The 1,126,437-nt window shown below is 45.2% G+C and overlaps 2 protein-coding genes, 1 long non-coding RNA gene, 1 other non-coding gene and 1 pseudogene across 4 annotated transcripts; 3 read left to right on the top strand and 2 right to left on the bottom strand.

The window, feature by feature from the left end:
* The first annotated feature begins 239,617 nt into the window (after positions 1–239,617).
* LOC107525420 (large ribosomal subunit protein eL34 pseudogene) lies at positions 239,618–240,025 on the top strand (annotated as a pseudogene).
* A 180,727-nt stretch (positions 240,026–420,752) lies between these two features.
* Positions 420,753–457,611, top strand: LOC148093216 (uncharacterized). Its single transcript, XR_015714390.1, has 3 exons — positions 420,753–420,825; positions 457,119–457,191; positions 457,326–457,611. It is a non-coding gene; the product is annotated as an uncharacterized LOC148093216 (long non-coding RNA).
* SPOCK1 (SPARC (osteonectin), cwcv and kazal like domains proteoglycan 1) lies at positions 451,737–913,473 on the bottom strand. Its single transcript, XM_087816357.1, has 11 exons — positions 913,396–913,473; positions 912,596–912,778; positions 701,621–701,666; positions 593,499–593,613; positions 571,469–571,595; positions 531,012–531,126; positions 467,452–467,565; positions 463,487–463,708; positions 459,132–459,194; positions 452,277–452,414; positions 451,737–451,942 (listed from the first exon to the last, which is right to left on the bottom strand). Exons 2-11 carry the CDS (start codon positions 912,776–912,778, stop codon positions 451,758–451,760), a joined length of 1,308 nt encoding a protein of 435 aa, XP_087672483.1. The 5' UTR covers positions 913,396–913,473; the 3' UTR covers positions 451,737–451,757.
* Positions 913,474–1,021,142: 107,669 nt separating this feature from the next.
* On the top strand, positions 1,021,143–1,021,276 carry LOC148093215 (small nucleolar RNA SNORA5). Its single transcript, XR_015714454.1, has one exon. It is a non-coding gene; the product is annotated as a small nucleolar RNA SNORA5 (small nucleolar RNA).
* A 166-nt stretch (positions 1,021,277–1,021,442) lies between these two features.
* KLHL3 (kelch like family member 3) lies at positions 1,021,443–1,121,059 on the bottom strand. Its single transcript, XM_087815892.1, has 14 exons — positions 1,120,857–1,121,059; positions 1,106,029–1,106,148; positions 1,095,081–1,095,187; positions 1,084,935–1,085,056; positions 1,075,981–1,076,143; positions 1,064,302–1,064,411; positions 1,051,011–1,051,127; positions 1,047,736–1,047,885; positions 1,032,797–1,032,914; positions 1,032,212–1,032,409; positions 1,030,635–1,030,736; positions 1,027,365–1,027,493; positions 1,023,728–1,023,868; positions 1,021,443–1,021,639 (listed from the first exon to the last, which is right to left on the bottom strand). Exons 1-14 carry the CDS (start codon positions 1,120,910–1,120,912, stop codon positions 1,021,443–1,021,445), a joined length of 1,830 nt encoding a protein of 609 aa, XP_087672018.1. The 5' UTR covers positions 1,120,913–1,121,059.
* Between the last annotated feature and the right edge of the window lie 5,378 nt (positions 1,121,060–1,126,437).

The following is a 1,126,437-nucleotide window of genomic DNA, read 5'->3' as shown; positions in this document are numbered from 1 at the left end:
TGAGCTTTGGTGTGGTGCTTGTCCGCGCGTTTGCCTGCACATTGTGAGTAACGTGTGTGCGGTAGGATCCAGAGGAGGATTAAATGAGATGACATGTAGAAGTACTTAGTCGTGTGGGTTTTATTCTTTCCGTCCTGCCCACTGGTACGGCCAGTTCTCTAAGGCTGTGTCGTAGAGATGGCTGTCATGGATATTGCTGCCTTTGTGTTGCTCCCAGTGACAAAACTGCAACAACATGCAAGCTGGCCACACACCTCTGTTTCCACATTCAGTGCTAACCTGTATGGGGACTGGGCTTGCTTTCTGTCCTCATGGAACCTAAGCACTTACAGAAGGGTAGGATGTGGCAGGGAGCATCATTCCACTTACTGATGGCCACATAGCAGCCCCCTGAAAGTTTAGCCAATAACTTCTTAGATCGAACCTAAGGGTTTTTTTAATGGATGAGAGGGCAGGTCATTTTATATGCTGGGCTCATATCTACCTTGTTCTTTCCCATAGTAGCTTAATGTAGAGGTTAATACTAATACTACTGATAAAAGCAGTTAACATTTATTAAGCACCTGTTACATGTCAGAAGCTGTACTAAGAAGTTAATATACTTTACATGTATTACTTGTGTAATTCTTGCATCCACCCTATGAGGTAGATAGTATTAGTGTCTTTATTTCAGATGAAGATCCTAAGACAAGCTGGGCTGAGAGACAGGCTTTGAGATCAGATCTAGAGTCAGAATCCTGGCTCCCCCTTTGCCAGCCTTGTGACTTTGTACAAGTTACCTAATGTTTAGTTTGCTAGAGTTTTAAAGTGGCAGACTAGAGAGAATAGCAGCTGTAGTATAATTTGAGCTTGAACCAGATACCTCATCTCTAGCTAGCCTTCACACCTTGAGCAGGTCCTCAGCTCAAGATGCTATATAAAATAAAGAGTCTGAACCAGACATTTCCTAACTCTCTACGAACTTCAACATTTTAAACTTTCCTAATTCTCCAGTTGGCCCTACTTATATTTTCTATTCTCCTTTTCTAGTCTACCCCCACTCATATTACTCAAGTACTCTTAGAATGGCATACATTTCATTAAGAGAGTATCTGTTATAAAGAGTATGTACTTGGGGATTTGTTTTGAACTATTTTCCATGTTCCAAACTGTTTGTTATTGGTCATGTCTCCATGCATTAAGAATATTCAATATTTCACTAAAGCCATTTATAAAAAACAAATCACAGAGGAAGTCTTTTAAATTAAATCTAGTGTTTTGAGATAAAAAAATAGTAGTGTCACTCAGTCTTGTGATTTAAAAAAAAATTTTGGGCTTTATTTAGTTTTCTGCTCATTTAACTATTTGACTGGCTCAGAACCTTTTGGTTTTAGCTCCTTTAGGGGGCCCTGTCTGGTATAAAGAAAGACTTGGAGGTCAGAGTTTGTGCTCTCGTCCTGCCTGGGCCTGAGTTACACTTCTTAGGAGAAACTGCTAAACTAGTCAGTGGAGCAGCTTCTTTAGCTGCGAAAAGTAAAAGGCATAATTATGGGCAACTCTCTCAAAAGACAACTGTGGGTGATAAATCCTAATAGAGTGCTCTATGCTCCTTTAGGAAGAGCATCTGAACTGCCATCCACTTTTCTAAAGTGCACTTTGATAGAAGATTGCTGGAGAAAAAATTATTCTTAGGATTCAAGTTCATGAGCTCCTTCTGAGCCCACTACTCTCAACAATTCCATCATTCCAGGGAAGGAGGCTGCTCGTTGATGCCAAAGCAGAGCATAGATTGGGAGTCCAGCAGAGGAGGGATTCACAAACAGGGTGCAGGTATTTATTAATATAGGTTTTTCAAAAGGACAGGAGGTGACTTAGTTGAAAGCTAATAAGCATTCACCTCATTTTTATTCCCAAGGGGCCTTGTTTCAGAGGATGTTGTGAATTCAGTTTCAAGATCTGTCATCTGTATACACAGACTCAGGTGGGAATTGAGCCCACAAAAGACTAATAATACTCATAGAATTACTCAGCCTGTCCTATGATGATGCTTTTACCCCACTCAGGAGCACCTTTTTCAACTTGGACATCACAGCTCTACCCCCCAAAAGGCAGTTTCCACTGAAGAGCACCTGAACAGTGTGTCAGAGATGAAATGGTAGCTATCCTAGAAGGAGCTTGAGCTTGATTCCACATCACTTTTCCATTAGAGGTCTGCTCAAGAGGAAGAATAGATCAGACTCTAAGGTCAAGGGTATACAACTATTACACAGCAACAAGCCATTGGGAGATTAATTCAAAGGAGATATAATAACTACTGAACCAAGTCAGAGTAGAGAAACATTTTGCAAGGAACATATAAGTACCCGATCTAAATTCAGAGTCCACATGAATATTATAGACACTACAGCCTACAAATTTAAAGGATGTTAAATCATTACTTGTTAATTCCCCTCATTAAACAAACAAACATAAAAAGCAAGGTATTAGCATTCTTATTTTGTAGGTGGAGAATCTGAGGTAGGTGAAGCAAAAAGACTAAATCTTAGGGCAAGTAATTTCTGCATAAGAGTAGAACATCATATATATTTTGATGTTTCTATAATAATTATGTCTTGTCAAAGAAAAAATATGTATGTATTGCTAGTATTTGTCAGAGGCTAAAATGTCCTTACCAGTTGACACGCACTTTTTCAAATGACCTTGAGAGAAAGATACCCAGAGTAGTAAGTAAAAAATCCTCTTTTTCCCAGCCTTTAAAACCTCAGCTTTGAGATACTTTTGGATGCTCACAAAATTGTCAGTCCTGCTCCTGTCCTGGCAGACTTTGGTACTAATGAAACCTTCAAGTCATGTATGCACACAGCATATAATGAGACATACTACTCAGTGAGATTGTGTCCAACATAAAGTGTTTCACAGCACACCCTGAAGCCACATGAGTTAATCTAGATATTGATGGAGACCTTTTATCCTGATGCCCCTCTAGTGATGTTTTTTAAACATTTTTTCCCCTAGCTTTATTAAGGTATAACTGACAAATCAAATAGTAAAGCATTTTAAAATATACATTGTGGTAATTTAACATACGTATATATCATGAAAGGAATCCCACCATCTAGTTAACACATTCATCACCATGTATGTATGTATGATTATATATACATACAGATAGGTAGATACAGATATAGATATTTTATGAGAACATGTAAGTTCTCTCTTAGCAAATTTCAGTTCTATAATACAGTGTTATCAACTATAGCCACTATGTTTTACATTAGATCTTTATATCTTACTCATCTTATAACCTCTCCCTATTTCCCCCAGTTAAACATTTATACACATATGAATATATTAGGCCACCATATCCTTGCCATTTAGTCTTGACTTTAGTCAGGCTATAGCCATACGTTTCACATGGGTTGGAAAGAATCCACAAAAGATATGTCAAAAAGAGGAATTCATTTGTCCACCATAGCTGGTGGCCAAAACTCACATTCATGAATCAGGTGTGTTTATCTGCTAGACCCTGGGGATCTTGTCTCATTTTTAGGACCAGTAAGGAGCAAAATGATTCTCCCTAAAGTGCAATTAGCATTTGATTGCCCATACTTTAATATTTTTCTTAAAAATGAACTTTGAATGCAAATGCTTTTTATTTGCATTCATTATTGAGATGAGTGATCAAACTCATAAAATACATCAATTAAGATACAGTGTTTTTCACTTTTCATAAATGCATACATTGACATTTGATGTCATTGAGAAGAGTTCCAGTGGAAACAAAACTATGTTTGAGAGGACTGATTATTAAACTTCCTCTTAATCCCTTGGTTGCTATTTTTATCAAGCTGCTCTTACAGATGCATCAGCTAGTCTGAAGGAAGCCAGATGTCAGTGATCCATGAAAAGTATGAATTCTGCACCCTAAGTTGAGCTGCAAATGAGCGTGATCATAAAGCCTTTTAGAGACAGGGATTGTTGTTAATTACTGGTGAGAAAACTCCACTTAATCAAAATGTCTTTTTAGAGATATTTGTCGTCTTTTTTCAAAATTGGTACATGCACCGTATGTCTCTGTGGAAATTATTCAAGCCTGAAACCAATTCAGTCTGTAACATTCCACGACTGAACATAGAAGCAAACAAAATCCAAGAGTCAGGTAAGTCACCCAGGAAAACGTAGCTCTGGCCCGTGGAAGTCTGTGTATTGAAATTTAGTCCAGAGCAACAGTGATGAAATAGTCAAGTGATTTGGAATTTTCTCCTAAACTTCAACTCTCTTACCAATGGAAAGAGAATCATAAAATCTATTCTGCATATGCTTCAGAACCACAGTGAGAATGAACTAATGTGTATCAAATGCCCTGAATACTATAAAGCCTTATACAAGTGCCCATGACAATAATGATCAAAATCTTACGTATCAGTACACTTAGGTAAATTATTATAAATTGGCTAACATTTTACTCTACACTGGTCTTTTTCAGCTTGGCTATTTTTCTAAATGACTATGTAATGGTGATAGTTAACATATATTACACATTTGCCGTCTGCCAGACACTGCTAAGTCCTTTATATGAATTATTATTTTAAATTTATACAAATATGATAAGCTTAGCTATTTTCCTCACTGACCAGCCATAATGAGTAGCACTTATGTGACACTCACCACATTGTAGGCACCATGCTGAGTGCTTTACAGGCATTATCATTGTAAATTCTCATAAACTGTATGGCGTAGTTTCTGTTGTTATTTCCATCTAATAGATAATGAAGTGAGGCTCAGCTAAACAAACCGCTTTGCCAAGTCTATGGAACTTGTGGGTAATAGATCCACTGTTAGGAGCCTGAGCTATCTGATCTCAAAGTCCCTGCTTTTGGCTGATATACTGCTGCCATCCATCTTCCTCCTGCTTTTTTTCTAAGTTTCTTTAGATTGTAAAATTTTCCATTAGAGTGCAGGATCCTTGAGGGCAGGGAGAATATAACTTGTTTATATGGTATATGTACCTGGCATCTAGTACCCCTGATGCCTGGCCTATGGTGCATGGTCAAATAGCGTAATAGATTTTTAAATACTTGACTTTGGGTTGGTCTTTAAAGAAGTCCAGTAAAATAGAGATGCTAATGTTTATCAGTGGCTTTCTTCTTACAAATACAGGAGCCATATAATCCTTTAATTACTATTTCCCATTTGTAACAGAGTTTCAGTGCAAAATTAGTTTCTAGTTAGCTCCACCATAAAGAGTGGCCCATAAGTTGCTAGGTGAGACAGCTAATATCGAAGAGTGTATTAAGTCCCTTGGGTGACTGGGGCAGAAGACTGAAGCATTCCCACTTCAGCATAATACTCCTAATTTTTTTTTATGTGTTTCCAGAGGTATCCAACTTAATTCTAAGTATCATCTTCCTTATCCTGTTGAAGTTGAGGCAAGATAGTGCATGTAAGTTACAGTGCCTAGTAAGTGCTCTAGTAACATTGGATAATATTAAGTGTTTTAGTTTACTACAATTGTAGTAATTGTGGCTCTAAAGCATTCAAGTTGCCACCTAAGCTAGAGACAATAATTGGTTTGTACAACACATGTATTTTGAATAAAAGAAAAAAGATATCCACCTATTTATACCATGAATATATATGAGTTCATATTCCTTGCCAGTCAGGTACTACAGGAAACAAGCAAAGTATCCCTTCTGCTTCTCATTACAATGCATTATATTGAGATATACTTTACAGACAATTCTGCTAATGTGTTTTTTTTTCCTTTGTACCTTGGATTGAAGATATTATCTAGTGCTCCTGAATGTTAATAAATGATTTTATCAGCAATTTATTTTTCACCAAATCATTATTTCTTTAAACATTTACAGAAGAGGTTATTCTCAGTATTTTCTAAGTACCTTATGTATTAGTTATCCAGGTATAACTAGTGAGTTGTGTGTGTGCTGCTTTTACTTCTTTCTTTTTAAATCCTTATTTGTCTATTTGAAACTGGGGAATTATGAAACTGGATGTTTATATCTCATTGTATATAGCCCCAGATAGAGCTGAAATAGGTTCTAATAGTTATGTTTTGTTCCCCAAAGAGTTGTCTTGTAATAAAATAGATATGTGTGACCTTTTGATTATTTCATTGACCTCTGTGACAGCAGAGTCTGAAATGAACATCCACTACCAGAAACGTAAGAGAAGCTCTTAAATTGTGAAATGACAATACTGAAAAAAGTAGCATGCTGAATATTTATCTGGAAGAAATGTTGATTGCCTTTCCTAAGCAAGAGATCCTGGCAGCTCTCATGCAGGATACCACATGCATCTGCAATTAGTCTCAATGATGCTCCACATAGTTCTGATTTTTTTCTGGGTTAATTACTGCCTAAAGGAGTTAACTAGTTGTCTACATGCCCTAAGCTCAGAAGCAAGTGTTTTTGGAAGAAAATTTTTATGAAATTGTAATTGTGACATAGACCTTTGTAAGTTGTTAAATAATTGAACCAATATCATTGTTTTAAAGATCTTAGAGAGTGAGTTTGAATCATATCCATAATGAATATTCTGGATTTAATGTCAATTCATTCATAAATCCGTGTGCCCAGTGCTTCAAAAATAGGACCCACCAGCAGGTGGCATTCTGAGGCAAAAATTCATGCAGTGCCACCAGACAGGGTCAATCATTATTGCCTCTTTCAATATACCCTGAATCCATACATCCACTCAGTTGTTTTTAAGTGAATTTAAAAATTCAAACTTAAAGTGGGAGATTCTGTGTTCATAATTTTAAAGCTTGTGTCAGAACCGTGCCCAGATTAGATCTTTTATTAAGAGCATATTTCTTATGTTGAAATGGATGTCTAAAGGACATATTTTCAACAAAGAAAAGGAAAGAAAAATAGTCTCTTTTTTTCTCACCTGTTCTTTAGTGGTGCCTGCTTATTAGAATATAGCCTTCTTCCTCATTGTACCCTCATATGTATATTAAGATAAATGCAACCATAATAAAACACTAAATTAAGAAGCTGCCAGAAGTGAAGTAGAAGAGAACGCAATATTCTTTTCTAGGCTTAAACTACACTCCAGCACAAAGGACTGGGCTACCAGGATGAGTTGTCTATTTCTAAATGGCTTTGTAAACTTAGACTTTCAATGAGAAGTAAAATTTTCTCTATAAACCTGACAAATAGAGATTTCAGATCCAGATTTACCTTAAAAATCAAAGCAATGCACGAGAGGGAGAGGGCTAAAAATAAAAGTTTAATTCCATATTTCAGCAAGATAACATCTACTGGGAAAACCAATATGAAAGAATCATCATAGCTGCTTACATTGAGGGTGAAATACGCAGGCTTGTCCCTCCTCTAGATGACCGGAATCCGGTGTTGAGTCCGGGGAATCTGACTCCCCATGGGTGGTAGCCGAAGAGGCGCCGCTCTCCGTGGTGCTGAAGTATAGCGCTGGTCCAGCGAGTGGAGTTATGAGGCTGTGAAAGCGCGCTCTTCTGTCCTTTGTGCTGTCATGGTTAAAAACTCGCCTTCTGAAGCCGACCCGCCTTACTGTTGTTCTGTTTTTCCTAATCTGGGGGAAATTTCCCAGGGAACGTGATGAAGAAGGATTCCTGTGTGAGACTGGCGTGCAGTGTGGTAATGGGTTGGTATAGTCCCACCCTCTCTCCCAGACAGTAGCTTTGTAAGGGAGGTGGCAACTCTGGCGAGCTCCTCAGGATTTCTACCTGCCCCTCCCTCCCCAGCTTCCCCCGCCCCATCCCTACCTCTATTATATAAGGCAGCAGATTCTGGCTTCTGAGGCAGAATATTCATCTGTTTAAATAAATGAAAAATGAGGAATGAACTGGTTTCCTACCTGTTGTGGGGAGAGAGTAAAAAAAACTAAAACCAGATGAACCTGAAGAATGGCAACGGTAGTTTCCTTCAATAAGCTTTAAGGTCACACCCCACTTTGTCTTCTATGAGTGATGCATCTTCTAATGTTACCTTTTTGTTTCGTATCTTTTTGCATTGTCTAGGATTGGGAAGAGGTCAGTGGTGTAGCTTAAGTCTGATGTTGAGCTTGAATAGGATTAGTTTTCATTTGTAACTTTTCATTTTTTGAAAGGAAACTCCTAATGCAAAACCCCTGTTCCTTCACAGTCCCCACTCTCACCAATTGCTCTGTTAACAAGTGGTCTACTGTTCTTAAACACTAAGGTATTATGATGGCCTCATTGGAGAGAAACCTTAATTGAAATACAGGGTGGGACAAAAGTAGGTTTACAGTTGTGAGTACATGAAACACAGAGTTTATTCTTGTATTATTATTTATTAATTATTGTATTATTTTCCACAAACAACTGTAAACCTACTTTTGCTCCACCCTGTATTGCCTGTGTGAGAGAAACCGGGATTACTCCCAGGACCAACTTGGGTCACTGAACAATGAATCAGAGTGCTTAGTCTTTGAAGTGGACTCATGGATTAACAACTGAGTCTGAAAAGGCTGTCCTTGTAGGCAAATGCAATATTTAGGATTTAAAGTTGGCTTATAATGTATTTTGTACAGTGCCATTCTAGGTTTATATGTAAATCACATGGAATGGTTCATTAGTATGCTACTAGCATTTTCTCTGGAAACATCTTGGTGTGTGGGGAAAGACCTAGGAATTTTGATTCACTTACTAACTCTGTGACCTTTGACATAATACTTAACCTCCTTGAATCTCAGTCTTCTCCTGTGTAAACGGTGGGTAATAATGCCTTTTTCCAAATTCGTGGTAATTAGTTGAAATAATGTATACAAAGAACCCAGAGGAGTTAGCATTTAAGAGATGCATAATAAGTTTGAGTGCTCTTCCTCCCCTTCTTGCTCAAGAGAGGTTAAAGTAATTCTCTAGTTAAAAGTTTCCAAGCAGCTTGACAGCAAACTGATTTTATATTTATAAGCTTCTACACAAGCTTTTCAGTGTTAAAAACTGTGCTTTATTGGATAAAATACCTTTTCAAAAAGAATTTTTTTAAAAAAATTAACACTTCAAAAAAATTTTAGTCTTGAAGAACAAGAGAATTTTAAAAAATTAGAATCAGCAAGAAATACATTTAACTTAGTCAAAGAAAATGTTAATTAAGAGCTATTTAGTATTACACTGCAGTGTAGAACAAAATATGTAATTCAACAAAAGTGTCTTCACACAACCACAAAGTTAGAAGATTAGCTGTAACACTAATGATATCCTTTTGATTGGGATTCTCATCATCATGATTAGTGAAGCTGTATAGAAAAAGTACTCTTAATATACTTTCTTAAAAATACTGTGCTGTAGCTTTTAGTTGATAACAATGGAATTGAAGTCTTATTATACTCTGTTTTTATTAAGTAACCAAGAGAATATTTTCATGAAATTCTGACTTGAGCTATGTTCTTGTTTTTACTCACGATGAGCTCATTAAAAAAAACATTTTTAAGAAGTGTGTCAGTGCTGCTACAGTTACATACATGGGGGAAGTGAGCAGATTATTTTATATGTATATTAACTGAAGAGAGGTCAGAATCAGGCTAGACAGCTCTTCGGAAGTGGTAGGATAAGATGATGTTTAGTGAAGGTTCCAACCTTCAGTGCCTACATTATTAGAGAGCTTAAAACTTTTAGAAGATACCATATACGACATTTAGGTAAATATTTGTAACCTGAAAAATGTTACATATATATATATAAATATTTTCAGTATGTAAGACAGAAGTAATTAGGTCCTTAACTATCAACAGTTAAAGTTCTGAAGACTATTAGCGCTTGGACTAGAAGGTGTCTAAGGTTCATGTGTAAGGTCTTGAGCTTTGTTTTCTTCTAGGCTCACAGTAGAGCGCATACCACTTCTAGTCAAACTTCTTGTGTTTTAATTCCAAATTTTCCATTCCCCAACTGTGTTTCTCACCTGTAAAATGAAAGTAATAATAGTATCTTGCTTGTGGAGTTAAAGTGAGGATAAAACGATACAGTTCACATGAAGTGCTTGCCATAATGCCTGGCATGCAGTCAGAGCTCAGCATGTGCCAGTTTTCATTATTGCTTAACAGCTTACTCTGTGACTGAACAGTGAACATACTATTGATCTATGGTTCTTAGACTTTGCGTCTTCCAGCCTGTTAAAAATATAAAAATACAAAATTCTGGTGCCCTTCTCCAAAGAATTTGCACTCCCACCTCCCCCCAACCCCTGGTGATTTTGATGATTCTGGTGCAGGTGATTCATAAGTCATACTTTGAAGAAACACTGCTCGTTTATTGGAAAACCAAGTTGTTTTAGAAACTGCATCAGTGAGTACAAAAGTCTGTTTCAAATGACTGAATCCTTTCAGATGCTCTTCCTCTTTTTTCCACTCTAAGAATGATCTTTAATAGCCATGCTACTCTGTTTGGTTACTGGATAGTCCTGGCTATTTCTCCTAGATAGAAACAGCAATATACTGAGCAGACTACTTCTTTTTAGTTTTGATTTAAGAAAGTGATGCAAATAAGTTTCATAGGAAAAAAATGCTACTTGAAATGTCCAGAATCCACTCTGTTAAGCTCATATTCGAAAAAAGTAGGGATCTCTCTCTTCTTGGTTGATTGCAGTATCATTGTAAAACTTCCCCAGAGTGAGCACAATATCTGGTAAAAATCTGGTGCTCTAGACTGTTCTCAAGTCATGAAAAATTGTGTCTTTATTCACAAACAGGTGGGGAATGACTTTCAGAAATGGCACTATGTTTCAATGGGATGATAAAAATGATGCTAATTCTATTCATGTATGTGTTTTATGGAAAAGTATTGATCTTCCAGTTTGGGCTGTAACTTTGTGGATTTCAGTGGTTATGGCTTTCCAAGATTTTTATCAGCTATAATTGGCCAGTAACCTATTAATGTTTTCTTTTAAAAGCAAATAGCAATTAACATGAAATAATGATTTATTCATGGAGATTCCCTTTCAAGGAAGGGCTTGCATAAGGACAGTAGTCAGCTGATAGACTCTGCTATCAGATTCTTGAGGGTCTGCTTCGCTACAAAGAACCACCTTACCTGAGGTCACACCTTTTCTTGGGTAGCCTGTATCCAGTGACCGAGCAAGGTGGGGGTATATAGGCTATTTTAAGGACACTCTTATGGACAATACTTATTCTAGAGCTCACTGCCATATTGGTCAAATGATCATAGTTTGATTTCTGCCTCTGCCCAGTCCTACTTCATTTCTTTTTTCATAAATGTTGATCCCTAATAAGTATCTTTCACATCAAACCACCTCTCGGTGCCTGCTTCCAGAAAAGCTGGAACATCACCATCCAGCTGGCAATACGGACCTCATCACTGGTGATATTTGGAATACGTGCAGCCCCTGAACCAAGGTGATGGTCCAGCTCCTAAACTTTTACTTGTGCTGAATTGGGAGGTTATACTGGAGGAAGAGAATCCTTAATCAGGTGTGATATATCATGCATTTAAAACTTAAGGAGAAATAATAATGATAAGCACAATGGTATTGAATGGCTATTGTTAAATGCCACTGGTGCCCTACGGAAAGATAATGAGTAGCTGAGGGAATTAATATTCATAGTACTGAATTCCAGAGATGACTAGATGCCCAACCAAAATGGGTTTGTCATGCCAAGTTCAGCACCTTGGTTGGGAAAATTTAAGGCTATGATGGGGTGAGGATATCTGCGTGGATGCCTGTGATGATTTTGACTTCCCATATACCCCTGAACCCTCTGAACCTACAGAAATGGCGTACTCATCCTACTGTCTTGCACTGGAAGGCATTATATAGGCCTCTCACCCATGAGGTATCATGTGCCTGCCCCAGGACACACCTCCTTCCCTACTGTCCACAGGGGTTAAGTTGTTCACAGGCTGTAACTGGGGTTCAGTTGCTCAGAGGATCTGAGTTGACATTTATATCTAGAGATCCATAGTATTATGAGTGTGATAGATGAAGGGAATAAAAAACTTACAGATGTGGGGATGTTGGACTTGATCTATTATGTTTGGCTAGAAGGCCATGAGATGATGAAGTTCATGGGACCTAGAGGACACATCTTTTACCAAGGGCATAAGAAATGCACTGGTTAGAGGGGCACCAGTATCACTAAAATTTTCGGGGGTGGTTCTTCTCTGTAGGCTAGGGGTGTCAGTAGGATAGTCTTACTTTAGAACGTGGCTCACTGTAAAAATGTACACGATAGAACCCTGAAATAATGGAGGTTAAATGTCATAAACTAGGCCGTTGCAATATTGTAGATCAGCAAGACTGGAGAGGCAGTCAAGAGGGTACAACCCATAGAGCTATGGAAATGAGTAGCAGAAAATAGATCTGTAAAAATAACTAGATGGGTAGCTGAGCTACTATTCAGTTTGTTTCTGTAGGAAAATCAAGAAAGGGTGATCGGTTACTCTGATAAAAAGTCATGATCCTAAATGTATCTTAGTGAAAGATGCCAGTCTGAAAAGGCTACATATTCTATTATTCTAACTATATGACATTCTGGTAAAGCTAAAACTGTGGAGATAGTAAAAGGATCAGTGGTTGCCAGGGGTTAGCAAGGAGAAGAGGGATGAATAGGTGGAGCACAAGATTTTTAGGGCAGTGAAACTCTTCTGTATGGTACTGTAATGGTGGATACATATTATTGTACATTTGTCAAACCCATAGAATGTACAACACCAAGAGTGAACACTAATGTAAAGTTTTCACTTCGGGTGATAATGATTTATTAATGTAGGTTTATCAGTTGTAGCAAATATACTGTTCTGGTGGGAGATGTTGATAGTAGAGGAATCTGTGCATGTAGGGGGAGAAGAGAGTATATGAAACCTCTCTGTTCCTTCTGTTCAGTTTTTTTGTGAAGCCAAAACTGCTTTAAAATATATAGTCTTTTGGGAAAAAAGTCATGCTTTTTTGCCTATCTTCTGGGTCTGACCCAGTTTTGAGACCTGGGACCCACTGATTAAAGTGTTGGGTTGATTCCTAGGAGAAAGAACACCTAGGTTCTTTACATAGTAATGATTCTTCTAGCCTTTCTCCAAAGGATCCTATTGTTGTTTACTTGATTAACCTTGCACTAGGGGAAATGAAAAAGGGGAATGCCCAGGCATTTTGAGATCTGTTGGACATAGGGTCTAAGTTGACATTAATATCCATAGACTCAAGGCCTCATCATGGCCCCCTTGTTAGAGTGGTGATATGTAGTGACAAGGTAATAAATGGAGTTCTGGCCAAGGCTAAGCTTACAGAAGGTCCACTGAGTCCATGAACTCAGCTAATGGCCATTTTCCTGGTCCCAGGATGTTGAATGAGTTTGGCATACTTGGCAGTTAATGCAGCCTCTGCATTGGGTCTCAGTCATGTTGGGACAAGTACTATCACAGCAAGGAAAACCGAGTGGAAGTGTCTTGAAACTATCTCCCACACCCCACCAGACAAAATGGCAAAGTAAAAAACAGTGTGGCATCCTGGAGAAGGAAAATAATGGAGATTAATGGCACCCTTCAGGACTTAAAGGATACAGAAGTAATAGTCCCCAAGGTGCCTCTGTTTAATTGGTCAGTCTAGCACCAGTAGAAATCAATGGCCCCAGGGTGATAACTATAGACTGCTGCAAACTCAAGCAAATAGTAGCCCCAATCACAGCCACTGTGCTAGATGTATCTTTGTTGGGGTAGATTAATAGGCCTAAGTTGTGTTGCCATTGTTTTGGAAAATATTTTGTTTTCTATCCTAAATCATTAAAAATGGATCATATATCATTCATATCGAATAGATGACAGAATATATTTCAAGTTTTGCTCAAAGACTTATGTAAACAATCCTGCTCTCGATCATAATATAGTACAAAGAGATCTGGATTGTTTGATCATACTGCAGAAAATCACAATGATTTATTACATTGTTGATATTATGTTGACTAGGCCAGATGAGCAAGAGGTGGTCAGTATGTTGGAGGTCCTGGTAAAACATATACCTGTACTACACAAGGCAGAAGATAAAACTTACAAAGATTTATGGGTTTTCTGTATCTATAAAATTTTTAGGGGTCCAGGAAACAGGAGCATGCTGGTGCATCCCCTTAAAAGTATAAGATAAATTATAGTGTCTTGTGATCTCCTTCCGAAACAAAGAAGCACAATGACTGGTAGGCTCCTCTGGGTTCTGGAGGCAGCAAATTCTACATATAGGGAATTTCAGGAAGCAGGAAGGATTGCCATTTTATTTTATTATTATTATTATTTTAAAAATATATCTTTATTGATTTCAGAGAGAGGAAAGGAGAGGGAGAGAGATAGAAACATCAATGATAAGAGAGTCATTGATCAAGCCCACAACTGGGCATGTACCCTGACCAGGAATCGAACCCCGATCGCCTGGATCCTAGGTTGATGCTCAACCGCTGAGCCATGTCCAGCTGGGCAGGATTGCCATTTTAAAGGGGAGCCCAGAGCAGGAAAAGACTCTCCTACAGGACCAGATTGTATTATAAGCAGTCCTGCTCTTGGCCCATACAATCTGGCAGATACAAGAGTACTAGGGGTTATCCTTGGTGGGAAAAGATACCATGGATAGTTTCTGTTAAATCCCAGTGAGCAAATCATAATGTGGGCCTTTGGGGTTCTGGAGCATGGCCTTGCCATTTGCACTGGAGAATTACATACTTTTTAAAAAATATCTTCTGGCATGCTGCTGGGTCCTGGAAAAGATGGATCATTCAACCATGAGAAACTAAGTAACTATATGTTCAGAACTGTTCATCATGAGCTGGGTTCTACCAAGCCTATAATTCATAGGTCAGATGAGTCCAGGAACAATTCACTCTAAAATAGGAGTAGTATATCTAGGATTGAGTAATAGTAGAACCAGAGAACACAAGGAAACTTCATGAGCGTGAGGAGGTACCTCAGATCTCCCCATGGCACCCACGACTGTGGCACCAGTGTTCCTTCCTCAGTTCATAATTATGGATATATGGAGAATTTACTATAGCAGGTGAAGGAGGAGAGAAAAGCCCGAGTTTGGTACATAGATGAGATAGCCTTGAAAGATAAGGGAAATCTCAGTGCAAAGAGGATTGGTGGACTTGGTTATCGTTTTTTCAAAGCAAGAGAACTAACCTGAGGTTAAATATATGCAAATTCTTGAGTAGTGATGAATGGCTTGGCCAGCTGGTCAGGGACCTGGGAGGATAAATAATGGAAGATGGGTGACAAGAAAGTCTGGATTAGAGACATTTGGATGGACATATGGGAGTGAATATGAATTGTGAAGATCTTTGTACCACATCTTAATGTTCACCAGATAGCATCTATCGTGAAAGTGCTATTAAACAACCAAGTAGATAAGGGACCTATCCAGCTGACAGAAGCTAGCCTTTGTCATAGCCACCTCAGTGCTGGCACACTGGGCATATAAATGATGGTAGCAAGGAGAAAGGATTTGCATGACCCCAGTAGTCTCAAATCCCAGTTACTAAGGTTTGTGTGCTGTGGTCCTCACTAAATATCCAGTATACTAGCAACAGAGACCAATATTAATATGACAATATTACTCAAGAAGACCAACCAGCCTCTAGGTGGCAGGTTAACTACATTGGGGTCATTTCATGCTGGGAGGGTTAGTTGTTTATTCTCACATGTCTCACAGAAATGGACATGTATTCTGGGCATTGGTTTGCTTTTTTTTGTCCACATGGTTTGGGCCAGCACAGCTGTGGAAGAGCTTGTGGAATGTTTGATTTATTGGCGTGGGATCCTGTGTAACATTACTGAGGGACTCGCTTTATAGCAAAGTAGGTTCATGAGTGGGTCTATGACCATAAGATTCTCTGGTCATATAACATTCTATTGCACTCAGAAACTGCTAGTCTGATAGATCATTGGGGGCTCAGGGCAATACTCTATCTAGATGGGGTATTATCTTTTCAAATGTGGTATATACATAGAATCAGTGGCCTTTGTGTGGAAGAATACATGAACACAGGAATCAAGGGGTGGAAACAGTAGTGACCCCACTCACCATCCCTCTCAATGATTGACTGAGGGTCATTGTGTTTCCTTTGCCCATAATATTCTGTGTTCTGCTTGGTTAGAGGGCCTAACTTTCTTAAGGGGACACAGAGGAGTTCCCATTAAATTATAAGCTTCAGTTGTCACTTGGGCACTTCGACCTCCTTATGTTCAAGGACCAAAAGCAAAAGAAGTCACCATCTTGGCAGGATGGTTGCCTCTGTCATTTGGAGGATATAGGGCTGCTATTGTACAGTGGAGGCTGGGAGGAATATGGGTGGAACTCAGTTGATCCGGACCTATCTTATTACTCCCTTGCACATTTGTGACTCTAAATGGGCTGGTACAGTGACCCCAGCCAAAGGGCATGGGTGACCACAGGCTCAAGTTCTCAAGGTTGAAGGTCGGGGTCACACTAACAAATAAGTGGCTGGGCCAGCAGAAGTGGTAGCTGATGGTTAATGGAATTTGCAAAGGATAGTAGAAGAAGAAGGTAATAAATACTAGTTGGGACTCTGACACCCACTTCTACCTTAGGCATGGTAGCTCCCTTCTGAGCTTCTTTTAAGAAGGGAGGCATATCAGACACTTGGAAGATCTTTTTTTCCACTCTTATGCAGAAAGGGATCAATGTAGAAAAAAGAAGTGGATGTACCACTCAGTTTTCCTTTCAAGAAAGAATTTGCTGTCCAAATTAGAGTATTATAATCAGCAGATAACATCCATATTTCAGCTCCTTCAGAATCTACCTCAGTTCTAGAGACCCACCTTGTCTGAGCTTACATTCTTTCTGGGGAAGCCTGTGTCTGGTGACTAATCAAGAGAGGGAATATACCAGCCATTATGGCTTGGCACAGGACTGTACTCACTTCAGAGTGCCCTGCCAGTTTGGCAAAGGTTTGATCAGGCCTGTATTGTCTCTCTGCCCAATCCTACTTCCTTCTTCCTCTCCAACAATGTGGGTTACAAATAAACATCTCGCACCCCAAACCCTATCTCGGATCTGTTTCTAGAGAACTCAACCTGCAACAGATGGCCTACGGAGATATATAAAATATAAAACTGTTTTACCTCTTCCTTTCCAAATGGCATGCCTTTTATTTCTTTTTCTTGCCTAATTCCTCTGGCTAGGACCTCCAGTATTATGTTGAATAAAAATAGTGAGAGCGGGCATCCTTGTCTTGTTCCTGATCTTAGAGGAAAAGCTTTCAATTTTTCACTGTTGAGTGTGATGTTAGCTGAGGCTTTGTCATATGTGGCTTTTGTTGAGGTAATTTACTTCTATACCTACTTTATTGAGAATTTTTTTTATCATAAATAGATGTTGTATCTTGTCAAATGCTTTCTCTACATCTATTGAGATGATCGTATGATTTTTATCTTTTATTTCTCTAGTGTGCTGTATCACATTAATCGATTTGCTGATCTTGAACCATCCTTGTCGCACCCCTGGAACGAATCCCACTTGTTTGTGGTGTGTGGTCCTTTACTGTACTGTTGTATTAAATTTGCTAGTATTTTGTTTAAGATTTTTGCATTTACGTTCATCAGAGATATTAGCCTGTAATTTTCTTTTTTGTATGATGTCGTTCCCTGGTTTTAGCATCAGAGTAATGTGCATACAGATGGCCAGCAGGCATATGAAAAGATGTTCAACATCATTAATTATGAGGGATTGCAAATAAAAACAATGAGATATCATCTCACACCTGTTAGATGGATATTATATAAAAAAAAAAAAAAGACAAATAACCAGTGTTGGAAAGGATGTGAAGAAAAGGGAACCTTTCTTACACTGTTGGTGGGATTGTACATTGATGCAGCACTATGGAAAATAGTATGGAGGTTCCTCATCTGCAGTATTTTGAACAAAAAAATTAAAAAAAAATTAAGAATAAAACTGCTTTATGATCCATCAATCACTCTTCTGGGTATTTATTCAAAGAATATGAAAGCACTAATTTGAAAAGATATATATATTCCTGTGTTCATTGTGGCATTATTTACAATAGCCAAGATATGGAAACAACCTGTGTCCACTGATGGGTGAATGAATAAAGATGTTGGATATATATGTATCTTAATGTTATATATATATAAGAATGTTTTATATATATATATATATAACAATGAAATACTACTTAGCTATGAAAAGATGAAATATTGTCATTAAGGGTATTATGCTAAGTGAAATAAGTCAGATGGAAAAGGACAAAACTGTATGATTTCACTTATGTGGAATATAAAACAAAAAGCAACAAGTGAACAATAACAAATGAAATAAGTAATAAAACAAATCATAAATACAGACAAAAGAATGGAGGTTACCAGAGGGGAAGGGATTGTGGGGAGGGTGAATTGGGTAAAGGGGGTCAAATATATGGTAAAGGAAATAAACACAGAGTATGCAGATATTGAATTTTGTTATACACCTGAAATTTATATAATGTTATAACCAGTGTTATATCAATAAATAAAAAAAGTATAAAACAAGTTAGAGATAGGTGAAAAAAAGAATAGGGCAATAATGAGGATGGGGACATAAACTTTTTGAGTCCTATCTACAGGCTATAGACAGACTGTAGGTTTTCTGGAAGTCAGAGCGAGATAAAAACAAGCCAAGTAACTGGGGGGTAACCATGTAATCAGATGAAAGACAACAATTCCTCATTCTAAGAGCAGAAGTTTTTTTTTTCCCTAAGAAAGGAACTGTGTAATGAAACGAACAACCTCAGCAATTAGGATTGTGCTGCATGGTTAAATAGCTTATCACAATTTGTTACATTTAATACCAGTGGAATTTCAGTCAGTCACATTATCCTAAACAGGCTTATTGTTTGTCACTCACACTCCTCATGCTCTGATTCGGTGGGTATGCAGTAGTCACTGGAACCATTTATCCAAGTGTGTTTGGTTAAGATGGTCTCACCGGAGATGGAGTATGAAGAACCAAGACGACTAATGGTGCCCACACACTATTATTATTCATTTGACCCTCCTGTGCACCAGGATGTTCTGCGTGAACTGATTTCTTTTCCCTTTTGATTCTCTTCTCCAAAATGGCAGTGCTACCCAGTGCAGAAGAGGGCTCTGAAAGTAGGAGAAGGGAGGAATGAAGAGGAGAGGAAATAAGTGTAACACTGAAGGGCCTAGAGAATCTCCCAGGGGAGAATTATTTCTTGAGTACCTGAATTGCGAGTCAGCTAGGGCCTGATTTTGAACCCTTGATTTTCTAGGAAATTGAACAGAGATATATTACTGGTGTCCTTACAAGAAAGTAATCTTGTTTCATTGGACTAATTCTGAGAATAATACATTCCTTCAAAAATCAAAGTATTTCTGTTATGGCAACTAACAAACCTTCATAACTGGGGTTATGTTTGGATTCTGCTAGAGTAGGGTGTATAAATAATTAGTGTAATGGATTTCTTAAGGTACAAAATAGAAAGTTAACTTTATTAAAGTTTATATTTTTAAAAACATTACTTTAAAATGCAGCACCTAGAGGAATTATAAAGGATAAAAAATAAAATTTTGCTTTCTTTGAGTATCTAAACTATTGCATTCATTGTATATGGCTCACATTTTTTTAAAATTCCATGTACTTGCTTAACATTTAAATCTTTTTTATTCAGTTGTTTTCAGTTATTACTTTTTTAAATCTCAATTTAAGTCTCTTAGATGCTCCTGATTCCTGCAGGGATAATTTTATTTTTAAAATCTTTCTAGTGTTATCCCTACACTCTTGATTCCATCAATACTCCTTTATCTAAAACACATACATAATAAAAATCTCACTGATTCAGATTATTTTCAGGTTTAAACTAATAAGAAAATTGTATTATAATCTGTTTCCATATGTACCTTTTAAATTTATTAACAGGAATTTGGCTGCTGGAGTGTTAGTAAGTTACATAATATATTCTAAGAATTTATTTTAATGAAAAGATAAGGAATTCTTCTTACAGGTTTTCCTATGTGCTGTGCTGGCCCAACAGTTCTTCCCCCTCTCCCATATTCGTCCTATTTTGCAGTGGGGCTAAACTTGGCTGGCTGTGTTTCTCAGGCTCCCTATTAGCTGCCTGTCATCTGCATTTGGCCAGTTGGAACCGTTGGCGGAGGATTGACAGGCAGGGGATGAGGAGGTATTCTACACCTCTCTCCATATTTGGGCAGCAAACGCTAACTGCTGGAAGGTTCTGATCTCATTGTACTCACTGCCATGCTTCCTGCATTTATTTGCTTGGTGGCCCTAAACCCTGGGCTTCAAAAACATTTTCTCTTCTCACTTTAGCCTAGGGCTGATGGTGGTTTCCTGTGGTTGCCAATCTCTGAGCTGCCCTATTGCCCCCTGTTTTGCTTCTTAGTTCATCTATCAGTAATAAAACTAATTCTGTGCCTCAAATTCCCTCTGTTTTGGAAAATAGGGACTTTTAAAATAAATGGTTGTGGGGCAACTGGATTGTCATTTGGATAAGAAATTGGTTTTCACGCTGCATACCAATTGCCAGGACAAACTCCAAATGGATCAGAAATCTAAATGTAAAAAATGAACCCATGTAATAATATAAAAAGACATAGGTAACTTATCTCTTGACGTGGGCATGAAGAAACTTGCAAACTATAATCTAAAATCTAGAAATAACCAAAGAAAAGATAGAGAATATCAACTACATAAAAATAAAAAATATGTGTTTTTACATGACAAAACACGCCATGCAAAGTCAAAAGACCAATGAAAAGTCAGGGGACTTATAGTTAAAGGGCTAATTTCTCCATTAAATAAAGAATTCTTGCCCGGCTGAGTGTGGCTCAGTGGTTGAGCTTCGACCTAGGATGCAGGCGATCAGGGTTTGATTCCCCGGTCAGGGCACATGCCCGGGTTGCGGGCTAGGCAGCCAATCAATGAGTCTCTCATCATTGGTGTTTCTATCTCTCTCTCCCTCTCCCTTCCTCTCTCTGAAATCAATAAAGCTATATTTAAAAAAAAAAAAGGAATTCTTAATAATCAAGAACCATTCCCCCCTAATATGATATAAATGGACATAAACCTAAAACAGTTCATAAAAATAAAAATTTAAAATGGTCCTTAAATACATGAAAAGGTTTTTTTCAGCTTATAGTAAAATATAAATTAAAACTTTATTGACACAGCATTACTCATCTCTCAGATTGGTAGAAAGTTCAAAATCTAGACAACACATTTGTCAAGGCTGCAGAAATTCAGATACTTGCATGCATTTCTGGTGGGAATGCAAAATGATAACAACCCCTCTGGAGGAATTTGATGATATCGAACAAAATTACATATGCATTTACCTGTTGACCCAGAAATGCCACTTCTAGAAGTTTGCTTCACAGACATGCCTCCACAAGTATGCAAAAGCATATGTGCAAGGTTTTCATTCATGAATAAGTTGTAATAACAATGTATTGCAGTCACTCTAAATGATCACTTGAGGGAGAGGGATTGAATTAATACAGCACTCCATACAGTGGAGCCCAGTGGAGCCCTAGAGGAAGAATAAGGGAGCTATCTGTGAGTCCTGGGTATGATGGAGTGCACACAATAGGCTACCTGTTGTGTAAGAAAGAAAGGGACATTGCTTATTCTTACAGAATGAAACAGAATATATCAGCCAGAAATGAAAGAAAATGTTTCTTTACAGGGTATATAGGGATGATGTGGAGGCTATAGGGATGGATATGAGAATTCTCTTAGTAAACCATTTTATGTAGTTTTCATTTTTAACCATGTACATATTTTACATGTTCAAAAATATGAAAAAAAAATACAAAAAGGCAGATATTTAACTTGAATACAAGCAGGTAATAAAAATAACCCAACTGCATGTCAAATTGATAGTAATCACACAGAGGAAAGAATTGTCAAGTAACTTTTGAATACAGGGCTTTGACTGTACACCCTAAATAAAATATAAAGTAAAAAGGAACTATGCTTTCTGATAACTTTGTTCTTGATAGTTGTGGTATAGTTCTGAAACTTGTGTGTGTATAATAGGATAAAGCAAATGAAAAAGTAGACATTTTGGGGAAGCAGGGTTTTTTCTTTCATAAGTGAGGTAAAAAAATATAGGGTTGATTTCAATGAGAAATATAAATATGAGTTCAAACAGACACATGTATATATATATATATGTACACACAGATGATAGATAGATAGACAGACAGACAGACAGACAGACAATATGAACACACATGCACACTTCCTAGCTCTGTTTGCTGAAAGGGCTTTAAGGAAATCCACTTCAGTAGCACTGAGTACAATTGGCACCTAGATCTGGATTTCTACCTACCATTTACCATTAAAGTACTTTTTAGAAAAATGGCTATTTCCAGACGCAGAGCAGGGAATCTGCAAGGTAAGCCTAAAAAATCTCACGTCAAAAAGCAAGTAAAGCACACAAAGACTAATGGGTTCATTAAGAAGAAAAATACAAAGACTGGCTTGGGACAAGTTACACATCATAAAGAATGATAATAATTGGTAAGTGAAAACTGAATTCATGAGTTCATAGTGATGAGAAGAGAGAATTGGGAGAGATATCAAGAGAGAGAAGTAAAGTTCTTTTTGTAAAAGCATGTTATGTAATAAATGTAGATGGAATAACACAATTAGAAAATCATCATTTTTACCCAGGGGGGGTGGGGGGGTGACTACCGAAACCATTGGGTGAAAGGTTGTTGGGGAACAGGATATTTATGTGGTCTCAAAGTATCTCTCCAAAGATTATTTGGAATAGGAGGAAAAATGCACTTTTATGGACAGATCTGATGTTCAACACCTTAACTAGGTAATCAAACATGGCATCTCTGAAAGTGGAATAATCTAACATTATCTGCCTCCTGAAGTAATGTTTCCGCACAGGCAGATCAAAGTTAAATGCCTGTTCCTTCCATATTGGGCTTATGACTGTCTAAGCAAAAATTGTACTGGACAAAGTTAAACAGGTAAGAAAGAATTTGTTCAAGGCTACTGTAATACCGGGGGGGGGGGGGGGGGGGGAAGCAGAACCCAATCTGAGATCTACTCCTGTACACTCATGCCCATGGTTTCTTTAATGGAGTCAATCTATCTCGTGTTTGGTCTCCCTCTTTCCTAGCTTTAAAGGCCTGGATGTTTTAAAGAGCTAGGATGGAAGTAGGGAGGATCATAGTGTTTGCTAATTGGCCTTACGCAAAGGAAAAGTAAATCTTCTGTATCTTCCTGATAGGTAGTTTTACAACTTTAAGCAAGGTGTGCATGGGAAGTCAGGCTCCTTTCCTGATGGCTCTCATATCCTTGAGAAAGATATTTCAGGGTTGTAGACTGGTAAGAAGCTTTTTTTTTTCTTCTTTTTTTTTAGGTATAATTGTCCTATAACTTTAGTAAGAAACTTTTTAGAGATTTATATCTCAAAGAAGCAGAGAAAGGATTTGCAAGAACAAGTTGTTGTTTTTTTTAAAGTAAATGCTCTAAGAAAAGTAAGACCTGTCTAAAGTTTAGTCAGGCTGGGGGAATGTTAAGGCCATTTTGGTCATGATAGTGGGGGTTTCCAGAGGTCTGACTGAGAGATATGTACCTTGTCTCTCTCACCCAAGCTCACACTGAAATCCTGACTTGACCTTGAGCTACTCATGACTAGACAAATCCTTCTCCTTTTGAAAGTACCCGAGGACTTCCCTTCCTGTGCTCACACACCTTTTTCCTACCTCAGTTCTGCTATTTCCTTTGCAGACCTGTGGTTCTCTCTCACTTTCTTCCTGAACTTTTAATCATCTTCTTCCCCCGTCTCCTTCCTTGTTCTTTGGGGTAAATCATCTCTCGACTTCCTTCCAGTTGTCATTCTCTATGGGCCTCTGCCTCTCAGTGTGTACCTAGGAAAAAGTAGGTTTATGTCAGTGCAATATAGAAGGGTCTGACTCTTCTCAGGTTTTCATCAAAGCTGATGATTGAAAAACATTTTTCTAACTAGTGCCACAGGAGTAGCAGAATGAATTGGTGATGGGCAGGAGGTAGGAATCAGAGGGACCTTGGTTCCAGATTTGCAACTTACCGTGTAGCTTTGAGTAAACCTGTTAACTTCTCTAAGCTTCAATGCATTTGTTTACAAATAAGAGTAATATAGAACTAACCATGAGAATTAAGGTAATGGATGTAAATTTACAGTGTCAAGTATTGAGATCACTGTTTCTTTGGGGAGAAAAAACAAAGTCTTTGCCTACGTAATGCCAAGAGTTGCTTTGAGATCTAAGGTGACATTTTTCTCAGGATGAATATCTGATCACTTCCCTCTTGTGCTAGATGTGCCCTCAATAATAGGTGTGGTAGATTTGTATTGTGTCAACTTAGCTAAAAAGCTACACTTCCCAGTATTCCTTTCTCTGCATAATTCTAAGTCCCTTGGGCTACAGGAGGCATTTTGCAGGGGATGTGACAGGTGGAAGTGAAGCAGCAGCCACATTATTTGCACCCACGTCAGTGTAGGGCAAGAGGTGCTGCTGGAGCCCACTACATGTTGCCACATGCTGTACCTGATCTGCTGGCTCACCTCCAGCTCCTCCTGCATTTCTTCCTTCAGCTTCTCTGGCTCCTGGGCCAGACATGTGCTTAGCTCTCTGTGAGGAAGGGCCCCAACCTTCCCTCCAGGATACCTCCATTGTCATAGTAGGATCTTGGAGGCAGTGACAGTGTGCAGTGGGTACCAGTGTTTTCTACTCATCCTTACAGGTTTCAGTTTTTCGTCGCTTCCTCCATTTTACATCTTTTCTCTTCCTGACAGTCTATCTGCAGGTTCAGGCTCCAGTGCCAGAGCAGGTGGAATAGCTTCATATAGAAGACTTAATCTGCTCCACTAGTTGTGAAAAGTCAACTTCCTATGATTCATCTTTTAATATATCAAATCCGTCATAGTGATTTTGCTTATTTGACTGAACCTTGTCAAATACCATAGGTAGGATAATTCAGTAAATTGGCCAGAGAATATGAAATGAGGCTCTGGGCCTAGGCCTTCGACTTCTCCTTCCTTGTGGAGCATGTACATATTTTTCCTGTTTCTAGTTAGACTAATTCTGAGATGATGTTTTCACTCCATCGGTGATTAGAAGCTATAATGATAGCTTTTCCTAATGTGGTGACAAAATATCACATACCTTTGTAAATGTTACTCTGGTAATTTCAAATACAGGTATTGAATGATTTATACAACCAGTGTATGTCAAACTGCCAATTTTCACATTTCAAACATAGCATGCAAAGATAGTAACTTTAAAAAGATAAGTTATGCAATATAAACTATAATAAAAGAGTGTGAATGGAAACAGAAGCTCAGAGAGGCAGCAGGTTATAGGAGTTAGAAATGTAGAATAGGACCAGACTGCCTAGAGTTTTGATGGTTAGCTCAGAACTCACTAATCACGTGATGCTGGATGATGACTTGGCCTCGCTGCCTCACTTGCCTCATCTGCTGCACCAGGCATAATGGGTCTGCTGTAATCATGAGGTAATAAATGGACAGTGCTTAGAGGAGTGCAGGGTACAATGTCGGCAGAAGCTTTCCTTTTTGGATGGGATTCTCCCTTATAAAGCAGAAACTTAATTTCCCCAGTCCATGAGGGCAGGGACCAGGTCTGTCTGCTATGCCATCCCTTTACTTGACGCACTGAAGGTGTATGTTGTGGTGTCCCACCCAGATCCCCCTTCAGGATCCAGGTACTTATTCCCACAACTGCTGGGAGTGTTGCTGAGGGTCACAGTGGAATTCCTCTCTAGCAATTGCCTTGGTCCAAACGAACTGCCATTGGTCAGCTTATCCAGTGACTGGTAGACAGGATATAAAAGGCAGGCTCCCTTGTTTCAGTTTGAGGTAAGTCTGAGGAGCTCCAAGTGGGGTCAGCTGGGCTGGGGCCTCTGTCTTCTCTGCATCACAGTTCAACTCAAACTCTTCACTCTCTCCAGTCCTGCTGCCCTCACTCCCACACAGGTGCTCCTGAGTACATTCCCAGATAAACTTGCCCACAGACTTGCATCTCAAGACCTGTTAAAAGGGTTATAAGGAAGAAACTTTTGGGACTGATCGAAATATTATCTTGGTTTTGTCGATTTTCAAGACCCTTTCTCTTTTCCATGACTCCTACTAATTTGATATTATGTAACACTCCCCACATCTTGAACTTTGCTCCAATTAAGCAAGCACCTCTTTCCCTCTGTCCCTTTGTATTGTTATGACATCATATGAAGAGAGCACAAATGCACACCATTGGGAGTGTGTAGCTGTGAGAAACAGAGGAGGAAAGGAGGAGCTGGTGACCTTTCCCAGTGTAAAAAATGTCCTTTTAAAGTTCCAGTCATTCTCCAGTAGTGCTTACCATTTCACTGGCAAAAGGAACTTTCCCTGTTGGACAGACTTGTTTATAGTCACAAGGAGACGAAATGAGACATGGCAGGATTTCTAATCTAAGTCACTTTGCCACTACTTCATCAGCATTTCAGCTCCACACTTATCCACAAAGGATTTCAAAGAAGAAATAACAATGGCAATGAGAAAAAATAATCTTTAGTTTATATGTATGTTAAAAGGCAGTCAAATCTGAATGACCTCTTTGTATGTTTTATTTATTATTTATTTATTTTAAATACATTTTTATTGATTTCAGAGAGAGGAAGGGAGAGGGGGAGAGAGAGAGAAACATCAATGATGAGAGAGTTGTCATTGATCAGCTGCCTCTTGCACGCCCCCGATGGGATTGAGCCTGTGATCCGGCTGTGTGCCCTGACCAGGAATCAAACTGTGATCTCCTGGATCCTAGGTCGATGCTCAACTGCTGAGCCACACCCGGTTGGGCTCTTCGTATGTTTTAAATACGGAAATTGGAACAGGAGTTTCCTTGGGAGCCGTGAACACCCAGAGAAACCATGTGTAAGAAACTAGAAGCTACTCGGTAGCTCGGCCTCTTCTGCACTACTATGTTTGAACCTGAGTCAGTGGTTTGGATTTGAAAAAGGGTGCCTTGTGCCAGGATAGAAAAACCTAAGAGAAATACACTTTGTGATGTTGAGAACCAAATGTTAATATACTAATAACAATGACTAAACAAAATTAAGGAATGAAATAAAAACTAAAACCTAAAAACCCCAAACATTAGCTATTTCTGTGTGGTCTTACTTTATGCCAAGTTCTGTGTATTATCTCATTGAATCCTTACACAGCCGTTTCTGTTCTAAGTGGAGGAAATAGTGGGCAGAAAGGCTGTGTCATTTGCCTAAGATCACAAGGCTAGTAAGTAATGGAGCTGAAATACCAATCTGGGTTTGCTTGACTCCAGAGCCTACATTGTTAAGTTTTGTGGGTTTTGTTTTTTTTTACACTCACGGGAGAGGCTCTTTACTGGGTTTCTTTCCAAGAGCTTGGCAAGCTGTGAAAAACTCCTCATGAGCTGTATGTATAGACTTTGAAAGGTGCTATTTTGCTGTTGCTTTCTATTGTTATTGCCTTGTAGTTAGAGAATTCAGTGTGTGGTATCGATTGATTGATTCAGACTTCTTTTATGATCCAGTGCGTAGTCAATTTTTGTGAATTATTCATGTGTGCTTGAAAAGAATGTTTATTATTTTATTTATAGGATATGTCTGCTGGATCAATATTGTTTATTTTTTTGTTCAAATCTTTTATTGCTTTCTTCTTTTTGCCTGCTTGATCTACCCATTTCCGAGAGAGATGTATTAAAACATCCCGTGATGACTGATCAGTTTCTCCTCTTAGTACTGTTTATTTATCTTATGCATTTTAAGATTGTGTGGTTACATTTATGCAGGATCAGGATGGTTATATCTTCCTGGTGAATTTTTTCTTTCCGTCATTAAGTAAAACCCTATTTTATCCTTACAGATGCATTTTGCCTTAGTATAATTTGATATTAATATTATATCATATTTCTGTTAATATTTTCTTGCTTTATCTTTCTTTACCAATTAAAAAAATAGTATAAAAACAGGTTTGTATGTGTCCTTGCATGTATGTGGTGTTGGGAGATGTTTGATTTCAGTTTTGGGAATTAAGTTAATTCTAAAATTTATGTAGGGCAATGATAGCCAAAACTCCTCGGAGTAAAAAATGTGGTGGAGAGGATTGGACTAGCAGATACCAAGATTTATTTTAAAGTTCTAAAAGTAATTAAGTGAAATATTAGTATATGGATAGAAAAATAAGCCAATGGAGGTGAATTGAAAACCCAGAAATAGACTTCACATACTTGGAAGCTTGACTTCAGACAAACTTGGAATTGCAAATCAGTGGAGGAAAGGAAGGGGTTATTAATAAATTATACTAGGACCATTTACACATTAAAAACATATAATTGGAATCATTCCTAAAGTATGGCAAAAAATTAAGATGAAAACTCAAATCACATAAGTTTATGAGACAGTATTGAAGAATGCAGGGATGAGCAATATAGGTTAAATTACCAGCCATCATTACCTAAAAGATAAATCATAAAATAAATCATATGAAATAATACTAATAATTATAAGACAAATAATACAAATAAATAATGCAATAATTAATTAATAAGTAATAATACAAGAATAAACTCTGTATTTTGTGTACTCACAACTGTAAACCTACTGTTGTCCACCCCTGTATGTTATAGTTTTGGGGTAGAAAATGATTTCTTAAAATGGTGGCAAAAATTCTAACTACAATGGAAAGATTGCTACATTTGGCAGCGAAGTTAAAAATTTTTGTTCATAAAAAACTGCCATAAAGTAAAAAATACCCAGAAAATGAAAGAATGTATTTGTAACACCTGTTCTTGACAAAGCATTAGTATTTAGAATATATAAATAATTCTTCTCAAAACTGAATAGAAAAATGGATAGAAGATAAGCTGATACATCACAGAAGAACCTGAAATGCCCTAATGGTATGAAAATGAGGATTATTAGTAATCAAACAGTTACAAATAAAAACCTGCCACAACAAAATACCATTTTATACCCATCAGTTAGTAAAAATGAAAACATCTAAGAATATCACATTTTGTAAGCAACTTATAAATGTAAAGACCCAGCAATTCTACTCCTAGACATATACCCTGAAGAATGCTTATTTTTGTGCACCAAGCCCTGTGTAAAACTTTTGATGGCAACAATACCTGTATTCATGAAGACCAGAAATAGTAACCCATATATCTGTGAATCGGAGAATTGACAAATTTTGGTGTAATTATACAGTGGAATACTAGAGCACAGAGATGCTGTGTTCCGTAATGGGTATGTCCATGGGTTACTATATCCCTGTAGTATGGGGCTGTGTCCCATGTGACCCTGCATTCCTGAGTGTGTCTTAAAACCCCAACTCCCAGTCCCCTGGAGCCTACATCTGGCCCCATACTCCCTTGATCCACAGGACAGTAGTGTCCCTTTATTGCTTTGCCTATTCATTCTTGACATGTAGGAATTTCCTTTTCTTTCACATCAAGTTTTGAATTTTACATTTTGTGAAGACTGTTTTCTCACGTATTTCTATAATATAGTTTATAGCAAGAGGAGACTTTTCTGCATCAGAAAGTCACAAGAAGCCACTGCCTCTCATCTGTATTGATTCTGCCTGTTGCAGGATTCAGTGCTTTATACCAATATCATGTTGCTTTGCCCAAGTTTAGCTGTTGTATCTGCGGGAGATAGAAATGTGTTCTTCAGGAAATCTTTTTAGAGTTCTCTTTTATTTATGTTTGTTCATTTTACTCAGAAAAGACATTACTTTCCCTCTCTTTTAGATCTGGCTCTGTTATTGCCACATCAGTCTGTATGATGACTTACCACTTTAAAAAGTAAAAGTCTTTTCTTTTATCAGCTATCCTGATACATCTGCAGAATCATTTTCAGCTCTTCTAAAGGGCTAAATGTATACTTCTGAAAGGAGACCAGGAATGACAGCAGAGGTATACTTAAGTTAGATGTGCAAAACCAAGATTTCAGAATGCAGTCATAAGCCTGAGCGTTTGCCCTGCCCTTCCTCCCCACCCCTTCCCTTCCTCCCCACCCCTTCCCTTCCTCCTGACCCTGCTTACTCTCCCCCCCTCCTCCTCCCCCCTTCTCTCTCCCTCCCCCTTCTTTCTTCTTCCTTTTCTTTTCCTTTGGGCCTTAACGTTTTTGGTGTATTCTAAAACTCTTAGAGAAGGCCAGATCATAGAATACATCTACCTGAGAATTATAGAAATTTAGTCAGTCAGGGGAAGCATTTTTTTGCAATGTCTTTGATAGGATAAATTGCATTTGGTATGCCAGACTGCCCAAACTCCCTCATTTCCCTACACCCATGAGGTCTTTATTTTTTTCTCCAACCTGTCTTTTTTTGTGGACTGCAGGAATCTGCCGGAAGTATCTCCCATTAATAGAAATCCTTATTGTACTTGGATGACCCAAAAAACAAAGGTTGTTGAAACACCCTCTCCACAGGGTCTGTTTGCTTGGTACTGTCCTTGATTCTAGCCTTTGATCCAGGAGGGATAAAAAGGAAAAATTTCCAGGTTGGCTGTTAGCAAGTTATAAGTTGCCTTATCTTTAAAACCTCTGGTTGTGAAAACTGTTACTTCATTTTAAACTCCAGATTAGATACTCCTCATCTGATACACACAAATTCAAGAAGCTAAGTGAGCTACAAGCAAAAGAAATATAAATAAAATTACAATAAGGCACAGCATAAATTTTCTCAAAATCAGTAATGAAAAGAAAAACTTAAGAGCAGAGGTAGATGAGACATTATGTACAGAAAAGTAGAGAGAGAAATGCCAGAAAATCTTTCATCAGGAAAAACACTAGCGAGAAGAGAGTGGAACAGCATCTTTAAAGTACTGAAAGAAAAATAGTGTCAACCTAGAGTTTCTATATCTGAGGGGAATGAAATCATATGTCCATACAGAGACCTGTGAACAAATGTTCAGTGCAGCTTTATTTGGAATAGTTTCAAACTGGAAACAACCCAATGTTTCTCAACAGGCAAAAGATAAATATACTGTGTTGTAGTCATTTAATGGACTATTACTCAGTGATAAAAATAATAAACTGTGGATACACATTATGATGACTCTCAAAATAATTATGCTGAGTGAAGAAAGTCATACAACATAGAGTACATACTGTATGATTCCATTTATCTAAATTTCTGGGAAATTCAACCTAATGTAGAATGATTGAAATCAAATCAGGGTCGGTTGCCTGAATTCATAGGTGGGGGTGGAATTGGGAGGGGCAGTAGAGAAGGATTACAAAGATGTATGAGGCACCATTTGACTCTGATGGATATATGTTCATTATCTTGATTGTGATTGTGGTTTAGTGGATGTATACATATGTCAAAACTTACAAAATTGCACACTTGATTTATATGTAGTTTATCCTGTCATTTATGATTCAGTAAAAGTGTAAAAAAACCCTGAGAGATTCCGTTCATCGCATTATCTTCATTAGGAAATTGACGTTAAGATGTTATCATGCTTAATGTCATATAGGAAAAAAAATCCAGCTTGTTTGCTTTACATATTTTGACTTAATCCTTATAACAATTCACAAAGATATATTTTGTCCCATTTTTCAAAAAAGAAAAATGAGATTGATAGAATTTAAGTTACCTGCCTATGGTCACATAATTTGTGGATAAGCTAGGCTCTAAACCCATATCTCTCTGCTTCCAAAGTGTGTGTCTTCTTACTGCTGAGCATCTTGACATCTTTGGGCTCTAGAAATGATCTCCAAGTCCTTGCACTCTAAAAAGAAAGAAAAATCACCACTGAGCCTTGAGCATTCCACTCCCAAAGAAATGCTCTGGCTCTACCCAGAGGGGAGTGTCTGAACACCACTCAGCACACTGTGAAGCTTGCTATGTGTGTAAGCTCTCTGTTTGGTATTCCTGAGATTGGGAGAAATTTCCCACAGCCTAAAAACACTTCCAACCTTTCCTTGTCATTCGATAAAGCATTTTAGAATATGGGTCAGTGAGAGTGAGGCCTTAATTTAATTCTGTAAAAGCAAATAATTTATAAACTTTACTAATTAAAAATAATAGCTAACATTTATTGAGTGCCAGACACTCTCTGAGCACTTTACATATATTGTCCTATTTAATCCTCAAAATACTTGAGGCAGATATTAATATTATCTTTTTTTTTTAAATGAGGAAACTGAAGGTCAAAGAGATTGTCACTTTTCAAGGTCATGCAGCAGATCAGTGGAAAAGCCAGGAATAAAAATTAGTCAAATTCCAGAATTTACTTAACATCTGTACTAAACTGTCTTCTAGTATTTTAACTCTCACTTAAATTAGTTTTGGTGTTAAATTATTTGAAACATATCTGGCAGTAGATTAGTGCAACCCATGATGCTTGATCCCTATCATTGGAAAAACTTTGGAGGGCTCACGGCCCCCAGTAATCCTCAAGTGGGACCCCGCAAATCCAGCAACGTACTGCTGGGTTCTTAGGAGGATGACTTCTGGAACATAGGTTCTATTAAGAAGAGCTAGCTCAGCAGGAGATGAAACATCAGTGTTAGGGTGGAGTAGGGGAGCAGAGAAGATGGGCATCCTCCCTGTAAGAGCTTAGAAAACAATGTGGACACCATTCCTATCTTCTGTGTGCACCCCTCTAAAGTGAACAATTCTTCAAATTGGAGAAAGGCTAGGAGGCGCCTGGACTCCTCTCTCAGAATGACAACAACCAAGCTTTAGCTCCCTGCTATTTCTAGAATTGAACTCAATTTCCAGAACATTAACACCGCCCCCCCCCGAATTAATACTTTATAGTCATCACATATTGAAAATACAAGACAGCAAGCAGAGAGTCTTCAGGACTTTAAGGGTTAATTACCAGATGAATGATAGGAAGCAGTCTTTTTTTTTTTTTTAATCCTCACCCCAGGAGTTGATTTTAGAGAGAGAGGAAGGAGGAAGAAAGAGGAACATCGATCTGAGAGAGAAACATCAATCAGGCACCTCCCATATGCACCCCGACTGGGGATCGAACCCATAACCTGGGTATGAGCCATGACCTGGAATTGAACCCAGGACCCTTTGGTGCATGGGACAATGCTCCAACCAACCAAGCCACACCAGCCAGGACAGCAATCTTTTTGGAACCTGTGTTTTGTTTTGTTTTTGGCAGTGGGACCCATTTCCAAGATCGCACACATTTAAAATAGATTAAAACGCTTTTTAATTAATACATATCGACTTTATGTCTATAGAGTTAATTTATACATTTATACAGTTGATCTATGTGGCTGCTTTATGAACATAAACATTTGAAACAGGGCACTATGGTGGTGCTCCTAGGCTCATATTCACTGCAGCACCTTATGAAACTAGAGCAAACCTGGTGGGATTTTGGCAGCATCACTGCAGACTATTTTATGAGACAGTTTGGAAGCTACAGGTATTGACCAAAAGGGCTGAATGATCTTAACAGGGGAAAGATTACTCGCTGGAGAATCCAGAAAAAGCACCAGAAGAAGTTGGGATTGTAATGAATCTTGGAGGTGAACAGGAATTATTGGTGAAAGGGATTGGGGGTCCCCGTGAAGCACCTGCCTCCTCTGTGTCCTCCCGGACATTTGGCATCAGTGTGGGTGGGTTCTGGGACTTGGTCCTGGTTGAGCAAGAATCTACTGTTCTTGTGCAAACTTCCTTCCCACAAACCCTTAGGTCAGGGTCTGCAACTCATCCATCTTGGTCCTGTGTCCTCTTCTGTACTTTGCCAGATGCTCAGTACAAGCTTATTCAATAAATAGGCTCCCAGGTGAGGGAGAGGCTCACAAAGTATGAAGCAAGAGTTCATCTCTCCCCAGCTTCAGAGGACCCTTAGGCCCAAGGCTCCCGTGTTCCCTTGGCTAACAAACGGTTCCTCAGAACTGCACTATGAATTCACAGGGGCTCATCTGTGTTTCACTTGGGAGCACCCTGGAAAATGAGCAACACATAGACACGAGCCATCTGCTTGGACTGTCTGCATAGGCACCCTGAGGTGGACAATTGTTTTGTTCAATTGATGTGCTGATTCTCTTTTTTGAAGGTTTCCTCATAATCATTCCAGAACCTTCCATAGATGCTTTGCTCTTTACTCTTTACATCATTACCAGAATGATGAACACACCTAGCTCCTCCTAGGTGTCAGATACTGGGCTAGGTGCTGTAAGGCCATCCAAAAGTTGGGGGTGAAGTGGGGACACAGGCAATGAGGAAAGGGAGGTAGTGCAAAGACAATTCAGCAGGTTGATTGATGAGGCACAGAATGATTAATTGCCAAGTGAATTATGCTCACAATCGATGCTCTAGGCTGGGGGTTTAAAAGAAGAAGACAGGAGTTGTCAGGGAGGGATTTAGAGGATGCAGAACTGAAGAGGGTTTGGGCATGGGAGGCTTTAACCCTCAAAGGCTGCACTGGGCAGCCGAGGGAAATGTGGAAGGGCAGCGCACACTCCATGTGCAGCAGGCAGTGGTTGGACAGGGAGAGACATTTTTTTTTTTTTTAGTTTTTTGCCTCTGGCTTCTTTCTTTTTTTTTTTCTTCTAATTTTTTATTTTATTTTATTTTATTTTATTTTAATTTTATTTTTTATTTTATTTTAATTTAATTTAATTTAATTTAATTTATTTAATTTAATTTAATTTGATTTATTTTATTTTATTTTATTTTTTTAAGGTTTATTATTGCTTAAAATATTACAGATGTCCCTTTTTCTCCCCAATGACGCGTTCCACCCCATTCCTTCCCCCTCCCCAGTCCCTCTCCCCACCATTGTCCATGTCCTTGGGTTGTGTATATATGCACATAAATCTTTGGTTACTCTCTCCCCCTCCCCCCACCCGCCCTCCTCCATCCCGCTGACATTCATCAGTCTCATCTATGCTTCCATGTCATTGAATCTATTCTGTTCATCAGTTTATTAAGTTCTTTAGATTCCACGTATAAGCGAAATCATGTGATATTTGTCTTTCGCTGCCTGGCTTATTTCACTTAGCATAATATTCTCCAGGTCCCTCCATGCTGTCCCAAAGGGTATGAGATTCTTCTTCTTTACAGCTGCATAGTATTCCATGGTGTAAATGTCCCACAGCTTTTTATCCACTCATCTACTGATGGGCACTTGGGCTGTTTCCAGATCTTAGCTATTGTAAACTGTGCTGCTATGAACATCAGGGTACATATATCCTTTCTGATGAATGATTCAGGATTCTTAGGATACATTCCTAGGAGTGGAATCACTGGGTCGAACGGCAGCTCCATTTTTAATTTTTTGAGGAACCTCCATACTGTTTTCCATAGTGGTTGCACCAGTCTGCATTCCCACCAGCAGTGTACTCTAGGGTTCCTCTTTCTCCACACCCTCACCAGCACATGTCGTTTGTTGATTTGTTGATGGCAGCCATTCTGACAGGTGTGAAGTGATACCTCATTGTGGTTTTAATTTGCATCTCTCTGATGATTAGCGACGTGGAGCATTTTCTCATGTGTCTCTTGGCCATCTGTACGTCCTCTTTGGAGAAGTGTCTATTTAAGTCCTTTGCCCATTTCTTAACTGGGTTGTCTTCCTCTTGCTGAGTGCTATGAGTTTCTGTACACTTTGGAAATTAGCCCCTTATCAGATGCATCCTTGGCAAATATGTTTTCCCAGACCGTGGGGTTCCTTTGTATTTTGAGGCTGTTTTCTTTTGCTGTGCAGAAGCTTTTTAGTTTGATGTAGTCCCATATGTTTATTTTTTCCTTTGTTTCTCTTGCCCTAGGAGATGTATCAGTGAAAAGTCCACTACGTGGGATGTCTGTGACTTAACTGCCTATGTTTTCTTCCAGGATTTTTATGGTTTCGTGACTTACATTTAAGTCTTTTATCCATTTTGAGTTTATTTTTGTGTATGGTGAAAGTTGGTGGTTAGTTTCATTCTTTTGCATGTATCTGTCCAGTTTTCCCAGCACCACTTATTGAAGAGACTGTCCTTACTTCATTGGATACTCTTGCCTCCTTTGTCAAATATTAACTGACCATAATGGCGTGGGTCTATTTCTGGGGTCTCTGTTCTGTTCCATTGATCTATAAGCCTATTGTTGTACCAATACCAGGCCGTTTTGATTACAGTGACTTTGTAATATAGTTTGAAGTCTGGTAATGTGATCCCTTCCACTCTGTCCTTTTTTCTCAAGATGGCTGCAGCTATTCGGGGTCTTTTTTGGTTCCATATAAATTTTCGAAATGTTTGTTCTAGGTCTGTGAGATATGCTGTTGGTATTTTCATAGGAATTGCATTAAATTTATAAATTGCTTTGGGTAGTATGGACATTTTAATGATATTAATTCTCCCAATCCATGAGCATGGTATATTCTTCCACCTGTTTAAATTTTACTCTATTTCTTTTTTTCAGTGTCATGTAGTTTTCTGAGTACAGGTCTTTTACATCCTTGGTTAAGTTTATTCCTAGGTATCTTATTTTTTTAGTTGCAATGGTAAATGGTATTGCTTTTTTAGTTTCTCTCTCTGAAAGTTCATTGTTGGTGTATAAGAATGCCATTGGTTTCCGGATGTTGATTTTGTATCCAGCTACCTTGCCAAATTCGTTTATCAAATCTAGTAGTACTTTGATGGAGTCTCTGGGGTTTTCTATGTACAGTATCATGTCATCTGCAAATAATTACAGTTTTACTTCCTCCTTTCCAATTTGGATACCTTTTATGTTTTCTTCCTGTCTGATGGCTATGGCGAGGACTTCCAGTACTATGTTGAAGAAGAGTGGTGAAAGTGGACATCCCTGCCTTGTTCCGGATTTTAATGGAAGTGGTTTTAGTTTTTGCCCATTGAGTATGATGTTGGCTGTAGGTCTGTTGTATATGGCCTTTATTATGTTGAGGCATGATCCCTCTATTCCCACTTTGCTGAGAGTTTTTATCAGAAATGGGTGCTGGATTTTGTCGAATGCTTTTTCTGCATCTATTGATATGATCATATGATTTTTGTCCTTCATTTTGTTTATGTGATGTATCACATTTATTGATTTGTGGATGTTGTACCAGCCTTGCATCCCCGGAGTAAATCCCACTTGGTCATGATGTATGATCTTTTTAATGTATTGCTGGATCCTGTTTGCTAGTATTTTAGTGAGGATTTTGGCATCTATGTTCATCAGGGATATTGGCCTGTAATTTTCTTTCTTCGTAGTATCTTTATCTGGTTTTGGGATTAGGGTGATGCTGGCCTCATAAAAAGAGTTTGGGAGTTTTTCCTCCTCTTGAATTTTCTGGAATAGTTTGAATAGAATAGGTGTTAATTCTTCTTTGAATGCTTGGTAAAACTGGCCTGTAAATCCATCTGGTCCAGGACTTTTGTTTGCTGGGAGTTTTTTGATTACTGCTTCAATTTCATTAGTTGTTATCGGCCTATTCTGGTTTTCTGCCTCTTCTTGATTCAGCTTTGGAAGGTTGTATGCTTCTAGGAATTTGTCCATTTCCCCTATGTTGTCCAATTTGTTGGCATACAGTTGCTCATAATATTTTCTTACAATCCTTTGTATTTCTGTTGGATCAGTTGTTATATCGCCTCTTTCATTTCTGATTTTATTTATTTGGGTCCTCTCTCTTTGTTTCTTAGTGAGTCTGGCTAAAGGTGCATCAATCTTATTTACCTTTTCAAAGAAACAGCTCTTGGTTTCATTGATTTTTTGTATTGTTTCTTTAGTTTCTATGTCATTAATCTCTGCTCTGATTTTTATTATTTCCTTCCTTCTACTTCTTCGGGGCTTTTCTTGCTGTTCTCGTTCTAGTTCTTTTAGTTGTTGTGTTAGATGGTTCATTAGATCTTTTTCTTGTTTCTTGAGATAGGCCTGTAACGATATGAATTTTCCTCTCAAGACTGCTTTGGCCGTGTCCCATAAGTTTTGAGTTGTTGGCCGTTCATTTTCGCTACTTTCCATGAAGTGTTTGATTTCTTCCTTGATCTCCTTGGTAACCCATTCATTGTTTAATAACATGCTATTTAGCCTCCATGTGTTTGAATATTTTTGAGTTTTTTTTTATAGTGGTTGATTTCTAGTTTCATGGCATTGTGATCCGAGAAGATGCTTGATATGATTTCAATCTTCTTATATTTGTAGAGACTTGCCTTGTGCCCTAACATATGGTCTTTTTTTGAGAATGTTCCATGTGCACTTGAGAAGAATGTGTATTCTGCTGCTTTGGGGTGAAATGTTCTATAAATGTCAATTAAATCCATTAGGTATAGTGATTCATTTAAGGTCTGCATTTCCCTGTTGATTTTTTGTCTTGATGATCTGTCCAGTGCTGACAGTGGGGTGTTAAAGTCCCCCACTATGATTGTGTTGCTGTCAATCTCCCCTTTGAAGTCCCCCAAGAGATTTTTTACATATTTAGGTGCTCCTGTATTGGGTGCATAAATGTTCATAAGGGTTATTTCCTCCTGTTGGATTGATCCCTTTAGTAATATGTAGTGACCATCTTTGTCTCTCATTATGGTCTTTATTTTGAAGTCTGTTTTGTCAGAAATAAGAATTGCTACTCCAGCTTTCTTTTCCTTTCCATTTGCATGGAATATTTTAATCCACCCCTTCACTTTTAGCCTGTGTGAGTCTTTTGCTCTCAGGTGGGTCTCTTGTAGACAGCATATATTTGGGTCCTGTTTTCTTATCCATTCAGCGACCCTTTGTCTTTTGATTGGCCCATTTATTCCATTTACATTTAAAGTTACTATTGATATCAACTTATTTAATGCCATTTTCCCCCTTTATGCTGATGTACCTTTCTCTCACTATTCCTTTTTTTTCTTAAAGCAGTCCTTTTGGCATTTCTTTCAATGCTGGTTTGGTGGTACTGAACTCTGTTAGTCTTTTTTTGTCTGGGAAGCTCTTTATTCCACCTTCAAATTTAAATGATAGCCTTGCTGGATAAAGCAATCTTGGTTGCATGTTCTTGCTCTTCATTACTTGCAGAACTTCATGGCACTCCCTTCTGGCCTGAAGAGTCTCTGGTGAGAAATCCACTGTCAGCCTTATGGGGGTTCCCTTGTAGGTCACTGCTTGTCTCTCTCTTGCAGCCCTTAATATTTTCTCTTTGTCCTTGACATTTGCCATTTTAATTATGATGTGTCTTGGAGTGGGTCTCTTTGGGTCCCTCCTGTTTGGAACCCTCTGTGCTTCCTGAACTTGTGTGGCTTTCTCCTTCGCCAGCCTAGGGAAGTTTTCTATAATTATTTCTTCCACCAAGTTCTCTATCCCTTGCTCTCTTTCCTCCCCCTCTGGCACTCCTATAATGCGAATGTTGTTTCCCTTTATGTTGTCCCAAAGTTCCCTTAGACTGTCCTCATGCTTTTTAAGTGTTTTTTCTTTTTGCTGCTCTGATTGTGTGATTTTCTCTACTTTGTCTTCTAAGTCACTTATTCTATCCTCTGCTTCATTGAGCCTGCTTTTAATTCCTTCCAGTGCATTCTTAATATCAGATACAGCTTTCTTTATCTCTGTCTGAGTTGTATTTATGGTATGTATCTCTTTTTTCATGTTTTCACTAAGGTTCTCAATCTTATCATCTAGAGTCTTCTTAAGTTCCTTGAACATCTTCATCATCCATACTCTGAACTCCGTTTCTGATAACTTGCTCAACTCCATCTCATCAACGTCTTTTTCTGGCAATGTTTCCTTTTCTTTAATTTGGGGGTTGTTTCTTTGTCTCCCCATTTTGGTAGGTCTTAGTGCTTATATCTATATATTAGATATATTTGCTGTGTCCCAGTCTTGTGGCGTGGGATTTTGTTTTGTGAGTCCAGTGGAGCCCAGAGGTGTGTGTTGTTGTTAATACTGGTGAAAATTTAGAAAATAATAATAACCTAAAATATAAAAAATAGAGAAGCTACTGTGAGGTAACAGACGCAGAGAAAAGATTCTGAAAGAAGCGCCAGCACAAAATTAAGGGAGAGAATAGGAATAGGATAATAGTTGAAAATGAGAAAACAAAAATACAATAAAGAGAATAAGAGAAACTAACAACCGGACAGGAAAACTGAAGGGGGCAAAATGAAAGAATGATAGAAAAGTAGAAAAAGAAAGAAGAAAAAGAAGAAAAAAGTTATGCCAATGGATTGAGAGGAGAGAGAGATAAAGCCCAGGCAGGCAGGGAGTCTGGTAGGAGATTTGGGGGAAACTATAGAGGAAAGCAGTAAACTTGGTTATAATGATAAAGTCCCAGTCGTTAAGCAGGGATATCAAGAAAGTCTTGATGGTAGAAGCAGGGATAAAACAAAACAAAGCAAATAATGAAAACAATACCAAAAACAAGCTAAGCAAGACAAAATTATTTTATTAAAAAAAAAAATTAGTTAAAAAAATGTTTAAAAAAAAATTAAAAAAGAAAAAAAGATTTTTATAACATTTAAAAAAGAAGAAAAAACAAATTTTCTCCCCTTTCTCTTCTTCCTAAGGAAAAAAGAGAAAAAATAAACCCACAAACAAAAAACAAACAAAACCAAAAAAACCCCAAAACCAAACAAAACAAAAATACAGCAGAGAAAATGGTAGTCAATCAGGTACGTTTCTTCTGGGCAACTTATGTTGTCTGAGGGTCACTGTTTTTTGTGGTTTCAGTTCTCCTGGGAGGTACTTGTGTATCACCCAATGTGAGGAGCCGTCTAGGTTTGGCTCTGGTGTCCTTAGGTAGATGGTTGATCTGAGGCTCTCCGTGGGCCACCTCCTCTTGTCAGCTATTTTGCAACCTTGAAGTTGTCTGGTCTTGCTCCAGAGTCTTCTGTAGAGTCTTTAGGGTGCAGGGTGGCTAGTGTAGTCCAGGGTATCACTCCCGTTAGAGGTGTCGCTGTCAGGTGCTCACTCTGCGGGAGTTAGTCTCTGCTTTGCCGCCAGCTCCTCAGTCCCTCCCCTGTCCTGTGATTCTAGTTCCCCAGGCTCTGGCCTGCTGCAGCTTCAGATTGATTTCAGCCTGTTGCCTCTTCTGTCTGGGCCGTTTCAGCAGCCTGGGCCCAGTGGGTTAGATTTAGAACACATTCTGGTGGGCCCTTTGCCTGTCCAGCCCCCAGCAGGGGTTTTCAGCTTTTCCTCCAGTTCCCAAACAACAGTCCCCAAGAGTCTTATTCTTGCAAAGTCCTCCTGTGAGCTGCTCTCCCTTCCCCCTCAGGACTGTGCCCTGCGGGTGTGTCTGGGGCCTCAGTGAGCAGGACCCGCCCCTTTCCTGTTGGGGGCGGTGCTCCCGGCTGCAGGAGAGGCCGGCAGGCTCCGCCCCTCCCTGCTCAGCTCTGGTTGGCTGGTCGCACCAGGCCCGCCCCTCAGACCGTCTACTGCGCAGACCCCAGTGGCAGCCTCTGCTGGTCTGTCTGTGCAGTGCACGCCGGGAAGGGGGGAACCAGTTCCACAATCAAACTCGCAAAAGCACAAAGCAACACACAGGCAGAGAGTCCGCCCTGCAAGGTCCCACCGCCTTTGCTCCAAGGCACCCAGCGGGGCGGGACCCAAAGTCAACTCCACGCAGCTCTCCACATCGCTGGTCTGAGCAAAGCTGGAGCGGCTTCATGTGCCACCACGGGGCCCCTCAGGGCCGGTCACAGATCCCAGCCTCTTGGCACCCGGGAGCTCAGGGTGGGAGGGCTCCTCCCCTCCCCCGTGCCACACAGATTCAGCGCTTTCTGGGGCTCAACACAGTGCCCCACAGGGAGGCAGAGGGTCCCCGTGTGCGGGTGCTCAGCGCAGTCCTCTGGTCCCTTACTACTTGGGTGCCACAGGCCTTGGGAAAGCCTTCCCTATGGTCAGCACCCCAAGCACCAGACGCCGGGTCACAGCCGCCCCTAGAGGCTTTGTTTCCTGGGAAGGCACCGTCTCTTCCCACACTCACCGCTCCCCTGGGTCCCTCTCTGCCCTGTGTGCGGGGCGCTCCTTCCCCTCTCTGCTCTGGGTGTGGGATCCCTGCTTTTGGATGCAGTCCGCGGGGTTTTGCAGCCTCCAAGCCTTTAGGCTCGGAGCCCAGCACAGGCTTCAGGGGAACTCCCCCTTCCAAGGGCCCCCTCTCTTACCGGACTCTGTGATGGTTCCTCAGTGCTCCCCACTCACACTTCGTCCACTCAGGTATGTTTCTCTGTTTTTTTTTTCAAGCTGGTTACATAGGATTTTGGGAGGAAATCAAATCCGTGGCTGGAGTGGGGGCGCTGCTGCTTCTCACAGGGCTGCCATCTTCCCTCTCTATCTTTTTTTTTTGATTGGAAAACAAACATTGTTAATAATAAAACAAAACAATGACAGTAAACATTTATTGAATGTACAGTTTTTGTCACACTGAACTAAGTACATAATAATCATAATCTCAAAGAGTTCTCACAAAACCTTATGAGGAAGTGAGGTCACTGCTAGTATTTGCAGTAGTTTGGGGGAACAAGCAGGTGGTGCCTCCTCAGGCAGACACAGTTCATGGAAACATGGCTTGGAGCATCCGAACAACTACGCACCACATTACAGAACTGCATGTGGTGGTAGAAACAGTCAGAACATGTACACAGTGAAGACTGTGGACCAGGCTCTGTGTTCAGTGCTTCTCACACATGTTAACTTTCTTACTCCTCATAACTACCCCATAGAAAGAGCTATTTATTTCCCCATTCTGTGCTATTCCGCTTTGAGGGGGATGATTCTGATAAAGAACAAAATTGTGGAGGGTCTTGAGTAGGCTTGGGAAATAGGACCATATTTAGTAGAATTTGGAGGCTTTTATCCCAGACACTCAGTGAATCCCTGGGAAAGCTGTCCCAGTTGCCCAGGCCTCTAAGACCTAGCCAGGGCAGGCTTTCTTCCACACTTCCATGTTCTTGTTCTTGCTGAGAGCACATTCCTATCCTCCGTCCTGTCCCTTCTCTCTAGAGTCCACACTCCGGCCTCCTGCTTGTCTTCATCACAGTTACTGGTCTCACTTTAGACAGGGAACTCTGATCACTGAGCACACGAGCCACTCAATGGCAGGGACAGTCTCATTGTTCTGCCCCCACAGCATTAAGCGTAGACCTTTGGACTTAGCAGCAGTTGTGTGGACATTCCCCAAGGAATCCCTCTTTTCATTCCATTTACTCAGTTGGAAGAGCTCGACCTCTTTGGCTGACCTGGCTTCTGGTACTCATAGCTGCACACTGATTTCCTGCTTTACTAGTGTCTATTCCATGTCGGAGCCTTTGGACACTCCTCATCTGCTCTCTTTGTGTTCATCTTCACTTGCTTCTTGGCTGCTGTTTATCTTTCATTGCTGGCTGCCAGGCCATGGGATGCAGTGGGACTCTGACAAAACTGCAGAATTGTACTTTTGTTCCCTGGTTTGAATCGTTGCTGGGTATCGATTGCTTTTCACACCACACTCCTTCAGACAGGAGGGATGAGATTTTGGCTCATCTCTTCCAGGCTAGCTGTACTAATCAAATCACCTATATATTAGAGGGGCCTGGGCACTTCTTGTCCTGCACAAGGCTGTCGTTTAGCAGGTCCACACCTGACTGGCCATACTTGGGGTTACAACATTGAAATATTTGTCTTTATTGGTAAATAGCCACCGCTCCAAGGCCTTCACGGGCTCCCCTGCCTCTCTGCTTGCACTGGCCTGTCCCCTGGATCTCCTAGACCTCCCCCAATCCAGCAACTGAAGAGGTAATGCTCAGCACAGGAGATCTTTAAGACTAGCTGTAGTTCTGACTGGTTAGTCCAGGGTCACACAGATTGTTCAGTGTTTTGAATCTCACTGTTGCTTCCTCGCCAAAGAAGGCCCAGACTGCCTTTTAATACCAGGCCCATGGAGATAGGAGGACTATTTTCATTAGAGGAAACAGCTTCCATTCTGGGTAAAATGGGAGCTATTATTTATTAAGCACTCACTTTACCAGGTGCTGAGTACTTTACCTGAAACACTGTATTTAATTCTCACAAAAGTCTTTGATGAGGCCCCTAATGGTATTAAACCCATTTCGTGTTTGAGGGGAAAAAAGGCTCCAAAAGTTGAGAACTTGCCCAGGACTGGCAAGTGGCAAAGCTGGGATTTGAACCCAGCTTTGTCAAGCTGCCAAGCCCATGGACTTTGAACAGTATTCCTCGTTTCAGCCAATCCCTGTCCACTGGACTCAAAGTGTGCTTCAAGGAGGACCTTTCTCAGTCATCAGGGCTGCTTTGATTCTGGTGGGCATACTTGGGCTTGGCAAAATATCCATGTCCTCTCACCAGGATTTGGTAGAGAGGTTCCCTCTTACTCTCATCTGAGTTGACATCATTCCGTCTTTGAAGTAGCACCTGGTGAGTTATGCCTTCTTGTGTCCATACAGTCCTTTGAGATATGAGTTTGCCATTTCACCCATCAAGAGGTGGGGTCTAGTTTCTTGAATCTGGACTATCTGACTTGTTTTGACCAAGAGAGTGTAATAGAAATCATATTCTGGAATTTTTCAGCCCAGGCCTTAAGAGGCCATGTAGTTTCTGCTTTTGCTCTCAAAACTCAGCCACCATGTAAAGAAATCCAGGCCATTTTGCTCCAGAGAGGCCACTTGGAGATGGAGGTGCCCTGGAGGAGAACTGAGGCACCCCCACCAACTGCCAGTACCAAGCTCCCAGGTCTGTGGGTGAGGCTTTTTGGATCTCTCTTGCTAGCTGAGTCATGCCATGTGGAGCAAATGCAAGCCATCCAGACTGAGCCCAGGCAACTCACCCTGTGAGCAATATAATAGCTATTGTTTTAAGCCACTGAGTCTTGGAGTGGTGTGTGATGAAGCAGTAGATAAGGGACACAGTATATAAAAAGAGAGGGAAATTCTATTAACAGCAAGGCCTAAAATGATTTATAATTGTTAATAACTCTTTATAAGTATAGATTGACTTAATTTCACTTTGTTCTTGGCTAAGAGTTAAATAACCTGTTAACACAGAGAAATTTCATAAAGAGAAGGGAAATAAAAGAAAACCCTTCTTCTAAGGAAATTATTATTAAAACAAAACATTTGAAAACCCAAATCTCCCAAAAATCAACAGGTAAGCCAGAATAAAGGATGCCTTTGAGAAAATTTACAAATGACTTTATTTACATGTTTTCTTGAAAATTACCTGATTTATAACTCTTAATGGAGTTTCAAGATGAAAACATAAATGTTAGAACCCATGAAGTAAGGTGGATATACCTCTCCATTGCCCTCCTTGCAATAGGCATTTGGACATGTCAATGCATTATATATACATAACTTTAATTCAGCAAGCACTTATTGAGCACCTACTGTAAATAAAAGTAGAATTATATCTGTATAAGCAGAGAGTCTGAATAAATCAGATCTATGCAAATTCTCAAAAGACTTATAAAAAAAGTATTGAATCTCTATCTTCTTCAAAACTACTAAACAGTTTTAATATTTTCTGATGCAACTCTGGAGTACCAGTTATTAGTGGAGCCTCCATAAATACTTGTTGGATGAGTGAAGTTATAAACAATTAGAAAAGCTGAAAAAAGTGGGCCTAAAGGAAGGGGCATGAGACAGAGAATCCAGGCGGTTATAGGAGGTGGGGAGTAGAATCATCTAAAAACATAATAACCAGTGTCTGCTCAATGGGAGCTGCCTCAGCCTTTCAGCCCCCAGAGCTGTTCTCCACAGGAAGAGCTTTCCCTGGCCAGGGCGCCTGCAAATGCCAGGCTGGAGGGCAGCCGAGCTCCGATGAATATAGTAGAGTGTGAAAATTAAGCACAATTTTTAGCTGTGCTTGAGTCTGTGGTGCACAGTACTGGCTGTAGGCAATGGCAGTTGGCTTCTTTCCTGGACAGACTGCCATTGTGGCTATATGTTCAGTCATAACCCACTTCTAGGGGGACAAAATCAGAGGAACACAGAAGTGGGTGGTGAACTTCTGGAAAAGTCCTAGGAATGTCTCATGGGATAAAGAGTTGAAAAATCTGGGATGTTTAGTTTTTTAAAAAAATTCCAATGGTGAATTTGAGGAATATCTTTAGTATTTGAGTTTCCGTGTGGAAGGGAGTCATCTTGCTCTGCATGACTTCAGAGGACAGAGGGAAGACCAGCAAGCAGGTGCTTTATCTTTGTAGGTACGTAAATATAACACTAACTGAGGAAGGCACATCAGATCCCCAGGCAGATTCTGTTTTGGAGAGATGTACTTCTTTTTAGCTATTTTATGGCCCGAAGAAGTATGGCTTTACAGTAGGATCAAAGGATAAAGATGTCTGCAGGGAGGCTGGGAGGCATCCTTACCGAAGGCATTAAGAGCGGAGATTCTGGAGCCAGATGGCCTGGGTAAGAATCCCAGCTTTACAGCTTACTACTGTCTTCAGCAAGTGGCTTAGCCTCTCCTTGACTCCATTTCCTTATCTATAAATGGGAATAGTGATAGAGCCTACCACAGTGGGTAGTTTGAGGATGAAATAAGCTAGTATTTGTAATCACATAGAACAGTGTTGTATGATGAGCACCATAGGAGTGCTGACTATTATTCTCATGGTTTCTACAAGACGGATAGGAAGCACATGCCTCTTATCCAAGTTACCGTCTCTCCTTCGAGCATGATGCTTTACAGTTCACAAAGCTCTTTCATAGGTATCAGCTGATTTGGTACTCACAGCAACCATGTGTGGTAGGTAGAGTCGATATTATTATCCCCACGGGAGAGATGAGAAAACAGGGTCAGGGTCATAAGTGGCTTGGCAAGTGAGGAAGGAGAGAGTTCTGTCTTGAGCTCAAGTCTTTTGTCTAAGTCTAGCGGTCATTCCCCTGCACCAAATTGTACCCTCCCTAGTTTCCAATTTGGCAATACAACTGGACAGCAGTAGTTTTAGGATGAATCTGAATAAATGACTCCATTTGATGTTAGAGAGTATAGTCATCTTTATACTCTAGTCAGAATCTTATGAACAATGCACCTGTGATTTACGTTGCAAATATTTTCCCTTGCAAAGTAAATAATTAACTCATAAAGGAGGCTACCTCCTGGCACACATTTTTCTTTTGCTATAAAATTTTATGCCTCGTATTTTAGCTGTGTTGATAGTCAAATTATGAGCCCCAGGGAAAATGCAATATGAGGTTTCCAAGACCCTTCCTGAAATTATTACCAGCCTCCCCACATTAACTTCCATGAATTTATCTCAGCCCAAGAGTTGATAATACAAAACATGAAATGATAAATGTTTCCCAGTTTTTCACTTGCAGATCTAATGAGGTGAGAGCAACAGATGCCAGGAAAGATGCTCATTTTCTCTAACCTCCTATGTTGTCTGTAACTGGGCTGATAAGCTTTGAGGTTGGTGGATATTCTATAGAGAAAGAAAGCCCCCCATTTTCTAGTGAAAACACTGAGCCTCCAGCTTTAAGAGTCTTGTTGCCTTGAAGATTCCATGTTCTCATTTCTAAGTGAAACTAAGCAAGATAATGTATGTAAAATATCTAACGGTGTCTGACTCATGGCAACTGCTTAGTAAGTGCTGGGAAAAAAAGGCATGCAGAAGAGTCAAGGTTCTCTGTTCTGCTGGTTTTGCCATTCTAATACAGGGAGCTTTGCTCTTTTTGTGATGCTTGTTTACACCCTAATAGTGCAGTGTATTGTTTATTTCTTGACATTCCAAATACTATGAACTGAAATAAATTATTTATTTATTTGTCTATTCAACTAAGGTATATTGAGCACATGCTAAGTACTAGTAAAAGAAATGAGCCTGGCCAGTGTGTCTCAGTGGTTGAGCATCCACCCATGCACCAGGAGGTCCATGGTTCAATTCCCAGTGGGGCACATGCCTTGGTTTCAGGCTTGATCCCCGGCAGGGGGTGTGCAGGAGGCAGCCAATCAATGCTGATGTTTGTCTCTCATCAATGTCTCTATATCTCTCCCCTTCTCCCTTCCTCTCTCTCTAAATTCAATAAAAACATATTTTTTAAAAAAATGAAATAATTGCTTTCATAGAGCTCATTCAAGGGGAAATCAGATAAGTTAAGATGTAGTGAGATGCTGTTTTGATGTATTTAGTACTGTGTTTATTTTCTTTTGTTCTGTGGCACATTCCCTATTTAAACTAGACCTTGAGGCATTCTTTGCCTCAGGGAAGGGTTTTTACCATCAAACACAGAAAGATGGGAATCAAGTCTTGTCCTTTGAATTTCAAAATATGCTTGAAAATTCAGGACACTGGCAGTAGTTTGAAAGAAAAGACTTTGGTTTTCAAAGCTTACGAATTTGGGGTTCCAAAAATCTTTGCCTTGAAGAGAGTCAGGGTCTAGAGAATGTTAGACCAGTCAAAGTTTGGGATTCTTTGTTTTCCCTGCTCCATAAAAAACAAAGATCTCTGGGCTAAAGGAGAGGTGGAGGGCATGCAGTAGATATGAATACGGGTGCTGTTACCTGAGAAGAGGTCCCATGGCTTGCAGGGATGAGTTCCAGGGAAGATAGATGAGGAAATTGACAGTGTATCTGATAGTTTTGGGGAGAACTTGGAGAGAGGATATATGTACTAACTTTCTTGATGGAGTGTGGGAAGATAAGACTGCTTGTGTTGTCATTTCTTTATCGTGACTTACAGGGTCAGTGGCCATGGGTATGTGGAGTATGTAGGGTAGGTGGCCTTAAGACAGCTTCCTTGAGCTCAGCATTGCATGGAGAACAGAAAAATGACTCCTCTGTATCCAAAGAGATATAGAAACAACCAGATCGTGCAAGGCTTAGAGAGGCAGATCATGGGAGAGAGTTAAGACCACTATTGATTGATAACAGAGGATCAGAGCAGGGTGGGCTGTAGCTCAGTGGACACCAGGAAGAGTTAATGATGATGACTGAGGAGCAGATGCCTCATCCATTCATGCCTCAACACTGTATGAAACCAGCAGAACTTAGAATCAGGTTGGGAAGGTGTGATGGGAGGGGTGCTAATGTTACCTGAAGTAACTGAGATTGTGATTTGGGAGCTCATATAGAAATCAAGTTCAATTATTGAGCGATGAAAAAAAAGGTATTTTTGTGTGCACAGTTTAGATTGTTGACTGAGATACTTGTCTGCTACACAGGCATGATTCAGTGTTCTACTGGTAGTGATGGGAGAAGGAAGCTTGTAAGGGCCTATGGGATCTCATAAGAGGTCACATGATCCAGCTTGGAGTGGAGTGGGGGTGTCAGGGAAAGCTGCCAGAGAACATGGTACTTGAATGGAAAGCAGTAGGAGTGCATTAACCCAAGAAACAAGGCTAGGGTATTCTAAGTCAAGAGGAAAAGCCATGCAGAGGCAGAGAGGCATAAAACATATCATTTCCTTTTTGGAAAAGTGTCACTAGTTTTGTGAAATGAGAGTTAAAGCTTTATATATGGAGGACTGGAGTAGGCTAGGTTGTGAAGGTCTTGTAGTGTTATGCTATTTTGGGGAGGAGAGGAGGGTTCTTTTGTGGGTATGTGGAGAGTGAAGTATCTGTACACCCCACCTATACAGGCCCAGATGCAGTGAGTAGTGGGCATATAGTAGGGCACCCAGCCTTTAGGAAAAGGTGGGTACCTTGAACAGTTACTAACCATTGTGGAATGGACAGTTACCAGATTTTGAATGATAACTCTGTTCTAGTCTTGTGCTAATTTATTTGTGTGTATTAAATCACTTAACCATTATGGCAACTCTATGAGACAGGAGTTATTATTACCATTTCTGTTTTAGAGGTGAAGAAACAAGGTTCAGAGAGGCTAAGCAACTTGTAGGAGGTCACACAGACAGTAAATGGCCTCGCTGGATCAAAACTTGACTTTGGTTTCAAAGCCTCCAAACTTGGGGTATCCCAGAAGACTGGGCAAGGGGTTAGGGTGTCAGCTCTGGGGGAGAGGAAGAAGCTAAGCCTCAGCCCAACTATGGTTCTATCTGCTGAGAATGTGTTTGTGAGTACTTGCTCCCATGCACTAGTGGACTCCTCCTTGTTTTGAAGGAATGGTCTGGCCTGTCATAAGTGCACATGGCTACCACCAAGGAGATGGATTGTGGGACTGAGCTGGAGCATTCAGTCTCAAACATATGAAGCAGAGGGGTCTGGTTGTCATGAATACTCAGGCAAAGCCCAGGGCAGAAACCTCTCAGTGTGGAGCAGCTTCCAGAAGAGGAGAGAAGGGCACAGCCTAGGCCAAGACTGTGCATGAGAAAGCAGAGGGTGCAAGCTGTGCTAGGGACACACTTCTTAGCCAAAGTCCACAGCAAAGTTCCCATGCCCTGAAGAGGCCATTCAGGTGACAGGCAAAATCACTTAGGAAGAGAGTCAGGCTTGGTACAGAGCAGCAGGATCCTGGCTGATTGCTGAGCTTGCAAAGCTGGCCTAATGTTCTCTAGGAGAAGCTTTGATATAGTTTCTCACCTTGGAACAGACTCATTTATTTATGTAAATTATCTCTGAAACATTATTTGCATTGGACACGCCAAGCTTTGGTCAGATGTGCTCCAAAGAATTCTTGGGCAGTTTCAGCTTGGTCAAGAAGACATGGGGCAGGGGTGGAGGTAGGGCAGAGGAAAACCCCCCAAAAGCTTTGCTTAGAAGTTGGATCAGCAGAGCTAAGGGAGAAAAGGCCTCGTGGCTACCTCAGTTCAGATCTCATGGAGTGGGGAAAGAGACTCTGGAATCAGGTGACTGGGGCCCTCCCCTGCTCTGCCACTCACTAGCTGAGGGGCCTTGGGCAAGTAACTTACCATTTCTGGGCCTGAATTTCACATTTGTACCATGGGTTACTTAATAATGTTTTAGGGTTGCTGTGAGGAGCATATGAGATGATGTATGTAAATTGCTCGGAGTAGCTCCCTGTTTACTTTTTTTTTTTTTTAATATATCTTTATTGATTTCAGAGAGAGGAAAGGAGAGGGAGAGAGAGAGAGACAGAAACATCAATGATTAGAGAGTCATTGATCGAGGCCACAACCTGGGCATGTGCCCTGACTGGAAATCAAACCCCAATTGCCTGGATCCCAGGTCGACACTCAACCGCTGAGCAGTGCCTGGCTGGGCTCCCTGTACACTTTTGACTCCTTCAATTCCTGTTAGTTTCCACTTGCATGTGTAATAACCACCACATTCATTGTTATATGTACTTTTCGTATTGTTGACCTGCAGACACTGCTGTGTTGTTCAGTTGGGGAATCACCTTGTTCTCTGTCCTGCCTGAGCCTCTCTTCTGAGTTGTTCCCAGAGTCACAGGTAGTGCTCCTCCCCTTGGGAAGGTGGATTGGCCAAAGGGCACTAGGCTCTGGGACCTAAGGTTTACTTTGGGTCACTTGGCAGTGAAGATGGAACTGCTTTCCCAGGGAGGCACTCTCCTGAGTAACTAGTATGGAGGCTGGAAGGGAGCGGAATATTTCAGTGACTGACTCCCACATGGGTACTGGCGGCTTATGCTGATTATTAGGCAATGGAGTATGGCCTGAGACCCCACCCGTCAGGGACCAGGTTGAGTCTGGCCAGCGCATGGCTCTGCCTCTCCCTGGACAAACTGCAGCTCCCATGGGGTGTTCCAAGATTGGCCCCAGATTTCTTTTCTTTCTTTTTTTTTTTTTTTTTTTTAAATGCATCTTTATTGATTTCAGAGAGAGGAAAGGAGAGGGAGAGACAGATAGAAACATCAATGATGAGAGAGTCATTGATTGAGCCCGCAACACGGGCATGTGCCCTGACTGGGAATCGAACCCCGATCGCCTGGATCCCAGGTCGATGCTCAACCGCTGAGCCACACCAGGCCGGACTGGCCCCAGATTTCTGAGGGCCTTTGGTAGGAAGGTAGGTCTTAGACAAATTCTTGGAGGGATAGTTATCCAAAACTTGGTTTGCAGAGTCAGAATGGCAAAAGAGATTGGCTTTGAAGCCAGACAGATGTAGATTTAACTTGAATTTGCCATTTATCAACCATGTGATCCAGGCGAGTTACTTTTCTTTTCAGAGCCTCAATTTCCCTGGCTGTAAACCAGAGATAATTTTAAATTGCCTTCCTTTTAGAACTGTTGTGAGACTAGTGCTTGGCACAAGGGAAGTACAAATTAAATTGTAGTGAAAATGATAAAGCCATTTAACAAATATTTATGTGATGTGTACTGTGTACCAGGCACTATTCTAAGTACTTTGCAGATATTATCTTGTTTAATATTCTTAGCAATCTTATGAGGTAGGTAATACTACCGTCTTCATTTTCCAGCATAAGAAACTGAGACACAGAGAGGTGAAAGAACTTGTTCAGGATCCCATAGCTCGTCAATGGATTCAATTCCAGGCAGTCTGGGTACTTTTCAGTCTGTGCAGCCTCATGATTATAATGATGTCTCATAAAGGACAGTGCAAAGGGCCATGAAGATATAAATATGAACTACAATGAAGATGGTCCCCACCCCAACCAATATTTTGCTAGTACTTAATGTAGTGAGGTTCTGTGTTCCTTTAGGGACAGAATTAATCTACATTTCTAGTAACCAAATAGATAATCCCTTGCAGACCTAGCTACTCCTACCCCTGCGTCCCCTTTAAGAAACTAATTTTTCAGTTAGAGGTGCTGAGGCAGTGATGGGCCGTGCTGTGAAGCTGTGTGGTTGCAGTGACTGTCGGGCTGCCTGGCTGCAGACACAGGGCCAAGGTGGATCTTGTTTAAGATGGACTGTCTTCACTAGCCACCTCTGGAACCACTGAATCTAAGGCGAAGAGACTACTTGACTAGCAGTCTCCCTGAAGAGTGGAAGGCTGGAACATTGCCCGGGAAAATCTTACCATGCTTACCAAGAAGCAGATGATGCTAATACAGAAAACTAAATCAAGGTGTGTAGAATTGGAGAAAGAAATTGGAGAACTCAAATCAAAATCTGTTGCTGGAGTTGCTGATGATAGTACTAGGATTTCAGTAACACAGCTCAGCAGGGAAGGTGCAAGACTGCTTTTCTGCAGTGGTACGTCTTCCATATCTCCGCCATCATTCAGAGCACGTGCATTAGACATACTGGAGGAACAGAACCAAGATCCATTAAAACTGAGACCTGACTACCTGAGGTGTTTTTCACTGCTGGGAAAAACCCTCCCAGATACTGTATCAACTTCCGTAAAACTAGGAAGCTTATCGTGACTCTATGATCATCTGAAAGGTTTTACCTCTTGATTCAGGTGTATGGGAGAAAGGAATTTTTCTGAAAAATGTTAACACGAAAATGGGGAGGTTGTAAATTGGGTGAAAGAAGTCAAACTGAAAAGGCAGATATTCCATTTATCTGACATTTTAGAAAAGACAAACTGTAGGGATGGATAACAGTAGTTGAAAGAGGTGAGGGAATGGGTATAATTATAAAGGGAGATTTTTTTGAGCAATGGAATAGTTATGTATCCTGATTGTGGTGGTGGCTACATGAGAAATGAGTTAAAGTTTATAGAACTGTACCCCCCATCCAAGAATTCAGTTTTACTGTATGATAATTTTAAAAATAAATACTTTTTAAAATGAAGAAAAAAAGTTAATTTTTCTTAAGTGGTTCAGGAAGTAGAATAACATGGGCTTAGTTTGTGCATTTCACTTTCCTTTAAAGCTCCTTTGCTTGTAGGTTGGAATGATGCAGCCTTAAAGGCCCCCTCCTGGACAATTAAGAGTTCCTCTGGATCTGAAATAAGAGAGAAATCCCTCATCTGCAGGACACAACTTGATTTGGTTCCAGTGACCAAGTGTCCTTTGTGTGCTTGAGCTAAGTGCCCACCTCTATGGCTACACAACTCCCTGTACACACATTATCCTCATCTCATCATGGCCCTTACCAGAGCAGTTTGGAATTACCTGTTTATGTGAGTGAAATGAGGTGGAGAATTCCTTGTAAGAAAGCAATTGCATGAGAAAACAACCGCTCTGCTCCTCTGTGGGCAGAGGAAGACGGGGCTATGGAGTCACTGGGTCCCCAGCCTTCCTGGAAGGGCCCCCGAGGAGGCTTCCTTCCAGCAGCCCCTTCTGGTAGAGAAATAGTGTTGCGTGTTCAGGGACGAGAGAAAGAAGAAGATGCTTTGTAAGTAGGGTTCCAGGGAGGCACTGGGGAGAGAGCTGAGTGGGAGGCCCCAAAGGCTCAGGCACAGTGAGGATCAGAGATTTGGAAATGAGATGAGATGAGAAAAAGGGAGATGAAAGAGAAGAAGAATGTGGGTGATGAACTAGATCTAGTTTGATATTCTTTGAGAGAGATAAATAGAAATTAGAACTGCATTTCAATTACTTTTAGTTGTTGGACTTCTTTCAATTAACCGCTTAATCAGTAAAGGGAAACATGAGGGTCTCTGAACTTTATTTTCATTACATGCTTGTCTTTTCCATTACACTGTGAACTTCTTGAGGGCAGGAATTGTGTCTTAACCATCTCTGTATCCTCAGCGCTTAGCCTGGGGCCCAGCACAGAGAAGGTACACTTGTCGCGGACTGAATGAGGGTTACCAACTTGTCCTGTTTCATCTGGCATGTTCCTGAATTAGCACAGAAGGCCCTATGTTTCCAGAAGCCCTGAATCCCAGGCATACTGGAGCAATTGACACCCTAGACGGAATCAACAAAAACTGAACTCTAATACTGACTTGCTGTCTTGCTCTTGGCCATCAAGAACTTGACAGACATATGGGAATTTCCAGTGGAAACCCAGTCCCACCTCTAGTCGGACCCTGCAGCCAGGCATCTCTTGATGGTTGCATCAGGGAAAGTGCTTTTTCCTGCACAACTCATTTTCATTGGGTGGTAAAGGTAAAGCCCAGCTGCCAGGCCCAGCCTGATGGGTCTCTTTTTAAGGCCTTTGCTCTGCTTCACACAAACCCCAGCAGCTGCTGGGCGCTCATCAATGCTTTCTCTAACTGTAGAGCTAGTGGCCTACAAGGATAATCTTTCTATTCTGAAATCAGACCAACAAACAAACAGAACTGGCTCCATCTCGGAGTAGCATGAACAACTTTTTGGTATCAGGGTATTAAGGAAAAGGAAACTTTCTTAATTTAACATGAAAGATTTTATTGAATGTGCACCAATCCCAGAACCTCACAGAATTTTTTTTTTTCAAGTTTCTCAAACCCACTCTGCTTCTCTCACTTCTGGGCCTTGAAATATGCTCTTTCCTTTGTGGCATTTTTTTATCCTTTTCTTGATCTGCTGAACTGCTCCTTAGTTTAAGTGACTCCCTCCATGCAGCTCTCCCTAACTACCTCTTTCATTAAGGTCAGACCTTCTGCCATGTGCTCCCTCCCCCAGAATCCTGGGTTTATAGGGTTGTGGCCTGTTTGCATGTGCTCTCCCCTGTGCTGTGAGTCCCTGAGTGCCTGGCTATATTGGAGGTGCTTTCCTGAGTCTGTTCAGCCAAGTGGGCAGTAAAAGAGCCCCATGTGAGTGACAGGACAACATGTCATCTCTCAGAAGTCTGTTCAATCATCTGGAAATGAGTTTACCAAAGATGATTATGATTTGAACAGAAGCCTTGGCTGAGCATGTGCTATAAGCGGATCACAGAGATGTGAAAAGAGAACAGCCAATATATTAGAGGGAGCTTAGAGTCCAGACATCTGATTACTAGCAGGTACATGATTAAAAGCTCCCTTGGTGTCTCTCTTTGGGTGGTCCACTATTATTCTTTCATTTTATGGTGATGGAAGAAGCAAGTCTTGCTTTTGGGGTCCCTGTTTGCCATATGAACATGCTGTTTTTATACCTGTCCTTACTTTAGGTACTGTCTAGAAAGGGGTCAGGCAGTCCACCAGCTGTCCAGCCAAGTGCTAGAGGGGAAAAAACCCCTGTAACGTAGAAGGTCTTCATGCAGAAAAGAACACTGCAGAAAAAGCCAGAAGCCTAGGTCTTAGACTTGGCCCTGTACCATCCTATCTTATGACCTTGAGTAGTTTTATCTCTGTTTGTGCTAATAGTATTCATTGTGTGTGCCAGTCATCTCACATGTTTATTTCATTAATTATAAAAAATACCTTGAGAAGTAATTCTCCCCACTTTATAGATTATGAACTTGTGCTTAAGTGACTCCCCAACCAGGGTTTGTACCTACTTGTCACACAAGTAGTATGAGAAGTTGGGATTCAAACCCAAGTCCACTTCACTCTACCACTGAGCCCTTAACCATGGTACTGTATTTCTCTTGGTCTCTTTATCAGTTAAATGAGGTCTCTCCTGGTTCTGTCATTCTCATATGCGTGAGGACAAAAAGGTCATTCATATTTTTAGCCATATTCACAGATGGAAACCTGTCAAAAAGAAAGTACACACACATACATTTTGAGTTGGATGTTTCATGGGAAATGTCTTAGGGTAACGCCTTTATTTCTCCCTTTAAGCACATCCAACATTTAATCTTTGCACGTGTCATTACTCTACTTGATGAAAATAGGAGTCAGCTATGTAGTTCTGATATGTCCTAATGAAGTCACTGGAAGAGGCACCTTGCAAATAAAAAGGCAATGTATGGGGAAATGGAGTGAAATTCTTCAGAGAGGATGGAAGATTGCATTTGTTGTCATTCCCTCCCACCCTGTCCACTGATCTTTTGGATGAAGAAACTCTTCCAGTGTTTATTGGGGATTCCCAAGACTTCATCAATGCCAAACAAGCTGGGGACACTCAGGTTTTTTATGGTATTCAAAATATTTAAAAGAATTGCTCTCACTCTCAAAACCCAGTCAGATGTGATGATTAAAAATGGTGGAGTCCAATAGGATGGGGTTCAGATTTTGGATTCTGTGTGTAATTAATGTTTCTGTGCCCTAGACCCTTTAGTATCTAGTGAAACCCATGGACTCCTTTACAAATAATGATTTTAAAAGACTGAAATAAAAAACAAGATTTCATAGGAAAACAATTATATTGGTTGTGGAAGTTTATAAAGTATAATAAACTTGAAGCTTTAAATAATGGGATCTAGTGATGGATCTAATAACCACTAATTTTGAGGTAAGGATACATTCTTGAAATATATCAACTATAATGAATATGAAGATATCTGTGCCTTCTATTGGTAAAAATGTCACAGTACTATTAATTCTCCTGTGGATAGTTGCCTATGCTCATATGTAGAAAGATATGCTAAATTTCAGTAAGAGATTATTGAAAATCACGATGTAATTATTTTTTCTCATTCAAGTCCATGAGCTTTCCAATCCCATACATAGGTACCCTTGGTCCTCTATACTGTTGGGGCTGAATGTCTGTAAACTACATTTTCATCTTCCCTTTCAGAGGGACCTCCTTTTGGTTCTTCCAGTGAGAGAATTCTTGGGCACTTAGGTACAGGAAGGAAGAAATGAACTTTTTTATTTAGCACTGGTGGCAGTTAGATTAGCCAGTGGCTGCACTAGAAGCTCGGGGCTTGAGGGCCATGGATTAGAAAAGTGCAGGCCCTGGGGTGGGGCATTGACCCCCCACAGTTTATCTTTGGATCACACCATGACCCCTCTTTCCTATTGTGACCCTTCCAACAATTATGAAACTTAATTCTTGTATTAAGTCCCCTTCTACTTGAAATATCTAGAGTGACTTCTGCTTTCAAGCAGAATTGTAACTAAAAAAAAATCCCAATTCTGTCTCTCACCATTCTGTTCCTTCGGTAACTTAATGCATCTTTCTATGCCTCATCAGCATAATACCTAGCTGAAAAGTTTGCTGTGAAAACCTAATGGTGCAGTATATATAACGCATCTTGCACATGGAAAGATCTCTTCCAGTATTAGCCAGGAACCTAATCAACCATGTTTATGTTAGGGGACATCTCGGAGAAAGTGGATTCATTGCCTATAATTGATATGAAAATCTGATCTTGCTTAAAGTATCCCTTGGACATAATTAAGTAGGATCATCTATTTGTTTATAAGGACAGTTTAGAAATTTAATGAAAATATCATTAGGAAAAATAGTGAAAACTACTGTCAATGGTGTTATTCAATTACGTTTGCTACTCTCAAGCATGGTTGCTTGTGCAGTTACGTTGTAGTGCCCCATGATCAGCCCAGGCAAACCTAAACTCTAGCAAGATTATATATAATAATGACTATAATTTCCAGTTATCTTAGAGTTGTTGATCTCCTTGTTTCATTTTAAGTAGAAATTAACAACACTGTTACGCATCAGGGCAAATTTCCTTCAGTAAACTCAGAAAAGAGAATATTTTATCAGGCTATTAGGAACCTATGAAATCTCTAAACTGAATTCTACATGTTTCCAAAAATATTATGGGCAAAGATTTGTCAGAAAGATAGTAAATTCTTGGGGGCTATATGCACGGCAGGAAGTAGGAAGTGAAGCAAGTAAGAGAGCCCGTGGAGAGGTTAACAGTTACAATTAATGCAAACTGGTCATAGCAGAGGTAGATTGAGACGTGAGGGAGAAATAGTGCCTCTACATTCAGAAAGACTGTCTAGAATGCTTGATTTACTAAAAATGAAAGAGAAAGGCAGTAGGGAGCTATAAAATGTGCATAAGCAGTGCTCATCAGACCAGAATAGAGAAAGCTCTAAGCAATGGACTGGGAATATTCTGACCCCATTGATAAAACCTTGTCTATATAATAGGGTTGGGGACACCAGGCATCTTGGCTGCTGCCAGTAAACATTGGATTCATCTAATGTGCAGACCCCACGCTCACCAAGCCACACTATGCTTCGATGTGGCTTCCTATGTGATGTGCTTACAGGAGAATGGATGGTGATAAAAGTAACATCAACAACAATAGCTAGTATTTATTGAGTGCTTCCTCTGTGCCAGGAGTTATTTTGTGGATTTTATTTAATCCTTACAATAATCCAGTGAGGAAGGTTCTACTAATATTTCCATTTTACAGGTGATGAAACCAAGCTACAGAGAGGTTATGTCTCACAGCTAGATCTCAGAGTTTGTTCACAGTTGGAACAATAAAAGATGTCCCAGATATGAGCCCAGATGCTTTCTCTTTTCCCCATTGGTGTGTTTTCAGGTTTTGATCTCTAATTATTCTACTTTTTTTCAAGTTTTAGCATGTGTGGAAATGTGAAATCACCAAATTTGAGTGATGAAAGCTGATTTTGCTTTCTTGAAATACAGATTACATTTCCAGTTGGCTACTTCAGAAACCCATTTAGTCAGTGGAATTGGTGAGAGGAAGAAGCCCATACAGGCTGTATTTTGAAGTTCCCTTATCTGTAATTTCAAAAGCAAATCCAATAGGCTTATTTTTATCTCTAATTAAGGTTTCCTTTTATCCATTTCACATGACCTCCTATAGCCATGTCTTACTTTAGATGATGTCACCTCTTTATATGTCACAACCTTCCATCTAGGTAGCCAAGGACCTGGTCTCTATCAAATGGAGAGGCTTAACTTTGGAGCTGGCAACATTCTCAGAATGTCTCTGTTATGAGAGAGGTTTAAGCCTTGAGGTTTTGAGGATAGGCAGAGCTGTACTGTCAGCTCCTACCCCGTGTCTGGGATGCCTGAAGGCGCGCATAGCAATTAGCTGTTCACTCAAGGCAGGCAGAGCTGGGGAACGACACAGAGCAAGAACGAAGAGCGATGACACCCACGCCAAAGCCAGCTGCTGCGGGCTATTTGTGAGACAGGTAGAAAGCTCAACTGGGTATTTTGTCTGTTTTCCATAGTTTAGAAATCATATTGTTTCAAGTTAAAGACCTAGTAAGCATGCCCTAAACAAGGGAAGGGTAATGCCTTGGTTCCATGGTGATAGACTTGTTCACAAGTAATAAACCTGTTGTTCCCAGTTCTTCTGAGAAGACTGACGTGGCTTAACACCCAGATGAGGGAGTATGAGCCAGGATGGGTGAGAGGAGCAAAGGGAATGAGAGAAAATACCACGCACCTAAGTGGCCTAAAGAAAGCACACGCCGTCTTATCAGACCAGCGTTCTTGCGGGAAAAGCCTCTGAATTCCCAGTAGGGTTTCTAAATCCACTTACTATAAATCAACTTATTTTTAGTAGAATTCCATGGGCACCAAATGACCCAGAGGGACCTTTCATGTTCACAGTTGTAGGATTTTATCCCTCTATAATGGGGCAAGGTGCACACTTCTGAGAATTGAACTCAATCTTCAGACATTCGAGTCTTTTGTCTGTCACCACTCTGACATGTTCTTAATGTCAGCATGTTTTTCAGTGGACTGGAAAATTCTCCTCCCGTAGTTCAAAGTCAGAGACCATGAGCAAAGCAATGGGATGTTTTATTTGGTGATGCTATAACCCTGTAAGTCATTTTGCCGCAGCATATACTCATGTCAGACAAGTACATTATATCTTTGGAGACTTTATTGCTGTTTTACTTTTTATTAGTTTATTTTTTTTGGATTTTTTTCTAAATGGAATTAAAACAAAGGTTAGTCTGGAAATGCCCATTAGCTTAGGTCTTCGAAGCAGTGAGCACCTGGCAAGGACGGATGATGGGAAGGGAGCAAGCGTTGGCCAGTTTGCAGTTAAGAAGTCAATGTGGAGAACAATTTCGGAAATAAATGAGGAAGCCCATCTGCAATATGTGATCCTCCGTATGGGGGCAGCCTCTTTCTGTCAATTAAGGCCAACGTTACCTGTATTAGATACTCGATTATCCTAAATTTAGTATCTTAAAGCAACAAATGTTGGTTATCTTACAGCTTTTGTGGGTCAGGAACCCAGGAGCAACTTAGCTGGGTAGTTCTGGCTCAGGATCTATCAAATCAAGGTGTTGGCTAGGGCTGCAGTCTCTAAGGCTTGACAGGCTGGAGGTTCCTCTGCTAAACTCATTCATGTGGCTATTGGCAAGAATTTACCATTTGGACTGGCTGTACATGACATTTTTTTTCTTCCCCAGAGCAAGTGATGAGAAGGGGTAGTCAGGGGGAGGAGGAAAAGGAGGGAAGGGGGGGATAAATGAGAATGAGAATATACAATTGAAAGCTGCAATCTTTTTATAAACTAATACTGGCAGTGGCACACCATCACTTCTGCTGTATTCTCTTTGTTAGATTCTGGTCACTCAGTCCAGTCTATACTCAGGAGTGGGGAAGTAAGCTTCACCTCTTGAAAGTAGGAATATCAAAACATTTGTGGACATATTTTTAAGTTTTGCATGCTTAAACTGCAAAAATGTGAGTAAATGCTTAGAAAGCTCCAAATGATGAAAAAGACAGACCAAGAGAAGAAAGAAGCTGTCCTGACAAGTGTGGGCCTGGAGGCTTAGTGTGGGCACAGGGTCCTCATGGATAAAGAACAGTTAAAAGGATGGTTAATGTGATCAGAGAGGAAAAGTTCCAAAGCAAATAGAGCTGAGATCAGAAAAGACAGAGGACATTTGTGATAGAAATTTAGTGCCTAGAGTGGAGGACAGCAGGTCCAGGGTTAGTGTAAGCATGAAAGAAGGCAATCAGAATCAGCCATGTGAGGTGGTAGAAAGAGAAGGCCCTGCCCACAGGCAGGTGTGAGGGGCAGAGGAGCTGGGGCTGTATATATGCAGGGAGGCTACAACAGAGGGGAAAGGGCTCTGGAGCACAGGTTGGCTTGGCCACTTAAGTGCTCTGAGGCCGGGGGAAATAATTGATTTGCCATTTTTATCAGACAAAAATTATCAAATATGTCAATTTCATGTGGTTCAATCGAATACTTTGCTTCCTCAAACTTTAATTTTTTCAGTTCTAAGAAGCAGTATTATTTCTGAGATTAGACGTAATGTGTATTAAAGGCCTATTTCCATGCCTGGCAAGTGAGGGACACTCAATAAATGGCAGCCCCTTTAATTATTAGGTTCACAGTAGTGGAGGTGATGGCTGAAAAGTCATCACCAAAAGAAACTAAGGACCAGATTCATTCCTGACCATTGCTAATTCACTTAAGCAGTTCCTCTCCTCACTTGAGCCTTAGTTTTCCCACCTTTAAAATGAGGAGATTGGCCTAGAAAAACTGACTCTTCCAGTGTGACAGAGAAAATGAAACAAAACAGGACCCCACCAAGGTATAAATTGGTCTGTTTTCACTAGCAAAGTGGAGTGTCAAACAGATGAAAAAAGTAATGGTAATTCTAGCCCCAAACTTTGTTAAGGTAAAGGTGTGTGTGTGTGACTATACAAATGTGCATGCACCTTCATCTATTTGTGTGTGTGTTGAGTGTCTGACTGAGCCTTTCTGTGTAGCATGCTTCTGTGGGTATAGAAGGGGAGGGACCACAAGTATTTACTGTGCTTCTGCTCAGTGCTAGGGGCTGAGCAGAGGGCTAGGGGTTCAGCAGTGACAGATGGGGTTCTCTGACCTTGTGGAACTGTTGGCTTAGTGGTCCTGGCCACTGATTCATTCTGCACTCAGTTTCTTAGTCTGGGGAACGGAGTTTCCAGAGCCTTAGCAGTAAATTCAGGCCCATATTATAAATGTTAAGTATGCAGTCAGGAGCTGCAGGCCCAGGGGAAGTTACATTGATTATTTCTCTTTTGGGAGTCTACTAGGGAAGCCTCCCCACTCGGTTGAACAGGAGGATGTGATGATTGATGTGACATAAGAGCATGGGGCAGGTGGCCCTGAGCTTGCATGTGGAGCAATTAACATTTTATGGCTCCTCCATCCCCTGCCCCTCATTCAGAAGGCAGCACTTGGCTCAAAGCCAAACTTTCCAGTGTGCAGTACACCATTAATAAGTTTAGTGACATTGGAAGAGAGGCAAAGGAGGAGAGTGTTTGCTTTGCTTCAGGTCTTATTTCCACCCTCATAGTGTGTCACTCCTGTGGGTAGCTTCCTCTTAGAGCATTTGAGGAAAAATCGGAAATAATTCTTCAATGGTCATGCTGGAGATTGTTGATTTATAGAGCCAACATCTGTTCCCATATGTACTTTCTTTATTGGAAGATTATACCTCATCAACTCATTTCCTTTTTAACCCAGGCAGAAACTGAAGGACACCTAGATCCATAAATGAAAGGGGCAAGTTAAATTCATCAAAGAAGTGGATGAAGCTGGGCCCGGAACCACATACCCAGGACAGAGGCTACTTCTAGTGTGAAGGAGAACATTCTGGCTGCACTGGAGGCTGTTTCTCTTGAAGTTGTTTTCCTGATGTTTATATATATTTGGGAAGTTTTGTCTGGGGTGTTTCTTATATTCTCATTTTCTTGAGTCTGGAATTACATATGATGTGGTAAAGTGGGGCTTAAGAAATGCAAGAGATCTCTGAATGAATGGACATGGTAGAACATGGGTATGTTAGGGTTAGGGCTTTTTAAACTTACTGTGCTGAGTTCACTATATGTAGGGTCTCACTTATCTATTCCTGACACAGCCACGAATGTAAGTGGTAGTCCACAGAGAATCCGTATAAAAGAGGAAGGGAGAATCATCCTAACCACCCCCCCCCCCCCCCCCCACACACACACTACTACTTCTGAAGAAAGCAATTCCAACTGCTGGTAGAGGGACATCCTAGCAGCCAACCAGCCCTCTCCGACTGTCCTGGGTGTCTGGTTCTGAACTTCTCCATTAAAGAACAGTTCATGCAGCCAGCATATGTCATGTTCTGAGATAGAAGTGGGAGGTCAGTGAGCATGGACACATTTTGGATGACTACAAAGGGCAAACACAGCAGCTGCACCCTCCACACTGGTGTATCTCATATAAGATGTGTCTGGGGGGCATGGGAAGTTAATGTCCACTGGGCATTAGGCCCATGTCGGCATGCGTGCTAGATTGGTCAGTGAGTCAGCCATGATTCTTGCTTCATACGGGGCGGAGGAGCCTCCTGGAGAGAACTCACTCTAAAGGCAAAAGGAACCAGACAGGACAGACTAAAGAAATGTGGAAAGGAATACAGTGAAGGGCTTTCTCCCCGGTTTATCTCTTTTCCCCTTTTTGATGTCTAAGTTCTGTGGGGAGCAGAGAGCTGGGGTGGGTCCAGTGGAGGTGACCAAGGGGCACTGTTTTTGGACCTTGCTGTGAGCATATGAGGCCATGATGACCTCATAACTCCTGTGCCATTTTTGAGCACCTGGGGAACTCTCAGAGGGCAGCATATACTTAGAGATGGCAGCAGGATCTTGGTGAGTCAGTGAGGCCCGCAGAGGTCACAGCTGTGTCTAACTATGTGGCACTTCCCAGGGGACATAGTGGTACCCAGGATAAGCAGAAGTGGAGCTCACAGGGTGGTTCTTAGCCCAAATCACAGGGTTATGTAGTCCTGATGATGAGGTTCAACTCTCTTATCTATGCCTTTAAACTAAGTGAGTGTCTTCCTAACATTTGTAGCTTCGTTGAATCCTGGTCTTTCTCTCTTTTGACTGTCCCTGGAAGTGTAAAATAATAGGTCCTTATCTGCTACTAATTTAGACTGGAAGTTTACTTCATTTGGGGGAAAAAAATGAAGCATTTTCAAGGAACTGATGTGCCAAATTAGGCCATCATGTTTATTAATACTATTTTTCCTTAAAGGCTTCAATGTACCAAAAACTGCACTTTTAAACTGGTCCTCCCATCTTGTAGCCTTTTTTTTTTTTTTTTTTTACATATAGCTGCATTTCCAGCAACCCTTTGTGGATTAAGGAACCTAGAAACCTCCATATTGGGATCTATGTGACAGCATCGAGAGTGTCATCTGAATGCAGCCAGAAGTCTGACAGGCATGGAACATTTTTTAGAAACTAGAAATTCCACCATTTGCAGAGTTGAAGGCAGTTTCAACATTTCTGGACGGACGTTGCAGTTTGTCTTTGGAATAGAACCTTCTGAATTTCTTGGAGGACTGTCTCTTTGCTATCACGCGGATATAGAGAAATTAATAACTCCCTCATTTTTCTTGGGGAAGCCCTACATGTACCAAAAAATAAAATGGAAGTGCTGCAGGCTGAGATTTTGTTCTGAGAAGGCAGCTGAAACAATGCTGGCACCTTGTCGTGTGTGCCCATAGCGGTAGAAGCTGTGTTCTTTCATTTGTTTTGCTCTCACCTCTGGATTTTGCCTGCCTGTGCCTATTCTTAGAAAACACATGAGTCTTCTGCAGCTTCTGCTCAAAGGACAGCCCAAACCAGATAGGGCAACTCTTCTCTTTCTGGTGAGGAAAGCATCAGGCTTGGACAGGGCAGAGGGACCATTGGTACATCTCATGCTGTTAGTTAATCTAGTAAAAGGCCAGATATTGCTAAATTTTACTGTTGACTGTTATGACTTTCTTTCCGATGATGTGGTTGTGGGTTTCCTTCTGAGGAAATTGAGATTTCCATTGTCCCCAGAGAAGTTAATTCTAGAGCAGGAAGGATATGGTGTTGGTGGGAGAGTTGGAAGGACTTCTTCCTTAATTTGGAGCCAAGAATGAAGAGGGTGTTGGGAAGGCCATTGATGTGAATATGCTTGGAGCATCCATCTGAAGGCAATGAGTTTGCCCGCCACCTGAGGCAGGCTAGGAGATAGGCAAGGACCGGCTGCCAGAGGCATTCTAAGTGAGACAGAACCCATGACCTTTAGAATAGCCAACTCTAGGAAATGTGGTTACTTTTGGGAAGAAGTTATGCTTCTCTGAGCCTGTGCTAGCTTGTCAATATCACAGCTGTGGTCTGGGGAGTTAGGAATTATAATGCGCTCTCTGAAGTTGGGATGATGTGGTGACCACCAGCAGAGACCATGAGGAAGAGGCAGCTGTGTCTGGCCAGACCAGCAGCTTTGAGAGGAAGAGCCTGGAGAAATTGCTGGCAATTTGCTAGAGGGATTCATATAAGTGGGGCTTGTGCTGTAATAATTTGAATATAAAAAAAAAAAAAGGGGAAATTTGTTTCGCAGTCACAGGCTGGTGAGAATATCGACTTTGTGGTATTTACAGGGATCCTCACAAATAACAATACATTCTTTTTCTTTTAAAAATCAAAATTAAAATTAGTGTGTGAGAGTCATGCAGGACTCTGGAATGGAAGGCACAGGCAGTGCTCTGGACCAGAAGGACAAAGGCTGAGAGGGGTAGGGACTAATGTGCTCAGGGTAAAACCTGTGCAAGTGCAGATGAGGGGAAACAAACTTGTTCTATAAACTTCTACATTCTGGAGGGTGATAGTAGGGCTGGCTCTGTTTCTCTGCTTTATTGCAAACTGTTGTTCATGGGGTGGGATAGCTGCAGTACTGACCACCAGGTTTTTAAAACAGAAACAAAACCCAGCAGTGTGGCATTCTTCAAATGGGATTTTTGTGGAAATGTAAGAACTGGGAGGTGTGATTGTAGAAACAAGGCTATAAACATTTTATCTTTTCAGAGACTTTGATGTGAGGAACCAGTAAGAACACAGGCACTGTGGGTTTCTAAACTTAATCACTGAACTTAAACCATTGAGGTCTGATTCTAGTCAGAGGTGAGACTCCAATTCTCTGTGACCTGGAGGAGGGCCCAGGCCCCCTCTGGACCTCAGTTTCCCCCTAGTGGAAGGAGAGGTCAGGCTTAGCTAACCCCACTTCCTTTCCAGCTGTGATGCTCTAGACCTCCACAATGGGACTCCTGCTTGCTGGACACCTGGTCTCTGAAATCGAGATGCTTAAAGTACTGCCCTTGGCTATACACACATCGATGGTTTAAGTAGAGGAAGGCTGTTTTTCAGGTGGTTGAGTGTGACGAAGTGAAAAGGCCTTACTTTGGCAGCCTGGATACATGATGGTCCTTTGTCTCCCCGCAGTGCCCCCTGGTGTTTGTGTGCATCACATTTCGGCATCCTCCCCAGGTCACTTGCAGGAAACTGGGAACCTGTTTTATAATATGAGAAATTCATCTTGAGAGTGTCAGGATTCCTGGGTCATTTCCCTCTGCCCGACTTTGCATATCAGATAGCAATATTCAAATGCTGGCTATTTTCAATAGAAAACGGGAAAGGAGCATAAAGAGTCAGTGCTGTCATTTCTGCATGATTTTAAGTCCAAAGCAGGAACAAGACCAACTGGAAAGCTCATAAAACATGGGAGGAACAGAACTTCTTTCTCTAGAAACAGAGCCATTTTATCATCAGCTTTAAATTAAAAGCATTTTCTAGGCAACTCTTGGCTCTTGACAGCCAGTGTTCATATCACGTTCTGGTTTACAAGCAGCAATGTGTGATTCCGGGTATAACAGTTATCTGTAATTGAAATCATCATAAAACAAATCCACCCCCCCACCTCCACCCCCCCACTGGCTGAGACAGTAATCAACATCAGAATGCTGTGTGTACAGCATTCAGGACCCATAAAATATGCAAGGTTAATTTGCCAAACTTCATTCAGGCTTCCAGCAGCGCTGTCACCTGGGACCAGAGATGCAGCAAATTAATTCTGAACCTCCACTCATTTCAAAACATCAAGAGCAGCCTTCTTTGTGTGGCTGCCTTCTGCAGTGCTTCTCTGCTTTTACAGATACTTTCTGGAAAAATCAAATGTCTGGGATGTAAAATTTTGTTTGGCCACAGAGGTACCCCGGTAACCCTCTTGGTTTCCAAGACTTCTTCCTTCCTTCTCATATCAGTGACCCTCATTTCCTTCTTCAGGTCCCTAAAGCCACAAACTCAGAAAAATAGAAAATCCTGGCTTTGGTCAGCACATTAGAAACTCTCACTTAGGTATCAAGTGAAGGAAAAAGTAATGCCTGATGGCAAAGCGTTAGTATTTGAGTCAGGAAGGGGATCTAGTCTTGGCCTTGACACTAATTGTCGTGTCTCCTTGGACAAGTTGTGGTCCTTTTTTAGAGGTCTTAGTTCCACATTTTAAAAAGAGAACTTTGAGGTTGTTAAAATTCCTTCTAGTTCTTTTATACTTTCCAAAAATTTTTAATTTAATTTATTTTTAAAACCTCACCTGAGGAATATTTTTTCCATTGGTTTTCGGAAAGTGGGAGAGAGAAACATCGATGTGAGAGAGACACATTGACTGGTTCCCTCCCGTATGCACCCCAACCAGGCCCAGGATTGAGCATGCAGCCGAGGTACATGTCCTTGGCCAGAATCGAACCTGGGACTTTTCAGTCCTTGGGCTGATGCTCTAACCACTGAGCAAAACTGGCTAGTTCTTTTGTACTTTGATTTTACAAGGAAGGCTCACTACTGTAGATGCTTTTAGGTTTCAACTTCATTCAATCTGATTTGTTACTTTCCTTCCACAATATTCTATATACTAACTATGTTTGATGTCACTGTCTCCCCTTTGTTTACTCTCTATGCTCTTTGGCATTGTACATCATACTTCTTTTATTCCTTAATTATTATTTTAGTAAAGTTTTGGGTGGAGGTAGCCATCAATGTCCTTATTTAGTCTACTATGTTTATCTTGAAGTCTCCATGACATTTCATATTCTGAATAAGGTGGTACTGTTACAATCTAATTGTTACAGATGAGGAAACAGAGGCCCAGAGAGGTTAAGAAAATTCCCCAGAGCCACATGGTTAGTGAGTGACAGCAGAGAAATTTAAACCCAAGGCTGCCTTTTAACAAACTCATGTTCTTAGCTACTAGGCTGTCGTGATCATGGATTCTTTTGCAAATATTGTGAACTTGGCTTCTCAGTGTGCACCTCTGAGTGCTGGGTTAGTTCTTTGAGACCTGACAACACCAGGATTCTGAACTACAAAACTGAGGAAAGACTATGGACCATAGCAAAGAAACCAAAGCAAAGGATACTCTGACAGGCCCTTGAGAAACTGCCCTCCACCCCTTCCCCTGCATCACCATGTGGACAGAGAGAAATGTGCCATTTTCATCATTTTAATTTCTCTATAGAAAATATGTACTCATGTGCCCCTTTCTGCAGTGGTGGCTGGAAGCAGAGTGAAAAAGACAATGGAAGGTTTTTCTTTCAAGTACACTCTTATTATTTTTTTAAATTGAAATTTCTGTTGATATATGTATGTACTCACATGCAGTTGTAAGAAATAATACAGGGAGCCCAGCCGGCGTGGCTCAGCAGTTGAGCATCAACCTAGGATCCAGGAGATCATAGTTCGATTCCTGGTCGGGGTACATGTCTGGGCTGTGGCTCGATCCCCAGCGGGGGGTATGGAGGAGGCAGCCGATCAATGACTCTCTCTCATCACTGATGTTTCTATTTCTCTTTCCCTCTCCCTTCCTCTCTCTGAAATCAACAAAGACATATATATGTGTGTGTATATATATATATGTGTGTGTGTGTGTGTGTATAAAAGAAATAATACAGGGAGATCTCCTGTACCTTTACTCAGTTTCTCCTGATGGTAGCATTTCACACTTATTTTCTTAGTACCTATATATACATTAATACATTTTCATTCTCATAGGTTCATATAACTCTGAAGTATATAGAACAAAGCGTGATCGTCTGTTTTGAACCCTGTTCTCTGGGATTCTCGCCTCATCTGGGCCCTACTCTAGTTTGTTAAAGGAGCCCTACTCCTTCCTCCCTTATAGTTCCTCCTAATCTTGTAATGGTTGAGGTCATTCTGGGCCAAATGGAATTTTGGGATTTCTGGCTGACTCATATCTTCAGTACTGTGTGGAACCCCTTTTTGATGATGATTGTAGGTGACATCAGCAGCTTTTGATCTCAGCTCTTCCTCTAATTGTCTGACATCTTCTCAGCTTTTTGTTTACATGCTTCTCCCCACACCCTGTCAGAAAGAAACAGTATCTGTTAGCAAAGTAGATAAATAATACCTAGTCTATAATGTAGATGTGTAATATCTATTCTGTACTTAGTAGTGTTAAGTATTATACTTAGAAGTACCACATTGCCAGTTACTGTTCTAAGCATCTTATAAATATTAATTGTTTAATCCTTATAGCAACTCTATGAAGAAGGCATCATTATTGCTTTCCTTTTATCAGTGTGGATATAAACTGCAGAGAGCTTAGGTGACTTGCACAATGTCACATAGCTAGTAAGTGATGGAGACAGGATTCAGACCCATCAGTCTGACTCCAGTGTCTAAACTCATTACCACTTGTGTAACTCATTGATTGCTGGATAGTTCACCTGTTTTCCTTTCCTTTTCTAATATTTACACATTCCCCCATATGTTAGCTCCTTTCTTGTAGGCTATAAATATGTCTGATATCAGACACCTTAAAAGACACACACCATACACATTTCTTTGTCCCTGTGCCCTTGTATCAAGGCACCACCTCATCTTTCTCTTTCCTGTGCTCATTTATATGAGGCCTTGAAAGAGTCCTCTATAGCTGCTGGCTCCACTTCCTTGTCTAATTTATGCCTGGATCTACTACAGTCAGAGCTGCTGTCTCAGCCATTCCATGGAAACTACTCCCATACCATCAAAACAGTCATTTCCTCTTATCTTTTCATGATTGATGTGTTTAAGCATATTAATACGTTTTCTAATATGAGACCATTCTGGCACTGACATCAGTGTTCATTCTTTACACTTAGTGCTGGATTCAATTTGCTAATATTTTATTTATGTCTTTGATTAGTACACAGGTAGACGGACTATTTCCTTAAAACTCAGGGGGACATAGGAAGTCCTTTCCAGTCCATTTAATTTTCTTGTTAATTTAAAGGGGTTGGTTTCTCTGAATAAATAGTTTTACTCTCTATGTCATTTCTCTTCCCATGGGACATCTTTAATATACCAATTAAAGGGAAATAAGTGTACTTTCTAATGGTTACTGAATAGTCACATAAGGCAACACCTTCACACTGGGCCATGAATTAAGAAAGCTAGAATATTTAAGTTCCCCTAAAATGCAGATTGGTAATAAGAACATTCTCTCTTTTAAAAAAAATTTTTTTTTTCTTTTAAAAAATTGCTTTTAGAGGAAGGGAGGGGGGAGAGAGAGAGAGAGAAAGAAACATTGATGCGAGAGAGAAACATGGATCCGCTGCATGCTGCACGGGGCCTATTGGGGATTGTGCCCCAAACCCAGGCATGCGCCCTGACTGGGAATCGAACTAGTGACCTTTCGGTTCATGGGACGACGCTCAACCAGCTGAGTGAGCCACACTGGCCAGGGCTTTCTCTCTTGAGAAAAGCCAAAGAATAATAATGATGATGGTGATAAAAAGTTTTTTTTAAAAGAGAGACAGCAGTTTTAGTATTTTAAGGACTTACACTAGTCATTGGGCCAAGCATATTGAATGTGTTATTTACTAGGATGTAAAGTCTATGAGGGCAGGATTGTAGGTGTTGTGATGATTACTGTTGCATTCACAACTCTAGGAGGTAGGTGCTGCTATTATCCCCATTTTATAGATGAGGAAATTGAGGCACAAATAGCTAAAGCAATTTGCCCAGGCTCATGCAGAAAGACTCTAGAGTAGATTGTTATTTTTTACTTATAAAGGTTAAACATAGTGTTTGCCAGGTACTGTCAGGCCCCTTTTCCCTTGCACTCCTCAAGCCCCCACTCTTCCAGCCAAGCAGAGTGACTGTGGTTTGCAGTATGAACCATTCACATCCCACATTTTTGCATATGCTGCTTCCTTTCTCTCTGGAGTGTTTTGAACCCTGTTTACCTGACTCACTTCTGCTTGCCCTCTGAGGTTTATTCAAGTATCGTCTTCCCTCTTCCATTTAGTACACCCCTCCCATCCTCCCAGAGTTCCTTTCTCTTGTGGCCATGGTACATTAGAGATCCTCCAGGTTCTTGTCTGTCTCCTGCTTGAGGCAGGGTACTTGACCATTCCCCATTGTGGCCAGTGACCTCCAAGACCTCTCAAAATGGGTATGTTGGACGAGTAAAGGATGAGAGTCTCCTAGTGGTTCTCTCTCCAACCTGAGCCTGGCCTGGTGACAGGCAGAGGTTGGTGAGCTTTAACACCCCCCTCCCCCCCGACTTGCTCCTACCTTCCACAGACCCACAGCTTCAGACCCTCTGACTATTCTCTGTCTCTCCAGGGAACCACCCATTATTCCAAAAAGTAATACACATTCCTTTAAAAGAAAAATATATTTTTTGTTGACTTATTGGAGGTTAATAAGCCATATAACTCATTGAACAGGAGGTTGAAAACAGCTATAACAAAATCAAGCTAAGGTCAGAACCACTCAAATTTGGGGGTCCACAGCACTAGGAAATTACATGAATATCTTAAAATTCCTTCTTTGAATTTTCTGACTAGTTCTTAAATAGAAGCAACATACAAATAATCTTTTTCTCTGTGATAAATACTGTGGCATTCACCTTGATCAGAATAATCCAGCTCATTAGTATTTCCAGGTGATATATAACTAACTGTCCAGGATACTTTCTTTTCTGTGGAGAAATGGGAAAAAATCCATAAAATTACATTCTGCTGTTAGCTCCAGAGATATAAAATTTCTAAGAAGATTCTTATCTAGCCTATAGCAAGAACAGAAAAAAACCTTATTTTTATATAAAAATAGGATAGAGATGTAGTAAGTGTTCAATAATATATTTTGAATGAATGCATGAATGAGTGACTGCATCTGTTCCTCCAAAACTTCCCACTATAATTGGCCTCTATATATTTTGCATACATAATTCTTCAGAGTCCTACTCATTTTTTAAGCCGAGCTACAGTGCCACCATCTCCATGACATACAGGAATTGTGTGAGTAGAGAGGATGGAGTATCTAACTCTGCCTTGGGTTATCCAGAAAGGCTTTATGGAGGAGGTGCCCCTTGAGTTGGGTCAGAGTGGATTAAGAGGCAGAGAAGAGAGGGAAGGCTCTCAAGGGAGAAGGAATGGCACCCCTGCAGGTGAAGAAGCTCAGGTGAGGGGAAAGATGTGCTTGACACTCTTGTTGGCCTCTTCCCAGAGTCCAGGAGGTCAGAGCATGGGGGGGGGGGGGGCGGGCAATGATTCATTTCTCCCTGCTGGTCGCCAGGAGCAGAGGGTCTCTTTGCTCCTACGTGTCAGCATTACTAGGGCATCACAGTCTTTCAGCTGAAAATCTCCTCCACCCTAAGTGCCAGGAGCATCCATCAGGTCTCTGCCTTGGTCTGCCCACCGGTCCCAGCCAGACTCAAGTTCCACAGAACTAGGGAAGCACCTGGTGCACCTTCATAGAGCAGCAATGGGAGTCTGTGAACTGTGTTCGGTCCCTTCATGACCCCCCAGGACCCTTCCTCTTGTGGCCTCTACAGACATGTACAGGTCTGGCACATCGCAGGGCTGAGTAATTAGTTCTTGGATGGATGAATATTGGAATCTTGGAGGTAGAGTCATTACCACACTCCCCATCTAACTAATCCTGGACTGATTCTCCCTTCTCAGGACTATCAGTTGGAGAGGCAGTTTGGACCATTTCCATCCCCACTAAATATTCAGACAGTGTGTGCCCAGTTTGTTGTAACTGTTTTCCTGAGTAGTTAAACATGGCCTGACATGAGGGGATAGCTGCTTTTCCAAGTTGCCACCAGGCACTAAACAGAGTGGCTTGCTCTGCCGTCAGATCTCATTAGGATACAGAGAGTGGTCTGGTCCCGGGAATGTGGGAGGTAGATGAATGGCAGGGGTAAGTGCACAGGAATTGCAGTTAATTGTGAAGAAAGACCAAGTGGCATAGTAAAAAACAGAGTTTCCTATTCAACATGTTGTAGAACATGGGGACTGTTGCTATTTTGAGACTCCTGCCAGATGTGTTGGTGGGAAAGGGGAATTTGAATGAGCTGATGCTCGGAGGCATCGCTAGTGCTCCCTTTCCAGTCACAAGGAAGCTCTGGTGCTACTTATGGCTCTCTGTAACTGATATACTTACCAGTTTTTAATACCTGAAAGAGGATAGATGGTAGGGCAAATTTCATTTTGGGAGAGATAGTAGACTTGAATTTGTGGCCTGCTTTTCAGGCATTTTAGGAGGTGCTGATCTCTGCCTTTCCCCCACTCACCACCTCTTGTGAGCCCAAGCTCCAGTTATTTATTATCCCTTGCCTCGGTTACTGTTCCAGTCTTCTGTGACCCTTAGTTTCTCTCCTTATTCCTTCTCTAACCTGTGCTAGAGTCAGCCTTCCACGGTCAAAACTTTACCTGGTTCCTCTCAGGTGACTGTCTCCCAATCATCTGCAGGGTAAAATCAGAATTCCGTGCTGTGTGGGGCCAGTACATGTATGCTCTTCCCTTCTGTCGCCACCTCTACCTTCATCTGTCTTGAACATCCTTCTGTGACCCAACCAAGCTATATCATTTCTGCTTCTTTACTTCTGCCAATAATTTTCTTTTCACTTTCCACTTACCATCCGTTCCTTGAGCATATCTGATTTTTTCCCCTTCAAAACTCTGATTGTCACCTTCCCTGTGAAGCCCTCCTACTGGCACAGTCACCCCTCCAGTGTTTCCATAACACCCGAACAAGTCCTGTCAGAGGATTTTTCTCATTGTGTTTAATTATTTGCTCACTTCACTACCCAGTAGTGTAAGTGAGGGCAGAGACTGTGCTTGATTTCCTGTCATAGGATTCTCAGACATTAGCAGAGTACATGGGACATAGAAGGAGATTGAGTCCTGCTGTCTCCACACATTTTCCTCCACCTGACAGTCTGCCACCACCGTCCCTCTCCTAACACCATATGGAGTGGTAAACATGTATTTATCAAAGCTTTAGGTTGATTTACATACAATCTATATTTCTAGTGTACAAGTTTTGATAAATATATACATCAATGTAACCACCACCCCAATTAAGATATAGAACATTTGAATCATTATGAAAGTTTCCTCAGTTCCCTTTGCAAATAACTTGCCACACCCCTTATCAGTCAAACACTGATCTTTTATCTATAGTATAGGGTTTTGATGGTTCTGGAACTTCATATTAATGAAACCACACAGTATATATTCTTTCGTGTCTGTCTTTTTCCATTCAGCATAATGTTTGTGTGATTCATCTATGGTGTGTGAGTCAGTACTTTATTTCTTTTTATTGCCTAGTAGTATTCTATTGCATAAATAGACTGAAGTTTGTCCATTCATCTGTTGATAGACATTTGGGTTGTTTCCAGTTTGGACCTATTAAGAATAAAGCTGCTACAAATATTGTTGCATAAGTTTTTTTTGTGGATATATGTTTTCATATGTCTTAGGTAAAATACCTAGGAATAGAATTACTGGGTCGTAGGGTAAGTGTATATTTAACTTTCTAAGAAGTATCCAAATACTTCCTTCAAGTGATTGTTTTATTTTCCATTTCCACCAGTAATATACAAGAGTTCTAGTTGCTCCACACTTTGTCAACACTTGGTATTACCAGTCTTCTTAATTGTATTCATTCAAGTGGGTGTGCATCCTCATATCCCTCTGATTGTAGTTTGCTTTACCCTATGTTTTAAAAAATCTTTTCATGTGCCTATTGCCCATTTATATATCTTCCTTTTTGATGTGTCCTCTTCAACTCATTTATTCACATTGTATTGGATTGTTGTCTTTTTAATGTTTTGTGTCCTGTATAAAGTATTTGACTATTTTAGGGTTGTGAATCTTCTTCCCTTTGTTTTCTTCTAGAACTTTTCTAGAAACTGGCTCCTTTCCTTTAGCAATATCCATTTAAAATTCATCCTCATTTAGTGGGAGGGCCCAATGAATTCCAGGGCCAATGTCTCCGTCATTGCTAATAAAATAAAACCCCACCCACCACAAAATTTTTTTATTCTTCTCATCTTTCAAAGACATATTTTTTTGTTAATCCTGACCCAAGGACATTTTTCTATTGCTTTTAGATAGAGTGGAAGGACGAGAGAGAGAGAGAGACAGCTATGTGAGAGAGACACATCTATTGGTTGCCTCCTGCACGTGCCCCCACCGGGTGGGAAATGAACCTGCAGCCCAGGTATGTGCTCTTGACCAGGAATCAAACCCGTGACCCTTCCATTCGAGGGCCCGTGTTCCAGCCACTGATCCACAACAGCCAGGGATCAGAGACCTTCTTAAATGCCTCCTCTTCCTTGAAGTATCTCCTGATAATCAGAATTAATCTCATTTTCCCTTACATGCCCATTGTTTTCTGCACTTCCATTATCACCACGAAACATAAAAGGTGTATCAATTCTAGGTCTGGTTATTTGAAGTGTGTCATCATTGCATTACAGGTAACAACTGCTCTCTTCTGGGATGATAGGTCTGGGAGGGGCTATCAGAGTCTCTAGTTCTATTCTCAAACTCTGTGACCAGTGAGGTGCATTCCCACAGGCTGCATGTTTTTCTCCCCTGCTGAAGGGAAGCTCTTTAAGAGGAAGGCAGGCATGTTTTTAATCCTTGTTTCCCCTGATTTTGCCTGGCATAGTGCCTGTCACAGTGATGAAGAATGACAATGATATTAACAATAACATCAAGCATTTATTGAGTGCTTTCTATCTGCTAGGCACTAGACTAAGCATTTATTTAATAAATAGTCATTTATATGGCATTTACCATGTGCCCAGTATTATTCTAAGCACTTACAAAGATTAATTCATTACATGGATTGTCTCATTTAAGCCACACAAGAACTGTGTGAGGAGCTCTATTATTATTATCTCCGTTTAATAGATGAGAAAACTTTCTAATGTTGGGTAGCTTTCTCAGGTACTCATATATCTAATAGTTAGCAGAGTGGAGCTAGTTGGTGATCATCGGATATTTATTAAATTACATAAAATTTACAGCTTCTACTTGGTAATGTTTCACCCCTTTATGGGGAGTGGTATTTTCCAGTGAACATAATGGGCACCCACCCTGCAGAAATTTGTCTGGTTCCAGCTGGCAGCATACCTTGCCATATCCTGAACCAAGCCATTAGTGCCAGGACTGAAAATTTATGGAAAAGGAAGCCCTGTGGGGGTTTAATGGCCACCCTTCCACAATCCATTGGATGGATGCTGAGCTGCCAGAGTGAGCGATGGCTGTGTGGCTGGACCCAGAACTACAAAGGCCCAATTTCTCCTGATGTTTGTAATAACTGCTTCGAAATTAGATTGCAGACAAAACAGCAGACGTTTGAAATGACCAGGAAAAATGTTGTGCCTCTCCAGGAAGACGGATTAGGTAGTGAGCAGTTAGTACTCACACTTTAATTCAGGTTTTATGGAGTTGTAAGATTCAATAAGACATTTCAGCCTAAAGTATCAAGAATATCTCAGCACAATATTTCTCCAAAGAACTTCATCTCCTTCCTGCCAGTGGTGATAAAGGGAGGGGAAAAACTGCTGGGCTCCAAACTGAAGCAAGCTAAGAACACGGGAACATATTTTATGTAGTGTAAGCCCTTCCCATTCCCCACCAATGATACATAATAACATTTGTCCACAATAGAATGAAGATCTTGCCTTTTCATTACCCTAAAACTTGTTATTTCTCCTAAATGCTGAGGAATTTTTAGAGGAAGCTTAACTGATTTCCGGAGCTCCAGTAAGTGATTTCATTCGCTTCCTGCAAGTACCATTTTTGATGAATTCAGCCAGTCCCCAGTTCTTGTACTGCGTGCATGTGTGTGTGTGTGTGTGTGTGTGTGTAGGGGAGGGTGCATCCTGATGCTATACTGATTTTGAAAGCAGTTCCAGAGACTTTGACAGCTTCTCCCCAGCATGTCTAGAATAGGCTTGTTGTTAGATATAATACAATGGTGCACTTCACATGCCCAGACCAAGGGAGTGACACATTCTTTATACTTTGTATCATGACAAAGGCTCAGCGTGAGAAAGTTCTAATGCACACATTCCACTGGTTCAAAGATTGATATTGGTATCAGGATGAAGAAATTTAATAGAGGACAAAATTTAGAGAGTCAGTCAAATGCTAGTTTATCTATTGTTTTGACACTGAATTGAACTGTGACCTGTATTAGTACAGGGGACAGGGGAGCAGTGTGAGGAGCCTAGTAATGCACACTGGCCTTTGGAGTGGAACAGAATGGGTTTAGTTTCTAGTTCTGGTGCCTGTTAGCTATGTGACCTTGGACATGGGAATTAACCTTTCTGAGCTTCCATTTCCTCTTCTGAAAAATACACATGCTGTACAGTGGTTGAAAACATTAAGAAATAATGCAGGTGTGTCTCATCACAATGCTAACAAAAGTTAGCAATAGGGCTTGACAAGTTAATCATACTATCACTGTTCTGGGTTCTATACATATATTTCGATCAATCTTCTTAACATCTCTCAGGTACTTTCCTCATTTTGCAGATGAGGAAACCCAAAATTCAGATTGTTTATATGATTTGCCCCAGGCCAAGAGCTAATAACAGCAAAAAATGAATTGAACCTACTTGGTGCCACAGTGCTTTTCAGATGCTGGCACTCCGTAAGCCTGTGACCATGGAAAGGACTCTGCAGCAGGAAGTTCATCTTGTCTAATCACCTGGATGAGATGCTTGGAGGCTATCCATCAGTGTTCATGAATGGGCCAGCTGGGTGTGTAAATAAACATACGACATTTCTTGAGTGCCTGCCATATGCTAAGCAGTTTCCTAAATTTTATTTTACATTATCTCATCTAGTCCTCTTAGTAAACACTGTAAGACTACCATTATCATCCCATTACAAATGTGGAAATTGACATTTAAATGTTTACTTGCTCAAGGTTACAAGGCTAGTAAGTGGCATGGCCTGTCTAACTCTAGAGAATTATCTAATTGCTGAATATGAACTATCTACTTGAATTCAGGCCTAACTCCAGAGAACTGTCTACTTGCTGTGTATGTTAGCAGACTACCCTTTAGATATGAGGGTTCTGGTCTCCTACACTGGCTGTGAAATCCAGGGCAGTGTTGAGAGCTCCATAGATGTTCACCCTCAGCATGTTTATCGTGTTCCTGTGTTCCTTAAATTTTCCTGATGATTTCAAATGCCAAGTAACTTGACACTCCATTTGGGAATTTATCAGCACAACTGAACAGCCCACAGTGGATTTTATATATTATTAATTGTTAGGCATTTCCTGTGAGCCTATTAGAACACTATTTTGATTGAACCTGAATATTTACGAAAATATCTGGCAATACAGATTTACCCTAATGCAGGAACATGTTTGGAAAATCACTTACTTGAATTTTTTAAAAAAACAAACAGCTTCTTTGTTTTCTGTAGGAGAATAAAAAATGTTCTACACACCTACTTTTTAAATTAAGGACAAGTTACTATTCCATGAGTAACACAAGTAGTAATTATACCCCAGGCTCCTATTGTGACTAACAAAATGATGCAAGTGGGAAATGAGGCATCTCAACATCCTAGAGTAAAGAACTAAATTATTTTAAGTGAAATCTGTATATTCTTTCTATTAAAGAACACTAGATTGGCTTTTTAGACTGAAAGTTGCCAGGATATGGGAGGTGTGACTAGGTGACAAATGGACACAAAGTTGGGAGACTTGGGTACTAATTCAGAGGTGCCACCTGCTAGCTGTGTGATTAGAGGAAGTATGTGTTCTCTCAGGATCTTTATGACCTTTTTTGTAACAAGAAGACTTCAGGCTTCACATTATTTCATTTAATACAAGAATTCTCTAAGGTTATGTTGGTTTCAGTTTTCAGAATAGGGAATTAAAACTTATAGAGTTCAAATGCTTTGTTCAAAGTTGTGTTGTATTTTGGCACCCATAGGCATAAAGAAAATGTATTCTTGATGTTGATTCTAGGTACCAAAAGCAAATATATACAGGTTGAGAAGTTTAGCCTTGTCCTCGACACACATATAAAAACTAATCTATTAGAATTCAGTCAATCCTGTTTTTTCTACAGTTCTTGGGTTGGGTTTTAACTTAAGTCGCTAATATAAATTGCATGGGGGAAGATTTCCAAAGAAATTGCTCAGGGGAAATGCCTATGCGAGAGGACTATAAATGCTGTTTGGCATCGTTTAAATTGAACTGGGAATGTGCTGAATTGGGGACTGACTAAAATGTTAAACTGCTTTGCCTGAACCATATTCAAGGACAGGGCTGAAATAACAAGTATAAAGCCAGCTGCAAAGAAGGAAGACATCAGGTTGGCTGTATCAGCTGATGGCAGCTTGCCCTGGCCTCATCTCTGCTTGGCAGCTCTTCTATCCCAGTGGGCAGCTGCAGTAAAGGCAGGTGAAAGTCTCAATGGGCAGCCTCAGGAGAAAAAGAGCCTACAGTGTGGCACGTTGTTACTTTCAGATGGGAGTCATCCCTTAACCAGAATGAGTATTTCTCTAGCCCATTCATCTTTTAGCAATTAATTATATTTGTGAACCATATTGAGACGTGTGTGCTTTGTCACTTGGAACACTTTGCAAAACAAGACACAGCCATCTAGTTTTAATGGGTTCAATCTGCAATGTCTATGAAGACTCAGCTCGAGAAGAAAGATGTTAGACTTTTGATGTTTCCATGCAGTTATGGTTTTGTCTTGATTAATTCATTTACTCATTTATTTAACGACCAATTTCTGAACACTCACTATATGGATAGTTCTATATGCTTGGGATACATCAGTGAACAAGATAAAGATCCCTGCTCTCCTAGAAATTGAATTCCAGTAATTTACATGATTAGGTGAGAAGACCACTCACTAGCTTTGGAGCCAGCCAGTTCCCGGTTCTAAGGTCAATTCCATCACTTTGACTTAACCTGCCTGAGCCTTGTTTTTCTCATGGGTAAAATGTAAACCATAATTCCAGCTCATAGAAATCATGTGAAGCTTGAAACAAATAATAGAGAAAGCCATGCTTGGCACCTGGAAGGTCCTCAGTAAATGCTACCTCCTACTTTTTCTTGGCAGTGGTTTCCTTCTCAATACATGGTACTGTTCTTCACTAGGTATAACTGGCCAGCTTTGCATCATGGATTTTGTTTTGTGCAAAACGTATTCATCATTCCTCAGAGTTGTATTTTCAGCTACAACTGGCTAGAAACTAGCAATAATGAGAGGCCATGTAATTTGAACACATAGTGAGAAGGTGGCTGTCTGCAGGCTAGGAAGAGGTACCTCACCAGGAACCTACTGGCACCTTGACCTTGGACTTCTCAGTCTCTCAACTGTGAGAAAGTGTTTGTTGTTTGAGCCACCCAGTCTATGATATTTTGTTAAAGCAGCCTGAGCTGCCTAAGATAGGGGGCTTGATGCTAACTGATGAAAAAGGATAGCTGTTGGTGCCGATCCATCCATTTCATTGATTTGAGCACAGTGATCCTCACTGATAGCCACTTGGCATCTTAACAGGGGTCTTTATAGCCATGTCTCCCCTCAAAGGCATCAACCCATTGATGGGGACTCCAGATCTTGGCTGATCACAACTGGTGCTCTTAGAACATACACAAAGTGGAGCCCTCCCTTCCCCAGAACTCTGTATAATATGCAAATCTCCTTTTGTTTGATTAGATTGTGGTTTATTATTGTTTTGCAATGGCACTAAAAATTCTTATTGATTTCAGAAATGCCATTATCTTAATATAAATGAAAATATATGCCCCTTTGTACCTTTTAACACTGAGTATTTTTTTAAATTTTTGTCTAAACTAAATAGAAACTAAAAAAGAAATTTAGTGATTACCTCTGATATAACTTAATTGACCGAGGTATCAATTTCAGGTATCTTCCTGTAGTTTTCAGGTGAGAAGTAGAGAGAGGAGGAAGCTCTTTTAAATTTGTTTTATTTTTAATAATATCTAATTGTTACAAATATATATATGAAATATATGTTTATGAAAGAAAGTAAATAATAAAAAATAAGGAAACAATTATTTTCAATTCCAACACCCTATGATAAATGCTATAGCCGTTTTGATAAATACTATTGTTAATAAATGTTGGTAATCTACTTTTATATTTATTAACCAATTTCCTCTTTCCCTGTCATTAGATACCTTTATATAACACCAATTTAATAAATTCATAGTACTCCACTTTGTGGATGTGCCATAATTTAAACCCCCTCCAATTTTTTACATTTCTCCCCCTACGTTTTTGGACATCACTAACATCATCATCATGAGATTCTACATAGCTAAATTCTTGATCTCCTCTCTTCTTATTTCTTTAGAGTAACTTTCTAAAGGCAAAATGGTGGGTCTAAACTTACAGCCAAATTCCAATTAAATCATGTATTTATTTAACAATATTTTACAGCATCTCCTATTTTCAGACAGTGATAGGCGCTGAAGAAAAATGATGTGAACAGGGACTATGGTCCCTACCCTCACAAAGCTTAGTCTTGTGGAGTTGTTCAGTTCATCCTCCTGCAGGCAGATTATGAGTATGTCTCCCACCTAATATCAATCTGCTCCTTTCAAAATGTCTTTAACAGCACCCTATGCGAAGATGCCTGTGTGGCTCAGTTGGTTGAGCGGGTCTCCTGTGCACCAAGAGGTCCCCTGTTTGGTTCCAGGATAGGGCGCATGCCTTGGCTGTGGGCTCAGTCCCCAGTAGGGGGCATGTGGGAGGCAGCTGATCTATTTCTCTTTTGTCTATGTTTCTCTCTCCTTCTTCCTTCCCCTCTGTCTCTAAAATCAACAAAAACATTAAAAAAAAAAAAAAAAAAGTTCTTTAAAAGAAAAGATGCAGTACCAAATTGTACAAGTGCATTGGGATGACTGGTACAAAATGATGCCCTTTTACCACAGTGCTTGGAAGTGAGCCATGAACTCTTTAAAATCAATAAACTAGTATTTTTATGCCTTGCCTTGACATGTGTTATATTCTCAAAACCTCATGTGTTTCTCATTTTAGCACCTCTGGTGTCTGGAGCAAGCCCAGACTTGGAAGTTTTGTTTGAATGTCATGGCATTTGTGTCCAAACAAATTAGTGTCCAGAATGGCTCAGATGGAAATACATTCCCATATGCGGCAGGAGACTGGACAGGATGGTTTTGAAATGCTTTCTACCCCTACTTTTTCTCTTCTTTTATAATTTTAAAAGGAGAAAAAGGGTCTCCAAAAATACCAAAATCTGTTAGAACTGAGATAAAAATTATTCTAAATCATTAACAAAGAAAGACATCTATCTTCCTTCAACACAAAGAGATCCCAAAATGTCATACCCAAATCTGCAACATGGAAAATCTGAAGCATTGAAAATCATGCATTAACTGTGGCTATAAGATAGTCATCTCATCTCAACAGCTAAAAATATACAGGGACAGTCAGAAATATTGCCATTTTTTTTATATCCAGTGAAATAGCTTCATTTTTACTCCACAAAGAAAAAAGCTCCTTTGAACACTGAACAATATTAAATTTGCTGTTAATGTCCATTGTGCCACATTCTGTCTTAAGATCAATACTCCCAATCCAGTCCTGGTGAAGGTGCCTTTGCACTGGCTCCCAGGGCCCTCCCATGTTCCTCATTCTTGGTGACCTCCAATTCATTCCCCCAAATCCGGGTCCTTCATTCTCTCTTCCAGTCTCTTACAGCTCCTGAACACTCCTTACTGCCCACCCGTACTTATTTAATGGCTACCTAAGCCCAAAAGTACATGCTTGAGTTAACTATAGCTTCCTGAATAGGTGATTTTTGCAGTGGGAGAATAGAGACTAACACATTTTCTAAATGCTTTCAAGTGAAGCTTCAGGCAAGCTTTCTGACGTTGGAAAAAAGAGGTGTGAAGTCAGTAACCTTGGCATCAGAAGTGAGATGCCAAAGGATCATTTAATTTAGGAAAACAACACAAGCCTTTATAGCAGTTACTATAATGTTTCTAGCTTAGGAACTTTATATTTAGGGGGAACTATAAACATCTATTCCCCTGAAATTCCTAAATTACTTTTACTTAATTTCTAGCCAATCACATTCAAAGTATTCACAAGGCTGTATTTTCCCATAGGTTGCCTAAATCTGGCCCAGGGACCTTGGTGTAATGCAGAGTCCCAGTTCCTACTCCCCATTCCTCTTCATCCAGAGTTCTGGGCTGGGGCCAGGTAATTTTGATGCAGGTGTGTTGGGATAGAATGTCTGGTACATGGCTTTGGATATATATTATGGAGAAAACTGGACTTCTGTTTGGTGAAATGGGAGGGTTTTGAAATCATGCCAAGATTTTAGCATAGTAGTCCTTAAGCTGTGTGATTGGGTGAGTTTTCAGGCAAAAGAAGGGAGATAAATCTTGCCCATAATCTATGACCTAATAGGGGAACATACCATCAATGCTGGAAGGGACAGGTTTGGTTCTGAGTGAATCAAATATCTCAGACAATGAAAAAACATACAGATCTCTAGTAGATTATGTAGGACAGGAGCAAGTGAATGGAAATGAGTTGCAGGTATTGAAAGCCTTTGGTGCTTAGCACATATGGTTGCTTCCCTCAAATTCTTGTAAAAGAGAGTCTCAGGACCAATGGATAACATGTGTGAATTAAAGAGTAAAGAAATGGCTTCATTTCTGGGCCTTCTCACCCTTTCTGATCTTTTTTAAGGGGTTCCCATTATCTATAACGGGTGGGGAATGTCTGGCCCACGGGCCATATGAGGCCCATAAAATAATCTGGTCTGGCTCTGCTAAGGCAACCACAGGCAGGACTCAAAGTTCAATAACTCTAGGAGCTTTCTTCGTAGCCAATTTTTAAGTTGATAACTTTGTATGGCCCACGAATGATGTTATAAATATCCAAATGGCCCTTGGCAGAAATAAGGTTTCCCACCCCTGCTCTATAGGCTAGAGTCCAGACTCCCCAGGCTGGTACATTAAAGCGTTAATAATCAGGCCCCTCTACCCACCCAGCCTCCTACCTGCCCCAACTCCTCAGTGCTCTCCCAACATGCTCAGTGCTCTAGACCCATCAACTGTTGGAAGTCCCCAAACATACTTTCCTGGAGAGCAAACCTTGCTCTGTGGCTCCCTCATTTGCACTGTATTCTCACCTGAGCCCTGCTGCATAGCAACCACCATAATTTCTTTTTATTTATTTACTTTTAATTTATCTTTATTGTTGAAAGTATTACAACGTCACCCCTTTTTCCCCCTTGACCTCTTCTAACCTTCACCCAACCCCTGCCCCAGGCATTCACCGCCCTGTTGTCTGTGTCCATGAGTTATGCATGTAAGTATATAAGTTTTTTTGGTTAATTTCTTCCCACCCACCCCCGCCTTCCCTCTGAGATTCATCAGACTGTTTCATGCTTCTGTGTGTCTGGATCTATTTTGTTCATCAGTTTATTTTGTATTTTTAGATTCTACATTCATCATCATTTCTTAAACCTCTGTTCTGGAGCTGCCTCCTCTTTGAACCCTTCCTAATCCTCTGAGCCACCCTGGGGGAAGTTTTGAATTTTTCTTTTTCTAAAATTAAATTTATTGTGATATTGGTTAATAAGATTATATAGGTTTCATGTGTAGAATTTTATGATACAACACCGGGGTATTGCATTGTGAGCCCACCACTCGAAGTCATATCTTCTTCCATCACAATATATTTGACCCCCTTTACCCTTTACTACCCCACCTACCCTCCTACCCTCTGGACCATCATACTGTTGTCTGTGTCTATGAGTTTCTGTTTGTCTGTCTTGTTTGTTCATTTGTTGCTTTCAGTTTCATATCCCACATATGAGTGAAATCACATGGTTCTTGACTTTTTCTGTCTGACTTCTTTCCCTTAGCATGATATTCTCAAGATCCATCCATGTTGTTGCAAATGGCAGTATTGCACCTTTTCTTATGGCTGAGTAGTATTCCATGGCATATATGTACCACATGTTCTTTATCCAGTCATCTATTGAAGGATGCTTAGGTTGTTTCCATGTCTTGACCACTGTTAATAATGCTGCAGTGAGCAAAGGGGTGCATATATCTTTGCAAAAAAAAAAAAAATGTTTTCAAATTTTGGGAGGTAGATACCCAGAAGAGGGGTTGCTGGGTCATATGGTAACTCTATTCTTAATTTTTTGAGGAGCCTCCATACTATTTTCCATAGTGGCTGTACCAGTTTCGCCCTACAGCAGCCTAAATCCACTCTATAATGGTTTCCAGAGCAAATTACTACATTAATTTATTTACTCATCTCTTACATTTGCTATACTGACAACCCCTCTTGATCAGAGAGCAACCACATGGGTGGTGGCATCATAGAGCTTGGACTTGGGTAGATATTGAACACATATTTTTAATGTGGATTACCAATACCATCAAGTTTCTTGGGTAGATTCAAGAGCAGGGTGGTCATAGAGCTAACATTTTACACCTTGTCCCCCTTTCTAGTACTTTTCTCTGAAATGAGGAGGGATTGTGTGAAATCGTCCCTCTGCTTCACCAGGGCAGTTGTGGCTTTCCTAGTTTTAGGGCGTGCTGGAGTATGTTGGAGCTGGCCTCTGATCTCTGTGCCCTGCATTTGTTCACTAGCCGCCATGCATCCTCAGAGACCTGGGCTTGCGATCTGCAGATGAATCAGGTAGGACCTCGACCTTTATCCTCCATTTTCCAAGATTTTTATTCTTTACCTAATATTTTGCATTTTATCAGTCCTAAATCTGAAGTCCTGTTAGTTTATATATTTGATAATTTATATCAATCTATTGAAGACTTGGGTACTCTTGTTTTTTCTCAGTGAGCCAAAAGGGCTTTATGTGGTTACCCTAGATTGAATTCTGTTTTACAAATTAGCTTTTTTTTCTTTTCCTTTTTATTAGCTTTTTCAATCCTATCCAGAAACGAGAGAGCTGGCTTTGTTCCCTCTTTCACAGAGCTTTCCCTTACCACAGTTTCTAACCTGGTCTGGCTGTTCCTAGGAGAATGGTAGAAGGCAGTGGATATGTAAATCCTTGCCTGTCCAAACCAAACAGCTGACAAACATACTGACCTCCAGGAAGTTCTAGGGCAAATGCCATTTCAGGAAGGCTGAAGATAAACCAAAAGCATCCTTTTATTTTAGGGAGAGAGATTTTATTCGTTAGTTTATATTCATTGATTTATTCATTCACTTAAGTATTGATTAAGGTTGTCTCTGTGTCAAGGGTTATGCTGGATACTTGGCATGTGAAGGTGACTGTCTCCATCTCATGGGAAGACATAACAGTAAATAGTGTGCAGGGTTCTGAACCCTGAAGAAAGTGTGGCACTGAGCACCACGGCCACAACATAGGGAACAAGGCACTCTGTGTGGGGAAGTGAGGGGGGCCTCCTGAGAGTAAAAGTACACTGGGCAAGAAGCATGCTTGAGTGGGAGGAGGCAGGCCCAGAGAGGAAACGGCTGCTAAAATGATCAGAGGGTATGTCTCACTTGGAGACCCCAAACTTGTGGGTCTGGCCAGAACGTAGGGCACAGGTGTGAAGGTAGAGGAGACAGGAGACTCTAAAATAGAACAGTCCTGGGTCTGAGGAGCCTTGCAGGCATGTTTTAGACTTTAACTTCTATTATGGCTTATCCCCACATAAGCATAAAAGTATATATCTATATAGTAGATAAAAATAAAACATTAGAACAGCTGTATACTAAAAATCATTAAACTACAATTATGCTATAATTCATTAAAAAATAGTCTCATACCAAAGACTGATCTGATCATTATTTTCTCCCCCCACGAATGTGTACCTGCTACCTGCCTTGGAGGAAGGACACCCCAACCAGCACCCCAAATGCTGTGGTTTCCCCAGACTTCCTTTTGAACACAGCTTAAACAAACAGATGTGCTTGTAATTGCCAGAGACACCTTTGTTCTCTCTACAAAGACAAGCGTCTTTCAGTGCTTTATACTGTCATCTCACTCTATTAGACACTTTCTTTTGGGTGTAGATTTTGCCGTGATGGGTTTCTTTAGCGGGCCTTGCTGTTGCTTTTTATCTGAAAGAAAGGACTGCAAGAATTCAATGGATTATTTATTAAACAGCCGGTCCTGCTTTGAGAGACTTTTTTTCTTTTGAGTGTTTAATAATGATTCTCCTCTTGGATGCTCTCTGCATAAAAGAAGTTAAACTACTGAAGAAATGATTTAACCATTTTAAAACTAATACACTTTAGAATTCTGATTGAAGATAAAGTAGAATTTTATTAACAAAGGGCAAATCTTATTTTCACAAAGTGGAAATGTGTTCCCAGTGGGAGGCAGAACCAAGAGAAGTCTGGGAAAGTGTGACTCAGGTGATCAACACCCCAAGGTGGAATTAATACAGCACTGTGTCCTCCTGTTCATGAAACCTAGAAGGCTTTCCTTGCCCTCTGGACCCCTTCCACCCCCAATAAGGAGGACCCAGAGGAAGATATATGTGAAAATAATATTCCTCGTGTATGGCTTTTGGTCAGATCCTTGTGTAAATGAGCAAATATCTACAAGTTATTTATTTATAATATTAGCTAACATGCTTTGAGCCCAGGGACTGCACAAAGTACCTCACAGGTGATACTACTTTTTCCTCTAAAGAGCTCTATGGGGCAGATAGAATCATTTCCCTTGTTTTACAGAGGGTCAGAGGGGCTGAGTAACTGCCAAGGCTAAACAGCTTCTAAATATCAGTTTTAGCATCCAAATTCTGGTCCATTTTCAAAGCACAGGTTTTTGTGTTTTCTTTTAAATATTTTAACTGGTTTTTTTTTAGAGAGAGAGGAAGGGAGAGGAAGAGAGAGAGAGAAACATCGATGTGAGAGAGAAACATCTGTTGGCTGCCTCCTGCACACCCCCTTCTGGGAATCAAGCCTGCAAACCAAGCATGTACCCTGACCAGGAATCAAATCCACAACCTTTCAGTGCACAGGGACAACACCGAGCCAACTGAGCCACACTGGCCAGGGTCAAAGCACAGGTTTTTGCCAATGCTATGTGGTGTGATATTTTTATTAGTTACTTTGGGAATTCTGCCTCTAATCAGCAGTCCTAAAAGGCCTGCTAGTGATGGGTTTTTTAAAAAGAAAGTAGGAAGGAGCTTATTTAATAGATGACCCGAGTTCCTATCACTACCACCAACAATATTAATGGCACTATGAAAACAATACATTTATCATAAACTAACACAAAGCACTGACAGAATTACAGCACTGTAATAATCATGTGCAGTGATTGTTAGGGCCAGAAATCATACTTACAGTCATATATTTATGATATTTTAGTATTTGCTATAAAGATCAGCTTTGCTTTAGGACTTTGGTGTAGAGAACTGTTTCTGTCACCTTACAATGAATGGAGAAAGCAGGACAACATTTAGCAATAAGCCACCTAGAAAATTGCAGAGCTTCTTGAGAATTATAGCTTTTGTCAAAAGGAAAAAAAAATGGAGTCACGTCATTGTACTTAGCGCTGGACACATAAGCTGACTGTCTCCAGAAAGAGAGTGCTGGTGTTTCCTTAGCTGAATACTTTCAACATCTGTATTAAAATTGATAAGGGTTTTAATTTTTAATTTTCTGTAGTCAACATCTGGATGTGATATTTTTAAAAAAGGATACAATTCAGGCAAAGACAGGTTGTAAAGACCTTTTTTGCTGTCATTTTTTAAATTTCTTTCTCATCATGGCACATCTATTTGAGGTGTTAACAGTAATTGTAAGACCCTTTTAGCTACAGTCTGCCCACTTCTGCATTACCCCAGCTGATGAGTCAGTGTTCATTATTCTATAAATAGAAGTGGCTTACACGTGTCATTGTTATATATCTATGTTCTTACCTTCAGTAAGACTTTCTTGCTGCCCCTGGAAAATGCCAGGCACTCTCCTCCTCAGGGCTTTTGCACCTGCTGTTCCCTCTCCCTAGAATGCTCTGAGCCCAGATGTCTGCATCACTCTCTTCTTCATCAACATCAGGCATCCTATTTCAGTTGCAGCCCCAAGAACTCTCTATTTCTCCTTCCCTGATTTACTTTTGTCCACAGCACTTACATACCTCTGACATACTTTGTGTTTTATCCATTTACTTGGTCATTATCAGTTGCCCCTCTCTGAATGCAAGCTCCGTGAGTGCAGGAAATTTTGTTGGCTTTATTACCTCTCTATCTCCAGCACTTGGAACTATGCCTGGCACATAGTAGGTGTTCAGTAAAAGTCTGTTAACTATGTTATAAATATATATATGTATTATGAACATAAAAACCAAGATGACATATGTACTCATTAGAGTGGAAAGTGTGTGAGGGCAGGGACTGAGTTTTTTTGGTCCCGTTGTCCCCAGTGGCCTGAAGAGAGCTTGATACAGAACAGACATTCAGAGCACCTTTATAGATTGGGTCAGTCAGAGCTCCTTAATAACAGGACTGTGAATAACAAGACAGAAGAAGAGAGAGGGAAGGAAGATAGAGCAGGAGAGAGAATGACAAGTATTGGTGTTTGAGAGTTCGCTCCCATTTCCCATTGGCTTTTCAGAGATTATATGTAGTTTATTAGGTTAAAGCTACAATTTCAAATAAAATTTGCAGTTCCCCAAGAACAGAAAATCAGATTGTGAATAAATACTGCTTTTCATGAAAACTCGTATTGACTCCCTGTCAGCTGCTTCCCCCTTTTTTTGTGTTGGTCACTCTGCAGTGAGGAAATGCATTTGCTATGCCTTGCAAGTCTTCGCTGTACTAATCATATTCTCCTGTCTGTAGACACATTGGATTTATATATAATCCAACAACCACTTACTCAGCAGAGAAAATAAGAGATTACTCTGGCTAACTTCATTCTTTGTGGACCCAGGGACAAAACAGACACTTCAGCTTTACCATGAACCAACCATTATCTACCTGGGAGGGTGCAGGGAAGGGACAAAATATAAGAGGAATTTTAATGATGAACAGGACATAGGCATTTGAAGTGCCTGTTCATTCAAAGTTATTTTCTCTGCTAGTTGGGAACCAGAGCTGAACAGGGAGAAGAAAATTGCCTTTGATTGAAGCATGTGGCCAGCAGCCCCTGGCATGCTCCAAATGCAGAAATAGATATTAAAATACAGAGGAACACTGACCCAGAGTTACTTTTAAAAATATTAAAACACATTTCTTAACATGGAGAAATATTAACAACACGGTAAAATTTATAGAATTTGGAACTTAGATGTTTAGATGTTTAGATAATCGAAAGTATTCAGAGATAAGACAATACGACGTAGAAAACACAGTACCTGAAAAGGATTGTTAAAGAATGGGGGCATGTTTTAGAGGCATAAAATGAAGCTTAGCCAGCAAATAATTAGTTGGAAGATGGAATCTTGGTTAGTCCAGGAAAAATGGACAATTAGATCCATTCAAGACTGCAGGTAAAACCCCTATGGTTCATTATGTCATTGTGAAAATCATCAGTAGAACTAGCTTCCAGCCCATTTCTAAGGGAGAAATCTACTTCCTAAGTCCTTGACAGCAGACTTGGCCTTATGATTTTCTTTGGCCAATGAAATACAAGTAGAAGTGAAATATCAAGAGATTCTGCCATCTCCCTTTCTGTGTACCAGGACATCAGAATGTTCATGATTGGGACTGTTCTTCAGCCCTGGTCTCCAAATGAAAAGGACATTTAGTATATTCATGGCCAGGTCATAGGGATGTGAATGTGAGTCTGTGAATCAATCTTTGCTTTTGCAAGCCACTAATGGGAATTTTTGTTACTGTCGCACAACTTAGCCTAAGCTTTCTGATACTGATACTGCCTCTATATCTGTGAAAGGTATTGAGAAAACAGCCTGGTGTTCTGAGATGACATTTTCAGAGGAGTGGTCCCATAACAGTGAATAACAGAGTCCTAAGAATTCTAGGTTTATCCATGTGTGATGTCATATCACCATCACCTAGAGCTGGCGAAACCTGCAAATCCCCAGGCCTCACCTGGAATTAGTGAATCTGACTCTCCTCAGGTGATCCTTGTACAAACCCAAATCTGAGAAATGCTGGATCAAGATATTTACCTGTGCCTAAAATGCCAGAACAGAGAAGCAGTGAATAACAAATTAGGAAAGTGATTTTTGGAGCTCTTGAGATTGGGTTCTGGCTCTGACCCTTATTAGCTTTGGCATCCTGAGCTCCAGAACTCAGATTTCTCATAGCTTCCATGGTTTTGATGACAGCTATCTCCTCCCAAGGCTGTTGTGATAAAATAAATTGAAAATGCTTTGTAAACTGAAAATCACTTTGCGTGTCAAGATATTGTGGTCTTGTCAAGATGTGGGTTAGGGGTGCATGGGGAGGCCTTTTTTTCTAGTGACATGGGGAACCTGTGAGACCATATATTGAATGGAGATGGAAATCAGCTCAGCACTGGAAAGCAGGCACAGCCAGGTCAATGCTAATTTTATTTTGCACGTTTAATAACCAGTAGGAAAATGAAGTAGGGATTATCCATGTCTACAAGATAGCTTAATGTCTAGAGCCCATCAGCTTTAAGCTGTAGAACTGAGAAGACATACATATCTCTGCTGTTTCAATTGAGAATCTCAGATACTTGAAGAAGCCACAAAGGGAAAACCTGCCAATTTGTTCTTAGCTCAAAAAAAAGATGGATAAAAGCTCCTCCAAGCTTCTCCCCGTCCCTGCTAAGGTAGGGCTCATCGGGTACTAGGCATTGTGCATGTTAACCAAGGCTTCATAGTAATCTCGAGATACTTTCAGCCCATTTCTATAGATGAACAAACTGAAGCTTAATGAGGTATAGTTGTTAGTCTAAAGCAGGGTTGGGGAACCTTTTCTCTGCCAAGGGCCATTTGAATATTTATAACATTACTCTCAGACCACACAAAATTATCAGCTTAAAAATTAGCCTGTTATATTTGGTCAAATATTTAAGTAACTCACCCCTAATATGATGGCTGGAACTACAGTTTCCTTGACAGGGCCAGACCAAATGATTTCGGCCCGTGGGCTGGACGTTCCCCATCTTTGGAAAGTGACCCCTCTAGTAAATGACAGATGCCAGATCTGTCCCAGGTTTTTGCCTCACTCTAGAATTTTTGCTCTCAATCATCATGATTTTCTCTAGACGAAACAGATATAGTTATCTTGGGTGAAAAGATGAAAACACAACAAGCATGTATTGCTTTTACAACCAGAAAAAAGTGATATTTGGTACCACTGAAATTCCCCACTCTCAAACAGTAAGGCATTCTACCTAGCAGAGTAAACTAGAAACTGCAGTATAATAAGTTGTAACAATTCAGTAACTCTTACATATGCCATATTACTACCCTACATTAAAAATAAGTATAGAAATGCACAGCTATCTTTAAATTTGAGTTGAAGAAGTGAAAAGAAATAAATCACTGTAGTCTTCAAGGTTTTTTATGTCATAGGAATCTAGACACAGCGCTAATGATGAAGGAAAATGAAAATCCAGTGAAGCCAACTCTTTTTACCTGCAATTATAATTCATTTAAAATGGGCATCCTGTGTCTTCTTAAAATGCTTTCCTTGATTTTCTCATCACTATAACTCAAATAATTCCCAAGGAAGATATGCCAAAGAAAAAAATGCCTTTACAATCAGGAGAATAAGAATGCTCACATTTATATTTTAAAATTGCAGTGTACTGAGTTATGGTTGAGTACTTAAATGTCTAATTATCTGTTATACTCTATACTTAAAACCAGGGGAAGGAGCTGCTCCACAATAAAAAGAATAATCCTTATGTGCTAATATATTAAAACATAACTAATTAAGTATGAATTTCCTTTACATGATCAAATGCACCTTAGTTTTTGGACCAGCTTCTGTCCACCAAAGTTCCTATGGCTTTAAATCTTTAGATGCTATATAAAACAAAGTCAATATACAATACAGGCTACCATGTGGAAAAAGCTCTGTTATGAGACCAAATGGATGGAGTACATAAAGAGAAGTAATAAGGCCAAGTGAAAGATTTATGGACTTTAAAATGAATCCAAAAGCATAATGAATGGTGACAGTTTGAGTTTTTGGAATTACTTTAGAATGCATTAGACCATTTTCTTAGTCATTTTCTTAGGCATATTTTGAAACATATAGAAAATTACCTTTCTTTTATTTTCTCCTCTCTCTCCCTTCCCCTTGTCACCTATTCCTCCCCACCCCCTTCCTCCCTTCCTCTTCCTTTCTTCCTTTCTTCCTTTGGTTCTTCCTTATATTTTTCCTTCCTTTTATTTTTATTAGCAAAGGAGAAAGAGAGTAATTTCTTTGGGAAGCATTACAGCAAACGTCACTTGCAACTATATAAATAAGCGGTCCTTTGCTTTGACTAAGTAATAAATAAAAAATTCTAAGCTTCCACTGTTGCTTTTAAGAAAGAACATCACAGACTTGTAATTCAGTCATCATTTTTTGAGAACCTATTGTGTGTTAAGCTACAGGTGTTTTCCCCACATATCCAGACTAGGGGGGAGGTAGAGCTGCAGAGAACAGGGAGGAAGTCTTTGGGGTTTTGCATCCATGAACTCTGGCTTCCAGCACTCTGTCCTAGATCCTCCCTTGCTGGGTGGGGTCAGAGACAGCCCCCCAAGGTCAAGACAGGTAAGGATTCCCCTTCTTTCCATTTCATTTAGGTTTAGTTTTAACACCTCTGTAAGTTTACCTCCCTTGTCTGACCATTCCTGATCTTGAATACTGCTACAAATCAGTAACCCAGCCACTTGTCTTCTCTTAGTGGTACCTGGTCAGCTACTACGGGATAAAATTATATCATCTGGCTAGTTGGCTTTGTTATAAATTTAGTCTCAGCTTAAACTGGGCCTTCATTGGGGACCTATCTTGGCTCATCCAGTTCTGGTATCTGCAGAACATGTTTCCTTTATGTCCTTCATCCTCTTAAATGGTCTTCTCTTAAAGAGAAAGTAGAGAAAGTAAGGGAGAAGAGCTCCCATCCCAGTATCTGCAACCCTCTGCCTTCCTCCTCTCAACTCCCCTTGTGCTCTGGATTCTTTCTCTTCTATCTTCTTGGGAACCATATGCTGTTAAGTATTCATGCTCTTCCCTGTATCACCAGCTTGATCTGTCTATTTGATCTTCTTGGCAACACTTAAACATATTCTGGTTTCTTCCTTATTACAACTGACTCTCCCTGAGCAGTCCTTCAGCCTCATTACACCTCTGCTAACTTATCATAATACCAAATAAGGGACAAGGATTTTATTGAGATAAGTAATGCAAGCTGGACTTGTGTGTCTTTCAGCCTTAATAACTCCTGTGAAGAACTATACAACATCATAGACTGAGATTTATATAAGATGTTTGCTAATATTTCCTGAAACAACCTTTCCATTCTTATAATCAAAATGAACAAGCTCAACAAATTAAATAATTAAAGGCTCCTAGAAACTGACCTTCATGAAAGACACATCTTTCTTCATTTCTCCTCAGTGGCTCATGTGTGAATGGTAAGTATTTGTTTGCTCCTGAGGAATTCCAGCTAAAGAATGCATATGAAAACCCAACATTATAGAGTGCATGGTCTGTGGCTGTCTTGACTCAAAAGATCTGAAAGTATAAATTTTTAAATCTAATTTCCAGTGAGCCAGTGAAATCACTCTTTGTTTCTTCCTCTACCCTGGACTGCATTAAAAGCCATAGCTAACTTCACTGAAATCATTCTGGTGAAGACAAGTAAATAAATACGGAAAGAAAAATAAAACAATCTGAGCACCAAAAGAAAACTGGCCTTACAGTTTGGAATGAGCATTGGATGCTTTCTGATACTCTGTTTCTGCATAGATATCCCATGGGTCTGCCCACTTAGGAAGGCGTAGCTTTCAACTGCAGAAAGCCCAGGCCCTAGAGCTCAGTTGCCAATACTATCACCTAGCCCCTCTCAACATACCTGCAGCAAACACCTGGCGCACATGGTGAAGATGGGTGTTTATAATTCAAGACTGAGCTCATAATTGCACATAGGAGAATCAGCTTGTTTGTTTTTTCAGCTATCACTATCAAAGGCAGAATAAATGGCTTCATAACACTTTTACTATTGCTAATAATAGTAATAAATCTAGGTTTTATACTGACCTCTGTCCCAAAGCACTTCGCAAGCATAAAGAGAAATGCAAACTTCCCACAAAAATTGCTTTATACAGTCAAAAGGCATTTCCTGTGAAATAAAAGGCATTTGCTGTTTAACAACCCACCGATACATTAGACCACAGTTTCAGGCAGGATTATCCGCTTGTAACCAAAGGTAGAATTGATTTAGGCTGAGTGTAATTACTTCAAAGGCTCCCAATCTCCATTTTACATCCCATGTGAAAGGATATTAGAGGAGCCCAGTTATTGCAGAACTCTATATTTGGGTTCCATCTTGAGTCTTTTGGGGAAAGCAGAACAGGTGGTGCAAGCCCCTATGTGGGAAAGCTATTCACTTGACCCCAGGGTGCAGGCTGCCTCAATGATCCAAGTAGCAGGGGCCTCATTACTAAGAAATGCTATTGCCAAAATGGATGGATTTCTTTTTTGGCCTCGAGACTCTCCTTGTGAATTTTTCTCTTTGTTTTTGTCTTGTTTTGCTGGTAAGTCTGTTCAAAGGCTCAGTTAATTTTGACTGTCTTTCCCTTTTACAATATTTAGTTTTCCCTGAAAAAAGTTCTTTAAACGTGGGCTGAAGGAGCATTTCCTGCCCAACACATTTCAGCAATCATGGCTCTGAGAAATAGTCATGAAAGTGGTTCTGATTGTGAAATTGTTTGCTATACTCTGTCTTTCATCATCTAACAAACCAAAGGCTCTGAGAATTCCTATAGTAGGCACTGTTGGACTCTGCTTAAGTCAACATTTACCAAACAGATTTGATCACATTCCTTTTCCCCCTTTTGTGAAACAGATATTAACATTTCATAAAACTTAGGCTCATGGAACACTCTTTGAAAAATGCTGGTTTATCCTGGAAGAAAACATAGGCAGTAAAGTCACAGGCATCTCCTGTAGTGGACTTTTCACTGATACATCTCCTAGGGCAAGAGAAGCAAAAGAAAAAATAAACATATGGGACTACATCAAACTAAAAAGCTTCTGCATAGCAAAAGAAATCAGCCTCAAAATACAAAGGAACCCCATGGTATGGGAGAACATATTTGCCAAGGATGCATCTGATAAGGGGCTAATTTCCAAAGTGTACAAAGAACTCATACTACTCAACAAGAGGAAGACAATCCAATTAAAAAATGGGTAAAGGACCTGAATAGACACTTCTCCAAAGAGGACATACAGATGGCTAAGAGACATATGAAAAAATGCTCAACGTTGCTAAACATCAGAGAGATGCAAATTAAAACCACTACAAGGTATCACTTCACACCTGTGAGAATGGCTCCATCAACAAATCAACAAATGACATGTGCTGGCGAGGGTGTGGAGAAAGGGGAACTCTGGTGCACTGCTGGTGGGAATGCAGACTGGTGCAGCCACTGTGGAAAATAGTATGGAGGTTCCTCAAAAAATTAAAAATGGAGCTGCCTTTTGACCCAGTGATCCTATTTCTAAGAGTATATCCTAAGAATCCCAAAACACTCATCAGAAAGAATATATGCACCCCTATGTTCATAGCAGAGTTATTTACAATAGCTAAGATCTGGAAACAGCCCAAGTGCCCATCAGTAGATGAGTGGATAAAACAGCGGTGGTACATTTACACGATGGAATACTATGCAGCTGTAAAGAAGAAGGATCCCGTACCCTTTGGGACAGCATGGAGGGACCTGGAGAATATTATGCTAAGCGAAATAAGCCAGGCAGAGAAAGACAGACATCACATGATCTCACTTATATGTGGAATCTAAAGAACATAATAAACTAATGAACACAATAGATTTAGTGACATGGAAGCATGGATCAGACTGACAAATGTCAGAGGGAAGGTGGGGGTGGGTGGGTGGGTATGGAGAGATTGACCAAAAAATCTATATGCATATATGCGTAACCCATGGACACAGACAGTAGTGTGGTGAAGGCCTGGGGAGGGGAGGAGGTGCGGGAGCAGAGGAAGGGGTCAGTGAGGAAAAAGGGGACATCTGTAATACTCTGAACAATAAAAAACACACAAAAAAAAACATACACACATACAATCTAAAATGAAATTCCATCAACTCACCTTGTAATAATTAATCTTACATTGGCTAAATGTTACCGAAGGGGTTAAACTGAAATGCTTGTTACATAATTGTGGAAGTACGGAAATAAAAAATCTAAGCATGAGTTACAAAAAAAGAAAAAGAAAAATGCTGGTTTACGGAGTGCCTCACAGATTGAATTATAACTACTTTCTGAATTTTTCATCTATAGAATGAAAACATTAGACTGGAACCTTTTTGAGGACCCTGTCAGTCCCCAAGACAACATGCACATAATGTAAAATGTAATGTTGGAGGACATAATTCTCAAGGTTACCTTGAGTCTATAAAGTAGCCAAATTCTTCTAAACCTACCCTTTCCAATAGTCTTCCTCAGTATTCCAGGTGTGTTTTTCCCCTGGTAACAACTGGAACTCTACTGTCATTAAAATCGAAGGTTTATTAGTGTAGGGGTTTTATTAGTTGGCATACTCTGGAACCAGAATTCCCCTGAGGAGAGTGTGTTTTTGTCTCCTCTCACCTAGATTTTAATCTGTTTGTGCTCTGGGTATTAGTAATAAACTCCATATATTATTCACCATTGTCTCAGTGTGAATCCTGAATTAATAATGGATACAGAACCAGAATTCTCATTTTGATCTTCACTATAACACAAAAGCTCTGACTTTGGCACATAACAAATTAGCACATCAAAAAGTCCAATAGGGAAAGGGAGAGACAGCCCATTTTCCCTTTAGATCTCTGGATTATTTCGACACATGCATTCCAGTTATGATCTGGGGAATCTATACAGATCTTTCAGTCGAGGATAATGGAAGTGTTTGGGCCAAGGAGGGTCAGAGTAAGCAGTTGCTACTCACTGAAATTTAAGAACCACCCAGAGGCCATGGGAATATTAAATAAGTTATCCACCTATCTTTTTTCCTTCCTTTCTCACTTGAAGTTTGGCTTCATTTTGAATTGGTTGGTAAAAAATTTACTAAAGGATACGTGAGGAAGGAAATATTGGGACTATCCATACATTTAACAAGGATGCATTATTGGGCACCCATGGCAGGCAGCGTGCTTAGTGCTGGAGATATGGAGGTGGGTGGAGACGGCACAGATGGCTCCAGTTCCCTCTCTTGTGAGCTGGGAGTGTGATGAAGGACTCAATTAAGCAACCACATTGCTGACTTAGTGACTTCAAACTAAGATAAAGTCTCTGAAGGAAAGAGCACATTTCTGTGACAGCATATGTCCAAGGGGCCTGGCCTGGTGCAACAGGGGCATGGACTTCTCAAATAGGATACACACAGATTTTATGAATGAGTAAAAGTTCCTTGAATTGGAGAGAATATTCCAGACAAAAGAACTACCATGAACCAATGTGCTGTGGACTGAAGGGTGCTCACAGTATGTGCAAGGCCTAACAAACACATTGTTGGTATTTTTGATGTATGTGGCTCTTGGATACATTGTACACCTTTTTGGGTACATTTCTAATTTGGAAAGAGGACAGAGGATAGTTGGGAAGGAGATTGAAAATGGGAAAGAGGTAGATCAAGAAAGTACTTACGTTCTGCACTGAGGAAAGGCACACCTGCTGCATGTTACACTCAGTGCCTATGGCAGACATCACCAATCAATCATAGGAGTATTCACAACAGCCCAGAAACCTCAACCAGAAATCGACTACAAATGGCTGGTTGGTTCTCGAGCTGAAGCCTACTTTTCATTCCTGCTATAGGCTATGAAGGATGAGTATTTTTTAGTAAATGTAGGTATATGCTTAAGAAGGATCTTAATGACCAGAGGATTGATTGTAGAGGAGAGCAGGAATAGGAAGACCACTTAGGAATACCCTCTAATAATTCCGCTGTTTAATTATTGAGCCAGTGTGGTTGAGTATATATGTATAACAACATCTCATTAAGCCTTCCTTACACATCAGCGAGATAGTAGTATCATCATGCCTATTTTTAGATAAGGAAAGTGAGCTTCATGGTGATTAAGTAGTTTGGCCCTCGTCTCGACCGTAGAAAGTGGCAGAGCTAGACTTGAATTTTGCAAGGCTGGGGATTGTCTGGCCTTTGCTCACTTAGTTGACCTTATATCACACCGCCTTCTCCCTATCTTTCTGTATTGTATTCGTAGTGCGCATCTTTCAGTATTCTCTCCCTGACCTTAGGGCTCTTGTAAAAATGTGTATTTCTCTTCCTCCAAAACAACTGTTCTTCCTCTTCACTTTATTTATTCCTTCTTAACACTCTTCTCAGCTAAGATACCACCTTTTTCAGGGAAGCCTTCCCTGAAGACTTCTGTAGCACTCTGCTTGCTTCCTTCAAACTCTTGTTCCCTTGGTAAAAACACATACTTGGATTAGTGTCTGTTCCCTAGTGGTCTAAGTCCCAGGAACCATGTCTGCTTTCACCGACCACTGCGTCCTGAGAGCTCAAGACATGATTCAGGGGCATGATACGTATTTATTAAATCAATCACTTCAAACATCCCTCATTTTACAGTTAACCTGTATGCAGTGGTACCTTGGTTTTCGAATGTTATCCATTCTGGAAGACTGTTCGAGTTCTGAAACGTTCGAAAATCAACAGCCTACAGCTAGGTCTCAGGATCTAGCCCTCAGTGGAAGCCGTGTGGCATGTTCGATTTCCAAGGCGTGTTCGAAAACTGAAGCATTTCCTTCCGGATTTACGGCGTTCATAAACCGAAATGTCATCAATGTAAACATTAGAGAACCGAGGCACCACTGGTTCTGGTGCACCTCCTGCTCTGGTAAGGTAAAGGAGGGACTGGCAAATTGTTACAAAGTTATGGGCCTAGAAAGGAAGAGCAACAGCATTGGGTAAACCATATTGATTTTCTTCTATTCCACAAAAACCATAATTGGATGCTCCTGGCAGCTCATAAATACAAGAAAGGCACTATTACAGTTGGGTGCTGAAAGATAAGTTTTCTGGGCTAATATTAAAAGAATTTGATTATGCCAGGATTCCTTAGGCAACTATCAGACAAATTAAATCACCTTAAAGTCATTAAATAAAATGAGAGGGGAGAGAGACACTGGGAATTTTCGAATAAAAAGCACCAACCCAAATTTTCTAATTCAGGAATTAAAACAGGCAATGCAAATTCAAAAGACTAGAGGGGTCTCCTAAAGAGAACTGCAGTAGGTACTTCACATAATACTTAACTTCCTCTTTTATCTAGTCTGTCAGAATGTCAATGTACCACATCTCCAGCATCTTCAATTGCAATTCTTAGACCTTAAGAGTGAAAATATAAGTATTATTGTATGGCTGTACAAATATTTCCAGATCTGAATATACAAAACCAATCTTAAAATATCTTTAAAGCATCTTAGAAAATTCTTTTTAGAAAATATATCTCTCTCAGGTACAATAAATATTTGGACAATAGGTTTTACTCATCAGAAAATATTAATTAAATATGGTGTTTTTAAAAATGAAAATTTAAAATTATAAGATCATTGTAAACATTTAAATGATATAACTAAAATTTTAGAAAAATGTTCTGTACATGTCCCTGTGCCTCTGTTTGAACTAAGTAGCTGTGAGTTGGGGAGCAGTAACAATGGACAGGAGTTTGTCAGTCAGGAATTTAGAAAAAAACATTACTGATATGACTATTTGATTGCTTCCTGATAGTATGTACAAAATATTTTATCTTTCTAACTTTTCAAATTTGGTTCTCTTACTTCTAAAATGAAGGTCATTAAGTTGCAGCCAAGATATTTCTTGAGCATCTATGACATACAGGGCATTTTGCTAGGTTTTCCCAGCTGTGAGGTCATTGATAACATTCTACACTCAGTAATGCAGCAGCTACTAGGAAGGGATGCCTTTCCAGGGGCTACTTTTGCTCCCGTAGTTTGATTATTTATTTATTTATTTATTTTTGTTTAAAATTTACAGATGTCCCTTTATCTTCCCAATGACCCATTCCACCCCCCCCACCCCGGTCCCTCTCCACACCATTGTCCCTGTCCTTGAGTTGTGCATATGAGTTCTTTGGTTAATCTCTCGCCTCTCCACCCACTACCCTCCTCTGTCCCTCTGAGATTCGTCAGTCTGATCTATGCTTCCATGTCATTGAATATATTCTGTTTGTCAGTTTATTAACTTCTTTAGATTCCACATATAAGTGAGATCATGTCTTTCTCTGCCTGGCTTATTTCTCTTAGCATAATATTCTCCAGGTCCATCTATGCTGTCCCAATGGGTACGAGATCCTTCTTCTTTACAGCTGCGTAGTATTCCATGGTGTAAATGACCCACAGCTTTTTACCCACTCATCTACTGATGGGCACTTGGGCTGTTTCCAGATCTTAGCTATCGTAAATAACTCTGCTATGAACATAGGGGTGCATATATTCTTTCTGATGAGTGTTTTGGGATTCTTAAGATATATTCCTAGAAGTGGGATCACTGGGTCAAAAGGCAGCTGCACTTTTCATTTTTTGAGGAACCTCCATACTGTTTTCCATAGTGATTGCACCAGTGTGCATTCTCACCAACAGTGTACCAGGGTTCCCCTTTCTCCACACCCTCGCAAGCACATGTCGTTTGTTGTTTTGTTGATGGTAGCCATTCTCACAGGTGTGAAGTGATACCTTGTAGTGGTTTTAATTTGCATCTCTCTGATGTTTAGCAACGTTGAGCATTTTTTCATGTCTTTTGGCCATTTGTATGTCCTCTTTGGAGAAGTGTCTATTCAGGTCCTTTGCCCATTTTTTAATTGGATTATTTGTCTTCCTCTTGTTGAGTAGTATGAGTTCTTTGTACACTTTGGAAATTAGCCCCTTATCAGATACACCCTTGGCAAATGTTTTCCCGACTGTGGGGTTCCTTTGTATTTTGAGGCTGATTTCTTTTGCTATGCAGAAGCTTTTTAGTTTGATGTAGTCCCTTATGTTTATTTTTTCTTTTGCTTCTCTTGCCCTAGGAGATGTATCAGTGAAAAGTCCACTACTTGGTATGTCTGTGACTTTACTGCCTTTGTTTTTTCCAGGATTTTTATGGTTTCGAGACTTACATTGAAGTCTTTTGCCAATTTTGAGTTTATTTTTGTGTACAGTGAAAGTTGGTGGTCTAGTTTCATTTTTTTGCATGTATCTGTCCAATTTTCCCAGCACCACTTATTGAAGAGACTGTCTTTACTCCATTGGATGCTCTTGCCTCCTTTGTCAAATATTAACTGACCATAATGGCGTGGGCCTTTTTCTGGGGTCTCTGTTCTGTTCCACTGATCTATATGTCTGTTGTTCTACCAATACCAGGCTGCTTTGATTACAATGGCTTTGTAGTACAGTTTGATGTCTGGTAAAGTGATCCCTTCCACTCTGTTCTTTTTTCTCAAGATGGCTGCAGCTATTCGGGGTCTTTTTTGATTCCATATAAATTTTTGAAATGTTTCTTCTAGATCTGTTAAATATGCTGTTGGTATTTTAATAAGAGTTGCACTGAATTTATAAATTGCTTTGGGTAGTATGGACATTTTAATGATATTACTTCTTCCAGTCCATGAGCATGGTATATTCTTCCACTTGTTTATATCTTCCTCTATTACTTTTTTCAGTGTCCTGTAGTTTTCCAAGTAAAGGTCTTTCACGTCCTTGGTTAAGTTTATTCCTAGGTATCTTATTTTTTTAGTTGCAATGGTAAATGCTACTGTTTTTTTAGTTTCTCTCTCTGAAAGTTCATTGTTGGTATATAAGAATGCCATTGATTTCTGGATGTTGATTTTGTATCCCACTACCTCATCAAATCTAGTAGTACTTTGATGGGGCCTTTTGGGTTTTCTATGGACAATATGTCATCTGCAAATAATGACAGTTTTCCTTCTTCCTTTCCAAGTTGATTACCTTTTATGTTTTCTTCCTGTCTAATGGCTGTTGCAAGGACTTCCAGTACTATGTTGAATAAGAGTGGTGAAAGTGGACATCCCTGTCTTATTCCTGTTTTTAAGGGAAATGGTTTTAGTTTTTGCCCATTGAGTATGATGTTGGCTGTAGGTTTTTCATATATGGTCTTTATTTTGTTGAGGTATGATCCCTCTATTCCCCTTTGGCTGAGAATTTTTGTCAGAAATAGATGCAAGATTTTGTTGAATGCTTTTTCTGCATCTATTGATATGATCATATGATTTTTGTCCTTCATTTTGTTTATGTGATGTATCACATTTATTGACTTGCGGATGTTGTACCAGCCTTGCATCCCCGGAATAAATCCCACTTGGTCATGATGTATGATCTTTTTAATGTATTGCTGGATCCTGTTTGCTAGTATTTTAGTGAGGATTTTGGCATCTATGTTCATCAGGGATATTGGCCTGTAATTTTCTTTCTTTGTAGTGTCTTTATCTGGTTTTGGGATTAGGATGATGCTGGCCGCCTCATAAAAAGAGTTTGGGAGTTTCCCCTCCTCTTGAATTTTCTGGAATAGTTTGAGGAGAATAGGTGTTCATTCTTCTTTGAATGCTTGGTAAAACTGGCCTGTAAATCCATCTGGTCCAGGACTTTTGTTTGCTGTGAATTTTTTGATTACTGCTTCAGTTTCATTAGTTGTTATCAGCCTATTCTGGTTTTCTGCCTCTTCTTGATTCAGCTTTGGAAGGTTGTATGCTTCTAAGAATTTGTCCATTTCACCCATGATGTCCAGTTTGTTGGCATACAGTTGCTCATAGTATTTTCTTCCAATTTTTTGTGTTTCTGTTGTGTCGGTTGTTACAGCGCCTCTTTCATTTCTGATTTTATTTATTTGAGTTCTCTCTCTTTGTTTCTTAGTGAGTCTGGCTAAAGGTTTTTCAATCTTATTTATCTTTTCAAAGAACTTGCTCTTGGTTTCATTGATTTTTTTGTATTTTTTTCGTCTCTGTCAATTTCTGCTCTGATCTTTATTATTTCCTTCCTTCTACTTCCTCAGGGCTTTTCTTGCTGTTCTCGTTCTAGTTCTTTTAGTTGTTGTGTTAGATGGTTCATTAGAGCTTTATATTGTTTCTTGAGATAGGCCTGTAATGATATGAATTTTCCTCTCAGGACTGCTTTCACTGTGTCCCGTAGATTTTGGGTTTTGTCTGTTCATTTTCGTTTTTTTCCATGAAGTGTTTAATTTCTTCCTTGATCTCATTGGTAACCCATTCATTATTTAATAGCATGCTATTTAGCCTCCATGTGTTTGAATATTTTTGAGTTTTTTTTATAGTGGTTGATTTCTAGTTTCATGGCATTGTGATCTAAATAGATGCTTGATATGATTTCAATCTTCTTGTATTTGTAGGGACTTGCCTTGTGCCCTATCATGTGGTCTTTTTTTGAGAATGTTCTATGTGCACTTGAGAAGAATGTGTATTCTGCTGCTTTGGGATAAAATGTTCTGTAAATGTCAATTAAATTTATTAGGTCTAGTGACTCATTTAAGGTCTGTGTTTCCCTGTTGATTTTTTGTCTTGATGATCTGTCCAGTGCTGACAGTGGGGTGTTAAAGTCCCCCACTATGATTGTGTTGCTATCAATCTCCCCCTTAAAGTCCACCAAGAAACTTTTTACATATTTAGGTGTTCCTATATTGGGTGCATAAATGTTTATTAGGGTTATTTCCTCCTGTTGGATTGATCCCTTTAGTATTATGTAGTGACCATCTTTGTCTCTTGTTATGGTCTTTATTTTGAAGTCTATTTTGTCAGAAATAAGTATTGCTACTCCAGCTTTCTTTTCCTTTCTATTTGCATGGAATATTTTATTTCATCCCTTCACTTTTAGCCTGCGTGAATCTTTTGCTCTGAGGTGGGTCTCTTGTAGACAGCATATATTTGGGTCCTGTTTTCTTATCCATTCAGCTACTCTATGTCTCTTGATTGGACTATTTATTCTGTTTACATTTAAGGTTACTACTGCTATAAACTTATTTAATGCCATTTTTCCTCTTTATGCTGATGTACCTTTTTCTCACTATTCTTTATTTTTCTTAGATCAGTCCTTTTAGCATTTCTTGCAGTGCTGGTTTGTTGGTACTGAACTGCTTTAGCCTTTTTATTTGGTCTGGGAAGCTGTTTATTTCACCTTCAATTTTAAATGATAGCCTTGCTGGATAAAGCAATCTTGGTGATGTTCTTGCTTTTCATTAGCTTGAGAACTTCATGCCACTCCCTTCTGGCCTGAGGAGTTTCTGTTGAGAGATCTGATGTCAGCCTTATGGGGGTCCCGTTGTAGGTCACTGCTTGTCTCTCTCTTGCAGCTCTTAATATTCTCTCTTCATCCTTGACATTTGCCATTTTAATTATGATGTGTCTTGGAGTGGGTCTCTTTGGGTCCCTCTTGTTTGGAACCCTCTGTGCTTTCTGAACTTGTGTGGCTTTCTCCCTCACCAGCCTAGGGAAGTTTTCTGTCATTATTTCCTCCAGCAAGTCCTCTATTTCTTGCTCTCTTTTCTCCCCCTCTGGCACTCCTATAATGCGAATGTTGTTTCCCTTTATGTTGTCCCAAAGTTCCCTTAGACTGTCCTCATGCTTTTTAAGTGTTTTTTCTTTTTGCTGCTCTGATTGAGTGATTATTTCTACCTTGTCTTCTAAGTCACTTATTCTTGTCCTCTGCTTTATTGAGCCTGCTTCTAATTCCTTCCAGTATATTCTTGATATCAGATACAGTATTCTTTATTTCTGTCTGATTTTCGTTTATGATGTATCTCTTTTTTCATGTTTTCAGTAACGTCCTTGATCTTATCCTCTAGTGCCTTGTTTCTCTCATTAATTTCCTTGAGCATCTTTATAATCATTACTCTGAACTCTGCTTCTGATAACTTGCTTAACTCCATCTCATCAAATTCTATTTCTGGCAATTTTTCCTTTTGTTTAATTTGGGGGTTGTTTCTTTGTCTCCCCATTTTGGTGGCTCTTACTGTTTGTATCTATATATTAGATATATTTGTTGTCTCCCAGTCTTATGGGGAGGGATTTTGTTTTGTGAGTCCAGTGGAGCCCAGAGGTGTGTTTTCCTTATACTTCTGAGCTCTTTGATCTAGACGTGTCCCTTTTGTGGGTGTCCCTTTATGGGTTCTTTGGGCTCTCCTTTTGTGATTGGGTCTAGATTGTTGTTGACCAGTCCTTGGGAGGATTCTCCTCTCAGGTTGGCTAACTGTGTGTCTCATCCCCTACCTCGTTGTGTAAGCTATTGTACGGGTGCTGGCAAAGCAGGACAATACACAACTAAACTTCCAGGAAACAAGGGTTATCTCACAAAATATCTTGACAGTCACAATGAAAGCAACCCAATTGAAAATAGCACTTGGAGAGTGAAGGGAGAACACAAATTCTAGAGCAAAAAGAAAAAAAAAAGTAAAAAAAATAAAGAGAGAAAGAAAAGTAAAGCTTAGAGAGACATAAGTATATTGTTGTTAATAGTGTTGAAAATTTAGAAAATAATAAACTAAACTAAAATGTAAAAAATAGAGAAGCTACTGGGAGGTAATAGAGGCAGAGAAAAGATTCTGAAACAAGGGCCTCAATAAATTAAGGGAGAGAAGAGGAATAGAATAATAGTTGAAATTAAAAAAATAAAAATTCAAGAAAGAGAATAACAGAAACTAACAAACAAAAAGACAGAAACACAGAAGGTAGGAAAACAAAAGAAGGAAAGAAAAGAAGAAGCAAAAATAAAGTTATGCCAATGGATTGAGAGGGGAGAGAGAGAGCCCAGGCAGGGAGAGAGTCCAGTAGAGATATGGGGCAAACTATAGAGAAAAGCAGTAAACTTGTTGGCTATAATGATAAAGTCCCAGCAATTAAGCAGGGATATCAAGAAAATCTTGATAGTAGAAGCAAAGATAAAATGAAACAAAGAAACAAAACCAAAAACAAGCTAAGCAAAACAAAAATTTAAAAAAAAATGAATTAAAAATTTTAAAAAATTAAAAATAATTTTTTTTTTCTTTCTCTGTTTCCTAAGGGGAGGGGGGGAGTCAGTCAATCAGGTGAGTTTCTTCTGGGAAGCTTATGTTGCCTGAGGCTCTCTGTGTTGTGTGCTGATTTCTGTTCTCCTGGGAGGTGTTTGTGTATCAGCCAGTGTGGGGAGCCGTCTAGGTTTGGCTCTGGTGTCCTTAGGTAGATGATTGACCTGAGGCTCTCCGTGGACCACCTCCTCTTGTCAGCTGTTTTGCAACCTTGTAGTTGCCTGGTCTTACTCCAGAGTGTTCTGTAGAGTCTTTAGGGTGCAGGGTGCTAGTGTAGCTCGGGGCATCACTCCTCTTATTTAGAGGTTTCGAAGTCAGGCACCCACTTTGTGGGAGTTAGTCTCTGCTCCACAGCCAGCTCCTCAGACCCTACCCTATCCTCTGATTCTAGTTCCCCATGTTCTGGCCTGCTGCAGTTTCTGATTGGCTTCAGCCTGTTGTCTTTTCTGTGTGGGCCTTTTCAGCAGCCTGGGCTCAGGGGGTTTGATTAACAAACATTCCAGTGAGCTGTTTGCCGGCCTAGCCCCCAGAAGCAGTTTTCAGGTTTTCATCTATTTCCCAAACAATAGTCCCTTAGAGTCTTGTTCTTGTAATGTCCTCCTGTGAGTGGTTCTCCCTTCCCCCTCAGGACTGTGCCCTGCGGGGGTGTCTGGGGCCTCAGTGAGCTGGACCCACCCTTTTCCTGTTGGGGGCGGTGCTCCGGGCTACAGGCTGTGCCCCTCCCTTCCCAGCTCTGGTTGGTGAGACTCACCAGGCCCACCCCTCAGTCTACTGTGCAGACGCCAATCCCAGCCTCTGGTGGTCTGGCCCCCAGTGCACCCCGGGAAGGTGTGAGCCATTTTAGCGATCAGACTCAAAAACACACAAAGCAACACGTAGGCAGAGTCCGCCCTGCAAGGTCCCGCTGCCCGTGCGCCAAGGCACCCAGTGGGAGGGGACCCAAAGTCAGCTCCACACGGCTCCCCGCCCCACTGATCTCAGGAAAGTTGGCGGCGGGCTCCATGCACCACCAGGACACCCTCAGGGCTGGTCACCAATTCCAGACTCACCCCACCGGGAGCTCAGAGTGGGAGGGCATCCCTCCCCCGCACCACGCAGATTCAGTGCTTCCTGGGGCTCAACACCATGCCTTAGAGGGAGGCAGAGGGTCCCCGTGTGCGGCTCTTCATTGCAGACCTCTGGTCTCTTACTATTCGAGTGCCACAGACTTTGGGACAGCCTTTCCTATGGTCAGCACCCTGAGCATTAGATGGGGACGCGGCTGGCTTTGGAAGCTTTGTTTTCTAGGAAGGCACCATCCCCTCATCACGGGCCCAGGGCTCCCCAGGTCCCTCTGCCTCTGTGCGGGGTACTCCTTCCCCTCTTATCGCTCTGGGTGTGAGATCCCTGCCTTTGGCTGCCAGTCCACACTCCCGAGGGGAGGGAGCTTTGCAGCCCCCAAGCCTCATGGCTCAGCATCCAGCACAGGCTTCAGGCGGGACTCCCCCTTTCTATGGGCCCCCTCTCTTACCGGACTCTATGATGCTTCTTCAGTGTTCCCTACTTGCAATATGTCCATTTCTGTGGTATATTTCTCTGGTTTTTCCCAGCTGGCTGCGTAGTATTTTTGGAGTAAATCGAATCTTTGGCTGGGAGCTGGGGTGCTCTGCTCCTTCTCACAGTGCCACCATCTTCCCTCTCCTCCCATAGATTCTTAATGTGACTGAAGACTTTTTCTTAAACATGAAGTCTGATGGATTTAGCCCCAAGGCCATGGTTTGCTGGCCGAGGTCAAACTGGGGATGGATGCTTTCCATTGCCTTGTTTGTTGTGAAGCTTTTGGCTCTACTCCAACCAACGGAAATGATGGCAGACTGTTCATTACATATGCTTAATGGAACAGGAAATTAACACAATGGAAAAATATGTATTGCTGCCCAGTCTCTGAGAGTACTTCATTTTTAACTAGGCTCAGAGAGGAAATATCTGTTATTTTATAACATATTTAATTACTCAAGTAATACATGTTTACTGTAGAAAAATTAGAAAAATACAGATAAGCAGAAAGAAATTAAACATCATTAAAGATAACTGTTATTAACTTTTTGATCCATAACCTTTCACATTTGTTTCTATGTCTAGATTGTATCACACTGTTCACATTTTACAGTATGATTTTTCTTTGATTTAATAATACATGATTAAAGAGTTTCTCTGTTGATAAATATATTTTTACAACATTTAAAAATGGCTATATAGTTAGTTATGGTACTTTGTATACCCCTGTTCATTTAACTGAACCCTCTATTGGAAACATTTCTATTATTTCCAAATTTTACATGTAAGTTACATTGCAGTAAATATTAAAATTAGTCTTTTATACAAATTTATTATTTTCTCCTAAGTAAAAACCGCTTAAAGTTTAATTGCTTTGTCAGAGGGTCTACATTTTATATATCTTGTCAAATTTTTCTTAGGAAAGTTATACAGTCCTACACTTGTAATAACATTGTATAAGAGTGCTCAGTTTTCCTACATTCTTGGCAGTTTTAAGTATTATTGCTTAAAAAATCTTTACCCATTTGAAAAGGTGAAAACAAGTATCTCATAGTTTAAATTACATTTCTTTGGTTACTGACAAGTTTCAGCAGTGATTTTATGTTTATTGTCTGCTTTTACTTTTTCTTTAATAAATTGCCTATTTGTGTTCTTTGTCCTTCATTTTATTAATATGTTTACCTTTCTCTTATTGAAGTCATCATAATATTTTGGGATATCAATAACAAGATGGTTTTCTATGTACTCTTTGTTAGTAGTTGAGTTAGAGTAAAAGGAGAAACCATGTGAGCCAACAAATTTTAATAATAGCCATTTATTAAGCAGAGTTTGCAGTAGTTCTCCACAGTTTACCATCCCAGTAAATATCTGTTTCCTCATTTTTTTTTCAGTAATCATACCATAGTAAAATGAATGAGAACCGTAGATCTTTCTGCATACTTAGAGCCTTTTCTGTAAGCTGAATGAGTGTGCGATAGTCTAAGCTCTTCTCCCATATCTCTGTAGATCCCTTACCTTTTCTCTGCACGCTAGTTCCCAGTGTGTTTTTCCTCCAAACAGCCAGCACCTGACTCTGTTAGTTGAAGGGCTGCCCTCTTGCCGTCTAACTCACTTTCCCTGCGGGTGCCCATGGACACATGCTTGCAGGCATTCTTAAGCAGTAACTGACCTTGTAGCCTCCTCGTACCCCGAGGGGGACAAGTCTGAGGTATGACCTATCCCATCTTTGGAGCTTTGCTGTGGGACTGAATCCAAAGTAGTCCCCCCCCCCATGTGACTTTGTTTGATTTTACATCCTAGCCTGACCTCTTTCCTTCCCATTCTCCACTTCCCACTATTACATCACTTTCCACACAAATGCTCCTTGTTAGATCTGCTTCTAGGGAATGCTGCCCCTAAGGCACATATATCAACATTTAGAACTTAATATGTCAGGGAAGGTCCTCATATTGTGAACTCTAATGTCTAATAATAGCTACAGTAATTAACATGTTTCGAGATTTTACTATGAATCTAGCACTATGCTAAATGCTCTCTCATGCAATGTGTCATCTAATCCACATAGTATAGGGTGTCTATTTTCCCAAAGGAGAAAGCTGAGCTTAATTTATGTTCACAAAGATTGTCAATGCCCCCAAATTTTTATAGCCAAGTTTGACAGACTCTAGAGCCCAAACTCTGTAACCATGATGCTACTGTGCCTCAGAAGAGGCTTAGTGAGGATCCCTGGACATGCTTGGGTACAACCTAAGATTCATGCACACTGGTTAGCCAAGGCAGTGTGTGACTCACATTTGTTACATGTAAATAATTGTAAATCATCTCTAACTTTAGTGACATGATGCTTTCATTTTGACTACAAATGCTTTCATTTTTGACTACAGACCCCCCCCCACAAAAAAATACTGAGATTTAAGAGATTTCTACACATTCTAACTATCTTTTCATCTTTTTAAAACTAACTACAGTTGGTATATGATATTATATTAGTTACATTAGTTTCAGGTGTACAGTAGTGGTTTGACATTTTTAAACCCTACAGTGTGATCACCTCACTAATTCTAGTAACCATGTGTGACTGTGCAAACTTATCACAATATTATTGACTATATTTCCCTTCACTTCCCCCCCATCCCTCTACCCCCTCCCTGCTGATAATAATCCCTTCAGTCTTTGTTTCTGTCTGTTTTTGTTCTGTTTTGTTTTTAGATTCTACATATAAGTGAAACCATTTGATATTTGTCTTTCTCTGTCTGGCTTATTCACTTAGCATAATACGTTCTAGGTTTGTCCATGTTGTCACAGATGGCAAGATTTCATTCTTGTTTATTGCTGTGTAAATAATGCGGCAATGAGCATATATATCTTTTTGAATTATTGTTTTTCTTTCCTTTGGGTAAATAGCCAAAAGTGGAATTGCTGAGTCATATGGTAGCTCTAGTTTTACTTTTATGGGGTATCTCCATATTATTTTCCATAATGGCTGCACGAGCCAGAAGGGCTATTATAAAAAAGTCAACAAGTAACATGCATTGGTAAGCATGTGGAGAAAAGGGAACCCTTGTGCACTGTTGGTGGGACTGCAAATTGGCACAGCCACTGTGGAAAACACTATGGAGAGTGTACCTGTTTTCTTTATAGCTATCAGCCTCTTTGTTTAGAAACCCTTACTTGTTGGGTGCTAGACATGGGAAGAAACAAAAACAACAAGGTGCTCAGGTAAATTTGAATTTCAGATAAGCAACCTTTAGTATAAGAATTTTCCATCCCATTTCTCTTCAAGCAATATTTAGGACATACTTATACCAAAAACACCCTATTTGTTATTCATCTGAAATTCAAATTTAATTGGGCATCCTGTATTTTACCTGGTAACCCAACTTTCTTGGACCCCCATCCCTACCCCATAGCAGTACTCCTGTGTTACAGCCTATTTGTAGGGTCTCACTGCTATGCTCATGTGCTAGATAGTGTCCCTCCCTGTTCAGGACAGGTGGTTTAGTCACCACCTCTAATTGGCTCCCATGCCTCTGTGTTGCTATCTACAAACTAGTCTCCATCCAGCTCTGAATGATTGTTCCAAAACATAAATCTCACCACTCCCCTCCTTAGTGGCTTTTTGTCACATTTAGAATATAATCTAAAGGACTGGCCATATGGTCTATAAATCCTTACTCAGCCAGGCCCTCCTTACCTTATTGACCTTTCATCCCGTTCCTCTCCCCAAGCAAGGGGCAGTTCCAGGTTAAGTCTTCACCTTGTCTGATCCCCCAGGATACCTGGAGGAGAGGCTTTCCCCCTTCATGTGTTATGCTTTCATCCTCTTGCAGTAGCCACTCATTGGCATAGGTTTACTCTAGGAACATGTTAGCTCCCTGGATTTTAGGCTTTCAGTATCTAATTGAAGCAGCTTCAGCAACCAACAAGCAGTTCTCTGATGAAGGTTTTCAGAAAGTATGAGCCACGAGGAGCAAACAGTACAGAAACTGAGAAATGGGTCCACAGAAACAGTAAGGGAATTTGAGGAAATTTGGGTGGTTCTGACAGCATTCAGTAGAATCCCAGAGGCACATCGGTGGGTTTGGTTGCCTTTGCTGTAAAAATGTCCCTGATGGTCAGCAGCAGCCTGTAGGATAGTTAGGGCTCCTGAGCAGGTCAGAGAGTAAGAACCGGGCGCACTCATCATATTGGGAGGAGGGGGGAGGTGGCAGATAACCAGTGAGCATCTGGTTGGTTTGGTTGTGAGACAGGATGAGCTGCTTTCTGGCTGGCCCTCTTTGTGGGAACAACAGCATTTATTATTTTATAATAGAGTAGCCACATGTAAGAGTCCAATAGAAATATCTACAGGCTCTAAGGATGTTGTGCTATAGCCTGAATGTGGATCTAATCTTAAAAACTGCAGGGGTGTGTATATATATATCACCTATCAGAATGCAGCAGCCAGACAGGATGAAGCCACGCTGAAGAATTTTTCAAGTATTTATTTGAAAACACACTGCTATGTTTTGTGAACACTGCTTTATAATTGTTATAATCCATCCATTTAATGCTGTCATGAAAATTTCAAAATAATCATGACTCAGTCACAATTGATAAGACATGAATAGGATCCTGGGCTATGCACTGAGTCCCACTAATTTATTACCCCATTTATTTGAAATTGATTGAAATTAAAGGTCCTTTCTGAGTGCTAGCTAAGTGGCTTTGGCAGAATTCTGACCGGTGTTCAAATGAGGGAATGTTTTTGAGGCCAAACTAAAATTTGAGAGATTTTATTTGAAAACTCTTTTTTCCATCCCTTTTCAGAGACACGAGGACTGGGGACACCCAGTAATGCTTCCATCATCTAGACTGCGTGCTATACATCCCTGACTGTACCTAAGTAACTCTTACCAAGCTACCCAACTTTAAACAAGTCAACCATTTTCAAGATAGAACATCCTTTGGAATGACATTTTCAGAATTGAGTAGTCTGATTTCTTCAATTTAAAAAAAAAATCCTCTTTTTATTGTTGTCTTTATTACAGATGTTTCGTATTTTCCCCTCTTTTGCTAACACGCCCCTCCCCTTGGCCTTCACTATATTGTTGTCTGTGTCCATGGGCTATGCATGTATGTTCTTTGGCTAATCTCTTCACCTTCATTCATCCAGTCCTCCCAAACCCCTACCTTCTGGCCCCCGCCAGTGTGTTCCATGTATCCATGCCTTTGGTTCTATCTTGTTCATCTGTTTATTTAGATTGCACGTATGAGTGAGATCATGTGGTACTTGTCTTTCTCTGACTGGCTTATTTCACTTAGCGTAATACTCTCCAGGTCCATCCATGCTGTCCCAAAGGGTAAGAGAGCCTTCTTTTTTATAGCTGCATAGTATTCCATGGTGTAAATGTCCCACAGCTTTTTTATCCACTCATCTACTGATGGGACTTGGGCTGTTTCCAGATCTTAGCTATTATAAATAACTCTGCTATGAACATAGGGATGCATATATTCTTTCTGATTGGTGTTTTGGAATTCTTAGGATATATTCCCAGAGAAAACATCCTCTCAATCAAAAGAGTAGGCCACCTTCTTTAGAAATCAATTTTCTAAGTTGCCTTTTAATTAGAAACTTTAGTTCTTTGTTTTTATCAGATATCACTATTTCAAAAGACCAGATATAAAAAAATCACTTTTGGTTTATGACAATCAGATGACTTGATAGACCTATTACAAAATACTTTTTTATAGTTTAATCCATTTACCTGGCTCATTTAGAATGGTGTCAAATCATAAAGGCCTATGTTTAAAAATGGGAGTTATGTTTTAAAATCAGGAAAATACACTGGTAAACATATGAAGAGAACCTCAGTCTTACTGGTAATGAGAAGAAATGAACTAAAACAATCAGGTGATGTTTAAAATGTCTGAAATGCCAGGAGTGGTCAAAGTTGCAAAGAGCCAGGACTCAGCAATCTCCCATCCTCCTCTGGACACCAACAGAATAGAATGCACATTCTTAAGGTCAGGGGTCTTGTTGTCCAAATGGAGATGTGAATTTGTACAAGCAATTTGGCAATAGCGACTAAAATTGAAGATAAATAAAGCTTGTAAGCCAGCCACTTCAACTCCTGAGAATATATTGAAGAGAATATCTTGCACATGTGCACCAGGAGACCCAAATGAAGATCTGTTCATTTTAGAATCATTTCTTTAGCAAAAAACTGATAATAACTCAGATGTCCTTCAGTAGAACAAAGGAGAAATTAGCTGTGGTTTATGAATAAAATTACATACCATTATGCAGTAAAAAAAAAGATCTATTTGATCAATATAGGTAGATCTCGAAAATATAAATACTTTTATATTGTAAAAAATACAGTATTGAGTTAAAAAAGGAAAATTGCGAAATGCTATGTACAGAATAATATGTTTTATGTAGAAATATTCTATATTGTTAATTAAGGCATATAGTTAAGGTATAAATGGCTTGGATACATACCATATTCATGATAGGAGTTACCTCCAGGGCGTGAGAATGGGAATGTAGTGGAGTGGAGAACAGGAGAAATCAGCTTTATTTTTAGAGTTTTCTTTATAAAACATGAATAAAATATGATAAAAATGTAGCATTTATGTCTGAGTGGTGGATACATAGATGTTTATTATCCTACGCATTATTCTATTTTTTAAAAGTTGTAATGAAGTAACCTAAAAACAGCAATCACCCCAGAAGAAAAATAGGCAAAGAACATGACGAGGGAATTCCTAACCTTGCCTAAAGAAATGCAGATTAGAATATTTAAGTATTTCACTTATTAGACTGCCAAAGATTAAAATGAATGATGATATTTAGGACTATAGAAGGTACAAAGAAATGTAAACTCTCAAATATGCAGAAAATTAAAGCAAGTGCTACACTATTTCTGTAAAGTAATATGGCTATTTATTAATGATAAATAGGTACATAATTAAAAATATACAATAATATCGATCCAACAGTTCTTTTAAAAAATTGTCTTATAAAATAACAAAAAAATTTGTTTATAAATGTATCTGTGCCATTTTTTATATGCTTGGAAATGCACAGAATGTGTATTGAATGACACACACAAAGGTGGTAAATGTTCCTCTGGGAAGGGAGATGGAGCAATACAAGTTTGGGATGATACAGGGAATTTTCATTGTATATATTTTTATACAATCTGATTTTTAAAATCAAGTTCATACATTACTTTTTTTAAACAGCTTTTTGAAATATAATTCACGTACCATAAAACTCATACTTTTAAAGTGTATAAAGTGTATAATTCAGTGGGTTTTAGCTTTCACAGAGTTTGGAACCATTACTATTATCTAATTTTAGAATATTTTCAGCATTCCCAAAAGAAACTGTATCTATTTCCTCTTTCCCCTGGCACCTGGCAAAAAATAACATATTTTCTATCTCTATGGACATTTCTTATAAGTGGAATCATACAGTATGTGGTCTGGATTCTTTCACTTAGCATGTTTTCAGGGTTCATCCATGTGTACCATGTATCAATATTTCATGTGCCTGCACAATATTCCATTGTATGGATATGCCACATTATATTTATTTGTTCATCAGGATGATGGATATTTTGTTTCTACTTTTTGGCTATAATGAATAATGCTGCTATGAACATCTCTACCTGTTTTTTTGTGTACATATGTTTTCATTTATCTTGGTTATGTACTAAGAAATGAAAATGCTGGGTAATAAGGTAACTGCATATTAATCTTTCAGGAACTTCCAGTCTGTTTGTCAAAATGGTTGCACCATTTTACATTCCCATCAGAAGTGTGTGAGAATTCTGATTTCTTAAATGCTTCTAAATTCTAAACATTTGACATTATCTGGCTTATTGATACAACCATATTAATGAATATAAAGTGGTACTTCGTTGTGGTTTTGATTTGCATTTCCCTGCCGACTAATAGTGTGGAGCACCTTTCAAGTACTTATTGAACTTTTCGATATTTTCTTTGGTAAAATGTCTATTTAGATCCTTTTCCCATTTTAAAATTGGATTATTATTGAGCTATAGGAGTTCTCTATATATCGCAAAAGGAAGTCTCTTATCATATATATGATTTGAAAATATTTTCCCCCATTCTATGGGTTGTATTTTCATTTTCTGATGGTGTCTTTTTAAAATGTTTGTTTTTTATTTTGGTGAAGTCTGTTTTTTCTTTTATTCTTTATGATGTTAATGTCCTATCTAAAAGGCTTTGCCTAATCCAAGGTTATAAAGATTTTGTGATATACCTTTTTCTAGTATTTTTAGTTTTACCCTTAGGTCTTTCATCCGTTTTAAAATTAATTTTTGTGTGTGGTGTGCGGAAGTAGTTTAGCATCATTCTTTGCATATCCATTTGTTCCAGCACTATTTGTTGAAAGACTGTTCTTTCCCCCATTGAATTATCTTGGTAACTTTGTCAAAATCAACCATAAATGTAAGGGTTTATTTCTGGACTCTTAATTTTATTCTGTTGACCAACATGTTTATCCTTATATCATTATCTCATTGATTATTGTAAGCTAGTTTAAAACTAGAGAAGTGTGTGGTTCTCCTGCTTTATTTTTTTCAAAATTGTTGGCTATTTGGTGCCACTTGTGTTTCCCTGTGAATTTTCGGATAAGTTTGTCAGTGTCAGCAAAAATGCCAGCTGAGATTTTGATAGGGATTACAATGAAATTGAAAATCAGTGTTGAGAGTATTGCCATTTTAACAATAAAGTTTTCCAATACATGATCATGAGGTGTATTTCCTTTTATTTAGGTCTTCTTAATTTATTTTACCAATGTTCTGTGGTTTTCAGTTTATACTTCTTTTGTTAAATTTATTTCTAAATACTTTATTTTTTTTTTGATGGTATTATTAATTGAATTGTTTCTGTAATTCTCCTTTTGCCTTGTTCATTGCTTGTGTGGGGAAAACTGCTGGTTTTTGTATATTGGTCTCGTATCCTGCATCCTTGCCAAAGTTGTTTATTAGCTGTAATAGTTTTGGGGGTTTTGGTATTTATTTCTTAGGATTTTCCATTCACCAGATTATGCCTTCATGAATAGAGAGAGTTTTACTTCTTCCTTTCCAGTCTGGAGGCATTTTGTTTCTTTTTCGTACCTAACCACCCTGGGTAGAAGTTCCAGTATAATGTTAAATAGAATGATGAGAGCTGACATAGACATCTTTGGCTTATTTCTGATCAAAGTATTCCATCCTCACATGAAGTATGATGTTAGCTGTGGTTATTTGTAGATGTCCACTAGCAGGTTGAGGAACCCTCCTTAAATTTTTAGTTTTCTGAGAGTTTATAATTAAAGGGTATTTGATTTTGTCAAATGTATTTTCTGCCTCTGTTGATATGACCATGTAGTTTTTGTCTTTATTCTAATACGATGTAGTACACTGAAAGATATTTAGATGTTAAGCTGACTGTGATGGTTACTTTTATGTGGCAACTTGATTGGACTAAGTAATGTCCAGATAAGTGGTAAAACATTATTTCTGGATATATCCATGAGGGTGTTTCTGGATAAGATTGGTATTCGAATAGGCAGACTGAGTAAAGAAGGTCATCGTCATCAAAGCAAGTGAACATCATCCAGTCTGTTGACAGACTGAGTAAAACAAAAAGGTAGAGAAATGATGCGATTGCTCTCTCTGCTGAGCTGTGACATCCATCTTCTCCTGCCCCTAGACACGGGTGCTTCCAGGTCTGGAGCCATTCAGACTCAGGCTGGGACTTAACCATTGACCCCACCTGCCCCTGATTCTTGAGCCTTTGGACTAAATCTCACCTTTGGCTCTCCTGGTTCTCAAACCTTCAAAAATGACTAAATTACACTACCAGATTTCCTGGTTCTCTTGCTTCTAGGTAGCAGATCATAGGACTGCTCAGCCTCCATAATCACATGAACTAATTCCTGCAATAAATCTCCTTATATATATCTACATATATCCTGTTGCTCTGTTTCTCTGATGGAGAATTCTGGAAATGAACCAAAGACTTGGAACAATACAGTGAGTTTATTTAAGAAAAATGGCCAAATCTCATTGAGAACAGCAAGCTTTATGGAGTTTAACTTGTACTTTCCCATCCCTCTCTCCTGATAGTGACAGTAACCAGCAGTCACACAACCACAGATACTGAAAAACCAGGAGCCTAGCAGCCACTGGAGGGAGCAAATGGTTTTAGAGCTTTCCAAACTGCCCATCTCCAGAGATTATCACTATTTGACCTGTCTGGTAGCTCCTTGGAAGATCCCCCATCACAGCATTTGTCTTTATTTGACCTGACTCAGAGCTTGCTCAATAGGAAAAGCCTGTCCCCAAGGTGTTATTGCCATTCCAGAGGAGCTTCTCTAAAAGTACTTACTTTTAAAAATATTTGTATAGGACAGTTAAGAGTTATTTATAATAGTGAACAGCTAGGAACAGCCTAAATAATTATTTAAAAAATAATGCTATATTCATAATGTTTAAAATGAGTGTATATGTGTATGTATTATGTGTAGTATGTTAAATAATAATAGATAACTTTACATATGCCTACAAAAGTGACAGATAAACATGTCCCAAAATATTAACATTGGCTATTTGAGAAGGGTTGGATTATGGACGATTTATTTATATCTAAAAATTTTAACTTTGTGGGATTTTTTAATGTTTCTGTTTGTTATTTAAGTTTTCTGCATTAAGCAGGTATTTTTGCAATTAAAATATGATTAATATAACTAAGACAAATTTACTACCTAATTAAAAGAATACATTCTCTTATGCCACAGTTCTTTTAAAAATAAAGCTGATTCAAACTCTCCAGCTATCTTCCATAAATAGACACAGTTCACTGTTTGATAGGAAATTTTCTATCTATGTTGTTACTTTGGAAACCTGGGTCAGAAAGAAGGAAAAATAAAAAAATACTGCCTCTTGACTGTTAGGTAGAGTGTGTCATTTTCTTAGTTTTCTATTCGGTTTGGCTCTGGAGACACTAATATAAATTCCCAGAACTACGTTTGCTTTTAGAATCTGCACAGATCCCTGGGAATGTATAATTTCTCCATTGCTTAGCAACCGTTCCATTATTTTCAGGAACTTGTTAAATGAATGAATGCATTTTGATGACAAGACAGCTTTATTCATGCCACTCTCTGGGCCACCATGTAATAATAAAAGATAACAAAATGAAATATTGCAAAGATCATGTCCCTAGTCACTTCTGCCCACAAAATCCCACAGAAGAGCAGGGTTGGAAAAGAAACATTTTATGCAAACATTTTGAAAGCTAATAGAAAAAACATATTGATTCTGAAATAATTATATTGTGTACACACACATTTACATTTTCTCTTTATATAGTTGTTGAATGACCCTCCATGGATAAAATACAAACAGTTGTACTATGTGGTCCTTCACAGTTTCAAAAGCCCTAAAACAGCTCTCGTTTTCCTTACACTGATGCATGCTGTAAACTCAGACCTGCCTTGAAAGGTAACTGATGGGTGATCAAGGTTCCCAATTTAACATGCTCGAGCATTTGCCTAGGAAAGATTGCAAATTGGAATACACATCTTACAGAACCAGTTCCTGTGTAAGAAACATATACTGTGTGTTAATACCCTTTAAATGGACATAACAATTCTAAACAATTATGGCTTAATATATTTACATTTTGGTTTTAACTCAGAAAGCTCAGAGCAAAATTTTGGTGCCTAAATTTCAGTAACAAATTTACCATTGGTTCTTGACAAATCTTATTTCTCCCTATGCATGTCTAAGGAAACACATACACATAAAACACGCACATGCACACAGTGAATGATGTTGACAACAAATATGAAAAGTCTAAAACGTACTAAGTTATAGTATTATGTCACCTAAGACATATATAATTGAGTAATGAACATTCTGGAGAACTAAATATATTCTTAGGCTTAAAATCAAGGAAAAGGAACCGGACTTTATAGTCTCTTTGCTTAGTCCCTTTCTTTAGCCCTGGGAAGCTTTTAAGACTTGTCCAAGGTAGAGCCAACACTGGGAATCACCGTTTCTTCAACTCACTGCACCCCTCTTCCTGCGAGAAACTTTAAGTTCAGGATTAAAATTAATTTTGAGTTCTGTAGGTAAACCTCTTGTTGTAAAAATGTATATACAGTTGACCCTTGAACAATGTGGGGATCAGGGGCTCTGATCCCCTCTGCAGTCGAAAATTCACATATAACTTTTCACTCTCCTAAAATTCAACTTCGGTTCTCTCTATGTTCAGGTGGGATTGGTTCTAGGACTCCTTTCGGATACCAAATTCTATGATGCTCAGGTCCCTTATATAAAATGGCATAAAGCAATGCATACAGTTGGCCCTCCAGTTCATGGTGTTTTCAATCCATGGGGTATTGTTTTTGATCCACAGTTGGTTGAATCGTGTTGTGAAACCTGGGGATATGAAGAGCCAATTGTATATTTATTAAAAAAAAACCTGCACATAGGTGACCACTGTGGTTCAAACCATGTTGTTCAAGGGTCAACTATAGTTCAAAAGCACATGGAGTAAAATGAACATCTCTCTTTGATTCCTCACATATGAGATTTTTCTGTATGTGTACAGTCGTGTTCTTAATACTTAAGAAAATAACAAAAACACACTCTGATTAGGTGACTCAATTCAGTTCAACAGTTCAAGTGCATACGCTGTGTCTACAAGCACCACCATTGGGAAGTTCGGCAAGGTGAGGGGTGGGGGTTGTACAGAGCATGTGCCACCGCTCTTGTATTCATTGAGGTTATGGGCCGTTTGGGAGATAAAGCACAGATAATGTCACTGTGTGCAGATACTGAGAAGATACTGTATAATTTAGACAAGAATAGGTCTACTGTTGACTACTTAATGAAGCAGAATTTTAGATGGGTCTTGAAAAGATGGGCAAGATTTGGAGAAGAAAACGGAAGAGAGGAAAACTCAGATTAACTTTAGTTTGCATGCTGCACGCTTCGCAAGAGGACCCCAGTGTGGCTGATAGTAAGACAGACTGTTTAGCCTGCCTGTGCCTTACTTAGTTTTCTCCTTGAGATAAAAGGGGAGGGAGAGTGTCAGTAGGGGGAAAAGGGGACATCTGCAATACTTTCAACAATAAAGATGCGTTTAAAAAATAAGATAACAAAAATAGAACTAACTTTATAGACAATGTAAAGATTAAATGAAATTCTGTATGTAAATAGCTTAGAATAAGTGCCTGGAAGACAGTAAGTCTTTTTATTACCTGCACTTCTGTTATACAGACTAAAGTGTACAGGGCCACATATATCATTGCAAAAGTCTCCTTCATTCCTGTTCCTCACAGAGGAGAACAGTGAAATGAGGTTTTGTTTGATTAGTCATGTGACTGCGGAGGTGAATGCTTACACGGGGAGACAGCGCAATCACAGTCAGATAGCCGGCTCCTTTGCAGAACACCAGAAAAGGCTTCTTACCACCATTTACTTTTCTTTATTGCTGAACTTGGAACTCAGAAAAGTCCTCAACATGTCCTGAATTCTCTTCGTTTACAAACCACGTCTTTTGGAATTTAGAATTTAGATCATCCCAACTGATTATCGTGATATGCTGCCCACTTAGGCCTTTAAACCCCACAGAAGCTGCACTCCAACCCGCTGCATGCTCAGGCCTGAGCTACCTGAACTCATCATCTTGTTTAGGCTGGACCCCATGTCTCCTCCCATCCCATTCCCATGCCCAGCTCTGTCCAGGCATCTTTCCTAGTATCATAGTTGCCCATGTTTCTAGTTCTGACAAATATTTGTTCAGCTGTATTAATTAAAACAATAAGCAAAGAAGGTGGAAGTGACTCCAGAGGTGGCAGAGTCTTTCAATTAAAGTGTATCTTAAAATGAGCTACTTGCCAAGACATTTTAACCTGAATTTGAAAGCAAAAGTTGCATTTTGCCTTTTCCTCCCTTAAACTTGTTTTTAAGCCATTTCTGTTATAGAACGTTACATGCATACAGAAAATGCATAAAATATATATTTGGTTTAACAAATTATTATAAAACAAGCCACATGTAACTACCTTCTAAAGCCAACACCCCAGAACATTGCCAGTAGCTCAGAAGCCTCCTAGCCTCCACCTTTTACCACTTCCTTCCCCCTCGCCACTTTTCTTACTTATGGTAGTCACTTCTGTGCTTTACTTTACAATTTTATCCCCTAACTATGACCCTCTAAACACTATGGTTCTGCTGAGTCTGAAGTTTAAATCAAATCATACAGCATGTATTTTTTGTGGCTAACTTCCTGAGCACAGTATTCACCCATGTTATTGTGTGTAGCTTGGTTCCTTACTTTTTATTGCTGTTATGGCACTCCATTTTTTGTGTGAATATACCCAAAATATGTATCCATACTTCTATTGAGAGACTTTGGGTTATTTGCAGTTTAGGGCTGTTATAGAGAATGCCATTGTGAACATTCTTGCACATTTCTTCTGATGCACGTGTGCACATGTCCTTCTTGGGAATTTACCCCAGACTAGAATTTCTGAGTCATTGAACATGAAAAGTAATGATATTAGTAAGTAATGATATGCCAGTCGTTTTCTGGAGTGGTTGTCCCAGTTTGTACTTTCACGAACAGTATATGACAGTTTTCCTCTTAACTTTTAGGAGAGGAGAGAAGGCTTTTTAGTATGTTAAAATATATTTAACTACATGAAATCCATACTCTTGGCTATTGCAAAATCAGGGTGAGTTTCATGAGTTAAGTTCCTACAGTCTGAATGGTGTGCTCAGTAAATGCTCTTGCTCTGGACTCTGATAAACCCAAGTTCAAAACTTGGCTGTGCCATTTATTTGCTGTGCTACATTATGCAAGGCATTTAACATTTAAAATTCTATTTTCTTATCTGTAAAACAGGAGTGAAAATAGTATGTAATTCATAGGGCTATTGTGTTGATTGAATGAGATAGCATATTTAAGGTGCCTAGTGTATTGTCTGACACACAGAAAAACCTGAATATAATAGTATTGCATTATTTTACTACCGCTGCTGCTGCTGCCACTTCTGTTCGCACTCAGGATTTCCTTTCTAAGCAGAACAGAAGGAGTAAGAAGCAGCAAGTTGGACTTTACCATCTGTATTTGTGTATTTCCCAGTAATGTTTAACCTTAGGAAATAGTATTTTAAAAAAGAGACTCACTAAGATGTTTATAAGCCAGGGCTCAGTTTTGCCTAAGTGGATCAGCCAGATGAGCAGACATTTGTGAAGAGGTGACCTCCCCAGTCACCCTGACAGTTCTAAATTTCTCAGTGCCTCAGAGACAAAATAGCTGGAACCCTGAGTTCACCACCGCCTGGACAGGGAGCTCGAGTGCGCTGCCGCCCTCATTCCAGGCACAGCCACCTGGCCTGCTCCTGACTTCTGAGCCACAGCTGCTGGGCCTCTGTTCACCATTGCTCTGGGATGCAACTGCCAGGCGCTGTCTCCAGAGGACCGTGGTGGTGGCTGGCAGCCAGCAACGCTGAGAGACGGGAGTCCCAGAATCCAGGATACAGGTTAGAAATTATTGTAAAATATCCTATGGCGAATGAGCGGGAAAGCTGCTAGTGGTTTTCTGCACAGAGATTGACTGCTCCCACAGCAGCTTCTCTCCAACTCCTTTTGTCCACTCTTCTAAGAGGATTGCCAAGCAGGCATCAGGAAGATTTTATGCTCTAGAAATCAGACTCTGATAGTCCTCTACATGAAGGACCCTTTGCAGTTTCATGGCCCAGGGTCCGGGCTGGAACTTCTAAAGGGAGTAGGGATGTGACAGCACTAGGGGCAGGGGCAGAAGTGGGGCAGGTATTTTGGTCAGAAGGGAGGTGTCCAGCCCTGATCTTGATGGGGGAAGAAGGAGGTGCAGCGTGGATTATGGGGTCTGACTTTCAGGACTGATTTTGTGAAACCACTTATTCAGTGGTGTTATTGCCTTGTTAGGGTCAAGCTTTCCCACTCCTGATGCAGGGATGTATTAGGAAAGACTCAGGAGTCTGCTGGACAGGGAGCTTTAGTCTGGGCCAGCCAAAAATTTGCATCAGAGCATCCCCCTCGCCCCCAACACACACACTCAATGACTCCAGGCTGAATGGTTCTTGTATTGGAGAACCGGAGCTGACAGTCTTGGAACCACTCCAGACTACTCATTCTCTTCATGCTGCGTGCCCGATTTCTTCACTCTAGTCAGTTCTTCCTTTGAAATGTTTCCTTCCTATTTTTCCCTTCTTCTTAGTTGAAATCTTGCTACCTTTATTTCTTTGTTATTGCCAAGATCTTTCACACCAATAAATTCTCCATAGATCTATCAGTTTAATATTATTTAAAACTTCTTTCATCATTTTATGATGAAATGCTAAAAAAGGCTCCCATTGACCTCTGCAGTAATGCCCAGATTCCTCAGCCCAGGGCGCAAGGTCATTCACAACTGCCCATTTGTCATTCCCATTTCCCACCACTTCTCAGTGGATTCTCTTTTACAGTCCAGTTAGAGGATTTATTGCCCCTGTAACAAGCTACACCCTCTGTTCATCCATGGCTCACCCTCTAGCACCATTCACTTCCTTCCCCTCTTCTTCTGTCAAGGCCAGTGTTGCTAAAGTGTCGTGTGTGTGTGTATCTGGTGTCACACAATATAATTAGGTGTTAGACCAAACTTAAAAAAACTTTAATATATAAAATTTAAATAAATGGGTATTAGGCAATAAGCAAATGATCACATCATACCCATGGATATCATTGTCCAAGATTTGCAAGAGGGTAATGCCATAGTTAGCCCACTTTTACAGACTGCGTAATTATGGGGATGTAAACGGGGTAGTCACACACCCTTGGCCAAACTGATTGGTTCAGGAAGGGGCTTGCGGTTCAATTCCAGTGAAATTAGAAGTCTACCAGGGACTTTGAGAAAGTAATTTCCTTACTCTCAAGTAACAGTCAGCAGAAGTGATGGCTTCCCCTCTCTCCTTGTGTAGGTGAGGAGACTATAGAAATAAAGAGGGGAAACTTCTGTAGTTACTTTGGTACCATAGGGAAGAGGTAGCCTGAGGACAAAGTCAGCCCTCATGGTGAGGACAAAGTTGAGAGAAGTTTAAAGAAGTCTGTTACATGAGCCAATATATTTTTTTAGCATTCATCCAAAGCATCATGATTGATTCAGTGTGGGTGATATAAGTTGCTAATACAGATCCTTGCTGCCTCAATTTTTTGACCTTATGGCTACAGTAGAAAAATGTCATTAACTGTAACATTCTGGTGTCAGTGGATAATAATACTCATAATCTGAGGCCTGGGGCCTTTGGCAGCATCAGCTCCACAGAGAGCTGAAGGGACAATATCTTGGGAACTTGTAATTCATTTATGGGAGTGTGACAGTTCAGTGATTGGGAGGCTCTGCTATAGATGATCCATGTCTGGGGTTCTTTCTTTTCAGAAATGTGTAGAAGTTTCACTTCTGGAACCTATCATTCATTTAGCAAGTGAAATATAAATATTATAGTTAGGAATTTGCTATTTTTTCCCCTTGTTTTGGGCCCATTAGAATGATGGTTAACAAGATTTTTACAGTGAAAAGGTGAGCCCTGTGCTGGAAATACAAGTACTAGTGGTATTTGATATTTGAATGGTTGCACTGAAAGTTAAGTCTAGTGACCATTGTGCTCTGGCAAGCTTTATGGAAAAGTGGGGACACAATTAAATGACTTATTTTTTTTGTTTGTTTTTGACATTCTTGGGCTTTCAGACAGAAAGGTCCTAAACATTTATTGTAAATCAAGTCTCCTTACCCCACAGCCCAGTACTCTTTCCTAATCAGTCCACCTCCACAAAGTAATGAAAATATGTCTGTTTTGGGCAAGTCATAGCTTTATTTATTTAAAAGGTCCTGATCAGCCCTAGCCAGTGTGGCTCAGTTGGTTGCATGTTGTCCCTTGCACCGAAAGGTTGCTGGTTCGATTCCCAGTCGGGTCACATGCCCAGGTTGTAGCTTGATCCCTGATTGATATTTCACTCTCACATCTGTGTTTCTCTCTTTCTTTTCCTCTATCTCTAAAAACCAATAAAAAATATTTAAAATAAAATAAATAAAAGGTGCTGGTCAGAAAGAAGATGAAGAATTGGTAATAACACACATGAGAGATTTATTGCCTTTTTTCAGTTACAGAAGTAATTTACTTCAGAAAATAGATATGGTCCCGAATAGCTGTGAGTTCCACATTCCTGGGAAGATAGTATTTAAACAACCTTATTTATCAAATTATATAAAATAGGAAGATATTGAAGTAACCTAATTGTTCATCAACAGATGAATGGATAAAGAAAATGTGGTATATGTATACAGTGGGATATTATTCAGCCTTTAAAATGAAGGAAATCCCGCCACGTGACAGCTTGGATGAACCTGGAGGACATTATAATGGCTAAGGAAATAAGCCAGCCACAGAAGGACAAAGACTGCATATTCCATTTATATGTTACTTATAATAGTCAAATTCATAGGAACCCAGAGTGAAGTGGTAGTTTCCAGGGGCTGGTGGGGAGGGAAAGTGGAGTGGTGGTGTTGAACAGGTATAAACTTTCAGTTTTGCCAGATGAAGTTCTAGAGATCTGCTGTACAACATTGTGCCTGCAGTTAGCTATACTGTATTGTGCACTTAAAAATCTGCAGATTAGGCAGATATCAGGTGAAGAGTTCTTACCACAAAACAAAAACAGAAACAAAGGGCAGGAGGAAACTTTTGGAGGGGGTGGATATGTTTATTACCTTGATTGTGGTGACAGTTTCATGAGTGAATGCTTATCTCTAAATTTAGCAAATTATGTACATTAAGTATGTCCAATTTTTTTGGTATATTAATTATACCTCAATAAAGTGTTTTTGAAAAAAGCAATTCCATGACATTTAGCTTGTTTTGTATGCAGTCAACATGTAGAAAAGTCTGACTAGAACGGTCATGGCTTGTAAGAAAAAAATGCTGTGCTATTAATAGTGAAAATATTTAGCTGTTATGACTGATAACTCTAAATTCCCAGCAACTTTACACACAGCACAGTTGATTTCTCTCATGTCATGGTCTGATGCAGGGGGAAAGGGTTGGTCATTTAGGGACCCAGGTATCATGCTCTTTTGCATCCTAGGAGTTCTTTTCAGCCCACAAGTCAATGGAGAAGAAGAGAGAGGAACACATGTTGGAAGTAGGGGCTGGATTGAAAGTGGCTCACTTCACTTCCAAAGTTTCTGTTGGCCAGAACTAATCATAGGACCAGATTAGTTTCATGCCAAGCTTTATGCCAAGGAATTGAGAACCTCATGGATTTTGTTGAGGAACCAGCTTTCTCTACACAGTTCTAACTAAAAGGCATCTATATAGTTAACCAAATTCACAGACCTTTATCTGCTCTAACAAGGTGCTGTACTAGAGGAGTCAGAGCCCATAATGCCTATCTACTATGAGAATGCTCTGGAGACTGCAGCATCCTGTTTGTGGCTCCCATCACAACAGGATCACAAGCAACTTCCTCTTTGGAGAATCAAGGCCTCAGATATGATACAACCCTTGTGTACCAGGCCTGCTTCACACCTTCCCAACAACAATAAAAGTTGTCAGGTGACAAGCACAGACATGAGGAATATGAGAATCCAGTTTGTTTTCAGACTATGAAACATTAGAAGAGAGTATAATGTCTTTGGAGTTTTCCTAAGACTTCCCAAGATAATTGGACAGTGCATGTGCTCAACTTGAAGCCTTCTTGAATAAACTGTGGCTCTTCTATTTTTCTTTCAAAGCGTGTCTTGTTGGCGAGCTCATGAGCTTTGGAGGCACCGTTAAGTTGTATTTTGCTAGGGGAACCGAATTCTGTCTCTAGAGGTCCTCAAGAGAAGAACATACACAGGAAACAACAGCAAGTGGGTAGTAATTAAACACTTTAATATTTATTATATTTATTATTGGCTGGCTCAAACTCAATGAAGAGCTCTTTAGTAGGTTGGGCTGCATTGAGCTTGAGCACCCAACCTAACCTACTCTAAAGGTCTTATGGACTCTTCAAAGTCTTTAGCCCAAACCTAAATTTCAGAATCTGTCTACCCTATAGCCAGACAAATGGGATAGGAGACAGGGAGCAAGAGTACTCAAGCTCATGTCTTTGGAAAAAAAGAGAGAGCAAGATGGCTGAGCTGCCTCTCATGGGGATAGACTCTGCCTTACTTCACCATGTAAGCCACAAGGAGAAAAGAAGAAATAAAAGAGAGCATCCTGGAAGTTCACACTGACCCCACTCACTACTAGTCTTGGAAACCAGTCCAATCAGATTATTGTTTCCTCTTCCCAGGGGAGGATAAAAAGAGGGGTGGATGATCCCCCTCTGGGAGCATGCCTAGATCCTTACTAAAATGTACACTAATCAACTAAGAGCTCAGTGTGTATGTTTTGTGTAAGGGGTCTTATGGGTGGCAGTCTGTTTCCTTGAGGAGTTAAAATATCAGTTGGGAGATGAAACAGGTACATACAGAGCAATCAGATAACAATTCAGTGCTCAGCTCTCTAGTTCTGACCAATAGGATGGGTGCAAACAACATGGACCTGGCTGACAATCCCGAGCTTCCAAAAAGAGTTAGGCCTCAGTGGGACCACAGAAGTTGCACCAGAGAGATGAGAGAAGAGGCAGGGATTAAGTGCTCAGATTCTGGCATGCAACAGACCTGGGTTCAAATCCTGGTTCCACATCTCGTGAGGTTTGTCAAGTTCCTGAATCTTTTTGAGCCTTAATTTCCTTATCTATACAGTAGGAATAATAATTTTATAGGACAGGTGATTGCATATATTGAGATACAACGTAGAAAGTGCCCAGCCTTTGTGGTAGATGGCCACTTACCATGATAGATGGTGGGGAGGAACCGTTCCAGCTGAGAGGATCAGCAGTAGCAGAGATGCATATGGAGGACTGGGAGAAGACCAGCTGGCTAGAGTAAAGAATGCAGTTTGCAAGGTCATGGGAAATTAGGCTGGCTGATGTGATGGGCCTAGATAAAACAGTCATGCAAAGCTGGATGAAATTCAAACTTGATGCAGAAAGACATGAGGAGACAGAGAAGGTTTTCCAGTAAAGAGTAGCATTTGGGGATGGGTGTTTAAAAACTTAAAATTTTGGTTACAATAGGGTATAAGGGTTCAAGGGGGCATTTTTGGTCAGAAATGAGACTGCATTCTTCCTTCTCTAGGTCCCATACACAGGATCCCACACACAGGATCTATAGGATGGAAGGAAAGATTGTATTTTCTCATCTCAAACAATCAAGGATGCTATTAGAGAAACTTGCAACAGGCTAAGCGGAGTTCGCCTGTTACAATACCAATTGCTTGCAGAATTGTTAGCATCCCATAGCTGCCTACACTTGCAACTAAGGTATATACGGAAATTAAATGTAAAGTGACAGTGTAAAGTCTTATTGAAAAAGTTATTTCTCAAAAATTTACAATTTACATTTTTTTAATCAATCACAACAAACCCAGATATAAGGCACTTGGCCTCTAATTTGTATTCCAATCTAATTACAAAATGACTAATCTGTTTACTAAACTCTTCAGTCTTTACCCAGCTTTCCATTTCCTCTTCCCTATTGATTCCAATACACACCCAAGCCTGTTTGGTTCTTGGACTTGCACAGATGTATTTTTTTTGGTCATTTCACATTAAGTTAAATACCTCTGGTTGCTATGGCCTTTTTCCTCCATTGGTTTAATCTTGACCTCATCTCAGACTCAACATGCATGGTTGTTTTTATTAAGATATTTTGGTCTGCCCTGGAAAATAAAAATTGCATGTAATGTAGCTCATTTGGATTTTAATCTCAGCAAAAATGACAGCAGGATTAAAGACTCACAGCTTGATTTAAACAGCCTCGTGAATAAGCATCCTTCCATCCCCCAAATTCATTCTAGCCGAGGAACACAGGCAGTAACATTGGCCAGCTCCACATTGTCTTACTAAGCATTAGTCTCCTGTTGCCCTGGTTCTGTTCTAGCAGAGAGAGTAAGAGCTTGAGGCTCCATGACTCCCCCGCTTTCCAGTATATTCTGCTTCAGTCCAATTGTGAGTCAACCTTATGGCTGTTTTTGTGGCTAAACTTGAGGGTCAGATTTGTTTGCTGCCCATCCCAGGCTAAAGTCCCAACACTCCTCCCTAGTTTGTGCTAGGGAGGGTCCTGGGCCAAGGGAATAACATAGACAGCTTATGTTTATGGTCAGCTTAACAGAGACATCAGGACTAATGCAGAATACTATCTGAAGAGTGTTGTTCGGGTCCATCCACAGCATGCGTTAGGAAGGTTTAGGGATAGCCATGCACTAGGATTACTCAGTGATTTGCTTTCCAGGTGCTGATGAGGAGGAAGGAGGGAGCTGTGCATGAGGGAGCTCTGCGGTTGCCACCAGGAGAGAGTATGAAATTTGATCTGGTTGTTAGCTCTGCCCAAGGCTTATTGTGGTTTATGAAGGGCTTCCCACAACCGCAGAAGCTGCTATGTGCTAGGAGGGGAAAATAAATGCAAAAGGGCATGGAAATAAGAATAGTAAGAAAGAAAGAGAAGGGAAGAAAAAAGATTCATGCCATAGGGATGGATAAAGAAGGGACATTCAGTGTTCACAGCTGCAGTCTTAACTTATCTGGCCTCCTAAACTGAAGGGCCCTGAGGACCTATGCCCTGGATTTTTGAGGGAAATTTTTATTTCAAGTCATTTTTCTTATTGCCAGGCTGTGGATTTAAATTTAGATTCAGAAAAATGGCCATAAGAAAAAAAGTACATGAAAGTAAATGCCCTCCAAGTTACATGGACCCTGCAGACATATGCAAAAATTAACTTCTGGTCCTGGTAAGCAGATTGAGTGTAACCTGTTATTGTGAGTGGGTTATGTATCTTATGATAGACAGCATTAGCTCTGGTGATGGCTTCTCTGATAATTAATTATGGCCTGTGGGAATTTCTTAGAACTAACTTTTGCTGTATTTACCTTTTGTTTCTCTTAGGAACTTTCTAAGCTGGCATTTCTTAAGGACTTATTAGCTGGCATTTCTAAAATGCTTTTATTTTATTATATTTTATTGTTGACAGTATTATAGATGTCCCCCAAGTTCCCCCCCTTTGCCCCCTTTTACCCAACCCTTGCACCACTCCAGGCCTTCATCACACTATTGTCTGTGTCCATGAGCTATACATATATGCTCTTTGGCTAGGGCTACCACAGCATTTTTATCCACTCATCTACTGATGGGCAGTTGGGCTATTTCCAGATCTTAGCTATTATAAATAATGCTGCTATGAACATAGGGGTATATATACTCTTTCTGATTTGTGTTTTGGGATTCTTAGGATATATTCCCAGAAGTGGGATCAATGGGTTAAATGGCAGCTCCATTTCTAATTTTTTGAGGAACCTCCATACTGTTTTCCATAGTGGCTGCACCAGTCTGCATTCCCACCAGCAGTGCACCAAGCTTCCCCTTTCTCCACATCCTCACCAGCACTTGTCCTTTGTTGATCTGTTGATGGAGCCATTCTGACAGGTGTGAGGTGATATCTCATTGTGGTTTTAATTTGCATCTCTCTGATGATTAGTGACTTTGAGCATTTTCTCATATGTCTCTTGGCCATCTGTAATGTTCTCTTTGGAGAAGTGTCTATTCAGGTCCTTTTGTCCATTTTTAGATGGGATTGTTTGTATTCCTGGTGTTGAATTGTATAAGTTCTTTATATACAGGGTGTCCCAAAAAATGTATACATACTTTGAATAACTATTTCATTGGCTTAATTCTGAAAAGAAAGAAACATCAATTGAACAATCAGCTGTCCAATGTGTATACATTTTGGAGGACATTCTATATTTTGGATATTAACCCCTTAGCAGATGTATCATTGGTGAATATGTTCTGTCATACATTGGGTTCCCTTTTCATTTTGTTGATGGTTTCTTAGGCTGTGCAGAAGCTTTTTAGTTTGACGTAGTACCATTTATTATTTTTCCTTTGTTTCTCTTGCCTTAGGAGATTTATCAGTGAAAATACTGCTAAGTGAGATGTCTGAGATATTAATGCCTGTTTTTTCTTATAGTATTTTTATGGTTTCTTGACTTACATTTAAGTCTTTTATCCATTTTGAGTTTATTTTTGTGCATGGTGAAAGTTGGTGGTCTAGTTTCATTTTCTTGCATGTACCTGTCCAATTTTCCCAACACTATTTATTGAAGGGACTGTTTTTACTCCATTGTATGCTCTTGCCTCCTTTGTCAAATATTAATTGACTATAATGGTGTGGATTGATTTCTGGGGTCTCTTCTGTTGATCTATATGCCTGTTCTTGTGCCAGTACTGGGCTGTTTTGATTACAATGGCTTTGTTGCATAGTTTGATATCCTCTAAAATGGTTTTAAAGTTTTAGAAGGTAAGACCCTAGTATGACTGGGCAATTAACAGCATTTAGCCATTGGTACTTTTGGTTTTCATTCTAATTTAATGCCATATAAGGAGTAAAAAAAAGTTTTAAATTTACGAAAAGGATAAATATTCATTGTACAAAATTTTCAATTTGCAGAAAACCACAAAGGAGAGAATCAATATTACCAATAGTTCATTCAAGAATAATGACTGCTAACATTTTGAATTTTTATATGTGACCATCTAACGTTTTCTCCAGATTGTTGTGACTGCATGAGAGAGAGAGAGAGAAAGGGAGGGAGGGAGGGAGAGAAAGAGGGAGAGAACATACTTTTTCCATAGTTATAAAAGTTGGGCTCACATCCTCTATATTATGAACTGTTTTTTCACTTACGGTTGTCTTGAATTTATTTTCTCATCATTAACTTTGTTTCTACAGTGTATTTTTAAAAAAATTAAAAAAAAAATCTTTATTAATTTCAGAGAGAGGAAAGGAGAGGGAGAGAGAGAGAGATAGAAACATCAGTGATGAGAGAGCCACTGATTGGCTGCAGCCCGCAACCTGGGCATGTGCCCTGACCGGGAATCAAACCCTATCGCCTAGGATCCTAGGTCGACGCTCAACCACTGAGCCACGCCTGGCCAGGCTACAGTGTATTTTTAATAGCTGCATTTTATTTTATCATAAGGCTATTCTGTAATTGATTGAAAAAGTTCTGTTATTTGACATTAGGAAACTCCTAAACTTTTGTTTAAAAAATGGTATAAATATCCCAGTACATCAATTTGAGGTCACAACTATGATGATTTCCTTAGAGAAAATGCTTATAGACTTTCTGGGTTAAAGGGTACAAGCATTTTAGGGGCTTCTCATGGGCATTATCTGTTTACTCTCCAGAAAGATAACTGAACTTCAGTTTCAGACTTACAATTAGTGTGCACCATTGACTGGTCACTGAACCTTTGCCAACACTAGGTATTGCCCACTGGTACATGTTCATGCCTGTATTGAAGTCATATTGATTTAGCCATACTGGAGGGCGAGGAGATAACAACTAAACACTGGGTCCTTCTTATGCTGAGCACTTTACACATATTTCCCTTAAATCTCCCATCCAACGTGGGAGAGGGTGTTATTAATATCCTCATTTTTCAGGTGAGGCTATGAAGATAAGAATGGTTAAGTAACTTGACTAAACTCACAGCTGGTAAGTAGCAGATTTAAAATTGGGATTGTCTAATTTCAAAGCTTGAATTTTTACCGACAAAGCCATCCTGGTTCAGTGGATAAATCCTAGGACTTTAAGTTTTTAGGTGCTACATAAACTGGCTTAGTTTGGCTCCCAGAAAGGGATTCTTGGATTTTGAGATTTGCATGCAGGAGGATTATTGTGGGTGCAAGGCAGGGGCAGAGATGCAGGATGGGCAGAGGAAGAAGTTAAACAGCAAAACAGTTGTGACAGAGGCCTCAGTTGGTCCAACAGTGAGTTCTGGAGCCAGGGCTGGGAGGAGGGTGTTGCTTCCAAGTGTCCTGAACTGGGGTGAGATAGCCAGACCTTTGTAACCCTGTTATGGAATGTGAGCCTGCCCAGATGGTGGCTTAACATTGGGTGAGGCAGCTCTATTTGCCCAAAGGCAATTCCCAGAGAGACTCAGCTGTGAGTTGTCTGTCAGGCAGTACCCCTTACAGCTGGGGGAATGAGTGCCTTGGTACTGAATGGAGTTCTGGGCAGCACACCGTACATCCACTAAAAACTCAGAAACCACGGTTCAGGAGACAGACCTGAGGAATCAAGCACAGGCCCCAATTCTTGCCTGTTTTTAGTCCTCTGGGAAAAGTATACCTTCCAGTTTTGCCTCCCATTCTAGGAGTAGCTGGAGAAGGTCATTGTCTCAACTATATTCAACTTCAGAACATTGGCATTGGGGGTGGGTGAAAGAACTGAGGCTGTGGCCATGGGGAGTCCAAAAGTCAGTATTCATTAGCTGATGTGACAGAGGGTCTTGCAAAAGACAACTCCTGGTGTCCTGTGCCAGTGGCCCTCTTTCACTTCAGGAATCACCCCATCCCCATTTTCAGTCCATGTTGTTCTATGGAGCTAACCCTCTCCTCCGCCCTAGGGATGGACACAGGACCAAATGCTTCCAGCTGCAGTGATTGGTTAAAGCATAAACAGGTGCCCTCTCCAGGCCAGTGAGAGACAGTTCTACGGGACTTTGGATGAAACTCTTGGGAAAGAGATTCTTTTTCCACCAGTTGCTCTGCCTTGGAGTAGCCCGTGGCCATGTAGGTCTTTCCTTGGAGAGAACTCACTTGGAGAAAACTGGAGGAAAAAAGACACGCAGAGACAGCACGTAGGAGTAACAGAGACACACAGACAGAGGGAGACTAATTTCAGTGACATGGTTTTAGCACTTGAATTCAGACAAGCCCGAGGTTATACTTTTCGTATAACTATTCTTCAGGCTTTTCAATAACCTGGGCAAATAATTTCCTTTTTATCCCTCTTAAGAATGTTCAACTTGGGTTTTAGTCTTTGCTTTTCGATATAGTTTTGATGACACCAGAGAAAACGAATTTCTTGGCCACCAGCAGCAGTTGGGAGGGGTAGGGGTCTAATATCCTTGAATACCACAAAAGGCTCCATTGAGGACCAGGGAAGGGACAGCACTTGCCCAGGGTCACACAGGTACTGGACAATCCAGTTAGAGGACATACTTCTCTAAATGCCGAGAAGTAGCTAAATGTACATTGACATGTCCAAAAATATGTATTTACTAAATAACATAGGTATTTTGATGGCTGGCTAGGTGAGATGGACTTGGTTATGTGCCATGAGGGATACAAGGCTGAATCATACATGAACTCTGGCCTCGAGGGTCTGATGTCCAAGTTTTTATCTTAAACTTGGTATATTTGAGGTGACTTAACAAGGTTTGAGTATCAGTGGAATAGTGGAGAGGAAAGGATGATGGGATTAAGAATGACTTTAGCCAAAGTTATTAAGATGGGGAGGAGAGGAGAATCTGATTAACGGAATTCTAGTTAACTGAGGCTTACTCATTGTAGGAAGGGCTGTGAGATGTGGAGTTTGCTTTTCTTTTCTTCCCTCCCTCCCTCCTGCCAGAATTAGATACTCATGAACTCTGAGAGGCCGTGATTGGGAGGGCAGCGTGTGACAATGCAATGGCAGTGTCATAACACTGTAATTTTTCTAGATTCCAGGGATAAAATAGTGTGTATTTGTACTGATTCCAAATTACTTATATTTATTTGCTTTTTCTCCACTTGCCATTTTAAATGAAATAAATATTTAATGTTTCAAAGATTATTTTCCTCAATACTTACTAGACTCTCCTCCATCTCCTCTCTTTCTTCCCTGTCCCCTCTTACTACAAGCCAAAAGTTGATAAGAAAGTAAAATAAAATACAGAAGTTGTGTCTAAGCAAACTTAAATGTTATGTTCATTTTTCCCCATTTTCTAAATTGTCCAATTTTATTCAGCAATGACCTCAATCTAGCACAGAATAATAAAGGCAATTATCAGATGCTCTGCTGCATAAATTAGCCCTAGTTTTACTTTGCCAAGTATCCCCTTAAGCATTGCTGGATTCTTCTGTTTTCTTCGTGTCCAAATTCAGGCAGGCATCGTAAGCCAAGCAGCCGTGCTGCTGACTGGAAGATAAGCGAAGAGCCAAACAAGGAAAACCTCCTCAGAGACAGTTAATTTTCCCTGAACTAGAACAACCTGTTTTGATCAGAGAAGACAAGCATCACTTAACATTTGACAAACCACCATTCACTGAATGTATTACCACGGTAACCCAGGGCTGCAGAGCACAAAACTTGTGGATCTGTCGCTTTCATGGCTGTTGGTCACATCCAGTGCCATCAGGCAGTCATTCGTTGGCTATTGTGTGTAAAGCATGTGCTGAACCTCATTATTACAGATCAGAACTGGGACAAAGCCCAACCACCTTTTCCAATTCAAAATGTACCTTAGGAATAAGATTGAGAGAAATGTAATTTTATCCCCGTGTCCAGAGACTATATAGGTATCCATTTCGAATGCAACAGAACACATCAGGCTTAGTCCTGAGGCTTTAGGTGGGCCTGCATCGGCTCACTCTGAGCGATGAAGTGTGGATACAGACATGTATGTGTCCAGCTGACTGCACAGCCAGAGGAAACGCTGTGGAGAAAAACTAAGCCAAAAGCTACCTTCCAAGTCAGGGCTATCCTCTTTGCAGATAGACCAATCTGTCTTTTGACTATGGAATTGGAAAGGATCCTTAAATTTGACTGATATCCGTGAACCTCAGAAAAGCTGGAAGAGAGTAGGATGACACTTGGCAAATAACAATCCTACCTTCGGAGAAATGCACAAAAATGACTGGTCATCAGAAATTCCCACCAGGATTTCTAGCACTATGGGAGCTTTGCCAAATACAAATATTCAAAACATATTGAGGGTTCACTATTAGCCTGACACTCTGCCAAAAACTTTATAAGAATTATCTCAAAGTCTCAAACTATTCCGTGACTCTATGATAATATAGTTTGCAATTAATCCCATTCTACAGAAGGGAAAATTGAGTCACAGAGAGGCTAATTAACTTGATTAGAGTCACAAGCTAGTAAATGGTAGAACCAAAGAAGTCTGACCCCAGAGCCCGTGCTCTTACCAGCTTTGCTTTGCTGCCTCAATCCTAGCTTAGTTATGGGGCACTGAAAACTATTAAAAACTCCGCAGGGACCGTGTAGGTCCCACGCAGAAGCCTTTTCCTTGGTATAGCCTCTGATATTGCTCCCTGTGCTTTGCTGGAATGTAAACAGAGTAACCTGGGTGAGCCTTGGCCTGTATCATTTGTGGAAATGTGGTAAACGGTGTTTGTTTCCTGCTATTCGCTGGTCAAATACAAGGAGAGATGTGATTTATTTCTAAATAGTTTTGCAAATGAAGTTGGAGGCAGTGCCTCTGGAGTGAGCCTGCTGGGGACAAATACCAGCCTTGCCTCTTGCAGCTAACCTGCCTGACCCTCAGACTCTTTACCTGTAGTATACAGGGAATCGTAGTTCCCACTTCAGGTAACTGCTGTGGAAATTAAAATACTTAAAGTATACTGGGCATGGAGAAGTCCTCAGTTAGCTATTAGGATTATTGCTCCCTTGCTTTCTTTAGAAATTGTTTTTTTCATAATCTTTTATCTAAAATTTTTGTGGCCAGATATGCTTTAGAATTCGAATTTGGGGGATTTTAGAAAGGTAGCAGGGCATCTAGACCGTATATGTGCTATGATGTAACTTCCTCAGTGGGATTTGGGACAGCACACTGTAATCAGATGCAGGAATATTTCCACAGCAAAATGTATGACTTCTTAATCTTAATGGGATATCTAGAGATGATAAGAAACCTCATATCAGGTTTTGTGGGCAAGTGGGTTTGCCTGACTCTACAAATAAGTAAATAAATACATGAGCTCATTTTCAGAACTCTATGCATTTCTGAATTGTGGACAAGAGACTGTAGATCTTAATTAAAGGACAGAAGTTTTACTGGGCATCCACTCCCAGCTTTAGCCATCTCCTCACTGAAGTGGATCCCTCATCAGCATTTCCAGGACTTGCTCACCCTGCATGTTTCCCTGCAGAAAGGACACTGCAGGCCTGACTTGTTTTCTTCCCCACAAGATCTCTTCCTTCTCCCACATTTCTTCTCTTCATTAATGGCTTCCCAGCTTCCAGTCACCTTGGAATCCCACCTCTCCAACCTGTTGCTGGTGCTTTCTCACTGTCCCTAAGTCCCTCCCCCATTGTCTGGCCGGGACCCCATCACTGGTGTCCTGATTGGTCATCTCCACATTGTGAAATCGTACTCATCCTCCAAGGATGAGGCAGTTGCTGCTGCTTTGATTGCTCCAGAAAGAAGGGTCCTCTCCTCCCCTGACATCCTTTTGTTTGTTGCTTCCCTCATACTTCAGTTCCCCTGTTCATCATGGATATTGGCCGGGAGGCCGTGTGGCATCATGGCCAGGAGTCCAGGCACACTGCCTCCATCTAGTCCTGCCTCTCCCATTTGTTTATGTGGCCTCTTTATAAGCCTAGGCTTCCTCATCTGTAAAGTGGAGGAACTAAAATTAGCTCCCTTCTCTTGGTTTCCCTCATTGTGGCACATTCACTGGTTTGCTGTACATAAAGGAAACCACTTAGCCAGGTGCCTGGAGTACGGTGAGTGCTCTACAAACATTTGATATTATTGTCATTGTTTTTATTGTTCTGTAAATTAGATCTGATCTGAAAGAAACATGTCTAGTTCATGGTCAAATCCTCTGCAGTGCTTTCCATAATCTCTCACACACCATAGGTGCAATGAACCTTGGTCAAATGGCATTCTATGTTCATACTCTTCCTTAATATTTAAGTTGCTTCCAGCCCTTTTTGGAGTGAATGTCTCAGACACTCAAAAGAATGAAAAGGTGTAGATAAAATGAGAAGATTGGGTTCACAGATATGCACAGGATTTTATTTAAATATGCAAGAGTCACAATAGCTCAACCTAAATAAAACCTGGAAAAGTCTATTGCTACTGAGGAATAGCAGAATGAGGAATGAAAGAAAGAAATCATTCCGGGGTTTGAGAAAACAATCACCTGGCTGAGACAGTGGGAAGCTTCATTAAAGTCTGTTAAGCCCCACATACTAGGTCAGTAACAGAGAGTTTTGTTTTGAGCTCTGTAAAATCACCCTGTGTAATTCAGCCAAACCTTTGACCATCTGCGGTATTCTGCTATCCATGCAGCTGCTGTTCCAGCTGTTTCCTTTTATCCCAAAGCTGCTCCCCCAGGTTCAAGTGAACCAAGGCAGTCAAGGAGATAGAAACCTTTCCTTTCACTGGCATTGGATCCCTATGTGACTGACCTTCTGCCACAGCCCTGCAGTGTCTGATCAGGTCACCCTCTACAGGGGCTGTAGGAGAGACAGCTGAGGAGACGAGGAGAGAGACATAACAGAGACCAAAACAGAAAAACTGAAAAAACAAAAAAAAACAGAAAAACTGCACCTAATCCAAGTTATCAGATTCAGAGAGGAATGCACCCTTTACAAATGCCTGGCTTTTAGGCATACAGTTGAGCTGCTGTGAGAAATTCACAGAGTGGTAGAGCAGAGAGAGTCTGCCTTCACCCACCATCTCCAGCCCTGGAGGTAGGTGGGCACTGCTAGGACCCCTCAGGATTCCAAGCTGGACACTGTGAGGGCCCAAATATACCATTGTGAGTGTGGGGGGCTTTTTGCTGGGGTTTTCTACCACGTGTAATTTATTCCTAAGAGCACCCAATTTATTTTAGAGGGAATTGTTCCATTTCATAGTGTGCAATCAAGATGTGGGGATAAATCCAGGGCATGTGTCCTCCCATCTTGCAATGGAATATTTCAGACCAAGCCCTTGAGCCTTCAGTTTGACTCCCATAGCCTCCCCATAGCCTTTCAGAAAATTTCCTTTCTGCTGGCTTTCCAGACTAAGTTGCTGTGGCTTTTAATCAAAAAACCCAAACTCGGACTCCATCTGAAACAAGACTTTTGACCTTGACCTTTCTACAAGCACCACTTACATTCCTTCTAGACCTTCCCTCCAAAGCTTCCAGGCATAAGGAAGCATTCCCCAGAGAAGGAGAAAGAAACAAAAGACTCTCGTAATCAAGTAAGCTAGGGAGCCGCTACAGGCAGTTTGAGAAGTGAGTCTGGAGTCTGCACTCGCTGCGGGTCTGTGCAGCAGTGCAGGGGGCTGGACCCTGTGGAAATGTGTGGGCTGAGCTGACCAGCTCACTGAAGGCTGGCCAGGCTAAGCATCCAAACTGCGTTTATGTTTTTGGTTGAAAATATTTTCTGAAATGTATTGATGTGATTTAATTTTCTGCATCAAGCTATAATGCAGTGGTGCCCTCAGTGCTTATTTCTTGGGATTCATGGAGATGTTTGATTCTGTACTAACTCCTGTGCTACTTGAGTTCCTATGTAATTTTTGGCATTCTCCCCCTCCCTGTTTCCTTGATTTTAAATAGTTATCTCTTAATTCTCACTCCTAAATGCATGTCTGCACAATGTATTCCTCTTTTAATTTTCTGTTGGCTTAGAAACCAGAAAATGAAGCTGGTTAAAACTAACTGTAGAGCGCGAATCAAGAGGGGTTTGGTTGGGAGTACAGTACATGCATCTCAGTGCAAGGCATCAGTTTCCTCCTATAAAACGAGGTTTCTGTTGTATTTTGAAATAACAAGGCTATCCCCCAGAATGGGACTCCAGACAGGAGATGTTACTATGCTCAGAACCACATTTTATTTCTTCCAAATTTTACTCAACTTCCACAGCTACTTCCCCCCCTCGCATGAACTGTTAATCATCTTGGCAGAAATCAGTGGAAATCTGCACATCAGAGTCCTCTCTTGTCAGAGAGGAGGCATGAAAGATGTATCAGGTAGCTTTTGTTACTTAACAAGCCACTCTGAAACATAGGAGTTTAAAATCACGATCTTTGTTTGTTTATTTGTTCATTTATGATTCTGTGGGTCAGAAGTTAGGGTTAGGCTCCACTGGGGTGGCTTATTCCTGCTCCACTTGTGCCACTTGAGGACTTAAGCTAGGGCACTTGGGATGGCTGGGAAGGCTGGCCCTGTCTCACCTGAAGGTCTGTCATCCTCCAGGATGCCAGGAAGCCAACTCAGACTTCATTCTGTGGATGCTGGCTTCTAAGAGAGTGGGAAGGGAAGCTGTGAGGCCACTTGAGACCTAGGCTCAGAAGTCTCACATTGTCCCCTCAGCCATAGTCTGTGGGTCAAAGCAGGTCACAAGACCAGTCCCGACTCAAGGTGTGGAGAAATACACTCCTTCTCTTGATGAGAGAAGCTGCGAAGAATTTGTGATTATTTTCAATCAACCACAGCAGGAACCCCAAAATTCATTATTTTATGAAGGACCGATTAGGCATAAAGTATTCTGATTCTAAAATAATCATCTTTCCCTTGCCCTGTCCAGCCTCTCATTATTTGATTAGTGCTTGTGAATTAACAAAATGCTTTCTGTGTTTCATTTATCCCCATGACAAACTTTTGAAGTGTGTCATCTCCTGTTTTCAGATAAAAGATTAGAAGCCCAGAGAAGTTAATGACTCACTCAGGGACCCACAGCTATGAAATGGGGGCACCTTTAGTCCTATGCTTGTACTGTGCCCTCTTTTTTTATAAAACATGTTTTTATTGATTTTTAGAGAGAGGAAAGGAGAGGGATAGAGAGATAGAAACATCACTGAGAGAGAAACATCATCGATTGACTGCCTCCTGTACGCCCCCTATTGGGGATCGAGCTTACAACCCAGGCATGTGCCCTGGCTGGGAATCTAACCGTGACCACCTGGTTCATAGGTCAACGCTCAACCACTAGGCCACACCTGCCAGGCGCACACCCTTTTCTTATGTGCAACTCCATTTATTTCAAAAGAGTGTGATCTGCTTAATTATTGTCATGTTTGAGATCAGAACTGAAGCCGGCTCTTTCCCTCAGTGTAAAGATTGCCAGTTCAGGGTTACCTATTGAAGATGGACACAATTTTGTCTGGGATGCATTTCTCCCTAACCTTACAGCTGTGCTTACAAATTTCAGAATAGCTTCCCAGGGCCTTTTTTATACCAGTAACTAAATTGGCTGAATTTCAACTAGAAGCATATACAGCTGCTACTCCTCAGAAAAGCAGGGCTAACAGCCATCTCACAAAGAAGAGGAAGCAGCAGATAGGGAACTTGCATGGCTGCTAAGCATATACAGTGAAATTCTCCAATATCTATTACCTTCAGAAATCTACAATATCTAGCTACCCATTAAATGAGGTTTGCCTGCCATGGTTCTCTCACACAACTATTTTTATATTCAGCTGGAAACATGTTTGACCTGTTAAATACTCATCTTTTAAAAAATGGTGAAAGGAAAGCTCTACCCAATTTCTTGAAAATCTTGAGAATTTATTAAAGGGTTGTTGTTATTTTGTTTTGTGGCTCATCTTTAATTTTTTTTTTTTTTTAAATTTATCTTTATTGTTGAAAGTACTACAGTTCTCCCCCTTTCCCCCCCACCATTGACCTCATCCACCCTGTTCCTGCTCCCTCCCCAGGCCTTCACCACACTATTGTCTGTGTCCATGGGTTATGCATGTATGCATGTAAGTTCTTTGGTTAATCCCCCCACCCCCCAAGAATCATCAGTCTGTTCTTTGCTTTCATGTCTCTGGGTCTGTTTTGTTTGTCAGTTAATTTTGTTCATTAGATTCCACATATAAGTGAGATCATGTGATATTTGTCTTTCGCTGATTGGCTATTAAAGGGATGTTTTAAAATGAAATATGCATCATTGAATAGAACCTCTACACTGGACAGAAAGTTGAAGGATATATAGAGGGATCAGAGATCATTATTACCAACTGATAAGGAATGTCAGCCTTCAAATGACTACTTTGATACATTGCTTATTTACCCGGCACATTTCTGTGCTTCCTGTAGTTTTTCATCTTAGATTCCAAGGAATCAGAGGTCATGGTTCTTGGAAAGCACTGTTATTGCACCGTATGGCACAAAGCACTGTGTTGTCATTGATGCTGCTTTTGAGGCTTTACATTTTTATTGCGTGAAGCATTCTTATTTGTAATTTCTCTCTCTGCTCCCAACTCCGTGAGAGAGCGCAATTTCCCAATGTATGAGTGAGGAAACAGACTCTGAGAAGTTAAGTGGCTATTCTAAAATCCCAAATCTAGTCAAGTCAAGGGTGAAGCTAAACCCATATTCTGACTCCTTCCACCTGTCTTATTGCTGTCTTTTAAAAATATGTATAGTTTATTTTTTCTGAATGTAAAAGAAACAAATACACATATAAACAAGAAAACAAAAATTACCCAAGATTTCCATCCAGAGATGCCCACTGTTCTTTTGCCATCACTTGGCTTTATTTTCATGTGTTTAATATTACTGGAATTATATGTGTATACAAATTTTACACCTGGTTTTTGTTGTTTGGTTTGTTTTGCTTAAACTTAGGTCAAGAGTATTTTTTCCATGCTATTATAAAAGTCTTTGAAAATAGAACTATAAAATGCTGCAGTGACATTATGTCATATGTGTCATCCATAAACCATTCAATCCATGCCCTATTGCTTGACACATAGAAAATATCTTATTTTTATTATAGTAAATAACAATAGGGTAAAAAGTTTATATATAAATCTTCTTTTATATTTCTGGGTTTTTTTTTCCTTTGGTCATATAACTATTAAATCTCCTGCACTAAAGTCAAGTGAAATTCATACTGTGCAAGAAAACATCTCCGTAGTAAACAACAGGGTTCTTACTACTGGGAATTCTCCTCTAAGAGAGCTAGGAACATATTCAATGGATAGTGGCTTCATCTCACAGAGTAGACCCCTCCTCAGAGGTTGGTAATAATTTCTTTAACAGCCTTGGATGTTTTCTGCTCTCTGTATCCCTGTTCTAAGATTCTACTGTTAATTCTACAGAATTCACCATTAGAGAGTAAAAAGGGGGAGTGAAAGGTGGAAAACTGCTGAGAAGGCTGCTGTACTTATTCAGGGTCTCCCTTCCTTTACATCTATTCTCTCTGCCTGAAATACTCAGTAAAATCTTTGTTTAATTACTTCTGCTTGCCTTTCAATTATCAGCTGAATCTTTGCTTCCTCTAGGAATTTTACTCTGTCCCCTTCCCCATTAAATTTCACTATTATTATGTCTTCATATTGCTTCATAGTACTCAGTGCTTAGTACATAGTACCTTACTGCTTAATGGTGATATTTATCACATCTGAAACTTCACATTTATTTGAATGCTTATTTGGTTATTATCTGTCTCATCTTCTAGATTGTGAATCTTAGTCACACCTGATTTTTGTACATTATTGTCTTTTCAGTGCTTGGCATATAGAGGTTCAGTAAATATTCACTGAGTAAGCGAATGAGGGAATAGGTGAAGGAATGCAGCACTAGAAGCCAGCCTGGCCGGCGGCTCAGGATGCTGCATATCTGTAACCATGGTCTGGCTTTGCTAGCACACCATTCAGACCTTTGAATATCTTGAAGAAAAATATCTTTTCCTCCTGCTTTTTTCAGCAGAAATTTCTTAATATATGAAGGAAGTGATTGTTACTAGGCCCTGGTCAGGATGTTGCATGGGATCTATAAAAGTCAGGATACTTGCCATTGGTTTACAGAGCTAAGAGAAGACAACTTTCAAAGTGTCAGTGATAGCTAGGCTCTGCTTCCCAAGGAAGGAAAAAATTATTGCAAAACTCCCCTTCTTAGTGAGAAAGCTATTTGGGTACAGGTAAAACAGGAGAGGGACTTTGTCAATAATAGGGTCATATTCAGAGATCATCTTTTGATCTTCCTTTAAACACACGCACACACATACACGTACACACATACATACATACATGTATCTTTAAAAGCATATTAGGCTTTTCTTTCTCTTTACATTTGTTGTAGTTGTGGGAGGATTCCTTTTAGACTTGGTCAGTGTCTGCTTAGTATAAATGTGTTTGTTTCTTTTCTAAAGGACAAAGAAAATATTGTTTTCACTTTTTATAAACTACATTTGCAAGGAAAAAAATCAATTTGTGTGTTTCTTCTTTGAGTACTTCTTTTAATTTTTCTCTCAATCCACAACCTGCCTCTTCTTTCTTTCATTTTCTCTGATTACTGTCTTCCTGTAGAATTTTCAGGACAAAATAACTGCAATTATGTATTGTAACTGCTGAATAATTGCAAGCACAGTGCTTGAGTGCTTCACACAGTGGGTTGGTACAGAAACGACCCCTCCAGGTCATCTCTGCTGGAGGTGTGTATTATTAGAGAGATGTAAATACAGTTTTCTGGAAAATTTGTTTAAATTAAATGGTACACAAACCCACTAACAAATGAGAATGCTAGAATCCAGAACACACAGATGCAGCGTCTGATTGATGCTGAAATGAAAGAAGGTTTTTTGGAAGGAGGCTGAAGTGCACAGGGAAGGTCAAGTTTTGTTTGAAAATCTGATTACTAAGAAACAAGAAAGAGTAAACATTCTATTGGATTGAAGGGCTGGTGAGAACCAATCAGCTGCTCTCTCAGTAGTTTCCAAGGTAGTAGTAAACCACTGAGATGCGCATATAGATGGTCATGGATTTTCTAGTGGGAGAAACAACAACAAAATGGAGATAAGAGTTGACAAATATTTTCCTGCAAACTTACAGAAGCTCTGTGCTTTGCAACTAATGGGTATTATGTTAGCTATTATAAAGCTGAGCTCTAGGTACATTTTATTTTCCTTAATTAATGAGGTGCCTTAAAAGATGTGACTGGAAAACAAAACATCACTAAGAAAAGGACTTGAAAAACTTGAAGTGGGGAAGACTTCAGAGATAAGTTATCTACACTTTTGTTGAACATCTCTAGAATTAAGCAATAATTATGATGAGGCCACAGGATCACTTATTTATGATGACTATAGGACAGTTGAGTTATCCAGTCTGAGAGAAAGAAAAAGGAGTGAAGAAAAAAGAAGGAAGTCTAAGAGACCTGTGGAAGAATCTATAAAAGAAAACACCATGCAACCACATGCTGTCTACTAGGCACCCACTTTAGATTCATAGACACAAATAGGTTGAAAGTAAAAGGATGGAGAAAAAGCTATACTGTGAAGACAGTCAATAACAAGAATTGAATTGGAAAGGCTTTACTAATATCAGAAAAGATAAACTTTAATACAGAAGTTGTTAGTAGCAACAAAGAAGGACACTATAATGATAAAAAGGTCAATGCATCAAGAAGGTATAATCATTATAAATATATATGTGCCTAACAACAGATCTTCATGAAGCAAAAATGAACACAGTTGAAGGGAAAAACAGATAGTTCAACAATAATATTTGAAGACTTCAATATGTCATTTTAAATAACGGATAGAACAATTAGACTGAAGACCAGTAAGGAAATGGAAGACTTTAACAACACTATAAAGCAACTAGACCTAACACACATCTATAGAACACTCTGCCCAATAGTAGCAGAAGACATGTGGTACATTCTCCAGGTTGACCACATGTTAGGCCATAAAACAAGCCTCAATAAGTTTAAAACAACTGAAACCATACAAGTTTTATGATACAGCCACAAAGGAATTAAATTAGAAATCAATAACATAAGAAAATTTGGGGAAATTACAAGTATATGCAAATTAAGCAATATACTCCTAAATAACCAAATGGGTCAAAGACAGAATGAAATTAGAAAATGTTTTGAGAATACTGAAAATGAAAACACAACATTCCAAAATGATGCAGCTATATCATTGTTTAGGGGGAAATTTATAGCTGTCAATGACTACATATTTTTTAAAAAGAATGAAGATCTCCAACAAATAATCTAACTTTCATCTTAAGAAACTAGAAAATGAAGAGCACATTAAACCCAAAGTACGGGTTTAATGAAGATTAGAGCAGAAAGAAATTGAATGGAGAATAGAAAAACAATGGAGGAAATCATTCAGGAAATACAGTTGAGTGTCTGTGTGCCAGGCATTGTATTGGTGTAGCTAATACCATGTCTGTCTCATTTCCTTGACTGTGGGGTCCTTGTGGGAAAAAGTTTGAGTGAATTGCCTTTATGGCCTCTACAGTGCTTTGTAGGTAGTAATCAATGACATTTGTTGAATGTGGCCAATCTGACTCAGTGATCAGGACTCACTGCACAATATCTATCAACACTCAGAGTCTCTACAGTCAATGATGGCTCTTTAGGTAATATCAATAGCTAGAAAATATTGAATACTTTCTAAGTGACATACTCTTATCACAGAAATTCTGAAAAAAACGTATGTGTTACCAACCCTTTTTATAAATGAGGAAACTGAAGATTGAGTTCTAGGTTACACATAGTAGTGTGTGTTAGGGATGGGTTTTGAACTGAAGCCTGCAATACTCTTCCCACCACACCATGTTGAGTTAAAGTAATGCCTCAATTGCAGTTGGACAGAATATTGTGGAAGAGCAAGGTACTAAGAATCCGTGACCCAGTGTGCAAAACTAAAATGACCTCTGAGAACAACTGTTCAGGTAGACACAGCTGTTCAAGAGGGATGCCTGGGAAAGTTCTCTGACAGTAGCTGCTGCCTTTCATGGACAGTGAGCTTTCAGATCTCAATGCTGAGAGCTATGTAAGGCCTCCCAAAATTGATTTTTTTTTTCCCTTCTATGATGGCTTTTGTACCCTTTAGCAACCCAGGTTTATTTTTTGATTGAACTAGACCCTAGTAATTTCCAGACTAAATGGATTTCAGAAGTTCTGAAAGGCTGAACTGTTTGAAAAAACACACAGGCTACATGTGGCCGCAGAGGGAATCTTCCTCGTAAGCCAACTGCACTATAAATATTGAAATGTCATTTTCACAGCTAATGCAGTTTTTCTAAATGGATTATTTTTCAGAATTGGTTGACAGTAGAATAAATATAAGTTCTTGTTATTAAAAACACACACATTTCTTTGGGCTTGAAATGAACCAATGTTAGAAATAATGTTCTGTGAGTGGAAATATGAATTGCTATTTCTCTTATGTCACTTGTTCCTTATGCAGTTTTCTCCAAGAATGCAGCCAGCAATGCACTGTGATTCTATTGAGTAGGGAAAGGAGCTACTTTTTAATGCTTAGTAATCTCCCCATAGTTCTTTCCATAAGGGATAGTCAGTACATCCATTTGACTAATAACCATCATATATATGATAGTCATCTGGAGTTAGCACCCTTTCCACCTGGAAGGCAAATTTGAATGCTAAATTCTGAGTTTTATTTGAGACCATCTCATTTAACAGTTCCCTGTTATCTAATTATCAAGGATCTACCTGCACAGTTTTGATTTAACTTTTTAATTGGTGTATAACGTGCATATAGTTAGGTGTATAAATCTTCAGTGAACAATCCAATAATGTTCATATATGTATATATCTGCATAACCACCATACAGATCAATATAGAGAACATTTCCAGCACCCCAAAAATCTCCCTTGTGCCCCTTTTTAGTCAATAACCTCAAGAGTAACCATATTCTAACTTCTATCACTAAATATTTGCTTTGCCTATTCTTGAGTTTCCTAACCACAGAATCATATAGTATATATTCTTTTCTGGTTTTCTTTGTTCAATATTATTTCTGTGAGATTCATTCATGTTGCATGTAGCAGTAGTTAATTCTTTTTTGTTCTATGTAGTATTCCATTGTGCCACTTTTTTTTTTCTTTAAAGAATCATAATCAAGCCCTGACCAGTTTGGCTCAGTGGTTAGAGTGTCGGCCCATGGACTGAAGGGTCCCAGGTCCAATACCAGCCAAGGGCACATACCTCGGTTGCAGGCTCGATCCCTGGCCCTGGTCTGGGTGTGAGCGGGAAAAAACCAATTGATGTATCTCTCTCACATTGATCTCTCTCTCCCTCTTTATCCCTTCTACTCTCTCTGAAAAGCAATGGAAAAAATATCCTCAGGTGAAGATTAAAAAAAGAAAAGAATCATAGTCAAAATGATTATAAATCCACTCAGTGTGCTTTGCCAAGAACCTATCTGTCACTTCAGAGGAAGATAAATTAAATAACGTATTCCGTAACTATTTCTTCTACAGAGAGAGAGCTATCATTATTTATCCAGAAAAATGTCATCTCACGTAGGCATACAAGTCATCTCTTTATTAGTCCTGGGCAGTTTCATTTGTCAAACAACTGCCCCTACAATGGTTTATAATATTCAGGATCCCTAATAAGAAGGTAGTATTCATTAGCAAGCATGAAAGAAAACATTATCTGTTTGATTCATAATCAGTAAATCACATTTAGTCATTTAAACATCATTGGCAGTTTCAAGAAGAGGCAGTATTAGAAGCAGTACACTTGGGATAAGCATTGGTGGTGCTGAGGACTCAGTCACGTTTATGCTCAGTTTAGAGTGTGCGAGCACCATGAAGAAAGAGGCTCTACAGGTAGTGCTCACCACACACATGAAAGAACAGAACAAAGTGAGATAGGCAAAGAGCTTTAATGGAATAAAATGTGAGACTAAGGGTGACTTTATATAAAAATGCAGTAGTACTGTATTTGAGCACACACTGCAGTTACAAGGGGGTGGAGATGAATGCAGAAAGAGGAGCCTAGATCATCTGGCATTTGAGGCTGTTTTATCTTGGGGGAGGGAGACATCCTGAGGTCAATTCAACACAACGTGTAGAGAGTCTGGACCTTATGAGTGCATTGTCATGGGCAACCATCCAAATAGCCATGATAACTAGAAGTAGAGAGGCATTTTATAAAAATAGTCAAAAAAGAAGAATGTTGCAGGATTCATACTTCATAAAAGGAAAAACTTGAGAGAGCATAATTTTTAAACTATATCAACTCTACCATTCCAGTTTTATCAATAAAATACTTCTTGTGCCTACAGTTCATTCATTCAGCTAGCTTTTGTTGAACTCCTACCATGTGCCAGGATATGGGAGACTTATAGGTAGAGTGCCCACTGTTAGTCATCACCCTGAATCAGCATCTTAGTAATTTCCAAGGACATTAACACACAGCTGTTTTTGCTGCCTGTACTTTGAAGTCCCTGACTATATTTACAGTTTTCTTTTTGCCTTTGACATTTACACTTCTTGACTCAATGCTTCAGTAACTCTCCCTGCCCTTTACCTATTCTGCAGCTAATAACTATGCTGCTTGCTTTAAAGAAGGGGGTGGGAGGTCTCAAATTGGGAACTCTGAGAATTATGGGCTCAAAGCTCCTATATCCTGACTGCATTTTCTGAAAGTGGTTTTCTGAGGAAAAGCATCAGGATTTGCTTGGATGTGGAAGGAAGAGAAAACAGGCATCTGCCTAAACTTTGGAGTGTCTGTGATAAAGCCCCTTTGCTATTGAGGACCCCTTTTATAAAAGGGGATTTGGTTTTCTTCACCTTTTAGCTCAGATGGTCTGAGAAATGTTTGTCTGTCATGAAAGGTTCCCAGTACCCAGGACGAAATTCAGTAAGTTCTAATTGTAAGACTGAATTGGGTTCATTCTGGATTGAGACGAAGGCCAGAGGAGGAAGAATGGAGAAGGTAAAATGGACCAAGAGAACAAATCTGGAAAGTGAGAAAGCATTTGACCCTAGTTGGGGGTTATAGTACTGCAACATGGCTCCCATGTTTTGAGCATTTACCAAATGTCAGACCCTGTGCTACTCCCAGAGCACGAGGTATCTATTTAATCAGCTTCCCAACAATCCCACTGGATAGCTACTATTGGTTTTATCATATTTAAGAAGAAGAGACTGAATATCACATACTTTCTCTCAGTTGTAGAGCTGGTAAGCAGCAGATCTGGGATTTGAACTCTGGCCTGAGTGACCCTGGAAGCTGTGATTTTAATCAGATGGCATGCTGTCTTCGCCTGTAGATTGAGATAAGGGAAGAGTTATAGGACAGAATGCTTTTCACTAGGAGGTGAAGATGGTCAGAGGCAGAGGTACCTGCATGTCTGGAGATGGAGAATTGGAGGGACAGATTCTGAGCTTTTATAAAAACAAGCTTTTCTGCAAACCTCAGAAGCTCCGGTACACTGAGTAGCTCTGTTCTCGAGGGGATGTCACTGCCTGTCAAACCTGGCTCTGCCTCTCAGGAACAATGCTTTCCTTATCTTATTCCTCAGCCACTGCCGGGCTAAACAAGGACCTTCACAACTGGAAACACTCGCTTCCCTTCCAAGAGCATTCACATTTACAATGTCTTGTCTGCACCTCACCCCAGTACTGTGCTAAGGGCCACATCATAGTGTCCTGAGTGAAAAACTTCCATTTCCAAATGTGTAGCACTGCAACATATTTCATAGTGGCTAGCTCCAAGGGAAAATGGGGACCCTTCTCTGATCCCGTTCTTTCAAAATTGTAAATTGTGGCTTTCGAGGTAAATTTGGAAAGGGCCTTGGGCCAAAAATCAGAACCCTGTGTATACAGGGAGTAGTTGGGGCTTAGGAAAGTCTTCATGGAGGAAGGCACATCTTGACAGGTCCTATGAGAATGATGAAGATTTCAGTTAACAATGCCGTCGTGGGAAAGGTAGACTTGGGAGCATGGACATTCCTGATGGGTATATGGGAATGGGAAAGCATAGCATGGGGAAAAGCTTCAAGTGGGAAAGCATGTGGGTGTCTTGGAGAAATTGGGAGCAGCTAGCTGTAGGAAAGGAGAAGTAGGAGGTGCAGACAGGAGAGGGGGATAAGCCAGGTGTGGGAGTCCTAATGCAAAAGTATTAGACACAACGTATACACACAGGAAATTATAATTATGCTATTATGATTATTGAGACCTGGTTGGGAAATGATGTAGATTTTGGTCTTGGGCTGCTATTTTTAAGTAAGAAATATGCCCTATCCCAGCCAGCGCAGCTCAGTGGTTGAGCATCTACCCATGAACTATGAGGTCACAGTTTGATTCCCAGCCTGGGAAACTTGTGGGCTCGATCCCCAGTCGGGGGCGTACAGGAGGCAGCCGATGGATGACTCTCTCATCATTGATGTTTCTATCTCTCCCTCTTCCTTCCTCTCTGAAATCAATTTAAAGAAACATATTAAAAAATATATATATGCCCCAAAGCTTGCTGCAGAAGCAGAACCAGGCTTCCCCGAAAAAGAATGCGTTCACGAGGCAGATTCAGCCAGGTTTTGATGTTGAACCTGCTGAGAATAATGAGGTAGTGAGTAGAAAGACTAAGAAGATAATCATTCCTTAAAGAAACGTAGAAACAGAGAATATAACTGTTTTCCCCTCCCAGTGTAATAGGGAAAGAAAGGCTAAGAATGGGAGATGATAAAAGGTATGGCCCAAGATGAAATGGAGGATGCAAGTGACAAAAAAATTGATTCCCTGGCAGTTGTATATCCATTCTGGGCTCAGAGGCAGAGCCAACCTTGTCCCAGTTTCTCTGGAGACATAAACGCAGGTGGTCTAACTCCCAATACGTGGCTATACCACCGTGAGGGTCGAGAGACACTTTGGTTCATTGAGACTGAGCCAATAATTCAAGTTTCAAGAAGGGACACAGAGACAAACATAAAGCAAATCACACAGGGTTTATTTACCAGTTCCCAATGGCTCTCGGCACCAGCAGGCCACCCGGAGGATCCGCTGAAAGACCACACGAGGTCTGGGGGTGCGGCCCGACGGCGTCGGTCACTGCAGCCCTCTGGAAGCTCTCGCAGAGAGGTGCAGGGCAGAGCAAGGCAGGGGCAGCTTTCCCGGAGCTGGGGACGAAGTCTGTGGAGGGCAGACAAGCATCCAAGGATGTGGCAGAAAAGCTCCTGCTTTTAACAGTTCAGTTGAAGGTGTGGTGCATCTTCAGTGTGTCTTATCGGGGTCCTACAGAGCGCGGGGCCTGCTTGGAAGCTGGGGCTACAAAGTGTTAATCTTATCATGGCACGCAGGCATCACAGTTACACTCAGTCACACAAAATGGAGTTACTTATTTCAAATCTAATACACACATCAAACTTATATTCCTGACTCTAATACACACACAAGTCTATTTCTATAACAAACCTGGACTTTTGTTTCATATTATCAGCTCTGTAAATTCCTCTCCTTTTCCCTAAAGTGTTTCTTGCTCAGCCATTGTTGGAAAGGTCTAGATCTGAAAGCTGCCAGCCAGCCAGAGTGTGAACCATGATAGCATGCTCCCCACAGATGGCAAGGAGCCCTAGAAAACATGAAAGAGTCCAAATTAATGGAAAGTAGAGCAAAATAAGCCACTCCTTATGTGAGTGCTATTTACCCACAAATGTTTTGAGGGAAGAAATGGGAAAGAAATCATGCAAAATTATCTTTCAAAAAGTCAGTTTCATTGCTTCAGGACAGCAGTGGAACATTGGGAGTATGGATCACACACATTTCACCCTCAAACTGGACATAGTTATTTGTTTTGCAGACTAAGAAGGCTTAAAAGATGGAAGTTACCTTTTGATGCAAATTAATGCAAAATGTTTCTTTCTCAGTCAGTTTTAGGTCTTTATAAATTATGGCACATTCCTTAACAGGATTATTTTTTCCTCATTTTTAATGTTGCAGTTTCTATTAATAGCTTTTTGCATGGGAGATGGGGATGAGTTTAGAAAAGGTGCTCTTCAGGGACTAGACAGAGTCCATACAATTTCTCTGTTTGGCTGAGTGAGGTTTCCCCTCAGGCTAACACATAACTAGCTCACTCCAGCTTGGCCTATAGAGGGCTGTGAGATTTACATTTGTATGGGAAAAGGTCTAGGGGAACAATTAGGAATCAAAAGAGTCCACTTACGAGTGAACAGTCAGCCTTAGCAGGCCCAGCACAAGGTTGAGGTGAGTAAGGTGCCTAAGACCAAAATTTAAGGAGATGCCCACCCTCAGGGTCATTTAAATGCAGGGTCAGCCCTGGCAGTGAGTGCCTCCTTCAGTTTTGCTCCTCAGATGCCTCGCTGGAGTCCTTGCCCAGAGCCCCAGTGTCCCACTCACAGATAGTCAGCTGCCTTTGAGGCAGGAACCGCAGCCATCTTAGGAAGATTCCCCATCTCAGGTATCAGCTTCCCTGCCTGAATGAACCTGTAACCTTATCTGACCTCTGGAACCCCGCCCACTATTTTCGGGCCACAAGCAGGCCCGACCTCCGACCCTGTAAAGCTGACCCGAGCCCTTTGTTGGGGCCCAGAATTTGGAGACTGCCTCCTCTGGGACCGCATGCGTTAATAAAGGTCTCCTTTTGCCTCCTCGGGTGTATGGCGAGTCTTTTCTGCTGCACCTTGACATTTTGTGCAACAGCACACCACTTATTTAGGAAATGCATTTATAAATATTATTTATAAATATTATGAATCTTCATCTGTTTCTTAGGCTTTTATTGGCAATGGTCCTAACCATATTAACTTCTCATTTTCTTTATTACTTCATGTAGAGAACCTTAAAAGCACTGTAACAGGTTCACATTGAATGAATTGATACAAGAAAAATAATCTTGATATGTTAATAGTCATCTCCCAAATTTACCTGCTTTACAAGTTTGTTTTCATGTTTTGATTTTTTACAAGTTGAGGCCACCTGTGGTAAATCTGGATTCCTATGATTCACTGTCCCAGGCTGGCCAGGAGCCTAATCAAAGTAAAGGACCATCACTCATCTTTACTGCCCATGCACACTGTGTATACTCTACGTCAACGCTATATGCTGTATTAAAATGTCTTACAGTACCCGATCCTGGATTCTCAGGATTGAATTAATCAGGAACCCACTGTGAACCATCTGGAGAAGTGGCTTTTATCTTTCTAGAGTCCTGATTTAGCACCTTGCCAAACAAATACATCTCTATCAATCTAGATAACAGGATTCCAGTTTTTTGGTTTTAACTTTTTGGTAAATCATGAAGTTAGTTTTGGCCAGCATAAGCCTGAATCTAAGACAAGTTTAAGACTATGAACAGCAGAGGACATCTTCAAATCATTTCATTCTAAATCTGAGGACAGTTTTGCTATCTATTTGAGTCGTTGTGGATGCTCTGGCAATATAACTGAGTATCTAAGAGCTATGCTACTTTTCACATGGGTGGCTCCATCATTATTTTCCTTTTGTGACTTTTTCCATTGCTTTTATGCTTAGATGGTCTTTCCTTATTTACTGTTAAAAAACAAACACAATTAAACTAGTAAGTTTTGAAGATGTTATTGGCTTTATTCAGTAATTTATGAATTAGGTAGCATCTAATCCAGCAGATATAAAGGAGATCCAAGGAACTGTATAAAATGAAAGACTTTTATAGGCAGAAGGGAGCAGTAACACGGGAGTTACACTAGGCAAAAAACAAAACAACAAAAAACCAGGTTGGTTATTGCAAGGTTACTTTCCTTTAGGGAGGATGGCAGAGGTCTTTTAGGCAGGTTATCTGACTAGTGCCGATCAGGCAATTACTGATTGACTGGTTTAAAATTCCATTTCTGAGAGAGCTGAAGCTATAATTAGGTTGACTAAGTTTGGTGGGGCTTAGCATTAGCAACTCCATTTTGGGCTTGTTGTTTTGTTTTTAACACCCCCCACCCCCCCATTTGATCAGACTCTCAGTCTACTCTGGAGTTCTCCAAGTCTTTGCAGAATCTCTTGGTGGTATTCACAAATCATGGCATCGGATTCACATTCTTTGAGTCAATCACTGAGTTCTCCGTTTGCTCCTTTTCTGGCGTTCTGGTCTTAGGGATATCATTTGCTTGCTGGTTCCTGTGTTCTGCGTTTAGAACTGTCTATCTTTGGAATATTTTTCTTTTCCTCTCGGTACATAGTTTCATTTAGCTTAGGGGAGAAGGCCTAAAAGAAATTTCTATTAGACTCTGAATATCAGCTTCCAATTTGGCCAACTTCTGACCATAAAGCTACTTTAAAAAAATCTTCAAAATCTTGGAGGTTTCAGTTGGGACAAACAGTAAATTCAGGGTATCCCAAAAAATATATACACACTTTTACAGCTAATAGCTCAGTTTTGAAAATGAAATGTATTTTAATAAACACTCCTTTATAATTATTCAGAGTGTGTGCATACATTTTTTGGGACACCCTATATTTCTGGCAGTATTGAATAACCCCTTGGACCTAAGAGGTCTCCCCAAAGAGGAACATTACCCTCCCAAGATCTAGAGCCACTCCCAAAGATAACCCAGAGAAAGAAAGACTTAGACAGCTTCCCTGAGAGGTGGCAACAGAGGGTAGGACCCTTGCCACAAATGGAGTATAATCCACATTTCTATCTGGCCATATTTTGGGGCCCCCTGTTGAGCTGCCTGTATACATGAGAACTGATAACCTGCAAGCTCCAGGCAGGCAGAAGGCCTAGCCAAGTTCTCAGGATACAAAATGAGCCAAATAAGAAAGCAATAGCTGTCCTTGAGAGAGAAGAGGTAGATAAACAGTGGGTACCCAAAACCAAATTCACAGAAGTTTCAACTTGGAAAGGAAGGGACAACCTGAAATGCTATCTTCTGCTCTCGAGTGGGAACTACTGAGATATGGGAGAGCTGACCCTGCTAAGAAGTCTCACCCTTCCCCAGCTTCTGCTAGTTTTCCAGGATTCTATTTAGATCCTAGAATGAATGGGGTTTAAAGTAGAGAGGGTAGCCCCACTGTCTACCAGAATTTGGCAAGGTTTTTCATTAACTTTAATTTTAGTTTCCCCTGGCTCACTAAGGGAATAACTGGTAGCAATTTCCTGTAGAACCCCTCAGAGTCCTGCCAACCTTAGGAGGGGACCATATCGGGCCCTCCTTCAGTGGTAGGGAAGGGGAGTCTGTAAGGCCACTAACTTTGTAGACTTTTGCTTACAGTCCTGCAGTCTCCTCAGAGTGGAAAGGCACCTCAGATAGGGGATTAGTAGACTGAGTACTCAGGTAAAGGAGTCATGCCAATTAAAACAGATTTGCCATTTTGTTTGACCTGGGAGCCCTTGCTTTCAAGTGCACTTCCTAAGTGAATGATCTTGTCTAATTGGAATGTTCCCCATGATAGCCATTGTAATTCTAGATTGTCTTAGATTTTGCCATTTTTGCAGGTGTCTACAGCTTTCAGCACCACAGTTCTTAAGATATAAAATAAGCAGGTATGCCACAAGGAGGTGGTATACTCAGTTCTTTGAAACTTTAGGATCCCATTTCTTTAGCTAAGCCTTGGGTCTCTCAGCCAAATTAATAAATTCCTAAGAGGCATTAAATATAAGCAGATAGGGAAAAACTACCAGTGGCTGTAAGGTCTCTGTGGTGTTGGCGCTTCTGTGGAAGGAGAGTAAAACATCAGGGCAGCATGTATCTGATAGAGCTGAGACTAGGAGGACCCCCAAAGTAAACAGATGTTCATTGGAAAGGATGGCAGGCTAATTTGAGGACAGCAGCTGAAATGAGCAGGGATTTTCCTCTCTCCAGTACTGGGTGAATGTGAGGAGTCCACAGTGAAAAGGTTTGAGAGGGCAGCGGCAATCCAGTCCTTATGAATTCTCAGAAACAACCAGCCAGAGCTCCTGGCAGGACAGAGGTCCACCTGAGGAATAATTACGGGGAGTAGAATCAAAACAGCAGGGCAGAGACAGTGGAGACAAGGAAAGACAAAAGGGGGTGAGGAAGAGAGTGTGGTTTTGAAATAAAACTTCTCACTAAGGGAAATCTCAGAAAGCAGGCTGTCCTATTTATGAACATCACAGAACAGCAGAAGAGGGAGGTCTTTGAAGTTGTAAAAGCTATCCTGAACCACTCTGTATTCTAAAAGTTCAGGAAACCAAGTTCACACAAAAATTAGCAACAGAAGAGTATGGAAGTCAAGTCTGTATTATTATAAGGAAAAGAAAAAAAGAGCAGAATAACATCCCTGTAGACAGTAAAAGCATGCCAGAAAGATGTGTTCTCAAACCCAGATGAAACTCTAACCCACTATTTGAAAACAAACTAAAAGAGATTAAGAAAAGGATATAAGAAATTAAAGAGCAATAGAAATCAAATTAGAAAAACTCAGAACTGAGGTGGAAAACTCAGGAAAGGACTAAAGGTAAAATAAAAAGTTGTGGCCTCCATATATTTTTTTTTCACCAAATGATTAGAGAGACATAGGTATGAGACCCAGTAGTGAACATTCATTATGTAGGTCCTGTAGAACTAAATGAGACCTAAGAGCTAAGGAGAGGTTGTTACTTATAATTACTATATGCAATGACAATAGAGCTTCAATAAATAACAGTGGGAGAGTGTGTAGAGCATATACAAAAATAATGTTAATGTTAGCAGTAGGATCAATATTGTTATTCCAGTACTGTCATGTGTATAATATACATGTGAAAAAACAAATGAGTAATTACAGACTATTTTTATTCTGTCAGCCCTTCTGTCTTTGAGAAGCAAGATTCTCAATGTGAAAGAAAGGAGGTTCAGACATAATAGAGAAAAGGCTACGTAAAAGTTCTGCAGGCTTAAAATGAAATTGTAAGTAGCAAAATGATCTCATGGGGGGGGGTTGTGTGTGTGTGTGTGTGTGTGTGTGTGTGTGTGTGTGTGTGTGTAAGAAAACATCTAGTTCTGTGTACCAATAATGATAAAGCCTAGAGATAATGACCAGCCCAGATTGTGGACTTGAAATAAACTGTCTCACTAAAAGAAACCTGGACTTCTTAAAGAAATCGTTGATTCCACGTCTGGGGCAGGAAAGCTAAGACCAGAATGGAACACCCCGTCTCACTCTCAGAGGGGATTGCCAGTAAGCCACCACATCCTACTCTGGTCATGACAGAAGGACTCAGGAGCCAACTTGGAGAGGTTCTCACTGGCTACATTTGGAACAGGTTGTGTTTAAATAATGATAAAAATCACAATGAGTTGAAACCCATCAAATATGTTTAAATCCATGAGTTTAAGGCATTAAGAAAAAATCACCTTCAGAGGAGGATAGGAAACTGCTTCATTGTCTTGAAAAGCAGTAAATAAATGAAAAGGATAAGCATTTTTCTACCCTTCCTTGAGCTGTACCATAAGTAAGCAAAGAGTAGAAGAGGACAAGTGTCTGTTTAAATATTTCGACAAATAAACTAATAAAATGCCTGAGTCCATGTTTAAGATTGTGACTCCTGGCAACCTCCAAGCCTTGTCCTCCCCCTTTTTGCTTTGGGCTGTATCTGGGCTGGTACAACCCAAGATACAAGCTGATAAAAAGCCTTGCTGCTCTCCCCTTTGGCATCTCTAGAGGGTTCAAACCACATAGGCCCTGCCTGTGCACCGGACTACTCACCTTAACCCACCTTCTAATCACAATAAAAACCCCAAGCCTTTCCCTACTTTCTCAAGTCATTTTTGGCTAGCTTAGAAAGCCAGCCATGCTCCTCCAGATGCCTTTTCATTCCCTCTTGGGGTGTGCGTGTGTGTGTGGGGGGTGGTGGTATCAGTCTTGCCATCCAAACCAACTTTGGATGGGGACCCATCCTATCTCTTCAGAATGATCTGACTGTAAAAATGAAAAGATAAAATATTGCCATTTGTAACCTCCATTTAAAAATGTATCTAGGTATTTAACATCAAAGACTGCTAACATCATAAAATGAGAGACACGTCATACACTGTGTGCCTCCTGTCATTTTGATAGAATCTGAATCTCTGTGTATGTGTATGTGTTTCCAGAACCAGTGAAGGCATGATGAATTAGGTACTCATATACCGCCAGTGAAAATACATATTGGTACTATTTTTCTGGAAATAAATTTGATAATTAATTTTAAGAAGCTTAAAAGCTGTGAGGTTTTTTGTCACATACCTTATAGATGTTAGATTTAAGGAATGATCAGTGAATGATAAAAAAATTATATACAAAGATTTACAGTGTAGTCATCTATTATCATTTAAAGTAATTAAAGAGGGAGAATATATGTAATGTAAAGGAAAAGGCTGAATAACATGCAATAAATTAAAAGATGCTTTTGAAGAAATGTGATAAACATCAGTGCCTGAAATACATGCCATAGTGTCAAGTTTAAAAAAACAAAGAAACAAATGTGTAGTTAAAATGTTTATATATGTGAATAGTAAAATCCTGGGAGAAAATAGAGCAGTGCAAACTGTGATTTCTGATGAAGCCGGTGTCTGAGCACTGCGTTGGAATCAGCCTGTGAGAGGAGAACGCCCCCGCCGAGTCGGCAGGCGGCGCTCCTTGCGTTGCATTCTGAGGCTCCTATTCGTGGTGGGCAGTATCTGCCCTTGGGCCAAACGCTCTTGCAATAAACAAGCAGTGAAAGGCATCTTAACATTCCTTAAAAGGAATGATGATAGAGGGAGCCATCATGTTTTCAAATAAAAGATGCAGGTCGTGGTCATCATCTCTGTCCATGTCCTCGTCTTCCTCCTTCTCATCTTTGTCATGGATTCTGTGCTTGTCAATCACAGAGACCCTGTGGCACTGGAAGGCAACCTTTCCTTATCACACCGCAGCACACACATGAGAATTTTAGTCTCTCTGGCAAGACTAAGTTCCAAGGAGCTGAGAGTGTGTCTGCCCTGATCCCTGTTGGCCCCCTGGCCCCTAGCCCAGAGCCTGGCGCAGTGAGAGGGCCTGCTTAATAATGTCGAATGAATGGGTAAATGTTCTTGTAACACATGTGCTCCTAGGGAACCAGTTCTCCAGAGCTCATGTCTTCTGTCTCTAATGAGAGATGGACTGAAATTATTCATAGGAAATAATTCTATATCCCCTATACCTTGCCATTATTTTTTTCATTTAAACAAAAGCATACATACATTTTTCATTGAACATTATTTTGTATTGGTTTAGTGTAGAGCATAATGGTTAGGCAGTGATACACTTTACAGAGTGCTCCCCCTGATATTTCCAGTACCCACCTGGCACCATACATAGTTATTACAATATTATTGACTATATTCCCTATGCTACACTTTCCATCCCTGTGACTATTCTTTTACTGCCCATCTGTATTTCTCAATCCCTTCACCTTTTTCACCCAGTCCCCCAACCTAACCCCCCTCTTCTCTGGCAGCCATCAGCCTTTTCTCTGTAACTATGAGTCTGTTTCTGTTTTCTTCGTTTGTTTGTATTGTTTTTCAGATTCCACATATAAGTGAAATCATATGGCACTTGTCTTTCTCTGATTTATGGTTTAATGCATTGCCCTCTGGGTCCACCCATGCTGTCACAAATGGTATAATCATTCTTTTTTATGGCCTAATAATATTTCATTGTATATATGTACCACCACTTTTTTATCCACTTGTCTGTTGATGCACATTTGAGTTGCTTCCATATCTTGGCTCTTGTAAATACCGCTGCAGTGTACATATGAGTGCATATATTTTTTTGAGTTAGTGTTTTGAGTTACTTTGGCTATATTCCCAGAAGTGGAATTGCTGGGTCATAAGGTAGTTTTATTTTTAACTTTTTGGAGAATGCTCCAGTTGTTTTCCAGAGTTGCTGCATCAATCTGCATTCCCGCCAGCAGTGCACTAGTGTACCCTTTTCTCCACATCCTCATCAGCACGTGTCATTTATTGGTGATAGTTATTCTGACAAGTGTGAGGTGATAGCTCACTGTGGTTTTAATTTGCATCTCTCTGATGACCAATGATGCTGAGCATCTTTTCATAGGTCTATTGGCCATCTGTATGTCCTCTAAGTGTCTATTCAGGTACTCTTCCCATTTTTAAAATTGGAATTTTTTTTTTTTGGTGTTGAGTTGTATGAGTTCTTTATAAATTTTGGATATTAACCCCTTATCAGATCTATCATTGGTGCATATCTTCTATTCATGAGGATGTCTTTCATGTTGATGGTTTCCTTTCCTGTGCAAATTTTTTTAGTTTGATGTAGTCCCATTTGTTTATTTTTACTTTTGTTTCCCTTGTCCTAGGAGATAAATCAGAAAAAATGTTGCTATGAAAATGACAGAGATTTTATGCCTATGTTTTCTTCTAGGAACTTTATGGTTTCAAGTCTTACATTTAAATCTTTAATCCATTTTGAGTTTATTTTTGTATATGGTATAAGAAGGAGGTCTAGTTTCACTTCTTGCATGTATCTGTCCAATTTTTCCAACACCATTTATTTAATCGATTGTCTTTACCCCATTGTACGTTCTTGCCTCTTTTGTCAAATATTAATTGAACATGTATAGGCATGGATTTATTTCTAGGCTCTCTGTTCTATTCCATTGATCTGTATATCTGTTTTTACAGCCAGTACCATGCTGCTTTATTACCATACCCTTGTAGTATAGTTTGATATCAGGTAGTGTGATACTTCCAGTTTTGTTCTTCTTTCACAAGATTATTGTGGCTATTCAGGGTCTTTTGTGGTTCCATATCAATTTTTGGATTATTTGTTTTAATTTTGTGAAAAAATCATTGGTATTTTGATAGGAATTTTGTTGAATCTGTAGATTGCTTTGAGGAGTGTAGACATTTTAGTGATGTTCATTCTTCCTATTCATGAGCATAGTATAGGCTTCTATTTATTTTTTTCTTTTGAAATTTCTTTCTTCAGCATCTTATGTTCCAAGTACAGGTCTTTTACCTCTTTAGTTGAATTTATTCCTAGATATTTTTTTGATGCAATTGTAAATGGGATTTTTTTTTAGTTTCCTTTTCTGATAGTGTATTATTGATGTATAAAAATGCAATTGATTTCTGAATATTAATTTTGTATCCTGCCACTTTACTGAATTCATCTATTAGTTCTAGTAGTTTTTTTGGTGGAATCTTTATGGTCTCTATATACAGTATCATGTCATCTGCAAGTAATAACATTTTTACTTCTTTCTTTCCTGTTTGGATGCCTTTTATATCTTCTTCTTGTCTGATTGCTGTGGCACGGACTTCCAGTACTATGATGAGTAAGAGTGGTGAAGGTGGACATCCCTGTCTTGTTCCTCATCTTAAGGGAGACACTTTTAGTTTTCCCCCTTGAGTGTGATGTTGGCTATGGGTTTGTCATATATGGCCTTTGTTATGTTGAGGTATGATCCTTCTAGTCCCACTTTGCTGAGAATTTTTATCATAAATGGATGCTGGGTTTTGTCAAATGGTTTTTCTGCTTTTATTGATATGGTGATATTATTTTTATCCTGTATTATGTTTATATGGTATATCACAGTAATTGATTTGCAGATATTGTATGAAACTTACATCCCAGGAAGAAATCCCACATGATCATGGTGTATGAGTTTTTAATACATTGTGGAATTTAGTTTGCTAATATTTTGTTGAGGATTTTTGCATGTATTTTCATCAGGAATATTGGTCTATAATTTCTTTCTTTGTAGTATCTTTATCTGGTTTGGGAATTAATATAATACTGGTGTCATAAAATGAGCTTGAGAGTATTCCCTCCTCTTGAATTTTTTTGAATAGTTTGAGAAGGGTAGGTATTAATTCTTCTTTGATAGGTAAAATTTACTTGGGAAGCCATCTTGTTCAGGACTTTTGTTTGCTAGAAGTCTTTTGATTACTGCCTTGATTTTGTTTGTTGTAATAGCTCTGTTCAGGTTTTCTATTTCTTCTTGATTCAGTTTTGGAAGATTTTATGCTTCTAGGAATTTATCCATTTCTTCCAAATTATCCTATTTGTTAGCATACTGTTGTTCATCATATTTTCTTATAATCCTTTGTATATCTGTGGTATCTGACTGGGGCTGGGGATCAAACCCACCACCAAAGCATGTGTCCTGACCGGAAATCAAACCCATGACCTTTTGGTGTACAGGACAATGTTCCTACCAACTGAGCCATACAGACCAGGGCTTGTTTTCATTTTCATTTGTCTCAAGGTATCATTTACATTAACGAGATTATTGACATGTTGATGTGTATTGCCATTTTATTCTTTATAACTATGTTCTTATTTTCTTCTTCTTACAGAAGTCCTGTTACCATTTCTTGTAATTCTGGTGTGGCGATGATGAACCTACCTTTTTCTTCTCTGGGAAGCTCTTTATTTCTTCTTCAATTTTAAATGATAGCCTTGCTGAGTAGAGTAGCCTTGATTTATGTCTTTGCTTTTCATCACTTTAAATATTTTATGCCATTTGCATCTGGCCTGAAATGTTTCTGTTGACAAATCAGTTGACAGTCTTCTGGGAGCTCCCTTGTAGGTAACTAATTGTCTTTTTCTTGCTGCTTTTGAGATTCTCTCTTTGTCTTTAACATTTGCCATTTTAATTATGATGTGTCCTGGTGTGTGCCTCTTTGGGTTCACCTTGTTTGGGACTCTGCACTTCTTGGATTTGTGTATGTTTTTCCTTCCCCAGGTTAGAAAAGTTTTTAGTCATTATGTCTTCAAATAGGTTCTCAATCTTTTGCTCTGTCTCTTTTCTCCTAAAATGTGGATGTTGTTATGCTTGATGTTTTCCAAGAGGTCCCTTAAACTACCCTCACTTACATTTTTTTTTCTTTTTGCTGCTCCGAATGTTTCTGCTACCTTGTCTTAATTGTTGATTAAATTTTCTGCTTCATCTAATCTGCTTTTTATTCCTTCTAGTGTATTATTCATTTCAGATATTGTACTCTTCATTTCTGCTTGGTTGTTTTGTAGTTTCTATATCTTCTGCTCACTCTCTTTTTGTTGAAGTTCGTACGAAGCTTCTTGAGTATCCTTATAACCATTGTTTTGAACTCTGTATCTGATAGATTGCTTATTTCCATTTCATTAGTTCTTTTTCTGGGGATTTCTTATGTTATTTCACTTGGGGCATGTTTCTTTGTCTCTTCATTTTGGCTACCCCTCTGTATTTGTTTCTGAATATTAAGTAGATCTGTTATGTCTCCCAGTCCTGATATGCTGGCCCAATGTAGTAGGTGTCTTGTGGGGCTCAGTGGTACAGTCTCCCTGATCACCTGAGTTAGCTGTTCCAGGAACACCCCTTGTGTAGGTTATGTAAACCTTCATTTTGTAGTTGAGTCTTGATTGATGTCAGCCCTTCCCTGAGTGGGGTTGACCCTCAGGCTGGCTAACTATGAAGACTGACCCTGACCATTGTGTATGAGCTGCTGTGCTGGGGCTGACTCCACGAACGGAAATTCTCCCCAGTAGGATTTGATATATTCTGAGCTCCCCCTTTGGGTGTGCTGCTTGTGGAGCTAATTGTATTGTGCGCTGATATGATCCTGATCTCCCCACCAGGTGTGATGGTTCTAGTACTTCTTTGGAGGGATTTTGGTAATGGTTAACGTCAAGCTCTGCCTGTAACCAGTCATATGCAACATGTTTGCATCTACAGAGGGATCCACAATTCGTGGCTGCCTCTGCTGGGTCTGGGGTGTACATGGGAGGGGCCACCCTATGCATCAAGGCTAGATTCCACAAAAGCACTAAGCCCAGAGATAGGTGAGCAAAAGGCCCAAGGCACTCTGAGATTTGCCTCCACCTGCTAACTGCCTGTTAGGTGTAGTCAGTGAAATAGCCTGTGGCTGTCTGTGTTACATAGGTTCTCCGTGATTCACCAGGTAAGGGACAAGTGGTATTCATCAGATTGATACAGATTTAAAGTCAGGTGCCAGTGCTGGGTCTGAGGCCACTCAACAAAAGTCCCAAGGTAAACCAAGACCAGCTGCTACCCCCCTGGGTGCCTGAGGACCATTGTGGTGGGGTAGGATCTCAGGGAGTCATCAGGGTACAACCAGCAGAGTATATCAAGTTCAAGTAAACCAAGATTTTTGGCCTTGTGAACAGAGGGCTGTACACAAGAACTGTGCCGCTGGTCATGCCGATAAGGGAAAAATGGTCCCTGCCCTAGAGGGACGTAACTCCTTCTCTCCCAGATTCTGCCTGCATCTCCTAGGGAGCCTTCCTAGAAAATCTTCACTATGGGCCCAGGTTGACCACAGCCAGCTAACAGTTCTGCAGGGTGAGAGCTTGGCAGGTTGGGGCCACCAGGAGTCCAGAGGGTGAGGCTAGTGGATATCCCATGGAGGGATGGTGCCTATCAGGTCAGCAGGGGTGAAAATGGCCCCTGCCTTAGAGCCACACAACTCAGACTCTCACACACCCTGAGTCAGGGGCCCAGGCTGTAAGCTTCACAGAGTTAGTGACAGGGAGTCAAGAGGGTGGGACTATTACATTTCTCTAGGCTGATGCCCTATGGAGATGAGTGGTCCACCCAGGAGAGATGGGGTGTGTGGGAAAGGGACTCACTCAGCACAGGGAACCTGTTGGCTGTCCCTTCAACTCTCTCCCCAGAGCCACACAATCCAGTCTCTCCTCTCACACTCCAGTTTGCTCTGAGTTGCCCTACCTCCACCAGAACCCAGGGTGAGTAGGGGGTATGTTGGCTTTTTAAGAGGGCATCTGGGTTTCTAGCAGACTGTCATCTCTCCCTGGTATACAGAATCCCCATTGATTTTTACAGCCAGATATTATGTGGGCTCTGCTTCTCACTCTGGTGCTTTGGGCTGGGGAGCCCCGTGTAGGGCACATGGAAGGACACAGACCATACGGAGGAGTGCAAAATGGGAAACCCACGTACTAAACTTCCACATGCTAATCAGCCACTGGTTGGGACTTTGATTGATTACATGTACAAAATTATGGTCCAGAGTATTGGAATTGACTATGCTTCTGGGCGAAGTTCACACAAGATGATCTCTAGCTTTATTGGCCAAGATGAGATTAATTTGCAACCCCAAAGCTTGTTTATTTGCATTCTCTAGTAGAACAAAGAAAATACTGTATCCCACAGAAACCACAGGAAACTTTTTTCTTAAACTGGTACCTTGAGAGCTCTAAATAAAATCAAGAGGCTGCTGTTGCCTCCCTCAGGAAAAAAATAATTCTAAATTGGGTAAATGGATTGATAAATGAAAAGAGAAAATGGCACTCAAGAAACTAGAACAAAAGAGGGGTCATTGGAAAACTTATCCTCTGACCCTTGAGCTTATGACTTAAACACCAGGTTTACTAAAAACAATACATTTTCTCATGTGTCTCTTGGCCACCCGTATGTCCTCTTTGGAGAACTGTCTATTTAAGTCCTTTGCCCATTTCTTAATTGGGTTGTCTTCCTCTTGCTGAGTGCTATGAGTTCTTTGTACACTTTGGAAATTAGCCCCTTATCAGATTCATCCTTGGCAAATATGTTTTCCCAGACCATGGGGTTCCTTTGTATTTTGAGGCTGTTTCCTTTTGCTGTGCAGAAGCTTTTTAGTTTGATGTAGTCCCATATGTTTATTTTTCCCTTTGTTTCTCTTGCCCTAGGAGATGTATCAGTGAAAAGTCCACTACGTGGGATGTCTGTGACTTTACTGCCTATGTTTTCTTCCAGGATTTTTATGGTTTCATGACTTACATTTAAGTCTTTTATCTATTTTGAGTTTATTTTTGTGTATGGAGAAAGTTGGTGGTCTAGTTTCATTCTTTTGCATGTATCTGTCCAGTTTTCCCAGCACCACTTATTGAAGAGACTGTCTTTGCTCCATTGGATACTCTTGCCTCCTTTGTCAAATATTAACTGACCATAATGGCGTGGGTCTATTTCTGGGGACTCTGTTCTGTTCCATTGATCTGTATGCCTGTTGTTGTACCAATACCAGGCCGTTTTGATTACAGTGGCTTTGTAGTACAGTTTGAACTCTGGTAATGTGATCCTTCCCACTCTGTTCTTTTTTCTCAAGATGGCTGCAGCTATCCGGGGTCTTTTTTGGTTCCATATAAATTTTCGAAATGCTTGTTCTAGGTCTGTGAAATATGCTGTTGGTATTTTCATAGCAATTGCATTAAATTTATAAATTGCTTTGGGTAGTATAGACATTTTAATGATATTAATTCTTCCAATCCATGAGCATGGTATCTTCTTCCACTTCTTTAAATCTTCCTCTATTTTTTTTTCAGTGTCACGTAGTTTTCTGAGTACAGGTCTTTTACATCCTTGGTTAAGCTTATTCCTAGGTATCTTATTTTTTTAGTTGCAATGGTAAATGGTATTGCTTTTTTAGTTTCTCTCTCTGAAAGTTCGTTATTGGTGTATAAGAATGCCACTGATTTCCGGATGTTGATTTTGTATCCAGCTACCTTGCCAAATTTGTTTATCAAATCTAGTAGTACTTTGATGGAGACACATGAGAAAATGCTCGATGTTGCTAATCATCAGAGAGATGCAAATTAAAACCACAATGAGGTATCACTTCACACCTGTCAGAATGGCTGCCATCAGCAAATCAACAAACGACATGTGCTGGCGAGGGTGTGGAGAAAGAGGAACCGTAGTACACTGCTGGTGGGAATGCAGACTGGGGCAGCCACTATGGAAAACAGTATGGAGGTTCCTCAAAAAAATTAAAAATGGAGCTGCCGTTCGACCCAGTGATTCCACTCCTAGGAATGTATCCTAAGAATCCTGAAACATTCATCAGAAAGGATTTATGCACCCCTATGTTCATAGCAGCACAGTTTACAGTAGCTAAGATCTGGAAACAGCCCAAGTGCCCATCAGTAGATGAGTGGATTAAAAAGCTGTGGGTCATTTACACCATGGAATACTACGCAGCTGTAAAGAAGAAGCATCTCGTACCCTTTGGGACAGTGTGTATGGACCTGGAGAATATTATGCTAAGTGAAATAAGCCAGGCAGCGAAAGAAAAATATCACATGATCTCGCTTATACGTGGAATCTAAAGAACTTAATAAACTGATGAACAGAATAGATTCAATGACATGGAAGCATAGTTGAGACTGACGAAATGTCAGAGGGAAGGGGGAGAGGGGATGGAGGGGGAGAGAGTAACCAAAGAATTTATATGCATATATGCACAACCCAAGGACACAGACAATGGTGGGAAGAGTGACTGGAGAGGGGGAAGGAACGGGGGGGGGGGGGGGGAACGGATCTTTTGGGAGAAAAAGGGACATCTGTAATACTTTAAACAAAAATAAAAATTATTTAAAATAATAATAATAAATAAATAAAAACAATACAAAACAAAACCCTTGAAAGCTCTCTCACTTTCTAGTCACCTTCTACCTTACCTACCACCCTGTCTACCTTCTACCTTTTTTTCCCCTCCCATCTTTGTATCCAGATGTGCAGCAGTCATCTGATGCTCAGGTTTCACCTCTGGAGCCATTTTTCAATCTTCCCCCCAGGAAAATATGCCCCCTTTTAAAACTCCGGTTTTTGTTGCCCATTCTTTCTACTTTTGGAGCTTCCAACTTGTTTTTTGCATCTTTTGTTTCTGTTTGTGGATAAGCCCACCTTAAGTAGAAACTTTATAGGAGAGAATCACAGACTTCTACTAAACAATGGACTGCATTCTTTGATTTAAAAACAAAACAAACAGAAACTGCTTTATAGGAATTCTTACAGCATGGAAAAACGTTAACCACCTGAGCAAACATCAGCCCATCCTAGTGAATTGCCAGAAACATTTGGATCCATAATTTTTCTTCTGGGTTTGTATTTTGCTGTCTGTTTATGTGTGTCTATGTATATGTCCGTTAAAATATGGTCAATTTCCACTGATAGATGGTACTGCCAAAATTTGATTTCTAAATTTAAATTTAGATTGTAAAAGGGCTCTATTCAGTTGGCTTAAAACAAATGAGGGCTCATACAAATTGGGGAAATAACAGAAGGTAACACAATTGCTTTTAAAGTGCACATGATCTAGAATTAATGTTTAGTAAATAAAAACGAGTTTGAGGATGGTGGTTTAATTAAGGACATGCAGTTGCCCACCACTCTTTAGCTTCGGAGCTAACAGACTTGATGGGAAACCAGGGTAAAAACTTTGGAGCCTTAATCCGTCATTTTACAAGGCTAGAAGGGCACAGGATTCCTCAGATGAAGATCCAGACATTTTGATAAAGCTCGATTAGGATTAAAAATGACTGCATATAGAGAATAAGGTGGGTATTTGGTAAAGGAAGGAGTGAGCAATGGAAATACATTTTTACTGAAGGAAAAGAAAGTAATCTTGTCCTAAAGTAAATGGTTGTTCTCAAATTAAAAAGGAAAAAGAACAAAAAATAAAAGGTTTATGAAAGTTGCAGAAAGTGTGTGTCTGTTGCAGAAGGGTCATGGAAAAGGAATTTTGAAAAAGAAATATTATGTGTGGTCAAACTAAGGTTGAAATGGATATATTTAAGTAAAACTACACTGATAGAGAATTGGAATGTGGGTTTTTCTCTCTGTTCAAAGGACAAGAGTTTTCTATATGTCTGTCTATATTATTGGTATGCTGTTCATAGGAAGCTTGAAAGGGAGAGGAAGATGCCCTCTGCGCCATCAGGTCTGTGACGGCTTGGGTAAGCCAAACCTTCATATTTAAAGAGCTAAGTTTTACTTCTAACCACTTAACATTGTAAAATGGCTTGTGATGTTTTTGAAGTGAACGATTAAATGCCTAACTAAAATAAGGGAATCTCTTTACAAAAGAGGGAGGGAAATCAAAGGAATGAGGCCCATTTGATGTTTGGAAAGTGCATTTCGGTCCAGTTGTCCTCCTTCAAGGATCAAAGCGTATCGATGATGATGTATATGTATTCTCATTGGGCAGGGCTGCCTCCAGAGCAGTTACTAAAATACTTGTAGAAAGGGCTTTTCCTGCTTGGAAAATCCCTCCAGGGTCCCACAGGATGAGGGACCGTGTTTCACTCACACATTCTATACCAGGTGTGCAGAGCTGGCTGATCCGGCAGCATTGCCATTGCACTGATCATCGCCAGTCCTCTGGTTTTGTAGAACAAACCGATAGGAAAGTTAAATTCAATTGGCAAAACTTGTTGAATCTTTTCGTGTGCCTTGGCCCAAATCTTCTCAATTCCCTTGGTCTTGGTTACCTTAAGATCAATTCCTTTTGGTATCCGTCGATTGTCCCCTCTGGAATCGATACCTGAAGACCTAGCCTGGGAGGCCCCATCAGGCATGATGGGAAGCTGCCTCATGAAGGAGACCTTCTAAGTTCCTGCAGAGCACTTCCAGAGGCTCATGAGCGAATGGAAGCTCGTAGATCAACCTTTCCACCTCTCGCTCCCGGGAGATGAAGAAGCCGAACATCATGGCCTGCAACCTGGATACATGGTCCATCAACAAAGACATCTCCAGAAGGCTGCCCTCCAGTTTTGCCAGACTGGACTCTACTGGATACAGTTAACGAATCCCTGAGTTGCCAGAGCTTTTTCTGTTCATAGATCAGGCTCAAAGATAAATTTATGTTTTTCCTTTTTAGAAGGCTCCCAGACTAGCAGCTTATTCAGCTGGTCGAGCACCGCAGCTTACAGAAGGCCTCAAATTAGACCCATCCAAAGCTGGGCTTTTGCCTTGACATTATTCCATGAACTCTGTTCTCTGTGAGTCTGTGTTTACTGTTTGGGTTTGGGCTGGTGTTGTGGGCTGTGAAAGAATTCCCAACTGAGAGAAGAGATAGATGCAGAGAGGGAGTTTCTTTGATCCCCAGCCATGATCAGTCCATGTCTTGCTCTGAGCTCATAAGGCACCACTGTGATGGGATGACAAACCACCCCTATATAAGGTCCCCTTACAGCCCAGGAAGCTGATTGGTGGAGAAGTGTTTGGTGGAGAAGTTGCCAGGGCTTGGAGTTTGATAAATTGAACTGTTTTCTCTTTTCTTTTCATCTTCTAATTTCTTCATTTCTTCTTTTCAAATTTCTCTAACTTTTCTCAATCATGTGTGAGGTTATTGCAGAGACCCCTGCCGATGAGGAGCGCCGCATAGGCGATTACATCGTGCTCGGCGTCATCGGCAGGGGCTCGTTTGCGGAGGTGAGGCTGGCCTGGCATGTGCCCACAGCCACAGAAGTGGCTGTGAAAATTGTGGCCACGAAGGGCCACAGTTACTTCAAGGAAGTCAGGTGCCTAAAGAACCTCAACCACCCAAACATCGTTAGGCTGTATGAGGTCATCACCACAGAGCACAGAGCCTACCTGTTCCTGGAATACCTTGGCGGAGGAGAGTTGCTCAGGTACCTGGAAGAGCGTGGCCCGGTATGTGAGAAGGGGGCCCAAGCCCTGTTCCGCCAGCTCCTTTCCGCAGTGGAGTACTGCCACAGGAAGGGGATCGTCCACCTAGACCTGAAGCCGGATAACATCCTGATAGATGAAGACCTGAATATCAAGGTCAGCGATTTTGGCTTCAGCGAGCAATATTCAGAAGCAAAGTTGACCACCTTTTGTGGCACCGTCCCATACATGGCCCCCGAGATCCTGAAGCTCCAGCCCTATGAGGGCCCGAAAGCAGACGTGTGGAGCATGGGGGTCATCCTGTACCGAATACTAACGGGGGAACTGCCCTTTGTGGGAAAGTCTTTTGAAGAACAGAAGAGAAACATCATTAGTGGGGTGTTCTTCGTTCCTTCCTTCCTCTCCCCAGAATCAAAAACCCTTCTGGGGAAATTGTTAACATTGGAACCCAGCCAAAGACCAACGTTGGCCCAGGTGATGGATGACTACTGGGTGAACGTCGGTGAGGAAAAACTAAGGCCGTACTCCGAGCCACCCTGGGGTGAGGTGGACCCCCAGGTAGCCCTGATCATGGACACCCTGGGCCATGACCTGCGGGAGGTACAGGATGCTGTGACCAGAAAGACCTGTGACAGAATAATGGCCACCTACATCATCTTAGCCAGCAGGAAAAGCGCAAGAAAGGGGCGCACCATCAGGGCCAGGCCCTGCCCCTCCTCCCACAGCAGCGGCAGTGTGTCATCAACGCAGGGCATTCAGGGCTCAGGGCAGACGGGCAGAGACCCTGCGTCTGCAACACCTAGCCTGGAATCTAGGGTGCCCTCTGAAACATCTCTCCTAGATTCCAGGATGGGCACTGCATCATCCAGGCTGGAGTCCAGGGTGCCCCCTGCACATTCCAGGCTGGAATCCAGGGTGCCCAGTCCACCATGCATCCTGGATTCCAGGGCACCCAGACCACCATCCAGCCTGGGTTGCAGGGGCCCCGCTCCAAGATGCAGCCTGGAAGCAGGGACGCCCGTCTTCCCCACCAGCATGCTGTCCAAACTGACCAGCCACATGGCCAGCATGCTGGCGAGGGCAGTCATCCCCCCTGCTAGCATGAGGGCCAGGGCTACCATCCACCCGGCCCCCGAGCAGGGGAGTGGGACCAGCCACCCAAGCAGCATGCAGGGCAGGGCTACCATCGACCCTGCCCGCGTGAGGGCCCGAGCTACCATCCGGCCGGCCAGCAAGCACGGAAGGGCTCCTCCGATCGACCCTGCCCGCGTGAGGGCCCGAGCTACCATCCGGCCGGCCAGCGAGCAGGGAAGGGCTCCTCCGATCGACCCTGCTCGCACGGGGGCCAGAGCTACCATCCAGCCGGCCAGTGAGCAGGGTTGGGCAACCACCCACCCTGCCCGCATGAGCGCCACGGCTACCATCCACCCGGCCCCCGAGCAGGGGACAAGGACCAGCCACCCAAGCAGCATGCGGGCCAGGGCGACCACCTACCCTGGCAGCATGGAGGCGAGGGCCAACACTCCCCCTGCCCTTCTGGAACCGAGGGTCACCACTCCGCCAGGCGGCGTGGAATCGGGGGCCATGGGTCCCCAACCCAGGGTAGATTCAAATACCACCACCCCGGGCCCGGCTCCACAGCATGGCACCGGTGGAGCCCTAGCCGCACAGCCTGAAGACGGAAAATCACCCTCTTCCTCTGGCCACAGACAAAGAAGGCACAGGGTGGGTAGGAGCATCTTAAATTTTTTCCAAAAACTGATCTGCTGTGTGCCATTTGCGAAAGAAGAACATTGGAAACGGACAAAAGTAAAACCAGCGTAATTTTTCATAACCGCTCTGCAGGCCAGGGCTTCCATTCAGCTGGCCTAAGAGCAGGCTAGGGCGAACATCAACCAGCCAGCTAGGAGGAGAGGGGGCCATGCGGATGGCCAGAGATGCAGGAAGAGGGACCATCTACCCTGCAAGGGAGCGGTGAGGCCGACCATCAGCCCTGCCAGGGAGCAGGCCGGTGCTAACATCCACCGAGCCAGAGAACACACCCCACAGTGAACATCTACCCCACAAAGGAGCAGACTAAGGAAAACATCCCCCCGTCAGCTAGGAGGCAAGGGCTACCATGTACCCCAAAAAGGAAAAGGCGAGGGCAGACATCTACTGCGCAAGGAGCTGGCAGGAGCGACCATTCACCGGGCCACAGAGCACAACTACCCCGCAAAGGAACAGGCTAAGGCGACCATCCCTCCGACAGGTAGAAGGAAGGGAGGCTATGGACTTGCATGCCCAGGACACCATCCACCTGGCCAGAGAACACAGGAAGGCGAACATCTACACGACGTGACCAGACGAGGGCAAACATCTACCCTGCCTGGCACCAGAATATGGTGAACATCTACCACTGCTGGGACCAGAGGATGGTGAACATCTACCCCTCCAGGTACCAGACCAGGGCCAACATCTACCTTGCCTGGGACCAGACCAGGGCGAACATCTCCCCAGCGAGGGACCAGACAAGGGCAAACATCTACCCCGCCTGGGACCAGAGGATGGTGAACATCTACCCCTCCAGGTACCAGACCAGGGCCAACATCTACCTTGCCTGGGACCAGACCAGGGCGAACATCTCCCCAGCGAGGGACCAGACAAGGGCAAACGTCTACCCCGCCTGGGACCAGAGGATGGTGAACATCTACCCCTCCAGGTACTAGACCAGGGCCAACATCTGCCTTGCCTGGGACCAGACCAGGGCGAACATCTCCCCAGCGAGGGACCAGACAAGGGCAAACATCTACCCCACCTGGGACCAGAGGGTGATGAACATCTACCGCTCCTGGGACCAGAGGATGGTGAACATCTACCCCTTCAGGTACCAGATGAGGGCGAACATCTCCCCAGTGAGGGACCAGACTAGTGCAAACATCTACCCCACCTGGGACCAGAGGATGGTGAACATCTACTGTTCCTGGGACCAGAGGATGGTGAACATGTACCCCTCTAAGGACCAGACGAGGGCCAACATCTACCCTCCTGGGATCAGCCGGGCCAACATCTACCTGGCCTGGGACCAGACAAGGGTGAACATTACCCCCTGAAACCAGAAGAGGGTGAACATCTACCATCCGGGACCATGCGAGGGCGAACAACTACCCAGCCTGGGACAGAGGATGGCAAACAGCTACCCCTCATGGGACCAGGTGAGGGCCCACATCTATCCTGCCTGGCACCAGAGGATGGCGAACATCTATCACACCAGAGACCATAGGAGGGCGAACATCTACCCGTCGTGGGACCAGAAGAGGGCAAACATCTACACCACCTGGGACCAGAAGAAGGCAAACATTTAGCCCTCCAGGGACTAGAAGAGGGTGAATTTCTACCACTCGTGGGATAAAAAGAGTGCAAAGATCTAACCAGCCTGGGACGAGAGGATGGCGAACAGCTACCAAACCTGGAACCAGAAGAGGGCGGACATCTACCCATTTTGGCACCAGAAGAGGGTGAACATCTCCCCTCCAGGGACCAGAAGAGGGCGAACATCTACTGCTCCTGGGACCAGACCAGGGTGAACACCTACCCCCTGGGACCAGAAGAAGGGGAACATCTCCACTCCAGGGACCAGAAGAGAGCAAACATCTATCATGCCTCGGACCAGACCAGGGCAAACATCTACCCCCCGCGACCAGAAGAGGGCGAACATCTACACCACCTGGGACTATATGAAGGCAAACATTTATACCTCCAGTTACTAGAAGAGGGTGAATTTCTACCACTCGTGGGATAGAAAGAGTGGAAAGATCTAACCAGCCTGGGACGAGAGGATGGCGAACAGCTACCAAACCTGGAACCAGAAGAGGGTGAACATCTACCCATTTTGGGACCAGAAGAGGGTGAACATCTCCCCTCCAGGGACCAGAAGAGGGCGAACATCTACCCCCTGGGACCAGACCAGGGTGAACATCTAACCCCGGGACCAAAAGAAGGGGAACATCTCCACTCCAGGGACCAGAAGAGAGCAAACATCTACCGTGCCTGGGACCAGACCAGGGCGAACATCTAGCCCCCGAGACCAGAAGAGGGAGAATATCTACCGGACCTGGGACCAGAAGAGGGTGTACATCTCCCCTCTAGGGGCCAGAACGGAGCCAATATCTACCACTCCTGAGACAAGACCAGGGTAAACATCTCCTCTCCAGGGACCGGAAGAGGGTGAACACCTATCCTCCCAGGACCAGGGGACGGTGAACATCTACGGTGCCTGGCAGCAGACCAGGGCGAACATCTACCCCTGGGAACAGAAGAGGGCGAACACCTATCCCCCCAGGACCAGGGGACGGCGAACATCTAACCCAACTGGGACCAGAAGAGGGTGAACATCAACCCCACCTGTCACAGGGGATGGCGAACATCTACCCAGCCTGGGACCAGAAGAGGGACAACATCTATCCTGCCTGGCAGCAGAGTGTGACGAACATGTACCACTCCTGGGACCAGAGGATGGCAAATATCTACCATGGCCTGGACCAGACCAGAGCCAACATCTGCCCGTCGTGGGACCAGAAGAGGGCAAACATCTACCCAGACAGGTACGAGAACAAAGGTGAACACCAACCCCACCTGGGATCAGAGGATGGCGAAATCTACCGATCCTGGGACTACAGGATGGTGAACATCTACCCCTCCAGGGACCAGAAGTGGGTGAACGTCTACCGCTCCTGGGACCAGACCAAGGTGAAAATCTACCCCCAGGACTAGAAGAGGGCGAACATCTATCCCCCCAGGACCAGGGACAGCGAACATCTACCCCACCTGGGACCAGAAGAGGGTGAACATCTCCCCTCTAGGGACCAGACGAGGGCGAACGCCTACCGTGCCTGGGACCAGAGCAGAACAAACATCTACCCCCCGGGGCTAGACGAGGGCGGTCACCTGTCCGCCCAGGGCCAGCAGTGGGCGAATATTTACCCCATCTGGGACTAGAAGAGGGTGAACACCTCCCCCCAGGGACCAGTAGAGGGCAAACATCTACCGCGCCTGGGACCAGACCAGGGCGAACATCTACCCCGCCCCCGGGACCAGAAGACGGGGAACAACTATCCCCCCAGGGCCAGGGGAGGGCGAACATCTATTCCACCTGGGACCAGAAGAGGGTGAATATCAACCCCACCTGTCACGGGATGGCGAGCATCTACCCAGCCTCTACCGGACCAGAAGAGGGAAAACATCTATCCTGCCTGGCACCAGAGGATGGCCAACGTCTACCACTCCTGGGACCAGAGGATGGTGAACATCTAGCACGGCCCGGACCAGACCATGGCCAACATCTGCGTGTCGTGGGACCAGAAGAGGGCGAACATCTAAACCACCTGGAACCAGACGAGGGCCAACATCTACCCTGCCTGGGATCAGACGGGACAACATCTACTCAGCCTGGGACCAGACGAGGGCAAACATCTACCCAGACAGGTACCAGATGAGGGCAAACATCTATCCCACCTGGTTCCAGAGCATGGCGAACTTCCACCCCCCCAAAGAGAACACAGTCGCCTTCATCTACCCCCCCAGAGAGATCACAAGTGCAACATCTACCCTTCCAAAGAGAACATGAGGGCGAACTTCTACCCTTCAACAGAGCACAGTAGGGCAAACATCTATCTGCCCAGAAACCTCCGGAGGGTGAACATCTACCTCCCCAGAGAGAACACAAGGGTGAACATCTGCCCTCCCAGAAAGCACAGGAGGATGAACATCTTCCATTCCAGGACCAGGCCATGGCGAATACCAACAGTTTAAAAGACTGTCGTCTCCAAGAAAACTAGGATTCCAGGAAGTTGGCAGTGTTCTCTGTGCCTTAAACAGGCCTTGGCTCTTTAAAGACTCTTGAATATTGTTGAAAGAGGGAGCCATTGTCAAGGTACTATTTCTAAACACCCAGGATGGATTTGGTGCTGTGACCTCCTATACCCATTCTACTGGTATCATCTGAATTCCCTCACTGCAAAAACCGGCTCAGAACTGTTGTGTCAAGCTCACACAGTGATGGCACTGGGATTCAGAGCTACCTATGTGGGAAGCCAATGCTTCAGTGTTTTTCTTCCACAGAATGGACAAGAGTTATATGACTTCAAAAGGGGCTTCACATACTTAAAAGGAAAACTCCCATATTGCAGATTCAGATTCTTTGTTTAGAATAAATATCTTTATTTTTATTACAGTTTCCATTCAGTATTAGTTTGTATTCCTTGCAGGTGCACAGCACAGTGGTCAGACAATGATACACTCACAAAGTGCTCCTGCCGATATTTCCTGTACGCCCCTGGCAACATCCATTGTTATTGCAACATTATTGACTATATTTTCATTCTGCATTGTACATCCCCATGAATATTTTACATCCCGTGATAGTGTAACTGCAAATTTGTACTTCTTAATATCTTCATCTTTTCTAATTTTGTTATTGATTTTTTTTTTTAGTGAAGAAGGGAAGCAAGATGGAGAGGGAAGTTTGTATTGGCCACCTGCCACTTGCACATCCCAAATGGGGATCAAACCTGCAACCTCCGAACGCACAGGGTGACACTCAACCAACCGAGCCACCTTTTCCACCCTGTCTGTCAGCCTCCCTCCCCTGTGGCAACCACCAGTCTGTTCTCCGTATCTATAAGCTATTTCAGTTTTCTTTATTTTGTCCTTTAGATTCCACATGTAAGTGAAATCATATGGTATGTGTCTTTTTCTGACTGACCTGTTTCACTCAGCATAATACACTCTAGGTCTATCCCTAGTGTGGCAAATGCTAAGATTTCTTTTTTGCGGTTGAGTAATATTCCATTGTATATATGTACCACCAGTTTTCTATCCACTGTTCTATTGCGGGGCACTAAGGTTGCTTCCATATCTTAGCTACTGTAAATAGTCCTGCAATGAACACAGGGGGCATGTATTCCTTAGAATCATTGTTTCTTCGGGTTTCTTCGGATATACTGTAACGAGCTGAATCGCTGGGTCCTAAGGCAGAGTTTTACTTTTAACTTCTGAGGACTCTCCTTATTGTTTTCCCCATGGCTTCGCCCGTGTGCATTCCCACCAACAGTGCGCAGGGTTCCCTCCCCTCCACACCCTCACCACCACTCGCTCTTTGTTGAAGTGCTGATGATGGCTCCACTGACAGGTGTGAGGCGGTATCTCATTGTGGGTTTAATTCATATTTTCCTGATGATTTGAGATGTTGAGCATCTTTTCCTATGTTTCTTGGCCTTCCGTGTGCCCTCTCTGGAGAAGTGTCTATTCCGGTACTCTGCCCATTTTTCAACTGGATTGTCTGGGCTTTTTTGGTTTTGAGTTGTATGAGTTCTTTATAAGTTTTGGCTCTTAACCTCATCCCATGTGTCATTGGTGAATGTCTTTTTTCTTTTGTCCATGGGTTTCCTTTGCTGTGCAAAAACATTTTAGTTTGATGTAGTCTTATTTGTTTATTTTATCTTTTGTTTTTCTTGTGGGAGGAGCTATATCAGAAAAAATGCTGGTATGAGAAATGTCAGATTTTATTGCCTGTGTTTTCTACTAGAAGTTTTATGGTTTGAAGTCTTCATTTAAATGGTTAATGTGTTTTGAGTATATTCTTGTGTATGGTAGAATTATGTAGTCTTGTTTCATTTCTTTGCTTGTATGTGTTCCATTTTCCCAACACCATTTATTGAGTAGACTTTCTTTATCCCATTGTATGCTCTTGCCTCTTTCATGCAATATTAGTTGCCTATACAGCTGTGGGGTTATTTCTGAGCTCTCTGTTTTGTTCTATTGATTTAGAAAGTCTATTGGTCTACTTTGCTGTTTTGATTATTATAACCTGGTAGTATAGTTTGACATTAGGTAGCATGACATGTCCAAGTTCTTCTTTCTCAGATTGCTGTGCCTATTTGAGGTCTTTTGTGGTTCCTTATAAGTTTTTAGGGTTTTGTATATTCAATATCATGTCATCTGCCAACGATGACAGTTTTATTTCCTTTTTTCCAACTTGGATGCCTTTTATTTTTTCTTCTTGTCTGGCTGCTGTAGCTAGGACTCCTTCCAGTACTATGTTGAATAAGAGTGGTGAAAGCGGACACCCCTGTCTTGTTATTGTTCTTGTTCTTAGGAGAAATGGTTTTAGTTTTTTCTCGTTGAGTATGATGTTTGCTCTAGGTTTGTCATAGATGGCCCTTATTGTGTTAAAGTATGATTCCTCTCTTCCCTTTGTGATTACATTTTTTTATCACAGTTGGGGTTGAATTTTGTCAGTTGCTCTTTCTGTGCCTGTTTATATGATCATATGATTTCTGTCTTTCAGTTTGTTGATTTGATGTATCACATTTATTGATTTGTGAATATTGTACCAGGCTTGCATTCCTGTAATAAATCCCAGTTGGTTATGATGTATGATGTTTTTAATATATTTTTGGATCTGATTTGCTAATATTTTGTTGAGAATTTTAGCATCCATCTTCATCAGGGATATTGGTATGTAATTCTCTTTCTTTGTAGTATCTTTATCTGTTTTTGGAATTAGGATAGTGCTGGCTTTGTAAAAAGAGGTTGGAAGTGTTTCTTCATCTTGGATATTTTGAAATATTTTGAAGAGGATAGGTGTTAGTTCTTCTTTGAATGCTTGCTAAAACTGCCCTGTGAAGCCGTGTGGTCCAGGGTTTTCATTTGTTGGGAGTTTTTCTATTACTGCTTCCATTTTATTGGCTATTATTGGAGAATTCTCTTCTGCTCTCATTTTGGGCTTGGTTTTTTTTGGTTTTTTTTTGTCTCCCCATTTTGGCTGCCTGTTTGGGTTTGTCTCTGTTTATTAGGTAGATTTGCTAGGACTCCGAGACTTTCTGGAGGGTCTCTGGTGCAGATCAATGCCATATGCTGTTTGTGACTCACCTTGAATACCCTGTTTGGAGCTCTCAGCCATCCACAGCTTGTGGTTCCCTCTACTGGGGTTTGGTGTGTTTGGACAGGAGCAAGATGCACACCAAAGTCTTCTTTTCCAAGTCTAGTTCCAGAAGCAGATTAGGCAAAGACCGAAGTGCCCAGTGACCTGCCTTTTCCTGTAGCCTGATTAATCTGAGTCTCTTTAGGAGCCTCAGGCTGTAGACCACAGCAAGGCTTAAATTCCACAGGTTGGGGTGAGAGGTTTTCCAGTGGGTAGAGCAATTGTTTCTCCCCCAGGCAAAAGGTGCCTCGTTGTCAAAGGTCTGCTTGAGAAAGACGTCCCCTGCAGCATGGGGAATGACTAGCACAGGATCCAGATGGCTGCTGTGTGAGCTGTATCCCTAGAACCAGCTCTCTCGATTCCCCTCACCCAGCTATAGTCCACTCTGCCCTCTCTCCGCCGGAGCCCAAGGTGAGTGGCTGCACATGAAATTTTGTGCATTTTTCCATTAAGAGGGTGCCTGCGTTTCCAGCTGTCTCTTCCTGGCAGGCAGAATCCCTGCTGCTTGTCACAGCCAGATGTTGTGTGGGCATCTTTTTCAATTCTTGTGTTGTGGGCTAGGGAGCCCAGCTTGTGGTTTAGACCCCAGACTTCTCAGTGGCTCAATGGGAACCTCCCACAGCTGAGATATCCCTGCAGATCTTCAGCTGCTGCCTGTGGGAGCCTGGCCAGCCCTCTTGTGCCTCCACACTTACTATCAGTCTTTATGTGGTCTCCACTTTTTGTCCTGGATTATGAGGGTTCTCTCCACTAGTCTTCAGGTGCAGTTGATTATTCAGGATTGTTTTTCTACATGTTAATTGTAATGCCAGTTTGGTCCTAGGAGAATGTCAGTGTAGCTTGCACTCAGTCTCCTGCCATCTTTGAATCTTAGCCCATATAATATTTTACTGCCAGTGTGCATGCCAGGACGACCCGCCAGCCAGCCTTAAATCTAGGAGAACCATTCACCCAGCCAGCATGGAGGCAAGCATGACCATTCACCTAGCCAGTGTGCAGTTGAGGATGACCATTCAGCCAGCCAGTGTGCAGGCAAGGATGGCCATTCACCCAGCCAGCCTGGAAGAGTGGATGACTACTACCCCAGCCAGTGAGTGAGGATGACCACTCCCCATACAGCCTAGACTCAAGGACCACAACTCTGGTACCTAGCCAAGTGTCAAGAACTGCCACCCTGAGCCTAGCCCTCCAATGTGACCCTGGGAGCTGCCCTGCCACCCGGAGCGCCAGTAGCATCAACAATGGTCTTGGAACCCCAGAGGGAACCACTAATGAAAACTGCCTTCAAGCTGGGCAGCCTAATGATGGCATCTTAGCCTTTTCCTCTGCCCACAGCCAGGGAAGCAGGGGGTATCTAGGAGGTTCTGCAGATTTTTCTTAAGATTTACATGCTGTAGGCCCTCCATTGACAAGCAGCATCTCTAAAGGATAAGAATGAAGCCAATATAATTTTTTACAATAGTGGACTGCCAAAGCAGGAACACAGACAAAGATACTGGAGAGATCAAGCAGCACTCCCTGCATTTTAGATGTTGAATGTAAAGATGATAAGCTCCAGGGAGGTCAGTCATATGGTGCGTGAGATGAGGCAGAGGCTGGATGCAAACAGTTGCAGTGAGAGAAGTGCCAAAAATACACTCTTTGTGTGCAAACTGAGAGGATTTGGTCCTGTGGACGATGGAGGTGTGCAAACTGCTGAGGTGTTCTGTGCACAGGATTCACATCAGGAGGGTATTCAGCATTTCCTTGTCCTGCAGAAGCTTCTTATCCAAACTACCTGCTGAGCTTGGAAGACTGCCTGGAGCTCCATGGGTGTAGAGAGGCTGCCCTTGCTATGGGTCCACCCCTCGGCACCCATCTGAATGAAACTTCAGGGACTGGACTGTTTTTCTGGGGCTTTTCTTCCTCCCCTGCTCTCCTTTGCCCCCTTGTTTGTGGAGGTTCTTATTAAAGTATGTGGTTCTCTCAAATTTTGTAATAAACTTGATCCAGAAAGATGTATTGGATACTGTGTTTTTCATCCTCTGCACAGAATTGGACCTGTGCATCCTGTAGTTTGAGAAGTGTGTGGTGATGTATTAGTTGGACTTTATGACAGGAATTCTAACAGTAACAAATGTGGTTCTGCAGAGAGAAGGCCAGCGCCCAGCATGCTGGGCCAGTTCCAGAGACCAGGGCACAGCAGTGGGTGGAGCTGGCAGAGGTCTCCGTTCTCATCCAACTGATCGCCTGGGTGCTCTATGACCTCAGCAGGAAATCATCTCCCCTCACTCTTGGCTTTGCTCACTTCCCTCTATCCTGGTGTCATTTTCAGGTGGACTTTCTCTTCATGTAAGTTAGATTTCTAAAGGAAGACTTACTGGAGGAAGAGTGCTCCTTGCAGAGGGAACTGCAAAGCTCTAAAAAGAGCTCAAGTGGGAAAGAACTTGGCTTTTTTCAAAGTGGCCAAAGTGTAATGAGCTAGAGTGAGAACAGCAAGAGTTTTGGCTACAGACCCAGGGCAAGCTTGTGGGACGTGGGAAGGAGTGTAGAGTTTATTCTGAGAACAATCATCAACCCATAAAGGATTTTAAGCATGGAAGCAACATGATCTGATTTATATTTTAAAACTGGTACATTGTGGAGACTATCCTTCCTCTGCAAACTTTTTTATTTCTACAAATTACAAGATGCACCAGGCAAGGCAGGTTTTCTTGTAACCACTGAATAAATAGGAGTCAGCAATTGCATGTGGTTTTCCCACTTTAATCCTTATCACACCAGTTTTCTGAACACATAGAAATGCAAATTAATATATTGTTTTAAAAGGGAATACCTGCCTGCCTCTGTAGCGCTGATGCATTGTTCTTACATCACTGACTAGCTGATCTTCTTGCCCTTTTAACTGAGCAAACTGTGGTGTTCCTTTCATTCCTCTGTTCTCCTCCTTTCCTGTGATCCCAACAGTATATGTCATAGGCCTCTGTTTGACTCTCATCCCTTTGTATTGTCATTAATTGGTTCCCCTCCCCCCCTTGCCCTGTTCTTCCATTCCTGAGTTCTTGGGGGCTGGGAACTGTCTTACTCACCTTTGTATTTTCAGTCAGTATCACAGAGCCGAGTCCATAGTAGGTGCTCAGAAAATAACAAGCTAGTAAATAATCATCTTATTAGTTACATAGTGATTGTGCCAAATCAGGACACATTGTCGTCTGAAAGGGAATATGAGTAATAATTATGCTGGGACAACAGGATACAATTGGAGTGGGATTGAACTGGGATTTATGGTCACCTCAGTAATCATTGTAAGAATTATGAACAAAATTGTGAAGTCTCCAATTCTGGAGATCTTTTAGAGGGCACTAATACATCATTTGCCCAATCTGGTTTAGACCAATTATTCCCAAAGCGTGGGAGGCATAATAGCATAGGGAATGTTTCTAATTAGCAAGGGCATCAAGATTAATATAAATTCACACTTTCAAAGTGTAATTCCATTTATAGTTCTACCATTTTTAATTATTACAAAGAAGATGTCTCAATATGGTGGTCATTAACTTTCTCAGACACCTGATATTCTGGTTCTCTTGGAACCTTTGATCTCAGTCAGAAAAATAGCAGAGTTTCAAGATGGCAGCTTAGTAGGTGGATATTGATCAAACCTCCTCTCAGAACCAAAATGGAAATAAAACTAAATTAGAGAACAGTCACCCACTATTACCACCTGAAAGTTATCTGGAGAGGAATCTTTGAACCAAGCACTGGCAAAGCAGACCACTTTGAGACTACTTGGGACCAGTTGCTAAGTGCCAGGTGTGGACAGTGGTTGATAATGACTTTTACCAGGGAACCTCCCAGGAGGCCCAGAACCAACACAGAAAGTAGCCAGGTTCAGACAACATCAGAGCAGGATTCAACAAAGTTTACAAAGAGCATATCCAAAGGGAGATTGCAGTAGACACTAGACTCTGGTGAGGTAAACTCCACTGTTTTAAAAAAATTCATTTCTTTTTTGATTGCTTGCTTTTTCATTTTATTTTAGTCTATTTTTTCTTTCTTTTTAAAAAAATCTTATATCTGTAATTTTTCTCTTTTCTTACTCTATTTTTCCTATTTATTATTTCCCTTTTTGTTTTTCTATCGTTTATTTTTATTTCTTTTTTCTTCCTACTTTCCTTTTATATCCCTTTTTCATTTAATTTTTGTTGTATTCTTTTTTGTTTTATTTCTTTTTAAAAAATTATTTTTATTGTTGTTATTGTTTTATTTTTTTCTGTCAGTACCTGTTTAATAGCTTGCGTGAGGTGGTTGAAGTTGAGCCTCCCAGTCAGCTAGCCTGAGGGTAGTTCCATTCTACTACCAGACCAGTGACTTTCAAGCTCAGTTACAACAGGAGGGCCCACATAACCCACACAAAGGATATTCCTAGAGCATCCAGCTCAGAATATCAAGGATACTGCATCACTGGGTCAGAGGACACCTACTGTATATGGCCATTCCATGAAACTGGGTGTCATAGCAGTTCTATCTAATGTATATAAAGAAACACAAAGAGACAACTAAAATGGGTAAACAAAGAAATAAGCCCAAAATAAAAGAACAGGAGAAATATCTGGGAAAAGATCTAAATGAAATGGAACCAAGCAATTTATCGGTTATAGAGTTCAAAGTAATGTTTATAAAGATTGCCAAGGAACCTTGTGAGAATTACAAGAAACTTATTAGGAGCTATATCAGCTTGAGAAAGGACCATGAATAAGAAACCATGAGTAAGAACCACTCAGAAAAGAAGAATACCTTTTCTGACATCAAGAATACACTGGAGGGAATTACAAGTAGGTTGATTGAAAGGGCATCAAATCAGCTATTTGGAAGAGAACGTAGGAAAAGACATGCTAATCAGAGCAACAACAACAACAAAAAAATGAAGGTAGATTAAGCAAACTTTGGGATAACATGAAACAACTTCCACATCATAGGTGTACCCAAAGGAAAAGGAAGGGAGCAAGGGATAAAAAACATGCTTGGAAAAATAATGACAAAACTTCCCTAACCTGGTGAAGAAAACATGACACAAGTTTAGAAAGTTCAGAGATTCCCAAGCAAGATGAACCCAAAGAGACCCACACTGAAATGCACACAGGCTGAAAAAGTATTCCATGCAAATGGAAGTTAATAAAGAGCTGGAGTAGCAATACTCATATCAAGAAAACAGACTTCAAAACAAAGGCCATAGAAGAGATAAAGGAGGTCACTACATAATACTAAAGGGATTGATCCAGTAAGAGGATATAAACCTGGAAAACATATATATACCCAACTTAGGAGCATGTAAACATATTTTAAAAACTCTTAGTGGACTTTAAGGTAGAGATTGACAGTAATACAGTCATAGTAAGGGACTTTAACACCCCACTGTCATCACTGGATCTTCCAAACAAATCAACAAGGAAACAACAACCTTAAATGACACACTAGATGAGATGGATTTAATTGATATTTACAGAACATTTCACTATGAAGCAGCAGAATATACATTCTTTTCAAGTGCACATGGAACATTCTCAAAGATAGACCACATGTTAGGACACAAAACAAGTTTTAACAAATAAAAGAAGATTAAAATCATATTAAGCATCTCAGATCACAATAGCATGGAACTAGACATCAATTACAATTAAAAAAACCCTCAAAAACGTTCAAACACATGGAGGCTGAATAGCATGTTATTTAACAATGAATTGATTGCCAAAGAGGTTGGGTAAAAAATTAAAAACACACACACCTGGAAACAAATGAAAATGAACACACAGCAACCCAAGATCTATGGGGCACAGTCAAAGCAGTCCTGAGAGGGAAGTTCATTAGTATTACATACCTACCTCGAGAAGGAAGAAAAAGATCAAATAAACAATCTAAACCTACATCTAAATGAATTAGGAAAAGAATAACAAGAAAAGCCCAGAGTAAGCAAGCAGGAAGAAGGAAATAATAGAGATCGGAGCAGAAATAAATGACATAGAGAGTAAAAAAAGAATATAAAAGATCAATGAAACCAAGAGCTGGTTCTTTGAAATGATAAGTAAGATTGATAAACCTTTAGCCAGACTCATAAAAAAGAAAGAGGACCCAAATAAATAAAATCAGAAATGAAAGTAACAACTGACATCACAGAAATACAAAGGATTGTATATACCAACAAATTGGACAGCCTGGTTGAAATGGACAAATTCCTAGAAATATTCAATATTCCAAAATTGAATCAGGCCCAGCCAGCATTACTCAATGGTTGAGCATTTACCTTTGTTCCAGGAGATAATGGTTCAATTCCCGGTCAGGAGACATGCCTGGGTTGGGGGCTTCATCCCCATTGGGGGGGGTGTGCAGGAGGCAGCTGAACAATGATTCTTATCATTGATGTTTCCATCTCTTACTTCCTCTCCCTTCCTCTCTCTGAAGTCAATAAAGACACATTTTATTTTTAAAAAATTTGAATTAGTAAGAATTGGAAAACCTGATTAGGCCAATAACAATTAATGAAATTAAAGCAGTAACTTAAAAAACTCCAAGCAAACATAATTTCTATACCAGATAGCTTCATAGGCAAGTTTTAACAAATGTTCAAAGAACTAACACCCCCCTTCCTCAAACTATTCCATAAAATTCAAGAGAAGGGAAGACTTCCAAACTATTTTTTCACTGCCAGAATACTCCTAATTCCAAAACCAGATAAAGACACTACAAAGAAAGAAAATTATAGGTTAATATCCCTGATGAACATAAATGCTAAAATCCTCAACAAAATAGTAGCAAGTTGGATATGGCAGCACATTATAAAGATCATACAACATCAAGTGGGATTTATTCTGGGGATGTGAGGTTGGTACAATGTTTGCAAATCAATAAATGTGATACATCATATAAACAAAATGAAAGATAAAAATCATAGCAATGAATTAGAATCATAGCAATGCATAGAAGCAGAAAAAGCATCTGACAATATCTAGCACCCATTTATGATAAAACTCTCAGCAAAGTGAAAACAGAGTGAATAATTTCTTTAGTTTTAAGGTTAGATTTTTTATATGAGAATTTCTTTCTTCCTGTAGATCTATAATGCTATCAGATTTTCTCTTAGGACTGCTTTTATTGTGTTCCATAGATTTTTGTGGTGGTGTGTTTTCATTTTCATTTGTCTCATTATGTTTTGATTTTTTCCTTGATTTCATTGTTAATGCATTTATTGTTTAGAAACATGTTATTTAGCTTCCATGTGTTCCTGTGTTTTTTCAGTATTTTTCTAGTAATTGATTTCTATTTTCATACTATTATGGTCAGAGATGCGTGGTATGATTTTCACCTTTGTATATTTGTTGAGACTTTTTTCCTGTCCTAACATGTGGTATATCCTGGAAATTGTTCTATGTGGACTTGAAAAGAATGTATATCCTGTTGCTATGGGGTGAAATGCTCTGAAAGTATCAATTAATCTAATTTAGTATATCACCTAAGGCCAGTGTTTCCTTGTCTATTTTATATCTGGAAGATTTATCCATTGATGTCTATGGGGTGTTAAATTCTCTAACTATGAATGTAGTACTATCAGTCTCCCTTTTTATGTCCATCAATATTGGCTTTATATATTTAGGTGCTCCTGTATTGGGTACATAAATGTTTACAAGGATCATATCCTCTTGTTGATTGATTCCTTTTGCTTTATGTAATATCCTCCTTTGTGGCATTATAGGAGTGCCAGAAAAGGTTGAAAGTAAGCAAGGGTTGGAGAATCTGTTTGAAGAAATAATGGCAGAAAACTTCCCTAATCTGGTCAAAGAAAAAGTCACACAAATTCAGGAAGCACATAGGGTCCCAAGCAAGAAGAACCCAAAGAGGCCCATGGCCATACACATCCTAATTAAATTGCCAAAAATACAAGACAAAGAGAGAATCGTAAAGGCAGTAAGAAAAAAGCAATCTATTACCTACAAAGGAGCTCCCATAAGGCTGTCAGCTGATTTCTCATCAGAACTCTACAGGCCAGAAGGGAATGGCATGAAGTATTCAAGGTCATGAAAAACAAGGATCTGAAACCAAGAATACTCTATCCAGCAAGGCTATCATTCAAAATAGATGGTAAAACAATGAGCTTCCCAGACGGAAAAAAGGCTAAAGGAGTTTATCACTACCAAACCAGCATTGCAGGAAAAGTTAAAGCCACTGCTGTAATAAGAAGTGGAAATAGAAAGAGAAACATATGCATAAAGAAATAAAATGGCAATAGATAAGTATCTATCAATAATAACCTTAAATATAAGTGGATTAAATGCTCCAATCAAAACATAAGGGAGCTGGATGGATAAGAAAACATGACCCAAATATATGCTGTCTACAAGAGTCCCACCTGAAAACAAAAGTCTCAGGCTGGAAAAAAAACAAAACCAAAAACAACTTTTGGAGGACTTTAAAGGAGAGATTGACAGCAATACATTCATAGTTGGGGTCCTTAACACCCCAATGATTTTTCTGGATAGATCTCCCAGACAAAAATCAATAAGGAAACAATAACTCTAAATGACACATTAGATCAGATGGATTTAATTGACATTTACAGAACATTTCACCCAAAGCTGCAGCATATACATTCTCCTCAAGTGCACATGGGACATTTTCAAAGAGAGACCAAATATTAGGACACAAAACAAGTCTCTACATCTTCAAGAAGGTTGAAATCATACCAAGCATCTTCTCGGACATTTACATCATGGAATACTGTGCAGCTGTAAAAACGAAGCATCCCTTACTCTTTGAGACAGCATGATGGGACCTGGAGAATATTATCCTAAGCAAAATTAGCCAGCCAGAGAAAGACAATTATCACATGATCTTACTTATATGTGAAATCTAATGAATAAAATAAACTGATGAACAAAATAGATCCAGAAACAGAAACATTGAAAAGACTGATGAATCTCAGAGGGAAGGCAAGGGTGGGTAGGTAGGTGGGGAGAGATTAACCTAAGAACTTATATGCATAACCATGGGCACAGACAGTAGAGTGGTTAAGGCCTGGAGGGAGGGGGGTGCAGGGTGGAGCATTTCAATGAGGGAAAATGGGGACATTTGTAATACTTTCAACAATAAAGATAAAACATTAAAAAAATAAGATTGCTAATGGTGCTGATATAATTGAGCTGTGATTTAAAGAATGAAGAGCTGGCTGGGACATTTTAAGTAGGGAGGACGATATTTAACAAGGCTCTGTGGCAGTGGAAGTATGTTCCATTAGAGGACAGTATGACTGAAATGCAGCTAGTGAGGGCAGAATCACTAGGGAAGTAAGGAGGGTATGGGCCATGTAGGAACTTGCAGGGCATGCTGAGGATTTTATGCTTTCTCCTGAGGGAATGGGAATCCACTCAAGGGTTTTGAGCTGAGTTAAAAAGGGTAGGAGGGATCAAAGGCAGGATTAACATGAGTATATGTGTCTCAGATTGATCCTGTGGCAAGTGTTTCAGCATGTTGGTTGTTAGTTGTCCTGAGCAGTTCATTCTAACTTATGTGCTTCTATTACACAGAACAGCTTTAGGTCTGTTACTGAATGATTTTTCCAATGTCTCCCTGAGTCTGTCCAATTTACTGTGCAGAGTAGTTCCCCATTAAACCGTTTCTCATTATAGAATTACTTCAAAAGAAAAAGGCTTTTCCTGTCTATGACTATTGAAGGAAATGTTCTTGATAGACAGTTGTCTTAATCTTGGACCTTTAACTCATGCACTCCAATAATAATTTGTGGTAAATTTGCTTTAAATTCCGTCATGACTCCCTTTTAATCTTCTGTTCCTTCCCTAGAGATCAAGCTTGGGAAGGCATTAATCCCCTCATTAAGAAAAACCTACAGCACCATAACCTTGGAATGTTGTTCCATCTCTATAGTACTATGGCCAAATAAATCATTGTGAAGTTTTGATGAAAATTGAATTTTACTTTGCAGATGAGGAAACTGAGTGTCAGAGGGCTTGGGACTCAACAGTGTCTGCCTCTCCCAAGAGCCCTGTGTACACAGCTAGGATACCACCTTCTAGGTTTCTATTTTCTTGCTTTTAAGATTAGACCAAATTCAATCTATCAAATGTTCTTTAAAAAAAAAATAAAATAAAATAAACTATTCTTGGGAAAATTCAGGAATGAGAAATCTGAACCTGTGTGGGAGCATTTGAGTTTAGTCACCACATCTAGCAATCAGGGGAGATTCGGAAAATTATTTTAAATATTTTTGAGCAGCTGTTGCACACCAGGCACTGTGCTTTAGCTTTAAATGCACTATCTCATTTTACCCTCATAAATATTCTATGAGAAAGATACTATTAAAGGCTTCATTTTACAAATGAGAGTCAGAATTTTGGTTAATTCATTGTTTGAGAATGGTAGTGCTGGAGTCTGAACTCTGACCCCTATACAACTTAGCCCCTATTTTAATGCTAATACAACCTAAGATTAATTGCCTAAAAGGCATAAACACCAGGCCAGTTTTTTACAGGTTCCTGGTATTGTCCACTACTGTGAAGTTAATAAAACTCAGTCTGGCATCTAGGAATGATGATGAGTTAAGTTTAGAAATTGGACCCTTTCATGCTCTCCCTTCTATTGATCCAAAAGACCAAAAGAATCTAAAAACAGAGAAGAAAACCTGAGTTGGTACAGGAAATCAGAGATGGTGCCATGTCCAGGAAATTCTTGAGAAATTTCTGATGTGGCACAAAAATTATGTGAGAAAGTGGGGAGGTTTTAAGGGAACCTAAGCAGAAGTGAATCTGCAGAATCCTTGATAATCCCTGATTTGGACTCACTGGGAGAAGGTGAGGCAGGTGCTGGACAGGGGTCTCCTCAGGACTCTTCTACACTGTGGATCAATCAAGAGCACAGTCTGCCCAGCAGGCAGAGGTGACATCAGATGAAAAGCCCTGGCATGGTGAACTAAATATTGAGAGGCAGTTTAAGAACAAGTGGGAAGATTTATTTTTATCTGTCATCTGTGATGCCAAGAAGATAACAAAATGTTACCTACAGCAAACGTTTCAATCAGAACATGCAATTCATTCAAAATATACACAGTTTCTAAGATAGCCTGTTTCAAGGAATTGAGCATGCATTTTTTTTCTTAGCTTTGGGACAGGGAAGAGCCTATTGGTATTTGTGATGCAGAGAGAAAGATGATGTGCTATTTGATGGTTTTCATGGTTGGGAAGTTGGACTCTCATTCCCTTTTTCTCATGTTTAATTAAGTTCCACTCTCTGCTTATCCCATAAGACCCAACTCAGTTGCCCATTTTTTCATAAAACTATTGCTGAACGTACCCAATTTTCACCCCCTTAAATCAGAAGTAATATCTACCTCATTTTGTTTGTTTGCTGATTGTGGTTGTTGAATTTTTAAAGTCATACTTGTTTAGGGTAAAAAGAAAAAAATTCAATACTAATAAGGCATACATTAAAATACACCTCCTCCCCAGCCAGCCCTCTTTGTTCTTCCCAGAGGCATTTTGTGTTTTCAGTTTCTTGAATGTCTTTCCAAAGATAGTCATCTATACCAGCAATCAAAGTTCCCTCTGCTCATTGTTCTTCACCCTACCTTCTTCATTTTAGCATATATATCTTGGAGATTATTCTATATCAGATGTATAGATCCACCTTACTTATTTTCAGAGCTACCTGGCATTACACTTAGGTTTTCCTCATTTGAATCCCAATGGCGTACCTGCATTGCTGCTGCTAAGATACTTGTCTTAGATTGCAACCTTGTATGCCTGACCCAGTGCCCTCTGGACAACTGGCCTGTAACCTTGCACTGGACCAAACAAGTGAATTAGAAGATAAGATAGAGAAAAAACAACAACCCACCAATCAGAGCAACAACTGGAAAAAAATTAAAAAGCAGGAGGACAGTTTAAGGGAGCTTTGGCACAACATAAAATATAGCAAAATCCGCATCATAGGTTACCAGAAGAAGAAGAATCTTAGCAAGAAATAGAGAATCTGTTTGAATAAATAATGACAGAAAACGTCCCTGACGTGGTGAAGGAAAAAATCACACATGTCCAGGAAACAGTCTCAATCAAGATCAACCCAAAATGACCCACACCAGGACACATCATAACTAAAATGGAAAATATTAAAGACAAAGAAATAATCTTTTAAAAAAATTTTTGTATAAAATATTACAGATGTCCCTTTTTCTCCCTAATGACCATTCCACCCCATCCCTCCCCGCTCCCCAGTCCCTCTCCACACCACTGTCCATGTCCTGGGTTGTGGATATATGCGAACAAATTCTTTGGTCAATCTCTCCCCCTCCGCCAACCCACCCTCCTCCGTCTCTCTGAGCTTCATCAGTCTGATCCATGCTTTCATGTCATTGAATCTGTTCTGTTCATCAGTTAATTATTAAGTTCTTTAGATTCCACATATAAGTGAGATCATGTGATGTTTGTCTTTCTCTGCCTGGCTTTTTTCGCTTAGCATAATATTCTACAGGTCCTTCCATACTGTCCCAGAGGGTACAAGATCCTTGTTCTTTACAGCTGCATAGTATTCCATGGTGTAAATGTCCCACAGCTTTTTGATCCACTCATCTACTGATGGGCACTTGGGCTGTTTCCAGATCTTAGCTATTGTAAATTGTGCTGCCATGAATATAGGGGTGCATATATTCTTTCTGATTTGTGTTTCAGGATTCTTAGGATATATTCCTAGAAGTGGCATCATTGGGTCAGAAGGCAGCTCCACTTTTAAATTTTTGAGGAACCTCCATACTGTTTTCCATAGTGGCTGCACCAGTCTGCATTCCCACCAGCAGTGTACTAGGGTTCCCCTTTCTTCACATCCTCCTCAGCACATGTCATTAGTTGATTAGTTGATGGTAGCCATTCTGACAGGTGTGAAGTGATACCTCATTGTGGTTTTAATTTGCATCTCTCTGATGTTTAGCAACGTTGAGCATTTTCTCGTATGTCTCTTGGCCATCTGTATGTTCTCTTTGGAGAAGTGTCTATTCAGGTCCTTTGCCCATTTTTTAATTGGATTGTTCGTCTTCCTCTTGCTGAGTAGTATGAGTTCTTTACACACTTTGGAAATTAGCCCCTTATCAGATTCATCCTTGGCAAATATGTTTTCCCAGACCATGGGGTTCCTTTGTATTTTGAGGCTGTTTTCTTTTGCTATGCAGAAGCTTTTTAGTTGGATGTAGTCTCATATGTTTATTTTTTCTTTTGTTTCTCTTGCCCTAGGAGATGTATCACTGGAAATTCCACTACTTGGTATATCTGTGACTTTACTGCCTATGTTTTCTTCCAGGATTTTTATGGTTTCGGGACTTACATTTAAAGTCTTTTATCCATTTTGAGTTTATTTTTGTATATGGTGGAAGTTGGTGTTTTAGTTTCTTTTTTTTTGCATGTATCTGTCCAATTTTCCCAGCACCACTTATTGAAGAGACTGTCTTTACTCCATTGAATGCTCTTGTCTCCTTTGTCAAATATTAACTGACCATAATGGCGTGGGCCTATTTCTGGGGTCTTTTTTCTGTTACATTGATCTATATGTCTGTTGTTGTACCAATACAAAGCTGTTTTGATTTTAGTGGCCTTGTAGTACAGTTTGATGTCCGGTAAACTTATCCCTCCTCCTCTGTTCTTTTTACAAAGATAGAATCTTAAAGGCAGCAAGAGAGAAACAGAAAGTTACCTAAGGGGAGCTTCCATTACACTGTCAGCTGATTCCTCAATATAAACACTTAACGCAAGAAGAGAGTGGCATGATGTATTCAAAGTAGTGAAAAGCAAGGGACTCAATCCAAGACTACTCTTTCCACCAAGGCTATCATTCAAAATTGAAAGTGAAATAAAGAGCTTTGCAGACAAAAGCAGGCTAAAGGAGTTCATCACCATGAAACCAGCACTGGCAGAAATGCTAAAGGGACTCTTGTAAGAAGAAGAAATAAAGAGAGAGAGAGGAACACAGGCATACGGAATATAAATGGCAACAAATAAATACCCATCAATAATCTTAAATGAAAATGGCTTAAATGCTCCAATCAAAAGATATAGGGTAGCTGAATGGATAAGAAAGCTGACCCATATATACGCTGTCTATAAAAGACCCACTTCAGGATAAAAGACTCACACAGGATGAAAGTGAAGGGATAAAAATAAATTTCTGTACAAATGGAAGTGATAAAAAAGCTGGGGTAGCAATACTCATGTCTGACAAAATAGACTTCAAAAGGAAGGCCATAACAAGAAACAAGAAACGCCACTTCATAACACTAAAGGGATCAATACAACAAAAGACTATAACCCTGGTAAACATATATGCACCCAATATGAGCACCCAAATATATTTTTAAAACTTCAGGAGGACTTAAGGGAGAGATTTACAGAAATAAAATCAGAAGAGGGGACTTTAACACCCAACCGATATCACTGGATAGATCTTGTAGACAAAAAATCAACAAGGACACAGCCACCGTAAATGGCACAAGAGATCAAATGGATTTAGTTGACATTTATAGAACATTTCATCCCAAAGTTGCAGAATACACATTCTTGTAAAGTTCACACGGATCATTCTCAAAGACTGACCACACGTTAGGATACAAACAAAGTCTCTACAAGTTCAAGAAGATTGAAATCATATCAAGCATCTTCTTGGATAACAATGGCATAAAACTAGAATTCAACTACTATAAAAACACTCAAAAACATTCAGACACATGGAGGCTAAATTGCATGTTATGAAACAATGAATGGGAATCACTGAGATCCTTCCCAATGAGACCAAGGAAGAAATCATAAACTTCCTGGAAACAAATGAAAATGAACACACAATAACCCAAAATCTATGGGACACAGTGAAAGCAGTCCTGTGTGGGAAGTTCATATAGCCCTACAGGCCTACCTTAAGAAACAAGAAAGATCTCTAATAACTATCTAACACTACAACATAAAGAATTAGAAATAGAACAAGAAAACTCCAGAGTAAGTAGAAGGAAGGAAATAATAAAGAACAGAATGGAAATAAATTACATAGAAACTTAAAAAACAATTCAAACGGTCAATGAAATCATGAGCTGTTTCTTTGAAAAGATAAACAAGATCGATGCACCTTTATCCAGACTCATCCAGAAACAAGAGAGGTCCCAAATAAAAACAGAAATGAAAGAGCTGAAGGAACAACTGACACCACAGAAATACAAAGGATTGTAAGAAAATACTATGAACAAATATGCCAATAAGCTGGACAACCTGGATGAAATGGACAATTTTCTAGAAAAATACCATCTTCCAAAACTGAATTAGGGAGAATCAAAAAACCTGAATAGGCCAGTTACAACTGATGAAATTGAAGCAATAATTAAAAAAACTCCCAGTAAACAAAAGCCCTAGTCCAGATGGCTTCACGTGGGAATTTTGCCAAACATTCAAAGAATAGCTAACACCTATCTTCCTCAAACTCTTCAAAGAAATCTAAGAGAAATTAACACTTCCAACCTCTTTTTACAAAGCAAGCATTACCCTAATTCCAAAACTGGATGAAGACACTCCAGAGAAAGAGAATTACAGGCCAGTATTCCTGATGAATATTTACGCTAAAATCCTCAACAAAATATTAGCCCGTTGGATCCAGCAATATGTTAAAATGATCATACACCGTGATGACCAAGTGGAATTTATTCCAGGGATGCAAAGCTGGTACAATATTCACAAATCAATAATTCTGATACATCACATATACCAATTGAAAGACAAAAATTACATGATATCAATAGACATAAAAAAGCAGTTGTCAAAATCCAACACCTATTTTTGTAAAAAACTCTCAGGAAAGTGGGAATAGACGGATCATACCTCAACATAATAAAGTCCATATATGACAAACCTATAGCCAACATCATATTTAATGAGCAAAAACTAAAAGCATTTCTCCTAAGAACAGGAACAAGACAGGGGTGTCTGCTTTCACCACTCTCATTCAGCCTAGCACTGGTAGTCCTAGCCACAGTATTCAGACAAGAAGAAAAAATAAAAGGCATCCAAGTTGGAAAGGAGGAAGTAAAACTGTCATCATTTGCAAAGGACATGATATTGTACATAGAAAACCCTAAAGACTCCACTGAAAAACTACTAAATTTAATAAATGAATTTGGCAGTGTAGCAGGATGCAAAATTAAGACCCGGAAATCAATGGCATTTTTATACACCAATAATGAACTCTCAGAAAGAGAAACTAAAAAAAAAATCCCATTTACCATTAAAAAAAAAAAAATTTAAGATACTTAGGAGTAAACTTAACCAAGGAAGTTAAAGACCTGTACTCAGAAAATTATAGGACATTGAAAAAAGAGACAGAGGAATATATAAACAAGAGGACAAATATACCATATTCATGGATCAGTAAAATTAATATAATTAAATGTCCATACTATCCAAAGAAATATATAGATTCAATGAATTCCCAATTAAAACACCAATGGTATATTTCACAGGTCTAAACAAATACTCCAAAAATTTGTATGGAGCCAAAAAAGACCACATATAGCTGCAGCAGTCTTGAGAAAAAGAACAAAATTGGAGGGATCACAATACTGGGTATCAAGTTTTGCTGCAAAGCCACTAGCCTGGTACTGGCATAAGAACAGGCATATAGATCAATGGAACAGAACAGAGAACCCAGAAATGGACCCAAGCCATTATGCTCAATTAATATTGTAGAGAGGAGGCAAGAGCATCCAATTAAGTAAAGACAGTTTCTTCAATAAATAGTGTTGGGAAAATTGGACAGGTACATGCAAAACAATGAAACTAGACCACCACCTTACACCATACACAAGAATAAACTGAAAGTGGATAAAAGACTTAAGGTGTGAGTCTTGAAACCATAAAAATCCTAGAAAAATATGTAGATAGCAAAATATCAGACATCTCAGCAGAATTTTCACTGGTACAATGCTTAGGGCAAGAGAAACAAAGGAAAAAATAAACAAGTGGAACTACATCAAACTAAAATGCTTCTGCACAGCAAAAGAAACTATCAAAATGAAAAGGGAACCCACAGTATGGGAGACATATTTGCCAATGATATATCTGATAAGGGATTAAGTACTTATATAATTCAACAAAAGACAAACCATCCAATTAAAAAATGGGCAGAAGACCTGAATAGACAGTTCTCCAAAGAGGACATACAAATGGCCAAGAGACATATGAAAAAATGCTCAATGTCACTAATCATCAGAGATGCAAGTTAAAATGACAATGAGGTACCACTTCACACATGCCAGAATGGCTGCCATCAACAAATCAGTAAACCACAAGTGCTGGCGAGGGTGTGGAGAAAGGGGAACCCTAGTACACTGCTGGTGGGAATGCAGACCAGTGCAGCCACAATGGAAAACAAGGTGGCGTTTCCTCAAAAAATTAAAAATGGAAATGTCCTTTTACCCAGTGATCCCACTGCTAGGAATAGATCCTAAGAATCCCAAAACACCAATCAGAAAGAATAAATACACCTCTATGTTCATAGCAGTGTTATTTACATTAGCTAAGATCTGGAAACAGCCTAAGTGCCCATCAATTGACAAATGGATAAAAGAGCTGTGCTACAATTTACCCAATGGAATACTGTGCAGCTATTAGAAAGACAGCATGGAGGGACCTGCAGATGCTATGCTTCGCTTATGCTAAGCGAAGTAAGCCAGTCAGAAAAAGACAAATATCACATGATCTCACTTAACTCTGGAATCTAATGAACATAATAAACTGATGAATAGAACCAGAGACTGGAAACAGGGAACAGACTGATGAATCTCAAGGGAAGGGGTGGGGGCAGGAAGAGATTAACCAAAGAATTTACATGAATATATGCATTGCCCATGAACACAGACAATAGGGTATTAAAGGCCTGGGGTGGGGCCGGAATTTGGTGGTAGAGGGCAAGAGGGGGGAAAAGTGGGGGACATTTGTAATACTCTCAACAATAAATATGTAAAGATACTTGTCTTACTCTTTTTGAGATCTAGTGTCTGTGTACATGTAGTCATCTCTGCTGTGTTTCCATTCATTAGTGGCAAAGATTCCATATTATTATTCATCACTTTTCTTTATGGTTCATTATAATATTAAAGTAGTAGTATGAAATAATTAAATTGCAAAGTTCTGTCAAGGTATTTTGTTATAGATCAACAGTTTATTTTTGAAATGTAAAACCTTAAGTGTTCTGTATGTTACATTTTGACAGTTGTAACTACTAGTAGATAGAAGATGTGGAAATTTCCATAACTCTGGCAAACTTCCTTATGCAACCTTCCTGTCAGCTTTTAACACCCACCCCCCCACACACCAAAAGAAATGACTTTCTGATTTTTGTCATCAAATACCAATTTTCTATTTCCTTGTTCTTAATTTAAATGGTATAACATTTAAAAATAACATATTTTTATGTTCTTTTCTTTGTTCTCACTGCTGAGTAGTATTTTATTTCATGAAATTTGTTTTCTTGTTAATGAGTTTCCATGTTTTCCCCATAAAATTTATCATGCATAAGATTGCTATGATTATCCTTATACTAGTTTTTTTGTGCACTTGTGTTTTCATTTCTCTTGGGTCTATACCTAGGAGTGGAATTTCTGGGTTATAGGGTATATCAATATTTAACTTTAATAAGAAACTGCCAAATGCTTGTCTAAAATTGTATTATGTTAAACTTACCAGCAATGTATAAAGGTCTAGTTGTTCATCTTGGCCAGTGTTTGGTATTGCCAGTGACTTTTACTTTAGCTATCCTAATGTGTGTGTAATGATTACTTGTAGTGGCTTTAATTTGTATTTCATATGATCAGAGATGTTTACAACCTTATTGACCATGTGCTTATTTTCTTTTCTAAAGTATCAGTATCAGTAGTCTTTTGTCCATTTTTTTAGTGGGTTGCTTTCTTATTCTGGGTATGAATCATTTGTTAAATATGTTTGGAAATTCTGTGGCTTGCCTATTTACTGAAAGAGGTGTTTTGATGAGCAGAAAAACCTAAATTTTATAAAGTCAAATTTACCTCCCACTACCCCCGTTTATTTTGAGTGCTTTTTGTGTTCTGGCTAAGAAATCTTTTGCCTACTCTAAGTTACAAATATATTCTTTCCTGTTTGTTTGTTTTTTGAAGTTTTATCCTCTAAACTTTTCCTTTAGAAATATGATTTAACTCTAATGAGTTTTTGTGTGTGGCGTGAAATGGGGCTGAGATTTCTGTTTATTCTGTGCCAGATATCTGGTTATTGCAGCATCATTTGTTACATAGTGTTTTTCCCTGTTGACTTTGTGCCTTGAAATTCAATTGTCCATATATGTGTGGGCCTCTGTCTGGATTATTCATTCTTTCCCATTGATCTATCTTATACCAATACTGTACTGTCTTGATGAAATTATAGAATATAATTTCTTCAACTTTGTTCTTTTTCAAGGTTGTTTTTCTTATTCTAGACCCTTTCAATTCTCCATATAAGTTTTAAGTCTTATTTGCTATTTTCTTTAACAAAGCCTGCTGGGATTTTGCTTAGGACTATATTAAATCTACAGATAATTTGGAGAGAACAGAAACCTTAGCAATTTTGAGGCTTCTGATGCATGAAAATTCTGTACCAATCCATTGATTTTGATTTTATTTAATTTCTCTGAGGATGTTTTGTAATTTTCAGTGTAGAGGTCTTGCATATATTTTCATTAGGTTTAGTGTAAGATGTTTAATATTTTGGTTGCTATTATAAGTTTAATTTTCCAATTGTTTACCAAAATAATACAAATATAATTGATCTAAGTATGGTGATCCTTATGTATTATAATAGTGATGTGCATCAAAGAATATCCCTTTTAATCATTATAAAATGTCCCTATTTTTCTTCTGGTAATTTTCCTTGTTCAGAAGTCTACTTTGTCTGATATATGACTGTACCAGCTTTCTTATGTCTTGTGTATGTATAGTGGGTTTTTTTCAGCCTCTTACTTTCAACTTGTCTGTGTCTTTATATTTAAAGTTATGTTTCCTGTAAACTGCATACTGTTGGGTCTTGCTTTTTTTTCAGTCTGGCGGTGCATTTTACACATAGTGCTAATACATTTACGTCTAAAGTAAGTATTTCAAGGTTAGCTTCTTGGTATTTGTTTTCTACATGCCTGTATTGGTTTGCTATGGCTGCTGTAACAAAGTACCACATGCTGGGTAAATAACAGAAATTTATTTTCTCATAGTTCTGGAAACTCGAAGTCTGAGATCAAGGTGTTAGAAGAGTTGGTTCCTTCTGAGGATGATGAAGGAATAATCTGTTCTAGGCCTCTCTCCTTGGCTTATAGATGATCATCTTTCTGTGTCTTCCCTCTCTGTCTGTGTCCAAATTTTCTTCTTCTTGTAATTGGATTAGGGCCCACCCTAATGATTTCATTTTACCTTAATTACATCATTGAAAGCCCTGTCTCCAAATATAATCAGGTACTTGGGCTTAGGATTTTAAAAAATGAATTTTTTGGAGGGACACAATTCAGCTCATAATAGTGTCCCATAGGTTCTTAGTTTTTTTGTTTCTTTTTTGCCTTCTTTTGGATAAATTTGGTATATTTTTAATATTCTATTTTATAATTTTTATTCACTTTATACCTATAGCTTTTTGTTACTTTTTAGTTGGTTGCTATAGAGATTACTATCTGCAACTTTAACTTTTTACAGCTAGCTTCAAATAATATTGTAATACTTGTGAGCATTCTAAGAATGCTGCCACATTTTCATGTTATTTACACCATCTTGACCTTTGTGCTCCTCTGTTTTATATATATACACATACACTTTTTAAAAATATATATCTATCTTTATTGATTTCAGAGAGAGGAAAGGAGAAGGAGAGAGAGAGAGAAACATCAATGATGAGAGAGTCATTGATCGGCTGCTTCCTGCACGCCCCCGACTGGGGATCGATCGAGCCCGCAACCCAGGCATGTGCCCTGACTGGGAATCGAACCCCGATCGCCTGGATCCTAGGTCGATGCTCAGCCGCTGAGCCATGCCCAGCTGGGCCACATACACTTTTATATCTGTTATAAACCCCTTATTTTGACCTTAGACAGTTATCTTTTTTTTTTTAAGACAGTTATCTTTTAAAGAAATGTGAAAATTGCTTGGCCGGCGTGGCTCAGCGGTTGAGCGTCGGCCTAGGATCCAGGAGATTGTGGTTTGATTCTCAGTCAGGGCACATACCTGGGTTGTGGGCTTGGTCCCCCATGGGGGGCATGCAGGAGGTGGCTGATCAATGACTCTCTCATCATTGACGTTTCTACCCCTCTCTCTCTCCCTCTCCCTTCCTCTCTCTGAAATCAGTAAAGACATATTTAAAAAAAAGAAATGTGAAAATGAGAAAAAGTTAATCGTCTTTAAGCAGTTATATATAATCATAGGTATATAGTATTTTAAAGAAATATAAAAATATATAAACATTTATTTCTATATCCATTATTTACTCATTAATAATATATATGATATTTTATTTTCATTTGGCAGGTTAAACATAGTGTTCTGTTGACTCTGGCCTCCATTAAAACAGCAATTTCTAACCTTAGCTGTTACAGCAGAAGGTGAATGCTAGGAGTAAGGGAAAAGTCCCTATGAAGGAAAGAACTGTCTTCCATGTAATACTGGGCTTAAAAAAATACCACTTCCAACCCAGACATAGGAATGCCGCATTCCTCCTCTACCATAGCCCCAGGAAGCTCTGCCAAGGCTGAGTGGGGCTTTTGCACACAAGAAGAGAGATGTACCTTCTGAATTTTAGCATCTAGTGAGTCTTTATAAGAAATCACTGATGAACTCCTTATAGCCCCTTTCATTTACCCTTCGCAAGGAAAATGGAAAAGGGCAGAGGCAAAGAGAGTATGAGGTCCTCGTAAGATAAGAATCATGTGATTTACAGGACTGGCTTTCCATTGGTGAAAATACTGTGAGGTTGAGAGATTTTTTTTTTTTGGTGTGTAACTTTGGAGGTACTAATGAGAATGGGTTGGTTTTGATAGTCTTTTCTGGCCATCTGAGCAGCCCACCATCCTTCTCATCACACAGCCTGAGGGCCTTGATGGCAGAAATAGGAATGAAGATGCAGTGTGCAAAGTAGGAGCATCTAGGCATTAGCAAGAGCAGAGCTTTGCAAGCAGGCTGACCCTCTGCTCTGGCTGTATCAATCTGTTAGTGGCTGTTCACTTTCTGAATAAAGACCCTAAGGGCTCTACTGTATTACCAATCCACAGTATTCCAAATGTAATTATCTTAACTGATGAACTTTAATTTTGAATATAAAAACCTCATTAGAGTATGTCATTATGCAGTAAACATTAGGATCTGATAGATTTGGCAAATATTTATATGTCATAGTTCTAAATATAAGCTGACATTGCAAATATCCATAGTGAATTCTGCACAGAAAATATTAGTAGGTATTTGTTTTACACAAATGGTTACTACTTGGAGAAAACATTCTCAGGGAGTAAACTGAAGCAAATTAAATAATCTCAGAGCCTGCTTCTCTGTCATCACCATTTAGGAATATTTTGGTTGTAAAAGAGAGAAAACAGCCCGGCTGGGCATGGCTCAGCGGTTGAGCGTCGACCTAGGATCCAGGTGATCCGGGTTCGATTCCCAGTTGGGGGCATGCAGGAGGCAGCCAATCATTGACTCTCTCATCATTGATGTTTCTATCTCTCTCTCCCTCTCCTTTCCTCTCTCTGAAATCAATAAAGATATATTTATAAAAAAGAGAGAGAAAACACACACACAAAATTAAGCAAAAGAAAAATGGGTGTGGGGAGGTCAGTCTTTGGCTCACATAACTGAGCCATTTGGGAATATTTCTGTGATGAGGCAGCACTTGATCCCAGTGACACAGAACCCGATTTTCCTCTTCTGCTCTGCCTCTTGTAGTATCGGACTGAACCTCAGGCTCCACATGTTGTAAGTAGCTTAAAGCTACGTCATGTTCATTCCTTTCCTTGTTTTGTAAATCCCAGGCTTTGGGATTTTCCTTACCACATAACCAGTGCCTCCTCCATTCAGGCCATCTACAGGTATATTTCACCCATAACAGGCCTCTCTCCCTCGGAACCAGTTTTCCTTGTAGGTATAAAAGAGCCTCTAATTCAATGGCCTTTAAGAACAATATTAGTGTATGTTTCGTCTGAAAATATATATTTAGCTATTTTATCCCTGGGCACTCTAACAAGGAGTGTACCTATCTACAAGCTGCAGAATTGTTTAAATTTCCATCATCTTCGTCATGAACATCATCATTTTTACTACAGACACTGTCCTAGGCACATTACGCACACTGCTCAGCTCGTCTTGGAAGTCACTGTTTTTTAAATCCTGCACACATTTTAAGGCCCATCCTTAGGTCTCCCTACTTCTATAATATAACCCTCAGGATTATCTTCATGTGTTCTTTTTTTATCTAGATTGATTATCTTGCTCTGCTTTGATCTGTCTTTCTAACTGGGTTGTTAGCTGGTTAAGGGCAAGGACTTTAGCTTTACTTTCTGTATCCTCAGAGCCTAACCCAGTAGCCTTGAACATCAGGGACTCGGTAATTATTGATTACCCCTCAAGAATGTGGAATCTTCATTCCTTAGATGAAATCAGGAAACCTTTGTGTCCCATGAGAAAGACATTGGTGCAGGCTACATCCCAGACAGTCACCTTTGTCTGAGCACCTGCAGGAGTATTTTGAAAAATTACACTGCTCGCCCGGCCGGGCGTGGCTCAGCAGTTTAGCGTCTGCCTAGGATCCAGGTGATCGGGGTTTCTATTCCCCATCAGGTCACATGCCCGGGTTGCGGGCTTGATCCCTAGTCAGGGGCATGTGGGAGGCAGCCGATCAGTGATTCTCTCATCATTGATGTTTCTGTCTCTCTCTCTCTCCCTTTCCTTTCCTCTCTCTGAAATCAATAAAGATATATTGAAAAAAAAAGAAAAGAAAAATTGCATTGCTCTGAATACTTCTCACCCTAAGGAAACTGAAGGCCTAGGACCAGAGAAATGTTTCCCTTAGTACTTTTTTCAGCAGTATTTTCAGTAATGGTACTGTAATAAGCATTTGTAATATCTGACCTTTGTGGGAATTAGAGCAGGTTGGCATAAAGCAGAAAGAGCACATAGATTGAGTTTAAATTCTACCACTTACTACCTATATTACCTGATGAGAATTACTTAACATTTCTAAACATTAGCATTTTCCTTTGTAAAATTAGAAGTATAATTCCTACATCAGAAAGTCTGGAACTCTTCTTGTCTCCATCCCAACTGGATGTACTGCAGTACAATTGAATTCTGATGCTAACGACCCAGAATTAGCACCAGACTCCACAGGTTTAAGGGCACAGTCCACAACAAGACTGCCCTCAGACACTAGCTGCTGGGGATCCATAGTCCACTTACACTTCAGACCAACAGGATACCAATTTGTTAGGTTCCTACCATGCCTTCAGGTTTGATAATTTCCTAGAGCCTTCGCAGAACTCAAGAAAACAAGGCTATGGTTGCAGGTTTATTAAAAGAGCTGCCTGTAGGGTGAGGTCTGGGAGGTAATGCAGAGTTTCTGTGCTCACTCCTTATGGAATCAGGGTGTGTCTCCCTCCCACCACATCAATAGCTTCACCTATCGCAAACCTCCACTGAGCTTTGGTATCCAGAGGTTTTATTGGAGTTCCATTATTTTTTATTGATACTTTATTTTATTTTTCAATCACCATTTATCCCCTCCATGCCCTCTTCCACCCTCCACCCCCACAATCACCACCCTGTTATCCATGTCCATGAATTTTCTCTTTTCTTTTTTGCTCAATCCCTCCACCCCCCAACATTCCCCACCCCCACCCCCACTAGAGCGCTCTGTCTGCTCTCTATGAGTCTGTCTCTATTTTGCATTATGTAGTCATGGTTGCTTAGATGAATGACAATGGGATTGAATGCAGCCTTCAGGCCCCTCTTCTCCCCAAAAGTTGGGCTCGCCCAAGTCCCAACCCTCTAAACACATGGAAGCTCCTATTGCTCAGGCAATTTCAAGGGTTTTAGAAACTCTGTACCGGAAACCAGGGACAAAAACAAGGCATTCTTTATTATAGTAAAGGAAGTTTATGAGATGGTGAATGAAAAGTACCTTGATGGTGAGAAAAAGTGAACAAGGAACTAATTAAAGACCAAGTTGTATGCTTATACTGTTAACGCTGTTGTCCCTCCCTGTTTTTTCTTCTGCTCTCTAGAACTCTACCAAGATTCTAGCCTAAAAGACCCAGCACATATAGTGGGTAGTGTAATCATATCATATCTCGACATGAAAAGGGATTTGCTGTAACTTGGGTTTGGATTTAGTTAATGAAATATAGGACAACTTCTGAATACAGTTTTAGCCACTCTTCATAAGTAATGACCCCATGACAAAAAGAGCGAGAAACCTGGGTGACCTGCCTAGAGTAATGGAAGGAGGAGTGACAGCAGAAGCAAGCCCAGAACTCGTCGAGTTACAGATATTATGGGCACGCATGCTGAAAACTTAGATGTGCCAGAGTAGAAAGCTGTGACCTTCACACTCTACAATGCTATTTTGGATCTGCATCCCAGGATGAACTCTTTTGAGGTTCCACTGGGTTTTCACATCACCAGTGGCCTTGAATTTGGACGAAAAATGCTTTGAAAAAGCCTTTGTGTGGGACTACACTGAAACCACTGTGAGCCACACATCACTTCCCCGCAGTGGGGTATTACAAGAGGCTAGAATGAATGATGTAGACAAATATTCATATTATCATGCTCAGTGAAAAAAACACCAGGTTACAAAGTTAAGATGAGTATAATTCTAATTCTCATCCTCGCACACGCATGCAGGTGGTCATAAAAAATACCGGGGGAACATATCCAAATATGAATAGTTTAAAATTTCTGAATCATGGCACTACTTGTTACTTTCCATTCTCTTCTTTCCCTTCAAAGTGTTTATGTGGCTTATGCTTTAGTTTTATCATAATAAGAATACTTAAAGACAACACTATTGCATTCTTGTGTACAGATTGCCCTGGGGTTATTTTCACTTTATTTCCTGTGTATCTGAGTGATAGTCTTATCTCCCCAAGTGAATTTAAGCTCCTGAAGTACAGGCCCAATGCTTCCTATTTTATATGTATGGCTTCATGTTAGTTCTCAGCGTTCATCACTTTCCAGGTGGACACGTTTGCCTCCTGGTTTGCTTTCTCTTAGCAGCTGAAAAATAAAGAGTCCTAAAGACCAAAAGTTGAGATTAAGGTATAAGATCAGTGAGAATATTGCCTAATTTTATCTTAAAAGTCTACATGATCTTCTCTAACCCCTTTCCCAATAAGGCCTGTAAGATTTTAGAAGGCCCTCCATCCCTAAGTACCCCCCCCCCCCCCCCCCCCGCTAACTCTGGACATCATTTCCCTTCAATGAAGGCTGACGATTTGAGCAAAGCTCCTGGGAGCATGTTGCCTCTAGAATGGGTGCCAGTTCGTTTGCAAAAGTAGGGGACTGGGAGGAAATGCTGAAGAACGGGAAATGTTTGTCATGAAATGCTACAAAGGAAAGCCATTCATTGATTCAGAAAATATCATATTAGAGCTTTTAGGAAATGATGGTGAGCAAAAGACATAGGCCTTCATTTCATGTAGAGCAAAATCTTCTCAACAAATACACAACTTAACGGCATTGTCCCCAATCCCATGAAGCCTCATTGTCAATAGGTTCTGGCTAAAGAAATAGCCACCATTGAGCTTAAAGGCACCTCATTTTCTATCTTGCTGCATCATTCATTCATTCCCTCATTCACTTATTCATACAGATAAAATTTAAAAGCATTTGCTGGCACCTCAGTACAACTCTGTCCTAGGCACTGGGGAAGTACAGGAGGCAGCATATTTGGTCTGAATCTCTCTGATGAAAAAGCCGTCACCCAGTAGATGACATGCTTCTGATCGGCGAGGCATGTTACCTGGGTTTCATAGTTTCACCAGTCCTATTCATCCTCAAAATGACTGAATGACTTTTTTTTTTGCAATCTGTGAAATATAAACCAGAACATAATTTACAACACATCTGATTTTGAATGTACCAAATTTTAGTATATAGGGCTCTTTCCCATCCGCACATAACTGAGATATAAGGAAACAAGATTTCTCACTGTATATTAAACTTTAAGTCAAAATAATGAACAGCCGCCCCCCCCACCCCCCCATTTTCTGACTCATGGGGCTGGCCTTGGTAGCCATAGCTGGCCTTTTCAGGTTATGTGCCTGCGATTGTCATGAGTTAAGTCTTGCCAATAGAAATTTCACCTTATAGAACCAATTAAAGAATTCAGGAAAGTTAAGAGAACTTAAGAGGCCCAAAGGTAAAATAAATGTATTATTAGGTGAAGAAACAGATTTCCTAGAGGTATTATTTAGAAATATGCTTTCTTAGTGAGCTCCAGAGCTTTCTCTACCTTTGCGATATTAAAAAAGGAATGGACTCTGGCAGAAGGTCTTACATCACTTTTCCTGCCAAGGTGAATTCTAAGATAGGCATTTTTAAGTAAATGTCCTTGTTTGCAATAATTGCTTCCTTGGCATTGTGATACAATGCTGCCATTCCCTTTAATCTAAGGCATATGTGTTTCAGTATCTGACTATTCCAGCTGTTGTAATAAGACACAAAAAGAAATTACTTTGGCCGGTTTCCTGAGATTTTAGAATAGATACTGTCATTTACAGCCCAGTTAGGAGAAATCTCTTCAAAGGGCAGTGGCTCTGTCCCTTGTCTGTCTTATTGTGATGTGATAGAATATAAACAGCATCACATATTGTTTTCATCCACTGATTGGACTAGGTCTTGGGTACTGACTGATAATGACATACAAATACTCAACGACTTACCAACAAGAGAAACAGGGATTTTCCCAGCAGTCATCTTTTAAAAAGCCCAAAATGCAGATTGAAACTGGAAAAAGGAATTCAAGCAAAATAGAAATTCCCTATGGTACTCATGGGCCCATCAGTCACAACTTTATGTCTCTATTAAAACATACCTCTTTCTCTGTACAAGAGAAGCAGCTGGCTTATCTACCAAGGCCCTGCCTTCACTGAGCTGTGCTTCATCTCTACTCGTGGCCTTAGGGGTTTCCCTTTTTTGGCATATGTAATTTGTCTAGGACTTGATTTGGTGTTTCAATAGATTTACTCTACTGTTATGCTGTGGTTTTCTTTTTTAAAGAGTCAAAGAATGGGTCAGTTCAGCAAGCAGATCACTTGGGGCTGATGTCTGATCAGCATTTATTTAAATTTTGCACAACCAAAGGGGGACATTTCTTTCATTTCTAAATATTTATCAAAGGCTTAGTTTACACTAGGTGATGCTCCAGGTTCTGGCGTTTTGGTGGTAAAAGAGTCAGATAAACTTCTCTCATGGTGTGTATGTTGGGAAGAACCACAGTAAATAAACCCACAAAAAGAAAGAGGAAGGGAGGGAGGGAGGGAGGGAGGGAGGGAGGGAGGGAGGGAGGGAGGGAGGGAGGGAGGGAGGGAGGGGAAGGAGAAGGCAAAGGCCCCAGGGCTGCGGGGAAGGATGAAAAGAAAGGAGGGGAAGAACAAGGCAGAAGCGAGCCATAAGACTGAAGGAGAATCTATGTACGTAGACCCTGCCGTTCATGCCGCATGTCACAACTTGAGTTCAGAGGAACGTGCAAATTAGAGCCACGTGATTTCAAAGGCCAGGGGTTTTGATAACGCAGCAGGTCTGGATTATTTCATTGGTGGCCATGGCCATGTTGGTCTCTGTAGTGTCCTAACGGAACGGAGCATAGCCCTGGCCGGGCGGCTCCGGTGGTTGGAGTGTCATCCAGTACACCAGAAGGTTGCGGTGCCATCCCCTCCCCATCCCTGGTCAGGTCGCCTTCGGGAGGCAACCCGACGTTCCTCTTGCATCGATGTCTCTCTCTCTCTCTCAAATCAATAAAAACATGTCCTCGTGTGAGGATTAAAAAAGAGAATAACACAGAAACAAGATCCCGCTCCCAAGACCCACATGGAAAGTACACTGAGCTTCACCTACCCCCGTTCCCGCAGAGTCGTAGTTGATACCACCATGCGAAAGATTCTGGGAAGTTTTGCAAAATATTCTATTAAGAATTTATGAAATTTATTTTGATATGGAGACTTTTTTCCTGTTCCACCTACTAACCTTCCACCTAATCTGTGTTCGAATGGTCACCACGTGGGTAGGATTGCTAGTGGAAGAGGCTTTATTAAACGGGGAGCTCGACCTTACTAGAGAGTGGTCGAAAGACACTAAAAAAGTGGTATCCATATTCTAGGAATTTATAGTATGAGTATGGGGCAGTTCAGTTCACTGGCACTTGTTCTGTGCCAGTCCTGGGCATGGGGAGACAGTAAGGTAGTCTTTGCCTTCAAGGAGATATGATATAATAGGGAAGTTATTTACATGAAAATTAAAATTCATAATTCAGTATTACTTGCTACAGTAGAGAGAAAGGCACAGGACACCAGGGAAGCATAGAACTCACCTGGTAAGCCTGGAGGAAACCTAAGAGGTATCATGGAGTACTTCCTAGAGGAGGTGACAGGAATTGCACATGTAACACTACTGGAGAATAATTCATGACAGCACGGGGATTGCACGTATAACATTACCTGGCGAATAACTCACTGTAGTACATGATCAAAAACTGCATTGTGTAATTCAGACGGCATATCCTGTAGGAATGCGGAAACTGGAAGGTGGTCATGGGCACTTGGTGGGGTATGGGTTTCCATGAAGATAGTGGAACTTGAGAAAGTGAGGCCAATAATTATTTATAATTATCTAGAATTAATGTTATGAGCTATCGTTGATTGATTTGGGGGGAACTTCTCTTTATCATACATTTTACCAAACACTTTACACAGCACCTTATCCATTCCCCCCAATAGTCCCTTGAAGTAGGCTTCACTGTTGCATTCTCCTCCTGATGAGGAAAGGCGCCTTCAGAGTTTGAAGGACTAGCTGAAGGTTATCTCAAGGGCAGGGCAGGGCTTTAGATTCCAGCCAGCCCCTGGTGCCAGAGGCCGACAGCTGTGAGCCTCACCGTGCCGCTGATTATATTATCTGAACCCAGTGCACAGTGACAGAGAGACAAAATGGCTGGCATTTAGAGCATATTTTGAGTTATATGATAGATTATGAAATACTCTTTACAAACTACAGCTTTTGACATAACACGTGGTTTTTGTTGTTTTTTAAACATGTCTTTATTGATTCCAGAGAGAGGAAGGGAGAGGGAGAGAGATAGAAACATCAATGATGAGAGAGTCATTGATCGGCTGCCTCCTGCACACCCCCGACTGGGGATCAAGCCCGCAACCCGGGCATGTGCCCTGACTGGGAATCGAACTGCGATCTCCTGGATCACAGGTCGATGCTCAAGTGGGAGAAAATATGAGAACAACAGGACAGAAGGGTCTGTACTTTGTTTAGTTAGAACCATAGTTGTGATATTGGTGTTATAGGCATTTGTGAGTTTCCCTGCTCTTGGAGAAACTGAACTGACGAATGGAATCTCAACGCCTTGGTTCTTGGAAATTTTCTCCTTATGTCACCAGCTTTGCTTGATAAAGAAAAGGTTTATTTCATCTTATGTTTCTATTTGAAAGAGAACCTGACTGCAGTTTATATTGTTTTCGTGTTGTTAAAGAGTCATATTTTTATTTATAAGTTCCACATTTTATTTTCTCTCCAAACATATTTTTTAAAAGAAAGGTTATACTTGTCACAGAGATTCCAAAAAATATCCTAAATTTCTATTTTTTAAAAATATTTTTTATTGATTTCAAAGAGAGGAAGAGAGAAGGAGAGAGAGAGATCAATGATGAGAGAGAGTCATTGATCGGCTGCCTCCTGCAGGTCCCCTGCTGGGGATCGAGCCCGAAACCCAGGCATGTGCTAGATCAGGAATCGAACTGCGATGTCCTGGATCCTAGGTCGATGCTCAACAGCTGAGCCACGCCTGCCAGGCAAGAAATCCTAATATCTTAGGTGATTATGGCCTCATACAGGGCTCCAAGTTCCTCCAGTTAGCAACCCCAGGATTCCTGGTAGAGGATGGGAAGCATCACCATAAATAACCAAAAACACACACACATTATTATGACTGCAAAATCTTTCAAAGCCAAATACAGAAGCATATGGGTATGTTTTATACATATTACCAACTCTGGGACTATTTCCAGAGTTTCCAGGATGAAAGACACGTCCTCAAATAAGGAGAGCAGATTTGCCATTTCTGGCCAGCTGAGGCCACTAGTCTCAGACTTGGTATACTGATGGATTTGGCTGCATGTTCAGAATAATTCCACCTGAACCTCAGATTTAAAAGCTGAGTCCTAATTCACAGTCAGGCTCTGCCTCCTTTTCTAGTTCTTAGATAACTGTAACCTCTTTCACAATTGTACTGCCTGATTTCAGTTGATCTACTTGCCCTATCTGGACTGAAACTAACTCCTTTCCTATCAAATGAGAAACGCCCACACTCCTTATTTTTAGCTCCTCCCCGCTCGCCACCATTATTCTGTAGTCAACTTATATGTAGCATTATCACAGTTTCAGTGTTTCATTTAAGTCCTTGTTTACTTGATTATTACCTGCTGCCTTCACTGGACTATGAATTTCATTAGGGCCATGACTTCGTCTGTCTTTCACTGAACATCCTATCTTTACTCTATGGGACAGGATACCTAAATGATAAATTTACCAGTGAGCAAATAGAGATTGAATGAATAATTGTACAGAGGAAGGGTGGTATCCACTAAAATACAAGAAAACTACAGGCAGTGAGCTTTTGACCTGTTGGATCTCAATGGCCCTCAAGTTCGGGGCGATCTTCCTTACAACTTTACAAATCATCATATAGCCCAGCCGGGCGTGGCTCAGTGGTTGAACATCGACCTAGGATCCAGGTGATCAGGGTTGGATTCCTGGTCAGGGCCCATGCCCGGGTTGCGGGCTCGATTCCTAGTCGGGGGCGTGCAGGAGGCAGCCGATCAATGACTCTCATCATTGATGTTTCTATTTCTCTCTCTCTCCTTTCCTCTCTCTGAAATCAATAAAGATATATTTAAAAAAAAAAAAAAAATCATCATATAGGTAATACGTCTACATCAATGGATATGTTCCCTGGACAAAAACTTGGCCATAACAAATATCTAATTGCCCTCTGAGAAATGAACAAAACATAATAGATCAGGGTAGATATGTACAATCAAAGAGAGAATATTCCCGGCCAATGAGATTGGTTTAATATTTCAACAAAGGGATGCTATTCAATGTGATACTCACAGGGAGACACTGACGTTAGCCTTCCTAGCAATGTTCAGAGGAAAAGGTGCCCAAGGATAGCTGTTCGGGACTTGGAGGAAACTATATCTCTACTGTGGAAATAACATCCAGTTTCAAAATATCCCTACAGAGAAAAGGGCACGTGGTTTATGAACCAGAAGAACTCTGAATTGGACGCTCTTCCCTGCCTCCTTCTTTCTCCCCCTCCCCACCAGCCCTCTTCTTTCTTCGTCTACCTTTCAGCCATGCTTTCGATTTTAGCTCCAGAACCGCGGCCTCCAAACTCCCCCAGTTCCCCTCCACTGCGGCCCCTGTACTGGGCCAGATGCCTCTGCCCTGGGCTCCCAAAGCATCATACACCTCCCACATCACATTGTACTAGTCCCACACCATTTTATACTTACCTACCTTTTATATCCTTTAGTAGATTGTGGATTATAGGATGGCAGGAGTGAGGAATGATCTGTTCATCATTCACGGTGCCTTGCACAGAGCCACACTCGCAGCAGCTGTTCAAGAAGTGGTAATTGAGTGAATGAGTTCTTCTGACCCCCTCTTTAGGCAGCTGCTTTCTCATTACTGGCCTTCACATGAAGAGAGGTACACGGGGAGAGGTGTGCAGGGCAAAAGAAGGACATGTGTGCTCCCCTTATTAATGTCTCCTTTCGCTGGCAAGTGGGAAAGTGGTGCTCTAGTGTAGCCGTTTGTCTCTGCGCTTAGTGAACGAGTCCATCCTGAGAAAGGTCAGGCTTGGCTAGGTTCTGCCCTTCTCACCAGCAGCCTCCCTCAGGCCATTGCTCTCTTCATCTGCATCTCTTTGCCCCCAAGCTTTGCTTGTGAAGCATTCATAAGACTCCGAGAAATGAGTCAAGACCCAACCTGGAGGCAGTTCTGTGCTGAATGAGCCAGCACGTGATGAAAAGCCGCTGCAGGAAGGCCGCATTCATCGGCAGTGCCCCACGCTAGATTTTTATTCAGTTTAGTATCTGTGTAGCTGTTTAGCTATTGAATGTTATGATCTAAATTTATTCTACCTTGAAACCTGCAAAGAATTTAACCTATAATAAAAAACAGCTTGTCTTACTGGTTTCATCCCAGGAAACCTATTTACACCTCAGATGAAATATCATACGGGGCTTTATTTTGCCCTCTTTCTAGAGGCCTTGTGGTTCAGTGAAAATGACACTCAGAGCAGAGGTGGGGAATGGGGAAGGAGCCCTTGCTGCCTTCTGGGGAGGGTGGGGCCCAAGGGGAACAGTGCCTTTCACTCCCGGACAAGCTCTGGTCTCTTCGTTGCTTAGCTTCCCTATTGATCAGCTGAAAGAAGGAAGAAATAAAAAAGTAGCAGGTCTTTGGAGGCCATTTGAAAAACTTTGTACTCTCTTTATTTCAAGATCACAGAACAGGAATTGGCAGTGCCATGACTTATACCCATGTCTGTCTGATTCAAAAGTTTATACTCCACCGCTGTGGTGGCTTCTCCAGAAGCAGGTTAAATGTCGCTTGGTAAGTACTGGCAGTGGGACTCGGGTGGCCACTGCCACTGACCTGTCCCAGGCTATAGTCTGTTGTGGTGTCTGTAGCTTTTTGAGGCCACAGCCCCCAGAATTGCCAGGGATAATACATCTGATTCATCATTACTATAGGAGAGCTCTGGCCAAAGGTACAAGGTACATAACAGGAATGCTCCCCAGGCACCCGAGAGAGAAGAACCATTCCAAGTTAACCCAGGGGAAATGAACGGTCTTGCTCTGTTTCAGGTTAAGGGTTTTGAGCACTTTTAAGGAAGGAAAAGATAGAAGTGAGAGCATGTCATGTTCAGGGTGAAAGAGGGTAGTTAAACTCATATGAGGCCGACCATTTGTGTTCAGGAGAGATGAAACAAGAAGCATTTAGTAAAAAGAAACCCAGTCACATAAAATCAGTATGCATGGTTTCAGTCTTTCCTCAACAAATGCTTATTGAGAATTTGCTAACTTTGTGGAAGGCTCTGTCCTAGATGCTGGGGATTTTCCCCTCTATTGAAGCTTCTGTTAAGGTTCTCAGATCATAATGTAATTAAAGGCAACTGCTGATGACCAAAAGGTGATATGGGGCTCAAGTAGCTTCCCAGAGCCAGGCACAAAGCTGCCCTCTTCCACTCACCGGCCCTGCAGGGGACAGGCCATGCCTCGAACCAGCAGCGCTGTCTTCGGGAGTGTGAACCTGCAGCGAAGCCCCTTTTGTATCAGATAAGGGGATGTTGCCAGTGCACCATTCTGCCCTCTAAATAAGGATACAGGAGGAGAAAAAAATGGTTGTTGAATAACATTCGGCTTTTTATTGAGCATCATCCCAAAGTGCTTTTCATGTAGGATGGAAACAGAATGCTCTCTGAATTTGCTTTTTTTTAGTCTTCTAAAACAGAGCTTTATAAAGTCAATTGAAGTTCAGCGCTTCTTTCTCTCAGGTCTGTGTGCCTTTAAGGTATCCTCCCACCACATCTTACTTAGCACCTACTACGTGCCAGGCCCTGTACTGGTAATTTTATAGAAGCTGTGTCAGCCGGTTTTCTTCTTACATTCCTTGTATAGATGAGGAAAACTGAGGGTTAGCAGATTTAGGTAATTTGTCCAAGTAAGTGGCAGAGTTGGCTGGGGTCAGATCCAGGTCTGACTTCAACACTTTTGACCTTAAACAGTTGGCATACTCACCACTCACCGAGTAATTATGGATTGCCTGCTGTGTGCTGGGTCCTCCTGGGAATAGAGAGGAGAGAAAAGTAGACAAAGATCCTGCCTTCTAGGGACTTCTTTTGGGATGTGGGGGGGACAGTTAACAATCAAATAAACATGAAATGTAGTACCAGGCAGTGAGAGATGTATGGGTGACGTGATCCTGTATTGATAGCTACGTGTGGATGTGTGTGTCTTATAAACGTGCCTAAGACTAGAAAGACATATACTGTAAGAGTGGTTATCTCTGGGTCATCAGATTTTTATTTTCTTCTTTGCACTTTAAAAAAGTTTTTCAAATATTAAGTAGCAGCTGTATATTTCTGATATAATCAGATGTAACCCATAAATATTACTAAAAACAGAATTTAATCTTAGAAAATCTTGACAAGCTAATGTGGTTTTGGTGCTCCGCTCTCACCCTTTGGTTTCAGTTCTTTATATTGTAAAAGGAGCATAGTTTGTTTTTTCTTTCTCATCTGTGCCAGTGTCTGAAATATTTATTCCTTTCCCAGAAATTCTGCCAGCTCCTTTGCCCTAGGCTTTTCTGAATGTATGCATATCAAGGCTTCTAAATCTTGGCTTTGCATTTGAATCTTCTGGGGGGCATTTCAAATACTGATGCCAGGGCCTCACTCCAGACTCACTAAAGCAGAAACAATAAGTATATATATAATTTTAAGTCCTCCAGGTGACCTTATTATGCAGCCAGGGTTGAGAATCCTTAGACTGGGCTCCCTCCCGTTGCTTCTCAGAGCCCCCAAGCCCATTTCCAAGGTAGAGAGAGGCTAAGCACATTTCCCGCCCCTACCTTCCTCCTTGACTCACATGGCCTGGGGTGGCCAGGGAGGAGGAGGGAGAGGTCCAGAGAAGGTGGCCAGAACCAGGCAGAAGCTGGGCAACTCCTGAGTCCTCCCAGTGTCTGGCTGCAGCCCAACCCGTCCGTCCTGACCTACTTACGCGGGGCCTGCAGTGTGAGGGACTGAGGACTGGAGGACACCAGAAATTGATAACAAAAGCCAAACACTGTGCAGATGGGGAGCACGGGACACACTTCAGCCACACCAGAGTTCTCACCATTCAGGAACAAGCACTCACCGTCATCACAGCTTTGGGCCTTTGCCTGTGTGACCCTCTCACACTGCAGTGTTCTTTGATGACAACTCTCTCCTCCCCTGGAACTGAGTTCTGACTTTTGAAGACTAAGCTTTGTGAGTTCCTTTCTGATCCTCTGCTCCACGGTAGGATTACTCCCTCCCTCTTCCTTCATGGTTCCCACCAGCAGGAATTTATTGCCAGTTTTAAGGCAGCATGTCATGCCTTGTGCCACCTGAAGAGGTGTCTGCCGGCCTCACCCCAGTGGGTAGCCCTCAAGGGCAGCTCAGGTCCTTATTCATCATGGTGTCCCCACACCTCACATGACTCACTGTCAAGTAGATGGGCCCATGCCTGGTGTTGGACAGATCTGGGTCCCATCCCAGCTCGGATTGGATATGGCTGACTCCATGGGAAACCACTCAGTCTTAGCCTACAAGCTACACGGGTTAGTAATGCTGAATCTCAGGTCCCAAGCCAGACTAGAATCTGCATTTAGCAGAGCTCTAGGTGACTCACATGCACAGTCAAGTTTGAGAAGCATCAGTAGCCTCCTTGATCCTCAACTTTCTCAGCTGTGAAGTGGGAACAGTAACTACTAACTTATAGGCTGGTAGTGAGGCTTGAATAAAGCAACATACTCAAAGTGTCTCCTGCAGGACAGAGCACATATGAGACATTTTTATTACTCTGCTCAATGGATGTGGCCCTGGGATGGGGCAGGAGTCCCTGGTCGCCCACATTAAGGGGCCAGGGCTGTGCCCCAGTGAGCACTGGGCACTGTAGTGGAGCAGCCTTAGCAGCCCTTCAGGAGGGAGGGGGGAAAGGGGAAGACAGAGTCACCTGTGGCCTCTGCTCTTTGAAGGGGCCTTGATCCCTGTGAAGGACAAGTGTGTCCTGACCTCCAGTGCTCGGCCTCGCTGAACCAGCACCCCTGTAGGCACACCTGGATCTCCTACACTTGGTGAAGTTCATCATCTGAACTGGGTAAAATTCCTTAAGGATTTCAGAGCTGCAGGCAACTCACATGTGACTGAGCTGCGGACAGGAAAGTGTGGCTATTTGGATTAGGCATTTTTTAAGTTAATTAAACATTAGTACTGATTAATAATTACACAAGGAATCCACCAATCACACATTTATGAAGACTTTTTTGCATTTACCATTTCACTTTATATTGATTTGTTTAATATTTGAGAATGAGGATGAGATTGTGCAGAAATTTATTTTGGGGAAGGATCATTAGTGTTTCATAAAGAGTTGGGGAAATGTCTGCTTCCATGGAGTGATGGTTTTCCCTCTTGGAATTCCCTAATGCAATCACTGCTGGAGAGAGAGAGGCCACTTGCCTGCCTGGCCTACAGCCACCTCTTGCTTGGGACAGGGACGGCACAGACATCTCTCTGATTATACACACTCTGCTCCCATCAGATCCTGCCAAACCATCAGGGCAGATAACCACCGGGAGTGGCATTAATTCAATGACACCAGTTTCAGTTTTTAACCCTCAGACCATGCTCCCAGACTGATTAGATTAAGGTTGCTCACTCAGGCCACTCTCTGGGACTTGGTGGATGGCTTTACCCAGAAATCTGGCAGAAACCTCTGGGCAGATGCAGATACATCTCAGCCAAAGGCATGTAAGTTCTTCAATGATGGCCTAAAATGGGCCCGGCCAGGATTGAGAATTGGGGATTCTGGGCAGCCAGCAGGCATTTCTGGCTGGGTTGGAGCCAGTTGCCTGGGTGGAGCCCGGTGTGATTCTAATTATGCAGCATAGACTCAGAACACAATTCAGATTGGAGTTGCCAGTAAAGTGGCAGACCTGGGAGCAGGAAGTCAGTAGGTATAGCCTGGAGGGCATCTGTGTCTGAGGATTTGCCTTTTAGGACCTTACAGTCAAATAGGAGAGATTAGACTCCCAGCTACAGAGTTCAGATAAGTACTGTTGTCACCAGAGTGAGTCAGCATCTGCTCCAGCCTTAATTCTTAGGTCTGAGCTTGGAGGTAGTGGAGTGAATGAAACCTGAGGTGAAGTAGTTGACTCGATTTTACATGGCATTATGGAGGGATAGTTGACATATAGTAAACTGCCCATATTTAAAACGTGCAATTTTATTTGTTTTATCATCTGCATACACCTGAAATCAACACCACAACAAGATAATGAAAGATAATGAACATATTCATCACCTCCAAAAGTTCCCTTGCTCCCCTTTGTAAGTTCTTCCTCCTGTGCCTCCCTGCTCCCCAGTCCCCAGACCACCACTGACCAGCTTTCTGTCAAGACAGAACAGTTTGCACAAATGGGATCATACAGTATGTACTCATTTTGTCAGATTTCTTTCACTTAGCGTAATTATTTTGAGATGCGCTCCTGTTGCTGCACGAATCAGCAGTTTGTTTCTTTTTACCGTTGAGTAGTATCCCATTGTGTACCACAGTTTGTTTATCCATTCGCCTGGTGATAGACATTTCAGCTGCTTTCAGCTTTTGGCAATTAAAAATAAAGCTGCTATAAACATTCCTATGCAGGTCTTTGTATGGACAGACCTTTCATTTATCTTGGTAAATACTTAGGAATATAATGACTGCATCATGTGGTACATGTATGTTTAACTTTGTAAGAAACTGCCAGAGTGGTTTTATGCATGTACTATTTGGGTCATACTTAGAGTAAAAAAAAAATTCCCTGTTTATCTGAAGTTTAAATTTAACTGGGTGCCCTGTATTTTTCCTGGTAACCCTGTCGCCAATAAAAGCCCAAGATACTTTCAAAAACAGGAGGCAAGTTGGATTTGGCCCGCAGGCTGACTCCTGCCTTGGATCACTGATTCTCAAAGTGTGTTCCAGGATTAGCAGCATGAGCATTATCTGAGAACTTGTAAAAAAGTAAATTCTTGCTCTAGCTGGTTTGGCTCAGTGATTAGAGTAGTGGCTGGCGGACTGAAGGGTCCCCGGTTCAATTTCCGCCAAGGCCCATACTTCAGTTGCAGCCTGATCCCTGGCCCTGGTCAGGGTGCGTGCAGGTGGGCAACCTATGTGTTTCTCTCACATGGATGTTTCTCTCTCTCCATCTCTCCCTCCCACTCTCTAAAGCAATGGGAAAAAAATATCCTTGGGTGAGGATTTAAAAAAAAAAGCAAATTCTCCAGCCCAGACCTGTGGAACCAGAATCTGTAAGGGTGGGGCTCACGGGTTTGAGCCCCTGGAAATTCTGACGCACACTAAAGGTGGAGAGCCATTGTTAAATTCTTAGTTCCCACGCATGATGATCATCATGGGCACTTGGGCACTTCAAAATGGAGCACCTGAGCCCCACCAGACCCTCTGAATCAGGAATTCAGTGGGCAAGTGTGGAGTGAGGTGGGAACGATGAACGTGTATGTCTTTATATTTCCACAGCTTCTTTTCCCAGCCACAGCTGAGAACATTCACAATGAGTGATCAATGAATATATTATATCCAGGGCTCCACCCATGTTTTAAGATTTCAAAGCATGAATGTAAAAAGAGTTAATGTCCCCAAATTAACATACTTTCCATGTCCTGAGTTACCACATTATAAAGTTATGCATAAGGTGGAATTAGGTTTGCATTAGGAATATAAAAATAATGACATCCCTTATTCAAAGATCCCTTTTCTTTGCCCAGAAACTAAAAAATGCATTTAATAAATCTCATTAACCACATTCCCTTGATGGCCTCCCCCTCGCAAAGTTAGTGAGACTAATGAACAGTCCTCCTTACCCCTGGGTAGGAAACTACCAAAGGGGATTTGTACCGGGTAATACACCCGCAGCTCTTCAGTACAAAGGACTATTCTACATAAAGAGAAATAATTAAATCAAGCAGGCACATTTCCTTTAGGCTAGCCCCCCCCCCCCTTCCCAAAGACTTCCCACCCTGACAAAAAATAAATGTGTCAACATATTATAAGCATAGGAAAGAAAAACATGAAAAGTCATTAAATTCCTGTTCACGCACAAAACAGCCTCAATTAAGGTCTTAGACTCAATTATTTATGCCTTGTGGTTTTTGGCTTGTTCTATTTCATTAAGAGCAAGTGATCAAAGGGCTTTGGGCTTAGACTTTCGGTCTTTTCTCCCCCTCACAAAAGTATTATTAATTAGTTGGCCAAAAAGTCCCTTTATAGTAGGAGATGGCTAATGGGGTTCAGGAAGAAGTTCTTGGGTCTGCCTCAAAAGAAGAAAAAATGCAAATGAAAATCTGAACACGGGAAAATATTAGCCTCCCTGTTTGCCTTCTTAAATTTAACGTTGAACGCTCCATGAGTTTGAACAGGCAACTGGAAAACAGTAACTCGGGTCCAAGTTAATTAAGCAGCTCACAGTCACCCTCAGCCCAGGAGGATAAGGCCAAGAGGCTGGGAACCAGTTGGCAGTGTCTTATCAAGAGCCTCAAAGTGCTTCATGACTTTCAGATGACAGGGACGGAGGGAGGAGGCATTCTTCCAAACAACTGCAGATCTCTTCCCAAAGTATCGCTTTGAAACATCTCATATTGATTCTTTTTCTCTTTTTCTTGTAAATTCAGTGATTAGGAGCAGCTGAAAATGTTGAAATATATATATATATATATATATATATATATATGTATATAATATATAAATAGGAGAAGAAAACTAAATACAGCCACCCGTGGAGAAAATGTCCTCACTTTTGCAAATGAAGGTGGTAATTGTGAATCTCTCCCAGTAGGGTATTTCTGAGAAAAGTTTCCTACAGTGGAGATATTCTCACTTAATATTTACCAGTTGATTGGCCAGGTTTAGTGTAGCTGTCTTTGAACAGCTGATCTGTTAAACAATACACCTTGCATCTGGCAAAGGCCCAGTACCTAGGATACAATAAATGCTTGTGAATCGGTGATCACAGGGTTGACCACAGCTTCATGCTGAGGGCCCGCTGTGTCATCTGGACTTGGTTTTCAGTACTTAACATCTTGAAATGACTCATTTCTCATAAGAGCCCTTTGGGGGAGATGCCATTTTTTTCAGTTGATAGACACAGGAATTTAAGAGCAGAAAAATGAGTCATTAGCCTTAAGATGATGGTAGGTTAGTAAAGCAGCAGAGATTTGAACTCCAATTTATTCAGTTGTAAAGTCTTGTCCACCACACGTTTCTTCCTCTTCAATTTCCATACAACTGGGTAGACAGAAACCGAGTAGCTATTATTAATAATAAATATAATAATAATTTTTAAATGAATTTTTTATTAACTTTTATTTATCCCCATCAGTTTCCTTCCTGCCTCAACAGAGTATAATCATTGTAACCATCTAAAATGTTAAGTTGGAAATAGTCAAAATTAACACAGTAAGATCTTGTGTATTTGAGTGCTCATACTTAATTTTTTTTTTCTAGAGAAATACAAAATTTCTTCTACTCTGTTCTCTTGGGGTCTAGAGACAGAATATTGGTCAAGACAGTAGACTCTGAGCTGAGACAAATTCAGATTCTACCACTTGCAAACCTTATAATTTTGGGACTCAATCTCCACATTAGTAAAGTGGGGACAGTAATGGTATCTACTTGATGGAGTTGTTGTGGCGACAATAATATGTGGAAAACATTGGCCTATTTCTGGCACATAATAGGCATTCAGCAAATTTTATTTTCACTTTCTGCTTTCCATCTGGTCTTATTTGTCACTATTTCTTAGCTACTTTTTGATAAACATAGCAGGCAAATACACTCTGCTCATAGAAAAAATTCATTCTAGTATACATGCATATATGTGTGTGTGTGTGTGTGTGTGTGTGTGTAAGTAAAACTTTTTTAGCTTATCGGCATATAAAAAGTGCTGTTGTTTAAATCCTTTCTGCCATTTTTTTGAGTAGAGGATCTCTCTCCAAATATTTCTTCTAGTGTTTCAGTCAGCAATACAAATGAACTAAGGAGACCATCGCCAAAAAATGAAACAAAAGAAAATAAAACACTGGGGAAGGTGGTATACATCAGTCAAAAATAGAAGGAAGGAATCCTGCTCATCTGAGAATCCCTAAAATCTCCTTCAAGATTTTTTCAGAAAAGCACCCTTTTCATTAAGAATGTGGGAGAAACTCCCCTGCCCCCTCACCTCAGCCAGGAATAGAACCAGCATATGCCCCAGGGGCATCATTCAGATCACTGCGGGGTATCACTGTCAGGTGAGCTGGACCTCATGGTTTTCATCTTCTGGGCATCTCTCCACCCACCCCCTGGCTCCACTGCCCCCAGCACCTGCCAGATCACCAAAGCATGGAGCAGCTCTGCTCAGCTTAGAGGTGGCTTTGAGATCCAGCCAGGCATGTTGGAAGACCTGGTCTATATTCAGGGCTTCTCAAATGCCCTCGTTACCATTACCAAGTGCATTGCCCTCCATGAAGCCTTGTCCCAGCACAAGCCTTTCCCTGTCTTTTAGTAGGAGGCCAAGGGGAGGCTTTGAGCCTGCAATAAGATTTTCTCTGGAGAGTTAGGGAGCGGTGACAGCAATGAACAGCCCTTACTGTGAGCCATCAGTACTCTTTGTATCCTCATGTATAACAGCTGCCTTGCATTGGGCATTGGCATATGGGGCTCCTGGCACTTTTTATACATTATCAGATTTGACCTTGATAACAGCCCTACAAGGCAATTATTATCATCTTCATTCTACACGCGAACAAAGCAGCTTAGAGAGGTTGGGTTACTTTCCTAGGGACAATCAGCACAGCTGGGGTTTACCCTTAGGCCTGTTTCTTCTTTCTTTTTTTAAAAAGGTTAAGCACTAAATCCTGAAGAGGAAAGCAGGGGTGTGGATGCTTAGCAGTCCGACCTGCAAGTGGCTCTCGGTTTCTCCATCAAGCCCGTCCTGGCTGGACATTTCAGAGACAAGCTTTCATGCAGGGTCCTGGATGTGGCCCTTGAGCCGCAGGCAGGACTGCAGTGTGCCGCCCGTGCCTGAGGGGGGCGCCTTGTGTGGACAGCGCGAACCAGTGCAGAATGTCTGGCTAGGGTGCTGCGTGGGGGGCGTGCAGGTGCTTGGATCCTGCTGTGAGAAAGGGGAGCACTGCCGAGTTGAGGCCCATTTCATCACGAAGGTCGAACACTTGGACGAAGGGGACGATAGATTGGGGCCTTCTTCCCTGAAAAAGGAAACTAAAGCAAATCCGGTGTCGAGGGGTTTCCATCAGCCAGGGATTACTTTTGAGGAAATCTTTCTTCTTTCTGGTAATCACAAAACCACCTTAACATGAAAGTTTCCATTCACGAAATGAATGAAAGAGCAGCACCTCCGAGAGCATGGACAGTTGGGACTTGAGATGGGCACAGCAACAAGAGAAAGGGATTCTGCCTCTGTCTCAGCACAAACCTCGGCTCCCCTCAGCAGGATGCTCAAGTCTCTTCAAAATGACTTAAACCTGCTCAAGGCAGCCTTGGGCAGCAAAGAGCATGGGTAGGTAGGCATCTAGCAGACATCACTCAATAGTATATGGAAAACTAAACCAAATGATGTTATTCCATGACATTCGAGCAGTATTTCAGTGTTCAGAGAGCCACCACATGTAGTTATGGGAGTCAGTCATATCCTCAAAGAATCTCCTGCACCCAGTCTAATGGTGTGGTCTGTTTTGTAAAGTCTGCACTTCCACGCTCCTTCCATCAGGGGCTTAGGAGACCCTCAGGGTGCCAGCACTATTGGAGCTGCATCCTCGCTCCCTTGCCCAGGGAGGCAAGGCCTGCTGATTGTTGAATTGAATTGAATTGAATTGAATTAGCCCATTAGTTCCCTTCTTGTTTTGGGACTCCCACCTAACCCGGACTCCCAGACCTAATAAATCATGAACCCTAAGAAACCCTCCTCAATACCCCTGGTGTGCCCATTGTTGATTTCTCAGAAAGTTTCTCTGGGGGAGGGGACCGCTGTACACTCTGCCTGCACAGCCTCAAGCTCAGGTGAGTGACAAAGGCTCCTGACCATCATCCACCCAGGACATGATGCCTTTTCTGAAGTTCCTTTGACGAAGTCCCTCCACACTCAGATTCCACTATCTGTAGGTGTCTGCCATGCTCCGCGGATGTCCCATCACAGGGCAGGCTTGGCTGGGTGAGGAGTAGAATTTCTCAATAACATTAAGCAGACATGGGAGACTCTATCCTGGGTGCGTGACTTGCATCTCAGTAGCTCATTGTGGAGCTGAAACTACATGGTATTTCTCAACCACAGCTGTCCAGATGAGCACTTGTCACTAGAGGACAGAGGTGCTGACATGGCAGCAGACCCCAGGCCCCTCCATTCAGTCCTTGACAGCCCTCTCCATCTCTGCCTCAGTGTGGCTTCTCTGGAAGGGGCTGAAAGGGGCTGGTAAACAGAGTGGGAGGGCGCCTTCCTTGGCTGTCCCAGACTGAGGCGTTTCTGATTCCCCTGCACTGCCTTTGAGGACCTGGAGCAGAGCAACTCAGTCTGCGTTGCTTTGCTGTCCAGCTCTGCCAGTGACATGTACCACCCTTCTTTGATGGGACCACATGGACCTCAGTTACCTCAAAGGCAGTAGAAGAAGAGTAGAAGGTGGCAAAACTTACAGAAAGAAACTGAGTTCGGCAATGCTGACTTAAGATTTATTTGCAAACGTGATGTTGAGACGTGTACTACCACACTACATATGTGCTGAGGATGTGCGGTGCATGCTGGCTACGGGCACATGTGTGGAACATGCATGTGAAGTCATCACCCCGTGACTCACTCTGCACCCGCCATGTCCAAGCCCCGGGGCTTAGAGTCCAGTAGTAATTCGCAGTCACCTCAGTGTGTGCCAAATAAGCGAAAAGAGTGACGCAGGCAGGGGAAGGGAGACTTGGTTCCAAGCCTGGCGGGAAGGAGTTCGGAGAATGTGAAGGACCGATGAGGCGGGCGGGTGGGGTGAGCAGAGGCTCAGGGCTGGGCACCAGTGGGACACACTGACAGCATGGGCCCTGGAGTGACTTGATTGTCCCGAGCGCCTGGGTCTTGGCTGCCTGGGCACTGTCTCGGTACCGTTTTGGAATGGCAGGAGTTGACCGGGAGCCGGGAGGCAGGGTAGGCAGTGTTTGAGAGCCAGCCTCCGGGTCAGGCAGACTGCTGTTGGCGCCGGGCCCGGCCACCCGCAGCTGAGAGGCTGCGCTCACTTCCACTCTACATAAAATGAGGAAGCTGTTGATTCTGCCTCAAAGCACGGTCCTGGTCCTGAGGATTAAAAGAGGTGACACATGTAAAGTGTTTCACCATGTGCCTGGTAAAGGCTGAACAAACAGTTACTATTACTATCACTATTAATTTACTGATAGGGCAGCCGGGGCCAGGAGAAGTTCAAAAGCCTGATAAGGACCCGTGAATTAGAGGCTGTGTCAGAACTAGAAGCCCAGGCTCCCGAGGACCAGCCAGGTGCTCCGTCTCTGGGGACAGCGGGAAGGTGTGGTGGGCAGTGGGTTGCGTGGTGTTTAAGGGGCAGGCGCCGGCGGAGGGCTCCAGCCCTCAGGAATGCTATTACCCAGCACATTACCTAATCGCTTTAAGCTTCATCTTCCTCACAACACAGTTGAGATGCTTCACCTGCCTCATAGGAGACCGTGAATAAGGTTACATGTGGGGACTTTAGCAGGCAGCCAAGGACACAGGAAGTGGACTACTTATCAGTCTGTCTTAGGACAAGCAGACAGAATCACTCTGGCCCAGGTGCAGCATTTGTGTGAAAAATGGGGCCTCGCATTTAGGTTGCTTCACAGAGTAACTGGAGACAGAGCCCACAAAGGTAGCAAAACTAAATGAGCCGATGCACTGCCTGAGATGCCCGAGACCTTGTACACCCCCCTTGGAGGAGCCAAGTAAGCACCCGGCTCCCAGAGACAGCAGAGCTTTCCCAAACAAGGGCTCCAAGAGCTGTTGCTCAGACCCACCAGGGCCTGTGTATCAGCCGAGTCCTTGAGACTCACACAGGAAGGAAGAGAGGTGACTGTCCCATTGTCAGCTGCTCCACACTGCTCTGCGCCTGCCACTGTCATATCCACGCGCTCCCATCTTTGCATTTTTGCTGATACCGGGAAAGAAGCCAAGTCAAAGTCAGCTCAGCAAATATTTATTGAGCATCCTCATTGTGCCAAGTACTGTGCTTGCCTATATATCCCTGCACCCCAGCTGAGGGCATGAGGTATTGAGGTTCCATAGCCTCTTTAGGGTCACCAGTCTGGGTCATGAGAGATTATTAACCATTTATTAATAACAACTACTTAATATATATCTAAAATGTGCCAGGCAATGAGCTAAAGTACTTTATTTGTCATTTCAATTAATCGTCCCAGTGATCTAGTGAAGTCGGGCCTAGTATTAGAGGCAAAATGGCTTAAGGCTGTAGAGTTAGTAGGTGATGCAGCCAGGTGTGAGCTCAGGCTCAAGTCCACACCATTAGCCAGATCAGAAAGCCTAGGTGAGGCAGGTAACAAACTGAGGACGAAGGCGGGGCCTCTAGGCTGGAACCTGGGCAACATCAGGGCTGAAGTGTCAATGCCACATGATGTCTGGAATGGGGACATAGCATTCCTCAGAGGGAGGAATCTGAAAGGACAGCTGTTGCTCTCAGAACTCCCTACAGGCCTCTGTTCCCCAAACTGCAGCTGGACCACCCAGACCAGGAGCTCTGGAATCAGACAAACCTCTGTTCTGCTGCTTCCTGGCCCAGTGACATGGGACAGGTCCCTTAACTTCCCTGAGCCTCAGTTTGGTTCTCTGTGGAAGGAGGTGATATTACCTGCTGCTTGAGGTGCATCAGCGAGGATTAAATGAGAGAACATGTGTAAAATAGGGCCTGCCACATAGTAAGTAAGGGTCAATGAGAACTCCTGGGACGATCCCCTCTTAATTCAAAGAGCCCTCGCTGGCCTCTGTGTCAAGACTACTGTAATCATTCACTTTGGCCTCCCTCCTGGGATTGGACAGAGACCTGATACATTCATTTAATATAATAGTGCCTTCTCTGGTACCAGAATGCCTGTGTTCAAATGCTGTCTCCACCACTCACTACCTGTGTGATCTTGAGCCAGTTGCTTGAATTTTCTAAGCCCAGGTCTCTGTCTATAAAAAAGGGCTGATGTGAAGATTAAATGAGATAATCTATGTAAAACAGTTGGCAAAGTGTCCATCACATACGAAACACTCAATAAATGTTAAACATGAAAAGAAAAAAAAGTTAAACTAATATTTTTGTAGCATTGTCTGTGTGTCAGACCCAGCACTAGATGCCAGGGATGCTGTGATAAATGACACTGACCTGGTGCCTCCCCCCCACCCCCAAGAGGTCACAGAATCCAGTGAGGAAGACCCACAAACCAGTAAACCAAGAACTAAGTTACAAATTGTGATACAGTCTGGGAAGGAATAAACATGGCTTGGTGACAGAGAATAGCAGGTGGGACCTACTTCGTGGAGTCAGGAAGGTTGCAAAGTCTGGAAAATTCTGCATACTATAGTTCCCGCTTGGAAATTCATGGTGTTCATTAGCATATTAAGGACTGAAATCATAAAGAAGTAAATAAATCTTTTTAACTTTGTTTAACCTAGGTTTCTCCAAATTGTTCTGACTGCAGACTATTTTTCCCTGCAGACGGCCTTTTAATCATCTTTTTAAAATTAGTGTTCTGCTAAGCACATTTCAGAGCCCGAACTGAGTACTGCTCTGTAGTTAGCTGTTGTCAGCAGCCCCAGGCAGGAATCTGTCACCTGGCTATTGTTTGGACTGTAATGACAGTACTGCTGGTGAAAGGTATTTGCAGGTGTCACATCGATCCTGCTTTTCTCTGGTGCTATTGATCTCTCCTCTCTCTAAACTTCTTTCTCGGTACATTTCTTCGTGGCTCTTTGTTAGTAAACTAGTTTCCATTCTGTCTTTTCGCAGAGGACTGAAGAAAAGACCCCTTTCAAGGGGCAGTGAATTCAGGCGAGCTGTGCAGCAGCCATTGCAGCACGGAGACTTGGCAGCATTCCCCCGGAGCCAGCCGAGGCGCCTGTGCCTGTGTGGTGAGAGCACATGTCCTGTTTAGAATTCAGAAGTGACATTGATGCCACCATGCCAGCTGGCAAAGAGGTCCTGGGCATTCCCTGACCGCACCAGCAGGTAAGAGGAGAGAGAAGACACGCAGAGCCGTACACCTGTGTCAACCTGCAAAATAAATGAGTGTAATCTGCTGCTGCTGAGTATCAGAGCAGAGCATGGAGCCGGCAAAGGATGACCTTGCGGCCAAGAAAATGGCTTTGTGCACAAAATGTTCCATATCTCAAACTTGCGAGGGAGCCAGAAATGGCTACAGTTGTGTCTACCAGGGTTAATGAAACACAAATATTTCCTGAAGTTGAGAATCTTTCAAGAACTTGGGAATTGGATGGACCTATATTTGTATCCTGACTGGCATCACACCAGCTCTGTGACTTTACTCACCCACTCTAAGCCTCAGTTTCCTCATCTGTAAAGTGGAGCTGCTGCCACAAACCTAATATGAAGATTCACTTGGGGGAGGGTGGCAACAGTGCAATGGCAGGCACTTAGTAGGTAGGGTATTTGAAAGTGTCATTTTGCCTCCCCTGTTCCTTGTGAGTTACAGTTGGCTTTTAACACCATAGGATGAGTAATTCACTAGGTTTATCCTATCGGAGTGCTGGGGACATGGGGTGGGGACAATAAAAAAAAGGATGGGAAAATTGCAGGAACATGGCGGTTCCCAGGCCCGCACACCGCTGGCTGCAGCAGTGAAGAGTGGGGGACTTGGAGGCATGTGGAGAAGTAAAGAAATGCAGAGAGGAGTATGGAAGGGTCCCAGGGAACACTTTGGCTCCTGGCCCCATTGCTCAGAGCAAGATGCGGGCCTACAATGGACAGTGAGAGCCAATGACCAGTTGTGTGACTTGCACTGACATTCTGCTCTGTGCTCCAGGTGGCCACCTGGTCAGCAGGAATGCCCTGTCTTTCTCCTGAGAGTGAGAGCAATATTGGCTTAGAGAAGTGCGCCAGACAGGGCTTACAGAGGTCATCACCTGCTCATTTCACAGGTAGAGAACCTGAGATATGGGAGAAAGATTGTCTCACGCTGTGGGACAGTATGATTTTAAAAACTTGGTTCTTAACTCTGAGTTTCCTCTTTCCACTACACACCAGGAAAAATAGCCCTGGGTGGGGAAAGCTTTCCTACTGGGCTTTCGCTTTGGGTACTAGGAATGTCAGTACCTGGCATAACGCACAATGACAGGCAGTGTATTTGAACCCACATATTCAGAAGCCATCTAAGAGGCATCTTTTACTCACCTCCTTTGCTCCTTCCTCCTTTTGCTTTTTTTTTTTTTAACATGGTGAGGGTACAGTGACCATTCTGTGACCATGAAGATACCTTGAGGATGGGGCCCAGCACCAAGGAAGCTGGTCCATCAGAGGCATCATAGAACCACCATAGCAGTCTGGACTGTCAGTTCTGGGCTTATTTTACATGGAAAAAAAAGTCTCTGTTTTACAGTGTGCATGTGTGTGGGCGCGTGCATGCACACGCTTGGGCATGGTATAGTGTTAGAAAAGCTTGGCTTCAAATCCCAGCTCTATATGACTTTAATCAACGTAGTTAATTTTTCTCTGGAATTTCTACTTTTTATGATGATATAAATAATTGCCATTAATTAGATACTCTGTGCCAGGAGTGTGCTGCCTACTTTATACACATCACAGAGCAGGTGTGACCTCCATTGTAGAGAAGACAAAACTGAGACTGAGGCTGGCAAGTAACTTGTGTAAGCAGGAATTCAGACCTGCAATTATCTGACTCCGAATCTCTGTTCTTAAAATGCAGGTGTCCACACAAAATGCATAAGTAGTTTCTATCTCAAGATTTGTTGGAAGGATCATGTAAAATTGTGTATCAAATGGCACATAGGAGGCACTCATTAAATGGTAGCTACTATAATAATTCTTAGGTAAAGTTTTGTTTCTTAGTTTTTATTTTATTTTTTGGTTTTGCTTGTTTGATTTATCAGCCCTAGAAAAAAAATTGTGGGCAAAAAGGAAGCAATCACAGGAGGTAAAGGCAAAGGATTAGGATGGGAGGAAATTTTTCCTTTCTTGTTATAGATCATTAGAAGCTGCTGTTTCCTATGGTATCTAGAGGTCATTGAGAACGAGCTCTGCACTAGGAATAACAGGAAATGTGCTCCAGTCCATATGTATTAGTAACTCACTGGGTGACCCTCAGCAGAATCCTTCTTTTGTCTGGATCTTATGTCTCACCTCTGTGAAAGGAAATGGTTGGATCTGCTTATCTCCAGGGACCCCTTCCTGTTGCCTCTCTGATGATGTGAAGCTCATACAGAATGGGCATACCCCCCATAGAATATTTATTTCAATGAAGTCTTCATTCAGTCATTTCAAGATACTACACACTCATATTTAAGACATGTTAATTTAATAAATTATATCGTACATATTCAAGACATATGTTAGTTTCAAGGCCACTACTTATGACATATGTTAATTTTAGCACCTTATCACCATGTCATTCTTCCTTAAGACATGTACTGCAGTTCTAAAAAATTATTTTTAAGACATTAGATGTAAGGAAAACTTACAGATAAAATCAAGTATCAGTAATCCAGAAATTTGACTTCCTTTCCAAATTATGTTTTATTCCTGCTGCTATTAAAAATGAGTCAGGATTTCGTGGTTGACAGCAACACAAGGTGCCTACAAGCTTTCAGGAGAAAGAGAAAGCTTCCCACATTACATATGCATTCTTAGACATGGTGTGAACCACTGAGTGACCTGGCAGATGTCCTCGTAGCAGCTGCATCCTGCACTGGCTCTGGCCCATTACACACTCCAAGATACCCAGGCTCCCAGACTGTCAGCAGTGTAAATATTTGTGAGATAGAGTCAGAGACAGCCTCGGGGGAAGATACCCATCCAGGAGATTGCAGGGCATTGCCGTTACCCTCTCAGCACCCAGCCCTACGTGCCCATCGGCACCCAGAGCAGGACAGCTCATGATCCAGAGTATTTAGGGAAATATAGGGAAGAACTTCCTAATGAACAGCCACGTACAGAAAGTGACCTTCTTATTACTGTAAGAAGGAGAGTGGAGGTCAGATAGCCTCTCAGCAATCATAGGAGATCGCTTCAGGTGGAGGTTGGCCTTGATAAATGTCATCTTTCCTTCTCTTGAGACTCCTGAGGTCGGAAGCCCTGACTAGCACAGGGACAAGCGGAATCTGAATTGAGCCCTGGTCTTCTGGAGCTCAGCTGAGCACCCTGTGGAGATTCTGTCAGCCCAGACTCCTAGCACAATGTTTAGAGAAAAAAATGAGGGTACTTGGGAGTGATTTAATTGTATGGATTGCAGTGACTTCCTCTGTTATTGACTTTATATATTCAAGGAATCTTTAACATGATTATTCTTGGAATGGACAACCACCACTACATTGATTTCTGCGAGGCTGATGGTATCTGGAGAGGGGCCAATTCTACTGGCAGAAAACATTTGGAAGTGACAGAGCCCTTGTAAGGAGGCTGTGAGAGGAGAGTGGTGACTATGGAGGAGTGAGCATGGGGGCTGCCTCAAAGCAGGCCGCTTTCAGCACAGCCTGCATGGTCCACCCACGCTCTCCCCTTTCCCTCATGTGCACATCCAGTCCTAGCCTGAGGGCTGGACATCCAGCTTTCCTCCTACCTGGCCCAAAGCTGGGATTCTGGGGGCTGAAATAAGAAGGGCACCAGGATATTTTAATATAAAAAATAATCACTTATGTTTGAGTTATATGGAAAGAAATATATGAATTTATATTTGAGTTATATAAGAAGAAATATATGATTCAATAAAAAGGCAAACATATTAGCAGTGATTATTTTCTGATAGGTAGAGCATTATTTATTATAATTTCTCACAATTTTTTTTTTTAATATATCTTTATTGATTTCAGAGAGGAAAGAAAGGAGAGGGATAGAAAGATAGAAACATCAATGATGAGAGAGTCATTGATCGGCTGCCTCCTACACGCCCCTGACTGGGGATCGAGCCCACAACCTGGGCATGTGCCGTGACCGGGAATCGAACCCTGATCACCTGGATCCTAGGTCGATGCTCAGCCGCTGAGCCATGTCTGGCCGGGTACCCACAGTTGTTTTTATATTAAAAAATATATTGTTATGGCCAAAATATATTTCAAAAAAAGACTGTATCCTCTGACGCAATGGACCATTACTAGGAATATATCCTAGATTAGTAATTTAAAACACAGAAATCATGTTTATATATATTAATATTAATGTATATATTAATATTAACATATATTAATATATAAACACGATTATATGTAACAAACTAATTTTTAGTAATAGTGAATGAGCTATACTTTAAAAGCTAATCTAAATATGCAGTAATTAGGATATGTAGGGTCAAGTAAATATTGATGCATTACAGTGTGGACTATGAAGACATTTAGAAAAGTTTTGTAATGATTTGGAGAGAAGCAAAGTACATACTGTGAAAAGAGAATGTAGCTTACGCATTTTATTCACAACATAATACTTTTTATATAATCATAATTCTGTGAATTATACAGAAAAGTGTTCAGTTGGTGGCTGTGGAGGGCAGATCTCAGGTGACTTTTTCTTCCCAGGTTTTTTCTTTTCTGTTGTCTAAGTTTTCATTAGTGAACATGGATCACACACACACACACACGTTCATTGAAAAATTCATATTAGAAGGAACTTTAGACCACAGGGATTAGAGATTTGATTACTTAAACTCTGAGGAGAGTAATCGAGGCATAAGTGAATATAAATTCTCATATTTATCTAATTTTCTTTCTAAATTCATGCTCCAAAGCTTATACAATTATTGAACCAATGTCTGGAATAATTTTACCAATTATTTGGAAATCGCATTAGGTGTGAAGGCAAAGGCACAGGACTGAAGTGAGCCAGAGGGTGTGAAGTCAGGTGCTCTCCCCTTTCAGAAGGTGAGATTTCCATGTGCACACTAACCAGTCTTGTTCCTTCTCTAAAGAAAAGCTTATTTTATTCAGAGACTTTGTTCTAATTTTACCCAATTATTTGAGTGGGTTGGCATTTATAACTCAGCTTGGATTTGGGACTATTGCTACATTTCTCACATCGCCACCAAACTGCATAACCATGCTGTACCTCCAGCACACCCAGAGCACCCTCTACCGGGCATGAGGGAACTGTTTCCCAGAAAGCATTTTCCACACAGCATTCTGGTGGCAGGGCCTCCTGGAGTGGCAAGAGCTCTGATTTTTACACAAATTTCTGCTGTACTTGACTCCTCACCCCTCTCCTCCCATCAGACTTCATGATTCAGTTGGGTTGAATTGTTTACATTAACCAGAAGTTGAAACAAGGGTCAATACAGACATCATAGGCAGAAGGGGGGTGGTGGTGAAAAATACAGGGAAATTTGTCAGATCTTACCCAAATCAGATTCTGTAATCCTTAAATCAGTGCTTAAACTCCACTTCCTACACAGAAGTCTGCTGACTCTACGATTATGGGAAATGGTGATGAAATCAATACTATAGATTACTAATGCTACATTGTAATGTGCTGAGTTTGAATGGGAACAGTAGGTTTAAAACAGGGTCATTAGTCTGATTGGCTAAATCGTTTAATAGCTATTGATTATGATTATAGCATATATGAAAATTTAGAGCCGAGTTCCCCTGCCCACAAAAAGGAGAAAGAAAGGATAAAAGTAGTGTTTTTGTGTGTGTGTGGTTTTTTTTTAAAAGAGTTTATCAGTTGGGATGGCAAGTCTAGTTTGTGCTGCAGTAAAACAAACACCCCCATTTCTTAAGCTTACATAACAAAGGTGTGTCCCTCACTTACATCAGTCTGATGTGGGTCGGGGACTTTGCCGAGTGAGTCTTCTCCAGGCAGTGACTCAGGGGCCGAGGCCTCTTCTGTCCTGCTAGTCCACCACCTTGGAGTCTTTCCTTCTGACTGTGCTGATAGAAGAGAGAGAGAGACCAAAAAGGAACTGCTCCCATTCTTAGTTGCCTATGACTGGGGCACCAGATCTTTTAGGTTCAAGAATTAGTCATGTGACCCTAACACAAAGGTGCTTACTGAATATTTAGTGAGGAGTGGCAGCCTCTGCCCCAGGCAGTAGTTAATTGCTGCGTGCCACCTGGAAGAGTGTGTTCCCATCAGAGAGCTCACTACCGCACCTGGCAGCTTGGCGCCTCTGGGCTCCTGTGTGAGTCCCCAGGAAGAATGACCCTGTCTCCAGGGCCCGTGAGTTCCTGACATCAAACTCAGCTCTCCTGTGCAGCGTAGCCCACTTTGGCCTCCTTTTCTTTAACACAAGCGTTCATACATTCATACCCCAAGACGTGCCCATGCTGACTATCTGGTTTCCTTGAGAATGAGAGACCCACCTATGGACTTATCCCCCGCCCGTTTCCTTTCTGCCATAATGACTCCTCTTTTCTAACTCTAAACGTTACTTGTTGAAATTCCTCCTTTCTTAGGATATTTGGAATGATGTCACTTGTTTTATGAAGCCTCCTCTGCTCTGTCAACTAAATGTTCATGTGACATAGTTGGTGAGCTTTTCAGTGACAGCGCTGTCTTAGTCCTTGAGGAACTAGTAGCAAATAAAATAGTTAAATGCTCTCATCTCGTGGAGTTTGTCTTCCAGTGAAAGGTGACAGTAGTAAAGAAGAAGTTTTTAAAAATCACTAGTTGTAGTAATGGCTATGAGGAAAATAAAGGGTAATTTCACAAGGGCAGGTAGAATAGTTTAGACAGAGACCTTTTTGAGAAGGTAGCATGTGGACTGACTAGAACACTGGAATGTGTGTTCTTTCCTTCTGGGCCTCACAGCAGTGTGCCTGTACCACTTACAGAATACTTCTCATAATCTATATGATATTTATTTTTCCTCAGTCTGTTAGATTATGAGCTTTTTTAGGGCAAGAACTATGCCTTATTTAATCCCTTACATTGAAATAGCTTTAAATTTTAATTTTTATGACATTTATAGAAATGGTTAATGACTAACTTGGTCCCTGACACTTAGTTGTTGCCCAATAAGTGGAAACTCTTAGCTTGCTGAACACAAACACACAGAGTAAGTGTTCAGACATGACTTGGATTGAAAAGAATTGAATTGAGTAAACATCATCAGAAGCAACTCACAGTGTTAAAAACAGAGAGTTCCCTTGTGCCAAGCTTGACAGTCACCCTCTCTGTGGCATCTCTCAAGCCAAACAGCATATCGAGTCACCTCCACTTCCTTCCACGTGTCACTGAGCACACAGCTGACTCGAGGGCTTTCATAGCATCCAAGCACATGTCCTCGTGTAAATTACTGGCTAGGGCTCATGCTTAGAAGCATAGGTTAAAATACATTCTCACGTAGACCGTGGCACCTTGTCAAAGGCTGGGTATGGAACAGACTGCCCTGCTCTAGCTGTTAATCAGTGTAGTCCTGGCCGAGTTTTGGAGTACTGAATGGAGAAGGCTACACTGGTCTTCATATCCTCGCCCTTAGAAGGCAAACAGTGTAATGCTGCTGCTGCTGCTGCTGATTTTGTGCCTGAACAAAGTCCTTGCTGTGTCTAATTACATGGAATCCTTCACCAGCCTTATGAGATCTGACTCTCTGATTGCCTCCACTTTCCAGATGAAGACCTGAAGCTGCAGGAAGTGAAGGGACCTGCCAAGGTTCCAGAGCCGCTGAGTGGGGGCGTGCCTGGAAGGTGCAGCCTGATTCCGGAGCCCGTGCCTGACACGGACTCTGACACACACGGTGTCTGCTGATGGAGCTGCTTCTCCTCCTGAGGAGGGAACCTCTCGGGACTGCTCCCTCCTGTGGTTCTGAGTTAGGGCCACGGGAGGAACCTGCCTGAGATTTGGGGAGTGGAAGCGAAGCAGAGGCCGTCCTGTCATGGGTGAAGCAGTCAGGCCTGCTGACAGGCCAGTGCAGAGCTGCCTGGAAGGGCTCAGCCGGCCCCTGTGTCTTCCTGTTGCTGTCATTCATCTGTCTCTGCCACCCAACAGCAGCCTCAAGCCCCCTCCCGGGGCCTTGGCTGAGGGCTGAGGGGAATTCCAAAGAGGCAACTGGTGCCACAGATCAGAGGTTCCAGGCTCTCCAGGAATTCCTCCTCCTAGTAGCCAGGGGCACACAGCTGCTTCCAGTTTCCCACAAGCTCTGGCTTCTCCATCCCACAGTGTCAGGTGGGTGTGCTAGTGACTGATTCTCCAGTGCCCACTTCTAGAGTTCACTTCTCTCCCATCCTTTATTCTCATAATACTGGGAAAGGCTTCGTTTTCATGACTTACACACGTGAAATGCCAATGATGGTAGAAAGTGAATAATAACGATACGACCACGACCCCCTGCAACATATCAAATGCTTGTTCTCGTCTCATGAGAAGGGCTCGAAGTGCATTACTTGGAATTACGCAGATTCACTCTTGCGTGAGGCCAATTTTGAGTTATGGTGCCCATTCTTTTAGCAAAGAAAAGGGCTAGTTTTTTAAAATGCAATTTATGACTAAAATCACCAGCAGGGTGGCTTTGTCAAGCAATGGAACTTTGGCCTTGGTGGAGCTGCCAATTTAATTGCCCTCCTTAGTGCTCTGGTCTCTCTAATAGGTTATTTCATGAGCCATTAGTGACTGAACTCACATGGGGACACACACCCTTCACCTGCTGCAGCTGAAAGGCATGAGCCGTGCCCTGGTAAGACGGCTCACCAGCCAAACTCTTGCCAAACGCGGATTTGGTGTTTCCCACAGCCCCCATGTTAAAATGAATGTAAACTTCAAATTTCACGTGTTTAACAATCTTTTTCCCCTTTAACAATCACTCTCCAATTCCAGCTCTACAAGCTATATGATAAAATAGTTTTATGTAAAAAATAAGCCTTGCATCCTGGCCAGTGTGGCACAGTGGTGGAGCATTGACCTGTGATCCAGGAGATCAAAGTTCTATTCCTGGTCAGGGCACATGCCTGGGTCTCGGGCTCAATTCCCAGTAGTAGGGGGTGTGCCGGAGGCAGCCGGTTGATGCCTCTCTCATCATCGATGTTTCTATCTCTCTCTCCCCCTCTCCCTCTCTCTAAAGTCAACAAAGATGTATTTTCTTCTATTGTTCAGCCCAATTGAAAATCACTCTTCCGATGGATGGTGACTTCAGGAATTCACAATGGTCCAGTGTTTGACATACCGTCGGAGGCTGTCCTATAATACAGCCTCTAACAAAACTAGGCTGTCCCGAACCCCTGGTAATAGAATTGTTTACCTTTATACCAAGAAGGTTGGGAAAGCACCAAAATCTGCATAGGCGTGTGCCCAGGCTCAGTTCGTGGAGTTCGTGCTGTGAGACCTAAAGTTCTCATGAGGTTGTCTAAAACGAAACAACATGTCAGCAGGGCCTCCGGTGGATTCATGTGTGCTAAATGTGTCCGTGACAGGATCAAGCGTGCATTCCTTATTGAGGAGCAGAAAATCGTTGTCAAAGTATTGAAGGTACAAGCACAGAGTCAGAAAGCTAAATAAAAAAATGAAGCTTTTTTGAGTAATAAAAGCAATTTAAAAATTAAAAAAAAAAAAATCAATTCTTTCTACAAAAGTCTTATAGAACACCCATTTTCTATCTCCTTCACAATCCATAAAAAATGAATTGAAGCTTGTTAAATTCCATTCTGGTTCTTCTCAGTATAATACAAATTGCTTCCTTGGGCCATGTTGATCAATAGCATAGTGTAGCTAAGATGTTTCTAAAGCAATAAAGATTAACAGCATTATTTATAACTGCAAGCACAGAAATACACACACAGTGATATCTTAGGGTGTTTAAGGCACCGATCATGTTTCTAAAGCCTAAATTACTCAAGCAGCATCATTAAGGAAGAGGAAGCCTATGAAATGAGTGATTTTTGGAATGATAGATGTGGATGGTTGTGACGGGCCACGGGCTGTGTCAGGAAAGGGTCATTTGCTGGCCCTTTTATCCATGTTGCCGTTTGGCGTCCTTCCCAGGCTTGTTAGTGACGGATACAGAGCGTCAGCTCTCAGTCTGCATCTCTCGGCCAACCCTGTGGTCAGCCCGCTGCATTTGCTCCCCAGTCCAGGACGGATTTGAGCCGGAGCTGGAAAATTCCGTCAGCCCATCTTTCGTGCCTTTCTCTTTGGCTGAACACAGGATAGGGACAGTAGTGCCAAGCCCAACAAAGAGAAAGGGCACGTGATGGAGCAATGCAAGGCCAGGGGGCGTTTTCAAGGCTGGGGGTCCCCAGTGAATTTGGCCAGAAATAGGATCCCCAGCCCACCGTTGCCTCCCACCGTTACCTCCTTCCCTGGCCTAGACCTGTGGGCTCTTCAGAGAAGGCCTAGGTCCCGCGGCCTTCTTTCCTTTGCACTGGCTGCCCCGCTAGGACTACAGCACAGCTGAGCCTCAGGAAAACGAGCAGCTAGAGATCTGCCGGGGCGCGTGCCGGGTGACAGTGAGGCTGCTCTTCTTGCATCATCTCAAACCAGGTCCTGGGGCCCCGGGCGGGTGGCTCAGTTGGCTGGATGCCTTCCCGTCCACCAAAACCTTGCAGGTTTGATTCCCAGTCAGGACACACACCTAGGTTATGGGTTCCATTGCTGGGCAGGGCGTGTAGGGATCGATGTTTCTCTCTCGCGTTGATGTTTCTCTCTCTTCCTCTCTGTCTGCAATTAATAAAACATATCTGGGAAGAAGATGAAAAGTAATAATCAAACCAGGTCCTTGGGCAGGATGAAGTTTTGTGAGTGCTGCAGTGCCCAGCACCAAGAATGACCAGCATTCCAGTCTTTCCTCCTGGCCTTGCCAAGCTGTTTCTAGATCAGATGTGCTTTCCTTTTCCTCCTGGTGACATGCATTGGCTCTGGAGGCAGCCCCCCAGGTCCCTGTTTGCCCTGCCTCGGTTAATGACATCTCACTGCAGGCCAGGCCAGCAAAGTGACCAGCAAAGCATCAGGCCTCAGAGGACCCCCTGCCAGATTACTGAACAACTTGAAACAACTCTTCTAGGTTTTCTCTGCTTCTCCTGGGTCGTCTCAGACATCTTTACTATCACATTTATTTCACTGTGCCGTCTTATTTCAGCCAGGTTTTGTGACTTAAGTTTTGTATTTAGGAAGCAAATGGTGGTTTTTATATTGATTTCTCCCCTAGACTCTCTAGGCAACGCATAAACCAATATTTGCTTTGCTCCAAGGTGTGAGAATAATGATATTTATGCAAAACACATTAGCTTCATTGGGCCTCTTTCCTATTTCCAAACTTGTTCTTATGAACACATACCTAAAGGACTTTGGTAAGTGTGTCTCTTCTCCTCTCTGTTTACTAGATATTTATCAGATTATGTATAGTAAAGTATTCAATTGACTCAGTCGGCCAGAAGAACTGAGGAAAGCAGTGTGTTTGGGGGAGTAATGAAGTTGGAGGGTGAGTGAGATGATTGCCCTGAAGGTACCTTAAACTCTGACTGTGGGCCTGTGGGTGGGAAGACGATGTTGCCGGGAGGTTATGTCCAAAGGTGTGGAGCTCCAGAGCTGGGTTTCAGTCCCTGCTCAGGTAATGACTGGCCGTGTGGCCTGGGCAGGCCTCTTCATCTCTCTCAAGCTTGGGGTTTTCAGTAATAAAGACATTGATTGTACGTAGGTTATAGGGTTAGTGAAAGGATCATATGAATTTCTATCCCAAACGGCACACTGAGCTTAGGATATATTAGGTATTCATCACAAGGTAGCTTTTTTGATGCTAAAAAAAAGTCAGTGAGGATGCTGTCCAGTCTTATAGACCATTATTTACTGAGACCCTGGCATCACCGACCTGTGTGAGCCTGTATGTGGAGTGATAGTCCCAGGAAATTAAATATCAGCGTTCCGCAAGGTATTGACTGGACCAGTGAAGTCACAGCACAATTGGTTAATTGAACACAGAAAACTGTGCCACAAAATAACACGTTTGGCGTTATAGCTTTTATCAGCCAATTCTTAAATTACCTCTAATACCAGTAGATGGAGAAAATAATATTCTGACGTCTGCTCTTCCATTCTGTTTCTCTGTCTACTCCAGCCTGTTTACACACACACGCTAAATCAAATGCGATGATAATGTGCAGAATATTCTGTAGCCCTTTTTTTCCACTGAATGAAATATTCTATTTGCATACCAGTAATGATTATTCTGCCTAATTGATAGATGTATGGTGTCAAAACTTCATCAAGTGTTTGAAACTTATTTCTATTTTTTAAATATTCTAACATTTTGATAAAGATCCTGAAACATATGTGTACATATTGCTATAGTTGTTCGTATAAAAACTCCTAGATGCAGAAGTTTTGGGTCAGAGGATCTGAACTTTTTTTAGGGCTTTTGTTGCATTTTGTCAGATTTTCTACCAGAAATTCTAGACCAAATTATACGCTTGCCAGGTGGATTCTGGTTTCCCTTCACCGTTGCAAACGGTTGTGTAGTCATTTAAAAAAGTGCCAATTTGAAGATGAAAATGGTATTTCAATTTTCTTTGGATTTTCATACTTTGAACATTTTCACTCATTTATTGGCTTTTCCTCTTTATTGAACTGCCTTTTATAAACTTTCTTGCGTTAAAAAGTTGATGTTGTGGTACAAAGATGTGAGTACAATGACTCTTAACATATCTCATTGGCTTTCAGGACAGAAAAGAAACCGAATGTAACAGCAGCGACGGCTGGTTGCCTCTTCACTGCAGAAGCTCCCCGAGCAGAGCACACCTAGCCCTAGAGATGCCAGGTGGGCCGTGGACATCTGATGATGGCGAGAACAAGGACTTCCGGTGGTGACATGATGATAATTAAAGAGTCAGGCTCTAAATTGTTATCATGACACAATGAATGATAATGCTTCCATCGTAAAATATAAAAGTTCATAGCCCACCTCAGAATGCTACCTGGACCAATTTTCTAAAATTTTCAGGGATTCTGGAAAGACATTTCTAGAAGTCATACTTACAGGACACTTAGGTAATAGTCATACAGAAAAACTGAGAAGTTTAGAGATATTGTGATATGTATAAAGGTCATCCAGGGTGGAACAAAAGGAGGTGTTAACAGTTGTTTGTATGGAAAACAATATAGTAATAATACAAAAATGAACTCTGTGTTTCATGTATTCACAATTGTAAACCTGTTTTTGTTCCACCCTTTTCCTATTATATGCTATGTGAGTGCATAAGAATATAAGAATATATACCTATGTATGTGTGTACACACACACACACACACACACACACGACATACGAAGGTCATTGTTGCATCACTTCTTTTCTCCTGTTTCTGGGTGTTGTACAAATGCTGTTGCATGAATGGTGGCCATGGTGACTTTTATGCTTCACTTGCCCCTAGGCTTAGCATTCAAAATGAAAACCCCGGAAGGAAACCTCTACCATAAGGTAATGTGCCCAGGAGATCAGACAGCTCACTCATGTCCAGACCTCTTTGAGGCTTACACGTTCAGCCCTCCTGGATCCAAACAATTTAAAATGACCAGTCCTGGTGTGTGAGTGAGTGTGTGTGAGAATATGTGTGTGTTAAGAGGAGCACATTGGAAAATCATTGGTTCTAGGGTGAGCGTCTTACAACTTTATGAACCAAGGGCCAAGGGTTGTAAACCTGGATACTGAAAATAAGAAGATTGCCCAGCTGGCATGGCTCAGGGGTTGAGTGTCCACCCATGACCCAGGAGATGGTGGTTCCATTGCTGGTCAGGGAGAATGCCTCTGTTGCGGGCCCAATCCCAGGAGGGGGCGTGCAGGAGGCAGCTGACCAGTGACCCTTATCATTGATGTTTCTATCTCCCTCTCCCTCTCCTTTCCTCTCTCTGAAATCAATTGAAAAAAATAACATTAAAAATAAGACGAGATTGGTTCAGCTCTGAAGCGTAAAAATGTGCTTCAGAGCCTGACAGATAGGATACGCTCTGGCCTCTGCCACTCCTAGCACCGTGACCTTCCAAAGTTACCAGCTCCCTTTCCGGTGAAAAGAGCATGAAAACAGCATCACCTTCCTATGTGGGTTAAACTCAGGAAAGTGAGCAAAGAACTGAGCAAGGCCCGCAGAGTGCCGGCTGTAAGGCCTCTTCCCCCCAGAGAGAGAGATTGGGCCCTGCCTTGGAACTCTGGTTCTGAGCTTCCCCAGGGAGGAGGGTGAGAGGGGCCGAGATCTGTGCCGGTTCAGGAGAAAGCAAAACCGCTCCTCTGTCACCAGCTGGTTCTCAGAACCCGCATGTGTGCCCTTTTAGGTTTCCTGGAAAAGAACCCAAGGCCGCCTTCCGATGCCACTTTAAGGACTGAATGGGGCGGGTAGGATCTGCTGAGGACAGGCCGGCCCAGAGCTGGAGCCCAGTCCTCCCGGCCCTGGCGCCCGGAGCGAGGCCGCGCAGAGCTGACCACCCTCCACTTCCCCAGGGGAGCGCCCCCGACTCACACAGCGCGGGGGGCAGCCCCGCACCCAGCTGAGAAAGGCCAGGAAGGGTACAACAAAAGTGAGTGATTTTCCTTTTTAATATTATCATTTTCATTATGAAATAACATACTGATGTAGAGAATTTTGGAAAACACCTGAAAATACAGAAGAAGAATTAAGTTTAATGTAATCACGGAACTCATAGGTCACAATTAACATATTGGTATATATCCTTGCAGGATTTTCCATGTATTTTTAAAAGATGGGACATTTTAGCATTATTTTCCCACCTAATAGAACATATGTCCATGTAAGTAGTTGTCCCTGTAAATTATAAGACATAGTTTGGTGGTTCCATAGTGTTCCACCTTGCCCTTAGTTACTTAACCAGCCTCTAATTTTCATACATGTGGCTTGTTTCTGATTTTTTTATTCTTGTGAACAACTAAGTGATGAACAGCCTTCTAGCTGCAGCTGGGAGCCCATCCAAGAGTATTTCTCCAGAAAGCATTACAATTGTTAGTTAATGGGTATATGTAGTTCTAATGATTTCGATCTATATTTTCCTTGGGAGGTTTGTGTCAATTTATATCCCACCACTAGCACATAAGATTTAATTCACACTCAGGGGCTACATTTTAGCTAGTGACTAGGTTAGTCATGTGTACAAGACAAAATCTGGCTGCTAGAACCTCAAGGGACACCTCCTTGAGGGCTTTTAGGAAATGGGTTCCTCTTTAGTGAGAGACATAGAAGGAAAAACAGTCCATTTTCCCAGTTCTTGAGGTGGAAGAGGAAGTCTAGAAACTAGAGCTGTTGCGCTCATAGAGTGACCACGAAGGGGCACGGAGGACAGGCCATGTGCAGAGGATGGCCGAGGGAAAGGTGCATAAAAAGGGTCCCTGTAGGTACGGTGAGCTGCCTAATTAACCACCGGGGACCAGCTCCAGACCAGACTCTTGTGTGTGAGGTAATAAACGTTCTGATTTTCTGAGCTACAAGTAGTCAGGTTTTCTGTAAATTGCAATGAAAAATCTTACCTGATTAATAAGCAAAAGTTATATGTAATGGTTGTAATTTTCACTTTCTTGATTACAGCAAGTTTGAATTTTTTTTAACTCGGCCCCTTATGTTGCTTATTTTGTGAACTACCTTTTATGTCTGTTGCTATTTTCCTGCAGGGGTATTGCCTTCATATGGGTTTACAGAAATATCTATTTAAAATATGAATCCCCTGTTGTAAATGCTACAAATATTTTTTCTATTTCCAAACTTGTCAACATGTTGAAAATTTTCTGAGTTTAACATATGAATCTTTTTCTAGTTTCTTCCTTTGCTTTTATGCTTAGTAAGTATTTTGTCATAGAGAGAACAGATATTCATCTATACTATGCTCTAGTTCTTTCATGGTTTTATTTTTAATATTCTTTAAGATACATTTTGGTGAATAATATGAAATAAAGATCCAATTTTTTAGAAATGTAGGCAAATCCTAACACTATTTATTATAAAGGACAATGGATAAAGGAATCAATGAATCCCCCATCGATTCATAGTAGCCTCATCTATATTAATACTATCCCTGGGCCAGTTTGGAATTTTCTGTTCTTTTTCACAAATGTCTATCTACACTACTTTTGTAATTATAGCTCTTTAACATATTTTATTGTCTTGTAGTACAAGTCCAACTTCACTCTTATTTAGAAAGCCTTTTTTGTTACTCTCATTGATTTCTTTTTATATGTGGATCTTAAAATCATGTTTAAATGTCCCCCTAATCCTATTAGGTTTCGTTTCTTGGGGGGAGGGAATTACATTAAAATTACAAAAAATGTGAAGATAACATCTTTATGACATAGTGACTTCCTATTCAGGACTTCATTTCATCTGCCAAATCTTTAAAGTCTTATTTGATTTTTGCTTTAATTTTCTGTATGTAGTTCCTATACATTACTTTTAATTTTTTCCCTAAATGATGAGATTTTTAGAAAAGTGATACATTTGCTTCTATGGTTATAAAAGAAACAATCATTGCTTTATAAAAATTGTATGATTTTTATACAGATGTCAGTAGTAACTCTTCCATACAAAATACAGCCAGGTGATTATACAGGTCTCAGTCTGTCAGGAAATATTGATGCGTGTTAGACAGGAGCAGTATCAAAGTAGACGCGTAGCTTTTATCAGTGCCCTTAGTGCTAATGCCCTCTGCTAATGCCAGAGTGTTAAATGATCTAATTTTAGAAGAGAGAGATACTATCATCCAATAAACCTAAAATCTCTCGAAGGTTGGATAGGTTCAGATGCTCATCCCAATTACTAGATAAGGGAAGCATTTCCTTTTGCACACTTACCCTTTATATTGGAAATAAGTAATGTACACTAGAAATAAAAGTATGTTGACTAAAATCATTAATAATATTTGTAAGTCAGTGTCCCACTGGCATTTTTACGTAAAAATAAGAGTGTTTTCTAGCACAAGATAAAATGCTCCTGCCCAGCCAGGCATGGCTCAGCGGTTGAGCATCGACCTAGGATCCAGGCGATCAGGGTTCGATTCCCGGTCAGGGCACATGCCCGGGTTGCCGGCTGCAGCCGATCAATGACTCTCTCATCATTGATGTTTCTCTCTCTCTCTCCCTCTCCCTTCCTCTCTGAAATCAATAAAGATATATTAAAAAAATAAAAAAATAAAATAAAATAAAATGCTCCTATTTGGAGGAACTTTGAAAATTCAGAATCTGCTTTCTTGGAAGAAACTCAGCCATGGCGAGAGGAGCCCCGGCCTCTTCTTCCTGTCTAAAGCGAACTCCCCAAAACTTAAATTGATGTTACTGCATACCTGTATTCAAGTTTTAAGGTCTTATCTCTCCCCCATTGTAAATTAAAACTAGCATTTTTCATTCCTTTAATGTTGTTTTTACTGTATTTTTAGTTATGTTTCCAGTGGTTGCTCTAGGGTTTACTATATGTTATGTGTGTCTTAGCTTAGGGGAATCCACATTTATATTCATGCCAGTGCTGTACAGAACCGCCACTCCTATAAAGCTCCTTCGTCTTTCCCCGGTTTGTGGTGTTATTGTTATGTGTATTACATCTCCTCATGGTATAAATCCGGGAGTACATTATTATAATTATCGCTGTGCCATCTCTAGTAATTTCCTTAGCCCAGTACAGCTGTGCTCCACCCACCGCCTTTGTGCCGTCATTGGCAAGTGTACTGCACATATGTGACATTTCTGCGTGTTATGGGGCCAAATTACATTATATATATTATTTTGTACAGTTGCTTTTTAAATCAGCTATCAGAAGAAAGGAGACAAATACGCATTTATATTGATTTTTACCATTACCTTTACCTGCGCTCTTTGTTTTATTATGTACATTTGAGTTACTGTCTGGGGCCCAGCCTTCAGCCTGAGGAACTGAGTTGCCTCTTCTTTCTGAGCCATAGTTTCCTCATCTGTAAAGTGGAGACAATAAACTCAGCTGGTAAGGCTCTGCTTTCAGGTGTCAGAAAACCCACGTTAACCTGGCGAAATACGTGCATCATAACACATAGGAATATATCGGCCCATCAGAAGCTTTGAGGTAGGGCTACCCGGCGGAGCTGAACCTAGGGACTCAGTGCGGCCACCCGAACCCATTGCTCTCCCTCTCTGGGCTCTGGGCTCTCCTGAGACGGCTTCCTCAAGCTCCCTGTGGCCACTGCCAGGGGCTCCCCGTACATCTGTACCCTCCCCGGTTAATGTCCAGTGGGAGGGGACAAACGTGCGCCTCTCTCTCAGCAATCTCAGCAGACATCTCACTGTAAATTGTCCTCTTTGACTGAATCCAATACCAGTCGTCAGCCAGTCACCATGACCAAGGAAGTGTGATGTTTCGATTAGCCGGGCCTGGTTCCCCTGACCCCTCAGAGCTAGGGCTAGGGCCACATCGGCTCCTCATGCGTCATGTGGCTGGGAATAGGAAGGAGAATTGGAGCGTTGCGACCAAAAGGAAGAACAGGAGAAACACAGGCCAAAAAAATCAGCAGCCACTTACTACATGCAGACCGGGCTGCTAGGTCTTAGGCAATCCTGGTAAACCCCCAAGCGAGTGACTTCGCACACAGTGACCTGGTGAATGGGCAGGATTCAGAAAGCACATCATTTCTCACCAGGAGCTTCATCCTGTACTTACCTTAAGCTATTCTTTGTTAGGAGTGTCATCTGCTAATGAAACAAAAGGATCTGAAATCAGTTTTTCCCTCAAAAGTCTAAATGGGAATGAAGATCTTAGAATCTTGACTCCTTCCAGGGTGGGATCCCTGCTGAGGGAGGCGAAGGGGAACAGGAAGGGCTGCGCAAAGAAGGGGGAGGCGAGGCAGTCTGTTGAGTCTGCCGCTTGGCAAATGCCATTGTACTATGAAGGGCTCTTCTAAAAAGAGTGCTTTATTTTCCAAAGCCTGTGCTAACTAGAACTGGAACACACACAGCTCCTGTGCAGCTACAGTAAAGACAGAACCCACTTGTTATCTCTGTGTTTCACCTGCCCTGCTCCTGGGAGCCTTTCCTACCTGACAGGGCCAGGAAAATGTTCAGTTTACGTTCCCAAGTAACATCACAGTGGAGTGGCCTGTGTGCTCTCTTGAGAGAAGACTCAGCCACCCCCAGGACAATGACTGGCTCCTCTGTGTGGAAGCCCAGCCCCCTTTTCAGAAAAGAGTCTGCAATAGAGACTGGTTTCAATGAGCTGTGGGATGAGCTTTTGAGGAAGGGGAGGTGGCTGAGGAAAACCAGAGCTCAGAACTCCCTCCCCCATCCATGCCACTGTGCTCAGGCCATGAGCACCTGCCTAGCCCCTTCCAGGCCCTGGCACCAGCCCCAGCAGCCTTATGGAGCTCATGGGCTAATGAGGAGGATGGCCATGGCAAGATGAAGTCAAGTAAATGCAGAGCAGGAAATGGTGATAAATCGTGGTGGGAGGCAGGAAGAGAGGAAATGGTAGAAGGAATCTCCTTGATACTGGATTGGGGGAAGGGTCAGGGCAACCACCTGGGCCTAAGAGAGGAGGCAGATGGGGCTGGGGAGGGTATTCCAGGAAGGGGACTTTGTGCGGGGGCTGCTTGGCACGTTCCTCAAGGAATTAGCTTGAGTAGGGTCACTGAGCAGGGCCTAGAAGGCTGTGAAGGCTGTTAGGAGAGGTGGGAGAGGGAGGTCAAGGTCAGAACACTGAGGGCCTTGGAGGGGGAAGACGGGATTTTATCCTGACCCCAAGGGAAGCCTGGGCAGTGGTTTCAATGGGGGCCTGGTGGGTCCCGGGGTTACATGGCCATCGTTTGCCTTCCAGGAGAAGAAAGGATTGAAGAAGCACAAATGGGTGGAGGACTCCAGAGAGAAGGTGAGGCGATGGCCACAGCCTCCTCCCACGCTGACCAACCTCACCTTTCTCCTGCCTGTCGCCCGGGGGGGGGGCAACAGGGGGAACAGGGGTGTCTGCTGCAGGTCAGCACAGGGCTTTCTGTCCCAGGAATGAGGCAGCTGGGGGTGGGGCTGGCCAGGACATTGGTGGGGCGCTCTCCCCCACTCTGGCCTGGGGCCAGCAGAGTTGCAGTTTCCCTGCTGACCGGCAGGATCCTTGCCCTTGGGAAGACACCTCCTGTCTCTGCCCTTTGCTGATGCACAAACACCTGGGTATTTTTGCCCTTGGTATCTCTCCTGTCTGTCGCCTTTGTTCCAGCCTCTGTGTGCTGTCTCTGTTGGGGCCTGACCTCCTTTACCCCGGCTCCCTGCAGTGGATTTCTCTCCTCCCTGCCAGCTGGTTTTAGGAGCTCCAGTATCTTCTGCTAATCCTGCCTGCCCTGAACTCTGACTCATCTTTCCAGATCCCCGTGTTCAGGACACCGCTCCCCTGACTTTTCCTTGGCTCATCTTTGCAGAATGAATGAAACTGAAGTGATTTCATTTGCACTGAAGTTTCCAAAGCACTTCTGCCTTTTCATGCCCTGCGCCCTGGATTATCAAGCAGCAAGCAGGACCATCCTTTCTCTGTGGCCTTCGGTTTCCTAGCTTGACTGGAAATTGGCCCTGCCTGTCAGGATTGAGTGGTCCCTCCTGTGAGGGACAAGGGCACATTCCTCAAGCTATTTACTCCCAGCCTCAGTCGATGCATCTGCCACCCTTCTGTTCTGCATGGTCCAGGAGGGCAGACACCGTGGCCTATTCCTCACTGCCACTGCTCATCACACTCCCGGGCTCGGGCGACACTGAGCACACTGGGCACATGCACCTGAAGTTGTCCTCCGTCTTTGCCACCCTCAGGGAGCACCATCACTTTAGCAATGCGTCACTCAGTTCTTTATGTCTAGAACCTTCTCTTCTTCCCAAACTGAAACTGTGCACCTTGAACAGCTCCCCATTCCTGTCTCCACCCAGCCCCTGGCGACCACCATTCCACTTTCTGTTTCATGAATGTTGCCACCCTAGGTGCGTCACTTCATTAGAATTGCACAGTATATGTCTTTGTGTCACTGGCTTATTGACATTTGGCATAAAGTCCCCGACCTCATCCATGTTGTAGCAGGTGTTAGCATCTCCTTCCCTTTTCAGGCTGCAGTATTTTCATTTTATGTGTACAGCACATTTTGCTTACCCATCCATCTGCCGATGGACCCTTGGGTTGCACCCCCTTTTGGGCCATTGTGAATAGTGCTGCTGTGAACATGGGTATATACATATCTCTTCGACACCCTGTTTTCAGCTCTTCGGAGCTATATGTCTGGACATGGAAATGCTGGGTCATATGGCAGTTCCATTTTTAATTTTTTGATTAACTGCCGTACTGCTTTTCATCGTGGCTGCACCATTTTGCTTTCACAACAATAGTGTAGAAGGATCCCAGTAGTTTTTCTACATCCTAACCACCTAAGCAACACTTCTTATTTTCTGTTTGTTTTGTTTTTTTAATAGCAGCCATCCTAATAAGTGTGAGCTGATAGTTCACTTGGTTTTGATTTGCATTTCCCCAATGATTAGTGGTGTAGAGCATCTTTATATATGCTGGTCGACTTATATATCTTTGGAAAAATTTCTGTTCACATCCTTTGCCCATTTTTAATTGAGTTATTTTGGTGTTTTGTTTGTTTGTTTTTGAGTTGTATGAGTTCTTTATATATTCTGGATATTAACCCCTTTGATATGCAGTTTTAAATTTTGATGTAGTCCAATTATCTTTTTAAATTTTAGTTGCCTATGGTTTTGGTATCATTCCAAGAAATCATTGCCTAATCCAATGACATGAAGCTTTTCTCCTGTTTTCTTCTAGGAGTTTTATAGTTTTAGGTCTTAACATTTAGGTTTGTGATTCATTTTGTGGCACACACTTTTATAATTAGTGTTGTTCTGTGACAGTTCCTTGAGGTCTGAGGCAGCCAGGTTTCACCTGTCACCCATGCCTGGAGTCATGGTTACAGTAATGAGCTACATTTTCCAGGCTCTTTCTCCCCTTTGCTACAACCTCCTGTAAAGTCGCTTACACGGTCCCTGGGAGCACTAGGGGGCTGTAACATGGGCTCAGGGGCAAGTTCAGTCAGCCACTGTGGTTAACTTGTCCATACCATCACCCCATGCAACTGGGTACCATCTAGTCCAGTGAAATCCAGTGCCTTGTCCAGACCTAAACCATCTCTAAGCCATTGACACTTCTGCCAGGCACGCCTCTCCTTTTCCATGAAACACTACCATTTCCCATAATCCACTGCTGTCATTTCCACCACCTGGAGCTCTGAGGTGCCAAAGCTGCATGGTAGTTGACCTGGGAGAGCATGTCTCCACCACTTTATGGTGGCATTGTCCTAAAAGGGTACCCATCTTGGGTTTTGTTTTTTGTTTTATTTTAGCAATGTGGCACTTTCGGTATTTGCTACAATGTCCTTGAAACCCAGACTTGAGTGCATGGGGGTGAAGCTGAGCTAGGGACATCCACTGGCCAGGCAGCTACCAGGCCCTGCCCAGACCCGCTCTCCACTCAGTAACAAAGCTTTGTAACTGGATGAAGCTGAAGGAGCAGGCTGCTCTTTTTCTGGGAGGAGTGCTTCCCCATGAGGGTCCTCAGTTTCTCGGACAAGTGGACTTTGGTCTCCTGCACTAGGACCCCACCTGAGTTGTAGCAGAACTGTGCACTCAGGAGCATCGCCCCAGCGCCATGCTGAGGATTTGCTGTGAGTGAGCTGTGCGCGGAGCAAAGCTCTGGAGTCGGGTCCTCCCGAGCAGGTTCAGAAGCCCTTCTCTTTGCACCCCTGAAGAATCTCCATTCTTTACTTAGACAGGATATTTATCACACACCAGCCAGTATTTATGAGTTTATTTGAATCCCACAATGAAACAAATACAATATCTAAGCAGAAAACACCAGTACTGCTTCCATTATGCATCACTGTTGACACACTTTTAATTTTATTCCTGCTGCACTGTCTTCCCACTGAAACATTGGCATCTGGTGTGGCAGTAATTCAGAGTGCTCCTGCTTGAGGGGGATGGAAAACAGCACAGAATAAGCTGGCAGAGGAGCCAGGGACAAAACAGAGCTAGAACTGCGGCCTCGGGTGTCAGCACCTGGTAGGCCTGCAGGGCTCACTGCCCACGCAGACCCTGGAGCTCTCCCTGGTAGAGAGGAAAAGCCATTGTCCTCCAAGCCTGCACCTCTCACTGGACTTGTGAATGTGGTCTCCGAAGCTGTGTGTCTGATTAACAATTGTATTAATAGTTAGAGCAGTGCCGTGAGGGTTCAATGAGATGAGGCAAGGAAAGCAGCCAGACGGTTCCTGGTATTTAGCGCAGTAAATGCTACTTAAAAAACAACAACTTTCTATTCCATTTGAAATGTACAGTGAGGGCACAGTGTGGTGTGGGAGAAAGAAAGCGGGCACTGGAGTCCTACAATTGTGATTCAGCCACACCACTTAATAAAGTAACCCTCTTCATTCGCCCTGGGAACCTCACACTCTCATCTACAGTGTGGAGGCGACATCATCTCCAGAGAATTGCTGTGAAGATCAGATGACATAATACAGCTCCCAGTGAGTGCCTGGCTCAGCATCAGCATATGGCGCAGTAGTAACATTGAACGTTTACTGATCGCCAGCTGTATGCCCAGCACTCGGCTTTTAACATTCTCAGTACGTACTTTTATTGTATCTCTTTACATAGGTAAATTCTGAAATTCTGACAGGTTAAGTGACTTGCCTAAGGGCACATAACTAATAAATACTCATTTTTTAATTGAAACCATATCAGTTTAATGTTGAAGCTTATGAATTTGACCTATCAATTCTACCTATGTCATTGGTGCAGGACTCTGTCCAGTGATGCTCAGGGACTTGGGATTAGAGAATGCAGCAGGAAGGCTGACTGGGGCAGGGCGGAGGAGGCAGGAGAGGGGAGAGAGAAAAGTCCACGGTGCCCGGGAGTCTGTGGGAATGGCTGTGTGTGAAATTACTACAGACAAGAGGGTGTGTGCCTGAGTGTGGACGGGGGGAGGGCATAGCACGGGGTGTTAGGACACTGACGTGAAGCCAGAGAGTAATGAACTGAGGAGCTCCAGCAAGTCAAATGTTGAGAAGGGGAGAGGAAGCCCCAGTGATCCACCCACAAGGGCTCTTTTGCGAGCACCTGTGGACCCAGTGGCTTCTAACAGCTCCTACATGAGAAATGGAAACACCCCTGTGTTGCGCTGACTGGGTTCCAGCAGATGACACTTGTGGAAATGGAGCCACAGCAGGAGGAAGACAGCCATGGTATCCCCGCATCACTCCCTGCATACAGACTCTTCTCTAAAAATGCCCATGGTTGAAGAAAACACATGGCTGGAGATATTAACACCATATTTAAAATAGAGTTGCCAGGACCAATGTCAGAGAAAACCTGATGAAGGGCCTTATAAAACTTTCACATTCATCAGTACAAAATAAATCCAACTAAAAGCTGCCAACTTAATCCAACTAAAAGCTGCCAACTGCATTTAGTATGTTTTAAATGGACAGTAACTGGTATTTTACATTTAATTTCTGTGTCATGGGAAAAAGCAATATTACCCTTCCTTGAAGCTTCTGGAGAATGCCTAGAAATTCATTTTGCTTTATCATAGATATCACATCACTTTTTCCTCCTTGATTTCCATTCCAAATGTTTAATTTCTTTTTGATTAGATGGCTCAGACTTCTTGACTCCCATCCACCTGGCCTCACTGTGGTCCCAGTGATGAAGCCTTAAGCACAGAAGCCTGGCAGTGTCCTCTCAGGCCTCTCTCTTCCCAGGGGAGGTCGGGGTCGCCCTGAGCCCTGGTCACCTCCTTCAGCCTTTTTTCCTCCTTCCCAAGTCTTCACCAGAAACATGTCCATTCTTTCACTTTCCTGTTTTCTATCCCTAATTTGTTCTTTTCATGATGATAGCTACTATAAGTTATATGCTATAACCAAAGATCTTAAGACTGTATAAAAACGGACCCAGATGACGCTCTGCGCTCGAGTAGTTTAAGCACAGGATGTGCATGACGTTTGGAAGGATTACAACCGAGTGCTCTAGCATCGAGTCAGAAGAAGTGTTTTTGTATTTTTCTCTAGCAAAAAAAAGAATTCCTTTCCAAACACAGCTTGAGGGATGCCCGGTGGACTCTCCCTCCGACAAAGCTCTGCAGGCCATTCCTTCCGATGTCACTGTGAAACCTCTCAGAGGCAGGGCGGCCTCGTCGTCAGAGCTGCGCGGCATTGCTGGGCGTGGTACCGTCAGACGCCAGAGATGAGAAGAGCCTGCAGACGTTCCTTGATGCCAGTTGACGCGAGGATGGTCGCTGGCCTGCAAATGAACTAACACTGTTTCGGTGCTAGCTGGTGTTGGGGAGAATGTATTTAATGGGCACTGATCTGCAAACAGTGAGATCCTAAGTTGGCACCACCCTCCTGGAAAGAGGCTTGGCAGGATGTTCGAAGAGCTTTTAATCCTAATTTTGAAAACACAAGTGACTTCTGCCTTAAATTTGGATTCGTATGTTTATCTTTTGGGGAGAGACAGCCCTGGGAATGGCCTCGCACAGGGAAAGTAATAATTTTCAGCATAAATTAAAAGTTGTCCCCATGAGTTTACTTCAGGCTATGAGAGATGAAACGATATGAGTGTGTCCCAAGAGGCTTCTCCTTTGGAGAGTCCGGCAGAACCAGGCGCCTGCACCTGAGAGGCTGCTGGCCAGCCCGCAGCCCGAGCACTGTGGTTAACTGAACAAACAGTGTTCCCTGGGAGACCTCTTGACAGCACTGCAGGTGACAGGCCTTTGCACTCCGACCAACTGCAAGGTAGGAAGACAGGAGGGTGAAAGGAAATGTTATCTCGCCACATTAGCTGTTATGGTTGTCATCGTCATTGTTATGGCTGGCACCTACAACTGCGTGCTTCTTGACTGCTTTTCTGTCCCTGCTCCAGACGCACCCTGGGTATCCCAACAATAAAGCCATTTTGCCTTGGAAGTAACTAGAAGGAGCCTCTGGCCAGGATGTGAGCTCATCTCCAGACCCTCTGAGCTTCCCACAGTGGGGCGGGGCTGCTTCTGCTGCGGGAGATGAGAAGGAAGCACCGTCCAGTGCGGCTGTTTTGACAGGAGGCAGGAAGATGCAGCTTGGCACTCGTCATCTCTGATGACTTATCTTTAACGGGAAGTACGGACGGAAGAAGGCAGCTTGGAGGGTGTCTGCTGGGCACGACCTGGCCGGACGGCTTGTGTGTAATTAGAACCTGAGCCGAACTGACGGGGCAGCTCTGACCGCTGCACCTCCCAGGCTGAAGGTTAGCCCCTGACTGAGGGGAGGTTTGGCCCAAAGCAGAGACCAGCCTGCCCTTCCAGCATCCCACTTCCACACATCCCATTTTATGAGCAGTTTCACTTTCTGCCCTGAAGGCCAAAACAAACAGGCTTCTTAATGCCAGCCCTTAGGGAAGGGCCAGAATCAGAGCCCTTTATCCAGTTCTTCCGTATTAACATTTCAAACCCAGACAGCCAAGTGCCTTTGCTCACGCAAGGTTACAAGAAGAGTGCTGTGACCCAGAAAAGCATCTGTAAGCAGTCTCGAGGGTCAGGCTATTCCAGAAGGGTCTGCCTTTGGAAAGGCACACCACACAATAACAAGGAGCACAGAGAGGCGAAGAGGCCGCACAGCCCACAACCTTTATCTACTTACCCAAGGCCCCCTGTGCTCCATCAGAATGGGTACTGTGCTGTGTTCTAGTTTCTGTCACCTGTCAGGCGACTCCACTCTCTGGGGCCTCAGTTTCCGTATTCTGCAAAGTGAGAGGATGGGCTGTCCTAGAGCAACCACCTCCAACCCTGGCTTCACTTTGGAGTTACCTGGAAAGCTTTTTATTGTTAATTTAATAAATGCAGATTTCTGGGCCCAGTGTCAGGCTTGCTAAGTCAGGGCCCCTAGAGCCGTGGCCTGGACACCTGCATATTTAATAAGCTTCCCTGGAGATGCTGAGGCAGCCAGCTGGCTACTCAGCTGAACCATTTGGGAGCCACTGAATGAAATGACCTTTAAAGACTCTTCCTAATAGGATTATTTTAAAAATATCTCATTATATTTCAACAACATAGAATAGTCATTTTTCAGAAATAGAAAAATAGAGAAAAAATTTTCAGTAATAATTATTCTACCATTGTCCTTATATGTAGGTTGCCAGGATTTTTGCTTTTGTTTGTTTGCATGATTATGACCACATTACAAATCCAAATCTGCATCTTGCTCTTTCACTTAAATTATCTTATACATGCATTTTCCTCTGTTTTATCTAACACTTTCCAAAGTAAATGAGTTCATCTGAGAGCACGGTTCCTAGTTTACTTGTCACTCTCTTTTATTGAACATTTTTAATTAAATTAAATGAACCTCTTGCTTTGTTAGACACACACATACACACTCCCACACACCTCCCTACCGAGGGATGGGAGAGCGAAGGATGGACCACCTACCCTCTTTCCCTGGCTCGTGTGGAACCCTAAGAACCCATATTTTGCCCACAAACTGCTCTACATTTGTGCCAGATGAGGACCAGTTCATTGAGTGGAATGAGGCTTTGTGAAGCCGGCATGGACTCCTCTCCTCAGGACCTTCTATTACTGCTGCTGGTGGAACAGATTAACGAGAAACTGACAGATCTGACCTAGAAAACATCTCCTGGTCATTTACAGTCAGTTTTCATTTGCTATGGCTTGTTTGGCCATTTGAGGGGCTGCATTGGGCTTCTATCTTAATTGGTAAACCTCGGGTCTGAGAAGCTCATTCATTAACCCAGTCATGAGCCGCCTCAGACCAAGCAGCAAGCAGAGGACTCGGGGCTGGGCTTTGGGCAGAGGGGATGCTTAAGGCCCGGTGGGTCAGGCATCGCTATTCTCACCTCACAGACAGCAGAAGCCAGGGATCCAGCTAAACCACTCGCTTTCAATAGGACACTGACACTTTTCTTGGGTGAAGGACATGTCTAGGATCTCGCTTTGAGTGTATGGTAGACCCTGTTGGCTGGGACTGAAATGCTGACACACTGAAATGCTGTGACCTCTCTTCCTTCCAAGGGCTCAGGCTGGCCTTGTCATTCCTCTGTGTTCCCCAACCAATTGCTTTGCCTCAAAGCCCATGTCAATCGCACGTCCTATGGTCATCCTTTCTTTCATTTATTTATTTTCCCAGCCCGACATAGCTGCAGAGTTCTCAGGGGTACCACTTACTGCTTCCAGACTGTACCCAAAGAGCCCCCAAAATCGACCATGAAGCTCCACAGCTCCAATTGCTAAGCCTCACCCTTCTCCAGCCGCCCGACCAGGGCTGCTAAATCCCTGGGACCGCCAAGCTGGCTTCAGTGATGCAGACCCCTCAGTGCTTCCACTGGGCACAGCCTGCCACCGATCAGCTCAGCCTTAGGGCGAGCGGGTCCCTGAGCACTGCTAGAATGAAACATGCTCCTCTTGATGAGGGTTAATTGGATTTTTGTGCCTCTAAATTAATTATAAAAGGCCCCAAAAGGAGGACTGCTGGTGTTTTATTCCTCCTCATTATCTAAATAAAACAGACATTTGTAAAATGCAGACTTTAGAGGACATAGTCAAGTTTTCTTTCACCTAAAAATCCACTGGTACAGAATGGTTCGGGTTCTACTTTATACTTAAAAAGTGCATTTTATTGTTACTTATTTGCATTTCAGAGACCCAGAGGTGCCTTCTTGTCTGACAGATGCGAGATGAAGGACAGAGGCCCTTCGGAAACAGGCAAATGGTAAGTTGCGGGTGAGGGGGCTGAGGGATGGAACTGGACTCCCTGTAGGGGGTGTCTCCCCGCCGCTGCTGAGCTCCACAAGCAGGAGGTGCCTGCTCCAGGGGGGGCTGTGCTTCTGTGTGTTTGGGCGGCTGAGCCCGAGAGCGAAGCAAGTCTACTCCGGCTGACTTACTCGGAGGCCTCTGTGGAGCGCAGATGTAAGCAGAAGAGGCTGTCATACCAGCCGCTCTCACTGGCTGTTCTTCCCGGACCTGCTTAGTCAGGGACCTGCAGGGTGTTGAAGGGCCTCAACACAGGAGTGGTGAGCTCTGTGGAGAAGAATCAGTAGTGTCTGGGGCAGAAATTGCCCCGATGGGACGCCACTGCAGGGGTCCCCAGGAAGCTGGGCAGGCGGGCGGCATAAGCAGCCGACACCCGCGGCGAGGACTGGCTGAGAAGGAGAGCTGAAGACAACCAGCTTCGCCTTATCCTGTGTCAGCTGCATCCTGAAAGCTGGCAGCAGCCCTGTGTCTGGGCTTGGAACGTCTAGTTTATTAAAACCCAGTGCCATGGCTTTTCTTTCTCGTGGCATCCAATTGATTAAAGCTCAAGTGGTGTGGGCAAGTAAGTGTTTCTGTTTTCTGAAGACAATGGTTCGAGCCTTTCACAGCAGTAACCTTCTACTTGAGGAGCTTGGATTTAGGTCTTCGTAAAATCATCATCACTTGGGTCATAGGCTAATCCTAGGAGATCTCAGCTATTACCGCTCTCCAAAAGTCAGATCACTGGATGTTACCAATTAGTCTTTTCTTTTTTAAATCCACCTATGTCACTAAGGGTCTGATAGAGACAGTGTGGTGTGTGTTCTCTGGGTAAGCTGGGGACAGTTATGAGACCGCAGCCCACACAAAACAGGAAGAGAAGAGACCTGCAGTCGCCAAGTGGCTCTTTCGCATTTTTTATTTAATTTAATCTTTACCACAAGTGTGGGAGGTAGATTTATTTATCCCTGTGTTCCAGCCAAGGTAACTGCCGTCGAAAGGGGGAACATAGCTTGAGGAGGTCGGGTGGGCAGGATTCTAAGACAGCTCCCAGTGACCCCTTGAGTGTGGGCAGAAACTATGAGTCTGCTGGGTCAGCGCTCATAATAGGTTATGTTATATGGTAAAAGGACTGCCTGGAGATGGGATTAAGGTCACTACCTAGTTGACGTCGAGATACTCAAAAGGGGGTTTCCAGGTGAACTTGGGAAAGACAGTTAAATTCTGTAAGTGTTTACTGAGAGCCTTTACGCAGAGCCCGTGGTTAGGCGGTGGGCTTGCGAAATGGTGAGGACTCAGCAGCATCTCTCTGGGGCTCGCTGTCCAGCGTGAAAGCCAAACAAGAGGCAGATGTTGGGAACTATCTGAGAGCCTGTGGCGGTCACGTGAACAGTGTGCTGTGGGAGCTGGGGAAGGAGAAGGCACCAAAGCGACGGAGACTTTGAGCTTGGACTTGAAGACCACGTAGGGGGCCACAGCAGACCATGTGGGAAGCGCCTATGAAGAGGCACCAAAAGCCAAGCGCTGCACACCCAGGAAAACAATGCAGAAAGGAGAGTTCATTGCGAGGGTTTCGTCCTGCAAACAAAGTGGCTCCCAGATTAAGGTATTTATGGGGTAAGTAGGGAGGTTTGGGGCTTTTTCAGCTGAATGGCTGCCTGGTGGCCTTCCTCATTTGGATCAGGATAGCTAAGTAGGGGAACAAGGATCCCAGAGACGGCCTGAACAGACTTAGTATCTGGAGATGGGCTGGCCTTCTCTGTTGATTTCTGAGAAGAGCTCTGCATTCCTGCAGCTTATGTATGATAAGGTTAAGTTTCGTTTTCTTTAATGCACCTGCATTGGCCAACTCCATTTTGTTTCTGACATAAGTGACTCCAGTTTAGTTTGGTTGTACAAAGGGCAACAACATGGGCAAAGTAGAAACAGAACACACAATACATTTAGGTTTTAGCAGGTAGCCGTGGTATCTGGGCTGTCAGATACCTACAGGGAAGGTGGGAGGTGGAGCTAGAAATGTGGATTAGAACAGGTGCAGGGGCCTTTCCTGTCGTGATATGGTGGTCAGGCCATTTTCTCTAGGCAGTGAGATAATTTTTATTTTTTAATTTTTTTAATTTTATTTTTGTTTAAAATATTACAGATGTCCCTTTTTCTCCCCAATGACGCATTCCACTCCGTTCCTTCCCCCTCTCCAGTCCCTCTCCCCACCATTGTCCGTGTCCTTGGGTTGTGCATATATGCATATACATTCTTTGGTTACTCTCTCCCCCTCCACCCACCCACCCTCCTCTATCTCTCTGACACTCGTCAGTCGCCTCTATGCTTCTATGTCATTGAATCTATTCCGTTCATCAGTTTATTAAGTTCTTTAGAGTCCACATATAAGCGAGATCATGTGATGTTTGTCTTTCGCTGCCTGGCTTATTTCACTTAGCATAATATTCTCCAGGTCCATCCATACTGTCCCAAAGGGTACAAGATTCTTCTTTACAGCTGCATAGTATTCCATGGTGTAAATGTCCCACAGTTTTTTTATCCACTCGTCTACTGATGGGCACTTGGGCTGTTTCCAGATCTTAGCTATTATAAACTGTGCTGCTATGAACATAGGGGTGCATATATTCTTTCTGATGAATGTTTCAGGATTCTTAGGATACATTCCTAGGAGTGGAATCACTGGGTCAAAAGACAGCTCCATTTCTAATTTTTTGAGGAACCTCCATACTGTTTTCCATAGTGGCTGCCCCAGTCTGCGTTCCCACCAGCAGTGCACTAGGGATCCCCTTTCTCCACACCCTCGCCAGCACATGTCGTTTGTTGCTCTAGGCAGTGAGATAATTTCTCTTTTCTGCCAGCTCTGCCTGCCCAGAGACCTCATAAAAATCAAAAGACTGCCTTAACATGGGTTAAGTATCCAGCTCTGCCACCTCAGGCTGCCATTCTTTTGGTCAACCCCTTTTCAGTTCATTTAATCAGGAATTCCCCCCACAACATTTCCTGTGTAGCAGCTCTTGCTGGACACTGTCAGGCCCAGGGGCCACAGCAGGGAACCAGAGGAGACTTCCCCTTGGGGTTTAGAGGCAGCATGAATGGCCCTGCCTGGGGCAGGGGTCCAGGAGGGTAACAAGGCTAAGGAAACATTCCCAGAAGGAGGAGAGAGGAATTTGGCTCCTGAGAAGTGAGGGAGGAAGAGGCCAAAAAACATCAAAGGCTCTCCTTTTCCAAAACCTTCTGGGGTTGTCTGTGCTCAGGGAGCCTGTTGCTTGTGATAGACAGCTTCCTCTGGCAGAGTTGGCAGGTTCCCAGAGCCAGTTCAGAGCTGCCAGCTAGGACCAGCTGAATGGGGTGCTCAGGGTCCAATGCCCATGAATTCTTTGCCTTAAGCATTATGGCTCCTTTTCTTCACTAAAATCTGACATAATGATATAGGCACTGAAACATTTCAAGGGACATTTTGGAAAGGACTGTGTTCTTTCCTCCAGCAGACATCTCTTTCCTGGTGGTAAGGTTTGAGTTTTTCGGTCCGATGTAAGAAGGAGTAAGAAGTCAGGGGCAGAGTTGTGTATCCTGAGTGGTGGTCTCATGGGTGTATCGGTCAGCTCAGGCTGCCATAACGAAGTGTCACGCACTGTGTGGCTTAAGCAACTGAAGTTTAGTTTCTCACAGTTCTGGAGGCAGGCAGTCTGAGATCTAGGTGCCAGTATGGTCAGGTTCTGGTGGGAGCTCTGTTCCTGGCTGTGGACAACTGTGGTCTCACTGTGTGCTCATGTGACAGGGAGAGAGAGATGGGGGAGGGGTACGGGGGAGGGAGGGGGTGAGCTCTGGTGTCTCTTCCTCTTCTTATAAGGACTCTAATCCCATCATATCAGGGCCTCTCCTGTGACCTCACTGAACCTTAATTATCTCCTTGTAGACCCCATTTCCAACTGCAACCACTGGGGCTTACGGCTTCAACATAGGAATTTGGGTTGGACAGGAGTCTGTCCATATCAATGGGTGTGGTGTATAAATCTGTCAAAAGCCATCAATTTGTATGCTTTAGCTGAGTGCAGTTTATTGTAGACAAACTGTACCTCCATAAAGTTGATTTTTAAAAATAGAAGAATATGCTGGAAACAACCAGATCTTAGCCCTGTAGATTTAACACAGATTTTTTTTAAAAGTCAGGATAGTGCTTAGTCTAGAATTGAATGCCTCAGTCACTTGCTGCTCAGGAGAACAGTTGGATCAGGGACCACCCCCTTCCCCAGACCCCATGTCCCCCGGGGCTAACACCTGTCCCTCTATGAGCTGGCCCACAGGACAGGACCAGATGCTGCCTCTGTGCCCTCCTCTTCTCCAGGCAGCGCATTGGGCATTGGTGACTCCTGTATCCCACTTGGCCATGGGGACTCTCAAGACCCAAATTAAACACTGATGTGTCCCTGCTTTTGAGAAACAGGACTATTTTACCACCTACCTTTGAGCATAGGGTGTTTTCTAAGGGCCCTGTGAGAGCTGTGCAGTGGACACTGTGCCAGGACACTCACCAAGGCTGGTCCCTTCCCAAGGGGCTTCATGCTCCAGCATTTCCTGCCCTCTCCCCCATGACATGTGCTCTATGGCTTCTGCTCTGAAGACTCTGTTCAGATGCTGGGCTGCATGACCCAGGGTTGCTTATGAAGTTAACAAAAGCATCCCAGAGACAGTGCCTGGACCCCCAGGAGCCTTGATGCTTTTTATCTAACCCGTCCTGAACTCTAGCCTGTTTGCCCTGCCATGCCAGGGAGATTTTTCTAAAACCCCAAGTGGACCACATCACTCAGGTGGTTATAGTCCTTTGTTATTCATTCCTTTATGCGCTCAGAAATTATATCATGTTTCTGCTGTTCCTGGTATCCAGGGTCAGGGATGAGTTAGAAGATATAGTTCCTGCACTTTAGAAAATCACTGTTTGGCAGAGGCAGATAGTCTTGTAAGTAGAGACATGTCACAAAGGCTGTAGGTGCTCTGATAGAATGATTATGGGATTTAGCAGAGCCGAGAGGAGGGAGATGTCACTTCTTCCTGGGAAACAAGAGGGTGTCAAGGAAAGCCTCAATTAAAGTTAGCCCAAGCAAGGTTTCGAAATGAGAAAGTCAAGGACATTCCTGGAAGAGGAAGCTACGTTGAGCAAAGGTATTAAGTAGTAGAGACCTGCTTATCCCCGTTCCATTATACTTATAAGAAAGCTGAGCCTCAGACAAGTTCAAAGCTTGCTCATGACTGTCTAGCTCATGTTGCTAGTCAGAGCTTCTACCGCACATTAATCAAGGGGCTGGGACGACAGCAGGAAACCAGTTCAAATGTAAGTACAGGCTCCCTCCACCACTCAGCAGTGCAACTCGTCTTGTCAAGTTAACACTTCTACCAAGCACACCTACTATGCACAAGACATTTTGAAGAATGCAGAAATGAATTATACAATGCTGCCTTCAAAACATATTATTGTGTGGGAAAGGAAATTAATATATGGGCACAAATAATTATGTGGTCTTTCAAATTTGTAATTTTCTCTTAAAAAAATAATCGTTTTATTTTGTTTGTTTTATTTTCCCCGTGACAAAGTACAAACATTACAACAAAACCAAAGTTTTGTTGGTTTTATTTACCTCGTACTTAGCACTTGACCAAGGTTTTGATTTATATGTTCTTGTGAAGGAAATAAAATAAGCTCTGAAGCAAAGGGTGCTCTGTTTATGCTCACACTTAGGCTGTGTGACATGAGCTGTCATGCTGAGGAAGGTCAGTCTTTTCAGTGTTGGGCCTGCCAGGTAGATTCCCTGTCCTATTTCCTGGAGGAGGACCCCTGAATCCATAAATGAAAGTCAATACTCAATGTACTTTATACCAAGAAGCTTTTCCCGTGGATGCCTGAACCTGTATCTCTGTGTGTCAGGGGGGAAAGCAATGGTAAGATTCAGAGAGGTAATGTCAACATCCCCTACATGATACTTGTACGTTAAATGAAGGTGAACCATGTCATCTCAACTCAAGTCCTTACATCCCCCTGGGCCCTCCTGGCCTGGGCCAGTGGTACCCAAGACCCATGATGTCCTGCACTGTACGACAAGAGACTTGAGCATCACTTTTCTTGGATGAAAGAGAATGGGCAGGAGCCTAGGAACAGTTCTTGCTCACTGAAGCCCATCCAGAGGTCCCGTCCCATTGCACTTCCCAAGTTAACTCCAAGACCTCTGGAAGCTGTATCTGATCCTACAAGGGGAAATTTTAGGTCTTAAGATATAAAAATATCTGCATATAATATTTGGGGGATCAAGAGTAGGTTTCTCAGTGCCAGGGGATCCAGGAACACTACCTACCCACAATGCATCACCATAGAAACCCCCAAGAGAAAGAATGTATGGACAAAGATAAAGCCAGATTCACTATGGTGTTAGCTGGGCCTTGGACCCTAAGCTCTAAAATAGAGAATGTCAGTAAAGGAGACTGGGCCACAAGTAGAACTGCTTTCTCCCACATTAGTTGAGCCCACTCTCCAACCCTGGGCCTACCGCAGACATCCCTAATCAATTGCAACCCTCTGCTGTCGGTCCCAGACGTGGCCTCAGATTTTCAATGCACAGTTTTAAGAAGGCACTCCTAATCATAAAGTTAGTGTGAAGATTAAGCCCATTTGCCATTTTCGGACCAGAAGATGAGTGAACCTTGCTTTGTCCTGTCCTTGTCTTGCGGCCTCCTACTGGATTCTCCTGAGTTCTAAGGTTCTATGCGTGAACGCATACCCCTAGATTTCACCCTGTTAAGAGAGATGTCACTTACTGATTTGGGTCCCTAAAGCTGGTCCATGTATCTCCTCTCCCTCCTGCCTTCTTAACTCCCATGAAGCAAGTGGTGAGAGAGCAGTATTCTCTTATCTTCCTTCTCTCTGATGTGAGTCATGCCCCTCTTCTTGGGTTAGTCTGTTCTCTCCCCAGCTCACCATTCTCTGATGGTTTTCATATAAATCAAATTTGGGGAAGTTTAAACAAAGAGTAACTTAAACCTTCTATTGTATCATTAATAACAGAGTCTTATGTGATAAACATGCTTGTACCTCTGACTCCAGTGCCTCTTAATTTATAACTGAAGTGCTGTCACCCACTGTCTCAGGGATATTTTATGTCCCACTAGGTCATGCCGTCTCTGAGGCTCTTGTGAAATAATATTCCTCTCAATGAATCTTGGACCTTCCTGCCTCCTGTAGAACATTTTCTTTCTCTGCTGGACCACATCTCTCCTTGGCTTCCCAGGTTTGGCCTAAATCTCTCTTTATTGTCTTCAGAGATAGTCAGAGAAAGGTGCAGGTGAATGGGCATAAGTGGCCTCAATTACACTTAAGCCCAAAGGCTCTTAAGAATTGACTAATTTCTGCTTCCTTTAGAGGATAGAGTTCGGATCAAAGTTTCCCTCTAATTCCATTGATTTTACTCTGAGCAAGGTAGTAATATGATTGGTCAGATTTCAGGGACTTGTTTTCCAGTAAGTGACAAACCATAAGGTCATAAACGGGCTCTAGTAGACAGGCAGAGTCTCTCCTGTGGTAGCTGGTGGATGCCTTTGTTCCTTAATGATAAGATTCAAGACTTGGGTGCTGCAGAGAGCTGAAGGTGGGGAATAGGCTGACTGTTCTCATGGCCTCTTTTGTCTAAAATTACTTACACTCATCTAAGTCATCACAGATGTTCAGGGACAATAGGTGTCCGCCGTGTCCCTTATCAAGTCTCTTACTATGACTCTTGGAAGGCCTCTTAATTCTCAAGCCTTGTCTTCCTCTGGTCCATCCTGCAGGCTGAAGCCACATGATTTTATGAAGTGTGAATCTGATTAGCTCTTACCCTTGGAAAGAGTGACACACTCAGGGCCCTGGGTCAAGAGTCAGGAGAGGGCCCCCTGCAGGCCCACAGGCCGTGACTCATTAGAGAATTCCGATTCTGATACAGAGCCACATATACCTCAGCCCCTTCGGTGATGGTGAACAGGAAAATGAAAAAGAACTGGAAAACAGTTTAAAGATAATAAAAAATCGAAGGGTTTTGTAAAATGGATCAACCCTGTTGTCGGATCCCATATTCTGAATTGTTTAATAAGTGCAGATGTGGTCTCCTCCCGAGCAGAGAATCCTGGGTCTACTTTTGGACATGATCATGGGGCTGTGGTCCCAAGCTGGGCAGTCTAGTCTGTTCCAGTTTCTGGGTGAGGCCAGAAGCACAGCTTGGAAGGTGTAGGCTGCCCTTCCTCCCCTCCAGGACTCGGCCTAATTAAGAAGCAGCTCAGATGTACCCATGGTGGGAGGGAGACTCTGTTCCTAAGCAGTTCAGTTGGAAGCACTGACAGCAGCTGTCAGGACGAAGGCAGGAGAAGCCCAAAGCCGGGGACCAAGGACAGGTGCAGGGGAGTGGGACCGAATGTCAGACTTGGGAGTGTGACGCGAGGCCGAGGGGGCAGGGAGGATGCTGGGGCCTGGAGTCTGCGGCTAGATAGCTCCACAGGGGACATCTGATCTGAGCAGTGTGTGTCAATTAGAATTTGGAGTCAGAGTCAAGGGCAGGCAGAGCTGGTTAGGAAGTCAGGGCCAGATTTCAGGACAGATTCTTGGCCAGCTGGGGGAAAAAATCACTTCTAGGGGATAGAAGGCCAGAGAGGCGAAGCCCATCTTCAATTTCCCCTTCTTCTGAGAATTTCTACCTCCTCTAGTCTTAAAGGCACAGACAATGAAAACTGGTATCCACAGTAGGTAGAGGTGCTGGCACCCATTACTCAATCAGAAAACGTCAGCAGTGTGGGGAACCCAGGAGGAAATGAGCAGGAAAACTGGGTACGCCCGCCTCTCTTTGGATTGAAGGACTAAGCATTAGCAAGTGCCTTTCGTTTAAAAACATTTAAAAGCTCTGTAATGAACTTTGAAATGGTCGTTTATCCTGAGGCTTTTGGAAAACCAAATTTGAAAACCACAAACATGACTAGTATCCAGGTAGGTTGTGGATAAATAGAGTGGCATGTGCAGCCCCTGCCTTCCTCCTGTTCTCTGTAAGTTTTGGCTGAGCCTCTCTAAGCCAGGATGACCTTCAGGGCAAACACCAAGACAAGCTTCTCAAAACACTCTGGCATTCTCTCTGTCCAGTCGCTGGCTCTTCAGAGACCCTTGGGCCTGGCTGGTCTTTTTGTACTCACATTGTAAGTTAAGAACAAAAGCCATAAAATGGGCTTTTAAAGGGTCAAGACAGCCAACAAAAAGGCAAAATAACCATCTGCAGGACTCAGGAACGCCAGATAAGCATAGTGTTTATGTTGCAGTTTTTACTCTTCGTGAAGTCCCTTTGGCTAGAGAAGATTCCTACAGTTTTAAATGATATGTGATGCAACAGGAAAGAGATGGGCAGTCTAGCTTCCCACTGAATGACCTCACTCATCCTTATTTTAATGTCCTTGATTTGCAGTACCTCTACCTGACCTTGAATGCAGTGGAAGGGATGCTCCTAACAGTCAGTGTTTGCAGCCTACACTGGGAACCATATAGGAAATTCCCCATCTCTGATGCTGGGACTGAGGAGGGTATTTGTTAAGGACTAACTCTCTCTCATTTTATGCAAGCATTTCCCCTTGCGGATATATCCATTGTTAACATAAGATATCATTCAAACCTGTGAAGTAGTTTTGTGAGTTTATTTGAGCCAAACTGTGCACAATTGCTGGGAAGCCAAAACCTCCACAGATTGAGATAATGCTCTGAAGAATGGCAGTTTCCCACCTTGCTTTTTACATTACAATCAAAGGGGGAGACTTAAGTGGGTTACATGAGATCCATTGGTGATAGATTAGGGAGGTGGGAGAAAGCAGAGCAGGGAAACCTCTGGGATTGGGTAAAAAGTAAACCGATAGACACATGCCTCTTTTACATAGGTGGGTGCAGGGTAATTAACAGTCCAAGGTTAACGAGATATCAATAACAATGAGAAGATTCCTGGTCTCTGCCCTGGTGCAAGAGGGCAGGAAAAGGGAGAAATTACTTTGTTTTGCAAAGGCAGGTGTTAATCAGGTATGTTATCTCAGATACAAAAGATGACTTACAGGTTTAGTGAAGGTAAAAATTAACCTTTGTTAGTGCCTCAGGACTTGGCTACCAACCATAAAAGGCTTATGTTTAAAAGGTTTTAATTTCAGACCATTTTTTGAGGTTATTTTAGGTCTCTGAATTTGAAGGCCACCATGCAGGCCTTCCCTGAGCTTGTCAGGTTTTGCACGTGACCCCTTTTCGTCCACACCATCATGGCCTGCAAACAGCACCATGAGGGGAGGCCCAGGTGCCACCATCCCTGCTTTCCTCCCGGGTCTTCTCGTAGGGGCCTCTGTTCAGAGCAGCCACCTGCAACCCCACTGCATGGTTCTTTGCTGGGAGGCAGCTAGTGCACTGGGAGGGCACAGTTTTGGCGACAGACTCACTCAGAATCAAATCCTGCTCTAGACCTGGGCCAGAGGTGTGGCTTAGATGGGGGACCCCATCGCTGAACTTGTTTTTTTGTTAGATGAAAGGAGATAAAAGGTCCTTGTCGTAGAGCTAGATGTAGAAACCATGAGTGTGCACAAGGGCTGCTGTGAGGATAGGACAGGACTGCGCTGCGCAGGCTCTTTCCTTCCTGTTCTCCACCGGCTTCCTGAGCAGTGCCCTGTGCCAGAAGCTGGGCTGCCTGCTAAGGGTGTAGCACCAAGAAGAGTCTGCCCTTGGAGACACTGTCCTCCAAAGAGGGGGGTTCTCCTCCGATCATTATTCTGTATTGGGGCACCTTGCGTCCCCTTTAGTTTTGTGTCAATTCACTCTTCTCAATTCATGTTGCTTAGCCTGGTGTGGTGTGCGGCCAAGGAAAGAGCAAGAACTGTTGTTGTTTTCTCTGTAATTAGGACAGTGTTCCCGGTAAGAGTCCAATGAGTGTTCATTGTCTAACTGACGACTGTTAGCAGAACTCGACTTCAGGAAGGATTTTCCAGAGCAGCGTGCAGTGTCAAGAGTGGCATATTGAAGATCACCTCTTGTGCTTTGGGCTCCGCGAAGAGACAGAAAAGGAATAAAGAAGAAAGATCCTTGTCTTTCTACAAGCAGATTGATCGCAGCAAATTCACGTAAACAGGCGCCAGCAGCAGGGAGTGGACAGAGAGGAACCCGGGTGTGAAGAGAAACCTGCTTTGCCAGGTCTCGCTACACCTTATGTTTACTCCCCCCATTTCACTACAGTGAGAAACGAGGAAACTGGGGGTAGGGGCCACACGGCAGGATGAAAAAGGGAAATGAACCCACGAAATGCATCTGTTACTCAGCAGGTGATTTTAACAGCAGGTAGAAATACACTCCTTCAGTGATTCATCCCAGTGCAGAGACAGAGCCTCCTGAAGGCAGGGAGGCTGCCACTCTCTCTTCCCTGGCGGCAGTGCCACTGAATGGTATGTGATTAAGTTAGGGGAACCTCTTTCTTAGGAGAATGAGCCAGGAAAACCTAATAAAATAGCAATTTCTCAAAATGAATTTTCTTTTCCTCCTTAGTTTAAGAAAAGGCTAATCAAATGAGCAGAGTAAATGAATTGTGTTTGTAAAAAAAGAGCTAGTGTCTCTGACAGTCTCAGGCCCTGTCCTGTTAAAAGGAAGCTCTTAGAACTCTCACCTCACATGCTGCCAACCAGGCCCCCTCTCCTAGAACAAGTGCTGCAAACCCAGGCCCGATTCATCGCTCGGTTCTATCAGAAATGTGACCTTAAGGAAATCGGATTGTTTCTAGCGGAAGTATGTTATTCCAAGGTTGTCACCAATGTTAGACAATGAATGGAAGCCAGACAAACCAGATGACCAGGTTCACTACTGTGGCCTGGGCTGGGGGAGAGGCCGACAGGGCCCAGCTTAGCTTTCAGAGGCCTCTCCTCCCTCGGGGAAGCTGGCCTGCGGCATCCCGCCCCCGCCTATCTCTCAGGCCACAGTTTGCTCATTTTGAATTGATAGTGCTCTGTTATTTCTTGGCCCCAAGCTTTATACTATTTGCTAGAATGTCTTTTCCATTCTCCTTCTGCTTTTCCTTGGTGCAGTTGAGAAACACCCATTCCGCTCAGCCTGGGTGCAGAATTTCTCCTCCAGGAACCCTGCCCTGAGCGCCCTCCCTTTCCAGGCAGGGAGCCTTGCCGGACTCCCTCCTGGGGCCTCTCAGCACCTGCTGTGGCTCCCCATGCAGGTGCCGCCTTCATGCGTGGGGTTTCTTGACCTGTTCATCACTCTTGCCGAACTTGGGGCTCCTCAGGGCAGGGGCTACGGTAATAGTTGCTGGAATCTCCCTCACTTAGAAAGTGCCAGGATGGCTGGAATTCAGCAGCTGATGGCAGAAAGAAGGAAGGGAGGGAGGGAGGGAGGGAGGGAGGGAGGGAGGGAGGGAGGGAGGGAGGGAGGGAGGGAGGGAGCTGGAGGGAGATCTGTGGGCCTGTACAGAATAAGAGTTACCTGAGAATCCCTGGGGTGGCTAACAAAGGCAGCCACCTGATGTGTTGTGGAGGCTGGTGCTGCTAGGGGGAGGCCAAGGCAGCCAAATACTCAGATTAGTTTGCAAAGCTTCACAAAAGAAATGGAGACTCTGCTTTGTCTCAGGGATGACAGGATGATGACCTGAATAAAGGAGGAAACCCTGGGCATTTAGAGCTAGATGGCTCCAGAGTCCCTCCCTCAGGTCCACACTCTGCACAGAGCGACACAGAGTGTTTGTGTGTTAGTCAGAGTTTTCAGAGCAGCAGAACCAATAGGATACATGTGTATAAGGAAGGAGATCGATTGTAAGGATCAATGGGACTGTGGATGCTGACAAGTCCCAAGACTTTCAGGGTGAATTAGAACCTGGGTACCCCGAAAAGCCAGTGTGTAGCTCCCGTTGAGAGACCAGCAAGTTCGTGACAGAGGAAGAGGTGATGTTTCCTGTGACTGAAGGTAGAGAAAGATGTTCTAGTTCAAAGGCAGTCAGGCAGGAGGAATTCTTTCTTACTCCAGAAGGTCAGACTCTTCATTTTATTTGGGCCTTCAACTTAGTTGATGAGGCCCCTCGCATTAGGGAGGACTGTCTGCCTAACTCAGTCCACTGATTAAATGTTAACCTCATTCCAAACATCCTCCCAGAACACCCAGAATAATGCTTGGCTCAATATCTGGGCACCCCAAGGCCCAGGAGAGTTGATACATAAAATTAACCATTAGAATTTGTACTAGCAAAAAAAAAGGAAATAACCTAAGTGTCCTTCCTAGGGGGATTGGGACAGCCACATACTGCGCTGCTGTACTGCAGTGAACCACAGGAACCAGAGCTCCATGTATCAACATAGGTGGGTCTAAGAAACATGAGGTCCAGTACGAAAAGGAAGTTTCAGAAAAGTAAAACTATATTTTTGAATTTTAGAAAGACAAGACCATGTATGGATATATATCTGTGTAGTAAGAATGTAAAAGCATGGATGGAAGAATTAATACCAATTTCAGATTTTCCTTTAAGAAAGTTAACCTAAATGTTAAAACTGGATGGTCGCACCTTTCTGTGTGTTCCAAGTAATTTCACAAAAAGATATTTTTGAAAGAGAAGGAATACAAGAAAAAGTCCTGGTTTGAAGACTTCCACATGTACCCAGGTTACAAGTTCTTTTCAGCACGGCGGTTCCCTTGAGAATACGTACCTGATGTCAGGTTCGGGTGAATGTTCTGGCACTATTTGAGAACTTTAGCCTTTGTTGTTTTTTAGGCAGTAAGGTAATTTGGGGACTCCCGGGAGTTTCGTCTCAGTGGCCCAAGGACTGGGTTGGAGAGAGTCATGTGTAGGAGACCCTCCTGTAATGTAGCTGGACTAGAAGACTAGCAGGAACTAGAGAATGAATAGGGCCCTCTGGTGTCTTGAAGGGGAGGCAGGAGCCCCACCCCAGGATAGAGCCAGATAGGCCAAGTTTCAGCCTGGTTTCTACATGGACCCATTTTGTGATTTGAGGCAAGTTTGTAACTCAGTGCCACTGTATGCTCATCTGTTTTTTGGAGATGATGATATCTCTCCTACAACACGGTGGAAATAAAAAGAGGTAACATAACCCAGCCGTGCTCCCTGACCCAAACAAGGCTGCAAGCATCTATTCCTGCTCTCGTCTTTGGCACTCTTGTACTGGGTTATCTGGCCATGGAATTTTTGCTTTACAAATGATTATTGTCCAAGTACCAGGAAAAGCGAGATGGCACGTTCCAAGGCTTTGGTTGAAAAGAGGTGGTTTTGTGTAGTCCTTATTGCAGATGGAGAGCCAGACACTGAACTTGGAGCAGGAGCACTGGGCTGTCACATGTTCTATCTTGTGACCCTGGGCAAGTGGCCTCACATCTCCAGGTCTCAGTACCTCCATGGCTAGAAGGAAGCATGCTTAAAATTAAGTCTCTTAGTAACAGTAGAATAAGATGATTTTAAGAAAAGAGCAATGTAAACTAGTGAGGAGCAATGATAGCTATAAGGAAGAGGTTTATCATTATTATTCAATATAAAGACTGCTTGAATGGATTTTTGACCTAAAAATCATCCTGAAATATGAATATGGGACCCATAATTAGAAAGTTTCCTACTTGATGAGTATTATTTCAAAACAAAGCAGAAAGTGAATTCTGTTATTTTGAAATGCACTCAGAGACCTAGATAGATAGGCCTTTTCTCAACTGTGGGTGAGGAAGTAGCCAAGGTAAAGATGTGCTAATTTCCCAGGTTCCCTTTGCTAATAGCAAGAACACTCTGTCTAGTACATCTAGTAGTTTGTACTCTGATTTGAATTCTGAAATTCAAAGGTTGTTGAGAGGAGAAAACACCTGAAAACAGACTCTCACAATTTATTCAGGTCACCACGATTGAGCCTTAGGTTATTGAAAATTGCCATTCTCTCCCCCCTTTGGAGTAATAATTGTTCATATGGAAAACATCAAGGCAATGTTGTTTGGTCATTTGGAACATTGCTTCTTAAGGCAGGAGAGCCAACTGGTATGTCTTAGGGCGATGTTCCACCCCATAGTCAGGACAAAAAGCCTCTATGGCCCAAACGGAGTTAACCACAAAGTTCAATTCAGAAAATGCTATATTCACAAATATTTCTGTAGACTGCACATTTCACTATATTTTGCATTAAAGTAAAAGATCGTTCACTGCCTGATGGAGGTGTCGCCTGGCATAAGAGTGTGGGCTGGAGACAAAGCGCCTTGGCTGTGTTTCTGCTCCGCCGTGAGCCAGTCTGGTGGTTTCGGGAGACCGATCAGCCTCTGCGGCTAGAATGCCGAACTGGAACCCAAGGTGTGAAATCAGGGAGTCTCTGAAATCCTGTAGTTGTAGATGCCTGGAATCGTCCCCCAGGCACTGCAGGTGGAGCCACGGACAGCAGCCGAGTCGCCTACGGAGCTCAGCTGTGATGGCGTCAGTCCCCTCCCCGGAGCGGTCAGCAGTTTCCCAGCGCCTGCTGCGCAGTGTTCTGAGACCAGCAGCGACAGCTTCCTGCCTCCAAGGGTCATGGGAAGGGGGCAGGCGCCATCTCCGCCCTCAGGATCCGTCCCTGAGAGGTGAAGTCACTTTCACCGTCGTACTTGCCAACACAGCAACTGCTGCTAAGCCAGCAGCTCAGCAGAGCGAGGTGAGGTTTTCAGTGGACATGACCTCAGGTTCCCTTCTGGTCACCTCCAGAGTCAGTGCCAGTGGGGGCTGAGTGGACCCTGGGATCCTGGATATTACTAGAAGCTATGGCACAGCCTCCGTGGCTGTTTACCCAGGCCACTCCCCTCTTGGTCCAGGAACACAGCTGGACAAGTGCCCTGCCTCCCGTGAGGTGGGTGTGACTTTGTCACCGAGTTCTGTCCTGTGGAATACGGGTGGAAGTTACCTTGCCCAGCCTCACCCATGAAACCTCTCACCCAGTCTTCCAGTCTCTCTCTCCACCCGCCTATCAGCTGAATGTCAGTGTCCAGGGCAATTTTGGAAGCAGTGGCTCATGGACGATGGCGGAGAACCCGTGGCCCGGATTCCCGAGGGAAGGGAACGGAAGGGAAGGGAACGCCTCCTCCAGACTGGACCCTGAGAGTGAGAAAGAAACTGAGGCTTAGCTGCAGACGACCTGGAGCTCCTCACAGCGGCCGGTTGCGTGTGAAAATGCCTGCCTGCGAGCAAGAAACGCTGTTTGCTTTATTGATCACTTCACGGCGTGCAGTTAATGAGCAGCTTTTGAGGGTTCGCCTAATCAATTCGGCAATCCAGGGTGGTTCCCATGCCAGCTTCCGAGGTCTTAGCGAATGAGTCCTGAATGAGTCCGGGTACACATGAGCAGTGGATAAACAAATGAGTCACTGGTTAAATAATAAATGAACAGCCCTCTCAGGAGCGGGGGAGATGACCTGTGCCTTCCTGGCTGTGCCTGGAGCAGTTAGGGCGGTGGCTGATTTACTCCCAGAGAAGCAGGCATAAACTGTAATGCAGGCAGAGGACCCTCTGTGGCTAACAGGGCCCAGCTCTGGGTGGGGAGGAGGGAGCCAGGAGGAGATGTGGAAGCGCCCTTAACTGAGAAGCCAGGGCACTGGGAAGGAAAGAGAGGCTGTTTCCTCTCCATTCTTTATCCTGATAGGTAAGCCGTGAACAATTATAACTTTAAAACAATCAAAAGCATGACTCGCTGCTAATATAGGATGAATATATGTCAAAGATTATCAACTATGCGATGAGGGGACCTGTAAGCTGGCTCAGAGGGCACTTTGAAGAGCAAGGTTTATACAGTCTACGAAAAAAGGCATTCTGAAATAAATGTGCTACATTAGACATGAAACTGGAATATCCTACAGGCAATAAAACATAAGCTCCAGGGTTATCATTCTACCTGAGAGAAAGCTACAGGTTACGTATAACTTCAGCGGGTCTAATTCCTTAATAGCAGAGCCAAATACAGGTATAGTCCTTTAGGTAATGAATGAATCCTCAAGCCTGTGAAGCAGTTCTCCAACATTGAAGACACATGCCGCCCCCTCTTTTCCAAGTTTAAAAGATTTTTCCTAACAGCTCACCTGTTTTGACTAAAGATTATTCTTGATCATAGAAGAGGCTGGTCCCATTATGTTTTAGCCTGATGTTTACAAATGTGAAGCAAAAGATATCAATTAATCCTATAAAACTCCTTGAGCAGGTAGTACTGAGCAAAGACTGAGGCTGGAGAATTAACTTCTGTCTGCAAATTTCATTGAGGAATCTCAGGCTGGGCTTTTTAAAAGCCCTATTTTTATCCAGATGCCCCAAAATTATTCATGAATTAGCTCAGTTTTCTATTAGTCTATGACTTTAAAGTTCAAGCATTGGGAATGATCTGCAAACTGACATGCTACAGTCATAAATGCTGTTGATGTAAATGGTTTGTCAGATACAGAATTCATTTTGGTTGTAATTTTACATTTTCCACAATTCTAAATATTATGTAGGTGTAACATTAGCTATTAAAATCAGTAAATTAGTGTAAAACGTTTTGGACGTTCATAGTAACTGATCTGTTTATGAAAAACATACCCAAACCTTACTTTTAAAGAGTCTTACACTATACCCCATACTGATAAAAGCAGAGCAAATTATATATATATAAAAAACTATTATTAAGCAAAAATTATTCAATCAGTTTGATTTTCCTAAGGATTCATCTTGATTCCCTGAATTTTTATTGTTTATGAAAATGCCTTTTAGGTAACATTTACTATAAGAAAGGATTTTTGTAAATCATTTACACTATTAAGCCCATTTAAAATAGTAGAACTTTAGTTTATTTTGGGGGAATTCTTGGAATATTATTTATGGAAGTGCTTAAAATTTCTCTGAACTAATTAAATTTGACAGACATTGTAATCTAATTTATTAATACTCAGGAGGAAGAAAATACTTTACATAATGATAATTTTCTTTACTAAAGACACACAAGCCTACACAGAACTTGCAGCGTCAGTTCTGCAAACTCAGTCATAGGTCAAAACAGTCACAGGAATACAAATATTCACTGGTCAGACCTCCAAGGGTGTTCCTTCTTTCTTTTTTCTTTAATCCTCACCTGAGGATATTTTTTCCATTTCTTCTCAGAGAGTGGAAGGGGGTGGGGGGGAGAGAGAGAGAGAGAAACGGGGATGCCAGAGAGAGACAGTGATTGGCTGCCTCCCGACCAGCGCCGGGGATTGAGCGTGCAACCGAGGTACGTGCCCTGAGGCCAAAATCGAACCCGGGACCCTTCAGGCCACAGGCCGATGCTCTAGCCACTGATCCAAACCAGCCAGGGCCAAGGGTGTTCTTAATTCCAGGAAGCACAAGGCACTTTCTTAGTGGCTTTGAGGTCACCAACGGCTGAAAAGACTCACAAACTGGATTCTCTGTTGTTACCTTCGCAACAGAAAATGGATCGCATCAGCCAGCAGAAACCAGCCAATGAGCAGACATAAAACTGGCGTCCCGGCCATTGCGGCCACCAGTGTTGACGGGCGTGCTGGTCACACTCAAATCAGAGCCACAGATAAGCCGGTCAAGGAGCAGCAATAAAAACGGAATTAGGTCTGAGGGGTAGAGAGGGAGATGGAGGGCAGGGAGGGCAGGCAACGTTTTATTAGCCTTTGGCATCATCTCAGAGCCAGACAGCATGCCAGGCTGCTCGAGCAGGAGCGCCCGCCCGTGCTGCGCAGGCAGTGGGCACTGGCAGCCTGGCCCACTGGCAATCTCAGGGAAGCCTCCAGGACGGACAGTTGTAATCATTACAGTTTTCAAAAAGCGAAAAACATACAAAATATAGAGTGAACATGAGTCAAAGATTACTGACATTAATAAAGGGACCAGTAAGATTGTAAAGCTAATTGAAGTGTATCTAGGGGCACAGTTTACGCCCCACCCCCCCAAAAAAGTGTTCTTGAGTAAAAGAAGTTATGGTAATGTGGTAGGCAGTTATGGTAATGTGGTAGGCAGTTATGGTAATGTGGTAGGCAGCTATGGTAATGTGGTAGACATTTATTATAATGTGGTAGGCAGCTATGGTAATGTGGTAGGCAGCTATGGTAATGTGGTAGACATTATAATCTGGTGGTTATTATGGTAATGTGGTAGACATTTATTATAATGTGGTAGGCAGCTATGGTAATGTGGTAGACATTATAATCTGGTGGTTATTATGGTAATGTGGTAGACATTTATTAAAATGTGGTAGGCAGTTATGGTAATGTGGTAGGCAGTTATGGTAATGTGGTAGGTAGTTATGATAATGTGGTAGACATTTATTAAAATGTGGTAGGCAGTTGTGGCAATGTGGTACCCTGAACAAACACTCTAATGCCCAGAACCTGGGGAAATGTTACCTTACAAGGCAGAAAGGATTGTGGAGATGCTATTTAGGTTAAGGATCTTGAGATGGGGAGATCCTGGATGATCTGAGTGGGCTCAGTGTAGTCACACGAGGCTTTACAAATGGGCGTGGAAGGCAGAGGGCCGGTCAGAATGAAGCCATGTGAGAAGGACCTGTTGCTGGCTGTGAAGTGGAGGAAGGGGGCCATGGGCCCAGAAATACGGCGTCCTCTACAAGCTGGGTGTGGCCCTCAGCTTAGAGTCAGCGAGAACACGCACCTCTGTCCTGCCCCTGGGAGGGACTGAATTCTTCCAGCAACTGGAATGAGCCGAAAAAGGACTCTCCCGGATGGTGTCCAGAAGGGAACACAGTCTGCCTACAACATGATTTAGCCTGGTGAGACCTGTACTGAACTTCTGATCTCCAAAATTAAAATAATACATTTTCATTGCCTTAAGCCACCAAATTTATAATAATTTGTTATGACAATAGAAAACTAACACACTGAGATAGAGGTCAAATCTGTTAACATCCTACAGGCCATTAAAACTATGACCTTTTAGATCTTTTCTAACAGATAGATACCTATGTGTGGTGCATTTTAACGTCACACGAGTCTGATTTCATACTCTAGTAAAGAGAAAAATCGTGCACATTACTCTAGATAAACCGTCTTTGAGTGGATCTGCTGACAGTGCCCCAGATGACCTTGAAAGGCCCTGCGGCTCACCTTTCTGCCTACTCTTAGTTCTTTCTTAAGTGGTGAGGCGAGGAAGCGTCATTTCCTTGTGTAGACCACAAGCTCCGTGAAGCCATCACCTTAGTTGTCATAATTCATATTGTCTTACCGCCAGGCCTGACCGTAGCAGGTGCTACACAGATGTTTGTTGACTGGGTAAAACTCAGCAAACCCACAGCTAACTTGTCCCTGTTGTGAGATCTATGATTCAGCCACACTCAACTCTTTCTTTTTCTTCTAGCGTGAACAGACCACAGTCTGTCATCAGGAGACTTTTGCATTTGCTTTTCCCTGTGCCCGGAACCCACGCCCACTCAGCTTGGGTGACAGGCAATCCTAAGTTAGACGCCTCCTCCTCTGGGAAGTAGTGTGTGGTTGCCTCATCTTCCTCCACGGGATTCTCTCCGCTCTCCCAGCCTCCGTACTTCACACCACAGCAAATATAACACAATATATTTGCTCTGTTCAGACGACCCCGCCAGGGTAGTCTAATGCAGCCACCTATTAATAGTTGAAGCATCAGCTCTAGTCAGACTGCCAGCATTCAAATCCTGGCTCTGCAACTGACTAGCTGGCAAGGTCACTGATCTTTCTGTGACGCGGTTTTCTCATTGGTAAAGTAGGCATAATAGTAATACGCCCACCACGTACGGCCGTGGTGAGGGTTAAATGTTAAGGGCTTAGGACAGGGCTTGGTATATGGCTAAGATATGGGAAGCTGTTGCTTTGTAAGTTCCTTGAAGTTGGAACCTGCATGATCACCATGGTCCTCGGTTTCTGATGCTGACTTAGAGTAGGGACTCGCTTGGTGTTCTTTGATGACTTGAACTGAATTGTGATCCAGTGAGGATCACCCTTTCATTGGGCCAGAATTGGAGATGAAAGAACAATGTCTTGATAGTGAGGTAAGCTACCCAGAGAGGCTCACGACACAGCCAGGAGAGACCCTTTGCCCTGAAATGTCTGGGAGTCAGTGTCCTGGCCTTTCGTGCTTCCTGGCAGAGGCTATAGAATCAGCTCTTCCCATCCATGTGCCTCATCCCATCACAGATGCAAGCAACCTATTCTCCAAAGGACATGGATTCTCAGTAATGGCAAACTCTTCTCTTCCTGCCTCCTCAATGCAGCACACACCTCCCTTTATCCCATCCCCATGCTTTCTGGACCAGGAGATTCTCCAGCTGTCTTCAGACCCCTTACATTCACCCTAGGGATCAGCCTTTGAATTTTCCAACAGCTTACTCAGGCCCAGGGAGGGAGTCCCTTGGAGGAATATCAAAGAGCTTGCTTTGGTTAAGGGAACTTAGGATCACTCTTATCCCTGTTTGGTTATTGGGGTTGGGAGCTGGGCTGTCGCACGCTTTATGGTGCACAGACTGAGAGCTTCCCTCCTTCAGCCCCTCTGACCAGCGGGATCTGGAGACACCAGCCCAGGCAGGAACCGCACAGAGCCACCCACACAGGCCAGAATCTGTAGCGACTTAATCAAACTCATACTCCTGCAAGCATCTGTGTTCATCCCGCACAGAGTGAAGAGAGAACATAAATTACGAGAGAGGGACAGTCACTTTGCAGAAATTACCCCACACCGGCCGGGAATTTGTACATGGACAGAGACTGAGATTTGGTAGGAATGTTCAAAGGCCTGGTCTTATTATGTGTTGAATGGGTGTGGGCTGCACCCTGATGAGCTATGAGGAAGCCTCACCAGTTGCCTACACCCTCCTACTTTCCATGTGTTGTTGAAATAGGTTTTATTATCATTGCCTTTGCAATTCTCATTTTCATGCACTTGTTTCCCTCAACACTGAGGTGCTTGAAAACACTACATAAACATAAGCATTGAAAAAGGAAATAAAGCAAAATGGCATCCCACTGAATTAATGTTATTACTTTGCCTTTGAGAAAAGTGAGCCAGAAATGGTTACTGGAAGGTCATGGACCATGAGGGCCATAGAGAGCAGACTCCCAGGTTGCAGATTTCTGGAAACTGCACCTCATCTCGTCCTGTCTCTGGGAGTCGGGTGCTGTTACTCCACCACCTTACAAGGAAGGACGCGCTGTCTTGAATGCCTGAGCCTGGATTCTGAGAGCAGGTACTGGATGAAAGTATAGCTGGGATTTGCACACCGGGATGACTGAGAAAGGTCTTACTAAAAATAAAGGCATCCAAAAAGCTCAGCAGTATCGGCAAAGGGAGTTCCAGATGGCCAGATGCCATGTGCAGGCTGACCGGCCCCTCATCTCTCCAGGAGAGCTCTGTGTTGAGATCTGAAGGGTCACTGTCCCAGAAGGCAGCTTGTATGGGACCACAGCCCTGGCGGAAGTCACAAGTCCAAGTTGGAAAAGACACAAAGAAGTTCTCCCTTGGGCTCCAGGCACCTCCTGGCTTGAGTAAAAGAGCCGTCTAGCAACACTACACTGCAGTGTCAAAGAATAGGTTGGCACCATCCCTTTGAGGACTGTTGCCTTGGGTTTATCTTAGGAAAGAATGGGAAGGAGAATTTTTCCAGCCCACTCCCAGCCTAGCGCTTCTGTCCTGTGCAGCTGTCCCCAGGCAGCTGGGCAGGAGGGGAAACAGTGATGCTGCAAGTGAGTCAAGGCCTTCCCTTGGTAGGTGAGGAGAATATACTTTGCCAGGGGCCCCCTTTCCCGGGCCCTGGCCTGCAGCATCTCACTGCTCCCTCTCTGCCCCCAGGAAGCCCTGCTGGGCAGAGCCCTGCCGCAGACCTTTGCCATCTTTGCTGCCGCCCTCGCAGCCCTCCCTCTGGACAAGACTCCCCTGGCTTGTTTCCAGGGAGCCCTGAAGCGGCTTCCTGGTGGGCCTGTGATCTGCTTCCTGCGGAACTGTGAGTAGCTGCTGTTGGCCAGTGTGCTCTGCTACCAGGTAATGGATGTATTCCCCTTTTTAACGGGGCACACTTTTTTTTTTTGCCTTTAGAAAGTAAGTAAATATATTACTTTGACTAAGAGAAATTTTATAAAAGAAGAAAATCATTGGGGCTTTTATGTTACAATTAAACCTGTTTATTATCATTAGAACTAGCATTGTTAGCTTTCCCCTCTGTAGATGAAATGAGCACAGTTGTAAAACCATTCATTTAAAACAACCAGTTTTCTTTTTCTTCCCTTTGTTGTGGTCGATTCTCTTCTGTGAGTTCCCTAAGAAAGTCTCAATGGAACTAAAAGACTTCCCAACAGGACCCTAAAATATGTGCCATCTGATATATGTTTCTGTTTTCTTAACTTTTTATCTTTATCACACCTTTCTTGATATTTACCACTAATGTCTAATTAACTGATTGACTATTTTTTAAATCATAAGGTTCTTGTATTTATTTCTATTTTTATTTCATTGCGTAGTTATTGACATACAACCGTATATTACTTTCAGGGGTACAACATCATGGTTTGGTGTTTGACTATGCAGTTGATGCTTGAACAGTGCAGGGCTTAGGGACACCCCCCGCAGCGAAATACTGGCATATAACCTTTGACTCTCTCAGATTTAACTACTAATAGCCTACTGCTGACCAGAAGCCTTAACCGATAACAGATACAGTCAGTGAACTCATATTTTGTGTGTTGTGCGTATTACATACTGTATTCTGGCAGTAAAGTAAGCTGGAGAAAAGAACAGGTTATGCAAGCCAGGGCTGCGGGTCCCTTCCTGGTCAGGCGCAGGCCCGGCTGCGGCTCCATCCCGGCAGGGGCCGTGCGGGAGGCAGCCAGTGGATTGGCGTCTCCCTCTCCCCCTCTCCGTCTCTCTTCCTCTCTGTGAAAATCAATTTTAAAAATCTTAAAACAGAAAAAGAACATCAGGAGGAAGGAACAACACAGAGCGCTGTAGGTCCCTATAGATACTGTAGGGTCACCTCTATTTACAAAATGCAAAGATCTGCATCTGGGTCCTCAGCCTCCTAGGCATCTGCACTCAGACCCAGCCCCCCAGCTGTGGACATGCTCAGGGGGTGTGAGGAGTGGGGAGCTGGGCGGCCAGCAGGCTCAGGCGCCCAAGTGCGCATGCGTGTGTGTGTGTGTGTGCGTGTGCGTGTGCGTGTGCGTGTGCGTGTGCGTGTGTGTGTGTGTGTGTGTGGAGTGGGGCGCGCTAGTGTGAGGAGTGGGGTGTGGGATGACCAACAGGGTTAGGCGCGCCTGTGAAGAGTGGGGTGCGGGGCGACCAGCAGGTTCAGGCGCGGGTGTGTGAGGTGTGAGGTGTGAGGTGCCTAGCGACCAGCAGGCTCAGAAGCGCGCCTGTGAGAGGAGTGGGGTGCGGGGCGACTGGCAGGCTCAGGGGCCCCTCTGTGAGGATTGGGGCGCGGGGCGACCAGCAGGCTCAGGGGCCCCTCTGTGAGGATTGGGGCGCGGGGCGACCAGCAGGCTCAGGGGCCCCTCTGTGAGGATTGGGGCGCGGGGCGACCAGCAGGCTCAGGGGCCCCTCTGTGAGGATTGGGGCGCGGGGCGACCAGCAGGCTCAGGGGCCCCTCTGTGAGGATTGGGGCGCGGGGCGACCAGCAGGCTCAGGGGCCCCTCTGTGAGGAGTGGGCGCGGGGCTTCGGGTAGGCTCAGGCGCCAGTGTGTGGGGAGTGGGGCGCGCCTCTGTGAGGAGTGGGGGAGGGGTGTGTGATGGGTGGGGTGGGGCTGCCATTCAAAGAAACACAGCCCTTGCTGTGACCATGCTCCTCTTGGGGCAGAGGGGAGGAGTGCGGGTGGCTCTGCTCAAATTCCCAAATGCACAAGAGGAGCTCAGAGGGTCCTCCTGCCTCTCAGGGAGCCAGCTGTGGGGCCATCCTGGGCGCCCAGCCTGGGGAGGGTGCATCACAGAGGCTGGGGCCACAGGGAGAGTCCCTGTAGCTGGGGACACCAGCTTTTCCCCAGCTGGTCTGCCAGTTACTTTGCTCACAGCCTTCACTGCAGATCCGCTGACAGCATCCTGGTCCCAGCCGCTGGCATTGCTCCAGAGCTGTGCTACTGGCTCCATCTGTGGCTCCCTGCTCCCCTGCTCCTCACCACATCCAGGCTGAGCTCGGGCACAAGGCACATGGCTGCCTCCACTGCTGAAAGCTTTCCAGGGGCTTCTTAGCAGCAGTAGCAGTGGGAAGCAGTGGTCAGAGTCTGCAGGGACAAAGCCCAAGGCACTTGCTAGTGGCGGGTTGCAGGGGTGAGAGAGGGTGCAGGAAACTGTGAGGGTTGGGGCCTGGGCAGTGTGGGGAGAGCTTTTCTTTTTACTGAGGTGGGAAGACGCTGGGAGGGGCAGGCTTTGTAGGGAAATCCCGAGTTCTGCTGGGACATCAAGTTCAAGGTTTTGTCTCTTAGCACTCCCGCTGGGCTCACTGCTTCCACACTGGTCAGCTGTCAGTTTCTAGAAAGAGGGAGCTCACTTTACCTCAGGGCCTTTGCACTTGCAGTGCCCTTGGCCAGCTGCTCCCCAACTCCATGCATGCACGGGGGAGCTGCCATTTGATAGACAGGACTCGGCCTCTCAGCCCCTCTTCCTGCAGCCCTGTGGCTTCCACTGCACACTTGGAAACCAGCTCCCGCTCCTCCCAGCTGCATAAGCTGTGCTGTTTTAGGGAGGGGCGTAGCATCTATCACTGTCCATACCTTTCTGTCCACTTGTTTGCTTGTTTGTCTGCTAGTCTGTTAGCTCCCTGAGAGTCAGGCCATGGCTCTCTTGTTCCCTGGTCCCCAGCTCAGTGCCTAGCACAGGGTGGTGGCCCAATAAACATCTGTTAACTTGAGCAAGAACAGGAAGTGCTGCCCTGTATTCCAGGAGCTCGTAGCTTGGGAGACGAGGTGGTATCACTAAATATTAATCATATGTGAGAAAGAGCCATGACGGTCAGGGCCAAAGAGGCACCTAGTGGCCAAGGGGCAGGGATGGGGCCTGGCAGGGAGTGCCTCCTCCTTGGCAAGGCGGGAGGTTTGGGGTGGCATGTGTTTCAGGCTGTGCTGCAGACAGGAGGGGGAGGTCCCCGACCCAGGGGCAGATGGGCTAGGCCCCCAGGGAGGGCAGAGAGGCAGGCAGGGGCAGGCTGCACTGGCCTTCTCCCCTCCTTGTGGCCAGCAGAGGGAGAATGTGCAGTGGGCTGTCAGGGCCAGGACAGGGGCCACCAAGAAAGGCATTAGGGCTTCATCTGCCACAAGCCACTTGGAAAGCGCCCTCCCCAGGTGGCGGAGGGAGGCGCAGCAGCCAGCCAGTAGGATGAACTGCATCTGTCAGGCTCAGGGTAGTTCCCCAGCTTGTCCTTACAGACACCAGAGAGAAACCTCACTAGGTTCAGCTGGCAGGGCCCATCCATTGGGATGGGAACCCCACCAACCCTGCCTGACCCTGCACCTGCAATCAAGCTCCGCCACGGACTGACGAGTCCTGACCTTTCAACCCTCGCTTTGAACACAGACTGTAGCCTCCTGCCAAGGCCTAAAGGAAATGGAGCTACTGAGAGATACTGAAACAGGTTCTGTGGCTCAAACTCTACCCATCCCCTGAGCCCAGTGCTACCTTCCCCCAGCCCGGGAGGTTCTCTGAGGCTGTGTGTGGGTGGGCCCTGTGGGGCAACTTTCCCCCCTCACCAGTGGGAGGAGGCGGTTCATCGTCTCAGTGCAGGGACCAGGGACCAGCAGGGACAGGACAGCTATGCTGGGGACACCTGCAGGGATAAGGCCAGTCTGGACTATTTCCTGGGAGCTATTGGCATTGGCTTTTTAAAATTTATTATGATTATTATTATTTAAGCAGCAGCTTTGAGAGCAAAGTTGTGTTGAGACTGTGGATTCCTCTGTCTGGGGTATTTTTCTCAGCTCCCTGAGGCCTCAGACAGTGTGGTCTCTTCCCCGTGACTGGCTGGGGTCTGTGTCAGGGTTACGATGGTTGCCCTGAAGGAAAGGACCCCACTCTATCAGTGCTGCCTGTGGCACGATGGGGACATGCTCATTTGGTAGAACCTCCCCCCCATTTCTGAGCACCCAGAGCAAGTTCCAGACACTCATGGAGGGATAGGGGACTCACCTCCAAGCGTGGGAAGATCAGCAGGGCCTGTGTCTGGATCCTCTCCTCTCCTGGGTTTCTAGCCCTCCCCCCAACCTTGCTGGAGAGTCTGTCCCTGGGTCATCCTCCCTGGCTGTGCTGAGGGGCCCCTGGTACCTGAATCTCCTGGGTTTCTGTCCAGAGGCCCAGCCGTGCCCACAGCCTGGCCCTCCACCGCCCTCCAGTGGTTTTCTACGCTCACTGCACGGCTGAGCCTGCTATTTATTGACTTTCCTTAATTTCCTTAAAGCTGTAGACACTGGATTCCTACCAAATTCCTACCCCTTTTGCGAGGGCTGCAAGGGATACAGTGCCTGCGCTACAAAGAGTATAATCTCCCCAGCAGGTAAAGGCATATCCACAAAGGCACAGTGAAGCCAAATAAGGCAGCATGTGCTCTCAGGTAAAGAGTGGCATTGTGGTGTGTAATAGGAAAGATATCTTTGGTGTTCCTCCAGGATTCTTGGTACAGAAGCCTTCCTGTGGTTCCCCACCACCTGTAGGATAAAGGCCTTTGCAAGTCTTAGAGGACCTTCCAGATCAGGTCTCCTCGCACTGTCCCAGCAAGGTCCCATGCAGCTCTTCCACCCCCTCTCCCAGTGCTATGCTCCAGCCACACTGAGCTGCTGCTTTTTAACATTTCCATAGCTGTGTACCTGCTACTCCTCTGCCTGGGAAGTTCTTCACCTACCAAGTTCCTGCTAAGTCTTCAAACCCAACTAACCAATTTCCTCTTCCTGAAGTCTTCTCCAGATCTCTGGATATAGTCACTGCTCTGCTGGTAATCCGGTGGGTGATTTTAGGTCCACATCATGCTATTTCTTGCTTGCTTTTTATTTATTTATTTTTTTGGTCCATCAGTACCTGGATACAAGAGGTCTTAAAGGAAAGGGAGAATATGACGGTGATGGTTGTATTTCTAAATGCAAGCTTCTGCCACGTATGTATGTAATAGACCTCACTAAACTGCTATTATTATTTGCATTTGGATAGAGAGGATTTCCTTGAGCTTCAGGAATCTGGCAACATGCCATACACACCATTCTTGAAGTTTTCAGGAGGTTCTAAGCTATCATTATTCGTAATCTTATAACTCACATTTAAGATGATGTTTGTTTATACATACATTTATTCCCTTCTTCTGGATGACTTTACTGGGAAAGAGGATATCTGAGGCTAGAATTTGGACGAAGGCCACCCTACATTTTCTAAAAGAGATGGCACTTCAGTGAAAGGAGGGGGCTTTTCTAATGGGCAAGCAGGAAACCTGCTCAGAGCATTGGACACAAGAGAGCAGAAGGACAAGTGGAGAGGGAAGCAAGGATCCATGGGAGCAGGTTGGGCTCCCTGCAGGGAAGGGGAGAGGAGAGAGCAGGAGGGAGGGAGGAAGGAGAGAGGGGCCTGAGCTGGGGCATTTAGGCTCCTCCTGCAACTTCTGTTTCTGCTCCCAATGGTAGGAATGAAAATTGGTGAAAGACAGTTGCCAAGTTTCTACCAACTTCCCATAGTCTTTCAGATGGTAATGAGTTCTGAATGCTCACTGCATCTTGAAAAGTAGAAAGTCACCAAAGGGAGCCATGCCCACTCAGGAATCTATGGCGCTTGTTCCTTCCCAGTGGACACTTATTAAGGGGTCTTGACACTCTTCACCCTGGCCCTGTGTCCACACAGAGGGTCCTAACATGCAGCCCCTATGTCCCTGCCTGCTCACACACAAGTGGGGCTTCGCACATGCGCTCTCCCACCTGGGGGTGACTCTGTTTTCCTATTGATGAATGGAGCTCTCAGGATGAGACAAACCACCTGTCTCCCAAATGGCAGTTCTAGTGCTTCCATCACATCTCCAATAATAAATTCTCTTAAAATCATTAGTGGGAAATGATGTAAAAATAATTACACATAGCTACCCACTGCATTAGAAATTGGTGATATCTATGTTTTGTAAATTAGAGACATATAAGAGAAAACGATTATTTTTACAACTCGTTGCTACAAAAACATCTCTTTGTTGTTCCACAGACTCCATCCTAGGAGGAGGAATATTTGAGAACTTGGTGCTTCAGAGGAGAGAAGGGAAGAGTATGATCCACTCCAGGAAAACCGTGTGTCCCAGCTCCTGGCCCCATGACAACACGCTCTACACCTAGGAGGAGATTATGTGGAATCATTTGCACAAGGGGACTCCTGCAAAATACGGGGTGGAGCAAAAGTAGGTTTACAATCGTTTGAACGGGAAATAATACAATAATTAATGAGTACAGCTGCTTTTGCTCCACCCTGTACTTGGAGCCTGACAGAGCAGCTTTCAAGTATGGCTCAACACACGAAGAGTTTAGGTAAGTCAGTTAACTTCTCTGAAGCTCTCTATTCTCATAGACATGTTCTAAGAATTTAATTAGATGACACTTAAGGAGTGTGTGGCATGCAGACCCCCGGTTATATCTGTTGATTCTCTGCACCCTGCTCAGGGTCTTCCACATCACCCTGACCTCATAATCTGAAACGGGGAGCACCTGGGCCCATTTTGAAACAGAATGGAATGGCTTTCCTCTGCCCTGTAACTTGCTCCTAACTGAACCCTGAATACTGCAGTTGCTCTTGGCAGGAGTTCTGCGTGACTTGAAGACCTGCCGCTAATTGAGCCGATTTTCATTGCCTCTCACAAAGCCAGCGGTAGCCCCATGGAGACCTCAGCAAGGCTGGCCGAACCACGGGGAACGGCCTCCTACGGGAAAACTCCCACGCCAGCTTGGCGTCACTGTGGGCCTTTCTACTTCACTCACTGCCTGGGCTGAGTCACAGTCACCAAGGCCCTGACTCGCTGATGGAGGCAGCCAGGCGCAGGCCTCAAACTTTGGTCAGCTTAATGGACACGCCCCTGGGCTAAAGCAGATGAGGGAGGTTGGATTGGAGTCATATTGGCCCCAAACTACTCCTCCAACCCTGTCCTTCTGCCACCTTCTCACTGACTGGCACAGACCATCACAATATCAGCGATCTTCTGCCCACCAGGCGCTCCCCTCTGGAACATTCCTGCGCCCCCATTGTGGTTCTCCAGAGGGTGATCCTCGTTTAGACATCTGTTGCAATGCCGCTTGGCCCTGCAAGTGTTCTCTCACTGCCCCAGCCTCCTTCGCTCCCTGCCTCCCCCAACATCAGTGGCACTAGGTTACCGCCCTCACCCAATTGTGTTTGAAGATTAGGACTCTGCAGTCACACAGAGTGGATCTGAATCTTGGCTCTTCCTCTCATTAGCTGTGTGATCTTGAGAAAGTGCCTGGTCTTTGCTAAGGAAGACTTTCCTCGTCTGTAAAATAGGGATACTGATGATTCATGTCTCATGGGAGTGCTATGAGGACTAACTAAGGTGACCCACAAAAACACAGAGAAGCGCCTTGCACATGGCTAAGTGCTTTATAAATATGTTTTTACTTTCTATTGAATTGATTGCGGTGACTTTGTTCATAAAATTATATAGGATTCAGTTGCACAGTTCCAGAGTACACCATCTGTATAGAGTACTGTGTGTTCACCACCCCAAGCCAAGGGCCCCCCCATCACCATTACCCCCCTTTACCCTCTTCTCCCTCCCCCCGCTTCCCTCTGGTGATCATCACACTGTTGTCTGTGTCTATGAGTTGTTTGTTTGTTTGTTTGTTTGTTTGTTTAATCCCTTCATCTTTTTATCTAGACCAGCATCCCCCCTCCCATCTGACAGATGTCGGTGTGTTCACTCTGAACCTGTTTCTATTTTGTAGTTTAATTTGTTCATTAGATTCAACATAATAAATAGTTTTAAAATACTTCCATTTTTTTCACTGTAAGTTCCTGTAGGACACGATTGATCACCTATCCTGCCATCCAGCCATCCAGCCACCCAACCAACCAACCAACCAACCAACACTTGGAACCCAGAGATAAACCACACCAGACCTGTGCCCTCAAGGAGCTGCCAGTATTACAGGGAGACAGAAATACAAACACGTTTATGATGAAATGATATATCTGAGGGCTTAAGCTGGTCAGCTTGGAACCTGTCAGTCTTTCCCACTGATGTGACAGTTTCAACAGAGCTTTCTCATTTGGCTATAGTATTCTCTCTCATCATTGCTCCTGGCTGCTCATTGAAGCCACTTGGTCCCAGAGAAAAAGCTGGAAGCTGTGGGTGGCTACAGAGAGGTCTGGAGCGGGTCTGTGCCATGTCCTGATTTCAGGACACAGTAACGTCCTCTTTAGCTGCACAGGAAATACAACAACTTTTTAGCACAGGCTTCTGGAGCTTCTAGGACTTTTCCCAGGATTTCAGTCCATCAGAACCAATTCTTTTAGGCTGAGGGTCAGTAGACCAACTCTGGACTTGAGGCCAGAGTGAGACAGCAAAGGCTGCGGGTCACCTGATGCCTTGTCAGCAACACCTGCCCAGCAGGTCTGTCTAAACCACGCTGAACAAGGAATAAAGTACGTCCTGGCTTTTGGAAGATTTTCAGGGCACTCGGTTCCACAGATGCCCTTCCAGTATGAGTTTCCTCATAAGACGCTGAATGGTCACACAGAGCCCTGGGGGCACAGGAACATAGAAGCCCTGTCCAGTTAGCCTGGGGGTTCCAGTAGCTGTGAGCATGGCCTTCATCAGGGCTGTGATTCACACAGAAGCCCGCCAGCGGCTCTCTGAGGCCTGCAGGCCTGGTGCTTATGGAACAACAAGTGGCCTTCAGGCAGCAGGGGAGAGCATGGGCAGTCTGCACCGGCCCCGGGACCAAAAATCAAAGGCTCCGTCCCGAATTACCCTGTGCCTTTGCACATAGTGTTCTTTCCAGTGAGCACCCTCTGTCCGCCTGGCAGGTCCCTGCTGCTTGGGAAAAACGTTGCCCGTGTGTCGTCTTCTGTGGACTTTCCCTAGTAGACCGGCAGCCCGGGCATGCTTCCAGTTCTGGTCAGGAGACGTGTATGAGATTCTGCTTTGGCTTAGGTGTGCATGTCACTAGGGCGTGTGACCTGTGCACATTCTCTGTTAGGCTTGAACCACTCGAGGGCAGGGACATGGCTTCTTCCCTAGTCCAATGCCCAGCACAGACTCAGAATAATAAGACATGCATAGGTGGGACCGGATGAATAAATAATAAATCCTAGTTCCAAACAAACTAGTGGGGAAGGTAGAGTTGCCATTAGTGAAGCGTTAAGAGGAATGGAAGAGCCTCCCATGGTCTCCCAGGTGAGAGGAGATGAGATGGGCAGCTTCTGAGCTGAGATGAAAGGTAACAACTCAGCCCCTGATTGGCTGTTTTCCCCCAGAGCTGACAGCTCTTTGATCTCCTGACTACCTGGCTTTACTCTTTTGCTAATCATTTTACTCTATGTTACTATTCTCTAAGTTCTTGAGGTAATTTACATGTATTGTATCTTTCGGTAGAAATATACATGTAATGGCACACCATATGGACACAATAGGCGTGAATAACCTTAAGAACATAGGTAATACTAAACTGTAGCAAAATCATCAGGAAATAATGTTTTCAATGTAATTTCCTTAATTATAAATTTATATAATTGAATTTTAACAGGGCTGTGTTTCACAACCTGCCTGGAAAATTCCTCACAATGTAATACTTAGCATCTCTGGGCTGGTTCCACACAGCTGTGAGGATGATTAACCCTGATCACGGTCCTGTCCATCCCTCCAGGACTCGCACACCAGTGGGCATGCGTGTCGGGAGAGTCTGTGCAGCCAGGACCAGAGGCTTGGGCCTCAGACTTGTTCGGACTTAGGGAGAAGCACAGCAAGTGTGGGTGTGGCAAGAGCTGCCGCGCTGCCGGCAGAGGCTGGCGACTCCCGAGGCCACAGAGCAGGTACGACCTTTCTTCCAGTCGTCATAGTTTGGGGTTCTGGGGTCACAGCGACTCTGAAATGTAGATTTGTGCGTATTAGAGAGGGTCGCTGGGAACCACCCTGTAAGGCAGTGAAGACAGCAGGATAGGCCCAGGGAGAAGCTGAACTGCGATGGAGGTGCACCGAGAGCCCCGCTGATTCCACAGGGAGCACCAGCCATGGCAGGGCCCTCGGTGGTTGTCCCCCATAGTGGCAAAGGACCCAGTCACTTTCCCTAGAGAGGAGGTACAGTGAGGACAGGCAGTTCCCTCTATCTAGGGCAGTGCCTGAGGGGGATTCAGCTGTAAGCCATCAAGCAGGCGACACTTCTGGCAGCTGGGATGGGAAATAAATGCCTGTAGGAGGGTCTGGTCTGCCCACCACAGTATCCCTCAGGCCAGAGTGGCCCCGGGAAAGGATCAGCTGGGAACTTGTGAGAAATCAGCCTTTTCTTAGGCCCCACCATAGACCTACTGAGTCAGCAAGTCAGGGGATGGGGCCCAGCTCTCTGGCCTAAAAGAAGCTCCCCAGGAGCTTCTGATGGGGGCTGGAGTTTAAGAAGACCCGCCTCCCACTGGCCTTCCTCGGATGCTGGTCTCAGGACTACTTACCATTTGAAAACTTACCTGGACCCCAAGAGCTTTTGTTTATGTGGGTAATATCTACCTCTGTTCACCACATGAGAAGTTAAAACTAAGACATTTTAAAAACAGTGTATCAGTTTATTTAAAATAAAAATAATGAGCCCAAGATTTTTATGAAAAACAAAAGTTAGTAAGAAAAGTGGCTTTGTTTCACGTGTTTGCAATTGTCTTGAAGGCTGGCCTAAGAGAAGACAGCTGTATCCTCAGACCTTTTACACTCTGTCTTCACATCACGTGTCACATAGCTTCTAGAACACTCCGCGGTAGGCTTGTGAAAGAATGCAAAGGAAAGGCTAGTAACATCTAGCACCCTGATGAAAATAGTTTGGACTCACAGATGATGAAATGGCCCGAGGGCGCCTCACTGTGGGACCCGCTGCACCTGCCTTCTCTCTGGGAGCAGGAGGTGCAGGCCTTTAAAACTGCTGGTTCTTTGTGCAGTAGTTTTGTTGTATCCTGGACCTGGTGAATGTCACACTGAGGAGACTCTGCATTACGTTACAGTTTAAAGACAGCACTTTTTTGTTTTCCTTTTTTTTTCTTTTGTTTTTTGACTAGTAGACAATGCACTTGGCTGGTGGTCAAACTGCAGGTGTCTTGGGCAGCAGCTCACCACGGTCCTGACGTCTGTTCTGTGTGCATGTGGTTCAGGGCTCAGCCAGACTCTTGGGCAGAGTTTATACGAGAATTTGGGGCTCTCTTTCTGGGTTTCCCCTCACTTCCCAGCAGCTGTGGTTGCCCCTATCTCAGTCCTCTGGGGTTTCAGACCAAAGATGATGTTTCTGTTGGACATTTATCCACTCCACAGAATCCAGATTTCAGCCCAAAGCCCCCAAACCCTCACCCCCACACAATGCCACTTCTTTATTCTGAGTGTCACCTCCCTTGCAGAATCTGCCTGTTTTGTTCCCTCTCCAGCGTCCAGTGCCTTTGGATCTTTGTTTTTCGGTATTTTGTCGGGCCTAATTGTTATTGGCGGAAGGTCAGGCCCTTAGGACCTACCTGGTCATGGGCACAAGGGCCTGGGGCCTTGGAGGGGACATTCTCATGCCTCCCCTCCTCCTGTCTCCTCGCCAGGGTCCTGCCACGAAGGAAGAGTATTAATGTGGCTTCAAGGATCCTGCGAGTGGAATTGCTGTGAGTTAAACTGTTTGTACATGGGCGCAAGTCTGTCGCTTCTTTTTCACACTTATACTCTTTATTTTTCATACGCATTTTTAATTGAATCTGTTGGGGTGGCATTGGTTAATAAGACGATACCAGTTTCAGGGGGACAGTAGTATAATACATCACCTGTATATTGCATTGTGTGCTCATCACCCAAAGTTTATTTAGTGTCCTTCTGACACCGTATATTTTATTTTATTCAAATGCGTCACTCCACAGTTTTTTATGTTTCAATTATAGATTACATTTACTATTATTCTGTATTAGTTTTAGATGTACAACGTGTGGTTAGACAATCATGTACTTTACAGAGTGGTCCCCCGATATTTCGAGTACCTAGCTGACTATGTTCCCTGTGCTGTAATTGACATCCCTGGGACTGTTCTGTAACCACCAATTTGTACTTCTTGATGCCTTCACCATTTTCACCCAGACCTCCAACCCCCTACCTTCTGCCAACCGTCAGTCTGTTCTCTGTACCTGGGAGTCTGTTTTTATTTTGTTAGTTTATTGTGCTCTTCAGATGCCACATGAGTGAAATCAGATAGTATTTGTGTGACTTAGTTCACTTACCATAATGCCTTCTAGGTCCATCCATGCTGTTGCAAAAGGTAAGAGCTGACTCCTTTTGATGGCCGAGTAGCATTCCACTCAGTGTGCGTAACCGCAGCTTTTTGATCCGCTCTCTGTTGCTGGGCACTTGGGTTGCTTCCAGATCTTGGCTATGGTAAATAATGCCGCAGCGAACAAAGGAGTGCGCCAATGCCTTCGAATTAGTGTTTCAGGTTTCTTAGGATATAGCCTCAGAAGTGGAACCACGGAGCCCTAGGGCAGTTCCATTTTTAATATATTGAGGCAACTCCACACTGTTTTCCATCGTGGTGGCCCCGGTCTGCATTCCCACCAGCGCCTGAGGGTTCCCTTTCCTCCACACCCTCACCGCCACTTGTCTGCGGGTTTCCTGATGGCAGCCTTTCCGACGGGTGTGAGGCGGTGGCTCACTGTGGTTTTGATTTGCATCCCTGCTGATTAGCGATGTTGAGCAACTTTTCAAGCGTCTGTTGGCCCTCTGTATATCATCTTTGGAGAACTGTCAATTCGGGTTTCCTGCCTACTTTCTCATTGGGTCGCTCGCTTTTCTGGTGTTGAGTTGTATGAGTTCTTTATAACTTTTAGATGTTCGCCCCTTATAGGATGTATCATTGGTGAATGTGTTCTCCCATTCAATAGGTGTCTTTTCCTTTTGTTGGTTGTTGCTCCTGCTGTGCGAAGCCTTTTTTGTTGGGTGTCTTCCCATTTGTTTATTTTTTTCTTTTGTTTTCCTTGCCCAAGGCGATATGTTAGAAAATACATTGTTAAGGGGAATGTTCAAGGTTTTACTGCCTGTTTTCTTCCAGGAGTTTTATGGTTTCAGGTCTTCCATTGAAGCCTTTAACTCATTTTGCATTTATTTTTGTATACGGTGGAAGAAGGTGGTCTCGTTTCATTTTCTGTTGCGCGTATCTGTCCGATTTCCCAACACCACTTTTTGAATAGACTGACTTTAGCCCATTGTATGTACTTGCCTCCTTTGTCAAAGATTCATTGACCATAAAGGAGCGGGTTTACTTTGGGGCTCTGTATTTTGTTCCATTGACCTATCTATCTGTTTTTATGCCAGTACCATGCTGTTTTGATTACTATGGTCTTGTATTATAGTTTGATATCAGGCAGTGTGATACTTCTCACTTTGTTCTTTTGTCAAGATTGCTGTCACTGCTCAGGGTCATTTGTGTTTCTGTCAGCGTATGTTTTATCTGCTTCCCTTCGTGTGGCAGAGCGGCAGCAGGCACAGGTCAGCTCCTTCCAGCGGACTCAGCCAGCTTCTGTTTTTCTCTGGGTGCTCTTCTTTCTCCCGTTAGGCAGCTGACCCCTAGACACCTGTCTCAGGTGAGTTCCAGGCTAGCTCAGTGCTTAGTACTGGGACCCAAACCCTTTCTTCCACTCCCCTTTCTCTTTGCCTGCCTTCCTTTTGTAGGAGATGGGTTTGTAGTGCATCAGCCTTTGGTCTGATAGTTCCTTCGTTCTAACCAGCTTAGGAAAAAGGTGTTTACTCGTTTACTAGAGTTCCCTGTTTGGGGTTTGAGGCAAAACAACACAGCTAACAATACGTTGTTTTGTTACAGTTGCTGTATTTTATTTTGCCCAGGTCTTTTCCCATAATTTGTCTCCCCTCTGGGACCCCAGAGGGAGGACTACTGAATGGCAGGGCAGAATTAAGGAATTCCCAAGTCCTTAGCAAAAGTCGTATCTGACAGTCCATCAGAGCCACCATCCATTCCAAGTGGACAGCATTGAAACTTGGCAGGCATGTGCCTTCTCTTAGGCCAGCGAGTATGTTTGTACTATAATTTTTCATGCTAATTCTCTTTCTTGAGTTGATTGTGTTTGCAATAAATTATTATCTTTGTGATTTCTGCTCGTTCAGGAAGTTTTTTGAGAAATAAATGGTGGTTAGTCTAACTGACCTCGCACGGCCAGCTTTCAGGTAAATGCCAGGTTAACAGGTTCTTGTGGTGCAGCCGCTGCTTTAGGAATCGTGGCACCGAAGCTGAATCCTGCAAGTGTGAAGGATACACAGGAACCTACTGGGTAAGTCCTTAAGTTTATGTGGAAGATTATGCTGGACGTTCACATGACTTTAACTAGTGGCCAGTTGTGACAACAGTGATGGCCTTTACTTGCTGCAGGGCTCCGTCAGACAGGCCAAGGCAGGTTCGTCCCTCACTTGCCTGCAGGAGCCATGCACGAAAATGCAATGGCCTAAGGTGACATTTGACCGGCTCCCCATATAAACTCCCCCACTGATCACACAGTCCTGGTGACCAAGATCTTCCTTTGGTTGCAAAAATAAGTAGGAACTAGGGGCTCAAGCTCTATTAACAGGTGATAGGCCATTGAGAAAGTGTGATGATTTATAAGAAGTCAGATTCCCATAGCTAACTGAATATATGGATTACCTGTTGCATGCAGACCCCTGCAGGAGGCTTCTCAGGGGCCTCTACTCAAGGACCCTTATGCTCTCATTGGAGAAACTGCTCATGACGTAATCAGGTACCAATGGGGTGTAAGCTAAATGTTTGATCCTAAATGAGCCCAGGACCCTGATATTTCTGAGGTCTTCCTTTGATGCCTACTATATGTGAGTTCGTCATTGTTATGCTAGACCCTGAAGAACATAGGCGGGGAGAGTTCCTCCCTTTGCCCCGAGCATTCTGAGGGATATCCAATAGGGAAGGGCAGGGTGACGGTGCGGCTCTCCTGGGGGAGGCGCCCCGAAGTGCATGACCTCAGGGGGGTGCCGCTAGCCTAGCAGGGGGTGTGGGAAGATTGCCTGGTAGAAGTGACACGATGACGTCGTGAATGGTGAACCAGATGCAGTGAATTCTAAGTGAGCTGTGTGAGGGCCGCGAAGGCACAGAGCGTCTGTTCGAGGTTCTAGACACTGGGAACACGGAAGCTCTGAAGGCCAAGAAGAGGAAAGCCGACTTGGAGAACAACAATGGCAACTAGTTCAGCGTGGCTGAAACAGAAAGTGGATCGTAGCTGAGCCTGCAGAGTTGGAAACCTGTCTCTTAAAGTGAAGGTAACGGTGTGACAGGGCCTTAGGGGTGAGTATGTGAGCGTATGTGGCCTGCGATGGAAAGAGAGCGAGGGAGGACCTTAAAGATGCTGGAAATGTCATCGAAAACTCAGAATGCGGCCCACTTGTCCATGGCCCCTGCAAGTAAAAGCCATTTTGGGAGCCAAGTGAACAATTCAAGAGTGTTCCCAGTTCGTCTGGACCAGTACTGTAATCTACTTCATGTGAGAAAAGTGCTGTTTGCCAGAGCGGTAAAAGGCACAATTGGTAGTTCTCTAGCAGAAAGGACTGAGTTTGCTAAAATTTAAATGCCCATAGAGTGAAAACAAAAGCAGCTAATAAGAAATGTGTCACTGAAATTGAGCAGAAGCTAGAGAAGTCCCACATTAGCATTCATCCTCTGTGTCATTAACATTTGGGAAAATGCCTGAAACTGTCACCGTGAGACGAGCGACATGTAGAAACTAGAAACGCTGTTTGGGGAAATTAGAAAATAAAATTCTTAAGTAGCAGGATGTAGCTGTGGGTTTGTCGTTTATGGTGTTTATTACTACATTGAGCTATGACCCTTCTGTTCCCACTTTGCTGAGAGTTTTTCTCATAAATGGGTGCTGGATTTTGTCGAGTGATTTTTCTGCATCCATTGATATGGTTGTATGACTTTTTCCCCTTCTTTTTGTTTATGTGGCATTAGTTGATTTGCAGATATAGTACCCACTTTGCATCCCAGCTATAAATCCTACGTGGTCATGGTGTATAATCTCTTATCTATCTATCATCTATGTCTCTATGTATCAATATATCTACCTACCTACCTACGTACCTACCATCGCTCATATCTATCTATGAAACAGCCACTTTGAATAATTATGAAGGAGTGTTTATTAAAATATATTTCATTTTTGAAATTGAATGATCAGCTGTTAAAGTGTGTGAACATTTTGGGGGGTCACCTGGCATTTAAGGACCCCTATGTTGGGTGCATAAACGCTTACAAAGGCTACGTCCTCTTGTTGGATTGATTGATTGATCATTCTGTAACGTCCTTCTTTGTCTCTTAGTATAGCCTTCGTTTAAAGTTTATTTTGTCTAATATAAGTTTGCTACCCCAGCTTTTTAGCTTGTTTATTTCTATTTGCATGAAATATTTTTTTGCATCCCTTTCCTTTCAGTCTGTGTGGTTCTTTCATTCTGAGGTGGGGCTCTTGTAGACAGCAAGCACATGAGTTGTGTTTTCTTATCAGCTACCCTACGTCTTTTGATTGGAGCCTTTACCCATTTACATTTCAAGTGACTATCAATTGGTTCATGTTTGTTGCCATTTTATTCTTTATAGCCATGTTCCTGTTTTTAAAATTTTCTTTCTTCTTCATGAAGGAATCCCTTTAACATTTCTTGTAATTACCAGTGGTGTGGTGGTAATGAACTCCTCACCCCCACCCCCCCACCCCCCCGCCAGGAAGCTCTTCATTTCTCCTTCCATTTTAAATGATAGCCTTGTTGGATAGAGTAGTATTGATTGTACATCCTTGCTTTTCATCACATTGACTATTTTATGCCAGTCTGTTCTGGCCTGAAATATTTCTACTGAGAAATCAGCCCATGGTCTTATGGGAGCTCCCTGGCAGGTGACTAACTCTCTTTGTCTTGCTGCTTTCAAGAAACAGTGGAACCTCTATTCCAACCTTCATTCATTCAGGAAGGCTGTTGGAGAAGCTATTTGTTCGAAAACAAAGTCATTTTCTCCCATGAGCAAGTATTTACAGCACAGTTTCCTGAGATGTTAATAATGTGAGGTTTAGCAGTAAACTGACTCATACTCGTGTATTCTCTCCTTTCTTGCCTGAGAGACGTATGACTGATCATAGAGGTATGAGCATGAAAGGGTTGTAGGGTCGAGAACCAAAGTTTTGTTTGAAAGCCGAGACATTTTTTCTGTGAACAACTTGGTCGAAAACCAAATTATTTGAGATGCTTGTTGGAGGACGTCTGTTGGAGAACCAAGCGAGACTTGACTGTACTCTCTTTGTGTTTAACCTTTGACATTTTCATTCGGATATGTCTTGGTTTGGGCCTCTTTAGGTTGACCTCGTTTGGGACTTTCTGTGCTTCCTGGACTTGTATGTCTGTTTCCTTCACCAGGTTAGGGAAGTTTCCTGTCATTATGTTTTCCAGTCGTTTTTCAATCCCTCGCTCTCCCTCTTCTCCTTCTGATATCTCTAAGATGCAGATGTTGTTACCCTTGATGTTCTCCCAGAGAGCACTGGAAAACTGTTTTCTTTTGGCTGCTCGGATTGTTTTCTGCCACTTTGTCTTCGAAATCTCTGATTCAGTCCTCTGCTTCATGTGCTCTGCTCTTGAATTCTTCTACTGTAGTCTTCATTTAAGATATTGGACACTTCATTTCTAACTGGTCTTTTTGATAGTTTCTATGATCTTTCTTATGCTTGCTATCTCTTTAAGTTTTCACTGAGTTCCTGGAGCATCCTTATAAGTATTGTTGAACTCTCTCTGGTAGATGACTTGCTTCCGTTTGATTTAGTATTTTGGTGGGGGGGGGGGAGGGGGGGAGGGATATCTCCTGGCCACTCACTTAGGGCATGTTTCTTTGTCTTTTCATTTTGACTACCTCTCTGTATTTGCTTCTGTGTGGTAGGTGGATCTGCTATGTCTCCTAGTGTGGGTGTGATGGCCTACTGTTTTAGGTGTTTTGTGCAGCTCAGTGGCAGTCTTTCTGATAAGTGAGCTAGGTGCTCCAGTATTGCCCCTTGTGTGGGTTATGGGATGGCTCAGGTTGTAGTTGAGTCTTGATCGTTGTTGGCCCTCCCATGAGTGAGGTTGAACCTCTGTCTGGCTGACTGTGAGGATCAACACTGAGCACAGAACAAGCTGCTGTGTGGGAGCTGACCCCAGGACTCGGAATTTTCCCCAGCAGCTTGTTTTTCTCTCTGTTAAAAGGACAAGAGTTTTCTATATCTATGTCTATGTGTGGTCAAACTAAGGTTGAAGTGGATATATTGAAGTGAAAGTACACTGATAGAGAATTGGAATGTGGGTTTTTCTCTGTTAAAAGGACAAGAGTTTTCTATATGTCTGTCTATATTATTGGTATGCTGTTCATAGGAAGCTTGAAAGGGAGAGGAAGATGCCCTCTGCGCCATCAGGTCTGTGACGGCTTGGGTAAGCCAAACCTTCATATTTAAAGAGCTAAGTTTTACTTCTAACCACTTAACATTGTAAAATGGCTTGTGATGTTTTTGAAGTGAATGATTAAATGCCTAACTAAAATAAGGGAATCTCTTTACAAAAGAGGGAGGGAAATCAAAGGAATGAAGCCCATTTGATGTTTGGAAAGGGCATTTCGGTCCAGTTGTCCTCCTTCAAGGATCAAAGCGTATCAATGATGATGTATATGTATTCTCATTGGGCAGGGCTGCCTCCAGAGCAGTTACTAAAATACTTGTAGAAAGGGCTTTTCCTGCTTGGAAAATCCCTCCAGGGTCCCACAGGATGAGGGACCGTGTTTCACTCACACATTCTATACCAGGTGTGCAGAGCTGGCTGATCCGGCAGCATTGCCATTGCACTGATCATCGCCAGTCCTCTGGTTTTGTAGAACAAACCGATAGGAAAGTTAAATTCAATTGGCAAAACTTGTTGAATCTTTTCGTGTGTCTTGGCCCAAATCTTTTCAATTCCCTTGGTCTTGGTTACCTTAAGATCAATTCCTTTTGGTATCCGTCGATTGTCCCCTCTGGAATCGATACCTGAAGACCTAGCCTGGGAGGCCCCATCAGGCATGATGGGAAGCTGCCTCATGAAGGAGACCTTCTAAGTTCCTGCAGAGCACTTCCAGAGGCTCGTGAGCGAATGGAAGCTCGTAGATCAACCTTTCCACCTCTCGCTCCCGGGAGATGAAGAAGCCGAACATCATGGCCTGCAACCTGGATACATGGTCCATCAACAAAGACATCTCCAGAAGGCTGCCCTCCAGTTTTGCCAGACTGGACTCTACTGGATACAGTTAACGAATCCCTAAGTTGCCAGGGCTTTTTCTGTTCATAGATCAGGCTCAAAGATAAATTTACGTTTTTCCTTTTTAGAAGGCTCCCAGACTAGCAGCTTATTCAGCTGGTCGAGCACCGCAGCCTACAGAAGGCCTCAAATTAGACCCATCCAAAGCTGGGCTTTTGCCGTGACATTATTCCATGAACTCTGTTCTCTGTGAGTCTGTGTTTACTGTTTGGGTTTGGGCTGGTGTTGTGGGCTGTGAAAGAATTCCCAACTGAGAGAAGAGATAGATGCAGAGAGGGAGTTTCTTTGATCCCCAGCCATGATCGGTCCATGTCTTGCTCTGAGCTCATAAGGCACCACTGTGATGGGATGACAAACCACCCCTATATAAGGTCCCCTTACAGCCCAGGAAGCTGATTGGTGGAGAAGTGTCAGAGTTTGATAAATTGAACTGTTTTCTCTTTTCTTTTCTTTTCATCTTCTAATTTCTTCATTTCTTCTTTTCAAATTTCTCTAACTTTTCTCAATCATGTGTGAGGTTATTGCAGAGACCCCTGCCGATGAGGAGCGCCGCATAGGCGATTACATCGTGCTCGGCGTCATCGGCAGGGGCTCGTTTGCGGAGGTGAGGCTGGCCTGGCATGTGCCCACAGCCACAGAAGTGGCTGTGAAAATTGTGGCCACGAAGGGCCACAGTTACTTCAAGGAAGTCAGGTGCCTAAAGAACCTCAACCACCCAAACATCGTTAGGCTGTATGAGGTCATCACCACAGAGCACAGAGCCTACCTGTTCCTGGAATACCTTGGCGGAGGAGAGTTGCTCAGGTACCTGGAAGAGCGTGGCCCGGTGTGTGAGAAGGGGGCCCAAGCCCTGTTCCGCCAGCTCCTTTCCGCAGTGGAGTACTGCCACAGGAAGGGGATCGTCCACCTAGACCTGAAGCCGGATAACATCCTGATAGATGAAGACCTGAATATCAAGGTCAGCGATTTTGGCTTCAGCGAGCAATATTCAGAAGCAAAGTTGACCACCTTTTGTGGCACCGTCCCGTACATGGCCCCCGAGATCCTGAAGCTCCAGCCCTATGAGGGCCCGAAAGCAGACGTGTGGAGCATGGGGGTCATCCTGTACCGAATACTAACGGGGGAACTGCCCTTTGTGGGAAAGTCTTTTGAAGAACAGAAGAGAAACATCATTAGTGGGGTGTTCTTCGTCCCTTCCTTCCTCTCCCCAGAATCAAAAACCCTTCTGGGGAAATTGTTAACATTGGAACCCAGCCAAAGACCAACGTTGGCCCAGGTGATGGATGACTACTGGGTGAACGTCGGTGAGGAAAAACTAAGTCCGTACTCCGAGCCGCCCTGGGGTGAGGTGGACCCCCAGGTAGCCCTGATCATGGACACCCTGGGCCATGACCTGCGGGAGGTACAGGATGCTGTGACCAGAAAGACCTGTGACAGAATAATGGCCACCTACATCATCTTAGCCAGCAGGAAAAGCGCAAGAAAGGGGCGCACCATCAGGGCCAGGCCCTGCCCCTCCTCCCGCAGCAGCGGCAGTGTGTCATCAACGCAGGGCATTCAGGGCTCAGGGCAGACGGGCAGAGACCCTGCGTCTGCAACACCTAGCCTGGAATCTAGGGTGCCCTCTGAAACATCTCTCCTAGATTCCAGGATGGGCACTGCATCATCCAGGCTGGAGTCCAGGGTGCTCTCTGCACATTCCAGGCTGGAATCCAGGGTGCCCAGTCCACCATGCATCCTGGATTCCAGGGCACCCAGACCACCATCCAGCCTGGGTTGCAGGGGCCCCGCTCCAAGATGCAGCCTGGAAGCAGGGACGCCCGTCTTCCCCACCAGCATGCTGTCCAAACTGACCAGCCACATGGCCAGCATGCTGGCGAGGGCAGTCATCCACCCTGCTAGCATGAGGGCCAGGGCTACCATCCACCCGGCCCCCGAGCAGGGGAGTGGGACCAGCCACCCAAGCAGCATGCAGGGCAGGGCTACCATCGACCCTGCCCGCGTGAGGGCCCGAGCTACCATCCGGCCGGCCAGCGAGCAGGGAAGGGCTCCTCCGATCGACCCTGCTCGCACGGGGGCCAGAGCTACCATCCAGCCGGCCAGCGAGCAGGGAAGGGCTCCTCCGATCGACCCTGCTCGCACGGGGGCCAGAGCTACCATCCGGCCGGCCAGCGAGCAGGGAAGGGCTCCTCCGATCGACCCTGCTGGCACGGGGGCCAGAGCTACCATCCAGCCGGCCAGTGAGCAGGGTTGGGCAACCACCCACCCTGCCCGTAATAGCGCCAGGGCTACCATCCACCCGGCCCCCGATCAGGGGACAAGGACCAGCCACCCAAGCAGCATGCGGGCCAGGGCTACCACCTACCCTGGCAGCATGGAGGCGAGGGCCAACACTCCCCCTGCCCTTCTGGAACCGAGGGTCACCACTCCGCCAGGCGGCGTGGAATCGGGGGCCATGGGTCCCCAACCCAGGGTAGATTCAAATACCACCACCCCGGGCCCGGCTCCACAGCATGGCCCCGGTGGAGCCCTAGCCGCACAGCCTGAAGACGGAAAATCACCCTCTTCCTCTGGCCACAGACAAAGAAGGCACAGGGTGGGTAGGAGCATCTTAAATTTTTTTCCAAAAACTGATATGCTGCGTGCCATTTGCGAAAGAAGAACATTGGAAACGGACAAAAGTAAAACCAGCGTAATTTTTCATAACCGCTCTGTAGGCCAGGGCTTCCATCCAGCTGGCCTAAGAGCAGGCTAGGGCGAACATCAACCAGCCAGCTAGGAGGAGAGGGGGCCATGCGGATGGCCAGAGATGCAGGAAGAGGGACCATCTACCCTGCAAGGGAGCCGTGAGGCCGACCATCAGCCCTGCCAGGGAGCAGGCCGGTGCTAACATCCACCGAGCCAGAGAACACACCCCACAGTGAACATCTACCCCACAAAGGAGCAGACTAAGGAAAACATCCCCCCGTCAGCTAGGAGGCAAGGGCTACCATGTACCCCAAAAAGGAAAAGGCGAGGGCAGACATCTACTGCGCAAGGAGCTGGCAGGAGCGACCATCCACCGGGCCACAGAGCACAACTACCCCGCAAAGGAACAGGCTACGGCGACCATCCCTCCGACAGGTAGAAGGAAGGGAGGCTATGGACTTGCATGCCCAGGACACCATCCACCTGGCCAGAGAACACAGGAAGGCGAACATCTACACGACGTGACCAGACGAGGGCAAACATCTACCCTGCCTGGCACCAGAATATGGTGAACATCTACCACTGCTGGGACCAGAGGATGGTGAACATCTACCCCTCCAGGTACCAGACCAGGGCCAACATCTGCCTTGCCTGGGACCAGACCAGGGCGAATATCTCCCCAGCGAGGGACCAGACAAGGGCTAACATCTACCCCGCCTGGGACCAGAGGATGGTGAACATCTACCCCTCCAGGTACCAGACCAGGGCCAACATCTACCTTGCCTGGGACCAGAGGATGGTAAACATCTACCCCTCCAGGTACCAGACCAGGGCCAACATCTGCCTTGCCTGGGACCAGACCAGGGCGAGCATCACCCCAGCGAGGGACCAGACAAAGGCAAACATCTACCCCGCCTGGGACCAGAGGATGGTGAACATCTACCGCTCCAGGGACCAGAGGATGGTGAACATCTACCCCTCCAGGGACCAGACCAGGGCCAACATCTACCCTGCCTGGGCCCAGATGAGGGCAAACATCTCCCCAGCCAGGAACCACAAAAGGGCAAATATCCTCCCCACCTGGGACCAGAGGATGGTGAACTTCTATCCCGGCAGGTATCAGAAGAGGGCCAGCATCTACCTTGCCTGGGCCCAGACCAGGGCGAACATCTCCCTAGCCAGGGACAAGACAAAGGCAAACATCTACCCCGCCTGGGACCAGAGGATGGTGAACATCTACCCCTCCAGGGACCAGATGAGGGCCAACATCCACCTCGCCTGTTTCCAGACGAGGGCAAACATCTCCCCAACCATGGACCAGACAAGGGCAAACACCTACCCTGCCTAGGACCAAACGAGGGTGAACATGTACCCCCGGGGACCAGAAGAGGGCGAACATCTACCCAGCCTGGGACAAAAGATGGCCAACATCTACCCCTCACGGGACCAGGCGAGGGCCCACATCCATCTTGCCTGGGACCAGAGGATGGCAAGAGTCTATCACACCAGGACCATAGGAGGGCGAACATCTACCTGTTGCAGGACCAGATTAGGGTGAACATCTATTACACCTGGCACCAGAGGATAGCGAACAGCTTCCACTTCTGGGACCATACCAGGACGAACATCTCCCCAGCCAGGGACAAGACGAGGGCCAACATCGACCCGCCTGGGATCAGACAGGCCAACATCTACCTGGCCTGGGACCAGACAAGAGTGAACATTACCCCCTGAAACCAGAAGAGGGTGAACATCTACCATTCGGGACCATGGGAGGGCGAACATCTACCCAGCCTGGGACAGAGGATGGCAAACAGCTGCCCCTCACGGGACCAGGTGAGGGCCCACATCTATCCTGCCTGGCACCAGAGGATGGCAAACATCTATCACAGCAGAGACCATAGGAGGGCGAACATCTACCCGTCATGGGACCAGAAGAGGGCAAACATCTACACCACCTGGGACCAGAAGAAGGCAAACATTTAGCCCTCCAGGGACTAGAAGAGGGTGAATTTCTACCACTCGTGGGATAAAAAGAGTGCAAAGATCTAACCAGCCTGGGACGAGAGGATGGCGAACAGCTACCAAACCTGGAACCAGAAGAGGGCGGACATCTACCCATTTTGGCACCAGAAGAGGGTGAACATCTCCCCTCCAGGGACCAGAAGAGGGCGAACATCTACCCCCTGGGACCAGACCAGGGTGAACATCTAGCCCCCGAGACCAAAAGAGGGCGAACATCTACCGGACCTGGGACCAGAAGAGGGTGTACATCTCCCCTCTAGGGGCCAGAACAGAGCCAATATCTACCACTCCTGGGACCAGACCAGGGCGAACATCTCCCCTCCAGGGACCAGAAGAGGGTGAACACCTATCCCCCCAGGACCAGGGGACGGCGAACATCTACGGCGCCTGGGAGCAGACCAGGGCGAACATCAACCCCGGGGAGCAGAAGAGGGCAAACGCCTATCCCCCCAGGACCAGGGGACTGCGAACATCTACCCCAACTGGGACCAGAAGAGGGCGAACATCTACCCCCTGGGACCAGACCAGGGTGAACATCTACCCCCTGGGACCAGAAGATGGGGAACATCTCCACTCCAGTGACCAGAAGAGAGCAAACATCTACCGTGCCTGGGACCAGACCAGGGCGAACATCTAGCCCCCGAGACCAAAAGAGGGCGAACATCTACCGGACTTGGGACCAGAAGAGGGTGTACATCTCCCCTCTAGGGGCCAGAACAGAGCCAATATCTACCACTCCTGGGACCAGAAGAGGGCGAACACCTATCCCCCCAGGACCAGGGAACTGGGACCAGAAGAGGGTGAACATCAACCCCACCTGTCACAGAGGATGGCGAACATCTACCCAGCCTGGGACCAGAAGAGGGACAACATCCATCCTGCCTGGCACCAGAGTATGGCGAACATGTACCACTCCTGGGACCAGAGGATGGCAAATATCTACCACGGCCTGGACCAGACCAGGGCCAACATCTGCCCATCGTGGGACCAGACGAGGGCAAACGTGTACCCAGACAGGTACGAGAACAAAGGTGAACACCAACCCCACCTGGGATCAGAGGATGGCGAAAGCTACCGATCCTGGGACTACAGGATGGTGAACATCTACCGCTCCAGGGACCAGAAGTGGGCGAACATCTACCGCTCCTGGGACCAGACCAAGGTGAAAATCTACCTCCAGGACTAGAAGAGGGCGAACATCTATCGCCTCAGGACCAGGGACGGCGAACATCTACCCCACCTGGGACCAGAAGAGGGTGAACATCTCCCCTCTAGGGACCAGACGAGGGCGAACGCCTACCGTGCCTGGGACCAGAGCAGAACGAACATCTACCCCCCGGGGCTAGACGAGGGCGGTCACCTCTCTGCCCAGGGCCAGCGGTGGGCGAATATTTACCCCATCTGGGACTGGAGGAGGGTGAACACCTCTCCCCAGGGACCAGTAGAGGGCAGACATCTACCGCGCCTGGGACCAGACCAGGGCGAACATCTACCCCCCGAGACCAGAAGACGGGGAACATCTATCCCCCCAGGGCCAGGGGAGGGCGAACATCTATTCCACCTGGGACCAGAAGAGGGTGAATATCAACCCCACCTGTCACAGGGGATGGCGAGCATCTACCCAGCCTCTACCGGACCAGAAGAGGGAAAACATCTATACTGCCTGGCACCAGAGGATGGCCAACATCTACCACTCCTGGGACCAGAGGATGGTGAACATCTAGCACGGCCCGGACCAGACCAGGGCCAACATCTGCGTGTCGTGGGACCAGAAGAGGGCGAACATCTAAACCACCTGGAACCAGACGAGGGCCAACATCTACCCTGCCTGGGATCAGACGGGACAACATCTACTCAGCCTGGGACCAGACGAGGGCAAACATCTACCCAGACAGGTACCAGATGAGGGCAAACATCTATCCCACCTGGTGTCAGAGCATGGCGAATATCTACCCCTCCCGCCCCCCCAAAGAGAACACAGTCTCCTTCATCTACCCCCGCAGAGAGATCACAAGGTTGAATATGTACACTTCCGGAGAGCACGGGAGGGGAAACACCTAGCCCCCCAGAGTGCACAGGTCAGTGAACATCTACCGGCCTAGAGCTCACAGGAGGGTGAATATCTACCCCCCAAGAGTGCACAGGGAGGTGAACATCTACCCCACCAGAGAGAACACAAGGGCGATCGTCTACCTCCCCCCAGAGCCCACAGGAGGGTGAACATCTACCCCCACAGATCCCACAGGAGGCCGGATATCTGCCACCCCAGAGTGCACAGGAAGGGGAACATCTACCCCACCAGAAAGAACACAAGGGTAAACATCTGCCACCCCAGAGACAACACAAGAGCGAACATCTACCTCCCCAAGATAACAGAAGGGCGAACGTCTACACCGCTACAGAGCACAGTAGGGGGAACATCTACCCCTTCAGAAAGCACAGGAGGGCGAACATCTACCCCCCCAGAGAGAAAACAAAGGTGAACATCTACCCCCCGCAGAGCACACAGGAGGGCGAACATCTACCCCCCTGAGAGAACACAGGAGCGAACATCTACACCCCCAGAGATAACATGAGGGTGAACATCTACCCCCCCCAAAGAGAACACAAGGGCCGACATCTACACCCCCAGAGAGAACACAGGGGCGAACATCTACCCCCCTGGAGAGAACACAAGAGCGAACATCTACCCTCCCAAAGAGAACACGAGGGCAAACATCTAACCCGCAACAGAGTACATTAGGGTGAACATTCCCCCCACCCCCAGAAAGCTCCGGAGGGTGAACATCTACCTCCCCAGAGAGAACACAAGGGCGAACATGTGCCCTCCCAGAAAGCACAGGAGGATGAACATCTTCCCTTCCAGGACCAGGCCATGGCGAATACCAACAATTTGAAAGACTGTCGTCTCCAAGAAGACTAGGATTCCAGGAAGTTGGCGGTGTTCTCTGTGCCTTAAACAGGCCTTGGCTCTTTAAAGACTCTTGAATATTGTTGAAAGAGGGAGCCATTGTCAAGGTACTATTTCTAAACACCCAGGATGGATTTGGTGCTGTGACCTCCTATACCCATTCTACTGGTATCATCTGAATTGCCTCACTGCAAAAACCGGCTCAGAACTGTTAGTGTCAAGCTCACACAGTGATGGCACTGGGATTCAGAGCTACCTATGTGGGAAGCCAATGCTTCAGTGTTTTTCTTGCACAGAATGGACAAGCGTTACATGACTTCAAAAGGGGCTTCATATACGTAAAAGGAAAACTCCCATATTGCAGATTCAGATTCTTTGTTTAGAATAAATATCTTTATTTTTATTACAGTTTCCATTCAGTATTAGTTTGTATTCCTTGCAGGCGCACAGCACAGTGGTCAGACAATGATACACTCACAAAGTGCTCCTGCCGATATTTCCTGTACGCCCCTGGCAACATCCATAGTTATTGCAACTTTATTGACTATATTTTCATTCTGCATTTTACATCCCCATGAATATTTTACATCCCGTGATAATGTAACTACAAATTTGTACTTCTTAATATCTTCATCTCTTCTAATTTTTTTATTGATTCTTTTTTAGTGAGGAAAGGAGAGAGAGATGGAGAGGGAAATTTGTATTGGCCACCTGCCACTTACACATCCCAAATGGGGATCAAACCTGCAACCTCCGAATGCACAGGGTGACACTCAACCAACCGAGCCACCTTTTCCACCCTGTCTGTCAGCCTCCCTCCCCTGTGGCAACCACCAGTCTGTTCTCTGTATCTATAAGCCTATTTCAGTTTTCTTTGTTCATTTTGTCCTTTAGATTCCACATGTAAGTGAAATCATATGGTATGTGTCTTTTTCTGACTGACCTGTTTCACTCAGCATAATACACTCTAGGTCTGTCCCTAGTGTGGCAAATGCTAAGATTTCTTTTTTGCGGTTGAGTAATATTCCATTGTATATATGTACCACCAGTTTTCTATCCACTGTTCTGTTGCGGGGCACTAAGGTTGCTTCCATATCTTAGCTACTGTAAATAGTCCTGCAATGAACACAGGGGGCATGTATTCCTTAGAATCATTGTTTCTTCGGGTTTCTTCGGATATACTGTAACGAGCTGAATCGCTGGGTCCTAAGGCAGAGTTTTACTTTTAACTTCTGAGGACCCTCCTTATTGTTTTCCCCATGGCTTCGCCCGTGTGCATTCCCACCAGCAGTGCGCAGGGTTCCCTCCCCTCCACACCCTCACCACCACTCGCTCTTTGTTGAAGTGCTGATGATGGCTCCACTGACAGGTGTGAGGCGGTATCTCACTGTGGGTTGAATTCATATTTTCCTGATGATTAGAGATGCTGAGCATCTTTTCCTATGTTTCTTGGCCTTCTGTGTGCCCTCTCTGGAGAAGTGTCTATTCCGGTACTCTGCCCGTTTTTCAACTGGATTGTCTGGGCTTTTTTCGTGGTGAGTTGTATGAGTTCTTTGTAAATTTTGGCTCTTAGCCTCATCCCATGTGCCATTGGTGAATGTCTTTTTCTTTTGTCCATGGGCTTCCTCTGCTGTGCAAAAACATTTTAGTTTGATGTAGTCTCATTTGTTTATTTTATCTTTTGTTTTTCTTGCGGGAGGAGATGTATCAGAAAAAATGCTGCTATGAGAAATGTCAGATTTTATTGCCTATGTTTTCCACTAAAAGTTTTATGGCTTGAAGTCTTCATTTAAGTGGTTACTGTGTTTTGAGTGTATTCTTGTGTATGGTAGAATTATGTAGTCTTGCTTCATTTCTTTCCTTGTATGTGTTCCATTTTCCCAACACCATTTATTGAGTAGACTTTCTTTATCCCATTGTATGCTCTTGCCTCCTTCATCCAATATTAATTGCCCGTACAGCAGTGGGGTTATTTCTGGGCTGTGTCTCCTGTTCTGCTGATCTAGAAAGTCTATTGGTCTACATTGCTGTTTTGATTACTCTAGCCTGGTAGTATAGTTTGATATGAGGTAGCATGACACCTCCAAGTTCTTCTTTCTCAGATTGCTGGGCCTATTTGAGGTCTTTTGTGGTTCCTTATCAATTCTTAGGGTTTTCTATGTACAATATCCTGTCATCTGCCAATGATGACAGTTTTCCTTCCTCCTTTCCAACTTGGGTGCCTTTTATTTTTTCTTCTTGTCTGGCTGCTGTAGCTAGGACTCCTTGCAGTACTGTGTTGAATGAGAGTGGTGAAAGCGGACACCCCTGCCTTGTTCCTCTTCCTGTTCTTGTTCTTGTTCTTGTTCTTAGGAGAAATGGTTTTAGTTTTTGCTCATTGAGTATGATGTTGGCTCTTGGTTTGTCATAGATGGCCCTTATGTTGTTGAATTATGAGTCCTCTGTTCCCGCTGTGCTGAGAGTGTTTTCAGAAATGGGGGTTGGAATTTGTTCATTGCTCTTTCTGTGTCTATTGATATGATCATGTGATTTTTTGCCTTTCAATCTGTTGATGTGATGTATCACATTTATTGATTTGTGAATACGATGCCGGCTGTGTCCTGTAATAAATCCCAGTTGGTCATGATGTGTGATGTTTTTAATACATTTCTGAATCTGATTTGCTAATCTTTTGTTGAGGATTTTAGCATCCATGTTCATCGGGGACATTGGCGTGTACTTCTCTTTCTTTGTAGTATCTATATCTGGTTTTGGCATTAGGATAATGCTGGCTTTGTGAAAAGAGCTTGGAAGTGTTCCTTCCTCTTGGATTTTTGGAAATATTTTGAAGAGGATAGGTGTTAGTTCTTCTTTGAATGCTTGCTAAAACTGCCCCGTGAAGCCATCTGGTCCGGGGCTTTTATTTGCTGGGAGCCTTTCTATTACTGCTTCCATTTCATTGGCTGTTATTGGAGAATTCTCTTGTTCTTTCATTTGGGGCTTGTTTTTTGGTCTTCCATTTTGACTGCCTGTTTGGGTTTGTCTGTGTGTCTTCGGTAGATTTGCTAGGACTCCAAGTGTTTTGGGAGGGTCTGTGGTGCAGGTCAATGCCAGATGGTGTTTGTGACTCACCTTGAATACCCTGTTTGGAGCTCTCAGCCATCCACAGCTTGTGGTGCCCTCTGCTGGGGCTGGGTGAGTTTGGACAGGAGCAAGATGCACACCAAAGTCTTCTTTTCCAAGTCCAGGGTCCAGAAGCAGATTAGGCAAAGACCAAAGTGCCCAGTGACCTGCCTTTTCCTGCAGCCTGATTAATCTGAGTCTCTTTAGGAGCCTCAGGCTGTAGACCACAGCAAGGCTTAAACTCCACAGGCCCTTCACTGTTGGGGTGGTGCTCCCAGGCTGCAGGAGAGGCAGTCGGGCTCCTCCCCTCCCTTTCCAGGTCTGGTAGGGTGGTGGCACCAGGCTCGCCCCCCAGACAGTCTACTGTGCAGACCCCAACGCCAGCCTCCGCTGGTCTGTCCCCCAGTGCACGCTGGGAAGGTGGGAGCCAGTTCAGGGATCAGACTCAAAACCCCACAAAGCAACACACAGGCAGAGAGTCCACCCCTGAAGGTCCCTCCAGCAGGAGAGGACCCAAAGTCAGCTCCAAGCAGCTCCCCGGGGGCCCCACTGATCTCAGTAAAAATGAGGCGGCTCCCTGCGCCACCAGGGCACCCTCAGGGCTGGTCAGAGATCCCAGACTCGCCCCACCAGGAGCTCAGCAATCTGATTGCTAGAGGGATGGGGGTTGGGGGTGGGTAAAAAGGGTGAAGGGAATGAAGAAACTCCAACTTCCAGTTATAAAATGAATAAGTCCTGCCCTGGCAAGTGTGAAGTGTGGCTCAGTGGGTTGGAGTGTCATCATGGACATGGAAATGTTGTGGGTTTGATTCCTGGTCAAGGCACATACCTGGCTTGTGGGTTCCATCCCCTGTTGGGGAGCATATGGGAAGGCAACTGATCTATGTTTCTCTTTCACATCGATGTCTCTGTCTCCCCTTCCCTTCTCTCTAAAATCAATAAGCATGTGCTCAGGTCAGGACATGGGCAGGAGGCAAACAATGGATGTATCGATGTATCTCTCTCACATGGATGTTTCTCTCTCTCTCACACTGTCTGAAAAGCAATGGGAAAAATGTCCTCTGGTGAGGATTAAAAATAAATAAATAAATAAATAAATAAATAAATAAATAAATAAATGTAAAAAATAATAAATTAAGTCACGAGGATGCAGTATGTACTGCATAGGGAATGTGGTCAATGATATTGCAATAACTTTGTATGGTGACAGGTGGTTCTTAGACTTGGTGATCACTTTGTAAGCTATTTAAATTTTTAATGAACTATATTGTACATCGGAAACTAGTATAATATCGTATGTCAACTATAATGAGAAATACAGCCTCTACAGCGAGGACTGAGCAGGAAAATGGTTGTGACATGGTTGTGACCCATGGCAGGGATGTAAGCGCTGGGGACATCTATACTCGCAGCCAGGGCGGAATCAGCCTGGGCGGGAGGAAAGCTTGCATTCCAGTGAGAGCCTTTTCCTCCCTGGAAGAAGCCTCAGCAGGATTTGCCTTTTTTATGAGTGTGGTTTTTCTGCCCTCTAGTGTCTCAGCGTGTTAAGAACTTGCTGAACCTAAAATATGCCTTCTCACTGCTGGCCAAAGATTTTATAGAGTCACAGAAAACAAACCGTTAGAAGTCAATGAAAAAAACCATTAGAATCTACTGAACAGCATCAACCTTTGTATAGGTGGGAAACTGAAGACCAGAGAGGAGAGAACTTGCTCAACCTGCCCTAATTAGAGAGAGCACAGCAAGGATTAATCATCTTAGTCACTCACTCACTCCCTCTCCACGCCCTCATTCGTTCATTCAGTGGTAGCAAATGTTCATTTTAATATATAATATTGGGAAAAGTAAATTACATTCCTTGTTCCTTAAGTTAGATAATTTTCTCTGAGGTCTCTGAGGGCATAAAATTCCACCTTTCTGACTCCAGAGCCGGAGTTCTTAATTCAAACTTTGCTCCTAAGCTCCTTTTTGTTTCTAGGGAGAGAGGAAAGAGGCCCCTGTCACTCACAACTCTATTCCAAGTACTTTGAATTCTGGTACACATTGGGTGTTAAATATGTGTTTGTTGAGTAAATTAATGAATGGATGGCAGGATAATTTGTTGAAATATTAATTGTGGTGCTTTTGTTCTCAATGCTATAGGTATGCAGCATTTTGTTGAGGGAGCAGAATCTTACAGGATGAAATTATAAAACTCTCCCAACTATGCTCTTTCTAACCTGCTTGGTGGGCAAGTTTTTTATTTGTTTCCCTCACACAGTGGTCAAATCTTGGGTAGGTTTATGACTGTGTTGGTTATTTTCACATGTAGAAGTGACCTCTAGTCACTTTTAAACACAGTAATTTTTCCAATCACTTGAATTGGACTTCTCCGCTGTTCTAGACCAATATTAGATGTGGGGGGAGGGCAGTGATGAGCTGGCACGTAGCCTAGCAAACTGGCAAAGGTAAAAGCGTGTAGCTGTGAATTTCTGCTTCTGGAAATATTGGACTAGCATATTTCTGACTAACTCTTTTTCCACAATTAGAAAGGTTGAGAAACTGCTTGAAAAGAGTCTATCTGAAGGTATTAGAGAGTTATATAGACAATTAAAACTTTAGATATTCAGGTTTCCAAGAGATAGGAAGCCCGGAGAAGGGAAGCCAGCGTTGGCGAAGGCCCCTCGCTGAAACGTTCCGAGAGTGGGAAGCTGGGCCGGAGGCCGGAGAGATGCGCGGGAAGAAGCAGATGGGAAGCTGAGGACTTGAGCAGGAATTTACCTGTCTCACGGGACCGGGGGAAGATAGATTCCAGGGCTGGACAAAGAGGGAGGTCCCAGAGTTTTGGTTTGACCCCCACCCCCAAGGACTTCACACTGGGTTAGACCAGCTTTCACAAAGAATGGAGCTCAGGCCATAGCTGGCTGAGGCGATTTTCCTCCAGGTTAGCTGCCCACCAGGAGTGACAGTAAAGCTCCTCTGGAGGATGGCATCGTCCAGAGCCTGGAATGACCTCTGCGGTTTCAGCACAGGCCTCATCACACTTAATCACAATTAACCAGACATAGCAGAATATATATAAGACGTGACCAAAAAACAAAAGAAACAAAAAAAAACACCAACCAACAACCAGATAATAAAAGGAGACGCATAGGAGATCCAGACATTGGAGTTATCAGATGGGGACTTTAATAGGTCCATGATTCGTATGCTTAAAGAATTAAAAAACCAGTGGAGACTTATATTAGATATCTATAAAGTATGAAAATAATAATACGGAAATTCTAGCACTGAAAAATATAATAACTGAAGTAAAGATTTAATACTGTTAAAGAGAGAGCTAATAAACCAGAATCGATCAGAAGATCATATCAAGATGTAAGCACAGACAAACTAATGCCAAATACAGAAAAGAGTGTAGGAAACATAACATTTGAGTCCCAAAAACTGAGATGGAAAAGAATAGATCAGAAGTACTATTTAAAGAGTCAATGGCTGAGAATTTTCAAAAACTGATGGAAGAAATCAATCCACATATCCCAGAAGCTCTACAAACGCAAAGCAAGATAAATACAAAGAAAATTATACCCAAGCACATTTTAATAGGACAAACAAAAATCAAAGCAACTATGCTGTATACCTGAAACTAACACAAATGTACAAAATAATATTGACCGTAAAATTTAATTGGAAAAAAAAAAAATCAAGGGCAGAGGGTCTGGGAACAGTATAAAAAATAATTTGTGATATAGTCACACTCTGGAATATTATATGGCAGTATAAAACAGTAGGGATGAACAATTTATAGTTACTTACAAGAACATGTTTGAAGCTCTAAGCATAATATTGAGCAAAAGGAGCATATATATTTGAGTCCATAAAAATCAAAAGTATAAAAAAGAAATAAAATCAGCCTAAATTTATAGTGGATGAAATCAGAACAGCTGTTAACTTAGGGAAAGATAGCTCCTGGAGAATGACAAGCCAAATGTGCTCAGTCTGAAGAAAGGCTGGATTAAACCATAATACTGTCTTGTAGGATTTTAATACATGAGAGTATGCACACACACATAGGCGCATGTATGCGCTGAGATATAATATTTTATCTTAATATGGGAAAGCGTAACACTGATATATGTAATTTAAAATAAGAATACCCAATAAGTAGGACAGAGTTAAAGCATTCTGGTTGAAATGTAGTTAAGGTCCATTTTAATGTTCTAAGGTCTTTGTATTGTCCAAGAACTATTAAAAAATGCCAATTTATTTTAGAAAGATTTTTATATTTTAACATTTAGGATGATAAAAAAAATAGCAAAAGAATGTATAACTAAGAAGCCAATATAGGAGAAAAAAATAATAATAATTATCCCAAAGAGAAACCAGCACAAAAGAGGAAAGAAAGATTGTAGGATAGATGGGATAAATAGAGAAAAGATAGACAGATAGTAAATTGGAACCCAAAGATATCAGCAGTTACATTATATGAATTAACTAATGTGGGTGGGCCTCACATAATCAGTAGAAAGCCTTAATAGAAAAAGACTCACCTCCCCAGAAGGAGAGGAAATTATGCCAGCAGATGGCCTTTGGATCCAGCTGCAAGTCTTCCCTGGATCTCCAGGCTGCTGACCTGCTCTGCAGATTTTGGATTTGCCAAGTCTGCACAATCCCATGAGCCAGTCCCCTAGACATACGCACACACGCACACATGTGCGCACACACACACACACAATTTCTCTGTCTCTATATATACCATATATGTATAAGACTATATATATATAATTACATATATATAACTATATGTAATTATCTATATGTTATCTAGATAAACTGCTTACAGGGTTGGTACCTTGATCAAGCACCAGGATATCATTTTTATAACCTTGTGAGGTTGGTAGTTGCTGATACCCCCATTTATAGGCACAAAAACATTACTTGCTCAAGGACACACACCTACTAATTCTTAGGGTCAGAGGGAACCCACATCTCTCTGCCACCAAATTCATTTTCTCTTTCCATTGGCTCATCTCCATTGAATAATCTTACTAATTTAGTGTGGCCCGTTGCACTGTCAGTAAAGTGAGGTTTTATAGACGGAGAGGATGGACTTGATTTTCCCTGCCTCATAGGCCTGGAGCACATGTCCCCTTGGGTCTAGTGGGAGGGCACCCGTCCTTCAGCAGCAGGCTGCCCTGCCTGCCCGACTTCCCTGCTCTCCCTCAAAGCTCTGTCTGCAAAGTGAATTCTTTGTAAATTCTCATCACTGATGCTTCCAGGGCACTATCACTCTCCAAGTGACAGATCTTAATGCTCCTAATTGTCACCCATTATATCATCCTTACTTTTTCTGTAGAATTAAAATCCTTTTCATGAAAGGGCAAGGAAAGTTCAGTTCCTTCAAAGAACATCCCAAACTTCTCTGGGTAGTTGGTTCTTTGGAATTTAATTACCTTTCTGCATGACGGGTTTTTTTTACACTATGTACTCTCTTTTTAGTTTACCTTTATTGTTGAAAGTATTATAGAGGTCCCCTTTTTTTCCCATTGACCTCCTTCACCCCGCACCTGCCCCACCCCCAGGCCTTCACCACACTATTGTCTGTGTCCCTGGGATATGTATACATGCATATGTGTTCTTGGTTACTCTCCCCCCACCTCCCACCCCCGCCTTCCTCTGAGATTGGTCAGTCTGTTCCATGTTCCTATGTCTCTGGCAATTTGGGGGAAGGATGCTGAAGCCACACCTTAACCTCTGCTGTCTGTCTTCAATTTAAAATGAAAACTGCTGAGCAGAGAGTCCTTGAGGGCAGGGCAATGTCTAAATGCCTGACACAGTGCCTGACACATAGTAGGCGATCATTAAGTGTTTACCAAATGAATCAGTGTGCCTTCTCCGTTCCCCTTTTCAAGCACTTTTGAATCCTCTGCTTTCAGATCTGTGGGGTGGTCCTCAAGCTTGATAGAATTAGAGTAAAACATATTCGGAATGGTACCGGTAGAAATTGTATGCTCCCTTTTATGGGTGAGGAAAGTGAGATGCTGAGTCCCAGAGCTACACAGCAGAATCTTGGCAGAGGCAGAGCTAGTCGGAGGCAATCGAATACCTCCCCTCCCCTACTCCCACCTGGCCCCCTTCCTGTCTCTGGTGGCGGTTCAGTCCTTCTTGTCTTTTTTCTGATCACACCATTGCAGAAGTTACTAGCAGCACAGGGCCAGTGAGGTAAAAGCCTTGTTCGTCAACATCACAGCAGGGACCAAAGGGAGGCCCTGCGAAATCCCCTCCTAAGTGCCAGGGCAGCATCTTTGACCCTGGGTCAAAAGAGAGTCCCCAGGGGCACGTTCTCTGGCCATTCTTTGGTGACCTGTGTGCTTTCCCGTGGGTGGCTCGAGGCTCCTGGGAAGACAGTGAGCAGTCATGGAGAGAGCTCAGACTCTGGAGTCGCCATGCAGCTCTGGGGCCTCGGCTGTGCTCTCTCAACACACTGACTGTCAGGCGCCATGTGGCAACTGGGGGCTGTCATGGTAACGAGACAAGCTTGGTTCCTGCCTGATGGAGCCTTCAGGGTTACATCCAGATGATCGGCATTTGACAAATGAATAAAAATGTGGCCAAGTTTCTGTGTGTTTCCTTTGGGCCAGGCATTGTGCTGCATGAGTTTCGTGCATTATTTGAAGATGAGCAGGTAGGTGGTAGAGCTAGAGATTCAAACCCCACCCCTGCCGCTCTGACTCCAAAGCCCAAATGAATGGAAAGAGAATATGTAGAAAATACCAAGTGAAAGGTCTAGCACTTAGTAGGCAGCATGGTGGAGTGGAACGGAGCTGGATTTGAGTGAGGATAGGACTTGCGTCCTGCATTTGCCCCCTCTGTGGTGCAGGACCACAGGCATAAGGCCACATCCAGGGTGAGGCCACATTAAGGAAGAGCAAGCTCCATGGGGCAAGGCCAAGTTCACTTGTTTGCCCTTAGCATTTGGCACAAAGAAGATGCTAGAATTCAGTTACACTGGCTTGACTTGGCATCCTGGGGAGCTACAATGTGGATGCACCTTGAAAACACTGTGCTGAGTAAAATAAACCAGACACAAAACAACAATTATGGTATCATTCCACTTACATGAGGTGCGTACCATTGTCAAATACCTAGAGACAGTAGAATAGAAATGACCAGGGCTGGGGGAGCTGTTCTTTATGGATACAGAATTTCTGTTTGTGAATGCACTTAATACCACTGAATCTTTATCTTTCAAAAATGGTTTAAAATGGCGAATTTTATGCTATGTATATTTATCACAATAAAAATAAATAACATTTTTAAATTTAAAAAAGTAAACATCCTGGGACAGCAAGCAGAGTTGCGCAACATAGAAAATAGTCTGAGGGGACAGACCTGTGGGATACAAATGAGAAAATCATTTCGTGATGACATGCTGTGGCTGATGAATTATTGAATCCACTCTCACTACTATAATCACAGCTTCCCATGTATCGAGGCACCGGGCTGTGTAGTTACTACCACCAGGATAGCTGTTATTTCTGTTTTACACAGAAGAAGAGAACTGAAGGGCTTTCCTCTCAGCCACAGTGCTTGAGCCTGGACTTGAACTCAGGTACCAACCTCAACCTTCCCAGCAGGCCGTGCTTCTCAGGGAGGCACCCTCAGCCCAAGCAGACCCTGATTTGGGTGGACTGGTAACTGTTATTAGAAGATGAACTCTGATGAGATCTGAAGATTGTGTTTAGTTTGGAAGCAGTTCAATTTCAGGTAACAGGAAAGTTCTAATCAAATCCACCCCTGCTCTGGGCCCATCAGGTCTTCTGCTGACAAGAACTCCATACAAATAAGGGCTTCCTTGAGCCAAGGAGGAAAGGCTAGCTTTTATCCAATGCTCTACCCTAAGCTGCTCTACCCCACGGCAGAGGAGCCGGTGAGTGCACCAGCCAGGCTGCTCCTTCCAACGCCCCTGGTGCCCTAAGACAGGGCTCCTCCAGACCGTGCCACATGCCTCCTGAGGGCCAAACTTGCCCCTGGCTGAGAACCACTGCCCTAAGGAAAACCGCTTTGGCTAGAGATTGATTGATTCAGATACTCAGCCCTCCTTGGTGTGCTAGGCTTTTCTCCTGCCTCTGCCGGCCCAGTGGGCTGCCAGTCTTAGGATTCAGGAGCGCACACGCCGGAGCAAAAAAGGGAGCAATTCCTATCCCAGACTTGCCCCATCTCTTTGTCTCACCATGTGGAAGGCCCATGGCACTCTGGGGGACACCTGCAGTGTATTCAGGGATGTCAATGAATGGAGAAATTAGACAAATGTCACCAGGGGTGGTGAGCGCCCTGGCAGACAGGCCATGAAGGGGACTCTTGCGGCCCTGGTGCCTGGAGAGCGGTCAGTGGGTCCTGAGGGATGTCTTTGGGGAAGGGGCGTGGCAGGTGTGTCTGGGGCAGTGCGCCCCGCTCGGGAGGCCTGGGCCCGGGGGATGGGCCCCGAGAGACCACGGAGGGGAGGGGACGCTCGGTCTGTCCTTGCAGGGTGCGGGGTGTGAGTCGGTCACCAGCCAGGAAGCTAGCCGGCCTCTGTGCCAGACTAAACAGTGGAGCCCTTGGCGGTGGGTCACAGGCCCCTCGCAGCAGAAAGGAGGCGGCGCTGAGCCTGAGCATCAGCGAGTGCGAGGCCTGCGCTTCTCTCTGTCATCAGAGGAGGCCGCGTGTTCTCTGCCAGGAGAGGGACGCCCGCCCCGTTAGCCAGTCTCGTAAAATTAAGGGCAGCACCTTCTGAACACATTCCATTGTAGAGTAGCCTCCTTTGTCTGCTGGTTCTGTTCATTTTATTTATTTTATAGAAATATTTATTTTTATTTCTTAAAATATGATTTCAGAGAGAAGGGAGAGTGATAAAGAGAAACATTGACGAGAGAGAAACGTGGTCGAAGGGCCGCCTCCTGCACGCCCCTCCTGGGGCCGAGCTGCACCCCGGGTGTTGCCCGACGGGGATCCCCCCGCAGCCTCTCCGGACCTGGGTCCCCGCTTAGCCGCGGACCCACGCCAGCCGGGCGGCTTCTGCTCTTTTAGACTTTTACTTTTGAAATGAATTGTAAAGCTGACATTAGTTATAAAGTAACTACAAAGAAGTGCGACATCACAGAAAATAGTTCACAAATCATCCTGCTGCCAAAGAAGGTGCGGCAGAGCAGGGCACATTTGGCTCCTGACTCTGTAAAGGTCTTTCTGCGGCAGTTTTTGTTTAAATTTTATACCTAACGCACTGCATTGATTCCTCACAGGCCCAGCAAAAAACAGGTGATGCATTTATACTGGTCACTTGAAGGGAGTTTGGTAAAGTTAGTGTGTCTGAGGGCAGGGGCGAGGTGTCAGGAAGCCACCCGACAGGGCGCAGCCCAGGGCGAGGGTGGGGTCTAGTAATGGGGGGCTGTTACCACCCACAGCCTGAGGGGAGCGGAAAACCGATCAGACCCCAGAGAGAGGGGGTGGAGGGTATGTGGGGAGGAGCGCGGACAGGAAGAGGGGTGATGGGACATCACGGGAAGGGAACACATGCCTTGTCCTCTCTCCCCCGTCCTGTCCGCGGTCCCCAGAAACCCGGGAGCGTGGCCGCCCATCTGCACAGCCCGCCTCCCCAAGCGCAGGACGTGCGGGCACAGGTGGAGAGCTGATCTGCGGGCAAACGGAAGACGTCCTCCAAAGCGAAGCACGCTCCTGTGGCCTCATACTCAAACGTTATGGTGACAGCCCCCCTCCGAGCGTGACCACAGTGTAAGGCTGGTACAGACCCTTCCGGACACCTTCTCGGTGGTTCCCTGTGTAATATATGCCCTCAGGTAACGTGCGGTTCCGTCCTGCCCCCGAGGGAGCCTGCTTTGTAAGTGGTGCGATAGGGTGCGTCTTGGGGAACAACGTGCTCTTTCTCTCAACACTGTCGCTTGGCCTCTCCTGTCAGCTTGGGGAGACCTAACACATGAAGCCTGCAAGGCATCCCGCACTGTGGTCCGCAGGGAGGCTTTTCCAGTATCCTAGTTCCTGCTCTATCCTGGGGACGTGGCAGAACTGCAGGTCCCCACGCTTTCAGACTTAGGTGTGCCGGTGTCACTTCCTGCGGGCAAAGAGATAGAAATCAAAGTCACAAGTGTCCCTCCCAGGAAAATCTTTTAAGTGCCAGTGAAAGCTCCGCCATCTCTCTCTTCCTCTGCCACACAACCAGGGACGTTTAGACCAGGACGTCCAATAAAAATATAATGTGAGCCACTTTATAGCTTACCATGTTCTAGAAGCCACATTGTTTCAAATTTTAAAATATAGGTAAAATTAATTTTGGTACTATCTTTTGTGTACCCAGTATAGCTAAATTATTATCATTTCAACATGCAATCAGGATTAAAAATTAATGAGGTGTTTTATTTTTTTTATACTAAGCCTTTAAATCCAGTGTGGATGTTATACTTACAGTGCAGGTCGGTTCTGACCAGCACATCACAAGTGCTCAGTAGCCACTGGTGGCTCATGGCCACCGTCAGGGACAGCACAGCTCTGCCTGGGTCTCAGGAAGACACGGAGCTCGGGCCACAGCCAACGTGTGATCAGCATAAGTGTGAGAAGTAAGGCTTTTCTGTTTTCTTAAGGCATCCAGATTTGGATGTTGTTTGCTCCTACAGCATCACCTGGTCTATCCAGAATGACACACATCATATTTCACTTAATCATTTCCTTAGGGATGGACATGAAGTAGTTTCCAATCTTTCACCCTATGAACACGTTGATAAACATCCTTAGGTGCATTTCTTATGCTCATGTGCACGTTTTTCTCTGGGCCAATTACCCAAGAACCACATCATATATGAACTTTTTATTTTAACAAATGTATAGAAAAGGCAGTCCAGGTTGACTTTGCAATTTTTCCTTCTATCAGCAGTATGTGAGAGCACTCATTTCCCCCTTATCCTTACCCAATACTTGATATCATGAAATTTTTAAAAAACTTATCTTTATCGTTGAAAGTATTACAGGTGTCCCCTTATTTCCCCCATTGATCCCCTCCACCCTGCATCCACCCTAGCCCCAGGCCTTCCCCATACTGATGTCTGTGTCCATGGGTTATGCTTATAAACATATAAGATCTTGGATTAATCTCTCCCCGCCCCCTCCCCCTTCCCACCTTCCCTCTGAGATCCCTCAGTCTGTTCCATGCTTCTGTGTCTCTGGACCTTCTTTGTTCATCAGTTTATTTTGTTTATTATAATCCACACATGAATGAGACCATGTGATACTTGTCTTTCTCTGCCTGGCTTATTTCACTTAGCATAATACTCTCCAGGTCCATCCATACTGTCCCAAAGGATACAAGGTCCTTCTTTTTCACAGCCGCATAGTATTCTATGGTATAAATGTACCTCAGGTTTTTCGTCCCCTCATCTGCTGATGGGCACTTGGGCTGTTTCCAGATCTTAATTATGGTAAATTGTGCTGCTATGAACACAGGGGCACATAGATTCTTTCTGTTTGGTGTTTCGGGTTTCTTAGGACATATTCCTAGAAGTGGGATCACTGGGTCAAATGGCAGTTTTATGTTTAATTTTTGGAGGAGCCTCCACTCTGTTTTTCATAGTGGCCGCCCCAGTCTGCATTCCCACCAGCACTGCAGGAGGCTCCCCTCTCCCCACACCCTCGCTGGCACTTGTCCTTTGTTGATTTGTTGATGGTGCCATTCTGACCAGTGTGAGGTGATACTTCACTGTGGTTTTAATTTGCATCCCTCTGATGATTAGTGACTTTGAGCATTTTTTCATATGTTTCTTGGCCATCTGTGTGTCCTCTTTCGAGAAAAGTTTCTTTTTAGGTCCTTTTGTTAAGTTGTATGAGTTCCTTATACATTTTGGATATTAACCCCTTATCAGATGTATCATTAGCAAATATGTTGTCCCATAGAGTGGGCTCCCTTTTTGTTTTGTTGATGGTTTCTTTTGCTGTGCAGAAGCTTTTTATTTTGATTAGTCCCATTGGTTTCTTTTCTCCTTTGTTTCCCTTGCTACCAGAGATGTCTGAGATTTTGCTGCCTACGTTTTCTTCTAGGATTTTTATGGTTTCACATCTACATTTAAGTCTTTTACCAATTTTGAGTTTATTCTTGTGTATGGTGTAAGGTGGTGGTCTAGTTTCATTTTTTGACATGTACATGTCCAATTTTCCCAGCACCATTTATTGAAGAAACTGTCTTTATTCTATGCTCTTGCCTCCTCTGTAAAATATTGAGTGTAAAGGCTTGGGTGGATTTCTGGGGTCTCTGTTCTGTTCCACTGATCCATATGCCTGTTCTTGTGCCAGTACCAGGCTGTTTTGATTACAGTGGCTTTGTAGTATAGCTTGATATCCTGCTTTGTGATCCCTCCAACTTCTTTCTCATGATTGCCATGGCTATTTGGGGCATCAATTTTTTTTATTTTTTGTATTTACATCTTTGATATTATACTTGACATAATGTATAACCTGTTTGCTAACATCCTAAGCATTTTAATCTAGTTTAAAAAATTTAAATCGCAGCATAAAAACATTGTATGGATATAGCAAGTTGATCTAACCACTCCCTTAATTTTTGATCTTTTAGATGATTTCTAACTTGTATTATGTGTAGCACCATAATGAACATCTTTATACATTCAACTTTTTCTCCATTTCAGTTCCTTTTCCTTTGGATAAATTTCTTTTTTAATCCCCACCAGAGCATATTTTTTCCTTTGCTTTTCAAAGAGTGGAAGGGAGAGAGAAAGAGAGAAACATCGACGTGAGAGAGACACATCAATTGGTTGCCTCCTGCGCAGGCCTGACCAGGGCCGGGGATTGAGCCTATAACTGAGGTACATGTCCTTGGTCGGAATCGAACCCAGGACCCTTCAGCCCACAGGCCAATGCCCAAACTGGCTAGGGCTCCTTTGGATAAATTCTAAAAGTAAAACTATTGGGTCAAAAGGACCATAAGCTTTGTTCAAGGTTCTTAATATTTGCTAGCAGGTTCTTTTTTCCAGGAAGGTTCTATCAGTGACCCTTCTTTGGGGGACTCAGGATTTATATGGCATATGCTGAACACTTACCACAAGGGCCTGTGAGGTGAGCGGACAGGGAATGGCCTGTCCAAGCTCAGGGGTAAGGAAGAGGCAGTGCTGACCTGTGAACCCAGCTTCAGATCAAAAATTAGCCTTTTTTTTCGTTTGTTTTAATACCTTGTTTTCTTTACACAGCCCATTGGAAAAGAGCCTTCTTGTCCATCCCTATTTTACCCACAGCTCTTGACCCCAAATAATTATTAATTTAGATTTCCATGGAGAGAGAACTAATATTAAACACCCTACTGACCAGTCACGAGTATACATGTTTCCGTGTCCAAACATTGCCGACCGGTCACTAGATAACTCGAGTCTGTACGAACCTTAAGTAATTTTAAACACCTTTCTGACAGGTCACAAAGGATAAGTAGTGGGCCACAGGGGCCAGTTCTGGCTCAAAATAGCCTGTCAGCAAGGTTAGCAAAGGCTCCTTTCTCTAGGAAAAACTTCAGGACCTGGAAAGGGCATGTTGGTCTATAACAAAGCTGCCAGGAGAGGGCACCGCCAGACCATGATCTGGTGCAGAAACAAACAGCTCTCAGGAGGCTGATGATTTTTGAGGTGGTTTCCAGAGGAGAGAGTTCTAGAAACGTTCTCCTAAAGGATATTAAGCTGGTGTTTGGCAGAGCTGTATTGGGGTTCTCTGTTCGGGTGACTTAACCACAGACACAAACCACCTTGTTGCAAAATGAAAGAGGAGACACATGAGGTGGTAAGTTACCGACAATGACGGAATGTACGTGGGGAAATAGGGCAAAATGCAAAATTCCATTTATTTATTTATTTAAATACATCCTTATTGATTTCAGGGAGAGGAAGGGAGAGGGAGAGAGAGATAGAAACATCAATGATGAGAGTCATCGATCATCTGCCTCCTGCACGCCCTCCCCCAGGGACGGAGCCCACAGCCAGGGCCTGTGCCCTGACCGGAATCCAACCCCGATCCCCTGCATCATGGGATCGATGCTCAACCACTGTGCCACGCTGGCTGGGCCAAAATGTTCTTTTAGAGTTTAGTAGAGCTGAGTGTACCCGAAAGGATCAGAAACAATCTTTAAACATTTTCATGTTTTGTTCTTTGGACATTGTTGATGTCCTGGGAATGTCAGCCAAAAGCAGACTGTTTGTGTTCTCTAAGGATGCTGGGACATCGAGCCCCTACTGAGATCTGAGCTCCTTTCTTGCCTGGACTGTGGCCTGGTTGGTTTTCCTTCCCCCCACTGCCACATCTCCATTCCCCCACCCCTAGTGTGCACAGGGCAGCCTGGAGGAACTTTCTAGGAAAGTGGGATCCCATCACTCCTCTCCTGAAAGCCTTCCTGTGGTTCCCCACCACCTGTAGGATAAAGGCCTTTGCAAGTCTTAGAGGACCTTCCAGATCAGGCCTCCATGCACTGTCCCAGCAGGGTCTCATGCAGCTCTTCCACCCCCTCTCCCAGTGCTATGCTCCAGCCACACTGAGCTGCTGCTTTTTAACATTTCCATAGCTGTGTACCTGCTACTCCTCTGCCTGGGAAGTTCTTCACCTACCAAGTTCCTGCTAAGTCTTCAAACCCAACTAACCAATTTCCTCTTCCTGAAGTCTTCTCCAGATCTCTGGATATAGTCACTGCTCTGCTGGTAATCCCGTGGGTGATTTTAGGTCCACATCATGCTATTTCTTTTTTTTTGGTCCATCAGTACCTCAATACAAGAGGTCTTAAAGGAAAGGGAGAATATGACACTGATCATTTTATGCCAGGTATGTATGTAATAGACCTCACTAAGCTATTATAATAATTTGCATTTGGATAGAGAGGATTTCCATGAGCTTCAGGAATCTGGCAACATGCCATACACACCATTCTTGAAGTTTTCAGGAGGTTCTAAGCTATCATTATTCATAATCTTATAACTCACATTTAAGATGATGTTTGTTTATACATACATTTATTCCCTTCTTCTGGATGACTTTACTGGGAAAGAGGATATCTGAGGCTAGAATTTGGACGAAGGCCAGCCTACATTTTCTAAAAGAGATGGCACTTCAGTGAAAGGAGGGGGCTTTTCTAATGGGCAAGCAGGAAACCTGCTCAGAGCATTGGACACAAGAGAGCAGAAGGACAAGTGGAGAGGGAAGCAAGGATCCATGGGAGCAGGTTGGGCTCCCTGCAGGGAAGGGGAGAGGAGAGAGCAGGAGGGAGGGAGGAAGGAGAGAGGGGCCTGAGCTGGGGCATTTAGGCTCCTCCTGCAACTTCTGTTTCTGCTCCCAATGGTAGGAATGAAAATTGGTGAAAGACAGTTGCCAAGTTTCTACCAACTTCCCATAGTCTTTCAGATGGTAATGAGTTCTGAATGCTCACTGCATCTTGAAAAGTAGAAAGTCACCAAAGGGAGCCATGCCCACTCAGGAATCTATGGAGCTTGTTCCTTCCCAATGGACACTTATTAAGGGGTCTTGACACTCTTCACCCTGGCCCTGTGTCCACACAGAGGGTCCTAACGTGCAGCCCCTATGTCCCTGCCTGCTCACACACAAGTGGGGCTTCGCATATGCGCTCTCCCACCTGGGGGTGACCCTGGGGGTGACTCCGTTTTCCTATTGATGAATGGAGCTCTCGGGATGAGACAAACCACCTGTCTCCCAAATGGCAGTTCTAGTGCTTCCATCACATCTCCAATAATAAATTCTCTTAAAATCATTAGTGGGAAATGATGTAAAAATAATTACACATAACTACCCACTGCATTAGAAATTGATGATATCTATGTTTTGTAAATTAGAGACATATAAGAGAAAACGATTATTTTTACAACTCGTTGCAACAAAAACATCTCTTTGTTGTTCCACAGACTCCATCCTAGGAAGACGAATATTTGAGAACTTGGTGCTTCAGAGGAGAGAAGGGAAGAGTATGATCCACTCCAGGAAAACCATGTGTCCCAACTCCTGGCCCCATGACAACACTCTACGCCTAGGAGGAAATTATGTGGAATCATTTTGCACAAGGGGACTCCTGCAAAATACGGGGTGGAGCAAAAGTAGGTTTACAATCGTTTGAACGGGAAATAATACAATAATTAATGAGTACAGCTGCTTTTGCTCCACCCTGTACTTGGAGCCTGACAGAGCAGCTTTCAAGTATGGCTCAACACACGAAGAGTTTAGGTAAGTCAGTTAACTTCTCTGAAGCTCTCTATTCTCATAGACATGTTCTAAGAATTTAATTAGATGACACTTAAGGAGTGTGTGGCATGCAGACCCCCGGTTATATCTGTTGATTCTCTGCACCCTGCTCAGGGTCTTCCACATCACCCCGACCTCATAATCTGAAACGGGGAGCACCTGGGCCCATTTTGAAACAGAATGGAATGGCTTTCCTCTGCCCTGTAACTTGCTCCTAACTGAACCCTGAATACTGCAGTTGCTCTTGGCAGGAGTTCTGCGTGACTTGAAGACCTGCCGCTAATTGAGCCGATTTTCATTGCCTCTCACAAAGCCAGCGGTAGCCCCATGGAGACCTCAGCAAGGCTGGCCGAACCACGGGGAACGGCCTCCTACGGGAAAACTCCCACGCCAGCCTGGCGTCACTGTGGGCCTTTCTACTTCACTCACTGCCTGGGCTGAGTCACAGTCACCAAGGCCCTGACTCGCTGATGGAGGCAGCCAGGCGCAGGCCTCAAACCTTGGTCAGCTTAATGGACACGGCCCTGGGCTAAAGCAGATGAGGGAGGTTGGATTGGAGTCATATTGGCCCCAAACTACTCCTCCAACCCTGTCCTTCTGCCACCTTCTCACTGACTGGCACAGACCATCACAATATCAGCGATCTTCTGCCCACCAGGCGCTCCCCTCTGGAACATTCCTGCGCCCCCATTGTGGTTCTCCAGAGGGTGATCCTCGTTTAGACATCTGTTGCAATGCCACTTGGCCCTGCAAGTGTTCTCTCACTGCCCCAGCCTCCTTCGCTCCCTGCCTCCCCCAACATCAGTGGCACTAGGTTACCGCCCTCACCCAATTGTGTTTGAGGATTAGGACTCTTCAGTCACACAGAGTGGATCTGAATCTTGGCTCTTCCTCTCATTAGCTGTGTGATCTTGAGAAAGTGCCTGGTCTTTGCTAAGGAAGACTTTCCTCGTCTGTAAAATAGGGATACTGATGATTCATGTCTCACGGGAGTGCTATGAGGACTAACTAAGGTGACCCACAAAAACACAGAGAAGCGCCTTGCACATGGCTAAGTGCTTTATAAATATGTTTTTACTTTCTATTGAATTGATTGCGGTGACTTTGTTCATAAAATTATATAGGATTCAGTTGCACAGTTCCAGAGTACACCATCTGTATAGAGTACTGTGTGTTCACCACCCCAAGCCAAGGGCCCCCCCATCACCATTACCCCCCTTTACCCTCTTCTCCCTCCCCCCGCTTCCCTCTGGTGATCATCACACTGTTGTCTGTGTCTATGAGTTGTTTGTTTGTTTGTTTAATCCCTTCATCTTTTTATCTAGACCAGCATCCCCCCTCCCATATCTGTTTCCTTTTACCTATGTCAAGCCCTTGGTCTACATTGCTCTATTTCTGTTTTCAAAATTAACATGCCCAGAAGTGAGACAAACTAGTTCTGCTTCATATCCTTGCCATGTTACCTGGCAGGGGTCCACACGACTCCTTTTCTGCTCTACATGACCTCCTCCCCACCGCATGCGCACAGCAGCCCTCTGCCTACACCTTCTCTACTTGCCAGGGACCCCTCTGCTACCCGCAGCCCCCTCTCTTCCTACTTCCCCGACATGTCTCCTCTTCTCTGTGAAAGCTTGCTGTGTTCTCTGACCCAGTCAGGGTCCCAACAGGGGAGAAAATGGCATACACAGGCTGGATAACTTGAGCATTTGACAAACGATGTTTTACAAAGGATGGTCATGGTTAAAGAGAGACAAAGGGATGGTGCCATCCTCCAGGACTGGGAACAGAGTGAATGTTACTGGAACCTGGAGAGGGAGTCCTGTGGAGAGGCCACCTGATGGGAACAAGGGGCAGGGCCAGCTCATGCGCCACCCAACAGAGAGGGAGGCAAGGCAAGGAAAGACACCCCAGCATCTCTCTCCTCCTGCCTTATGGTCTCCCGCATCACCTTCCACTGCAGGCTTACGGCAGCCTGAAGCCTGGAGGAAGCGAGCCCACTGAGGCAACGCACAGAGGTCAGCCTCTGGGCACAGGACAGGGCAGGTGGTGAAGGGAGATGGGCGATGGGTCTAGGGGAGTAAAGAGAAGGTGACCCAAGACACTCTCCATCCCACCCTACTTTATATCTTGCTCAGGGGAAAAAACACACAGAGTATTTTATTCCAAGGCAAGTGCATAGTGTAATGGACAGACATTTTTGGTTTGATCTTACCTTTCACATGATCTTGAGCAAACCATTTAATCTGTATGCATCCCAGCTGCCACATCTGCAAAACAATGGTAATATAGCTCTTTACAGGGTTTTCCTAAGGCTGTTGTGGGTATAAAGCCCATGGGATAGGCCTGTCACATAGGAAGCCTCAGTAAGTGGCAGACACCCTCACTTTCCTGTGTGTCCTTAATCACGTCAACATTACCTCCTGCTTTTGTAATTTTCTCTCTCCAGTGAATTCTTCCCTTTTGTTGGTGAACGCGTCTGGACATTTCTTTTCCTAATTCAACTTTAAGTTCACAAAAATAAGTGCAGTGATGGGCATTTTCAGAGAGCTGGGCCCTGTGTGGTCAACCGAGGGCCTTAGGCAGCCGAGTGTCTCCCCCGGCCCGTCCAGGCCCAGGAACCGAGGGAAGGGCCGCGCTGACCAGCAGAGGCGGCAGCACAGCCGGGCGGCCCGTCTCACTGGGTCAGGCTGTGCTGAGTTTTCCACCAGAGGGGCAGAAGGAAAATCTGGAAGACTGCTGTCTCAGGGTGCGACTGGTTAGGAGGTGTGCGTGTTTGTGCTTTATTGGCTTTTTCTGATAGGGTCCTGCGGGCAAACAGTCTTCAGCTGTAGGAGCCGATGAGGCAGTCACAGCCTTAAGTAGACATCTCACTACCATCAGGGCTGACAGCAGGTAGATGACACACGCTGCCAGCACCCAGGTGCCCTCTGTGTCCGTTTTCCGGGGCCACCACAGTGGAGCACCACAGACTGGGGGCGTCATCAGCAGAGGTGTATTGTCTCAGAGTTCTGGAGATGAGAAGTCCAGAGCCAATGTGTCAGCAGGGTTGTTTCCTCCTCAGGCTGTGAGGCAGGGTCTGTTCCAGGCCCCTCTCCTAGGCTTGCGGGTGGCCGTTGTCTCTTCACATCATCGCCCCTCCATGTGTGTGTCTGTGTCCAAATGTCCCCACTTGATGAGGACACCAGTCATATTATATTACAGTTCACACTAATAACCTCATTTTACTTGGTTACCTCTAGAAAGACCTTGTCTCGAAACATTTGCCTCCTCGGGTACTAGGGGTTAGGCCTTCAGCCTCTAGTACCCTCTAATGGTTCTTGACTCAGCGGAGGCTCATATAGACAAATGCATCTGGAAGGCTCTCAAGGTGGTCACACCTCCATAGTTAATTTTCTAAAAAACATTTTCCTGCCAAGGGCAAACTCGTTTCCCATTCTCCCCTGTAATTCGGGGGGGATAGTGCCTACAGATGCCAAATGAATCAGAGAATCCACAGGAAGTGCAGGGGTGTTGACCACACTGGCCCCTTCCCTTTGCACAGACCAGAGCAGGTCGCTGGGTACCCCAGATGAACTAACAGGCAAAGAATTTAGTTTCATCCTGAGCCTGGCTGTTTACCTGAATCTGTCTCTGTCACATCCTTGGGTAATACTGTGTGAGAGTCATTATTTGTCTTGTCATCCCAGACCAGGAAAAGAACATTAAATCGGAGCTCCATCAACTCTGCCTGTCTTGCCCACATCTTGTCCTATAACTCGTGTCCAGAATCCCAGGGGATGCCTGGTTCCTATCCCCAGGGCAACATGAAAAAATGGCTTTTTCTCTCCAGGGCTTGAAGTGCTCGGATTGATCCCTGCGGCTCCAGCTGCTGAGTCCACATGTGCGCTGCTGCAGAGCGCTAAGGTCTGTCCGGGCCTCAGAGGCGAGAGTGCCTCCGAGGCAGGAGAGGCGACAGGCTTTCCGTTTCCGCGGCAGCCCCTGCAGAGACCCCTGTGCTGGGAGCTGGGAGCTGGGAGCCTTGTCCTCGGGCTGAGAGCTATTCTGAGAAGCTTCCCTGGACAGTGGGGAGATTCAAACCGACGGGGTTTGGCGAGACACTGACCTGGGCTCGGGCCCTGCCGGGACTGGACCGTTTGTGTCACCCAAGGTTCTTCTCGAGACTGAGTAATGCCGACCCTGGGATGGGTCGATGCCAGCCTCGGGTATGCTTTCCAGCTGGGCCCTTAGGGTGAGACTCGTGATGGAGTCCCCTGCAGGGGCTGAAAACACACTTCCCCTCACCCAAGGCAGAAATGACGAGGAAGGCCGGGTTTAGATCAGGGTGAGGCCGACCTTTCAGCCCCTCAGGGTCCATCTGATCCTGACTCCGAGGCATGGAAGGGTCCGGAATGCACTCGGGGAGGGTGGGAGGGAAGGGAGTTGACCTGCCCCCAGGAGGCCGCTGGGTTGTGCAGAAGGGGCCTGTCCAGCAGCTGAAAGCTGCTCCTCTGCACCCGCATCTTATCACACCATTTCACAGGGGCGAGGGGGAAGCCAATGAGACAGTATGCGGGACTTTGGCCCGAGATCGCAGAGAAATTAGCAATTCATTACCAGAAAGGAAAACGCACAGGGGGACTTCTAGGGCAGCTAGGCGCTGGCTGAGCCAGCCCGCGGGAGCAGCTTCTCCAACAGGGTGACAGGCCATTTCCTGCTGCGCCCAACCAGAGGCTCCCGCCGCCTCGGGAAAACTGTGCGGCGTCCTTGGCGCCCGTCTCAGGCGCCCTGCCATTCCGAGCGCGCCTGTGTGGATGTGGGGTTTGCAGGGCTCATCCCCAGAGACTCCCCATTAGTTTCTGACTTAATCGGCTCTCCCTGCGCTGAACCTGTCACCACCTGTGGTCTGTGAGTGGGCCATTTGCAGTGTTTCCTGTGCAGGGACATGTAACAGGATCCTGACAGCTGCCTGGGTCCCAAATACAGTCCTGACAGGCACAGGGTGTCAGCATCAGCACCGCTGCATACTGGGAGCCCAGCTCAGCTCCTGACCTGTCCAGAAATGACACGTACGGAAGGAGAACAGCTAACGTTAAATATGGAGCAGTAACCACTGACCTAACTTGAGCTCTTGATGTGAGGTGCTGTTCTAAGCATTCTGCATGTATAATTTTTTTAATGATCACAGAATCTCTGTAAGGCGGGTGTAACTGTTCCATTTTGTAGATGAGGAAACTGAGACCTGGGAGTTTAAGGAACTTTCCCCAAATCTCTCAGCTGGAAAAGGGTGGAGCCAGGATCTGAACCCAGGCGGTCTGTCCCAGGATCCTTGTTCCTAGCTACTACATTGTCCTTGAACCCACTTCTCCTCATGGTGGCCGTGACAGGTGCTGTCTGGTTCCACAGGCTGCTTTAGTCTAAAGTCTGTGCATCCACTTTTAAGGGCTTTAAAGCCACGTCTTCCTCTGCGAGGTCTGGTTCCTCACTCTGGTTTGTGTGACTTTGTTACTCTCCTGCGAGTACAGTTATGGGGTTCTGGAGATGACTCCAACTCATTGTTGGACTATTTAAACTGAATTGACCTTTTTCTGGAATCTTTGCATTGACTGTTACATGAGTCAATCCAACCACCTGAGGAATCTCGGTGGGAACGTTGCCAGGAGCTGAGGAATCCTCTCCCTTGGTGATTTATCTTCTTTAGTTTACACACAGGTCAGAAGTTATGCCTTGGGTTGTTGAAGTTGTTCAACTAGGCTTTACTGCAGAAAAATTGTGGAGCTCTGTTTCTTAGTGATATAATTCCCCACACTCTTCTGAAATTTAAACGTTTACAAATTGTATGTGTGTTACACACATGCACACAAGTTCCATTACATCATTGGGTTGATACGGGCAGAAGTAAAGTGACCTATATAGGTATGGCTATAGATACAGATATGGATACAGATACAGATACAGATAGATATGTTCCCCAAGCTGAAGGGTGTTTAAGGTCTGAGAAGAGAGCAGGATGATGACAGAAATGATCTGACCCCTCAGAAGGGGCCAGAGGACAGATGATGGGCATGGGTAAGCTCTTACTAATCCCTCCATACCCTTTCCTCCTGTATGAATGAATGAATGAATGATGAATAGCCAAAGAAATTACGCCAAGAGTAAGTTAGCAAATGGAGAAGGGAGTGCAAGCCTTTTACTATGAATTAAGTTGAGCATTGAGAGGGTGACACTCTCCTTTGTGACCCTGTGAAGCAGTGGTCACCCTCACAAGTTGTTGGGCACAGAGAGATGAAAGTGTAAGGTCTCTGCCCTGGCCAGGAGGCTCAGTTGGTTGGAGCATTGTCCATGCACCAAAACATAGCAGGTTTGATTCCTGTCAGGGGCACACACATAGGTTGTGAGTTCGAGCCATAGTTGGGTCGTGTATAGGAGGCAACTGATGGATGTTTTTCTCTCACATCAATGTTTCTCTCCCTCTCCCACTCTCCCTGAAAGGCAATGGAAAATATATCCTTGGGTGAGGGGTTAAAAAAAAAAAAGTTCAGTGAATTCCAGGTCAGAATCCTGGCAGGATATTTCCTAGAAGCTGTCAAACTGGTTATAAAGTTTCTATGGAAGGGGGAGGGGGGGATGCACACAATTGAAAGAGAACAGGGAAAGCTGTAGTTGACGTAACATATACCAAAGTACACACTAAAGGTTGAGTAATTAAAACAGGAGAACTTAATGAATAGATTGTTGGAGTACAAAAAGAGGATTCATAAATGGTTTCATGTTTGTGCATGAATTTACCTTACGGGAAAGGTGGAATTTCACATGGGTAAAAAATGATGGACTATTTTTCCCTTAGATGAAGAGTTAGTTGTCCCAACAGCATTGATTTAATAAAGGTAGACATGCCCCAGCACCAAAAATAATTGAGGTATGCTGAAGATCTCTATTCAGGACACTGATAATAGATGGAATGAATGATAACATTTTGATAAGTTTAGAGTAAGTTAGCTCTTGTAGGTAGGATAAGAAGTGCCAGAACTTTTAAAAAGATTGTTAATGGATGTGTGAGATAAATTTAAACTACGTAATAGACATTGTAAGGGAAATTAAAATAAGCAGTACTCTTTTAACTTGCTGAATGTTTGAAAATTTTCATAATAAAATATTGGAGGGGAAAGAAACTAAGAGAGAATGTTAGGACACAAATTATAAGCAGGACTAATATTCAAAATATATTTTTAAAAATCCTATAAATGCCAAAAAATGAGAAATTGAAAACAGAAATAGGCGACTAGAATAAGAGGAAATGTCAGTAGACTATAAACACAAGAAAGGCTGTTCAGCTTGACTGGTAATCAGGGGATTGAAAATGGAACCGATAATCATCTAACACTTCTTATCCACTAGATTGGAAATAGTTGAACATATTGATCAGATCCTGTGTTGTTAAGAAAAAGACACTCTCTTCCACTCAGTATTATCAACATTCTTAATGTACACGCCCCTTACTCCAGAAATTCTGTATCTTCGCATTTATCTAATGAAAGATACATTTTCTTCAAGATTCATGTAAAGATATTGGGGGAAATGCCCATATTGGAGGACTACTTAAATAAACTATTGGTGCACACACTCTGTGGTCATTGGAAAGAATGTAGTGTATATACACACACACATATGCATTGGCACAAAAGTGTCGGTGAGAAAGACCAGTCAGAAAACAATCCCATTACGTGAAGGGAATACAAAAATGCCTTCCTTCTCGGTGCCTCTCTCTGTGTGGCTGAGCAGCTCTGGCCTCCTGATGTTGAACGCGCGAGCCTCTCTCGGCTCAGAGCCTTTTACTGTCCTGAAGCGCCCTTCCTCTGACTTCCCCAGCGGCCTCCTCCTCGCCGTGAAGCGTCGGTTTGTAGTCAGAGGGGTTGTTGGTCAGCTGTGCACCCTCACCCTACCGAGCATGTCCCGCTCCTCGTCGTCACTGGGCTGCAGTTTTCCTCCCCATCTATGGTTTTAGCAGGACCTGGCCCATGGCCGGTTCCTGGAGTGAGTCAGGAGTGGCCATAGCAATTAGCTTGGGAACGGACCAAGTTGGCCCAAGCGGGTCAATGGGATTTGGTTCCTGGAGGGTATTTTGCAGTGTGGTTGAAGTAATGGCTGGGATTACGAAAAGTTGTAGTTTCAAGAGGTGCTGGAAGAAATATTGGGTCTATGTGAGTGGAGCCTACCTGAGAATGGAGCCAATTTCTGCAGTAAAAATACATGAGTGTGGACACCTGAATGAGCAAAGTGAAGAACACTTGCATGTTTTTCTCTGTATATTTATGCATCGCTTGAGTCTTTCACCTAAAGGATATATACTCTGTGTTACTCTTATAATGTTTAGTAAACAGTTAAAAAAAAAAGACTAAAAAAATATGCATCCAAATGTTCAGAGAAGTTATATCTGATGTTAAATTGATTGGGTTCTTTTCTTCTTCATATTTTTCTGAATTTTCCAAAATATATACAATAACTCAGATTGCCATATAGTTTTTAAAAAATGAATACTTTAAAAATACTTTTCTGAGCTCAATAACAAGGATCTAAAGTGCAAACTAGATATTCTGCTGTGAGACAATGTTGATTAAACAGGGAAGAGTCCGAAGGACAGTGCGAGTCTCTTACTGAGGAGGAGCAGTTGGGGGGATCAACAGCCACTAGAGGTTCTTTATGACGTGTCCTCGGACAGACTCCACGCAGTGAACCCCTGCAGTGCTTCAGTAGGGAATGTGGCCAAGAGTGCTGTTTATTTTCCAATTCCTGTCCCCCCTTCCTCTTTAGTGATAAAACCCCCCATTTTTAACTGAACTCTCGGTCTTCTAGGGTAGAGACTACATTTCCCAGCGTCCTTTGTAGCGCCCGTGGCTCTGCACGAAGCCAGCAGGGTGACCGGAACTAGGAGTGGAAGGTGCTGTGCCCGAAGGAGCGGGCTGCTCCCGCCTTTTCCCTCTTCCTCCCGGTGCCCCAGTGTCATGGGCACGGCTGGTGGGCCGCGACAGGGAGCCACGTGCCAAGCATGGCAGGTAAGATACAAGCAGCCTGGGACCCTGATGCCTCGGAACACCTGCCGCTCTGGGCCGCTCCCTTCATGTTCTCTCACGGGAGAAGGAAACCTCCATCTGTCCGTCTGCTCATCTCTCCCTAACCCCTTCACACACACACGCACACACACGCACACACACTCGCACACACTTGCAGAGTGAGGGCTCCCTCTGGTGTGTTCTCAAAGCACCCCGTATTCTGCTTTCCTCACCTGTGTCATAATTGTTCATCCAAACTCTCTTCCATACCACCTTCCAGAAGAGGGGGACAGTGTGTCATGTGCTGGTGTGTTACCCACATACGGAATAAGTTGTATGCTGACCTCAGGGAGTAGCACTGTCATTGGTACAGAGCAGATACCTAAGGAATATTTGTTGAATGCGTAAAGAATTCCATTTTAAATAAATAAAATAACACCCCTTATGAATGACTAATTGGAGGATATGAAATCCCCGTGCGACGAAGTGTGGGGGCTGTTTCACAAATACCCTGCTCGGGAGCATGGTGCCCAGCACTGTGCGGTCTCGAAGGCGCGTGGGGGGGCAGCCGCTTCCTTCCTGCTCATGGGCGGGAGCAGAGGCTTCCCCTGGTCTTTCACGCCTCCGACACGCAAAGCCTCAAATGAGAAGGGATGGCCAGGCGTTTTTAACATTTATCAAGGTGAATACTGGCACTTCAGTGTGTATTTATAAAAAAAGAAAAAATCTAGTAAGTCAAGATAATGTAGAGTTTGGGTTTCAAAAATAAATGACGATGGAAGAAATGCAGCTTCCCCGTAAACACAGCTAATGGATTAGGGCCAGGGAAACCTGGTATCTCAGGGCGAATGGACCCGAGAGGTGATCCATCCCGGGGAAACTCTATTTGTTATAACACACAGGCCTGTACTAGATAAGGTCCCACTCTGGGTAAGTTTTCCGAGAGAGAGAAAGCTGTACACAGGACTGGGGGGAAGAAGGCCGTGTGGCAGAACAGGCGGAGCTCATGGGAAAACCGGGAAAACGAGCCCTCTTGTCTTGGTCTTAATCTCCAAGCCTGTCTCGGCTCATGTCTGAGGGTTTCCAGCAGACACTGCGTCCGTGGGCTTTGTGAGGGGCCCGTGCGAGAAAGGAGGCGAAGTCACCCCCGAGCGGCGCTCCACAGCCGCCGCCCCGCGCCCCCGCCAGCTCGTCCCGCCGTCCGGGGAAGCTGTGCGTTCTCCGGCGCCGGCGTTGCTGGGGCGCGGTAGCGACCACAGAGTTCATGGAATTGATGATATTAGATGCTGCTTTTTCCCCTCACAGAGAAGGAAGGAGGTGGTTCTTTGTTTGAAAGTGATAAGTAGCTTTGGAAGACGGAAAGAAGACAAAAAGTTTGAATCTCTCTTTTATCTCTGAGATTGCTCTGTGGGGTTTGGCGTGTGATTCTGGCCCCATTTGATAAAAAAGACTGGAGACCTGGAGGCCCAGTAGAGAGCGGTAGGTTCATTGTCCCTTACTCTTCAAGGATGTCGCCCATCAGTAGCTTCCCTGTGAGAGGGTGGCGAGATCAGAAGCTAGGGAAGCAAAAAAGGGATGCGGAGTTTTTCTGTGGCACAGGCTGTTTTTCTCAGTGCGCTTGCTTGAATTCTTTGCTTCCACCCACAGCCCCGCCCCGTGGGCCCCCTCCCGCCTGCGTAGCCCGCTGAGGCGGCAGAGGCAGCCGGGCTGGGGGAGAGGGGCGGGGTGACAGTTTGTGGGAGGTGAGGCACAGGGTGCCGTGACCAGACAGGAAGACGTGATAGTAACCCTTTATCAGGGGTGGCGCTGATAAATGTGGGCTCCCTTTTTGCTTTGTTGATGGTTTCTTTTGCTGTGCAGAAGCTTTTTATTTTGATGCAGTCCCATTGGTTTATTTTCTTCGTTTCCCTTGCCCTAGCGATGTATCTGCAAACATATTGCTATGAGACATGTCTGAGATTTTGCTGCCGACGTTTTCTTCTAGGATTTTTATGGTTTTGCAACTCACATTTAAGTCTTTTACCCATTCTGAGTTTATTCTTGTGTCTGGCATAAGTTGGTGTCTAGTTTCATTTTTGGGCATGTACCTGTCCAATTTTCCCAACACCACTTATTGAAGAGACTGTCTTTACCCCACTGTATGTTCTTGCCTCCTCTGTCAAATATTAATTGGCCACATAGGATTGGGTCGATTTCTGGGGTCTCTGTTCTGTTCCACTGATCCATATGCCTGTTCTTGTGCCAGTACCAGGCTGTTTTGATTACAGTAGCTTTGTAGCATAAGTTGATATCCCGCATTGCTATCCCTCCAACTTTGTTCTTTCTCAAGATTGCTGAGGCTGTTTAAGGTCTTTTCTGGTTTCATATAAATTTTTAGAGTATTTGTTCTAGATCTGTGAAATATACCACTGGTATTTTAATAGGGATCGCATTGGATCTAGAGGTTGCTTTGGGTAGTATGGACATTTTAATGTGTCTCTTGGCCATCTCTATGTCCTCTGAGACATTTTTGTTTGATAAAAGTCATCGTATCTTTCGGTGAATAATTACTGGCGTGGGTGTTTGCCTGTGCGTGGGTGTGGGTGCATGTGCCCGCTCCTACCTCCGTCCCCTGCCCCTAAAAGCTCAGCTACTGGCCCTTTTCTCCCTGGCAAGCGGCGTTGTTGCCTTTGCCTTATAGCACAGGTGCACTGTAAGGGACTTAGACTGTTAGGCACTATCCTCTTCCGTACAGATGAAGAAACTGAGGCCCAAGGAGGTCAAGTGACCCACTTACCCAGGGTCCCAAAGTGATTTGAGACAAGAGCCAGACTGGGCCTCGGGTATCCTGAAGTGCCAAGCCTATGACACTGCCGCTCCCTCAAGCCATCCCCTTACCTTGGCAATGCTCAGTTCAGCCCCCAGGTGCTACAGGCCCCCCTCGGCCAGCTGCATCTAAATTTAGACATACTTTCTTTCTTTTCCAGTGAAGTTTTTCCATATGGCCTTTATATAATTGGTCCTTGACTGGGAGAGAGAATGTATGCTGGTGTCAGGGGTTAAACCCTCTAACTGTTCCAAAGTAGCTTTCTGCCCTCTACGTTTTCAGCCAAGTAAATCTAGGAGAAATGCTCTCATGAATCACTGATGGGGTCTGTAAGGAAGAATGTTTCCAGGCCCTCTGAGACCTGGCTTAAGAAATGCAAGTCATTTTAGAACACGAGAAAGGCAGCCACTTTCCAAACCAGTACTGCGTTCACCCTCTGAGTGACTGCCCTGCAAGTGGCGGTCGCTGGAGCAAACAGGATCCCCTGGGCTTCCATCGCCTCTCAAATCCCCAGCCGGGCCTTTCGCGTTTGAAGAGCAGCGCTGTTTGGAGGCAGAGGCAAGATTACAAAAGATTAGAATAACAAGCGGAGGAGAGGCCTGCAATCAGGGGGAGAGACGCTCTGCAATGGCCCGGAGACTGAAGCTACGGGCAGGAGGCTCGAGAGCATCGGGAACCTCATTTCCCCCCATGCTCGTGCCCACGGCCCAGGCGATGCTGCGCGTGGGCCAGAACTGAAGGCACCGGACAGAACAGGGCTTGTAAATCCTCGGGGTGAAGCAACAAGGGCTCAGAGACGGGAGCTCATCGGATATGCAAGGAACTTGGGCCCAGCCTCCAAGCCTGTGCTCTGAGCCTGTGGGTCCTGCTGAGGGATAGCCCAGCCTCTTAACTCGGCTGCACCCGCTTTGTGCAAATCATGAAAGCCCCGTGGGCCCGGCATTCCCCCTCCTGCCATACTGGGCGCTCATTCCATGTGTTAGGCATTCATTTATTCTCCCCACAAAGCCTGTTAAAAAGGTGATTATTATAGCTATTTGCCAAATGAAGAAGCGAAGCTCTGCAAAGTTAAAAAATGTCCCCGGCTTACATATCTATAAAGGAGAAAAGCCTAGATTTAAACCAAGGTCTCTGACCCTAGGACCCAGAGTCTAAATCATTATGCTAATTATCCCTTGCAATGTGTTTGCTCTACAAGAACTTGCCAAGTTATCTGTTGGTGACCCCGTGTAGATGCTGCCATGTTACTCAGACGGCAGGGCTCTCTGCTCAGCTTAAAGGGCATCTGTGAGTCCTGGAAGGCTGTGCTCCCTCTCCTCCTCTTCTCCTGCCTTTTCTCTTTCTCTCCCTTCTCATTCCCTTTTTCCTTCCCTTTATATCTCCGTAGAAGCTCTCTCTGACCCCCCCCCAATATTGTTGAAACCAGTATTTGGTTCCCTGTGTCATAAGGTTTCCTATTTGGGGACAAAGGTCCACTCTCTCTGTTCCTTTTGTAATTTCCAACTCTGCTTATCAGAACTTTTTTCAGGGCTCTAACATTTACAGTAAAGTAAATGGTTGGTGATTCTATAAAGGAGGTGCCGAAAATTGTCCATAAAGAAATAGCACCCAGAGGCCAAGAACCATGCTAGAAATCAGATCAAAATGAAGATTAAGTCCTACCTAGCCTGGTTCCTCCCATCCTGTAGCATGACTACTTTATCCAGGCCCTGGACAAGGAGTCTTCGCAGACACCCTACCTTCCACCCACCTCCTTTCTTGCCACAAGAAAGTATATGGTGAAATCACACCTAGAAAAGAACATTCCCGGAGATAATCTCGGAACATACAACTTCTCACTGCGGGGCGAAGGCAAGGCTAAGGCAACTGCTGTTCCAACCACAAAACCACAAAAATATCCAGCGTCATTGAGGACCATCTCCCCCCACTCCTGTGTTTTGTTAGCTCAGCTCCAACTGACTTAACTAGAACAGACAAGGGCTCATTAAAATACCATGTTGGACGAGATGTAATTTTCAGAATAATGTTAACATCAAACAAGCAATTTGGAGGCAGCAGTGCTCTGGCCCTACAAGTGAGGAAGTACTTCGCAAGGTAAGCACTCTTCTTGCCGGTGGGGCTTGGATGCTGGGTGGAAGGTAAACGATTATGGAAGAAGGGGCTGTTGCTGTGAGTCTAGAAACTTCACGTTGACTAAACCCAACCCTATCTAGTCAGCTGTATTTTCTGAATATCTGGCTTCTCAAAATGAAATTCTTTTTAAACCTAAATCCACGAATTACACCTTCTCCACATTGACTGCTCAGCAGACCTTCCATGCGAGTCAACCACCAGTCCACTTTTAAGAGGCAGATTAACTTGCGCCTCCCAGAGCCGTCTTCCCCATGGAGCCCATCAGTCAGTGTGCGGCGTTATGGGAAAGGAGCCTCAGAGATAGCTAGTTAGGTGTAGTATAAAGAACATGGCCTCGAATTAAACCTCACTTTCAGTCCCTGCTCAGTTATTGCAATGGGCTCAACAGGGTCCTCCAAAATTTATGTCTACCCAGAACCACTAAATGTAGTTAGTTAAATTGAGATGAGGTCATATTAGATTAGGGTGGGTCATACTAATGACTAGTATTCTTTTTTTCTTTTTTTTAATTTTCATCTGAGGATATTTTTTCCATTACTTTCTCAGAGAGAGTGGAAGGGAGAGAGACACACACAGTGATGCGAGAGAGACACACCGATTGGTGGCCCCTGCATGTACCCTGACTGGGGCCGGGGATCGAGCCTGCAACCGAGGTCCGTGCCCTTGGCCGGAATCAAACCCAGGACCCTTCGGTCCCCGGGCTGACGCTCTAACCACTGAGCAAACTCGCTAGGGCATGACCACTATTCTTATAAGAAGGGAGGTTTACAGAGACATAGAGAAGGAAGGCGGCCGTGTGAATACAGAGGCAGAGATTGGAGCAACGCAGCTACGAACCAAGGGCTGCTCAGCATTGCCAGGAGCCACCAGAAGCTAGGAAGAGGCAAGGATGGGTTCATCCCTAGAGTCTTCAGGGTGACGACGGCCCTACTGACACCTTGTGTTTGGGCTCCTAGTGTCCAGAAATGTGAGAGAATAAATTTCTGTTGTTTTAAGCCACCAAGTTGTGGTAATTTGTTACAGCAGCCCTAGGAAACTAGTACAGTCACTAATCGGCTGAGTAAACATGAACTAGTTATCCTCTGTGGGCTTCAGTTTCTTAGTCTAGACATGAGTTTAGGTCTATAATGTTGGGTAAGTTATATAATGACTCTATTTTCTCATCCTAATATGAGGATAATTCAACTTGCTTTTTTAAATAAAGGAATTAGTGTTAACATGTGTTGAGCCCTTAGTACATCATAAACATTAACAGGCACCTCACCAAGAATTTGTTACTCATTTCTATATCCTGCCTGATCTGAAAAGAAATTGAGATGGCTTAACAAATTCTTGCCATAAAGCATGCTACACTTGCACAGAATTTGAACTAAGCTTTTCACCATCAATGCAAAAAGGGAAACATGGCATTTTATGTGACTCACATAACCGCAGGGAAAATTACCACAGTTTTCCCCTGGTAGTCCTGGGCAAGATACTAGCAGGCCAGGCTGTACACTCCCATGTTCCCAGATTTGATTCAGCCTCCTGTTATTAAATTCCTACTGCACACAAGGCTCACAGTAGCAGAAATAAGGAAAGACCCCATTTCTGTCCAGAAGGAACTTGTAGTCCGCAATAAGATGGTGAGTGGAGGGCGTCCACAGAAGCCTACAGGAAACTGGTGGAAGACAACAGAATCGTGTTCCCAGGCCCTTGAAGGCTGAAAGGGTGATGAATAAATCAGTACCATCCTGAAGCAACACAGACCCATCCTAAAGCCCATCCAGGACCTTGTCAGCCATGCCAAGTTTTGTCTTTGTCCCAAGAGAAACATGAAGTCATTTGCGAGTTGAGAACTTTGCTATTCAGTGCGGTTCATAGATCAGCAGCGTGGGTTTCCCCGAGGAACGTGCCAGAAACGCACACCTGCTGAAACAGAATCTGTTCCCCGGTGATTGGGATGCACGTTAAAGTGTGAGAAGCACCAGTTTAGAGCATTCTCAGATAGTGTAGCACTTGCCAAGTGTGGAACAGCGCCTCAAAACACTTGTGTGTGCATTAGGGAGGGTCATGATAAAGCCCATCAGGGAACCCGGGTTCATGGTGGCACCTGCTACAGTCTAGGGACACTCAGAGTTCCTTTGTGCACTCGGGACAGTGCTATGATTAGCATGCTCCGTGATCACTGTGTGGCCGAGTCCTCTCCACGGTGACACCTCTGCGGGCTCAGATGCAGTGCCTCCGCGGGCCACTCCTGCTCCGGACAGACATCTCTCCTCAAGCTCCTTTTCCCCCTGAGTTTAGACATGGCCTGCGACTCCACACGGTTGTCCAGTGCAGACCAATTGGTCTGAATTGACACAGAAAATTAAATCTCTCTACCACCCCAATGTCTTTGAGCAAGGTATAGAAACAGATTTCAACAGCAGTCAGCATGTCTGAAGCTTCAGGTGTATTTGTGCAGGGTTCCTTTGGCTGCAGGCCTCATTGCTGGGAATACCTGCCCAGGGTGGCAGCGAATCACACCCCCTTGGAGCAGGTGCCCCAGCCAGGAGAGGGGCAGTGGTACCGGCTCTGAGAGCCTGCTTCTCACAGAGAGGCCCCCCCAGAGGCACAGCAGACTTCTTCAAGATGCCGTTTGTTCTTTTGAACCATCCCAGGTGCCTCTGGGTCTGCAAAGAAGGATGGCTGGAAGCTGTTCAGAAAGACAACTTGAAAACTGGGCAACTTCAGCCACAACAAGCTTAGACAGAGATGGGTCAGTTGTCATTCAGCACAAAATTAACCCTGCATCTCCGAACCAAGCAAGATTCCCAGCAGCATGAGCAGTCACCTTCATTTCCCCCTCACTTGTTTTAATAAAACAACACAAATTTTTTTCTCTCCAACACACACATAGAGGTGAACGATAGCACTGGGTTTGCCTTCAACTGAGCCAGATCCCATGCTTGGTCCGTCCTTTTAAGAACAAGCATTTTCAGGACACTCGGATACATGACCGTAATCAAATGAGATTATGTGTCCTAATGAGTCAGCTTCATTATTTTGGAGTTATGTGGCCTTGGCCTAGGTCAACATTTCGGTTGCATCCATTTGGCAGACTCAGAAAGACTGGGTACTCCTGTATTTGAGTTTCCCTTGAGTCCCAGGGGTAAGAGGAATAAACAGAAAATTATGGACACAGCTCCGGTCCTCCAAGTCATTGCCGCATAACTGACATTTTATATTATCCATATGACATCAGCAGAGGCAAATACGTGGAAGATTCTCATAAACAGAAATCATGAGTAACGTCGGCCAACCAAACAGAGGGGTCTGGAGAGTGAAGAACCGACCAAACAGTACAGTACGTGTGTGAACAGTGCGCTGCGTAAGGATGCCGCTCCGTGACCTGCAGCACAACCCTGTAGGCTCGTGTCGCTCCCTAAGGCGCAGGCTCAGAAGAAGTGGGAAACTTAAGACGAATGCTGGGAATTGAAAGGAAAAAAAGTTGAACAAGTCGTCCAGTAGGTGTGTAGATAGGCAGGTCCACTGAGCATGTTCAGAAACTCTTAGTTAACACTGCGCAGCTCACACCTAGAGCAGCCTTCCAAGGAGACGGGCAAGAATGGGTCAAACTGGCAAATCTTGAAAGAACGATCGTGCGTGCAGGTAAGAAATCTTCTTCCCAAACACCGGTATTCCCGAGGAACTTGTCTGCAATGTTCAGAAAGGTTTACTCCGGAACACAAAAAGGTAGCGACTGATTCCAGTTGTCATATCTGAGTGCTGTAATTTCTATATTCCCCAGGAGTTATTCTCCCCTGTTGTGTTCTATTACTACGTTCAGCTTTATTCATGGCATAAAACCTAACTTTGAGCCATCAAATACTATGATGCCGATTCAATGTTTTTTATACTTCAGCTAATTCCTTTGGGAAAGTACTATTGAAATATATTTCTGTTTGAGGGAGCTGTGATGCTGCTAATATACACAAAGTACATTACTAAACAAAAGATGAGTATTTGAGTGGGTTTATTGTACATCCTTGGGATGAGTGTAAAGCGCTCTATACAATAAGGAAATTATCTGTTCATTTATTTATTAAAATATTAATTTTTGATGTATATTTCCAGATTTATTGAGATATAATTAACATAAAATGTTGTATAAGTTGAAGGTATAAAACATCTTTTTTTTTAATATTTTATCCTACCTGAGGATATATTTTCCATTGTTTTTCTTTCTTTTTTTTTCAATTTACCTTTATTGTTGAAAGTATTACAGGTGTCCCATTTTTTCCCCCCAATTGACCCCCTCCACCTTGCTCCCACCCCCTCCCCAGGCCTTCACCCCATCATTGTCTGTGTCCATGGGTTATGCATATAACTTCTTTGGTTAATCTCTTCCCACCCTCCACCCCCTTTCCCTCTTCCCTCTGAAATATGATCGTCTGTTACATGCATCAGTGTCTCTGGATCTATTTAGTTCATCAGGTTCTTTTGTTCATTAGCTTCTTGTTAAAGAAGACCCTTCAACTTTTCCTGTCGTGCTGGTCTGGTGGTGATGAACTCCTTTAGCTTTTCCTTGTCTGAGAAGCTCTTTATCTGACCTTCAATTCTAAGTGATATCTTTACTGGGTAGAGCAATGTTGGTTGTAGTTCCATGTTTTTCATCACTTTGAATATTTCTTGCCACTCCCTTCTGGCCTGCAAAGCCTCTGCTGAGAAATCAGCTGACAGTTGTATGGGTGCTCCCTTGTAGGTAATTAACTGCTTTTCTCTTGCTGCTTTTAAGATCCTCTCTCTGTCTTGAACCTTTGTCATTTTAATTATGATGTGTCTTGCTGTGGGCCTCTTTGGGTTCCTCTTGTTTGGGACCCTCTGTGCTTCCCGGACTTGTAAGTCTCTTTCTTTCCCCAGGTAGGGGAAGTTTTCTGTCATTATTTTTTCAAATAGGTTTTCAATTTCTTGCTCTCTTGGCTCTCCTGGCACCCCAATAATACAAATGTTGGGCCTCTTGAAGTTGTCCCAGAGGCTTCTTATACTATTTTCATATTTCTGGATTCTTTTTTCTTTTTGCTCTTCTGGTTGGGTGCTTTTTGTTTCCTCATGTTCCAAATTGCTGATTTGATTCTCAGTGTCCTCTACTCTACTGTTGACTCCCTGTAAATTATTCTTCATTTCAGTTTGCGTAGCATCGATTTTCTAAATTATTTTCATCGTACTCTTACTAATATCCTTGAGCATCCTTATAACCATTATTCTGAACTCTGTATCTGTTAGCTTGCTTGGGTCTATTTCATTTAGTTCCTTTTCTAGAGATTCCTTTGTTCTTTCCTTTGTGACATGTTTCTGTGCCTCCACATTTTGGCTGCTTCCAGGTGTTTGTTTCTATGTATTAGGCAGAGCTGCTGTGTCTCCTGGAATTTGTAGAGTGGCTTTGTGTAGTAGGTGTCCTGTAGGGTCCAGGGGCTCAGCCTCCCCAGTCACCTGAGCTGGGCCTTCTAGGTGCTCCCCTGTGTGGGCTGTGTGCAGTGTCCTGTTGTAGTTGAGCCTTGGTTGCTGTTGGCATCCCTGGGAGGAACTGACCCCCAGACCAATCGACTGTGAGGACCAGCTGCAACTACAGCCAGAGAGCTGCTGTGCTGGAGACACCCTCATGGAGCAGGATTTACTTCAGTGGAGCTTTGGTGTTCACCAAGTGCTCCCCTTGAGTGTCACTCGTGGCTGTGGTAGGGTTGTCATCCAGCGTGGTTGAGTCTGACCACCAGGTGCATTGTCTCTGAGGCCTCCCAGGAGGTGCAAAGTCAGCCTCTGCCAGTGCCTTGCTCAGGGCCACCCAGCATGAGCTACACAGCAAACCGTAGTTGGCTGCTCCTTGTGCTGGGCTTGGCGTTGTCCAGGAGAGGCCAAGCTATGAGCCAATGCAGGCTGCCGCTAGTGCCAGGCCTGGGGCCACTTATCAAGCTGTATGGGGCCCGCTGCTGTTTGTTTGAGAGATTTTAGGAAAGTCCTACGCATGAGGCTACAGAGGCCACTTGCACAGAAAAGCCCCTGGGAATGGCCCAGATGAGCTGCAGGTGGGAAGGGGCGGGGCCTCCGGGAATCACGGGGCGGGGCCAAAGGTGTGAGTCAGGTGCTGGGGACTCAAACATGGCGCCTGCCTGCCGGCTGTGCGGGGAGGACTCGCCACAGGAGCCATGGCCTCTGCCAGCCCTTCTGCCTGGGAGGAAGCCGCCCCTCCAGCTCTCGCCTGGATCTCAGGCAGGTTAGTTCCTCCCCGAGTGTCCCAGGTCCTTTCAGGCTGCTGCCCGGCGCTGGGCTCAGAGGGAGTGTCCGAGTGAGTCCGCGCCGGGCCCTTTAGAGGAGCTGCTGGGGCTCCCGCAGCCTCCGCGACCCTCAGGGACAGTCCCCCTGGTTTCACAGCCTGGAGTTGTGGGGACGTCTCTTCTCTGCCTGGAGCCCTGGGCTGGGGGCCTGCTGTGGGGCTGGGACCCCTCCCTCCTCCGGGAAACCTCCACCGCCGAGATTCCCTCCCGGGTTTCAACCGCGGCACCGGGTGTGGGCCCGCGGCTGGGTCTCTGGGATTCAGCCCCGACCCGCCCCGTCTCCGCCCCTCCTGCCGGTCTCGGTGCTGCTTCAGCCCCCTGGTTGTGGGGCTTCTGTGCAGCCGGATCTCAGGAGGCTCTGAGTGCTGGTGCTTCTGTATTTTAGTTGTGATTTTGATGTGGTTGCGGAGGCGGCGGGCGCAGCTCTTCCTTGCGCCGCCATCTTGTTTCTCCCCTATTCTAAAACATCTTGATTTGATACACTTATGTGTTGTGAAATAATTATCACAGTAAAGTTAGAGTTAATACCTCCATCACCTCACATAAGAACCTTTTGTGTGTGTGTGTGCGTGTGTGTGCGTGTGCGTGTGTGTGCGTGTGTGTGCGTGTGAGTGGCGAGAACATTTAAGATCTACCGCCCTACAGACTTCCACGTGTGCGGTCCAGCAGTGTTAACTGCCGTGCTCATGTTGTACAGGACGTCTCCCGGACTTGCTTATCTTACACTGGAAGTTTCCACTCTTGGAGCAACATGCCATCCCCCAGCCCTTGGCAAGTAACAGTCTATTCTCTGTTTCTATGATTTTGACTTTTTCAAAAAATTCCACATATAAGTGAGATCTTATAGTATTTATCTTTCTATGTCTGACTTATTCACTTAACATAATACCTTAAAGATCCATCCATGTTGTCTCAAATGGCAGGGTTTTACTTTTTCTTATGGCCAAATAATATTAAGTATGTATGTGTATATATATATATATATATATATATATATATATATATATATATATATATATATATATATATATATATCATATCTCCCTTATCCATCCATCGATTAATGGACACCCAGGTTGTTTTCAGTCTTGTCTAATGTGAATAATGCTGAAGTGAACACTAGAGTGCAGGTATTTAAGGTCCTGATTTCATTTCCTTTAGATATAACCCCAAAGTAAGATTACAGGATCATGTGGTAGTTCTTTTTTTCCTTTTTAATTAAATTTATTGGGGTGACATTGGTTAATAAAATTACATAGGTTTTAAGTGTACATTTCTATGATACATCGTCTGTACATTGCAATGTGAACCCACCACCCAAAGTCAAATCTTCTTCCATCACCATGTATTTGACCCCCTTTAACCCTGTACCAGTCCCTACCTCCCTACCCTCTGTCCCATCATAGTGTTGTCTGTGTCTGTGAGTTTCTGTTTGTCTGTCTTGTTTGTTCATTTGTTGCTTTCAGTTTCATATCCCACATAGGAGTGAAATCACATGGTTCTTTACTTTTTCTGTCTGACTTCTTTCCCTTAGCATGATATTCTCAAGATCCGTCCATGTTGTTGCACATGGCAGTATTGCACCATTTCTTATGGCTGAGTAGTATTCCATGGTATATATGTCCCACATGTTCTTTATCCAGTCATCTATTGAAGGACGCTTAGGTTGTTTCCATGTCTTGGCCACCGTGAATAATGCTACAATGAACATAAGGGTGCATATATCTTTGCAAATAAATATTTTCAAACTTTTTGGGTAGATACCCAGAAGAGGGATTGCAGAAACATAGACCAATGGGATAGAACTGAGAGCCCAGAAATATAGCACATGTATATAGAGGATGTTATGAATTTGACCCCAAAGGCAAGGGAAGTAAAGCAAAAATAAATGAATGGTACTAGGTCAAACTAAAAAGCTTCTGCACAGCAAAAGAAACCACCAGCAAAACAAGACTACCAAGTGAATGAGAAAAGATATTTATAAACAGCTCTGACAAGGGGTTAATATTCAAAGTATATAAAGAACTCATACAACTCAACACCAAACAAACAATCCAATTAAAACATGGGCCAAGGACCTGAACAGACACTTCTCCGAAGAAGACATGCAAATGGCCAACATTTAATATGAAAAGATGCTCAACTTCACTGGGTATTAGAGAAACGCAAATCAAAACTGCAGTGAGATTCCACCTCTCACCTGTTAGAATGGCTGTTATCAAGAAGACAAGCAATAACAAATGTTGGAGAAAATATGGAGAAAAAGGAGCCCTCATTCACTGATGGTGGGAATGTAAACTGGTACGGCTAGATTGGAAAACAGGATGGAGGCTGCTAAAAATTAAGAATAGGGTTTCCATATGACCCAGCAACCCTCTTCTGGGTAGTTCCTATGTTTAATTGTTTGAGAAAACTCTACTCTTTTACAAAGTGACTGTACCAATTTTTATTTTCACCAATAGTGCACAAGGGTTCCCTTTTTTCCACATTCTCACCAATACTTGTTATCTCTTATCTTTTTAATGATAGCCATTCTAACAGATGTGAGGTGATATCTCATTGTGGTTTTGATGTGCATTTTCCTGGTGATTATTGATGTTGAGCAACTTTGCGTGTACCTGTTGGACATTTGTATGTCTTTTTTGGAAAAATGTCACTTCAGTTCCTCTGCCCATTTTTAAAATCAGATTATTTGTGGGTTTTTTGTTTGTTTGTTTGTTTTGCTATTGAGTTGTATGGATTTCTTTTCTATTTTGAGCATTAAATTTTTATCAGCTATATGACTTGGAAATATTTTTTTTCCATTCTCTAGGTTGCCTTTTCATTTTGTTGACTGTTTTTTGTTGTTGTCATGTAGAAGCTTTTTAGTTTATTATAGTCCCACTTTTTTATTTTTGCTTTTGTTGCTTGTGCTTTTGATGTCAATCCAAAATACCTTTGCCAAGACCAGTTTCAAGGACCTTTTCCCCCTATGTTTTCTCCTAGGAGTTTTAAAGTTCTGTGTCTTATGTTTAAGGCTTTAATCCATTTCAAGTTAATTTTTGTGAATTCTGTAAGACAGAGGTTCAATTTCATTCTTCTGCATGTGTTTACCCAGTTTCCTATTATCATTTATTGAAGGTATTATTCTTTCCCTGTTGAGTATTCTTGGCTCCCTTGTCAAATGCTAAATTGAGCATATATATGAGGGTTTGTGTTTGGGCTTTTGATTCTCTTCCATTGACCTATGTGTCTATTGTTAGTTCAGTACCATACTGTTTTAATTACTATAGCTTTGCAATGTAGTTGAAATCAGGAACTATGATGCCTATAATTTTTCAGAATTGCTTTGGCTATTTGTAGTCTTTTGTGATTCCATATAAATTTTAGAATTAATTTTTCAATTTCTGTGGAAAAAATGCCATTGACTCTATAGATGGCCTTGGATAGTATGGACATTTTAACAGTGTTAATTCTTCTGATCCATGAATATGGGATATCTTCCCATTTATTTAATATCTTCTTTGATTTCTTCCATCAAAGTCTTTACAGTTTTCAGTGTACATATCTGTCAATACCTTGGTTAAGTTTATTCCTAAGTATTTTATTGATTTTTATGCTATTGTAAATGGGATTTTGTCTTTATTTCCTTTTCAGTTGTTTTATTGTTAGTTTAAAGAAACACAACTGATTGCTCTATGTTAATTTTGTATCTGACAAATTCACTGAATTTATTGATTAGATCTGTTTTGGTGCAGTCATTAGGATTTCCTATATATAATTATATCATCTGCAAACTAAGAAAAAAATTACTTCGTCCTTGCCATTGAGAGTTTTTATCATGAAAGAATGTTGTGTCTTGTCAAATGGTTTTTCTGCCTCTATTGAGATGATGATATGATTTTTATCTTTCATTCTATTGATAAGGTGTATTACAATTACTGATTTGTGTATGCTAACTCATCCTTGCATTCCAGAGATAAATTCCACTTTGTCTTGGCTTATAATCCTTTTAATGTACTATTGATTTCAGTCTCCTAATACTTATTGAGAATTTTTGCATCTATAATAATCAAGAATATTGACCTGCAGTGTTCTTTTCTTGTAGTGTCCTTATCAGGCTTTGGTATCAGGGTAATACACATAAAATGACTTTGAGAGTATTCTCTTATTTTCAGTTTTTTTGGAAGAATTTGAGAAGGATTGGCATAAATTCTTTAAATGTTTGGTAGAATTTACCAAGGGAACCATCTGGTCCTGGGCCTTTCTGTGTTGGAAGATTTTTTGATTACTCATTCAATCCCCTTACTCACTATGGGCCTATTCAAATTTTCTATTTCTTTATAATTCAGTCTTGGTATGTTGTATGTTTCTAGGAATTTATCTGTTTCTTCTAGGTTTCCAATTTGTTGGCATATAATTGTTCATAGTAGCCTCATATGATCATTTGTCTTTCTGTGGTATCAGTTGTAATGTCTCCTCCTTCATTCTGATTTTGTTTACTTGAGTCTTTTCTCTTTTTTTCTTTGTTATTCTCACTCATAGTGTGTCAATTTTGTTAATCTTTTCAAAAACCATCTCTCATTTTTGTTGATCTTTTCTATTGTCTTTCTGGCCTGTATTTCATTACTATAAACTTCCCTCTTAGAACTGCCTTTGCTCTATTCCATAAGTTTTGGTATGTTGTGTTTCCATTTTCATTTATTTCAATTTTTTTTCTTTGACTCATTCTTTGTTCATAAGTGTGTTGTTTAATTTTCACATATTTGTTTTTTGTTTTTGTTTTTCAGTTTCCTTCCTATTATCAGTTTCATACCATTGTGGTAGAAAAAGATACTTGGTATGATTTGATTCCTCTTAAGTTTGCTAAGATTTGTTTTGTGATTTATCATATGATCTATCCTGGAAAAATGTTCCATGTACACTTGAAAAGGACATGTATTCTGCTGTTGGATGGAATGTTCTGTATATATCTGTTAGGTCCATTTTGCCTAGTACATAGTTGAAAGCCAATGTTTCCTTATTGATTTTTTGTTTAGCTGATCTATCTCTGAAAGTCAGAATTGAAGCCCCATACTGTTATTATATTGTTGTCTATTTCTCCCTTCAGATATGTTAGTATTTGTTCAGTATATTTGGGTGCTCCAATGTTGGGTGCATGTATATTTATGAATGTTATATCCAATTGATGAATTGATACCTTTATCATCATATAATGACCTTCTTTGTCTTTTGTTAATAGTTTTTGGCTTAAAGTCGATTTTGTTTTATATAAGTATAGCTACCTATGGTCTCTTACGGTTTCCAGCTACATGGAATATCTTTTCTATTCCTTAACTTTGAGTCTGTTGTGTGTCTTTTAACACATAGCTGAAGTGAGTCTCTTGTAGGTAGCATACAGTTGGGTCTTGGTGTTTTATTATTTTTTTAATCCATCCATCTATGCCTTTTAATTGGAGAATTTAAGTTATTCACATTGCTTGGACTCGCTCTGACATCTAATTGTTCGCTGGCTGCTCTGTAGCCCCTTGTTCCTTTCTCCCTCTTCTTTTCTTTGTGAATTAATGGTTTCCGTAGTGTTCTGCTTTGATGTGTGCTTTTCTATACAGTTATGCTCTTCTCCTTATCTTTTGTGAATCTACTGTAGGTTTTGCTTTGTGGTTACCATGAGTCCAATCTGCCACTCTCCTGGCATTTTCCCGCTCCCCCAGTCATGCAGCTTACAGGTCAGTACTTTGGGCAGGACAGGAGAGAAGCAGGCCTCTTGGGCAGCACCCCACACAGCCGGGAGGCTGGGAGCTCAGTCACCTGATCTCATTTTCCCTGCGGGGAAACCAGCGTGCTGGGACTTCTTCCCTGGAGACCCAGACTTCCACCAAGTCTCTCCGGTCCACGGGTGATTGCCTACAGCAGTGTTTTCTAGAGGCTCGCAGACCATAACTGAGAGAGTGTGCAGTTGGTTCATGGGCCACTGCGGGGTCTGCTGCCCAGGCTCGGGTCTGTGTGACTATGAGCCAGTGCACAGGTGGCCGAGACTCCCCCTGGGTTCCTTGGCATATGGTGCTTGATTCCACAGATCTCACAGTGGCACTTTTGTCTGTGGGTGGATGCCAGATTATTGTTGTTGAGGGAGGGACACAATGAGGCATGTCTTATTCAGTCATGTTGCTGACATGACCTGTCAGTTCATTTAGAAAATCGGTCAAAGCAGTTGTTGGTTTCAAACAGGGGGAGCATCTGGATGAGGTTTGGAATTTAAATGAATGGTTTGAAATCCATCAGTGCGATGGTTTTATAAGCAGTGGGAGAATGTACAAAGGAGCCTGAATTTTATTTAGCTCACTTTCTTGAAATGGACATCTAAAACCAGAGTGACATGATATATATATTTTTAAGCAGTAGATAAAAGCAAATACAATCCAAGAAAAAATATTCTGCTCAATTCTGATCAGAATACAATAGGAAAAATGCATTTGTATCTGGGTTTCTCTTCGTAACAAACATAAATATTCATGGGAGAGTGCCCAGGTGATGAAGTATTTAGAAACTGCATTGTGTAAGGAATGGCAGAGGGTACTTAGCCTAATTTTAATTCTGGGAGGAAGGCTTCAGGAAAGTCTTTAAATGACTGAAAAACCACTCTGTGGAAGCAAATTCATTCCGTGTTGTTCTAGGATGGCAGGAACCATACAGAAGTAAGCACGATAGAATTTCCAAACTATTAGAACCGCCCAGCGATTGAATCAGGACTGGCAGAAGCAGCACAAGATGAGACACGGCAGCGGCAAGAACCATCTGGGACAAAAAAGAAAAAATGGAACTAGGTCAAAGGGTGAGGAGCTGAGTCCCTTTTCCTGAGTCAAATTCTCTTTATAACAGGAGTCAGCACCAGTAGAGCCTTTTAAAAAAATTGAAAAATAGGCTTTATCTTTAAGAACAGTTTTAACTATACCAAAGAATTGGGGTAGTATAGAGAGTTCCCATAAACCCCCACTCATTTCTCGTATTATTTTAATAGCTCATATTAGTACATGTACCTTTTGTGAATCTACTGTAGGTTTTTGCTTTGTGGTTGCCATCAGGCCTCTATTCCCCTCTCCCAGCATTTTCCCAGGCACATTTGTTGTGCTTAATGAGATCATATTGATACAGTATTTCTAACTAAAAGTCCATACAGTATTTTACTTGCCTTAGTTTTATCCGATACCATTCCAGGGTCCCACCTAGGATGCCACGTTGCACTTGTGCATCACATCTCCTTAGGCTCCTCTTGGCTGTGACAGTTTCTCATGCTTTCCTTTTTTGGATGGACCTTTAGTTTCAGTTTTGAGGAGTACTGGTCATACATTTCACAGGATGCCCTTCAAATGGGATTTGTCTTATGTTGTTTCTTTAAAAAAATCATAATTAGAGTAGGATTATGAGTTTGGGGGAGGAAAACCACAGAGATAAAGTGACATTTTCATCACATCACATCAAGGGTACACATGATCAACATAGTCATCACCTGGCCAGGGTAGTGCTTGTCAGGTTTTCCACTGTAAAGTTTCTTTTTACCCCCTTGTCCTGGCTGCACTCTTCGGAAGAAGTTGCTCTGTGAAGCCCCCACTTGCATGGGGATTTATGTTCTCCCCCTTGAGAGTGGGGTATCTACATAATTAATTTGAAAGTCATTTATTTATGTCAGCATAGACTCACTGGTATTTATTTTATATTTTGGGTTATAATCCAGTACTACTTTATTTTGTTGTTCAAATTATTCTGGCTTGGCTATTTGGGAGCCCTTTAAGTTGGCGGCTGTGTCCTTTTGACACACTCGAGCAATGTTGGTTTTGTTTGTTTTTCGAGCACTTCTTTGCTCTTTGCCACTTCAAGATGCTCCAGGCTCATCTTGTATGTTTCCTGCCCCAATAAGAGAATCAGTCATTTCTCCAGGGAAGCCTGGTTCCCGTTAATGGAGAGTGGTATTACAGACCAGCATCTGGGTGCGAGGTGTATTCATTGCTACTGGGGTGTTGTTGCTTCTAGGCCACCTCAGCGGATAGAACAAGGAAAATATAATATGCGTGCATTCTAAACCGTTATATATATCTGTCTATAAATATTTCTGTAGGTAGTCACCTGTATGTGTATTAATACTGAGCTCATCTGATGTCTTCAACTTCAGTGAGTTACTACATGGATCACTCCAGCCTCCTCCCCTTTACCTGTAATTCCCACTCAAACAGTGAGAAACCTGGCTCCCATTGTTACCATCCAATTACTTAATCGTTCAATTCCAGTGTCTAAATTGTTCATCTGAACCCCATACGAAACAGTTTTATCACCTAGAGTACAGTGCTCATGTCCAGTTCCATGTGCCTTCAGTCCGACAGACTGCACTTCAAGACCCCAAAGTTACACGGGTCAGCACCTTTCCGTCTCACCCACCTCAGTGAGGCAGTTTCACATATTTGTGATACAGGTAGATTCTCCTGAGGTCTCTTGACCTCTTCCCTGTGCTCTGCTGATTTAACCCCCTGTCCCTCCTCCCGAAAACCAGGCAACCACTGACCTGTTTACTATCTCCATAATTTTGTCTTTTTCAGAATATCATATCATTGGAAACATAGTATCTACCCATTACAGGCTGGTTTCTTCCACTTACAATATGTATTTAAGGTACATCCATATCTTTTCATGGCTTGATAGTGATGCCGTCGTAATAACTTGGTTGTTATTTAACAGGAAAGGAGTGAAAGGGGAGACCAACCAGCACAGGCATGCCATTTGCTCAGCTGTGCCAAAAAGCTGCGTTTAACATTCTCCAAGTCTATTCCCCGCTGATTGATGGGGGAAGGGACTAGACAAAGGCAATTTAGATGCATGCCCAGTAAGATCTGAGTGATGTGGGAGGCTAATTGCCCGCCAATCAAACCTGGGAGCAAGTCAGTGGCCAGGATGGGTGCGACCACTGCAAGTAGTAAAATCTAAACACATAAACTTCTGAACAAAGAAAGTTGGGCCCTTGTTCTTTCTCTCGGCTCTTTCTCCTGGCTCCTGGGACTCCTATTGCAGGGCCATGCTCCCCTTCAGCCACATGGTGCAGTCATGTTGGACTCCACACATGGCTTTAATTTGGTCAAATTTCTTTAATAGATATAGAACTTTTCAGATTATTTCTCCATGGATGAGTTTTAATAGTTTATATCTATGAGAGAATTGGTCTGTTTCATCTAAGTTCTCTTATTTGTGGATACAGAGTTGTTCATATATTCCTTTATTATTCTTTTCATGTCTATGACATCCATCATGATGACCCCTCTTTCATATCTGACATTACCAACTTTGTTTCTCTCTTTTTGTTTTTCTCGGTTAATCTAATAATCCATTTCCATCCTCTATACAATTTCATTGATTTCTGCTCTAATTTTATGATTTCTTTTCTCCTTGCTTTAGGCTTCACTTACTATTCCTTCTCTAGTTTTTAAAAGTGGAACTTTATTGATTTTAGATCTTTCCTCTTTTCTAATATATGTTTTTTAACTATAAATTTGCCTCTTAAAAGTGCTTTTCCTGCATCCCACAAATTTTGATGTTATATTTTCATTTTCAATTAGTTTGAAATATTTTAAAATTTCTCTTGAAACTTCTCTGATTCATGTGTTATTTAGAAATGTGTTGTTTAATGTCCAAATATTTTGAGATTATGCAGTTATTGTTTTATTACTGATTTCTAGTTTAATTTTATTGTGGTCTGAAAACATACTTTGTATGATTTCTGTTATGGTCTATTTTGGTGAATATTCCATGTGCACTTGATAAGAATGTGTATTCTGCTGATTATTTTAAATTCCCAGTCAGATAATTTCAAGATCTGTGCTATATGTGAATCTGATTCTGATGTTTGCTTAGTCTCTTCAAACTGTGATTTTCTTGACTTCTAATGTGACTTGTAATTTTTATTGAAAGTTGTACATGATATATCAGATAATAGAAACTGAGGTGAATATGTGAGGTTTTATATTAATCTGGTGATGAGTTGGGATGTGTTTAATGTTTGATGTAGCTGTGGGTGCCAGGGGCTTCAAATTCCTCAAGTGTCTTTTTCCACCTCTTCTCTCCAAACCTGTCGTCTTCAGGTTTCCCTAACAACTCCTTCTTAAATAGAGTCTGTGCCTTTCAACCCATTGGGTTGTATTCCACTGTTATTGTACCGGAGCATGGCTGATGCAGTGGTAAGGAGCCAGAGAAAATATTCAATAACCTTGAGATTAAGTCTTAGTCTTTTAGTGCGCTTGTCTCCCTGGGCTGTGACCCTCACAAAAGTTTCTTAGCTTCACCTTGCACCTCCTTAGAAGAGAGAACAAGGCTGAAGAAGGCTAGAGTTGAGTAATTGCCTTTCTACCTTCTGCCTAGGTGATTTAAGGCTCCGATCATCTTTGTCCACTGGAGAGTAGGTCTTTGTTATAAAGGTACTCTCCAGTGAATTTCAAAGTGTTTACTTTCCCCCTCCTTGTGCCAGGACCCTGAGGTGATTTTTGTTGTTGTTGCTGTTTTGGCTCTTCACAATGAGAACCTGGTGGGTACCTGAAGTTAAAAGTTAAAACCCATCGAAAAGTGCAGCCCTCAGGGGTTTCTCACTCTCAAGTTAGTCCATATTCAGCCTCCAGCAATTCTTCAAAATTAATACTTATAGTGGAACCTCGGTTCTCAAACCTAATTTGTTCCAGAAGGCTGGTCGAGAAGCAATTTATTTGAAAACCGAATCATTTTTTCCAATTAGAAATATTGTAAATTGAATTAATCCATTCCAGACCCACAAATGATTCCCTGTATTAACCTTTCTTATATACAGTACATGTGTAATATACTGTTCAATCTACAAATAAAAACTTCTTTTCTTAAATTTATCGAACCACTCCCTACTAGCCTTAAACGAATCACTTTCAGCACCCTTCCAGGGGTGCAGCATCTTTGTTTGTTCATATATCACTGCCTTGGAAATGCTTTCACCAGCTAACTGCTTTTCCTTTACCAGATCAACAACAGGTTTTCTACCTCTTCAACTGGCTGTGATCATTGTTTCTTTTACACCCTTAGCAACATTAGCACTCTTGATAACTTCTTTATGTTTTAAAATTGTGTTAATTCTGCATTTTGCCAGCAACAAAAGCATTCTCTCCTTTGTTAACTGAAAGATGCTTTTTGTCTCGCTGAGGTATGAGCCTGAAAGGGTTGTCAGGTTGAAAACCTAAGTTGGTTCCACAACCCAGACATTTTTTCTGTAAACAACTTGGTCGAGATCCTAACTGTTTGAGATGGGAGATGTTCGAGACCCGAGGTTTGACTGTAAATGTCCCTATTATTTTTTGGCTCCCAGGAGCTACTTCTCTGGGGAAGCAGAATCCTGGCTGTAATTCTCTGTATTCGCCTGTCCAGATTTTGGGGTGGTGATTTGCCCTGCAACCTCAGTTCCCTGCTGAGTCCAAGAAAAGCTGTTGATTTTCAATTTGTTCAGCTTTAGTTGTTGAAAGGATGGCAGTGATGACTTCCAAGCTTTTTCACGTTGGAGCTGAAACTGGAAGGCCTTGGGAGAGTGAGACATGGAGATAAATCACAGTTAGATGCAGATTCATGATTTTGGTTTTTAATCTCAGAAAGGATTTTCAGCTGTGCCCTGCTTTTCTCTCATCAAAGAAAGCTGTGAGCATATAGCATGAGAGATGGTTAGATATCAATTCACCTACTTGGAGGTAACTAAAAATCAGAGGAAACAGATTTTGTAGGCTTTCCTCACATGTGCCATGGAGAGTGGATTGCTCATGACATGTGTCGTAGTATTCTAGGTGCTCTACCAGATGGCCCAAGCTGGAAAACACAGCATTCTCATTTGCAAGTATTTTTTATTAAGCCAAACAAATTTTTATTTATTAATTGCTAATGTTTAGCAATTTGCCTTATCTTTCTCTCTCTATAGATACTTTTTCCCCCCGACTCATTTGAGAATTAGTCGCAGCCGTCTTAATGCGTTTGTATGTGTCTCCTAAGAACAGGAATTCTCCCGAATAGCTACAATACGGTAATCACACTAAGAAAGTTTTATTTGGATTCATTATGATGATCTAATATCCAATTTATTTCACATTTTCCCAATTGTTCTAAAAGGTCATTTATTACAGTGTTTGGATCCATTTTTTCAATCAAAGATAATGATTTGCATTTAATTGGCATGTGTCTTTAGTTTCCATTAATCTAGCATAGTTGCAAACCTTTTTCTTTGGGGTGCGGTGGAGAGGGACACCTTTATGACATTTACATTTTTTAAGAATTCAGAACATTTTTATTTTGAGAGTGTACCTAAGTTTGGACTTTTCTGATTGCTTCCTGATGAGTCTGTTCAGGTTGAACATCTCGGGCAGGAATCCTACAGTGGTTATGTTGGATTCTTTCAAGGAGCCACTTCAGGGAACACAGGGCTGCAGTCTCCCCCTCCATTGGCGACATTAAATTTGATCACCAGTTTCAAGTGGTATATATCAGATTTTTTTCCGTTATAAGGAATTACCTCAAATTTGTAATTAATAAGTAATTGGCGGGGAAACATTTTGAGATGTGAATCTTTCATTCCCCGACACTTTTTCCCTCAATAGTTCAGTCATCCACTGAATCTACTGTTACTCCTGGGCTGTAGGATGGTGGCGATTTTCCACCGGTGAGCCGCAAGAATTTTTAAAACATGCGATACCTGACTATTGCGTCGGAGGCACTGACCTCTTTTCCTTTAGGTTGTCAAATTAAAAAATGACAACAGCCAACACAATAATAGCCATCTGGTGAGAATGAATCAAAATTATACCTATTTATTTTTGTCAGATCGGCAAAAAATATAGTATTTTTGGGGGGCGCTGCAGAATTTTAGTAATAAGTTTATGTATGCCATGAGATGAAAAAGGTTGAAAATTGCTGATACAGTTACTCATTTACTCAAATCTACACTACACATATTAGTAATTTGAGTTTCTACATCAATACCACCCACAACAATAAATCTCCTAAACGAAGTTCAAGATTTCTTTGCTATCCTTTTTGTCTTTAGAAAAAAATCTCAACAAGGGTATCTAGACTAATATACATATTTAAAAGTTAGTTGACAAATTTTGTTTTCCTTTGGTGTTATTTTGATATCTATATATTAAAAGTAGATTGTTTGTGTTTCAATTTTAACTTTTTTCCTATTTTATCAGTTTATTTTTACTGTTTTAACATATAAAACATTAACATAGACTCAAAGGCAAAACTATGTACATTGGGTGCTATTCATTTGGAATAGAATTTGAAGAGTGTCCCACAGGAGTTATGACATGCGACAGCCCTGGAAACTTGGGTTCCAGAGAGGGAGAGGCCTGCTGATGATTGACATTTGAGCACCTCAGGGAGAGCTGTCATTAAGGACTGGAGAAGTCAGGAGCATTTGGACAGCAACAATAAACGTCTCTTTGGGAGCAACTGGATGGACATAACTCCATTCAACTCACAGTTGTTTGGCACACACTGTACAGAAGGTTCTGCCGAGTATAAGGAAAACAAACACTTAACGAGCACCTACCATATGCCATAGACCTTAACGTTTATTATTTTAGTTAGGTTAACAAGTTTGTAGTTAGGTAATATTAATACCTCCATTATATAGATGGGGAAGCTGAGATTCAGGGTGTTTCGAGTATGGCAGAGCAGCCTGATTTCAGGTTGCAGTTCAGCTCCTTACTAGCTGTGTAATCCTGGGTAATTTAACCCAAGGCCAGTCTCCTCTGGAAAATGGGGAGGATACTAGGAACATTGGCAACACCTCAGAGTTTGGGGCCAGCAATTTGTGTTTTAAGGAGCCCTCCAGGTGATTCTGAAGCACCCGAAGGTGGAGAACTAGAGGTGCAGAGGTGAAGCGCATGGACTCGAGCCTGACTCCATGGGCTTGAATCCGTAAGGCTCTGCCTGTTAGCTGTGTGACCCTCATCGGGGTCTAGTTTCACCCACCTCATGGAGATTGTTCTGAGGATTTAATGTACGGAAAATACAATAGTGTCTGGCACATAGTGAGTTATAGTGAGTATTTTATAGCTGGTTGTTAAGCAATAAAAATAAGGGTTATTGGGAAAATTTAGATAATATATGTAAATTGTGTTTGGTACATAGTAAGTGCTCAGCAAATGCTAACAATTATTATCATTAGTAACGATATCATAATACCTTGTTCTAAAGTCGCAGAGTCAGTAAGGGACAGCACTGGAACTGGGATGAGCGTGGCCATTTCTCACACCCATACTAACCCCTCTGTCCAGGAGAGATGAGCATAAAAAGTCCACACTAAAAGGCGAGCATCATGGCAGAGATAAACCTAGGCCCTGTGGCCACATGTGAGCAGATCTGCGAGAAAGCGATGGCCTCCGAGGGAGGACTTCAGCACCGGGAGGTGGAGGAAAGAAGTCGGTGACCTGCTGGGCCAGAATTGAAAGGGACACATCATTTCAGCTGGAAACACCGAAAACATCATTATTTTGAAATTGCCCAGCAAATTCAACTGCTGGTAGTGCTAATGTGCTAATAATAATTCTGCAGTTAGAGACAAGCCTGGGCTGTTAGCATTCAAGGCCACTTAAATTTTAAAGAGCCATTTTACGGAAAGTTTTAATTAGCTCTGGGTTGTAACTAACACTCTCTTTAAAATTGTTGTGGGCGTTTGATTAGGTCTGGGTTCCGGTGGGTGGAAATTGGAACTGGATTTTCCCCGTGGCTCTGCCTTGGGGTTTCGGCAGTTCATCTTTCCTGCGCCTCCGCTTGAGCCCTGGTAGCCAGGCCTGTGCCCACCGGAGGGCAGGCCTGTGGGTCCCGCCGTCCTCTGCGAAAGGAGAAGCTCAGCAGGGCCGTGAAGGGATGAAGGTTGGTTCGATTCCCGCCTGCAGCCCCTGCCTCCCTCCTCCCTCGGCTCACATTGCTCCTCCTGAAGCCCAGATGCCCTGCCGGGCCTTCAGGACGGTCTCCTGAGTACAGCTGCACATTCAGCTCCCTGCTGCCCCCTCAGCCCCGTCTGAAACCCCACCGAGAAGTGCAGCCCAGCGCTGTTTGCCCTTCCCTTTGCAGCGTGGTGCAGGGGGCAACCTGAACAGGGTCCTGGTGGACCTAGTGTTGAAAACTGGCTTTGCCACATATAAACTGTATATCTAAGCTTACTCAGCTCAGTCTCAGTTTTCTCATCTGTAAAATGGGCATAAAATACCGAAGTGTTACTGTGAGGATTGAAGATAATCCAGTGGTTGGCACATAGTTAATATTCAAGGAGTAGTTATTATCATCACCTAGTCACTTCCGGCCATTTTAACATTCAGTTCTGTTCGGCCAGCCGGTGTCCTTCCTGAATTTCTTCATGGTGTTTCCCCCTCAACCCTGAGGGGAAGGACCTGGCTGACTTCTTTGAAGTCCGTCTTACCGCTCCCCCTACCTAGTTCCCTCCATGGTAATCAAATTTTCCTGTTGACTGGAAGCCCCCCAGTACTTGAACACCCTTGTTAAGGGTGGAATGGGGATTATGGCCAGTCCCCAGGCTCCCGGTGGAGGAGTGTAGGAAGCAGAAAGAAACAGAGCCAAGCGTGAGACCCGGGCCCTTAGGGACCGTGCCCTCCGACAGCGCAGGAGGCCCGGGTGTAGGGCCTCCTGGCGCGGCTCCTGCAGCCAGCTGTTACCTGAGGGCCGGGAGGCTCGCAGGGAGTCGGGATTCAGAGGGGTGACGTGAACCTCACCCACACCGCTGACTGAGTGACAGGGAGCAGAAAGCCAAGCAAAGGCATGAGCACATGGAGATTACCAGTGGGGAAGGGCAGCTCCAGGCAGCTGTCCTGAATTGGGATGTCCCGAACTGGGAATACCAGGAGAGCAGACTGGGCACCCTGACGGTCCTAGCGTCGCTGCCTCTTACCTTATGACTATTTTTCTGCCTTTTTCTGGCCATGGGCCTCTTCCAAATGTGGCTGTCAATTCCTTGGGACCTAGAGCTCTGATTTGAGTGGAAGTAAGAAGAGAAAGTGGGCTTTGGAATATCTGGACCTGAATTTGAATTCAGACTCCAGCATCGATCAACCTAGTTGTATTGGACAAGTCACTTCATGTCTTTTGCCTCAGTTTTTTATCTGTAAAGTGATGAGCTTTCTCTATTAAGGTGCGTGTAGCATATTGCCTGTTCAATGAATGATCGCTTTTTGGTACTCAGTCACATTGGTGGCTCTGATAAGGTCTTGGCCCCCAAATTCAGTGAATTGTTCAGGGGATGACAAACTAACTCCAAATGACTAAGGCTCTTATTTTTTTCAGCTAAATTAGTCCAACCATCTTTAGCTAATTCAATCCGTTCTCTTTCACCGGTGGATAAATTGTCCTCATCATAGGCTTAACCATGCAGCTAATATGGTTTTGAGATTAATTGATCAGCAAAGCCATAATTGAGGCCCAATAAATGAGATAAATCCAGGAGTTTATGAGATCAACCAGCAGTTCAGAAATGACCGTTGGCAATATTCAGTTACCCAATTTATTTGCCAATATTTCAACAAATAATCACTGTGTGTCTACTTCATGCATGCCAGGACTAGGACTATCTCTTGTCAGAGTTGGATAGTAAGAGAATGCCAACTCAGCCATGGTCAATCTGAGTAGAATTAGGAAGGATGACTTCTGTGGCGTCAGAGCTACAACAGGAAGTTTAAGACAAGTAAGAGAAAGTGATCAGAAGAAAAACCCAAGAAGCCACAGGGAGTCAACCAAAAGGTCCAGAGATAGTTCCCACCTACCAGAGGTGCGAGCCGAAATGGGGGACACAGGGATCCAGGAGTGATCAGGCCAAGACCAATGTCTGTACGTGTAGTGGGAGGGTGGGGGTGAGGCTGGGATCGGGAGGTGGGAGAGTGAACACAGACTTCCACAGCTGGCTGGGGAGGGGAATGCCCACGCATGTACAGCAGCATCAGTGGGATTATAGGGGCCGAACGGAGAACTGACTTGTAAGAATCCACATAGAATGCTACATTCTGGAGTCGAATATGAACTGTTGGCTTTGCCTATCTATCCTTCCACTGAGAATAGGTAACTGCACAGACAAGCAAGTATGCTTCTGTTTTTCTTGATTTTAATTGTGGTCTCAGCTCGGAGCCCAGGCATCTAAATTTACTGAACGCTGAATTTTCTGAGCAGGGCCATCTCTGTTTGTCTCCCTCTCTCCCTCCCCCCACCCTTGTCTCTAAAAACAAATGAGAATATATCCTCGGGTGAGAATGTAAAAAACAAAAATTCCATAGGAAAATAAATGTGTTCTCCAGCAATGTGTCAGGATCCAGCCGGCCCCTGGTATGCTCTAAACTTCTGCCGTGTGACTCGGTGGCAGTTGGCTGGCGTGTGGCTGCGCAGGGATGACATCCCCGCCTGGGCCGCCGCTGGTGGAAGCATTGCAGGCACGTGGGTCCCTCCCAGGCCCCGCGGGGGACGAGTCGCGCTTTCCTTGCCTGTGGACCGTCCTGCCTCCTGTAGAGCTGGCGTTGCCGGTACTCAGGGAGCTGGCGGGCCTTCGAAACGGGGTAGAGAGGCCTGGAGCTCTAACTCTATACTCTCTTGGGGCTTCTGTACTGAAAAGGCGAGAACTTCACTTCCCGAGTCCCCCTGGCGTAGGGGTAGAGGCCGCTCCTTGTGCAACGCATCTGTTGGCTTATTTTGTCGGCGAATTATTTGCGTTAGTCCCAAGCCTGCTGCCTCTCCACAGCTGAAAACCACTCTTAACAGTCCTGTTTCTCAGCTCATCTGCTTCTAACCTAAATTCGTAGACTGGATTTTTAGGACAAGTATGCTTAGAAGTAGGTTTTGGACCTTTTCAAACATTAGAATTTGAAGCTTTTTCTTCTGTATCAAATGCACAAGGCAGAATGTACACACTTAATTTCAAGAAGACTCATTAAAAACTTCCATCTTGATACATAATTAAGAGTGAAAGTGGTCATGATTAGCCAAGCCCCACAATTAAAATCCTCTGTGTGATGAACTTTCGAAATAAAATGCCATTATCATCTGAAACCTCAATTATCTATGATAATGAAGATTAATTAATTCTTTTGTTCGTCACAAACAGATCACTAACGCTCGTTCATTTTTTTAAGTTTCCGCCTCTGGAAGGCGCCTACCATGTATGCCACGTGGAACTAATCTTGCAAAGGGAGCAAGACGCATTTCGGCCTGTGTTTTATGGACAGCGAGTATGTTTGTACTATAATTTTTCATGCTAATTCTCTTTCTTGAGTTGATTGTGTTTGCAATAAATTATTATCTTTGTGATTTCTGCTCGTTCAGGAAGTTTTTTGAGAAATAAATGGTGGTTAGTCTAACTGACCTCGCACGGCCAGCTTTCAGGTAAATGCCAGGTTAACAGGTTCTTGTGGTGCAGCCGCTGCTTTAGGAATCGTGGCACCGAAGCTGAATCCTGCAAGTGTGAAGGATACACAGGAACCTACTGGGTAAGTCCTTAAGTTTATGTGGAAGATTATGCTGGACGTTCACATGACTTTAACTAGTGGCCAGTTGTGACAGCAGTGATGGCCTTTACTTGCTGCAGGGCTCCGTCAGACAGGCCAAGGCAGGTTCGTCCCTCACTTGCCTGCAGGAGCCATGCACGAAAATGCAATGGCCTAAGGTGACATTTGACCAGCTCCCCATATAAACTCCCCCACTGATCACACAGTCCTGGTGACCAAGATCTTCCTTTGGTTGCAAAAATAAGTAGGAACTAGGGGCTCAAGCTCTATTAACAGGTGATAGGCTATTGAGAAAGTGTGATGATTTATAAGAAGTCAGATTCCCATAGCTAACTGAATATATGGATTACCTGTTGCATGCAGACCCCTGCAGGAGGCTTCTCAGGGGCCTCTACTCAAGGACCCTTATGCTCTCATTGGAGAAACTGCTCATGACGTAATCAGGTACCAATGGGGTGTAAGCTAAATGTTGGATCCTAAATGAGCCCAGGACCCTGATATTTCTGAGGTCTTCCTTTGATGCCTACTATATGTGAGTTCGTCATTGTTATGCTAGACCCTGAAGAACACAGGCGGGGAGAGTTCCTCCCTTTGCCCCGAGCATTCTGAGGGATATCCAATAGGGAAGGGCAGGGTGACGGTGCGGCTCTCCTGGGGGAGGCGCCCCGAAGTGCATGACCTCAGGGGGTGCCGCTAGCCTAGCAGGGGGTGTGGGAAGATTGCCTGGTAGAAGTGACACGATGACGTCGTGAATGGTGAACCAGATGCAGTGAATTCTAAGTGAGCTGTGTGAGGGCCGCGAAGGCACAGAGCGTTCGAGGTTCTAGACACTGGGAACACGGAAGCTCTGAAGGCCAAGAAGAGGAAAGCCGACTTGGAGAACAACAATGGCAACTAGTTCAGCGTGGCTGGAACAGAAAGTGGATCGTAGCTGAGCCTGCAGAGTTGGAAACCTGTCTCTTAAAGTGAAGGTAACGGTGTGACAGGGCCTTAGGGGTGAGTATGTGAGCGTATGTGGCCTGCGATGGAAAGAGAGCGAGGGAGGACCTTAAAGATGCTGGAAATGTCATCGAAAACTCAGAATGCGGCCCACTTGTCCATGGCCCCTGCAAGTAAAAGCCATTTTGGGAGCCAAGTGAACAATTCAAGAGTGTTCCCAGTTCGTCTGGACCAGTACTGTAATCTACTTCATGTGAGAAAAGTGCTGTTTGCCAGAGCGGTAAAAGGCACAATTGGTAGTTCTCTAGCAGAAAGGACTGAGTTTGCTAAAATTTAAATGCCCACAGAGTGAAAACAAAAGCAGCTAATAAGAAATGTGTCACTGAAATTGAGCAGAAGCTAGAGAAGTCCCACATTAGCATTCATCCTCTGTGTCATTAACATTTGGGAAAATGCCTGAAACTGTCACCGTGAGACGAGCGACATGTAGAAACTAGAAACGCTGTTTGGGGAAATTAGAAAATAAAATTCTTAAGGAGCAGGATTTAGCATTTCGTTCAACATAAAGATGATGCTAAAATAATCTTTTTCCTAACTTCAAGAGTTGTTGGCTACTGAAATGTCATCAGTTGGGCCTTTTTTGCATGCTCTGTGATGCAAAACCAATTATTCTCACAGGCCTTGTCCTCTGAACAGAGACCACTGATGTAGGCAAAGTGAGGCCCAATTTTGACAAAGGGAGAGCCAAGCGCATATTGAAGCAGTACCAGTTTTAGAAAGCCTTTGCCACCTTCCTAATCTTCTTTGCTCCCTCTCCCCTTGTTTTCAAAATGCAGACAGACCTGTGTGTGGCTTGTGTGCTACTATCTCCTGGCTCTGTCCCTGGCTCTTTTTCTGGAACCCTACCCTCCAGGAGCTTATCCACGTTGCTCTGAAGCCTGAGAGGGATCCTGACTGTGGACAGGCTGCTGTTCCTCGGCAGCCCCTCCCCTGCAGTGGGACCCGTCATCTGCTTGTGGCTTCTTGCCCTGATTGGGTTGTCTTCCCGTGTTTGGGTTGTCTTCCAGATGCCCCTTCCATGCAAAACCAGGTCAGGCCTCCTGTAATGCTTTGTGCACTGTAACTTCACTTCAAGTACATTATGTTTATCATAGAATGAAACGGATCTGGGTACCTACCTGCTAACTGCCTGGGAGTTCCAGGAGGGCCGGAGTCAGCTCTGTCCTCAACGCTGCTGTGTCCCCAGCATTGCCCAGCTCAGGGCCTGGCACTCAGTGTGCTGCTGAGTGCTTACTGTGTCGCAGCCACCAGTCACACGTGCCTACCAAGCACTTGAAATGTGGCCAGTGTGAATTGAGATGCACTTTCAGTGTGAAATACCCACCAGGTTTCAAATACCTCAGTTTTCATACTTGTCCCGTATTAGTATGGTAATATTTTAGATATTAGGAAAAGAAAGTCATTACTGAGAAAATTACTGAGCCATTCATTTAACCATTCCAATCCATGCCATGCACAAGGCAAGAAGGCAGGGAGGAGGTGCCAGGAGAACTGGGCGTGGGCCATGCCCATCGTAGGCTTAGAGTTCCCTGGAAGTGTTGAGTCAGGGCCTTAAAAGGCAGAAGCCAAATGGAAAGTAAGGATCAGTAGAGACTGTGCTTTCACGGGATGTGGGTGAGGAAGATGGTGGGGAGTAGTGAGGCACTGTATTTAGTGTATATATATATATGTCCTACCTAAAAAATGGATTTCATAGCATAGGGACTCTAAATACTCATCTTTTAACACGAGGGAACTAAGAGAAAGAATCAATAGTTCAGTGGTCCTGGGAACCTGGCTACTGTTAGCACTGGGGCCCACCCTGGGACCTGTTGAACTTCATGATACATCGTTTTACTTCAAGTCTACTCTGGAGTTGAGGCCTCAGGGGGAGAAGAGTTATGAGCTTGGTGTCAGGATTTTGAAGACTTTGCTAGGCCAGTGAACCATCAGAATTCCATGTATATTCTTCAAATAATGAGACAGAGGGCAAGACGCACGGAGCAGATGAGTTACAGGGTCTTTCCTGGTGTGGTACCAGGATGAGCAGTTCAGATACTGGGGGTTCTAGTGTTTCAGAATCTCAGCATGCTAAGGAGACTTCCTGGAGGAGGTAGGGGTGTGACTAGACCTTTGAAAATGGTACCTTGGCAAAAGGGAACACAAGGGACTCCTAGGAAGGAAAGAGAGCTGAGGAAATAAAACCATCCCGCATCCACTGAAAGGGTAACATTGATTTCAATTCAGAGAGCCAAGCAAAAACCCCTCTGTATCAGTGTCCTACTTGAGGTGAGGAGACCAAAAAGCAACATCGTGAAGGTCGCACACCAGAGATGATCTGGCTGTGGGGATTGGGAGGAGATGTAATATAGAGAAGCAGTCAGTGGTAGGCAAGGAAAAGCTGAACTGCTACCTTAGTCTCCGCTTGCCCCTCTCTGCTTTTGGACATGCACAGTGGACATCTTATTTGTTTTGACAAATGCAATTTTAAACCTCCCTCTTGTCCCACCTGACTTCCAATCAGAATGTATTTCTAAGCCCCTCTTAGAGCCAACACTTCAGAGAAGGGTAAGTTAGAAGGAAGAGGGTTGGGGATATTAGAGTATGTCACTGATTCTCTAGCTGTTGCTAGCTCCTACCTTTCAGATTTATCTAGGCTTCCTCCTATCACTGCTTGAATATACCAGTAAACACATTCGGTGTTAGAGAGCTCATTTCTGTCTGAATGTGGCACAGTCCCATGACTGTTAGGGCAGGTGAGAGAGGGCCAGTTGTTGAAAATACAACTTAGGATTTGGAGACTGTGCAATACATTCTGAACATTGAGTTCAACCCTAGCTGAAACACAAGAACAAATTCATTTTTATGAGTACAGCAATATCAAGGAATTCCTCTTTTCTTCATCTTAGGTATAGGAAAGCAGTTTAGAGGCAGGATTGTGAGGGATATCCTACACAAATTAGAGAAGTGTGGACAGAAGGAACATGGAAGAATTGGGTTCTCTAAATAGCTCTCTACTTCTCCATCTGAAGTTTGGCTCTATGATCGATGGCTTGGAGGTCATTGCCAGAGGACCAATAACTGTACTGAATTCTAAAGAGCTTAGCTCTGTAATGTGGAAACCCAGTTGACAAGGCCCTGCTGTGCACAGGTGGAGTAATCTACTGAGGGAGAAGACAACTGACATACATAATTGACAGCAGGACCAACCTAGAGCTTCAGATGTGCCAGTCAAAAGACCTTGGGGCAGCAGAAAATGCCTTTAGTCCTCAATTCTGGAACTTTGAGGAAACAAACATGGCTTTGGGTGGATTTCTGTTGGGAAGGTGGGAATCTATGCTTTCTCCTTTTGACGTCTTAGATGTCTTCTTGGTCAGTAAAGTTGCTTTTCAAGACACCCTTGGTCTCTCAAACAGCTTTCCTCGAGCCTTGCTGTCATTCTGCTCAGTTTTATATTCCACCCAAAAAGAGTCTGACTCCTTTTGTGACAAGATGATCTAATGTGTAGGCTAATCTTCTTCAAGAACTATCTTAGCTGAGTTGATACCCAACACATAGCAAGTGTACAATAATTCTGGTTGAATTAAACAGAATATTGCCCAAGGTGGCAGGGCCAAAACATTAAAATAAAATTTCTCATGTTAAATACTTAGGTGAATTCATGGTTTCCTTATCTGAAAATTATACAATATTTACCTATATCCAAGATATCTTGCCAAATAAGTCAGTGATACAGTTCTGTCCCTGAAGAGCCAATCATATCTACAAAGTTATTGTCCACATGGGGCTATATTTTGATGTGTCAGAAAAAACAACACTATTGGCAAAAGTGGCCGAGTGAGTTTTACTGTGTTAGCTCTTATGTTATTCTTCCAGTTTCCTTGATCAAGACCATGCAGGCTGAGGACAGCGCTATAGAGGTAGCCAGGAATAAGGGAAAAGAGGGATGGATTACGTAGAAAGGTTAGGTGGAAATTACCAAGTAGACTGGAAAAAATGAATGTTACCTTGTATAATGTAATCACTCCTCTCTACCTCTGTGAACTAAGAAAGCAAATGAAATGTGAGTGTGTAAAGCATAATCAAATCTAGCATTTCTTTGACATGTACTTTATACAGGATGAGTGCAAATTCTTGACCCATCTCTTCCTTGAAAAGAGTTCACATGTTTAGTAATGACTGTGGTATAACTGAATATCTATTCCAATTTGTAAGTTACTTTTTAACCTCACATTGTCCATTGAGATAAGCTAGAACATCATTAATATATTTTAAACTGGGGACAAAATTGGTTATTTCCAAGCGTGACTCCAAAGAATGAACCCACCAAAAACGTGGGGAAGGGGGACATAGAACTTACTGTGTTAAATTATTACTAAAGCTTCCTCGCTACAAAAGACACTGTCAGCAAAACTAAAGGAAAATTATAAAAAGAAAACAAAAAACCATTTGCAACATGTGACAAAGGACACATTTGGGGAAAAGTAACTTTTAAGTGAAATTAAGATATCTATTAAGTGTACACAAGATATTTAACTCCCCTAGTGATAATGTCAAATATACAGTAAAACAGATAAAGATTTTAGAAATAATTCTCATTGAGTATGATGTTGGCTGTGGGTTTGTCGTATATGGCATTTATTACATTGAGCTATGAACCCTCTGTTCCCACGTTGCTGAGAGTTTTTCTCATAAATGGGTGCTGGATTTTGTCGAATGCTTTTTCTGCGTCTGTTGATATGGTCGTATGATTTTTTTTCCTTCATTTTGTTTATGTGACGTTAAGTGGATTTGCAGATATTGTACCCACTTTGCATCCCAAGAATATATCCTACTTGGTCATGGTGTATAATCTTTTATCTATCTATCATCTATCTACCTACCTACCTTCCTACCTAAATACCTACCTACCTACCTATCATCTATCTGTGTATCTATCTATCATCTATCTATCATCTATCATCTATTTTTAATAATATTCTTTTTTTTTAAAGTTTAATGATTTTATTGATTTCAGAGAGAGATGGGGGGAGAGAGATCTAGAAAAATCAATGATGAGAGAGTCCTTGATCGGCTGCCTCCTGCACGCCCCCCAATGGGAATCGAGCCCATAACCCAGGCGTGTGCCTGGTCGGGTAATAAAATCCGGGACCTTCTGATCCATAGGTCGACACTCAACCACTGAGCCATGCAGGCCCCCCGGTGTATAATCTTTTAAATGCACTGCTGACTTAGATTTGCTAATATTTTGTTGAGAAATTTTGCATCTGTGTTCATCAGGCATATTGCCCTGTACTTTTTTTCCCTTGAAGTGTCTTTTATCTGGTTTTGGAATCAGGATAATGCTGGCCTCATAAAATGAGCTTGGGAGTCTTCCTTCTCTTGAATGTTTTGCAATAATTTGAGGATTTTTGAGTGTTTGGTAAAATTTACCTGTGAAGCCATCTGGTTCAGGACTTTTGTTAGGAGTTTTTAAAATTTTTATTACTGCTTCAGTTTCATTTTTTGTAATAGGTCTGTTCAGATATCTGTTTCTTTATTCCATTTGGGAAGATTGTATGTTTCTAGGAATTGAACCATTTTTTCCAGACTGTCCAGGTTCTTGGCATATAGTTGTTTTTAACATGTTCTTATAATCCTTTGAATGTCTGTGGTGTCGGTTGTTACTTCTCCTTGGGTCCTCTCTCTTTTATTCTTGATGAGTCTAGTTACCGGTTTATCATTCTCGTTTGTCTTTTCAAAGATCAGCTCTAGTGTTCATTGATCTTTTGTACTGTTTTTGTAGACTCTGTTCTCTTTACCTCTGTTCTGGTCTCTATTGTTTCTTTCCTCATACTCATTTTGGGCTTTGTTTGCTGTTCTTTTTCTAGTTCCTTGAGGCCTATGGTTTGATTATTTATCTGAGATTTTTCTTGCTTCTTGAGGTAGGCCTGTATTGCTATGAATTTCCCTTTTAGGACCCCTTTTGCTGTGTCCCATAGGTATTGGGTTGTTGTGTGTCATTTTCATTGGCCTTGAGATAACTTCTGATTTTTTTGATGTTGATGTTGACACATTGATTGTTTAATAACATGTTATTTAGCCTCCACGTGTTTGTGTCTTTTTCTGTTTTCTTGTAATTGATTTCTAGTTTCACACCATTGTGCTTGGAGAACATGATTGATATTATTTCAGTCTTCTTAAATTGACTGAGACTCGTCTTGTGTCCTTAACGTGTGGTCTATCATAGAAAATGTTCCACATGCACTTGAATATATACTCTGCTGCTTTGGGGTGAAATGCTCTGACTATATCAATTAAATCCATGTGTAATTTAATGTAATCATGACCTAATGTGTAATTTAAGGCCACTGTTTCCTTGTTGGTTCTCTGTCTGGAAGATCTATCCATTGATTGCAATGGTGTGTTAAAATTTTCTACTGTGACTGTATTACTGTCAGTGTCTCCCTTTATGTCCATGAAGATTTGCTTTATATATAGCTTGTCCCCCCAAAATGTATACAGCCACTTTGAATAATTATGAAGGAGTGTTTATTAAAATATATTTCATTTTTGAAATTGAATGATCAGCTGTTAAAGTGTGTGAACATTTTGGGGGGTCACCCGGCATTTAAGGACCCCTATGTTGGGTGCATAAACGTTTACAAAGGCTACGTCCTCTTGTTGGATTGATTGATTGATCATTCTGTAACGTCCTTCTTTGTCTCTTAGTATAGCCTTCGTTTAAAGTCTATTTTGTCTAATATAAGTTTGCTACCCCAGCTTTTTAGCTTGTTTATTTCTATTTGCATGAAATATCTTTTTGCATCCCTTTCCTTTCAGTCTGTGTGGTTCTTTCATTCTGAGGTGGGGCTCTTGTAGGCAGCAAGCACATGAGTTGTGTTTTCTTATCAGCTACCCTACGTCTTTTGATTGGAGCCTTTACCCATTTACATTTCAAGTGACTATCAATTGGTCCATGTTTGTTGCCATTTTATTCTTTATAGCCATGTTCCTGTTTTTAAAATTTTCTTTCTTCTTCATGAAGGAATCCCTTTAACATTTCTTGTAATTACCAGTGGTGTGGTGGTAATGAACTCCTCACCCCCACCCCCCCACCCCCCCGCCAGGAAGCTCTTCATTTCTCCTTCCATTTTAAATGATAGCCTTGTTGCATAGAGTAGTATTGATTGTACATCCTTGCTTTTCATCACATTGACTATTTTATGCCAGTCCGTTCTGGCCTGAAATATTTCTACTGAGAAATCAGCCCATGGTCTTATGGGAGCTCCCTGGCAGGTGACTAACTCTCTTTGTCTTGCTGCTTTCAAGAAACAGTGGAACCTCTATTCCAACCTTCATTCATTCAGGAAGGCTGTTGGAGAAGCTATTTGTTCAAAAACAGTCATTTTCTCCCATGAGCAAGTATTTACAGCACAGTTTCCTGAGATGTTAATAATGTGAGGTTTAGCAGTAAACTGACTCATACTCGTGTATTCTCTCCTTTCTTGCCTGAGAGACGTATGACTGATCACAGAGGTATGAGCATGAAAGGGTTGTAGGGTCGAGAACCAAAGTTTTGTTTGAAAGCCGAGACATTTTTTCTGTGAACAACTTGGTCGAAAACCAAATTATTTGAGATGCTTGTTGGAGGACGTCTGTTGGAGAACCAAGCGAGACTTGACTGTACTCTCTTTGTGTTTAACCTTTGACATTTTCATTCGGATATGTCTTGGTTTGGGCCTCTTTAGGTTGACCTCGTTTGGGACTTTCTGTGCTTCCTGGACTTGTATGTCTGTTTCCTTCACCAGGTTAGGGAAGTTTCCTGTCATTATGTTTTCCAGTCGGTTTTCAATCCCTCACTCTCCCTCTTCTCCTTCTGATATCTCTAAGATGCAGATGTTGTTACCCTTGATGTTCTCCCAGAGAGCACTGGAAAACTGTTTTCTTTTGGCTGCTCGGATTGTTTTCTGCCGCTTTGTCTTCGAAATCTCTGATTCAGTCCTCTGCTTCATGTGCTCTGCTCTTGAATTCTTCTACTGTAGTCTTCATTTAAGATATTGGACACTTCATTTCTGAGTGGTCTTTTTGATAGTTTCTATGATCTTTCTTATGCTTGCTATCTCTTTAAGTTTTCACTGAGTTCCTGGAGCATCCTTATAAGTATTGTTGAACTCTCTCTGGTAGATGACTTGCTTCTGTTTGATTTAGTCTTTTGGGGGGGGGGGGGATATCTCCTGGCCACTCACTTAGGGCATGTTTCTTTGTCTTTTCATTTTGACTGCCTCTCTGTATTTGCTTCTGTGTGGTAGGTGGATCTGCTATGTCTCCTAGTGCGGGTGTGATGGCCTACTGTTTTAGGTGTTTTGTGCAGCTCAGTGGCAGTCTTTCTGATAAGTGAGCTAGGTGCTCCAGTATTGCCCCTTGTGTGGGTTATGGGATGGCTCAGGTTGTAGTTGAGTCTTGATCGTTGTTGGCCCTCCCATGAGTGAGGTTGAACCTCTGTCTGGCTGACTGTGAGGATCAACACTGAGCACAGAACAAGCTGCTGTGTGGGAGCTGACCCCAGGACTCGGAATTTTCCCCAGCAGCTTGTTTTTCTCTCTGTTAAAAGGACAAGAGTTTTCTATATCTATGTCTATGTGTGGTCAAACTAAGGTTGAAGTGGATATATTGAAGTGAAAGTACACTGATAGAGAATTGGAATGTGGGTTTTTCTCTCTGTTAAAAGGACAAGAGTTTTCTATATGTCTGTCTATATTATTGGTATGCTGTTCATAGGAAGCTTGAAAGGGAGAGGAAGATGCCCTCTGCGCCATCAGGTCTGTGACGGCTTGGGTAAGCCAAACCTTCATATTTAAAGAGCTAAGTTTTACTTCTAACCACTTAACATTGTAAAATGGCTTGTGATGTTTTTGAAGTGAATGATTAAATGCCTAACTAAAATAAGGGAATCTCTTTACAAAAGAGGGAGGGAAATCAAAGGAATGAGGCCCATTTGATGTTTGGAAAGTGCATTTCGGTCCAGTTGTCCTTCTTCAAGGATCAAAGCATATCGATGATGATGTATATGTATTCTCATTGGGCAGGGCTGCCTCCAGAGCAGTTACTAAAATACTTGTAGAACCTCTACAGGGTCCCACAGGATGAGGGACCGTGTTTCACTCACACATTCTATACCAGGTGTGCAGAGCTGGCTGATCCGGCAGCATTGCCATTGCACTGATCATCGCCAGTCCTCTGGTTTTGTAGAACAAACCGTTCTACAAGGAAAGTTAGATTCAATTGGCAAAACTTGTTGAATCTTTTTGTGTGCCTTGGCCCAAATCTTTTCAATTCCCTTGGTCTTGGTTACCCTAAGATCAATTCCTTTTGGTATCCGTCGATTGTCCCCTCTGGAATCGATACCTGAAGACCTAGCCTGGGAGGCCCCATCAGGCACGATGGGAAGCTGCCTCATGAAGACGACCTTCTAAGTTCCTGCAGAGCACTTCCAGAGGCTCGTGAGCGAATGGAAGCTCGTAGATCAACCTTTCCACCTCTCGCTCCCGGGAGATGAAGAAGCCGAACATCATGGCCTGCAACCTGGATACATGGTCCATCAACAAAGACATCTCCAGAAGGCTGCCCTCCAGTTTTGCCAGACTGGACTCTACTGGATACAGTTAACGAATCCCTGAGTTGCCAGGGCTTTTTCTGTTCATAGATCAGGCTCAAAGATAAATTTACGTTTTTCCTTTTTAGAAGGCTCCCAGACTAGCAGCTTATTCAGCTGGTCGAGCACCGCAGCCTACAGAAGTCCTCAAATTAGACCCATCCAAAGCTGGGCTTTTGCCTTGACATTATTCCATGAATTCTGTTCTCTGTGAGTCTGTGTTTACTGTTTGGGTTTGGGCTGGTGTTGTGGGCTGTGAAAGAATTCCCAACTGAGAGAAGAGATAGATGCAGAGAGGGAGTTTCTTTGATCCCCAGCCATGATCGGTCCATGTCTTGCTCTGAGCTCATAAGGCACCACTGTGATGGGATGACAAACCACCCCTATATAAGGTCCCCTTACAGCCCAGGAAGCTGATTGTTGGAGAAGTGTCGGAGTTTGATAAATTGAACTGTTTTCTCTTTGATTCTCTTTTCATCTTTCTCCTAATTTCTTCACTTTCACTTTTCAAATTTCTCTTCATTTTCTTCTTTCAAAACCACACATGAAGTGTGATGAGATTGCAGAGACCCCTGCCGATGAGGAACACCGCATAGGCGATTACATCGTGCTCGGCGTTATCGGCATGGGATCCTTTGCAGAGGTGAGGCTGGCCTGGCACGTGCGCACAGCCACAGAAGTGGCTGTTAAAATTGTGGACACCAAGGGCCACAGTTTCATTAGTGAAGTCAGGTGTCTAAACAACCTCAACCATCCGATCATCATCAGGGCCTTTGAAGTGATCACTATAGAACACAAAGCGTACATGTTCCTCGAATATGTCAGTGCAGGAGAGTTGCTCAACTACCTTGAAGAGCGTGGCCCGGTGTGTGAGAAGGGGGCCCAAGCCCTGTTCCGCCGGCTCCTTTCCGCAGTGGAGTACTGCCATCGCAAGGGGATCGTGCATCGAGACCTAAAGCCCGAAAACATTCTGTTAGATAGAGAAATGAACATCAAGTTAACCAACTTTGGTTTCAGCGAGCAATATTCAGAGGCAAATTTGACCACCTTTTGTGGCACCGTCCCGTACATGGCCCCCGAGATCCTGAAGCTCCAGCCCTATGAGGGCCCGAAAGCAGACGCGTGGAGCATGGGGGTCATCCTGTACCGAATACTAACGGGGGAACTGCCCTTTGTGGGAAAGTCTTTTGAAGAACAGAAGAGAAACATCATTAGTGGCGTGCTATTCTTTCCTTCCTTCCTCTCCCCGGAATCGAAAAACTTTTTGGAGAAATTGTTAACATTGGAACCCAGCCAAAGACCAACATTGGCCCAGGTGGTGGATGACTACTGGGTGAACGTCGGTGAGGAAGAACTAAGGCCGTACTCCGAGCCGCCCTGGGGTGAGGTGGACCCCCAGGTAGCCCTGATCATGGACACCCTGGGCCATGACCTGCGGGAGGTACAGGATGCTGTGACCAGAAAGATCTGTGACAGAATAATGGCCACCTACATCATCTTAGCCAGCAGGAAAAGCGCAAGAAAGGGGCGCACCATCAGGGCCAGGCCCTGCCCCTCCTCCCGCAGCAGCGGCAGTGTGTCATCAACGCAGGGCATTCAGGGCTCAGGGCAGACGGGCAGAGACCCTGCGTCTGCAACACCTAGCCTGGAATCTAGGGTGCCCTCTGAAACATCTCTCCTAGATTCCAGGATGGGCACTGCATCATCCAGGCTGGAGTCCAGGGTGCCCCCTGCACATTCCAGGCTGGAATCCAGGGTGCCCAGTCCACCATGCATCCTGGATTCCAGGGCACCCAGACCACCATCCAGCCTGGGTTGCAGGGGCCCCGCTCCAACATGCAGCCTGGAAGCAGGGACGCCCGTCTTCCCCACCAGCATGCTGTCCAAACTGACCAGCCACATGGCCAGCATGCTGGCGAGGGCAGTCATCCCCCCTGCTAGCATGAGGGCCAGGGCTACCATCCACCCGGCCCCCGAGCAGGGGAGTGGGACCAGCCACCCAAGCAGCATGCAGGGCAGGGCTACCATCGACCCTGCCCGCGTGAGGGCCCGAGCTACCATCCGGCCGGCCAGCGAGCAGGGAAGGGCTCCTCCGATCGACCCTGCTGGCACGGGGGCCAGAGCTACCATCCGGCCGGCCAGCGAGCAGGGAAGGGCTCCTCCGATCGACCCTGCTGGCACGGGGGCCAGAGCTACCATCCAGCCGGCCAGCGAGCAGGGTTGGGCAACCACCCACCCTGCCCGCATGAGCACCAGGGCTACCATCCACCCGGCCCCCGAGCAGGGGACAAGGACCAGCCACCCAAGCAGCATGCGGGCCAGGGCGACCACCTACCCTGGCAGCATGGAGGCGAGGGCCAACACTCCCCCTGCCCTTCTGGAACCGAGGGTCACCACTCTGCCAGGCGGCGTGCAATTGGGGGCCATGGATCCCCAACCCAGGGTAGATTCAAATACCACCACCCCGGGCCCGGCTCCACAGCATGGCCCCGGTGGAGCCCTAGCCGCACAGCCTGAAGACGGAAAATCACCCTCTTCCTCTGGCCACAGACAAAGAAGGCACAGGGTGGGTAGGAGCATCTTAAGTTTTTTGCAAAAACTAATATGCTGCATGCCATTTGCAAAAGAAGAGCATTTGAAACAGGCAAAAGTAAAACCAGCGTTATTTTTCATAACCTCTCTGTAGGCCAGTGTGTCCATCCACCTGGCCTAAGAGTAGGCTAGGGCGAACATCTAACCCCCCCCACCCAGAAAGCTCAGGAGGGCGAACATCTACCTCCCCAGAGAGAACACAAGGGCGAACATGTGCCCTCCCAGAAAGCACAGGAGGATGAACATCTTCCCTTCCAGGACCAGGCCATGGCGCATACCAACAATTTGAAAGACTGTCGTCTCCAAGAAGACTAGGATTCCAGGAAGTTGGCGGTGTTCTCTGTGCCTTAAACAGGCCTTGGCTCTTTAAAGACTCTTGAATATTGTTGAAAGAGGGAGCCATTGTCAAGGTACTATTTCTAAACACCCAGGATGGATTTGGTGCTGTGACCTCCTATACCCATTCTACTGGTATCATCTGAATTCCCTCACTGCAAAAACCGGCTCAGAACTGTTGTGTCAAGCTCACACAGCGATGGCACTGGGATTCAGAGCTACCTATGTGGGAAGCCAATGCTTCGGTGTTTTTCTTCCACAGAATGGACAAGCGTTACATGACTTCAAAAGGGGCTTCATATACATAAAAGGAAAACTCCCATATTGCAGATTCAGATTCTTTGTTTAGAATAAATATATTTTTATTACAGTTTCCATTCAGTATTAGTTTGTATTCCTTGCAGGTGCACAGCACAGTGGTCAGACAATGATACACTCACCAAGTGCTCCTGCCGATATTTCCTGTACGCCCCTGGCAACATCCATAGTTATTGCAACTTTATTGACTATATTTTCATTCTGCATTTTACATCCCCATGAATATTTTACATCCCGTGATAGTGTAACTGCAAATTTGTACTTCTTAATATCTTCATCTTTTCTAATTTTTTATTGATTTTTTTTTTTTTTAGTGAGGAAAGGAGAGAGAGATGGAGAGGGAAATTTGTATTGGCCACCTGCCACTTGCACATCCCAAATGGGGATCAAACCTGCAACCCCCGAACGCACAGGGTGACACTCAACCAACCGAGCCACCTTTTCCACCCTGTCTGTCAGCCTCCCTCCCCTGTGGCAACCACCAGTCTGTTCTCTGTATCTATAAGCCTATTTCAGTTTTCTTTGTTCATTTTGTCCTTTAGATTCCACATGTAAGTGAAATCATATGGTATGTGTCTTTTTCTGACTGACCTGTTTCACTCAGCATAATACACTCTAGGTCTGTCCCTAGTGTGGCAAATGCTAAGATTTCTTTTTCGCGGTTGAGCAATATTCCATTGTATATATGTACCACCAGTATTCTATCCACTGTTCTGTTGCAGGGCACTAAGGTTGCTTCCATATCTTAGCTACTGTAAATAGTCCTGCAATGAACACAGGGGGCATGTATTCCTTAGAATCATTGTTTCTTCGGGTTTCTTCGGATATACTGTAACGAGCTGAATCGCTGGGTCCTAAGGCAGAGTTTTACTTTTAACTTCTGAGGACCCTCCTTATTGTTTTCCCCATGGCTTCGCCCGTGTGCATTCCCACCAGCAGTGCGCAGGGTTCCCTCCCCTCCACACCCTCACCACCACTCGTTCTTTGTTGAAGTGCTGATGATGGCTCCACTGACAGGTGTGAGGCGGTATCTCACTGTGGGTTGAATTCATATTTTCCTGATGATTTGAGATGCTGAGCATCTTTTCCTATGTTTCTTGGCCTTCCGTGTGCCCTCTCTGGAGAAGCGTCTATTCCGGTACTCTGCCCATTTTTCAATTGGATTGTTTGGGCTTTTTTGGTGGTGAGTTTTGTAAGTTATTTGTGAATTTTGGATATGAACTCCTTATCAGATGTGTCATTGGGAATATGTTCCTCCCTGCAGTGGGTTGTCTTTTTATTTTGGTGATTGTTTCCTGTTATATGAAAAATCTTTTTAATTTGATGTAGTCCCTGTGTTTATTTTTGTTGTTGTTCTCCTTGCTGAAGGAGATATATCAGAAAAAATATTGCTACCAGGTATACACACCAGTGAGTAGGCATTGTATAACTTACTAAGTGATCATGCCAATAAATCGCAGCAATCTGACCCCATGCATAGTTATTAGAATATTACTGACTATATTCCCTGTGCTGTACTTTACATCTCCACTGTTCTGTAACAAGCAATCTGTGCTTCCTAATCCCTTCACCCTTTTCACCCCTTTCCCCAACCCTCCTCCCATCTGGCAACTCAAAATGTTCTCTGTATCTATGAGTCTGTTTCTGTTTTGCTTGTTTGTTTTGATTTTTAGATTCAATTATTGATAGCTATGTATTTATAGCCATTTTATTGTTCAGAATTTATATCCTTTTTCCTTCTTCTTAAAGAATACCGTTAACATTTCATGTAATACTGGTTTGGTGGTGATTAACTTCTTTAGCATTTTCTTGTCTGAGAAGCTCTTTATCTTTTTTTATTCTAAACGATAACTTTACTGGGCAGAGTCATCTTGGCTGGAGGTTCTTGCTTTTCATCACTTTGAATATTATTTGCTGCCCCCTTCTGGCCTGCAAAGTTTCTGTTGAGAAATCAACTGACAGTCTTCTGGGTGCTCTTTTGTAGGTAACAAATTGTCTTTCTCTTGCTGCTTTTAAGATTCTCTCTTTGTCTTTACCCTTTTTGATTTTAATTATGATGTGTCCTAGTGTGGGCCTCTCTGCGTTCATCTTGTTTGGGACCCTCTTCTTTCCTGGACTTGTATGTCTATTTCCTTCATCAAGTTAGAGAAGTTTTCTGTCATTATTATTTCCAATAAGTTTTCCATTTCTCTCTCCCTCTCCCTCTCCCTCTCCCTCTCCCTCCCCCTCCCCCTCCTGCCTCCCTCCCTCCCTCTCTCTTTTCCTCCTGGCACCCCCATGAAGTGCATATTGGTACACTTGAAGTTGTCCCAGAGGCTCCTTATACTCCTCATTTGTTTGGATTCTTTTTCCTTTTTGCTGTTCTAATTGGGTGTTTATCAGATTTTTTGTTCTCCTTCTTAAGTTTGGGGCAATCTTTTCTCCAATGTCCTTCCTCCCTGCAGGATGCACATTGATTCTCATCTAGAGCTCCTTTTCTTTCATATCGCTTTGCATCATTTCTCTTTGGGGTCATTAGTTAAAGCAACTGGTCCTGGCATCGCCTGCTTGGTTTTGCTGCTTTTTTGAACCTGGAGTTGGAATACAGCTGAAGCCTAGATGTAATCTCTAGGGAGGAAAAGTCAGGGGGTCTGAGTCACCTGACCAGCAGGCAGGAGTGAGCCGAGGAGAGGTGTCGGGGTGGGTGGGAGGCCCCGCCTTCTGGTCGCCGCCTCTTGCCACTCTGCTGCTAATGCCCAGGAGGAAACTGTCTGATTCTTCTTTCCTGCTGACTCCCTGCGTCCAAATTCGGGCCATTTCCTTTCCTCCAGGTTAACGTTCCCCAGCCTTGAGTGCTTTCACCCTGACTCGTGGGATAAGTGATGTGGTGGTGGCTCAAGTAATTTACTGCGAATCATGATCAAAATACTGAAATACACAAATAAATGATTTCTGTTTCTTTTCTTAAATAAATTGAGGTTCATGGTTAATTTTCAATAATGGCGGTCTTGCTCATTTACCTTTTAATTTGCTTTCTTTAGTGGGTAATAAAGATCCACTATATGTCTTGTTTATACTACAGCCTTGAGGCCCAGGAAAGTCTGAGAACCTCTGATCCAGAGAATGGTTCCAAGTCCTCTACTCCAACTTGCTTTCTTGCCTGTTCTGAGGCCAAGCAAACCCTGATGCGCTCCCTAAGTGTGCCACTCCCTAGCTGTGAAATACTGGCCAGGTGATAAAAACTGTCTGAGGTTCAGTTCCTTTCTCTGTCAAACAGGTATTGAGGCAGCATCAGCAGTCCCAGGACATGGTGGGCACTCACTGTCCAGTTGCCCCCTCTCCCTGGAAGGCATGCCCCAAGTGGGCCAACTGAGCAGTCCCTTGTGTCCCTTGTCTGCTTTTTTCCAAGATCTCTCAGTAAGTCAATACTCAACAACCTTAGTGCTTTTTATGTTTGTTTCCCAATTTGAATTTCATGGTGGGTCCTTCCTGTCTTCCTCCAGTTTCCAGCCCCCTGATTAATTCTCCTGTGTTTGAGTTCCACAAGACCACATGTGCTATCCTTACTGGGGAACATTGGTGACAAAAGTCAGGGGAGGTTCCTCCTCATGGAACATCAGATTCTAATTGCCAGACTCAAGTCATGTCCTATTAAACAAACCTGAAAGCCAAGAACTTTCCAAACAGAGAGGGCGTAGGCATAGGACTTGGGTCCATGTTGAGGCCACCTGCTCAGAAGGCTAGTGTGTCTGGGCATTTTGGATTGGAAGAGAAGTGTTCTGGTCCTCTTGCCCATATCCTAGTGTCAGAAGGAAGGAAACTTACTAGTGAATTACTTGTATCGAGTGGATCAATCTGCCAGCCTAGAGCCTGACTCACTGCCATTGGATTCCTTCTCTCGGCACGGCCCTGGTGGAATTCTGAAGAACTTCCACTTCTGGGTATGACTGAGTAAGACATTCCCTCTCCCTGCAGAAAACAACCACTAACCCTGCACATAATAGAAATCCCAACTTCCTGAAGGTACTGGACCGTGACCATAAGCAGACTGACTGGAAGAGCGTGCTAGTGTGGAAGAGGGAGCCAGAGAGCGGTACAAATAAATTCCCACATGCAAGGCTTTTGCCCAGGGCTATGCTGCAGGCACAGAGGCAGGTGAGATTGCTTGAAAAACCTGTAGTCTTTCTGGCCGGGGGAACCAGAAAAGTGAACCTGGGCAATCATGGGTGCTTTGGGGAATGAAAGACCTCAGAAGGGAAAGAGCCAGACCAGAGATCCCCAAACTCTGTTTAGCCATATATCTATATAGCCCCTGAATGACTCAGGCACAAAAAAGATTTGGAGCTAAAGACAAATCATCTACATTAAGACCAAAACTGCTGCCCAAGAAATAGAATTACAATTCAAACCTAGCCAAGAAAATTACCTGCTAAAACAGGAAACAATAAAAATTGGGTAAAAATTCCAAAACTCTCAACATTCATAATGTCCAGTATATAACCTGGAATCACCAGACTTTCAAAGAATCAAGAAAATGGAACAGATTTCTGAAGAGAGTCAGCTGAGTCCAACCAGAAGATGAACTAAATATGAAAATAACATGAGAGGATTTTAAAGAACTAGAGTAAACCATTCTCAATGCATATGACAAAACACGTTTCAGTAAAGGAACATCTCAGCAGAGAAATAGAAATAATAAAAAAGAAATGAAAACTCTAGAACTGAAATACATAATATCTAAAATTTTTAAAAATTCATGCTATGAACCTAATAGGCAAATGGACATGACAGAAAGGAGTAGGTAAACCCAAAGACAGGTTCACAGAAACTGTACAAGGTGAGGAAGAAGACTGAAGAGGAGACCGGCATAGACCTGTGGACCAGTTAGACGACATCCAACCGTAAACATACATATTTGGAAATGCCACAGGAGAAGAGAGAATTAAGGTGCAGGAAAAAATATTTGAAGTAAACAACAGTGATAAAGTAACTGAGAAAATCCCTAGTATTTAGAAATTAAGCAACACAAATAAGAATAACCTTTGGTTCAAACAATCACATGAGAAATTAGAGAATATTTTAACTGGATGATATAAAAATACAAACACATCAAAAATCTTGAGATGGCCCTGGTCAGTGTGGCTCAATGGTTAGAGCGTCAAACTGAGAGCACCAAAGTGTTTGGGGTTCAATTCCTGGTCAAGGGCACACAGCTGGGTTGCAGGTTCGATCCTGGCCCTGGCTGGGGCGTGTGGGAGAGGCAACCAATTCATGTGGCTCTCTCACGTCAATGTTTCTCTCTCTCCCCCTCCCTTCCTCCCTTTCACTCTCTAAAAAAATAAATCGATGGAAAAAGTATCCTTGGGTCAGGATTAACAACAACCACAAAACAAATCTTGAGATACAGCTAAATCAAGGCTTAGGGCAATGTAATAAGTTCAAAAGATTATGTTAGTAAAGAAAAGACTCAAATTAATGAACTAGACTTCCATCTTAAGAAACTAGGAAACAACACACAAATTAAACACAAAACAAGCAGACAGACTGACATAAAGACAAGAACAGTTAATAAAATAGACCCAAGAAGAAAAAGAAATCTTGAACAGCTCTGTATTACTTCAGGAAATGTATAGATGTAATCATATATGTAAAAGACCCAAAATAATCCACAGAGTAATAATTACAGTCAATAACTGAGTTTAGAAAACCTATTAGTTACAAGATCAGATTATAAACATTAATTGCTTTTCTACCTACCAGTTAGAAAGTAAAATTTTAAAAGACACAATTACAATAGTTAAAATTATCACTTATCTAGGAATAACCTACATATAAGAGCTTCACACAGAAAACTATGAAACTTGACTAAGAGAAGTTAATGAAGGCCTAACTAAAAGGAGAGATGTGCCATGTACATGGATTTGAAACTCAGTATTTTACAGATGTCAGTTCTCCCAAAATTTGATTTATAAATTTAATGAAATACTAATCAAGACCCCTACAGAGGGGTCTGTGTGTGTGTGTGTGTGTGTGTGTGTGTGTGTGTGTGTACTTATAACTTGACAAACTGATTCCGAAATTTATATAGAAATATAAGGAGCCAAGAAAAGCCGAGATATTCTCGAGGGGAAAAAGTGAAAGGACAGGCTCTACTTAATATCAAGACCTATAGGGCTGGCAACAGTAGGCTTACAGTTGTGAGTCCATGAAGCGGAGTTTATTGTTTATTCTTATTTATTAATTATTCTATTATTTTCCATATGAACAACTGCAAACATACTTTTGCCCACCCCTGTGGCATTAAGCTACAGTGGTATTGCATCAAGGAGAGAGAGAAGCCAGTGGAACAGACAAGATGAAAACCGGACTTGACTGAGGTAAAAGGTGGCACTGCAGAGCCGCCGAGGACATGGTGGCTTTTAAATACATGGTATTAGGACGTCCGGCTTCCCAGTGGGGAGAACACTTGACCTTACCTCCCACATATGTAAAGTCAACGCCAGTAGGATTGTAGATCCAAAGAGGAAAGGCAAAATAATAAAGCATCTAGAAAATAAAACAGGAAACTCTTCTCCCTTCCTCCATGGAAGAGGAGGGCTACCCAGTCCCGAGGGCAGAGGGGCAGAAGCTCCTGATGACCACGGAGGTCTCAGGTCGGCCCGGGACTGCGTGCCTCTCAGCTTCTTTTAAGTCACCGAGTAGGGGATTTCTGTTCTCTGCAGCCAAATCTTATCCTAACATGTATAAGATTTGGATTCAGTCCAACTCACACGTGGCTAACACCTATCATATGAGGCCCAGGGCTTGGTTCTGGGGATAGCAAGAGGAATAATGAACGTAAAGGCCAATTAAGGGGTCAAACAAAGGCAAGACAGGCACTGAGGGATTCGAGGGAGGCATTCAGCCATGGTAGGAACCGGGCCACAGTCGAGTCTATTTCCTGGAAGAACTCAGGTCAGATGCTGAGTTTTCAGGGTTGCTGTTACCCCATAAGCTTCTCTTACTCTATGGAAGGCAGGTCTATGGCCACTGCCAAAAAGTAAAGGCATTTTTATGAAAACTGGCTGTAGGCAACTCTTTGCTTAAAATGGGCTTTTTGGGCCTTTTCAACTCTCCTTGGATCCTTAGCACAGTCACTCAAGAACCCTGGAAGACTTATTTTTTCAGAACTGAGCCTCATTTAGCTTCATGTGTGGGACACAGGGTCTCAAACTGTGCACTGAGCAGAAAATGGGAATAGGTCACCCTCATTTCCAGAGTCACACCGAGCCCAGGTTATTTTAAAGTGAGCTATGAAGCAAATCAGAGTTGTTTTTAAATACATAAATCCAATAAGTCAGATGCACTAAGGACTAAACCTTTATCTTTTCTAGAATTATTCAACCAGAAAATCAAAACATTCCCTAAGCTGAATCAGAGTTGAATTGTGCCCTCATTTCATTTGGTTCAAGTCCTTGGGTTGCGGAAGGAGGGAGGGAGGGCTGTATTTGTGCGGGGTGGGGGTGGGGGGGGCACTTAAGAGTGGAGCCTAGGTGGGTGGCCGAAGGTTCCTGCTTGTGTTTGGAATACAGAACAAAACCTTGCTAGGGATCTGACACGCAGGAGTTCTGCTGCACAGCAGCAATTCAGCCACCGAAGGGGAAGATGACCTATATTTGTCTGTACAGACTTTGCATTTGCAGCTTAATCAATGCTCTTGAAATCAGCTGCGGTCCAGGGAAGACAGCAGAGAGTCTGCCTCCTGCTTAACGCTCCCGAGATGGGCAGCCTGCCTGACGGGTGTGATTTGTTACACTGACAATGTAGTGTTTTCTTCTTGAAATATGCTCCTCAGGCACGGCAAAGAAAGCAAGCTGATCCCAGCTCTCCACAGGAGTTGTGGTGTTTGATCAAGGAAGGTTTCACCAGCACAGACACCTTGGCTGACAAGACAGGGTACAAATGGCTGCTAAAGCAAAATACAGAAATGAAACTAAGCTTGTGTCACAGTGTCTTGTGTCTGTGAGCCTCACAGTTTCCTTAAATCCAAAGCAACTTTGGCTGTGCCAGCGCTTCAGGGAAGGAGCCCAGTGGGCAGGCCCTCTGCCCAGTCCCACCCGCCAAAGCCATGGAAGACCAGACCGGGAGGTGAGCTGGGTGTGGTGCAATGAGCTCCGAGGATGTCACCATGGTTCTGGCTCTGCGTGTCCATCGTTTGTGGATGGACGATCTATGCCACACCTTGTACTGTGGTAGGCACTTAAGGATGTGACTGGAGAAGAAAAAGCATGCGTTATCCCTTTCTTGCAGAAGTATGCCCTCTCATGGGGGATGCCAGGCCCCAGAGTTTTCCCACATTGGTCCCTGGCTTTGAGGCTTCTGAAATGGATTGCTAGCAGAGATCTGCTGAAGAACAGCATCAGGATGACTCAGTGGCCAAAGGGCCTCATCCTAATCTCATTCTGTGGCTCCAGACACAGAACAAGGCAGTGAGAAAGCTGTCATCTCTCCCCTGCTAAGAAACCCCGGTGGCTTCATTGCTCTTTGGATGAAGCCTCAATCCCTCACCTTGACTCCAAAGGCTGGGCACACCTCCAGCCAGGTCACCTCTGTGTTCCCCACAGCACCAGCCTCGTCTCCATTTCTCTAGCTTGCCATGCTCCTGTCCACACGAGGGCCTCCGTGTCTGCTGTTAGTACAAAGAATTCTGCCCTTACTTGGCCACATCTTCCCAGTCCTCAGAGCCCGGCTTGACCATCACTTCGCTGGGAGGGGACAGTCAAGCCCTCTGTCCAGACACTCCAGATCACGTGCTTGCCCCATCGGCCCACTGTCCCCTCTACATTGCCATCTTAGCACTTACTACAATCACAACTGTAAGACTTCCTGCAATTACTTGTAAACCATCTTTCCTACTGGATCGTAACTCTTGTTAGTTCAGAGATTTCCATCTATTTTTACCTACCACCTGTGTCCCACAGTGCCTGGCTCATAATCCTAACAGCAGCTAACATCAGGTCCTTCCCATCTCCTCAAGGCATTAAGTTGATTAATCCTCACAGTCACCTATGAAATAAGCACTATTGATACACACGCTTTGTGAACGGGAGTCTGGGGAATAGGGAGGGGGTGAGGTAACCTGCCCAAGACTCAGCCAGTAAGTATCTGAGCAAGAATTTAAAATCAGATGGCGAAGCTCCAAAGTCTGCGGTCTTAGCAACCACCCTGCAGTGGCTCAAGAAAGATTTGTCTAAAGAGTGAGGTTATACATGAATGAGTGGAACAGTTGGTATAATGTTTATGAGACTGAGCAAGAGGGGCGAGTGTGTGAGGGGTGTCTTCTCTCTGCCTGCTACTTGTGCCAACATTTGTTCAGTGTTTATCACACCCACGTTCTCTTGTTTTGTTGATAAAGATACTGAGGCTCAGAGAGTTTAGTAACAGGTCTCCCAGCTAACAAGGAGCAGAATTTGGCCTCCAGACCCTTTAAAACTCTGTATTATACTGCCTCCCACAGGAAATCCAGAGTAACAGATACCAGGAAAACGCGGAGAAGAGCTCACACGTGTGGATTTTAGTCACATGCACCCAGGCACACACACAGAGCCCTTTCAAATGAAGCCGCTAGGGGGACGGCGGTGGTTCCTTCCTCCCGGTTCTCTAGGACTTCAGCCCACGTTAAGGTACAGAAAACGGCCACTGACCAGCGCTGGAGCCTTGTCCTTAAGACTCAGAGAGCAGCGCCTGGGTCTCAGGCAGGGCCCTTCTCATCAGCAGGCGCTCCGTCCCCTCCTCTTGTGGGTCACACCTGCTCCCCCACCCCGACCCTCTCCCTGCCAGCTGCTCCTGGGCTGCCCTGGCCCCTCGCGCCCGTCCGCCCTCTGCGCCTGGCAGGACTCACCTTTGTGGGCAGGCAGGTGCTGACCTTGGGCACCGGTTTGCGGCTCCTTCGCTCCTTCAGCAGGTTTCAGGGCGCCGATGCCGGGCAGGTCTCCGCAGCGTCGGGGGCGCGACAGTGAGGGACCCGAGTCTGCCCCCTGGACACGCCCCGCCGGCCGGCGGGAGACTGACCGCGGCAGCGGCGGCGCTGCGATGGGTGGACTGCGGCCGGGGCGCTGGGCATGTCACCGAAAGGCGGCCTCCGCGCCCGGCGGGGTCACCTCCTGGTCCCCTCCCCACCAGTGCCAGCGATGGGAGAGCGATGCGCTTCCAGCTGGTCCGCAGAGCCCGGCCCCTCTTAACCGGCGTTTCCTAAGCGGCAGCCCCCTGAGGACATGAACCGGCCGCGGAGGTGGCGGGGCGCCCACCGGACAGGACGGGCCGAGCGGCCCCAACGGCCCCAACGGCCCCAACGGCCCCAGGCCCGAGCTGGCGCGGACCCCGGGGCAGGGGGGGGGGCCCGAGCGGGGTAACGGGCGGCCGGCAGCGCGGACCCCGGGGCAGGGGGGGGGCCGAGCGGGGTAACGGGCGGCCAGCAGCGCGGACCCCGGGGCAGGGGGGGGCCGAGCGGGGTAACGGGCGGCCAGCAGCGCGGACCCCGGGGCGGGGGGGGGGGGGGGCGGAGCGGGGTAACGGGCGGCCAGCAGCGCGGACCCCGGGGCGGGGGGGGGGGGGGGGCGGGGTAACGGGCGGCCAGCAGCGCGGACCCCGGGGCGGGGGGGGGGCCGAGCGGGGTAACGGGCGGCCAGCAGCGCGGACCCCGGGGCGGGGGGGGGGGGCCGAGCGGGGTAACGGGCGGCCAGCAGCGCGGACCCCGGGGCGGGGGGGGGGGGGGGGGGGCGGGGGTAACGGGCGGCCAGCAGCGCGGGCCCTCGCGGGGCGGGGGGGGGGGGGCCGAGCGGGGGTAACGGGCGGCCAGCAGCGCGGACCCCGGGGCGGGGGGGGGGGCCGAGCGGGGGTAACGGGCGGCCAGCAGCGCGGACCCCGGGGCGGGGGGGGGGGGGGCGAGCGGGGTAACGGGCGGCCAGCAGCGCGGGCCCTCGCGGGGCGGTCAGGGCAGCGGGCACAGCAAAGGCTGGCCCCCCAGACGCGGGCAGGCGCCCCGAGAGGCCGTGGGCGCCCCTCCCCGCCCGCCTGCCTCGCTCTTCGCTGGGGGCCTGGGGCAGCGGGGGAAGCGGGAACTGTGTGCGCGCAGGCAGGTAGCCTGGAAGGAGCCCTGCATGAGGAATAGTTCCTACTTAATGACAGAATGTAAATGTACCCAACGCCTGGAAGAGACTTGTTTTAAAACTGTTATTTTTGTTTAAAATATTACAGATATCTCTTTTTCTCCCCAATGACCCGTTCCACCCCGTCCCCTCCCCCTCCCCACCACTGTCCGTGTCCTTGGCTTGTGCATATCTGCACATACATCCTTTATTCCTCTCTCCCCTCCCCCACCCGCCCTCCTCCCTCCCTCTGACATTCTCAGTCTCATCCATGCTTCCATGTCCTTGAATCTGTTCTGTTCATCACTTTATGAAGTTCTTTAGATTCCACGTATAAGTGAGATCGTGTGATATTTGTCTTTCGCTGCCTGGCTTATTTCACTTAGCATAATATTCTCCAGGTCCCTCCATGCTGTCCCAAAGGGTATGAGATCCTTCTTCTTGACAGCTGCGTAGTATTCCATGGTGTAAATGTCCCACAGCTTTTTATCCACTCATCTACTGATGGGCACTTGGGCTGTTTCCAGATCTTAGCTACTGTAAACTGTGCTGCTATGAACATAGGGGTGCATATATTCTTTCTGATGAATGTTTCAGGATTCTTAGGGTACATTCCTAGGAGTGGAATCACTGGGTCAAAAGGCAACTCCATTTCTAATTTTTTGAGGAACCTCCATACTGTTTTCCATAATGGCTGCCCCAGTCTGCATTCCCACCAGCAGTGTACCAGGGTTCCCCTTTCTCCACACCCTCGCCAGCACCTGTCCTTTGTTGATTTGTTGATGGTGCCATTCTGGCAGGTGTGAAGTGATACCTCACTGTGGTTTTAATTTGCATCTCTCTGATGATCAGCGACACTGAGCATTTTCTCATGTGTCTCCTGGCCATCCATATGTCCTCTTTGGAGAAGTGTCTATTCAGGTCCTTTGCCCATTTCTTAATTGGGTTGTTTGTCTTCCTCTTGCTGAGTAATATGAGTTCTTTGTACACTTTGGAAATTAGCCCCTTGTCAGATGCATCCTTGGCAGATATGTTTTCCCAGACCTTGGGGTTCCTTTGTATTTTGAGATTGATTTCTTTTGCTGTGCAGAAGCTTTTTAGTTTGATGTAGTCCCATATGTTTATTTTTTCCTTTGTTTCTCTTGCCCTAGGAGATGTATCAGTGAAAAGTCCACTACGTGGGATGTCTGTGACTTTACTGCCTATGTTTTCTTCCAGGATTTTTATGGTCTCGTGACTTACATTTAAGTCTTTTATCCATTTAGAGTTTATTTGTGTGTATGGTGAAAGTTGGTGGTTAGTTTCATTTTTGTGTGTGTGCCTGTCCAATTTTCCCAGCACCACTTATTGAAGAGACTGTCTTTTCTCCATTGGATACTCTTGCCTCCTTTGTCAAATATTAACTGACCATAATGCGTGGGTCTATTTCTGGGGTCTCTGTTCTGTTCCATTGATCTATATGCCTGTTGTTGTACCAATATCAGGCCGCTTTGATTACAGTGGCTTTGTAATACAGTTTGAAGCCTGGTAATGTGATCCCTCCCACTCTGTTGTTTTTTCTCAAGATGGTTGCAGCTATTCGGGGTCTTTTTTGGTTCCAAATAAATTTTCAAAATGTTTGTTCTAGGTCAATGAAATATGCCGTTGATATTTTCATAGGAATTGCATTAAATTTATAAATTGCTTTGGGTAGTATGGACATTTTAATGATATTAATTCTTCCAAACCATGAGCATGGTATATTCTTCCACCTGTTTAAATCTTCCTCTATTTCCTTTATCAGTGTCCCGTAGTTTTCCGAGTACAGGTCTTTTACATCCTTGGTTAAGTTTATTCCTAGGTATCTTATTTTTTTAGTTGCAATGGTAAATGGTATTGCCTTTCTAGTTTCTCTCTCTGAAAGTTCATTGTTGGTGTATAAGAATGCCACTGATTTCCGGATGTTGATTTTGTATCCATCTGCCTTGCCAAATTCGTTTATCAAATCTCATAGTACTTTGATGGAGTCTTTAGGGTTTTCTATGTACAATATCATGTCATCTGCAAATAATGACAGTTTTACTTCCTCCTTTCCAATTTGGATACCTTTTATGTTTTCTTCCTGTCTGATGGCTATGGCGAGGACTTCCAGTACTATGTTGAAGAAGAGTGGTGAAAGGGGACATCCCTGTCTTGTTCCGGATTTTAATGGAAATGGTTTTAGTTTTTGCCCATTGAGTATGATGTTGGCTGTAGGTCTGACATATATGGCCTTTATTATGTTGAGGTATGATCCCTCTATTCCCACTTTGCTGAGAGTTTTTATCAGAAATGGGTGCTGGATTTTGTCGAATGCTTTTTCTGCATCTATTGATATGATCATATGATTTTTGTCCTTCATTTTGTTTATGTGATGTATCACATTTATTGATTTGCAGATGTTGTACCAGCCTTGCATCCCCGGAATAAATCCCAGTTGGTCATGATGTATGATCTTTCTAATGTATTGCTGGATCCGGTTTGCTAGTATTTTAGTGAGGATTTTAGTATCTATGTTCATCAGGGATATTGGCCTGTAATTTTCTTTCTTTGTAGCATCTTTATCTGGTTTGGGGATTAGGATGATGCTGGCCTCATAAAAAGAGTTTGGGAGTTTTCCCTCCTCTTGAATTTTCTGGAATAGTTTGAATAGAATAGGTGTTCATTCTTCTTTGAATGTTTGGTAAAACTGGCCTGTAAATCCATCTGGTCCAGGACTTTTGTTTGCTGGGAGTTTTTTTGATTACTGCTTCAATTTCATTAGTTGTTATCGGCCTACTCAGGTTTTCTGCTTCTTCTTGATTCAGCTTTGGAAGGCTGTATGCTTCTAGGAATTTGTCCATTTCCCCCATGTTGCCCAATTTGTTGCCATACAGTTGCTCATAATATTTTCTTACAATCCTTTGTATTTCTGTTGTGTCGGTTGTTACATCGCCTCTTTCATTTCTGATTTTACTTATTTGGGTCCTCTCTCTTTGTTTCTTAGTGAGTCTGGCTAAAGGTGCATCAATCTTATTTACCTTTTCAAAGAACCAGCTCTTGGTTTCATTGATTTTTTGTGTTGTGTTTTTAGTCTCTATGTCATTAATCTCTGCTCTGATCTTTATTATTTCCTTCCTTCTACTTCCTCAGGGATTTTCTTGCTGTTCCCATTCTAATTCTTTTAGTTGTTGTGTTAGATGGTTCATTAGATCTTTTTCTTGTTTCTTGAGATAGGCCTATAATGCTATGAATTTTCCTCTCAGGACTGCTTTTGCCATGGCCCATAGGTTTTGGGTTGTTGTCTGTTCATTTTCTTTACTTTCCATGAAATTTTTGATTTCTTCCTTGATCTCCTTGGTAACCCATTCATTGTTTAATAACATGTTATTTAGCCTCCATGTGTTTGAATGTTTTTGAGTTTTTTTATAGTGGTTGATTTCTAGTTTCATGGCATTGTGATCCGAGAAGATGCTTGATATGATTTCAATCTTCTTATATTTGTAGAGACTTGCCTTGTGCCCTAACATGTGGTCTATTTTTGAGACTGTTCCATGTGCACTTGAGAAGAATGTGTATTCTGCTGCTTTGGGGTGAAATGTTCTGTAAATGTCAATTTAATCCATTAGGTCTAGTGAGTCATTTAAGGTCTGTGTTTCCCTGTTGATTTTTTGTCTTGATGATCTGTCCAGTGCTGATAGTGGGGTGTTAAAATCCCCCACTATGATTGTGTAGCTGTCCATCTCCTCTTTAAAGTCCCCCAAGAAATTTTTTATATATTTAGGTGCTCCTGTATTGGGTGCATAAATGTTCATAAGGGTTATTTCCTCCTGATGGATTGATCCCTTTAGTAATATGTAGTGACCATCTTTGTCTTTTGCTATGGTCTTTATTTTGAAGTCTGTTTTGTCAGAAATAAGAATCGCTATTCCAGCTTTCTTTTCTTTTCCATTTGCATGGAATATTTTACTCCATCCCTTCACTTTTAGCCTGTGTGAGTCTTTTGCTCTCAGATGGGTCTCTTGTAGACAGCATATATTTGAGTCCTGTTTTCTTATCCATTCAGCTACCCTTTGTCTTTTGATTGGACCATTTATTCCGTTTACATTTAAGGTTACTATTCATATCAACTTATTTAATGCCATTTTCCCCCTTTATGCTGATGTACCTTTCTCTCACTATTCCTTCTTTTTCTTAAAGCAGTCCTTTTAGCATTTCTTGCAATGCTGGTTTAGTGGTACTGAACTCCTTTATCCTTTTTTTGTCTGGGAAGCTTTTTATTTCACCTTCAAATTTAAATGATAGCCTTACTGGATAAAGCAATCTTGGTTGCATGTTCTTGCTTTTCATTACTTGCAGAACTTCATGCCACACCCTTCTGGCCTGAAGAGTCTCTGTTGAGAAATCTGCTGTCAGCCTTATGGGGTTCCCTTGTAGGTCACTGCTTGTCTCTCGCAGCCCTTAATATTTTCTCTTTGTGCTTGACATTTGCCATTTTTAATTATGATGTGTCTTGGAGTGGGTCTCTTTGGGTCCCTCTTGTTTGGAACCCTCTGTGCTTCCTGAACTTGTGCGGCTTTCTCCTTCGCCAGCCTAGGGAAGTTTTCTATCATTATTTCTTCCACCAAGTTCTCTATCCCTTGCTCTCTTTCCTCCCCCTCTGGCACTCCTATAATGTTAATGTTGTTTTGCTTCATGTTGTCCCAAAGCTCCCTTAGACTGTCCTCATGCTTTTTAAGTGTTTTTTTTCTTTTTGCTGCTCTGATTGATTTTTTTCTACCTTGTCTTCTAAGTCACTTATTCTGTCCTCTGCTTCATTGAGCCTGCTTTTAATTCCTTCCAGTGCATTCTTGATATCAGATACAGCATTCTTTATCTCTGTCTGTGTTTTATTTATGGTATGTATTTCTTTTTTCATGTTTTCACTAAGGTTCTCGATCTTATCATCTAGAGTCTTCTTAAGTTCCTTGACCATCTTCATCATCCATACTCTGAACTCCATATCTGATAACTTGCTTAACTCCATCTCATCAAAGTCTTTTTCTGGTGATTTTTCCTTTTCTTTAATTTGGGGGTGGGTTTTTTTTGTCTCCCCATTTTGGTAGGTCTTAGTGTTTCTATTTATATATTAGATATATTTGCTGTCTCCCAGTCTTGTGGGATGATATTTTTGTCTTGTGTGTCCAGTGGATCCCAGAGGTGTGTTTTCCTTATACTTCTGAGCTTTTTGGTCTAGGCGTGTCCCTCATGTGGGTGCCCCTTTTGTGGTTTCTTTATGTTCTCTTGTTGTGGTTGGGTCTAGATTGTCATTGATCAGTCCTTGGGATGACCCTTCTCTCAGGTTGGCTAATTGTGTCTCAGCCCCTACCTCATCATGTAAGCTGTTGTATGGGTGTTGGCAAGGCAGGACACTACACAACTAAAGTTCCAGGAAACAAGTGTTATCTTACAAAATATCTTGACAGTCACAATGAAAACAACCCACATGAAAATAGAACTGGGAGAGTGAAGGTAGAACACACACACAAAAAAAAAGCTTAAAAAAAGAAAGAGAGAAAGAAAGTTAACGCTTAGAGAGATGTATGTTGTTAATACTGGTGAAAATTTCCAAAATAATAATACACTAAAATGTAAAAAATAGAGAAGCTACTGGGAGATAACAGAAGCAGAAAAAAAGATTCTGAAAGAAGGGCCAGCAAAAAATTAAGGGAGAGAATAGGAATAGGATAATAGTTGAAAATGAGAAAACAAAAATACAATAAAGAGAATAAGAGAAACTAACAATCGAACAAAAAGACAGGAAGACAGAAGGGAGGATAATGAAAGAATGAAAGAAAAGTAGAAAAAGAAAAAAAAAAGTTATGCCACTGGATTGAGAGGAGAGAGAAAGATAAAGCCCAGGCGGGGAGGGAGTCCAGTAAGATATTTGGAGGAACCGATAGAAAGATAAAGCCCAGGCGGGGAGGGAGTCCAGTAAGATATTTGGAGGAACCGATAGAGCAAAGCCGTAAACTTGGATATAATGACAAAGTCCCAGTCATTAAGCAGGGATATCAAGAAAGTCTTGATATTAGAAGCAAGGATAAAACAAAACAAAGCAAATAACCAAAACAAAACTAAAAACAAGCTAAACAAGACAAAATTCTTTTATAAAAGAGAAAGAAAAAAAATTAGTTAAAAAAATGTTAAAAACAAAAATTTTTTAAATTATTATAAAATTTAAAAAAGAAGAAAAAACAAATTTTCTCCCCTTTCTCTTTTTCTTAAGGAAAAAAGAGAAAAAATAAACCCACAAACAAACAAAAAACACACACATAAAAAAACACCAAAACGAAACAAACAAACAAAAAAAACAGAAGAAAAAAAGGTAGTCAATCGGGTGAGTTTCTTCTGGGCAGCTTATGTTGTCTGAGGGTCACTGTGTTGTGTGCTGGTTTCAGTTCTCCTGGGAGGTGCTTGTGTATCAGCCAATGTGAGGAGCCGTCTAGGTTTGGCTCTGGTGTCCTTAGGTAGATGGTTGATCTGAGGCTCTCCGTGGCCCACCTCCTCTTGTCAGCTATTTTGCAACCTTGTAGTTGCCTGGTCTTACTCCAGAGTCTTCTGTAGAGTCTTTAGGGTGCAGGGTGGCTAGTGTAGCCTAGGGTATCACTCCTCTTAGAGGTGTCGCTGTCAGGCGCTCACTCTGCGGGAGTTAGTCTCTGCTCCACCGCCAGCTCCTCAGTCCCTCCCCTGTCCTGTGATTCTAGTTCCCCAGGCTCTGGCCTGCTGCAGCTTCAGATTGATTTCAGCCTGTTGCCTCTTCTGTCTGGGCCGTTTCAGCAGCCTGGGCCCAGTGGGTTAGATTAAGAACACCTTCTGGTGAGCCCTTTGCCTGTCCAGCCCCCAGCAGGGGTTTCAGCGTTTCCTCCAGTTCCCAAAGAACAGTCCCCGGGAGTCTTATTCTTGCAAAGTCCTCCTGTGAGCTGCTCTCCCTTCCCCCTCAGGACTGTGCCCTGCGGGGTGTCTGGGGCCTCAGTGAGCGGGACCTGCCCCTTTCCTGTTGGGGGTGGTGCTCCCGGCTGCAGGAGGGGCTCTGCCCCTCCCTGCTCAGCTCTGGTTGGCTGGTCGCACCAGGCCCGCCCCTCAGACCATCTACTGCGCAGACCCCAGTCCCAGCCTCCACTGGGACCAGCCCCACCCCTCTCCACCAGCCCTGGTCTGTGCCACTGTGTGTCCAGTGTTGGCCACCTGTGGGCACTGCCATTGTAGCAATGAGGGCTAAGACTTGGGGTCTTAAAAATCATCTCGGTCTCTGTACGTGCCAGAGGCAGAGACTATGGGAAGAAAGCCAACTAAACCCTCCGAAGCAGTATCTGGACCTACAAATCCAAAAGTGCAGCTTGTGACAGAAATTGTCAAGATTTTCCAACACGGCTTCTCCAGCCTGAAAGGAGCTCCCCTCTGCTTGGGGGAACGTGGTGTTTCTGGATTTCCTGAGAGGACTGATGGATTAAAGGAGCTCCCTCAGGGTGGGACAGCGTGCCCCCCAGGCAGCTAGAGCATAGCTGGTGCTGATTTACACAAGACCTTTTCTTCGGGACTGCAAAGTCCTCTTACAACTAAAGTTTTGTCATAAAAATGACTACGGGCTCCCTGAAGGCCAGAACCAATAAAAGGCAGAAATGAAAACAAGCCTTCAGTGTCCCGTTGTGTCCAGGTGTGTCAGGGCTGCGAGGAACAACTGTGTGGGGCTGGGGGGAGCTGAAGGGAAAAAGGGGAGGGGGGGGAGGGAGAGAGGGGAGGGGGGAGGAGATCTGAAGGCAGATATGGGTAGAATGAAGGAAAACAGAATAGAGAATGAGACTTAATTATGGGTTCTGGTTTTCCCATTCAAACTATGATACCACTGGAGGCCCAGTTTTATGCCCATAATGGAATAATAATAATTATGACAATATTTATGCTAGAGAAACAAAACCATGAACAGCCTGACTTTCCATCCGTAGGCGCCGATGGAGGCAGTGGGGGCAGCCTGCGTTATGTCCTGATTCCGGCCTTAGCAGGCCGTTTAAGATAACACGTGGCCTTCAAAAGAACACGTGTGTCTCTAACACTGACCTAGAGGGACACTCGGGGGGAAAAAAGAGTAAGTTTGAAGACAGTATGAGCCCATTTTTGTAAAACAAAAGCAACACACGGATACACTTAGAGGAGAGGAGCCGTGCCTGTGCCCCATGAGCAGGGAGCCAGGTGTGAGGGGCGCCCACGGAGCTCATCAGTGGGCGCTGCGGGAGGGTGGGCGTGGCGCTGGAGGGAAGGAGGGACAAACAACCAAGGTCTTCTTTGCACACCTCTCTGCTGTTTGACTTGTGCGGCTGGGATCTGAGATGAAAGGGTTAGAAATATTAAACTGCTTAGCGTGCGGGACAGCAGACCCTACGCACTGAGGGCAGCAGGCACTGCCTTGCAGCCCCTCGTGCATCTTGCCCACTGCTCAGTGTTTCACAGATTCTCGTCCGCATCTCACAAGCACCTTATGCCTCGTTCTACAGGCTTAGAAACGCTTAGTAAGTTGCCTGAAATTGCACCACTGCTAAGCAGGGACACATCCGACCTTTGAATCTAGGTCAGGCCCACTGCAGAAGCCCTGGGGGAAGGGTGTGTGGCTACAGGGCTGCCAAGTACCAAGAGGTCAAGCTAGAGGCCACTGAGCAGGGGCACCAGGTGATGGCGAGCAATTCCCTTCGGTGCCCAGTGTGGCATGGTGGGGACTGTAATGGCTGCAAGCTGGAGCCAGGTTTAGAATTGCTTCCCTAGCATATCAAACTTTAATTCCTCAATTTTCATGACTGGGCTCAGCTGAGCGAGCTGCTATAACCCATCAGCTTCTATACAGCATTTCCCAGGCAGCAGGCTGTGTGGAACAGTCTATGTCTGGGAGCATTTTATCACTCAGGAGGCTTGCCCAAGACCATGAAAAGCACCCAGCCCACGCTCCTATCCCCATGGGCAGGGCAATTAAGGGCATTCGGGTCCAGCAGGCCTGTGGCATTAAGCAGTCAGATCTTATTAATTTTGGGTTTTGTGATAATTTAATAAAGGCCTGGCTGAAGTTTTGCCCCAGCAACATTGCAGATAAAAAGGTTTGCCAGGTTTCTTGATGAAAAAGGAAAACACAGGTGAGAATGGGAAATGTTTAACCTGCTTGAGCAATTTAAGTGATTTTTTTTTGGTTTTGGTTTTATTTGTGAAGAACTTAAGCAAGGTATCTACCTGAAAATGCCAGCTCCTGAAGAGTTGTTATTAATGGAAAAAGCAGAATCAGCAAGATTTCTAGGTCATAACTTTTTAGAAGTAACCAAGTAACATCTGTTTTAGAGTAACAGTCTGGTTCTCCAACAATATTTCCCAAAACGGCCAGACATTGTCCAAGCAGAAGCGGTGGTGTCAAAACCTCGTACCTGTGAGGCTAAAAGCCTGATCACCGCAGGTGTTGAGCTGCCTTGCAGGCTCTTCATTGCTGCGCCTCAGGATGGACGTGGCACTGGTTTCGATGTAGGCCTGCGTGCTTCAGATGTCCCTGTCTCTAGAGGACTGTCTCGGCAAGGGGCGCACTGCCTAAAAAGAAGGCACTTCCCTTCCGAAGGGCCAGCCTGCCGTCCCTTCCCTCCTAGTCCCGCCTGTGTTTTCAAAACAATGGTTTCTCCTGCTGTTTCATTTTTCCTGTGCTCCATCTCCTTGCCTCCTCTTAAAGTTTTCCTTCCATCTCAGCCCTCTGGGAGTTTGCGGGTGGTAGAGAGCAGCCCACATCGGCAAACTCCATTGCCTCAGGCCTCCTCACTGCTTCTTTCTCTATCTTCTGTCTCCAGCGTCACAGCAGCTGCTCTCCCAAAGGCCACCAGTGACATTCTATCAGCAAACGCGGCGACCTTTTCTCCGTCTTCATGCCGCTTGACCTTTCTGAGTGTCTCACACTCAGCCTTTGGGAAAATCAGTTTTTACCTCCGCCCCGGCTGGTGTGGCTCAGGTGGTTGAGCATTGTCCCAGGCACCAAAAGGTTGCAGGTTCGATTCCTGGTCAGGGCGGAGGCCTGGGCTGTGGACGCGATCCCTGGTAGGAGGCATGCGGGAGGCAGTTGACCGATGTCTCACTCTCACATGGAAGTTTCTATCTCTCTCCCTCTCCCTTCCTCTCTCACTAAAAATCAACGTAAAAGATTTAAAAAAGATTTTTAAAAATCAATTGTTCGCTTCCATCATCCTGCAGTCTCCTTAGTCACCCTCTACTTCTGGGTGTGGTTTTGTTCTTTCTTTGCTTCCCTTTGCTCCCCTCTACTCCCATAAATATGAACATTTTTCAAATTCTCTTCCTTCGGGGTTTTAGCAGTGGTGTCGAATTCTCTCCCATGCCTATGAATACACCTATGTGCGTGACGACTTCCAAATCCATAGCTAAAATCAAGTCCTGCTTTTCTACCCAAAAGATTAGCCTATTTATCTTCCCAGTGGCACCACCACCTTCCTGGACGATGGGCCTTGACATCCTGGGATTAGCTTTAAAACTCTGCCTCCTTCGTTGCCCACCCATCCCAACAGCGAGGAAGCCCTGCTGGTTCCGACTCTGAAACGCCTCTGGCAAACTAGCATTTGGCATCTCTTCACCAAGTGACCTCAGGTCAGCTCAACAATTGTTTGAGCCTCAGTTTCCCAACCCTTGCCATGCATGCCATGGCAAACCTAGTATGTGTACTACGTGGACCTGGAGACTGTTGTGCTAAGTGAAATAAGCCAGTCAGAGAAAGACAAGTACCATAGATTTCACTTATCTGTGGACTCTAATGAACAAAATAAACTAACAAACAAAATAGAAACAGACACATAGATACAGAGGACAGACTGACAGCTGTCAGAGAGGTGGGGGGTTGGGGGGCTAGATGAAAAGTGAAGGGATTAAGCAAAAAACAAACAAACAAAAATCTCATGGAAACAACAGTGTAGTGAGTACCAGATGGAAATGGGGAGGTAGGAGAGGGTAAAGGGGGATAAATGGTGATGGAGGAGACTTGACGTGGGGTGGTGAACACACAGTACAATATACAGGTGATAGAACTGTACACCTGAAACCTATATAATTTTATTAACCAGTGTCACCTCAATAAATTCAATAAAAAATACATAAATGGGCAAATGAAATTTCTCTTCTAACACACATCTTTGACACATATGAACTAACTTTTGGCAATATGTTTTAAGTAACTTTAAGGGTAATTGAATCAGTATTGCTTGTTTATTTTTTAAAATAATAAATGTAGCTTCCATTTGTTGGGTGTTGACTTTGTCCCAGACAATATTTAGTCACTTTACAAATGCTATATAATTTAAAAAAAATTTTTTTTTGCTATAAAATAATATATAAATACATTCTCCTTATAAAAAATCCAAACAATTTCAGTAACACTAAAGTCCAATTTGACCTCAATCTCTGTGCTCACCGGTAATTCTGTTGTCCTACCAAAAAGTAACAGCTTTTTCAGCCTTTTGCGTCCTTTCAGAATTTCTATGCGCTTACGTACATTTGTTCCAGTAGAAGAGCTGAAGTGCCATGTTTCTGTGTGTGTTTGTGTTATAAATAGAATTATCAGTGTTTCCTGCTGCACTCTGTTTTTCATGCTCAGCAATATGGTTTAGATTTTCCCCCTTGTTGGTAAGCGATTCCTGGCTCTCTTCTCTTAAACTCCTACTTTGTTTTCCACAACGGGGTATTACCGAACTTTATTTAGACATTCCCTATTAAAGCAGAGTGAGGTCGTCTAGTTTTTTTCTCTTGCTATTACCCACAAAGGTAAACTTTTATATTCTTTAGGTATTTAGTGTTTATTAACTTCCTTGTTACCAATAAAAGGATGCCAGAAGTCAGCCATGCCTAGTATGGTTACACAGAGAGATTTTAAACCCTCACTTGTAGAATTAGATTAGATTTACAAGGACTATCTGCATTTTATTTCAAGGGTGGTAAGGGAGAGCATGGGGGAGGGAGAAAAAAAGCTGAAAACAGAAACAGTAGCTATTGAGATAGACCTCTGGGATCCATTGCATATTTTTCAGACAATAAGGAGGAAACCAAACCAAAGGAAACATGTAGTCATTGTGTTCATTTTGCTTTCTTTATGTTTTTAATTAGAAACCAGCAGAAATGTCCTGTGGAGATGAGGAGAACTAACTCTTAATTAAAAAGAGTGTATTAGATATGTGGAGACTCCATTTCTTCCCAGACACTCCATGTAGATTCTACCTCCTGTGCCCCCCAGGAGCTCCAGTCAGCGCTGCTGTTCTCCCGGCTCTAGGTCTCCAGTAGCTACACTTCTGTCTTACAGGCCTCAGAAGGACAAAACACAAACCTTTGCCTGTGTTTATCTTTTCAACATGAGTAGCATTGTTTAGGAGGTTTTACTATAAATCTGATTTATTCTCATATTGAGACCATTGTAATTAGCTAGTTATTAATAATAGGAAAGGAGCAAAGGAGGAAGCCAGATATTATAAGCAAGTCATTGGGCAGCTTCACCAGGAAGCTGCAATTTCACACTCTCCAGGGAACCGCCAGCCCATTCCCCACAGGTCCCTGGGGGAAGGGGTCTAACAAAGGGGAATACGGGTGCATGCACAATGAGTTGGGGTGACGCAGGGAAAATGCCTGTCAGTCAAGCCCGGGGAAACATGGATTGGCTGGAGTAGGCAGAGCCATAGCAAGCACAGTAACCAACTGGGGAGCGTAGCGCCCCAGAAAGCAGGCCTGGCATAGGAGGCGGGCTGAGGAGACAGGTTTATTCTCAGGAGGCAGAGTAGGTTAGAAACGGGCCCCCGTTCTAGTCTGCCTGCATGGGTGTAACTACAGGGCCAGTAGAGGTCTCCTGATTAAGGAGTCCCTGTGAGTACTTGGGCTGGAGTCAGGAGTCTAAAACATGGTCCCATAGCAGCCAAGCCAGAGCACCAACCTTGGCCTGGTCCCTTGCCCCTGGTGTGTCCCTAGGTAGGTAACCTCGCTAAGGCTGTTTCTTCCTCTTTAAAGTAAGCTGTTGACACTGTGTAGCTGAAATCCATGATCTGTAGGGCTGGGGGCAGTTATCGGGGTGGTGGCCACCACTCTGACGTGTGGCTTTGGTGTTTGACTAGACAGAGAAGGTGTAAGTAAGAAGCAAGAGCATCTTCTCTGCTAAAGGACAGGACTCCTCTTCCATCAACCACCTTCAGCAGGGGGAGGATAAGAAGCCCCAGTGGAGGGGCTTTCTCCAGACCCCCAGGGCTCTGCCTGGGCAGAGCTCCAGCAGGCCCCTGCCAGCCCGGGGCCCCGCGGGGTCTGAGTGAACCTAAACACGCATCAGTGTCAGGGCTGCTGACTCTGGAAGACCAAGACAACGAACAAGGTGTTGACCTCAGTAATGGGGAATAAAGGGGCTGACACAGGGGACCTCGAACTGAACAATCATTTATAATTTTTGCATTTAAAAGTAGCCTCATTTCCCCAAGAGTGGCTTTGAATGGGCATTTCTATTCCCGCCCTGCCCCCCCAAGAGAAAGTCTGGTACATGAAGGTCGAGCCATGGTCCTCCCTGCTTTCTAAATTCTGTGGTTTCCTGGGCTTTCTGGTGAAAATATCCTTATGTCGTCTATGTTGAATAAGGGTGTTGAGTGCCTAGTAGGACACTGAGGTAAGGTGGTCACTGTCCAAAGTCTCAAAGGAGAAAATATCTTTGGACTCCAGTAGTCAGGTTGGAAGCCCACCGTTTCCAGACGGTGGGAAAGGCTTTGCAAGTGAATTCAATTCCGGTGAGTGGTCCTGTAGGCAGCTTGCACATCAGAGGGGAACGTTTATTGACTCTATGTTGCGCTGAGAAATAGGAACGATAAATATTTGCACTTCCGTTGAGACACATTTAAAATTCCCAAATACCCATTGTGTAATCTGCTAAGCAACTGTTTTGCATTCTTTCCTGAACAAGTGATTATAAGGATACTTATTCTAGTCTGTGTGGATTTGTTATTGCTGGATATTTGCAGTTGTTATTTATCTGTTGTTGGGCTCTTTTCTTTTTGAGGGGGCGGTAACAACTTAGTAGAAATTACACATAAGCTATTGTAGTAAATCTGATTTTTTAAAACCAGAGCTAATTCGGTTTCTCCATTGAGAAACTATACAAATCCACAATCTTGAAAATTGTTGGTGGGACGAAATTATTACTTCGGTAGCACAGAGCTCTGCTTTCACAGTCATGCAGCTGGGCTCCCTGGTTCACCAAACACGCTGGTTAGCAGAGCCACCCCACATACGCTACAACCAGAACACAATAAAACGCACCTTGTTAAATTAAGATCAAACGGATCCTTCTCTTTGATGCTACGGAGGCACCCCAGGGTCTTACTAGCCCTCGGGGGTCACCATTGGTCATTTTGTACTATGTGGGAGATCTGTGGAAGTGAAACGCAGTGCGGGCTCTGATGAGCCAAACGCTGAGAGCGAGAGCTCGCGGGCCGCTCCGCTCGTTTCCCACGTTCCCCTTCAGGCTGTTCGGAGGGAGATGGAGTGAAACACGTTAGGAATATTCCCTGGGCAGCCTCTGCACCACAGGGCGGGTTTCTTGTTAATCCTGCCTCTCTGGTGGGGGGGTTGGGACGGAGTGGTCGCCCTAAAAGGGCAGTTACGAGGGCCCAGGATAACTGGTCAGGAGGCGAAGGCGAGGGCAGTGGAGGTGAAAGGGGAAGTAAAAGCGGCCAGGACAGGAGGCCAGGGGTAGGGAAAGGGGCCAAAGATGGTCTCGCCTCAGGGCAGCAGGGACAGGCGGCCTGGGGAGGGGGCCGGTTCATTCCCCGCGGCTGCGGGGATTCTGCCTCTCAGCTCCGTCGGTGGGACCCGGCGTCGAGCTCCCCGTGTTGCCTCTGACTCTTCCCCAAAGCGCGCTCTTGGCGGCAGGGCCTTCGTCTTCCATCGTCGTCCTCCTGAAGCACCGGGCACCGAGCCCGGCACCTACAGGGACTTAGTAAGTGCCCGAGGAAGGAGAGGTGGGCAGGACGTTGGGAGGAGCGCGAGATGGAGCGGAAAAGGGCATTTATCTCATCCTTGTATTAAAGTGTAATAACCCAAAGGAACAAATTCTAGAGCAACATCCTAGTTAACAGAATGGTAAACCGAGACCCGGGCAGAGAAGGCTCAGCACCAGGGTCAGGCGGCGAGAGAGGCAGGGCCAGACTCGGTGTGAGCCTGTCACGCTGTCCTGTTCCCGCCGGGTGGCCCCTGGGGCCTCTTCGGGGAGCAGCGCCTGTTCCACTCTCTCAGGGCGAACAAGGCTGGGGCCAAAGAAGCAGCTACGTGCAAAATACGGTTCAATAAACAGAGGGTGGGCCATGGCGGCTCTGGCAGGCGCAAGCCCGTGAGACTGACCACACAACACGCAGGCAGGTTCCAGAAAACTGCACTTTTAAATTATTACTTGATCAATTTTTTGATAGGTGAACAGGATCACATGATTGGGAACCTTCCGTGAGTAATGAGGTATAAGTAACAGGTAATGAGAAGGCTCGTTCCCAGGCCCGTTATTACTCCTCCTAGAGATTTGCATTTTTTAGTCACTTACGCATCTTCCAGAGTTTCTTTATGGCTCTACAAGCCAAACGTGAATAAATATCTTACTTACCTCCTTTTTAGTACACAAAATATAGTGTATTACAGACACTGATCTACACGTTGCCTTTTTTTTAACTTCAAATAAATCTTGGAGAACTTATATCAATATAAAAATAATTACCTTTACTCAGCTACAAAGTATTCTATTGGATGGATGCAACATAATTTAATTAAATGGCCCCTATTGATGGACATTCCTAATCTTTTGATGTTAGAAAAAAAAACCCAAACCTTTAATGGCTAACACTGTACATACACCAGGAGTCTGTGCATCTGTAATTCTGACATATTGCCGATCACCCTCCTCGTGGCTGTCCCGATCTGCATTCGCGTCAGCAGTTTGAGAGCCTGATCCTTCACAGCTCTGCGTCACGGTGCTTTATTAAACTTCAGGCTGCGAGCCAATCTGATGGGGGGAAAATGCAATTTCAGGGTAGTTTAATTTGCATTCCTCTTAGCAGTGAGGCTGGGCGTCTTTAAAATGCTAGAATGGAAATATAGAGACGTGGAAACGTAGAGAAAAACTAAAACAAGATTTCTACCACTTACCAAGGTCACTACGCAGAACACGGGTGGCCGCAGAGAAGGACCCTGCCTCCTCTGAGAGCTCGGCATTATCTCACTCAGATCCACCAGCTCTGCAATGTGGGCACTGTTGTCTCCGCCTCACAGATGAGGAAACCGGAGGGTGAGAGAGGGAAAGCTTCCCGAGATCTTTTAAGTGACAGAGCAGGTGCTTGACCCAGGTATGGAGGGCTCCAGGCCCTGGACCTGCCACCGGCCTGCGCTGTTCAGGACGCGTGTTTATTCAGAGGTTTTGAATGAGGTCCTTTGTTCTCTGGTTGGATTTATGCCCTTTCCCCCCCGGCCCTCTCCCGGGTCTGCGCCTGTTTGGAAGCACGTACTTTGTCTTTAACGCAGCTCTGGCTCATGGCTCTTTCCTGCAGAGCCCTGAGATGCAGCAAGTTCGCTCTCCGGCTCCCTCTCTGCACACTTGACCCCTTTCAGCTAGTGTCTTGATAGAAGCCACCATGTTTGCAGCAAATAATAAATATGGATCTGTTTATTTCTCATCTTTATATAACTATTGTTTTGGGCTGCAAAACAATAACAAAAAAGGCAATTGGGGAAAATGTATTATTTTCTTGATTATATTTGAAGAATTAACACAACCATGTGAGAACAAAAAATGTAAGACCAGTTGATTTATAAGCCAACCACAGCAGGACTTCCCTGGATTGCCTAGGGAAGGCTAGTTCCCCCCAGGGAGAGCTGTTACTTGGAAGGGGACAGATAACTTAAGGGTCAGTCCTCTAGGTACATAGCCGATGTGTCTATACCACCGGTGTCCTAGAGAACTACTAGTCCCCTCCTAGAGTGGCCCTCACCTGTTAGAACTGGATTGGGAGCCACAGCAGCTGTAGCTGTCCAGCTAGGCAGCCTTCACCAGGCTATAAAATAATTGGGGTGTGCTTGCCCCCCTTCTCTCCGGGTCTGTCTGCAAACCCTTCCAGGTTCCTTAGATCTCAGTATAGCAACTAGACCTCTGTCCCCGGCCCCGTAGCCACATTCAGAATCCTCTCTGTGGTGACCCAAGGCAGCACTTCCAGAAACCACCTCTGCCTCCCCCGTCTGGCCCTCTCAACCCCTCCCGTGTCCTGAAGCATCCTGCCTGCTGAGGAGGGGGAGCTTGGTGGAGACAGGTCCCACCCCGTGAAACCTGCACTCCCCCTAAAGGAGCATCACAGTCTTGGCTCAAAGGTATCTCTGGTACCAATGACCAGGTTGAGGCTGTTGCTAATGAAAATCACCCAGGCAAATCTAATTGCCTTAGAATCGTCGTGGAAATGCTCTTGTCAAGGGCCTGGCATACAGATCAGAGGAGGGATGAGGGAATTTAAGGACTTGCCACCCACATGCTGCTCTTTGGTTCCTCCCAGGGCTGACTCAAGGTGGTGGTTTTCTGTCCTGGGCAGTCAGGAAGACAGACAGGCAGAAAGCGTGAAAAGAAGAGACAAGATGCAAATACAGTGACCCTTGAACAACAGGGGTGCTGACCTGTTGCACAAACATACGCTTGTAAATTTGACTCCCCAGGAACTTAACTAATAGCTTGCCTGTTGACCAGAAGCCTTACCAATAACTTAAACAGTTGGTTAACACATTTTGTATGTTATATGTATTATATACTGTATTCTTACAACAAAGAAAGCAAGAGAAAAGTATTATTAAGAAAATCATAAGGAAGATATAAAAAATAAACGTTCACCATATTTATTGGAAAAGATCCACATGTAAGTAGAACTGCACCCTTCAAACCCGTGCAGCTCCAGGGTCCACTGCACTTCTGTGTCCCTCCTCTCCCCTCCCACTGGGAGCAGCCCCTTTGGAAATGGTGGTTCTCCCCGTGGCCGCGCACTGGAGCTCCCTGGAGAGTTTTCAGAAACGCTGATGCCTGGTCCCCTCCCCGGAGATTTGGATTTGGAGTCTCGGCTGCAGCCTGAACGCTGATCCCTGAGTTGTTTAAACTCCCTGAGGTGCACCCACATCTACAGCAGCACCATTCACAGTAGCCCAAAGGTGGAGCCAACCCAAGGGTCCATCACTTGGATGAGTGGCCAAACAAAACGTGGTAGACGCACGCAGTGGGGTCCTAGGTGGCCTTGCAGAAGGGAACTCTGCCGCGTGCGTGGATGCTTGAGGACACGGTGCTAAGGGAGTGGGCCAGTCCCAAAAGGACACCACCTGTGTGATCCCACTTACATGAGGTGCCAGGGTGGCCATGGGCTTTGGCTCCCATCATGGCATCATGACACCCAAGTGACAGTCTCCAGATTAGTCCTAGGAGAGCCTCGAGGGGCCTCGACTTCCCTTCCTGAGATTACAGAATCAGAATTTCAGTGGCTGGTGCTTAGGGAGATGAACCCTAATAACCTCCCTGAGTAGCTGTGTGCTGCCAGGGTTGGGAGTCACTGGACGTCCTAGAACCCAAATTCCTTGCTGGAAGGTCTGGGGCAGCCGGGCCCCGCGTGCTTTCTCAGCCTCACTCCCCGTCTGAGCCGCAGACAGGGCGCTTCCCCCATCGGCGCCCCGCACTTACGCGATGCCCTGGGCTGGCTTTCCTTTCTGTCTGTCATGCCACCTTCACCTTCTTTGCCACCTGCAGTCCTCCCCAACCTTCTAGTCTTGGCGGCATTTCACGTCTCCCGCACAGCTTTCCTGGAATCTTTTCCTGCCCCGGTCCTTCTGTCCCCCTCCCCCGGTTACACTTGCTGTCGAGCTTCGGGGCCATTTCCGCCGTGTGTGCATCTCTCACTCCGGGCATCTCCAGCGTGCGGTCTCATTCTTGAGCCTGGCTCTGGGAGGCCAAGCCCTGGCGTGATGGCCGGCCCAGGGTAAGTGCTCAGCATTTATTATGTTGGACTGAATTTAACATTCCTGCCCGACCTCACCTCTAACTCCAGAGAGACGAGAGAGAGAGAGAGAGAGAGAGAGAGAGAGAGAGAGAGAGAGAGGGACATCAATGCAAGACAGGAACATCGACAGGTTGCCTCCTGTACGTGCTCCGGCCAGGGATCGAACCCACAACCTGGGTATGTGTCCTGACCAGAAATTGAACCCACGACCTTGTGGTGCACAGGACGGCGCTCCAACCGACTGAGCCACCCAGTCAGAGCCGAAAGCCACCTTTTATATCTCTGTGTGTCTCACCTCCTGCGTCCAGTCAGACACCAGCACCCGGCCATTCCACCTCCAAGATAAATTCCCAACCTTCCCTTTTCTCTCCATCTCTCGGTGCTCTCGGCCTCTCTCAAACCCACCCTTCCTCCCCCTTCCAGATGGTTCCCCATGCAATCAAACTGAATTTTATAATATGTCTGGTTGCCTCACTCCATTGCTCAAGCCCTTCCATTGGCTATCGAAACGTAGCTCCTGACAGTCAGGATTTAACAGGATCTAAGAGGCTCTGCCCTGCCTCTGCCGCTCACCCTCTTCCCATTCCAGCAACACCAGCCCCATCTCTCTCTTATTTTGGCCTTATGTCTTTTCTTCCTCAGAAAATTTGCCCCTAGCGTTCTTTCTGCTTACAATGCCGGGACTGCGTCCCCACCCCCGACACTGGCACCTCCCGCTTTTCTCCAGACTGGGCTCAGTGTCAGTGCCTCGGGGGACCCTCCTCCGCCGTGTAGTCGGTGGTCTCCAGCCTGCTTCTCAGAGCACTTGTGATGTTTCCATCTTAGTGCATAGTACAGGCCGCTTATCAAAAACAATTTATCAGAGCCCCAGCCGGGTGGCTCGGTTGGTTGGAACATTGTCCCGTACGCCAAAAAGGTTGTGGGTTCGATTCCTGGTCAGGGCACATATCGAGGTTGTGGGTTCGATCTCTGGGCGGGGATGTGTGGGAGGCAGCCAATCGATGTTTCTCAAATCAATAAACATATTCTCAGGTGAGGATTAAACATAATAATAATTATTATTATCATTTATTGAATACCCCTGATTTTATCCCTGAATTCAAGCATCTAGTAACTGCTCAATATGAATTTTTTACATCAATCAACTCCGTACAATCTGCCTATACAGACCCTCCTCATTTCCTGGGCCCCCACACTCCAAAGTAGAGAAAATCATTCCTAGATCTGCCACGGGATGGCTCCTCTCTTAGGCTGGCCCAAGCTAACCACTGATACATGCAGTGGGGAGGGCTGTCTTAGGAGGGAGGAAAGCAGGAGTAGCCTCTGGCCACCATCATGCTGACACCCCTGAGTCCTCCAGCTCATTCCCCTGAGCCCCCGTCGCGGCTGGGAGCACAGCTCTGCAGCCTCTGGTGTCCCGCCCGCCAAGACTCCCGGCCTCGGGTTAGGGCTGGGGGGGGAAGAGGGCCCCACCCCTTCCTCTGTCCCTCACTGGGCACGTTATCATGAACAGAGAAGGGAGATTATTTTCTTTTGATGAATGGTGCATTTTAAATGAAATTCCTTAGGCATTTTAAACAATCATATTTATTCTACATGCAACAATAGTTTCATTATATATAGTGAAAATTCTTCTAAATGTTAATGTAACTTTGGCCCAGGAACCTCACATTTGCACTGAGCAAACCAAGATATGGCCTCACATTAGTGAAAACTTACTGAGCCCAGTTCACTCTCTGCTGCAAATTGCTCTAGGGAGAAACAATTTCTCATAGTTGTAAAAAAAAATGCAGCCTTTGATGCCTGAAAGACCTGGGTTCCAATCCTAGCTTGCTAACTGGGGACTTTCGCAAAGTTATGTACTGTTACTGGAGCCTATTTTTAGGGCTTTAAAAAACATCATATGAGAGGACATATTAACATATTAGTATATAATCTGTCAGAAAATTTCCAGACTTAAATGAGATACATTTATTCTGTACATGTGGTTGAATCTTTAATAATAATTTGAAATGTAACAGTCTCATCCCTCCTGGGATAGAGGTGATATCTCGCTATCTTTCAGCATACAGTATATTGTATATTGTTACTCTATATAGTCAATACTGAATAAATGGTGACTATTAGTATTTATTAGTATTATAAATTCCTTATCTTCTAGCTCAGGATCCAAGCTTACCTTGGGCCAAGTTGAAACTTGCCTAACATCCATCACTCATTCAATAAATATTTCTCGAGCCCCTACTGTGCCCAGGCAGTGTGCTAGGTACTGGATAACATTTTGGTGAATAAACGGGGCATGGCTTTGTCCTCACGGTGCTTAAAGTTCAGCGGGAGGCAGAAAAACAAGCAAACCAGCGACCACAGAGCTATCAGATGTGATGAGGGACAGGAACCTGAGTGATGTGCCCGGCAGGAGGTGCCGGGAGGGCCACACGGATGAAGCCGTCGGGACAGTGGCGAATGGACAGCTGCCGCCGAGTGGCTGAGCCCGTTGGCTTATTCCTGCTGCCATCCCCTCCCCACGGCATCGGAAGACACTTAGCCGAACGCCTGGCTTGCCCGTGGTGGCACTTGTCAGATGCCCGATACATCTTACAGAGCCAGCCTCACCGGGACGCTCTCATCTGGCCAGAAATGGGGAACATGGCACCCCCACCTATAGGTCAGTAGACTTAGAAGAATCTTCAAATGAAATGCTAGCAAGTTTAATCCCCAGCATTTGAAAAGGGTAATTCACCACAAACGAATGGGTTTATTCTCAGACTCCAAAGGTGGATTGACATAAAGACATTTGCTAATATAATTTATCCTGTTTGAACATATCCTGGGGTCAGAGGAGGAAGACTGTATGTTCACCTCCTACCCTTAGAAGAGTCCCGTCATTGCATTTGATATTAAGGACAGGGCCTTGGTGTGGTAATTAAAATATGCAAATCTTTAAGGTTAGTAAAACAAACAGTGTGCATGTGTGTGCACGTGTGTGTGGTGGGGGCGGTGTAAACCAGCCGTCTCGTCCAGGTTAGTGTGGGCCACATCAGTCCACAAGCCTTCACACCAGTACAAGCACCATTTTTGCCAGATCCACGCAGTCGGCTCAGCCCAGCAGCGCAGTCAGAAGTAACAGGAACAGACCCCAAGGCTAAGACTGCTCACTGGTGACATGGCTCATGCCAGCATACAGCTGACTGAGCCTCTGTTTCTGAACCTAATTACTTTTCTTTTCGAGTTAAATTCGCTGATGATGCTTCTCACAAAAATATGAGGTCTTTACATGGAAAATGCTCTAATTAAGTAAGAATAGAGGCAGAAAATTTCCAGACCTAAATGAGATACATTTATTCTGTACATGTGGTTGAATCTTTAATAATAATTTGAAATGTAACAGTCTCTTCCCTCCTGGGATGGAGATGATATCTCGCTCTCGTATTTGCATCTATCTCCCTCCTAATGTTTATTTATGACTTCGGTGAACAGGAGAGATGCATTCTCTTCATTTCCCCCCCAACATTCCCTGTCCAATCTCCCAAAACCCAGTGCTATGGGCTGAGCTGCGTTCCCACAAAATCCGTATGTTCCAGATCTTACCCCCAGTGTCACTATACTGGCAGATACAGCTTTTAGGAGGTAATTAGTGTTATACAGGGGGGGCCTTAATACCATAGCATTGGTGGCCTTATAAAAAGAGGAAGACCTCTCCCTCCCCCCCCCACACACAGGCAAGGTAGCTGGGAGAACAGGAAAAACAATCCAGCTCTCACCTCCCCTCCCGTCTAGATGTGATGTCCTGTTCCCGCCACTTGGCCTGCTCAGGGGAGAAGCTGCGTTACTTGCATCCCTTCACCTGGTCCTAGGGCCCAAGGGCTTGTGCGCACTTCTCTGCACAGAGACCACAGGCATCTTTTGCTGAGAATCAACATCTCTTTCCTGCACGCCGCCTCCTCTCCGTGACTCTTCCCGGGGAGACGCATGGGAGGGAGAGGGAGGCCCTCTGTGGCCAGTACTGGGCCAGGAGCACGGCCTGAGGGCCACCTTCACCCTCATCTCTGCTGCATCAGGAGCACAGAGGGAGCTCCGTGCCATGCCCTGTGTAAGTGACACAGTTTAGAGGTGCCTGGCTTTGAAGTCTGCCCCAGATCATGATGCTCTCAAGAGCCACTCATCACAGGACCTGCTGCTGGCCAAGAACAGGCGTAATTCAAAGACCAAGTTGACTTCCAAATAGCCAGACAGCTATCATTGTCTATGCTCCCACACCTCCCCCTCCCCCTGACCCCAGACCTGGACCCATTGACAAAGGAGACATCCCAGGAGCTCCCAGCCCTCAGGGCTCCCAAGGGCTCCAAGCCCTCAGGGTTGCCCTTTGATGAACTGGAAAGGGGAGGGTGGTGGTAGAGAAAGAATCCAAAGAAAGACGATATCAAATCAGAATCTTTGAGTTGCAAGCCAGCTTGAGTGTGGGGTGCAGAGGGACTTAGTGAATGAAGAGGGGCATCTCACAGAAGGTAAGAGCAGAAAGCGAAAGTGGCTGGGCCCTGGGGAGAGACCTGGCAGAACCAGCCACGAGAAGCTGGACGGGGCGTCTCCGTGTCTTGCCCTCTGCCTTTGCTGCTCACGTGCCCGCGCTCTTCTCTTTCCGTAGACCACTGGTTTGACTGCCTCGTCCACAGGGTGGGACACGGGTGCCCTCATGGTCAAGGTGACATGTTCTTGTCTCAGCTGTCCAGAGCTGCTGGGCTCTCTTTTAGTTCCATCTGTACACTCCTAGGAGAGAGGATCTGACTGGCCAAGCTTGGATGAGCCTTGCACCTTTGGTCCAGGTTGCTGTGGCCAGAGAGTCAGGATAAGCAGAGTCAGAGCACAGAGGAAGCAAGGCACTTGGTCAGGAGCCAAAAGGCCTCTCCCCAAAAGTGTGTACACCACAGGCGCAGGAGAGGAGCGAGCAGGAGAGGGAGCGGACTGGCCGGCTTTGGGCGAGTTCCTGCCACGTCTCGCCGAGTTCGAGATGCTCTAGAGAATTCAAGGAAAGAAAGCAGGGTCTTCTAAGGGCCTCGTTAGAGACACCAGGCAGACCTAGAAGAGACAATTGCTGAGCCATATGAAATGATGTTCACCCAAGAGCTGAATTTCATGGCCCAGATTCAGTCCTCAGAGGTTCGGGTGGTGACGAGGGCGTGTGACAGGAAGAGGGAAACAGGTTCCATGTGACAAGCATGCTCTAGACATGTTTACATGTTTTGCCTGAGTCCAGCCTCTCAACGATTCCTAAGATAGAGTCTATCTGAGAAACTTCCCGGGGGGATATGGAAGGAAAGGACATGCGGGGGAGCTGGGCATGAGCAGGGGGTGGCAGTGGGGAGACCAAGGCTGGGGAGGGAGGGTCAGGTTACAGTCTAAGGGAAGCGGAAAGGCTTTGGAAAGAATGGAATTCGTAGGAAGGACACTTCATAAGGACACAGACTAATAAAATCACCGCCATTCATTTACTCCGCACACGAGGATATGTTTTTCAATGATTTTTTTGTTTTAGAGAGAGGAAGGGAGAGGGAAAGGAAGAAAGAGAAGGGGGGGAGGGGGGAGAGAGAAACGTTGCTCAGCCCCCCCCCCCCCCCCCGGTAAGCGCCCTGACCGATCTAACCCGCCACCTTTCCATGTGCGATGTGCGGGATGACACTCCCACCAGCAGAGCCACGCTGCCAGGGCCTCAGCCTGCTCCTTGGCCCCGGTCAGGCTGTGCCAGGCCCTGGAGCTCGGCTCTGGGATGAAGGGACGAGTGAAACGCAGCTCAGACCCCGGGGAGCACGCAGGCAGCAGCGGGCGGAGCGCTGGGCACAGCGGGCACACACTTCAGGCCTGGGCACCGCTGTGGTCCTGTGGCCGCGGCCTCGGGGGAGGCAGGGGACTGGACCCAGAACGTCCCCGCTGCAGGTCCCATGCGTCTCCATCATTTTAACAGGCACATAAAGAGATTTTAAAGAGAGCTAATAATGGAGCAGCCAAGACTAGGTACTTTAGGGTGACCTGGTACCGGGAACAGCGATCGACAGCACCAACTTTGTGCAATATTCCAAAAGAGTTGATGCCGTACCATTGGGCGGCGACTTTGCAGTGCCATTCACATAGGATAAATCTCATTTTTAATAAAAATGTATCTTTAAGATATACACAACAATTACCGTAGAAATAGATTGGACTGTCTATTATATTGATATATACACCGTCTCGGAAATTTGTCTCTAGTGCCCGCTTTACTCTACACCCACAGAATTTAGAGCTCCATAAACATACTTTATAGCCCTCAGGCCCCAGTGTTCCTATTTCTCATGTGGAAACGTTGGAAGTGTGGTCAGGGCTGTCATTCATCCCTGGCACTTAAATGTTTTTCACAAATAGTTGCTGCCTTAAGAAAGCATCAGCAAATAAAATGCTTTTATTTGGTTCTTTGATGACTTGTCAATAGACATTAAAATGAAAACTTCCTTGTACTTCCTGGGGTGCAGTCACTCCCTTCAGAATGCTGTCAGGGGGAGCGGGGGGTCTCTAAGGACCCCTCAGTGGGCATAAGGAGGCAGAGCTGGCAGGTATCGCCTCTTACAGGGGTGGCTGTCTGTTGGCAGACTCACCAGTATTGCGAAGGAGGGAACATAATAGGATCCTCTCCTGTCCAGAGAGGGATGTCACATCCCTGTGCCTTGTGTCTCTGCTGGCATGGGAGGGAGGACCTGCAGGGCAACGTGTCCCACCTCCTCAGACACCGACAGTGTGCAGGTGTCCCCTTCTTCCTGCAAACGCAGCCCGCAGCTTTCCCACTGGCTGTGGCTGAGGGGGAGGGGGGAGGGGGGAGGGGGAGGAGATGTTGACTTTACAAAATGATCCCTCTATATCCATTAAATAAGGAGGCCTGATAGGACATTGAAAATAGACTTTTGCATCCATAAATTAGATTTGCCTGCCCAGTTGTATTGCTTGGAGTGGGTCACATAAATATAATAATAACAGCGTTGCTAAAAATCACAGTAGCACTTCCTTACGCCCCGTCCTTGCTTCAGTTTTTTCCACAGCTCTTCTCATCTGGTGTACTACTAATTTTATTATTTGTTTGTTTACCTTCCTCCACTAGAATGTAAACCCCCAACAGGCAAAGGATTTTGTCTTTTTTTTTTTCCATTAGTTCTGTCCTCAGTACCTGGAACATGTCTAGCTCTAACATAAATATTTTTTGAATAAGTGAAAAGGCTACCCTTTATTAAGTCTTGGTTATATTCTTTATTTCATTTAATTAGTACAATAATATGACTAATAATATTTATTATTTCCATATTTTTAATCTAATAAAATATTAAATGTATGTTTTTTTAATATAGAGAGTTAAAATACCACTAGAGCTCAGATTGTGGTCTTAAAATGCTATTTTCCAGTAAAATGAACAAAGGCATCGGAAAGAAATGGCCGATTCCTGCCCAGCTGGTGTGGCTCAGTGGTTGAGCGTCAACCCATGAACCAGGAGGTCACTGGTTCGATTCCCGGTCAGGGCACATGCCCGGGTTGCAGGCTCCCTTCCCAGTAGGGGGCATGAGGGAGGCGGCCAAATGAGGGTGATTCTCTCTCATTGATGTTTCTCTCTCTCTTCCCCCTCTCCCTCCTTCTCTCTCTAAAAATCAATAAAAACTGTAGCACTGTTTATGTAGAGGAAGAAGCAGCGGCTGCTTCCAGGCCCAGATTGGGATGTGCACACGGTGGGACGGGAACATCTTGTTGTGCAGAAAGCAAGGACACTGTCAAAGACAACGTGCATTGCACCAGGTGGTTTCACGGCGGCCGGCTGGAAGGGGCTCCCGCAGGCCAGAGACGGGCCCTTTAAGTGTGAGAAGGAGAACTGCGATAGATCGAAAACCTTAGGGTCTTAAGGCCCATTGGTTTATAACAGGAGCTTTTTTTAAAAAAAGCCTGATTGGTCACCTTTGGAAGATGCTAGGGACCAGACTTTTCATTCCGTCACGGTAAGTAAAAGAAAATCAAAACTACCAGGTTTAGCTCAGTTACAGCAAGAGGGACACAGCACTGTTCTCACACTTACAGTGGGAAAAAGCTGCAAATGAACGACCCTTCTTGAGATTTCAGATAACTGAGGTCTCGGGGCGACGAGCCTGAAATCTGGTGCCAAAGACAGAATTCACTGGACAGTTAAGGAGATGAGTTATTAAGATTATGGCAGTAGCGAGGGGCCCCACATTCAAGGCCAGGCCTCAGCAGCGTGGGTTTGCCTTAGGCTTCCATGGGGGGGGCAGGGAGCCATGCGGCACAGCTGGAATTGCTGCACAGTCGGGAAGTCTCCGTCTGAAGTCTCAGCTGAACCAGAAACGTGTGTGTCCAGCTGGTTTCAGGGGGACAAACAGTTCTAACCACAGCTATTCACTAATGAGACAAAGAAAGGACGCCGGCTGGGGGGCTCGGGGAAGGGGCTGGGCCTGGCTTTGAAGTCGAATCAGGCAAAAGGGGAAAGGTCTGTGTTTGGCCCTGTCACAGGCAAACACAGGAGTCATCTTGAGTCTTACGCCGTCACGAAAAAAACCGAAATCTCGTCTAAGTCACGCACAAAGGCGGTTCCTTGCGGTAAACCACCTCCTGGAACATAACATGGTTTGATGGGAGCACAGGCTCAGGCAAAGTTCAGCCTTGTCGCTGGAGAGACAGGTGCCTGTAGGTCCCTAGCAATCCGCAGCTGCGTAAGGAGGGCGACACCAGGCGCCACAGAAGCCCACAGGCAGTCAGGCAGCAGCTCGGAAGGAGCTCCCAGGGCTGGGCCTGGGCTGTGTTGGGGTTGCAGGCCTAGGGGAGGTTTGCAAACTCCTACAGGTGTGCTTCTCCCCGGAACCCCGCGAAGTCAGCTCAGTGCGGGCTGGGGGAGGGGAGCTAGAGTCCACTGAGGCCTATCTACCTCCCCTGAGAAACAAAAACGTTTATGTTCCAGTGGAAGAGTGAGGCAGCTGCAGCCTCGGGGGCGGGAGGCAATTCGCTCCAGCTGGGCTTCGAGAACAGGAAAGAAGCCTTTACCCCGAGCAGGGCAGGGAGAGCGCAGGGCCCAGCCCTCGGCCCGGAGGAGGCCACGCCCGGCCCAGGCGCCCGTGATCGCCCACAGGTGAGGCTCGAGTCGGAGGCTCAGAGGGCATCTCGGCCCGGTGGCTCCCACCACCACACTCACAAGTGCCAACGAAAATAACAGAGGAATACGCGTGGGAAAAGCAGAGAGAGAGATTTTTCTTCGGGACCCAGTGCCCAGCAAGGAGACCCAGAGCCCAGCAGGAAGCAGACGCGGAGAAACGCTCCTGGACTGAGCCTACACCCCAAACTAGGTAGGACACAAAGGGTTGCGGTTGGTTTTTCTGGAATCAGTAGAAAAAATTTCTATTTTGTCTTTTTGCCTCCAGTTCTACTTCATGGTGTGTTAGCAATGAACTTTCTTGCTACTTTGCCTCATGTTTGTTTCATCCCATTATTGTCAACCTTCCTGTGCCACTTTTTCCCAGATGTGCTTCTGGTAAGAGCATGTGGCTGCTCGATTGTTTGTCGCTGGTATTTGTTGTGTGGCTATTTTATAACCGCCTGTGTGAACCCCCCCAGAGATGGAGCCTTTGGGGGGTTCAGTGAGATCCTAACCCTGGTTAAGCAGCTTGTTTGGCTAGATGTCTGGTTAGAGCACTTGCTTTAGCTTTCAAACGTCCCTTTTCACGTGGGCTCAGCCTGTGTAAGAGCCACCTCTCCAGGCAGCTCACCTTGCTGTCCATTGTCAATGGGGTTCCAGCAGGGGTGAGACGCCCCTTTGGGTCCAAAGCACCCCAAAGTCCTATGCCACCCTCTGTCTGTGTTTGTGTTTGCTCTCCGGTCTCGGCTAGTTAACAGGCTCTAGGACGCCCGGCAAGTCCTGCCATGTGGGCTGACTTTACCCCAGGTAGAGGACTTTGTATGCTGAAGGAGAGTTTAGATTAGAGCCAGCATCTCCCACTTGAGAACCTCTTCACTTCTGAGGGTCTCAGTAGAAGTGTCTAATCAACCTAAGCAAGGTCCAGAGACTCCCCTGAGGCGAGACAAGCATGAGGACCCCCCCCTCTGGAAGGGGCAGGGGTCAGGGCGTTGCAGTGGTGACCGATGAGGTGAGAGGGGGGAGCTGGAACTTCAGGGGAGGCTCTCAGCGGGCTCGAAGGTGCCCTGTGCGCTCAGCCCGCAGCGATGTCTGCACTGCGCGGGACCCATGGGGTCAGCTGAGGAGCTTGCAACTAGCTCAAGATGGGTCAAGTTATTGAAGCGACGGCTACTATCCTGAGACAAGGTCAAGACTACAGCTGGGAGAGACAGTGGGTGTTTGGTGGTCGCCCCCCACCCCGTGAGGTTGAGTTAAAACCCCAAGGGCTCGTCTGGATTGCGCCGGATGGATCCTGCACAGGTGGATGAACTGCTCCAGTGGTTAGAGATGCCTGGGGGAGGGGCGCCTGGGGGAGGGGCGCCTGGGGGAGGGGTGCCTGGGGGAGGGGCGGGGGGGAGGAGGCTGTTGGAGAGCCTCTTCCAGCTGTGGGGGCCGATGCCCGGGTGAGCTCTCAGAGCAGAGGGGCTCTTACTAAGGACTCGGTTCACACACAGGCTGTTACAATCTTGGGGGGAAGCTGGCCCCCGTTATCTGCACTATCCAGTCAAACCTGGACGTCCTTTCAGTTGTCATTTGCTCTCAGTTGTCATTTGCGGGAAACCTAAGGTACTTTTGAACGGCCTTCGGTCTCAGGAGAGTGCTTTCCTCTTTAAATAGGTCGTGCCCTAAATAAGGAACTGTTGGGCAGAATTTAAATCTGCTTTTTCAAACTATGTCCCTTTTCTGGGAAGACTCAGAGGAAGTAAGTGACACCCGTTTTGCAGGGCCCCTGCTCTCAGAGCAGAGTGGAGCTCATGTTACTTCAGGCTCAGCCACGGGGGGACTCAGATCTTTTGGGTCCTGGCTGAGGACCTGGGGAATGTAGGGGAGGCTGCGGGACCCCTGGGGTGTGACTGTCTAAATAGACTGTCGCCCTCCCCGGGTGGGGGCAGGAGATTGACCGTCCTGGTCTGGAGGCAGCTGAGAAAGGGCAGAGAGAGGTCCTCCAGGGGACGCAAGTGGCCTCCAGAGGCAGTCAGACAGGATGGCACCGGGTCGGGGCTACTGGGAAGCGGGGGGTAATTTTGTTGATAGTGCTGAGGTCCCCAACAAATGGCTATCCCCACGCTTGGCTTTTCCGCTGGCTGGAGGGATGGACGTGTTGTGAGGGCCTGTGTTGGGGGTGAGAAGACCTAGTAAGGAAGACCTTGTAAGGCTTCCAAATAGATTTTATTTCTCTTTTTTGCTTCTGGCTTCAAGGACTATTGGGGAAGTTTAAGTAATGGTTTGCTAGGCTCTGTCTGAAGTTTTATAGCTTCTATTCCAATTAGTTTGCCTACGTCTGAAGCTTTTAGCCCATAGAATGTCAGGTACAGTGTCAGGATCCTTACTTGGGGTTTGCCTTAAATATAACGGAGGGAGCAAAGGTCTACCCAAGCAGATAGAACCTGATCATGAGTAGACGAGTCCTCTAAAACCTCAAGAAATAGTCCCTCAGGCGAGACTCTGATGTTACAATTCCATTTGCAGAGTTCCTCTTTATTGAGTTTGCATGGGTGATATCACAGAGCAGGAAGAAAGGGTTTCCACCAGGGCCCAGGCGCTAGGCTAAGGGCCTGGACGTGGGGAAGGCCTGGCGCAATCTGAAGCACGTGGCGCCTGTGAGGTGTGTCTCGGGAGGGGTGGCCCGGCCCAGGTGGCGGGGTTTCCTGCAGGAAAAGCAGCACCTGCTTCTCTTTGAATGAGCAGCGGCAGGAATTGAGGAGGGCGGCTACTTAGAGGCAATGGCCTCGAGTGTTTATGGGCCCGCGTTAGGCGTTCAGCTAACCTGCCCCATAACGCTGCTGCCCTGGCGCCCATTTCCGCGGCCAGCTGGCCTGAAGGGCCCTTGGGCGACGTTGGCCCCTGGGATGCATGTCCTTCAGCAGCCTGCAGAGTCACAGCTGTGAGCCCCTGGTCTGACTCCCCCAACGGCCCTTGTGATGAACAGACTCCCCTGCCTCCCACGGCCTTCCCCTCGTGCACCCCTTAGATTAGACTCCCCACACAGCTCACCAAAACCCACACTTTTTGGTTTTAATTGGCCCGCTGGCCTTAGCCCAGGGGCCCCAAAGCACTCCACCCTGGACCCTAATAAAGGCAAGTGCCCCTTTTTACCCTTTGGCTGTGTTCTGAACGAATTCCTAACTCGGTCTTTCAGCTCCCAGTTCTTCCCCTTCATGTGTGTTTGGCTTTTTAGTTCATCTATTGAGAATTTCCTCCCGGCAATTCTATTTTTCACTTTTAAGAAGTTAATAAACAATGTGCTTTTTTTGTAAAGGTTCTCTCTGACCATATTAATTATCTTGTTTTAAAAGGTTCTTCTGAGTGCTATGTTATTAACCTTTGTCCTCAGATGGACATTTTGCCATAGGATGAGTTTGTTGCCTCTTTCAATATTGAATGATTTTCCTGAATTGCATCCAGTATTGGATGATTTTTGATTGTGTGTTTATCTTAGTAAACTTTCCTGTTAAACCCTCCATTGTCTCTGCGCTTTGAGACCTTAGCGGGTGGTGCTGTTTTGAATGAACTGTGTATGGGGAGGATGGGCAGGGGTGGGCTGATGGCTGGGTGGCATAGTTGGCATTCTGTGCCTGGGCACCCTGTGTCTCCTGATCTCAGCCCCCACCTGCAGACAGACGCCTCTCACGGCTGCTGCCTGACCCCTGAGGAAGAGCAGGGCTTCTCCTGCCGGGAGCGCCTCCACTCAGCCAGCATCCAGTTCATCGTTTCTGAGTCATCTTCAGGTTCTGACTTCCATCGTCTCGGTGCATGGGACTTTTTAAATGCCATTTCCAATTTTATATGCTAGAGCTCTCCTTCAGTGAATTCCCCCATCCCCTCATTCACACACACCTAGTTTTCAAGTGCAACCATTCATTTTTATTTAATAACATCTTGGTAATTTATTTCAGTTTGCTGTAGGAAGCAGAAGATTATTACACGTGTCTAGTTCACAGTCTTGAGCCTGGAAGATTTTAGTCTAGTGGTTGTTAAAGTGTGGTCCGAGGATCCCTGGGGGTCCACAAGATCCTTCAGGGGGCCCACAAGGTCATTTCCTTTCAACTTTATATTTGTGTGAAGCTGAACTCTCTTCATCCAAAGCAGTGCATTGCAACAGACTGAGTGCTGAGGCAGACATGAGAATCCAGCTGTCTTCTATTAAATCTGACAGTAAAGAGATTTTCAGAAATGTGGAACAGTGCTGCTCTTCTCATTATTTTTGGTTTGAAATATATTTTATAAATATATGTCATAAAATTTGATATTAACATGCAATAGGTTTCATATTGTTATTTGAATTAATAAACAGTAAATATTGATATAATGATCCACATAAACAATAGATCTTTGAGTCCTTAATTTTTAAGACTTTTAAAGCGATCTTGAGACAAAGGGTCTGAGCACTGCTGTATTAATCCTATTTTCCATGTGAGACTCCTTACCTGAGGGTCTCAGCTAGAGGATGGCCACCGAGAACCACACTCCTGATGTTTGCCTGCACAGCATGTACAAAACCACCATGCATATTATTTTTCTGAATTGCAGTCATCTTCCTAGCATCTGCAAGTGTATTTTCTTATTTTACGGATTCTGTTACAGAGAACCTAAAAAATATTCATATGCCAAAGCGGAGCATGTGTGTGCGTGGGTTCACTTCTGTGGTTTCACCTGTGTGCGTGTGTTCACGTCTGTGGTTTCACCAGTGTCCATGCACTTGTGTGCACACCCGCACGTGAGTGTTTACTTCTGTGAAACGTCGTCACAGTGAAGATACAGAAGAGTTCCGCCACCGTAACCCCTGGTGCTGCTCTTACAGTCACGGCCACTCCCCCCCCGTTCCCCATCGCTAGCCCCTGGTGACCACTGATCTCTGTTCCATCTCTAAAATTTTGTCATTTCAAACCTGCTGTGTAAATGGAATCACACTGTGATTAATGCTGTGCGATTCCATTTATAGTTGGTCTTTTTCTGTCACCGTCGTAAGTCTCCTGAGGCCTCTCCAGGCTGCTGCGTGAATCCCGGGCAGAGATGCAGCACCGGGCGGCCGGCCACCTGCTTGGGGCTGGGGCTCAAGGCCACTGTGAACATTTGGGCACAGGTTTTTGTGTAAACACAGTTTTCCTTTCTCTGGGCTAACTGCCCCTGAGCGCCATGGCTGGCTGTATGGTCGGCGCGTCTGGTCGTGTGGGACGCTGCCCGACTGTTTTCCAGGTGGCGGCATCACTGTGCAGTCCCGCCCCTGAGCATTCTGTGTGTCGCCCGGTGCAGACACGCAAGGGCTCCTCCCAGGTGTGCACTGGGGGTGGATTCATGGCTGGGCTGCGGAGCCGCGTGTTCACCTTTGCCAGGTGACACCGAGCTGTTTTCCTACGTGCATGCGACAGTGTGTTCTCCAGCTGCCCTCAGTGACGCCGATCATGACTAACGTTTTCATTGTCTCGATTGGGAGGAGGCCCAGAGTGATCTCGAAGATTAATTCGCTCCCCTAGTGTCTTCCCGTGCTCACCGCCCTTTACTTTTCTCCCTCGGGGATGTCCTGCCCAGCCCTCTTGTCATGTGGCTTTGGGCTGCTTGCTGTCTGCCTCCCGATCCTTAGAGCCAGGACACTAAAATTTTGTCAGGTGGAAATATCTCAAGCATCTCATGTTTGTGGTTTGTTCTTTCATGGCCTTTAGGAAACCTTTCCAGGAATAAAAATTATTAATTTTAATGTAGTCAGCGTATCAGTATTTTTTATGCTTAATGTCATGTCTATTCTCTGTATTACATTCTAAAAATTTTATAGGCTTATCTTCTGTTTAATCCGCTTGGAATTTATTTGAAAGCGTGGTGTGAGGTGGGGATTCAAACTCACTTTTGTCCCGGGGCCGCCAGCTTTCCTGGCTTTGGCGCTGCGTCCTCCGGGCCACACTCAGTCCGCCGGCGTCTGCCTGCTGGTCACGCCGCCTCCGTCACCGTAACTGGGTAATAACCTCGGTGCCCGGTGAGAAACCTGCCCTGTCCCCCCTGGCTTCCCCCCCTGGGGCGTTCGTCCCTCCCTGGCCTTTCCGTGCACGCTCTCGAGGTGGCTCCTCAAATGTCACAGACGCTGGGCTGCTGGAGTCGGGTCGGGGCCCCCAGGGAGACGCGCGCCTTCGTGTGACAGTGTCCAGGCCCGGGGGCGACGACGTCCCACCGATTATCAGATCTCTAAGGTCTGCCAGCAGTTGGCGAAATACTCCGAAAAACTGTGTGCATCTTGTAGTTCCTTTGACATAGGTGGCATCCATTTGTCACTGTCGCAGAGGATGTCCTCGTTCGGTCCCTTTCCTGGGGATCGGTGGGTGTGTGGAAACGCAGTCGGGGCGCCACACCTCCCTCCACGCTCCCCAGCGCTCTCCTTTCCTACCCTGCTGTCCCTGTCACCTCCTAAGACGCTATAAACATTCCTTACTCCGTTTTGTATGTTTTCCTTTAGAGAAGGTAAGCTGCCTGGGCAGAGACGGCGCTGTCCCCGGAGCTCTGTCTGCAGCCTGGGGAGGGGTCCCGCCCACAGCAGGCGCTGAGGGGATCCTCCCCGGGGGGCCGGCTGCGATTAACCCTAAGGATCTGTGGCTGAACTTGGGGGAGCGCTCGCTGCAGTTCAGTCGTGCTTCTGTGCAACTAAGGGCAGTTTAATTTCTTTCTTTTAGTTCATGTCTTTTTTGTCTAGTTCCTCAGGTTACTTCCCTTTATATACCATTAAAGAGAATTGGTGATACTGGTAATGGCATTCTTTTTTTTTTTTTTAATCTTTATTGATTTCAGAGAGGAAAGGAGAGGGAGAGAGAGAGACAGAAACATCAACAATGAGAGAGTCACTGATCGAGCCCGCAGCCCGGGCATGTGCCCCGACCGGGAATCGAACCCCGATCGCCTGGGTCCCAGGTCGACGCTCAGCCGCTGAGCCGCGCCCGGCGGGGCCTGTAGTGGCATTCTTATCTTGCTGCATATTTTAAATAAAACTAATATTTCCCTCTTAAATATGGTGTGTGAGAGAGTGTATGTGTTCATGTGTATTTTTATGAGGGGGAGATAAACTTTATAGGTTTAAGAAAGTTTCTTTTTACTTCTAGTTTGCTAATTTAAAAATATTTTTAAACAACTGGATATTAAATTATTTGTTGTTTTTTATCTGTATCTGTTGATAAGATCATATGGTTATTTATTTCCTTTTTTAAAAAATTGTCGTTATTGTTGAAAGCATTACAGATATCCCCGTTGGTTCCCCATTGACCTCCCTTCACTCTACATTTTATTTTAAATTAATTAGTCTGGTGAAATGGATTGATTAATGCTTTCTAATATTAAACCAGTCTTGCGTTACTGGGGTAAACTTGACTTGGTTTACTTGGGATAAATCTGACTTTTAATACTTGATGTTATATTACATTTTTATGTAGCTTTATTTTCAAGGAATTTTATGTTGATGTTGATCAGTAAGATTGGTCTACAATTGTTTTTCTTTATTTCCTGGCTTTGGTGTCAAGCTTATGCTAACTTCATAAAAGGATTTGGGAAGGGATCTCTCCTTTTTATACTTGAAGAAGCTTGTGTAACATTATAATCTGTTTCTTGAGTGCTTTATAGAATGCTTCTATAAAATTGTCTGAGCCTGGATATGCTTAAAGGGAAGTTACTTTAATTATTTAATTTTTAAAATAGCACTAAATTTTTTTCTTGAGTCAACTATTGTAGTTTCTACTTTTTACAAGAACCATTTCATCTAGGTTCTAAAGTTAATTGGCACAGCGTTCATAATTCTTTTTATTGCTTTTAAATCTCTGCTGTATCTGTGGTTATGTCCCATTTTCATTCCTAATATAATATATCTGTATTTTTTCTTCTTTCTTCATTCTTGTTGGGGAATTTGTCAATTTTATATCCTTTAAAACAGTAAGTATTAATTGATCTTCATTCAGTTTTACCTTTTCTATTGTATCACTTTTTCTATTTTATTAGTCATTCCTAAATATCAAAAATATGGATATTTTTCCATTTCCTTTCTAGTTATTGATTTCTGACTTTGAGTTCAAAGAATGAGGTCTGCGTGAAATTCATTGCTTGACATTTATTGAGCTTTCCTTTGTAGCCTGGAATCTGCATGTGTTTTCTCAGCTGGACCTGGTTTTGTTCAGCCCAGCTGCTGGGTGTGGCCGTCGGTCCTTCTGTAGCCCTGCTCTTCCCTCCGTCCCCCGCCGGCCCCGTTTCATTCATCAGAGGGGTGTGGTTTTTTATTTAACCTACTGTTATGGTGGATTTGTCAGTTTTGCCTTGTAGTTCATTCCATCTTTTCCTCTTTAGGGTTTGAAGCATGTTATTAGGTATATACAAACTTAGAATTTTAAATTGACTTTTTGTGAATTTTTCTTTTGTTTACGGCTGTATTTCTAGTGTCTAAAATAGTGGTTAGTACATAGTATACTCTAAAAATATTGAGTGGATGAACTGAACCTTTTATTAACGTATATAGTAATCCTATAAATCTCAGTAATTTTTTTGTAAAGTGTATTTGGTCTAAAAGTAATGTAGCTATAATAAAATTTTGGTTTGTATCTGCTTGATATATTTTTCTGTCATTTTCCTTTCAACTTTTCTAAATCCTTGTGCTTTAGCTATAAGATACAGCTGTAAGGTACAGTTATAAGGTACAGCTAAAGCACAGCAGGTATCTGAATCTTAATTTTTATCCAATCTGACAGTCTATATTTTAATTGGGGAGTTTAGTCCATATATACTGACTATTATAACTGATATATCTGGGGTCTTTTCTACTGTTTTATTTTTGAGAATTCCTTTGGATTATATTTTTTTCTTTTTATCTCATTTCATACTTTTCCTTCAACTAATTTTGTTGTTATATATTTTATTGCTGTTGTTTCAGTGAATGCACTGGAAAATTTCAATCTATATTTCATTTTATACGTATAAATTTTAACAAATATGTATTATTTTTTCTCAAATAAAATGATCTTAGAATGTTTAAATCTTGACTTGTACACTTTTGTAGTCTAGGATATTAATTCCAAATTAACTTTTGTAGTCCTCCAGATTATAGAGTTATGTTTTGTTTTGCACAATTAATTTTTGTTTAAACTTAGACACATTTTACCACTTCCTGTGCTTCCATCTCAACCTTTTGGGATAAACTCTCCTTCTTCCTATTTTAGAAGTTATTTCAGTGGAAGTCTTCTGATAATAAACTTTCAGTTTTTGTTAGTCCAACAATATAGTTATTTGGCTCCTGTTCTTGAGAGAGTTTTTTCCTGGGTATCAATTCCAGGCTGGCAATGATGTTTCTCTCGGTGCTTTACAGGTATCATTCCGGTTTTGTTTGTCTTACACTGATTTTCTTTTTTTATAATGCAACTACCAAGCTAATTCAGTGACTTTCAAAGGGTAGCCCCTAGACCAGCAGAATCTATATCACTTTGGAGTTTATTGGAAATGCTTTTTTTTCAACCGTATTCCAGACCTAATGACTCCACAGTCTGCAGCTGGAGCTCAAGAGTCTGAGAACGTCCCGCATGTCACCGTGACGCACACTAAACTGAGAGGTATGGAATTGTTATTCCTTTGAAAGGGGAAGGGAATCCATCTTTTCTTTCTGTCTGCTTTTAAAGTTTTTTTGTCTTTGGTGTTTTGTAGATTGTCATGAGCTTAGGAATTAATTTATCTTTCTTTATTTTGATTAATATTTTTGGGGCTTCTTGAGCCTAAGGATTTGTAGCTTCCATTAACCCTGGAAAATTACAGCTCTTTCAATATTTCCGCTATCCTTTCTCTCTGTATATTCTTCTGGAACTTCAATTAGACTTATGTTAGGCCTTCTTGCATCACACTTCTTCTTTTTAACCATTTCCCCACATATGATACACTTTTGTCACCTTTACTCTATGTTTAGGGTCATATCTTCTGCTGTCTCCCAAAGGAGATTAGCATTTGCTTCTGCTACGGGCACGCTAAGTTTGATTTACATCTTGAGTTTTTGGACCACATAGGTAATATGAATTCTTCCTTCAAACCCATGTGAATTCAAATTGTGTTAGAAGTTCTCATGGGAATGTTTCTTCTGTCATTCTGTTCAGTAGTGAGCCAAGGCCAAGACCCTTGGGTACCACCCTCTCCCAATTTTCTGGGGTTGTTGGTTTATTTGTTTGTTTTTAATTCATCCACATAGGTCATTGCCTTTTGAAGATCTTGGCTTCTCTGGTGTTTCTGAGCTTACCCCCATCCTGCTGAGGCCGAGTCTTTAATTCCTATTTCCTCATAGACTATTAAAACACAGCTAGACACCACTAAAAGATTATCAAAAACTAGCTCTAGTATTAGCTTAACCCTGTGGATTTTTGCCTTTCATTTATTTGCTTTTTTCCTGCCAATTGAAAAATTAATATATCGGTCGATATATGATCAACTATGTCACAGATCCTACACTGGAAAAATAAAAAGGACCATCAACTAATGCAATGCGAAATAGGAGCACAAAAAATATTTGTGAAATAGATGAGTTCACACAGGTTTCTCTGAGCCCTGGGACCTACCGAGAGGTTCGAGTCCAGCTGGTTGCCCTGGTCTATTATTCTCTCTCTGTTCTTTCAAGATGAGTTTGTATCGAGCACCTGCCATTTACTATGTTCTGTTCAAGCTGCATTAAGATAGACTTGTTACCTGTGTTAGGAGCGTACAATGCATTCAGTTCAGAAAATGCCCCTGAGCATGCACCAGCCTAAAGGCCAGGGCTGAGCTCTTGTGGGGCAGTGGAGAAGCGGCCCCTTCTGATGCGGGAACAGAGAGGTGAGCAGGGTGTCGCCTGAGAGATGCCAGGCGAAGGGCAAGCGCTTCCCCCAGCACAGAGAGGGGAGGAGAGGGCGGTTCCAGAGACAGAGGAAGCGACTCGGGGCAGGTGAAGCAGGCCGAGCGAAGGGATTGAAATGGAAAGAGCCCAGGGCCGATGGTGTTAGTGCACTGAAGAGAAGCTGTGGGGTTTGTATTATTTATGCAGCAAAAGAGAGACGTGGGCTCCTGACCCAGAATGGTGCAGGACATGGGATATTTTCACATTAACGGAGGTGGCTGACTAAACCTGTGGCCAGGCCGGACATTTTACACTGGGGTAGGGGTTTCAGGGTGACCCTAGGGGCCCCCAGGAGTGCTTGGCGTGGTTGGTTCCAGGTGAGGAGGTCCCGTCTGGTGTCAGGAATGACCGTCTCCGTGGCCAGCTGGCTGCGACAGTGTGCAGTGTCGTGGCGTTAAATGTGATTCTGGAAAGTGGCTGTATTGCCCTTGGTTAATAGCCGGCCAGCTCCTAAATCCTGGCTCCGTGCTCAGCCGGTTGCTGAGACCCTGGCTGGCGAACTGGTTGTTAAAGTAGAAAACGACTCAGGAATTATTCTGCACAAAACGTCAGCGGCAGGATAAATAACCGTCGCCCTCATTAATCCCCGCGGGCCGCGTCTGCCTGAGCCTGGCTTTTCCATAATGAAAATATGTCAGCCCGGGATGTATGTCTGCGCCGGGGACCGAGCAGCGGGAGGAGCTGGATTCTCCGCTCAGCCGCGGGAACGGCGGGCGCCGCGGGGGGCTCGGGTCAGGCGGGAGGGGGCCGCGGGGTGAGATGTGAGGGGTTCAGAGCAAACTTCACCTTGACCGCCCCCCCTTTTATTAGAGACAGCGCGCCAGGTGGGGTAGCCCGGCGGCTAAGACATGCGCTCGGCTTTGTGGCCCTGGAAGCCGTGGCGTCAGCAGAAAGCCCGGGGCTGAGGGTCCGGGGTGTGGCAATGGTGTCACTCAGGAGGCCAAGTTCACCGCCCCCAGGGAGTGCAGACTGATGGGACCTCAGAGAGCAGGTGGCACAGCCCATTCACTTCCCAGGGGAGCAGCCCGAGGCCAGCAAGGGAAGGGACCTGCCTGAGGAATCTCAGGAGCCGGGGAGGTGCTCGCCTGGCGGTGGCCCGCGCTCGGCCGCCTGCTTTCCTGGCAGGGTCGCGCCCTGTCTGTCCCCTGCTCCACCGCAAGAGGCAGAATTCTTTGGGGGCAAGATCGGATTTGCTGGGCGCGCAGTGCTGGGTCCCCGGTGGCTGACAAATGGGCATTGCTGTACTGTCAGACCTTTTACCAGGGCCCAGGGTGTCTGGCTTTTTGTTTTTGTTGTTCATATGTGCATGTGTGTACATACCTTTTATTTTATTTACCTTCTATATTTTATTTTTTAAGTCAGAACACAGCCCTAGAGCATAGCAGTTAAGAACATGGGCTTGGGAGGTGGACAGCCCACCCTGGGTTCAAATCCTCACTCTGCCATTTACTAGCTGTGTGGCTTTAGACAGGATGCTTCACCTCTCTGTACAATAGGAAGAGCAATCGTATCAACTACGGAACCGTGTGAGAGAAAATAGAGATTAGTGAGCAGCTAACACTCAGCCTCGGCATCTGGTGACGGTTACCGTGTTTCCCTCTGGCGCCGACTCGCCCCACCCCAGCTCACCTGTGACAAGCTGTAGCATACAGAGGCTGGCCTGTGCCATCGGCAGCACAGTGTTCTCTCACTCGATGTCACAGTCAGTTTTCTTCTCGGTGGGAGAAGCGCGTGAACCGTGAGTAGACTAAAGTGGATGTCTGCACTGGTTTTAAAAACGAGCCTTGATGACCAGGACTCTAGGAAAAGCTGCCGAGAGCCCCATGTCCACAAGCCCCAGAAACAGCGTCACCCAGGTCTCCACTGTAAGAACTGGTCAGAAATTAGAACTAAGACTTAGATTTTAATTAGTTCCCTTGTTTCATTGATTCTTTTGTGAGAATTATGATTAGTAGTACAGCTTTTTAAAATTAAGCTTAGATTTATGTGACTAGAGTTCAAATTTGTGCAAAATAAGTGGGGGGAAGAAACACTTCTGTATAATCGAATGGTTTCTTTAAAAAAAAACAGAAAGAAAGAGTGTGAATAGTAAAAGCAGAAATGGGAGGGTGGAATAGTAACACAGGAGTGTCGGCTGCGGATGGCTCTCCGACTGGGACAGCATTTGTGATCAGCTGCTTAGGGTCTGAAGACCCACCGTTCAAAAGAACTGCAAACCATTACTTGGCACCGAGCTTGCCCTGCGACATGTAACCTTCACACTTACGAACAGAACTCACGGGCACGGTGCACTTGTCATCAGCAGTCCTACCCAGAGCCTCATGTTAACAGGATTCCGTTTATACGAAGTGCTCAGAAAAGGCACATCTGTAGAGTCTTAGCGGTCGCCCGGGGCTCAGGATGGGGGAGAGGAAGGACCACAGCTTGGGCTTGAGGGTTTTTTTTCAGGTTGTAAAATTAGATGTGATGTGGTTGACAACTCTATAAATTTTATAAATGTCACACCTAAAATAGGTAGACTTTATACTAAGTAAATTACACCTCAAAGCTGTCAAAAAAAAATTCAACCGGTGTAGAATAGATGGACAAATTCAACCTGTAGGAAGGTATTGATCAACTGTCGTGCTTTCTATGAGGGCGCTCTAAAGAAAAAACATAAAACTTGCCAGGCAGAATTTACTGGTCAGTCTTTTTTGGTCCTCTTACCGTTTACTTATATCCAATATTCAAACGATAGCAGCTGGGATTCAGGTACCGGGCACTAAGGAATGAGTAGGGCATGTCTTGCTTTATATTTTTATTTTTCACTGTGGTAAATATACATAACCTACAGGTTACGATTTGAACCATTTTTAAGGGTACGTACAGTTCGGTGGGACTGAATACCTTCACATGGTTGTCCAGAACTTTTTCAGCATTCTAGATCGAAACTCTATACCCATTAAGCACTAATTCCTCTTTTCCCCCTTTCCCCAGCCCCTGGGGCCCTCTGGTCTGTTTCCATCTCCATGTAATTGACTGTTCTGCGCACCTCATAGAAGGTTGGTCGTGCAATATCTGTTCTTTGTGTTTCACTTATTTCCATTTAGCAGTGTTTTGAAGGTCCGCCTAAGTTGTAGCATGGGTCAGAATTTCCACATTTTTTTACCCGTTCGTCCACTCATGGACGTTTGGATCGCCACCTTTGGCTGTTGTGTTTAATGCTGCTGTGAACATTGGTGCACAAGCATCTATCCAAGTTCCTGTTTTAAATTTTTGGGGTTAATACCTAGGAGTGAAATTTCTGGGTCACCATAAGAAAGGATGAAATACTGCCATATGCCACAGCATGGATGGATCTTGAGGCTATCATGCTAAGCGAAATAATTCAGACAAAAAAGTCAAGAACCATGTGATTTCACTCATATGTGGGATATGAAACTGAAAGCAACAAATAGACAAACAAGACAGACAAACAGAAACTCATAGACGCAGACAACAGTATGTGGTTACCAGAGGGAAAAGGGGTCTGGGGGAGGTCGTACAGAGGGTTAAATACATGGCGATGGAAGGAGATGTGACTTTGGGTGGCAAACACACAGTGCAATATACAGGTGACGTATCATAGGACCGTATACCTGAAACCTGTATAATTGTATTAACCATCGTCAACCCAGTAAATTTAATTTTAAAAAAGGAAATTGCTGGGTCATGTAGTAATTCTATGTTTAACTTTCTGAGGAGCCGTGACACTGTCTTCCAGGGTGGTTCTAACATTTACACTCACACCTGCGATACACAAGGGTTTCTGTTCCTCCACGTCTTTGTCAACACTTGCTGTTTCTCATAGTAGCCATCCTGAAGGATGCAAAGTTGTATCTCATTGTGATTTTGATTCACATTGCCCTAATAATTAGTGATGTTGAGCACCTTTGCATGTGCTCAGAGGTCATTTGGAAAATGTCTATTTAAGTCCCTTGCTCATTTTTAATTGGGTTGCTCTTTTGTTGTTGACTTGTAGCCGTTCTTTATATATTCTGGATATTAACCCCTGATCAGATATATAATTGTAAATATTTTCTCCCATTCCATGGGTTGCTTTTCAATCCCTTAATAGTGTCCTTTGGTGCACAAAATGTTAAAATTTCAGTGAAGTCCAGTTTATCTGTTTTTTTCCTCTTGTTGCCTGTGGTTTTGGTGTCACATGCAAAAAATCATTGTTAAATCCAGTGTTATGACATTTTCCTCGTGTTTTTTTTATAAAACTTTTATAGTTTCAGTTCTTACCGTAAGGTCTTTGATCCGAGTTAATTTTTTAATTTTTTTTTTTGTTTAAAATATTACAGATGTCCCTTTTGCTCCCCAATGACCCGTTCCACCCCGTCCCTTCCCCCTCCCCAGTCCCTCTCCACACCATTGTCCCTGTCCATGGGTTGTGCATATATGCATATAAATTCTTTGGTTACTCTCTCCCCCTCCACCTACCCGCCCTCCTCCAACCCTCTGACATTCATCAGTCTCATCTATGCTTCCATGTCATTGAATCTATTCCGTTCATCAGTTTATTAAGTTCTTTAGATTCCATGTATAAGCGAGATCATGTGATATTTTTCTTTCGCTGCCTGGCTTATTTCACTTAGCATAATATTCTCCAGGTCCATCCATACTGTCCCAGAGGGTACAAGATCCTTGTTCTTTACAGCTGCATAGTATTCCATGGTGTAAATGTCCCACAGCTTTTAATCCACTCATCTACTGATGGGCACTTGGGCTGTTTCCAGATCTTAGCTATTGTAAACTGTGCTGCTATGAACATCGGGGTACATATATTCTTTCTGATTAATGTTTCAGGATTCTTAGGGTACATTCCTAGGAGGGGAATCACTGGGTCAAACGGCAGCTCCATTTCTAATTTTTTGAGGAAACTCCATACTGTTTTCCATAGTGGCTGCCCCAGTCTGCATTCCCACCAGCAGTGTACTAAGGTTCGCCTTTCTCCACACCCTCGCCAGCACCTGTCCTTTGCTGATTTGTTGATGGTGCCATTCTGACAGGTGTGAAGTGATACCTCATTGTGGTTTTCATTTGCATCTCTCTGATGTTTAGCAACATTGAGCATTTTCTCATGTGTCTCTTGCCCATCCGTATGTCCTCTTTGGAGAAGTGTCTATTCAGGTCCTTTGCCCATTTCTTATTGGGTTGCTTGTCTTCCTCTTGCTGAGTGCTATGAGTTCTTTGTACACTTTGGAGATTAGCCCCTTATCAGATGCATCCTTGGCAAATATGTTTTCGCAAACCATGGGGTTCCTTTGTATTTTGAGGCTGTTTTCTTTTGCTGTGCAGAAGCTTTTTAGTTTGATGTAGTCCCTTATGTTTATTTTTTCTTTCGTTTCTCTTGCCCTAGGAGATGTATCAGTGAAAAGTCCACTACGTGGGATGTCTGTGACTTTACTGCCTATGTTTTCTTCCAGGATTTTTATGGTCTTTTATTCATTTAGAGTTTATTTTTGTGTATGGTGAAAGTTGGTGGTCTAGTTTCATTCTTTTGCATGTATCTGTCCAGTTTTCCCAGCACCACTTATTGAAGAGACTGTCGTTACTCCATTGGATACTCTTGCCTCCTTTGTCAAATATTAACTGACCATAATGCGTGGGTCTATTTCTGGGGTCTCTGTTCTGTTCCATTGATCTATATGCCTGTTGTTGTACCAATATCAGGCCGTTTTGATTACACTGGCTTTGTAATACAGTTTGAAGTCTGGTAATGTGATCCCTCCCACTCTGTTCTTTTTTCTCAAGATGGCTGCAGCTATTCAGGGTCTTTTTTGGTTCTATATAAATTTTTGAAATGTTTATTCTAGGTCTGTGAAATAGGCTGTTGGTATTTTCATAGGAATTGCATTAAATTTATAAATTGCTTTGGGTAGTATGGACATTTTAATGATATTGATTCTTCCAATCCATGAGCATGGTATATTCTTCCACCTGTTTAAATCTTCCTCTATTTCTTTTATCAGTGTCCCGTAGTTTTCCTAATACAGGTCTTTTATATCCTTGGTTAAGTTTATTCCTAGGTATCTTATTTTTTTAGTTGCAATGGTAAATGGTATTGCTTTTTTAGTTTCTCTCTCTGAAAGTTCATTGTTGGTGTATAAGAATGCCATTGATTTCCAGATGTTGATTTTGTATCCAGCTACCTTGCCAAATTCATTGATCAAATCTTGTAGTACTTTGACCGAGTCTTTAGGGTTTTCTATGTACAATATCATGTCATCTGCAAATAATGACAGTTTTACTTCCTCCTTTCCAATTTGGATACCTTTTATGTTTTCTTCCTGTCTGATGGCTGTGGCGAGGACTTCCAGTACTATGTTGAAGAAGAGTGGTGAAAGGGGACATCCCTGTCTTGTTCCGGATTTTAATGGAAATGGTTTTAGTTTTTGCCCATTGAGTATGATGTTGGCTGTAGGTCTGACATATATGGCCTTTATTATGTTGAGGTCTGATCCCTCTATTCCCACTTTGCTGAGAGTTTTTATCAGAAATGGGTGCTGGATTTTGTCGAATGCTTTTTCTGTGTCTGTTGATATGATGATATGATTTTTGTCCTTCATTTTGTTTATGTGATGTATCACATTTATTGATTTGCAGATGTTGTACCAGCCTTGCATCCCCGGAATAAATCCCAGTTGGTCATGATGTATGATCTTTCTAATGTATTGCTGGATCCAGTTTGCTAGTATTTTATTGGGGATTTTAGCATCTATGTTCATCAGGGATATTGGCCTTTAATGTTCTTTCTTTGTAGCATCTTTATCTGGTTTGGGGATTAGGGTGATGCTGGCCTCATAAAAAGGGTTTGGGAGTTTTTCCTCCTCTTGAATTTTCTGGAATAGTTTGAATAGAATAGGTGTTCATTCTTCTTTGAATGTTTGGTAAAACTCGCCTGTAAATCCATCTGGTCTAGGACTTTTGTTTGCTGGGTGTTTTTTGATTACTGCTTCAATTTCATTAGTTGTTATCAGCCTATTCAGGTTTTCTGCCTCTTCTTGATTCAGCTTTGAAAGGTTGTATGCTTCTAGGAATTTATCCATTTCCCTCATGTTGCCCAATTTGTTGGAATATAGTTGCTCATAATATTTTCTTTCAATCCTTTGTATTTCTTTTGGGTCAGTTGTTATATCACCTCTTTCATTTCTGATTTTACTTATTTGGGTCCTCTCTCTTTGTTTCTTAGTGAGTCTGGCTAAAGGTGCATCAATCTTTTTAAATATATCTTTATTGATTTCAGAGAGAGGAAAGGAGAGGGAGAGAGAGAGATAGAAACATCAATGACGAGAGAGTCATTGATCGAGCCCACAACCCGGGCATGTACCCTGACCGGGAATCGAACCCCGATCACCTGGATCCTAGGTTGACACTCAACCGCTGAGCCATGCCCAGCTGGGCAAGGTGCATCAATCTTATTCACCTTTTCAAAAAACCAGCTCTTGGTTTCATTGATTTTTTTGTATCGTTTTTTTAGTCTCTATATCATTAATTTCTGCTCTGATCTTTATTATTTCCTTCCTTCTACTTCCTCGGAGCTTTTCTTGCTGTTCTTGTTCTAGTTCTTTTAGTTGTTGTGTTAGATGGTTCATTAGATCTTTTTCTTGTTTCTTGAGATAGGCCTGTAATGCTATGAATTTTCCTCTCAGAACTGCTTTTGCCATGGCCCATAGGTTTGGGTTGATGTCTGTTCATTTTCGTGACTTTCCCTGAAGTGTTTGATTTCTTCCTTGATCTCCTTGGTAACCCATTCATTGTTTAATAACATGCTATTTAGCCTCCATGTGTTTGAATGTTTTTGAGTTTTTTAATAGTGGTTGATTTCTAGTTTCATGGCATTGTGATCTGAGAAGATGCTTGATATGATTTAAATCTTCTTATATTTGTAGAGACTTGCCTTGTGCCCTAACATGTGGTGTATTTTTGAGACTGTTCCATGTGCACTTGAGAAGAATGTGTATTCTGCTGCTTTGGGGTGAAATGTCCTGTAAATGTCAATTTAATCCATTAGGTCTAATGATTCGTTTAAGGTCTGTGTTTCCCTGTTGATTTTTTGTCTTGATGATCTGTCCAGTGCTGACAGTGGGGTGTTAACGTCCCCCACTGTGATTGTGTTGCTGTCCGTCTCCCCTTTAAAGTCCCCCAAGAAATTTTTTATATATTTAGGTGCTCCTGTATTGGGTGCATATATGTTTATAAGGTTTATTTCCTCCTGTTGGATTGATCCCTTTAGTAATATGTAGTGACCATCTTTCTCTCTTGTTATGGTCTTTATTTTGAAGTCTGTTTTGTCAGAAATAAGAATCGCTACTCCAGCTTTCTTTTCCTTCCCATTTGTATGGAATATTTTATTCCATCCCTTCACTTTTAGCCTGTGTGAGTCTTTTGCTCCTAGATGGGTCTCTTGTAGACAGCATATATTTGAGTCCTGTTTTCTTATCCATTCAGCTACCCTTTGTCTTTTGATTGGACCATTTATTCCGTTTACATTTAAGGTTACTATTCATATCAACTTATTTAATGCCATTTTTCCCCTTTATGCTGATGTACCTTTCTCTCACTATTCTTTCTTTTTCTAAAAGCAGTCCTTTTAGCATTTCTTGCAATGCTGGTTTAGTGGCACTGAACTCCTTTAGCCTTTTTTTGTCTGGGAAGCTTTTTATTTCACCTTCAAATTTAAATGATAGCCTTGCTGGATAAAGCAATCTTGGTTGCATGTTCTTGCTTTTCATTACTTGCAGAACTTCATGCCACACCCTTCTGGCCTGAAGAGTCTCTGTTGAGAAATCTGCTGTCAGCCTTATGGGGTTCCCTTGTAGGTCACTGCGTCTCTCTCTTGCAGCCTTTAATATTTTCTCTTTGTGCTTGACATTTGCCATTTTAATTATGATGTGTCTTGGAGTGGGTCTCTTTGGGTCCCTCTTGTTTGGAACCCTCTGTGCTTCCTGAACTTGTGCGGCTTTCTCCTTCGCCAGCCTAGGGAAGTTTTCTATCATTATTTCTTCCACCAAGTTCTCTATCCCTTGCTCTCTTTCCTCCCCCTCTGGCAGTCCTATAATGCGAATGTTGTTTCCCTGCATGTTGTCCCAAAGCTCCCTTAGGTTGTCCTCATGCTTTTTAAGTGTTTTTTCTTTTTGCTGCTCTGATTGTGTGATTTTTTTCTACCTTGTCTTCTAAGTCACTTATTCTATCCTCTGCTTCATTGAGCCTGCTTTTAATTCCCTCCAGTGCATCTTGATATCAGATACAGCATTCTTTATCTCTGTCTGAGTTTTATTTATGGTATGTATTTCTTTTTTCATGTTTTCACTAAGGTTCTCGATCTTATCATCTAGAGTCTTCTTAAGTTCCTTGAACATCTTCATCATCCATACTCTGAACTCCATTTCTGATAACTTGCTTAACTCCATCTCATCAACGTCTTTTTTTGGTGATGTTTCCTTTTCTTTAATTTGGGGGTTGTTTCTTTGTCTCCCCATTTTGGTAGGTCTTAGTGTTTGTATCTATATATTAGATATATTTGCTGTCCCCCAATCTTGTGGGATGAGATTTTGTTTTGTGGGTCCAGTGGAGCCCAGAGGCGTGTTTTCCTTACACCTCTGAGCTTTTTGGTCTAGGCGTGTCCCTCTTGTGGGTGCCTGTTTTGTGGTTTCTTTATGTTCTCTTGTTGTGGTTGGGTCTAGATTGTCATTGATCAGTCCTTGGCAGGACCCTCCTCTCAGGTTGGTTAACTGTGTCTCAGCCCCAACCTCGATGTGTAAGCTGTTGTACGGGTGCTGGCAAGGCAGGACACTACACAACTAAAATTCCAGGAAACAAGAAGTATCTTACAAAATATCTTGACAGTCACAATGAAAACAACCCACGTGAAAATAGAACTGGGAGAGTGAAGGGAGAACACACACACACACACACACACACACACACAGACAAAATGCTTAAAAATAAAAAGAGAAAGAAAAGTAACGCTTATAGAGAGATGTATATTGTTAATGGCGAAAATTTACAAAATAATAATAAACTAAAATGTAAAAAATAGAGAAGCTACTGGGAGATAACAGAAGCAGAGAAAAGATTCTGAAAGAAGGGCCAGCAAAAAATTAAGGGAGAGAATAGGAATAGGATAATAGTTGAAAATGAGAAAACAAAAATACAATAAAGAGAATCAGAGAAACTAAGAATCAGACAGGAAGACAGAAGGGAGCATAATGAAAGAATGAAAGAAAAGTAGAAATAGAAAAAAGAAAAAGAGGAAAAAAGTTATGGGAATGGATTGAGGAGAGAGAAATAAAGCCCAGGCAGGCAGGGAGTCCAGTAAGAGATTTGAGGAACCTATAGAGGAAAGCAGTAAACTTCGTTATAATGATAAAGTCCCAGTCGTTAAGCAGGGATAACAAGAAACTCTTGATATTAGAAGCAAGGATAAAACAAAACAAAGCAAATAACCAAAACAAAACTAAAAACAAGCTAAGCAAGACAAAATTCTTTTATTAAAAAAAAAAAAAATTTAATTTTTTAAATAAAATTTTAAAAAGAAAAAACAAATTTTCTCCCCTTTCTCTCCTTCCTAAGGAAAAAAGAGAAAAATAAACAAATCCACAAACAAAAAACACAAAAACCCAAAACCAAAAATCCAAAACCAGACAAAACAAAAAAACAGCAGGAAAAAAGGTAGGCAATCAGGTGAGTTTCTTCTGGGCAGCTTATGTTGTCTGAGGGTCACTGTGTTCTGTGCTGGTTTCTGTTCTCCTGGGAGGTGCTTGTGTATCAGCCAATGTGAGGAGCCGTCTAGGTTTGGCTCTGGTGTCCTTAGGTAGATGGTTGATCTGAGGCTCTCCGTGGGCCACCTCCTCTTGTCAGCTATTTTGCAACCTTGTAGTTGCCTGGTCTTATTCCAGAATCTTCTGTAGGGTCTTTAGGGTGAAGGGTGGCTAGTGTAGCCCAGGGTTTCACTCCTCTTAGAGGTGTCGCTGTCAGGTGCTCACTCTGCGGGAGTTAGTCTCTGGTCCACCGCCAGCTCCTCAGTCCCTCCCCTGTCCTGTGATTCTAGTTCCCCAGGCTCTGTCCTGCTGCAGCTTCAGATTGATTTCAGCCTGTTGCCTCTTCTGTCTGGGCCGTTTCAGCAGCCTGGGCTCAGTGGGTTCGATTAAGAACACCTTCTGGTGGGCCCTCTGCCTGCCCAGCCCCCAGCAGGGGTTTCAGCTTTTCCTCCAGTTCCCAAAGAACAGTCCCTGAGAGTCTTGTTCTTATAAAGTCCTCCTGTGAGCTGCTCTCCCTTCCCCCTCAGGACTGTGCCCTACGGGTGTGTCTGAGGCCTCAGTGAGCAGGACCCGCCCTTTTCCTGTTGGGGGCGGTGCTCCCGGCTGCAGGAGAGGCCGGCAGGCTCCGCCCCTCCCTGCTCAGCTCTGGTTGGCTGGTCGCACCAGGCCCGCCCCTCAGACCGTCTACTGTGCAGACCCCAGTCCCAGCCTCCGCTGGTCTGTGCACACAGTGCACGCCGGGAAGGGGGGAACCGGTTCCACAATCAAACTCGCAAAAGCACAAAGCAACACACAGGCAGAGAGTCAGCCCTGCAAGGTCCCGCCGCCTGCGCACCAAGGCACCCAGCGGGGCGGGACCCAAAGTCAGCTCCGCTCAGCTCCCCGCACCACTGGTCTCAGCAAAACTGGGGTGGCTCACAGGCCACCACGGCGCCCCTCAGCGCTGGTCCCAGATCCCAGCCTCTCTGCATGGAGAGCTCAGTGCGGGAGGGCTCCTCCCCTCCCCTCCCCCACGCCAGGCCCATTCAGCACTTTCTGGGGCTCAGCACACTGCCCCACAGGGAGGCAGAGGGGCCCCGTGTGCGGCTGCTCAGTGCAGTCCTCTGGTCCCTCACCACTCGGGTGCCACAGGCCTTGGGTCAGCCTTCCCTGTGGGCAGCATCCGAGCATTAGACGCTGGTTGCAGCTGCCATTAGAGGCCCTGTTTCCTGGGAAGGCGCCGGCCGCCATCAGAGGCCCTGTTTCCTGGGAAGGCGCCGGCCGCCATCAGAGGCCCTGTTTCCTGGGAAGGCGCCGGCCGCCATCAGAGGCCCTGTTTCCTGGGAAGGCGCCGGCCGCCATCAGAGGCCCTGTTTCCTGGGAAGGCGCCGGCCGCCATTAGAGGCTCTGTTTCCTAGGAAGGCTCCATTGCCTCCGGGACTCACCGCTCCCCAGGTCCCTCTGCCCTGTGTGCGGGGCACTCGTCCCTTCGTCGCTCCGGGTGTGGGATCCCCGCCTTTGGATGCCGTCTGCACTCCCAACGGGGGAGCTTTGCAGCCTCCAAGCCTCGGGGCTCCCCCTTCCTACACGCCCCTCTTATCAGACTCTGTGATGTGTCTGTCTTCAGTGCTCCCCACTCGCGCTCCGTCCACTCAGGTATGTTTCTCTGTTTTTTTCAAGCTGGCTACGTAGGATTTTATGAGTAAATTGAGTCCGTGGCTGGGAGCAGGGCCTCTGTTCCTTCTCACAGGGCCGCCATCCTCCCTCACCCTGAGTTAATTTTTGTACATGGCATAAGGAAAGGGTCCAACTTCATTCTTTTGCACATGGATACCCAGTTTTCCTAGCGCCCTTTGTTGAAAATACTGTCCTTTCCCCATTTAATATTTGGCACCCTCATTGAAAATCATTTGACCATATATACAAGGGCTTATTTCTGGCCTCCCATTTCTATTCTATTTGTCTATATATCTGTTTTTATGCAGGAACTTCACCGTTTTGATTAGCATAGCAGTGGCCAGAGCAGACATCCTTGTCTTACTCATGGACACAGAGGTGAAAAAAGCTCTGGGTTTTTTATTACTGAGTCAGGTGTCTGCTGTGCGATTTTCATATATGGACTTTATTAAGTGCTTCCTCAGGAATAATTTCTGTCCCCTGAATGGGTTGTGTTTTCCTGGTGGTTTATGTACCTTGTGATTTTTTTGTTGAAAATAAGGCCTTCGGGGAAACCAAACCAAACCAAACCCAGCCACCTGTCTGTGCAGACTAGCTCTGGGCCAGGGAGGCCCTTCACTATGAACTGGGCACGTCTGAGGCTTGGGATGGGCCCACGGTGAAAAGGTGGTGAAAAGGTTTGCTTTTCTCACGCATCTTGCTTCAACATGCATCTTGCCTGGCCTGCGTGGCTCCCCCTCACTTTCCAGTATCTTAATTTCCCAAATGGTCTCACTTCAGGGTCCTTCAGAGCCTGAGGTGGCCCGTTGTGTGCCTTTACTTATAATCTCCTGTCCCAGGCATCTGCAGGTCTGCAGTCGCCCTGCAGCTTTCACGAACAGTGCCTGCCGCTGCTTCCCGCCTGAGACTTGGGTGACACAGAGACCAGAGCTTCAGGCAGGTGCCAGACGGGCTAGGGTGTTGCCGAAAGGTCTCTGCTCATTCTGGTTCCTGGGATGGAAGCGGGAACTGAGCGCCACTTCTCCAGATCTGGGCCATGTCGCACTGGGGAGAGAATGGTCTCGGGCAGTGACTGTCAACCTTTCTCATCTCACGGCACATAAACTAATTACTAAAATTCTGTGGCACACCAAAAAATATATCTTGCCAATCTGACCAAAAAAAAAAGGTATAATTTTGATTCATTCTCGCCAGACGGCTATTGTTGTGTTGGCTGTTGTCATTTTTTTATTTGACAGTCTAAGTGAAAAGAGGCCAGTGCCCCTGACTGAACAGTCGGGCATCGCAAGTTTTAAAATCCTTGCGGTGTACCCGACACACTGTTGAAAATTGCCGGTCGCGGCCAAATAGCACCACCGTGAAATTTTCATCCCTTTGAATGTCGCCTTTTGTTGATTAGCTGTCCTCTGGGCTTCTGTGGACGTTTCACTTGTGTGGAGCTCTGCACGATTCTCTTAGTCGGGGTTGATGTTCCGTAACGTTTCCATAGGAGTTTGGAGCTCCCCACTCTGCCATTTGCTCCGGTCTCTTGCTTTTGAAGGGTTCCTATCTGGTGAGAAGGGGACCTGGCAGTTACCAAGCACCGGGTGCTAGAGGAAAAGACAAGGAGCACCCGGCTCCTCTGAGGGGGTTCCTGGGGGAGCAGTAACTAGGGGGCCCTGCGGGCATCCCCGGCGAAGGAGCAGCGCCCAGACCGCGGGCAGGGGCTGCAGAAGGAAAAGGGATCAGAGCCCGAGAAGGGGGGCGAAGGGAATGAATTAAAGGGCAGCCTGTTTGCCAAGCCAGATAGCTCATATTTGGTCCTGAAAGTGACGGGAAACCTGAAGATGAAGCATGGCAGCCACACGGTCAGATTTGCCTGGAGAATCAACTATCCCGGCAGCAGCAGCACGTAGGGCTGGAGCTGGGCTCGGAGAAAGCGGGGCGCTGGACGAAAATTCCTAGGACGGTTCAGAAAGGTGACGGTGGCCGGACCATGACAGCGGCGGGGGGCGGAGAGGAAGAGATGTGTGTGGAAAGGTGAGTTGACCGAAGTTAGTGACTCATCACAGGCTGGGGGTGGCGGTCGGCAGAGCTGGTGGTATTCCCGAAGTCAGAGTGTCGGCGGAGAAATTTTGAAGAAGCTGATGTTGTTTTTTAAATATTTTTATTTTTTAAAATATATCTTTATTGATTTCAGAGAGGAAAGGAGAGGAGGAGGAGGAGGAGGAGGAGGAGGAGGAGGAGAGAGAGAGAGAGAGAAACATCAACGATGAGAGAGTTGTCACCGATGGGCTCAGTGCGCCCTGACTGGGGATTGAACCTTGATCTCCTGGATCCTAGGTCGATGCTCAGCCACTGAGCCACGCCCGGCTGGGCCTAAATATTAATTTTTAAGTCACAAGACATTATGGTGCATTGCCTTTGTGACAAAAAACAAAAGTGAAACACAGAGATGGGGCTGAGGCCCCCGCTGGCCCCCAGAGCCAGTCCCAGCCCTTCCCTCAGCGGCCGGCCGCGCTGCCAGCTGGTGTGTGTCCCTTCGTCACGTTCTGGGCATTTCCACACTTACCTGGGAAAATGGACAGTGCCGCCTTTAGATATATAGCTTAGTATTTAATACTCTGTCACTTGAAGTTTTCCTCGCGCGGCTGATTCTTTAGAAGCGCTGCTCAGGGAGCGCCCGTGCGGTTACTTGGCTCTTTTTGCCGCAGAGCTTTCCGTGGCATAGGGTAACCCGTGTGCCCACTGAAGGATTTTTAATTTTGTCCCAGATTTCTCGTTCTAACAAATGATGCTGCCATGAAAATACTTCTACATCTTTGTAAATTAGTGTGATTTTCCCCCTTAGGAGCCGTTCTGAGAAGTGGAATTACTGGGTCCTAGGCTGTATACTTTCATTTTCACAGCAGCTGCCAAACTTCCGGACGTGGGGTCTGACTGCAGTGTTCTTTATTCCACACTCGCACCAACATTGGGCTTTTTTCTGAGTGAAAACTGATAGGTCACGGCTTTAATCTGTGTTCTCTGATCATGAGTGAGGGCAGGCATTACTGTGTCTCCTACGAGCCACTTGTATTTATCTTCTCCCCATTAGTTTGTTGGACTATGTTTTTCTTATGGATTTATAGGAGCTCAAAAGTATTTTGTAGCCAATCCTTTATCCTTTTGTCACCAATGTCGTCTTTAGTTTCTTGTTTACCTTTTGTTTATGGTGTGATATTAATTTTGACGGAGGAGAATTCATCAGTGTTTTCCCTGATGGCTCGTCTCTGTTGGGACTGATTAAGAGAAGCCTGCTGGCTCTCGTTGTCACAGGCATATCCACTTTGTGTTTCACTCTGTCATTCTGATTTTTTAAGCTTTGAAATTGAGGTGTCGGTGGGAAATTTGAGTAGAATTATGTAAATGGCAGGGGATTGTTTCAGAATGGAGTGGAAGTCAAAACCAAACTTGAGACATAGATTGGGGGTCTCCAGAGTGGGGGTGGTGGCCAACCAAGGGCACAGAGGAGACTGTCTAGAAGAAAGTGTGAGCAGGAGTGGGCCAGGGACGCAGACCCGAGGAACCCTGGCATTAACAGAAGTGGGTGAACAAAAGTACATATGAGACCTAAAAGGAATGGTCGAGAGGTGGGAGGAAAACCAGGGAATGACGGGTAAAAGGAACCAAGAAAGACCAGCCGTGACAGGCTGCAGCAGCCCGTTGGTGTCAGTGTGACACCCACCAACCTATGTTGTCACAATCACTTATTTGTCTGTTTTCAAGGAGATAACTCACAGAGCAGGCACCGGGTTTACTCACATTTATATTCCTGGAACTGAATGGGGGCCTGCCCATAGTGGCGCTCGCCCATCCAACACACATTAACCTATAAATCTCCAATCTACTAATAAAACCTATAAAAGCTTGTTGAATGAATACATTTTGAAATATGCCTCTTTCCTTGAACTGAATTTTCAAAGAAAATCTTACAGATGACTAGGAATTGTGGGGAGGTGCTGTGACCTCCTGCCTCACACAGTGTCTCTGAACTGGGAGAACTGCCTCTGACAGGCCAAGGTGGCACCGTGAGGGCTCAGCTGGAGGAGTGTGACGTCTGGCCCGTCCCGCTGTGCCGGGGGGGGGGGGGGGGCCACAAATGTAGCTGCTCCCGAGCTTCGGGTTGGCCATCGTTCTTCTGACCCTGGCTGGTGGGTTTGGGAAGCACCTTCCTTGTTCAGTCCATCTGCGGATTGTCTGTACAGCCCAGTTCACAGCGTGTTCCTCGCCAGTGGGGCGATTACTCCCCGGGAATAATTAAGTCAGAGCCACAGGGGCCTAAATGTGCAGGAAGGTGGACAGGAGGCAATTCCCGTTCCATTCTGGTGCTTTGACCAGCATCTGGTGTGTGAACCCATGAACTGGGGAGAGCTCATGGTCCCCGTAAAGGAGAGAGATTCTTTTTTCCCAGGAGAACTGGAAAATGAAGTGACCGGGGAGGGAAGGAACAGGCAGAACTGAAACAGCGTAAGGCCGCAAGCAGGGCAGCAGTGAAACCTGGTAGGGACTAAGTAGCAAAACTGAAGCCCGAGAGAGGTGAAAGCAAATACGAGGGTCAGGGGACGTGGTTTAGCCTGAGCGGGCGCAGGGCCCGCGGGCCCTGGGGTGCGATGCGCAGGGGCCAGGCCAGGCAGGGCCGCAGCGGTCAGCCTCGCTCCCGTGCCTGGAAGCCCGGACAGGCGCCGCTGTGCCCTCCCCGGGCTGCACCCACCGCACCAGCACGCCCCACACGCCTGCCAGGCTCACGTCCAAGCTGACAAAGCACAGACACGCAGATGCTGCAGACAAATTAAAATTTATTGAGACAGACAGAAATGCACCTACTCAGGACTACAGTTAAGCAGTTACTATTAACCAAAGAGTCGTGTTCACATTCCAGATAAGTCTACGTGGAAAAGCATTCAGAATTCACTAGGTTTTTCTACGTCACTATTTCTTCTACAGTAGGGACAACAAATTGACACTTGGGATTTGGTGGCTCTTGTTACAATGCTACACATCAGACAGGGACAAACGTCAGTGACTGAGAAAAAGGTATAAAAAGAGCGAAACCACCCACTGTTGAAAGGGCTCGTGGATGTCACTGTACAGTGTGGTCAGGCGAAAACAAGCACATGGCATCCTGGGAAAAGTAGGGGGCAGACCTGGACGGCCACGGCGCCGTTCACCGCTGCGCCCGGGGAAACGGGTTTAAAGAAGGGAAACTGATACAAAACCTCGAATCCAGTATTAAGGTATTTCCATGCCTAGAATATCTGTGGAAACAAAACGACAGTATTATGGCAGACTCCTAACCACGGTGTCGGACGCTAAGGAAACCGTATTAAACAACAGAAGCGTTTATGGTTTTTAAAACTATTCACTCAGGAGCTTCCAAACATGAGTTAGGATTCAGTGTCTGCCTCAAACAAGAGACTAGATGATCACAGAAGTATTTTTATAATAATTTTTATGTATACCTTGTCACCAGCTAAAGGACTCCTGCCAGAGGAAAAACAAAAATTCTAAGGATAAAGGAACTAAAAAATCTAATCTTTAGTACTTTCCATAAGTGAAAAGCATTAAAGACCTTTCAAAAGTCTAACGCTGCCGTGCCACCCTGAGGCAGGAGAAGTGGCATTATGGTGGCTCCACCGATCTGGGTTCTGGTGGTAGGAGGGCTTTTTATTTAATATCTTAATGAATCAAAATATCTTCTTGGAAAATCTCTAAAAATGAGCATCTCATTACCTTCCTGAGAACTGACTATGGAGCATTCCTCTCCATCATTAAGTTCATGCTAAGGACCTTTAAGTGTCATCTTAATTTGACACTTGTAAGATAATTAGCTTCTCTAAGTGAAATCAATTTGTCGATTTTAATTTGTTCTCCTGTGCATTTTTCCAAGTCGGAGGAGACAGTCACAATGGTTTTCTTTGAGGGTCTAAACTGAGATTTTTTAATGTCTTGATTCTTTTATATACTCCATTGTAATTTAGCTGCAATTAAGCACCTGTTTTCTAAATTACCTCAAAGTCTTGTGCAAGTTAGGAAAAAAATATTAACACAGAGGTGATGGAGTTGAGCTGTCAGTGGTCCTGCTACATCTAGGATCCTGGTCGTGCTCGTGTCTGTCGGGCCTAGGGGTTTACCACATCGGGCCCGTTCATGTCCCGTCCGAGACTAACTGCAGGGGCAATGCCACTTTATCCGGCCAATGCAGGGGTTGGAAAATGCTGGTCTGAGGTGGTGGGGCAAAGTACAAAGAAATGGTCACTGTGGGGTGGAGGGCCGGTCAGCTGCCACCTGTGGTCATGGTTTGGCTGAGTACATTTTTTGCCTGAGTTTACGTGGTCTTTCTGTGTTCTGGCTGGAGCTCATGTGGGAGGGAAGGAAAACAGGGTGGACCAGAGAGCCTCGCTGGGTGGCTGGTGGTGGCATCCAGGTAGGTGGAAACCGGGTGGGCAGGAGCTGAAGGGCCAGCAGGGAACTAAACGGGGCCACACTGAAGACTACTCTTTGGTACTTGTCCTGGTGCCTGGGCCAGCCTGACCGGGAGGGAAGTCCTGGAGACTGGGGGGATGACGACCTCACCAAATCGGGAGTGACCCTAATGATGATTTTACTTCGGGAAAGAAACGCAAACTGTGAGGGACTTTCTTCGATAGTGCTGTGACACTGGTGTGGGCGGGGGCTTGGAGACAGGACAGGCTCCTAAAAGTCCAACCCTCGCTTCCCTGTGCTATTATGTTCTTTCCAGGCCTCTGTCGGGGATTCTGTCCTGCTTTTGTATCATCATGATTTGTGGATGAAATGGGGGCAAAAGCAAAACTCTGAGTTAAGAATCCTGAATTTTCTCCTGGCGCATGGTCTCAGCGAGCAGGGGGATGTGCACGGCCGCAGGGAAAGCCCTTGGCAGGCAGGAAAGGGAGGGCCCTGCAGCAGGCGCCTGGAGGGAAAATGAGAGATGGCTCCTGTCGCTGCCCACGTGGGAGTCGCATGGCTTGTGCAGGAAAAGGGAGTCGGGCAGACAGAGGCTCATGCTAACCAAAGAGGCCCCAGTACTCTGCTGACGCTCGGGGAGGGAACCTCCTCTGCCTGTAGGCGACAAGGGCCAACCTGTTAGTGCTAAACAGGACTTTGATACAAATATTTTATTCCAGAATTGTGATCCAGGTCTGGACAAGCTGACAAATTATAACTGTTTCTCAAATGAGTTAATAGATAGCCAGAGAGTTTTTCTGAGCGGCGTGTGTGCCTCACATACACAGTCTCTTCTGTACATGTGCCCGTAGTTACGCATGTACCGAGAAAAGCCTCCAGACACCATTTTTTAATAAAGAAAATCAGTTCCCCAAAAGGATTCTCGACTGAGTTAAGGCCGTTGTTTGTAGGAAGCCAGATAGAGTGATGCAACTAATCTTTAACAAAACAAGGCCAGGGGCGGCAGGAGCAGGGGGATAAAGTACAGTGTGGGGTGTTTTCCACGACACCTACAAGACACAAGAAAAGCACTTAGACACCGTAAGGCCGGGAACCATGCTGTGTGGCCACCGCGTGGGTGGCCAGAAGAGGGCCTTGGACACTGGGAGGGGGCTCCCTGCACTGTCACAGTCCCACGAGCCACATGCTGTCGCGCGAGGCTCCCGGGGGGAAGGCGGCCCCGCGTGGCCAGCCGGTCCCCTGCCTGGAACACGGGCGCCACCGCCCCTTCCCGCCCCGCAGGGACGCGCCACCCGGGCTGCGGGACGGGAGCGGCCTCCCAGCCGCGGGGGGGACAGGCGGGGACTCCTCCGGCCACTACCACAGGTGCCCGGCCTCGTCCTCCCGGTCCTCGTCGTCCTCGTCGTCCGTCACCGCGCGGCTCGGCTCCCGCAGCTCCCGCAGCCTGTCCTTGGGGCCCCGCTCCCGCGCGTCCTCCAGGTCGTCCAGCAGGAGCGCGGCGCCCCCGCTGCCGAGGTCCCCGGAGGCCTCCTGCTCCTCTTCTGGGCCGAGGGGCGGAGGGGCCGCAGTTAGTTGCTGCCGGGACCCGGCAGGCAGAGCCCTGCGTCCCGCCCCAGCCGCATCCCCGTGGCCGCTGGGCGCAGGGCCCGGGCTCTGTGGGCCCGCGGCTCCCACCTCGGGGCTTCATGACCCTCATCGCTCTCGGCCCGCAACAGGCCCCGACTGTGCAAACCCGCTGCGCAGCCCAGGGGCCCGGGAAAGCCAGCTGCGCAAAACCTCCTGCGCCTCGGGGTTCCTCGGCCCCCTGAGCGCCCCGCCTAGACCGCGCCACCTCGGGAACCGCCCCGCCAGGGGCTGGGGCTCACGGGCACTCACCGCAGCGCACGGCGCCCTGCCTCCGGGAGCCGGCCAGCTCGTTCCCGTACTTGTCCACGCACCAGCACTGCCCCGTGCCGCCGTGGCACTGCGTGGCCCGGTAGTAGCCGTCCTCGCTGCAGCGGGGCACGAAGGTGCCTGCGGGAGGAAGGGAGGCGCAGGGCTCAGCCCCGGGCGCGGGAGGAAGGGAGGCGCAGGGCTCAGCCCCGGGCGCGGGAGGGCGCTGGGGGGGGGGGGGGGCGCTGGTTATTAGGATGACGGGCCCTGGGACTTGCTCAAGGACAGACAGGAAGCTCGAGTGCACACTTCTCATTATTTATTAATAACTTATTCCTAATGTGTTTCCAGTTTTATGGAGCTCCTGTGATACTGCGCTGCGTGGAGGGTGGGTGCAGGGCACGGGGGTCGGGCTTCCACTGTGGAGCGGCCCGCAGGAGGTTCAGTTAACACCCGTCATCTCATAGAGAAAAATTCTCCTTGTGATGAGGGCTCGGGACTGTCCTCTTAACTTAGATACCCTACAGCAGTGTCAGCTACAGTTACCACGTTGTACATCACATCCCTAATATTTATAACTGGGAATTTATATTTTTTGACTCTCCCACCCCTGCCTATGGTAACCACAAATCTGCTCACTTTTTCTATAAACTTGTTTTTGTTGCGTTTTTGTTTTTTTGGGGAGTTCCACACATGAGTGAGACCACATGGTATTTGTCTTTCTCGGTCTGATTTATTCCACTTAGCATAATGCCCTCAAGGTCCACCCAGGTGGTCGCCTGGGCGGGACTGCCTCCGTGTTCATGGCTGAGTGGTATTCCAGTGGCATACAGGCCACGACTGCTCCCCCATTAGTCGTCAGCGGCCGCAGGCTGTCTCCCCGCCTTGGCTATTGTCGATAATGCTGCAGTGAACACGGGGGTGCAGATAGTCTTCTGAGTTGGTGGTTTCATTTTCTTCAGATAATCCCCAAAAGTGTAATTGCTGGGTCATGGGGTAGTTCTATTTTTAATTTTTTGAGGAACCTCAATACTGTTTTCCATAGTGGCTGCACCAATTTACAGTCCCGCCAGCAGTGTACAGTGTTTCCCTTTTCTCTGCATCATTCCCAGCATTTATCATCTTTTTGATGGCAGTCATTCTAACAGGCATGAGGTGATCTCACTGTGGTTCTGATTTGCATTTCCCTAATGATTAGTGATGAGCACATTTTTATGTACCGACTGTATATCTTCTGTGCAAAAGTATCTATTCAGGTCCTTTGCCCATTTTTTTAATTGGATGATAAGTTTTGCTACTGACTTGTATGAGTTCCTTATGTGGTTTGCAAATATTTTCATTCCATAGGTCATGGTTTCCCTTCATTGGTTTCCTTTGCTGTGCAGAGGCTTTTTAGTTTGATGTAGTCCCACTTGTTAATTTTGTTGCTTGTGTTTTGGGTGTCATATCCAAAAAAATCATTACCAAGACCCAGGTCAAGGAGTGTTTTTTCTGTTTTCTTCTAGGAGTTTCATGATTTCAGGTCTTACATTTCAGTCCTCAATCCATTTTGAGTTCATTTTTGTGAGTGGTATAAGACAGGGGACTAGTTTTATTCTTTTACATGTAAATATCTAATTTTTCCAGTACCTTTTCTTGAACAGACTGCCTTTTCTCCATGGAGTATTCTTGGGTCCCTTACTGACCATATATGAATGGGTTTATTTTGGGGCTCTTGATTCTGGTCCATTGGCCTATGGGTCTGTTTTTATGCCTCATGGTTTTGATTGCTATAGCTTTATAATACAGCTTGAAATCAGAAGTGTGATCTCGCTGCTTTGCTGTTCTTTCTTTGGCTGTTCGGGGTTTTCTGTGGTTCCGTGCAAATTTTAGGATTTTTTTTTTCAACTGTAAAAAATACCGCTGGAGTCTTGATAGGGATTGCATTGACTATAGATAGATGGCTCTGCTAGTATTATTAATTCTAATAATTAAAAAGAGCACAAGATACCTTTTGATCATTTGTGTCTTATATTTCTCTCATTAATGTCTCATGGTTTTCAGTGGAGAGCTCTTTCATCTCCTTGGTTAAACTTATTCTTAAGTATTGTTTTTGATGCTACTGTAAATTGGATCATTTCATTCCCTTTTCAGATAATTTGTTAGTGTGTAGAAATGTTACTGATTTTTGCATGTTGATTTTGTATCCTGAAAATGTACTGAATTGGTTGATTAGATCTAACAGGTTTCTGGTGGCATCTTTAGGATTTTTTATATATAAAGTTATGGCATCTGCAAATATAAACAATTTTACGTCTTTCCCATCTGGTGTCTTTTATTTTCTTATATATTTCTTTGTTCTGGCTAGGACTTCCAGTACTAGGTTAGGTGAGAGTGGGCATCCTTATTAGAGGAAAAGCTTTCAACTTCCACCACTGAGTATGAAACAGACTGTGGTCTTGTCACATACGGCCTTTATTATGCTGAGGTATGTTCCTTCTATACCTAATTTGTTGTTTTTATCACGAACAATTGTTGAATTCTGTCAAATAGATTTTCTAAATCTGTTGAGATGATAGCACTTTACTCTTAATTTTGTTAATGTGATGTATCACATCGGTTAATTTGCATATATTGAACCATCCTTACATCACAGGCATAAATCCCACTTGATCATGATGAATGATCCTTTTAACGTGCTTCTGAATTTGGTTTGCTAGTCTTTCATTGGAAATCTTTGCATCTATATGCATCAGAGATATCGGCCTGTACTTTTCTTATAGTATCTTTTCTAGCTTAGCTTGCAGAATAACGCCGGTCTTATAAAATGAATTTGGCAGTGTTCCCTCCTCTTTGATTCTTTGATATCAATTCTTCTTCAAATGTTTGGTAAATTCACCAGTGAAGCCATCTGCTATCTGGTCCTGGGCTTTTCTTCTTTGGGAGAGTTTTGATTACCGATTCATAGTTTCTATTTCTTTCTGATTCAATGACTTTTTCTTAACAGTTGATAAAATCATATGATTTTTTTAATCTTTTATATACTTTGAATGAGATGAATTACTAGTTATTCAATTTAAAATATATATCTTTGCTTTCCTGGAATAAATACTACTTGGTCATGATACATTGTTATTGGAATACTGATTCCATTTTCTGATCTTTTTGCATCTGTGTTACTAAGTGATAAAGGCATATAATTTTGTGTCTGCTCTTTCCGTATCAAACTAATAAGTTCATAAAATGATTTGGTATTTTTCTCTTTTCCTATACTCTAGACATTTTGTATAGAATGAGAATTCTCTCTTCCATGAAGGATTCACCCATAAAAATATTTTGGGCCTGGTGCGTATTGGGGGCAATGAGTAGCATTTTGATTTAAATTAATTTCATGGCTTTTTAATCCAGTTGGCTCTTCTGGTTCTTTGTGACCCAAATGTGGTCATCCCTAGTATCCATTTCACTAGTTTTTCATAATTGTTGTAAATGGGTCTATAGCAGTGGCTCTCAAAGTGTTCATCCAGGACCAGCAGCTGCAGCATCACCTGGAAACATCTCAGAAAAGCAGATCCTTGGGACTAACCCCAGAGCCACTGAATCAGAAACTGCCTTAATGAGCCTGCACGGAATTCTGACGCACTGAAGTGTGGGACTGCCAGGTTTACACAATCCTATACCTGAGGCCACGTCCCACTTCTAAGTGCATGATCGCATTCAAGCCTTTTATGTTGGCAAAGGTTTGTCTGCCTCAGCGTTTTCTGCTTTACTTTTAATCATTTCAGTTTGTGTTCCTAAAGTTTCCCGATTTGAAAATTTTGTTTTTTGGTTTTTATAAATGCATTTGAAACTATGACTGTTCCTCTAAGTTTCACTTCAGTTGCTTCCCTCCAGTTCTGGTACACACCGCCTACCTCTCAGTCACTTCTCAGTGCTTTGTATATACTGTCTTTCACCTTCAACTAATTATTTTTAAAAACCCAGATGTACCGGTTTTCAGCAATCTTAGTTTTGACTTCTTCTTTTATTGTGTTGTGGCAAGTGAATTGGATCCGTGACGGTTTTTGAGATTGGTTGAGTCTTCTTTCTGGTATAATCTATGGCAAATACTTCATGTGTTTTTGAAAAGACTGTATGTTCTATGCCAATGCACAAGAATACATATATACTAATGCTAGTTAATCACACCATTCACTTCTTCTCTGTGTATACTTCTGCCTACTTGAACTGTAAGTTTCTAGAAGAGAGCTATATTTAAAATCTGATTATAAATACAATTCCTCCTTGCAGATTTGTTTTAAAGATATGGAAATACCAATCGACGACATTACATGGTAAAAGGAACATTTCAGCAAGATGATAGTGTCTTTATTTTTAGAATTCAAAGTGGTTGCTTCTGTCAGGTTTTAACATTGTTGAAACAATGACTCTTGACTCTCTTAATTTCAAGTTTCTGTGTTTTATATGTAACTTCAATCGATAGTCTCTGAGTGAGACCCATTCATATTTACTGTGATTACAGACAGGCTTGCCATTATTTTTACCACTCTAGTTTTCATTTCCCTCCTTTTGCTGACATGATTACATTTTCTGTATTCCATGTTTTTCTTCTGTAGGTTTATCTTGTTACCTTTAAATTTTCCACAGAGAAGCATAATTTTACTTATAGGATCTAAAGTTGACCTATGATTTCTTCATGAACAAATCAGAAGCTTAACATATTTTTACCACTTTTTCTCAGGTCCACCAACAGTCTGAAATCTTAAGTTCAGCTTGCTATCAGAACATTTTTATAGGTCCTATTTATGTAGATTTAGCCGCATGTCTTTTTTCGCAATTAACTGCTGTGGGATTATTTCTCTTCTGCAGAGTCTATCATTTGAGACGTCAGCAAGTCTGGGTCTGCGAAAATCTGTGTCAGCACCTTGAACATGCTCCTTGGGTAAGTTTATATTCTAGGCTCCAAGTGGTTTCCCCAGCACCCTGAAGATAGTACTTCCTTCAGTCGGTGTTGCTAAGCTGATTCTCATTTAACTGTAGTAATCTTTATTCATGACAGTTTTTGGTTTTTCTTAGGGTGTCTGATGACTGCTGATCTTCTGTGTGAGACTCTCCTGAGTGAGTAACACTGTCTACATCAACCATGAAGACAGGTTTCTGCTTACTACTGTGGTTTTCTACTCCGTAACTTTATTTCTGATTTTAAAAAAAAATAAGCATCTTTAAATTTACCTCTTGCTTGATGCTATGGACCCCAGAAAGAAGTGTGCCTTGGGAGGGAGAGATTTTTCTACTTGACCGTGGATTTGACCCCAGGTTCCAGTTGATTCTACGGATGACTCGGCAGCACTCAGCTCACCAGGCTCTTCCAGATCACGGAGGGGAGGGGCCCCCAGAAAACCATTCCTAAGTGGTGGGCAAGCCTGCTGCCCACACTCTAACTTAGGGGCTCAGCCAGGGCACCACATCCCAAGTCTTCAGGGAGCAGCAGGAAGAAAAAGCAGGTACCTCAATAACCAAAAAACAGATTTGTGAACAGATTCTCAAACTACCTGCAAAGGGGAGCAGGGAGAGAGCTGGGGACCTGGGGCTCCTCCTCAAGGTGCAAGGGGGAAAACAGGCACTTAATAAACAAACACCACTGGGCTGAGCCCCCAGGGTGGCAGGAAGCAGGAGCCGCTCTACATGGTACATAATGTAACATGATGAACGCTCCTGGAAGTCGGCAGTGATTATAACTGATAGGAATGTGTTGTTGCCTGTTTTGTCTTAATTTTTTAACCAAAATGCCCCTGAATACAATTTATTATATTAGAAGATTTCATCATGTGAAAAGTAATTTGTGAGCAAATAAAATGGTGTTTTTATGACTCAGGCAGAGTAATCTCCTTATGTGGGGAGATGCGATATAAAGTAAGCTTTGAAACTAGGTGGGATTCATGGCTGGGCAGAAGAGCCAGGCAGGTCAAAGTCACAACTCTGGAGTTCTGAGCTGAACAGAGTGTTGTCAGGTGGGCAGAGTTTGAGGCAAGCCAGTGAAATAAGTAATTTTCAAAAGTCAAAGGAAGGAGGAGTGTGTACTTTATAAACTCTGGCAATCTCTCCTAATACCTCAGACAGCCTCCATCTAAAAACTTGCCCATTTCCATCAAGTAAATAAACTGCAGCGGCAGGGAAGCTGCTTAGGGAATGCCCTGCTCCTGATGTTTAATAAGAATAGTTCTGAATTCCTGCTATAGCTATGCGGACTCCTTTTTGTCTAGCAAACAGGTTTACCAGCCTCCCGGGGATGGCCTGGGTGCCACAACTACCCTGGGTGCCGCAGAGAGGATGCTGGGGAGCGACAAGGGCCCGCGCCAGGGAAACCCGCTCACACAGCCCCCCGCTTCCACCCCACCATCTGGACAGAGGTGAGAGGAAAAACGTGTCGTGTGCAGACCATAGAGCCTTACGCTCGCTTCCAGGGGTCATGGGAAACAGACATTCCCATCCACTCGCGTCCTTGAGTCCTATCTCGCAGGCTCGGGGAAGGAGGGCTCATCTTCCCCCCTGAATGGACAGGAAATTCTGTCATTTTAGGGTCGGGAAGAACATGAAGGCTCCATTCAGTGGCTGGCTCAAAAGAGGCAGAGACTCGTGGAGCCCAAGGTCAGGGGGGAGACTCCACCCCCAAAGACTTGCCCACTAGCCCTGGGCCCCTCTCGCCAGCTCCCAGACACCGGCACAGCCCCAGCTGCCTGGAAGAGACCCGTGTGGGCCACAGTGAGGCGTTGCCTTCATCAAACACGGGTCCCTAAGTGCCAGCCATTGCTGTGCTCAATATTACAAGAGACATGACGGTTTAATCAGTGGTTTAAACGAGTGGCAAGAAGCCGTACTTACCCAACAGGCTCTTCCCCTTGCTCAGCTTCTGAATCCTGCTCATTTCATTCTGACAGGGGAGGCCTAAAACACAACACAGGGAAGTCAGTTTCCAGATGGTGCGGGAGACAGTCTCCAATGACTGGCTTCACTCTGACACGAAAGGCAGGCAATGGCACACCTGGGAGAGGAATGACTCCACACGCTGTGACTATGCAGCCAAACAAATTCAGGCCATTAGTGTTTCTAATTACAAAACTTACACCAGGAGGTACTTAAAATAGTATTTGGGGGCTCCTTGTATAGGAATTTTTCTCCCCACCACCATCTCAAGCAAACACCAGGTGTCTAATAGGCGATTTGCTAACAGGCTTTATACAAAGAAGTAAATAGTGAGCTGGGGACCAACACTTCCTATGCGGCATGTGTTCCGAGTCCATGGCCAGCTGACCAGAGAGGACAGTACATCCACCCCAGGTCCTGCTGTAGGAGAGGAAGATGAGTGGAGGACCTCATGGCTTGCTACCCAGGAAAGTGAAGCACAGGCCCCAAAGGAGAGGTATGAAGATGCTCCAGCCATCTGGAGAGACAGTAAGGACAGCGCTCAGCCCTGCCGCTCGTAGCTGAGTACTTCGAGCATGTCTCTGTCTCCGAGCCTCGATTATAAAACACGCTGCTATGAACCAGCACAGGACCAGCAGTGAGAGCCACATGGCTAAGTGGGGCGTACGAAAGGGTGTCACACTCTTTTACCTCCCAGGACAACTTCCACTCACAGCAAGAAGAAAGACGACCTCACTAGCTCTCGAGACGTACCACGTCCCTGCCTTGCAGGTCCTGTGGCTCCGGGAGGCTCTGCTGTTGCCTATGGGCCTCCAGGCAAGGACGGGGCTCTGACACTCAGGGCACTCACGCCACCTCCGTACACGCAAAGTGTGGGGCTGCACAGCGCACCTGAGCCCCTGTGCACATCCCTCACCCTGTGGGCTGCACAGTGCCACCTGCGCCTGCTGCTCATTCCTGGGCGACACTGGTTATATAACCAGTTTACTTCTGGGGTTAAGATACCCCTGAAAACAAGTTCCATCTGCAGTGATTAAAATTGGCATTTACCATGATAGATAATGAGAATTTACTGAATTCTTAGAATGTCCCCCAGTGTCCTAGAACTTGACATCGTCACTAGTTTAATCTTCAGGACAACCGCGTAAGGCAGGTGCGACCTCAGAGAAATGCAGAGCTCGAGGTGCTGAGGAGACTGGTCACAGTCACCCCTAGAAACTCGGTATCGGACCGTTCCCCCTCAGATTGTGCTACAGGGATTCTGGAAAAGGAAAAATAAATAGGACTGAGACCCGATAAACATCGCAGCAAGAGAAACAGGAAAGAACAAAACGAAACTCCGTCACAGAGCAGGACGCTGCTGAGCAGGTGACAGTCGTTACCCCAGAAGGGAAGACAACTGGCATGGGCTCCCATTGCTCTGTAGTTACACCTGGTGCTAGGAGAAAGTTTCTTTCGTGATTTCTTTTTTTAAACAAACTCCAGGAAGTTTACACTTAGCCTCTTTGTTTTGGTCTACAGAACAGATTCCCCATAAGAATTTTGGGGGCTAAAAGTCTAAAACTCCAATTTAGCAATAAAACTAGAGAGACTATCAAAACCAGTTAACAGATCATCCTACCACGGGAAACGTTTAAAAGGACTAACAATTTTCTCCGGCCAAATAGGTCCTCGAAGACTTAATTGTAGAATTATCTACAAATTAGCCATAATAAAAATACCAGATAGCAACACCTATGGTCTATAGCTGAGGAAAGACTTTAGCCTCCAGTGCACACCTTAACAAACGGGATAATAAAATGTGAAAGTAAAACGAAAATCCCAGAACTGGTTCTGGGTCAGGGATGGAGGCAGTGGAGACCTAACTGGAAATGAACAACCACGAAGGACGGTGCTCGCCTCTCCCTGCCCGTGGGCCCACCATGAGGGGCCCTTGCGGAGCCCCCCAGGCGCCCACCCTGAGGCTGAGCCTGGCCGAGGGCACGTGACCACATGCACTCCGGCCCTAACCTGTCATAAGCTTAACGCTAACCACTACAAGCATTTCCATGGAAGTAAAAGCAGGGGTATTATTTAACACCGATTGCAGGTACTAGCAGCAGATGTGATGAGAAAAGAGCAAGGAGGAATAAAAATTGAGAAGGAAGACAGAAAATCATCGCTATTTGCAGATGGTCTGACTGCACAGCTGAGGAACCCAAGGAAGCCAACCAGAAAAACTACTTGCCCAAAATGAGAATTTAGTAAGGTGGCTGAGAACAAAATTAATATTGAAACCACCACAGGCGAGGCAATATGATGGTAAGTAACTGATTTCACTTACAGGGTAGTATAAGGTTTGTGAGAACAAAACTTGTGTCTCTCCTGGTTGACAGACAGATCCTGCTCTTGGACAAAATGATTCAATGTTCTCTAGCTATCAATTCTCTCTAGATTAATATCATTTTGCCTGATTCTAAAGAAAGAAACCAGTAAGAATTTTTTAATTGAATAAACTGATTCTAAAGCTTAAAAAGTTAAAATAGGAGACTATCCAGGATAATTCTGAAAAAAAGATTAATAGCAGAGGAGGTTGGCCTCACCAGATATTAAAACATTGTAAAACTGTAATTTAAACAGTTTAGAACTGATTTATGTATAGTTCACTTAATAGGACAATACTCAGGAAAAGACAGATACAGGGCAGAAGAAGCATTTCAAACTGGAGGGAGAAAGATGGGTTCGTCAATCAATGTTAGAAGAGCAACTGGACACCCATCTCCGGGTGTCGGGGTAGGGGCTGGGGCTGGGACCCCACTTGACCGTACATGAAAAACATCTAAAGTGATACATGAGTTCAACAAACACGCAAAAAGAATCCCAAAAGGTAGTGAAGAAAACACAAGAACTGCTTTACTGTCTTAAAATGGGAAATAACTCTCCAAGCTTAATAATGTAAGCTTTATGGCTTCTAGGAGGCCATAAAATAAAAGAAGAAATCTATCTTAAATCTGATTTCTCCCTGGCAAAAATACAGTCAAAGTTGGGGGAAAATATTTGCAGTACCTATGCGTACAACAGTCCTAATACCCTTAGAGAAAATTCCCATTTTTAAAAAACAACAAGAACCTAATAGAAGAAAACTAGAGAGCGTCTCAAACAAACATGAAGCTGTTCAACCTAAGTCATAATAGAGAAATGAAGCCTACGAGGAAATTCAATTTCTTGTCCTGCAACTTGAAAATGGCCACGAAGTTTGGCGAGCCAATGGAAAACGGGTCTTCCTGTGGATTTCTCATGAGGTAAAAATCGTTGCGACCTCTTTGGAGGGCAAAGTGGAAACGCTGCTCAACCTTAAACATGCGCATGCCCTCCTGACCAGTGCCTCTGCCTTTGGGGATGCACCTTACAAGTCCACAAACACTCGGGTGCACTTCTCTCTTAGTGTCCTTCTGATTCCTGTCTACATTCTCCGCTGTGTGTGTACTGAGTGTACACACACACACACACACACACTTAAAGCCCTTAAAGTTACTACTCTACCCATCTTCCTTTCCCAAGGCTGCGTCCTGACAGCCTGCTTCGGGTATGTTATCCTGGAGGCCTGACCTAGGCTGGATCAGATTTTTCTGGGGCTTGGGATCTTGCTGGTCCCGTGAGCTGTGGACCACCACACATGGGCACCCCACCCCCAGGACACTGAGACCCCTCAGGGAGCCTCAGAGCTCCCGCTGGATCCCTGAGCGTCTTCTAGTCCGTCCTCGTGCAGGCTCACTCTCCTGGCGTGTGTTACACCAGATACCCCTGTATTCTGTCCATGTATTCCTCCAATCTCGCCTTCCTTCTTTCTTCAGTTAGCCAGTTTATTTAGAACCAAAATATCCAAATATCCTTGTCTAAGACACTCAGTATAAATGCTACTATCCTAGAAACCGACACATGGCTTTCTCTAAGGGGAACACAGAGAATTCATGGGACAGTGATACTGATAGTTTATATTTGCACAGTGTTTGTCACAATGATCTTGGAAATTATGCGGCAAAGGTTTCCATGCCCATTTTACAGATGAAAAGGTTGAGGCACAATATAGTTAAGAGATTTTCCCCCAAAGGAATGAAATAACGGACTCCTTGATTATGCTCCTGGGTTTTCTAATATACCACTTCGCTAAAAATGGGAAGAAAATAGAAAAAAGAGCCTTTGGGCTTGCCAGTAAATGGGCCGACTGCTTTATTCTCTAGCTGCCTCCCCCTTCCTGCTGATGGGTCCGCCTCCCCAGTACACGGTCGTGCCCACGTGGCTGCCCTGGGCTCTGGCCCCACCTCCTGCCTTACCTCCAGGCTTCTGGAAGCAGTAGCACCACTCGTTGTTCGAGAGCTTGCCGTCCTTGAAGGAGTCACAGGAGTTGAAGAGAGGCTTGATGCAGGGCTCGTACTTGTCCACGTAGATGGCGTTGATCTCCGAGTGGTCAAGCAGCAGGTCATAGTTCATGTCCAGCTTGTTGAACATCCAGCCGAGGGAGTCCTTGCAGATGGGCAGGATGCTGGTGTCAAACCCTGCGAGGGAAGGCGGGTGTCGGCGGCCACAGCCTGCTTGCTCCTGCCCAGGAGGAGGCTGTGCCACTCTGCTAGAATATGTTGGTGCTGGGGGTTTTTAAGTGAAACAATTTAAAATGCACAGAAACAGAAGTCAGCATTTAAGGAAAATGTGTTTAGCAGGCACAAATCCCCAGTGCTAATTTATCTGTGATGTAAGTAGGGGTTTTCATTTACTAGACTTGCTTGAAACAGGGTATATGCCTGCAAGGAATGGGATGCACATGGAGAGTAAGAGCACTGATGACAATACTGCAAACTGCTTTGATAGTTAGGAAAAAGCAGAGCAGAGGAACTACTGTGACAAGGCAGTAAAATGCGGCTGCATGGCGCAGTCGGGCAGCCCTGATTACCCCCCACAGCAGCCTGAACATTAATGGGAAATATGCCAGGTACCTGCCGCCTCGGTTCCCATGCCCCTTTTCTGCTCTCCCCTCGAGAGGTACATGATACGGAATCCAAACAGACTCAGACAATAATTTCTCAATTATTTCCCTGGGGGAAGAGGGGTCATTTTTTTTTAAAGAAATACTTGTTATCGCAATGGAAACTGTATGCACTCAAATAATAACACTTTGCTTACCACTTGGGGTAGTGAGTGTACCATAGCCAAATCCCAGAGAAGGGATGCCCCAAACCTGACTCGTCTATGCCCCAATCTAGCTCATCTTTCAGAGCCAAAAGCACTGTGCGATTTCAAGTCATTCCACAAGCTGGATTTCTAGGACTGGTTTTATCTTCCCAGAAAAATGGTGACGAAGGCCTCACTTTTGTCTTGCTTAAGGCACGCTTCTAGGCGCCGCATACTTCATCAGCTCACGGAATCCTTGCCCAGGCCTGTGAAATGATGGCGTATCCTCTCCACTTTACAGATGAAAAAATGCAAGCGCAAAGTCATACAACTGTGGAGCTGAGATTCAAACCCAGGCGGCCCAATCCTGAGTCTACGCTCTCCCCTCCCCTCCCGGGGCTGCCCCTGCGTCGCAGGACCCTCCTGTCCTGGGGACATCCAGCTGGCGAGGGAGCCACATTTGGGGATGGGCAGGGCAAGGCAGGTGGGGGAATACAGTGGCGGCTCTGAAGGCTCCTGATGGGGTTGGTTGCCCCACCCACATCCTGGTCATTGGGTTTCTATGTACATCATCGGGAACCCCTGCTTAGTGTGATAAAAGCTAGAGCAAAACATGCCCACCCTTTTTAAAGCACTGTAGTGACCAAAGGGTCTTCACTATTCAGAAGCCAGTAAAACAAGCATAGGGCCTCCCCCTCTGAGCTCTGGTGGAACCCTGGGTTTCCCCTCATTGCAAATGCCCATTAATTACATTCTAAGCTCCTAGAGGGCAAAAGACTGTCATTCCCTTCAGTAGCCTGAGCTGGGACTGGCACATAGTAAGCACTCAATAAAAGTATTTGTTGAGAGACATTTTCTAGCTACTGCAGAGTTTACCCCTTAAAACAAAAATCTGTCCATTTTTAAATTTATTCCTTTCGATATCTCAGAACACCCCTTTTTCAAGAGAGAAACTGTGGGACACAAGGTGGCCTCTTACTTAACCAAGGTCACTACTGAACAATCTCTGGGGTGGTGTCCTCAGAGGCCACTAAGCACAGGACGATAATTTACTCTGACACTAAAGGGCTCCACATTTTCTGTATAGAATATTTTATGCATCGATTTCATAGGATATTAACATTTCAGTACATGGGGAGGAGGAGCTTACTGCTGACTGACCACCAAAATGAAGTGCCACGCTGTTGGCAGTAGTCTAAAGGTCAAGCCCACTTCACACCTAGTTGGAAGTTTCTAGAAAAGCAGCACCTGCACCTGACATCTAGGGGTGGAGGAGAGGAGAGCAGAGCAGCCTTCTAACGGCCTGAGCGTATGGGGCATCTAGGGCTCCATGGCTCCCTGTTCACAACTCCTGGGCTGACAAAGTCTCTGCCGCCTCTGGCCTCCAAGCCTCACTCTGTAGCTTCACTCCAGCTGCTTCAGGACATCAAATGGAAGCCTCTTGGGGCTCAATCTGCTTCCGGCCAAGGGCAGGTCCTCCCCAGGCTCCCCAGCTGTCTGCAGGAGGGTCCCTGGGGACTGGAGGCTGCAAGGAGCAGCTCCCTGCCCAACAGTGTGCTCTTTGTTGAAAGGCTGTTCAGAAAGCCTGGAGCCCAGCTGCTCCTGGAGGACCCCAGGGAGAAGTTTCTCCAGACCATCTAGGAATTAACTGTCCACAGGCTCCCAAGGAAGCCCCAGCAGGAATAAAAATAAAGCATCTTAGTTCCCTTTCCTCCCAGACATAGCCACTCTTCGGACACTTACATTCTAGAAAGCGAACATTATCTTTTCCTTACGGTAGAAGATCTAAACTAGTGAAAGAACTGTCCCCATATCCACGTTCCCTGCCGGCATCTGTGGCTCAGACAGCAAAGAATGACCAAGGGGTTCGTTCTTATTTTGGCTGAAGACCTGATGCTGGTTAAACTCTGGACCCCAACAGTTACCAAGCCCCACGTCCTTGACTAATTGTGTCGCTGACTGATCCACTCTGTGCTAACTGGCCACGGTGTGGAGAAGCCAACCCCTAACCCCTAAGACAAAGGCATTGAGAGACTCCGTCCAACTACAAATATGAGGACCCCTTCTGAGTTTTCAGCTTATGAAGAGGCTCTGAGTGTGGGCTCTGCCAATTCAGTGATGGGCGTGAGGGACACTTACCTGCGAGTTTCTATGGAAACAAAATGCAACCCAACTAATGTTCACAAAGACATATTATCAAAGATGTTGGCTGCAATGTTTAAAATAGCTGAACATTAGGACCAACTTCAGGCCCCAAGATAAAGGTCTGCAACGATTATGTTATATCCATGAATTGGGATTCTCTGTGGCTATTACAAAGCAGAATACCACTCAGAGCACAGAAGGCAGCCGCAGCACATTGCTGATGATAACAGGAGGTCCTAAAACAGTCTGCAGTGTGAGATACACACATGGTTTTCTATATGACAAGGAAAAAGCGTATACCACAACACGCTTAACAGTTGTTAAAATGGTGGGTTTATAGCCCAGCCGATGTGGCTCAGTTGGTTGAGGGTCAACCTGTGAACCAGGAGGTCATCGTTTGATTCCTGGTCAGGGCACATGCCCGGGTTGCAGGCTCGATCCCCAGCAGGAGGCAGCCGATCAATGACTCTGTCTCATCATTGATTTTTCTCTCTCTCTCTCTCCCCCTCTCACCCTTCCTCTCTCTGAAATCAATAAAAAATTTTTTTTAAAATGTTGGATTTATAGACTTTCTGTATTTTTATACATATTTTATGTATTTCCCAAAATGTATATACTAAACATGATAATTTTGCAACCACACTTTACAAAAATACAGTTCACCCTTGGACAATGAGGGGGTTAGAGGCACTGACCACCTGCAAAGTCGAAAATCTGCAAGTAACTTAAGTTGGCCCTCTGCAAACTCAGATTCCCCACCACAGATCCAAAATACGTATAACTGTTGTACTGTCTTGACTGTAAGGCATCTTCCCTCCTCTCTATTTTACTATTTCTGAAATTGGGACATATTTGAAGTCAGAGTGTATATTTAATGTCGAGTATCTTTGTTCACCCCAAAAGGCTACTGGTAATTCAGCAATGTTTGATAACTGAGACAACGCTGCATTTTAAATGAAATCAATGGGCCGGAGCCGCGCGGTCTTACTGCCAGGGGTGGCGGGGCTGGTGGGCTTGATGACCCTGCTGGCGTCCTCGTGAAGGGCCCCGAACCAGTCCTTCAGCCGGGAGGCGAGGTTCCTCAGCTCCTTGTCCGCGCAGGCTGCAGGGAAGCAGAGGGGAGGCCGTGAGTCCCTGGGCTGCCTCAGCCCGGCCCTGGGCCCCCGGCGGGCCGCGTCACTAGGGACCCACCCTGGGCTGCCTCGAGCTGGCAGAGCAAGTCAGCAGGGGCTCACCGCTCAAAGACTGTCACCGGCGCCTCTCGCTAGCCCAGTGACATGCGCTCTTGCACTCTGCCAGAGATGATCACATTTGCCACTCAACTCATGCCCAGAGGTTAACACTCAGGAATAGCTAATGCGCTGAGGGAGGGCCTTCCTGGGACGCCAGGTCCCGGGAATCGCAGGCTCGATTTTGTTTCAGCCCAAGGTTCGGGTTTGGGGGGATGGGTTGTTTGGCCAGCCCTCTGACAGACCCACTTCACTTTCCCCCATAGACACATGGGTGCCGTCTCCATGGGAGAGTCCTTTCTGTCTGCAACCAGTCTGTACCTTTCCAGCTCATCTTTCAGGAAGGACAGAGCAATGGGGGTCAAGGACTATGCCTTCTGAGAACAAGAACACAATCTGGGTGGGGGGGGGTGCAGGCTATCTGAAGGTCTCGTGAGGTGCTGAGATAAAACTTGAGGGAGGAAATCCCAAAGGAGGGACCACAGTACCGAGAAGCAAGCTGATGGTCCCTGGCTCCCTGATTTTACCCTAATTCTGGGCACTGAGAGTCCTGACAAGGGGGCCAGGCAGCGAGGGGCTACCAAGATGCAGCAACGGATTTAGTGACCTTTAGCACCAGGAGGGACGGAAATTAGAGACCCAAGGGGCCAAAATCCCAACAAGTAAGAAGGGACAAAGAAATGAACCCTACAACTGTCATTTTCCCCAGATTCTAAACTACAGGAGACAGGCTGTGAAGAAGCCCAGCAAACAGTTACAACACAGCCCGGTCCCGAGTGTCTCCTGGTGTGGACCAGACACAGACTGAAGCTGGACTCGACCCGTGCAGAGACCCCAGCTGACACCCCAGGCTCTCCGCTGCAAGGCATGGGGGCAGTGCTCAGTGAGCAGATTGGCCAAGCTCCAGCCTCGCCTTTGGTGAGTGCAGGCTCTCACCAGATTGAGGTATTAGCCCCCAGTTGCCCCGCAAAGGGCAGGATGAATCCTCTCATTTTTACAATCTGAGTCTGCTTCCAGGGAAGCCCATCTTTCCTTAGCCCTGGGGCTCGGTGGAGAACAGAGCCAAACTTCATAGACCTCGGGCAGGAAAGGTCTCCCCCACCCTCCATTTGAGGGCAGGTGAGGAGACCCAGGCCGGGGCTCTGCAAGCTCAGCCCTGTCTTCTAACAGCTGCTTTCACTCCAGCCAGGATCCAGATCCAAACTCTACAAAGCATGGAGTGGCTGTGTGGCCATTGTTTAGACCCAGGTGGTTAGTGACCTCAAGACATGGCCTTATGGGTACATGGGACAGATTGACAGCTGTCAGAGGGGAGGGGGTGGGAGACTGGATGAAAGAAGGTGAAGGGGTTAAGCAAAACCCCCACATATATACATAAGACACAGACACAGACAGCAGTGTGGTGACTGCCAGAGGGAAAGGGGGGGTGGGAGGTAGGTGGAGGTGGGCAAAGGGGGGGCCTGGGGACAGAAAGAGACTTTGGGGTGATGGTTGCACGGTGCAGTGAGCAGATGTTTGCTGAGTTGTACAATTGAAACCTGTATGGTTTTGCAAACCCATGTCATCCCAATAAATTCAATTTCAAAAAATTATTATACATATATATATATGTGACACAGCCTTGCTTTCAACACGGCTGTACCTGACTGTACCTGAAAACACCAGCCAGGATAGGCCCTGAAAGCCGACCGACAGGCAGCAGGGCGACAGCTCCAGGCCCACACTGCCTGCACTGACTGGGGACGCAACAAGTCGTGAACCTCTCAGAGACTCAGTCTCCTCACCTGTAAACTCCGGACATCGCATATGGCAAACATTAGAAAAGGCATGCAAGCGCTTAGCAAAGCACTTGGATGTAGAGGTTACTCAGCACCCGCCAGCTGTGAGCTTCATTAACACTACAATCATTACTTTTGGTTTTAAATCGAGCTTTACAGGTAAGCCTAGAGTAACCATCACAGCCTTCAGAAAACCAGTAGGACAAACACACCTAAGCAGGACTGGCTTTGGCCACACAGGACTTAGCTGGAAATGCACCTGTGCTGCCCACTACAGCTGCCATTAGCCATATGTGGCTATTTACATTTAAATTAATGGAAGTTAAATACAAATAAAATTTAGTTCCTCAGCTGCCCCCACCCCGCTGCAAGTGCTCCATAGTCCCGCATTGCTCGAGACTCCATGTGGGGAGCACAAATGGAGGTTTGCACCGTGGCAGGATGTTGCTCAGGATAGTGCTGAACATCGTTGGCCATCCCTGGGGGATGTCCAGCTTTCGGGGGCTCACACCATGTCCTGACATCCTGGGTCCTGCCTCCACTCCTTCCCTCAGTCTTTACAGATGGGCTGGGAGACCACAAGCCTGCTCCAGCCAGGAACCAGCATTTCATACCCAGCCACACGCACACATAGGAGGCAAAGGCGGCTTCTTGAGGGCTGGGACTCAAGGCCTTGCCTGGGTCCCAGAACCTGCTTCAGGAGCAGGCCAACACTAATAAGTGTACTGACGAGACTCAAAACCTCCTGGGGGTAGAGCGCCCCCTTTTCTGTCTCTTCAGATGCTGCACAGCTCCAAGCAGAGAGGATGTGGCCTTTTCCTGAGGGAACGGGATGTGGACTCTATAGCCAGTCTCAATTTGAAAATGAAAAATTAATAGCATCCATTGCTTCTCGATTGCCATGCACACCATCTATTCTCAACATTCTCCAGGCAGAGAAAATTGCCAAGTCAACTGGCAAAGGAAACGAGTTCCCCATCTCCCTGCAGGATGAATCAGTCCATCATGTTTAACTGAGGCCACTGGCATGCAGGTCCCTACAGCGTAGGAGACTGCTGAGTTGCCCACAGCTGCCCACAGGCCGGGGATGGCGGGGGGAGCGGGCACTGCCCTCCTGAAAGAGCGAGCCTGTCACCCAGGGAGAAGTCCACACAGGAAGCCACTGCTCAGGTGGGGAGAGACCAGAAAGCCAAACTGGAGACAAGTGGAGACGGGCGCAGTCAGTTACGGGGCTGTGCACTCCTGGTGACCTCCACCCAAAGGTCCTGATGAGAACATCAGGCACAGTCACCTAGATCCAGACACAGCCAAAGACGACAATGAAGAGGACAGACGGCCTGCAGAGAGCAAGTTGTTCAGACTCAGGGTCCTAGCCACAACAGACACACTGGCAGTGGGAGGAAAATGCTTGCCTTTTAAGGTGCCTATTACAGCCCCCACTGGGGTATGGACTGAGGAGCAGGGCTTTCAGAAAGGGACCCCCAGGGTACATCCCACACTCAGTGCCATCCTGGAGAAAAGTGATCTTTGTGGGGAGAAAACTGAAACCACAGCCTCCTACAGGCTCGCACTCTGTCCTGCGCTCCTCCTGGAGGACTTCCCTAACCCTTAACTAGGTGAGTTTCCTGTTTTGTTTTTTTCAATCCTCACCCAAGGATATGCTTTTAAAATTGATTTTTAGAAAGAAGGGAAGAGGGAGAGAGAGAGACATGGATGTGAGAGAGAAACATTGATTGGTTGCCTCCCATATGCACCCGGCCTGGGAATCAAACCCTCAACCTTTTGGCGTATGGGACAGTGCTCCAACCAGCCGCGCTACCAGCCAGGATGAGTTTTCCTCTTTATATGCTTCCAACGCCTTGCTGCTTGGATGGCCTGCGCCACACCAGTAATTGACTCCTCACCCCATATCCACCCGTCTGCCCCTCTAGACCACACAACCCAAAACACACCCGCGTCTGGCTCAGCCACGGGGCCCAGCATTTCACGTGGTTGATCCCGGCATGAAGAATGCTCAGGACGCATACGCATGACCTGAGTATAATAACCCTCTTGTTGCCTTTTGGGAACTTCAATTTGGCCACCTGCAGAATGGCGTCATAATGCTTAGCTCCAGCCTGCCTGTGTGGAATAAGGTAAGACATAAATGCATGTCCCTCTTCTGCATACACAATATATTAGAACTTTATCGTTGTTTTTAAACCTGAGGAGATGCTTGTGATGTAAAGAATAAGCTCTCTCCTTTCCTTATCTTGAAGATGGGACAGAAGTCCAGGAGACTCAGGCTGCAGTAGACGTCTGCCCTCCTCTCCCAAGTGGAAAAGCGCTGTGACAGGAGGAATTGGTCCGACTTCCCCACACCTATATTCTCAGCACCTACCATCAGGGTGGGTACATGGTGGTTGTTCAAAGTATATGTTTGAAAGAAACCATGAAAGAAAGAGCACACTGATTACACACTCCTGAGCCCATGAGCCATCTAGTGGCAGAGACGGGATCTGGATCAGGCCGTTATCTTGCTGGGCCCTCCCTGGCTGCTAGAGAATATCTTCTTGCATAGACTGGCTTGTGGGGAGCCAGTATCAATGAGGCAATTAAAATACTAGGTGCATATCCTGAGTTGAAAAAAAATCAAATCATCAGGCCCTCACATATAAAGGAAGTTCAGCCAGTGACGCGGGGAGGCAGTTAATTGGGCATTAGGACAGATCAAGGGATGGGGCAGTCAGGCCCCCGCCTCCATCAGCTTCGGTGTGAGAGCGGCACTCCCCCCAGAGGACCCCTGCAGCCTGCCTCCTTCCTGTGGCTCCCCGAGCACGTACCACGCGTGTGACCGTGGGGACCGCATTAGAGAAAGTGGAGCCCACGGCTCATAACTCCAAAGTGTGCCAAAGCAGCTCCCTTCCCAGGAAAGCAGGCAGAGGAGGCCACGTAACGTGGTGCCCTCCCAGGGGACGCCTCCTGTCTGTCTGCAAAATGTGAATAAAATGTGATAAGCAAGGTTAAATAAGGCACACGCAGGCGCCAGAGAGAGTCCTGGGGGGAGAATGTGACCGCTGTGTCCACCTGGGAGCCCCCTCCCTTCCCATCCCCCAGGGGCTGAAGCTTGAAGGGGCTTTAGGTCAGGCTGGATGCAGAAAGAAGTCAAATATGCCCCGAGGACATCCTGAGTCACCCAGCTGATGGGAGGAAGGAGGATGCCCCGTTGCCAAAACTACGGGGCAGAGAAGCTGTTAAGGGGCCACTGCAGCCCTGGTGGGTGTGAGAGGGGGAGGGTGGGCTGCTCTGATCCATTAGCTTTGGCTCACGGGGACAGCAGCCAGCCTGGGCATCAACTACTGATGGAGAGAGAGGATCGCTTCTTAACGGAACGAGCGTAGCCTGCTCTGCCCACCCCAGGGGCCCCCATCGCCCATCTCCCCTGGCTCCTCTGGCTCCCTTCAGACAAGTCCAAGGCCTAGTAAAGAGCTAGTGAGGCAGTCATTTCAGAAGGGGAGAGGCAGGGCTAGGAAATCCCAGTTTCTTTGAAGAGTGCTCCCAAGGGCGGTACCTGGGCTTCCAACTGGTCTCTGATGACTCTGGGGGCTGAATGACACTCTGCAAAGCCCTCTCAGAGGTTAGACAGAGACGGGGAAGACAAGGAAACACTCGGAGGAGATGATACAAAATGTGGAGGTGGGGACAGAGTATAGAAATTATTCAAAGCTGCAGTGTTACATCTAACAGGTGTGTGTGTCTGTTTTACAAATCCTAAGCGAACCCACATTTGAACACCCAGTTGAGGATGTTTGAAATGGCAAATCTGACACACAGGCATTGTAAGATCTGTAAACCTCTGCTAGGGAACCAATTACTGGAGTATCCTTGTAACTCGCGGAATACTTCAGCTAAAGAGCCGAAGGAGACGAATGTGCCACCTGTCACGGCGCTCCCTCCCTCGCCTGCCCCGGCCTCACTAATGCTTAGCTCAGGGCTTTGGCAAAGGCCAACATGACAACAATCAATTTAATTTAAACTGTCATGCCTCCGAAAGTAATTAAGGAGTCGGGCCAGACCGGAGTTCTCTGCAGCAGGCCAGGAGGCGTCCGGGAAGTGTGGCCTGGCGCTAGCCCTCTCCTCCCGCCCTCCTAGCTGCTGTCCTGCATCATTAGTTCATCGGAGCAGTGCTGGATCAATGCACTCGGGGTGTCTGCATTAGCAACTCCTGTAAAAGGTCCACCTGGGCTTTCTTCAGGCCGAGATTAGATGCTAGGCAGAGCCTGGACTGGAGCCCACACAAGGATGCCTTCCTGAACCACCTCACCCAGGGTGTAGCATCTCCCTTCGGCCGTCACATGCTGCTGGCAGCCGGGCACCTGTGGGCTCCTCCCAGTAGGCACCCTCATGCCAGGAGTATTTAGCACACAGCAAGTGCCCTAGAGCTGGGACGTGTGCAGGAACGCCGAGGAGGGGGTGCCACCCTCCCTGGGAGCTCCGCAGGGGGAAGGTGAGCTAGGCTGCCATTCCCTTAGAAACGTTGGCCGTGAACTGGAACTCAAACAGGTGGGGTGGATTCTGCTTGGCACAGTTCTGGGAGCAGTGACCAGAGTCATCCAGCTTTAGAAGAATCCTGGGGCGGCAGCAGAGAGCAGCTAGGCTCTGGAGAGAGAGCTGAGCTCAGGTGCCAGCTCTGCCACTCCAGCTGAGACCGGACAGGTGACTGCTCCCACCTCCAGTTTCCTCATCTGCAGAAAGAAGGTGACGACAGCATTCAAATGGGGAGGGACTGTGTAGAATGGACGGAAGCGCTCAGCACTCATAGCTGTGGGCTCACATCTTATTTGTGTATGTGGAGACAGGGCGGCACGGTGACCCCCTAAATGGAAAAGTACCGGGATCAAGCTCAGGCATGTTCCAGAGAAAGGACCGCCTGAAGCTGGCCAGTGAGATACGAGTCTCCTGTTGTTTTCAGAGAAGGTTCAGTGACATCTCCAAGGTCGACAAACATAAGTGGCAAACTGACAATTAAACCCTTCTTCTAGTGTGAAGTTCACTGATCTGCACACACAACACAACCCCACGCGCCTCGCCTGTGCCTCCTGCCAGTCCCCATGCACTCGAGTGTGGGGTTGGAGCCAGGCTCCCTCCCTGGACACAGGCAGGTGGCCGGCACTGCAGTCAGGAGCTCGGGCCTGCGGGCCGGGCGGCCCTGGGTTTGAACACCTGCTCCCAAGTGTACAAGTCATTTTGCACGTAAGTCACTGCTCTTCTCTAAGCCTCTTTTTCCATCTGTAAAATGGGGATAATGACAGTATCAACCTCGCGGGGTCGTGGTGAGGATTTACTGTGAAGATTAAGCTTTGAAAAAGCAACACTCAGCCACCAGCATCTTCTCCTCCGAGGACCTCCAGGGGCAGGTAGCACTTACTCTACAGGCTAATGGGCAGTAAGCTCCAGCCATGAGCAGTTTTAGTGGCAGAAACACAATTGGGGCTTCCTGAAGGGATTTTCAAAGCACATACGAGGTGAATCCCCGTCTCTAATCAGGAGCAGCTAACAGAGATTTGAGCCAGGCTGCGCCTGCTCAGACTAAAGTGTTGCTACATGTAATTCCCGTTTTCACTTTTCGGTGCCTAAAACATCAATATATATGCATGTTCTCTTACCTTAGAGAATGCATCATTTTAAGTAAACACAGGCACGAGCAAAGGAATTAGGGTCCCTTTATTCAGGAGCTTGCTAATAAGTCCCTCTTAAAAAGCAATCTTTGAAGAAGCTTAAGATACTGACATTAAACTTGAAGGAAGACGAGTTAAACTAATTAATGGTACAACCTATAAGCGAAAATGCATAAATTTCCCTATTAAACCCACTAAGACTCTCCTTAGAAACCTGACTTGAGGGACTGTAATGTTTCCCTTGATTCTAATGATAACCCTTTGTCTTAAAAAGGAAATGCATTTGGAACCAGCACAACATCTGTAAATGTGCATTAGTGAGTAACAGGTGTGTTTCCCTTGAATAATCCAGAGCGGAAGGTTAGCTGGATGACACAAGCTATTAAAGCTTCTGGTAGAACCCACAGCTTTTCCAACACTTCCCGGGAAAACAATATTGAATATGTGAAATATTGGTTAGAAGTGCCCACTCTGCTTTAATTGTTTCCCAGGCAGTGGAGAGCTTTTCCCTGGGTGGGGAACCTGGAACAGATGAGCAGGGAAAGCTGCAGTTTAACTGAAGTGGTTCATGGCCAACCAGACTCATTAGGCCCTCAGCTTATAAAGACTAAGCTGGAGGCACAGCAACTGCTGTTCTCACCTACAATCAGCATTGGCAGGTGCTTGAGGACAAGGTGTGGGATGGAGCGTCGACAGTACTACTGAGAGCACCAGGGTGGGCAGAGTCCTGGAAGAGGGGCTGGGCTGGTGGCAGCTGATCCCTGCCTGGGGTCATCCTCCAGCAGAGAGGCAGACTGAGTGTCTGCAAGTCAGTTTGCCTTTCCTTAATGCATGGGCTCAAGTGACTGATGGCAGTCAAGGAAGGCTTCCAGGAGGAGGCAGGACTGGAGCTGAGGCTCACATGAAGGGAGGTCTTAGAAAAGGAAAAAACATTCTAGGCCGGTCTTGAAATGCTGAGGAAGTCAATTTGAATAAAGTGGCTGACTGGTTTTTAAAGCTGATTTATACTTAAGATCAGCTCTGCTTGAGTTAAACCCCAGTTTGGGCATGATTATTTCCACTTCTAAATCATAAACCTATACATAAAAACAAAAGACATATAAATGTGTGTGTACAAATTTTTTGTGTATTTGTTTATATAATGTTTAATATACTGGAATATCTTTCATGTATATAGATGCTCCAAGGACCATCTGACCATGAAGCACTGACTGTCCAGGACTGACACAAAAGCCTATATCTGCAAGACGTTTTAATGACAAAAAACATATTTTCAGGGCACATACAAGATGAACCTCCATTCCTACTTGGCAGTTTGTGTCCAGTTTAATCTACTCAAACTCAGCATCCAAGTCTGAGCATTATTAAACGTAATTTAGTTTCTATGCTTTTCAATACCTAAAGCACTAGTACATGCATGTATGTCTTTACCCTTAAACACGAAATGAACTTATATAGTTTACTTAATGGGGCCTCAGGCCACAAAGGGTTGGTGGGGGACCCTGAATGCCAGGCTTGGGAGCTGAGGTCTGACCCTCATGGCGTAGCGCACGCGGAGCCTGATGCTGCCTCTTCAGCTGGGGGGAGGGGAGGACATCGGCCACTTTCATTCACAGATTAGGTGGGAACCAGGACTAGGTTTAGGCCAAATACAGAGAACCCTGAGCTTCTCTCAGTTCCTCCCACCAGCCCTCCCGCTTCTGGTCTGGAGTGGATGGTGACACTGCTATAGGGACTGCTTGGAAGGATAACTGCACTGCACGTTTCTTGTGACAAAGGTCCAGCAGGACCTCCAGGGGGGCTGGAGTCTAGCATAAGAAGGCAAAGGTTGTAGCTAGAATTGAAAACTCCAGCTGAAACTAAGGCCAGAACAGAATGGTCCTGGAGACGCCTGGAGCAGACCTAGCCCGGCATCTTCACTTTCATGCTTTTGTTAAAGTTTGAGCTCACGTGGCTGATGAGAGTCAGGGAAGGCTCCCAGGAGGAGGCAGGGCAAACTGATGGAAGGAGATAAGTAAAGCAGGATCTAAGGAAGAACTGCCTTCTGAAAGCGTAAAGGGTATCTAAGCTATTCCAAATCCTGCCAGGTGCAGTGTTGCACTCACTCTCCTCACATTTCAGGTCACGCAACTCACTCTGAATCTGTGTCTACCCTGGAAGCCGTAGGACATGAATGGGTACAGGAACTTGGCATGAAAAGAAGATGGCATCAAGCTTTAAGGGGTGTTCTCTGGACTCGGAGAGAACCTTGTGACTGGCGCGAAGATGAAATGGTAGCTGCTGTTCTTTCTATTTCTAGAAACACTGCTAAATTTCATCAGAATTGCCTGTTCAGAGATCTAGTATCTAACAAGGCAGCATGGCATAACCAGCAATTTCCATCTTCCCCATCTACATATCATATATAATCAACGATGTAAACAGAAAAAACGATAAATTCCATCTTCAGTGAGACCTTTAGAAGAGACATGTGTTTGAACAATACGTCAGAAGCCACCCAGATGGAATAAATGTCCAGGTAGGTGGCTTCTGATGTGTTGTTCAAATACATAAAAAATAAATAAAATGTTTCTGATCGGCGTAGGACTCCTCCTGAAGCGATAGAGCAACATGTCCTGTCAGCAAGAACGAAGGGCTCTGGAGGGAAGGAAAGGGCGCAGACCCAGCAGACGCTGCACAGGAAGGAAAACCAGCAAGAAAGCAGAAGAGCGACACGGCCTGGGCAGAGGTCTCAAAAAATGCCTACAGAACTGTGTTTCCTATGGCAAGAGGCTCCCTCCAAAGCACTCACTGTAGCAAGAGAACTGGAGACAGGGCTGAGCAAGGCTGACACCAGAAGCCGTCTTGGGCCTGATGAAATAGTAGCTATTATTTTTATTTCTAGAAACACTGCCACATTTGAGAGTTGAATCGACATATTGAAGAGGGCACAGCGTTAGCCAGGGAAAATCAACCTAGCATGGCCCACACTAAGATCTGCTCTAAAGATCTGCCCTCCTAGGCCTGATCTGTTTCATGGAAACACAAAAGTTGGACAACACGGAGGACATTTTAGCAGAAAGCCCAGAGCAGGTGCTTTTGGCCTGTGAAGTCTACAAAGGTGGACGGTTCCTCCCCTTTCATCCATGGGACTCGCTTTTGAATAGATAGGCCAGTAAAGTCTAACTTCCTCCAATAATAGTGGTTTTGGGTTTGTTTGTTTTTACCATGGAACACTCAGCAGAAAAGGGGGAAATGTGGGCCAAGTATAACAGCATGAATGAAAATGAAACCACCACGTTCGCAGAAAGACAACAGGAATATGTAAGAACACAGAGAGGGGATGAAGGACATTAGAAGAGATGGCTTGTGAGCATTCAGATCCCAGGAAAGAAGTAAAAAAAAAAACAACAAACCAAAACAAAGCCAAAGTCATCATTAAAAGGAAGCCAAATTAGAAAAAGTACAAGCAAGAACAGACCCTGTGGAAAACTCAGTAAGACAGAGGGCGCCACAAACGAGAAGGGTGGACAGCGTGACTAGGAAATAAAGGAGGGATGGTGAAGGGCTAGAGAGGGAGCGACAGCCGCGGAGAAGTGGCGGGGGGACGCTCCATGTGCATAATTGAGGCCTCAGAAGGAGCAAAGGAAACTGCACAGGACGTGTACTTAAAGCAATTCCTTGAACCATTCCTGACACAGAGGAGGTGAGTGGACACCCCGAGAGGCACAGCGTCAGCCAGGAACGGCCCGCACAAAGATCTACCCCGACGAAGTTACTGGAATTTAAAAGCAAATCAATATGGACAGAGAAGCTGTCCACGTAACTTACTAGAGAGAAGAAGTCAGGGTGCCCTTGGATTTCAATGCAGCGATACTCAGAGCCAGCACCCAGCAGAGCAACGTCTATAAGACAGTCAAGAAGGAAAGTGGAGCCCAGGCCTCTGGACCCGCCCGAGTTTCCTTCTTAGAATAAGCGATGCGGGGAACGAGCCTGAACACACGGGGAGCGGGGACGCTTCCCACGGGCCCTCAGGGGAGCCGCTGGGACTTGCAGTAGCCGACGGGGAAACACATTCATTTCTGAAGGAACAAAGGCTATGATTAAGGTGACAGATAAGAGTGCAAATACCACATGCTCTGACATGGAAGACATGATACAACTCCCCCCCCCCCCAAAAAAAAAAAGGGAGGGAAGGGAAGAAGATGCAATTAGGGGAAGTTTGCCAACTGTCCAAGGGCGAGATAAAAGCATCAAAAGGTGACAAGTCAAGTAACAGAAGAATTAATATATTTTGTAGAGCAAAGGCAAACCCTAAGATGGTAGTTATATAAGCCATTATGAAATGAGAGAAGGGAGGGGAAATAGAAAAAGGGGAAAGGAAAAGAGCAAAGATTAATGTTAGCAATGTTTAAAGTGATAACATCCCTGAACGTGAACACACACACGCACATGCACACACAGGCCTGCCCCTACACACAAAAATAGAACACACTGGGGAAAAACATAAAATACAATAAGAAAAATAATAGAGCTGATAGGACCAAACATAATTTTTTACATCAATAAATCTAAACGGGTTAAAATTCACCCCTTACAAGAATAAGACTTTACTTTCAGACACCAGAGAGGAAAACCTAACTTCGTCTATACCACAAGAGATCTAACAATGACAAAGTGATTCGGGAAGGCTATTCAATATTTTGACTCCAAAATTATACTTTGTGATTATAACCTACAAATACACACACATACACACTTGAAATAACATATTTAAGTCTATCTATTATGTCTTTCAAATAGCAAACGGCTGTTGATAATTCAGATGTCCGTGGTTAAATCAGCGATAGTACAATAGAAAACTCCACAGCTATTTGTACGATAGGCGAGGATCTCCAAGATACAATAAGTAAAAAAGGCAAAGCACAGAGCAGCAGGCATCACACACTACTCTCTGTGTTGACAGGGGAGTGGGGGGCAAGAGTCTCCATTTGTATTTACTTCCAAGTGCATCAAGAACCTGTTCAAGGACGCACAGAAAACTGACAACAATGGCTCCTGTTCCTCGAGAGGCGGGAGCTGAGCAGAGGGTGGACAAGAGTGGGAGGAAGGCCGTCTGTATTCCTTTTAGTGCTTTCTGGTTGTAAAGTGAACGTAACTCTTTGAAAATTTGAGTGACTTTGCCTGTCTCCCCACTAAACCATGCGCTCCCTGGGTGTAGGGATCCTGTGTCTCACTCACTCAGCTGTCCCCTCAGCACTGGACTCAAGGCCCAAAACAACACAGGAGGCCAGCTGACGTTTGTTGAATGAATCAGCAAGTGAACACATGAAGGAACAAATGCCGAGCAGGGCGAGAGCGGAGGCTGGAGAGGCTCCCGTGATAAGACCTCAAGAGACCCGTTAGCCGTGTGACTCAAGACAGTTTGCACCAATCCATCAGTTAATGCCACAGGCTAACATTTTGCTTTCTAACCCAAAGGGGAAAAGTAATCCTTAAACGTGGGATTTTTTTAATCAACACAGTCTGTGTGCTGTCTCCATTCTGCCCTGTGACCTTGGGCAGGTCCAAATCCAATTCCAGCACTCCCTGAGTCAGACCCTCTGGGGGGTGCAGAGATGATTGAGACACAGCCCCAGCCTGCTGCTCAAACTCCTCTCTCCTTATTTGTAAAAGGAGACCGTTTCCCTCCACAGAGTGGGTGGAATTTTAATGCTGAAGACCTGAGCCGTTTGCTCTCCCAGATGCTCTTTTCCAGAGAACCAAGGCTGGGTTCAGACGTGCTCAACTGTGGGATCCTCTCACCACCTACCCAAGCGGATTAGACTGCCCCTCCGGGGGGTGTCCTGGGACCCTCTATTTGCAGCCCCGCTTTTCTGTGCTCAGCCACACACAGCCTGCTGCTCCTCTGGACCGAGGGCCACTGCAACAGGATCCTGCGGTGGTCACACCTGCACCTACCCCCAGTCCCCGCAGTGTCTAGCTCAAAGGAGGCACTGATGTGTGTCTGCAGAAACACAAAGAAAATACTGTGGAGAGTTTGAGCTAAGTGAAAAAACAATAGAAGTACCAAGATGAACATGACCAACAGGTCAAGTAAGAAAGTGGCCGGTGTGTCTTTGAGGACGAGGGGTGAGTTACCACCAGCACGGAGACAAATCAGTTCCAGCCAAATGGAGGCTGGCCTTGGTGGGGAAGGGGTGCCCAACTCTGTGAAGCCAATTATATAGGGACCCACGGCATCTTAGCGAGGCCCCAGGGAGCCTGGGAGGCTTATGCCATTATCTGCACTGCATTTTGAGAATACCTAGGCATGTCAGGGACCTTACCCACTCTGGCCTCCAACTTAAATACCACGTAACTGCCAAATGTGGCATTTAAACCCAGGACCAAACGATTCAAGTCCCTGTTCCTCACTCCACCCAGGCCGATGTGACTATGGGAAGGATGGCCTCAGTCTTCCACACCAGCATCATGCTGAGCCCCCTCCCAGGGAAAGCAATTACCAGAAGGCCTGGCAGCTCTGAGTCCAGGATCCCCTAGGCTGAAATGGGCCCAGGGCCCACACATGGGCTCTAACCTCCCTGCTGCCATCAGACCTTAGCCAGCCATCACCTAAGATCCCCTTTTCATGTTTCTGTGCATCTTGTGATGCTGGAACGATTCTGCACACCTGACTCGTCTCAGCACTGGCTCCTTGTTGCTGTCTGGATAGTTACCAATAAGTAATTTAGTTTATCTCTGTCTCTGTGAGCTTATTTGGAAATGCTGCTTACAGAAAATTAAGCTTCATTTTCTTTAAGCGTTCAGCCAGTAGTGCAGCAGGAGGTGGTGATTTGGAGGTAACTGGCTTATGCATATGTAAACACGACACATTTAGCAAATTATGTAGACTTCACACTTCAGAGCATTGAAGAAAACAAAGGTGCCTTCCCAGGGAACTTTAGTGCAATAGAGTCATTCTGAAAGGAACACAGAATTATTGGTTTGTAAGAATGGCTGAACTCGGATACGAATGGAAAATAACAGTTCACCGTGTGCAACATGGGGTGCGCTAAGCACAATTTGAACAGGTCTAATTTTAAGTGGTGTTAAGGTGTCTCTAAGGACATCAAAGAATTACAGCCATAATGTGCCTTGAGATTGAATTCATGGTGTAACCTCATCATTTCCAACTCAATTCCACATGCCTCCTTGCACTCCATGCAATTTCCCAGCGTATGTTTTCCTCCCGGGACCTAGAGAGAGGGAATTCTAGGTCTACCTTGAGCTCAAAAGCACTGTTCCAGCCTGAGCATCCCTGCAGCCTAGTCCATCCTATCCCATTCTCCACTAGGACCTGCTGCCTCAGGCCCCTTCTGTATCTCATCAGCAAGAAATGGACTGACATGGACGTGTAGGTATCTCTCCACCCCGGCACCCGCGCGGGCCAGCGCTGTGGACTCCCAGCCTCCTGGGCAGGCCAGGGTAGAGTCCTGGGCTGCAGGGTTTCCCGGCAGCAGACCAATGAAGAGGCGGCTCATTCGTCTGCGGGCGTGGCATCCAAGGGGCCCTCCAACTCAGTGTGTGACCGTCCAGCTTTGGACCATGAGAGACAGGTGGCACCAGCACAGCTTGGCTTGCGTTCCAGTCATCAGTACTAACACCAGTAGTCATACTGTGTCCCAGGAGCTGCCAAATATCAAGTACCTACTATCACCAAGAATCGTGCTAGCACTTTGCCTTCATTTAATCCCAGTGATAGCTCGTCAGAGTCACTGTTATTCTTTCCATTTTACTGATGTGGAAACTGAAGTTAGGGATGTTAAGTGCTTATTATATGACAGGTGCTCTATGCACAGCATGGTGTCACTGAATCATCAAGCCAGCTCTCAGGGAGGTGGCGAGGTTCACTAACGTCCACTTCCCAGGCTGTGTACCCGGAGGGAGTTACATCACATGTCCAGGTCAAGCTAAAACAGCAGAGCTGGCCCATCCGATGTGGCTCCGTGGTTGAGCATCGACCTATGAACCAGGAGGTCACAATTCGATTCCCAGTAAGGGCACATGTCCAGGCTGTGGGCTTGATCCCCAGTAGGGGATGTGTAGGAGGCAGCCGATCAATGACTCACTCATCATTGATGTTTCTCTCTCCCCCCCTCCCTTCTTCTCTCTGAATTCAATAAAAACATATTTTAAAAATAAAAAGAAAAGAAAATGGCAGAGCCAGGAGGCACATTTGGGTCACAGCCACAGCCACATCTGCCCTGCTGTGTTCTGCATTCCCACCATTTGGAAAGCTGTCTCCATTGCCAGAAAATTCTCCATTTGCCAGGAAATGAGGAGGAGCTGGGGAAGGATCATCTTGGGTGTGCAGAAGTCACGCTGGTCTCTGATACCCAATACATTCCCCTTCTCCTCAACTCCCTCCCAAACACCGCCCCCCACACACAACTCCAAGGGGTAGATATGTAGACTCTTACAATAGCTCTGAAGCAGGCACTGTTGTCATTCCTATTTTGTAGCTGTGGAGACTGAGGCTTGGTGGAGTGATGACAGCTACTCAAATTCAGCACAATATTAAGTAGCAGGGTTTGCACCGAGGCTGACTCCAGGCCCCGGCTTCTTACCCAGGAGGCCCCACAACAGTTAACCCAGAAACTAGAGACACGGTATTGGGGCCCAGGGGTTGGTTCTAATTAGGATTCTGCCTCAGGATGAGGAACACACACTGAGAATTATGACCCTTTAGTAGATTTTATATGAGGCTCAGGTCAACCAAGCACGGATGGCTGCAAAGATTCAGCTGAACTATTATGTAAAAACAACTATAATGCTTATAGCACTAAAAACAAAGCCAGAAGCAAATGTCCAATAATAGGGATGAAAGTATGGTTCACAAGTATGTTAGAAAACCAAGGAGCCATTAAAAAGTATGGCAAAGATATTATGACATACAAAGGTTTATAATGTAAGGGGACAGAAATAGGATACAGAAGCACTCGTGGTCTGACCTTGCTTTGTAACATGAAACGGGTAGTGCGGACGTGTGGGGACAGACAGAGGCAGTGATGGGGAGTATACAATAAAAAGTTCCTAATGGGTATATCATGTAAGAGAATCTTTGTTATTGACTTCATTTTTTTTGCCTGCTGATGTTTTCTAATTGTCCACAAAAAAACAAGTATCCCAGACAGAGGGAGAGGAGGGACCTTCTTCGGCATCTGAGCTCTGCCTGAGAGGGACCTTCCCTGTCCCTAGGCCTGAGCTCACTGTCCACAGTGGGCTGTGGGCACAGTTCACACTCATTAATCCAATTTTCTCTTTCAAGGAATAAATCCTGATGGGAGCAAATTCCTAAGAGGGTCAGAAACATGATCTTTTATTAGTTTTCCTTTGTAACCCTGTGAGCCTCCCCAATGGCTGTGACAGAACCCACCCATTTCCCTGATGGTGTTTATTCTGTCTGCAGTGAGGGTCTCACCAAGGTCTGGCCGGGTGAACATAGGCCAGTGTCGTCCAGAGGTGACTTCTCCAAATGGATGGCTCAGCTCCTACAAAATTGCTGGGACTGATGCAAAAGGCCTCTCTGGGTGAAAGTCAGTTCTGAGAGGCTCATTTTTCTACTTTTGCCAAGAGGCACTGTAGCAGCTGTGGAGAAGAGCTCTTACTCTAGCCTGTTATTCTTGGGAAAGAGAAATTGGTCTGCCTTTTAGAGAGCAGAGCAAGGATCCAGGCGCTGGTGTCTGGAAATTTCACAGTCACAGTTAGGGAACATCTTCCCCCGATAGTCTCCTCTCCCAAACTGAAGGTAGAAGGAGCCTGAAGACCTGCTGGGAAGAGCAGTCAGGTCCCTAAGAGGACCTGCTTCTGATTCTGTCGCCCCCTTGCCAGGTCTCAGTGGGGAAGGAAAACGGGTCCCATTGAGCTGTTCACAGGTGCAGACATAAGAGGTGACAGAGGGTAGGGTACATGTTACCCTCCTGGCTCATGTCCACAGCAGACAGACTGCTCTGGGCCACGAGTGTGGACCGCACTTCTGGAGCCCGGGGAGAAGGGAGACAGACACACAATAAGATTGCCTTTATGTCACCAGGTCCAGACACCATTCCAAAGGCCCTGGAGGATGTGATACTGAGCCTGACAACACAGAGCTCTGCAGGGAACCCAGCCAGGCCTGAGGGCTCTGGGGGAAGGAGAAGACAAAGCTTCCACATTCTGGACCCGAGATTTGGAGTCTGAAGGACACTACCGAAATGGCTAGAGTCGGGCAGGCAAAGGTTGCTGCTGAAAGGGAGGGAACGTGAGGCAGAGAAGGGTTATGGAATCAGGATGTAGATGCCCCTCTGGAGCAAGGCCGCTTGGTGTAGCAAAACCAGACCACTAACAAATGCCTGCGCTTTCCTGTCCAGGGGCCTTTACAGACGTGAGCATCGCTCCCAGGGCTGTGCTCTCCTCGTGGGCTGAGATGGTGCCCATGTGGATACTGGCGAAGCAGCATCCAACAGCCATGAGATTAAGTGATGGCCACGCAGTGCCTCGTCCAGAGCACAGCCCTGCTGGGTATTAAACAGGCAGGTGTTCCCAGAACACCCCCTCTCTGCCTTACTTAGGACTCTGCAAGTGAGGAGTTGAATGGGCAGTACATTAATAAATTCAAATTCAAATGGTTTTTCCAAAATTAGAAGACTTAGATATCTGTGGAAAACAAGTTCATACCAAAAGCAGAACCAAGATTAGAAGGTTTTGGAAAAATTAGATAAGTCAGCTTAATGCCAATTAGTGTCTATGTAATTTTTTTTTAAATCCTCACCTGAGGATACTTTTTCCATTGCTTTTTTAGAGAGTGGATGGGAGGGAGGGAGAAAGAGAAAGAGAGAGAAACACCGCCTGGTTGCCTCCCGCACGCACCCCACAAGGGGTCGAGCCTGCAACTGAGGTACGTGCCCTTGGCTGGAATCAAACCCAGGACCCCTCAGTCCACGGGCTAATGCTCTAACCACTAAGCCAAACCGGGTAGGACAGTGTCTACATAGTCTGGGGTCTGGAATTCTTTTCTAGATTTCTGGAAAGAAGCCAATCACCCAAACTTAGGGTTAAAAGTCAGGTAAAGGAAACATGGCTCAGGCACCAACTGAGGCTGCCTAGGACCCAACCCAAAGGAGAACAAAGGAATAAAAACGACTAGCCCAAGAGGGCCCCATGTAGACAGTATTGAGAGAGGTCCGGGGAGGGAAGCTGTGGGGCTTAGTTTAGGGTACAGGCATTGAACCAATCCTGCATCCAAGCATATCTGGGGTGCTGGAAAGCTCTTGGTGCCGACCCTGGCAGGTCCACGAGGCCCTAAAACAAGTGGAATGGACAGTTTTCCTCTCCTGCTCTTCTAGGAGAAGCCTCACGCCCCAGCATCTGTATGAACTGGCCTGTGACTGGGGCTCTCAAGGCTGCCTACTGAGGACGTGAGGCAGGGCCCTCAGCTCCCCTGGGGTGGGGAACAAAACAGCCAATGTGGATCAGGTGGGCAACACACTGGGTTTTCGGTGTTGTGATGTCTCCCTACTAGACTACAAAGACCTTAGCTGTTGCAGAGAGCATTACATTTCTGTCTCTGTTACCATGTTGTAGGGGCTTAATATAAAGTTGCTACTGGCGACCAATTAAAGAGGCTGAGGCTGCTGTTCTTCTTTGTCAAGCCAAATTCCAAGGGAAACATTTAAAAGGCTTAAAAAGTCACAAACGAAAACTAGGATCTAGATTATACTATATATTATTCCCCAAACCTAGCTCTGTGTGTGTGTGTGTGTGTGTGTGTGTAAAAATAATCTGTATGGAGCTACTTCACTAATACTCTTTAAAAATGCATGATAATAGTGTAAGAATTTTTATACAGCATGAAGAAACAGAATATATGACTGTAAAAGTTATAAGTCAGTGAATGTCTTATGGAACATCATGATGGAATTATTCAACCAATGGCCTCATTACTTTTCTTATTATAAAAGAAAAAATAAGGAAAAAGTCAAAGCCTCACCTCACAACACACATCAATGTAAGTCTCACATAGATTAAAGGATTAAGGGAACAACAATTAACAGTACCAATTATTAGAATATGAATAAAGGAGTACTCAAAAGCATATATATCAAAGCAACAAAAGAGATAACAAAATGTTAATAAAAGTGAGTGTAAAAATGAAAGGTTTATGTTCATTAAGAGGCTTGTAAAATACTTGCAAACTGGGTCCAGCAATACATTAAAAAGATCATACACCATAATTAAGTGGGATTTATTCTGGGGATGCAAGGTTGGTACAATATCCACAAATCAGTAAACATGATATACCACATAAACAAAACGAAGGGTAAAAATCACATGATCATATCAATAGATGCAGAAAAAGCATTTGATAAAATCCAGCACCATTTATGATAAAAACTCTCAGCAAAGTGGGAACAGAGGGAACATACCTGAACATAATAAAGGCCATCTATGATAAACCCATAGCCAACATCATATTCAATGGGCAACAAGACAGGGATGTCTTCTTTCATCACTCTTATTCAATCTAGTACTGGAAGTCCTAGCTACAGCAATCAGACAAAAAGAAGAAATAAAAGACATCCAAATTGGAAAGAAAAAAGTAAAGCTGTCATAATTTGCAGATGACATAACACTGTATATAGAGAACCCTAAAGATTCCACCAAAAAACAACTAGAACTGATAAATGAATTCAGTAAAGTAGCAGGATACAAAATAAATATCCAGAAATCAGTTGCATTTCTATATATCAATAATGAAGTATGAGAAAGGGAAACTAAAAAAACAATCCCATTTACAATTGCATCAATAAAAAGGAACCTAGGAATAAATTTAACCAAGGATGTAAAAGACCTGTACTCAGAAAATTATAAGACTGAAGAAAGAAACTGAGGAAGATACAAATAAGTGGAAACATATACCATGTTCATGGATTGGAAGAATTAACATCATTAAAATGTCCATAAATACGCAAAGCAATCTATAGATTCAATGCAATTCCTATCAAGATACCAATGGCATATTTCACAGGAACTAGAATATCCCAAAAATTTATGTGGAACCAAAAAGACCTCGAATAGCAACAGTGATCTTGAGAAATAAGAACAGAGTTGGAGGAATCATGCTACCTCATATCAAACTATACTACAAGGCCACAGTAATAAAAAAGCATGGTACTAGCATAAAAACAGGCAGATAGATTAATGGAACAGAATAGAGAGCCCAGAAATCAACCATGCCTTTATGGTCAATTAATATTTGACAAAGGAGGCAGGAACATATAATGGGGTAAAGACAATCTAGTCAATAAATGGTGTTGAGAAAATTGGAGATACTTGCAAAAAAATGAAACTAGACCACCTTCTTACACCATACACAAGAATAAACTCCAAATGGATTACAGACATGAATGTAAGACTAGAAACCATAAAAATCTTAGAAGAAAACACAGGCAGTAAAATCTCGGACATTTCTCATAGCAATATTTTTTCTGATATGTCTCCTCAGGCAAGGGAAACAAAAGAAAAAATAAACAAATGGGACTACATCAAACTAAAAAGTTTTTTCACAGCAAAGGGAAATAGCAACAAAATTAAAAGACAACCCACTGAATGGGAGAACATATTCACCAATGATACATTTGATAGGGGTTAATAGCCAAAATTTATAACAAACTTATAAAACTCAACATAAAAAATACCCAACTAATCCAATTAAAAAATGGGCAAAGGAACCTGAATAGACATTTGGAGGACATACAGATGGCCAAGAGACATGAAAAAATGTTCAACATCACTAATCATCAGAGATACAAATTAAAACCACAATGAGATATCACCTCACACCTGTCATAATAGCTATCATAAATAAATCAACAAACAATAAGTGCTGGTGAGGGTGTAAAGAGAAGGGAACCCTCATGCACTGTTGGTAGGAATGCAGACTGGTGCAGCCACTGTGGAAAGCAGTATGGCGTTTCCTCAAAAACTTAAAAATGCAACTACCTATGATCCAGTGATTCCACTTCTGAGAATAAAGACAAAGAAATCCAAAACATTGATCTGAAAGAATATATGCACCCCTATATTCATTGCAGCATTATTTACAATAGTCAAGATCTGGAAGCAACCCAGGTGCCCATCAGTAGATGAGTGGATAAAAAAGTGATGGGACATTTACACAATGGAATACTACTTGGCCATAAAAAAGGAGGAAATCTTACTTTTTTCAACAGCATGCATGGATCTGGAGAGTATTATGATAAATGAAATAAGCCAGTCAGAGAAAGACATATACCACATGATTTCATTGATATCTGGAATCTAATGAACAAAATAAACAAAACAGAAACACATTCATAGAAACAGAGAACAGACTGACAGCTGTCCAAGGGGAGTGGAGCTGGGGGTGGGTGAAAAAGGTGAAGGGACTAAGCCAAAAAAAAAAAAAAAAAAGAAAACCCAAAAAACTCTTAGACACAAACAAAAATAAACAAATAAAAGATTTGCCATGGCCCCACACTGCGGAAGTGAGGCCTGTAGTTAGCCAGCCACAATCCTATCCAATTGTCATCAAAACAAGCTGAGCACGAAACCACTGCAAATTACAACTCAACTTAAAGGCTCCAGAGCCTAGCAGGAAACCTCTATCTTTCACTGCCCTGTATCAAGCTTTAGCCTAGAACAGTAGTTCTCAACTAGGGCCATTTTTGCCCCCCAAGGGACATTTGGTAAAGTCTGGAGACACTTGTGGCTGTCACAACTACAAGGGTACCACTAGCATCTAGTGGGCAGAGGCCTGGGATGCTGTGACTATCTCCAGTGCACAGGACAGTTCCCACGACAAAGAATTACCTGACCCAAAATGTCGGGAGTGCCAAAGTTGAGAAATTCTGGCCAGGAAGAGAAGAGAGAGTTACTCTGTGATACTCATGACTGACAGAGTGATGACTGCTCAGGTGATACGGGGGAAGAAACGGACACAGGGCCAAACCCCCAGGACTACCAGTGAAAGTGGAAGATTCATTGGGTTAATTCCTATTATGAGCTGCAGAAATCTTCATCTAGAACAGAGCTGTAATTCACCATTTCCTCTCACACGGTCACTTCCTCTAGTATACCTCAGTGATCATGAATAATCACAGCCCTTAGAAAGTCAGAATGATGGCCTGTTAAGTACACAGATGTAATATATGGATCTGTACATCGGGGGGAGCTGATGAGACAAATGACCCCCATCTTCTGCTGTCAGTCAAAAACTCTAAAGGAATAAGCTGTCTCCTCTTCTTACATTTTTCTGCACTGTCTTTTACACATATATTTTATTTACTTTTTCTCTCCTTATTATCCAAATGTACATTGGAATCTTTTTGAATGGATGTTTTATCCTATTTACAAGCAGTCCCTTCCCTTTTTAAAAAATGCATACCTGAATCATTTTTAAATGATTAAAACAAAATATTAAAAACAATTAAGTTACTATAAATGATATTTAAAAGACTACTTGGACAACAGTTTGAAAAAAGGCAGGGTCCATATTCCTAATATATAAAGAGTTATTTCAAGTCAATAGGAAACCATGAAGAAAGCAACTGAAAAACAGGCAAAGGGTATGAACAAATGCTCTAGTGAAAGAAGAAATACAGATGGCGAACAAACACCGCCCCCCCCCCCAAAAAAAACCATTAGACCGCAATGCTAATCATAAAACGCAAATGAAAATACCAATGAAACACTAGAGTACACTTACAAAATTGGCAAACATTAGGAAGATAACTGCTACTCACCCACCACCGGAGAATGTGGGAGAAAATGATCCAATCTTCCTGAAAACCATTTTGATTATGGGTAATTTAAAAAATAAATAACATGCTTCTATTGATAAATGCTATACTGCTTTTGCACAAAGCTTATAAAATACTGAAAACTGTAAACATGAAAATCAGAGCTGCCTAGCACTTCAACACTTGACAGACTAAAAATGTTAAGATTTGGCTGTATTTTCCTCAGTCGTTTCTTGCGGGTGTTTGTGAGAGTGTGTGTACCGCACTGTGCATACAGTTTGGCATGTTCCCTGTTTTACTTAGCATTGTGCGTGAGCATGATCCCAGGGCGTTATAGCATCTTTGAAAACATGGTAACTGATGGTTGTATAATATGTCCTATGGCTGTGTGTGCACAATGAACATTTCCCTTCCCTTGGCCATGGAGGCTTTCTGCTCTTTTCTGTCTGCCATAGACAATGCTATGAAGCCTCACTGAGCTCACTGTTTTCTGTATCTTCAACGATTGCCATTTGCCTCGGTTGTTCTTAGAATGAAAGGAAAACAAAGACACTCTGGGACAAACGGAACCAAGGCACCTGCCGCACAGGCTCTCATCAAGGGATTTCCGGAGAGTGTGCTTCGGGCAGAAGGAAAGTGGCTCCAGACAGCACTTCTGAAGTGAAAAGGGGACAACGGGCAAAGCAATGAGCACAGAGGCGGATGACCACCGACTGTGTGAAGCAGTGGTGACACCTGGAAGCCGACAGAACGGAAGGAGGGCTGGAACCCGGAGCAGCAGCATGCAGGTTGGCGTGACAGTGGCCCGAGTTCCTTCTGTGTCGTCTGGGGCGAGTGAAGATGCCCAGCGAGCTTAGGCTCTGACGATTAAAGTGCGCGCGTTAAAATTTCCTAATTAATCACTAATAGACTAGCCATACAGCGACTAGATTCAAAACTAACAAAGAAAAAAATAAATAAAATTAGAAAAAATAATCCAAGAGAAAAAAAAAGAAATGTGGAAAAGGAAGAACAAATAAAAAGCAGAAAATATTAACAAGAGAGTGGAATTACCATAAACACATGTGGGTTGAGTGCTTTAGTTAAGATAAAGATTATAACACAATGAAAAACTAAGCCCAACTACTGGCTGCTAACAGACAGCTAAGACTAAAAGATAATAAAGGTTGAAGGCAAAAAGATTTTTAAAAACAATATACCTGGCCATCCACTAACTAGAGAGCTGATGTAGTTATATGATCAAATATACTGAAACTTTAACATCAGAATTCCTAATTATCAAAATTTAAAGCATAAAAACCTGCTAAAATAGAGTCAAAGCACAATGGAGACAGGCTCACATCGCTAGGAGAGCAGTCGCCCTCAACATGTGTGCACTCATGATGCAAAGGTCGGTCCGGGTGCCCTGTGCACATAAACATCAAAGACGACAGTGGAAAAAGCAATCAGAAGCCACTATGACAGAATATATCATCGGAATACCTCTCACGGTAGGGGAGGGTTTTTTAAGCAAGATCCGAAAGTGCAAACAATAGGAAAAGTGAGAATATTGGTCGGTATTAAGTCAACAATTTCTATATACTAAAAGGCACCACAAAGAGAGTAAAAAGCAGCCACCCGCCAACTGGGAGGGGGCATCTGGAGCGCCAGCTGAACAAAGGTCAGTGTCCAGGATGGAAGAATCGCCTCCCACGAAGGAACCAGGGAAAGACACCTCGATACCAAAACCAACGGAAGACTTGCGCAGGAGCTGAACGAATCAGAAAATCAGAGTGGCCCGTACATGTGAGAAAAGGTGTTCACAACTGCCCGAGAAGACCACAGTAAGGCACCATGTAACAGACACTGGGCCGGCCAAGGTTTAAATAACCCACGGAAAGAAGTGCTGTCGGGGATGTGAAATAAGCAAAGCACTCGCACTCGGGCGGCACAGGGCAGAGAGCAGCCGCTGGGCGCACAGCCCGACGTTTCTAATGCAGCTGAAACGAGCATGTTATTCCTCAGTAACTCCAGCCCTGGGCAAACATGTGCCCATGCGCACCTGGAGGCATGTATGACAATGTTGACATGAGCATCGCTGATGATTTTAAAAGCAGAGAAAGGAAGAGTCCCTCAGACAGCAGAAGGCAGTGTCCGGCTGGGAGGCCACCTAGCAGCGAACGAGGCTGACAGCCAGCCCCGTGCAGCAGAGAGGCCAGGCTCGGGAACAGCAGTGTGTGACCCCAACTACGAAGCTGCTCTAAACAAGCAGACCAACAGAGCAGCACAAGGATGCAAACAGGTGCCATACTATGAAGAAAATTAATGTCGCAACCAGCACAGGAGTCAGGACAATGGTCATTACCTCAAAGTTGGGAGAGAGGGGAAGATGCAAGGTGACTTCAGGTTAATGGCGATGGTCTATTTCTCACTGCTGCTGAGACCCTGCTGCTCTTTGTATTGTTACTGTTCATTCCTTTTATGTGTTTCATAGATAAAAATGATTGTTTTATGTTAGATAAGATTCTAAAAAATTAAAGATAATAAGTATGTTCGTTAAAAATATCAGTTCATTAAGGAAAGTCTGGCCCTGGCGCTACTACCACAATATGGTAACCGCGGGGAACGGTATCCCTCTGTGAACTAGAAAATACCCCAATGGAATGCGGTTTACTACAGATTATTCCCCCATCCCCAGAATTAGGGTGAAGTGTTTACGCTTGGCTTGAGATAAACAAGGACATATTTTCAGTTGATTCCTACTGCTCGAGATGCATACTATTTTTTTTTTAAATATATCTTTATTGATTTCATAGAGAGGAAAGGGGAGGGAGAGAGAGAAACATCAATGATGAGTCACTGATCGAGCCCACAACCCCGGCATGTGCCCTGACCGGGAATCGAACCCCGATCACCTGGATCCCAGGTCAATGCTCAACCGCTGAGCCATGCCCAGCCGGGTGCATACTATTTTTTGATATTCCAAATGTTTCATTGAGAAAACAGCTGAAACCAATGGTGAGTTTAAAGAGAAATATCTATGCTGATTGAAATGCCTGCTTGAAGCCAAAGTTTCAACTGTAGAAGGAAAAAAGTCTTAGAAAGGCTATGTGGAAAATTATATTTCCAAAACTGGCCAAAATGTGCTCTTCCTTATAATATGACCTTGACAAAACTTTGAGGGAGGTGGAGTCTCTATTTCCTCTCCTTGAACTTGGAGCTTTGCACCATCCGATGGAGCACGGAAGGGAGTGATGCTCTGTGACTTCTGAGTCGAGGTCACAGGATGCGGTAGAGCTGCTCTCGCTCTCGGCTCTCAGTACCTGCCCTTGGAATCCAGCTGCCAAGCTCTGAGGAAGCTGAGGGAGACCACACATGGGTGTTCCAGCCGACAGCCCCAGCCAGGGGCTGCCAGCCAGCATCGGTGTCCAACATGAGAGGCCCAAGCGCAAAGCACCCAGCTGAGCCCCAGGAGCCATGACAGACAATCCCAGTAAGGGATTTGCTGTGCTCACCTGCCACCAAAATTGGGGCGGATTGCTACACAGCCACAGACAACTGGAACAAACTATGATGTTAAGCTCCCTTGAAGCAAGTGGAGGAAAGATGGCACAGAATGTTAAATAGATGCCAGAAACCCAGAGAACAGATGCAGCTTCTCCACCGATGAGCTGCACGCCTGGTTAACCTCTGAGCCTCAGTTTCCCTAAGTGAAAATTTGGGGATTGATATCAACTTATTATCTCTCAAAGTTTTTCAAGCAAGGGACATATCACCATATTGTACAGCATATACAGGAAACAATAAAGGCCAGCTAATGACATGGGTAGTACTGTTGGGACTGGCGGCTGGCGGCTCCCAGCTCTTCCAGACCTACTCCAGCCTTCTATGAGCCTCAAGTAGAATTCCCCACTGCTTACGGCTGAGGACGCATTGACTGGATCTGCACCTCTCATGTGAGGGGACATTAGGTTCAATTTTTATCTCAGAGTTTTCTTTTCCTCCCATTCCTTAAAGCTGGTCATGGTTTGCACAGTGAAACCTAGCAAGTAAGAGGAAGCAGAGTGTGCCCCTAAGGGCACAGACTCTGGGGCCTGGCTGCCTGCGTTCAAATCCTGGCTCTGCCTCTCACTAGCTTTGTGATCATGGACAACATGTATCCTTCCGTGCCTCAGTTTCTTTATCTGAAGAATGGAATTAATAATATTACGTACCACGCAGGGGTATCATGAGGATGGAATTAAATGGATGAACATATATAGTGCTCAGAACCTTGACTGGCACAGAGCAAGATCTTCATAAGCATCGAGAGCACCTGGTCACTAAGTTGGAGGGAGGTGACTCAGTAGAAACAGAAGGGTTGGCTTCACTCCCAACCAGCCCCCGCCAGCGAGTGGGTCTGGCCAGGGGACCAGTGCCTCTACAGGGCCCATTTGAAAAGAAACTCCAGTAGCCACTGCTCAGCAGCCACTGGAGATTGATTTGAGGGAAGGATATGATCTAATAACAGCTGCTGTGCTTTTAAAGTCTGCAGCAGACAACTTGTGTCCAAAATAATTGACATGAAAAGAGTGACTCATGTACCAGACAGTACCTAGAAGAAGAATGCAGGAAGAGCCAGATCATGCCACCGGCGGGGGAAAGGCACAATGGGGAAAGATCTTTCATTTGCAGTGCGGTGCCCAGGCATGTTCAATACCCTGATTATGGCGCAGGAGAAAGAATGACAATTCTTTTTCATCCTAAGTGATGTCCACCCTGTCTCCGCACCCTTTCTGCTCTCATAGAAATGAAGGACAGCAGGGCTGATTGGGCTCTTGTACAAGATTGCACCCCCACCCCCCAAATACACTGAGTATCCTTAGCAGGAAAGCTTCCATAGCATAATGCAAATAAAGGTAGTAAAATACACATAACCACAGCAGGTTACAAGATGAAATGGGATCTAATTAGCAAGTGTCAATATACTATTTTGTGCTCACATTACCGCTTGCATCCTTGGCTATTCCAGGGAGTGTGCAGAAGGTTTCGTTAGTCAGACATGCAGCCTTACAGCTTGTACATCCTATTAGGTCACTGTATATTAATAAGGTGGCTTTACTCTGAAATTTGAGTGCCAGACAGTTCCCTAAATGACAAGAAAGCAAACTTTGTCTTTTGAGCAGCAAAATCCAGCAGAACAGCTTCCACTACCCTGATAAGGCTGGCGCTGAATGAGGGAGTGCGGCCAAGGATGACAGGTGTAATTAAAATTATGTTCGGTGGCTGATCTGCCAGACAGACAAATTCCATAAGCACTAAATTGCATCAGTTTACTGAAAAAAGTTACAATCGACTGCTCATTTCTTGTTAAATACACCATTGATTTAAAGCTGGGATCCTGGAACTTCACTGCGATTAATGAAATCTCACCAGGTCTTTGGACCGATAGAAATGTTTAAGGTATTAATGTAGACCATGGGAGGAGATGCCCTGCTTACTGCTACCTTACCTCACTGTAACGCTACAATTTGGACACCCTAATCATGAAAGCCAGTTTCCCGTGACAGTAGAGAACAATTCGAGGAGGCAGGCCACCTAGTAAGTAAAACTGGAGAACCAGGAAGCTAGGCAGGGAAAAGAAAAACATTGAGTAGCCGCTGGTGTCACGATGTGTCAGTCATCTCTCCTGCGCTGGTGAGGTGGTGCAGGTGACAGAAAGCCTGGAAAGAGGACCTAGACAGCAAGCCAAACAGTAGTGGGGGGGGGAAAAACTACACTTACAGTTCAGCAGGTCCTCAAACAGCATCATTTCATCCAATGTCACTTTGTTATAACCTTGATGAGATGCCGTAGAAATTTAATTCTTGTTTGTATCAATTAGCCTATAGTAAACTTAGTTTCATTATACATCGTTTTGCTTAAAGTCACAGAACCTATCGATGACGGTGAGGACTTCCTGCATTTGCTACATACTAATATCCCTGCCTATACCACCCTTATCAATTCATTCATTCAACATTTAATCAACAAATATTTCATGAACATCTATTATATTCTGAGGACTGTTCTATGTACCTGGTGGTAAATCAAACATAATTGCTGTCCTCAAATACAATAAAGACAGTCAAGAGGAAATTCCAATACTGAATAAGAAGTGCTACAAAGGGTATCATGAGACAATTATTATCCCATTTCACAGAGGAGGGAACTGAGGTTCAGAGAGGTTAGAGCTCGCCAGAGATGGAACCAAAGTTGCAATCCAAATCTGTCTGACTCCAAACCTGTGATATTTCCACTCCACCATGAGCTTCCTTCTAGCTGTAGGAAGGTGAAGAAACTACTGAAGACAGCTGGAAAGATGGTACCCCTATACAGTACTACATGGCCAAGCAAAACTGGGCTCAGTAACCTATAAGAACAGGCAAGGAAGCTGGTTTGATGAATGGCAAAACAACAGCTACCTAACAGGAAGACATGCAGAGAAACATATCTACAGGAGATGCATTCTACGTGCCTCAGGTCATCTAGCCTCCATGTGGGCATAAGAGACAGTAGGCCCAGCCTGGGTAAGGACTCACACGAGGGAGAACATCCATGCTCAGTGAGGTGGGGGCCAGAATAGAACAGCATCCCAACTCCACCAAACAGAGGTAAGAAAAGGCTGTTGTGATGGTTAACTGTAGATGTCAACTTGGCAAGGCCCATGGCACCCAGATATTTGGTCAAATGTTATTCTAGATGTTTCTAGAACATTGTTTTGTGTGTTTTTTAAAGATAAATTAACATTCAAATGTATAGACTTTGAGTAAAGCAGATTATGCTCCACAATGTGGGTGGGTGGGCCTCATGTAATTAGTTGAAGGCCCGACAAGTAAAAAAGACTGACTTCCCATGAAAAAAGGAGGAATTCTGCCAGAAAACTGTCTTTGGACTTGAACTGCAACATCAATTCTTCTTGGGTCTCTGACCCGTTGGCTTACCCTTTAAGGTTTTCGACTTGTTAGCCTCCATAACTGCATGAGTCAATTCCTTAAAATCAATCAATCAATCAATATTATACACACATGTGCATACACACACATAAATATGTGTCATATACATATGTATACAGACACATATATACACATACATATATGAGGTGGGCAAAAGTAGGTTTACAGTTGTGAGTACATGAAACAGAGTTTATTCTTGTATTATTTATTAATTATTGTATTATTTATCATTATTAACCTACTTTTGCCCACCCCTGTATATGTATATATACACACACACACACATACACAACACATCCACCCTATTGGTTCTGTTTCTCTGGAGAACCTCAATACAACTACAGTGCATGTGGAAGTAGGAAACCAGCCTCCATAGCCCCGAGAATCCCCCACGCATAAAACAGGCTGAATCCAAACTCTTCCAGTTGCTGATCTGCAACCCCCTAACGAGGAAGAGCAGACTGCAGGGCATAGTGGACTTGTTGAAGGGTGAATAATCGGTTCATTCATTTGTTAGATATTTATTGAATGCCTACTATGTGCCATGCCCTGCGTGAGGTGTAGGAGAATCTGGGCTCTGCCTGGTACACAGTGGGCATTTGATAAATACCTACTGAGTGAATAAAATCTTCATTCTAAAAAACATCAAACTCATTTTTAGGATTGGTACATTTTCTGAAGAACACCCAGGTGACTAAATCCAGAACTCTGGTCCAGAAACCTAGGGCAAGGATTGGGCGAGGGTGACAGTGGCAAGAATGTCTAATGAGAGATGTAGGTCCCAGGACCCTGCTTCACACGCTGGAGGTTTTCTCCTTAAGCTCTTTCTGTGTTTTAAATCTGATTCTATTATTAATGGGAATATGTGTGTCTTCAGAGACCAACAGGCCCCGATTTACACAAATATCATCAGAAGTTCTCAGGGCAGCTTGTATAAATGCAGAGCTTGTAAAAATGCTGCAGTCAGAGGAGCCCCAGCTGGAGTCATGTAGAGCTAACGACCAGTCCCCAGAGCGGTACTGACAGAACCTTTGGTGGTGATGGAAATGTTCTGTAGCCAATACGGTAGCCACTGGCCCAGGGCAGTACTGATCACTAAAACGCGGGTCCCATTCCAAGGAATCAAACTTTTAGTTTTATTTCATTTTAATTCACTTTCATAGCTATATGTGGCTAGTGAATATCATATTGTACAGCACAGCTCCAGACTAACTGAATGGAAAGTCTGAACAGAGTACGTCTGTCTGTCCAGGTCATGGGAAATTTCTTCCATCAACCCTATTGCGGGCAGGTTAGCTCATGAGAGGCCTGGCTGGCTGTGCTGTCCCCCTCCTGTCCCAGGACCCACTGCCCCTGTGTGCCCGCCCTTCTCCCTTGCATGTGTGCAGGCAGGAGATGAACCTCAAGAAGACCTTGTGGCTGCCCAGCTGAAAAGCCTGCTGGGCAAGGATCTGATGAGGCTCATGGGATGCCCACAGGGTGGATGACAGGGAGAGGGGCAGCCTCTGAAGCTCTATGATCAGAATAAACTTCTCACCCTCAAACGCCTGTCTCCTTCTCATTGTAGGAAGCCAACTTTTCCATTTTCCTCAGACACGCTGTGGCTGAGGGGAAGAGGAATTTTCCCTTGGGATGCCCACGCCCCCTGTGTTCCTCTCTCTAAGCCAGGTAGCTCTGAGGCATCAGAGGGTCCAGCTGTCAGAGGAGACTTGTCCCCAGTCAGAGCTGCGAGTCTCCTCTGTGGGAGGTGACCTGCTTAAGGGCTGAATGAGTGGCAATTACAGTGAGAGGACGCGTGTTCTCCGGCCATGTGAAACAGAGTAGAAAATAATCTCAGCCAGACTCTCACTGAGCAAAATGTCCCAGAGGACGTGTAATTCATGCTGCTGCCTGTTGTTGGCCCGGCAGAGAACGGTCGCACATCCATGGCAACAGGGGCTGGTGGCCTTCAGTGTGCTCACCCACAGGGGCAGTGGCACCTTTGAGCAGCAGGAGGCCCTTGAGGCTTTGCCCAGCTTCCTGGGGACACTGAGATAATGTATTTGTCGGTGGGGATGTGACCCCTGGGGGTGGGTTTCATATCTCATATCACAGCTGAAGGTAGGAAGTTTGCAGACAAGTCTGGGGGTAGAGAGGGCACCTCTCACCTACCCACTCACACAAGCGCTCTCTGGAAGTGAAACTGGCCTCAGAGAGGTGAATGACAGGATCGATATGCAATCAGACACTTGCAAAATACCCTACAGAGGCTCAACTCCAGAATGAAAGACTTAGCGGTAATTAATAACTGGTGTAAAGACAACTGCACAGCCAGACAGGTGATGTGTCAATCAGAAAAGGAAGTAGTCCGTAAAGAACCAAGAAGAAAATGAATCTGAGAGGCAAGTCCAGACAGTGCCCATCAAAACTCTCCATGAAGGAGATGGGACAGTGGTCCATGGATGGTCGTGTAAGACCACTCATAGGAAGAAGAGGTCTTCAAACCACCTTAGCCGAGGTGAGGGTGGGAAGCGTGGCTTCTTACTGTCAAATAAATCCCCTTGCTCCAACTCCCCACTCACCCAGCAATTACATAATTATAATCTGGCTCTCCTGGGGCTCTCTCAGAGGGAAAGAGGAGCTGGCCTGTGCCGTAAGTATTCTGCTCCCCCTCTATTTGACAGCCGTCCAAGATATGCCATCTTATTTTGGTTTATGCAGTTGCCTCCTGAGAGCGTGGTTGACATGACTTCATAACTGAGAGAGCCACTCTCAATGAGAAAATAAAACCAAGTTTCAGATCCGTAAAACTAAGTACCAACCATAATCAGAATGTGGCACATCTGTCGAAGTAAAAGTCAACTTACCTGATTTTTTGTCGTAACCCATCAGCTGAACTTCCTTAATGGTGAACCTATGTGACTACTGCTAATGATGCTGACAGCATTACTCAGTGTCCACTCTGCACCAGATGCCTTAGGTTGTCATCCTGACTGATCACTGAAACCACACTGCCAGGTAAGGTTCATTTCTCAATTTTAAATATGAGGGAACTGAGACCCAGAGAAGATGACAATGAACCAAGAGCTGGGATTAGGCCGCAGGTCTACCTGGCTCCAAAGGCCTTGCACACCTCACTCTAGCGATGATTTTCAAGCTTGGTTTGGCAGGGAGGCCAGTGATCATGCTAAGGGAGAAGGTTGAGGCCAGGAAGAAACCACGTTTATTAGCTTTTATTTTAAAAGTTGCTAGAGGAGATTTTGTTTTCTTTTCTACAAACTGAATTTGACCTGTTTGGTGCTGGAATTTCTTGCAGAGGAAGCAGGTAGGAAGGGAAGGGGTTCCCATCCTCCAGAATAAGGCGAGCTGAGAAGCTTCTGCTAGTCATGAGTCACGTGCACTTTCTATGGGTCAAAATGAATCAAAAACAAGGATGGATTTGTGTTCTGAAGGGTTTCCTTTAAGGCACTGGCAAAAACACTGTATTGTAAATACCTCTCCTTAGATTAAAGTTCTTGAGAGCAGGAGCTAAAGCCTAATACACAGCCTGGCGCACTTAAAAAGTATACCGGGCAATTCGATGGCTGAATGGCTGAGTAGGTGAAGCAACGTCCTGCCACGCCCTGGGATGACAGCCATTGGCTCTTGGCTCTAAGATCGCCAATCCACTTCATTATGGTTTATTGAGCATTTACTCAGCAAACATTTATTGTTGGTCAAATGGCCAATTTAAAGATCTGATCCAAGATGACTCATCACAGATCAATGAACCATTAGTGACTAAGCCTCAGCAATTCAACGCAAGAGCACTGAAGATGTTTAACAAGACCTCTAAGCACAAAGGACGCAAGCAGCAGTTCACAAGAGAACTAGAGATCGCCTAGGAAAAAGCAAAAAGAAAAGAAAAAGGAAAATAAATTTTTGGGGGGTGTCTACAAATAGGCAACACTGAAAAAAATCGGTTTGTGTCTTTTAAAACAATAGTCAGGGCTGGAAAGGGTGCTGGCACATGGCGGTATGGCGGGGTACAATGTAAGTTGGCACAGCATGTTTGGGCAGATAAATTGGCAGTACGGATCAAAAAAAGACCCTAATCTTTGACTTAGTAATTTCATTATAACCATTTATCTGATCGAAGACATGTATAAAAACTTATATATAAAGACATTTATGAAAGAAGTATTTAGAAGAGCAGGAAAAAAAAAGTTAACAACTTAAACTGAGGGACCGGTGAAATACATCATGTAGCAGAATGCTGTGCAGTTATCAAAATTCACTTGTCAAAAAAATGACTTGCGGACAGTCTGCAGTATATCTCAAAGTGAAAAAAATAGGTTGTAAGGCACTAACCAGAAAATCATTCAAGTCTTTATTTTAACCAAAATTCACATCTTCTGGGGTTTTTTTTAATCCTCCCCCAAGGATATGTTTATTGACTTGAGAGAGAGAGAGAGAGACAGACATCAGAGAGAAACACGGACTGGTTGCTTCTTGTGTGCCCAACTGGGGACTGAACCCGCAAACTAGGTCTGTGCCTTGACTCTAAATCGAACCCACAACCTTTCTGGTACATCCTGATTGGCGTACAGGACGACAGGCCAATCAACTGAGCCACCCAGCCTGGGCACATTTTGTGTATTTTTATCTGTATTTTCTCTACATTCAATAATTAATACAATGTAAGTCCTCACCTAACTTAAGTTCTGCGACTTTGAGTGAAACGAGATGAATAACAAAACCAATCTTACCGTAGGATAATTGATATTAACTCGTTAATCTCCTCCGTATCTCATCAACATTGTAACAAAACTTGAATGAAACTACAGTATTCGTGGACCTGCTGTATATTATTTTTTAATTTTATTTTGAAAAGATTATAAGTCTAACAAATAAAACAGACAATAACCCCTGACACCCATGTGAGACCTCCTACCATTTCCTCTCTCTTCCCCAAGTATCCCTGTTTGGAAAGAGAGGAAACTACGTGTCCCAATGTTTTCTATGAACTAAACACCAGAGACAGAACTCACACTCAGCTCCCTCCCTTCAAGAGTACAATTCTCTCCACTACGCTAAAGCTGTTTGGCCCAGCTATTAACCAGTGCCAATTCCCAAAATTCATCAGGTCGCGTGCCGAACCTCTCCGAGTCTGTACAGCGCAACTGCCTTTGAAAATGGCAAATGTAATTATGCCATTTCTCTAAAGTAGTTATTCCCCAATGAGAGAACCTGGCAGCTACCATATGTTTTTAATTCTAATTCTCCCCCAAGAATTTTTAAATGTATAATATGTACAGTAACGAAGAGTTTTGTTTTGTAAGAGTTTCCCCCAGAATCGTGAAAGCATGTTCTTCCTGTAAATGACACACGGCATAATCACTGCAAGGTGGCCAAGCTTTGGGTCTCATTTCAGAGTGATTCCATTTTAAAGCATCCACTTTAATAAACACAAAACGCAGCCTCCACTGCGGTTCTATGGGAATTAGTGGACCCTATTTTTAAAGAGTAGATACTATGGGGATGGGGGCAGGGTAAATATCAGGTTCTCAAAGCCTCACTTTATTCCAGAAAAAACCCTCTTTTTTTCTCATAATCACGATATTGGGAACTGAGGTGGTTGTGAACGTGGCATTGGCAAGGACAAGTAACAACTGTACAGAGACTGCGGGCCTAGCTGTGGGCGAATGATCCAAGAGGAGGTTAGACTGTATCCACACATATCATCATTTCTCCAGGGAAGCCATAGTTTCTCTGGCTTTTACTACGTCTGGCCCTCTCCTCAAACACACTAAAAATTTCTGGACAGTCTGACACATGGTAAGAGCTTGATAAATGTTTGCTAGGTAGTGTGAATACCAGTGAGAAAGACACTCCCCCCACCCCCCCACCCAAATGTGTCATCCCAGATGAGAAATCCCTGTGGGCCAGGGTGGCTGGTGAGTGACAAAGGGGAAAGAGTGCCCCAAGGCTTGGGAATGACGACAGCAAGAGTCAAACCACGTGCAAGGGGCAGTGAGTTAATGGGCCTGATCATATCGAAAGGTATACGCCTGGCACACAGCTGTTCCCCAAGAAGTGGGTTTAAGAGACGAATCCGGACGTGGGCACGGCAGGGTGGAAGAAGAGAAGAGGCGGGGAAGCCATGAGCAGGCCACTGCGGTGCGGGGGGTGGGAGGTGGGGACCCCGGTGACATCAGCAGGAAAGGTCATAAGAGACGTTGCCAAAGAACAGAAGTCACGGACCAGTTAAGTGCAAGAAATGATGGCACGAGTGAGAAAGCCAAGGAAGGAGAAATGAGCACAATTTAGCGGGGAAGCCCAGCGGTCAGTCCACTGAGAAGGGAGAAGACTCTGCAGAAGGCAGGAGGTGGTCGGAGCGCCCCAGTTCCAGGAGCAAGACCGAGAGGCACCCCAGGGTTTCGGGGTCAGGATTGCTGCCGTGGGCCTGAAGACCAAGTGCAGGGATTCACAAGGGGTGAGTGGGGAGAAGGCGAAGCAGCAGTATATTCTAGAAAATGAACTAAGAAGCTTGATGGTTCCCAGATGTTCCAGGCAGGGGACGCGAAGGATGTGAGAGGAACGAGTGAAAGGGAGGGGCAAGAGGAAGAGGGATGGGGGATCAGGGATGAAGGCTTCCTCTTCCTACTCCAGAGAAAGGAGAAAGGGTGGGTGCCCAGCGGCTGTGAATCTGAGCTCAGCCCTTACCCCCTCGCTGCAGCGTTTGCACAAAGTCCGCCTGCTAAAGGGACGGGGCGGGAAAGGAAGGGGCCCCTCCCTCACTGCTCCTCCTGCACGGTGAGTCAACCAACCAACCAACCAACCAACCAACCAACCAACCAACCAACCAACCAACCATCTTTCCTCATCCCTGGGGACTCACCTTGCAAGCTGCCTTAGGGCACCTCAAATGCAGGAAGGTGCCTTCCCTCCAGCAGCCTCAGTTGACACTTCTTTCTCGCCTCATTAACACCTATTTCCCCTTCCAACCTCAGGTTGGGATCCTTCCAGCTTCCTAGTGGAAGTCCTCCTTCCCTGACCACACCCAACGAAGCCGAGCGCTACCACTTGCCTCTGTCCTAGCCCCTCGGGCCTGTTCTATGCTCCCCGCTCTCCTGATCCGGCAATGTGCTGGACAGTTGTACCACGACCATCCCCGCACTCCAGATCTAAGCTCCATGAGGGCAGAGACTGTGCTTCTTACTTACTGTCACACCTGGCTCCTAGCCCAGTGGCTGGCCCCGAGCGGGCACCCAGAGAGTCCTTGTCCACAACAGAGATGAGTGAGCTGGACTGTGTTCACGTGCAGACTCCGTAAGTGGGTGTGTCAGCCACCTGTGGTTGCTCGGGCCTGGCACACAGTAGGTGCCCCATGAGTGCTTGCTTGCCAATTGGCTGCCTGACTGGCTGGAAGTCAAGAGTAACCCCCCAAGGTCCTCAGTTCTCTGTTTGGTAACAGGACAGCTGGAGACCCAAGCATTTGTCCGTGGCTAGAAGGAACCTATGGGGATGGATGAGACCCACTCCTAAGGGCCAGGCCCCATCCTGGGAAAGGCAAGATTGAAAAAGGAGGCAGCTCCTGGCCTAGGGAGGGACACAAACAGAAATAAGGCCTTTCAACCCGGGGGGAAGATACCATGAGAGTATGCACAACACTAAAGGGGAACCTCTGCCACCTATGGAGCACTCACTGGACCCCAAACGCCAGGTAAGCACTTCACAGAGATGGTCCCTGTAACCCCTGACACCACCAGACTGAGCGGAGAGGCTAAACTCTCCATGGGAGCTGTGACTCCCTCGGGCAGCTGTGGACAACAGTAACTTCAGCAGGTGGCATGACGGCATCTACCAGGTTCCAGGCCCTGAAGGACATATTTTACAGACGTCATCTCAGGGCTCTGTCTCACCCCCATGGGCCAAGTGGTACTACAGCTGTGAGACCTGAGGCTGGTTCAGAGAGGTTCAGGCCTTTGTCCAGGCCCAAAGCTCAGATGTAGCAGAACCAGGAATAAAACCCAGGTTTGCAGGGCCCCAGAGCGAACTATTACCTACAGTTAAGGAAACAGTCCCCAGAGGAACCACCTGGTGATGACAGAGCACCTGCTGAGAAAGGACACTGCAGGGCTGGCATCCAGGGCTGGCAGGGGCAGTGGGCACAGCTGATGGCAGCCATCTGTCCCAGATGACAAAGCTTGAGAAAAATCAGCACCGAATGGTGTATGCAGGTGGTACAGAGGGTGGCTGGCTGGGTGGGAAGGGCAGGTGCAGCAGTGGAGGCTGGCCACTGAGTCCTTCCACAGCCTGCCTCCTTCCCTGAGAATGAGGCCAGAAAGCAGCTCCTCAGACCCGGGGCCTGGTGTGCACATGTCTACACAGCCTAGCACCTGAATTTAAATCAGGCTAAACAGTGCTATTTCTGCAAGTGTCTGTGCTACCTGCAGGAGGAGAGGGAGGAAGTGAGCAGCTACCTGCTGCCCCCTCGAGGCTCTCCCACCAGTCAGTGGCTATCAGTCTGAACCAGAGGACCCCTGGGGAGGACTCAGATCTTCATGCCCTCCAGAAAGCCATTTTTAAGCAGAGATGTCTGCTTCCCGGCACAGTGGCAGACACCTCTCTGCAAGGTGGCTGTTTATCCAGAAGGAACAGGCAAACCTGGAGCAGGGCAAATGCAGATGGAGGGGAGAAGATAGGGAGCTATGATCAGAGACAACGCTGGCCTGGGGCCTCTGCTTAGGGGGCCCCTTGCCACTCCCCTTCACAGCTGGCCTGTCTTGTTTACCATGCCCTTGGGATGGATTGTCCAGTACTTGTGACTTGATGGGAGGAAAGTAGGGTCCTGAGGTCACCGTGTGCCCACACCCTCCTTTGTCAGATGAATGAATCTTAACCAGATCTTGCTGGAACCCTGCCTAACGCAAGCTGGGGCCCTGAGGGTGGGGCATGTGTCTGCTGCAACTCCTTGCCCTACGGTGCCCGGGTGACCACCCAGTTCACCTTCTCTCCTGGCTAAGCCATTCGGAGAAGAAAGGCCAAGAGCCAGGACAGGGGCAGAGTTGTGTTTTCTCTCCGCTCCAACGCCTTCTGTGTGTCAGACAGATGCTCCCTGCTGGAAGTGAACCAGGGAAGAGGCAGATTGGAGCTGTCCACAGGAAGCTCCCTGTAGGGTTAATTGGGCAGAGCTGGGGGTAAGGGGGTGTGAGGCTCTTCAACCTCCAGGATTTTCCTGCTCCCAGTGGTTCCTGCTGCCCCAAGCAGTGCCCTAGGCTAAGCCTCTAGGGAAACTGCTTCATAAACACTTACTTAGCAAGACATTTAAGAGGTTATTGATTGCTCTCCTCAAAGGGAGAGGTGAGACAGTGATAGACACAGTGAACGGTTAGTAACAATGCCCCCCCCCCCCCAAAGCCAGAAGTGATGTTCCCTTCAGATGCCAGCCGCAGCCCTGCAGAAATGCTCCGCACTGATGGAGCCAGAGCAGAGCCAGCAGGTGCTCTGGCTCCGATAGCGGCAATTAGAGGCTCAGCTTCCTCTTCTGTCAGACCACAAAAAATTAAGCTGATTTCAAACAGCGCACTTGCTTGCAAGGCAACTTTCTTTCCCATTTAGGAAGCAAGGCAGGAGGCCACGCCTCTCCGGGAGCCGGGGTGGGTAACCTCAGGGTCAATGTCAGGCAATCAAGCTCAACATTTCCAAGCACTTACTAGATGCTGGACATGGGAACACATGGGCACAGGGAGCAGGGACACGAGGTGCATAGGAACCTAGACCTCTCCTCTTGTGGTCAACATGTGTGGGGGCGGAGCAGCTATGTACGGCACATGCCGGCTAAATGAGAGCCACCCGAGAACACCAGCTCCGTGAAAGCAAGTCCCTCTTCTTCATGGTCAGGGTCTCTTAGGGACTGAATGTTTGTGCCCCCCCCAGAATCCACATGCCGAAGCCCTAACCCCCACTGTGATGGTGTTAGGAGGTGCGGCCTAGGGGAGGGCATTAAGTTTAGATGATGTCCAAAGGCAGAGCCTCTGCTATGGGGTTAGTGTCTTTGTAAGAGGAGGAGGAGCCCAGTCTCTCCAGCATCATGTGAAAATATAGCGGGAAGGCGGCTGTCTGCAAGCCAGGGAGAGCATTTCACCCAGGGCACAACCCGTCTCAGCCCCTTGACCTTGGACATCCCAGACTCCAGTCAGAACTGGGAGAAATGACTGTTTTTTGTTTAAACCACCCAATCTGGGGTATTTTGTTACAGCAGCGGGAGCTAACACAGGGTCCCAGCACTTAGCATCATGTCTGTCTCGTAGGTGCCCAGCCAACATTCTTTGGATGAATTTCTGTGCTAGTTAGGGTGATGGTAGAACTATACTGGATAACCCCTAATATATGTGGCTTACTATAAAAAGGTATATAACCATTCACTGTCCCTCCAACTGAGACAAAGGGGAGTAAGACCATCATCTATACAGAGGTGGACAAAAGCAGGTTTACAGTTGTGAGTACATGAAACACACTTTATTCTTACATTATTTATTCTTGTATTATATATTTTTCCACACAAACAATGGTAAACCTACTTTTGCCCACCCCTGTACACTCTCAGTCTCATTTATAGATTTCTCTATCCACAGACGTCCCAGCCTAAAAAAAGTCTCTTGATACAGAAATATGCACTGGAAGTGATAAACACAGAAATTAAGCTTCAGAGTGCCAGTCACCTATACCCAGTGTTTGAGGGCTGAGGCCCAGCTGATCAGGGAGAGGTGGCCAGAGCTGCAGGCCTCACTCACAGGGTGGAGGTCTGCCGGGGGCTACGTTTACATATTTTAATGATCATATCAGTGGGGGTTGGGGGTAGAGGCTACATCAGGTTATCAGGTTTGTCACCTGCCTTTGGGACAGCAGACCTTTCTGCCTACCTGCAAGGTGAGCAGAAAGGTGTGCTCCTGCCTAGGGGTGGAGCCCTCTCTCCCGTGAGTCTGCTATGAAGGGGGTGGTGGAAATCCTCAGGATTGGGTTGAAGAAAGAAAAGCCACTGAATTCTCTCTCCCGCCTCCGGCTTGGAGAGGGTGAGAGAGTTGAACAATGATTCTGGATCACACTTCTGGTCACGGAACTCTAGGACTCATGGAAGGTCTCAAGGAATGCCGCTCTACTCTGCCTCAGGTGGGCTCAGCACCTCTGAGGCCCCATGGAGCGTCCCTGGACCCAGGATGCTGGCCTCGGAGAGGAAGGGGCAGGTAGGCGACCACCCAGAGCAGGCCCAGGAAGGGGTGAGCGTCCCAGTGGATGCACCCGCCCTTTCTCCCCGTCCTGCGGGCATCTTTTCAGCGCCAAGGCTCCAACTCCCTGGGTGGTTTGGGAGAGGAAGGGGGTGGAATTAGGAGGGGCTTCAGAGGTACAGGAGGGGAAAGGCAGGAAAAGAGAAAGGGAGTATGGATTGGATTCCAAAACAGCAGGGGAGGAGCAGGGCAGTGGCTCCGACTTGCACCACTGTCCTCTCTGCTCTCCCACCCTCTTTGCAGAAACAGGATGTTTGTGATGCAGACTGACAATGACAGGAACCCAGGAAAGGCCTGTGGTCTGGGCCATTTGTAAACAGATGCATCCATTACACTGGTTTTCCTAGCAGTTAATAACTTCTTATGGCCTTGCTTATATTTATAATTATTGAAATTTAATGAATTTATGAATGCTCACCCTGAGCAGGGGTAAGTTCTATGAGATCAGAAGCCTGTGTTCCTGCCTGCCGTAGGAACCGAGAGGGTTTTCTGGTTTTGATTTAATGCAAGGCCGCTGATGGCAGAATGGACAGGACACTGTCCAAGGGACCCTCCTATTTCCAATAATAATGCAGATGATGATGACGACAGTGATGTCAGTAATGCTGTTTGAGCTGTAAAGGACAACCCATTCCAAGTGCTTTTCTTTGATGATTCCTTAAAACCTCAAAGCAACACAATGAGGGGGTATCATTATTCGTATCTCTGTTCCTCCAGTAGGAAAGACATGGATTCGAATGGGTTAAAATATTTGCTAAAAGTCATCCAGCTAGTAGGTTTCTGTCTGAACCTGGAAGCAGGACTTTTCTTCACTCTCCTTTTCTGCCTCCACTGCCTTTTGCAACAGTGACATTCTGCTCATATTGGGACCTTGGGAGGACAGGGCTAAACCCGAGGCACATGCAGCCCAAAGAAATAATGGCTCTTGATCCTGAGGACCTCAATGTCCATGTCCATACCGATGACCTGGTGGGGACGTGAATTTCAGTCACTGCTGCTCCTCAGTGTCATTTGACCCCACACGCTGCCTTCACAGAGGACTGGAGCTGGGGGATGCAAACTCACATCACAAATACTCATCTGTCACCATCTGTTCCCCCCCAAACAGCTTCCAGGGCAGTATCCACACCTTCAGCAGGCAGGGCTCTGTTAACAGTGGCCCAGAGGGAGGCGCAGTCCTGACATCAGGGCCGAGTATGATTCCCCTATACACCCTCTGCTGCCAGCAGTCTGTACTGAGCCACTGCATTGGGCTGACCCTGCACAGCAGAGCGGCCCCCAAAGGAAACACTGGCTGCCGCCTCCAGGGCGTCCCGGGGAATGCCATACATTCACAGGTGTACCGGTGGCTGCCTCACCACCTGAGCAACAGCTTCCCTCCCATGTCAACCTTCCTCAGGTTAGGTGAAGACCAAATGTCCCCACAGGTGACCCATTCATTGCTCAAACCAGCTGCCGGCTCGGGTCTGCCAGGCTGCCTTCCAGGAGGTGTGGCGCCGTCACCACAACCAGCCTTTCCCTCCGGATTCCTTCCTCCTGCGCTTGACTCCAGGCTTCGGCTCTGTCCAGCAGCTGCCCAGTGCCTGCTGGGCAGTGGAGGCAGAGAGACTGGGCTCTGAGCCTGGAGCCAAGGGGTGGTCAGCACTGACTGGCTTCCAGTGGAAGTGGGCCGACCCAGCAATCCAAAGAAGCAGGAAGGACGGTGAACGTGAGGCCTTGGACACCTGCTCTAATGCATCCTGATGAGCTCCATCTGCTGCCCGCCCACACTGGGCACATGTCTCCTTGCCCCAGCACTGCATTTTGGCTGGAAAATTTATCGCAAAGCCCAAGTATGCCTTGCAGAGAGGAGACAAACGCTAGAGACTGTCTCCAAGCATATCTAGGAGCGAAGGAAGGCAGGTGGGTAAGAACATTCTGTAAATATAGACCCAGAAAATGCGTAGGGGATGGATACTTCCGGAGATGTTCCCCGACACCCAGATTGCCAGGCAACTCGAGAGGACAGGCATCGCCCGTGAAAGTGTTCACACAGCCGGAGCCTTAGTGGAAAGCATCCCATGAACGGCCCTTCCTGTTTCCATGTGGCCTGGTCAGGGCTCTCATTCTCATTCACGTCTCTATTTTTACTAAGGCCCATCGATTCCACAAACCTCTTCACAGCTCTTCATATTAGTAATCTTCTCTAAGAATCCGTTTTCTTTTGGGAACCATAGGTATTTATCACCTTGTGGGAGATGCTGAGACTCACGGGTCCTCTGAGATGGCCAGACCAGACCATCTGCTGGGCTCACTTGCAGACTGAGGGAGCTGTCCCCATGCTGTCCTTCCAGGCCGTCAACAGGTGATAAACAGGGGCCTACTATGTGCTTGGCCAACACTGAATTACCCAGACAAAGTACATGCTTGAGGCAAGAAGTCTGGGAACCAAACACATCTTTTAAAAATATATTTTATATTACAGAATGTTTAAAGAGTATTTTAACAGTCAAGAAGAAACACAAAGTAGCAGTACTCATACTACCAGATTTCAAGACTTAACGCTAAGGCTACAATAATTAAGACAGTGTGGGAGTGGTGAAAAGACATGGACAAGTAAATCAATGGAGAGAACAGAGGGCTGAGACCCACACAGTCAACTGACTTTTGGAAAAGAGACACAGCAATGGATTCAATTCAATGGAGAAAGGACAGTCTTCTCAATAAATAGTGCTGGAACAATTAGATGTTCAAACACAAAAGACTGAACCTAGACAAAGACCTTATGCCTTACATGAAAATTAATCAAGATGGACAATAAGCCTCAACGTAAATTGTAAAACCATAAAACTTCTAGAAGAAAGTAAGAATAAAATTGATGTGACTTTGGATTTAGTGATAAGTCTTCAGAAAAAACAACAAACGCCACCCATGAAAGAAAAAATAGATAAGCTGGACTTCATTAAAATTTAAAATGTCTGCTCCATGAATGACACTGTTAGGAGAACCCAAACACAAGCCACAGCCTGGGAGACAATATCTGCAAAACACACATCTGACTAAGGGCTTGTGTCCAAAATTAAGTACTCAACACTCAACAGTAGGAAGGCAAACAAATCAATTAAAAAATGTACAAAGATCTGAACAGGCACCTCACCAAGTAAGATGGAAAACAGCCATCTGAAAAAATTCTCAACATCATTTGTCATTAGGGAAATGCAAATTAAAACAATGACATATCACCACATACCTATTAGGAATGTCTGAAAGCAAAACAAAACACAACTGGCCATATCAATTGCTGGTGTGGAAGCAAAGCGACGGAAACTCGTGACTGCTGGTGGGAATACAAAATGCTACAGCTGCTGTGGAAGACAGTGCGACCATTTCTTATAAAGCTAAACGTCTTACTATAGATCCAGGAATAGCGCCCCGCTGATTTGAAAACGATGGAAACACAAAAAGCGGCATTCAAATGTACCTATCAGTTCTGTCCGTAACTGCCCAGTCTGGAAGCAACGGAGATGTCCTCCAATAGGTGAGCGGATAAACAAATTCTAAAACATCCATACCATGCAACACTAGTCAGCGATAGAAAGGAATAAAATATCAAGCTACAAAGGGACACAGATGAATCTGAAATGAATATCGCTAAGTGAAAAGTCAGTATAAAAAGGGTACATAATGTACGGTTCCATTTACATGACATTTGGAAAAGGCAAAACTATAGCAACGGTAAACAGATCAGTGGTTCCCAGGCTCTGAGGTGGAGGAGGTGGGGGAAATGGGGGAGGTGGGGTGGCTGAAAAAGCAAAGCACAGGGACATTTTTAGAGTGGTGAGACTATTCTTCGTGCCACTGTAAGGGTAGACAGATGACACAGTGAATGTGTCAAAACCCATAGAACATTACAGCACAAACGGTGAACCTCAATGTATGCAAATTTTAAAATATCACTTAGGAGGTTGGGAGCCCCCGGGATGAAGTGCAGAATGTGATGAAGCATTTTAACTTCATTACAGAGGCGCTGACCGGAGTGGCTTTGGAAATGAGACCAGACATAATACTTAAAGGCAAAGGGACTGCCCTCTAGCGGATCAAGTTTTTCCCAGAGGCAGCAGGTGGGGGTCGGCAATTCTAACACTGCTGCATGTACACACTGGAGCTGGAGGATTAAGGAATAGAGGGGCAGATGCTGGGAGCCGAGTCCCTCACAGTCGGAGACCAGAGAGGCAGGAGCCTGGAGTGATTCATGCGCTAATGGAATGGAGTTGGAGACGTCAGCATGAACTCACATTTAGCTAAATCCAGAGACAGAGGGAGGCACGCAAAAGAATTTGTATAGTCTATGTCCAGTTGTAATGGGCACATCTAGTGCTCAGATTTTGGTTTCTAATACCATTCTCCATTAAAAGGAACCAGGGCTGCTTGGAGAAGGGACTGATTCTACGGCTGGGATATGGAACATGCAAGAAAAGCCTAGGGCGTGTCAGAGTGCCAGAAAGCAAAAAGCAAGTAAATAAAATAAACCATAGTGGAGTATATCAAAGGGACACAGGCACCAGCACAAGAGCTCCCAATGTTCAAAGCTGGAAGGATTTGAACAAAATCTTTGGACTGGATTAATCCAGCAGTACTGGATTAAAACTTCAAGCACAAAATAAATTGTCTATGAGTCCATAAATACATGACTAAGTAATAAATAGGGAAGGGGAGACAAATCTCCAGTGCAGAAGAATTCCAGTAATTGATGCAGATACTCCACCCTCAAAAACTGGGTAAATGATGGCAGATGCTGAGGCCGAGTGGGGGCACTGAATCCCCACTCGCTGCATGTGGGCTGAGCATGGTGCCTTCCACCTCAAGAGGACAGTATGAAGGAGGGAGAAAAGAATGACGTTACTGGGGAGAAACTGACAACCACCACCTCAGCCAGGTGACGAAGGTTCCCATCAATGGTGCTGAGTCATGTTGATAGATGTGCTCTTGACATGATGTGATTGATACGATGTAATTGATATGGCACCTTATCTCTGTGTCTTCCTCCTAAAAACCCACAACCCTAGTGAATCATGAGGAAAACATCCAACAAATCACAATTGAGGGACTTTCTAGAAAGTAACTGACCAGTACACCTCAAACTGTCAAAATCATTAAAAACAAGGAAAATCTGAGAAACTGTCACAGGCAGAGAAGCCTGAGGAGACAGGACAGCTAAGTGTAACATGGTGTCCTGCGTGCAATTCCAGAACAAAGATATTAGGTAAGAACTCACAAAATCTGAACAAAATAAAGACTTTAAATGATTATAATGTCAATCATTGGTTCATTAACTGACACAACTGAGCCATACCAATGTAAGATGTTAATAATGGGAGGAAATGGGCACAGCACAGGATGTATGGGAACTCTGTGTGCTATCTCTGTAATATTTCTGTAAATCTAAAGCCTTTCTAAAATAAAAAAAGTTTACGTAAAGAATGAACACTGAAGTAATGACTTTGGGAAATGGAACTTGGTTGGGTACCAGTTGCTGAAAAACAGAGACACAGAGCTCTGAGCATGAAGGATAACCAAGGACCAATGAAGCCAAGGGAGGGATGCATGAGGTGGCCACCAGACCTACTGCAGGCGGACAGGTCGTGCAAAGGCCTCACAGCCCTGACCTACAGGTAGTGCCCCAGCCAAACTTAAAATGATCTTGACCGTGCCATGGGCTCCTAGTAAAGCAACAGTATTACCTACTCCACTCTGGAAGTTCAGCCATAGCATTAAGTCACCAAAATAGAAATGTAACATACATGTAAGTAGTCAAGTACTTTTAAAAGCCACACCTAGGAGTCTGGATTAAAATCTGAGCCATTTGCTTCATGTGTGACCTTGAGCTACTTGAATTCACAGAGGTCCTTTTTCTCATTTTCAAAATAAAGAGAGCAGTACCTCTCATCACTGGGCTTTCAAGATTACATGGAAATGCACACGCACAGTGTCTAGCACTAGTGCGTAACAGTAATGGCAGCGGTTTCTTAAAATTTCCATTGGAGAGAGGAAGGTAAAATGCCCACTATCTATAGGCGAGACTGAGGCTCCCAGACATCTGAGTAAGCGTCCGAAGGATTTCCTCCTGGAGAGAGTGATCGCTCCCCCAAGGACGGAGAGCGGGTCTCCCTCAGGGGGCGCCGGCCTAGCACCACTCCCCAGGGCGCGGGCCCATGGAGCCAGCGATGCGCTGCGGGCGCCCAGGCCTTGCAGGGAGGTCAGGCCTCTGGAGAGCAGCACCCCCGCAGCCTTCCCGCTGCTTCTCCAGTGACTGGGCAAGCCAGTCTAAGTCTCGTTTTCTGAAAGTTTTCAAAATGAGTTTTAATATCATCTGGGAGAATGGGTAAGAAAAGCCAGGAAAAATTTGAAAAAGAAGATAATGCTAGATGACAGGGCAAAAATGATTTAAAAAATAGGCTATTAAAAAAACAAACAAACTACAGTTCCAGTTTCTGTTTGCGTGCCCAAGTACCCTAGAATAAGTATGAGACTGATTAAAGCAGCATTTTTTTCAACCCCTGGTCACAATCCATGAGTGGGTCGTGAACGTAACTTTCTAAAATATGAAGTACAATGGCAGAGAATATAAAATAACACACATTATGTGGGGAAAGAATGAGGGCTCCTTGGTGAAAGCTTTAAGGGCTGGAACACAGTATAAGCCATTTCTTCCTGTTTGAATGCCACTGGCCTAATGCATCAAACGTGAAAAATTCGATCCATGAAAGAACAAAATGAAAACATAGGTAAAATTTTTACCTGGCCTCAGACTGGGAAGAGATTTCTAGACATACATCAAAGCCAGAAACTCCAAGAGAAAAGAATGATAGTCTTGAACGGGTGAAAACAACAAAATCTTAGTCTATCAGAAAATACCATTAAAGGGAAATGAACAAACTGGGGGGAAATGTGAAATATGTATGATGTATTCATAGGCTGAATATGTAAAAGAATAACCTTATAAATTATTGAGAAAAAGACCAACACTCTAAAAGGGAAAGAATAGGGTATATGAGGCAATTCAGAAAGCATTACAAATAGCCAATATATATAAAAAATAAAAAAGTTAAACCTTCAGTGTAATCAAATAAGCAAAACATCAGACTGTGACAGAGGCAGGTAATTGCCTCCCAAGGTCCATTCTTCTGCTTTTCTTTAGTAATAAGAACCATGATTTTTAGCTGCTTCATTGCTTTTCAGCTTAAAAGTTTACCTTCTCCAGCATCTAGGCAGGACCGTGCAACTAGACTTATACTAAATTCAGACTGAGTTGGCCACTGAGAAGAGAGCAGAATTGTATACAAATTCACAGAGGTCAGCTTAAAGAAAGCAGTGTGCCCGTCTTTGCTCTTCCCCTTTTCCTGTTGTCTGGACTACAGATGCAATGGCTGGAGCTCTAGCAGACATGCTGGACCATGAGACTGTATGCTAAGATTCTCAGAGCAACAAGATGGAAAGGCCTGGAGGACTGAGATGCTCCATACCAGCCCTGGACTTCCTACCATTTGACTTAAAATGCATTAAAATAATATAAACCCTCTTTTGCTGAGCCAAATCCCAACTAACAAAAGTACCTTTTTTCTTAACCCATGTAGCAGAAAAATTCTTTTAAAAATTATAATATCCAAAGTTGATAAGTGTCCTCTGAATAGGCATTCTCATATATTGCTTATGATACACATTTATTGGCAGAAATTCTGCCGTAAGTAACAAGAGTTACAACATGCAGATCCTCTTACCCAGAAATTCCATCACTGGTAATGTGCCCTACGAAAATAATTAAGATGTGTGCAAAATTAATACACAGTGATGTTCATAAAAGCAGTGTTTGTAATAATGAAAAATCAGAGAGGACCTAACTGCTCAGTAGAGGACTAGTTATAAAAATTATAGTACATTTATAGAATCAGACACCACACAGCCATTAAAAATCAAGCTTTAAAAGAATCATTAGTGATATGGGAATATTATTAAGTATTATTAAGCTAATAATAAAGATTTCAAAGCAGTACATGATTATACTCAGTTTGGGAGACTGCGTAATTTCAAATGTTCTATAACAAACATGTATAACTCCTATGGTGTTGGGGTTTTTTTGAGTTAAAAATTTGCATTTCTACCGTCTTCCAACACATACCTGTCTTCTCCAGCTGGGTGGCTCCTTCTGCTCAATCTCATGCCCAGCATGCTCTAGTCCAACATGCCCAGCTAGTGTGACCGATGGAACATCCGTTCTGCTCCTCAGCAGTCTTTGCAATGATGTCCGGGACACAGCCAAGCTTCACTGAAGGTCAGAGGCTCCCACTCCAGGCCAATCCAGGCCCCTGCGCCTCACTCTGAAAACAGCAGCTCCTAAAACACTCAGCGTGTCTAGTGAGACTCTGAGCGATGCTCTTGAGTCCATCTCGGGTCTCCCCCTCCCTAGATACCAAGATGCCATTGTCCCCGACTCCTTGGGAGGTCCTCACACCACACGATACTGCCCATCTCTAAGCAAATGATCTTTAAAGGGATGTGGTCTGTGCCAATTAGAAAACATGTTAGCTGCAGATGACAGAAACCTATCCAGTGGAAATGCAATGCCAGTATATTAAAGGGCCCAAAATGTAGTAGCATGCCCATAGTTTAAGCTAGTTCCCTTGTCTCAAGCACATGAGGTGAAGTCTAGCTCTTCTCATCAAGAGGCTTAAAGCAACAGTAGGTCAGAATGATAACAAAGTACTTGGAAAGCAATAAAAAGCCCTCAGAGTCCCAGACTGGTAAACCCAACTCCAGAAAAAGGTGGAGAATAGCCCATCTTAGACAATTGTCACCTTGGGACATAAGTGAGCTCCATATGCAGACACGCGAATAACATATTATGGATGGATTTGGCATTTAGAGTCCTTGACATCCCACTTAGGGGAGAGAACCATAGGACCTGAGCATTAGGACTTTAATAAATGCTCGCTGGCTGGCTGGCTGGCTTGCTGGCTGGCTGGCTGGCTGGCTGGCAGATGGGTAGGTGAAGGCATATTACTCACTAGCTCCAGACTCAATCACTGCCCTCAGTTTTAGAAAACAAGTTCTAATTTCAAATAGGGCTTAGAAGCCTTCAGAAGTAAGGTACATGAAGACAGAGATCAGTGTTATCTTAGTTCACTGTATTTTTCCTGAAGAGGCTAGAGTCCTGTGGGCACAGAGGTAACTGGGATTTAACCCAGCTACCTCAAACACGGAAATGTATGATTCTTGTGCCGGAAGGTCTCAATCAAATGAGAGCAAACCCTTGCTTGTTCTTGGCACTCCCTCCTTTGCCCAGACATGTTCCCTCTCATGAGAGCCCGAGGAAAACTAACAGAATGTTCCATCCCAAAGGATGCTACACTTCTGTCATCAAGGCAAAAATACTCATTCCCTGAGACACCTTGAGCCTCCTTCCTAAGTCAGGGAGGCAGGATACGGGGAGAGAGAAGACCTGCCTGAGCCTGGTTTGGGTGATGATATCTGTCCCCAATCCAAAGGACCCAGGAACACACACAGCAGTTATGGCCCCACCTTGGGTCAAACCCCATGATGATGACACAAGGAAGGCCAGAGATGGGCATCCCTGAGTCGCTGCGCCTGCCCCATCACCCCAGAGACCGAACACCTTCAGTGCCCAACCTTTCCAATGCTGCGACTGCCACAAGCTCAAGTACATGAAAGCGCTTTGAAAACTGTAATTCATTCTACAAATGATCAAAGACAGCCTAATCTATGCCACGCACTGGCCCATGCATACACTGGGCATGGTGCTCACTATCCGTAGGGAAGCTGAGGCCAAAGACCAGGTGCAGAGGCCAGACTGGCAGGCACAGAATCACAGATAGGAACCTGGCAGGGGAAGGGCCTCACAGAAACCACCCTTCAGTAGCTGGGGAGGGTCTAGGGAAAGTGCAGATGCCAGGGCCTGAAACCTGGGGAGAGCCAGCAGTACCCACAACCCCAAAGGAACTGGGGTGCAGACAGGTCAGGCCGAGAGAGCAAGGGGACACGGTTCCATCCCCTCTAAGTTCCGAACACTCCCTGGCTTAGGACACAGTCTCCTAAATTCTAACAGCTGCAGAAATGTAGGGACATGAGTCCAGACCTCTTCAGCTTCAATAATACCGCTCACAATAGTAATTTCATAGGATTAGTAGCCCCCATAAAAACAAATTTTAAAAAGGCTTTAAAAAGGAGGAAAGATGGTGGCCCTGTGAGAAGCAGCAGAGGCCCCCACTCCCAGCCACAAACTCGATTTACGCCTAAAATCCTGCGTAACCAGCTTGAAAAACTCAGAGAAACATACCTGAGTGGACGGAGCCGAGTGGGGAGCACTGGAGACACGTCATGGAGTCCGGTAAGAGGGGGGTGTAGGAAGGGGGAGGCCCGAGGCCTGTGCTGGGCTCCGAGCCCCGAGGCTTGGAGGCTGCAAAGCTCCCCCCCTCGGGAGTGCGGACGGCATCCAAAAGCGGGGATCCCACACCCGGAGCGACGAAGGGAAGGAGCACCCCACGCACAGGGCAGAGGGGCCCAGGGGAGCGGTGAGTCCCGGAGGAAACGGCGCCTTCCTAGGAAACAGGGCCTCTAATGGCGGCCGGCGCCTTCGCAGGAAACAGGGCCTCTGATGGCGGCCGGCGCCATCCTAGGAAACAGGGCCTCTAATGGCGGCCGGCGCCTTCCCAGGAAACAGGGCCTCTGATGGCGGCCGGCGCCATCCTAGGAAACAGGGCCTCTGATGGCGGCCGGCGCCTTCCCAGGAAACAGGGCCTCTAATGGCGGCCGGCGCCTTCCTAGGAAACAGGGCCTCTAATGGCGGCCGGCGTCTTCCTAGGAAACAGGGCCTCTAATGGCGGCCGGCGCCTTCCTAGGAAACAGGGCCTCTGATGGCGGCCGGCGCCTTCCTAGGAAACAGGGCCTCTGATGGCGGCCGGCGCCTTCCTAGGAAACAGGGCCTCTAATGGCGGCCGGCGCCTTCCCAGGAAACAGGGCCTCTAATGGCGGCCGGCGCCTTCCTAGGAAACAGGGCCTCTAATGGCGGCCGGCGTCTTCCTAGGAAACAAAGCCTCTAGTGGCGGCTGCGACCGGCGTCTGGTGCTCTGGGTGCCAACCACAGGGAAGGCTGACCCAAGGTCTGTGGCACCCGAGTGGTGAGGGACCAGAGGACTGCACTGAGCAGCCGCACACGGGGACCCTCTGCCTCCCTGTGGGGCAGTGTGCTGAGCCCCAGAAAGTGCTGAGTCTGCCTGGCGTGGGGGAGGGGAGGAGAACAAGACTCCCGGGGACCGTTCTTTGGGAACTGGAGGAAACGCTGAAAAACCCTGCTGGGGGCTGGGCAGGCAGAGGGCCCACCTGAAGGTGTTCTTAATCTAACCCACTGGGCCCAGGCTGCTCAAACAGCCCAGACAGAAGAGGCAACAGGCTGAAATCAATCTGAAGCTGCAGCAGGACAGAGCCTGGGGAACTAGAATCAGAGGACAGGGGAGGGACTGAGGAGCTGGCGGTGGACCAGAGACTAACTCCCGCAGAGTGAGCGCCTGACAGCGACACCTCTAAGGGGAGTGATACCCTAGGCTACACTAGCCACCCTGCACCCTAAAGACCCTACAGAAGACTCTGGAGTAAGACCAGGCAACTACAAGGTTGCAAAATACCTGACAAGAGGAGGTGGGCCACGGAGAGCCTCAGATCAACCATCTACCTAAGGACACCAGAGCCAAACCTAGACGGTTCCTCACATTGGGTGATACACAAGCACCTCCCAGGAGAACAGAAACCAGCACACAACACAGTGACCCTCAGACAACATAAGCTGCCCAGAAGAAACTCACCCGATTGACTACCTTTTCTTCTGCTGTTTTTTTGTTTTGTTTGGTAATTTTTTTTTGGTTTTTGGGTTTTTTTGTTTCTTTTTTGTTTGTGGGTTTATTTTTTCTCTTTTTTCCTTAGGAAGGAGAGAAAGGGGAGAAAATTTGTTTTTTCTTCTTTTTTTAAATTTTATAATAATTTTTTTTATTAATTTTTTTTTAAACATTTTTTTAACTAAATTTCTTTTCCTCTTTTTTATAAAAGAATTTTGTCTTGCTTAGCTTGTTTTTAGTTTTGTTTTGGTTATTTGCTTTGTTTTGTTTTATCCTTGCTTCTAATATCAAGACTTTCTTGATATCCCTGCTTAACAACTGGGACCTTATCATTATAATCAAGTTTACTGCTTTCCTCTATGCTTTCTCGCAAATCTCTTACCGGACTCCCTGCCTGCCTGGGCTTTATCTCTCTCTCTCCCCTCAATCCACTGGCATAACTTTTTTCTTCTTTTTCTTTTTTCTATTTCTACTTTTCTTTCATTCTTTCATTATGCTCCCTTCTGTCTTCCTGTCTGATTGTTAGTTTCTCTTATTCTCTTTATTGTATTTTTGTTTTCTCATTTTCAACTATTATCCTATTCCTATTCTCTCCCTTAATTTTTTGCTGGCCCTTCTTTCAGAATCTTTTTTTCTGCTTCTGTTATTTCACAGTAGCATCTCTATTTTTTACATTTTAGTTTATTATTATTTTCGAAATTTTCACGAGTATTAACAACAATATACATCTCTCTCTCTCTAAGCGTTACTTTTCTTTCTCTCTTTTGTTTTAAGCATTTTGTGTGTGTGTGTGTTCTCCCTTCACTCTCCCAGTTCTGTTTTCACGTGGGTTGTTTTCATTGTGACTGTCAAGATATTTTGTAAGATACTTCTTGTTTCCTGGAATTTTAGTTGTGTAGTGTCCTGCCTTGCCAGCACCTGTACAACAGCTTACACGTCAAGGTTGGGGCTGAGACACAATTAGCCAACCTGAGAGAAGGGTCCTCCCAAGGACTGATCAACAACAATCTAGACCCACCCACAACAGGAGAACATAAAGAAACCACAAAAGGGGCACCCACAAGAGGGACATGCCTAGACCAAAGAGCTCAGAAGTATAAGGAAAACACACCTCTGGGCTCCACTCGACCCACAAGACAAAATCCCATCCCACAAGACTGGGAGACAGCAAATATATCTAATATACAGATACAAACACTAAGACCTACCAAAATGGGGAGACAAAGAAACAACCCCCAAATTAAAGAAAAGGAAACATTGCCAGAAAAAGACGTTGATGAGATGGAGTTAAGCAAGTTATCAGATATGGAGTTCAGAGTATGGATGATGAAGATGTTCAAGGAACTTAAGAAGACTCTAGATGATAAGATCGAGAACCTTAGTGAAAACATGAAAAAAGAGACACATACCATAATAAAACTCACACAGAGATAAAGAATGCTGTATCTGATATCAAGAATGCACTAGAAGGAATTAAAAGCAGGCTCAATGAAGCAGAGGAAAGAATATGTGACTTAGAAGACAAAGTAGAGAAAATCACACAATCAGAGCAGCAAAAAGAAAAAAATACTTAAAAAGCATGAGGACAACCTAAGGGAGCTTTGGGACAACATGAAGGGAAACAACATTCGCAGTATAGGAGTTCCAGAGGGGGAGGAAAGAGAGCAAGGGATAGAGAACTTGGTGGCGGAAATAATGATAGAAAACTTCCCTAGGCTGGCGAAGGAGAAAGCCGCACAAGTTCAGGAAGCACAGAGGGTTCCAAACAAGAGGGACCCAAAGAGACCCACTCCAAGACACATCATAATTAAAATGGCAAATGTCAAGCACAAAGAGAAAATATTAAGGGCTGCGAGAGACAAGCAGTGACCTACAAGGGAAGCCCCAGAAGGCTGACAGCTGATTTCTCAACAGAGACTCTTCAGGCCAGAAGGGAGTGGCATGAAGTTCTCCAAGTAATGAAAAGCAAGAACATGCAACCAAGATTGCTTTATCCAGCAAGGCTATTGTTTAAATTTGAAGGTGAAATAAAAAGCTTCCCAGACAAAAAAAGGCTAAAGGAGTTCAGTACCACTAAACTAGCATTGCAAGAAATGCTAAAAGGAGTGCTTTAAGAAAAGGAAGGAATAGTGAGAGACTGTAGAGATCTGGCTTGTTTTGTTTTTGTTTTGGCTGCACTCTCAACCAATCTGAATATCTATACTTCCAACTGCCCCTTCCGGGCTTTATCTGGCATTGCTATATATTCCTCAAGTTAAATAATCAAAGCCACAGTCCTGCCTCCTTCATGTCTGATGGTCACTTTCAGTTTTTAAACAATCATCATCATCATGAAGGTGAAAGAGCTATGTTTTTTCAACTCTGAATTTATTTCTACAGTTAAAACTGAGCTCATTTAATTATGACACTCTGCCTTCTTCTCCAGCCCCTCCCACGCCCCTACAACTCCTGGGTCTGGGAAGCAGGGCTGCCAATATTTCACGGAGCAGCTGGCTTTGCGGGGTTGCAGTCGTTTCTTCCCATTATAACTTCAATTTCTTTTTTATTGTAATGCTGTCTTTTCGCAGCAATAGATAGCAGGGCAATGGAAGAAGAGTCGACTTCGGGACAGATTACAAATGAAGTTTCATCTTGGAGGAGCTAGGTGGGGAACCTGTGGCTATCAGGAAAGCAGAATGGGGAGTGAGCAATGAGCCCGCCGGCGCCCTGATGAACTTCGGCGAGCTCAGCGAGCTCACAGGCAGGGCGGGAAGGAGGCCGTGGCTGCGCCTCAGAGGAAGCCCGAGCTGGCGGCTGCCGGCGGGGACACTGCACTCTGGGGGAGGGCGGCGAGGGTCCGAGTCAACTGTCACTGTGCGTGTGTGTGTTGCTGTGTCCGCAGGAGCCGGCCCTTTCAGTGGACATCGCATTAGGTTAGGAGCACGGTGGATGTGAGGGCACCGGCGCAGGTTCCAGGAAAGGCCTCACACTCCTGCTCTGTCCCTTATAAGCTGAGTGGCCTTGGCGAGGGGCAGAGATGCTCCAAATCTCACGTTTTCTCATCAAGCACAGAGAGGCACAGGACACACACTAAGTACCTTCTAAAGATTATCTACTGTCGCAATAAATCTTTTTTTATTGTTGGCCATTTTCAACGTTGTAAACTATGGCACATCTACATAATGGACCCTTTAAAAACAGTGAGGCAGGTTCATTCAACTTTTGACAATTATTCAGAATCCAGACAAAAAAATCATTAACTTCTATTCTAGGTGGGTGAAAAGACAGTAAACAACATGAGTAAACAAGTTACCTGGTAGATTGGAAGGTGATAAATGAATGGTAAGGAGGCAGAAAAATAAAAGAGGAGAAGGGGACAGAGTGCTGGGGAGGGGTTCTGAGCAGGTCACACTTGTGCAGAGATTCCAAGAGGGAGTGAGCCGTGTCGATGTCTGGGAAGGTGGCCCAGGCTGAGGGGACCATCCGTCAAAGCCCAGAGGCAGGGGTGTGACTGACACATCTGAGGGCCCCACAGGGGCTGTGTGCCTGGAGCTGAGTAGGCAAGTGGTACAACAACAAAAGCTGGGGACAGAGGCATATCAGGGACCTGATCATGTTGGGCCTGGCTGCTCATTGAAAAGACTTCAGCTTTTTGAGGGGAAGTCACTAGTGTGTCTTGAACAGGAGATTATACAATCTGACTTACATTTTACAGAACTGGTTCGCTCTGCTCAAAAGAGAAAGAAGAAGCCAGGAGATCAATTAGGAAGCTATTAAAATAAAAGATGAGGGTGTCTTGGACCACAAGGGAGGTGGAGGTGGTGAGAAGAGAATATATTTGAAAATCAATTTCAAAGCAGAGCATGATTATATGAAGCATTTGAGAAAAAGAGGGGTGTCTGTTTGTTTTACTTCAGCAAATCAAAATATGGAGCTGCCATTAAGATGGTAAATACTGCGAGAGGAGGAAACAGATTTGGGGGAAAGACCAGGAGTTAGATTTTGGACCTGTTAAGCTTGACGTCCAAATAGAAATACTGGGCAGTCACTACAAATTTAAGTATGGAGTTCAAGGGAGCAGTGTGGGCAGGTTGGCTGGAGGGAGGGAGACAGACAAACAGACACAGGTAGATCTGTCTGTACTTACGTGAAAACGTATCTATGATATATAAAAGAGGCAGGGTACAAAACATTATGTAGGATATGAGTCTGATTTTAGACGAGTAAAGTTTAAAAAGTATGTTAGTATGTATATCAAAAATAACTGGAAGCATATGCAACAAAAAGCTAATGGAACTGGGACTATGAGACACTTTTTGCCATAATATTTGAATTTTATATTAGAATGTATAAGTTTATAAGTTAAAGAATAGCAGCAGGAGGAGAGGACTGTTTGGGTGAACCATCAAAGCCATTAATTTCTAGCACAAACCTCTGTCCCCTTCTCTGGACTCTGGTTATGACCGTGGCCACCCCTGCCTCAGTCTACCCTTCTCTCTCTTTTCACCTTTAGCTTTTCCCCATCAGTTGTATGAAGCATGCTTCAGAGTGACCAGGAGAACCTGGGTCTGCTTCTGCAGAGCTGAATCCACAGAAGCGGAGAACCTGAGTCAAAGCCAAAGTCAAGAGACCTGACCAGTAAGGTCTTCTTCCCTGATGCAGCTGCCAGTTTAATTCTAAAGATTTTTTTTTTTTTTTAAGTAATGACATTTAGAATAACAAGGCCCTAAAAATTAAATGTCCATTCCTGTGTTTCATTTCTGACCATAATGCAGTACTGAATAATAAGTGGATGAAGCTACGTGGGTTTGGAAAGATTAATATAAACTGCTTTCAAACGGCAAGTTTGCAAGCCCGAGGCCTTTCACCCTGCTACACAATAGGCATGAAAGAAACACAGTTCTTTCCTGGATGCAAAGACCAATCTCCATTTTGCTGGGAGCCTCTGCAGGAGGATTCTTTTAGGATTTTTCCACTGAGACATTACAGCTCAGAAAGAGTTTTCTCCCATCTCTTTGGCACCACCTCCTGTTCCCATTTAAACACATCTCCCAAGCTCACTTGTGATAACTAATGGAATTAGACAACCTGCCCTCAAGCCTGGACTTTCCCCCAGGATCTAGCCCTCAGGTTGGAGCCACTATTGGAGAAAAGAAAGTCACCGTAGGCTACTTTTCTGCTGCTCCAAGCGGCTCAGCTGGAGGGGAGTAGTCGCTTCCCCCTGGCGGGGCCTGCTGGAGAGGGGAGCCCTCCCTCCCTCCCTCCTCCCCTGCACCCGCTGGGCCCACTCTGCCCCACCTCCCAGCCCATGTCAGGCGGGAAAGGGTAATAGTTCCCCAGCCTCCTCCAGAATTTGGGGTTGACTGGCTCTCCAAAAGCTAATCTGTGCCAACGGAAGCAAGGAAGGAGCTGTCCTTAGGGATCCTGTTGCTCTTTCTACTTCCTCCTTGGCCTTCATTCAAAGCATCACTGGTGCGGGAACATGGTGACATTCTCTGCTTGCAAGTGACATCAGACCCTGGCGGAATTAAACCTAACTCCCACCAAACTCAGCTACAGGCCCTCTACCACCTTCGGCTGATGGCCGCTGACTGTGACCAAGTGTGCACACAGTGGGAACTAAGGCCCTGGGCTGGGGTCAAGAGGCCCAGGCTCCACCCCAGCTCCACCCCAGGCAAGATTCCTTCTTCTGTAAATGGGGACTGAACGTGGATCCCCGGTGCTCAAACTCTTCCTGCAGATGCTCTCTCACATAGTGAAGAGTAAGAAGGGAGTCGCTGGGGACAGGTTGGAGGCCGCCCCACTTGGCCTTCCCTGGTCCTCATGGGGAAGCCTGAGGCACCTGGAGGAACACACGGCCCCGTGGGAAGATAAGCGAGATCTTTCCAATTCTGCTGTCTTACAACTGCGAAATTTTCATGTCAGCAAGGAGGGAGCTCCAAAGCCATCCTCCACATGGAACCAGGCCCCGTGGGAGTGGTCTGTCTGGGAAAGAGGGAGGCGGGGGGGGGGGGGCAGCTCAGGTCTGAAGGCAGAAAGGGTTGGCTAGTTGACAAATGTGTCCTAAAGACTCTGCTTATAAAAGAGCTCGGTTTTCCCCTTAGATTTTCAACCACTGTAAAGGCACCAGGAAATGAGTACCTCAGACATTTTCTCTTTTTTCCGTTTTTTTTTTTTCTTTTTTAGGACAATCATTACTTTACACTCTTGAGGCTGGACTGGTATCGTAGAGATAAGGGAGATAAAGCAATTAAGTAACGTGTCCAAGGTCTTGAGGTAATTCAAAGATGTGAGAGGAAATAATTAGAGATATTAAAAGATGCCCCCACCCTCCACCATGTCCTCAAGGGCCACATCAAAGGGGAGATGGCAGAAAGGACAAAGGACAGAAAAAGTCAGCCACTTGGTTTTGACTTCCCCAAAATGCTCTTGAAACTTAAAGCCGAGACAGGAGACTTGTGATCTGCAAGAGCTGGGTACACTGTAATTCAAAAGGTCAAAGGCTGCAAGAAGCAGAGCGGCCTATGAGATTCAAAAGGAGCGTCAGACCTGCCCACACGCCCTCCACACTCACATCCAGTACTGATCAAAGTCAGGGCGACAGAGATGATATTTTGGGAAGGAGAACAGGTAGAGGCAGGCGAGCCCCTGGGAAAGGTTCTGTTTACCGGAGCTCTCCCTGTCTCCAACCCGACTCCGGGGCCTGGGCAGGGAAGAGGCACCTGTGACACCCAGTCAGAGAGGCAGCCCCAGCAGCAGAGAGGACCTGTGTTTTGCTACCAATATGGACTCTGATTTGAGGCGAGCCTTCTAGGACTATCCTCTGCATAGAAGAGACATGGCCACCCAGCAGACCCCAGGAGAGAGGCCCTGGGATGGCAACCTCACCAAGTATTTCTTGACGGTAGGTTTCCATGGCCATGAGGGGGCCAGAGAGGGGCTGTGTGAGGAAGAGTGCACCCAGAAGAGCAGGACACAGGAGAAAGGGGCCTCAGTATGACCTGTAGACATGGTGAGCAGATGTCACGGATGGGACCTCACACATCTCACTGGCTGCAGTGAAGATGTACACTGAGGGCCAACGAACTGAAGATGCCAGAACTCCATAAAGATGGATGCCACAGACAGACAGACAACACCAGGAGCCACTTTCCCCAGCATCACAGCTCAGGAGCCCCACCCGATCCTTACTTTCTAGAATGTTGATACGACCCTGAATTGACAGAACTGACCTGGAAGGGGCTACATTGATGTTTTCATTACCTGGTGGAACCAAGGTTCGAAACAGCAGTAAGATTGAAAATAAAACATCGACAACAACAATAATGCCACATTTTGACACATCAGCATTTGTGAGACTATGAAATGTCATTTCTGCAAGAGGCACAGAAGCAAGACTGCTCCTGACACAGTCCAGAGCCACGGCTACACTGAGGTAGAGGCTCTGCACCCACTGCCCCGAGCTCTGGAAGGAGCCGTCCACGGAAAGGGGAGGTGGATCACGTGGTCACACCCCTCCCCCTCCCCCCCCACCCCCACAGTGAAGTTGCCAAAAGGAAGCTGCCTTTCATTTCACCTCTGACCTCTCCCCCAAGTGCTGCAGCTTCAGCTTGGTATTCACTGCAGGTCACAAACTACTGCAAGGGCTGCACAGAAAGAGCTGTCAAATCAAAGAAGGTCAGCCTTCCCTTGATGGATGTTGTCCAGGTAAAATGTTATTAATTTAATCATTTCACATAATGACCCCAGGGATTTATCGATGCCCTCACTGCCCACAATATGTCCTTCTTCTCCAGGGAACCACCTATCAAATCCACATTTAAAAGTTAAGCATTACACCCTGACAGGGGATTATACCCTCCTTCATTAGGATACTGTTGGATATGTGATAAATTAACTTCAGCCATTCAGTCTTATCACCAACGGGTAGTCTCTGCTTCCCTCCTCATGTAAGTCACAGCCCAGAAACTGGGTGTTTAACCGAGGAGGACAGCCTCGGAGCCTCACGGAAAGAGCTGTGCCAAGGGTGGTCGACAGATACGTCATGTAACAGACTCACTGTTAGGCTTCCAAGGTGGTATTTCTCAGGCACATGCCGGATGGTGGTAGAGACTGAGTGGATTGCAGGGCTCTTTCCAGGGGCAGAAGACTTCAGAAAAGCAAACTGGTGACCCAAGAGCCAGTGGAACAAAAAATAACTACATAGGACTGAAGGACCGATGCGGGAAAAGTACTTTTAATGATCTGTTTTGAACCAGCATTGTTATTGTTCTCATTTCTGACAGGTGTGCGAGGAAGTCCTTCCTCCTTCCTGGTCTAGCTCTCACTATTAACTTGGCGATATTAACTAAGCTTTACAGACATTTGGAAATGAAACTCATTTGCATGGTCTTCTTGTTGCCCCTGAGCTCTCAGAATTCCGGAGCAGCGCTGGTCTCTGAGTCTCTTCCCTTTTGATGGCAACGTAGTTACTTGCACAGGCTCAATAAAAGTCTGTTCCCATTTTTACCGGTATATGATTGAACAAGTAGATGTGCAGTCGAGGCCAGGCCTAGAGTGTCACGCTTGAGAGTGAATCTCATTTAATCCGGTATGACAAGCCCACCACTGAGAATAAGGGCTGTGCTTCATTGGGAAAACCACAGAGCCATCCCAGGAAACTGGCCTGCTACCCCCTCGTGGCAAGTCAGGAACGCAGAAGAGCAGGACACCTGTGAGGAGAGGCCTTCACCCCATTACACAAACTGCAGGCAAGAGGGTGGGGATGCGATTCTTGCTTTGGTTTCCATGCCTCAGAGGGAAGGGTCAATAAAAGCAATAAACAATATACCTAAAATAGCAGAGGCTACTAAGTCTTCCTAAAATGATGCTTAGCGAATCTCCCCACAGAAGCTAATTGCCTGAGCTCCAGTTGCTTAACACCACAGGGCTAAGGCTCTCTGTCCACACTACAGGGAGGGTGATATACGTTCATTAGCGTTTCTCACTGCAGTTGTATAAATGGATCAGGCCACAATGCAGTGAGACCAGCTTCTCGGTAATCAGGAGCAATCTACGGAGATTACTTGTGACCACAGTGCTTTACGGTTCACAACGTCCCTCCACGTTCTGAGCGAAACCTCCCAAAGAGCCCTGAATGCAATATTTCTACAGTCGCCACCATGAACAAATGGAGACTTGAACTCACCCATGTGCCCTGGAAAAGACAATACGACCTAAAAAGAGGCAGATGGATAAACGTGCACACCCTGTTCATCGTCTTTACAAAGAGAAGACACCAGAAGACATGCACGTGGGTGTGTGCGCACACACACACAGGGACACATGCACACACAGAACACACACACACACATGGACTAGCCAGCCACAACTGAGAAAGCCCAGATCCCCAGAGGGCAACCTTCTATTCTGGGTCTCATTAAGGAAGCCTCAAAAAGGAGCCGAGACCAGTGGGATGACTTTAGTTTCTCCACCATGAAAATATCCAAATAAGCCAACCTGCCTGACCCTCTCGGCCATGGAAGGGCCACAGCTGCCCCTGGGGAGGTAGCTCCTTTCATGTGTCCCCCGGCTCCACGCCTTCTCCAGGCAGAATACATTAATAGAGAAACGCTCTGGGGGGAGATACTCTCCACCCTATGGCATCTCTGCAGTCTCTGTTTTGAAATTTGGCCTTGAGAAGTTCAAAGGATTTAGAGATTAGACCAAGATGTACCCCAGGGCAGGTCCTGGTCTTAGACGCCGAGGCACCTGCCCTTCCTACACCAGGGCCAGTCTGACCTCTTGAAGAACCTCGTGCCTATCGTGGGCCAGCAGAATTAACTTCAAAGACTCTCAGCCCTTCTTCTTCCTTCAATGGTGGCTGAAGGCAGTTCATTCAGGTGAGAGTCCCTGAATAAGCTGTAGGACTCTCCAAGTAGCCCCTCTCCCCTGCCCGGGCTGGAACAGCTCTGATAAATGCCACATTGCTGGCATCTGGGCAGAGTTGGCCATGCCCAACCTCCCTGACCCTTTCAGGGATTCCCCTGCGACCCCCACTCACCATTCTTTTCGGCCTTGTATTTTGGTGGCTCGGGCTCTGGGAGACATGGGCAGGGCCCATCGCAGAGGGTGGTGAGGCTCTTGCCGGTAGAGCAAGCGTGGAACTCCATCTTGCACTGCAAAGGAGACACAGAACAGGCCTTAGGGATGCGGCCAGGCAAACGCCCGCTTGGCTTCCTCAGGGCACAACCCGTGCCTCCCGACCCACAGTAAGAGGAGGTGCACGGGAGCACAGACGGAGAATGGAGTCTGTCTCAGTTAAAGATCTGAATTACAGCACATTCAATGAGAAATGTTTTTCCAAACGCAGTGTAACACCTAAAAACGCTGCTGCAACACTGGAAGGCTTGCTTTTAATAAGTTGGTAAGCTCAACCGTGACTGTTAATGAGAGTATCTGAAACAACACCCTGGAATCCCATAGGCTCCACAAAGCCCTCCTCCCCCCAGCAGAGGCTGCTTCTCCACATTTCCTTGTCCCAGGTGGGGAGGCTCCACCTTGGAGCATTCCTGGTCCTGCTCAGCTGCACCCACGCTCTTCTTGGGGAGAAGAGTATCTATTTAGTTAACTATTTAGCAACTATCTAGTTTGGACAGTATGTGTGAGGCCCAGTGCTTCCCTTCAGGAACAAGAGGAGTCAATGCTTTTGTTTCAACCATCCAAGCCCAAGTTGACACAGTCCTTCCCAGGAGGATGCCTGTGGTTGTCTTACCAGCCTGTGACTGGCAGAAGCATCTACCTGATTCTCAGATTCACAGTCAAAGCCCCAAAGCCATCTATGCACTTGCCAGTCCTCACTCAGTGGCAAAGACGGATGTCACTCACAGGTGCAAAAGGCCACAAGGATGAACAGCCATCTCATTATGACAACATGACTACAGAGATGTGAGGAGGGAGAAATAAGTGTTCCCCAGCAGCACAGGGCCGTCACTGGCTCCCTCCCCACTTCAGGACCAAGTGACAAGGGCTCAGAATCCCCACCCACAGCCTCTCTGCTGCATGCGCAGAGCAGGTGTGAAATGGCAGGATTGCAGGTGGCGATTTCTTTGCAGGTGGCGATTTCTTTGCAGCAGGACTTGCTCAGGCAGCACTTGTCTGCTTGCTCCATGTGTCCTGAGGTGCGAGGCCACAGCGGGCAGAGGCCCGTGTGCTGACCTGCACAGGGCAGTGTTTGCAGAGCTCCAGGCTAAACACTGTGGACTGCAAGCCCACCTCTCAGAGTCTGCAGCCTGGCAGTGGAAAAGCAAAAAACAAACTCCAAAATGACATTCTTGGGAACTGATGAGGGACGCCCATAAGTCCTCACTTCAGGAAAAAAAACTTTGGGGGTGTTAAAAAAAAAAAAAGAGGAGGAAACAGGTATAAATGTATTTTTTTGCATTTGGAATGAAGAGCCAGCCAATCACACAAAGCTCACAAGTAGCGAGGCTAAAGGCTCCATGGGAAGGGGCAGAGACACAGGGCAATGAATGGAGTCCCATCCCATGGTCACTGCTGCCTGTGGGGAGGGCCCTCTGGCCACCAGGAGCGGGTCTGAGCAGAGAGGAATCACTCCTGTCCTGGCCTCGGCTCTCCCTCCGGAGGGGAAAGCTTTGCACCTTGCCTTATGGCTTAAATTGTGTGTCTCACGAAAGATATTTTCAAGTCCTACCCCTCCATATTTCAGAGTGTGGATTTAGAAATAGGGTCCTAATCCAGTACAGTGTGCTCATGAGAAGGGGACACTTGGATGCAGAGACAGGCACGTGCAGAGGGAAGACGAGGGTATAAAGACACAGGGAGTTTTTAGGCCACACCTGAGGCTACCAGAAGCCAGGAGAGGGGCCTGAGACAGACCCTCCCTCATGGCCTCAGAGGGAACCAGCCTGCCCACACCTAGGATCCAGACTTCTACCTCCGGACTAGGAGACAACATATTCCTGATTAAAACCCCGTTTGTGGTACTTTGTTACAGCAGTCCTAGTGAGCTAATTCAACTTCCATCCATATTTTTACAAAGAGATGGTCTCTAAGGAATGGGAACGCCTGGTATTCCTTAGGTTTTCAGAGCACAGGTCTTCGTGCCAAGGAGGCTCGGTTCTCCGGGAAAGAAAGGAAACAGCAGGATGGGCAGCCGCAGGACACAGAGCAGCTGGACATAAAGAACTTGGCCAAGTTCTATCGGCTGTGACTCACGCCCAGAACAGAGGAAGCATGAAAAATTCAAGTTTTTTATATTGATTTTATGATAAAGAAGTTAAATAAATAATTAGGCAAAACTACTAAAAAGAGAGAGTTGAGAAAATAGGAAATTAGTTAAGTCTCTTAAGTATTGTACTGCAACCCATTTCATACAAATGCAAATATAAATACAAATACGAACCCCTGAAACTCCTAGACCCCTTGGCTGCTGCAGGAGAAAGGCCTTTCCCCAGCCATCACGGAGACAGAGAGCCAGAGGTTTCATAAATGGGCCGAAATATTCAAAATGTTGACCTACTTCAAAATAAATGTGCCAGCAGATTTCCCAGCCGCTCTTTCGCGCAGCACAGCGACGCGGCAGGATGAGTGAGCGGCCGCCTGCGCGGGGCCAGCAAACCCTCCTCTCCTGTGATTCGTAAAGTGAGCTTGTCACCTCCATCTGGTTCACACAGGCCTCCACCGAGCGCAGCTCCCCACTGCTCCCCACTCTTCGCTTTGCCTTGCGCACTTTGGGTATTATTTTTAACATTTTATTTAAATTGCTTTCTCTACCGTTTTTCATCAACCTATCATCTATTTTTAAACCAGACTGTTGACAGTTCACAGTTGACAATTGTGTTCACAGTTGATGAATTCTGATTTGTTTTTATTCCCCTAAAATCATGTCAAACAAGGGGGGTGGGTACTCTCCCAGCTCTGCTGTCTTTAATAATTGGGCACAAATGAGTGGCTGCTGGCTGCACAAATTATCCCTGCTGGATGGAAGAACAGCTGCCGTCTCTGCCCAGGACCCGAGTGTCTCCATGGTCATCTGGAAGGAGCCACGAAGAGAAAGACTTTGGTTCCATTCAGAGTTTTACCAAGCATGTGTATATATGGGTGTGTGTTCCTTCTTTATTTATCAAGCACCTACTATGGGCCAGGCCCTGTTCTAAGGCTATGAACCAACAATAGGACCAAGGCCCTGTTCTCGTGAAATTTAATGTGGCTGGTGGTGGTGAGGGCTGCGGGCAATCACAAAGGAGAGCAAGAGACGGAGAATGATGCAGTGGGAGCGGTAGGTTACATGGGTGCTCAGGAAATCATCTAGTAAGATGACCTCTGAGAGAGGTGAGAGGACAGAATAAGGTGAGCCAGGCAGCTCTTTGGGGAAGGGGGTTCTGGCCACATGGCAGTGCAAAGGCCCTGAGGTGACAGATGCTGGTAGCACTGGAGAGATGGCAAGGGGAGGAGTGAGCAGGGAGCACACTAGAAGGCCCCTCTCAACTGAACTAGTGATGGTTGGCCTCAGGCAGCGGGCGTGACTCAGGCTCGGTCTTCAGTTCTCATTCTCTCTGTCTCTGTCTGTCTGTCTGTCTCTCTCTCTCTCTCTCACACACACACACACACACAGATAATTAAGAGTTCCACAGAAGGTGGAACCTTAAACTTTAAAACCAAGTTGTTAAAAGTGTGAAAAAGGAAAAGTTCTTCTTTACAGAAGAATGTCAGCTAAATAAATTTAGAAGGAATGGTAGAATTAGAAAACATCATTTTGCAACTCCCCATGTAATCACTGAGTCAGGAAAGGATCATTTGCTATATACTAAAAATACTGACTTAAAGCTCTTGGGGACCAGGGCATTAACATGGTCTGAACGTGTCACTCCACAGAATACTTAGTTATTAAAAGAGGAACATGTACATTTGCTATATACACACACACACACACACACATACACACACACATATATATACACACACACACATGCATACATACATATATATGCACATATATATACATAGATATATACACACACACACACACATACACATATATATATATTAGTAGTTACCCCTTAACAAATGGACCAAGGGGCCAGCGTAGTGCCTCCTGCTGTGGTACTGTACTACCCACCATGTGCCTTCAGATACGCTACAGAAGGGAGCACATAGATGCACCCATGAGACATTGGTGCCCAAAGAGCTTAACCTGAATCTATTATTCATTAGGGGGGAAAAAATCCAAAACTGAGGACATTTTACAAGACAACTGCCTGAACACTCAAAAAATTAAAACAGTGGGTCTAGATTAGAAAAAACTGTTCTAGATTAGAAAAAATTAACTAAATGCAATTAGTGAGACTTGATTGGATCTTGAAAAATAATCATTATACAAAGCTATAAAAAACACTCTGGGACAAATGTTGTGATTTTAACATGGACTGCATATTAGGTGATACTGAATTATTGTTCCTGTAGGTATAATGGTACTAAGATGGTTGTACAGAATACCTGTTTCTTTTTCTAAGGAGTAAGGTGTCCCAGTGTCTGCAAATCATTTCTAAATGATTCTGGGGTAAGTGTGTATATGCATTTGGGGGCGGGGGAGAGGAAGAGATGGGGGAGAGGGAGAGATGGGGGAGAGGGAGAGAGAGGGAAAGGGAGAGTCAGGGAGGGACGGGGTGAGGGAGAGGATGAGGGAGAGGAAGAGAGAGAGGGAGAGAGAGAGGGAGAGAGAAAGGGAGAGAGAGGGAGAACGCACAAACATTTCAAGACCTTAGGAACTGCCAAATCTCGGTGATGGGTAAACAAGTACACATTGCATTGCTCTTTAAACTCTTCCGTATGTTTACTGATTATTAAACCAATAGCTAGGGTAAAATAAATGTAACTTGTTTTGCCCAGTGGTTCAAGGAAGACTCTTCCCAGAAACCACTGCTGTCTGCTCCCCTGAACTGCCCCCTCTCCGGTGCTCGGGGCCCCACCTCCTGCGGCGCCTCTTTCTCCCGCGCCTCCCTGCAAGAGCGCGAGCTCCTGGAGGGCAGTGAGGATCTGGTGCCCCCTCTGCAGGACCTGGTCTAGAACCGTCCGGAGCAGCCTTCAACAAGGATTGGTCAGACAAGTGACTGAGCTTTCCCTGAAGCAGACTCTTCATGGATGCAAGGCAGCGGCACTGCAAGGAGATAGCTGAAACCAGGCCCCCAAACTGCAGCATTTCAGATCTTGCAAAGACCCCCTTTTGTGTTGCATGCGGGGAAACAGAGGCTGGAAGAAGACAAGAATCTTGTCTCGGGTCAGTCCCTTGAGTAACTTCTCCTGACCTCCTTTATCTTGCCAATGATGTAGCAAATCCTTTCAGTGAATGAGAAGGGAATTTCAGTCCCGCTCATGTACAATTTGTCACAGGCTTGCTTTTAGAGCCAAGGCTGAATGAACTTTCTCTAACTCATGCAACTAAGTGAGTGCAAAGTCCTGCACCTGAAATGCCTAGGAGAAGGGGCTGGGCTCCACATGGGGGGAGCCTGAGACAGACACCATCTCCCCTGAGGCAGGAGGGGTTCATGTGACAAGGTAGAGCTCTGAGCCAATTCCTCCAGCCTTTGTGGAGCCCTTCATGCAAGGCATCCAAGAGTGACACACCTGAGTAAGGAGAGCCACCAGCAGGGTGTCCGCCGCTCCCTGCAGGCCCTCCAGGTTCATTTCCCTACTCCCTGTGCCAGGCCCTTGTACCTGTTTTATGCACATCACACACCTGGGGCTTCCTTGCCACCCCTCCGCTGCTTCTTCTCACTTGTGGGACTCTGTCCTGCTATCCACTCTGCCTGGCATCCTTTTAAGGCTGATAATATTTTGATATTTCAAATTTCTGTTGATCTTTTTCTCTATCTGAAATTTGAAGGGACAGCACAGATGTGGAAGGACTAGCTTCCTCCTGGGGAAACGACAGACCCAAGGAAGGGCTGCCACATACGTGTCAGAAGAGGCAGGACCATGCAAGGCCTCGCCAAGCATAGCTTGGAAGAAGCAGAATCTAAGCCCCAAAGGTACCCCGAAGATGGGAATTAAATGTCTCTCCCTGCTCCCCCTCATCTTCTTTAGGCCTTTGCTCAAATGTCACCTGCTCATTGAGGGCTTCTCTCTTTTTACCCTTTTGAAAACCACACCTGGCACACCTGATCCTCTTACACCGTTTTACTGGGCGTTTTTCATATAAAACCTGTCATCTAATACACTGGACAAGCTCCCTGTTTTACTTGCTGTTTTCTATTTGTCTAGAATGTGAGGCCCACGAGAATGGGATCTTTGTTTTGGTCACTGCGGTATCCATTGCAGGTGGAAATAATGTCCTTTCACAGAGACAAGAGGAAAGCATTTTGGGAGTCCCGCGCCTGGGAGGGCAAGGTTTCGTGGTGAGATTTACTAAAAAAACTGGAGCAAACACTGACGACTGTCCTGGCTTCACCTCCCGTGTCTCATCTCTGTCCATCCTGCCACAGAAAAAGTCTAGCCTTGTCTTCTTCATCAAGCCCAGTGCAAAGGCCAAGGTACAAAAGTTCTGTGTCATTGGCTCAGTCCAGTCCACTCCCTGTCACCACCCAGCCTCAGGACGGCCCCTGGAGGCTGCTAGGACCACGTGGCTGCAGTGGGAAGAGCGTGCAAGGGAACAGGGGACCGCAAGTTACCCAGCAAGAGAGAGACACAGACAGACAGAGGGAGACAGGGAGAGAGCTCCTGTTTTAGGCTGATTATATTATGTCTGGCTTGGGAAGGACCAGGCCCTTCTTCAAAGTAACCAACCAACTACTTCACTTTGTAGATCTTCCAGGATTGTGTCCCTTATCCAATCTGATCCTTTCCCAGGCTAACACTCCCACTTAGGGTCACCACCTTAGTTCCTGCTGCACAGGCCTCAAAGTGGATGTACCTCCCCCTGTGCCATCTTAAACTCTACTGACATGCACCCAGCAGGGGAATTTCTCCTGCTTTCATTCCTCCCTCTAATGACCAGCTAACAATACTTCCTGCCTGCTTGGGGACTCAGAGGTCCCCTGGGGAGCGTGTGAAGTGGTAGCTTCACAGTGCAGCAGGCCCAGGATTGGATTCAGCTTCCCAGCTAATTAGGCTCCATCCTTTATTAATACCTCCCTCCCTACGCTAACATTTCCAAAGCATCTGGCCCATAGTAGGTGATCAATTAAAATATGTTGAGTAGCCCTGGCTGGTGTGCACAGTTGGTTGAGCAGTATCCCAGACACCAAGAGGTCATCAGTTCAATTCCCAGTTGGGGCACATGCCTGGGTTATGGGCTCAATCCCCAGTAGGGGGTATGCAGGAGGCAGTGAATCCATAGATGTTTCTCTCTCACATTGATGTGTCTCTCTCTCCCTCTCTCCCTTTCTCTCTCTCTCAAATTAAAAAATATGTATCTATATATATGTTGACTAAAAGACTGAGTGAAGAAAAGCGATGGCTGTGTGTAGAGGTGACTTGCAAACCAGCACTTCCACCCCCACCCCGGTGTCTGACTATGAGTGAGAGCTCAGACCCTTGACAGGACCCCAAGAAAGGCAAAACTCCTAAGATGACGGAAGTCAAGTTTCCTCCAAGCACTGTAGGAAAGGGGCTTGAAAACTGATTTACATAACAATGAAGGGGTATGCCACTGCCAGGGTGACTGCCAGTGAGAAACTGAGATTCAGATCTTCCCTCTTCCTTGCCTGGCTTGTTTCCCTTCCGGGCAGGCTTCCTGGGTTTCCCCCTGTGCCTAGTGCTACTCTCTCACTGCACTCACCATATTGCACCTAATTGCCTGTTTACATACCTGCCTCCTGCAGGAAATATGTATCCTAGTCTAGACCCTAGTGAAGAGACCAAATTCTGCCACCCTGAAGCTGCTTTGGGGATACTGATTTTAAGCTGTTTATTAAGAAAACAGAGACTCAGAAAGAATCTTTCACTCTCCCTCTCTTCCCAAGAGATTCGGACAGAGAAACCAGCTTCAGGAAGGAGATCTTAGGAGGCAGCCTTAGCCTAATTTGAATTAAGTATGGTAAACAACAGTCTTCCAGGCAGGGGGGTAGCTAGACACCCCCCTGGCCCATTGTTTCTAAGTAGCCTGGCAAGAATCTTCCTGCCAAGTGTGTTCTTTGCTCTTCCTCAGCTGCCTATAAATGGACCATTCTCACTTCTGAAACCTAATACCACATTTGTCCTGCATAATCAATGTTGTCTCACTGATTTTGGAATTTTCATGGATTTGTCCTATCCATGTGAATTCCCATGCACATGTATTACACTTTAATTTTCTCCTGTTAATCTGTCTCTGTTAGTTCGGTTATTAGCCAGGAAGTTAGAAGGTGGGAGGAAAAGTATGAATATTTTTTAGCCCCCACACTAGCATACTTAATACAGGTCTGTTTACTTATGGGATATACATTATACAACACTATGGAAGAGCTGATGTTGGGAGGTTCATTATGTAGATTGAGAAGCTGAAACCTCCCTGGAGAAAGCAAGTGACTGCCTGGAGGATGCAGGCCAGTAAATGGCAGGTTGCATTTTGAACACAGATCATTCAACTTCTCCCTAGGCCTGGGCTGTGTGTGGTGACTCACAGACTCCTGAACAGTGAGGGGCCTGGCAAAGCCTCTCCAGCACCTCAGGGTGGCTGAAGGAAGAGGCAAGGGAGAGGGAGGGAATGACCCTAAAGCTGGGAGGTAAAGAAAGGAAGGGTGGCCCCTGCTGGAGGCTGCAGCATGCTGAGCGACGGCTGGGAAATGCAGCTCGCTGGCCATTTCTTAAATTATGGCAAATGAAAGCCTTGGTGTCAACGGCACTAATGATGATGATGTTATTCACAAGCACTTTAAACTGTAGCAGTTAGCTAACGTCACCTGCAGAAGTCAGGCTGAGGAGCCAGCAGACCTGCTGAGAGGACGTGGGCGCCTTCCCTTTGTGTTCCCGCGGCACCCAGCCCAGCACCTCCGGAGGCGAGAGGGCCTGCAGCTACTCCTGGCTAAGAGAGCAGCTGTCAAGGATCATAATGGGCTCTCCCGAGCAAAGCATTTTCAGGAGCTGACAGTCCAGAGTGGCCCACCAGGGCCTCAGAGAAGAACATCAGGTGTCTGAACTTGACTCCCACCTAGTGGTAAGCTCCAGGAGAGAGAACTAGGCGCTGTCCATGCTCACATCCCCGGGGCCGGACGTGAGCCCGCGCCTGCAAGGTGGGTAGAAAGGGCAGGATGCAATTAATTAGTCACAGTCCCAGCACTGCAGGGAATCAGGGGCTTCACCCCCATTTTACAGATGTGGAGGGCAAAGGGAAGGAAGGGACACACATTGACCGGGTGAGGACGGGCAGGAAGCAGTGCGGGGGCAGGAGAGATGGGAAGAAAAGCCAGCAGGCAGACCAGGGAGAGAATGGAGGGTGCGCTGCAAGTGTAAGAAAAAGCAGAAACAGTCCAGGGGAGACGCCAGGAGGTGGGCTGCCAGGTGGGGTGAGAGCAGGGGCCTCCTCCATAGGCCTCCTGCCCAGTCAGACTGTGTGGGCTCAGGCGGCTCAAGGAGAAAGGAAGAGGCTGTTCCGAGGTGCTGGCACCTGCTTGAAATAAAAATGTCCCTGCCTCTATAAATGCCCTTGGGATGCCCGTCTCTCCAGCTGTCCCAGCTTCCTGGGAGGCCCCGCCCACGAGAAGCCATCTCTCCCCACTGTGTCCTGTCCCCCGCCCCCCTGCAAGGCTGGGGCAGTTTCTCCTGCAGAGAGGATGCACAGGATGTGGCTGTGGCAGGCAAGCAAGGTGGCACCTAACATCTATCACGACTCCCGCCTCTCCAGTGGCCATCGTGGAAGGAGAGAGAGGCTACCTGCCCAGGCTCTATCTCCTCTCTGGCTGCAAACCTAGAGGGTGCCTGACACTCGGGCTCCACTGCTTACCAGAGGCCAGAATCTGAGCAATTTGCACAACCTGCCCAGGCTCCCTCTCCTTATCACTAAATAAGAACCCCCTCCTGCAGTTGTCAGGAGACTAGAAGGATACTGAAGAGATCCGAGCGCCTGGCAGCCGTTCCTGGCACAGGGCAGACAGCGAGTCTCAGTTCCTCCCTCCAGTCCTCCCAGCCCTGCCTTCATTCCTCCCTTCCTCCAGCAGCTCTCCACACCTGAGTGAGCTCTGTGAAACGCAATGTGTGTGTGACACTCCACCCCAGATTACACCATTCCTTGTTCCCTTCACCCGCAAATAAAGCTTTTGAGCCCAGCAGAAAAGGCCCCTGGTGATCCATGGCCCACATGTGCCTCCACCCTCATTCCTTTGCTTCTCTCCCAAACACAGCCTGCTCTGTCCCAGAAAGCAGACCCTTCTAAGATACGGCACCTGCTCTACCTTGGCCCCCTCCTCGACACTTTGCTCTGTCTACAGCACCCAGGGAGCCTGGGCTTGGTGTCCCCGAGGGCTCCCAGCCTGTGCCCACCTCAACCCCGACACTCACCCTGTATTGCAATGACTGCTCTCTTGCCTGGCTCTCTTATGAGCTCCAACAACACACTGTTTTAATTCATTTGTTTAGTCCCAATGCCCAGCAAAGCATATAAAAGAGCAAGGACTACAATACACGTTGATGGACAAGCAGATGCTTGGGCAGATGACCTGATGGACGCAGCCCTACCTATCTCGCTGCTGAGCAAGTGCATGTGGCTCTGGGGTCCGCATCTCCAGTCATCGTGCGCAGTGAAGTCATTGCTCACCACGCAGCCCCAGGCTTTGATGCCCCTTGGCCCGTGAATAGCATCCTGGGACACTGTCTCCCAGAGGCGAAGCTTGAACTGTCCCTCCTGCTTCCCAATGTGATTCCCCTGCTTTCGGGAAAGTTGGACCAAACATCCCCAAATGCCGCCTCTTCCCTCACCGGCTGGACTAAAGCTCAAGACCTCGATTTGCGGCCCCACCACCCCTGGTCCTGACCGGACCACGGGCGCCAATCCTCCCTCAGCTGCTCCCCGCCTGCCTCCAGTCCTTGCTTCAGCCCGATGCGCCTCCTCAGAAAGCCCTTCCCCTTCCTATCCCAGGCCTCCCTTCAGGCCGTGTCCTGGGGAGGATGGCCGATGCTCCTGGGGACCCCCTGGCTCCAGACACACCTCCAGCCTCCAGGGCTCGGCCTCCACGGCCCACGCCCTCTCCTCTCGCTGCCTCTCGTCCCTAGTGCTCCTTCATTTATAACTGAGCTGCTGGACTCTGGGGCAGCTCGATACATCTGCAGAGGAAAGCTACAAACACTAAGCACATCTGTAGCCTCCGTGGTGCTGGTAGAACTGGCTCATAGAGTCTTACTAATATATAATTAATTAAATGAACATGAAATTGCCCGCTACAATTAGTCATCATGACAGCAAGCACTGTGTTGAAAGCTTTACCTGTACCCCTTCCTTCCATTTTCGTCCCAGCCTCTACACCGTAGGAACTATTGAAACAGCCACCTCACATGTGAAGAAACTCAGGCTGAGGCCTCGCTTGCCCAGTGAGAGGCAGCTCGAAGATGCAGGGCCAGGACCCAAACCCAGGCTATCTGACTCCCAAGCCTGGGTTCCAAGGAGGTAAATTATATGGTCCCATGTCAAGATGTTTATCAGGTTCAGACAACCATCCTCCCGGCCAGCCCATGGTTACCTGCAGGAACTAATCGCCTATAAAAAAAGCCGATGACACAAACTATGGGGGATTCGCTGTAAACTGTACCAAGGTCGCATGACCGCAGGGTTACATTGTTCTGCGTCTGACATGGTGGAGAGGTCCTGTCTCTCGCAGGGTCCGGGAGGGCCACAGTTATGGTCCCACTGGGACGAGGGCTCATGGGGGCAGGGGTCTTGGTCTTTTCATTAACCCATACATCTCAGGCACCTAGAACAGTGTCCGGCACATAGTAGGTACCCTTATTTGTCCAGTGAAAGGATAAATGAATGAGCTAGAAAACCAGCCCCCACAAGCCCTGCCAGACCCATCACTGAAGAAAGAGTGAGTTCCTTGGGAAACGAGGGAAGAAAACCACAGACTTTCTAAGTGGCTACAGCAGAGAGAGCATGTCACAGCCACCAAAGGTGGGGGTGGGATGACAGTGCCACCAATGAAAAGGAAGGTCCCAGCAAACAGAAGTCTACATCAGGTCATGACCTCTGCAAAGCAACCCAGCCAAGGGGTAGCTTCAAACTAATTTCCTCCTGGTTCTGAACTAAGGATGCAGGTTTCCCAGGTGCTCAGGCAAGGGCAAAGCCACACCTCGGTCCCGGTCGCCTAAGCAGGAGGGCTCTCTGCCTGCTGTCCCAGAGTGGCTCTGAGGTGGAGCTGGGTCGCATTCCTTGAGCTGTCTGGGTTTCTTTGTCATCACTCACAGGCTGCACAGACAGGCTCCTGGTTCCTGTTTTCTGAAGTGACAACCCCTCTGAGAGCCTCACCAGAGAAACTCCTCTCTTCCCTGAGATCCAGAGACTCCATAGGTAAGGAGGGAGAAATGCAGATGGAGGAGCAGCCACAGATTTCTAGAGTGACAGGATGCATGCTGATCCCCAGCAGCCCCTGACATTCTGAAAAACGAAGAAACAGATGCCAGCTAAGCATCTCTACCAACTCTTTTCCAAAGCTAACACCTAGCAAGGTCAAAAAAAGCCATTACCATCTCACCATGCCTGCCATCAGATAACCATCACCATGCTCAGCTTCACTGTGTCTGCTCCTCAGCTCCATTTCCCCCTCTCCCCTCTATTCCATATGTTCATAAGCACCAACAAAAAGAAGCGACGGGTAAAGGTGACCAAAAATGCCAAAGCAGACTTTTGACCAAATGCAATAAGATTACGGTGATATTTAAAAAATGAAACAGGAACTTAAACTTTGAATTCCTTCCTCATTTTACTGCTTAGAGATGGAAGACCCTGTAATGTTGAGTGAAAAAATCATATAACTGAAAGGGGATTTTCCTTTGCTTGGCACCACCTCTGTGAAAAATGCATTTAAGTAATAAAAATGCCCTTCCAAGGGCTCACTCTCTGATGGAGCTGAGTTGTGAAGCTGGTGAGGGCTGGACAGAGTCTGCCAGTTTTCCTTCCTTTTGATGACACTGTTTCCCCTCAAACAGCTCTCATCTCATTTCTTTAAAAAAAAATTAAAAAATCGTTATTTCAGAGAGGGCAAGAGAGAGGGAGAAACATCAATGATGAGAGAGTCATTGATCAGCTGCCTTCTGCACGCCCCCCACTGGGGATTGAGCCTGAAACCCGGGCATGTACCCTGGCTGGGAATTGAACCGTGATCTCCTAGATCATAGGTAGATGCTCAACCTCTGAGCCATGCTGGCCGAGCTCATCTCATTTCTCCTAAAACCCAATGAAATGTGAGCCGGCTTGACCACGTACCCCACAAGGCTGACCTTGAAACCCTTCTGCCCTGTGAGGCAAGTACGAGCTCATGGTTCCCGCTGCTCATCCCACTGCCAGAAATGTCTACGTCTCATCATTCATGGGAGCCCGTCCTCTTGTACGTTCTCTTGAGGCTGAAACTAGAACCCCAGTGACCCTGAAATAGCCATGACTTGACACAGGCAAAGGTACTTGGCTCGTGAGGTTGAGGCATCTGATGTTGGGATGCAGGTATCTGGGTAACTTCTGGGCATTTACAGGAAAAAGCAGATACGAAACTAGCTCAGCCCTGGGGGCAAAGGGCATACTTGCAAAAGACACATCCAGCCCTCAAAAAAGCTCAGTCTATAACGAGATGCCAAGCCCCTGACCAGGGGAGTAGGGACGATTATGGGGTATAGATCGAAGGGCTAAGCATTGGCACGGGCCAGAGAAGAGGGGCAAGGACAGGGACCCTGTTATAAGAAGGCAGCTTTGGGGACAGAGCCACCAGAAGTCCCTGTGAAGACTGCAGAGGACAATGAGGTTCAGTGAGGATGCACGATAGTTATCTAGGTACTGAGGACACAGGACAAAAGAGAAGCCTCTGGTGCAGGTTTTCAGAGCCAGTCAGCCCTGATTTCCACCCTGGCTGCGTGTCCTTGGGCCAGAATGGGGCCAGGCAGGCCCCAGAGTCTGGGCTGGGCCTCGGTCTACAGAGGTCTGAGCGGAGTGGTGCAGCTTCAAAGACCAAGAGCTCATTACACATTCAGTCCTCAGATCCACGCTTCACACAGCCTTTCCCTCCCGATTTCAAAGTTAGAGAGTTCAAACTAGCCTTCCCCTGCCCCTACCACGTTTCTACTTCCATATTTTGATGTCAGTCCAGAACCTGTGTTAATCAGGCCAAAATTCATTAGCAGAGGCCAACTGTGATCTCCAGGAAGCTAGCTGCTCTCCATCGAGTGTAATTTGTGTTTCGTGCAGCTGAGTGGTTTTTCAAACACTGTAACACAAACTCTGGGGGGACCCCAGGAACGCAATGCGGTACAGCTCACCTCGTGCGGTGTCGCTGCCACGTGCGCGCTCCCTCCCGCGTCAGGGACTTCTGTGCTGCGAAGCAGTAATGAGCACTCATGTCCTGGTGCCCCTCACAGTGTCACTGCCACAGATAATTAAGCTCATCAATTACCTCCTCCTCTTTGCTGCGTTAGGAGGGTGCCGCTTATGAAGCTCCCAGGGAAGCCAATAATACACCAGCCACTCAAATCCTCGGGAACGTACCGCTCACTTCCCAGAAGAGCAGAGAAGTCAGAGCAGGAGCCCCAGTCGTCCGACCGGGTGCAAATCCGTCCTGGCACCTGACTTCCCAGCCCTGGGAGGATTGGTTAACCCTCCCATGCCTGAGTTGCCTAACAAGTAAAATGGGGTGAAAGAATAACACCTGCCTCAGTGGGCTGTTGGGCTCCATTTATTCAACTCATATTTGTTGAGCACCTACTACGTGCCGGACAGTGTTCTAGTTACTAGGGATATAGTGGTGACAAAACAGGCGAGGCTCACGTTCTAGAGAAGGAAGCCAGATACAGGCTGACCTTGTTTTATTGCGTTTCGCATAATTCTGCTTCATAAATGTTGCTCAATTTTTACAAATTAAAGGCAAGATCCTCCACCAGCAAAAAGATTATGACTCACTTTATTGTGATACTCGCTTTACTGAGGTGGTCTGGAACCGATCCCACAATATCTCTGAGGTATACAAGAAAATTCAGTATTAAATGAAATGATGTATATAAAGCACTTGGAACAATACCGGACACACAGGATATCTTCAGATACACGTCTCTCCCACCTCGCCTGCCCATGGAGGGCATGGAGATTAGGATGAAGAATGACATTTCCTCAACCTTCATCTTGGGGACACTGCTGGGCTTCTATCCCTCCAGTGGGACAGGAGTAAATGATGATACAATGAGAATCCTACTGGGGTCAGGACTGAGGCAATGTCATGCAGAAGGCAAGACACGGAGGCAGGCACACCCGGACTCAAATCCCAACTCTTCCTGGCTTGCTCTGACCTAAAGAAAGTCCCTTCACCCTCTGAGGCTCAGTTTCTGCATCTGTAAAATGGGGATGAGAGCAGCACCTACAGCGCTGAGTTGTGACAATTCACCAGGACAATGCTTTGGGCTCAGCCAGTGCCCAGTGCAGGGCAAGTGTTCACTGCCCTCTGCCACCCCCACCCCCACCCTCACCCTCACCCCCAGACTCAGGAAGCTGCAGCTGGTATGATGCCTCCATTCCACGTCTGAGACTGTGCCCAGCATGCCTGGGGCACATCGAAAGGAAACACCAAGGTTTAAATTTAGGGCCATTCCAAACCACAGCTTTGCGGCGCCTGGGAGCAAGGGCGGGAGGGTGACATTTCCTCTCTCAGCAGCTCAGCTCCTGTGAGATGGGCCCACTCACCATCTGGAAGAGGTGTCAGCTGCTGACGGGCGCTCCCCTCTGACATTCCCATCCTGGGGGGAGGCTACTGGTAGGGAGGCTGGGAGGAGATGGCCTTAGAGAGAGATCTGTGTCCAGGTGAACCCTAAGAACAGGTTTACTCTCTACACTGGGGAGGAAGAACCTTACCGTTCACAGAGAAGGGAAGAAAGGCGAAGCCAGGGGCCCATACAAAGAAAATGGCCAATTGCACTCCTGTGCAACCAGTACTGCAGTGAACGCCCAGTAACAGCGACGGCAACAGAACTGGTGAGGACAACTGCCTAAAAGAGAGCTTTGCTTCCATTAGCTCATTTGACCCTCACTATAAACCTCTAAGGTAAACAGGCTTGGTTCGTAAAGTATTTGCCAGTCAGATGGGTGGGAAACTGCACCTCACCATTGCTGGGCCCAGCGTAACCCCCGCACCCCCTGCTCCCACAGGCAGTGCCTTTCCGGGCTGGGGGCAGGGGCTTCCCAGCCTGAGCTCAGCTGGGTCCCAGCTCTGCACACACTACTCGAGTCCCGTTATAATACCTACTCCCAGGGCTGCTAAGTTTAAGGCAAATGAAACTACAAACGCTCATCAGGTGTCTAGCACGGGGAACCCCCTTCTGGCCCTCTTCCCCTTTCTTCACTAAGGGCCCTGCAGCTCCCTGTCCCACTCCCGACGTTGTTAACCTGGAGCCTGACAGCTGATGACACCTGAGCTCCACTAAGGACGCAGAGAACTGCCTGGACTCTTGGCTCCTTCCCTCTGCTCCTCCCACCATCTCTCTCCCCCAACCTGTTTTCTTTGTTAAGGACAAAATAAGCCACCCCAAAGGTTATAAGATGCCCCTGCCGGCCCCCACCTAGGTGCAGGTGCCTCTGTCATCATTAGCTTCATTTGATGGATGAAGAAACTGGGACTCAGAGAAAGCACATGATTTGTCCAAGGTCACCAGAGTGGCACGAAGTAAGGCTGAGCTTGACGAATGTTTCTGGGTCCTGAGCAAACGCTCCTGTTATCTAACAAGCCGTCACCTCCCAGCCGCCAGGAAGTCCTTGTGGATAGTTGTTGAAATGAATTGAATCAGTACAGTAACGAGGCACCAGGAAAAGCCTCCTAAACAGAAAGATCAGGGAGCAGGGCACAGCCTGTCCTTCTTTCCCTCCCAGCTGATGAACTCAGCAGCACCAGAGGGCAGAGACATCACTCAGTGACCTCCCTTCTTCTGTAAAGCTGACGGTCACATTGCAGGCTGCATCCAAAGGGCTGACGTCCAGAGCTCCCCACCCCTCAGACCTCTGCTCTCCCCAACAGGCCCAGGTGTGGGTCCCGCTGCATGAACTTGGACACGTTGCCCGACTTCTCGGAGCTCCGTGCCTCCCTCTGGGAAGCAGGGATGCTACCACTGACACCTTTGGGCTGCGTACTAAGCGAGATGACAGGCAAGGCTCATGGCACAGCGCCACACTCCAACAGCAGCTATTTTATATTTATTATTGGCATTATCAATATTGTTACTTATGCCACCAGGTTCACCCAAAAGAGTCACTTCCTCCATATCTCTCACCCTCCACCCTGGGCCCCTGCATGGCAGGGAGGGTGGAGCGTCTGCTCCTCTGCGGAGCAGGTGCCCGCAGCCTCTCTCCCAGCGGATGGCACAGCATGTGTGCCAGGGCAGGGACCGGGAGCACTGTGGCCGTCGCACGCAGGAGAGGCTGGAGTCAGAAGCACAGCACTAGCTTCGGGGGCCCCAGAGAGGGCTCCCCACAGCCCATGGGAGGGAGAATACTAAGGAGCCTCGGAAAGGAGGTAGGGATGCAGGCACAAAAAGGGAAAAAGCAGGGGCCCAGGGGTCCAGGGGAGACGCACGGGGAGCTCCATCTACTGGAGCCCCCACTTCGGCCTTCTATTCCCGGGTTGCCCTGAAGCGTCTACCACCCTCCCACGGAAAGCTCCTGGATAGCAGTCAGGAGACTCACTCGGGTTCTAATCTCTGCTTAGACAATAACCTGACTTCTCAGGGCTCATGTCTAGATCTCCACATTGCTGGGGGTCAGGAGTGGACCAGGAGAGGCTGGACTGGTTGGGTTCTAGGCTTCCCTCCATCTCAAACACACTGCGCCTTCATTAGCCAACAGGACATCCTACCTCAAGACAGATCTGGGCTCCTCTCCAGGGCGGGGCCACATCTTCCATCCCTGCCAAGCCTCCCGGGAATGTGACCGAGGTCTCAGGGGCAGTGTATTGGACCTGCAGTCACATCCCAGCCTCCTGCAAATTCACTGGGTAAAGTTAACTTCTAACCCATTGATTTTAGCAATGTGAGTTGGTCCTGTGGTTTTTATTTGCTCAGCACTCTCTCACAGATTAGAAAGATGAGCACTATCTGTCTCCCAAGTGGGCTTGTTTCTACTTTTGGATTCAACTCACCTGATCAGCTTGCTCCAAGGCATTTTGGGGGAAAAACACAGATAAAAAGAGTGACATCAGGATGTAAAAATCTATCAACCTCTTAGAGAAAGTTTGCTGATCTCCCTGCCCTCCCACCACCACCCCTACCCCTCTGGATGTCATTAGCTTTTCATGCCAATCACCTTTGTTTTGGTGGAGACTGTAGGTTGAGAGATACACAAAGAAGTGGCAGGGTCACGGTCCCTGCCTTCAAAGATTTTTCAAATAGATTAACCACTGGATCGACTGGCGCGTTACACCGGACTGGTCATGGTTACATGGTGGACCCTGGCAGGTGACCTTAAGCACTGCTGGGGTTGAGAGACGAAAAACCCTGTGGGGAGAAGTCTTCCAGGCAGCCCTGCCACTTGGTGCAGGTTCTGAGGGTTTGGAAGGACCGGGGCAGGGACAGTCAGTCCAGGGGCAAAGACAGAGACCAGGAAAGAGGCTCAGAGCCCAGGGTGGAGCCTGTCTCGCCGTGAGGGGCACGAAGCAGCTGCTGCGGGGGCTGCAGTGGAGGGGAGCGCAGTCTGCATGGCAGGAGAGGGGACCAGGGCAGCACCGTGACCACGGCCGGGGACGCCTGGAGAACTGGTGAGGGGCAGAATGGAGATGGAGGGAGTGTCACAGGAGGGCCCGCCCCGCACCACCCTCCTGGTGCCTACCTCTTCATCTGCTCTGGAGATCAAAGTCTTTGACTCTCCCTCAGAATCAAACTGGAAGAAACCGAAACCCAAAACCTTCAGAGCCACCCTATCTCAATAGCGTCTCCTAATTTTCTGATTAGCGCTGCTGGAGAAGGCAGCGAAGATGCCCTGGGGCCCGCTCAGCTCTGTGGTGACAGCTCCTGTCCCATGTTGAATGCACTGCCCCTAGTGGCGGACAGGGTAAGTCACAGCCTCCTCCTTCCACACCCACCATGGGGGTGACCGCAGGGCCCTGGGGGGGGTGACCTGAGGGCAGTGGGACACCAGCCAGGTCTCCTTCACACCCTGGACCTGGAGCTGTGCTGCTGCCTCTTGGTGCCTCCTCAGTGACCTCACCCAGCCAGACTGCTTGTGACTTTAGTCACCATGAAAACCAGATTGACTTTTGGAAGCCACATGAAGCCGACGAGGAACTATGGGAATATTCTCTGCTAAACTCTAATGTCCACTCAGCTTCAAAGTCCCATCAGATCCATCATCTGATTCTGGGACAAAAACATCAAAATGTGCACTGGTTTTCAGTAAAATTTTAAAAAGTACAAAACTTGAGAGCAAGCTTTTAGAAACTCACATATCCAAACACTTTGTGAAGCCCTGAGTTTGAGGGCTTTGTGACAATGAGACGGCTTCAAGGTTTGAGCTGGAACAAGGGAAAGAAGGGCTGCTTCTGAAATACACCTAGGAGGTGAGCCAGGAATGTGACAGAGGCCATGTGACAGGGGCCACCAGCAGGCTGGGGAATTCCACTCCCTTGGTAATCAGGCCAGGTTTAAGCACAGATCTAGCACCTGGACACTAGGCATTTTCTGCTCTATGGAGAAACGAGTCCACTTGGAGATGGTCCATCATTTTACAAGAGAAACGGAGCAATACCAAAGCTTGCAAATCCCACGTGAGACAAGCTGCTGGTTTTAAGGTTGCCTTTCAAGGAGAAAGGGTTAAGCTTGGCTCAAGAACAAACAACTTTGTGCAAAACAGCAATGTAGAGTTCATCCTTTTGTCAACAAAATTGCTGTACAATTTCCAGGCTTCTCACATAGAAGCAATTAACCAAAAAAGACATCCACAGTCGTGACTCACAGGGGAGAAGGAGAAGAATCCCCAAGCTGCCCTCCACCCCAGGGCACCCTCTACAAGACAGGATTTCTCCACCTGGGCTCTGCCTCTGTACAGGCCTTGCTCCCTCTGGGCATGGCAGGCGCGTGGCACACAGATATGGGCTTCTCAGGACCCTCCAACTTCCACTACAGTGTAGCTCACTGTGCAGTCAGCAGAAGCAAGTGGCAGCCAAGACTACCAGCCCCTCCAGGGCAGGGGCCATGTCCAGCCTGGCTCCCTACTCCCCCAGCACAACCAAGCTCAGGGACCAGAACACAGCAAGCACGTTCGCTCACAGAAGTCAAGGGAAGAGCAGAACCAGTCAGTTCAAATGCTATGTAGTTTCATCTTAAAAGCATGAAACATCTCTCAGGTGCTCCATTGTCTCCGAGCTGGGAGAGAAAAGGGTCATGGCACAAACAGAATAGGCAGATTTTGTAAAAGGAAAGTCCCTTTGTTCCCCTGGGCTTTTAAGCAAGGGGCTTTGACAAGATGCAACTTGGTTCTCCCGAGGCTCTCAGGCACTGGAGTCATGAAGCGGTTTCTCTCACTGACAGCGCTCTCTGGCTCAGGCTCAGATTCGAGCCTTCCTGCCCATCTCCTTATATGTGTATCCAGTCGTGGGACTGAGCTAAGACCCAGGGGAAAAGGCAAGACAAGAGCAATGAAAACTGGGCCACAGGCTCCCTCTCCACCCTTCCATGTTCAGTGCAAAGAGGAACAGGAAGACACAAAGGCATGGTGAGGTTGGCCACATGATGCCGAGAAGCAAAATTAACAAACCAGTTTCCTTATGAGTGTGGCGACTGTGCCTTCAAATGTGGCAGCCTGTAGGTCATTTCCTCCACCTTCCCAAGGACTCTCTCTTCTTGACTCCATCCCTTCCTTCCAATACTTATTAAGCACCTGTTAGCTGCAAGGCACTGTAGTAGGTGCTATGGCTATAAAGTAAAGGCTCTAGCAAAACAGTGCCATGCCCAAGAGTTATACTAAACTTAAAAATGACAAAACTCTCACTGTAGCTGAAGCTGAGGAATAATTCCTTCATAAAAAGCATAGATACCAGGCAGCTAAGCGCCCTGGGCTGCACTTGGAAAGGGCCTGTGCACAGCTCTGCTGAGGGACCTAAACCCTGGCAGCCTCTCCATTTAGGTCTTGGGTTCCGGGTAAGGACATATAAAAATAATGTTCTTTGGACAGCCACATTTAATTTATTGAGCCTCCCTTCACTTTAGCAGTTCAAGTTTCCCCACTATTGGAGAACTGGAGTTTATTAATTACTTTCTCCAGGATTGGAAACTGCATATGAGAATTAATTTGACCACAGAGATTCTTTGTTTTATTTATTCACAAAGCTATCCCATCCGCTAAGACAAAAAAGAATCCTCAAAGTGCTCAATCGTGCTGGTCCCCAGAGACACCATAAACTCATATTCCCGTAATTTCTTGTCAAGGTCTTCGACAGGCCACAGAGACCTTCATGGTCTGTCCCTCCTCACCTTCCCAGGCTCATCTCTCCCCATCCCCACTCTCTACCTTCCCATATGTAAGTAAGTATCTATTCATTCATTCCTCTGTGCCAGGCATTGTGCAAGCAGCTCTGTAGGAACCGACTACAGGGAGCATTGATGGAGGCAAGGAGGCCAGTGATGGGCCAAGAAGTGGTCCAGATGCAAGAAGACAGTAATACCAGTGTCATGGGAACAGTGACGGTGATGGGAGGTCAAATCAGGACATAATGTTGAGACAGAGACAAAGAATCTTGCTAATGCGGTGGCTGGTGGGCACAAGAGAAAGTGAGAAGTCAAGGATCACCCAGAGGTTTTGGCCCAAGCAGCTGGTTGGAGCGGTCACAGCTGATCCGGGGAGGCCCTGGGGGGTGAGGGGAATCAGGAGCTCTGTTTGGCCATGATGAATGTGAGATACCGGCGAGGGAGCTGAGTGAATGGCCCAGCAGGCCATTCAGAGGCCACTGCACAAACGCACGGTGGTATTCCTAGTCATTGCCATTAAACAAGAAAGTTGAATACTTACTGACAAAAGGCCGAAACTGTTTGTGCTCAGCTAAATCTAGGTTCAGATCCACCTATGCCACTTACAAAGGTAGGATCCTAGGCAAGCAACAACCCCTCTGTGTGAGTGTCAGTTTTGTCATCTGTCAAAATGAGGACAGGCGTTTCACCCCAGGGTTGTCAGGACCAGCCTTGGGGGTGGGCAGCACACGCCCAGGATGTCACCAAGCATAGGGTAAGTGCTGCACCCGCGCTGACCGGTCCCATGCCTGAGAGCCCACCAGCCAGGAGCCAGGTAGGTGAGCCGAGGCTCTCCATTCTCATCATTAGCGATTATTCTCTCTAGGTTGATGGAAACTTTATGAAGGAAAAAAGCCCGAGAAATTCCGCAGCTATACAGGAATACTGTTGAGTGACTGAAATAGCAGGTCAAGAAAAATGACAGCTACAGGGGTAAAAATGTGGAACTATGAAACATGCAATCAGGAAAACCTGTGAGCTGTGAAAACCGCGTAACCTCAGGAACCTCCACTCCCTCCCACAGCACCAGCTCCCAACAGTACAGAAGAACATGGGTGGGTGGTGGGTGGGCAGGAGGGAGGGGGGCCCTCCTTGAGGAGGTGGGGTCACCTGAAAGGGCAGACTCGGGAGGCTGTCAGCACTGTTGGCACCCAGGGTGTGTGACAGGAGAGCTTTGCTTACATAACACAGAAATAGGGTGGTGTGGACAGGGGCCTCCCCGAGTGTGCCCATGCCCTCTCCATCCTCAGCCCCCACCTGTCAGCAGTGGCCCCCGAAACTGCTCAGTTGCTCATTTCCCATGGTTGGGCCCGCCAGTCTTTCCATGTGGCTGAAATGAAACAGTGAGCGCTGCCCAAGATGGATAAAGCAAAAACTTGCTCTGGCCGGTGTGGCTCAGTGGTTCGAGCGTTAGCCCGTGCACCAAAGGGTTGGGGGTTCGATTCTCAATCAAGGGCATGTACCTGGGTTGCAGGTTCCATCCCAGACCCCAGTCAGGGCACATGCAGGAGGCAATCAATTGATGTGTCTCTATCACATCGATGTTTTTTTCTCTCTCTCTCTCCCCCTTCCACTCTCTCTACAAATCAATGGAAAAAACATCCGTGGGTGAAGATTAACAAAAAATAAAAATAAAATAAAACAAAGAGAGAAAACAAAACCAGGTCTCCAGGAGAGGCACCCTGAGTGAGATACTTGGCAGGTAGCACCACAAAGGGGAGGTGCCAACAGGGTCAGTTGTCATCTACGGAGACTGAGCCCCCCATTTCACGCCACCAGCACCCAGACATCCTGATCAGGGCTCTGCGAAAGGCCACTGAGAGCTGGGCCTGAGGTCCTCCAATTGCCAGTTAGGAAAAGAAAGGGTTTGCTGAAGGGGAGGAATTAACACGGACACAACTTCAGGGGGAACATTTCAGCTACTTGGAAGAGGGGCTGCTTATGACACTTGAAAACCAGTCATCATGCAGCACAGAAATGGACAAACTGGCCCAAGCTACTGTTTGTTCTTTCTGCCAAAGCAAGAGGAACAGACCCTCAGACTGCAGCCATAGTAATTCTTGAAAGTTAAGAAAAAAATTCTTTAAAATTCTTTATCATTAAATTCTAGTTTTCTTGCCAATTCTGAGTGCAGCCCCTCCCAGGTTAGTCTGCATCCAGGAGTTGTTGCATCGGCTTTGGTGGTGTTGGGATTTGTGTGAACTCTGTGAGTTGTCAGGGTGATGTTATGGTGAAGTCTGGCTCCTCCAGTAGGAGCTGAGTCTCTCTTTCTTCATTTTTTCAAGAAGGGGTTTAACAAAAGTGCCCAATTTATAGATCAGCGTGAGAATTAAGCAAGATCTTGTCATGTCATAGGGTGGCACACAGTGAGCGCTCGATGTGGTATTGGCACTGGTGCTGGCGTGGATCACATCTAACAGTGGCCAATAAACGGGGGCCTGGGTATGATGCCAGGTCAGGAGGCATCAACTGCCCCTGAAGAGGAGCTCTGGAGCAGACCCTGGTCTCTGGCGGCAGGATTGGAGGGGCTGCTTTTCGGGACGGAGCAGACCTAAGCCCAGTTAGCTGTTCCCCTTGCACAGCTGGTGGGCTTGGTTAGGGTCACATTTCTGTCCATTCCCTCCAGCCCAAAAATGCTCGGGCCAGCAACCAACCTGCTGACCCCTTAGTCTTCCAGCAGGGCCCGTCTCAGCGCTTCGTGAACCCTGGCCTGCGAGTTCCAGCAAAGCTACTCCACGCCCTAGAAGGGGCGGCTGGCTCAGTTCACCTGCCTCAGCCACCTGTTCCTGCACCAAGCACGTCAAAGGGCTCACAGCACTTGAGGGATGAATGAATAGTGTCAGGGCGAGCCGGGTACAGTGGGAGCGCTCAAAAAGCATTCCCGCCCGCAGCGCCGTCGGGCCTGTGCCCACATCCTGCCGCCTCCTCACCAGCTTAAGGCCCTCTGAGCTCAGGCCCGCCTGATTTCACTGACAGGATCTCCACCACATTGCACACCCGAGGCCTAACGTTCACCACGCGTCGTGGAATGAATGAAAATGGCCCTAAGTACCATGTCACACCGACAGCTTGAGCACCCACCACGTTGGATGCTGCCATGGGATCAGCAGAGCGTAAGCAGATCCTTGCACCAGCTGTGCCTGCTACGGAGGATGCCCTCAGTGACGCCTGCTGTCACCATCACCATCACCACCTCCAACACCTTCACAGTTCAGAACATGAGCAACCCACCTGCCTTGGAGAAGGAGGAGGAAAAGACCTCAGCAAGAAAATGGAAAGTGTAATGGAAACGCTGGGGCAGGGCACTGGGACCAGAGGGAGAACAGGTTTTCTAGAAGAGGCCCCTCAGACTTCCTGGGGGAGAGGGCAATTAGTATTTACAGATGGCTTTTCTATGTGCCAGATGCTGTTCTAAGAATTTAATATGTAATCACTAATATAACTTTTGCAAAAACTCTTTGAGTTCAGTAGCATCATCTGCATTGTGCAGACAAGGAAACCAGGGCAGTGAGAAGCTCCGTGCCTTGTTCAAGGTCCCTTGGCTGGAATTTGAGGCTATGCCATCCAACTCCACCAGACAAGCCCTCAGCCATGACACTGAAGGGTCAACCCTTCCTCTGTGGGCCCACACAGCACCTCACCTTGTCTAGGCCTCTACCACACTCCTTATCTGGCCAGCCTATGAAACTGTGTTTACATGCCTGTCTTCCCCAGAATCAGGAAACTTGGGGACAGGACCAATGTCTGGTGCAGCCCTGGTATATGGTGGATGTGTCTGATGACTCTGGAGGGGCCACCGTGGAAGAAGGTTCCAAGGCTGGCACCAGGAAAGCTTGTGGCCTCCCCAACTCTGCAGACTGGGAGGTCTGAGATGGGAGTCAGCGAGTGGAGCTGACGCTTGCAGAGTCAAAAGGAGAAGCAGCCTCTCCCAACCAAGTGGCCTTCAGAGGTGCCACCCCCTTGTTTCCCTGTCACATCAGTCCCAGGGGCCATGTCAAACATGTCACTCTTCCCTCGCCTGCCCTGACCCTGATTTTATCTCCCAGGCACTGACATACTTTGCACAGTGAACCTTATCCAGCCTCCCCCTGCACAAAGCCTTTGAAAGGCCACCAGGTCCACAGGCCACCCCAGGGACCTCAGCCATCCCAGCCACTCCCTGGGTGGCTCTCTGGCTGCTGCTTAGTCACCTGAGACCTTTGCTTCTCAGAGCAGCAGAAGAGCAACGCCAACAAATGAAAACCCAGTTCCGTACCTAAAGGGATATTGAAATCCAGGACACAATTCAAGCACAGAGAATTCTCCAGGAAAGGAGACTCCAAAGTAATTGGGTGTCCAAGGTAACTTGCATCCTTTTATCTTTCAATGTTTCAGAGAAAAAAATCTTTGAAAAGTGTCAACTCTACATTCGACATTACTCAGCCTATGGGGCTACAAAGTGGCATCTTCTGAAATGATGGAAGACACCAGCATCAAAAAAGAGAAACCTGGAGACAAATGTGGGTAACTGGGAGAATGCGCGAGCCTTGACACTCTATAGGTCTGGTCTCTTTTAAAAACTTTTCAAACAGCTGTAGTGAGGTACACCTGCCATACAATAAACTGCATATTTAAAGGGTACAATTTGTTCAAGCTTTGATAAATATAAATACCTACACATCCATAAAACCATCGCCGTGATCAAGATAACCAACATGCCACCATCCCCGTAAGCTCCTTCGTGCCCCTTCGCAGCCCTGCCCTCCTACACGCCCGGCCCCCAAGCAAACCACTGATCTGCTATATGCCACTACAGATTAGCTTACATTTTCTGGAAGTTTTATATCAAGATCATCAACCAACACAAACCACTTTTGCCTGGCTTTCACTCGGCATAATCACTGAACACTCCTTCACGTTGTTACATGCGTCGGCAGCCCACTCCTTTTTATTTTGGGGGGTACTCGGTTGTATGAAAACACCACATGTTCATTCACTCACCTGATGTGCGCTTGGGTTGTTTGCAGTTGGAGTCACTACAAGTAAAGTTGCTGTGAGCATTTGGGAGCAACTACTCCTGGGGACATGGACTCTCACTTCTCTTGGGTAAGGGCCTAGAATTAGGATGACTTGATCATATGGAAGTTTTAAAGAAACTTCTAAACTGTTTTCCAAAGTGGACCATTTTACACCCCTACCAGCAGGGTATGAGCGTTCCAGTTCTTCTGCATCTTGGCCAACACTTAACGTGATCAGTCTTTTAAAATTCAGACATTCTAGTGTAGTGGTACCTTGTTGTGGTTATGATTTACATTTCCTCAGTATCGAATAATGTTCAGAATTGTTAATGTGCTTATTTAACATCCACATATCTTCCTTAGCGAAATGTCTGCTCAAATCTTTTGCCCACTTTTATTTGGTTGTTTGTTTACTTATTGCTGAATTTAGAGAGTTCTTCATATATTCTGCACAAGAGTACTGTATCAGATACATGATTTTCAAATATTTTCTCCTAGGCTTCATTTTTCATTCTCTTGACAGTGTCTTTCGAGGGCAGAGTTGGAAAAAAAAAAGTATATTTTATTTTTATTTTATGCATCATGTTTTTGGTATTGTATCTAAGAAATACTTGCCTAACCCAAGGTCAAAGAGACTTTCTCCTGTTTTCTTCTTCCTGGAAGTTTTATAGTTTTATGTTTTATGGTTTAGTCTATGAAGTATATATTTTTATGGCGCTATAAATTTATCACCTTTGTTTTTCCTGCAAATACAGCTTCCTTCCTTCTTTCCACTAATGCTCATTTTACACGTTCAACATTGGAGATAATAAGATTAACAGGAAATCATTTCTCCCCGCAATAAGCATACTTTTTTATTTAGGAAAAATTTTGAATATATGTCAAAGTACAGAAATTAGTACAATGAATCTCCATAACCTCAGTTTTACAATGTTAAGATTGTGCCCTTTTACCCTTTTTCTCTTTGCTAAATTATTTTAAAGCACATCCTCTATGTTCTTCACACTATATCTCTTTAAGAATGTGTTTTAAAAATATAAATTTTTTAAAAAGAAAAGGATCTTTAGAGACTTTCAGGAAAATTAACTATGGACTGGAAGTTAGATATGACAATAGCACTGTAGCTGAGTAAGACAAAAACACATTCTTAAAGACATATAGTGGGAAGAACATAGAGGATGTGCTTTAAAATAATTTAGCAGCTGTTACCCCAATATATATATTTTATTGACTTCAGAGAGAGGAAGCGACAGGAGAGAGAGCTGAAACATCAATGAGGAGAGAGTCACTGATCAGCTGCCTCCTGCATGCCCCCCCCCCCCACCGGGGACAGAGCCCCAAACCCAGGCATGTGCCCTGACAGGGAATCAAACGGTGATATTCTGGATCCTACCTAGGTCAATGTTCAACCACTGAGCCATGGCCAGCCGGGCTCGTCTTAAATTTTGGGTGGTTTTTTCAATTTGGACTCAACCAGTGTTCACAAAACCCCTAATGGCCATGTCTCCCACTCCACCATTTTTTCATGCAGAAACTGGATCCATTTTCTGCCCCCCCAAATGTGTCCCATTCAAGTTTGTCTGTTTGCTTCCCTGTGGCCTCTTGTAACGCATTTCTCCACCCTGCACATCCTGTGTGTGGAAATGGGAACTGTAGGCTTGACTAGGCTTAGGCTGGACTCCTGGCAAAACTACTTACATGCCTATGAAGCACATGAATTGCTGTGCTTCCTGCCACATGACACAATGCCTGTTGCCCACTTAAGTGACTCCAAGATTCATCAGAGGGCTCTGGGGGCAACAGTCTGAAGTTCACCAACCTTTGGTCTAATGACTTCATCCATCGGCTACTTCATTAGAGGCTGAAAAATTGTGGTTTCCTAATTCTATCATTACTTCTGTATTTATTAGCTGTACTCCTATAAGGAATTTCCCTACTGAAGAAGGCTTTAGGGTCACCCAGAAATATGGTTCAAACAGACATAACATGCGCTTAATTGGTTTTAATTGCAAAATTTAGAATGAGGAGCGAGAGTCCTGCTTTCTTTCTTGCGGTGAAGAAGTGTTCGTGTGTTTTCTCCACTAAAATGCACTGTCAATGGTCCTATTTCTCGCTTCTAGAAGCTTAAAATGGACCTCTTAGTTTTTGATAGTGTGTCATTCATTCATTGATTAAGTTTTAAACTGTCCTTTGAATAAACATTTTGAACTCTATATTCTGCACCTGGAAAACCCATCTCTCAAGTTCTCGGGGGTCTACCTGTGCTGTTCACTGTCTGCGGCCTCCCGCTCATGCGGCTCAGTCCCTCCTCTGCTTTAAGGAATGGTGGGTCATTCTCTCAGGGCTTGAGGGAAACCTGGGAAGCCTGAGGGAACTGTTCAGGCCTCCAGAGAAGATTTACACTTGGTTCCCACCCAGGGCCGCTCTAAGTCACCGAACCAGTTTCAGGTTTCCCGGGCCACACAAGGAATACAAGCTGCAGCCACGTTCTCAGGCTCCATTCACACAGTAGCTCACAGCACAGCCACCTGCTCGCATTGACTTACACCTGTTCCTAGATAGGTCCTTAAGTGTTTCGTGTATCCATCACCCTTGCCCTCTGTGAAAGAATGCAAGTTCTCTATTAAAACACGTTATAGGTGACCTTTTCTCTCTCTACCCAGAGTCCAAGCTGAAACTGACAAATATTCCTGACGTCTTTCTTTACTAACTGGAAGATTTTCTTTTTAAAAAGCAAGTCCATCTTTTAACTCAGGGTGAACACGATGAAGGTCTCGGATTTACGTGTGGGGTCTCAGCTCCAACTGCCCACCTTGTAAGGACTTGAGGCACTGTCTCCAGGGCGCAAGCAGCTGTCACCCCGAAGCCTGCTGGTTAGATCAGCCAACCCTCTCCCTCTCCAAGCCCTGGGGCTGTGGTCAGTGTCCACTCTGGTGTCCTTCTCCCCACACCCCACCCAGGGAGCTCCCTTACATTGTGCAAGCTCAGCTGCTTGAAAGGATGTTTACTGTACCCAGGAGTTTCGTATCACAGAGTTTATCTACAGACAGTTCCAATGTGGTGCAGTAAAGGCTTCAGCAGAACTATGTAACCCGGTGCTACTGCAGCTCAGAGGAAAGTAATGGCCTAACTGGGCACCAAGAGCTCATAGGGGCTTCATTGAGAGGATGCTTAGGCTGAGCCTTGAAGTTGAAATCCCAGGAACACAGTTACTCCTTTTGGGGGTGGGGGGAGAGTAAGAGACTCAGTCCATTCTATCTAGTCAACTGTATCAAAATGCAAAAAACAGTGTGTCCTCTCTACTCCACCTCTCTCTGTGCTCTGGTGCCAGGGAAATGGGTTGTGTGTTGTGTGGTATAAAGGGGGAACACATGGCTGGTCTAGAGAGCTTCCAGCAGGAGACAGCGGAAGACGACATGAGACAACATGTAGCAGGTCTTGCTCAGAACCACCTTTGGGGATCCCCACCCCAACTTATATCATATCACCTTTTGGTCTGGCTACTAAGAGAGGAGAAAGCAAATAACCCTTAAAATGAGCTCCATCTGATCCTTCTGGCCAGGCCCCCGGGTTCCTACAGCTCCTGGTCTCTCGTCTGGCCGCCACGGTGCAGCCCGCCTTTGGGGACGGGTGGGTTCCCGAGCAGTCCTCAGCGCCTTTGGCTGAGATCTCAGGACACGCTGCTCTTTCCGACACAGGTCTTCCTTGCTGCTGAAGGTCCGCTGCTCTGAGCAACTCGCTGGACAGAACCCAGCATCCCAGGAAGGCCACCCTTGGGCAAAGGCTGCGGCAGTTCTGTTCCATGTAAAGATTCCAAAATCTTTCATTGGGTTTATAAAGAGAAGAAAACCGCCAACTTGCTCTGGTAGAAGTGAGAGGATCATCAAAGCTACTTCTCTCAATATGCAGTGACAGTGTCAGTTCCCACAGCTAAGTTCTAACTCGGCTCACACTTCCTCATTCCCGCACGTGACACACAGGTCCTGGTCAGAGGCCCAGAAATGAGACCAGCTTCTTTGAGTACTGTCCACATCTGGGGATGAAAGGTTCCCTTGGAAAATGTCCTGAGGAAGTCTGACTGTACCCTTGTGAGCGGTATGCAAACAGAGAATTTTATTTTATTTGTTTCTCTTAAAGAAAAACAAAAGCAACATGATCATGAACTTAATTAAAGTTGTTTGTAATGACTTAATTAGATTTTTGCACTGTGCATATTCATTGTGGCCAGGGACCTCTCTGTCTTCGAAAGGACTGGCTGGCAGAGATCTCGTGTGCGCTGCAATTCTACCTGATCCTTAATTTCAGCTCCTGATGAGGTGAGGATGAGCAGCATTGTGTTCAGGTAATTGCTTTATCAAATGGTTTAATTGTGCATTCAACTGAAGCGACAGCCAGAAGGTTATTCTTCCTAATGTGTTTTTAACAAAAGTGCTAACTAATTACATGGCATTCTACTCAGGGCATTTGAGAAAAAGAAATGAAAAACTATTCTTCAAATCTTGGTTAAACGCGTGTTTGCATATAGAACATAGAAATAAGTGGTAGAATAATTAGCTGAATCGCTTTCTTCTGCTCCAACTTCATAACTAATCTGCATGTTGAAGAGGCCTGTGTAAATTCTGCATTTTCACCACGGACGGTGTTTGAACATCTGTGCTTTCTGAAAATGTCACAATAACCATTTTGCCTGAAAGTTTATCTGCGGGAGCCAAAAATACTATGTTCCAAGAAGAAATAAATGCTTAATAGGACTGACGACAGATGTGCCCCATGATCAGAAGGAAGTATTTCAGCATTAGTCCAAATGGTTTTCAAAAATTCTGAATTGAATTGATGCTGAATCTACTTTAGTTTAGATGAACCTCCTCTTTAACTAGGTAACTAATATGCTTGCTACAGACTTGTCTTACATGCCCCTCTATGCCTGTCATCTCGGAGAACAGCATGCCTGACACATTCTTAGAGGCTCCAGCTAGTGTCATGTGCCTGAGGCCTTTAATGAGGCTCATATACAGTACCTGATATTTTAGGTGATTAGGTACTACACCACTGTTTAAATTCTCCTCAATCCAGTAAATACTTTTTCCCTCCCTCTTATTCTGGTAAAAAATACTACCCTTATCACAGTGAAAGATAAAGGCCAAGAGGGTCATGTGACTGTGGTCTTTGATTAAAGATGAATGGAATCCATTCCTGGCACTGAAACACAGAACCTGGCACATTTCTTTGGAGTTTCTAGGTTAGGAGCAAATGAATCTGGGGCTGTCAAAACCCATATTCTCTGCCAAGGGGAGAAAGCCTGTTTGCAGAACGAAGGCGACCACCAAGCAGACGCAGACGGAAATGAGAGACAGAAGGAACAGTGTTGTCAACACTGAATGTCTCCTTTTTTCTCTGAGGCCTGCCTTCCCCAGTGTGCCTTCTAGCTTTATATGCCAGGAAATCTTCGCTCTGGGATTAAGCTAAGTTTGGGTTATATTTCTGTCACTTGAAATCAAAAGCATCCTGATGATACAGCTGGCATTTTACATTACTCTTCAAATGGCTTTTCACTCGTGGAAGTGAAATCTGTGATTCTGGAGTCAGACGGACCCGGGTTGAAACAGCTGCTCTGATACTCATAAGCTGTGTTGACCTTGGAAAGTTTTATATCCTCAGTTTTCTCATCCTTAATAAGGACTAATAACAGTACTTACCTCATAGCTTTGTTGTGAGAATTAGGTGGAACAGAGGAAATAAAATACCCTGGCACTCAGCACAATGTCGTATTACTTAATACACGTTCAGTAATTAAGTACTGTTGTTTCGTTGTTGTTATTGTTGTTGGTATCATTAAAAATATTATCATGGTGGGGGCTGTTAGATATCCCCAATGCCCAGTCTATCCTTCCTTTAATAATATAACTCTCAAATTTAGCTGGGCACATAGGTTCCCAGAATAAAAGCTAACTTGCCCAGCCTCCCTTGCAGCCTGGTGTAGCCCTGTGATTAAGTCGTAGTCAGATGTGAGCAGAAGTGACAATGGTGACTTCTGGATTGTGCCCTCTCCCTCCCTCCCTCCCTTCCTTCCTTTAAACAGCAGCCGTCTTGGACCCAGATGCAGCAGCTCAGCAATTCCAGCTGCTGAGAATGGCAGATGCTAAAAGGACCCTGGTCACTGACAGTCTGGAGGCAGCGTGTCAGCTCCAGGCTGCTTGTCTTTGGAATATTTACATGAGAGAGAAATAAAACTATCCTATTTAAGACTGTTTCATTTTGGCTTTTGTTATAGCAAACAGAACCTAACACACTATTAATATTTTAAATAAAATTACTTATACTTGTCCTTTCCAAAAATCCCACCAAGAAGAAACAGAGGGTGATAGTTTCACTGACAGTTGAGGGTTTTCATAGCTCTCATTATCGAATAATATATGGCTACCCCAGGCTGAGGGAAGGAGGTTAGAAATGAACAAGGCCTCAGGAGGAAAGGAAGGTTGGGGCATCGGCCAGGGTGGGGGTTGGGATTTGTCCCCAAATTGCAAATTGTTTAATGTATAAAGCAAAATTGCAGAGTTGGTGAGATGCGACTGAGTATTTCCCCAAAGTCATACCTTTTTGGTTGGCTTTTTCTAAGCAACAGGAAATCAAAAGAATGAAGTCAACCACCTGACACCTCCCTCCATATGCGCTGTGGAAACAGGACCCCATCCTACCCCGCTGCCTGAGGGCACAGGGATGCGCTGGGGGCTTTTACCACTTCTGTCCCTCCACATTGCTGCCCAGATGGGAGCATCCAATGCCTTCCCAAATCGCTGCTGTTCCTCTCTATCTTGGGGCTGTTACTGTCGCGACTGTGCTCCACTCTCCTGTGCACAACATGTACAAACGCAAGCCTTCTACCCTCACTTTCCATTCACTTCATTCCCTGCTTCTGAGAAGCGAGGCCCTCACCCATGAGCCATCTGCAAGTGAAGACAATTCTCACCCAGCAGGTTCAATGGAGGCAGAGCTGTCTACAAATATCCCTGGAAATACTGACAGCCTCAACACTGCCAAGAAAAGCAAAGAGCAGCCACACAGAAAACCCTCCCACGCCTGTCACGGTCACAGGGCCCCAAAAGTCTGGAGAGGGATGCAGAAGACATACTGAGCTCGAAGCTATCTCAAGAAGTCTTTCAAATCCAGACCCTGGGCTTGCTCTAATCATCAGAGCAGCCTGTTCATGGAAAACGCCGGCCAACAGGGACTCCATTTGCCAAGAACGTCAAACATGACCTTTACTTGGTAGCAATTGTTGGAAACTATTAAGATGACTCTGAAAATAATATAATCTGCAGCGACAATATGTTGAAAGAAATGCCAGCCCTGTGAAGCCAGCTCTCCCCCTCCCTCCCTCCTGTGCGCGCAGAAGAGCAGAGACGCAGTTTCCTCCACAGCAGTTAACTCTGTGACTCTCTTCTGCGTCTAGACACAAACGAGCCATTTGCTAATTGTTTGACAGCGATTAAGGAAGTAAATGCTGTGGGGAGGGGGTATTTGCCTGCTTGTTTCCAATTACCAACAGCTAGGCTGATGCCCGAGAACAGGGCTGGTTCTCGGGGCGCCCAACTGTCCTCCCAGAGCCCCCCGCCCTCAGAGGTCAGGCTGGGCACCTGGGGCTCTGGGCTTCTGTCCTAGCCCTGACACCAGGGCTGTGGCTGGGCGGGCGCAGATGGAGAGAAGGCAATGAAGTCCTATTGAAGAGGCCTGGCTGTGAGAGCCCCCGCAGGGCCAGGGCCTGGAGCAGCAGGGCCCTTCACCCGTGTGCCCTTCTGAGCTTCCAGGACCCTGGCACCACTCCTGATCCACTCACACTTTCCAGAACAGCTTTCCCCTCTGTCGAGAAAGCCAAGATTGCCCCCCGGAAGTCCGGGCTGGTCAGGTTCTAGTCAGCAGCAGCAAGGTCTGCCTCTTACAGGCAAAATTAGAAGTTGACAGCCAAGACCCCATGCGCTTTCATCTTTCCATGTGGTAGCAGGAGAGAAAAGAAAGGCATTTCCAGATGATGGGGTTCCAGCTGGTCCCCATGGAGGCTGCAAGCTGGTGGCAGGAGGATTTGCAAGTTCCAGCAGGATTAGGTTGGTGAAGAAACCCTTCTGCTGAGCTCAGAGCTGAAATAAGTTTCTATATTTGAACTTCAGTCACCAAGACCAGCTACGATTTCCTGAATGCCTCTTTAGATTGTTTTCAGTCCATCTCTGTAATCACGATAAAAAGCCAGGCCTGGCTCCTACCTAATAGCAGGCTCCTCACAGTCACCCTGCCTCCAGTCCTGCCCCAACCACGGCCACCCTGCAGCCAGCGTAGGCAAATTCAAAAATTTAAATCCTTAATTGGGTCCCTGAAGCTCTTAGGGCCAAGTCCAACTCTTCATATGGCTTTCAAGGCCCTGCAGAAAGAGCCTGATTACTTTTCTAGCCTCGTTTCTGTAGCTAGTCAACCCCCTGCCCCCAATCCACAGGTGACCCCTGCCACACTGTCATGGCTCCTTTCAGGGGCCGTGCTCTTCCATCTCGTCATTCCCACCTTCCCTTGGATGAATGAGCTGCCCACGCCCTCTGCTCCCCCCTCACTCTGGCTCCTTCCAGCCTTAAGATCAGGACTGAATCATCACTTCCTCCAGGAAGACCACTCACACCTCCTCGTGTGTTGAGGGGGCCCAGCACTGTGTCCTGCAGCACCCCAAATGCCCCTTATCTCAACACCTGTTCTGATGAAAAGAGATTGGCTTTCAACGTGCCCACCTTCCTTGTGAGCTCCATGAAAACAGGGACTTTGTGTATTTCGCCCTTTGTCATATCCCCAGTACTAGCGCAACACATGATGCAGAGGAAGACAGAATACTTACTGAATGTCTGGACTACCGACTGCCTTTCTCCTGACAGAAGAGTGTGACATCAAGGGCAATTAAATAACTGGGGTGATTCTCACTGCAGAGAAGTAACGTCAAGGGGCAGGATCCATGTCACATTCTCAAGCCAGCTGCAGCGCTGGCCTTCCACTTGTCTGTTCCCAGTGGGGTTTTCTGTTCCTTATCTTTTATGGGTTATACTTTATAGAGTCTCAGTAAACATTTATTGCCATGTAAGATCTTATATCCCTTCATCTCAAGACTGTGCAGTCTTACCCACTTTATCTCTGATCCTGGGGGAGTCACAGAGCTCTGAGGGGTATCCCCAGTGCTGGGCCCCTGGAAGAAGTTTGCTACAGACAGAGGGTCCTAAGTGCACCCCCCTGTTCTAGGAGCAGAAGGAACACTGATGAGACCCAAGGACAAACACCGGCATCAAGGACAGAGCTGAGGCTCAGGCTCCTTCCTCCTGCTTCTGACAGGGTTCCCCACCACCTCCAGACCATCTGTGAAAGGGCAAACGCTTCATCTGAGAACTGTGACTATTCGTTATGGGCTGCCAGGTTCCTGGATCATGGGGCTGGGGCTGCAAAATACTCCTGCCAACACTAATTCTTGTGAATTTGACTTATAATATCAAATCACCATGCATCGTGGTCTTATCTATCCTTTGTTTCCTCTCCCCACTGACATAAAAAAGGCCATCACTGCAGAGGGTAGAAAGTTATTTGTTCCTTGATAGTTAACTTATTTACTCTTTAATCACTGACCAGCAGTCCTCAACAGCTTTGTCTGTGAGATTAAAATGTGCTCTTAAACCTCAATAACCAAGTGGTCATGTATTTAGGGGCAATAAAGAAAATACTCAATAGGAAACCCAACTGAAATATTCCCCCCTGGAAGGAATCCACGTTGAATGCAATGGAGGTTTAGAGCTCTCCTGGGCTTCTGAGGTATTGAACAGTCAATGGATGCCTTTTGATTGAGTCAGTCATACTTGATTCGTTACTTTAGGTAAAAGAGAATGTCAACTTTCTAAAAGTTCATAAAAGACAGAAAACTAGGAAACTAATGCCCAACACCAACAGCATTTTCCAACACCCTCCCCCTTTTTTAACTTCAAATGGAAGTGGGGGATCACAGACATCCAGGCAGGAGACCGTGGATGTCAAACCCTGCCACTGTCTTTGGCTCTTTGGGCCTCAGTATACCCTGTATGGAGAATGGGGAGAAGGACATTGCAGTTTCTGATGAGAAGGCTTTAGGTCTTTCCTTTTACTCCAGGAAGACAGGTGAGCAGGTCTGGGGATTTGAGGACCCAGGCAGGCTGGTGTAGCAATTCAAGGACACTGGAGGAACAGCAGGCTAGCCCCGGGGAAGCCTTCAAGGGCTCTGCCCAGCAGTATCTGGAAGTCACTCCTCTTCTGAAAATTCAGGAGTCACTCCAAAGGGCCCTTCCAAATCCTGATCCTGCCTCTTACACAAGCTATTTAACAGTATTTGTGAACAGCAACCTTCTCTAACACAAAAAACTAACTTTCCAGCCCAGACCACAGGGGGCTTTGACCAGGGAGCGTTTCCAAAGACATTCCCTGGGCAACTGACAGCATTTCAAGCTGCATCTGACAGGTTACCACTGCTCCTTGTAGCTCGGGGGTTCTGGGGCACTAGCATCCTAAGCTCCTTCTGAGAGTGAGAGACAGAGGTGAAGGGGCAGGTTTTTGCTGGGGTTTGATGTGCAACATGCCACTCGCCCAAACAGCCCTCATCACTCACTGGCATCTCATGGCTGGGCCCCAATCGCAGGCTCAAGGATCAGACAGTTTACTCTGGAGCTGGAGGAGATAATTTGAGCAGCACAAACTGGATCTTCACAGAGAGAGAATCACTGCAAGGAGCCTGTGACTCTCCGCCAAAGCCCCAGGCTGGGTGTTTAGCTAAGCAACTGGGCCCACAGTGGGGATGGCTTATTTTTCTTAATCGCTAAGCTCTCCCCAACCCGTTCACTCAGATCCCTGGTGGGTTACACAGACCAGAATCTCTCCATTCCTTCTCAGCTAGTGTCCCTGGTGGCCCAGTCTTGTCCATGATCTTATTGAGCACCCACTGTGTGCTGTGTCTTGTGCCTGGTGAAGGACCCACTACACGCTGTGTTCTTTGCCTGATTAAGGCGGTAACTGATGTGTCTCCCTCTAGGATCTCATGTTCTCAAGGCAGACATGGACAAGAAGGCATTTATAATAACTAGTGTCCCACAAGCCTGGCATTACCCAACTATCTGCTCACCTTCCAGCTTTGGCTACATGTCTCCTCTTAGACTGTTCCCCTCATCTCACATGCCTCCCCCTCACCGTCAGAGTCACAGGGGCATCCTCTCAGTTCTTCAAGCACATCAGCCTGCCTGAGAGCCTTGGCTCATGCTATTTTCTCCATCTGGAACATTCTGCCCCCTCCCCAGCTTTAGGGACACCCCCTCAGAAAGGCCTTCCCTCTCCATCCCCTATAAAGCAGACCTCTCTTGCTCCCACTCTCAGCACCATGCTCATTTCTTTTTCAACGCTTACCAAATTTGAAATTACACACTTGTTTGGTGACTTATCTGTGTCTCCGCTATCAGATGACAACCTCCAATGATGTCTATCTTGTCCCCACTGCCCCTCACCAGGTTCTACACATTGTCCAGAACAATATACATGTTCACCACAAAGCTGCTGAACAAATGAACGGAGGATTCTTTTGTGATAAGTGATTATGGCATAGAAAGGTGACAAGCTCGAGGGCTTTGTCAGTAACGACAAAGGGTCTGAGCTTAGTTCTAGCAGCAAGAAGAAAGCCATACAAGCATTGTAAGTGGGGGAGACACAAGACAGACGTTTATTACAGAATTATATCCCCCTTCTATCATGTGGACATAGACTTCAGGGGCAGGGGAAAGGGCAGACTGGAGACAGAGAGATCTATTAGGAGGCGCCTGTGAAAACTGAAGTCCTCACAACTCAGTGTAGTTCCTGGATCAGCAGCATGGACATCGCCTGGAGTTTGTTAGAAATGCAGACTCTCAGGCCCCATGCCAGACCTGCTACATCAAAATCTGTCCTTCAGCAGCATCTCTAGGAGACAGTGCACACACCTGGAGCTGGGCTGTAGGCGAAAGACAATGGTGGCTGAGCTGCCTTTGGGAGTGGGGGACAGAACTGACTCATCAATGCCCCCAATGAAATCCACTGTTCCTGAAGGGGTCAGGGGGTCAGAAGCAAGCCCCATGGTTACAAACTTTCTCGAATTGTGATTCCATCAGGGGTCAGGGAGAGTAGGAGAAAGAGGAAGGGTTGGTGGTGAATAGAGTGGGGCCGGGGCTAGGTAGCCAAGATGTCACTCCAAGTCCCCCTAGCACCTGGCACAGAGCCTGGCATATAAGAAGGGCTCAATGATACTTATAGAAAGAACAACGACACTGGTCCAGCAGGAATTAGGCGATTGGGGTCCTAAAGCAGGGTCTGGGGGAAAGCAGACATACCTTTGATGGCTCCCAGTTTTGTTAAATATGTTTCCTTTGGTTAGAAAAATGTGGAAATCTGAGAGAATAAAACTACACTCGAGGAATGAAAATAAGACCTGTGCAACACAAAATTGGCAGAAAAGCATGGCCCAGCTTCGAAATAACATGGCGAGGGGCAGTGGGGACAAGCCGCCGGGGGCAGCAGGCATGGGGTGTACCAAGGGTCGGGATGGGGATGGGGTCACAGAGAACAGAAGTGGTCAACTGTGCATGCGGTGGGTCAGGACAGAAGGGAACTCAACAGAATGGCCTGCTGAGCACAAGGACCATGTGGCAGTGTGGCCAGAAGTGACCAGGGTGTCTCTTATAGCAACTCTCTTAGGCCCTAGACTCCATCCTGCAAGAGGAGCCCGCACAGGGAAGCAGGAGGAGAGATCACAGTGATGCTGGGGCCGGAGGGGCTGGGAGGGTCCGAGGCCCGCTCCCCACCCCGACCTTTCCTACAGAAAACCCGAGACGCCCACACCCTGCTTCTTCCTGCCGAGCAGTGTTGGGCACTGGGGGGGCTGATTTTTATTCCTTGAATATGGGAACAAATAAACTCTTGTCCATTCTATGGTTTCCTTTTCTCAAGCTCATTACCCCAGTGAGAGGAGCCATTCCCACTGGAACGGACAACCTTATCCCAAGAAGAGTGCGAGGCTCCGGGAGCAGGGCATCGCCTCCTGCCTCCCACCTCCCACCTCCCACGTCCCACGTCCCATGTTCCATCTCCCTCCTCCCTCCCCCTGATGACCCGCCACCCTGCCCAGAAGGCCTACTGCAGGGCCCAGATGGAGGGCCCTCCTGTGAGACTCTTCCCTGTCCTTCCCCAGGAGTAAACAGACCCACACGATCCCTAGTCCCCTTTTCTATGAAATCATTTTCTTTTCATGGGTTTGCGTTAGAATGACCTGTCACCATACTTGCCCTCCCCATTCGACTGTAGGCCCCTGAGGCCCCCTGAGAAAGGAACGATGTCCCCCAGAGCCACGGGGCCTGGTGCTGGGCTGGATGCGATCTAGATGCACAAGAGATGCAGCTGCAGCTGAAGCGTGTGCTGACATCCCACTCCTGTCACCATCACAGTGCCATCGTCCAGGCAGCATCCCGGGCCTCCCGCACGTCTTTGCTCCCATAGGCCCAGCTATATGATTTGCATCTTTGGAAAAGCTTGCTATCTCACCTCCTCCAGGAAGCTCCCCTAAATTAACTTTAGGATCACATGCCACTCTCAGAATCCCGCTCCCCTTAGCCCTTGACATCCCACGACACAGGAGGTAACATTTCTATCTCACTTGTCCCTGTGGCCACAGAGTTTGTTCATGTGGCAGCTTCTCAAGGACAGGGCCCCAAATCACATGGAGATTCACAGCTGTGCCAGTCTAGGCACAGAGGCTTGTCAGAACCAGCAGACAGGCATATATGTGATGACAAAAGAGACAAAGGTGACTGACCTTGGATGTGTAGGTGTGGCCATCAGAGCCGCAGACCATGGGCGACTGTGCCATGGGGCAGGGCTTGCACTTGACCAGATTTGAAGGTCCGGCCCAGTGTTTGTGGCCCACGTTCCCCTTCTTTTGCCTGAGGATGAAAAAAGAGGAGATAAATTAACTAGAGCTCCCGTCTCCATGGGTCTCTCCTGCAGGTACCTGGATAAAGGCCAAATAAGTCAAAGGGCTGGTCAACACGCAGCACTCCCACTGGTTCCAGCTCACTGCTGGGGCAGGAGTCTTTCCAACAGCCTCGGTTCAACCACAAGGGAAAGCCCTGTGGCCATTAAAAATGTTACAAAACATCACTTACAGGCGTGAAAAGACATTCACAACACATCGAAAAGAACAAGGAAGGCGTGTGGCTCCACCCGCTCATGCAACCCTGGGTGTGCTCACGCAGTGTGCAGCACATCACAGGCGCGACACACGGCACCCAGAGCCTCACACTCCTCTGGCGCTGCTCAGCAGCCTTCGAGTGACACCAGATGACTCTGCGAGCATCTCCCATAGGGACACATCTCCAAACACAACCCGACTTTATCAAGCTGTGGAAAGCAATCTCTGGATACATTTTTAAACAATTTCGGTCCAGCTTCCAATCTGCCATTTGATAGAGGCTCTGAGGTGATGTCACTTTCAACTGCTAAAATAACCAGAATTCTCTTCTTTCATGCCAGCTCCATTTCCCCCACCCTCATCTTTGTCATAATGATAAATGGTGCTATCAGGATGGCTTATGTCCATGGAAGGAACCCCATCCCTTATCACACTGGAAGACAGGCCACCCTTTCTCTCTTACTGACGCTGCTCTCCCAGCAAACCACTGGGAGTGATTGTGGCCATGGGGCTATCTTCTGGGTAGGGGACACATGTCTGTGGACTGCCAGGCAATGGCTGTGCCCTTGAAGTGTTCAGCACTGGCCGTCTTGCGTGGTCATTAACACTTGGGCTCTGGGATCAGAAAACACAAGTTCAAACCTCAGCTCTGCCAGTGTGATCTTGGCAGGATTGTTAACCCTGTAAACCTCAGTTTCCTCATCTGTACAATGGGAGCAATAGAATCTACTTCAAGTGGATGGCATGAGGACTAAATGAGCTGAGGTGTGTCAAGCACTCAGTGTAATGACTGGAAAATAGGAAGAAAAATGGTAGCTGTTGTTATAATTATGACTTGCCTCAAGAGATGTGGGTACAGAGGGTGAAATTACCACTGCCATAGAAATGAGACTTAATTCTGAGTCTCTATGTTTGGAATGGCATTTGATTCCCCTGAAGAATTCATGGGGCCACAGGGAGGAAATCTTTTCCACAAGATATGGGATGAATATAAGCTCCTCAGGAGTTAGGGTTTGGCATCTCAGGTAACCCACCCTCTTCCAAATGAAGAAAAGTGACCGAGGAAGAGCACACACCTACTTGGTTTGTATCCTGCCTCAAACCCACCCTGGTGATTTGGGGTGGGGGACAGAAAGAGGAAGGAGGTCTGTTAGGGGAACTACTTTTGAACTTGACATCCAAGCAAATGACCATGTACCCACAGCACAATTCTTGGAACCACTGGGGATCCCAGGCTGGGTGGGCCACAGTGCTGAGCCTGCCTGACCACTGAACTGGAAAAGGAAGTTCCACGAGGGTCCTCTGAGACCACCTAGTCCAGCTCACTCATTTCACTAACGGGGGAAACTGAAGCCCAAACTGGGGAAGAGCCTTGCTCGGTAGCTAGGCCTCTGGAGACAGTCACACAACTTCTGAGCGTCCAGGGGTAAATCTCTCTTCTTCAGCCCATCTCAGTCCTGCCTAGATTACTAGCTTAAAGACTCTCTGGGGTCACCTACATGTCTGCATTGAGCGTCCCCTCTCCAGTGCCTTCCTGCTTCCACAGCAGCCACCCACCTTGCCTTGCCTCTCTGTCTGAAATAAATACATCTGTTATTTGCATTTTAAATCACATGGATATGAGGTTTCCTATTATCCCTTGCCAAACACAATTTAGACTTTCAAGGTTTGTTCTGGAGCACTGAAGAAAGCACGGTGGGTGATGGACTCCGTGCAGCGGACAAGCAGGCTGCCAGCAGGGGTTTAATCTTAGAGTCCATGTTCCCTCAGCAGAACACCACACATTTGTCATCATTCGCACAGCAGATTGTCTGACATGGATAATCAATCAGCAAATATAGGCAGAAGTTGTGGCGTCTAGCAGCCCCTCTCCTGGGTCAGTTCCTAGCTGTGCTTCCACGGCTGAAACAATTCTTGTTATGAGTTCCCAGGAAGGGACTATAAAGTCCAAAGAGTGGGCGGTTCTGCTGGAGCAGACATAACTGTGCGCAATGATGCCCTGGAGGAAAGATGCCTGAAGGAGCTTAGCCAAAGGCAGAGAAGGGAGAAGTGAACACTGAGCCAAGAGCTTGGAGGAAAAGATGGAACCAGCTATTAATCACCAGTGAGTGATATGTCATCCCTGCCTCTGGACCTGAACTTCACCATTAGTTTACTGGCCAGTGCTTACTAGTGGGCCTGGTGCATCCTGGATACTCAATGTATCCCTGTTGGGTGTGTGGGTGGGTCCCTGAGTACTGACCCTGTGTGGTTACTCAGCAGTTAATCACCAAATCACAGCTTGTCAAGACCAGAAAATATCTTAAACTAATCAAGCACAACAACTATATTTTATAAATGAGGAATCAGAAACACAGCTGGGGAGTGACCTGCCCAGCGCTACACAGAAATATGACAAAGTTACTTTCTTAGATATTTGTCAGATTGATGTTATCCTGGGAATGACTGTGCTCCTCTGGGACTATTTCTTTTTTTTTTTAAGATTTTTTTGATAAAAAGTAAGGTGGGGGAGAGGGGGAGAGAGAGAGAGAGAGGGGTGGACAGATGTGAGTGCGGCACATCAACTGGGCGCTTCCTGCACACCCCCCACCAGGGATCCGGCCCGCAACCTGGGAATGTGCCCTGAACGGGAATCGAATTGGAAACCTTTCAGTGCATAGGACGACATCCAACCAACTGAGCCACACCGGCCAGGGCCCTTGGGGACTATTTTAATTCCTTATTTTGGCATCTGCACTTTCATCGTCAGGGTGCCATTTTGTAAGTAAAGCTCCTCTGAAACACTGCCCAGGCTCTACACCAGCAGACCAGCAAGCTCCCATACCCAAGGTCAAGCGGTCATGGATTATGCCTGGGAAGAATCACGCTCGACCCCTCCGAGGATGCCTTGAGGGTGACAAGGGCAAAGGCCAATTTGAATTTGCACAATTTTAATAAAATAAGCAGACCTGCTGTATTGGGCAAACCCAGGGGTTCCTTACCTTACCAGAACCCTAGAAGAGATGGCACCTGAACCTGTGGTCTCTGTCCAGAGGCCAAGTTATATAAGTTATGTACAAGTACATGTGAGCCCAGGGAGTAAACTTCCCTGGTTATTATGTGTATATTCCAATCTCCACAATTCAGTGCAAACCATAAAAAATAACCCACCCAGTTGCGGCAAGGGACTCAGCTTTCTGATTCTAAGATATTTCACTTCTTGAGTCAATGAAGAGTGAAATCCGATAAAGATATCTTGATGGGATTGCTATTCCCAATGTTGCAGACATTCACCAAGGGGGGTGACACAAGCAATTTAGTCTGGGAGCAGCTTCCGCCATCCTTTCCATTGGCCACGAAGCCCTAACTCCACCCCAGCCTGGCTGCTGCCAGGAACAGTCATACCTCCTGCCCTACTGAAAATCCCAACCTACGAGCTCCCCAAGATGGAGAGAAGACAACCAGCAGATCACCGGCATTTCTTATCTTTGGCTCAGCTGCTTATTCCCAATCTTTTTTTTTAAGTCTACTGAAATAAACAGCATTTATGGGTTTGGAGCAGAGTGGTGATCTAAGTACAATCTGATGACGTGACTCCCACACTCAAAACCTCCATCCTCTTGCCGCCTATAGGGCACAGTCCAAACTCCTAATCCTGGTGTTAAACTGACTGTGTCTACCTTCTAGGGTCACTTCTGTTCTGCCCTCTTCTCCAACACACAAACACATGCACATGCACACCCACACACACATATCCTTGCATGCACACACGCAGGCCTGCTCACACACACCCACATGCGCACCCCCCATACACACCCATGCACTCAAACAGGCACCCACCCAGTGGCCACCACCATCACATACTTGCTCCAGCCACCCTTGACTGTTTTGCAGGGCCCACGAAGGACACTGTCTCTCTCTGTGCCATCACGTGGGTTTTTCCAGTATCTGACATATTTTCACCCCCACCCATATTTCTCCCCTCTGTCTTCCACTCCTCTCTGCCTCATGAATCTTTATTCAAGGCCCAGCTCAAAAACCCCCTGCCCGGGGAAGTCTCCCGGGGCCCCTCCACAGGTGGTCAGACTGTGCTCCTGGACCACCGTGGCCCTGGGATCGCGGCTGGTCAGGCTCCCTGGCTCGTCTCCAAGCAAGCAATTTGGTTCGACGTGACCAAATATTAGAGGCTGTTATTATCCCAATAGGACAAGGGGCACGCCAGGCTTAAAGCCTTGAGCCCACCCTGAACACTCTTTTCCTGTCCTCACCACTTCCCCCATCACTCAGTCCTGCTGATTCTACCTCCCACCAGCCATACCCGTCACTTATATTTCTCTTATGTGAGCCGTGCAAATTCAAGTCTATATAACTAGGCAAATGCTTTCTATCTGCACTGCAAAGGCCTGTCCCTTGTTGAAGTTTCAAACCCGCTGCCTTCCACGAAGCCTCTCCTGATCCGGTGAGTGCTATCACAAGGACAATTAACCATGACATTATTTGTTTAACAGTGCACCTTGCTCAGACCCAGCTGTGACATTCACTACAGCACAGAGCAGTTCTTTTTATGTCTATTTCCATCAATACACTGTGCAGTTCTCAAGGGTGACAACTGGGTCCTAATTGTTGTTGTGCTCCTGATACCTGGAAACGAGATCGACCCTTGAGACACATGGGTTTGTTCAGTGAAATTAGTGAATTTATTCATTTGGACCTTTAGAACTTTCTCCTTTCGTTTCTGGAAATCATTATTGCTCACCAGAAGGCAAAAATAGCATGTTGTTTTAAGTAACAAGAATTCAGCAGGCTCTTGGTTCCAGAAATTCTAATTCAGACCTAAAAACACACAATTATCAAGTTTCTAGAGCCAACTGAGAAGCGGTGGAGGGGCTTCTCCTGTGCACCCAAGGGTCAAGGATCCCCACACCTAGAAGTCAGGCCACCTCCAAAGCTGGAGGTTCCAAAACTGCCAGCAGATACGAATTTTTTGGATTCAAGAATAAGGAATCTGAATGCCCAGGAATTCTAAAGAATTACTGAAATAATAAGTTCTCTGTACTCTTCATAACATTTTATTTGTGTTTTTATAACAAATACTAAATTTCGTAGTATTTGTAAAGAAATGTAGCCTAGAGAGAAAAGTCAAACCCTGGAAACTGTCAGCAAGCATCACTGGGTAGTGCTCAAGTGATGTGACATTTGGATTTTCCAGCAAGTTAACAGCATTGCACAGAACCTCATGTTGATGTTGTCAACTTAAAGACTTACTTTGTTTTAACACTGTTCTCTGGAACACCACACAGAGGGTTCCTATAAAATATACTATGCAGATAAATGCATTAATATTCCTTTTCTTTACAAGAGGAACTCACCACTGGCAGCAGATTGGACAACACACTCTCATAAGATGGCAACAGCTACAAGCGAGACTAACCAGATCGTGACTGCTCTTTCCCCAGCTGTTCCTGTCCTAGTGCCTGGACTTGTTAACATTAATGTTCAAAAGACCACACATCAGTGTTTCCTGCTCTGGGTCCCACTGTACCCTGTGGTCCCTCACTCAGAGATCCCTACCCTCACCCACCAAGGCGAGTCCCATAGCCTGCCTCTTCCCATCAAGAGAGTCTTTGATGACACCGGTCATGACGCAGTATTTCACTCACCCATGGGCGGAGCAGGGCAGTCAGGGCCCACAGCAAAACAGTGGCAGGACAGAGATGCAGACTAACTTTTTCAGTAAAGAATACATATGCAGGTGTGAATTTCCTGACATCAATCCCACAGGATAGCATTTAATAGTCTGTGTTAACAGTGTTTTAATGATGTGGCGGGGATAGGGCTATAAAGAGTGTATATAGTAGAACTATTGGCTTTTCCCCTTCACTTACTACTGAAGAGGGGCCTTTCATTGCATTGCACACGTGGTGCATTCTAACGTGTGTGTAACCGTATATAGAAAGGGGTTTCCCCGCACGTGAACAGCTGGTGAAAGAGTCAAGCGATTGCAGATAATGAATGAGAGCAGCACTCCAGCTGTTTTGTGTGACCGCCACATGCCAGTCCAAGTGCCCCAAACGCCACACCACCCCCTCCCGATTTCTCACACACGGTGCTCATATCATCCCCATTTACAGGAGGCAAAACCCAGCTCACATGACCAGTCCCAGGACCTGCTTTGCTCTCTCATCAGATCCCTAAGGCAGACCCGGGAGCTCAGAGGCAGGGAGAGCCCACCCAAGAAGAACTCTTTCCTGTACTCACAGTGTCATCTGCCAGCAGCCAGCATTATCTGCATTTTATCTTCCTGTTAGTATCAAACTGCCCATTCAAAAACGAGATTGAATTTGTTTGCAAAATCACAAGTGATTGCTCTAAAACAAGGATGGGTGATACTTAGTTGACATGGTGGCTCTTTTGAACCGGAGACAAAATAATGAATGTTAATTGAAATGAAAAGCATGTTAACCATTGGAACAGTAAAATGATGCCATAATTCCTCTGTTGTTAGGGTTATTTGAGTCATTACACTAAGTCATAAAATTACACAGGAAGAGCATAATGGCCTGTGCCATTTACAAAAGCTGCTTTGATGAGAGAGACAGGCTCCCATGTGAGACATTCTCCATCCTGGAAGCTATAGGCTCATGGCTCCCCTTCCTTTTCCAAATGAAGGTACCCTGTCCAAAGAGAGTCCGATTTTCCTAATAAACAGATGTTTATTAGAGAAATGTACAACAGGGTTCTCCATGCAGTTCCTAGAAGTGTGCTCAGTGCTTCTGGGCACACAGCTGGTACAAGACACGCTGTCTACAGAAACTTGAAATTTCAAAGGATAAATAAATAATAACAGCAGCAGCTAAACTTCCATTGAGGACTTAACTATTCTGCTGATACTACTACTATTATTACCAGCAATAACAAACATGTTTTGAGCTCTTACAATGTCCCAGGCACTGTACACGAACTATCTCATTTACTCCTCCTGACAGCCCGAGAGGGAGACAAGCCGTGGCGGAACCTGGGAAGCTGTGTTGGGGAGCGTGTCAGGGAGACCTCGGGAGCAAAGCGGACTGTGGGGATGGGAGAATATGCACGCACGAGGCTGGCCCCAGCCACTGGGGCAGAACAGTCTCTGATTGCTGATCTGAGGTAGCATTTCAACCACAGGAAAGCTAATGCCTTTACATGGCTTCACCCCATCAGACCTGCCCCAGGTCAGGAGGGTGGGGCTCATGATATACTCCAGGTTAAGGCTCAAACACATCAGAAGTGGCCAGGGAGCCATCAAGTGTGCTTCTCAACCATCACCCAGCCAGGTTTCTAAAGCCCTTTCAAACCCATAGGACGAGTGCATATTTTTAAAGTTTTAGAGCAGAACAGGGACCACCAAAAAGAAATGCACCTGGGATGGATGCAATTCCCAAAGCATGACCACCTCTCTGGGTGTATGTGAATGTCAGCCTCTAGACTGTGATCGATTTCAACTCGAGCCTCGTGGCTGCCTTTCACTGAAGCTGTGTAACGGCCAAGTCAGCGGGGAAGCATCCACTCTTCACAGATGAGAGGATTCAATAGCCGGGTGAGTTTCTAGGCACCCTGTATGTGCATGTGTAAATGAGCTGGAAATGGTTAAGAGGGCGCACACCAAGCATGGACAATACCCTTGGTGAGGTAGGGCCGAGGCTACAAGAAACGGAGCTTCCTCTTTGGATGCTATGTGTCTCTATCACTTGACTCTCTTACGACCATGTTTTGCTGATCTAAATTACTCAAAATTTTTTTTAAAAATGCATTTTCAGAATTTTTATTTTCAGAATTTTTAAGGAAATACATGTTGTCAAACCCACAGCTGTCTGCCAGCTCCCACTTCTCCTGTGGTGCGTAAGAAGCCAAAGTGGCTGGAACAGAAGAAAGACCTCCCGGCACAGGAAGGTGGGCTGGAAAGAAGGGAGGTCACCTAGAGAAAGGCTCCCTAACCTGTCCTCAAAGGCCTCAGTGAAGACCAAGGGGTCAGGTCAACCAATCAAAACTGAATTTCCACATAACTATAACTATATTTTGAGGGTTTGTTTAAGCAAAGCTATCAAAACAGAAGGTATAGCCCAGCAGGCATGGCTCAGTGGACTGAAAGCCGTCCCATGCACCAAGAGGTCACTGGTTCAATTCCTGGTCAGGGCACATGCCCGGGATGCAGGCTTGATCCCCAGTAGGGGGTGTGTAGGAGGCAGCCAATCGATCTTTCTCTGTCATCATTGTTTCTATCTCTCTCTCCAAAAAATCAATAATAGCATTTTTTAAAACCTTTTTTAAAAAAACAGAAGATATAAATAATCCAAATGTGGTTAGGAGTCTAGAGATAATAACTGTTGCAAAAGTAAAGATTAAGTACCTATTATGTGCCAGGAATTGGGCAAAGAATTCAAAGACATCGCTAGTAGCTCTGTATTAAATGCACTTCCTATAACACACACTACATGTAACAATTATTTCTGAGCATAATTATCATATTACTCTGAGTGGCTGAATTCATTCAGGGTAGATGAGGCCTAAATTGTTTTTATTCTTATTCACATCTTGAGACACCAGAGATGCTCACAGACGTCTAACTTATCCGAGAAAATCCCTACATGGCAATAGAGTTGCTGTTAGTTTCAGGATCCCCTAAACCATTCTACACTGAAGAGCGACCGAAGGATTTGTGTGGCCGATGGGCAAAGGACAAGAAAATCAATCTGCCAGACCACGGACCCAGCTCTCTGGTGGCACACACATTTCTGAGCATTACTTGAATCCAGGTTTCCTTATACTTGAAATGAAATATTTATGCCCAGGGATCCTAATCAAACTGCTTCCAGCCGAAACTCACAATGCCCTCGTGCTGCCTGACCAGACCACGAGATCGGCAGGCTGATGCGATTATGTCAATTCCCCTAACTGGCCGAGACTGTGCGTCTGCAGTCACCTCCCACTAAAAGAGAACAGATCAGGCCAGTGGCACCAAGGGGCTCTCTCAAAGTTCAGCTGGTGGAATGAGGATGGCCTCTGGGGCCTACACGCAAAGACGGTCTGCACATGTGCGCGCACGCACACCAACTGGAGTCCTGCTTTGTCAAGAAGTGCCGAGCCAGCAGTGTAACAGCAGTCTATCTGGGAAATGCAAGTGAACAGTTGGGATTTCTTTATCCCCTTAGGATAATGGAGAGCAGTGTATTCTTTTAAAAATCCATTTCTTCCTAGAAGGGGCCAGGAAAGACATTGTTACTATCACCCACTGGCCTTCGGCATCCCCGTTTGGTTTCTTGTTTCATCTTTGTTTGCTGTCCCAAGAAAGAAAAGTCCCTTTGTAGCCCTAAGACCTTAGAAGTCTTTAGCAATGGACATGCTAATTGGAAAAAAAAGCACATGAAAATCAAGCAAGACCAGGAACTTCATCCCGCCTCCCTCCCTGAGCATCATAATCCTGCCTCTTCACAGGAGGGCCCAGAGGTGGCGGGTTTTGCTAACACAGCTCCCGGCTAATTGTGTGTGCACACACGGGGGTGAGGGCCAGCACATGCCCTTCCACCAGGGGCTCTGCTGCCCTGATCTTAGAAAATACGTGCTTGCATTCCTGGGGGTCACTTAGTTATTATGGGATGTGTGTTTTCTAGTTACCAGTAGCACAGCACCCATTCTGGGAGGGCTGCACATGATCTCCTTTAGGGAAAACAAGTCGGCAACGTGAAGCAGATGTACACAGACGGCATCGGGGACACAGCTGTTTCCAGGACAGACTCAGGGACGGAGAAGGCTGGTAGAGACACAGCACGCAGGAGATCCAGCTGAAAACCAGCAGCCACCAACCATCAACACCAGGCCATTCACAACAGCAGCGCAGAGACAGGTGCAGCCACATCAGCACCACACCTCTCCCCCGGCTCTGACGGCTTTCTTCACACTTCCTGTTGGAGCACAGAAGCTCCTGCTCGCCTCTGTCGCCTTTGCTGGTGAGGAATTTTCTGGACAAGGCCAAGAACTAAGGCTAACTCCACTGTCCTTGTGTTTTCTCCAGCACTTACCTTCGTCCAACCGGCATCCTCCCACCCTTTCCCAAGGGCCAGCTCCAATGCCGCACCGCTCGTGTGCAGACAAGATGACCAAGAACGTTGCCACAGGGGTGAGGAAGCCAGCGTGTCCCAGTGCTTTTCCAAAGCAGAACCTGGGCCAACGTGTAGAAGTTACCCACAGAAAACCTTCTGACTGGATATAAGGGCGCAGGCTTGCCCGGTGCTGTAAGAGTCCAAGCCCAGGCTGTCAGGAGGGCTTGTGCAGAAGGCACTGTGATCTGGGCGGGCATTCTTCTGTGCGTTGGTACTGAGGAGGGAGTTCCATTTCTTTAGTGGTGTGATCAGTGCACTGAACATCCTGGTATGTAGTCTTTCTGCACATGTGTACTCACTTCCATGAGAGAGATTCTCCAAAACAGAGTCAATGCGGCGCCAATGCGGCCAAAACTCCCACCAGAAATGCTGTACCAGCTCATGCTCCCATCACCAGCACCCTGCAGGGAGCACTACTCCATTTCCCAAGCCCCTACTCTGCAGATGTCTACCAGGCACTGCCCTGAAGCAAAGTGTTTGGATACACCGCTGAAGGTCTGTAAGTAATGGACAGGGCCATTTAGAGCAACAAACCAACTCTGCCCCAAAACAGAAGGGGAAAATAAAAAGGCACATGGAGAAACTGCTAAGTTGGAGAGCAGGTAGATTAGCAGGAAATCAAATCATTCCCAGCACATTCTGATCAGGTTGCAGGGATACAGAGAACTAACGCACGGGAGACAGCAGCAGCTGTGAGCCCAAGCCCCCTTCGAGGGGATGGCAGCTCATCACCCACCCTCTGCAGCAGGCTTCTCCCCAGGAAAGAGAAGATGGGTCCATAAGAATGCTGCCTGCTGCCTTCCCAGACTTCCTCCTGGCTGAGTGGTCCTGTTCTGGGCTACAGGCAGTCCTGTTATATTTTATTCTGAAGGGCAGGAAGAGCTGGTCCCATGTGCCATGGGGCAGAGGAGTCAGACCTGAGAGGAGATTTGGGGGGCTGCAAGCCTCCTGGATGAAGCGGGAAGGTGAATTTAGCAGGTCTCAGAGGCACCACGGGGGAGCAGTGGAAGCTGCTCCCGATGGCCGGCAGAGCAGGTGCCCAGTATGTGTCCCTTCCTTTTCTCCTTCCTGAAGGCAGATTCTAAGGCCATTCTGCAGCATTCTGCACAGCACAGACCTTCACCTCTGAGAGATTCAAGGGGTCAATGAAACAGATGACAAGTTGTTACCACCAAGGCCAAGTCTGTGGCCCCAGATAGCTGACCTTTAGATGTGTCCAGTCACTTAGCACAGAGAGAGGTGGGCAGAGACAAGACCCCAGAGAGAGAGGCCACCAGGCTGGGGCTGAGTCTGGAGTATGTTGCTTTCACCTAAACACAGGGCCACTCTCATACCAGACTGACAAGTTACCTCCACTTTCCCTGTGAAGTTCACAGGCACTTTCTGAGCATTTACTGGGTGTCTAGAAATTCGGTGGGTTCTATGCAAAAAGCAAAGGGAAATGGGATACACCTCGGCTCTGATATGAACCACCTGATTACTTGGAGTGTTGCTTTGTGACTCAGCTCACCTATCAGAGCTCCTCTAACTAAGGACATCAGCCTGGCCCTGCATCTCCAGCTCCTGCATCCACTAATATGTTGTGAACCCCTACAGTGTGCCAAGACCGATGCTTACACTCCAGAGGGCACCTGGGCATTACAAGTAAGTGGGTAGGCAGAACAAGGAGGGGAGTCTGCATTTTCCCCATAAAGAACTTACTAATCATGATGACTGACACCACCCTGAACATTGAAAACAGCAGGGCCTTTGCATGTGTGAGCCCATGTATCCTGAGCAACCTTGTGAGGCTGGCAAGGATTGCTCCCCTAACTACTTGTTCCTTGGGGAACTAGAGGCTCAGATGGGAGGTTAACTTTATTAAGCACCTACTATGTGCCAGCACTACACTTACCACTTTCCTTATTACAATCCCACAATGCGGTTTTAAAGTCATCATTTGATAAGAAAATGGAGATTTCGTGCAGGAAAGGATCCCAAGGGCAGAGTGGCTTTTACACAAAGATGGGCTTCGGGGCAACCTTGCTCTGGTCCCCCATCTCTGCCCTATACAGCTTTGTAGTATTGAGCAAGTCACAGTGTGTCTGAGCCAGGATGCCCTCATATGCCCTTAAACCACTCCAACCACTAGTAAATACCACTAGGCACTGCTGCCCTTCTCTGCCTCTCTCCCATGCCCCAACCCCACCTGTAGCTGGAAATGGTTGCTCTCTTCTTGGAACTTTATTTCATGATATTTTTTATTTTTTTAGCTTAAAGTTATATACATTTGTGTCCCTAATCTCTTCTATTAGGCTATAACTTCCATGAGAAGATCTTCAGGCTCTTCGTGTGAGCATATGCAACACATACACTTACCACCCCAGCTTTTCTCACATAGCACACAATTTGGCTTAAAGGACAATTAGTCAAAAAAATTCAGTCTATCCTGAGCCACATGATACTGTCCCTCTCCTGCTTAAAGCCAAACAAGATGTCCCTTCATAACTGGCCAGAGGGGCAACCCTCCCTCTCCAGCCTCATGCAGCCACACCCTTTGAGTCACTGTGTTCCTGTAGCGAAGGCCTCTCCTCTCATCACTTCCTTCAGGGCACCAATTTCCTTCCTTTCCCCTGATTCAAGGCCTTTGCAAAGGCTGTTCCCTCCTCTGAGAACACTTCTCCTGCCTCTGTTCCCAGTGGGCACCCCTCATTTTTCACCTCCCCTAGAGGCCTCCCACATTCAACTCACCAAGAGTGACTCTTTTATGGCACCCTGCACTTATCCCACCTAATGATTATCACAACATTAAACACTTAAGTTTCTTTTTATATGTCTTTTCCAACAACCTTTAATCTCCACAAGGGTAGACCGTGTCCATTCACCACAGAATTCCAAACACTCAGCAGTGTCTGACAAGTGGAAGGCACCAGAAATACTTGTGAAATAAAGAAATTATCTGATTCCAGCTAAGTCGACTCTGAGTTAATGACTTTTAACCCATCATCATTGATGTACCTGACTTGTTTTCTGAGAGCTAGTCCTGCCAAAATGATGGCAGGAGGGACTCAAGCCCTGAAGTCCTTCATCACTACCACAGTATTCACAGATGACCTCCCCTGGCTTCTGCCAAGGAAGGAGTCTGGTTCCAGGCCAGAAGGGAGCATGGAGCCCTGCCCCTGTGCCTTCCACTCGGGAATTCCTCACAGCCATGGGCAGCTTGAGCCAGGTCCCCCCTTCCTCCCATCTGTGGGTAAATGGGAAGCTGGCCTGGCACTGCAGTGGGCAGGACACACCCGCACCTCCAGCTCTGGCAGGACCATGGACAAGTCAGACTGGAGGGGGGCCTCTCACTCCTCAGCAACAGAGCCATGTCCCTTTCAGTGTGTGCCCATGAAAAACGTCACGAGAATGCCCTGGAAAGGTACCAAGGTCCCCAAACTAATTAACTTTCATCTCCGCTGTCCCTCTGAGCATGGAAGGCCTTGCCCTCTGCCCACTCTCTCCACGAGGAACATTAAAGGCAGGACATAAGCTTGAGACATTGCATTTAAAACAAAAGTGCTCTAAAGATAGCCTTGGATATCCCTCTAAATCATCATGAGTCCATTTTCTGGACCCAGAACCCGTCTGGTCAGTGCCCCAAATGGGCCCTACTGTGGTGCCTGATCCCATAAAGAATGTCTTTCACGGTTCATTGCTTGAATTAATCTGATATAAGATGTCTAAACTGAAACCCTGAGTGTTGAGATCTTAATGAGTTTAGGCAGAGCTGCAAGCAGCCCACAGATTTATTAATAACAAAGGCCAAGGAAAGAGGTTTCGAAAAATTAAAACCGAAGTCAGTGAAAGAGGGAAATACAACCTGATGGCTTCTGTGAAAGGTGATGTGTTTCACGAGCGGCCGCGGGGCCTTGCTCCACCTGGATACCGGATGCTGAAAGTGCGCGCAGGATGTGTGGGCACCTTAGTGTCTTCAGTGAGTTGCAGGGGGGCTTGAGCTTTCTGCTTCTTGCTGCTTAGGGATGGATGTGCTAGCAGAACGGTTCACACCGGTGTGCTGCCCAGCCAGCCCAAGCCCTGGTGGAAATCACACCTAGTGATTCCTCTTCAAAACTGGCACACCCGCCTCAGCCTCCTCTTTCTAATGTGCTGAAGTCTGATGCCCGAAATATGCAACTCTTACGTTCCTTAATATGCAAGACACCCACAAACAGCAGCAGCAGCCCTGTCATTGTGGGCAGAACCTCAGGGCAGGGCCTGCACCCGATGCTTTCCCACAGAGACCAAGGGAGGAAAGGAGAGCCCGCTGCTCAGTCAGGCCCTGGCCCTGGAAACAGCCATTCCCAGCTCCACAGACGTCTGGGTCTGGCTTTCTAGCTCTCCAGCACCTTGGCACATGGGCACTTGCACATTCCGGGAATTCCACCATAACTCAGCTCAACCTCTACAGATAAAACATGGCTCAAAAAAAGACAATGAGCCAGTCCTCTGGGGTCCATCGGAAATGGGAACCCCCTCTGGTGGGGAGTTGACAGCCTGGAGGGGTGTGGGAGAGGCTCTGGGAGGGCAGAGGCTTGGTCCCTGTGAGCCACACCCCGAAACTGCCAGCCAGGCAGAAGGCCATGAGACTTACTGGGAGACCTCGTCCGTTGTGTGTGTGTGTGTGGGGGGGGGGGGGGGGGTGTTCTTTTTTTGTTGTTGTTTTAAAAAGAAAATTAAAAGGCAGGGCAAGATATGGGTCTGATAAATTCCCCTGGCTGTCATGATTTTGATATATTTTTTAAATGCATCTGTAAAACTTGCCTTACAAGATCTGCCTCTCACTCTGTCCCCGCTACTCCAAGGGACTAAAAATTCCACACAATTTTTCCCATCTGCATTATGAATTGCTTTTTACTCTCTGCTGCTTTTGTCATCAAGATTCTCTAATCAATACCCTCAGTTTCAGTTAAAAACAAAGGAACAGAGAAAGCAATGGCTTGCTTAAGAAATCCTGCTGAGTGAAGAGCCCAGGAGTGGCTGGGTCCTCACAGGCAGCGGCGTAGAGTACTTCTGTTGTTTAAAACAATAAAGCTGCTGTTTAATTAAATATCTCTATGTTTAAGTGACATGTGGTTTGAATGGTTGCTTCTTTAAAAAAACACACACAAAAAAAACACCCTCAAAGGGAAGTAATGAACCCAGAATTATTGTTTTTGGCACAGAAAGGAGGAAATAGGTTGGACACCCAGGCCCCCAGCAATGGTTCCATAAGGAGCAGGAGCAGGTGGGAACAGCTGGGCCTGTAAGCAGTGGCGCCTCTAGCACCAGGAGCTGACTGCCTGGTGACCGGTGGGCTTCAGCAACGCAGGGAAAATTAAACTAGCCAGTGAGAGCTTGCACCCACGACTCCTTGAAGCAGAGGAGGCTGGATGGCCTTCTTCCATTCTGGTCCCAGATCAGCTCCTTACCAGCACTACAGTCAGGGAATATTATAAAAACCTCAGTAGCCTCATCTGGAAAATGGAGATAATACAGACCTAACTGACTATTGTGAGCGGTCAGCAAGATCCCTGCTGCCATAATGAGCCTGACACGGGAGGTGGTAAGTGGCATCCCTTGAATCAGCCACTCTCCCTTTGTTTTCTACAGTGCCCAGTGGCAGGTATTTGTAAAACAGACAACAGTGATGATTTTTCTGTTTATAAAGGCGGCTGATTCAAAAGTGGACTCAAACCCCAAACACAACTTCATACATAGCCTAGAAGTAGCACCAAGCCCCCATTAGCACCCTTACCCAGAGAGCAGCAAATGAAGATTCCCCGAAGTTAACAGAGCAAAGGCAATGCATGAGCCCCTTGGAGAAAGGGTGTGAGCTACGTAAATATAAACTTACTAGGGAAGTGGTCATGATCACACTTAGGTAACTACCAACACAGAGAGCCACCCAGGCACCTGGGAATCACTTTCCACGCAGCCGTGTGTCTGCCAAACCAAGATGGACATGTGTGTGTATAATCAACCTGTACAAAGCCCCATAGCAGGAGGCAGTGCTCTGTTGTAAAACAAAACTGAGATGAAACAGCCATCATCCATTCAAATATCCTCTGAGAGCTTGGTATTTGAGGCACATCCTGTGATGTGCTTCTCTCTGACCTCAAACACTTTGATTCTTCAAGTTCACATAAAAGACAGAAAGGGCTCAGACTGCTCTACTGTACCACCAGCCCCTAGTGCATCTGAATTCTTGGCCAGTGTGGAGAACTCGTTGTTATTCCAGATAATTAGGAAGTGGAGATAAAGAGCCGCTCTGTTAGAGAGGCCTAGCCCACCGAGGCTTCGGCTCCTTATTTAAAAACAGGTCAGTCCCCACCGCTCCCAGAAGGCTTTCGAGGGTATACTCAGATACTGAAAGTCCTGTCCTGACATCCTTTCCTCCCATTCACAATACGCCTGCAGAATTTGCGAATGTGGCTTGTCTGGAAGGCTTACAACAAATGCTTCAATTTTCTATTCTCCAAATAAAAATCAATGGCAACAGAGAGGTAAAATCAATGTAGTGCTCTGTGGGGAGAAGCACCCCCGGCCCCGCCCAGTCTCCTGCCCACCAGAACAATAAATCAGACCTAGCCATCCCGACTCGCAGCAAATCCCCGAGAGCAGAGCCCTCTGTAGGTTGTGTGACTTTCTGTACATGCCTCTGTCCCTTGCAAGGGTATTTTCTTTAAGAAGACCTAAGAGAATACTTTTTTTAAAGCCTAGGTCAGTAAGAATAACATATGGCTGTTTTAAAAACTCTTCTTGCCCAAACAAGCCCATTTGCCAGTGAGATCTTTGACATCTAAGACTGGAGTTTGATTTAACTATCTCCCTAAGGAATCATTTTCCATTATCAAACCTTAGAGAAGGCTCAGGTACCTCACAGATCTGCTCCCCCAGACAACCAATGACAGGCTTCCCGTCACCATAGATTAACTTGCATTCTCTAGGATTTCTTGTAAATGGAAATCATATAATGTATGCTCTTTTTAAAAATTGGTCTGTCTTCTTTCACTCAGCATACTTATTATGAAATTCATTCATGCTGCCACATGTATCAATAGCCCATTTCTTTTTATTGCTGAGTAGTAGTCCATTATAACAGATAGACCACATTTGGTTTATCCATTCATCTGTTGATGGATATTTGGGTTGCTTCCAGCTTTTTGCTATAGCAAATAAAGCTGCTATGAACATTCAAGAGTGAGTCTTTGTATGGACCTATGCTTTCATCACACATTCTAGATACAAATCTTTTGTTGGATGTATGTTTTGCAAATATTTTCCCTGAGTGTGGTTTATCTTTCTATTTTCATAGCAGTGTCTTTTGAAGATCAAAGTTTTTAATTTTGATGATATCTAATTTGTTGATTTTCTCTTTATTTTGGCACTTATAGTTCATGTTTTTTGTGTGTTATTTAAGAAATCTCTGTCAAATCCAAAGTTATGATTCTTGTTTTCTTCTATAAGTTTTATAGTCTTGGATCATATATTTATAATCCATCTCAAGTTATTTTTTGTATAGTATGCTAAACAATCATTAGAATTTATATACACATGCATATGTATATATTTAAACTATGTATATATATATATATACACACATATATATGGTTTATAGAATCATTACAATACTCACTTATAAGTATTAACTGAAGAATTTTTATATAGGTACCACTTGATAATCAAGTTTTGACAAAAACAAACCAATGGAACATGCCTATTTCTTGTTTCTTTTTACTTTTCTATGTTTTCTGTAACAAGCATCATCTATCATTTTTAAAATCACAATATTGTAAAAAAAAAAATCATTTAATAGAAGGCTTCTTAATTCTAAGCTGCTTTCACAATGCACTTTGGTGCATAAATGGCCCCTTTGGAGAACCTGAAAGGTGCACACACTACCAGGAATCCCCTTTTCCCAAGCTTAATAGCAGGAAGAGATGAAATAAAGAATTTCCAAAGAAAATTCTCCAAAGGGAATGTGAGTTTAGCTGAAGCCTCTAGAAGAAACCAAATACAAACCCAAACACAACCCTGATAAAGAAAGAGAATTCCAGCAGAGGGAGGGCTAGTTGCCCTCCTTGCCCCACCCCCGAAATTGCTTACCCTGACTCTGCAGTCACAGACCTGTGTTTTAAACTGCCAGCTTCTCCACTCACTCAACCTCCACCAGCAAGGAAAGCTAATGAAATTCTCTCACTGATGTACTCCCCGTCCTTCTATCTCAATCTGCTTGCAAAGACAGCCTAAGTCTACAGCCTCATAATCAGCCCAAGGCTTGCCCAGCGGCCTCTCATGTGTGTGCACTCCTGCCTGTCTGGAGACAGGATTTGCCTCTTGAGCTGTAGCAGAGGCCAGATTGGCTGACGGAATTGCCTACAGATGTTTCACAGAGAGAAAGATTACTTCCCTGATTGATGAATATACAGAATTGTCAACATGGTCTCTATGGTCAGAGGGGGCCCCTGAAGTATAATGTGAAAAGACAGATGTTTCATCTGGGAAGGTGTCCAAGACCCTAAGAAGAGGTATGCATTTGGCTGATAAGGCGGGCCAAGTAATTCAGGCTCTGAGAGGGAGAGGAGGGAGGCTGGGCCCACAACCACAGCCAATACCATTGCAAGGCCTCCCCAGTTCACACCACCTCCCAAATCCTAAGAAGGGAGTGGCATGCCTCTTCAATCAGCCTCTTCTTTGGGCTGTTTTTCGAATGAACAGACAGACAATGTTATCAGAAATGCAGTCATCATCTTAGTCCTTACCTGCTGTGAGTCGCAAAAGGGGCAGCAGAAAGGACACTGGAATCCTCATGCTAAACCTCACAGTCTTCCTAATCAGACTGGGAGAGGAGCAAGGCACTTGGAGTGAGCTCCTTTTTTTCAGGAGCATCCAACTTTGGGGTTTTCTAGATGACCTTCCAGAATGAATCAGCCAATAATAACAACTATTATCATAACTGCTTTAGTAACTAGAAAACAGCTGTTATTATGTGACACCAGTTTATTTACTTTATATACCTTTATCTTACTGAACTCTCACAGAAATATATACACAATATACCCTATGAAAGGATTAGTAAAACTTACTACCCATAAATCCTCTCTGCAAGGATTACTAGGGGATGTATTCCAGCATATAGAAAAGAGGAATGGGGTAAATACTTTCATTAAACCCATTTTACAGATGTGAAAGCACAGATTCAGAAAGGTAAAGTAACTAGCCAAAGTCACATGGCTAGGAAGCAGCCAACCTCAGAATGAAGCCCAAATGGGTCTCATTCTCAAACCCATGCTTTAGCCACTGCAATTCTGTGGTCACCAGATGTGGGAGATGTGGGAGGTGAGGGCTACACTTTCAACACAGCAAAAATGTGCTGGTGCTTCCAACACAGAAACATGGCATGCCCAGGAAAACACTATTTACACCTGGATATGCCTGAGTACTAATGAGATTGCTGCCTCTGCCTCAAACAGATTTGAGTTTAAAAGTAAAAATCTGTTATCTGGCACTTCCAGAAAGAGCTGTAATCTAGGAGGAAATAGGCAATGGACTTTCCACATTACACACACAGGCAACCACATGGCTGAACAACTCAGATCACAATTCCAAAGGGTATTTGGGTATTTGCTGCAAAAGAGGCCATGTCATCCCTCTTTCAGAGAAGGAAAAATACAAGTGTGGCAGGAGACTCAAGGATAGTTTTCTCAGAGTATTTATGCTTTGAAAGAAATTTCTAATATCAAAAAATTATTTTTTACATCCCATTCCACAGAGAACTTGATTTTCCTTGAGGGTGGGAATAGGGTCTCTTGTTTACCTCTCTGGCCTCAGTGCCTAACATAAACCTGGAACACAATAGGTACTTGGTGCCTTTCTGTTGAAGGACAATGAATGAGTGGCTAGGCCAGGACAGATCGAATAGAGAAGCCAACACATAGTAGTGATAAAAAACGTAAGCACTGGAGCTAGACAGCCCTGGTTTGAATCATGGCTGCACTCTCTAGATATACAAGCAAATCAGCAATGCCTCTCTCTGCCTCAGTTCTCTCATTTTTAGAGTGGAGACAAAAATAAGCACCAACTTGACAAATGGCTGGTAGAATTCAAGGATGCGGTGCTGAGCACAGTGCCGGCACATGCTAGGGTTCTGGGGTGAGACCTCTTTACTTCTAGGAAGAGCACTCCTGTCTGGGGAACAGCAAAGCAGATTAAACCAGATCGTAATACCTTGCATCCAGGTCTCACAGAGACAAGGGCTGACTACTTTTAGGTGATCATGGGGGACAGGTCTGCTGCTACAGGTACCACGTTCATAGAGGCAGAGGGGGTGGAGGCTCTGCTCTTGCTGTCACACCTGCTGGACCTTGTTTCAAAGGATGGAGCTCCTCAGCATGATCAGAGGAAACCAAGTAGGGGACTGAGGGAAAGTGAAACATTTTCTAAGAGGAGCAGTCAGAGACCAGCTTTGTGGAGACCGCAAGAACTAAGGGATGAGACAGGACACATTTGGATGGTTCCATAGCCAAATCAGAATGAATGAGCAAAAGTTATAGGGAGGGAGGCAGATCTCAGTGGGAGTCGAGTTTCAGCGAGGCTGCTCTCCTTGCCTCAGGTCATGGTGCAGCAGCAGGTATAGGCAGAGCAAGGTGCAGAATCTAGAACAGGGTGTTGTAACTCTGGCACCCCATCGTTACACTGCTCCATTGTCCAGGCAGTACTAGGAGTGGGGTGACATAGTCAATGAAATTGCTTTTCTCCCCCCACCACGCCATCAGGCCCCACTCTAAAAGAAAGCCTGCCTTCTGTGTTTGTGTGTCTGGTTCTTTGAATATTTTTGCAGGACTAAAGGCAAAAGGAGCCTGAGATTAAAGGTTCTTTCTGTCATTTGTAAAAGCCTGAGCCCGCAGACTAGATAATGCTGGGCATGGGGGTGGGTAGAAGGCAAAAGCTTTAGGGACTCTGAAGAACAATGGGAGAGACCTCCCCTGGGCTGGGGAAGAGAGCATACCAGATGCTGTCCCCCTGAGAAATGAACAAGGCAGGTTCTCAGAAGGAATGATGGTGTGCTGTCCTGAAGGACCCCAAACAAGACCACCCAGCCAGGCAAAGACGCCCACATTCTATGTGTCTGCATGAACCAGTCAGTTCCTGGGCTCAAGAGACCTCAAAGGATTACTGTGGTGGGGATGTCAGTGGCAACCAGACTAAAGGTTCCGCCCCTGTTTTCTTAGCTACCAGCTTCCTGGATCCTGGGGTCATTCCGGGCAGAGGGGCAGTGCCAATAATGACCAAGAAAGGATTTTCTGTTCCTCTGCTCAGATGAGGGCTCGGAGTCAAATAAAGTTGATTTAAAGGAAATAGAGATATTGACATTCTTTGCAAATCTGTGTCTGAGAACCACAGCAGGAGTGTAGGCACCAAACATCACATCAAATGGCAGCACAAACACCTGCTCTCCCACTGCCCCCTGCCCCCCAGTCAGAGATGGGGCCCCCAGATCCACCAGCTGGAGAGCACCCCGCAGCCTCCGGCCTTACCTGGGGAGCAGGTGCTTGCGGCTGACACACAGAGCGGTCTGGTAGTCCTGGGTCACACACACCTTGTGAGGGCTGCACTTCACCTTCAGGCAGGGGTCTTTAGATGGGTCCAGGGCTGAGGCAAAAAAGAACAAAAACAGGGCGGTTAGGACCTCCAGGGAACGTTTAATTTCTATTTCTACTCAAATAGATGAGTGGGATGTAAACAGGCCGGGTGTCTGCTCTGTGCTGTTTTCTTAGGCTGGAGGAGACTGGAAGGAAAGCAACCCGGGGGACTCTGTGCCTACCGCACGTGTTTCTTCCCATCACGAAAGTGATTCCTTTGTGCCACGGGGAGTCGCAGCATCTTCATCTTCGGCAGGAATTACTTTTAAAATCCTTTAAATCCTACATGCTCTAAGGACCAGGAGCTATTTTTCCCTCTCTGGTTATTTGTCTGCCATTGCCTTTTATGACTTCATCCGTGCCTAATTTTACCATTTCCTACAACATAAAAAGTCCTTGAGGATAGTTTTTTGTTTTTGCTTCTTTGGAGACTTCAGTTCAATCCACATGGACGCTGTGCATAAATAAGCCTATTTTAGGCTTTGTGAAGAACTTCCGGATGTACAAGACAGTTTGTGCCACACACAGTTACAGTGCCACAGGGAGGGGGAAGCGCCCAGAAAATATTTACTGTGCGAGGGAGAATGAGATTAAGGGCCATGGCGGGCACATAAAGGGATAACAGAGCATGAGAGGAAACCAGGGGTCAATTTCTGGGGCAGGGTTAATGAAGCATTAATATGTGAATTCGATTTTGGAGGATGGGCAGGATTCTGAAACAGAGAGAAAAGGCACCCCAGGCCCGGCGCACAGGGCAGTGAAGGGAGGCGGGGCCGGGCACTCATGAGATACTCCATCTGACGGTGAGTGTGCTTTGTGCGTGTGAGTAATGAGGGGGCGCGAGTTGATTCAACCACGTCTCTGGAGAAAGGGTCTCCAAGGACAGCAGTTGCTACATGGCAACATTTCTTAGAAGAGGCAGAGCAGCAGGCCTCCGCTCATCAGTCCTCTACCTGCTGAGGTGGCCTTGCTCATCAACACAGAGGAGTGACCCCAGGGGGTTCTCTGCAAAACAAAAGCAATTGTGCCTCCTCCCAGTTCCAGGGCCTGAGCTCTGTGAGGCTGCAGATCTCTCATATCTGCTTTACTTGGCCAGAGAGGTGAGGCCTCCCGTGTCCTCCCCACATAAACATCCAGTTAAACAAATGGGCATCCAGAACAGGGACAGCAAAACTGCCGTGAGAAATGCCCTCTTCCCCTCCACCAGATGGGCCCCTCACTCTCATGATCCCTTTGCACTCAAAGTCTTCATTCCTCTCAGCCTGCCCCGGTCCAGAATCTCAACACCATTTCCTTCAGATGGCTGCGGGGAGTGTCTCCAGGGACCTGAACAGACATCCAAAGGCATTTCTGCCGCTTGCACAGCTCAGGGCAGCACCCTCTGAGGCAGCAGTTTCGGTGCGGGAAACAGGTGCATTCTTAGGCCAGTCAGGTCAGCAACAAGACCAGGTCCTGGCCGGTCCCAGGGGAGTCACCTGGCAGAGCCTATTTCCCAAGGAATCTGCTGGAGATCAGCAGAAGGAAATGGGCTGCAAGATAAAAGCGGCTCACTGGAGCCCCAGGGACAGAGGGCTCACTCTGAGCTCCTGGGCTGAGGGCTGCCTCTTGCACTCTGGGTCTGCATTCAGAGGCCTCTGGGGCTGGGCCTTCCAGTGGAACTCTTTTGGTCCTGGGGATGTCCACACAAGAAGCCCGGATGCTGTGCGTCTCAGGCCAGCCCTGTCCCCACCCCAACCCCGGTGGCAGTCCCAACAACTCTGATTTACCTTCCAAGACTCATACAAACTTGAGCCAACAATGAAGACTGATTATCAGATGACAATTAATGATGACCACACTGTGTCTTTGCTGCCCCTCTCATACTTCCAGCCACCACCGGGTGCAGACAGACATGGATCTCAAGAAACTTGGAACCAGACCACTGGCATCCTGGTACCAGCTGAGGCGCTTCCCTGACCGGTGCCACAGAACCCTTGGGATTTTCACCAGAATGAGCTCAGAGATAGAGGCTAACAGGCTGGCCTAGAGTGATGGGTGCCCAAACCTGCAGCACTACATGACAAGCGTTATGGCCCAATTCAAGCTTCTTTGGCCAACCTTTCTGTACCTCAGTTGCCTCTTCTGTTAAATGGGGTAACAGCAGTACCTACTATTGCTCTGGGTTGTCATGAGGATTAAATGGGTTAATACTAGTACGTGCTTAGCACAGACCTCTTAGGTGTTTGTGTATTGTGTGTGTGTGTCTGTCCTTGGTTCCCAGTGAATAACAAGCCTTCATAATAACAAGAACGACAGCTAACACTTACCTGTGCTGTGGAAATGCAGGCAGTGACCTAAGTCCTCTGGCTGGATTACCATGTTTCATTCCCACAACCACCCAAGGATGTGGCTGCTGCTAATATGCCCATTTTACAAATAAACATCTTAAAGAGAATCCCCTGGTTAGAGGTGAGAGGGTTTCTGACACCTGGTGGGTGACTCCAGAACCCACACTCCTTTCCATGGGAAGCCAGCAGCAGGAGAATCGCCTGGGAGCTGCTTTTAAAAGCCGATGTGGGCCCCACCTCAGAACAAATACAAACCAGATGCACCACGTTCCTGAGAGGCCTTCCAGTCAGGGTCAGGATGAGTCTTAAGGAGTAAGAGTAGGGGGCAGCCAGGGGGCCTGGTGCTGCCCCGGCTGAGCCACACAGGACTACCACAGGGTGCCACACACAGCCTCAGTACCCCCCAGAAGGTGGGGTACCCAGCCCTGGGCAAGTGCACCCTCTGCCTACTCCCTTTGAATGCAGCCACTCCTCAACTGACCCGTGGTCTGGTCCATTCTCTTTCTGCACCCTGGCCATCTGTCATCCTGTCTTCAGGCTAATACCATAGATTGCCCCTCCTCCAATGCCTGACGCTAACATTATTAAACCAAACAAAAACCTCCAACCAAAATCACTAAACAAAAATCATCACTTATTTAACTCCCGACGCATACTTCCTTAATGATTTGCATATAAAAATCAAGTCGGCTGAAAATTAATTACTGGGGACTGAATGCTTCAAGGACGTATGTGAATTATTTCAATGAACGTCACAAAATAACAGAACAGTAACAAATCAAGCTGCCAGCATTTATGTAATCACTAGGATTCCTCTTGTTTTTGAAAAGCAGCAGCACTGGAATTGAAAGCAGTGCATCGGTTCCATTTAAACGCCGCCTCAACAAGTTTTTCCCTAGCAGTTCCAAGGCGCAGGTGACACTCCTGAGAGGGGACACTTTTGAAAGGTGCCCAGCACCTGTTTTGGACAGGATCCCTGTAGCTCCACTTTCTAAAGGGAATGATAAGACATCAGAACAGTAAGTGGCATTTACGAGGCTCTTTAACAAGGTACAGAGTAAACAGGGAAACCGTGCAGGTGAGGAGGGAAGGGCAGAGAGCAAGCTGAGCGTTACTGACAACCCTGGCCAGAGCTAGAAGCTTCTTGTCGAGGTGGTGCTAACGATTTCTGGAGACTGTGCTCCCCAGTTTTTCTCTCCCAGCACATGCCTGGTGTTAGGATGCAGCCATCCCCATAAGACAGCAAAGCCCTGTGTCCCCTGTGCCTCGTCTGTCACAGTAACCTGTAGAATTAAACAGGATGGTGAGCCTGGCACAGGGCAGATACCCACAGGAGGCTAACGGCATCTTTCCTACACGTGACCAAGTGTCAACTGGCACATGTACATGTCCAATTAACTTTTAAATAATTTTTACAAAAACTTTTTTCAAAGAAAAAAAAACAAGAATGAATTAATTTAAAGAGAGATTTGTTGAGCTGGAAAACATTGAATTCAAAAGCCAATTAATTTCAGGTTACGTGTAATTTTTTAAATTAATTTTTTAAGCTCACTGCTTGATCTCAATTAAGGTACCGTAGTGATATTTTAATTACCTTAATTGTTTCCGAACTTGTTTTCAGTTCAAGTTCTTTTTTAATTAGCTACGCTGCTTTTAAAATCCTGACTCAAGCCTTTTCGCTGTCCTTGGGCACATCCTCCCAGCTCACAGGCGAAGGGTCGTAACAGCTGCAGCAGCAGAGCGGCACCGCCTCAGAGATGCTGAGAGGAGACGGTGTCCCACTGTGTGGCTTGCCCAGAGGGTCCCTGAGAGTCCCCTGGGGGAGTGACACATGCTTCTGTTTATTCCCTTAATATTTGTAGAGCATCCGTCCTGTGCAGGCCCGTTATTGAAGGTGGGGGGCCAGCACCTCTAGAGTGAACGAGATGTCATTCCTGCCCTCTGGGAGCGCACAGCTCAAGACAGAGACAGGCAATGAGAGGGTGAGCTCCCTATGTTTTGGGGGTAAGGGGGGTACCTCATCCAGCCTTCCCGAGATCAGGTGAGACTTCCCGGAGAGATTGACATCTGTGGAAAAGTGGGTTTGAACCCCTTTCATAGATTGAGGAAGAACCTTCCAGATAAAAAGAAGCTCCCCTTCCAGATGTAAGAGAAACCAGAGCAAATGTGGGACCTGCAGCGCTGCTTCAGGCCGAAGCCAGGTGGTGAGAGAAGACCAGAGAGGGTAGCACAGCATCACAGAGGGCCTTAAACCACAGGGAGGACTCTGGGGCCATGGCTCCCAAGCCCCACAGTGATGGCACCCTCCCCTGCTGGTTGTCTGCGGGCATCTGCTCTGTGGCAGGAGGGGTAGGAAGAGATAAGCCTTACACACATTCTACGTGAAAAGTGGCACTTGTAAGAAAAGGCATGCGGTGACCCTCACCCTCCAAATCAGAGGGGCTCAGGGTGGAGGTCCAGGGCTCAGCTCAGGGCCCCCTTTCCTCCTCTGAGAAACCTCCACACTCCCTCTCCCTGGGGACATTAAGCTGTACACAATTCTGGGAGGCAACATGCCTACCTGGTAAGGCTGATAAGCCAAGACTTAGCCTAAAACAGCCGTGTCAACTTGTGGTCCACTCTGGGGACTCCTGGAAACTTCCTCAGACAAAAGGCCATTCGATTTACAAAAAGATGACAAATTAATGACTGTTTGCTGTCTCCTTATTGCTTCTAAGACTGCTCTCTGCCTGAACCATGCTCATGCGAAGTTCAAGTGAAGAGCAAAGACACTCCCAGTGACTTATTAGGAGTGACTTAATGGATGATTGACAACAAAATTACTCTAAACTGCTAAAACCTCGGCAAGCTAAGATCCCAAACATTTATTGCAGCTTGTCTGTCCCCATGGTAACCTGCGCATGCACCTCGCTTCCACCTCCCCCACCCCCAACACACACTCCAGAGGGTCTTGTTTACTAGATGACTCGATAAAGCCGCACAGAACAAAAGATGAAAGATTCCGCCCGTAGGGTTTTGCTGGAACCAGAGAAGGATGGCAGTGTGGAAAGCCCATCACCATTCCCAACTTTCAGATCAAGGGGTGGGCCAAGTTCTCCGAGGCCAAACAAAGGGGCACATTGGCTGTGTGTCTAAATAGGACAGGCAGTTAAGTGATATAGATACTAAATATGTGTGGGGGATGGGAGTGGGTGAGGGACATGGGACACAGACAAGGGCAAGGAGGCAAAGGGACAAAGGATGTAAGTATACATCTGACAAAGATACCCCTCCTAGGAAAAGGCCTTTTCTTTCCCTTCAAATCAAGTGCCCAAGGATTCACTTTTTTCTGTGTTAAAACTAAGAATATCCTCTCTCTTACAATATTAGAGAGTGTGTGTGTGTGGTGGGGTGATGTCAATTATTAACCACCTTTTTTGGAGGGCAATTTTTCAACCATGCTTTTAAATGGTAACAACTGTTACACATAGTTGGATGGGTGTGTGGGAGTTTATGATACTCTTTCAACTTTTGGGTGTTTGTAAAAATTTAAATAACAAAAGGAAAGAAGGGTAGGAAAGAGCGCCTTAGGCAGGAATGTGCCTCTTAATGGTTTACAAGGAGGGAAATTTATAAACCACTTGAATGTCCATCTATATTAGTCTGCTCAGGCTCCCATCACAAAACGTCAAAGACTGGGTGGATTGAACAACAGAAATTTGTTTTCTCAGGTTTGGAGGCTAGAACGCTGAGATTAGGGTATCCACATGGCCAGCTTCTGATGAGAGCTCTCTTTCTGACTTGCGGACAGCCACCTTCTTGCTGCGCCCTCACATGGCCTCTCCTAAGTACATTCAGAGAGCACGTGAGCTCTCTGACGGCTCTTTTTTTTTTCTTTTTTTAATATATCTTTATTGATTTTCAGAGAGAGGGAAGGACAGGGAGAGAGAGATAGAAACATCAATGATGAGAGAGTCACTGATTGAGCCCACAGCCCGGGCATGTGCCCTGACCAGGAATCGAACCCCGATCGCCTGGATCCTAGGTCAACACTCAACCACTGAGCCATGCCGGGCCGGGCTCTGATAGCTCTTCTTATGAGGACACTTATCCTATCAGATCAGGGCCCCACCCTTATGACCTCATTTAATGGCTTCCTTAGAGGCCCCATCTCCAAATACAGCCACAGTGAGGGTTAAAGCGTCAACACAAACATTCAGTCCATACACCATCTGCAAGGAAATGGTGACCTCGATTACAAGACATCCACTTATGAAATATTATCCAGCTATTATAAAGGAGGAAGTAGGCCTGTATATTCTAACATAGCTAGATGTTTATGATACATGAAAAAGCAAGTTAAGGATGAGAAAACAGATTTGAAATGGCAAAGTAAGCTCCTGACGCCACTCAGCTAATCAGTGGCAAAGCCAGTACTCAAAACCAGGTCAGTTTACTTCAAAAGATGTCCTTGCCCTTTCCTGTTGTGCTGCTCTCGAAAGGAAGCCCCAGCCCCAGCCTCCCCGACTCACACACCAGCCCCTCCGCCTCTCCTGTCTGTCCTCTGGCTCCTGGGGCTACCCTGCAATACCCCATGATTGAATTCAGGCTCCCTGCCCCTGGCAACACCAGCGCTGCCTGCCACTGACTCGTCCAGAAGCACCAGAGTCTCCTCCTGCTTCCAGGAGAATGTGTCTGCTGCAGGGAGACAGTGGGAAGCTATGTCCATCACTGGGGGCAAGAGCAAGGGACCAGCCCTGTGAGACTTTGGCATTTGTCTCTGAGACAGGAGTTCGAGGCAGCCCGTGCCTGTTGAAACTAGATGCAGGAGCCAGGGAGAGCTCTGTCCCTCTGCTCATGTGCAAAACAAGACATTACAAAGCACGGCTAATTACACGTCCTCACCATTAGAAAGAACATGTGAAGACAAGTCTACGAGAGTAGCTGCGGGAAGACGCTCTATAAAATCATAGGCCACAAAATTTTATTTTATCAGGTTGGCCAGCCAATATCTGCTTCTCAAAGCTGTCACCTCACCCCATCCCCTGTTGCCAGCTGCTCTGGGACGGAGCAGACAAGGAGCCTCACTCCATGTTTTCACCAAGAAACTGATTTCCCTTTCTCAGCAGCATGGGGGAGAGGAGGAAAAGGGACAGGAGGGGATAAGAACTGAGAGGCCAGATGGGGAACTAGGGAACATTTTATGACACGATGTATCGTCTCACGAGGGGCTGACAAGGGAGACAGTGATATCCCTCAACCCGCAGTATAATGTGCTATTATTCTAATTTACCAGTGAGGAACGGATTAGTGTACTACTGCTGTACCCACAAGGAAACTGACACAGAGATGTTAAGTAAGTTGACCGTGGTCACACAGCTGGTAAGTCTGGATTTCAATCTGGGTAAAAGCTGATGCTCAGAGCCACCTGGACAGTCATGCAGACAGCTTATGAGGGGGATAGCGGTGACAACTACAGGGCCAGGCTGCAGGATACTAAACCCTTCTGTCACCTCCCCAAAGAATCATGTCACCCATAGCATCCCAGAAATAACCTCTTGCTGTGAAGAAAACATCGCCCTATCCAAACTCATAGCCAGATGTTGGATGTTTGAATAAACTTATATGACTTTTCTAATGAATACAAAAGTCGAAATTTCTCTTCAAGGCAATCCTGATGCGCAGCGACCTTAAGTCCCTCCATGACTGAAGAAATAACACCTAATGGGGGCCAGGGAGCCCGAGTGGCTCCTCCTGTGAAGGGCATGCATATGGCCACACCACCAGCGGGGAGCCCCGCAATGCCCCGCACCGGGCAGGACAGAGCACTGTTCTGAGCACAGCCTCGATGCTCCGCAGAGCAGCAAGGCACCACCTGCAGGTGAGTCCCAACCTCCCCATTCGTCAGAGTGGCCAGGATTTATTAAAATGTTATAACAGTAAAGACACTTAGGCTCTATTTCATTGTAATCGACAGAAATTATTCATAAGACATTTATGAATAAGAGAGAGAGAGAATTACTTAAACTACATAAGAACCAGTTCTATGACCTACGCGGATAAGAGGACATTAATAGCATAATAAAAATAAAAGATTTCCAAGAAAAAGGTACACTTAAACGTGTTGCAGCTCATAAAGTCCATCTTTTGTACCTGCGTGTCACTTTAGCACAATTAAAATTACTATAAAAACACAGCTCTTCCTACCAAAGGCATCCAGAGAACTAGCCCCTCTGGTGCCGATGGGCACGATTCTGTAGTTCTTCAGCAGCCACGGTTGTTGACCATGTAAGAACGGAGACACTCGGCCACTCAACAAATTTCAAATAAAAACAAGTAAGTGCACCTAGCCCACGGGCATGGGTGAGGGGGATGTGGTGCGAGAGGCGCGGCTGTGCTGCCTCCTGCCGGTGCAGCCTTGACAGGTCACTCAATCCTCAGCATCCAGGTGCAGACACAGACCCACTGCTCTGGGCTATTGTAAGGACACGATCGGAAAATGCACGAGCATCGCCTAGCACAGGGCCTGGCACACAGCGTGTCAGCTATCGTCCCCCGCACCCTCACCAGCTGTTTTGAGCTTGCTCTCCAAATAGAGAATGTGGATGTTCACACAGGGCAGGGAACCCTGGACATTTCAGAGACTCAAGATCCTGGAGCGATGATGCTATCCAGCCTTTCCAACCTCAACTAGTAGACTCGGCTCCACAAGAAGAAACACTAAAGTTTCATTTTGAATAGCAAGCTCAGGGTCTACTTTACCCAGACAACTTTTGCTCAGTAGCTAGATCTATACCATGGCTAAAATTATTATATAACAACTAAGAAGTTTATACCTCCCTAGCAGATTCATGCTCTGCCTCGTCTCACCTCCAATTATAAAGCCTGAGAATAAAGAATTAAAAACTCCCCTAACCCTCAATTCTGTGCACCAAAAGCATACAACAGAGCCCATATAGGCCTACAGTTATATGGTTTTTGTTTGTTTGTTTGTTTTGTTTTTAGAGAAGTTCTTTGGGCTTTGAAAAGCTTCCCTTGGAGAGTCATGGAGTGTGACTGTTAGGGTATCCTAAGGGCGTGCATTCAGGCACCATTGGTAAAAGTCTAGGAAAAAGGAGAGAGTAATTAAGAAAAAATCTGGCAAACACTGTTGTGATGAGATGACAAAGGCTTGAGTCCAGGGAGGTTGGGAATGTGGGGTACATTGGGGACAAATGGTCAGGAAAGCCTCTGCGGGGAAGGTTTGGTGTATGAGGCTGGGGCATTGCAGTCCTCAGCTAGAGCCTGTCCATTGGACTGCTTCCTACCCTGTCCTTCAGAGCCTGAAAGGGGCAGGTGCTAAGTGAAACTAAAACAGTGAAGTCTGCAGGGAAGCCTGCCCCGGATTGGAGTCAGGGGTGCTCCAATGACCTCTCAGAGTCCTGAGGAAGGCTGTCACTTCCAGTGTGGCATCCACAGGCGGGGAATCTCATGAAGAACTCCAGTGAGGCATCAGGGTGCTCATTCACCCACCACCTCCCAGACAAGGCCAAAAACTGGTGAAAGAGGGAAGAGAGGCGGTCCCACCCCAAGTGAATCTTCCACAGCCAGGTCTCCTCTACCTGTTTTACACAATCTAATCTAATCCTTATTTTTCAGACTGTGGTGAACCAAGGAGAATGCAAATTTACCATGGATCTCCCTGCAGCATCTATTGTACTGGATGGTACATAATTTAAAACGTTTTTTGTATTAAAGTAATCATGGGTCTACTATGGAGTAGACTGCAAAATTCATATAAACTTGTCTAAAAGAGACTTCAAAAGCATAATGTCCCCTGGACCTCAGAATAGGCGTTTGCCCTTAGGGGTTCTTTGGTAGGAAAGAACACTTTAAGAAGTGTTGAAAGTGTTTGCCATGTTTAAAGGGTCTTACAACAGCGATTTTCAACCTTTTTCATCTCATGGCACACATAAACCAATTACTAAAATTCTGCAGCACACAGAAAAATATATTTTTTGCTAATCTGACAAAAAATAGGTATAATTTTGATTAATTTACAACAACAACAAAAAAGTAATTACCTATCCTTTTTGCTCCAAAGTGACTTTTTTAAAAATCAGGTGCCCATACTTGTATGTAACGGTTTCCGGTACCAAGAATTAACCAATCAGATGCAACCTTATTAAGCAATGTGACCAACAATATGCAACTCTATTATGTGACTTATATATTTAGGGTTCAAGACAAGGCATTCACACTGGTCAGCCATTGCTGTGCTGGTTGTCATTTTTTAATTTGACAATCTAAGGGAAAAGAGGTCAGTGCTTCTAACTGAACAGTCAGGTACTGCCTGTTTTAAAAATTCTTGTGTCACACGGGTTGAAAATTGCCCCCTAGAATAAAGTAGAGAACTCTCCAGGGTACTGATATCTAATATGGAAAATCAATAGCAGTAAAAGTACATACAAAGAACCTTCAGAAGCAAATTGTTCATTTTTGCAAGACCAGAATGCAGCTCTAGTTAAAGCTGGTTAATCAAAAATGTATCCCTTGCCTCTGGAACAGAATCCCCTTGCCATCCGTTCCCAGGGACCTCAGTCCCCTGGTGAAAGACCTGGGGTTTTTCAGAGAACTGTCCTTGCATAATTCAGAGCTTTTTGAGAGTCTTCGATGTGCCAAGCACCGGGTGAGGTTTACAAATGAGCTACAGAGCGTTTGTGGCTCCCCAGGTATGAATGTCAAAATTAGAGCTGTTATTTCTTTCATCCCTCCCACTGTTAATTTTTCGGAAACATTTAGCTCTGGGTTTATAAATGGGTAATTGGAGACTATTCATTTCCAAGTCCTTTCTTTCTCCAATTAGGGCAGGTTCATTTCTGCTTCCTTGGGATGGTTCCCAAGGTTATTCAATTCCACTCCTTAACTGATAACATTAGAGCAATCATGACAAAGTTAGTGCTGATTGGGCCTGGGGTTTCCTGGGGTAACTTCTAAGCTATTAGCAACCACCTCAAGCTGAGAGAAGGCTGGTTGCCTCTCCCACTATAGGGCTCAGTAAGCGCCGTGTCATCGAACTCGTCTGTGTTCGTGTTGTTCCTCTGTTTGTGTCCCACACTGTTCAGTCATTACTAAAATACTTTTCCACATGCATCCAAATAAGCTGAGCAATTCAGTGTTAACCTTGCCCACAGCCAGCTCTCGCTCCTGTCTCTTCATCAACGTGCCACTCAAGGGGCAATTACCTCCCTTACATTACTCTAAGATAGGGCTGGAGTACTCATATAAAATAGAAATCAGGCCTGAACTAGGCGTGGAAGAGGCAACAATAAGTGATGGGCGAATATCACTGTGGTTTCCAGAACAAACGTGGAATCAACACAATGAGAAAAATCTTTTTCATTCTTCAGCATAAACACCGAGAACCTAGCAGGCAAGACGGGCCTGGGAGAGAATTGTCTTTACCGTAATGGCTGCAAAATCTTTTTCAATAAAGAAGGCGAACTGATGTTCTTGTTAGAATTCTGAATTCTAATTTTTTAAGAGCTTCGTGACTATGTCCACCACAATCCGGCCTCAAGCTTCCCTTCTGGAATATAGTTCCCTTCCCTGCACCTTTGTCATCCTCAGATACCCGCCTGCCTTGTGACGCCCTCACGCCTCTGGAGTCCAGACTGCTGTGCCCCAGCACTTGTGACGCCCTCACGCCTCTGGAGTCCAGACTGCTGTGCCCAACACGAAGCATCAGTCCATTCTTATAATCCCCTTATAAGGCCAATGTTACCTCCACTTGAAAGATGAAGGAAAAAAGCAGAACTTGCCAAAAATCATGAAACTAGTAAGTGGCCAAGCTGGCTGTGACTCCAACTCTGTCGAAATCCAACAGAAGCCTCAGGGGACCAAAGACAGTGTCTGTGCTCCTCACCATGGCCTGCGAGCCACCTAAACAGTGTCTGGATTATCACGGGGCTCACGACAGTTGTTGAATGAATGTGTGAATGGCCCCTGACCCATGGACTTCTTCACTACTCTACCCTTCTCTGTGAAACCAGGAACCAAGTGCTGCTCGTCATTTCTGAACCCCAAGTCCCCTGACATGTGTCTGCTCTGAGGGATATGCTCAACCAATGCAGAATAAACTCTCTGTGCAAAGAGATCTTTGGATGAATGTTTTAAGTTGAGATTTCTAGGTCACAAAGATTCAGAGCTAGAAGGGTCCCTGGAGCATTGGCCTCCAGACCAACACACTCACATTTAACACAGGAAAGAGTTTAACCTACCAATTCAGCAAACGTTTATGAAGCTAATTTTACATGCCAAGTACTATTATAAGCACTGGGCATTCAAGAAATGGGTAAGACAGAAGTAGTTGCTCTGAAGGGACAGACATTCTAGTAGAGGGGATAACAAGAGAAGAAAGGGAAGGGAGGGAGAAAAGCAGCGAGGGAGGAAGGCAGGAAGGAGAGGAAAAAAGAAATGAAAAGGGAGGGCATTAGGGAAAGTGCATGAGCTAGGCAGCTAATTTTGAAAAAGTGATGCAGCAGAGAGCTCCTGAGTAGTCACATTGGGTTGAGGAGTCAGAGACAATAATCTGACGAGAAGGAAGATCTTAAAGATCAGTTTTGAAGATCAGTTGAGAAACATTGAAGGAGAGGGACTGCAAAGGCCACAAGTTGGAGTTGACCCTGGAGTGTTAGATAAAGGAACAAGTCTCGACAGATTGCATGCCTTCTCCAAGACACGCAGCTGGTGTAGGACCGGCTCATCTCTAGAAAGACCAATTCTCAGATGCGTACCCTCAGATCAACAACTCCCCAGATATCTGAGCGTGATGAGGTCTAACTGAGGTTCGTCAGCCACTGCACCTGGCCTTGCCCAGGGCCTGGACTCACCTTCATGACTGCCGCCATGACTGGCCAGGGGCTCTGCTTCAGCGCTGTGGTCTTGAGCAATTTTTTTTAAAAAATACATCTTTATTGATTTCAGAGAGAGGAGAGGAAAGGAGAGGGAGAGAGAGAGACAGAAACATCAATGATGAGAGTCATTGACCAGCCGCCTCCTGCACACCCCCGACTGGGGATCGAGCCCGCAAGCCGGGTATGTGCCCTGACAGGGAATTGAACCGAGATCTCCTGGATCCTAGGTGGATGCTGAACCACTGAACCACGCCCGGCTGGGCAGCACTGAGGTCTTGACTAGCTATTGCTCAGGCTGCAGAAGCTGAAGGTGAACAGAGAAAACCAAGACCTCAGGCTTCCTGGACACTGTCTTTGCTTATGTAAGCAAACCACTGATATGTGTGAAATGCATTATATGGAAAGGTCAAAGTAGCATGATCTTGATGCTCCAGACAAATCCAGTTCCACACCTGAGCTCAGCTCCTGGGTGCTGTGTGACCTTGGGCATATTACACAGCCTCTCTGAGCTGCTAACATCTCTTACATGGTGGTTAGAATAAGACTGTATCACATGCTGAACACTGACCTTAACAAGTCCTTCAGTAAATGCTGATTTCATTCTTTCCCCACATGATTCTCTTTAAACATCCCTTATAGTTGCCCCAATCCAAACTGGGCCCCTTTTCTGCCCCAGGTTTCTCTACCAGGGCATCTTTAAACCAACGTACAACCTTGAAGTCATATTGCCTCTAGTCTCTACTTCCCAGAAGACCTCCAGTGATTCGCCCCTCTTGCCAACCTGGTCCTGTTCTCTGCAGCAACCCCCTCCAGTGATTGTCCCCACCCCTACCCCCCCAGTCAGCCTGGACACCACCCTACCACGCGGTGCATCAGAACCCCACTTCTCCGCTAAGCCTTCACCATCGCTCGGGCTGCCAGAGCAGGGAAAGGTGACTGGATGGCTTAGTCCCTCCGTTCAGTGAGGTCAAGCTGGAAACCGACACCTGGCATGCTGGCATGTACAGAACAGAATGAAAGGAGAAGGAACACGCTGCAGTAAAGGAGATCCCCGTTTCCCTACACACTGCTTCCCTATGCAAATGTGTCACAGAGACTTTGGCATCAGATCCCACTGGCTGGGACTAAAGCAGCCATCAGGCCTTTTGTGGTCCTGAAAAGCTAATGAGAGGATGTGTTTCTGTGTAATCCAAACAGCATCCATTTCATGCCCAATCGTTTTTTAAATGGGCAAAACTCCCTGGTGTGTTCCTTCCTCTGACAAACAAAAACTCCATCTGGTCGCTTTGTGGGCCCTGCCCAATCAAGGGCAAGAAGCCCTTGATGCCAATTTGAAGTGCCTGTGGCAAAGGCAGGCCCGCTGGGCCATCTTGCTCCCTCCTAACAGGCTGCCCTCACTGGAAGCCAAGCCCAAACCAAGGATTTTCAACTCAGACTGACGAAGCAGCCCATCACATTTTTAACTTATTTCTGAATCGCAAGTTGACCACATTTTAGACAAAGTTTACTACATTTCAGGCAATGGCATTAACCGATGGAGCATGGCAGAGTTTCACTGGATAGGGTAGAAATTCCCAGAACTGCCTTCATGGGAAGGCAGGAGAAGCAGGGAGGGCCCGCGGCAGAATGGCCACCAAGTATTGTTGCAAAAATAAAGTGACCCATTGGACATGGTCTCATGCTCAGCTAGCATCTGCTATTGCAGGCTTCCAGGGTCATAAATACCACCTCAACCTATCCCTTCCCTCACCAACAATTTGCATAGTCATCTCTCAGGGGATAATTCCTTATGGGAACCCATCTCCTTAGCAACTCTCTCCCTTGACTTCAAAAAGGAAATCAATAGGAGAACAGACTTTCCTCTAAAGCAGTCTGACATCCAATAATTCATCTATTTGTTCAGCAAAGACCCTCACTGAGCCCTATTACGTGCTGGGCATCATTTCGGGTGCTGAACGAGAGAGGGTCTATCCCCCAACATGTGACACTTACAGACCCATGAGAGCTGCCAGCTACCTGCCCCCATTGATCTCATGGAATCCTCACAGCAACCCCATGAGGCAGGTCCTACTACCAAGGCTGTGTTACAGCCAAGATGACAGAGGAACTTGTAAGGGCAGGACAAGGCACTTGGGCAGCACCTAGAGCTGGAAGGGACTAATCAAGAATTCAGATAGAGGCAGAACCAGAGCCACCCTGACCAGAGGCCACAGAGCCCAGGCCCAGGTCCGATCATCCCGCAGGTGCGCTCAGAGTAGCCCAGACAGCGCCTTTAAAGTTCTGATCAAGTTGCTAGCAATAAATAAATGAGAAAACACCGCAGAAAAATCCAGTACATATTTCTGGGTTATTCCTAATTGGAAGAGCTGGCCCACTGGGGCTTGCATTCCCACACGGCCGCCTTCTCTGCCTTGTCATCATGTCCCCCCACCCCCCGCCCCGTGCACCTGCCTCGCCTCGTTCCCTCCTCTCCTTCATTAATTGCCTGCCTGGTCCCTAAAGGCGATGATGTTTGTACCACCCACGGCTCCATAGGAACATATTTCTCCTTCACCAAATAAACCACCACACCATTCAAATTCCATGCCTCCGTTACTCCACTAGGGCTCCCAAGACAGCTGGGACGAAATGTTCCAGGAGGGTTAGTTTTCCTAGTCGAAAAGCGGTTTTCTGTCCACATATTTCAGTGTTTGGCAAACAACATGATAACTAATTTTTTTAGCTTTAACAGGCTAATTATTCTTCCTCTGCATTCTCGCATCTGTGTAATTAATTTAGCAATCCTGTGCCCTGGAGAATTCCCCTCCTCACAGGCTTTACTTGGCTTTTCTCTCAGCATCTTGACTGTGCTGAACATCAGTCTTAGTGCTGCAGATCCCAGGGGTGATTCTATGGCAGGGGCAACACGAGGACCTCTGCCCCCTAGTTTTCTCGGGATGGGGCTGTCACAATCAAGTATCCCATGTGGCAGAGGAGGACACCTTCCACATGGCTTCCCTCTCTGCTGAGGTTGCCGCTAATCACTGGGTCTGCAATTAATATCCTCGCAACGTCTCAGCCCACAGTAGTCCCACCCCCTGGGCCTAACATCTAAAACCATAGGAATAAAGAGAAATTCCTTTGGATGACAGGTTGTTAACCAGGGGTGAAAGGACCGGCTTCAGAGGTCTGAAATCTGCACCTAAAATTCTATGCGCATTTTTGTGATGCGAGGGACCCAGAGTGGATGTTTACTTCCAATCCTTCAGTCCCCCTTCCTAGTAGCACTCTGTTTCCTTACATAGAATCTTCTCTCCCCGTTGGGCACAGGCCAGGCAGGATGGTGGTACAAACTGCCCACTTCCCACTGAAAAGGCAGAGGCGATGGATGCCAGCTGATCCTTCCTCTCCCCCCCCCCCGGTTCACTCAATCCCAGTGACTTTCCTGTGTCTCTGCAAAGCGAAGGAGTGGCCCCTGGGGCAAAGGGTTCCTGCTGCCTGGCCAGCCTCTGGGGTTCCCTTGGTCCTTTCCCATCCCCAGGCCCAGGCTGTGCCCTCCAGCCTCTTGCAGCCCCTGTGAACCTTGGCTATCCTTCCATGATACCTGAGTCAGGAGCTGCGGCTACCGCCCAGGGAACTCTTAAGTAAGACAGATTCATGGTGTCTAGAGAATATCTCGGGGGCCTGTGGTTAGAAATGACACACTTAGGGTCCTGAACAATCCTTGTTGGTTGAAATGCAGCCATACCTGGAGTTAATGCATCGTGGCTGTGAAGGCTCAGAGGTGACTGGGTGAGCAGACCCTCCTCAGACCCTCCTCACCATCACATCCCACAGAAAACTGCTCCCCAGAGATGAAAGTACCATGCCCACTGCTGGAGTGGGCAGTGAGACTGACACAGACACCTCCTCCTGAGGGTGAGTTGGGGAGGGGGTGTTGACTGAGCCACATAAGGGCAGAAGACAGGCTGGGCTCTGAGAAGACCCCTAGGCAGGCCCCACCCTTGACTGGGCAGCCCTGTGATAACTTGGTTAAGGGGGCTCAGTGACCAGAACACCCAGGGTCTAATTCAGAGAAGGCAAACCACCAACTTCCCAAGAAGCTTCTCTGGGCTTCACAAGGGAAAGGTGGTGGCATAGCCTCCAGATTAAAGACACAGCTCCCATTACATGAATAGACTGGTGTGTCTTTCAGTCCAAAATCCAAGTTCTCCGCCTAGAATCTGGTCCAGCTGGAATCAGGCATCGACCTTGACCCGAGCGACTGTGGTCTGGGGCGGGGTGGCTCTCCGAGAGCAAACGTGGCTACCAGGAGCCCACACACGGGACTTCCTTCTCTCATTTTGGTGGAGATACACTATTCCTAAAGAATGGATGGTTTCGATTAGGAAGATTCCTCAAAGGGTACCAATCTCAGGTGTTACATGAGATAAGGAAACAAGGGCCTCTTCCAACGGGGCCACCTCTGTTTTGAATAGTCGAAGCCACTGGAAGAAATACCTTGGAGTTGACACTTGATGTCAAGTGTCTGCTGTCTCAGCCAGCAGTCTCCAAATACAGCTGACTAGGATCATGATCAACCTCCTGACATTCAGACAAAGTACATCAGGCATCCTGTGTTCCTCTGGACCCTCTACACTCTCTCTCCAGGCAAGGCTGGCCTCCTGTCCTGTCCACCTGAGCTCACACTTGTACTTCTTTGGGGTCCAGTGGCAATTATTGCTTATGTTATAAAATCGTCATTGCTTTCATTTATAAACTTAGTTATGATTTATATTTTGTTTTATGTTTCTACCAGTTTTTGTCATGTCATCTATCAAACTGTGAGCTCCTGTCTTAGTAATATTTTTGACTTCTCTCAGAGCAGCAAGTACCTCACTTATGTTGACAAAATATTACCAAAAAGTTAATAATAAACACATTGTTTATAATACCCTGGCACCACTGAAAATGCTGTTTTCTCCAGGCTGTTTTCATAATCAAAAATCTCCAAGATTTGCCAACATCTGAGATGTATGCAAGACAGAAAATTTTAAAAGCCTATCTTTTCTATCAAGTATGCAGTGCCCCAGCTCCCCAATTTCCACAATGTAAGAGTAAGATCCAACACTGTCCTAGTTTGGGTAAGATCTGAGAGCTGCCATTCCCTGTTCTCATCTCACACATATATTATACGTGGGATTATCTCAGTGTAAATCCAGGGCCCTGGCACATTAGTGGAGTTAGCTTTATATTTTTACTTTCAAGCTGGTGAGAACGTTGTTGTCTTCCTCTTCCCCTTCACGCCTAGGGGAAAGAGGGCCTCAGATCCATATACTATTCCCATTTCTCTAGTCTCCTGAGAAAACCTTCTGACTTCGCATAACGCCATCTGAAGACAGACCAGGGAGGAATATGTGCTTGGATCAGGGACTGTGTACCCCTCGCCCTTTCAGGAGACACCAGGCAGTGTCCGGAGGCAATCTGCTTATCAGAACTGATGTGGGAAGGGGGACAGGACACTACTGGCAGTTAGTGGCTAGAGGTCAGGAATGGTGTTAAACAATCTATAGGACAGCCCCACACAACCAAGAATTATCTGGCCCAAATGTCAAGACTCCCAAGGCTGAGACACCCTAGCCCAGGCACACAAGGCGCATTGGGAGGAATCACTGTTCACAGTGATCTGTGATGCTGCATTCCCTCCATCTGAGGCTGGGGAGTCAGTGAGCCAGGCTGGACCTGGAGGCACAAGGAAGAGGGAAGAGGAGAGTGGGCTGTGTCCCTAAAGGACCTCCAGAGAGCACATCTATCCCACATTAGCCTGGCAAGGCTCCTCCAGAAATTATACAAACCAAGTTTCTCATGGTGCTCCTGAGGAACTGGGGTCCAGGGAGAAAAGACTGACTTGTCTAACATTCCCAAACTAGCTACAGAGCTGAAACTAGAAACCTGAACTCACACCCCAGCCCATTGTTCCATCTACTCAGTCATGCTGATCCAAATGAAGAGAGAAAAGGAAATATAGCTCCCAAGCGACCACTAGCCTTCAACTTCATTAAGAGAGATGGAAACTAGAAGAGACCTTTCTGTCCCAGCAGGGAACCAGACGCACAATCTGAAGACAAGAAGGCAACAGACTTATTCAACAACAAGAATGTATTTAGTGCCTACCACATGCCAGACACTGGTATAAGTGCTGGAAATAGAGTAGTGAATGGGGGAGTCAAAGTGCCTTCTGCCATGTGACTTACTTCCTAGTGACACATGCGACAGTGGTAGGCATGGCCACCAGGGAAAGGCAGAAGAGCTAAGGCCAAAGATAAAAGAAGTTGAAGGTAAGTCTGGTACCCCAGCATCCCCCCTGGGCTCAAGGTCCTATAAAAAGGCAAACTCCTTAGGTACCTTCAGAAAGGATGTTTTAGGATGATGTAACATTTTTGCTTCAGGCTCTAAAACTTTCATAGGTCACTAACTGCTTCACTACCCAGTAATTACCTAGTAACGCATCACTAGGTAATGAAATAGTAATAATGGACAATGTTGACACAGATATATGTGCAGGACACTGTGGTAGGCACTTTCCAATCTCATTAAATCATCATGACTACCCTGTGATTAGGTATCAGTACCCCTTTTATAGATACAGAAACTTGGATTCAGTGATATAAAATAACTAGTCCAAGGTCATATAGCTCAAGGAACTCAAACCAAGGTCTGTCTGCCTCAAAACTCTATGCTCTTAATGACTAAGCTGGATGGCATCAAGACTTTCTAAGCTTTCAGAGCTAAGACCTACTAGTCAGCAAGATGGCCAATCATGCCAATGTGTGACTCAGTTCCTACTGTGACTCAAGTCTCTCTACCATGGCCCGAATGGCATGCCTGTTGTTGACCCACAAGGCCTATACCAAACAACTCTCTTCATTAATATAGATTATATGTCTTTCTGTTTGATGTGACTTCTCAGAGAATTTAAGCTGTCAACAGCCCATATATTTCAAACTCATGCATTTCATACAGACCATAAAAAGACACACTGGTGTGAGGCCCACCTTGTTTGAAATGTAAATGTTCGTACACTGTTAAACTCTGAAAAGCTCGGAAGTTACATGAAGTACTTGCACTTGTGAACACCATCAGGCAAGACAGATGGCTTGCTGCCCCATAAATTTTCATCACTAGATTAAGTTTTGTTAATGGGACCAAGAACATTCACAATAACCCATTTTACTACATGAACATTGGATCTAAGTCATTACTTCTCTATCAGATTAAGTTTATACTTTTTAAATGTCTATCTGCTCAGATACACCCCCCTAGGTCAGGAGGCCCATATGAAGCCTGAGAGTCAAGACAACAAGTTGACCAACTCGACTGGCTGGCCCTATGAACACTTCATGAATAAATGCATGAGAATCTCATCCAGCCAATATCTAGAGAACACCTGCTGTGTGTCAGAAAATACAATGCTCTCACATGGCTTGTCTCATTTAAACCTTCCCAGAAGTCTGGGAGCAAGAATTATCTCTCTCACCTCAGAAAAAACTGAGGCTTGACTGACCACTGCCCTGGGTCATGCAGGTAGAACATGACCAGGCCAAGATTCAAATCTACTTTTTGTTCTCAACCCAAGTTCTCCATTCTTTCTCTCCTGTCACCGGTATTCCCATTTCACCAGTCATTTAAGAGAGGCATCCATGAATAAAATACAGCCCTGGCCTGGAGGATGGCCAATCATGCCAATGTGTGACTCAGTTCCTACTTAAGATTTTATAGGGAAAGAGAGGTACCCACACAACTCCAGAAGTTAACCCTTACAGAATACTTATGACAAGCCAGGCACTCGATAGGCTCTCTGCAAACATTACCTAACAGCCACCAAATGAGTAAGATGCTGCTATGGACTGAATTTTGTGCCTCTCCAAATTCATATGCTGAGGCCCTAACGCCCAACATGATGGTATCTGGAGATGGGGGCTTTGAGAGTAATTAGAGTTCAATGAGGTCATGAGGATGGGGCCTCACCCTCATGAGATTAGTGCCTTTATAAGAAGAGGTGTTAGAGAACTCCCCTGCTCACTCTCTTTCCTCATGTGAACATAAAGAGGCCATGTGAGTGCAGGAAGAGGGCAAGCTTGTACCTTGGTCTCTGACTTCCAGACCCCAAAATGTGAGAAAATAAATTTCTGTTGTTTGAGCCACTGAGTCTATAGTATTTTATTATGGTAGCCAAAGCTGACTAACGCAGATGCTATTGCTATTACCATTTTAAAGGTAAGAAAACTGAAGTTCAGAGAAGTCATGAAAGGCCCCTAAGTACACAGAGTAATAAGCTGATTCAGACCTTCCCGTGGGTGGCTACAAGGCCATTACCACTAACTGTGCTCTAACACCACCACACACACAGGGAACCAGCCAAGAGACTGTCACCGCAGTGGGGATATAAACACGTGTTCTAGGGGACCAGGAGTATCCTGTGAAGTGAGCAGGCACCCTCGGACCTGTGGGCACCACCTGGGCATCAGCCACCTGTGCTCCAACACTCTGCTCCTCCCTGAAGAGGCCCGCCTCTGAATTAATGCTTATCTCTGGACAGCCGCCTGTGGCCCACATTCAATTTGCCATGCCTGGGGTGTCACGCGGTCATATATAGTGACTATTCTGCATATCTTTTTCTAAGACTGTGAGCTCCTCCAGGGCGGAGAACAAATCTGTGCTCCCGCTGGCTTCCACTGGGCCTGCTGCAGAGCAAGCTCTCAGTAAATGTTTGCTGAACTTAACTGTGAAGCTCCACTCTTGAGACCAGCAGAGGAAGGGCAGGGACTACCGCTATAACGCTGTGTGACGTGAAGGGACAGAATCCAGCTCATAGTGGGCGCTCTGTGAATGTTTGCTCAATAAGGGAAAATCCACTCATCGGTTTTAGGCAACCTTGAGCTGTCTGTATTTACATCCAACTTTAACTTATTCTTAGACAAAAATAGCTGTCAGAAAAAAAATTACAAATGAGAAAAAAAAGGTTTACAAAATGAAGACAAGAGAGGAAAACCCCAGGCTGGCACACAGCAAGCGTTCAGCAGCGGTCGGTCCTTGACTTGCTGGACTTGTCAGCTAACACCTCCCAGCCACAGTCTGAACTGCTATTCCTATCTGAGAGGGCACCGTGACAAGCACCATACCCTTCTAATAAACATATGTTGTCTGTGTGACTCCAATTATAAAGGTTACTGCGACTTAGATTCCATTAAGGGTCCCAGAGCAGCTGCTGGTACGCTGCGCACGTCTCACACATTAAATCACCGGATGGTCTGCCACCCTGGCCAGCAAGTGGCCTGAGCACCTGGTCCTTGAAGTGCAGGTTTTCATATTTCACATCTTTTTTTTTTTTTCTTTTTAAAGCCTTTCTTCTCAAGGAGTTCAATGATGATTTCCCTTTGGAGAACCCTGACCATCACCTAATGCAGCCCTGGCCTTCAACACCAACCCATGCCACTGCTAAATTTTCTAAGTGGATCAAAAACCAAAATAATACACTACCAACTTCCAAAAGATGGTCACAATGGCCCTCAAACTTAGCCCATAGGTAGAGCTCCATCCTGTAAGCTGTCTTATGTGAAAATGCTGATGCTTTGCTGTGCCCTTCCATTCATTTGGATGCCTCCGTGAGGGCAGGATAATTAGGAGTTAGAAAACAAGATCCCATTGGGTCCATCTCTCCATTAATAGACAGGGCTAGATATGCTGAGGGAAAGGGAAATAGTAACACTATTCCAAGCTATCTCAGTTGCCATGTAGAAAAACCAATTATCCAGAGGCCCCTGTCCCCTGCAGGGGGACGCGTTCTCTGCATCAATATTTCATGCGCTGTCATCTGTGCATTATTTAATAAAGCAATTGAGGGGATGAGTTTATTTTATTTTTCAACCTTTCCACGGAGACCCAGGTCTGCAGTACCTGACGCTGGAGCTCAGCAGGCAATCAGACAGATGTATGTGCCATTTTTTGAAGCCAAGGGGCTGTTTCTAGTTTTAACTACACACTCCCAATGTCTAATATATTCTCCTTACCCCAGGGACACCCAATAGTCATCTGTTTGTGCTGATGGAAGTGAACCCACTTCAGAATCCAATAAACAGTGATGCAATCGATCAGCAGATCACTAGTCCTTTACTGAGTGACACACTGGGGGACTCAAAGCCTATAAACCGGGGTGTCACTGCCCTCATGGAAACTAAAGGCCCCTGCAGAGACAAGATGAAAACACATGACAGGCAAACAGTGGAGACTGAAACCAGTTGAGGACATGACTGACTATCATGCTGGTGGAGCACAGGACCTGGCATGGGAAAGGCACGGTGGGTGCCTGTCTGTCTGTATGTCCAATGTCTGACTCCCTTCCTCCCAGCACCAGTCTCCCATATGAATGCAGTGTTAGTGGGAATGAAGTTTCCATTGATGCTTGCCTGTCACCTATGGGTGAAGGGACCAGCCACTTCTTTTCCCTGAGCACAGTCTTCAGGGAGTAACTCAGAGAAAATCCAAAGATCAAATTCACTGCAGCCAAGGTCATAGCACTTGGACTTGACCATTTCCAATGTATGATTCTGTGGGGCCCTCAGTTTCTGCCCAGTGTCTACTCCTGCCCCCAGTTCTTTGAGCTCCTGCCACCCTTCTAATAAATCACCTCTTTCGTAAACTTTCTTAAATCAACAGAGTTGGCTTCTGCTTCTTACACCACGGTGCAGGCTGGCCAAGCGCTCGAGAGCTGTTTGCTGATGGAGAGATGGAAGACACAACACAACTGCTGCCCCATCTCATCCCTGGGGATAGGTTATCCAACCAGCAGACTGAGTGTGTGTTTAGGACACCAACGTTTTTATAAGACTGCAATATTAATAAAAACAACTTAACACCACCAAGCTGTGAACTAGAATCATGGTGAACAGCAGAACTATATTGGTCTTTTTGCATTTATTTGTAGGTTAGCATTGTTTTTATCTTGAATTACATATGGATCAGAACTCAGAGAGCCTAAAATTCTAGCCTGGCTCTATTTATTGAACAAATATCTGTGCATTTATCAAATCTCCTTAATCAGGGCACTGACTCTTTTAAAGTAAACGCTCAGCAACATTTCTTGTCATACATATTTACCTGCCATATAACTAGCACCATCCATGTGTCGTCGGGTGGTTACTAAATTCTGTGTATGCCTGTTACCAAAGCGTCCATAAATTATTACCATTTTATAATAAAGGGGACAGAGGCCCAGGAGATAAGGAACTGGCCCTAATTTACATGGCTAGTAAAAGGCAGAGGTAAGATCTAACCCTACTCTAAATGATTCAAGAGCTTCTGTGTCCAATCTAATCACCAAGTTATGCCACCTCATCACTACTCTCAAGCACATATTATGGTACCTTTTGAACCCAAGGACTAAGTCCTGGGGACAAAAAAAAGCACTTGAACTGACCTAAGCCAGCTCACAGTGTCCACGTAGGCTTTCCCTGGAAAGGGGGACACCTTCTCCAACCTTGATGTGAGCATTTCCATAGCAGCTCATGCCAGCAGGTAACAACCCACATTTAGCTGAAACCCTCCTCTTCAAGTTTAAACATACTTCTCTCTGCTCCATGGGGAAGAGACTAGCTGACCTAACTTGCTGGTATAATTGGCTTTCATATGCTTCAAGACAATCACTAGGTCTCCCTGCAGGCTTCCTTTCCTGAGGCTACAATTCCTAATTATTTTTCATACATGTTCTAATTTCCAGCTGCACAATCAAATCTGTTGCACTCTTTGAACCGTGTCCTAACTGTCCTTTGCAGTTAGTGGTCAAATATGTGGCACTGTGCCCTGGGACCTGACCTTGCCCATCCTCTTGTCCTGACTCAAGTATCTGTATCAGAGGGACAGACGTGCAAAGGTTCATTCAGAAGGTAGGTGACAGTCTTCGCTCCAAAGGGAGCATTTGCTTCGATCAGAGATTCTGTTCCAAAGCTGGTTCACTGGCAGGTTCAAATACCCAGGAGTTCACAGCAGACAGGGAAGAGATACCATCCTGGCCTGGCATCAGGGAAGTCCTGGCCCTTTACCATGCCCCTCCAATGAATGACAGAGACAGCCAGAAAGAAAAGAGGGGTCCCGCACATGTCCAGAGAGGGGAATGAAGGGGAAGGGAAGGGGTGCCATGTGCCCTATCAAAAGGGCATCACCCAATGAATGGTACCTTAGCAGGGACAAGGCCACTACCACCTTCTTACCACAGGCTGAGTCTGACACATTACAGGCTTCCCTCCACCCAACACACAATGTGTGTGCACACACATGCACGCACACACACGCATTTGTTGATGACAAGCAATAAGAGTAACTCCTTTGGGGGAAAAGGCATAATTTGTTCAAAACTCACAATGAAATGAAACTGTATCTGCAATAATAGTAAAGGCAGAAGGCGTGCACTGCCAACTCCTAATTTTGACTACACTGACGCTGGCTCTGATGCCATGGAAAGGGGCTTCTGGGTCTGGGTATCAACCCCAGGGGAATGCCAAGAGCACTAGACTTTTACCCAGTCTTCCTAATGACTGAGTTAAATCTAAGGCAACAACCATTAAAATCACCAAACCATCTTGCTTTATAAGCTCATAAAATGAAAAGTACCCAGCATATCCCACAGTGATATTTTACTTGTCATCAAGGGACAAAGATCCTTTTCCTTCATCAGAAAAATGGCCAGTATGTCCTCAGTTGTCTTAGGCACTTGCCATCCAGGTTTTCTTGAATGGACTCAGAGTGAGGGTTCTTCTCTGGTCCCCCAACTCCTGGGGGAAGGAGCCCTGCTCCCCCTTGGCAGTGGACACAGTAACAAGAGGTGTGACATGACTTGGCACAAGCCCTGGAGGCTGGGAAGATCCTTGCACATCTCCACAGACATTTAGACCCTGATAAAATGAATTTGAAATGTCCTAACTGAAGGGCTCAGAATCCTGATGGACTTACTGGTGATCACACTAACCTCCTTCCCCACAGTCCATCCTGGGTGTGTACATACAGGGTGGGGCAAGAGTAGGCTTAGTTAGTTGTGAGTACTTGAAACAGAGTTTATTCTTGTCTTATTTATTCATTATTGTATTATTTTCTATACGAACTGTGAACTATTTTTGCCCCACCTCGTATGTATGCACACATTTGCATATACAAACAATTTTTCATCAGTAATTAAAATTGAATATAAGAACCCATCACCTGAGTCCTCAGAAAGACGACACCTTTGTCATAAAAGGCAATAACCAAAGCGATGTTCTCATCAACACAGATGAGCTACAGCAGAAGGGCAGGTGGGAGGCTGGTGTGGCCAGAAAAGATGAAGCTAATACACTGTGCAAGGAGCTAATTAACAATCTATGATCAATCAAATGCAACAACAGTTGATGCAGTGCCAACAGAATCCTAAGGACTCTGTGTCCCATTCCTGCGACATGCTCCTCAGAGGCATTCCGGGTGGGGGGGGGGGGTGGCAGTGGTCAGGGCAGTGATGGGTCTGACGGCACAAGAGCATGGCCACCCTTCCTTTGCTTTCCTTTTTATAGGTTCAGACCACATTGTCCTCTGCGAGGAATGTTTCAGTGGCACCCAAAGCCCTGACTGCCCCTTATAGGAAGGAGCAAACCCCCAGGGACTAGAAGCAGCAACTAACAGAAGGCTGGATAGTGTGGCCCAGAGAAGGGGTGCTGGGGAATGAAGGGCCTCGGAGACCAGTGTCTGCCCCTCCATAGTTGAATGCTGGGTGTGTGTTTTTCTTAGTATCTGAAGAAATTCCTCCCAGAGAAAATCCACCATGAGGAGTTAAAGACAACATTTGCTTTCTTTGAAATCAGGGCAACTTCCGCCAGCAGGCAAAGCAGGTGTCCTGCGGTACAGGTGCGCCAGGGGCCATCCCCACACTATCAAAGGCATCTTCAAAGGAGCAGGTGGCAGGAGTCCAGAGGCCGCTTCCCTGGAAAACGGCTCCTGGCGGTGGCTGGGTGAAGGAGCCCAGGGCGTCCAGCTTGGGGGGAGAGGGAGGGTCAGAGAAAACCTGGGCCGAGCACAGAGGGACAGTGGCTATCAAGAGGGAGTGACAAAGAGGAGGGGGGACAACAGATAAGTAAAGAACAGACCAAGAGATTCAGGGGAAAGCCTTAAGGAGCTTGGGGAGGGGAGAACTGTAAGGGTTTTGGGGGAAGCAAAAATGGAGAGCTTGTAAGATAAAGTTTAAAATTCCCTTTCACATGCACACACCTCTAAAAAAGTTTCCACAAAAATTCTGTCAGACTCTAAGATAAGGAGAGGGGAGCCCCAAGCATTCACTTTGAAGAGTCTTTTTTAAAAATGTCTGGTGCCAGTGAGCAGAGAGCATGAGGAGAGGGGAGGGAGGTCTATGCGCAAGGCAGGGAGCGAGGGAGGAGAGGGGCCACCACAGTTGCCAAGCAGGCGCAGAGGGGAAGCCCGCACGCCCACCACGCCCCGGCGGGCCATGGAGCCACCCAGGTAAGAAGGGGCACGGCCACCAGGCCAAGGAAAGGGACCGCCCTCGAGGAACACAGGCGGGGAGGGAAAGGAGCCTGCACACACTCCCGCTGGGAGTCACCCCCACACCCCGGGCAGGTGACCAGAACGGGAGGCAGCAGCTCTGCAGAGACAACCCTCAGGGCCACGTCACCCCCGGCCCAACACACAGTCAGGGCCGCCTCCCCCAAGAGGCCTCCAACCACCCACCTGCTTTGATAAAACTGCCCAGAAATTGGCTGATCTCTGATTATTTACCATGGCTTCTCTTGCTAGAACATGAGTTCAGCAAGAACAGGACTTTGTCTGTTTACCTCTCAATCCCCTGTGCTTAGCACACGGAAAACACACACTCCGGGGACAAGGGAAAGAATTTCTCCACTGTTCTAATTCTGTCTTACGAGCACCGCTGCTGCCCCACCGCCTTCTCAGGGGGTGGTGTTTGTGACATCTGTGGCGAGCAAGCCATCCCACTGCCCACCCTCACTGTACACACAGAACGTTTAAGGAGACTAGGCTCAGGGAGGTCAAGGGCCTTGGCTTCTTTGCATAACTCGGTAGCAGAGCGAGAGATAAACGCAGAAGCCCAAGGTCCTTTCTCTACAGAGTTTGGGACCAGCCTGCGCAGCTCACCTTCTTCTGAGAGCAGAGCTGCAGCCATCCTCATACGGGTCCCGTGCCCTCAAGATTCCCACCCCCAGTGGATGCTCGGGTCAATTCTGGAACCACTGCAAGTGTCACAAGACACTTGAGCTGTGGGAGGGGAAGTGGGCGGCACCTAGTGCTGCGCCCGTTAGGGAAGCGAGGGAAGGCGCGCTGGCTTCTGGGAGCAGACTGGGCTCCTTGAGGGCAGGGCTGCGCCTCATCTCTGTCTCCAAGCCTGACCTCTCACCGGTGCTCCACTGTGTGACTGGAGGTTCATCTGACATTCTCACTTGTCCAGTAGTGAGCTCATACTTAACATCCAAATACAACATTCCTGATTCTGCAAAACCTGTTGTTCATCCCATCTTTCCCATCTCAGTAAGTGACAGCACCATCCACTCGGCCCTGACGCCAGGCACCTAGGAGGCCACCCTGATTCCTCTCTTCCGTTCACCTCCTACTACCACGCCACCCATCAGTCTCAGTGGCCGTCCTCCCAAACCTGTCCTACACAGGGCCTCTCCTCTCCAACGCCTCTCTGGGCACCTGTACCAGCCTCCTAAATGGACTCCCTTTGGGTCCTGTGATCTTCCCGCCACACGTCAGGCAAAGTCATCACTTAGAAATGTGAATCCCACTATAGCCCTCTCCTGCTTAAAACCTCTCCAGTGACTTGGGAAGCCTCTATAGTGGCCTATAGAACGCTACACGGTTTGGGCCCTGCCCCCTTCTCTGCCCTCATCTCTGGCCTCTGGCCCCCTCTAGTCCAGCCACAATGACCTGCCTTCCTCCTGCCCCTGTACCAGGATACTGATTCTGGCCTTAGAGGCTTGGCCATGCCTGGAGTGCTCCCCCCAGGTCACTGCACAGCTGGCTCCTTCCTGTCACCTCTCCCCACTAAGGACCCTCTTAGTCCATGCTTTCTAAGGAAGCCACCTCTGTCAGACCATCCTGACTCTTCTTTGTAGCACTGAGCACTCTTTGATATTTTCTGGTTTCTCTCCCCCAGTAGAACACATGCCCAGGAGAGCAGTAATCTTTTCTGTTGTTTACCCATGATATTCCCCAGAGCCTAGAAAAGTGCCTGGGATGTGGCAGGAGCCCAATGTAATCTGAACAAAGGGCTAAACGCCCCAGGGACTGGCCCAGAGGAGCAGGTGTGCAGAAAAGATGGCATGTTGGGTAGGGAATGGCAACTTCTATTCCCCAGCTGATCAATAAGTGACCGGCTAAAAAGCATTTCTAAGTCACCCAGGTTAAACTGGTGTTATTCTTCCTTAGATATTAAAAATAGTATTTGATTATAATAATCGGACTATGTAGAAAAGGCAGAATCCACCCCCAGTCTGCTATAAACCATGCCCATATGGGTTAAAAGGACTGAAAGGGATCTGTTTTCCATCCATACCCAGTGGAAAAAAAGATAAGTGTCCTCTTTTCCCCATTTGATCTAAAAATAAAGGCCCGACTCTGACTTCCTGTGTGAGCACCTGACCTAAGCTCTGATTCTCTCAGAAGAGGCACAGCCATTTGCTCCAATAGGGCACAATTCCACCAATTAGGGAACATGCACATTTGAGTTGTCACACAGGGTGAATCACAGGCTACCAGGCCTGGCCACCTGCAGGGGTCACCCTGCTCCCTCTGAGCCTGGCTGGGGCATCCTGGAAGCCCTGGAGCCACGCTGCTCTTTAAGGGAGGGATGCCCTCTCATGACACCTGTTTTTCTAACCACTTGTACAGCCCCGAATTCCTCCCTGTAGCCAGGTCCTGCACAGCACTATAATGTTCCCTGCTTGATCTTTCCCCAGCAGAGACAGACCAAAGTGCACTCCCCAGGTCGGCTAGCAGGAGGGCGAGGCAGCAGACCTGCTCCAAGTCCTAGCTCAGCCACTTGCCACCTGTGAGAGTGAGGACAGGTCCTCTACTTTGCTGGGAGGTGGGATGACCAGGACTGGCTCTATCTACATCATGTGGCTTTTGGGGCTGAGGCCCTCTGCTGCCTTGTGCCATGCACTCCTGGAGGCCTAAGGCCCTGCCTCCCTCCCACACAGCCCTCACTACTATGGACACTGCCCTCACCAGCCGAGAGGCACCAAAGCTTCACAAGAACTGGCTCCTTTCATCCTTAGAATAATGCTGCAAAGTGACTGTCGGCATCTTGATTTTACAGTGAAGAAACTGAGGCTGAGACGGGTTCAATCACTTGCCCAAGGTCACAGAGCCACTGGGTGCCTGAGCTGGGGTCCACAGGATCCTGCAGAGGCCAGAGTTCCAGCTTCGCCCCCTCTCGCCCTGCTGCACAGCTGGCCCAGACCCCAGGCACCCAGCACATGCGAGCACGTACAGAGTTGAGCACAACATACTCTGTAAAGCAAGCAAGATGCAAATGTAAGATGCTATTAATTAATGCTACCTTTTGTAATAATGTCTGTAAGTCTGTCCTGGGCCTGTTTAAATAAGGGGTGAGGACCGAGGTGAGGTAGGGGAGGAAGAGGAGATGTTTGACTCTGAAGTAACTTACCTGAGTATAATTTTGTCCCTCAGTGACTCTGGGTTGTACATTAGGACTCTCATTGTTATAGGAGACAACATCAAATGCAAAGAAATCTCTAGCTTCCTAAGCCTGGAGCCAGGGTTGCTGGTGTTATTTCCCAAAGTCCCTGTTCCCAGGGGCTGTCTGATTCCCGGGCACCATTCCCATGGCCACCCACTGATGCCTCCAGCTAGGGCCAGCCCTCCACTGTTTCCTGAAAGAAAACCAGGCGAGCTCGCCTATTCAGGTCAGATCTGTGAGGGGCCTCTCCCCATCCTAGCTTTCCTCCTTCCCACACACTGATGAACACAGTCTCAAAATAGAAAGCCCCAGAGACCAGGCAGGGGGATAATGGAAAATCACAGAAGGGCCATGAGTGAGCTGCTCACTATCCTGGTCCTCAAAACGGTAAAGGGAAATCATGGGTGGTCATGTGGATGGCAGGGTGGGCTTGGAATAGACTCCAATCCTATACACACATGAGGTCTTGGGCTGGGCATTGGGGGAAGAGATGGGGAGTCAAGGTGACCTCAAGATCCTAGGCTTAAAGATCTTCCACCTTCGAGTGCCAATTTTACAAATGACTCTAACACAAGTTCAAAAACAGTGAGTGGAAGCATGATGCCACCCAGCAGAAACCGAAAGGCTCAGTGGAGGAACAGCATGATGCCAGGCACCTAAGAATACACGCGATTTCTAGCAGGTAGAAATGAGGCATTCTTCTTTGAAGCAGCGTGATGAAACACGGGCAGGAGAGGAACTGAAGACCCGGTGTGGGATGTTCTAGCCTGGATGCGCGTGAGGATGGTCTAGTCTGGACCAAGAGCAGAACCGCCGACACTGTGCTAGTGAGTCTGGACTTGGTCCCATGCTTAGTGAGAGCGCAAGGGGCCCTGCTCCGGCGTCCTTCACTCCATCAGCCCCTGGGATTAGGCTGGGGTAGAGCACCAATGCACAGGCACTGTGGTTCAGCTCACAAAATTGGGCTCTAATTCCAGCCTTGGAAATGAAAATTCTGGGCTGGTTTCAGAAAATGAGAGAGACAGTCAGAGATCAAGACTGAGAAGGGCCTGGACGCTAGCTTCTCAAGCCTAGAAGCTTCCAGCTTGCCGTCAGCTTTGAGCCTTCCTTTGGCTGCATTTGAATTAAACATTCAGCAGATCTGGAGGCCTAGTCCCCCGGAGGCTGGAAACTCCAGGGCATTAGCTGACAAACAGGCTTGCATTAGCCGACAAACAGGCTTGCTGGCTCGTAAACTCCCAGAGCAAATGCAAAGTGTGAGCTAATCTTGCCACCATCGAGAGCTCTCCGAGCTAAGGATAATGTATGATAATCTAAATCACAGGCCAGATGCCTGCCTGGGAAATCCGATTAGGATTTGCTCCATGAGTCCCTTTCACCCTCCAGGAGACCATGGGACATGGCAAACCAGACCTGGCCATGACGTGGACACGCACCCCTAATCTTCTAGTCCCCAAGTGCTCCTCCGCCAAACCTCTATTGTCGGCTACAAGAGACACAAGGACAATCATTTGTAAATAATTCTGCAAGAATATAGTCAGGAAATGGACCCACAGCCAGACTAACACAGAGCTAAGAGTTTGGCACCTCTCTCTGTATACAGACCATATATGAACACAGGCTTCATTACACCATCCTTTGTGTAACATCTTCTGACGTACACCGTCAATTCTGGAGCCAAGTTTAAAACACTCGGTAGGGCGGGTCTCTCCAGCCATCACCGTTGTGGCTCCCACCACCCAAAACTTCCCGCCTCGGTAACCAGGGAACTGCCTGCATCTCCCTCACGTGCCACACACCCCCCCACAGCTTGGCTCCTGCAGCTCCCTGCACCTGAAGTGCACTCTTCACCTGGCTAAATCTTATTTGTTCTTCAAAACACAACCCAGAATCTCCTCTGGGGAGCTCTTCCTGAACAGTGTCTCAGCTTTCGGTCACTCAAGAATGATGTGTCAGCATTTACTTCGTGTGTGTGACAAGTGCTATCACAATCCCTGCTGTACAACCAGGAGTATTAGAGAGACTAACCTGCTGCTGGACGTCGGACACAGTCTGGATTCACCCCACACTCCAGTCCGGATTTCAGAGCCCTTGTCTGAGTGACCTCCCTGTTCACACATAACCTCTGTGTCAACATTTCTCTTCTGGGTCTGGGTTTTCCCACAGACAGAAGTCCCTGAGGGCAGAGCCACCTGACCCACCCCCCTGTCCAGCGCAGAGATGCACGCCTGCTCCAGGGGCTCGGTCAAGATCCCTGAGCTGCATAGCTGGGAAACAGGAAAGCTGGGATTTTTACCCACGCAGTCTGGCTCTCACCCTTTGTGCCTGCCTGCCTGCGGTAAGGACGTCGGTGCTGAGGGGCTAAGTGACTTGCTTTTGTCGTTTCACTTAGAGTCTGAGGCTTTTAGCCTCACCTGAGCTAGCTACGGGCCCCTCGGTGTTCTCCGCATCCCTGATGTCCCAGAGCAGTGGTTCCCAGATCCCACCCCTAGACCAGTGCTACCCAGATCAAAGAGTCACCTGGAGAACTTAGAAGTGCAGACTCCGGCGTTCCCGCCAGGATTTGGATTCCAGGGAGTGAGTCTGGGAACCCGAAGTTTGTCGTGCAGTCAGATTTGAGAATGGGGACCCGGGTGCTTACTCAAGATGGCCAGCACAGCTGGTGGTGGCACCAACAGGCTAAGCTCCTAGCTCTAGATCTCCTCTCTAGACCCACGCCCTGGATGCTGGCTAACCACCTTCTAGGCCCATATCATCAATTCTCATGGAGACTCAGTGAAGGGATGTAGATGGGTGAGCACAGGGCCACCCCCACAATTTCAGAAACTACTACTAGATTTATTAGGTACAAGGCACCAGCACTTGCATTCTTGGGATGAGTGACAAGAGAACCCTATTAAGATCCCCCATAGCCTTGGCAAGGAAAGAACAGGCAACTCTCTGTGTAAGCACGGGACACTTTGTCATGTACAAATACATCCTGTTAAACGGCCCTTAATCCCACAAAGCTTTATGTAATAGTCACCATATGGCAGAGACTATGTATGAAAGACGAGTCAGACCCAGGACCTGCCTTCAGTGCACACCTGGCGAGGGGAATGAGCAGGTATGAAAGCCTACACAGCGTGTGACAGTGACCGGCATGGGGTCACATGGGGTCGCCAACTCTACAAAGATGCAAGCCGGAAAAGAGACGTGGACAACATCTTGGCCTACAAACTGTCTCTCACAGAGTAAGCACCCGGGTCCCCATTCTCAAACCTGACTGCACGACAAACTGCGAGTTCCCAGACTCACTCCCTGGAATCCAAATCCTGGCAGCAACGCTGGAGTCTGCACTTCTACGTTCTCCAGGTGACTCTGATCTGGGTAGCACTGGTCTAGGGGTGGGATCTGGGAACCACTGCTCTGGGACATCAGGGATGCGGAGAACACCGAGGGGCCTGTAGCTAGCTCAGGTGAGGCTAAAAGCCTCAGACTCTAAGTGAAACGACAAAAGCAAGTCACTTAGCCCCTCAGCACCGACATCCTTACCGCAGGCAGGATGAGAGCCAGACTGTGTGGGTAAAAATCCCAGCTCTCCTATTTCCCAGCTGGGCGACTGAGCAAGCCCCTCGTCCCCTTCTGGGCTTGGGCTTCCTATACCTATAACACGAGCCATGAACACTGTCTACCTCGGAGGAGACAACCCAGCAGCGCCCTAGCACAGTGGCTGGCACCTGGCGTTTACTGACTGCCTATCTGCTACGGTGATCGTCATTACCATGGGATGGCAGTGTGACCCTAAGATTTAGTCTGGTAACCACCAAGAGAAGGTTACCAGAGTTTGAAAACATAGCTTTGCTTCCTTTAATTACTATTAAAGTGTGCATTCCTCAGTAAGTGTTTGGGGTGTAGCTTTCTCCACGAGTACATGACTGTGGTTAGGAAGTTAGTAAAGTAAGTTCATGGGAAGACATGATTCAGCTCCCCAGAGTTCAAGGAGGCCCCTGAGCGGGCACAGGCCTGGGGCAGGAGCATTGAAGCCACTGTTCTTGGTTGATCCTCACACGCAGCCACAGAGAGCCCTTCTCTCTCTGGCCCCACAGAAGCTGCGCCTGACCAGGCAAGTTCCCTCCCTTTTCTTGCTCTGGAACATCCATCAGCTCCTGGCATCTGTCGCCCAACATGGCTCACTGTGGAGAAGGTGAAGAACTCCCTCCTGAAGCTGCTGGCTGGAGCTCTGCAGGCTTCAGATAAAATCAACACCCACGTCTATAACCAAGGAAACCAAACCAGAGGCCTCCTGCCCTTCATGGCCCAGCACGGAAATGATTCGGGCAACAGCGTCAAGCCCAGCTCAGGGTGAGACTGGGGGCAAACCACACTAAGGCAACAGGCTTCATGAGGATTGAGGAGGTAGCACGTTGGCACCAGCCCCTCCCCCCGCAACCTCTGGCACCTCCCACGATCCCCTCCCCCATCTTCACCCTCAGGGCCGCCTTTGTACTCCCAGAGGATTCCAAGGTCTCTCCTGCTTGGAGGCCTTGAGATTGCTGCTCCCTCTTACAGCCCTGTCCCTTGTCGTACCCCAGGCCTCACCATATATATCCCCATCCCAGAGACACCACTCCCGATGGCCCTGTCCCTTTCATGCTTCATCATGGTAAACACAGCATCCAGCAGCCCCACCCTATCTGCAGGGGATACAGCCCAAGATATCCAGTAGACGCCTGAAACCATGGATAGCACTGAACCCTATATAGACTGTTTCTTCCTGTACACACATGCCTAGTTTAATTTATAAATTAGCACAGTGAGAAATTAACAACAATAACTAATAATAAAATGGAACAATTACAACAGTTATGTGAATGTGGTCTCCCTCTCCCTCCCTCCTTCTCTCTCTCTCTCTCGATTATTCTGTCTGCTTTTTGTCTGTCTGGCTGACCACTGTAGCTCCAGCACCCAGCAGAGTGGATGGCAGGGGGCAGGGCAGAAAAGAGTAGAAAATGAGAGGCTTTAGGAGGGGGAGAGAAGGGCAGTAATAGAGAGGCAGACACAGAACACAAGAGAAATGCATTTCTTGTGTCCTTGGTGGTCAAGGATATTTTTATTTCTTGTTTTCTTTGCCTTGGAGGCCTGTGAAGGCATTATATAAGTTCCACTCCATCCATTTCAAAATGCACTTGCTCCGGGGCCAAGGCCACCTTCTCTACAATCCCTGCCACTGGCTGCCCCACTTCAGGCTGCCCCTGGGAAGGAACCGTGGGGCCTTGCACTGTGGCCAGACCTGAAATTGCTCAGCAGATGGCACCGACTCCAGCACTGATGGAGTCTTAGCAATTATTTTAGTTTGTTGAGCTTCTATTTTTAATTCAGGAAATAGAAGCAGACAAATTAGCTACACTTGTATGACTTCAATACCTGACAGTTCTGTAACAATAATTTTTTCATCCAGGGCCCTTGAAGGTTCCTGGCCTTTATAAAATAAAGAAATAAATAAAATTTTCAGAGAGAACTGAGCTGAACTCAGTGGGGACTGGTGTGTGATGAGATGATGGGCCCCAGTGCTGTCAGGTTGCCTGGGGGATGCCGTCTCACTCAGGGGACAGAAAATAGATGGGAGCCAGGCGGTACCTGAAGGAGGCCCCAGCAAGGCCGCAGAGAAATGCTGCACAGGGAAGATGCCAGCTGTGTCTCTGCTAGATAAGGCCTTTCGAGGCCCAACCCGGTAATTGAAAACAAAATGAATGTGGCATTGCTACAAGACAGGCACTAACAAAACGCAGTGCTCTCCCGATAAGTCATGAAAAACAAAGTCTGCTGAAGGGGCAGAGCAGGGACAGCAGTGTGTGGCAGCAGATTCTCTTTGAGACCAAATTATCTGCACCACAGAACAAAGTATCTGGGGATCCAGAAAGTCCCTGTCCTCACAGGCACAATGCCTCCCTCAGTCCAGATCCACACACAGGGCCGCTGAACAGGCTCATCCCCACCACCCTTCACAAAACCACCCTTGGACAGGGTCCCCTTTTGCCACTTTCCTCTCACGACCCACCTTCCTGAGGGGGCCTGTGAGGAGTAACACTGATGAGCCCACAGTGCAGCAGCCGGTAAGTCAGGCAGAGCCCTTCACAGGCCGCCCTTCCCCAGGCGCCTCCTGGGGGACAGCTACATAATGGCTGTCCCTGCTCTTGCTCCAATGACCTGTCTGGGACTGTACCTGTTGTCACCAGCATTGCTCAACTCAACTCCACTTCAAGAAAACATCCTCAAAGCCCTGGACTGCACCACAGGGAACGTCAGAAACGTTCCTCTAGCCTCACAGACAACGGGAAGGGACAGGGGCCTGGGGGTGGCAGGGTACGGTGGTCACTATAAACTGTGTGGAGCTCATTTACTGGGTCAGGGCCTATGTGACACGTGGGGTCAACCAGATACCCTGTCTATAGGCTGAGTGTTTGCCACATTTCCTTCAGTTACCTCCGAGTCCCCAGGCATCCAGCAGGGGGAGGGACGAGGCACCGAACCAGGTCCTGGTCTCCATCTGATCCAGCCCTCCTGTCTCCACTGCCTCAGCCTTCTTCTCTAACACATCACCCTCCAAAAGCTGCTCTTACCAGGGACCAATGACCTTCAGGCCACTAACTCCAAAGGCCACATCTGAGTCATCTGGCTTGGCCCTCTGCCCCCACTGGCCCCCAGCCATGTCCATCTTCATTTCTAAATGTCTCTCCCTATGGTTTCCACAATACAGTGGTTCTGCCTGTCCCAGTCAACCTCCCAGCTCTCTGACACCCTGGTTTCCTGTGTGTACTCCCCCTGCTTTCCATTCCTTCCATGCTGCTGTTCTTGGGGTTCTCTCCTTGATTCCTCTCAACCCCATCTGCTCTCCTTGAAAGGGCACAGCAACACTCTACCCCTCAAATACCCCCTCATGCTGGTGGCTCCCAAACATTTCTCCAGGCCCAGCCTCTCCACTGAGCTCCAAGCCCACCCACCTACGAGCTACCAAACCACTGGCTGCCTTTAGACAAGGTCATTGAGATGACTGGGGTGGAGGGGTTTGGGGGGAATAGTCCCTGAAGTCCATGAGTCTTAAAGCTGAGGTGCTTGGCTCCAGAATCTCCCCAGTGTGTGCATTTGCAGCAAACTCCCCATCTGCCCTTAGGGAAGAGATACAGGAAAGGGGTGATCAACAAGCTCAGAGAGACTCCTTCCCAGGGCTGCGTCCTGTGTGGGGAGACCAAGGCAGAAAGAGTCCTGCAGGAGAGCCCAGCTAATTAAGGAGTATAAACCCAGCTCTCTAGACCCGAGGCCTGGGGCAACCAAGTCCAACCTTATCTGTGAGTCACCAGCAGCCACTGCCAGGTAGGAGTAAAGACAGGCTTAGAGGTAACCTGAGCTAAAAGGATTCCTCTGCTTCCTGAGGCTGCCTCCCCTCCCCGTGTCTGCCTGTGTTGGGCTGTGCAGTCTCTGGCATGAACACAGACCAATGAGGCCACGTGGCCTGGGGACAGCCTCCTCTTGGGGCACCAAAGGGTTGTAAGCAAGGCAGAAACACTTTGAAAAGAAGGCTCTATAGCCATCAACAGGAGGACAGACACAATAGACCAGTAGCAAGGTGAACATGTTAGAACTGCATGGGTCACCATGATACACCTCAAAAATATGTTCAGATGAAAAAAAGCAGTGTGATCCCATTTCTATGTGGTTTAGAACATGCAAAACAAGTCTGTATGTTTACTTACAGGTACATGCTCAGTAAAAACATGCACACGGGCATGAAAAATTCAGGAGTATGGTTACCTCTGGAAGGGAAAGAAGGGAATGCGATCTGGGAAGAGCATCCTGGGATCTTCATTAACCATCTATGCTGTTTTGTTTCTTTAAGTAAATAATCTGAGGCCAATATGGCTGTGTGAAAGCTGGTAGGCAGATATGGAGATGTCCATCAGTTGTAAGAAGAAAGGCTCATTCTAACGGCTGTGTGGCAAATGGACGGGAGAGGGGCAGGATTGGAAGGAGGCCACCCAATCAGGAGGTTGTCACATAGTCCATACAGAAAGGAGGGGCGTAATGAGAAGTGGACAGACTCTGCATTGGTGTTAGAGGTGACCCAACAGTCCTTGGGTGTTGATGGGATGTTTAGGGTGGGTGGAAACTGATGGATGGGGAGGAGGCACCCTGATGTCCAGTTTCCTGCTTAGAGTAACTGGAGTAGGCAGAGGGCAACAGAGGAGAAACATATGGCCAACCCTGGGACATCCAGAACCAACCACCCCAGCGCCAATCTCCAGCAAATGAAGTGAGACACAGACATCTCCCCAGGTCCATACGGGTCGTCAATGTAGGGTATCATGAGAATTCTTTCATAAGCCATGCCTGGTGCCTGCCTTTGATGAAATAGCCCAATTAAGAAAGGACAGAGCTGAAGCCCCAAGGAGTAATGCGGCCCATGCTTAATTCTGCCCCCAAACCTTTGGGTATAACCAGCAGGAAAAAATGGGAGGTCTGGATGGTGTAAATGAATAGTTGATAGCTCAATATAGCTTTGGGGGTGCAAATGACTCTGAAATATGAACAGCGCCTGGCTTCCCCTGAGAAGTTACATTAGTGGTAATAACACGGTAGCTATAGGTACAGGACGCTGGTAATTTATTTCCCCTTTAAGGATCTGTTAGGAAAGGCAGATTTAATAGTGTGGAAATGAGAATGGGTGAGAGATGACATTGCGCTCCTGTTGATAACCTCAGGCTCCCTCAGCCCCCCAACAGCCTGGGATCTGCTCTCCTCTCCCACAGGCAGCTCCGAGGCCCCTTGCGCAGCCCCCACCCCCACCCCCACTCCCAGCCCATTCATACCTCACCCTGTTGGGCAGAATGGGAAAGTGTTTAATTCTCACTGAATTCACAGGCTGCTCAGGGTTTTGGTTTTCAGTGTATCTGATATGCTAATGTGCCTGCTTCAGACTGAACATTCCCAGAAGGCAGGGGCAGAGTCTGGGCTGCCACGCCACACAGTATCACCGAGGGATGGAAAAGAGGCACATGCCACAGCCACTTCCTTTCCTTCATCACCAAAGGGAGGAAAGCAGCACCGAGGCCTGGGTCATCCATATTTGTTACATAATGAGGTATTAAGTATTGGCTATGCCCCGCTCTCCAAGTGCAAGAGGCAGGCCACAGAGCACGGTGTGAGAAGGGCCACAGCACCGGGAGACCCAGGGCATCTAGGGGAGTCTGCTTCACAGCTGGGAAGGCTTCCCAAAGGAAGCGGAGACAAGAAGAACCACAGGGCATTAGCCAGATGAAGAGTGGAAGAGTGTTTCAGGCAGGGGGAACAGCATGTGCAAGGGCCCAGGAATAAGAAAACATGTGGCTCGTCGGTGGTACTGTAGCAATTCAATTTTGTGGGGGAAGAGATGCCAGGTGGCACATGCAGAGATGAGGGTGGAGGGGTGGGCAAGCGCACCTATCTGCTCTCTCCAGACTCAGGCTTGTGTCCTCCTGAACGGGGCAGATGGAGAGATGTGAACACTCTGCCCTCTGGGAATTCACAGAGCAAGTTCTTCCCTCCTCCCTCCTGGCTCCACTCTTTCCCCCCAGCCTCTACTGCCCCCTAGAGCCCTGCTCCCTAGTCCAGGCCCCACTTCTCTTCCCTCTAGGAGGGTGGCCCTTACCCCCTACCTTAGGGCCTCTGCTGACCACTTTTCTCCCAGGCCCAGGAAAATCAGGGCTCAGCAGAAAGATGGATCCCACCTGACCCATCCACAGCAGATCAGCCCCCATTTCTGGTCAGAGCTTTCTGATAAAGGTGCTGTCACTGTGTACAGCAGCACGAGGGGCCGCAGTCCTGTCTGGTCAGGGTTGACGGGTTTAACCACAAGGGAAACAAAGTTCTGAGAGCAGCCACACTCTCCCCCAGTGCAATTCAGACTCCGTCCACGACCAACGTGGGCATTCAAAAGACAGCACGGCTGGCAGCAGCCCGTGATTAAATCCTCTGTGCAGTGAAGGAGTCATCTATCACTGCTTTTGTTTTCTTCTCACTCTAACAATGTAAAATGACCCTCTTAAAAACTGATGTAAATAAGGCGATTCAGCCTTTCCTTTCAGTTCCCTCACAGCAAGCACGCCCACCTGGGCACAGGTTTCCACTTTGTCCCTCTGAGTTACGACTGTGTATCTTTCCAACCTGAGTGACTCCCCACCACTTAAGTGGTTCGGATCCCAGGGAAGGCTCTCTCACACAGGTACCACCCTGCCAACTGGCCTTGATAGGGATCATTGGCAATCTTGGCCTCCAAGGGTTTGCAACAGCTGGTCTAGTTTTAGGAGATGATCCACATCCAACAAGAGAACTTACATCCAGCAATGAGAACAGCCGCCACCAGGGGAGCTGGAGGAGCCTGGGTGATGAGATGACGCGACCTGCCCTGTGACCTGAAGAGAAGGTTGGGGCAGGATACCCATGAGAGAAGCATCACCTTAACCTTGACAGCACAGCTGAGATTGTGGGGCCTTGGGACCACCGTGGGAAGCTCACTGATTTTCGAAGCCTCTGGAACGCCCTTAGGCATGGATCTACCCAAACCTACTCTGGACTCTGTATGTACAGGAGGTCCAGGGCCCTGAGATCAGAATGAGTGTCTGTCCTGAGTGCCCTTCTGGTGTCTGCTTGATTCTGCTCCGTTAACAAGATCTCGTTCAGAAAACACAGAGAGATCATGATGTTCTGCAAGATGAGGTATGAGGGGACCTGCTTGGAAAGGAAGCAGGATGACTTCGAATCCCAGCTCTGCTGTGCATTAGCTCCGTGACCATGGACAAGTCACGGGGCCACTGTGGGTCAGTCTCTCGCGCACAAGGCGAGGGTAAGTATCGGAGCATCTACCTTCCAAGGCTGCTGTGAAGAAAGATAAGAGAATGTGTTGGCATGTGGGGCACAGAGCAGATACTCAAATTCCAGTTTCCATTATATGATAAAAATCCTGACACTGTTTCTCCACAAAAATACGCAAGCTTAAAATCAAATTTTGGAACACACTGTATTCTTTCAAACTTTTCTGATTATCATAGAATACATTTTCATCGAGAGCAATTTGGAGTAGTAAGTCCCAATATGGATTAAATGGATTCAAGTCCGGCACCACTTCCTAGCAGCTGTCTGGCCTTGGGCAAGCTCCCTAACTTCCCAGAGTTCGGTGTCCACATCCATGAAAAGGAGATGGTATTTCCCAGTTTATAGTCTGGCTGTGGAAAATAAATGAGTTAATCGTGGGAAGTTCTTAATACAGCACTGGACACATCGTGAGGCCTCAGTAAACGTTATTCCAGGCGTCATCATCATTGCTATTGATGAGAAATTTTAAAATCAAAGATTCAAAAATAGGGATGGTAAAATAATGTGTAATGCCACCATCCGTAAGTAACCATTTAAAACATTTTAGTGTTTTTTTCCTAATAATCATGTCAACATTTTTCTTTTATAAAGTTAAGGGTCATACAATACAAACTTTGTTATATTCTGATGTTTTCACTTTTCTTATATCACAGTTACTAAGAGCCTCATGTAATATTTCATTATATGGCAAAACCAAAATTAATCCATCATAATAATTTTTTTAACAAATGTTAGTCTTATAAATAATGCTGCAATAAATGTATTTCTGAATATGCCTTTGTCCTCATTTCAGATTATTTCTTTAGGACATATTTCTACAGAATGAATTATTATTTGACAGAGCACATGAATTTCCTTTTTTAATTCTAAATATATGACAGATTGCTTTGCAGAACTTAATATGGTCCCTAACGCAGTACTTAGCAGATTGAGGGGTTGGATAAAGAGGTATCAAAGGGAGAAGAGAGTAAGCATTATCTTTTAAAATATATATATATATAGACCGACTTAATAGAAATACTGTATCTTTTTAGTTTACATTTTTTGAATGCTAATTATGTTGAACATTTTTACATGTTCATTATTCCTCTATATTTCTTTTATGGAATTTTATACTCAAGACTTTGTCTAGCAAAGTTTTAGTATTTTTATTAATTTATAAATACTTTTTATATATTAAGGCTAGCATCTCTTTGACTTGTGGCAATATTTTTCTAAATTTGCTTTGTGTCTTATTTTTGACAGAGATAATATTTTAATGTTAGTGTAGCCACACCTTCTGATTTTACTTGTAAGATCTACTGTTCTTAGGGTTAGATAAACATTCATGATGTCTTCTTCTAACTTTTGTGTGTTCTCATTTTTTATACCTAACTCTTTTCAATAAATACTCGACAATCTGAATAAATTTGTTTTAGTGGTTGGCATGAGATAATTACCCATCTTAAAGAGTTCTGTAAAATCTCCCAGCATTATCTCTAGAATAATACTTTTTGTGCTGCTGCTGTAACCACGTGCCAAAGACCACCAATGACTATCAGGATTTATTTCTGACTTGTGGATTCCAGTCTATACTGAAATTCCCATCATTCACACTGAGCTGCTGTGGGGGGGGCATCTTCAACCTGAATCAGAGGATGCTGTCACACTGTGACCCTGAAGATGCGCGACACTGCTGCCTTCCTTCGGATGATGACTCCTGCCATAGAAACAGGTAGGGCCTTAACATGAAGACCCCAGTGCTGCCAAAAACATGGTGTCAACCTGAGATATGTCTTTGGTATCATTAATACCATTTAGGCCCAGCACCTCACTCACTGATGTGCTTCCAAGCCATGGTTCATTTTGTTCTCTGGTCAGGAAAGAGCCTGCTGGGTTGCCTGAGTCACCACAGAGCTAATTTGTTGAACAAAATGTTGACAAGTGTCAAGGATGGTTCTCAGCTATCTGTGACCACTACCTACAACTCATCAGGTCTAAGTCCTTATTTTACTTGCTCCACCTGCCACATTTAACCCAGTTGCTCTCTCCCTCTTCCTTTGGACATTTTCTTTAGCTGAATCTAGGCCGACACACTCTTCTGGCTTTCCTTCTTCCCAGAAATTTGCTGTTAGCCTCTTTTAGTGCTTCCTCCTTGTTTTTCCTATGTGTGCATGTTAGAGATCTGAGTCATCAGCCTTAGTCACCACACCTCTTTCCTCTCCTACGTGCACTCCCTCCCAAAGTGATCTCATCTGATCTGATGGCTCCAAACACCAAGCACAGGCTGGTGACTCTAAAAACTTTTATATGTCCAACTTGGGTCCCTCCCCTGATAGACCATCATATACCAACATATCCAACAATCAACAGTTGAACTTCTAACATGCCCCAGAGTAAACAGCTCCTCCCTTAGTCTTCTCCTATCAGAGTTCCTCAGCAAATCCACCAAAATACAGCCAGAGTTCAGCTGCATCTTACCGCCATCACCACCACCATCCTGACCCAAGCCACCATCCGCTAGAACAAGACTGTGCCAGAACAGGTCTCCTAAGTGGGCTCCTGCTTCTGCCTTTTGACCCTCTTCAGAGTCATCTCAAAGTCCTTACTATGTTTGTACGGCCCATCACTCCTCTGTACTCATTCCCAATATTTTCCCCCCTGTGTTCTGTCTCCTCCAGACATCCCTGCAATTCCTCAGAAAAGCCAGGAACACACTCTACTTTGGGCTTGCTGCTCCATCTCCCAAAGGGTCCTTTCATGTGACTCCTCACTTCCAGCTGGTCATTGCTCATGTCACCTTCTCAGTGAGGCCTCCCCTGGCCCTATCTAAAATGCCAATCCCTCCAAAATAAATAAAATATCAATTCCCCACAATATATCCCCTTTTTTCCTGGCTTATTTTTTTATCTTTGGTGCTTATACTAACAAACTCTAGATTTTACTTACTTAGCCTTACTGCTTGTCTGTCTCCCTCACCAGAAACCAGGCTCCCTGAAGGCAGGGATTTTTATGTTTATTATCGTATCTCTACTCCGAGAACAGTGTTTGGCACATAACAGGTACTTAGCTACTCATTGAATGAATGGATGCATAGATAGGTGGATGAACCAACCAACCCCTCATTTACAAACAGGAAGACAGAGGCTTGGAGTCGTTAGAAAGCCTCCCAGGTTGGAACTTGAACCCAGAACTATTTCTGTAAGAAGGCCTCTGTCTATCACACTGTCATTATGAATTAAGGGTGATGATGGTGATACTATGAATAGAAACTGGATCGTTTTAGTAAGACCCGCTCTGTTTTACAATGCGGCTCACAAGTTAACCACTATAGTTTTCTTGGGAGAGGGGAGGACAATGTTGACATCAAGGCAACTGTCCTTTTGGGTTGGCCCAGGAAGGGAAAAAGGCATCAGCAAGACAATGCTGGACGCGGAGTGAGAGAGCAAGTGAGAGATCTGATTGACAGAAGATGAGAGGAATTAATTTGTCACAACAAAAGGGAGCAGAAGGGCTGACCAGCAGAATTACTGGACGCGCATGGGGGCCCCATGGGTGGAATGCTGGTTGAAAAACAAAACAGTCCTAATAGGATTACCGCTGATAATGAATTCTCCACAAAACCCTGGAACAATGTAAGGATTTTAATAAGCAGCCCCCAAAGAGCATTCCATCAATTTCACGAATGTCCATTCTCATCACTTAATTGAGGGGGGAGGAAGGCCGCTCCATGTAGCTGTTTCTACGTTAATAATGTGCTTCATTCCTGTTATGCCTCAGAAATAAAGCCACTGTAACATTTCAAGCTGTTTGGGGAGAATTTTAATATTCTCCCTGCTAATATAAACAGAACCTTATTAACTAAGTCCCAGAGATGTCACATTTGGGATGTAATCTAGACCAGTGCCAATTCCAATGTTAACATTTGAAAATACCTAGTATATGCTTTGTTTGCACAAGTACGGCCATGTAAGCGTTCCCCCAGAAAACGGAAAGAAAACAAAAGGAAATTCTGTACCCTGATGAGAAAGGCTAGTCCCAATCTGGACAAAGACTACGGTGAGTGATACATAATGTCTCCTTTTCTTCATTATTTTCATAACATCAACTCTCCCTCAGCTCTACACAATCTGTTATAAATATAGTCAGTTCCACTCCATGGAGGGGAACATAAGAGAAACCCACGTGACTTATGTATAGATTGAAAATGCAGCAGGCCATACAACCCTCAGCCCAGCCGAGGCCCAGCTGAGACACTGCAGCGCACAGGGACACCCAAGGCTTCCCGGCACAACACGCTGCCGATCACATGAGCAGGAGGCGGCTCCGCGTCACTGGACTCATCATTTCCAAGTCAACCCGATCCATTCTTGTCACCGAGCCTCTAATGGCAGCTCAGACTCCTGTAGCTGCAGCAAATCCTCATGACTTTCAACCCCAATGCAAGAAAAGCAGGTAATAGCATGGCGAAAAGGAGAAATGAAGACAGCAGCAGTGAGGGAAGGTATGGTTGTCTGGCTGTCCACCATCCAGACAAAACGCTTGTAACGTGAGCATTTGGCTAATAGATATTTAATTTTAGACCATGTTCTTCCTGTGCCCTGGCCAGTGTGGCTCAGTTGGTTGGAGCATCATCCTGTGTACCAAAGGGTCACAGGTTCGATTCCTGGTCAGGGCACATACCTAGTTGCGGGTTCGATCCTGGTCAGGGCACATATGGGAGGCAAATTATTGATGTTTCTCTCACATCAATGTCTCCCTCTCTCTCTCACTCTCCCCTCCTCTCTCTCTCAATTTAATAGAAACATATCCTCCTTGGGTGAGGAACTTTTTTTAAATTTTCTTCTTGTGATAGAAATAAAAGGGTAAACCAAAGGCATCATGCAATATGGCAAACCAACAAAGCTAAAGCTCGGGACAAGCTGGCTTTCGGCTACACTTGAGACCTACTTTCATGCATCCTGATATAGATGATACAAGAATATATATACATAAATGCACATGACATATCAATTTCTTGATGTTCCTAGCACAGGTAAATGCCTCCAGGAGAAGCAATGAGTAAAAATTGTGTGGAACAGCATTTAGAGGCTTTGAGTTAAAAAACCCTTTTTTCCACTTGTAAATGAGCTAGATGTTCACCAGCTGGGACGTCTCCATTGGAGGTGCTCAAGTTCTGAAAAGGAAAATAACAGCAAAGCATTCTTTCCCTGGATTTGAAAATCAGGTCGCAGTAAATTCAAAAATAGCTCTGTAAAGGCGAGTAGAAGAGTTATTCTATAAATAATCACTAACATTCATATTCATTGCGAGCCTTTGAAACCCGCTGGACAAGTAGCTTCAGAAAAGCATCGGCTGAGCTGAGCACGCCGCTTGGGGATGGGAGCGCCATCCATATGCACGTCCTGGATGCGCTGCAATCAACAAATCCAAATGCTTGGCTAATTAAACGCCGATTGCCTGTTGCACAAGGCTGAGAGTCAACTCTTAGCCAAGGTTTAAGTTATTCTAAGAAACGATGATAGTTAAGCTTTTTCAAGCCATTTTATGCCTAATGAGTACATTACCCTTAATGAAACTTCATTTAGGCTCGTGATTACCTTGGTTTAACAAATAACTAACTGATGACATTCTGTCTTTTAAGGCCCTAAATTTGGTAACTGACACTGTGGACATGGCTGATAAACTCTGAACACTTTTCTGGGCTTGGCCATTGACAGTCAAAAAATGACTGAATGCCCCTCACCCATGAGTAATTGCTCGGCCTCATGATGGAAGGACAGTGGTGCCTGACCCGGTACCTGTAGTGACAGCTTCAGTATCACTACCCATTTGAGATGAGAACATTTCTCAACATCAAGGTGGCACAACTAAAGGCATGAGACCTACTCTCTTGAAGTAACAAGGGCAACGAGTAGATCCCAGGCCTGAGCATCTTATCCTCGCCTCCCTAGGGAAGCCCACGAGCTGCTTCTAATCACTGGCGTTCAGTGTATGATTCCCGTATCATTACTGCTATTTACCTTCTCCTTAGGATGACATTACGATGTTTACCTGAAGGGTAATGCGCGCTTTAGCTAAATGAGAAAATCAATCTGTCTCTCGAATTCTTGAGAATTTTGCATATGATGCTGCTTTAATGAATTTAAAGCATCTCACCAATTCATCAACAAAAATTATTTACTCTACCTGGCTTACAACTTTTTTGATTTATAAGGTACTTTCAACGTTGCACATGTAAACAAGGAACTGCGTGGATCAGGAGTATGTCACACTTGCCTCACTATCTCTCCTTCAGGAATTAATCAGGCTGATTGGAGGGACATTACAGAAAATCCCTCTTAAGTAATGTGATTAATGATGTGCAACCACTTCTAAAGTGGGGGGGAAGGGGGCGGGGGCACAATTCTCGCAAAACATGGAATGCTGGCGACATGTGGAACAGCTCTGGCTAGTGGGTAAGAACTTAGGCTGTGGATTCTGACAGATCTGGACTTCAGTTTCATACTATGCATTTGTTAGGCGGTGTTAGGTGGGTTAGTTAATCAACCCAAGCCTTGATCTGCTCCTCTGTAAAATGGAAATTATGACCATTAGCTCTAGGTTTGTGTTAAGGCATCAGTTAATACCATGCCTGCAAAGTCTTCAGCACTGGCTTGATGAACATTAGAAGCTAATATTATTTTTATTTACTTTCATTTTTTTTAAATGTTTTTATTGATATCAGAGAGAAGCAGCGAGAGATAGAAACATCAATGATGAGAGAGTCATTGATCAGCTGCCTCCTGCACACCCCACAATGGAGATCGAGCCCACAACCTGGGCATGTGCCCTGACTGGGAATCAAATCATGACTTCCCGGTTCACAGGTGAATGCTCAACCACTGAGCCATGCCAGCCTGGCACTAATATTACTTTTAATTATTCTTACTATCCTTAATAATGTCTATCCTTAATAATGTCTATCCAGTTGCATAACTGCCGGAGCCTGCCGGCAGTCGAGCAGCAACCTGATTGAGGGGGTGAGGATTGGAAAAGAAAGACGAGAGACAGGATGGGATCGGGAGGGCTGCAGTGCGTGACTGAGCCCCGAGTTTATTTTTCAGCTTGTAATTATAGCATTCTGAATGCCGAAGCACATGAAGTTAGTGACCCTTGTTCCCATTCCTTCTCTCCACCCTGTTCTTTGTTCTCGTACATACATCATTGGTAGCTGGGACATGCTGCACTTCTGACCCAGCCACGGTTCCTGGACCAAGGTACTTCCTCATACAAGCATTGTTAATATTGGCCCCATGCTGAGCTACTGGAGTGCGGTGGGGGGACGAGTGCTCGCTCCGCTGCTCACCTCTCAGGTCAATGCCCCAGAGATCTCTCTCTTGGTAGCACTAGGGCTGGCGGGCCCCTGGTGTCTCCCCAGGGCAGCACCTCGCCCGAGCGGCTTCCCCTAAGAGACGCCAGCCGGCTCCCCACACATAACAGTTTTCAAAAGAGCAGAGATTTTTGTAAACTTGGTCAAACAAAACATGGAGACTTGCGTGCATACCCACAGTGTCTGGGAGAAAGCACTGTCCCACCAGAAGTGGCTCTGCTCTGATGGGGAAAGGAAGCAAGACAGCAGTCTGGCAAAGGGAACCTGATCAGTTGGTTTCCAAGAGTTGCCAAAAATGGTACCATCTCCCACTTCAGGTCAAGGTGGTCAAGGTAGAACTCTAGGAGCCATCCTTAATTTAACATCTTCTCTCATCCCTTTTGCTCAACCCATCACTCTGTATCAGGGATTCTACCTTTAAAACATATCCCGCATTCCCACTTGGCTCCATGCGCACTGCCAGCACCCTACCCCAGGCTGTCCTCCATCCGCTCACCTGCTATCTTGCAGCTGGCCTGGCAACTGGCTCCCTACTTCTTATCCTATATCACTCTCCAGCCCCACCAAATCCAGGTTCTGTCCAACAGCCAGTGATGTCTGCTTAAAACCTTTGATGGCTCCCATTGCCTTGGGGTAAAGTCCAAATCCCAAAAAGGCCTCTGCCAACCCCTGGTAGGAGAGGTCATCCCATCACTCACTCAGCACACCAGAAGCAGCACCTCTGTTCCTCAAACATGCTCCACTGTTCTCACCCCTGGGACCACACACGTTATTTCCTCTCAGTGACAGGCTACTCCCTTGCCCTGTGCTTGGCTAGCTCCCTCCTTGTTATCAAGAAACAGCTGAATCACTTCCTCCTAAGAAGTGAGAATCCCAACAACTCCAAAACGATGATTCATTCCCAGCCATAGTACCTATTTCTTTCTTTACACAGTGTTCTCCATTTTAATGCCACTTTGGCTGGTTTACCTTTGTCTCTCCGCTGGACTGCAGGCTTCCCGAGAGCATGGGGCAATTCCTCTCTCAGTCACTGTCTGCACTTAGTGCAGTGTCTGGCACACAGTAGGAACTTGGGAAAGAATGAATTATTCAAGTGCTGTCATGGGACAGAGACTGGACTTTATTCTGCATGATTCAGAGTAAAGAGAGGACCCACATGAGTGGAATTATGAGGCAATCAATTCCTCTCAGTGAAAGGAAGGTATCCTTGTCTCCGAAGAGCTGCCTGCCCTGAAAGTAGTGAGGTTCCCATCCCTGAGAGTGTTCAAGACTGCACAACCTGGCAGGTGGCTTTCACCTCTATGTCTCGGGATCCAGCGACTGTCCCTGGGGCTGTGACTGCAAGTGTCCCAGTGTCCTCAGATCCCAGCACCTGGTTTCCTGGCCTCAGTTTTACAGGAGATGCATGATCAAGCCACAGCTGCTCCTGAGACCTGTTCCCTTGCAATACTTCTCCTTTGCTCGGCAAACACAGACTAGGATGTCCCTATGCAGGGCTGGTCTAGGCTAGCCTGTGGAAAGAGAAACAGTAAAGTAAGAAAGGAAATGGAATAACTAAGCTTCACAGCTCACTGGTTTGTTCCTGGCATGGTTCTAAGCACTCCGCATGTGTTAACTCATCCAGGCCTCACCAGAGCCCTGTGAGAGAGGTATTATACGAGTGCATGAGGAGAGGTTGGTGCACAATGCTCAAGGTCAAACACTGCACAAATGAAAAAGCTCTGATGAGGACCCAGAAATGCAGACCTGATGATACCCAGAACCCTAACATTATCCTGCAGCACAGGAACTAGAAAAGCAAGATTCAGTAGGTACCACCCTTTTCAATTCCTCTAGAACCACCACTAGCAGTGCCCAAAACCCCACTGAACATCCTCGCAAGGCGGCTAAAAAGAGGATTCCAAGAGGCTAAAAAGAACCCCTAAGTTGGAGCACACTGAGGTTAGCTTATTGGAAGGGGTCTCCTGAGAACACAAACACCGAGCCAAGCAGTGGCCTGACATTTTGCCCAAGGCTATACAGGCCTTGCAGACAGCCATGCTGTGTTCACCTGCACATCCCCCATGTGCTTCCCAATTGCAGGAGCTCGCCAAGCACAGGTAAGAGCCCTGCTACGTGGAAAAGCCAAGCAAGGAGAGGTTATTTTAGAGAGGCACAGAGGGTGGGAGGAGCCCGGCGGCCACCAGTGGAATTCCTGGCCCTGCTGCTCACCGGCTGGAACACATGAAGCAAGTGACCTGCCCTTCTGGGTCTCTGCTTCCTCGGCTGTATTACCACCTGCTTCTTAGGGCTATTATGAGACAAGTTAACAGATGTATTTAGGAAATGCTAATATAGTCCTACAAATTAAAGCTGCTTTTAATATGTTGCAACCATCATATTTAATATAGGAGGAGAAAAGTCACATAAATATCGTCATAGCTGACATGTATTAGCATTAAGTACGTGCCCAACAACATCTTCTGGAATATACTTGGGTTGTTTTAGTTACTCCTCAAATGCCCTATAATGATAGGACAATTAGCCCCATTTCACAAGGGAGGAAACTGAGAAATAGAGGTTCTAGAACTTGCCAAAGGGACACAATGACTAGTAAGTGTAGAGCCTGATGTGAACCCAGCAAGGTGACCCAAAAGCCATGTGCTAACCTACACCCTCATCAGCCCATCAGAAACATGAGAGTGGGGGTGTTGTCCCTGGACATACATATTTTTGGAAATACAGTCCTTTGTCCTAAGTGGCATAGACTCCCACAGATCCAGTCTCAGGTCTCAGAATCTTCTCTCATCCAGGTTCAGCTTGGGGACTGAGTGGCCTGCCGATGACGAGTCCCTTCCATGCCTGTCACAGGCCAGCACAGCTGTCGGTCTGCTTGGGTCACTGACACCCCGCACTCCCCATGAAGGGCACCGCAGGCCTGGAGCAGTCCCGCTGTGCAAGGGCCTTTCCAATGGGGCTATTCTACATGGAATCGAAACAGCAGTACTGACGTTCTCTTGATTTTCTATCACGTATAAGGGATGGTGATACATGATTCACAGATGCACACATTTCCTTCATGACCTTTCAATCAAACTTGTTTAACTGTCAGGAAAGAGATGCAGGCTTCCGTTACAGGATGTCACTGCAGACTGGCCCCGGGTGCATCGGCTTTACCTCCAGATTACAGCAGGTTGCCTGGGTTCTTCCTCGCCCCCTATAACATGGCAAACGGGGGTACTGCCAGTGTGTAGAGTCAAGGACAGCCTGCAGCGGGAGCTGGGACAGAGGAGGTGGCGGCTAACTGTGTTACGACTCAGGGACGGAGGGAAGGTGCTAGGAGTGAACGCTGCTGAGAGTGAGAGGTCTGGGCCCTGTGCTAGAGGCTTCCCTGAGGACTCAATAGAAAATTCAGCAAAAGGCCTCAGCACTGGGCCTGCTCAGCACATGCCCGTGAACACTGATTGTAGTTTCTGTGATTTACTACTGTGATTATTATCTTTAATTATTATCACACCCTATGAATCCCAAATCCTACAGGGTTTAAAATCAGAGCACAGCTTATTCATTTAACTTAAAAAGAGGACTTCCACCTTTTAATGTCTATGAAAGGCATTTTAAAAGAATCGGCATATATAGTCCCCAGCAACACCGATCAAAATCCCTTCCTTTCCTATGCATTCCCCTCGCACTCCCCAGAAGAGCCAGCCTTGCTATACAAATCCCTCCCAAATCCCTTATCCACTCCTAATCTAAATGTCTTTTTTCTTTGCCCCTAATTATTTTGACTGGGTTAGTCTCGTTCTTAACCAGAAAAAGATTTTTTCCCCCCATTTTAAGGCAAAAGGAGAGAAAAAATGGGGGCAGCAATTACAGGACTCTCTTTGGTGGCTGGCAGAACAGGTTGCTCTATGGACACACCCACGCTCATCAATTTGTCCTATCCTAGTATCACTAACATGGACGACAAAGTGAGTTGGGAATAATGTCCCCATTTTTACAGATGCAGAGATGAAGCCTAAGAGAGATTGAGAAAAGAGGAAAGGCCCGGCCGGCGTGGCTCAGAGGCTGAGTGTCGACCCATGAACCAAGAGGTCACCGGTCCGATTCCCGGTCGGGGCACAGGTCTGGGTTGTGCGCTCGATCCCCAGTCAGGGGCGTGCAGGAGGCTCTCAACTGATGTTTCTATCTATCCCTCTCCCTGCCTCTCTCTCTAAAAAATCAATAAAAACATTTTAAAAAAGAAAAAAGGAAGGGATGGAGTGAAAAGGGGGTAAAGGGGACCAAATACATGGTGATGAAAGAGACTAGGCTTCGGGCAGTAAGCACACAAACAGATTTCATATTATCAAGTGCACCTGAAACTTACATAAAGTAAAAAGAAAAAAAAAGTGCCCAGGCCACATACTCATACACGGGAGAGACTCGGCTTTTTCACAACTCACTTCTACTTCCCAAAAGAGGAGATGAAACTACACAATTCTACTTGCGGGTGAGGGACAAACACAGGGTACGGAGGCAACCCTTCCGAGTGGGAAACCACGCTTCACCCCTTCCCGATGGAGTGACCATCCATCAGCGCTTTCCTGACCCTTCCACTTCCACCTCCTCCTCCTCATTAACAAACCTGGGATAACGATACCTGTTTCACGGGGTTGCTGTGAGAATTCAAAGAGCACACTTAGTAAATGTCATTTCCTCCCTTCAACCCCACGAGCCGGCTTAAAAAAAAAATTCTATACAGTGCCTCCTCAATGTGACAGCAACAACTTTTTCTCCCTTTCACTATCAGATCCCACACCACGGTGAGAATTACTCGCAAAGAGTGTTTACTATTTCCTATTTCCAAAATACATTTTCCATTAGGTAATTCAAAGCTATTAAGGCTGCCAAAGCCCTAAATAACCAGGCCGCATCGGAGCCAGCATTGCATGACCCACACGCTCTAAATGAATTGCTTCTAAACGTAAGTAGATATGGAGGCACTTTGATTTTGCTCTGATATGACTCAAACTGATAGAAACACTGTAAATATTCTTCCCAAAGTTGGAGGCAGGCAACATTACCATCGGCAGCAAATGTGAAACCATTTTCATAATAATTTGTTGAGCCGAGAACCGCAAGAGTGGCTTGTGTGACAGATGAGAAGGCACTGGGCTTGATTGAATCAGACTAACCACATATTGCTTTGCCTCCATTATGGGCCCCCTGAGAGTTCAGTCCCAGTGTCAGTCAAATCAGATACAAAACAAGAACCCAGCCCTCTAGCCTGAGAAAGGCCAGCAAAGTTATGTCATAGAAGGCAGAAAATTGATTCTAACTACCTATTAGCATATGGTTACTGGAGTCAAGTTGAAAAAGATACATTTAATACACTTGGTACACAAATATAAAACCACAAGAAATGCAGGGAAATGTAAACTCTTCCAAATGCTAACTGCAATAAATCCATATTGTATGTTCTTGGGTGTTCAGACTCAAGCATTTTTACTGCTTTCGATGTTCTACTGTAGCCTTTTCAAACTGTGCATTTGCCAACACAATAGATTTGATATTCTTTGTTCCAAAGCCAGGAACCAAATATATGATCCAGGGTAGCCCATTTTCGCCACGCATTTCCAGTTCTGTAGAATTTTGGGGTGGCGCTTTCACCCTGCTGTGACATAGGACAATTAAGCAAAGGGATGGGACATATCAGTTGTTTAAATCAGTTAAGTGAGTTTCAGTTTCATTCTGTGAACTTCCCTCCTTTTACACATAGACAGGTGTGCGCGCGCGCGCGCACACACACACACACACACACACACACAAACTAAGCAAAAGAAACTGGACCAAATTTTATATGAACTCATCTCAAAGAAATACTGAGAAAGGGATGGTCTGAAGAAGCCCAGAGCTCCAGCTTTCTGTTACCTACCAGGCTAGAACTGAGTAAACTAACTCGGGGACTCCTGGAGCAATATCACATCTTAGACTCCGAGAATTACAACTAGGCGACTGCACTTGTTCCTGAAATGCTTTCAGATGATCAATTTTGTTTAAGAGTCTGGCATTATATTTTTTAGTGCCTCCTAGCAACTCTGTGTATTAACTTAAGGAGGTATGAGAGAGAACACAGAACAAAAGACATATTTATAATCCAGGCTGGGCACCCAGCCTGGGACTGAGGGCATCCAGAGAGGTCAAGTGAGCCTTTGCAATCATTGTGAGTCCCAGGGATTTCATGGTCTGTGTGAGCCAATCACTCACCCACAGGGCAAAGCAACCAGGGTGGAGGGGTTTGCCCAGGGTTCCATGTCACAGCATTCTTCTTCTAATTGTCTTATTTCTATCCCTCCCAGACCTGTTTTATGCCAGTTAGGGAAGAGAGATATCTAGACCCAGAACTGCCAATAAACCTGTCCTGCATGATGGGACTGGAGTCTGTGGGCTCACTTCTAAGGCTGTTGATTCCCCCCCTTAGTAGTCTGTCCACAAGCCAGTTAGCTGTGATTCTCACCAATGAGCCCCAGCAACATAGCACAGTTCTCCAGCAGCCAGAACCTCAGCAGCAAGGAGATGGGCTTAAGTTAGTGCCCTGCCCTGTGCACACCTGATGCTCACAGAGAGAGCAGACTAAGCATGACAGCTCTGGGAGAGACCTTACAAGTCCCCACTCTAATGCTATTTCTTGAAAGACGAGGAGACTGAGCCCAGGGAGGTAAGGCCCCACACTTCAGCTCCCGTGACCCTCATGACCCTGGGTCACATTTTAGCATAATGGGCAAGAGCAAGATCTTCCAAGTTACACGCATCTCAGACTCCTACCTCAGCAGCCCCTTAGCCGTGTGACCCTGAGCAAGTCACTAAGTAGCTGGGGTTCAGACCCACGGTAAATGAGGGGACTGATGGCTCCTACCTCAATACAGGTGTTGCTAAGAATCAGTGATGGTTCCCAGAAAGTCTTTAGCACCAGGCCTGGCCTATCAGTATGTCATACATTGTAGCTGACATGATGATGATGGTGGGACTGTGTGTGTTACCAGATTTGCTTTCCCTGTTTCTGAGCTTCCCTGCAGTAGACAGAGTCAAAGGCTCAGCTCCTGGCACACAGGTAACAGCTCCGGGCGATGGGTTGGTCAGGACACCACACTGTGTACTGAAGAAGGAAAGGGCAGGAGGAGGGAGGCATCCACAGCATGGGCTCTGCCTCTGGGCTGCCAAGCTCTAGCTGCTGCCATCCGGGAGGCACGTGCTGAGCCGGGTATGGGGAGGTGAATGCGGCGAGCCCTGGTCTCAATGCACAGCAGCCACCTCTGTGCCTCACGGGGGGTCCTCTCAGGAAGGGAGCCAGCAAGGCAGCAGCTGGAGATCACGGACCGTGTGAGTCTGAGGCACACAGCCAGGGGCCTCATGCTTGAGGAGGGGGAGAATGGGCAGGCAAAGCAAAGCCATCGCAGTGCTAACTAGCCCTTCCTGCGCACTTGCTACTGGGAACAAACGTGCTAATTAGGACTGTCCCCATTTCACTCATGAGGACACTCAGTAACTAACCTGAAGTCACACGACAAGTTGCAGAATCAGGCTGCCCACCCAGGTGGTCTCACAGGTCCCCTGAGTGACTATACTGACGACAGCAGGACCAACGGCTCATAGTCACAGACCTACGAGCCACGCTCTGTGCAGAGCAATCACATTCTCTCCTTTCATCTCTATCAAACCTCCTCAAGTAGGAGCTATTTCCTATTTTATAGAGGAGAAATCTAAAGCTCACCTTATGTCACACCAGTGGGTGATGAGGCCGGTGTCTGACTCTAGACACTGAGTTCCTAAGCACCACACTCAGGAGAGGACCAGATGAAGAAGCAGGAGACCAGGGTCTCGTCCCCACTTTGCCACTCACTGACCACAAATGTTCCCCCGAGTCAGTAATCTTGACGGGCCCGGCTCCCCATGTGTGCAATGGGGTAGCAATGCCTGCTTCGGGGAGCCCATCGAGGCCCCAGGCTGAGGGTGTGACGCGCCTGGGAGAGAGGTTAGTACTGACGGTAATGAGCTTCCTCCCGGCTGGGGCTGCTGCCGGGTGCAGCAGGGTCCCCGCCCTGACCATTAGCCTCGTGCTATTATTTTAACTCACTCTATTCCTAAAGCAAGAACAGTACCAACAGACTATGCTGCAAAAAAGCCACGTTTAATATATTATGTATTATAATACATAATGTGCACTCACGCATGTCTGCATCCAATTTACTCCAGCACTAGGAAACTTAGACCAAAGAAAACTGCTGTCAGAAGTCTGGAAGGGCAAGGAGCTTGGTTGCCATGTACACGCATTCCCCAATACTCAGCATGGCATCTACCCAGAAATCTATCACGTAACAGGAGTGCAAATATTTCTAAATGATAGTCAACAGTTGAAAATTACTATTATTTACTGCTATGAACCAGATGCTGTGTCATCTCAATTAATCTCTCAAACCTATGAAAGAGGAATTATTTTTGTCCCTATTTTACAAAAGAAAATATCCTCCAGCTCAGGGAGAAGAAATCAGTTGGCCAAGGTCAGGGTGGTGGAGCCAGAATTCCAACCCAAGTCTGTCCGAATCAAACCCAGAGCCCCTCTCCAGTGCTGCCACCCCAGAACCATCTGGACACCTGAAAGACATGTCACTCCTAGAGGGCTGAAAGCACCATAGAGGGGAATGGTTTTGTCATTCAGAAGGAAAGGGTGTTTATCTAGGTCACCGTTTCCCCAGAGTCTGACACATTTTTGGTACGTTGCAACCGCTCAACAACAAATGTCCAGTGACTGAATGAGAATCTATAGTTGGCTTCGGTCTACACCCTCAAACTGATTAGGGCAAATAATAAGACAAAGGCACAGAAAGATCAACAGAAACAATGTCTCACACACCGAGCGCAGGTTTCAGGACACAATGATAAAGGCAAACGGCTGTGGAAGGAGAGATTGTTGGGGCCTGAGGAGGAAATTGTACTTGAGCTGAATTTTGAAGGAAGTGAGTATCTGAATAAGAGATGAGGTGAGACAGAATTCACAGCACATTAAATGATGATCATTATGTTGTAGAAATATTCCATTCTAACGCAAATATATGTTTTAATTAGCAAGTTCTTCCCCAATTAAAAAAAAACACACAACTCAATGCCTTCCATTCCAAGGGAAAAATAAATATTTATTCCTTAATTAGGTGAAGACCAAAGGAACACAATGTACTAAGCATTAACAAGCACTATGACTCATGCAACTAAAAGATAAAGCCTTGCCCACTGAAGGGACTGAATACATATGAGCTGGAGGGGCAGGGTCTGTAATTTCAATGAGAGAAAATAACATCTTTGAATGTTTATAATGTGCCAAGAACCAAGCTTTGCATAGGCTTTTTCATCAAGGGCCTATAGAAAACAGTTATATTCCTTCCATCAATTGTCCCATACTTGGCTTTCTCCTGGGCAAAGAGGTAAACCACCTTCTAAGCAGCCCCACCCCCCTTTGTGACTTCAATCTCCACCGAGGTCAGGCCCTGAGCCAGCCAAGGGAGAGCCATTGTCTGTAGGATCCCCCTGAGATCAGACTCACCCAGAGAACGCTCATATCAAACTCTTGGGGACAAGAGAGAAAACCAGGGCTCAACCATTCCCAGTGTGCAGGGAAAACGAGACCCGCTCCCATGAGGGCACCTCCCCGCAATGTAATGTTAGCGGGTGGTCATTTTACACATGTTCATACCAAAATAAACCCAGACGCATTAAGGCACAGAATTCGAACTGTGTATGAATTTTTTAAGATGAAACCTAAGACTTCAAGGGAATTTAAGGTTTGTGAGGACTGCTTCAGGCTACACCCCTAAACCTCCCAGCAATGGGGCTCATGTTCTTCTTACCAGGAAGCAATTGTGATGGAAAGTTTCTCAGGGCTCTGAGTTAGTCAGAGTTTGCAGATCTGGACACAAGAAATCTTTGGCATAACTGCACATTTCTGACCTGACACATAAGGGTTCACTTTGGAGGTGATCCCCCAGACACTAGGCTAGCTACAAGTTCTTGGGAACACGTAACTCCCTAGGCTAGAAATAGAACAGCTGAGATTTAAAGAGGTCAGCAGCTAGTCCAAGGTCAAAAAGTGGCAGCTCAGGGGCTTAATCCACATTCAAATTCAAAATCTGGCCCCTCTCTTACAGGGGCCAATGAGCCAGGTGGTACACTGAGGTGCACCATGAAGAGGTGACTCAGCACAAAATGCTCCCCACCAAATGAGTGGGGAGCATAGGGCCACCCAAGGCATGGCAGGGGCATGGAGCAGCAAAGTCAACCCTCAATGACAGGAAGGACTCAGACAGGTGGGGAGAATGGATGACACATTTGGCAAGTAAAGACCATGTTGGGCAGAGACTGGTCACCATTTGTGACTTTCATTCACCATAAAAGAAGTAGGAGATCTGAAATCTCACATCCTGCATTCAGATCCTTGCTCAGTCACTTACTAGCAATGCCTTATAGACAACTTATTATGATCTCTGGCCTCAGCTTTCTCAGCTCTCAAGAGACACAGCCACATGAGGACCTCTAGATAGTCAGATGAGGTATCTGTAGACGCCCCAGCAGTAGCTATTATAATTCATTCAGTTAGACATTCAAACATTTATTAAATGCTTGCTCCAGGGCAGTGACTATACGAATGATAGTGGATAAAGAATTGTATAAGATAGCATTATTTCCTTTAAAGATCATGAAATAAATTATTTAAAAAGAAACAAACAAACAAAAATACAAGTATGAAATGAGAGCAGAAAGTAAAGCAGACCAAATCCCACCCAATTCTGCCTGGAGGGGCCAGGGATGGGGCTGGTTTGTGAAGCCATCACTGGGGAAGGCTTAAAAGAACTGACACCTGGGCTGTCTTTCAGGATAAACAGGAAATCACAAGGAAAGGAGCTGGGGGAAGGCACGGGCAGGGCCCAGAGCCGGGAGGATGCAGCTTGCTAGGGCTGTGCTGGGGACACAGGCAGGGGTGAGGAGGGTGCGGGAGGCCACAAGGAGCCACCTTTTAAGCAAAGGCATGACATGGTCAGATGTGTGTTTTTAAAACAAGCATCAGGCAGGCGTTTGGGGGCTTAAGGGCAGAGAGAGGGAGTCCAGATGGTGGGAGGTGGGTTAAAGGGAGGTTCTGATGGTGTCATTCTGCAGAAGAGTTGAGACTCGACACTAGGAACAGACGAAAGACAGGAGGCCTGTGGGAAGCCACAGGGAATCAAGATAAATCGACAATGAAAATAAAACTCAGTTGACTGAAGCATTTCTTTCCGGTACTGGAGGCTCTTCTCAAACATAATGAATAAATAAATAGGCTTCCAATGACTACAAAGCAGCACGTGGCTTCCCTTTAAATTGTTCCCCAGAGCCGGTGGTTTTAAGAGCCCTGCGCAGCACCCATCACACAGAGGTGTCTCCTCCCCCTGTAGGGGCCACGGAGCTGGGCAGCTGTAAGCAGAGGGGAGAGAGAGGGGGCAAGAAGAGCTAGAGTGTGAGGACAGGACCCACTTGGCCTCCACCTCACCGGGTGACCTAGAACAAGACCCTCCCCCCTCCGGAGGATTTGCGGGGAGCTCGGGTTTACGTTCCCATCTGAAAAGCATGGCCCCTGTGATCCCTTCCAGCTCACATGTCCCACACAGAGATGGGATTTCCCTTCCAAGGTTGGCCAGGAAACCTATGTAGTGCTCGGGAGTTGTCATCCACACCCATGATGCGGGCAGTCAGCTCCTCATGTTGGAGGAAGCACTAACCACGCTTCTCACATTAGTAATAATAGCCTCATCACATTTTTATTGATCACCTACTATGCAAAGCACTTAAAAATGCCCGACTTGATCCTCGTAACATCCTTATGAATACGGACTACAGTGTTCTCCTTTTGCTGATGACACTGCAGCTTCGAGTTGGTAAGTGCCCTGCCCAAGGTATCATAGCTAGTAAGTAGCAGAGCTGGGGCAGAAATCGGTCTGTGTGGCTCCAACCGCACTCCCAGCCTCTGTGCTGCATGGCCTCGCTCGCACAGTCCCCCCACTGGGATGTACTATTGGGAGAGAGAGCATGAGAGGCCGGGACACCACCCTCCGCCCTTCCTTTCCTGTGACAGACACGGCTAATCCATCACAGAGTTTTTCCCAACTGACTTATGAACTTATGACCAGAGATCCATTTCTAACTAATCCAAGTTCGAGATGAAACCTCATCTTTTGCCTTCACCTTTGCCAGGGAGACGGGGTCCTATCAGAGGGATGTGACTTGCTGATGCTAACACAGCTCGTCAGAGCGAGCGGAACGAGCATCGTGGCCGCCTGACTCCCAGCCTAGCAGGCAGATGGAAAGATCTCCCTGTGCAAAGAGCAGGGCCTTTTCTAACCGACCGGAGGTAAATAAGGGAGACATGCCTCAGATGACCACATCATCAAGTTCTAGAAAGAGAGTGGCCCGGCCCAGCCCAGCACGGGTTCCCAGACACTGAGGATCATGCGACCAGAGGCCGCTGGGGAACAGCACTCCCGCTTGCTTCTGACCCCAGTGGGTGATCTGTAAAGCTGGCAGGTTAACATCTCTTGCAAGCTAGCAAATATCTGACCGGGAAACCCCAGAGAACTCATGAACTAAACAAAAGAAAAATCATACTACTCATTCAGCTCCTTCTGGAGGGACTAGATTTCCTTCTTTCCTTTGGACGAGTTATGTGACTCAGCTACATTGGGAGGAAGAGCCACGCGTCTGCCCCTGGCCACAGCAGGAACGAGCTCCCACAAGCAGGTCCTGGACGACCCAGCCAGACAATTCCCTTCCCCCTGCATCCTGCGGGACAAGGGGTCCCAGACATGCTCAGGCCCAGGGGTTCCTCCTCATCACACTCCTCATCAGAAGTGAGGGTGGGGAAGCGCAGAGAGCACCACCCAAAGTCAGGAACAGGTAACCAGCTGCCAGGTGCCTGGGCTGGGGCAGGCACAGAGATCTGAACAATCACTGACAAGGGAGAAAGCAGTGCCCAGGCGGGCTCCAAGGGGCAGAAATGGGCAGTCTGGAAATCCAGGGTTCCCTCCAAGGCACCCCCTTCTTTGAGACCCCTGGGTGACGGGGACTCTTAAGGAAGCACATCAGAAGAGACCCATATGATACAAAGCTTTCTACCCTGGAAGCTCACCTGGAATCTCTCCAAAACAGATGACTACTGACAAACCGGCACCCAGGGAATGGTACCATCACCCTATCCATTTGTCCAGCAGCCTGTTTATGCAGATACAGTGTTTTTTGTTGAACAGGAAGGAATAATGATGCTAAGAGTATAAAACTCCTCATCCCAAATTATTTGCAGAGTGGTAAACAAGCAGGGTCCTGGCAGTGGACGTCTCAAAGCCCTTTCATTAAATAGTAACTCTTGCTAGTGAGAGTGCTGATTGGGGGCGGCAGGGACTTGAAAATGGAAAAGTATCCCCCAACTTAGCAGGGCCTGCCTCAGGGAGAGTCTTTTATCTCCAAAGCTAGGACAAGCCTAACGAGCCAGGAATTGGCATTTCTACAAGTAAGTTTCTTTTTAGAAGGGGAACTCATTATCCCAGGAATCACATTTCTAAATTCATGAAGGTAAAACTGCAACAATTAGAATCCTGCCTTTTCTTCTCCAAATGAAGAGAAGCTCAAAATAGTGCCAAACAAAATCTCAGGTCAAATTCCATCAGAAAATATCGCTTATTACCAGAAACGCACATAGCTGTTGGGAAAAAATAACTGGCACAGTACCTCTACTTAACGTTCTATACCTCACCACAAAGTATTCATCCATCCACCCACCCACCCATCCACCCACCCATCCACCCACCCATCCACCCATCCACCCATCCACCCATCCACCGATCCAGTCAGCAAATGTCTGTCCATTTGTGTGAAGTGCTTAGGAAGCTGAGACCTCACCCCTGATGAGATCTCTATTTAGAAGGTAACCTAGTGTGGCTTTTTTCTTGAGAGATGATGATTTTATAGGATGCTAGTCCTGCCTTTTAGAGTTACTTTACCTCCTAAAACCGAGCAGGTCTTGAAGAAGCCACTGAAAAAAGTGAAGCTTTATAGAGCCACAGCCTTCATAATTCTCTTGCTCTAGAGTCTCAGCCTGGGGCAACATAGCCAGCCTCTGTCTTTCAGAAGTTTGAGGAAGAGCCTGAACATCAGGTCCTCATTTAGTGAGCTCCTCTGCATCTCCTAATCCTGGAGGTTGGTGTTTCTGGGCAAAGTAGTAAGAGCTAATGTTGGGGGCTGGCAGGAGGAAGAAGAGAGGTGCAAAAGCACAGCGGTGAAGGGAAAATCAATTTCAAAATCACATCCTAGCCCTGGCCAGGTCACTCAATTGATTAGAGCATTGTCCCGATATGTCAAGGTTGCAGGTTCGATCCCCCATCAGGGTACACACAAGAATCAGCCAATGAATGCTAAATAAGTAGAGCAGCAAAACATTGTTTCTCTTTCTCTCCTTCTCCCTCTGTCTAAAGAAAAAAACTTATTTTTTTTTAAAAATTTTTTAAGTCACATCCTACACATCCCAAAGTGACAATTCCTCATTCCCCAAGAGCAGGATTTGAGTAAGCCTGAGGGAAAAGACGATGTGCACTCCATCTTTCTCTACGGGCATGCAAGCGGCCCTTCCACCTGAGCTGCCTGGCCTGGAGGCACGTCCCTGGACGCACTGTGAGTCATCCTCTACAGCACCCGTCTGGGCATCTGCCAAATGGGTCATCAACTTCTGGACACTGCCAGGTGCCAGGCACTATACTTTGCATGGATTTAGATTATTTAATCCTTGGGAATCCTGTGAGATTGGTATTATTTTTAAACCCAGTTTAAAGATGAACTAAGTTACAGAAGATACAAGTCATTTGGTGAAGGTCACCCAGGACTGATGCCTAAATCTGGTCTTCTAACTGCAGTGAACTCCACGGCCTCCTAGTGTAACCACTGGACACCACGAGTCCCCATTCTGCTGTGAGGACACTGGGGGCCAGGACTGAGTGCCCTTCCTCTCTGCCTCCCAGCACCTTGCAGAGGGACCAGCACACAGGAGGCACTTAGCAAGTGGTCACCACGTGAGCGTGTGAGCAAGTAAGTGAGTGAGTGAATAAGTGAACATTGCTGGTCTCGATGCTGGCTCCTCAACCACCTAAGACAGTCCCAGGGTAGAAAAACGTAACATCCAAATGAAATTCAAGTGAAAAATTCTCACGACTTTATTATTAAGATGTTTGACTTAAGAACTATGTTTTCAAAGCATTTTTACAATTATTCCCCTTTAAAATTACTCACTGAAGTTAACACCCCACCATAGGAAAACAACCACCACAGAAACACAGCCAACAGAAACACATCTACTTAGGTATGTCTTGCCTGAAGGAAAAGTGGGATATAAATCCCAAATATCTATGTAGAAACGTATATGGGGAGAGGCATTCAGTTATAAAAAGGATTCACCATAAGGTTCCTCTAAATAGCTTGTTGCCTTGGAAATTTCCATTTTAAATGTCGGATTTCCACACCTTCCAATAAACACAACTTTTTAACTTCTGTCCGCCCCAGGGAGTATGGGCGATCCGTTAAACTGGCGTACCTAGTCTTACCGTGCTTTACAGATACGGCGTTTTTTACAAATCGAGGTTTGTGGCAACCCAGCATCGAGCAAGCCAACCGGTGCCATATTTGCAACAGGCTCAGACGACAGCATTTTTAGCAGTCCAGTGTTTTTTAATTAAGGGTAAGTACCTTGTTCCTTTAGACACACTGCCATTACATACTTAATAGGCTAAGTATAGTGCAAACTTAACTTTTAAATGCACTGGAAAACTAAAAAACTCCATGTGACGTGCTTATTGCAATACTCGCTTTACTGTGGTGGTCTGGAACCAAACCCACCATTTCTCCAAAGAATGCCTGTGGTTACTAAGAGTATATGCGTTTGTGTTACAGAAGTCCAGGCCAGTATCAGGGACTTACAGGTGCACCTGGCTGTGACAAAGCTCCGGAAGATGTAACAACATCCCTAACTCCGCCAAAATGAGAATTACCAGGCAGTATTATGCAACACACTTAGGTCTCATTTCAGGAATATGCCCAACAAAGCAGATTAAAAATTTAAAGGCTTTTCACTTTCAGTCAATGACTGAGATGACAATAGATCCCAAGTTTAGGAGCCTAACATTATTATTATAGCCACGGGGGTCAGACTATCAGAACCATTCATTATGATATGTGCTTAGACTGTAATTAAATTCATTCTTACATGAATATTCATATTTTCTGTAATTGTTGGTATAAAAAAGTAAGTGTGAATGTCAATCTTCTCCCCCAAGGAAATTAGCATCTGAAATATTTCTATGGAGAAACAAGGCTACCTAGAGTGAGGAATGAATGCTTCCCTTTCTGGGAATGCACCCAGCGGTTATTTCTTCCAAGGCATCTCAAGGAAAGCAGCACCCACCCTTGCACAGGGTGTCAGGCCCTGGGGCTGCCTGCATGATGGGAGAGCCTTGCTCAGCCTCCGGTCTGAGAGGGTCATCCTGGTCTCTGGCATCTTAAAGGACACGCACCAATTGTCTTGCTTCTATTACTATTCCCATCACACAGCACGAAGCCTCCAGTTTGCTTGTTTTATTTAATGCAACAGAAATTGCTGGATTTATCATGCCATATACATAGGCATCGGGACAGAGAAGCTGCAGATTATCGAGTGGTCTGGGAACAGGCAAGGTGCCTGGGTAAACCAGAGCACACTCGGGTCTGCTGAAGTGCCTCTTTGAGGTTCCCACCCTGCTCTGGAGTACATGGGAAGACCTCTGTGGGTAAGGCCACCTCTGGGGGCTCCGTCACCCAACAGGACAGCTTCAGCACTGCAGCATAAGCGGGAACAGAGGCTAAGGCCCGTGGCTAGTTAAGAGCATTGAGTCAATTTGTGTGTTGCCTTTTTGTTTATGCCTTGTTCATCAAGGATAATTGTCTACAGGCTTAAGTAAGACCCCCAAAGCATTCCCTCTCCTGGGTGATCACAGACTTTTCAAAAACGAATGAGGACTTGATAGGACTGTGGGAAGGACTCCCGTCACACATTTGTTTGGCCTCTACTGAAGAGAAAAAAACAACCCTAAAATTTTAGGAATAGATACTTGGAAGCTATTGCAGAGCATCTGCTGTGCTCCAGGTGCCCCTGTTGGTGCTCGGTCCAGAGTGCACATCCGCAAGGGGGCAGCACTGCTCCTCCAGGGTGAAAACTGGGTTTTGAGAGATGAAAAAATTCTTCCTCTTTTTATGCATAAAGCACAGATATACATACAGTACATAAACAGGTATGTGGTATATTTGTGTATTAAAATTCCACGGAGGGGGCAACTAGAAAAAATGTGTAAAATGTATCTTTAAGAGTGATAATAGGAAAAAAAGTTGAGAAACATCAGTCTAGAGCAATAAATAGACAAAAATTCTTACCCTCACGGAGCTAATATTCTACTGGTAGCAGACAGACAATAAGCAAAAGGTAAAATGTATCATTTATACAAGTGCTACAGAGAAAAATGAAGTTAGGAAAGGAAGACTGCCACACAGGAACAGAGGATGGAAACAAGAGGAAACCACCACGTCTGTTAATTTCTCAGTTTTCCCTGCAATGTGGCTGCTCACGAGATCAGGGACTCCAACATGAGCACAATCAAATTCTGATGGCAAATTGAAAAGGCACCCCTGCAACTCAGGACGGCTATAATATGGGGGGTAGAAAGTGGGGTGGTCAAGCGACAGATCTATATATTCTAAGGGGGTTACCCAATCTCAAGTATTGAAAAACATCATGAATTTCCTAAGGACACCATTTTAAAACACCTTTGACAACTTATTTTCAGCAATTCGCAGTGCCCTTTAATTTCATCTTTCCTCACAATTGAACACCCAGTTGACAGTCTTCATTCCAATGTCCACCCATTCGAGACAAACGATTTGCCGTGTGGGGCACGCTTAATGATTCCCAATGTAGTCTCCACCTTCATGAGCCCTAGGCCTCAACACCACTATTCTCCTTTCATCACACATGTTTATGAAATAATGAGCATAATAAAATTCACTGAAAGTTCAAAGAATTGCTCAAAGGATGTAAGGCTGCAAAAGCAAAGGTAGTATTATCAAAAACATGAACTCGAACTCGTGGCTGGGAGGCCTCAGAATGTCTGCCTGCCAGGGAACAGCTGAATGATGATATAAAACTAGTGAATGTAAGGACATCCATGGGCATCGATTTATACTAAAATGAGATTTATGCAAAAGTTGAATCTGAAAAAGTCAGACCACCTTACTGCACTCACCTATTGGGTAATACGAGAAATTACAAGAGTTTCTTCATCAGATTTACTCCAGGGATAATTTTCCCTTAACTAATACTGCTACAAAGTTTCCAACTTCCTGTAACACTCCAACAGCTTTACAGATGCCAAGTTATCCTCCAAGGGAGCAGCTGATGGTTTGAAAGGGAAGAACAGCATAGCTCAGCACTGTTCCTAGGCGAAGCGCGGCCTCCCTGTAGCTTTGCCACAGCTTTTCTGTGGGGAAATTAACGAGAAAAGCTCTCAGCTTAATATATTATTGGAACTTGGATACAAGCTAATTGGGAAAGAGAAATCACAGGAAACGCAGTTCACCGCTGGATGTGTCCAATACAAACCTGGAAAATGGTGAGATATTCAATGGACAGAGGTCTGAGAGACACGTAGGCAGGACGGATGGGTGCCCGTGGCCTACTGTCCACCTAGCCAGATTCTTCCTTGGAATAGGTGACATGCTTTCAAGGAGCAGGTTGCAAAATTGTGGTTCACGAGGAGGAAATAGCCAAATAAAAATCCTTAAAGAGTGTCAGCTGGGAAAAGAAGCTGGCATAAAACCAAAAGGCCAGCTCATGCCTGAGTCGCAAAGCACCCACCTACCTACAGATTTAAGAGCCAGTGAGAAATGTGAAAAACCCTCACCAGTCACCCTGGGGGCAGCAAGGGGAGACTCAGAAACTGTCTCTGCTGAGCCAAATAAAACGGTAGCTCACACACATGCCCTCACAAAGGCTTTGAAATCTCAGCCCAGGGTTTTTCCTCCTTAAATAAAATAAAGTCGCCCTTGCTGCCTGTCTCACAGCAAGAGGAAACTCCACAGAGACATGCGCAGCTCACACGAGACCCTGTCCATTGACAAGGATGCTGCCACACCAAGGAAGTCACTCAGCCAGCCTTCCCCGGCAGGTTAGCTCCGTCCCCGGCCCAGTTTAATAGGCACTTGTTCACACATGGTGCATTTAAAGAGTAAAACAGTTTGCTTCATTTTCTTGCTTCTTGTTTGTGCTTCCAAGGTTACTCTTGGAAAAGAAGTAACATACCTCAAATCCCTTCACAAAGCTCTACACGGAAACACATCAACCAAACCAGCCCAAAAGCCACACAAGGGCACCAGGCATTCCTGAAAGCGGCGACCCCAGGACTGCAGGGATGTGTGTGGGAGAGAGGCCGGTTAGCCCTCTGCCAGCAAGAGTGAGGGCTTTGGAGACAGTGCAGACCTGGCTCAGGTGCCATCTCTGCCACCTTCTACTTCGGTGATCTTGAGCGAGTCGCTTGCTTGTTGTAAGCCTCATTTTTACTCATAAAATAGGGAAGTAAAAGTACCTCCTAGAGGTCACTGTGGCAATAAAATGGGGTAATACGCACAACCCTCGGCAGAGTGACACATACAGTGCATGCTCAATTAGCTATCATCAACAATGCTATTAGGTCCTAACAGGTATGAAGAACCCTTCATCTTCACTCAGTCCCCACCCAGGTGCTCCTGTAGTTACCTCCCTGCACAGAACCTTCCCTAAGTGGTTCAGATGTGTGCATGGAGCGCGATGGCCCAGCACACACATTCGCTCAAGCAGGGGTCCCAGCCTAACCATGCAGCCGAATCACCTACAGGGCTTGTTAATACGCTGGTTTCTGGGCCCCTCCCAAAAGACGCTGAATCAGTACGTCAGAGGTGGGGCTCAAGCATCTGCAGGTCTGATGTGCTGGTCCAAGGACCACACTTTGAGAACCACTGTACTAAAGGAAAGAGAAATAGGAGACGAGCTTAAGAATTCAAAACCGGTTATGTGCATATGAAAGCCACCTTTGGAAAGCACAGAACCAAAGGGAGTCAGTCCTTCATGACTGGCACCCAGGTGAGCATCAAGAACCCCTGCAGCGGGCACCTTCCCATGGAGGCAGCCTCGCCTGGCTCCCTGTAACTTGGGCTGTGGGAATGACCCAACAAGGATATCCAGGTGGGCTTCTAGAAACAAGACTGCCAGTGGGCTGCACACCCCCTGCTCAGTTAGCGTCTCTTCCTCCACGTGAACACAGTGCTGCAGCTCAGTGCTCCTTCCCAGGGAGACTGACGGGCACATTTCATGCTAATTCTTTCTGGGACCGGGAAGCTTTTATTTTCTTCACATCAGGAGGAAAATGATGGCAGACATTTCCAGAAGAAATGCCAATGCATTCTTTATAATGTCATTCAGCGGCTGCCAGAATTAAACTATTGACCAAATTAATCTGTTTACCACATTCATTGAGGCTTGATCTTCCTGCCCCGAGGGCTGAGGTGTCACGTTGCAGAGGCAGCCACATTTGTTCTCAGTAAAAGATGCTACATACACAGGCAGGGCCTCTAATGCAATGGAAGCAACACAGAGGGTCATCTCCCACTACAGCCTGCTTTATGCTTTTCAAGGTTTCCAACTCCCTCAGGGTTATGTCCAAGCACTCTAACCTGGCACATGAGCCCTGTATAAGGAGACTCGCATGGACCTCCACAGCTTCCACATCGTCTACTCTCATGCTCGGGGCACCTGCATCCAAGGGCTCACTCCTCCCCCGACTCTTAAACCTTGACACAGGCTGTTTCGTGTGCCTGGAAGACTGCCCCTCTCCTGCCTTCTGTGTGTGTTTAACTCCCACTCATGCTTCGGGTATCCGTTTAAGTATCACTGCTGTCTGCCCCAATAATGCCTGCTAAGTACTGAATTGTGCCACCCCCCAATTCATGTTGGAGTTCTAATCCCTTATAAGAAGAGGAACAGACACCAGAGCTCGGTCTCTGGCATAAGAGGACTCAGCAAGAAGGTGGCCACCTGCAAGCCGGGAGGAGAGGTCTCACCAGGAACCAAATCTGCCCCACCCTGATCTGGGAGTTCCAGCCTCTAGACCTGTGAGAAATAAGTGTCTGTTTTTAATCCACTCAGTCTATGGCATTTTATTGAGCTGACTAATATAGTGCCCCTATACCTCCCCATCAAAATATTCATGCTTCTGATAATTATTTGTGTCCAGATTGTAAGCCTTATTGACCAAGTTGTCTCCAGAACATTGAGAAGCTGTGAAATAGGTGCTCAGGAAATATTTATAAATTAATGAATAAAGGAACAAGAGAATGAGTGAACAGCTAACGCTGAGCAACTCCCTGCCTGTCAGAGCCTCCCTTTATCCATCTGCTCAATGACGCATCTGACTGAGGATTTCTTTCAAGATTTGTGACCAGGGAACACAGCAGGGGCTCCAGGGTGGCTGTAAGAAATGAACTTCCAAGCATATGCAGGCAATCAAGAGACCCTCCTCTAGGCCAATTCTGTGCTATGTAAGCTGCTCAGACTTCAGCCCTAAGGCAGTGCAGAAGGACTCTTAAAGTAGGAACCCCAAAACCCTGGGATTCCAAAGGAAGTGCCTCAGAATCTATCACAGAATGCAAGGGGGAAGCTAACCTTAGAAATGCTACTTTAATCAGTTGTATGTACTGAGTTCTGGGTGAGATTTCATTTCAGAGAAAAACAGATTGTAGTGCTTACCAAAAATTAAACACAAAAAGAAACCTGAAAGTCATGGTTCTTTTCTAGAGCTTTAGTCCCATCAGTTGGCCTTGTCTCAAGGAGAAGAGCTACCTAAGGATAGAGAGTTGAATGATTTACCACATTATAATTTAAGCCAGATTATTTCATGGGGTCTTGAAATCCTGATGAACCTCTGGCTCTGGTATCATCAAAATAAAATCAGAATTTGGGGGAAATTGGGCATCTATTGCCCAACTCTGCACCAGGTGTTGAGATCTGCAAAGAAGTCTGAGGGCCTCTGATTTTGGTTTAAGAAACCAGCCTGCGTAGCAATGTCTGTAGAGTGAGGGAATCAGGCGATGGTCCAAACCCATGACACTCTTAGAATAAAGGCCGCAGCTGCAGAGCAGATTCCTGGGTTTTGCAAACAGAGATGAGGGCGAGTTTGTCACAGGGCTCCTAGGAGCAAAGCAACAGCCAACACTAAGCGTGAGTCCTAGAATAAAGACCGCCAGAGCGGATCTGTGCTATGTGAGAGTGCCCCTCAGGCCCCCGTGCTCTGGATCTTTGTTGTCCCGCTCCTGGGGACTTCCATGGTTCACAGGGGCTGTTAGGAGGCAGCTATGCCTCTGAACAGGAACCACCAAATTCTGCAATCTGGACATTTCTCCACCTACATCCAACCCAGAAAAAGTGTAAATTCCATTTTCTTTAACAAAGCTGATGAGACAAAAGTGCAATGATGATTGCACCAGCCTATTTTCATTTCATTCTCTCCCCTTCTCTTAGCAGAGAGCAGTGTGGGACTCGCTGACCGTTGCCAGGTGATGTGAGAAGACTGAACGACTCCAAGCTTAGGGACTTTAAAAAATGGCACATGGCTGGTACAGGTGCAGAGGGGCCCCGGGCCAACATCCCTGACCGAGGAGAGTGCAGCTGCAGAGGTAGCTCCCAGGCCGCCCCTGCCTTCCCTCAGCCTGCACCCACCACAGAAGCACCTCATTAAGACCCACCCAGTACTTGACAGAAACACGAAGCATCTTGGAATGTTACTCAAATGGAATTGCAGTACAAAAGTGCAAAGATAAAAAATCACCCCTATGAACACTTTAAATATGTTTCTGCAAGAGGCAGAAAGCAAATGCAAATACAATATTTCCAGGTTAATTACTATAAAGCAGCTCTTGCCCAGATAATGGATTTACCTCTGAGCAATGTCAGAATTTAGGAACAATCTCAATATGCCTCTGCAATCACTCCTGTTTGGATACGTGAGTTTGTCAGGAGTCTGGGTGATGACATCAATCCCTTTAGCAACAAGAGAAGTTCCTACACGGCAAGTCAAGGCACTGGGAGCTGCCCAGGCTGTGCTACCCCGGGCCTTTTAAGTTCTGACTAAGGGGAGACAATGAGAGAAGCACCTGATCCCTCTAGACACACAGAGGGAATCTTTGACTGATCTTGTCCAGGACACAGCAGGAAACGTAAAGAACAAAATAAAGCGATGTGCTTGTTTTGCCCTCTCCTTCCATAGGGGAGAGTAAAGGGAGGAAATAATGGAGACCGGTCTTGGGGAGAGTACGAATCAGGACCCTGGAATGCATAAGAAGAGAACGTGACACAGATCAGCTAAGCCAAGGGACACGCCTCACTGGCTCACAGAAACAAACAGCTCAGATAAACAAACAGCTCAAAGAGTGGCTAGCCGTGGCGGTGACTGGAACCAGGGGCTTGACCCGCACAAACTCATGGGAGCATGACCTCTGATAGCTGTCAGGTCCCCAGTGTCACCAAGGGGCATTGATTCTACGGGAAAATTACACTCTTATTTGAATCGCAAGGCTACAGAGGCGGAGAGGCACATACATCTCCTAGAAAAGGAGATGGCTGAGGCTCTGAGAAGACAAAATAACAGATATCCAGGGCAGAGAGCTCAGAGGACAGAGGCATTAGGCTGAGAGCAGCTTGTCACTGCTGTAGGAGGCGGACAGTGAAGACAGCTTTTGGCTTCTGAAGGAAAGGCAGTTCAAGTCTCCCTAGTGCTCCACTCCTAGACACACAAAGGGAACCAACCTTTCACTGATCTTGTCTAGGACACAGCAGGAAACGTAAATATCTACTAAGCACAGAAATATGTCAGTCTGAAATATCCTAGACTGGACAAGATACCTGAAGATAATTTAAGAGCTGGTTTCAGCAAACTATACGTGGCCACTGGTAAACCCACAGCATCATCACAGCCCCAACCTGACTCTATTCAGATGGAATTAGTCTGAGGTGACAACCAATGCTGGGACGAGAGACATGCTATTGAAAACCACTTTAGCACTGTCTAGCTCACAGCCAAGCTGCCCTCTATAATGACTTTACCCAATTAGTTTGAAAGCAGCCTGCCTTGTATAAATCAGTGATGCCAGTGAAATAAATTCTGCACCCAGAAAGGAAGGGCATGCAACTGGCAATTGCACGGAAGTATTAACTGGCTCGAGCCTTTTAGGTGACATGGATCACCGTGATTTCCTCACTATGGTGGCACTGTGCAGCCTACCATGGTTTCACCTTCCTCCTGGCAATCGCTCATTCCAGAAAACTGAACAAAGGCCTCACATGCCTGTCTGAGCAGCAGAGAGCCGAGGCTGCTGGGAACATGCCCTCAGACCTGCCTCCCCATCTAGTTATTCTGAGGAAGGTGCATCACACACAGAGGGCATATGTAGAAAATATGCTGATCTGTGAACTGCTCACACTCCTAAAATGAAGTCGGATGAGCTTGCGTAGGACTCTGCCTGGACAGAGACTGTGAGTAAACGATGCTCTATGGACACTTCACAAGAGTGTTTAATTTTCACAAGTTTCACAGGGAGCTAAGCTCAGCAAATACTCCCTTTTGTGAACAAGCCTTAAGGTGTTAAACAAACAATTAGCCTTTACTTCTGGAGAGTAAATGGAAGAAATGAAGAACGTTTGCCCTTATTCAGAGAGTCAACACGCTAACAACTCCTAACATTCAGACTGAAGGAAAGAAGAGCGGTGTGCAGTCTTAGAGGCAGGGCTTCTCATGCTTAATGGATGTGCCTGGGCATCCCCAGCTGGACCTCTTCCCTGCGGCTGTCCCTCCAGGAGATGTGGGCACAGCTTGAGAATCTGCATTCCTAAAGGGGTCTCCAGTAATGCAGGCGCTGCTGGTATGGGGACCACACTCTGGGGCCACTGCTTTAGGAAATGGTGTTCTGACTTCCAATTATCTATTACAACTCAAATTTATTTAAAAAGCAAGACAGCTTGGTGAGTGAGTGTGTGGACTCTGGGGTGAAACAGTTTCAGGTTAAAAAGATGACTCCACCCTCTACCAGCTGCATGAACTCGGGCAAGTCGTGCTCACCTCTCTGAAGTCAGTTTTCTGTGAGTTAAAAGCAATTCCTCACAGGACTGTACAGAAGACTAAAATAAGCTAATATACAAAAAGTCAATCTACTGCATATTAAATAACTAATTAGTTTAAATAGTCAACTAATACTTGTTCTTAGTTTTTATTAATATGAATAAAATGCTTAGAAATTATTTTCCATACTTTGTCTCCCCAAAGAGACAAACCTCATCTTCGTTAACAATTTGACTTTGTATCCACATATATGAACATAGTCCTAAGCAGTCCTTGAAAATTTGTGTTCCTTTTAAGCCAAGCATGCTTCCTAAAATCTTGTCCACAAAATGAAATTATTCAGAAAACCTTCCTTCACACAAAAGTAAATGTAACCTTTTAAAAATAAGTACGAAACCTCATAATTATTATGCATAAAAGAAAACACAAGACCAATCTCATTTACAAATGTCAATGCAAAAAAAATTAACACATAGAATCAAGAAGCACAAGAATATTACATCACGACCAAATGGAGTTTACGCATGGAAGGCAAAGATTGCCCAATATTAGTCAATCCATCAAACTAGCTTTTTCTATTAACATAGCTCAAGAGTAAAATCATGTAACCATCCCATAGACACTAAAAAAGTATTGAGCAAAATTCAACAACCATTCTTAAAAACAACAACAAAAATCACTCGATCAAACAAGAATAGAGGCACACTTCTTCGACATGATAAAAATATAGTTCTCTCAACCCTAAAGCTAGGATCATACTTAATAAATAGGGCAACACTACAATACAAGCCAACAAGAATCAGGACCAAGGCAAGGGTGCAAACCACCACCACTGTTATTTCATATTGTATGAGGAGGAACCAGGGAAAGCCTAAAATATAAAAATTGCAAAGGAGTAGGTAAAACTAGGACTATTAAAAGACAAGCTGAGCCCTAGCCAGTTTTGCTCAGTGGTTAGAGTGTTAGCCCATGGACTGAAGGATCTCGGGTTCAACACCTGTCAAGGGCACATGCCATATGCCAGGCAACCAATCCATGTGTCTCTCTCACATCGATGTCTTTCTCCCTCTCCCTCCCTCTCCCTGCCTTCCCCCCCGCCACTCTCTCTGAAAAGCAATGGAAAGAATATCCTCGGGTGAGAATTAAAAAGAAAAAAAAAGGACAAGCTGACTATATACTGGAAAGATCTCCCCAAAAATCAAATAACAAACTATCATCAACCACAAGACAACTCAGATACTCAACAAGATATGAAATTAACTTGCAGATATCCAGAGCTTCCTTAAGTACAAACCTTCACCAGCTAGGAGACCTACTCCAAGAAAAAATTCTGTTTAGTATGGCACATGTGAAATAAAATATTAAGGGAATGACTAAATCTTTAAGAGGAAAATGTAACACCCTTCTGAAGGACACAAAAGAACACTTGAACAAATTGGAAGACATACCATGTTCTTAGACAGGAACACACATTCATGGATATGTGCATTTTTCTTAAGGTAATTTGTAAGTGTAATGTTCTTCTAATGAAAACGTTGCTTTTAGTCTGTGAATTATACAAGTTTGTCCTTAAACGTATTAGAAAAATAAATATATAATACTATCAAGGAAAGGGGAAAAATCCCTGAAAAAGAAAAGTAACAAGAAAAGGCAGCGCCACCAGAAAATATATTATAAAGACTTAAAGCTGGGGTAGGGATTTGGGGGAGGGGAAGATTAATTAAAAAACTTATATGCATAAATGCATAACCTATGGACACAGATAATAGTATGGAGAAGGCCTGGGGGGGGGGGGGCATGCCGGGTGGAGGGGATCAATGGAGGGAAAAGGGGACATCTGTAATACTTTCAACAATAAAAATAAATTTAAAAAATAGTAATAGCAAGAAAAAAATTGGCCTTGAAGTTCTGTTTTAATGAAAGAAAAATCTGAATATATGTTCTATAGAAAAACAAAAAGAAGAGTGCTTTCAATTTTGAGTAGTTTATAAATAATTTCTTTACTTCTTAATTTATAGTTTTGATGTTTTATCTATTGATGAATCAGAATATAATTCAACCAGGATAAAAAACATGATATAAAGACTTAATGATTAAAATAGTGCAGTGCTGGTACTGAAATGTGACTATAGAAACAAACCAATATATCAGAACACAAAGTCCAGAAATCAATCCCAATACAAGAGGAGTTTCAGTATACAGTAATGCTGGCATCTCATAATGGGGGGTAGGGGGGATATATATATCCAACTAGTGATGCAAGGACAACTGGATAGCATCTGAAGAAAAAAGTTGGTACTGTATCTTATAGCATATACCCAAATAAATCCCAAATGTGTTAAAAAAAAAAAAAAAAAAAAGATGGGGGGGGGAAACACGGGAAAATTCCTTATTAACCCTGGAGTGGAAAAGGCCTTTTGAGTCCATGCCTAAAAATCCAGAAATCAAAAAAGTCAAGGCCCACCAATACAAACATATAGAAATGAAACTCTGATGAGGCAATACGCCATACTCAAAGTCAAAAGGCAAACACCACCAGTGGGATTTTCTTTTATGTACTCAAATTATAGGCAAAGGGCTACTCTCTTTAATACACAGGAAGGTCCTAGGAATGAACAGGTAAAAGACCAAGAACCTACTAGAAAAATGGGAAAAGGACTTGAGCAGCCACACTAATTGGCAAGGATGTTTCGAAACAGTTAATCTCAAATACCATTATGGAAAAGGGAGCAATTTGGCAATAGTCATCAAACGTGTGAACCCACATATCCTATGATGCAGTAACTCCTCTTCTCGGAACAGCATACTGAGGAGCTTGTCGTGACGTGTGACATGACATAGAAATAGGGGCTTTTCATTGCAGCATTGCTTACAATAGTGAGATACTGGAAACAACTCAAATGCCATCAACAAGAGATGGGTTAAATAAATTATGGTACATACACTGGACCACCACAAAGGAGGAGAAAGGGAAGGGGAAGGGGAGAAAGAGAAGGAAAGGGAGAGGAAGGAGGGAGGATCTGCATGCACAGACATGTAAAGATCTCCAAGATATACTGATACTTGTAAAAAGCTGGGTACAAAACATTGCTTGCTTACAATATTCTCTTTTATGTTTTAAAAAAATGAGAAAAAGAATACACATGCATGCTAATAAATGCTTAAAATATCTCTGGAAGGATTATATAAGAACCTAATAACAGTGAGAAAATTGGGCACAAGGAGATTTTTTACTGTATTCTTTCCCATTTATTTTAATTTTAATATATCTTTATTGACAAAAGAGAGAGAGAGAGAGAGAGAGAAACATCGATGATGAGAGAGTCATTGATCGGCTGCCTCCTGCACGACCCCTACTGGGGATCGAGCCCGAAACACAGGCATGTGCCCTGACCAGGAATTGAACCTCTCTCTCTTGGATCCTAGGTCAACACTAAACTGCTGAGCCATGCCTAGCCAGGCCTACTTATTTTCATTTAAGAACCATCTGAACATATTCCCTACTTAAACACTATATTTAAAAAAATTTTTGTATGGTTTTGGCTTATGGTTATCATGAGGTTCATATATAGCCATCTATATTTATAGCAGCTTTTCTAAGCTGATAGGCATTAAAGTTCAATCGAGTTCTGAAAATGCTACATTTTTACGCCCCTCTCTATTCCTTATGCTTTTGATGTAATGTCGTATCTCTGTTTTGTGTATGTCCTGATCACTATATTGTACACCCAAAACTAGTATAACCAATATGGTTGTATACCAACTATACTGAAATTTTTTAAAAGTTAAAAAAAATATATAATAAAAATGAACCTGATCATCTTTTGTGGGATGATCTTTTAGAAACTGTTATCCAAACATTCCCTGGGAGGTGCCTCATTCCAGATACAACTGAGTCCCTGAGGTTCCCCCATGGTGCTCCCTGAGCCTGTGTTCCCGCTTTCACATAAGAGCTAGCACCTGGGGGAAGCATGTGACAGTCTTAGGATACCACATAATTGGGAGTGATTTTAAATCTCTCAAAATTACAGTGAAGCTCATCCAAATGTAAAAGGCAGGCTGGTGCTATGTATTTTAATTGTAGCACCAGAACCTTTTTTAGTTTCTTGTGTTTTCAGTCTCATTTTCCTAAAACAAAAGACATCATCAAGAAGGTGATTTTCCAAAACTGGAACAGAAAAAAGTCAGTATCTAAACATAGAATGCCAGATTCGTATGTGGGTACTAACCAGAGCAAAGCGCTTTGAAGTCTTGAGATAATGGAAGCCTTATTCATGGAGAAAACATCCTATCTCCCAGTGTTGCCAAAAGACCCTAAAGTAACCTGCAAAAGACATGGTTCTGGCCAAATCTACCGTTATATTTTTACAGAAATTCTGCAGGAAAAGCCATGATTTAATGCACTGATGGTGCTAATTCAATTTTCTGGTTGTATACATAGCTGCTAAGTCCCTTACTCAATGAACACAGTTGGCCTCAGGTATGAGACTGCCAGTCCTCATCACAGCAGCCACCAGAACTAATGGCTGTGTAATGACTCAAAACTGGTACACTGGCAAGGCAGCCTCACACACCACATGGTTCTGTGGGCTGTAGTAACACACTGGCAAGGAGAGTCAGAATCCATGGGCAATGAACGGGGATTAAAGGATTATCTAAGGAGATAAAAGCAATGGAGATGAAACCATTTCTGGTAAGGTGGAGAGAGCCCTCTTTCCAAACAGGGGCAGCAATCTCAGGAAATATTCCACAGAAGGATGTTGCAGCTTATGTTATTATTGATGAAAGATATAACTCTAATAAAAATTCAGTGAGTATAAAAAAAGTCAGAGATGGTTTCATTTCATGTGTAATAAAGTATGGCACATAAAAATAACATCTTGGCTAAAAAAAGACTATACACCTTATTGCATTTGATACAGGTAAACAAAAGCACAAACAAGGGATGTAAAGAGACTGCTAGTCACACAGGTAAACACAGAAAATGAACCCCAAAGTTCAATGTATATAAAATTCAGATTTTGGCTGGGCCAGGAGAGAGCACTCCAGGAAATACACTGTTCTTTGGGAGACTGCGTGCCTGTAGCTTCCATAAACTATGGCATTTATAAAATGGGAATGTGAAGAGGAGAAACACATGACAGAATTTTTAAAAATTTGGAAGGTATTTTTTAAAAATAAGTATAAACTAGAGCTGATTTCTAGGTGTCTTCCCAAAGCCACTGCACCAAAATGGAAACATGGAATTCTGAGAAAACTATAAAACACAGGGTGAGCAGTCTTTAGTTTAAAATCACAAGAAGGTCAAGTCAGTGGGTCTTAATTTATTTTTTAATATTATTTATTTATTTTAAACAGTCTTTCTTTGTAATGCTCTGGAAGAAAACCAGGCAACCTCAGGAGGAGGCAAAGTAGCTGAGAGGTGGAGGCAGACCTCAGGAAGCCTTGATCCTTTTACAGATCTGCCCTCAGTCCTAACCTGAAGGAAGCCAATCCTTATACACAGATTAACCCCTCCCATGCACACCCAGGCCCAGCAGACAGAGCCAAAAACAGTGAATAGTTTGGTAACTCCAGATAGGTAGCCAGGACTAGTTACACACATCAGACATTGACCTGTACCTGAACCTCACCCAAGTGGACCCAGAACCAATACAACCAGTGGTGGGCCTCAGACCACACCAGAGCTCAACTCAACTAGCCACACAAGTGGCACACCAAAAGGGGATTCCAGCAAGCATGAGACCCTGCTGGGAACAACTTGGCCTCAGGCGGCATCCGCTGTACAGCATCTCATACACAGTGATTGAGGTTTATCCTTATATTCAGTCACTGTGAAACATTCACTCCACTCTTGTAAAGGCCAACAGCATTCAAGACTCAACTACAATAAGAAGGTGCACATAAACCACAAGAAACATCCCTGAAGCACTAAGCCCAGGTAATCGGGAAGATTGTGTCACTGAGCCAAATGAGATACCTTCATCATAAAGCCATCATACCAAGTGTGGAACTCAGAGCAGATCTATCTAATATACAGAGACACAACAAGGAGACAAAGAAAAATGCCCCCTAAAAAGAACAAGAGAAATCCCCAGAAAATGAATTAAATGAAATAGATAAAATAGAAGCAACCAAAATACCAGATGCAGAGCTTAAAACAATGGTTATAATAATGTTTAAGGACCTTAAGTGGAAAATGGATGATCTCAGTGAGAACTTAAACAAAGAGATAGTATTAAAAATGACATAGAAACCATAATGAAGAATACAATATCTGAAGAATATACTAAAAGAAATCAATAGCAGGTTAGAGATAGAATCAGAGATTTAGAGGACATGATAAAAGTAAGTACCCAGGCAGAGTATCACAAAGAAAAGAGAATTTTAAAAAATGAGAAAAGTCTAAGGGATGTCTGGGACAACATCAAGCAGAACAACATCCACACCATAGGAATACCAGAAGAAGAGAGTGAGAAAGTTACAGAGAACCTGTTTGAAGAAATAATGGCTGAAAACTTCCCTAATCTAGTAAAAAGTCACACAAGTTCAAGAAGCACAGAGAATCCCAATCAAGATGAACCCAAAAAGGCCCATACCAAGACACATTATAATTAAAATGCCAAATATTAAAGACAAGAAGAGATTCTTAAAAGCAGCAAGAGAAAAGCAATTAGTTATCTACAAAAAAAACTCCCATAAGGCTGTCAGGTGATTTCTCAGCAGAAACACTTAAAGCCAGAAGAAATTGGCATGAAATATTCAAATTAATGAAATGCAAGGACCTACAACCAAGACTACTCTATCCAGCGGGGCTATCATTTAAAATTGAAGATAAAATGAAGAGTTCCTCAGACATAAATAAGTAAGTTCAATACCACCAAACCAGTATTGCAAGAAATGTTAAAGAGCCTGCTTTAAGAAGGTGAAAGAAAAAAAGAAATCAAGAGACAGAGGAAGATAGGATAAAGAATAAAATGGCAATAAATAAGTACCTAACAATAATAACCTTAAGTATAAACAAATTAAATGCTCCAATCAAAAGCCATAGAGTAGCTGAATGGATAAGAACACATGGACCGTATATATGCTGTCTAAAAGACTCACTTCAGAGTAAAAAATACACACAGACTAAAAGTGAAGAGATGGAAAAAAATATTCCATGTAAATGGAAACAAAAAAAAGCTGGGATAGCAATACGTGTATCATACAAAATAAACTTCAAAACAAAGACCATAACAAGAGACAAAGAAGGTCACAACATAATACTACAGGGATCGATCCAACAAGAAAATATAACCCTTGTAAACACATATGCACCCAACATAGGAGCACCTAAATATATTTTTTAAAATCTTCGTGGATATTAAGGAAGAAATGGACAGCAATACAGTCATAGTAGGGGATTTTAACACCCCACTGTCATCAATGGATAGATCTTCAAGGACAAGACCCTGCTGGGAACAAAAAATCTTCAAGACAAAAAATCAACAAGGAAATAGTGACCTTAAATGACACACTGCATCAGATGGATTTAATGGATATTTACAGAATACTTCATCCCAAAGTAACAGAATATACATTCTTCTCAAGTACACATGGAACGTTCTCAAAGACAGACCACATGTTAGGACACAAATAAGTCTTAACAAATTCAAGAAGACTGAAATCATATCAAGCATCTTCTCTGCATGAAACTAAAAGGCCATTATAATAAAAACGTATGCTAACTGAAATAAGCCAGTCAGAGATAGATAAATACCATATGATCTCACTTACATGTGGAGCCTAATGAACAAAATAAACTGAGGAACCAAACAGAAACAGGCATGGATACATGGAACAGAGGGACAGGTGTAAGAGGAGAGGAGATGAGAGTTGGGGGACTGGATGAAAGAAGGTAAAGGGATTAGCCAAAGAACATATATACATAACACATAGACACAGACAACAGTGTGGTGATAGCCAGAGGGGAAAAAAGGTGGGAGTCAGGTGGAGGTGGGCAAAGGGGGGGGTAATGGTGACAGAAAAAGATTTTATTTGGGGCAATGGGTGCATCATGCAATGTGAAGATGTTTTATTGAGTTGTACACTTGAAAACTGTATCATTTTGTGAACCCAAAATATTCAATTAATATAAATAAATAAAGATAACTCCCTCTGCTCCCAAATATGTTGAGTATATATTCATGACCACTTGTCCAACTAGATCTAGAAAGTGAACACTGACATTAAGTTGCCAGGTGAGAGCTAACAATTAATTGTAAACGCATCCTGTTTCATTATGATTCAGTGACCCTGACAATGTAATAATCTGAAAAGCAATTTTAGAAAAATAATTGGTTTCAGAAATAGAAAAATCACATGGATATAAGTATATCTATTACTTTCTGGAGCATTATATTTGAAACTGCCCAGGCACAACGGGCTCACACTTTGCAATGGTGCCCGGGTGGTTATAGAATGAAAATCTCAGCAACATCAGCAATCTTAGATCGGTGGTCAAATGGCCCGGTCATGAATTATCTGAAACAAATTCTCTCATAGGTGCATTTGTTAAAAAGAAAAAAGAAAAAGAAAAAGCCTTTTTTAAGGAGTTTTAACTACCCTGAGGACATTCTTCAAGAATGGAATCCATGATCAAGAAAAGGAAAAACAACAACTCTAAAAGAGAAAAGTAATGAGGAAGGAAAGTCTGAAGGATGACAAGGCATAAACCTGGTCAAAAAAGAGAGTATGGAGGGAGGGGGACAGGGCAGGCAGAGGTGGAGCGCGGCTGAGGATGGGCAGGGGGCACTGGGAGGAGGCCGGGAGGGAGAATGTGGACACAAGGGCGCTGTGAGGGAAGCTGGGTGCTAGCTAGGGCCCGGCGCGCAGCAAGCTGAGTTCTCAAATTAAGGCCTGGAGGAGGCCCTGGAGCTCTTGTCGTTCCTGTATGGCCCGGTGGCACACCCACCTGGATTACACCCACCTTTGGTTCAGGTGCCACCAGCCATGCAGAAATTTTGTTTTCTGCTCTGGTTAGTACCCATACCATCCTATGGTTGTGGAATCAGTGCCACTTGCATATTTTCTTGGCAATCTCCCTTCTGCCTGTTTATTCGTAACAATCGAGAGTGCAGAAAACAACACCCCTTCTGGACCATGGCTACACAACCAGCTACCACCATGGAAGTTCACGAGACACTCAAAAAAAAGAAGAAAAAAAAAGAATGTTCACTAGGGAAAAAAGGCTATTAACTCATCAATTTTTCTACACACAACTTACAGACTAAGAATTAGCTACCAACCAAAGTTTTCACACACTAAAAATAAAATTCACTACCCTTTCAGTTTCTTTCTAGGTGAGAAAGTACAGAGAAGTGCCGTAAGTTTTCTGGGCCCTTTGCACCCTTAAAAATCAAGAGCATCTTAATCTGTACATCACATTACTTAGTACCTAACAATATAAAGTCTTAAAGTTTTCTCTAATTATTCTATATGCATTTTTCTAGTTCATCCAGTCAGTCAACATTTGCTGAGCACCCTTCTGTGCCAGGGTCACAGGTGTACGTGACAAATTATCCTGTCCTGTGCACTCAGTCCAGCAGAAAAGCCTGTTTCCGTCATCAGCCGTGAAGCAGGGGGCAGAAGCAACATCTGCTTCTATGGGCTCCCTCATAACTACTGACTGGCCAATCTCTCTCACAAAGTACAGGATACATACAAAATTTTTCAATAACTAGTGATACAAATATTGTACCTGGTGATCAAGAATGGAAGTTCTGCAGCCAGTGCTGGGTTCAAAGCCTAGCCCTATCCCTTGCTATGGGATTCTGGGCCTCTCTGAACCTCAGTCTCTTCATCTGAATACAGGGATGAAAACAGTTCCAGCCTTCTAGGGTCACTGTGCACTTTCAAACAGATAATTCACATAAAGGCTAAGTACAGGAGCTGGAACAGAATCAATACTCAAAATTAGTGGCATCAATTGATACATAAGCTATTAAGTATTATCCCTTAGACTTCAAGAAAAATTCATAGAGATTAACTACACTTTTCACAAATCACTGTTGCTTCCCACCAGAGAATCCTAGCCAGAGAACCCAAGCACATCTCTTGCGTTTTTTTTAAAAAAGGTGACTGTTCTTTAAATGGAATTCCAAGATCATAATGAGACCTGGAGCCCAAAACCTGTCACATGTATAAGTTCTCTAACAACTCTTTTGAAGATAAAATATGACCTATTTCCTCACCAAACAAAAAACAACAAATAACTGGAAAAATTACAGGTGGCAGATGGAGTCCATTTTCCCACCAGCAATGCTGTTCTCTGTGGACATTCTTGGCTCCAGCACATAGCTTGTTTGAAATTTCATTAAAGAAAAACATTAATGCATCAAAAATGCACATCTCTTTTGATGCAGTGACTTCACGTCTATGAACTTATCCTGTGGAAACACTTACAAAAAAAGCATGACAGATTGACTTACAGCATTATTCGTTGAGCCACCTTGGGTAATAACTAAAAAAAAAAAAAAAAAAAAAAGGAAATAAATCCAAAAACGGGAATGTGGTTAAAGAGCAGTACTTCAGGAGTGCATACACAATAGACTGTCTATCCACTAAAAGTAACGTACTGATAGATGAATTGATAAGGAAAGCTCTCTCAGATCTTACTTAAAAAGTAAGTATGCAAAGAAATATGCATCAGCACATACACACTGCTGTAGTCCCAAAGTCTACATCAGAAGGATGTCCAGTGAGCTGCTAACAATGGCTATAAGAAAAATTATGGAATAAAAGGGAACGAGGGAGCCCCTAGACTTTACTTTTTATTTTATACACTTTAAAAGTGATTTTTTTACACCATGTGCATGTTTGTTTCACGTTTTAAAACTATGTTTTCAAGCTGTCAGTTCAAAAGCCAAAATGCCTCCTCAAATTATAATTAACACTGAGCTAAGAAGAAACAAGTTCAGAGGAAGTTAAAATTAGACCTTCCTTGAAAAACTTGACAAGCTTCATAATTAAGGCCCATAGTACTTTTTGTACAGGGTTGTTTTGTGTGTGTGGTTTTTTTGGTTGTGTTTAAAATAAGTTAACAATCAGCTTTCCTCACTCTACATAGCATAATATAGTGGAGATTAAAACCTGGTTGTAGAAACATGCCTGGATTTAAACTCTGACTCCAGATGACTCTAAACCAGGAGCCAATTTGGGGGCCAGTCTGGGCTGCCACTGGTTTTTATATGGGCCACAGCTAACAATAATTTTTGCATATTTAAATGGTTTAAAATTAAAATATTTCATAACACATGAACACTTAAATTCAAATGTCAGGGTCCATAAATAAAGTTTTATTAAACTATAACCACACCTACTCACTTGCATGTTATCTATGGCTGCTTTCATACTACCAGGCAGAACTAAATTGTAGTAAAAAGATCATATGGAGTCCAAAGCCTAAAATACCGACTGCCTGACCCTTTCAAAAACAAATTTGCTGGCCCTGCCCTATATGACTGACTTGAGTCTCAGTTTCCTCACCTACAAAACAGGTACATTAATAGTCCCAATTTTACATGACAGTTATGAAGATTGAATGTAGTAATATGTGAATGGCAGTCAGAACTTGCTATTTTTTATATTGTTTTTCACATTTTAAGAATGAAATCAGGATTTTTAAAAATAATCTATGGCATGTCAATTGGATTAGGTTATTTTTTTTAATGATATATAAAATATCTTCCTTCTTTAAAAATTTGTTTTACTTTTCATTTTTTTTTATATATTCAATTATAGTTTACATTCAATATTATAATAGTTTCAGGTGTACAGTATAGTAGTCAGATAATCAAATACTTTATAAAGTGTTCCCCTGATATCCAGTAGCCACCTGGTACCATACATAGTTATTACAATACAATGACTATATTTCCTATGCTGTACTTTCCATCCCCATGAATATTTTGTAACTACCAATTTGTGCCTCTTAATGCCATGACCTTTTTCACCCAGTAACCCAACACCCCTCCCCTTTGGCTACCATCAGTCTGTTCTCTGTATGTATGAGTCCGTTTCAATAAAAACTGTCAGCAAAGAGGGAATAGAGGGAACACACCTCAACATAATAAAGGCCATATATGACAAAAACACCGCCAACTTCATATTCAGAGGGGAAAAACTAAAAGCATTTCCCTTGAGTTGACATTTTCACCACCCTTATTCAACATACTACTGGAAATCCTAGCCACAGCAATCAGACAAGATGAATGAAAGTCATCCAAAATGAAAAGGGAAAAGTAAAAATGTCATTATTTACAGGTGACCCCGATACTATATTTCCACCAAAAAATTACTAGAACTGATCAATGAATTCAGTGAAGTAGCAGGATACAAAATAAATATCGAGAAATTGGTTGCATTTTTTTAAAATATATTTTTATTGTAAGAGTATTACAGATGTCCCTCATTCCCTCCCCCATTTAATTCGCTAACAATGAATGATCAGAAAAAACAACTAGGAAAATTATTCCATTTAAAATTGCCACAAAAAAAAAAAAATACCTAGGAGAAAATTTAATCAGTTAAAAAATCTGCACTCAAAAAGTTTTAAGAAACTGAAGATACAAATAAATGGAAGTATATACCATGCTCATGTATAGAAAGAATCATTGAAACATCCATATTACCCACAGCAATCTAAAGATGCAACAATTCTCCCGATGGCACCGAGGATCTAATCACCAATACGACACTCCTTGTGGTCCGAGAGGGCAGCAAAGTCTTAAGACATGGGGATTTAGGGAAAAATTTTTTAAAAACCAACATAAAAATACAAAAAATAAAATAAAACAAGAAAAATTTAAATACAAAACACAAGAAAAATATGAACAAACAAAATGAAAAAAAAAAAAAGAGAAAACAAGCCAACTTGTCCAAGTCCAACAGTCATAACCAATCAGCCTCCTGGGATATAAGAGACAAAACCTCAGCCCAGCCAAGACCTTACACAGGAGTGGTTTGTTTCCATAGCAGTGGCACTTTATGAGGTCAGAGCAAGAAACGGACCAATCATGGCTGGGGAGTGGTTTGTCACTCATCACAACAGCACTTTATGAGGTCAGAGCAAGAAATGGACCAATCATGGCCGGGGAGTGGTCTGTCACTCATCACAATGGTGCATTATGAGGTCAGAGCAAAAAATGGACCAATCACAGCTGGGGAGTGGGATTTTTTTCCATCACAATGGCATCTTATGAGGTCTGAGCAAGAAATGGAACGATCATGGCTAGGGAGTGGTTTGTTTCCATCGCAATGGCACTTTATGACATCAGAGCAAGAAATGGACCAGTCATGGCTGGGGAGTGGTTTGTCACTCATCACAATGGCACCTTATGAGGTCAGAGCAAGAAATGGACCAATCACGGCTAGAGAGTGGTTTGTCATCCCATCACCATGGCACCTTATGAGATCACAGGAAATGGACTAGTCATAGCTGGGGATAAACCAGAGGGGTTTTCTCATTTTTTGGTCTCATGACCCTTTTACTATGGAAAAAAATAAAAGGACCTCCAAAGAGCTTTTTGTTTATGTGGAATATTAAAGATTGGTATTTACTTTATGGGAAATGAAAATCTATAAGATGCAACAATAAAAAATAAAATAAAAAAGTCTGACTTATTCTCATGCTCCAGGTCTCAGTTCAAACATCACCTGTGTAGAGAGGGCTTCCCTGACCCATCCATGCCCACCCCCTCACCCAGCCCATCATGTCATCTTCACAGCACGACCACAGTGTGGCCGATTCTTGTAACTGTCTGTCCTTCCCACGGAGGGAGGAGCATGAGTGTAGTGTTCCCTGTGTCTAGACCAGTGAGTGGCAACAAAATAAGTGTTTGATAAATATTTGTTCACTGGATTAATAGGAAAGTTTGGGGGAACAAAAGAAAATATGGCCAACTATTAATTTAATCAAAATGATTCATAAAAAATCTTTAAAAAGTCATGTTCTGTCCTCACTCAGCTTTTGGGGCAGATAAGATAGGTCAGAGGGCTGACGTCTGGGTTTCCAGGAATGTGGGCGCTCAGTGAAGCTGAGGAAAGGCCAACAGGTAGGAGCCTTGCTGTAAAGATTAAAGATGATGATTGGTCCCTCCAGGGGACTTGCCAAAGGATGCAGTGAATTTGGATCTGCAATGAGGCTGCAAGGTATTTTTACACTTTAAATATCCATTTCCAGATGACACAAAGGACTTCCCAGGTGACCTTGGGTAGGCCATTAGGTAAATTTCTGTGTCAAGTAAATGAGCCATCTCTGTGCAGAGAAGTGATGACGAGGCTTGTTATTTACCTTTGTAAGAACACTTTGAAACCTGTGGATTGAAGAATTTCTGCAGAGGTACAAAGGGTGAGGTAATATGTTGGGTCCAATTCTACCCTTTATGGAGGCAGAGAGGGAACAGGCAGGCTTGAGGATACTTAGGGGGAGGCTCTGGCACATTATATTTCAAGCTAATCTTCGAAGAAAGCTCCCAACTTTCAGTACATCGAGTGTCTTAATCACACGTATAAGTTATCATTCCAGTAATTATTTCTTAACACTTCCCTCCTAAAACCTCAGCTTTGTGTAAAGTGAATCTTTACAGGGATTAGCCTGTGAGCTTTCCCCCTACAACACTTTAGTTTGTTACTTTTCACCTTACATCAGTGACACTCAGCTCCTAAGCATGACAGTCTCTGTTGCTGAGCTGACTGGGACCCAAACGGGGTCATTGCATCAGTTCTAGACAGATGTTTACAAGTTACAGTTAGAAAATAGAATAAACTCAGAAAGGAAAAGAGAATTTCGGCAAAAGCTGCCCATCTATGAGTTAACTGTATCCACTTATAAAGATGGTATTAATAGTTACTTAAGAAATATACCAACAGAATAAAATATTATCTTAGCATAATGATCTCTTTCAGCAAGGTAAATACAGAAACAGAGATAAGACATTCAATGTAAAACTGTCAAGGCAAAAGCCAAGTTTATAAAAAGAAAGAAGCAGGCAGTCATCTTCTCAGTGCACTGCACCAATCACATGCTTGTAATTGTGTCAGATGAGCATATGGCTTTCTTATGTTTTTCTTGACCTTGCAATTTGCTTAGTTTGGGAGGGAGGTGGACAATAAATCATTTTACTACTTGTTCTCAGCGGTAAGAAGGACTTTTTGCTTTACTGTGCCTGGCTCTTCCTGAAAAAGGACTGAACCCCTTGACTCTTTCAATGGACCCAGACAAGTCCCGGGAAATGCTCCTTCAGATAGTGATGTTCTTTCTCTGTTCATCGCATTTCCTTGGGATTTTCTTTACTCACTTTACTTCTGAAATCTCTTCTTCCTCGGGGATAGCAGAGCCCCTTCTTGCTGCTCAGAGACCACGTATAGTTGAGTTTTTCCAGGTCAAGTCCTGCATGCTGTCCATGAGCACACAGCTCATTCCCGGGAGCTTCCTAGGCCACAGCCAACATTCTGGTCAGATGAATGCTGCACATGGAGGCACAGGCGAGGATGCCCACATCCTGCCTTAGGACTCAGGGTTTCTCTCGTCTCCTCACACAGGAACTGTGTGAATGCAGTGGGGCCAGTCTACTCATTGGCCACTGGGTACCCTAGCTCACATTTCCCCTTTTTGTGCCAAAGTTTTCTCAGCTTCTGAACCATCTTAAGAGATGCCAGTCACTTCACGCTGGCTGGAAAGATGGAATGCAACATTCCTGTCTCCCTCTCTCCCTTCCTCCCCTTCCTCTCTCTCTCAAAATCAATTTCAAATATTTAAAAAGAAATTTTAATAGAACATATTTGTAGAAATCCTGAAAGTAAGTATTTAAGAAACATGATTAATTTCCCTATCCCCCTCTGCTCCCCTTTGAACTAAAGTGTAGGTGTCAGTGAGTAAATGACACAAGAACTTTTAGCAACTGTGATCTGTTTCTCCTATGAATTGTGCATATTGCACTTAAAGTTTACTTCAGTTTCATGGCAACTGTATATTATCTCGTGTTGTTTAGTTTTTTAATCACACTATACATTGGTTATACATTTAACCATCCTAGATACTGTCCCTCAGCTGAATGAAAAGGTCCCTGAGCATGAGACTTGTTAGAATCTTTTGTACATGAATTTTTAGGGTATATTTAAAGTGCTAAATATATATTTTTGTAATGACTAACATAAATAACACGATAAATGTCTATGATCAAACCATGACACCTATCTGCTCACTTGCTAGTTTTTGGCCAAGGCCACAGTATTCAGAGTAATTAAAGAGGTTTTTTTTTTTTTTAGACTCCAAATAATAGGAATAGAATGTAGACTGTGGTGGCAGTATCCCTGCGAAGAAGCATCATTTCACTTTTGCTTTTTCTGTCCAAACAATGCTGGGCCTATGTCCATAGACAAATTCCTGATCAGTAAAGAACAGAGTGCCGTTTAAGAAAAGAGGCATCTAGATCTGAAATGCCTGGATTCAAACCTGGTTAAAAGCAACATAATGGCCATTTTATCTGGTGAAGGCTTGGAAGCCTCCCAGTACAATCTGTGGGAGCAAAAAAATGAATGCAGTATTGGCCTGGGGTTTACCCTCCCTAGGTGATGGTATATGACCCAGGAAACCCCTTTAGAGATCCACTTCTGCCAGGAAGTATCTGGATGACCTCAGCCAAGTCACTTATTCCTCCAAATCTCCCTTTTATCATCAGTAAAAGAGTCCGACATTCGCTAGGGGTTATATTTGCTCGAAATCCTATGGTTGGTTTAGAGTTCCCTCTTCGGTACGTGTTGGTAGTTTTACATGCCCCTCGATTGTCTGAAGCAAAGTGATTTGAGAATTGATCTCTGAGCTGCAGGTACTACATTTTCCCCAAAGTTAAAGGTGATTTGGCGTCTTCCTTCACTATCAGAAATTGGTTGGACAAGAGTGAACACATTCAAAAAAGGAAGAAGACGGTCTTCTGGCTGGGTGGGCAGTTTTTGCTCAGTCTCAAGGCAAGTGATTTCCAGATAATGTAGCGAGGGTTAGGACAGGTGTTTGCCAACCAGACCGATTTTCTTCAGAGACCTACCCAGGCCTCAGATACACAGGTCAGGACACAACAGGTGGTTACCCTAGAGACACCCATAATCGGCTGCCTACTTCTCCCCCAAGCCTCACGTGCTAGGAACCAGTGTGATGGAGATTTGGTAAAAATAGAGCAATTAACAACCCTTTTTTTAATCCCTGGGGGCGGAAAAAAAAACAAAAAACACCCTAGAAACTTTATAGGAAAGTTCTGTTTTTTAAAGTTCTAAATACAAAACATGCTTCCAGGTTTCCTTAGCATGTCATTTGGTCTTGATTTATGTATTTCCCGCCCCCCCTCTCTTAGAGACATTTAATCTCTAGGGTTAAGTACCTTCAAACAAACATGATTTCAAATTGTAATCAAAGACACACTTTAAATAGAGGAAAAGCCTGTTACAAGTCCCTCACCACTCAACAAGTATAACATCTTTAGAAAACTACAGAAGTTGCCCAAATGGCCCTCTTTAAAAAAAACAACAAACAAACAATTCAGTTATTTCTATATCGACAGGTCTGCAACAAGTTCATTTTTGAACCAAAAAGAGGGAAGGGGTTGAATATTGAAATTACACAAAGTTGTTTCATATCCTTGAAGGAGGGAATCAATTTGAGAAAAAGGCAATCAGCCTGGAGAGAAAACTCATATGAAGTACCTGCTTTGTGCAAGTCACAGTTCTGGGGTTGCAAAGATGCAAGAACACAGTGTCACAGTCCCTGGTAGGGCATTCATTACCCTCCCCTCACTATTCCTACAGATATTTGAGGATTATCATAATGAAAACTGGTTTCTGACACCCAGATTCCAATATTACATGATTAGGAGAGAAGTGATATGGGGGGTGTCTATCCGTAATATATAACTCTATGTTACATAAATATGTGGTGCTGGTAGATATGGGTGTACCTGTGAGTGGGGGGTGGGAGGAGGAAACATGCTGGCTTGGGGAGAAACATGGCAGTGAAAGGGGGTTCAGGGTGGGACATGGCGAGATGACCGTGGATCTTCAAGCGTAAAGCACCCTGAATGTAGCTGGCGATCCCTCCCCAAGTCCACACGTCTGAATTATTATACCCTTAGCTCCACCCCCTTTAGTAAGAATTAGAAATTGCTCCAAGCAGGTCTGGCTTTAAATAACAGGCCTTAGAAATGACCTATTGCGTTCCTATTGGTCACAGGGCAAACGCGTTACTAATATTAGAGACATCAACTCACAGCGAGGAAGGGAGAGAGAGAGAGTGAGAGGGAGGCCGGAGGAAGAGAAAAACCAGACAGACAAGACTGACGGACGGGCCTGCCTTCGGCTGTGAATGAGGGGCTCTAACCACGGAGTCGGAGGCAGGGGAGGCGGGTGAACTTCCCGGACCTCAGCCTCTCCCCAGACTCTCCTGACCTGGCAGGACCTAGCTGTGTCTTTTCCAGCAAAATGTCCCATGAAGGTTTCCTGACACGAGACTCAACATGCCCCTGAAATCTAGCGAGCTCAGTGGAATGATTCTTTGTGATCTGGTTGAACCCCGCTGAGGAAAACTCGCCTATGAGACTGCAGATGCCACTCGCCTCGTCTGCACTCATCAAAGGCGAGCACCTTGGCTCTTCGTTTTCCAGGCCAGTGACATTCACGTTTATTGCTTGTGCACTTTGCGTTTTCATGAAAAGCACTAAGGCCACCTCTCCAATGTTTGCACCTATAAAACTGACACACTGACAATGAATATGGCAGGTTGAAATATTTGTGGAGTTTCTGAAAAAGCATAAAAGAAAAAAATCAAGATGAACTCTGACTTGCCTTTTGGTAGCCCCTCATTCGTGCTACTTAGTAGGTGGAGTTTATGTAGCCTTTGTCCACCCAAATAAATGAATAGTTGGATTTAGAAAGACAATAAAGGGGTTGGTGGTGTCTTTTACATTTTAAAAATAAATTATTGATAGCATTTCTCTAAAGTAAAACTTGTCCTTTTTGCTTAAAACATTTGATGTACATAAACTAATATACATTGAACTTTTCAGGAACAGATTTACTACATACACAACATCGATGTATCACAAACTACCAGCTGCCAAGGGCATGCTATATATGTAAACTGCACCAGCACAGGCCACTTTGTCTGAAAGTCTTAAAGCACGTTGGGGATCGTCTGGCCCGCGAAATCATTTGGTGTGGCCCTGCCAAGGTAACCGCAGCCGGGACTCGAAATTCAATAAATCTGGGAGCTTTTTTCATAGCTAATTTTTAAGTTGATAATTTTGTATGGCCTGTGAATGATGTTATAAATATCCAAATATCCCTTGGCAGAAAAAAGGTTCCCTACCCCTGTCTTAAAGTAGCCTCCAGCCATAAATGGTCAGGAAATTTGGAGAAAACTGAACCTTTGGGGGCTGGAGGTTTAAAATGTCACCTTTATGGCTGTCTTACTCAAATTTATTGCCATGCCCATTCTAATTATAAAATAACACTGAAAAAAAAACTGTCTTTTGTTTCTTCTACTTGCAAATCAACTACCCAGTTCTGTAACAATAATAATAGATACTATTTATTTAGTGTTTTGTCAGGCCCTCAGCTAATAATGAATGTGTAATATCTCACAATGCTCACAATAAGCCCATGATGTTGGTTATATTATGGCACATGAGGAAACTGAGGCAAAAACATTATATAGTTTGTCCAACGTTGTGCAGCAATAAACAGTGAGACTGGGCATGTGGCTGCAGAGCCCCCTGTTTAAACAGCACACCATCCTTCACGACCCGCTCACACCTGTTGATTTAAACAGATTCCTCAGTTTATGACTCAAAACTTTTCAAGCTTCACCTTAACTGACCCTTCCAGATTTATCTCTTGAATTGCAAGACTTCTCCACACAGATCCAAGACTCTGGACAAAATGGGGCTGACCACTTCCCCACACATCCCAAACTTTCTCCATTTCACAATTTTACTAACAGCATTTCCTCGATGTAAAATGCAGTCAGTCATTAAGAGCAGAGGGAGAACTGAAACCACTTAAAAATAGAGAGAGATATATAATAATTATACAGACTAACACTTAGCTATCAATTACTATGGGTCCAAAACTGTTGATCCATTTACTTAGCTGTGTCATGAACGCAATTATGTGTAATGATACATGTAGGCATTATTACCCTGATGCTACAGATGAGGAAACCAAGTCTTAGGGAAGTTGAGTACCTTGCCTAAAACAAACTTAACTCATAAGCAGTAGAGTCACAACCCAAACTCCAACTCTGTCTGACTCTAAGAAGCAGCTGTTAACTATACATTCTAGGCTGCATCTGTCCCAAATTCTAATTTGCATTATAGTTGTTAGAGAGTAAGTTTTATATCTCCCTGCTAAATGGTACACTTCTTGGAACAAGGCAAGATGTTGCATCTCTGAACATCCCATTCCCACCCCAATACACACACACGGTTTTGATCACAATGTTTGTGGAATTGATGTAAGTAAAGATAAAGAATTCTAAAGTAAAATGCCAATTTCAAGGCTCTGGGGAGTCTTGAATCCCTGGGAGGGGCAGCCTTCCCCCGCCCTGAAGCACCACCTGTGTTAAATGTGCGCTGCTTTTGCCCCCGGGAGACTGACGGGAAGCAGACCTGCAGAAGGAGCCGGTGCGTGGCGGGGCCTCTTCTGTACGGATCCCAGGTGGGAATGACTCGCAGTCCCTCACCTTGGCTGAGTGCTGTGTGGAAAGTGTTGTGGTTTGCAAACATATTGGAACTAACCTTAATTCAGGCTTTTCAAAGATTATAAAGTCTCACAGACTGTAAAATTTTTTAAAGGAGCATATTCCCTGGGAGATTTCTTGCATTTCTGGTTACATTGCCAGTAGTCAGTCTGAGAAATGTGTATTTAAATTAAAGAAAGTTATTTAAACATACCAGAGCCAGAAGGTATTGATAAATCTGATTTTGGTTCTAAAAATAGATAAAGACTCAAATCAGTAAAATTTGAGACCACTTCTAATTTTATCCGACCCATCTGGTTACGTGCTGCCTCTTGAGACACTATCAGTGCCCGTGGTATCCCAGAGAACTACCTACCACGGTACATGGAGAGACGCCAGACTCAAAGTCAGGAGACCCGGATTCAAGGTCAGGTCAGACTGTCACTTAAAGCAGAGTAAGCACAGCGAGGTTTACCTGGTCCCTGAGCCTCACTTTCTTATGTACAATGGGATGGTCTGACCTATTGATTTTGTACCGTTAACACAAAATCCCACATGAAATGCTCTGCGGTGTGTAAGGTCTACAACATAAAATGCTCATCAGTGGGGGCAAAACGGTAGCGAACCTCAGGACATATTTGGTTATGAGAGAGAACAGGCTTTCCTGTCTCCACCCGTCCTTTCCTTCCCACCTCTACTCAACCATTTAACAAATATTCACCAAGTGCCTAGTGTGTGCCAGACACTGTACTAGGTGCCGAGAATACGGTGGCAAACTAGCCAGATAAGACACCTCTTGGGGCGGGGAGGGGGAGGAGTCAAGGAATGTGTAAATAAATGAGAGCGATTTCAGGGCATGAGCAGGACTAAGATAATGATAATAAACACAAAGGCCCTTCTGAGGAGATGACAGGAGGGCTGTAGCCTGACTGATCACAGTCTCCGGTACAGGAGAAAAGAGTGGGAAGAGCATTCTAGAGAGACACCAGCAACAGCAAGTCCCTAAGACCAAATGACCTTGGCATGTTCGAGACACAGAAAGAAGGCCCCTAGAGAAACAGTATAACGAACGAGGAGGGGGTGTTAAAGGTAAGCTGGGCAGGCGGGACGTAGAGAAAGGTTCTTAGAGATTGTGGTCGGGTGCCCTGCAAATCCCTGCAGCTCCTAGAGGGTCCTCTGAGCAACAAAGGAACTGCGGTTCTGACAGGAAGAGACCTAGTCATGCAGGTGCCAACAGTGATGCCCCTGATCGGCTTCTGTATCCCTGCATGACACCTGATTTCAGGTAACCAATAAGCATATAAGTCATTGATGGAGAGGGCAGGGGAAACCCAGACACGGTCACCCTCCTAGAAGGCTTAGCATTCGGAGTGTGCCAAGGTACACAAAGGCTCCCTCCCACCTCAACAGGACCTTCTCTCTCTCCTGGTGATCACCTTCCTGGAAGCACAATTAGTGTGTCTCTGTCTTTTAAAAGCTTTGGTTGGAGATAAGGCTGATACAAGATTTAAGGTGTGCTGTATCCACTGGGCGCTGAAATGACAGGGCCTTAGAGCAGGCTCTCTCCCACAGCCTCCTGGGGCTGAGCTGGACGCCTAGCTTGCCAGAGCCCAGTCAGGGCTGGCGGCCGCTCAGGGGGGCGCCTCAGCCGCAGCACCACTGACACGTTGGGCTGGACGACCGTGGGGGGTTCAGCGCAGTGTAGGGAGTGAGCTGCACCCCGGCCTCAATCCATCAGGTGCCAGTAGCACCCTCCCCCAGTGTGAAAGCCAAAAATAGCTACAGACACTGCCACATGTTCCCCTAGGGGGCAAAACCTCCTCAGCTCAAACTACTGCTCTGGCCACATAAACAGTATCGTAAACAAAAGTCAGGCTTCAGAGCCAGACAGGCTGGGGTTCAAATCCCCCCTCAGCTCCCCACCACCTAGGCAACCTTGGGCAAGGCCTTGTCTTTCTTTTACTTTTTATTTAAAAAGAGAAGTTCAGACTAAAATTTTTTAAATGACAACAAAAATGTCACAAACTAAAAAGTAAAAATTCCTCATGCTCCTCCCAGCCTATTCCTTAGAGATAAGGGTTACAAGTTGGTGTTGATTCATATATTTTGTATGCAAATATAAACATTTATATACATGCATAAACACTTTGCTTTACATAAGCAAAATCATATTAGATCCACTGTTTTGCTTTTTTATGTCTATATCACAGATATTCTTCCAGATGACGAGGCATGAACATCCTGAACATTAAAAGCTGCTGAGCAATCTACACTCAGCATTTGAACCCAGTTTCCCAGTTGTAAAATGGGAGCTACAGTGTTTTCTTTAGAGAGTTGCTGTCAGTATTAACAAAGATTATGTGTGCATGTACACACAGTTTTTATTTTTATTTTTTTAATACATTTTTATTGATTTCAGAGAGAGGAAGGGAGAAGGAGAGACAGAGATAGAAACATCAATGATGAGAGAGTCACTGATCAGCTGCGTCCTGCACGCCCCCCACTGGGAATCGAGCCCGCAACCCAGGCATGTGCCCTGATCAGGAATCGAACCTTGATCTCCTGCCTGGTTCACAGGTCGATGTTCAACCACTGAGCCATGCAGGCTGGGCTACAAACAGTTTTTAAGAGGCATGGACAGCACTGGCATACAGTAGGTGCACAATAAATGGTGATTATGATTTTTCAACACTTAACTCAGTACTTACTTTGTGTCTAATCCTACACTGGGCCCTGGAAATACAAAAGTACAGAGTCTAGCCAGGGAAACAAACAGTAAGTAAGTCTTAAAAATTATTAAATTACGACTGTGTGGCAATGAAACGCACAGACTATTAGAAATAACCTAATCTAGGCTAGGATCAAAAGAAGGTTTCCTCAAGTAAATGACATATAAACTGAGACCTCAAAGATGAGCTGGACCAGCCACATGGAGGGGCCAGGAATACACCAAGTAGAGAGAACAGAATGTGTGCGAGCTACCTGCTAACTATTCTAACATTACAGCAAACTTTTAAGGGAACAAACAGCTAAGAGATGAGGTAACTCTGAGTCACTCTCTTAATTACAATTCTATTTCCCTCCACACCATCTGAAAAGTTATACCACCCAGACAACTTTCCATTTTTTATATTGAAAGACTCAAACTCATATAGGAAAGCATGGTTCTAAGAAAAATGAGAAACATACCAAGCAAAGAAGAAAAATCTGAATAACGGAAGCAGCAGTCACTGAGAATATTCTACAGAAAACACACACACACCCAAAATCAACTCATACAGCATGACTAAACCAACAGCTGGCATAATTTCTGACTGAGACCCCAGCCTGGTGATCTGTTTGGCCTTATGTCCTTGGAGGCAGAGATGGACCCTCCTCTTTCTCTTCCTGGGCAGACCTGCTCATTGTTGCCCAGATGGGAACACTAGCCACACACCCTCCGAACACACAGTAATCTCTCCTTATCTGACAGTTGCAGTCTTGTCTCTGGTGTGAGACAGCATGATGTCCTAAAGATCTAGGGAGTCATTATTTGACATGCTAACAAAACCACATTTAATCCTGCATGCACTCAGATTTCCCCAGCAGCACAGCTGCAGGTGACAGGGAGTTGTGCAAGCTGCCCTTTGGGGGCTGTGGTAAGGGACCCATGGATGTGGCTCTAGCCTTGGGAGCTGGACAAGAGAACATACGTGGGAAATGGGCTTTCCTTGAGAGCAGACACCAGCCTCACCCAGTCCTCCAGGCCCGTGGTGGCTTCTCTGTGAAGACGATGGTTCCTGTGTCCCTCCTAGTTCACTCCCCGTTACTCCAGCACCTGCATGTGAGGCACAAACACTTCTTTCTCCATAAAGGACACTGAGGAATCACACTGCACTTGGGAACTTATGGCTGCACCCACGGCTTTGATCATTTAAAACATGGCACAACGGCCATTTAGCCTCCTGCCGTTCTTGCCGAAGACAATGGAATCCACTGAGAGGAATAGGCTAGTTTTGAATGCATGGCACTGAAGCTCTAAACTGACTTTACTTTCCAAACACCTGCCCATCCTTAGAAAGGCTCCCGGGTCACCTCCTCTCAGACACTTTTCCTGACATGTACCCAAGAAAGGCTCATGTCCCCTCACCTGAACTTTAGTCTACAAGGTTCTACAGGGTACTTCAGGCACAGTCTCAAGGCTATTTCATTTCCTCTCTACCCCTACACACCTCTGTCTCCGTCACTTTCTCTCTCTCTCAGCTCCACAGACTGTAGGCACCCTTAGGAAAGCCTCTGTCACGTTCCTCCTCATAGTTCCTACAAGTAACCAACTCAGCACCTACTAGGTCTTTAGTAAGCACTTGACTGAACAGATCACTGATCACTCAGCTCACACGAATGGGTAAGTGGACACATCAGAAACTTCTTCTAAGGTCCTTTCAAACCTGAAAATCTAAAACAAAGCATTAGTCCTCCATCGTCAATCAAAGCTTTACTGCCTTTATCACATTCATTATAGTAAGACTAGATCAGGCACTAGCCCTCACGTTGTAGGTGAAATAAGTGTCAAAATTTCTGTTTTATAGGTAAGAAAATTGAGGCTCAGAGAAGTTAAGCGCTTGCCTAAGAACACACAGCTATTAATGGGAAGAGCTGGGAACTGACCTTTATCATTGCGACTGCGAAGCCCAGAGCCTTTCCAATATATCACACTGCATGTCATCATGCATGGTTACTAGGGCAGAATGCACGTTTGCTAGGCCTCCAGCGATAAACTGCTACCTAACATAGCTGAAGAGCTCAACAAAGAAAACTCTCCATCTCAGGCATGAGAGCTATGGGGACACAGGTGACCCTGGCAGTGTTTCTCCAAGCAGCCATCTTGCTGTTGTGAAATAAATGCTCTAATCCACTCAACAGTCTCAAATGAGAAAAATTTAAACAGCATTATTGATTGACTTTAAAATTCAACTGACATTTCCCCCCCACATTGAGAATTTCCTCAAACCAAGGCTGTTTCATTAGGACTTAGCCAATGCAGTGTAATTAATTCAGGAGCTGTTGTTCTAGCAGGTGGAATAACGGGAAGGATTTTTTTCCTTTTTTATAAAACTAACACTACATTTTATGCGTCAGGGGAAAGGTAATAAACATGTCTTTAAAATGGATTTGTTCATGCCGAAAGAACTCTTAAACACAGTAATAGAAGGCCACAGTGCCCCATAATTACAGAGACAATTTTACTACCCGTCACGATTCCCATTATTCCATCCAGAGGGTGGAACACAAACCAGAATGGCTTCAGCTCCTTGGCTCTGGAGGCACTGGGAACTCCTATGGACACCGGGGATGGGGAGCGGAACGTAACATGACATAGCCATCTGCACCCCGTGAGGAAGTGGAGCCCACAGTCGGGCCTGACAGAGCTGACTGGGCTGGGAAGAAACTGAGGTTCACTGAGCCCATGCCACACACCAACTCCTGGCCCTGCACAAATGCCCTGCAAGACAGGTACCAGTAGCCCCAACAGCTGAGGAAATGAAGGGCAGATAAGTCAAGTTACTCAAATATATGCAGCAAGTTAATTGGGGGGGGGGGGGGGGGGCGCGAGATTTGAACCCTGCTCTGGCCTCCGCACCATGTGGTGCCCACAGTGCTCAGAGAGAAGAGAAAGTATCTCTTAACTTCGGCCTTTTCTGCTTTGATTCTGAGCCACCTCCTTCCCATTTCCGATAGTTAAAAGGCCCATTTAATTCCATTGGTTTTATTAAAGTTATATTCATACCTCATTGGTTAAACTATAACCTTTGAAATGAGAGCATCAGGCTTCAAATTTTTCATTTTTCCTTCTTTTATGAGGAAAACATGAACAGATTCTATGCTGCCTGCAACCACGACAGCTTAACTATCACAGATGAGAAGGGCCTCAGGATCCATCTAGTCCACCCATTTTATTTCAGAGATGGACAAACAAGTCAAGAAAGGCCACATGATTTGCTCAAGTTGCACATTTTAATAGTGGCAGAGTCGTGTCCCACCTCGGCCCCCGCCTGGGATACCACACTGTCCAGGCCAAGTGGCCGGATGGAAGAACCGTCACTGGGTTAGAAATCCTGCAAAAAAGCAGCCCCAACAGCAGAATGAATGGAGACATCGATGCCCATGTGCTACGGCGGGAGTACGTGGATAAACTGTAGCATGAAGAAATATTACCATATGAAGGAATTAACTAGATCTCCAACTACAGGGACAAAAACCAGCTGAAACAATTTTCAGTAAGATAAAACACGTTAGAGAAAAAGAACACTAACTCCTATTGTACAACATATCATGTAACATATTGGTTGCAGACATGCCCATATGACATGAAAAGAGAGGAACGTGGACAGAAAGCACGTTAGTGATAATGGCCACCGTTAGGGAAAAGAAAGTGGGAAAGAGAATCAAGGAGGGACATCCGTGGGATTTTAACCTTACAGCTGATGTTTTCTTTCCTGAAAATAAGCCAATGGGCGAGGGTAGCCAGAGAGGAAAGACAAAACTTTCAAGGTGATCTAACTCCAAAGAGGACAGGCTGAATTAAAGCAGGGGCACACACACATTTGAATTAGCATGGTTCTTGTTTCTTTCCTGGCACCACTGACCTGGAACACTTAAAAGTCAACCCCCTAGAATTCTTTTTACATACTATTTTATCGTCATAATCAAGACAGAAGAAGAGAAGCTAAAATGGGGTGTGAATGGGTTAAGAGGATTTGTTGCTATAGAGGAAAGAGTCCTTAAGTTATGTGGAAAGGAAGGTAAGAGGGAGAAACCAACCAGACCAAACAAGAGGGAACCAGGAGAAAATTATTAAGATGCTTCCCACAAAACAGGCCAGCTGCCTCTGAAAATCAGCAGTTCAGGGATCAGATATGGTAAACAGATCCTTAAACACAAACACCTGTCAGGGCTGTATGAGTGCAAATCAGAGGCTCCTTTTGGGGTGAGGTTCAATTCCGTGTCAAGGAAAGCCACAGTAGCTAAGATTCCCATTAAGTCTCTTGTGTAAAATTTCAGATTAATCTACAGGAAAATTTTTTTTCCTAAAGAACAGTTTTAAAAATAAAGCACCTTGCCTCCCCCTCGAACCCTTTAAAACTTTAATGAAACGGGGATGTTGGGATAGTCCACGGGGCACAGCTGGGGCACGGGAAGACCTCTCCCCTTTCGAGTTTCAGAATTTTCAGCAGTTCAGGATCTTGGTACCACAGACTGCAAGTCAAAGGTTTTCTCCTTTCCTTCCATTCCCGTGAACAAGGAGCGAAAGGGGCCCCTGACTTCCCGAGCTTCGTTTTTATCTGGAGGTCAATTCCTGCAAGTTCGTGCTCTGCTCCGAAGACCACCAGCATCACCTGAGACTCGGTCAGAGCCGGGCTGCTCTGCAATAGTGATTAAGATTCACCCCAGAAGAAGAACATTATCCTGAAGACCAACAGCCATACACTTTACCTAAAACATTCATTTATTCCCCATTAAAGGAACCCACTTGTCTCCAGTAACTTCCATGATAAATCCCCCCTTCAGCATGTCTCCTAAAATGGTTTGTTCTTAGCGGGTTCTTTCCTGAGCGAACCGTGGCAACAGAACCCAAATTAACTTGTGGCTTGTCACTTCAGGACATCTCCAGGTAGTCGGCATTCTACACGAAAGCAGAGCTTCAGCTGCGGACATAAAATACCGCCCAAGCCCCCAACGCAAGAAGAAAGCCTTCCCTCCAGCTGAAGCACATGAACCGTTTCAGCTTGTTTCTACTAACGGGCCGAGCCGCGGAGCTTTGAAACAACTGTTAGAATTCACTTGGCTTCCTGTTCATCCCCTAGTTTTGGAGTCCCCAAGCAACCCCTTTTATTATTATTATTATTATTATTATTATTATTATTATTATTATTATTACTATTTTACCACAGTATTGTAGTTCAATACATTCTTTCCTCCCCTTCCAGGCCCTTGGATGACCTTCCTCAACGGCCACCCCTCCGAGGGAAGAGACTCTTTACTTCAGCACCTTTACTGTCCACTGAAGGTGATTGTCACAGAGGATGGTGCTACACTGATCCACAGGCTACAGGCACAAAAGGAGTGAGGCCACGTTGTAGCAAAAACTGTCACCTCAGCTGAAACTGACCTATGTCACCTTACAGGTTTCCCAGCTTCACAAACCAACCCCTCTTCGTTTCCCCACTGATTCTTGCTCCCCCCAACAGCCCCAGTACAGTAGGCCCCCTTACCCGTGATTTTGCTTCCCATGGTTTCAGTGACACATGGACAACCAAGGTCTGAAAATGTTAAATAGAAAATTCCAGAAATAAACATTACTTAAGTTTTAAACTGGGTGCTGCTCTGAGGAGCGTGAGGAAATATTGCACCGTCCCGCTCCACCCTGCCCAGGACATGAATGCACCTTCAGGCTGTGTCGGTTATGAGACCAATTCCCAGAGAGAGGACACACATAACTTTTATGACAGTATATGTGTAACTGTTCTATTGTATTATTAGTTATCAACCTCTTACTGGGCTTTATTAATAAATTAAACTTTATCATAGACATGTATGTATAGGAAACAGCACAGTATATATAAGGTTTGTACAATCTGCAGTTTCAGGCATCCATGCGGAGTCTTGGAAGTACCCCCCACAGAAAAGCAGGACCACTGTACTTACACACACATGACGCCTGTGTAAGACCTTAGATGGATGACATGATCAATAACCTGGACTGTCCCACAGAGAGGCCTTTCTTAGTGTGGTCCCTATTATCTACACAGTGGGCTTAAACAATGAGCATTTGGTAACTTTGTGGGATAAATGAAGAGCCTGAACCTCTGGAGCCCCAATAATGAGGATCTGGGGCACACCACTACAGTGACCTGCCTAACATGAAAAAGGCCAGCTCCAATTTAGCCCTGAGAGCTTCAGAGCAGACAACTGTGAAGGCCTCCAGAAGGGAATAAAAGAAAGAGCCCTGAGTGGGAAGGGAGGGAAGCAGCAGGGAGAGGCAGCTACATAGAAAGTGGGGGAAGTAAAAAAAAGATCAGTTACTTGCTACAACACCACTTATCGAGCCCTTCCTATATGCCAGGCATACTAACTCATTTAATCCTCTCATACTTTTGTTGTTGCCATTTCCAGATGGGAAGGCTTAGAACCAGAGAAGTTAAGCAACTTGCCTAGAATCACACAGCTAGTCACTGGCAGAGCCAAGTTCTGAACTTGGAGAATCTGGCTGCAAAGCCCAAGACCCCAGCCCGCATTTAACAAAGTGTATCCCACCGAATACACTGATTTCTCTGGGTACCCGAGAGGTGTGGAGTGAAAAAACAGCAACATGTGGTCAAAGGCAAATTTGGAAAATGGTAAGTTAAATGGGCTTTTTTACTAAAAAACGTCTTGGAGCTTTTGAATTGCTAACGAGCACTGTGAGTCTCCATGGGAAGAACAGGGTAGGGGTAGGTCCCACACTTACTTGACTAGGGGCTTTTTTTCCGGAAGCATCTTGCTGGACCAGATGCCACTTCTAGAAGCAAAAGCCTTGTATCTGCTTAACACCCGCTTCCACTGCTCCTGCCCATAAGAGACAGGAAAGCGCTCGCACTGGCCCGCTGCCCTCTCAAACTGCAGCCCTCCCAACTCTCTGCAGGGCCTGTCTTTGTGGATCTCACAAAGGAAGTTCTCACCTGAGTTCAATGTTCCCTTCAATTCCCAACTCCTCTCTGTCCCTTCTGTGAGATTTGGCATCAAATCATTACAATCAAAAAGGATATCCTACTCTACCCGAATCTCAGAAAGAATTCTTCTTAGAAAAGCCCGAGTTGATGGCTCTTCCAGGCCACTGCCAGAAGCAGTGATTTCCTTAAAGATAACTTACAGACATTTGCAGTCTCTGGAAGGCGCCTGGCAGGTGAGGCACTTTTCTGCTACCTGCCTTGGAGTCAATTACATGGTAAGTGCTCATTCTATGCAGCCCTGTTGTTCAGAGTTCAGTAAATATCCTCAAGTAGAGGGAACAATTACAGGTAGCTTTCTTTTTTTATTAAATGTACTGGGGAGATACCGATTAATAAAATTATAGGGGTTTCCAGTGTACAATTCTATGATACATCATCTGTATATTGCACTGCGTTGCCCACCACCCAAAGTCAAATCTTCTTGAATACTAGTTCTATGAGGGTCCTAACTATTCACACCAACACCTAAGACAACCAGGAGCTGCATGGGCATTTCAGAGGCCAACCTGAAAACCAAAAGGCAAGTCGGACGACCTTGGTTTAATAAACCAAATTCTGAGGTAATGAACAATGCAGTGGAGAAGTTACCTAAGAGTCCTGCGGGAGGGACATCATTTGGCAGGTATGTCTTGAGTTCCTAATCACAGCTCTTAAGTCACCACACTAAGTCATCCAAAATATTGCCCTCATCATGCCACTCCTCCACTCACAAACATTCTATGGCTTCCCAGTGCCAATAAAACAAGTTCAGATTTCAGGGATTGGTGTGTCCTTCACAACCTACCTCAACTTCACCTTTCTGACCACACTCCGCCAGAGTTCCCCACACAGTCTTCCTTCCCTTTTGCTCCCCTTTCATTTCAAGCCCACTCCACACCCACCTCCATCATGAGGCCCCTTCCCCTTCCATCCCAGCCCACATTTGTCATCTGAAACTCTGAAATGCTTTCCAGCAAGTTCCATTTCTACAAACTGAAAGTCTTCCCCAACCACAAAACCACCTTAACCACGTTTGAGTCTCTTTCAGCCGAGGAGGGGAACTGACCTCTTGGCAGCTGACGGCTTCCACTGGAGTCCAGCAATGCTCCTATTTTCTGGAAGATGAAATGCTCCACATCTTCCATGCCTGTGGTTTATATTTCAGCAAGTGGTGTCAGCTCTGAGAGAGTAACCTCCCATTTTTATTGAGCAGCACACAATGTAATTGATGACATCTGCTGTAGCTGATATTTTAAGTGAGGGCTATTCTCAGATCTACCTCCTCTCCCTATGGCTCTGTACATAAAGAGCCAACAGCAGCTCCACCTGAGGTACGAAGTGGTGCTTCTCAGCTGAAGTCCTCAATTATGCCCCATAAAGTCATGAGTTTTTCTGGGAGCATTTATATTAGCAGATCCAGCTCTCGAGCCTGCAAAGCTGGCAAAAGCAGGAGCAGGGGGCAGGGCCCTGCTGGAAATAGCAGCCATCATTCTTGGGTCTTTTTGGTTAAACAGATTTAAATACCCTGTTCTTGTGGGTGCTTGGCTTCTGTGTTAACCCCCGAATCAAGGGAAGCCATCATTTCTATCCCAAGGGGCAAAGGATGCCCACCTTCACATATTACCTTTCCAATGTGTTAGTATATTCCCTGGGTAGAGTTTTTGTGTTTGTTTGCAAGCCTTGGGAAAGTGTAAACCTGGCAGTTATTTAGGCAATATTGATCCTTACAGGACAGGAACCTATTTCTGGTTCACTGCCACTGTCAGTCGAGGGACCTCCGTAAGCAAACTCCTGGTAGGGATGTGCATAGAGGGGCGTGTTCTTCAGACACAGATAATAAATATGCTGCTCTGCATCTGGGTGTTCTTCCAAAATAAAGGTACTTCCTTTCAATGGAAATTTTTTAGAAATGTTGACCATTTTTGATGGACAATTTCTAAACTAAATTACAAATACCTTCATATGCTCTAATGTGATTTACTGTGATGGTTCAGTCACTGCTAAGGGTGAAAGGAGTGAGGCCACTGGAGGCTGCTAAGATATGTATGAGCCCAGACAGGTCCTCCAAAGAAAGTCTTCCTTGTTACCTGCTCCCTTCACACACCCGCACAGGCTAAGTCCCCCACCTATGGACTCGGTGCCCCCCACACCAACCTACATCACAGCTAGTAACAACAGACTGTTGACTGAGCTCCTCCGAGGTGGAGACCACAGCCTTTTGCTTGATCCTCAGAACCTAGCCTTCTACCCTGTTACATGTCACTGCTGTCCTTGAATTCTTTGTGTCACACTGACCATCATGATCACATCAAATACACAAGCTACAGAAATGAAGCTCATCCTAAGAAGAGTGAACCTTTGAGGCCTGGTTGTTACATTTTTCCTCCAAGTTTCAGCATCAATTATATATACATACTTAAAGTACCACCTACCATCGTTTTTGGCAAGCAAGGTATGTGCCAGCAGCAGCCACAGGTGGAATGATAGGAACAGGTGCGTGATTCCCGGCAGTCCTCACTGTGTCTCCACTAACCCCCAGGAGGACACGGTGGTGACTACGATGGCCATCGGGAGGCTGGCTTTATGGTGAGTGGAAAAGCCCTCTGAGGGCCAGGCTTAAACCCAAGTGGTCAGTGAGCCCACTCTCAAACAGGCTTCTATTCAGAAACCATGGGGAAGTTACTTTAAAAATAAAAACATTAGTGCCATTAAAAGCCTCTAGGGATTAACTTGTTTCTAGACGGCAAGTTTCATTTTTATGGCTCCTATAAGTTAGACAGCGTCTTCAGGCACAGTCTCTCCCATGAATGAAATCACTGGATTCAGCCCAACAATGCACCAGGTTCGTCTGACAACCATTTTACTTCTTGTTTTGTTTTTAACAAAAGGAACCAATGATTATTGTGGTCAATTCCATCACAATTTCTTTCTTAATCTGTTTTAGGCAATCGCAAACAAATAACCAATAGGATAAAACAATTTCGGTCACCCCAGTCAATTGAGTTCCCCAAGTTAGTAAAATAAGACAGCTAGCTGGCCAGGGTGGGAACCGTCCCTCGGCATGCAAGGAAAGAGAAATGAGACAGCGTTCCCACGACACAGACAGCAAGACAGCGCATCCTTTACCTTGGTCAAAGGGCTTGTTGGGATTCCAGTTTCTGAAATAATCATCCTATATAAGGAACAAAAACAGAAAACAAAGGTCAGGTTTCAGGAAGCTTCTCACATAACTGCATAAAAAGTTGCCTTTCTCCCACCTCCCAAAACAAAGGAAAACCAGAATGGCTTAGATGCCTTTCCCCAAACAGACATTAACATGCAATCAATGATATCAATTTACTTTTCCAATTCTTGTCTTTCAAACCTTATGGATACAACCCCATGAAGAGTAAAAGCATTTCAGCCTCCTGTGGAAGCAGCAACACTCTCCTCAAACTGGCAGATACACCAAGACACCTTCTGAAAGCGCAAGGTGCGTTTGCTTCAATTACACTGCAGGTGAGGCCTGGCTGCTCGCGCTGACCACCAAGCCTCTTTGTTTGTAAGAGTTGATAATTCAACTGTCAACATTTCTTTTACAAGGAGACCTGTAGCCTGTGCACAGTTCCAGTTTTGCAGCCCTCACAAAACACAGAAACAGCCATTCAAATGCTAGAATTAACCACAGGCATACATGTAGCTTAACACCACCATTTGTTCTGAGTGTCAAGATAAAAAAACAAAGGCTGGCCAATCTGGCTGACTCATAACCATGTGTTCCTTGCAGCAGCTGGCGTCAGTTTGTGCTCTGAGGCTAGACACTTAATTACTTTAAAATGCAAAGGTCTGGGTCACTCACCTCTTCATATCTACATTTAATCTCTTCCCCACCTCTAATAACCCTTTCCTTCCCAACCACCGCTGTCTAGTCTCTCTCCAACCCCCAGCACTCACCACCTCCAAGGTGTAAGCAAACTAAAGTTCTTAAGGTGCAGAGGCTCCCCCCTTGTACATGATCCTCACACCATTGTTAAGGCATGTGCCCCTCTTCGGTTAATTTCCTCTTGACTGTACCCAAATTATTTGCCCTATGTGTTTATGGCAGGTACTCTGAGTGCTGCAGACAGTTTCAGAAAGTGGTCCAAAATGAGGCCCCAATTTCTCTTCCAGAGAAGTTAATTTATATCAAAGTGCACAATTAGTTTAAATTATTGTCCATGCTGTCTCCTGCTGCAGTTTATCTCCGCCGACACGATTTCCTGTGAATGTTATCGGCCTCTGTGCTGTGCAATTACCTGGCTTTATTAGATCCTCGTTGAGTTCACCTAAGCCCTTAAATAGATTTTAGGAAACTGGATTTAGAGTAAAACCAGAACATACTGCTTCATGGGCAATGATTCCATTTTCCAGAGCATGAATAAACATGAACAGGTTCCTTGGGATCCTGGTGACTCGCCATTAAATTATTTTAATTCCAAGGAATTGGTCCCCTTTGCTCTTTGTTTTGTGGCATCACTGGCCATCTCACCCATCTGGTCAGGAAGCCTCTCGGGCCGCACCCTGACACATCACTGAGAAAGCTTAAAACAATCCCGCTGCCACATCTCTCTCCACCTCTGATTCTGAATCTTTGGAACTATGTGGTTTGAGACTCAGCAGCCAGTGTTAAATGATTCTAAGTTAAGGACTGGATGGATGGCAGGTGGGAAATTTAGCACCTAATTTCTCAGTTTGCAGGCCAGTGTGCTCTGAGCTCTAGATGCAAGCATGGTGCCAACACATTCTGCTGCTCACAAGGTCAAGAGAAAAGACAACCCAAAATGAACTCATCTTCACCACTTAGGACAAAAATAACAAAATGTCCATCTTTCTGACTGTGGTCCATCAATGCCCTCTTCATGTCCAGAGGACGGTGTGGTGTCCAATGGCAGTGTGGAATCTGTGAAATGCTTTCTCCTCGAATACGCTGTTCTAATACCAGGAAGTCCTTGGGAACTCAGGGTGTGTGTCCGCCGCATGTCACATTCTCTTTGATGTCAAAGAAAGGTTTGAGAAAGTGTCAAGAACTGAATATTCCCTAATGATTTCAACTACTTTATAACTTGGATGGAATTTGAAGCATGCTTCTGGACCTTGTCACTTTTCCAGGTTAACTATATTTGCCATTTTTACAAATTTCTTGGGGGAAAGTCATAGTTTTAAATATAAAGCCTCTAAAAGCAGACATCTGCATTACAGCATTTGAAACCCATTGAAATGTAGTAACACTGCCTAATTGCTGCCAAAATGTGAAAGTACACCTTAAGTGAAAGCTCATTATGCAAAACGAGTCCTTCAAACAGCCCCTTGCTCAGCAAGGCCAAGCAGGGGAGAAGGTGATTCCTTGCATCTGACTGCTTTTGCTCTGCCATAGGAAGGTGGATTGCCAAATCAAAAACCAATGAGCCAGGAGCTGATAAAACCTTCAGTGGAACTGCTTCCGCTACAGCTGAGAGAGAAGCCCTGTATCAGGAGCCGTGATCGTGAGCATGAGGGAAGCACTCTGGGTACCAGAGCCCCCTTGGGGGATGGTCAATGAGATGGGGAAGGGGGCTCCCTAGTAGGCATTCTGCAGAGAGATGCCCAGACAAGTGGATCACCTTCCTCACTGTACTAGCTGGTCTGACTGGCCTGCACATAGGGCAAGTCCAAGCAGGCCGGGCCATATCCATCAATTCACTCTACATCGGGGCATTTCTGGGGAGGAAGCATCCAAACCCATGTGGAAAAGGCCAAAAATAAAAGAATTCCTCTTCCAGGGCTTCACCTCCTGGGAACGTGCTCATCCCTGAGTCCCACTTAACAATAGGATACTCAAAGGACTTAAGGACAGCAGCCTGTGGCCCTGGGAAGCAGTGTGCCTGTCCGCACACCACCTCAATGCTGCATTGTATCAAAGTGTGTTCCTGCTGTACGGACCCCAAAGTCCGCCCAGATCCCAGAAAAGTGCAGGACTTAAGGAACCCTGGCCTCTGAACTCCCTTCTAACGCTATAATGGTGCAGCCTGTTAAAATTCAGACTGTGCTAAAAAGCCCATCAGATGTGTTAGATCAAACTCACCAGGAGATGTGTATCTGTCTGAGTTGGCCTCTCAACTGGTAATTTTATCATCTAGGGATGAAGCTTTTTAAAATGACTTGCAAGGACCTCGGCAACAGTTGATTTTTAAAATATAAACCTAAATAGAAAGATGCAGATCTGAATATAGCTATTCATTAAATTCAATTACTCCGATTAGTGTGTGATGCAGGCTGAGGGATGCAGGATGGCAGCACGGCTGCACGTGTGCATTGTGTGGGCCTCGCCGCAGTGTCATTGCGTCCGGCCTCCGCTGGGCAGGGCAGAGCAGCCTTCCTCCAAATCCGACCCACATGAGGAAAAGCGGGCTCCACTGTCACTGCATCAACGGAAATTACCCAACCGGTAAAATCTGATAGAACCTATAAATTTAAGCAGTCTCAAATTGGAGCATGTTGACTTATGTATGAATCATGAGATATCCCAGGGCAACATAAAGTCATAGTAAGAAGGCAGAAAAAGTCAGCATGAAGGCCCTGGCCAGGTGGCTCAGTTGGCTGGAGCATCGTCTGGTATGACAAGGTTGTGGGTTCGATCTCTGGCAGGGCACATACATGATTCAAACAATGAATGCATAAATGAGTGGAACAACAAATCAATCTCTCTCTCAAATCAATCAATAATTTTTTTAAAAACAAGTATAAAGGCCACAGCAAGAAAGTGACAAATCATTACATGTCTAGGATGGGAGAAAAGGAAAAGTGCTGGTAGTAGAAGAATGGTAGTAGAAGACTGGGAATGATCATGGCCCCAATTTTTCTGTTAATCTTTCACAAGTGATCAATACAGATAAAACCATATTTTTCCATTTATCTCACTAAATAAATATCATGCTAACATAGTGCTAACATAGTACTGGACCCTGTGAAATTATTGGGACCGAGTAACTCTGGGTGTTCAACTACTTTAGAGATAATACATTTTGATAAGCATTCATGGAAAGGAAATCTGTTTAAAATATATACATATATAAAACATTGTATATTATTATATATAATAGATATTAATAAGAATGTTTATCATAGATAATTTAATAAATATATGTACATATATTCATATATGCCAAAGAACATTCTGCTCTATAAAGCATCTTGCAATAAAACCTTTTAAGCCTCCCTACCATGAAAGGAAGCAAAAACATTCCTGCTATAATTTGGGTGATTAGTTCCTTTGTCATGGATGCTCATGACCAAATGGAAAGTCTATGGTCTCAGCACCTTTTGAGAGGGAACTTGAATTTTTCTTCCATGTCTCACAGCCCCAGAATGGCTGATGCAATTTAGTTCGAACATTCCCCAGGGCTTTGCCTTCCTAGAGGTGCTTATAGCCACTCGGGAGACTGTCAGAGCAGACTCCGAGGAAGAGATGGGGAGGCAGAAGCAAACGGAAGTCACTTTTGAAGTCCAGCTGCTTTACTCTTGCCTCTGCAGGTGATGTAATATACCATCTACCTTACACCTTCACGTCCTACAAACCGAAGACACTTAGCTCACATGAAGCAGATCATTTCTCCTTCATAAATATTTTAGCTAAGTTTTTTGAACCCTGCAATTTCACCTGAAGATTACCTGAGATAATGCAAAATGCCAGCCTAGAAAATAAATGGGGGCCTCATCTGTCTCGATCAGGAATGATAAGCACAGCAAGTCCTGGCCGAATTGTATAAAATATAAGTAAGCTGTTCCAGCTTTAGCATCTATGTATCCCTGGGAAAGCCCCTAACTGTTGCTGGTATGTGTGTAAACACAGGTGGGTATGTGTTTGTACGTACACCCTAAGTCGTTTTCTTCCTGAATAGAGCGATTCTGTGATAAATTGGTCTGACATTTGGTATAAAGTCCTGCAGGCCTCAGACAAACTGATTCAGAAAATAACAATGTCAGTTGCTCTGCTCTTTCAATAAATAACCCGCCAGTAAAACACGGATAATAACTGACAATCATACTTGTACTGTAACTAATGAGAAAAGATAAAGCGGCAAATGGACTGTTTATATGCATTTGATAAATTGCATCCCCTGGACACACCAGCAAAAAATAAATACATGCAGTGCTGGCTCAGTGAACTAAAACAAATATTTACCACTGAGATTTAGGATTTAGAATAAAATTTACATTTTATTTGGCAACCAATTTGATGCTATGCCCACATACAATTGAAAAGTCAAGAAACCTACCTCAACTTCCTGAATACGAAAGCATTATAAATGAGAAAAAAAATAAAAGAATCACATCAAACAACAGGAAGCAATGTAAACATTTCTTATAATTGCATCAAATTGTCATATTATTTTAACATTAGACAGGTCAAAGGCAGATATTTCCCGTTAAGTCACTGTCATACCCTTGAAAAGGTCCCATCATTCCTTAAGTTCCTGGGAAAGGACATTAGATCAGAGGGTAGAAGGCTGGAAGCGGGGAGAAATCTGAGTGTACTCTGGGGATCTGTGTCATCACCATGAAACAGCTACCAAAATTATGATCAAATCCATGATTACTATCTCTGAGAGTTTCAAATGAACAGCTTCCTGTTACACAGGGTGACATTCAATAAAAACCCCGAAATGACATCAGAGACCAAGAGTAATAGACCTTCTACATCTTGGCAAAGGAATTATTTTGCCTTTTGGCTCCAAGGGGTCTAAAACTGAGAAAGACATGGATTTGTGGTCTCAGAAATACGTAAATGAATGAGGCTGTCATGGCACCTCCAGTGAATTTAAAGATTATAATCATTGCAAAGACCTAAAGAGCTCTCCTTTCGCGGTACTTCCTGTCTGTCCATCACAATGGGGGTGGAGGGAGTGACCCACTGACTTGTTCTCTGTTCAAAGAGAAAAACTGAGTGTGAGTTTTCTTCCCCAGATAGGCTCTGCATGAGGCTTCTTCTCCTGGGAATATGAGTGGGGGTAAGCTCTCCACTGACCCAGACAAGGATGTGTCCCCAGACTGAAAGCCACCTATGCCCTTGACCTCATTAGCAAAATTCCTGAAACATCTGCGCTAATGAGGAGCAGCCTTTTAGTACCCAGGGAGGAAGCAGCCAGCACCGTGGAATCAAAAGCACAGGAGCAGGTAGGGGTTCAAGTTTTGCTTCTGGCGCTCACCAGCTGCGTGGAGCAGCAGTTCCCTTATCCCACATTGAAGGATGAGTCACAATGTTGTGATGATGTGGCAAAGTGCCTGGTACAGGATCAAACACACAGAGTTACTCAATAAATAAAAGTTGTACACTTTTGCATCCACCTCCAGGGGTTTATGGTACTGAGATGTCCCAGGAACACTGAAATAGGCTCTGTAGAAATGACGCGTTTAAAATTTCAATAATGTGACTTCTTGTGCATTTGAACCTTTTCAAGTAGGCCCGAGTGAAAGGAGACCAATTGCACCTGGGAAAAATAATTATGAAATAGTTTAAATGCATGTAAGTGTATTCGTCTCACATAGGAAGAGTAGCTTTGGAAAAAATTCAATGAAATTTGAAAATTTGAGTTGCAGGCATGTCTCTGTTTAAAGGCTAGGTTCCCACTCTGTAATACTGAGTGGCCCTGTCTATTAAAAACAGGTAATATTTATACCACAGAGCTATTTTGTACATCCAGTGAGGTGTTTTGAACCATTGCTAGATATTACATATTACAAAAATATCAATTATGACTACACCCTATTAAGGGGACTGGGCCTGCTCTGAACAGGCAAAATTTCTACATAATCATTAATGTACATGTAGAAACCAGATGGAGGAATCCCAAAAGAGCCCATCTCATTGGCACCCTTGCCATCTTGTAAACCTTTACTTCACAGAAAATACAAATTCTACTGGCCAGAGCCCAGCCTTATCCCAGTATCACAAATTCCAAATTAACTGGTCCTACCATCTTCCTGAGAATGCCACTCCTGCCATCCCCTATGCAACAGGCCTCTACTAACACCCGGCTGCCACCTTTCAGAGCATAAAGCACCAGCTCTCAGCTGTCGCCTCCTCTCCTCCCTGCTCACCCTGCACAGGAGGCTGGGAGTGCAGCCACTGTGGGGATCAGTGGTTCTCATCCTTGGCTATCACTGGGGTCACTGTGGAGCTTATCAACCACGAAGGCCCCGCCCAGGGGATGCTGGCTCAGTGGTCTGGCTGTGACGTCCATATGGGGTTTGTAAAGCTCCCCAAAAGATTTTAATGTGTAGCCCCACGGGCTAAAGGAAACCACACACTCACCCAGTCACAGTGACCCCGGGGACAGTCAGATTCACTACAAACAGTAAACCAGCTGCAGCCCATCAGAGGCCTTCTCCTCCAGCTTCGGGAGCTTTCCGGGGCTATATCCATCTTCCACGCCCAGGTCTGCCCCCCGAGGCTTGCCCAGCTCAGTCCACCCAGCTGCCTAGCAAGAACCCATGTCTTGGGCTGGTGTCCTCCCTCTTCTTTCCCTCTGCCACTCACAATGACCAAGTCCTCTCCCTCTCCCTCCTGGACCTCTCACATCTGTCTCCCACTGGTTTGTATCCACATAGCCCCTCCCTCAGTTCAGGCCTCCACAGCTTCCCCTCAGGTCAGTGCCATGTGCCCCAACCAGCCTCTGCCTCCCTCTAGCCCTGCCTGGGCTTTTCACAAGGCTGCTCGTACAGTGACACTGGCCACATCACATCACCTCCCCCATACTCGAGTTGTCTCCCCAGCTTCCAGACTAAGGCCAAGCCCAGTAGCGGCTCCCAGGACCCTGAGAGGCAGAGTCTCTGCTCAGTCTTCCACTGTCCCTGAGGCCACATGCCCGCCTGCAGGCTTCATTCCAGCTGTAAACAAACTACTTCTTGACCTTACAGGAGCCATGCTCCCTTGGACCTCTGAAGCCTGGCCCATGCGGCCCCTCCTCTGTCTGAATCTCCCTTCCTCACCCTCGTTTGGTAAACACTTACTGTTCTACCAAATCCCAGTTTTGACAACGCTTCTCAGGGGCAGCGCTCCCCGTTCCCACTCCCTGCACACCTGAGGCGGCTCTGCTGCGCTGTCCTCAGCCCCCTGTGATTTCCCCACAAATCCCTGACCCCCCCACATTTTGGGGATAGCTACTCCTGTAACTCAACCACAGAAGGCCAGGGGCTGGGCATCTTCACCGCCAGAGCCCAGGACCCAGCACGGTGCCCGTTTCTGAACAGGTACGCAGAGCGCCTAGCACTGAATGCACACAGAAAACCAGCTCAACCTCTGCTGCTTCTCCATGCCAGTGTCTGAGGCTGCAACTCCCCAACTACTTCCCCTTTGACTGAAAACCTTAGTTCTCTGTGACCAAGAGGTTTCTGAGAAAAGTGAAATGGTCAACTCCCGTAGAGTGACATCAAGTGGGGCCGTAACCAGAACCTGGGACCAGCGGGGATGACACTGGAAGGTCTTGGAGGAATCGACCAAGCTGTGCAGGAGGAGCACCGGTGGACCTCAGCCCAACATCCTCGCCCTACACGCACCAAGACCCTCGGTCCCCTAAGGAATGAGCAGGCTTTAGGACCTGGCTCACCACAGCTGAGCTGAAATCTGATGCAAGAGGAGACATGGGCCAGTTGCCCTGTGATGAGGCTGGCAGGGGATACCAAGGGACAGGAGATAAGTACGCACACCAGAGTCTGCCCCAGAGGCCCTCTCTACCACCACCCTGACTTAGCGTGTCTCACCTCAGCTTTCTGATCTGTGAAACGGGGGATAGCAACACCTGCCTCAGTCTGTGTGAGACTAAACATCTAAACTGTCTGTCACACGCCTGGTTCTAGGAAAGCAGGCAGGACACCCTGACTCTCTGATCCACCAGGACCCTGGGCGACTTCCTGGGCTTCAGAACCATGGCCATCAGCCTCAGGAGCCCTCTGCCTTTGTGTGCTCTGGGCTGAGCACTCACCCGTCTGCCACGAGCACTCCCTGAGGCCCAGTTCAAAGTGGAGCTTCCATCAAGACGCAGCATGGGGGAAGTGGTGGCGTTGGCACCAGCCACCGCTCTGGGAACCTACAGCCACAGACTTTGCATGAAATTTTCATTAGCTGCACAGCTAGGCCTGCTACAGTCCCTCCCAGCTCTGTCATTCAGCCTCTTCTCTTCGAGGGAACATCTGGGAAGGGCAGCAATAAAGACTCGCTTCACTATGTCCCCAAAAGTGTCCTAGCAGCCACCCTGCCCGCCCTCCTCTGTATCCTGAGGCTTGGACCATTGGACCACTCACATTGCAGATGCTCTCATATTAAATCTGCTCAAGGTCTTTTGTCAGCTTTAAACCAATGGTGTCACAGTCAGGATAGGAAAGTGCTCATCTGAAATTTGTAATTTCTGAGGTGACATTTCCCCCACAGTAAGAGGTAGCTGGTGCAGAGAACACTCCCTAGCACAATCTACCTCTACAATCACCAGCAAGGCTCCCATGGAGAAGAGAGGGCATCCTCTCTCAGAGGCACAGCCATGGCAAAAACCAGAGCTCGTCACAGGGGTGGAACACTCCCCTGAGGGTGACTGAACCCTTTCCACAGGACCCACACACCCAAAGGCTGCTGGGCCAATGAACACTGGGCCATGGAGACAAACTACCCTTCCTCTCACTCCACACACATTTATGAACTCAGTGATTGACATAACATAGTCTCTCCCACCCAGCACTGCCAAAGAGATGCCTGGTAGACTCAGGAGACCTGGAGAGGCAACCACAAGGCTCCGCACTTGGGAACTTGCTCACCTGTCCCTTATGTCATGTGACAAGACGGAGAGCCCAGAGGAGCGGGAGAACTGTCTTCACTCAAAGAGCAATGTGTATGAATCTCCTAGGGGTGGTTCAGCCCCTACTACCAGTGGACCCATGAATGAGTCTACTCTAAGAGTGTCTGGCTGTCCATGCCCCTCCAAGGGAATTTCTACAACATGGCCGTGGTCATTTAGGGCCTGGGGCTCCCAGAGAGCGCGCAAGGTTGAAGCTGCCAAGAGGCCTGAGGACCTCAGTAATGATGAGCCAGGCGGACTTACCTACGAGCGCTGAGGAGTCATTGGAGGGCTTACTTGGAGGCTGACACCATCGACTGGTATTTTCTGAACCATGTGACCTCTCTGAGTGTGGCAAAGATTAGAAGGAGCCACATGCAGCTATGGACACCAGTGAAGAAGCTCAGGCTACGTATGCATAGTAATCACCAAAAGAGAGTTTGCTATATCTGCCCTCGTGCTGGACCAAGATACGAGCAGCACCCTTCCTTACGCTCTGGAAGCCCACACTCTGACTAGGGGAGAGAGGCCCAGGAATGTAAGTCGATGAAGCATAATACCACTTGGTGATGTGGTCATTACAAAAATAAAAGTTACAGGAACACAGAGGAGGAAGCCACCGACTACTCCTGAAAACCACAGCAGACTCTACTGAGAAAGTAGCACTCAAGCTGGGTCCTGACAAACAGGGAGTTTTCCAGGCCAGGAATATGTGGTGGCAGGGACAGGGCCCTGCAGGCGGAAGAACCAGCACATGCAGCATGTGAGCCCAGTCTTTGCTGGGACAGCCCTCAGCTCAAGCCAAAAGCAATGAAGCCTGGGTCCAGGTGCAGCCACAGAGACAAGACAACCGGCAACACCTGCCAGCTTTGCTCAGAGTCTTCCAAACGCCCCATGACCACAGCACTCAGTCTGCACTTTGCTTTGGGACTAGGAAGCTCTGCAGCTACTGTGGCTAGTCATTGGCATCATTACAATCTGCCTGCTCTAGCTAGAAGGCTGAGCAATGACACCATCTGCAGGAGCCACACTGATGCGTGAGTGACATCCCAGGAATGAGACCCCATCAGCAGGAGTTGCCATGCCACCTATAAAGGACATATGTGAGTCATTACAGACCACAAGTGGAACCAGCTAGTCTGTTTGTCTGTCTCTGTCCCTCTCTCCGTCCTGCAGCGGCATATTGCCAGCTTGCTACACCTTTGCTTCGTTAAACAATTAAACATCTTTCACTTTGGAGGGGAGCTCCCTGAGAACGACGGCCATGCCATGTGACCGGGCCTGGAAAGCCGGACCCTGGAGGTCCCCTCCCAACACCCAGTCAGTGATAACAACTAATCGCCTCTTGTTCTCACTGGGCCTTTGAAAGGTCCCATTCCTGTTTGCAGGGAACAGGTGTAGGGAGAGGAGATAAACAACCATGGTTCCCTGGAATCCATCATTTAAAATCAAAACTCCACAGAGCAAAATTATCAGGTGAGATCATTTATATGGTAACAAAATACACATGAAGAAGGATGTATTTCCTTCCTGTGGAGGAGCACACAGCCAGCAGAAGCCATGTAATACTTTTATTGTTACACTTTCTTTCCATTTATTATTTGGGGGAATAACAGGAATGTTAATAATAACGCAAGTCCCTGCCAGCTCTAAAATTCAATGACTCTAAATATGTCAAATAATAAATTAAATGTGCCGGAAAGCTCTGTGTAAATAAAGTGGGAGCGATTTTCACAGACTAGCAAGGACTAGAATGTACTAGAAGAATCCAAGGTAGATAGAAGCAATGAGCTGCTTTTGCCTTAAATGTGAGCACCTAATAGGAACACAAACAGTAATTAGGTCCTAGGTCTTTATGCCCCTTTCCTATTAAATAACCTACAAATGCCCAGCCGGTGTTGCTCCATGGCTGAGCATTGACCTATGATCTAGGAGATCGCGGTTTGATTCCCGGTCAGGGCACATGCTTGGGCTGCGGGCTCGATCCCCAGCAGGGGGCGTGTGGGATCAATGACTCTCTCTCCTCATTGATGTTTCTCTCTCTCCCTCTCCCTTTCTCTCTCTGAAATCAAAGACATATTTAAAAACAACAACAACAAAAACCCTAACGAACATTAAAGAGAGTCCAGCTGGGTGTTTTCATATGATGCCCGGAGCTACTAAGAGTGAATTTCTTCGAAAAACTTCCTAAGATCAAATTACCTTCTCATAAGCGTTAGAGACTTCTAGAAGAAAGCCACATACAAAAACATGGGAAGGAAACAGAAAATCAAGAAGTATAAAGAGAACCAAAGATGCCTAAGTGACTGCTTCATCCACTCCGTAGCCACACCCTCTCGGCACCCAGAGCCACCTCCTTGGAGCCCACAGAGAGCAAAGTGAGCTGCCATGGCCACCAACACACATGGAGCCAGGGCAAGGCGGCTGCCTGGAGAGGGGTGGGGCCTGTGCACGAAAACTGGTCTCATTTAGTCAGTTGCAAGGCCACATTTTCTAAGCACCTCAATTATCCTTAAATACTGCCCTTGACCCAACAATGTAAGGAAAAAGGAAAAACAGTGCAGAAGAGGGTTACAGAAAAATCGAAATTGTAACAATGGTTATCGACAGTTGGGGGAATATGAGCGTTTTCTCCCTGCTTCTATCTTTTTTATTATTTTGCAATCTTTAAAAAATTAACATGGATTACTGCATGTGTTTGTATGTTATCTATTTACTCATCCCCTTACATTCACACATTCATTCATTCGAAGTCATGAAATAGGGAAAAAGAATACAGCATTACCCTAACACTGTATCAGGGAAACACCAGACCAGAGAGGTAAAATCGTTTTTACACAAACTTACAGGGCACCAAAATCCACGGTGAAAGATTCATGTCCACCAACAGCGTAGACTGAAGCAGGTGGGACATAAAAAGGGAGAGCTTCTGAGCATGACCTAGGACAACAGCTAGAAGCATTTCCAGGCAGCTGAATGGAACCACAAACCATTACTATTAGCCTGTTTCTGGGCTGGCACACAGGGTCACCATTCATTGTTCCTTTTGTCCTGACATTTCCGCCACCCCATTAAGGAATGAAAGATCTGGAATACGCAGGGGGTGATCCTCAGTTCACTCACCCGCGCACAGCTATGGCCCCTGCCAGAAACATGCAGGAGAAGGGCCCAGAGCTCACAGTGGAAACCATACATTTACCCACGAGGTGGTGACAGCTCTGGCAACAAAGCCAAATTGTGGCTCCATTTAATAAGGCATCTGAGGCTCAGATACCTCATCTGATTTACCAGCAGGACACACAAATCACAGCTAGAACTGCAGACACCTTGTCAGGGCTGCCTGCTGGAATTATCTGGGAGCGACACTGCATGGGTCACTTTGGTGTTGCCCATCAAAGCCTCTTACATCCATTTCTCACACTGTCTTTTCACAAAACTCAGTTCTTAACCCAGCTTGGAGCTGAAATCAATGGTTCTGCTTCCCAATCTGAAGCGTAAAGAAACATAAATGCCTGTGGCAGTGTTTTAACTGGTAACTTCCCTCAACATCTGAACTGCCGTGGCTGAAGTGATTTTGGGCAAGCAATTGGATCTCTGCGAGCCTCAGTTTCCTCGTCTGTCGTGTGAGGGCAATGGTGCCTACTTTACTGGGATTACTGGGAGAATTACTTGAGACATATACGCAAAATGCCCAGCATGTCGTATGCCGCAAATATGGTAACTGCATTTTTAAACTGACCTCTGTTTATCTCCAGCTCTAAGCGGATGACAGAGTTTTACACACAGACCACTCATTTCCTCTGGATTAGGGTATTTGCAATGCTGCCATCCGGACTCTGAAAAGACTTTTAAGAAATCAAGCCTGGGTGATGGCTGCTGTGGAAAAGCAGCAGCCACTGCTCTGTGTGAAAGTGTAAATAAAATGCCACTTAAATAATCACGTTACTCACAGCTTAACGCATGTGATGCAGAGCTTCAAGCAAGAGCATGTGTGTGACGGATTTCCCATTATCTGTCGGCTGCCAGTGCAGTCCATCCAGCCGTCTGCGGGCGTCCTGGCTGGCAGCATCTACACCAGCTCCTGGTGGGACCCACACTCCTATTATCAGTGGGGACAGACTCAGCAGGAAGGAGCCGATGCCTTCATAATAAGGTGATATGAATTCACATGTTTGCTTGGGGAAGAGTCGCCAGGTTCTAAGTCAGTCATTAAAGGTCCCTTCCTGGCCCTGGCTGGGTAGCTCAGTTGGTTAAACCATTGTCACAATATGCCATGGGTGCTGGTTCAATCCCAGGTCAGGGCACATACAAAAAGCAACCAATGAATGCATAAATACTAAATGAAGCAGCAAATCGATGTTTTCTCTCTCTGTCTCTCTCCCTCCCTCCCTCCCTCTCTCTATAAAATCAATTTTTTTTTTTTAGAAGTCCCTGCTTCACCTCACGGGGGCTCCCAAAATAGTTTGGGCCAGAGGAACTCTCTAGCTTAATCCTCCTGGCCCCTGCCAGGCAGGGATAGAGCCTCTCAGATGCTGTGTTACAGCCTACCTTTGACTGCAGTGCCGAGTGCCAGACCAAGCACCAAGGCAATGCTGGGCTGAATCTACCTCCTTTCTGAAAGTCTCCGAAGTTCCAGGAAATTTGGACTAGAGCCACCCTGAGAAGCGCCAAGAAGTAACTGGTGATATGTTAGGTCCTTCAACCATTCATGCTCTGGATAAATGCAGAACCTCTAGAAAAGCCACTTCAGAATTCAGTTGCAATGCTCTCTACAGATGTGGGTGACCCCAGGGAAGAAAGCAAGGGCCAGTTCTTAACCTTAAACCTAGGTTCACTGAGGCACCTGCTGCCTTTCTTCGGGTTCAGTGTTCCCTACATGTGGGTAGCTCTGAGGCAAGACTTGTCCTCAGAGACGCTGCCCCTCCTGCCTCCACTGCCCAGCAGGGCTTCTGCTCCTTCATGGTTGTCTCCCCTACACTCACTTATCAAAACTTCCTCCTGGATCCTTCCTTCAGTGCCAAGTAAAGATGACTGTTCCAGCTCCCAGGCCGCTCACTTTCAACAAGGAATCTAAGCCTGAGATGACAAAATCCTGCCAACAGAAAGGGGAGAGGGCCTTGGCTGACCCCTGAATGTATGACGTACCTGTCAGCCTGGGTCCAGGTAAGGATGCAAGGTGAGGAGGATCCCAAACTAGTGGAGAGGGAGAAGGGGAATGAAAATAGTCTGCAAATAGTCTTGAAGGGAAAAGACAGTGACCAGGCAAATGAACATGGGAGATATGAGATGATCTACTATGGACCCAAAATGGACTCAGTGGGCAGCAGAGCAAGGACTTGGGTCTTAGGGAGGTGCTGGTACCCCATCATTTTCTAAAGGGAGTTCAAAGGACAGCAACTCAATCCTGTGTTCAATCTAAGATGGGAAGCAGCAAATGTCTTTTGAAAATCTACCACTGGCCAAGCACTGTGTGCTCAACCCTATGATGAATATCCCTCATAATCATCACAATGACTTTGGAAGGATGGAAGTATCCTCTACACTTTACCATTGAGGCAACTATGGTTCAGGGAGGTTATGTAACTTGTTCCAGGTCACACAGCAGAAAGCATCAAAGCAGGGATTCAAATCTAGCTCTGTCTGACCACAGAGCCTGGGGCTTTTTTCATGCCATAACTGCCCAGCATCCAAGTTGGGAAAGTACCTCACCAAGGTCTAGACCATCAGCTCCCAAAGGATGAGCTATGTGGGACCTGGCTCAGGCCTGAGCAACCAGTAGACTCAGAAAAGCTGCTGGCTGAATGGGACCTGGTATGTGAAGAGATTATTACTTCTCCTGGCAACTGGTAACTCCATTCTTTTGAAGAAAAAGGCCCACCCTTGACAATGCCCAGGGAAGCTGAGCTCTAAGGCTAAGATATAGGTGAAGCCAGAGTATGGAAAGAGGAGAGAGAGGAAGTGAAATCCCAGAGGGAAAATGCTCTTACGCCAGGCCTCTGTGTGGTGGCTGGAGTGGAGTGGACTGGAGAGCAGAGGATGACGCAGGAGTCTCACCGATGAGACAAGATGCCACTCACATCCTCAGTGAGACCACCTTGCTGACCACCTTGCCAAGGGCACCAGTCTGCAGTGTGGCCTGTGAGTCATCCAGACTAATGTGCCTCCTCCCCCAGCAGCAGCATGAGCTCAAACGGGGCCCACAGCCACGCAGGACACAGGCAGCCCCTCAGCTCTCGCTGTGTGAGAGCACACGAGAGCACGCGCGCGCGCGCACACACACACACGCTGTAACAAATGCGGGGCCACAGCACTAAATCAGGTGCAAATGTGGTTTCGGTCCCTGCTTGCCTTCTTGCTGGCCCTTGCATTCTCCCACACAGCAATTATGCCTGAACGGTACGACTGGAGAAAATATTGAATAAGTTATGAACACATCCTCAACCACGGCTCCCCAGACCTTTTGTGCTTGTTCACGCTGCCTCTGCCCTTAGAGGACCACATTACTCTTACCTCTCCCGCAACTCCATCTACCTGGGAACATAAACCTTCCTCCCATAATGTGAACAAGTCCCAGAACAGCAGCGGCAGCTCATTACCAAGCCATTTTGGGTTACGTTTCTCCAAGAAAATAAATAACCGGTTTAAGGACTGTCAGAAAAATGTTCCACCAATACTCAGCTTAAACACAATGATTTATTAGAAATTATCAAAAGCTACTCACACCTGGGGAACCGTAAGCACCATGGCCCTCAGTGAGCTTTATACTGAAAGGTGGGGAAAAGTCGTAAAGCACAGGACCGCTACAGATTTCCATTCCGAACTAGTCTCCACTGGAGGCCGCCTTAGCCTTCATGGCTGATCCTGATGAGAGGATCCTTTTGCACCAAATGCTCAGGCCGGGAGGAGCCCTGGGGAACAAGCTGTAAGAGGTGAAGAAGGAAAACCATATGCAGACTGGCTACCCCGTACCAGGTGGGGCTCAGCCCTCCGAACTAAGCAGGGGTTGGCAAACTTTTCTATAAAGGGCCGAAGAGTAAATATTTCTGGCATGATGGGCCACATACAGGCTCTGTCACCCATTCTCCGCCCCCTCCTTTTAAAAATGTACAGAATGTTACAAATGATTGAGCTCAGCTGGACATGGCCCACAGGCTGAGTTTGCAGCCCTGCTCTAAGCAGACCACGTCTCAGGCTCTCCACTGCACTACGCAGAGAGGCTGTTTGCAGTCCCATCTCACCCCATGGGAATGAGATGCTGAGATGTTAGGGATCACACTCTTGGCTTAAGTGTCAAAGTGCAAAACCAGGCAGCATCTAAGCCTAGGTCCACTGGTTTTCAAAGATCACACACTTCCCACTATATCTCATGGCCTCAAAAACATTCTAAACTTGGCAACTCTCTCTTCAGCCGAGAGTGAATTTCTATTATGGGTACGAAGGGATGTAAAAGGAATTGGTATTTGTTGGATATCTGTTGTGTATGGAGCCCTGGTCATGGGCTTCACATGTGAGAGTCCACAGGGTCACCATGGATGGCTATACAGGCTGCTCACCATACGAGAATGCCAGGTCAGGAAGGGGGAGGGGGGGGCTAAAATTTCATGTGCCCTGCATCCATCAAACCATGCCCCAGAGCAGGGCTGCACCCACCAGAGGGGACTCCTCCTTCCATTTCTCACTAATTCCCCATGGTGGCTGCAGCAGGCCCACTGAGTGCCTCCAGGAGGCGGGGCAGGATGCAGGAGGAGCAGCCTCACCAAAAGCCAGGTGTGCCTGCAGCCTGGAACAGTGAGGACAGACAGAACAGAGTCAAGTGTGCAGAATCAGAGCAGGAAGGTGGCAGGGAAGCCAGCGACAGAAATCCAGGCACCAAGCCTCAGGCACTAAGGAACACCAAACGGGCCACCACCCCCAGCTCTCAGGATAGAGTTTTGCAGTAGGAGAAAGACAGACCACTGTTTTACACGCTATGTGAATTAATGGGCTTCATTATTCCAAAAGGTGGCAATGGTGGAAAATGGGTATTTTAGAGGAAGATTTACACAAGTTCTATTCAGTTCAATGCATACTTCCTGACTCTCCTGGTGAACAAATTTCCCTAACATCCTGGGGTTTATATGGTACAGGTTCCAGCCTCAACAAAAAGAGACTCTTAACCTGAAAGGAAACTGGGTAAGACCCAGTGTGACTGCTCTTCAGGGGCTCTGGGGCTCCTCCACCACAGATCCCTTGACCTCTGCCTCCAGGGCCATCACCCCTCCCCCACCACCCAATCATCAGGAGACTTACAAGCAAACTGCTCAGCTGTCCAGCTGTCGTGATGCAAACTGCTTCTACCCAGAGTTCCCCACAGAAGACGGGCGGGACCCAGCCCTGAGACCACCCTGGTGTGTTGGGCCCTCGCTCCAGCTCCTGGGTGCAGCCTTCACAGTCATAACTGGCAGGGGGCAAGTTGAGTCACATGCTGCAGAAGGTCCCACAGCACAGAGGCCAGCTCCTGCCTCAGTGCCTGGTGACACTTCCACGGGAGACAGCGCTGGGAAAGAGGACCCATGAGACTTCCTTTCTCCACCATCCTACCCAGCTGGAAAAAAATACAATTATAACTGTCTTCCCGAGACTTCAGTGGGCAAAAAGTTAAGTTGTTAGAGACTAGTTAACCAGTGAAAGAAACTGCTTTTTTCCCCCCTTTTTCACCTCCAACTCTAAGGACAAGATTTTTCTCAGATGCCCCTAAAAGATTCTGCTCTCGTCTCTAGACAGACACTAGTGAGGAGAGAAAGCAAATTGCTCTCAGCAATTACTAAGCTCTGAACTCCCTAAACAGCCAATCTTTATGCTGCCATTGCGGTTATGTCTACGGACGGTTGGTTCGGGCTAGGGCAATCATTCCCAGGGCCCTTCATGACTGCTAAATTGTTCAAAAGGCAATGTGGAAAATTACCCAGAAAACAGCTGTTTATGCTTTAGGCGGTGCCTACATGGGGAGAGAAGCAATGGGCGGATGGAAGTCACAAGCCATAAAATTGAGAAAATACTATTTTCACGTGAAATGTGAAGGGAAGTCCCTTTGCAAGAGGTAATCAGTAGTCAAGTGAAAATACAGAAGACAGGGCTCTCTGGTTAAGGAGGAAAGGAAAGTGGCGAGAGTCACCCATGAACGACAAGGCACTGAGCTCTGTCAGTCCCTGAGAGAAGGAATTTCACCACTGCTATGGTCCCCAGAGTACTGAAGGTGCCTCCGTCACCCAGCGAGAGGGAGCCAGGCCCAGTCCCCACCCTCTGTATGATTTTGTTCTTCCATGAACACAATTCCACAATGTACACGTAGCTTTCTAAATCAACTGTGATAAACTGTAATACTCAAGGCCCAGTGATACTGACACTTTGAAAGAACAGGTAATGGCAGCTGTTACTCCCTTCCAGCCATAAACCAAGAATCTAAGAGACTTAGGAACCCTTGGACATATCCCACCCTAACTTTGTCCCAACTCTTGACATTAAACTGCCCACAACATGAAGAGCCCAGCACAGGGTCCTGAATCCTACTCAACGCTTCCCTTGTGAGTGTCCTATCTCCCCAGCCAGGGCCAATTCCCACCCTCATAGCTGTGAGGATTTGGTCAGTGGCCTAGAAAGCAAGGGTCACCAACCAATGAGTAGAGCAAGGATCTGGAAGCAGAGATTCTAGTCACTGACCTCTCCTAGATTTGCTGCTCAGCTTGGACATCCCACTACACTGAACAGGGAAACCTGGACACACCATAATTTTTACAAACATAATTCTAGACCAAGTTGTTGCAAAGCATTGAAGCCACCATATTTTACCCAAAACTTCTCAGTCCTCCTGATGGCACCAGGGGAACAAGATGCAGTGCCTTCCAGAATGAGGAGTCATTGAACAACTTTAAAAGGAGACAGTCAGCCTCACTGATTTATTTCTGAGATGCAGAACTGGGAAAGGAGAAGATACCCAATTTTTCATCAGTACTGAATTGGTAGGTGGAGAGCTGAAATGTGGTTTGATTGGCTTGATCCAAATTGCAAAAAGCAAAGATGCATCTTTGCCAGCAGAGCAGTCTGACAGAGCACTAACCTCTGGAGTCCAAAAGAGCCCACTTTGAATCTCGGCTCTAATATTTATTGACTGTGTGACCCTGGAGGTACAAAACCTCGCTTTTCCAATCTATTAAATAAGGTTGTTAATGGGCCAACTTCATAGACTTTACAAGTCTAAATGAGGTAATCTATGAAAAGTGCTTAGCAAAAGATTGACTAGTGCTCATAATGAGTACCTATTATACGCAGAACTATTGTTTAATAAACGATTCTCATTTATGTGCATTTTAACCCTCAATTCTTCTTTTTCAAAGCCTACCCATCATATTACCATTGTTAGGAGAAAAAAGTTAAAGGGAATGCATGATTGGCCTGTTGCTTTTCTTTAAACCACAGAATTCTCTGGCTCCACAGTCTTAAAACAGGTCCATAGAGTCAGGGACTTAGAGTCTTTTAAAAGAAGAGAGAAAAAAACAACAACAACAGACTCTAACATGTAAGCCAGAGGCAAAGGTGAGGGAAGGTAGTTCTGCTTTATCATGAGAAAAAAGCAATTCAGGAGGAAAGACCACAGGGCTCCCAGCTGGAGATGTGCTGGCTGAAGCCAGAACAAAGCCGCAGAGAGCCATACAATCTGCTCAACAAAAACAGGAAATCACATTTTCCTAGATGTTGCTTTAACATATGTAAGGAAAATGGTATGCAAAGAAGAAAACTCATAAAGGATCTTCCTCATCAAAAAGCACCATAAGGAGAGTGAAAGAAACAGCCACAGAGTGAGAAAAGAAACTGACATGAGTTAAAACCAACAAGTGGCTTGCATCTAGAATATATAAAGACTGTATACAAATGGAAAAGAAAAAGACAGACAACCCAATTAAAGGGGGCAAGAGATTTGAACAGGCACTTCACAAAATAGGATACCCCTAGGCCAAAATATACCAGAAGGGCTAATATACAGGGTGGGGCAAAAGGTTTACAGTTGTTTGTATGGAAAATAATACAATAATAAATAAGTAATGATATAAGAATAAACTCTTGTGTTTCAAGCACTCACAACTGTAAACCTACCTTGTGTTTCTGTTTTTTTTTAAATCCTCACCCCAGGATATTTTTTCCATTGCTTTTCAGAGAGAGAGAAACATCGGTGTGAGAGAGACCATGGATTGGTTGCCTCCCGCACTCACCCCGATCAGGGCCGGGGATGGGGCCTGCAACTGAGGTACATGCCCTTGGCTGGAATTCAACCCAGGACCCTTCAGTCCTCGGGCTGACACTCTGACCACTGAGCACAACCAGCTAGGACAAACCCACCTAGTATTAAACAATGACCAGGCCTAGTGTGAGAAGGTTGGAGAGGACGTGAACTCCAATTCACTGCTGGCAGGAGAGTGGCAATGAAGTCCAGCCACTCCAGAAAACCATTCCACAGATACCCTGTGACCCAGAGACTCCGGCCCCAGGAGTACACCCAATAGTGCAGGTCTACAGAAAGACTACACAACAGTGTTCATCAGCAGCAACACTCAAAAGAACCCCCACCTGAAGGCACTCAAATTTGCAGCAACAGCCAAATGACTAACTGGGGTGTGTTCACACAGGGCACCACTCTGCTCCCTCTCCGCATGACTCTTAGGAAAAGCTGGCTGGGAGTTTCCCCAGAGCATCGCCCCAGTCTCGTGGGAAACCATGTCTGAGAATGAAGCCTGCGTGTCAAGAAGCTGCAGCCAAGAGCTGAAGAGAAGGCGGGAGCATGCCCTGGATGCAACCCTCCCGACTTTCAAATACGTGGAACAGAACTCGGCTTTACTTAAGCTAGTCTGAGCTGGGTTTCATTCCCTTGCAACCACAAGAGTCTACCACCGGAGAGGTCTCTGTATAAGGTACCGTGTGGGAACATTTTCCAAAGCAAGTGAAGGCAAACTGGGGGTGGGGTGGGGTGGGGTGGGGTGGGGTGGGGTGGGGTGGGGTGGTGAAGCCAAGCAGTCTGAATTACCTCTAATGGAGGTTTCAAATCAGAACCATCTTAAGCTAAACCCCCAAACCCTTGCTCAGCTTCTAGGAAAGAAAGGCAGAATGGTTGGTTCCATGAGAAAACTCTAGGCTGTCCCCGCTCACTCGTACAGTTAAAGAAAAAGAAAGGTGCAGGGGAGCCAGACCAAAATGCTGGGGCAGCTACCACGGGTGCAGATATGACCTGAAACAACTGAGCCACCCCTCCTCTTCCAGGGCCAACAGCTGGCAGAACGCAGCCCTCCCCGGAAAAACGGATGCACAGCCAGGCTGGTGTCTGCAAATGAATCTCCATGGCAAAATGAATGTTGACCCATCTTTAATGAGATTTTCCTGTGATTTTAATTCCGTGCAAGACTCAGCCGGTAAGGAAGAACAAAATGGTATTTTACTACCTGTAGATACACACCTTAACTTTTAAATTCCTATCTTCAGATAGGAAGAGGAAATTAAATCCATAAATCCACTGATTTATCACTGCACACACGCAATGGGCAGCACGACTGAGCTCTTCGCAGGCCGTTTCCCCAGAGTCGCTGCTGCAAACACAGTGGAAAATCCTGACTTGGAATGAGAAATAATTTCATTTTAATCTTGTTTATCTCCTAGGTCTAGTGATCCCCTGTGGCCGCTGCCCATCTGGCACCTTCCTGTAAGAAAACTGTGGCCGCTGCTGTTTAATTCAGTTCTCTGATTGGTTTGTGGATTGTTTTTTCAATGTCTACTATAGGCCGTTGGGCATTAGGCTTATTTTTCATAAATAAATCTAATAAGCCAACACAGAGCACTAATCATTTCAGGAATATGTTGAAAGTACAAAAAAAACCCACAACAACATGTGGACAACTTTTATGAGAGCACATGAAACGCTAACTGGAGGAAAGCTAACAGAGCTCAACAAATTAGTCTAATTTCAAGTGGGCCAGGAGGAAGGGAACAGACTCACCAAAGCGATATGCCATTAGTAATATTGTTCCGCAATTCTGTAGCTTGCATCATCAAAGCATCTTAGGATGTTCAACATGCCCTAATTAATTCTGACAGTGCCCTTTAGAGCCCCAAACTGCAAACTCTAGCCTGCACTGGAATTTCAGAGGAAATGGTTAGGGGCAATCCCTGGCCTTGCCCTCAAAATTTTGATTCAGAAACTCTGTCCTAGAGCTTAGAAATCCCACCCCATCCTCTCCCCAAGGTGACTGTGATCAGCTCACAGAGGTCCAGAGACAGCATTATGAAATGCCACCATAAAGAAAGGTATCCTTGCCTCACCACAACCTGGACGAGAGCTCAGGGTAAGCAGGGGTCTGCCCTGCTCGAGAGTGACACTATCTAGCAGAACTCTCGGTGACGATGGACACGCTCTGGTGTCTGCACTGCCCAGCGCAGCAGCCACATGTGGGTAATGAGCACTTGAAATATAACTAGTATGACTGAGACATTGTTTAATCTTATTTTGTTTCAATTAATTTTAACTTAAATGGCTGCATGTGTCTATTGGTTTATTTATTGAATCATGCAGCTCTAAATAAAACGGTAGCATTTAAGAAAAATAACAACTGGGGGTTAATTGGATTAGACCATATCCCTTTCCAACTTTGATTTTTTGGCAATTTCTCCTGTCTCCCCTTCTCTCCCTCTGCACCCCCCTCTCAAATATATATGTATATATGGATGGTCTGAGTGCTTACTACTCTCAAAAATTCTATCAGGTAAGTTTTATAGATGAAGAAACTGAGGCTAAATGATGTGCCCAAAGTCCAAGTCACAGGACTGGATATGACAGAGTCAAGATTTGAACCCACATCCCACAATGTCAACACACTGCTGTTTCTCTTACAGCATGCTGCCTCCACATATATAAGCTCAACTTAAAATACAAAGAGGTAATGGAACTTTCACCTCCCTACCCTAAACTCCTAAAATAATTTTTTTTCTTTTTTCTTTTTTAACATATCAATTGGCATTCCTACACAGGGGTCCATAGAGAAAGAAACCCAGCATCACGGAGAAAGAAAAAGGTTCCAGGGCCAACCACACATAGTAGGACTTGGCCCTCAAGGTCCCTCCTACTCTCCAGCACCCCCTTGTGCTCACTCTGCTCCAGTTACACTGGCCTTCTGCTATGGGAACATAGCAGACACTCTCCTGCCTCAGGACCTTAGCACTAGCTGTTTCCTTGCCTGAAATGTCCTTTCTTCAGATACTGACATAGCTTACTCTCTCTTTCTTGACGTCTCTGCTCAATTGTTCTTTATAAATGAGTCCTTCCTTCACTATCACCTTTTTTAAGGTTCCTCTTTTATGCCCAAAAGCCACTACTCCTCGCACTGATTCTCTCCTCTTTTTCTCTGTAGTATTTATCACTTTTTTGTCGTCTATTTTCCCCTGCTCTCACTGGGATGTAAGCTGCATGAGGACAGGAATACTATCCTATTTACTGATGTATCCCACACCTGGTCCATAGGGCACACACAGTAAAAATGCTCTGAATAAATACATAGATACACAACAAAAGTTTGCCTGTATAATTCCAATATAGGTGTTATTTTATTTGTTCACACTTTACTGTATTTCCCCAATAAGCACCTATATCCCCTGTAGTCATAAATCAGTTAATGTTCTTCCATAACCCTACTCAGTTGTCATTGTGTTCTCCTAATGGCACCACTTCCACAAAGTCTTATATCTGCCCCTACTCTCTACACTTCACAGAGCTAATATCCCTTCAAACAGAGATGGTCATGTCTGTGTTTCCTCACACCTGCCGGATCCAAGGAGCTCCACCACAGGGGCCAGCCAATGACTGGTACTCGATTTCTTTCACTTAAAAAATACAATGCCGTCCTTTCTGACAATTCTACAATTGCATCAGAGGCTAAGAATTAAAGCTCTGAGGACACATTTTCCCCCCAATTAAGGCCAACTATAAACACTGCTTATAATGCTGGCATCGAGGAGGTGGGGGTACACTCAACTTCACCAACCACACATGCTTAGATAATGCATTTTTACTGAAAATAAGTATTGTTGGATGCGGCCTCTGATTTATATCAATTGAATATCAGAGGAGTTACATCATATATAAAACAACAAATGCACAATGGTGTCACCTCCTTTTACACAGGACTGTCCCTCATGTATCATCTCCTGAATCTTCTGAACACTCAGCAAGGTGGGTTTTATTACTATTCTTGCTAAGAAGTTAAAGAAACTAAAGCACAGAAAGGCCATACGACTTCTCAAATGTCACAAGTCATGAAGGTAGACAGAGGCCAAACCAGAATTCAAACTCAGAGCCTATGCTGAGTTGAAGGGCACAATCTCTAGTTATAAGAGTTATGAGAAAAGCAGCCAGGGTGTCCAGGCAACAGCAAAGTTGCAGTGCGCAGCTAGAGTGTGGCACAGCCCACTGGATGTGCACTGATGGAGCATCCAGGCTGTGAAACTGTGCCCCTGGCTCTGCCTGTTAACAGTACTGTTTGACAGGTGCTACCTGGTGAATTGGTAGATGGAGAGGCTTCCCCACTGGCCTGACATGAATGCAGGCTTCCTGAGCACACAGCACTCATCTGTGACAAGCACTGACAAATCCCAGTTTAGGGCTCTCCTCTGGTAGAGGTGCCTGACACTCTACTGCCACGATTCATCATCCCAGGGAGACAGGTTAAAAGGTGCACTCAACACCAGGCAGGAGTTTGACACAGTCTCATACGGCAGGGACTGGGACCCGGGACTTGATGAAGCACAGACCTCCCCCAAACAGGCCCTCTGATATGAGGCTACCTGAGCCCTCCAGCAAAAGGGAGAGTGCTCAAAGAATTTTAGCTTGAGCAAACCTTAAGGAAAGATCAAAGAAGAGACAATATATGCACACACACACACACACACATATATATAACATATAAAATTTGTATATATTATTTGTATAATATGTAACATATGCATGTATACATAAATATGTGTGTACAGGAATCTATACACACACATATATACACACGTGTCAAGAGGTTATCTCACCCATATCTAGGGAGATAAGCAGGTTCCTTCAATGGAGGTGTGAAAGGAAGATTTCTGTGTATACTTAATAAAAACATAAAAATTATATGAAATGGAAAAAGTACAGCTGTAAGATGTAAGGGTAGACAATGAATAGCTTTTCATCAGAAAAGACCATAGTTTCAAGATCTCATCAGGAAATAAAATGCAACTACACAAATATGATGAAGAGACCATACTTTAATGTGGCCCAGGGAAGGGCCTCCGGAGTCAGACAGACCTGGCCTCAGTCTCAGCTCTCCCACCTACTACCTATGAAACTTTGGGAAAGTCACTTAAATCCTAGCTGTCACACAGGGATAGCTGTGTGAGGATTACATGGGTTAGTGCATCTCATGTACTTTGTAATACAATGAGAACTTGGTGAATGTGACTGTGTCATCCTCTTACTGTGATGCACTAACCAACCCTGAGTGCAGGGTGTCCTGCTTTGGACACCAGAATGGAGCCTTCCCAGAGCTCCTGGGGGAATGGCAGACACAGCATGATTTAAATTCCATTTATTTGGGATTTTTTTAAAACATTGATTTCTAATTCAATTCCATTGTGGTCAGAAAACAAAGTCTAAGATCTCAATCTTTTCAAATGTGAGTCTTATTTCATGACACAGGATGTTGTTTGCCACAATCCATGGTGCACCTGAAAAATAAATATGTTCTTCTGTTGGGTGGAGTATTCCATAAAAATGAATTACATATAGATGGCTGATAGTGTTTTTCAGATCTTCTATATTTTGATTTTTTTGTCTGACTGTTCTATCAGTTACTGAGAGAGCAGTGTTAAATTTCCAGCTACAATAAAGCATCTATTTCTCCCTTTAGTTTTCTGTTTTTCTTCAACTATATTGAAGCTATGTTATTAGGGACATACACTTTCAATATTGTCATGTCTTCTGGGTGAACTGACCCTTTCACTATTATGAAATGTCCCTCTTTATCTCAGGTAATACTCCTTGTCTTGAGGTCTACTTTGGCATCAATACTGTCACTCCACTTTTCATATGCTTATTTTTACATGGAATACCTTTCTCCAGGCTTTTAATTTCAACCTACCGTATCTCTGTATTTAAAGTGGGCCACTTGTACATAATATTTGTCTTCCCTTTCTATCCCGTCTGACAATCTCTGCCTTTTAGATGAATGCTTATTTACATTTAATGTAGTAATTGATATGGTTGGACTCAGCTCTGACCCTTTCCCATTTGTGTTCTCTGTTCCAGCTGTTCTTTGATACTTTCATTCTCCTTTCCTTCCGCCTTCTGAGTTAACTGAATTTTTTAGTGTACCATCTTAATTCTTCTACTGGCTATGCTGGCTACATATTTTGCTTTACATCTTTTTTAGTGATTGATTTCATGGTTACAATATATATCCTTAACTTACTGGTTAACAGTCCAGTTCATATTATAGCACTTAATGTAAGAAACAAAATAATTCTATTTACCCCATTGCCTCTTATGTCCCTTTAGGCTATTGTTAATGTTGATATATATGAATATGTGCGCACGTGTGTGTGTGTGTTCTACATACATTATAAACCAAATAGTGGTTTACTATTTGTTTTAAATAGCCACATGTACTTTAAATCGAGAATATGTGTGTGTATGTGTGTGTGTGTTTGTATGCATGTGTGTGTATATATGTATGTATGTATAAAGTTATATGTAACTTTATGTATATAAATTCATTCCTGTATATCTGTGTTGTCAGCTGGTGCCACTTCCCTTTAGCTCAAAGAACTTCCTTTAGTATATCCTGTGATACAGTTCTGCTGGTGACAATTTTCTGCTTTAAATTCTCTGACAATATTTCACTTTCACTTTTTTATGTATATGATTGTTGAATACAGATTTAAGCATTGACAGGTTTTTTTTCATGTTCTTTTAATATTTTAAATGTTGTGCTATTGTCATCTGGTCTCTATTACTTCTAAGGAGGAGTCAGTTTTTTAGTATCATTATTCTCACCAGAGGTAATGTGTCATTTAACCCCCTCTGGCTGCTTTCAAAATTTATCTTTCTTTGCTTTTTAACACTTTGACTATAACGTGCCTAAGGGCAGCTTTCTTTGTATTTATCCTGCTCTGGGTTTGCTGAGCTTGCTGTCTCTGTAAGTGGATTTCTTCACCAGTTTTAGGAATATTAGGCCATTATTTCTCCAAATATTTTTTCTGCCCCATTCTCTCTCTCCTGTCTCCTTCTTAGATCCAATTACATATATATTCGGCCATTTTATATCGTTCCACTACCCCAGATGCTCTGTTAAATTTTCTCTTTCTTCCTGTTTTTCAGATTGGATATATTTTTATTTGATCTAACCTCAGGTTCAGTGACTCTTTCTTCTACCATTTTCAATATGCTGTTAACTCCATCTAATAAGCTATTAATTTCAGATACTGTACATTTCAACACTGGAATTTTCACTTTTTAAATAGTTTTCATTTCCCTGTTTAGCTTCCCCATTCTGTTTATTCATTAAGACTGCTTTGTCCTTTTAATCTTTGAAAATATTTATATGGTTGCTTTAAAGTACTTATCTCCTAATTCCAACATCTGGATCATCTGTCAGTTTAATTGTTTTGTCTCTTAGCCATAGCCTATACATTCCTGTCTCTTCTAGTAATTTTTATTATGTAGTGGATATTGCGTAGGTTACATTAATAGGGTCTAAATTCTTTCAACTTTTTTTGAAAATATTCATTTTTATGTTGTAGCAGACAGTTAATTGGGCTAGACTCAAACTCCAAACTCAGTTTCCCCTGCCAAGGGTACCAGCTAAAACTTCTCAGTTCCTTCCACTGTTTAGCTGTTGCTTTTTGCTGAGGACTTGGAGTCTCCCCCCATTCATGTGAGCTCAGAAGTCAGTGAGTGATTTGAGCAAAGTTAATAATGATTTTCATGCTCCCCCTTCTGTGGCTGCCCTCCTTTCTGAAATTTCCTCCCTTTCTTCCCAGTTGTTACGGCAGCTCTGAATTCAGTCTTCCAACTCCACAACTCACTAATGGCACAGTTTCGTTTCATTTTATTCTGCTTGACTTGTAACCATCCCATGCTCCAGTAAGTAGGGAGTTCCCTCAAGCAAAAAAAGCCATATAAACACAAATTTTACCAGGTGCAATTATCTTATTTCAAGGACCATTTCCCTTCTAGTTTCTTCTGGCACACCTAAGCCAATGGTTTATTTCTGAGAGAAGAAACCTCTTTCGGAGTCTAGTCTAAGACTTTGAGGTCCCGATAAAGGAAAAGACTCATCCTCAACCAAACAGGGAAGAGAGACGTATCCTTGAGAAACTTCCAGTCCATGAACTCACCATTTGTTCTCTTATCCATGCCTCCCCTGGACTCTGTTACCACCTTGGAACCCCCACCTGGGATGATTAGAGTACACAGTGGAATTCACCTCTCCCTTACACCCAATAAAGGGAAATGACTCTACTCATACTCTCAGGATCTGCTGTTAGTTACCTATCAAAGGCAGACCCCTAAAGCTGCCCATGGCTGTCCGTGGTCCATTAGTGATCGTGTTACTCAAAGAAACTTACGAACTAAGAGGCATCCATGACAATCCTACTATGTACACCTGGGTCAGCCACAGAGGAGACTATTTGGGGCAGGACTATAAGAAGTAATGTTCTCGGTCCCACACCAGTTTTGAGCACCTTCAGAAACAGGAACAGCTCCACATGAGCCTCCCTTCCACCCCCACCATCAGTTCCCCCTGGTCTGTTCTGGAACAAAAGGAAATATTCTAAAGCAATTTCCCTTTTTTTAGGTATGGGGTCTGGTTGAGGCCTTTAGTTGCTCTATAACAAGCACACTCGAGCATGTCATCATTATTGTTCTAAGTGTGTTCTCGTTTTTAGCAAGGACTACTCAGGGCACTGAAGGAGGAAGAATCATAGTTTAATAACCATCTCCTGTATGTGAGCAAAGAAAATCTAGAGAATGAAAGACATCAGTCTGATTTCAAGTCTGCATTTCAACAAATCCAGATTCATAGATTTTTCTCTAAGCAGTAAGGTTTTGGAGTCATGGGTAAATATTTTAGATGCTGGGAAGGTGGCAAGGGCTGTGTAACTGTGATGAGTGACCTCCACAAGCACACTCTAGGTGGCCCATAGTGCTGGGGTCATGATGTTTCTAAAACAATGTGCTTCCAACCATTATAAAATTGAATTACCTCTTGAAGAGGGATCTCACACATCTCCTGAACTCACTACTAGATGTGATTGCAGGATCTATAAACACACTAACAGAATTCAGGCTAGCCCTACTTTGTGGAAATGGGAGGTTTTAGAACCAATGCAAAGGCAAAGGGGAAAATCAAGTTAGATTCTCAATAGTTTTGAACAGATAAATTGGAGGGGGGGGCACATATATTGTAGACTACTTCACTTTACAAAAGGGGTTAACCTTAAAAGGTTCTTCTAAATCCACTTTAGATCCCATTGAAAGTCTAATTAAACTATATGTCCTCCTCCAGAAAAAAAGCACACATCTACACACATGCATCACAAATAGTTTCAGGGGTCTGGTACACCCTCTAGTGTATCCATGAACTCACATCCATTAGGAGTTCATTACTCAAGGGTAAGGAACTCAATAGTGCATCTCTGTTTCCTACTTTGTCACCCATCTCAGTGCATGAAAGGGGGGAGTTACGAGGCTAGGGCTGTTCCACACTCTCACCTCTCTATTTTCAGAACAGATATAGGGCTAGTACAAAGTAGGTGCTCAATGAACACAGGTAGGTGAGAATACTGTTATTGAATCATGAAACACGAATTTCAAACTTTGCTAAGAAAATAAAATTTAAACATTAAAAGCCTTTACCTACTGAAATGGAAAAGACAACATTATCGACAATAAAAAATATTAAAGTATTTTTATCCGTGAGAAACTAGATTTTGATATTCAAAGGCTTCAATTACTCGTAACATTGAAGGTAGGAAAGTAATGATGTTCTGTTATCTCACACCTCCCACAGCACCTCTCACAGGCCCTGGCACATAGCAGGTTTGCCATAAACTTGCTAACAGCTGTGCAAAAGCCCTGCAGCAGCTGCATTTCCTCATAGGCTTCTCAATACTCCGGCTTCCACAGCCTTCTAGAAGGGTCGCATCAAAGGGAAGCACGTGCTTTGCGAAGTTCAGCAGTTTTAAGTGTGCTGCAGAATGTGTAGGACAGCCAGGAATGGGATTTTTATAGTGGCAGGAAATTAGGAATGTCCCCCAGAAGGCACCGTGGTGAGGTCTGTGACCAGCAGAGCTGATGAGGGAAGCAGCTCCCAACATGATGGGTGAGCAGGCAGGTTATCTTGGTTGACCAAGGAGCAAAGTCCGTATGCTGCTCTGGGCCCGTGATCCATTTGCTGTACCAATACCACCACAACAGCCTCTCTCTAGAGAGGAGGGAGACATGCTGAACCGGGCTCTACCAAGACTGGCTGTGTGACCTCAAGTGACTTAACCTGTCTGTGCCTCAGTTTCCTCATCAGCCAGCAGGGACTATAGTTGCATCTAGCTCCTGGTTGTTGGGGAGTATATTCGTTTCCTAGGGCAGCTGTAACACAGTACCTCAAACTGGATGGCTTAAAACAATAGAAACTTATAATCTCATGGTTTTGGAGGCTGGAACTCCAAAATCAAGGTGTCGGCAGAGCCATGCTCCCCCTGGCACCTGTAGAGGAGGATCCTTCCTTGCCTCTTGTGTTTGCCGGAAATCCTGGCATTCTTTGGGTTGTGGCTCCAGCATGACAATCACTGCCTCTGTCATCACACAGCATTTGCCCTCGTGTCTCTGTGTCTCTTCTATCCATATACGAACACCAGCTATACTGGATGAGGGTCTACTCTAATGACCTCATCTTAACTTGATTACATCTGCAAAAACACTCTGAATCAGGTCACACTCATAGTACCAGGGATTAGGATTTCAACACGTCTTTCTGGAGGCCACAATTCAGCGCATCACAGGGAGATTCGCCGAGGTAGGGCTGAGAAGCTCTTAGCACAGGACCAGGCCACAGGAAGTCTCAGTATCAGCAGTTCCTTGACTGTTATCAGTGGCATGGACAGGTCTCAGGATGGCCACTCCCTTCCTCTACCCTATCCCACCCCATTGTCTGTGCTGCTTTACTGGCTGCTTAATCATGACCTTCACTATGAAAACAGGGCTCCTCCCTGTAGGCTGCTCCCAGTCCTATCTCCTTAGTGCTCAGCTCACATCCAATTGCTCCATGACAACTTCAGCCAAGTCAGCCCAAGGGACCCAGAGTTCCCGCTAGGCTCAAGGCAGGTGTGCTGGGAAGGTAATAGGCCTCAGGGACCCTTCTCAAACACCTCTTTCCAAGACCCTGGGATGGCCTAGCAATGCGCTCACGTGGGTGTGCGTTTGCATAACATGTGCACAAGTAAGATTTAACCACAATCAGTTAAGACTCTGTCTCCTCCCGTGCGACATCCTCCTGTCACATTCCACCTTGTCCCAGCTGGCACTAGAATCCGCTAAAAGCAATCAGCGGAGACATATGCAGGGAGGGCTTAATGGGATGAATTAGGTAGTTGGGGGCGCTTCTATGTATAGGTATTGTGGTCTAGGAATGGCTTTCGGGAGTGTTGCCATGCACCCAGCATCATGGTAACACGTAAGAACAGGGCCAGAAGGCATTTGGAGATAGAAACAAGTCCTTCAGTGCCCAGCACCTGAATATGTGGCTGAAAAAGAAACCCAGTCTAAAACACACAGACTCCAGGCCATGGAACAACCCTGCCGTCGCCCAATGCGTAAAGCGGTGCTTGTCAGTGCCCGTTCAGAATGCAAGCTCTGTCCCACCAGGAGCATCCTCGTGGATGCAGCACACACAGTTACAAACTCAAAGCTTACTGCCTTTCCTTCTTGGTGGGAGTACCATGACCTAGAATCATTCAGAATCCCTGAGCTTGAGGGGTACAGCGTTACAAACAATGAGTAGTGTGTATCTATCTGTGTGAGAATCAGGCGCTTTGTTCACCCAATCGTCAAAAATAATAAACAAATTTCATCAGCCACGCTAGAGGGAACATTGAATTATCTTTCTAATCTCGCTGTAGAAAATATTACGAAATTAATGTCATATAAAGGAACAACCTAAAAGCATGCAGCAAAAAAACAAAACAAAACCATACAGGGGAAAATGTATTAAGAGGTGTGTCAGGCAGTTAATGTACAATATAAACCTGTTCCTTTCTGGACTGGGTCATGTCTGTCAAGTGTATCAGCTTTTTTTTAATTTGTAATTTTCTGATGATTTACTTTCTCTGCCTAAACGACGAATAGCTCTACTCCCAAGTTTGTATATGTAATTTTGTGCCCTTTTTCATACCGAGGGCCCCTACACTGCATTAGCTCCAGGCCCCACGAAACCTGGCTGCATGCATTCTTGCACTATCATGTCTCTGAGTTTGCTCTCTCTGGAAAACGGAGCAACCTTGAAATGCACTGGGCATGTACACACTCCTCAGCAGGACCCCTCAGGCGCCAAGACAGACCCCATCCTTATCAACTTCATCGCTTGGTGGTTACCTAACCTCTGTGAGCCTCAACTTTCTTGGCTGTAAAATGGAACTAGTTTTTAGGGCAGTTTGTGTCCTCAGTCCCAAGTAAATATCTGTCACTTTTCTAAGTCCTGTGCTAAGAGCTAGAGATACAATCATGAGCAAAACCCGACACAAACGAGGTCCTTTGTTTTCATGAGGCATACAGACTGTTGATGCAAGAGTCCGTCCACTTAATCACCATCTCTGGCATCTTTTCCTAACAACCAAAAACATGTATTCACACAAGCACCAACTGTAGAGTTTTAATAAGTATCTCTTTTCCTCCAGGAGCTACTTCTGCTCCTGGCCAGGGACAGAAGCACACCCTGTACCGCTGACCCAAGCAGGCCAGCACTCAGCCTCCCCATCCAAGTGACTCCGACCCATGGCGTGTTTACCCGGCCGTGGCCTTGCTGTCCACCATGGAGTTTGTGTTCTGAGCTGGTCAACAGTTTTTACTCACGGTGGGTTACACCCATAATGGTTGGCACACGGTGCATAGCAAAGGAAGAATCTGGCGCATGACAGTAAAATCCAAGTTCTACAGATAAAAACTTCAGGACACAAGAAACAAAGATGAGTGGACCCTTAGGGATCAGTGACACCTTGATGACTGGAGAGGACATCATTGAAACTGCTGCAGCCTGGTGAACTAGCCCACAATGGTCAGAAACGGGGAGTGCAGTAAGCATAGCCAGATGCCTGGCACAGCCCCGGGAGACTGGCTCAGCCCCAGGAGACTGCACTGAGGGCAACTGCACCATCTGGAGACTGGAACGCAGCTCTGTGGTGGCGCAGGTACCGCCTCCCACAGTGCTGAGTCAGCGAGTGCATGCGTCTCCAGGAACACACCCTGCACTAAGCAAGGTGTGCATTTACAGAGACACAGTAAGTGTTAAGAAGAAATGGAAGGCTGCCCCCTGAGCCATGAAGATTACAATGATAATACACACAAAGTGCTGAGCACAGTGTCTGGCGGTTAGTAGATGCTCAGCAAACAGCAGCTGTTGGCAGTCTTACTATCCCCTCCTGAACTTGACCACATAGCAGGCATAATGGCCTCTAATTCTTTGTATTCCCAAAAGGACTTTCCCCAGTGCTGGGCATATAATAGTGTTAAAAAGCACATGATTAATTCTACCAAGGTTTTTCAGACACACAAAAATCCTTTGGACTAATTACCCAATGTCCATCTGTGCCAATCATTTGCCTGTTTGATCTCAGAACAATTCCCTGCTCTTCCTCTGCTATGTATCAGCAGGAAAGACATTTCCCAACTCTCTTGACCTCTGGCTGCAGTAAGGCCATTCTGTCCAATGGGAGACACAGGTAGGATGTTGGAAGGCAGAGAACAGGGATGGCCAAGATGTTTCTCCCCACCTCTCCCTGCTGCCAGCGGCATCTCAGCATGACTCAGCCCCCGTGCACAACCACCCCTGTGGCCCCAGCTCAGGCAGGGCAGCGCTCACCACGGTCCTGGCTCTGACCTCTGGTACCGCCACCTCCTCCCATGTGCCCTCAACCCAGGAGAGGAACGATTTCCTGCTTTTCTCACCTCTCCACCTCCTGTATAACCAACTCTCTGTATTAAATTTTCTCCATTGCAAACACCTAAAGTGGTTTCTGTTTTCCTAACGGGACCCTGACCGATACAGTGGCTAAAGAAGAACTGTTATACACCCAGTCAATGCGCACTCAGCGGCCATTAGCAAAGTGGTAAGTATGTGGATGTACTGACATATCAAGATGACTGAGAGCTACAGTTAAGAGAACAAGTAGACTGTAAAACAGTATCATACTCAGAAAAAGACAGGGAGAGCTATGTTCATATATACACTAAAAAATGACTATAGAAATATACATGAAATTTTGACGAGTTATCTCCAGGTGGTAAGATTATGGATTTTTTTTTTTTTTTTTTTACTTCTTTGTGCTTTTCGGGAGAGTTTGATTCCTTTGTAATAAGTATGAATTACTTTTATATCAGAATATCAAAAAAAGCTCATTCCATTTTGGGAGGAAGTGTCATCTAAAAGAGACCGATCTTCAGGCAGGAGTGATGGGCCACCGATTCCCCTGGCATCCGCAGTCTCTCTGCACACCTCAGGGACTCCTGCAGGAGGATGGGGCAGAGCAAGGAGCCCACAGGAAGATGACATGGGCGATGAGAAAGAAGGACGGGACAGTCACCAGAATTCCTGCCCAGGAAACAGGCACCACGGACCCCTCTACAGGCCCCTCCTGGTCGCTCCAGACTGGTCCTGAGAGCTTTGGTCTCATCAGCCACCTCACTTCCCCACCACCTCCCTCCAGTTAGGAACCAAGTCAACACCCCCTCCAGAAGCCTTCCCACCCTTCTCAGCCTTCTGCTGTTTTCCCGAGTGTGTCTGCTCCTTTCTTCTTGGCACAAGTAGGAAGCACAACATAAGTGTCTGCTAAACGCACTGATCCTCTACCATGGGTGGAGCGTGCTGTGGCGTGATGCCCACTGACAGTAATTATCCCTTTACAAGCAGCTCGGACATGAATCCAAATCCTGGCTCTGCCACTTAAAATCTGTGCCCTCAAGCAGATTATTTTTCTTCACTGAACTGTGAGTTAAGGCTCCTGACACTCACCACACAGAATTCTTGTGAAGACTAAATAAAAACTCAGGAGAAGTAGCCAGTATCATGCCTGCCAAGTCCTAGGGACTCAGACAGTGGGGTCTCCCCCCCCACCACCACTAGAGGGGCTCACACACAGAAGGCATTCTGTAAGCAGTTGTTGTTCAATGTCCCTTTTCACACAGAGATGTCACCAAACTAGTCATGGAGGAACCTTTATATGAAAATGCCTGCTCTGCACAATAACCCGAGAGGCACAAAAGCCTACAAAGAGCATAGACTCTGGAGCAGGGCCCTGTTTTGAATCCAGGCTGCACCACACCCTAGCTCCATGCCTCAGGTAAGCTACTGAACCTCTCGGAGCCAGTGCTGCACAACAGAGACGATACTACTTTCCCTAAAAGGATTCTTGTACGGCTTAAATGAGAAAATGTATGTAAAGGGCTTAACACAGCCCCTGGCATGGGAGGGCTCTACAAATACTAACTTTCATCACCCCATTTAAATGAATGACATCAAGCCTTTTCTCAGCTCAGGAAAAAAGCGAGCAAACCTCACTGCAATTATAACCACCACAGCATAACGGCACTCAGGTGGAACGACGCTAGTGTCATCTTCATTTAGAATTTTATATTGTCTACTGATTTATTAACCAGAAGAAGCAATTCCCGCAGGGGAGATTACAGTTGAAATAATTGTTTTGAAGAAAACAAGGTGGATCAACACGCCAGAATCATTAATCATCAAAACAGTAACATACATTCAATGAGCTGGCCTCCGAGGAGCCTTCTTTCTGTGACGAAAGGAGAATTTGCACAGAAATCTATAGCTGTGGCATCCCACTGTTCACAGCATCTCCCCCGCCCAGCCCTGCTTCACTCCACAGCATGGGAACCTGTGCCGATGGAGGACAGGCCCCCATCATTAATCACAGCAAAGCACCGACAGTTTAACGGTTTTATTAATGAATTAATAATTTAGCGAACATTTACTGGCTATTTTCTACCAAGTAATGTCCATGAAATACTGCAAAAGCAGCCCAAGAAATGAGAGGCTGTGACACTGAGCATGAGAAAAAGCTGCCTCCCCCATATGCAGGCGAGACTCAACATTCAAATCAATTTGGTGCTTCTTAGAAAGCAACCGGATTGTTCTGTTCCCAAACACGGTACCCCTCACGAGTGGACAGGCCTCGGGGAACCCTCCTCTCATGCGAGAGCAAACCTCCTACAGGCTGGTCTAAAAATCTGCATTGTTTGCATCTTAAAAAGCACCTGTTTCAAAGTGGGTACTAATCGCTCAGGCCACAAGATAGAACCTCGGGTGTTGGTTTAACAATGCCAGTCCAAGAGGGACAAAGTCATTTCTTTTTCCCATTTACTTCAGCATGTCATTATTTCATTGTATCCAGAAGTAAAACACTGGTTTCAGAAAAAGATGGCTGCCCACTTCCTAAGCACTCGAATGCTAAGCCCACCCTAGACTCCTTTATTTTGGGGTGGGGGTGGGATGGGGAGAGGAGGAGGGTGGCTCCAAATCGATATGTATTCCTGAGCTCCATGCTAATGACTGGTTTTCGATCCTGGCTGTATATTAAAGCTACCTGGAGAGTATCAAAAAATGCTGATGTCTTCGAGTTTTTACAAAGCACGTTCTCATTTGGTAATTACAACCATCCTGCAGGAAAGATAAGGTTATTCACACTCTGCTGAATCTATAAGCATAAGTAATTTGTCCGAATACTTTTAAATAAGTTAAAGTATCCACTCCTTTCTTCCTTTTCACAAATCTAAGCTTTAGACGGTTATACTGACGCGCCCCCCCCCATTATTTGATGTATACTAACAAATACCTAAAAATAAGGAAAAAAATAACAATTACCTGCAAACCAAACTCCAGGAAGAACCCCTGTTAATATTTTGATACCTGCCTTGTCAGTCTTTTTCTGGACTTTTTTTCAATGAAAAGAAAATAGGGTAATTCTGCACCTACTCTTGTAACCTGCTTTTTACACTTAATAAAGCATGAACTTGCTCCATGTCGTTAAATATTCTACAGCATCATTTAGGTGACTGCCTAGCATCACCCTGTATGTCTGTGTGCCCTAATTTACTCAGTTCATCTGAATTAATTAGGTGTTACTCTCGGACAAAAGTTAGAATTCCATTTCTATACCCAAACCAGAAAAAGCAGGTGAGCCCCTGTCACTGCTTGATATGTAGCTGCATTAATATCCCAATTCTTTCTGGTGCTTCTTTTTCAAAGGGATCCTAGACACATCTAATTTCAGAAAGTGCCTGGGAAGCCCCTAGGATATGGCTCTGTATCCAAATCCAGCTCCCTCACAACTCAAGCAGCAGGGCGGTGCAGGCAGAGTTCACAGGCCGGGCTCCGGGCAGCGTCCCATCAGAGCTGTGAGGTGGCCAGAGAGGAACATCACAGGTTCCAGAGACAAGGTTCTGGCCCAGCCCTGCTCTGATTTGGCTCATGACCTCAGAGGGTCATGTATCCCCTCGTTTTCATCCTTGCAACACTCAAATGAGAGCATCACTCCTCTGCCAGTCAGCGCCTCCTGCAGGACAGTTTGGGAATAAAGCAGAAAATCGCTGAGCCCCTAAGGAAAAGCAGGCCATAAACACTCAAGGCCCTTCATCACCACACCAGTGAGGAAGGGACAAAATCTTGTTGTTTCCTTTTCCTTAATCCAAGTGCAGAAACTATGCTATAAAATAGACTATACCAAGAAGTGCCAGCACAGGAGCCATGCCCACTGGGAATGTCAGATGGTTCTGGTTGGGAATCTGCTCTTTCAGAAGCAACGTGGCCCAGGCTTCTGGCAGCCAGGGAGCGAAGTGTGGGCACAGCGAAGGAGCCCTCTAGAGCTCAAAGTCTTGAGGATTTGAGAAGAAATGCTTTCTTTGCTCCAAAATCTAGCCCATCTCTCTTTCCCATCCCCATCTGGTAAACATTCCAACAGGAGTTTCATCTGTGGTAGGAGGCCTTCAACCCCGGAAGAAGAAATGTCCATTTACGGATGGATCTGAAAGGCAGAACTACCACAGACAACAGTGAAGTTGGGCAGGCCTGCTTTTTTATTGTCAGCTAAATGTCAATCCCAGCCCAGGGTTACCCTCCTCCTCTTGAAGCATCTTGGACTAAAAGCAATGCTTGACATAGCAATAGAACAAAGTCCTACATACATGGGGGACCCAAGGGTGGGGCCTAAAAATCCTGGACCAAATAGTGTCCCTGCCATCCATTCTCACAGTACCTGAAATTTCCAGTTAGAGTCTCTGCTAAGAGCCCAGTGGATACATGGATGTTTTAATAAGTGGAAGGCATTGTGCTTTTGGATAGTTGAAGGGTTAACACATAAACTAGGTCTGGATAACTAGTTAATTCAATGAGCCCATTGGTAGGACAGAACAGTCATCTTGCTGGAAGCAGGGATGAGGTAAGGCCACACCAGAGGTTGGCTTTGACAGGAATGAAGGAGAAGAGAGAAAGAACAGAGCCCATGTGGCTTACTACTGAAAAGTCTGATGCCTCACCTGCTGAGAGCAGGCTGGGCACCTGAGTCACCTGGCCAATGGAATGGACATCTACAGCCTCGGGAGAAGCACAGGCTCCAGCCTTCCTTCCATCCCCTCAAAATGAACCTGAGCCCATTCCTCCAAGCTCCCAGAATACACTGCCACCCCACACAAACATTCACGCTCTGGAAAAGAATCCTTCAGACCTATCTAAGCTACAGCCCACCACCTGGCAGACCAGAGCCCACTATGCCCTACAGGCTGTCCCTGCAGTTCTCCCAGAGTTCCTTGGACCAAGGGGCTGTGTTTATGAACAATAGTGAAAGGAACAGTACTGCAGGCCTCGGGGGGTTCCACAACCCCGGGGAAACTGAAGACCCCTTTGTGATCGTTTCCATGGGAGATGCAGCAGAACTGTCAGAGGCTCCCCCGCAGGGAGATATGGGGCTGGCCAGTCCTTCCAGATGGATCCTGCCCCCACCCCACCTGCAGACATCCAGCCTCTATCAGAGGGAGCTCCGGGTGCCAGGGCCATCTCAATTCAGTCTGGCCTCAGGCTTCGAGCCCCACTCCTCAGGCTTCCCTGCTCTGGGGCTTGATCCTATTGGTCCCATTTCTCTATTCTCCTCAGACTGTCCAGAGCCTGCCCTGGGGAGCCCTGGAAGGGCCTCTCTGCGCCCCACAGCCTCTGCAGACAAGCAGCACCCACCTCATTTCCTCTGAGTGCCTGGTTTCACTGCTCAGGGGTGACTAGGACAAAGAATCATCATTCCCTCGGTGACAGTGTGATAACCCTAACTTCCCTGATTACGGTTCAAAGAACTCCAAAATCTCGCCTCCCGAACACTCCCACCTTTGCATTCAGCAGCCACATCAGCCTTTCCAGGCTTGATCTGAAACTGACACACAGCACAGGAGAGAGGAGGCAGAACATGCTGTCTGACAGATCTGCCTTCGAATCCCAGCTCTGCCCCCCATGACCCTCTGAGCCTCAGCCTTACTTTCCTCGCATGTACAGCAGGGATAATAAAAGCTTCTTCGCGGATTCTAAAAAATTAATTAGAAATGCCACATATAAAGTACCCCGCAAATGCCTGGAACACACATGCTGTTCTCTATGAAAGGTAGTTGGTATTAATCTTTGTCACATGTCTGTTGTTAATCCCCAGAGAGGATCTCTGGCCATTGATTTACAGCCCGGCTCTAAGTTTTAGAGCGCATGGACACGTTTTCCATTTCCTCTTTTCTCCCCAAGCCTATCTCTTCCCGAGCTCAGTACCAAGCACTCCTCCATAAATGAGGCTCACAGGTCACCCCCAGCCAGTCCCACATCGTTACCTGGCTTTAGTGAGGTCGGCACATTTAAAGCTGTCTACCCACATGCACCAGCTTGGTCTCGATGCCCAGCAAAAAGGAGCTGTCTTCAGGAACATTTGAAAGAGTTGCTGTAGGCACAAAACCTAGCTGCTTGTGAAATCCTGCAGGGCCGGAAAATCAAAACCCTCAGCGGTCTGCTCCCCGCTGCCAAGCCCATCAGGCCCCTACTCTCCTCCACGGAGTTTATCAAAGACCACAGCTCTGAGAGGAACAAAGAATCACAAAAGCTAGAGCTGAAACTATGTCAATGAACAGTCGCATTGTCCAAGCTAAAAATCCCTCTCTCCACTAGGAAGCCTTCTACGAGCCGCCCTGGACAGAATTCAATGCCAAGCGTAGGCTCCCCCACCCCCACCCCTGGCTATTTCATATTCTTGGGACTGTAATTCCCTCTTCATCCCTCTTGTCATTCCCATGAGGCTGTGAGCTGTGACCTGTCTTCAACTCCACATCAAGTACAGTTTGGGGTATAGACTAGATGCTCAGCAAACTTCTTGAATGACCTAGTCCTATAAAGCAGACGCTACTTTCTCCCTGTGTTTTGTATAAAAGGAAACAGAAGCTGAGAGAGCCTGAGCACTTTACCTAGGATTCCCTCTGCTTCACACAGGAGGAAAAGGAGGCCCCACGCCAGGACACTGGCCACCAGAGCACACCAGGTGGCCTCCCGATGCAGTGACGGCTTCAGGCTCTCGTTAACACACCTAAGAGATCAGTTTATCTCGTTTTATAATTGTTTGCCTTCCTGTCTTCTAGACAGTAAGCTCCCTAAGACCAGGCATGGTGTCTGTCTCCTCTGTGTCCAACACTAGCAGGGCAGCTAGGCTACATTCCCAGGAAGATCTGCTGTGAGAATGCAGACAGCTCACCTGTCCCTCAGTGCCTCTCAGACTTCACTGTGCCTCAGAATACCCAGGGCATCAAATTAAAATGCAGATTCTGATCCAGCAGGACTGGGGTGCAGCTCTGAGACTCAGTACTTCTTATAAGCTCCCAGGGGCTATGTCAAGGCTGCTGGGAAGACCACTCTCTGAGAGGCGAGGCTGGCGTCCTTGGAGGCTCAGCTAGCTAGAGTCAATCTTTGTCTTTTTGAAGAACTTGTTTTTCATTCCTGGGCACTTGAAATGGTCTTTTTTTTTCAATTATGTAATGAGACCTCCCTCCTAGTCCTTGATATCATGAAAATTCAGACCAAAGTTCCAGTCCTGAAGAGCCAAGGACCCTGCAGGTTTACCCCCCTCCCTGCTCACTACTAAGTCCATGACCAGGACCACGACTCACAGAGTTCCTCACTACCAACCGGACTACAGGGGCACTCGCAGATTCGAAACCCCTGGAGCTCAGAACTGTGCATGCCTACCTTGATTCTAACTACTTTTTTCCCCTGCAGTTTCCATTTCTCACTCCTCTGCCCTCTGAATATTTCATTCATCCCCAGGACAGAATCTTAAATTGCAGGAAACCAGAATTCTGCAGATCAATTGGCCTAACTCACAACATGTTGTTTTTCTCATTTAACAATTAGAACAACATGGTTCTGTGTTCGGCGTGGGCCTGCTGAGTGTCTGCTGATGAACAAATCTACCTGCCTTTGGAGGAGATCCACTAAAGAGCCAGAGCCTGGCAGTGTCCTGTCATATAAAAGGGTGACACAGTGCATCCTTGAAAGGATTACTCTTTTCTCCAAATTGATAAGGGCTTTGAGTGGTCACTCAGCCAGGAAGGCCAAGCAGCCCGCTTCTGTCAGAGGGCTCTGGGTATAATATGACTCCTCCCTCGCTGTACTGATTGGCTGGGGTGGAGGGGCGCCTCCGTTGGCAGATAGGTGTATATGTCCTAGAGACAGAGTCCCTGGTCCCCAATCTACAGTCCTTGTCTCCCTCCCCAGTTTTTCCTGCAGCTAGATAAACACAAAGGGCTTTGTCAAAAAGGTTAAAATGGGAAGCAGAAAAAGCCTCTGTACCTAACTCCTGCAATAAAACTGCTGGAACCTCTTATCTTCTGTCCCTATCTCTGGTGGCCATGGAATGAGGGCAGCGACAACTGAGGGTTTCCAACCTTTGGGGGCTCTAGGGTTTCATCCCTGACCCACACAACTGCTGCTCTGGTGCAGGATACTAAGTAGAACGTGGGCTTCAGCATATCAAGAACAGGTGAGTTTCAAAAATGCATGGGGGGTTGGTTTCAGGAAAGTCAGGTGAGAATGTTAAAAAATTAAAAGTTTAATGGTGTTCCCTGGCCAGTGTGGCTCAGTTGGTTGGAGTGTCATCCCATGAACCGAAGGGTCACAGGTTCAATTCCCGGTCAGGACACATACCCAGGCTGCGGGTACGATCCCTGGTAGGGTCACATGTGGGAGAAAGCCAATGGATGTTTTACTCTCACATCAATCTCTTTCTCTCTCAAATCAATTTTAAAAAGAATTCAGTGGTGTGACTGACCCTTCAGCAGTCAAACTCTCCTTGTCAAAAGAGCATCTTCGAAATAGCCTGTTTCAGGAAGGAAAGGCTCAGCTCAGGAGGTATCATACTTCACACCTGGCGAACCAACCTTCCAAGTCAACAGGTTGGAGAATAGTCTGACACCCACAGAAATAAAATATCCCTGCAAAGGCCACCTCTTTCCTCCAGAATGTGATGCATTTATGACAAAAGAGGTAATTTGCCAGCCGTAATCTACAAATGAAACCGTTGAGTTACAACAGGCGTTCCCTCTCCTCTTTTACTCCATCAGATGAAACTCCCTTCCAAGATCTACATAGCTATAATTCCCTCCACCCTCCAATTTATATTTTTCTTTCTCTTGGCAGACACTTTATTTTTGTGAGTTATACCCAGTTTTGTTTTGATAGCTCACCAGAACCTAGGGTAACAAATACTTTTCATTGGATTATTTTAAAAGTCTCATTAATTTTTCAAGCCACACAACATGCACAGGGATAAACGTATTCGCCAGACATTTTACCAGTGAAGGTTAATAGTCATTTAATGTAACTGCATACGTTACAAGCAATCTTCCTGTCCCACTGCGTTTTCAAAGACTACATAAATATGTAATCTATTCCTCTCTTTTTCTATCATAACATTCCACTGGGGCAATTCTGATGAGCTGTCCCCTTGCTGCCTCCACCATAAAGTGCTATATGGCACCTGATGGATAGACAATGGGTTTGAGTGAGGAGGATTTCTGCAGCCAGCCATAAACCTAGCTCATTTAAATTGCTAGCTGTCAACTAGCTGAGAAGAAAGGAAAAAGCTGTCTTTAAATAATAAAAAAGTATGGCTCTATTGTCTAGAATGTCAAGCAGAATTCCTATTTCCAGGAGCCACCTGATCGACGGGCTTTTTCTTCTCAGCTCTCTCTCCTGGGAACGGCTCTCTGTACCTTGAGAACAGGGACCAGTGCCCAAGGTGGTTCTGTCTATAATTAGGTTTCTGGTGAGCGGTGAACCAGATAATTGTTTAGATGGCCAAGTGGATCTGAAGTGGGAAGAGAAACAGATCCAGAATGTCACTAAGAAAACCATCCCTGACAACAAAGGAATTCAAAGACAAAATAAACATTGCCTATTGTTGAATTCTCCTTCTTCTGCACGTAGGGTGCTTAAACTGAAAGCCAGGACTCTAAAAACCAGAGCATGCTCAGGAGAGCACAGAGTAGGCCCATTTTGGACACTTCACTTGGTCTAGATAACATTTTTCCTAACCCCAAGACATGCTGCCAAGGGCAGAGACACTCAATAATGTGGTTTAACTGACCTATTCACCTGCTTTCCTGCAGGAAATAAAACTTCATTCATTTACAGACTGCTCAGTCACATAGGAGGTTTCACAGATACCATTCTGCCCAGGGCATACAATTCACATTTTAGATCCTAATATTTGCCAGCCAATGCAGTTGGCTAAAATACATAAGTCACTTTCTCCACTTCAGCAGTTCAAGTTTCTCCAATCTCTACCTCGGAAAAAAGGAAGAAGTGCATGCAGACAAATTCCAAGGCTATATATCACAGAAATTATGGAGCCTGTTTGAGACATCACAAAAACTGCCCAGTTGAATTTTAAGCTGCCTCTCCCCCAAAGGACTGAGGATTCATGGATTCCCAGGGCAACTGCATTTGGAAGAAAACCTCTCTGTAAGGAAAAACCCAGAGAGAGTTCAATGATTGAGCTTCCCTTTGGCCTTTCATTGATTTGCAAGCAACACTATATGCCTAGCATTGGATAAAACCCCTATTAATATAAAGCCATTCATTACTCCTTTCTTTCATGCAACACATTCTTCCAATATGTTTATTGCTAATTATAAGTAAATTGGCATCCTTGAAAAGAAAGTCTTTTTAAAACTTGCAAAGTGGTTTCTTGGACAACATCAATTATGAAACTAGCTACACCACCAAAAGAGTGATGCTGGGTTACAATTTTAAGAAACGCCATAAAACAATACTTTGTGTTTGAGAGAGATCAGCAATTTGGCAAAACAGGAAGCCCCTAACTTCATTCACCAACAAAAATGCCAACTTAATATACCGACCAAAAAGCCTTTACAAAAACTCTAGAAATCGATTAGAAAGTCTCAGTACTCCAGGCAAGCTCAAAGCCAAGAACAAGTACACTGGAACAGGTAAGAAAATTCATCTCACTTCAACCATGTTAGGTCCTCCCCTCTCAACCTGACACTGTTCACAATTAAGAGGAAAGGCCCAACTGTGGCTTCTCCCTAGGGAGGGAAAGATAAGAATGGAATATGCATCACTGCTCTGACTTTTTAGGGGGCTGTCCACAAAGTGGTTTCTGTCTCACCTGACTCAGAGCACTGATGAGGAACAGCATACCTTGAATGCCTGGGGGCTTCAGAAAACACAAAAAAGCTCAGCAGCTCATAGAAACACCAGAGAGCTTGTAATACTGCAAACAGAAACCGACACAGCTCACTGCAATTGGGAGAAAATGCCCAGCTTGTGGCTTCACCCTTGTGAAAAAAGAAAGCAGTGAAACATGCATCAAATATTTCAACGTTTTGGGAGGCTACCTGAGGGACTGGTTTCCATCTCATATGACTCAGAGCACTGAAAAAACTGGCATACTTTGAGTATCTGGGGGCCAAAGAGAACCAAAGAGAGCTCAGTGGCTTTTGGCAGTCCCAGAGAACCTGCAGTGCTACAGACAGACACCAGAGGAAATCAAGAGACAAGAGGTGCCCGGCCGGGCGTGGCTCAGCCGTTGAGCGTCGACCTAGGATCCAGGCCATCAGGGTTCGATTCCCGGTCAGGGCACATGCCCGGGTTGTGGGCTAGCCGATCAATGCTCTCTCATCATTGATGTTTCTCTCTCTCTCTCCCTCTCCTTTCCTCTCTCTGACATCAATAAAGATACATTAAAAAAAAAAAAGAGACAAGAGGCTCCATAAAAAGAAACTGGCAAACGTCTCTAATTGGGAAATTACATGTACAAGCCCAGAGATTACCTATCTCCAGAAAAGGCTTGAGAGGCTCCCAGAATCTCTAGCCCCACTGATTGACGAAGTTCTTTCCCTATATGATGCAAGTCTGTAAAGATTGAGAGAAATTGTTGTTTTTTTCAAATGCATAGATCTCAACACACAGTTACAAGGCACACAAAGAAAAAAGGAAACATGGCCCAATCAAAAGAACAAATTAAATCTCCAGAAACCAACCCTCAATAAATAGGTATAAGAATTACCCTTAGGAAAATGATGCATGAACAAAGTGAGAATGTCAGCAAAGAGATAAAGAATTTCAAGAAAAAACAAATAAAAATTCTAGAGCTGAAGAATACAATAAATAAATTGAAAAATTCACTGAGGGGTTTAACGGCAGATTTAATCGAGCAAATAAATCAAAGAACTCAAGGAGAGTTTATTCAAAATTATCTAGTTAAAGGAGAAAAAAAAAATTAAAATAAGTGAAGAAAGCCTAAAAGATTTATGGAACACCATGGAGAAGACCAATATACACACTACAGGATTTTAGGAAGGATAAAAGAGAGAGAAGGGGGCAGAAATCTTACTTGAAGAAATAATGGCTGAAAACTTCCCAAATCTGGGGAAGAAAATGAACACCCAGATTCAAGAAGTCCAACAGATTCCAATGAAGATAAATCCAGAGGAGTCCACATCAAGATACATTATAATCAAATTGTCAAAAGTAAAAGAATTTTGAAAACATCAAAAGTGACTCGTCATGTAAAAGGGAACTACCATGAGCCGATCAGTGGATTTATCCATTGAAAGTTTGCAATTAAGAAGGTGTTGGGATGATACATTCCAAATGCTGAAAGAAAAAAACTGTCAACCAAGAGTACTACATCCAGAACTGTCCTTTGAAATGAAGAAATAAAGACTTTCCCAGACAAACAAAAGCTGAGGGAGTTTATCAGCACTAGACCTGCATTACAAGAAAAGCTAAAGGGAGTCCTTCAAGTTGAAATGAAAGGATGCTAGACAGCAACAGAAAAACATATGAAAGTATAAAGCTCACCAGTAAAAGTAAGTATGTACAAAACTATAGAATACTATAATACTATAATGGTGATGCATAAATCACCTGTAATTCTGGTATGGTAGTTAAGAAACAGAAGTACAAAAATAACTATAAAACAAGTTAATAAATTCACAATATAAAAAATATAATTTGTACCATCAATAATACAAAGTGTACGGGGACGAATAATAAAGTAGAGTTTTTGTATATGGTTGTAAGTTATCAGCTCAAAATAGGTTATTTTATTTAAGTCACATGGTAATCACAAAGAAAATATCAATAGAAGATACACAAAAGAAAATGAGAATGGAATAAAAGCATAAAAACAAAAAAAACCCAATAAAACAAAAACAAGATACAAGAGAGAAAAAGAGAGACACAAAAGCTACAAGATAGACATAAACAATTTTTAAAAAGGCAACAGTAAGCCTTTCCCTATGAGCAATTACTTGAAATGTAAACAGATTAAACTCTCCAATCAAAAGACAGTCTTTAAACATATTATTTTTAATCCAACAATATGCTGTCTAAAAGAGACTCACTTTAGATTTAAGAACACACAAAGACGGAAAGTGAAAGGATATTCTATGCAAATGGTAACCAAAAAAAGCTGGGATGGTTGTGCTTAGACAAAATTGACATCAAGTCAAAAGCTGTCACAAAAGACAGAAGAACATTATATAATGATAAAAGGGTCAGTTCACTAAAGAAATAAACAATTATAAATATATATGCATCCACTATCAGAGCAATCAATTAAATGAAGGAAACAATGACAGAATTGAAAGGAGAAATAACACAAAATAGTAAGAAATTTCAGTTCAACACTCTACTTTCAGTAATAGACCATCCAGAACAAACATCAATAAGAAAACAGAGGAACTGAATGATCCTATAAACTGTATGCAACTAACAGACATATACAAAATATTTTACCCAACAGCAACAGAATATGTAATCTTCTCAAGGGTACACAGGATATTCTCAAGGGTAGATCACATGTTACACCATAAAACAAATCTTAACAAATTTAAGAGGTCTGAAATCATATCAAGCATCTTTTGAACCACAATGGAATTAAACTAGAAATTAATAGCAGAAAGAAAAATGAAACTTTTTAAATATGAGAACACTAAGCACACTCTTGATCAAACAATGGGTCAAGAAGAAATTTTTTTAAAAATTAGAAAATATCCTGAGATAAAGAAAATATAATACAACAAAAAGCATGAGATGCAGCAAAAGCAGTACTAAGAGGGAAGTTTATAACAGTAAATGCCTACATTTAAAAGAAAGAGCTCAAATAAACAACCTAACATTCACCTCAAGGAACCAGGAAAAAAAAAAAACTAAGAAAGTTAACAGAAGGAAGAAAATAATAAAGATTAGAGCAGAAATAAACAAAATAGAAGAGAGAAAAACAATATAAAAATCAATGAAACAGAGTTGGGTTTTTCAAAAGGTCAACAAACTTGACAGACCTTTAGCTAGACTAAGAAAAAGAAGACTTAATTCAGAAACAAAAGTGGAGACATTACCACTGATTTTATTGAAATAAAAATTATTATGAGAGAGCATTGTGAATAACTGTAATTACAGCCAACAAATTGGATAGCTTAGATGAAATGGACAAATTCCTAGAAACACACAACATACCAAGACTGAATCATGAAGAAATAGAAAATCTGAACAGGCCTATAATGAATAAGGAGATTGAATCAGCAATCAAAAGCCTCCCAAAAAAAGAAAAGGCCAAGAACAGATGGTTTCCTTGGAGAATTCTAAACATTTAAAGAAGAATTAATGCCAATTCTTCTCAAACTCTTCCAAAATATTGCAGAGGAGCACTTCCAGACTCATCTTATGAGGCCAGCATTACCCTGATACCAAAGTCAGATAAAGATACTACAAGGAAACAAAACCACAGGCCAATATCCATGACAAATACAGATGCAAAAACACTAAGCAAAATACTAGCAGCCTGAATTAAACAGCACAGTAGAGGGATCACACACCAAGTGAAATGTATCCCTCACACACAAGAGTGGTTCAACTATTGTAGCTCAATGAATGTGACAGAATAAAAGATAAAAATCACGTTGACTATCTCAATTCATGCAGAAAAGTCATTTGACAGAAATCAACACCCTTTCATGATAAAAACATATAACAAATTAAGAAGAGAAAGAAATTACCTCAACATAAGAGAGGCCTTATATGAGAAGTCCAGAAATACATACTAAACACTAAAAAACCGAAAGCTTTTCCTCTAAGATAATAAACAAGATAAAGATACCCACTCTCAGTGCGTCCATTCAATATAGTACTGGAAATCCTAGCCAAAGGAATTAGGCAAGAAAAAGAGATAAAAGGCATCCAATTTGGAAATCACCACCATCATTAAGCTATATAGAAATGTGAATCTCATGAACAAAATGAACCAACAAGCAAAATAGAGACATGCGCGTAGACAGAGGGCAGGCTGACAGCAGGGAGTTCGGGGGCTGGGTGAAGGGATTGAGAAAAAAAAAAGAAAAAACTTATGGACAAGAGTGTGGTGATTGCTAGGGACAGGGGAGGTAGAAGGAGGTGAAGGAGGGCCCAGGGGATAAATGGTGATGGACAGAGACTTGTCTTGAGGTGGTGAACACACTATACAGTATACAGATGATGTGTTGTAGAATTGTGCACCTGAAACCTGTATAATTTCGTTAACCAGTGTCACCCCAATAAATAAAAATGAGATAAAACAGAAGTTTGATAGCTCAATGCTGAAAGCAGCATCAGGGGTCCAGCACTCATCAAGGAAGCGAAACATTTTCCAGTCCACTTTCAGACCCTGAGTTGGACGTGCATGTATGTAAGCACACAGAAGCGTGTCTGGACATACAGAGGGCAAACTGGTAACAGCACTGACATTTGGGTGGAAGAGTTGGGGGCAACTGGGATAAGAGGTGATAATGATACTTTAGCCTTAAGAGTAATATTTAAATCTTTCAAAAGAAAAATGTTAATAACTTATGTAATTTAAAATAGTGAAAATAAAATGTCTTGATTAAGAAAACTATTTACCAATCAGTTATGGTATTCTCTCTCAATATATGTGTTTGATATATAAAAACACACAGGCCCTCCCTTGTATGAAACCCCTTCTCAAATCAGAAAAATTTCACCTTTCTGCCTTGGAACTGACATTTGAGGTGGAGATGGGCATACGACCCACACACGGACATGTAACAATGTCAGGAGGTATTAAGGGCTATGGAGAAACAAAGCAGGGTGAATGATCTACGGACTGATAAGCATTGCTGTTTATGTGGGGTAGTTAGGTATCACTTGAGTCAAGAGATGAAATAAAGACAGAGTGGGCCAGTCATTCAGACCGGTGTGAGTAAGACATTCCAGACCGAGAAAAGAGCAAGTGCAAAGGCCCTGAGCCCTTTTATTTCAGTAGCTACCAACAAGTTGACCTCTAAAAGGGCTGTGCCAATTCACTTACCAGCAGCATCTGGGCATGCCTGTTTCCTTACATTTCACTGGCATCTCATTGATCCATAATTCCTTTATTTTCTATAGAAAATAATTACCACTGTGGTTTCTTCAAGAACTTTGGACAGATGGACTCAAAGGAATGGAGAGGGGCATCAAGGACCCTCTTTTGCATGCAAAAAAGCTAAGGCCCTAGAGACTTTAAGAAATCATCCCAAGGGAATTCAACCCTTAGGACATAACTGGATTGACCTCAATCAAGTAAGCCTAACTCGAGTCTGGGTTCTTTCCATAATGGGCCACCTCCCAGTCCAGGGCCACGGAAGAGCTCTGTTGTCAATCCCGTACAAGGGAAGCTGGGACGCCTGTGTAAATGGAGCTGGTTGTCCTGGGTAATTTCTCGTATATGCATTTCATTTTCCTTTCACTAGATTTTATCAACAGTAGAAGCCAGTATTTCCCAATGCACCAGGAATTTACCTAGAGCCGAAGTAAGTTACTGTCAGAAAGATGTGGATATGAATAATTAAGCCCCTATTAAGCATGCACACATCTTGTAATAAATTTCAAATTAGAATGTGCCAAGATCTTGTTAAAGCTGCCAACACATATTCTTAAGTAAGGTGGGAATATCATTTGGAGCTTATCAAGAGATTCAACCTTTTGTGAAAGATGCTCTTTGTTCAGAATTTTAATCCAGAGATTACCTGAGTTCGTCTCATCTATCATTCCACTGTGTCTATGTCCATTGTAAAAATAAACCAAGTAATTTCTCTTGGGATGTCCTCAAATGGGGTGCATTTTAATACATATTGCATTAAACCTCATTATTTTGTACAAGATAGTGTTCAAAAGCACCTTACTCTGAATACACCTCACCTACATTCTAAAAAAATAATCATTTGCATTGATCATTGACTTAAGTGGAACTTTTCAAAAAGCCCAAGTGCTATACTTTCTGTTGTGGGAGGGATGGAGCACCATGGCTAAGAGCACACACACCTGAGTCAGGGTGACTTCCTGTCACAGCTCCACCACTTCCCAACTGCAAAGTGAGGACCATAGGAGTGCTGACCTTACAAGGTTGTTTTAAAGATTTCATCAGTTAATCACCTAATACGTTTCCTGGCCCAAGGTAAGTGCTTAGCAAGTGTCAGCTGCAACTATTACTGTTTGGTATGTCCCAAGAATGCAAACTGATACAAGCCAAGACCTGTGACTAAACATTCCTAATAACTTTTCACTTTTCTAATATAAAAATAATATGAGTTTTTTATAATCTTATTAACAACCCATGAGAATAAGAAATCTTAAACATAATGTAACGAAGTCTTAAATACCCCATGACACTAGCAAAGGCCAATACAACTATACCCATTTTGCCACAAGAAACTGAGACACCACAAGTTGTAAAACTTGTTCTCAACCTCCCAGGAAAGAGGAAGGAAACACAGGGGAAGACGGCCAGCCTTCTACAGCTCTTTAAATCGTTCCTCGGGAGTTCCTGTCCCAATAGGCTGGTACATTCTTCAAATACAAGCCTTAATTTTACATACAAGCTGTATAACCTTGGGCAGAGCCAATAACCAGTCTGTGCCCCAATTTCTTCATCTGAAGGGTGGGGAATAATAAAAACACATGGTTCCCACAGTTGCTGGGAAGAAAATGAACTAAGATATCAGGTAGACAAGTCCTGCCACACATACATAGTGTTTGCCAGCGTGAGCTGCTGGGAAGCACGCCCACTGGCCTCTTCTAGAGCGGGTCTTCAGACTTGGGAAGCAGTCCAGATTCTCAAGGTAAAGAAACAGGAGGAAATGCCTTGGCAAGAAAGAAGGGCATGAAAGGATTGTTCCTGCAGAGACTCCTCAGATTCTTAAGATCACAACTTGGAATTGATTGTCCAGTGTCCATGTCCGACTGTGATGACATTTAAGATGGAAACAGCGGCAGCAATGCATCATAGCCTTTCCGGCCACCTGATATCCAGCTGTTGCCATGCTCTTCACTGGCAACTGGAGAACCAGCTGCGAGACAAGGTTGAATTGACCAGTGAATATGAAATTTCTCAGAATCTGCAAATCCAACCCAGGTGGATGGCAAATGTGCTCTAGTCCCTGGGTCAGGGACCTTGGTCCCTAGGCCATGTCATCATCAGGGCCCTTGCCTCTAACTCCATCCCCCTCTGCACTCTGGGAACAGGGACAGCAAGATGAGGATGGGCCTGGGAAGAGTGACAATCGGCCAAGGCTGTCCCAAGGATGACCTATCTCCCCCACAAAAAAAACAAATTTCATCTCATGTAGAAGAAAAATCTCAGAAGAGAAACATGACCCACGTGGTCTGTAGGGGAGAGGAGATCTGCTACTAAGACCTGAACCTAGTTCCTGAGCACACAGGCCACAAGAGAGTACTTGCAAAGAAAGCACTTGATACCACACTAGGTACACACAGTGTTCCCCTCCTAAATACTGATCGAGTCCTTACCCTCTTCCTCAGTGCAAAACACAGCTGTAACGACAGCCAGCAGGCCACAGGCCATGGTGCCACGCTCTCCATGTGCTGTTTTATTTACTCCTAAGGACGCTAAGGAGCAGGTGCCATTATCACTTGCACTTCCAGCTGAGGTAAATGAGGCTTAGAGAGGCTGCAAGACTTGCCAGGATCACACAAATAGTATGCAGCAGAGCATATGAACACCAACCCAAGCCTTCTGCATCACCACCTCTAAACTATACCACTTCCATACACCACATGGTGTTTTAAAAAATTATTTTGCGCCCGGCCAGGCATGGCTCAGCGGTTGAGCGTCGACCTAGGATCCAGGCAATCGGGGTTAGATTCCCGGTCAGGGCATATGCCTGGGTTGTGGGCTCGATAAATGACTCTCTCATTGATGTTTCTATCTCTCTCTCTCCCTCTCCTTTCCTCTCTCTGAAATCAATAAAGATATATTTTTAAAAATAAATAAATAATCAAAAGACTTAAAAGTCTTTTGGGAATTAGAAATTATATATAAAGTCATAAATATCCTCTAAGCTGGCAGGCTGCCCCCAGACCAACCTTTGGATGCTATGATGGTTAATTTTATTTTATGTGTCAGCTTTACTGGGCCATGCGTTATCCAGCCATTTCGCCACACATTATTCTGGGTGTGTCTGTGAGGGTGTTTCTGGATAAAATTAACATCTGAATCAGTGAACTGAGTAAAGCAGGTTGCCTTCCCCAAGGGGGGTGGGCCTTATCCAATCAGTTGAAGATCCGAATAGAACAGAGGGCTGAATAAGAAGGAATTCTTTCTGCCCAACTGATTGAGCTGGGATATCGGTCTTTTCTTGCCTTTGTACTTAAAACTGAAAAATGGGATCTCAGGCCTCCCAGCTTTTGGACAGAACTTACACCATTGGTTCTCAGGCCTCCAGACTCAGGCTAGATTACAGCATTAGCTCTCCTGGGTCTTGAGCGTGCCATATACAGATCTTGGGACTTCTCAGCCTCCATAATTTCATAAGCCAATTCCTTACTTTATGGGTAGAGACAGAGAGATAGAGATATATAGAGAGAGATACAGAGATAGATGATATATAGATAGATGAGATAGATAGATGATATAGATGATGACAGATAGATGATAGATAGATAGATAGATGATAGATAGATAGATAGATAGATAGATAGATAGATAGATAGATAGATGATAGATAGATAGATAGATAGATAGATAGATGATAGATAGATAGATAGATAGATAGATAGATAGATAGATAGATATAGATGATAGATAGATAGGTAGATAGATAGATAGATAGATAGATAGATAGATAGATAGATAGATAGATAGATAGATAGATAGATGATAGATAGATGATAGATAGATGATAGATAGATAGATAGATAGACAGACAGACAGACAGACAGACAGACAGACAGACAGACAGATAGATAGATAGATAGATAGATAGATAGATAGATAGATAGATAGATAGATAGATAGATAGAGATATCTCTGTCCTATTGGTCCTGTTCCCCTGGAGAACCCCAACTAATACAGCTGTTAAGTGGCACAGAAGTCCAATTAAAGCCTTCACTAACATTGCAGCTTTTCGTGGGTTGTTTAGACATTAAGTATCAACAGCCAGTTTTTAAAACTAAACCTTAGGTTCTGGCCAGCATGGCTCAGTGGTTGAGCATCGACCTATGAACCAGGTCATCATGGTTCAATCCCTGTCAAGTCACATGCCCAGGGCTGTGGGCTGGACTGTCAGTAGGGGGCGTGTAGGAGGCAGCCAATTAATGCCTCTCTCATCACTGATGTTTCTCTCTCTCTCCCTCTCCCTTCCTCTCTCTAAAATCAATAAAAATATCTTTTTAAAAAACTAAAACTAAACTTTAGGGAAATGTCTGACCTAAAGAAATGCTTCTTTGAAAATAAAAGGGGAACTAATTTGAAGTAGGGGACTCAGGGGGAGAGGGGACTCAGTACAGTGGTGTGCTTTCGTGCCCTGCAGCACCGTCTACGAGGGGTGTCTTGTTGGCTCCTCTAATAAACTGCATCCCTTTGAGCACAAACACCATCCCCCAGTGCAAGTTGCGAGGAACTCTCCATGGCTTACTCAGAGTATCCCTCACAGCTCTCTCATCTTACTGAGTCCACAGCAGGGTTGGGAAGAGTCTGAACAAGTAGTTCAGACCAAAATCATTGTTGGGTCAGAACCTTCTTTGCAGTTCCTATCTCTCTCTCTGTTTACAAGAGAGACTCCCCTGGCCCTCAAATAAGCTCAATGGGGATTAATCTGTCTTTGAGCTGGAGTCAGATCAGCCATTATTGCATGTTGCATGGAAAGCAGGGCTGAGGTGTCACCCCAGCTTGGCAAGGCCTCCAGCCAGGCCACTGCTCCTGAAAATTAGCTCTTCCATCACAACAAGCTGCCCAAAGTGCAGGAGCTAAGAGATGACCTATAGGCCCAACTCATAATATTTATGTTCCTGCCCCTTCCCTGCCCTCTCTCTCTGCTCCCAGTATGTTTGGCTGGCTGGCTGGCTGAATCAGATCCCAGACACTGTGGGAGTGGAAACTGCAACTGCAGTTCCCCGTGGTGGGCAACTTCTAAGATGAGGGCTGCATACCCACAATCTCCCTGCATTTCCCAGTGCCTTCCAGCAGCTCCAACCAAAATGCAAACTTGCACTGCCTCTGTAGTCAGATTAGGATGAAGCTGGTGAAATGCACTCCTTAAGTATATCAACACTTCTTCCAAAGCCACATCTCTCTCAGATCTCAAGACATGAACCTGCTCCAAATCTATCCTCAGATGCACTGTGAAAAATTCACACGGGAAGCTAAAAGCAGAAATAAAAAAATGAATGAAAATGCAGGGCTGATACTGGGCCATGTTTGTTTTGTTTTTAATTTATCTTAATTGTTGAAAGTATTACAGGTGCCCCCCCAGGATTCATCTATGCAACACTTCAACAAATACGTGTTGAGTGAAAGTAACTGCAACATGTCAGGGAAAGGCCACGGAGACACAGAAATGGAGAAGTGAGGCCTATGAGAGCTCACCGTCCACCAATGAACTCCACCAGACCCCCTCAATTTGCAGAGAAAAGGTTCTGTAAATCTTTGCAGAGACCTGCACAGCCCAACATTCACCTTGACAATTACAGCCTTCATCCAAGTGAGCCTCACTCCAAATACAAGTCAGCCATACAATGTCATCATTCCAGAAACTGAGCACCGATTACACCAGGCGCTGTGATAGGAACTATGCGCATCATACCACTGAATTCCCCTGACATCTCTGCAGGGCAGCCAGCAGTACTATTATTTACAGGTGAGGGCTCAAGAGGTTCAATGGCTTGCCCAAAGTCACATAACCAGCAAATGGTGGTAGAGTCAGGATTCAAATTCCTAACCAGACGGCAAAGCTCTGATCTTCCTGGGCGTCCACTGCGGTTCCCAAAGGGTTTGAGAGAGGCCTGCCTCTCGCTCAGCCGCGCAACCACCTTCACTCCGCCGCGTCTCCGAGAATCAAGGCCTGCTTATTCCTCTGAGACAAAGGACCAGCTAGGCTACCCTGGGAGGGTGAGGCTGCCACTGCTGGTCCCAGGGAATGGCTTCCCCTCATGTCATCTCTCAGATGAGGAAGTTGAACAAAAGGAACCAAAGGACATCTTCCAACCTCTGGATCCTCTGCCACTGGAGGCCCTGCCAAGGGGTGGCCCAGAGGTTCCAGCCCATTCTCTGGGCACATGGCACCACAGCCAGGCCCTGACGGGCAGCCCCACAGAGGCAAGCTGGCTCTAAAAGTGCTGCCCTGGCCACGTCCTCGCCAGATGTAACCCCCACACCAAGCCCCTGGCCACCCTGCGTGCTCCTGCCCATTACATCTTCCTTGTCAACACCGGGCTGTTTTGTACACAGGAGAGTCTGAAATATTCTGGTCATACTACTCCCCTGCATTAAAGGTAACACCCCCCCCACCAGTTGCTGGTTGTCAACTCCTGCGCAGCCTCCAGCCCCACGGGCTCCTTCTCTGGCCCGGGCCCCCAGTCTGGCCTCACGTGGGCCCACTCCCCCAGCTCCCCTTCAACCTTACAGATGCTCAGTGCTTCACCCCCTTTTCCCTCCTCGGTCAGCAACAGTCTTCCTCTCTCCATAGGACTGGCCCCATGTCCTTCAGAGCTGGGCTTACAGGTCCCCTCATCTGAGAGGCCTTCCCATTGGGCAGTCACTATTTCCTCCCATGCCCGGTCCCTCACAGCAGCTACCACATTAGTCATTTTCTTCAGAGGTTCATGGCGCATCTCCCCTGCTGAGGACTTTGCTTCACTCACCATCTGCACCCAGCAGAGTGCCAAGCACAAAACCCGCACTCAGTACAGACTCCCTGGATATCTGAGAAAAAACACTGCTTATCCCAATAAGCCATATCCGTTTGCTGCAGCAACCGGCCAGCCGACCCCATGGCTCTTCTAAGCCACTGTGGGCTGGCCAGGTGGGAGGGGGTGATGGAGCCAAGATCTGTGCAGAAAGCAAGCTGTGTGCTCTGCAGAAGCCAAGTAACCACATATAGTATTCCAAACTATAAACTGTCATACAAATAGGTGATTTTATATACATATAACCAGTGTGCAAATACTATGACAAAAACTAAAATCACGGGTCCAAGGCAGAGGATGCTAAGTGCAAAGTGCACATCACAAATAAAAGAGGCCAACAAAAAAAATGAGGGTGAGAAAGTGCAAGATGGAGCAGGAGAGGTTTCCCAGGGAAACAGGACCTCAGCCAGGCAGCGCAGACTCGGAGATGTCAGCAGTCAAGCAGCTGACCTGTGGCCCCTGCACACCAGCATCAGTGATCATCCGAGGCACTGGTTTAATGCTGAGATCCATGGGCCTCACCCCAACCCACTAGCTTAAGCTCTGGGAGTCTGCACTTTTCATCACATCCCCAAGTGATTCTGATGAACGTTAAGAAAAGTAGTCACTTTTCCAGCTAAATGGAAGTCCACCAGGCGAAAGAACCTGCGGGTGCCCAGCAGTGTTTGTAGGACAGTGACTTGGCAGAGCCTAGAATAAAAGGAAAAAACAGCTGAAAACACGTGTTTGGGCAAACAGTGGGGTGAGTTGAATGTCAGGTTCAAGAGCTAGGTCTGGATTCTATAGGGAAAGGATTTTGGGATAAAAAAGTAACATGGCATATGCAATACTCCAGAAAGCAAGGAAAACAGGTCAGGAGGGGTGGGAAGAGAGCTGAGTGAAAGCAGAGGCAGATGGTCAGGGGGCCACAGAAGCCTCCAGCAGACATCGGGCCAGCAGAGCCCTCCCACGGCCCAGGCCCTAGGGTGGGATTTTAGGGCGGTGGATGCCACTGGAGACAGAGCACAAACAATGAGGGAAAGACTCTGCAGTCCCCTCACAGGCATCTGCTCTGGCCTTTCTGGTAAGTCCAGACAGAGGATGCTCTGATGAGAGAAACCCCAGATCTCAAAGCACAAGTAAGAAAATGTTATCTGTGGGCCAGGAGAGTAAGACATCGTTCAGAATTCACGTGCTGAAGCACTGCTCCTGGCAGGGACGTGCAGTATGCTGGGCGCCCAAAGTTCCCGGAAACAGCTAAACAGTAAGCGCGATCCCGTCAAAGCTGAGGGCCTGCCTCTTGGGGAAAGCTGGCCTGTGCATGCTGCATCTGTAAATACGCAGGTCTTCGTGAACACTAAGTATAAGTGTGATATTTTCTCAACAGTTGGCCTCTTTGTTAGGAGATGAATCCAAATGCCCTCTACTGTTCAATTCAAAAAGAAAAACCAACCAACCAGGAGTGGGAGGATATGTAAGCATCACATCCAAAGCATCGTGATTAAAGTGAAGCATGGGGGTAGCTTCTATCCTAATTGGGGAATTTAAAAGAGGCCCTCTTAGAGCCCTACGGGGCCCCACTCTCTGGGGGCCTCTGCCAAGGAAGCCATCCCTCTTTCCTGCCCTCCTCATGTCTACGTGCCTCTGACACAGTGGGTTACGCAAAATTTACTGTCTTCACAAGGGTAGGTGGACTCTGACAGACTTGCCTCAAAACAATGTAGATACATAACTTGGACTCAAAAATGATAAACTTATGAATATCCAAATAACTTCCTTCCATGCCTAGATAAATGGAATGGGTGACTTTTAGAAAGCCTCCCTCTTTGAAATGCATGAACAAGGTTCCAGCCAAAAGAGACGGCATCATTTCCACTTGTCTGAAAGCAGACAGGCTGCAAACATTCCAGCAAGATTTGGGGGAGTCCTTTAAGCTCCATGTGAGAAAGGGAATGGTTTGTGAAAGGTCTCTCCAATCCACTGAGTGCAAAGAAAGCAAAAGTGTTTAAATTCCAGGCGTGTGAGAGGATTCTGTCACAGAACCAGGTCCCTGTGCCCCTTGGCCGGTCGCCACCCATTCTCTCCAAAGCAGACAATGCTTGTCTGACCCTCCTGGTTTCAAAGATAACCTTCACGGTGAAAATCAATAGCTGTAACACAGTCTTTGGTTCAGAAAGAAGCAATAACCCTGGCCCTAAAATGAGGTCCTCTGCTGAGGTCAACGAGATGCTGACTCAGACACCTCAATTTCTCCTCACAATCGTGTTAACATTTGTAATCGCTGCCCTCTTGGCACTTAGGCGAGAATCCAACCCGATCCTGCAGGCACTGTCCTCTCCTCCTTTCTCTGGAGAGACACGCCTACACATCTAGACTGCAGGTCCCGCTCAGGCCAAACACCGTACGATGCCGGCAACTCAGCGCTGCCACCAGAGGAGCCCCTTCAGTGACGAGGGGCCATATGACACCCACAGGGAAAGCCAGATGCAAAAGACGGCATGTGGTATGGCTCCATTTCTGTGGAATGTCCATAAAGGACACATTATAGAGACAGAGACCGGGGTGGAAGTGGGGACTCAGAGAACTGGGGGGAGGGAGGTGAAGGAAATGTTCTCAAACTGGATTGTGGTGACAGTTGCACAATTCTAAAAATTCATTGAATTGTACACTTAAAATGGGCTAATATGTTATGATAGGACATTATACAGCAATAAAATAAAAAGAAGTGTTTTCACTGAGTAGTTAATGACATGGGAAACATGATAAGTAGAAAAAACTGACAAAACAGATTATCAGGTCTCAAATCACACGCTCCTAATTTACTAAATATACACACTGGCACACACGGGCATTAGAGGGAAAAGAGAAAGAAACACACTAGAATGTTAACAATGATTCTTTTCCATATAAGGATGTAATGGGTGACTTCAACGCTCACCTTCTTACCCTCTGTGTGTTCCAGGTTTTGACCATGCTCATGAACTGCTTTCCCAATTAAGAAATGAAAGGTATTCAGTAGTGCATCTATGGAGTAACTGGCCCAGGGTACATAACTGGGGAGTGAAGAGCAGTTAAGACAGTAGCCCTTCTGGCCCCACTGGCTGAGCAGATTCTCAACTCCCTGGTTGATACTGAAACTTGGGGGGCTGGACAGAGGTAAGGCCCTTTTTCAAGCCAGCAAACTCCCCCTTCTCAGTGGGTCCACTGTGGGGGTGACCATGAGGGTCATCACAAGGACAGCAAATGTTAACTAAGCCATATATTATACATGCACCTGCTCTCTGTTAATACTGTGGAGCAAATTCCAACATGTTCAATTCTGTTAAATACAGACAAGAGTAGCTGGAATGACAGTGGCAAGCACGAGCCCTGTGGTGCCCATTTCCAACCCAGAAGACCGCGTATTTGTACAAATACTTTTTTCCCTTGTGAGAAGGGCTCTTTATTTTCTTGGAGTACACAGTACTCCTGTAACAGAGGATTTACTGGCCCCAATTAATGATTTTCCATCCTTCAGAATTAATATCAGACACTGGATCTCTAGTACTTTGCTGATACAGAATTTTCTAAAACAATAAATACTTTGAAAAACATGGGAGTTTTCTCTATCATGGTGTTAAGACAGAGGACAAGGGTCAGTGGAGGTCATTCCTTCAGCTTGCTGGTTTGAAGAAGTTCCTAAACTGAGGCCAACAGCAGGTTTCCTTGATCTGGCCCATCAGGAAACCCTGAGGGGGAATCCTCAGCTGGTCAGCATTTTCCCAAAAACTGCCCCTCTGGCTGTCATAGGGACAGGCCCTGCAGCCTGATTTGACTGCAGAGCCCTCCATCCCCACTCGGACCATAGCTGCTGGGGCTGTGGGCAGACCTCTGAATTGAGTATCCTCTCTCCCAACATTACAGCTGAGATTTGTGACACCATTCTCTCCACCGGTCCTTTGAAACATGGATCTGTCAATTCCAGAGCTCTGGGGCAGCCATGCATGTCCCACCAACTCACCTGGTGAAACAGGTAAAGTCAGGCTTAGGAGAGAGCAGGGTGACACAGAAAAGCAACAACACAGACTTAAGAAACAGAGTGGCCTCCGGGACCCCAAAAGTTTGCTAGGCCCTGGTGGGCAGCTCTCCGATTGTACAAACTACTCCTCGAGCCTAATTATTTATCCTTTTGGCTTAACTTAGCCTGAGCTTTTGTGACTCACATCCAAAGGAGCCTAGGATTAAGAATCTAAAGAAAACATTCCACTCTGAAAATAGGAACTACTTCCCTCAGTTCTCTGCCTGGTGGCAATAGCAATGGGAATGAACCATCTTCTTTCTCAGGACTGGATGCCGAGAAAGCTTCAAGTACAAGTTCCTAAGGAAAGAGGTCCCAGGGCAGGTGTATAGGCGGGAAGCCCAGTGTAGGGATTGATTCACTCAATGGGTCAGAATGAGAGCTCGCCAAGGTTAGGGACAAGGACCTGCTCACCACTGTATCCCATGTACCTAGAACACGATCTGGCCCACAGGGGATGGCTCAGCCAGTACCCACTGAATTAACTAATGAATTCCTAAATACTTAGTGAGCATCTACTTTTTGTAAAAATCCATTGCAGGCACAGGCTTAAGAAGTGTCATATATACCCAGATGAAAACAGAAAAGTACACGTTCTGTCCAGGGAGCAGGAAGCAACCCCATTTGGTGGACTCACCAAGCATATCTGCAGAGCTATCAATGGCAAATGAGAGAGAAAGCCTTGAGTATCAGGCTAAAGGAGACCTAAGTAGTTTCATCTGCTGGTCAGATCACACCACTGCTAATGTTTCTATGGATCAGAACACATTTCCACCACAGTTCCTTAAACCACACTTCCTACTCTGCTCTGGCACTCTGTCTTCTAGATATTCCCACTTTCCCAGATAATGTTGTAGTGTCGCCCTTTCTATGTCATGTACCATGAAAATCCTAAATGTACTGAACCTGCGGTCTCAGACTCCCCAGGTCCTCCATCTCCAGAGGTTCCACAGGCACCTAATAGCTCAAGTCACAGGAACAGAAATGCCACCTCAGCTTCAGCGACCATCCAACTAAAGGCAAAGAACAAGTACTATTCACACTAAGACCAAGGATTCATTTCTCTCCATTTTTTACAACAGCATACTGATACAAAAACATATGTAAATATACATATTCATGCACACACGCACGCACACACGCACACACGCACACCCCTTAGTTGGTAACAGTACTGAATTCTGGCTCTCCTGAATGAAGACACTTTCCTGCTAGATTTAATAAACATTCAATTATCTTTCAAATAAGAATTTCTTCAGGCGGGGTGAGTGACTTGGTGGCAAGAATACTGCCCACTAATAACTTCTCATTGTAGCCTCGCCACTAATTAAGGTAATTATGTGACTTTGGAAGGCATTCATCCCCCACAGTCTGTTTCTCCATCTGTAAACTGAGATAATACTCCTTTAGAATGTAATTCCAAAAATTAAGTGAGGGGATGCATCTCAAGGTGTCTAACAATGCCTGTCCCACTGTAGGGACTCGACAAGTGGTATCTGTGATCATTACTACCGGTTTTACTAAGTGTAATCTGTCATGTCAGTGCCAGCCCATGGCTAGGGCACAACTACATAGCTACATCTGGACTAGAGTCAGATGGCACACAGAGCCTCCTCCAGTGTCACATGTAACCTGAGTACACCAGTGACTGGGGGGACAGCAAGACCTAGCAGAACAGGAAGTGTGGTGACCAGTTTTCCATCATGGCCACCAGCACCCATCTCCCCATCTCAGGGTTGCTTTGGGCCAAACTGCACCTCAGCTCCAGGATGGAGCATGTGACCCAAATTTGAGCCAATCAATGCACTGCATTTCCCTGGCCACAGTGACTGGTTCATGGACGTGCATGTGATGCAGTGAGACACAGTGAAATGCAATGAGACGTTTGCAGGGATGATTGGAAGATATTTTTTATTACATGTAAACATAAGAGGCTCTGAGCCTGGAACTGCTGTAGCCAGCTCAGCCTCCAGAGGACACAGCCTGCCCACGAACAGGCCCAGCGCGTGTGAGAGAACGGACCTCGGAGAAGGAAGGTGGGGAGCCAGGCCTTGATGACGTCTATGAGCCCCTGCATCGAGGTGCCCCTAAAGCCAGAACTACCTCTGGAATGCTTGGTTTTGTCTTAAAGCTCCTTTTCTTCCCAATGAATTTGAAATAAGAATTTTGTCTCATGACACTGGGAGAGTCCTGATAAGCGGGGTGAGAGCGTCTGGGGCTGGTCAGATTATGCATGGTGAGCCATGATTCTCCTTCTAGCCCCCAAGCCCACATTCACTCTGGGCAGTGAAAAGATGCCCTGAAGAAGCGACTGGGTCTGACAAACAGCAAATCCCAAAGTCCCGGGATGTGTGCTCCTAACCTGGGGAGGAGCCTCTTAACCTGCAAACCTGGGGTCTGCCCTGGGGTCCAGCTCAGGCTTGATGTGGAGTGTCCCTGCATGGGGTACATTTTGACTTCCGGTCTGTCCCATACTCCTGGGTGGACAGAGCCATGACATTTACGAGGGCCACATTCTCTGCAGCACAGCACACAGTGCAGAAGCTCCTCACAAATTCTGCTTTACTGACTGCTTTAAAAGAAAAAGACAATAGTACTAGGTTAACACACACACAGGAGAAGGCATTTAAGGGACTTTCGATCCCCGACTGTCATTGCTGAAAGAGATCTTATCCTGGATCGTTCATTACAAGGAAAAAGGATTTTGGAGCACTTGGGATGAAGCGCCTCCTCCTGCACAGGGGAGATGTCCTTCTCCTGACATCCCAGCCACCTGAACTCCTGATGGTCCCTCTGGCCCCTGCCTGTCGCTGCCCCTAATCAGGTCCTTAGGCAACATGAGAGAGTGGTAAGTGCCACCCTGAGCTTCAGCACAACTGGACTGGACTCCTGACTCTGCCGCTTCCTAACCATGACCCGAAGCAGGTCATTTTACCCAAGTCTCAGGTTCCTCATGTATAAAATACCACTAACACATCACCTCTCCCAGGTTGTGTGAGGATTAAGTGAGGAGCTGGATGGGTAGCAGGTCTTAACTTGGTTCTATATGCAAGAAGACTGAGGCTGGAGGGGTCGAGTGACTTATCCAAGGTCCTAGACCTAATAATTGCAAGATTTGGGCCTTGTGTCCAGGCCTGTCATCAGAGTGGGTACCCGCTGCGCCCTCCTCAGGACTGCAATGCTGGCCCTGTGGCACTCAATGACTCTGACAATCAGCATGCATGGCGACCTCCGCGATGCTCTCTTCACTGTCTATACTTGTGCACTTGCTGCGACATCCAGGCTCCTTGGGACGTGGAGGGGGCAAGTCCAAGAGTTATGCTCTGCACACAGTTGGCAGAAACTTCATGCTCCTGGAGGCAAGGTCGCAGAGAGAAAGCAAGGTCTGTCTTCTCCTAGTGTGTGTGTGTGTGTATGTGTGTGTGTGTGCACGAGCTCAGCTGCCTTGTAGGCATGTCATAAACGCAGCAGTATTTTAAGGTCTATTCAGAATAAACAAAACCTGTTCCCAGAGCCTTTACTCTTCGTAAGTGTCAAGATGCCCCAGCAATCAAACAGGTGTGTCACCATACAACAGAATTCAGGATGCTGCTGAAGAAGATGGCTTAGGCCCAAGGGATATGATCCTCAGGTCTCAGCTTTGGAAAAACTGTGCAAAAAAAGGAAATGTATCAACTCCCTGATTTTGGGGGTGAACCATAAGAATTCTACAAGACTTTCATAAGTTTAAAACAAACCTTTTATCCATTCGTTCTGTACATTTTCACTGAGCTCTTGTGTGCTAGGCACCGTGGGAGGCCCTCAGGCCCTGACTATGCTGGGCACGGCCTCCCTCTCCTGCTCAGAGAGGAGAGAACACCCCCCAGGGCCCGGCATCCCCAGCCAGTGGCCCCAACGGGTTTAAAAACCCCACGTTCACAATGACGTGGTAACAGCTAACCCCAGGAGGAAACCGTTTCATGGAGCAACATTTCTAAAAACGTGTTCCTTCTAATAAGGTGTCAAGGGAAGAAAACAAAAGACTTTTGTGGCCAAATTAGTTGAGAGTAACTGGTTCTAAAACTGGACCACCAGTTTCGTTACTGCTGACTCTCCCATCCTGTACCTTGCAAATGGCCACAGTGACTCGCCAAGGCGGAGTCGGGGCTACAGCAAGCGGGCACACAGGGCCTGCCCAGCCCTGCGGGGGACTGAAGGTTGGAATAAATGTGAGTGACCAAGCAAACTCTCACCTGGAGAACATTTGGAGAGGCCAGTGCTCCACAGAAAGCACTGGGAAAACGCTGCCATTGGGGATGGTGGCCAGGCAGGAAAATCCAGCATCCCCCATGCCCTCCTTGCCTGCAGGTGCCATTTCCCCAATTTGCCTACACTGACTGCTGTGTTTCTCTCAGAACAAGAATTTCTTTCAACGCAAGAAAAGAAAATTGAGAATGTGAAGGGCATCTATTCCTATGTCACTAAGAAGTATCTTATCTTGGACACTTCTTTCAGCTCACCCCATAACATCGATTGCCATAAATAACTGAAAATGTAAACAAAAACTCACTTAGTGGCCCAGCCAACCTCTATCGGGGCCACTGAGTGTTGTAATAATTGGTAATCATCTCAAAAGGCACTTTCGTGACCTCATTCATGCCCATTCAGGAGCAAGTAAAGTGGGTTCCCAATGGAAGAAAGGCAGCAGGAAAGGGCTGCTGAGCAAGAGAGGCCCTGGAGGTGATTGAAGCTCCTCGCAGATCATTTAAAATGAAGAAATCTGGCATGACTTTCCAACTAGAAGAGCAGGCTGAAATGCAAGATGCTCAGCTATTTGCAGACAAGACGGAACTGTGGCCGAAAGGACTCAGAACCTTGCCCTTTGGCAACACTGGGCAGTAGAAGTTTGTTTTATCAGCTCTGGTCTGCAGGTTACCTGCCCTTTCTGTTCCTCCTCTTCGTCCCACCCTCCATTCCTATCTGACCCTCTCGGAAGTGCGGTACCTATGTCCTCTCGGAAACATCTGACCTCAGGAAATGAGCTAGGTCTCATTCACACAAAAAATGTGATAACTAATGCTAGATAAAAGATGTGATGCCAAAGCAATGAACCAAAAGAACTGCATTCCTGACACAGGCTTTCAGGTGTCAGAGAGCTGCTGGGTGAGTCTCTGAGTCGAAGGGCCTTCAATCAAGTCCAGGTACCTCATGTCGTTCACCCACCCCCACAGGTGACAAATGAAGAAGCTGCAGGAGCACCAGTCACCAAGGAGAGGGTGGGAGGCTGGCTGCACCCCATCCTGTGTTCATGCTGGTGCACAGACCAGCTGTATCTGCAGGCCTTTGGAAGGAAAGGATGGGCTGAGAGGGAAGAGTAGCACAAACTGAGCTCAGAAATTACACAGCATTTCCTTCCCCTCCCTGCTCAGGATCCTCTTGTCTGGCCTCACCCAGAACAAAAGAGAGGCAAAGGCCCAGCCCTTCTCTGCACAGAGCCATACAATGTGAAGTTGGAAGTGCCTTGGAGACGCCCAAGCTCAGCACTCCCATTCAGCAGTAGATGAAAGGGGGCCAGAAGGGTAGGGGCTTCCCAGGGTCGCACTGGTGGGAGAGCCTCGGGGAAGTACCTTGTTCTTTCCAACCCACTCAGCTGCCTCTACTCAAACTCCCCTCCCCATCACAGCCACATGTACGAAAGGCACAGGCCCTCAGCCCCACTGTGCGAAAGCCCACCTCAAATAGGAAGCCCACTCACACATCCTCTGTAGGATCCATCCCAACCATCTGCTTTTAGAGAATACATTAATCCCTTCTGCAATGCCCAATCATTCATCCTGTGGCAAGTCCCTGGTGTCTGCGCCCTAGCAAGACCCTCTGTCCCAGAATAAAGAGACCAGAAGGCTCCACTATCCACACTATCGGGAGTGCGGAGGTGCCTCACCAGTTAACTGACCCTCACTGGATCTGTTAGGTCCCAGGTTCACCTCTGGGAGAGACTGACCTGGTTCACACCAGAGAGCTCACCTCCACCTGAACAGGCTTCACAACGTTCATTTAACCAGATGCAGTCCACACGCATGCCCAATACGTTGTCTTGCCCACAGTGCCTGTCTTCCGTGACATTTCTCACATATGTGCTTGCCGTACAGAAGTATATTTCACACAATGAACAGCCCTTTCCCACAAATGGAAAAGCTAACTGAATTCCAGGACTTCCAAGAGAACAGAGGTTATGCTTTCCCCACCTGCGCCTCCGAGGCGGCCATGCTCCAGCAGTGTGAAGCGGACAGAACCAGAGGACGGTACATGGGGGCCTCCGTGTAGATGAGCAGATGCCCGTCCAAGTGGGGGGAGGCGTTAACGCCAGTCCACCTCCACAACTCTCCTCTATGACTATTTAAAAAACAAAACAAAGGTCACAAAGCCAGATGTTTATTCCACAAGTCAGAAGTTACTTACATTTGCATTAATAACCTCCTGTGAAGACAGTTAACATATCTCAGCTTTTAGTGACCCTGTGACATGTGCTGCCATTGAAATGGGCTGGGTGCTCATGGCACACTCAGTGCAATGGTGCTTAAGCAGGAATAATTTTGTGGCCCCCACCCATAGGCACAGGGGGCACTGGCAATGTATAAGGGACAATTTTGATTGTCACAAATAGGGGGAAGGGGGTGCTACTGACATTTAGTGGGTGCAGGCCAGGGATGATGCTAAAAATCCTACACTGCAAAGGACAGCCCGACAACAAGGAATTTTCTAGTCCAAAATGTCAAAGGTGCCGAGGTTAAGAAACCCTGCTGTAGGAAGTAATAGGTTTTCAAACGACAATAGGCATAAGGTTTATTTATGTAAAGGGTTTGCTATAAATGCAGGTCTCTGGGTCCCAACCCCAGAGATTCTGTTTCATCTGATCTAGAGTGGGAATTTGCTTTTTTAAAAAAAGGAAAAAAAGAAAAACAAAGACCTCTCCCCTTCCCTGTTTTAATACAGGTTTTTGCTATTTCCTCAAAAGCTTGCAATTCTGGGAGCTGCCACCAGGTAGCAGTGCTGTTGACTTGGGTAACAGACTTCCTATAAAGTTCTAAGGCAGAGTCTCATGGAACATAAATGCTGTATTTCCTCACAAAAATACAATCACAGTTAAGGAGCAACATGGACTAAATACAGAAACTGCATAAACTTACATAGTATAGTGAAACATTTAAAAGGAATGCAAACACCAGGCATGGGGGGCACCCTGTTAACAAATATTGAGCTCTGCCTAATTTAACTTGTGCTGAGTCTCTTAGAGTTAAGTGACTTCAGGGCTGGGAGGACTACAGTCATCCCATCCTAGAGCCTCATTCTAACAGACAAGGAGACATGGCTGGTTTCTAGGATTTGCAACCTTGCCAGGCTGTGCCCACCCACTGTCCCAGTTGTCAGCCCTTCGGGGAAGACAGAGTTCCTACCCTGATGAACTCTTTCTATTTGTGGGCTGAACCTGTCTGCCTTTCAAACATGTTCCCAGCTGCTTGAACCCCTTGCACTAAATACCACCACAGAGGTGGATATTTCCCGGATCCCACAGCTCAGCATTACCCATACTTGCTTTATTCTGAGAGTTGCCTGAGGCTTGGTAGAAACATGGGCCCTCCCTGGAGAATCCCTCGCAGTAGCTCTGGAGTAAATCCATTTAAGCAAACACCTAGGATAAGTGGCTCTTTAGTTCTGGCTCCATCCCAAACTTTCCTAAAATGTGGTCCCTATGAGAATGGACTGGGTGCCATTACAGATCAATCAGACCCTTTGGGGGCTGAGCCCAGGAATGTGTATTTTAACAAGCTCCTGGATAATTCTTTTGCACACTGAGGTTGAGAACTCTTACACTCCATAGGAAAACAACTTATAGCAGGATACCCTCCTTTGTCTGATGGAAACATCATCTCTAACAGGAAGGTGAGGGGGTGCTGGATAGACACAACTGTATTAGCACTGGGGCAGGCACTCCACCAGACCCTGGGGCACCACATTATTACCATTCATCTCTGTCTGGATCTCACACCCTATGTGAAAGAGACTGCCCACCCACCCCCAAGTCCCACCCCCCCACACCCCCCACATCCCCACCATTCTATCAGGAGGAAATGGACTTAGAGCAGCTAGTAGCTGCCAAGGCCATGGAGCTATGGAGCAGCAGAGCCAGGATTCAAACCCAGCTTGTTTCCACCCAAAGCCCCTTTCTTCCCCTAGACAGGCAAGAGGCAGTGTTAGTAAGGCCTCACTTTCCTTTCTCCTGCCCCAAATAATTTTGGGCTTCTTCTTCCAGATCACAGCAGAGTAGACCCCAACAAATGAGAAGCCCAAGAAGGCTGGTCTCCTCCTGCCTGGTCATCCAATTACCTGGGAGCATGAACCACAGAGTGAATGGGAACCTATTCCCCTCCTCACTCAGCCTCTTCCGCCACCTCCTGCTTCAGAATGGCCAATCTAAATAAACTGAATTGATTCGACTCAGCTCTGCATTGTGTGACCCCAACTTGCTTCCAGCTACAACTCCCAAGTCAAAAGGCAGAAGTCAGAACAGGGCAGAGAGAAAGGCTGAGATAATCAGCCCGTGATTAACACTGAGCTGGGAAAACACAACCTTTTCTAGGGTGGCACAGAGGGCCGGCAGGAGGAATGCAAATGAGGCGGTGGTTATGAAAACGCTGCCTGAAGCGTGAGGCACCACATAGACATGAGTCATCATTCAAACGAAAGACAAACCGACAGGGAAACCCAGCTTCTTCCAGCCAAGTCTCCTCCAAGAATCACCTTCAACCCCAGAAGAGGGCCCCAGATAGCACTGAGTGCCAGGCCCTGCGCTCAGCACTGCAGGGAAAGCAAAAATGTGTAAGGCATGGCCCTGTCTTCAAGGTGCTGAGGTGCTGGGACAGAGCGGAAGAGAGAAACAGCCTGGCCCCACATGCCATGGGCCTTGTCTACAGGAGGTGAGAGTCAGGAAAGGTTACCCTGACCTTGTGCTGCACCTCGGAGAACAGCGCCTCCTGGGGGCTGCTCTCTTGACTCTTCCCTCCCCCACCCCGGGCCCTTCCAGCTCTGCCTCCTAAGCGAGTCTCACAGGCATCCGCTTACCTCCCCTGCTGGCCTGGTCCTAGCCTCTCACCTGTTGCCTGGGCAGCGTGCCACTTCCCCTGCACCAATCCATCCCGCATACCGCAGTGGAAGTGATGTTGCTGCAATTCATCGTGCTTTTAAATCCAAGCCCATCTAAACACCTCACTGTCTCCTTGCAACTTTCTGGGAAAGTTCAAGCTCCTTGTTTTGAGGCCAAAAAGTCACAGTTGCTCTTCACTCAGCCTCCTGTTGGGCTCTAAAGCTGCAGCCACAAGGACCACCAGCCATTCCTCCAGCTGCCCAGGGCGAGCGTGCATGGGACCCGACAGCTCACACACCCACCGTCTCTGCCTGGTGCATGCTTCTTTCTCCTGACTGCAGGTGAAACTGTCTCTGCCTTCTGAGGCCCTCCTTCCCTAAGGCCCTCCCATTCCAGCCAGGCGTCACCTGCTCTGCCGCTCACCATGCCCCACAGGTGAGCATTTTCCAGACCATATTGTAATTAATCACTGAATGGGCATTTGCTCTTCTATGAGAATAGGCATCACCTGATGATCTTGTTAAAACTGATAAAGTAGGTCTGGAGTGGGGCCCAGGCTGCCGAGTTTCTACCCGGCTCTCTGGCTGCTGGGCTGTGGGCCACAACTGGGCCACAGCAGCCATGCTAATTTCATTCACTGTATATCCCTAACACCAAACTCAAATCCAGCACGTGTTAGCGCTCAGTAAATGTTTACAGAATAAATAAACGAGGAAGGTGGAGGGGCTGAAGGTAGACACTCGGGAATTCGGGGCTTGGATAATAGTTTCATTTGGGCCACAGAAGACAGTGACCTTGAGGATGTCCACAAATTTAATACTGTTCCTTATAGATCAGACCTTCCTGACAAATATGTAAGTATCCATTTATAAAGTTGATTATTTGCCTGACACCAATCCAAAGAGCAAGTGAAAGACCAAAATAGAACATCTGAACTTGGTGATTTTGTGCCTTTTACCAAAGCTAAACAAACTGCTTCATGCTTCAGTCTCAGACGGGGGGCCACAGTGCCTGTGCTTAACTGTGAATTATTAATGTGAAAGATTTGCATGTGCTCTTTATGATTATGGCTGACTTTGATGTCCTTGTGCCCTGCTTGGGGCTTCCACACGCTACTATAATTTCTTTGCCAGAAAAAGAAGAAACAATTTGCATAGACCAAGTATAGGAAATGCACTGAAGTAGTTTTGATATAAAATAAAATTGCAACAATTATATTGCTCCTCCGTTGCCAAGGGTAAGCCAGATGCTCTCAAAGGATGGCCCACGGGAACCTGCTGAAATGCCATCAAGAGAAAAGTAGCACATCTCTTTGGAAACCTGGCTCAATTCTGTAGGCCAGCGATTTCAATATCATTGAATGGGGAAAACGGAGGTAAGCGTCTGCAACAACTTCAATCACCGGCTAAGATCAATGCAGCTCTAGAACTGCCCTCGTCCTGAGCTTTATAGCTCAGCCCAACTGGCAACATTCCTTACAAACATCGCATTGTGTAACTCCACAGCTGGTTCTGGCTGTACACAATGAGGAAGAAACTGGTGAAAAGGGAACTTTTAGGTAACTCTCCCAAGTCCAAATCGATTTTTCTCTGAAAAATAGAAAAGCGGGCAGGCTGCTGAGTCCTTATTTACATACATGTGGCTCTCAATATACGCCTGCCCCATGGCTGAAAGAAGAAATCAATAGTTTCTCTACGGAAACCTGAAGCACAGAGGGACGGGAATGGATATAAAAGACGTTTGGGGTTTGTATCTCTTTTTAATTTCAACTCCGCACATCCTCGGGGTAGTATTTGTAATTGCCAATAGACCTGCAATATCTGAGGGCATCTATTTAAATAGTCGATATTACTGGCACTAACTTCAAGCCAGCCAGGTGTTTGGGAGCTGAGGCTTCAGGTTTCTGGCTTGAGCAAGTGCAGGCATGAGGGAGCCATTCACAAAGAACATGACTGTAGGAGGAAGGCAAGTTCACAGCATGGGTGGTAGAGGGGACAGTATCTTAGTTTCTGAGGGCTGCTGTAACCAGTTACCACGAGCTGGGTGGATTACACAGCAGAAATGTATTGCCTCACAGTTCTGGAGGCCAGAAGTTCAGATCCAACCAACCAAGGCAACCTCCTCCTGGGGGCTGTGAGGGAGGCCCCATCCCAGGCCTCTCTCCTAGCCGCCTGTGGTCTGCTGGCAATCTTTGGCATTCCTTGGCTTGTAGGCATATCACCCCAACCCCAACCTCTACGTTCATCTTCACATGACATTCTCCCTGTCTCTCCTAATAGTCTTCCCTCAGTGCATGTCTACCTCTGCATCTAAGCTTACTCTTTTCATAAGAACACTAGTGATATTGGAGTCAGGGCCCACCCTAATGACCTGATTTTGACTTGATTACCTCTATAAAGGCCCTATTTCCAAATAAGGTCCCATTCCGAGGTACTAGGGGTTAGGACTTCAACAAGTCTCTTTGGAGGGAAACAATTCATCCCCTAACATGGAAGTAAGGGCAGATGCTAAGCCTGGTTCTCAGCATGTTGAGGATGGCCTATCTGTGTGTGCAGGGGGCCTGAGATCAGAAGAAAAAATTGCACAAGAAATACAGAGTCAAGAGACATAATGCTCATTTATCGGCCCAAACAGAAACATGCTTGAAGGTCAGGTACCAGGTGAGACAGCATGGCCGAGGCCACAGGTGTAAATGACATTGCCTCAAGGGAAGTTACAGGACTTCAGAGAGAAGGGGCGCTGAAAAGAGAACCCTCCGAACATCAGCTCCTCAGAGGCAGACAAGAAAACTGCCCAAAGGAGTCTGAGGAGGCTGCCGAGGGTGGAAGAAGCCCCAGGAGGGCAACATCACTGAGGCCAAGGGGAAAGGTCTGAAGGGAAGGGTCCCAGGTATCTATTCCTGCACAACAAACTACCCAAGGCTCAGTGGCTTAAAACAGCAGCCTTTGTTGTCCCCGACAGTCCTGTGGGTTAGGAGTGTTGGAGGGCTCGGCTGAGCAAAGTTCAGCACCATGTGGCATCAGCTGCAGTCCCAGGATAGTGTTCATCTCGGGATAAACTGGTCTGGGCTGCAATGCTGCTTCCTTCACATGTCTGACACCCAGGAGGTGGGGGCAGAGACATGGCTGGACTCAGTGGCCAGTGTCAAGCAGAGCCCCCATACATCATCTCTCCAGCATGTGGCCTCAGGGGCAGAGCTGAAGGGCAGCTCTATCTGGTTCAGGCTCCTCTATCTGCCTGGTCTCAGCAGAAGCCATCTTCAGTTGCAAAATGAAAATGTGGGACTTCTTGTACAAAAAAGCAAGAAAGGTATCATTAAAGGTAAAAAAAAAACACAAACGTATATTGTAAACTTAAAATTTTGTTAAGAGGATAGATTTCATGTTGTGTTCTTACAGCAATTTGAAAAAAGAAAGATTAAATGAAAGAATCCAAGTAAAGCTCTCAGCACCAAGTCTGGCACATATTAATCATCCACTATATGGTGGCTATGACTTAATCAGTTCTACAAGGCTTGTTATGAAAAGCAATATACACATCCATTTCCCTCTCCCCAGAGGCATGTTCGTAGCTATTTTTATAAAACAGCACTACCCTACGTCAGGGATGAGTTGGGCATAAAGGGAGTTAGGGAATAAGCCTGATCAACCTCAAAAATCATAAAGCTTTAAAAATGGTTAAGACAAAAACCTGTAAAAAATATCCACAATTCCCAGTTAACTAGAGGATGGTATACTCTCCCTGAAAAGGAAGAGCTCTTACTACAAGAAATGGCCTTGCTACTGAGTGTATTAGGAGTAAGAAATTTAATTTATTTAGGCATCATTATTATTCATAGCAACCATGTTACCTAAACATGTTGGTTTAAAGTCCTGTTTAGAACAATGCAGTTACATGTTTTATGTTTAAATACATTTGACGTTAGTTTACATTGTTAAATGTCAAATGTTTTTTAAAAATCAAAAGTTAAAAATAGAGCTTGGCATCAAAGTGGGCATGAAAGTGCCACCATGGTAAAACCATTCAGTTTGCTCAGTCGTCAAGTCACTTGGCAGGAACATATGTCTCTCTTTTACCAAGAGGCATGCTTTCTCAAAGTCCATATGAAGAATGGATTTCATTCTCAGTCAGGGCAGCCCATTCCATCAGGACCCAGTTAAGTGCAGGAGGTCGGAATTTCAAACTAATACTCAGTGGAAGACTCACCAACTGGCCATATACGTGCCAGAAAATAGGTATAAAAACAACCATGACCTTCCCACAACCACAGCAGTTGAGATGACCCAAGGGTCAATAGAATCTGGGTAAAGACAAGAGCATCAAAGAAACATGATGTGGGGATGGAAATGGGATGGCCAGGAAAGGATGGACTCCTGCCTCCCCGCAGAGCAGGCGAGCCATGGAAAGAGTTCAGCCAGATCATCGACATTGTCACTCACCAGCTGTGGGCTGGAACAGGGCACTCAGCCCCTCAGTCTCCTCATTGATCAAATGGAAACACAACATATTCTTCTCACTAGGTTGTGACAAGGCTGGTTTATGGAAAGCAGTATCTATGGGAGACACTGTCATGTCATGGTCATTTTGTTTGACTCCAATGGTGCTTCTTAAAACCACAATCTACTTGTTGTCCACCTCCTCTTGTCAGGAGAACACAAGCTGGGCCAGAATCCAGTTTGGGAACTATCACATCCTTCATTCCCTGAAAGGAAGAAATCCTGGTATCTCCCCCTGGTTCTGTTTCACCACCAGCCATCCTCTTTGCAAAAACACCTGACATCCAGTCATGTGAATGCATAGCCACGACTCTTTCAAGAAGTGACCACATCAGAGGGCAGTAAGTTCACATACATTACCACAAATCATATAGAAATGAAATGCCTCCCCAAAGTGGCAAATGTCAGCAGGCTTTGTGTCCAAGAAGCACAGAGGGTCCCAAACAAGATGAACCCAAAGAGGCCCACACCAAGATACATCATAATTAAAATGCCACAGGTTAAAGACAAAGAGAGAATCTTAAAGGCAGTGAGAAAAAAGCAGTTAGTTACCTACAAGGGAGCTCCCATAAGACTGTCAGATGGTTTTTAACAGAAACTTCTTTGCAGGCCAGAAGGGAGTGGCAAGAAACATTCAAAGTGATGAAAAGCAAGGACCTACAACCAAGACTACTCTACCCAGCAAAGCTATCATTTAGAACCAAAGGATATCCCAGACAAGGAAACACTAAAGGAGTCCATCACCACCAAACCAGTACTACAAGAAATGCTAAAGGGTCGTCTTTAAGAAGGGGAAAAAAGATAAAAAATATGAACAAAATGTCAATAAATACTTACCTACCAGCAAATGAACCTGAAAAACAAAATGAACGACCAAGCAGGACAGGGGCAGACTCATAAATAAAGAGAACATTTTGATGGTTGCCTGAGGAGAGCTGGGTTGGGAGGATAAGTAAAAAAGGTGAAGGGGTTAAAAAGTACAAATTGGTTGTTACAGAAAAGTCCTGGGGATGTCAAGTACAGCACAGGGAGTATAGTCGATAATATTCTAATAAATACGTATGGGGTCAGATGGGTACAAGATTTATTGGGATGATCACTTAGTGAGTTATATAAATGTCTAATCACTGAGCTGTGCACCTGAGACTAATATAATATTGTATGTCAACAGTAATTGAAAAATAAAAATTTATTTTAAAAAAACACACTAAAAGGACATAATTTTGTCATGTAGATACACAGAATATCTACACAACCTCATATAAGTAGGGCCCATGGAAATCATAATTACATGGCATCCATGGAGAAACAGGAGTCCTAACTCAGCCTCTAATCAGGCTTTCTCTACAAGCATACTGAGAACCTGCTTGAGAAGCTTCCTAACTGAAGGCTCTGGGAAGAGCTAAAGGTCAATCAACAGCAAGGCCATGTGGAAAGACATGAAGGGCTCAGGCTCTGGAATCAGAAAGAACAAGGCTGGAACGCTCTCTGCAGTTTATTGCCTGTGTGACCTGAAGTAAGTCTCTTAACTTCTCTGTGCCTTCTCTCTTCCTCATGTGTCAAACCCAGGCTAGCATGGTTGTTGAGATGGTTTGAGTACAGGTAGGAGAATTATTTAGAATGAGAACAAATGCACTGCAGGCCCCCAACAAATGACAATTACTATTATTGTTGTTATTGTGCCAGTAAATATTTCAACAAACTAAATTTCATCTAAAAAGACATCTCTCTTAATCACCCACTAAATATTTAAAGATCTCCTAATACAGTCAATATTGTGCAGGGAGGAAAACAAATAAAATGTATGGTATCTTGTCTCAAGGGAGTTATATTTCATGACTGCTGAAGATGCTCCATTCTTGGACACATGATTTGTGAAGAATTTTATATATTTTCATCAAGTTGTAATTAATCTTTTTATGTCTAGAACTGTGACTTCCACTAAATAAAAAAAAACCTGGATGGACCAAACCACATGTGTCACAGAGCTAGGACAGTGCCCAGTGCAGCACACACAGGGGAAAGTAAGAAAAAGGGGGGACATTCAGGTCAAAAATTCTCTGAGGAAAGCAGCCATACCACACACTGAGAGGCTATAGTCAAGGAGAACTTGTCATTTCTTATAAACACAAGTGGAATAACTTTTCTAGTTCAAGACAGAGAGAGAGAAATATAGAGGGTGATTTTTCACGTGTGGGTTGGAGGGGGGCGGGCCTTCCAGTGACCCATCTCCAGACTCTCCTCTCTTTACAACCACATACACCAACCAGTTTCTGTATTTGCAAAAAATGTAGAGTCCAGCCCGGCCACGCGTGGCTCAGCGGCTGAGCGTTGACCTGGGATCCAGGCAATTAGGGTTTGATTCCCGGTCAGGGCACATACCCGGGTTGCGGGCTCGATCAATGACTCTCTCTCATCATTGATGTTTTTCTGTCTCTCTCTCTCCCTTTCCTTTCCTCTCTCTGAAGTCAATAAAGATATATTTTTTAAAAATTAAAAATGTAGAGTTCTTTTGCAGGCGGCCTTCTGGCATTTACACAGCGAACAGGATGTATGGAGTACTGTGGCAGTTCTGGTCAAGCCAGGCCAGACAGACTGACAGCAGGCAAATAAAAAATGTGGACAAAAGGGACAGGATGAAAAGTGAACACACTGGATTCTTCCCAGTAAACCAGAAGGCAACTGATCATAAAGACTGTGCTGGCCCCACACCTGCCACCAAACACCCCAGCAGCTGGGGTCTCTTTACACATCAGAAACAAACGTCTCTGATCAGATAAGGCAGCCCCTTTAACAGACACAAATTATTCAGTCTATTAGAACTCGGTAACCACTGCCAGGTCCTTCCAGGGAATTACTTTATGATCCAGCCAATAGGATGGTAGCAATGTACAAACCAAAGGTCCTCAGAACCCAGCACACTCAGCAAGTCCAAGTTCATGACCTAAAACTCCTTCCTAGATCGGAGGTCCAGCAGGGGCAGCAGAGGTGACCCTTCTCCAGTTCTCTGTCCCAGGCCTCTCTCCCTGGCAGGCCCACCTACTTCCAGGTGGGTAACACCCAAGTTTTCATTCCTCGCCCACATTCCCTCCATGGACACTTGCTGACCTCGCCAGCACCATGTGGCAAAGCTGAACACCACGTCTCCCCTCCCATCCCACACTGCCAGCTTGACTTCTCCATATCTGTTTATGGTGCCCTCCTGGTCCCCTCTGAGGACCTCCCCTAGTCACCCACATTCTTTAAAAAGTCTCAGGATGCTCTCTCCAAGAATCTCCTGTGTCTGCCCTCTTCTCTCCATTCCCACCATCTTCACCCAAGTTCAGACGTCCAAGAGCTCTCAAATCAAATCACCCTGACTCCAACATCCTCCTGCTTCCCAGCGCTTCCCCACACTTACCCTAAAGTGGGCCCATAACCCGCTGCTCCAGGAAAGCCAATGGCTTCCCCACCCTCGACATACTCGCACAGATCCCAGACCCTGGCCTCCAGCTGCCTAGTCTCCTGCGGTCCTCTATGTACACCCCTCACTCCAGCCAGACCATCCCATAGTGCTCACCACAGCTCCCTGCCCTGCGCAGCCCCGCCCTCACCAGCATTCTCCACAGTCCCTGAAGGCTGCCTGGAGCTGGCCTTTCCATGGAGGCCTCTCCAAGACTCCCGTGCCCTGTGCCACCTCACTGGGTGCCCTACGTCTCCCCACAGCTCCCACCTCAAGCTCCTTGAAGGTAAGACTAAGTGTTAGTCACCTCTGTGCACGCCTCTCTCAGTGCGGAGTTTGCCACACCCTAGGCTTTCGATTAGGGTCCAACATACTGTCTAATCAATCAATATAACAGCACTTAGAGCGAGGGCAATGGCCGCACATATTAAGTACTTTATTTTGTGTCTCCACCGCCAGGAGGCAACCTGCCTGAGGACAGAGTCCGTGTGCCTGGTCTCTGCTGTGCCCCAGCACCCAGGAGAGGACCTGGCCCCTAGGAGGCACTTACTGAATATTTTAGTAATTGAGCGATTTGCTTTCAAGTCTCAGCTCTGCCACTTATTAACTGTGTCACCTTGGGTAAACGATCTACTCTACATCTTCATTCCCACTCCCCAAAATGGGAGAACAGTGCAGTGTATTCTCACACAGCCACCATGCAGGGCGAGGGCTCAGGGAAGGGTGGCCACGGTTAACGTTTGCGATGACCATCCTGGACGTGTACCGGAATCAGCACAGAGTCCCACCGCGCCTTTCACTCCCAGTTTTCTTTAAAGATCTGATGCTGTAACGAACCTTTAAATGCTCCAGACTATGCCCCCAGCACTCTCCACATCCTCTGTGGCAGCATCTCTTGTCTCTTCTCATTCCCTTAGCTCAGATCACCCCCACTCCCTCAAGTGGAGTCCTGTACCCTCCCTCATTGGAGAGTCTAGGACACAACAGGCCAAACACATCCCAGGCCAGGCTCTGAGACCTTGGCCACCTGGGCCATGATCTGTGGGGGCAGCATGCCCATCCTGGGAAAGCCACAGGCTCAGGGAGAGGCACAATTATTCTGGCTGTAACTCTTCCTATTCCCCTCCTGGGGAAGGGAAGCTGTGCTCTGCAGAGACAATAAGTGAGGTGCCTGGACCAGCCTGCCCTGAGCTCATACCCACAGCAGAGGTTCAACTGAGTCAGAGCACCCCAAGCTCTGGGACCTCCGCCACCTGCTGCACCTCATCCATGCAAGTAGGACTAGGCCAACCTCTCATCTCCATCCCACTAACACAACTCAGCCACAATTTAGCCTTTCAAGCTGATCGCCACAAAGTCCACCTAAACTGCCAAGTGAGGCCAATTTATAATTTAAATCTGTCCTGCATAATGCATAAGATGTCTTGTTATAAATTATTTACCCGCAAATTGCCATCTGGACATATAAGGAACTTGGTGGGACATTTAAAAGGGAAGTGGGCATTTGCCCAGCATCCCATAAGAGAGCAAAGCACTCCCTCTGGTTGTTGCTGTGGTTTTAGTTGTCAGGACCCTGAGCAGAGAGATTCCATTCCCCTCCACCTAAAACCATTGGACCGCCCTGTGCCGTCCATCCTGGGGTTAGTGCTAATCCAGCTGCCTCTCCTGCCCCAGATCCCAGAACTCTGCTCCACCTTCATGACAGCCACAGGGCACGTTTATCACAGAGCCTGTCTGACCTCCCAAGAGCACAAAGGGAAACATTGCCTAGTGCAGACCTGATAATTAGCAGACTATTCCTCTCCTCCTTCCCCTCCAGCTGACACAAAGAACTGACTTCTGCTCACCCACAGCTCAATCTTCCTGATGGAAGCTCCCCTGAAAAGGGGATAATTGCCCACAGTGGAATCGAATGAGGGGGCCATTCCTCGAGTGTGCCATCCAACAGTAGGACATCCTTCTTGCAGGTCACTGGGCTGGGTCCATCCATTCCATTCAGCATAACTGAACACCTACTGCTATGAGCCAGGTCCTGTACTATTTGCCGAGGACACGAAGATTAAGAGAACACACTCTCTGTGATTAGGAAGTTCATCAACCAGAGGCTAGGTGCTCACACAAACCAACCACTACGAATAAATAAGCCCTGACACCCTCTTTATTCTAGGCACAGTCTGAGGAGATGAGAACTGTATGTAACAAATGTATGTTCGCAGTCAGTGGCCAGTGGGGATGCAAAGGAGTCTGTGATCAGCCCTGCTCCTGGGTGGAAAGAGTCAAGGCAGGCTGCACAGAGAAAGAGATGCCTAAGCTGGGTGTTGAGGGATGAGTAGGAGTTTGCCGACAGACAAGGAGAAAGGGTATTCTGAGAAGGACCAACACATGCAAGGTACCCCCATCATGTAACTGCATGCACATATGGTGAACTGCAAATGGATTAGTATTCATAACTACTTTCAGGAGCATGATGCAGCAAGAGTGCACTGCTGGGACGGGTGATAAACGTGCTACTCCCTTTAAAGAGGCTATTGTGTCTCCACCTCATGTGACTAATGATTCTCATAGAATCTTTGTGAATTTGGAAGGAAATAGAATTTTTCCCTCTTTCACAACAGAGTAATTAGAACCCTTGCAGCCCCCTCTCTGAGTCTTCTGTTAATAATTCACCCTCCATCACAGTGAAATATTATAACTCTAAAGTACCAGTCCACTTAAGCCTTATGGATCTTTCTGGGAACCAAGAAACCATTGTCAGGCTCACCTCATCCTGAGATACAAATGTGAAAAAAAGAAGAGAAGCTTCACATTCTGACAAGGACTCCGGAGCCCCATGTCCTTCCTGAGGACTGTACCAATCATGCAAATCCTGAAGGTGTTTCTATGCAGAAGTCAGAGAGCAGCAAGTAACCCAAATAGGCCTGCTTAGTAGGAAGGGGTGGGGTGAGGGGGCTTTGTGGGTACATGCTGTATGGGAGATCTTACAGGACAATGACTGGCTAAGACGAGTCACTCTCCCAAGGCAAAATATCTCTTCATCTCCCTTCATACCTGCCAAGTGTGTCCAGCATAAGGCACCGTGTCCAGGTGAGGCTCAGCCAACACCACTGCCCAAATGACAGAAAGGGACACAGCTGACCTGGGTGTCACTCTTTTGTCCTTCACCTGCACAACACATTTACCTCTGTTCACTTTCACGAAACAAGTTTTATAGGCAGGTAGGTAGGTAGGTAGGTTGACAGACAGACAGACAGGTAGATAAACAGATGGATATCTTCTTTTTCCTCCAATAATATCTCCCCAGCCATAACTTTCCACCAACCATGATAAGAAATTCAATCTATCCAACAGGTCTTGAAATGTTTCCTCCAAAACTTGAATGCTCCAGATGGTTGTGTGTTAAAGAGAAATTCTCCACTGGTTTTTGATAAACTGTATATTAGGGCTTGATATTCTTTGGCTAAACCCTTTCTGAGATGTGTGCGAACAGATTAAACAACCAGAATTTTGAACAGTTTTCTATGCCTCCTGGACAAAATATCAAGACTTACACAATCAAATCAAGAATATAAGATACCCTGAACTCCAATTTAATAGACACTTTCAGATGGCAAAGTATGAGCTCATGGCAAAGCTTGCAGTGTGGGAGAACGGAGGACAGCCTCTTAAGGTATCGTTCTGGAATGGAGCCTAAAAATTGTCTATTGCAGCCAGTCAGCCTCAAAGGAAGCCAAAATAAGTCAAGCCCAGTGGGGAGCCAATGGTATGAGACCTATATTAGGAGCAATCTTTTTGAGCACTGTGTCCATATGAAAAAGGAATTCTCCCTCTAACTAGGGCACAGGACCCTCTTAAGAATAAAACTGTGGATTATTTTACAGTAATGCTGTATCTTAGAAAGCAATCTAGGGATTGAACTGGAAATTTGCATTTGAATGATACTCTCATTTAGTTATAAAATTCTTTTCATCGTCAGGACAGCAGCTGCCCCAGGAAGGTGAGCAAGGCAAGGGAATGTGTTCTCTTGGACAGCCCCATCCCTGATTAAAGACCTAAACACAGGGGCTCCAGAGCATACAGAATCAGTTAAGAGAGTTAATATACAGAAAGCACTTTGAGTCCTGAATCAAAATTAGCTATTATATCAATAGAAATAATAGCTTCCATTTATTGAGTACCTACTATATACCAGGCAACAGGTTAAGAGCACAGGCTCTCTAATTTAATCCTAACAGTAAAGCCTACAGGGCAGTGACCACAACCACATTTTACGATGAACGTGAAGTAATACAAATTTTGTTAGTTTCTGCCCTGCTTGCAGGCCTTTGTTAATGAAAAGGCATCTTGATAAAACACTGCATTCCACATTGAGGGGCAAATGCAGTCAGCATTTTCATATGCTTGCCCAACTTAGATAAAAATAAAAAGCCAAGAAGAAACAGACAGACACATTTCCTAAGCTGGATTTTTTTTTCCCCTCTGTGACAGACATAATACAGTGCTGAGCTTTCCTTATACCCCTTACACATCTGTGTGACTACCCTGTCCACTGTTGGAAGGTGGTTATGACCCACACATTCACCCTGCAACAACTTCGGAGATCCTAGTGGTAACAAATGCACCACTAAGTACCCACAGGTTGTCCCTGACCAATTCCATCCCGGAACATCCATGGGACAGAGAGGGCCAGCTTCCACCTCAATCACTCAGAGGGTTGAAGAGAAACAGCAATTGGTGCCATTACTCCCTTGTTACGGATGCACCATGCTAGGGCCAGCTCAGCTGTCAGACATAAATGAGCAAATTCAATGTGCAATCGGTTTGTCACAGCAGCCATCTCTCACACTGTGCCATTCCTTGGGGGAAACAGGTAAAAACAAACACGCAGAAAGCCAGACAAAAGGCGGAAGGCGGCGACATTTGTGTGCTCAAAACTTCGGAACAGGGCTGGGTCTGAGTTTTGCCCTTGCTAAAAATGTTGTGTCACCCCACCTCTTACTAAGCATGCAGCCTTCTCCACATTAATCCAATGACCATCTGGACCCATGTGGATCTCCATCATCTCCAAAGTCACCAGAAAGCGGGCTGGAGCCATGATTTCTCAACAATGCTGCTAAATCTTTAGAAAGAAAGAGCATCTCCAAATACTCCAGACCCTAGGATGTGCCCCCCTTAGGTCCCTGTCCTCTGTGTTGTCTCCCAAGAGCCCCAAGACAGCAAAGATTCCTAACTTTGGTTTACAGGGAGGTAGCTGTGGCTGCGGAACATTGCTGCCTATTTCAGGAATAAGCTGAACATCTCCCAGTGAGTCTGCCCATGTTTATCTCTGCAGTGACCCACTTTATTTCTGAAATGCCCCATGCTAGGAAGACAGTCTTGATAATAACATAGTACAGCAAATTTGGGGTTCTACCACTAACAGCCACTACTAATTTTCTTTCCTTCCATCCCATTCAAGTGCACATTCTCGGAAGACTGTCTACCATTACGAGAACTTGTAGGTCAAGATTCCTCATGCTTCCTACAAAGAGATGACCACCAACACTGGGATTAGCTGCCTCTGGAAAGACTACCTGCTCCACTGCAGTGATGGGTCCATTTTCTAGATGTCCAACATATTCTTTATTTCCCCCACATTGTCATATGATGCTTGTTATAAATTAAATGTTTGTGTTTCCCCCAAATTCACATATTGAAGCCATAACCCCAATGTGATGGCAAAAGGAGGTGGGCTCTCTGGCAGTAAATAGGGAGGAAGTCATGAGGGAGGATCACCCATGAAGGGATCAGTGCCCACCACACGGGGACACAGAGAGCGGTCACACATAAGCTGAGAAGAGAATCTCATAGAAGCCAACATGCTGGCACCCTGAGCTCAGACTTCCCGTCTCCAGAACTATGAGAAATATCTAGTCTATGGTATTTCATTGTAGCCATCCAAGCTAAGATAGTGTTATAATAATTCTCTCTCTCTACTTTCTACTAGACTGTGATCTCTGTAAAGGGAGGGATAAGGCCTATTCATGCTCGCATGCCTGGCACCTGGAACAAGGTTTGGGAAGTAAGAGGCACCAAGGAAATATCTGTTAGATGGATGGTTGGATGGATGGTTGGATGGATGGATGGATGGATGGATGGATGATGCATGCACGCATTAGTGGGTGGGCAGGTGGGGGATGCATGTGTACACGCACAGATGAAAGTCATATGGTTCTGAAGTACAGTCAATGTTGAAAGAAATGGTTATGACATAAGTTAAAATGCAGGAAACAAAATTACATAAACAATGTGATTTCAATTATGTAAACATTTACACATGATTAGAAATCTGGAAGGAAATACGCTAGAAATGCTGATAATGGTTATCTCTGGGTGGTAAGATTAGGAATGATTGTTTCAGCTTTCTTCATTTCCCATGTTTCCATAAATTGCATGTATTACATTTATGATCCAAAATGAGATTACATTTTTAAAAAGGAAATTACTAAGAAAAAAAAAAACACCTCCATGTTTTAGGAGATTTTCTTCCATAAAACAAGGGCACTAAGACTCAGGTGGGAAAGTCAAGGTTCGGATGGATTCATGTGTTCAGAGTTCAGGTGCTCACATCTCTCCAGGTTCTGGAAGCATGAAGAATCCTCACACACAGGCCCCCCCCCCCCCGCCTCCCCTTGCTCGCAGATGACTTTACAGGGGGTTTCCCATTAAGCGCCTCTTCAACCTCAGCCATTAAGAAAGGAGGGCTATTCAGGGACAGAGGTGGAGGATGTGCCACCTCTGAGGACAGACCAAAAACTCTGAGGAACCACCAGATGAGGAGAAAAAGGCTAGGAAGGAACCTCACCCAAATCTTGAGGGCCATGAAGATCAAAACAAGGGAATCACGAATGTGTTAACCAAGCAATTTAAACGTTCCTCCCAAAGCTCAAAGGAACAGAAGGAGGTCATTGCTCCAAAGGTAGTGTATTTAAGAAGTAGATGAGACTGAAGTTATAGGCAAAGACAACTGTGACAGCTGCAGCCATCCATTGTTCAGGGCCTCATACAGTGGACAGAGGACAGCAAATGTCTAGGGTAAGGGGCCAGATGGTAGACATGCTCAGCTCTGAGGGCTACACAGTCTCTGCCACCACTACTCAGCTCTGCTGTTGTGAAAAGCAGTCACCAATAACACATAAAAGAATGAGCACTGCTGTGTTCAAACAAAACTCTACCTACAAAACAGGCAACAGGTCGGATCTGACCTGAGTGTCCTAGTTTGCCAACCCCTGACTTAACATGGCAGGCATTGTAAATCTCTAACTGGATTCCCAGGGAGACTCAGACAGATTAAGTCCCTTGCCTGGGCTGTCATCTGAAAGTGGCCAGGCTTGACTCATCCCCATGTCAGACTGACTCCAAAGAGCCCAGTCTCTACCCTGAGGTCACACTGAGCACATCCTTGTGCCAGCACCACGCTGAGCATGGGGACGCAAGGCTGAGCAAGATGCACACCTGGCCTTCCACAGTTCATAGTCTAAGACGGGCATCTGCACCACAGGTACCTTCCCACACCCTGGCCCCAGTAAAAGTATGTCCAGTAACAAAGTAGGTGTCAGGAACACTGACACCCACAGCACAGACACGCATCACATGTACCTAAACCCTTTACAAAGGGGTTGTACCCTCTACACAAGGACAGCACTGGGAAGTGAGCTCACTTGGGGCTTTTAAGAGCTGCTTTATACATCTACAAGTTATGAGTGCAGAAGCTAAGGGACAAACAGGGAAGGAGGGACCCCTACAGAAGAAATTCACTGCACTGGGTCACAGTTCAGCTTCATGGTTATGAGCACAGGACAGACCTAGATGGGAGTCCGAGCTTTTTGTGGCCTAAACCTCAGCTACTTCCCTGTAAACCAAAGTTAGGAATCCTTACTGTCTTGGGGCTATTAGGAGAAAACAGGGGGAAATGACTACGTGTCCACTGTCATGTCCACAGCACCAGGCACAGAGTTGGTACAAAATAAAGGGCAGAAAGTTCATTAAAATAGAGACTTTCCAAAATAACCTAAGTCAGCAGGAAAATAGGACTTATTTCGTGAATAACTTTCCAATAAGCAAGGCACCACTGTCTCACAAGGCCAGGCACCAGGGACCGGCCTGAAGGTACACAAATCCACCTTCTGAGAGAGCCTGGGAGGCCCTTCTCTTCCAAAGGCCAGTGTGGATGGCAGTCAAAGTGAGCAGCCAGGGTACAGCAGGAGTTCTGTTTACCCATCTCAACATAAAGGGCCTGCCATCCTGTGATTCTGGGGCCCTGGCTCCACCTGCAGCCCCAGCCCCTGCCGCTCCTGCTCCTGTATTTCCCTAAGCCCCTCACCTCCTGCTTCCCATTCTAGAATAAACTGACCTTATTAACCACCAGCAAATAGAGGAGTGGACACCCAACCTGCACCTCCCCTCCCCATTCTTCTTCCATAGGCCTTTCTGGGGACCTCCTAATTAGGAGAGGACAGGGGTTAAATGAAGATTTGTAAGCAGTTTTCCCTAATGACGAGCCACCATCTGCATACCTGGGTGCTCCCCCAACTCCAAAGCTGAAGGAGTGGGGAAGAGAAATGATTTTACACCTGTAGTGTGCCAGGGATCATGGCATTAAACACGCAAGTTCTGTGATTTTATCCTTATCGCTACCTTGAGATGTAGGTGTCTTCATCCACATTTCAAAAAGAGGGATCCTTACCTCAGAGAGGTTATGTCATCAGTTGACGGTCACACAGCTAGTAGGTGGCAAATCCAGGTCCATCTGAGTCCATCTCACCTTCATCCAGTGCCCAAGCATTGGGTGGTCCCTGCCCCTCACCATGTCCATCCTGCTCCACTTTCCCTTGCCCACTACCCACCAGACATAGCGGCCTCTTTTCTGTCCCAAGAACCTTCTGTTCGCCTTTCCTAGAACGTTCATGCCCTTCTCTTTTCCTGGCTAACACTTATTCAACCTGTGGATCTCAGCTCAGTTGTCACTTGCTCAGAAAGGTCTCCCTGACCACCACCTTGACAAAAGTCTAGGTTAACCCTCTATCCACATCACTTTCTCCTAAACTGTGGCCCTGGGTCTTTCCTTCATAGCAACTGTAATCCAGTAATAAGATGGATAATTATTCATTTATGATTTGTTTCCCAACCAGGACAGTGGGTTCCAGGAAAAAGTAATTATGTCTATATTTTACACTACTGACCCCAAGTACTTCCCCCAGTGCTTGACACAGAGTAGGTGTTCAACTGTACCAGAGGAATGAATGAGTGAATGAATGAATGAATGAATGGAGTGTATGAATGAATGAACTACCTACCACCCCCACACACATACTCCCTGGACATTTCAGAAGGCCCAAACATCATCTTCCTTGAGTTTAGCACAAGTATTAATCACCCATACACACACACGTGCGTGCACACATACACACAATTTACCACCATGTCAAGTTCTCAAAGAGCAAGAGTACAATCACCTGGCACTCTTTTCAGATGACAGCACAGCCGTCTCCTGCAGCTTCCATACTGAACCTGTGCGTGTGTGTTCTAGTGCTACGGCCACTTTGGTTTATCTGTAATTGCTACAGAAGTGAACTAATAAAAGAATCCACAGAAAACCAAACACAAGTGAGTCCTTTTTATAAAGCACTTGAGTGAGGGATGGGCATGCACAGGCTATAGAACATCACGAGCTTTCACACAGAGGTCCCACAGCCCTTGTGATACCTGACAAACAGACAATAGGGCAAATTCACCCACTTAGTCAACCAACACCTACAGTGATGGTGTATACGAAGGGCAAAATTTGGATGCCTCTTCCAAGGCTTATATTGTTGGGACTGTGCCCAATACTTTTATACCTAGAATCAAACAGGATTTAAGAGCGAAAGCTAAAAACTGTGCAGAGCTGGGTTCAAAGTGTGGCTTACCTACTGCTGGCCTTAAGTCTCCTTATGGGTAAAATGGGGCTAATACTGGTGCCTCCCTCAAAGAAATGCCGTTAGGATGAGATGACCTAGATGCATGCAAATTGCTCATTAGTGCTAACTGTTCATTGTCATCCCATTATCTATAGTTCCCAATGGAACGTGACTTCCTCACAGACAGGAGTAACGGGAGATTCCACTTAGAGTCCAAGCGCCCAGTGCTGGTCCTGGCACACAGTAGAACCTGAAGTTGGGTTTCTGATGAGGACACTCACCCAAGTTTGTAGGCTACATCTGCAGAACACCCAGATTTCAGCAGGTGCTCCCCTGCTCAGCCACCCTCTCTCTTCCTGGCTACCGTTCTCAGCTCGGGGGTCTCTGCTAAGATCCTCCTAAGGGCAGCACTGTGGCTAGTGAGACAGTAAGGAGAGCCTCAGCCTCTCTCCTTTATCAGCACAGGAGTCTCTGGCCAACCTGAATTCAGCTGGTTTCTTCCCAGCCCTCTGCACAGGCCCTGGACTCAAAGATCCTCCCCTCAAGGCAGTTCTGGCCTTCTCAACTTTACTAATTGATGAAGGTTTGGAAGGAATTCTAGAATTCTACTCTGAAATTGACAGAAGTGGGTAATCCCTCTTCCTTGAAAACGACAAGTTGCCTCTCTTTAAATAAGGAACCCCGAGACATCTCCTTAAAAAAATACCAATATTGGCCCTGGTCAGTGTTACTCCGTGGTTAGAGCATCGGCCTTTTCACTGAAGAGTCAAGGGTTTGATTCCCGGTCAAGGGCACATATTTGGGTTGTAGGTTCAATCTCCAGCAACCAATCGTGTGTGTCTCTCACACTGATGATGTTTCTCTCTCTCCCCCATTCCTTCACTTGCATTCTCTCTAAAACCAATGGAAAAAATACCCTCGGGTTATGATTAACAACAAAAAAATTGGGGAAAACCTCTTCTTTGAGGATCTTGGACAGTTAACTAAACTCTTCTTTTTAAAAAAGCCAATTGTGGAGCAACCTGCCTCCTAATCCATTCATAAATCAGACATTCAAGTCTTAGAATAATTTCCCCATAATTCATGTTAATCACTCCACTCTCGTTACATGAATCATCTGTTTAATGGAAACTTTCACTAAGATGGGCGAGAGCCCCCAGATCGTGCTTTAAAATTCTCCATAGCCCAGAAGTTTTTCTGCTATTGACATAAAAGTTGCTGTACTTTTAGCAGGCACTTTATTACTCATGCAATCAAAGCTGTTTTCTTAACTTACACAGTTTTCAAACATGTGCTAGGGTTGACCTTATTAAATATTCTACAGCACCACTTACACATAGCGGCACACAAAAGTACAGTCCCCAAACTTCTGGCAGCACTAGGGAGAGGGAATGCTCATAAGTTGTCCCCGAAAAGCAGCAAAGACTCTGAGCACGGGAAAGACTCTCAGCCGATGCCACAAGAGGCAGGGACAGGGGGATGGGTCCTCAGGAGAACTCTTTGCAGAGTTCAGTGGGCAAACAGACAAAGATTTGTACACTTTAATCAAGAATTTCACTGAATTCTCTCCAAGAATACTCTCCCAGTGCTCCAAGGACAAGGTAGCATGTCTCAATCCTATTAAGATCCAGGATGTCACATGGATGGGTAACAGGACGATTTCGACATTTTCAAAATTGAAAACTCGGGACTGAATCCTCAAAACCTGTAAGCTAGAAAATAATACCACAAACAACTGCCACTTTCTGAACACTCACGACCAGGTGTGGTGCTAGAGATAAGATTGCCTTAATCTTCACAACCATCCTCTGAGATGGGCATTATCACCTCCACTTTCAGGCAAGAAAGAGATGTTAAACTTGCCACGGCCACGCCACCAACAAGTGAGAGTGCCAGGCTGGGAGTGGGGCCTTCTGGACTCCAACTCCATGCCCTAAATCCTTATATACCAAATTGGCCTACAAGGTCAAAGCTAGAGTCCCGCCTCACCCCCACCCCAGCTATGTGGAACTACCTTCCAAAAGGAACCATTACCACTTGCCACCAGGCAACTGTTTGTCCAAATAGCACAGCTCCTCTGAATGGGCAGGCTGCTGAGTAAGGCTGAGACACAGATGACTGAGAAGGAGTTTAATTTGAAACAGATGGGACAGGGGAGTCCCTCACAGGCCACCAGTGTGAGACCCAGGGGAGAATCAGGAGAGCATGGCTCTAAAAAAAGGGGAGAGAAAGGGAGATAGATGCACCAGCAACATGCGGACCAACTGCCAGCAAAACAAGAAAAAGTCAGGTCAAGTAAATGAGAAGAGCAGACAACTGGCTGCAATTTTTAAACACCGGCTCTTAGGCTGCTTAAGTTGCTGAGGGGGCGGGGAGCGGGAAAGGTATAGGTGCACTGGGACAATCTGAGTCGAGTGGCGGGGATGCTGTGCCTCAGGTGTTCTGGTTTGTTCTGCTTGTTCACCTATTCATACATTTTAAAGTAGATCAGGTCAAATGAGTTGGCTCACACTTACTTGATATCAACCCTGGACGCAGAAGGGTGTCTGCCTGTGGTTCTTGGTTTGCCTCCGTCTTCCCCAGCCCAAGGCAATGCCCTTCCCTTGTTTCCCAGAGTGAACCGCTGACAACCACCAGATGGCAACCGCCAGTGCAAAATGTATGATGCAAAGGAAGATCCTTGGCCTCTCTTGGACCCTCCTTAAGCCTCCAACATCCCTTAACAGTCACACCCAAAGCTCTGGTCAACAATTAGCTAGAAGCCTCACTGCCGTTAAGCACCATGCATGGGAGAAAATAAAGCTGAGGTTTAAAGCAACCAACTCACTGGGTATTTCTAGAGCAGCTCAGGGAGTCACGGCCCCAGATGAAGCACAGGGGAGACACTTTTGCTTAAAGGTTTACAGCTTAATGGAAAAAATATAAGCAACTTCACTAAAGACATGCCTGGGAACAGGCACACAGTGAGGAGGACATCAGAAGTGCCCATGCACACCATCCATGATCACCATTACTGTCCCATTACTTCTAACTCCCCACTGTCATCCGCCCATAATCCTTCACACGAACCTGTAATAAACTGCACATCCCAACAAAGTTTCTCAGCACAAAAGGTTTGGAAATCCCCCTTTATATCTTCTCCCTTCTTCCATCCTGCGTGAACCACACCTATTAGGCACCACTACCTGCTGGGAACTGTGCCGAGCTCTCGGGATGCACAGATAAAGATCACAGCATATCCCTGTCCTCAAAGTCATGGACAGGAGGAAAGAAGCTGTTGCTTTGGCAGCAGGAAAAGGGCTGTAACTGAGGTCTGGACAAAGGGGCGATGGCCCACCTCTGGTTAGGAAACCGCAGTGGGAATATCAGCCCATATGCCTGCCACCTGCCCTGTGCAACCTACCCCCAAAAGCACCTTCATACCTCATGACCCTCTGAAAACACTGTTTGAAATGGGATGAACACCTGATCCTAGAAAACACACTCAACAGCCTGAAATAATCCAACCTGGTTCTCCCTCAAATATCTGTACCTAATTGCCATGAAAATTGGGGTCAGCTAATGATGGGCTTTTGAACCAGAAGGTGATGCTGAGCCAGGGCTCAGAGAATTGTTTTCAGACGTAACACAGGAGCAGGGAAATTCGGGTTACCTAGTGAAACAGGAGAATAAACCAGCAAGCAAGGGGGAGGTAAGAGGTATGTTACAATGTAAGATAAATTACAGCTCTGCAAAGTGCCATGAAGGAGGGAGAGTGGGGCCCTGAGAGTGGACAATGGACAGCTGTGGCCTAGTCTGGGGGTCTGGGAAGGCTTCCCCCATGTGGGACCTGAAGGAAGGCAGGAGCCACCCAGGAAGAGACCGGAGAGGGCGATCAAGGCAGGGAGAACAGCACATGCAAAGGTCCGGCGCAACCTAAAACAAAGCAGGCCAGGCTCAGAAGCAGTGCTCAAGGGCACTCACAGAGCACACCAGAGGCTGCCTCAGGGGGACTCACACTGCTACAACACAGGCTGGAACCAGGTTTACAGGCCCTGCCATAGGCTACCCTTCCTCCCAGGAAGCTTCTGAGCCAGCCCTGGTGCCACCCTTCCTATGCCCACAGCCCTCTGTCCCCGCAGCTTCTGCTTCTTCCCTTGAGTCTCCCTTTACAACCATGCACAGGATTGTGTGTTCCAGGGGAGCTCTGCTCCCTTATTAATCTTGCTGTATCTTATTAAAACAGCCTGGTGCCTGCCTGGTGTTCTTCTGCACAGAGTGGCGGGGTTTGTGCGGCAAGCGGCAGGCAGGCTAGCTATATTTCATTTCTTTTGTGTGGAGCAATGACCTAGATGCTGCTCTGTACAACAGACTCACACTTGCAGGCTTTAACCCATTCCTTCCTATCCAGCCCACTGCTCTGGCGCAAACAGAGGTTTGGGCACCCACAGGTGGTGTCAGTCTAGCTGATAAGTGGGCTGGGCTGGGCCCATGTCAGGGAGGACAACATGAGACCCCCTCAGGACTGTTCCAGATGACCAGGGCAATGCCCCCCAATGGGTGGGTGTCTCTGGGGAAGCCAGCTGCCACAGAGGAGACTTCTCTGGGGACCCTTGTTCATAAGACATGAGTGAATAGAGGAGGTGAGTGACTGTGGTTCCCTCCATCCACCTCTTTCCTTAGTTGGTGTCCATCCCAGGCTATCATACTCATTAATTCATTCACTCTGCTGGTATCTTCTCAGTAGCTACACTGCACAGGCTCTGTGAGGGACATAAAGATAAATGACAAAACCAGGAGAGATCTTCCCAAGGAGAACAGACATAAGCAATAGCTCATGGAGGTAAAGCGGAACCAGAAAGACCACGCAGCAGATCACCACTCCAGACTGACCTGGGGCACTGTCTGGCTGCAACTCGGGTAAGCTTCTCAAAGTGGTAAAACGGCACTAGGACCACTGTCTCAGTCAGCTTGGGCTGCCATACTGTGTGGCTTAAGCAACAGGAATTTATTTCGCACAGTCCTGGAGGCTGGAAGCCCAAGGTCAAGGTGGCAGTTGATTCTGTTCCCTGGTGAGGTCCTGCCTCCCGTCTTGCAGATGGCCACCTTCTCACTGTGTACTCACAAGGCAGAGAGAGGGAAGTAGCAAGGCTTCTGGGGTCTCTTCTTAAAAGGACACTAGTCTCATTATGAGGGCCCCACCCTCATGACTCATCTAAACCAAATTACCTCCCATCTCTAAATACCATCATATTGGTGGTTAGGGCCTCATCATATGAGTTTTGGAGAGGGACACAGTTCAGTCCGTGGCACCCACCAACCTGGTAGGACTAGTGTGGGGACTAACTGGGATTCCATGGGTACAGCACTTAGCACAGGGTGTAGTAATGCTCTGTGATGGTGGCTCATTGCTAATCTGCTTGTTCTTATGATGACCTACACAGGGATGGTGCCTCGGATGAAGGGCAGGTAAATGTCTCTCCGGGGCCCCAGCCTGCCTCCCAGTGCCCGAGGACCAACCAATTCTGCACCCCCCTCCAGCACCCTGTCTCCCCCGACCAAGCAAGAGCGTGACTTGGAATTGAACTTTTTCCCTCCAGGGGTATGAAAGGAAACTGAAAACACGAGAGATGTGATTAAATGCTGGGCTGGTCATCATGCCATGATCCACCAGTCACAAGTGGACAAGTCCAGCTATTTTCCACCTCTTAATCACGTCCCTGCCAGATTTAAAATGCAATGAACATCAATGAGAACAAATGCTAATAAGGCTCCAACAGGCATCGGGTGTCAAGGGGTGAGGAATAAGCCTTGCATATTTTGACTGAAAGGGGGTCAAAGAGGAAATAACCGGGATACTAAATGGAAATCTTTTATTCAAGAGGAGCAGCTCTCCTGAAAGGCAGCTGCTCCAATCAGTGACACTCGCTCATTAAAGAATGTGTCCCGCTCAGTGTCCTGCAGCAGCAGAAACACCCAACTTCGTGACATGTATCTTTCCTGGCATCCAGCTAACCTGGTAAAGTGACCACGAAATTTACATCAGGCCTAAACGAAAGATGAGGTCCTTTCCTGACACACACGGTCATTAGAGTTCCGGCTGTCATGAAATTTCTCCGAACGAACACTGTGACCTTGGAAATATCATGTCAAATGCCTCCTTTAAGCAGCGCTGGTGAAGTTAATGCATTTGTCCAGTGTCTGGGGATGCATTTTTCTCTACCTCTCCAGGATCTCAGGGAAGCCTTTCTGTGCATGGACTTCAGGTCCACGGAAGAACCACATACAATCGCCTGGCTGAGATGACCAGGTATGCCTTGCTCTCAATGCTCATCACAGTGCCTGGCCATAACCTACCACTGGCCACCTCGCAGTTCACTCTGGTTCCAAAATCAGCCTTGGCCTGAGGATCCTGAGCTGCTTTCTGGGCTTTCTATGCCTCCGGACACATGCCCTCTCCAGTCTCTCAGATGTCCTGAGACACCCAGTCCGCTGCCGCTCGGGGTTTCCTGCTCAGGGTCTCTCAATTAAGAGAGAGGTTTGCTTTGAGTGCTAACGAGGCAGAATAAATAGTGTAACTTTACAGTCAGGCAGCCCTGGATTCAAGGCCCAGCACCCCCACTTCCTGGCTCTGAAACCCTGGGTATGATACTTATCCTAAACCCTGGTTGGCTCCATTGCAAACTGGGAGGCTGGAGCCATGGAAGCACTTCGCATAAGCCTACAGGCCTACAGGAAGCACTTTATGAAGGTTGGCTATTATAATTGTTTCATTAAAAATGGGGTTTCCACTCCAATACTAAAGTAAAAGTACCTGGGTAGATAAGGAAGCCTCAGGGGTCCTACATAGCCATTTGCAGTAAGCGGTAAGCCCTTTGGGTAACAGGGTTTACCATGAAATGTACAAACCTTCCATTATAGACAGCTGGGAAGCTGAGAGAAGCAGGACTTTCTGTAACACTTGAGACCCCCAAAACCATACAAAACCTCCTAGAAGGAAGATTAGTTCACCTGCAACCATCATCCAGACCTTTCCACAGCCAAATGCCCTCCTCTCAGCTCAGGTTTCCACCCTGGTGGCAAGATTATGATGACAATGACTGACAGCCTCTAAGGTTCCTCCAATGCTAGCTACATGCCAGGTACCAAACTAAACAGTTTTCATCACTTAATCCTCACAGCAGCTCATGAAGGGGCTGTTACCATCCTCAGTCCAGATCAGCACTGTCCGACAGGAAGATCATTTGCACCACAAATGTGAGCCATGTCTGGCAGTTAGATATTCTAGCAGTCACATTAAAAAGTAAAAAGAAACAGATGGGATTTAATATTTTACTTAACCCAACATATATTTTACAATATTAATGATCTACTTTACCTTTTTTCCATACTATTTAACACTCACAAAACATCTCCATTCAAACAAGCCTTATTTCGAGTGTTCAGAAGCCACACATGGCTGGTGGTCACCGACTTGGACCACAGGGGTCTAAAGAATGAAGACGCAATGTGAAACTTGGCCAGGACCTCACACAGACCCAGGAAGTCTGTCCAGAGCTAAACTCTTACCTACTATGCTGTCCTGCCTCTGGTTTGCTCAATCCATTAAACCCCACATGTGTGCTGAGGGGAAACACAAGGAGACACCTGCGATGTCACTTTTAAAGAAAAGATCCTGACAAGGCACCATCTCTAAAATCTGCTAAAAATGACCCAGGGTGTGAAAGAAAGAGCTAAGAAGAGGAGACAAGCACTTTTTAATAGCACCCCACTGATGGCAGAGGGTAGTTTCAAAACTGTCAAAAAAGTCCAAGTCCAACTGTGTGTCAGGAAATCCCAGAAAGGGGAGAGAGAGCGTGCGTGAGGCTAGTAATGACTGGGTAAGGACTCCACAGTAAAATAGCGAAAACTGCCGATGCTGAGCACAGAAAAGGGTGGGGAAGCAGGTAGTAATTCTTACATGGGAACAGGTAAATGCGCACATAGGTGGAGACAGGGCGGGGAGTGGATAAGCGCAGGCGAAGGGGCCACACGCCCCAGCCTGCATCTCGCCCCAGAGAGTGTCTCCTCACAGACACGGAAATTACTCAGGACCGAAACCCTTGCAGCTGTACCCTGTGGTTTAATGGCATGATGGTAACTACCTGCTGCAACTTGGACTACAATCAAAGTGCATTCAGGAACCAATATGACTTGAAAGGCCTCCCCGAGACTGGTAACAATCAACGGAGAGCTTCCAGCCCAGGGACAACTGCTGGGGGCAGCCAGACTTAAAGAGAAGGGGGTGTAAACCCCCCAATTCTGAACTGCTTTGTTTTCAACTAAGCACAAGACTGACCCAGTGTCCCCATGAGACAAAGGTGGGTTTCACCTCCTGCCCCCCACGCCCATCAGCATCCCTGTAGAATGGTCCAGGACAGAAATGTCTGCCCTGTGCCTGCAGCCTGTGAGTGAAGGGCCAAGCCTGAGGCCCATCACCAACCCTCTAACCTGCCAGGCCACCTGGGGGTAGGGAGGCTTGGACCCACACAGGTGACAGTCCTGAACGACCACTGCTGGTGGCTGGTGGCATGTCCTCCCTGAAGCATGCTGGGTTTGTTTCCACCAGTATAAACAAATGCTGAGTTCAGAGTAACGTCTCTCCATCCCACTCTAAACTTGGACCCCTGTCCTTTCGGGAGGGGTCTCCATCTCTTGTGCAGGGGCATAGTTACCAGCGGGAGCTCTGGAACCCGCAGACCTGGCTCTGCCTCTTACTGCCACTGTGACCCTATTTGAGATACTTAACTGCTCTGAGCCTCCATTTCCACTTCAACAGAGAGAATCACTTGTTCATTTAAGAAATATTTATTGAGCCTGTACTATCTAGCTTCTGGGGATGCAACAGTGAAGAAAAGAGAAAAAATCCCTCCGTCATGGAATTTAATTCTACTTTGAGGAGGAGGTGCCCCGTGGGTAGATCAACACATATAAACAAATGGAATAACAGTATCTGCCTCACAGGGTTGTCCCGAGGATTCAATTAAACAGCACATCTAATGCAGACTGTATGCACTAAGTAAATGTTAGCTATTGTTATTATGAACAGTAATAATAGTTACATCCAATCCTTCCAGCTACATCTGGGCCTGGGCCTGGTTCCAAAAGCTCCATTTGGCTGGAAGCCAGGGTGGGAGACAGGCCTGGAAGGGCTCCATTTTTCCATCCAAACATCTTTCTGGATTCATGCCAAGAGGACATCCTGCCACAAGGATGGAGCCCCACACAGTCCTCATTTAGCAAGATCAACAGTCCCACCAAGCCCAGGTTCAGGGCAGAAGGTGGGTGCTGGGGGATTCAAGCCCACTAATTGGTGGTGTACCCACTTTCTGCCAGGCTCCATGAGGTACAATGTGCCTGCCTCCAAAATGCTCACAAATTAGTGGGGAAAGCACCTCAGACAGTCTAGCACGCCATGGTTTATCACATCTCCGTGGGGATGGAAGGAGAGTGAGGGCTGTGATCCTGCCATTGGAGTGAGTCCGGGCTTTGCAATGGTCCCGGGGAGTCCTGGGCTCTGGGAGATGGAAATGACAGTGCCCACGATGATAGCAGCAGCCCTCACCACACCACTTATGAAGCACTTGCTAAATGTCAGTGCTGTGTGCAGCGCCTGCCTTGCACTGTCTTGCTTAATGTTTTAAATAACTCTGTGGTATAAGCACTCTTTTCTCCAATCTCTGTTTTGTAGATAAGGAAACTGAGGTTAAGTAACTTGTCCAAGGACGCACAGTAAGGGGAAAGCAGGCAGGCAGTCCAATGCCAAAGGCCAGGTCCCGACCCAATGAGCTAAACCGCCTCACCTGAGGGCCACCCCCGGGGGAAGGGAAGGCAGAGAAGCCGGGGCTCGAAGACATCAACCCCAAACTTAGTTGTAGCAGTTCATATTCCATCTGTTTCCTATGAAGAGATTCCATATGAAATTTCATTTGGAAAAAAAGAAAGTGCCATTGTTAATTTTCTTACATCACTGGAATGAATGTTGGCCATTATCAGAAGGTGACTTATATACAAGCTTTAAAAAATATGGAAAAGTCAAATTCCCATTAACAGGAAAACAGAGAAATAAATTGTGGTAATCAATTTAAATCTTGGAATATAACACAGTAATGAAAAGAACTACTTCTAGATACAATGTGGTCATCTCACAGGAATGGTGAGTAAAAGAAGACAGATACAGAAGAAGATGTACTGGATGAATTCCTTTTATATCAAGTTCAAACACAGGCAAAACTAATCAATGGAATAAAAGGTAGGGCGGTGGTTACCCTTGGTGAGGGAGTATTGGCTGGGAAGGGCATGAGGGAGGCTCTAGGAGTGCTGGAAATGGTCTTGTATCTGAGGTTAGAGAGCAATATTTAGAGGCAAACATTTACTGAGCTATACAATTAAGGTTTGTGTACTTTTTCTGTATTCTACCATGATAAAAATATAAAATAAAATACAAGAAAAAGTTATTTGATCCAGGATCCCACCTTTAGATAAGAACCTAACCCAGACTCATTTAAGAAAAAAGGCAATTACCTATCTCGGTTGTTAAAATAAAAACAAAAATGAGGATCTTTTTGAAACCCCCAAACAAAAATTCTGCCACAACAATAAAACACTGCAGCAGTGGAATTAGCTAGTAGGAGTCTCATGCTCCGGGTCTGCACAGATTATACGTGACCTCCACCTACCCCAGCCCTCCCTGCTGGGGAGATACACAATTTGGTTTTAGAAAGACATGTCTGCAGAGAACAAAGCCCAGAGCAGCCACTTCAAAGGGACTTAGAAGAATGCTCCCTTCCTCTGCACCCAGGAGCATGTGGCCTTTTCAGGAAGCACCACAAGAAACTCAAAAGCCATCTCCAAAGCACCAAATGCAATAGAACTGTTTCTGGCCATCTCAGCAACACAGTCAAGTACCTGCGGTAAAACGGGCACACATGACAAAAGGAAGTCAGCAGCCGCCAGGCTTTCACACATAGCAGACCATGCAGGCACACTTGCCTCTAATTATTTCCAGGTCTGGGAACAAGCTGGGCTTAGTATAAAAGCCTGGGACCTGCCTAGTTATGGCTGGAAAGCAACCCAGGGCCCTGGGCCTCCTCTGGCAGCCAGTATGGTCATCGCCTCTCTCTCCTTCTCCTGCACTCCTTGCTTATTAAAAGTGAAGTTGGGGCCTTGGCCAGATAGCTCAGTTGGTTATTGGTTAAAGCGTCATCCTGACACACCAAAGTTGCGGGTTCAATCTCCAGTCAGGGCACAAACAAGAAGCAACCAGTGAATACATAAATAAGTGGAACAAATCGATGTTTCTCTCTCTCTCTCTCTCTGTCTCCCACTCTCTGTCTCCATCTACCTCTTCCTCTCTCTCTCTCTTAAATCAATAAATTTTTTAAAAAAGAGTGTAGATCATATGGTAGTTCTAGTTCTATTCTTAATTTTTTAAGGAACCTCCACACTGGTTTCCACAGTGGCTGTGCTCATTTACATTCCCCCCAGCAGTGCACAAGGGCTCCCTTCTCTCCACATCCTCTCCAACACAGGGACAGATCTCGAGAGTGTTATGCTAAGTGAAACAAGTCAGATGGAAAAGGGCAGAAACTGTATGATTTCACTCATCTGTCGAAAATAAAACAAAAAAGTAACAAACGAACTCACAAAACTAAAACAAACTCAGTGATACAGAGAAGAGAATGGTGTTTACCAGAGGAGAAGGGGGGTCGAGGGTAACGGGGCTCAAATACATGGTAACGAAAAAAACTAGACTTTGGGTGGTGGGCACTCGTAAGAGTATACAAATAATGAGTAATAGTACACTTGAAACTTATATAATGTTATTAACCAGTGTTACCTCAATAAATTTAATTTTCTTTGACAAAAAGCTCTCTTCGGAGCTGGTCTTCTGAGAACCACAGGCCGTGTGTGCTCAGCCTTGCTGCTGTCGATGTGAGTGGTTTTGATCCAAGAGGCAGAGGAGTCCTGCGAGTCGCTGGGTCTGACTGCAATCACACTCTGCTCTGAAGTGTGGTTCAACAATTACAAGGTCCTCAGCCAGTGGGGCTCCCCTGGGATCTGGGGGGCGGAGCTTTTTAAAAACTAATTAAACCACCAAACAAACAGGTTTCCCTTCAAAGCTCCTTGGAGAAGAGTCTTTCTTCACTGGCTCTTCTGGTGATGGGGGAAGCAAATAAGCTTTATGGGAAAAGTAACTCCTGTATTGATTTTATTTTCATGCCCTTATTTTCCCCTCAAAGCAGTTTCTTCTTTAGAAAATACCACTATGTACTGGGTCTCTGTCCCCAAACTTTCTGGTGCACCTCTGTATATGTGTATATAAAAAAGGGCTGAAAAAGGTCAACAATAAAACATTACACAGCCATGAAGCACAGGAAACAGAACCATGGCTGACTGGCGCCTCCCTCTTCTGTCCTCGTACAGGAAAGCATACATTACTAAGAATTTTGTGGGTGTCTTGTCCATTTGTTTGGTTTTGCTGCAGTATACTCATCAATGTGGCATCCTGCTTCCCTGATCCACCAAGAAGAGGCCAGCTTTGAACTTCTAAAGATCTGGGTTCTCCTTGCTCCACAGAAAAGTAAATGTTATTGCTTGTGGGTTTCAGAATGAGAGGGGAAGAGCTGAGAGGCACAGGAGAAGCCCTACTCCAATGTGTTTTTGATTTCTTGGCCCAATAATGAACATTACCTATAGGAGCATCTCCAGAAGGTAGCAGATGGAAACATGCACTCAAGAGCTGACTTGGGGTGTGGCCTCACAAAGTGTAGGTTTGGGCAGGGATGAGCATGTGGAGGCCTCCAAGGGGAGCTCAATCCTCTGGACCACAGGACCTAGTGTGGGGGGAACCTGTGTGGGACAGGCCATGTGTATACCCAAGAGAGGGGAGCATTCAGTGCCAGAGAACCCACGGCCTCTGGGCCCTCCTCCCTCTCTCCTGAATCTCCTAAGCCTCTCCCAAGGGAAGGAGCCTTGGGGAATGCCTGGTGCCAGGCTGCCCATCTATCTCAGGAAGTTGGGCTTAAAGTTCATTTAACTTTAAGAAAAAAATTTAATGTGAGATGTCTTGTTCTCCAAGTATCAAGAAACAATTTGTTCCTGTTACTTTTTTAAAAAATTTCTACAAGGAACATGTATTACTTGTGGAATAATAAATTTTTTGGAACAAGGCAAGACATAAGCAATTAAATAAGCTCACAGATAAATCGTGGGAGGGGGGCTGCTGCTTATGCTTCTGCATGACCACCAGCTGCAGCAGAATCAGGATTTTCTTCTAATCAGAAGAAACCTCTTGACAGTCTTTATAATGGACAGATTCCAAAGTCAACAAATTAACTAAATCAGTGCTGAAACTGAGTCCTTACAGAGAAATCAGACAGAGTGGGAAAGAAATCGGGCAAGATGAAGGGAGAACCAGGAGACAGAGCAGGAAGAAATACCACACAACCATAGGAACTGCTGCCGGAGGGACACCCAGCCAGTGACAGTCACAGGCAGATGCTTGGGTTCCCGGGGCTTTGAGGCTGGAGGGACCCAAAGGCCCCTCACATCTCAGGTCAGAGTCCCCATCAGAGCCAGAGAGGAGATGAAGATGCTGCCAAAAGCTACATGCTGATGGTCTCCTCTTTGAGCAAAGAGGCCAGACAGGGTTCCATGACCACAGGTCAGCGTGTTTGCTACCAGGCAGTCCTCCCGGCCTCAGCAAACCAGGGCCAGTGCCTGAGGCAAAGGCTGTCCTCTACAGCCTCGCCAGCAACCCGTGATCACTAGAACTAACTCAGTTCCCTCATGGGGGGGCTGTGATGTGAGCCCTGAGGGAAATCAGCAGCTGGAAAAGGAGAGAGAAGCAGCAGAGATGTGGGAAGGGCACCAGGAGACAATGTGTTCTATTCTGAGGTGTCCACGGAGTCAGAGCCACGAGACCACTGCTGTATCCTGAGCCACCGACCAGTTCTCCACAAGCCTGGCTTTTGCACAACTGAGCCTCTGCCTCCTGGGAGCTCTAGCTGTGCAGTATACCCTGCTTTCCTGCAAGAACCTGAGCAAGCCTCTGCTCCTAGCAACTAGAGAGAGACCAGAACATTTTCCCAGCACCATGTAACCTCAAAGGCGTGCCTCCCAGCTGGGGTGCTATGTATGGCGGGGGACAGTCAGCAAGGAGTCTTGCAAGCCTACTCCTCTTCCCAGGACTGTTAGTGTCAGGATTATGCTTTATAGCCACTAGCACGAAAACTCAACTCTAGTTTTCCATCACAACAAAGACAGACTAACCATTTGAATAGAGTTTCATCATAATGAATCATTTTAATCTCCTTCAAATGCAAGAAAGACCAAACATATACAAATTTATCTATACTGCAAAGAAGAAAAAAATCCTGGGCAATATGCAAATGTGTTCATGGGCCATCCTGTGGCTTTGACAAACAAAATAGGAGGGTTTCATGTTTAAAAAACACTGTTCAAGTGACTAGGTCTCTTAGTACATTTTTTGCTCCCCACGCTGCAAGTATTCCTGGCAGCACCTAAAACCACGTAAGACAAGCCAGTGACTTTTAACTTTTTGCTCATTTCTTTGGCTTAACTGCCACAAATCAGACATGAAGTCCATCTCTGATTTGAATGTGAAATTTTTCAATGACATATCTGAGGGGACCATTCTTTCAGTCGCAAGGTCCTGACAACAAAAACTGTGGGTGAGTGGGATTGAAGGCTATCTTTTCTTCCCACAAATAAGCTCCTCTCTCAGGTAATTCAGACTTTGGTGGTGGATCAATTCATGATCCCAATGGGGAGAGCACTAAAACCAATTCCCGGCCCAGACCGAATCATCAGACTAAATATTGCCACTTTAACACTTAGTGAGTAAGAATTAGAATGTCAGGGAAGAGCCTTCCAAGCATTCATCATTCTCCTTTGCTCCTTCTAAGATATTCACATAACAACTCCCTAAGACCCACACCAAATAAACTCACAGACAGAGGACGTGGTGGAGCAAACGTCACGTGTGTGAGTCACACTCCATCTGTGGTGCAATGTGTCTACCCCACACCATAAGGACCCGCTAAGGGCAGAGGGGGAGGGAATGGAGAGGGCGGGGGCTGTGGGGGGGAAATGTGGGGAGAGGTCCTGTGACAGGTTATGTAACACCCATAGCTAAAAATAGACACAACACCACAGAAAATCCTTTCATGTGACTGCTTTACTGGCAGTTACAACACCTTCTAGGTTCATTTTCCTAAGCAGGTAATCAAATGGTCTGTGTGCATCTAACATGTAAGTGTCAGCTTCTGGAAGAGGCTGTGGTGCAGGAAGAGGGACCCCAGGGGACAGAGAGGGAGTAGCACTGCCCAGTCGGGGGAAACAGTTTATACATGTTCGCCTTAAAACGAAAGCATGTGACAGGACAAGGTCTCAGAAGTTTGATTAGCTGCTGGGTCGGGACTGGTCAAATTGTGAAACAAGCAAAGATGGTCTCCTTGTCTTTCTGTCCCTCTTCCACAATCTCCACCAGGAAGCCCACAGTGCCCCACCTGGCCTGCCCCTCCCAGGTGGCACCTGTGCTGGGTTCCAATCCCAGCACTGCCACTCACTGTTGGTCCTGGCTCAGCCACTTAGCCCTCAAGCCTCCTATAAATGGGGATAGAACATGGAAAACAGCTTCTCTAATGCTTACGATAAATAAAAACATGCAAACATATGTTTTTAAATCTTTGCACATGATAGGACCCCAGGTCCCAGGGGTCCTGAGTTGGGTCAACATTGACTGAGAGGGAACTGACTTGACCTGTGCGGGGCTCTCAGAGACCAAGGCCGCAGCCTGGGGAGGTCAGCCACCAACTCCCGCTCAGGAAATGCCTTCAGTCTTTCAGGCCCTGGGGTCTATTCCACCTCTCACCTCCACAAGGAGAAATGAATTAGTAGCAATTTTAAACATTCAATGCACCCACGGAAACCCAGCAACTAGCTCCCACTTCACCAGCCAAGCCAAGCTCAGTTCTTTGAAGGACTGTAAAAGGTGCATGCCGTCTTCCTACCTCCCAGACCAAGCAGAGAGCCACTTTCTCCGCCGTCTGTGGCTGGTGCCTCCAAAGGCCGATCAGGATCCAGGCCACACTTTCCAAGGCTGCCGTGTGTCCCCACCTGGCATGAGCCACATGGGCTCTGCTCCAGGCACGAGGCTGTGGCCATGGGCTGTCTGCACAGTAGGGACATATGGCCAGGAAGCTCCCTGTGGCGACGCAGGAGGTGGAGAGGTACCTTGCGCTCTGAGGCTGGGAACAAGGCCTCAGAGAAATAACCACAATGCTCACCTAGAATCGACATCCAAGCTGCCCAGTGGGGCTCTGTCCACAACTGTCTGCTGATCAAGTTCTATCCCACCGTGACCCAAACTCTGCCCAGCAGCCTAAAGGAGCCTAGCCTGGGTATGGGGGCAAGCTCCGCCACTCACCAGCAGTGCCACCTGGGCAACTAGCTCAACTTCTCCCAGCAGGACAACAATTGTGCCCGCATTCATTTCCAACGGCTGCTATCACAAATCACCACAGACCTAGTGGCTTAAGTGTACTTTTTTTTACTTTTCTGGAGGCCAAAAGTCCAAGATCAAGGCATTGACAGGACCACGCCCCCTCCAAGGCTCTAGGGGAGAATTCTCCTTGCCTCTTCCCACTTCTGGAAGTTCCTGGAGCTCTCTGGCTTAGGGCAGCATAGCTCCAACCTCTGCCTCCGTCTTCACTGGTCTTCAGGGCCCTCCGTGCCTCTGTGTCGAATCTCCCCCTCCTTTCTCTTATAAGGACACCAATCACTGGATTTAGGGTCCACACTAAATCCAAAACGATCTCATCTAAAGATCCTTAAACTAGTTACATCTGCAAAGACCCTATTTCCAAATAAGGTCATGTCATATTCACAGGTACCAGGAGTTGGAATTTAGACCTATCTTTTGGGTGCACGCAACTCAGCCCTACAGTGCCTATCACACAGGGTTATCAGATTGAAAGAGAGAATGTCTGTGATGTGCTTTGCATGGTGTCAGGCCCACAATAAGCAATAATGGCGGTGTGTTATTATTATCACAGTCTCTATCTCCTCCAGGAAGCCTTCTTCGCACCCCTTTCCAAAACAACAGTTGAGACAGTTCAGATCCTCCTCTAGGTTACAAGCCCTGTAAGAGCAGGGAAGGCCTTGCTGATACCCCGGGACCCCTAAGAGTGCAGAGGAACGTGGTATCAGCTGCGGTGGCAGGGCTCCTACGAGACAGACCAGGCCTCAGCTCGGCCACTCGCTGGTGATGTGACCTTGGACTTGTGATTCAGTGTCTGGGCCTTACCATTATCATCCAGGGAACAGGAACATGGCAGCTGTCAGGAATGTGATACACACCTCGGACAACAGATATGCAGTGCACAGTAAGCAGCAAATAGTAATGTGCCCCATAACTAGAATAACAATTCACTGTTGGGGCCCAGAAGTTGTCTGTTCAATAAATGTTAGATAACTAAGTAAATGGACACCGCCCACCACTCCTGGTTGCACTCTGATGGAGGGGCCACGTCACACTCAGCCACTCATCCCTCTGGGTAGACCCCTGGCCCTCAGAGGCAGTACCAGCACTAAGCCCACCACCTCGCAGCCTCCAGAGCCCCCAGGAGCCAACAGTCCACCTGCAGACTGACAAACCGCTCCATTTGTCGGTTCTTCAGGCATCCACTGACCACATACTCTGCCAAGTGCCTACCCTGTGCCAAGCACCTCCTGGACGCCCTTGAGCTGAGATCAGCAAACAACTTCTGTAAAGGGCTGGACAATACACATTTTATGCTTCCTGCATCATATGGATTCTGCTGCAACTACTCAACTGTTACAGCCACGAAAGCTGCCCTAGACCACATGTTGACAAACGAGCATGCTGTGCTCTAGGACGATTTTACTTACAAAAACTGGGGCTGGGCTGCAGTTTGTGCGACCCCTGCTTTTGAGGATACACAAATGAGACTCGGTATCCACAAAATGATGGACCCAACTCCCACAGAGAGGATGGGAGGAAATGAGCCCGGAAGCCCAGCCCACGCCCACCTCGGGGTGTTGAGCTATATCTTACCTTGTCCCCCAGGATCGATCAGAAGTACACTTAAAACCAAGGAGAAAAATAGGAGCAGTTAAACCAAAACTGTTTGTCAGTGGCATAGAGGAAATACTTATAACATGAAATCCAATCAACAAATAGAAAATATGTTCATACACACATTCAGCAAGTATTCATTGAGTTCCTACTGTGTGCCAGGCTGCTGCTAGGCAGTAGGGCCAGCAGCACAAGAAAGGCAGACCTGGTTCCTCCTGGGGCTGCAGGCTGGTGCATGAGTCTCACCTACGGGTGAAGGCACTGTGCTCAATGCCCACTGAAGGCACACAGACTGTACAAACCCCGGGGTACAGAGAGCCCATCCAACACCAACAACCTTTTCCAATGTTGAGCCGAGCTCCTCCTGTGTGTCTGATGTGATCTCCAGGATAAGGGGCATGGGGGAGTTAATGTTGAATTCACAACATACCATAGAACAAAGGCAAGGTCACACAATTATATCCCTAAAAAACTATTTTTTCCTGACTTACAGCTAAATGTCCAATGTCCATGGACCTAGAATGACCCATGCCATCTCCTGTCCTTGAAATCTACACAGTGTGACAGCATTCAAGGCTCCAGCCTCCAGGGCTTCCATCTGGGCCTATCTAGTGGCATGAAAGCTACTCCTGCCCTCCAGCTCCACACATGTGGACCCAGTTTCCATCTTGCTGCGACACATGTCACACCGAGTTTGAAGCTTTTGGCTCCTCTTCCAGGCTACAGATTCCGTTCTGCAAAACCCTCTGACAGCTCGGCCACCTCTTCAAAACAGTCAAAGTTAATTTTACACAAACATTTAAGAGAAAAAGAAAGTTTTTCTGCAGGACTTGCCAACACTCGCAGCTGTGACACTGACAAGAACAGGGCTGTAGAGGAGAGTTCGTCGCAGCCCGTTCGCTTGTCATCGTTCGCCGTGCTCTGCACAAATTGGCATAATTTAGGTAGGCGAGAAAATAGGCCAAGTACAGCAAAATACCTATAGCTCGTTTCAAAGACCAATCGAGACAGGAAGTAAGAGGTCCGTGTAAAGCACACTGAATGCACGTCCTGGGAGATGGTTCATCAAAGGCTCGCAAACAATAATCTAAGAAAGACATGTAGTCCCAAGAATATCAGCCCTCTTTAAAACAGCACAGGCATGCTTCCAGTTCCTCGCAAGCTCTGGCATCACATAGGACTACGAGGAGGGCCAAAAACTTCCTAGACTTCCAAGCACACTGTGCCCAGGTCCTGTCAGCCCCTCAGCAGCTTCTAGCCTCTCCTCCGCTAGGCACTGCCTACCTCTGTGAATCCCAAACATTTCCATCCTGTGCTCTGATGCTGCTTTAACTTGTTCTAAGTCCTTACAACACAGTGACTCTATGGACCACACCCTTCATCGGGGTTCAGGATATCACTGCTGAGATAACACAGAAGCAAGAGGGATCCCCAGCTCTGTGCATTTAACATGCAAGATCCCAACAAGCAGTCTCAAAGCCGGTGGTGATGGTATGGGCCCCATTCTTGACGACTGCTCTGCACCAAGCCTGCCCGGAGCAGTCAACACTGAGCCTCAGCACAGCAGCATCCCCGCCCCACAGATACAAGGCTGCAAGAAGAAGCAGGGCTGGAGCTCAAATCCAGGTCTCAGAGAGGTCAAAACTGCTGCTAAGGAACAGATCTGACCCCAGTCCCTCAGGGCTGGAGTGTGGAAAAAAACCCAGTTGACCACATCTTGGGATCCACCCGGCTTAGCTGTGTGTCCTACTTGCCAAGAGCATGTGAACTCTTAAGATTCAGATGGGGACATATAGGTTTCAGGCTTGCTTAACGGCACTTCATGGGGGAAATCCTAGGCTACAGATGATACCAACAAATTCTGGGATGTGAGGATGTCAAGGGCCCATTCAACATGCAGGAATGCCACTGCCCCCCATTCCACCCTCCAGTGTCCTACCCACCCCAGCCCATGAATACAGGCCAGAGGTTATCTCCACATCCGCCCAGCGCCACACAGGATTCTGCATTCTCCCTTCGTCATATATAAAATCCACATCTTTGTCCCACATTCCCTAGTAGTTAAAGGAGACCCTTTCTCTCCTTCTCTCTACAAGGGACTCTGCAAACCAGGAGTACTTAGGGATTTTCTATTTAATAAAAAGGGCAAAATGCAAGGCAAGTTGGCAGACAGAAATCCCCCAAGGTCTGCAACAAGGTCACGGAGAAGTCAATGTGAGGAAGCAATGCCTGCCTGAAGCTGTACGTATCAATAAGCAAGTAAAGGACATCTGTTCCTGTGACTGCTAACACAGAGACCCCTGGGACCCAAACCTCCTCCCAGCCTAACTCATATATTTTTAATGAAAAATTGCAAATTAGATTAGTTTAATTTGACCTCATCTGCCTCTTTAAACAAAGGAAATTACCATTTTAATAGGAAAACCAGCTATTTGTCTAAAGGAAAAAGGTCCTTGTGAGGTCTGCTTTGCCTATTCTATTTCCACTTTTAAAAAGAAAAGAGAAAGGAAGAACTGCAGGGCAGAGGACAGTTGGTCAGGCTTGAAAAACACACAGCAGTTCTCCCGGAGAGCACGACCAAGAGGCTGAGAGAAGCACCAGAGAAATCCCACCTCCACAGATGTTCTTGGCTGCCTAGCAGGGCTGCTGCTTGTGTGTGAACACCACGCGTCTCCATTTCCTCCAGGAAAGTTGTACTGAGCCCCCTCCGAGTGCCACGTGTGGTGCTGGGGATTCAGCTGAGATCAAGGCACTTTCCAGAGCACAGATGCAGGAGAGGAGCCGGAAGTCAACTCAACAGAGGCCTGGAGTTAGGAAGAAGCAAGTGGGGGTAGAGGGGGGTCGAACACCCAACACTCCAGGCAAAAGAAATAGATCGGGTGGGAGTACTGGGGGAGGGGGTGGCTGGAGGGGCTGAAGAGCCAGCCGGAGCCCCAAAAGGAAGGGCAACCAGCCACTGGAGGAGAGCAGGCTTTGTCCTGAGGGCAAGGGGGAACTTCAGTGGTTTTCTTTTCAAAAGACCCCTCTGCCTGCTGGTGGGAAGTGGGTAACCGAGAAAGTTCAAGCAAAGTGAAGATACAGCAGAGACTGAATGCGCTCCCCAATTCTCCCAGCCCTAGCTGACCTTCAACTGCTCACTGTCCTTCCAGATTGCTTGTGCCCAGTTCCCCTCCCCTCTATGGTTAATTCCTCCTCCTCGGCCTGTTCTCAATCATCATCCTTCACGTGTTTCCCCCGGAATTTGCCCCTTTAATCATGCCTCCCTCGGGCATCCTCCATCATCCCCACTGTCTCCTCTTGACCTCCCACTCTCTAATGCACAGGGATCCCTTGGCCCCCCACCCACTATGGTCGTGGGTGCCAAGTGCTTTAAGCTGACACTCAAGTGCTGTCCTTCTCTGTCATTCTGTCTGGGTGGCAATGCAACCTGCCTTGTTTCCACAGCTTCCCTGAAATTGCTCTGCCCAACACCCCCGTGCCACCAAGCCCTTTAAGTCCTCTCAGTCTGCCACCTCTGAATAGCTTTTCCCACTCCTGACTACAGACCATCTCTCCATCCTAAAACTCCCCTCCTTTCGTCTGGACAGAACTAAATTCTATCCAGATGACAAATGCAGGTGGGTTATCCACCCCCTTTCAGATCACTCCTTTAGAGGCTCTACTTTCTCCTCCTGATTCCAAATGAAAACTGGCCTCAAGGCTCCACCAAAGGCCCTGCTCTTTACATTTCCCTTTCCATGGACAGACTCCACAGGTCCGTGGCTTTGCCATGGCTTCCACTGCAGGCCACGGACACCCAACTTCATCTCAACTTCAGCAACCTTAAAATCTCCAACGCACAAAATGACTCCTCTGGTTTTCCTGCTACTGTCAAGAACACCACTCCTACAACAGAGCGCTCAATTGTTTCCGCCGCCCCCCCCCCCCCCCCCCGTTCCCTTTTCCTCTATACACTGTCACCAGGTCCTATCAAATGTCTCTCAACAGGATCCTCTGCTACCAGCAGTGAATCTGGAGTCCAGTGACAGTGCAGCATCTGGAGACAGACAACACAGGTCACATCCCAGCACCGCCACTAAGGAGCTGTGGGGTCATAATTAGACTAGTGGCTTAATCGCTGTGCCTCAGTCTCCTTGTCTGTAAAAGGGGGGCAGCATGAGTACTTAGTTCACGCGATCGTGGAGAGGGTTACAGATATAGCAACACAAAGTATTTGGCACAGTACCTGGTGGCACACAGTAAGAATTCAATTAATTAAAGTCACAATGATTAGTTTAATTGTCTTGGCCAATCACATCCTCTCCATTTCCTTCTACTGCTAGACTCACACTTGGATTATTCAGTATATACTGACTGGTCTCCCTTTCTCTAGCCTGTGTTCACCCAAATGTATGCCAAATATCATTTTCAGATTCACCTTTTCAGGCCCTGCTTGTATTGTATCAGCCCCTAGTTACTAACAAGGTCAAGTCCAACCTCCTCCTCCCAGAACACAGTGCTCTCCACTCTACTCCTGACAGAGAGGCAGGCCCAGCCCCACCAGTTCAGTGCTATCTCCACACCTCTACCAAAAGCGCCCCGTGTCTAAAACCCCACCCACCTACAGGCACATAGCAGAATCCCATGCAGCAACTAAGACAGGTAATGAGCATGACTTGCATTAAAGGCCCCAATCTCTCTCTCTTCCCTGTATACACAGCCTTGACCACAGCACCTTGTAGTCCTCTCACAAACTCTCACTGGGCCCCGCCGTGTGACTTGTTAGCAGACACAACAAAAGCGGAGGCTTGGAATATACTCAAGAGTTTCAGTTTCTGCTTCTGTGCCTTGGCTGTGGCCATGAGAGCATCCTGAGCTAGTTGCTGGGAGATGAGACACGCAGAGTTGTCCTAGCTGCCTAGGACAGCTGAGGCCCTCCTAGATCACCTGGTAGCCGGAGGACCCACACACATCCAGAGAGACTAGACGAGGAGCCAGCCCCTGCTCCTCCACACACCAAAGCTTACTTTGCATGCCAGTGAGACTGGTTGTTTGAAGGGCAACTGATAACTGATACATGTATTAACCAACATGGAGAAAAGTTCACAGTACATTATAGAGGGAACAAATAGAGCACAGTCCCACCAAAGAGAGAGAGAGAGAGAGAGAACTGCTCATGTGTGCATACCTGTGTTCACAGAAAGTGACAGTTACAATCACACATTCATATAAATGCCTCCCAACCAAGAGGATTATGTCCTTGAGGAACCACATCTGCTTTGATTACCATTATACACTGAAGTGCCTAACTCAAGGCCAGGAACGTTTGTATACTCTGAATAAATACTGTGACGTGAATAAATAAGTCCGTTCCCATCCACGTGCCTGCATCCAAAGGTCTGAAGGTTTTACACCAATCAATCAAAAAGGGGTACCTCCAATTGCTTGCATGATAGATGGTATGTGCTTTAGGTTTGTTCTTTGTTTTTTAATGAGTAGTATTTTCTTTTTCTAAAGTTAACATGATGATTTATATAATAAAGTAATAGGAGTTAAAAATAAATCCTTTAAGGATTCAGTCAGCTGCACCCCAGGCAATGCCTTCCTTCTTCAGACTCTTGGAGTGTGCTGTCACCCATTCTTGAATTTTTATTTGCTTTTTTATTGGCAAATATCTTGTTTCCATGAGTAAATTCCAAAACTCTTAGTAGATACCAGGAGTTTTACAGCTTAACACCTTCATACACTACAGTCCCATAGCAGTTAATGATTAGTGTTGTAAAAATTAACACAGGAGCATATCCAATTCTCGTGATAATTCTGAGGTAGACAGTCCTAGAATTATTGACCTTATTGTACATATGAAGAAACTCAGACACAGTGGATTGTCTAGGATCACAAAGGACAGAATTAGAACTCATACATGGTTAGAATCAGACTCAATCCTGGCTCTCCCACAGTAATGCTCAGGACCACATGGCAGCCTCCCTCAGGAAACTGAGTACATGTCTTGTTCATCTGCACACCCCCTATCTGGCCCAAAGCCTCACATACAAAAGATGCTCAATAAATGTTCACTGTGCTGCTGAACCAGGAGACAAGGCCTATGGGAACTGAGGAATTCAGCTTCGAGGGCCAGTTCTTCTGTCTCCTCCACTAGAGACAAGTGTTATAAGGAAGTGCAATGGGTTTTAAGACGGTGTTTCAAGCAGAGAGACTACAGGGCTCAGTGGATCTAGGTTTCCTTAACCTGAGGCCTGTGGATGGGCTTCAAGAGGTTCATCAACCCTTGGCATTGTGTGAAAATACTTTTTGAATGTACCCGTGTTTTCCAGTGAGAAAGCAAAGCTTTTATCAGATATTCAAGTGGAGTCAATGACCCAGCTGAGCTGAGGGCCAGTGAGATGAAACGACTTTTGCCCAGTGGAAAATGGTGGTCAGGGGGCAGAGCTGGGGCCAGAACGCAGACCTCCCCTCCTCATTTCTACCTTGGGGCCTTCTCCTTCTAATAGACAGCCCAACATGTGGCATTGCTTATGTCAATGACATGATCCCACAGCACTGCATTTCTGCAGCTCAGAAGGATGGTCAGATAGCTTTATAGCTTTATTGGATTTTGTTTTCCGCAGACCACAATTTTTTGTAATGGTTAAATATTTCTGACATGATCTGGATCCATTCCTTTAATTCATCCGCAATCCATACAAATGTCAGGTGTGCCGAAGTAATGTTCTTTGAAATGATTTATCAGCCCTATGAACGCAACTCATCTCATCTGATCTCTGGAATTAAAACCACATTTCTCTTCAGACGGGAATAAAAATGCAGCCTTCACAAACAGGATGCATGTTCATTGATCTGGAATGAGCAGGTTTCAGTCAGGAAGTAAAGTAGTAAACAGGAGGACACTCCACCCTGTCCTGCGCATCTGCCCAAGTCCCCCCAACACCAGATCTGGCACTCATTGCCTGGTGACTCTTTCCCAACTGACAGTGTTTAATAGCTACAATAATCACCCATCTACGGACAAACTGCGAGCAGCTGCTACACTGTGTGCACACTGGAGAGAATGGAGGCTGGCTATGGTGAGGTGAGGTGAGGTGAGGTGGTTGATGGAGCAGACATAAAGATCCTGCAATGCGGCTTGGAAGAGCTCAGCCCCTGCATGGCCTCAGGTCGCATGCCTGAGAAGGGAGGGGTAAGCTGAGAAGACCAATCCTCAGCTAGCCTGGGTGGGAGTCTGTCCCTTATCCCCTGAGAAAAGCCTGGACTGGAATGTCAACCAAAGGCCATTCACTTAGATTAGTCCCAGAGGACCTCAGACCCCCAACCCCAACATGAAGGCCATGATTTCATGCTGCTGATGCCCGCTCGGGGCTCTGAAAGTCTCTCCAGCACATGTGCATTGCTCTGCAGCCTGTAATAGTCCTCGATTCTTTGCAGCTTTGTCAAGGACTGCCTCAGATCAGACTTCTGGGTTGCACTATCTGGAGAGAGTTGGAGATTTCAAACCTCAGGACCCAAATGCCAAACTGGATTTGGGGATCCCTACTGAAATTCAGCCAGTTCTATTCCTCCAACTTCCTCAGATAAAAATGTTCCCACCACCAGCCAACCTCCAAAATGCCTCCCACATTTCTGAGAGAAAAGTAACAGAGAAAACACTTCTAGCAGCCATGAAGATACCTCGAGCAAACCTAACTAGCACAGTGTTTCTCAAAGTAAAGAGCATACACCACTGAGGATTTTAGGGGGTACACAAACTTTTTTATAAATAATTTGTTATGTGTATTTAAACCTGTGGTTTCACATGTATTATTACTTACGATTAAGGTGGAAGGAAAGGAGAATTGGTTTAAAGAAAAATATTTTTAAAAATAAATTCAGGTATTTGGCAATGTGACAGAAATCGGGACATTGACACCCACAGGCCTGGGAGACACGGAATTGGACTTGAGGTGGGAGATCCATGCCTGCTGCACCTGTGAGCACACACAGCTGGGTGGTGGTAAGGCAGGGTGTGGGTTACCACATGGAGGGCAGGTACTCTGCTTCGGAAGCCTTTCCTGCATCACCTCGTTTAAGCTTCATGACAGTCCTGCAAGGCAGAACTCAGTCCCCTCACTTTACAATGGCTAGACTGATTCAGTGCCACCCAAGAGAGGGCACCTCAAGGGGTGAGTTAATCCCTTCCAACAGCAGAATGAGAAAGTATTATGACATTAAGAACATACTCTGCAAAGAGCCTTACGCCCTTTTACATTTTGAAATTTGAAAACACTTTCAGATCCATCAACATGTACGTTCCTTAAGGTAAATATTACTTTCATTTGAGAGATAAAGAAAACAGGTCCAGATATGTTGCACAGGTTGCCCAAGGCCACCCAGTAAGTGAGCAACAGAGGCAGGATCAGCACTAAGGTTTCCAGACTGTTGGTCCAGAAGCTCAAAATCCTGCTCTTAGCTCCTTCCAGAATGCCAGGTCAAAGGCACAAGCTTTTCCAAGGAACTCCTTTGGAAAGTGGAATGCAGGGAGCTCCAGGGACATCTTGTGACCTCTAAAACAGCAGTGGCCTTCCACCCAGCAAGGGCTGGTCCAAGAGTTGATGGGAGCAGCAGCCATGATTAGGGAAGGCTCACTGCCACCTCCTAGAAATTGACATCGTGCACACGACTGTAGTTACCTGTTTCTACCAACTAGAGCTCTCCTAGCCTTGCTTTTCTAACTGGGTCATCAACTTCTTAACGAAGGGGATCAAGTAGCTCTTTCTAGTCACCCCAAGCTCCCTGCTCTCATAGGGCCAGCCCTGAGGAGGTGAGGTTCATTCACTGTCCTCTCGCTTGTCGCAGATGCCTCCTTCTCTTCCCTGGCAACACTGGGTCAGGCTGTGGATTTTGCCTGTCTGCTCACAAGTTTCAGTGCTTGAGCACGTGGGCTCTAGAGAGACACTTTCTAAGTTCACACACTAACTCTTGACCTTGGGCAAGTTACTCTCTGAGATTCAGTTCCTCCTCTATCCTTAGTGTCAACATTAATGCCTGGCACTAAGGGGTCCCACTGCGTTCGTTGGTATGAATCATGTCACCTGGCTCTCTTACACAGTCTTCAAGACTCAGCTCAGGTACCACCTCCTCCAAGAAGCCTTCCTGGACACACCTACCTTCCTGTCCACAGAGGTTAGTATGAAACCTGGCACAAAGTAAATGCTCACTAAATATTTGTCAGGTGAATGTTTAACAGTTTTTCCAAAGAAAAGAGAATCATCAGAACCTAGAAGTAGGAAGGGAACTATTGGAGTGGCAAAGGTAGGGCCAATCTTGGTAGAACAGGGAGCCTGCCCAGGAAAACCCTCTGGCCACCAGCTCGCATTATAGAGGTGGCTGCCTGTATCACCCACGCTCGGGCCCATTCTGCCAGCTGACAAGACTTTCAATGAGGCTCGCCTGCCTGCCTGCCTGCAATTTCTGGGTATGTGCAAACCTCAGTGAGGCAGCCTCGTTAGCTGATGGGTCGAGAAAAGGTGGCACCGTGACAATAACTCCTGCCTTTGAAATAATTGGTGCCTAGAGAATAAGTGTTTGGTCCAAGATAAAGTGGCACGAGGCAGGTCCCCATCACTGCGGGAAAGCAGGCCAGAGAAACCTGAACTGTGATCCATTCTCGGCTCCCCCAGGAAGAGCAGCACTTAGCGTGATTGTGTCTGGCCTTCAGCAATGTATCTGGCCTTGGATCATTAACTCATAGAGCTCATGAGAGTACAGCAACAAATCTCAAGGATCTGCTTAATTTATCTCCCTGCCCCATCCCTCCGAGCAGCTTCTGATAGGATATGCCGAACACATTCTTCTCTCAGGAAGACAGAAACAAATCTTTGGGAAAATTATGAGAGTAAATAAAGCAGGAGGCACTCAGAGACCACGGCTAAACAAATACTCAGCAAATCTAATTGATTCTCTAATTTGGGGAATTTGGCAGATTAACAGGGTTTAACGACGATTTTATGGATAATATTTCCACAATTTCTTCCTTAGTTAAGTGATCGATAAAATCTAATACCAGAGCACCTGTTTCTTCCTGAAAATGAACAAGCAGCATGAGAAATACTTCATGGAAGGTTCCAAATGCACCAGCCTGCCACAGCCTGGAGTCCATAGATAGGGCAGAGGGGCCAACCCGGCAGGTACATCCTGCACCAAGCCCCTGGGTTTCTCACTACTTGGCACTGCAGGAGGCTGCAAGAACCAAAGAAGAGGGCCAGAGATTCTAGCCAGAGGACCTGGGTGGGAGAGGGCCATCTGCGAACCAACACCACCATCCTGAAGGGTGCACTAAGGATGGCAAGGTGAAGATGCAAACCACCTGAGAGACGTGCACGTATCATTTATATTTTAGATGCTCTGTATTTTTCCTGAAAGTTCTATTTTTCAGAGTACAAGTAACCCACATAAGATGTTAAAGGTAATGCCAGAAAATGTTTAAAACATGCCAGAAGTGGGGACATCAAGGAAGGATTGTATAATGTAACTAACACTTACTGAGGGCTGGGCAGCGTGTACAGCAAGCTTTTGCAAGCAAGAGCTCATTTAATTGTAGCAAACCTACCGGGGAGCATCCAGAGCCCAGCTTCTTCACTGCTGAGCTATATTTAAGTATAAAGGAAACAAAAAACAAAAACCCGTGACTTTGTCTTCATCACTGAAAATATTTATTCCCTGAAGAAGTCCACCACCACATTAGCTCCCAGCCAAATGAGGTCTGGGGTAGAGACCCAGTCATTTGCACTGTAAAGAGAAAACCCCACCAATAGCAGAGAAAGCTTTGTATAGGATTAAAAATCAGCCTTTTCAAACTGTAAATGGTTTTACTTTTAAAATGGTTTTTAATAAAGAACAAAGAAACTACAAGGCTTGCTAACTCTGGACTGAGTTCACCATTCCTTGAATATCAACAGAATTATTTCCATTCTCTCAAAATTGTCTGTCCTGAAGCAAGTCTCATCCACTAAACTACAAATAAGCTGGCTCATCTGCAAATGCCTGGTCTCCATACATGGGTTCTAAGATGACCGTGGTCTTCTCACCCCACTGGAGGCAGCCGTGTATCACAGGCTGTGACATAAACCCTGTGGCCTCTGGCCAGTTCGAGTGATTGCCAGGCCCCAGAGTGGGAGAGGACAGTGTTCCAAGTGCAGCCCCAATGCCTGTCCCCATAGCTAGAGGCTCTACCTAACCAGCCCACCGTAACCCCTGCCAGTCTATGCAGACCCTGCGGGTCCCCATGACAAGTGCAAATGACTCAGGGCCAGACCCCCATTACTACTGGAGCCTCTACTGAAAAGGGGCTCAGACCAGCTCTGCAGGGGAAGATCCAAAAATGGACAAGGAGACCACAGAGGTCTGCAAGGAAGCTATGCAGAGTCCCAACCCTACCTTTGCCCTAGAGATGCCTGGTCCCTGCTTGTCTACCCTCTCCAGCCAGAGCAGCAAATCTGCAAGATGCACTCCATTTCCTAGAAAAGGGAGTCTTGGAATTACAACACATTACTCCTATTTTGAGGGATCAAGAGAAAGAGCTTTTAAAATAACTGGTCTTTAGAGGTTTACAGAGAGCATGGTGGGGTGATCACCATGGTGGTCACCAAAGTGGTCCTCGCAGGGCCTCAGCACAGCACTCCGAACTTTAGAGGGCTCTTGAGAAGACTTAAGTACTGCTCTCAGCCAAAGAGCTGTGTGTTATGGGCAAACTCCCAAGCACTGATGATCCTAAGAACAGCTGGCAAGGAGCTAGGAAAAGGGAGGGTCAAAGAAAGGGAATAAAGTCCAGCTACAGACAAATCAGGGGTGCTTCGCCCTGCCCAGAGGGATGCCCTTTCACAGCCACTAGAGACTCACCAGCAGAGTACCTACTAGAAACCCCTCCCCACCTCACCCCTAAGGGCCTGCTTTTCCTGGAGCCAGAATCAGCACGGGTGTGGGAGCAAAGAGAGGGCAGGGCCTGTTTCTCAACAGACACTGCAGAGCATCCTCGCAGCAAATCCAACATACCCCCAGGGGCTGGGAACCGGGGGCCATTCCTGATGGTTCCAATAGACCCGGTCATCAGGGGAGGTGTGTACCAAGTCCCATTCATAGAAACACTCCAGTTGGAGACGAGGTTGTAGTGCTCAGGAAGTTTACACCTTCTCATAGTTCCAACAAGGACAAGGCACAGTCTGATGTATGAGGGCAGGGGAGGAAATTGGCAAAGATTTACTAAGAGCTAGCCTTGTGCTGGCTTGACCTACATTGTCCTATTTAGTCCTCAGAATGATCTTAGGCAGCAGATACTATTAACGTTGTTCTCATCTTAAAGCTGAGAAATGGAGGCTCAGCGAGGTTATGTAACTTGCTTAAGCTCACACAGCTGGCACCAAGAAAAATCTGCTTGTGGACGTATGCGTGTATATATGTGCACAGACTCTCCACACCCTCTCCCCACACACTGCACTCTCACCTGCCTCTCCTGGAGTCCCTGTCTCTCTTGCTTTTAGTGGAAAGGGAAAGGGGTCTTCACTCAAGAAGGGTTTCTATTCCTCCTGAGATCTCGAGATTTGAGCCAGGTTTCCCTGGGAAGAAAGAGGCACTTTGAAATAGCACATTTATCAGTGTTATCTCAGAGGCATTTCTAGCTCCCTCCCAAGGAGCTCTGAGGAGCCCAATCTGTTCATGAAGACTTCACCCTGAGGCCAGCACCAAAACCAGGGAAGGCTGTGACAAGTGCAATGCTGTTGTGTCTGAGAGAAAATAGGCCCGTTTATTCCAGTTCCCCTGAGTCAAAGGGGGTTTTCATTTGTTTTAATAGAAGCTATTAGGCTTCTCTTGGAAAAGCTTTTAGGAAAATGTACAACCACTGCAGATATTCTAGTTTTGTGAGATTACTATGCTTATAGGCATTATAACAAAACAGACTGCACATATCTCCCAAAAGGAATTTAAATCGTGGAAGAAAGCATTTCATGGGTTTGAATTTAGTCAGCGTTTTTAAATGTCACTTTTTATTGACAACCATCTGGAGTGGGAATGAGGTGTGTTTTATGCCACTTGGCCAAGGTGATGGTTGGCCTGCATGATTTCATATTTTACTATAATTAATCTATTACTAAGTGGGATTGGAGGTGAAAACCTGAATGACTCCATTAGGCCCCACAATGTGAACGCTGACCTCCCGAAGGCAGCCCGAGGCCAGATCTCAGCCTGGCCCCCAGGACAGCATTAAAACCACAGCTAAGCCAGGCGACACTCTGATCCATGCTGTGTTTCACTGAGTGGAGGGGGAAATGTCTGAACCCCAAAAGGAATTTCTAATAGAAACATGAAAAATAAGAAAACATGTATTTTTAACAGCATCAATCCAGATTTGGGAAGCAATTCTGAACCCTACAGTACAGGTGAGAGGTATACATAATTTTACCTGAAGGTTCTCCTACTAAATGTGAAATACAATCATGTGCATCAAGACCTGTTGGATTTATCAACAGCATTAGAGAGCTGCGAAGGACCTCAGAGCTGATCTAAAACAACAGGCCCACTTCACAGATGGTAATACTGACTCCCAGAAACATGTCAGGTCACACGGCTGGATAACCTCTGAACTGGCACCACCTGCACTTGTCCCTTCTTATCCCTTCCATCTTCATTTCCTCTTTGCTCTGTTTAACAAAAATGCTGCCACCTTGTTTTGTAGTTGCAGAGGAAAAGGTACAGGAGCAAGATGATCACATAGGAAACAAGATCAGGGAAAGCTTTGCAATCTGGCCATCTCAGGCTCGATCACACTCACACTGCCACTTCCCCTGGGAAGCTTACCTTCTAGGAGGTATGCTGAAACAGAAACACAACTACCAATTTCCATCTTTCTAAGTTTCAAGCACCTTGAAGCTCTTAGAAAACATTCTGTGATTTCAACAACATCCAACAACAGATATTTATTACTGTCTACTATGTGCTGGGCTTTGTTCTAGATGCTTGGGATAAAACAGTAAACAAAACAAAAATCCTTGTCATTGTCGAATTCATGTTCCAGCAGAGAGAAAAGGTAAACAATAAATGTGATTATAAAGCATCTGATGTGTTGGAAGGAAATAAGTACTACAGAAAAAAGAAAATGTAGAGCTGGGTGAGTGGGGATGAGAAACAGAGGAGGAGGGATGGGGGAAGGCTGCAATAATAAGATGGTGATGGGAGGCCTCATTGATAAGGTGATATTTGAGCCAGGACCTGTAGGAAGCAGATGTCTCCAAGAGCTTCCAGGGAGACTGGGCCAAGGTCCTGAGGTCTGGCATATTTAGGGAACAGCGCGTGTGGCTGTAACAGAATGAGGGAGGGAGAGGAGTAGGCGCCCAGCTCAGAGAGGTAAGGGGAAGCCAGATCATGACGGGCCTGTAGGACAGTTAGGGCTTTGGCTTCTCCTCTGAGAAAAACAGGGAGCCATAGCAAGGTTTTCAGCAGGGGAGTGAAATGATCTGACATGTTTTAAAAGGGCCAATCTGCCTTCTGTTCTGAACACACAGTGGGAGTAGATGAAGCGGTGAGATGCAAAGGTAGATGCAGACAGACCAATCAGAAGGTGTCTGCACTAATCAGATCAGAGATGTTACCTAGAGCCAAGACGGGTGCAACACAGTTGATGAGCAGTAAATCGCTAAGCGCCATCAGCACCTGCTTGTCTGGTCCTGGAGTCAAAACTCAAGTGCCAGATGGGGCCACACTGATGAATTCAATGAACAAAGAAGATCAGGTTCAAATGGAGGCAAGCAAGACAGAGCATGCAGGCAGGCCCCACTGGAACAGGCAACCGTTATACAGCAGCAGCCAACCATCTCCATACAGGACCATGGCCAGTAAGGTGCTGTCTGAGGACTTTCCAGGAGAAACAGAAAACCCAGATATATCAAGTTCTGGATGGCATCATCTAATTTTTTAATGTTAACAACTAATTCTAAAAGCATTTTTAACATACTGTCCAGGCCAAACAAAAATATTTGCAGGCTGAACTTAACCCATGGGTTTGTCAACCCTGGTTCACCTATGCTAACAGTTTAATTAATCACTAAAAAACTGGCCAACTAACACCTGAAGAGTTACACTGCATCAGCATCATCCACAAGCTATGTCCCCAGGTGCTTATGCCTCTTTTATCTTCAAGAATACCCATCATTCACGTTGAGTCTGGCTGCAAATGCAGCAAGCATTTAACAACAGGAACCCGAAGGCTGAAGTCCTTCCAGGTAATGCTCTCAATAAATATTTAATAGTTAGGAAAATAAAGATAACATGACCTTATCAAAGATGCAGGGAGCCTGTGTCACCTGTGGTGCTAGAAAACGTCATCAGAATCTCCACCTATGACAAGCTTGTTGCAGAGTGATGGACACAGCAATCAGAAGTCGTCCTGAACTGAAAAACTCTGATGTCTAAATCCATCACTGTGTGGGTCAAGAATGCAAAATCAGCCTGAAATGATTTTTCGAGCATGCAAGGGAAGGAACAGGGAAATCCCCTCATCAATCCCCTCACATAATTACTGACAACTCGAATAATGAGCTTATCTTAGCCCCATAAATCAGCCGAACTGCAAGTTATTAAGTGTCTGAAAGGGAAGAGAAGCTGGAGGTGAGCTTCGCTGGAGAAGGGCCAGGGATGGGGGGCAGAAAGCAAAGACGGCGACCGTTCTCCCGTGTCCTCCAGGCAGAAAGGAGGGTACTCTTCGGGTAGAAAAGGGGCAAGTCCTAGCCACAGACACCCCCCAACCGCAGTCCCACCCCACTCACAAGGATAAGCCAAAGAGCTGCCCTGATCCCCACTGGACCAAAGAGGGCTCCTCCTGAGGCTCCAGATTGCCACCCCTTCCCCCCAGCTGTCCAGGAAAAAGGACCATGAAGAACAAGCCTGCTAACAAGACTCAGGTTCCAGAGGGCAGAGGAAAGAGAAGACTGCTAATTCCTTTCCCAGTTTGGCCAATTACATTTAAACTCCTAATTTAAGAGGACATGTCTTACTTGTGGCTGGAAATGGAAGCAAGGAACCCACAGCTGTGATACAGATCAACCAGGTAGCCTCACCACACATCTGGGAACACAGACCAGGCGAGGAGTCACCCCCACATGCTTCGTGTAGCAGCCAAGCCCCAAACTCTCCCGGGTTCACCAGTCTGGCCCAGCCAACTGAGAGGAGAGAGAAAATAGAAGCCTTTGTGGCCAGACAGTAGCCGGACTCCATCAACCCTCAATTCAGTGCCCTAGATAGGCTACTGCTCTCCAGGCCCTGGTCCTGCTCTCCGCTGAGAGGATGTCCACAGCCTGGGAGGCAAAGGGAGAAGACACAGTCTCCCCACTCAGGCGGCCCGGCACCTACAGAGGAGACTAGCCATGGATGGAAACCGCAGCCCAGGGGCCAGGAGTCCTGCCAAGGCAGCCTCTGACCAGGCCAGGCACACTCAGGGACCAATGGAGGGTCTGGAGGAAGGTTCTAATTCTGGGGCTGAGGAGCTTGTCAGTGAGCAAGGACTCCAACTGGAGCAGTAAGGACAGGCAGAAGTGGATGCCAGCCCACCAGCCCAAAGGCAGCCTACATGACTAGGGTCACAGCAGAACACCTCTTTTCTGGCAGCTGTACCTTGTCAACACCTATGGGCCTGGCACATAATCCACACTGAGCACTGAGTGCCAAGGATTGTCACCATCAATAGGAAACCCATTTGGATTCAAAGTCTCTGCCCTTCTACTTAGTAGGCTTTCACGAGGACAATCCTTCAGCATTAGGGGAAGCCAGGTGGAAAGGCCGTGGACTACATGCCTGGCACTGTGCAGGGCAATGCATGCATTTTTCCACTGAAGGCTCTGAGGGAAGGTCTATGGGTGGGATTGGTTAGGCACTGAGCGCATATCCCAGCTCTGCTACTTTCTGGTTGAGTCACCTTGGGCAAGTGACTGAACTGGGCCTTAGTGTTGGCATTAGTGACATGGAAATAAAGATGGTATTTGCCATGTAGGGCTGTTAAGAGGATTAAATGAATTATTCAAGTAAGTGCTTCAATAGCCTGTGTGAATGTTAGCTACCAGATTCTGCTGTTATATCAATTTTACATAGAGGACACTGAAGCTCCTAGAAGAAAAGTAATTTACTTCAGGCCCAAAAGCTAGCAAGTGGCAGAGCTGGGTCCCGAATGGAGGTCTCACCCTTAACCACTGTGAAACATTAACAACATCCAGGGATGCGGCTGAAATATGGTTGAAATAAACTCACAGAGAATTAACAGCTTAATTATATCGGTGAAATACGTACTGGAGCAGGACATAATTTCATGGTCTGGAAAGAGAGATATAAGATCTTTCCTTCTACTCCATAGCTGCCACTTTAAACCAGCTCCCGTCCAAGGAGAACAGGCAATTTTAGAGCAAGCGATCCTTTTTTTCTCTAGGGAAAGGTGACAACACTGTGCTCTTTTTAAATTTCACAATTGGGGAGAAACTTGGGAAGAGACAGCAGACAGAAAAAGGGCAGAAGTGACAGAGGGCAGGACGTTATAACAAAAATTATCCCTGCCTGGGACCCAGGACCACAGGGTTCCTGCGGTCACTTCTTACTAACTGGCGCACCGGACAAGGGAAGTGGTGACTGTTAGAGATCATTTGATGGTCCCATTAGAGAGTGACTCCAGGATGCCCCGATCCTGTCTGGGCTCATCTTCCCCTCCTCCTCAAGGACCCCAGGGAAAATCTACAACAAAAAAGCACAAACACTACTTTCTTGAGTGCAAACCCCAACATAAAACACCAGTGATCCAGGCTAAACCACACAGAGAACCCATTTCACCCAGGCTAACACAAAGAACCTCATTCACCCACCCCAACACCAAACTGCATCTCAAGGCCTCTGCCCTGCAAGAAAATAATTCATGGTCCACCTACACACAATGGAGAAAACGGGGACAGAGACTGTGAGACTATCTGAAGCGCACATCACTCCCTAGGTTAAAATCCATCATTGGGTTCCCCCATGCACAGACTGGCACCCAAAGTCCTGCCGCTAGGGCACAAGGTGCTGTGGTTCTGTGGCTGCTCACCTCCTGGCCCACCTCTCTCCCCCCACTGGCTCTGCTCCAGCCACACAGTCCTCCTTGCTACCCCTCCCACAAGCCAAGCTCATGCTACCTCGGAGCCTTTGCAAATGCCGTTTCATCTCCCAGGAAGGTCATTCTGCTTCATCCTGATTTATTTCCTTCCTGGCACTTAGCACTGTCTGAAAACATATGATTTATTTGTTTTCTGGTTTGTTGTCTTCCCTACTAGACCGTAAGTCCCATGAGGACAAAAGCCTTGTCTGTGTCATTCAGTGCTGTGTCCTCAGTGCTCAGCATATGTTACAGGAGGCAGAGTGGCTAGGTCTCCCCACACCACTGCGATGGTATGGTCTGCTAGCAGATGGGAGAGAGTGAGGATGAGGAGAGGAGACAGACAGACAGACAGACAGACAGGGACACATGTGGATGAATGCCTGGGCTTCCTCTCACATGGCTCAACCAGAATCCTCAGCCCACTGATGTCAAAGAAGAGACCACATCCCTCAGCTGTGACCATTAGCACCTTGTAAGTTCAGCCTCTGGGATGCGATGCTTCCTAAGTGGTGTTGACCCTGAAACACACCACTCCTTGGTCTCTTCCTCAAGGACAGTTTGTCTTTGATTCCAACACATCGTTGGAGAAAAGAAAAGGAAAAGGGGAAAGGCCTTAAGCTCCCAGCTGTGGCCAATGTATAAGGAAGAGACCTCACTTTATTTATTAGACTGCATGACTTTTAAAGTCACTTGCAGCTCAATCATTCTCTGATTTTACATCATGGTAAAGGACACCAGCCTCCACCAAGGACTGATTCCCCGGGAAAGTGGAACAAGGTGTCAAGGAAAGAGCGCGCATTCTGGAATGAGAGAGACTGAAGGACACACCAGCTCTACCACTTACTGGCTGTGTGGCCTTGACCATGTTTCTTAGCCTCACTGAGCCTCAGCTTCCTCAACTATAAAATGGGAAGATAATTCCACCTTCTGCCCTGGGTGGGATGACAGGTCCCAGAACTGTGACTGATGCACAATTTATGTTCCATGAAGGTCAGTCCCATCTCCTTCCCAACGCCATCCCCAAACACACATCTTAGGACACAGTGCATCGGACTCCTGCACAAGAACTTCTGAGTCTAAGGGAACTCTGGCCACCTCCAGGTCCCCACATAACCTCCAAACTGCCATGACAACCCACCGCCATTCCGTCCAGGAAATGCCAGACATGCTCCCCCACCCCCTCCTCCAAGAGGAATTTTCCCTTTCTTCATTCAAGGCCTGGAAAGAGATATGCTCAAGTCCTGTTTCTTATGCTCTTCATAGGCAACATGTGCTTCATAACCCAGAGGAGGGCTGAACAGAAGCCCCGGGTGCAGGGAAATCCTAGCTCCATGAGTAGTGCACAGGTGGGGGGGGGGGGGGCTGCACTGAGAACACCGGTGTGAGGCTCCCAGACCTGTGTGGGCTCGGGCTGAAGGCCAGAGGACAGCTGGAGGCGGCAGTCTGGCCTTGTGATTCAGAGCACAGCTGGGCTCACATCCCATGACTGGGCTCACATCCCATGTATGCCACGTCCTAGCTGTGTGAGCCTGTTCCCCTTCCTGCACAATGGAATGATAACCGTACCCACCTCATGAGGGTTGAGAAAATGTGTGTACAGCACTTAGCACACAATAAATACTGCATGGATAGCAGCTGCTTGCAGAAGACTAGCTACTGGGGTCACAATCTTGGGTTGGTAAAGTTAGTTTTGATTTGCTTTTTGATGTCCCTCATCAAAAAGGCTAGAAGGATATACATGCAAGTATCCCATCCACTCAGTCATCCAATACCTATGAAATGCTGGGCTCAGCACAAAGTTCTAAGCAAAATAGAAGCCTGGCCCTTGGGAGCTTATGGTCCAGTGGAAATGCAGCATTAGGCTCGGCTCAGCATCTACCAGGCACTCCTATATTTCAGGCCAGGGTCAAGCACTGGGGCTGGAGGAAAGGGACACCAAGGGGAGTCAGATCTGGATAGTATGGCCATGGACCCTCTCATGCCATCACACAGCCACCCTGGGCCCCAGCTGCCTCCTCAAGCCCTGAAAACTTCACTCCTCCCCCTCCCCCCAGCTTCCTGGCATCTGGAATTATTGCACCAAGACCTTATTGCTCTTTCCAAGTCTTCCCGTTTTACGTGCTTATCATGCTCCTGCTACTCAGCATTCACAGGCACTTAATCAAGGTGCTCTGCTGGTTTATTACAGCATCTTCCCACCGATCTATCTTCCCTTACCTGGGAACTCCACCACAGTGCCTGTTAGTGTTTGAAAGAGCTTTCTCAGGTACCATTTCACCTGCTCCTGATGATAATTAATTTTAAGAACTGATCAAGAGGTGAGGAAGAACCAGCCTTTGGAAATGGATGACCATATAGGTTTATTGTGACAATCGGGCCTTTTTAAGACATTATGAGCAGTCTGGATACAGGAAGCAGGGGAGGCTGCCTTTTGATGGCAATCTTGGCGGCTGCACGGATCATCGCTGCCGGGTTCCGTCATTAGTTCCATTATTCCATTTTCTGCCCATTGGATAATTGGCCAAGAAGACATCTCTGCATTTTAACTGAGCAAAAAAGAATTAAATAGAGAATGAGCCCCACACGGCCACAGCCTAGCGCACATCACAAAGAGCAGGCAAGCGAGCTGGGCTCTAATGCAGGTGTTCACAGCCCTGAGCACAAGCTCACAGGAGAGGGGAGAGCGCCTCACCAGCACTCAGGCACCACCAGGCCCAGTCAGAGCTAGCCCCTGCACCCAGGAGAACATTTCCTCCTCAGGGGCCTGGAAGAAGACAGGGGCTACGATGAGGTGTATTACTGGAGGGGGAAGGAGAGGGGAGCACACAGTGGGGAAAGGCAGAAATGCCCCCTTGAGAAGACCAAGCTTCACAGATGCAAATACCAAGTCTGGGGCCCCAGGAGACAATGGTTCCTAGCATCTCACTTTGGCTAACACCCAGAGTCAAGTCCAGATTTCTATGCTCCTTAGTACCAGTGACAATGTGGATTCCAGGAGAAGGTCTCTACCCGGCCCCTTCCTACAGCCCACACACAGTGCTGGGTCTACTGAGGATCAGAACAGCACAGGCCCTGGTCTCAAAGTCCAGTGAGGGACGCACAATACAATGGGAATAGGGCGCTGGGCGAGCAGCTGGAAGAGCTATCTAACCCAGATCGGGATTTAGCCAAGGCTTCGTAGACAAAGGGGCCGGAGCCAGGGCCTGAAGGAAGGGTCCCAATTATCCACAGAGGGAGGGTGATGCAGAGAGCTGAGCATGCTCACGGGGCAGGAGGCAAGATGGAGCATGTTTCCTGTGACTGGAGCATGACTATGAAGAGGAGAAAGTGACATGGAGCCAAGGCCAAGCCACCAAGGGCCTTGCTTGGCTTAAGAACTCAGTCTTTCCCCTAAAGGCAAAAAGGAGCCCTGAAAGATTTCAAGAAGAGGAAAGACATCATTAGGTTGGCATTTTAACACCATCCTTCCGGGTAACCAATTCGATGTTCTGGAATGTACCCTAGACTCGGAGCAAGGAGACCTGGGGCTTCTCCCTGCTTTGCCACCCACCAGTTGTGTGTTTTTGGATGAGTCACTTCCCCTTATAAGCCTCATTTCATCATCTGTAAAATGGGGCTAGCAGCAGCCAGGCCCCGTGGCTCTCACACAGGTGCTAGGAGACTCCAGCCATGCAAATGACAACGTCACAAACTGCAACAAGTTAAACAAACACAACAAGGAATGACAATTCCCCACAATACCAAAGTCTCCCTTCTTCCCACAGCTTTAACCCTCTCCAGAGGGGGAAAAAAATATATTTAGACCTAAAAAGTAAAAATGTTGAGTATGAGTCTCCATTGTTTTCTCTCATCCCACAGTAAAGAACAGGCCTGAGTGGCTAATACAGTCACCGAGGAGGAGCAACATGGGAAAGAGGCCCTCGAGGCCTCCGTAATGCAGAGCCCCCAACTCCAGTCGACCCCAGCAATAGAGAGCTGAGGAAAATAACGGCATGTCATGAAGATGGAGTGTGTGAGCCCCATGCCACAGCCACCTCATGTATTACTTCTCTCACCAGACAATCATTTTCTAGGACCACAGGGCCCCACTCCGCTCAGATGCAGCTGCTGATTCATCAGAGCACAGGTTTGCACCCTGGAGGCCCATTCTGCCTCAGGACCTCGCTGACAAGTGGCCAGGGCAGAGCTGGTGCTGTCATCCAATGCTGCCAGCTGGGTGCTTTGCACCACACTGAACATCTGGCAGTCCTACAGAAGTTGGGCCATAGTGAAAGTTAGTTGGGCTTCCATACTATAGCTCACATGCCTGTAAAAGGCGGCTCATGGGGGGCAGCTAAGTAGGGGGAGACATTTCCCCACCAAAATCTGCTACTTTGACATCAAGGAATTAGGAAACAATTGCATAGCTGTCCACTTTATTTTAGGGAGGAGCACAGGGGAAGCACAAGTTCTCTGCCTGGAAAGCTTCCTTCCCAGGACTATAGGAGGAAACCTTACTGATTCCCTGAGAGTCCCTGAGACAGAGAAAGAGGACAGGCTGACACCAATTCCCCACATCAAAGGAAGCCTTGGAATGTCGGTGAGTCTTCCCCGGGGCTTGAGACCCAAGGCAGGGACTGTGCATTGCTGCTTCACAGGCCACAAGCATAGGAGGTGGCGATGTCATCCTACAGACCCGTGGGCAAGCGCACCAAGATACACACGCAAGAATGCTCTCCACCATCCTGGGAGGGGAGACAGTGCAGAGGGCCTAATGTTCATTCAACAGGAAACTTGGAAAATCAATCGTCGTCCAAGTGTACTCTGGTCATCTGACTGGATCTGCAGGTTCTGACAGAAAGCTGTCCAAAATCTAGCATTAAGTGAAAAAAAGTTACTTTTGAACACAGTGTGTATATCTGATTCTATTTCTATAAAATCTTAAGAGTTCACTTTTTTGGGTGCTACACCAAAACTTCACAGTCGTCATCTTATTTAATCCTTTACGGGAGCAGTAACTACTCTTAGCTCACTTTTAATTGAAGGCATTAGTTCAGAATTCTTTTCTCCTCAGACTGTTCTGCCGAGTATAGAGCCATACTGCTTCTCATGAACCAGTGCAGGCTCCCTTAGCCTATCTTGAGTACTTCCCGCCCCCCCCTCCCCCGCCCCAGGATTATACCACATTCATGAAATATGAAATCTCAAAAAAAATGAAAATGGATTTACTAACTTATCAGAATCCATGATTTTACTAACTTATTTCAAAAATGATTTTGACATTGAACATTTTTAATTAGCTGATAATTAATGGGTGAGTGGATAGATGGGTAGTATTTATAGTCACTTACCTAGGTAGCTCCAGGGGATCCCGTCCTGCCTTCCTGAAGGTTCTCTGCCACACCTACTCATTCCTGGCTCCTGGAAGGAGCTCCGCCCTTCTAAACACAAATCATTGCCCTCCAACCAAGACCTCAGCTATAGTCTTGGCTTCTCTAAAACCATGACCTTTGAAGGGAGCCATATCACGCCCACATTTCACTGTCCTATATGGACATCTTCCGCCTCCAGAGAGACTTCAGTCGCAAATACCTCAATAAACCTTCACCCCTCACACTCCTAAAATACCAAACAACTCATGCTGAGCCTACACCTGTTCCCACAGACAACCAGTCTGTCAATCACAAGGGTCCGCCAAGTACGTAGAAGGCAAGAGGCTATGTTTACTCATCTTTGTGCCCACTTTCGTTTCGTGTTATTGTTGTGGTTTACAGAGATCACCCTTACGCCATAAACCTGTTCTCCCTAAATCGTGCCTCCAAGTTGCCTGAAACCAACATTTGAGCACTTGCAGGTCAGATAGCCTGTCCCTACCTAATGGTTTAAGGAAAAGTCATCTGCAGACAAACTATGAAAAATGATTCCAAATGGAAAAAAAACACAGTATGTTGTGTCCAACTCATAACAGTATGAATAAATTTAATACAGGAGAGGAGAAAATGAGTTCTAAGGGGTCAGGCAGATTTGACTTCCTGCCTTTCCCTGCTCGTCCTTCACAGCCCTGTCTGCGATCTCAAGCTTTGTCCCTCCCAGCAAGCCCCGGGCTGGGTGAGAGGATGAGCAGGCCAGTGCCTCTGGTGGTGAAAGACAGCGACCAAACATGGCTGTCCTTTGTCACTAACCACCTTTCTCATTTCCCCTTCTGCTGAGCCATCTGCAGGAAAATGTCAACATGTGCTACGGGGAGAAAATGTATTTGCTAATTTATGTGCTGGGTAAATTCACTTATTCAGTAGAATAATAAAAATGTGACTGCTTGCCACCCTTCCCTTTGAGAGTAAAGACATCTTTATTAATGATTTTAGAACCTGAAGAAATAGGAATGCTTGCTCTGTTTACATTTCCCTAGATTAAATGGAAGACATTCTTTTGCTGCTGGCAAAACATTGAAAATACCCTTCAGGTCATGATTTAGTGCTGGAGAAATTTTATTAAATTGGGATGTGACCATGTGTCTAGCTATCAATTACATCACTGAGGGGAAAAACAACAACAAAGATTTACATTTTCAGTAATTCCTGCAATAAACACTCTATATTCCTGGGAGGTGTTAGAAAATATTTTCCAAGACTTCATATTTTAACCCCTAAGGTTCAGAGCTTCAAACACTGCATATTCTGGTGCTAACTAAAGTAACAGATGATCCCTAGCATCTCTTTCCCCCCACACCCACCCACCCACCATACTAACTGGAGTATCTCACATCCTGTCCCCCATGTGCTAAAACTTTGCTGATCAAAGCTGTTCCACCACAGAACTTGATTCTGAATTTGGCCTGAATCCACAAGGGATCATTCACTTAGGACCGGGGAAGCATTCCGATTTGGCAACTAGCACAGTTATAAGTAAACAAGAAGAGAAGATACAGGGTGACATTTCTAGGTCCTAATTAAAGGATAAAAGACATTTGGGGAGGGGGGTTAAACTTTAAGTAGATCAGGAAAAAAGGTATTTGGGGATAAATATGTAAATACAGATTTATGAACAAATCCTGGATTAGGGGAGAGGGTGAGACAGGTAGAGAAGGTCCCAAATATTTTGCAATTCATAAAAGACAGCCCCTTCCTAGTACGAGCACTCAGATACTTCTAAGTTGAATCAGTGCTACTAGTAACCGTCTGGGATGAGTTTTTAAGTATAATTTGTGAGAGAGGAGGAGAAATCCAACTCATGTTTGTGTGGCTGTTACAAAATACTAGCTGAGGGGAACTGTGAACTGCATAGGCCCAGGGTGAAGTAATAATGCACGAAAGGTAGCAGGGAGGGACCTCTATGATGGGATCAGGGTGGGCTAGGTCTTGTCTTCTCTCTCCACTGTAAAGAATAGTGGAAACTACCTGGATCTCCATAATGAATGATAAGCGGGCAATCATTCCTTGGTCCAGACAAGTCCTTCACCACATCCCAGAAGTTCTACTCCAATGAGTACTGAGCCAGAAAGCCACAAGCAGGAAATCTCTAACTGCTCAATTGCTCAAATGAATCAAAATTAAAATGAAGGCCCTTGTTTTCTCAACCCAGAGTCTGGCAGCAAGCCTACCTTGCTTCTGGAAAAAAGAAAAACTTTGGCTGAACCACATCCACTTATTTCTCTACTCATTCAAGTGATTGAAAATGTATTAGCTAGCACAGTTAACTATCACTTTGGCAACCCTGAAAAATCTCATATTCCTAAATATTTTAAAATCTAAGGTCATCTTATTAACTCTCAAAAACCTAAGCAGATAAAAACTATAAACTCATAGATCCAAGGACCTCAATGAACCCTAAGCATTAAGTCACATAAAGAAAACTATGTGAAAGCACATTATAATCAATTGCTCAAAACTGGTGGTAAAGAGAAAATCTTAAAACCAGCCTGAGGAAAAACAGATATGTTAGTCACTCATCTACTGATGAGCACTGCGGCTGCTTCCAGATCTTGGCTATTATAAATAGCACTACAATGGACACGGGGGTGCATATATTTTTTGAATTAGTGTTTCAGATTTCTTTGTATATATTCCCAGAAGTGGAATTGCTGGGTCATAAGGCAATTCCATTTTTAATTTTCTGAGGTAACTCCATACTGCTTTCCATAGTGGCTGCACCAATCTGCATTCCCACCAAACATGTATGAGGGTTCCTTTTTCTCCACATCCTCACCAGCACTTGTTGTTTGTTGATTTATTAATGATAGCCATTCTGACAGGTGTGAGGTGATACCTCATTGTGGTTTAAATGTGCATTTCTCTGATTAGTGACATTGAGCATCTTTTGATATGTCTATTGTCCATCTCTATGTCCTCTCTGAAGAAGTATCTATTCAGGTCCTTTGTCCATTTCTTAATTGGACTGTTTATATTTTTGGTGTTGAGTTTCACAAATTCCCTGTAAATTTTGGATATTAAGCTCTTTGATCAGATGTGGAGAACAGACTGACAGCTGTCAGAAGGAAGAGGGTTAGGTGCTGGGTGAAAAAGGTGAAGGGATTAAGCAAAGAGAAAAACTCACAGACACAGATAACAGTATGGTGGTTACAAGAGGGAAAGGGGGTAGGGAGGTAGAAAAGGGTAAATGGGGGATAAATGGTGATGGAAGAAGATTTGACTTGGGGTGTTGAACACACAATACAATGTACAGCTGATGTGTTATAAAATTGTATACCTGAAACCTATATAATCTTATTAATGTTACCCCCAATAAATTCAATAAAAAAATAAAAATAAAAATGAAACTTTTTTTTCTAACCTTAAAAAAAGAAAAATAGGTATGTTACATAAAGAGAAACACGAGAAAAGTAAAAGGACAAATTTACTGATGAAAACAACACAAGCAAAAAGACAAAGCAACAACATGTTTAAAGTACTGAAAGAAAAAAGTGTCAGCCCAAAGTTCTATACCCAGCAAAAATGTCTTTCAAATTTGAAGTTGAAATAAAAGAACTGCAGACAAGCAAAAGCTGAGAGAATTCCTCACCAACAGACTTGAACTACAAAAAAATGTCACAGACAATACTTCAAGCAGAAGGAAAACTATGCCTGATAGAAATACATATCTACACAAAGACACAAAGAACTCTGGAAATGGTCATTACATGGACTGACAGAGTCAACACTGTCACATACATTAATTGCTTTCCTTACTGTAATTATCCTGTTAAAAATATTCTAACTTTTAAACTCTTGCCTGCATGATACTGCTTTCTTTGATGTTACACTGGTAGCATCATTTATATATTCATATAGTTTTATATATTGCTTTTTTCATTTTCTTAATGGGGTCTTTCAAAGAGCATATGTTTTTAATGGTAACAAAGTATATGTTTTTTCTTATATGATAACTATTTTTTGTGTCCTATCTAAAACATTTTTGCCTATCTCAAGGTAATAAAGATTTTCTCCTATGTTTTCTTCTAGTTTTGTAGCTTTATATTTTACTTTTATGTTTAAGTGTGTAATCTATTTTAGTTTTTTTTTTTTAATATGGTGTGAGGCACGGGTGAAGGTTCATTTTTTTCCCCCATACAGATATCTGGTTGCTCCAGCACTGTTTGTTAAAAAGTCTGCCCTCACCCCAGTGAACTACCTTATCACTTTTGTTTTAAAAAAATCAAATAACCACATATGTGGGGGCCTATTTCTGGACTCTATTCTGTTCCATTGATTTATAAGTATGCCTCAGCAATTCCACTCCTAAGTATTTACCCAAGAAAAATTAAAACATATGCTCACAAAAGATTTGTACCTAAATACTCATGGCAACCTTATTCCTAATAGTCCCAAGCTGGAAACATCCAAATTTCCAATAACAGGTGAATGGATAAACAAATTATGTTATATCCACACAACTGAATTCTAGTCAGCAATAAAAAATAATAAACTAATGTAAACCCAATAACATGAACAAATCTTTTTTTAAATGTGCTAAGAGAAAGAAGCCAGACACAAAGGATTATATACCATATGATTTCATTTATATGGCAATATTTCTCTACAGTGACAGAAAGTAGAATGGGTCTCCTGGGGCTGGGAGACTGGTTGCAAAGAGACCAATGGAAATTTATGGTAATGGAAACATTCTAAATCTTAATTGTGGTGCTAATTACATGGGTGTATACATTTGTTAAAACTGAAACTGAACACTTAAAATGAGTACACTTTATTGCATGCAAATTATTCCCCAATAAAATTGATTTTTAAAAAGTCTTCCCTGTTATGAATATGGGCATTCTCTTCTAAAAGTTTACCAAAGGATCTGTCTACACTCATAAGTATGAAAGATCACACTTATAGATATAAAGATGCTCAACTGCTCCTCATTTCTATCGACTATTTCTACAATGCTTTCATGAGGCTAATATTTTAAACTAACACTTAAGATTGGGCTTAGCACAATGAATGGTCTTACCTAGTGGAGACACATTTATTACTAATGTACTTATTGATCTTCCCTGGTTGTTTATTTTCCAGAGTCCCATGAAGTCATTGGTATAGCAAAAGTCTATGATGCTGAAGACACAGCAGAAATATTCAACACAAATATATCCCACTGCATAACACCTTCTGCTCACATGTGTATCTTCCCTTCTGTGCCACAATGCAAACATCTTTCCCAACCTGCCCTGCAAAAAAGAATGACCTGGAATTCTGTAACCAAATTCATCTCCAAAAAAAGCATTATGGCTTGCCTCTTCTGAAAAAAACAGCAACTCTAACAATGTTGATGAATCACAATACAACACAGCACTGCAGAGTACTGGGGCTTGTCCCGCCATCCATGCTCACACCCCCGTTCCTGGAGCCTGATGACACATTTAGAACCTCTGGTTTAGCAAACCGTGTATCAAAGCTTCTCAAGCTGGAAACTGCTTACTCCTAGCAGTGCACTGCATTTTGCCAGAGAGCATAGCAAACCACAAAATAACATGGTGTGTCTTTTCCTGAAGCATCAATTTTACATGGAAACTTAGAAAGGATAAAATATTTTTATGGTAAAATAGTCATGCCATATTATGGAGGACTAGAAAGCAATATTCACATACTTAGTTAAGATTTTTTAAAGACACTTCCAAGACATTTCCTACCTGCAATAGCTCCTTCAGTTTAAACTCCTCATATCCTCAAACCCCTTTTAGGGTATATATTTCCTCTTCTACGCTGTTAAGGGTAAATTCCAAGGGGAAACAAGGCTGTCAGAAGAACCAGGGTATGATCAAAAGCACTGAACTGATGGAGATCAGAAAAACCTAGCTCCTGGCATGCTTCTAGTGTTCCACCAACTCATTCTAGCCCAGTGCTTATGCAGAAGTCAGGTACTAGACCCAAAATTTGGGGCTCCAGCCCTGGCTTGGCGACATCTCCCTATTACCACCTCAAAAGGATTACCATAATTTCTGCATCCACAAAACAGAAATGACGACAGGACGTGGTTCACAAACTACTGTGCAATTCAACTGCCTAAGCAATAGTGAGTGATCATGTTAGCTGCCCACCGTAATTATTGTCATTTTATTGTTTTTAATCTCTATATACCATGCCATAACCTTTTTACATATCAACCACAATCCATTCAGTAACAGATTATTGACTATTCACTCTCAAATGCAGACGGAGGTAATGAGAATTCTGGACATCCACTCTGAATGCACAGCCTTTCAGGAACTCCTACTCAGACATGGTAGACTCCCTGAATAGCAACTGACATCTTCAAAATAACTAAGGGCTTTTTATTGGCTGAGCTTCAAAAAGTGACCTGAAGCAAACTCTAGTTCTCAGTTTTACAGTAGACACAAGCGTAAGAACTAACTCAATCCTGAAGAAGCCAGGGCTGATTTATAAGTCAGAGTGTCCATTTATGTATTCACGCACATCAGAAATATCTATGATCAGGAGCCAGCCAGCCACCTGTGGAGGCCCCTTCACAATGAGTGGGTCCTCCTGGGAGACCAAAACACTAATCAGAAGTTTGCCTTATGAGTATAGAATGAGAGCCGAGACAATGTCATGTTTTCAAGGGATATTTCTAACTACAGCAGCCTGATGAGTTATTGCCCTACATTCCAAAGATATTTCTACTTACTAAAAGAATTTAGTAATCTCCTGCAGCAAAACACTGAAAAATTCTTATTACATGTATCCCGAATTTCTTCAGACTGCATCGATGCATGGGCCTTTCCCCTGTGCCTTCCCCAACATGACACAAGACCTCCAACTTCCACAAGTCTCACCGAGTAATTTCTAGGAATCCGTAGGAGTAAAATATACAAGCTCACAAATAATCCTCCCCACTTATTGCTGTGTTCTACCAAGCGACACCTCAAGAGTGTTGGTATCTTTACAAAGGGTACAGTCTCCAAGGACTTTCAATGCCACCAACCCAGAAAGTATACGACAATATTTCTGTGTGTGGCAGAGAGAACTAGTGGACCAACAAAGATTCCTGTTCCCCTTCCACAGACTAGAAGTGTTTGCTGGGAACCAGCTGCCAAGCCCAGGCCTTCATTTCCCAGCCTCCTTTGCATCTAGGTGAAACCATGTAACTAATCCTCACTAATGGAGTAAGGAGGAGTAATGTATGTTCCCTCCAGGCTGAATGATTAAAAGAATTGGATATAAATTCTCCCTGCTGTGTTTTTTGCCATTTACCACTGGACACCTGTTAAAGACAGTAAACTCCAATAGCCTAGGTCCCTGAATGACTCTGGGAAGCAAAGCCTTCCCCTAGCCCACTGAGATTTGGAGATTTACCTCTTAAAGAAGTCAGCATTACCTTAACTAAAGCCCTGTGTTCACTGCTGTGGTGGAAAGAAGGCCCTGTGATGCTTGGACAGTGTGATGGTGTTCACAGATCTCCCAAGGTCCCCATGAAAACAAGGTTGAGTTTCTGTAGTTTACTCTGGAAGAAACAAGTAAGCAGTGCCCGGGTTGCAAGTAAGGGCCAAGGATGCAGGGGAGGGTCAAGCTCTCCATTTCTCCCATGTTTTCTCACAGTGTATTCAGAGTTTGGGCGTCCTGGAATCTCCCATGGAGTAAAGGGGCCCACCAGAGCAAGGGGGTCTCCAAACTATGGTGTCACGACTGCCCTCAACTACCTGAGAGCCCAAAAACAACTTAAGCCACCATAAAAAGCAACTCTTAGGGCTACTCAGCAAGTCATATCACCTTGGCCAGAGTACAGGTTCCAGGTTCTCAATCATTTCTGTGCCAGGATTAACGACCCCACAATGTAGAGCCAGAAGTTTTCCACTTCTGTCCACTTCAGGGCTTTCTATGGACAAGCCAAGCCATAACCTATCACCAGCCACTCTCTGGGATCACCAGCAGACACACCAGTCTCTTTATACCTGGGCTGGATTCAGCTGACAAATAGGTTAGCACATGTGGGTGAGGGAGAAAGTGGGGAGTACAGTGTAGAAGCTGAGAAGATAGGTTGGCTCCTTTAGATAACAAAGTGCCTTCAGAGGTGTTAAGCAAGATGATTCTAAGATATAGTCACATCTGTGTTCACTGGGTAAGTCATGTTGGGGGGAAAGACAGGTAGGGAGCCAGTTAGGAGGAGAGAGAGCCGCGTGGGAACCAGTCGTTCCATGCAATTCTCTCAGGTTCCCCGGATTTACTTAGGCTTTGGCGGGATTCATGGGATCTAAGATCCCTTAACTCTGTTTGCATCGTCCATCTCCATTCTGCACGTTTCCCTGAAAATGTTTAGGCTATCTGTTCACTGAATGGAAGTTCTGTTCTTCCTTAAATGCACTCAAACGGAGGAGTAATCCATCTGTTAGATGTTAAGTCTTCCCCTCAGTATCCTGCCACCAGCCCTGCAGCTCCCCTTCTGGCTCACCTCGCTGGCCCTAGCCCACCTCCACCCTAACCCCAATTAGATGATCAATCAGAATTGCAAGAACTGTCTCAATACCTCTCTATCCCTAATTCCCTCACCTTGAAGTAAAACACTAAATCCTATCAAGTCTACCTCCTGAATCTCTCTCCAGGCCTTCAACTTCTCTCCTTCTCTGCTGCTGCCACCATAATTCAAGCCAGTAGCAAGTCTCTCACACTGGCCAGTGAAATACCCTCCATCCCAGAGGCCGAATATTGAACTTTTTGACCCCCTCTAAATTATTTTCTATACTGCAGTGAGAATGATCTTGGAAAAATTTACATGCGATTGTGGCTCTCTCTACTTAAAACCTGGAATGGTTTCCTTTCCCCCCCCCAATTTATTGTTGACAGTATTAGAGATGTCCCCCATTTTCCCCCATTGCCTCCCTCCACCCAGCCCCACCCCAGGCCTTCCTCACACTATTGTCTGTGTCCATGGGTTATGCATATATGCATATAAGTTCTCTGGTTAATCTCTTCCCATCCTACAATCCCTCTCCCCTCTGAGACCTGTCAGTCTGTTCCATGCTTCCATGTCTCTGGACCTATTTTGTCAGTATTTATTCATTAGAGTCCACATATAAGTGAGATAATGTGATATTTATCTTTCTCTAACTGGCTTATTTCACTTAGCATAATAGTCTTCAGGTCCATGCATGCTGTCACAAAGGGTAAGAGAGTCACTGCTTTTTTATCCACTAATCTACTGACGGGCACTTGGGCTGTTTCTAGATCTTAGCTACTCTAAAAATAATGCTGCAATGAACATAGGGGTGCATATATTCTTTCTGATTGGTCGGGATTCTTAGGATATATTCCCAGAAGTGTGATCACTGAGTCAAACGGCAGTTCCATTTTTAATTTTTTGAGATCTTTCCATACTGTTTTCCATAGTGGCTGCATGTCTGTACTCCTACCAACAGCGCACTAGGGTCTCCTTTTCTCCAAACCCTCGCCAGTACTGGTCATTTGTTCATTTACTGATGGTAGCCATTCTGGCAAGTGTGAGATGATACCTCCTTGTGGTTTTAATTTGCATCTCTCTGATGATTAGTGACTCTGAGCATTTTTTCATATGTCTATTGTCCATCTGTATGTCCTCTTTGGAGAAGTGTCTATTCAGATCCTTTGCCCATTTTTTAATTGGAATGTCTTCCTGGTGTTGAGTTGTATAAGTTCTTTGTATATTTTGGAAATTAACCCTTTATCAGATGTATCATTGGCGAATATGTTCTCCCGTACTTTGGGTTCCCTTTTCATTTTGTTGGTTTCTTTTGCTGTGCAGAAGCTTTTCAGTTTGACGTAGTCCCATTGGTTTATTTTTTCCTTTGTTTCTCTTGCCCTGGGAGATGTATCGGTAGAATGGTTTCCCTTATTCCCAAGACAAATACAAAATCTCCACATGGTGTTCACAGCTTGGTAATGATCTAGTCCCGCCTTTTCTGCGGCCCTCCTGCTTTTCCCTAGTCACTCATCCTGTTCCCACAGATTGGGCTCCTCCTTCCAGTTCCTGAAATGTCACAGGAGTCTAACTTTCTCAGACTGCTGTCTCTGGGAATAACTTTGTGACTGTGCCCCTCGTTTTCTCTTCACCCCCACTATCCTCCACATCTGTCCAGGACACAGCTTTCTCAGTGTCCCCTTTCACAGCCTCTCCACTCCCCTCCCCATCCCTTTATATCAGTTCTCTCGTTACACATCATATGCATTATATTGTGCTTTGAACACAACCTAATGTATGTAAACAGATGCTATACAAGTAAATGTAAATAATTATATGTAGATAAAATATGTAAAATTCCATTATAGTGTTTTGTAGCACTTACCACAATGGTAATTAAGTACTTAAGTGGGCAATTATTTGGTTAATGTCTGTCTCCTCTGCTGGAATGTGCTCTCCATGAAGGCAGGGGCTAGCTCAGCTTGTTCAGTGCTGTATCTTCTGTGCCCAGCACCCCCACACATGGTAGGCACTCAGTAAGTCTATTGTGGCCAGTCAGTCAGCCTTCCCACATAATAGATGAAGAAACAGGAGCAGAGGAGGAGACAAGCTTTCCCAAAGTCTTGCCATCTGTGTCAAAGTAGAGGTTTAAACCCTGGACTCTAATCCACAGCTCAGTTCTTAGCCCATAATGACACCTAAATCACTCCCCAAGCGATCAACCCAACCATAAACCAAAGAGAATAAAACCTGAACTACAGAGACCAAAGAGCTGCATTCAAATCCAAGGTTTGCCACTTAAATCACACAAGGTTGGAGTGGAAATTAAATGTGGTAATGTATATAATCTGATCAGCGTAGGACCAGGTGCACATGACCTCACTAGAGATGTAGCTGTTCCTAGGACAGCTTGTGACACATGTTCGACTCCCGTGTACCCACCTCGATTGGGCCAAGGCCTTGGGAAGGCAGCAAAACACTTCACAGTGAGCAGTCACTATTCCCCTCCAGGCAGCAGCAGTGTTCGATGGAGGTGATAAACACATGATACTGATTGCACCACATGGATGTGTGTTCACATCAGGCACACAGAGACTCCTGGCAGGTGATCCATCCTAAAAAGGCGGCATCGCTGGCTAACTGATTTCTGCCAGCCGCGTACTTATGAGGGATTTAAATTGTGATTTGAATGTACTCATAGCATCACATGAGCAAAAAGAAAATCCATCACCCAGCTCGTACTCAGTCAATGCACGGAGAGCTGCAGCTTTGTGTGGGGAAAGTCTGAAGTTCTGGAAGCTTTTCCGCCATTAGCACGTTAAAATTATGTTCTGGTCAATTCCATAATCACCTATTTTTTGTCCATGACGTCTCTGGCCCTGCACTAGGCCCTGGGGATCCAGCAATGATGGCACTCAGCCTCCACACTCCAGGAAGCTCACAGTCTAGTGAGCTACATTTCTATAGCATGTCACAATCTACTCAGCAATTTCACTTAAGCCTTTATCTGTCTTTCCTTGGATTTTTATTATTATTGTATCTGCCTTCCTTGGTCTGAGCAGAATTTGATGTAAAATTTGTTTCCAGTGAAAATCAGGCAGAGGCGCTTAACTGCCCTCATTTGGGCTTTTGAATTCTAAGTAGGGAGGAATGAGTGATGATTCCTCGAGCAACACACAGTGTGGCAGGCTGTTGGGCAGCTGCTCAAAAGCCACTGCAAACTCCTTTCCCTTCCTGCCTCTCAGGACAGAAGCTGAACAATCAGCCACTCACCTGCCTCCTTTCACTGAGGGGGTCACTGTACAACCTAGTTCCAGCCACTGCAGTGTGTGCGTAGAAATCTGTCCCAGGGCTTCGAGGAAAGCTTTTGCTTTGGTATTAAGAAAAGACAGTCCCAGCTAGCTTGGCCCTGTTTTTTCTCACTGGCTTCACATCACATACATGTGATTCTTGGAGCCGTAACTACCATCTTGCAAACAGGAGGCCGTGAGCAAGTCAGAGGGAAAGACCCAGAGTTGTTCTTGTTGACACTGTGCAGCCACTGAGACAATGACAGCAGCTATATCCCTTCAGACTGTTTATTAAGAAAAACCAAGCCATGATGTTTAAACCTGCAGTCACGCAGTCCTGGAACACACAGTTCAGGGCATGACTGACTACATGCCTTTGAACTAGACACACTTGGGTTTATGTACCAGCTCAGCCACTTACTGGCTGCATGAGTCTGGACAAGTCATTTAATTCCTCCGAGTCATCTCTATCCTCTATGAAATGAAAATACCACAACTGCTGGTGAGAATATAAAACAGGTGCAGCCTCTATGGTGGGTTCTTTAAAATATTAAACATAAAATTACCATATGATCCATCAATCCCACTTCTAGGTATGTACCCAAAAGAATTGAAAGCAGGAACTTAAAAAGATATTTGCATACCCATGCTCACAGCAGCATGATTTCCAATAGCCCAAGGTGGAAGCAATCGAGTGCCCATTAATGAATGAACGGATAAGCACAATGCGGTGGGTTACAATGGAATACTATTCAGCCTTTAAAAGGAAGGAAGGAAATTCCGACACATGCTACACACAGATGAACCTTGAAGACATTATGCTAAGTGAAATAAGCCCGTCACAAAAGGAAAAATACCATATGATTCTATTCATAGGAGGAACTCAGTCAAATTCATAGAGACAGAAATTAGACTGGTGGTTGTCAGGGGCTAGGGGGAAAAGGAAACAGTGTTTCCATTTCATAAGATAAAAAGTTCTGGAAATGGATAGTGATGTTGTTTTCTCCTAATGTGACTATACTTCATGTCTCTAAAACGCATACTTAGCCTGGCCGGGTGTGGCTCAGTGGCTGAGCATTGACCTCGGTTCCAGGAGATCGCAGTTTGATTCCCAGTCAGGGCACATGCCTGGGTTGAGGGCTCGATCCCCAGTCAGAAGTGTACATCATCATTGATGTTTCTCTCTCTCCCTTCCTCTCTCTGAAATCAATAAAAATATATTTTAAAAATAAAATAAACCGCATATTTAAAAATGGTAATTTTATGTTATATACATTTTAACATAATTTTAAACAATAAATTTTAAAATTAATAAAAAATGCCTGGCCGGGTGTGGCTCAGTGGTTGAGCGTCGACCTAGGATCCAGGTGATCGGGGTTCAATTCCTGGTCAGGGCACATGCCCGGGTTGCGGGCTGCAGCCGATCAATGACTCTCTCATCACTGACATTTCTCTCTATCTCTCTCTCTCTGAAATCAATAAAGATATATTAAAAATAATAATAATAATACAGTAATAATAAAATTAATAAAAAATAGTTTAAAAGTAATTTTAGAAATTAAATAAGAAAAGTGTCTTAATGAATTAGTAGGTTGTCGGATTACACCACTGGCTGACCACCACCCCAGGTCAAGCCCTGCAATGCTTGCTCCACTGCGGCTTTGTCCTAGACTAACATATCTAAAAGGTATTTCACTCATGCAGTAAAAGGGTATGATTGCTTGTCTAAGAAACCAGACATGAGTCAAATGGCTCCCAGCTCTGAGAAAGGAAAGAGATATCCACAAACAGCAACACTGCCAGGAAGAAAGTAACACCTGGCCCAGAGAGAGGTCTTCAAAGGTCTGAGCCACTGCTCTTGACTTTGGGATATGAGAAAAGTTCCAAAGAAGAGAAGGCGCTGGAGCTGGACTTGAAGAATGAGAACATTTATTGCTGAAACACAAGGCATTTTAAAGATATTTCCAGCTGGCAATAACAGCAGTGGGAGCTGTGAGGGCAAAGCATCGCATCTGGGTGGAGGGATCACACTGAGATGAGCAGCAACGACCACAGCCCAATGAAGCCCCAGGCGCCAGGCAAGGAAGTAGTGTTTTTATTCCACAGAGGAGGATAGGAGATAAAGACATGTACCTAAGGATATTCTAAGCACAGTTCTCAAAAACTGACAACTCACCAAGTGGCCAGCAGCATCTGCAGAGGTGTTCTGAGTGACTAGCACTGGTTATCAGGGAAGGCAGGCCCACTCAGCTGCCAAGGCCACCTCCTACATGCTTCTATTGCCTGAGCTACTTCCAAAGAACACAACAGACTCCTCAAAGGCCCTCAGTTTCCGGTGAACTCCACAGTGCAGACCTAGCCACCCCCAGAGCCTTCATCCCGAGTGCTCCCAGACAGGGTCTGCCCCACCAGACAGAAGGACTGCCCTTCTAAGAGAGCACTGGCCCACCGTCCTGGCACAGCTCCAAATCTGGTCAGCTGGCTCCTTGAGGGCATTTGCTCAGATCCTTCCCCTTACTGAAGGCAAGTAAACTAGCCCAATACTTGAGGGGGGAAAAGAAAAATGAGTAAGGAGATCCAACGCAAAAAAAATTATTCAATTGAGTCCAATTTTAAGAAATTATTTCAAAGTTTTAATCGTTATGATGAAACAATTCATGACAGAAATGGCAATTACCAAAGAAATGATCTGTTCTGCAACAGCAATTTTAGTGACATTTATAACACACAAGAAATCATGATGCTTAATTATTTGAGTTTACTGGGGCCATAGATGCCGTGCTGGAATCTAATTAAACAGATCCACCAAAACTGGCCATCTGAGGAAAAGTTGTCGAGCCGTGCTCTGGTTTTTAAAAGCAGTTCGTGAACAGCCTCCAAATGGGCAGTGAGTAATGATCTATCTTTCTTGTTCAACTGTCATTTGGAAGAAAAAAAAAAAAGAGAGAGAGACATCTCTATATTGATCTTCAGTCCTTCACAATAGAATTTACTTCAACTCCTAAAATGCATCCCCCATTCCAATGATCTTCTATAGATCTCCAGGGTAAATGGAAACTCCCTCGCTGCTTACCTTTCAGGTCTTACATCCAAACCATATCAGATCTCAAGGAAGTAGGTACAAATCCTTAAGAGGTTGAAAAAACGAGCTCCTTCCTCAATTTCTTAAGAACGCTGACTGTCAAATATTAATAGCCTCAAGAAATTCTATAATTCCTGAAATATCAATGAATTGCTTGTTCAAATACTAAGTATTCCATGAGGACAAGATTCTAATTATAAAACTAATATATGCTCAAAGAAGAAAATATAGAAAACACATAAAAGTATAAAAAAAGAAAAGAAAGTTAAAACTGCGAACAATCCCACAACCACATATAACCATGATTAACATTTTGGTCTCTTTCCCTCCCCTGTATTTTCTAAGCCTACATATCTTTTATCACAATGTGACCATGTTATAGTTATAATCTTATATCCAATTCATCATTAAACATTGTATCAAGCACATTTAATGTGATTTCTTTAAACAATTCCCTATTTCTGAATTTCTAGCTAGTTTCCAAGTTTAAGACTTTAATCGATAAACTGACTCACATCCTCTTACCGAAACCCATATCTGCATCTCTGATTAATTCCTTCAGAGGGATTCTGAGAAGGAAACTCCGGGGACATTGTTCATTGACGTTTTAAGGCTCCTAATAAGACCAGCCAAATTGCTTTAACTCAAAGTTATACCAATCTGCATTTCTACCAATGGTGTAATGAACAGCCCAGGCCGACAATTACTTTTTTCTTTCCAACAGCATTAGTAAATGTTCAGTGAATTCCTTACCAATATTTTCTGTATGTTTCTCTTTGTCTCTACAAATTTTGATACACTACTTTGTCCCATTTTCTATTAATGTTACAATTAACATTAGGACCTTAAAGGTTCTTTAAAAACAGGATTCTCCTAATGAACACATATAGACCATCGTATAAAATGTATTTCTTTAAGTAAGGGGAGAGGTGTTGAAAGGTTGAATACTTTTTCATGTTTATTAGCTAATGAATTAGCTATTAATTGCCTGCTTACATCCTTTGCCAATTTTCCTACTAGGGTTTTAACTTTCTTTTTTATTTATATATTAACAAAATTAACCCTCTGTTACATGCTTTTCCAATTTTTTTACCATCATTTTACCTTCTTGGAGAAGTTTTTGACTCCTGGAAATGTTAGTTTCATGTAATCATCTTCCTCCTTTCAAATTTTCTTTCTGTTGACTCCCCTAACATCAGATAGTCATCTATAATTTTTTGTAGTTTTTACTTCTTATGACGGTAAGTTTTGCATTTAACCCTTTAATGCAACCAAAATTTATTTTGGTATATTGTGTGAGGAAAGGCTGTAACCATATTTGTTTCAAGTAGTTCATTTATAATGTATTAAACTACTTATCCCTTCCCTTCATCGTGCACTGAACTCCCTTTCATATTAAGCTCTTTTTCAAGACTATTCTGTTCCATTCAACAGTATGTTCCTGCACTAACAACTACATGGTCTTAATTAGCATAGCCTGAGTACATTTTATATCTGGAATGCAAATCTCCTCTGATTATACATCATTATAATCATTTTCTTGGCAATTTCAGCCAGATTCTTCTTCAAGAATTTGAGAATAATTTGACACATTCCAAAAAGAAGAAGAAAGAAAGAAAACCCCAGCTGAGATGTTGATTGCAAGGGGGTGAGATAATATTTTATTTTGGAAAGAACTGACATCTTTATCACACAGAGAAAGTGGCAGAACACATCTCCATTTATTCAAGTCTTCTTTTATGTCAGTTGGTAAACTTCTATGATTTTCTTCATATGGACTCTGCACCAATTCTTGTTGTGCTGTTCCTCTGTGTTTTATATAGTTTTACTCCTAAGTAAACTTCACCAAGCAAAGGAGGTCTGAGATGATTTTCCCAAATTTCAATGCCACATCCTGAAAGATTATGCTTGTCTTTCCAAGGCTTGACAGGGAGGCTCAGCCTTTCATGGATGGATGGATGGATACATGGATGGATAACAAATGGGTCCAAAAACCCTGGTGCTAAAAAACTGGGTTGGTGAGACCATGTAGCAGACTCAACCTGGTTGCTCTCTCATGCTCAATATCAACTTTATATTTCCAAGAAAAATGAATCATCTTAAAATATTCACACAACTACCTCTGATAGTTCTGTCCATCATGGTACACTCTTCCCACGACGCCTGACCCTGATCTTCCATCCCCTCCTCCCAAGGGGTAGGCAAAACCAAGCCATGGTTTCTCTAGGAAACTTCTGTTTTGAGCAGAATGATACTGGCCTTTGGGACTGGGTTAGGATGGTGTCAGCCCTGATGGATATTAAATACTCAGAAACCTAAGCATATACGTTCTTTTTTACAGGCAAAAGGAAAGAAACCATTATTTGTACAGTTGATCCTGGAAAATATATGGAGTTTGTATGATGCTGTCTTTTAAATGCCGTCTTTTAAAGGTTAAAAAGGTGGTTTGAAATAGAAGAGATGACAATTGTATTGAGAGACCATACATATGCCATATAATTCACCCCTTTAAAGTGTACAATTCTACAGTTTGTAGTACACAGTCATGTAAGTATCACCCCAAAAAGAAAACCTATAGCCATTATAAGATGTTTTTTAAGTTGTGATAGAATACACAAAACATAAAATATATTCTTTTAACTATTTTAAGTGTACAGTTCAGTAGTGTTAAATATATTAACATTGTTGTGCAACCAATCTCTGGAATCTTTTTATCTTGCAAAACTGAAACTCTGTTCCCTCCTCCTTTCCAGCCTCGGCAGCTTCCGTTCTACTCTCAGTTCCTATGAATCTGACTGCTCTAGGTACCTCACATAAGTGGAATCACACAATGTTTGTCTTTTTGTGACTGGCTTATTTTACTTAGCAGATGTCCTCAAGGTTTATCCATTTTGTCTCATGTGTCAGGATTTCCTTCCTTCCTTTTTAAGGCTGGAAACATTAGAAGCTTTTTTAAAGCAAGAGAAGGAGGGAGGGAGAGATAAGGAGAGAAACAGGAAAGGAGGGAGATCAACAGCTGGGGGGCCCCGGCACTAGTTCCAGCAGGCGATCAGGGTGGGCTGCCCTTCAGCAGTAATGGGGAGACAAGAACAGTAGATGCAGCCAAGATATACTTCAGATTTGTACTTAAAGACAGAATGGCAGGACTTGCTGATGGATCTGAATACTCCAGGATAACACCCTGACTGACTGAGAGACGGGGGACTGCACAGGAAAGACATAATGGCGGGAGGAGGGATCAAGAGTTGAGTAACCCCTGGGAGCTTCTCCTAAATAACCCAAAGTGAGACCGGAGACGATAGTGCCGAGAGGGGTCAGGATGACAGGTAGACCCCAGGCTAGAAGGAGACCAGTCCAGAGTGGCCATGGTCCAACGGCTCCGGAGAGTTCTGCTCAGGGGAATGGAACAGATGGAAATCCCAGAGGCATCTGGGTATCTTCAGAGGAGATTTGTAACTTGCAAAGGTTCAGGGGCTAAATTAGAGATAAATATGTGTAAAACCAAGCAAATTTTAAAAAGCAATACAGCCCGGCCAGGCGTGGCTCAGCGGTTGAGCATCGACCTAGATCCAGGCAATCAGGGTTTGATTCCCGGTCAGGGCACATGCCCAGGTTGCGGGCTGCAGCCGATCAATGACTCTCTCATCATTGATGTTTCTGTCTCTCTCTCTCTCTTCCTCTCTCTGAAATCAATAAAGGTATATTAAAAAAAAAAAAAAAAGGCAATACAATCATTAGCACCAGAGAAAATAATAAGCTGTGGAGGGGTAAAAAAGTAAACATGGTTTGCCATGCAGTTAAATTCTGGTATATTCATAGACGGACGCTAAGCACCTATTTACAACAGAGACTGAGGAACTCCCCGTGTACTGATGTGGAAATCCAAGAGGCTTTGCAAGGTGGAAAAAACACAAGGAACAAAACAGTGTGTTATAACAGGCCACCTTTTCTTTTAAAAAGTGGGCGGAATATACGCATTAATTTCTGTTTTTCATTCTTGAACCAGAACTCTGGGAGGGTGGACACACACCACACACATGCGTGCACACACATAAACTGATAAACATGGTCACCTGGGGAGGCAACAGTAGAAATGGGATGGACAGAGCATGCAGTAGAAATTAAACTTTCTATCTAGAGTCTTTTTGAATGATGTGAATGTATTACCCAGTCCTAGAGGCTGAAAGTCCAAGATCGGAGTGCCAGCATGGTCAGGTTCTGGTGAGACACTTCCTGGCTTGCAGATGGCTGTCCTCTCACTGTGTACTCACATGAGGAGAGACAGAGATCTCTCTTCCTCTTCTTTTAAGACCACCAATGCTACTGAATTAGGACCCACCCTTATGACTTCATTTAATTTTAATTACCTTCAAAAGCACTATCTCCAAATACAGTTGCATTGGGGTTAGGGCTTCAACATATGAATTTTAGGGAGACACAATTCAGTCCATGCAGAGGGAGGGGGGAGGAGAGGCAGTTTACATGGCCCATGAGTGTCACTATAGGGCAGATGTGTACACCTAACTTTAAAAGAATGTTCATCAAAGAACAAAATCAAGATGGGTAGGAATGATCAGGTAAGTGGGACTCTCATATGTAGAATCTTCCAACATGTGAGGGGTTACCTCCTCCCACTTACGCTTCACCTCTTTAAATGCCCCTCCGTCCCCCCTGAGTCTAGCAGGCCTAGCTGCACCTCTCCTCCCAAGCAATCGCCTCACAGAACCCAGAACTGGATTTTGAGTCCCAGCCTCATTATGGTGAAGTGCAGATATAAATGGAAATGCTGTCGTGCTTTGGATCCCTAAAAGTTACAATTTATTTTTTGTACCTAAATATGATCCCAGCTTTATTATTATAATCTTCCACTTTTATTTTTTCCCCAAAGCCTAAGTTCCCAAAAGCAAATTCCAGAAAAATACAAGCTTGTCTAATGTGGAAAGAGGAAGATAAATGTCTTACAAAAATGATGTCTATTGACCCAAATCCTGCTGAGTGACTAGCAAATTCTCGGGTGTAAACGAGGCCCTTATTACTGCTGCTCAAGACTCGGGCGGCTCCCTTCACTGCTCACCTGTCGGAGGGCAATAGTTCTGCAATAACGGGAAGAGCAAGGGAGTTTTCTAACATGACAATGATCCCGGTTCACTTGGCTGAAAGTGGTTAGGCGTCTGCCACAACTATTCTGCAGAAAAATAAGTGAGGCAAAATCAAAGCTCAACATCAGAGTGTCTGGGAAAGAAGCCGCCCAACATCCACCAGAAGACTGATGAGAGTTTGCCAGTATCTCTAGAATCTTCTTTTTCAATTTTCTCGGCCAACAGGACAAGCCTTAGAAGCGTTTGCCACTGAGATATCTGAAGTGGAAGCACAGAAGAACTGTGTATGAGGCAGGGGGCTGCCTCGGCTTTGACCCCTGAGTCTCCTAGAGACACAGCCAAGGAAATTGCCTCCTTTCTTCAGCTTCCCTCAGCTGCAAGATAAGGGGCTTGAACCCATGTTCTTTTCAGCTCCCAGAGTCTGTGATTCCAACTTTTATCAAATCACACCACTTAGTAAGATAAATCCAATCAGCATCCTTAGCCGTCTACCAGGCTTAAACCACTGTTCACCACAGGCCAGTGAGCAAATGTGTTATTTGCAGGATGACCCACGTATGGGAAGGAGACAGGAAAGTGGCTAATAGCACAGCTTTGGAATCACCTCAGAGGCTCTGACCTCAGGTTCCAGTCACACAAGGCCGGCAGCTATCTTGTGCCGCATGGATGGCACTGTCCATCCACCGCACATGGGCCATTGACTCTGGGATGATCATTAGCGAGAAAGCACAGCGCCACCCTGGTGACTAAAGAAAATCCATAAGCAAGAGGCCTTGTTCGAACAAAGGAAATGTTTCTGTTAAGGGTTGAGACACTGGCTTTTCAAAGGATACTCACTGCAGGTCTCTGGGGATGAGCAGTTATCTATTCGCAACTAGGCAGGTGCAGAGCTCCCAGCAGAGCCAGAGAGCACCGTCCCTGAAGGAAGGAAGGGCCCTACAGACACTCCTAAAGGCCACAGGCTGTTCAATGGCATCACAGTATCCTGAGTCTCAGAAACAGCAAAAGAACAAAGCCTTGTCGGAGATGGATGTGAAGTGCTCACTTCCCCATGCTGCTCCCACACACCGTGACCCACTACTCCTGGGGCCTCAGCTAATCCCCAGGCGTCAGCTACTCCCTGAAGAAGAGGGAGGCTCCACACAAGGGGCTTTAACTCTTTGGGGTCATTCAACCAGTTACTTCTTTTTTTAAAAAATATATCTTTTATTGATTTCAGAGAGAGGAAAGGAGAGGGAGAGAGAAAGATAGAAACATCAATGATGAGAGAGTCATTGATCGAGCCCGCAACCTGGGCATGTGCCCTGACCGGGAATCGAACCCCGATCGCCTGGATCCTAGGTCAATGCTCAACCACTGAGCCACACCTGGCCGGGCTCAACCAGTTACTTCTTAAACAGCCTTGCCAGGGTGTTTAAGGACAATCATAATTTACCCCGACACCCCCCCCCCCCCCCGAGCGCGCACGCGCATGTGCACACACACACACACAAATAGATTCAGGCCAAGGAGACTCTAACTGGATGAGAAACCAGCCCACAGCAAATAAGGAAAGGTGAAGAGAATAACCAGGGATGGTCCGAGAGGGCTGGGTTCAAATCCCTCATTTGCCACTTACTATCCATGGATCTCATCTTGGGCAAGGTGTTAACTTCCTTCAGTACAGCTTCACCACCAGCAAAATGAAGATGCTAGCACTGCCTGACTCACAGGGTTGTGCCAAGAGGTAAATAATATAATACATGTACAATACTCAAATACATTACCTTGCACACAGTAGGTGCTCAGTGAATGTTAGACACGGGTGTGCACCCACACTCACACAAACTAAGGACCCCACAATTACTTCTCCACGCCGTGAGAGAATTCTCACACCAGGACCTCAGGTAAAAGCTGGTCCATCATGTGGTCTCAAGGAAGAAAAAAATAAAGAGGCACTTGCCAAGGAGAGAAACAGAACAGAACTAATTATAGCAGATCCTCCATGTCTTGTGCCCAACAGAAAATGAGTTTGTTGCTAGGCTCCTTTTCTGGCCACAATTCATGGTGCAATTAAATCACTGGCATTGTTTTCCGTGTTCCATTTAAACAGCTCCTTCTCCAGGTCTCCATTATGTGGCCTGCTCCATGGGGCCAGCGGAGAAAGGGGGTCAGCAGCACCCCTCAAACTGCCACCTGCAGTGGTCAAGGTCCCTGAACTTGGCATCTGCCCAAGTTGCTGAGGTCACCTGAAGGAAGAGGGTGTTCTGGACTCTGTGCCTCCCTCTCACTGCAACCACGGTGTCATGAGATAGAAAAGAACATAGGCTCTGAAAAAAAGGCAGATCTGTCACTCTGCCTGGACGGCCAACCTTGGGCATGTTATTTAAACTCTAAACCCATAAACTGTGGCTAATGACACCCACCTGCAAGACTGCTGTGGGTTTAAAGAGTCAGGCACATGAAGTTGCCAGTATAGTGCCTCGATCATCCTAGACATTAGATTAATGATGACAGCTACTCTGGCCATGCCCTCAGCCCTCAGATGTCCTCCTGCCTCTCCTGTAGTCCTCTCGGTATCCTCTGTAGACTCTTCTTTTCTTGCCTTCCCCTTAAACTCTGGAATACCCCCATCTTAGTCTTTGACTTCCTCTTTTTTAATACTCACTCTCTCTGGACAGTCATATCCACACTGATGGCTCCAAAGACCTCTCATACCCTAATGACTCCCAAGTGGATGGGCCAAGCCCAGGCTTCTCTTTGGGACCCCAGGCCATTATTTTAGCTCCATACTTGACTTCCTTATCTGGCTACCCCATGCTCCCTAAACCACATGTCTAAATACCATCCCACCAAGCCTCTTCTTACTCAGTCACCCTTATCAGTCCCCAGTCACAGGTCACAGTGTCCTATGGTCTGTAGCTTCTTGCTGGTTTTCCCATTAATACTCTGTTCCCCAATTTTGTTACCACTACTCACTGAAGTTCACTGTCATTGAAGTTCACTATGCTTCTAGTCATGCTCCCTGCCCCACCATCCTCTCCACTGCCTCTGGAACCATCTCTCCAACTTGAAATCTCACCCTATCTCTCTGATGACTAAAATCCTGCAGTGGGTCTCATCACCTACAAGTAGGATGATGGATGATACCATTTATTATCAAATTATCTTCACTTGTCCAGTGAAAGAGGGCCGCTGTTCATAGCTACACCAGGAGAACAGGCATAAACTGGGGCTGTGCCAAGCAAACTGAGAAGGTCAATCACCCTGCCTATGATGGGTGAGCCTCAGCCAAGTGCACAAGGACCTTCATGATGTAGCTCCTGCCTGTAAGCAGCCTTACCTCTCATTCTCTCTTAACCACCACCCACTCGAGCCCATGGACTTTCTTACCTCTTCAAATATGCCATTCTCTTCCCTACCTGGCACTCGTTACCTGTGCTCCCACTGTGACCCGCACTCCCACTGGCCACCAGCAAGTTCCTACAGCTGCCACGCCATGTTACCTTCTCTGTGATGTCCCGTCCATGCTCTCCAGTGCCTCCACACACCTCTGTCTGAGCACTTGTTACAGGGGTTCCAGCTGCAAGTTCCTACTGGACTTACAGAATGCAGTGTAGGTATTCAAGGTTCAACAAATAAATATGTAAGCATCCAACCAACGATTCCCTCTCTTGGTTCTGAGTCCAGATGGAATGGGGTTCTGAGCCACAGCAGAGGTGGCAGGCTGCTCTAGGCACACAGGACCAAACCACGAAGCTTGGCAACCAATGAGATCAAACTGGGACTTCTCCACAAGCTTGTGAGACGCACCCAGAACCCTAGCTCTTCTCCCTGAGGCTCCTTCCATTCTTTAGCACTCTTAGGTGCAAGTAGCAGAGGCAGCCTCACTGCACCCAGAGGTGAAAAGGAGAAGCTCTAATGCAGCCACAGGAATGATCCAGGGCTGTGCAGACAGGACTGTCACCTGCCCTAGCATGGGGCTGGGTTCCAAGGGCTGAAAAATCACTCGGTTTACTCTCATCTCTCTCCTCTCCTTCTGCTAACCATTCTCCTCCCTGCCTCCAAGCAGGTACCAGATGTCTCCCTCCCAGCTCCCAAGCTCACATGACACAGTACCAGGAACCCAAGTTTCTCTCCCAGTTTCTAGTCCAAAATCCCAGGAATGAAGCTCTGACTAGCCCAGTGTATGTCAGGAGCCCATCCTTGGCTCAATCAACTGTAGATGTTGGGTAGGAAGCTTCAAGGCAGAGTGGCCCTGAGGGGCCCGCTATGACAAATGGCAGGGAGTGAGGAGGAGTGAGGTTGAGTGGCAGGGCTCACTGTGAGTTAGATAAACAGTGCAAAAGGCAGCTCTACTGCCTGTCTCCACACTGGACAGTTTGCATCTTCCCCCATTTCTTTATATCCCTTCCTCCTAAGTTGACTATTTTTCCTCTGTTAGAGCTGTCTTCACAAATTTTCTACCCATTCTCCAGAACCAAGACTAAATCTCACCTTGTCATGAAGCCTTGTGGGGCTAATTCTGTCTGGTTACAAAACACTATTCACATTGCTTAAGGAAGCTGCATTTTATTTGTGATCATACTTTTTCATCAATCCTGAGAATGGTCTCCTTAAATTCAGTACAACCAAACTTAAAGGGTCCCTTCTGTGTGCTGGGCATGAGCTAGAGGCAGTAGGAGGGCCTTGGGAAGCTTATAACCTTACAGGAAGTAACCTACAAGATCTCAGAAGAATATCATACAGCCCTTGCCAGTGTGGCTCAGTTGGTTGGAGCATTGTCCTATACACCGAAAGGTCACAGGTTCGATTCCCAGTCAGGGCACATATGGGAGGCAACCGATCGATGTTTCTCTCTCCTATCCCTTCCTCTCTCTCTCAAACCAATTATAAAAATTTTAAAAAGAATATCAATCCCATTGGGGTGAGCAAAGGTAATAGGGAGTCAAAGGGGATGTAAACATTATTTCCCATCAAAGGTTAATTCAAGGGTGATTTTTTTCATGTTAGAGAAGTTTTCCATTTTCAAAATGATTTAATCCAGCAGTCCCCTAATTTAATCCAGCCAGCCCCTAGAATCATTACACTCAAAAGCTGACTTCTGCATGTGGCATCAGAAGTACATCTGTCAGGTAAAGGGAAGGCAATCTACAGAGGACTGCAACCAAGGTGAAGGCCACGGCTCACCACTGACACACTCGGCATCAAGCTAGCAGGCATAGTATGCTCTGGCACCAGTGACACTCAATACCTGGCACTACATAGTTTTATAAATTCCAAGAGGATACATCAAGGAATCCAAGGAGCCCACCATAGAAACTGCGACCAAGGCCTACTTCTGGCTCCTCCATTACCACATCCTTGATAAGGAACCCAAATTCATCCTCTATAATAAATGAGATCCCTTCCAGAACTAAAATTCTATGTTCCACATTAAATTATGTACACGCAGGCTCCACAATATCCCTCTGGACTTAAACATCACACCAAAATGCAGTGCCAGACATTTATTAGCAGTAAAAATTCAAATCGTGCAGGAAAATCGTTACATGTTATCTTTTGGGGATATGGAAACACCCAAAGACATTTTTCCTGCTCTACCTTGTATAAATTTATTAACAGCAAAGTCACTGCAATTAAACCAAACTCTGTGATACAACTAATCAATGCCGCTGCAGAAAATGACACGGCATTTGGATCTCCAGAGAGTGGCTGGGCCAGGAAAAACACATCAGACATGGTACCCAGTGCCGAAGGGTAGAAACCACCACCTGAGGACCCAGAGAGGAAGGCAGCCTTCCCTCTGATCTCTGTAGGATGCCACAGGTTGAAGGTCCCAGAATAGCTCTAACCTGAGTTCTGCAGGATCCCACAGGAGGAGGTATGTGAGCAGCACAGTAAGAGAAAATTGGGAATGTGCCAACGTGAGTGGAGAGATGACAGACGGGCACAGTCATGCGGCTCAGAGACTGGAAAAGGTGATGGTTTTTATTCACTGTGGCAAAAACAAACAAACACAGCATAATATTTGCCACCTTAACTCTTTTTTAAGTGTCCCGTTCAGTATGTCACATACATTATGAAGCAACTGATGTCTTTCCATCTTCCAAAACTGAAATTCTGTCCCCATTAAACAATAACCCCCTGTCCCCACCCACCACTCCCCAGCTCCTGGCCACCACCATCCTATTATCTGCCTGTGTGAGTTTGACTCCTCTAGATATCTCGCATAAGCAGAATCACATGGTACTTGTCATTTTTGTAACTGCCTTTTTTCACTTGCATAATGTCCTCAAGGTTCATCCGTGTCGTAGCATGTGTCAGGATCTGCTTCCTTTTTAAGGCTGAGTACTATTCTACTGTGTGTATAGACTACATTTTGCATATTCTTTCATCTCATGATGGACACTTGAGTAGCATCCACCTCTTAGATGCTGTATGTAAATGCGTCAATAATTGTGGTAAGTAGATGCCCATAAACAGAATGCCTGCTTTGTACCCAAAGTTCAGCCTAATTTTTCTTAATGCTTCCTGAATGGACTGTCCCTCCTCCTGTGGAGAAGAGGAGAGCTACAGCAGAGAAGACTCTGCATGGAAGGAACGTCATGAAGCCTCCTGAAACCTACCATCACGTGCGTGGGCCAGAACACAACCCAGCAGCGTGGGCGATGGCTTTTCCCTAAACCAGTGGGCCTCTAATTGATGTGCTTTGTTTGCTTGTACAAGGAAACTCCTTTAAATGTAAAAAAAAAAAAAAAAAAATCTTTAGAAAGTGCACAGTGACAAAAAGCTACCAGTAATGCAGAGTTGTTTTTAAATAAATTGGTGTTGTATTACATCATAGTGTCCACTAATATATATAAGTAATAAGCAAGGCTCAGCAGGCACGTGGAGTCACAGACTTGAAATCACCCCATAGATGGCCCACACCACCATCACCCCAGCTACCGCCTCACCAGGTATCTGAGCTCCAGGGGTGGGGAATGCCTCCCTACACCATCCCTACCCACCCATTCAGGCACCAGTGAGCTTATCACCCATACCTGCTAGAGAAATAACCAGGATTCAGTCCTACATAGGCTTAGCCCACCACTGCAAGGTCACTGAAATATTAACTCTGAGGTACATGAAAGAACCTGGCTGTGCTCATCAGCCCAGCGGCCTGATGCCTGGTTTTCCCTAATAATCACATTCAGTCACTAACATCGTTTCCTGATGCCTGAGTGACAACCACCCTGACCTCACACTAGTGCTTTGGAGAGCCACTCACTCTGGGAGCAGGCACTGCCCAGCCCCTTTCTTCCAAACAGCATCTGATCAGAAGAAACCTGGCAGTTTCTTCAGGTCCCCAGGCAAGAAAAATTGCACAGAATTCCACTGAAGTACAACCCCTGAGAGGCCAAACACTTACAGAGGCCACCTGAGCCAGCTGCACCTGGGCCAGGGGAGCTGGGACTCAGCAGACCCCTTTCTGCTTGGCACAGCTACTACATGGAATACAAATACAGCTAAGTTAATGTGTGAGTGGAAAAAATCAGGTGTGTTTTTAAATTTTACTAGTAAGATTTCCTTGAACTTTAGGTTTTCAAACAGCAGCACATTTAAAAACCTATTTTTCCCATCATTCTATTTGAACCGCTAATTTAGAATTAATTCAATGACGGGTTTCAGATTCCAAAATAATCAGGTTCTCTGTAGTTCTGACATTCATCAATTCAGCAGAAACTTGGTACAAACAACTCCTGGATTTGGCAGCTGCTCTACTTTCTATCCCTCCCAATGTTTCCCATTCAGGTCAGAAAAGCCGGGGCCTGGGGAGGAAGGTCTGATGTGCAGTAGAAATCTGGCCTGCGATCCAGTTTCTCCTGAGTTGTCAGCTGGGTGCCCAGAGAGATGACAAAGCCCCTTTCATTCAGATGCATGACTTCTCTTCTACAACCTCCCAATGACCTCCATCCCTCAGGCCCTGCTCGGGCACTGGAGCAGCTAAGGAGCCATGAAGGAGAATCACCCCCAAGGATGTGTGGAGGACCAGTTACCCTGGAGCTCCCTCCAGCCTGCTGGCTAGTCACAACCCACAAACTGGAAAGTGATTTCTCAGCTGACTCAGAGGCCCAAGAACTTCTGCCCAGTGAGACAAATAGAGAGCCTGTCTCCTCTAGCAGACCACAGGCCCCCCTGTGCACCACCTGACCATAATTTTAACCCCAGAATACTCTCAGGCTCCCCTCCCCTCCTCTCCCTCCTCCTCTCCCCTCTCCACCCTGCATCCATAAACTAGTTTCAATATTAGTTCTGCTACAACTTTTTTTAAAAATCTTAAGCAGCCCAACTGTGTTTCCACGACCAGCAAAGAGGGCAACATCACAGAGAGAGACAGACACTGCCGACTGGGAGCCGCGAGGTTTTAGAGTCTCTTGTCTCTCTGAAGCTTGGTTTCCTCATCTGGAAATTGAGGTAATAATGCCCACATCAAAGGATTAAGTAAGGTAGCATTCATAAACACTCTCTAGAAGAGTGTGTCTAACACAAACATGGGAGACATCCAGAATAAAAAATAAAAAAGGGTTAGTATGTTCTTTCCTCAGTGCAAAAATGCCCCAGGAATCTTCAAGCAATATGCTTGGGAGAGTAAGACGTTGGTGTGGGGGGAGAGCAAAAAGCCTGGAACCTTCTAAAGGCTCTTCTTCAGCTTTAATAGTTTTCATTCAAATTTCAAGTGCAGCAAACATCTGAGGAATTCTGGCTCCCCACCTGTTCTGAGGAATTACTCATGTTTGATAATGAGCTTATCAATAAACCAGTAACTAGGATAGAAGGGTCCAGTTCCCACTCAGAGATGGCAGATTCCTGTCTTCTCAGCCTCAGTCCTGACCCTGGGCACCCGGCACAGGTAGCTGCGGTGGGCCTTTACCCTGACATTGCCAGGCACGGGGCAGGGCATGGGAGTCCAGGAAGAGCCTGGCATACACACGCATTTCAGCACCTCCGGTTCAATCAAGGAGGACTTCGTGGCAAGCAACCTGTACATTCACACACGGTGGGCCCCAAGCTTGGCAGGGCCATACTCTGCTGTCATCATCTTCAAAGTCTAACTTTTTAAACAAGCCTTGCATTTTAATTTCACACTGGGCCCCACAAGTTACACAGATGGTCCTGAGCTCCACAACTTTCAGCTTTTCTCCCATACCTACTCTCCCTGCTCCTGATCGTGGCACCACTATCTCCCCCATTACCTGGGCTTGAAATCACAGACCCTCTCCACTTGCGAGCCCCCCACACTGAGAGCCGCCAGGTGCTATCAATACTGTTTCGACTGTACATCTGTCTCCTCCCCTCCACCCCCATTGTGCTGCTCTACCTCTCTCTTGCCTGGAATAATAAAATACCCTCCCAACTTGTCTCCCCTCATCAGGGCTCTTCTATCACTCATCTACCCTGCCCGCCCACGTCAGGTTAATCTCACCAAGGAAAGTCTCAGCATTCTCCTGCTCAAAGCCCCTCAAAGGGCCCCATGACTTTCTCCCGGTGTAGCAGTTCCATTGCTCTGAAGCCACTGACAACTCCCACCCCTGGCCCAGTCTAGGAACAGAGCCACCCTGCCCAGGACTCTTATACCTTTTAGGAAAGCCACAGGCCAGGAACTAGGCCCTCTCTCCCTAGATCCTTACTCTACTACAGAACAGCCCCCTTTCTGATTACACACCATTCTTACTGTGCGGCACACTCCCTGCAGTCAGACTCCAACGTGACCCACTCCGTCTCTGCTCCCCACAGGCACTCCACATGACGCAGAATTTTCAGAAAGTGACTTCCCACAATATGCATTTTCATTGTCGCCCCAAGCTCGTGTTACAGCCTTTGCAGGGGTGAGCGCGATGCTATCACAGTGCTTTTCACAATGTATTCAATTTTGTAGGACATCTGTCACCTCCTTTTCGCCTTCCTTTTTTTGGTGACAATAAACACAGGGGAGTTACATTAAGCATAATCAGACTCTTGAATTCTACCTCAAAGTAATGTGAAAGAGCTCTACTAATCCTGCTAATGTGCTTTCCCGCCAACATGCACTGAAACCTAGTTCTCATTTGAATGTTTAACAAGCCTCATCTTGGTAAACCTCTTTCCTTTGATCTATGCAGAAATAAAAAATGGATTTGGCCCATTCAGACTGTGTTTGGTCCTGCATGTACATTTTATGCTCCCATTGGAAATCTTAATCCTATTGCAGCACATTACTTCTGGTTTGCATGCAATGCTGCCAGTGGAATCCATTGATTTGCTTCATCCACTTATATCGGTTTCCTTCAGTAAAGGAGTAAGTTCTCTTTCTCACTTGGTAAATATGTGAGTACGTTTCCTAGTTTAAGAGATGACAATAACTTTAGACACTATAATTAAATTGCACATTTTAGACCACTAACGAATGAAGAACCCTGAAAATGTGGTTTGTAAAAATAAACCAATATGTAATGATCTACACTGCAGTACATGATTGCACCGCCATGTGCTATCTATGTGTTTTTATCACAACAGTAGTATTCTCAGTAGATGAGCTTTCTGCCAAGGAAATATATATTTTTGTATCAATCCTGCCGGCTTATTGTTGCACACAAAAAATAAATAAAAGCCGAATGCTTTGCCAAGTTATTACAAAGCTGTCATTTTGAAAGGGTGGGGCTCATGAATCCCAAGTGATTTAGTATTCTTTCTCCCGCTTGGGTTGGCTATCGCCTACTTGCAAACATAATAAAAGTGGATCTGAGGTCAAGGTTTATAACATAACAGCTCCAGAAGATCTCCCCCTTTTTAATTTGGATGTGTCTAGCAGACATCCTAATATTTGAGACTATACTAAGCACGGGTGACATGCCCCATCTAATATTAATGCAATGATTCTTAGTTGATAAGAAAAACAAAATTCCCAGGACACAGTTCTTACAACAGTATTTATATTGTTATGACTAGCATTTCGGATGCAAATAGGTAGCTTCACTCTTTGCTTAGGTGGCATCCTTGGTATATGGGCAATTATTTATCCTATGTCTGTTTTCTCACACTGTTAGCTCTCTGAGGGCCCAGCTATGAGTCAAAAATACATATAAAATTGAATATCACTTTTGATTGTGATGCTGGTATCAAAGCAGCACAGCTAAGTGGGTGGAGAAAAGAGCCTTCCCTTGTTTTCTGAGAACGTCTAGAGCACAGCAGCCTACGAATCCAGGATAACTTCAAACCCAGGCAGCTGAGTTTTAGGAAAAGAGAAGTTGGAAAAATTTGACATTTTAAATCCCTTTCCACCTTACCAGGTTTTTCACCTTCAATCAAACCAAAGACAAATATTAGAGGGCTTGTGTTTTCCTTAAATGTCATTAACTAGTTGGTTTGCTTAGCAAAATAAGGCATACTTCTGAGATAAAACTCAAAACCAAAGCCCATTTGGCCCTGCCAGAAAGTGATTATAGAACACACTGTGAACACAAACAGTACCAAAAGCACATCCCAAACCCCCTGATTCCTCTAAAAAGCAGTGCAGAGAATTCAGAATGAGAAGCCGCTTCGTATACACCTCTCATTAAAAATAATTGTCAATTCCCTGTGTGCTCTCTGTGATCCTCTGGGGTAGCTGCAAGAAAGGGAAACTGAAAACATGAGCTGTATCTACAAAAACAGCCCAGACGTGAGAAACTCTCCCAATATCTAAGACCAAGAAAACGTGGGCCCAAAATATCAATGTACTGGAAGCTGACACCATTATTTTACTCAAACCAGTAAAATAATTATCCTCAATTCGCAACTTCTCTCAGTAAGGCAAAACTCAGCCATGGGAATCTAAAGTTGTTTTGCTTGTTTTTTAAAGGTTTTTTCAACAGAAGATTTCTGTGTTGTTGACACTATTACAGATGTCCCAATTTCCCCACCTTTGCCACCCTCTACCCAGCCCCCGACCCCCCTTCCCTCTGGCCATCACCACACTGCTGTGTCCATGGGTTATGCATATATGTTCTCTGGCTATCCCTTCACCTTCTTTCATCCTGGCCCCGTTCCCGCCTCCCCTCTGACAGGTGGCAGAATGCTATCTATCCATGTCTCTATTCCTATTTTGTTCATTTGATTCCATATATAAGTGATATCGTATGGTGTCTGCCTTTCTCTGACTGGCTTATTTCACTTAGCATAATAATCACCAGCTCCACCCATGCTGTAGCAAAGGGTAAGATTTCCTTCTTTTTTATGGTCATTTGGTATTTCACTTTGTAAATGTACCGCTGTTTTGTTTTGTTTTTTTGTATGTTTTTATTGATTTTTAGAGAGATAAGAAAGGAGAGGGTAGACAGATAGAAACATCCATGACAAAAACATCATTGATCAGCTGTTTCCTGCATGCCCCCTACTGGGGATTAAGCCTGCAACCCAGGCATGTGCCCTGATCAGGAATCAAACCAGTGACCTCTGGGTACGTGGTCGATAATCAACCACTGAGCAATACCAGCCGGGCACCACTGCTTTTTCCACTCACCTAATGATGGGAACTTGGGCTGTTTCCAAATCTTGACTATTGTAAATAACACTGCTGTGAACACAGGGGTGCATATATTCTTTCTGATTGGTGTTTCAGGATTCTTAGGATATATTCCCAGAAGTGGGATCACTGGGTCAAATGGCAGTTTCATTTTTAATTTTTTGAGGAAACGCCATAGTGTTTTCCACAGTGGCTGCAGTAGTCTCCATTCTCACCAAAAGTGCACTTAGGGTTCCCCCTTCTCCACATCCTCACCAGTACTTCTCATTTTTTTATTTACTGATGGTAGCCAATCTCACAGGTGCAAGGTGATATCTCATTGCGGTTTTAATTTGCATCTCTCAGATGATTAGTGACTGAGCATTTTTTCATATGTCTATTGGCCATCTGTATGTCCTCTTTGGAGAAGTGTCTACTCAGGACCTTTGCCCTTTTTTTTGTAATCCTCACCTGAGGATATGTGGGGGTTTTTTGTTTGTATGTTTGTTATTTTAGAGAGAGAGAAAAGGGAAGAGAGAGAAAGAAACATCAATGTGAGAGAGAAACATTGATCGGTTGCCTCTCATACAAGCTCCAACCAGGGATTGAACCCACAACCTAGGTATGTGCTCTGACCGGGAATCGAACACACAACATTTTGGTGTACAGGACGACATTCCAACCAACTGAGCCACCTGGCCCAGGCTGCCCTTTTTTTTTTTTTTTTTAATATATCTTTATTGATTTCAGAGAGAGGAAGGGAAAGGGAGAGAGAGAGAAACATCAATGATGAGAGTCAGTGATAGGCCGCCTCCTGCACGCCCCTGACTGGGGATCGAGTCCACAACCCGGGCATGTGCCCTGACTGGGAACTGAACCCCAATTGCCTGGATCCTAGGTCAATGCTCAACCGCTGACCCATGCCCAGCTGGGCATGCTCATTTTTTTAATTGGATTATTTCTGGTGTTGAGTTGCATGGATTCTTTGAAAAATATGTTCTCCCATACAGTGGGTTCCCTTTTCATTTTGACGGTTTCTTTTGTTGTACAGAAGTTTTTTAATTTGATGTAATCTCATTTGTTTATTTTTCCCTTTATTTCTTTTGCCCTAGGGGACAAAGCGGGAAAATATTGCTCCAAGAGATATCTGAGATTTTACTGTCTATGTTATCTTCTAGGATTTTTATAGTTTCATGACTTACATTTAAGTCTTTTATCCATTTGGAGTTTATTCTTTGTATGGTGTAAGTTGGTGATCTAGTTTCTTTTCTTTTTTTATGTACCTGTGCAATTTCCCAACAACATGTATTGAAGAAACTGTCTTTACCCCATTGTATGCTCTTGCCTCCTCTGTAAAACATTAATTGACCAGATAGGCGTGGGTTGATTTCTGGGCTCTCTGTTCTCTTCCATTGATCTATATGCCTGTTTTTGCGCCAGTACCAGGCTATTTTGATTACACTAGCTTTGTAGCATAGTTTGATATCAGGTATTGTGATCCCTCCAATTTTGTTTTTCTTTCTCAAGATTGCTGAGGCTACTGGAGGTCTTTTTTGGTTCCATATAAATTTTTGGAATATTTATTCTAGATCTGTGAAATATGCCATTGGTATTTTAATGGAAATTGCATTGAATCTATAGATTGCTTTGGGGGTATGGACATTTAATGATGTTAATTCTTCTAACCCATGAACACAATATATGCATCCACTTATTTGTATCTTCATTTCTTTCTTCAGTGTCCTAAAGATTTCTGAGTACAGGTCTTTTACCTCCTTGGTTAGGTTTATTCCTAGGTACCTTGTTTTTCTGTCGTTGCAATGGTAAATGGTTTTGTATCCTAACACGTGGTCTACTCTAGAAAATGTCCCACGTGTGCTTGAAAGGAGTGTATATTCTGCTGTTTTGGTGTGAAATACTCTGAAGGTATCAGTTAGCCCTGGTCAGGTGGCTCAGTTGGCTGGAGTGTCTTTCCATACACCAAAAGCGTTTAGGTTCGATTCCTGGTCAGGGCACATAGATAGGCAGCAGGTTCAATACCCGGAGGAGTGAGTATGGGAGGCAACTGATGGATGTTTCTCTCTCTCTCCTTCTTCCTCTCTCTCAAAAATCAATAAAACATATCCTCAGGTGAGAACTTAAAAAGAGATATTAAATCCACCTTATCTAGTGTGTCGTTTAAGGCCACCGTTTCCTTGTTGATTTTCTGTCTGGAAGATCTATCCTTTCATGTCAATAGGGTGCTAAAATCCCCTACTATGACTGCATTACTGTCAATCTCTCTCTTTATGTCCATCAATATTTGCTTTATATATTCACGTGCTCCTATGCTGGGAGAATAAATGTTTACCAGAGTTATATCCTCTGGTTGCACTGCTGCTTTTATCACTATTTAGTGTCTTTCTTTGTCTCTTACTATAGACTTTGTTTAAAGTCTATTTTATCAGGAAAAGCAGTGCTACCCCAGCTTTTTTTTTTCTCATTTCCACTTGCATGGAATATCTTTTTCCATCCCTTTACTTTTAGAGTGTGTGTGTGTGTGTGCATCCTTTGTTCTGAGGTGGGTCTCTTGCAGACAGCATATATATGGGTCTCGCTTTCTGACCTATTCAGCTACCCTATGTCTTTTGATTAGAGCATTTAAGTCATTTACAGTTAAAGTGATTATAGATAGGTTCATATTTATTTCCATTTTATTCTTTTACTTCTGTTCCCTTTTTTGTTTTGTTTGTTTGTTTCATCCTCTTGTTCTACATCTTAAAGCAGGCCCTTCAGTGTAACACTGGCTTGGCGGCAACAAACTCCTTTAGCTTTTTCTTCTCTGGGAAGCTCTTTATTTCTCCTTCAATTTAAATGATAGCCTTGCTGGGTAAAGTAGTCTTGGTCATAGGTCCTTGCTTTCAATAGCTTTGAATATTTTATGCCAATCCCTTCTGGCCTGAAATGTTTCTGTTGAGAAATCAGCTGACAGTCTAATGAGAGCTCCCTTGTAGGCAATTAACTCCTTTTTCTTTTGCTGCTTTTAAGATTCTCTCTTTGTCTTTAACCTTTGTCATTTTAATTATGATGTGTCTCAGTGTGATCCCCTTAGGGTTTATCTTGTTTGGGACTGTCTGCCTTCCTGGACTTGTGTGTCTTTTTCCTTCACCAGGTTAGGGAAATTTATGGTCATTATTTCTTCAAATAGGTTCTCGATCCTGTGCTCTCTCTCTTCTCCTTCAGGTACACCTATGATGTAGATGTTGTTAAGTTTCATGTTGTCCCAAAGTTCCCTTAAACTATCTTCATTCTTTTTAATTATTTTTGCTGCTCTGATGGGGTGTTTTGTTTTACCTTGGCTTCCAAATAGCTGATTCAGTCTTCTTCTTCATCCAACCTACTTTTTATTTCTTCCAGTGTGTTCCTGATGTCAGCTATGGTATTCTTCATTTCTGATTGATTCTTTCTCATCATTTCTATATCCTTTTTCATGCTGTTGTAGTTCTCACTATGTTTCTTGACCATCCTATTAACCATTTTTTTGTACTCTATATCTGATCAATTACTTGCCTCCATTTCATTTAGCTCTTTTTCTGGAGATTCCTCCTGTTCTTTCATTTAGGGCCTGTTTCTTTTTCTCCCCATTATGGCTGCCTCTTTGTGTTTGTTTCTATGTATTACATAGAACTGCTTTGACTCCTAGTCGTCCTGGGGCAGCCTTATGTAGTAGGTTTCCTGTGGGACCCAGTGGTGCAGTCTCCTTGATCTCCTGACCTGGGTTCACTAGGAATGTCCCTCGTGTGAGTTATGTGGGCCCGCCTGTTATAAATGGCTCTTGATTGCTGTTGGCCTGCTCGTGGGTGGGATCGACCTTCAGGCTGGCTGGCTCAACCCTGACCATGGTTTGCAAGCAACTGTACAAGTGCAACAGCCAGATAAGGAGACATAGGGCAATGTACAGAACAAAGGAACATCTGTCTTAGTAAAGTTTGGGACCTCACTCAGTGGCACATGGAAGCATTCTAGCTCACCAACTAGTCTGCTGTCTGGGTTGGGGGATGTTTTCCATAGTCCTGCATGCCACCAAAGCAGAAGTTTGGAAAAGAGCTGATGTGTGATACTAAGAGAGAAAATGGGAGGAAGAATTCATGGGTTCATTCGGGAATCTAAAGTTTTAAGTTCAAGGAGCAAAAGGTTTCATTCCATCTGAGGCTGTGTTCCTGTTCAAGAATAGTTTTACTGTAAGCTTATCCGTACCATGGATAGTTCTTAGTAGTATTACTGAGAAATAAGTATTACTACTCCACCATAGATATCAACATCACAACAGTGGTTCAATTAAGCAGTACAGAGGGAATCAAGACGTCATTGTGTGTTATATTTTGCCCTGTTTTGCCCCATGGGGGAGAGGATAGAAAGCTAAGGAAAAATCAAGGTTTTAGAACTCTACTGTGACCGTGGTCAAGTCCCCTTACCCATTGGATTTCACTTCTCCCAGCTAAATATAGTCACTTGTGTACATATTAATGCAAACACATACCATCCTCCATAATGGTAAATATTATGGTGCATAAGAATGTCAAAAGCAAGAGGAGAAAACAGATATTATTTGGAATCAAGAAAAGCAGGAAAAACACAAAATCTCTGAGTCCATACACTGTTTTCAAGGAAAGAGTAGGTGAGAACAATGAAAATAAGTCTTTAAAGGACAAAATAGATTCATACTGGTCTCTCTTAGTATGGTGCAGTCTGTTCAACTAAATACTGATTTTTCTGGCAACCAAAACCTGGCCTTGGATGTTGATGAGAACTTGGCAACAGAAAGGAAGCCAGGTGTAAGAGGGCAGATGTCCATACACCAATTCTGGCATCACCAGAGTGGTGGTATCTGATCCTCCAAAATACCTAGGAGAGTGCAGAGCACATTCAGAGGATCATTGGATTGTTGCTTAGATATGGTTCGATAACAATCACATGGAGAGTTTAAAGTGTCTTTTACATGACCACTAGACTCTGAAGCAAATGTCTTGTCCCTGTAAATCTACACAAGTACCTCAAAAGCCTGCTGATGTAGGGGAGGTGCATAAGGAGATCTAACGTGCTGAGGTAATGAGTCCCTTAGAAAAATTCAAAATATTTTATCCCAGAAATATTTGAGGGGGGGGAGGGGTCACAGTGATTAGTACTCTCATTCAAAAGTAGATATTGATTCCTCCATGGAAGGATTAATAAACATAAAAGTTACATGATTTGCATAATGAGAATGCTGTTTTCCCTGAATTTTGTTTTGGTAATGTACAATAAAGGCCCTTGAACAAATAATTACAATTGGTGAACTACAGTAATAAATGACAGATCTAAAATCTCAGGCCAAGAATGCTGTCAAATCACATATACGTAAAGAGTGTGTTTTTTGCCTTTAGAGATGAGCTTTTTGAAAAGCTATCACACATAATTTGGAGCACTTGAAGGTAAAGCATAAATCTATCTGTTCCTTTTTTTTAACCCAGAGAAAATAATATACAAGAAAATGGTCTCTTTTTTCCAAGTTAAATTTACCAACAAACTAGACCTCCATTGTCTTTCTCAGATACATACTCAATTCTCAAATCTTTGTATGATGAGTTCATTCAGCTAAGAATTGAGGAGAAATGAAGCCAAGTTTTGAAGCATTAACAACAGACTTTCCACCTTGCACAAGAGAATGCACCCATTTTTCATGATAACACTGCTTCACTACCATGTTCCAGAATATCTTTCCTCAAAAATCTGGGTCTTTTACAGATACCACCTTATTTTAAGGACAATAAAGAAGTTATTTTCTCCAACTGAGATGGATGTGAGGCCGTAAGAGGCGAAAGAACTTGTCCAGAGTTCCACAGTAACCCATCAAGAAAGATCCTTCCTTATAGATGGTTTTGTTCTAGGGCAGCACTGTACACACCAGGCTGCCTAAGTCAAACTAAGGTATCTGCTTTCAGAGTATCACATGTGACTCCTAGGAGATGGGGGCCATGCTGGTCTAACAGGATATGTGAGAGAAAGAGCTGTTCCATGAAACCTTAATAAGGATAATGCTAAAGAGTGAGTGGCCAAAGTCATAGCCCAGAGATAGTATGGAATAATCGAAACCATATTCCATTGGGGGGGGGGGGTTTGATGTGGTACACACTAGGTTGTTCCTTGTCTCTAGTACTTTCAGCCCCAGAATCTGAGATACTTGGAGGATTTGTTCTCAAAATGGAATCACTGCTTCCTACCAGCCACCAACTTTCTTCATGGCTTAGAATTCATGAACTAACTTATTTTCCCAGTCTAATTTAACACGCCATACTGGTCACATTAGGGGCCATAGGTTAAGCCTGAGCAACCTCTGTAGCTGTCCATGGTCCTTGATCGCCACTGCTCCCTGGTACTTAGTTGCTTCTCCCAATGTTCAGACACTGGTGGTGATTCCTGCCCAATCATAGCTCATGGCTATCCTTTTGACAGGAGGGGAAAATATTACTTTATAGCACCACAAAACTAATATAGCCAATAACTCACACATTACAATTTATGTAGCTGCTTGCACATCTTCTAATATTTACTAATATAATGATTTATTCTCCCCTTTTAGTATATTGAGAGGCGATGTGCCCCTTATGCCTCCCCTGATTCTCCAACTATAGTAAATGCTAAAGAATCTCAGTAACCCCTGATCCCATGGTATCCTCCTACTTAACCATCCAAAGGTGATCTGACCACCAGCTTAAGACTTTTGATGTATTTCTTCAATCAACAAACACTTACAAAACAGAGTTATGTTCTGGCGTAATTATCACCACTGGGAATGTTTATGAAAAGAGACTGTCCTTGTCCTCAAGAAGATAATAATGAATAATGGGGACAAGAACCCATAACCAGTAAAATGATGATCTATAGGAACTGCAACAAAAGTCTATAATGAATGCCACAGCAGACCCAAACAATAACTGGCCACCTAAAGCCAATGGGAAATTTGCGTAAATTTTATTTTACCTATGAGATCGTAACTATAATACAAAATATGATACTTACATATAAGATGGCTTGACATCTATGAAAGAAATTCATCATTAACACATACTACCAACAACTGTACATCTGCTAGTGAGTATACTAATCTTGTTTCAAGAGACCATTCAATAAAAATGAAATAAGCCTGAAAGTGGTTTAGTCACTAGCGGCCTCTAGTACTCCTCTCATTTAATGGTCTAGGGCTTCTCACTTTAGCTTGATATCCAGGAAAGAGGGAACTGGAATTTGAGAGCAACTCATCTGAGAGAGAAATCACTAGCTACAATGAGGCTTCACTATCGAGGAGGAGTTTCACATGTGGCTGGTTCTGAGCAGAAACCCACAAGTAAGCAGATACCTGCACAGGTCCTTATGAATTCTTCAGAGGGAGATCAAAGAGAAAACAGATATGAATGGGTTGGAGCAGAATGATATGAAGTGGAAGCAGTGCTACCATGGGCTGGAATTTAGATGAAGTCTGTCTGTGCAGGATGAGCTTAAGCAGAACACTATGTTCCTAGGCTCAGGGAGACAAATGAGTCACATTAGTGTGCACAGTGGGAGAGTCTGAGCAGTTTCTGAACACTCCAACTCAGTGCCACTCCAGAGACTGGTAAAACCATACCAAGAACCAAGAAGCTATTCAAATCTCCTGCGCTGGATTGACAATTGCTTCTAGACAAGGCTGCTGTATTTAGCCACACAGGTGGGACAGTGTGTGTGAAAGGTGTCCCTGGAATTATGTAGTGTGACAGCCCTGTACCAACAGAATAAACCAGTAAGTTTGCATTAGTGTTTAATTCAGTAACTCAATTAGCCTTGCTTGAGTACCTACAATGTGCTAAATAGTGTGAAAGACACTGGAGATGCAAGGATTAAAAAGCACTTAAGTCCACACTCACAGAATTCCCGCGTCCTTGTTATTTTAACAAAAATGTATTGGCTTTTCTAATTATCTCAGAGAAACAAAGAGAGGCATTTGTTCCTCGAACAAGATAAATCTGTCAGTTCTAAACAAAGTGGGAGCTGCATGTGGGGGATAAACCAAAGGACACAAAATGAGAAAGTCCACGGAAATGACTCACTTCTGCCTGCTCAGTGGTTACTGAAAATAAAGAAAACGGTGGCAGTCTGTACCTTGCCAGGAAATAGAAGCAGGTACTGAGGGAAATGTCAAAGTGCCTTCTAAGGTGAGGTTGCTTCCCTGTGGACTAAGCATCATAGTTTCAGAGAGTCCTCGCTCTAGATTAGGCTGAACTCTCACTGAGAGGTCAGGGTAGTACATTTCCAAGGAAACAGGCCATGGGATGTCGCAGGACCTACGCAAACAGACACACTCTATCATAAGGCTCCAGACCGATGCACTGGGCCAGCTAAATGTTCCTGAAGAAGCTACAAGCTTTGGTCCACATTTCCAAAAATGGCTCCAAGATCAGGTTCTCTCAGTGAGCCTAGAAGAGCCTCAGAAATAAAACAAGAGTTGTCTCTATTTTCTAAATTTCCTACAATGAACATATATTACATTGTAATTGGAGAAACTATATTTTTTAAAAAAACAGAAAACACTGGAGAAACAAGATGGTGGCGTAGGTAACAGCTGCACCTGCCGCCTCCTGCAACCACATCAAAATTACAACTAAAATACAGAACCAACAGCACTCAGAGCCTCCTGAAATCTGGCTGAACAGAAGCCCTACAACCAGGGAGCTGAAGCAGCACCGAGACCGGGAGGAGGGGTGGAGACGCGGGCGGATCGGGGCTGAATCCCAGAGACCCAGCCGCAGGCCCACACCCAGTGCCGCAGTTGAAACCCTGGAGGGAATCTCGGCGGGGGAGGTTTCCCGGAGGAGGGAGGGGTCCCAGCCCCACAGCAGGCCTCCAGCCCAGGGCTCCAGGGCCAGGAAGAGACGTCTCCACAACTCCAGGCTGTGAAACCAGCGGGGACTGTCCCTGAGGGTCACGGAGGCTGCGGGAGCCCCAGGAGCTCCTCTTAAAGGGCCCGCGCACGGACTCACTCAGACGCGCTCCCTCTGAGCCCAGCGCCGGGCAGCAGCCTGAAAGGACCCGGGACACTCGGGGAGGAACTAACCTGCCTGAAATCCAGGTGAGAGGTGGAGGGGCAGCTTTCTCCCAGGCAGAAGGGCTGACGGAGGCCATGGCTCCTTTGGAGAGTCCTCCCCGCACACAGCTGCCTGGCAGGTGCCATATTTGAGTCGCCAGCACCTGACTCTCACCTCTGGCCCCGCCCCGTGATTCCCGGAGGCCCCGCCCCTCCCCACCTGCAGCTCATCCAGGCCATTTCCAGGGGCTTTTCTGTGCAAGTGGCCTCTCCAGCCTCAAGCATAGGACTTTCCTAAAATCTCTCAAACAAACAAACAGCGTGCCCTATATGGCTTGGTAAGTGGCCCCAGGCCTGGCACTAGCAGCAGCCAGCATGGCTCACAGCTTGGCCTCTCCTGGACACCGCCAAGCCCAGCACAAGTAGCAGCCAACTACGGTTTCCCGTGTAGCTCATGCTGGGTGGCCCTGAGCAAGGCACTGGCACAGGCTCACTTTGCACCTCCCCGGAGGCCCCAGAGACAATGCACCTGGTGCTCAGACTCGACCATGCTGGATGACAACCCTACCACATCCACAAGTGACACACTTAAGGGGCGCACTTGGTCAACACCAAAGCTCCACTGAAGTTAATCCTGCTCCATAGGGGTGTCTCCAGCACAGCAGCTCTTTGGCTGTAGTTGCAGCTGGTCCTCACAGCTGATTGGCCTGGGAGTCAGTTCCTCCCAGGGATGCCAACAGCAACCAAGGCTCAACTACAACAGGACAGTGCACACAGCCCACACAGGGGAGCACCTAGAAGGCCCAGCTCAGGTGACTGGGGAGGCTGAGCCACTGGACCCTATGGGACACCTACTACACAAAGCCACTCTACAAATTCCAGGAGGCACAGCAGCTCTACCTAATACATAGAAACAAACACCAGGAAGCAGCCAAAATGCAGAGGCAAAGAAACATGTCACAAAGGAAAGAAGAGAAGAAATCTCTAGAAGAGGAACTAAATGAAATAGATCCAAGCAAGCTAACGGATACAGAGTTCAGAATAATGGTTATAAGGATGTTTAAGCAGACTGTTAGGGAAATAACTGAGAAAATCGAAAACATAATAAAGTACCAATTTAAAATGAAGGCTACAGGATCTGAAATGAAGAATAATTTACATGGAATCAACAGTAGAGGACACTGAGAATCAAATCAGCAATTTGGAACATGAGGAAACAAAAAGAACCCAACCAGAAGAGCAAAAAGAAAAAAGAATCCAGAAATATGAAGATAGTATAAGGAGCCTCCGAGACAACTTCAAGATGCCCAAAATTTGTATTATTGGGGTGCCAGAAGGGGAAGAAAGAGACCAAGGAATTGAAAACCTATTTGAAAAAATTATTACAGAAAACTTCCCCTACCTGGGGAAAGAAATCAACTTACAAGTCCAGGAAGCACAGAGGGTCCCAAAGAAAAGGGTCCCAAAGAAAAGGAACCCAAAGAGGCCCACAGCAAGACACATCATAATTAAAATGCCAAAGGTTAAAGACAAAGAGAGAATCTTAAAAGCAGCAAGACAAAAGCAGTTAGTTAACTACAAGGGGGCACCCATACGACTGTCAGCTGATTTCTCAACAGAAACTTTGCAGGCCAGAAGGGAGCAGCAAGAAATATTCAGAGTGATGAAAAACATGGAACTACAACCAAAATTGCTCTACCCAGCAAAGCTATCATTTAGAATTGAAGGTCAGATAAAGAGCTTCTCAGACAAGGAAAAGCTAAAGGAGTTCATCACCACCAGACCAGCACTATAGGAAAAGTTGAAGGGTCTTTTTTAAGAAGAAGCTAGTGAACAAAAGAATCTGATAAACTAAATAAATCCAGAGACACCGACGCATGCAACAGACGATCATATTTCAAAGGAAAGAGGGAAGGGGGGTGGAGAGTGGGAAGAGATTAACCAAAGAAGTTATGATAAGAACTCAGGTGCTATAAAATTTAGGAACATTTCTCTTCTTCAAGTATCTCATTTTCCTCCATCTAAAGTTCTCCTGGGGTAAGAGTTCCATTTCTTGGGGTTTTTCTCTTGCATTTACCAATAAAGGCAGGATAACATCTAACCTTCTTGAGCATATCATGTCCCTTTGAGAAAATATATGTAATCTCTGAGTACAAGAGAAACACTTGGCCACCAAACAAAAATACACCGATTAGCCACCCCCCAGCTAATATAAAATACTACAGAAAGGCTTATGCCAAAATAAATATTAGAGGAAGCTGATCTGAATGGTTTTACTAATTCTACGCCCTAAGAGTAGATCACAAACTTGGTTACTCTTACTGAACTGATATTTACCAACAGAGAAACAGAATGCACACAAGGAGGAAAGAGTGTACATCCCTCATGCCTGGCCATGTCTTGCCATTTCTCAATAAAAGTGGGTGGGCAGCTCAGTGAGCAGGCACCCCAGGTTAAACGCCCCGTACTTCGTGAGTGTGCTGGTGACAGCATGTTGAACAAGGACCCTTTTCTTGCTCAAGATGAGTGCGTGTGCGTGTGTGTGCCATACAGTCTCCTAGGAACTGAAAACAAGACTCATTCCTAAATTCAAGGGCAAGGAAAGCTCCCTGAGGTCCGAGTCAAGAACATTCATCAAATCAGTGCCAGAAGCAAGAAGACAGTCCCTGTGACCAGGCCCAACCATCTCTAGAACCGACCTTCCTCCTCAGACAAAAAGGGCACCTCCAGCTCCAAGCTGTGGGGGAGTTTTCCCATCAGTGATTCCAAAAACCAGATGTTCTTGCACTCTACAAAGGGATGGAAGCTAATTCAAGGCCATAGATAACATAAAACATCATTCCTCAGAGCTGGAGTTCTGCGGAGATACATCAGCAAGGGACTCATTTTGGAAATTATCTGGAGAGCTGACTGGGCCCACCTGGAAATTTAAATGATGCTGCTCTCTCTTTCTGGACTGTTTCATCTGGAGTAGGCTCCCACCCTAACCTGAAAGAGATGCATGTGGCTTCCAGTCTGTTCTCGGGTCTTTCCCACCCCTGATGCTTTTATCAACATCATCAATAAGGCACCTGTTTCCTTCAGGAGCTGATGGTATATTGGGGAGACCAAAGAAAAGTTAACTACCTTGTGAGTTCTATAACAACTGCAGACTGTAAGCACTTGAGCTGCTCAGAGGTATGTGAACGATCTTCATGAACTAAAGCAATCGGGAAAGACTTGCTGGAGGGGCAGGTTTGGAAATTCAAGGTGCACCTGGGGTGTTCTAGGAGAGGGGTGTGACACACACAAATGCAGGAGTCCAGAAAGTACAAGCCATATTTAGAGACTGCAAGTAAACAAGGCTGGCATGGGAGCAAATCTGTGTAGCAGAAGAGGGAGAAGACTGGAGCAGTAATTAGGACAAAACTGTAAAAGGCCTTGGAGGCCAGGCTGAGGTGTGGATTTAATGCACCAACAGTGGGCAGTCTTTGGAAGCACCCCAGCAGGTCCATTTAAGGATGAAATGTAAGATGAAAACAGAGCAGCCTGTGAGATGGGCTGGGCTGGGCTGGGCAAAGCCTGTGCTGGAGAACGAGGGATGGCTCAAAAAGTTCGGAAAGCCTGGCTCCTGCTTCAGCAGGCTGAGGAGGTTACTGACCATGACTCTCCTAAGCCACCCTGCCTCGTCCGCTTTACCATCTCCCTGACAAGTGAGCGAGGCCCTAGGATGCGAGGCCTCCGGGGGTTCTTCCAGGTCAAGGGACAAGGCGAGAACCAGCCTGTTTCATGCACTTAGGGGACTCAGAGGAGCCAAGGAGTTGGACTCAGCAGCAACTCCCCACCCTTCCCCCATGTGCCCCAACCCTACAGGAAACAAAGCCAGTTTGCCCAGCCAGCTGACAGACTGAGGCTAGGGTCCAGGCAGATCCTGCACACAGAGACTACTGTCTCCAATAGAGAGGCAGGTAACACAGGGTCACAAAGACTCTCCAGACAAGTTCTCTCTGTGGGTTTCTACCTGTCACTCTTGAACTTGAAGAGTAGAGGAGGTGATTTCTAATTTCAAACAAAACGTAATTCTTTACAGTGGTTACCAGGCCCTGCATGATCCACACAGCCCTGTCCACCTGTTCCGCCACACGGCTGCCAGACATACGACTCTCTATTCCTCAAACATACCAAGCTCATTCCCACCTCTGGACCTCCACAATCCTGCTCCCTCCACCTAGAATGCCCTCCTCCAGATTTAACTCAGCTGCCTCCACTGAATTCAGCTCTTCAGTGAGGCCTTCCCGACCACTCTTATTTAAGTTCTGTGCTCACAGGAGAAGGGCAGCATGCCAGCACCCTGCGACGTCTTCTCAGTGCGCTTGCCTCTATCAGAAATTCTGACTGATCTAAACGTGTGGTTTGTTGTCTGCGTCCCTGATAGAATTTAACACCCAGACGAGCAGGAACCTTTCCAGTCTTGTCTACCCTCTGTCTGGTATCTATAAAAGTGCATGGCACATATCATTGCTTGATAAATGTTTGTCAAATGAGTAAAATAATTAATCAGTCAATCCATGTCTTGGGAGACCCTTAAAATTTCACCTCCCTGAGTAGACAATCTGTTTAAAAGTGTGTGAACGCTCAGGCAGATCTTAAAGAGTCAGAGTTATAGAGTTTCTAGTTTCTTTTAAACCATCTGCATCCAAGTGCTGGCAGCTGGGCACTGTATGTGTTCATATCAATGAGGGTGGGGGGGTGGGAAGCAAGAGGGAACTTGCTGAATACACAGTCAAAGGGAAAAGAAACTTCCAGAAATGTCTTCATTAATGAAGTGGCCTTTGGGGACATTCCCTTGAAATGCTGTCATAGTTGGTAATAAAAGTCCCCTAACTGTGGAGTTACAGGCAGGGGAGAGAGAGGTCAGGTGGCTGGAATTCCACTGCAATTGAAATGAGAGCCTCTGGAAGGCTAAGGCCGTAAGTCTTGGCTGCTCTCGGGCCCGAGTCAGCGCTCTGCTCCCGCGCCTGGGCTCTAATGAGACTTTATGAAAAGCAGAGCTGCCTTTTAAGAAAATTTTAGCCTAACTTGGAAATGGCAAAATGCAGCCAAGTCTCACTTCCTGGCACTAACGAGATGAAGAAACAATAAAAGAAACCCTCAGATAACTCAGAGACATCTCCCGGCGAACCTGTCTCAGTCTAATACTCACCTGCTACCACTGCTGGAGCCTGGGCCCCTCACAAAGTGCTCTCACACCCAGCGTCTCATAATTCTCACTCCCCGTGAGGCCAGCGTCGGCACCGTGGGCATTTTACAGGCGAAGAAACTGAGGCCCGGAGAGCCAAGAGACCTGCCTGAGTCCCAGGCGGGAGGAAGAATGAAAAGCAAGACGCTCTGCCTGCTGAAGGGTCCTACCTGCCTGGGCCTGCCCCTCCTCACTGAAGTCGGGTGAGAGGACGTGGGAAGGTCCCGCAGGTCGGCACCAGGGGACTCGCACCTGGATTGCCCAAGTCCTCACAGGTACCTTTATTTTCCCTTATTTCTCCCTGGTGGAATTTGCTGTTTTATAAGCTCCTCCATCTGTTACTAGCCTGCTCATTTATCCTCAATAACCTGGACACAGAAAGGCCCGGGGGCAGTAGCCAGTCGGGTCGCTGGAGCGCCTGCGGCTGAGTGCAGCCGAGGCTGCAGCTCACACACTCCGGTGACAAGGGCCTCCTCGGGGCAGACGCCTGCGTGCCACAGCACTAGGAAGCTAGATGGTGCACCGGCCAAGGGGCAGGCTGCATGGCTCAGAACCCCAGCTCAGCCGCTTCCCAGCAAGTTACTCAGCCTACGCCGTACTTTTCTCATCTGAAAAATGAGGATTATAGTGGTATCGACCTCGTGAGGCTAGTGTGTGCATTAAATGAGGAAATACCTGCAAAGCACTCGGACCAGTGTCTAGCATTCTTCAGCGGGGGCTTAACAAACGCTCGCTGTTGCCATTAATTGCCCTCATTTCAGACACGATGTTCTTGAAAGGTTAAGAGAGTCTGCAAAGGATGAGGGATGGGGAGAAATATGCCCACATGTAAGCTACAAGGCAATGTGCTTAGCATTTCAGAGAGAGGAACAAAGTAGATTAGGAGGCAAAAAAACCCAATTAAGTCACCAGAAAGCTTCGCTGAGAGCATCGCGCTCTTTCCAGTTTCAAGGCTTTTGCACATGCTAGTCCCTCTGCTTGGCAAGGTCTATCCCCACACCCTCCCATGGCTGGCTCCAATGGCCCCTCCTCAGAAGGGCTCCTCTGACCACCCCTCTAAAGGAACCTCCCCCACACTCCATATCACCCCGTGGCACTGTCTTCACAGTATTCCTCACGCTCTGCAATCACCTGTGTCCACTTCCTTATTGCCCAGCTCCTCCACATGGTAGCTGCATATAGCCAGGAACTCTGCCTGTCTTATTGTTGCTTCCCCAGAGCCTGGAGCAGTGTCTAGCACATAGTAAATGCTAAAAATGGCTGAACCAATAACTGGACACTGAAGTGAGCCATGAAGGAGTGGAAATTTTCCAGGTTGAGAAAGGATGTGCCAGGTAGGGAACCACAGGAGCAAATGTGTGCCTGGCCTGAAGTTCTGCCCATGGCAGAAGTCCCAGAGGACTCTACTGTCAAGTTAGACGACCTCCCGTGACATGAGCTCCGTAATGCGACAAAACCCTGTTTAAGCTATGAACTTTCACTCAACCTTCCCAGAACCTCTCAGTCAGAAAGGTCAGCCAGGCAGCTCAAACCCTCTATCCCGCCAGAGCAGCGGGCAGGGCTCTCCAGCACCAGGGGGACTCAGCCATGTGAGCTGGAAAGACCTGGGTTTTCATCAGTTTCTTGAGGAAAAGAGTACACAGGTGCATGTGGCAACCTCATCATGCCATGGGCTCTTCCAGCATCTGCCAGTATCCCCAGGGACCCATGGTCTACCATGAAATAGCTTCCCCAGTTACAGCCTTCACAATGAAAATGCAGTTATAATGAAGTGTTGACACCAAGACATCTCAATAAGAAAACAATGCTTAAAAATTAGACATTAATAGCAGCAGAGAAGCATATATTATGTAATGATATATAATTACAAATTACATTTATGATTATATATTAATGGTAATAGCTAACATTTATGAAGCCCTGCTGAACAGTGCAGCATTTTGTTGATTTTGCATCAGGTGAGAACTCTGAATGTATAACATAAAAATATATGCAAATGGAATCATTCGTTCATTTAGTCAGCATTTACTAGGTGCCTACTCTGTACCACACACTGAGATGTAGCAACAAACAAGTCTGAGATCATTTCCTCAAGGGTTCACAGTCTGGTATGACTTAAGGGCAAAGTGATCAATTCTGCTGGAGCAGGTCAAAAAATAAAAAACTTTAAAACAGATCCAATAATAAGGATGATATCAGCAACTAACATTTACTGAGCAATTACTATACCCAGACACTGTCCCAATGTACTCTTCAATCGTTTAATCCTCACGACACACATGAGGTAGAATTATTATTACTTGCATTTTACAGATAAGGAAACTGAGACAGAGAACAGTTAGGTCACTTGCCCAAGGTTACAAAGTCAAAAGCTATAGCGGTTGGCTGTGCGTGACCCGGAAAAAGGTTAAAAATCCTCCCAGGCGGTATGACGGTGTTTCTCAATCTCAGCACTACTGACATTTGGGGCCAGACAATTCTTCACTATGTGGCTGTCCTGTGCATTATAGGAAATTTAGCAATATCCCTGGTCTCCAGATGCCAGCAGCAACTCCCTCTCCTGCCCACTCCTGTTGTGACAACCAAAAATGTCTCCAGACATTGCTAAATGTCCCCCGGAGGGAAAATGCCCTGCAGCTGAGAACCACTGGGTTAAAGGCAGAGCATGCCCAAGCACACTGGCGAGCAATGGCATGTCAGGTCTGGGAAATGACAGGCAGCTTGAGGTGGCTGGTCGACGGGGTACGGCTCAGGGAATGACAAAGGATGGGGTTACAGGGTGAGCAGGAGCCAAATCACAGAGGTCTCACAGCCCACAGTAAGATTTGGACTTTTTCTGGAGGACAATAGGGAGCCACTGAAGTATGTTAAGCAGGGGATGACAAGATCAGTTTTGGATTTCAGAAATATAGAGCTGGAAGCAAGCTGGCTTGAAGATGGCAGGGAAGGAAATGGGAAGGGGGCTCAATTAAGAGACTGACAAGAAGCCAGGAAAGAAAAGATGATTTGAAAGCACAGGAGGTATAATGGACAGGCGTGGGGATGGGGAAGGGAGATGGGGGACGTGGGGGTAACACCAGCCCACAGAGCTGGGTGACTGGATGGATGGCAGCGCCGCTCACAAGGACAAGGACGAGGAGGAGGAGTTCAGTTCTGCACATGCTGAGCTTGAACTGCCATCAAGGAGGGGACATCCGAGTAGAGATGTTACTGTGCAACTGCACGATCAGTATCATGAACCTCCAACCAGGGCTGGAGATGCATAGTTAAGAGTGTGAGCATGTATGTGATCGTAAAGGCTTTCCTAGTGAATTAAATTATCCAGGAGAGATGAGGAAAGTAAGAAGAGGTCTGAGGAAGGAACCATGTGTAAGCACCAATATTTAAAGGTTGAGAGGAAAACCAGGACCTAGACAGAAAGACAGAGATATCAGTCAGGTCAGAAACCAGGAGAGAAAGGCACTGGGCAAGCCAATGGAAAACAGGGAATACATCAGGTAACACCAGTGCCCAGGAGCATGAACGAATGGGAAGAAATAACTAATCGGCACCCAGGTCACCAATGTTGGTTAATTCACAAAATACTTCCATAAAGAAAACATAAATTACCCATCTAAATGAACACAGTTCTCCAAACTCAGATAGTCGAAGAGACTACCAAATCCAACACCCATTTAATTCGCCTATGATCTCACTGACATTAGAAAATACCTCCTGTGTCAAAAGGCCCCCGAAATCATGACAACTGTAAACAAATTCAAGTCACGGCAGCTGAACGAACACAGTGCGCAAAGCAGAATCTTGGAATATAAAATCCTGGTTCCACCCAAACTCCTTCTCTTAACAACATGAAGACCAAGCTGTGAGCTTATGCTTTTGACAAACTGTAAACTAACCTCTTCACAAAAGCCCAAACTTGATTCTTGTTTATCTGGAAAAGTTCTGCTCAACTGTGAGTTTTTTACTATCAGACACACAGGTGTGTTGCCAGAACATAAGGTCTTATCTGAGGCAACATTTCAAATAGTTACACAGTCGATATAAGTTTTACACCCAACACTTATTTGCAACCTGTACGTGCCTGGTCACTTGCTCCTCAGACCCAGTGAAGCTACGTGAAGCAGTCATGACGCAGCCCTGCATGCTCAGGGAGTTGGCAAAAGCTGATCCCAAGCGCAGGGACACGCAAGCACACCAGAGGACAGGAAGCCAGGCAACAGAGGACTCTCGGGCTTCCAAAACATCTCTGGAAGAACATATACAGGGACTGGCTAAAGTAGGTTTACAGTTGTTTGTGTCCTGTACTCACAACCCTAAACCTACTTCTGCCCACCCCGGTATACTAAACTTCTGCACTAGGCTCATTTCATCTTCGTAACTCTTCTAGAGGGTCCCTGGGGAACTGGAGGCTCCGAGAGGTTAAGAGACATGCCAAGAAGAAGGGCTAATGAAAGGAAGGGGAGCTTCACAGTTGGGTTGGACTCCAAAGCGACATTCCTGAGCACGCTGCGCTAACGGCGGATGCAAACCTCATTGTCCTAACTGGAGTGACAGCCAGCAGGTGGATGGGAACTGGAATTTTCTCAGCTTCGCTACATACAGCCAGCATCCCTCATTGCAGTGTCATAAAAATATGCCGATGTTTGCTTCTGTCAGCTCATTTCAGTGGTCCTTAGCTTTTCGGGTGCTGTCTGAGCTGACAAGGGGCCCTCTGCCAAGATGAGGTCACGTTTTCCCCCTCAAGTATGGCCCTTCCCTGGGGAGTGAGCAAGGGGAGCATCGCCACGGTCCAGCGGACGCTGACCTGCTCTTGCGCAGAGCTGCTATGAGGGGTTGTCGGCTTGCTGACAGGTTTGTTTTGATATCCTAGCCAGTGGCCAGCACACCCCACCCCCGCCAACCACAAGTTATACTGAGAAGTGTCACAAGAGCTGGAGACACAAGAGGCTGTCCCCAAATTCTGAGCGGTCTGCGATCTCTTCTCAGCCTAGACATTAGTGGGAAAGGTGTCTGGGTTATACCTCTCCACAAGCTTTGTGCGCAGGGATTTTCCAGTCCTATGTGCAGAAATAAATTCATTATTTAAAAAAATTACAGTTATAAAATCCCACTTTTTGACGAATTTAAGAAAACAGGCAGAAGAAAAATAAAGTGCCTATAATCTCATCAGCCAAAGAGCTATATCGCTTTATGCCTTTATATACCTACATGAATACAATCTTAAATGAAATCATGTAATGCATACGCCCTTGTCATTTTAAATGCCACATAAGCATCTTTCTGTGTCACGGCGTATACTTGGTCCGTATCTTCTGAGTATAGCATAATTTATTTAAATAGGCCTGTACTGTTTGCTTACACTTGTGGTGTTCTCAGTTTTTCATTATTATAACAATGTTGCAATAAACACTTTTGGTGATTAAATCTTTGTTCACCCTTGTAATTATTTCCTTAGGATAAATTTTAGAAAAAGAATTGCTGAGTTGCCGGGAAACAAGAATATGCAATACTGGAAGCCTTTTGACGAGTTTTGTTGAACCTATCCCTGCTCTCCCCTGCTCAGCCTGAGAAGGCCACGCTTTGCAGAACAAGGGCATCATTAACACCTCTAGAAAAAGAGCAGGGCCTCCCGCTGCAGGCTCCTAAGTTCTTTCATTGACCTATTTCTTCCACTTTCTAGGTTCTTATAAAAATCAATGTTCACTTTTTTGAGTAGATAACATCTATTCATGGTTCCAAATATTTTTAAAAGCACAAAGTGAATACACTTTTTCCCACCTCTGTTTCTTTCCTGCCCTGTTCTGTTCCCTGCGCCTCGTTGCTACCTGCAGCAGGTAACCACTGTTACTAACTTTGTGTGTACCCTTCCCAAAATTATACGTGCACATACAAGCAAATAAAACTGTATACTCATCCCCTCCCTCTTCCCCACTTTTTAAACCAAAATAGGATTATATATACACCGATCTCTATCTGGCCTGGCCTTCTTGATGTAAAACATTCTGAAGAGACTTTTAAAAATATTAGAACATAAAAAACTCCTTCATTCTTTATTTTTAAGAAACCAGCTGATACATTTCCTAACAACCTTACATTTTAAATAACAAAATTATCAGGCCCAAGAAATTTACCATTAATACAATACTGTTATCTGGTCTACATTACAATTTCTCCTACTTTCTAAAAAGATCATGTATAGCTTTCTTTTTTTTCATTCCAGGACCTAGCCAGGTATTGCATATTGAATTCGGTTGCCATGTCATCTTTTATCTAGAAAAAAAGTTCTCCACCTTTTTGGTTCAGGACATATTTGAAGAGTTGAGGCCATTTGTTCTACTGAACATCCCACAATCTCTATTTGTCCGATTGCTTCGTCACAGTTAGACATTTTTGAAGGAAGGCTACATGGATGACGTTATGTACTTGCCGGTGTACCATATAAAGCACCTAACGCCAATTTGTTTCCCTACTGGATATGCTTAGTTTGATGACTAGGTTAAGGTGGAGTCTGCCAGATTCCTCACTGTGCCCTTTGTACTCAATAAATAACCCATGGGATAGAATTTTGAGACCATGTGAATAACCTGTCACCCAATGGATGGTTTTGGCACCCATTGGTGGTCCATGCCTGATCAATTATTACACTGGGGACTGGAAAGTGCTGATTTGCCGACTGTATTCTTTCTATTTGTTTCAGCTATTATTTTTCAGTAAAGAAGAGCTTCATCCCTCCCCCACCTTTTTATAACACTACGGCACTGCAGACACATGAATTTTTAAAAATTCAGTGTGTTCTCATTCAATGTGTTGTCATGATCATTCCTCTTGATGCTCCGACTGTTTCGAGACTGACTGCAGGATCCACTCAAGCTTGCTCTTGGACCCTGCAGGCACTCTCCTGCTTTCTGGCATTACAAGATGTGCCAGGCTTACCCTGTACTCCTTCCTCCCCAGTCCCGGAATCAGACATTTATTCAGAAGGTCCCTGTTTCCTCTAATGGGAACTGGCATTTAGAAACCAAAGTCTGGGTGCTGAATGTGCTTGTCACTACGGGGACTTGTCATTATTTTTAGACTCTTTAAGTGCATGGAGGTAGGAATTATGTAAATTATGAGCTCGTGCTGATACTTTCCATTTAAATCTAACTGCTAGACACCGTAAACCTCTCTGTTTTTCCCACGATGAGAACCCTGATTCCCAATTACATCAACAGTCACTCATTTATTTTATTCTCCCATATACACATAAGAGTCTAGGAATTACAGCGCTAATGTTACCACACACAACAAACCTACAAACTAAAGTTCTTCGCAGTTTCTTTTGTCCTTAAACTATGTCCCTAAGGGCTTATAGTCAGAATAGTGTATTCAAATTCTTGAACAAATTCTTATTTTCTAAGTGATTTTGTTACCTTTTTAATATACATTTAGGTTTATTAGTGTTTGTATTCAACTTTAGAGTTTGCATTTTTGTCATTTAAAAATTTATTGAAAATGTAAAATATTTACATGTTCAAAATCAAAACTATAACGAAAGTCTTAGAAATCTTACTCCCTATTGCCATCCTCTCCTGGTATCTACCTCCTATAGGTGACCGTTTTCATTAGCTTCTAGTTTATTTCCATTTCTTTCTATAAAGAGTATATATGTGTATGTTTTTATTTCATCTGTGTATGTATCACATGCACTGTTCCACCTGGCTTTTTCCACTTAACAGTATATCCTGGAAAGAGCCCATAGCAGATGATAAAGATCTTTCTCATTCTCTAATACGGCTGCAGGATTTTTCCACCATGTGGATTTATAGTAGTCTATTTAGCTAATCTCCTGTGGCTGGGAATCGAGCTGTTTCAACATTTTCTGGCACATTCATGCAGGTGAGTAACTTCAGGCATCTGTTGTTTTATATTTGTGGAGTTATATCTTTGGGGTACATTCCTGGAAGTGGGATTGCTGGGTCAGAGTAAAAGCACATGTAGTTGTGTGAGACAGCGTTAAACCCCCCTCCACGGGATCAACACTTGGCACTCCAACCAGCGACACATAACAGTGCAGCTTCCCCACGGCCCTGCTGACAGAATATGAGATGCAGCTTTCAAATTTTTGCAACTAAGGGAAGTAATAAAAGGTATCACAGTGTAGTTTTAATCTGCATCTCTCTTATAACAAGGGAGGCTGCGCATCTTTTCATATATTTGTCTTTTTCCATAATCTGTTTACAGATTTTGCCCATTTTTATCAAGTCAAGTCCTCTTTTTGTTTTAAGTTACATATAGTCCACTGCCTGGGTCTACTTTATCTACCTAGTCTTCTACTGGTGGAAACTGGAGTTGTATCTATGCTTTTCTATTAAAAACAATGCTGCAATGAATGATCTTATGGAAACCTCATTTCCCTCCTGTGCAGCAGCATCTGTGGGTTTGCTTGTGCACACGTATAGGCATTGGTAATGGCAACAGGTATTGCCAAACTACAGTCCCCTCCCACAGGTGCCCCAATGAATATGCCGCCAGCAATGTGCGTGAGTGCCTGCCTCGTTCCAGCTAGTAAGCAGGCTGGGTTAGCACCTTTGGGATTTTTGTCCTAATGGGTGAAACATGAAATCTCGGTGAGGTGTTAATTTGCATTAACTATTTTTTGTATAACTGAGAGGTTTGTATTTTTCCTACATTATCATCTCCTACATGCTTTTAAGGTTTGGGGTCCTTTTTTCCTGGCATCTCTCCCTTCTTTCTAGACAACGTGGTAATGGGGGTGTCAAAAGGGAAGGCGGAGCCAAGGATATCCCCTGTCTGACCAGGAACTCTGTCTCTGAAGAACTGCAGCCCAGATCCAACCATTCCTGAATGTCCCGCTCCTGAGGTCCACTCTGAGTGTGCACGTGGTCTGCTGGCAGCGCTTGAACCAGGTCCCCTGCCCCCATTAGCATGCCAAGTAAGTTCTCCCGTTAATTCATGGCAGTGAGTCCTCGGCAAGCTGCTCTCCAGATAATTTCCTCCGTGGAGCAAGCCCGACCCCAGGATCACGGCTTACAGCCTGAGGAACGTTTCATCATTTCTTTCTGCTCACCCCCTCAGCTGCTTTCCTCCCGCCTCCTGCCCAATCTGCCTGGACACATCACTCTGCCCCATTATTCCCGTGCCCTCAGAGCCCGTGGGCACACGATTCCCTCTGTGCTGATCGCCAGGCTGCAGGGTTCCTTGATCCCTTGTTCTCAGCCTCTTATTTCCCTGCTGCGAGGAGATGCCTTTTTTCTTGCAGCTGTGAAGCTGCCCTCCCCAGCTTGGCTGCCTTTTGCCCTGGATCCCATCTACTGGCTGCTGGTCCCTAGCTGGTCCCCAGGAGCCAGCAATGCTTGTTTCTGCCCAATCCACTAGGGCAGAAAGAGCAGCAGTGGTGGATCTTTCTCCTGTAGGGCAAATAGCGCCACACAGATAGTAATAGTGATGTGCTGGTCACCTGACATATATCCCCATTTAACCTTTGTAACAATGGCAACAACGGCAGTGCTATTAGCATCTGCATTTTTACAGCTGAGGAAGCTGCCCAAGTTCTTGCAGCTATTAAGTGGCAAAGCAAGAGAGTAAACAAGTAAGTTGACTTTGGGGAGTATTTTAGTTTGGTGAGGAAGGCAGCAAAATTCACCACTCTGTGTGAAAAGTAATTTTTCTTTTTTGCATAGATCAGTCCAGGATCAGCCCATGTGGCTGTGCAGATCTCAGCCTGGGTTGGAGAGGTGAGCAGGGGTAAGCTTTGCACAAAGCAGTTAGCGGGAGTGGTGATTAATAAGGGCCAAGGTTCAGTGAGCATTTACTATGTCCCTAGTGGCTAAGCACTTCATGCAGTTATACAGTCTCACAACAACCTTATGAAAAAGGAGCTGTTTCAACCCAATTTACATATGAGGAGACTGAGGCTCAGTATGTTAACCAAGTTGCCCAAGGACAGCTGGCTAATCTCTAGAAAAGCCATGATTCAGACCTGGGTGGTCTGTCTCCAGGCCCATGCTCCTGTCTTGCTACACTGCCTCCCAAGAGGCTGGAGAATTTCCATCAGACCCCCAGGCAGCTTCCTCCAGGCAGATCCTCATTGCTGTTCATTGTTGGTGATTCAACAATGACTTTAATCAGGCAGATTTCTTCTCTCTGCCTGCGAGCCTAGACCACAGCAGTCTCCAAACACTGCAGCGAGCATGGCTTCTTGGGCAGCAGGCACCAAACTGGATCTGGCGCATGGTGACCCCCAGTCAGGGCCTGCTGGGGCCTTAGGGACACATGCTCAGCAGCCACCACTTCAGATCCTTTTCCAGACATACCTGTGGCCTCTTCTACCACTGTCTGAGTTTGGCTTCCTCACAGCAAGGGGACAGCCTCGCCTCCACACGTGCCCAGGGGTAAGACAAACAGCATAGTTCTTATCTCAGAAGGGACAATGCGGGCGGCTGACCAAGCCTGGCTGACCTCTTTTCATAACGATACCTTGCATTTTTCTTTAACTTTTTTTCCTTGATCAATCAGCAAAAATTTAAAAGCTTGTGTTCTCAGTGCCATAGGGAGATAGAAAGCCTCTGCCCTTGTGGAATGAATTGTTTAGCTGAGGATGCACCCACAGATCCTTCCATAAAGAAGTGGTCAGAGAGGACAGTAGTCACAAAAGAAACACAGCGAGCATCACAGGCAGTCCCCAGGTAAGGGCCAAGAACATCTTGCAGACCATCTGTGCTCGAAGCGGAGCAGGAAAAGGTCAGTGAGGCCTGGAATTTTCCTAAAGGGGGTGGGGCTTTCAGAGGGAGGGTGGCCTGCAGTGAAGCAGCACGTGGAGCATTCTAGGTCTGAAAGGTATTCACAGCCAGCCCCTGGGGTCCAGACTCAGTATCAAGGCTGTGCGGCTCTGGAAGCGACCGTAGCACAGTCAGTCACGGGGCACGGCTGGGTGCTGTCCAGAGCTGCCACTGTAACACAGCTCACTGTGCCAAGGGTGGCCAGTGGAGGGAGGCATTTTCTGTTCAGCCCCATCAGCAGCCCATCCCAGTGAGTCAGGTCCATGAGGAGCCCATTCTGAGCTGGGGGACGTGCCCAGCACAATCTTACCAGTGTACATGGCACAGAGCCCGAGTGAGAAAAGGCTTCCCTGGAGAAGTATGTCACACCCCCCATTGGGCGCTCATGGGGCACACTCGTTTTTTATAGGCTTTGAGAAGTTCTATAGCAAAGAAACCTACTTAATTTTTCACCCATTTTCCAAACTTATTGACCATGAGAACTTCCAACATCTGTTTTCTATCATTCTTACTGACACCCAGCAGACTCAGTGGAGTTTTTTCTTTGAAAAACTTTGGAAATGCTAAGAAAGTATATTTCTGAAAGACTCCATCTTAAAAGCACTTAACTGTGAAGAGCTCCTGTACTTAAAATTTCGGCTCCCAACTCACAGAGGCCTGGATAACATAAGTCCTTCCTGGTGGGTTCTGGAAGGTTTAATTACACATTTGTTTTTTGCCTTAAGGTAATGTGTTAAGTTCCTTGAGGGCAGCAATGGAGCCTTAACCTCCTCTGTCAAGCCCACGGCCTGTTCAGCACTGCCCACATAGCTACTCAATAATCACTTGCTAGCTGCTTGATTGAAGATGTTTGCTAAAAGCTGAAGAGCTAATTAGTTGAGGCTGGAATCCAGTTCTTTTGACTCCCAGCCAGAGGCTTGGTTTGCCAGGCAACAAACTAAATTCGGGACACTCCAGCCTCCTGTGGTTTCCTAAAGCCACTTCAGAAGCTTATCCGGCTTTCCTTCCACTGCGTTGTTTCCTCCTGGTCTGTCATTCCTGACTCCCTTTCTCCCTTTACCACGGATGACACTGTGATGATGTAGGTGACTGGACAACCTGTTGGAGGGACTATTTGTAGGCATCCCTCGTCTCATTCCACTCCACCTTCCTTCCCAGGAAAGCGTACAACGTTCATCACCTCAGCTTTGTTCTGTCTGGGTTCCTCTTGGGATTCATTCCATCCTGGTGTTACATCTGAGGGAAGTGGGGCTGGAGGTGTGCTGTTCCCAGAGCTGGCTTACAGGTGACACTCAATTTTTGAGCATAAGAAATAAGTGTCACCAACGCCCAAACTTTAATTGCATGATTATGTCTGTACTGACTACCAGCAATGTAACAGGGGTATTCACAGCGTCAATAGAATTACAGTGTAGGCCATTTGTCATAAGTATCTTAGCCCAGATCATTAATTTCTTTTCCTGTACAAATGTATTGGGTTTTAGACATACTGAAATGTGTCCTTTTGTGGCTGTTTGACACTTGAACCAGCAGCTTGCTGGTAAGCAAGGGAGGGCATCGAGCAATATTTGAATGCCTGGGAGGTGAGTTTTTATTTAAACCCCCACGGGGTTGCATCTGTTTCTGGGTCTGTTTTTGAGGGTTAATATCTACTTCTGCCATGGATCAGCGTTCTCAGTTCTCTTTAACTCCAGGAGTCATTTAGCAGCATTATTTATAAAAAAAATTTGACTGAATTTAATGAAATGGAATGAGAAGGCGTCTTTATTGTTCTGAGTGCTTTTGGGTTAGCAATAATTCATCAGAATGAGATATGACTTGCATTAGGGGTATTGTTCCCATACAGAAGCCTGAGTATATTATTAAAATAACCCTAAGCCCCCCAAGACACTGGAAGTCTGAGGGTCTGGAAGATTGAGACCAAAATGGGTTTTTATTAACTGTTTATGTGGTCTTTCATTTGTAGATCTCACCAAAATCATGAGGGCCAGCATACCTGAATTGCATTTTGTGAATTTAATTTAGTTGAGAACAGGGGCCCATTAGACACTTTCCGGTTTAATGCTGCTTGGACGCTGTTCTGCCTCCGTCCTTCCATTTACAGAGCGTGCCATGTGCAGGGTATGTCCAACCTCAGAGCCTTCCTGTAGTCCATCCCTTTGTGTCGGGACCCTTACTCTCTTTCCCAGCCCTGCCCTCTGCCTGGTTAACTCTTCAGTCTCAGCCTGGCTCCCTTCCTCAGGGAGGCCTGACGTGGATCCTGCATGGATTACATTCTTCCTGCAATTTTACATGATGTACTTTTTCATCATAGCACCTGTCACAACTCTAATTCAATAATAATTTGTCTTAATGCTTTAATGTCTGTTTCCCCTGCTGGGTTATCAGCTTCGTGAAAGCAAAGGCCCATCTCTGCTCTTTAATATATTCCCAGAGCCTCTGTGCAGAGCTTGCACGGAACAGGTACTCAGATAGTGTGGAAAGGAGAGGAGGAATGGGAAGCTCTCTGTGGAGATTTTGGCTTTTCAGATTGTAATAGGGAGAGCTCAAAGAGGGTCCTTGATAATCCCTATCTCCTGGTATTGTATTCGTCTCCTTGTGTGTCCATGCCTTTGTGTACTCCCCCCTCCCCACCCGAGAGTGAGTAGGGCCTGATGGCTCATTTCTAACAGACAGAATATGGCAAACATATGGGATGTCACTTCTGAAGTTAGTTTACAAAGAGAATGTTGCTTCCATCTTGGGTGCCCTCTTGTGTTCTGTCTGCCTGCTCTGATGGAAGCCCCCTGCCACGCTGTAAGAGGCCCAGGCCATGTGCAAGGAACTGAGGGAGGCTCTGGTCACTGGCTAACGAGGACCAAAGACCCTCAGCCCATGGCCATTGAGAAACTAGGTCCAGCCAACAACCACGTGAGTGAACTTGGAAGTGGATCCTCCCTCAGCTGAGCCTTCAGGTGACACCTTGCTTGCAGCCTGTGAGAAACCCGGAGGCAGAGTCACTGAGCTAAACTGTGCTCTGATTCCTGCACGTAGAAACTGTGAGATAATAAATGCTTGTTGTTTTAAGACATTAAGCTTTGAGGTAATCTGTCATACAGTCCTAAATAACTAATACACAGAGTTTCTCTTTTAGGTAATTAGATAATATTAATGACGACCAGGGGAACTTAATATATGCCAGGTCTTTTGCTAAACACTTCATGTCAAGTCTGTGATGTAGGTTCTATTATTATCTCTAATTTACAGATGAGAAAATGAGGCAAAGAGGTTGAGTAGCCTGTCCCAGGTCTTGGCAGAGCACTGGGAGCAGGGTCCGGGAGCTTGTGCTAAAGGTAGAACATAACCTGGAATAGCTTTGGGCTCCTCCCTCACCTAAAGACCTGGGTTCCTGACTCGATGGACTTCCAGGGCTCAATGCAGTGGGGTGTGACCGACAGGCCAACATGAGGATTTGGGCAGCGGCTCAGCTTAGACCCTGTCTCTTTAGGGAGTAGAAAAAGTGCCTTCAGGAGAGATGCAGCTGTTGCCTTACTCAGGCATGCCCTCCCACTGCCCTGTGAATTAGCATGCTTGGCGTGGAAGCCCACTCCTCTTGTGGCCAAGAACAAAGTCCAATCGGGAACATAAAAGATGGCAGCTTTTGGAATAAAATGAACACCAATGACCATGATTACAGCTTGTTTTTCAACTTCCGCAAGATGAAATTAAATTGGGTAATTGTTTGCACATTTAGCCACATGACTCTGATCTGTCTGTGGCAGAGTGTGGCATTTTGAGTATTTAAAACAGCAATAAAGCCTTTTAAGCTTATGTTCCAATTTATCTCATCTATCTATAGACCTAAAAATGCAACAGAACAGAATGTACAATGTTTTGGAGAAAAGGCTGATGTTGTGTAAGATCATTCTGGGTTTAGGCCATGAAGTCCCAAGGCCTTGTGCTGGGAACTAACTTTATGTGCAGAGGGATTCTAGGCCCTGGCTTCTGGCTTCTGGAATACAGGGTGGGGCACAAGTAGGTTTACAGTTGTAAGTATGCTAAACACAGGATTTATTCTTGAATTGTCATTTATTAAGTATTGTATTATTTTCCATACAAACTGTAAACCTACTTTTGCCCCACCCTCTATATACACAGTAAAGTTTAAGAAGCACCAATTTAACTTTAGTCTTGGAAAAGGAAACCCGCTTCCTCAAAAAGGGGGATGGGAGAGGAGCTGGCTAAGGCATCTGTCACAGCCCCCAAATCTCCTGTCCCCTCAGGCAGCCAGCAGCAACCACGATGGAACTGAGAGGTGTAAACACAGTTTGCAGGTCAGACACACTGGCTTGTTCTTTTGTCATTCCAGTAAATGCTTACTGAGTGCCTACGACTGTGGGGATGGGGGGGGACACATGCACAGGGAGAAGAGGGAGTTACATAAAGAAAAAGGGTGAGGAGAGTGTCCTAGGCCAGCGCCTGGCACACACTGAGTCTCAATAACTATCCACTGTTGTTATTGCTGGAGCACAGGTTAGTGAGCTAAAGTCATCCACATAGATCACAAAAACCAAACAGGAGTGCTAGAAGCAAAGTCTCCAGGAGACAAGACTGGTGTCTGTATCCCAGGGAGGGAATTTAAAAATAATCATCCAAGTCATATCAGGGACACTCAGATATGAAATAATCACTGGTTCCACTTTAAATGGAACTTAAACTAAATGACCCAAAGAAATGTTTGTGTTAAGAAATCAAACACACTCTCTCTCAAGCCCCTAGTTAATTTGAACAGGAAAAGAACTTTGCATTCAGCAAAGGCTCCAGTTCTAACCAACATAAGCTACATAGCAAGTTGAGAGGATTTTTAAATCAGAATGTACTAGTAAGATTTCCTATTTATCAATGAGCTACTATGCTGCCAGCAGAGGTCTAGGCCCCTTATATCGGGAGTGTGGTGTTTGAGTGCTACGTATATTGCCCCCCAAACTTGACTAAGACCGAAGTTTGGCACCAAATTCCTATATATATATTTTTTAAAAAGTGTCAGGCAACAAGCTTCCAGATGTTAGAGAATGATTCTTACATACACTGCTTCATAAAGGGCAGAACTGATCCCACCACTACCCCACACGCATCTCACCTGCTCCCCAGTCTGTACAAGAGGAGGACTGGAGAGGGAAGAAAGTGGCCATGAGCCTTTTGGAACATGGAAGGTTCCCTCTGAAGTGCAATTTAAGAGGGTATTACAGGAGAAGGCTTTAAAAACTGAGGCCACGGACAAGAAGGGAATATTTGTTTCGCCAACTGGAAATCTTCTCAGGCAGTGGGCTTGGTAAGCTGTCCTGTTGCTAACTGAACAAAGAAGAAAAAATTCAATAGGATGGGCTTTTAAAAGGAGAGAAAGGGCGGCACTGGGGGAGCATTGCCTCCCACCGTTTAGAAGGGCAATAATCTTGGAGGTGAGTTTAGGAAACAAAAGAACATAGAAGGCAACTCAACTGGAGTCATCTTGCGTGTATCCCTCCACAGGATCCCCGCCAGGTGAGAGGACCTTATTAGCATAAGGCTGACGGACAGGTGGACATCCAAGAGAGGATGCTCTTGGGATGTTATCAATGTCATTAGCCAACCATGTGACTTCTTTCAGGTACATGGTAGGATCACCCTAACTGTCCCACTGATGTGCAATCTGTGGCTTCCTTTGCTCAAAGAAAGGTGTTTCATTTAAGAAGATACACTGAGTTGCTAAGGCAAGGCTCTGCTGCACACGCTTCACCCTGCCACAGTGACTGTGAACACATGGAGATGAAGCTCCATCAGCCTGTAGTCCTGGGGACAACACAGATCAGACCCCCTACCAACCCATGAGAGATGTGTAGCATGAGGGAGACATAAGCCTTCCTTGTTTTAAGTCAAAACTATGACTTCTGGAGTTGTTACCACAGCATAACCTCACCTACCCTTACTGATAAAAAGGGAATGGGAAGCAAGAGGTCAATATGGAGTCAAAGCACCGCTGCAAGGAGTTATGTGGCAGTCAGGCCCCCACCTGGCCCTCCAGAGCTTGTATTGTACACTCAGCACCACACGCTCTTCAAGCCTCAAGTTTAGACCATGCAGGCGAAGGGCAAGAGAAAAGTCCAAGTCCGACATGAGACGGAAATTTTAAACTCAACTGGACTTAGTTTTAATGCTAAAGATGATGAAAAAACTATGGAATCTGCCCAAAATGCTATTAAGGGAAAGCAGCAATTAAAAATAAACAAAACTGACTCGTGTTTATTTCCCGAATTGAAACTTCTCAATAAGCTGGCTGCCCATACGTGTTTGGTAAACGGGGACATATGTTTTGACTGGTCTCGGAGAGCTGCAGCTGTTCACATTTGCTCTCCTTATAACACACACATCACTGAAGTAATTCTCCAAAGACAATCAATATGGCCCCAGGACAATGAGCTCTAACCAGCTCTACCAGCCACAGCATACTAACCCTATTATGTGGCCTTCCTCCTCTTTTAGAGACACAGCTGTTTTCCTCTGCACAAAGAGTAGACAGCCTTCTGGGAGACAGAGGATTAGGGTATCTGAAATCACTGTGTCCCAGAGAAGTGAAGCAGAACTCTACCAGCACTCCTGAGAGGGGTGTACACTGGATAGCCAAAATGTGGGTCACGGGTGTGACAGGGAGGAGGTTCATTATAGGTACAGGTTCCCCATCTTCCCGTCCCATGTTACTCACACCCCTTGCCCCCTAAAGAACAGTTCTGTCTTTTTCCAGCCTAGAGGTCAAGAAGCAGGAAGACACTTAGGAAGCCAGGCAGAAATGGGAGGTCTTTCCCCAGGAGAAACTAATCAAGCTGCATAACAAATGGCTGGGGGGTGGAGGTAAGGAGATGAGTTGCATGGGGTTGTCCTATACGAGACTCCTGAGCAACACACAGACCAAATGACAAGAGAGCTTTTGAGAACGGCGGTGTGGGCCATGAATCAGGGCTTCTCTAACATGCTTTGAAACATAAAAGGAAGCCCGGGATTCCTTTGGAAATCCTTTGGCTGCTTGACTGTGCATCTGTGAATGGGACCTGAAACAAGGCCTTGGCTGTGTGGGGCCCAGGAATGTATCTGGGCGACAGATTCTTCTGCAGAAACTTCTCTACGCACAATGGCCTTCCTCTTGCCCTTCTCATCGATCTTCCCCAAAAGCCATGGTGAGTCGGAGCAGGCTTCCTTCTCCCTACAAGCCTCCCTGAACACTCCAGTGGGATCAGAAGATCCACACAGGGGTCCCCACAGAGTCCTCTGCTCCCTGCATTCACTCACATCCCATGTTACAATTGTGTTTACCTGTTTACCCAAGAAGAGCATCGGTTCCTTAGGGCCAAGATTTAGTCTTACATTTCCACATCCTGGGCTGGCACCACACACAGCACACAGGCTTTCAGTAATTAAGATGACCTAGTCTCTCTCAAACTCAACAATTTACTTAACCAAAATAATTGGAGGAATGGCGATTCTCACCTGTTCCCCTTGTCCACATGGCAAACCTGAGCTTCCTGCCTGTGCATCAACATCTCTGTTACCTCTGCAGATGCTCAGCTACTCTGCGGGTCAGTTTTATGTGCTATACAAACACCTCCCCACTATGTGTTGGGTGAGGAGAGCACAGAAGAGTGTAAAATTGTAAAACTATGAAGAAAAATATCTAAAAATTACTGCAAAAGATTCGTTTGGGTGTCAACTAGTAACAGAATGGTAAAGTCAGCTCCGGTCTATAGGAACGCTGTGGAGAGGCAGGGGTGGCGATACTGGTTTCTTCTCTCTCCTCCACACCCCCTAAACATGTGCCCAAGAACTCAGTGGGCCTTTTGATTTAGCTCAAGGGTAAAAAGGAGAAAGGCACTTTTAGCTTAGCGTCGCCACAGAGCTCTGTTGATGCGAAGTCCATCTTCAAAGTGGACAAGAGCTTTCAGACCAGACCAAAAAGAAGATGTTGTCTCCACATGTACCCATGCCCAAGACATCTGACCTCCCCCAGGAGTGAGACCAGACAGGGCAGGACAGCAACCCCTGCTGGCCATTAGAGACAGGAACTGGTGGGGCTTGAGGAGGGTGCAGAATAAAGGAGACAAGGAACAGTGGTCTTTAAGTGGGGAGGGGACACGGTGGAAATGCCCAAGGGTGTTCCATGGAGCAGAGAGCACACTGCACCCTGTAACCCTGAACTAAAGTTTCACATCCATGAACAGAAGCTACAGAAACATCCAAACAGGTAAGAGACGTTACTTTCCCCATCTCCACCACTGTGTGGGCTCAGTGTGGACTCACCCACTACTCCCACCGCAAGGAACAGCTTGATATCCGCTGGGAGGCTAAATGGGCTCAACCACTTTCTTATGGGCTGGGCCCCCCCTTTCCCTTCCCAGGGAAAGGTGCTGAAATGACACAGGGGGAGAGAAAAGGCCCCCAGTTCATCCTCAAGTCTCTATGGAACACCTGGCAGCCTCAGAGAGTCCAGGATTCACAAGCCAGTGTCCTGGGTTAGAGGAGCTCACAAGCCAGGTGCGCCTCCAACAGGCAAACCCAGGCTTAGTGTGAGGAACAGGTTCCCCATTCAGAGCCATGTGGCACTGGCTGTCACCCCAACAGAATCTGGAGGAGTGGAGCATTAAAATGTGCTGTGCAGTATGTGAGAAAGAAGCGAGCTGTGAACAAGGATCATCGTGCTGGAAATAGCGGCTCCTACCCAGAGGACTGGGAAACAAGATTCAGGGAGAGTAACCATCCATCCATCTGGAGACTGTCAGCTCTTCTGGGAACAGAAATATTTTTATGCTGCATTTCCCACCCCTCAGGGAAACAAAATCAAACAGCCCCTATGATTCACAGAGCAGCCGATTTACTAGGACTCCCAGGTAAATACGCAATATCTCACACAGCAACTCCCTGGGGCTGTTTGTCTTAGCAAAAATAAATAAAAATTATATGGTTTTTATTATATTTGATTGGCTGCAATGAGGCATCAGATTTTCTGAGGCTATAAAGATTAATGTGTATATCTGGTCAATCCTCCCTTCTCTTGGCTCTGGAAAAGTCTAGAGTAAGAGAAGCTTGTGCCCCAGAATGCAAGCTCTGTGATGGCAGAGCGTTTTGTCTGTTTTGTTTATGGCTGTGTCCCATAGCTGAGGGCAGTACCCACAATTATTTCTTAAATGAACAACAAAAAGAATGGCTCATTATGTGCCCCTCACTCTCAATTTCATCCACCTGGATTACAGCTTGCACTAAAAAAAATAAAAATAAAAAATGATAATCATAAAAGCAGCACCCGTATCTCTAGGCCAGCATTTCTCAACCTTGGCACTACTGACATTTGAGGAAGGGGAGAGCAGCTGTCCCGGGCATTGTAGGATGTTTAGCTGTATCCCTAGCTTTGGTTCACTAGATGCCAGTAGCACCCCACCCTCAGTCCCAGCAACCAAAACTGTCTCTAGACATTGCCAGTGTCCCCTGGGGCAAAACCTTCCATTGGTGGGCCTGCAGAGAGCTCCCAAAGTGCTGAAGCCCCAGAGAACCACTGTTTTCCATCCTGTCCATGATGCTGAGCCAGTAGCCAGGGGAAACCCTTCTCCCTGCCTCCTCTGAGGTGAGTGCACGAGACAGGCCTGTAGTGAGAGCAGTGGAAGGAAACGCTGGGCAGTGAAAATCAGGCTGGTGTCTTGAACACAAATGAAGACTGAGATGTGGGCCCAGGCCTTGTCTGTATTCGACAGGAGAAACCACTTTACCGCTGAGGTGCGGATGGAGCTGGTTTTTAATGATCTCCGCTCACCCTCCTCCACCACAAGGGCATTAAAGAATCTATACATTGTACAGCGGCAGGGGAGCCGTCAGCAGCAATTGGACGCGAAATCTGGCTCGGAGCATCTGCTTCTGCTCCTCATTACAAACGAGGATTCATCAATATCTCCACAACGAATTCAAAGGGCTCTTCAGAGGACAGGCTCTACAAAGCGTTCACAAGGCCAGGTGGAAAAGTGAGAAAGGGCAGCGGCTTCTGCTCCCAACTTGGGGTGAGCTGCAGGTCCTCTCATATCCATTTCCCTGACAAAATCAAGAGGGATCAGAGAAACACTCCTCCCAGGCAGGACGCGTGCATGTGTCATCCTACCTTTGTTGACTTACTTGGCAGGCCATATTCCTGTCACGTTCTCCTTTACCAAAAAAAATCACTGTCAGCCAATGCGGGCAAGGGTGCAGGAAGGCATACAGTCCATACTTCTGGGGCAGAGTCAGGACGAGGTAACACACAGCAGTGGTCTTTAAAATGCACGTGCCAGCACATCATGTACTTCTATTTCTGGGGAATGATTCTAACTATAGAAAGTCTGATGTGCTCAAAACATCCATCATGTAATTATTTAGAATAAGGGAAAATGGAAACAACCAATCGTCTACTGTCAGACATTTCAGTTTGGTATATTGTAGTATATACATTCACTAGACTAATATACACCATTAAAATGTCATTTACAAAGAAAAGCATCGTGCTATGCTAAAATGTTTATGCTCTATCATTAAAAAAGAGAGAGAGAGAGACCGACCAAATCATATCAGCAGCATAATATCAACCATGAAAATAAAAACTTTGGCATTCAAAAGTCTTCTGGAAGCAAACAGACCCCCAAAAACAGCGTTAACAATGACTGCATGCTGGAAGGAAGTGATTTATTTCTCTTTTTCTGCAGCTTCTGAATTCTCTGTTTAAATTGTCTATTCCTTTTAATTGGGAAAAGAACAATTTAAACTCAAAAGAATAACGGTAAACCCACAGCTAAGGCATGAACACATCCCTTCCATGTTCTCTCTGTCCTGATTTTTCCTCCCACTTTATTGAGATGTCACTGACATACAACACTGTAAGTTTAAAGTGTACAATGTGTTGGTTTAATGCGCGTATATATTGCAAAATGATTACCAAGGTAAGGCTAACACATCCTTCACACCACACATAATTACCATCTTGTTGCTGTTGTTGATATGGTGAGATCATCTGAGATTTCATTTCTTAGCAACTTTCAAGTATACCATACACTGTTAACTAATGTCAACATGCTGTACATTAGATCCCCAGAACTTATTCACCATATAACTGAAAGTTTGTACCCTTTGATCAAAATATTCTCATTTCCACCAACTCCCCACCCCCCTACACTCACAGGCAAATACCAATCTATTCTATGCTTCTATGAGTCAGCTTTTTCAGATTCCATATATAAGTGAAATTATACAGTATTTGTCTTTCTCTGACTTATTTCCTTTAGCATAATGCCCTCAAGGTCCACCCATGTTGTTGCAAATAGCAGGATTTCCTTCTTTTAATGACTGAATAATATTCCATTGTGTGGGGGGGAGGTGTACATTTTCTTTGTCAGCCCTCCATCAAGTGACAATTGTTTCCATGTCTCGGCTGCTGTGAATATGCTTCAGTGAACACAGATATCTCTTTGAGATAGTGATCATCATTTCCTTTGGATATAGACCCAGAAGAGAGATCGCTAGACCTTATGGTAGTTTGATTTTTAATTTTTTGAAGAACCTTCACACAGTTTTCCATAGTGGTTGCACCAATTTACATTCCCACCAACAGTGCACAAAGGGTCCCCTCATCCCCACATGCCTGTTAGTATTTCTCGCTTGTCTTTTTTGTAACAGTTATTCTAACAAGTAGGTGGTGGTATCTCACTGTGGGGTTGATTTGCAGTCCCCTGGTGATTAGTGATGGTGAGCATCTTTTCATGTACCTATTGGCCATTTGTATACTTTTTTTGAAAAAATGTCTATCCAAGTCCTTTGTCCATTTTTAAAATCAAGTTATTTGGGTTTTTGCTATTAAGTTGTATGAGTTCTTCATATATATATATGGTTTTTTTTAAATATATCTTTATTGATTTCAGAGAGAAGGGAGAGGGAGAGAGAGAGATAGAAACATCAATGATGAAAGAGTCATTGATCGGCTGCAGCCCGCAACCCGGGCATGTGCCCTGACCGGGAATCGAACCCTGATCACCTGGATCCTAGGTCGATGCTCAACTGCTGAGCCATGACCGGCTGGGCCTTCATATATTTTGGATAATAACCCCTTATCAGACATATGGTTTGCCAATATTTTCTCCCATTTTGTAGATTGCCTTTATGTTTTGTTGTTTCTTTTGCTGTGCAGAAGCTTTTTAGTTTGATATGGTCCCACTTGCTTATTTTTATTTTTGTTGCTTATACTTTTTGTATCATATCCAAAAAAAAATTATTGCCAAGACCGATGTCAAGGAGCTTTTTCCTAATGTCTTCTTCTAGGAGTTTTAGAATCCATTTCAAAATAATTTTTGTGAGTGGTGTAAGAAGGGGCCCAATTTCATCATTTTGTATGTGAATATCCAGTTTTCCCAGCACCACTTATTGAAGGCACTATTCTTTCCCCATCAAGTTACCCTAGTCTATTTTGGTCTACAGAACTTACAACCAACTGTTGTATCTTAATCTCTGTATTGTTTTCTTCCCCCCACTAGAACATCGGCTCCGTAAGAGTAGACAAACTGTCTGATATGTAATAGGTGCTCAATACATTTTGTTGAATTGAATGTACAAGTTAGAATGTAGGGAGGTAAAACAATAGTGTTGTTCCCAGTGAAGTTTCATACACTAGTGGTGAGAGAGTAACTGGCACAACCACTTGGGAAAACTAGTCGCATCTCTAAAAGCCGAACAGTCACCTATCTTATAGCCAATGGATTCTACACCAAGGTATGTACTAGAAAAAAACTCATGCATAGGTTGACCAAAAGACATGCCTGAGAAAGTGCTATTCTATAATAGTCAACACCTGGACACTACACAAACATCCTTCCACAATAAAACAGGTACATACACCATGGAACATGCACACATTAATGAGAATGAACAAACTACAGCCACACACAACAATGCACACAAATTTGATGTGGAGCTAAAGAAGCCAGGCCATGCCCCCCCCCCCCAAAAAAAATCCTTATGATTCCACTATAGAAGTATAAAAGCAGGCAGAAGTAATCTATAGTGTTCTAAGTCAGAGTCCTTACCTGGGAGAGGGACAAGCAGTGACCGCAAGGGACACAGGACAGACTTCTCAAATGCTGATAAGACTGCCTCTTGACCTGTGTGGGTGTGTTCACTTGTGAAAGTATACAAGCAGTACATTTATGATTGGTACCCTTCCCTCTACATATGTCCTACTTCAATGAAATGTACTCCCTACTGATCCAGGGCCACTGAAGACAGGGAAACTTTTTTGTGATTCTCTCACCACTCACTACAAGCCTTGACCTGGAGCCTTGACAACGCTAAACTCACCACACTCAGCATTCATCACATTCTGACTTGTCTAAATGCTCCCCCTCAACGACACAGCCCAGCACCCTCCTGCTGGCAGTGTCTGGGTCCCTGAACAGCACAGATTGCCCAGGTATGTCAGTGATGGTGGAGGGAAGCTGAAGTAGCCTGACTGCCAGGTAGAGGTAGAGATGAATGCTGTGCTACCTCCCTGCCAAGACGTGGCTCAGGTCACAATGCCTCTAGCTTGGGAGGACTGCTCAGGTTCTTTTGTGGACCAGGCCTTATCCTTTGCAGAGCAACCCCCAATAGGTCCCTGACAACGAAGCATCCCTTCTTTTTCACCTGTGTCAGACAAAATGTCTGTAGGCTCCAGAAGACAGGGCCTGGTCCATAGTAGCCTGGCCAATAAGTGTCTGTGGTGTCAATGTACGAACATGAACAAACAAACATAACTACTGAGTCTGTGTGCCAAGGTCTGGATACTAGAAAGGGAAGGATCTAGGTCCAGGATGACCACAGAAACAAAGAAAAGAAAAAAAAATTTTTTAAACACATACAGAGGTCCGTCTGAGGTAGGAAGAAAATTTTAAACCACCAACCCTGTCATATAAAAAAATTCACAGCACACAATTCATCTAAAACCAGTAAAAAACAGCCTCATTTTACCTTTTAGCATTTTTTCCTCTTATTCACTGAGTGACATAAGCCTCCTTCAAGATGACTGACTTCTCAAAGGTTATAGACCACGACAAATCACAGCAAGGCTTGCTGGCCCATATAGGAAGTGATGTCTTGGCCAAATAAAAGTGTTGGACACCAACCAAGGAAGCCCACCGAAGTCACAAAGGAACTGGCACGTTAAATGAGCACTGAAAGACCCAGAAACTACCCAATTGTCCCTCAGCAATGGGGCTACAGGAAGACCCCAAATAGCCAAACAAGTCTGTTAAATACACTTAACTGTTTTCTCTCTCCCACTTGGCAATGATTTTATCAATTTTAGGTACCATTAATTAGAGGAAATTCAACAACGTGGGGTAAAGCAAAGTTTGAGAGTTTGTTCAGTGGGCAATGAAATGGCTTTAGAACATGAAATACCTCCATGTCTTGTTGAGCCTCATAAACTTTCTAAATGTTAATGAGTCTTTGCTTTTGGTGTCCTGATTTTTCCAAAATTATCTGCCCTATCAAGCAAAAGAATTTAATATGCCAAAAAGAGAGTTACAGGTAGTGTCACTGTCCAGCCCATATCCCACAGACCTTCTCTGTGCTTCCAACTGCCAGTATCTGCATCTCTGTGCCCAGGGAACACCTCCTATGAGAGCAAGCAATCTATATTACACCTACCATTGCTCATCTATCACATGCTCTCAGCACCACCTCGGCTTCAACACCCACTTCTCTATAAACTAAAGCCAATGTCACAGTCAGTTTCCTTCAGTTGATCTGTACACAAAACATATCAATTCTGCTGAAGATGCAAAGTCAGAGCAGAGTTGGCTGGGTTCAGGTCTCTTTGGAGACAGGAAGTTGTGTGGAGATGACCCCCAAGGACTTTGTCATGTAAATGGTCCCACATCAACTTCGCTGTGCTTGTGTGAACAAATGTCCCTAATGCCCTAGAAGCCAGTCAAGAGTCAAATGCTCCTTTACTCCAGCAGCACCTCGTGACGATGACTACTGCTGAGACCTATGCAGATACACACACTGGAAAGCAAGGCCTTTCTTTCCATTGATGTCAATGGTAGCCCTGCTGACAAAGGAGAAACAATGCACACATGATAATTTACTATAAGATAAAATACTCATTTTGTCTAAAATTTTCTTATTCATTGGAGCTAATGATGTTGGCTATTTGGCATGAATAATAATTCTCCAGGATTTTTCTGAAAATACAGTCTGAGAACCACCTGCATTGGAATCACCTGGACCGCTTATTTAAAATGCAGGTTCCTGGGTGCCACCTTGGCCTATTAGAGACTATGCTCTAGATGAGGAGACTGAAATCCACACTGTGAACAAGCCCCAACAGTGACTGTTCAAGACTGGAAAGATGGAAGTCTGAGAACCGTGGTTCTAGCACCTTGCTCTGGGCATCTTCCCTTTTCGCCTTGGCCAAGGCTGGTCATCTCAACATAGCCGGGCCTTTCTCAGAACTGAGTGACTGAATCCATCTATATGGTAGGACAGAAAGGGTAGAGAGGAGCCAAAAAGATAGAGGCTCCTGCCCTCAGCATATCTGCCTTCTCCATGTTTTCTCTGTGCCAAGATTGCCTGGAACACCTGTGGCAAGTTCTGCCTCCCGTTCCAATCACAAGCACCAACAGACTGGATAAACGCCTGCTCACCCACCACAGAATTGTGTTGGGAATACTGACAATGCCTTCTGTAGTGTGACGTGTAGAAGATCACCCAGGGAGAGTTTGCAAATTATTACAAATAACTGTATAATATGTCCTTCCTCCCTCCCTTCCCCCTTGGGCCAAAGAGAAGTTTATTTTTAAGGATCAAGGGAGAGTGTCACCTAAGGGACATATTTGCACAGAAAAGCAACCCAATCTAGTTAATTTGGACAGCAGTGTTATCCCTCCAGGAGGGTCTCCAACGCTTCACATCACTCGTCTGTGAACGCAACTTCCTTCCTCTCCAGAAAAAAAACATTATCCTCATGCCTGTCACAGTCAAGTTTTGGAGGACCCAGGCCCTGGGGCCATGAAATGCATATACTTACTATTCAGCACTCTGACGGGTGCTGCAGAAACACATGCATGTCATCTCCCCCGATGTGTGACCCTTGAGGACAGAAATGTTGGGTTTCATCCCCAGCTTCCAGCAATGGTAGTATGGGAGGGGGGCATGGAGGGGGGCAAAGAGCAGCCCATATATACGAGCCTCGTTTCTGAAAGATGAAATTCACAAATCATCACTCTGTCCAAGAAACTCTATGGTGCCCTTATCTCTAGACAGTACTGGGAATTGTAGGAGCTCTACAGCCCAGGACACTTGACCGCAGAGGGAAGGGAACTCATGGGCCCCATCACTAGAGGGCTAGGAAGTCTTTCCTGAAAGAGGAAAGTGGGGCGAGGGATATTTACACAACGCAGCTGGAAGCTTAGAAGACAGCACAGAAGCACAAAGTGGGGTAGGGACAAAAGACCAGGCCATCCCTCCAAGTACTTGGCCCATCTGCCTACCCCACTTGTCACAGATGACTCATTCCCCTGCCCACAAAACGTGTGTTAAATTGGAAATGTGCAAAGCGTGCTTTTTAAATGAACTGAGAAAAAGACCTTGCTACTTAAGGGACTCCTAGGGAAAACACATCTGATGGAAACACATCGAGGTCTTTCCCACTTCAAGACCTTTGGACCTGCACTTCCCAATCCCTGCCTGGAGCACAAGCATTCTCCATCCGCTCCTGCCATCCAGCGGGCCTCAGCTCCAGTGCCTTTCCCAGCAGCCCTTCCCTTCCCGCTCCACATTCTCTGAGCACCTCCATCTCTACCTGTAGCACTTCTCTCAACTGTACCTAAATGATTATTTGTGCTCGTTTATCTTTCTGCCATGCTAGATCGTAAACTCCAGGGGGAGGCAGACTGTGTCTGTCTTCACCCAGCAAAGGCCTGGCACGTAGCTGGCATTTCTGCCCCAACAGACCACCACGCGCTGTGTTGACTATTTGTTATTGTTAGGGTTTTCCTAGCCACGCTAACCGGCTTCGGCTACAGTGAGTTATAGGCCCTGCGATGGCCTGTAATGAGGTGGAACTGAAGAGTTGTGTCTGTGATAGAAGGAACAAAGGCCTGGCCGATCCTCCTAATATTTTCCTATTGATTCTAAAGCCAACAAGAAGCATTTGCTAGACCCCGCAGGAGTTTCCCCACGGGCAGTGATGCAGAAGCCCGTCACCCCAAAGCAAGCCCAGGACCACTCTACAGAACAAGACTAAGTTTTTATCTTGGAAGATGGGCTGGAGGCAACTGGATCAGAGCCTAACGTTAAAAGTGAAACCAATTAGGGCTTAGCTGGCATAACAGGGCTCCCCAGGGAGCTCTTCACAGAACTAGGATTTCAGGCACAGCTGGGCGCACACCTCCTCTCAGATACATCATGATGAGAGTTGCTGGTATCAGGAGAGGTCCAGTGATGACGTGAAATATGAAGGGGAAGACTTCTATGCTAGGAGCTGCAACTGGAAAATAACAGAGGCTAGACCACGCAGAACTTCACAGAGCCTTCCAGATTGGCAAGGAACGGAGAACAGCCTGGAGGATAATGGAATAGACCTCCCCAACATTTCTCTAAGACATGAGACAGACAGCAACCTCTGTAGCTGTGTGCAAACAACTCACTCATGCTCGCAGAGTAGAAGTTAAGAGAAGCAACCCTCAGAAAGCAAATCAGAATAGCAGGTACACTAGCCACTGAAAGATCATGAGCATCTGCTTGGTGCCATAAGCCTACTCAGACCCCCTCAAAGCCCCACGAAGCAGGGAGGGTCACTCTAGTTTTACAGATGGGAAAACCAGTGCTCTAGCCAAGGCCCAAGCCTATGTCTGGCAAGACTGGAATGCGAATCCGGGTTAAGAGTGGGTGAGTGGGCTCTTCGCCGTGACGTGGCTCAACCTCAAGAGCTTTGACTGTGCTTGGTTTGAAATATATTATATTGAGTAAATGAGTAAGAAATGACTTATTATAAAATACTCAATTACTAACATTAGTTTGTCTCCCCAAGCAAGATTCAATAGTTCAGCTAATGATCAGGTCCCACCCCTGTAGGAGAGTATTACAGGTCCATTGGTCCATTTGGGACCACTTCTTACTTTCGAAAATACTCTCATCAGCATACAGGACAGTTTGTATTCTCCCAGCCATCCGGTTCAGCTGCAGTACTGTGGGGGCAGGGTCCAGGGAGGACAGGGAGAAGCTGGGGAACTCAGCCTGGGAAGGTCAACTGTGACAAGAAGCTCCTCCATCCTTGCCAGAAAGAACGAGGTTTTCTCCATCAAGGGCAAACTGAAGGTAGGGACAGAGAACACAAAAATGGTCTTAGGCCTATCCACTTTCAGAGTGTCCCTTTCTAATGGTTCCTGTGAAATAATTATTTCTATCAGTGGTCATCTCATACAGGGCCTTTAAGAGAGTGGGTTCATTAAAGAGAGTCAGGATCACAAACTCATTTAAGTCTCCTTGAACCTGTTTCATCAAAATGATTTTCTGCTATTCTCTATTACAAGCCAAGTTTCTGTGGTGACAGATTAATGACTGATCCACTAACCCATACCACCTCTCTTGTCACCAACCCCACCGACTGTGCCAGCCACCATTCCATCACTAAGCCCCACTTCTCCTTGAAACTCATTATAGCTGAGCTGTTAAGATCAAATGAGCAGATCAGATGCTCACTGACACCCCAGTTCTGCTACAGAGACCACCAAATCCCACCAAGCGTGTAGGGGAAAGAACTTGGATGGCCCTTGTGGTCTCATTAGAATTACAGACTCAGGTCACTCCAGAGTAACATAAATGCCAGCAAAAGCAACACTTCTGATTCTCTGAGCCTGCTAAAGGTAATTATCCTGGAGTTAAATGTCAGGGCTAGTTTCACATGTACGTGTACAAAAGAAAGAAAATGTCGTGTTTGGTGTAAGCAACAATATTATTTTAATCAAATCAGAAGTTCATTATTAGCAGAAGATGGGCCCTGATGTGACCCCTTACAATAAGCTGTGTCCACCTGGCTTCCCATTCTATATTGTCTCATTCTAGGGTTCTTCACTGGTGACCCTTCCACATAAAGCAGGAACAACTTGCAATGTGCTATCAGTGGAGGCTCACACCCCAAATCCACTCCACTTCTGACTGGCCACTGTGCATAGGGAGAGTCTAGAAGCAGACTTCCTGGTTCCAGCCCAGTCCTGTAACTTTGGGCAAGAGACTTAACCTCCCAGTAAGTCAGGGATAGGAATCATATTTCTCTCCTAGGATTGTTATAAATTAAATGATATAATATATGTAAAGTACCAAACCAATGTCCTACACACTAGGAGCTTCATTACTGGTAGGTATTATCTATTTCTGCACTGTTTTAATTTTTAATTACAATCAGCACTTTTAAATGAGAAAAACTTATTTAGAAAAGAAAACATAAGAAAGAAATGTGTGACAGCGTAAGAGAAAGGGTTTCATCTAGTAGATAAGAGGTTACCTGAGTAAAGAGATAACAGCATTTATCTTGCTCACCCTTAGAGCCAACCACCCTAGCACATGGCAGACAGTCAAATATCTGTTGGAATGAATGAACGTACAGATGAATGTAAGAACAAACAGAGGAAAATTTCCTTACAGGAATAGTTATGGAAAGCCAAATAAGATTCAGAAAAAAAATCAGGAGAATGGCTGTGGCATCTTGACCCCTCAACCTCAAACCACAGAGAAGTTAAATGCATGACAGCTGGAAGGGGGAAATTATTATACAACTAAATACAGACATCTATCCTTCCTCATCTCCTCCTCCTAATGCGGTATTTGTGCAAAAGTCTGGGTCTCCATCTGGCCCAAACATCCCAATGGCTAGACTTTACAACAAGCATGATAAACTCTGTAATTGAAAAATAAATTACATTAACAAAAAAAGCGTGATGACCAACCTAACAGACTACCAATACTTTTAAAGAGCAAACATCTCCTAACACACGAATGGTATGTTGCTCCTCAATCCATCACTCCAGGTAATTAGACACGGAGAAATTCTGAAATGTTTACTTCTGGAAAGGAGATACAGTTCTCTGTGTACCTACAGCAACAGAACCACTTCAAAGAGGTAAGTACCAAGTATCAGGACACCTCTGGCAATGTCACAGCACACGTACAGGCCTGGGAGCGTGGAGCACACAGACGCCATCATTTCTATTTCCAAGTTAGCCCAATAACACCACCAATGGGTATCATCAGCTCTCTAATGGGAGTCCTTACTTTTTCGTTTTACAAGTTCAAAAATTACTTCCAAATATCTCTCCCCCAAGTGCAGAAGAGTGATGAGTTAGGGGAAGTGCAAGAAGGTTTCTTTCACAATGATGTTCAAAAACTGACAAACATCGTAACAATAATCTCAGGGCAGTCTTTCAAAGTCATTGGTAGCGGCAACAAAACAACTAAAACAAAAGCAGAGAAGATGAGTTCTGTCAACCTCAAGCAAGGCCTCACTCAGTGGAAACTATCAGACTGGCTGAGTAACTGCACTAGCTGGGGCTTCGTCTATTGTCCACTGAACAGCTGGTTTCTATAGGAAGCAACCTTTACTCCCTGGTCCCAGGGGACTGTGGCTTTGTGGACATTCCAAGTAAATGACCCACATGAAGACACTTGGACTTGGCCTAAAAGATTATCTAGTTTGAGTTTCACACTTTAAAGAGGTTAATGGCATTAAATTATGTCTGATCCATGACTAGCATCAGAGGACCCCATGAAGCATATAAAATGATTGTAATTGAAGATGTTTGGGATTTTTTAACATTTTAAGATTTTTTAATGTTATTATGGGTTACATTTTCATTTTCAAAGAATATATGCTGCTTAAAATACTGGTTTTATACCTGAAGTTACTCCAGAAACAAAAAAGCAGCACATTTGAACAGAGAAGCTTTTCTCTTTTTGTTACACTTTGGATATTTTTACAATATTTAAGGCAGTGTTTCCTAAACATCATAAGAATTACCTAGAATGCTTAAAATATAGGTGTCCAGCACTCATCCCAGAAATGCGGAACCAGAATCTCCAGGGGGAAAGCTGGGTGCTATAATTTAACAAGCACCCCAGGTGAGTGTCATGATCACTCAGGTTTGGAAAACACTGATCCAAGGATAAAAAATATCACCATTTTCAGGAAAGATGGGAAATGAAGAAAAGTCCAATTTTTAAAAATTGAAAGGTAAATGGGAAATAAGAATAATGTCATGTTTATGGTACAATGAGACTAGAAACCCTTGAACAGGCACAAAAGCACACTAAACCTTTCCACATCTCTAAGACCACAACTGCTCTCAATCTGACCCAGCTGCCACACAAACCAAGCCATCTACAAAGGGGCCCCTTCTCCTCTACACCTGGCCCAGTTCTCTCATTTCTAGCAGAATTAAGCATCTGCTCTGTTCCTCAACTCTAAAATGTTATGATAAAAGAAACAAACAAAAAAATTATTTCTACTCTATGTGAGTCCATGAATGGAAGTTCCTTTGGGACATCTTTTGGACATCTTTTTCAGCCACAGGCAAAGGTAGTCAGTGAAGGGCTCCTCAGTGCCGAACAGAAGGGACTGAAGATGGTAACAGGGCAGGGCAGGGACAGGGGTAAGAATGGCAGGAACCTCATGGGTGGGTGGGAGGAGCAGGAAGAATATCTGATGCAAAATTAAGACCCCCAAATAAACTGTGGAGGCTTATTAAAAGTGTTTGAAAGCACCTTTCAAAGAGAAGCAGCCCACAGTCAACTAGCAGGAGTAGGGAAAGGAATAGAAAGGAGAGAACTAAGTGCTGACTCAAGGCTATGGGCACACTGTTCCTCTGGAGTGGGACCTGGAGACATGCTCTTTGGAAAGGACAATGAAACATCTGGATTCACTGGAATCCTCAGGCTCTACCCCTACAAGGGATGGGGATTCCCAGAATGGGGCTGAAGGAGGGTGACTCCCACACATCTCCCACCTCCAAGAGCCCTGTGCCCACCCACAAGAACAGAGGCTCTGAGGTGTGAGTCTCTCTCAAAGGCAGGCATTCCTATGTTAAACATCATAAAACTTCTTTCCTACTCATCTATCTAGAAGTGCCCAGCCCCAGCCACCTGGGGCAGCCTATGAAAGAGCTGGCAGCAGCTCCCACAGCACAGAGGGGATGCCATCTGCTGGAAAGGCTGTACCAGGTGCCTCTTGCCCCTGCATCCTCTGGGGCATACCTGGGGAGCAGCAGGCAGCCTCCGGGCAGAAACAGGTAGTAGATGTGCTCTAGGTTCCCAGGAATAACCCTTCCAGGGTTCCCCCAGAGGAGCAACCCTCTGCCACCCAGGCTCCTCCGCAGGGCAGGGAACCAACTCCATAAGCTCCCTGCTCTCTTTCCCTTCCTCTAAAGATGCCAAAGGTCAAAAACACCCCACTCTCCTGCGCCCACCATTTTATCAGGCCCATGTCCCTCCAAACAGCCGGAGCACCTGGAACACCTGGCTCCCTAACAAATAAGCTGGGCTCACCCCCAAGCCTAACCTCTGCAGCTGAGAATCTTCTGGCACACCCTAGAAATGGTCCAAATCACTGCTGCCCCAAGCAGGTTCTCTAGGGGGCTTGGCAAAGCCAACCAACAACGTTAGGAGAATTCAGAAGCTCGGGGAGCCCCTCTCTCCGCAGCTGCTCACTGCTCCTACGACGTTTGGCTCAGTCACCTCCCCCAGCCCTGCAATACGCACACCTGGGCCGCAGGTAACAGGCAAAGAGAATCAAGCCTTCGAAGTTCTCTTTAAAGTTCTTCTCGAGCAAGACGCAGCCCAGGAACCCGGGACCCACAGGCTGCTGGGGGGGTTCTGCGCCGTCCCCTCCCCACCCCAACCCCCCACCCCGAGACACCCCCACCCACCCCTCTCACAGAGGCCCTCGCGCGCGCGGGGCCGGGGCGGAACTCACGTCTCGAAAGCGGTTCCAGTACTTGTCGCGGTCGTACTGGGAGACGGTGCTCAGCCACTGGTCATTGTCTAGGAAATTGCCGTTGGGGCCCGCGCCGCCCGCCAGCGCGTCCAGGTGCCGGCTCTCGACCTGCAGGAAGCACCACGCGGCCGCCACCGCCGCGAGCGCCGCGACCGCCGGCATCTGCGGGGCAGGGCGCGGGCGGTGAGCGGAGGCAGGGCGACGGCCGGCCCCGCGCGGGCCCCGGGCTGGCGCCCCTCCGCCCGCCCGGCCCGGGCGCGGGGATCTCACGGCGGGCAGGGTCCCCCCTCGCACCCCGGGCGCCTGTCGAGGACCCCGAGACCGAGGGACCTCGCTGAGGAGCTGGGGGGGGGTAAGGGGGGGACTCGGTTACAAATGAAGAGGCTGCGTCACAAATTAGGGTCTGCTGGCAAACTACAGGGGACCCCTGTCAGCTATTCTCTGGGTGCCCCAGACACCGGTACTCTCAAACGGGAGGCTGCAGCACCCCTGCACAGAAACGGGGAGCCCTGGATGCGCCCGCCGCACTCCCGCGGACGGCGCCCGGAGCTCTGAGGTAAAGAGGGGGCGCGCAGGGCTCCGAGCAGCAGTCCAGGCTCGGGCAGAATCGGGCGCGGGGAGGGGGGTACCGCGGCTGGGTCCCCCCTCGCCCACCCTGCCGCTTAGGCAAGAGGGGTGCGCGGAGGTGCCCCGAGGCCCCTGACCCTGCCAGCCCCTAGGTGGTCGCGGGGAGGTCCCAACTACGCCAAGTTGGGGCGCGGGGTTCGGCGGGCACGTACCTTGGGGGCCGGCCCGGGTCGCCGCGTCCGACTTGCTCGAGCTCCTGTGGCGCGGTCGCCGGGAAAGCTGACGGGCCGCCCGCCGCCCGCCGCCCGCCGCCCGCCGCCCGCCGCCCGCCGCCGCGCGTCCGGCCGCTTTGTGAGCCCGCAGCGCTCTGGCTCCCTCGCTCCCCGCTCGCTCGGGCGCGGCGTCCGCCGGCGGAGGGGCCCGAGCGCGCGAGCCGAGGCCTCTGGCGACCCCTGGCGGCCGCCCGGCGACAGCCCCCTGCCCCGGGTCCGGCACAGGCCGGGCTGTGGTGACCCGCGTCCCCACGCAGGACTGAAGCAAGCTTTCAGGCCCAAGCTGGTGAGCGACAGCCGAGGGGACGGAGGACACACGGCCCAGGAGCCAACCAGCACTGAGGCATTCTCGAAGGAAGGTCGTCGGGCCACCCAAGTTAGATTCACTTTGGTGGGGGAAGGAGGGAGGCTCCTTAAAATAGGGGTTCCTGGCTCACTCCCCCAGACTTGCTGAATCAGCCTTCTTCAGGAGGGTCTCCCTGTGCTGAGTGAATGTCTGCACCGCCCATCCCAGGCCGTGCACCCACCCGGCCTCTGCACTCCTTGCTCCATACCATGCCCACTGCTGCCAGTCCCTTAAGACAGCCGCCCTGGTCTCCGTTTCCATCATTTCTACGTCCTTGTGTCCCCACATTGGCCCTGTGGGGTATACCTGGGTGTTCTGCACAGAAGTCCTTGTCTGCTGAACTGGCCTGTAGGGTTTTCCTAGAGGGAAGGGGGAAACTGGACCAGGCTTCAGGGACAGGACACACAAGCAGGAGGCTGGCCTTACCATCCATCCCCATTCACGTTCCAAACTCTCAGCCTTGTCTGGTCCAATTGGGTTGGAAGGCAATTAATGCAGTTCCCCCTGTCTGCATATAGGTGACACTTACCAGCTGCCTTTCTCTTGTACAACCACACCCCGGTCCACAGTCTTTTAGAACAAATCCGACACACTCACCCCTCTCCCCTAGGCGCACACTTAACTCTCTCCACGTTGCTTTCCTGATAAAGACCAAGCACCAGCTCCTGCTGCTGCCTCTCATGCCACTCCCTCCTTCCCTGACTTCCTGGACAGGCTGGCCTTGGTGTGGATCTCCGTGGAGGTGGGGACCCTCCAGAACTGGGGGTTCACTTCTGCCAGGCCACTGTCCACAGCCACCCCCAACACAGGCCTCATTAATTGTCCCCTAGCTCATTCACCTGGACCTCTTCAGAGTAACTCTTGGAGCCAGTGGACCAAGCCAGGACTCCAGCAACACTCTCCTTGAGAACACAGTGCTTCTCTAGCTGCAAGCTCACTGCACTTGAAATCACTCCACGTCTATGCTCCCCACCTGGCTGGAGCTCTCAGGGCAGAGGCCACGTTTGGCTTGTTCACTGCCGCTCCCAGTACCCAGCACCAAGCTCCTAACACACAGCAGGTGCTCAGAAAATATTTGATGAATGAATGAATGAATGAATGAATGAACAGCACCCAATCATGGTCTGAAGCCACACTCCTCAGCCAACATGCCCCGACATGTGTGATGTGGTCAGTTGTAAGCTATACTGCAAATAGTTTGGTTGTGTGTAGTTTAATGTGTAGCCGTTGGACTAAAATTTTTTCTAGAAAGTAGCAGATGCTTATCCCGACATAACTCTGACTGATTTACATTCCTAGATGCATTCTTTCTTTTTTATTATTGATTTTAGACAGAAAGAAAGAAACACCAGTTTGTTGCTCCACTTATTTATGCATTCATTGGTGATTCTTGTATGTGCCCTGACCAGGGGTCAGACCCACAACGTTGGCCTATCAGGGCGATCTATAACCAACTGAGCTACCCTGCCAGGGCTCCTAGAAGCATTCTTGAGAGGGAGAAAAAGGAGTGGAGTCACAGCTGTATACTGGGGACTACACGTCATCCACGGTTTATTTTGTCATGGGGCTACTCTAGGTATCTCAGTTCATGTTCCAAGTATGTCAGAGCAGGAGAGAGTGTTTAGAAATGATGGAGAGAGTGTTTACTTTCAAAGAAAGCCCAAAGAAGCAGCTAATTCCCATTTCTCTGCCCAGTTTGATGGCAAAATTTCTCCAAACAGTTGTCCCCAGATATCATTTCAGCCTCCTCAGCTCCCATTCATTCTTCCACCCATCCCAATCTGCCTTCACCCTCTCTAACAGAAGTGACTTCTCACCATCAGCAACCTTCTCCAAGTCTCCAAATCGAATGGGCAGCCCTCATTCCTCCTCTACGTGGCCTCTGAGAAGATAGGCTCCTGTGACACCATACCTCCTGGTTTCATTCCCAGTTATGTACCAGAGCTTCTCAGGGCACAGGCCCCTGCCCTCTGCTCTGTCTGTCTGAACCCTTTCCCTGGGCGGTCACATCCAGTCCTGTGCTGAGATTCTCCAGTTGTATTTCTAGTCCAGAGTATCTGTGGACTTCCAGCCATGCGTCCAACTTCATACTTGACTTCTCCATATGTCCCCCGGCTGTGTTAAACAGACCTGTGCTCTGAGTCATCCCTGTTGCAGCAGATGTATCTCCATCCATGTGACTGCAAAACCCAGAAACCTATGAGTCATCTTCAGTCCCTCCATTTCCCTCCCCCCTCACTTCCAGTCTAGCAGCAAGAGGATCCATCCCTCTTCCAAACACCCTCCAGTCCATCCAATTCTCTCCACCTCCACGGGCACCACCGGCCACTTGGCCGCTGCTTCTCACCCTGAGGGCTGCGCTGGCTGGGTTTCCTTGATTCTTTCCTTTCCCTTCCAACCCATTAACCACTCAGGGGTGAGAGTAATCTTTTTAAAACAGAAATAACTTCCTTGCATAAAACCTTTCAATGGCTCTCCCTGACACAAAAACAAAAATCCCATCTCCTTCTCATGACTGGTAAAGCCCTGAGGCATCTTGTCTCTTCCCCTCCCTTTCATTTCCTGGGCTCTGGCCACTCCTTGTCATGGTTTTGCACACACGCCAAGCATGTTCTCACCTCAGGTCCTCCCCATGGCTGGGCCCTCTGCCTAGAATGGCCCTCTCCCTGCTCTTCACAGGTTAGCTCCCGCCTGGCCAACAGATCTCAGCTCCAATGACACCACCACATTGAAGCCTTCCCTGACCACTCCACATTCCAGCCACATCTCTACTCTGTACTTACACCCAGTTGTTCCCTTAAGAGTCTTTTGTTCTTTTGTCCCTCTTGTCCCCAATTTGAATATTAATTCCAGGAGGGCAAACACATTGTCTTTTTTACTCTTGTAGCCCCAGGCTTATCTCAGACCCTGATGTTCAATGGGCACTTGATAAATATTCATCCAGTAGTTGAATGGATGAATGAAACAAACTCCATAACCCTTAATGTAGTCTTAAGTTTGAAAACTCTGTCTGGAGATGGTTCCTTTGGTTGCCCTTAAATCCCTTGTTCTACAGATCCAAGCTTTGCTTTTTTTTGGCAGGGCCTATCCCCAATTTAATCAGAGGGCATCTGCTCTTGGCCAAGCTTCAGCCTTACAACTGGAATCTTCCCTGCAACCACCTACTGGGTGGAAAGAGCAGCCAGAGCGCCACGGGCAGGTGTGAGGGAACGGGATCTGGCCCAAGCAGAGAAAGGATGTAACCTTGGAACAGGGGTAAGGAGGCTGGGAGCTGGAGACCTGCCATCAACTCAGCCAGCACTTGAGGGGAGAAATGTCAGATTTATTTGGCTGCGGGAAGCACCCAGGACCAAAATCAATACTGAGCCTTGGGGCTGTATTTCTGCTTTTCATTGGCTTACGCAGAACTGTAATAACTCCTTGTTTTAACATAGTTCTTCTTTCCAAAGAGCCCTACGTGATTTATTTTTGGTTTAATAGATCCTCAAACATGAACTGCTGGGTAGTCTGAGGCGGACGTAACTATCGCCATTTTATGCAGGGGATCAGGGAGCACAAAGGGTCAGATGAATTGCCGAGGGTCGAGGCGAGAGGGAAAGATGACTCTAGGCGTGAGAGTCCGCGGTGAAGCCCCCCTCGGGACGCTGTGCTGGCTAGAATGTGGTTCACCTGCACGGCTCCAGCTGATAAAAGAGGTGCCTATAATATTTACCTTGTCATCAACCCAGATTTATTTTTAGCTGCAAACTCATATATCTACCTGCTGCATGGCATCTCCATTTGGCTGTCTCGCTGGCACTTTGAATTCAGTGTGTCCAAAACTGAATGCTTGTGCTGCATCCCTCAGCCAAACCTGCTCTGGTCCCATGCCCCCCCTCAGGAAAACCACCACCACCACCCCCCCAAAATGCCAGTGCCATCCCGACCTCCTCCTCAGGCCCCACTTTCAGTGAATCACCAAGACGCCAAGGCTACCTTTGCAACATTTCCAGTCCCACTCGCTCTTCCCCACTGTAGAGTCCACTTCCCTGCCTCTCACCTGCATGTGACAAAGCCCTTACAAGGGTCTCTGCTCCTGGGCTGGCCGTTCATTCTCCACACAGGCGCCAGAGTGGTTCTTTCTCAGTACGAATGTGATCACTGCTCTCTCCTTACTATCAGGTACCTCCCCATGACTACCTGTGTACCCTGCTAAGCCCAGGGGCTGCCAGTTCCCTCTCTTTCACACATCATCCCTCCTTACCCCCCTCTGATCACCTGCCCCCTGCACCTCAGGGCCATTTGTGTCCCTACAGCAGGGACGCTCGCCTCCCTCCCTGCCCTCCTCCACCAGTGCCCACTCACCCTTCAGGTCACAGCTTCACTCCAAGTCCTCGGAAAAGGCTCTCCTAACCCTGACAACCTGTGGCACTCAGCATAGCTGTGTGATGTCCATCTCCCACTAGACATTCAGGGGGACAAGGACAGGGTCCAGGTAGGTGTCTCTCTCGTTTGCTACTGAACCCATAGTGCTTTTTTTTTTTTTTTAACATATCTTTATTGATTTCAGAGAGAGGAAGAAAGTGGGAGAGAGAGAGAGAAACATCAATGATGAGAGTCATTGATCGGCTGCCTCCTGCACACCCCTGACTGGGAATCGAGCCCGCAACCAGGCATGTGCCCCGACGGGGAATCGAACCTCGATCTCCTGAATCCTAGACCAATGCTCAACCACTGAGCCATGCCCGGCTGGGCCCCACAGTGCTTTAAAAAGTACCAGGTACATAGAAGGTACACAATAAATATTGACTGAATCAGTGAATGCTCATGGCTCAATGTATTTATTTCCTTCCCTTAGAAGCAAAGAAGCTCCCAGGTTTATGCTAATATCTTAACCCCAAAACACTCTGTAGATGGAAGGTGAGGGACGTGATCTCTCCACTCCTAGGCTATTCTGCAGGTTTGAGGGTGATATTGCAACATATCCTGGCGCCAAGAAGAGGAAAATGAAATAGATGCATTTCTTGACACAATTGGAAACAGCTCGCCCAGCAGGGCCTGTAACTTTTATGAGCACGTCGATTTCCCCTATTGATTATATATATGTATTCAGCAGTGCTCAGTCCATCTACCCACATCCCCCACAGCCAGCCCCACCTCCCACACATACTTTCTTGCTTTCTTCCCCCCATGCAGAACCATGGCAAACGGGCAACCCAGCTTGGGATGAATTGATTTTAAGCAAGTAATACTTTACAAATAGATAAAAGATAACTGTCAGGAAAGCCTAATGGCCAAGCAACTACCCAGGGGCATAGCAGAGGGAGAATTCTGACCATGGAGGGAAAATCGTGGGGGTAACAATACCAGTAACATTCACTGATGTTCACAGAGCACAACTGTGTGTCAAATGCCGCAGTCCTGTGTTATCTGACGTCATCTTCACGACAGCCCCCCATGAAGTAGGCTGAGACAAGCCCCATTTCACAGATGAAGACAGTAAGTCCCAGAGTTGTGCTATCCCTCATCCAGGTCCCCTCAGTGAGTAAATCGAGAGCCAGACTTGAACCCAGCACTTCCTGATGTCAAAGGTCCCACCGTGACCCGTGATGCCACTCCACTGGCTGCCACCTCCCTCGCTGCCCTCTGTTCCCCTGCCTCCCACGCTAAACTTCACACCAGCGGAAAGTCACCTTTTGATATGAAGGAGCTGCCACTAGCTCATTTATTCACAGTATATGTTGCACCCGTGAGATTTAGTGTCTGCTCCCATGGGAGTATGACTGGGTCTAGTCGGCAAGATGTTAAATGGGAAATCACACTACTTATTTACAACTGTGATTGTAGATGCTTCCAAAGGCACTGACAACGGTGACTCACTGAACATGGTACCGAAGGACTTGCTGTGACCCGAGTCCATGAGGATGGTGCAACCTCGTCATTGCGGAATGTCAAGTAGCATTCGGCGGCCACCGGCCACACGCTCGGGCCCCACCCAGGAATATTTACACCGCCTCTGCCTCTAACAGGGATGGCTGCTCACGAGACGCCTGGGGAAGCAAGGTCTTGACCCACCTCTGTGGTCGTCCAGCTAAAGTCTAGGGGGCCAGGCGTCATGGGGAGAGACTTCCAGGGACTGATGTTTTTGTGAAAAGACACTGGGAGTGAGAAGGAAGGGCTGGGGTTGCTCTGGGGTAGGCAACCTCAGGATCTTCATTTAACTATTCAACAATCCGCAGGCCCTCCGTGCCAGGCTAGACGATGCTGGGGACACAGCAGGGGAATGGGACACACACAGCCCCTGCCCTCGTGGACCTTACTCTAACAGGAAAGACTTCAACACCTGCTTGCAGCACTGGAGACAAGCTGGCTGGCCCAGCTGGAAGTTCAGCTTTGCTTCATTCCTCCTGACGGTTCCTGAAGAACTCGGGCATCCGTCTGCCTGGAACATCTTCCCAATTCTCCAGTGGCTGAAACAATCCCCTGAGTGTGTGAGACCCACCGGCTGTCAGATGCATCCCATTTCAGAGAATTTAAAACAGCACACACCTGAGAATCAATAAAACAGAGCAGCGCCTCCTTCATAGGTAATCAAGAGGATTAAACACATTTCTATTTGTAACGTACTTAGAACAGTGTCTTATACACAACGGTGCCACGTAAGTGCCTGCTTGTTAAATTAAAAGTTCCTTGCCCAACCCCACGACCTAAATACCTCAGTCCTCCGGCTTTATGGTAGGGACTCTGGGGTTGGGAGAGGTTCAGTGGCTTGCTCAGGATTAAAAGGAATCTGAACCCAGGCATCCTGGCTCCTGAGGCCATGTCCTCACCTAGATGCAGGGCTGCCTCTCTTCCCCTTACAATCTGCTCTGAGGTGGAAAACAGGAAGACACCCAATTTCTGCTGACTGAGTAACAAGCCCTCAGAGACTTGAAGACAATTTTCCTTTCCCAGAAAAGCCGTCCAAGTTCCTCTTCTTTTTCTCATTACCTCTGTGTCCATCTAAAGAAGATAAATGCACCCACGCTTGGGCATCAGTCCGCACACACCCCGCAGAGATCGGAAACAGGCTGGCAGGGCCTCCTTCCCTCTCAGGGGCAACACCAGACCTCTGCCTTTGGAAGGCGCTCAGCTTGGGAGTGATGCTGGTTCCTGCGTTGGGGAGATGGAGGCTTGAATCAAAACCAAACTTCCTGTAAATATTTCCCACCAAAACTCCCCAAATGGAATGTAGAAGGCTCAGTAAAGTCCTACACACTACACTGTACCAGCCCAAGCCCCCAGGAATGAAGGACACTAGCAAGGCATCATCTCAAGGCGAGACCAGCCCAGAGGCCTTGACAGATCAGTGGGAAGATGCAACTCCATCCCCGTGCTAGCTGCACAAAGCACCGAGACCCTGGTGACCCTTGGAGGTTCAAACCCCTCTAGATTCATCCTCTTGCTTGTAAAGTGCAGATAACAACAGTGTGCCTTCTTTAAAGGGCTATGGGGAAGATTAAGAGGTGTGTAAACCCGCAGCGCCTAATGTCTGCACATGAGAAGCACCATAAATGTGATCGGGCAGCGTCATTATCCTATGAGCTGCTCTCAGCTTACCACGTGATTTCTTATTAAAGTCTCCCGTACAAGGCTCACGTAAGCAGGCCCGTTCACCCCTTTACAGCCTGAGAAACTTAGTCTCAGAGAAGACGTTTTAATCGCCTACACACTCCTCTCCGCTGGAGTTTTCTTAAAGTCAAAGTGTTAGGAAGAATTTGCCCGGCTGCACCCATAGTCGCATATAACTTACAGATGCCTCAAACAGGAAAGGCATCCTCGGGCAATCTGCAAGTTAAATTTGTATCATTTCACTAAAGTCATAAAGTGAAGAGGGAGTTATCAAGCCAGGGAGAGCTGTAGGGGAGGCAGCAGGGGTCCCCAGAAATCCTCCCCGGATCTTCAGTGGGGGAACACTAAATTCGGCTCAGCATCTGCCCAACAAAGGAATATTATGCGGGTCATTAAAGTGATGGCTGTGAAATCCATGAAGCAAAATGGAGAAACATAGAAAGTAAAAATAAAATTAAAAGATCAAGTTATAGAATTGGATGTACAGAATCTTTAGCAGGGAGGAAGGGTGAAAGAAAACGCACCAGGGACTAGCAGTGGCTCTGTGAGGTTGGAACTGTGGGTTCTTCCAAAGATATCTTAACCTGGGGTGTAACATAAACAGTGTATCTTAAAGGAAGAGCATAGACTCTGGAGTGAGAGACTTGGGCCTGGACCTCAGCTCTGCCACTTAATGCCTGTGTGATTTCCACAAGTTCTTCACTCTCTACCTACTTCAGTGTCCTTACTTAGAGAATGGAGATAATCATAGCACACCCCTATCAGGATTCGGAGAAGATAATATCGTATACACACAGTGCTTCGAACCACACCGGGCACGCCCTAAGTAATTAGTTAACGTTAAGCAGTATTCACGAGAAGATCCGGAGCCTCGTTCCTCCGCGTCACGGGGACTGGCCAACAGCAACTATTCTGTCGATTCTTTTCAGTCCTCACTTCGGATGAAGGTGGTGGAGAGAGAATTAGATTGGAAGCCATGAGACCCAATTGATGCCGTATTTTCCTAGCCATTCCTGGTACTACGTTTTTCCTCTCCTGTAACGAGGGGAGAGGGCTACAGCACCTCTCCTCCAAGGAGGCATGAGGTGCCCTTGGCATTAACAATTAAGGTTCCCTACACTTTGAATCAACTACAGAGAGTTCAAACAAATTAACGAGGGAAAGGATACATCAGTGGGAGAGTGGAGCAAGCAATTCACCAAAGAAATACAAATGGCCAAACTATACACAAGTCACCTGCCTAGTAACCAAAATAAAGCAAATTAAAATAATAGATCACCTATCAAATTTGTAAAGGCTTTTTTTAGCAAGAGATAATAGCCAAATTTAATACACACGAATGCATGGCATCCGTGCATACATAAGAGAGCCAGGGACCCCACATGCAGGAGAGGTTCTGCCAAGATTTTTTTGATTCATATAAGTAAACATCACTTTATTTGATTTTTTTATAAAATTTACTGGGGTGACATTGTTTAATAAAATTATATAGGTTTCAAGTGCACAATTCTGTAATAAAAATATTTTTTAAATCATTTTTCTCTAGTTGGCAGATATGAGGAGCTGATAAACTGCCACGATCCTCTTGGAGGCCATGATATTTATATTAACAGCCATAAAATGGTTGTGACCTTTGACTTTGTAACTTTACCCATAGGAATTTGACCTGATAAGATAATTAAGAATGTTTATAAAGATTTAACAATAATGTTCTTCTCAGCATTATGCATATTAGTGAAAACTCAGCAACAATCTAAATGTCTAGAAACGGAAGGGTAGTTTAAATAAACTACATTTGTATAATAGGGCATTGTGTGGCCATTAAACATTGCGTTGTTTGGAATATCTAATAGCCAGGAACTTATGACATGAATTGAATAATAATAATAAATCAGTATTATCCTAGGCTGGTTCTCTAGAAACAGTGCCTGAGACAAGGATTCCTGAGAAAGTGATTTGTTGAGAAAGCGCTATGGGGAGACTGGGAGCAGAGGGAACAGGAACACACAGAACAGAAAGCCAAGCACAGCTGTGGCCCCTGCAGAACAGCCTTGGCCTGGTCCCACAGGGAGCTCTGAGACAGAGAGTTGTACCCCTGTTGGTGCCCCATGAGGGGCTGGTCTTTGTTTCCCCGTGGCGTTGCCTGCTGACTGCTGGGAGGGGGGTGGGAGTAGTTATGTGGGTGTAGAACCTCTCCAGGTATCTCTGCCAAGGGTAGGTCTCCTGAGAAGGGCAACCACTCATACCCACCTGCTCCTCATGTTAAGGCCACCCCACCCATCCACAGCTTCCCTGGGATTCCCATAGGTTACGCTCTGGGAAATCACGTAAGAGGAGGGTTACTTAGCTGCTGCACTTGGTCTTGAAGTCATGACTGATGCTTGTCCTTCCCCTGCCTTTGGCCAGCACCTCGCCAGTGTGGGTGACTTCCCCGGTGAGGCAGTCCACACCTCTATCCATAAAGAGTGTGAGCCCCTGATCACCAGGCCACGGCTGCTGTATTTGCCCACTGACAGCTATAATCGGCCACAGAAGTACCAAGAAACCTCAGGGGATCATCTGATGCAAAACGTGTTTCTCCTCACCACTGTCACATAGCAGCAGTCCTACTTTCCCCTGATGATGAGGGTCGCTTACTCCTTTCTGTCCTTGCTGGCCCCTTCTGGTGTGAGATGAGGAGCCCAAAGTGACAAGGCAGCAGCCATAGTTTAAGTTCAGTGGAACGGCTTCTCCTAAAGCCATTGGTGGGAGCATCCCCCCCGGGGCCCAGGATCTCCACCTGGACATGCTGAAGGCGTAAACGGGAAGCGCAAGCCCTCCAGATGGGCTACTGAGAGTGCTGGTGCGCAGGGATGCTCCTTCCTGCACTCTGGTTCTCAGACCCACGTATTCTGTCTGCTGGGGACACAGCACCACATAATGGCCATTGGTTCAAGACATATGCTCAGCCTAAAAGATGCTGCCCCATCCTTGCAGGATATCACTCTGAGCTGACACCTCCGCTACACCTTTAAGAGGTGGCTTCAGTCCTTAATCGGGCCAGCAGCTTCAGGGTGGTACAGCCTACAAAAGGAGCACTGGATCCCATGGAGATGCGCTCACTGCCAGATCACCTTCGCCATGAAATGGGTCCCTGGTCCAAGGCAATGTTAGGTGGTATCCCATGTCAGGACATAAACACTGACTTGATCCTTTTATTTGCTACTGGTGTTGGCTGAGACACTGCAGGCAGCGAAGGGCAAATCTCAACCCAGAATATGAGCCAGTCCCAGTCAGAATGAAATGCCGCCCATTCCAAGTGGGAAGAGGTCTGATATATAAAGGGTTCAGCAATGATTTCTGTTTCTGGCAGGCCCAATATCCCGCTGTGGCAGTAGTTAAATCAACCTTAGGGAAAAGGAGTCCATGTGGTTGGGGCTATGAATAGCCTTCCTCTCTGCTGCCATGGCCACTCCATACATCAGCCCACTGTGCAAGAAATATAGATGTATGTAAATGCATGGGCTAGGACACATACGTAAATTTCCTAGCCCTGTCTACTGAGAGGGTGTAGAATATTCACACCCCAATAGCAATGAGCTTAGCTAGTACCCAGCTCTTGGTTTCTAAACACTATTCTCCAATAAAAGAAACTAGGGCTCCTTAAGAAGTAGGTGATTGCAGGGCTAGAGCAGGGAAAATAGGAGATGGGCTTGGAAGCAAGGAAGTGCTAAAAGATGTGGGCTTATCATAAGGACAGGGTCCAATCTGAAGGAGCTCCTAATGGCCAAAGGTGGAAAAATTTTGGAAACAAAATAAACAATGACTGAATTGGATTTAACAAATACAATAAAATAAATATCCGTGATTCCATATTGATATGAATGAATGAGTATAGACAACTCTTCTTTACAGTAGAACTCCAATTAGTAAACATAGAAGGAAAGAGAGACAGAGAATATCATCATTAGTCCAACACTACAGTAATCATTGCAGATGAGATCCACCAATGGGTGGTAAAATTAGCGAATTAAAGTCTGAAGAGAAACAGGACATGAAGAGTCTCAAAGTATCTCCCTCAAGAATATTGATTAACTACAAAAGGGAGATAGTAACTTCACAGTGGAGAAACCTATCAGAAGCCACCTTAACCAAAAGATGAAAGTCAACATCAGCAGTAACGAGACTGCTGACATCAGGGGCCTCTTGATATGAAGCGCAAGAGAAACATAACTAATGTCCTTGGTTTTCTTGCCGAAAAATGCACAACCTTACTTGAAACATGAGAAAACATCAGACAAACCCAAATTGAGGAACATTTTGCAGAATAATGATCTATATTCCTCAGAAACATCAAGATTATGAAAAATAAGAAAAAGTGAGGAACTGTTAAAAAATTAGAGGAGACTAAAGATAAACAACAAATAAATGTGAGATTCTGGAACAGAAAAAGGACATTGGTAGAAAACTAGTGAAATTTAAATAAAGTCTATAGTTTGGTTCATAGTATTATACCAATGTTAGTTTCTTGGGTTTGTACCATGGATATGTATGATGTTAACATTAAGATAAGCTGGGTAAAGAATATAAGGGAACCCTTTGTACTATTTTTGCAACTGTCCTATAAGTCTAAAATTAGTTCAAAGTGAAAAAGTTAAAAAATTAACATTCAAAAAATAAAATAAAATCTACTCACATATTTCATAAAGTAAGGGGTGGGGGTGGGGGAGAAAGTGTAGGCCCAGATAATGCAGTCTTTTTAGTGCTACCTGAGCCCAAGCAAAACAAATAAGTCAGAAAGAAAAATAAAAAACCATGTCCACTCCCGAAACCAAACAGACACTGTATTTAGAGTCTCAGCATGCTGTGTTCTTCCATTAGCATGGATAATTGGAAATTGACTGCCTTTAGAAATGATGCCCCGTTTCTCTCTGGGTACAATACAAGATAAACTCCCAGGGCAATGGCCTATGTTATTGAATCCAACAGTAATTAAGTTAATGTATCCTATCTTGTGTAAAGGTGTAATTCAGGTGGTACAAATCCTTTATTGAACTAAAATTCAATAGTCTTGTATAATTCCCCTATTTGTGGTATGTACAAAGGTTGTAGGAAAATTATAAAAGGTGACACAGTATAATTATATTTCTATGAAGATTGGGCATTTTCGCCTGGCATAAGCCACTCACGGGGGTCCTTTCATTTGCACAGAGAGAAGCGTTCAGGTGAGTAAACATCACGAAAAATGGAGCAGAGGTCTGTGGCTTTTGCCTGCCCCGTATATTTTTCTTTCTTCTGCTAAATACGCCCTGATTTTCCTTTGAAGAAGCACCTCCTCCCTTCTCTCAGCCCGTATGATTCGGGGGGCAGGTGGCACACCCTAGCTCCTGAGATAGGAAAATGACCCCAGCCTGACCAGCCAGCACATAACTCCCCTGACCGCGGTGTAGTAACTCAGGACGGGCACCTGGCCCAAGCCTGGCCAACAAAGCTCCATTCCAGTGCTTTTTGTTAGAAATATTAGGAAAGAGAAGGGCTCCTCCTTTCACAGCTGATATTAAGATGACAGAAGATAAGCCCAGAGTCAGGGGAGCCCATCTTGCTAGTATCTTTGAAGAGACTCTGAATGAGGCCAACAGGGAGAGAAGCAGAGCTGAGAGATGGTGAGCAAGCAGGTGCATCTGTCAGCATATCCTTCCTTCCTCCCTTCCTCCCTCCCTCCCTTCCTCCCTTCCTCCCTTCCTCCCTTCCTTCCTTCCTCCCTCCCTCCCTCCCTTCCTTCCTTCCTTCCTTCCTTCCCTTAAGTCAGCTTTACATGGGCTTCTAATACTAATATAGTAAAAATTTTAAATTAAAATGTCCAGGCCAAAAAACTATTTTTTTATTTGAAACCTCAGCACCCAGATCTGTCTCTAAATTTACCCACTCTCTTATACTGTTATAAATACAGTGGTACCCAGGTTTTCGAATGTAATCCATTCCAAGTTCTGAAATGTTCGAAAACCGAGGGACCCACAGCCAGCAGCTGGGCCTCAGGATCTTGCCCTCAGCAAAAGCCCTGTGGCCTGTTCGGCTTCCGAGGCGGGTTCGAAAACCGAAGCATTTCCTTCTGGGTTTACCGCATTTGTAAACCAAAATGTTTGTCAATGGAGATGTTCGAAAACCAAGGTACCACTGTAGTCCTCTCTTTGTCATTCCTTTAATTACCCTCTCTCTCTCTCACTTTCCTGGTTTTCCCTCTCACCTTACACTCAACAATATTTACAAATCTCACCTCTCCTCAGAGCAATTAACTTTCCCACCTGCCCCCTTCCCCAAGTGTCATGCATTGGAAACCTCTATAATTCAGACTTTGAATTTTCTCTAAGCTCTAAAATAAATACGGCGGAGGGGGGGGAGGGAAGAACAACTTGCATGGTCATTCTGGGCTTAAACCTGGAGGTTTATTCTCACAGGAGGGGCAGCCAGGCTGGAAGTTGCCATGGCCTGTGTTTTCATGCTAGCCACCAACCAGCTCAGCAGTCTTGAGCAAGAGGCACCTAAGGGCACAGGCTCCAACTGCTAGGCCATAAAAGGAAGGGTTATGCTAGACAGAAAAGGGAGTTTTTTCCACTGATAATGTTTTAATCAAGTCAGATCATCTCAGGAAAGAGAAGTTGTGGGGAGGAAACCAACCTTTCAATGCACAAAGAAACTAGACCAACTTTCACTTGCTAAGACTGAATCCCAATGTTAGTACTCAACCTTAACATTTTACCCTCCTCCCGCCATTAGCCAACCCCTTACAGGGCGGAGACCATCTGCCTATAAAGAACATTGATATACACTTTCTGTGCACCTACTATGTGCCAGGACCTATACTAGACAGTAACTCCACTCCTCACTGCAACCCTTTGAGGTAGGTCATTTCAATCTTCTTTGTTAAACAAGAAGCCTGAAGTTCAAAGAGGTTAAATAACTGGACTAAGAGCCCAGAGCACAACAGTATCAGCACCATTACTCTAATCCAAGTCTGACTAGCCACAAAGCCCCTCCTCTTTCCTCTACGTCTAGTTCCTGCACAGAAAACTTTGCCCTTTTTCACCTTCCAATCTGACCAGGAAAACCACAAGCAAGAGTGCTTGTGTTGAGCTGGTGTGATTGGAAGTGGGCTGGGAGCGTGGGGTCGGCCAAATGAAGAAAGAACCAGACACCCTGGCCTGTGTGGCTCTGTGGTTAAGAGCGTCAACAACCCCCCACCCCCCCACCCCTGCACCAAAGGGTCACAGGTTCGATTTCCAGTCAAGGGCCTGTACCTGGGTTGCAGGTTCTCTTCCCAGCCCCAGTTGGGACACTAGCAGGAGGCGACCAATCTATGTGTCTCTCTCACGTCAATGCTTCCTCTCTCTCTCTCTCTCCCTCCCTCCCTTCCTCTCTCTCTAAAAATCAATGGGAAAAAAAATATCTTTGGGTGAGGATTTAAAAAAAAAAAGAACCAGACAACCGCCTCCACACCTTTCACCAAGCAATCCAAATAAAAGACTATATCCCAAGTGGTTATATTAACAACGGTGAATGAAAAGTGCAAATTTCTGGAACCATCCACCCCGGGAATGGCTAAGCCAAGTGCCACAGATCACTAGGATAGAGATAGTGTCTCTCTAAAAAGTGATAGTCACTATTGTGTACATGAAACAAGATCAAGCAAAAAAAAGAAAAGCAGAAACCGAAAGAATATCAACATCAACTGTGTGCAGATACAGAGCCTAGCACGTCACGTGGGCTGTCTCATTAAGTCCTCAACTATAGCTCTATGAAACAGGTGTTATTACTCATCCCCACTTTTCAGATGAGGAAACTGAGGCTCAGATTAAGTAAAATGCCCAAAGTAATTAAACTGGAACCCATTTGGTAAGCTAGGAAAATCTCCGGGGCCTTCTCTTTTCTTTTCTTTTCTTTCTTTCTTTCTTTCTTTCTTTCTTTCTTTCTTTCTTTTCTTTCTTTCTTTCTTTCTTTCTTTCTTTCTTTCTTTCTTTCTTTCTTTCTTTCTTTCTTTCTTTCTTTCTTTCTTTCTTTCTCTCTCTCTCTCTCTCTCTCTCTCTCTCTCTCTCTCTCTCTCTCTCTCTCTTTCTTTCTTTCTTTCTTTCTTTTCTTTCTTTCTTTTCTTTTTCTTTCTTGCTTTGCCTGCTAAACTGCTTAATTTTTTAAATTTATTGTTGATAGTATTGCAGATGTCCCTCCCGCCCATTGATCCCCTGCAGCTGCATTGCTACTACATGGAAATGCAGATAAGAGCAGGCCTTCAGGAACAACCACATAGGGACGCCTACACGTGCTGGGCCCTGCTTAGGGCTCTGGGATACAGAATTAAACAAACAAGGGAATATTTCTCAGAGCTCACATTTTGGTGGAGGTAGAAGCAGACAAATGTGATGATGGGGAGAAGACTATGAAGAAACTCGAGCAAGGGCAAGAGGGTGGGACGAGATTGGGGAGGGTGCTAGTTTAAATGTGTAAATAGCCATCCCGAAAGGTGGTTTGGAGCAGGTGATCTGAGCACAGTAAGAAAACAAGGAACGAAGCCATGAAGCAGGGGTTGGGGGGGGCAGCAGCAATGAGGGGCTCCGGGGAGCAGCAGCATTGAGTGCAGAGGTGCTGAGGAAGGTGCCCTGCCCTGTGTGCTCAAGGACAGCAGGGACGCGGGTGTGGCTGCCGGAGGAGGTGAGTGAGTTCGGAACAGGGGGCAAGTTCCCGGAGGACCCGGGGGCCACTGCAAGGCCTTTGGATTTTATGAAACGGGAAAAGCCGTAGGAGAATTTTGAGCGAGCAGTGCCGTGATCTGATTAGATTCAAGGACTGTCTGGCTGCTGTGGGAAGGACAGGCCGGCGAGGCGGGCAAGCAGAAGAGGCAAGAAGTGGGCTAGGGTTCTGGATGTGTGAGTTGGCACTGTTTCCTCATGTTGGATGTGGGAACAAAAGACAAGTCTTAGAGGATTCCAAACGAAGATCTACTGATAAGGATTAAAAGGGGAAGTTACAAAGAATGTTTTAAGGTAAATTTTTCCTTAAAATATTTGAATATATAATGACCTATGTATCACTAAAACTGGAGCAATAAAAATAGTTATACATAAATTCAGTAAAATAATACAACTGGAAAACAGTGTGGCAGCTCCTAAAAGAATTAAAAATAGAATTATCACATGACCCAACAATTCCACCTCTGGACACACACCCAAAAACTTGGCAGCAGGGGCTCAAACAGGCTTTTGCACACCCATGCCCATAGCTGCATTACTCACAGCACCAAAAGGTGGAAGCGGCCCAAGTGTCCACTGATGAGCAAAATATGGTGCGTACATACAATGGAATATTTGCAGCCTTAAAGAGGAAGGAGATTCTGACATATGTTACAGCACGGATGAACCCTGAGGACATGTGAAGTGAAATAAGCCAGTCACAAAGAAGACAAATAGTGTATGATTCCACTTACATGAGCTACATAGAATAGTCAAAAGCCTAGAGACAGAATATAGAATGGCGGCTGTCAGGGCCTTGGGAGAAGGGGAATTGAGGGTTATTGTTTAATGGGTATAGAGCTTCAGTTTTGCAAGATGAAAAGAGTTACAGAGATGAATGGTGGTAATGACTGCACACTATGAATGTATCTAACGCCGTTGAACTGTACACATAAAAATGGTTAAGTGGTGAATATTATATTATCTGCATCTTACTACAATAAAAAATGTTTTAAGTAATCACCAAGCACCCTCCCTTCCCCCAAATAGCACAGGAGCTGCGGGGTTGTAAATCTCTCAGGCAGAGCCATTGTTCCGAGGCACAGGGCTGAGTCTCCCACACCTATTGAAAATAGGCCCAGAAAACTCCCTCGTGTTTGGGGGCAGGAGGGTGAAACAAACCTTAGAAGCCTTGACCTATTTCTGTTTAGGTGTCTCAAAGAAAAACTGTAACCAAGAGTGCTAATACATGGTGTGTTGTTCAAGTATCTATTAGAAGAACAAATGGTGGGTTCTATTCCAATTTAATGAAGCAGAGATCATCAAACACGCATTTCAAGCTATAAAACATCCCTTCTCATTGAGGCTCCCCATGGGAGGTTGCAAAATAGACGAGAGTTAATAGCTGAAGATTAAATAACAAGATAGCAGATTCCGGCACGTTTGACCTATTTTTTGAGAAATGAACAAAGATTTATTTTTTACTCATCGCTTTTAATAAACAGCCTAGTAGGTGAGTGTGTTGAACCCACTATAATGAGGATGGTGGTGAGGGGAGATTAAATGTGAGGGGACCTGTCTATTTCAAGGACCAGATGGAATGTGGGTGCTCCAAAGAGGCTGGGCATCCCACGCCGGCTGGCAAGACCTCAGCAGGCCCCGAGCAGCCCGATTTTCCCTCAGGCCTGCAGGAGAACTGGCCTCCCATTTTATCGTCCCCTAACTCAAGAAGACAACTCAGAAAGTGAGCCAGAGGGCTCCATATGGCCATCCTCTACTAGGGGGCCTAAAAGGGAAACCGTATATGGATGAATTTCCAACTCAGAATACCTGAGATCTGTGAGGTCTCTTAAGGGCACATCTATCTACAGATGGACGAACTGGTTCCAAAGGTACCCAAGGTCAAACAGCCAACGTGTGTGAAAGGCCAGTTCCTTTGACTACCTGTGTGACCTTGAGTTAAGGAAAGGAATATCAATGTTTGAAATCAATAGGAATAAGGGACTGCAGGTCTCCTCAGGTCATTGGGGACTTCCTAACCTCAGTGTTCTTATGTGTAAAATGGGAATAATAGTCACCTCACAGAGTTTCTTTTAAGAAAATAAGGCATGTACACTTACCTAGTGTGGTAACAGGTTATTGATTACACTATACTGTGGTCACCCAGTTGAGGCACCTTTGCTAGTTCCCAGCTGTCTGTAGGATAGAATCTAAATGATTGTCATCCAGATCTTGTCTTAAATATCACTACTTTCCTAACCCAACTGTTCCCTCTCAAGTTGTTATCAACCCCTTGGTTTTTCTATCACGTCCCTGCTTTCATTCCTTGACAGAACATATGCCTGATTTTCTTATTTATTCACCTGCCCTGCTCATCACTGTCTTGAAAGTACTTGAAACCATACCTGTTACATAATGTTGTCCTCTATAGTTGTTGACCAAATTGGCTTGAAATTAAAGACCTTCTACCAGACCCTCTTGAGAATAAAATGATTCCCAAAAGACATTGTAACACCTCTTTTTCTATCTGAAATGACTTGAATATGGTCCTGACAGTGGATAGAGAGTTGGAGCAGACCTCTTAAAGGCCCTTTCTACCATTTAGAATTGTTTAACTTCTCCCTATGTTTATTTGTCACGGGAAAATCTCTCATTTATAAGAAGAGACAATGAGCCCGCAACACCTTCCACTTCCCTGTGAAGCCTTAAACCAAGGCACAATTGTACAGTCTGGTTACACGGTTGAAACTCAGTTCATGGAAGGGAATGAGGGAAAGGGCTTTTTATACTCAAGAGCTAAGACTAAAATATATAAAGAAAAATAACAATGCCAACAGTAAGTACTGACAGCTTCTCTGACAGCAAAATTCAATTTTAAAATAAATCAGGCAATTCTTCAAACTAGAATTACACTTCAGGAAATTAGGGTTTGGGTCAAGTGGGGACATTACAATTTCATAAAAATTGTCTAGCTATTTCTCTGCTGCAGATTTAGGAAGATGGTGTGCTTAATATTTCTGATTATGTTACTGGGAAAATCAGGGGTTCTGGAATAACTGGAGGAGCAGAGACTAAAAGGTATTTGGAAAGAAATAAACCAGTGGCCATTCTAAGATTTGTGTCCTAGTCTCACAGTCCAGGACAGAAGTTCACACCATGCCCTCACTTCACTCCTATTATACTTTGAATCCTTTAAGTGAAATTCAACCACAAGGGACAGAAAATCCTACATCTGTCTTTAACAAGGAATGTTCTGTTGTCCAATAGATGGTGTCAAATGAAGAAAACTCCCTGCTGCGTAACAAACATTATAATGGGTGAAAGCAGCAGGGAGCCCTTTCTATGAGAGCACAGGGTCACTGTGCCTTCCAAACCAAGATTATTCCAAGTCAAAAGAAAGGAAAAAAAAAAAGATATTTAACAAGAGAATTATGTTTCATCTCCTACCAAGGGGACTCTATTATTTTAAGTCCAGGTGCCTTTCCTTAACACCACCTGGCATAAATGAAATCAGATCCTATGAAATGAAAAGGTAGCTGGAAGGAAGCCCATTGTCAATCCTCTCTCTTTTCATACAAAAGGAAACTGAAGCTCTAAAACAAAGGGGTTCAGCAGAGCCAAGACAAGACCTCAGGTTTCTTTACTCCCAAGTAGAGTAACCAACCACCCTATTTTCCCAGAACTATACTCATTTTAAGGCCCTCATCCAACTTCCAGTTTCTGGCATATAAGGAGTTGGAAGTTGTCACTCTGTGCTAGCAACAAGTAAAAAGCTAGACAAAGTAAAAAAATCAACAACTTTATTTAGATCCATCAGAGAAGTAAGGTCACAGAACAAACCACTACCCCCAAATTGGAGAGACTAAGATAGGGAAAAATCACAACTTCCTGGGGTAGAAATCCACAAGGAGAAACCTCTGCAGAAACCAGTGCTGGGATAGAAAAACCTCACTATAACTGATACATCACTGAAGGTTCATTAGAGATGAATCTGAGAGTTAAAAACTCGGGGTGGGAGCAGGTAGTCAGTTTTACCTCCAGGAACCCTATCAGGTTCTCACAGTGAAGATAGGAGAAAAATCCTGTCATGTTTCCAGCTTGGAAGGGACAGGAGAGGGGGTGATTAGAAAAAAAAATAATTTAAAATACACCAGAGAATTCTGTTCTTTTTTTTTTTTTTTAAAACATATCTTTATTAATTTCAGAGAGAGGAAAGGACGGGGAGAGAGAGAGATAGAAACATCAATGATGAGAGAGTCATTGATCGGCTGCCTAGCCCGCAAACCAGGCACATGCCCTGACCGGGAATCGAACCCCGATCTCCTGGATCCTAGGTCGATGCTCAACTGCTGAGCCACGCCCGGCCAGGCAAGCATTCTGTTCTTTCTAACAAGGACTGCCCACAAGAGAAACTAATTTACCAGAGCCTAAACTATTGAGATTTTATCAGAACCCAAGTGACCTAAGGGAAGGAAAATACACAAAGCAGCCCCCTCTAATCATCATGTCCCACATAAGGGGAAAAATAATCCAAGAAATATTGTGAAGTTCAGAGTTCAAGAACACAGGCTCACTAAAAGATTACAACCTACTCATAAGACTACAGGACTCCCCCTGTACCTTCCCACCAATCCACTAAAGGCCTATTTATCACAGTTTATTTTACTCAGAACATCATGTCTGGCTCTCAAGAAAAAAATTTCAAGAGATGCTAAAACACAAAAACACAGTTTGAAGAGATTGAACAAGTATCAGAACCAGTCAGATATAGCCAGAATTCTGGAATTATCAGATCAGAAATTTTTTAAACCTATGATTTATATGCCAAAGGCTCTAACAAAAAAAGACATGAAAGACAAAATAGGTAATGTAAGCTGAGAGAAAGAAATTCTAAGAAAGAATAAAAAAAAAATGCTAGAGATCAAAAATATTGTAACAGAAAGAAAGTATCCCTTCTATGGGCTTGTTAGTAAACGGGATACGGCTAACGAAAGAATCTCAAGCTTGAAGATCTGTCGATGGAAACTCCCAAAACTGAAAAAGCAAAGATAAAGACGACTGAAGAAGAAAGGACAGAATATCCGAGAACTGTGGGACAAGAAGGGTAGCATACATGCCATAGGGAATACCAAAGGAGAAGAGACAAATGAACAGAAGCAATGTGTGAAGCAACAGTGACTGAGAATTTGCCTCAGATTAATGTCAGACGCCAAATCACAAGTTCAGGAAGCTCACAGACCACCAAGCATGGTAAATGCCCCAAAAGCTATGCCTATGTATACTGTATCATATTCAAACTAAAGAAAAATCAAAGATAAAGAAAAAATTTTGAAAGGAGCCAGAGGGGGGAAAGAAACACCTTACTTATAAAGGAACAAAGATAAGAAATAAATCTGACTTCTCAAAAACCATTCAAACAAGAAAACAAGTGGGTGAAATATTTAGTGTTGAGAAAAAAAAAAAAAGAAAAAAAAACCTACCAACCTAGAATTCTATATCCCACAAAATTATCCTTCAAAAGTGAAGGAGAAATAAAGACTGTCTCGGACAAACAAAAACTGAATTTACAAGCAGTAGACCTTCCTTTAACGTAAGGAGTGTCAAAAGAACTTCTTCAGAGAAAAGGAAAATGACATAGGCCAAAGACTTTGATTTACAGAAAGAAAGGAAGAGCATTAGGGAAGGAATAAGTGAAGGTAAAATATTTCCTATGTTGTCCTGGTCAGATAGCTCAGTTGGTTAGAGCATTGTCCTATACAGCAAAAAGGTTGCGGGTTCAATTCCCGGTCAGGGCACATACCTAGCTTGCAGGTTCAGGCCCCGGTTGGGTATGTATGGGAGGCAACAGATCAATGTTTCTCTCTCACACCGATGTTTCTCTCCCTTCCTCTCTCTCTAAAATCAATAAAAAACATATCCTTGGGTGAGAATTAAACACAAACACATACACTTCTATGCTATTATGTTTCCCACGCTTTGGCAACTATTACTCTAAACCAGCATGGACAAATGGAGAGAGTACCAGTGCCTCCTAGAAGATCTCCAGAATTGCAGAGTTCACAATTTTGTTCATAATTCTTTGGAATGATTGCCCTTGAAGTGACCATATATCCCAGCTCAGTCCTAGTCCAACTTTACACTGTTGTCACAGCATAATTATTAATCATATTCCAATGTGTCCTGATTTGGGACAATCCACTATATAGTCACCAGGTTGGTTGTTCACCTGTTCATGATTTTCTGAGCACCTGCTCTGGACCCGGCTCTGTGATAATGACTGGAAATAAAAGGTGAGTAAGATAGTTCCCAGCCCCCAAGAACTCAGGACGATCAGGACAAGGAGGGGAGGCGAACCACTTAATGACAATAAAAAGTGATGTCAATACAGGTCTACGCCATATGCTGTTGGGGTCATAGGGAAGGAGGACAGATGGATCAAAGGAACACTGCAGGTTCCTCAGGGAAACGAGCAAGAAGGTCAGCTAATCAATGAGGTCAGAACAATGAATCAGCTCCACAGAGGCAGGCAAGTCTTCCCTTTTAAAACAATGTATTAATTTGCATTTCTAGGTGTTCAGGGAACTAGTGTGATAAGGATTAAAGAGAGGAAAACACATACAATCGCTGACTCCTACTTATTCGGTGGTTATAAGAAAACCCACCCTGCCTGGTGAATCTTGTAATTTGTAGAGGTAAAAATGTTTGCAGAGGAAGGATATTCTCCACAATTCACCAGTTTTAAAACATAAATCGGGTCATATTACTTCCTTGCTTAAAACACTTCACGGGTTCATCATTGTTCTCAAAATAAATTCTACACTCCTTCCCATGGCCACAAGCTCTGCCCTGGGTCTGCAGCCACAGCTCCTGCTGTTCTCACTCTAGCTCGTTACACTTTGGCCACTTTGAAAAAAGCCAAGTTCTTTCCCACTTGAGCTCTTTTTTGAGCTTTGCTGTTCCCTCTGCAAGGAGTATTCTTCCTCCAGTACTCTTTTTTTTTTTTTAATTTTATATGTTTTGACTAATTTCAGAGAGAGAAAGGGAGAGCTAGAAACATCAATGATGAGAGAGTCATTGATTGGATGCCTACTGCACGCCCCCCACTGGGCATCAAGCCCGCAACCCAGGCATGTGCCCTGACTGAGAATCGAACCATGACCTCCTGGTTCATAGGTCGATGCTCAACTGCTGAGCCACGCCTGGCCAGGCTCCAGTACCTTAAAAGCCTGACTTACATGAAGGGAAAGCTCACCTGAGAATGATACCAGCGTAGAAGGAAGTGAGCAAAGCCAAGAGGTCAGTAGAGAGGATTCCTGCTCAGGTCATAGAGCACCCAAGCAATCAGCTGCATGAGAATGGAGACCTCTGCCTACTCCACCCACCGCTATACCCTGGTGTCTAGAACTGGTAGGCAAGCTGGGCACTGGCCTTTTCCCTTGGAACCACATTTGTTACTGTTGCAGTGCCTGTCATAAAGTCCAAGTAATATATCATTACACATTTCTCAAACTACAGGATGCACAGCCCCAATTCTATGCAGAGGATGAAAAATACAGTATCCAATACATCTTTCTGGATCAAGTTTATTACAAAATTTGAGAGAACCATATACTTTAATAAGAACCCCCTACAAACATGGGAGCAAAGGAGAGTAGGGGAGGAGGAAGGGCCCAAGGGAAAACAGTCCAGTCTCTGAAGTTTCATTCAGATGGGGGCTGAGGGGTGGACACACAGCGAGGGCAGCCTTTCCTCTTAACACCCATGGAGCGCCAGGCTGTCTTTCAAGCTCAGCAGGTAGTTTAGATAAGATGCTTCTGCAGGCCATGGAGATTCTGGATACTCTCCTGATGTGAATCCTGTGCAAAGAGCTCCTTGGCAGTTTGCACACCTCTTTCATTCACTGGTCCAAGTTCTCTCACTTTGCATACACAGCGTGTATTTCTGGCACCACTCTCACTGCAACTGTTTGCATCCACCCTCTGGCTCATCTCCCACACCACGTGGCCAACCTTCCTGTAGCTCGGCACCTTCACATTCAACATTTAAAATGCAGGGAGTGCTGCTTGATCTCCCCAATATCTTTCACTGTGTTCCTGCTTTGGCCATCCACTACTATAAAGAATTATATTGGCGTCATTCTCATCCTTTTGAGATGCTGCCTGTCAGTGGAAGGCCTACAGCATATGAATTTAAAAAAAAAACAACAAAAAAAATGAAGACCCTCCTAGTCACTGACTGCCAGCTCTGGCTATAGCCAGAGGAAAAGGCTGGGATCCAACCATCAGGCTGCCCAGTTTGAAGGCATTTTTCATTAGTGGTTCCCTCTGGGACTCTACAACCACTGTTGGTGCTACTGCTGCTCTAGGTGGTAGGGGATACCCCAGGGTCACGTTGGAGGCCTGGGCTTGGGGTGGTAGTTCTTGACTCTAGGCTAGGTAGGAGAGTTGTGGTCCTTGAGTCCAGGCTGTGACTACTGCCTGAGGCTCATAAGAGACTCAGATTAATCATCTTGCAGGTTACTGGGTGCTTAAGTCTTTGCCTAATGTGCTTCTGGACCCTGGGCTTGGAAAAGCAGACTTTGGTGTGTATCTTGGTCCTGTCCAAATGCACCCAGCCCCAGCAGAGGGAACCAAGCTGTGGATTGTTGATAGCTCCAAACAGGGTTCTTAAGACCAGTCACAAAGACCATCTGAAGAGAACCCCCAAAAAGACTGGGAGTCCTAGCAGATCTACCTAATACATAGAAACAAACCCAAACAGGCAGCTAAAATAGGGAGAACAAAAAAAGCCCCAAATGAAAGAATAAGAGAATTCTCCAGAAGAAGAGATAAATGAAATGGAGATAAGCAATCTATCAGATATAGAGTTCAGAATACTGATTGTAAGGATGCTCAACAGTATGAGAAAAGATATGGAAACTGTGAAGGAAATTAAGAATGACATAGCAGAAATAAAGAATACATTGAAAAGAATAAAAAGCAGATTGCAGAAAGCTGAGGATGAAATCAGCAAATTAGAAGACAGGGTAGAAAAAAATCACTCAATCAGAGATCCAAAAAGAAAAAACAATTAAAAAACAGGAGGACAGTTTAAGGGATGACATAAAAATGTAACAATATTCACATCATAGGAGTGCCAGAATATGCAGAAAGTAAGCAAGGATTAGAGAACCTGTTTGGAGAAATAATGGCAGAAAACTTCCCTAACCTGGTCAAGGAAAGCTGCACAAGTTCAGGAGGCACAGAAAGTACGAAACAAAAAGAACCCAAAGAGGCCCATAACCAGACACATAATTAAAATGCCAAAAATTCAAGACAAAGAGAGAATCTTAAACGCAGCAAGAGAAAAGCAATCTGTTACCTACAAAGGAGCTCCCATAAGGCTGTCAGATGATTTCTCATCAGAAACTCTAGGCCAGAAGGGAGTGGCATGAAGTATTCAAGGTAATGTATAACAACGATCTGAAACCAAGAATACTCTATCCAGCAAGGCTATCATTCAAAATTGATGGTGCAATAAAGAGCTTCCTAGAAGGATCACAAAGGCTAAAGGACATTATCACCACCAAGCCAGCATTGCAAGAATGTTGAAGGGACTGCTGCGATAGGAAGTAGAGATAGAGAATGATAGAAACATAGGTATAAAGAATTAAAATGGCAATAGATAAGTACCTATCAATAATAACCTTAAATGTAAATGGATTAAATGCTGCAGATGTGCCACTCTGGCCCGATCTCTCTGCCTGCGGCACTCCCAGCTCACCCACAGATCTGCAGCTTTTTCAGTCTCCATCTAGTCCTTGGTTCCAGTGGCTCCTAGGGCTGAGGAGGCAACAGCCCCTCCCCGGCCACAGCACAGTTCCTGACCCTGACTTCGGCAGCCTGTACTTTTGGCTCGTTCTGTCTCTATGATCTTGAACATTTATTTCCTGTTGCAGCATGAAACCGAAGATAATTCGTTCTGACAAGGGATAGACCAACATATCTCCTGAATTCCTTTTCCTTTGGGGCCAAGTGGATGTGATGTTTTAAACTTAAAAAAAGAAATCAGCGATTTGTATCTGTGATGTAATAAGACATATATTTGGTCTTTGTCTTTGGTTCCAGCACAGAGCTCTTAAAATCCTTAGAGTGTCCTGAGTGATAGGAGTGTCTTTTGTTATTCATAACAAGCCCCTTTCAGCCACACCTGAGTTTCTGCTAGTGAGGCGACTCCGGGTGGGCTTCGGGATGGGGGCTGGTTGCCAGAGGAACCAACCATGTAATTAGAGGGTTGGAACTTTTAACTGTAGGGAAGAGGGGCTGGAGGCTGAGTTCAGCCACCAATGGCCAGTTATTTAATCAATCATGCCTACTTAATGAAACCTCTAGAACAACTCCTGAGCAAATGGTTGGTGAATACATTGAGGTGCAGGGAGGGTGGCGTGCCTGGCCAGGGCATAGAAGCTCCGTACCTGTTTCTCTGTACCCTGCCCTATGCACCTCTTCCATTTGACTGTTCCTGAGTTGTATCCTTTATAATAAACCATAATAAAAAGCACTTCCCTGAGTTCTGTTTTTCTAGCCAATTATTGAAACTGAGGAGGGAGTCTTGAGAACCCCCAGTTTATAGCCAGTTGGTCAGAAGTATGAATGGTCTGGGACTTGCGACTTGCATCTGAAGTGCGAGCAGCCTTATGGGACTGAGCCCTTTAAATTGCGAACAGGATGCTAACTCCGGGAAGGTAGTGCCAGAATTGAATTGGATTGTAGAACACCCAGTCACGATGTCTAGAGAGCTGGAGAATTGGTTGGTGTGAGAAAAAACCCACACGTTTGGTGTCAGAAGTGCAGTCAGTAAAAACAGCTTAGCACCTACTGAAGAATTGTTTGATTTCCCTTAAAAATACTTTGCAAAGAAGGAAAAACACAAATCTCAGTCTTTCAAAAGCCCAGCCAGCCTAGAAACTAGAAAAGCTTACATTTTCAATGACTTAGTGGTGGTGAGAGAAAAGCCACTGATAGCTGACTTTCTCCATCCAATGTCACATCAGGGAGACTCATGTGGAATTGCTGCAGTTATGTCCCCCCTCCCCACAAGAGGGCACAGACCCTTCTCTGGATTGCAAACGTGTTGGAGTTTACCTGCTGTATCCTCTGCCGTAGAATCCAGCAGAGGCCTTCTTCCCTCCCCGAGTGCCCCCAACATGGGGACATGTTCCACACAGCACAATTCTGTCTCATTCTGTCTAGTGTTACATCTCCTGTGATGTAGCATTTGAAGGAGAGAGAAAGCAGCCAGGGGGAATCGTGACTCTGGATGTCATTCTGAACCACAGAAGGGACTGCAAGGGAGAGCAGCAGTGCCAGGGACCACGGGAGCAAGCGGCCAAGTCCTCCAAGAGGTTTCTTATCAAGGACTTAGATGAAGACAGTGTCTGCTCATCAACCGTGGATGACAGAGCGCGGAGGGGTAACCAATGTGTTGAGTGACAAATTCAAGAGTCAGAGAGATCTTGACTGGGTGGAGTCAAAGCTTATAATCTACTGAGGCAAAAAGCTAAGGGGTAAAGGTAAGGCCTAAAATACCAAGATCACAAACAGTGTGGGAAGGACGGACTTGGCCCGTGTGGCTGTCATTTCAGTGTTAGCTGCTCGTGCGTGTACAGTGGGATGTGGGATATGCGTAAGCAAGTACTCCTTGGCAGTGTTATTAGAGGCATGAAGGCTGGAATGAAGGAGCAGATAGGCACTCTCTATTGCAGCCTGGTCATGAGGGAGCATCCTACCCAGGACAGGACCCCCACTGAGAACTACACAGACAAAAGGAGGGTGTTGGAGAAGGGTTCTAGTAGGAACTAGAGATCATACCAGAGAGAAGGGAAGAAATGGAACCTTTTGATTCAAAGAATAGAAGGATTATTGTATTTATTTTAAAGTATCTGTGGGAGTAACCTGTGAAAGCAAGACTTGGCATGTTCTAGGTGGCCTAATGCAGGGGTTGGCAAACCAAGGTCTGCTGGGTGTTTTTTGTAAATAGATTTTTTTGGAAACAGTCACATCCATTCCCTTATATATTGTCTATGTCTGCTTTTGTGCTATAGCAAGAGAATCGAATAGTTCTCAAAGAGACCGTATAGTCCACAAACTCTGTTTAGTATTTGGTCCTTTCCAAAAATAAAAAGTATGCTGACCTCTGATGTACTGCATGGCAATAAGGTCTAATTTGGAGAATTTGATGATGAACACTTTAAGAAGGGCTATTTTTACACAGTAAAAGTAAGAAACATTAAATGTAAGGTATTAATTGAAGGTAAGAGTTGAGTTACCTTCCTAGTGGGATTTATTTAGAAGCCATTCAAACATTAGTGGGTATTAGGACTTAGGTGTCCCTGACCCCTTTCCAATTTTGAAAGTGTTTGATATACCTCCTAGTGGCACTACTTAAATTACTTTTGGGTTTATTTTCTGACATATTTCAATTATGTCTCACCTCTACCCTTCCCTACACCATTCCCTCTCCTTATGCACAGATCCCACATCTTACTCTGCTCTGAAGCTTTGCTCTGACTAAGGTAAGTCTTCCCTGGACCCTTTCCAAGTATATTTATAATGGGAGTTCCAAGAGGGCTTTCTCTTAGGAGAGTTTTACCCACAAGGAGGTCCAGAGACAGGCATCTCAAGGGCAGTATTGTAACGAAAATCTAGGGAGGTGAAGGAGTTGCCATCCAGGCCTCCAACTTTGTTCCTCTTTCTCAAGATTGCAGTGGCTATTGTAAACATCTGTCTAGAACTGATGAAATGACCCCGTTTGGGTCCCAATCAGCTCAGCAACAGAGACTGGCATGCTTAGGAGCTGAGTGTCACTGATGTAAGGTAAAAAGTAACAAACCAAAGTGTTGTAGGGGGAAAGCTCACAGGCTAATCCCTGTAAAGATTCACTTTACACAAAGCTGAGGTTTTAGGAGGGAAGTGTTAAGAAATAATTACTGGAATGATAACTTATACGTGTGATTAAAACACTCAATGCACTGAAAGTAGGGAGCTTTCTTCGAAGATTAGCTTGAAATATAATGTGCCAGAGCCTCCCCCTAAGTATCCTCAAGACTGCCTGCTCCCTCTCTGCCTCCATAAAGGGTAGAATTGGACCCAACATATTACCTCACCCTTTGTACCTCTGCAGAAATTCTTCAATCCACAGGTTTCAAAGTGTTCTTACAAAGGTAAATAACAAGCCTCGTCATCACTTCTCTGCAGAGATGGCTCATTTATGTGATACAGAAATTTACCTAATGGGCTACCCAAGGTCCACTGAGAAGTCCTTGTGTCATCTGGAAATGGATGTGCAAAGTATAAAAATACCTTGCAGCCTCGTTGCAGATCCAAATTCACTGCATCCTTTGGCAAGTCCCCTGGAGGGACCAATCTTCTTTAATCTTTACAGCAAGGCTCCTACCTGTTGGCCTTTCCTCAGCCTCACCAAGAGCCCACATTCCTGGAAACCCAGACGTCAGCCCTCTGTCCTATCTTATCTGCCCCAAAAGCTGAGTGAGGACAGAACATGACTTTTTAAAGATTTTTTATGAATCACTTTGATTAAATAAATAGTTGGCCATATTTTCTTTTGTTCCCCACACTCTTCTATTAATCCAGTGAACAAATATTTATCAAACACTTATTTTGTTGCCACTCACTGGTGTAGACACAGGGAACACTATACTCATGTGTGGGGAGCCGGCGGGACTCCCCCCGGGAGGACCCGCCGGGCGAGGTGCTGCCCAGGGAGAAAGACCCGGGAGGCCCGCTTGCCCTAGTGCCATCAAGAGAGAAATCTCTGAGGCATTGACCCGAGTGGTGGGCAGCGGTGCTAGCACTCGCCCTGCTCCCCCCGCTCCCCCTCCATCCGAGGGACAGGGAACGGTTTGCATTCAGTGTCCCAGCTATCAATTCTAGAAAGGCTAATTAGGAAGCTGGCCCCGGCCTGAAGGGTTAAAGGATAGTTAAGCCACATACCAAGCCAAGGACTCTATCCTCCCCAAAAGTTCCCATTAGAAGCCGAGATAAGGATACTTTCCAAGGCCTGAGCTCCTGCAGGAGGCAGGGTGTTTACTCTGAAAAGGCATTCGTAGGACCTTGGAGTAATTACTTAGTATTGGGCTAAGGGAAGAAATGTGGGGCGGGGTGCTATTCAGCACAATCAACAGTGCCTGTATATATTGAGCGGAGAAAATAAACTCGGGGCTGGCAGCTGGCAACAGGAATGAGCTGCAGCCCTCCCGATCCCATCCTGTCTCTTGTCTTTCTTTTCCAATCCTCACCCCCTCAATCAGGTTCCCGTTCGACTGCCGGCAGGCTCCGGCACTCATGCTCCTCCCTCCGTGGGAAGGAGAGACAGTAAGAAGAATCGGCCACACTGTGGTCGTGCTGTGAAGATGACATGATGGGCAGGGTGAGGGGGTGGGCATGGATGGGTCAGGGAAGCCCTCTCTACGCAGGTGATGTTTGAACTGAGACCTGGAGCATGAGAAGAAGTCAGACTTTTCTTGTATTTTTTATTTTTGTATCTTAAGGATTTTTATTTTTAATAAAGTAAATATCAACTTTAATATCACACATAAACAAAAAGTTCTTTGGGGGTCCTTTTATGCTTTTTCAGAGTAAAAGTCTCATTAGACCAAAAAGTGAGAAAACCCCTCTGGTTTATGCCCAGCTGTGACTAGTCCATTTCTTGCTCCACCCTCATAAGGCACCACTGTGATGGGATGACAAACCACCACTATATAAGGTCCCGTTACAGCCCAGGAAGCTGATTGGTGAAGAAGTGTTGGATTTTGACAAACTGGCTTGCTTTCTTGTTTTATTTCATTTTCATAAATTTCTCTTAATTTTCTTTTTTCAAAATCACATGCGATGTGTGATGAGATTGAAGAGACCCCTGCTGACGAGGAGCACCACATAGGCGATTACATCTTGCTCGGCGTAATCGGCATGGGATCCTTTGCAGAGGTGAGGCTGGCCTGGCACATGTGCACAGCCACAGAAGCGGCTGTTAAAATTATGGACAGGAAGGGCCGTTCAGATTACGTGCAGGAAGTCCGGTGCCTGAACAGCCTAAACCATCCAAATATCATCAGGGTCTTTGAAGTAACCGCTACAGAAAACAAAGCGTACATGTTCATGGAGGACATCAGCGGAGAGTTGCTTGACTACCTTGAAGAGCGTGGCCCTGTGTCAGAAAAGGGGGCCCAAGCCCTGTTCCGCCAGCTGCTGTCGACAGTGGAGTATTGCCATAGGAAGCACATGGTGCATCTAGACCTAAAGCCCGAAAACATCCTGTGAGATGGAGAACTGAACATCAAGGTAACCGACTTTGGCTTCAGTGATCAATATGCAGGGGCAAAGTTGACCACCTTCTGTGGCACCGTCCTGTACATGGCCCCAGAGATCCTGAAGCTCCAGCCCTATGAGGGCCTGAAGGCAGACGTGTGGAGCATGGGGGTCATCCTCTACCGAATGCTGACGGGGGAACTGCCATTTGTGGGGAAGACTTTTGAAGAACAGAAGAGAAACATCATTAGTGGGGTGTTCTTCGTTCCTTCCTTCCTCTCCCCAGAATCTAAAATCCTTTTGGAGAAATTTACATCGGAACCCAGCCAAAGACCAACGTTGGCCCAGGTGATGGAAGACTACTGGGTGAACGTCAGTGAGGCAGAACTAAGGCCGTACTCTGAGCCGCCCTGGGGTGAGGTGGACCCCCAGGTAGCCCAGATCATGAACACCCTGGGGCATGAGCTGCATGAGATAGAGGAATCTGTCACAGGAAAGACATGTGACAGAATCATGGGGATTTATCTCATCCTAACCACCAGCAAAAGGGTGATAAAGGGGAGCACCATCAGGGTCAGGCCTTGCCCATCCTCCAACAGCAACATCAGTCTTTCCTCAACCCAGGGGATTCAGGGGTCAGGGAAGACGGGCGGAGACCCTGCCACTGCACCATCCAGCCTGGAATCCAGGGTGCCCATTCCACCATCCAGCCTGGATTCCCAGGTATCCACTCCAACAGGCATCCTAGAAGCAAGTATGACATTCCGTCATGCACCCTGGAAGGAAGGAACACAACTTCCCCAGCTAGCCTGAAAGACAGGGTGACCATTCCACCAGCCAGCCTTGCAGCCAGGACATCCATTCCCACAGCCAGCCTGGAAGCATGGACGCCCATCTCCCCCACCAGCATGCTAGTAAAAACAACCATCTACAGGGCCATCATGCAGGCCAAGGCGACCATCCACCTGCCAGCAAGCAGGGGTGGGTGACCATCCACCCAACCAGCTGGCAGGCCAGGGCGACCATCCACCTGGCCAGCATGCAGGCAAGGGCCACCACGCCCCCTGCCAGCCTGGAACCGAGGGTGACCACTCCCCTAGCCAGCATGGAATCAAGAACCATGAATCCCCAACCCAGTCTAGATTCAAGTACTACCACCCCAGGCCCAGTTCTGCAGCATGACTCTGGCAGCTCCCCCACCACCCAGAGCAGCATCATCAGCACTGGTGGAGCCCCAGATGGAACAACCAGGGAAAATTACCATCAAGCTGGGCAGCCTGACGATGGGATCACAGCCTCTTCCTCTGGCCACAGCCAGAGTAGGCACGGGGTGGCTAGGAGCGTCTTAAATTCTTTGCAAAAACTCATATGCTGCAGACCATCTACAAAAAAAGAGGATATGAAATGGACAAAAGTAACACCATCCTAACTTTTCATAGCCACTCTACAGGCCAGGATGACCATCCACCTGGCCTAAGAGCAGGCTAGGGCAAACATCAACCAGCCAGCTAGGAGGAGAGGGGGCCATCCAAAGGGCCAGAAAGCCAGTAAGGGTGATCATGTACCCCATCAGGGAGCAGGCCAGGGTGAACATCCACCGAGCCAGAGAACACATGAGGGTGAACATCTGCCCCTTCAGGGAACAGGTGAGGTTGAACATCTCCCCCACCAGGGAGCAGACAGGTGCGACCATCCACCAGGCCAGCGTGCACAACTACCCCACAAGGGAGCAGGCTAAGGCAACCATGCACCCACCAGCAAGTCTGAAGGGAAATCCCACCCATGAATGGGACATCAACCATCAAGACTCAATTACAACAGGAGAGCCCAAATAACCCACACACAGGACATTCCTAGAGTATCCAGCTCAGGAGATCAAAAGAATGCACTACTGGGCCCCACAGGACACTTCCTACATAAGGCCACCCCACGAGGACTGAGAGGCATAGAAGTTCAATCCAATACATGTAAAGAAACACAAAGAAACAACTAAAAAGAAGAGACAAAGAAACAACCCTCAAATAAAAGGAAGAATCTCCTGAGAAAGAACAAAATGAAATGGAGGCAAGCAATTTATCAGACACAGAGTTCAAAGTAATGGTTCTAAGGATGCTCAAGAACTTAGTGAGAATTACAAGAAACTTAGTGGAAACTACAAGAGCATGAAAAAGGAAATAGAAACCATAACAAGAATCTGTCAGAAATGAAGAATGCCATGTCTGACATCAAGGGTACAATGGAAGGAATTAAAGGTAGGTTGGATGAAGCAGAGGATCGAATCAGTGATTTGGAAGACAAGGTAGGAAAAAACACCTAATTAGAGCAGCAAATAGAAAAAAAAAAAATTAAAAAGCAGGAGGATAATTTAAGGGATCTTTGGGACAACATGAAATGTAAACAACATCCATATCACAGGTATGCCAGAAGGAGAAGAATGTGAGCAAGGAACATAGAACCTGTTTGAAGAAATAATGACAGAAAACCTCCCCAGTCTAGTGAAGGAGAAATCACAAGTTCAGGAAACGCAGAGTATCACAATCAAGATGAACATAAAGAGACCCACACCAAGACACATCATCATTAAAATGGCAGAGATTAAAGACAAAGAAAGAATCATAAAAGCAGCAAGAGAGAGACAGAAAGTTACCTACAAGGGATTTCCCATTATACTGTCAGCTGATTTCGCAATAGTAACACTTTAGGCAAGAAGGTAGTGGCACGAAGTATTCAAAGTAATGAAAAGCAAGGGCCTGAATCCAAGACTACGCTATCCAGCGAGGCTATCATTTAAAATTGAAGGCAAAATAGCGAGCTTCTCAGACCAAAAAAAAAAAAAAAGTTGAAGTACAGTACCACCAAGCCAGCATTGCAAGAAATATTAAAGGGACTGCTTTAAGAAGAAGAAAACAAGAAAGAGAGGAACATAGGCATAAAGAAAAAAAAATGGCAATAAATAAGTACCTACCAATAATAACCTTAAATGTAATGGACTAAATACTCCAATCAAAAGACATAGGGTAGCTGACTAGATAAAAAAAACACGACCGACATATATGCTGTCTACAAGAGACCCACCTCAGAGCAAAAGATTCACACAAACTGAAAGTGAAGGGATGGAAAAAAGATTCCATGCAAATGGAAATGAACAAAAAGCTGGAGTAGCAATACTCATATCTGACAAAATAGACTTCAAAACAAAGGCCATAAAAGAGACAAAGAAAGTAACTACATAATACTAAAAGGATCAATCCAACAAAAAAAATATAACCTGTATAAACATATGCACCCAATATAGGAGCCCCTAAATATATATAAAAAAAACTCTTAGTGGACTTTAAGAAAGAGAATGACAGCAATACAATCATAGTAGGGGATTTTAACACCCCATTAACATCACTGGATAGATCTTCCAGATAAAAAATCAACAAGGAAACAGTCACCTTAAATAACACACTAGATCAGTTGGATCTAATTGATATTTACAGAACATTTCATCCCAAAGCAGCAGAATATTCATTCTTCTCAAGTGCATATGGAACATTCTCAAAGATTAGAACATATGTTAGGACACAAAATAAGCCTTAACAAATTCAAGACGACTGAAATCATATCAAGCATCTTCTTGGATCACGAATACATGAAACTAGAAATCAACCTTAATTAATTTATTTATTTTATTTATTTATTTTTAAATATATCTTTATTGATTTCAGAGAGAGGAAAGGAGAGGGAGAGAGACACACAGAAACATCAATGATGAGAGAGTCATTGATCGAGCCCACAACCCGGGCATGTGCCCTGACCGGGAATCGAACCACGATCGCCTGGATCCTAGGTCCAAGCTCAATCGCTGAGCCACGCCCAGCCGGGCTCAACTATAATTTAAAAAAACAACTAAAAAACATTCAAATACATGAAGGCTAAATAGCATGTTATTAAACAACTAATGGATTACCAGTGAAATGAGATCAAGGAAGAAATAAAAAAACTTCCAGGAAACAAAGGAAAATGAACACACAACAAACCAAAATCTATGGGACACAGCAAAAGCAGTCCTGAGAGAGAAGTTCATAGCATTACAGGCCTACCTCAAGAAACAAGCAAAAGCTCAAACAAACAATCTATCCCTACAACTAAAATAATTAGAAAGAGAACAAACAAGAATGGCCCAGAGGAAGTAGAGGGAAGAAAATAATAAAGATCAGAGCAGAAATAAATGACAAAGAGACAAAAAAAACCCAAAAAAACACAAAAGATCAATGAAACCAAGAGCTTGTTCTTTGAAAAGATAAAAAAGATTGATGAACCTTTAGCCAGACTCATCAAGAAACAAACAGAGAAGACCCAAATAAATAACATCAGAAGTGAAAGAGGAGAAGTAACAACTGACACCATAGAAATACAAAGGACTGTAAGAAAACACTATGAGTATCTATATGCCAACAAACTGGACAACCTGGGTGAAATAGACAAAATCCTAAAAATATACAATCTTCCAAAAATCAGGAAGAATCAGAAAACCTGAATAGTATGATAACTACTGAAATTGAAGAAGTAATTAAAAAACTCCCAACAGACAAAAGTCCTGAACCAGATGGTTCAGGTCACAGGTGAGTTTTACCAAACATTCAAAAAAGAGTTGACACCCATCTTCCTCAAACTATTCCAAAAAATTCAAGAGGAAGGAATACTTCCAAGCTCTTTTTATAGGGTCAGCATTATCCTAATTCCAAAACCAGATAAAGGCACTACAAAGAAAGAAAATTATAGGCCAATATTACTGATGAACATAGATGCTAAAATCATAAACAAAATATTAGCAAATCAGATACAGCAATGCATTCAAAAGATAATACACCATGACCAAATGGGATTTATTCCAGGGATGCAAGGCTGGTACAGTATTCACAAATCAATAAATGTGATACATCACATAAAAAAATGAAGAATAAAAATCACATGATCATTTAAATAGATGCAGAAAAAACATTTGACAAAATCCAGCACCCATTTTTTATAAAAACTCTCAGCAAAGTGGGAATAGAGGGATCATACCTCAACACAGTAAAGGCCATATACGACAGACCTACAGCCAACATCATACTCAATGGGTAAAAACTAAAAGTGTTTCCCTTAAGAACAGGAACAAGACAGGGATGTCCCCTTTCACCACTCTTTTTCAACATAGTACTGGAAGTTCTAGCCACAGCGATCAGACAAGAAGAAAAAATAAAAGGCATCCAAATTGGAAAGGAGGAAATAAAACTGTCAGATGACATGATGTTGTACATAGAAAACCCTAAAGACTCCACCAAAAAACCATTACCTTTAATAAATGAATTTGGCAAAGTACCAGGATACAAAATCAATATTCAGAAATTGATGGCATTTTTATACACCAATAATGAATTCTCAGAAAGAGAAACTAAAAAACAATCCCATTTACCATTGCAACAAAAAAAGAAGATACCTTGGAATAAATCTAACCAAGGAGGTAAAAAACCTGTACTCAGAAAACTATAGGACATTGAAAAAAGAAATAGAGGAAAATACAAACAAGTGGAAGCATATACCATGTTCCTAGATTGGAAGAATAAACATCATTAAAATGTCCATACTACCCAAAGCAATCTACAAATTCAATGCAATTCCTATTACAATATCATTGGCATATTTCACAAATCTAGAACAAACATTCCAAAAATTTATATGGAACCAATAAAGACTCTGACTATCCACAGTAATCTTGAGAAAGAACAAAATTGGAGGTATCAAAATACCAGATGTCAAACTATGCTACAAACCCATTGTAATCAAAACAGCCTGGTACTGGCACAAGAACAGGCATGTAGATCAAATGAATGGAACAGAGACCCCAGAAATCGACCCATGCCATTATGGTTAATTAATATTTGATAAAGGAGGCAAGAACATATAATGGAGTAAAGATAGTCTCTTCAATAAATGGTGTTGGAAAAATTAGACAAGTACATGCAAAAAAATGAAACTAGACCACCAACTTACAACATGAACAAAAATAAACTCAGAATCGATAAGTGACTTATATGTTAGTCATGAAAATATAAAAATCCTAGAAGATAGGCTGCAAAATCTCAGACATCTCACATAGCAGAATTTTAGTCAATACATCTCCTACAGCAAGAGAAACAAAGGAAAAAAAATAAATAAACAAATGGGACTACATCAAACTAAAAACCTTCTGCAGAGCAAAAGAAACCATCCTCAAAATGAAAAGGGAACCCACTGTATGGAAGAACAACTTGCCAATGATACATCTGATAAGGGGTTAATTTCCAAAATATATAAAGAACTCATACAACTCAACAAAAGGAAGACAAACAATCTAATTTAAAAATGGGCAAAGGACCTGAATAGACACTTATCCAAAGAAGACATACAGACATATGAAAAAATGCTCAATGTCAATAATCATCAGAGATGCGAATTACAACTACAATGAGGTATCATCTCACCTGTCAGAATGGCTCCATCAACAAATGACATGCGCTGGCGAGGGTGTGGAGAAAGGGGACCCTGGTACACTGCCGGTCGGAATGAGACTGCTGCAGCCACTGTGGAAAACATTATGGAGATTCCTCAAAAAATTAAAAATGGAACTGCCATTTGACCTAGAGATCCCACTTCTAGAAATATATCCTAAGAATCCCAAAACACTAATCAGAAATAATATATATGCCCCTATGTTTATAGCAGCACAATTTACAATAGCTAAGACCTGGAAACAGCCCAAGTGCCCATTAGTAGGTGAATGCATAGAAAAGCTGTGGGACATTCACACCATGGAATACTATGCAGCTGTGAAAAAGAAGGATCTCATACCCTTTGGGACAGCATGGAGGGACCTGGAGAGTATTATGCTAAGCGAAATAAGCCAGGCAGAGAAAGACAAGTATCATATGATCTCACTTATATGTGGAATATAATGAACATAATAAACTGATGAACAAAGTAGATCCAAAGGCATGGATGCGTGGAACAGACTGACAGATTTCGGGCAGGGGGGTGGGGGATACAAGAAAAGCTAAACCAAAGAATGTATATACATATATGCACAGCACATGGACACAGACAAGAATGGGAAGAAGGCCTGAGGTGGGACAGGTGCTGGCTGGAGGGGGGGAAAGGGGAGGAAATGGGGACATCTGTAATATTACGAACAATAAAAATATATATCTTTTAAAAGAGCCAAAAATACAAATTTCTTTATTGTAGTCCTAAGTAGTGAGTCTCAAAATTCATCAGACCTTAGTGGAGACTGATGGTGGGTTTTCCTTCTTTAATAGACAGAGATGGGCTCAGAGCGTGCGTGCGTGCGTGCGTGTGTGTGTGTGTGTGTGTGTGTGCGCGCTTACAGCCAGTTACCCAGATAGAATTTGGTATTCATGAGTTTTATATTTGTCTGTTTAAAGATGCTCAGTCATAAATGGATCTTTAATTACATGGGTCTAAATATAACCCCATCTCTTTGCACACAAATCCCACCTTTCATCACATACATTCATTTGCTCCTACTAACATTAGCTCCTCCTGAGTTTTCAGAGAAAGGCCTAGAGTGAGTCAGGGAAGGAACTTCTTATGTGCTAAGGCAAGACCCTTCTCCAACAAGGAAACCCTCCCTCTTTCCTGTGAGTCTTTCCCTTTCGAAGAAACCGGGAGTGTGAGGAGCCAGCAGCTGCCTAATTGCAGCCAGGCCTGCCCATCTGCTATTTGTGAATGTCAGTGTTTTTCAGGCTGAACAGCTTTGCTTTAATGGGAAGTTGTTACTAAGGACAGACAGGCACCACTCTGCTACCCTGCACGGGAGGGGGAGGTGTTGACACCCAGGTTGGAGGTGGGCGTCTCTGGGCAAAGGCAGGACCCTCCCGGGAAAGTCTCCTGGCCTCTGGTTTCCCAGCAGCCTGCTTGGCGCACTGAAGCTTGTTCGTTTCCTTCAGGACTGACATCCACCAGCTACTCTGATTCTCCGATTGAACATAGGGTTGGTCCTGGGCTGGTGGGGGTGCAGCAGAGGAATGGTGGGGTGGGAGCAGTGTCGTAGGCAGAAGAGCGTGGCTGTGTTGTGTATGCTCATTAGATCTGCTGTCACTGAGCCTCTTCCTGGAGACACCCCGAGGGGCTTCCTCCCTCCACCCCCTGAGCACACACCAGAGAGCCCACAGCCACACCCAGCTGCTCACCACACACTTCTAAATTCTTAACCCAGGCCTTTGAACCCTTTCTTTGTGACCCCCGCTTCCTTTTCTTTTCGGATGAGCTCAGATCACCCAAGGGAGTGAGGCGAGGCAAGATTCCAATTTATTTCCTTGAGCTTCAACCTGAGACTTGTTCATCCCTGGAATGGAAAGCTGTAATAGCTTGCATGCTGTGACAACCGACCCACACTGCAGCAGAGGCAATTTGCGTTTCAAAAGTAATACAGAGTAAATTGCAAAGGAAATATTTTATGCAAATTAACCAAGCTTAACATTTTGATAAAGGGCTTTTTAAAAATGAAGCAAGGAATCCAATACTCCTTTGCAAGTTTAACACAAACAAAAATTTCAAAAGTCTGAAAATTTTAAGTGCGTGACAGCAAGAGGCGTTAACCACCCATAAGATGGAACACAGATGCCGAAGCACATAAAACTATTAGTTCAAAATCATACTTATGTGAGCTTATGGGTTAAGGTGTTTCAACAATTTAAATAATTCTCTCCCTTTTTTGAGTGGACTCATCGCTAAGCCAAAACATATTTGCTGTGGGGTCAATGGTACATTTGCAAGTGAGCTTGGAACCTGCTATCAGACAGAGCGGAGAGGAAAACAGGAGTCTTTGGGCGTGAGGTGTAGGCCAGGCCCTGTGCCAGGCACTTCGCATGCATTACCTCCCTTGAACAGGCATGCTCTGAGTTCCCTGTGAGAAAATGGCAGAGGGGCCAAGAAGGCCGCAAGCTGATTATTCTGAGTAAAGACCCTTCCATTTGGAAAGGAAATAGCTAAGAAGAGTACAGTTAATGTCTTTTTCACACAACCCCAGGTCACTTGAATAAGATATTCCTTCAAAATTGAAAAAGGTGGGTTGGAGACAAAATATTTTTAAAACCTACTAATACTTCCACTTATCCCAGATTCAGGCTTCCCAGAAGCCCTAAGGTCACACTCACACAGTTCCCAGCTAAGAAGAGTTTAGAGGAAGAGGCAGGTTTCAGCACATGCAAAAGGTCTGAGTCTCTGCTCCACCTACTAAGATGTGGTTCTCAGTGGGGCTCCCAAACCTGAGGGTCTTAAAACTATTTCAGGGGAATCAAGCATCCACAGGCACACCGAACCTTGTCTGTAGCCAGAATACGTGCTTCCCACATAGGTACGCTGTTTCTCAAATGTATGTAAGTGCTGTGGTGATTAATATAATGCAAGTTCATATTTTAAAATAACTTCATTTGCAGTTTTGGTCATTTTATATTCTCTTTAAGCAGACCCTAAAAGTATAATCTATCATGTGGGGGTCCACAATGTTTTTTACATTAAAATGAGTTCTTCAACGCAAGAAACTTGGAAAGCAATGACCTTGAAAGGACTGAAAAAACAGTAACCAAACTCATGTGCATCAATTACTATGTAGAAAAATCTCACAGGCCCACATTACAGCCTCAGTGACTCCTGTCTAGTAAGAAATTTTAAGAAGCTTCATTACCTATCTTTCCAGAATTAAGTTGCAAATTAGGAAGGTGGGAAAACATAAAGGAAGCACTCAATTGATTTGAACATAGAACTTTTAAAAAGTCCTGTGTGTCAAAAATTGTCTATAAAAATTAAAAGATATATATAAAACAGATCAGAGAGCCCCAAAGTAATAAAGGACATGCACAAAAAAAGGCACAGAAGGAAAAATGACCAATAAACATTTTTAAAAGTTCATACCAGAAATCAAACGTATATAATAAAACAACTAGGTAATATCCAACTGGACAGAGATGCTTAATATTTGTACTACCTAGCAGTGTCAAGAATCTAGTGAGAAGGGCGTTTACATACTTTTGGTTGGACTATAAACTGGTACTGTGTTCCTAGAAAGAAATTTAGCAATATGTAACAAGGTCTTTTTAAAAAAAATAGCTTTATCGAGGTATTATTAATGTATAATAAACTACAGATATTTGAAGTGTACTATTGATAAATTTTGGCGTATGTGTGTACCTGTGAAACCAAACCATCATCACAATCAAGATAGTAAATATGGGCATCAATCCCCCAAAAGGTTCCTTTGTGTCCCTTTGTAAACCCTCCCTACCACCCACCTCCCATTCCCAGGCAACCATTGATATGCTTTCTGTCACTATGGATCAGTTAGTACTTTTTAGGATTTTTTGGCTGGCTTCATTCAGCATAGTGATTTTAAGATTCATCCATGTTGTTGCAGGTAGAAATAGTTTATTTCTTTTTATTGCTAAGTAGTAGTTTATTGAATGGATATACCACAATTTGTTTATCCATTTTCCAGTTTAAGGGATTTGGGTTATTTAAAAATTTAGGCTATTATAAATAAAGCTGTTATTAACATTCATGTACAAGTTTTGGTATAGACATATATTTCCTTTTTTCTTGAGTAAATACTTAGGAGTGTAATGGATGGGTCATAGTGTAGGTGCATGTTTAGCTTTTTAGAACACTGCCAAATTATTTTCTAAAGAAGTTGTACCATTTTACATTCACACAAGCAATATATGAGAGTTCTAGTTCCTCCATCACCAACGATTGATATTGTCCAAGAAATCTGGCTTAAAAAAAAGAGCTTAGAAAAAAACAAAAAAAACACCAAAAAAACCCTACAGTCTGATCTATTAATCTCACACCTGAGAATTTAACCTTTAAAAAAATTAAAAATTAGGGTAAACATAGTAAAAAATGTGCACCATATAATTAGTTCTAAAAAAAAGGAAATCATGTGATCATTAAATTATGAGAGACAGGGTAAGGTAAAATTTTACATTTTATGATAAAATACTGTCCCATCATTTTGTAAAATATTTCACCGTACTGAATCTATACATGTACACTTATGTACAGATTCAGTATGATTGGATTTTCAAACACAAATGGATAGAGAACGAGGGAGGGAGGGCAGGGAGAAGAGGGAGGGGCACTGGATAGAAAAAAATAAAAATGTTTCTTCTTACTTGTTTGTATTTTCTTCTCATATTTGTTCATGGTTTTTTTAAATTGATTTCAGAGAGAGGAAAAGAGAGGGAGAGAGAGAGAGAGAAACATCAATGATGAGCCATTGATCGGTTGCCTCCTGCACGCCCCCTACTGGGGGCCGAGCCCGCAACCCCGCGATGTGCCCTGACCAGAATCGAACCGTGATCTCCTGGATCGTGAGCCAATGCCCAACCACTGAGCCACACCTCTGGGGATCTTCTCATATTTTTTTCCATTTTCCTAATAGTCTACATTAATGTATTTATTACATAAGAAAAATATTAATATTTTTGAAAGAGTAATAAAGGAAAACTGAGAGGCCAACCCATGAGAAGTAACGGCCAAATGCCTACAAGTGAGAAAGGAAACTAAAAAAGCCGTCACAGAACTAAAGTCTAGCTCAACGGGACACAGATTTGGGGGCAGGGGATATGTTTTACAATAGGGTTAATAAAAACTGTTCCTAATAAAACATCAACACCCTGATTATAAAGGCAAGGACATTTACAATACCGTTTTTAAAGATTTCCATCAAAAAATAATTGAAGTAGAAAGGCTTTGTCCCTGAAAGGAACACATTCCCTGATGATGTCAGGTCACTGTGCATGTAGAACCTGTTACCACAAGAGGTGGCATATGACAAAGGAGAGGTTTAAAGAAGATGTAGAAACCCTCATAGGTGTAACAGGAGATGTTCACATAAGCACTCGCTGTGACCTGGCAAAGCACACAGCCCCATGGCAATGTGGGGGGGTCAGGGGGACCATTGGCCTGAAGGTGAGGAGGGCGGGAGCAGGAGGAACTGTCTAGACGGGCCTGGAAACAGGGCTAAGAGCCCCATCAGACACGAGGCACCAAGTTCGGTGTGACCAAAAAAGAGATGTGTGACCAGGAAAAGGAGGGAGCCCTGCAGCTAGCCCGCAGCTCTTCTCTGGAACAGCTCAGCGCTCTGCCCACACGTGACCAGTGTCCCCTCCTCTTATTCTTCCTCGGGGAGGGTGGGAAGCGCTTACTAAAGACAGCAGAAAGGTGGGGACTTTCCCACTGTGTGGGGGCAGCAGAGGGTGGGCGCTTCAAGAGAGTAAAAGAGGAGACCCAAGAATCCAGCCCGAGGCTGCATGTTCAGCCCGTCGCTGGGAACTGGCCACGGCGCAAACAGAATCGGTGGCTTTCGGAGCCGACGGGGCACTTCTGGAGCCCAGGCCTCACATGGCGGGGACGTGGATGGGCCCTTGGCAGGGGGCTCCCTGACACTTCTACCCCGGCGACGCGACGCTCAGGAGCACAGAGCACACGCTCGCGCCTGAGGAAGACGGGGAGGCAGGGTCCCCGGGAGATGCGTCTGTATCGGCGGCACAGAGCCCCTGGCCGGCTAAGCAGCAACGTCCTCCGGCTTCTCCTGCCAGGACATAGCTCTGAGGCTAGAGACGCACTCAGGGAGGGAGCGCCATTCCCAAAGGACCGAAAAGCTAAGGACAAGGGACAAAGTTATCAGCTGAGCCCCCAAACTCTGGACTTGAGCTTCCTTGCATTCAGCATTCAGGTCACTGCGTTCCTTACCCAGAAATCCCCCGGCCTCTCCAGCCTGTGGATGGAAAGGAAGGCACAGTGACCTCAGCAATTCAGGCTCCCGGCCCTTGCCCCACCTGCTTACGAAAGTCCTCTAGTCTTCGGAGATCCTCTGTCTCCTAACAGTCCGAGGGGCACCCCTTGCAGGCCCAGCGGCCCGCGTGTCCCCTGCGGCCTCGCCTTACACTGCAACGGGAAAGGCCGTCCCGCTGCCCCCTCACTGGAGTCAGACCTCACCAATCCCACCGACACCGATGCCCAAGGCGCTCTCTCCTGACGCCCCGGCGCTCAGAGTTACACCTTCCACGCCCACGAGGGAGAAAACCCTCTGGAGGAACCCGCGCCACTCCGCCCTGTGGGCACCGAGCACCTCCAGCCCCACCGGGGCTCGCGCGGTCCTTGTGGGAACAGCGCCGTCCGCTGCCCTCCCTAAGCCCTCTGGCCACCAGATTCTGGCACCGGGCGGGACGCAAGAGCATCCCCGCCCCAGCCGTGCCCTCCCGCTCCCTGCTCCGGGCCTCCTCTGCAACCGGAGCCAGCTCCCTTCCTTCAGCCAAAAAGCCCCATAAATTACAACTTACGCAAATAAAAAATGAAAGGTGTCTAAAGTGTTCTATCTCTAAGGCCTCTATTTCCTGCTAGATATTTCCATTCATACGGCCCATCTCTCCCCAGGCTCAACGTAGTTAAACGGAGCCCTTCCTGCAAACGGCTTCCTGCCACCGGGAGCCCTGCCTGCATCTGCAGCAAAGCTCTCACTTTCGCCCGCGGCACCCCACCCTGAGTCCCCTCAGCTCCCCCAGCTCCGCTCCAGCCACAGGGTCGAACCACTCCTCCTGCTTGCTCTGACTTCCTGCAGCCTGGGCACTGCCAACCTCGCGCCCACACTCCTCTCCCCTCCCCCTCCTCCCCCTTTCTCCCCCTCCTCCCCCTTTCTCCCCCTCCTCCCCCTCCTTCTCCTCCTCTTCCTCCCCCTTGTTGTCATCCTCATCATCTTCCTCCTCCTCCTCTTCTTCTTCTGTCTCTCTCCCCCACACCCCCTTCTCCCTCCCTCCTCCCTCCCTCTCACCCATGGGATCCCTACCACCTCTCAGTCAGAGCAGAGCAAGGCTGTGAAAGGACATCCCTGGTCACAGCCCTCACACGTGCACACACACATGCACACACACGCACACACACACATGCACACACATGCGCGCGCACACACACGCGCACACGCACGTGCACACACAGTGATGCTGGACAGTCACCCATGAGCAGAGAAAGGTCCTGCTCTGTTACCCTGGTAGTGTCAGTAACACGTGGACATTTACTGTGCACCTGAGCCAGTTTATATTCTTTATTTACAAGCTTCCCACACCCCACGCAATGGAAGCCCTTGCTCCATCTACAGATAAAGGAAAACGAGGCCTATGGACTTGTTACTTTTCCTCTGAAACAGAGGTTCTAAAACTATTTGAGGTCTCAAAACCTGTAAGAGTCTGACAAGAGCTATAAACCTAGACCAGAGAAATACATATGCTTAAAAATTATAGTATAAATATAATACACATTCATATACAATTAGATATATAGTATAATGTATACGCACATATAATGCAAAGTCCTATATACTATTTCAAGAGATTAGCAGAGACACTGAGAGAGCCCACACGCCCCTGTTGGTGTACCTGGTTAGGAACCCAGCTTAAACACATCTTTCACACTTCCCCAGAGGCAATCATCTGGAATTTTAACTTTACTTTTCACAATCATGGAGGTTTCCGTTTCTCATCTGTATTTTTCACCTCATTCTGTACATCTAGCATGGGGCTGAGGCATCCAGTTCAGAACTTTAAGACAAGAGGTGGGCCCAGCAGCGTGACTCAGTGGTTGAGCATCGACCTAGGATCCAGGCGATCCTGCTTCGGCTCCGGGTCAGGGCACATGGCCAGGTTTTGGGCTCAGTCCCCAGTCGGAGGCATGCAGGAGGCAGCCGATCGATCAATGACTCTCATCATTAATGATTCTATCTCTCTCTCTCCCTCTCCCTTCCTCTCTCTGAAATCAATAAAGACATATTAAAAAAAAAAAAAGACAAGAGGGGGAAGCCATTATGCCTTACACGGTTCCCTCCCCTAGAAAAGTCAATTCCTGCTTCCCTAAATGGGTAAGAGGCATCGTCTCCCCAGGGTGGCCAATGTGGCTTTGGAAGAGATGAGCAGAGGAGAGAATGTAACTGCATGGAAAGTAAGTAACACACAGGGTTAAGAAACCAAGGACTTTCCTTCAAGAAGAGCAGAATTTAATCTGATTGGTGTCAGAAATACTTCCTTTTGGCACCAGAATTTAAACTCATGACACCTAAAGAACGGCTAATGTCCAGTTATGTAATTGCTAAAATGCCCTCCCCAGCCCTGGGTTAACAGGCTGTCGTTCAAAACATAGGGTTTAGCCAGAAACGAACCACAGCAATAACAAAGCGAAACCTCTTCCTCTCCTTCTCGCTCACTCATCCATCCATCCAAAATTTATTGGACACCTATTGGATGCTTGTGAATTCAGAAATGTCCCTGCTTTCAATGAGCTCACAGCCTCCAGGGAGCGACAGATGATTAAATGGATAATTATAGTGCCATATGAATGTGGGAAAGTATACATCATAAGGGACAGGTTAAATTAATCATGCAATAGCCATACAATAGAGTCATATATAGCCATTAGAAAGAGTGATGCAGCCCCATACTCACTGGCATGGAAAGATCTGTGCAGTATATTAAATAGGGGAAAAAATCAGGCTGCAAAACAGTATTTACAGTTTTTTACTCTCTATAAAATTGTATTTTATACGCACACAAATGTTGGAAGGATGTTCACCAAATTATCTAATTAGCTCTAGGTGGTACGTTTTCAAGTGATTTTTACTTTATCCTTCATGCCTTTCTATTTTGCTCATACAATTTAATTTTTTCAACAGGAAACAGCTTTCTACGGTAAAAATGAGAAGCACTCACTGCAGAAAGTCCAACGTGCTGTCAGTAATGGACATGCTCGCACACACATACACACACGGCCCAGGGTGCAAGATCCTCTAAGGAGATTTGAAAAGTGAATGACTATGCCTAGAGTTTTCTCCCATTTTTGGTTAGTTCGCTATTATGGGCTGAGTTTTCAAAGCTAAAGATTTTGGAAAATAAGAAACAACACAAATGGCCCACAGGGTTCACTACCTTTAACTGGGACATTTCTTTGTTCTGCAGGAGAGAGCTTTCCTTGACTAAACAAAGCTGTTTTCATTTGATTCTACAGGAGTGGCAAACGCGCCACCACCACTCTGCCTGGGCCCTCACACACTTCAGCCCCCTCCGTCCTATGTCTACAAAACACACTGCAAATCCACTCAGCCCCGTCCTGTGCCTTGAACACGCCTTTCCTGCTCTTGCACCCAACTAAGGTTTGGGGTTTGAGTTCGTTTACTCACTTAACACTTACTGAGCCTGCCTGTCTGCTTGGCTTCCATTAGGAACCAAGGTATCGAGGTCAACAAGACAGGTGCTCTCTCCATCCTCACGCAATTCAGGATCTGGTGGAGGGTGAGGGGTGGGGGGTTAGAAAATAATAAAAAGGTGGGTCTGGAGTCAAACTCCCCGAGTGCAAGTCCTGGTGTCCCACTGACTAGCTGGGTGGCCTGGGCATGTTGGTTAACCCTTCGGGACTGAAGCATCCCTGTCTGTAAAGGGGCGTAATAAATCTCTGAAGCTGCTACAGGGATTAAGTGAGATGGTGCATATGAAACACTTGGCGCAGGGCCTGGCACAATGGGGCCCCAAATGAAGGTTCATTAACATTGTTATAAGCATTCACACTTGTAATGAGTTGTGGTAAAAGACAATGTAGAGAGCAAAGACTGGGAGCTCACAGCAGGGAAAGCACTGAGCACGTCCCAGGGTCATTGCTCAGTTTTCCAGATAAGCTGCCCAATAGAAATGTGACCACACTTGGCACCATTAGTCTCTTTAATTAAAATCGCAGCCATCAAGGATCCATAGCGTTGATGCAATTTCCTGACCACATGGTTCAGCTTGGCAATACTGAAAGGAACACGGACGCAGAATGTTAATACTCCCCATTCTGGGAAAATAGATAGTAGGCGCCCCAGCAGACTGACCTTTTCCACACAGAGTATTTTGATTAACCGGCCGTCCCATTCCTCCCCTGCAGGTCTAGAGGGCTATAAACAGAGAGAGGGGTGACTGGTCAGCCAATCGCAGCTTGGGTTCACTGAGAAGGTTAAGAGAGTGCAATAAAGCACAGGGACTGGAGGCAGACAGGAACCTCCAGAAGGGGGACATGAGAAGGTGGAGCCACCCCAGCATGCTTCGGGTCCTGAGCCAGCCTCAGCCCTTCTGCTGGCCAATTAATTCCAGGCCCCAACATCTGCCCTGAATCCTTCAAGGTAATTAGCACCACATGTTATCAACAGAAGCTGGTACCCGCGGGCACTAGAGATAATTGTTTCAACACTGGCATGTCTCTGCTTACCATGAAAGGTCACAGCAGCCAGTATATACCCGCTACCCCCATCCCTCTCGTTAAATGAAAAAAAAGTGTCCCTTGTCACTGTGGTTACAGCAGTTCATCGGTGCAGGGCTCACGGTATCCATGCAAAGGCTTCTTAGAGGTAGGTGTGCTCCAAGAGTTTGCAATAATTATTTACTGCAATTTCTGACATTGCCAAGTGTCACAATCTCCTAACAGAGCTGTGCTTAGAAGAAAAATAGAATTGCACTGGATGACTATGACCAAGACTGCTCAGGATTCCCCCACAATTTCTGGGGAAGGTTCTCCAGGAGAGCAAGGAGAAGTGAAAATCCTAAAACTCCCACTCCAGCCACATGACTGAGCCATATGAGCCTCTCTAGAACTGCATCCTTTCCCCTTTTCTCTCGTCCCCAGCTTCACCCTGCTAGCACCTTCTCCCTCTCCAGGTCTCCCCTAAGCATTCCCCCCGGAGCCTTCGCTGAATCCCTCTGAATGAGGCCAGGTGCTCCCCCAGCCCTCAATCTCCTCAGCCTTGTTTAACTGACCATCCCCACCCGTTTCCCCCCTGAAGGAGAGCCTGGTGAGAGCAGGGGTCCCAACTGTCTACCTCCTGTGCCCAGCAGAACACTCAATCAATATTTACTCAGTGACTTTTGAATGCATGGAGGACACTAATGCTGTGCTGGCAGGGTTTACACTCCAAAGTACATGAAATTCAGGAGAATATTAGTCCCTGGGGAGGCACAATCAACAAATTCTTGATTCCAGAGCAAAGAAAAGAAGAACCTTACAGCAAACTGAGTCACCTGCTGGCGGCCCCATCGGGAGTTTCCCAGCAGGCAGCAGCACCCTTCCCAGGAGGGAAAAATCGCATCTACTTGGAAAGGTGTTTGCATGCACAGGTCAAGGGACCAGACACAGCAGCAAGAAATTAAGTACTGCCCCAGGCAGCCAGAGTTTGTTCATTCTGTGTGCTCAGTCCACGGAGGTCTGCAATGGGGCTGGGAAAAGGTAAGCACCATGTGTAGACACTCCCCACAGGCCCCAGTTGCTTCAGGCGATGGCACCACCAAGTCAGGGCTGAGGGAGGCTTCAGTGCCTCCCCATCATCTCCATCAGGCTCCCTCAGGCCCTCTCCCCAGAGCCCGGACCATACAGATCCCCTCTCCACCTCCAGGGGGCGCCCACACTTTGACTCAGGGCCTCTCCGGGTGAGTTGATGGCTCCGCATCCTTCACAACTTCCTCAACCCTCTCACCCTCCCTCTGAGTCCCCCACAGAGAGGGGCAAATCCCCCAGGGCACCGCATCCTCCCCTGTGCATACTGTCTCCTCTTGTAAATGTCCACCAAACATGTGCTTACTTGATCAATGCCAGGTTCCCCCACTAGACTGTCAACATCAGGAGGGCAGAGCCGAGACTAGTTCTGCTTTCACTCACCACTTTGTCCCCTGTGCCTAGCACTCAGGTGGCACAGCACAAATCTGTAGAGTGAAGCAATGACCCCTGACTTGGGTCAGCATTACCCAAACTGTCTAAGGAAAGGTTAAGACATACTCAGTAAACAAAAGTTTGAGAAACACTGGTTGCTCTCACCTCACAATACATATTAGCATATTATTTTTAAAACTCTGAAGAGTCCTGAAAGAAACTCATTGAACTTGAATCCAACATTTCCCAGTTTACCTGAGTATGAAATCCCTTTCTCATTCCTTTCAACATCCCAGGGGAAGCAGTGTACTTTTGAACACCAGTTTGGGAAACACTATCCTGGATAATGTTTCTGTTTTTAAATATTTTATTTAAACAAACTAGTGAGCCCACGATTTTCCAAGAATACTCTGAGCCATCGCAGCACACTGGGGCGTGAGGGATCTGCTGCACCCAGCCTGGACCCCCTGCCATCCTACCTTCCTTCCACGCTCGGTCTGGGCCACGATGGGTCTGGGAAGCCATGCTGACAGATGTAGACAGAGAGCCCCAAGGCTCACTTCCCTTGGGATAAGGACCAGGCTGGAACCTAGACAGGCACGAAGCTGATGGTCCTTTTCAAACTCATGATCCCTTCACACCACATGCCAGTTACACAAAATAACAGCAACTGGCGTTTGTACTTTTCAAATCATGGTTACTGATGTTATGCTTTTTGTCTCACAAAAAACCCAGCAGGTAATTCAGATATAATTTTCTTGATTTAAAAGAATAGAGGAACTGAGACCCATGGGGTTCAAGTGACTCGCTCAAGGTCACCCAGCCCCAAAGTGTGAACAAAAGTGCACATCCTAGAGAAAAGATGGTGGTGGACTGAGTGGAAGCTACACTGACCCTCTCCCAGGACCAAACTGAAATTACAACTAAAATACAGAAAAAACATCCTGAATAATCAACTGCAACGGAAGATGAGCTGGGGAGCACCCTCACAACCAAGGAGGAAAAGTGGAGACGGCATAGAAACTGGCAGAAAGTGCGGAGGCGAGAGGGCTGGCTGGGCTCCCACAGGCAGCAGCTGAAGGTCCGGAGGGTGATCTCAACTGTGGGGGTTCCCACTGAGGACTCTGGGGCCTAAACCCCAGGCTGGGCTCCCACAGGCAGCAGCTGAAGGTCCGGAGGGAGATCTCAGCTGTGGGGGTTCCCACTGAGGACTCTGGGGCCTAAACCCCAGGCTGGGCTCCCCAGCCCAGAGCATCAGAACTGAGAAAGGTGCCCACATCAAGACAGTCATACCAGAGGACTTTAACACCCCATTGATTTCACTAGATAGGTCTTCCAGACAAAAAATCAGCAAGGAAAGAGTAAACCTAAGTGACACCCTAGATCAGATAGATTTAATTGACATTTACAGAACATTCCACACTAAAGTTGCAGAATATACATTCTTGTCAAGTGCCCATCGGTAGATGAGTGGATAAAGAAGCTGTGGCACATTTACACCATGAAATACTATGCAGCTGTAAAAAAGAAGGATCACTTATCCTTTGGGACAGCATGGAGGGACCTGGAGAGTATTATGCTAAGCAAAGTAAGCCAGTCAGAGAAAGACAAACATCACATGATCTCACTTATATGTGGAATGTAATAAACAAAATAAACAGATGAACAAAATAGATCCAGAAACACAGAGGCATGGAACAGACTGAGGGATCTCAGAGGGAAGGTGGGGAGGGGGTGGGGAGAGATTAATCATAGAACTTATATGTCTATAAGCATAACCCATGGACACAGACATTGGTATGGGGAAGCCCTGGGGGTAGGGTAGATGCGGGGTGGAGGGGATCAATGGGGGAAAAAAGGGCACATCTGTAATACTTTCAACAATAAATAAATAAATAAATAAATAAATAAATAAATAAATAAATAAATAAATAAAAAATAAATGAAAATTTTTTAAAAAAGTACACATCCTGCGCCCTCCAGCCGAGGCTCCTCCCTCTATAACACAAGGTTACTCTTTCAAACTAACACCATCCCTGGAGAGAGAACTGCTGATCCGAGCAGGTCTGGGAGCACAGAAGAGGCGGTAACCGCAGCTTGCCCGGGGCCGGGAGAGCCTGACGCGGCTGTGGCAGAGGCTGCACACCCATAGCTGACGGGCTGGGTCTGGTGGGCGGGTTTTATCCCATCCGCACCACACAGGGGCTGTTTTTTCCCTGCCTACATTTTTTTTTTTTTTAAATATATCTTTATTGATTTCAGAGAGAGGAAAGGTGAGGGAGAGAGAGAGGTAGAAACATCAATGATGAGAGTCACTGATCGAGCCCGCAACCCGGGCATGTGCCCTGACCGGAATCGAACCCGGATCGCCTGGATCCCAGGTCGACGCTCAACCGCTGAGCCACGCCCGGCCGGGCCGCTGCCTACATTTTTAAGTCAAGAAATTTCACCTTAACATCTGTATTCCAGCTTTTCTGGAAAACTTGGGAGCCCCAACTACCAAGAGTCTGCATTCCTGTGGCAACCATCAGCTGGCACCGTTGTCACTGTCCTTCCAGACAGGCGCGTCCCCTCCAGCTCACCCCAGGCCCCCAGCCTACATCAGCCGTCGATTTCCCTGCTGGGACCCGCGGGCACTGCAGTCTAACCCCTGCTCGGCAGATGACGGGCGCTGCTTTCTGAGACCAGCAGACACAGGGCTGGGAGTAGCAGGAATAGCTAAAGAAAGAGGGGGAGAGCCCCAAGAAGGACCTCTCCTGAAGTCTGGAATAACAACCGCCACCAAAACTGAAAGCAAGTTTCTGCAACAAAGAGAAAGCACAGGCATAAATTCCTTTTAACCAGTGGCCAAATATTTTAATATTTATACCTAGACTCTCCCAGACAATTCTAATTCACATTTGCACTTTTCCTACAGAAAATAAAAAGGCAGACAGGGGGGACAGAATGTGAAAAGTACTCAAAATGCCATCATTTAAATGGAACTGAATCCTTTTCAAAGCACTGTGTCCAGAGAAGCCCTTGCCTTGAGAGGTGTTTTGTCAGTTCCGTGCACCACTCAAAACTGATTGAAAGCTATAAAAAGCGCCTGCTGTCTCCGCCAGCCCCAGATTCCTTTGCTCCAGGGTTGGATTCTAATGTGGCCCCTGTGCAGCAGGAGCAGAGCTGGTGGCGACAGCTGAGGAACTGCTCGGGCCTGTGACAGGCGAACTTGTTACATTTCAAAGCCACACACTGTTCAAAAAGAGGCAATTCCATCCAGGGCCTGCAGCATCCCAAACCCAACTTCATCAGGCCTGGCTGGCAGCAGGGGACACCACCGGGGCAGAAATAGCCAAGCACGCTTTTTAAAGTCCTTCAGAGTTCAATAGTTCAAGCTGGCTCTTTCTTCCAGCAAATGCACCTCACATTGGCTATGGAGTTGGTGATGGGCATTTTACGGGCATGGGGATTAATTTCTCCCCAAAGAGGACTTTCAATCAGCCCACCTTCCAAGGGCATGGTTCTCCACTGTCTCCTCCAGGGAGCCCTCCACCATCTCTCCAAACCTCCCTGTTCTCACTTCCCTCCCATCTGCTGGAGTCCTTGGTCTTTTTAACACTTGATCTGCTGCCTTGAAAATAAAAAGGCAGATGGGGGGACATGGCAGCTAAACAGGCTGGTCCCCCAGGATGGGACAGGGGCTCCTGTTTCTCTTTGTAAATACATATGTGGTAGGTGCTCAGTGGGAAGGCCACCCTTATGCCGCAGGGATTCTGGACACAAGACTCAGGGGCTCCAAGTGCAGAAAAGAAGCAGGAGGAGCACAGACTTGGGGTCCATGTGGCTGGAAGGATGGGCAGCTCAGGGGCCAGGGGCCAGGCCTTCCCAACCTCTTGGCACTGCCTGAGACCTGGCACCCTGACGCCCTCCCAGGAGGAGAGGAAGTGCCCAGGAATGACTAACGTAGAGTTTCTACCAGCCTGGTAGGATGGGGACTCAGATGTACAGAAAATTAGACACGTTACCCATCTGAGTGTGTGACCAGAGGCCCCATCAGCCTCAAATCTAGCTGAATGTATGACAGAGGGAACAAGAAATGAAGTGCAGGTTCTCAGCCTCAACACAGAGGAGGGAGGGACTGAGAACACGTGGGAGGAGCCGAGAATGGGGTGTGAGTGTGTCCCAGGTCCGGGACTGGTGGGACAGGAAACACAGAGGCTATTTGGATGCAGTTTCCCTGTTGATCTCAGTAGGTATCTGGACCCCTCTTGGCCCTGGACCTCTGAGGACAAACCACTAAAGGCCACCCAAAAGTCCCAAGGAAGCAGGGCACCTCTAAGCAGAGAGTTCTGGATTCAGGGGAACACACTGGGGTACAAAACCATGCAAGTGGCTGTTCCCCCAAAAGCTCCAGAACATGAACCAAGATTCCCAAACCCCCTTCACCAGAATGAATGAATGAGTCAACCGAGGTCAGTGATTCATTCACTCCGTCGCCACATGCCACATGCCCTGCAACTGCTCGAGCACGAGAAATACATCGGAGACCCGGGGGAGATAGACAGACGTGGTCCCTGCCCTCACAAAGCCTGCCCTCCAGCGGGGGGAGGCCACCAAAACTGACAAATGAGTCCCTTCAGGTAGGGTTCGGGCAGCTGAAGAGAAGTAAAGCGAGAGGAGGGAATGAATGAAAAGGTTTTGGAGGGAAAAACTGTGGCACCTGCAGGAAGGGTGACATTTGAGCAGAGACGTCTGTGAAGATTTGGGGTAGAAGGGGCCTCGCAGAGGGAACAGCAGGCACAAAAGGCCTACGGCTGGAGTCCATTTGGCCAGGGAGAGCAGGAGGCCAGTGTGCTGAAGTGGGGGGGGGTGGCAGGGGACCACATTATCCTGCTGCTGCCATCATTATCCACGTGCCCATTACTCATCTGTCCACACAGGGAAAGGTGGAGGGAAGGCTCGCTTTGGCTGCTCCCACCTCCACCCAGAGCCCCTAGCGCCACTGAGACCCCACAGACCCTGCCCATTAGAGGAAGCCCAGGGAGCGCCCACCCTTCAGTGAGATAAAAATGGGGTGTTTTCCAACCCAAAACTTTCTGAACATCTCCTCCGGGCCCAACATTTATGTTTGATACCAGCTCAAAAGAAATTTTCTCTCAAAGCATCAGTTACATCTGTTCTGCTATTTTTGCACCTAGGGGAGCAGGAAGCCCAAACAGGGCCTCTGTTTAAAGAAGATTCCGGAGGCTTCTCTCTCCCCTGCTTGAATCATGAAAGTGATGCTGAGCTCCCCATATGGAAACATCAAGGAGCCGGAGAGATGAAAGGAAAATTACTGAGGTCCTGAATCGGGCCCTTGTGACTGGGCCTGGCGGGACAGCCTGTGCTTTGGCTAAGGACCCAGGGACCTGCCCCAGAAGGAGCAAGTAAGAGAAAAGACTCGTCAGTGTGGCCCTAGTGTCCTCCTGAAATTCCAGCTCCTCTACTCCTTCCCTAGGCTGCCGATCACCTCTCCTGTGGACCATCAGCACAGCAGCAGCCTCGCCCCCACAGCCCACACCGCAGGTGGGGGACGCGCTGAAGTGCAGCCTCGACCTTGCTGCTCCCTGTTGAAAACCCTTCAACCCCTGGCAGGCTCCCACTGCCCTCGGGACAGAGCTCAAGCAACTTTCACAGTCCTGACCAGCCTCTCACTGCCCACTCTCTGCAGTCACTCCCCCGAGCTGGTGCTTCTCAGAAACCTGTGACTGTGCCCCGTGTAAGAAACACATTTTGCAGGAGGCCCAGCGCACACACCCACATGGGCTTGTGACACACACGTTTCAAGAAACTGCAGCCCTTACTATGTACCATGAGCCCTGATGCTTTCAATGCCATCATTCTATTTGCTTTTAAAGCTGCTCATGACACAGTAAATTGGTTTCATGACCCAGTAACAAACCATGAGCTACAGTTTATAGAACAATACACTAAACCAATTTCTGTAGTCCATCTGAATTATCTCTCCCTCTTGTCCCTCTGAGACTTCATGCAGGAAACTCTTTCTGAAATTTCCTTTCTCTTCCCTATGCTCCCCCTTTCTTTTGCTAATTCATTTGTTTTCAACCTTGGTTGCACATTACAGCCACACAAGCTGCCTTAAAAATATATCTATGCCTGGACCCCCATCCCCCCACTCCCCCAGATTGGTCATGGCAGAGCCCTGGCTCCCAGGTGATTCTCATATGCAACCAGGGCCGAGAGGCACTGGACTCACTCCAACTCCATCTTCAAGTTCATCTGAAACATCCCCTCTAAGAAACAGGAAACTTCCTCCCCCCCCCCCCCCACACACACCCAACACACACACTCACAGTCTAGGAGACCCTCCCTGGTCCAGTCTCTGTAGCACCTGCATGTTACTGCATTTGGTGTTCTGTCCTATAGCTGGTGAGTGGCTTGAGGGCAGGAACCATGTCATAGCTTATCTCTGTAAACCCATGGTGCTTAGCACACAAAGGTTGCTCAGGAAATATATGCTACATGAACCTGTGAGAAAGGTCCTGTTATTATCCCATTTGACAGATATGAAAACTGATGTTCAGAAGGTTAAATGAATTAGCCAAGGTTGTACAGCCAGAAGTGGAGGAAGTGAGATTGGAACTCGGGTCTGCCCAGTGTCAGAGTCTGAGCCTCCTAACCAGCACAGCAGCTTCCTGTTGCAGCCTGACAGACAATAGTCACCGTGAGCCTACAGACCCAGCTCACCTCATGAAGATCCAAGGAAAGCCGTTAGCTCTCACAGCAGAACTGTTTTCCCCCAGGCTCTTTTCCTGTCCAGGCTTTGCAAGGCATCCCCCAGGGACTTGGTCCCCAGTCCTCTTATATTTCCACTCCGCTCCCTTGCCAAGGAAGCCCCAACCCAACTCCCATACTCCTAACATGGTTGGTCACTTTCAAACAGACATTCTCTAACAACATGACTCATCCCAAGCTGGCTCTCCCTCCTCTCACTACCCAGTCTCACCTCTCCTCTCTCTTGGTGCTTCCAGTTAACTAAGTTCAAAATATCCCAACCCCAACATGGCTGACCAGCCCCTCCCCCCACTCCCCCTACCATCCTGCTAGGCGCCTGGTCTCCTCTGTTGACGCCCCCACACCCCGCCTCTCAACCCCTCTGTTCCACTGGCCCACCGCCAGCCTGCTCCCTGGACTGCAGGAGGGAGCGGTCTCCACACATCTTTCTGTTTCCAGGTTCTCCCCACCTATCAGCCCCCACAAATGGAATTCCTGACAAATATTCCAAAGCCCAGCTCTGGCCAGTTCTCTTCTTCACTCAAAACTCCCCAGAGAGCCCATCCTAGCATGTACTGGAAGATAAAACCCGGGGTCAAGGTCCACTGCGGCGAGCTGGTAGTACGGGCCTGTTTAGCACATCCCACCATGGCTCTGTCACATGTGACCGCACACCCAGCTGACAGGTCCCCCAGGCACGCCATTTCTCAGATAGGCCTCCAAATCCCGCCCTGATCCCGGTACCGTTATCACCCAATTGCAGGAGAAGGGATCGAGGGGAAATAACACCATCAGGGGGATCAGTCCAAAACGTCAGGCGGTTCAGACCTGTACCCACTGCTCCCCGTGTTCAGAACACGGCGGCAAGTTGTAGCGTGGGTTCATTTATGAGCTCACAGCAGGGCTGCTGGGTCACGTAACCCTTGTCATGTTAACCATGAAAAAAGACGGTAGGGATAGCAACGGTTTCTAGAGGGCCATGGGGGAGGCGGGTGTGGGTTAGGCAGCACAAAATTCTGGGAGTGAGGGGGGCTGGCACCTGGAAATCATACCAGGTCATGGGGCCTCTGTAGGCCACAGGGGAAGGGGACACTGGCCTCTGATATGCCCGGTGAGTGACATTTTCACAAGGGAAGGAATTTTTCCAGGCTGTATGTCTGCTCTCAAGTAGATGAGACTCAGAGGCCTTCAGGGAAACATTATTCAGAAACATCTTCCCCAGCGCAGGGCTCTCTCCTCCCAGAGCCTGGGAAGGTTAGGACCTTCCTTCTATGATCCCATCACAGACGATCCCATGACCAAGCCAGGATGCTCAGGGCTCCTCAAGTCAACCCTTCCCACCCCGCGCCCGGTCCCTGCCTCGGGCTTGATGCTAGCTCGCCTGGGCTGAGTTCACTGGGGCTCCTACTTTGGCATTCCAATGTCTAATTGGGATAATTACGACTCTTAATTATACTTCAATCATTATATACCAATATCACAGCTGCTTTTAAGGTTTATTTTTCATTAAAGCAATGTTTTCAAGAGCTTATTTAAGGAGGGGGGGAAAAACGACTGAATAATCATTTATAATTTAAAAGTAAGTAGAAAGAAATTATGTTCATGTCTGTAAAACAAACCCTCTTTCCAACCCAGTTAGCCATTAATCTAAAACTCTGCTGAGCCACCCGGTGCTTCAGGACCATGCACCAAACTCAGTGACCCTGCCTCTAAGACTCCAGGATCGGCTTCCAACAGCCAAAGATCCAAAGCTATTTTGGGTCCCAGGAAAGGGTGACAATAAAAATTCAGGCCCGAAGGTCGGGTATCCCAAAGCAGAAGACTCTCCTAGGCATGGTAATACCTCCTTGCTTCAGGCAGCATTTCCCACCTTGGGATGCGCATCCAGACGGATGCGTGCATAGCTGCAGCCTCATTTTCTTCGGTGAATCTTAACCTTTCAATGCATAGCAATGAAAACTCTTTCCCGTATAAATGCACGAACAGCAAACATCCACAAGAATTTGCATACGATATTGAGAGGTTCACAAATCCACTAAGGCCACCCATGAATTCCTGATGATTTATGATTTGTAAGGTTCCCATGTTCATCTGTTTGTTTTTAGTAAATGACTAAAGCATGAAGGCACTTGCGAATTATATGCACTATGAAATTTTTAGGTATGATTAATTATAGTTCTTTCTATAAACACTGACTGTGTGCCTACTACGTCCCAGGCACTGGGCTAGTTGCCAAAAGAGGGCGAGGATGTGGTGGTGAATGAAATAGGGGTCCCATAAGGAACTCACAGCCCGTGGGGGAGGGGTTAGAGGGGGGGTGTCATAGTGAGGAAGGGGCGGAGAAAGCACTGGAAGAGTGTTGGCCCCTCTGCTCTGCCAAGCTTGGTCTTGCCGCCCTCTGAAAGCGGCAGGCGGGGTGGGAGGCAGGGAAGTGCCTGAGCACAGACAGGCAACACTCTCGCTGATGTCAACACCTGAGTCCTACACTGAAGGCAAGCCCTGAGCCTGACCCAGTGGCCAGAGACTGTGACCATTTCATCCACGAATTACCAGCAAGGTGCTGAGGACCTTCTAGGGCCCATACGCCCACAGTCCAGGTATGGCAGGTCACGACAGAGACGGCTGCTATGAGAAAGGCAAGAGCTAGGGAGGGATGTAGCTAAGACCACAGATGGTTTAGTGGGATGACTGCTCCTATGTGACCTATCAGCCCCCGAATTCAGAGCTCAGTTTCTGGTGTTTCCAACCTGTTATTTTGCCAAGTAAACATACGTTTGACTACCATCTACTGTCATGATCATTTCATATAGGATATATTTCAACGTTATTTAAGAATATGATTGAGGACAGCCTCAGAATAGAGGACATTCCTTATCGAGAAAGAAGAGCTGGAAACATCACACCACGTGTGTGCCAACAATACACACACGTGTATCGTTTACATTTCTTTGTTTTTCTAATTTTTCTAAAGACTAGTAAAATTGCATCACAGCTCAGCACCAGTTCACAGAAGAGCATTGGGGAAAAAACACAAGAAGGTTTGAAAAAAAAACATGAGCGAATTATACAAGGAGCAATAGGCCATGCGCAGGACAGAAGGAAGGCTTCCCTGTGCAGGACAGAAAGAAGGCTTCCCTGTGCAGGACAGAAGGGAGGCTTCCCTGTGCAGGACAGAAGGGAGGCTTCCCTGTGCAGGACAGAAGGGAGGCTTCCCTGTGCAGGACAGAAGAGAGGCTCCCTGTGCAGGACAAAAGGAAGGCTTCCCTCTGCAGGACAGAAGGGAGGCTTCCCTGTGCAGGACAGAAGGGAGGCTTCCCTGTGGAGGACAGAGGAAGGCTCCCTGTGCAGGACAGAGGAAGGCTCCCTGTGCAGGACAGAAGGAAGGCTCCCTGTGCAGGACAGAAGGGAGGCTTCCCTCTGCAGGACAGAAGGGAGGCTTCCCTCTGCAGGACAGAAGGAAGGCTTCCATGTGGAGGACAGAAGGGAGGCTTCCCTGTGCAGGACAGAAGGGAGGCTTCCCTCTGCAGGACAGAAGGGAGGCTTCCCTCTGCAGGACAGAAGGAAGGCTTCCATGTGGAGGACAGAAGGGAGGCTTCCCTGTGCAGGACAGAAGGGAGGCTTCCCTCTGCAGGACAGAAGGAAGGCTTCCCTGTGCAGGACAGAAGGGAGGCTCCCTGTGCAGGACAGAAGGAAGGCTTCCATGTGGAGGACAGAAGGAAGGCTTCCCTGTGCAGGACAGAAGGGAGGCTACCCTGTGCAGGACAGAAGGGAGGCTTCCCTCTGCAGGACAGAAGGAAGGCTTCCCTGTGCAGGACAGAAGGGAGGCTCCCTGTGCAGGACAGAAGGAAGGCTTCCATGTGGAGGACAGAAGGAAGGCTTCCCTGTGCAGGACAGAAGGGAGGCTTCCCTGTGCAGGACAGAAGGGAGGCTCCCTGTGCAGGACAGAAGGAAGGCTTCCATGTGGAGGACAGAAGGGAGGCTTCCCTGTGCAGGACAGAAGGGAGGCTTCCCTGTGCAGGACAGAAGGAAGGCTTCCCTGTGCAGGACAGAAGGGAGGCTTCCCTGTGCAGGACAGAAGGGAGGCTTCCCTCTGCAGGACAGAAGGGAGGCTTCCCTCTGCAGGACAGAAGGGAGGCTTCCCTGTGCAGGACAGAAGGGAGGCTTCCCTCTGCAGGACAGAAGGGAGGCTTCCCTGTGGAGAAACTACCCGGGCTGGGTTCCGAAGGCTGAACAGAGCCCCAGCTCGTGGGCTGCTAGAAACACGTGGGCACGCGGAGGTGGAGGCAGCTGGTGAGAGGCACACACCGGCAGTTGTGACTCCTGCACCTCCCAGCAGCCCTCACTGTGCATGTGTGTGAGTTCTGTGCCTCGCAGTTACTCCTAGGCTGTCTTTTCACTCCCACGTTGAACTCTCCTAACTGATGCGCGAACACTTCACACTATTACTGGGCAGCTTGCTGCCAAACAACAGTTCCGTTTTGTTAACATTACTATATTTGTGCACGGTTCCTTATTTTTACAAATACTTGAATATTAGATTATGGGGTGGGGGAACCAAAGGCCTATTACTAAAAAACAAAACAAAACATATAAACCTGGCTCAATTTTAAAAGATGAGAATTATCTGGTGAGCCAAAAGGAGTACATCTTTGGTCCCAATGGTATTCAATGGACTTAAACCAATCAACTATTTGTTCAATTTTGAAAAAGAACAAAAAGTAAATAAAAGAGACTTCTAGTTCAATATGAACGATTTAACCACAAGCATTTATCTTTCTCCGCTGAAAACAGCACTAAGTTCATGGTAAAGTAACTTTTAAGTATAACTGCCCAAGAAAAAAGAGTGAGTAGGGAAATATCCAAGAATGAAAGTTTTCCACAGATTTTGGGAAGACACAGAATGGATGGAGGATTGGTAACTTGTACAGCAGGGCGAAAAAAAGCTACCACAATGTGCCCACAAAATGGAAATATCTATGATACATAAACTAATCCCTTCCTCCCTTGCCCCAACACAGAACCCCAGAAAGACTCAGGGCTTAAGGTTCTAGGTGCCACAAAAGGCAGAGGTGGGGAGCATGAGGCACAAAGCTGAAAACAGGAGGACTTACTGTCACAGTACAGGAATGTTGTGGCCTAAATTCCCTCCACAACCCCAAACAGCCAGTTGATGGACATCACGTGCCCCATCCCCAAAAGATTATTCTCCAGAGAAATTAATCCAGATTGTCTCAAGAACATCAGGCATGTTACAGATAAAGGTAGGTTAATGTAATGTCTGCAGATCCCATTCCCCCACCTGACTCCAAGAAAGCTGGAAACGAGGCATTTTTCTCCCAGGCTGCAGACTAAGAGGATTCGTGGCCAGATTATCAGACTTGCCTGGTATCGCTACAGTGAAACCTAATGATCTACCAATCACACACACACACACACACACACACACACACACACACACACACACACACACACACACACGGGCCAAAAAGCTGTTTAAAACCCTACTGTTAAATATTAACAGCCAACCAAAAATCATTTAACATTTGAGGAATTCCTGTGATATGAAAGACAAAACAAAACAAATAGAAAAAAGGAAAGACTCAAGAAAACTGAGCTAATAAAGAAAAAGAACTGTAAACTTAATTTAAAAAAACAAGACAATGCATCCAAGAAACAAAATAAGATTCTTTCACTTTTAAGGAAACAGAATTTAAGAAAGAACTTTAAAATTAAAAATAAGACAGCTCAAATAAAATACTCAACAGCAAGCATGGAAAATGAAGAATTTATCCCAAAATAGGTTTTTTCACCTAGTTTCCTCTTTTCTGGAAAGAGAGATCAAAGAAGGAAGAAATTGAACATGGGCTGCAGAAGATAATTGAGCAGTGCTATAGAACGAGTTTTTAACCTGAGATTTTATAGCCAGCCAAACTATCACTCAGGTGAGAGTAAACAAATTTGTTTTCAGTTTTGAAAGAACTCAAAACTTAGGCAGAGACTCTGAGGCAGAACAGCTATAGCATCCCTGGGTGATGCTGTACAGCAGGTCTAGACAGAGAACAGTGAGTACACATCAGAAGCAGGGAGATGGAGGTTTCCAGGAAGGAGGACTCTAGGAGGCACGTAACAACACAGAATTGATAGGCTATGTGTGTGAATATTTAGAAAAAATTTTTGATGGGAGTGTAAAAATTGCTAATGAAAAAGAAATTAAGGTTGTAAAAAAGACAACTCTACAAATAAGAAAGAAAAAAAGACATCAACTCTAGGAAAAACAAAATAAAATTTCCCCAAAAAATAGAAAACAATCATACTACTGTACTTGGCTTATCAATAAATTGCATTTACATAATCATTATAATATAATCCTAGACTTCTAATTCAAGCAAAATACATTCCATAATTATACTGGAAGAATGGGGAAGTGGCAGTGAGGTGTGAAGTGGAAGGTGGGTAGAGGGTATGGATAAGCATCCTGAATCTACCTGTACTCCAATCAAGTAATTCAGTAATGTCCAAAATGAGTAAATCAAGAAATAGCGGTATTAACATAGGATTTATTAACATGGAACTAAATACCCAAAGAAATACGAAGGGTGTTGAAAGCAGTTGACTCTGAGGGACAAAACTGAAAAGGGAGAGGGGTAGGAAGTTTGCTACTTTTCACTATAAGCATTTAATGACTGAGCGTATATTACTTTGAGAAAAGTAAATTTTATTTTTTAAAATAACACACCTGAGTCCTGGCCAGGTGGCTCATTTGGTTGGAGCACTGTCCTGTACACCAAAAGGTTGTGGGTTCAATCCCTGGTCGGGGCATGTATGGGAGGCAATCGATCAACGTTTCTCTCTTGCATCAATGTCTCTCTTTCTCTCTTCCTCTCTCTCTAAAATCAATAAACATCCTCAGGTGAGGATTAAAAAAATAAATAAAAATAAAATAACACATGAGCCATTATATATTATTTAAACTTACGTTTAAGTGGTAAAAGGCTTAAAGAATTGTTTTATTTTCAGTTGTCTGAAACAGAGACAGTCTTATAACACATAGGTCTAGTGTTTCACTTCTATCCATTTGACCGATTTCCATCTATACTTTCAGGCAGGTGATTTGAGCAGAGATTTGAGTTAACAATTTTCCTCCCACTCAGAGCTAACGGCTCCCCAGGCCTCTGCAGCTCTGAGCGCAGGCCGGCGCCGATTGCTTCATGGTTGGCCCAGCCCGCCTGGCCCACACGCTAACGACCCCATTCATTGTTCCCTTTGACACCAGCGGGCCGAGCCCGGCTTTCAGCAGCTGGAGCCCTGAGCAGCCCACCGGGCCAGGCGGATGCTCCTGTCTGTTTAGGAAGCCACCTGGCTCTCGGCATGAGCCAGAAGCTTCTCCTGCCAGCTTGCTCCCCTGGCTCAACACCGAGTACCAAGTTCTCTCCCAAACACAGTCTCACTAGGAAGATGACAAAAGTGGCCTTTTTCAAGGCACCATTCCCATAATTGTGACAATTAATAATCTCGCCATAGTGAATGTCACATCTTCCCAAGAAGCCAGCAGCAATTAGGCCCCTACAATCTGTGAAGTCCCCAGGGTGGGGGTGCTTGAAGAGTCATGGCACTAAACCCGTCCTTCTCAGGGGTGCCAGAGGCCTTCTGCCCCGGCGTGGGTGCCAGCCTGTGCGATACAGGCAGGCCAGTGAGGAGACCATAAGTGGGCCAGGCTTGACTCAGACAGTCTCAGCCCAAATCCAATCTCACCCTAATCAGGTTTAATTGAGATTAATAACCTCTCACAACTGGCTCTATGTATTTCGTCAGCAGACATCCTGCTAAGAAAACTGTTGTGCCAGCCTCCAATCTGGCCAATTTTCTCCCTCCTCCCTTCCCACCCTGGCTCCCAGCCATCAGACCACCCCACCCTACAGGGACAGAAAAAATACCAAGGGCACTTTCAGGACTTAAAGAGGATAGGAGATGCAAAAGCAGAACTACTGTCAAGTCAGAATTATCGGAGCCCTGGCATGAGTCTCTTTGGTCCACTCCGATGGCCCCTACAGGAAAGTTCTAGAAGCACTGGGGCCATCATTGTTTCTGGGACGGGCCAGCACTACGGCTACATCTTCCCAGCTCTGCCACCTTCTGCCACACTGGACTAAAAGTCAACATCAGTCATTCATTTCCTCAAACTATATTTGTTAAGCACCTACTATGTGCCAGGCACTGTGCTGGGCACTAGAATTTAGTAGACAATATGAGGTGCTTGAGCTCAGGAGTTTAGAGTCTAGACAGGTGGGCTAAGCCAATAATCTCACATGTAGATATGGCCCAACAAATTTTAAGAAAGGCTTTAAGTGAGAGTGTAGGGTGGATGACAGTGGAGAGAGGGAACCTGATTTAGATTTGGGGACAGACAAGACCTCCCTATGGTCAACCGAAGGGTTGGTGAGAATTAGCTGGACATGGAGGAACAGAGCATCCCACTCAGAGGCACAGTCTGTGCTTGTCCCTGGGGTGGGACTGTGACAAGTGGTTAGAGCAGTTGACACAGAGTCAGCAGAGGGAACAGCAGAGCAAAACAAGTCCACAGAAGACCACAGAGGCTGGATTATGCCCGATCCGGTCAGCCACGAAAAGGGGCTGGATTCTATCCTAAGCACAATGGAAGTTACTAACGCAGGACTGCTCTTTTTATGGTTTTGGGAAGAGGTCTGGGAAAAACCTACAGCACAGTCCCTACTTTTCTCTCATGGGAAACCCTTTCCTAGAATAAACTAAATTCATTCATGCACCTAGCGAGTATACACCAAGGTAATAAGACTAACTTGTCCATACCATGAGTGAGATCAGCCTCGGGCGGTCAGTGGTGAAGCCTGTCCTAAGGGACTGCTGGGCGCTTCACTCTGCCGGACACACGGGGCCACAGGAGAAAACACAAGATCCTGGCCCCAACAGGCAGGTCAACCTGAGGCTCCCCAAACAGGACTTCTGTTCTGATAACTTGGGACTTCGGAGGGAAACAAAAGAAGCTGAAAGGAGCTGAACTTCGCTTTGAAATGAGAATTCTGAAAATGTACCAAGCAATGCTTTTCACAGGGACACACACGTTTCAGTCTCAGTCTCGGGTGCTCTCTGCTAAGCGGTGGTCCGGATAGTCAGCGCTGCACCAGTGAAAAGGGGGACAGGGGACCTCTGCTTGTCCAGGTGAAAAGCAGGAAATTCCCCATCGACCTTACCTCACCCCCGACTCGGGCCCTGCACACGGGCTACTCACAGGAGCACTGTATATAGAGGACTAGGGCTGAACACTTCCAGAAACTTCAACACTGAAGATGCTTTTCGATGCGGCATAGAAGGTAATAGCTTTCGTGTCAAGTGTCCGCATTCATACCTACAGTCTGTACTGAGCCTTTAAGGTGACCCAACCCTTAAAAGAACCGCTTTTCAAGAAAATTGGAAATGGACCCCTACCTTATCCACTGAGGGATGAATACTGTGCCTGTTACCCAAACTGCAGGGTATGAAAGGAGAGAACGTGAGATGACAGTCACAATGAAAGCTCAGTTACCAATGGCTTCAGCTCACCTTTGTGACACCCTGGCTAGGCTGCTTTTTAATCAGGTATTTTTCCCAAACCTACTGAAGCTCAAGCATTAACGTGGGTTCCTGCCTGTTCTCAGCGCCCCCTTTCCTAAGCCTCCTGGGGAGGCCAGAGGCCCCAGGTTCTTGTCCTATCTCACTCCTTTGTGTGAGGACACCAGGTGGGGAGTCCCAAGCCTTGCCAAAGTTTCCTTTGGAAATTTGGGTCCCAGGGGCCCCTCTGCAGAGAAAGGGGTTAGACCAGGTAAAGAAGTGTGAACAAGAGCCCTTTGGCTGAAAGGAAGCAAGGGCTGTAATGAGACGTGTGATTTTAGAGTTCTGAGAAGCTTCAAAAATATAAACACCAGCAAAGAAATCCATGATACAAACGCAAATTGTTCCCTCTCCTCACTCCCTACCGCCTTTACTCAAATGGAGGGACTTGCGATTTGTCCTCTGAACTATCATAGCAACCTCCTTGCCTCCAGCCTCGCCCCGCCAATCCAGCGTCCAGGTTGGTGCCATACTTCTATCAGAGTGGCTTTTCTCAAACTCAGGTGTGACTCTGTCACTACCACACTAAGCACTCTTCAACAACCATCCACTGCCTGTTAGAGAAAGTCCAGCCAAGGTTCCCAAAGTGACGCACACGGCCTCTCGTGATCCATCCCCTGTGACCTCCACTAACTTGTATTCCCCGACTCTGCCCTTTCCCCACAGCGCGTGTCCTCCCCACGGAACAGAAACGCACAACCAGGACAGCCCCGCAATGCCACAGGGCTCGCATGCCTGTGCCGTTTCATTGCCTGGGATGTTTCTCCCTCTGCCTGGTCCATTCACAAATCTCTAAAAACACTAACTTAAATGTTACCTCCCTCTGAAGCCTTCTCTGATCTTCTCTGATAACTGACTGCCTCCTCCATTGTCCAGTAGGACCCGTAACACCAAACGGCAAGTGCTTACCGTTGTCCACCTGGTAGACTGAGCTCCTTGGAACACAAATTAACATTTCAGCCTTCTCCAGTGCCTTACTCTGCACCTGGCGTGAAGGGATCGTTTCATAATTAGGTAGAATCATTCCCATTTTGTAGTTGAGAAAACTGAGGCCTACAAGAGCTAAGCGTCATAGTGCCAGTTGGCAGTAGAGTTGGATCCAGGTATCAGTTTATCCAACTCCTACTCCAGAGTATTTTTCACCAGGGTTTCCTTCCCACAGAGGGCTGGGCCTACCCATCTCTGCAGAAGGTGACATCTTTTTTTTAAGTCTTTTTTTTTTAATATATCTTTATTGACTTCAGAGAGAGGAAAGGAGAGGGAGAGAGATAGAAACATCAATGATGAGAGAGTCATTGATCGGCTGCCTCCCGCAGGCCCCCAACTGGGGATCAGGCCCACAACCCGGGCATGTGTCCTGACTGGGAATCGAACCCCGATCACCTGGATCCTAGGTCGACGCTCAACCACTGAGCCACGCCCAGCCGGGCATGAAGGTGACACCTTAAGCCCCATTCAGCCAGGGTCACGTGATACAGAGGTCTCTGGGGTCTGGGTGTCAAATCAAAACAGGGCACTTCCTGGGCACTTCCATGTTACCTCATTGCCTTTTCTCTCACCTCCAGGCAGCTTACTGGACTTGCTGGCAGCAGTTTAGCTCCAGGCACCTAGACTCACCCAAGCTCCAGCAGGTCCGTGGAAGGCTCACCTGAAGCACTGTTTGCCAAGGAGGAGAAAGGTGGCCTAGCTGAGTGGCCTTGAGCAGAGGGTCAGGGAGAACACACATATTCTCCACACTGTCTTAACCACCCAGAGTCATAAGCACAGAGAAGGCCATCGGGAGGGAGCCGTTAATTACCTGCAGGTGTCCCAATTAAGCAGCACTGCCTCCCCCATGAGCAGTCCATGCCATTGGAAATCATTAGGCTTAATTCCATTTCCCAGGAAACATCTTCATCAAGCAAGCTCTGTCCCCAACTCCTGAGACACCAGACTCCTGCTGACGTCAGCCTGGCCCTGTCTGGCCTAGATGATGATGCTAAATTGGGCTCTGGGTCAATTTCCCAATTAAACACATCCCTTTAATTACACTGTTTTCCAATGTTTAGCCAGACCAAGGGTCTGTGTTTCTTAAATTACTTACTAAAAGTAGAGCATATTCAAAGGTCCCTCCCTAAACACGGAAGTAATAAACGAGGAGGTAAATTTGTGAGTAGGCGCCAAAAAAGTATGTTATAAAAAAATAAATCTGAAACACCACAGGGTGAGAGCTACAGAGCACAGCCTGTTTTCAAGATGTAAAACAAGGCAGCCTTCATTGTCAAAGCCAGAGGAGCCCCCATTTCTCTCCCCCCTTTTTCCCTTTGTTATCCCCCAAAATCATTAAATCAAGGGAGAGAATCTTAGGAGAGAAGAGGCCTACCCAGATGCAGATGCCCATAGATGGCTTTTCAGGTTCTTGGTTCTCTGAATCCAAATGTTTCAGCGGGAAGGTGAGGGAGCGGGACCGGGGACAAAGAGGATTCCGAGTTGGCCGAACCTCCCAGAGTCGTAAGAACAGAGCAGGAGAGCGAACCGCTGACCACCAGATTTATGATTTCTCTAAGATCCTCCTTCCTGGTTGTGCCCAACCCTCTTGTTGCAAATTCAGAGAGCCCCGTTCTCATGCAGACAAAGGGTTCGCTGCCAGCGAAGAGAGGGTTCGTGTCCCTGTCACCCGCCTGGCATCCTTCACCGCAGTGCCAGCACAGCAGCCTGCCTCCCACCCTGGCCTGTCTCTGCTCCCTTCCCTTCCCCCTGAGCAGACTCAAACCTCCAGGAAAGGGGGGAGTACAGGATGGAATGGGTTCAATCACAATTTAGAGTCCCTGGAAACATATCCACAAAAACCCCACAAACACATCTTAATTTTCACTCTGAAATAGGCTATGACGTTCCAATCAAATTCTGCTTCCTTTCATTTTTTTCATACCCACGTTATCCATATTCCTATGAAACAGAAGAGAGAGACGTGCCCTTCTCCTCGATACTAAATTTAACGTGGAGGTGATCGGAAGTGCATTTGTCATTGCTGCCTGGAGAGCTTCTTGTGTGAGCCCTCCGGGAATTGGATCAGCACCTCACCTCCCCAAGTCCTCGCCACAGCGCTGGCCTCTGCAGTGATTACCCTCTACTGATTTTTCCCCAAGTATTTATTTTTTAAACTTCATAATGAGCTTACCTTAATTCATTATTACTCACCATTTAGGGACAAACTCCTAAACCTTAGTGGACACTGATTTTGTCTCCTAATAGGTTATCTATATATGAAATCTTAAGTCAATTATTTTCTGTTAACTTTCACCATTTCTTCCCTCTCTTCCCCAGAGACAAAATGTTTTAGATCTGATCAAGCATCTGGCCTGTTAGATGAGATTTCCTTTCTCTTTTATAGAAATCCTGATTAAAAATGTCACTGCTTCCATAGTTGTCTAGAGACATTTCCCAGGTGCAAGCCACAATTTGTCACGGGGTTAAGTTTCAAAGCCTTCTGGTTGGGGAAAATGGGCCTCTTCAAATTTCCTTTAACAAGGTCTCAGGTGACCCCTGAGGCTTCAGATCACCTGTGCCCTGTGCCTCTGTGCTAACTCCAGGGAGGAAGCCAGGTAAAGGCCTGTGATAAGAGTAGAGGTGCTCATAGTATTAATACGAACACTAATAATAGTTAACATTTGAGTCCTCACTATAATCCAGAAGCAGCTGAAAAGTGCTCTCCCTGTATTATCTCACTGATGTGATCAATGTTATTATTACCCACCTTTCACAGAAGGGAAACTGGAGTTTAGAAGTCAAGTAATTTCCTCAGGAACACACAGCTAGTAAGTGACTGTGCCCAGGAGCAAAACCAGTTTGGTCTACTGCCAAGTTGTTTGAAACCTCAGAGTAGACAAGGGACAAAATTAATTCTGAGCTGGGGTCATCATCTACTATCTAATATACTAATCCTTGATCCTGCTTTGTTTACATGAGTGCACATGGATTAGATCTGACCCTGGACTCAGGTTCTGACTTCAGGTAAATTACTTTCCCTCTGAGTCTTAATTTTCTCATCTATGCAATGAGAACATTAGATTGAGTTATCCATGGGAAACTTCTAGCTCTGATAGTCTAGGATTCTAGGTAGATGTGATCTAGATAATACTATGGATAGACATTAAAAATTGACTAAGCCCTGGAGGTGATCTCATCTAGATATATCAAGTGCACGGCATAGAGGCTGCCTCTTCCTGATGCTATGCCCATGGCAGGCATCACTAATGGATCACAATCCTCTTTCTTGCTGAGCCTAGTTGTAGTTTCAGAATCCTTTTCAATTCTATGCTGAGAAAGCAATTAAGACATGGGACATTGGAGAGACCTATTTGTTAACAAACCTTTCCAATTTACAAATGAGGAAACTGAGATCCAGTAAACATCTGTTGAGCAACTAATATGTATCAGGTCTTGTGTTAGATTCCACAGATAAAAAGATGAACAAGACCTAGTCTTGTGCTCTAATTACTTTTGGTTTAGTGAGAGATGTGGGCTGTTAAACAAGCAAATATAATACTGTGCAGGGAGTATTATTTGGCCACATGGAAAGCCACCTAACCTAGACTAACATCCATGGAAGGCCTCCTGCATGAAGAAGCACTTAAGCTAAGATGTGAATGGAAATAGGAGTTTGTCAGAAGGGGTGAAAAGGGCCATTTCTAAACAGAGGGAGGAATCCAACAGTGCAAGACAGCTCAGTCTACTCAAGGAATTACAAGTCACTAAGGATGGCTGGAACTTTAGAGCACAAAATGCAATTAGTTAGGGAATAGTGAGCAGAGAGGAGGCCAGCACGGGCGGCCCATGAGGGTCACACATGCCATGCTACAGAAGCCATTCTTCACCCTGGTGGTAGTTTGAAGACATGGCTACACGCTTCCCACTGAGAGGTAGGGTCTTTGTCCCCTCTCCTTGAAACCTATAACTGTTCCAATCAATATAATACTATAGAAATGAGGGGGAGCCATGAAACACTGTACAACTTCCACCTTGTTCATTGGAATTCTCCCTCCTGGAGCCATGAGCCACCATGTACGAAGACCAACTCCCCTAAGACCACCATGCTGAAAGGGCCACAGGGAGGTGCTCCAGCTGACAGTCCCAGCTGAGCTCAGCCTCCTGGCCCTTCCCACCAAAGTGCCTGATATGTGAGTGAAGCCATCCTGGACTTTAGACCAGCCCATTACTACCTGAATACCACCAGCTGACCTCTGCTGATGCCCCTAGAACAGAAGAATCACCCAGCTGAGCCCTGCCTGAATTCCTGGCCTACAATTTATGAGATATAATAAAATGATTGTTGTTTTAAGCCACTAAGTTTTGGAGTAGTATTTTTATGCAGTAATAAATAACCAGAACAGCAAAGAAGCATTGAAGATTTTTTGGAAGGGGAGTAACATGATTAGATTTGTCCTGGAAGGAGCACTTGGGCTACTTCATAGGGAATGGATTGGTGAGTGGGGAGAAGGGAGCAGAACTACTCTTGGGCTACTGCAGTTGTATAGTAGCTGATGACCAAGGCAGTGCCAGTGAGATGAAGAGAAATGCTGAGCTGATTTGAGACATATGTAGAAGGTACAGTCAACAGAATGCAGTGACTGACTGGAGAGAGGAGAGTCAAGAAAGATTCCCAGTTTTCAGCTCACGCAACTAGGTGAATGGTGGTACCATGTGCTGAACGGGGAAAGTCTGGAGAAGCATGCATGGGAGCCTAGGGAGAGGAGTGAGTGCATTTTAGATGTGGTAGGTGAGATAGTGCAGGATGCGGTGAGAAGCGGCTGGAAAGCTCAGGAGGCCCATCTAGCGAAGACCCACCCACTGAGGGATGGTGATGGAAGCCCTAAGAGGGACGGAACGACCAGGAATCTCACTCTAAGGAATGAAAAGAGGGAAACAGCCTGGCTGATGTGGCTCAATGGTTGAGCGCCGACCCAGGAACCAAGAGGTTGCTGGCTCAATTCTCCAGTCAGGGCACATGCCCGAGTTGTGGGCCAGATGCCCAGCGAGGGGCATGCAGGAGGCAGCCGATCGATATTGATGTTTCTCTCTCATTTATGTTTCTATCTCTCTCTCCCTCTTCCTTCCTCTCTCTCTAAAATCAACAAAAACATATTTTTTTTAAAAAAGAGGGAAACGGGGCAGAATCACAGGGAGAACCGAGACTGATCACAGACAGAGCACAGCATGGCTGCCTGAAGCTGTCCCTCCTGGGTGTCCCCCAAAAGTTGCTTACCACCTCCCCTTTCCTCCTGTCCTGTAGGAACCTTGGTTCTTTGGACATGACAAACAGAAGCTGAGGAAACATGGGACTAGGCTCTCTTACCTTGTTGCTCATCAGAATTGCATATGCCACCCCATGCCAACTTCTTTAATTTTTTACATGCTCTGCTTTATCCTGCTCTCTCCATTACCTCCAGACTAATTGTTTTTTTTTAAATGCACCTCATTTCTTTCCCATTTCATTTTCTTTTATCTGCAACCTGCTATTAAGGTTGTTTTCCCTACAGCTATTTTGACACCAAAGCAGCATAATGTTCTCCTAATTAGCTGTGATATACACACAAACGCCAGCAGCATTCTCTCCAGTCGCCCCCACAGCTCCCCACACAGTGGAGTCCTTCTCCTTCCCACCCCCTCTTTCCTCCCTCCTATTCCCATGGCTGGCCCAGCCGGATCTTCCTCTCAAGGAACCATTGGCCTGACCAGTGACTTCAGCAGCCATCCTTAGAGTTATTCCAGGGAGTGAGGCCAGGTCTCCATGAAGGCCCTGTTAGAAGCGCCACGAGCACTCCGCAGTATTAATGGTGTGCCAGGTCAGCTTTCTCTGAGAGTTAACAAATTCTGATGAAGTAAGGGAATCACTCATGGGGCAACTCAATTAAGATGCTGAATGGAGGCACCAAACTGAAATCCAAGTAAAGGAATATGCAAAGATGGGCCGAGAGAGTGGTCTGCGTGCGCAGCTGGGTGGAGGGTGTTAAGGCAGCAGCTCAGGGTTAAGACAGGGCTGCCCGGTGGGGGTACCCATGCCACGGGGAGGCAGTGCAGCAGCCTCACTGAACCCCGGGGGCCTTCACTCCTCCCAGCTGCCTTCTAAATGCACACACGCGCACATGTGCGCACACGCACGTGCACACCGTATTTACCCCAGGAAACGTGTTCCTGATAAAGCTAATGAGCTCGAGCTGGCCAGACTCGGACTCGCCTCGGAATCCGCATGACTGGCTGGGCACAGCCCCAGCACAAGAAAGAAGGGTAAGAATCTGAAACAGAGACCAAAATATCATGCCTCTCTTCAAGCCTCCCCCCCACGGTCTTTGTGGCTTGAGCCCCCCGCACACAGCTGCCCATGAACAGAACCACCAGACCCCCAAAAGAAGACGCCCATTATTATCTGACCTTCAACCAATGTCTGTAAGCCCTCTGAAAAGCCTACAGCCCCTTGTGGTCTGCATTTCTTTTTCTGAAGGACTTATCTAGCCCCCTAATTCTCTCTAGAATTACAGAAAACTCAGCCACGCTTCAACACACACCTCCCTGTCCCTTCCCTAAGGGAAGTTGTGCTATTCCAAGCTCTTTCCCAAATATATACGGCTACTTTCAATAAAGCTTATGAAACCCGGACTCCCAAAATTACTATAGAAAGTGCATTCTCTAGGCAAGAATATATTTATTCTAAGAAGCAATACTTTCTTAGTCTGTCTTGTCCTTTGCACTCCCAGTGACTTTCCTGAGTTGTGACGACAGTCTATGTTCAATCGTAACTCATACAGTTAGAGCAGTGTCCAGGCCTGCACTGTCGCTCTGCCTCGCTCTAGCAAAGATGCTGCGTAAACACACACCTGCAGTTTCTGGAACACCCCAACCTCATTTCCAAAAGCAGAACAGCAGAAAACTGGGAGGATGTGTTCTTGCCCTCAGAGGCAAAATTCTTGCTGCAGGTGGATAATCTGGCCACATACAGTGTGGCCAAGAACATGGGTTTCGACTCCATCAGATTGGAATCAAAACGTACTGGCTCAGCCACTTACCAGCCACATGGCCCTGGGCAAGTTATGAACTTTTTGAGCACATGTTCTTTCTAACCTGTAAAATGGAAATGAGAGCAGTTCCCTTCTCAGAGGATAATAGGAGAGAACAGTGCAGAGCTCCCAGCACTGAGCGGCACAGGGGAAGTGCTCAATAAGCACTAGTTACTAGTTATAATTATAATGTATAATTACAATGTAGAATTATAATATATTATGCTGGGGGTGCCTCTTTAAAACCTGAGCTTTGGGGTTTGGTACAGGGGCTGTTCTTGGGATGAGAGGATCAGGTGCCTACCAAAATAGCACCTGGTAGCATCCATGATTCAGCTGTGATCTCAGGAAATCATGCTCACAATGGGTGTTGGTGCCACCAACTTCCAGGCACCCCTCCACCCTCAGATTGCTAAAAGCTGTCAGAGTCCTTTACACAGGCCCTTGGTCCACTCTGGGCTCCAGAACTTCTGTTGTATTATGTTATTTCAGAGATAATTGGATGAAAATAGGCATCAGCAACCAACCAGTAATTTCCCGACTAGTAATTTCCCCACATATGGGGAAATTAAGTCATTCAGTTCAATAGACACCCTATCTAACTCACATCCCAGATTATCTCTTCACGCTAAGTCATTCCTACTCCCCTTGCAGGGTGATAGCACATTAACTGGGTCAGCAACAATTTAATGACACCTTCCATGTGCTGGGCGGCATGCTAGGCAATGGGAGTAACAATGAACCAAACAGGCAAGACCATATTCTGACTTGGAGAACTTACATTCTAGTCAGGTAAGACAGACAGTAAGCAAACAAATGAATGAGTGGCAGAGAAAATGAAGCAGGTTGAGGTAGCGAGGGGCAGGGAAGAGGGAGTCTCCCAGTTTATGTGGGCAGAGAAGGCCTTGCTCCCGAGGGCCTTGAGCAGAGGCCTGAGGAGAGGAAGGGAGCGCTGCCGGGAAGAGCGTTCCAGGAACAGGAACAGCACATGCAAAGGCCCCAAGTGGAAGCACATGGGTCTGATGTGTTGGGAGACCAGCGGGCAGATCAGCGTGTGTGCAGTGGTGGTGTCAAGGTCGGAGAGAGTGGAGGGCCAGGCAGGTAGGAGCTTGGGAGCCATGGCGGCAACGTGGGCTTTATTTATGGAAAGTGAGGCAGGCAGTCTGGCTGAGCAGGAGACACAGGTCTACTTAAGCTTTTAAATGGCCACTGTGGATGGTGCACTGAGAACAGACAGTATGGGTCGGGGCAGAAAGGACAGTTAGGAGGAGCCTACCATAGTCTAAGAGAGAGGTGATGGCGACTTGGACCAGGAGATGGGGGTGGAGGTGGTGAGAGGAAAGCTCAGGCCTCACCTGCCACAGGAAGCCTCACCTCCCTCCCCCTGTGCTCACTCCGCCCCAGCACTTCACTCTGCGTTTGCACTGTGATCACATTTCATGCATTTCTACAACCTCAGCCCCTAGCCCGGCGCCTAGCACAGGGCACACAGTCACAATGAAACGGACAAGCATCCACTTTGTCCCCTCACTACATGCCAGGTGCTACGGAGACGAACACCAGCGGTCTGCGGCTCAGATAAAGGAGCAGTGGATGTTCATGCTGCTCAAGGGTGGCCCCCAAGGCCCGTGGTTTGCTGTTTCGCTGCGGCACAAATGTGACTGACTTGCTTGAAGACTGGCCTGAAAGAAAAAGGCACTTCCCTGGTGACTGGGCCCAGTGACTGCCCAGCATACACACCTCAATTCAACTGCATTTTTCTCTCCTTGTTTCTGCAGCCGTGTAGTTTGGGGGGGGGGGGGGGGTGTCACATATTTCAGGGCCCACAAGGATCTCCCTCCTGAGAGTCAATAACCTATCATAAGATGCAGTCTCTACCTTCATCCGGCTCACATTCTAGTAGGGAAGCACAGACTATAATAAAATGTGTTATAATAAGGTCTAAAATATAGAAGGGAAACAAACAGAATATTTAACATCTGAAAATCAATGAATGGAATAGGCCATATCAATAAAATAAAAAACAAAAACCACAGTATCTCAACATATGCAAAAAAGGGCACTTGATAAAATCTAACACACTTTCATGGATAAAAACCTCAACAAAGTAGGAATAGAAGGGAATTTCCTCAACATCTACAAAATATCCACAGTTAACATTGTGCGTAATGGTATAAAATCTGTGCGCTTTCTCCCTAAGCTCAAGAACAACATAAGGATGTCCACTCGACCACTTTTATTAAACATTGTACAGACGTTCTAGCCAGGGCAAGTGGGCAAGAAAGTGAAAAGAAGAAAAGAGATTCGGATTGAAAAGGAAGGAATATAACTATCTCTATTCACAGGTAGCGTGATCTTGTATGTAGAAGATCCAAAGGAACCCACTAAAAAACTATGCTAGAACTAATAAATGAGTGCAACAAGGCTGCGGGATATAAGATCAATACACACACAAAATCAATCGCATTTCTATACTAGCAGTAAATATCTGAGAATGAAATTAAGAATACAATTCCATTTACAACAGCATCAAAAAGAGCAAATTACCAAGATAGAAATGTAACGAAACTTACTACAAACCTGCAGTAACCAAGACCATGAAGTACCAGCATAAGGATAGACACATAGGTCAATGGATTAGAACCTAATTAAAGGCTCCGCCTCCAAACAGCAATCGCATTGAGGGTTCGATTTCAACATATGAATCTGGGGGAGGAGGGGACACAAACATTCGGCCCATCACTAGTGGAACAGGGTCCTGGGACACACAGCTAAAGGGCATGGGCTTTCTTTCTGAGGTGATTTAAAGTTCCAGACTTGATTTAGTAATAATGGTCTCACAATTCTGTGGCTATACTAAGAAATCACTGACATGTACTGTATGGCGTGTGAACTATATCTTAATAAAGCTGTTACTGAAACAAAGGGAGACAAGGGAGTAGAATGAAAAGATCTAAAAAGTTTAATCAGGGCCCCAAAAGACAGAGAAAAGAGAAAATGCGTCAGAGGCCAAATTAGGAGAAAGTTTTCCAGGACATATAAAAGATACAAATCCACAGAGTCAAGAAGCCCAACAAATCCCAAGAAGGACAAGTTAAAAAAAATCACCTAATACATAGTATATGTGAAGCCACCAAACACCAGAGATAGAGAGGAGAAGCCCCATAAAGGCACTCGGAGGGAATGGCTAAAGGGAACCAGGTAGGTGGACAGCTGACTTACCAATAACAACAGAAGCCTGGAGGTGAAGGAATTAATTACATGTAGGATGTACAGAAAGAAAATTACTACCAGTATAGATCTGAGTAAACGAAAGGCAAATGAAAACAGAAAGAATTCAACTCTAACGGAATAAGGTGACGGGAGCTTCCTGGGAAATGTGTGGTGTGATTTTTGTGCGCAGTCGAAGAGCTTTAGCCCTGGAACCACGAGACCTGAATTTAAATCCCATTCCGGTTACTATGAGGGAAAATAAAAGTTGGACAAGTCAGAGAACCTCTTGGTAACTCAGTCTCCTCATCTGTACCACAGGGGCATCTGCCCACTTACCTCACAAAAACTTGAACACAATCACATCTCTCACAGATCTTTGAAATCTCTAAAATATGAGGCAACTTGGTGCATACTGATATGACACTACCTCCAGGACATTTTTTAAAATATAAGATACATTACAGAGTGTTCTGTGGGCTCACTTGTGTTTTAAAAAGAGAGAGTGTAACAGGTATATACATTTATATGTACATACATTTATATAGGGCATCTCATGAAGGATTCACAAGAAACTGGTAACAATGCTTGCCTTTGGGTAGGAAAGGTGGATGGCTTGGAGACAGGAAAGAGAGAGAGACTTACTTGAAATTTTCGTTAACCTTTGAAAAGATAACACTATAAAATGGTTTGACAAAATATACGGCCATATATGTTTTTATAACTTTAACTTTATAATTTTTATCATCTTAAAGCCAAAGCCTTTTTAAAATATAACACAAGACCCAGGTATCATTAAATAACAGGCTGACAAAGCCAGATATCCAGAAGTTAAGCGAGCCTGCATGACAATGAAAACACGGCAACATCTTCCATGGGCCACCTATTCCAAGCATCAGTATAACTAACAATGAATGTTTCTGCATCTCTGATAGTCCGTGGCCCTCGTAACGCCCCTGAACCCCTCCCCGCTTTACCCCCCATGCAAGGACGGCTTCTCCGGGCAGCAAGCATCTCAGCCTTTGCCCCTGAGCAGAGGCCCCCAACCGTGGCTGGCAGGGGAAAGGTTCCCCGCCCACTGCAACCTCCCTTACTCCTGGGCGACGCTCTTGGTGTTCAGATTCTTGCTCTGCTGGCTCCGTGACCCTCTATAAACGACACAGGCCGACGGCAACAAAAGAGTGGCAGCCAACCTGCATGCCATTTGCATGTCACTTGATGCTCAGTTCCTACGAGGACCAAGCATGTGCCAGTTTCCTAGGCCGCTGCCTCCTGGAGGCCGCCGGGACCCGCCCGAAGCTCCCAGGCGCTCGCCAAGGGGCCGCGGCCCCAGCTCCGCCCTCAGCACCTCTGGCCCAGAGCAACTCGGGTTCTTCTTCTTTCCCAGTCTCCCCCGGAGTCACATCGGCCCTCCCCGCTCACAGCAACTATTAATGTTCTGCCAGAAATGACGGCTGAGGCCCAGATGAAAATGCTCTACTTCCCAGAACAATAGGGGGCATAGCAGTCCCCTGTCAGCTCTGTGCTTTCTAAATGAATATATAATTTTTTTCTACAACTTTCAATCCTGCCCTAAGATGATACTGTTTTTTTAAAAAAAGAGGAATCTGAAGGCATTATGAGCACGATTTGGGGGGGGGGGGGGGGGGGGGGCTGTCCATGGTTCTGATCCTGCTTGCCAAGGTCTTTTTTTCCTTCACCTAACCTGGGACCTTGGTAGTCAAGAATTTTTTTTAATATCAGGGGAAAGGCAGTGGTGAGAGCAAAGGGCAGGGAGAAGGGTGAGAGGGAGAAAAGGGGGGGGGGACAAAGACAACTGCCAAAGCAGAGGCCACTGTGAGAGATTAATTAGCCAACTGAAAAAGGCAGGCGTTATTTTATCTTTCAAAGAATTGTTGTTACCAAGGAACCGCGAACAGCCACAACTGAAATATGAATTTCAAAATTACTGAAACAAAGTAGGAAATTTATCAAACACCAAGTGGTGCTGAGATCTACTGGTGTAGATACAAGTAAATAAGTTCCTGGGGCTGGCTGAGAGCCGCAGGCAGCGATGGCGTGATGGGTTGAGCTGGGCTGTACCCCAGTTTCCGTGGCTTTCTTTGTTTATATTTTACATATTGATGTAACCTGAGACCTGTGTGTCCCAATTTACACGCCGCCTTCAAGTTCTTGTGGAAGTCCTATCGCGTCTCCGAGGAGATTCCTCCTCTCTGGGGGGCCCCCTGCGCCCCCCGCCCGCGCCTCTCTGGGTCCAGCACCGACACACACCGGCTGCGCTCAGCCACTCAGCCGCTGAGAGCTGACAAACTGCCAGCTCTTTCCGCAGATAATAATTCTTCAGAGCTTATTTTCAAAACACTTGAACTCTATAATGTATGCTCACTCTGCTATAAGGAATTACAGAAAATTGATACACTCCTCAATATCAAGAAGCGGAATTACTGTTCTTGGGCTGGTTTTTACATGTCATCTGGGCTTCAGGGGACATGAGGAGAAACTGAAAAATTGAGGGCAGCGTTCAAGGGGCTTGGGGTGCGAGATGGCTGAGGACTGCTCAGAGCCTGGTAAGGACTTCCCTGCAAAGCAATCACAGGCACCAACGCGGGGGGTCACAGAGAGAAATCAAGGCCAGCGGGGAGCGTTCCACAGGAGAGAGCATTCAATTCAGTCCACACCGACGGCCCTTTTTATTCTCAATATAATTTCTCAGTATTCCAGAATGTACGAGATAGAAAGGAATTAAATAAATTCCATGTTTTCCAATGCTCTGTTTCACAAACAACAATAAAACCCTGAAACCCAGAGACGTTGGATGGCTTCCAAGGCCACAGAGCTGGTGTGTAATCAAGGCTAGAATCCCAGGCTCCGAGGCCAATGCAGTGTCTATTCTATTACACGGCGGTCACTCACTGTGTGTTCATGGGTCAGCTAATTACTTCTCTGCGCCCCAATTTCCTCATCTGTTGAACAGGGACATAGTCACACTGCTCCCTTTGAGTTCCTGTGAGGTTCGAATGAGATGATTCATAGAAAGTGCTGAGCTCAGAGTCTGGCTTATAGTAAATATTTAATAAATGAGAGCTTTTATTAAAATTACCACTGTTATTATTAACATTTCCATCTTACATGTGAAGAAACTAAGAATTAGAACCTCAAGAAGGCTTGACAAGACAACAAGACTTTTAAATAATTGTTTTTTAATTCTAGACCCTAGCATGGACCCTGAGATAGTTACTCTCAGGAGCATGTTTCCTAAGACAAACATGTTTGGAAGCCAGCAAGGACATGTCTCCTGTACCCCCAGGGCCCCCGGAGCTGGGCCGAGAGCTCCCATATCCAGCAAGAAAACTGAACTCGAGTTGCCCTTCACTCTCAGCTTCCTCATTCTCAACGCTCAGGCTGGGCAATGAGCCGTCCGCAGGCTGAAATTCTATATTTCATAATTCTGACCTGCCTGTAACTCTAATTGCTCAAAATCCCAACTTTTGTTAATTCTCTAACCTGATGAATGGAGCACAATAAATGTGTGAGGATTAATGAACATGTTAATAAGAAAGAAGAGATGAATTGACCAAGGATGCCTGGAAGATATAAGAATGAAATCCGTTACAGGAAAAATATCAAAAGCTGTGATTAACTGTCCATGAGAAAGATGCAATTACCATTGCTGTTTTTAAAAAGAACCTCGTCGCATGCATCAGATTAAATTCCCCCTTTTCCTGCAAATAAACCGGAGGCTTGTCTCCACTGTGATGGAATTCAACCCTTGGCTCTTATGAATCAGAACCAGATCCTTACCTGATAAGCCTGAAATTATCTCTAGCCAATTCAGAAGCTTCTCACTCTTGGTTATATGGATCATTGCCAGAATTAAAATACAGGACAGAAGGGCCAGCTTTCACAGAGATCAGGGAAGAGGGAAGAGAGGGGAGAAAACCTACAGGTAGGAGTCAATTAGACCAACTCACGGCCTTTGCATACTCTCAGATTCACCCAAAGGGCCAGATTGAACTCCCCCTCTCCACTCACTCCCTGGGAATTCATTCCTCCAGCACAAAATCCACTGTAGGGTGTACAGAGAAGAGGGAGGGGTGGTCCCTGCCACTTGCTGGGCATTTTGGACACTGGGAAGCCCTTTAGGGTGCAGGATTCAACTTGAGCTTTGTACCTGGGTTACAGATGAGGAAGCCAAGTTCCCAAGAAGTTCTGTGACTTGCCCAGGTTTGGGGGGTTTTTCCCAACGTTAATGGCAAAGGTTCAAATTCAGATTTTGTGTTTCTAGTATTAAAACTCTTTAGTGCACACATACAAACGCATACACACAGGTTATAGTAGAAATCGGCCCAGAAAATTCCCTATCACCTCAATTCGGTGAGAGAAATCGAGTGCAACCTGGAGGGGCAAGCACAGAGTTCCTTAATTAAATGTGCTGAGCACCTGCTTGGCTTGTAAGCCAAGCGCTATGCTGGGAGTGCTGCATACAGCAAGTCCTCAAGCAGCTCTGCAAAAGAGATGTCCCCATTTTACAGATGAGGAAACTGGGTCACAGCAAAGCAAATACTTTACATAAGCTCCAAATGCCTCATCTACAAAACCGTAGGGTTGAACTTGACCATCTCTAAGGCCGCTTCCATCTCTAAGAGCCTGTGGTTCCAAGAACAGCAAAAGCCGCCTCCGCCATGCAGTGGAGGGGAACACTGGAGTCCTGTCTTCCAGGATCACCTCCGCCCCCATTACCACCAGCTCCCTCCTCCGTGTGCAGGGCCCACCCCATTATCTGAAGCCCTCCCAGGCCAAGAAGGGAGAGGTGTCCTCTGAGAAGCAAGAAACCCAGCGGAAGTGTCTTTTGTCCCCCTCGGGGTATCCTCAATACACAGCCCAGACCTGTAGCCCACAGACTCCCGTGGAAATGTGGCTCCCAGCCAGGCAGCCCCATATGCTGAGTGGGACGCCCCACACACAACCAGAACAAACTTCCTAAGAGCCCCGAGCCACCAGCTTCCTGCAGGGCTCCCCACTCCTCATAGCCACTCTACGGAAGGGATTTAGGGAAGTGTCACCCAACCAAGGTCAGCTCCCCTTTCCTGATATTAATGACAGCAGCAGCTGCTGCCACCGGCACACCCTCACCTCGTGCACGGCACCAAGTGCCCTCACGGCCTGTCACAGTCAGTCCTTTCCATGACTCTGCTGTGGGCACCGCTGTTACCCCTGTTTACAGGTGAGAAAACTGAGGATCGGGGCTTAAATAACTGGCCTGAAGTCACGGGGCTAGGAAGTGAAGGACCGTGGAGTCACTTCTAGTCATTCTGACCTGACAGCCTGCGCTCTGGGTGGCTTCCCACGGGCCTAGCACGGTGCCTGGTGCTCGCCAAGGGCCTGCTGTGAAGCGAGCACACCCACGTGCTGGGAGGACAGGGAGCCCTTCAAGGGGAGGAAGCCTGAGCCCCAAGAGGAAGCTGCACGTGTCCACAAACACGCAGCCAGCAAAGCGGTACTCAAGCGGCAGGGGGCCCCCCCAAGCCCTGGGCAACCTGGGCTGGGGAGGCCAGGCTGTCATACCACCCACCCCAGGGGCCTCCCAGGCTTCACTGAGCCAGCTTACTCAGCTACTTTGGTTTTAGCAGCAACAGCTACTATTTCTAAGGCTTATTACATTCCAGGACAAAAATGAAAACATTCTTTTTAATTGAAATGAGTACCCTGCCCAGGATCTGCAGTTCATGGTAACAGGTGCCCTGCCGAGGGAGACAGCTGAGTCTGCCTCCTTCCGAACCTTCCCCGACAGACGCCTGCAGCTGTCAGGCTGGTACTATTTTCCTTCGCAGCGACAGCAGAGCCTGAGTGCCTCAGCTCCGGAAAGCACGGATATTCTAGGATTATTACAGGGAGCAATCCAATCGTCTGTGCGGTAACGAGCTCCCCTCCCCCTCTCCAATGTGGGGCTGTGGTGACGATTAAAAGGACAGACAGGCCACTATTTTCCGGCAATCTGTAAAGGCCGCAGCCATACACCCCAAGTATCCCCAGAGATGAAAGAGAAAGATTAAATAATTTGAAGATAATTTCATCCATGAAAAGAATAATGTTGCCATCAAAATGAAAACCCTTGTAATAAAGCCGAATTATGCCGAGACCTCGGGAGCGCTCTTCCTCGCTCCTGCCACCTCGAGACAGTGTTTCTGCAAATAGACCTGCTGGGATTGTCAGCACAGGGCTTACCTGGGCGGCAGAGGCCGGGGGAAAGCGGACGCCCACACTGCCCTGTCCTGGCCCTGCCGTCGGTCTTCTCCACGGGACAACACAGGGACCAGGTCTACTAGGTGCCGAGGGAGCGAGCACAGCAGCAGGACAGAGGGAGCCTGGCCAGCACCCAGGAAGCCAAAGCCAACTGTGGCGAGCCTGGGGGGACTCAGAGCGGCCGGCTCTGGTCGCTGGGTCGCAGCTTCCCGTTTGGTTTGGGGTCTGTACGTGGAGCAGGCCCAGAGGCAAATCTATGTGTGATTGGACACCGGTGGGCTGAAAGGAAAAAGCAGGAGACGGGGCTTGCGGGGCGGGGGGGCAGCGCACAGGCTGCCTCCGGAATCGAATTCTGCTGGAAGCAGGGATTTGAGGAAACCACCTGCAAGGCTCCTCCAAAGGCTAGAGTCGAAGAAACTGGGCAGAGAATGTCTTCAAGTACGGACAGACAGGAATACCTGGGATTGTGGCTTCCCGTCCAAACCACTGCAATAAAGCCAGTTGCCCTCTGTGCTCGTGGAGGGCCTTGCCTTCAATTTGTAAAAAACATAACACCTGTGGAGCACAATAAAGCAAGGCGCAAAAAAACAAGGTCAGCCTGTAAAGAAAGTTAAGTTTCTGGTAGCACAGCAAAAGGGCTGGAGGTACTTTTCCCTATGTGTAGGGTAAGTTTGAGACACTGTTATTTTAAAACTCAGAGACACACACTAGTCACTTGGGCCGCGCCAAGAGGATATATTCTCAATCTCTCTCTCTCTCTCCTCCAAAGCAGCTGAAACCAAAGTGCAGCTATGGACACACAGGCCCTCGGGTGAAATATTTACATACATATTAAGACACCATGGGCACAGAAAACAAATAGGGGTGTTGGGTGTGGGTCCTAAACCAAAACTCTAACACAGACCACCTGGCCTGCAGGATTTGTCGGTGATGGGCAGGTTCTTACCAGGCAGTGAACAGCACCAGAAATTTACTTATTTCATGATGTTTAATGATTCACTTGAACCTCAAAAAGGAAGCTTGTTGGTCTTCACAACTAGAAGAGAGCGGAGAGGAAAGACAATGCGTGTGGCCTGGAGCTCCGGTGTGACCTGGTGCCACAGGATCCGGCCCGCGGAGGCGCTCTTTCCTCCTGCGCCCCTGCCCGCCGTTCCTCCGCAAACACACCCACCCCGCAGCGGGCTTCCCTGCGTCCTCTGAATGCCACTTCCCGGAGTCAGGGCTTAGCCATCCGGGTGTGTCCAGGGTCCAGCAGGACTTAGCACACAACCAGCGCTCAAGGGGGACTTGGTGATTGGCTAGTCAGTGAATAAATCTCTAGGTCTAAGGCCTGAAGTCCGTGGGGTTGGCAGGAGGAGGCGAATTTGACTTGGCAGCTCTGCCCCCTCCATTCCCGTTCCTCCCCGGCCCCCTGAGTCTCCTCCTCCTCTCTCAATTCCGCTCTCCCGAAAGGACCTGACTCCATCGCTCGCTTAGCTCTCAGGCCGTTTTCTCTGCCCTGGGACTCCTGCATTTTAAGCTGGGTCCCTGGGATGAAAGGTACTGTCCCTATTTGAGGAAAAGCCAACCTTTGCAGTCTAACAGAGGAGGGAGGGAAGAAGGGAGACATTAAAAAGCATTTGACTTAGATTCAGCAAAAGAAAGTAGGGGAAAAGCAAGAAGAATGGCAGAGGGGTCTACAAGCCACAAGACCAAGAGGCCCATGTTCCCTGAGAGAGACCCGGGAAGGAGTTAGTTAAGGCTTTGGTGCCAGGCAGACCTGGATTTAACTCCTAAATCTGCCACTTCCTCTCTGTGCAATTTTGGACCAATTACTTCGCCACCCTGGGTCATTTCATCATCAGTACGACAGGGATGCTAATACTGGGCTCTCAGGACAGTTGTGAGGAGCAAAGGAGCTGATGGGATAAACCAAGCAGGGAGTGCCTGGCTTGTGGGAGAAATTCAACAGCTGGTGGCTGTTAAACTATTTGTGTTCCTAAATCAGAGAGGGGCCTCTGGTGTGCAAGTAAGGTATTTTCTTAAGTTATAGGACAGAAGTGACTTTTAAAATCCTGGAAATCCCCTTTGCACGCAAAGGGAAAGCTAGGATCTCTCAAAGATGTGGGAATAAGGCTGGAAGGCAGTTTTTTAAGTGAAAAAAAGCTTTAGAAAGGGCACAGGCAGTTTGATATTAAGTCTCCCCCACATAACACTGCTTATGGTAATTTTTAAAATTCTTCCAACTTGAAAAACCTCGCAGATTTCACACTACTGGGGGGAAGAGCCACGACCTGTTCTGGTTATGCACTTTTGACAATTGCAGCATCTTTCTAAGACATGATTTTCAGCCTCACACCTCTTATCTGGGGTATCAGAACAATATACTAGGGCTGCCCCAGGCAAAGGAACACAGGGCAAGTGCTTAAAACTGAGATGACACATCAGGTTCATCACTGGCGCCGACTCACACTGATTAGCAGGGGCCGCCTGCGCCTTGCCCCGCAGGGGCCAGCAATCGGTGTCACAAATGATCAGTGGTGTCCACCGTGGGCTCAGAATAGGGCACCTAAGGGCTTTGTGATATACTTTTGATATCACTAGATTCTGTGCTAATTTTCCAGCCACTTAGGAAGGCCAAGAATAATGACCGGATTCTGCTCAGCGCCGCTGGGGGGGAGGGGGCTGAGCAGGGGCACTGCTCAGGGGGAGGGTGGCCCCATGCTCAGTGCGCGGGTCAGCGGGGGTGGCAGAGCAAGCTCGGACAACTGGGACATGACGGGAGGCCTCTGGGATGGTTTCGTGTGTTAACTTGACTGCGCTAAGGGATGCCCAGGCAGTGAACTCAGTCAAGAAGCTCACTCTCAACTCATCCAATCCACTGCGGCCTGAAGAGCACATAAAGGGGTCGCTTTCTCTGACTGAGCCGAGGCAGCCACCTTCTCCTGTCTTTCAGCCTTTGGACTCAGACTGGGATTTACACCATACGCTCTCCCAGTTCTCATACTTTGGGACTAGGACTGAAAAACATCAGCAAATTGTGGGACTTCTCAGCTCCCATATGCACACAAGCCATTTCAATTATATATATATATATATATATATATATATATATATATATATATATATATATAATATATATATATTACTTTGATTCTGTTTCTCTGGAGAATGCTAATACAACATCTTAACAAATAGCTGCTTTGAGCACAGTCGTCCTTAGAAAATTTGGGGAAAAAAACACCTGCAAATGTGGCAACAGGTTGTACCCAAGAGCATAACGAGCCATTAGCTGACAAATTTGCCAAATCTCGCCCATTATTGTGGAAACACTAAGACCAGATGGAGGTGAAGAAGAGCGAAGGCAGGCTCCTCGCAGCCTCCTGCAAGCTCGATAAGGACTTTGATTTCATTTCCACAGATTTGGTCCCCCCGCCCCCCGGTGTGCTATTGTTATTGATTTCCAACTTACTTCCATTGCAGTCAGAGAATGGATTCTATGATTTCAATCCTTTTAAAAGTATTGAGACTTGTTTTATGGCCTGCATATGGTCTGTCTTGGTGAACATATATATATTACAATAGACGGCAAAAATGGCCCAACAAAAGGTAGAGTCTCCTTCTCCATCCCTCGTGCCATGTGACTTGCTTTGGCCAATGGGACATTAGCAAATGTGATATAAACAAAGACTTGAGAGTGTTTGTCATGTGGGGCTTGACCTCTTATTGTGCCTGAAACTCTGAGACTACTGTGTGAACAGGAGGGGCAACCTGCTGGGAATTCGACACCCCCCCCAACCAGCCTATCACCAGCTATTTGAGCGATGCCCTCCTAGGTCACCCAGCCACCAGCTGACCTGCCAGCTGACCACAGATGCATGAGCGACCCCAGCAGAGCCCAGCCAAGCCACACTAGGCTGGCACTGCCCAGGCAGCCACAGAATCGTGAAAAACAACAAATGGCGATTGCTTTGAGCCACTATGTTTTGAAGTCCTCTGCTATGCAGCAAAAACTAGCACATATATGTGTGTATACACATGTCTATAACACACACCACATACATGTATACACACAAGCAAGCACACACACCCCAATTATTCTTTTTCTCTCCTTTTTACTACTTTATATAGGCTTTAGTATATATTGTGGTTACCTGGTTAGGCTTCAGGTTATATGATATCAGGGCAGAACTGTCACTGAACTAGATGAGTAATAATGTCACCTAGAGATGCAGTGACTGATGAAATTCGAGGCTTCCCCTTTAGGGACAAAGGGTAAGCACATTTTCATTTTTGCAGGAGATAGTTGCATTAGGTTAAACAGGAGCAGGGTGTTGTTGCGGCTGTTTAAACGTATGGAAAGAAGGGTGCGTGTGGATGTTGAGGAGACAAATGAATGTCACAAATAATGAGGGCTGGTGACTCGACAGGCATTCTAACCTCTCCCCCATAGTGCAGAGGCTGAGAAGCTAAAAACTACATTTCCTAGACTTATTCGGGTTTTTGGATGTGATCTAGGTTCTGCTAATGAGATGCACCGAAGCAAAACAGGGATTGGGCTCTAAGGATATGGGGGAGAGGTGGGTGCCCGTGTTCCTGGCGTGGATGGTGGCAGAGGGGCACTCGTCTGACCCTGCAGCTTCCTGCCTGGGGGAGACGCAGCCGAGCCCTACAGCATGGCTTTGAGAGCCATAGCAGCCTTGCGTCTGTTTCTCTACCCTTCCTAACAGTTTCCTAAGCCACTAAGCATCCTGCTGTATGTCCCTCTCTCTGCAGTGGAACACTGGCTAGACAGGAACCGTATCTCCACGGCCATCCCCTTACGTTCTTGGATGCCACCCTGGGCAGGAGAAAAGGAAACCAGACGTATGGAAGGCTGAGAACTCCCTATAGGAATTGTTTAATTTTTGAAGAAGACTAAATTTACCAGCTTAAACTAAAATTGGAGGGTCTCCCCTCAATTTTAGTCAGCAAGTAGGAAAATCAGAGCACTGTTAGAGAAACTGAGGCTGCATGTTCCCTGTTCAGAGGACGTGTTTCCATTCACGCCTGCCTTAATGTGTCACCTCATTTGTTCCTTCCAACAACCCCAGGGTTGAGGACTATTTTTACCCTCATTTCAAAGATGAGGTAACAGACTTGGAGAGACTGTGCCCAAGGTTCCATGGCCTGTAAGCAGCAGAGCCAGGGCTGCGGCCCAGACGGCATGTCCCCAGAACCTCACTCGACACCACTGTGCTATTGGGCCCCGTTTCCCCTCCCTGCCCTCTTGGCCGCTGCTGAGGTCCCCGGCCCTGTGCTTCCCTGCCCTTTCGTTCAGGCATTCACCCCCAGACAGGAAAGACTACTGAGGCTGTAACTTTGACTGGCAGAGATGTTATCACGTTAATAGCATCAAAATCCTCTTTGAGCTCTAAGGATGAAACTTCAGACTAAAGTAAGCAGAGTGACACGTGCGGGTCCTTGTGGGTTCTGGAAAATCCTCTACAGCCACCTGGCCTGAAAAGTGCCTTTTCAGGGACCCACTCTGTCTCCCAGCCAGCCACCCCCACCCAGGCACCTCCTCCAGGCTCCCCACTGGGAGAAAATCCCATCAAAGGCAACCAGCTGCACCTATCGACACCTCCTCCCCGCCCTGGCCAGGGTGCGTCCAAGAGGCAGCCACTCGGGGCCTTGAAATAGCACTGACGGGAGGTGTGGGTGGCATTCATGTCGAGGATAATGTCCCTGATCCTCCATCAGCCTCAAGGAAGCAGCTTCATGGGGAAGCCTGGGGGAAACAGCAGTCAAATTGCATCTCCATCAGCTCCAACTTCAATTTTCTTGAAATCCATAACTCTCCCAGGTCTTCAAGGAAATGTGTTTAGTAGGTGTGGGAGCATCTGGCAGAAAACTGAAATATTGATGAAGTCTACAACTTTTTAATAAATAAGAGGCCTTCTGATACGAGATTTTAGTACAAACAAGGTATCAAAGTATAAGCAAAAATTTGTATCCAAAAAAAGAAGTTTAAAAATGAGGACATTCTGCTCATTCCATTAGCTTTTTCCTGTGACTTGGAGGAAAATCCTCTTGCTAAACATGAGCAGGGGCACAGCGTCTTTGGGAGCGAGAGCAGGAACTTGCTAAAAAGGGACCTCTAACAAACATTTCTGAGCACCTTCTTTATGCCGTGTACCGGGTCCTCAGGATCCATTCAGACCTGGTCCCTACTTTCAAACCAATTAATTTTTCAGGGGAAACAAATCTGTGGGTGGGTGAGCACAAAATAGCACAGAATCAGCAAAGAACGTGCCGTCAGCCTCTGAGAGACATGAGTTCACACTCCTGTTCACATGCCCACGAGCTACCAAGACCCCGGGCAGGTTGTTTAACCTGCCTGAGCTTCGGCTCACTCATCTGAAAGGGGGGTGACAACGCCTGCCCCTCAGGGTTGTCACGACGGTCACACGCTACGGTACAACTCTGTGCCGCCCCCACCCTTAAGCCTCCGTGAGGGGCTGCGGTGTGCACCCCAGGGCCCGGAGGCGCTCATTCCCCAGCCTCCCAGAGGGTCCTCCCCAGAAACCGCTGTCTGCCAAAGGGAGCCGTTTCACCCAAGGTTATTTGACCCGTAGGGGTGGGGGTGGGGAATGCATATAAAATGACCTTTTTCCTTGAGTTATAATTCACATTCCATAGAAGCTCACCTTTTAAAGTACAATTCAGTGGGGTTTAATATATTCACAAAGATGTATAGCCATCATCGCTATCCAATTCCAGAACATTTCATCACCCCCAAAGTATGCTCCAGACACCTCGCGCCCCTCAGCAGTCACTCCCTGCTTCCCTCTCTCCCAGCCTCTTGCAACCACTCATCTACCTTATGTCTCTAAGGGATTGCCTACAAACGAATTTCACATCAATGAAACCATGCATAACGCGGTCTTCTGAGCCTGGCTTCTTTCCCTGAGCATACTGTTTTCAAGGTTCATTCAGGCTGCAGCCTGTTTGAGTACTCCACTGTTTTAAATGGTTACCCATTCGTCAGCTAACGAACATTGAGGCTTCTGCTGTTTGGCTAGTAGGAATAATGCTGTAGGAACACTCAAGTACAAGTCTGTGCAGATACAAGTTTGCAATTTTGGGGGCTATGTACCAAGGAGTGAAATTGATGGGTCATATGCTAACTCTATGTTTAACCTTTTGCAGAACTACCAGGCTGTTTTACAGAGAGGCTGTACCATTTTACATCCCACGAACAATGTACGGGGGTCCCAATGTCTCCACATCCTGGCCGATACCTGTCGCTGTCCTTTTGAATATAGCTGTGCTCATGGTGGAAGTGGTGTCTCCTTATGGCTTTGATTTGCATTTCCCTGATGGTGAAGGATGCTCAGCATCTTTTCATGTGCTTATTAGCCATTCGTATAACTTTTTGAAGAACTGTCTACTCAAATCCTTTGCCCATTTTTAACTGGGTTATTTACCTATTTATTGTTTCTTTATACATTCTGGATGCTAGATCTTTATCAGATATACAATTTGCAAATATTTTCTCCTATTCTGTGGGTTGCCTTTCACTTTCTTGATGGTATTATTTAAAGCACAAACGTTTTTAATTTTGATAAAGTTCGATTTACCTTTTTTTTGGTCAATGATTTTTGCAGAGATACAAAAGTCAGCCTCCCTGTGTGTCAACTCAGGACAGACCTGAAAAGTCATCCCAGCTCCAGAGCCCCCAGGTGACTGGCTGAGGCCTCTGCCTCTGTCCCGCTCTGCTTCCCCCTCTCCTTCATGGGTGTTGCTAAGAGCACTCACCAGTAACATTCTATATGAATAGCTGAGCACCTCAGAGTATTTGGGGCCTGGGGGGTTGGGGAATCCAACCGAAGGCACTTCCAATGTTCTTCCATTGACCTCAAGAAAGAGAATTACCTCCTCTCCATGGTTTCCAGTCCTTTGGTGACCAGGCTCCTGCACACCTCTCCAGTCTCATCTCTGTACGTTCCCCTCATAGTCTACAACCCAGCCATGCTGAACTTTCTCAAAAGTCCATCTCTCTAGCCTCTGGGCCTCTGCACTTGCTATTTCTTTCTTCCTTTCTCCCCAATACCTCCTACTACCTCTTCCCCCAGCTCACATTCATCACCCATTCAAAGTAGGGTCTTAGCTTATCAGCACTTCCACCAGGACGCCTTCCCTGACCCCTCTGCATGCATCCACAGGCCCGTTTACTTTCCCAAGCTTTTGGTTACCATGCTACATTATAATTCCTTCATTACTTTGCACAACTTGGCATGAACCCCATGAGGACAGGGACTCTCACATTTACACCGTATCTCTAGAGCTGATACAGAGCCTGGCATCCAGAAAGGGCTCAGTAAATATGTACTAAATGAGTCAATATGCACTGAATACATGCAAAGCACAGAGGCAGCCCAGAGAAGCCAGAGTCTGACTAGGGACTGCCTCAGGAGGCTCAGCTCCTGCACAGGGCTTCACTGTGGATGGGAGCCCCAGGCCAGCCGTGATGCCACCCAGAGTCTGGAGCCCACTTCCACGCCCCCATGTTGTGTAGTCAGCACCACAGCAATGCCGAGCTCTCTCACGCACCCCACCCATCTCTACCTGGGCCTCCCTGAGTTCACCAGGGCTAACCCTCATGCATTCACATGATCCTGGTGCCCAGCAGTTTCCCGGGGCCAAGCAGAACATTTCTACTAGAAGCTGCTAGAAATCAAACTTCCGTTTCTGGGACATGCATAAAGCTCCTCTAGCTTCCTGGAGATGGTTTTTATGGGCTTCCTTATCAGGGCTCTGCAGAAGTCACAGGCACTAAGAGAGACCATTCCTTACTTAATCATCCAAACAGGAGGTCAGGTTACATTAAAACGATGGCTCTGTGGCTGAAAAATACATTTGGAATGCCCTCTGTGACCTCGGCCTTTCCCCTGTGGGTCCCCTCACCTCAGATCCAGGCTGCAGCTCAAAGGTGGAGGCCAGGCCCAGAACCAGGGTAGGCCCTCAGGAGGCTGCTGGCTCCAGGGCGTGCAGATTCCCCTCCCGCCGCAGCGCCACGCGGGTGCTGACTGGGCAGGGCCTGGCTTTGTTGCCAGGGTCACCGCGCTAGCAACCGGTGCGCGGGGGTTTAAACCCACGCTGTCCAACTCAGAGCCTGAGTCGTAATCATCAAGCTATATTGCCAAACCGTACTTTCAGACTAGATCTCCCAGTTGGCTCTCCCTCAACCCCCTCCATGCTGCCGCACACCCTCCCCGCCAGGTACCGGGTGGCCCAGAGCCTCCAGCTCAGACAGTCACCCTCCCGCTCCACAGCCAGGGCTGGGCCTCAGCCCGTGAGAACAGACCTGGGACAGCCCTTTGGCAACCAGACTGCGCCTATATCATTTCCGTGACCTCCTTCAGCTCAGCACAGCTTACATGCCACTCGGTGGGCTACCATTAAATGTGAGGACGTCCTCGAGGACAGGAGGACAGGGGGTTGGGGAAATTGTCTCCAAAAGGCCAACGCCAAATCTCCTCCACCTCCACCTCCCAGTTTGCAGCTCAGCAAGATTTATGGAGCTGCACACATGGGTCATTCTTGAGATAAGGTTATAGATCTCGCAGCTGACAGGCCTCCTCAATCAGCGCTTCAGGAAAACTTCCACGGCTGATAAATGAGCTGTCCCTAAAGCCTCAAAGACAGGCTCCGAAAGGTCTCCATTGCTGTTCTCACTCCTCCTGCAAGAGGGGCAGCCACCCCTCATGCCGATACAGGGAGAAAGATGGCCAAGGGAGGCTCTGAGAAGAAGCCTTCCCTGCCCAGCCCTGTCCCGGGCCCACCCTGCGTGCCCTCAGCAGATGCCAAGCACACAAGGAACATCATTAGCCCTCAAGGACAGGGAGGCCTACATACGGTCAGTGTCCAGCCAAAATAACTACAGGGGCATATGCTGGACAATGGGCCAAAAGGGTGTGGACTCTGGATCCAAGAAGGCCAAGTCCAGGCTGACGGGTAGAGAAGGAGCCACATGACACCCGGCGTCCAGAGGTAATGGGAGCTGTGACTGGCCAGCCTCACTAGCTGCCAACCCGAAGTCCACCCCCCCACCCCCACCCCAGGAGGAAGTCCTTTGGAGCAGCAATGTGCCCAGTGAAAAGTACTCGCCTTGCCCGGCCGGGCGTGGCTCAGCAGTTGAACGTCGACCTAGGATCCAGGCGATCGGGGTTCAATTCCCGGTCAGGGCACATGCCCTGATTGTGGGTTTGATCAATGACTCTCTCATCATTGATGTTTCTATCTCTCTCTCTCCCTCCTCTCCTTTCCTATCTCTGAAATCAATAAAGATATATTTAAAAAAAAAAAAAGTACTCGCCTCTCCCAACTCCCTCGGAGCTGGGATGCAGAGATATGTAGGTGGTATTCTCCTAGGGATTTCTGGAAGGGTTTTACTTTCCTGTTACAGGCCCTGCCTCTTCTACCTTCCCCTCCCTTCTTTCTCATGTTTTGCACAATCCTGGGAATCTAAGTGAGTTGTTTAACCTGTCTCTAGCCTCAGCTTCCCCATCTGTCTGAAGGGTTGATGAGAGTAATACTCACTGCCACTAATAAACCACCCACTATGTGCAGGCACCATGCAGTGCTTTGCATGCACTACCCCCTGCATTGAGAAAGCCACCATCCTACATAATAGGTAGAGACATGCTGCACAAAATAACACCTGCCTTGGCCACCCCCTCACTGGGCTTTCTTGAGAGTCAAATGAGACCGTCTGCGTAAGAGCTACCCACGTGCCTACCGAATCCCACACTCCCTGGAGTCAATGGGGTTGAGCCAGGAAGATGCCCTCATCCCACCAGAGGGAAGGAGAAAACAGAAGTGATTTGAACATAGTTGTACCAAATAGAAAAAAGGCAAGTGGCTGCCCGGTGACACCAGGTGCCTTCCGCATTGGTTCACTTAGGGGCCTCCTTCAGAAATGACACCCTAGGTGTATCCCCAGCCCTGACAAGATGCTGAGACAGAGTTTGTCTCCTTTTTGAGTCTTCCCTCCACTCACACTCCTGGCCCATGGCGACCTCTGTGCAGTCAGGCCGTTCTCGGCGCCCACTGTCCCTGCAGGAGACCAGGCCTCTCATTCCGGAGGCCGCTCTCCACTCAGCCTGCACACAGCCTCGAGTGGCCGCCTTCAGGTCTTAGGGCCTCCTCATGTAACCTTCTCCCCAGCTCACAAGACTGGTGCTAGCACCCCGAGTTCACAGTTGAGGACACGGACACTGAGAGGTGAAGAGAACCCCCAAAGCCACACCGTCACCTTTCCGGAGGTCAGACTTGAACCAGCCTCCAGGCCTGAAGCTTCTGACCGCAAGGCCTAGGCTGGCCTGTTTTCGGCCACCTTAAGAAATGGCTGTGGCTCTGGCTCTCTCTGGCCTCTGCTCTGTATTTCCACGAGTGGTATTTCTTCCCTGGCCGTGTGTGCATGTGTGTGTATGTGTGCACATGTGTGTGTGTGTCTTTCTCATTCTGTTTATGTCTCCCTCTGTTTCTCTCTGTCTGAGTCTCTTTCTCTTGGTCTCTGTCTCTCTTGCTTTGTGGGAAGCTCACGCCCTTCTCCCCGGGTCTCTGACAGTTGGTCGCTCTCCCTGGTGGGTGTTTCCCTCCTCCCGCAGCCAGCCCCACTAGCGCACCATACTGTCCTGCTGTTTACCAACTGTGTCCCTTACCAAACTCTAACCTCCACATCCACAGGGACCACCTGCCTTGCTGGCAGTTACATCTCAAATATCTAACACGATGCACAGTGTAGATGCAGAATGTATTCTTATTGAGTGAATAACTGTTTGTTGAACATACTGTGAAGAGAAAATGAAAGCTCTCCAACACTGCAAAAGATAGTGGGGTCTCTCTTGGAGGCAGCTGGGAACTGGGAATGGAAAGGGAAGGAAAGGAAGGGAAGTAAAAAGATCTAAAGGCAATTGTGCCAACCCTCATAGAACATACAGTTAGAGGATTTGTCAAATCATCTATATCATGTGTGTTTACTGGCAGAGCCCAGTGGCCTATGAGCTTAAAATATGTGGCATAGTTGTTAAAAACTATTTCCACAGAACGCGTGGCTTCAGAGCCCAGCTCCCACTGTTGCTGGAGCTTTCTGAGCCTCAGCTTCTCACCAGTCAAGTGGGAGCAAGAATAGGACCTCACGAGCAGAGTAAATGCTCATAAGGACACAAGAGTCCTCGGTTTCCAGATGAGGAACTGAGTCCCAGAGAAGGATAATGGTGCCCTGCAGGGACACAGCCATGAGCAAGGCTTCCTTCCACCCTGGGCAATGGAGGACCCTGACACCTGGGGAGTCGGGCCTCTAGCCATCCAGGCTTGGTGCAGCCTTCAGCGCTGACTGACCACAGGACAGGGTCCAAGGGAGACTCAGCCTGCCATGCCAGGACCACCCCTCGTCTCTGTTCTACCCCAGAAGGGTTGGCTCTCAGGCCTGCAGTCACTGCCTTTCCTCAGCCCCAGAGCCCCCTCAGGTGCAACTGGCACACAGGTGCCCTAGAGCCTCCACCAGGCTCATGGGGAACCTGGCTTTGCTTAGGCTATACAAGGCCTCTTAGAAATTGCTTGTGAACAACAGCCAGCTGCCCTTCTACAGCTCCAGGCCGTCTCCCCATTTGCAAACACAGAGACTAGATTAGAAGATGTCTAAAGTCCCAGCAAGTGTCCTTTCCCGTGGGGCCTGACATGGAACATTATGGCAAAAGCTGCCTGGGCAGAAAAGGACAGCCGGTGGGGAATGCAGACAGCTCCTTGGAAATCACACAAGGCAGAAACAAAAGGTTTTATACTGAAATAAACTAGCGAGTTAGGGTCAAAAGACTTGATTTGTAAACTGTAGAAAAATAAGTTGGTGGAAAAACTACCAAATATGATTTCACTCTCGAACTTTTCCTGGGTAAAGGGACACCAGGCCAAGAGGTCAAGGGGAAGGAAAGGCGTATGTGCTGACAGCGCTCCCCAGGGCACTCTAGGAGGCCGCCGCAGGGCCCAGAGTGGGCGGGCCCACGTCAGGTTGGTAGCAGAGCATGTCTCCAGCCTGGCTCTGGGCTCTGCCTCACTGTTTGCCCCTGAGGGCCAGACATGGGCAACCTCCCATAAGGTACAGCCCCCTGGGATGTGAGGGCGACACACACAGCCAACAGCCTCAATGGGAGGAGGGGTTTGCTTCTCTTCTCAAGGCTCTGTAGGACACTGGGCCAATTAATGAACCCCTGTGACTCTGTGAAGTGGGTATCATCTGCCTCAATGACATGCTGTGGGGATTAACTGGAATTAAAGTGTTCAGTGCAGGGCCTGGCATACAGTAAAAGCACAATAAATGCAGCTACTATGCTTATTAAAACAACTGCAGCCTGAGCTCTCTTCTCAGACTGATTCTCACATACAATTGTGGGTCAAAAGAGCTAGTAGTTTCCATCTGGGTCAGCTCCACTGCTCACTTATGACACACACCGAGATACGTGGATTCATCTCTGGGCCTCCCCTCTCCCTGGGGGACACAAGTTCCTACCTGCCTGGCACCTGTAGGGCTGTTGTGGGCCTGAGTCCTGAAGAGGCTGTGTTCTGCAGATGCAAAGAGCAAGCGGCACCAGACCTCCCACCCTTCATTCACTGTGTGGAGCAAAAGACCAGAGGCCAGCCCAGGGGAGCAGAGAGGTGGGAGGTCAGGCCCCAGCCCCTGGTCCCTGGTCCCTCCTCACATGCCTTTCTGCCTTCTTCTGTAAGTATTTCCAGAATGTCCCAGTGCTGGCACCACGGATACAGAGTAAGTCACGCAGGCCATGCCCTCCTGGAACTCAAAATTTACTTTTCCAAATGTGAGGAGGGATCTGGCCAAGAGGCTCTTTTCATCCCTTGGGTCTCTTGGAGCTTAAAGCGGAGCCTGACCCCTCTGTGCTGTCCATCTGTCACCTGGAATAGGGCAGAGCCACTGGCACCCTGAAGGTGGCCGGAACTGTCCAGTTTGTTCATCAGAGTGGGAGCCCAGGACCCTGAGCAGGCAGATTTGCGAAGCTGCTCCTTTGCGAAGCCTCCTTCATAAGAGGCTCAGCTCCCACATGGTGAGGCCCAGCTTAGCTGACCATCCTGTTCCCTTCCCCAGACCTGACTCCGGGTGACCACAGGTAATCGAGAGGAGGGGTCCGGAAAGGGGCGAGGCAAGGCAGCCAAGGGGAAACATCCAGCCTCCAAAGGGGCAGTGCCACGTCCCTCGGAGGCTGTGGATTAAAGGCCAAGCTATACAGCATTTAGCAGGGTGTTTGGCACAAAACAGGTACATAATCAATAGGGGCTACTGCGACTATCATCACGGTAACAAATAGGATTAGGGGGACATTTTTGGTCCAACCAGCCTGAAAACCTGGGCTTCAGCATTTTTCTCAAACCACTTTTGCACTTCCCTGGGGCCCGGGGCGTCCTCTCCTGCACCGGCTCCTCCCCTCACCTCCTCAAGCTGAGTACAGAGGGTTTAGGACACGGGCTCTGGAGTGGCTCCGTTCTTTTCAGCCATCGCCACCTTGGGCAAGTTGGTTAACCTCTCCGCATGTCACATCTTCATCTGTAAAGAGATAACAGCAACTCAGAAGACTGTGGTGAAGACTAAATGCATCGATAATAAACAAAGCACTTGGAAAAGTGCCTGGCACATAGTAAGTATTCAATAAATGTTGGCTATTATTACTACCTCATATGTGCTGATATCTTACAAATCAACATAGTTAATAAATAGCTGTATATATTTAATAAAATATAATTAATATTTGTATATTTAATAAAACATAAGAAAATACTTATAAAATCTCTAGGTATAAAAACAAACTTTAAAAAAGTCAATGTCTATTTATAGCTGAATGTCTGTCTCCTCCGGGCGCCTGAGACCAGCACGCCCGTCGCAGTGACGAGCAAGCAGCTGCCCACACGCCCGAACACCTCCTGCAGGGGCCGGCCTCGCTGGGCCTCCTTCGGGAAGGTCTCTGTGGGTCTGGCACTGTTCTCGGGTCAGAGAACAGAGGACAAAGGAGCCCAGGCCCTAGCCAGGAGATCTTAAGGAGGAAAACTTTAAACCTGAATGAGGCACAAAGTGTGAGGAGTAAGTCTGTCCCTTTCAGGTCTGAGACGCAGTGGAGAGGCTGGACTACAGAAATGAGACGCTGAGAAAGGTTCTCACAGTTTGGTTTTTATTAAAATTAAAATAACAAAGTATGGGAAACTGGAACACGATTCCTGTTAAAATAGTACACTCGAGGATCTGTTTCTTCGGGGAGCACCGTCACCGAACGAGCACGTGACAGGTGTTCTTTTACAAGACACACAGTCCCTAGTGTCCAGGCAGGAAACACAGCTCGAGGGCCTCACCTGGGCCGTGTGTTGTGCGGGCGCCAGTGGCCAAGCCTGCCTGCCGCCGGGCAAGGGCAGACAGCGCGCCCGCTCGCGCACACACTCGGTGTCTCGAGTTTTCTTTCCAAGAAAGTATTGTACACGTCATACACAAATTAAACAACAAGAACGAGGGTCCTTTATTGCCACTGAGAAGGGGGGAAGATCACTTGAAATTTCATAACCAAAGGCAAGAACATAGCACTAGAGCACTTTGTTTCTGCAAACGCCACAGGCCCCTGCATCCTTGCCGCGGTAATCCCCGGGTCGCTGAGCCCGTGACAGAGGCCGCACGGGCCCGCGGGCGTGACGACCCGCCGCCTCCACTCCCGAATGCTGGAAGCGCTGCCAGCTCCCTGCTGGGCCGGTAGGCACACAGCACAGCTGAACTTGAGGGGCTCAGGACTCTGAATAGTGCAAACACTTAAAAAAATACATTCCAACCTCCCTGCTTCTCCGGCAAACACTTAAAAACTCCAGTGAGCTGGAGTATGAGTTCGTTCAACCTCCCGACTTGATCCAACAAGGTGCAAATGGGGAGCGTGGAGGCAATTCAAATGGCACCTGTCCCAATAATAATAAAAATAAGTTTTGGTTTTTTTAATGAGGCTAATGGCAGATAAATACACAAAAGAGAGCCTGGAGTGCAGACACAGTTCAAAAACAAGTAGTTCTGTAAGTGTGGTGTGAGCAGCTGTGAAGCACATGCTTACACATTCCTAACGGGGATCATGACAGTGACCCTCCTTGAAGTTCACAGGCAAGAGGCTTCCAAAAGGGACGTCACCCGGCAGCAAAGGCATTAACTGTGGAGGATTCGGAAGAACATGGAGACAGAAGAGAACGGGGACCGGTGTACTGGACCGAGGGCACTCCCGGGAGCACTGCCGGGGGCAGGCCTGCTTCTGGGGCTTCTCCACGCCACAGCGGGCCAGGCTCAGTGCCAGGCAGGGAGGGCCGCCAGGAGGTAGGCCAACAGCCTCACCGCCGCAGAAAGCAGGCTCCCAAAGAGCAGACACAGATGGGCAAGTGCTGAGTCTGGCTTAATGTTAGTCCCTAAGGGTTTCAAGAAACACCAGTGACTGTGTTCTCTACCTGGAGCTACTGAAAATCAGTTTGGGGAGCATGAGAAACGAAGGGTAGACAGCTACAGGCATGGACTATGTTTAAGAGCGAATGACACATAGAACATAACATTTCATTATCATGGACAATAAAAAGCAGTTCAGATATCCTGAAAAGTTATCTTATAAAAATATCCACATTAAAATTTTAGCCTGAAAGCTGCAGCTTCAATTTTATAAAAAGGCAGTCTTTGAAAGGATCTGGCTCAGGAATATACAAACATTACACAACAGATATCAAAAGTAAGACAGCTCAAAAAGCATCTTAGGGGATGTTGCAACTGGTCTGTCACGAAATAAAATTAAGTATTCTTATTGCATAGCAGAAAATGAGGTCACTTTCCTTTGCATAATACTGCAGCTTTTAGATGGAGAGATGCCATTGGGTACTCATAAGGGATAACTTTGGGATTCAGAGTCGGACTTTTCTGTAGTCCAAATCAGCATCCAAGTAGCGTCTAAGCTGCTTCTGACCTTGGGCCCCAATTCCATTTCATTACTGATCAGATTTCAGACACGCCACTGGCAAAGCCGCATTCACAAGTAGCTGTGGCCACCTGAATGGGGGTTGGGGGTTTATCTACCACGTGACCAGCACGGACTTGAAAATAAGTCTGCTGTGTCCACCGTGGAGAGAGAACAGTACCTGGTGACAGAGAGACATCCAGTTTGTTATGGCATCTGTGGGCAGTTAGAGCAGTTGGGCTGTTTGGTGATGACATACCAGTGTTCTAATCCCCAAGAGAAAGGACACAGGATATAATGAACATGGCCTCAGCCGCACCACCAGTAGGGGCAGTGCTTCTTGGAAGGGAGACATGAGGTGGAACCAATAGCAAACATCCAAAAGTAGAAAACAGGACTGGCTAGCTTTCAGGGAAGGGACTCTTCTAGGAAGATGACACACAAGCAATAGCCTCTCCCACACAAGAGTGAAAGTCGAGCTCCTACTTGGAGGGGGAGGGGGTGGGAATTCACCTTTTACCTGAAATCAGAAGCTGTGGGACCAGCACCCATCAGACCCCAAACTCACCCTCATCTCCACCACACACACACACACACACACACACACACACACACACACACACACACGTGTGGGCACACCCGCCCCCCCAAAACTAAGTCCCAAACAAAAAGTTCATTCCATCAGTTTCCAACCCAGAGCCATTCAGAGCTCTGAAACCACAGTCGCCTCCAGGGCCAGACGAGAGCAGAGCACCCAGCTAAAGCGTGCTTTGATCCCCTTGCAGACATTTCTCCGGGTCCACCAGAGCTGGATATGCTGGCCTCTTCCCAAGGCTACTAAAAACTCTGGGTGCCTTGGTTCTCTCCTACTGTTTCACTGAATAACATATGCTCAACATCAGAAGTTTCATCTTCAAGAGAGTTCAGTGTCTAGTGCACAATAAATATAGTGTAAGTACACATAGTGGCCAGCTAGCTGGGGAAGAGCCTGGGTCTCTAATGGTGGGGTGAGGTGGGGAAACACCAGTCTCCTACGGCATCTGCTTGGAAGGGGTCCAGGTGTCTCAGGAGTCCAAGGTCAGGGTTCACAGAGCCCCTTGACTCCTTAGGTGGACCCTGACATCATGGAAGGTTAAACCCCAGGCCCCAAGGCGTGAGACTGTTCTCCAGACACAAGACCTCCCCTCCTTATGTCAAAAAGTCCAACAGATGCAACTTGCTAGTTTAGGAACAGCAGGGCTTTAGGGTTCTTTTTAATGCAAATGGCTCTGTGCTCCTTCAAATACCCTCCTCCCTCTGGATTAGCAAAATTCTCACTAGCTCCTCCCTTAAAATGCAAGTACCCCTAAGAGAGATCACACATCCAGGGCCTACCACCATCTCCTCCCCCACAGGGAAAGCGAGGAGGAGGGGAGTGTTCCGAGGGTTGGGGAGAAGGTACAGGCCCTGGAACAGGGGGAGAGCACAAGGAAAGGGAGACAAGGGCTCGGACAGACTTGACCTCCACCACCAAGTACCGAGGAGCAGCCCCAGCTGGTACACTCCTTTCATCCGTGCCCATCTGAGTCACATGTGACCCCATCCAATGCAGGGACAAACCTATCTGCATTTAGAGGTAGGGTGACCTTTTACTTAGCCTCCAAATCAGAACATTTTCAAGGGTAAATGGGATGTTGTGAATAATTACTCCTGGATAATAAATATAATGGGGACTTTCATATCCTGGAAAAAATCCAGATGTAGGATTCTCTCCAAGACCATTACGGGCAGGGTCTGAAGCCTTTCCACTTTGGTTTTGGTTTTTGTATTGGTGTTTGATGTACATTTCTTTCCTAGTGTGTTGCTCAGGGCTTTTCTGAAGAGCTAGTTTTCCCAGCTGAACAGACACAGGATCCCCCAGTGGTCCGAAGACTGAGCAGTTCCCGTGTGCTTCCCGTAGGAGAGACCAAGAAAGAGCACCCAGCTGGGGGCCAGGGCACCCGCTTGTCCCCAGCTCTAGCACACAGGGGACGCAGTGCAGCTTTGAGAACTCGCGGCTCTTCTGCCAACAGTGCCAGTGGTCAAGGCCGCGTGTGCGCATGGTCAGAGCGCTGCTTCTCTCGCTGGTCCCTTCTGGACGTCCCTGTCCAACTGGACCTCCAGCAGGCAACTGCGGCAATAGTCTCAGGGTACCCACGTCAAATCCAGGAGAGAGGTTTCTGTGATTTGATTTTTAGCGTAGCAGAAGGATCAGTAGTACAGGAATCCAGTAGAATGTCACAACCTGCCCTCAACTTAGTGAGACACCATGTTCTAAACACACATATACACAGCTCTCTCTCTTTCTCACACACACACACAAACACACGTTCTCATGCAAACATTGTCCCTGTAGAAACACAAAAAAGCCCAAAGGTGCCACCCGAAGCTATCAGGAACCCACTGCTCTGGACAGAGGCCAAAACCCCTCAGGGGTGCAGGAGGTGGGTCCCCAGGCTTCACTCCGGCCTCTACGCTGCAAGTCGGAGGAGGGCGGTTCTCGCTCCACTGCAGACTCTCCCAGCGAGTGGGATCCAGCATCATGATCCCTCTGTTCTGAGTCCCAGGCAGCACCCCTTCCTTCCCTCACGTCCTGGTAGTGGGAGTTGGGGGTCACAAGGGCTTGTGAATCACAGCAACACCTAAGATGAAAGGGGGAGAAAGTTACCATCTCAGCCTCTCCAGTTATTCAGAGTCCCAAGGAGTCCATGGATCCAAGACATCCTAAGCAGAGAAAAGGAGTCTGTATCCAAATGCTGGCGGGCCTGTGGACTCAGGCCACCAGCAGCCGGCTGTTTCCCACTCTAACAGCCAAGTCTCCACAAGCTATTTGAACCCACGAGCACAGTCCCTGGACACTGCAGGTTAATGGTCTCACCCACAGCATCACACAGATCCATCTCTTATTGTAACAGTGCCCCTTCCCAACCCTAGCACTTAGCTTAAAGACGCTCAGCACCCTCCCTGGAAACCCAGGGGCAGCTCCACAGCTCAAAGCTTGTGCCACTTTAAGAGAAGTAATGAACAATTCATGTCTACTTTTAGAAGACACTGGAATGAACTAGAAAGAACAGACTGACTTCCTGAAAGAAAAACTGAATTGCAGTCCTACCTTTGCCACTAGTCAAGCTGCACTGGAGCCTCTTTACCTCTTTAGACTCAGTTCCAACATTATTCAACGTCATCTAACTGAAAGACCCCTCTGGCGCTAAGTTCTTTACTTGGATGAACACTCCAGACAGGGCAGGACGTGTTGCGGTTTTGGCCAAGTTGAACCATACTCAACAGCTAACTTTGTAAATCCATGTGTGACCCCGACATCCCTCTGAAATGGACCAAGGCCATGTGGCAGACACTGTAGGGTGGCTCAGCCAACATGCCCCTACTTGCTGTCCTCTACATAGAGACCAGCAAGTTATGAGCGCAGCTTCCCAGGCTACCTTTCCGCTGGAAGTGCCATGTGACCCAGCCCCGTCAACAGGACTGTGAATGCAAGTCTGCCGGTGCTATGACTTTGGCTTCATGCCGTGTCCTGCCTGGAGTGCTCACGCAAGGCCCACGGGGCAGCAGGAGCTATTGATGAAGCTGGCAGAACAGAAAAGAGAGGAGAAGCCTGGTTCTTCAATGACAGTCTGAGCCTCCAGACCTGCCCTTGACTTCTTTCTGCCTGAGACAAATACGTTCCTTCAGTATTTAAACAAGTATCTGTGAATTTCTCTGGGACCTGCAGCTGAACAAAACCCTAACTTACAGGTCAGGTCTACAAGTACGATGGCACCTGGAGCCTTATTTTAATATATTCCCATGACTATAAAAATCTTCTGGCTAAAGATGAAATTAAGAGAGCTTTGCTAAGAGAAACCCCAGTGTATCCCGATGGTGAGATTCTGCTAAGGAATTCATTACAGGTTAATGTCTAGATAAAGGTACAGACATAAAAGCTGAGAGGTAGCAGAACCCAAGGCCTCAGACCCAGATGTGCTGCCTGACCTTGAGAACAGCTTGACTGCACCTCAGACTTCCCTTTCATAAGGCAGCTTTTTAAAAAATAAAAAACTTAAAAAGGCAGGCTTCTGTATTGTTTTTTAATATAAACTTTCTCTTTATTAGAAAAGTAAAATATTCCCATTATGGAAAATGTAGAAGAGTACAAAGTAAAATAATCTGTTCCCTTCATACAAAGAGAATCACCATTACCTTTCTGGAATTATTTCCTGGCTTCTAATAAGAACCACAATAATTTTCTGAGTGGTTTCAAGGTGCCAAGCAGGCGTGTGCTAAGTGCTTTCCAACTATGGTAGAATTTCATTCTCACAACAGCTCTAAGAGGCTTGGCATAATTTTATCTTCATTTTACAAATGAGGAAACAGAGGCTCAGCCCAATTGATTACCTTGCCCAGGGGCGCAGGGCTAGTGGCAGAGCTGGGATTCAAACTCAGGTCTGACTCCAATATCCTAAGCAGCAGCTACTCAACCCCCACGACCCAGGACTACATGACTGAGCTCACGCAGGGCATATATTTTGTATCCTCCTCTGCTAACCTAACAATCTGCCACAAATATTTTCATATGATATTAAAAATACTTGCACTGTATAAATATTCCACAGTTTATTTCACTGTTTCCCTTCTGTCAGACATTAAATCGTTCTCAGTGTTTTTGTTATTATAAATAATGCTCCAATAAATAATGTCCACAAATCTCTGTGTTCCAGACCACTTCCTTAGATGCCAAGATAACAGATTCACTCGGTCAATGGGTTTGAAGATAAATCACACATTTGCAAATCTTCTTTCCACTACGTCTGGAGTGAGCAGACAATAGAGATGGACACGAAATATTCGGCAGGTATATGAAATTCTAAGCCCTCACCCCTAAGCCCGCCTCTCTCACTGAGGCGTGCATGGAGCCAAGTGTCCCTCGCCGGCCCCACTGCCTCCTACTATAAAATGCCCTGCTTGTCCCACCACGACTTCAAAAAGAAAAGTGCGAGTTTTAATAATTAACCATGAGAACAGGATCACTCTAGGACAAAAATGCCTCTAACATCTTTTATCTTGATTAGAGAAGAATCTTAAATGAGGAAATAAAAGTAAAATAAGCTCACTGCAATTAAACCTTGTGTTGACAGAAGGTGGAAGGCAATGAAAACCCCTTTGAGCCCACTAGGCCCAATCTTCCTTTGCCCTGAAATCCAAACAAGAAGGAGTGCTTGATCTTTCTAACACAAAATACGGGAAGAATTCCATCAGCGTGATCCTTACATAGGCTAAATGAGAGAAAGGTCGTAAAATACTTAGGATTATGCCTGGCACATTGTATGTGCTCGATAAATACATGTTAGCTCTAATGATTCCAGTTTCTGGAAAAACCAGATACAAGGAGCTGGGCTACGTGACGGAAATACATTTGCTTGTCTCCCTGTCGATCCCTGACCTCAGCGACACCAACCCTGATCCTGATCCTGCCCCTGCACCTCACCAATCACACCACACACACGCCCCAGGAATGAGCCTCACGCCTTACTCCTCCCGCCAGTCTCCTGCATGGAATGCTTTTTCCCCCAGCCCTGAACTTGGGTCATACAAAGGGCCTGGGGTCGGGGGAGTCAGACCTGGGTTTGAATTCTGACTTTGCCATTTTTTCGCTGTGTGACTTTGGACAGGTTACTCAAACCCTCTAAACCTCAATTTCAACATCTGTAACATGGAAGGGAACAGTCCTGTTTGACCAGAGGGTTGTTGACAGTATGTAAGCAAATACCTACACTGTACAGACACACTGCCTCGTGGCGCAGGGAGGAGGCACCAGCAAAGGGCAGCTTCCTGTGTGATCGTGACCCGCCCTCCAAGTTCAGTCAAGCCCCATCTCCTTCGGGAGGTGTTCCCTGACTGCCAGCTCTCACCTGCCGTGCCCTAAGCCTGCCCTCCATTTAGAACTTAGGTGTGCATCATCTTGTGTTTCCTGTTTTGTGTAGGCAGCTCTTAACTTCCAACTTAATTTCTGGAAAGCAAGAACTGTATCTTATTCCACCTAGAAGACCAGCACGAACCAACCAGGGATGGCAATGAAATTCTAAAGCCTCTTGTGATGACTTAGACGAACTGAAGAGGCCCCTGGAACGCTGCTGAAGCTCCTGCGCAGCCTGTCAGATCCAGTGCCTGCCCCACCCCTGGCAGGTGCTTGCCCAGAAGGCTGCCATAGAAATACTGTAACTCATGGGCCCTGGTCATCTCTGCTGGGCCTCAGGGATATATTTCGTTACAGATACCAAAAAAAAAAAAAGAAAGGAAAAAAAAGAAAAGATTTCCGAGGCTACATTCAGGTTTGCTGGGGAAACTGTGCTAACTATGCGTGTCTGTAGCGGGCACAGGACGATGGGGTGGGGACCACGATCTGCCATCCCTGGAGAAGGCACTCAGTTCCAGGTTAAGCAAGCTTACCCCTGCCCACCCTGCGCCCTAGCGTGGGGGGCGTGGGGGGCCCACCGACCTGCGTAGCTCCGCCCCGTGCTCATGTTGGTTGGCAGCAGCGTCCATTTGTCAGTGGCGGGGTTGTAGTACTCCACCGAGGCCAAGTTGCAGGACCCGTCATCCCCTCCGACCACGTACAGGAGTCCATTCACCGCACAGACCCCTGGGAATCGAGCAGAAGCCAGAGGGCATGTGACAGCAGCGGCACCAGGAATCAGAACGGACCGGCGGCAAACACATCAGGATGGCCCCGGAGGCTCTCTCCCTCCCCTCACGGTAGCACGAGAGGGAACTGGCTCCGCAGGTCGGAGTCTGCTCAACAAAGTCCATACTGAAAACGGCCACTGGGCTCGGCGATCCCCCTTTCTGACAAGGTCACTTCTCTGCCCAGGGAGCTCCCACGGCCGCATGGTCTTACAATTGTTCCCTTTCCCAACTCTGTCGGTATGGACAGCGTTATGGGTACGGGCCTCTGCCCGCTGGAGTGCTGGCCACCGGTGCCCGCAGGCCTCCCGCTCAGCCTGAGCCGCGGCATGAGACAGCTCGGGGGACTTCACGCCCGCGGCTGCCACTCTGCTCGTAAGCTTTCCCCAATAAACCCTACTATATCCACACTTATGACAGGGTTTATCAGTGGAGCTAATGGTTGTGTCTGTGATCCCTTCACGTAACCGGGGTCTAAATCCACACAAAGCTCCCAGGGGTGTGGTACTTCGCCCACCCTGATCTCAGGGGGAGCTGGTTTGGAGGCAAGATCTCATTAGCGGGGACTCAAAATATGAAAATGTAATTCTTGCTCATCAAGTCTTTAAAAGGCCATAGTCCAATATACTGTGTATTTTTTAAAAATCAGAGTAAGGGATTGATGATACTCAAAAGGCAGTAATTATCAGTGTTGGTGAAGATGCTCTTAAATGCTGGTGAGAGTACAAAGCGCACCTCCTTCCAGGGTATGTCGAAAGCACATGTGCCCCCCTGACTCAAAAATCCACTTCTGGCCTTTTATTCTGAAAAATAACTTTAGATGTAGGTACTGGTTAACTATAAGGACCATTTATAATAGCTAAAGCATTACTTATAGAAAAGGTGGGAAATAATCTAAAAAGTCCAATAGTGGATTAGTTACTTAAATTATGATATAGGCACTTAAAATAATATCATGTAAATATATTTAGTGTTATAATAAGACAGTCATGAAAGATTGTAAAGTGGATTAAAAGGCAGGTTATAAAACCTGATTCAATTTCTGCTACAAAAAATAGAAATAACTATATGTAAATGTGCGTACATAGACACATTTACATCTAAATTTAATTCTCAGACTGTAGATAGAGCAGCTGTCTGGAGGGTTCTGTGATTCCTCACTCAGGTGGCTTAAGGCCAAATGACAAGTTATGTCACAGCAGGCTTATCAGACAATGGCCAAATTAATAAACTCTCCCGTTCACAGTTTCAACAAGTCAGCTACAGATGGGTTTAGCGAACAGGTAATCTGGGTATAAAGGAAGTAAATCTGCCTGTAAGTCACCTTGTCTTTCCAACCTGAGAAGCTGGGCTAAGCCACCACTTTCTTCGAGTAAGGAAGCTTAAAGCAGACATACTAACACAGGGCATGACCCACAGGGCTAAGTTCTAAAATGAAACAGTCTAATAGGGGTGCCAGGCTCCAGGAATAAAAACCTAAACACTCCAAGGTCAGTCATTCCTACAGAAAGGAAAAGGGTAGGGAAGGAAAGGCAGGGCGTGTAAGGAAGGGAGTGAGGAAAGTGGTTCTGTTGGAGAGAGAGTCATAAATCCCCTCACAGCTACCCCTGCGAGGAGGCAGACTGGTTTCAGGTGGGAAGTGAGAGGTTCTCACGACCAGGTGCTGGCAAAGAAAAGATAAAACCAAGTGGCATTGCCTGGCCACGTCCACGTAGCCCTGTGTGCAACAGAGCCACTGGGCAGGGGCACTGGTGGCAACCAGAGGGCTTTTCTATGTCTCTGTCCATCTCTGGGCACTGAAAGCCATCACCCTTCTCTGAGAGGGAAGGAACCCTCTGCATCTAAATGGGGGACCCTGTGGCTCGCTTTTGGGGTTCTAAGCTCTAGCCCAGAGCCTCCCCTAGCCCAGAGCCTCCCCGCAAATGGACACACCCGGTCCATGATGCCAGCTCAGCCCCAGGCCTGGGAGTCCTCTTTTAGAGCTAGGATTTGCAGGGAGAAAAGACCCACAACCCCCAAGGGGAGACGGAGGGAGCAGTCACATTACCTGCATTGCGCCGGCACATGTTCATGTCTGCCACCTGCCTCCAGGTGTTTGTTCCAGGATCATAAACCTCGACGCTCTTCCTCACCAAGGGCCCGTCGTGCCCGCCTGTGGCGTACAGCTGTCCACTGAGGACCCCAACCCCTGAAAGGCAGAGCACAGTGTCCCAGCCTCAGGCTGGCTATAGTGACCAGAAACCAGGAGGCCTGGCATCCAGTCCTGACAGCTACCACCAGCAGGGCGACATGGGGAGTGCTGCTTTGTTCCCTTGGACCTCGGTGTCCTCATCTGGAAAACAAATATAATGACACCCTGCCGCCTCATACGAGTGTCAGCCTGTAAACATCCAAATAAAGAGCAAATATGACCCCATCTCTACTTAAAGAAACATAAAAAATATATTTTATATATGTGCACATACATAATGTGTGTGTAAATTAAATGGGGGCTCACATACAAAGGAAAGAGGGAAAAAAGGAGGGAAAGAACCCCACCACGACATTAAAAGTAGTTATTTCTGAGGGGTAAAACTGTCTCTCCTCTCCATCTGCCTTTCTATATGGCCTAGTTTTCCTTCACTGTTGTATTAGTTTTATTACTCAGCCTTATATCAGTTGAGCGGGAAGAGTTAAAGATGGAAACTTAGCCACACAGCAGGTGCACTGAGATCATTATTGCGAGACCCCGGAGACCTCCCCGCTGGTCTGGAAGCAGACGCCATTCCCCCCTCCTAGGTGGCAGAGGGGCATTAAATCCCTCACAGTGTTGACAGGCCTCAGCTGAGTGCCAGAACTGCATCACTTACAAGTTTTAGTGTAACCGTTAAAAATCCTTTAATAGAAGTCAAGAAAATAAAAGCCAGAAAGGAGGGTGGCACAGTACCCTTGAAAGAGCAACCTGGTGGGTGGGATACCTGGGTCCTGGCCCAGACTCCAACATCCCCTTTCTGAGCCTCAGTTTCCCCGTTGTAAAAGGGGGGGCTGGGCTAGATGAGTAGTTCCAGTGCACCCGGATAACCCCCAGACAGGCTGCATCTCAGTCGGCTGGGGAGCTTTTTGAAAACATAGATTGCAGGGCTTCACTCCCAGAGACACTGGTGGGAATCAGAAAATGTACCCCAGGTGATTGGGATGCACAGCCCGGTTTCAGACCCAAGGACTCGATTTCTAGAATATAAGATTTTATGTCTTATCACATTTCCCTGGGCCTGGAGGTAGGTGGTAGGTTCTCAACAAATAGTGTTTGAATGACAAAATACGTAAAATCTCATTCAGCAGTTACGCTGGTTGGCTCGCAGTTCCCTGTGGCTGCCCTAAGCCAGCAGCAGATGGTGGTGTTATATCAACAATGGCTGTCGAGCCGGCTAGGACAGTTTCCCACGGGTGTGCCGCAATAATTTTTAAATCATGCGGTACCTGACTGTTTAGCCAGGGGTGCTGATCTCTTTTTCCTTAGACAAATAAAAAAATGACAACAGCCAACACAACAGTAGCCATCTAGTGTGAATGAATCTAAATTATACCTACTTTTTGTCAGATCAGCAAAAAATATATTTTTTGGTGTGCCGCAGAATTTTAGCAATTAGTTTATGTGTGCCGTGAGATGAAAACGTTGAAACTTGCTGGCTAAGGATAATACAGTTCAGTGTTCCGAAGGCGCCTCCCCCTCCCCTCTGCACGCAGCAGGAACTAGCATGCCCGGGGACCAAGAATGGCCTCTTTCCCCACGAGCACCTGCGGGCAGTTGCCCTGCCCTGTGAGGAAGCAGGCAGCCTTCCGGGCACTCAGGGGCACCACTGCCCTTTGGCAGCCTCCTCTGCGAACATTCATGCAGAGGTTTCCTGACCCTACAGCCACTCGGTTCAGGCAACCAGAGGTCAGGGTCTCCGGGTCCTCAGCCACCGAAGACCACCCACCGCCACAAGTATGTGGATTCCCAACTCCAGAGGTGAGACCAGTGCCGAAATCAAGGTCCCTGTGCTTCCCTGCAACACCGGCAGCAGAGCTGTAACCATCCGGGTCTTCCAACCCAGGTGGGAGGCAGGGGTGCCGGCTGCCCTCCTGCACGTTTTGCTTGAGGCGTTCCCAGAGGCAACCACGCATTCAGAAGGTGCTGCTCCACCCCCGCTGGGCTGTCCCTACGTCCCCGGGCTTTACACACTTGCTCTCACACCGCAAGCCACAGAGGGTTTGGATTTTTAGGAAGTACAAAGAAGACTCTACCAAGACTCTATAAACCCAAGTTACCAAAACAGCTCTAAGAAGGAAGAACCATGGGATTGGTGAATTGAATGGGCCCCATGGGAAGATCTACTGCAACCCACTCATTTCACATCCCAGGAACTGGAGGCCAGAAAGGGGAGAGGGCCTTGCCCAAGGTCCCACAGCAAGTTCAAGCAGACCCGGCAGGCCCAGCCCAGGCCTCCTGACTTTCATTATCCGCTGATAATGGGACTGCCAACCCATCAGGACCAGCAGAGACAAGCTCCCTGAAAACTGCGTTCCCAACGTACAGCTTCACAAGTGAAATCGTTCAGCTTTTTCTTCTCTAACCAGTGAACACACAAAGGTTCTTGAAAAATATGTAAACAGCATAATTTTGAAGGAATGCTGAGGAAGTGGTCATGTGTTTAGCACTATAAAATGAGATCACAACTCAGTCTTCAAAAATACAAAAAAAGAGAAAGGCCCAACATTGTGGGGAAACGCCCAACGGTTGCTTCCCTTCCCAGAGTCACACAACCTTCCTGCCAGGCCCAGGCTGGTCATCGGGCAGCACGCCCCACAGGAACTGGGACAGAAAGCCACTGCCCAGTCTCCAGGGCCTCTCAGAGCCTCGCCTTTGGGCCTCTAAGATGATGAGGGAAGACAAAATGGGCAGAAGGGAGCGTTGCTCCACCTCCTAGAAAATGCCAAAGGACCACACAGCTCCCAGTCCTCCCACGGGAAGTGAAACGGGAGGTCATTCTCTCCCCGCCTGGGGAGAGGGTAAATCAGGGCAAAGTGAGGGGGGCGATATAAGTCTATCTCCACATATGAACACTAATAGCCTGGCTTTCAATCCCCAAGACAGAGACATGGACAGGCAAGTTTTCGCTTTTCGCCTGGAAACTGGGGTAGCTGGGCTCGTCCTACTTTGTAAGAATGAGACTAATAATTGGGGGTCAGAAAAGCTAACTTTGAAGTGAGACAGACCCGAGTGTGAATCCTGACTCTGCCAGCTCCTAAGGACGTAACCTTGAGCAAATTACTCAGTCCCGGGCTGACTTACTTTCTTAATCTGCTAAGTGAAATGAACATCGCGTCTGCCTCCTAGGGCTGTACTGAGGATTAAATGAACCAAGTCACAGAAAGTCCCTATTAGGACAGAGCCTGGCGCATACCAAGCCTCACTTTCAGGAGATGCAGACACCTCCACAGAGTGGCAGGGATGGGGAGAACACTGTCCCATCCGCTTTCTCGCAAAGCGACCCCAGGGAAAGGTCAGCTGATGCGCCAGCGTGGAGCTGCAAGGTGCGGGGGGGATCGTGCGGACTGGAGGCAAAGGAGAGGGGGGTTAAGAGGTAGAATGTTGGGGGCTGGTCTCCAGACCCACCTGTGAGCAGATCGCACAGAGCCTGCGTCCGTGGCCCCCCCCATACCTGCGCCACTGCGGCGGGTGCTCATGTCCGCCACGTATGTCCACTCGTTGGTCGCCGGGTTGTACTGCTCCACGGTGCTCAGACACTGGCGGGAGGCCCCATCGTAACCCCCAACAGCATAGAGCTTTCCTGGAACAGACAAAACAGCTGAGGGTGGTGCTGCGGGCACTGGCATGGAACCAGGGCGTGACTGCAACTCCACCTTTAACCCACCCACCGGGCACCCTCACCTCCATCAGAGCTCAGGGCCCCTACCCTCCGTGGGGCCACGACTTCCTCCCCGGCCAGGATAAGCATCCTTCGCATCTCAGACTTCTACTTCCTCTTACGTCCTGAGCTCCTTGAAGCAGTACTGAGCCTCCTTCTAAATAAGCACCCCAAACTCCCGGCGCAAAGCTATGGCCAGGCACTGCGGGGGCTCAGGGCCTTCTTACTAGCGAACCATGTGAGACCTTGTCCAGAACAAGACTCCGAGAGATGGGAAACCAGAGGGCCCCAGCTACAGGCAGGCAGGCTGATTCTCTGGCTAAATGCTCACAATAGCAGATGGAACAAATATGAGAAAATATTCTTTGGTGAGAGCCCAAACCCTGTCTTAGCCACGGTTCGTCCTCTGTCTACAACTCTCGCAGGCGGAGCGTGTGAACGGCGGCTCTGTGTGCACTCTGGGCCGACACAGCTAGAATTTATCTGCACACTCCCTTGTGACCTCTGAGCCCTAAAGCACCATCACCTATTTTTAAAATAAAAATACTGTAAGCCCTTATCTAAGAGCATCATCTCTGCCTGGGGTTGGGGGTGAGGCTGGGAAGAGGAAATTGCTATTTAAGCTCTCTGAGCGGGGACTGAAACATTTTGGGCTGAACAAGAAGGCTTAGAATGTGGTAGGAGGGTGTCGTGTGTGAGTGTGTGTGTGTGTGTGTGTGTGTGTGTGTGTGTGTGTGAGTGATGGGGAATCCTACTTTACCTGTAGACCTCAAACCTTTGGGGGACCATGGAGTTATACCAATGATCTTAAACACTTGCTATATATTAAATAAATAGCACCAGATGCAAGTAAGTCTACTTAACAGGCTTACTTAAAATATTTTTTGTCAACATGTGCCTTCTTAATAGAGAAATACCAAGAGTGCAACTAGTGTGTTAAAACCTGCAATTATTTTATGTTAAAAAGAGATTCTCAGGCTCAAAATATTGCCGTTTCAGGACTTACCACCAACTGCCCTGCAGGGACTAAAACATGTTCAATTATTTCTTCTTCTGTCTTTGAGCCTGGTTTTGTTTTCTGCCCCACAGTCCTCTCAACTGGCCCTTCTAAAAAAAGGAACACCTCCTCCCCAGCTCTGCCCTCACCTGGGCCAGAGAGGAAAATTCTGACTCAGCGGCTCCTCCAGGCGCCAGGCCGCTCGCACCGGGTGTGCTGGCTCAGGCGTAGCAACCGGCTCACCCAGGGGCCCGCCACTCGCCAGAGCCTAAGCCACCCAGGGAGGAGAGAGGCGTGGGTGTGGAGGGGACAAGAAGCTCCGGAGAGCAACCCCAGTAGCCCGAAGTCGTACTCCCCACAACACGACCTCCGCTCAGCCTGGAGCCTGAGCCGAATCTCCGAGCCTCCGCCCCTTTTCCTAAGCAGGGATTCTTCTAAGCAGCCAGTAGCAAATGATCCTGATTTCCACTCTTTGTTTTTTTCTAGTGCCATTTGGACTATATACCTATGGTTAGGGGATGATGGGGGGGTGGTCATGTGGAAACGACACGGAGAGCTGTAGCGACAAGGCCACAGTGAAGCAGAGTCCACTCAAGATTCTCCAACATTCTGGGACTCTCTGCTGCCCAGGATGACTCACAGCCAAAGAGCTTCCACCTCAGAACGGACAAGATACACAGATGGCCTGTCCGCCCTCCATGTCAGCAGGCATGCGACAAGACGGCAGTTCTTCCACAGCACAGAACACGCTCACAGGAGCCTTTGTCAAGGGGAGTACTTGAGATTATTACCATGAAGGTACCTCCTCTAATCCCCATCAACCGTTCCGACCCTGTGTCAGCTGAAAAAATACCCACTCAAGGTTTCTCCTTGAGTCTTTTGCGGGGATGTGCTATTTTAAACCCCTGGCTAAGGAACGAGGGGGGAATGGGAACAAAGCACTTATACTTGGCAGACAAATCAACTTCTGTTCCACCAGGAGGAAGAGATGGCGAGAAACGATTTATCCTTGCACTCGCTAACATGGCTTGTTCTCCAGGATGCTACAGTAATATGAAAATTTAAACTGCGCAATACTGGTACAGACTGAGAAATGCAGTGAGAAAAGAGAATCTTCTACTGATATCTAATTCACTGCATTCCGCACTCCTGAGTGCACACAAAGCCCTCGTGTGTGGTCTTGTGCACGCCCGTGAGACAGAGAAAGTGCATATGCCTGAAGGCACAGAAATTCCAGCTAAGACAGCTAATCGATCAGTGTTGTTCAGCAAAGTATAAAGTTTTAGTCCAAATAATACTCTATGCTTTCATACACTGAATTCACATGTTTATAAAACTCCTCCCTGTTAGCATTGTCTAAAGGTCTGCAGGAGTGTGCACAGTGGAAAGAGCACTGGGTTAGGAGTCAGACCTGGCTCAAGGACTGGCTGTGCTATTTACTAACAAGGGGCACATCACTTACCCCTCTGGGACTCAGTTTGCCAGAATGGAGAAAATCTAAATTCTGCGTATCTCCTTCAGAAAGGTTTTGGGGGAGGAAATGAGGAATTGGATGTGAAAACCATTTACAAACTACAGTGTACTGTCTAATAGGGCCCACACCTCAATACTCTCTCCCGCATCACCCACACACCTTTCCTGACTAGAGCAGGACTCTACCACCAACCTGCCCTGCAGGAACTGTTCAGTCCTGGGGAGAGATGCCCACCTCACTCAGGGCTCTGTTAATGTTCATATATGAACATGAGGACAAAATTAATTAAACAGTTACCTCTCACCCCCTCTACCTACTGACTCTGGATTCCTCACTCTTCTCCCCTCCCCAACCTATAACAGAACTATTAACAAGTGGCTGAGGTGACAGGCAGCTTTACCTTCTAGGCTCCTCCTAGTCACCTGCTTAGGCGCCTCGGGCCAGCAGCTTCACCTGAGTCTCAACTTTCCTTATCTGTTAAATTAGGATACTAGTACCTGACTCAGAGCAGTGATGAAAGGAATAGAGCCAGAGAACCAGGAGAAGAACGATGCCGGGGCCAAGACAGGCCACCACCCCTGCTGCTCCTTACCCTCCACGACACCTACACCCACACTGCTCCGCCGTGTGTTCATCGGGGCCACGAAGAACCACTCGTTGGTCTTGTAGCTGTAGGCTTCCACCGATGCTAGGCCTGGGAGACAAGAGACTCATGAGATTTCTATGGCAACAAACCTCACCCTATTGTGTCAAGACACTGAGGATGGGGAGGAGTGCAGACCTGGGGGCTGGAAACCTGGGTGGAAACCTGCCTCACTGTGGTGGCCCCTTGGCAACTGCCTGAAACACATCTGCAAGGACAGGGGTTATAACTGAACTACCCTGCAAACATAAATTGTTAAATCTACAGAACGGAATAAATACCTGAGGTTGCTTTACTAAATACCTATTCCAACACTCTTTTCCCTTGTCTTCATCTACCTTAGAAGCTGAAAAGCTGAAAACTTGCCTTCCCAGACTCCCTTGCAGCTAGGGGTAACCAAGACAATGTGACCTACCCAGAAGTCTGACAGGGATTTCTGAAATAGCCTTTGCTTTTTTGATACAGATGCCACCCCTTCCTGCTTTTTGTACCTGGGACACAAATATGTTGGCTGGAACTCTAATGGACATCTTGTGATCATGAGGATAAGGCCAAGAGACTCTTACAGAACTGGGCCCCAATATTTTTGAACGAATGGAGCAAGTCAGCAGCTGCCAACCTCTAGACTTCTTGTTCCATGAGTAAAACTAAATCTCTCATTTTTTAAGCCACAGTTTAGTCAGTTTTTCTAATTACAGCCAAAAGAAAATCCTAAAAGAATTATTAAAAAAACAATGTCCCCCCCACCACCCCTTAGCTCTCTCTATTCCCAGGTCCCGTTACTACAGGCAGCCCCGGGGGGGCTAAAGACCCTGGAGTTACATGAGTGAGGCAAAGAGAAGGCTAGTAAAAGTCACCAACTTGTAAAGACACAAATGAAAATTCAGAGAAATAAAAAATATTGTTTTCACATCCCTGGGGACCAAAGGATGTCATTTTAGTTTAATAGAGTTATTGTCTACAGATACTCCACCTGGAGATATGAGGAGAAATGAGATAATCTCTCCAAGTCCATGTCCACTAAGTTTCTAATTCTAACTTCAAAGCCAGATAAAAACCAGGAGCAAGGGGATGTTCCTGCAGTGGCATAGCCTTGCAAAGATTCAGTGGGGCAGGACAAAGGACAAAGGACAAAGACTGGGTCCTGAGCCAGGTCCCTTCCTATGGCTGAACCTCAGCTCCCTCATCTGTCCAACAGAGGGTTCCGACTACGATCCTGAGACACCCTCCAGCTAAGCACGCTCTCTCTCTAAGTCTCATCTTCTGAGTAAATGGGTTCCCAGCCACTACAAAGGAGAAAAACTCTCTTCTGACTATGCGGTTCCTTCCGAGAGCCCTAGGAATGCCAGCACGTGGGCAGTTACATATTCTTGGTGTAGGAAGGCCTGGCTCCGGTGCCCACGCTGGGACAAAGGATGGGTATGTTCATGGGAAGTAGCAATGGATGGACAGAAGGCTGGCCCGAGAACTGGCTGAGCAAACCAGGGCTGCGCGGAGGGTGTGTCCCAGGCTGGGTCAGGACCTACCAGTGCTGCCGTCAAAGCCCCCGACGGCGTAGAGCAGGTCGTTGAGCACGGCCGCGCCCAGCGTGCTGCGGCGCTCCTGCATGCTGGCAATGGACGTCCACTGGTCCTTCACCCCGTCGTACACGTCCACCGTCCGCACGCGCAGCGAGCCGTTGAAGCCGCCCACGGCATACACGTGGCCGGCCATGAACACCACACCTGAGGCACAGACACGAGACCCGGGGTCGTCTCGGGCAGCTGACGGCTCATGTTGATGGCCCACAGTGGGGGAGCGGGCGGGCATGTGAACAGTTCACCCCAGAAGGTGACCTCCAACTTTAGATGTCTGGAAGTCATAATGGTATTCATTGGATTTCTTTTCATATTTGCTCTTCTAATTTTGTTTGATTCAAGCAAATACTTGAATTTTAGCTTGAAGTCCCTAAGCACATAAGAACTGACCCCAGAAGGTACAGCTGGTGGGGAAGGGAAAGGGAGGGGGTTTGTAACGCACAGATGCCTGGAAGCAAGAAGCAGAGCAGGGCTTTCGGCACCAGCAGCGGCAGCCGGGGAAGGGCAGCCTGCGCCGGGAGCCGGGCGGCTCACCTGCTCTGCACCTCCTGGAGGGCAGCTCAGCAATCTGGTCCCATCGGTCCTCCTCGAAATCATAGCATTCCACACTGCGGATCGCCTTGGGTGCCTGGCCACCGACCACAATCATGACCTCCAGAAAGACAAGTGAACATTAGCTGGGTCTCCCCAACATCCGATACATGGGTGACCAATCCCTGGTACACGCTAACTGCCCAGCGTCCATGGGTAACCTGAGATGCCAGTTTACAGAGCTACATACATGAAGCTGCTGTCCCTGATCACCAATAGGCATGACTGTTCAAGAAAAGTCTAATGAGCATCTTCCCACAGAAATACAACTACAATGTCTATGCTTCCCAAATGCCACTGCCCAGAGCTGTGTTTAGGGTATGTGCAGGTAGTGGAATCTTCTGCAATTTCAGTGCCCTCAAGGACTTGGAGCTGGGAGACTAAATTTTATATCAAAACAAAATATTCCAAAATATATATATCAAAATTTGAGCATATTTTAGAATAGAGTGCAGAATTTGGAAGCATTTTTAATTTGATAAAATTACTTCAGAAATATTTCTGAATGCATAGACCACAGGGAATGCTTATTCATTGCAGTATGGAAAAATGTTGTGAAACACTGCTTTGTGGTAGTTGCCACAAAAACGTGTGTAACTGATGATGATCTGAAAGGCAGTGCTAACAGTACCATTTCCAAGTAAGGTGGTAGCTACCACTGACCGTCATTATATTAACTATGTTGTCATTCACTTGTCACAACTCTGTGAGGTAGGTATCATCAACTCCAATGACAAATGAGAAAAGTAAAGCTCAGAGAACACAGGTAAATTGCCCAAGGTCACACAGCTAAGAGTGGCAGAACAGGGACTGAAAGCCAGTCTACCTGATATAGAGGTGAGGCCGGCCCCATCCCTCTCCTGCTCTAGAGACAGGGTCCATGCAAAGACAGCTCACCACATCCGTGCTTTTCAAACTGCAGGTCACGTTTCTCTAGTGGGTCATGGGATCAATTTAATAAATTGCAACAAGCATACTTTTAATAGAACAGCACATAAAATATAAGAAGGGTGCTATTGCGTGAAATACTTGTTCTGGTTATACACACACACATGTGTCTCCTGGAGAGGAATTTGAACATATTTCTTAGTGTAGGGTATAGTATAAATAAATTAATTAATTAAATAAATGCCACTCTTCTGCCTACAGTAATAGAATTACGATACTTAATTGTGGTATCCCTGTTGTGACTTTTGTCATGTTATTAATAATAAAAATGTAGGTATCAAAGTTAAAAATAGGTTAAATATTTTAATAAACCTGTGCGAGTTCATGGCTATCCCATAATGACATCACATAATCACTCTCACTCACTGGCATTCCAAGGTACTTCCTTAAGTGGAGAGAATGGGGTGGAAGTCTCAGGACTTTCTCATTACCTGTAGCCTGTCTAACTTATTCCACTGGGCTCAGACTTCAGTGTCCACCAGAATCACCTTGAGGGCTTGTTAAAGCACAAAGGGCTGGGCCCTGCCCAGAGCTCCTGATTCGGGAGGTCAGCAGGGGACCAAGAATCTGCATTTCTAACAAGGTCCCGGTTGATGCTGCTGCTGCTGGTCCAGGATAACCACTGCGTTAACCCATGAACCACAGGGATTTCCTGGTGATGTGCCAGGAACAATTTTTGCCATTATGAATTATTGTAATGCTCTTCACTTCTCCACAATGTACTTTGGGGGAGAGAAGTGATCATCAAAATCTGTGTGAGCTCACAGAAGTACATCCCCGTGGTGAACGTTATCTGCAGTGTGAGGAGGGAGACAACCATTGCTCAAGATAGAAGCACGTACACCCCAAGAGTCCAGATTCAGGCTCACCAGCTGCCCGTGTGGGTCATTCACTGGTCATCAGAGTTAGTCCACAGCTGTCTGTGGCCAAATGGGTGACCCATGTTCAACAACTAGGAATTTAGTCCTGACTTCTGGAACATCCCAATGAGCCCAGGACCCACGCACAGTCCAGGCTTAGAGCTGCTCCCGCTTCTGGAAATAAACATTCTCCACTTGACTTTCCTTCCTGCGGAGGCGCAGAGGGTCCACTGCCCTGTGTCAAGAGCAGCCCTTTTTCAGAGGGAAGCTGAATTCTGCACTGCTTCCCATCTGTGAGCCTTTGCTCAGATAGGCATCCATGAACAGATTAAGGGGGTGTTGGTGAACACAGCCTCTTGGCAAACTTCAGACAATGCCCAAGCCATCCAGGGCCAAATGACTTGCCCTGTATTCATAAACATACCTAGAACTTGCATTGTCCTTCTGGTCTTGAGTTGGTAAAGCTAAAATGAAGTCAAACTATTGCAAGGATTTTCTTTGAAATCTAATTTTTGGGGCTCAGTAAGAATCAAACCAGTGTTAAGTAAGTTTTTTTCTGCAGTGACCTCAGGCACCCAACACCCTCACATACGCTGCTCCCTCCTTTTGGGAATCTCCTCCTCCTTTCTGATCCCTCTGCTTTAACACCTGCTTATCTTTCAGGTCTCAGGTTACATGTCACTTCCTCCAAGAGGATCTCCAAATCTGAGTTCCATACCCCTTCTCTGAGATCACACATGCCCTGTGTTCTTCCATTAAAATTGCCCAGCACTGTACTTTCACTGTCTGGCGACCTTGCCTCCCCTCCTAGACAGTGCACAAAATGTATATGCCTCAGTCACCAAGATAAACCTAGGGCCTTATGATTCTAGGTAAAAGTGAGAACTCAAATATTTATTTAAAATAAAGAATTAATGAATAGTAAATAGCACACACAGAGTTAAATGAAAGAAATCTACAGTATGGGGGGGAAATACACAGGCCAGAAAGTCAATTTCTTGGGTTAAGACATGTTAGACACCAGATTACAATTCTGGGGACACCGAGGAAAAACAAAATAAAAAGAGAGTGCTTTTTCCATCTTTGACTCAATTACCAGAAGAAAGGTTTTATTCTTTATACAAGCTGTAAATAAAAAAGGCAAAGCTTTCAGGAAAGCCGACCGTCCCCAGAAACCGTCTTCCACCGAGGGTACCAGATGGTACATTCACATTGAAGAAAATCCAACATCCACCTCTGAGAATTTTCATAGTATACAGAAACAGAAATATAGAAATACAAAAGTTTCAATGTTCAAGTCAAACAGGAGCAGAAAGACAAAAATAATACAGGACAAGGTTTTCAAAATAAACCTGCCTTTGAGCTCATAAAACCACTGGTAAGAGAAGACTTTTAATATTCAAAACTTGTGCAATGATCTGGGAAGAGCAATTGTGAGGTTTTATGGAATAGGACCATCGGTTTCTGAAAATGTGGAGGTAGCTTGTGGCAGAGGGAGAAGTATATTTCTGCTTCTCTACTAAATATAAGAAAGCCAGTTTCTATGGCAGCTCTTGCAAGAAGCCATCATACAAGGAACACTACACTCAGAATCATGTAATTGTGCAGAGGAAAAAGAATACATTTCCTATCTTGAATACTAATGAATGATTGTTTTCACAGATGCATGGCCTTAGCAACCAATTAGACAAAATGAGCAGTCCCCAGGTCTACGTGCATTACAGCTCTGAAATTATAAACCTCTAGCTACTTAATGGCCCAGGATGGCAGGGCAAGAAGAGCCCTGGACCATTCTCTTTTGCAAGCCCTCATTTTACATTTTCAGAAAAACTTGGTCCCAAGGAGTTCAACAGGCATATTTGTTTCTTTCCCCAACATCCCTAAATCACAATTTACCAAACATTTGTAATGCCTTTAATAGCAATTGCTGAATCAAATCAGCCTTTTCAATGATCACTACTTTTAACATTTATCCTTCAAGGTAACCCTGAGTAAGAACTACCAGTGGTCATATGGGAATCACAATAAACTAAAGAACCATTCCAGGCTGACAATTATGCTAGACTGGACATGATCTAATCATGCTCAAGAACTGCAATGCACTTGGGCATCTCTCAGGGCACCCCAGGGTCCTACCCCCAAGTCTCAATTGACAGTGTGTTGAAGGCTGTAGAGGTTCTGGTAAATGGAGTTCTGGTTGACAAAATATGGGTGAGCAGACTCCACTGTGGGTGGAGGAACAGTCACTGGACAACTCCCAAGGAAAACAAGGTCATTTTGGAAAGTCAAAGGGCCATTTACTTTAGGAAGATTAGTGAGTGAGAACATGGAAAGACTACCTGATTCCTTAGGAAGGAAATTTCATTCCCAGCACAGCACAGTGGTTTCTAAATAAATATAAAATGTTCTTTCACATGAACGATTCTGACTTTACCAGTATGACTGTGGGAGTGAAGGTACATTGGTCCTTCCTCGTGACATGAAAACATCTGTGTCTGACAGCCATTAGGTAGGTGCCAGAGACTAGCCAGGGAAAGAAGCAGCAGGTAAATAGAGCAGACCTTTCCGGCACATAGTGGATCAAGACTCTAACCCTAAACCTGTAAGTCATTAAACGCTCCACTAAGGTGAGAGTAACAACCTGGACTCTGCACACTTTTTTCATCAGGCAAGAGCAGAGTGTGTGTCCAAACTCTCTTCCATGACCGGTGAGCTGGGCAGAAGGCAGGCCCAGCCAGTCGGTCCCTCGGGCCAGGGCAGGAAATGAGACTCTCTCTTACCCTGGTGCGTGGGGCCGCAGGGCTAACACCAAAAGTTCATCCGAAGGAGCATGTCGAGGTTGAGGCAGAAGACTTGTCCCAGTAGGTTCCTGAGCAACAGATGCTCCAGGCAAGGACTGACAGCCAAGGTACAGAGACGGTGTGAGAGAGAACCAGCAATGCAAGAACAAGATCGGGGGAAGAGAGGAGTGGGAAAATGGGCTTTGGAGTCAGGCACACCTGGGGTCAAATATCAGCCCAGTCACTAAGTGCTGTGTGACCACGGGCAAGGCACTTACCCTCGCTGAGCCTCACTCTCATTACCTATAAGATCAGGATAATAGAATGATCCAAAGCACTTGGTACAGTGCTTTGTAAATAGCACACACTAAATGTTAGCTTTATTAGAGCAACAACAGCATTATTACTATTGCTGTTACTACGAAAGCAACTGCTAAAAAACAGACCCCCAATAAATGGTACAAAAGGACACATGATCTACGAATAGCAGAGTGAGCACCTCCACTAATTCAAGGGGTGATCATGGGGCTTTTTCACAACCTCGGGGTGTTCCCAGGTGTGGCCTGAGTCCAGCGAAAGGGTCCATATGAGAAAGGAGCAGCACCAAGCGCAGGGCCCGACCCAGTGAGAAGGCATCCTCCCGCACCACAGGCCTTCTTTCCCAAACCATTCCCTGAAAGCAAGACGGTCCAACTCGGGAGAAAGCCACCCACCTTCAGCCCAGATGGCTTTTTGGTGTCATTTTTTAAATGACTTTGATTTTAATTCTCACCCAAGGATATAGTTATTGATTTTTTTTTTTTTTTTTTTTTTAGAGAGGAATAGGGAGAGCAAGGGGGGTGGGGGAGAGAGAGAAAGAGAAACATTGATGTGAGAGAAAACCATCAATTGGTTGCCTCCCACACATGCCACAACCGGGAACCAAACCCACGAGCCCTGGCCGTGAATCGCACCCATGACCTTCTGGTGCACAGGACGATGCTCCAACCAACTGAGCCACACCGGCCAGGGCACGGTGTCATTTTTAAAGAGTTGAGTAGAGATGGCAACTGAACTGAAATCACAGCGAGAATAGCCAGGCCCAGCACACCTCCAAGGGGCTCATCTGCATCCTGGGGCCTCACGCCTCTGCCGCGGTCTGCGGACGGGGGCGGAGGAAGTCGGAGCAGCTGGGACACAGCCTCTGCTCGTCCACGGGACCGCGTGGGCGCCCAGACGATGCTAGTAGCTGTTCCGGCTCGAGCGTGTCAGCCTGATCCGGGCACTCATCGCTCAGAAACACCCTTATTAGCTGGCCAGTCACCTCCTGATTCCTCCTCTTCCTCCATTTCTTTGGCTACTTACCAATTTCTATCTTACTTTCTCAGAGGGGCCTCTTACAATTAAAGCCCCCAGAGGGCGGGAATCGGGTTTCTGTCCACACAGTACCCAGCTAAAATGCTTTTGTGAATTTGGAGGCAGTATACTAGAACAGTTAAAAAGCACAGGGTCTGCAGTCTGTCATCCTTGATTTAAATCTCAGCTTGGCTATTTTTTCCCATTGTTTTTTTTTTTGTTTTTTTAGAGAGAGTGGGGGGGGGGGGAGAGAGACATTGATGTGAGAGAGACACATCGAATGGTTGCCTCTGAGCCTGCAACCCAGGTAGGAGCCCTTGACCAGAATCAAACCTGAGACCCTTCAGTCTGTGGGCTGATGCTCTAACCACTGAGCCAAACCAGCAGGGCTCAGCTTGGCTATTTACTAGCTGTGCTTTATAGACACATCACAAGTTCTTTGATCCTCCTCCACTGAAGACAGGTAACTTAACCCCCCTTCCCCCACCTTGAGGGTAGGCGAGACTTACTGGCTCATAGCTGGCAAATAAAACACAGCAGAAGTGGTGGGACATCACTTGGAGAGTAGGTTACAGACAGACTACAGCTGCTGTCTCAGGCGTGCTCTTCATCCTCTCCCTGTAGCAGAATCACTTACAATGGGGGACGCCAGCTGCCATGTCATGAGGGCGCTCAAGCAACTTGTGGAGAGGCCACAGGGGGAGGAACTAAGGCCCACAAGGAACCACGAGAGTGAGCTTAGAATCAGATCCTCCCCAAACAAGCCTTGAGGTCACTGCAGCCCTAAGCAACAGCTCACTGCAACTTTGTAAGAGGCTTTTTTGCCCAGGACAACCCAGCTAAGCCGCTCTGGGATTCCTGCCCACAGAAACTGAGAGATCATAAACATTTGCTGTGTTAAGCCACCAAGGTTAGGGTAATCTGTAATGCACAAATTGGTCACTAACACATACTGAAAAGGTGACATAACCCAAGATCCAATTTCCTCATGTGTAAATGAGGATAATTACAATTTTGAAAATCCTATGAGATAATAAATGTAAATCACTTAACCCAATGCTTGGCACATGCTAAGTGTTCAGCAACTGGGATCTGCTATTACCATAATTGGGGGTGAGTATTGTGCAGCACTCAAAAGCATGAGCTTGGGTCGCCCAGACCTGGATCCAAGCCCTCATGCTGCCACTTAGCTGGGCAGGTCATTCAATCTCACTGAATCTCACTTTTTTCCAACACTGGAACTTCCAGAGTTGCTGCCAAGATAAGATAATGTATGTAAAGGGCTTTGTCTAAAACACAAGGAAGCTGTATTTAGACAATCCTGCTTGTATCATCATTAATGCCCTTGGTGATAAGGACAATGGCCTAAGGAAGCAACAGGGCACAGTACAAGTTACTCTAAGGGCCATCAAATGGTGTGAGCCAGTTCTCTCCTGCAGTCACCTAAGCCAGTTTCTCATAGACAACTTGCGTTTGACCTTGGACACAGCTCAGGGCTCTGCCCTGCAGAAAGCTATGCCCAGCCCCTTGCCCCTCTCCATGTTCCTAGAGTGTCTTGCCCATAGCTCCATGTGGTACTTACACAGTCCATTATAATTGTTCCTTTACATCTAACTCCTCTCCACCTAGACTGGAGCACCTTGGGGAAGGGTCCAGCTCAAATTTGTCTTTGTGGCTCTAAAACCTAACCCAGTTCCTGGCAATTAGTGACTCAATGGAAGGGTATTGGATGAGTGGATTAATAAACTAATAAGTTAATGCATACATGATAGTTTATAGTTTATTGCCAGTGTTGTTTTTCAATCTAAGTGTTTTACAACCCATCTAACCCCCAGGAACAACAACTGGCTTCATTCAATATTGGACTCGTGGGCTGAACTAAATGTTCCAGGGTCTACATTAGTGATCAACACAGGATATGAAGTAGGACATAAATCCTTACTACAATCATGCAGAACCACATACGTGAATGCTGAAAGCATTGGCAAACAACTAAGGGTGACAGAAATGGCCAGTATTAAATCTCCATGAGGTTATTTCTTTTTTTTAAAAATATCTCTTTCATTCATGAAAACTTTTACTATCACCTACTCTGTGTCACATACAGGCTCTGTGCCAAGGACACAGATGAGTAACACCTGAGATTATGGAACCAGTTTAGTGGAGGAGCCAACACCATCGGAGGGAACCCTAAATACCTCCCTGAAGTGTCAGCCTGGGGCCCTCAGTCATCTTCTGCGCATGTTTTCCAGAAAGGAATGAAGCCATCATCAACCTGACCTCTCCTTCTCCATTCAATAAGGTTTCTCACCAGTTATATTTCTACATATTAGCAATAAACTATCAGAAATTTGAATTTTAAAAGAAAAGTTATTATTTGAATTTAAAACCAAAAAACTATGAAATACCTAAGGCTAAACCTAACAAACTATAGGCAAGACTCATACACTGAAAACTATAAAACATTACTAAGAAGTTAAAGAAGGCCTAAAAAAAATGAAGATATATACTGTGTTCATGAATCAGAAGATTTCGTATCGCTAATCCATCAATTCCCCCTAATTGACCTAAAAATTCAACACAATCCTTACCAAAGTCCCCACAAGCTTTTCTGTAGAAATAGGCAAGCCAATTCTAAAACTTACATGGACATGCAAACAAGTGAGAACAGCCAAAACAACGCTGAAAAACAAACATGGAGAACTTGCACCACCTGATTTCAAGAATTACAGTAAAGTTAGTCATCCAGGCAACATGGTATTACTGTAAAGATAGACAAATAGATACAAGGAACAGAATAGAGTACATAAATAGACCCACACACATTTATTCGATCATTTACAACAAAGGTGTCCACGTAATTCAATGGAGAAAGGAGAATCTTTCCAGTAAATGCTGTGGGGGAAAAGCTGGACATTCAAATGCAAAATAAATGAACTTTGACCCTTTACTTCACACACCATTTTTTTAAATCTCAAAATGGATCATCAACCTAAATGTAAAGCCTACAACTCTGAAATTTCTAGAAGAAAGCATAGGAGAAAAATCATTACAATCTTAGATTAGGCAAAGATTGTTTTTTAGATAGAACACAAAGTACATAATCATAACAGAAAAAAATTTGATAAAATTAAAAACTGCCCTCCCAAAGATACTGCTAAGAAAACAAAAAGATAAGACATATATTTGCAAAATACATATATCTGATAAGAGACTTCTATCTAATTTATAAAGAATTCTTACAATTCAATAAGAATAACCCAATTTTTTTCCATGGGAAAAATATCTGAACAGACACTTTACCAAAGAAGATATACAGATGGCAAATAAGCACATGAAAAGATGCTCAACGGCATTAGTCATTAAAGAAATGCAAATTAAAACCACAGTGAAATATCACCACTTACCTACTAGAATGGCCAAATTTTTTAAAAATAGATAATACAAGTAGATAATTTTTAAAAATAAATAATACAGGAAACTGTAAAGTAACTGGAACTCTCATCCACTGCTGATGGCTATGGATAATGGTATAGCCATCTTAAAAAAATGTTTAGCAATTTCTTATAAAGTTAAACATATACTTACCATACAACCCAGCAATCCTACTCCTGGGTATTTTCCCAAAAGAAATTAAAATATATGTCCAAACAAAGAGCTATAAGTGAATCTGTAAGCAGGAGTTCAAAGCAGCTTTATTTGTAATAGTCAAAAACACGACACTCAAGCGTCCATCAGCTGGCGACTGGATAAGTTACAGTACATCCATAATGGAAATTACTTAGCAGTGAAAAGGAATGAACTCCTGGTACATGCAACAATGTGGATGAATCTCAAAAGCATTATGCTAAGAGAAAGAGGGTAAGCTCAAAAGGCTACATACAGCATGGTTCCACTTATATGACATTCTAGAAAAGACAAAAGTACAAGGACAGAAATCAGCAATAGAAGCCATGGGCTGGGGGTGGAAGAAGGAACTTGACTACGAAACAGCACAAGGGAACTTTCTGGAGTGACTAAAATATTCCGTAAGTATTTTGATTAGAATGGTGGTTCCATGACTGCGTGCATTTGTCAAAATTCATCAAATTGCATCCCTATAGAGTGGATTTGACCATGTATAAAATTATTATGCCTCATAAATCTGAATTTAAGAGAGAGAATCTGGGGTGCAGCTACTAAGGGGAAGATATGCGTGTATCGGGGCAGAGGTACGTGGGAAATCTCTGTACCTTCCCCTCGATCTTGCTCTGAACCTGAAACTGCTCAAAAAATAAACTCTTGATTTTTAAAAAGAAGTAAATGTATTGGCAGTGTACCTATTAACAAGACCAATGGAATGTTATGTTTTAAATAAAGGAGATTTTGATAATTAAAAAGAAAGAAAAGAATCCTTCTCATCGGCCACCAGAGCCTGAACCCATGTCCCCGGAAAGCAGTTTGGTATAAGGAAAGCACAGCAGACTCTGCAGGGGAGCAGACCTTGGGTCAAACCCCAGCTCTGCAATTACCAGCTATGTAACTGGGCAAATAACTTAACTGCATGTGAACAGTACTGACCTGTGTTGTGATGATTTAATGACATAATGTACAATCTGATAATCCTCAAAGTGAGAGCTTTCCTCACAAGCCCCATTCCTCGAACTCACAGTGGGGATCCCCCTCATCATTTTAAGTGCCCAAACAATGGTGGCAGGAATAGAGTTTGAGAAGCAGGTGGAACAGTCTAACTTAAATCATTCAAGGATTAAAGTCAGGGGAACAATGAGGCAAAGGGCAGCAATGCCTTTTTTTTTTTTAAGTTCCATCATCAGATTCAAAGGAAATCCTAGTTCCAGTTGCCTGCAGAAGGCTATGTGCCCAGGGATCTAAACATTCTCATTCTGAAAAGAAATGGTCCCTAAGGAGTACAGGCCATGGGGGGGGGGGGGGGGGACTTTGGCCTCATGAAACACAGGGCAGATTCTTCTCACCTACAGACTCAATATCTGGGAAAGTGGGGGAAGGTCTCAGCAAGCCTAGTCCAGGCTCAGACACAGACTTGGCTTTGATTTTTAAATCTGTCTTTTTGTGGGTATTGTGGCAAAAGTTAGATGTAGAGTCTAAAAAAGAAGAGGCCACTGGGTATTGGTCTCTATAAAAAGAAACTGGGCCAGCTCTGTACCATTTTCCATAGCTCCAGAATACACTACCCAGGAAAAGATGTCATTAACCTGATAACATAGTATCACAAAACATGCAGCAGGGCCAGCTAAAAACCCAGGATAGAAAAAGCCTCTTCCATGTAAAACAACAGTGCACCTTAGAATCAATAATATCAAGACACAAAGGTTGGGGAAATTTAGATCATAATGAAGGTGGTTTTCAAATGGATGGGAGGGAGATTAGTTAATAAAATAACTTGGGGCAACAGGCTCGTGGGCTGCAATACAAAGAAAGCCGTATTCCTACCCTCACTCCTTAACCCAAATAAATTCTAAGTGTATTAAAAATTCAAATGTAAAACAAAAATCATAAAAGTACTTAAAGAAAACATGCGAGTATTTTTTTTTTAATCTCAGAGTAGGAAAAACATTTCTAAGCGTGATACAAAACCTATGCTATAAAGCAAAAATTAGATCAATTTGACTACTTAAAAACTGTTTTGGAGGATTCAAAAAATGTCATAAATAAGTTTAGAGGCAAACTGAAAACTAAGAAAAAAATATTCTAAATACACACAAAGGCCTAACCTCTGTAACATAAAAAGAGCCCTTAAAATCCCTTGATAAAAACACAGTCCAGCTCTGGTTGGTCTGGCTCAGTGGTTAGAGCGTTGGCCTGCGGACGGAAGGGTTGCAGGTTCAATTCTGGGTCAAGGGCACATACCTGGGTTGAAGGCTTGATCCCCAGCAACCAGTCAATGTGTCTCTCTCACATCAGTGTTTCTCTCTCTCTCTCCCTCTCCCTCCTCCTTCCCCTGCACTCTCTCTAAAAAAAAATCAATGGAAAAAGTATCCTTGAGTAAGGATTCAAAAAAAAAAAACACATACAGTCCAATAAGAAAATGGGCAAAGGATATGAACAGAGAATCTTAAAACAAAGAAAAGAAATACAAATGCCAAGAATCATATGAAACCACTATCAATCCCACTCACAATTAAAGAAATGCAAACCAAAACAAGATGTCAGCTTTTAAAAGATGTTTGAAACAGAAATGTTTATATTAAAAAATGGAAATAACTGTAAACCCATCAATAGAGGACAGTTAAACAAATAACAGTACATAAATATAATTAAATACCCTGTACCTGTTACAATTTAAATGCTGAAATAACTGTAAACCCATCAATAGAGGACAGTTAAACAAATAACAGTACATAAATATAATTAAATACCATGTACCTGTTACAATTTAAATGCTGATTTTACCTATACTGATAACATTCAAAGAAGTCTGTAGCATACGGTTGAGTAGGATAAAAAAAGATTTTAATCTATGTAGTAAGATTCCGTTTGAAAGCGTACATTTTTTAATCTATTTGTGAATAAGTGCACAGAGATATGTCTGAAAGAAAATTCACCAAAACGACCACAGTGATTGCCCCTGGGTGGAGGGATTTCAGGTGATGTTTAAAACTATTTCAAAACTGCAGTATCCTTTTAATAATCTAAAACGAGTACATATTCCTATAATTAAAGAAAACTAATTTATTTTCATTTTGAAAAAATATGAAGATATTTCAACAAAATAAAACAAAGTATCAGTGAGATATTTCAACAAAATAAAACAAAAGATTGTCGACATGCAGTAAGGCAAGTGGCCAGTCAGACCAAGGCCTCTGCCCTGTGGCTGCCTCTTGTAACCAGAACTAGGCAGCAGGAGGTAGACAGGTACGTATACGTTCTCAGATTTACAAAGGTGAACCAGGGTGCAGGATGGCATGGGTTCAGAGAACAGGTCTGGGGGCGAGAAAGACTCAAGTCAAACCCCGGTCCCACACATGAGCTGTTGGAGACAGGCCAGTGAGCCAGGACAAGCGAAATAGCGAAAATGAGGCAGAGAGCTGAACACGCTGGCCGAGCGATTTACAGCAGATACAGGTCATCTCCTTAGAAACAGCATCTAGGCCTCAGCTGTATTTCAGCTCCAGACCCAGAAAAGCAGCAAAAGCAGGTGGATGACTCCAGAACCAGCTGCAATGACTAACGACCCCCTGCCCTGACGCTGGCCAGTGAGTGGAGCACACCTAGAAAACTGGTGACTATTCTGCTGAAACCCTCTCCAGAGACCTCCCCTAAGATTCCTGCCTGCAAAGGAGAGACAAAAGCCTCAAGACAAAGGATCCAGCACTCGCTCTCCCTCTGGGGAGCAGCGGGCACCACTCCTTCCCCCTCTTCTTCCCCCACAGACACACAGCTCCTAAGCTCTAAGGGGCCCCACGAGACTTGCCACCAGGGGAGCAATGGGCAGTGGCAGCTCGTTCTGGGCTAACCCCCTGAACCTGTCCCCAAGGCCCCCTTTTCTCTGACTTCCCACGGAACTAAGGCAGCCCAGCCTAGGCTCTCCTGTTGCTTCTTCTATGCTCAGCCCTTCCTTGTTTCACTGTCCCCAGCTTTAATAAACGTTCCCTTATAGTCACTGAGACTTGTGTTGTGAAATCTTCCCTGCACGAAGTCAAGAACCCACGCCCTACAGGCCAGCCCTAGGCAGCCGCGCACAGGGCCAGGTCCCCTTGCTGGTAGCATGCTGACCTTGGCCAGGTCACTTACTCTCTCTGGCCCTCAGTCTCCTCCTGTAGCATGAGGATGACCGCCTTTACCTTGCAGGGTTGTTAAGAGGATGAAATAAGATAGAATGTGATTCCTTCAGCTCACTGCTTGGCACGTAACAAGCATTCCACAGACGGCAGTGCTTGTGCTATGATCTGGGACACTTGGAACCTTCGATGACTTTACAACCACTATATTCTCCATGACCCAGGCTCACAGAGCAGAGCAGAGAGAGGAACCCCTCGGAGAATCCGAACGCCTAGTATTGGACAGCATGTTTCTGTGGCCCCCTGACCCTTCCTGGAAGCAGCAGGTGCGGAGTACGGCAGCCAGCGGGGAAGAAGGCAGGACAAGGCAAGGGGAAGAAGGCAGGACAAGGCAAGGGCCCAGCTGATCCCCTGGTGCCGCCCCCTGCGCAGTCGATGAGCCAGCACGACTCAGTCCTCTCCGCCCACCCATCCTCCTGGGCCGGCTGGAACCTTCCCACACGCAGCCGTGTGTTAGGGTCCTAGGAGGGCTACTCCAATGCCAAGCCAGAAAGGACGTTAGGGATCATCTAGCACCTTTCACTCGGCAAATGAGGGACCGGAGGACCAGAGAGGGGAGGAGACTTGCAGGGAGCCAAAGCACCCAGCACCCTGCACAGACTCTTGATCACGGGGCCCCCTCCTGTGCTCATCCTTGCCTTCCCCTGGCTGCCCCCTCCTGCCCCTCACAAGGTCTCATTTCCGATTTCCATCCCTGCTTCATGACCTGTCAGGCTTCTTATGCCCCTTCTCTCCTATGACAGTCCTAATTGTCCTTTATGGCTCTGTGGTAAGGGAAGGAACCAGAATAGAATTGTTCTGACTCAAATAACAGCCTAGAAAGAGAATTATCATGGCCATCGCTAAGTCAAAACCCACACAGCCATTCTTCTGCTTCCAAAAGCAATGCAGCTCAAACCATGGTGTGGGTAGCGGGAAGGGCTCTGAGGTATTGTCCTCCCTGGTGATGCTGGAGATTACCTTGAAACTCTTAAGAAAGGAAGAGCCCAGAAGAGAGAGGTACCAGCAGATTTAAGAGGAACCAGCAGACTCCATCTCTTAGGTCCTAATGCAACCAAGATGCAGTGCAGCCATGGGCGAGGAAAGACTTGGAGGCAGGAGCAGAGGCCCCTTCCCGGGACACTGTCCCAACTCTTGGCAGTGACTGGGCGGGGGCTTACCTTGGGTAAACTGACGGGAGTCCTAGGCTTGGTCCTGGGGTTCTTAATCAGGAGTCTCTGGTCGAGAGGGAGCAGGTGATATTTCATGGCTTCAATGAGGAAATCCTTACAGGTATTATTATTCTTTATCAAAGCTTCTTCTTCAACTGTCTGGAGGTAATAAACCACAGGTAGTAAATCCAGGAGCAGAGCCTGGCCACATTTGCCATGCTGTCACCCCGGCTGAGTCATTGGGCACTGCCACACTCATTCATGCTCACAGCACATCACCTCAAACCTCGAGAGGAAGGTCCACAGGGTTACAACTTGGTGGTCACCTCCTGCATTTCAAGGGCACTTACGGGTGATTAAGCTCAGGCATCAGACAGACAGGGATACAAATCCCAGCTCTACCACTTAACTCCTCTGATCCTCAGTTTTCTCATCTGTAAAATGGGCATATCAAAAATTATCCACAACCTCACTGATTGTGTGTTTTCATTTGTTTGCTTTGAAGTTTAAAATGAGATTATGTAAAACAAAGGCACTGGTGTCCTGAAAGCCTTTTTCCACATTCCACCTGGTTTGAATGCATCAGAATGTTTACGGCAAACGATTAGATATTCGAGAGGAGGAAATCGAAGAAGAGGAAGAGGGCGGGACCCATCAGCCAACCTTTGGAGGCATGAAATGAAACAAGGTGATTCACATCCATATTCTCAAGTGAAATCCTCAGGGGAAAAACTGGCCAGTGCGGCACTCTCTAACAGAGCGGTGATATCAGAGAAGAAAAAGCGTCCTACACAAAAGCCCTACCTACTGACCTCACCCTGGACCCCATCTAAGCTGGGACAATAGCTTCTTCACCTCTGATTCCAGAGTTATGGACCTAAGCAGGTATCAGCCAGTATAACCTTAAATGTTTCCTGAGCAAGACCATCACCTGCTGTGCAGCGCTAGAGCTGGCAGGGAAAGGGCTGCAAAGACAGGGTCTCTGTCACCTCTGGGCACTTCCTTCCCCAGAGATGGATCCCAAGAATATTACCAAGAACACTATCTTCTTGGAAGGTTGTTGTTTTTGCCCTCCCACTGAGGGACTGAGCCAGGTTGGGGCAGATCATAAACTTTTAAGGTCAGTTAAAAATATTAAAAGGGTGAGAGAGGATTTCTAAAAAAGCTTGGGAGGAAAGAGGAATGCACAAATAGCATTTCTCCCAAAGAACTTATTCAGCTTGAATGAAAAGCTCCCCTACAGAGTTAGTGCTTCATGGGTACCATTTCATTTTGGGGTGATGAAAAAGTTGTAGGAATAGATATGGTGACGGTTGTACAGCTTGATGAATGCAGTTAACACCACTAAGTTATCCACTCAACACGGTCAAAACGATGACTTTTATGTTATATAGTTTATAGTCTATAGGTTATAGTTTTCACAATGAAAACTTATTTTAGAGATGCAGCATGTTACATAAACATTTAATGAAATATTAAACAGTAAATATTTAATGAAAGCCTAATAAAGGTTAACTAGTGAAAACAAACGAACAAGGAGACGCCTCCCTGAGAAGTCAGACAGTGCTGGTGCAGGTCTGCCCAGGGCTTCCCCTCTCCCTTCTTCCTCTCTATGACCAGCCAGCCCCAGTGGGTTACACCAGTATGAACTCTGAAGGGCAAATAAGGGTTAATGAAATACCCTCTTCTTCCCGCGGTGTTCTGAAAAGAGCCCTTTTTAAAAAGAAGTCTTACACAACAGTTCTCATGTCCATTGTTCTGACCCCTTCTCCAGATCTAAACCCTACTTTGCCATAATAACCCAGGAACTATTTCCTTATGTCACTGTTAAGTTTCGGCTGTGGACACCTGCTGCAGGTTGTGACTAGGGATCTCTACGGCCCCTTTAGCTTTCTCTGGAACCCAGGTCCACAGGCTGCCCTTCCTCCCTGTGGAAGCAAGACTGTGCCCGAGGCCAAACATCCACTTCTACCTTAGGTAAGTTTCCCACAGGACAGTGGGAGGTTTGACTCTGACCCTGGGAGCTTTGGCTGCTTCAGTCCCTCTGCTTAGGGGACCTTTTCCACAGGAAGGATATGCTGCCACTAGGTGGCAGTGGTACCATTCAAAGTGCAAAATGCAGGGCTCAGCACCTGAGGAAGGGCTGATGTTGAGAGTTCAGAGAACATTTCCCTGGCATCAGGCCTGTGGACTAGTGTCGCGAGCTGAGGACTTCACAAGTGCTGTGAGGACACAGTTTCAGCTAGATGCACTGAGCACTGCTGCAGGCTCCACATGGACTATCTCATTCTATCCACAAACAACCCTACACATGCAGGTGCAATTTTTATCAGAAGAGAACACTGAGGTTTAGAAAGGCTGAGTATTTCTCCAGTGTTAGACAGCTGGGACGGGACAGAGCTAGGCTTCTGGGCGGCTGAGCCTCCTCTTATCTTTCCTTCACTTTTTTCCATTCCTTCCAGAGACTTGTCAGGGACAGCTAAGGGCTGGCTCACTGCCTCGGAGTTTTGTTTCGTTCATATATCTAAGTTTTAAACTCTGCCTGCTTGGAAGAGTATACAATGTCATTTACTGTATAAAATAAGTCATGTAACAGATAAACAGAAGAGAGAGCATTAAAGGTGGCAGCCTGCTTAGCGCAAGGCGTGTGTGATAGAGCCAGACAGGCTTGGATTTGAATCCTACCCTGCCTCTTACAAGTTGGTAACTTCAGATAAATCCAACCTCCCTCAGCCTCAAGGCCCAAGTTTGTAACAAAGGGGTTATAATCTCTGCTCACAGGATTATTATAAGGATCAAATGAGAAAACATATGTGTTTTCAGAGGAGGTAAATGCAACATGCACTCCAGGCCCCTGTGAGAGTTGGTTTATCAATCCCAAATTGGGCTCCAAGTGGCCTAAAACTAAAGCAAAGGGAACAAAGCAACATTATGGAAACAACCCTTCTCACTTGGTCTCCTACAATAAAAGCAGCTAATTTATCGAACATTTGTTTGGCCCTGCTCCGCACTAAACACCTAACTTAGATATTTACAACTCCTTTGGTCCCCACAGCAACCCTGCTGGGCTCTATTATAATTTCTCTTCTATTGAAGAAGAAATTGAGGCTTTAAGACGTTAAATAAAACTCCAAGCTAACAAATAGTAGAGCAGGGACACCTCACACTTAACCCAATGGGCTGATGTCCTCAAGCTGCATGGAAGACCCAGAAAACTCCTCAACCACTCCAGACAACCAGGGCTGCCCGCTGCTACTCCTGAGGCTTGGGTAAGCAGGACTCACCTGGACTAGGTAATCCCTAGGTAGGAGAGGGAGACGGACATGTTCCATCAGCTTTGCCATGTACTCTAAACGGGTTTCCTTCTCGTAATTGATCCACGAAATCACAGCTTCAAATACCTATAAAGAAAATCAACACGGATAACTTTACCAAAGAGACAACAGCTTCCAAACAACTTCCTCAACCTGAAAAACAGGAAGAAAAAAAAACATTAAAAGTCACCTGCAAATGTGTTTGACTTAAAGTTCAATATTTAAAATAAAACAAAAATAGAAAGTCTTTGTTTACGAGCTGATGCAAGCGAGTGATCACACACACACACGTGCGTTATGTATGATAAACCTGCTGCAAATGTAGAATCATCAAGTTTCATTGCAAAATCAAAATCAGCTCCAGCAGTTATTAAGAGTAAACATACAGAGCAGTCACTCTGAACCAAATTTAATAGACTGCTCAAGAGGACTAGAGCCCTGGGGGCAATGTCATCATCCCGTCACACACCCCATCTCCCCATGCACCTCCCATGGCCAAGAAACGCAGAATACCAACAATAAGAATTCCCTCTGCCAAAAGCGGGTGGTGACGGAGAATATGACACTGAATGACAGAATTTCTGACACCGAATGACAAAAATTTCTCCTCTGGTTCAGCCTCTCCTTTGAGGAGAGGTTTCATTTCTACACAAATCAAAACTGGGCTTGGAACCAGAAAGGAGGCTCCAGGGTTTGGGTGTCTGCCTTACTCAAGGATAAATCCAAATTAAACTCTGCTCCACCGTAAACACGCAGACAGACAACACTCAATGCTGGTGAGGCTGTGGCGAAACAGCCTGTTTGTGGAAACTTCGTTATCATGGCCTTTTAAGGGGAGAGAAGGGTTTGGCAGCGTCCATCAAAGTTTTAAATGTGCATACTCTTTGACCAAAAAATAAAGCCCTAGCCTACAAAAATACTCACAGAAGTGGAACAAGAATGTTCCAAGATGTTCGCTGCACATTTTTTTAACAGGATAAAGAAGGAAACAACCCAAAGTCCACTAGCGGAGAAATGATTAAACTAGTATCCATACCATGGGATATTTCCAGCTGTTGAAAAGAGTAAAACACAACACCGGGTGCCAGAAAGCACGAGGGTGGTGAAAGGTTAAGGGGGTAGGACAGACAGACGCAGACAGAGCCTCCTAGCGGGCTGGCACTGCCAGCATTTGGGGCGATTTGAACACCGAAGAGAACAGGGAAGAAGTCATATCAGTGCCGCGTGGGCAGGAGGGGCTGGGTGGCGGCTGGGAGGGGGCCAAAGGACACTCCTGGTGGTAGGTATGGTCTCTGTCTCACAGGGGAACACGCATTTGTCAAAACTAGTCAACTGGACACTTAATATCTATATACTTCATACATCAATTTAAAATGTTCTTATTTAAAACAATAGTAATGGATGGTAATGAATAAAAAAGGAACCCCTGCGTCCACAGGAACTCTTTAAAAAAAAATGTGGGAAGGGCTCTTCAACACAGAAAAGTGCCAGCTAATAAAAGTAGAAGGAATAATAGAATTAGAAAAACGTCATTTTGCAAATACCAACTGTAATATTTGATTCAGCAAAGGTCATCCAGGGATGCTGAAATCATTGGGTGAAAAGTTGCCGGGGAACAAGATATATCCACAATTCTCAAAGTAGCACCTCGAAGGTCATTTATGAATTACATGGGGAGGAGGGACGAGAGCCTCAAACGGGAGACCTGACAGGTGCCACCTTTAACCAGAGATCAAGGTTACCAATAGTAGGACAAACAAATTATATTCCCGATTGTGATTTAATGGGAAAGGAACAGTATCCCCTACGTAGCATTTTTCCTAAAATGTTTAACCGGAATCTTACAGCAGGGAACAATCCGACAGCTCCATGTTTGGACCACACTCTACAAGGCAGTGGCCTGGATTCTTCAAAACTGTGAATATTGGGGCCAGGCGGGGATCCAGTTCTAGGTTAAGGGGTTTAGAGACAGGAGAACCAAATGCAGTGCGTGATCCTTGCCTGGATCATGGGTTGAAAAGAAACAGTCATAAAGGACTTTTTCAGGACTATGAGGAAATTTGAATACGTACTATATACTAGATAATATTATGGTGTCCGTGTTAAGTTTCTTTAGTATGGTAATGGTTTTATGGCTAGAAAAGAAAACTTCCTTGCTCTTGGGAGGTGCATGCTAAAATATTTAGGGGGGAAGTGTCATGACGTCTGCAATTTATTGTCAAATGGTTTAGCAAAATAAAAGGGTAAATATGTAGAGAGAGGAAAAGAAAGCAAATGAAACAAAATGTTAACAACTGGCAAATCTAGATAAAGAGCGTATGAATGTTCATTCTCTCAAACTTTAACATAGTTTTGAAATATTTCGAAATAAAAAGTGGAGGGAAGAAGAAAAGAAATTCTACAGAAAAACTAAAAAACATTACAACAAAATTTACAATGTGGCATAAAGTTGAAATGAAAACTATATTTCCCTGGGGGGGCGGGGCTCTAATTTTTCTTAACCTAGCTATATTTTTTGTGTGTGTTGATATGTTAATGGTGCTTTGCCTCTAAAATACTTGAACTTAATACCCAAATATATACTTAAGTCAGGCTGGGCACACGTGGATTCATCAAGGAATCGGGAAGGGAAGGGAAGAGAATGGAACAGGAGCAATATATATATATATATACACACACACACACACACACACACACACACACACACACACATTTTGCTCCCAGATCTGTGTAAAATAACCTATATATGCACAAACATACATACCATGGAAGTCCTCCTTGTCTAGTTCATTTTTTAAAATTAATTAACTCTCACAGAGCAATCTCTCTCACCCCCACAGCATTATTTTATGAATAACTGTTTCTTCAACTAGCCCTCAGATCTATGAGATCAGAGACCTTTGTCTTATTTGCTGGCACATAATACACACACAAACACTTTGTTAATGAATGAATGGACAAGTGAATTCAGAATGTAAGGGGGCAGTGGAACCTGCCCAGGCTGGAGCCAAGGGCAGGACTGGGGAGGTGGGGGCTGGAATCTTGGGGGAGAGGGCAGATCCAGGACACAGGCCAAAGGGTGCTGGGGAAATCCGGTGTTGCTGGGTCGGGTGGTGGGCAGCCACAGTCCCACTGTGCCTTGTGTTGGGGTTACCCACACCCCCTTCCACTCCCCTTTTCTAGACTGTGAGCTCTCGCAGGACGAGAAGTGCACCTCCTCCGTCTCCGCACCTCCTGCCGCCTCGCACCCTGCCAGGCACAGAGCAGGCGGGTGCTTGAGAGAGCTTTGCTAAAGAAGGAACTGCGAGTCCTTGAGTAGGTGGCATTTACTGATCCCGCCCTCCCCCATCAAACCAGCTTAGTCTTTGTTATAAAAGCTGAAAAGCAAGCTGAGTCTAATGAAGTCGATATTTAACCTTATCTTTGTTTTTGGCTTGACTTGTCGGACTGGTTCCGCTTAGCCGCACTGTTTACCTGCTCCGCTGTGAGGGCCACAGCTCCAACACCGATGACCTTCTCAGCAGCTGGAGGAGGCATTTTCTTCATCTAGGCTTCGTGCTCGGAGAGTAAACAAGCAAATAAACTTCCAACTAGCACTAGCCCTCAATGTGCCTAAGTCATTCCCAACAGCCCCTCCCATCAAGGGACTGGCCAAGGCAAGGGGACAAGTAAGAGCAGCTGATATTCACCAAGCGCCAAGCCCCGCACCCCATTCTCCAGGGACACCAATGGGCAGATACTCCTGCTCCTTATTAGTTCACTCACCCAAGACCAGAGCCAGCAAGCAGCCGGGCTGGGGTCCCCACGTACACTCCAGTGCTCCTGCTCCCACCCACTGTTCCCTGCTGCCTCTCAATCATCCGCAGCAGCGGTTGACGAACTAGAGCCAACAGGCCACATTCAGCCAGCCAGCCAGCCTGCCACCTGTTTTCGTAAATAAGATTTTACTGGAGCGCGGCCACACTCATTCATTTACATGCTGTCTGCGGCTGCTGCTTTCGCACTACAACAGCAGAGCTGAATTGAGACTCCGTGGCCCACAAAGCCTGAAATATTTACTCTCTGGCCCTTTATAGGAAAACCTGTGGCTTCAGCCGTGGAACAGGGTGATATGTACTCAGATGAAAATACTTTCCATGGGTCCCATGATGAAATAATCAGCAATTACAAGGCACGCTTAGGGTTTCACTTTTAAACAAAGATATAGCATCATTTCCTCCCTACTTCATATTTAAAACCAAGTTATTAAGTGCTACAAGATTGCTATGTGGGAAGAGATGGAGAAAATCGGATTTTATCATCCCCTGCTCACCGCCCTTCTGATGTAAGCACAAGCCTTGGCCAGAGGACACCAGATGAACCCATTTCCCACCCGCCCCCGCCCCCAGTCATACAGGCAGCCACACCAGTCTGCACCTGCACCCAGCAAGTAAAGTGGGGAGCCCTGGGGCACTTACCCCTGCTTTCAAAATGCGTTCTGAGAATCAAGAAGGGGGACTCAAGTTAAAATAGGCAGGGGAGTGACTGGGCAAAGTCCAGTTGATTCTCAGCAAAACACAGAATGGGGGGAAAGAAGCTAACATCAGGGGGAAAACTAGGTTCCTATACATGGACCTAATTTGTCACTGAAGATTTGAGAAGGGCTAACTTTACCATTAACAGGCACAGTACTAGGTATTTTATATGCATGATCTCATTTAATCCACCCAAAACTCAGTGACATAGGTATCACTGTTCATATTTTATAGATGAAGAAATAGCCTCAGAGAGGTTAGCAACTTGTCCAACGTCACACTGCCAGGAAGTAGTGAATCTGGGATGTGAACTCACCTCTAGCTCCAAAAACCCAAGTTCTAACATTACACAGTGTCGCATCTCAGAGGCACAATCGGTTGAAAACCTAGGCAGACTGTTTGCTGAGTTGGGAAACTACATTCCTAAACCCATAATCCTAATCTCTGCACTGCCCCAGGACGTCGCCACCTAGCTAACCTTTTCTTTCCCAGGAATTGAGCCAAGAGCATTTGCTAAATCCACTGCCATGATTTTAAATCAAGAAGATAGCACTTCGAGAGACAACAATGATTCTCTCAGATTTCTGTTGCTGTTTCTTAAACCAAAGCTTAACAAGGGTTACGTTAACTATACTCCCATCCCTGTGTCACACGCAACACCCGGGACAGCTGGGAGCAGTGATGTGCTGGGGCTGGAGCCCCTCATGTGTGTTTCTTTCCAACCCAGCGTTTAGTGACATCACACTGGTTGTTTGAGATCAGCCTTGGTGGAAATATTTACATGGAAATTAGCAAATGAACCAGCAAACGAATCAGGGCTTTTAGAGTTTTCCTGGAGAGGCAGTAGTTAAATATTTATCAGCATGCCACTGGCTAGATTTCCTGGTCCGAAGGCTCCCAGACTCTAGAAAACCTACCCAGCTGCACTTACCGTCCCGGCGGTATCATCATCCTAAGGTTGTACAGGGCACTGGAAAGCTCTTTCTGTAGCTGCTTCGTTTCAGACGCACAAGGCCCTCGAGGCAGCCAGAGGCACTCACAAGAGGAAAAGTGAGGCAGAGAGGCAGGAAGCGGCCTGCCCAGCATTACCCAGCAAACTGCAGACGGGGCGGCATCAGGACCACTGGCTGCCCATCTGCACTTTCAAGGCACCCTGGCCGTTTCCTCCGCGGTGGACTCCCCGGTTTGTAGCTACATTATTTAGTTGTGCACAGAGTTGATAAAATCTGTCTCCCTCATGTGATTATAAGTTGCATGAAGGCAGGGATCGTGTGTTTATCTGTTTACCAGTGTCTCTCCTGTGACTAACACACTATCTGCCACATAGAAAGCGCTCGATAAATATTTATTGAGAAAATGAATACATTAACCACAAAGCAGGCGTGACTGGGTGCGTGGTTCTCTTCCCGAGACAGCGCGCTGCCAAATATCTGACTTCACAGAAACAACAAAACGCTGACCAAAAAAAAGCAGTGCATTGCCGGGCCTGGAAACTGTTCTTCAGCTTTCCACTGCTGCCTACAGACAATAAAAAGACTTTGGGGTCCTGCAAAGGGTGAGGGAGAGGCCTGAAGCACAGTGGTGCAGAAATGCCTGCAAGCTGAGAGACTACTTCGGTGGCACTAATCCCACAAATGACTGGAGCATGACACGGGGACGGAGAATGCCTTCCAGCCAATATGACGGGGCGAGCTGATTGGAAGGAATCTTCCCCAAAGCTCCAAACATGTGAAACTGGCCTTCTTACAAAAAAATAAAGAGTTGAGCCACACTCAAAAGCAAAAGAGAAATGCCCAAGTGCTTTAAATGAAAAGGAATTCGCGTCTGGGAGCTGAGTGGAAGCTGAGGCGAAAATGGCTCACAGGCCCGTACAATCCAGACCTGGGCTTTCCTGGCCCGGAGCTGGTGTCCCGTCAGGCGGAGCGCCGTGGCCACGGGCTCCCTGTGGACAGGGCTGCCCCAGCTGTGAAACGGGCGCTGGATGAGCTCCATCCATCTCCTTTGGGAAGGGGGTAAGAAGCTTGCCACCTCCTGTGGCGTGGGAAGTAAAGAACTTCATCTTAAAGAATAGGAATCCCAGACTCAAGCCACAGACAGATGTGGGGTTTGAACTGACATTATCCAGTGGTAAAGGGGATACTCAAGATGAAAAATAATACCAAAAACCTGTTTCTAAACCAGTAAACCTGCCCTATAGGGGCACTTCCACAGACCAGGGCAATCCAGACTCCCGTGGTTATAACACCCTCTGAAGATGGCCTCACAATCAAAAATTAGAGATCAGTAATGAAACAAACTGTCAAAAGGAAAATCAACAGATGCAGCACATCGCAGAATATTTGGGCAACCAAAGAAAGGCAGCCTCCGACTATTCATAATGTGCTCCTGGGAATACTAGGGGCAGGAGACATTCCGTAGTGATGGGGTCCTTAGACCAAATGAGCCTGGGGAACACCTCACACACATACATATATACCCCAAAATCCTCTTTAGAGATTATGAAGTTCATTAACATAGAAAAGTTCTGATAAGTCCTGCAGTTTCCTAACCTGATTCCTTTGATAACCACTATCTCCTAAATGTATCTGACCTAAGAACTTTTTTCAAACCTAAGCACGTATAAACATTCCACAGCAATGTAGTTTTACTGCACACAGTGGGGTAAACAGTGACCTAGAGAATAAAGTCCTCACTCCTAACCCTCTCCACAGACCGTACTTCACTCTCAGCCTCATCTCCCAACACCCCCCCAAAGACACCTGATTCTCATCACAGAGCTTACGTTCCCCCCAAGTACAATGTTATTCCAAACTTCCTACAATCCTTCAACCTGAAGAGCTTTCCAAAATCCTACTCTCATTCCCCAAGGTTTAGCTCAGATATTCCTTTTTTTATAAGTCCTTCCCCACACAACATCTGGAATAACATATTCCAGGTGCTTTCCTGACTTTGATTACAGGCAACTAACTACTTCTCTCAGCCACATATTATGGATATGTGTTTTGGGTCTGTCTGTCCACCAGACTCTTAAATAGTAATGACTGAGTGTCACTGACCTCTGTCTCCCCTGGGGTTGGGCGTGCATTAACAAAGAGCTGGGAGGCAGACAAATCAGCTTCAATCCATGGAGCTACCTATTGTTAGCATGCCTTAGTTTCCTCCTCTGCAGAATGAGACAATAACCTCTGCCTCATGAGTTGTGGTAGGAATTGGAAATGATGCGTGAAACAGTAAGCTAGGCAAAAGAAATCAGCACAGAAACACGCATACCAGCATTCCATTTATATAAAGTTCAAAAACTGGCAAAGCTAACCTATGAGAAGTCAAAATAATAGTTTGCTTCTTGGGGTGGAGGGAGTGCCTGGGAGGGAGTTCTGAGTTCTGTTTCTTGATCTGGGTACTAGTTATGCGGGTGGTGCACTTTGTAAAAAGTTGAACCGTGCACTTTTTTATTTGTCCGTGTCTGTGAACTTACTTCAATACAAGTGCCACATTTTTTAATGATATATGAAATGTACCTGGAGAACAGTGGGGAGCCAAGGTAGCTTTTCGGTCACAGTGTTGTGGCATTCCACTCCTACATGCTCATTGACTTACACTCTCCAAAGGAGAGCAGTAAAAAGAGTAATGCTGAGGCAGGGACCCCCATAGATTGTTGTTTGCAGGATGAGACGCTGGCAACCCTACTGCCGACTTCAGAGAAAGGAAGGGCTGCCGACCGCTCAGCCTGGGCCAAAAATGCACCTGCTTACAGGATAACACCTAGGCAGCAAGCGTTCAGGCCCAGCCTGCTGGCGGAGGAGCTCCAGCCTGCGTCCCATGCCTCCTGCCTACCGCTGGCTGAAGGCCAGGAATTCAGACCTGGGGGATGCAGCATTAATGATCCTGGGAGACAGGGCCCAGTCCCTTCCAGGAGGTAAGATATCAGAATGTGGTCCCTGATTACAGTTTAGGAGATAACAGGACTATGTGATCCTGCAGAGAGACTAATCTATGGTTCTCATTATAATACATACTTGACACTTATCTAACTTTTTAAGGGACCTAAACAATTTCTTCCTGACCTGTATTTCAAATGTGGGCCATTTCCCCATTAATACTCGCTCTGAAAAACCTCAACAGTGTTTCGTAAGAAGACAGAATTCTTAAGGAGTAGAAACATATTTACCAGCTAAGAAAGCAAAGAGTCAAACAAGTCCAATAACCAGCAATTCTGTGGCAAAACTGCACTAGAACTCAGAAGTCATCTCTCCTCTCCTTAGAGGGCTTGTCCCAGAAGGTTGCTTACCCCACCCCAGGGTCACTGAGGCTGTCCAAGGGGAATACAAGAAACAGGTTGCCCGGCTGGGCGTGGCTCAGCGGTTGAGCGTCAGCCTAGGACCCAGGAGATTGCGATTCGATTCCCGGTCAGGGCACATGCCCGGGTTGCAGGCTTGATCCCCAGTGGGGGGTGTGCAGGAGGCAGCCGATCAATGACTCTCTCATCATTGGCGTTTCTCTCTCTCTCCCTCTCCCTTCCTCTCTCTGAAGTCAATAAAGATATATTTTTAAAAAAGAAACAGGCTATCTGTTGACAGGCTTAGCTGACCCGAGACACCTCCCATGCAGAAGAATCAGGTGCCTGGGAGGTGCACGCTCCTCTGCCCTTCCCCTGCCTTGGAGTGGGAGTGGAGAGGGAATGTCCTACCCAAACAACTAGTGATTTTGTGACTCCTACCAGATCCTTCTGTCCTCTTTCAAACAATATAAATTATAAAACTAAAACTACATGGAGAAAAAAACGGAGGAAAAAATGGCAAAGATCCATGCCCTCTTCTGACCTCTAGTTTCCACATTTTTCCGTATTCTCTGGGAAAATGTTAAAATTACTCCCATAATCTAACTGGCTCAGGGCAGAGTCCAGCCCCAATGTGCCTCTTCCCTCCCTCAGAGAATGTCTGCTGAGCATCTCCAGGGGCTCTGTGTCAGGCACTGTGAGTCACACGAAGGTGGCTAAGGTACCCTCCCCGCCTCAAGGAATGTGAGCAGAGGAGATGAGGCACGGGCAAAAATAAGTGACGCTGGAGAGAGAAGAGTATTTGAGCCATGAGAGAAGCCCAAGCTGAGGGTGCTGGGTACACTGGGGACCAAGAGGCCACTACTCCTCTCTGCCCCTGGTTGACACCAAGCCCCAGGGCACGCAACCACCCAGATCAATATGGGCTCTGCGAAGGGCTTCCCCTTGAGAAAGAACCCAGTCAACAGTTAGTAGTAACAGTAGCAGTAATAATCATACCTTAGAGCAGTAATGAATACTTCCTATGGGCTAAGCATTTCTCATGTATTATCTCATTTCACCCTCAGAACAACTCTATAAGATACATACTACACTATCATTATTCCCCTTTTACAGATGAGAAAACTGAGACTTAAAGAAGCTTTTCGTTCATTCAACAAATATTTTGTGTGTGTGTATACCATGAACGCAATAAGACTCTAGCAGCGACCTTATGACAGACAAAACCCATGACTATATTTGGTGCACACATTCTGTTGGGAGATAAATAATTTGCTCAAGGTCACTAAGTCTGTCGAAGCAGTGGAGCCAGGATTCAAACTCAGCCACTCTGACTGTGGAACCTATACTTTCAAACTCCCAATGAGCAAACTGCCTGGACCCGGCCATTGTCATTTCTGACCATCATTAACAGTAAAATGCCACATTTCATCTATTCTAGGATGCATAGTTTTTTCACATTTTAATATGTGAAATCTGGCTATATTTTACAATATAAATTGAAAGAAACCTGTATGCTGTAGACAAAGGGGTAAGTCATGATGTAGCTAATATTGCTGTTCAAGTGCAGGTTTAGCTGAATACAGATTATTTGATTACTGATTCAGCTGGGTTTTATGCGAATGTTAACATTAAATGCAGTTGGATTTTAGCTTAAATTAAGGCCCCTGATATTATTTCAAATGCACTCCAATAAGTTCCCTATAACGCAATATTGAAAGAAAAAGCTATTGTGCGTGCTGGAGACTGCCTACCATATGCAATTTAATTAAAGGGAGTAGAAATCACCAAATCTACTGGAACAGATCACAGAATTTCCAAAAGACTAGCATCCAAATAATGAACATCTAATTGTCAAAGGCTTCCAGATATTTAACTTCCAGTGACATGTGCTCAGTTAAGGGGAAATAAAACTATGGGTTTCACCAAAGAGAAAATGCAGGCCAAATCCCACTGTACGTTGACAAGCCAACCTTAAAAGTACCAAAGGGGTCAAGAGCATGAGTAGTCTATTTTCTGAAAAGCAGCACATAACTCTGAAGTGACTCAAAACTTCTGAGAACCAAATATGATATGCAACTTCACTAATGTGAAAAACTCCTACACTCCAAACTCTTATTCTAGAGAACGAGCAGCTCGTATGCAAGCCTGTGAATAAGAGCCACCACTGACAGTTTTTAAGTGTGTAGATTTAATGTCATGCTTCTTTGTTTCTGGAAATATGCAATTAATTTCATGGATTATTTTACCATTAGCAATAGTGTCTCAAAATTATGGTAATCACAATGACAAATGCCATTTCTTGAGCACTTGCCAAACACTATATTTGCTATTTTATACCCATTATGTCTAATCCTCATGATAACTCTATAAGGGAGGTACTCTTATATTCCCATTTTATATGTAAGAAAACTAAGGTTCAAAGAGACCTGTAACTTCTCAAGGTCATACAGCCAGTTAGCACCAAGCCAAGCATGGAACCAGTTGCTTTTCCCTGCTAGCAACCCTGCGCCACCCCTGCCCAGGCACAGCAAGCACAGGTAAGTCCTCACCTGAAGAAAACTACCATGATCCCAGAGCAGGATGGACCAGCATGAATTCAAGGTAGCAGGGTCTCCCTTCTCAACCCAAATGCCCCCAAGTTGATCCAAATCCTGCTATTTTATGACTGCTTCCATTTTTTCAAACTACATTTGAGGACATGCTCAACAGGCCCCAAACTGGCCAACTGCCCCAACATTCACATAGCCAATCAACTAACTAGTCCATTCCTTCAAACTGTGCCAATTTGGTAGCACAATCCAGAGAAGACATTAAACAGGTTTGGCAAGAACAGAGGGAGTCCACTCTGTAGCTGAGGCTGGGGCAGGAAGGAGCCTTTGGCCTGGCATGAGGCATTCTTTTCATACCAATTAATGGAAGCAGAGGCCTCCCTGAGCCTAAGGAAGTCTAGATTACTGTGCCAGTCGCCTTCTCTGAAGCCTCAGGGCAGCTCACAGATCAATAAAAAACTGCTTTTTTCTTGATCAAACTCCTGCAGGACAACAGGCATTGTGAATTTCACACCATATGTCTCTGGACTTATGCTTTTAGACTCGGTCTTACCTCCAATGTAAAATCCTTTTCGAGGGCTTTTCCTTAAATATTCCCTCAGAAACGGACCTCAAGCTTGGTTGCTAAGAGTGGACTAGGATAATTCGAGAAACATGTATTGAGCATCTCTAAGGATACAAACATGAATAAAATGTGGCCCCTACCATCAAGGAACTAACGGTTGAGGGAAGGAGGAAAGACCAGGTCAGACCTAACTTCAATGAAAAGCAAAACAGGATGAGTGTTATCTTGGAACACAGAATAGAAAGAACTTAATTCCAGGTGCAAGATCAGTAAGAAACTCAGCTAACACTGACGGAACACCTACTAGGGACCAGATGTGATGCCAGGCACTTTACAAACCTCATGCCATTTAATTTCCACAACCACCCCATGGAATACATCCTATTAGAATCTTCACTTTATAAATGAGGAAACAGAGAGAGAAGCAAAGTATCTTACCCCAGGTCATACAAGTAATTTGTACATACTAGAGATGAGACTTGGGCCCGACTGGCCAACACCAAAGCTTATGATATTTTCAGTGCAAAAGACTACATCCCTGGAGTAAAGAAATCCTTCCCGGTGACAGCAGAATCTGAGCTGGTTTGGGATGCAAGCAGGTGATGAGGGACGGGCAGAATACCCCACTCGGAGGGTCAGTGAGAGGGAAGGACTGGAAGTAGGAGCGACGAGCAGTCCCCTCACCGGTCAGCTCGAGCAGGGGGCAGAAGGAAATGTGCGGTCAATGAGTTCGGGGGCTGGGTGTCAAGAGCCCTGGGTTCTAGTCCTTGCATGGCCACTGGCTAACTGTGTGACCTTCAGCAGTTCCTATCCCCTCTCTGGGCTTCAGTTTCATCATCAGAGAGAATTCCAAACCCCTGTTGGATTAGATATTCCCAAAAGGTCTGCTCTGGCATAAATGCTCAATGATACTCACAAGAGGCCAGGTGACACAGTGGTTAACACCTGGTGACAAGTAGACACCAGCTCTGCAGTGACCAACTGAGTGACCTTGGATAAGCTAATTAACTCCTGAGTCTCACTTTTCCTCATCTGTAATGTGGGGACAACAGTGATGCCTGCTTCACAGCGCCATGGTGAAGGCTGAGTGACATGAAGAACATAGAGCACTTAGCAAAGTGCTTGGCAAACTGAAAGTGTTCAGCAAATGAAGGCAGCTTTGTCACCACCATCATCACCACCATTATTTCTTCTTTAAAGGGTCGAAAGTGAAGTTAGTGTTCGAGGATCAGAGGCCCTTTTTTTTTTTAAAGAGACAAAAAATAAGTTCTCAGAAAAGGTCTCACTAAACCACAAGCCCCTCCCATGGCCACCTCACACACGATTCTCCTGTTTCACCAGGGGCCCCCCATACCTTCTCTTCTGACGAAACAGTCAGCTTGTCACTGGATATCAAGTTGCACACCTGGTCCAGACTTAGGCTAAGAAATTCTTCCCCCAGCATCACCTCAGGAAAATGCTGCTCTGTTCCAAAAAAAAAAAAAAAGCAGAAATTCAGAAAACAAAGTTATAAAACAGTCTTGCCCTTCCATAAGCCAAGGCCATGACAATGACAATATGTGGGATTCAGAGTGGAGTCCTAGGGGCTCTGAGAGGCAGGGAGAAAGATAGCACATCCTGGCTGGAGGGAAACTAGCCTTTTAATTCAGCAGCAAAAGCATCCCCTGTGTGATCCTCTGTCCTGAACATCGACACAGATGAAAATGGGACAGAGAGATATGAGCCTATATTTTTCCCATGCTCCATGAGATTAATTCTGATGTTGCAGAAAAGCCTCACTGGGACCTGCCTACCTAATTGAGCTCATTTCTCCTCAAGGCGCAAGCTGGCAGAATTGCAGACAGTGCCCCCTGCAGCTCAGCCAACCAAAAGTGGGTCAGAACTGCTGTGTGGCTGGAAGTCTCTGGGGTTCTGGTAGAAAGTCAACATTAGAAGGCTGGCAGAAGGAGTCATCCTTTCTTGTCCAAAGTCAAGTCTACTATGGAGCCTCTGGTTCACAAGAAGGCCCAACCAAGGATCCGTGCCAGTGTGGTGGCAACACACTTGGCCCCACCACCGTTGGGAAAAATCCATGACAGCTGGCCTGTGGAGGGAAATTTGGGGACAGCTAGAGCAAGACAGGCTTAAGGTCCACGCAAGGGAAATGCCAAGGAAAACTCCTACCCTGACACTTGCCCAGCCATCATCCTGCTATTACAAAGGCAGTAAAATGTCAGTGAAAGAGCATGCATTTCAGAAAGAAGGAACCTAGATTCAAATCCTGGCCTTGCCATTTGTGAATTGTTTCCTTGAGCCAATGGCATCACCTCCCTGGGCCTCACTATCCTCATCTGTGAAATGGGAATAAAACCACTTGTCTTGCCTCCCTCCCATGCTCTGGTGGGAAAGGAACTGTGAAAGTGTTTTGCAAGCTATGCCAAGGTGAACTGGCCTACAGGCTGGCAGTTTCTGGTGCAGTAGGTCCTGGAGATGACAGATCGCTTATTGTTTGGCCCAGTTCTTGCTCCTTTGTCAGTTCTCTCACAACCCTGCACCATCATCGCCTTAAGGAGCGCCTGTGCCCCTTGCCCTCCAGGCCTTCCCTCCTCCCCTTCTTTGGTGGCGCCTTTCTGGCCTGGTAGCTGCTGGAGGGCTACACCTCCAATTCCCACTCAGGGATACCCCCACTTGGTCTGGCCAGCTCCCCGAGTGAGATTCGGATACCCTCCCCCCTGGGAGATGCTGGAGCATCAAATTAGAGCATGAGAAGCCCCCTCCCGTTCATCCGTCTCTTAAAACCCAAACAAAAGAGTTAAACCATTTCTTGCAAAAATCATTCTAAATTTTATGTTGAAATAATTCAGGCCCAAAGAATTCCCATATACCCTTCTCCAAACTCCCTAAATGTTAATATTTTACTCTCAAAGATCAGGTTATAAACATCTTTTCCATCTTTCACTGGACAAAAAGGGTTCCCCATCTGCTCCCCACTAGCCTAATGATATCACTGATCTCACAATTAAAGCTTGTCCATCCTGAGGTTTGGGGATGTTTGCACATAAAACAGATTTAAAGTCAGATCCTTTATGAAGGGAAGCAACTGTCATAAGGTAAGAAGCTGCTCTGGCTTCTCCATATGTCAACAGGGAAAAGCCTTCAGTTTAAAGCTTAGATTTTAGGTGAAACATGCAAAAGACCTCCCTAACTATGGGAATTTTTAAGACTAGATAGTATTATTTTTAAAGTGCCCATTCTTAAAGATTTTAAAATAAAAGCAAGTGGATAATCTTCTCTGGGTGATGGGAATCCACTCGGGCCTGGAGGCTGGGAAAGTAACATGACTCTCTCTCCAAGCCTTTCTGGTCTGAGAAGTCTTTAACCAGAGTCCTTCGTTTGTTGGTAACACAAGAAAAGAGCAGAGAGAAAAAGCCTTTGGCACAACACGACTAAGCGCAGGACACCAAGGCTCAGCTCAGCAGGAGAGTCAGGTGAACCAGCGCCAACATCCCTGTGGCCCAGAGCCACGCCCAGCCTTTCTGCCCTGATCTTTGGTTGACCCCAAACCTGACACTGGGAAGAGGGAAGAGGGAAGAGAATGGGAGGTGAGAAAGTAGAATTCTGGGTTGTGAAAAACTCCTCCTCATGGCTCATAAAGCTGAAAGTAGGTGGGTGGGATTTTGAAAAGGAAGAAAGGGGAGGTGCCGTGATGCATACTCCAGGTGGCTTGGTGAACAAACCAAAAATCCTCAGATAAATCAAGGCAGAAAGTAGTCAGCCCCACACACCTTCCCATCTCTCCCCCTCTAGGACATTGTAGAATTTGAACCCAGGTCCCTTTCTGATGCGGGCTGCGGCTTTGCCCTTCTGGATCCTCCCCATGAAATCCCTACAGAAAGCCTCCCAGGAAGCAGCACTGGGTGGGGTGGAGGCAACCAGGGAGTCAATGAGCAGCAGCTTTTGGCTCGGGGCTGGCACCCCAGAACCCAGGAGATTTGCAGGGCGTGAGCAGGAAGAGACAAAGAGAGGGAGCAAAGAGGAAAACTTCCCTTTCCCCCTTCAGTCTGAAGAGACAAGGGCTAAGCCCCCAGAGATGGGGGACTGGAGTTCTCTTTCTGTTAGCAACACTCAAGAAACAACGGGCTAGAAAAAACAGGGAAAGGATGCTCTGCCCAACTCCATTTCCCGGGAAATAGGAGTTGCCCAGAGGCTTTGTACTCACGCCAGCCCCTTGCCAGCTGCTTCCAGAAAGAACCCACTCAGCTCCCAGAAAGACACCTCCCTAAGGATCAGCTTCTCCCTTTAACACTTGTTGGTTGGTTTCGGGACTTTTTGTTTCTTTTGCTCTGTTGTTAATGTATTGAGGGGGAACGTAGGGAAGAGCTTTGGCTATGAGTCAGGAGACCTAGGCCCAAGTCCTAGCTCCACCTCTTACAGTCACTTCTTTCCAGGCTTGGGCTTCATCCATACAATAGACCATAACACCTGCCCTAGGTCTCAAGGTTGTTGTGAAGTTCGAAGACGATAATATTAGTCCATTTTGAAATCTTTAAGAGACTCTTCAGAAATGAAGGATGAATATTGTCAGCCCACGTTCCTGCTTCGCAAAGTCCAGTTCTAACAGGGAAGCTGCTCCCCTGGGACTGCAGGACCTGCGGACAAGCGTGCGGGCTTCAAAGGTCTTAGAAACCCACTTTAATTCCATTGAGTTAAGAAAACTTTCTAGGGATATAAGTTTGTTACTTTCTTAATGCTGCCGTTTTCTCATCTGTTAAATGAATCTAACAACGGTATCTATCTCACAAAGGTGTGGGGGGTGTTAAATAAGCAAATATAGGTAACTCACATTCACTGAGACCACTGCAAGTGCTCAATAACTGTTAGTGTGTAATATGCCAAATGCAGTGTTTCCTCAAAAAGGAAGAAAGCAGAGCAGATGCCTACACGGACCTTATAAGAGGGGAAGGCAGGGTACCAATAATTCCACCCCAAAGTCCACAGGGCCATGACTGGAAGAGGCACTCCAAATACAAGTAACAGCATGGAAGCAGGAGAGTTCAGAGAACGTCAGCAGCAGCAATAGTTCTGTCCAGCTAGAGCCTAGGCCATGCCTTTATTCATCTAACAAGTGTTTACTGAACACCCGCTAAGTAAGGGGGGCTGTGCCAGGCTCCAGGAGATGCAAGAGAGACGCAGGCAAGGCTAGATCTTGGGGGATAGGTGGGATGTGCAGGGGGTGTCGTATCTCCTAACCCCGGACCAGCCCCTTGAAGGGGAACTCTCCAGTAATAAACTCTAACTTTTCTTGTCTTTTTGCTTGTTTTTCCTTAAAGAGAAACAGAAACAAGGGGGGGGGGAATCAATTAAGAGTTCTGATAAACAGTCTTAATTATCCAGGCTTTACTACAACATAGCAAATACTGTATACGTTCCAAGATTTAATTAACGAAACACAACGTATCTGTTCCTGTCCATGTGGATGAGAAATTATGGAGACGCCGAGAGGCACCAGACAACTTCAAGTTATTTTCCTACCAAGCAACACACCTCTCTCTCCAATGCTGAAAGTGACAAAACTTGGATGGCACATTCCCATGAAAGGACTTGCTCTAGGGACAGTTGGGTCTTTTCAAGGAAGCTGGCCTAGAAAAAAGTGGAGGGCTTTTCCGAGTAGTAGCTAACACTGTGCTATGCATTTCACGTGTATTATGTCACTTCTCCCAAAAGCTCTGGTGAAGTGACTATCACTACCCCTCATTTTACAGATGGCGAAATGGAAGCTCAAAATGTTATTTGGTCATGTGGTCAGGCCAGGTTTTGAAACCAAGGCTGTCCGATTATAATAACAAACATTCCGATGACTATCTTAATCCCCAAGATCATAAGAACTTGTCCTAAGCAGGCCAATGGGATAAAATTCAATATATACATCATAGTACCCTAAGAATCCCTCTTAGGAGGTGCTTCAGAGAGACAAAAATAATAAATCTAATTACTTTTCTTTAAAAATAAAAAACTTAGAATAGTGGTGTTCTAAACATTTGGGCATCAGTCCTAGGTTCAAATCTCAGATGTACCCCTGAATTGAGATCTTTCCCCAAATTCCCTGACTACCAGGCTAGGTGAAGTGATACTGTTCTATGATCTCAAAGCCTCCAAAACAGAAAATAAAAATTATCATAGCCCTAGTCAACCTGTTTTATCATCTGAGGTCTTTTTCTCACACTGGGACCATGAGCCCCAGGAGGGCAGGGTCTGTCTTGTTGGAACCTGAATCCTCAGTGTCCAGCTCATCTGCAAATACTGAGCTCTGAGGTGTTTCCTGCGCTTCCTTCCATTCTTCATGACTGCCTATTTCCAAGTCCATTCCTCCCTCCTGATGGGAAGAAACAAACCTAAGCTTTCCATCAGGTTCACCTAAACTACAAGTCCAGAACAAAAGGAACTGAAAGCCCATCTATGACTTCTTTGACCTGCAGAAGTGAAATGAGCCCCATTGTCCTTGTGGCCCCAGGGAACAGGTATGAGGGCTCGGAATTAAACCACTGGTTACACGCCTCAGGAAAGACTGGCTGGCACAGGTGAACACACAAACAGAATCAAAACATTTTAGCAAAGTAAAAAATAAAACAGAACTGCTTTCAATCTCTCTCGCGCGCGCCCTGTTGCCCCGTTTTTGGAGGGCAGAGGTAAGCTTTCCTGAATCAGTATTTGGCTCTCAGGGCCCACAGTCTCCCTGCTTCGGGGAGAAGGCTCAGCTCCCACAGGGAAGGAACAGAGACCTACCCTGACCTCTTCCCACATGGGTCCTCAGCCCTCACTCAGGCTCTAAATATCACTGCCTCCGCGTTCCCTGGGGACGGTGGGATATGAGCTCTCTTTCCATGTTGACTTAATTCCCTAAATATATATGTGATCCCACCTCCTTTCTCTACAACGCGCACACATGCAGAGAGAGAGCAAAGAGCTGTATCGAAACTGCCTAGTCATCAGTGTTATCGATTCAACACCAGAGTCCCTTGTTACCCAGAGGAAGGGAGGAATAGGCTTCCTGAAATCCCAACAGGGAGATCATCTAACAGCAGAAACTACCTGTGTCTGCTCTACTGCTTCATTTGCCACCTTTGGGTTAGAAGCAGAAAATCAGGGGAGGCAGGAGTGAGGGGACCACCATGGCCTGGTGGGTGTGAACAAAAGTAGTGGGCTCGGGGCACAGGCCCTGGATTCAGACAGCCTCGTAATGAATCTTGGCATTGCCACTTACAAACTATGTGATCTTGGGCAAGTTAAACATTTCTGGAGTTTCTGTCTCCTCATTCATAAATTGGGGAAATAATAACTACCTCTATAGTTATGTGCCTATGACGTGCACAGCACCAGGCCTGGAAGCTAACAAGTGTTCAGAAATGGTCAAAACTCCTACCTTTACCATCATCATTATTATTTTATGATGCCAGGTTGAAGGCAGCAATTTCATAAGACAACCCTCACTGAGTCGGAGGTTTGTGTTTTTTAAATAATTCGTCAAAGTTTTTTTGCCGCCCTCGGTTTAATCACTTCATTCCATGATCTCAAAAGAATCAATCGAGAAAAGGCTGTTTCTCTCCACAAACACGTTCAGTCCGATCACTTTTCCACCCCATGGCTGGAGGGTTTCAGCTCAGCTTTGGCAGACTGATGTAAACAACATGTCCAAAGAATTTTAATTGCCATTTCATTAATGGGGTCTCATTAACATCCCTTCCAACCAGCTCTGCTGATGGCCCAGTGCATGGCCGTCCAATTACTAAACAACAAAGTCCCCATAAACCTGCCCTGGCCTCTGAGGTTAAAGATTAAGCTGTCCCTAGAAAAAATAATGAGGTATAAGAAACAGGCTGTGCAAAACACCAGGGTCCCTTTCCCAGCTCCTAGCTACCCAGGAGGACTCTGACATGACCCGCTGGAGGCAAGAGGCTGGGCAGTCAGCTTTTAAATATGGGACTCACCCTCCCCTACCCCAAAATAACACATCAAACCAAATCCTGGGGGCATAACCTTGAGGGGGAAGCTGGACCCAGAAGCAACAGGAGGGACTGCACAGCAGGAAAAGACAAGCCATTCTAAACAGGAAAACAAACAGGCAGCTATGGAGAGCTGCGGTGCTCCAGCCCCTCAGAGTCTCACTGGGTCTGCGTCTCGGAACCTTCACCAGGGAACTGAAGACTTATCAGAAGGCAAGAACTGACTTTAAAAATGGTTACATTTTTTAAGAGAGCAATTTGGCAATATCTATTGAATTATTTTTTTAATGCATACTCTTTTTGAGCTACTTTACGCTATTAAGATGGTATCCTACAGGTACAGTCTTACCATTACTTACATACTAGCAAGTGTACTCCAGAATATTATGTAGAAAAATTCTCACTCAACATTTTATATAAAAGAAAAAACAGGTAGCATTAATGCCCATTAACCAAGAACTGGGGTTAAATAAATTCTAGTTCATCCATATGATACAACAGATAAAAAGAATAATATATAGCCATACAAAGAGTCTGGAAAGAACTCCAAACTTTTAAGTCAAGAAAAAGTCAGTACAGAATGTTTCTATTTGGCTAAGTTAAAAAGCATAATATATGCATATATACATATATATATATTAGGGATATATAAAATATGTATATATGATATTTACATATATATTGGGATACCCAAGATAGTCGCTCTGCCCCCTTCTAAGAGAGGGCCTAAGAGAAGACTGACTTTACATTTTATACCTTTGTATACTGTTTGAATTTTTGGATCATGTGTATAAGTTGAATTTTATTGAATACATTCTCTAAAGTTTTAAAATAATGTATCTGCTAACATAGAAGGATGTTCAGAATGTACTGCTAAGATTTTTTTTAAAGCTGGAAAACACACACACAATGAAAAGGACTGGGAAAGCTGTACAGCAGGGTGCTGCCCATGGTTCTCTCTGGGTAGGATTGTGGTGCTTTTCCTCCTCTTTCTGCTTTTTCTGTAATATTGCGGGTGATTTTGTATTAAACAGCAATAACGATAGCAATAATAATTATAACAGCAAAAAAAAGTTTGTCTTGGAGAAGGAAAAGAAACAGAATTCAGAGGCAAAGCTGGGGGGCATGCACAAGCGAGGACAGAGGCCAGCTAGCCAGAGCCTAGGCAAGGCGGGAAAGCAGGCTAGATCTGCCTGCGCACCTGGACACAGAGGAACCAAAATCAGAAGCTCCGGAAATGGTCCTCTCCCCTAAAGTGCACGTGTCCATAGCAACAGCAGTGGTGACAACCCAAAGAGTCCCTCTCTCCACCAGGACCCGGATCTGAGCACCTCTTACAGCGGGGGACGAAGCTGGCAGGGAGGCTCCAGAGCACGGCCTCGGGTGCTCCGCAGGAGGCTCTCCTCCCTGTCCTGCCCCATCCCCAAACCATCCTGATGGGCAGGAGCTATTACCCCCATCACAGAGAGGAGAAAACAGGCCTAGGGGTCACTCAGCTCCAGTGTTGGCTGGGCTGACCCCTCCTTCTGATCTAGAGGGTTAGCTTAAAACAGCCCCTAATGTGAGGCATGGGGCCAGAGAAGCCAGTGCCCATAAGGGCCAACACTGCCCCTTTTAAGTGCCCCTAGTGGATGCCCACACCTCCACATTCAGTGGGACGAGGCAGCAGCTCTGTCTCAAGAGGCAGTATGGACAGAGAGAGGCAGATTTCATCTCAGGTCGGGAAGTGCAAGACCAGAGAAACAAAACAGGCCCCCATCGCGTGTGGATGTAAGCCCATGAGGGAGTACGCAAAGACAATCATTCCATACTGCCTTCTCTAAACACTGTACAATTTACCTTCCTGCTGCTCCTTCCAATGTCTTTTCACCATGGTCTTACCACCTCTGCATTTCCATGACTTCCCTGCTGCTGGCTGCAGAGAAAGCTGTGACCAGGAGATGGTCACAGGCTCACGGGAGGCCTGTATGACGGGCAGAGGCTCTCAGCCTGAAGTCGCCCGCCCGAGCCACGGAAAACAGGAGGGCTCATGCAGTGAGGGGGCCGCCTCCCAACAGGAAAGACAAGACGTCCACGTCTTGCTTCCCCACACTAAGATGACTAAACAGCCCCTGTCTAGCAGACAGCTGGTTGTCTGTCTACACTGTCTGGTTGTTGGCATCCGAGTATGTGGCACAGGCTTCCAGGCTCACACTTCCAATGGAAAATGCCAGCTCTACCCACCAACGCTCCTCAATTACCGATCCACAGGGCGGCTCTATGTTCAAATAGGGCCTGGAAGCCACAGTACACAGTACTGGCTCTGGAGTCAACACTGTCTGGGTTTGAATCCTGCCTCTGTCCTTACCAGCTGTGTGACTCCAACAAGTAACTTCACCTGTCTGTGCCTTAGTTTCCTTAGCTGTTGTATGCATTAAATGAGATGACACAGCCCAGCCGAGCGTGGCTCAGCCGTTGAGCATCGACCTAGGATCCAGGTGATAGGGGTTTGATTCCCGGTCAGGGCACATGCCCGGGTTGCAGGCTCGATCCCCAGTCAGGGGCGTGCAGGAGGCAGCCAATCAATGACTCTCTCATCATTGATGTTTCCCTCTCTCTCTCTCTCTATCCCTCTCTTTCTCTCCTTTCCTCTCTCTGAAATCAATCAAGATATATTTTAAAAAATAAGAATAAATAAAACTTATTTTAAAAAAATGAGATGACACACATAAAATGCTTAGCATAGGGTCTGACCCAAAGTGAGAGCTCAGTAAGTACTAGCTAAAAATAATTCATCAGGATTTCTGCATACACATGTGCCACACACACACACACAATGCTGGCAGGTCCCAATCACTGTGACAGCATCAGGACCAGGGAGCACCACCACAGCGACATCTTCCCCACTCTCCTGCAGGTGAGTCTCACCATCAGACAATGAAAGGGGTGAAGGGAGAAAACACAGACTTTGAAAGTGGGAAAAAACCAGGCCAGAAGAACCCGGGAGGCTTTGATAAAGGGGGGGGCTCAGTACAGAACCCGAACCTCAGATGATCCTGTCAGCCAGCTACAATAGGATGGGGGGGGTGCTACGTGTGCACGCACATATGCACACACGCACACACATGTAGAAGGAGAGGGCTGGGGAGGGACACAGGAAGGGAGTCAGAGAATTCCTGGAATCTAACGTTCTTCCTTTGTCACTGAACCAGCAGATGTTCATGAGCTGACCTGGGCCTTGGCCAAGCTCTTGGCTCCTGCTAAAGTAAGCCCAAGCACATCCCTCAAGAAAGTGGCTTCTTCAAAGACTGGGCTGGGGAGCCCTCTCCAGAGAGAAAAGGCTCCCTGAGAAAAAGCAGAAAGGTGTGGGGAATATGTAGGGGAAAGAGGGCACAGGAAGGACAGCAGAGAAACAGGAGAGTCAAGGTTCAGAGCCAGAAAGAGTCAGCAGAATTCAGAACTGGGACATCTGAGGAATGTCTTTCAGAAAAATCATCACCGTCGGCATCATCTTAACAACTGGTCCCATTTGTGCCTCAGAAACAGACATCAGGGAGAAATGAGAGTCTATGTAGGTTCTTGGGGTCTGAGGCTTAATGCAGCAAATGCTAGTTGCCTTGTGGACCAAGAAGCTAACGCAGCACAGGGAGCTGGCAGGTGGGCAGCCAGCAGGCCCTCAGCTAATTTCCAGACACACAGAGAGAATACGGATGGTGTTTGCTTGGGCAGCGAAATAATGAGGTGCTTTATTGCAAGGGAAGGAGGTGTCGATGACTGAGTCTATTGATTAAAACTAGACACACCCGGCCGGGTTGGCTCAGTGGTTGAGCACTGACCTATGATCCAGGAGATCAAGGTTCGATTTCCTCAGGGCACATGTCCAGTTTCAGTCTCGATCCCCAGTAGGGGGCATGCAGGAGGCAGCTGATCAATGACTCTTTCATCATTGATGTTTCTCTCTCTCTCTCCCTTCCTCTCTTTGAAATCAATAAAGATATATTTAAAAATAAAATTTTTTTTTTAATTTTTAAAGAATGGCTAGGCCCATTTCCTACTCATGATCTTTGTGTTCTAGTTGAAATAAATACCAGTGAAGACTTCCTTCCAGCTAAATATGGTTCATCTCTACTCCTTCCCAAAACCCTATTAAAATAGCAGGATCCTAAAATAACAGAATGACAAGCTCTAGTAGAGAGAATGTCTCTAAAAAAAATAAAATAGAATCAACAGGTTATCTGACATCCTGAGAAGGACTGTTCAATTCTATCTATCTTACAAAAATCAGTGGTAATAACACTCACTATGCAAAAGAAAAAGGCTATTACTACTGCCTTTATTATTTTAAAAAAAGTTTTCCGATTAAAAAGACTATAATTATAATACATAACTTAGGCCAGTTGTAGAAATAATATTACGAGAATAAAGACACGGGAAGGATGTATGTATATGAGGAGAAAGTCTATGAAAGTTCAACTTTATTCTTCTGTGAGAAGTCAACAGATAATATCTAATGCTATTCCAAAAATAATGACATAAACATATTGTTTAGATAAGTGGAGATAAGTAGTAGATGAAACAGCTTTTAGCTCAATCAGAGCCTGCATGTTAACTCTTTGAGAATAAGTGAGTGGCTCTAGAGAGCAAGACTTGGTGTGGACAGGCAGAGCAGGGGACTCTTGCTTACCAATATAGGCCTTGCAGTAGTATTTGACTTTTAAGATCCTGTTTAAAGAACACTTTGATCAAAACAAAAATTTTTTTAAACAACAGAAAAGATTTATTTCAAACCTAGCTCAAATTACTCTTCCCCCACAAAGTCTTCTCAGATCTCTTTCCTCTTCTCTTGTGAAAATTACTGTCTGTGTCATGCATCTGGCAATTAATCATATTATACTTGGCAATGAGCTGAACTCTTCTTTTGCTAATGGTCTTTCCACCTGTGTCTTGTCTCCCTGACTAAGTTATAGCTGCTTCACAGCAGAGTGCACTCGTCGCAATCTTTGAGGTGTCCACAGCAGGCCAAGTTATTAAATCCACAAGCTTGGAGGAGGTGTGGCACCCCAGCTCCCCATTACCTGCATAAGCATTGGCCTGCTGCAGAAGGTCGGTGCAGGTGTGCACATCTGCAAACGCACGGATGCCCAGGCAATTGGTGGGATGCAACTGAGACTGAAGGAAGTCACAGCAGTTCTGCCGAACGTCCATGAGCTGCAGCAAGCTGGCTGCTGGGAGCAGCACCTGGAGGAGAAGGTGACATTCTGAGATACTGGATCCCTCCAGCAGGACCTCATCTCCCTAAAGCACTGTTCTAAAGCACTCCCATGCCTGAGATCCTTGCATGGCTCTCCAATGCCTGCTCAAGTCAATCCAAACCTCCTGGTCTTGCTGTCAGGACAGCCCAAGCCTTGTTTCCCACCACTCTCCACCTCATGGGCTCAAAGCACCAGCCTCTTCTCAGCATCCCCACAGCTCACAGCAGAGCTTCTGTACGAATTTCCTGGGGATCTTACTCAAGTGCAGATTCTGATTCAACAGGCCTAGGGTGGGACCTGAGAGCCTTCCTTTTAACCAGCACCCAGGTGAGGTTGCAGCTGCTGGTTCATGAACTGCACTGTGAGTATAAGGACCCTTAAGAATGGGATGTTTGTGCCCCATCCCCAAAATGTATATGTTGAAGTCCCAGCCCCCAATGAGACGATATTTAGAGACAGGGCCTGTGAAGAAGTAACAATGGTTAAATGAGGTCATAAGAGTGGGGCCCTAAGGTGCCCTAATGAGAAGAGGAAGAGATATCAGTGTTCTGTCTCTACAACGTGAGGACACAGGGAGAAAGAGACCTTCTGCAAGCCAGGGAGAGGGTCTCACCAGAAATTGAATCAGCTGGAACCTGGATCTTGGATTTTTTTTTTTTTTAACATATCTTTACTGATTTCAGAGAGAGGAAAGGAGGGGGAGAGAGAGAGAGAGAAACATCAATGATGAGAGAGTCATTGATCGAGCCCGCAACCCGGGCATGTGCCCTGACCGGGAATCGAACCCTGATCGCCTGGATCCTAGGTCGATGCTCAACCGCTGAGCCACACCCAGCCGGGCGGGATCTTGGATTCTTAACTTCCAGACTGTGACACCATAAATTTCTGTTGTTTAAGCCACCCGATCTGTGATATTCTGTTATGGCATCCCAAGCAGACTAGGATAGATTGAGTCTTCTATTTGGCCGCACATTAAAACCACCTAGAGAATTTTTTAAATATTGATGCCTTGGTCTCACCCCCAAAGATTCTAACTTAAGAGGAGTGAGGTGTGGCCTGGACAGTGAGATGTTTCTAAAGCTCCCAGGTACTTCTAATGTACAGGCAAGTTTGAGACTCACTGCCCTATGACTTTTTAGCACACTGTCTTCACAAAGAGAGGTACTTATCAAATTGTTCACTAGCCGGTTCACCACTTAATTACTGAATGTCCGTGTGCCAGGCACTGGCCAAGGCTCTAAGATTCAGTGCTAAGCATAAGCCAGACCCCTGTTCTAATGGAGCTTATAATCTACTGGAACAAGAGTCACACCCAAATCCCTCGGGACTCAGAAAAACACACTTTATTCTCCCATCCAACAGATAAAGAGAACATCCTTAGGTACATTCTCAGAGACAGGAGAGCTGAGTTTCCTTTTAAAAGGTAACAGGACACATGAGTATTTATACTATTTCTTGGAAGAGAGAAAAATTTCCAGCTTAGGTGTGTCTGCATGTGTTTTTCCTAAAAGCCAGGGAAGACTGGCTTGAGCAGGCCAGATGGGTGCTCAGACTGCCAACCCCTTTCAACTTCCCTAGGCCTTTCCCACACTGCCGAGGCCTGCCCTCTGGATCCAAAATCCTGGAGAGATGGTCAGAGTCCTGCTTGACCCCAGCTCTGCTTCCCTTACCCCCACCCTGTGGAGGAGGTCAACAGTGTGAGCGTGACCTTCAAAAAAGAAATTTAGGGGGGGGGGGGGAATTAAATAACAGAACAGTTTGATTTGAGGCTGCTTAGTTCAGGACCCACAGCATCCATTTCAGCCCCAAACAACTACCATGCCCTGGGCCTTGTCTCCGCTGCTCCCCCGGCTCTCAGAGAGAGTCTGGGCCAGCCAGATTCCAGCTGTTCCCATCACAAGGGCATGCCCAGGAAGACACGGGCTGCAGATGCATTTATTTTTCTTGACTCGGGGCACTACAAAGTCTTTTTTTTCCCCAAGTGATTTAAATTCTGGAGCCTGACCATCTCCCAAAACAGTTCTGAGTCTCAGCTCTGGCTCTCCGCACCAGCATGAGCTCAGGCCAAACACTCTGCCCCACTTCCATCCTTGGGCCTTGTCCCTCCACTAGGGTACCCAGTCATCCTGGTTTGCTGAGGACCGAGGGGTTTCCCAGGACACAAGACTTTCAATGCTAACACTAGAACAGGGGGAATCCCTGCCCACATGCAGAAACCACCAAGAACCTCCACTACCAGCGGCCTACTCCCAAGCTAAACTCTGGCTCTCAATGAGAAAAGCCTTTCCAACTACAAGCTTATTAAACTTCTCCTTCACGATGGCCAAGTTCTAGAAAACATGCTCCTCTTCTCTTCCTCCATGCGCTCCCTTCCACTCTCCTATGTCCCCAGCAGGAGAACAGTAAATTAGCATTGTGTCCTTGGTATTTGCCGAACCCTGATTCATTCCAGAGAAGGAAAAAAGATAAAAATCACCCACTCTTGAGTTTTAGATCATAAGTGAATACAGCTAGGCTCCAAATCTGACCACTTAAGCTCCATTCTCAGTAGGCAGCCACTCTCCCCACTAAGCAGCCATAAACTGAGAAACTCAATTAAACTGTGAGCTTGCTCGGCCTAGCCAAACAGATTCCAGGACCAGATTAGTCTCTGCCTGCTAGTTAAGGGGAGAACCATTAACCATTCTTGTTGAATACATACCAGGAATGGAAAGCTCTGTTCCAAACTCCCAAGTGACCTCCATGACACCCCCCTACCAGCACCAGCTAGAAGGTCTACAGTTAAGGCCAGAGGCTGTCAGCGCTCGCAATGGAAGCCCTATGTCACAGGGTCAGTTACCCACCCTACAGCACAGGAGCTCTAACCCTAACCCCAAGCAGCTCTGATGGGGAGGAACAATCGGTGTTGTCCCACATGCTCCACTTGGTGGCGTGGCGAGGCCCCAGAGGGTCAGGGTGGTTAGAAGCAGGAATGGGACAGCAGCCCTTTGGCCCCGCAGCCTAGGATTTCTGAGAGTCCTGTTCAGCCCCAGATTGCATTCCCAGCCAAACGGAGGTGAGATCGTGCCGGGGACACGCATCCCCCTCCCCCCTGCTCTCTTTTTCACAAGCACAGCAGCACAATTTGGTGCTTAAATTCTCAAGCTCATGACAACCAGCCCAAAAAATAAAGTAATAAATATTTCCTGAACATACTCCTTAGGTTATGATTTTCAGTTTTTAAAACCTCCTTGGATAGAGCTACCCACATAGCTTTCAACATCCCTACTGTTCACAAAACCCACTTAGTAGGCAAAAATTATAAGGCTTTCCACCTCTCCACTCTCCGCCCCCCATCCTGTTTGGGTCCTCTCCTGAGCTGACTTCCTAAAATAAATGGGGCCGGTGGTTTCTCTAATTGCTCCTTCCCTCTCTTTGATCTTGCACTGCGATTAGCTATGAGTCAAAGGCCCTTTTCTTCCCACTATGTGCTTCGTACAGGAAGGCGTGAAGAAAAGTAAAGGAAGTCAAGATGCTGAGGGGGAGGTTTGGAGGCTGGGAGATATATCACTGCTTAAACTCTGAGTCTCAGGGACAAACTGGGCCCCCGTCCAGTGGGGCTCTGGGGTCTGCACAGGAGAACAAACACAGCTCCCCAGAGGCTGTGAAAGAAAAGAGCACACGTCCATGAGGGGCTGTCTTCACCTCCCTCTCCACATCAACAAGAGTTTTTAGAGGATTTCCGCTCCTCTTATCTCGCCTGCAACTCGACTCCCTCAAGTGGCAGCAGTAACAAGATTGCGAACAAAAGGCCAAGCCTGGGTCCTCAGCTTTGAAGCAAAACTGTCCTGATGGAATCACCAGGGCAGTGCTGGCGGCCCCTGGATGGAGGAGGCAGAGACCAGAGGAAGAGTAGCTGGCTGGAACCACCCTGGGGATGGAAGATGCCCCTAAGTCACAAGCTTTTAGCCTGCCCCTCTCCACCTCAGCATTCTGATTCTGGGAAAACAGGCCCTGGAATGACCCTCAGCAAGGAGTTTACAGGCTCCCTCCAGCTTGCAAATGGCCTCCCCTCCATTTTTCACGTGCGGGCCCTGTTTTGTTTTTTCTCACCCACGGATAACATGAAAACACAGCAGAGGATATCCCGTCACAGGGTTTATTTCCTTTAACAAAAACAAAAGGAAATGCCCTGCCTCAAAAAGCACCTACTCCTGGAATTTCAGGGAGGCAGGGCCGTGGGCACCAGCCAGAGGGCCAGGTGACAGGACTGACCAAGGCCACAGCATGGGTCTGACTCTGCCAGCACCAGACATGAGACCTGGCACAGAAACTGTTAAATTAAAAATCTGTTGAGAAAAAGAAGAAAGGGAGAGGGGGGTGAGGGAGAGGGAGGGAGAGGAAGGCAGGGGGAGATGTGTATGGTTAAACAGAAGAGCTAGCAGAATAGGACTGTGATTAAAAGTCTCGCTTGTATTTTGACCTCTCCACTTACCGGCCATGTGACTAAAGGCAAATTACTTAACCTCTCCATGTCTGTCTCAACAGTAAATGAAGAAAATAATGGTACTGCCTTAAAGGCTTGTTATGAGGGTCAAATGAGATAATACACGTAAAGCTGTTAACACGGTGCTTGGTACATCAAGAATGCTCAGTTAAATTAGTTTTTATTATTATTAATTATGAACTGAAGTCAAGATTCTGATCATTCGTTTAACAAGAAACTCTAGTTCACCACATCAGCAGAGCACAATGAGTGGGAGAGAGCTGGGTTCAAATCCCAACTCTATCCCTCACCGCCCACCTGACTGTGGGTACTACCCATTTAACCCCTTTGAGCACAATTTCTTCAACTCTAAAAGAAGGATCATAGACGAACGTTCCATTGGTGGTTACGAGAATTAAACGAAGTAATGCGTGTGAAATGATCAACACATGCTTGGCTTACAGTGAGTATTAATGTGTCACTGTGACGATTGGTACCTCTACCACAGGAGGGCAACTCGGTATCTTCAAGGTACGTGTGGCCATTTAACCAAGCCCCAAATCTCCGGCCCTTCTTTCTAAGACTTTCAGGAGAGCCCCAGGACCTCCATGCTCAGCTTCTCAGCGCACCCAGTCTTCCAATACTGGCACCACGGACAGCTATGAGCAGCTGCCTCGGAAGATACATAACGGCGTGAAGAAGCCACCTTTTGATCCAGACTTTCTCTTTTCAACCTTTTTTGTTTTGTTTTTCCCCCCAAGGTGACCCCTGACCAAACCACAATTCAAAATGAGGAGGAAAAGGGGAAACAATATACCTCACTCCTTCCGAACAATGCGCGGGTCCCTGAAGGTTCCACATCGCGCTCCTCGGGAGCCCTTGCACGCGCTGGCCGCTCCCGCCCAGGCCGCCAAGGGGCACCACCCAGTGGGACACGGGCAGGCGGGCAGAGGAGGCGGGCCTGACCTGCCCGTCGGTCTTCCTCAAGATCTGGCCCAAACAATACTTCTTCAGTGAAGCCTTCTCTGACCATCGTCATCAAGGTGGCGATGGCCATTCCCTGCTTACTGGGAACCTCAGCCTGGCCCCTGCCCTACAGCAGGGCACCCATGCTTCACCATCTGTCTCCAACTTCACATCACGTGCTCCTTGGTGAAAGGCTTCTGTGCTCACAGTGCTCTCCGTGCCCACAGTGTCTGCTGGCACGCAGGGTAGCACTCTTCTAAGTGCCTTACCGAAATTAATTCATTTAATCCTCACACCAACTCTATGTGGTTAAGTACTACTATCATGCACATATTACAGATGAAAACACTGAGGCACAGAGAGATTAAGTAACTTTTGTAGGGTCACACAGCTAGAAAATGGCAGAGCCGGGATTTGAAGGCAGACAGTCTAACGCGTGACCACCCAATAATATGAGTACAATTTTGATTCCCGTTTTACAGATGAGAAAACTGATCCTTAAGGCAAGACGTCAGTGTGGATGTCAGAGAAGCTCTAGTAGGAGGGAAAGGAAACAAATCAGAGGCTGGCTGAGTGTCTTCTCTAGCCAGAGTTCACGGAGTCTCCTAACACCCCGCAGCGGGAAAGGGGCAGAAGGAGAGCACTGCGAGAGTTCACGGCAAAGCTGAGGCTCAGAGCCGGTTCCCCACTCACAGGCAATTCCTGCCTCATCTCGGTTTCTGCACGTCCTCTGAACCTGCACATCTTCACTCTGGCCCCCCGCTCCCACCCCTACAAAGTAGTTTTTTAAAAAACAATAGTGAAGCCATTTTCTCCAGAGTCCTCGAATTAATCTATCTGCTGCTACCTCCCTTAAGATAACTGGTGTTATAGAGACCACCACTGGGCCAGACCAAAGTTGCAAAGATAAATACCTAGCCAGGCAAAAAGAATGCAGAGCGAAGCATCTTTTAATTCTCTAGTCTGTAAATCTTTTGTACTTTACCAAAAAAAAAAAAAGATGTTAAATAAGTCCATGATGAAAAGGGAGGAAAAATGCTGGTTTCAATCATAACAATTCTACAACCTCCCCTACAAGTACTGTTTTTGGGGTTTTGTTTTTGTTTTGTTTTAGTGGCTTAAAACAACACAAATTTATTTTCTTACAGTTCTAGAAGTAAGACATCCCAAATGAGCCTCACTAGGCTAAAATCAAGGTGTCAGCAGGGCTGAGTTCCTTCTGAAAGCTCTGAGGGAGAATGTTTCCTTGCTTTTCAAGCTTCTAGAGGCCACCACATTCCTTGGTTCGTGGCCCCCCTTTTTTCAAAGCCACAAACATCTCGTAAGTTCTTCCCAGGTTACATCTCTCTGGTTCTTCTTATTCTGCCTCCCTCTTCCACTTTAAAGAGCACTTGCTATGACATTGGGCCCACCTAGATAATTCAAGGTAATCTCCCCATCAAATGTTCGACCGACCAGCAACATGAATTCTATCTGCAGTATTAAGCTCTCTGACATTTAACCTAACGGATTCCGGGGATTAGGATGTGGACATCTTTGGGGGCCTACCGTGCCATATGATTAATTAGTTACTGATACACCCTAAGGTAAGGGCTTTAAAAATTATTTACCCCCTACACATTTTTAGGTTCACATCTAGCTAGCATTCCTCATTAGAGTTGCAAAGAATGGAATTCCATACGTTTTGTAAATCTCACTATTTACATCAAGTACCTAAATGAATTAAAATGTGGTGGTAATTTGATATAACTATCATCCATTTTTTTAAAAAAGTTTTCCATACATGCCCTATACTCATTTTATACTGAATTATTTGCACTTACTGTTCCTACCCAAAGTCATTCAGCTGTTTAAACTCTGCTGCTAGACCTAGGATGTAACCATTGCATTGTCCACTCCACTCTGAATGGGAAAGACCAGAAACAAAATAGAAAAGCCGTGCATTTTACTGTGTATAAAATACACCTCATTTAAAAAGGGGGGGGGGGAGGATTAGACCAGATCACTATACAACCCAAGTCTGTCCAGGGACCGGAGACAAAGGCAGGCTCCATCGTGGGGCAGGCTCTGCAGGCCCAAATGCAGTGTGCCTCAGTCCCTCCTCCCCACTTATGAGTACCCTTCACCACCCAGCTAACTCCCGCTCATTTCCAGGCCTCAGGTTAAATCTCATCTCCTGAAAGAGCCCTTGCAGGTCCCCTCTTCCACCTAAACTGAGTCCCCTTGACACACTTTCTCATTGTGTGCCATGTTCCTTTCCTTTGAAGGACTTAACCACAATGTGTGCATAACTACTGCTGTGAGCTTACTTGATGAGCGCCTGTCTTCACCCCTAGACCACAACTCCATGAGAGCAGGCAATGGAATTGGCACTGCTCACTGTTGCCCACACTGTCCAACAAAGTGCATGGCATATAAAAGGCACTCAAGCACTTGGGCTGAACTGAACGAATAAATGACTATCAATTCTGCCTCAAACACCTCAATCCTGGAAAAGGAGGTGCATCCTGGGTAAGGGTCGCAGGTATTCTGGTCACTAGAGAGGCGTCTGTGTCACAATAAATTATGCGGAATTATGCTTTTAAATAAAGAAAAGAAAAATCCTGCATATCACATGAAATCTCCAGCACTTTAAATAAGGAGTAAGATCCTTAATGACAAGAAATAGTGTATCCTGTGTCCCTGTTGAGCGGCGATTTGGAGGGTTACAGAGTGGGCCACGCCTGCAGCCATCTGCCCGACTGAGGCCTCGCATCCTCACAGTAAGGACGTGCCTTCAGGTGAAGCAGCATCTTCGCTGACTCATTTTTTCAAGGCTCCAGATGGCAGGGCAGTGGAAGGGGGAAGAAGCACAGACACCACCTATCACAGCCCGCACCCCGCCGCGACTCGGGCCTGGTGCTTGGCACCTCCAGGCGCGCAGAGGCATTCAACAGACTGATACTGAAACAGGAAAACGTCTTTAACAGCCTCGCGATCCAATACTCAAAATCCCTGAGATGAGATGGTGACTGGGGAGAAGCAGTCACCCAGGCTTTTAGTTCTTCCTTCACCGAGAGTGTGAACCAACATGAGTGAAAGACTTTCTGCTCGGGGCCCCAGCTCACTCCAAGGTCTGATGGCCTAGTGGGGAGGAGTGTGGGTGCTGTGGTCAGGCAGGCACAGTGTGAGGGTCGGTCATCCACCTACTAGCGCTGCGGCCCAGGGCAAATCGCCTGACCTCTTTGGAACTTTGGTTTCCTACAGTTACCAACTAAGTTGTCGTGAGGGTTAAATGAAGGGACGCTATAAAATGGTGGGCCCGGAGTGTGCAACACACTGAGCTATTGGCTGGGTCTCAGTTTACCTGAACGTTCTCCTCGGTCACCTCAATTTCGGCCGTGTAGATATAGTCAATCAGCTTACTCAGTGTCCGGCCGTCCACGTCCTTGATTTCAATCTTCTTGGCTTTACTCTCAGACATGTCACCTACAGTTCAAAACAAAACAAAATGGACATGAACCTGGCACCTACAGTATGCTTAACTTTCACATGGCCTCCTGCTTCGTCTGGATAACATAAAAGCACTGGCTGCACTCTGGAAGGTCTCCAGCTGACATCGGGTCACATCAACTCTAGGTCTATGGTCATCCATAAACCCGACTTTAAGCACTCCCCACTCTATCTGATGCCCATTTCCATTCTGAAGGCAAATCTGTGTACAATAACTTATTCAACCGACATTTACTATAAACTTCTACACAGGCAGCCAGAAAAAGTGAAAAAGATATGCACCTGCCCTCAAAAAGCACATGGTCTAGTCTAGTAGGGCCGATTTATAAAAATATTTATAAACGGAGGTGGTAAGAGCTAGTAGAAGTATATATCACAAAGTAACCATGATAACGACAATAAAAAGTAACATTAATTGCTAACTATGGCCAAGCATTGTTTTAGGCACTTTTTAATCTTCAGAACAACCTATGAGGTTTATTAATATTAATCCCATTTTACAGATAAAGAAACTGAGGCAAATCTAGGAAGGGGCCTGGCTGGGTTTGAAACCAAGGATTCTGGCTGCAGAGCCTACACTTGTAACCAAGAATGCGGAAAGTAGAGCAAGGAACCTTGCCCGGGGAATCCAGGAAGGCATCCAAGTAGGTCACTTTTGAGCTGGGTATTAGAGAATAGTGTGCGACAGGTAGCGAGAATGAGGAAAGATGAGCTGGGTGCAGCAACCATAAGAGTAAAGAGAGGAACGTGCCAAAAGGACAAATATTGGGAGCTGAGAGGCTGGTGTGGCCGGTACCTAGGGTAACAGTGAGGAAGGAAGGAAGCTAAGAGGCAGCAGGGGCCAGGATTTGTGACGTACAGAACCCTGCGAGCCATGCAAATGAATTTGGATTTTATACTAAGAGTAGCACCATTGGGAGGGTTTAAAGAAGGGAATTACATCAACAGGTGGATGTTTTTGAGTGAAATTTGGGATGTATGCGTGAAGCTGGATCAGAGGCAGGGAGGACAGCTGGGAGGCCTGGTAATGATCCATGAGAGAGAGGACACAGGCCTGGGATCTAGCGCAGCAGCAGCACCACGTCTGCACGGTCCTGAGGCCCTTAACTTCAGCAAACCCTCTCTACGCAGAGAAAAGGTCCGCCTAGAGCCGGGCTCAGCCAACAAGGCCTGCTGGTTTCAGAAGGGAAAGGGGGAAGACATGTGTCTTTGTAGACTGAAATAAAGGGCAACCTGACTGCAAGAAACAGGGGTTCAGAAGCCCTCGTGTGAGCGTGAAAACACAGCCTGGGAGGTTGTTTTCTCTCTGGAATTTGTACCCTAGAGCGAAGACAACAAGTACAGTGCAGCACGTGGGCGCAGACGCCCACCTCCAGCCCACAGGGCTGCACATGATTCCTCCGCCAGTGCACAGCTCCCGCCCCGTCAGAGGGCTAATATGAATGACTCTGGAACAGGGAGGAGAGGGGAAAACCATTCCAAACCCGCCTGCTCCCTTCACTGCTAGATCAGGCAGACCAGGGACCCTTCACTTTGTTCTCTCTCCTCTCTGATGGCTCTGGAAGCCAGTCAAAAGGCCACTCGCCCCAAAGCAGGATGAAGGGGCAAAGAGGAAACAGGAAAGATGACGGATTTCTCTACGCACAGATAGACTCTCACAATCTCTCTCATTTGCTCCAAAACACACAAACAAAAACATACCCGCAAGGAAATCAGAGTCCAGTTGGCAATTATGTTGTAAAGGCTTAGGAGAAAAAAAACAAAAAAGAGCAACCTGACTGCAGGAACCAAGCGATTCAGACGCCCAAGTGCCAGTGTGAAATCAGAGCCTGGCCTGATTTTTACTCTCTCTGAAATTTGTGCTTGGGAATCAGGTTAAGGCTTTGTAACTTTGAGGTAAACAAGTGGAAATTACTGAAATTGTATGAAAATATCTATATAGATGGGCAAAAGTCTGAATTTCCGGGGGGGTGACAAATCATTTTTATCAGCCTCAAATGTCCAGACTGTTTTCTAGATGGTGGAACTTACAAGACTTTTTGTTTTTTGCTTCTTTAACGTGATTCTGAAGTTACTGATTTTCTACATTAAGTACTTAAAACTTCAATAAGCAACCCAAAAAAAATGTAGAAAGTAAAACCAGGGCCTCAAAGATAATATTTATTTTCTAAGAAAGTTCCCTTAAAGAAATTGGAGATCTGTGTAAGTCACAGACTTCTAAAATCCAATCTTATCTCTTATGGACCAACAGAATTACTGCAAAAACTAAGACTTCAGCTTAAACAGCCCCTGAAAGGGGCAGTAATAATAGTGGCTACTATGTGTGAGGCCCCCTGCTAAGGGTTTATACACATTAATTCATTTAATCCTTGTAACAGCCTCAGGAGATAGATTACCTCCACTTTATAAATTATAGAATTAGCATTTCAAGAGGTATATGCACATAGCTAGTCAGAGGCTAGGATCTGAATCTTGGCCTGACTCTAGATCTCATGTCATTTCTAATAAGTCCCTCTATAATTTAAACCTAACCCTAACTGATGGCCTTAATAAACGTATTCCAAACAAGCCCTTGGTCCAAATTCTGAGGACAACTTAGTACTTAATACCTAGCAAGCAAGAACCAAGAGGGATGGGATCTTGTCAAGCTTATTTTTGAAGATATCCTCAACACCTAACGAAGTGTGTGGCACATAACGGTCACCTAAAAATGCTTGTTGGAACAAGGAAAGAGAGGAGGAAGACAGGCTTTCTGCTGGTGTCTCACAATTCCGTGGACTCCGGGACTTCCTGCGGGTCAGAAGCCATCGCAGGCTTGGTCCTTGCTTCTTTGCTCCCCTCCACTACTTCAACAGAGTATTTCTAGGAAACAGAACATGAGCCCTGCAAGCACTTCTATCTTCAAAGTCAACCCAAGAGGCTTCCTCTCCTGGCTTTTCCCCAGAGGCGCAGCCCAGCCGCCTCAGACTCGGAAGTTTCAGGAAATGTCTGTTGGCCGCACATCTTTTTAGCCCCTTCCACCTTCTGCTTGTCACCTGTTAACATGCATGTCCTAGTCCTCCAAACAGAGCATGATCCACTCAAGGGCAGACATTTGTTGATTCACTCACTCACTCACTCACTCACTCACTCATTCATTCAATAAACTTGTGTCCAACAGACCCCGTGTGCCAAGCATATGCTAGGCTCGGAGGACACGAGGCAGAGCAAAACACAGCCCTGCCCTCAGAGCGCTAAGTTTAGTAGGAGGAGAGAGACACGCAAACCAGCAATTACAGTGTGTTAAATGCCAGAAAAGGGGGCTCAGCCTAGAAGGGTCTTAAGCAGGGATTCCTGTACCCTGAACTGTATTCGAAATGATGAGCACACAGGAGCACGTAATTGCTTTTTGTAGAGAGAGTCCATTGTTTTCATCAGATTGACTCATGATGGTTAAGAACCACTGATCTAAAATGCGATCTGGAGAGAGAACCCTACTTACACAGAAGAGAAGTGAGTACGAGGGGAGGTTATTCCAGGCAGAGAGTGGTGTATGCAAAGGTCCGGAGGTAAGAAAGGACATGACCTGGTCGGGGCCCATAAGAAGCTGAGCTCGGCAGACGCGCTGAAGCGAAGGGAGGGATGGGGAGACGAGGCTGGAGGTGTGGGCAGGGTCTGGAGCACCTGAGGGCCTTGTGAGCCCTGCTAAGGAGTTTAGACTTCACTCTGAGAGCAATGGGGAGCTCTGGCAGATTTTAAGCAGGTGAGGGATTCATCAGATTTATACTTGGAAAGAGATCACAATAGCTACAGAATAGAGACTGGTTTAGGGGTGAAGGAACAAAATAGAAGGCCGGTTGACCAACTAGAAGGCTGCTGTAGTGAATGAGGTGAAAGATGACGGTGAACTAAGGGACTGCCTTGAACTTATTTAATGCCTCACACTCAACCTTAGGGTCTTGCACCTAGAAGTCCCCGAGAACCATAGGCCAGGAGAGCAAGCAATCCCACACCTCTATCGGGTACAAGTGTACAAATCAGGGTTCTCGGTCCTAACAAGCACATGTGCACAGCTGAGCTCTTTTTAGGTGGAAGACAGTTAAAGGGGCGCAGGAGGAGGAGATGCGAGGTGAGGAGCAGGAGGAAAACCTTTCACTATCAGAGGAGACTCAGGAGGGCTAGAAAATCACTGGCCCTTTTTCCAGGTTATTACTATGAACCCCACTCTACTATTCAGCAAAAAGAAGCCTCAAGAGTGAGAAAGGAAAGGTAGAGTGGCTGACAGGTCTCTGCAGAACCAGTGCTAAACCACCAACCACCCCCACAAGGTTGTATGTCAAAGGGAAGAAAAACTGCATCAGGAGTCCTCATGTTCTAGAATTCTTCCCTGGTCCTAACTGGAATGTTACTGCTGCCATTCAGTTTCACATTCTGGGTAGAAAGAAAAGAGAAGATCCTTCCCCTTTGCAAAATGATCCTTCATGGGCGTTATTAAACTTTCTTTCCCCTAATTCTCATCTGTCTGAATCCTAATATCTGAGTTGCCAACTCATCTGGCTAGAGCTGAGGCCTATGTCACACATTAACCTCACATGAGAAAAAGAAATACCCTGCCACCTCCCTGCACCCCGGCCAACCCTCCTGAAGGTGAGTGGTCTGGGCCACTTAACGGCAAAAGGCTGACCTCTGTCTCCTATGAAATAAAGGCTTCTCTGTCCTGCCTTCATCCCAAGGCTGTGTGGAAACCAAAGGAGATAATGATAGTGTGAATTATGACAGCAGGATTCGGCCGAGCTGCAGCGATGGGCATCACCCACCCTCCCTGGAGCTCATCACTTCTCCACTTGGAAAAGTCTTTCTGCTCAGCTAGTGGCACATGGAGCACCAAGTCAGGAAGAAAAAGCCTGTGTAGCCACACAGATGCTTCAAATCAATCCCACCCATCACCAGGATGGCTGATTCGAGAGCCAACCCTCACATCCACAGGAGCTCTGTAAACTATGACGTGCTCCACAAGTAACAAGCAAACTTTTTTTTTTTTAAAACATATCTTTATTGATTTCAGAGAGAGGAAAGGAGGGGGAGAGAGAGAGACAGAAACATCAGTGATGAGAGAGTCACTGATTGGCTGCCTAGCCCGCAACCCAGGCATGTGTCCTGACCGGGAATCGAACCCCAACCTCCTGGATCCCAGGTCGACGCTCAACTGCTGAGCCGCACCCGGCCGGGCTACCGTGAAGATCTTCAAAGGCATCAATACGGCATGTGAACAGTCAGAACACAGACAACGGTCTGGGCCTGGCAGGGTCTGGCGTGAAGGAAGGGTGGAAACAGAGGCTCTATGGAATGCGTGCCCGCCTGGGAGGTGAGCCAGAGAGCTGGGCCTCCATCACTCTGCTTTGCAGGGGCTCCCTGTCCGCTCAAATCCCCAGCCCCTTGCCTCCTACCCCAGCACATTCCTGACTCGCCTCCCTATTTCAACTCACCACATGTTCAAAGACACCAGCTAAACATCGGCCTACATCTAATAAAAACTGGACAGCAACTCTTCTTTAAGAACCAAAAACAACCTATAATCAGCCTCTGCATCTAGAACCAGAAGGATGGACAGCTCGCTCCAGGGGTGGGATGGGAGCCCAAATGTCTTGCCACCACGATGGGGGGGGCAAGACCCTAAGCCTACATATTCTTTAGATCTCAGTTCCTTTAACACCATAAAATGGGGCTGTTTTTAAAGTATTTAGATGACATGTAGGGACCTATGTGGAGTACAAATACCCATAGTCCACAGAACCCATACTAAAGGACATGACAAAAGAGAAAAATACTGAGTAGGCCTGTAAAGGGGAAAATTACCTTCCCCTGGGATAGAGGTCCTAGGTGGGGAAGATGGATTGGGGCAGGGGAACCTTACGTGTTCCATACTCACAGGAAGATGGGCAGAGCACAGCACTGCTGGCCTCTCCAACCACGCTATGCCAAAGGAGTGGGGACCACTGGGCTGACTGCCTTTCCCAGGCCTTCCACAGGCTGGCTGCCTTTGGACACTCTCTTGTGGGCACTCAGACCTCAGTCTCACATTTATTCAAAATTATTGTGAGCAGGACAGGGTCAAGGAGTAGAGCTGGTATTTGGAACCACCACAGGGCATTTGGGCAATATAAACTCAGAGGACAAAGAATAAAAACACTTTAAGCCTAAGTGAAAGATTATAATCACATCAGTCAAGTCAGAAGAAAGTCACATGTATTTTGTTTTCTTTCTGGCCTTAAACATGCTGACAGGAATGGACTTTGCATGAGTCAGCTGGGCCTTTTCATTACTAATTTTATGCATCTTAAAGCTGAACCTGATAATTAGAACAACATTTTGCAATGTTACTTTTTTTTTTTTTTTTTTTGTACCTGTTTACCAGGGTTTAAGCAAAGCCAAGGGGCATCAAAAAATAACACAAATTTCAGCCCAGCTGGCGTGGCTCAGCGGTTGAGCATCGACCTATGATCTAGGAGACCGTGGTTTGATTCCAGGTCAGGGCACATGCCCAGGTTGCGGGCTCAGTCCCCAGTAGGGGGGGTGCAGGAGGCAGCCAATCAATGACTCTCTCTCATCACTGATGTTTCTCTCTCCCTTTCCCTTCCTCTCTCTGAAATCAATAAAGATATATTTTTAAATAACAAAAGCAAAAACCCCCCACAAATTTCATATGTTGCTGATGGAAGCATGAGCTGGTACAACTGCCCTAGAGCTGTAGAGTTGCAGCACATGCCTCACAAGTCTTCTAAATGTGCATGCCCTTTAACCAAATATTTCTTATTCTTGGCATCTAGTCCAAGGAAATAATCAGAAATGTAAATAAAGATTAAGATAAAAGATGCCCACTATGGTATTATTTATAGCAGCAAAACATCAGAAAGAACTATAATTTCCAACCAATAAGGAAATACATTTTCAATTAGGATACATATGATGGAATCTTAAGGAGCCATTAAAATTATGATGTAGATGTGATTTAATTGACATGAAAAGATATTCACAATATACTGTCAAGTTCAATTAAGCAAATTTTCATTGAGCCCCTACTATATAGAAGACCATGCCAGGCACTGAGGACATAGCAGTAAATTAAAAAGGTACAGTTCTTACCCTCATAAAGCTTATGACTGACGTGGAAAGTCAGATATTGAAGAAATAATGAGGTAAGTAATAACACTAAAGAGAAGCATAGGGTACCGTGAATAAAGCAAAGGGATCTAACCTAATCCAAGGGGATCGTGGGAGGCCCTCCTGAGGAAATGATGCTTACGTGGTAATGAAGGATGATCGGGAGTTAGGCAGGCAAACAGACAGAGAAGCGGAACATTTCAGGAAGATGAACAGCAATTTTTTAAAGTACACACATCAAAAAAGGCTATTCAACTGTGTATATATAAAATGAACTCATTAATGCTAAAAGCATATTTTGTACCTATTTATAAATACATATAAATACAGGTATATATTTATAAATACAAAATCTGAAAGAATATAAATTATAATCTTATCTAGGTGTTGTAGTACATGTAACTTTTAATTATTTTTGCTTGCCTACATTTTCTAATTTTTTCTGCAGTAAACATATGTGATTAGTGGGTGGATGGATGAATGGATGGATGGATGGTAAACAGATGCAATGAAAGGCTTTGACTGGGCATCGTGTTAGATTGCTTTCTTCTCTCTCTCATTTTTTGTTTTTGTTTTTTAAATCCTCGCCAGAGGACACACTTCCATTTATTTCAGAGAGAGAGGAAGGGAGAGGGAAAGGGAGAGAGAGGAACATCGACGTGAGAGTGAAGCATCGATTGTTTGCCTCCTGCACACGCCTGACCTGGGATCGAGCCTGCAACCTGTGTATGTGCCCCGACCGGGAATTGAACCTGCGACCCTTTGGTATACGGGATGACGCTCCGACCAACTGAGCCACACCAGCCACGGCTATTGCTTTCTTCTCTTGATTCTTTCCTCCCTTCAATTACTAGAATCGAAGATCTGCCCCCAAAGCATCTTCCTCTCCATTTCTAAAATCACTTCATTTTGCTTCCACTACCCGAGAGGCAAATTCATTAGCAAAAAGCGGAGCCAACATTAGAGCTAGTCCAAGTCCAAACAGATTCTTATCACAACACTGGAATTTCCAAACCACACACACAGAGAAGAATGTCTGACAGAGATATTTATTAAAATTTTGGCTAAATACTTATTGCAGACAAAATGAAATGTGTTTTAAAAAAGAGATGGAAGAAGGAGAGGGGAAAAAATTTAAAACATTACTACTGTGGTTTGAGATTACTCCAAAAAGAATGCGGCTCCAAGTGTCCAGGTAGCGAAATCATCTGGCTCTGCAGGCTGCACTGTGAAATTCCTCGCCTAAGGTTCAAAGTGCGCTAAGAGTGGCTTGGTGCACTTAGAGATACAGCTCTGAGCTGAGACCGGCTCCTTCACAGGATGAGCCACGACGGACACACATGTGAGGAACTCTCAGAACTTAAGTGCCAAGTCTTCCCCAACAGGAACCACTCTTGCCCAGCTGAAGCTGTGTATTTAGGAAAAAAGTAAGGGCCTATACAAGCGAAAATGTACCTGCACTCACCCATTCTCAGCAAGCCTATGTTCATGCTTTTCACCTCTACTTTCTGAGTCCTAAATGCCAGGCCCTGTGGTAGGCACTGAGCATTCAACAGTGACAAGACATGGTCCTCAAGTGCACAAAGCTCACAATCAAGTGTGACAGATATTTCATTCATTCATTTAAAAAATACAAGTCCTATTGTATATCAGTACTTCAGGATATAGTAACAAACAAGTCCAACAAGATCCCTGACTTCATGGAGCTTATAGTCTAGTGAGGAGAGACGCATAAAAAACATGCAAATAACCAACCAACATGATTTTCAGATGGTGATAAATGTTATGAAAAAAATATAGTCAAGTTATGGGATAGAAAAGAGACTTAATGGGGAACTATGGCTACGGTGGTCAGAGGAGACCTCTAGGACACAGAGACATCTGAGCTGTAAACTGCAAGAGGAGCAGCCACCATATGAGACGCCCGAGTATGGGCACTGCAGACACCAGGAAACAGACAAGAATGCAGAGTGACAGTGACCACGCTCAGAGGAAGCACAGGGTACTTGGCGAGCACACGGAAAGGACATCTGATCCAGTCCACAGTCTCACCCAGCCCGGCTGGCCTTCAGTCAGCAGCGATTCATAGAGCACTGCTCATACCTAGTTCAGGGGAGGTGCTGTGAGATACTGCAGGCCAGAAGGTCAGCCATGGGTTTCAAGGAATTCGGTTTCAGAAGTAAAGCATGGGAAATAGTTGGGCAAGGCTATTTGGCATGCTCGGGGAAGAGGAACTCCCTGGAAAGTTGGCAGAGATGCTGAAAATGAATGACCGATAGCGAATATTCCTGTCTTACTCTCCCCCACCCCCGGCCCCACTATCACCTCTCCCACACTCCTCTAAAGGCTAGAGGAGGCCCATGACCCCTGCCTCCCTCTAAGGAAGGGCTAGGGAAGGACAAGATGTGGGCCAACCAGTAGAGCACGAGGCCAGCCATCAAGAGGCCACGTTCCACTCATTCTCTGTATAACCTTGGACAAGTCTCTTCCCTTCTTTCCGCTTCAGTGTCCCCCATCTGCAAAATGAGAGATTGGAAGGCCCGGGGATGAACCCAAAAGTTTATTTTTCACAAGCTCCCCACATGATTATGATGCATGCCAAAGTTTGAAAACTAATGGACTACAGGATTCTACCTCTTTGCCTCATGGGGGACAAGGGGCTGCATGCCCAACTAACCTGGCTGAGACTACGGCTCCATCAAGTCCTCCATGGTGCAAAGCACAGTATCTGGCACACAGAAGCTCCTCATGGTGTCACAGCCTTCTCTTTCCTCCCTCCCTTCATGCCACCACCCTCAATATTCTCCCAGGAGGAGGCTACAGCCTCGTAACTGTGGGTTATTGTTTCCCGTTACCATACCTGTGAACATTGCACAGAAGTAGGGGCTGCAGGCTGCCAGGACCACACGGTGGGCTTCTATCTCAACATCTTCTGCCACAATCATCACGTCACACAACAGCTGCTTACTGTAAAACACCAGTGAGGGGACAAGATGGGTCACAGCACCAACACCCTCCCCAGTCATACAAGGTTATTTTTTCCTCCACCCAGACTCCACACCATCACCATATAAGGCCATCATAGAGACCTGCCCTATCTTGAGTTAAGCAGTGGAATGGGCTCATCGACTTTTCCAAGACCCCGACAAGCCTGACATTCCTGCTTTCCTAAGGTACACAGAGTGATCCAACTAGTCTGCGGCTGCAAATTCAGAGTTCCTTCGCTTGTCTTCCCCTCTCTGCTCCCCACTTCATCAGCTCTGACTGAGACAGGAGTACAGCAGCTTAGGGAGCAGCGGGAAAAGCCTGGGGCTGCCAGTCAAGTGACTGAATGAATGCCAAGGGGCATAAGCATGCCACCGAGGTATGCCACCGGCGAGAACAAGTATTAACAATTCCCCAAGAGACCCTCTGCCTATGCAATACTGTTAAGAGGCCAGTGAGATCTGGAGGACTCACATATTTCTTCTCCCACCCAGATTCAACACTATCACCAAGAAGACTCTGCCTGCATGCTATGTTCCCTAAGGACACTGCACAAACGCTAATCATTGCACTCATTAAGAATACTGTAACTACCTTTTTACTTGTCACTCCCACTACACTGGGGACTCTGAAAGGGACTTGTCTTAGCTGTTCTTATATCCTAGACACCTGGCTGCATGCCTAGCCCACAGTAGGCCTTAAATTTTTACTAAATAATTGAATGAATTTTGAAATGGGATCAATCCACACTCATAGGTAGAATAGATATTTGGCTACTTTGGAGACTGAAAGGGTGCTGCAAGGCCCTGTCAACCCAAGAATTTTTTCGCTACCAGCCTTCCAGTTTCTCATCATGCCTGTTATTAATATAATGGTTAACATTAATGGAGTTATGTGCCAGGCACTGCTCTGAGCACTTTTTTGCATGTATTACTTTATTTAATCCTCTCTACAGCCTTATGAGGTAGGGCTATTGTTAGGTCCCACATTACAAAAAAGAAAATTGAGGCCCAGAGAAGGTAAGTAACTTTCCCAAAGTCACACAGAAAGAGAGCAGTAGAGACAGGATTTGAATGCAGGCAGCTGAGCCCCAGAACCCGTGCTCCTAATTTCTATGGTATCTTGTCACCACTAGTCCCTCCTTTAGACTGAAGCACTATAGGTGGGAAGGAAGACAGGCAGGACAAACACATTTCAACTGTAATCCGTTGGTAGTAGTTAATTAGAACACTATAGTGGAATGGGAAGTCTGAGGTCATGACTGGGTTCCATGTAAGAGTGATGAATGTAATGAATCTCCCATGGTTGATAAATAGAAGAGAAAGTACATATTTGCCATCCCTGGTGTATCATAGTAAACCATTGCCAGGTACTAAGACATTATTCCAGGTTCACTTTTCAGAGAAATAGAATCATAAAGCCTGAAAAGGATGGAGGTGCAAATCGCTCAGAGATTATCTGGTTATGAAGCTTGAGAAGCCTGAGTCTTGAATCCAGACACAGTACCACACTGCCTCATGACTGGGTGACACTTGTATGGAAAAAGACAGAAAACAGGTTAACTCAAACAGGGGAAAGTGGTCAGGGAGGTTTAACATATGGAATAAAGTATCAATGAGGGGGCTTCTGGGAAGGGTGACACCTCTGAGCACCAAGAGGCAAAACCTGGGGGCTGGGACCTCACCCTGCAGTAGCCAGCAGACCCTATACACAAACTTTAAGCCAGCTCAACTGGAAACATAACATGACCTTAACTGGCTATGAGAACAGAGACAAGTGACCTCACCACAGTTTTCTCATCTTTCTTAGCTACCTTGGAACATACATCATGGGGGCCAAATGAGTGTGCAGATGTCACCTGAGAACAGATTGGTGGGGTTTTTTTGTTTGTTTTGTTTTTGTTTTGTGTTGTGTTGTGTGTTTTTTGTTAATCCTCATCTGAGGATACTTTTTCCATTGCTTTTCAGGGAGGGAGAATGAGAGAGAGAGAAACATCAATGTGAGAGAGACACATTGATTGGTTACCTCCAGCATGCGCCAACCAGGGGGCGGGGAGTGAACCTGCAACCCAGGTACATGCCCTTGACTGGGAATCAATCCCTTGGCCCTTCGGTCTGTGGGCCGCTGCTCTAATCACTGAGCCAAACTGGCCAGGGCATTTAGTTGTACTTTTGATGTGGTTGCGGGAGGATGTGAGTACCACATTTACCTACACCACCATCTTGAACAAAGTCTGTGCAGTCAACTGATTTTTTATAAGGGTGCCAAGACCATTCAACTGGGAAAAAATAGTCTTTTCAACAAATAGTGCTAGGACAACTGGATATCTACAGGCAAAAGAATGAAGTTGGACCCCTACCTCACACCACATATAACAATTAATTCATAATGAATCAAAGATCTAAATTTAAGAGCTAAAACTACAAAACTCTTAGAAGAAAACATAGGGGTAAATATTCATGACTTTAGGTAAGACAGTGGTTTGTTAGATATGACACCAAGCGCACACACAAAAAAACAACAAATAAATTAGACATCCAAATTTACAACTTTTCTGCATCAAGGGACACAATTAAGACATCAGGAAAGTAAAAAGACAACCCACAGAATGAGAGAAAATTTTTCAACTCATATATCTGATAAGAGGCTTGTATATAAAATAGAGAAAGAACTTGAACACTATAACTCAATAATAAGTAGACATATAATACAATTTTTAAATGGGCAATGGATCTAAAGAGATATTTCTCCAAATAAGATACAGAAATTCCAACGATCACATGAAAACGTACTCAACAACATTTGTCATCAGAGAAATGCAAATCAAAACCACAACGAGATACTGCCTCACACATACTAGGATCCCTATAATCAAAACACACACAAAATAACAAGTGTTGGTCAGGATATGGAGAAATTGGAACTTCCATACACCACTGGTAAAAATGTAAAATGGTGCAGCTGCTTTGGAAACCAGTCTGACAGTTCCTCAAAAGGTTATACATAGAATTATAGGATCCTGAAATCCCATTCCTGGGTACACACCCAAGAAAAATGAAAACATACATCCACACAAAAACTTATACATGAACTTTCATAGCAGCATTATCTGTAACAGCCAAAAGTCAAATGTGGTCTATCCATACAATCAACTCTTAGCAATAAAAAGGACTGAAATACTAAGATATGCAACATGACAAACCTTGAAAACATTATGCTAAGTGAAAGAAGCCGGTCACCATAAACCACATATTGTATGATTCCAAAACAGGCAAATGTATAGAGGCTAAAAGCAGATCAGTGATGGCCTAAGGCTAGGGGAGGGGGGAGGGGGAATAGGAAAAACGGGGTTATTGTTAAAGTATACAGGGTTTGAGGGGGTGATGAGAATGTTCTAAAGTTGTTAGTTGCATGACTGTGAATATACTAAAAGCCATTAAATTGTACACTTTAAATGCGTGAATGGATGGCATATAAATTATATCTTGATAAAGCTGGTACCAAAAAAGAAAAAGAAATCAGTGTGCTAAGATGGTTATCGCAGGCTCTAAAGGCAGAGAGGCAGACCATCAAAAAAAGAAAAATATGAGGACAGGGAGCTGTTTGCAATGGTGAAAAGAGAGGTTAGAACTGTCAAGATGACCTAGAAAAGACTCTCTCCTTTTCAGATCTGGTCAGGATGTGCTATTCCAAACAGGACTGTATCCCCTCTAGCTGGCTGGATGGTCGGGACTCAAAGAGCCATTAGTGCTCTGCTGGCCCAGAAGCGGCTGCTGGTCCAAGCAGCGCAGAGCTCTGAACTGCAACAGGAGGAGGGAGGCTGGGTGGTTACTATGCCAACAGCCCATTCTCCACTATGGAAGTAAAAAGAATCGGAAACTCATGAATTGGATGACTCATAAATGGCAAAAACCATGTGTGCTTAAACTAAAATAGCTTAAAATTGAGGGAGGGAGATGTGGAAACAATGCAAGAAACAAGCCTAGACCTCTGGAATATCACGTAACGTTTTATTATCTTAATCTCTGTAGGGCGAGATGCTTTACCCAGGTTTTCACCAAAATAAAGTAGGCCTCTCTCCAAGTCCCATTAAACTCGCACAGATCAATAAAGTCTATTCAGACCCTTCTCTCAGCCTCACCCATTCCACTCTGGTTTTTAAAATGAGCTGTTTAAATACCTTAGAATTTGATGTAACCTTTGACCACCACAGAATGCAAGCTCTGATGAGGGCAAGACCGATTCACTTATCTACGGCCATCCTCCTGTAACTGAGCACAGTGCTCAGCAAATCACTGTCATCATAATAGCTAACGCTTAAAGAATGTTCACTGTGTGCCGGGGCCTCCTAACAATATCTAAGGAATAAGTAGTATTATTATTATTATTCTACATGCTGTTGAAATTGGCAATTCTACTTCCAGGAATTAATTCAACATTAATAATTATGAGTGTGCACAAGTATTTAACAGTAATATGTGTGCTATCACTGTTCCAAGCACTTTACTTATTAATCTTCTTCACAAGCCAGCTAGACTGGAACTATTATTAGCCTCATTTTATGGTTGGCAAAAGTGAGGTCAGGGAAATTAATTAACTTGTCCAGGGTCACACAGCCAATAAGTGCCGGAGCCAAGATTTGAAACCAGGCTGCCTGGCTCCAGAGTCTGTGCTTGTGACCACTATGCTATACTGCCACAAACACAACCACGGCAGGTGTTATTTTCATGTGGGATTGGAAAACCTAGACATCCAACACCAAGAAACTGTTTTTAAAAAAATAAACCAAAGAGAGAATATCATTTATCCACTTAAATATCATTGTAAAACAGTTAGTGACACAGAAAAACTTGTTCAATATAATGGCATGAGAAAAAATCTAGTTGAGACATGTGAAGAAGAAAAAAGATATTCTCCAAAGTGTTAACAATCGTTACCACTGTGTATTAAAATTATAGATGACTTTTTGTTCACCTGTATTTTCTAAATGTTCTATAATAAATATATTTCTTTTACCAGAAATATTTAAAAATTTAAAGAAAAATGAAAGAGAAATCCATACCTAAACCTGAACTGAAAAAAAAAAAAAAAAGAAAGAACAAAATCGTGGTGGCTAATTTTATGTGTCTACCTAACTGAGCTAAGGGATACCCCCAGGGCTGGTCAGACAATATTCCTGGGCACGTCTGTGAGGGTTCCTCCAGACCAGACTATCATTTGAACAGGGAGACTGAGAGGAGAAGATGGCCTCGGCCAATGCAGGTGGGCAGCCCCCAACCCACAGGGGGCTGGACTAGAACAAAGGGCGGAGGGTCCTCCCTTCCTAAGCTGGACGGTCCACCTTCCCCTAAGAAGAGCCCCTGGTTCTCAGGCCTTCGGGCTGCAGGGCTCACACCAGTGCCTCTTGTTTCTTAGGCCTTTGGACTCGGGACTGATGTATACTATTGGTTTTCCTGGTTCTCCAGCTTGCAGACAACAGATTGTGGAAATTCTAGGCCTCCAAAACCATATGAGCCAATTCCTATAATAAATCTCTTCACATATGTATCTATATGAGGTTCTGTTTTTCTGGAAAACCCTGAATAATACAAAGATTATTCACTTAAATGTCGGCAAAATACTAGTGTTCTCCAAAACAAACTTCACAAAACAGTCGGTCTACACGTAGTAACAACCAAAGAGGGTTCTGTAGTCAAATACGCGTGGGAAACCCTTGCTTAGACAGGTCTGTTGCAGGACTTCTCAGAGCCTATAGGCGTTAGGAACCTCAGAATGGGGCACAGCAGTTTTGAATCATTTTTCAACCTCACTTGGGTCCCCAGCTCTTTTTTCCCCGCAGAGCATCCTGAAATGCTCCTCAGAACACACTGGCAAATGCTAATTTTTATACAAAAGAGAAGCAGCAGGATTGTTGGAGCAGGTTAAAGCTAAGTAGATGCTCTTGGGGAAAGATGCAAAAACATGGTAACTTGCAAAAGAAGCAATAAGAACATAGTAGGAAGACCTTCTTTTTTAAGTTATTTAAGAAAAAGAAAAAACGCTAGCAATGGAGTGGGGAGGAGGATTCTATGTGCCTCTCTATTCCCTGAGCTTTCTTTCAGCAGTTACTAAGGTTGCCTATGCCTGACAAAATAAGGTCTGATGAGAGGCCTGGAGTCTTTTTTCCCCCTCAGTTTTACTGAGATACAGTTGACATGTAGCACTGTATAAGTTTAAGATATACAATGTAATGATTTCATATACATATATATTGTAAAATGATCACCACAGTTGGGTTAGTTAACACATCTATACCTCACATAGTTACCACTTATTTTTTGTGGTGAGAACACTTAAGATCTACTCTCTAAGCAACTTTCAAGCATACAATAAATACACTATTGCTAATTATAGTCACCATGTTGTACATTAGATCCCCAGAACTTGTGCATCTTATCACTGAAAGTTTGTACCTGTTTACCAACATCTCTCCATTTCCCCCACCCCAAGACCCTGACAAATACCAATCTACTTACTCTCTCGGAGTTCAGCTTGTTTAGATTCCACATACAAGCCAGATCATACAGTATTTGTCTTTCTCTGTCTGACTTATTTCACTTAGCATAATGCCCTCAAGGTTCACCCATGTTGTTGCAAATGGCAGAATTTCCATCTCTTTTTTCTTCAGATATAGACCCAGGAGTGCCATACTGTTTTCATTAGTAGCTATACCAAGTTACATTCCTAACAACAGTGCACAAGGCTTCCCTTTCTCTGCATCCTTGCCAGTATTTTATCTCCTCTAGTCTTTTTGATAATAGCCATTCTAACAGGTATAAGGTGATACCTCGTGGTTTTGATTTGCATTTCTCTGATGATTAGTGATGTTGAGCCCCTTTTCATGTCTCTGTTGGCCATCTGGATATCTTCTTTGGAAAAATGTCTATTCAGGTCCTTTGCCTAGTTTGTAATCAGATTATTTAGTTTTTTGCTAATGAGTTGAATGAGTTCCTTATATATTTTGGATATTAATAAAATATATAATTTGCCAATATTTTCTTCCATTCTGGTTTGCCTTTTCATTTTGCTGATGGTTTCATTTGCTATGTAGAAGCTTTTCAGTTTGACGTAGTCCCACCTGTTTATTTTTGCTTTTGTTGCTTGTGCTTTTGGTGACAAAAAGTCAGTGCCAAAACAGTGACAAGGAGCTTTTCCCGTTTTCTTCTAGGAACTTTATGGTTTCAGGTCTTAATATTTAAGTCTTTAATCCATTTTGAGTTAATTTTTGTGCACTGGGTTCAATTTCATTCTTTTTCATGTGGCTGTCCAGTTTTCCTAACAACATTTATTGAAGAGATTATCCTTTACCCATAAAATATTTTTGGTTCCTTTGTCAAAAATTAGTTGATCACATATACATGGGTTTACTTCTGGGCTCTCAATTCCATTCCATTGGTCTATGTGTCTCTACCATATTGTTCTGATTACTGCAGCACTGTAATATAGTTTAAAATCAGGAAATGTGATGTCTCCAGCATTGCTCTTCTTTTACAAGATTGCTTTGGCTATTAAGGGTCTTTTGTGGTTCCATACAAATTTTAGGATTGTTTTTTCTATTTCTGTGAAAAATGCCATTGGAGTTTCAATAGGGATTACATTGAATCTATGGATGACTTTAGGTAGTGTAGACATTTTAACAATACTAATTCTTCCAGTCCACAAACAGAATATCTTTCCATTTATGTGTGTCTTCCTCGATCTCTTTCATTAATGTCTTATTGTTTTCAGTATACAGATCACTCACCTCCTTAAATTTATTCCTATATATTTTATTGTTTTTTGTGCTATTGTAAATAGGATTATTTTCTTTATTTCTTTCTTAGACAGTCTGTTGTTAGGGGATAGAAATGCAACTGACTTTTGTATGTTAATTTTGTATCCTGCAACTTTACGAAATTTGTTTGTTAGTCCTAAAACCTTTTTTGTGGAGTCTTTAGGGTTTTCTATATTCAGACATGTCATCTGGAAACAGACAATTTTACTTCTTCATTTTGATGTGGATGCCTTTTATTTCTTTTTCTTGCCTAATTGTTCTGGCTAGGACTTCTAGTACTATGTTCAATAGGATGGTAAGAGTGGGTACCCTTGTCTTGTTCCTGACCTCAAAGGAAAAGCTTTCAACTACTGAGTATGTTAGCTGTGTCATATATGGCTTTTATACTATTAAGGAATGTTCCTTCTATACTCGATTTGTTGGGATTTTTATCATGAAAGGATGCTGAAGCACTTTTTCTGCATCTACTGAGAGGATCATGATTTTTCAATTAATTTGGTTTATCACATTTACTGATTTACATATCTTGAACCATCCTTGCATCCTAAGGATACATCCCTCTTGATCATGGTATATGATCTTTTTAACGTGCTGTTGAATTCAGTTTACTAGTATTTTGTTGAGAATTTTTATATCATTATTCATCAGGGATATTGACATGTAGTTTTATTTTCTTGTACTGTCCTTATGGTATCAGGATAATTCTGGTCTTGTTAAAATTAATTTGAGAGTGTTCCCTCCTCTACAAGTCTTTGGAAAAGTTTGAGAAGAATTGGCATTAATTCTTCTTTGTTATTGGGTGTGTTTTTTTAATTCTCACCCGGGGATATTTTTTCCATTGCTTTTCAGAGAAATAGAAACATCGAAGTGAAAGAGACACATCGATTGGTTGCCTCCTGCACACACCCTGGACCAGGGCCGGGGATTGAGCCTGCAACCGAGGTACATACCCTTGACCAGAATCGAACCTGAGACCCTTCAATCCTCGGGCCTATGCTCTAACCACTGGGCTGAACCAGCTAGGGCTGCATAAATTCTTCTTTGAATGTTTGGTAGACTGCACCAGTGAAATCATCTGGTCATGGGCTTTTCTTTGTTGGGAGATTTTTGGTTACTAATTCAATCTCCTTAATCATTATTAGTCTATTCAGATTTTTCTATTTCTTTTTGATTCAGTCTTAGAAGGTTGTATGTTTCAAGAATTTATCCATTTCTTCTAGGTTATCCAATTTGTTGGCACATAATCATTCATCATGGTCTCTTATGATCAAGTGTATTTTTGTGGTTTCAGTTGTAACGTCTCTTCTGTCATTTATGTTGAGTCCTATATTTTTGGTTAGTCTAGCTGGGTTTGAGAATTTTGTCTATCTTTTTTAAAAAACCAACTCTTAGTTTTATTGATTGTTTTTCTACTGTCTTTCTCATCTCTATTTCATTTATCTCTACTTTAATCTTTATTATTTCCTTTTTTCTGCTAACTCTAGGCTTAGTTTTTTCTTTTTTCTAATTCCATGAGATGTAAAGTTAGGTTGTTTATTTGGAAACCTGGAGTCTTAAATTAGACAAAGGGCACAAGCCATATTCAAGGGAGCTACATGAAGAACTTCGATAGAATCTAGGGAACACACACAAATTCTTTAGTGACAAGAGAACCATACCCACTGCCTAAGACAAATATGGACAGAGCTTCCAGGAAAGTTGGCAGAAGGCCTAACAAAACTGAGCTGTAGGGCATAAGACAAATTTAATTTAACTCGGTTTTTATGCCAAAGACTGGGCCCTGCAAAAAGGAGAAATAAGGAAGCAAATATAGAATCAGATAGAACTTTTTTAAAAAAGTAGTTCAACCCCTTACTCAACAAACACACTCTCAGTTATATATGCTTTTGCTCATGCCATTTTCTCTGTTGGAAGACTTTTCCCTACACACCTTTCATTCTTTAACTCTTAACTTGTCCTTCAAAATTTACCTCAAGCATCATCCCCTTTTAGGAAGTGTTCTCCAAAGCTGCAATTTGATCCTTGCTTCCAAAGCACCCTTTAATAAACAAATCATTATTGCACACCTACCACGTGGCAGGGACCTGATGCATTCTTCCTTCATAAAACACCTATTTTCACTACAGACTATAATTTTCATTGGCCTATTTACATTTTTTACTTTTTATCCCCACTCACCCCTCCCAGAACCTAGCCACTGCCTTAGTTCCTGTGAAGTACTAGGCGCTAGAGATCAAAATGATTCAGAAGTTGCCTCTGCCCTCAGAAAACTCATGAGCTACAGAGAAAAGAGGAGATAAACAATTATAGCTCACAACAGGATGAAGTTTACAATAATTAGCATCATGGGCAAAAGAAGCTTCTGAGCTCTCTAGAAAGGAAGAGATTGTGTGCACAAGCTTTGTACAGAAAAACATGTTCAGTGTCCTGAGCCTGTCTTGCAACAAGCTCATCAAACGTGCACACTGGCCTTGCAAATAGCCTCACACTCATCACCATTTAGATCAGAGAGGATGAGTGTATTTGCATTTCATTTATTTCTTCAGAGAGTTAAATTGCATTTTAGAAGCTAGGTATATTTCCAGTCATGTAGCTATCTTAACAAGCTAAGTTCAGACCAAGGAATGAGAGGGAGGCCAAAAGAAAATGCATGGCATCCACAATCTTTCATCTGCAATTGCGTGTAGGTGTTGTCATCATTCTATTATTGGACTTCAAGCAGCTGGTTCAGTTGGAAATCAAGTTCATGAGCAAAGCTTCTGTAACCATAAAGGATTTTCCTCCTGTGATTAAGCACTAAAATGATAGGTGTTAAATACAAAGGAAAGAGAGATTTCTGAAAGACATCTGTCTCAATCAGAGTTTGAAAGAGGAAGCCAAGTGCCTGTCTGAGGGCGGGTGGGGAAGAGTCAGAATTCACTAGGAGGTGGTGGTCCTGACTTACTAGAACCTGATGACGCTCACCCAGCAAGTTCCTTCCAAAAGGGCACAGGCAAAATAGGAAAAGTACCTCCGCAGTTCATTCATAACCTTGAACGCCTTCCCCATGTGGGCAGGGTTGACAGTGATAGTCCTCTGGCTCTTCTCATCAGCCCCAGCCTGTATCGGGGGCTGGGAGCTCAGCTTGGCGCTGTGAACAGGAAGGGAGTGGGAGGGGAAAGAGAGGATCACATGTTGGTAAACCCATTCACCCAACTGCCACAAGTCCATGCATTTGCCCACCCACCAGGGGCATCTCCATCAGCTTGTCGTCTTAACCACAGACCCAGCAGGGAAAGAATGCACTGGGTAAGGCATTTCCGCAGGATCCTCCAATGCAAAGTTCATTCCTCTGGGGGAAGACAGGTCCTAGCTCAGCTTCTTCCACCAAGCACTTCTGTGGCTTGGGTTGTGGGCATCTTTACCCTCCATCTCTCCATCCCTTACAGGGGCAGGGTGTGAGGGGAGACTAAGCACTATACCACTCAGTTCACAGGGATGTTTGTTCATTCAACAGACAGCTAATGGAGACTCCTGTGTGTCAGACACTGTATTTAAATTTAAGGGAAACAATAAACAAGGCACAGACCCTGCTCTCACAAAACTTTGAGTTCAGTGTAGGAGAAAGCCAAGTAAACGTTCAACCGTTGTATCTTAAGTATTATGATTTGGTAAGATTTACAGAAACACAAAGGATGGGCAACTGTCCCAATGTTGGCACGTTAAGGGAAAGCTTCCTAGGAGCTGAGGAAGGCCTATATTAACCAGGTACAGAGGGAGATGGAGCGTGTTCTGGCAGAGGGAGCAGCACGCACGAGACCTGGAGACAGAGTCAAGTGTGCTCAACGTGCTGACGTTCAGTAAAACTAGAGGAGACTATTAAGAGAAAAGGCTAGAAGACTGAAGACACCTGTGTCATATAAGCAAAGCTAAGGAGTTTGGATTTCATTCTGAAACCATGAGAAGCAATCAAAGGGTTTTAAGCAGAGAAGCGGGGTGGAAAGCAGGTGAATACAGCTGTGCTTCAGAGAGATCGCACTGGCTCTGGTACAGAGAGCAGTGACACCAGAGTGAAAGCTTTGGGGAAACCAAAATCCAATACAAAGGCAAGGGGCTGTAATTTGTTATGAAAAGAAAGGCTGTCTATGTGAGCTAAATGAGCAGGTGGTGACTAGCGAGAGTCACTCATAACCTCAAAGCCCTCTGTACCAAAGAGAAAACACTCAAATCCTTGGGGGATCCCACCCAGAATCCCAACTACTCCGAAGCAACACATCTAAACTTAATGAGGGGTGAGAAGGAATCAAAAGAATGAGCAAAGAAAGGACTTTCTCCCCAGACCGATGAAACTACTCAGCTCCACGGTCAAGTTTGGAACCTTGGAGTTACCTCTGTTTGGACAAGGCTAAGCTTTGCTTTGCTCGTAAGAAAACAGAGCCTTCTCCACTTGTGTAGATCTGGGGACCTGCAGGTCACTCCAACCCTAAGACAATAAGAGTAATTTCCCTTGCCTTTCCCTTTCCGTCCATTCTACTACCTAGCTATGCAAACTGGCTTGAGAAAGTGGATACTGTGGTTAAGAGAATGTTCCAGAGACCTGAGGGTCTTCTAGATCTCACACTGGGATTCTGTAACACTCACATGCAATCCAGCTTGCCAGACCCACAGCTCATCTGCCCATGACAGACTCTTCCTTTGGCTCCCTTCCCCACCTTCAGTTCAGCATGTAAATGTAAGCCACAGACATCTGAACTGTGGGACTGTTTGGCTTCTGAATGCAAAGGAGTTAGCACAGGACAATAAATATAGAGATGCACAAAGGCAGATGATTAGTCATGTGTTTAAGGAGATAAAGAAAATCTCCAAACTGAAAGTGTGATCAGGAAGAGGGAGTGCCCAGTAAAGATGAAAAACTTCATGTAAGAAATCCCACAAGCATAATTTCTTTTATAGCTAGGGTCCTTCCCTACCCCAAGGCCAGAAAGACGTTTTTTTATTTTCTACTAACATTTTTGCTTTAGATATTTAATCCCTTATATTAGCTGATGTTGATTTTTGTGTCATAATGTAAAAGAGAATTTTTCCCATAAGTTCCACTTATTGAATACTTATTTTCCCCACTCACCTGTCATTGTCATAAAACATTAGGTCACATATCAAAGTTCCAAATATACAGGGATCTATTTCTGGACACTGTAAACCTATTAGTTGGTCAGTTTATCTGCCTCTGTACCAGTAACACATTATTTCTTTAGCTTCATTATAAGGCCTGATATCTGATAGAGCAAGTCCCCAATCCTATCATTATGTTTCAGATGTGCTTTGATCATTCCAGTCTCTTTACTCTTTCATACAAATTTTAGTATCAGTTTATCAAGTTCCATGATGGGATTTTGATAGAAACTGCATTGAATTTATAGATCAATTTGAATAGAACTGACATCTTCCTGATATTGTGTCTTCCAACCCATGAACATGAAATATCTATCCATTTATTTAGGTCCTCTTTAATGTCACTCAAACTTTAACATTTTTCTGCATGAGGACCTTATGCATATATGATTAAATTTATCCTTAAGTACTTTATGATTGTTGTTGCTATTTTATAATGGAAATGATGTCTTTTAAAATTTTATTTTCTGTTTATTATGGTTTATAAAATGCAACTGATTTTTGCAAACTGATCTTATATCCAGCCACCTTACCAAATGTTCCTATTATTTCTATTTGTCTGAAGATTTAATTAGGTGTTCTATATAAACAATCACATTACCTGCACATAATGCAAGAGGTTTTTTTCCTCTTTTCCAATTCTTAAGACTCTAGTTTCTTTTTAAAAGAAATTCTGCACTGGCTAGGATGGCCACACAATGTTGAACACAAAGTGTGCTAATGAATGTTCTTGTCATTTTCCTGATTTTAAAGATGTTTCTAATGTTTCCCTACTGTGTATTTTTACTGTAGGATTTTTATAGATGCCTTCTTAATCAAATTAAGAAAAGTCCCTTGTATATTACTGTTCTCTAATCATAAAATTTTACTGAATTTTATCAAATGTTTCTGTAAATCTAATAAGATGATCATATGGGTTTTTCCCTTTATTCTTTTATTTATTTTTATTTTTATTTTTTTAAATACATCTTTATTGACTTCAGAGAGAGGAAAGGAGAGGGGGAGAGAGAGGTAGAAACATCAATGATGAGAGAGTCATTGATGGAGCCCGCAACCTGGGAATGTACCCTGACCGGGAATCGAACCCTGATCGCCGGGATCCTAGGTTGACGCTCAACCACTGAGCCACGCCCGGCCGGGCTTCCTTTATTCTTTTAATGTGGTAAATGATACTAATATATTTTCTAATACTAAACCATACTTGCATTACTGGGATAAATCTAAAAACTATGAAACACTACACAAATATTCATTATAAATGTTGTCTTCAAATTGTAGAGAGACTTAAAGGCCAGGAAGAGAAAATATAATTTGGTATTGATCAGGGAACCACTGAAGGTTTTTAACAGGGAACTAATAAGATGATAGCTCATAAAAGTCCAGTGGACAAATGTTATTAGTTCTATTTCACATACATGGAGTAGGTGTAGACCAAATAGAGCTATTTTGGAAACAGTGGCAATCTCCAGTGTGACTAGTGGCCAAGAAGGCTTGCTATTCCTTGCGTTGCTCTTTAAACTTTCCAGCCTTCCAGAATGGCCCAATAACGGTATATCCCTGTTAAAATAATGTTGTGTTTACCAAAAGGTCTCAAACACAGATCGCCTGTTATTGGAGAATTAAAATTCAACAAAATGCAATTCACACTGAAGCCTCCCTAAAAGAACAACTTGATGACCACAAGGCTGGCTAGGGAAAGGACATCTGGTTTCCCCGTTCTATCCAAAGCCCTTTCCACCCCTGATGCAAAGGCAAGGCTTGACGTCAGAAGGAACCCGAGTCTCTATCATCCTTGCTCTGCTTGGCTGTGAAGGCACAGGAAGTGTGGAGTGGAATCTCTTGTTTCAGAAAAACACAAGCTTCTTGGCAACTCATTGGCCTTCCAAGTAGCAGGAAGTTAAGAAAAAAGAGGATCTGAGGGCTCAGAGAAGTAAAGAATCTTGGACAAGGTCACAGAGAATAAGTGGCAAATATGGGGCCTGAGCTCAGATGTCCTTCACTTGAATCAGCCCAAGCTATTTGCACCATAGCCTACATCCCCCAGCAATATAGTACATACACCTACGCACACACACAGGCATATACATGCCTCAGCCTAGGATCATGTGCTCAGACAGAGTTGCTAAATCCTACCATTCCCTATACCTTTTTCCCTCCATTCATACCAGATCTTAATTAATTAATCCCCAACAGATAGCCCAATCCCACTTTCTCACGGCCCAATCCCCAGCATGCTCAGTTCCTGATACCAGACAAGGCTGGTGGAGTCCCCTCCCCATCTCTGAAACACAAACCATACTGATATATATTCCCCTCTCTTGCCCAAGTTCAAGGTGTAAAACCACACTTTTCACCCTACCCAGACCCAGCCAAAATCACACACACACACACACACACATACATACACACACTTCTCTAGGCAGAACCAGCCACAAGATGTTTTCTGCTAAAAAGTGTTTATCAGTATATGCCCTTCCCCTAAGCACAAAGTGGTTGATTTCTCCAAGAGCAAAGAACTGGCTCCAGTTTCACCCCACCTTTAACCCTCAGCCACTGAGGTGATTCAGTCTTCAGGGTTTCATGATCTGGCAAGAGGTATGAAGCCTATCAAATTTTCTCCATAGTAAGTGTTAATCTATATGTGGCCGTCCCACCAGATCTGAAGCTCTGGCTACAGAACAATGGAACCTTCGTCTGTGCTCAGATGTCCAGAGTTGCAGTAACATTCAAGCTGAGCCATAATAAAAATTCAAATGGGTCACCAATAATAGATGTGGTGAGAAAGTTTGGGCCAGCCACAATCCTTGTTCTTTCCTATAGAATTATACAGAAATAATTATTGAAGCAATTTCCCTTTCAGCAAATTCCCATTAAGAATCAGAACACCTCAAACTAGTCAATTTTGTCAAACCACCACATATCTGGCCCAAAAGTTTAACTAATTTCACACACTGTCCTGTTATTATTAAACATACTTATACGAACCACCACTGGTGCCATATTGAACCCAGTGCAATGAATTCCTCTAGCCCAGCAGGTAAAAATGCCAACAACCCCTTCAACAGCCCACAGAAAGAATCCCGGCAGTTGGCTCAGACGTAATTCACACTTTCACTGATGCCATTCAAGAAGTCATACATATGAGATAATCAAGACCCATAACCATAATAATAATGAACATAACTGCCCCTCCTTCCTGGGCTCTCTGCCTCTCTTTCCTTGGCCTAGGCCATTACGGTGGCCTCTCACCCGCTGTTCTCCATTCCAGATGCTCTACCTCCAAATGCTTCCTGTGCACCATTGACAAACTGATCCTTCTAAAAGGCCACTCTGATCACATCTTTCCCATTCTCAGGGCCCATCCGTCTCTTCCGGGACCATGAGGGTTATAAGCTGGAGGCTCAGTCATAGCCCTCTGCTTCCACTTATTCTACATATTGGCTGTCCATGTAAGATGTCCTTTCAAAGGACTCTGTAGCTAGAAAACGGAAAAATTATCAGCCTACAGGATAAAGACATGATTCTTGCCTAGTATCCAAGGCCTGGATTGGCCTCCTTGGCCTGGGCTGAATATAAATGCTGGCCTTTCCTCTCACTTATTTAAGTATTTACTGAGTACCTATTATGTATTGAGCAGATGAACTATCGACTACAGAGATTCCCCCTCCTTTCCTGTATCATACTCCAAATACCAGTTCTTCTAAAACCAGTTAACTTTGCCTCCTCTGAACATTTAGTCCTAAGTGATCTCTGCTTTTCCTAAATTCTTACAGTATTTCTGGCCTATAACTCAAGTGGCACATAGAATACTGTCCTGTGTTTACCTTTTCATGGTGCCTATCTAACCACCCACCCATCCCCCTCATACTAGGTTTGACATTGCTGGTGGGCAAAGGCCATGTATTGGAGGACTCTGTATGGCCTAGCCTGACGAGCACCAAGCCATGCCCACAGTGGGTCCTCATTACATATTTGTCATCAGTGAACTCTGACCTGAAAACCTTTCAATTGTCCTTACAAGTGATAGTAGAGCAGAGTAGAACAGTCTGCCCCAACCCATCTCCAACCATACTGAACCGTAAAAATGTAAAAAAAAAAAGTAGGGTTGGCCTTCAGAGTTAAACTATAAATAAATACACATAAAATATTAATTATAGAGTTTACAAATAAAAATAGATAAGCTCTAAATATTAGGGCCTCTTCTCATGGCACATCACCTCCCATAGCTTTTTCTCCTGCCCTCCCCCAGATCCACATATCCAATGTCTTAACTCGCGCACTTAGATTTTGCACAGTAACTCATAGTCAGCATATCCAAAACTGATGCTCCCCACCCTCCTTCAAGCCTACTGTTCTTTCTGTATTCTCTCTCTCACACACCCCTCACATACAGCCAGTCCTATCAAACCTCTGTCCTTCAATATCTTTCCACTCCATTCCCTTCTCATAGTCACTGTTAGCACCTCAGTCCAAGCCATCATGATCTTGTCTTACTGCAGTAACCTCCTCTCAGACTCCAGAGTGATCGTCATAGAACGTCACTGTGAGCATGGCATGTTCTAAATAAAATCTCTCGCTGGCTCCTGACTGCATTCAGAATAAATCTCAGAGACCTAGCCTGGCCCTTCATAATCCCACCACTGCCCTGAAGACTTCTTGTCAATGTTGTACCAAAATACTTGCAGCTGCCCAAATACACCAGGCTGGTTTGCCTTACCCCCACCCATTCTCCCCAATGTCTAGCTAATTCCTATCAGCCCTTCAAGCCTCTTGCTGGGAGTCTTCCTATCATCCTCTGCTACCCCTAGATTAGTTTCCCTTCCTATGTGTTCCCATGGTACTCTGTGCCCTCCTTCTGTATAATAATGTAATTACCTCTTACTTCTCTGTCTCCCCCACACAGTGTGTGCTGGTAAATGTTTAACAGTTGGTTTCAAGACAGGGAGCTTTGATTTTTAACATTTGCCAATGTCCATGCTGTAAATACTCCCACCACAGCTTATTTCAAGTTACCAATGCGATATCACTGAATATATGGAGCTGGGAAGAAATGTGCAGCAGCCATATAGTATTTCCTAAATGTACATCGCCATATAGTATTTCCTCTATACAGACAGACATAATCGAGGAGATACAGACCATAGTAAAATGATTAGGAAGTGATGATTTTTGAGTATTTGTTACACTTGTTTTTAATATAATTAAGTTACGTAATTTAATTTTTAATAATGGCTTTATTTAAAAACTGACTCACAAAATTCCTAAAAATTTAATAAGTAGTTCTTACAAATGGGTGACTGTTGGCTCCAGCACAACACTGCTGATCCTAGACTTTAAACTCTATGGGAAACGGGACGGTGTCTTATTTCCCTCTCTATTCTTAGCCTCTGGCACACAACAGGTGCTCAAAAAATTATTATTGAGCAAATGAAGGGATGAGTAAGTAAATGAAGCATAACTACAAACTATTCCATCTTTCTTCACTTACACTTATTAAAATAATTATGGCTTTGTCCCTCTTAACTTCCCCTCCTTCCTTCCCCATGGGGGACTTGGGGGATTATTTCTTAGCTAGTCCAATTCCCTCACTGGTGATACAGAATCAGAAGGATGGGAGCTAGAGAAAGCCAGCATCAACTAGAGAAAAGGGAGCAGCAAGAAGGATTGCTGTTGTTGCTTACTGTGTGAGTTCTTAGGCTCTTTCCATCGCTGAGCAAAATTCAGGCAATGACTGAAAAGGAAAAGACACTAGAAAGCATGTCAGCAAAGTAGGAAACAGAAAAGCCTCTGAGCAGGCTGACTATGCAGAAGTTTCTGCGGGATCTGTCAGATGAGGAGCTCAGAGCATCCAGGGTGTGAGAGGAAGAGGAGAGGAAAGGGGAGCCTTAGAAATGCTGCTGAGGGCTATGAACTACGTCACCTCTAAAAGGCTTCAAGAGACACAAATAAAATTTAGGCAGGGTGGGCTGATACTGGGCGACAGAGCCCAGGCACATTATGTTCAAGCTACAGATGAGATAGAAGAAAGGCAAAGTCACCTAAAAAACGGGAAAAAACCCTGACAAATGCATTAAAATCCCTCATTTAAAAATATATATGTAGTATCCTTTATAAAGGGAAACTGAAAAACAAGAATTGGAGAGAGAAAGCCCTTGCTCCTGCTCATCCCATACTATCCAGGAAAGAAAATGATTTAATTATCAGACATAGTCATTTGGTTCAGCTCAGGCCAGATCCCTGTTGTGAAGCTTGAAGCCTGTAAATACTCAAGTGCTATAACTCAGTCCCTAGTTTACTATACAGGCTTTTGATCAATTTAGCCTCTCCTTCAAGAAGCAAGAAAAGTGGTGGCAGGCCCTCAGGAACACCTTGCCAGTAATAGCTTTCCTGGCAAATTAACAAACTGCCACTCTGAATGTTGTACATCAGATTCTCATGAGTTCATCAGCTGGACTCTGCTCCTCCAACAGGATGCTGACAAGATGGGATTCTGGAACCTACAGGGCCCTGGGCAAACTGCAGGTCTAGCATGTATCCCAATCCTACAGTGCAAGGCCAAAATGACCTAATTTAGATTTCTCCTTCTGGATTCATGAAGGACCTGGCACTTGAAGATGTCCAGGCAGCAGGACCCAGGACTTGAGTCTTCAGGAACTAGCACCCCCCACAGGCTGCTGTAACGCCCCGTCTTCATACTCCAGCATCAGGCGCTAGCGCACAGACACATGGAAGACACGCATCGGGAAGCAACAGCTCCTGGGCAACAGTTAACAGTGACTGTTAATAATAACTGAAACCCAATGATATATTGATGGACTTTACCTCCATTGCCTCATTTTATCTTCAGGACAACCCTATGAGTAAGGTACTGTTATCTCCTGAGGCTCTGAGATAGAACTTACCCAAAAGTCCCATATAACTAACTTCTAAGTGGAGAACTGACACCCAAACCCAGGTCTGGCTCCAGGGCCCATGCTTTTAACAGGAATGTCCACTGACTTGGGATACTGTGCACAGCCTATCAGGCAAAGAGGGCTCATTTCTCATGTCCTACTCTCTGAGGTTCTTCACTATGTGGCCAAACCAGGCCAAATGAAAAACGACAGAATCCTCCAGGACCTGTGACAGCACTACTTCACTCCACTGACTGCGGGAAACTGAAGCGCTTACCGGAGACAATATTATTCATTGTATTGAATTTGGAATTTTCACACAAGCCCGTCATGATTCATCAAAGCCAACCAGCAGTGGTTGCCATTCTTATAATGTGCTCCTTCATAAACAAGCCCAAGAACAGGTATGTTACTAATCACATTCCTAAGGGTCCAATTCACAGACGGCTTCCTTCAAAACCCAGGGGGAAAATCTCTTAAGTGGAGTGCGTAAAAATGTGAAACATACGAGAAAGGCTTGAGTCAGACAGAATCAGACAAGGAGTGAGAAAGACTAAAAGAAAACACACCCCTTGTTATGTGGTATTTTGGAAGCCAAGCTTCTACTTGGTTTGAATAGGAAAACTGAGCTTTTCCATGTGTGCGGTTTTGATAGAGGCTACAATAGACATTCATAAGTTAAAAAGAAAAGTCCAGGAAAACTGTGCTGAGACTCTAAAAATCCTTATAAATTATAAAAAGTTAGAGATACCTAGCTTGAGAACCACTGAATTTATTTAATATGGGGGGAAATCTGAGAACAGAGCATGTTCAAGTTATTTTTTATATAGTTTATTAATGCTCTTTTTAGTCTAACCTAGTTTTAGGGTTCATCTAGCAACTGAAAACAAATTAGGTCAGTTCTACAATGGCAAGTTTCCTCAAATAAAGAACTTGCTTTAGAAAACTTATCCAGAAATGTTCTTGTCTGGATCTGGAATAACAATGTAAAACCTAGCAAGCAAGATCCTAAAACCCAAATCTGGGTATGGGGAAATTAAGTGGTTTCTTTCACTGACTTTGGTTTTTTTCTGCAGTTGAAAACCTTCCTTCGTCAAAACTATTTCCAAAATGGAAAATTTGATTGCAATTATCATGGACAAAATGTATATCTGCTTCAAGCAGCAGTGATGCCCAAAAATTTCTTAAGTTTCTACGCATGACTTCTGAGGTGGGGGAGGACTCAGCAATGCGCTGTGGGAAAAGAGAAAAAGCTAAAGCGCTACACTCAACACTTGCTCTTCCCTGGGTCTTGACAGCATTTTTTACCTCACATCGCAAAACACAGCATTGAGAGAGCACTAGCTCTTTAAGTCATGTCTTCTCAGAAAATATGGTCTATCTGTCCCTGGATCAAGGGCAAAAAGATAAGCTTCCTCCAGTTCCAAAGCTCCCCAAGGTCCAGGAGCAGGCTCTCCTCAGTAAGGATGAGCCATTCTCCCTCTGAGGACTGATCACACAAATTCATGGCATAATCTTGGGTGTATGGGGCTCACCTCAAGCAGGGACATCCTGATGCTTCTGCAAAAGGAAACCACAATTTTAAGAAAACTGGACAACCAACTTTCCCTTTTTATGATGCTTCTTCCAAAAGTTGTGGTTCTCTGCAACTCTTGCAGATATGCCAGAGACTAGGCCTGAAAAGAATTTAATTTTGGCAAAATATATGTAACATGAAGTTTACTATTTTAACCATCTTTAACGTACATCTCAGCAGCATTAAGTGCATCTATGCTGCTGTGCAACCATCACCACCATCCATCTCCAGAACATTTTCATTTTCCCAAACTGAAACTCCACCCTTTAATCAATAATTCCCCATTCCTCCCTCTTCCCAACCACTGGCAACCACCATTATACTTTCCGTCTCTATTAATCTGACTACTCTAGGTACTTCATATAAGTTAGAAATTTATTTTAATTCATCCACAAGTCTGATTTCCAGAACTGAACTAAAATCCCAATAGCAAGAGCAACCTCCATTTTCAATAGCAAGAGCACGCGCGCACACACACTATCGCTGTAGTAACTGAGAGCTTTTTCCTTTGCAAAACAGAAGACAGAATCATCTTCCTCTGACAGGCCAAGCCACAGCGATTCTTCAGAGAGAGATGGCGAAGAGCTTCAGAAGGTCCCATAGAGCTGGAGAGCTTGCAGCACACAACGAAGGTGAGTGCAAACTCGCAGGTTCTCCTTAAGATTTTGGCCTGAACAAAGGGGTATACAATTCATGGTTCCAAACCACTAAGGCATCCAGATGCCTCAGGGTGTCTATAAAACAACGGGACAGAGGTAGGTCTTGGTGAAACCTAGAAGAGGAAATGCCAAGCCCTGTATCTTACTATGAGATAGTTTAGATAGAAGCAAGATGCTGACCTGATAAGCTCTACCTAATTTTCTCATGGGGATGGACCCATATAATCTGCTCTGGCTTATAAATATAGGAAGGCCCTAAAATAAGCTATGTTAGTGTCCCAGTAGAGTCATGGGGTATGACAGGGCAATAAATAAATACCAAGGACAACAGCAACCACCATTCCCGAGCACTTCTCTGTGCCAGAAAAATTTTACTAGGTGCTTTATACATACTGTCTCATTTGATCTTCACAACAACTCCATAAAGTATAAAATATCTATTACTCCTTTTGCACCAAAGAGAAAAATTATTTCTGGACAAATGTGACACATTCAAGGTCACACAGTTTATGAAGTAGAGTCACTGCAAGGTCTCTGTTACTCCAAAGCCCATGCTTTCAATTAATAGCCTTTCAAGGTAGAAGTTATTTTCATACCCTCATGGCAAAGAAAGAAAATTGTTCATTAAAAAATCTCTTGGCTGAAAATGTTTACTGCTTAAAACCAGCTCCAATTAAACTTCATCAGGTTAAGTGTGGAACAAGCCCCAGATTCAGGATTCCTCCAGTCTCTGGAGGTTTGACATGTGATCCTAGGCCAGTCACTCAGCTTCTCTGGCTCTGGGTTTCTCAGGGAACTTGTAAAACAAGACTGCCTCCCCCTTTTCCCCCTACCTCAAAGCATTCCATAAAGTCAATTACCCGTACTGAGATAATAAGGCCGATATCCAAGGATGAACCTATTGGCCAAAAGGTTTCAATCTCCTCTCTAACCACCTTTCTTTTTAATTATCAGAGCGTCCCACAAAAGTTATCAACTAATCAGCAAATAATTATCCAGGACCTACTATGCACACAGTCACAGAGCAGTCGATGAGGGCCGTTCAGGGGTATAGGCACCCTCCTTGTCCTTGAGGACCTGTCCCCAAGTTTGAGGACTTATAAGATACATGAAACAAAAGCACAACAATTCTGGTGGGTGGGCCTATTATTCAGTATCCAACTATAAGATACAACGTAGAAGAATTGGAATTCAGAACATCAGCTGGGACTAGAAAAGCTAAGGTTTTCTGGATAAAGGGGAATTTTAAAACTTTTGGGGAAAAGGAAGGGGAAGGCATTCCAGGCAAAAGGAACTCCGGGAGGCAAGGACCTGAGTCTGGATGGAATAGTGTACAGGATGAGTGATCACAAAAGACACGAACAGATCCCTTGGGGAGCATATGGGTGAGCAGCAGAAGTGGAGGCTGGAGCCAGATTTCAGAAGACAAATGCCTGGCATAGTAAGCTGGACCTGGAGTAGAAACAAAATATAGTGAGCTGAGTGACCTGATGAATGCTGGAAGCCGCTCAGTTTGGATTTCTCACCTACTCTCTGTCTGCAAGACATGAAAAGGATAGGAACATATGCAAAAACAAGGCGTGAAAAAGCAGATGACATCAGCCATGCCAGCAGAAAGGCACCAGAGGACTGAAGAACGAGAGAGCTCCTGGAGGGCACGGACTCATGACATTTCTTAATACAGTACTGGGAGCACATCAGGTGCCCAAAGATGCTTGGGAAGCAGTACTTTGATCTACGGCTACTAGTTTCACATGGACCTTTCAGCCCCATTATACCATGGGTGAAGAAAACAGGCCTGGTCCAGAATCTCTCTAAACCTACACTCACACATCCCTACCCTTCTGCTAGATACCACACCAACGGAAAGGTGTGGTCACTGCCCACCTCTGCCCTAAGTCTAGGAAATAGGCCACGTGGAGTCCAACACGAAGCTCCTGCTACAAAGAGCATCCGGGGAGGGACTGCACCAGCAGTGTACTCTGTCTGAAAGGTCTCAGACTCCTCCTGTGGAAGTCACATCAAGAAACACAGTCCCACCCTGGCCAATGTGGCTCAGTGGTTGGAGTGTCAGCCCACACACTGAAGGGTCACAGGTTCGATTCCCAGTCAAGGGCATGTACCTGGGTTCAGGTTTGATCCCCAGCCTGTTGAAGGCAACCAGTCAATGTGTCTCTCTCACATCGATGTTTCTCTCTCTCTCTCTCTCTCTCTCCCTCTCTCCCTCTCTCTCTCTCCCTCTCTCCCCGCCCTTTCTCCCTCCCTCCCTCCGTTCTACTCTAAAAATCAATGGGAAAAAAATGTCCTCAGGTGAGGATTAACAAAAAGAAAGAAGGAAGGAAGAAAGGGAGGAAGGGAAAGAAAAACAGCCCCTGGGGCCTATTCAGACAAGAAGACACCTAACAATCATGCCAGTTCTGATGAGGTCTAGAGATGTCTAATGACATCACTCTGCACCACGAGATGCAAAAGTTGGGGCAATCTGTGCAAAAGAAAGTGTTTATTGAGGTACTCTCCAGGCAGTGTTGACTTAAACCTGTTATCATTTAGCCAGCCAGTTACCGTCTGCATCAAGCCAGCACCTTGAAGCAGCGGCCCTCTCCTCAGTGGTGCACTTCCATGGCCTGACCCCTCCCTGCTGCCTTCCCACCTGGAGGAAGATGGCAAGCCTTGCTCTCTACCAGCCGCAGATCCACAGGATGAAGAGGCTGGCACACGAGAGTTTTAGCACACAGCCAAATGACCCGCCCCTGCACCACAGTGCAAGAATCAGATCCTCTGATAATGGTTTAAAATTTATATGCATGTGCCTGCCAGGAAATAAACCCTGGCTAGTTAGATCCAGCTCCAAAGAAGTACTTAAATTCCCTTCTGCTGATTTCTATTTCATAAGAAACCCCTGGTGGAAGAAGCAGGAGTTCCCCTTAAGCACACACCTTCCAGTATCATTTATAAACTTTTCAATGCAAATGAAAGTCAGATCAGAGCAAGTGTCATCGGATAGGTTTCTCTCCTTACCTGAATTTGTGTGCGTATGTAGGCACATCCCCGAGGGCGCTCGTGCGCGCGTGAGGGGGGGGGGGCACACACACACACACACACACACACGCTTTTAGGAACGACATCACCATGGCATGATTGCTGAAGATTTCAGTATGAAAGTGCAATCACTCTATTCCAGGTTGGCCCTACTATAACATCAAAAACCCCTCACCAAAGAAAAAGCACCCCAGGAAACTAGCCAGGAAAGAGAAATGCCTCCTTGAATCAGCCTGAGAAAGGCAATCCTGATTCAGCCCAGCCTGAAACTATTCCCAAACGCCAGCCAGGAAGTCCCTCTTTCAGGGTGCTCCGCTGCCCAGCAAATCCAGACCTGCCTTTGTGGAAGCTAGATCTCTGGAGAAAGGGGCTTCCCTGCTCTATCCGGCCTCCCACTGGGATCCATCAGTGGCCAGGTCTTCAGACTCTGCCAAGCTGACGCAAACACAAAAGCTGGTGGCTGTCGCACGAGCACACACTCACTTACACACACACACACAGCACACTTGTACACACATACCTTTCAGCCTCCATTGTGCGAGGCCCAGCGGGGGTGGCAGCTGCTGAATTGTGCATGCACCCAGAGATCCTAGCGCTGTTCTCAGTTCCCGGAGCCAACCAGCAGGAGATCTGATCAGCAGCAGTGATTCAGCATGGCTGCAAATGAAGCCTCCTCCCTCTCGATCCAACTTCCTCCGGCTTGCTAGCGGCAGCTTCTACCGCAGAAGCAGCAGCAGCAGCAGCAGCAGCAGAAAATGTCTTACCCAGAGCTCCCTGCAGTCCTTTCAGCTGCTAAAAGCAGCAGCCCACTTGCTTCCCCTCCCCCGCAGGCTCGCTGCTCCTCCGTCTCCTAGGAACAGCGAAGCTCCAGCGAACCAACTGTGGTGCCACCTTTCCAGCTGCCTCCACATCTGCCCAGGCATCCCCAGCCCAGGCGACCTGCCCACCCCAGGGGTTCGTGTCTCCTCTGCCTAGACTGCAAAGGCTCAGGCAGTTTCTGGCTAGCCCAAGAAATACCGCCCCCCCTTCCCCTGCCCCCCCTCCTCCCCTGCCCCCTCCTTCCCTGCCCCCTCCTCTCCTGCCCCCCTCCCCTGCCCCCATAGGCTGTGAGTCCATCAGCCCCGCCAGATTGCTGGAATGAGGAGGCGCCTCCCTCTGTGGCTTCAGTGGAGTTTATCCACCTGGGGAAATTGACTTGTAGGTCACAGCTCATGTTCCAGTTCCTTCTCCCCAAATCTACAGTGGCTCTGAGAGCCTGATAGATGGAGAGCGGTTAGAGGGAAAGAGCCTGATAGAACTGAGAAGAAAGCAAAGAGAAATTAGAAAAGGAAACTGGTAGAAATAGGTGAAAATGAAACAAACCCCATTTTACTGCAAGAGGCCAAATTTCATAGAACAAACCTAAAATATCTTCCACCTTACTGAAATTTGATTAAGCTGTCGCTCTAACTACTAAGTCTCCCACTGACTCCCCATCTCCAGCCTAAGTATCTCACACCCTGTTATCTCCAGCTGCTGAGACTCCATTTAGACAAACTTAACTCTAAAACATAATCTTGGGAAGATGGGAGGCCAGTCTGTGTCCTAGCCACAGCCAAGCAACTTAGAGGTAACTGAGGCCATCAGCCACTAATGATTAACTCAGCACAAAAATGGATTTAGAAGCTTCCGTGACGCCTCAGTAAGTCATACACGGGCATCTCTATTCTGGGACCCGCCATAGCTGTGCTTCTCAGGATCCATACTACCACTCGCTATCTGAGTGACTTGCAGCAAGTCGCTCTTTTCCTCACTATAGACCTCAGTCCCTCATCTCAGGATGAGACCAGGCAATCTCTAGAGTCCCTTTCAGCTCTAAAATCACATGAGTCTAAAAATTGTCTTAAGCCCGGCTGGGCATGGCTCAACAGTTGAGCGTCGACCTAGGATCCAGGCGATCGGGGTTCGATTCCGGGTCAGGGCACATGCCCGGGTTGCAGGATCGATCCCCAGTTGGGGGCGTGCAGGAGGCAGCCGATCAATGGCTCTCTCATCACTGATGTTTCTCTCTCTCTCCCCCTCTCCTTTCCTCTCTCTGAAATCAATAAAGATATATTTAAAAATAAATATAAATAAATAAGTAAATAAATAAATAAAAATTGTCTTAATGTTCCATTTTTCTTCTCCTTAAAGTAATCTGTGAGATTATTTAAGGAGAAAATTTTATTGGACTCTAATTTTTTTGTAGGGGGCTTCAGGGAAAGTATTAGAGATGCTCAGTAAATCTATTAATTGTTATAATTTGAGGCTAAGTTTTTTCACTGCTACAAAGCCCTGAAACCAAGGCGGGAAAGAGGGGAGCTGAGGTAATATAAACTAAGAGTAACTTCAACTTAATATAGTCTGTTGAACTCAAACTGGCTAGGATGTTCTTCTCAAAGATTATCTTCAGTGTCCTCTTAGATTAAGCCATTACCCACATTCACCCTTTCTCAAATGACAAGAGGCCTAGGTGGTCTTAGTTACACCGCAGAGCCCTGTCCACCTCCTTCCTTTCACAATACTCCTCTCATCTTTCAGTCTCCGTCTCATCATCTTTAATCAGTCTCATGGCTCTACTCCACATATTTCCTCTTGAGGTAGATCCCATGGCCCAAGAGCAGCTGAAGATCACAAATAAGGAAACTGAATCCCAGAATCCGTGCCCCAGTGCGGACATCCACCAGGAAGACAACTGGGTGATTCATAAAAATAAGATGAATCTTTTACAACTTCATACCCTCATTCACAGCTTCACCATACAAGAAATGGGGGAGTGTCACACCTAACAAACCAGAGAGAAGGAAAACAAAGGCCAGGAAAGGACATACACAAGGGCTGACCATATTCAGGTTTCAATTTACAACTACTGAGAGGCAGTTTAAAATTTTACAGAGTTTTCTTTGCCGTCTACTTTGTCATGCTGACCAGTGTATGTGTTGAAACCATACTGCTACCACCTACACACTTTGTCCACCACTCACTCTTCCCACAAGAAGTGCACAGGACAGACACCTCAGAGGAGGTTATCGAGAAGAAGCTATCAGTAAACCAGGGCCAGAGCTGAGCCAAGAATTAAAGTCTCCAGACTGCTGGCACAAAGCTCCTGCCCTAATCTCTAGTCTGAGCTATGGTTTATATTTTCTACGTTATTATCCAAATGCTCTCTGAGCTACAGCCTGAACCTGTTTGCCCTTAATCTGAATGGACTTCAGATTAAGAAGAGTTGCTATTGAATTCTTGCAATAGAGGTAAATCTAAGAAACCATAGTGTCACCTGGAGGAAGAGGTCCCACCCTTGGAAGCCTAGCAGTACTGCCGAATCCCCTTCCCAGCCCTCCTTCCCATGCCCAAGCCTCTTCCCACAGCTTACAAATAGTACCTAGTGGCCCCACCTCTCCATCCCAAAGCAATTTACCCAGCCATCAACATCAACTTTGTTCAGAATCCTTCAGCTCTATGCAGCTCAGGAAGAAACCGTGTTAGAAGAAATTGTGTTGTTAAGTGGATTTGGTCTAGAAAGTTCTCTGCACCATGCTCTATCTTGCCAAAAATAGTCAGTAGAACATAGCTCATCTGGAGTTAGAAGACCAATCATTCTTCCTTTTTCTTTTTAATTGAATTTATTGGGGTGACACTGGTGAATAAAATTATATAGGTTTTGGGGGTACAATTCTAGAATACATCATCTGTACACTGTACTGTGTGTTCACCACCCCAAATCAAGTCTCCTCTGTCACCATTTACCCCCCTTTACCCTCTTCTACCTCCCCCGCTTTTCCTCAAGTGATCACCACACTGTTGTCTGTGTCTATGAGTTTTTTGTTTGTATGTTAATTAATCCCTTCACCTTTTTCACCCAGTCAGACTGTTCTCTATATCTATGAGTCTGTTTCTATTTTGTTTGTTAGTTTATTTTGTTCATTAGATTCTACATATGAGTGAAATTATATGATTGGTTGTCTTTTTCTGACTGGCTTATTTCACTCAGCACAATACTCTCCAGGTCTCATTCTTCCTTTTAAGTGTCTTTTTTCTTCTTTTCTTGCTGTTATTTTCCTTCTCCAGACTTCAGTTCCCCACATTTGCGGGCATCATAACATAGCACAGCAGCCCCACACCTAGCTGTGCAGCAGAACCATCTGCCCAGCTGATAAGTATTGCAGGCATCAGGGGATCAAAGGCAAAAGAAACTCTTTATGGTTATGGAAATGTTTCATATCTTTTTTTTTTAAACATGTTTTATTGATTTCAAAGAGAGCAAGGGAGAGGGAGATAGAAACATCAGTGACAAGAGAGAATCATTGATTGGCTGCCTCCTGCACTCTCCCTACTAGGGATCAAGCCCAAAACCTGGGCATGTGCCCTGACAGGGAATCGAACTGTGACCTCCTGGTTCATGGGTTGATATTCAACCACTGAGCCATGTTGGCCGGGCAAAATGTTTCATGTCTTAACTGTGGTGATATTTACACAATTGTATACAACTATTACATTTCATCAAACTAAATGAAATGGGTGAATTTTATTTTATATAAATCATACCTCAGTAAACCTGGGAAAATGAAAACACTCAGGGCCAGGCACCACCTCACATCTATAGAGTCAGGGCCCAAGAAGCAAGAATTTTAATGAACTTCATAGGTGACTCTGATGCACAGCTAAATGCAAAGTCTGCTTAGAACAATGAAAAGCGCTCACATCCTTAAAATCAGACAGAACAGGGTGCAAATATATTTACCAGAAACATAACCCTAGGCAAGTTATAAGTCTCAATTTTCTCATCTGTAACAAGGAGATAGTAATTGCACATACCTCCCAGGGTTGTTAGGTTTCAATGTAAAAGTATATAAAGCACTTAGCAAACAGCCTCGCCTATAATAAGCACTCGGTAACCATTAGCAGCTATTATTTCCATTGACCGTACCAACGCTACCAAACTATACTTCTGTAAGTCCTTGGTTCAGAGGTCAAGAAGAAAGTCAGCCATGTAGATTATACCAGGAAGCACAGCCACAGGTCTCTCCTGAAGCCATTTCCACATTTCCAGTAATGACTATTACCAACTATTACCAATAAGTCACCAAGGACTAGGCAAAACCAGAGCTAAATTAAGGCCCATCCACATCTATACCATCAAAACTTCCCCTCAGATCCTGGACCACTTGATGAGTAGATTCTCCCTACAGCTGTTTAGAGTGCCCTAGCCCAGGAAGCCAGGCAGAAACTGAAAATAAACTTGAAGCCCAAAAATGTCAAAAGATAGAATAGCACATTATCCGGAGTAAAGCTTGGCTTCCCTCAGGACTCTTCCTCTGAGGGTAGAAGACACCATGCCTAGATACAAGAGAATAATCGCCCATGGCATTTGTGTTGCACTTTAATGCTTACAAAGTGTTTCACATCCCTCATCTCCTTTAAGATAACAACCCCTGAATAGTAATAACAGCTCTCATCCCTTGTTTATTTACTCTGAGTCAAATTCAGTACCCAAGACTTTACATGTGTGCATCTCATTTAATCCTCACTGTAGAAGGGACTATCATCCCTGTTTTAAATGTGAGGTATAGAGAAACACAACAAATTTTTATGTATTGTGTAACTTCACTGAATTTGTTTATTAAGTCTAAGTTTTTTTGATGTAGTCTTTAGGGTTTTCTATATATAATATCATGTTATCTGCAAATAGTGATAGTTTTACCTCTTCCTTTCCAATTTGGATGCCTTTTCTTTTTCTTGCCTAAATGCTTTGGCTAGGAATTTTAATATACTGAATAAAAGTGGTGAAAGTGAGCATCCTTGTCTTGTTCCTGATCTTACAGAAAAGGCTTTCAGCTTTTCACCATTTGGTATGATATTAGCTGTGGGCTTGACATATGTGGGTTTTATTATGTTGAGGTACATTTCTTCTATATCCACTTTAATGAGAGTTTTTATTATAAATAAATGTTGAATTTTGTTAAATGAATTTTTTTGCATCTACTGAGATGATCCTATGATCTTTACCCTTTCTTTTTTAATGTGGTGTATTACATTGATTGATTTGCATGTATTGAATCATCCTTGCATCTAAGGGAAAAATC

This window comes from Miniopterus natalensis, chromosome 4 (genome assembly GCF_054644295.1).
Source record: "Miniopterus natalensis isolate mMinNat1 chromosome 4, mMinNat1.hap1, whole genome shotgun sequence".
In the NCBI taxonomy this organism is placed as follows: domain Eukaryota; kingdom Metazoa; phylum Chordata; class Mammalia; order Chiroptera; family Miniopteridae; genus Miniopterus; species Miniopterus natalensis.
This window is presented reverse-complemented; position numbering and strand designations above follow the sequence as displayed.

Excerpts from the sequence above, each read along its gene's own strand:
- SPOCK1 (XM_087816357.1), bottom strand. The coding sequence starts at position 912,778 with ATGCCGGCGGTCGCGGCGCTCGCGGCGGTGGCGGCCGCGTGGTGCTTC. Across the intron at positions 571,596-593,498 it reads CGCAAGCACCTGCTCCCCAG|GCAAAAGAAGGGGAACGTGG; the intron begins GTAAGGCCGGAG and ends TTTCATCCTCAG. Across the intron at positions 463,709-467,451 it reads CAGCCCCGCCACCCCTGGCA|GGTTTGACACCAGCATCCTG; the intron begins GTAAGACCGCGC and ends CTTCCCTCGCAG.
- KLHL3 (XM_087815892.1), bottom strand. The coding sequence starts at position 1,120,912 with ATGCACAATTCAGCAGCTGCCACCCCCGCTGGGCCTCGCACAATGGAG. Across the intron at positions 1,047,886-1,051,010 it reads CTAGGGATTACCTAGTCCAG|ACAGTTGAAGAAGAAGCTTT; the intron begins GTGAGTCCTGCT and ends TATTACCTCCAG. Across the intron at positions 1,032,410-1,032,796 it reads CTCCAGGAGGTGCAGAGCAG|GTGTGGTGTTCATGGCCGGC; the intron begins GTGAGCCGCCCG and ends TCTGTGCCTCAG.